The sequence below is a fragment of the Lonchura striata genome, chromosome 1 (assembly GCF_050655825.1).
Source record: "Lonchura striata isolate lonStrDom1 chromosome 1, ASM5065582v1, whole genome shotgun sequence".
Taxonomy (NCBI): domain Eukaryota; kingdom Metazoa; phylum Chordata; class Aves; order Passeriformes; family Estrildidae; genus Lonchura; species Lonchura striata.
The window spans coordinates 11,293,527-12,446,959 of NC_140703.1; the positions used below are offsets into that span (position 1 = coordinate 11,293,527).

General features: G+C 37.2%; 1 protein-coding gene and 7 long non-coding RNA genes across 25 annotated transcripts; 5 read left to right on the top strand and 3 right to left on the bottom strand.

Annotated features, from left to right (window-relative positions):
• The first annotated feature begins 3,341 nt into the window (after window positions 1–3,341).
• On the top strand, window positions 3,342–134,653 carry LOC146768587 (uncharacterized). The gene is made up of 4 exons (XR_014957991.1): window positions 3,342–6,852; window positions 40,174–40,237; window positions 108,329–108,422; window positions 122,288–134,653. It is a non-coding gene; the product is annotated as an uncharacterized LOC146768587 (long non-coding RNA).
• Window positions 16,374–75,144, bottom strand: LOC146768588 (uncharacterized). Of its 2 annotated transcripts, XR_014957989.1 has the most exons (5): window positions 70,770–75,144; window positions 56,364–56,416; window positions 51,248–51,326; window positions 46,920–50,941; window positions 40,697–45,167 (listed from the first exon to the last, which is right to left on the bottom strand). It is a non-coding gene; the product is annotated as an uncharacterized LOC146768588 (long non-coding RNA). The 2 variants fall into 2 exon arrangements; XR_014957990.1 differs by lacking the exons at window positions 40,697–45,167; window positions 46,920–50,941; window positions 51,248–51,326 and adding an exon at window positions 16,374–23,898.
• On the bottom strand, window positions 87,806–182,955 carry LOC146768589 (uncharacterized). 4 transcript variants are annotated; one of them, XR_014957987.1, is made up of 7 exons: window positions 152,510–182,955; window positions 138,620–138,750; window positions 131,610–132,112; window positions 128,450–128,583; window positions 119,759–127,803; window positions 119,476–119,642; window positions 87,806–101,560 (listed from the first exon to the last, which is right to left on the bottom strand). It is a non-coding gene; the product is annotated as an uncharacterized LOC146768589 (long non-coding RNA). The 4 variants fall into 4 exon arrangements; XR_014957985.1 differs by lacking the exon at window positions 87,806–101,560 and adding an exon at window positions 108,420–118,806; XR_014957984.1 differs by lacking the exon at window positions 87,806–101,560 and having other exon boundaries at window positions 108,420–119,642; window positions 119,759–119,979; window positions 127,765–127,803; window positions 152,510–182,951.
• A 32,196-nt stretch (window positions 182,956–215,151) lies between these two features.
• ROBO1 (roundabout guidance receptor 1) lies at window positions 215,152–899,334 on the bottom strand. 11 transcript variants are annotated; one of them, XM_031505944.3, is made up of 31 exons: window positions 899,197–899,334; window positions 810,152–810,292; window positions 569,664–569,747; window positions 465,084–465,410; window positions 326,811–326,968; window positions 300,420–300,540; window positions 296,710–296,848; window positions 295,371–295,498; window positions 277,445–277,569; window positions 275,399–275,570; window positions 272,783–272,988; window positions 271,321–271,402; window positions 270,984–271,152; window positions 270,719–270,885; window positions 267,558–267,679; window positions 265,159–265,390; window positions 263,804–263,925; window positions 260,126–260,297; window positions 252,884–253,081; window positions 249,466–249,492; window positions 246,743–246,785; window positions 242,938–243,092; window positions 239,348–239,683; window positions 236,768–236,875; window positions 233,958–234,102; window positions 233,399–233,650; window positions 229,228–229,637; window positions 227,351–227,503; window positions 218,853–219,149; window positions 217,429–217,631; window positions 215,152–216,823 (listed from the first exon to the last, which is right to left on the bottom strand). In XM_031505944.3, the coding sequence occupies exons 2-31, from the start codon at window positions 810,237–810,239 to the stop codon at window positions 216,809–216,811; spliced, it is 4,956 nt and encodes a 1,651-aa protein (XP_031361804.1). In that variant the 5' UTR covers window positions 810,240–810,292; window positions 899,197–899,334; the 3' UTR covers window positions 215,152–216,808. The 11 variants fall into 11 exon arrangements, with proteins under 11 accessions (XP_031361804.1, XP_085446062.1, XP_077647077.1 ...); XM_085589936.1 differs by lacking the exon at window positions 569,664–569,747; XM_077790951.2 differs by lacking the exons at window positions 810,152–810,292; window positions 899,197–899,334 and adding an exon at window positions 706,553–707,099.
• A 6,477-nt stretch (window positions 899,335–905,811) lies between these two features.
• LOC146768590 (uncharacterized) lies at window positions 905,812–925,913 on the top strand. Of its 4 annotated transcripts, none has more exons than XR_014958015.1 (7): window positions 905,812–908,720; window positions 909,175–909,229; window positions 909,325–909,429; window positions 910,044–910,219; window positions 912,771–913,026; window positions 924,669–924,770; window positions 925,669–925,913. It is a non-coding gene; the product is annotated as an uncharacterized LOC146768590 (long non-coding RNA). The 4 variants fall into 4 exon arrangements; XR_014958017.1 differs by having other exon boundaries at window positions 909,178–909,229; XR_014958014.1 differs by lacking the exon at window positions 905,812–908,720 and having other exon boundaries at window positions 908,761–909,229.
• A 16,745-nt stretch (window positions 925,914–942,658) lies between these two features.
• LOC146768591 (uncharacterized) lies at window positions 942,659–958,740 on the top strand. Its single transcript, XR_014958022.1, has 3 exons — window positions 942,659–946,182; window positions 947,911–948,111; window positions 953,588–958,740. It is a non-coding gene; the product is annotated as an uncharacterized LOC146768591 (long non-coding RNA).
• A 91,111-nt stretch (window positions 958,741–1,049,851) lies between these two features.
• On the top strand, window positions 1,049,852–1,062,863 carry LOC146768592 (uncharacterized). Its single transcript, XR_014949356.1, has 3 exons — window positions 1,049,852–1,050,773; window positions 1,055,678–1,055,785; window positions 1,057,037–1,062,863. It is a non-coding gene; the product is annotated as an uncharacterized LOC146768592 (long non-coding RNA).
• A 17,240-nt stretch (window positions 1,062,864–1,080,103) lies between these two features.
• On the top strand, window positions 1,080,104–1,086,892 carry LOC144248433 (uncharacterized). The gene is made up of 2 exons (XR_014949389.1): window positions 1,080,104–1,085,640; window positions 1,086,755–1,086,892. It is a non-coding gene; the product is annotated as an uncharacterized LOC144248433 (long non-coding RNA).
• Window positions 1,086,893–1,153,433: the final 66,541 nt, after the last annotated feature.

Sequence of the window (1,153,433 nt, forward strand, 5' to 3'; positions counted from 1 at the left end):
TCAAATATTTTTCTCAATAAGTTCCATCTCCAAGAAGAAATGTCCAGCTGATCCTGGTCAGCTGCTTGCCTAGAGCACACAGGGAGTGGGAGGCTTGTGCAGGCAGAACATGCACATCCTGGACTGGGCGTTCCTCTCCACCCTAAACATGAAATTCCCTGTCTCCCTTGCAAAGCATTTACAGATGTTCTTGATGCATTCCCAGAACAGGAGTTGTCCTCTGAGTGCTTTGTTTCTGCTCTGCAAGGCTCAACTTTCAAGGTATTTTAGTTAACTGAAGTAACACATTTACAAAAGTTATTCATTTTTGTAAATTGCTGTTGAATTGTCACTGAAGAAAAGCAAAAGAAAAATCCAGTAGAGAAATCCAGTAATCAGTAGACTCCATTCCAGTTGTCATAAAACTACACTTACCATTGCAGTTCAAAGAATGTTCACCTAGTTTTTCAGGTGGGTGAAATATTATCCATTTTGCTGTAGAAATGGTAGAGGTGTTTTCTATTAGAATTCAACTAGAATGGGAAAAACTCAATTTCATTGTTTGAAGTTCAGCAAAATTACATGCTACTCAATAAGTTTTACCAAGGAAAATGTGAGAAAGCTTGAGCAGTGAGCAGTATAAACATGCTTAGCAATGAAAAATCATTAGAGTTCCATATGAGTTTCTCTGGATAACAAACTTGATTTCCTGTAAAAAGTGTAAAAATGTCCTATTGCAGCATTTAATTCAAACAAAGAACTTCAGTATTTTCTACCCCCTCCAGGCATTAGAATCTTTGTGTTGCGTATGATGTAAATTTATTTGTTTATGGTTATATTTATATTCTTATATTCTGTCTGAATAATCTAAATTAAAAGCTATAATTAATTCACTATTACGGCATTATGTGCTGAAAACATACATAAATAATGAATATATTTGGATGTGTCCTGTTGTTTTAAGCATTTCACCTAAGCCTTCAGAATTACCTCAGGCCAACATTTGTGTTTTTGCTCCTTGCCAAAAAAAGTGTAATATTTAATAGTAGCATTCATTTTATTTTACTACATCAGTTGCTGAGTTTTATGTTAGGAAGTATGATAGGTTTAGCACAGCAATTGTTGATTTATTGGATTTGAGTGTGAACGCTGACACACATTAAAACATAAATGTTTTAATTAGTTACTCTTGAATTTCACAGGTAAATTTCAGAGTCACCTAACTTTCACAGAGATTAACCGTGACCTGACCCAACTCACTTTCAAATATTTTAAATTACAAATGTTGGCAGAAATTAGGTTATGGCACAACTACTATAGCCTTTACCCCTGTAAAAACACCAGAACTCGAGCAGAAAAGATCTTCCCCTCCCGCAGTTGTTGGTCACCCCTCTTAACCAGGTTTCAACATGCATGGCCACAGGGAGTGCAAACCCCCCACGCTGTGTTTTACACTCTCCAGTGCTGGGCTGTCTGTTTTCCAGCAGCAGAGAATTCCCCTGGCTTTCCTGCCCACCACATTGTCCTGCTGCTTTGTTCGCTCTGTTGTTTTTTCCTGCAGAGTGATGCATTGCTGTATCTCCTCTTGCTGCAGCTGAAGAAGAGCCATCCATCATCCCAATCACTGGAACTAAGGACCTTATGGACTGGGAGTAAATTATGTAGCTTTGGGGAGGCAGAGAGGAAAAGAGTAAGAGTTTTTTTTGTGTGGTTGGGTTGTGTGTTTTGTTTTGTTTTGTTTATCTCCTCTCCCTGAACCTGCTTTTTTTTGTATTACTGTTTCCTTTTGCATAATAATTCTGCCTTGCTTAAGATCATGATAAGGTAGATGCAGCAGAAGTAGTTTCATTATTTCCAGAATGCAAATTTAATCAATATAAATGAAGTTAGCAGCTCCATAGCTGACTCGACTGTTGCTTGGGTCTGAATTTGAGTTTCATCTGTGCCTTTCTTTTCAACTTTAATGTAATGCAGATGCAGACTTCACTGAAATAAATGTCCACTAATCCATAAAATAATGTTGTATAGGTGTTGAGTCCAATTTACTGTTACAAGCAAATCTTCTTCCCATTCAGATAAAATAAAATCCAAGAGAGGCTCCTGGTTTTAATTTTAAAGACTACAAATTATTAAAACCTGAAACTTTGCCCTCAATCTAGGTCATATCTTGGCACTTAAAATTAAGTCTTAAATTTAACTCATAAACTAAACCAGAGCCAAAAATCTCAGCAGTGTATCCTGTCTAACTAGGACCACTGAAAACAAAGGAGATGATTGGCCTAATTTTCACTCCTATTCCTGAATATTCCCGAGTGTCTCGTCCTTCTGGAGCCTTACAGTATCTCTGGCCTTTCACTCCAAACTTCTGGCTTCTCACCCCTCTCTCCACCTTGTCATCTCCCTGACAGGAGAAAAGTACCCTTACTGCTCAAAATTTTTCTATGCCTTAAAGGGATTTTTTCAATTCGAGCTAAGCCTCAAGTTTATACCAATTAAATTGTTTATAAGGATTCAAGGTACAGAGCTGCAGAGAGAATTTTAAGATCTGGGTATTAAAGTGAGGATTTCTTTTCTTCTAGCAAAGCCATACTAAATTTGATATCCCAGTTACTCTTCAGACTGTCTCTTGATGTTCAGTGCATGTCTGAAATAACAGAACAAAGGAATAATGAAACTGCAGTTTAATGACAAAAGCACCTTGTTTTTCATAGCCTTGTCATGGAAATTGTGTGAAAATAAATTTGAGCAAGCTTTGTTGGTATAGTTAATGAAACAACCAAAGATGCTCCTATTTTCTTTTTGATAATTACCAACAAGTCTTTACACCACTTTACATTCAGAGAACAATTAAATATCCTTTTTAGAGTTTCAAAGTAAAACAAATTTTCTCTGCATTTGATAAACTTAGTTTGAATACCCATTTCAAAATATGCTCAGAGAACTGAATTCTAAGTCCATCAGCTTTCAGCTAACTTTTTGGGGAGAGACAGTAGAAGCATCTTCTATCAGAGGTGATTTGACCTTAGATCCATCTGGCAAAGACTTGACCAAAAATCCCTTTCCCTGTGCCTTAGGGTCTGTTTTTCTGGATAATGAGGTGAGGAACTGGACCCTGGTGGGCCATGAGTCGATCACACCTCTAGACTGAAGCTTTGGCGTAATGTGTGAGGAATCATCTGTGCATCTGTTGGACACCAAGTGCAATATGCTGGTGCATATTTACCTGAGAATTTACTTTTTTCTTTGTGGAAGGAACTACAGTACTCTTGGGCTTTGTACAGCTTATAAAATGAAAAGTACTATGACATTGGCATTAGTTTCTTCTTTGCTAGAATAGAAGCAAAAACTATCTATAGGGGTTTTTCAAAATTATACTGTAAGACTAAGATCTTTAGATAGGTAAAAAACCTTTTTATTTTCCTAGATGTCATATTTTACACCTTTACTCAAATTCACCCTGGTTGACAGAACAAAATGAGCCACATTTGCTCCAGCCAAGGAATGTTATAGATATACTCAGACCTACAGAATGTGACTTGGTATCTCTCTGAAGTTTATATCTCCAGGGCCATGTATAAGGATAGAGTATTGTCCCCCTGAATAAAAACAAGTACTTCTCCCTTTGTGGTGAGTGTCAGGCTTATTGCTGATAACTGAAGGAGAAGCTGGTAAATGAGATAGTGCCTCTCCTATCTGTGTAAGTTCTAGGCTAGATGCAGTATGATGTTTACCATTGGAGAGATGTCAGGTTCCTGTAGGGTTATAATGCAAAATGATGGAGAATTTCACACACTGGCCACAAATAGGTGTTAATTATCCAGCTGTATATGGTAGACCAAATTATATGCCATCAATTAATTTCTCATATTGAATGAAAATATTTACTCTAAACCAAACTATTTAGAGCTTATTTTTGTTAAGGTGAATTTGTGGGTGCAATTTTCAGACAGAAGTCCCTGAAGTCATTTCACACCCCCTACTGAACAGTCATCAGAATGTTTTACTGATATTTTCAGCTGGATTTGGTGGTATAAGGTGCCATGAAACACAGTTCATGTCAGTCATTGGAGTCACTCATCATCACACTTCCCTTTCACTTGTCAAAGGCCAATATTTCCATTTCCTCACTCTTTTCCTTGATAAAAGAAATGAAATTTCTTGTTTTAAAGTGATTAAGGGGTCTGTTTCTTCACATAATAAGGGTGGTTTGGTTTTTGTTGGTTCCTTTGGTTTATTTTTGGGTTTTGTTTGTTTTTTTTTTCCCTGACAATGTGTTTGTTTTGAATATTCATTTCTTTGCAGGATTTGCAAATATACTTTTTACTGAAAACAGAATAATTACATCTATTTCTGTTCCAGCTCTGCTGTTCTTAGACTTGTTCTGTTGCTGAATTGACCTGACATATTCCTCAGCTAAGTAAGGAATGTTATTAGCAATTCTAATGTGCTTCATTTGAAATCCACATGAAGAAGGAAAAAGTTTACAAATACAAGGAAGAGTAAGATGCTGATCCCTATAGGATAATCACTTACAAAATAGAGGGAACATGATCATAGTTATTTTTTTCTTCTGGAAATCATTTTGCTTGGGATTTTCTTGGGAGAAACAAGAGCTATTTAGCTTTATTTCTTTATTTTCATACAGATTTCCCTCAATGATCCAGTTCCATAATCAGTACTTAATTACTGCTCTTTCTGGATTGGATTTATGGTCTCAATGTTCTTCCATGCTTTACCATAAGTTGTCCTGTGCCACCCATTTTCCTCTTAAAATGTCAGTCTCTGGGGTCAGGTTATTGTTTGAAACATGTAAAACTTTTTTTTTTTTTTGCTTCATTTTCCATCTTTTTCTTTTTCTGTGTCTTTTTTTTTTTTTTTAACTACTTTACCAGCTCTCCCATGTTTTTCTGAAAAAGCTTTAAAATTGTGAAGTTTCATGCTCCCAAGACTAGAACTCAAGATTTTAAGATTTTAAGACCCAAACCATAACTTGGGGAGCTATGAATACCTTGAAATTTTTTAAACCTAGCATCTCTCTTGTCATCTACTGCATGTCTCTTTTGCCCATGAGAGGCTGAACAGTAGAAGTTGTCACCATCACTTTCAGTACCAAAATAAAGGGGTTATTATGCCACTTCTGATTGCAGGTGTGCCCATAAACACAGAGAAGGACTGGGGAACATCAGGCACCCTCTTGAGTGAATTTCTGTTGTCTTAGCTGGAAGTTCCTGCCAGAATTCAGGAAAATAATATTTTTATCCACATCTAAAAAGACATGTTTATGGTGTGAGTAACTATGTTGTCTTCACATACCCTGTCTGGAATTTGGGCCAATGGGATGCCAAGTAAAGGGACAATCTTGCCAGTGTGTAGAAAAAGAAAAAAAAAAGTAATATTTATTATATATGTTAAATAATATTTATTATTATTTTAGATATGCCAGTGGTTCAAATTTTCATATTTTGCTTATATCAAATTCTGACAAGACTCCATTGTGACAGAAATATTTAGGTATTGACTAGAATTTCTTCTTTGCATATTTTTTTCTGAATACAGAATAAAATCAACATTTTAAGCCATAAATAGAAGAAGGAAAGCACTTTGATAATGCTCAGTGGCAAGAAGTGAGGGAGGAGAACTGTTTTTACAAAGTTTTACATATTTTGCTTCTCTTGTATTTAATGTCTAGACCTGGAGAATATAACAGTAGATATTTTTTGTGTCTTTCTTTATTTTTTTCTCTCCTAAAACATATAGGTGTGTTTAGACCATGCAGATCTTGCTTTTTATCTCTGTTGCCTACAGAAACCCCACTGATATAGCTTCTGGTTCTATCTTAAATGTCTCCATTTCACTGCCCCTTCCCCCAGCAAGGATGGCACTTATTTAGCCATTTTAAATATGGGGAGCTGAGGCAAGATTTTAACATCCTTAATTCCCAGAAACAAAAAAAAAGAACAGCCTAGAGGGAAGAATCCCATCTTAGATTATTTTAGCTTAAATACAAACAGAAAAAAATGAATGGTATAGCCCTGGGGACACAATTTTGATCTGCTTATTTCCGTCCAGGAACTGTCCTCAATATGAAGAGCAACAATTTTAGCACTAGTTTACAACTCCCAAAAATTCTCAAGAGTGAACAGAAAGTGACTTTTTTTATAGATCAAGGATAGGCACTGGGGGGCTGGACAAAAGTCCAGGGGAAGCTGATCTGGGATGAAGAGAGGATCATGCAGGGAGGGAGGAGAGGGGCTCAGACACTGAGCTGTGCTGCTGTGGCACCAGGGAAGGACCTGGGGGCAGGGACCCTCTGTCCTCCAGCTGCTGCTGCCCACCCAGCTCTGGGGACAGGGCACACTGCACTTTTCCAGAGTAGTTTTACTGGCTTAGGCATTGCCTGTTTTGCCTTTCACACAGCTGGCTTGAGCAGTTTAGTAGGGAAATTGTTTTGTGGATGCATCAGGATCACATGGAGCAATTCCCATATTCACACAACATCTCTGGGACAATTCCAGCCATTGTTTCAAGGCAGCTTCATATTAGGAGCTGTTTCATGTATTTTAGCTCTTTTTAATGCAATTTGGCATGGGAAAACAACTCAGACAGGGTGTCATCAGCCAATTCACTGCGTGCCAGGGTTTGGAAATCTTGGCTGTGTGGCATCCTTTGTTTCACACACCCACCTCCCAGCTTGGCTGAGCTCTGCCTGACCTGGCTCCTCTCGCCCTCTGGACGGTGCCACAGCTTCTACTTCCCAACCTGACGTGGGCAACAGGTCTCCTGTGGCCCTGGGACCCCTTGGGGCTTCAGCTGAGCTCAGACCATGCCTTTCCAGGTTTCCAGGCCCATGCTCATTGCCCTCACTGGGAAAGAGTGAGTATTCCATTGGCTCTTGTAGTTGCAGCGTGTTGTGCAGTTTCCTGACTGTAATTCCTATCTGTTTGTGCCTGGTGTGATGTCCAGCTCTCTCTGGCTGTTATTTTGCCTACAGCAGCAGATCTGAAGAGGGCTCAAGAGGCAGGTGCTCAGCTGGGATAGATCAGCATTGATGTGTTTACATCACTGAAATGTTTTAACATAGCTACAACAGTTTGAAAATATTTCCTGTAGGTAGGACCCATGTTGGTGATGGCAGCATGGCTGTGCCTTACTCACAAAGTGAGTATTTTTGCATTTTTACATTATCTTGCATTTTTTTACAGCATTTCCACATCCCACACGCTGCTCCTGCTGTTTGGCTGTTGTTGTTTATACAGCTTGAGAATATTTTTCAACAAAACTTGTCTTTCCCAAATATTCATTTTGATTTACCTGAATTTTATGAGTCTGACTTGGAAATGCTAAATGAAATTCTGACTTGCAGTGCTGTCTGGACCTCTACTAAACCTCCAGGGCAATGTGGATGAGAAGCGGCAGCTTTTAAGATGAACTTTTTCTAAAGGAGGTGTTTAATCCTCCTAAGAAAACCTTACAAATCCAAAATGGTAATATATTTCCTTAAACTGTTTGATCTATAAGCTTTTCTGGGTTCTTGTTCTCTACAGGAAAGATTTTGCCTCATATGTATTTACATTTTCATTTTTTTGCTCATGTTTCCTTGAACGTTTTGCAGTAATGCCTTTGAAATGTGTGAAGATAACTAACTGCTCAGAGGTCTTACTACATATTAAGGGACTAAAGTACATGATATTTAAAAGTTTGCTTGTTTGCTGGAGAAGAGTGCTTTTTTTTCTGACTTAATTAATTCTTTTAAGTAGCTGTGCAGGCAGGTTAGGAAGGCCTTTCCCTAACTGAAGTGCAGTTTAAGCTTTTTAATAATTTTGGCATGACAATATGTGAGATATAAATGCCTAATTGGTTTGACTGCTCTGTCTGCTATTTTATACCCAAAATAGGTTATCCAAGGCAATTTTTTTTCTGAAAATTATGAACAGGCTGATCTGTAACACCCTGTCCTGTAAAAGATGCAATGAGATGAATTCATAACCAAGAGAAACTTCCAGCTCCAGCAAGGCAGTGCAGATCAGCTCAGGCTGGTCTGCTCTGCAGTGCCTGGAATATTTCTTTGGGGGTGTCTGCTTGCCTTAATGAGAGGCAGAGCCTCCCCAGGAGAAGCAGCAGGGTTCTGATGTTCAAAACAAGGCAGTGGTGGCAGGGCATGGTGCTGCACAAAGGGCACCCACCTGAGCAGTGAGGAGTGCTGTGATGATTTGTAACTGCTGGCTGGTGATGCAGCTCCACAGCTGCTCTATATTAGCAACTATATTGCTATTATTATATTATAGCTCTGCTCAGCTTTCCTTTTCAACATGATGGGAAAAACTCCACTTCTTTATTCCCTGCCCCTTCCCCCAGATAAAATGTTCCTTTTTAAGCTTTCAGGAGTCCCTAGGTTTTGAAGCAGAACCCCACTGTGCCCAAGTTGCCCACCCTGTGTACACACAGCAGAGGCTTCAGCTGACAAAAATCTGGTAGGATTGCTTTTCCACTGCACATCCTTAATAGTCTACCATTTTCCAGGCAGAAATAAATGCACACAAGAAGCACACATGTACTGGGAATCTGAAGTGCTCAGGATGTGTCAGGAGTTCTGCACACGCTGCACAGGTGACAAAAGCGTGTGCAGCAAGGCAAAGATGTCCTGGATGGGCTGAATTTCCTGTGCATCCACAAATTGTCTCCAGGGCACACAGGAACTAGGTGATCTGTCACAGATGAGCCATTGTCACTACACTTGCACTGCTGTGTTGGGGTCTGGCTGGCTGTCAGCCCCCTCTGAGCTCCTGCTTCTGGGAGCTGCTGGTCAGAATAGATGGAGGCAAAGAGCAGAGGCTCAGAGGACTCCCAGAGCCATAACAGGGACTAGCAAAAATTCTCAGCTTCCTGAATTCTGATTAAATAGCTTACCCACTGGATTGTCTTGTGAAGATATATAATTTCACAGCCCTTTGTTGTGTGTTCTAAAATATTCATTGCAAAAGTAAATTATTGTGTACCGGGGAAAACACCACATGCTAAAGATGTCATAAGAGAAATCAAGAGTCAGCAGCTCCCGTGATCTGTGGGATAGGGGTGATTAATTGGAACAGATGCCTTTGTGAATCCTGCAAGGAACTATTATCATTCTGAGAAAAAGGGGTAAGAGCTGACAGCCAAGTATACTTTTTAGAGAAAGGGTTTTTTATGCCCTTTTCTTATGCTACTGTCAGAAAAGTCAATAAGGAATGACTATAAACAGGTATTTATAATATCCCTTCTTCCTACAGATGCAGACACTAAAAGAACTTACCCTGCCACTGTAGGGTAAAATATCTAGGTTCTTCTCTGCATCTTGTGTATTCTCCACCATTCTGTGGGTGACACTGTGATGACTCTGTATTTAAGTCTGTCTGTCTGTCTGTTTTTGGGGCCTCTGCTCTTTCTTGGTCAGTCACTTATAGCTGAGGGATATTCCTTTGGGTAAACTTTTGCCTCATTAGTGTGCTTCATAATGCTGTTTCAAATGTACATTTAGCATAGCTTGGAAGCATAAGCAAACCAGTCCCATTGGTTTAACATATCCTAGTACTAAAACTAGTGCTGTAGTTAAAACTTCCTTCCAACACAGAGACTGCAGGGAGGCACCTCCAGTGAAAATCCAGCTGTCCAGAGTTTGCCAGTTTTTCAGAAAGCAGATTATCAACTCTGCATGCCAATACAAACAAAAGAAATTGGTATAGCAGCTTCTGTTTAAATTACTTTTAAAACGTAAGTGTTGAGGGGAAAAGGTGTAGATGGAAATAGGCCCCTGCCTCACAAACAGCCAACCCATCAGAATGCAGAATACTGAAAAGGTCATCCTGAAATGGCATAGGACTATATTTCATAAAATATAGGCATTACATTTCTGGAACCTCATTTGTATGACAAAAACTGTGACAAGAACAGAGGTTGGCACAAAATCAATATACTCTGGCAAGGTTGTAATAAATAATAAAAGTGAAGAACAGCATAAATTTTAACCAGTTTTCATTACAAGTTAAAGCTGGTCTGATTTCCTATGTGATCTCTTGAAGCTACATAATTTCCAAAGAAACATCAGCAAAGGTATATTATTCATTTTGGATGAAAGCTGCTAAGGCAAATATCAGAGAGAGAGAGAGGGAGAGGGAGGGATGTTTATTACCTTTACTTGCACTTGGATGGGTACCAGCAGGACTGGAGGTGTGGAGGAAGGGGTAGGAGACAGATGGGGGCTACCAAACCCCTTCACAGTCCTCAGGGTACCAAGTAACTTTGGCTGTTTTGATGTTCTTCACCCCGAAGTGCTTTGTTTTACACATGGCTGAGAAACTTCTCACCCACAAGCAGCTGTGCCAGAGCAAAAGCCCCAGTTTCAACCATGTCTTTACAGAGACAGCTCAGCATCTACATCCTGATGCCTTCATTTTCCAGTCAAATGTACCAGAAATATCAATTAACAAGTCTAATCCTCTTGTGATAATCTGTTGCTATCCTCAGAAATTTCAGCAGCGCTGCTGCTGCAAAAGGATAAACGCATTAGTTGCAATTTTATCAGCCCAAATGGACATGAGCTCCTTCTCTTGGCTCAGCCAAGGAGGCAATTGTCTCTCTAAGTCCTCCCTGGGCAGGAGTGACTCAGCTCCTGTGGCATCCCTCCCTGGGGGAGGCTGGGGAAGCCGAGCCTGGTCCCTCCACAATATGTCTCCATTTAGATTGACAACTTCCCCTGGCTGTGGGTTAACCTTGTTATGACAGCCCAGCTGCAGTTTCCATCTCCCTGCACTGCACACGAGAGCTCAGCCCTCCCCAGGTGACAGCAGCCCTTGGAGTCGTGGATTGCAGCGGGTGTTTCATCCCTGGAGCTGTTAGCCAGCCCCAAATCACTCTGGCATCAGCTTCTAATGGGGCAGATGTGCTTTTCTCTGATCTCTCTTGGGCGAGGGGTTTAGTACCTCTTATAATGGTCCTGTTTTGTTATTTTCTAGTGAAAAATATAAATGTGTCCAATTTCATGTGTCTATTCGGCAAATGCTTTGTTACTTGAACACCATTTCCACCCTGGCATCAATAGTAATGGTGCTCAGTGTCATCTGTATAACACCATACATTGCATCTATTTCTGCCTGGGAAAATTGCATCCTTAATATAAATCCTGTTTCAAAATTTTGGTTTTGTTTGGCTTTCACAATTTAATTTTGTTTAAATAAGACAAAAGAGGGTTTGTTTATATTTTTTATAGATAGACGATGTGGCAGAAAGACTGGTGGTACCTGTGGACAGTGTAGTTTTTTATTATCAAGATATTTCAGAGAGAGGGCATGTTTAATTATAACCCTCACTTTTCAAATTACTTTTAATGTTTTCCTTCCATCACATTACAATGCTTGTCAAACACAACGCAAATTTGTAAGATTTGGTCTCTGACCATTGATCATTTTTTACAAATGTTAGCAGAACACTTTGTTCTCTCTTTACCTGCTAGATACCTCCCTAGATAAATACAATTTCTGGATAAACATCACTCTATCTTCTGAGCAACTACTACACGATGATCATAACTGGCCAAATGTCTATACAATGATTTTATGTGTAAAAAATCTGATAATAACATGTGCCTTAGGACTGACTAATGTTGGACAGAAATAACTTCTGTGAGTGGATATTTTTGACAAATGTGTTGACAAATGTAGAGTGCAGCATTATTAAATTTGTTCAGTTGCCCTCTGTGTCTCAGGAAGTGCCAGACCCAGCACAGCTTTTAATCGCCTCACTCTCTGCTCAGTAATTTTCCTGCTGTTACAAGTGCAGGCTGCTCACAATCACTTGGAGCCAAGACATTTGTAGGACATTCCCTTTGTATAGTGTCTGTGTCCTGCCTCTCAGCACTCTGTAACACAGTTCTGCATTTATGCTCTGCACCATAACTTGGTCCAACTGGCATTTCCAAGAACTCGGGGAAAATAATTTGCTTCATGAACAGGTCTTCCAGCTGTAACTGAGCTATATTTCTTAGATGTGTGTGCAAGAAGAGCTGAAAAGATTTGGGAGATCTGCTAACACACTGCAGATATATGGTGTTCAATCCCATGGGCAAAGAAGAAAGCAGGAAGGGAAATAACTCTGCCCTAGGCTGGACAATCCTGGCCTGTACAGTCTTAATCATCTATCTATCTGTCTGTCTGTCTATCTATCTATCTATCTATCTATCTATCTCATGTAGAGTTATAATCTTTATAGCTATATTAAACACAGAGAGGCATAAAATTCATCCAAATAAGGACAAGCAACGAACTAGAATATTTTTATACAATATATCTTGGTTTCATCAAATTTCAGATAAGGTTCTATTTATTGGAAGTTGCAGATCTGTACAAGCCTCCTGGAATAAGCCTCTGTAAGAACATAATGATTAAGACTGATTTACAAAAATATCCAAGCGGTGCATGCACAGTGGTTGGACCAAATTCAGTTTCTATTGTGAAGTTCAGTGTTAGAAAAATGGGACTATGTACCAAGGGGTACTGACTTAGCTGACAGTTATTGTTGTCATTGTTCTGGAGATGGTAGTGAATTCAGAGTGTCCTAGACTTTGAGTTGTGGCAAATTATTGCAGCAGAGGATGGACAACAGGCTGTGCAAGGACACAGTTGTGTGTCTCTGAGAAGCTGCAAAGCTCCCTTATATTGGAAGGAGAAAAGATTGGTTTCTCTCCTTGAGGCAACCAACACAAGTCAAAATGTAAATAAGAGAGCTTAGGCATTTTGGAGAGGTCCTTAAGAAATGCATATCATAATAGCAATGTCTTCTCTAATTGATTATGCAGTCTGAATCCTTGGCATTAAGTGCTTGGCAAAAGTATTACACTCTAGCTCTCCCTACTGGATTATTATTACACAATTTCTGTGTTTAATGGGTGCAGTGTATTGCTGTGTTAAACAATTAAACAGATAATACAAGTACCTCACCATACATGTTTCATACCTCACGTGTATTTGAACAGATATGGTTATGGCTTGTGTCTTTACTTTGCTAATTCTTCCTATTTTGTAGTATATCAGAAAAAATGTGCTGGTATCTCCAGCTGCACTTTATGAAAAGTCATAAGAGAAGATGAGAATATTTATTTTGGCTGTAATTTCCAAAATTACTCTGTGATTTTTAAGAACTTAAGGTCACTTTTTGAAAATGTTTTAGGGTCTTAGAAGCCCGAACTTCAATGGCTTTCACTGAAGCTTAGCTGTCTGTCTGAAAAATCCTTTAGTTATGCTTAACTGTTCTATTTCAATTGGTTTTTGAAAGTCAGTAGAGAGATGAGTCTATACAGATTTTATGTTTCTGCTATGCCCAGTTGTGTCTATCTACTTTTTTTCTGAGGGAAAAGCAAGCAGAGGTATTTTAAGTGAGTTAAAATATGCAAAGGTTATATTTTGCCTTTCTCTCCCAGTATGACATTTGACTTGTCAGGACTAAGCTAAGGAAAGGTAAATTCCTCTCTGATAAATATTTGATTGCAATATGTTTACCCACATACTGCAAGAAATTGGTCTTTAATGGCAGTAAGACCTCTTTGACACTTTATGCCAAAGAAAAAAGTGTATATACACTTTTACTTGTATGTTGAAATAACAATGGGCTTAGAACATAAGGTTCTGTTGTTTTTCTGAGAGATCACACCCATTGAGAAAGTTTACAAATAATGTAGTCATACACTGTGGTTGTAAATGCAGCAATTTTCTTTATAAAATAATTAAAGAGAATAATTCTATTGTTTTTTCAATAATTGCTGCTTCACTGCAAAAATCTGTGCAACAAAAGAAATCAGAAATTTTTCTGTGTGCTTACCTATGCTCCATAGTAAATATCACTTGAAGAACTGAAGCCATTTTATTATCACTATAAAATCCATAGGCATGACTTCACCCATACTAAATCAAATAAAACTAACCTGCTAAATTTTAAAAAAGGACCAGAGACCAAGCCCTATGTCTAAATGTAAATCAAGTATTTGATTTACTAAAGTAAAAATAGTAAAATCTAAAGTAATCAAGAATTAGGTGGGTGTGATCTCGGCAGTTTGTTGGTGAAGGTTAAAGGAAACTAAGGGAGTGAGAAAACTATGATACATGGGGAGATCAGGATACAAGTGTTCAGGTTTGCTCTTTAATCCTTTTTGGGCTTTTTGGGTTTGGTTTTACTTTTTGGTAAAGGGGAAGGGAAGGAGCTGTTGTTTTACTTTAGTTCTGTTTTTTTTTCTGGTTTTTTGTTTGTTTGTGTTTGTTTTTGTTTTTGTTACTGTTTTGGGTGTTTTGGTTTTGATTTCATTTTAAAGCACAGTAGATATTCCAACATTCAGTGTGGACATGGACCTTTTACTCAAGAGAGACATGGTCCATGCTGGGTAGTCAGGGGTCTCTCTGTGAATAGGGACCAAGAACTTTGCAGTGGAGTGAGTTCTTTCCATTATATAAGTTTAGGCACAGAGGATTCCCGGTGCAAACTGGGATTTTAGGTGGGCTGAATTTCTGAGCAGTCTGTTTCTCCATGAACAGAACAAGGGGCCTCCTAGTTTAGGTGTTTTAGTTTGCTACTTGAAAACACATTTCCCAAATTTGGGCTAGCGTAAATTCAGCCCTTATGCTAAAATTCAGTTTCAACCTCAAAATGGCTTAGCAGTGACATTACTGACAAATATCAGGATCTATAAATCACTAGGTTTATACAGAGGCTCTAGTTCATTCTATCTTTTTTTAATTTGCCTTGCCACTTTAAATGTCTATTGCATGTATTAACATGTTTTAGTGAAAGAGAAAGTTTACACAAAATAAATTGGTGGATTAGATCAATTAAAAAGATATTTATTTAACCTCTATATTTTTAAGAGGTATTTGATACTGTTAAAATATTGGCTTGGATGACTGAGTTTTACCTCTGAAAAACTATTAGCTTGGTTATCTACCATAGGTTTGATCCAACAAGGGCAAGATATTAAAAAGCTAGAGAATACACAGAGAAAGGAGAGAAAATAAAGCTAAGCACTGAATAAAAAATGCTATGTATTTTAGGAGAGACAATATAGAACACAACTTTAATTTGTGGGAAAGGAGTTTGAGATAGTACTCTGATTATATTGATAATCTCTTCCAGTGGAAAAATGCCTAGGTACTAATTCTATAATAGCTAAAATGGAAAAGAAAGAAAAGCCAGATGTGCAAGCTGTAGTTGCATGGATTAACATGAGAGGCAAAGAATTTTGATGCAAAGGTGGTTAATATGTGTAATAAATCCCATGTGTAAGTGACATATTTTCCATTTCTGTTGTCTTTATGTTAGTCTTTATGAAATAACTATTTGGCTTTCACCGTAGCAGAGGTCTTCATTAACATGGCTCTACCACCTCTGTGACAGCTTGTTTCACTGCCTGTTGGGTAGACTAGAAATGGATCCAAACCAATAATGAAACTAGTTTTGAGCCATAGTCATATGTTTTAGAGAGAATTCAAACTGAAGAGAAAATATATGAACTCATCTCTCAAGACAGGGAGCTGAATTTGAAATGGGTGTGTACAGTTCTTGCTGTTCCCAAACAACAGTCCTTAGCACCTTCCAGCTGGCCACATCCTTATAATACCAGGTGCATGAAGAGGAACTATAGATATAGGGCTATCACAAAAAATCTTAACTAGTACCTGATGCTTGTACCTTTTTTGTTGAGGAATTTTAGAGATTCAAGCCTGTCTGTTGTCAAATTGGCCAAGTACCCTACGACCCAGAAAAACTCCACTTGGTCTTTATTTTCTTCATTCTCCTTTCCAACTCCTTATTTTTTTACCTCAAAGACACTTTCCTCTCTGGAATTCACAGAGTAATATAACATTTATTCTGACCCAATTAGGATAAAGAGACAGAAAGCAAATGGGGCAGAAAAGGCTGCCACCCTAAGTAGGAATTGTGTATGTGTAGAATTGGAGAGAATACAAATTTTATTATAAATAAATAAATAAAGCCTGGACTTCTGAGTCTGATTTCCCTTTCCTTTCCTTTCCTTTCCTTTCCTTTCCTTTCCTTTCCTTTCCTTTCCTTTCCTTTCCTTTCCTTTCCTTTCCTTTCCTTTCCTTTCCTTTCCTTTCCTTTCCTTTCCTTTCCTTTCCTTTCCTTTCCTTTCCTTTCCTTTCCTTTCCTTTCCTTTCCTTTCCTTTCCTTTCCTTTCCTTTCCTTTCCTTTCCTTTCCTTTCCTTTCCTTTCCTTTCCTTTCCTTTCCTTTCCTTTCCTTTCCTTTCCCTTTCCCTTTCCCTTTCCCTTTCCCTTTCCCTTTCCCTTTCCCTTTCCCTTTCCCTTTCCCTTTCCCTTTCCCTTTCCCTTTCCCTTTCCCTTTCCCTTTCCCTTTCCCTTTCCCTTTCCCTTTCCCTTTCCCTTTCCCTTTCCCTTTCCCTTTCCCTTTCCCTTTCCCTTTCCCTTTCCCTTTCCCCTATGAACTTCTAGATTAATGTGAAAATGAACCAAGTTGAGCTGAAAACAGCAAAGTCATCTCAAATTAAAGAAATACAAGGAACCCTGCACAGAATTTATGGCTCATTGAATAAACCCCCTAAGCTTGTATACATCTCCTCTGACATGGAATTATAGTGTTTAAAAGCAAAACTGTACACCTGCAAGAAATTGATGAGTGGAAGGACAGGTCCATGGAGCACTTTATCAACTGCCTGCCACTTTCAGTACAGCAACCAGTAAAATGTCACTCACTCTGACAAAGAAAGAGTAATTAAAAATATATACATCTAGTGGAGAAACTGGGCTGAAGATGGCCTACTAATGGCATCATATATCACTGCATGGCCTGGTGTGGAAGAAGAATGACCTGCTGAAAACACCCCTTTAAGAATATTTATAGGAGCTAAATGAACTTCATTATATCATCAGATATGCCATAAACACATCTTAAAAGCATTTTAGATAACCTATTTAAGGGTAATAGTACTTTTAATGGGACAATCTAAAAGAAAACAGATAATGTGGACCTGAATTGAAGCAATATTCTACAAAATAAGCCTTACGAGGAGTGGACAGACACCTTGGTGTCAAAATCTGCTGTCACACTTTTATGATTAATATATTCTGCTCTTTAATTGAGCCCATTTTATGATCCTTATATGCATTTTGCATAAAACCCACCTGAATGATGCTTACACTTATTTTGTGGAAAGCCTGGTAAAATGACAATTTTTTTGGTCTTCTTCTGCAAGCAAGATTTGGAAATGAAATATCTGTTCCATGCTGGCTGATCTTTGATCCACGATCCTCAGTTGTAGAGCAGATTTGGACTTCAGTAAACAGAAATAGCATTCTGTGTAGGCTGTGACTAAACTCATTTCAGCACATTTGGAAGGTGCTAAACAAGTCAGTCCTCGTTTGCCGAGTTTCTGACTGGAATCAGGAAAAGTGAGACAATAAGAAACAAGAAAAAATGTCCCTAAAAAATATATGCATGAGGCCAATTTTTTTTCCTTTCCCCCATGGCTTACTGACAGAAGTGACATATCAAGCGTATTTCATGCTATGATTTATTACCACTGGTCATTCCTGTAAGTTCAAACAATATGTTTTTCATACAATGAAGAAATGATAGCACATAAATATGTGGGCGAGTATTTGTTCTGAGCACAGACACAGAATATACAATAAATGTATTAATCCAAATTCATCATCTTTGAGAAGGAAAATGTGTTATCAGCCAAAAACCATGTGCATGTAAGAGAGCTGTTCACAGGAGGGATGCTTCTTACACACAGTCCAAGGGTTCATTTCTTCAAGCTGTGGGGGGTTTTTTTTGGGTTTTTTTGGGGTTTTTTTGGGGTATTTTGTGGTTTTTGTTTTTTTCTTCTTGTCTCCCTTTTAGCACATTGAAGATGGACACCAGGAACCATCATGCTGCTCAATCTATTTTACCACAAGTTTTGCAACAGTTTTGTTTCTCTTAAAGTTCTAATTATCCAAAGGCCTATGATTGTGATAAAATGTTAGAGTTTATTTCATAGAGAAAAAAGATTCTTTAAATCTTGTAACTGAAGAAATATCTTCAGAATAAAATGCTTCTGGCTTTGAAATGAATGAAAATAAAGCAAATGAAGTTCAGAAATTATTATAAAGTTATGAGTGCACATCAGTCAAATGAATCTTAGAGAGGAAAAGAGAATAAAGATAATTTATCATTTTAAAACACTGGTGTATTTTATGTCAGCAGAAAAATAAGAGCCAGAAGAAAGCAAATCTGAAAAGATGCTGAAGAGGTGAAGACAGAAAAAATGGATGGCAATCAGGGACAGATAATGAACACAGGGGTACAGAAACTGTTTTCATTCTTGTCCCAGACAATTTGTCTGATCATATTTCTGGATTTTATCCTTAAAATAAAGCAGAAGACTTACTAATGTCCCAAATAAAGCCTTGAAAAAAAAGGTGAAATAGCATGGGGTAAAGGAAGAAATTATAGTTGAGAGGCTTTTTGTCAAGTATTTATACTGGCACAGGAAAAAGAAAAAAAAGGGTTTAAAATAGTTCTGGGAAGTAATGCAAGGTACCTTTACTCTCTGCATTCTCCCCTTTAGTAGAATAAGAGAGAAAGGGTAGACTGAGAAGAGTCACATTCTTATGCCTCTCAATGCAATATTAGACTGAGGCAAACTTCTGGTTTTTTCCAGGCTTTCAAGTGCCTTTCTTACCGATGTGCAGGAATAGATCTGAGAGGTGATGCTCTCCAGATATTGATATCTCATTTGTCCATCCTGAAGTTTCAAGTCATCCTCAGACAAGCAGAAAACTTTTTTTTTTTTAAATCCACTGTCCAGAATATTGTTCTGATATTTTACAGGGAAAGGAAATTCACTTTTCATGAATGAGGAGAAGAAATGCCTGATTTTGATATTTATTTTTAGTTATCTATCCTTTAAGGTCCACTAGTATTGGTGCTTGAGGACTGGTCATACTGTTAAATATATAGCACAAAAAAATAGAGATTTCTTGCCTATGGCACATGAGGGAAGCATTAGGGAAGCACTTCTCACTGGCAGCCAAGTAATCAAAACACACCCATGATTTTCTTTGACACTGCTAAATTTAGAGAGGTAATATGAAAAACTGGCTTCCTGGGTGTGGTGTACCTTTCAAGGCACAAAATCAAGTGTAGATTAGACAGAGATAATTCACTTTCCTACTTTTTAGGCTGGGCTGCTGAAAAAGGAAGTTTGTTTTTGCATGCTGCCCTGTATCTGTGCTCTCCTTCTGTTTTCTATTAACATCTGAACTCATGGGTCAGTTTTAACTAAATGGAAAGACCGAGATTTTCCAAGATTATTTCAGTTCTACAAGTTCAATTGACAACTGTTGGGGGAGAGATATTCAAATGTAAGTACTTCTACCCCAGGAAAACTGAATATCCTGTTTGTCTGTCCATAGCTGTATATGAACAAGAAATCAGCAACCTGTTGCTCCACATTCAACCAGTCCACCCTTACAAGGATGTTGGAAAAAACAGAGGGGCAAGGTGAAAGAGGAGAAGCAGCAAAAACAATTTTCATAACATTGTGCAGATACAAAGGGATTCAGTCTCTAGCATGGCAGCAGCTTACCAGCATTTTTATTAAATTTTATATTTCCTTTATTATGTATATAGAAATTAATCTGCTACAGAGATTAGGGGTCTTAAACAGAGTTTTAGAAGAAGGTCCTCCTGTGAAGCCCAAGATTTTGCCCTGTTGGTTCTGGAGAAAGACAAAGTTGGTTGTCATAGATTTTATTAAAACAAGAACTTTAAAATATTAACCTTCATTTCACAGAAGAAACATCCATGGGCACACAGATTCTATACAAGGTATCAATAGTCTTTCTATTGACAATGGTTGTAAATATTTCTTTTTATTTTACTAATACTACTTACAAAACTTAGGGTAATACCATGTCAGTTGTTATTTGTATAGTGTGTGCTGTTATGACTGGATTAGAAATTCAGAGGACACCCTCTGCATCAGAATATTTTGTAAGGAAGATTGGGAAAGGTGGCACTGTGAGTTAATAACTCCTTTCAGCTTGTGATGGGGATTATTAAAAATGAAGAGGAATGTGGAAATTTGGACTCTGTTTAAATTGAAGTATTGAGGGGGAAGGAAAAAGTGTTTACCACCTGTGGTTCAGGGTAGGGAAGCACACTCAGAGATGGCTGAGAGCATTAGATTAGTGACTGCAGTGATATCTAGGGAATTTTAATTTGTGTAATTTATTCAGTCATTAATAAGAAGGACTAGAGTTTCATGTAGAACTCATTTTTATATCAGTATGTGTTACAGGCAACTCAGCAAGGAAAAACTTCAGACTGAATTTTATTAAGTAAAATGGATATGGTAAGTACCATGATCATTAGGGATGGATTTTGGATACAAATACAGGTGTATTAACATGTAAATGTTCCAATTTAATACAATCAAAAATGTATTAAGTAAAATAGATTGGCAGTGTTTATGAGCAAAGAACTCTTGAGGACAAAAAAAAAAGTATAATTTGCAAAAGGATTGGGAGGAAATACTGCAAAGCAAAACCTGAAATATAAATTATTTAAAGCTTCTGTGGATGAGTGATAAGTTGTTAAGCTAATTGCAAGTAACAACAGAGGTAAAAAAACCTCACGGAGTCAAAAAATTTGATCCAGCTATAATATTTTAGAAGAAACAGAGGAAGTGTAGAAAAGAGCATTTGAAGAATGAGATAGAAAAATGAGTTTCTGTTGCCTGCTCTGGAGGTACGACTGGGGGGTGAAATAATCCTGTGAGAGAGCTGCTTCCAGTGAGTGGAGGATAAGGCAACAAAAATAAGTAAAATAAGTAATCAAATAGAAAATGCAACATAAATTTAACCTTTTCCATAACCTAGAGTCCTTGATTACAACATTGCTTTCGAGTCTCTGTCTTCTGTATAAAACCACAAACCACCATGGGGAAGGACTGATTCTTTAAAGCACCACAGCCCTACTGTGTCTGTCCCAGACATGGATGTGCACCTCTGGGAGACTCTCTGAATTGAGCTTCTGAGACATCTGGAGATGAAAACCAGAAAACAATGTTTCATGTGATAAAGATAACTTTCTCCTCCAAAAAGAGGAAGAGAATTTGGTCCAATTATTGCTGGAAAAAAACACAAGAGAGGAAACATTAGAGGTCTATGTATTTTCCAATATGTTCTTAAAAAATCCCAACCCCACTCAGCAGTTGGAATTCATTTAGGGAAACATTAAGTATCAAACTACTGGAAGGACATTGAGCATAATCTCTAGGGCTTGACAGATTTGCACGAGTCTTTTTGTTCTTTCCTATGATTTTAAAAAAATATATTAAACATATATAAAAATGGATTTTCCAGGGAAGATGACAAATAAAGTTGTCAAACTATAGCACAAGACACAGGCCCTTCTCATTTCTTTGCCACATCTAAGTTGCTTTACTAGTGCTGGACATAAAGTGGAACAGAACAGCAAGATTTTCTTTCAGTCTCTTTTTAGATTTTTTTTCCTCTTTTGAAGTAGCATGCAGTATATGTCCAGATACAAAATTTGGGAGGTGGAGGAATTGATACAATTTCTATTTATTTCCAAAATAGGTTGAAGGGTGTTTCTGACAGGAGCACAAGTTTTTCCTCCCTGTTCTTCTGTGACCAGGAGTGTGCTACTTTGGAAGACAATGAATCTTGAGGCTATCTCTGCTTTTATTTTAGCCAAATTCTTGGACAGCACCTTATGGTTACTGGAAATGAAGTATTACTTAATGAAATAAATCAGTATTAGTATTAGTTGGAAATAAATAAATAAAATAGTAAATTAGAAGAGTGTGTACTATATTGGATAATTGTGCTAATATCTTGGCAGATGTCTTGCTAATGCTCAAATCAAATCATACCTAGGAGGGATTTTCCTTTAATCTTAGGAGAGGCACTTCAGCTGCAGCCTTGTAAGTGAGTGAGATGTTTCTGTTCTGGCAGTGAGCATGGTCATATTTAATACAAAAATATTATGGAAAAAAATGTATTTTTAGAAGTTAATAAGTAGATAATAGAGGCAATTAGTAAGGTCTTTAAAATTGGAAGGAATGAGGGAGAGCCAGAGAAAGTTCTCATTTGAAAGGGGCTGATGGAGATGTTTTATTCTGATATTCCAGATTAAAATTATGAAATTTCTATTTGCCTATTGTAATCTAAGTTTTATCTGCGCAAGTAGACCTTGGGATTGTTATGTTATGACCAAGAAACGAGGAAAATGCTGCATCCTTCTAATGTGAATTTTCCAAGGTTTTAGTACCCCGATGACAAACCAATGCTCTTCATAGAATTATTCAAGCTGCCCTCACAGCATCTTTTATCACATTTGTCTGCTTCACTGGCGCTTTTGCTCACTCTGTCATGCAGCTGGTGTGTGTGCTGCAGGTGATCAGCAGGCAGCGACCCGAGCCTGCCCTGCCTGCGTCCCCCTCCCAGGCTGGAGCCCTCCCTGCAGCACGAGGGAGGGATGGTGACCTCCATCAGAGAGCTGGGAGCCTCTGTGTCCTCACAGGAGAGGTCCCCACAGCAGGCCGTGGCTTCATAGTCACCAGGAGGAGGATTCCTATGGGGAAAAATAATAGTTACGTGGCTTGCAGTGCCCCTGATAAATGGTTGTGACAGCCTTCGGTGCTTCAGGCAGAAAATGGCAACGTGCTGCTGCTCTGAAATTGTGCTGTCAGCTCCTTTGGAGCCCTTCACGCCTTGCAAAGGTAGCAGGAATCCTGGATAGCAGAAAAGACTCTGACATAACCCAAACATAGAAGCCACGTGAGGCATGGAAGCAGGGGCAAGTGGCCTGGGGTGAACACAGGAACACTGTCCAGGAGTGCAGAGACAGGGCTGGGACAGCCACCAGGAGCTGGACCTGTGAGGGATCTAAATGGCCACAGAAAGGGTGTCTATAGACAATTCAACACGAAAAGAATGACCATGGAAAATGTGGATCTGTTGCAAAAATGGTGCTGGGGATCTGCTGAGAAGACAGATGGAAGACAGTGAGGTTCTCAGTTCCTTCTTCACCTTGATTTTCACTGATAAGTTTTGGTTACTGGAATCCCAGGCCCCTTAGACCTGAGGAAAAGTCTGGAACAAGGCAGATTTACCAATTTTTGGAGGAGGACCTGGTAAAGAAACTTCTAAACAACCCTGGAACCTGATGGGAGACAGCCAGGAGGTGCTGAGGGAAATATCCCATGTCGCTGCCAGTTCTCCCTCCATTATTTGTGAAAGGTTGTGCTGATGAATAAGACTTCTGAGAACTGGAAGAAATCAAATGTCACCTCTGTCTTCAAGAAGGGGGATCCAGGGAACAACAAGCCACTCAGCCTCACTTCAGTCTTTCAGAAATTATTTCCAAACAAGGTGATTTGGATTAGCCACCATGGATTTCTGAAGGGGGAACCATGCCTGACCAACCTGGGAAACTTTAATGATGAAGTGATGGGCTCAGTGAATAAGAGCGAGCAGTAGGTGTTTTTAACTTGACTTCAGCAGGGGTTTTACCAATGACTATATATATATATATATATAAAATGTATATAAATACCTGGTTGAGGAAGTAAAGAAGGCAGAGTCAGACTTTTCTCAGTGTCTCCTGCTAACAGGTCAAGAGGCAGCAGGCAGCAACTGAAATACAGCAAATCACATGTAACCAGAAGAAAGCACTTTATTTTGTGAGGGTGTTGGTTGGGCTGTCACAGGTTGCTCACAGAGGCTATGGAATCTCCATTCTTGGAGATATTAAGAAGCCAACTAGACGTGGTCATCAGCAACTTCTGTGGGTGATCTTGCTCTGAGCAGAGGTTTGGAGGTGCCTTCCAGTCCCACAGCTGTTCTGTAGTTCTGTAATATAGCAAAGACATACACTCATTCAAATAACTTTTGTTTCTACTTTTGGGAGACTTATAAACTATTAAATGGAAGGTAGGAAAAATAGATGAATGAAACATTTTCATAGCTAATTTTAATAATGGAAATAATTTTTGGTATAAATTAAATAAGCTGTCTGCAATCAAACAAGGCATGTATTTTTTTAAGAGCTGAAAATAGGCCTGAAAATTCCTGTGTTTAAAAGTTTCCATGCTGTCACTGCAATAAATTAAGTTTCTAATTAAACACATGCTCACATACACACTCTTGGATGGGAATGCTATGCTTGATCAATAGCCCCAGGCTACACGGTAGCAGGCAGAATTATAGCAAATGGAACTGGATGAATGGGTTTACTTAATGACCACAATATGATTTATTTCTTTGGTGGGAAACAGGGTAGGAAGACATCAAATTGCTAAAAATATTACCCGAGCAAATTAAGATACGATCTTACAGGAGATAGATTCCCCAGGGATCTCGTGTGAGTACAGTAGATCAGAGCTCAGATCACTGTAAAAGAATCAGACTTGATGAAAGTGTGTCAGCTAATCTGCATTCAGCTTGTTTGCCATTTATAATTAAGGAGGTTTTTCTGTTATGTTTTAATGTAGATGGCTTAGCTGTGGACAATTGCTGATTTAATCTGCACATTTTCACAGTGTCATGATTTTAGCTGTTGGAGGAGTCTTGGTACAAGGAACAAAATTATTGCAGAAAATTCCCCATACAATAAAGCAGATGAAAAATAGATCTTTGAGTAAACCTTCATGGAATTTCATATTTTGACCACAGTCCCTTTTTATTTGGCATTTGCACTCAAGAGTTGAAGAACAGCCTGTGAAAGGTGTGCCAGTGCAGGAATATGCTGGAAGCTTCTGGTGGTGAATCTGGGACTGGCATCTACATTCTGGTCTCTGCCACTGGGGATCTGTCACTGGCCCCCCTGACCAGTTATTCACCTTGCCAGTGAACTAAATAAACCCAACCCGAGCTGAGACAGAGAGAGAAAAGGCATTTCTGAGTTTTGACTTTGCTGTAAGTAAAGGTTTGTGTCATGTGGCTTATGACCTAAAGTGAGCTGACAAAACTAGCAGCAGAAGAAGTCTTCTTCAGTCCCCCAAAATACTCACATATATTAGTTTTGGTTCTGGCTGCTTTAAAATGTTCCTTCAGTTTCTCTTTCTCCCTACTTATTTATCTGTGAAAAATGCAGAAACTGAATATAAATCAGGTTTTGACTTTTTCTATAATTGTGCTTTTCAAAGGAGATAATTAAATTTCTGCCTCTTTGGGAAAAGGTCAGCATGTTGGGGTAACAAATATTCGTATCTCTAGGGCATTTGCCCTTATTAGCCATGAATCACTGTTTCATAAGCCTGGAGCCTTGGCTAGAATCCATCTAGCCTAAAATACTTTGAAAACCAATGAATTAACTGAGATCCACTTTAATAGTTCAACTTTATTGCTAATTAACCTGTATATGCCCCTGTTTGTTATGCTGTAATTCAGAACCTAACACTATGGCCATTGTCTAGACATATATTAAATGTATGGTGCTACTCCTCCACTTACTTTAAGGATTTGTTGGTGTGCTGATCACTTGTTTTGTATACAAGCTAAGGCTGTAGACAGTCTAAAGAGGTTAGTGAAGAAGCCTTTGAAAGGCTGATGTTTGACTTTATGTTGACCTCCAAATAAACTGGCTTATCTGCAGGATACAGCTTGCATTTTTGGTGCTGGAGAGCTTAGTCACAAGTTGACAAACAGAGAAACTGGGGGAGAACAACAGGGTTTGTGCCATTTTTTTATTTTGTGCAATTATTTTTGTGATTTGAACTCATAATTGCAGTTTCTGTTCAGATTTTCAACAACGTTTAAACTTTTGGGATGGCAAAATTGCTTTTTATGTCACCTACAATTTCAGACTGAAGTATTGTGACCAATTTCTATGTTCTTATGACTTGGATCAGATCCATAAAACCTTTCAGGCCTTCTGATGTCTGCGAGATGAAGCTGGAGCTGACACCAAGCTGGGAATTGCTTTGTCCATGCTCTTGGAAAACAGCTGGCACTAAAGCACCCTGGGGGCAGGGCTGAAGCTGAGAGCCCAGAGCATCGTGCTGGACCAGCTGAAGCATGGGGACATAAGCATGGCTTTGGTCTTTGCCAGCAGGTCCTTGCTTGTCTTAAGTGCTCAGACCTATAATTACCTAAAGGAAAGTTTAGATACTCAAGTGACGCCCACTCTGCTGCATCCTTAACATCAGGATGTCACTAATTTTCATGGAGTTCTATTTAAGATGTACTTATCTGACTGCTTTTCCTAATTTAAAGCCCAGTGGAATTGAAACACTGAGTTGTCCTCACTTCTCTCGCTGGTTGAGGCTCATCCTTAGAAGATACTTCTATATTGTGTTTGTGCAAAGCTAGAAAAAATAAATCTCCTATTCTGACCCTCATTTCCTCTGTGGATTAGCCATCATTATATACTCTACCTACTAAGTTACCACTACTATGTTTCCACTCCTAAGAGGTTTAGATGTTTGAATCTTTCCTTTCTTCTTGGATGTTTTTAATTAATTCCTCCACATAAGACTTTAAACCCTGGTCTTTATTGTACTCTTCAGTTTTATCCTTCCTGCTGAAACACTTCTGTGTGGTGTGGACAAGAGATGAAGGTCTGTAGCACAGCTTGTGCCTTGTTATGAGAGTGTTTGCTAACAAATCTGGGCTCCTCTTGAAATGCTGGCACAAGTTTAGGCATTTTAAGTATGGGTTGTAGCAGGAAGAATAAGAGTGTGTCCTTTTTTCCTGGGGTGAACTTAGGGGGTCACGTTTCTGTTTGGGTGCTTGTTCATCTCCTTCTGCTCTACTGAATAGGGAATATTGATATTATATTTAATATTAAAATGGAACAATCACAACAAGAGGGCATGAGAGCATTTGCTCTCACATAAATCTGTCATATACTGATTCAAACCTTCACATGCAAGGCACAAGAAGTGAGTTCATAGCACTTTAGAGGGAGGAATGGGAGCTGGAAGCATTAAACTTACATGTGTGAGAGCTCTTCCATGCAGGATTTCTGTATTAAATGTTACAGTAACACACAGTTCATTCAAAGAACTGAAAATTTTGGTAATAGAGAACAAGTGAAAATATGAGTGTGCCTAGTCATGCAAAAGAAGCAGATGTTAGCAATACATTAAATTACAACTCCAGGCACAGGCATAGTCTGTCTTCTTTTTTTAATTTGCTATCTATCTTCACACCATAAAAAGCAAAAGCTTTCTCATAGTAATTTAGTATTTTTTCAAGTTCTGCCAAAGATCTGACAGAATGTAATGAGTCTCTGATAATAGGTAAGTGTGACTTTATCCAAACACTTAAAATTATCTTAATCTATGGCATTAACTGTGCCATAGAATTCGCCTAAAAGAATGTGGATCTGCTGAAGGGGAGCAGAGGAAAATTTAGGTAAATTTAGGAGAAAATGAGTGCATCACCTCATAGGAACAAAACCTGCATCAGCTGGTTTAGAAAAGACCAACAGAAATAAAAGTTGGTGCAAACCAACAGGTTTATGGGGCCTGATGTCCTGTATGGAAAAGTGTCCAGCAGCAATTGCTTCAGAGGATGGAGCAAATGACTTGCAATAGGAATCTGACTTGGAACAAGGCTTAGTCACTTTTTCTAACCATACCAGTTATTTCACTATTTCAATTCCATTTCCACTAGCTGTACCTTCTCTCTGTAAGGAGAAAAGGTAAAAAGAAGTCTTGCTGTATACGCTACACAATTTACTATTTTGTTTATTTTTATTACTTTTCCTATAATTTACCTCTGCTCAAAGATTAATGCTCTCCAGACATCTTTCCCAGAAGGAAAATGGAAATGGATTTTTCAATTTAAAGAGGCAAACAAAACCAAATCTTCCTCTCTGAAGACAACAGTGAAAGTATACATAACTGATGCCAAGTAAACAGAGTTAAAGAAATAATCTCAGCTACACTTCTATGACTGGAAGGCCTTCAGTATACATGAAGATTTATATGTATTTATATTTATGCACTTAAAAGAGAAGTGTGTGTGGGGGCGTGGTTCTGTTTGGAGTTTTTTTATTTGGAGTATAACCTGAAGAGTTTTTAGAAACCCATAAAAACTTTTTGTATTCAAACATTGCATAGTGAAGCCAATAAAATGAAAGAATTATTTCTAATGGAAGTTTTGTCATACAGGTGAAAGAGGAAGGATGAGAAAAAAGTGGTTTTCTCTTTAAAGACATCCCTAGCAATGCCTAGCTGCCTTTCAATGGTGCTAATTTAATATTTAGAGTGCTCTGACACCTGTGATGCTCTCATTCAAAGGTATAGCAGCTCACTGAACTTGATGTCACAAGCCCTTTCCCTCATGTTCACTTGTGACTGGACTTTCCCTTACACTACTGGAAAAAAAAAAAAAGGGGGGAAGAATGCCACAGTATTTTGAAGGATTTAAGGAAATTAGGCAAGTAAAGACAACAGCCCATCACAGTTTGAAGGAGGTAGTTTCAAATATTCCCATGGTTTTTGTATCTTTGTAGACCAAGGCAGACTCAGAAATGAGTTGTGTTATAAGTTAATGATCTGTTAGAAGAAAAGAAGAATAAACATCAACAGTCATAAATTCAAAATTTTTTTTCTACTATTTGAATGTTACTTCCTTGTTAAAAAACGAGGCTAAATTTTTCTGGCATTTAGGTGCTGGGAAAAAAAATCTGTAACAGTAAGGATTTTCCACCCAAGTTTTTACATAATATTTTCTTTTAAAGGTTTACATATATAATTGAAGTTTCACTTTTATAACTTCCTTTGTCCACCCAGCCTTGTTCCTATCAACATAGAGGTGAAAGCCATAATTTTCCATTTTGACTTTTTAAGTAGCTCTCTGATGCTTAACTTGATGAAATTATGCAATCTAGGATATTTTTCCAAACCCATGTCTGCTTTTTGGATTATCCTTCAGGGCTCCATTGTGCTAAAGTAACTAGTGTTCTCTAACAGATTTCTTTAGCACCTCTAGGGAAGTGAAATGGCTTTTTCATGTCTGAAAAAAAGTCCCAGTTCCTTGTCCTATTGCCCTTGCCATGAGACAGGGCTTTGGCAGTGCTGTCAAAGCAGCCTTCTCTATGATATCAGAATTATCAGTGTAAAAGCTGCCAATTTTTTGATCCTGTTGGCTACGGGCCTTTATATTACCTTGTGGGGGTGTATATTTTTTCAGCGTATCCTTCATCTTAATGGAGTGTGATAGTTTATGAAAGCCAACTTGACATTCATTACCACATAGATTTTTTTTCCTTTTGTCCACCAATAATACCTTTGTGATGGCAGCAGAAGATGGCAGCATGTTTGCATAAGAAAAGAACTGGAAAATATTCATGAATTTGTAGGTACTTAGGGCAGTAAGTCCTTTTCTTCATTGGAAGCAATAATATCAAGCATGGTCCACTAAGAGTTCATACTCCTGCCATCTCAGGCTAACAAAACAAACAATTCCTTTGTCCTGCATAATTTGTTCATCTAACTCATATATGGCACAGGGCTGAAGCTCAGAAACTGAAATGTTCATCAGTAGCCTAAGTACTCTGAGTGTCTAAATCCCTTTCTGATAAAACACAGATGAAAAGATGACTTTCCCTGTCAATCTAATAATAAAAACATTTATTCTGAATGCAGGAAGTACAGGAACACATGTTTTAGCATCATCAGATGTGTATCTAACCTATTGGGCCATAAAACATTCTTTCAAGGGTTTGCGACTCTGTTTTAGTAGATACTGGAACACCAGTCTTGACTACATTTTTAACCTTCCTCTGCACTTTTCCAATGATCTCTTATTTTGTCTTGTGAGGATTCAATTATTTCATGCACACAGAAATAATTTCAGCAGGGGAACTACCTCACATATAATCTCCTAAGCCAGGTCGCATCAAAACATTGCAAAATCTGACATCTTTGTAACTTGAGGTTGCCAGCATGTTCAGGAGGATGTCCTGTGACTGGCTGCTGAGTGTATTTATCCACATTTTTTCTGATATTTCCCCTTAGCTTTCAAAGACAAGGTACAGAGCCTGGGGTTTATGTTTCCTTAAATGGTGGGTCACTGTAACAGTAGTACTGGCATGCTGACACCTTTGTGTCACAAAGGAAAATCATATTTAAATGCTAGAAAAGTATTCAAATAGCTGGGTGGAGAACACTTAATCCAAGTGTCCTGGATCATGGATAAATGCTCTGTTGCTATGCTGTTGGACAAAAGCATTCCCTGCCACACATCCACAAACCTTGTCATGCTGGGACACAAGCAGTCAGTGCAGTCCTGCTCTTAGTTGCTTTTGCACTAGCAATACTTCAGGAATATGGTTTAGGAATTTTTGGAATCCCAGCTTTGAGCTGTGTTGTTTTCGTGGGGTTTTCCCCCAGAACGCTGCCATGGATTTAGACTTTAGTGAACAATAGGAGCAACAGTCTCAATGAATCAAAAGAGATGAGCCTGCATTTAGGGGAGCAATTTCTTGGCTTTGTTATCTCATTCTGTGTATCAGGGATGTCAAATCAGTGTTTTAAAATTGATTTGTCACAGACCAAGGAACAGAATAAGACTCAGAACCTGCTACTTCAAATCCATCTCCCTCTGATACCTTCCTTAGACATTTTCATTAATATTCCTAAATGCTTAAAGATAAATTAAAGAAATCATATCCTTTTAAAGTAAATAAATAAATACAGTGTGAGAATTTCCAATTGTCTCCATTAAGAGCAAGCAGATGGCTCATTGTAGTGTTTTATTTTGTTATTTACAGAACAGCTAGCTTGTACTACAGTATCTCTTCATCTCCAGAATTTCTCTTCCAAGATTATGTATAGGCTCTGTCTTACTAGTAATATTTTAATTCATCACCATACATTTAGCAAACTCTTCTTTTATCACTTGATGACAGAAGGGATTTTTTTCTCTGACATTTATTGCTTTTTAAACTGTATTTCTGGTACAGTGCCAGGCTTCTCCCAAAATATTGTAAATAAATGTGAGTAATACAGATTTGGATTTATGAATCATAATGGTTGGATGCTTTAACTATGAAGAGATTCTTTATCATAGTCCACCAATGTGTGGGGAAACCTTTAAGATGTGCTTTCCTGTTTTATTTTACTACAGTCCTCATAGGTTTTAAACCAAGTTGCTTTGAGACTTGAACACAATTACAGTAACCAATCTGACATATACACAATATGAATAAAATACTTAACACTGATATATTTTACATGCATAAAATAAAGGCACCTTGAAATAAAACTCTTATCTCCCTCACCTCACTTATCTACTAATTACATATAAACTCACATAATCAAGAAAAGAGAAAAGATTCCTGTATGTATATCATTAAGCAATATAAAAGAAAGTCTTGTTATCTTCCTTCATGCTTATCTGTAATACTCAGTAATGTTCCTATCTGTAAGAGTATATACTCTATATGTGTATGTTCATATACAGTTTATATATACAAATATAGCTCCCTTCAGACTCTGAATGATTAATACAGTGGCTGGGGAAAGCATTCTGTATTCACACTTTCTGCAATCAGAAATTCTTTGGATGGAAAGCCCCCATTTCTTCCTTGCAGGCACTGTTTCATGAGACCATGAAATCAATCCTGCCACCCTTTTGGTTAAATTTGGATTCAAAATGAAAAATTGCCTTTCCTCTAATGTCCTTATTCTCTTTCAGTCATTATTCCACAACCTGGATCATTTATTTTTTTATTGTATGGTGGATTAAATATGTTGGCAACAAGCTTTGAAAACATGGTGGCTAAGCAAAACCACCACTCCTTTGCATCATATTCCTTACATTTTTTGCATGATGATACATTGTGTGGTTTACTTTAAAGAACATGAATAAGCTTTAGTCCAGAAAAGAAAACATGTGCCTGGGACAAAAAAAAAAAAAAAAAAAAAAAAAAAAAAAAAAAAAAAAAGAGCCCTTGCCCAGAATCATGTGTGACATTCCTGTCCCTCTCATGATGTAGGGCTAGTTAACCTCTGAGCTCAGTGTGCTGCAGCTGAAGATAAATATGAAGATAAATACTATCAGCTTGGGCTGTGGTGGTTCTGATGGAACCAGTCTGGGAATCTGAATTTCCCCACTCCTGCCCCAGGGAAGAATAAAGGGCCTCTTGTGCCTCCTGCTGCAGCAGCAGGGGCTGGCATCACTTTTCATACCCTTGGAGGCCACACGTCAGGCACAATGCAGGAATGCAGGCAGCAGATCCCTTCTCTGCTTTCCATTCTGATATTTAATGATTTCTCAGTGGATCCAAACGTTGCCTAAGACTTCCAAGTAGAGGAATGACCCAGATCAGAGAGATACCATCCGGGAACATTTCCCAAGTGCCTGTTTCATGGGGATGGGAAAGGAAGCAGATGTTTTCCATCAGCAACTAATGCAGAAGAGCTACTATTACTCCCTCCCTAACCACAAGCTCTGTGCCATAATCATCTACTCCCTTCTTCTGCTTCTATAGATGTAACAGCAGCATGTAATAATTCAAATTCTGCCTTGTTGACACAGCTTGCTTCAGCTGTACAGAAAGCAAGTTGTTTGTACACGAGTCTGTGGACACATCAGCACTTTGCAGAGAGCCTGAGAGGAGTTGCTGCTTTCTCACTGGCAAATGCCTGCTGTTGTCCAAGCCTCCCAGAAATCTGGCAGCACCTTGGAACAGCGACACACAGTAAATTTCTGTCAGTGTTACATGATTATTTTGTTAGACAGGATCACAGTTGTCCCCTGAAATATTGCTTGGAATAATCCCTCTTAAAAAAAAAAATATTTTCCTCTTAATTCAGGAAGCTGATCTCATATAATGCTTCTTTATTTGCCTTGAGTAATTATGCTGGTATGAATTCGTAGTGCAGTTGTAGGAATTGCTTCAGCTGGGTCTGGGTGATGGGAAATGATTGTCATACACATTAGGCCTTGTAGAGAGTAACAGGTATTCTGATGTATCAAGTTGGAAACTAACTGAATAAATATGAGGTCTACTGGATTATATTGGACTTAAAATACAGGCATGTGTGCAAGAATGTCCCATAGAGAATATTAAAGGTCAAAAAGAGTGGAAAAAAATGTTAAATTACATTAGTATATAAAAAGGGGAGCAGCTCACCTGTTGAATTGAAAAGGTTAGCTGAGAGATTAAACAATTTATTTTTTGATGTCAAGATGTCTATTCTGTGAGGATGAGCACTTTAATATTCCATTTGGACAATTTGGGAAATATGATAGCTGTTATATATTTTTTCTCCTAGTGTACAGCTGTAGATGTTCCAAACTGTAAAGCAAAATTCAGAATCCTATGGAATCATGGAATCCTAGAAGAGCCCAGGTTGGGAGGGACCTTGCAAGATCCTCTTGTCAAGTCTTTCATAAGAAAGGGAGCATAGATCAGATTATTGAGTCCTGCCCAGCCACACCTTAAAGACCTCCAGTGATGGGCAGTCCACCACATCCCTGGGGAGGTTGTGGCAGTGACTGATAATTCTCACTAAAAAATGCTCCCTTACCATAAGAAGAGAACTTATTTAAGAACTCTGAAATGTTCCACAGTACAAAGCTTTGCCTTTTTGTTTGTTTTTTCCTAACAAAAGGCTGCATGGGCACAGCTGTGGCCTAGGCTCTGCTCAAGGTCAATGGGCCAAAGTTGACTCTAAATTCCAAGTCCCACAGTGTAGGCAAGTCAGGACAATCCTGGAATGATCCTATTCCTTCCATAGTGAGAGCTCTGGAAAAGACTGAACTCAGTATAAAAGTCACTATAACTATTAAGAATGAGAGACGGAGTAATGTCATGGGACTGTAAACCCCTCACAAAAATGAAGGATCCTCTTCACTACAACTGCATTATGTGTCTTGGATACCAATCCTGAAGAACAAGGAAGGGGGATAAGTACTTTTACATTTTTAGAACAAATCTAAAACCCGCATTACATGAAAACATGGAGCAAAGGATGCTGAGAAAGGAAGGCTAGGAGGGGAAGTTTTACCATAGATAAAAGGAAAAGAATACAGAGATGCTCCCTGAAACAAAGCAGATGGATGAAGAAGGCCACCATAGCCTTCTTCTTCTTATGTTCATTTTAAAGGTCAGTTTTAAAAGGTAGGAGTCAGGTGTGGAGGACTTTTTTCCCTCCCAAGACATACCATGAAGAAGTCTTAGGAGACAGCAAGGAATAGTGATTGATAATAGCGTTTGGGGATTTTTTTTTCACTATTTTTTGGCTTTTTAAAATATTTTCCCCTGGATTTAACCATTACTTTGTCAGAATAAATCTTATTTCTATGTTTCAGCTTTATTCAGGGGTGACAAATCTATAATCTTTTTTCTTGGGGGTAAAACTCCATTGATGTTTTGCAGGAAACCCTTGTAGGAACAATGCTTATGGAGGAAGCTTCCCTCAAAACTATGAAAGCTTGGGGACCTACAGGATCCAATGGTAGGGCTCAGGATCAATTTTCCCCAAGCACACACAACCCGGTACCTTCCTTGTAAGGTATAAGAAAGAGGAGGCAGCTACTAGGCTGAATACTCCCAAATTGCTACAGCTGATCAGTGCAAATTTCCTTTGGTGGAAAGATATGACAAGTGACAAGAGGGAGTGGAATGTTGCTTTGTTATTCTGATTTTTCACTGACAAACACAGATCAGCAGCATGTGTGAAAGGAGCCTCAGAGTCTATGAAGCAGGAGAGAGCTCAATATATGATGTATAGACCTTTTTTTGTGCTTCATGGGGCTGCTGGGATATGAAAATGCCATTTTGGGGAAAGCTAATTGCCTGTTCAGCAACTAAAAGCAAGATACCTTTGTTCAGTGAGTTACAATTCCCTGAAGTACACTGCAGTAGCAAAGCAGTAATTACAATGCAGCATGTCTTAAAAGAGCACCATTACACATTTCATGAAGAAAAGGGTAACTTAAGCATTGCTGCTCCCTGGTTAAAGAAAAAGATTTAAAACATCTTGAGCATGATCTTGTATGTTTTATGAATATAAATTTGTCTTCATACCTATTTCTAATGTGAAGACTGTGCTTGAAGCTTACTTACCCTTTTCAGACTGCTACCAGGCCAGGTTATAAGCTATTTTGTGCTGCTGGCAGCAGCCCAATAATATAAAACACATTTTTAATTTTCTTCCTTTACCACCCCCCCACCCCCCCCTTTTTTATGTTTTTTTTCTGTCTCCAGCAAAAAGATATTGTCTCACCAGAAGGGAATGACTTGTGGGTAAGGCAGCCAGTGTAAATTAAAGTGGGGACTTTGGCTGAAGAAGCACAATGAATGTTCAGAAAAGGATGGTAAAAAAGAGAAGTGGAAGCAGACAAAGGAAGCCAGGCAACAAATACAAAAGAATATGGGTTTAATATATTTTTGATGTCCAAAACAGAGTGAGCATGGTTGCAGAATTCTGGAAATCATAAACACCTTAGAGAATTAAGACTACCTCATAAACAGGAATAGGTAATTTCTTGGGGATTATTTATAAATCACACTTTAATTGAAATGTTAGGAGAAGATGAACATATATTTTAAGAAATAGTTCATTATTAAATGTTAAATAATTATTGATAACTACAAGCATTTTCTAGTTATTTACTAACCACTATTTATTTATTAACCTTTGACAAATGGAACACTTTCTATGCAGAATAAAGTTGCCAAAGGAAGCTGGAAAGAAACAAGATAAGAATTAGGATTTTGACAGAAATCAGTCAGGAAGGGAACTTGCACACCAATTAGGTTGTGTTGCATTATAGGTTCCATACTCTCTCCTAACAACTATGTAATTTTCTCGTGTCTCCATGGCACATATTTTGTGACTTTTTCATTAAAAAAGCCAACAGAAACCCAATAATCTTTTGCCATATAATACATTATTAGAAGAATCATAAGGAGGGAGGATAAAGGAGCAAGTTTAATAAGTGCTGCAAAGCATACTACTGCTCCTGAATGTTTGTGTTGAATTTCATATGATGTATGAGAAGCTGACATGTCCTGTGGGGGCTAGTTCACATTTTTTAATGAAAGGTTACAGTACTCTGGACCTATAGTTTATTTAGTTTTGCACTAGAGATAAATATTTATTAAGACTTTGACTCATTACATTTTGTGCAAACCTTGCACTCCAAATCTGTGTGATTCACAGTATACTGAAAATAGAAATAATACCCCTAAATCACACCTGTCTGTGAAGAGAAAATCTGCCAGTTCTTTCACTCCCAACTCATCACCTTGAGACAGGCAAGGAAAAAAAATCCAGAAAGAAAACTAGCTGCTACTTAGGAATGAATTCACTGGAAAAATGTTCCTTTGTTAAGAAGTCCTTGGCTGGGATGGCTGGGAAAATGCAGAGCTCAAAAAAGTCAACATGCTTCTTAGGTCACCCAGCACCTTATTTTGAAAAATACCTGTATCACTCCTTTTGTTTGACTATTTTTTTATGTATTTGTTTGGGAGTTTTGGAGGCTTGTTTGTTTGCTTGTTTGTTTTGAGACAGATGATTTCAAATTATTTTATGTTAAGGAGATGTAAATCACAGCCTTATACCTCTGACTGCATCCATCTTTTAAACAAGTGTGTCTTCCACTTTATTTTGTGATGAGCTTGACCCTGTCATAGTCTAAAAATACTTTGATGAGTCTCTCTCTAAAAAAAAAATCACAGCCTTTGTGGATTTCAAGTGGTCTCAAGGTTATGCAGTGCTAATCAGTTTTGTGGTTCTTAATTCTATTTTCAAATTTGGCCATAGTAGTCTTTCAGTTCACTTTTGTGGCACTTGATTGATTTTGTTATTAACATTACAAGTCATGAGATCAGATAGCAGTATGTTGAACAGACATGCACCAACATCAGTCTACTGAAACACATATTGATTTGCATCAGTATTTTTAGCCTAGGAAAGTGTTTAAATTTTGGGCTTAAAATTACTCTCTGTTTAACAAAGATGAAGGTATTACAAATATTTATGTTACTGCAATATATTAAAATATGTATTTGAATATCTTTATGTTAAATGACATCTATAGATCTGCACTGTTGTCTTATGCCTCCAGATAAAACTGTAAAGCTGCCATTCCCGAGTACAAGAAAATCCATCTTGAAACTTTAATTAAAGAATAATCTATCAATGGCAAATTACCAGAGGATTGATATGTCACTCACAGTGTTGGCACATGATTTCAAAGAACACAACTGAAATCACAGGAGAATAACAGATCTGGGTATTTGTTTGCACTTAACAGACAAGGGGAACATAACTAATAAAAAGTAATTTCTAGAGAGTTTCTATATTAAGAGATTAGTCTGAAATTTCTTCACTCTGAAAGAAAAAAGCAGCACTAAAGCAAATCTGCACCCTCTATGAGGTCTGTAAAACTTCTACTAAAACAAGTAATCATTTGATTTGTTTAAAACAACTAGTTTGGGTTTTATTAATTGTGCTTGTGAAGTCTCCATATTGGATGAAATCTAGTAGCTTTTTATTTGACTTCTTAGAAACAATTCTTGTAACCCTATTTCAATTTACCTTTTAAAATAGTGCAAGAAGAGGCATTTGTGAGGATGTGAGAAGTAGAAGCTTTTTCCCTCAATTCTGTAATTCAAATAAATGAACCTTTACATCTCCTTCCGGGTCAGCTGTATGTGCACTTCCTTGCATAGAGCTGTTTACAGAATAGGGGCTCTATGTAGAATTCCTATGCAAGTGATAGTAAAAGCTCTTTTTTAAAAAAACCTAAGTGATTAGAATTAATAAATTTCCCATGAAATTGGGATATTTTTTTTTGTCCATGGGTTGCTCTTTTTAAAAGGTCTGTAATAAGATAGATTTCAAAGGAGGCGTATATGACCTCAGTATGAATAGTCCTAATTTTAGCTTCTCCTGCTTAAAACACTAGCATAGGAAAAAAATCACAGTGAACCATGACTATCAGTTTTTTATTCCTTCCCCACAGTGTACAGTTTTACCTTTATCTCATCCAGGAGAACCTTGTGAATCAGATGGAATAATACTTCCATCAGAATCATATGGGAATTTCATATGGCCTGAAAGCAACTTGCTGGCAAGACATAAACATATTATCCTGTGCTATCTACAGTACCCTAACCACCTCATGCACATGTATCTCTTGGCTATGATCCTAGATGTTTTCTGGTCACCATCATCTATTTTTAACTTTGTGTTGGGCTGGTTAGCTTCTCTTTTTATTGCCAGATACCAGCTTTTTGCTTATTTTTGACCCCTAAAACATATCCAACCTGCTCTACCCTTGCAAGGATGTTAAGTCTAAAATAAAAGCATAGAAATTCACATCTAAAGGTCAGAGCTACAATTCTGTATTTAGACTCTGTTGGACTAAATTTCTTTCAGGAACTACTTTGAAGTCTCAACCCAAAGGAATCCATTTAGTCTCTATCATGTCCCTTGGCACAAATGCAGTTGCATTATGTTTCTCCCAAAATCTATTCACATTTTCTATATGAAGAGGATATTGGAATAAAAAACTGAAAGACAATAAATCGGATGTAGTTAGCCTTCTTAATTAACAGCAGTGTTAATGAGATTGTTGATTAGACTATTCTTGACCAGAACCTCCCAGTCAAATTGCTGACTGTCCAGCCACTGCTTACACAACTTTCCATCATTTTGGCCTCGAGCTCAGGGTGGATTTCAAGTCACACCCTTTCTGTTGTATCCTTCATGATGTACATGTGATATTTGTACGATCAAAAGCACTATGAAAGTGCAACAATGGGGGTTGTCAGGATTGAGTGTATTCTGATGATTGCCTCGCTTTTTAGGTATTTTATCACATATTTTGGTACCTCCTGTACTGCTTTAACTGAATGGTGCATAACTTTGTGATATTCTTCAAATAGAATAGCTTCCTCCTGCAGAGGAAACCGTAGACATTGTTCTGGAGTTGTCAGTCCTTCAAACCTCTACTCTTCTATTGGTGGCCCCTTTCATGCAGTTTTGAAGATCCTTTCCAATCTGTGGCTTTAATGCAGAGGATGTTTAAGACTTTGCAACACCTACCATGTTTCAGGCACCTGAGAAGACAACAGCTTGACTTTCTAAACCTTCTGTGACTGGAAATTTGATGGATTATTTGCAAGAATTTTCATTTTTTTCTTGTTGATTCTTATTAATTTCTTTATTATAGATTTCACTGTCTGAAGATAAGATATATGTTTCCAAACAAGACCCCATGTTTGGAGAAAATAGCCAAACCTGAGCAATTTTAAATGGACTTTTTGTTCCTGAACAATATTTTATTTAATAAATCCTCTTGAACAATTTTTTCAGTGTGAAAGTTCCTTTTTACTTAAATTATTTTAATAGTAGTATCTTTATGTTAGACACAGCACTATAAATGATCTTCAATAACAATCCCATAGTGCTTAAATAATTAATTAGTGTATGGGAAAGAGCTTCCTAATGATGACATTATTCCATTGCATGTTGAACATAGCAGACCACAATTCTAGCAGGCTGGACAACTATTAACATCAAGCTTTGCTATGATCACTGGCTTTTATTATTAGGAATTTTAATTTAACTATAAATAAGTGTCAACACATATATTGAGAAAGATAAAATTACACTTTTACACAAAAATAAAAACCCTCAGAGCAGTTATATAGCATTTAGTATAAAAGTTAAACAGGATTTGAACTGATAACATTTTGCTACCTGGACTAAAATACCTTAAGAGCATGTAATTGATTCTATTAACGATATAGAAGAACTTCTATAGAAGTTCTAAGAAGTATATGTAAATCAGTAAATGAGAGATACTGGTGGTCCTTCACTACACAAAAAAGCCATCTATTTTCAGCTAAAAGCATTCTCACAGCTTATGATGAGTGACAGTACATAATAATGGTGCCACTTACTTCTTAGAATCAACATCAGAGGCACAGGCTCAGGAGTGTTCATAGATCTTATGTTATGTGGTGAACAATTTTTAAGTTCACCTATGCATTCAGAAATGCTTGTCTTCATTAAAAATGCAGGGGTGAAAAGGAAAGGGACAGAAGTAATGGAAAAACCATATTGGGTTTAGTGGCACACACTATCCACCATGAACATGTAGCATACAGAGTCACACCTGAATGAACTTTGTTCCCTCTCTCTGCAGGACACCCTGACTCAGCCCCTAAGGCTGGCCAGATTTCTTTTGTGAAATGTCTATCTTGAAGCTGGTAAGTTTATCTGATTTAGTTCTCTTTGTGTAGCCCAAATACACTTTTTGCTTGAAAACTGAGGGGTTCTCCCTTTTTTGGGGGAGATTTTTTTCTCTAGGTGAATAAAATGGTTTTTTTTTTTTCTGGGAACTATTTCCAAAGAGAGTTTCACTTCAACTGGTTACAGGAAAATATTTCCTTTCAAGTCTGTCTGAATCCTTCCAGTGAACAACTCTATGTTTTCTTGTTGAAGTGAACAGTTTTGTAGGGTCTCAAGTCTGTCCATCTAAACAATCTTTATCTTGGAGAAATGTAAGGTGCTCTTTACTCATATGACCAGTTGCCTTCTGATTTGGGGATTTTTGGGGGTTTTTGGTTGATTTGTTTGTTTGTTTGTTTGTTTGTTTTGTTTTGTTTTTTTTTTTGTTTGGTTTGGTTGGATTTTTTTTTTTTTTTTTTTTTTTTGTTCTGTAAGAAGGGGACAGAATCAGCATAAAATATGTATCTGAATTGTTTGAATCTGAACAGAAGGTTCTTTGGAAAATACCTGGCTGTCTTCCTGTATTGCTCTTCAACGATTCATTTCTTCACCTAAGATGGTCAGTTACCAAATTTAAGTATTTATGGCATGATTATAAAATGTACAGAAGGTTTACTTTTCCCTGTACCTTCCATGAAGAGCTTAAGAAGTTTTGGAAATTTAAAATCTAGACTGGCAAAACTGGACAGATAAAATTAATGCACAGAGGAGTTTTGTTTGTTTGTTTGTTTGGGTTTTATGTTGGGGCTTGTGCCACGAGTGCTTTTCCCAACATTATGGAGGGAAATGATGTTTGAGTCAGTCAGTATTCAAAGACTGTCTTAAGAAAGATGTCAGAGTTTGAGATGCTGACATCTGGTCATCATTAAGCATCACTGTTCACACATGATATTTTACTTAGATTGAACCAGGAGGCAGACAGTAATTTATATCCTGCAGACAGTGGGAAAAAGTCTGGTAAAATGTGTAAGTGATCATGAATAGAAGTCTCTAGCAGGTTCAGCTGTGGGGTAAGGTATGTGAGGAAACAGATTTTGAAAAGGAAATCACACTTTGGTGATTTTCCTGGCTTAGAATGAGGCTCCACCTCAGCTCATCAGAGGAGAAGTGGTGTTAAGGTACCTTTCCCACAGAATGTTGGCCTGTATGCAAAGTAATTTTTCAATACAAATTCTGAGCTCCTTTGGAGTTTTCTGTTATTTTTACATCTATTTCTAGGAAATTTTCTGGGGGAAATACTTACAGCATTATTTCATTCAATTTCAGTTGGCAATGTGAAATGTTAGATTAATAGATGTCAGGCAGTCAATCAAATATCCCAAAAGTTTGCCAGAGTACTTCCTTAATTTTGCCAAAGATTAAAATGTCATCACTGCCACTAGGGACATTGGGCATGCTCTAAATTATTCTATGGATTATACTTTTAAAACTTTCAGCAGCTACATTTCAAACTTTCATTTCTTGTACTCAGTATTTCAAAACTTTATGAATTTTCTTCCTGAACTCAGGTTAATAACTGATCAAAGACTGCTAATTTAGCAGACCTCCACTTCAGAAATCCTATTTTAAACTTTAATTCCTTGTACCTATACCTTTATAGTTTTTCATACCTTTACAGTCTTCAAGAGCTTTCTAAATTTGTACAAAGTTCAGGAAAGTCTCTGATACTGAAGGAGAGAAGGATTAAACAGTGAGACGGATAAAGTGATCTTGTGGGATCAAAGAGGTGGGTGACATTGAAACTGAAAATGTTTCAAAATTCTGAAAAGGGAAAGGGAAAGGGAAAGGGAAAGGGAAAGGGAAAGGGAAAGGGAAAGGGAAAGGGAAAGGGAAAGGGAAAGGGAAAGGGAAAGGGAAAGGGAAAGGGAAAGGGAAAGGGAAAGGGAAAGGGTCCCACTATTATCTTTCAGTATGAAGATGGTTATGGAAGTATAACAAGGCAGGAGAGGGAGCAAATTAAGGCATTTTTGTTTTCAGGTCTAAGAAATTTCAGTGCAAGCTGTAATGTCTCCACAAAACTGTTCTCTACCCACCTATCTTTTTGCTTCTGTGCACACCTGGCATGAAGGAACATTCTTGTATAGAGGTTTTTGTGAGTTTTGCTTTACTTCCTTTCCAGAGAAGCAGTTTGTAGCTTTCATAATTTCAGCTAAGCACTGAATAAAGCCTTCAAAATTTGTCCCCATATATATTACAGAGGGAAAACACTCAAATGCCTCAGTATCTGATCAGTGTACCTATTTCATTGTCTTTACTCATAAACTGTGTCCTAATTTCATTCAAACCTGGGCTTTTGGGGAGAATTATCTGGGGAGAAATATGCTTAATCATATTAAGGCAAAATAGGCATGGAAATGGATTTTGTTGCACCTCTCAGGGTTTCCTCTGTCACTCTGAGAGCTGGATAACATCTTGCTGAGGTTGTGAACATAAGGACTGTCCTCCAGCTGGGATACACACATGAAGCAATTCTCTTTCCAGCGATCTTCTCTGCGTGCACAGACACAGCAGATGCGGACAGCTACAACCATAGACCATCACTTGCAGAACAAACCCAAGGCAAAAAGGTCTTTCTGGATATTGTGCTGCTGAAAACCTACCACTAAGAACCCCAAATATACCCAACATAACAAAGATAAACAAACAAACAATACCAGCTCTGGTGAGATTTCTGCGTTGAAGAAAGACTGGGGTTTAATGTGTTTTTGTAAAATAATCATGGTCATTATAATTAATATTGCCTTCTAACAGAAGCAGCAACTAGAAGAACACCAAACACTTACAAACAGCCCATATGTAAAGAACTGAAGGATATTAATATTACAGACTTTTTTGTTTCTGTGGTACTGGGCAATTTTATTTTCACTTTGAGTTTTTATCTCATTCACTGTCAAAATTAGCACATTTTCACTTGAAGAAACCAAGACACTTTGAGGCAAAAATGATGTTAAAAAGATCACCTTAATAGTTAATGGTTGAAACTTTACTTGGAGAATAAAGGTTGCTTCCAAAAATGAAATTATTAATGTGAGATATTCCAAATAAAAGCAAACTCTGATAAAAAAAAATATTTTATGATGGAATTGTGGATTTTTAAACTTTAGTTTTCACTTTGAAACAGTTTTCTTCTAATCTATATTCAAATTCACTACATGACTGTCAGCTCTTCATGTGTCTTCATCCTGTATTTCCATTCCTCATCTAAGCATGAATATTTACAAGGTTAATCTTCAGTACAAAGAACATGCAAAAATTTTTTTTCAAGTATCAAGAAAATGTAGATAAGCCATGGTACTCCAGCAAAAACTATTAACTTTTAGCATCCTTAGCACTGATGAGCTCTAAGGTAATTGAGATCAGTTAATGTCTCACTGGGACAATAACCTTTTTTTTTTTTTTTCAAAGTCTATCATCAAAACTTCTGTCTGCAGTGAGAACTCCAGGAACTGAATGGGATTCCATCTCACCTTCTGCAGGCTGCTGAACATATTTCTTATAATTTTAAATTTAAACCTCTCTGGGATAGTCTCATTAAAATATAGCATTTCATTGGCTGCATAAGGGAGTAACAAAGCTGTTACCCCTTTCTGGTCAATTATATCGATTGCAATCCTGACATTTTCAAATGTATTTCTCCATTTACTCCAATTATACTAAGCAGATTGTTAAGAAGATTGTCTTGGACTTCGAAAGACATGCAATGAACCAGCTCACTTGTACTTGTGTCAAAGTTAATTAATTTTTCTAAATCTAAAATGACCAGGGATGCATTCTGCTTTCTGTTTTGAATTAAAATCACTTTTTCACCACCATGTTATTCTGAGTTTGTATTGATTTTAGGTTCAAAGAGCATTAAATTCAATTCTAAATTTTCTTTTAACCTGTAGAGAACATGGAGGCAACAGAAGCTCTGCTTAGAAATTTCCCCAAGGGGCTCATCCAAAGCTTAACAAAACATTTTCAGTAACTTAATTTCACTTGACGTCTTTGAAGAACTTTCTCTTTTATCCGTCAGGGTCAATTTTTTGGGAATGCTTTTATTCAAATGCAAAACATCCCAAAATAATAGTAGTCTTCTTTTAGCTGGAATTATTTGAATATTTGCAAATGCCCAAAAGCAAAAACAACAACAAAAAAAAAACCCACACGAAGTAGGTATTTTAGAGTAATTTTTATTTAAAATAAAATAAATCTGTGGTGGGTTAGCCTTGGCTGACAGCCAAAATCCCACCCAGCTGCTCAGATACTTCACTCAGATGGGAAGAAAATAAGAAGAAAATAGAAAAAAAAAAAAAAAAGAAGAAGAAAATAGGAAAAAGGGGACGAAAATAGGAAAACAAGAATAAGACAGTTCATGTGTTCAGATAAGAACAGGGACATCAATTACCTTTGTGTCAACCATGGAATAGATTGTCAATTACAGTAAGTATTAATTGCCGATGCAGGTACTAGTAAACAAAAATAATGTGCATACAAATTTGAAAATAACAATTCCCCTCCTTTTCCCAGGGTCAGCTTCCCCTGTTCTCCCCAGACTCCTCCACCTGAGCAGTGCAGGCAGGCCAGAGGGTCACAGGCTGAAATCAGCTGTTTCTCCCTGAGGTTTTCTCCTTCTCACATCTTTGCCCTGCTCCAGCATGGGCTCTCCAGGGTGGCAGCTCCCTTGGGAATGGCCATCTGCATGGGCTGAAGTGGGTGCCTTGTCTGGGGCTAGGTACAACCTCCTCTTCTTCCTCCTGCTGCTGCTCTTCTGACCTCTCCTCTTCTGTTTCTGGCCCTTTGTGTTTTCTGTCTCTGTTTGGCACTGTCAGCCCCTTCTCACAGTGGGTCAGTTGGGGTTGTCTGGAATCAGCTGTGCTGGGCATGGAGCAGCTCCAGCCAGTCCTCACAGAGACCCCTCCTTGGCACCTGCACCCAACACAAATTCAAAGGAAATATTTCAATCAAACCTTAACGCCTGCCTGGTTATTCAGGATTTGGCTCCTATGGTGTCTGTGCACCTTCAGGTAATTCCAGTGAAGGGCACCTGTAGCTGAAGGGGTGTGGAGGAGCCAGGACAGTCACCCTGCCAGGCTGTACTGGGGGCATGTCTTTTAGGGAGCAAATTTAGAGATCTCTCCATGGTCTGCCATGGATCACACTGTGGCACAGGCTCAGAGTATCCAGTCCAGGTTCTTTGCAGGCCCAGAGTGCCCAACCCTGGCATCCCTGGCCCAGGCCAAGCCCTGGCACAGGTCTGGAGCAGGGCTGAGCTGGTCTGAGCAGCTGCATGCCCGAGCAGGACATGGGCATGGACACAGTCATGGATGTGGGCATGGCACAGGCACAGAATGTCTGTCCACACCAGCTGCTTTGCTGTTGTGCTGCACCTCTGGCCATCCACAGATGTTTCCTACTCTTCTGAGAGCAAGAAACGTGCCACTGTTTGATTTGGGATCTGTCAGCTACCCGGAGAATTCTGGCCAGTGTGCTACGATGCCTGCTTGCTGGACTAGATGCAACGAGCTCAACAGTATCAATCTAAAACCCAGTGAGGCAGAAGCCATATGACCAAAAAAAGATAAAAAATGCGAGTAGGTTTGACGCAGTAATTACCTCTGTGATAGCTCTTTCTAGGTAAGGTGAATTGATGATGACAACTCAGTGAATTTTGCCTTTCTAATAATGTTTTCTGAACAAAATTCATCACAGCTGTCAATCAGGTCATTTTCCCCTCGAACTAAATTAGCACCATTTACTTTAACAGTGTCTTTTGTAAAATGCTGAAAGGTGAACTATATTTTAATTCAACCTTGAGAATATTCTGGTGTGTTAAAAGTTCTAATATTTGTGTAATTTTATTTTTTTAAAAAAGTGTTCTACATATGAGCTTCCCTTTCTCAACCTGATCCTAGTCTGAAGACCAAAACCGAGCAAGCATTTTTATTCTTTTTACTTTACAATTATAAGTGAATATTTTTCCTTTGATAACAGTTCCATAGATTTAATTTTAATTTTTCTGTGTAGCTGTAGATGTTGTCTGCTTCATATAGTACTTTCCATACTTGGATATTTTGTTTTATTAGAACAGCAAATGCCTTTTGAAATAACACTTGTGTCTCTCCTGCACTGTCAATAAAATGCTGTAAGACTGAGTGATGCATAGGACCTTGCATAGACTTGTTACCACTACAGGCAGTTTTGCAAAGGAGCTATGGCAACATAAAGCTGAGTATTTCAAAGGTAGTTCTCAGAAAAATTACTTTTCTTCTTGAAATAGGAGCTACAAAACATAGTGTGCTAAAGCAGGGTATGCTAGGAAGTGGTCAATGAGTTCAAGGATGATTTTAAATTCCAATTCATCATGAAGGTTTAAATATTTTCATGGAAAGAGTGAAAACTCAGATTCCCTTTCCTATTCTAAGAACTTAATTTATCTAATAATATTCATAGTTTCTGCTTCAGGCAAAGACTCTACTACTACCCTGTGTTTCGTCTTTCAGTGCCCTGATCCCTTGGCTGAGGACTCATGATCCCTAAGGAGCAGGGAGAAGCATTTTTGGGAGTACTGTGCCTACTGTTCTCCACCTGCCTGTCCCACAGCCCATGAGCTGGGTTTGACACTAAACTATGAAAGTTGGCAAATTTTCTGTGTCACAGGTCAGACCCTCTCAGACTTACCTATAATCTACGCCAAGGGATTCTCTGAAATGTATGTGGGCTCCAGACCTAGAAATGCAACAGAGGCTTTCAGTGTAGAAAGGCACAGCTTTGAGAAAGTGAAAACAGAAAGTAAGCACTTGCTTACATTACTAGGTTTATAATAGATCAATAACCTTGAATTTAATTTCTTTATTATTATTTTAAGCACTTAAGGTTTTCTCAGGTCTGTTATTTTTTCCTTTTACTAATATCAGGTGATCTGATCCCACAAAACAAACTGAACCATTATGATGAGGTGTGCATACAGTAGGTTTAACCAAGTTCTCAAGTCTTCTGTGTCTGCCACATTCTTCCAGAGCCATCCACATGCATAGATGATGGGGTTTATTAACTTGAGAGTGAATCAAAACCTGAGATTCCCTTGTCTTCATGCACAGATGCAGACACCTGTGACCCACTGGAGCAATGTGGTGAGCCCAGGTAGGATTTAGCAGTAGCACTGTGTTTCCTCCAGGTTCACATCTGGAGCCTGCTCAGCACGTCACAAACTGAGTCACTTAGGGATTGAAATGGTGATGGTGTCATCACTACCTGCTAGTGAAGGATAAAAAAGACGCCCATAGGTCAAAGATGGTTGCAAGTTGCTCCATGTGGCCGCTGCCTCCTGTGAGACAGGGAGAGGAGCAGCTGCAGAGCTTTCCCTGTGCTCACTCCAGCTGCACCCACAGGCAGGATCCATTCTGGGTGCAGCTGGGGAGCAGAAGCATCTGCTGGCACAAGGACAAGCAAACCAGATAGTGGCTGGTGGAAGAGAAGAGTGAGGCAGCTTGCTACCATGGTGCTAGGACAGGGATCTGCTGCCTGGTTGTTGGAATCTGAGGTATTGATGATTCTGAGATTGTAGAAAGTCTCTGTCTTTCTGCCCCCTGCCAAAGCAGAAGCCATAATTGGTCTGTGCTGGTTCCAAGGTTGTTTATTCTGTTTATCTCTCACATGTTCTGCTGCCCTGCCCAGCTCTGTCCTGCAGGGCAGCGTGTGGGGCTCTGCCCTCAGTGGGATGTTACAAACATTAAATACCAGAAACTCCCTGGGCTGGATTTACAAGAACGTGCCAATATCTGTCACCTACGTTGGACAGTGTGTCCCCAGCCTGAACCAACAGAAAAATGCCAACACCACAGTGAAACATGGAGGGCATGAAGAAGGAGAAAAAGGACAAGACACACCCAATTTCCTCCATCTTGTCCCCTTTGGACCCCTCATCTAGAATCCTAAAATTTTACTTTTGCACCTGTGCCACACTTAATTATTACTTATATCAAACACTCAGAGCTTGTAATTCATCCTGTAAGATTGAAAACTCTTCTCCATGGACAGAGATCACAGACAGTGTCTCTGGGGGCTCTGTCCAGGGGGGTTCCTGACCCCCTGCCAGGGTCCCAGACCTGCCAGGACAGCCAGAGGGAAGCCCTGGACTCCCACACCTGGTCCAGGTGTTTGAGGGTGTGCAGGGAGCCAGGAGGAGCAGCTGTTTGCCCCTCACAGGCAGGCAGGGCTCTGTGCTCCTGTGAACAGGATCAGGCACCCTTGTGGGAGGGGAGGAAAGGCACAGGCAGGGAGAGGCAGGGCTCTCTGCAGCAACAGGAGGAAGGAGTCCCACGGGCACACTTGGCACCAGCTGCAGGCTGGACCACCCTGGGCCCTATAAATTCTTGGTTTACTGAGCTGCACAGCCTCCATCCTCAGGGGTCTGAGCTCTTCATTAAACCTCAGCTTAACCACTCTGGCCTCATCTGAGCTTTACATAACTGCTTGTGTGATTAAGAAAATTTGGTCAAGTCTCAGAGGTATCAAATAAACCTGAAAGTACTTTAAATCTGTTACTTAAGAAGGCTCTTCTTTCTGGTCTCTTGGTTAGGAAAAATAATGTATAAATAAAATGTCTTTTTTTTTCCTTTGTGAACAGTCAGATTTTATTCCACACCACTTTATCCACCATTTAATGAAACTTTTCATCAGACATACAAATTGGATAATGTCAGGCCTCCCTTTAAAAACTGAAATAAATGAGTGAGCCTTTGCTAGTGAGCAAACACTAGCAAACCTTTTCAATCAGCTTCTGTGGAGAAGCAGTTTTCAACATTAGGAACTGGATACCTCCCATTAACATGACTTAATGCAGCTGTGAAATGGTGCCAAACTTATGTAATACAATTATTATGTGGCAGCATCATGTAAAATAAACCAGGGCTGCCACTGTAAGCTCTCATTTGTAACTATTCTAGTTTTAAAAGCTGATGAAGAACATCAGGCAATACTGTGGTAAAAGGTAGATCTGGGAAAGCTCAAGGAGTCCCATGAGGATAAATAAAAAATTGCAGTACAAGACATCATATCAAATTTACAGCCTGTAGCATTTCTGTGTTGGTTCTTACTTTCCTAGAGAAAAATGGCAAAACATTCTTTTTCTCTGCAATTAAATAAACATGAATTCTCAATATCTGCTTGCCAGAAATCAGGCTGCAGAAACTTATTGTAGTGTCTTGATGACTATTCTGATTAAAACAATGAACAAAAGCTTGTTGATTTAAATAAGATAAACTTTCTATTGGTCTAATCCTCTGTGCAAGGAGGAAAAAAACAGAGAAGGTATTTTTTAAATTATGGTGTGTTTTTCTTATGAAATCCAGGAGTCCAGAAACTACATGTGTAAACAGATGATTCAGAACAAACTCACCTGATTGTGACTTTAAACAAAGATATGTGAATCCAGCCAGGAGTTCAGAAATTATGTTTTAGACTACTGTAATTGTGTTAATCCACAGGATCTTTACCATGCAGGTCATTCCAAAGGCATTGACTAAGCTATGCAATGCTAAAATTTAAAGATATTAATTTATTTCCCACACATTAAAGTAATAAAAAAGACATACTCCTTCCCTTCCTGTTAGCTCATTTAAGATTTTATTATTTGTGACCATAATTTGGAAGCATTGCTTAGGGCAGATCCCTGCTGCTGAAACTAATCTTAATCCATAACTGAGTGAAGTTTCAGCAGCTTTGTTCCTCCTTTCATTGTTTTCTGTGTCTTTCCTTGTAGACCTTGTGTCTACACTCTCTTAACTACCAAATATCACTTAAAAAGACAGATGAACTAATACTTGCAACTTTTTGTTTTGATTTTCTTCCTTTTTTTGGTCCCTATTAAATAACACTGCTATCCAGAGAAAGTATAATTTCATTCTGTGGTTTTATAACTCATTATTAAGATATTTAGAGCATTCCTCTTTCAAGACAGCATTTTCTCTCACTGAAACCTTTCACTGCTTTACTGGAGAAGTTCTTCACAGCACACTGTTTTCACTGCCCTTGTATATTAAGAGGTAGAGATGTGAGAAAAAGTCATCTTGTCTTGAAATGTTGTATCCTGGAACTTAATATTTTGCTCTTTTTCTACCCCCACTGTAGGATGAGCAAGATCACTTTGCTGTTAAACTTGGCAAATTCTTACATGACCCACTTAATTTTCAGGACACAATACAGGGATCTCCAGGGGTCAAAACCTGGGTAGCTCCTTTGTTGGGGCCAGATTGTTTCTGGAGCAGTGCTATATTCCTAAAAAGACCACACAACTTTTAGCTGAAAGGCAAAGGTGCTGGCTGTGGAGTTCTTTCTGCAGTCAGGCTGTCAAAAAAGGCTCTTTGTGCAAACCCTTGTGATTGAGCAGAGGTGATCTCATGGTTTGCTGCCAGGTCCTTTTCCACCACCCCCTGAGGCTGTGGAGTCCTGCCAGTCAACTTTTGCCATTTACAGACCACTGTGTGAGTCACTTCACTCCCTAAATAACTGGAACAGGATGCAGATTGATTTCTGCTACAGTACTGAGCTCCTGCAAGGAATGAAGCACAGCAACCTGGGCAGGGACAGGGATTTTTTAATGGATAGGCGAAAGAAAAACTGGAGTTGAAGGAAGCTCACATCAGCATGGGACCTTTCACAATTGTTTGTGACAGAATTTAGGTGCTAATTTTCTCCTTTATCTGCTCAAAAAGAAGAAAAAAAGAAAAATATAAAAGAAGAAAAGAAAAAAAGAAGAAAAGAGAAAAAAGAAAAAATAAAAGAAAAAAGAAAAAATAAGAAATCTGAACATCCCCCTCTCCCGACTAAAAAACCCCAAACAACACCTCACCAAACACCCTCCCCCACCAAAAAAAAAAAAAAAAAAAAAAAAAAAATACCCACAATGAGGAATTTGAGCTTTAATTCTCTGTAAGGACTCTTGAAGCAAAAAGTCTGTTATATGTTTAGACAAAATTAAAATGAGATGCAGAAAAAGGGAGAGTTACCATGGAATTATGTTTGCTGTTTCATCACCATCACCTGGTTGCATTTATTTTCCCATTTGAAGTCCATAGTGTATAAGTTCTGTAAAGATCAATTATTACAATAACTTCTCTACTTTAATTATCTTTGGTTTACATATTTGCATTTTTGTGAAATTTTACTATAATTATTTCCTGCAATCTGGCAACTTCTCACCACCCCAGCTGCACAGTTGCTGAAGATTCAAATTTGACAGGAAACCTGGCAGTTAATTTTGTCTACAGGGTGTCCTAAGTTGCCATAGAAATGGTGAGACTTCTGGCCCTTAATATTTCACTGAAAATCCCATGATGGTGATGATATGAGCACAGGGAACTGTGTTGTTCCAATGATCCCTAAAAGCTGGAATGCTCCCAAGGGCCAAGGGCAGCCAGGTGCATCTTAGAATTTGTCAGGAAACACTGGTAGGTGTTGACTCACAAGTTTTGGTGGCTTCTATTTCTGGTATTTGTAAGAAAAAACAGTTGTCCTTCAGACATGAGACTTCTCTAGGCATAGAGGAAATGTAATGCAGTTAAATCTCAGAACAAATAAATTTTAGAAACCCTTGCTGGTTTAGTGGAATAAACTTCTGAAATTCTGAACTATGGAAGTTTGTTTAGAAGATACAGGAATTGGTACTTCTTTTTTAGAATACTCTTTTATTACTTTTCAAATCTTAATTCACAAAACACACTCCTGGTCATACTCACTGCACTATGTTTGTGCTAATCAAAATAAAATAGTGGGGGCTATGTTGCATATATGCTGCAGTTGAAGGAAAATCAAAATTGTTACTGTATACTGAGAATTTGGACGCTCAGAACAACTTTGTCACAAAGTTTTGAAAAAAAGACTTTTATGTAGTAGAATATATGTAGCATATATTCTACTTACTTACTGTTCAGAGGTAAATTTTGTTGTAGAAGATATATCAGTTTAAGTATTTGTTATTGATAAGGGAAAATCTATGGTATTTATAAGGTTATATTTGACTTAAATTTTGTTTTGGCAAACAACATGGGAAGTGCCTCAGTTTTCAAACTGCTCTCCAAGGTGACAAGCTGGAGACATTCTTTACCCAGTCTCTTGGTTCACATCCATGGACACAACTTAATTAAAAAAATTTAGATTAATGTTCTACCATAGATCTTTGACAGACCATCCGTGGACCAAGCTACACCTGCTGTGTTTCCATTTGCTCTTAGGCTGTTTGATTATCTAAGTGAACTTCAAAAAATACACCTGATTTCTCCCATTTCCATGTCTAGCACTCCTTGAATGGTGACTTTAAAATACAATTAGTTCTTGGGAGACCTCCTAGACTCTAATGCTTTACAACAGCTGTGGACTCAATCTTGACAAACTTTATGTGGAAGTACAAGTTTGGTGTAATGATCACACAGAGGCAAATACAAATAATTGACAGAAAACAATGGGCCAAACTATGTTTTTACATGGAAGTCTCCCAGCCCAAAACACACACTTTGAAATCAATATTTTTATTATGAATTTACTGATTGTTCCACAGCTAGCCTGATACAAAAATTTAGGATTGGGATTTCATAGGGTTTATATGTTGTATCACTTGCCATACAATAAAGTTTAGCCATCTCTTCTTAAGCAATAAGAGTAAGAAATCAGAACAGGTAAATCAAGCCTCTAAATATTCAAAACTAAAGCTTATCTGTAAACACTCTAAACAACTAGATTGAGAAGGAAGCATTGGCATAATTATTACAAAAAGAATGGCATGCACAACTAAGTCTTTAAATAACTGCAGGAAGAATGTTATCCACAACTAATACTTTAAAGCTCCTTTGTAATCCAGATTTTTTATTGTCAGGATAATTTAAGAGAATAAAATTGATATTTATCTATTCAACAAAGAAATGTCAGACTTGATACCTCATCCTTTTGTAATACATACTACATTGCTTCTGCAAATGTTTTCATACAATAATATCAGAAACCAAATTAAGAAAAATTGAATTCTAGATCAATATAAATTGTATTTGCAAGATATGATTTAACAGATTAGAAATGCAGTTAAAAGACTGTTACAGAACAATGATAAATCCAGGAGGACAAAACCCAGTTTCCATTAAATGAGGAATTGCTACATGAGGTAGATAAAGATTTGGAAGTTAAAATCATGCATCGATAACTGAACAGGCCTTGGACCTGTCAATGTTTGGATAGAAGAGCTGTAAGAAATGCCCATTTGCTGCAGGAAATTTAAGTCACTGACCCTCTGAGACACCACTAGAACAAAGTCACACCACTGGGTTAGGGAGGATGCCATGGAGCTGTGATTTGTCAGCATTCACAGATGTTATTGAAAATACTATTGATTTGTGTGCTGGGTTTATTTTTCTTCAGCAGCCAAGTGTGTTAATTCTGGTTTCCTGCATAATATCAAACAGTTAGTTATATTGAAGGCTATATAAAATAAAAGATGTGACTCATTTTATCCTAAAATATTGACTTTTTTCTGCCTTATTTGAAAATTGTTATTGTCAAGTCAAATCAAGTTAGGCAGACTGATCTTATCGCTCCTTTAAGAAAAATTTTTCGTACATTTTCTGCACAAAGAAAAGCAAAGTTGTTCCAATGCTTTTTTTAATATATAAAAGGAAAATAGAATATTTTTAAAACTGTAGCATTCTTGTCATATGGAATTAGAAGCTAGATAGAAGAATAGAGTGGCTTTCATCAGAGATTTGCCTTACATGTAAAAGTCTCCTCAAACTTGATACCTCTTTGGAAATCATTGTGCATGCTTGTTAAATGTTATAACAGTGACATATTCCCAAAAGTTGCCATCTATCCTGGCAGTGCTCCTGCTGGGGCCAAGAATGACTTTGGATTGTCTCCTAAGACACTTCAGTCATACCCAATGCAACCAATGTCTGAAATTTGAGTCTGTTCTGGTGGTCTCAGTGACATCCTGGTAAGGATCAAGGAAACCTCCCAGATCCAAATGCAGGGAAGATCAAGTCTAGGTCAAACAGGGAGAGAGAGAGATGGCAATGGCAGTCCTGTGTGGAAAGGGCTGTGATTTAAAGGGAGCAATGGGAGAGGAGTGGGGGCTTGCAAGGCTGCTCATGATGGGACAAAGCCCAAGACACGAGCACAGTGAGATGTGATAAAGTCCCAAAGGGAAAGTCTGGGACTGGAGGCTACAAAGAGCATGGGGAAGGGAAGAGCAAGAGAGAAAGTGAATGAGAAAGCAGAGATGGAAAGTGCCTTATGAAATAAGTTTATTGTGTGACCTCAAGGTCAGGAAACCTCCACACACTGAATCAGTTCCTGCAGCTTTAATGAACTCAATACTGGAGGGGAGACCATAAGCACCAAATCTAATCTTAGCCTCTTTGTTTCAGAGCCTGGCACTCTAATCCCGTTGGGATAGCTGCACCATCATTTACACAGATCTGCCTTTCTTCCCCTAAGACCTCCTCTCAGAGGCTGACCTACCTCTTTCCTGGTCTTGAATGATTCATCCTCCCCAGGAATTTTTCTACTTTTTGTCCATAAATCTCCCAACAGACCCAGCTCCAAGTCATATGTTCCATCTCACAACCTTTACGCTCTTTGTATTTATCTGTGAAAACAGTGCTGCTGCTGGAACAGGCAACTCTTGGATAGCCATACAACTCCTTGTGGCTTTATATTCAAACCAGTCTATTTTGCTGTGGACCAGAAAACTCAAAACACACAAAAATCTATCAAAAAATGACCACTAGCAAATGCATATAAATTCTCCTTAAAAGCAACACAGATAAATGTTCCTTTAAAGGCAGAAGGAGTAGCTGTAAACTACTCAAAGCACCTTCCAGAATTTAAGCATTTAACTAACTACTACCTGCTGTAAATTCTTACTCAGGTAGCATATTCCCTTTAGAAAGCCAGACAGATGGAACAAACTGATGGCAATTTTCTTTTCTTTTCTTTCTTTTTTTTTTTTTTCTTTTTCTTTTTTCATGTCTGAGGAGAAGGGAAAACACACAGAGAAAAAGGCAAAAATTCTAGACTGGTTATGGCTGTTTAGGCAAGAAGTACAAATAATAAGACACAGAAATGGGAATTCCATTTCTCAATTTTGAGCAGAATTGTGAGCAAGCCCACTGACTTCTCTACACATCTTTTTCTCTACCAACATTGTTTTTTCTGCCTTTGTTTAGCTGTGTGGAAAGCAGAGATGTACTTGGGGGATGTGCTGGGATGCATTTGTAAGTAGATATCTTGTATATGTCTGAAACAAAGCTCACTCTCAGCCTGTGGTGCCAACCTCTCCCTGCTTGTGTTGCCTGAGATTTAAGAAGGAACTTAGCAGCAAACTTTGGAAACATTTACAGCAACTTCATGGAAGTGAATAAAAAAATCACTTCTGATAATCTTGCAGAAGAGGTGAGGACTGATGGCACAGGAAAAAAAAAAAAATAAGACTGCAGGAGTTACTTTACTTGGCAAATGGGTACCCTTCAATCAAAACGTGTCTCATTCTGTCTCACCAAATGTCAGATAACTGACTGAGAAGTACAAGTGAAACCTAGAGAATGGAGCAGTTTGCCTCAGAAAACAGTGACTCTGAGAGGAATTTTGGGGTCACAGTAGGTATATGACTCCAAAAGGCTTTTCTCAGAGCTGTGGGAAAAGGGTTAATGCCATCCGAGCGTGGATAAACACAGGAGGAAAAGGAGGCGAGCTTACCTCTGCATGGCTGTTATTGCAATGCTCCGTGCTGCTCTGGCCTCTGTACTTTTAAAGGATGTTGGTGAGGGTGTTAAAAAGAGCCATAAAAAGTATTTAATGGCTGGAGATGTAATGACTTACAGTGAGAAATTTAAAGCACTCATTTTGTTAGGCTTATAAAAAGAAAGATTGAAAGGTGATTTGATAATGGTTTATAACCATATGCATAAGGAGAAAAAACACCAGGGAACAAAGGATTCTTTAATCTGCTGGAGGAAAAAGAAATGTAGAAGGAATTGATGACTGCAAGCTGAAACTGAAAGTAAAAAAATACTATATATATTTTTAGCTGAAAAGATAAATATTAATGAAAATTAGCAGTGAAAATGGTGAACACTCTACCTTCTGCTGATTTTTTTATCAAGACTGGAATCTCCTTCAGAAGCTGGCTGTAGCTGAAAAAAATATTTTTAATTATGTTACTGTAAGGAGAAAAATAGAAAAAAATTAGGGTCCTCATCAACTTCCAGTATTTCAATTTGTTGTATTTTTTTTTAAAGCAGCTTGGTAGCTTGCTTGATCCTTAGGATCATTGGCCTCTAGTGAATAGACAATGATGAGGGTTAACATCCAAGTCAGCTGGCTACAGACTTGAATTTAGCTCTGCAGAAAAAACTGGGTAAGAAAATTATTTGTATAGACCTGGATATCAGCAAAAGTTTGTCACCACATTTATAAAACTTGTCATAAGATATGCAGCAAATAACATCTCCCTCCCCAAAATTTAGTTTGGAAGAGTTTGACCCCAGCAGTCCAAAAAGCAAGAGACAAAATGGTATTTAGACTGAGCATTTAGTTATGGACTTCATGAAGCTGAAGTACACTGAACTAAAATATCAGGGAAAAAATTCATAAAAGAAAACTCCTTAATATTTGAAAATAATTCCATGGGCATTTTGATCTGACTTTGAATTTTACTCGCTAATTTGCTTGTTTTCACCTTTCCCTTTTTGCTTCCTTTCTTCCCCATTTTTCTGGGTATTTCTCTGTCCCACACAAGGAAACCAGGCTGTAGTAGGTCCCTTACAGAGCCTGCCCCTGTTACAGCTCCTGTTCCCCAGGCTCTCTGTGCTGACTGACAGCACCTCACCTTGCTGTTGACACTGGAGGAGACCCTGGTGCTTGTTATTCTCCTGTAAGAGTGAGCAAATAATTTATAATGAATTGCTGATTGGGTTACTGTCACTCCCTCCTCCCTGTTTGTGAGTTATTTATGATTCTCATAAATACACTTGTTGAATAGTTCCTATTAACTCTCCCAGCCAGCATCTCATTTCAGGGCACTTCACTGCAAGGCTTCAATGTGTGACATTTGAGCTGTGCTATCTGGTTTAAAGTAAGGATTTCTAGTATCCTTTCCCATCAGATGACTGAATTCCTGGGGCTCACTTTTCTTAACAGCATAGGATAGTCTATCAAAGGAAAGCAAGACTCCACATACCCTGATCTCTGACAACTATTGTCACCTTTCCCTGTCCTAGGTGTAAATTGGAGACAACACTTTCTTACTCAGCTTTCAAGCAGGTATTTTTGTTATAGAGTAACATTCTGTTTCCAAGCAGTGTGTTAAATGAAGCCTTTTAAGCTCTAGAAAATGATACCAGGGTTTTTTTGGGTTTTTTTTTTTTTTCTTTTTTTTTTCTTTATTTTTCATTCTGAGCTCCTCCTGATGTTTCCTTGGATCTCCAGGTCCTTTTTCACCTCGCACCAGAGGAGGTGCTGCCACCTTGCCTATTTCTTACTGTAGTCACAATTGTTTTCCAGTGCAGGAAAACAGGCTCAGACTCCATAAACAAATGACATGAAATTGTGCCCATAACATACTCTTCCAAAAAGGAGCAGCATATCTCTGTGGTTTCTGAACCCTGGGCCAGATTTTACCATGGGAGTGACTGTGTAGTGCATTTATAGTGAGCACAGTGTCACTGGTCATGTATCACTGATACTCAGGGCACCTGAGAGCCTGAGGAACCAGAGCTGTAATATTTCCTCTGATGAAACTGGTAAATAGACCACCACCATTTTTATTCCCTGTTCTTCAGCCTGCAAGGAAAATGTGGGCTTGGCAAAAAAAGCACAGGAAAAGGATTTATTCTCATAGGTTTTTCCTCCAGATACATTGCAGTAATCACACGGTCCATTCTTGCCACAATTTATGCTTTGTATGATGGTTTCAGTCCTACATTTCCTGTTATTATTCTTAAACATCACCTGCTGACTATGGTGGTGGGAGGAAAGACAAATATGTGTCAGACTCAAGGTGATACTTGGAGTTGCATAGAGGTGGGAAATGGAACATTTTGAAGAAAAATAGGAAAAAAATATTCCAAAAGGCAAGTGGAAGTTTTCAACAATTCCCAGCAGTTCTGGAGGTGGGGAAGTTACTATTTTTTTTTTTTTAACAAGGAAATGAATTGCTTATTTATTGGTTCTGAGCATCCAGGTAATAAGCACAAAGAACTGGAAATTCTCCTTGTAGAGAGGTGGCCTGTTCTAACTCGCTATGCTGAAAGACAGTGAGAAGGGCTATATGGTTGTAATGGGAAAAAAACCCAAAAAGTACTGCCCACAATGTTTTTTTAGGAAGAGCAAGTCAGAGAGAGTCTCCTTTGCTAGGAAACTAATCTCATTCAGAACTAGAGGAGGAGGAATATGCATAAATCACTGTGCAGTCCAGAAAGGTGAGGGGTGGATGCTTATTACAGATAAAAATTAAACTAGCAAAGAAAATGAGCTAAAGCTTTAGCAGTTGTATGAACCAAGTGCTGTTACAAATTAAACTATGGTAGGATGAACATGAATAGTTATTTCAGATAATTTAAGATAGTTTCCTTTAATAAGTTGCTACATTAAGATTAACTAACCTCCTGTTCATCATGACAATGGACAAAGGTGAATTGATCCTCACACTGAAATTACAATAGTTGCCCAAAACCTGCCCAGTTCTACCTTGATAAAGCTAGATGTTTATTGATTCAATAAACATGAATAGAGGCCTTATTTTTTTACCTTTCATACTTAATTTGACAACTGAATTATCCAAATTTTAAAGGTGTTATAAGTAAGGATCGGGAGGAAAAAGAAAGAAGAAAAACTCAACAAATGAAAGAAAGGAATAGATATTTGCCCAGTAGTTAGAAAATAGCTTCTCTGCAAAGATATAGGCCTACCCTAAAGAGTGCTTGTATTCAAACAATTTAACCACTTCTTGTTCTTCATATATTTATCAAAGGTACTGTTTGCAGAATGAGTCATAGGTAAGTTATAAGGACTTTCCTATTAAAGTCATTTAATTTCCATCACTTTTTATACCAACTTTTAACTTCTCATAACTCAGATAATAATTTACATACTATTATATTAATAAATACTGAGTTCTTATATTATTCTTGCTATTTTCCCTGAAGGTTTTCTGTATTAAGTATTTTGGACCATGGCAGATATTGCTGGTCTGTTTCCAGAGAAGGGAGAATCTAGTAAAAATGAATAGTCTCTCTAAATGTACTGTCTGAGCACATTCAGTAGAGTCACATGAGATTTTACCTGCTAAACTATCCTATGCTTAATATTAATGTGGGGAAATGATATTTGGAGGATTCTCTCATTTGTTACCTCTATCTATTTGTTGATTACAGGACACAACCTAGACAAACTGACCTAAAACTAGGTTTCTGAAAGATGTTTTTATCAATTTCCCCCCCAATAAAAAATTGCAATAAAAACAATTTTAACATATTATTAAGGTCTTAGTATGAAGTACTTAAAGACTAGAAAGTAATAATACAAAAATCTGGCAAAAGTTTCTGGTATTATGACATAAATTATATGACACAGTCTAAATTGAATGGTCATATTTTCATTTGTCCTCTATTAATTCTGTTTGTATCTGCATTTACATAATGAGCAATAATTCAAGATCTCTTTTATCATTACTGCCCAATACATGTCTCTAGGATTTATTTACTGTACTCTGATAAAAATCCTTTTTTGAAATCAGAAATGTTAATTGTCCTGTGTAGTTTTTCTGATCTGATCTTTAACTTACAACACATGTTTACAGATGGAAATAGCATCAGAATTCAGAGGTTAGGAGTAAAAGTATTCTCTAATTTTAGAATAGAAAAATTATACCCTATTGTGTGGGTGGTGTTGTGTTAACTACAAAATCAGTTGCAGCACACAGATATGCCTGTCTCCTCTCAGTACTATCAGTGGTGCTTATATACCTGTGCTCTGTCACCTTCCAGGAGGAATCTCTCCATGTAAGATTTAGGTCAGTTTAATGCTACTGAGAAATACTTGCACTCTCACACTGCTCAGAAAATGAAGTTTTATGCAAATGAATGGGAATCAGATTGCAGTCAAAGTCTTCAGACAAAATTTATTAGTCTCTGGCACATCAATCAATGCTGTGCAAAAAAGATATGTATCAGACTCAACCTTTCGTAAAGCATTAAATTTACAGTACCTATTACACCCTTATGCATAAACTTAAATGTGAATTGTGAATATTTGCAATTATCTAGGAAATGGCCTGCTCTTATAATTATTAAAGCAAATGTATAAACCCTGCATGAGAGAAAACATGGTTTTACTGCTATTAAGAGACAATTTAATGTATGAAATCACATTAGCATGCTCAAAAGATGGCTTTCAATCATTCACATGGATATTATAAGCCTGTTGTATGAAACTTCAAAAAAAGGATAGGTGATTTTTCAGGATGAGCCTTAATGAGTACATCACTTATGCATTGCAAGTAGAGCAGAACAACTATCCTGCTGTCCTGAGAAACTACTAACTGTACAAACTTCTGCCATCTATGAAGGAGTGAATTTACTTCTATAATGGTGATACAAAAATTTGTTTGACTAACAATGGCAATTTCCAAATCTCATTACTTCATATTGCTCAGATGTTTCTCTCCCACTTCAGCAGCTGAAGTCTGGGAAGAAAGGGAGGGGAAAGAGTTTTATTCCTGGAGCCTCTCGCACACTCTGCAACAGAATAAGAGGTGACTTAGAATCCCAGCTTCCTCTGCCTGGGCAAGCTCAAACCAGTGGCCAGGCTGGCCAAACCACAGCATACCTGGAGGGGAGAGTGCAAACACAGAGTTCAGACCTGCCTGAAAATGTCTGGGCTTATGTACCGGTCTTTCTTCAGATGCTTCTCCCACAACCACAGTCATCTTCCATCAGTTTAATCAAGACAACTTCTCTTTGAGGGTGAATATTTTGAAATTTTCACATACTTCATCCTCGAAGAGAAGTTTAGAAAACTTCCCAGACCCATTTCCTCTTTCCATGTGCCCTCCTGCCTTATAGCTCCATGAGTATTCTAGTTGGTACAATAGTTACAGTTTTTACCGTGACTCTATGGCTCATGCTTGATTTTTGGCAACATATTTCCAAGATTAGAAATAGCAACAGCAGGAAAATCTACTTCCAATTACATAGACCAGATCCTGAATTTTGGGGATTAGCTGGCTGATTGTGTATTTTCACTAGAATGTCGCTTCTTGGTTCAAGAGAGCCTGAATCAAATTCATCGGAAGGTATCCAGAAGGTGAATGTGAAAAACCAGAGACCTCCTATAATTGAACATATTTCATATTGTCTTTTCTGTAAATACTTTGCCTTTTTCATTATGGATTATTTAATGTCTGTCAAAAGTCAAGAGCCAGTTGTGCTGTAGCTGTATTTCCAACTGCCTGATAAATATGAAATCCAGTTTAATTTATGAGAGGACAGGTAAGTGCGAGACCTTGGTATAGTAGATACTTGAATGACCAAGGTCAAAACCAGTAATAGACTTTTGTGTTTAGAGCTTAAAAAAATAACTCATAATCAGTAGAGATAGGTGAGGAAATGGAGGTCAAATACTGGTAGAAATATTGAAGCAGCAAGTGCAGATGTTATTCAAACTGACAAAGTAAATATTATTTTAGTGAATGGTATTCACCTTTTTTTTTCCAGTTCCCATTTGTGATATGCAATAAAATGTTACCAGCCTGAACTAAAACTGCTTATCTGTTGAGAAAAGTGAGGGAACAGCGTTCATTTAAGACTCCTGCCAACACAACCTGAGAGGGAAATCTCATTTGTGTAGACAGTCCCCACCATGGGAAAATAACACCCAAGGTTCAGTTTTCATTGTTGCATAAACATGGTTAGATTTCAGCTTCCATTTTCTACTTGAATTATTGTCTATATCTCCACCCATAAAAAACTAAAATTATTTCCAAATAATTAAAAAACAACTCTTTATGTGCTAGGTGTTTCCATACTTTCATATTCTCTAAACTTTGATTATTAAATCTCTATTTGAAATAAACCTTCATTAGAAGGGAACCCCAGAGACTCTCTTCCTCTGAAATTTTCTAGTCGTGTGAGATGGTATAGTTTAGATTCAATCATGTTCATAAAAGAAGAGGTACATGTCTTGCAAAAGAAAATAGAATCAAGATTATTTGTTTAAATTGTTTTCTTGACAAGTACATTGAATAAAGAGCTTCAAATCTATAGGAAGCCATTCTCAACCAGGAGTTGGTGTCTCTATCAAGCTGGACATTTATGATCTGTGGCATAAGACAAGATCTCAGGAGAAAGACAAACCCTCAAACTCAAGTCTAAGTCTAACAGCCTATGAAAAGAGCAAGGTGGAGCAACATAGAGCAAAATCTTTGTTTAGTCAGAAAAAAATATGGAAAGATAAAGGGTTTCTGAAGTGTTGACTGAGGTGCAGACAGACATGCACAAGGATGAAGGGGTGCTTGAAGTGGTGCTCTGTCACTCAAAGCAGAGTGGAGGCAAGAGAAGAGTATGAAAAAAGGTAGAATTAATACACTCACCTGGACATATTGCATAGGGACAGCAAATATTGGAAGATCATTGAAAAATATAGAACAAAAAACCCAGAAAACTACAAGAACAGAGAATAGAGCAATAGGGCTCACTAACCATATGTATGTCATCCAGCTGCATGGCTGATATTCCCATAAAGAATGTGCTCAACAAAATGTTTATAAAGGGAGTTTCTCATTTATGCTTAAATAGCATAGAGAAAAATTTAGAATTGATATAATGTCAAAAGGTTTTTTTCCTGGTATATTGCCTTATAAATTTTGGTGGAGATCTAGTACAAACATTAATTTCAAACACATAAATTTTATGTGGTGAGTTCCAACAATAGAAAGAAAAGCTGTGCTGCCTGATGAATGGCAGCCTACTCTCTTCAGATTCTTGGTCACACAATGCAAGAAAAAACCCAAACCAACACCTTACTGACCTGAATTACAATGAAAATAATCTCTTCACTATGCAACTCTAACTACATGAAGCATAGTATCCCTTAACCAAAGATCAAAACAAGGAAATCAGTCAATCAAATATTAATTGAGGAGAAGGATGTGAGTTATTTGCCTGCACTCAGTGCTTTAAAAGCAGGTACAAACTGTATACCACCAATATGGAAGTCTGATATAATTGAATTTAGCAGTCCTATTCTTGTATCCAACATGCTGACAAGGTAATACAAAAATCTGACTCAAATTTATTGGATTTAATAAAGTAATATCCTTACTTGAGCTTAGAATATAGAGTGCATTGTGGACCAGTGTGACTTCTGGGATCACTCTGCTGCTGATAGTCTTTTTAATAAGGAAAATCAGAGAGCACTAGAACTTGGAAAAAAAGGAGCCCAGCTCAGACAAGCACAGAACACCAGTCCAACAAGCTGTGGCAGGACAGTTGACATCAAAAGGAAATGCTTTGTTTCATTTTGATGTCATCAGCTCTCCAAGCTGTCCTGGAGTTTGTGAAAAGCAACTTGTATAATCAGTGAATTTATACTGATTAGTAATGGATTCAAGTGTACAGAAAAAATGTGCAGGCTACCAACTGTACCCATCAAAAATGAATGATAAGATTCACAGAACTGCACAAAATTATTTGAGTGATGACTTGTGTGGAGAAGGGAATCATGATGGCGTTTTAAATGCACATGTACTTTCTTTTGACTGCTTTCCAAAGTATCCAAAACATCTTCAGGATACTTGGCAGTAGAAAAATATTATGCTATTTTTGACTGGTAAATTTAAACAATAAGTTTCTCTCCTAAATCATAGAAGTTTAGAAGTGTAAGGTATAATACAGAATGGAGACTATCATCAATAAGATCACAACTCATACTCTCAGTGAAGTTAGATCAAAACAGAATTATAAAATAATACAGTCAGATTCACAAGTCATTGGGTCCTGCTCCACCACTTCAGGCAAAGTCATCTTCAATAAATAATTGATTACATTTTTGGGGACAATATCTTCCTAAGAAAACTCTGTATTCAATGTAGGAAAAAGAGAGTGCAAACATGAAAGAGGACCCTTCTTTCAGTCAAAATAGGTCTTTTTTTTTATTTATTCCTACCTGTCTCTAGGTCTATTGCAAATTAGAGTTTAGTCCCTTAATGCCTAAAACAAATCTTTGTGAATGCTTCGTCATATTCCTAACGTTGAGTATTTCAGAAAAAGGTAGTTTTCAAGCTATTTATTGTTCTCATCTCTTAAAAACAAGCAAAAAAATCCACAAAAAACCTTATTCTGAAATAAGGTTTTTTTTAAAATAAACTAATTTCATTACTAATTTCATACCCCGAAGCTCCAAACTGTAGAATATTCTAATATTCAAGTAAGGACAATTAAAGGAAATTTGTGGCCTCCTTAATTTTTTGTAAGACTGCACTGTACAGTGGTTCCATGTACCAGGAATTCCAGAGAAGATATGTCAAGTGGGGAAAACAAACTAGTATGGATATTATAGGTTAAGATGCTGATGACAGGTACAGTTAAAGTGTTTCCAGTGGAATTTATGGTAGCAGTAGTCCAGAAGCTGTAAAAATTCTTAGGGGATATGAATGGAAATCACACAGCTGGCTCCTTCCAAACGGAGAAACGCAGAAAGCATAACCCTAAGAGCGGATTCAATTACTACTTTTAAGATATCTCTTATTGCTGTGCATTTTTTCACATCCCTGGACAACAATATTAATGTTGTTCCCCCTGAGCCACACTTAGTGGAGCACCATTAACCTCCTTGTGTCCCGGGAATCTGATCCCTTGCTGGCTGGCAGAGAGCAGAGCACACACACATGCACGTGCACACGCAGACGCTCTCGCAAGGCCGTCCAAACAATGTGGGCAAAGTCTAAAATGTTTTACAGAGGCAGACATTTGTGCTCAGATGGAAGCCAATAGATCTAATGCTGCCATCAAGTACACAAAGTGCATTTAATAAATCTTCAGTTTTCAAATTAATTTCAGGCTGCGCTGCATGCTTTTGCATCTACCACTCTCTTATGTACCTGGGTTTTAATTGTTTCTTTCTTTGACATAATGAATGCCAGAATGTAACCCCGAAGCACTCATTTTGCATCATAAATCACAATATCTTTTTAAAAAGGGAAGATAATTACAACAAAACAGCAGTTCAAAACTGCTTGGAATTTACTTCTTACCTTTGACAAATAGCAGAGAAAATAATTGCCTAAAGACAATGTCTAACATTGATTTAAATGACTTGTTATGCACACATAGTGTATTCTGTGAAAACAACCTTCTTCCAAAAGATAAAACCAAAAGCAAGAAAAAAAAATCCCCACAAAACACGAGAACTCTTCAAGCTCCTGACAAATTAATTTGTTGAGGGCAAAACACTGCACATTTATTATTCCTTGTCTATTTCTTAAAAGCCTGTGTGTCACATCTCTTCTACCCTCTGTATATATATCTGTGCTGCAGTTTATTTTAAAGAATGCTTCATTTTTTTCAGCCTGCTTTCTTATTGCTGCTTTTATTTTTCATAGGGGTTGTCCTTCCTTGGCTTTTTTCCTCTGTAACTCTTTTAGTTTTGATGAAGATGCAACAAGATGCCATGGTTGTATGAATCATTGTGTTCTGGTACTGGTTTGTTTGTTTACTCTCTGGTGTGGAATCTGTCTTTACAGATTCTGCTGATTTTGCTGAAAGCTGTTTGAGGTCATATCAAGTTAAACTCAAATGTACAATGATCGCTTACAATTGCTGTCCCAGACAGTGGAATATTATTTGAATCATACAATAGCCATCTGGTGGTACAAGATTTCCCACTATGAATAGCCAAGAAGTGTTGTCTTGTTCTTATTTTAAAGGAATGTAAGGGGAAACAAAGGCAAAATTATCACTTCCAAGATTTCTAGCTTGAAGATTGTTCAGGTTTGTCTCTACAAGTTGCTTTTTCTTTTATAATTACTTCTGCTGTTACTTTTAGACAGCTATGAATATATACCCTGCGTTATATAGTCAAGTTTTTTTGCCTTTTTTTCTGCTGTTCTTCATCCCCAGTCCTTTCTCTCCAGTTTTCAGATCCCCCATAGAGTGCCTGTTTCTCTAGGCTAGCAGCTCCATTAAAATCACTGAGGTTTGCACCTCCAAGGAGTCTGGGCAAACAGTCTGCTTTACAGGGCCAAGGTTTACAAGGAAATAGCTCTTTAGTGGCTCATCTAGAGCTAGCAGAAAGCAGCTGCAACTTAATCTTAAAGGTCTCCAGATACTATTGAAGTAGAAATGACATAAAGGATGGAAAGAGCATACACAAAATAGGTAAGAAGGTCCACCTGCTACTTCCCTGAAGAGGGATGTGAGCTCAGGGATCTGAACATAATTCTGTTCTCTTCCAAATGCTCTCTTTGCTTTCTTCCCCACTATAAACCTCTCCTTGAGCTCTTTTGTGAATTTGATCTTTAGTTGCAACCAACTGCATTCATGCAACCAACACTTTTTTCCTCTTCCACCCTTCAGTACATTGAATTTCCAATGGCAGATCCACCATACTCAAGAAATGGTATTCAAGCTGCAAAATAAAGAACATCTAGTATTCCCTAGCATGTCAAGGTTTCACAAAATACTCTCAGATATTTAATTGTAGTATGTTTTTTTCAGAGAGGAAAACTGTAAGTGCCAATTAATAAGACAAGAGACAATGGGTAGAAACGGGTACACAGGAATTTCCACATGAATATGAGGAGGAGCCTCTTCACTGTGCAGTGAGCAAACACTGGAACAGATCCCCCAGAGAGGCTGTGGAGGCCTCCCCCAGTGGAGACATTCCAGAACCATTTGGACACAATCCTGTGCCACGTGCTCTGGGGTGACTCTGCCTGAGCAAGGAGGAGGGACCCGATGACCAAGTGTGATCCTTTCCAAGCTGGCCCACTCTGTGATTCTGAGACAGCAACACAGTAAAATACCTCTAAGAACTACACTTAGGTTTATGACTCATTAACCCACTAGATTTACTTAATGAATTTACAACTGGTCTATAAATTCTCTATGAACTTAATACTGATTAAAATATTGTCGCAAAATGTACACCGTTATTCCTTTTAAACTTTACATGTGATATTAAAAATTTATTGCCCTTTCTAATTAGGAAAAAAGGCATTTTGAATTTATTATTATAAGAGCTACCCAAAGTAAATTTTGATTATGCAAATACCTCTGGTTGGAGCAATAGAAAATCAGAAATATCAGTTTTGGCTAAACAGTTTGTTTTTATGAAGACAAGCATCAAACTAGGCTTCATTTCCTGGACTGAAATCACAGGGGTAGGAATATACTACCATAGGCATCAGTGAGAGAAGGAACTAATTTTTTTCTTTGGGACTCATTAGACAAAAGGAAAAGAAAAAAATAATAATAAAGGGTAGCCTTAGGCACATAGACAAACTGGCTAATTTACTACTGGAGATGAGTATTGGTTTGTAGCTAAATGTTCACTGGGATTGGTTTGTAGCTAAATGTTCACTGGCAGAGAATGCAGAGGGCAGGAAGACAAGCTGATTAACCACCTAGTATTAAACAGTATTAAACAAATGTTGCAAAGAAAATTACTGAAAAATCCAGGAAGGGCAAAAGAACCAAACTTCAAAATCCAATGGCAATCTTTTTTTCTATTTAGAGTTTCATTAAATTCTTCTGAATCTGTCCTGCCATAGTAATGCTCATCTTACTGTTCTGTCAATGCACAGAAATCAAGCTGCTGTTATTAAAAAAAAAAAAAAACAACAAAAACCAAGAAATGGTTCATTGTCGGTATGCTCACAAGAGAAGAACATTTCACTTACAGCAAAACACAGTTGAAAGAAAGACCATTTTAAAGACTTTTTTTTGGTAACAAAACAGGAATAATCAAACAGAAGTGACAACAGTCAGAATACTAAAGTCAAAATGGAAATGAGAGCTTCCAAATAATCTGCAAATGTTGAAAGCAAAATTTATGTCCTTGGCCATGGTACTACAAAATTCTGCACTGCTGAGGCATAATTTTAGTGACATTTTGTAGCACATCTTTTTATTAACAAAATGTTTCTTTTCCTTTGCTTATTTATTAGTTGTGTGGTTTGGCAACAACTATTGTAAGAAAGTTCACCAGAACAAAGTAGCACAAATTTTCTATTTTTTTGCTATTAGAAGCAAACATAAATGAGGGTCTTTCTCCTTAGCTGTACAACTAATACTCAGAATAAGAAATTAACTGGCATATCAATGGCTCCTCTTGGACTGGATCCCAGGGAATCCCTCTCTAACACTGGCCAGTTTCTGAGGGTAAAAGCTCAGCAACAGAATGACTTGCCTTAGACAAGGCTTAATCTAGTCTGTGTTATGTGTTTTATGCCTGGAAGCACAGGAGGGATTTATTACCCCACCCCCCCCCCCAAAAAAAAAAAAAAAAAAGGCAAAACAAAAGCCAAAACAACAAACCAACCAACCAAAAAAAGACACCCACAAAGCAAATATGCAATGTCACAGGATGCCTTTGTGACCACTCTCAAAAACACTATAAAATATCTAATTTTGTCTCACAAAGCTCTCTGGTCTTACTGTTATGATGACAATACATTTTGACAGATACCTTGATCAGTGTAAATGTCTCACTGATCTAATAATTATGTTTGTGGAAACAATTTCTCAAAATCAAGTTAGGTGACAAATTAGAATTGTTAAGTCAGTGTGGTGAGAAGGGGACATTAACCAAACAAATATACAAAGGATCCAAATATGTCTGAACTGCACACGTAGTTTAATTTCTGCACTTGAGTCCAAATAGTAATTCCACTTCCATAAAGGACTAAAGAAGCATTCACAAGTAAGTATTCTCAGACCTTGGAGTTCAAATTTGAAATTCATGCATATAGGATTTCAGCTGTGGTTCCTACAAGGTTAAGTGAAAGCGCTTCAAGTGACTTTCACGCAGGCATTGCTCGAACATTGCTGCAGTGATTTTAGCAACAATAGCAGAGAGAACATTCATGCTTGGCTGAAAACCTTTTAAGATTTGCATGAATGATGTGCAAAAATAGTTGAATAGAGAAATACTTGAACCAAATATATCTAAATCCTGATCTCCTGAGAACAGACAGACACCTTTGGCTTATACCTGAATGGTATTGAAAGGAATATACTGTAGAAGGTCTCCTCCTTCTCATATTGCAGAATGTTCTTTGCCATTCCAAAGTGTTACTGTTAACTTCTCAGTTTCAAGTAGGTTAGTAATGTGTTTTTAACACATTGCTTGCATTTTATGTATTTTAACACATACACAAGCTAGAATTACATCAGTAGCCATGTAAAGTAAAATACAGGCCACACCTTGATACAGGTTTGGCTAAGTAGTTCTGACAGAAACAAAGCAGCAGGAAAATCATCAGGAGTGGCAGAAAAAGATCAGCTTACTAAAAGAACAAATAGCAATATGAACTATTCTGCAGTCAGAAAAAAAAAAATTTTTTTGCCTTATCTTCACCTGAAGACCACCTGAAATACCTGGCTCTTTAGTTTATGCTGATTGCTTCCACCTGGCAAACCATTCCCATGCAAAACAAACAAAAATTTTTGTTGCATCATACCTTTATGTACCATAGCCAACAAATTGCTGCCCAGTCAATGCTACTTATTTCTTCCTAATAATGAAATGCAGAATAACGCTGTCATTCTCCCCCAAACTCTGCTAGCCCAAACCCCAAATTTACTATTCAAAGAATCCTTAACAAAAACATTTTTTTAATCAGTTGGTTTCAAAACAAATTTCTCTCTCACACTCCAGACAAAGCATTCTGACCCCAAATAAAATGTTCAGTTCTGTCCCCAGCATTCAGTAATTCTCAGCCTGTTCAGTCTGTCAGTTCTTCCAGCTCCCCATCCCTCCTCATATAATTATACCTAAGGCTGCCTGTTCCCAGAAGAGTCAGCATTGAAAACTCCCACCTATGAAAACTTTCCTCCTGTAAGTAGTTTTATTTGGTGAGATAAAGCTAGAATACCAGGCATCAAGAAGGAAGTGAAACTGAAACTAACTCTAAAAATACATATACTCTCAAACTACATAAGTTTTAAATGTCATTTAGCTTCTTAAAAGCATGGCAAATTAATCAACTAGAAGAAACATGTCTCTATTAACTACCAGACAGAGTGAAAGAAACTTTTCAGCCCTAGACATAAATGATAGAAAGGCTGCTATCTTGGAGGAAATAAAACCACAGACTTCCTACTGTTTAAGAACAAAGTATGACAATCATGAGCAGTAGAGAAAATGTCATTGAAGTTCTATGTGGGAAAAGCCCTAAGTGTGTATCAATCAAGACAGTATCAGTGAGAAAATGGCTTCAAACCATTGGTGGCTAAAACTGACAAGGTATACTTAGAAACAAATGCTCACCTTGAAAATCTAATGCAGAAAGAAAGAGGTTTAAATAATCAGTTTGCATGCTTAGTGATTCCCAGAAAGCTTTTCAGCCCATCCTGTGTGAAAGTGTATGCTGGGACATAGCTGTGGCTCTTGCTGTCAGCGTGCATTCTCATGGAAATTTCTCACTGAATCACTCAGTGGGCACATTTACATGGCAAAAAGCTGTAGAAAAATCTCCCAAAGGCAGAGGAAAGTTATACTGCCAAAACTGTTAAGCCCTAAGTGGGTTTCCAAATAAAATTCAGTTGCTCTATTGGGTGCCACTTGAATGAGTCAACAATAAACTAAGACAGAAGTTTAAAAAAGGCTTTTTAATATGGAAAAGTATCTTTCAGTTTCTGAAACAGCAATCCCCTTGGGAATAAACTGAAAGGTGAGACTTTTGAAAGGCTTTGTCCAGTTTCAGCCCAGTGCCTTTCATATATTTAAAGATGCATTCTACTGTTGCTGCATATCAAGTTTGCAGCTTTAGTGTCTTTTTCATCAGTTGCACAGAGCAAAAGCAACATTTCTTTGGACTTTAGACAGCTTTTTAACATTTTCCTTATTGTGACTAAACTTCCTCTAACATACAGACCCATTCATGGACCATTTTCACTCCCTCTCTTGTTAAGCTCATCTCACGCCTCTCCCCTCAAAGTTCATGTGTCTGAGTACATGAAAAGTTCACAGAAGGAAAGTTTAAAATTAACTTCCTTTAGTGAAGAGTTGTGGTGGAGATTGTAATTAATTTCTTGCAGCAATGAGTCTTTAGAGGTTCACTGTTATTTTGCAATTATCTTCATGATCTGCTTTTGATTTGTAATACTTTATGTAAGTAAGGTTAAAAAGACCTTTTTTTTTTTTCTAAGACCAGAACCTGGATTCTGTGGTTGACATATTACTGATGGTGATTTTTTAAAACCAAAAAAACCAAAAAAACCAACCATGTATGCACAACCTTGTTTTTTGTAGTAGTGCTACAAGACACTGGAATTTAAAACTTTGGGCTAAATTCTTCTCTAAAATACCAGTAAAATACCAGATATTAACTGTGAATCTTAAGGAATGTGCACTTATGTGTGCTCATAAAAATATTCCAGAATATGATTTCAACATTAACAGATATGCCATGTAAGAACATTTTCTCTTTGGTAACTTGAATAGTAAGAGTATTTAATATCTTAACAAGAACTCCCAGCAGCTACAACCCAACATGACCAACTCCCTTGGTCTGCTGAAATTTACCCTTAAATCCCACAAACATGGAATTCCATTGAGAATTTGCCCATGTGACTCTGTGCTTCTCTCTGTGATATTTCATGTGGGCTGTGACATTGTTTCAAATGTGTTAACCAGGCTGTGTACTTGTCATGTTTTATTAAATTAGCAATGCTGTAGTTGGAGGGATGGCTCCTAAGAGATGCAAGATGTGGCCACATTTGAGGCCTAATCTGGTGTTTGAGAAGAGGGCAATATTTGTGATGAATGCACATTTCAACCTCCCACAACTTGCTAAGTGCCAAAATCTCTAATTGTTTATTAAATTAAAAGGTTCATATGCAATATTACCCTATTTTATACTTATATATGTAGATATGTTTATTTTTAACTGCTTCTTTCCAAATAGGAAAGAATACATTTCATCAGTTATAGTTGTGCAACTGGCCCTACATTCTGCCTAATATTCCACTTGATTACAATCTGATTCTTTACAATCCTTTGTTTTCTGTTTAAATGTTTTGTTTCTATTTAAATATTCCAATTACCAAACATAAAGTCTGGCTAACAACAACAAGAATTAACATACATAAAATATATGAATACAGCTGTATACATCATCTTTTCAAGCACAAAAGAAAAAATCCACTGCCAAATCTTGATACTCACAGCAATAGTCGGAAAAATCCCACCCGTCTGCCATGAAAGGAATTTCTCATGTTGATTATTTCCCAGTCAAACAGGATAGATGGATAATAGCACTGAAAACAGGGAGTGAAAAAGGGACCAGGTTTTAAATAGCATAAATGATAGCAGCAGAGAGACAAGGTAGCTTTAATCAGTCAGCCAGCACTAGGCAATTTTAAAACCTGGCAGCTTGCAGTGGTTTCCTTAGCTTGTGGTATTTGAAGGACATTGATATACACATCAAACAGAATTTAGGACATGCATTGTGGAGGTGCCAGTTGAAGCTTTATGTGCAAGCTAAAGTTGGAATTCAATCCTTTTATCATACACAAGACATACAAACTCTCCTATCAAATTTCCACTCATTTTGAGTGAAGAACAGTTTTTGTTGGAAGATTTACAGGTAAAGTGTTCACTAAAATCTATTCTCTAAACCAAAAATTGTCACATACTCTACACCAAAGATTTAGCATGGCTCAAATTACAGAGCAAGCTTGCAAAGCTTGTGTTATTATTCAAAAAAACTAACAAAAATAAAAAGAGGCAAATTTCTTAAAGTAGCCCTATTAAAAACCACCAAAAAACCCCAACCCCTTTTCCCAGAGGTGGAGGTCATGAACAAATAAAACTTCCCAAATATTTTCTTTTATTTTCTTGACTGCTTTAACCTTCCCATTGTCTTCTTCCTCCTTCCACTCTGCAGGAATGTGCATGTTTGAGCATACATATGCTCAAACCCTCTGCTTGTAGTGGTTGCATCACCTCACTGGAAATCATTTCAACCCAAATCCTTCTATCTTCCTGTAGTGTGACCCGTATTGAAACAGTATTTTTTTTTTTTTTGCCATTATTTATAAGAGCTAAAAGTTCACCAATCAGCAGGAGTGGTTGCATAATCTCTTCTCCAGGAGATTATCACAGTCTAGCTCCCAGTGGTTTAAGGAAAACAGCAAAATTGCCTGTCCTTCTAAAATAACCTCCTGAAAGCAAGTTGGTAACATTACTTGTATTGTTGAAAATGGAAGATGGCAACCATTTTGAATGATATTTCTTTGTGTACAACCTGTAAAAGAGTATAATTTTCCTGAAAACTACTGCTTAGGGGGTGACAGGGAAAGACCTAATGCATGTCTTCAGGTGGCTTTGTTGCCCCATTTTTACATGCTTATCAAGAAATAATATATTTCTCCTTGCATGGAAATTAAAGGATATCTTCCTGAAGTGATGTATGCTAAGGAGAAAAAAATGAAGAAAGGCTCCAGCTCAAGCAGCTATTTACCCAATCTACAAACTGCTCTCTTAAATCATCATATGCAGTCTTTATAGAAAAGATGTGGTATACCAAAAATTATAAGCTAAACCCAGTTGTTTCTCATTTAATATATTTTGCATTTGAAATATCAGGAAATATTTTTAATTTGTTTTTAATGGTATCTGAAAGACACCATTAAAGAAAAGAGTGGGTAAAGAATTTAAAGGAAAGAGTGAATAAAAAAATTTAATACAGCACACTTTAGGAAGACAGGCAAGAATGATTTGGAAACAGACTTATAATGACTGCTTTAAAGATGAAAGATAATTACTTCTAGCTAAGTTCTGAATACTTCACCTGCCATGAAAGGGAACAATAAATCTCTGGCACATATGCATGGGAAGAGGTGACTAAGTGAAAGCGTTTGCTTCTAGAAATAAATTTAGGATGTTGCAGTGCTTTGAAGATAAGAAATCCCATCACAGATGCAGGTACAGTTGATCCCTGGGGGGACTGGCAGCACGTAATGTGAAGGGAGAATAGTTTTTTGTGCCAAAGTGTGTAGAGAGGCTGGTCCTGCTGGTACCAGGCTCTGGGATGGAATTCCCCTGCACAGGCAGAGACCAGCAACCTCCTGCAAGGGCAGCTGGCAGCCAACACCCACTTTTCCAGCATATTAAACTCTTTTTTTTCCAATATGTTTAATGAGTGCCCCATGATTCTTACAAGCAGACACAGGATTTCAGTCAGGACTGGAGAGCACAGGTTTTATATGTAAGTAAAACTTCACTCCTTTGCCCAGGGGGCAGCTGCTGCCATAGTGGTGAACAGGAGCTTCAACAACAAATGCAACACTGCAGTCTTTTGAAAATGAGGTATAAATGTCTGGGTTTATTTCTGGCCTTTACCTTAGGCAATTGTTTCTCTAGGTGTTTGCACCATCACACAGCATAAAACTGGTGAAAAACTAAGGAATCATTTGGGTGGAAGGCATGACACGAATGTAAGAAATTATTTATTTTGTTGCCCAAAGGGCACATAATCAATAACGGAAAAGTGTTTCTGTGAAAATATTGCTATTTCTAAAAGATCAAACTGATGAACTAGAATAGCCAAACACCACAACTATTTTAGCTTTATATTTTAACTTCCTGAGATCATGGTTCTTGAACCTATACTCTGAATATATTTTCTTATGTATATCAGCAGCACAGAGGAGAGGAGAGGAGAGGAGAGGAGAGGAGAGGAGAGGAGAGGAGAGGAGAGGAGAGGAGAGGAGAGGAGAGGAGAGGAGAGGAGAGGAGAGGAGAGGAGAGGAGAGGAGAGGAGAGGAGAGGAGAGGAGAGGAGAGGAGAGGAGAGGAGAGGAGAGGAGAGGAGAGGAGAGGAGAGGAGAGGAGAGGAGAGGAGAGGAGAGATTTGTTCATTCCTTCTATCAAACAAAACATTTTATACTGACTCCAATTGGGAAGCCAAGTGTTAAAATAAAAATGAAATTTTCTGATTAGTTCAAAATACTTAGTTACTGTGCAGTAAGCTGGACTAGACATTCACCATGTACTAGCTACTCCACTGAAATTTCTCAAGTTTTCAGTTTGCAAATGTTTACCTTACAAAAAAATCTGAGGAGTAAGTTACCTGACTTACTTGCTTTGGATAGTAGCATGCCCACAGTTATTTCAAAGTCACTGAATCTGTAACTTGTTTATCCTGTGGTGTCTTGCTCAGCATGGTTTAGAACAGCTTTACTTGTTTGTCTGGTGGAGATCACTCAAAAAGATTGATCTAAAGAAATGAGATACCTTTACTGTGGCTTTGATAAATCTCATTAAGCATTCACTGCCAACTTAAAATATCCATTTCAACTGAGTTTCCTTTAGTTTTTACACTTCCTAGATAAAATAAGGTTTAAAGCTATACAGAAATTGTTTCAATAACATAAACCAAAACAAAGATCAGAAATAGTAATACTTCTAGGACAGAACACTTTACAAGTATATAATTTTTGTCTCTTTAATTCTCAGAAATCTTTAAGATATCTCCTAATGTATCCTTACCTTTAGAGCACTAAGACATTTGATTACTGTATAACTAAGAGCAGCAAATAGTGCTGGATAAAAGCTAACTGGACAATTACTGCTCTGCTTCTCCCATTCTTCAAAGGAATGACTTCTCTTTAGGAGAATCAAACTTACATTCACCAGGAACACAATCAATATTTGAAAATTTGCCAGGTTTTTAACATTATATTTGCTTAGGACAAAGCAGAAACATCCAGAGAATGCAGCAGAAATGTGTGTCTTGTCCTCCAGCCTTTAAACAGGCTGTTGTGTTAACTACCTTAAGTCACCTGGATCAATTAACTTATTTTAGAAAGTTTTCACAAAAAAAATTCTCATCATGACATATCTGAAATATTTGTTCCTATTTCTCTGCAAAGTGTATAGGTTTAAATTTCACTGAAGCTCAGATAAACTTAAAGATTGACTTTGGAACACAGCAGAACCATATTGTGGTGGGTGGGTGGCAAGACATTAGCAGAGATTCTCAAAGTGAGCTGCTGTTATCCAGCACAAGCAGCTGCAGGGACAGAGCCCAAGCTTTGGAAAACACACAAAAATACATGCACAAACCTGGGCAGACATGCAGAGTCACAGAGGAAGGCACAAACACGTGCACACATGTGCATGACCAAGAATGCACAGAGACTCATGCACACAGATGCAGAAACAATTCTCCCATCCAGAAGGGCAGGAGGCGTTCTGGATCTACCACAGAAGAATTCTGAACAACATCTAGTTGGCCTAAAAACAGTAGAAAACTACAGTTCCATTTGTGCCAAGAAATAATACCAAAGTTATAAGTGTGTCACTTGTTTTTCCCCTTTTTAAACTATTTCTAGTGGTTGTCCCAAGTGAGTTTTCTTTTTAGTGATCTCTGCTTTGCCTTTGACTGTGCTTTCTCTTCTCAGAGGAAAGCTAAATCTCATGCCTAATCTACTGCCCAACACACAGATCAGTAAAGGTGATTTGGCCAGTGACATCACCTTTGCAAGTGCAGGCAGGGTTTCCTTTCTGCTGAGGAGCACAGGCAGAGCTGAAGCAGAAATGGCAGAAATGGGGAAACCATTGCAGGACTGGGGAAATTCACAGAAATGGGAAAATGTAGCAGGACACAGTAGGCAGCACAGATGAGAATTTCAGTGTTTGGGCAGATGTCACTGCCCTTCCAACCATTCCTGATCTTTCCCAGGGAAAAGGCAGAACACCAGAGGGAAGCAGCTCTTGGGTTTGATCCATGGCATTACCTTGACCTAGACTATCCAGCTTTCACAAAAACAGCAGACAAGATTAAACACTAGAGAAAATTAATAAAATCCCTTGTTTAATTGGCAGCTACTACTGTTAGTAAATAGATCTTCTTAAAGAATAGCGTTTCTGAATCAGTAAGGTTGAAATGTAATTGAGAATGTGCTTATGAGAAACATTTTTTTGCAAAGCCTGTGAAACTGAGGATTAGGCTGAAGTATCCCATGTGATCAATATCTTGCAATCACATTATGGCCTCAGGCATCAGGGGCCTTCATTCCTTTCCATTTCCCATTTTCTGTTTTCTGTTCCTAGGCACCATCATAGGCAACCAGACATGAACAGAAAATGAATTTGCTACAAGCTAGTAGCATTGTAAGTGGCTTTGATATAAGTGGAACAAGGGTCGGTAACTTCTAAGCCCCAGTAGCCTGATAAGAATATTAAGTCTACCATTTATCCCCAATGAGTGCTTGATTAGCCATACAGTGCTCTGCTGACAGAGTTCACTAAAAATACATTATGCTAATAACATCTGAGTGCCAGCAAAACTGGGGAAGCCCAAGACTCAACAGAAATAATGAGTCATTATGGTATTTACCTGGCAGACACAGTTAGAGGCAAAAATATGGGGAAAAGAATGACATCTCAGCCCTGTTTGCAAAGAATAGAAATAGAGGTGATTTCCCAAAGAATATTAGGGTTAGAATAAATAGAAAGAAATATCTTGTACTGTATCCCTTAATAAAGATGCTTAGTTTTTCAGAGCAGACAGCTGCTAGTGGAGACAAGTTACATCTACATATTTATCTTTGTCTCAACTCTGCTATTTGACTCTTCACTGGTGGACCTTTCTGCCTGGGTTAACACCGAGCACGTTTCCTCCTTGCTGTGTGAGATTTCCTCCCCGCAGTCTGGGATTCCCACTGCACTCCCACAGCTTCCTCCTGTTCCCCAGCCCACTGCCATTGCCCCAGCACAACATTTATTTTTTTCTATGGGAAGGATTTGTAGGATTTCCTTCTAAGCATCAGCTACAGGTGTCACACATCCCAGCAGCAATCCAAGGCGTACTGCAAGAATGGGAGATGAGGGGATGGCTCATTGCTACTTCAAATGAACTCACTGGATCTGCTTTTTGCAAGCACTGAGCACCCCTGTGCTCCTGCCCTCTGCCAGTCTGCAATCAGCACCCAGAGGCAGAGCCTGGCAGGGCTCTGGGCTCCTCCACACAGACATTCTGCAGCCAGCCTGGCTGCCAGCTCCTGCACAGGCAAATCGGTGCACAGCACTTGGCCACAACTCACAGCAAGGGAAGCAATCATCTCACAGACATACAACTGAGAGCTTTGCAAAAAAAAAGATCAAGCTTGGGGAAAAAAATTTTAAAAAGCATGATTAATCTGGCCATTAGAGCTGGTCATTTTTTTTTTTCTCTACGCATCTTTTACTAGCCAAAAACGTTTTTTAAGTCAAACCAAAATTAAGTCAAATCTGCCACGCAGTTTCAAAGAACAAAGAAGACATTTCAAAAGACAGTAGAATGTCTCCTCAATTTAAAAAATATTGTATTTCTTATACATTTTAGAGGTGATGAAATAATGTTTATAAGAGTTGATAAAAGTTAAAACCAGAGAGTTCTCTTTAGAATGTTTGGTGTACCTGAAACATACCTTTATTGTGAGTGTTTTGCTTGGCTCAGAGCATGGAAGAACAAAAAATATCTTGAGACTAAACCAACTCTGAAAAATGCTGACAGTGAGGCAGAACCCTCAGCTACTCACAGTCAACTATTACAAGCCACCAACCAGTTGAAATGCAAAGGTAGCAAAGAGCTAAGTAATCTGATCTGTTGTAGCTGCTTGTGCATGAAGCAGTAATGTGAGAAAGGTGCAGGCAATGCAGAAAAGTGGGCACTTCCACACCACAATCTGTCTCCTGCTGATGCAAATGCCTAAAATAGGTCAGATCAATCATGCCTTAAAAATGTCCATTTCTCTTCACTGACTAGCAGGGAAACAGGTGACTAGTGCTGGTGTAACCTTCTACCTTATCAATGTCAACAGTGGGGTGAGATGAATTTCTGTATTTTATTAATTCATTAAAAATTAAAATTTAGATTTAAAAGCCCTAAAACCTGAGTCCAGAAGCTGGAAAGATGGACCAATGGAGAGGACAAAAATTCCTTTTGCTTACTCTGACATTCAACATTTCATGATCTACTTATTTTCCTGTGTTTGTCCTTGGGCTTTATCTTTTGTTTCATTTAACGCTCTTATCTTCCTGTTTTATCCACCCATCTTCTCCCTCTCTTTCTTCAAACCACACAGCTTCAGTATCTACTGTTGACAGTGTCCACCTGCTTCTGTCATCTGCTGTCTGTCTTTCATCAGTGCTGGAAAAGGAAAGGGAACACTTTAAAGACCATGAGGACTTATGCATAGTAGGATATGGGAATTCTCCCAAACTGGCAAACTGTACCCTCAGTAGGAAATTACATTAGATGTGGCTCCAAGCAAGGATTGATGTTTTTTCAGACTTTAACCCTGAGATTCTACTTTCATTGCCCTCCACTTTTCAATTTATTTTCTGGACCCAGACCTTCCTTTGAAGTATTGAAATCAAGTATTCCAGAAACCCTAACCTCATCTTATTTCTGTCCTGCCCTTCAAGGGCTTCCTGTAAGTTCCATATACAATATTTTAAGTTTTAAATTAATCTGGCCTCCTTACAAGCAAGAAAACAAACTCCTTAATGGGACCTCAGAATAATTTTTAGCTGGTCCAAATCTGGCCAATGGTTTTACTGTTGGCTTCCGTGTTAACAGGACAGTGACCAAATTAGAAAAATATAACTGCTGTATCCAAGAAGAAAAGAAAAATGTGTAGAGTTATTGACAATACTATAGTGTTCATCCATTATATATGCATATGTATGTATGCATTTAAATAGGCAAATACTGCATCGGTCTTAAATTTCATTTCCCTTTCAGCTAGAGACTTCTGATGATGTCAACTATACCCTACAAAAATAAAGAATCATAGCAAAATTTAAAGGTAATCTGTGTTATTTCTAGCTGTAAAAAATCATGTGTTTGACTACAGCTCTGAGGAAAGAGAGAAAAGCCTGTGTCACCTCACTCCATAAAAGCAGTTTACAGGCACCAGACAACTAAAAAGAAAATATAATTCTGAAGGAACTCACTGCATTCCTGGATGACTGAACAGTTGATCACTTTGTCTGGCTGTACAGGAAGTTAAAGCAAGCTGAAAGTTTTCAATTTATAGTGAACACTGTACTTAAGCAGCAGAAAATTATATTCTTACTTTCCACTCCAGCTGTGTGTGATATATGAATTACAGTGAGTGCCAGTAAAAAAAAAAGAAATTAAACCAGGTGGTAAATAATCAAGCTATACTGCTCATTAGCCTTGGTATTTATTCTGCCATTTTGAAAGCAGTAAGAAGCCACTTGCAGTGTTGGTGCCTTTTATTCTCTACTGTCCTTTATTTTTTGCCATTTGTATTACTAATATTTCCATATTGTTCCTTTTTTTCCTCCCCCTTCTGGGATTCTGACATTGTTCACCAAATTTACTTTCATGTTTAAGCTTGCTTTGGTTTATAAAGTTAGTTATCCATCACTACAAACATGTCATTGTGAGTTTTCTACAGTGAGTCATATGAAAGTCTATCCTGTTAACCAGACAGATTCTCAGTTATTTCCAGGAGTATAAGACAAGGCAGGAATTTTTGTGGAACACTTCTGAACCTGACTTTTGGCAGTGGAAGGATGCTTTAGGCTACATATGAGGCACAATAGTTGTGATCAGGTAAAATCCTGGCACAGATACCTCAGAATTTCATCTGGGTGAGTCTACAGAGGCTTCAGTAGAGATTGAACATGAAGCAAATTAATGACATTGCATAATGAGGTTTCATGATAGCAAACCACCATTCTTTTTTCAGCTAAACATGTACTTTTATGAAAATTTGTGACTTTGGCCCCTTTTTTGATTATTAAAATCTCTTATCTGTCTTTTTCATAAGTCTGTGCTGTGCTGTTGGCAAAAGCAGTGAGCATGTTACGCTCAGAAACCGTAATTAGTATCTGTTCATACAAATGTTCCGGCCTGTTTTTCCTCATTACTCAAACTCCATACACAAGACATGTTTAGAAGCATAAATTGTTTCCCTACTGCGCTTCTAATTAACACTTCCATTAAGTCCTAGGCGGAGAGCATGGAACATACTGAAAGAAACTGCTGTTTACAGAAACGGTGATAAAATGTATACAAATATGTCCTGCAAAGTGCAAGCCAGCCAGCTTGCGTGACATGTGGATGTGTTTCTCTGTATGTAGGCACAAACAGATGTGCTACGCTCACATGCAAGACTAATTTGTTCATTAACATTAAAAAAAGCCCTAGATGAATAACAGTCCATTAATTTTTATAATTACTTCTTGCATGCCCATATCATTGCTCAATTTAGTGTCTGAAGCCCTTGGTAGCTTCAGATCGGCTTCTTGGCATGATCACATTGGACACTGGTTATCTTCCACTGGTTAGTAGATTTGATTTACTTGGATTTGTGCATATTTATACTTAATAATCCTCCACCCCTCTTCTTCTATGGGAAATTTGAATAACCTTAAATTGAAATAAAAAGTAATAATTTAGGTTTTCCATTGTTTTTAGTCTTGAAAGGCAGAATGAATCAAACGGCTTGGTGAGCATCATAAATAGTTCTGGATTTCAAGAAGATTTTCTTTAAGCCTTTGAATAAAAACATGCATAATCTTTTCTATTTTGCATATGCTCAGTACAAGACCAAGAGAAAAAAATCTCCTGGCAGCTGTAACTGAATTTCACCTGCAGAAATCCCATTGTGAGACACAAGAGTCAATCCACAAGGAAAGAGATTAAGCAAATAGACTTGTGACCTAAAGTGCAATAAGCTTTGCACTGTGAGAGTAAGTTGGAAAGCCTGACAATTAACTGCAACTCAGGGCTGGTGTTAGGGAGATGTTGCTTTTGTTTTTAATTACATTTTATTGAACAACCAAGTGATAAGCATCAAAAGACAAGATTGTCTTGGATCATCAAAGATGGAGTGGGGGAGGTTGTTTGTTCTGTGAATTCAGGCAAGCTAAAAGAGCTTTTTCTGTGTTTACCTGAGTAATTAATGAAAGACCAAATTGCTTTTGAGCCAGCAGGCTGCAGGTAATTGAAGTTATGTGCATTCTGTGAACTTAGTGATTTGGCTTAAAAAGGATTTACAGTGTAGGTGACAACCCTTTTCAGGGAAATACAGCAGCAAGGGCTGAATATTAGAAGACAGCTTCCAGATGATGTAATTTATGTAGAGAGCTTTCTCTTTCAGTTAAAGTTTCAAAGTGGAAAAAGTACTGGCTTATATAAGCAAAATGTTTGGAAAATATTTAATTAATAATAAATTTTAAAATTAGGATACAGACATTCAGACTATTACTATATTTTTTTAACTGGCAAGATCAGTGAATACAGAGAGGTTTGCCAGCCTACCCTAAGGAAAATTGTGTTTGTAGGAGCAAAAATGTTCTAATATCTGAAGTTCTTACTATAACCCTTTTTCTACTCTATTTCTCTAAAGGCTGAAGACATACTGTAATGCTCTTTATCAGATGTTGTAGCATCTAATAATCTATCACTATTATCAAATAATGAGACAATTTACTTTCAAGCGTACCACTCAAAGTGAAGAATTACCAACCTTTGCAATTCTGTCAGATTTTTTTTTCCAGACCTGGTGGAATGGAATCCCTGAAGTGTTCTTAGATATATCTATGGGCAGGTGGTCACACACTGCCCAGTGGATAATCCTGCTGGGCTAAAGGACAAAAAGAAGGGGTGTTCCCTTTCATCCTCATGAATGCTGTCAAGAGAAAGTTCCTCTTGCTCTTTGCTCAGTCTAGTAAACTGAAAGTTGTTTTTTCTTTCTCTTAATCTAAGAATTTTTCACTTATGCAAGAACAAATTTAAATTAAAAAGGAGGAAGTGTTCTGCCTTTCTTCCTGAAGGAATGAACTTTAATGTATATACATACTTGGATCCAGTTCTCATCAAATTACCATGAGCTGAGCACACTTCATGGTGTGATCGGTACACCTCATGAATTTGTGCACTAAATATTTATATTATTAATCTGGATATCAAATTCAAGTTTTTCTCCTTCTCCCCCTTTTTAACTGTCAAGGTTCAAAACAACCTGAGTTCTTTTGTCAAATAATTCCATTATATATATTTGTAGGAGACATGAATTCCCAGATCTCACTGATCTGTGTCTAAAAACATTTTATCCAGATTTCTTGGAGTTCAGGGTACTGCTGAATGGTGTTTATTTCCATCTGATTTTATAAATAAAAAATGTGAAATATTATACTTGGTTCAATTTCACATGATTTAAATTGCAATTTTTTTCTTTATATTTTATCCTTCCTAAATAAAAAAAAGATAAAATATAGTCAGTATTCTCCGCTTTTAAAATTCATAATTTTACTCAATCTTCCAGCAATTATTTTTTTACAGGCAGTTTCAGAATTCTTTGTCCAAAGACAATAATTGTAGTTCTCCCTCCCTATTCTCACTTCCTTCTTTGTCTTCCTTGTCCTTTCCCAGCAGAAATACTGATGAGCTGTGCTGGTATTTCCACATACTTTCAAGCACAAAGTAATATGTGAAATCTCATTGCCATCACTGTGTTAGGGATCAGGCCTGAATGCCTTTACTCTGAGCCCTGCTAGTAAAGTATCTGCAGCACTTTGTGGGAGGCACTAAGATATTTCGACAGTTTTATTTTTAGACTCTCTGTTGGGACTAAAATTGTGCAGTACATTAGAAAGCTTCTCTCAGCCTCAAGTGCTGTGGCTGTGTGCAGAGCCTGCAGTGAAATCTGTGTTTAAGTTGGTATGGGCTAGATTTCCAGTTGTTTCCTTTCTAATTTAGTAAACCTAAGAGGTCTGTTGCATTTTAATACACATTTCATGATTTAATAGAATAACATGATATTTTAATAGAATTGTAACCGTATCACTACTTCTATCAGTATAATTATATCAGTTTTAGTGTGTACAATACTATTATTAAAAAGAATGTTCACAAATGACAATTGTTAAATCAAGGAATTTAGCAGAAGTAGATACAGGTGAATACTGAATATTTCAGCACTCTGAAAAGCCAGATTTACTCTGAATAGCCAAACGGTTTTTGCAAGACAGTGTTGTCGTAAACTACATGAAGAGAAAAGAGAGTTCATTGAATTATTTATTGCAGTTTTTTTTTTTTTTACCAGAACTAATATTTGATAGTATTAATTCTGTGAATATATTATCTCCCAGCATAAGAGTTCTGCAGAATCTATTGAATATGAGTTTCTGTTCTCATGCAAAAAAATACATGTACAAAGGAATTTTGCACTTTTCATCATCAAAAATCAGTATAAAAAGCAGTGGTTTTGATTCCTATCATCTCAACAAGAGACTTCAGATGCTTCCTCTCCTATCATATGTGGAATTAGCTGACAAAGTAAATTGCAGCTTATGGAAATGTTTCTTTTGTAATTATTTGCAATCATTATATTCTTCCTTCTGGTTCTACATAGAATTATATTTCCCATGCTACATGTTGAAGGTATCTAGACAGGCCAGCAAGGATGAATCCAAAGAAATGGAAACAGTTCCATTCAAAATGTGAACTGAGAGACCAAAATCCTAATTCTGACATCCTAGGACAATAAACCCACACATCAAATGACCTGATAGGCAACTGAGCTCACCATAAACGTTACCCAAAAGGGAAAGTGAGGCTGCTAACATTTACCAAATAGATCCAGGAATTCAACTGGAAAATGGAACCTTTGGTGATTTGCAAGCCCATTCCTTGCCCATTCTGCTGCATAAAACAGGAATTGGGCTCTGGAGAGATGTTTTGGTGTTACAAGTTTCCGTGCACAGAGAGGAATGGATGGATGGACTGAGTAAGTGTCCCCAGGTCTCCCTTCCTCCAATCACCTACAAATATCTTTAGAGAGGAAGAGGGAGAGGACAAAGAAATCAATACATGGATGATTAAATTCAGGCACAAAACCCAGACAGAAGGCTCATTTTCTTGCATGGCTTGTACAGGCCTGTGTGGATGATTCAGCTCTCATACTGCCAAGTCACATAATAAATAAAGCCCCAAGTTATAATCATCACCTCATATTTTGGTCAGTGTAACATTTGGTCTCATTCCATCCCATGGGATAATCTACATGCAAAACAAACCAGAAAGCTTTGCAAAGGAGAAGCTGTTCCTAGAATCAAAGATATGCAGAGTACCAGAATTCCTTTAAAGGCCTAACAGTATGAGAAATTACTCAGAGTGATTCAGGGATAAATATATTTGTGGCATAGAAAGAAACAAGAGACAAGGGGTTTCTCTCACACACACCTACAGATCACAGTATATACTTTTGCTCTGTACCTTTGTAAGAACCAAAAGGTGCTTCCTCAACTATATTTAGAAAGGAAAAACAGATGAAAAAGAACTTTTAAGTTCACTAAACAGGACAAGTGTGAAGAATTTTATACATTTTCTGTACATTTAAAAAGGAACCAGGAAATACAATCCTTTTGAAGTTGTTCTGTCCTCCAAGTCATGAAATATGGAGAGATAAAGAAGGAGACAATACAAGAATAAAAACTAATATATTAATAGCAGTGTTGTCACAGTAGAATTCAAATTTCTGCCCCATCAAAGACAGTTAAGTTTTTTATAAAATGTTCAAAGGATTCAGCAAGACAGATTGCAAGAGCCTTGAATCAGAATATGTTGCAATATGGTGATAAGAAAACCCCATCCAGTGCAGAAAAAATGAGCTGAAGTAACTGCAATATACTTTTACAGATAATCAGTGAACTGATGGCTAAAAAGGTGACACTAAGCTCACCTTAGCTTTGCTTTCTGCAGATTTGGAATTGTTTGGACACTGCTTACTGGATCAATTCTTCAAGTGGCCCGCACAAAGAACCATCTACATTTGCAACTCTTGAGCTAGAAATCCTGCCCTCTGTTTCCTTTTATACTTGCAAGAATATATCTCTAATGTCCCAATGACAAAAGCTGTTTCTAAACCCTTCACGTTATGACTATCCAATTTTTATTCTAATTTTTTGCTTGTATAAACTCATATAAATGAGTTTCCTGAAATCTAATGGAATGTAAAGGAAGAAGCTGTTCCTTCTCGGAAGCAAATTCTCAAATAATTTTCAAGGCATTATAGCACTCTATATACAAACTTGTAACAAACCAAATATTTAAAACCATTAAAATTTCTCATGTTACAGAAGTTTTGAAATTAAAACTGTGCATTCAACAGAGGCTGTCAGGAGAGGAAAGCAGCCTGAAGCCTAAAGCTAGGAATCTACTAATTAAGATATGCAATAAAAATGTTAATCAAGTAAACTTAGGGAGGATGGGGGAAAGTGATTACATAATCCACTTGGCATCGTATAATGTCTCACTGCTCTCACACAGGAAAATGATAAGTAGGTAAACAAGAGAGAAAAAAAAAAAAACAAAACAGGTCCTTTGATTGTGGGCCAAAGAAGAAATTGTTCCAAATGGCCTCTCTAACCAACATTAGCTGTTCAAGTAGAAAACATTCAGATCTAAGAGCTCTCTCTAGTGTGCCAGACTGGGGACAGCCAACAGAAACTAACAAAGGAGCCTGAGAAAAACTGGAGTATTTAAGATAATTCTTGCTAAGTGTGGCTAGAGCAATGTCTTTTGTTGTCCTATTCCTTTATAACTGTATTCCACACTTCAGAGCTGTAAGTAAACAGGACACTTGACTCTGTTCTCTATATTATAGATGTTTCCCTGCTAACCAACAAGTAGGTGCTTCATTCAGGCTTGCATGGTTCCTGGCAGTGAGGGCTTTGGGGTTAGGGCAGTCTGCAGCCTTGCTGTCCTGTACAGTGTTTGTAACAGGTTTTGTGCTAGGACAAAAACACAGCTCAGCACACATGCCTCAACTTCTTTCAGCCTAGCTAGAGCCACATTTAGTCTTGTTTAGCAGGAATTATGTGATAATATGGTCACTATTACCTACTTTTTGTTAGCTTGTGAACAGCTGTATGGGTTAATAGCAAGCAGGTACCAGGTGCAGAATGAGCTGTTTATGACTTTAGAATAAAACAAAGAAAAAAGAATACTGACAGGGGGTGATTGCAGGGGTGTTGAAACCAGGGGTACAGGATGACAGCAGTCACCACAGGGCTATAAACATGTCACCAGTGGTCAGGTAACCCTAATTAAAGGAACGCAACCATGGGAGCAGGGTAAAGATAGCTTTAAGGATAACAAATAAGATAATGACATCTCTAACATAACAGTTAAATGTGGAAATATGAACCAGTGAAGAATCAGCAGGGCAAAGATCATGTAAAACACATAAAATTTCTCCAGCCAGACCCAAATGTGAAGCAGAAGAAAACCTAAATCAACACCCCCCAGAAAAGGATTGTGATGCTGATTCTTCTCTCTGTATACTTCTCTCTTGCCCTGAACCCTAGGACCCAGAAAAACAGTGGAAGGATGACAGGAATTCAAGAGAAACATGGATATTCTAGACTGTTTATGCATACCAGCCTTAACTGCAACTTGAACCATGAGTGTCAATACAATTACAAGTGTTTCAAAAAGATGAAAAGACACATCTCCACCAAGTTGTTAAGCCATTTAAGAGATAAAAATAATATAAATTCCATACATAGCAAGAAGTCAAATTTCCAAATTATTCAAGAATTCCCCTTGGTCTGGAAGTAGGATAATAATGAAAACCAAAATTGAAGGTTATCCAAAATTTCATAATAGATGTACAACTTCTGCCATTGGCATCTGCAGCTCAAAGCATGATGCTGGACTGAGAAGTGCTCCAAACTATTCATCTGTATGTCCCACATTCACATATTCATAAAATGCTAACCAAATTGTACAACCATACATTTCAGAACACTTATAATTTTTTAATAGAATCAACTTTAGCATTAGAAAGAAAAGTAGTTAATCACAGCAACAGGCTAATTTCTGGAAGAAAATAAACACATTGGTAGTAATTTTGATAAATGTCTCTTGTTATATTGCTAACACTGTAGCTTTAAACTTCCTGACCTGAATTTCTTTTTCATTATGCTTATATTTAATTATTTTTTCCCAACAGAAAGAATATTATTAATTAGGTTTAAACAAATTATTCAGATTGGGTGTCAACCACTCTGTAAAGCTCACACAGTGTATTTATTCAAATACACTGGCTAAAGGTGTCTGCTGTTTAGGGATTCTGTATATTGATTTCAGAGTTTTCCTTCTTGAATCATCCTAAGAGACCTTCCAATTATATCACTTACTTATCAAAATGGTAAAAATGACTTGCAATGTGCAATTTTAATTACATTGGTGAAACTAAGGTAGCTAATAAACACTATTATTAGCACGTGACCTCTTGCCTGGAAAACCCCCAAAATTAGGTGCAGTTTGAATGCATGAAACAAATTTGTGTGGGGCCTGATTTTTTTTTATTTATGAAAATGTTCATATTTATATGAAAAGATTCCTTCTGGTAAGGTGTGGCAATGCAGTATCAGAATAATGAACAAAGAATTAAACACGACTGTCTAATACCTTTGTGGAGATCACTCCTCATTAATTATTTTTTTACCAACATATTTTAAAGAAAAATATTGAAGGAGGGAAAAGAAAAATTAAACTTACACATTAAATATATTGTAAAAAGATCAGGAAAAGTGATTTCTGCTTTCAGGATCGCAAAATATTTATCTTCTGCTAACATTTAAAAAGATATGCCATTAAATTTACAGAAGTTGGGAAACTAAATAAATTAAAATAAGTATCATTTTTTTTCCTACGTATTAAAGTTAGCCTTAGTTATTGCTGTATTATAAGGAAGGTACCTTAGGAAAAGAAGAGGCATTTGAATTACTGTTTACAGACTTTTAATGCCCTTTCATCCTGGTGCACAAAAGCAGTTCAGGAAGTCCATCTGAGACAATCTTACTTTTGATTTCAGTATCTTGTCTTTGTTTTGATTACCAAAATGTAAAGTTTTCTGTACACAGGGTGTGTTTTTCATGTAGTGTTCTAGCAGATATGGATTTCAACCCAGTGTAGGTATTTCCACAGGTGAAATATAGCCCCAATATTGTGAGGCAGGAAACAAATAATGTATATCAAGGAGAAGTCTGGAGAATTAGGCTATAAATACACAGAAACAATGACAAACCTCTAACCCTTAACTGTGTAGCACTACAGCCCAATACAATAATTTATGATGTCAATAAAACTGTATGGAACATCAGCTAAAAATTCCTGTAAGAAGGAAAAAATTCTCCTCCCAAAAATATCAGTGACAAAAAAAAGGTTAAACTGTAACAAACATACATTTTTTGGAGAGAAAAAAATAAAAGAAATTTACTTCACTAGCTAGTCATTGATGTATATAATTAAATAGAAACGTTTTGGAGGATGTGATTTTATGGTTACCGTAGCAACTAGCACCTAGATGGTCCATATTGCTGTGCTCTTCTACCATGAAGGGGAAAAAAAGGAAAAATCCACCTATGACCTACTTGAAAAAAAATAGGTTTGTGTGGCTCAAAGCCCCATTGTTCTTTGCAGGCACCTATTTTCACTCAGAATCAGGGGTAATCCTACCCTAGAAATATTCCAGTGGTGTTGCCAAACAATAATTTGCATGTGGCTTGACCATAGCCTAGCACTGGAAATCCTGTGCACAGTCACATGCAGCTCAGCTGGCCACGCACCTAATTCTGTACAGGGGAGAAGAAAGGAAGGGTTTGAATGGATGATGAATTTCATAGCTTTAACTTTACTTATCTTTAGAAAAGTTTTCAATTTTGTTACCAGTGCACTCAATCACTTCATCCCATCCCTCTAAGAACAAACCTTTGAAACCTTATTTATATGAGCAGAGGTAGAAAGTTTCCCCCCAGTCCCACCTTGGTGTTGTTCCAGCGTGAACTAAAGCAGAAGTGCTGGTATTGGCAGAGAGAATTTTCCTGTTGCTGAGAAAATCTCCTCCTTTCTCTCATGCTGTACCTGAGAACTTAAGAGAAAAGGGTCAGAAGAAGAGTAAAAAAGTTATTACCAGTTGTGGATACTATTTAAATTATTTGCAGAGGGCTTAAAAGTTCTCTAATTTCAAATCTTTCTCATGTGAGTTTTTCAAAGGATGCAATAGCATTCAAGAACAAGAATAGAAATTCAGCCCCACAAGTTACTATTCTATTATGCTGACTGTCTCTTCTTCCAAAGGCTTCACAAGTGGTACTCTTAATTTTAAATGCTGGTACTCTTAAATTTAAATATCTTTGATTCACCAGTAGCTCACTTCTACTGTATGCACACATGAAAGACATATTACCATTGTCAACAAGAGAGAAAGATGTTGTTTTCTGGTTTCTATTCGAATGTCTGGATATAATTCCAAACAAATTTGAGAGCAATTTCTTAAAATATTTCTCTCTCCCTCTTTTAAATAAGCATGTATTTCTGCAATATCATAGATGGAAAACAAACAGAAAAACCCAACATAGAACGCCTCTTTTATCACATTACAGTATATGTTGGTTTTAGGTCTAATAATTCATTATAGAACACATCAAAATGTAATAGATTTTATTTTTTATTTATTTATTTGCTACATATTTCTAGTTAGAATGACAGCCTCTCTTTTCACATTCCTTCACTGTTTTCCCTGTGGGCCTTCCAATTCTCACTTCTAGACATCTTAACTTTAAATCATAATAATTTCCACTCTGTGATCAGCATATAAATTCTCTGTACTGTCAAATAGGCATACAAGAAACTACCTTGTCCTCCTCAATCAGTTCATCCTTCACCCTTTTAGAATAGCAGTAGGAAAAGGTTCAGTTTTAGAAATAGGACTGGGGAGAGGTTTTACACAGTGAATATTCTGCAAACTTCTCCATAAACCCTCATGTACTCCAAGGGTCTCTGTTGTACATGCCAATCCATATGCAAGAGACAGGTGTTCATCTTTGCACTTTGTTAACTACCTTGTCACAATTAAAAAAAAATTATATTTATGTATTATTTTGTGGCAGTTTGGTCTACACAATTTCACCTGCATTTCCACTGTACTTGGGCAGGATTGGAGAAGTGCCTGTTAAAGCTACTGTATTACCTTGTGTTTACATAGCTGGTTTAAATAATTACATTTAGTATTCATATTACATATCAAATATTTCAAGCCTCTTCTGTGCTCACTGCAGGTAGCAAGTTTGCAGTTCTAAAGCAGTGATCACCTGGCTGCTTGCAGGGTTTAAGCAACGTTTGCATTATATTTTCACTTGGGTAGACAACTGGGATGGGTTATCTGTGAGCATGGCAAGAAAACCAAGCCACTGGCAGCTCTCTGGCTCAGTCAGGTGAGCTCAGCTGTACCATGTGTAGGCTCATGTGTGAATTTAAGGGAGACTGCTGAGACATTTACATGCATTTGAAGAGTCGTCATATGTTAAAAACTCACACCAGGATCAGTGTGTAGCATTTAATTCAGAGTGCTAGCAGAGACAAGAACAAGACCTGTAGAAAATATCATAGAATCATGGAATATTTTAGGTTGGAGGTGACCTTAAATATCATCTCATTTGAATCCACCTGCCATGGACAGGGACACTTTCCACTAGACCAGGTTTCTCAGAGCTCATCCAACCTGGCCTTGATCATTTCCAGGGACGGGGCATCCATAGCTTCTCTGGACAACCTGTGCCACCACCTCACAGTAAAAAAAAAACTCTTCCTAGATATCCCATCTAGACTTACTCTCTTTCAGTTTGAAGCCATTTCCCCTTGTCCTGTCACTCTGGGCTCTTGTAAATAGTCACTCCATCTTTCTTGTGGGTTCCCTTCAGTTTCTGAAATAGTTGCAATTAGGTCACCCTCAAGCCCTTTTTTTTTCCCAGGCTGAACAACCCCAGTTCTCCCAGCCTCTCCTCCCAGCAGAGCTGCTCCATCCCTCTGCTCCCCTCGGTGCTCCTCTGGCCTGGCTGCAGCAGGTCCCTGTCCTTGCTGTGCTGAGCCCAGAGCTGATGCAGCCCTGCAGGTGGGGTCTCAGCAGAGCGGGGCAGAGGGGCAGAATCCCCTCCCTGCCCTGCTGCCCACGGGGCTTGGCATGAGCCCAGCACACGGCGGGTTCTGGGCTGCCAATGGCCAGGGCATGGCCAGCCTCTCCCCACCAGCAGCCCCAGGTCTTTCTCAGTGACTGCTGTTGATCTGCTCATCCCCTGTCGCTGCTCTGCTGCTCTGTTGTTGATCTGCTCATCCCATCTGCCTGTGCTGAGGTTTCAGATACCTGGGTGAGATGATCCCGAGCCCACCTGTGACTGATCAGCAGAACATGGGAGCACAACCTGTGCACTGGCATCAGGCATCAACTCACCAGTTTTGGAACAAAAACTTAATGTTTTTCACAAGCTTTACAGGCCTCCTAAGGAGAGGTAGAAAGCTTTGGTCTTACTGTAATACAAATTTTATGACTTTCCACTGTACCAAATAAAAATGCAAAATAAAAAATTCACATGGTTAATAAACAAAGGCAGATTTTCTAATGCAGTCTGTTATTTGTCTTAGGTAAACTGCTTCTTATATTTGACATATGTCTAGCACTACAAAAATGTGAAACATGCTGTGCCTCCTGACTTGTACAGCTATGACTGAAAGTGGAATTGGAATTATGTGAGGGGAGTTTAAGATGCTTCACCTTCATTAAAACATACCCTGCCCTTTTTCTTCTCAACATCAACTAGCCTGTAAATATGAGGCTATTCAGCCTACGGAGTAATAAAACACAAGCATAAATCACAGATAGATGAAGAATTTCTGAAGCATATCAACACTCCCTAAAGTGTTCCTAACATAACCCTGTGCACTGTCAGATTCCAACCAAAATATGAAAGAGGAAGTTGGGAGGGCTGATGTTCACACACCATTAGTCCAAAGTTATTTTATGCAATTGTTTCTGTAATTGCAGCTCCCTGAAATGTTCAGTGGTCCTCAAGAATCAGACTTCCAATTGGTTGATGATGGGTTTTGTTAGATGCACATGCTGAGTTGGGAAGTTTAGTTTCCACACATCAAGACCAGAGATTTTTAAACAGTGTCACAGGTTTTGGGGTGAAGAGGGTATTAACAGGATCTAAGGTATTTTTCTTCCCACAAAGATATGTCCCTTTCACTGAATTAGTAAGATATATGTAAGAATCTAAGCTACAGAAACTCAATAACTGTTTTACACTGGGGTGAGATAAAAATTACAATGGCAATAGGAAATGCATTTTTTAAGAACAGTCTTAAGGAACTTTAAATTAGCCATTAGCCTTGATGAGATAGTTAAGACTAACTGAATATCACAGACATTACAAAACTGAGGTTATAGGAAAAACTTTGCAGATACCCTTTTTTTTTTTTCATTAGCAACATCTAAAAATCTTCCCTCAATTCCTAATCAACTTGAGTTGACTTTGGGCTATATCAACAAGAGTGGTGACATCCTTGCAGCTGAGATAGCAGAGAAACTTTAGGGCATTTTCTGCTACAGGCATGTCAGATGGCAAGAGTACTGGTTTGAGGGAGGGGAGACAGTTTTTTGGGACTGTAGAGATGGAGAAGCACATATCTCTTTCCAGGATCACAGATTGTCTCCCCACCTGATGAATGCAGAAATCTCAGCAGGAACAAAGTAAAAAGTAATGGACTGGTTACAAAGCTCCTCAAGGTTCTTCTGTATCCTGTAACCCTTTCTAAATGCATACCTGAAGATACAAAAAAGACACAGCAGGGTGACAATTAAAGGTTATTTCACAGAGGCTTCCTTTCTGAAGCAACATAAAGTATTGCAGTCAATAACTTTGTTGCCTCAGGAAATACTGTGCTTGGTAAAATCATATCCTCGGGAGAACAGACCTCTGTGTTCAAACACTAGATCTTAGTTTATAAATGAGGCAGTTCTGTGGCAGTAAAGAAAATTACAGTCTCTGTGTGGGAGCTCTTTGAAAGAGCATGTTATGAATTTCAGACTGGGGGTGAGGAGCTCTGCTGGCCCTGGCAAGCAGCCTGGTAGAGGTAACCGAGATCTCTGTGGGTTCAGAGCTTCTGCTTTTGCCTCGGTGATAATTCTCTGGAATATCAGCCCTGCAGGGTGAGGGTGCTGATTCAACCTCCTTATCAGGGGGAGCAATGGCAGCCACGGGGGCCAAAGCATCTGCTCAGGGAATGAGATGCCCAGTGCTGCCAGAGCTGTGATCTGTGAGCCTGGGAGAGACAATGACATGTGCACTCTCCAACAACAGAGTTCCAAATAGGCCATGATGTGCACTTTTCTGGGTTAGTTCTTTAATAGCCATTATTCTTCCCAAAACAGATCACGTCTAAATGTTACAGAGATGTACCAGAGCAATAAACTCTCAAAAGGGGTCAAGCTCATAAGCACTCTGTAAACAATCTCTCCTGTTGCCTCCACAGTGAGACTGGCTGTTGTGGCAGATTATCACAACAGCCAGGATATTCTTTCCCTTGTCCCATCAGTTAAAATCTTCAAGTAGTAAAAGCCATGGGGAAAGACACAGACAAACCAATTCCATTACTGATTGGTATATGAAGTTTAACCAAGACAACTTTGCAAAGAAATGAGCTGTGCAAATAAAGCTTTGTCTATCACCATCCCCTGCCTGCTGCCTGGGTAATCTGCACATTTAACAAACCTTCCTAGTATTTATGCCTGAAAATACATACCGACGGAAACTGGAGCCAGATGGTTAGATGTCACAGGGACTAAAAACTGCTTTTAAAAAGGTAGACTTCCAATAATTATTAGTCCATATCTTCAGATAATCTAAATCACTGAAGTGAACTGTACAGTTCTGATTTACACTTCCACATAATCTATTTGTGTGCGTTCAACCTTTATTCTCAATAACACTTGGCACAGATTACTTGGCTAACTCATTTTTGAGGTGGGGAGAGGGGAACCAAACATCCGTTTGCTGAAAGCCTTTAAGGAAATTACATATTTGGAAGCACTCTAAAACCTAACTATGTGCTAATTAAAACTTCATATTTTGAAATCATATAGCAGGGGAGAGTTGGAACTCCAGCTGGAATGAGCATCCCACTCCACAGTGCAGACAGGGCAGAGTTTCCAAAGGCACAAATGGCAGCGAGGCACCTCCCATTGAGAACTGGTGACAACAGGTCAGGTCAGACATTCTGCACTCCCTCAGTATGGAGAGATGTCAGAAAGCTTCTGGAGACAAAATCACTATCATAATTCTTTGCTGATCAAAGAAAAATTTACAGTGTAAGTTTCAGCTTAATTCTTAGCACTTGTGGAGTAGTTAAAAGACATTCTACTCTTCCCACCTGCTGGGCTCTTGTGTTACACCATCCATGGCAGTAATGAAGACAGATTAATGCTATTTATTTGCTGACATTGACAAGAGTAGTCTGTCTTTTTTCCCTGTATTTTATCATTAAAGTCTTGTTTTTCATCCTCAAATAGCCCCAAGACAATGCACTGTATTAATTAAGTAGGAACAACATAAAAAACCAACCCAACCAAGAAAACCCCACCAACAATATTAATAGGCTGGATGAAATCAACAAAAGGCAACAAATTCTATTCAGTGCTGACAACCCAGCCTTAGCATACTTCTGAGGTAGAGAACAATAGAAGAAGATGTGTCTGGTTTTTATAAAGGTTTCCCTCCTTTGAATTCATTTTCAGGGATCCCTGGACATCAAGAACTATAGGTGAATAATTAAAATAATAATTAAAAAAAAAAAAAAAACAAACAGAAAACCCAAACCAAAGCAATAACAGCAAAGCTGTGTCAGTCATGCAGCATGGGAGCACATTGCACAGGGAGGCTGTCAAATCTGCAAATTAGTTTTTCACAGCCCAGCTAGATTACGAGAGAGCTGACCTGATCCTACAGTGGCTACAGTCCTGCTTTGTGCTGGGATTTTGACTAAAAGACCTCCAATGCTCCCCTTTCAGTGGTGTTTTTGTTGTTTGATGATTCTGTGAAAACAGCTGCAAGATGCTGTCCTTACACAGAATATGCTTGGGCAGCCCAAACCTTGATAAGAGAACAATGCCACTGTGCCTTTATAATCTATGTGCAGCCTGAGAGTTTCCCTGTCTGCCAGTGGTGGTATAACTCTTACTGAAACAGGCAGGCAAAATATCCCACAATGGAAATAATCATACTTTTAGGTACAGTTTTAATTACAATGACAAAGATCATTGATTTTCACACATGGAAATAAATTTACTCTGGTTCTTGTGCTTACAAGGCCCAGACCCTAAATATGAAATTCTTGGCTTGCTTCTAAGTTCTTATGCTGGCTGCTTTCATGTTTTGTTTTTCTTTTATTAAGAATTAATTAAAGATATCAAGCTCATCTTTCTGACTAAAATCAACCTCCTCTGCTTAGATAAGTATAGGCAGTACTTAGAGTTGCAAGCAGTGTAGTCTATTTTAAAATTATTTTTGCTTTTAAAGGGTCACTGCCAAGGTGATTAGCATGAAATCTAAATGCACTTTCAACATCCCTGCTTCACTCTGATGCTGATTTAACTAATAAAATCTGGCCAGCAATACAAGTTTTAACATCCAGCCTTCAAAGCCATGACACGGCAAAAGGCTTCTCGAAGTCCAAGGAGATTGTGTCTGCTGTGGCACTCCTGTCAGCTGTCATTGTCCCTTCTCAGGAGAAGTTAATCAAATTTGTTCAGCTTGACCTCTGCTTCAGCCAGGCTGGACCTGTCTGAGGCTACACCTGCCCGGTGCTCCCAGTCACTGCTGCAGCCAGGCTTGGCTCCCTCCCAAACAGGGGTGCCAGGTCAGCTCCCCTCCCTGCCCAGCCTCTCATCTGCTCCTCCAGCTGGCAGGGAGTCCTGCCTTTCTGCCTCTTCTGTCCCTCTCCTTCCCCACCTAACTTAGAGATAATGGGAATTTCTGCTTTGTTTTTTCCTCTGTGTAACAGGGTGGATACATATTTCATCCCCAAATTTCATGATTATCCACCACCACTAGCTGAAATGGGGCTGCAGGGACTATGGGGAGGGATGAAAACCTCCCCCAGCACTAGGTTGTAAAATCTTCCTTTTATTTCCAATGTTTATTCACCATTAACTTCATTCTCTTTCACTCAGATCAAGTGCGTTTATTATGTGAAGAGCTGGTAGTGATGTTTTTAATTAAGGTTGTCTAATAATTTCCTTCATAGCATTTGGTTTTTGGTATAGTTTATAACCCCAGGAATTTTAATCATTCTGGGCTAAATTTTCCATGCTTTGTTTTTGCCTAAAGTGGAATTGAATATGAGATCATCAGCAGCCCTGCTCCTGCATCCTATTTTTCTTCCCCAAAATATTCTCTTGTTTTAATAAAGTGCAGTAGTCTGGGAGCCAGATGATCATAAATTGCACTTCTATAATTTCTACTCCATAATGCTAATAATCCTGTGCAATTGTATCTCTAATCAAGCAAGGTGTTATGCGTTTTTTGCATAGAAAGCAGAAAAACATCAGTCCATCAGCTTAATCAGTGAAGCAGTGAAGGTTTTCAAAGATTGTGCAAGGTCACCAGTGCAAACTGGGATTAAAACTTCATGGAAGAAATTTAATGTTGCCTGCTGTACACAGTTGCCTCTAGAGTGCTTACTTTTGCAAAAGATTAAGCAGAAGAAGCCAAGACATGAAAAGATCTTGTGTAGCCATCAGACTTTTACACTGACAGCAGAGGAGGCCATGCATCCCCTATAACACATCGGAGACTCCTAGTTGAGGTGGGGTTACTAGGCCTTTCCTAGCACTCATGAAAGCTGGCAAAAAGCCTAACAGCAAATTTTCCAGATCAGCTTGGGGAGTAACACATAATTTCTAAAGGTTGAAATAGAAAACTCATTGTGATTATTAAAAAAAAAAAAACAACAAAATTGAATTTCTAATTTCCATTCTACTGGACATTTCAGCAATGCTGAGCTGAATTCTTGATAATCTTTCCTTTTTCCCTTTCCATTCCCCTCCTCCCTTTACCACCTTCCTTTCTTTACAAGGTTAATATTACATGCAAAATGGAAATTCAGGATTGTGGATAAATTCCCGCTCTTTTTTCTTCTTCACTGTGTCCCCTTTGGGAAGAAGACTGCCCTCAAAAACTTCCCAGAACCTGTAAGATTCACTGCACTCTTGGGCAGACACAGCACCTAGGGCTGCTCAGCACCAGCAATTTGGGCGTGAGCTCCAGCAAGAGCTGTTCAGCTCTCAGAACTCCAGCAGTGAGGCTGCTCTCTTTTATTCTATTGTCTTCTAATGTCTTCAGTGAGTTGACAGAAAGGCTTTCAAGCCTAGCCTCTACTCTCCCAGCATCCATCAGTTCAAAGCAGGTATCTCACAGCGTTTCTCCTCCAGGATTCGGGTGCTCTGAAGGGGCAGGGGTAGCTCAGCTGATGCTGAGCCTTTCTGCCCTCCCTGGTGCAGCTGTGGCCCAACCCCGTTTGCCTCAGCCATGGAGCAGTTCCATTGAAGTTACCCTTAAAGCACACAGGCTTTGCCCATTGTGAGGAAAGCTGCCTTCACCTTTGGCACTGAATTCAAGATCACTCACTCTCCTGCTTCTCCTATAATGCTTAGGTCCAACGGATAAGGAAGCTAGCCTGACTTTAAAGTTCTCCTATTCTGTGAGGTTAACCTTCACTTTAATCCTCATACTTTCCATTCATTTCTGTGAGCGTGATTTCTTGAATATATCAGGTCACAGTGTTTGGTAGCAGAAAGAGAAGGGATGAAAGCCATTGTTAGACAAGAATGCTAATTCTGAGAGCGAGCATCGAAAGGTTGAGTCAGCCTGTGCCACATTGTGAGTGTTCAGCAATGCTCCATTCATTTGTGTGACAAGCCTCATTATGAGGAAGCTTTTTAAAAGCAGTTTATTCTGAGAGAGCTTTGGATACAGTTCCAAAAGCAGGAAATAAAACCTAGGAGGACAGGGGAAAGCAAAAAGAGCAGGCAGAAGAAACAAGCAGAAAGGCACACAAAAATCTGCTCTTTTGCAAGCTCATTTTTTCATTATGTTTGACATTCTTTGGGAGGCAGAACTGCTCTGCACACTTGTGGCCTCAGGCAGTGAAGCTGGAAGAAGATATTTCAAGAGCTGCAGAACACACACATAGCTGTATAGCACAGAAGAGATATAAAAACTGAATTGACAAGATCGTGATGCTTACTCGGTCCTGAATTACATCAGCCAAGGTAGTCTATTTTGAAGTAGAAAATTGCACATAGTTCTAACTATTTTGCCACTTATTTGGACCTTTGGGTAGTGATTAAAAGATGTGGTATCTAAAGTTTAGCTGAAAAATAAAAGTCAAAGCCAATATAAAGAGATTAGACAGATTTCTTGATGAAAACAAGCAGTACTTGCAAGTTGTGTGTGATTTTCTAGGAGAGGAGAGATACCATCAGCAACAGTTCTGATCAGACAATTAGAAAAATATATAACTTGATGAAGACCTATCAGTTCTAGGAACCTTTGTGACTGTCATTTTTAAGTTAATCTCACCATCACCAAGAAATTAAAAGGAAACAAAGTGTTTTGTGCTCCCTCTGCTGTTCTGGAGCAGCAGGTAGCTGATGAATGCCATATCCAGAGCTCTGACATTTGACAAAATTCAGTGATGAAGAAGCAGAAATAGCAAACTCTGACTTTCAGCATGGTTTCTTTTTGTAGTTGGTTTTGTCATTATTAAACAAGTGAACTAGAAAAGCAATATGTATTTTAGTTCCCTTTCAGAAGAAAAGTCCATTTTTCTTTTTGAGATTGATAGAAAAATAATTTCTAACGTTTGTTGAACTACAGGGAACCTTGGAAAAATCCCCTCCTGGCTTATGCCTGGGTCAAGGCTGTGAGACTGAGTAGCAAATTGAATTGACAAAATTCTCTCGAAATACTTGTTGCTATTAAGTTTTTCAGTCTCGGTCTAGATAATGATTGATTAGGCCTCAGCTAGACTTATTAGCCAAGTAGAATTAAGGATTTAACAATGATGCTCAGAGAATGTAAATATAAAAGATTTCCTATTAGAAATAATTTCAAAGATAAAATAAATAAAATAGTGTTTTTATAAAAAGGAAATTGGTACTCATTTGATTTACTGGAAAATCAAATGAGTTTGAGATAGGCTGAAGTGTTCAAGACCAGGCTGGATGGGGGCCTGAACAACCTGGTTTAGCTGATGGTGGTGGGATTGGAACTCAAAGGTCCTTAAGGTCCCTGCCAACCCAAGTCATTCTATGATTCTCTGGTGCTCTGGATTTGGTGCAAGGAAAGATTTTTCTGCCCTTCACAGCATCCACAGGTACTATATTGAGGGATAATTCCTCTCACAGAGCAATGTTCTTCTGCTGTAGTTCCTGCAGGAAGAGTAAGGAGTGATGTCAGAGTAGAGAGTGACCTCATTAGTATTTTTGGTAAAAAATGAAGTCCAATGGGATTTCTGAGATTACATAGATTTGATTTATACTGAATGAAGCACCTCTTAACTTTCAGAAGAACAGGAGCTAACCTTTCTCACATAAAAATTGTATCAGTAGATTTTTTTATATCTGATTAAATATGGGTTTTGGTTCTAGCAATAACTCAAGGGAAAATATGCATTGTAAATACAAAATGGAATAAGGAAAGTACATGCATAAACATCAGTGACATGTATAACCCCAACTTCCTCACTGGGAACTTGTAATGTTCTTAGGCACCAAAGTAACAACCAGCTTGATGTTTTAATACATTCTTATGATATTAAAGCTATGAAATAATATTCCTCTACCAGCACATGCATAATTGTACTACTTTGTCCTTTTTTTCTACTTCTGCTCTGGAACTGCATCCATGCAGTCATTCTACATGGGCCACAGTTGCAGAGATGAACTGGGGAGCTCTCCTTTGGTGGCATAGCTGAAAACCAGCCCCATCCCAAGGCAGACACAAGGTCCCCAAGGACAAGAGGATCACATTAGCAGAGCACCTGTGTAAACAGCTGGAGCACCAGGCACCTTCTCGCTGCATCCCACAGCTCTGACCTCATCCCGCTCTTCAGCACTTACAGAACTGCTCTTAAAAGCACCTTCAGAGGGATATAAAAGGTCTTCCTCCAGCAAAGAAACTTGCCTAAAAAGACATGAGAAAATTCCAGTGGCATTTTGATTAACTTTAAGGAACAGAGCTTGCTAACATAATGAAGCATGACACATCATAAGGACGTTGCATTTATCTGGAGAAGTGTCAAATAGCACAGTTTCATGAAGCATGAATAGTGTGCATTACAGAAAGAGAAAAAGATTTAAATTTTATTTCAACCTCAGCTACCAGCCCACCACCCCTAGGGTAGAGATTCTTCCATATCCAAGATTGCATCATTTAGAAAGCCACATAAAATATTATGGCATGAATAACAATGAAAGCATCAAATCCAGACTTCTTGTTGGAAAGAGTAGGTAAATTCCACCCTTTCTATAATAACCATTTTCTTTCTTTAAGAAAAGACAAATTAATTCTTCCTTTAAATAAAATGGACAAGGAATAGCACAAGAATTGAACTACTTACATTATTAATTTGATTCAGTTTTATAAGAGAAAGGTAGTTTCAGGGAATATTTTCCTTGTGATATGCTGAAAAATGTGTTTTTAATGGGATGTATATGCTTAAGTGTTCTGAGAGTTCAGGGTGATGATGTACAGCTGTGTCCTATTTCCCTCTGTGAAAATTACAACATCTATGAATTATGTTTATAACATCCCAAAGCCAGAGAGAGAGATCAGATCTGGCAGCACTAGGGTCTAATTTTAGAATGCACCCAGTTGCCTGATAATCATTTGCACCAGAGATGCTACTATGCTTTCTTATGAACTGCAGCTTATTATTGGTAATATATTACTGAAAATAAACCCTGTCCTCATTTCTGCAGTGACTTTAGAATGGCTAGAGCCATGAGAAAGGAGCCTGAGCTTCTGGAGAAACAAAGGAAATATTGTGTTTAATTCCAGGACTAAGATTCAGGCCAGGTCTTAACCCAGGTGATGGAAATCACCTCACAGAGCCTGGGCCAGTTGCTGGCCTATTCCCCCCAAGAGACTGCAGAGGCTGTGACCATCACGGCTAATTTTGGGTCATCCTCCCCTTCCTTCAGTACCACTTTCAGTCTGGCTTGGAATCTTGCTCACAGCTTTTTCTTTCCTTCTATGCAATGTCATATTTAAAAATTATTTGGTTCCACACCTGGTTTTTTTTCCCTAGTCCCATTTGACTAATCAGACATCACTATTTCTGATGAAATGCTGTCTTGAAGACTCTATATTTAGTCTCAGTACCACCCCAAAATGATGCAATGAGCCATTTTAATGAGAAAAGTCTCTACCAAATAGGCAACAGTGCTGCAAATATCTCATTCTTAGCATTGTCACAATATTCATCAGGGCTATGCAAATTAATTATTTCAAAGAGGTTTCTCTTCTGGAATTTTCAAGTGTCTTCATTAAGGTTTGGCAAAATATTCTTAGATCATTACCTGAATTTCATCTTCTTAAAAACAAAAATTACACAACTGGAATAATAATAAGCAAAATTAAAAGGAGGGAAAAAAACCCCAAGCAACAAAACCAAAAAAACAAACCATAACTGTGTATAGAGCAGGCACTAAGACTCTTTTTTACCTGAAAGAATCAGACCAATTTCATTCCTTTTGCCCCTAATCTAAAACAAGTGGAAAGAAAACATAAACACCATCCTGAAATGCTGCAGAAGAATTATGAGGGTAGTGATACTTGATCATGGTGCCCAGTTATTTTCTAAATATCAATTCCTGCACAGTATGGTCTGCTTGAGAGGTGTGAAAGATCAACAGCTGTAAAAATAGAGCAATAGCTGCACTGAAGTTTCACACCTGCATTCAGAGTCTCCTTCATCAACTGCATGAACTTTGTCCTTTAACTAGAAGGCACAGGGGCTTTTTAAGTGTCATGCTGCTGTTTCCTCAGTAAACAATGGGCATAATTAAAGCTATTAAGTATCCTTAGGGAAAAAAGATACCAGGATTAAGGTGGAAAAAATATGGCTTAGCTGGCTGGATTTGTAATTCTTCGACCAGAGATAACAAACCATTACCAAATTAAAAAAAAAAAAAAGAAAAAAGGTAGTAAATTTTTGTTATTGTATGGACAATGGCTTAAAATACTCAGCTGTAAATGCAGTTCATAGTGAAGTGTTATGAATAAATAGGCTTTTGACAAGAAAAGTTTAGTTTAGCACAGCATAATGTTATAATGTTTCACTGGGCTGTACTGCACTTAGTAAACAGAACTACCTACTGACCTGAAATAATGCAGCTGGAGAAAAATATGTGAGTTAGCAGGAATACTGAAGCTGTGACTTTAAAACTAGAACTCTGTGATATAGTAATCACTTGCTATTCTCAAAGGAGACTAAGAAGTAGAAGAAAAAGAGGTGTAATTTATCATCCTCTGAGCATTCTTTTTTAGTACAGAAATTATGCTGACTGGAAGAATTTCATTTGGGTTTTTCTTTTTCTTCCAAAGCCATCAGCTATGTAAATGATAGAGACCACACTGATAAATGATTAAAATGGAACGGAACAAACCCCAAAATAGGAATCTGTGGCAACAGCTGCCCAAAACAGAACATCTTCATCTTTCATTTAGAAACCTCCAGCAGGCTGAGTGAGTTATCCCATGCTGCAGAAATGCCTTTGGGATGTGCTCCTACTGGCATCCTTGTACCACCTGCTTGGGAAGTGCTGTGCCATGGGCCTTAGCATTTGCACAGACTTGTGTGAGAGGAAAATGTCAGCTTCCATCTGATGTCTCAGTTTGCAGCTACAAAAGCCCTGCCTGCACAAGCCTGGTCGGGTTTACGGAGGCGAGAGGCACACACGCAGAAAGGGCTCTGTGCCTCTTATTTCAAGCAGGCTGGAATCTGAATCCTGACTTTTCCACCTAGCAAAGTGATTATGTGGTGAATGAGCAGTAGATTTCATGCATGTGAAATGAGACTTATTCTATACTAGCTGCTAAATGGGGCTCCAGGAACATTGCCCCCTCAACTTCAGGCTTAAGGCTTTAAAAGCTTCCTATTAGAAACACTTTCCCTCCCCGCCAAATCTATTCAGTTATTGGTATGTTTTCCTTTTAAAAATATTTCCCATGTCGTGGCTGAAATTATTTATACAATGATAGACCTTATGTTCTCCCCCTGCTCTTTGTATAAACAATATTTTTACATCTCAGGGGAAGTGGTCTGAAAAAAGTTTTATGTACAGTGTTTAGACTGGGGAATGAGTAGAGATAAGGTACCTGGAGAATAAAACTAACTGCACCCTACAGGTTATAGAATAACAATAATATATAAAAAAGTAAGCCATGAAAATTGGAGAGGCCAACAGAACTGAAATTGGAACTTTAAACTTTAAGTAGAAAAAATATGTACAACAATCCTGTATTGTGAAGGAACTACACTAAACTGTTATGGTGAATGCATTTCTTGGAAGCAGTTGGTTGGTCAAATAAGTAGTTTCCCATTTTGGTTTTTATCTTTGATTAAAAATCAGTTGTTTAACACAGAATATTTTAAAAGGAAGGCCACCAAAGCTGGTATATACCAGTCCTTTACTGACATGGGACTGGTTCTTTCTCCACAGGAAATATTTTACTTATTTAATACTAAAATTGGTCTGCTTACTCTTGCATCTGAACCACATCTTATTCAGGGCAGCTACTAGTGTGTACCCCATGATACTGAGTGCTGTAGCCAATTGCTTTTGTCTCACTAAACAAAAGTTACTTCCTTCTCAGAGCAGGAGGCAATGACAACCGAGAGTTTAAGAATCAGTATTTTAACTGAATCAGTATTCCCGAAAACTTTCAATCTCCTTTGAGTTCTACTGACAGGATACAAAGTCCAATATTCAGGGAATCAATCAGGCACTCCTCTGAAAAATGAATGTTTGCTAAGTACAGAACCATAGAATCATTTAAGTTGGAAAAGACTTGTAAGTTCATCGAGTCCAGCCATAGGTGCAACAGTGCCAAGTCCAACAGTAAATCCTGTCCCCCAGTGCCACATCTACACCTCCCTTAGACACCTTCAAGGATGGCAACTTTACCACTTCCCTGGGCAGACTCTTCCAATGCTTGACAACCCTTTCTATGAAGAAATTTTCCATAAATTCTGACCTAAATCTTCCCTGGCACAACCGGAGGTGATTCACTCTTGTTCTATTACTGGGAGTAGAGACCACTCCCCACCTGACTCCATCCTCCTTCCAGGGGGTTGCAGAGAACAATAAGGTTCCCCTTGAGCCTCCTTTTCTCCAGGATCAGCCCCACCAGCTTCCTCAAGCTGCCCCTCATAGGATTTGTCCTCCAGACCCTTCCCCAGCTCCATTCCCCTCCTCTGGACCTGCATGTTGATCCTCACTTCTATGTTTTTCCAGAATAACAAAAGGGATTCAAAGTGCTGCCTCGCCTTTGCCCAGTATAGGGGGCAAATGAGCAAAGAACAAACAACAAAAAGGGAGACCTCTGAATACCCCAGACACTAAAATTTCCCAAACAACAGAACACAACAGGTCCTCCTAAGCTACCCCAGTAAAAGATGGTTTCTAAGCTTGATACTTTATTGCAGAGAGAGCATGGGAGCAGATCCATCCTAGTAAGCAGTTACTTAATTTTTATGTTTTCTTGCTGTTCATTCCAATGCATTTACAGCAGCTCACTTAAACTACATTCATTCTGAAAAATTAAGCCCTGGTGCTGCATTCCAATCTTAAGAATTTATTTCATTGCCAGATGCTAGAAGGACATAGGAAATAAACATTTTAAAGTAGACAGAAGCTGATTGTGCCTGGCTTACTTTACAGCTCTAAGATTTTCGTTTTGCACATACCATAAGCCTGTAAATCCCATATTCCAAAATTACTAGAAATAATTTCCAAGTACCTGAATACTTTTCTAAGATTCTGGTTACTTCTTTGCAGCTGGCAGCTCTGCTTTACTGCATTTAAGAAATAAACAAAGCAGTTTTAAACAACATCATTTTAAAGACAAATCACCTTTCTGAATCTCCAAAGAAGCAATCTCACTCAGACACAGGAAGATCTATCGTCCTCTCATCCCTAGGCACAACTCCCATTAAAGCAGATCAAGAAGGGAATACATTTTCTCCTATTTGGATTTTTAAAACTATCTAAAATAAGACCCATGAAGAATATTAAGGCTGTTCAAATGGACAAGCCATTAAAAAAGAGAGCAAAGCACATACATTTTATTGAGCAGGGACAGCAATATGTGACACACATGTTGCTACACTAGCACAACCCCATTTTACTGACTTCAGTGTATCACCCTTGTCCAACAGCACCAAAGTGAAAAACAAAAATCAAGAAAAAGAAAAATATCAGGGTGTAAGACTCGGGCCCACAGCAGAAGACCAGCAGTGGCACTCATTGTGGGATCTCTGCAGTCAACTAGAAAAATCATGGAAAGCAATAAGAGGCACAGAGGTGTCAGGAACAATGTCACATTCTCCTTGTAGATAACCTTCATTTAAAGCCCCTAACCTGTTTCTGCCTCAGAATCCATAACACAGAAATTTTAACTTCAGTGATACGGTAAACATGAATATTGGGCTAATATAGAAATTTTCCTCCTTCCACCGTGGAAGCCACAGATGTTACTTTGTGCTTTTATACGCAACAGATTCACAATCAGCTTCAGACAGAATTGGAGCTGGTGAGAACTGCAAAAATGTATGACCACCAGTTTGTACCCCAGGAAATGCTGACTTAATTTAGAAACATTCAGTGGTAAATAAGATAATGCCACCTTCTGCTTTTCTCTCTTTTTAATGTGCTCCTGGAACAACTAGCAGTGAATGTACTCACATGACATACAAATATATCCTATATACCCTATGTAATCTCTCTGCACTATTTCTTCTAGGAGGTGAACAAAGACCATTCAGTACTCTAAGCCTGACAGATATTCTCAGCACCCCAGAGTAACTGCCCTCCGTGTGCTCCATTTGTTTTGGAGTGGAGCCAGATAAAACACTCAAAACTTAAGTTCATTTTTTACCCCCAAATGCTTCTGTATTCTTTTACACTGTTATAAAGAAGAAAACACATTGTGTAGTGTCCTATTAATACTATGGGCTCATTGTTCACAGACAGATTGAAAGCTGTCTGGGAATAAATCAAAATAAAGATTTTTTACCAAGTCACTGAAATCTAAACATTTTTTGTTACAACTTCATACTTGACATATAGAGCATTTATTTTATATAATATCAGTGTTAAACCTCTTTTATCCCTCCCTTCTGTTACCACATTTGAGAGGGGGCAACAAAACCCAAAGTGTTCTGACTTTTGACTGGCTTCCTTTGTGTTTATAGTATTTTATGCCAAACTTTTTGGGTCTGAATATGTTATTCAGAAGGAAAATTATGTCCCATCCCACTGATACTTCTGTCCTTTGGCTCAACCAGTTAAATATTGTCTTCTGTGGTGGATGCACTCAACTCCATAACCAAACTAGGAGCAATTTGGTATAAGCTCTAAAGGAGGCAAAGGGCTGAGCTGTAACCAGGTCAAGAACTTCTCCAGTTCCAATCTATTGTCTGAAAAGCCTTTCAGGAGCAGAGTGACACAGGGAGCACCAATGCAGATGAGCTTGGAACATGATCATGCCATTAGGACATAAATTGAAGGTGGTTTTTCCCAAACTCATTGATCAAGGAACAAAGAAACTTGTGGATACAAGGAGTCTCATGCACACCTTTTCCACCCCATGTAATCTGACTTCAAGCCAAGCACTTTATTCCATAATTATGACAATCTAAGCAAGCCTTCTTCTCTCCCTGCTAAGCGGTCTGGCTGCACCACTGATCTCCCCTTGAGCTCAGACACCTCTCAAGGTTCTCCTTGAGGCAGAGGGACCTTTTAGCAACAGAAAAACTTTGGTAAGTGACCAGTATAATTAGTTAACTTGTATTGTAGTGCCCTATGATTTTGTCTTTTTCTAATTTTGATTTTTGTCTTTTTCAAATGCTTGTGCAATTCCATAATGGCAATATCATCACTGAACTTTGTTAAGCCATGTTTTCACAACGTATTTCAGTTTAAAAAAATTTTGTGACACTGTAGCTTAACTGCTGAGAAGAATTACATATAATGACAGTTCATTATTTCTTAGGTGAAATGTATTTAGTTTAGCCATTTATAAAAAGAAAACTCACAAAAAGAATTATTTCCCCAGAACTAGATAGCAAGAAGGAAAACAGTTTCCTTCCTAACCATTTCCATGGCTGTTTCTTTACGGCTTCTGTGTTAGAGAACAGCCCTCTTTCTCCAACTACAGCAATAACAACAATCTCTTTTACATGAGAATTTTCTTCTCTGTGATCCACAAACAGGGCAGATTTATCTCCCTGTCTTCTCTCTACTTCTGTACTGTGATGTACAAATACATCAAAATATTACTTATGTTGATCAAAGCCATTCCTGTTTTACTCCCAATTCAGCACAGCAGTGAGATTAGTAGCTATTCCCATGTTACAACTCAACAAGTATCAGGAAAAAAAAAGATTTTCAATTTCTAATGCCAATAGTGACTTTTTTGACCGGTCTCCAGTCCAGTCCGTGGTTGGTATGTAGGAGTGTGTGTACTTGCTGTAGACTCTGAAGTGCAAAGGACTTGTCATAACTTATTTGCAGGGCCTCACTGTGCTAATCTGATTTTGCAGTAAGTCTGTGGACTAAGTTGTTTTGGTAAAACTCTCCCCAGGGATATTAAAATATGAGCAACTGTACCGTTTGGTACAGTTCTTTATCTGAATCAGTCCTATTAGCATATCATAAAATATTCCCCTACTTTATCACATGCATTATTTTCTTCATTGCAATATTGAAGAAAAAAGTACCCACATACAAACAGTAAAATTAGGGACTTGAGGCTTCTTTAAGGTACTTTCTGGTAGCTTCTGTGCTTTTTGCCTTTTTTTGTGCTGTTTGTCTTTTCATTTTCTCCTAGCATATGGAGCACAAAAGACAGGTAATAGATTGAAATGAGAATGGATTACAATAAGTAAAATATTATCCCCATGTATAATTGGAGAGTATTAGTTTTCTGCAGTGTTGGTGTCTTTTTCAGATAAAAACAGTAGAATTTTAATTCCAAATCATATAGCTGAAATGATATCATTTATAAATATGCCTAAACTGCTTTGATATTTAACATGTATACTTTTGCCTCCTAAGTGATTTAAGGGTTTTGAAAAAAAATAAATATTTGGTATAAGGACAAATGCTCATTAGGTGAAGTGTCTTCATTACTTGAAGTCATGATTTCCTGTTATAGATATACAAACAAAACATTGTGCTGCTCTCACAGCTCCAGTTGACAACAAGCAACTTCTCTTAATATTGCATACATGTTTCTCAAAAATGCCCCAGTGGCTTCAACATGGAGCCTTTCACTGTTGGAGAATCATTATGAAGAAATACAGGTTTAAGTGATCAAACCATAAACCTTTCCGTGTTAGGGCAATCCATAAGAAACCATTTTCATCACCCTTGGTCATACAGAAGAAGGCAAGAAAGCTGGTGACACAGGATTTGGTGCCATTGAAATGGCCATTGAAACAGTGTCTGCTTTGTTAATATGCTGAAGATTTTGCCTTTGTGTCCCATGAGTTGCCTTTAACAGCAGGATTTACAAAGTCAAAACACATACTAAAGAACTGGCCTTTTTCCATGGATGTGGAAGGTCTCAGCTACAGCAGTGGCCCTGTTCCCAGTACAGGGTGGCAGAGCCACTCTACCTTTAGAAGAAAAAAAATTACACACCAGCTTGCCTAGGAGTGCTATCCAAAAACTCATTATTTACACCATATTAACCATACATATTTTCCTCTCCTTTGCATTATATGCACTGTGGTAAACTGAATCCATTTCTTTTTATAGTGTGTAGTTCCATTTTCTGACTTGAGTTCTCTGACAATTTTTTTCTTTGTTGCAATATGATCCCTCCCAGCAAAGAGAGCTTCAGCCTTTTCTAAAGAGAGTGAAATTCTAGGTACTTTCATAAATAGAAATACTTCAATTATTCTTTGATTCTTTTGCACCTCTATAACATGCTGGAATTTCATTTAGAAGACCATCTCCATATAAAAACATATCATTTAGCAACCTTGATGCAGACTTTTCTTCTGTTTATGTGAAATATGCAGCTATTTCACCTATGTATTTTAACCCAGACTCTACATTCTTTACCATCATTCTTTGGTTCACAAGCTTAAAAAAAAACCTTCTTTAGATCTATTTCCCTGCTGTCATATTTTCCTTTAGATATATTCTGAAGAAAGACTCTTTTTGCGAATTGAAAAATGTCATTGCGTGCTTTGTACTGTCTAATTTTTTATCTTATTAATACCAATAGTATAATGTATTTGAACACCACAATATTTTCATAAGATTCATTGGGGGTCTACCTTTTTCCAGCACTACTCTAATGTTCAGATAATGAAGCGTGGGGGCAGAAATAGATAGCCTGCTGACCACCTGAACCCAGAAAGATTAAAATGTACGATTCAAAGCTGTTTGAGGGCTATACCTTCTGGAAGAAAGATTCCTGTAGTGCTCCATCATTAACATCTAGACACTTCGTACTGGAAAACTCTGATGAAAGCAGGAATTCAATTGCTGCACATAGCCAAAAATACACATTCAGGCAAAATGCTAGGGACAGGAATAAGGCTTATTGAGATACTCTTATACTATCAATTAAGCTATTTGAAGACATTTCTAATTCTGCTGTAAAGATTAAACGTTTAGGTAGCACAAAAATGAACAAATAACTGCCTCATGAAAGAGGCAGAAAATTGCACCAACTAATATCAAATAAGAGAACAAATACAATATGCTGATAATAACACTTCCTATGCAGTTTTACCCTCCAGAAATAAAGTGTCAAGAAAAAGGAATAATTAATGAATTGGAATGTAGGCAGTAGTAAGATCAACTACAGCAAATACATTGTTATCAGAAATTATTTTTTGCAAACATACTGGTGATAGACAGGGAACTGCAGGGGATTTTCAAAATTTCAAATTGCAGGTTTTATGCAAGCTATGAAGTAGGTGAAAAGCACAAAAGATTCAGCAACATTAATTTTCATAAAAATTGGCTTTAATAATGAAAGTTGTCAAAAACCTTGAAAGAAAATTTTGTGCATGTCTAATTACTTTGAAATAGCTGCAGTCAATGAATTTGGATGCAATACCTTTTCTATGGTTTTTTCAAGACTCCTAGAAGTTAAAGACTTTGTCCTGTATTATAGCCTATGATGATAGATAGCCTATGACCATAGGTATTTTCTACAGACTGTCAGAAGAGATTCCCTCTGTCTTTCAACAGGCAAAGCCAAGAAGCTCCAGGCTCTTTGTCAGGTGGCTTATTGAGTTCACTGAGGTTGAGGCTTAACTGAATTTTCCAAGTAAAATTTACAGACAGCTGAACAAGAGCATAACCTGTACTACTTCTAAGGACATATTTGATTATCAAAACACTACAACATTAATAAATGCTATTTTATTCTGAATGTAACTGGTCTTTGTTATCTTTGTTATGCTTTGTATCTCCTTATCTTCTCACATCAAACACACATGGTGATTGCAAAGTGCAATCTTCCTGGCTTACTTCCTCAATGTTCTGTCCAGACCTATTGCACAAACTCTCTGATGAGGACCATTTATTGTACCTGAGAGCCATGAGAATTTGCTTCTGTATGGAATATTGCTGCCAAGTCAGAGTCATCTGCACTTCAGAGGAATATAAAGTGGTAAAAATCAAATTCTCTTTGACACCTTGATCGTGCCTTGAGGCTACAAATCTGATGGTTTTTGATTAGTGAAAATCATTGTGGTTGTGAGAACAGGTGGAATATGACAATTCAAGATGTTCCTAAAATGTAGCAAAAGATAAATAGACTTCAGTATCTTTGACAGGTACTTCTAAGAGACATCTATAACCACTTCAGTCTCAAAGGCTTTTTGGCCATGAATGAAACTTTTGGTAATCCATAGGCATTGTGACAAATTGTCAGCTCTCCTGCCTTCTTTTTAGGTTCACTGGATTTCAACTTACCCTCTCTGCTCTCCAGGCTATTGGGATACTTCTTTAGCAGTTGCAAAATTTGGATGGGCTGCTATTTATCTTGCTGTGAAGGAGTTTTCTCACATAGCAAATCATCTTACAAGGTGTTAACATTTCCCATTCCCACTCATCAAAACACTTACCACGAAACAGATGCACCAAAGACAAATCAAGTTTGAGCTCATAGTTTAGTTATAAGTCTTCACTTTCAACAGATCTATGTGGATCTGTGTAGACACAATTCAGATAAGAAGGTAAAGCTGAGCAGACCAAGGAACAGCAATCTGCTGTCCTATAAGTGCAGCTGAAATAAAGTTTACTCTTCTATATACTAAAACTATGTGGTGTTTTGCCCTGGCCAATCAAAAGAAGAGGATATCAAGATTTGCTCTATTTTTACTAGCTCTTGATGGCCCCATGAGTTATTCCCTCCTACAGCATCTCTGCAGAATTTAAATGTCCTGGATGTAGGAGAGTTTTTGCTGCTTCTGTGCCCTACATCAGAGTAGGAACTCTCTATTACGTCAAAAGCCACCAAAGAAAGACTGTGCTACAAGATGGGGAGGAAAAGCAAACAGTACAAAAGCACACAGACCAGAGTTGAATAGGTTTTCAAGGCAAAAATGTGCTTATGGGTGAAAGAAAATCAAAGGTAGCATCCAAGTTTGGTATCACCCCTATATTCTATTTGTAATAATTCATTTTAAAAGAGGCAAAAGAATTTTATTTGCCATAGCTGAAATATGCTGGCTTCTTTTGAAGTATTTGTCCTGTTAATCCTCATAAACTCTTAACAGTCCAAAACGATCATCGTTGCCATGTACATTAGTATGTTATTACCAGGATGAATTCTTTTAGTTGTGAGTCCTCCAGGAATTTTAGCAAAAAATGTTTGCCAAGCAAAGATCACAAATTGAAGCACCTGCTTTACACTAATAAATTCACTAGGAATGTCTTTCTGCAGAGCATAATGAGTAGTCATGAGCTTTTAGCACTACGAGACTAAAGAGAACTAATTTGACAGTTCTGCTTTCAATTCTCTTCACACTTATTTTATATCAAAATAACCCCTCTGACTTCATTGAGATTGCTTCTGCTTTGTACCACGTTTTGAAACTAATCATATCCGAATTCTTTTATTTCAACAGTGTCCTCTCTTTTCTTACACATTTTAGGAAATCCTGAAGGAACAGGGACTGGGACCACCCTTGGTTTGTGTGTGCTCTTTTGAGTGGAAAAGCTAAGTTATGCACCATGCAAACTCCCTTGATGACTTGACAAGAAGGATTACAATTTAGGGCTGCCTTTTTGGAAGATGTCTCTCTAACTTAAGGCCTTTCATAAGTACTAAGCAATCCTTTAATGAGTGCCTTCTGTCCTCTCATGTAAATAAAAAACTCATCCAGGGAGCTGTTGAGGACAGAGACAGTCAGATTTTGCCAACTCTGCAGTTACATGCCTGCATAATTGCTCTGCTTTGCTGCTTTGTACATATGCACCTGAAGAGAAAAAAACTGTACCTTTAGGAGGTACTGTGGGCAATGCCATACCCAAAATATACCCAGCAAGTGCCAGCACAGAGAAAGGGAACTTTTCAGACAATATTCAGGGCTGCCTACAGCAGCTTGCTAACCATATTCATACTCGATTAGTACATGCATAGGGTATTATTGATATTAGTCAAACTGTAACAGGCCTGGATATTAATGTCAAAGCATTTAATGTAAACATAAAGGGAACTCTTTGTGTAAAAAACCATATTGAGAAACAGTCTGAAGTCCCCATACTTGAGAGAGCACATGGATGCATCTGTGCCTGTCCGTGACATGGGGGCTCCCAAAGGACTTTTGCTGCAATCTCCTTGTGGATTCATGCAGGTGCTGTTGCAAATTTCCTTCACTTAAAAAGAAGATATGCTTTTTTCTTTTTTTTTTTTTTGCAGGCAAATCCTCACTCTGTCTCTTCATACCAAGTTATACCATAAGCCTAATACATAATATGGATGAAATCAGGAGAAAACCCTATAATTTCCCTAGCTTTTGTGGGGGCTGGTTACAATAATTTCAAGCCAAACATAATTTAGTAACTATTTTCTTTCCACTGCTTTATGAAAAGACTCTCAAACAAAGCAGGGCTGGTGAAATTTCTTGTCTACAATCATTTCAGATAAATCAAATAAATTACATGGCCAAAAGGTTACACAAATTATTTAAACATGTGAGTTAAGTCTTATGGGACTCATAAACATTTCTCAATGATGAAACATAACAATAAGAGTTTTCTTTGTGGAGGTTATGCTGAGGTTTTCTTGGATTCTTTATATATAAAACCATAAAAAGTGATTCCTGGGATATATATATTAAATTAGGTTCTCTCTACTCCTTACTCATAGTTAATATTTCACTAAAATCTAATAGCATTTTAGCTATAAACAATACAATATTCTCCATACATGGAGTTGAATGCTTACTAAAGCACTGAAAAAAATAAAAATAGTAACTGGTTATTTGACACACACACACACAAAAAAAAAAAAGAAAAAGAAAGATATATATATTATAATTTCTTTAAAACATGATCTGTCTATTTTTCAGTGTCTGAGTAGTCTGCAATACAAAAGGATTGTTAAACAGTAAAATACAATGGGAAATTTAAATATTGCATTTTAATATGTTGCAGCACAGTTTGTCTATATTTTTATTCCTTGTTTACACAGATCCCAGTTCCCTGTTCCTATTGCTATTTCAAAGTTCCCAGGCATGGCATCACTTCCCTTTGTAGATGCAGTTTCCTCAGTAAGTACAAGCTAACAACCATCAAACATCCTATGATGAGCAAATAGATTTAAACCACCTTTCCCTTCCTCCCAGACTAAATACTTCTGAGGCTTATGAAATAAGATTAACAACACCAATACATTAAAAATGTTCTGCAACATCTAAACATTGGATTTGGTTGTACAACAGGTACACGCAGAAATAGGAGTGAATGTTCAGATTATTACTTCTCAGAACCTGATCTTCCATCTTTGAAGAAAATTAGAATTAAATCACCACAATTCTTGCAGAAAATGCCTGTCTTGTAAGGTTTTTATACAGGGTTAATTGTTTTGTAGTCTTTGTAAGGGGTGATGAAACTTGCATCTGTAAACACTGTCAACATATAAATACAGAGGTTTTTATGTCAAAGCATAGACTTGACCACTTGCTCAGGAAAACATTACTACAGATTTCAATATGTAAATGCTACAGTATCAATTATTTATGGAAGGAAATATTGAGAATTAATAGCAAAATACAAACAACCATGGAAAGATCTATAGATTCAACAATGCTGAGAGACTTTTTTTTTCTTGTCTTGGACAAAAATTGCAAATAGAAAATAGTCACAAAATTATAGATTTAAAACCACTAAAATTCAAGCCCTAGTAAATGAAACTATTTTTTCTTGTCATCCTTCAGGGCCACAATGTTATTACATAAGGGAAACAGAGGAATAAGACATATTGTTTCTACAACTAATCCTCAGAACTATTTATGTATTTTATAAAAATCATGTCACCTAGGGGTTGTTTTTCTGTGGATGGTATTGCTAAATTTATTCACTCTAAATATATGTTTTCAATATTCCTGCTTTGAAGAGAATGCAACATCTCAGAAAAAAATGTTTGAATGTCAGCTATTTTGTGTCATCCTGTTGATAATTTGCTACTTTTGCCATTGCACTTTCACACACACCAACAAAGGGATTATTTCAATTGTTTATTTCTTGTCTAATGCTAAATAATCTTATGTGAAGAAAACTTTTTCAGAAGGTAAAATGTATCAGGAGCAATATTGTCATTAAATCATTCAGAAGTATTATATACAAAGGACATTTATCAACAGAACACGTGCAGTAACACTGTATAGTACTTTGAGTTGATTTGGTTTTTGGTTTGGTTTGGGTTTTTTTTTTAATATTTTATTGTCTATAAGATCCTAAAAATGAACCATTAGCTTCATATAGCTCATGTGCTATTTAAAGGATTCAATGTTATTGTAGTTGATGCGCACTCCTTTTCAGGCAGCTATGCCAGACATTTATATATTCTGTTAATCAACACATCAAAATCAACACCTTGGATTCTCTTTCAGACAGCAATTTGCTGAGCAGATACTACCATTAAATATCTTTGAAAGAGCATTAAATAGAGAAAGCATTAAAAAAACCCCACCTAGTATTTAAAATATACAGAGATTTTTTTTTTAGTTCAAATCTAGAACTAAATCCTATTCCTCAAATCTTATTGCCAAAATCTGGCTCAGAAGCATGAAAATATTTCTTTTGGATTAGAGGTATTTTGTGTCTGGCTCCTTAATGTGGCCATGACCCTACAGGTCCTAATAACAAAATGTGCCTGATTTTTAGATCCGGATGAGCTCATTTCTAATCTCCCCATAGTTGTAAAGCAAGAGTTTACAGTGGTTGCTGCTCTCTGACTCCTTGAAGCCATTCACCTCATGAACCTACAACCATCATCCTTCGCATAATTCTCATTTTTAGAACAAGCAATCTATCAGTCAACAAGTCCCTACCCTGGGATCAGTGTAGGGGTTCAGTGAGAAGAGTTTTTTCCCATTCATCCCGATGACAGCAATCCTGGCCTGATTTTACCCTACATCTTAAATTCTGACCATGCAGGCATACCAATGCATGAAAAAACCCAGACACACCCACAGGTGGCTATGTCTGGTTTTTCTGAGGGGGAGTTGCAGCAGGGGGATTGTTTCTTTGTTTGTCTTTTTTTTTGCCACTGTTTTGTTTGGTTTGTCAAGCCTTGATTCTAGACAAGTGTTTTACATTAAAACAGGGATCTCGCCTTTGTTTGATGGCAAGCACAGCCATTATAAATAGAACCAACCTTAATCTAAACATATCTGTAAATTTTTCTTTTTAACATTTTCAGATTTGTGTAAATAGATTCAGCTCAGCTTATAATCTTTGACAAAATATGACTCTAATCAGTGGAGATGCAGGATTTCCAAGTAGATTTTCTCTTTGCTTCTTACTTGGGAGGAGCTCACTCAACCTTCATCCATTCTGCCTTTGGCTTTCCAGCTGTGTTTGTAATTTTCCTGACACTCCTACTCTTTGTGAACAATGCTGGGATGAGCTGTTCCACTCATATTTGAACAATGAGCATGAAAAAGATTTTTTTAAATTTTTTTTTTCACTAAGCTGGCTATTTTATGACTACCGGTGACAACCTCCAAAAAGCTTAGATCTTGCTGTCAATCTCACCAACTATCTTCTGTCAATCTCACCAAATATCTTGTCCTTAGGTCCATTCATTAGTGAAAAAGCAGTATGTGAGTGCTAACGTTTTTCCATAGCTTATGTCCCCAAATACAGTGAAAGCTGATAAATTTATTATGTTGTCAAACTAATATATTTAATGAGTTGAGTACAAATGTTTTACTTACATCAGCTATTTACCAGTTATGGCAATAGAGTTTTAGTGAATACTGATGGGAAATGGGTTCAATAAAAGGCAAGAACAAAGAAACAAAAAATACTAGGATTTTACCAAACAAGTGTCCTGAGAAGCACAAAGGAACCACAATCACCCTCAGGAGCTCACCTTTTATGGATGCATGCTCTACAGTGCATGCATACCTTCCATGGGAAGGAAACAAAAAAGCCTGGAAAAATTTATCTGGGGACAACCAATACAGCCCAAGACATTTTTTAACAATGTTTGCTTCTTATTGTCAAAATGTTTATGATCATGTATCTCCTAAGCTAAAAATATTCCTGTTGCTTGAGTAAAGCACTTGGGGGAAAGGCAGGATGGAAGCCAAGCATGCTGCTTCCTTGAATAATTTGACCCAGCCAAGGAATTTCAGTGTCTTAAAAGTTATTATTTTGGCTTGCCAGATTTAACACAGGATCCAACCTGCTAACAAGTGATGATACTCTGGGTCAGTACTTGGTCTTCAGTATCAGTGGGAAAACTCTACCACAGTCTGCCAAATAAGGGAAGCTTATAGTCCCAGCAAGAAGAAACTGCTCCAGGGCATTGTTGCCATGAGGTGATGATAATGGCTTTCCCATGGAATCAAGAACTTTCTGACAGCAGCATAAAATGAAACCGGGTCAAAACACAAATTGTCCTGTGGTTCACTTGGTTTCCTGATGACACAGGCAGCCCTGTGCCACAAAAATAAAAAAAAAAAAATCAAAAATCTGTCTGCACATACACTGCAAACCCTTCTATTTATTTAGCTATGGAAAAATTATTTTTCTGTGGGCAGATTTTGAATATAAATTCAGGTCTGGATCTGGCATTCTTTGACGTGAGTAATCAGCACTGGGGCCAATTGCAGTTTCCTAGTAGGACAAAAAGAGCAGTACAAAACACACATCCTCAGCACCTAAAAGCTTTACATTTACAAAGTAGAAATGAATAGTGACAAGCTGTCACAGCTTGAGGAGCACCACAAAGGCAAATGGGAGAGGAATGTCTCTTCACTTCTCCTGAAGTCAGAGCTGGTATCACTCTGCATCCAAATATCCAAAGCTATATTGTGCCTAACCCTACACTAGTCCTACCATCAATAGAAAAAACATTCTAGAGTGGATAGAACAGAAGTTTTATTGTTCTATTATACACATTTATATGTGGGTAGAGAGAGCATGGCACAGAACTGAAGAATAGTTGGGGCTGGAAGGGACCTCTTGAAATCAGCTAGTTCAAACCCCTGCTAAAGCAATGTCAGCTTGGGATTTTTTGTTTTCTCAAGGATTTTTGTGTGTTTTTTTCTTTTTTTTTAAACAAATAATGCAGGATACCTTCATAAGAAAAAAAAAAAAAAATACCTGAATGTAGAGTCTGCAAGGACAGCATTGGAAGCTTGAGAAGAGAAGGTAAAACCTGACAGCCTCATCCGTATTATTCAGCAAAGTAGTGTTCATGAAGAGTGACCCAGCCTGTCACTGGAACAAACCTGGATTCCTTCAAGAGCCATTCTGGAATGAACTGGTGTCTGTGGAGCAAAAAACATGGTCTTCAGAATTTGGGGGTGATGACAGAGCTCTGTGATTTTACCCCACAGACTTGTGGGGATGCATGACAGAGTCCTGCCAATGCACCAGCACTCACCTCCCTCTGCAAAAAGGGCTTTTCTCCCTCTGACTGAGCTCTGGGCGAGCTTGATGCTTCCTGAGCATGTGTTACCCTCCGTGTGTGCTCACACAAGATGCCAGGGGCCTCTGTGCCAGAACAAGTGTCTTGCTTGCTCTTCTGTCACCACAGCTTTGCCTTCACACTCCTGACTGAAATAGCTGTGCTGGCAGAATCCAGGGTGGATCTCTGCTTAGTTCCTGGAAACAAAGGAAAAGCACTTAAGGGAAAAGAATGTTTGAATAAATTTGAAAGGTGCTGAAGACTGAAATACAGGATAAAATTTAGATCTCTATTGTTGTTACATATCTTGACATCTGAATTCTTGCTATTCTACTCAGGTTCAAAATCCCCCACCTCATTGTGATCACTGAGTCCTTGTTGGCACAGGTTGAAATTTTAAAAGGACTGTAAGGGAGGATGTATTTCAGTGAGATTTGGGCAAATGATTCTCCTGTGTTACTATGATAATGCCAGTACAAAGAACAAGTTTTTATTATGTTTTAATTAACTCCTATTTTATTCTGATTGTTTTAAGTAGTTAGGGTTCAAACACCAGAAATCAGTCCATGATGTGGAGAAATTAATTGTTAATGTTGGATCCTTTTTTAGATTAACAACTGCATCACCAGACACACAAGCACACACAGGACATACTGCTCTTTTGAAAATCACAGTCCATCTGAGGTTAAGGAGAGATAGTATTAAATAAACAGAGAAGGCCACTTTGAACAATATGTCCCCAGACTGAAATACAACACTAACTTGGAAAAAAAATATCGCAGATGGCAAGGCTCTGGCTAAAGAAAATCTAGTTATAGCAGAGGAGGAAAACATATGTTCCAGATACATCCTATAAATAGACTAGGTACTCTTATGGGATATATCAACATTCAAAACAGCAGCAAAAGAAAAGGCCAGAATAAATATGCAGGTTTTGGGGATTTTTTTTGAGTCCCATCAGTCTCCTGCATGCATCTAGTGGCATTGCAAAAGAGTTTTTTTTTTAATTTCATCATATGTTTTAAAATATAGAGTTTGATTCAAAATAAAGCTAATTTGCATTGGCATAGAGACTTAACTCACTGGTGTATTATTACTGTGTAAGCAGGTGTACCAGAAACTGCAAATAAATGCTTGCTGATGGAATCCCAGCAGGGTTTCTGATGAGTTTTCATTTTGTTGAACCTCACCCAGGAAATTATTGTGTAAAAAGCTTTGCTCTTAGTTCCATGCCTGAAACATTATTTAGCTACACCTGGCCAAATTCATGGCAATTATAGTACCTGCCCATAGAGGACACAGGAAAAATCCTATCCCTTTTTAAATCAGTGCCTCAAAACCCATGTATGAGCAGTGAAAATATCCCCCTCAGATTCATACGCACGGTGAGACTTCTGATCCAAGTGCTGTTCACTCTGTAACCTACATAGAGAAAGATAAAATGAAAGTTTTAAGGTGGAATCTAGGATACTTACCAGTGGAATATTCTAAGTGAAAGGATTTTGGAGTGAAATATATCATTCAAAGCAAAAGCATCTCTTATTGTAATGGTTTTTGCAAGACATTTGATTATGTTTTTAGAGTTCATTTTCATTTTATTATTTGGGCTGAGAGAATATCTGATTATTTTGGTCTTTGAGGCTTATTTGATTCAATTCAGAATACCTAAGAAATGCTGCAATGGGCACTGCATGTCCCACATTCTACAGTCTCCCATGAAGGAATTATTTAGGTCAGTCTTTCATACCTACAGTAAAAAGGAGGAAAAAGTTTTCAGTGAAAGGCTGAAGAATACCTATTGATGCTTTGATATAGATCCTCAAGATTAACCACCAAAAGAACATACAAAATCCACTGCTATATAGATTTGCAAGTCACCTTCAAATATTACTAGGGTAATTATTTGAAAGCAACAAACAAGATTAAAATACACTTTCCTACACTAACAAGTGACCCTTTACCAAAGAGTGGGGCTTGAAATGAGTTTTCCTATTGATTACCATGAATGTTTATGAATTCTTCTAAGTGATAACTACAAAAATCTCCATCCAACGTGAAAAAATTGATAAAGTTCCTTAAGAAAGACTGCTATGAAAGGTTCTGTAAGGGAACTACACCAATATTTTTGAAGCATACTAACCTACTTTTTTTTAAAAAATCCCATTCTAAATAAAAAATCTATGTATTCAAGGAAATAAATTTTTTTTTCAGCTTAAAGCTAAATTTACCTTCCCACTTAATTTCAAAATGACATTTGATTGCACAAAATTACTTACCAGTGATGTGAACATCACTGGGCAGACTTCCTGCAGCATCAGTAAGGGACCAACCTAACCACTGCACCAGCATTAGGTGTCACCTGCCAGCAGCTGGGACAACTGGTGCCTTGGCATGATTTATAAGGGCACAATTCTGAACTCCAGCATATCAGATTAAACAAAAAAATATAAAATGTTCATCCCCTGAACAGTCTGTGCTTCACAACTTAGCTTTTATTACTTACAGCTTTCAATACCACGGCAAGATTTGCAGAACCACCTCAGCCTGCTGAGAAACCCTGATTTGGAAGGTCAAGCTACCTGAATCAGAGATCATCACAGATGTCAAGCTTCTGGATAACACTTCAAGATGCTTTTCAACTGTGGAAGTACTTATGTGTGGCCAGAGGAAGGGAGAGAGGATAGCACAGCCACTTCAATATCTACAGACAGACCCAACTCCTTTTAAAATCTGTACGGAATACTTTGAGGTTCCTATGTGTATAAAAAGTCACCATTTGCTTTGGAAATGTAAATCTCTCACACCGTTTAACTTCTTTTTCATGGTTTATCATTAACTTGTCTTTCATTTTAAACCAGAAGCAGTGTATGGATCAGAATAAATATGCAGGTTTTGAGGATTTTTGTTTTGCACAAGGTGTTTTTAGGAAGCCATTATGTGAGTACTACCTTTTCTAAGATGTGAACTGGAGTTTTTTACTTTGCAGTGCCACCACTCATTTGGGGAATAGTGCTGCAGGTGCCATCATACAGGTGCTTTGGAAGGGCCTCTCCTGGGAGTCAGCTGTGATTGCAGCCTCTCATCTCTCTGAAAAGTACCTGCTTCTGTTTCTCAGCTCCTGCTGACCTCAGCACTCAGCTAAACGTCCTGTTCCCTGCAGGGTCTAGAATCCTATTTTCCCCAGAAAAACAGGCTCCTGATACCTTCTGGCTGCTGACTTGGCTCTGCAGGAAGTTGTCTCCCAGCTCTGTGATCCCACTTGCCTGCATCAGAGCAGGGCAGGAACTGCTGCCTCTCCTGCAAGCATAATTTCTATTTACAGAGCTGTGGTTCACAAATAATGAGCACTCCAGATTCAGCAGAGCAAATTGTAGAAAAGCAGAAGTCCTGCTCCTTCTTCCCACTTGGCCTCAGGTCTCAAGAGAAGCCTGAACCTCAGCAAGAGCAAAAACCCACCAACTCACCAGAAGCCATGTGCAGACTGGGGAAACCTTCTCTAGAGAAAAATTTGATGGTTTGAGGGGGAGGGTTGTGTGTAGTTTTGCTTTTTTTAAGTAGACTTGGTTTTTAAAATTTAATTAGTAAGGTAATGAGAAAGCAAGCATGTGAAACACAGTTCATTTAAGAAGAAACATGTAAACAGAATTTTTATCAGGCCGTCCCAGAGGAGATGTGATTGTGACCTGGACAAAAATGCTTTATCTCCCTTACTGAGATCTGCACGATAGACTGACTGGCAGAGCTATTAATTGATTCTTTGTATTTCTGATCTCACTAGGGCCAGCAAGCATTCCTAATGGTTTCTAATTCCTCATCACGACATCCATTATGTTCACCTCTGAGATGTCTAAATGAATTCTGTGTATAATGGCAATGTTATGTAAAATGCAACATGACAGGAATACTTAGGATTGTTCAAAGCTGTGCTGTGGAAACCAACCTTATTTTTGCTAGCCTTCCAATATGGGATTTGCATGTTTTGGTTTTCTACAGGCACATTGAGAAACTCAACTATGTAAGGGTTTAGACATTGCAGGTGGGATAGTGTTATATCCCCTGTGACTCCACAGAAAACCAAACACAAACTAAAATAATCTATACAGGAAGAACAGGCATGCTGACAGAGATTGTTTGACATTAGAAAGGCACAGCTACAGCTGCCTACTCTTTGTTAAAATGTCTACAGTAAATCTGGGCTAATGCTCACACACGAAACAAAGAACTACCACAGGACACTCAAATAGGAGAAATATATTCTGAAAGGTGTCAATTAGAGTAATTTAACTACAGCAAAGGAAAAAGAAAACAGTTCTCTAAAATCCGAGCCTTTCAATTACAGGAAGCAGCTGTGAGAAAATCTAGCCTTCCTTTGAAGCAGAAAAACAGGACAATTGTATGATATAGGGAAGAAACTGTATTCCTCAAATGCATTATTTTTTTTATATTAAAGGATCAATAAAAGAATCAAATCTATTTTTCCTTAACTTGAACTCTCAAGAGAGCAGGGTTGGACTAGATAATCTTTAAAAGTCTTTTCCAGCCTAAGTCATGATTCTGTGAATCTGTGTTGTAGTTTCCAGCATGGCAAAACAACCTGTGTTCATGTAAATCTGCACAACTCATTGGTTCACGGGTGTTATTTTGCTCTGGTGCCAAACAGGAGCTCCTTCAAGGGGTTCACCCAGCCTGGGAAGGTAGGAGAAGAATCACCCACCAGGTGAGCAAATTGTAAAATCCAGAGAGCCTCTGCAGGTCATAGGAAAATTGGCAAGACACTGTTTCAGGACCTGTAGAACATGCAGCTCAAAAGGTGTGCCAAGCTATGCTGAAAATAAACAGTGTATTCTTCTCCACTGAGAGGAGGGAATCCAAGTTTCCCTTGGGCTCACCAAATGGCTGAGAACAACTGACTGGACTAAAACACAATGAGAAGAACAATAGCAATTCAAAATGAGTGTGATGCACCTTTCTCCAACATATCTGAGAAAGAGACCCTGAGCATTGCTGACACTCCATTCACAAATAGATTTACTACTAGAATATGAACATGGAGATGCATTCATTTTTTCTTTTGCAGTAACATGCATGACCTCACAAATATCTGCAAGCCCTATATTTTTATTTTTTATTCATACAAACTGCTAGTAAAAGACTCCTTATAATGAAGAATTGAGAAAGAGATGTTATATTAAACCTATGCTACTTGAAGAGCACCTAGATCATTGGTTCCTTCCTATCATCACAAAAACAATAGATCCTTTCCTAAAACATATCAAAGCACAAATATGATTTCCTAAAACATATCAAAGCATCTCAGGGCCAGAACTGGGAAAATATAAAGTAAGATCAGAAAGATTAAATGGGTTTTTATGCATTTTGTTTCTCATTATAAATTTAGAATTTGGATCTCACTCTAATCTTTCTCAGCAGAAGCTCTGAATCAAATCAAAGTGCAGACAGAATAGGTTGTGGAGTGAATACAATAAATGATCAGCAGCAAATTGTCAGGTTCTTCAGCTGCACCTTGGGCAGCACTCTTGGTGGAATTTTAAGAATAAAATACCCTTGCTACTAATAGTATTGTATAATTTCTTTGCATCCCCATTGGATTACTGGGATGTGGCCAAATATCCAAAGGATTTGAGGATCTGACATCTATGAAACTTCAAAATAATAAACCTGCCAGGAAAAGGAGTAGAAGCATTATCAAGGAACAGATGGACTGCTGCACAAACAGGAAAAAAAATCAACACACCCTCTGAAGGGGAAGTCCAGACTTACAGACTGTTGGATTTCTGAAGGAGTGAAAAGCATATGGGGAAAAAAGGTCTTGTTAATGCTATTCTTCATGGCTCCAAGAAAAGCTCTCACCATTGGCTCTAAAGGAAAACATGCAATCATGAAATAGGAGAAAAGCCTTTTCCATAGGTAAATAATTGTTCAAAAGAAAGGAAAAAGGTAAGAGTAAATGGGAAGTTTTCATAGCAAAGGGAAAGTCCAAAGGGTTCTATTCTTTTGCCTTCCAATATATTCATAAGTGATCTGGGAAAAGGCCATGACAAAATTTTTGATGATACCAAATTCTTAGGCTGGTCATACAGATTAAGATTGAGTGAACCAAATGAGGAAGTAGCTAATAATAATGTCAGTTGAAATTCAAAACAGGTAAATGCAAAGCCTTGCACCAAAATAACTCTAGCTTGAGATATGAAATGTTCAGTTCTAAGATGCCTATAACTATTTGGGAATGAGAACTTGGAGACACAGCAGTTCTTAACTGAATGCTTATCACTGTGTGAAAAAAATCCCCAAACAAATAGAAAAGAGAGCATAACTGTATAAATCTGTAATACAAACACTATTAGAAATTATGTCAAGTTCTGATCATCTGTAGCCTGGAAAGAATAACATTAAAGAGATAAAGATTCAGGCAGGAGCAAAAAGGGATGTGAAAGGAATTCAATCATGTAGGAGTGCTGAGTTTAAAAAATTAAAAATAATAGAAGATGCAATCAAAAAAATAATGGGTGGCATTAATAGAATTCTGAAGAAAGTATTATATTTTCCTACCTAAGAACTAGAAAAGTAGGTATTATGTGCAAAATGCAAAACAAAGAATCATCTCCCCGATAAGGTGTGGAACTTACTGAAACAGGATGATGTGAATTTTGAAAATTCAGATGCCTCCTACAGGTTACATTCTTGACAGAAGGAAATTCTCTCACCTTGTATGAATACAAATAGCCTCTGACACAGGTTGTCCTTCAGCCACAAACTTTCAGAGTTTGAGAAGAAATTCTGCACATAATGTAATTACTACACCCTTCAATTCACATATAACGGCCAGTGTCAAAGGTTACCTCATTGAACTGAAGTATTACACAGTAGACTGTTCTTATGTCCTTATCCTAAACATTTCTCAGGCAAATGTGGACAATGAATCCAAGAAAAAAATAGCAAATTAACCAGAGATGAAGTGAAACTTGTAAGATAAATAATATTTTAGTGCACAAGACATACTTCCCAACTCATTTGTATTGGATGTTTAATGACATTTGTTTACTTATTTTTTCAATAGTTCTTAGCTCTCTGAAGGAAGAAGTTGAGTCTGAAGGTGAAGATGCTAAGGATGGTCAGGTAAAGATCACAAAGAAAAGCAGTAAAGAAGATTTCCAGAACAAAGAACAGCTAGCTTATTCTGACTTTAAAAGACCATGTGAAATGTAAAAAGAATAGCAGAATGACACAAATACACAGCTGAGATTTATAAACAGAAAGGGTGAAGGAATTGTTAAAAACCTCTTTTTAATCATTCTTCAGAACTGTGAATCTGACACTACTTAGAAGAAAGGACAGCCTAAACCTCTTCTTGCTTTTACCCTTCTCTTAAAAGCTTAAAAAAGATGCCTACAAAATTATTTAGGTGAATTGTTGCAAGAGCTTTCAGAGAAATCAAATTAAAACTTTAAATTTTAATGTATCCACACTTCCAACATTTGAGAACAAGAAACAAGTAAATCTGGCTTAGCAAAACCAGGCTTTATTCTTCCTTCCAGCTACAATGTTCTTTTTGTCAAACACTTTTCAAAAATAGATTTCTGCAAGATTCTCTGCATAACCACATCACTGAAAATCCTGCTGGGCAGCTGTATAAGATAGTCACTTAAACCATTCTGCACAGGCACTGTGGCCTCTGTATATGTGGTATATTCTATAGTAAATTCTTATAAAAATAATTTTACAATCATTAGAGGTTTAATTGATGACAACAAAAACATTTAGTTTCTCTTATGTGAATAATTATTGCACATGTCATTGTAAAAAGTAAAATCCTGTATGTTTCATTAAAACTGAAAAGGCAGGATCAGAATAGACACATTGTAAGGAAATGTAAGGCTTTGAATACAACTTTTCGTTTTATTTTTCAAAATATAAAGTCCTTGAAGTAGGGAAAAAATAGGGAGAAACTTCTTAATTGTTACCTTGGCAAGCTCCCTCTACAGAATCCAAAAGAGATAAACCTACAAGGAAGGAAGAAAATGGAAGACAATTGTCATAGCAACCAGTTAAGGACATATTTAACACAGGAAACAATCTGAATAATCTCCTTTTTTAAGAACCATAGGACATACAGAACCAACCAATTAAGTAGCATGACATTTTTTTTTTAAATAGCATAAAAGATAACTAAATCTCGCTTTAAAATTTATAGTTTAGTTGCAGAGCTTTTGATTTATTCACTGCATATACAGCCTATAGGGCCATAAACAAAAATAAAAATAGCCAGGTTTTCTGTTTGTTCAAATTCCCTAGATCATAATTAAGCCCAAATATTTTTGCCAGGCTACAGAGAAAAGGTGATAATACTTTTTAAAATCAGAAGTAGATAATTTTGCACTGAAAATAAAGGTATGAGAAGATTAAACTAGTACAGGTGCAGAGACTAAACATATAACCCCAATTATCCTTTCCCATTTTGTTGCATGCCAACTACTATGCAACAAAAGTCGTGGTAGCTGGGAGTAATACCTTCAATTCATAAAGCCACACTTCTGCTTTAGTCTTGACACCAGCCATCCCCTTAGTTTCAGACTCAGTTTTACCACATGCATCAATCAAGCTCTGCTAGGTTTCGTGGTTTGAGAGAAAACCCAGACCTTTATTTACCTTCCCTTTGGGTATAGTGGTGCTGCAGGTAGCACTTTATGGGCTGTGCTTCTGAAGGAGGGACTTTCAGCCACTACACATTGGAAGACTCGTTAGCAGGTCTGGCTGGAGAACACTGCTGCTCATTAGTGAAGCTTTATTGCAAACAGAAGAGAAGGAGACAGCAAACATATAATAAAATTTTCCATCCTCCTTAAAGAAAGCAAAAGTATTTAGTAGAGAAGAAGCCTGATCTTCTAAGAGAAAGCTAAAAGTCTTGCAAAAAGGAAACACTTTCTGCTAGTAAATAGTTTGATATTTTTCCTAAGTTTTCAGCACAGGAGAATTTTCTCTAATAATAGATTGTTTGCTATTCTTCAAGTTTTCAAAAACAAGCTGCATTTCCTACAAATCCTTTCCACTGTGTAGCTATTAATACTGAAAAAGTCAAGAAAAATACTGCATGAGCTAAATAAAAAGGGTGTTTGTTACATAATTGAAGGTTGCAATTACTTTCTAGTAAGTTAAATGCTTCTATTTCAGATCCTTCAGGAAAAAGGCCTATTATTGCAACTATTAAACCCTGCATATTTCTGAAGCTTAAATTTTTACCCTTAGGACTTCTTCAGCTGCAAGAAATCAAAAATGCATAAACTTATTCCAGTGGAAAGGATGGGTTATAAATTTGATCTCACTCGTTCATTTGCTTTAAAATGCTTTAACAGATCCTAAATTTTAAACCTCATTCTCATATTGAACCCCAGGGCAGAGCAGAGTGTTTACTGAAGCAGCAGTTTCAGTGGATGTAACGCATCTTCCCTTGACTGTACAAACCTTGGATTTCCTCTTTCTCTTTCCCCACTCCTTCTATATTTGTATTAATCTTCCACATCTTTGTTCTTGACTGGTCATGGAAGGGAAATCAGCCATATTTTTGGAATTACCTAAGGCTCAGTTTTGAACTTAAACTTACAACTAACACAAAAAAGTGCCAGCAAACTACTAGAGAGAGCAGCAGGTGAAACGTGCATTATAAAATAGAAAAAGCTTTGCCTTCCACTCTTTCTTAATGTGCTGCATCATGCTTTTCTGCAAGTGGGCAAGGTGCTGGCCCTAAAAGCAACAGGACAGATGTGGGAGGCTGGGAGAATCCATGGAAAAGTGCATGAGTGCATGAGCTGGGAGTGGAATGGCCATCTCAGTGGCAAAGAGGGTCCTTAAGAAACCACTGTGAATTTCACCAAAAATCCTAGTAACCTCATTTCCCAAGAACACACAGAAAAAAGGGATCAGGCTCTGGGCCTAGAGTTTGTCCATCATGAAGTGCAAATATAAGGACTTATAAAGATTTATGGCTCACACTCTGAACTGTTGGGTGTCTAAGATTCCTTCTGGTATTTTATATTCCTGACCAGCATGGTTTTACTTAATATGTTTAGCTTTTCATCTTGGAATAACTAATTCATAAGTCAACTGCTCACTTATTGGATTTCAGTTTCATCATTTGTTGTTTCATTTCTTCTGAGGATTTTGTTAAAGCTCTTGATAAAAAGTTCATGGTATTTTCCTTTTGATACTTGACTGCATTTAATGAAGTTGCAACAAAGAATGTGTTGAAAGAACACGCATCCTCAGCTATTGTTGCTTTGTGTTTTCCTTACCTTTCATGTAGGATAAAATGCTATTATTTCTTTTCTGTATAAATACACGGAATTATGTTGTGCTTATACAAAATCAGGAGTAGCTGAAAATACTAAGGGGATAAAATGTTAAGCATTGAAGAATGGAATTAAATTGTGCAAGCGCCAAAATTGCAAACTGTTACTGGAAAAAACAAAAAGAAGGTTTATAAAAACAAAAGCAATAATATTTTTCTGCTTATTTTCTGTAGTGGGAACAGTGTATTATATATCAACACATACAGTTTAGATGAATCTCCAACCTGGAAACCCACAGGAAATGGAGCTTATTTTACAAAACTCTCAAAAGTTGGTGGTTTTCTTTTTCATTTGTTATTTTTTTAAACTACAATACAGTAATTATTTCCCTTATAGCCTCAAAATTATTGTAAACAAAAGCATCAACAGAAATCTGTAATCAGCTCCAGAAGAATCCACATGAATTTATCTCCTGGAACTCTAAACAGAGGTTAATGAATGAACAGTCCTTGAACCCACGTTGTATCTTGAGTGTATTTGCAAATGAGGGAGATCTGCAAAAGAACAGAAGGAACTAACTTCCACAAGGACTCAGAGAATTCCTCTGCCAAACCAACAATTCTCATGACCAAAAGTTACACAAAATCCAACTGTAATGAACGTGGCCACTTTAAAGTGGTCACTAAATAAACTTCTTCCTGTGGAGATTTTTGCGGAGCCTTCCATAATTTCAGCAAAAAACAGGCTATTTATTTGTGTATTATCACAGCAATGATCACTTGTAAGAAGAAATTGGGGACCTAAGACACTATTTAGTGGCAAAACAATTTTTTGACAGAGCATGACTAGCAAGATGACCCATGCTGAATTTTACCTTTGTAGCTAAGGACTAAGTTCCATGTATATGTCCTTTCCTTCAGTGCTGTTATCTCATATTTGTACTTTATTTTTAAATGGTTAGACATTTATGCTTTCAGAAATAACAAAGATTAAAAGAATATAAATAGCAAAATATACAAATAATAAAGAGTAAAAGAATCAATAAAATATGCATAATTCATCCCTCTGAGATTTCTATGTATTCTAGTAAGATCTTGTTCATATATTTTAACTGATAACATTATAATTCATTAATTTAAATCAACCTGTCCTAAGAGAGGTATAAAAGACATAACTCCAAATCCAATCTAACATAACTTAAAATATTCTTGTGTTTAAAAAAATACCGTAAGCAAGTCTCATTTCATAAGCATATTTTGAAGTTTTAGAACATAGAAGTGCACTGTCCCTTAGTTCTTTTCAGTACAAATGAAAGTGAAGTCACATTTTCTGAGTTAAATCAAAACCAAAAGAACAAAAGCTTTGGTTTCTTGGAAGCACTGGAGAGCTGAGACTAAGTCAGACAGCACAATTCATGGTTCATTATGTCTCCTCTGTGCCACTGTGACAGCTCAGTCATTTGTCTTTAAATCTGCAAGCAAGAAAAGAAGTAGTTTGTGAGTAATAAAATTTAAGAAGCTCACCTTCCTGTGTCTTCTTATTTTATTTCTGAATCTTCCCAATCTGTCAGTTTTTTTTCTTTTCAGTGGGGCATTCACACTTCCAGTGTAGAATCTGGTGTCTGATAAGACAGTTGAGCTGGTGTGACAGTCTTTATCAGAACATATGGGTTCAAAAATTTGTTTTGGAAAGATGCTCCAGAATTTAAGGTGAAGGAAGCAAACAGGTTTATATGGGAAAAAAAATCTGATTTTCAGTCTATATCTCTATGATGTTTTTTGAAGGTTTTTGTTTGTTTGTTGGCTGGTTTGTTTGGGGTTTTTTATCCATGATAGCTTGTGGAAGATTCTGGGTCTAATTTCCTAGGACTAAAAGTATGGTGTCATCTCCCAAAACAAAAAGCTATGATAAAGTTCTGCATAGATCAGCGAACAGGAAAAATCTGTGGGAAACAATGTCAAAGGCTTCACTAAGGTCCAGGTAGACAATATCCACAGCTTTTCCATCCTCCATTAAGAGGGTCACCCTGTTGTAGAAGGAAATCAGAGGAGAAAAGGTTTTACATAGTTATATTTTTAATATATTCATATTTACAGATATATGAACATTATAAAATGAAGTCACGTAAGCCTTGCTAACCTACAGTAAGACTATATATACATATACACATCTTTAAATCAGGAGCTCCAGGACAAAGGTCTGTTTATGGATTAAACCCATTTTTACTAGGCTGTCCTATTACTGGTACGGAATCTCCTGTCCCAGACTAATAAGCTAATCAATAGAAGCAGAAAAGTAAAGAATAAAATCTGTGTGTGTGAGAGTGTTTGAAAATCATTCTGTATTTAGGCATGCTGGGAGTCCTGGGCACTGATTTGATTCCACGACACAAGGCAGGCTGACAGCAGAGAACTCATTTATCCTTAACACTAAGCAGCAAGTAAATATTCAGCCTTGTTGTTTGAATGTTCTGTCTGGATACACTGCTCACATATTACATCTGATTATAATGCTTTGACCAAGCTCAGCTACAACTACCAACAAACCTTTGTGAGTGAAATTCCTCAGTCATTTTTCTCTTTATATCTTCCCCCAACACCCTTGGCATGGTCGTGGTGGGGTGTGCAACCCCCTGAGGGGGGATGAGGCTGGGGATGGGATCAGCTCCTCTCCCAGTCTCAATCCTGTGTGGTGACAGTGCTGCAGAGCAGTTTGTTCACACCCAGCTGGGGACACACCACGGTGCCACCGTGAGCAGGTCTGGTTTGCTGAAGATTTAACAACTTTTGTGGAAGGACCTGAACACAAGGTTTGAATGCAAGAGACCCCCTCAACCCTCTGGTGGCCTCTGACACTTTAATGTTGGCTCAACTCCAACTGGGACCCCCTAGCAACCCCAGCTGGGCCTGGGATCTGCTGCTCCAGCAGGACTGCAAGCTCCCACCTCCCTCCCTCCCTCCCAGCCTCCTCCCACAAACTGCTAATTAGTGGGAGTGTAGGATTGTATTAATTGCAGCAATTGTCATGTTTAGATTCATGGGTTAATTGGTAATATCTGGTGTAACGTTTTCCCCTCTGGATATTTTTGATCACAGTAATTAACCTCCCCTATCCCGGGGAACAGATGCTCATTGCTGCGTTCTCCAGCAGCCCCCAGTGAGGATGCTGGGGGTCCCTCTCCACAGGTGCCATGGTGGCTCTGTGCTGCAGGGTGAGGATATGCCCTGTGGCATGTCCCATCCATAGATTTAGCTGACATTTTCTCAGGAAGCTCAGGAAAGAAGCAGCCATGCTCTCTTGCCTTTGATCCAGCAGCTATAAAGTCACTGCCAGTGATGCACACTTTTAGGAAGAGGCTGGATTTTTATGGCAAACTGCTTTCTTATTATTTCTGTCTTGACAAATGGAAGTGGAGATGGGTCCAGGAGTGCCTTCTGCTTCCCCTCCTGCAGTATTGATGATAAATGATGATGAATGTCCCTCTCTGGCTGTAGCTGGGATTGGAAAGGAAAAAAATCATGTTTGAAAAGGTCAGCTCAGCTTTCCAGCATGGCCTGCTGTCTACCCTGTGATGTGATCTGTAAAGGCAGGTTTGCTCTTCCCACATTTCCAAACCTATTCTCTCTTCCCAATGTGGGGTACATCTCAGAACAGCCCATGCTCAGTGGCTGGAGAGCCAACTCTTCAGCTCTATCGGGGTGATCCTTCTACTAAAAAGGATTTGGATTTTACTAAATTTCCTCCCACTGGGCACAACCCAGGAACTGTAACTCTGTCAGGAGAATGGATAAACCAGGAATCTGTGGCTGAGAGCCCTGGGACTAAAACCATCCCTTGGCATTCCTTGTGTTTCTATCCTCAGCCTGGTGTTGAACAGGGACCACTACAGGGATTTGCTGCTCCTCAGTTCCAACAGAATGGGGGAACCTCTTCTGAAAGACCCAACTCAATCTAAGAAGAGCAGACCTTGCTCCACTTTCTAATTGCAGCTTTATCCTTTTCTGTTGTAAATCGGCAGTAAAGAGAAAAATCAGAGGAGCAGCTACAATGGTATTGGCCACATATGCATAAGTGGGGGCTCAAAATTCACAAAATTCTAGGAAATGCCATCAAAATAGCCCAAAATTCCATCAGAAGGGTTCCAAATTCCCACGAAAATAGCCAAAAAGTCCTCAAAATCCCATCAAAATAGCACAAAAATCAGCACAAATTCCACCAAATCCATGCAAATCCACACCAAAATGTCCTAAAATATCTCCAAATTCCCTAACATTTCTTCTAAACATAACAAAATTCCATCAAAATACCCTAAATTCCTACCAAAATACCCTCGCATAGACAAAAAATACCTCCAAAATATCTGAACATCTATGTGAACTCACATAAACTCTCACAATAGTATCCCAAGAATCCCATAAAATTCCTCAAAATTCCACTCAAAATCCCATCAAATTTCCACCACAATGCCCCTAAATCACCCCAAATGTACACAAAGTACTCGAAGAACCACACAAATACCCTCAAGTCTTACATAAATATCCCCAAATTCACATTAAAAAATCCCAAATTCATTCAAAAATCCTACAAAAGCCTGAATTCCATCAAAATCCACTCGAAATACCACCAAATCCACCAAATCAACAAAAGTAATGCAAAATTTACCTAGGTCTGAAAAAAATATCCCAAAATTAATTCAGAATAGGTGAAAATTCCCCAAAATTCTCCCCAAGTTCACATAAGATGCCCCCAAATTTATAAAAAAATCTACATGTAATAACTCTAAATCATGAAAATTTCAACCAACTCCCCAAGTGTCCCCCAATATCTCAAAACCCCATGAAAGCCACACAAATACTCTACAGACATTACAATTTGCCCCAGTCCCCTCAAATTCACCCCATTTCCCTCCTACTCCCCCAATTTGGGCTCTAAAAATCAAGATTTCAGCCTTTAAACCAGTTGTATCCAGTTTGAACCAGATGAACTATTCAAATTCAGATTGAACTGGTTGGAAATGGTTTGATCGATTTAATCTGGTTTGGTTGTGATTGGATTCAGTTTTAATAAGTTTGGAACTGGATGGATCAAGTTTGAACCTGTTGGATCAGGTTTGAACTGGTGGAATCTGGTTATATCCTGTCTGATCCAGTTCCATCCTGTTCAAACTGGTTTTATCTGGCCTGGATTGAACTGGTTGGAATCAGTTGGAACCAGAAATAAAAAATGAATGTGCCTGGAGCAAATAAAAAATGCTCCTAATAACACTGAGCTCTAAATGCATTTAAGTGATTGATTTTCTCTATGTGTTTACCATCTAATCACACAGGCTGCTCATTAAAAAATGCGTGTCCCAGGAGCCCAGGTCTCCATCTGAAATGCCAACAAACACACCTTGGTACAAATGCCGAGTGACAAATAAAAAAAGAAATTAGCCATCTAAATATCATTTAATGAGGCTTAAATGACATAAAAGAAACAAAATAGTAGGGAGAAGGTCAGGAAAAAAAGTCAGGTAAATCTCCATCTGGCTTTAGTACAGAAAAGAAAAATGACAGGTAAATAGATATTGAGCAAAGACGATGAGTCACTATCACTGAGTTGGAGGACAGAACTTGGTTGGACAGTGGGAAACATCTGAGCTCTTTATGTTCTTTGTAAATGAAACAGAAAAATGAAATACCATTATAAGATGGAAAAGCAGATATTAAAGAAACAGAACTATAATCAAACTCTCTAGGATTTGGTTTTAATTGGTTAGCATCAGCAAGCGTTGTCTTTTTTCTGGGTTTGACTGTTTCTGAGGATACCTTTTTCATTATTTTAATTTCTGGACAGTACAGCACCAAGTCTCGACTTCTAGAGAGAAAGTTCTGAGTCTCCAAAGTTGGCCAAGGAAAGAAAGGTTAAAACCACCCAGAAATTACAGTCACTAATAAGCATCAGCCATCAAACCTTGGTTTTACACATATTTTTAAAGAAAAAATACAAAATTTAATCCTGACTAGCTTAATTATAACACAATTGTCAAAGCTTATATGCACTAGAAAATAAAATGTGGAAGTAACAGAAATGGAGCAAGTAGTAAAGACTGACTAATTAATGCTAAGCACAATTATAAAGTGCAGTTATTTCAGGATGCAGTAGTAAACAGACCACCAAATACCTCCTGAGTCAGCAAGATATGATTCTGTGCTATTTTTAGATGAGTTTTTGGTAAGTAGCAAGGATAGAAAACGAAAGCTGATTGCAGAAAATAACCTCTTGAATGTGGTGATCATGAGTCAATTCAATTTAAACAGAGATTAATAAGATATGGTTTACTGTTTCGAAAAGACAGACTTTTGGATAGCATTGTAATCTGGGCTGCACTGATCACTGAATGTAGGAAGTTCAGACTCTTAGTCAAAAAGTGAAAGAAAAAATGTGGGATTCATGTCCTATGGACAAAGTAAAACTCCCAACACAAAGGGTCTTCTTATTTGCACTGATTTGAGTAGCTACATCAAATTCCATGAGTATAAAATATGTAATGTACCCATAAGAATTCTGTGTCTGCAGTGCTCCCTGTTAATTTGTGATCATTCATCTTAAAATGGCAAGATTTGCTCTCAGAAAGCCCAAGATTTCTGTACTCTATAAATAGACTGTTCTTTTCTTGATATTAAAAAGTCTGATCTTGGCAGATGAGTTGATGAGGCAGAGTGCCAGTCTTTGAAAAACACTTGGTATTCATCATTATCCAGATTATTGTGTCCTTGCATACTCACAAAGTAGTGGATGTCGAAAATATTCTCATGACTGACCACAAATATTTTTTCCACTTCAATATATGAGACAGAAACAAAATGTCTGGAAATCATCTTTAGGTTGCACAGATTTTCCCGGGTTCCAGCTGTTGCCATGAGACCTCTGGAATAACTGACCACATGCCAAAAATTCTCAAAACCCACTAATAGGCTAAAGAGGAATGGAAAACTTGCAGTAAACGAATACATTATTAGCAGATGGAACATCACAAATCAGTAACAGAAGAGGATGGTGAATTCTAAATGAACTCATTTATATTGTATCAGTTTGCTCTGGTCTGTCAGGAGGAATTCTGTCATCTACCTGCCTGCCCTGTGAGAGCCCAAATGTGTAAGAAATACCATTTGTACCTGGCTGATACAAATGTATACACAGTCAGAAAGTGACATTGCAGTAAAGACCTTGATTACTTGGGGTTTGTTTGTTTGTTTGTTTGTTGAATCAGAGACTCTAAAGGCAAAAACGTGAATTACTGGACAACCAGTAGGCTGAATTAAAGTAGAACAGAAAGTAAAGGAACTTACTTAGCCATTAGCAGAGAAGTGGGAAAAAAACACATTCATTTGAAACCAGACACAAATTTATGTTATAATTTTTCCATAAGTTCTTGAAGAAGCACTGTTTTGGGTCAGATTTTTGTTATTATCTAAGTAAGGTGTGGTCACATGGAAGTGGACAAACTATGTGCCAAAACCAGTATCCAAACCAAGGGAGTTTATCTGCACATAAAAAGAGGGAAATTTCAGTACAGTTTTGTATTTCTCCCAAATGGTCACAATGTTAAATTCTGTATAAAATTATAAAACCATTTCAAAGCCCAGGTACCAGTTCAGGATTGAACAGAATGACTGTCCTCTGAAAATTAAGACACAATTACTTTTTCTGTTATTACATTATGCTGACATAACATCAATAAGAGTAAATGTGAAGCTAAATATATTAATACAACTGATACATCTTACTGTTACATCAATAAGTGACTGTGTCCCAACTTTAATATTTCATATTGATAAAATATCAGTGACTAAACCATCACTGTAAGCATCACTTCTCTTTTAACTATAAACCTGTATTTGAACTGAAACATTCTCACAATTCACTGATTTCTCCCAGGATTATATATTAAAAAAAAAAAAAAAAAAGGAAAAGATAAATATATAGATGCTACAGACTTTAATGCCATCTATTTAATTCCATACTAAGGTTACATGCCAAGCAGCCTCGATTTTATTTTTTTACTGTAGTCATACTTACAGGTCTTGTTATACAGTTTACCATAATTTTAATAAATTATGCTAAAATATCATGTAACTTGCTTTCAGAATTGTCAACTTTGATATTAGCATTAATGGCACAATTCCCACAGATTTAATAGATAGCCCAAAGCTCGGTGGCCAATCTGTCATTTTTAACAGGCAGTATGTCAAACCTCTTGTGATATATCACTATATATGAAAACATTTTATCTCATAACCTACAAATAAAAAATAAGTAAATAGGTTACTGTCTTTTTTTTACTACTTTACTTCAGTTTTGAAACAGCAGTCTTGCGTCTTTCTGATCATCTTTTTATGATCATCTTTTCAAGATGAGTCACTGAACAAAGTCACTACATGATCATGTATTCTAAAATCCTTTCCCCCCATGTGTAGATAAGCACAAAACATATATCATACATGTCTTTTAGAAATAAATATGTAATGGTGTTCCAAAATTACAACGTTACCTGGTTTTCATCTCTTTGCATGGTTTAATTCTTGGATTAGCATGGGGATTAGATGTCAATTTTGCCATAAATGGCTATTCTTGTAATGCATTTAGGAGAATTACAGATGCAGGAGAGGAAGGCAGGCAGCTCTGAGAACATAAGGAAAGAAGGAGTGAGATTAAGCAGCTCCCAGAATGAAGTAAACTAGTTTGGGAACTAGTAAGGAGAGACAAGGTGATTTGTTTCCATGTGCTGGGGTGATATCTTCTCTCATTTACTACAAATCCATGGGAAGAAACTGCAAGCAGAACTTTGATTTCATTTGGCTGTCAATGAGAGGAACTGGTCTGAAAGATGTTTGAGTAACTGCTCACAGAAAGTAGCCTACAGGTCCCATTAATGGAAGATTATTAGTTCCTAATGAAAACCAGTTTTTTTCATTTTTTCAGTGTGATTTTACACAGGCAGAAAGAGCCCTAACAGCAACCTGTCCTTATTCATCAGCTCTCCTTGACAGGGGAGACAGAGGCCAGGAGGTCCTCAAGAATATGAAGTGAAGAGGAAAAATAAATGCTGTCCTAGATAGGTGAATGCAGTGCTACAAAGCTGGCCATGGCCTGTGAACCCAGCCCCTCTGCTGTAACCTCATCAGCACTCAGGGGCAGGGGGTGAATTCCACCTGGAAAAGCAGAATATGCCACAGAGGAGCTGTGCAGGGCTCCCCTGGGAACTCCTCTGCTGTCAGTGGCCAGTGGGAATCCTCCCATGGAAAGAGGAGGAAGGAATTCCTGCTCCTTGCTGAGCACAGGGGTGGTATCTGCTCACACAGGTGGAAGAAAGCCCCTCAGGCACTCTTTACATTCTCTTTTCCTTCTGACATTTTGTGTCAATAAAATGTCTACACAAAATGAGGGTCTTAAAAAAGAAGCTGAGGATTTAAAATGAAGCAGTTACTATTATAGTCACGTTCCTATGGCTTCTGTCCTCACCCACAGTAGCAGATCTTCAGAAAAAATAACAAACATTGTGATACCTTGCTTGTAAATTGTGTGATATAAAATTAAGTTCCTTGCCCTTCCTTGGCAAAAGGAAATACAAAAATCACAACTATAAATACTGCATCCATCATTTTAAAAATGTATAGCTTTTAAGACAGTATCACACATGGTGAAAACAGATCAGGAAAACAGATTGAGGCTTTTTAAACCATTGGTTTTATCCTGCCAGCTGCACTTATTCCCACTGTCATTTACTATCAGCATTTTAGTGTTCAAAAAAAGTGTAAAGGCTCAAACATATTCTTGAAAAATAGTATAAGCTGCATGCTAATGAAGTCACTCTTCCTGAGGGTCTGTCTCCTGCTATTTGTCAATAAAGACATTTAAGTTTCTACAGTAAATACCGTCTGCTCCTAAGAACATATTGCAAAGCAGCAATAAGAAACAGGAGAATAACAAGTATCAGGCATTGTTACTTTGTTAAGAGAAACACAAGTGACTCCCTCCATCAATCACCACCTCTGCCCCTCCCAATCTCCTGAAATTAGCATTTAAGTAATTGATGTACCATTCAAAAATTTGAATTCCAGAAAATGGCAACACAAATATTATATAGCAGACAGATCATTAAAACAGCAGAAATATTTGTGAATTGTAAATAATGAAACAGAGAATAGGACTTTGCCATCATTCTCAGCAGCACATAGAGCAATTTTAAGAAGCTGAAGCTGACATCTGACTGACTTCTTAGCAAATATTACCCCTGGCTGCACTGGAATATCTGAGACTGAAACACTAACTGACTGCTGCCAAGGCAGGACTGAGCCTTGGCTTTTATATTGCTACTTACTGTGTTTTGTTCTGGTTTTGTTTGTTGCTTGGTTGTTTTTCTTCAAAAATTAATAAATTGTGAAATTATTTGCATTTCTGCTTTACATTATCTCAACACATAGAACATCAGGAAAAAAAAAAGTATGTAAATACTTTCTAGTGGCCTAAATAAGATTTATGTACTCTTATCTCTCAGCATTGTTCTTCTGTGCAATGAAAGCCATGAGAAATATGTGAGGCTATGAAGGCAGGGATAGCCAAGAGGATATACAAGTAATTTAGTTTTTATCCCAAAAATAAACATCACCATTGCAGTGTGCATAGATAAGCACTGCTCCAGTTCCATTAGGGGGTTATGCTGTTCTCTATATGATATTTATCATTCATTCAATGACCTTCAACCATTTACTTTGCTGCACTACCTTGGTTCCTTCTTAGAATAAAGGCTAAGTTTTACAGAATTAGAAAATATTTGTTTTTTTCCTACAGTAGCTTAACATTTGCCCTGCAAATTAGGGCAGCACACTTTCACTGTGGTGCATTCACATAGATCACCCAGTGACCAAATTTTTTCTCAGGTAATCACAGGACTTAATACAATCTTTAAGGTACTCATTGCAAAGTTGTGTTACTCTGGGAATGAGACACACACCCCCAGGACATTTGAGTAGTACAAGACTGGAAACAGCAAGTATTCAACCTGGTTTAAATGAATATATGGACATATCTAGGTGCATTTTAAACCCTTGGGGCAGTGTTTTGCTCCTGAAGCTCTCTGGAACTAGCCCAGAAGGAGAATTTGGCTTGCAGGAAGGTCCCACCTCCCCTTGGGTAGCAGTAGGACATTTCTAAGTCGAGGACATCACCTGGCTGAAGGCAGGGGTGTGAATCACTCCTGCAGGAATGCTTAGTGCCAGCTCCATTCAGTGAGAAAAGATGAAGCCATATATGCTGGGATTTGAACAGAGAGATGTGGCATTACCCTCAGGAGAAGGTGTTTAACTGAGATTAAAAGGAAGAGGAAAGGAAAAAAAAGGGCACACCAAGCCACTTGGAACATATAAAGCACAGCCTTTGCAGTCCCACTAGGTAGGATAACACTTAGAAGGTCTGTTAGCCTCCATATGACAGATCAGCACAAGAGGTCAGGGACATATTTCAGCAAAGCAGTATATCTCAGCTTGGCAGAAGGAAGCATTTTAATCTTCTTTGGGCCATTCACTGGGCTAAATCAAATGATACAAGCAATCATTACAGAGTTTAGGGAACAGGGCTGCACTTTAAGTCCCTGGATTCCTGCAGCTGTTGCAAGAAGTAAATCAAAATTAGGGGGCATCCCCAGTGCTAGAGAGTTTCCTTGAGAAAGACTGAGGGATCACTTAGGATGTTGGAAGTCAAAGAGAGGAGTCAGTCTGATTCTGCAATAGTTGAACAGACCTGAAATGGGGCTGAAAATACAAAGAAGTATTTAGAGAGGTTGCTTGCACACTTTATTTTTAATGATAGCGGTAAAATGATGAAAGAGCTTTCTTTTCCATTTTATAAAAAAATTTAAAAATTCAATTTACAATCAATATAAGACTCAGAGAAGAGTTAAAAACAGACAGTGAGGATATGTAAAGTATTTTGTATTCCTCTAGTATTTCATTTAGGTTTTAAATAAAAAGAATTGCAACATTTGAAGTGAAATGACTGGTTTCAACACAGTCTAATTTTATGCAATTTAGATCATTGCATGGATGAAAATTCCATTTTCCCACCCTCTCCAAATTGTAGGTGAGGGCAGGTAAGAGGGAGGGAAGATTTTAGGGAGGGAGGACGATCTAGCTAAACTGTCCCACTGATTGGGTGGGGGTTGGGGGGGGAGGGGAATAACCTCTCTGCAATGTCAGGAAAAGGCAGAAATCAAAATTACAATATTAAAAATAAATGGGTCTCATACATTTTGAGAGGGATGCCTTTGTCCTAGAGAAATGAAATAATATGAATTCCTGGTCAGTCTGGGATATTTATAAAGGTGTCTGTGTTTTTGTTTTCCTTTATGCATACTCATTGCCTGTTAGGAACATTTATTCAGTTTCACAATAAACATTTCATGCCTCTATGTCCTGCAAGGTCAACTCAGCTTATGAAAACCAAGCTGCTGTCTGTCTCCCTTACCTCATCACTAAAATTCCCAGACAGAGCAGAAACTCCAAAACTCATCAAAACACTATCAGTTAGACTGGAGAGAATTAGAGCTGAATACTAATTTTAATACCCCTATTAAGTATGCAGGAGATAACTATACTTGAAGTAGAAATAAGCAATACATCTTGAAGGACTCTTGTTTATTCACTCTTCCCCAAAAGGAAAAAAGTAACGATTCCATCTAATGAAGTGAGAAGGTGAAGGTAGTTTTACTTTGCAAGTGAGATACTTAATGAGGCAATATCCTCTTGAATCTTTGAGATAAGCTCGAGGTCAAAAGTAGACAAATTAGCATAACATTCATATTAATATATTTCAGAATCAGATACAGAAACAACCTGCACTCTGAAACCTGCCTAATCACAGACAGCTAATTTTCAAAGGAGTTTTGGCACTCATTATGGTGATGGATGACAGAACTAAAAACATCAACATTTCCTTGAGATGTGCCATGCTTTGTAGGCACTTCTCTTATGTACTTCACGAACTGTATTTTATATTTTTCATTATTTATTTAGATATTCAGAGAAGCAAAATGAGGTTCCTTGAGGAAGGTATTTCGGGATATTGCAACACTGCCATTGTGTACTCGCAACACAGATAATCCAGTGTGGTACTGTATTCTAGTACCCAGAAGTTGTGTTGTTGCTATTCTAAAGCCCTTATTATCACATCACAACGAGAAATACATACAGACATTTCTACAAACATACTCACATGCAAAATATTCTGTACAAGAAAGAAACTGCTATTGTTTGGGAGCTTTCTCGCATGCACACATACAAACACCCCTCTGTTCTCATAGCTGTGTACACAGACTGTAGCCACTAAATGGAAATTATTTAATTGCTTTTCTTTCCTCTAAAAGGAATTTAAACATTGGTATGCCCCCAAACATTGGCAACTCTGGGTTAACACTACTGATGCTGTCCAGTAAAAAGCAAAGAGAAGGGAAAGGATGCGTGGAAGATGCTATTAAGAAAACCCCCAAATAATAAAATCCAGGAGTGAAAACAAAAGGGCTCCTATAATTGTTTGCTTAAGTTTTCTTAAGGAATGGATTCTCTTGGTGAGATTGCTTTAGGCTGCTTGCAGTTCTATGGAGCTCATCTGGACTAACATAGTGCTCTTGATTCCAGGACATAGTGCATTCCTTGCAGCCTCCAAATTCACTGCTGCTGGAGAAAATAAATTTTAAAATATAATATTAATCCTTAATAAAAATGAAACGCAGCCCTTTGCACTGCAAGCACTGGGTTTGGATAAATAGGTATTCAGGGCTTCATCTTAGAAGTGTGTTTAACATCTTTGGAGTCAATGAACACGCTCAGCTCACACTGCCTACAAGGGAAACTGATGTCTTTTGGCATCTTCTGTGCTCAGGCTCTTTTTGATTACAGTGAAAAGGAACACAAAGGGCTCATGCCTCAGGCATCACAGATTAACCAAAAGCACATATGCCTAAAAATAAGAAATGACTGGAGAGTGCAAGGCAGCGGCAGGGATGATGGGAAGACTTATCCCACAACTTACTGGAAGAGAAGCTGGCCGTGGGCCTACAAGCAGCAGAGCCAAGGGAAGGGGGCACGTCTGATCAGGCATGAGAGCAGACAGCGTGCTGGCAGGGCAGGACACAAACCTGACAGCTGGGAGTCAGGTCACAGCTTCCCCTCTCCTGCCCCAGGGCCTCCCCTCTGCCTCTCCTTTGGGATGGGAGTGGAATCTGCAGCTCACTGGGCGCCACAGCAATGGATGCAGTCTTTGGTACAGTGGGCACTGCTGGAAGTGGCTTCAGCACCTAAATGCTCTTTCTGCACAGTTTAGACTCCTTTCCTTGCTGCCTTTACTGAACAAGTTCTAGGTGTGGTCATCTCTGCCTGGGCTGTTTAGGGCTGAACAAGGTTCAGCACAACATAGCAGATGAGACATCCCAAACCACTGTAACATCACCAAGAGCTGACCTCTGCTGGCACCTTCCTTACCTCTCACTGTTGTACTGCATTTACAGGACAAGGCTGGGACAGTGGGGAGGCTACAGGGCTGGACCATATTGGCAAAAAGAAAAACCCAAACAACCCAACTCCCAAAAAAACCACCTCAAAAACAAAAAAGCATTACCAAACCAGAAAAAAATAAATTCAATAAATCTGATTCCTCCCTCCCACAAATTTTTTTCTGTGGCTAAGAAAATTGCTTGTTTGAACCTTTTGTCCTTCTCAGAATGTAAATATCCTCCCTTAGTATAGGTGAACAGAAAGTTTCCTATCAATTATCTTGAAAGCTTATAACACAACAAAAAGAGAAACTCAATTAATGGTTTAGGGGTAGATGATATTTTTTTCCTCACTGTCTTTACAGAGTGTTTCATCTTGTATCTTTAAGCATTATAGATTCACAGGCATTATGCAAAACATTATGAGGATAATCGGCACAATGGGGGATCACTATTTAATGAAAGTAACTCTCTTGTTTTTAATTATAGCATTTAAGATCATCTTATTGTCAAGTGAAATACAACCTTGCATTTTGTGATTTGCCTAGGATTTAAGAAATATCCCATCACCTTCTTCTTTTACAATAAGGACCATCTCCCACATTTTCAGGTAACTGTATACATGTTAAATACTCTCTTTGGGAGCTTTCCAAAGCCAGGACTAAAAAGCAAACAAATCAAAGGCCCTGTACAAACTTCCTACTGGAAAATAGTTTACTAATTTTAAAATATTGTAAAAGAAGCAGGGCAGACGTTCAGTTTTAGTCATCTCACTCCAAAATATTTTAATTTCTGGCATATACTGTTCCTCGCATTTTGCAGTTTCTTCCTCCTAAAAAGTAAGTCCCATGAATAAAAGAGCCTCAGTGCTAGACTATTTGAAGCAGACACTTCAGCAGCAGGTAATTAGATTTCACACATTTTATATTTTCAATTATTTCATTTACACTATAATCAATGTTTTTCACATGTAAGGAACATTATATTAAACTAGAGATTTCTATCTTGAAAGAAAAGAACAGCAAACAAAAGAACAAAAACCATTATTAACAAAATGCTCCAAATCCTGTTTGCATAGAGATATGCACTATAACTCAGCACCAGAGGAAAGGAATGGTATCCAGACACGCACACGTTTCAAAAAGCAAACCATAATTGTTGTGTTTAATGTTTGTATCTTTTGTGTATATTTTAACCATATTCACAATTTGCAGAGCTATTTGCCTGATGGCATTATTATAAATCTATTAAATCCATCCTTTGGACAGATGGTGCTATAAAATACCATTGTATCTGGGAAGAGGTGTCTGAAGAAGTAGTGTATGTGTAGGCACACATGTGATGACACCTAGAAGACCACAAAAGCTATTTAAAACAGATAAGTACACCAACTGGGAGGCCCAGTTTCCCAGCTTGGCTGATCACTGTGTCTTTTTCATAATATCAAATGCCATCTTTGCAATGCTTGTAAAATAATACCCACTGGGTTTTGGAATAAAGAACTCCACTGGTATCTCAGTAGTATCTTTTCCCTGAAAGTTCTGTATTCCTAATGGATGATCTGTTTCAGCAACAAAGAGATAAACAATGTGTCATGTTATTTAGTTTCTTAGTACTTTAAGATGGATTTCCTTCTTCTTCTTTTTTTTTTTTAAAGGTTGAAAAATCTGTTATTGGTATAAAAAACCCAATAAAATTTTAAATATTTATTTTCATCATACCATTAGCAGTAACAATATTTATTCATTGTCTTTAACACTATCTTTTGCAAATATGCAACAGAAATAATAAAAAAAATAATATATTATTTGATTTGAGGGATATAAGAAGCTGGGTCCAAGTGCTGAAATTTGTACAACATGTTGGCATAGTTCAAGGAGAGCAAATTTGCAATGAATGATGATAATTTGCACTGAAAGAAATTAGTGCCTATTTTGATTAGGAATTAGCCTTCTGTTCAAATTTCAGCAGAGTAATGTATTCATTTCTGGTTAGAGCATTAGCTGGGTTGAAATTATGAGAAAAAAGCTTGTGGACAAAGGGGAAATTAAATAGTAAAAAGATCAAAGAGCAATTTTTCTACTGCAGTAATAAGGTAACTTACATGGTTCAAGCATATCAAATGGTTCAAACAATGTGTAAAATTGAAATGCACATTTACCTGACCTTTTCTGAGGTAGGAACTCCTATTGTTCAATTTTTAGGATTACATTGTTCAGTATTTGGGATTACATTGCTCATCGGTGCCTTTTTGCACCTAATCACACCCAAATTGCTCAATTTGAGAGGCAGGACAACATGCAGTAGTTGAGGATGTGTTATATACTTCATAATCACATACATACAAATACTGCACAGTTAAAATTTTCCTTCCTTCCCACTAGCCCTGTATGGAAAAACAATTCATTAATTATCTTAAAGCAATTAATGTTAAACCTAGAGAAACAGGCTTCAGAGCTACTGAAATATTCAGCTGCCTCACTACTGATCCTACCCAGGGAGCCACACTGGACAGGGCTACAATTATTTCAATTTCTATCTGGGAAAAAAAAAACATTTCCAGAAAGAATTGGCTAGAAAATCAGCTTTATGCATTAAAAACCCAGCAGAGAACAAATGAATCCTGAGCAATCTCTCCTCAGCAAAAGTCAAAGTGTTGACTGTGATGAAGTGGAATCTGGAAGGGTCTGCCACTCAAGTGTGCAAGCTCTTTGAGGAGTTAATCTATGAGAGAAGCTTTAAAAAATGCCAGTATTTCTGTTGTGGTGCTAGCTGTCAAGGCTCTGACAGTTTACCTCGGCACTGAATCTTCAGAACAAAGGAACTAGGTCATGAAACAGAAAATTTAAGCATATTCCCCATGAAACTCACCTTAAAAGATGAGCATTCATGTTACTAAGTCAAGGACTGAAAAATCAGAAAAATGACAAATTTAGGGCTGCATGCTCAACTTTCACTCTTTGTATATCTGCACTGTTGAACTACTAATTATATGACTGCAGAAATAATTTTATGCAAAGACTTCAGCTGATGGCAAATAGGACTGCTGTAATTTAATTTAAAATTATTAATAAAACAGGGGTTTAAAATATCGAATAGAGTGCTTATCCACTAGTGCTTTTGTATCCACCCCTACAGCCCCAATAAGCCTCTACCACCCCAAGCTCCTTGCTGCAGCCACCTACCTGCCCTCTTTTACTGCCTCAGTTTCCTCACTGTTTCTGATCACAGTTCAGCTCTTTGGACACCAAAATGCTCTACTGCCAGCGTTCAGCAACACCTCTAAACCTCTATGATACTTCTTATTCTCTGTCCTGCTCGTTTTTCACCACCCACACTGAAACGAGATGGGAATGAGCAGCAGCAGAGGAAGGGGAGTTCTCCCTCTGGATGGAGCTGAGCTGATAAATCTCCTTCCCACTGTCTCCCTTGGACAACAAGGTCCAGGAATGCCAAGGCAAGGATTTTGTCTGCCAACAGAGACACACATCCTGGAGCTGATCAAGCCTTTTTCAGAAGGGTTTGGCAATCATCAATTGCCAAAGGCTTTGACACAGGTCTCCTTCATTCACTGTGAGACAATTTCAACTTCCTTGTGTAGACACCCTTCAATGGACAGCTCCCGGTGTAATTTAGAAGTTTATAGTCAAGAGAGTGCAAGTTTCTAAATGCTGATGCCCTCCACAAGAGTAGCAGTGCTCCTGATTCCCTTGTCATGCTCCAGATGGCAAAGAAAAGACACAGTCTGTGTTTCCCCTTGTATCCCAAAGTTAACACAATGCATTTGCCTTGTCCCACTTTTTACCCTGCCATAAAATACATATACTTGGCAAACACACCTGAGTTTTGCAAAGCACTTTCCTCTTTACAGAATAATAATACAATGCTCCCATAAATCAAACCTCATCCTTTAATGAATGGGCTATTTCAAAAAGATAGACAAAATCTTATATGAGGATAACAAATAAAGCTGGGGGGGGGAAAACAAAGCATGGAAACCTTCAGGAGTACATTCTTCCTACCATGGTTTCTTCAGGTCATGGATTTATGGGTCAAGTTGATTTGAAAACACAGCAATGAGTGCATGGTACCACGTACAAGGCACACAGAAAAAAGGCAGATTGCATCTAGTGTGTATTTACAAAGCCATTGCTCATAAACTGTTCAGAGAATAAATGTTTCCTAAAGCCATTTTAAGCACACTGAAATATGGTCCCTGACAGACACATCCTTTACAACCTCTTCCAAGTCAGAAATGCTTTTCAATTTAAAAGTAGGAGGTACAGTTTTCTAAAGCAGTACAGAAGTGGCATATCCTTCTGCATAAAGTGCTTGCTTAGTGAAGATAATTGAGGATGGAAAATACATTATTTTTCTGTTCTATCTACCATAGCAATTAAAAACAACAATTAATTGTGTCAAGGTGCAAAATGATGATTTTAATTACACTACCAGAATAACATAAGAGGTTCACATGCAGTGACTACACCCTTGATTGGTCTACTACAGAAGAAAAGATAGGATTGCTTCCCTAGGGCAATGTTCTCCACCTCATTCATGTTGATTTACTTCACAAATAACCTCAGCAACTTGTTTTATTGACCTCCCTAGTAGCAGGTTTTTGAAAGCAAAACCAAGGCATTTTTTCTTTTTATGGAATTATTTAATTATTTTATTCTATTTTTAAACACTACTGAGAGAAGTACATGCCATATAAAGCATTGTATTTTACAATCTGCTTTGTAATTTAAAATTGCTTATGAAATTAGCAGAAATAATTCTAAAAGCACGAAAAAGCTGATCCTCAGCAACATTCACATTACTGTTCAGGGCTCAGTTTCCCACCTGTCACACTGGAGCACACTGAGAAAGCAGAACCCCAAAAAGACCCTCCTCCTTTCTTTAATTATGCCTTTACTTCTCCCATCACAGAAATAGCATGCTCGAAGGCAAAGTAGGAAGAAACAGCAAATTCTTTCCTGAAAAGTTCATAAAGCAAACATGATTTATATATCTAAGACTCTATTCCCCTTGTATCTTCAGGGAGAGAGGAATATTATTGAAATTATTAAGTTCATTTTACTGTCTAGTGCCTTTGAATAGTATTGTTAAATTGGAAAAAGAATATCACTGCACCCTGTTGAAGCCAGGGTCTCTAATCCAGTGCCAGAGGCACAGGGAACTGTACTCACAGGCTGCAGGAGATAGATATATTCAGATTTATGTTAGACATTGCAAGCTGAAGAGGGAAGTTTCACTCTAATGCAATATCCTAGCTTAAATGGCTTTGTCAAAACAAGGTTTCTTCTGGTTTCTGCTCTTTATTTCGTTGAACAAAAACACAAATACAGATTGTCTTAATCTCTCTTGATTTCATTTGAACACCTGTGCTGGACCATATTCATAAAAATATTTTGTATCCCATCATCCATCTTCCAGATGGTTTTTATTACAGATCTTCAGGAAGATTTTCCTCTAACCCCCTTCCTTGCTTCCTCAGAACAGTTAATTAAAATACTTCCATGGAGGTGCACAACATGGACCCACTAACTAGTGTCAGTCATTGTGCAAAAAATGAGCCTGTTTGTTGGGTAACTGGTTATTGCAACCATTTTTTTTTTTTTGTCATGGCAGCCTGTGTTCTTATTGTGATTCAGCAGAACTGCTGAGACATCAATTAGTGTGGTTTCTAAAAGCCTTTATAACTCATGTTTAAAATTCCAGCCTCAACCACACAGCACAGTAGTCCCATAATCTACAAAATAAAATCTGGGGCTCAGTTTCCATTTACCTAAACTTCTGCAATAATAAAAATGTGTCTGCTGAAGACATCTGTTAGAACTCGGTAACATCTAATTTTTATGGCAAATAATAGAGTTCAACTCTATAAGATTAGAGGTTATAGGCTAGGCCTTTTGGCTGGCTTGGCATTCCTGTTGAAATGCTCTGCCAGCCAATTTAATATATGCATTAAAAAATCCCAATGACTTTTCTCCTCAGACTCGAAATAAAGCAATAGTTTAGTCTCTTAATGCTTTGCTCCATGGCATTGTTGAGCCTATGGCAGTGTCTGTTTGATGGGACTGACAATAATATTATTTCTTTTCACTAAAAATAAAGGCTTAATGAGGCAAAATCCAGAGTAAATTATATGTTGGAAACATACACTCTGCTGGAGAAGAGGTGGAGTTGCAAAAATCACTGTATTTCAGGCCAGCCCTGCTTGTAGTCTGGATTTCAGATATTGAACTTTGTCAACTCAAAGCTTGAGATTCAGGTTTTTTTTTCAGATTAAATTCAGTCTTCCAGCACATGTAAATTGCAAAATAGCACATAGCTATTGTAGAGGATATTTTTGGAAAATAAATATAACATTAGCATTCATAACAATCAAACCATCTGTGACTTTTAAAGAAAACTTTTGCATTCCCTTTTAATCCAAAACCATCTGAGAGACACTTGTGATTTCCCTGGGAAACATATACCAGTGAAATAATCAGATTTGAAAGGTCTGTGAAAATCATGAGCAGAAAAAGGACACTGTCACTTCATCAAGTTCTAACAGAGAATCCAGTAAGTGGAACTCCTCTCTGGGACATGCTTGCACAAAGCTGCAGAGAGCCATTCACCAGAGACTCAAACACTTCTAAACAGGTCTCTGAAAAGCCAGAAGGATCTGGGAAGATTGTGCCATTAAAATTATCATAACCTGTATGAAGGCTGAGTATCAGAAACAACAAGACTGGAAAGAAAAATGGGCAGCCAGCCTACAGACTTACTGCTGGTATTGCAGAGATCTAAATGGCCTGCTGGGGTTTTGAAAAAGAGGAGAGCATGAGACAGGTCATGTTTGGGGTTTTCCTAGCCCTCTGTGCCCAGCTTTCCCTTGGGGAATGAGCCCTTACTCCTGCTGTCCCTTTCCTAGCTCAGCAGCTCACACTCCTTCTCCCTCCTTTCCAGCATGACTTACTACTCTGCTGTTTCTAAGAGACTGGGCCTGCACAGACAGTGCTAAGGGGTGGAAGAATTATCAAATCTGCCACTTGCATGATTCATAAGATAAAAAAAATTGCAATCCAGGAATGGGAGAGTGCCTGGAATAACTTCATAGACCTACTCCCCATCTATTGCCATCCTGTCCTCAGCTATCACTCATTTTAATATGCTATAGTCCTGGTTCCTCATTTTTCTCTTCTGGTACAGTCATTTGCAGCTCTACAAATCAAGTGACAAAGCAGTAGCAGGTACTTTTTTTTACATTTAGCAGTGCTTTATGAACAAACCTATACTACACTGCTTGGAAGTAAACAACTGAGTTTTGATGAGAACAACCCAAAACACATATTTTTTTAATTAAAGCTTAAATCTGTAAAATAATCACACGCATCTCCATAGTCTTCTGCTCCTTCCTGTCTTGCCCTCTGCATTAGGACAAGGGCATCAGTGCCACAGCTGATTGTGGGACCACAGGCACAAAAGAGGCAAGTGGTCTGCAACCAAGGAGGAAAGGACCCACAGCAAGAGCAGTTTAGAGGCTCTGTAGGTTTAGTTTCAGACCTGCAACAGAACCAACTAAGTGCTCACCTCCAGGGAAAAGAGTTTTACCATCTACCCCACACACTTCCCTTGTACTGGATTAGACGTTCACCCAGTCTTGAGCTACAAGAGTTGTTGAGTATTCCCCTCTTTTTTAGGAAGAGTTGCTGCACACTCACCTGAGTGCCAAACATGCTAAAGAAAACCAGCAGGAGCCTGACATGGACACAAGGAAGGGAGGAACCCCTTTTCAGAGAGCACAGCCAATGCTCTAAAACCATGCAATGAAAACATAGCTCCAGAGACAAGGGATAATTCTTCAGATTTAGCTAAACACTCAGGAGGATAAGCAATACTTACCTACCATTCAGTCTTCCCAGTGAATGGCTAGGAAGCAGAAGAGGAGGAAAAGACAACTGGGAGAAGCTCTGGTAATCTCTGTCTCTCTCTAGTCTTTAGGTAGAACATCTGAAAACAATGTTTATCAAATGGGATAAAGCACTCACTCAGCACCCCAGGGTGGTGAAGGTTAAGAGGATGCTGAAGTCACAGCCACAGTCCATTCTCTGCTCTGCCCAGGGGTTAATTACCTATCTTCCTCTTATTTAGGGTGTGTTGCAAAACAACAGGCTAACTCTTTACAGGTGGAGGATTATTTTTATCATTGTTTTTATCATTGTTTTTATCATTATTTTTTTTAATTAACTAATATTAAGAAATACTGTTATTTTCTTAGTGCCTCTCTGTTGTCTTTAATGAAGCTCTCTGTGTGCTGGATACACCTGCAGAGCTCTTAGGAAACAGAGGATTGGTCATCATCAAGCAAATCTTTCTTCACCTCTCACGACTCTATTTATGATATACTGATTAATCAATCATCAGAGAGATTAAAGGTCACCTTTATAAAATAAATGGCTTATGGCTGCAGCAAATCACAGCTTTGAAATTTATTGGAAAAGGCTGTAAATTGTCAGTCATATTATTACACAAATATATCAGGCAGTTACTGCAAATTGATTAAGTGATTCCAATTTTTTTAGGAACAAATTGTTGCTCCAACCTATTTTTCTCTCTTCGTGGACAAAATGATTGCTTTGTAGTCTGTGTGAATGATTGCCTGTATGTCCAAGGCCACAGTTATTGCTTTAAGTTGCTTCACACACATTAACGTTTGTTTTTTTGTTGTTTTTTTTTTGAGTGTTGTTCACCACAATTTGTTTTCACATGAGCACCACTCTATATTTGAAAAGTGAATGGTACAATGGCTGTTGGAGATGTTGAAAATAACACTGCAACAGCATAATCAGCATTTGTACATGGAACAACCATACAATTAATATAGATAGGCTTTTTCAAGTTTCACAATAAAAGTAGAGGACCAAAGTTAATTTCCTACACTGACAGAGAAATATTTAAGACCCTCTCACTGTATCTTGTTTGCTCTATCAGTGCTGTGGGGTGAGGAGGTGAAAAGGAAACAGTGGAATATGTCAGTAAAGAAAAATAAAGTTGTTAGAAATTCAGGACTTTCATTGCTGACGTTACAGTGAATTTTGTTAGTGAAAATAATTATTTAGAATTACATGAAGTTATAAATTAAGAGATGACTAAGCACATTTACTTTACTCTTATTCTCACTGCATTTGTACCATCTTCATGTCTCTAATAGATCCCCCTGAATCATATCTATTGCACACATCAGTGGAATTTCCATTCTCAATTCAGATGACTCTTTGGTTTATTTCAGTGCCATCTTGCTGTGACCAACCACTCTGCGTGCCTGCAGGATCCCTTCTGGAGAAAAACAGGTGAATTCCCCTCACCAGTTAAACCCAGGCACGTCTCCATGGCTGGGTCAGCCAGGCACTGCTCAGACATTCAGAGAGGTCTGCAGCAGGCTTTTCTCCAGAGCTGTCCTATGCCTCTAACAGGTCCTGTAGCCTCACAAATTCTCTTGGCATATCCTGCCTCAAGCACAACGTGAAGTGTCACCTTATCAGAACACAAATGCACAAGCTTGTCACCTCTGGCTCACTGCAAGAAGTACCAACTATTAAAATTCCTTAAAACAGCCAAAACACCTCAGGATCAGAGAATGCTTTACAGGGTTATGAGGCTCCTGCTTCAAAACACCCCAGAACTGGGTGGGAGGAAGAAGCATTCATAAATGCAAGAGTGCTAGTGGCCACTTAGGGGAAAATGTATCAGCTCAGCTTATTGCTGAGAATTTTATAACAGTGCCACTGGAATATGACAAACCACAGGCATCCCATTTGAAGGTACATTCTGAAAATTAGCATGGATATATGAAAAGGATGGAACAGGCAAGTTTTATACCCAGATTGTAAGACAGGCCAGAGGAGCCTATGGGTGAGATACAGAAATCTGTGTCATAGATATGAGCATGGGATCATTCCATGTGCCATCCTCCAGGACTAGCCAGGTCTCGCTAAAAGATTAATAAAGAGACACACTTATGCCACATCTTCAATAAAATGGACTTTATCTTCTTGAGTGTGATGCATCACTTTGCTGGTCATTGTGCATGTGATTGCAGTCATAAAGTCAATGGATTGCCCAGATTAACAATGAAATATGCTATTATTCTGTCAGGAAAAAGTTTTGGCCCTTTAGGACACAGGCTACCAGTGTCACTGGAGTAGCATGTTTCTGAAACTTCCATGAGGATACAGATAGGTGTGCTTCCATTTCCTGCTCTTCAGTAAGCAGGAAGAACCTACAATGCTTTAAAACAGTGTCAGAACACAGACTTCAACAAATAAAGATGAATTAGTGATAGGAGGAAGAGGACCTTGAACAAAAATGTCTGGGGGAACTGTTTATGCTATCATGAAGTAGCAGCTCTGGCAATGTGGACAGCAGACCTGATTAGCAAGTCTGATTCATCCCACAACCTCATTAGAGTCTTACCTCTTTGCATATACAATAGCACAAGAGCTCCTGAAGCACCCACTTTGCCAACATGAAAATGCAGCTGAAAAAGAGATTGTTGTTTGGTCTCCTGCATATTGGAGTTCCTGGTCTCTTGATACTGGAATGGCCTCAGCAGCTTTGGGTTGCTGTTCAGAAAACAGACAAGCTTGAGGTTAAATATTTCATGGCAAAGATTTAACTGGCACCTGGCAGGTGCTGAAAGAAGAAGCAGAAAGATAACAGAAATGTCACATTTTCCCTTCTGAGCCTGCACAATGCACAGTTCAGGCAAACCAGACAAGCTGGGCCAGAAATTTAAAAAGTCTGGTCACTTCCAACCTAGGAAGGCAAAGCAGGGTACCAGGCATGCTGTGTCACCAACCACTGCTTGCCCTCCTTTGTTCATCTGCTCAGGAACTCTTGTTTCCAAGGAGGCACAATGGGCAATTTGCTGCTGATTTTTCTGTAACAAAAAAATTACTTAAGGCCAATTATTAAGACTTGTTTATTATACCAGAGCTCATATCTGTTAAGGGGGCTAAAAATGCCCCCAAAATACTACATGCTTGTTAACATATTTAAAACCCAAAAGGCCATATTGGTATCCATTGAAAAGATTAATCTGGTTGGGAGTTTGTGTCATAAACACTAATGATTAAAAAAGCAAGTTAACATTTACTGGCCTTAGAGGATCAATAATACCTAGTAATTCCATTTTGGAATTTTTTAGGTAATTTCTGTTTCATATGCATCCTATATGCCTTATATAGCAACTTATTAATATATTTATCTGTTGTAAATTAGTCTTATCCCATCAATTAAGAAAAATCTGCCATTAGTTGGAACTGGGTTTGTGCTTCCATGATAAACTCCTTCCTGCTGATGCCTGCAACACCAGCCAGCCAGTGTAAGGTTACTGAATTCAATGGAGCAAGGCTGATTATCACCAGCTGAAAGCCCAATCCTTCCTATAAGCACGAGCAGTTATTTTGGGTATTTTTTCCTAACTGTAACCTGAATAATACCTTTACAAAGTTTGACAAAAGTTTCACGCTTTTTACAATGGATTCTAAAACATTAAAAATCTCTATAAATGTTTTAAAGATTGAACAAAGCCAAATAAATAAAAAAATCTCTGCAGGTTGATCTGTTCCTATTCTGAAGTTCTCTGTGGGCACCCTGCTTTATAGGAACCCTTTTCCCAATGTAACTGAATATCCTTTTAATGCAAAAAGCTGTATTGTTAGTCTTGACTCTTGGACCAATATTTGCTTTGGTTACATCATAATGAAATCCTTTCTACAGAAGTCAGCTGGGGCAAAAAAAAAGTCCCTATGGAACTGTGACAAACAGAATGTGCCACCTAGCTCACTAATTTTGAAAGATCGCAGTTATTTTTTCTGATAAATCCAGTATGATGCCTGTAATACACTTTCAAGTAGCACCAAACAGAGCTGTTGAACTTTGCTTTTTAAATCTCTTTTATTTTCTTTTTCCTGTTTTGCCCTGAGGTCTCTGAACTTTGGCAAGTATATGAAAGTCCTCAGAATCCCCATGATTTTCTCTCTCTTTTTTCTGTTGCACACTATTTTCTGGGTAACCACTAAAATATGCCACGCTGTTGTAAGCCAGCTGTAAGTGCTCCTCTGTCTCTTGACAATCAGTGACCCAGAGAGCTGAGCAAACACAACTGCTACTGAGCTCCTTTTAAGGTGTCCAAATATAGAAACATCCTTCAAAAGACCAGCAATAGAAAAAGCACAATATTGTACTTAAAGAGAGGCTTCGTTAACTTAATTGCTCTGAATATTTAAAGTATAAGGAATAAGCAAAACTCTAATGTATGATCTTTCTTATATTGCTTAAGCAACTCAAAGTCTAGTGGACCTATAAAATTCACTCACAGGTGATAAAAGAGAAGGGCATCTTTGGATGCATTATATGAATTTAGAAATTCAAATGCCATACTGTACAGTTATGATATTGTGATTTTAAAATCTGAGAGATTCACATCTCCTACCGATATATTCCAGGTTGAAAACAAAGAGTGCAGAAATAAATCCTGAGGCTTTTGAAGTCAATAGAAAAATTTCTATTGTTTTCAGAAGGGATAAAAGAGAAAGCTAACTAGGATCTAACACACCGCAAAAACAACTGTGAGAAACAAGTTACAAAAGCTACTTTCATTTGGCTTCAGACCACTGTACAATGACACACAATTTTTGTATTCCTTTGTTTAGCAACATATCCTATTATTTTAAAATAAGCTCTAGACTATCTTTAATATATCTCACTACTCCATGAAAGAGTTTGTCAGTTTAAAGACAAATATTGTCCTTCTTTTGTACAATTGGTTTTAATACTGTGTTAAGCTGTTAAAAAAAGTCATAATAGCCTTCCTTAGGATCCTTCTTGGTGGCATTGCCACCACTGAGTTATTATGTAAATTATTGCAATCTGGCTAGCTCCTTCCATCTCTTTTCTTAACAAAAGGGGTCTGCAAGTGCTAATCAAAATGTTGCAATTTACATATTAATGAAGTTTTCATAATGGCATTTGCTTCATATGTAATATGAATGGTATGGAGACTTTTCACTCTTCTTTTGAGCAACCACTACATTTTGATTTCCTGAAGTAGCTGATGTACCTCTGAAAACTGTAAATGCATCACAGTATACCTCTTTACATATATATATATAAATCTTTCTACATATCTTTGATAAACTCCAGTGTTTGAATCTCAAATGTAGCCTCACTTGTGGCTGTGAACTATTATTTACTCACATGCCTTTGAACAATTTTGTTGCAGTCATTCTGAAAATGCTAAAGGCACATTTTTCTGCTGAGAATGTGGAGCACAAATAAGTAGTGAATAAATTTCTTTGTGGGTTAAAATAAGAGAACAAAGAGGAAGAGGGGGATGGATAGAGACAGAGAGAGATAAAGTTTTAAAAATACCACAACACGCTCCTATGGAAAGTTGAAAGTTAAAAAATTGCCGTGCTGCAACAAATGTTGTAATAAAAAAATCTGTATAGGGAAGAACACTGAGTTTCTGTTCTACATTCTATTGTCTACTTTGGTGCTATTTTAAAATATGGCAAACACAAAAACTCTGTTTAGTATTACATCTTTAAAGCTTTCTAATTAAAGGTGTGGGATCACATCTGTCTGTGAAACAACGCAGAGAACTCTATCAATTTCTACTTTCACCAGCGTAGTGAGTGAGTGAGAACAGTGTTATGTCCCTTAAAATTAGGATGTCAATTATTAGGAAATCTTAAATAATATGTGGTATTCCAAATTTAAAAAATGGCATCCAAAGTCAAATTGAATATCCCGTTGGTTCTTTTTATAGCTTTCAGTCAAGGGATCTTTTTCTTTAACAAATCCCACCAAAAAAATGGAGATGAGATTAACTGTCTAGTTGCTAAATTAAATGGACCATATAGACTCTCTCAGAACAATCCATTTTATTTAACCTTTTTTAAAATTCTTCTTTGAACTTTTTCAGAATTTAATTGTTCCCCTTAGGAGTGAACTGTAGACTTGATCATTCCAGAAATGTTTATTCTCTCTGAGAAAACAATCATAATCTTCATCTATTCCCCATGTTTCTGCTCTAAAAAATCCCATTTTCTGGTTATAATTTCATCTGGGAACTCCTTTTCATTGGCACAGACAGCAACAGCTTCCTGAATGTGTAGCTCTATGAGACTGTTTTTTTAAGGTGTTCTCAACACTCCAAGATAAAGAAATCTTTGTCATTATGAGACATAATATTGGATTAGTTCCATCCTGGATGTAAAGTACTTAAAGCTTTAAACATTACTTAGATTTAAGACTCCATAAAAACAGAGATTTACTTGGGTTTTAATAAAACAGTTTAGTGTGATTGATAGATGCTCACAGTACTTTACAATTATCCCCTGCTGGAGCAGTAGTTAGAGCTGAGAACACTGACCCAGGAGCTTACAAAAAATTTCTGTCCAAATTTTCATGAACAAAAACTGAGGAATAAAATTTTTTGTATAGAATTTCACCCATTGTTCCCACTCATTCATTTCACACTTTTAAAGTCTAATCCAAAGCGAAGAGATCCAACATTAGGTACAGTCTAATGGAAGATTGGATTTAAATGGAAGATGTTTTCTATCATTGAGAAAGAGACCCTGGTTTCATCTAAAGCTTCATGACAAACACTTCAAAAGCACATTAAAGATATGTGGGAGGTATGGAATGATATTTCTAAAAAAGATAATTTACACTGAATCTCAGGAACGCACTTGAGAATAAGATTGATTCAGCTACAGGGAATATTCCCAGGGGTGTTGCTAAATGTTGCATTGCTTTGAGTGTTTAGAACTGGTGCTTAGGAAAAGATATATTTTTTTTATTTAAAAGTATTTGAAATTGAAGTCATGTTCATTTTTATTTTTTGTTCCTCTTTTTTGAAACTGACACATGATCAATATTTTTAATTTACTGAAATAGCTAGTGTTTGAAAAATTATATATTTCAATAACTGTTGCAATCACATTTTTACTAAACAGATCGGAGTTCATTCAGAAAGGGCACAGAAAATGGCCAGTCAAAACTTAATAGAAATATTTTAATTCCATAGTTTTAAAAGTGTGTTTTTTCCAGAAAACCCAACACACATGAAAATGTAGAGCACATCTATTTCGAATGCAGTTAAGCAATGCTTTGGAGATCATGCCTGATCTTTGCATCTCCTATCCTGTTCTCAATATTTTATTCCCTGAAAGGAGAGGCAGAAACAATGTACAGAAACAGCCAGCATGTCCCTGTCTCATAATGCTGTGCAAGTGAAAGAGAAAAAAGTTTTTTGTGTACTCGTTCACCTTAAAAAGAGATAAAATTTATGACCCAATCAGAGACAATCTTTTCAGCCATGTGAACTCCTTATTAAAAACAACTAAAAACTCAAAAGCTGCAAGGTGACCATCCTGATTTAACTTGACACCAGCACCTAAAGCAGGGAATAAGACAAGCAGCATAATTTAGCATGCATATTGCACAGAGTGCCTGACAACAGATAAAGAAGCAAACTCCGAAAATGTTACTTTGAAACCTGATTTTTTCCATCATAAACCTGGTTGAGATACTTTCCAACTTTGTATAATTTCTGTGAAGACTTTTGGCAAGATGTTAATGCATTCACATATTATGGTCATTTAATTTATCTTTAAATACAGAAAAATTACTAAATTCTCTGTTTTAATGGAGAAAATGCTCTCCCCTCTAAAGAGAGGAATTATGGTGCTTTAGTGGTAGGTGAAGTGTGCTGGCCTTCTTTGCCCTTTGGAACCAGAGGGGACATAAATATAGATGTATATTTTTATATATGTTTATATACCTGGAATCCATGCCTAGGAGCTCTCCTAATCACAACCGGTTTACTAGCACAAATAAAAGCATGTAGATATCCAAGGAGGAGAAAGAAATTGGATGGTTTGTTTTCATAATACCTAGTGACATTTATTCCTAGGATTTTTTTTTTTTGTCTAGGATGGATACACCATCTTTTTTCTAGGATTCACCCAGAGGATTTTGTGTGCTTTTTCCTATCTGTAATGTATTTTTGAATATGGGTGTCTTTTTATTTTTTTTTCCCTTCACTTTTTATACATTTGGTGGCTTTTTCAAACATATCCCAAACAGAACAAGGGGTTGCATGAATGTTATCAAACAAGGAATTAATCTGAGAAAGTAGATATCACTCTGATTCCATAAGAGTGGTGGAAATATTCTTCTCAAAACAGAAAGTTTTGCCTCAGTTTTGAGGCATATAAATAATTTTTTTGCATTTTTTCTTTATTCCAGAACACATAGCACATATTCCAATTCCTGGAAAACAAATTTAAAAGTCACCTTTTGCTGTAATTACAGGGAATCATCAAACATAACGGTGTATAGGTACCCAGAGAAACAAAACAGAGTGTTTTGAGGAAAGATTTCAGTCAAACATTCCTACAGGAAAAAAATTCACTGATCCATACAGTCTCTGTTACTTCTTATCCCAGATCAAACGGCCCACCAGAATTCTTTGTACAGATACTCAGAAAGACTTTACAGACAAAATGATTTTGAGCGCAGCGGAACTGCCTTACAGAATTTTCTATTTTCGTACATATCTGTACTACATTTTGCCTCTCAGAAAACTCCAGCAGAGTTCTTTCTGTAACATCAGCTATCTATCAGATTTGATCTGCTTAGAACAGATTTAGAAAGAAGTGTAAGGGAAACAGTGAAAGGTTTAAAAGCATTCCCTGGGAAATACACTCTACAGGGCAGCAGCATGAAATTACAGGGGAGGAAGGAAATGGGAGAGAAATAGATTTTTAGGAAGGTGTTGCCTCTATGACTTGCATGGCTGAGGTGTGGAAGGGCACAATAAAGGCTCACACTGGCCAGTCTTTACCCAAGAAAGGCTCAAATAATTTAAGCACTCCATTTGTGTGAGTATTGTAAAGATTAAAGGGTGTATGGTACAGAAGGGGTTGAAGTGGCAGGGAAGAGACAAAAGAGTGGGGCATGGTGGGGAACCTGGATCTGTAGTGGTGAGAGGAACCCAGCTGGTGAAAGCAAAAACCCTTGTTAGGAACTAATGAACCTCTCTGCACTTAGGAATTACAGGATATTAAGGTAAACGTAACTAGTTCTGTGAAGATCTAGGGAAGAGAACATAAACCTGGACCACCTGTGTTGACAATTTTTCTCACCATGGGAAATTTATTCCCACTAAGTGTTGAAACATACCTAGTACCAAATCCACCTCTGAAATAGAAATTTAGAAGCTCCCAGTAAACATATTTCTCACTTCTGTTACCCACCCCTCACATTTCATAAAGATAAATTAGTGATTTGAAACTAGGTGCCAGGGATTGGAAATGACTCCTATGCTCCTCTCTGCTTTTATGCGTAATGAAAGAAAACTCCATGTTTCAATAAAATTAAGTTTGGAGTCCAGCCAAAAACTTTTTCTGTGCTGTAATATCATTTAATTTAGTAGAGAGATGCTTCTAGTTATAGCTTTCCAGCTATGGCCAGGAACACAAGGAAGGAAACATATCATTGATTGACACTTAAAAGTGATAGATGGCAGTAGGACACCTGCTTGAGCAGGAAGATTGGACCAGATGACCCACTGTGGTCCCGTCTAACCTGACCCATTCTGTGGTTCACTGACTTGGGGTGAGTAGCAATGGCAATCTGTTAATATACTTTCCTTGTAATTCAGCAGAAATTCTCGTGTTTCCACATTTTAAAAAATTGGCACATCTAGTTTATGAGCAATGAGGAATTATGGAAGAAAATGTCAGTGAGCAAAAGGTGATATTTGGAATTTATGATGAGAATTTGAAAAAGAGAATTTACCTGGAATTCTGAATTAACAGATTTGCTTTAAAGTGTTTGTCAATCCCCCTGCTCTAGCTGGGAGATGCAGCTCTCTTACTTGGCTCTACATTACAAATATATAAGCAAATAGAGAAGCATTTGGGGCCCATATGTCTGGAGATCAGTTGCTGTCCAAAACAACCACTTTCTCCCCTTTCTCTAACACTTCCCAAGTAAAGCTCAAAAGCCTATTTCAAGTCACCTCACACCAGCTGTTAACAGAAGGTCCTTGCTTTTCTCTGGTATTTCTGTTGGAAACAATTGCCAAAGTGTCCAGACTGTTGAGTCACAGGGAAGTTGAGATTTAACCTTGGCAGGAGGCCATGTGATTGACATTTCCAGTGCCAGAGTTTGTCCATGTCATTTTGACACCCAACTAGATTTCATTTTGCCGTATCTGTGGGTTATCATTCTTACAATAATCATCTCGTTCTGGCAGGATCTTGATTTAAGGCTTTAAAAGTCAGGTAGGCTCAAACTGATTTTGCAAGGTCACAAACACTGCAGGTTCTCTCCATAATATGGAATTAGAAGATTGAGTGTCAGTCCTTTCCAAGGTCCTAGCAACAGTTAGATGTGCCTCACAGTCTCATTCTCAATTAGGGCAATTTTTAAGGCTGTCAGCAGCTCACAATTTTATCCCATGGTTCTCACCTCCATATTTTTTCCAGGTACACAATCCTGACAAAAATTCCATATTTAAGCTAGTTGGACTGCATTCCTTCGTGTTTTATTTAGATAAATACACACTCCAAATTTTCATCCAATCAAGTAAAATTTGCCCCTTCCAAGAAATATCTGCTGCTATAATGGCCCTTTCTCACCCATGGGAGCACATAAGATGGAAAGCCTTCTTGCACCACACTTGTTTATGAAGGATCACCATGCAAAATTGTTACCATGTTGGTTTTAATTGCCAATTGTTTTATTAATTGACAATAATTAGTTATTGTCAAATATATTGCTGCTTTTTACACCAAGCCTTTCCCTAGAGAAAGGAAATAAGCACTGAACTGTTGGTGAGTAATTGTGGGATATGGCTGTAATGGATTTACCATGAAAACACTGTGAGGTAACTTGTAGATATTGCTATTCAATGCTAAATGATTAGCCCCTTTGGCTAATCAGTTTTAAATCAATTTCTTTGAAAGATGGTCATTCACATGAGATCCTAGGCATCATACATGTGAGAAAAGGTTAGTCTGTATTGGATCAGCTCTATGGAGCAGGTACTGCATCATCAGGCTGATCAGTCCTGGACATGTGAAACACTGCTCATGCGTCTTGCTAGGCAAGCACATTTTCTGTTAGAAAACTGAAACAAAAATGAGAGAGCCTTTTTTAATAGATTTTTTTTGTTGTTGCCTTTTTTAATTTCAAGCCTTGGATAACAAACTTGAGTTGGACATTTCATGCTGACATACAGCACTGTATACATGGGATGTGTTATGTGAGGTAATGCGTTTTACAGGGATAGGGAAAAACCCAATCCTATCAGATCTTGACTTTTGAGGTTAACAGTTATTTTTAAATCCCTTTGTTTATATTTTACCATTGCTAATTTTTACTGCTGCTAATTTTTAATTGCTACTTCCAAGATGCTCATTAAGACCAAAAGAGAAAAAAAATGCGAGGAAATGGCTTATTAACATTGCTTCAGAACCTTGAAAGAACGAGGTAAATCTATATAATCTAAAGTACTAGAAAGATGCTTTTTAACCAAGGCAGTCAACAAGCTGCATAAAGTTTTATTTTGATAATGACCATGAAACAGCACAATAATTACTACTACTTACTATTTTCATTGAAGTAAAAGCAACAAAAGAAAGTTACAAATCCTTCCCCACAGATCTTTAGTCCCAGTCCAAACATGCATTTAATAAATATAAAACTTCAGGTAAACCAACAGAATTCAAAATGCAACTCACACCCTTCATGTTAAACAATGTATTTAACAACCTTCCTCAGGAGCTTAAAACCTTAAGAATCTACTTTTGAGCTAAGCAATGCTCAGCTATGAGATGCTTTATCTAATGAAGAATAAAAAAGGAAACTTCATTTTTGTTTTTCCTTCAGTCTTTTCCAGTAAGACTATTTTCCATTTACGTAAAAAATTGCTTCCTCAAAAAAAAATACCCCACAAACATACATGTCAGGGGCATCTACTGGATCATAAATATAACTATCCACAATACAGCCAGGCATAGTCCTGCTAATTTTTATACACCATAAAGAACATCTTCTTCCCATCACTTTGAATTATACTTGATATCATGCTCTGTACCTTCAGCACTACTCTTTGTTAGAAAAAGTCACTAAAACCAAATATGGTGAGCAAACTGAAGCCTGGCCAGGAGCTTGTATTCCAAATAATAGCATTTCAATTCCAGTATCCCGAGGGAGATGCCTCTATAGCTCGCTTATCTTTCCTAGTGCCATTACATGCAGTCAGGAATTCAAGGACTGTTAGACAATAAAAATCCTTCTTTTGCCTCTTTTGTCTTCAGTTTCCTATAGCTGTTATTATTTGTCATCCATTTCCTCCCACACACAAGTGAGCACTTTAGCAGACGTGGGGCAGCTTCACAAACTGAGGGCAAAAGGGGGATATCAAGGCCATATTCACCATTTTTTTTTTCTGAAGGCAAAAATGTTGACAATTAAAAATAGTATTTTTGGTGTTCTAACTCAAAAGGTTAGATGATGTTTTCACCTGTTTGGACCAACAATGTGATATCTTTTGATCCTATTGCTAACTATTCCCTAACATTTGCTTTGTTTACGGATTTGCTACCAGTAGTAAACTGTGCTAGAATACCTAGCATTGGAACTGGCCAGTGTTCATCAGCCACATGGAAGAAGAGTAACATCCAGAGATGTTACTGGGTGGGTTCAAGCTGCATGGGAAAAACAACTCTACCCCAGCCCAAACCAGCACATTATTAACTCCCTTATTCTGTCACATCACACTCAGGTCTCACACTTTTCAATACAATCCCATCAATCACCTCCCCACTTCCTATCCTTTTATATCATACATGCCACTCTCTTAGTCTATGGACCACACCTGCAAAGTGTCCATAAAAATGGGCTCCCTTTGTTCTTCTGGTCACTCAGGAGCACCACAGGAGAGGTGAGTGTTGCATGAGTTACTGGGCACCAAAACCAGCCCAGGGTGGGTCACTGCTGCACTCGCACTGCTTTGGGCTTGCTCTCCACTGGTTCAGGTGGCTCCTACTACAGCAACTCCTCCAACGTTCAACTCATGATTTGAGTTATAAAATTCAAAGACTGATCCATTACAATCTCCACACCTGGTCCTTTTGAGCCAAGTGTTATATATTGCAATGAACTCTTTCCCTTTTTCCCAGCCTGGCTGCAACAAGGGGCTCCTGCTGCAGCAATTGCAGTCTCCAGTGTTAGTCCCCATGGGCTGCAGGGGGACACCTCATGCATCTGGAAGCTCCACCTCATCAAAGGAGAACATGCTCAGTCTTCAAAGGAAAAGGGTAGGAATATCTTTGCTTTCTTCACCAAGATAATTCTTGTGTGAAATTAATCACTGTCAAGGTGAAAATGGTATACATTAAAAAAAATATTATGCCAATTCTTTCTATACTGAATGCAGACAAGACTACATAATAAAAATATAGAGGGGAAAATGACAATTGAATTAAGCCATATCAAAGTCTCATAAATTTATGTTACTTGTCTCTAAAGAAATTAAGTACCAAAGCATGCTCCATCACTGACCCTACATATTTTTGCTAATATTTTTCCATAATTGATGTCACAGACCTATCTTAGACTAATGACATTATGTTTGCAAGTTTCTAGTGCTGTGCTCTCATCAAGGAAGTTAGAAAGTAATTTCCAAAAGACTTCATCAGTTTCTGTCTTCATTTTCTTGAACTCTCATAACTGTGAATTATTTTCATTCTAGTAATTCTCTTTCCTCAAGATACTAGGAATTTTGCTTTAGATCAGGTTTACATTATGAGACTACAATCCTGAATCATTTGAGAACACAAACTTTTTTCTCAAATTCAAGAAGATGAGTTGCCTTTTTGATACTGCTGGAAAAATCAATAGGCAAAAACTACAATTTTAAGTGATACATGTAATTTAATTGTAATTAAGAAATTAAAATTTTAAGTGATATACGTGTTGTCTGAACTTTTTCTCTTGGACTCTACCAGTCAGCTGGTGGTAGGAGCACAGAAAGGAGGGTGGAAGAATGAAAGGATGGATGGGTGGATGGATGGATGGATGGATGGATGGATGGATGGATGGATGGATGGAGCCCTGCTTGCAGCCCAGGCATACAGGCTGGGCTCTGTATGACACTAGCACATACATTGGCTCTCCCCTAGTGAGTGTGGCCAGGTTGTCACTCCTCAGATACTCCAAACTATTTCACGTGTTCCTGGCTCCTACAGGAACCCAAGAACCCCTTCCTGAAAGCTACTCCAGTTAGGTGGGAGCCTGCCCAATGGCTGGCACCACTGTGGCTGTGAAAGCTGTCTGCCAGTGTGGGAAGATTCATAAGAAATGGAAAATTATTCATTCAATGCAACGTTAAGTGTTCATAATTGCTTTAATTAGGAAATGTAATCCTGACTCTGAGCAGCTTGCCATCCCCTGTCTCTTCTTAAAATCTGCTATTTTTTTCTTTTTCTTCAGTTCTCCAGTCTCTGTTTTAAGTAGATCACTTTCCCATTTTCTTTTCCATTTACTGTAAATACAACAGCAGAATTCTTTTCTGGTTGAAATACCCTTTACAATTTGATGTTCAGTGCTGCTAATTATGTTCTTGACTTACTTATGCTTATTTTTAGAGATTTCCCAATCCACCTCTCACTACTTTTTGTATATATTTTTAAAGAAGCCTTCTGTTTATAATTATTTTTACATTGCCACTTAAATAAACTTGCATCTGTTGCCTTTTTTTCCCCTCTAGACTGATCCAGGATGGGTTTTAATTGCATCACCAACTGTTTCTAAAATACTTCCTAGAGTCTTCACTAGACTCCCTCTGCAAAATTCAATCTTGACCAACAAAATAATAACCAAAACCTGTTGGGGCATTTCATGTTTTCTCAAAGTCAACTTTCTTCTGGTCCAGAATGTTCACTTGGCTTCCACCAGCTCCCAAGAATAATTTGAACTAATGATACTGTAATGTCTGAGTGTTTCCTTGCTTCAGTCGTATTAATCATGCTTGGTATATATCCTAGGATTTGGTCCAAAATAGCCTCTAACCATCTGAATGCTTCAATAAGCTGTGGAAGAAAACAATCCTGAAATGTCCCTTAAAATGTGTTCCTCTTCTTCATTTTTTTTAAATTGAGTGGCATCCAAGTCAACATCTGAGTAATTAAAACTCTGCCAGTATCAAACATCCTGCCTTGTTATAGAAATCTCCAATGTAAAAAGCATTTGCTGATCCTGTTACTTTATTTTAACTACCCTAGAGATGTAAACTCCCTCTGTAGCATCCTAGAATATACTTTCCATTTAATGGCTCTAATTCCTATACAGATTTCTATTTCAGCCATAATATTTATTTTCATAAATCTTTGTTCTGCCCAACGAGTTCACTTACCTACTGCTTTAATTAATTTAACTCTTTGGCAGGTTCTGTATTCTTCATATATTTCTTTGTAAAATAATTTTAAAATGTATCTTATTTTCAAAATGTATATATATATATAACATATACAAAACATAAAAGCATAATATAAGTGCACAGAAAAATATTGGCAATATGCATACAGACAACATAAAATAATTTGAATAACAGCTTCAGAATTTAATTTGATGGCCATGCTAAAGTCTCCCTGACTTCCTTAGTTGAATTACAGGGTTTGTAGTTACAGACTTATGATTCTTCCTTGCTGTTGGTAGAGATGGATATCTGTTTACCCTTTCAAGTGGAAAATGGGTGTTGATAGATCAGACAGACAGAGAAACAGAGATCAGAAGACAGTTTAATTAGATTTTAGATCACAGAATCATTGAAAAATGGGGGTGCATCTCTCAGGGTGTAATGCAGTCAGTGAGGCAGTCAGGGTATGGAGAGAGAAAAATATCCCAATTACTGAAGTAAGGCAGTAACTGAGAGCTGTCTCAGGCAGTGGAAGAGTGCAAGGACATCTGGAAATGGAAGGAAGTTACCTGTGTTGGTAGGATAAAAATGAAATAATGGGGGTTTTTACAGGATTCAACACAAAATGAGATAAAATTCAGAGGTTGACAAAAATGCTTGAAATTGTCCTCTGAATCCTGACCATACTCATGATTCTTCCCTCAATTAATGCTATTTTCTTCTTTTGCTTCACCTAACATCACCAAATAGGAATTTCTAAACTATTTCCAGTTGCATATTTCCCATGTGCTGTTCATTTCAGTAATCAAAACAGGCTGCAGGTTTATCCTTCTCATTTCTTTCAACTCACTAATCAACCTTCTCATTATCTTCACTAGCATTTGGCCTTTGCTGAATAATCATTTTCCAATTAGGCTTATGTTTCTTTCTTAACTGTCTATCCAAACACTAATCCCTTAACTCTGTTCTGGCAGAACTTCCACAGTGTCCATCTTGGTTCATGACATAATCCCATCCTTTTCGTCCTTCACTGCATGCATCCCCTTCCTGAGTTACTTACAAAAGGCTACAAATGCTTCAGCCACTTGGACAATGAAGTTTTTTACATAATTTTTCTAACCATTGTCTCAGAAACCAGTAATAGGGATGGATTTGGAAATAAAGCTTCAGAATTTCAGGGAAACATCAGATAATTTTCATTTCGATCCAGATGTTCCAAAATGATGGCACAACCTTGCATTTTAAAGATTTGAAATTCCCATATGCTTAATGGGATATGAACAGTTTAGAAATACACTTCAGCATTGGGAATCCTGTTCTTGGGACAGGTAACCTTTTTTTGTCTGTTCTGGAGGTTGATCATGCATACTCTATCACTGCTCCTCCATCACATATTTTTGTTTTGGTTTTACTAACCAGAATGCTGATAGTATTTTCAAATACACTAGAAGAAAAAATAGCTTGATAAATGCCTCAAATATAACCATCCTCCCTGGAGCTTAGTTTATGTCTTCAAAAAAAGAAATAAAAGCCCACCAAAAAACAGTCCAAAACCACCCATACTGAAATAAAAATACTGAACTTTGCTTTTATTCTAATCCAGCTAAATCAACTATATTTAGTAGGTGCTAAAAAAAAATGTTAGGTGGCAAGGGAGAGTCATCAAGACTCCTTTTTGTTTTTTATCACTGGCCTTTGTTCACATCATGATCCTGGTGTAGACATGACCATGGAGCCCACAGACTGCAGATCCCTGAAAATTACATTACTGGTCCACATTGTTCATTTATCTATGCTAGCAAATTATCTACATCAAGTAGATGAATACTTATAAAACCAAAATGTTACTGTCTTTGAAACTCTCATTTTCATTGTGATTTTAATTCAGTGCATACACTGGGGTTAAGGACACAGGGAAGGGGGTGTTCTTCTTTTATATTCATAAAATTACTGCATTTATTTTTATGTTACTATTCAGGCTACCTGACATTTATAACAGCTTTTACCTTGATTTTTTAAAATAATCCAGCAGGAAAAAAAAATTGTCTTTTTAGCCTTTTGACTCAGTCTTTTCTGCAAAATGTAGACACTGGGAAAAACATTAAAACATTTCCCACATTTTCCCCCCTCTAATTGTTATAGCTATATAAAAGCAAAGCACTTGTATTCCTTTGATGAACGAAAGGAAGGAGTAAAAAGGGAAGAAAGACATCTGGATTACCTTCACATTTTACAGTATTATTGTTGGAAAGCCTTGTTATTTCAGCAAAGCTTATTTTAGCTAATTCTCAGTTCTGCTAGAACAGGACAACAGAGTCCAGAGAAGTGGCACAGATGCAGGAGGTCCCTCCTCATTTTCTTCTCTTTTAGTGCTAAGGCCTAGCAAAGGTCTTTCTGAGATGATTAATGGCAGGTTTGACTCTGGGAGGTAATTATAGGTTTTGACAAGAAGTTTGAGACTTTGGGGATGAAAGTGTCTGTGAAGGTTTCACTGAGGAAACCAACCCCTGACAGGGACAACATGCTCATTACAGAATTTTTGAAAAAGCACAGATATCTATAAAATAAGCTAGATACAGAAGAACATATTTTTTTAACCCCACTGGTGCTGATGACATTATGCATCCTCCTTGTTGTTTGTGGACTAATGTTATTTGTAACCTCAGAAACTGTAGTCTTTTGAAGTTACAGAGGTTCATTTGCTTATGAACTCCTACTCATTCTCCCTCCTTCACCCCTTTTTTCTTTGAGGGTTAGGTGGGAAGAGGAGGGAGAGAATATCAATAAATAATGTCATTAAAAATAAATTATGAGGTCTCAGAAAGTTCTTCCCATAATGCTACTTGTTTGTTTGCTGCAAAGTATTATTATTATTATTATTATTATTATTATCGTCATCATCATCATCATTAGTTTGGGTTTCAGCTGTTCTGTGAATAAAGAAAATATTGAAGTGATATACGCATTTCTGTTTGTTAGAATAATACTTTTCAGTATTCTGAAATGTAATGTCTGAGAACTGGAGCAAAGACTAATTAAAAGGGCTTCCTCCAAGAAAAAGGTCCTTAGAGACAGCAGGGCTTCTGGTAGGAGCTCTCAGTGTCTGTAAGTGGTTTGAACTCTTCAGAGCAGCATCTTTCAGCTGCCTCAAACTGCTGCAGGAACTGACCATCAAATCACACAATTCAAAAATACACTGACCAGGTTTTTCCTCCAGACTCTCTGACTTCCAACTCCTTCAGAGATGGAGAGAGAACAGTCTGCACCACACTGCAGAGAGCAGAGCTCTGTGCCAGTTCAGAACAGAACTTTTCCCCAGAAAAATGCTTTTTTTAAAAATTCCAGTGAATATGAGCATCTAGCTGTAAGAAAAGGCCATGAGAAGATTTATTGTCAAATCTAAATGTATTTACAATTCATATACTGCTATATACATCTTGCTACTGTGAGCTACAGACCTCATTTCAGTGGTACTGTCTGGCTCCTTTGTGCCTTTTTGTCAACATAAAGCAGCTGTAAACCTGCCTGCTCTGGCCAATTAAGTTGTTTTGTATTTCTGGAGTGGCACAAAGGAAAGCTACCCCTCCTTCTCAGTATGGTTTAATAAAATAGGGATATATGGGACACCCAGGAATCACAAAAGTCAGAGTGGAACAGGAGCCATGGGCCAGATTCTTGAGCTGCAATAAAACAGTGGCAATCCATGGGAGAGATGGCAAATTATGCTAGCTGGGAGTCTGCCTCTGAGATTCCACAAATGCTTTCTGTCACAAAATAAAATGACATTGCTAGGCTACTTGTTACCAAGAATCCCAAAAACATGTCTTCTCAAACCATTTGTGGGAGTCTGTGCAAAGGGGCCATATCTCCAAATTAATTTTATGAGATGATTTGTATTACTTTGAAATAATTGTGAACAAATGGCCCTGTGCAGCAGGGTCGTATCAAGAGAGCCTGGGAACTGTCAAGTACCAAGAGGATACACCCCGCATCAGGGAGTCAGCATGGGGTCATTTTAGGAGGTTTTGAGTTAAAAACAAATCAGAAATTTGGCTTGGACTTCAAACCAGGAATTTATCTTACCTGAAAGTGCAATTAAAACTTTAATAAGCAGGAATGAGGTAAGTAGCAAAGCTGACCCTGTGAGGCAACATTAATTTTGCTTCTCTGGGCAGAATTGGGTCCTTATTCTTACTATCCAAACTCACATATTCTGCATTAAAAAAAAAAAAAAATCTGTGATATAGATTACCTTGCTGCATTTATTCACTTAACCTAAATTCAGATATCAGCAATGCAGAAATTTCCCCTTGAGCTGTGCTGCTTTAGGATAAAAAAAAAGAGCATTGTCTAGAAATGCTTTTTTTAATTGGTCCTCTACATTTCAGTTAGAGAAATCCTGGATTTGGCTTCCTAGTCTTTGCCTGCAATAAGCAATGAGAGACAACAAGTGGATCTAAAGAGTAACTCAGAGTATTTGTGACCCAAATTGTCCCTGTGTGGTTCTGTGTCATCTCTGTACTGACTGAAAAGGAAACCAAAGCTGGTGGTTATCATGAAATAAACATTTTGAGAGTGAGGATTACCTCTGAAGGCTCATTTAAAATTCTCAGTTAAGTGTCTGGAATTAGGTAGAAGGCATCAGTATCTTTCTGTCCAATAGGGATCCATGGACTATACAACTTGTATGCATTTCTTTAATTATCTATCTTTATAGAAAGCACATGATGAAGTAATGCAGCAACTAATTGTTTTTTGTGGCTCACCTGTGACCTTTGGTTTCACCTTCACAGTGAAAGCAGCAGCTACTGGAAGAGCATCCTCTTGGGAACATGAGGAAAAGGCAGATCACAGCATACAGAGTAGGGAAAACTATGCAAAACATGAAGCCTCCATGGTGAACTAAGTTAAAAACCTGAAATAAAAACATCTCTGAAATTTTAGAGAAAGTTATTTCATTCTGTATCTGCAGCAGCTTTTCATAGTTAACCAATATATTCTTTGGAAGCAGCTTCAAAGTTATACACTTAATTGGCAGAAACAGACTTTTATGCCTGTACATAAAATGCTCATGTAAGAATTGTTTGTATTCTCATGCAGGCAGGGCACAAAGTACTGTGGGATTCATGAGGCCAATTGCAGCTAATCAAGAATCAGATGAAAAGCATCCCATTTATTTCATATAATACATGGCTGCATTTTCAAATAGTCACTGTCAAGACATAAAATAAAAACTCAAAAAGACATCTGTCAAATAAAATTTTAATAACATATGAATCCGAATAAGTTGTGGCCTATTGTTTGAATATTCCAGCAGTAGAAAAGGAGGTTAAATTCAAATAAATTATTCATTGAGACTAGTTGCATATCCCTAGTATGCGTCTGTATAATTTAAATAAAAAACAAAAGTGTGCCACAGAATAAAACGAGATTTTATAGAAACACTTCTTTGAATCTAGGTGATGCAATTCCCTATCTTATTCCAAAATAATTATTAAACATATGGAAAACTACTAATAGAGCATAAAAAATATATTCAATTGGCAGAAGACAAATACATTATTTATTACTTCAAGTTATTGATGAGCTTTCATACCAGCTTGTCATTCTGTTTTGCTCTGTCACTCATGAATTATAAGATTATCCGTACCTCATAATAAATAATTTATCCATAGCCAGTCTGTACCTTTGGGTAGCTGCCCTTCTTTATCTGGATATATGTACACAGATATGCACTTTCTCACCAAGAAAAATGGCCATTAAACAACGCTGATTTGCAGAGGTTTCAAACTTACAAGAAGAGAATGAAAACAAGGGATTGAGGATATTACAGGGATTTTTTTTGTCCGTGTGGGTTTTTTTCATGCTAAGAATGCATTGCTGAATGATATGCAAATGGAGAAGGTTATAAAGGATCTGTTCAAAGCATATGGATGGTAATTCAAAATCATAATGAAACTCTATTTTAACAGATTTGATATAAGCAAAGGGGACAAAATTAATAAGAGATTGGGGTGACTATTGCACCAAAGAGCTGTATACCTTTGAGCTTATGAATAATATTTGGCAAAGGTTAAGATGGAAAATAAATTCAAGATGCAAGTAATTCTTACAAAAATTACAATTACACACATTATTGAAATGAAGAGATGATAGTAGCAAGAATAGATGGTTTCTGCAACAATAACATCATTTATAAGTAAATCTCTAATATCTTTTCATCTGTAGCACAAGTATTCCTGAATATTTGCACTGAAATGCTGACACTGAGTGATCACTGATGAAAATGCCCTTTGTTTTGACCTGCACAATATTTCAAAATTATATACAATGCAGCTATTAACTCTTTTCCCAACTAATGAAGTAAGAATTAGGTTGGTTCCTGTCAACTATACAATAGTATTCAAAATGGTAAGCCTGTTAACCTGAATTACAATTTGCATTTTCAAAAAGCAGCTGGAAGAGACATTTTCTGCATGTTTTCTCTTTGGGGGAAAAAATTGCTGGGGCCAGGTGCTAGAGTCTCCAACTCTATATACTGTGTGCTGAATTACATATTTTTCTATTGTTCATCTGCATTGTTTTACAACATACTTGTACAATCAATGTTTCTAAATGACTGAGGAGAAAAGATGGGTACAATAGTTATATTAACTAGATGAATTGATTAAATGTATAAGTAGAATGACCATGAACCATTGGTGCATTTCTTATATTAAAAAGGCTAACAGGATTGTATAACAATGTAAACCAAATATTTCCATAGGGAGATGCAATATTAAGCCTATTGTATAAGGTTTTGACAGCAATTTATGTAGAATATTGTAGTGATACTTTGCATAGTTCCGATCATGTCCATTCAAAGAAGACAGCTTCATGCTGGAACAGAAAGGGGGATTTCTAGGTTTATAGAAAGACTAAAAGATCTTCCTTTGTTCTGTTTAGGGAATACAATTACTGTTCATGTAAGTAGATAGGGATAAATTGCAAATATGTGGGTGTGGGTGTGCGTGTGTTAGGGGCAGAGAAGGATAAACATTCAAAAGAAAATCTATTTACACTGAAAGACAGGGTAGTCTTTGGCACATGAACAAAGAGGAGGAAAGCGCTGTCAGGAATAAGCTTGCTCTGAAAATGAGGTGAATTCCAGAAGAGTGAAGTTTTAAAGCAAATTTCTAATAGAAGCAATAGGCAGCACAAGGAGTCTTACTGGAAAGGGAATTCAGCAAACCTGTGAATGTCATTAGACAGCACAAGGCAGGCTGTGTCTGCCCCTGACAGCCCCAGGAGCCTTTCCTGTGCTCTTACAGTCCACCATATGGTTTCTCCTGAATAAAGGCTAACACAATTACATACAGAACCACAAGGTTTCATCTCTAAGTGGCAACAAGAAAAAAAAAAAAAAAAAAAACCAAAGAAATAATTAAGAGAATTGCCTAATAAAAACAAATCAACCAAACAAACTCAGCAAACCTCACGGCTCTCAGCTGCTTTCTCCATGCCCAGCACTGAGCCATATGGCTGGTGTCTTATCTTAGCAAGGCACAAAGAGCTACACTACCAATTTATTCTTTTTGTATAGCACCTTTCACCACAACTGAGAGGTGAGAGGCTGCTCAACGAGGAGAAACAAATACATATGGCTTTTGCATATTAACAGAGGTGCTTATGGAAACAACCGCGACTCACACCCACTGAAGTCAGGCAGCGCAGTAGCTGAATACACAGAAATAAAGACTGCCATGCCAAAACCCCTCAGTGCTTCCCACTGACTTCAAAGACTTGTGTTAGGAGAAGGTCCAAATTAATTTTGTATGTGTTATTAAAGTTTTCCATCATCCAGGGCAGAGATAGGCTGAGGCCTCGGGGCTGCAGTGAGCTCTATGCAGAATGTCTTTGCAGAATCGCTGAAGCTGGGAGGGGTCTGAGCACCCCGATCCAGCTACTCCTGATGGAAGCTTTGGCTTGTAAAGGCTCGGGGGCTGTGACACACTGGAAATCAGAAATCAGCTTGTGCTTTAGCAAAGAGGAGCAGCGCAGTCCCCACATATGGGCTCACTTCACACGGTGAGCATAGAGCAACCAATTACAGCGGCAAGGCAGCTAAGTGTCCACACTTCTTCTTCATAAGAATGAAACGAGCTACTTCAGTGCCCCACAGAATCTCATTCTTCTCCTTTTTAAATCTGACATCTGCTGTCATATCCAAAATTTTACACTAGACAGCAGCAGCCTGGAATTTCTCAAATGTGTAAATTTTTCATCTTGCACTGAGACGGCAGCAGCCTTACCTAACCAGCTGGATCTATCTGTCAGCTGCCAAGCAGCACTTGCAATTTGTTTACAGTCAACTGCAAGGAGATGTATAAACTCCCCCAGATGAGGAAGATGTTGAATTTACAGAGACAAGTGACAAATGAGCTCAGAATGAGAATGCATATAAGAATAGCCTACAGTGTGCCATATCATGACATAAATATATGACAACGACTCCAATCAATGCCCATGGCAAATGTTTTTGAGTGTTACTGCCACTAGAGTAGTTTCTTTGTGTTTCAGGTTTTTTTCCCCTTATCTTTTTTTTTTTTCCTTGAATGAGACATTAATTCTAAAGTAATAACAAGTATTAAAACGAGCAGATCATGCTGTACTGAAGGGGTTTGGGGACAAAAGACTGATTAGTGCAGTTGTTGCATCTCACTTTTCATGGAAGAGTGTCCAGATACCAGTAATATGCTCCACCAGAAATACACATACACACCCTGTGGCAAGTTATAAGAAGAGACAAACTATAATCTCATTATCTCTATCATTACATCTAGGTTCAAATTATAATAAACAGAATAGCCCATCATATGCACCTGTAGAGTAATACAAATCAAAGCTTTTAGCACACATGGACAGCAGTTTTTTTGTGAAAGAAGTGGATTCTGCACAAGTGTTATCACAGTATTCAGGCTTCCTTCTGGCAAGTGGCATTTCCAATTCTTTCAAAGCTTGAAAATCATGCTTCTGTAAAGAAACAAAACATAAATCCTCTGGGCACAAGCGAAATCCTCCTTGATCCCTCTATATGAAGCTTACCTTGCAGAAGAGGGTTCACAGATCTTGGGCTAATCTGCTGGACGTGAAGGACCATCTTTGAACACAAGGAAAAAGTGACACCAACCATGGCAGCATCACCATTCTCCACAGATTGTTTTTGGAGGTAAGACAGATCCTCATTCCAACCTCTGATACATTTAAGAAGAGTCTTTCTGCTTTAGAAGGGTAGAGTGTAGCCAGTAAAATCTCCTATCCAAGACACACCACAAAGGAGTTTCAAAGTAAGGATCCCATCTTTTCTGATAGAAGCTCATCCCTGGCATTGACTATTCATCCTGCTGTTCTATTAGGAACTTACAATTTAACCGAAGGTGGTTGAAAGAGCAATTCTTCTGCTGTTCAGAACAAGTATATAAACCAAAATTCTCTGCCAGAGAGAGCTGGAGCAGGAGTTGCTGCCCAAATGCAAGCCAACAAGTACTGGCTGAAATCTAATTAGTCATGGGTGAGTTTGTTTGTTTTTGTTGTCAGAAAAATCAAAAAAATCACATCAGGAAATGGAAAAGGCAGCAAGAAAATAATCTGTTTCTCAAAAACACAAGTGGTAAAATCTAGAGAATGAGAGCTCTAGATTAGATACTTGTAGGAAATAATCACAAGCAAGGAGAATGAAATCTAGATTTGAATCCTAAAGAATTCTAATACAGATAACATTGCTACTTTTGTTTTAAAACAATTACTGTTTTAGTCCTTGCCAGTAGACATGTCATTGATTTTTGATGTGTCATGCAACTGTCTAATAAAGACAAAGGAATAAGAGACCTGGAATTTTCCCTGAGTATCAGCCAAGACATTTTCTCTGTGCCAAACATATCACCAGCTGCTACCTGGTCTTTCTACTCTCATGCAGAGAGAAGAAAATAATAAAAAATAAAATTACCTGGGAAGGCATCTGGGAAGGTGACATGGCACATTTGGACCAAGTTCTTACTGTGGTTAACCAGAGAGCTGGGGTTTTATATTCAGTCTTGTTGTTTACTGTCCACTCAGTAAAGATCTGACTGGTTTGAAGCACTCACTATGCATTGTTGTTTACTTGCACCTGCAGCTATGGTCTAAACATGCAAACAATTCAACAGAATCATCATTTCTGCAACAAGGAAAAAAAAAAAGAAGCTAGAAGATGGACAAGAGTGGCCTGAAATTACTCTAATAAAAAATGGGAATTGCACTGAGAAGAAAGAAGCTTCCTTATGCCCTTATACAAGCCATTGCAGGAAGCAATTTTCAGCTCCAAGAATAATATAATTTCCATTTAGCCTTTCATAACCCAGAAGAGCTGTCCCAGTTGCCAGGCAAAATCAGAGTAACTCAGGCACTCACTGTGGTATCTTAGACATCTTTGAGTAGTACCTCCAGCCTTGCCTCCAGCTTCCATGGATCTGTCCCAGCTCTACACTCAATTCTCTGCCCCTCTAAAGATGTCTCAGGTACCTAAGGGCTTCTATTTAAAATTATCTAGATACTTATGTCTAGTTTTGTTGTATTTTGTTTGGGTTATATTCTGGCAGGAGAATCCCACACACTATGTTTTCTCTGTTTTTATGCTGGGTCAGTAAACAAGATTATAGTCCATGCTTCTCAACAGCCCTGGGATATCTTATATGCAAAAAATACCCAAAAAACCCCCCAAAAAACAACCTAGTTGCTCCATCTTAACAACCCCTCTGTGTAAAAAGCAGCATAAAGAGGTGATATCAGAGCTGAAAATTGGGCCAAAGAGAGTGTATTTTCCTCTGGATGCTATTCAGAGGATTCCTCTGGATTCCAACAGTTATAATTGCTATTATGTTTAGGGAATTGGTCTTGATCACTGAATGGAAAACACTTTGCAATTAAGAGGGCTGAAAGCATAACTAGATTTGAATAATTGATGTTAATTTCCATTTGCAGAGAAGACTATCACAATGTTGAATCCAAATGCCATGCAATCTTCTGGTCCATTCCCTCATTTCTTGTTTCCATAAATTGCAAGGTAATGCTAACTGGAGGGCCTTGTACAGAATTGCTCTATGGATCACATCCCATTATACCTCTGAAATCAGGAAGAATCCATGCTTGCATCACTCATGCTCACGAAGCAAGTTCTTTCCTTATTTGGCCACACAATTAACTTAAATGAAACTGAATGTAATGCCTTGAAAACAATACCAAATTAAATGGTAATGCAGTAATCCATCAATTACAACAGGGCAACTAATGGCTTGAAATAGCTTTGTACAAGAGTTTCTAGTTGGATTAATAATATAATTAATGCTATGTACTCACCATTAAAGTAGGAAATAAAATATTGTTTTAGTTAATCTCTTCTTGTCATTGATGGGGAAGTGCAATGCAACCAAAATTAATATTCACCGTAATGTAGTGCCCAAGTATACCAATATCTATCAAAAAACCCTCAAGACATCAAAATTTAACAACTATTAAAATATAGTTTGTACTGGGTTTGCTGAAATATCAGAAATAGTGATCACATTTTAAATAACATTATTTGTTCTGATAGTCACAGTAGCTTTGTACGGGTTAGAGAGATAAAGCAGGATCTGAGTGAGGCTGTGAGTTTGTAAGCTCAGCATTCAGCTGGTTCAAGTCTTTCAAGGACACTCCCAGAAGCACAGAAAGTGGAAAAAAAGATAGATGCAAATTATCTGGCCAGCTGTAGCGAGAAGGAACAGAACAGAATCTATATTTGGAGGACTGGAGGGAAGCTCACTCCTCTGCTTTCTGATGCTGCACGTGCAGATGATCAGTTTAGATTTTCACACTTCCTACTGGCATCAAACAAAGCCCGAGAACTTTGAGAATCCAAAGGCATGTGCAGTATTTAGAGCTCTTTCCATGAGATTCATGCAAAGGGATGCAGGGCAGGCATCACCCTTTCCAGTCTGCTCCATCAGAACGCGGATCTGAGCTGTGCCATCACCCTCCTGGTTTATTTAACCAACCAAGTAATCTGCTCCAGTGCTGAAGTTGAAACAGCCACCAGTGCCCTGGCACAGAGCAGAGTGCCATAGTCACTCAGCAGAATCTGCAGCTTGACCACCACTGCTATCAGCCAAAGGAGGGTCCTGGCAGTGGGAGGAGGGTCAGGAGTGTAGAGGGGGGATGAATGCCCTCTCCTACCTGGATCCTACCACAGGGAATGCTTGCAGGCCTTCAGGGAGCAGAGGAAGGCTTTTTATCCTTTTCTTTGTCTCTCTTGTTGTCTTGTGCTGCCATGCAGAGCAGCTGACTGATGGCCAAAGCCGAGGGTGGGGGGCTGCTCTCCAAGTGCTCCTGGGGGGCACAGGAGTGGGGACCAAAGCCAGAGGGTGAGCAGATGAGCCCAGCCCATGAGCTGCTGCTAAAGCCATCCTGCTCAAGTGATCCACAGGTGGCAGAACCCCTAATGTTCACAGGGAAAGCCTTTCTGAAGTGTGTGATGTGCATATGCACACTGGGACTTTAAAGCCTTGCAGCCCACTCCTTTGAATACCTTTAGATCACAAAGCTCTGCACATAAGGCTGTATTTCAACAGTTGTTTAACACTTCCTATGCATCTAAAACAGAGCAAGAAAAAAGAAATCAAAGCTCTGGTTTAATGCTTTATATGGAAAATTTACCCAAAAACCTGTTAGTATATGATGTGAGCTAAGGGCTCAAAGGTTTAAATGCTGTATCTATAAATAGAAGTAGGACCAAATATACATGCAGAGACATTACAATTCAGCATTTTGTGTTTGCAGTGGCCTTTGAAGCAGACATAAAAAATCTCCATTGCAAAGGAATTGCTCAGAGGCTCCCCAGGAGAAATTACTTGCTCCTACATGGCTTTGCATCGATGAACTGGAAAGCAAAGATAAGGGTATTGGCTCCTCCTTCTTTCACCTTTCCTTCTCCCAGGTTTTGTCTGGCCCAATAGTTGAATAGAAACACTTGCTTTAGGGCTATGGAAAAGCAAGGGAATGGCAGTTCTGCTTTGCTTTCCTAATGGTTTCCCCTGACTCCAGCAAAACACCCTGTGGGCAAATATATTCAAATAGATGGTTAGCACATGCTACAGAGGTCACTTACAGAGTAAAAAGCTATCTTGTATTATTTACAAGAAGTATTAGATAACATTTTGACCACAGAGACACAAAGAAGCACCGTGAGCTCATTAAAGCTCTAAAGTGCATGTAAAGCAGAAGGGTGTCTTTTTAAGAGGTTATCAAAGGATCCCACATGTGTATCAAGTCAACTCCAACGGAAGCAAAAAAGAAATATGCCTGTTAACATTAATGGGAACTGCAGCATAAGGAGAAAGGCATTCAATCCTAGTCTCTCTGAAGGCCAGAGAATGAGTATTTCAGTAATGCTGAGAGTTTAACTTGTGATTTAAAGGAATCTATACATTTAAGACAGGAAGCACACCTATTAGAATCATGCTTAATAATTTGCAAGCATTTAACATAGCCACACAGATAAATTGGTTTTGTTGTTTGATATTTAGAAGGGGGAAGAGTGGTGAGAAAAGTCAGCTTTTCTTGCTGTATTTATTTTATCTTGTTAGGGAAATGGAAAAAAACAACAAAGGATGCCATAAAACCTAAGGGGCCAATAGGAAAAAAAAGGTTCAAATAACTGAACAGGACAGAGTCTTCACTGATCCTGTGCATTCTGTCCTTTAAATGTAAACATTGCCTTTCAAACCAACAGTATTTTGTATTTTATTTATGCCTGAGGAAGAGTAATAAAAATGCAGAAAGTGTAAAAATCAGGCTTCTGCAAAGAGCTTGAATAAGCTAAAATTAAGGGCATAACCCAGTCAATTAAGGGTTTCTTTTGTGTTATAGTCATGCCTAAGCATTTTCAAATATTGAAGGAGTTGATTATGGATATTTCTGGCTATACTTCTGTGTCACTCAAGAAGAAGAAAAATTGTCTGGGAAGCTTGGGTTTGTGGGGGAATCAGCCCAGAAAAGGGGGTATAATGAAAGAAAAGGTGGTGGTAAATGGAGGGGGAAAAAAAAGACATCAAGAGGGAGAAAAAAGTAATTTTGAAGTAATCTGAGTTTGAGGGGAATTGAAGTCATTTGTGTTTGATAAAAGAATTGCTTAAGGTTTCTTTTCTTTTTTTTTTTCTTTTTTTTTTTCTTTTTTTTTGTCTGACTGCCTACAAGAATCCTAGGTGTCTTAATGTCTGGAAAAGATTTGAATTATTAAGGCATGAATAACTAGCAAAACAAACCCTCATTAAATTATAAAGGAATATGTTTTAATGCGCCTTAGCAGAAAAACACTCATTCTAGGAGGAATCTGTTCAAGTGTACAACAGTGCCACTCAGAAAACACCATTCTCCTGCACTGCTTGATGTCTGTGGAAAGTGGGATTGAGGGATGGGAAGCTGGGAAGAGTCCTGTGTGACCACCTTCTACCGTAATTTATTGAATGCTGTCATGGCATGTGGTAATGTGCAAACACTGCCCTAGGGTGTTTACCCTCTAAATCAGACACAGATAATAGAAGTCAGGCACTAAATACCAAGGGAGAGTCCAAACCAGATGGAGACAATCCATTTTACATCAGATGTGGCTGCGACTTTCTCCTGTGCTGATTACTTCCCTTTAGAAGAGCTCCTTGCTCAGGCATTTAATTGAAAAGTGGCCATCAGTGCTGCCCAGACAAAGAGCTCCCTTGCAGGAGGTGCAGGGTGAGTGCAACACAGTAAATCAGGCACAGGGAGGCTGCTCAGGTGTGGGAGTCCTGGGCATCCCTCTGGCTGCCCTGGCAGGTCTGGGACCCTGGCAGGGGTCAGGAACCCCCTGTACAGAGCCCCAGAGACACTGTCTGTGATCTCTGTCCATGGAAAAGAGTTTTCAATCTCACAGCATGAATTACCAGCTCTGAGTGTTTGATATAAGTAATAATTAAGTGTGGCACGGGTGCAAAAGTCAAATTTTAGGATTCTAGATGAGGGGTCCAAAGGGGACAAGATGGAGGAAATTGGGTGTGTCTTGTCCTTTTTCTCCTTCTTCATGCCCTCCATGTTTCACTGTGGTGTTGGCATTTTTCTGTTGGTTCAGGCTGGGCACACTGTCCAACGTAGGTGACAGATATTGGCACGTTATTGTAAATCCAGCCCAGGGAGTTTCTGGTATTTAATGTTTGTCACATCCCACTGAGGGCAGAGCCCCACACGCTGCCCTGCAGGACAGAGCTGGGCAGGGCAGCAGAACATGTTAGAGATAAACAGAATAAACAACCCTGAAACCAGCACAGACCAATTATGGCTTCTGCTTTGGCAGCGGGGCTGAAAGACAGAGACTTTCTACAGTCTCGGAATCATCAATACCTCAGATTCCAACACTTAGGGACACCCTGGGACTGAGGACAGCTTGACCACAGTTCTGGATGCAGCAAGGTCACACCGTGCAGTGCCACCCTTGAGTAATTGCTACATCTCAGAGAGGTTTTCATCTGCACAGCACAGAAAGCATTCCACACCGACCTGCTGCCTTGCTCAGTGCCAGCTTTTGTTTCTGTGCCTGGTTTTACACTGCACAGGCTGTATTTTACTCAGGAGGGAAGAAGGAAACTGAGTTGTACCAGTGCAGTATTTGCCTGCCTCAGCCATTTACACTGCAAGCTCTTCATGGGTCTGGCCATGTTTATGTATAGGAAGAGAATGTCACAATCTGACATGTGCTGAATAATTCCAGACCATAAATTTTGGCAAACTTGCTGACACACCTTTAAAATAACCATAATAAATATCCCCCAAACAGAGACATCAGGAACCCAAGGTCTGACAACTGCATTTCCCTGTGCACCAGAAGTCTTCACCAAGACAGTAACACACTAAAATGAACTCCTGGGAGATTATAAAAGTACAGAGAGCCCAAGTGACTCAAATGAGAGTATTTTCCATAGAGCAACCACTCTCTCAGTGAACTCCAAGCCATGATCTCCAGAGGAATGTGTAAAACATTTCCAGACATGAATTTGGAAACAAAATATTTTGTAAATCTACTGAAAATTTCATAGCTCATACAGTTACCAGTTTAAAATTTTTCCCAGCCTCATGCTTACTTGCACGTGTACAAATATCTTTAAGTTCTGGAGGGTATGAACAATCCTTTTCTGCTCCTCTGCCTTATCATCCATACCCAGTAGTGACATACCCCCCTCTACTTCCAATAGACCTAATTGTTTTTTATCTCCTGGTCTAACTGAGAATCAGCTAGTTAAACTCAGCTTATATTTGAAGTTTTCTGTTTCTATTTTGAACCTGAAAGGTGTGCTATAAAGTTCACCTCCTCTGATAACTGTATTATCAGTGTTAGTCTACTAGAGATGTTATCTATCTCTGACTAAAAACTTACAGGGCAGAAAACCAAGCTCCTCAAGAATTTCTAGAGGGGAAACTTCCAATGTATCCAGTTTTTCCATATATTTACCTTCATGAAAAGCAAAATAAATACAATTTCTAATATTTTCATTCTAAAAATGTTTCCTGTTATTGAACAGAGGCAATATATTAGGCTGTATTTACCACATGAAGGAATTTCAACTCCAGTATCATAGGATCTCAACCTCTCTGATTAAGCTCAGCTTTTTTTGCCAAATCACATCTTTTCTACAGCCCTTCTTATTCAAGAGCTCAGTGACTCCACACAGGACTCACATCCAGCCATTATGCACTAGAGGAGAAGTCACCAAAACAAAAATGTATTTATTTGCTTCAATAATTACTACAAACTGGATTCTTTGAATCCTTATTCACATTTGGCCTATTTTGCTCTGCAATTAGCTTCACTGGGAAGAATGGGACACTTGAAATCTAATGCATGCCTCAGTGGGGGTAAGTATAGTGGAATCAGGCCACGGTGGTGGATAAAGTAAACACATTCTTTTGTTGCCATCCATCCCGTTCTTAAAAACCCTCTTTAAAATAGCTATCAGACAAAGAAGATGATGAAAAGACACAAAGTGAGGCCATAAATAACAGCATAATTCAGATTAAGAATCCTAACCCAAATGGCCTTCGGAATTAATAGGCTATTCAAGGAAACAGAATGCCCCCAATAAAAACAACTATTTGTGTGAAATCCTCCCTTTATACCCTTAATTTAGGCAGAGCTTTTCCTCCTGAGATTCTGTTTTGTATGAATCAATGTGCTGCCGTTCACATTCAGAAGGAAAGACAAACTATGGTTGTACATACTAGAAGATACCAAATGAGTAAGAAACATTGCTGCAATTACAGGACAATAACACTTAGTTATTAAAAATTCCTGGCTCATTTTGATTAGTTACATATTAATACCTAGATTATCACACTATTTGGAAAATACAGACATTTGTTTTGGAAGTCATTGGTAGCAAGAATGGCTGTATGATATGTACAAAGAAATCATTCCGGTATCTGTAAAGCATAATATTGAACTTTGTACTTACATACAGAAATCATTTCAATGCACTTTTTTCCCCTTTACAATGTAGGGTAATTATGAAGTTTGCAAAATCACGCCATAATACTTTGAAAGATTGGGTGACTCACACTTTGTTGCAGTGCAGCAAAGACTCACTCCCAGTGGTGACATTTTCCTGGAAAAGGCTTTTACCAGCTGCTCTCAACCCTGTAGTGATTGACAGTGTCCACTGCAAAGACTCCTGAGCAACTGGCTACTAAAATATATTTTCTAACAATTTGCTATGTTTTATCCCTGCAGTGTCTTATTCTTTATCTTTCTGAGAAGCTCCTCAACCCATAAAAGTCTGTACAGCCTTGCTGCAAGCAGGATTTTGTTCAAATTGCACTGTCTATTATCTGAAGAAGGACTGATATTATTTCTGGTAGCAGTTATGACTTCTCTGACATACTTGAATGTCCTTAAATTTTTCTAGTTAATGCAGGCAAAAGCATGAAAATCACATATAAGAAAAAAACCCAAAAATACAGAATTACTCAGTATAAAGCAAAAAAAGTTGTGTTTTGAATTGTTTTTTCCCCACCATGTTGTTTCTCTGATTAAAAGCAGTTGAATGTCTGAGTATGTGAGATGTATCTGAAAAACCATTTCAGATATTGAAATCTGGGACTACAATACTGAATCTGGGACTACAATTTCATCCAAAGAAAAGGGCCAACTTGACAAAGCAGGAAGGGTTTCTGAGTGAATCAACCAGGAACAGCTGATGGAAAGAACTCAGAAATCAAAGAATTCATCATGCTACAAGATGAGGCACCTGATGAAAAGAATCTCATGTGCTGTGCAAAGCTGGAGTCTGTAAAAGATTGAATGTGCTGCTGCTAAAGGAACATGCCAAGGCAATATCTCTTGGTGAAAAGAAAGAGCTGCATAATTTTTTTCAACACAGCAGGAATTTGTTAAATGTATCAAGGGCAGAGTTCATGACCATTAAAGCAGATTATGCATGACATTCCTTAAAAGGAATAAGAAAAGATAAAACTCAGAATAATCTCAAAGAGAAAACATGCTTTTGTGGGTTAAGAACATGCCAGTCCTTGGTGTACTAGAATTTGCAAGGTACAATAAAGCCACCAGAGAAATTATCAGAAAGGCATAGGAATCATCTCAATAAATTATTGAAGGGATGTGAAGAACTAAGTGCTAAATCAATAGCAAAGTCCTCCTTTTTCTTGAAGCTTCAAGAAATAGAAAATAAAGACAAGGATCAAGAGACTCAGTACCCTCCATGATCACTAAAATGTGGGGGGATTAATAAAATAAACTATAAAATACATATATAAAAATGTGCTTATTATATATATTGGTAAATAGCCAAAAGCATTTAATTGAAACAGATCTTTTTCCTGACACCTTGAGTGTTAGGAATGACCTAGGGAGCACAAAGGATGAGACCATGAAATACAAAATGAATTCTCTTGAAGGGGATAAGTCAGGTGATCCTAAGGCATTGGAAATAAAGATGTTGAGAAGAAATTCTGAACTCTTTTTGGGATTGAAACAAACAAAAACCATTAAAAGAAGGCTACAAGGTTCTATGTTAATTTCAAATATACAGAAGATATTGTCCAGCAAAAAATGAATCATGAATGGAGCACTTTTTTTTTAGAAGAAAAATAGAAGGTAGCAGTTGACATTTTTATATTGATTGTGAGAGAATCTCTTTGTCCAAGACTACTTAGACTTACTTCTTTTAGTTAGCCTTACTAGACAATACTTCAATTCAACAGTTATTTTTGCTACCCACTATCCCTGAAATAGTGGCTATGACTATGCAATTTTCAGCAAATTACATGTTCTGACACTACTGAAAATCTGAAGCTACTGAAAATCTAAATACAAAACTTGGAAAACCACTCTAAAGCCAGACTTTTTTCCATATTTAGCAGTGCTGGATTACAATTTGGGACTGGCAAAATATAGGTTGCAAGCTGTTAACATCTGGTTTGACAGAAATCATAAAAGAAGAATGTCTGCATTTATGTGAGAAGTACTAGAGACTGCTGCATGTACAAGACAAAACTCTCATTGTGATTTGGAGGTGAGGAAGCTTTCATTAATTCCCAAAATAAAGACAGTGAGTAGTTCAAGGTCATGGACAGCAGTGACACTTGGGAATTAGCACCAGGGGCCCATGGATTGCTGTTCCAGTCTCACAGGTGCTCTTGCAAAAAGCAAATATCCCTTTCTGCAGTGGGATGTAGTGGGGAAACCCAGCAGTGATGCTCCTGCCATTCTGTTAGGCACAACACAGTCACTGCTTGCCCTCAGGGCTTGGGGAGAGCAGAAAAATGACACTGCTGGAGTCCATGCAGAAACAGAAATGTCTGTGGAGCAACATGTGGCACTTCAGGGGCTGTGAGAATGCTCCTGGTTTATGGGGGGAACACATCTGTGAAACCCCAGCTCCCTTTTGGAGGCTATCGCTGTGTTTGCCTGCAGAAAGCAGGAGTGGGAAGCTGCCCCCACAGAAAGCCATGGCTGCAGCTGGAGCACTGGAGCTGAACTGGAGCGATCGTGCTGTTTGAGTGTTGGATGGCACCAGAGCCGGCAGGCAGGCTCTGCACAAAGCAAAGGCATCCCAGCCCTCCCCCAGAGGGGCTATTGGCCAGATGTGCCATCAGCAGCCGGGGCTGCAGCTCCAGGGACAGCTTAGCTCATCCAAAGCACATTGCCTCCATGAGGGGAAGGGCCCATCCTGCTCTCACTCCTCCCCTTCCCCAGGGATCCATCCAGGTTTTTGTGGGGATTGCTCGCCGTCCCTTACCCCCTTAAGAGAGATAGATGGCTGGGGGGTTCTGAGGAAACCATGGGGTTAATTCCCCAGACAAGTTACAGAGAGGAGCCCAGGCCCAGGGTGACCAGGAGCAATAGGAAAGGTGGGAATGATGCCCCCACCCCCTTCCAGCAGCAAGGAGCTATTAATTTGCCTCAGCCATGTCTTGTGGAACAACAGTCCGCAATCAATCTCTGCTCAGCATTAGCTGCAGCAGCAGAGCGTTTCTGACACACTAAATGCACACAATGAATGGCAAGGAGAGATAGCAGGCGCTTTTGCCACGCCGTTCTCCAACCTCCAAGTTCTGGAAATGGAAAAAAACAAGTGTTGCCCCACCCTGTTTCTGGAAAAAGGCCTTAAATTCCTCAGACCAATGCAAACCTACAAAACACTGACACTTTTCACTGGACCAGAAGCAGCAGATACTAATTATTAAGCATTTCTTGGTAGGATTGCTGGTTAAACCACATCCATTCAGCAGAGGACTTGCTGCATTTGTATGTGGGAGACAGACACTGCTCTGCCATGGGGCTGAACTGAGTGTCAAGTAACACATGTTCTTGTTACAGCCTCTGAACAGATGTCATTTTGTCATAGCTGCTGACATAATTTTGAAGATAAGAAGATTTGGAGATTTAGCCCGTGATGTTTTAAAGCTAAACACAGACAGGATTAAAGCTTTAAATTTAAACATAAGCTCGATATGGCCTTGCGACACAGGGTTATATCAAAACTATCCCAAAACACATGTAGGAAAAATTCACTGTACCATGTTTAATTTATTGTAATTTTGGTACTAGTATTACTTCAATTATTATTTTACTATCTCATACATTATTAACCACTCTTTTCACAGAATAATGTAGCCAGAAAACCTGACCTAAGATTGCTGTTCTGGAAAAAAAAAAGTAGAACTAATGAGGCTTGGTTTCCTTGGATTAAGTTTTATCGACTTTCACGTCTAAGATGATGTAAACTCCAATGCAAGCTTTTCTTTGGGAGTGGAGCTGCTTAAATGAGCATCTCCTGTGTGAATTCTCTGGTGCCTGGTGTGGTATGAGCTCATGCTCTAGTATTTTTTTTTCAATCAAGGATATTACAGAGTTTCTCTTTTCCACACGCCTCAGACTTATATTTCCAGACAGCTAGGAAGCATTAACAACTTTTGAAATGATGAATTATGTTCAGTTTTGTCTGGGTTAGCCCAACATGTTTGAGTCTATTTGGTGTGAGAAAAGAGACACAGGTCCATATATGAAGACACTATGCTCACTGAAGCACCGTTTTGAATAGACAACTTTTAGTGGGTTTATATTAAAAAGAGAAATACTATATAACAAATAGAGAAATGCTATATAACAAATACTATATAACAAAAAGAGAAATATTATATAACAAATAGAAATACTATATAGCAAATAATGATGTTCCTACAAATAGTAGGAATTTCTTCAGGAATCTCAAAGTTATCTATAAGCCAAGCAGTTTTGGTAAGATTATGGTTAGAGATAAAATGTGAAATTCATTGCACAGACCAGGCAAACTAGAGGAAGGGTAGCCTGTTCTGCTCTCTGGCTTCCTCCAGTTAACATACATGACATTTTAGGCCAGTTCAAAGGTTAGATATATGTTCTTTTCCAGGTAGGCTGAACTTACACTTTTGACAGCAGTAGAGTTTATCCACACAAATCTATATCCCATTGTAGTCCCAATGTGTATCAGTGTAAGTGTAAGTCAAAAATTTCAATAAAAGGAAATAATCTTCACTTCAGGGAAATGAGAATTTAAACTCATATTTTAAAATAACTCTATCCTCTGATTCTGTGTCCAAGGAAAAGGAAATACTAAATGCAGTTGTGACAATACTGCATGAAAATTTCTTTTACTCATTAAATAAACTTAACAGAGAACTCTAATTCTCTCTAGATATCTAAACTCTACATAAGACCAGCATTAGCTTTCTATTGAGATCTGGTCATGCCCAAATATCCTATGACAGATTTCAAATACATCAAACCATGCCCCAGACAAGAAGCTCCGAACCAAATCAAAGTTTCACATTTGAAAGACTAAAAGAAGGAGTCCTATTGTTTTTGACAGTGTCTGAACAGGTCTTGTGGGAGCTTTTGAATCATTTACTGATATCTACTCAAACATCTTCTTCAAGATACAGAATCACTATTGAAAAAATATACTGCAAATTCTTGTCAGTGTCCATCACTTCAACAAGACTTTCAAACAAAGATCTCACACAGTCATGCCAATGGCCTTAGCTGGTAAAAATAGTTTCATAAAAGCTAAGTGAATAGGCTAAGCCCTCTGATTATCCTGCCTGTCATTAAACATTTTAGTAACTTGACTGCAATCTCCTCACCACAGAAATCTTCATCATACATGATTATTTCTAAGGTGTAAAGCTTATCCTTCATGTTGCTTCATGTCTGCACCATTGCAACTGCAGCTCAGACAGTTTTGCAATTTACTGAAATATTAAGGGTAGATTTCTTAAGGTGTAAAACCAATTTCCTTTTGGGGGCTCCTAGGGCCTGGGGTGAAGAGGAGAACACACCATTCCTGTGAGGTGCAAGGTGAAAGAAGCAGTTATGTTGTCCTGCAGAACTATTAATCTCTCAGGTGACTCTATCACCTCCCTGACTTCAATACACAAGTAAAGGCTTGTATGCTGAATCTTAATTCATGTACTTGTTTCTCTCTATCGATTTCTTGCTATTGAATTTTCAGAACTGTGAGTCAAGAGAAGCCTGTAGCTGTTATTTTATACTCAGGCAGCTAAATGGTTAAAAATTAAACTACAACACAGTGAAGGCCTTATAATCATCAGAAATAATTGTAAATGAAAATATTTTTGACCTTAATTTGATTTTTCTGGGATTTTTATATCACTTTGGTCAGAGATGATCTTTTCAGCAAAAAAGATGAAAGTCTAAAAAAATAAGCTCTACAGTCTTGCTACCCTGTTTAGGATTGGAAAAAGGATGAACCAGTGCCTGTGGCAGCAGAAGCATCAGATTTATTTGCTGCTGGTACCTCCATGGGCAGGTAGAATGTGTTTGGCCAAAAAAGCAGGCTGGGGTTGTGTACACCAGCCCCCGGATGGATCCTCACCTGCATGTGCATGTGGCATCTGTGCATCTCCAAGAATTCCCTTCTCCTCCAGGAGTGCTGGCAGGGAGGAGAAGGGAGGTACACCCCTGCAAGGGGAAGTGGGGCAGGGACTGAGGAATATTCAAGAAGCAACAGCAGATACACGTCCAGACCTTTAAAAGACAGCAGAGAACCTCCCACTGAGGACACGGATGATAACCTCCCACATGTGGAGGTTTTCTGTATGAAGAAGTCTAGAAAACCTTTCTGGACTCAGAACAAAGATGGCCTTCTTAGCAAGGGCACAATGGGCAAGATCTTATCCTGCATATAAAATAAAAAAGATAAAATACAAACATTTTAGATTTTCCTCCAGAAGAGCTTTGTTTTTGAGGGTCAAAATTCCTATTACATGTAAACATTTTTTTTCTTGAAGAGGGATTCGCAGGTTTAACTTGCATTTGCCTTTTAAATGTTGTCCATCTATAAAATGACTGGATTGTTGTTTTGCTTTTTCTTTCTGGATTGTTCATAATTTTTATGTTTTCCCCTTAATTTAGGAAGTAGTACTTGCTTACTATTGTTTTATGACCAAAAAAGAACAATTTCTTTGGATAATGACTATTAGTATTGCATCACGCACATCATTGGACTCCAGTCCTTTTTAACAGATGCAAAATTATCTAAGTGCACAGGGTAAAAAATCTTCCTTGACAGAAAATCTCACAGAAAGCAACCTGCTGCTCTCATGAACCTCTCATAGAGAACAGACCTGGGTGAGGGTGGGAGACCACTGTCAGTGACAAGAGATTCTACCGAGCATATTAGCTTTGTTTCTAATTTTAGTTGTGTCTATTGGAATACTTAGCCTGGAAGCCAAATTCAAACATGCTGATGACTGCAAGCTGCTTTGCATCTCTCTTATCCTGTGGGATACTGAACAATTCCTTTTATTTTTAACCATAATTATTAAATAAGGATCCTACCCCCAACAGTACAGTGTTTTAAAAACAAAACTCTCATAATAACCAATAAATGTGGTCAAATGCTTCCAGAAATTCCAGAAATTGCAAAATATTGTGCTTTCCATGGGGAAAAACCTCTATGCTTTTTCATCATGTGAACCTGCCAGTCTATACACACAGGTTCACATGTGCCTCTGTGCATAGCTCTGTACACATACACAGAGCATGCATTTTCAAGACTCAGCACAACATACTCATATTTCCCATGACTTCCTATTACCCAAGAGCAGACTGAGTACAGGTGGCTTCATAATAGCAAGCATAAAAATGACAACCATTTTTTTTATTGCAAAATAACACACTGTCAGATGTACCACCATCTGTGTTATTCAGGACTACTGCTCACTGCCGGCTGCCACCAGCACTGGCCCATTATTGGAAAAATTACAGGAGGAGATGCCTGGCTTTATAAGAGAGCTTGACACTGGTCCCAGAGTCAAGTGTGACATAAACCCCAAAGCTGGACTTATGTGTGTATTCAAATGGTGTGCATTTATACCACTTACACACCCTGTTACAACCACAAGCATAGCCCAAGGGGATGCTCTCTACTATTTCCTAGTCAGAGATCAATGAGTTAAAATAATCAAGGCAAGAAAATTATTTTCATGGATGTGAGAGAGGAATTAAAGATCCCAGGACTTGAGCTTACTTTCAACATTTGCCTCTGCAGCTGTCATCACTGCAGAACTGCAGAAACACTCCTCACACCAAGCAAGAATCAGATGTCAAACCTGCACCAGCTCCCACAGCACTGCCAGACTCCTGTGATTATTGGGTGAATCCTCACAACACCAAAACCTTTGTCACAATTTGGGGACTATCCTCTTCATTTTCCATTACCAATTTGCTTTACAATCATGCACTAATTAATGCTGGACAACAGCAATGTTAAAATAAACATGCTCAGTGTAGAATAATAACTAAGAGGATGTTAAGACCTTCCATTTCTGTGTTCAGCTCTTTGTTTTCTTCTCTTTTCCCTGCCTACCCTAGCAATGGAGCTAACAAAGAATGCTTTCTAAAATGAAAAATACTGTGGGGAGCAGTTTCATTTCTAGTAGATCTGATTTTATCTTATTGCAGCAACTTCTGTTTTGAGAATGAAAAGGTTATAAAACCCGTTATAAAATTAAAATACTGCAAGACTGAGGGATGTTTCCAAAATAATTTTAAATACCCAGTAAAACAATCTATCCAAACAATTGCCTTAAATGAAAATACAGTGTAGTCAACAAAGATATTGTAAGCCTTTGTTGGGATTTTTTGTACATATGCATTCCTAATTAAACCCATCTCCTGCATAAAAAATAAATCCTGCCAGATGGACTAAAGATTTGAGGTAATAATTACAGATTACAAATGGACTAGGTATGGTCCCAGCTGTCCCATTCCACCTATGAAGGGCCTGACAAAATGTAAGAGTGGCTCCTGCAGAAACAGTGCTTCCAGGGTGTTAAAAAGGTTATTCTCAGCCATAATATTTTGACATGGTTTTATCAGTGAAGCCATAGCATAAAACTTAGGAATTCGTCAGCAGGGAGAGCTACAATGAGTTTTCTATGGACTATATAATTTTTACATTGTTTCCAAACATTGCTATGGTATTAGCCTTCGTCCATTCCTACATACTCCTCACCTGTGACCAGCTGCATACTTTTTTTTGTCATCCAGGTCTGACCCCTTGAAACTTCTGAAGTCAATTGGCCTTTGCTATCCATCCACCAGCAGTTTACCTGATGGGATACTTCATGATATACAGTAATCATAAATTAATGCAATCATTTCACATGATAATGCAATTTGATGCCTTCTTTTTCTTTGCTCTGAAATAATTTATGAGTGAAGGGTGAAGTTTGATTTCAAAGTTATGTTGTTTAAAGCTGACTTCTCTCTTTACTGTCTCCATTCAGACCTGACATACCTTAGGAAAGTAGAGCAGTGTAGCTAGAGAGTTCTGTGTTATAGTCTTCCTTACAAGGTGTAATAATCTGACAATAATTCTATCAGTTTCACTGACCATTCACATATTCAGAAAAAAATTTAATTTATTTAGGGTGCTGTGAAAAACTTCACAGAAGAAGAATAATTTGATAGAATCATGATAATATATCAACACCTCTTAGAATTAGGAAAAAACAGAAACAAAAATAAAAGTCTGAGCATGCAGTAAGTACTGTAAGCAATGTCTGAAATTACAAAACTGCAATCCATGTGGATAGTAACCCTGGAATAAGGATGAGTCAACAACATAAGCATAAAAATCAAGACTGTTCTGAAAATGCTTTCAATAGGTATAAAATTTCCATTATAATATTGAAACATATATATTTGATTGCTTTGTCTTTCACTTTCTTATTTCTACTGCTGTGGATAAAAAGGAGATGGATTTAAAAAGAGAAATCAAGAAAGCATAAAGCGGAAGATTAAATTATCCTTTTTTAGTTTAGTCTTACAAAAAAACCCCCATCAAATTAAAAATATTAAAAGCTTTGTTAAAATTTCTTGGAAAAAGGTAAGTTGGTTTAAAAAATTGACTAGCTAAGTGAACTGAATGCAAAATATTGAACCTGATGTTTCTCACTGACATCTTAAAAGGAGACTCCAGTCATTAGAACCTCCAAAACAGAATTCTTTTAGGGTGTACATTGTTATGCTGTAGTTATTCCATTTCTTTTCTTTGTTTAAAAGATGTTTCTTCATCTATATTCCTATTAGTAGAAAAGCATGTGCAAACAATTGCACTTCCACATTCTTAAAAATTAATGTATTTATTAAAAATGAAGTCCTGGTAAATCTGGAATGCATTTAAAATTAATTTAGCTGTAAGAAAGGAAAAATATTACTAAGAACTTCACAGAGCATGGAAATTAACTATGTTATGTTAATTGAAGTTGGATTTCAAACAGAACATGGACCCTTGTGGAGCTTCAATTACGAAAATGGTACATTCAGTTCAGCATAATAACAGTGTTCATTCTACCCCTCACTGAAGGGTCTTTGAACTCAAAAGTCAAGAATTGTCATGAAATGTGAACATCACATCACACAGAGTGTCTGCTGAGTATGAGTGATTTCCAAACACTAAAAGGAGCAGTGCACTGTGTCAGTAGGAGAGGCCTCGTGAGCACCTTGCCACGGGAATCCATCTATTGCAGACTGCAAACATTACCACATTTAGAACAAATATTTGTCAAGGTTACTTCAGCCAGCAGGTGTTTTTCAGGGCTGGATTGACAGTTTGACTAAGTCCATAATTTTCACAGCTGGAGTTGCGTGATTTGTCATGCAACGCTGGCCAGGCTGGCGCAGCGGGGAAGCCCAGGATCCTGCAAACGCCCCAGAGAATGCACCAGGATTTACCACGGATGTGCTGATCTGCTGGGACAGGGTCCAAGACACAAATCATTCTTTTCACAGGCAGGAGAATATTGCTGCTCAACTACAGTACAAGGATACCACTCCGATCTGGAGCCTTAACCTTGTTGTGCTGCAGTTTTTCTGTTTCTTTATGCATGTACATATACAGATACACGCTTACATAGCCTATTGTGTTGGCAATGCAGGTTCAGACTAGAAAACATTTAGCTCTGGAGTGAAAATAGCTCCTTGCATGCTCTTTGGGCTATAATCTCAGCTATTATTTATTCTGTGGGCACTTACGCAGCACCATCTCTTCCAAGATAACTAAGAGAAAAGGGTAGTTGGCACCTGGCAGGTCTGGGATCTGAATGATTTGTAAAAGCTCAGTAGCTGCTTCTCTAATTCAGAATAATTTGTATTGAGTATGATTTTATATGTGAAAAGGATTTACTGGACTCATTATAAAAACAAAGCGCTGGACTGTAATCAGGATTGGCAAGGAAAGTAAGGAGGAAGAGCACTGTATAATGGAAAATATACTAGAAAAAGTGAAATATATAAAAGAATGAGGATGGCAGAAGGAAAAGAATAGTTCTGGTCTCCTTTCAAAATGTCTTCTAGCAGATCTTGTGCCAGCTACAACATACTCGTACAACATCCCAAAAACCTTTCTCTTAGCAACCTCCATTGAATGTTGTTGTTAGCAATCCTGTGATGACTAAAAATCCAACATTCTCTGGAGGCTGATTAGGTTCCCTGCCTTACAGCTATTATTTCATCTTTCATTGTTACTCTGCGCATTTATGTGAGCTTCTTTATTTTTCTTCTGGCAACATATTCCTCTGCTTTAGGTTCATTTCAGTTCATGGACCAAGGAATCCTACATCATCTTCTAAAAAGGAACTCAGAATAGTAGCTGAGACTACCAATTTACTCTTTTGACAGATATTTTCTCTGGCCCAGGAGCCAACTGGAGCAAACTGTAGTGCAAAGGGGAGAGAAAGCAGAGGGAGGCCAAAAAGTCAGGGAAATAAATTGCTTATAAACAAGTGCAACTCAAAGGTGAAACAAGTCTGTGGGTAGCTGTTGCTCGATTAATGGAAGAAATAAAGTAAAAATACCAGCTCCAAGACAGCTAGCTGTCACAGTGTCAGAGCTCAGGAAAGGCTTTTCCCAGACAGAACATAAAATAACTTCTCCCTTTCATAACAGGCACATTTTTCAAGCTTTGTGTTAAAAAGGAAACCCGTTTCTTTAGGAGAAAAACAACATGCTATTGTGACAGGAAGACAATATGGGAAGCTCCGGGGTAGGTAAAAGGGATGGCAACTCCAACACTCCTGATATTTTATATTCCCCAAACTGCATCTGAGCAACTGCTCAGCATCCTACTCTGCCTATTGGGGAGGGCTGCATTTTGGACTGAAAACTTGCTAAGAGCCAAACTTATAAGTAGCTACTGAAAACATTATTCTTCCTTTCATCTCTGGATTGTTTATTGAATATTTATGTGGCTCTGACTTTCTACCACCAGCAAAATTCCCCAGCCATATCCTGGCAACAAATCTCTGTTTCAGGATTTTTAACCTAATTTCTGCTCTGGCAATTTCCTGGTGCCTTTTTTGCTCAATACATCACTTCACCTTTTTTTTTTTTTTTTTTTTTTTTTTTTTTAAATTTATTTTTGTGGGGACAGGTTAAGTGCCCTCCTGTTCCATTATAGAGCTCCAGCATACTACTACTCTTCCATAATTAAATATCTGCAAAAGAAGTGGACAGGAACGATGATGGATGCAGTGGAGCACGGAGCAGCGATGGTGGGGTGGGCACATCAGCAAGCTGCCAGTAGCACTGGGAGCAGGCTCATGTGGAAAAAACAGAGCGAGGAGAGATGCAGAAGAACTGTGGCTTGGCAGAAATGGCTGTGCAGTCATTATTCAGATGAGATCTCTCCAGCCAAACGGAGTGCTAGAAACTCCATAGCTGTGAAATAAGTGTACGGTTATGGATCATTAGGCCAACAGTATCTCTGCTCTCTCTCTGATGGGGGCAATAACATCTGACTAATTTTTAGATTGTCTGTGATCACAGGGAGGTTAGATTTTGTATTTGTCAGATCAATTGTTTGCTTCTTTCTTTCTTTGTTTTCTCTATGAAGAAAAAAAGTGTAAAATATTCCTGACCCAAAGACAGATAGCTCAAGTAGAGGTCAGATGTTTGCTGCAGCAACAAATGGTACTGTGTGTGCATGTTTTACTTAGGTTCATCTGAGAAAGGGTGGGACAACAGAACTGATCCTTTTCCTGCAGGTCAATAATGCTTTATTGACTGCAACTTTTGTTCAAGTACTCCCTCTACCAACAAAGTTGTTTCATGATCTAAGCAAAAACTAGAGATGTTTATGGTTGGGAACTTCTAAAGATAGTGACCTTTCAGGGTATATCAGATTTCTATCCTTTTTATTTTTAATTAGATATATCTCAATGTGATAGACTCTTCTTCATGCTGATTTCCCCTCTACATACTGCATAGCCAAACACATTATTTAGAGCATTAAAATGTAGATCTAAAACACTTGGAAAGAGACAGATATCTCTTCTGATATCTTTATCACTTCAGAATCACAGTGCATACCTCATATGCTGTATTAGTCTAGTCTGTTAAGGTTGGTGCCCTCATGGCACTGTATCCTCATTACTCACTGCAAATATGAGGACAAAAACCCCAGCTCTCTATTTGGGATTCAAAGTGTTAAGCTCATCAGTCTTGAAAACCCAAAGATGCAAATCTCCTTAAATTTTCCATGGTACACAAATTTGCACTAAGCTTCCAGTTCTTATAGGGAAATTTTTAGCTTTACAAAATGTTAATTTCTCCTCTAGATAATGAGTCACATAAACATCTGCAACTCCCTTATCTTGTCTGCCCCTCCAAGGAAGAAAACATCTTTCAGCTCTAGATGCAGGGCAGTACCACTAAGGGAGTTCAGTATTGTGATAGCTCCCCAAAGCCCACCCATCAGTGCAGCAATGAAACACAAATCTTTGCATTATTAGTAATTCAAAATAACAATCAGCATGACCATTTTAATGGCTCCTACAGCTCTCAACTGGAACTTTGATTGCCATCCATTCCTGTCAGTCAGCGTGGAAATGCTTTGCCTGAAAGCAGAACTGATTTGCTCAGCATGGAAGCTGAAAAATTCAGCTACAAGGCAGTTAGTGGTAATATGCTGCTAGAAATGACATTAAGATAGTGATTCTGATAAATAAGAGTAAACAAATTAAAAGCTGTGACAAAAACATGCTCATACATATACTTACAGTGGCTTAATAGACTTAGTAATGTGTAACTTTTAGAAACACAGGGAAAACTAGCCTGCTTTTGAAGACATACAGACAGATGTTTTAAATTTAAAAAATCTGGGCCCTTCTGCAAGCCTTGTTTCATGGTTTTCAGTCAGTCCAGTCCTCATTTGTTCCATAAGATATACCTTAAAATGCAATTTCCAGGATAAAGGATTGGATCTTCAATGTAAACAAAGTCTTAAACAGATCTTCATTCCTATTTTCTTGTTTCTGTGCTAAACACCCTCTAGCTCATCTCAGACTGCAGCGATTATCAATTAGTTACACCCTGCATTTCTCTGCACTTAAGAAGAAAAAGAAAACTCTTCCCCTCAGGAAAAGGAGCAGAAATCCCTTTTTTTCCCACTCTTTGCAGCAAGCACAGCTTCCCTCTTAGCTCAAGAGAAGAAGAAACAGCAAGAATTGCCCCTGCAATTTGCTGCTGCAGTCCTGGGATTGCTTCAGTCTTCCCTTCAGGACCTGAGGGAGCAGGGCTGGGGGTCAGTGAGGCCATGGAGGTGCATGAGGCAGACCAACCCACTGGGGCATTTTCTGTAATTGCCTCTTAAATGAAGAATCCAGAAGTGACAGGGTCTCTGCTAACTGGGTTAGACCTTGCCTCCTCCAGTACATTGCAGTGATGTCTTTAAACCTTATGGATAGTGAGGTTTCTTCCTTTCCCTTGCTCTTGCTCTTTTGTTCACACTTTTCCTCTTTCCCTTCTGTCTTCCCTTCTCCCTTTCTCATCCTTTCTCTTTCACATCCTGACTCTTTTGTTGTTCCCTTCTCTTCTTTTTTTAGCTTGGTGTAGAATATATTCACATGTTCCCCTTTCAACAGAGAAGAAATCACCACTGTGAGTGCAAAAAGATTATTTGATGTTGCTGCTAAGATGTTCAAGGGCACAGAAATATTTTGCTAAGTTTGTGTCAGCCCTTTTTCTAGGAGGAGTTAAAGGAACTGGGATACAAAATGCAGTGGAGATCTCTCCAGTTCATGTAGTGTTCTGGAAATTTACTTGTGGTGGCTTATCTCACTTTTGTGCCTAAGATGCAGATAAGTTGCAAAAAGTAACAAGATATACAAACCTCCTCTGTCTTCATCACCACCCACTAGACAAATGTTTACCCACCTATGGAAAACTTTCAGTTCAACTTTTCTGCAGAACAAATAAAACTATTACTTGATCATTAATTTGTGCAATACACCAAACCTGTGCCTGGTGCAAATTTTTACAGCTGGGTTATGAAACTTGAAAAGCAGAATCCATAAAGAAAATTATGACAGTGCCATAATTCTGCTAATAATATAGTTATTTCAATCACTTGAAATAATACTGTGGCACAAAGAACCACAGAATTGCACCACCAGAGAGCAAGAATGAGCAAGCAGAAGTTAGTACAACCATATCATCAGACTCAATTACTCACTGTAGAGGAAATATTTGAAATAATATAGAGAGGATTCAGCCACAAAATGCTGACATTAATGGGACCCCACACAGCTAAATTCCCCCCATACATCTCTGATATGATAATTAAGCAATGGGTTGCATGCTCTGCTGCCTTCGTTCCTGCCTACCCTGTGCACCTCAGAACAGAAGCCAGGTCCCTCCAGTACAACCAGGCTTAGGGCACCAATACACAAATCTTGTACCCCATCACCCTATTTCTACTGGAAAGAGAAATCTGGAAACATTTCCAGAGCTACCTGAGCACTGATGCTCTAGGCTGTGGCTGTACTCAGCCCCATTCTCTCCAGGGAAGCTCAGTGGCATGGATGCTGCTGGTTGCTCATGGTTTGTAAGGCTTCCAGGCTGTCGGGTGACACAGGAGATCATGGGCATTTTATAATTATGCAACAGAGCATTAAATAGAACTTTCACCAAAAATCCAACACATAATGTTCTAATTTTCCTTACTTTATGTAGCTAACCCTCCACCCACATTCCCACCTGGAACATACTATTCAAACCTCTATAGGTGTATAGGTATTTAGAAGTTTTATAGAATTTCAGCTTTTTTAGAAGAGGAAAAGTAAAATACTACTTTACTGTTTGGTAACAGTGAAGATGAACCAGAGATTAAGGATTTGGCTCAAATTCCCTAGACTTATACAGATGTATCTTACTTCATTTTTACTTCTGTGCTATTTTCTGTGTATTATGGAGAGTATCAAGCCTTCACAGAATGCCTAGAAATAATTCTGTGTTTTAAAACGCCCAAATCTATTCTTTTGGAAAAAAGCTTTATTAATGTTATTAGACTCTACTTTACCTTCAGAACAGTGTATAAGCTATAAAAGTCTCCCTATGTTAATACCGAAGTGCCATAAGCCTAGGAAGTAAAAGCAACATAGGCATTCTTCAAGCATTCACTAGGGATGAAATAACTTTGTTTCCATGTTCACTAAATTAAAAAAAAAAAAAAAAGAAAGAAAAGAAAGGCAAAAAAAGTAAAAAAAAACCCAAAATGTCAAAATGTAACAGTAATCATCGCCACCAGTAATCAGTGATAATCCACAGGAGATCAAGTTCTGCTAAAACTAAGTAGAGGATTGTCTTCTAAGACTGCTTTGGTATCTCTGCTAGGTGACTCATACAAGTCAGAAAGTACACGGGATAACAGGTCTAATAGTTTAAAATGGTTTGGGAGGGAAACATTTTTCCTGAACTATGTGATAATGCTATTAGCTCCAGTAACTGGAGCCTCAGGGTGATCCCACACCAAAGCAGATAGACAATATCTGAGCAGCAGTGTCTCTGACCCCAAGAGATTTGCAGAGACAGACCTAGACAAGACCAAAAAAATCTGAGATCAAAGAGGGGTAGAGAAGCTACAAGCTTGTCCTGCTTGCATAACTTGACATTAATATATAATATTTATTCATCACTAGGTACAAATCTGAATGATTCTGAGTAAGCTTAGCAGCAAGAGATTACTTGTCATTTAGCTATGTATCTGACTCAAAAGGATTATTTTAATACTGATATCAATATTACTTGGTTTGCACAGGCTGAGTGTTTGCCATGCTGTGACTGGAATTGGGGACTGCAGAGTGTATCTTGCTCTCCTAATGCCAGTTCTGTGGCTTGTTTGTGTCAAAGACAAATCCTCACTGCAAATCCTTGCTGTGATTGCAGTGTGAGCTACAATTATGGAGGCACGAGGGGAGAAGAGTACTTCTGTGTGATACTTGGAATCCAAATTGAGATCTGTTCAGTCAGAATTATTCTGCTGGTAAACAGGTTTTTTTTCCATTAGTTTTTATGGCCTGAACATAGGAAATTATTAAGATAAGATGCACACAACTAGGGACTGTCACCCGATTACTGAACTGAATTATGATACAAAAATCATGGGGTAAAGTGAGAAACAGACAATGTGAGCATTCTACCCAGAGCAGAAAACACCAAAGCAACACTCACTGCATGCTATAAAAGATAATAATCTCTGTCCCTCTTACAAGATATGTAAACAATACATTAAATAACCACAATGATCAGCAGGGATAATATCAATAAGAAAATAACCAACCTAGAAAACAATCAAAGACAGAAAAAAAATCAAATTCACAAATATTTGTGAAATAAAGGTATAATAAATATGCAGGTAGCAAAGAGGACCTATTAAGTGCTGTCATATATATGCATATCTCTCTCAAAATTTTTCTTCACATTGAGTGCTTTATTGCTTATGTAGCTTTTAACTACAGATAATATGCCAATGCATTTAGCAGACATGCTTATGATGGGAAATGTATTAAAAATAAAGAAAGAAAACATCAGTAAAAGTGACTAATGAATGCCAGCAGGTCTGTAAATATCACTGAATTTCTATTTTTTAGAAAATCCACACACCATAGACAACAGATGAAATGCCTTTGTGCTACTGGAATATATTAACAAATATTTCACTTTCCTATTGTCATGATGTCCAAAACAATTTTGTGTTCAAGTGCTGTGACTCTTTATCAAAAACCTACTGGTCATTTGGAGGGAAATCATCTATGGTTTAGTTTTGACAAAGCATTAATTTTTACATTCAAGTAAAGGTCAACTACCATAGCCAGATGCAGCTGCAATGAAAACGTGTTCTGCTGAACAATTAAATTGTTCTTTCCATATTCCGTGTTGAACACCTCTTTAAATGAGCTATATTAAAACTGTACCAAAAATAAAAAAGCAGCCACTAATCCTTCAACTGTCAGATATGATAAAGAATTAGTGAAACAGGAAAACAGCCCCAAAAATAAAATACTTGAGAAGTCTGATTAGTAATGAAGGTTGGGATTGCTTAACAACAGCAAGGACTGAACTGCTATGGATAGCATTTTATAGGTTTATGTACCAGATTTACAGGGTTTATAGAATTTCAGCCGCTGCCTTTTTAGAATAGAAGAGTAAAATATTATTAACAGTTTGGTAACAGTGAAGATTTGAGAGAAATCTGAGCTTAAAATACCAGAGTATTTGCAGTGTCCTGGAAGTAAAGTCTGCTCTAATTTTTCTGTACCTTTGATGACCCCTTTATGAACTACCCCAACATAATCAGTTTGATGTGATACTAAGAACTGAGAAAAAACTACTTACGAACATGATTCAAAATTAGTAACATTAGGATCTCATTTTCCAGCTCTAAGTGAAAACATATTCTGAGCACTTAAAAAACGTTTAAAAAGTTATAGTCTATGTCACTAAGTCCTATGCATAATTGACAAATGTGTGACTTACAATTGCCAAGTTCATAGTCACTTTTAACAAAGTCATACTTAAGTATTTCCACAAGGAAAATGAAACTATGATAAAATTTGTACTCTTGCTAAGGAGACTAAAGAATTACATGCTATAGTGTTTTTCTTCAGGAATAAACCTACTGAATTTCTATAGATTTGCTGTTAGAAACATGTGTCTCCCTGTTGTCCTTGATGTCCTATCACAGATTATGATTCAGTTCAATTTGAAGGGTAGCCTAAAAGACAGAGATATGGATCCAAGCAGCCTTCACATCATTAGAGTCTGGGAGCTATGCAGACCAAGATTTTGAATGAAAACTCTGCTTAGAGGCCGCCAACCAAGATCAGGATTTCACCCGTATTTGCATTTGTATAGAGCCAGAAGGGTTTGGTTGAAATTGTAGACTTTCCTAAGCCAGCATTTTTAAGCTTCAGTGTCTCAAGAAATCTACAGCTAGACAGGAAACAGAATTATTTTTGAGTTTGTTTTAGCTCCCTGGAAGAACCAAGGGTTAGGTCACAAATTTTCCACTGACAGGATTTAAAAAAATCCCTCTAATAACCCAGAGAATGTTGAAATCTTTCAAACCCATAATGCTTCAATTTTTGCTATGTTAACATGTAGTGACAAACCAGAATAAATACAAATGAGAAATTCAAAATAACTAATTTCAGCGTTTTGCAAAAGAAAATTGCCTTAGAAGAAGAAGAAATACAGCTCCAAAAAAATTTCGCTTTCCAGTAAACTAATGCTTCTGTTGCATTTCTTTAGAATTGCAATTCTTATTTTCCCAAGAAGAATGAAGGCAGAATAAGCAACTTCAAAAAAGAAAGCAAAATCAAAGTTCTTTTGAAGGAACTACTCAAGATGCTCAAATGTGAATGTTTTGAAGCACAATGGTAAAAAGAAAGTTTGTATCTTAACACTGGAACTTTTTTAAAGTAAAGATGAGAGGAATGGAATGAACCACATCCAAGTTCAGTCATCAGAAGAGCAGGTATTAAAATCTGAGCTGGTCCTCCTGGGCCACAGACCATCAGCCAAGAGGAAAACACAGAGCCAGAGCATACTTTGGATATGTATGTTAGGATGAAATTGGTCACACCAGGAAGGGGATGTTTTCTTTGTCCTATACAGGGAGCCAGAACCTGGTCCCAGTTCAGGTGCAGACTGCTGTGGTCATGTCAGAAGACTCTGACCCATGGGGTATAGACCAAAATTAAAAAAAAAAAAAAAAAAAAAAAAAAAAAAAAAAGAGACAGGTTTGGCTGTCTTATCTGTAAAACATGGATTTCAACCTGGCAAAAAAGAGAAAGATATGTGTCATCCATGTATGGAAATGACCAGTTTATGTGAGGTCATTGCCTCAACACAGCAGCTGGAATGAAAATATTCTTTTAGACAAGTTTGCCTTCTCCCTTGCTTTTTTTCTTTCTCCTGAAGGACAACATAAGATGTAGCTTTCCAATTTAATTAAATATGACATGTGTTGCTATAAGCCACATACTTGCAAGTACAGAATTTATGCCAAGTATGAGCAATCCTAGAGTAATTATGGTTTATGCTTTACAGAGGGCATGTCACTCAGCAGACAAGTTTCATGAAAGGACTGAGAAAAAGAAATGCCAAAAAAAGAAAAGGAAATTATGGGCCAGAGGGTTTAAAGCTCCCAGATGAATAAAGTGAAACTGGAAAGTCTCTTAATGACAGAGGAGCAGATATGACAATAATGATAATAAAAAACTAGAGGTTAGAGTTTAAGGTCAGACTGCCAAACCAGACACTGTGCTCAGGCTGCTGAGAGACAATTACTCCAAGACTTGCCAGAAGTACTTTTTCCAAAGATCTGCTCCAGAGCCCTTGGGGTATAATTCTCTTTCAGTGTTACAAGCTGGATAAGAAAGCCAATTTCAGGAGGTGGAGAAAGAGAAGTAGAGTCTGCCAGGGGGATACCTGGATGTGTTCATAGGTGGACTCTGAAAAATCCTGCTACGGCTTTCGTGTTCTGGTGCAGAACATCACTGGCCAAAGCCAGTGAGAGATTGTGGAGATTGTGACAGTAAAGAAAATATATAGATATTTTGGTAGTTAATACAATTTAAAAAAACAGTTAAATGCAAAACACATTTTTTTTTTTGTCACAAAATGGATATTCAGTTCAGACTAGTTTATAAATTGCTTTATAAATTACTGTGATTACAGTTGCACAGGCATTTAAGTATCATGACACTATATGATACTCCAACATCAATAATAATCAACAATCAAAAGATTATAAACTATTTTAAATCTTCTTCTCCTTTCTATGTGACATTCAGCTATGCAGGTAGTGACATTGCTACACTGAAATACTTGGGGAGGAGATTAATTACATTGAGATAGTAAAAACTGCACAACCATTGTGTGAAGGAGCCTAAAATATTTGAATGAAGTAAACTGTGCTCAGGGGCTAAATTCTAGGCCTCTAAATAATTTAAGTATATTTGACAATTGTTTCTTTTCACACTTAACACCTCAGGTGAAAAAGATGTGCTCTCAGACACTGATTAACTTCAGCAGTCTCACAGAAAGGAGAACAATAACATGCAAAAAAACCCCACCATGCATAAAAAACCCACCAGAGTGCAAAATTGCAGGTGGAGCCCAGGTGCCTTAATTAACTCCATTAAGCTAACACATGAGGGAACTTGTTTTCTGCTCTCCAGTTTGTGTATGGCAGTTACTTACATGGTTTTTATTCTCCCAGATTCCTGGGGGCTTCCATAATCTGAAGTTGTCCTCTTTTTGTCTTCTGGACCATGCTCCTGAGTGGTGTTTTTCCAGCTTTACTTTTGGAGGACTTACTTTTCTCCCTTCTCATATCCTCATTTTCACTTACATTTGTTGTCTGAGCTATCTCAGACGTTCAGATGGTCCCAGCTGTCATCTTTGCAAACAGATTAAAATACCTCCAGTTTACAGTCAATTTAGGATGAAACATTCCACTTTGGATCCATCTCCAAAAGATCAGTCACTACAGGAATGTAGTTCATTATTTTCTATCTCTCCATTTAATTGCTTGAATAGTGAAACCAAGTTGACCACCATAGGTTATTTTAAGACATTGGTACTCTGCCATTTCTCTAAAACCTCTTAGATAACAGTTCAGTTTTCTCTATCTTTAGATTAAGGTTTAGATGGAAAAGCTGACTTAGGTATTGACCTTAATGCCTGGCTCTGAAAGTGAATGTGATAATCACTTCAGCCAGTTTCAGAAGCAAATTTCAGATGTCAGGGGAAAAGTTGCATCCTGTGCTTTCACAACTTTCCTGATGAGTCCAGCCATCAACAGATTACTACTGAAGTGTGAGTTTTCACTGAAATTTTAGACCAATTACACTGAAACCAAAGTGAAATTATCCTGGATTTTTCACAAATAAACACGTCAAAAGAGCTGTTTTTAATTTGTTTATAACAGCTCCTACTAAAAAAGTTGCACCATGCTATGGATGAAAGTCTCACTACTACAATCCCTCTGTTTACAAGGAACAGATCTGATTATAGAGTGCAGATACTTGTAATTTTCTATAATTCCCCCGCAGCATCAGCTCCACAACAACTAGATTTGGGCAAAGCATCCCATTTGTGTTTTCATACATGCTGCGACAATGACATCTGCATTTCTCTCTTTCTTTTTTATTGGATATCTTTTTCTCTATCTTATTGGATATCTCAGGTTTGCATTTATTTTGGTTTAGTTTTTATTGGCACCATCTCACTGGGAGCTTCTAGAATTTTCACTGATCAACAAATACAAGCCAGGCTTTTTTCTTCCTCACTGTTGTTTACAACAGATGAATTTCCAGCATATAATGGACATCTGTATTAATCCCTAAGAGCATGACTTTGCATAGTGAACTGGTTAATATCATGCTTTTTTTGATACTCCAGCCCTCAAGGTGACCCACTGCTCCTCCACAACAACAACTGCTCACAACTCCTGCAATCAGCACATTTCATTATCAGACCCCTGCTTTTGAGCTAAGTACTTTAATGAAAATATTAAATAAGACTGTCCGAAAATTAATCCTCGAGGGGCTCCACTGACAGTCTCAGAATACCATTAGGCCTTACATTTTAATACTAATTATATTGTAGAATTTGCATCAGGGCAGCAATGGTCCTGCAGCACTGCTCCCAGATGGACTCATGATACAGAACCTTTCTCCAGAGCAGCCAACCACCTGAACTGGCCAGAGAAATGCAGACAGGCTGGAAGCAGCATTCTTTTGCTTTGAGAGGCCAGGATCTGCAATGCTGTAGCTGTAATGAAGATTATCTAATTACAAAGAATTGTTTACAATTTTGATTTCTGCCACTTGCAGACTAAAAGAGGAGTAAAATATCCTGCATATCTTACTGAACTGCAAGAATGATGATCTAAAGTTCATAGAAAATTGAAGTTTCTAAGAAACTGATTAGAAAAGAGTAAGTGATAAGGCTACTTTGTTGCTCATTATACTTAAAGAAATATTGAGAGTATTTCTTGTATGTCTGTCACAAATCTGTCACACAAGGCTTCTCTGGATGTTTTGAATGAGATTCCTAACTAATTCTAATTCCTAATAAAAATAATTTTCACCATTAGTTCAGTATTTCTGGGAAAAAATTAACACACTTTCACCAGCACAAAATTGGTTTGATCAGAAATCCATGAAGAACTGTTTTCTTCTGATTGCTGAAGTATTGCAACCAGCATACACATAAAGTTCCATTTATATCTTTATCTCAGTTTTTCTTTTATCCTTTCTATAAATTGATGGTAATATATAGATTAATTTATTTTAAAAATTGATTAATTGAATCATACGTTTTGTTAAGAACTTTGTCAGTGTATCACCAACAGCAGAAAAATTTTCCCATTGTTAGCTGGACTAGCATCTTCCATAGTCTGCAGTCAACAAGAAGTATAAAGCAACTGAAATTAGTACATATGTGCTTTCCTGGCACTTGGAATCTGCATTTCCCCAGAGTGGGCATGATGTCAAAACATAGTGACAGTGTTCATGCATCCAAGAAAGCAAGCCTACAAGCAGTGAGCATGGAATAGAAATGAGAATCCACATAAAATCGGTTTTGGGTTTTTTTTTTGTTTTGTTTTTTTTTTTTTTTTTGTTTTTTTTTTTTTTTGTTTTTTTTTTGTTTTTTTTTTTTTTTCCCCCTTTCTAGTGCAGATCTATTGCTCTTCAGTGGACTGGTTAACTGACTCAATAAAAGCTCTCCAAAAGTTATTGAGAAAACAGCCTGACTGATTGCAAAGCAAAACTGACAGAAGTGCTCCTACTACTTATAGCTTATACAGAAACGTTCATATTCAGAGTGCTTGACAGACATTAAATTAATCCCACTGTATCATAATTCTAATTGCCACAGGGATTCAGACTGTTCTGAGGCATATCTGCTGCAGAAGTTAAGTGTCTGTAGCACCCTCCTACTGCAGGAAACACAGTTAAGCTCATTTGTTATTTCAGTGAGAATATTCCTCCAAAGTTCTTTTCCTACCTACATTTTAAAATGGGGCTCAGAGGTGCTCATTGGTATCTTGTCAGCACAGCCTTTCTAATCTGTTAGCTCTGTGAAAAATGGATGTGGCTGTAATTTCTCATTTGAGGATTTTATGATGGTTACTGTGGTAGCCAAAAATGGCAATCTCACTGGTTACTCGGTTTTTATGTTACTCCTGAGCTTTCATATACGATAAAGTAGGAACAGACCAGTCTTTACGTCTTCTTCTAGGGAAAAAAATCCACCAAAGCAAACCACAAAATACATGTAAGCCCAATTTTAAACCCCCTCTTCACTTACCTTGTTTAAATTCTAGCTTTAGTACATTTAACATTTCTTACCAACTCCATTCCAGTCTCTTGCACACTCAATCAGCTCACAGCAGGAAGATCAAATGGTTTTGGGTTTGACAACCTGATTTTTTTTCACAGTCCAAGACTAATACTCTGGGGGAAAAAAGTTTCTCCAGCCCCTGTCATCTTAAATTCAGCTTAATGTTTCTGCCCCACTTAACCTCCTCCTCAGAGCACAGTGGGCATAGCACTGTGACAGAGAATTACAAATGTACATGTGGATGGAATAAAGAACTGGACCAGGTGATGCATTCCCACAGCATCAGTGGACTGAGCTTGTATTTCTGGCATTTACTAATGTGGAAAAAAGGAAAACACTGCAGTCCTTCAGAAACTGAACATCAGCCCTCTGCTAGCCTTCATGATTTTGGTAAATTCTCAGAAGAGCTACACAGGCAGGATAAAGTATCTGTAGTGGATTTACTGCCTGCCTTCATTTTAGCCAGCCAAAGTAAGGTTCCCAGTGAAGATGTGGTTTTGGTTTCCTAGTAGTATGAAGAGTTTTCACGGAAAAATTAAAAATTTCCCCTGAAGAGAAGCTTTTGCAAAATACTCACCAAAATCACAGAGTTGCTCAACAAACAGAAAGGGTTTTAGCAAGCCAGAGAGTCACAGCCAGGGACTTCGGTTTTGTAGGAAAAAAGGTAAAGTGCAAGTGAAAAATGTCAAAATGCAGGCACAGAAGGGCAGAAAAATTTAGGTTGATGAACAAATGTACAGTCTTTACACCTTGTACACATAAAGCTGATGATGGTTCTTGGAAAGTCCTGCCAAAGAATTCAACCTACAGTAGCAGAAGCATAAAAATATACATGACCCTCCTAAAGAAATCACATAAGAATGAAATTAGCTCCAGGAACAGACAGATAAATCTATCTTTGTAGCCACTTGGCACTCATAAATAGTTTCCATGTGCCTAAATGGATTTTGTTTCCTGTAAGACTGGAGTCCATTGGCACCTTGCACTGTTACACTATTTCAGGTATTAGCATCCAAGAAATACAGACTTTGGGATTATGATGGTTTGTAAATGTTAAGCTGCCTAAGCCATCAAATGCTGCCACTTTGTAGTATGATTAACAAAGGCTGTGGGAACTAACATTTTATTTCTATTTTAATTCGTATTAGTAAGGTGAGTGAGCAGTGGGATAAAGACTTGGCATGCTGCTGACAACTTTGTGGTCAGCGTCACTTTTTTCAGGCTTTTACTAGGTATGAGGAACTGCTCTGTACTCAGCTCAGTAGAATGCAATTTCTTGTACAAACATAATTGTCAGGAACATAATGAAATCTTTGATACTGTGACAATTAACATAGCAGAAATAAAGGTTCTTGGCCATTATTTTCATGCTATCCAAACAGAAATTAGACGATAGAGCTCAGAAATATCCTAATAGTTACCATTTGCTGAAAGAAGGGGTGGAGGGTTTTTCTTTTAATTTTTTTATTTATTTTTTGTCCTATGGATCAAAGCCCATAAGGGCTCCTTTACTATTATCCTTTGCTGCTGACTTTGAACCACACCAGTGCTTTAAGACTGGTAGGAAGCCACAGAATAGCAGTCGATACTAAGTAGTTTTATTCTACATTTCCTGATGCTGCTTTTGCTAAAAATATCTTAGGCTTGGAAAAAAAAATCAATAAACACCACTTTTATCCTCATGACTTTGATTGTCATGCTCCAAGAAAAATCTGAAAAGCAATTGGCTCCACTTTCTGGCAGATACAGAGAATAGAACTAGTAGGTCCCATCCTCATCATCTCATGCCACACGGTGAAAACCATGGTGAATTAACACCTCTTTTTTTTCTTCTAATTCTTAAAATGAGGACATTTGGTGTCTATAGCAAGGACTCCAAACGCATCCAGCAAGAATTTCACTCTTCTTCCAGCGTTCATTGCACTGTGATGGTTGTTCTCTGCCATTCCATAAGTAGGTAATTCACTTCCAGAACAGTTTAATTCAACACTATTTTTTGCCATTAGTGTCAATGAGACTTGGGTTCTTCAATGTCTCAGGTTTTTTGTTTTTCTTTTTTCTCTTTATATCCCTTGATTAATCTTCTCCAGTCTGCCTTCCTGCTTTGTAGCTTTCACAGAGACTGGATTCCAGTTTCATCAATTCCTTTTCCTTTTCTGAATAGGATGGAATTTTTTCACATCCTCAGTACGGACAGCAAACGTATAAATCTCCTCATTTCCATGGTGGCATCTCAAAATGTTTGAATGTTTCTGTGACCCAGCATTCAGTGGCTCGCTAAAAAGAAATGAGCAGTTTAAAAAATAATAATCCTAATCTTCAGATATGTTACTGCCACAGACAACACTGACTTTTATGAAGAACATATTTCTAGGCAATAGGAAAATCAACATACACAAGAAAAAAAAACAAAACAGGAGAAAATAAAATCTGGGTAAACAGATCCACAGCTGTTTCCAATTTTAAAGAGTCATTGTGTGACCGAAATTCTCAAATTTTTACTCAGCCCAATACAAAATGAAGCTGATGAAGGATATATTCAGTGAAGATGATGTCTATGGCAACACTGGAAGTTAGTTGTGTGTAACCTCAAGGCAAACCTCAAACGCCCATAAACAAGTTTGCTTTTCATCTGAGTGTTTGGAACAGACTCTCATTTCCCAGCCTTAATCTCAGCAAATACAAAATTCTATACACATGAAAATCTGCATTTTCAAATACCAGAGTTTTCCTCTATAAACACTAAACATATTACAATGTACATAAGCAGTAAGATTTTAGTTTGCAAAGATTTTTCATCTGTAACATAAGCAAAAACAAGGTATAAAAGAATTTTCTTCACCTGTAAGTAGATCCTTTAATTAATTCATAAACTTCACTTAGTGGATACAGAATTTTAAATTTTTAATAAAATGTTCTCTTGCTGACAGAAAATCTTTTAGGAGCTATGAATACAGAGGTTGGATGTTAGCTTCCAAAAAAGCACATTACATAACAGATGCTATGTTGGGCAGATCCTCCAGTTTTCCCATGGAAGTTCTTTCTCCCTTAAGTTTACTGAAGGAAGAAAATAGATTAAAAATATAAAGTAGAGAATGTTAGAAGCAAAACATTGTATACAATTTACATGCTAACTAAAGCTATAAATTAACCAGGTTGTTATTTTAACAAATAGCTGGTTCTGGAATACAAGTGAGGTGGTAGATACTCTATATTTACAAGAGTTGAAGCAGAACTAATTGCCTAGGTTTCATGACCAGTTGCAGCTAACCTAGTCCTGTGCAATTTTTCCAAATACAGATCTAGGGCATATTTCCATTACCCTAAAATAAAAGCACTTTGTTATTTATACATCAGAATAATTACTCATTGGAAAATAAACTCATTGGATAAAAAATGCTAGAATATATGCAACATTTTATAAAATTTTATAAATATTATTTTAAACCTCTTTCACAGTATATTAGCAAGTATTATTTTACTTCAAGTAAAATCAGATTTAACAGGAACTCATACAGGATTTCACAGGAAAGACTAAAAGAGAAAAATAAAATGTCTACATCCATTATGTTAACTCAGCACACGAAAGCTATGGATTTTCCAGTAGAATACTTGATTTTTCAGGTATAAAGCATTACCAAAACCCCTGAACACTACTTTGGTTGTGTTGGCTTTCAAATCACTTCATAATTCTTTAGGAAATGCAGCTTTGTGTAAATTACCTCATTTTACTGTACCTCAATGGCAAAGACTAAAGCAGGTGTCTCTACATCAACTAACAGCAGTCATAATTTCAAGATCAACCTTGTACATATTTTCTCTAAATGCCATTGGTTTTGGTAAAACCAGAGTGCACCAAGAACCAAGTGTGGGTGCAAGAACCCTTGGGAATTCTGTGACACGCTCTTCAAGACACTGCCAGACCCAAGTGAATGCAATCACAAAGCAATCCAAAAATCCTCTTAGGGATCCATCAACCATCAACAAATTTGTAACGACTTCTTAAAAAGCCTCATAAGGCAACACTTCCCACTTGCTGCTGGCTGAGGTCAGAACTTCAACTACACAGATGGACATGGGTAGTGCTGGCATCCAGGGCGTGGTTTCCAGTCCATCACTGTCCCAGCAGAGAATGAAGTGAGTACTGTTCTTTTGGGCATGCAGCACCAGTGCTTCTGGGCAGATGTGCCTCACACAGGTGTGCACACCACAGCTGCAACAGATCCCAGTTTTGAGATGCTACACAACACCTTTGGCAGCGGGTTAAGCTTTTGTGCCAAGGGGCTGACAAGCCCAGGGACACTTCTTTGAGCTCCACCTTGTTCCCTACAGCTCGCTGTGGGAATGGCTTCACCCCAAACCAGAATGCTGTTTGGGGAAAAGCAAAGGAAAAGCCTTTCAGCTGTGGCCGTGAAACCTCTCCTGCCTCCTCCAAAGGAAAGGTGCAGGCCAGATGGATTTCTCCTGTGGCACATTCCAGGCTGTCTGTGGGCTCCCGCCTGTATAATGCTGGCTCTAACACATGCTGACCTGAGCTACAAGGACTGAAGACATCCCAAAAAAATCAACAAAGAAAGGCTACACATTCAACTTAATCCTAATCTTCCTATTTGCTTCAAAGCTGCAGTTATGGAAAACACCTGTACCTGAGACTTGTGCCTGTTAAGGCTCTAGCAGCGCTCTGTGGCAAGACAGTGGAGAATTGTGTCAGTCAAAATCAGTGATTTTTAACTGGGATGAAGGGTAGAGCATAAGGAAAGGGTGATCAGTATGACTACAGATTTATGAAAATACAAGAGTGGCAAAGGGGCCATCATCTACTGCACCATGATCCACAGCAGGTAAGGAAACCTGAATCTGTGCAGGTCCTGACAAACACCAACTCCTAACATTCATTCTCTTCACTTACTTGGATCTTACTCCCTTTGTAGCCAACGTGTCTCACCCCCGAGGTGAATGCTTTTGTTGGTACAGGTTTTCTTCATCAGCTCTCTCCTAGAAATTGGCAGGCTGAGAGAAGTTTTCATTATCACAGTCCATGAAGCGCCCAGAAATCAGATCTTTAAGGCAATCAACTGTAATTATGCAAAATCCTAGGCTGTGTTCAGCTCCCTCACTTTGCTTATGCTACTGTAGCTGTATGATTTCAGTAGAACAGATGCTGGCTTTTGCCAATAGAAATAAGATTAGAGTTGCCCTTAAAATTATGCTTCAGGGAACACAAGAAACTACGCAGGAAAGATAATGTATTTGAGAACATTTTTAATAAATAATGTGACAAAAATTACTTTTCTGATTATTGGATCCTCAGTATGCAAAATTATGGCTAAAATATGAGGTTTCTTACATGAACATAATGAAAACATTAATCACATGGATTTTCCTTTAGTACTGCACACCCTTTCTATGGAACCTTTCTTTAAAAATTAGCTAAATGAAAAATTTTAGTCCTCGGTAAACACCAAAACACTTTTTTTTTTCTTTTTTTTTCATTGGGGCTAGTCCTGATAGCTGTCAATAAACAAACACACATTTTTCCATTAGCACCAATGACAAAGGAATTTTATAATTACAAAAAAGATCAGAAAACCTACAGACAGAGGACATCATTTGGCAAATTGAATGCAACTAATGCCTCTATTTCAGCTTTAATGAAAATCCAATGTTGAAAGAGGCCACAGAAAAATTGGTAATTTTCTGTAAGTCCAGGAAAAGTGAGAAGTGTTTTGATTATGGCCCACATTAACATTTGTTACTTTACCATCTGTCATCATTCATATATTCCAAATACAAACATAGAGCATTAACAAAAAGATGAAAAATATCCCAAACAAATGCTTAACATTTTCAATAAGACAAAAAAAAAGGTTAATAGTTACAATGGTTTACAAACAAAGTTTAGTGATTGTGCTTTTAAAACCAAAAAAAAAAAAAAAAGATAAGCAGTGCATTACAAAAAAAATCATTGCCAAGATCAAACAAAACTTCTTTAAGTGGCACTTCTTCTTTAAGGTGAATTGACACAAGTAGAGGTCTGAGATTTGGGCCAGTAGCAGTTGATGATATTACCTAATTGTTATTAAAAATGTCCACTGGTTTCTTTTCACAAGCAGTGTTGAAGCTGAAAATTGGAAAAAAGTTTCAGATAAACTTGCTCATGCTATGATTAGGCAAATAGCAATCACATTGGCTTACCTCCTGCCTATCCCAAAGGACATTTTTAATAAGAATGTATTTAAAGATGAAAACGGAAAGACAAATCAAAGTACCACAGGGGTTTAAAATGAGTACATATTTACAATAAGAGCCATCTTGTCCCAAATTAATTTTACTTTCGTTTGTCAAACTGTATCATCTGCAAAAGGTTAGCAAGAGACTCGCACAACACATGACACGCAGTGTGTGTTAAAACTGCAAGGTACCACCTGCAGTGACTGCAGAGCCCAGTGGAACCCCGAGAAGCAGAGGATGTTCTGCACCACCTTCACCCTGGGGAGCTCTTTGACCACGGCCGTGTCCCTCGTGGCGGTATCGACTGGCTTGCTGGAGAACTGGGGAGAAACCTTGGAATCCCAGGCCCTGGAATTGCCTTCTGTTCTAATCCTGGAGCAGCAGCTGGCCCAAGCACCTCGAAGAGCAGCTTCCCTGCCTCCTCGGGCAGAGAAGGTGATGCGCTCAGCGATACGGAATAGGCGAGGGCCATTCCTAGTGAGGAGGGCTTACAAAGAAAGAGCAAAATAAAAACTAGCATTCTGATGGCATGAGGAAAAAGGAAAAATTGTACACTCTGATTGCACTGAACATTATTTCTGGCGTCAAACATCATCAGACTTGAGGCATCTTAAGTGATTTATTTTTTTTCTGACTAGATTTTAAAAGCCTGTTACAGTACATGTCGCTGTCTTCAGCTTTCTGTTTCCTGTATTAAAAAAAGAGAATATGGATTACTACATTACTACATGTTAACCTTTATGATTTAAAATTTGTTTTATGTACTTCTTAGAGTTTTTCTAACTTTAAATTATAATTACTACTTTAAATTATGCACAGCAGTGTGACTGTGTTGGCCACCCTTTCTACAATAAGTCTTTAGATTGAATCAATATCATTAGGCAGGAATAGTAAAGAAAAAGTTTGCATCTTAATATCTAATAAAATACAGAATTATAAACTGTCAGAAGATGCGAAAGGCAGTGGCATGATGTTTTTAGATGCCCTAGTTATTTTCAGTTTTGAAAGAATCTGGGTGGTGTAAAATGCTCTTCAAATTATTCTATTTCTGCAAGTCCTGTTCTATAAGTTTTACTGTGGCGACAATTACATTATATTATATATTACTTGTTTTTTATATTTTGACACATTCCTAGTTTGTTTACTTGGATTGGGGATTACCTTAATAGACAGATAAATGCACTAATTTGCCTGAACAGAAATATTTCAGGTTCAAAAGTGTTTTTTTCCTGACATCTGTCTAAAAATAACCAGCTTTATTGTAGTCATCTTCAGTATCACAACTGCAGTTACCTCCATCTCTTCTTCTTCTTCCTCCTCTCCTTGTTCATAGGCTCCCAGTACTTGCATTTCTGCAACATTCCTTCGGGCTAGATTTGCTTGATCTGCCCTCTGTCTGCCTCCTGAGCCTCTTGACGACATGGAGCTGGAGGAGCTGGGATCTCTAGGATTATTTGATGTTGGAAACGTTGGTCTAGAATATGGCAGGATGTCCTCTGTATAATTAAATGCATACATTGTTATGTTTACAAGCCTAGAGATACTGTGAACCTAAAATTTCTGCATGCAGTTGATTTACTTTTTATGATTCTCAGGAGGTTTAAAGTGATGGCTGACAAGAACATGAAATATGCTGCTTCTAAAGCAGCATTATAGAAGTTTTCTCAAGGAAATTTATAGTCTTTACATGGTAACATTCACTACAGAAAAACTAATTCATGATTAGTGTCCATTTCGTTTCAATTTAGGATCCCTGCTCTATGTTCTACAGGAAAATGAAAAAAACCCACCCCTGTAGTATATATTGGATATGACAGAGTAGGAGGAAATGAGAATACAGGTATGATACAAGGAACTCACTCCATCTAAATACTGGACCCTTCATTTCTCAGGCTGAATTTGAGATACAATCAGTGGCCATGCTTTAATATTTCACCACCATCCTCTATGGTAGCATTCTAATAACTTTTCTCTAAAGCAATCCACTGTAATCAAACTTTTATTCACATGCCCACTTAACTAACTTAATACCCAAACACCCCTGATGTTATCCCTAAATACCTGCAGGTAGAAAGGACCAGGCATTTGTATCAATCTGTGCTCTTGATGAACTCTTGGCATGTTCCATTAATTAGTAAACTTACCACTTCCCATATATAAGAGATTTCTTTGATCAGGTATGGCTCATATAGTGTTCTGTGGGTTAGTATTTATACTTAATCCACAACCACTAGGGCTTTCTTACTCTTGAAACAGAGGACTAGGTATCATTCTGGCCCTTTTGATCTCTAGAAATTACAAAATGGGCCAAGCGTTTATCCTTTGGTTGGAAAATTATGTTTCTGGCTTACAGATCTACTCTCTGGCTTCACTCAGACTCCTTATGAACCAGATTACAATTAGATACACTATATATAACTAGACTACAAGTGTATGGTAGGAGCAGGGATACTGATCCTTACAACACTTAAGGAATATTCCTTTTTGGTTTCCTCCTCATTAGCTTTAATACCTGATGGGTCTAAAGGCAGCAGAATAGAAAAAGAATGTTTTGCGAGCTTGCAGTAAGCTTGTAACCCTAACAGATTCTTCAGTGTGACCCATATTAACCCTAGAGTTCAGATAAAAGGTGGCAACTCAGCAGCTCTAACTCCACATGCCCAGCCTGCAGCGACCAACACCCAGCGCTCCAGCCAGCCCCGGGCAGGCAGAATGACCTTGAAGAAGATGACTTTTTGCTGGTGCGCCGTCTCGTTTCGGTGCTTTGCTGGCCCGCGGTTTGGCGTCGCCCGGCTGCTCCAGGGGCTCTCTGCGCTCCCCCGAGCCCGGCCGCAGGTCGGGGTGCTGCCTGCCCTCCGCCCCGTCCCTGCCCTTGTAGCTCGCTGCCTTCCTGTCCGTCCTCGCCTCCGCGGAGCCCAGCTTGGGCAGCAGCACCGGCCGCGCCTCCAGCTGCGCCTTGGACTGCGCCGTCGGGGACTTGATGGCTGGAGGGGGCACGGGAGGAGGGGGCAGGTCTGTGGGGATGAAACAGGAGAGTAATTATGATGGCATCGCACACGGGTGTAATTAAGAAATAATATTTGACTTGAACTGAAGAAACAGATGCTCTTGTTTACTTTCCGCCCTCCCTCCGCCCTCCTCTCTCCACCCCATAAAGCATTATGTTACTGTTGAAACTGCTGATGGGTATTTTTGCAAAAGCTTGAGCTTTAAAAGCACAAAGGATGACCTCTCCCTGCCTTTTCAAATCACAATATTTTCTTAAAAATCATTACCAAAAACTGCAATAAACTTTAGGCACTTGGATATCAGTTATGGATACCAACAAAGAGTTAAGGATAATAATATATCCATCCTCCCATTTGTAATTGTTTGCTAAGTCCATTCAAGAATACAGCAGCTTGTACTGCAATTGCTCAAGGTCTTCAGTGTAGTGAACATTAAAGCAAACGAGCTGGGATGTAAGAACCTGTATAAGATACATTTCTGGCATATGTAAGGATAAACTATATGTATTATTGCACTCTTCTTTTAAAATAGTAAGTTAACACTCATATCCTTGATGTCTGTGGGTATGTCATGACATATTAAAACATAAAAAATTAGTCAGTCAATGAAATAATAAACTCATAGAAAAAACAAAAAAAAAAAGAAAAGACACACAAAGACTTCTGGATTTGTCTCTTTAAGTTAGCACATCTTAAGGGGTTCTAAAATTCTGAACATTTTAAAATACTATCTATAAAGAACACGCATTATTTACTTCATTATGTTTTTCTGTTCTTGCATTAGGACATAGAACTAGAATATGCAAAATGTTCATCAGGATACAACAGTGCTCTGTGGAATTAATGCAAAGAAAAATATATAGGAGTCAAGCTAGGAAGTGGCAATATAAAAGCAGTTCACAATAAAGCTATAGGCACAATTCACATGGATTTAGGAGAACAACAGGTTAACAAAAGTGAGATGAGGCTAATATTCTCAAGTGGAATTGCTAGAAAAAAAGCTGTCACTATTAAAAATTGAAACTTCAGCATTTTGTAATAGTGTGCTTTCCACAAAAATCAGGGAAGAGCTGTGTTTTTCAAATATCATCACTATATATACAGCTAATTCTAAGTCTATTTAATAGAATGTTTCAACTTAAATTTACCTAAATTAGGCCAAAAATAAAGGCAGTAATCCTGAGTAAGAAAAAGTAGATATCTAATATATACATGTAAGTTCAGATATGGCAGATGCCAGACATTTTAGAGAGGTTTTCCAGTGACACAAAGCATGAGGGACTTGATCCAGCCCAGATGGAAGCAATGCAGAATTCAGTGCTCTGTGTAAGCTTACTGGGAACCATCCACCACATTCACCTGGTGATATAACTTGGAATTATCCTTCACCTGCCTTAAACAAGACTGGAAATTTTATCAATTGGCTGTACTGGAATGATGAGGAAGAAAGATGTCAAAAAGTATGGTTCATAAGGTTGGACAAACTTCAGGGAAATTATATCCTGCTGCAATAACTCTAGTGTTTTTGTGAAAGAAAAACAAACACAACAAACAAACACAGCAAACAAACAAAAAATCCTATCAGAGTAGTTTGTTTGTTGAATATTAGCAGTTTTGGAGAGCAGCTAAAGGCAAACTATTGACTACTGAGACTTTGAGTATCTACCTAACACTCACTATTTGCAGGTATCTTTTAAGAAAAAAGGACTGTTATTTTTGAAGCCTAAAAATGCATAAGGTAAGCCTGGATAAACGAAATGGCTGAATCTAAATGAAGGGGAGGGCTAGACTGGATGTCAGGAAAAGGTTCTTTACCCAGAGAGTGGCTGGGCACTGGAACAGGATCACAGGGAAGTGTTCACTGCACCAAGCCTTACGACACACTTGGCAAAAAAGCAGAGAATAATTTGGGCTGCATTCCTTTGTTATCTGTAACTGTTAAACCTGGTTTAGAGAGGTAACCTCTGTTCAGTACACAGCCTCTGCAGTAAAAGTCTGTAATTCCAGCCATCAGTGTAGCACTGAGACTACCTCTTCTAAAAACGTCTAAAAATGCTCTTTGGTGGCAGGTGAGGTCCAAACTACTTTCACTGGGCTGCCCAGCCCTGTAGATGCAAATTTGAATTTCTGGATCACAAAGATCTACAGCCATGTGATCTTAAGATTCAATACCTGCTGTAGAAAGTGTTGTTCTGAAGAAGTATATAACCTCTTGCAAATCAGCAATCATGAGCAATCATGTGAAAATTCATGTGAAGTCTGCCTAAGGACTCAGAGTGGTGTGTCATATGTACCTTGAAAGCCCAGTGCATAACACCATGTCAATCCAGACTAAAGCTTATTAAGCACAAGAAGTATTCTTCCAAAGCAAGGCAGAAGATGGACCCCACCCCTCACAGAACACTGTTAGCAATTACAGAACTTGGATTAAAAAACAAGACAAACTCCTAATTAGCCTGTGGAGATTCCAAAAATTCTTTCCTTCCTGAGCAAAACTTTCTTCTCACAGTATGTCCTCTCTCAGAAGAGGACACACTGACTCAAAAGTGGATGAAAATACCCAAACTCAGAAGTGTAGACTTCTGGAACCGGTGCTTTTCTTTTAACACACTCTGATCAGATTTGTCCTTATTTCAATCCTTTGGGGTGCGTGTTGGGCACCAAAAAGGATTGTCCTGGAGATGAAATTCCTCTCAGCCACTCACTTGAATTTCCACTTCTCTCATCCCAGTGGAATGGGGAGGACAATCAGAGTAAAAGTTGTATGTTGAGCTACAAACAGTTTAATAATTGAAAAGTAAAATAATACAATAATGGTAAACAATAGCAATAATGATAACAATGAGGGGAAAAAAAAAGTGATGCACAATGCAATTGCTCACCACCCACTGGTCACCAAATTTGGTCACCACCCACTGACCAATCAATGCCAGACCCCCTTCCTGAACCTTTCTGGGTAAATCCCCAGTTTCTATACTGGACACAACATTCCACGGTGTGGAACATCCCTTGGGTCAGTTCGGGTCACCTGCCCCAGCTATGCTCCCCCCCAGTTTCTTCTGTGCACCTCCTCACTTGGCAGAGCGTAAGACAAGGAAAGAGAAAAGTCTTTGACTTAGGATAAGCATGACTTAGTAAAGAAACATCATCAACACCATTCTTATTCTGATCCAAAACAAAACCCAGTAACAGCTGCTGAGAAGAAATGATCTCTATTCCAGCTGAAACCAGGACAATGTAATATCTTGTGTCTCACATGCTCCGTTCATTTTCTCTTCAATAAAGCACTGAATAGCCCTTCTCTTGAACCTGCTGATGTAAAGGGAGTGTAGATATCCAACATCAGCCTTTTCAGCCTCCCTTGGAGCCAGTGTCCAGTTTAACCTGACTGAACGAATACTGAAGGGAAGGAACGTTCCTGTAGCCTGTTAAATAAAGATTGGAACAAACTACTTTGTTCAAGAATCCCATACAGCTACACAGGACAATGAACAAAGTGGTGTTGAATCTTGACTATGGAAAGGAAAGATGCACTGATATAAAATGTTTCATAAACTGGCAGCAGCTCTATGGTACAGTAATAACTAAAGAAAAGTGATATTCGCTTTCAAGAACATTTTTGCAACCTGCGGGGAAACTATAAAAATCTTCATTATAACACAGTACTTCTGACTGAGAAGAATCCTTAACAGAGGGGGGAAAAAAAAATCCCTTTCAGAGGTCAACACTATTACACCCCTGTGGTATTTATTTTAACAGCTCAGATCACAGAGAAAATCCAGATTCAATCTGCCTCCTCGAGTACAAACTGATACACTTCTTTTTAAAATCAAAATGGAAGCTTCCTTTGTAAGGAATAAAAAATAAATCACAAAGCAACATCAAACCAATAGAAAGAACTCAGAAGTACTTGTTAAAGGTCAGCTATGTTCACATGTTTCATTCATGTCTATGTATTACTGTTATCCTGCTTCCCATGTAACTCAAACAATTAATGGATGCCATTTCATAGCTCAGCCTACAGGAGAAACCTTCCATAGGTGTCTTTTGAAAGAAGAGATGATAATTTTCTAAATGAGAACACACACAGGAACCATGGCATAAACTAAACAGCACTGAGGAAAAATAATCTGCTAAATTAGTTTAACACTAAAGTGGAGAAACCACGAATAAGGACAACAAGATGAATTTTAAGTAGTAACCCATGAGGGAATTAGGCTTCATTAGGCAACTCTCTCTTTTAAACTCGATCAAGCTGCAGATTTCTTCAGTCATACCCTGAACAAAACAGCAGTTATAGATTTGATGCAATACTGAAGAAGACCCCTGGGAGTGTTCAAGGCAAGGCTGGATGGGGCTCTGAGCAACCTGGTCTAAGGTGTCCCTGGCCATGGCAGGGGGGTTAGAACCAGATATCCTTTGAGGTTCCTTCCAACCTAGGCCATTCTATCATTCTGTAAGATACAAAGTGAATTTTTAGTCTATTTTATGTTCATGCTGGTAGGCAAAAATCAAGATTAGTTCTGACTTGAGAAAACCTTAGACAGCATTTAAGATTTCCAGGCACATCATAATCTGAGCTATTATTCATGTAGTGAGGTTGTTCTCATGCTTTGTCTCTCAAGAAACATGGCTCACATTGTACACAATAATTGAGTGAACAAATTAATACAGCAAAACCCAATGTGATGTATAAAAGCTGTGGCCTATTGCCTTTTTTTTGTACATGTGCATAATTATCAAAACAATTTTCACTCCACAAAACCTCCCTCAGGTAAAAAATTCTGTATTTAAAAAATTTAATGGACTCAGAAGGAACGACTGAGAAGAGGACAAGAATATGAAAATTATTCTCATTCAATAACAAGCTGATTTTTAGCAGAGTAAGAAATGCATTCCTACTTACTTTGTACCTTGCTAAAATTTGCTTCATGCAGAGTAGATTGTTTTCTACTGCACAGGCAGAGGGAGACAAAAGTACAAATGGTGTTGGCATGCATAAAGGCTTAACATTTCCAAGCAAAAATTCAAGGAATATTTGGCCGATGTTCAACTGCCTTTTGTGAGAAATTCAGCTGCCCTGACATAATGTCATTGGTAACAGAGCTAAATAACTCAGTTACAGTCTCAGCCAGTTAGTTGCAAAACTGTTTAGTATTTTTGACTCACTCAGAGATTTAGAGAAGAATCAGGATTTAAAATCTCATGTGAAAGGCATAATTTCTATTGAGAGACCTACTGAATCAGAACAATGGCAAAGTTTTTTTATCCTTTTAATCTAAATGCTTACAATTCCAGGGTTTGTAACAACTGATAAATCAATACAAGACGGTTCAGAGAAGAGTCTGCCATATATACTTTTAGAAAAGACAAACATATTATTTTAAAGTTTGGTTTTCTAAATTAAATATGTAAGTAGGTCTGTCAAGGTTGAGAAGGAGGGTACATCTGCTAGTTGGTTCTTGTAATGCATTCTTAATAAACTGTCCTAAAAAGCTAGATGAAGAGCAATTAAAAATTCATACATTTTAATCCTTACCACCTACTGAGTAAAGATTTTTAGCAACAAATATAAAGAACATTTTAGTGCCTGGATAACTGTCAAAGAAAAAAATGAGCTGAAATCCCATCCCACATAAAGTGGCAACAGACTTGAACTAATGCTCACAGAAAATACAAAATTATTACTTGGACATTGCAGAGTATATCAGAGAGCACTCTTATTTAAAAATAGGTAGTAGGAGGCCTTTTATTGATACATTAGTAACAATGACATGTTCAGAAAGATAACCTCCTTCATAAAAAAGAGATTTAAAGATTTACATATATTGCTGTTGATAATACTGTTGGCATTTTCAATTGTTCATGAAAATCTTTAATTTATTTATATAACCTTCCTGTCAACTAATCATTTAAATTCTTCATTACACTTGTATTTCATAGAAGTATTAGCAAGTATTAATTCAGGCAATTTGGGGACAGTAAAAAATTCTTTATATGCAATCTTTCAAAATTCGATTTTAGAGAAAGTAATGAAAGAATATATTTTTTCTATTTTTAGTATTTATTGAATGCTTCTGATTTTTATTCCCCAATACTACAAACACATATATGTTCACTTGTTATGAGGAAAAAAAGCAACTCTGTATCAGGCACTCCTTTATAAATATTGGTCATCAAGCCAGTATAAAAACCTAAGTATATCTCAGAAAGGTAAGTTGTGCTTAAATGTTTCATACATGCATCTATATAACTTTTCTCCACCTAAGGAAAACAATTACTATATGTTACTTTATAGCTAATTCTAAAGGGTCAATGTATACTGAAGTGAATGGTTAGAATCTATGGAAAGGTTCCAAATATACTTATGCAAATAGACTAAGGGGAAAAAATAATAATTAAAAAAAAATCAAAACCTAACAAGTCCTTCAACCTTTGAACTGGATTTTATTAGATCTGCAGGAAATAAAGCCATAATTTGCTATTCCCTGAATGACCACACTGTATTGCACTATAAAAAGGTTAGTGGAAATTCTTACCTAATTAGAAAATATGCTGAAGTAAGCAGGTGCTACATAACACAAAACAAATATTGATCATGATTGTCAAATCTATATTACAATATTTAATGACAATGGCTCTATGATTTAACTTTGTATAACTACTTTCACAAAAAACCTGTCATCAAATACAGGCCCATCTCTTATTTATCCCCATGTTAGAAGCAAATGGCCACATAAAACACCCTTATTTATTTATTTCTGATGTCCTAGCTTAGCTATTGTGTTTGTATTGAGGCTTGATGCTTTGCCAATTATTCTGTTAAGAGCATTCTCTTCAAGAGGATAAAAGCTGTTAAAATATCAATAAAAAATCCTGTGAAACAGCATTACAAGAGTCTCGTAAACGTAATGTTTCTGGTACAGTTTTGGGATTTACACCTTGTGTTGTCCTTTCACAGAAGCAAACATGCACAAAAGCACTGTAATAACCTCTTGAAATCAGATAATATTCCAACAGCTCAGTTTCGCTGACAGAAGGGGCCTGGGCACAAGCCAAGAGGCCCAGGTGCACTGTGTCATGCCAGCATTTAACGCAGCCTAATATCAGATAGATGCTACTGAGAGAAAATACTCCGAATAAAGTACAGATAATAGCACGGACAACCACTCATTGCTAAATTACTTCTGCTCATCGTGCTTTGAGCTTTGTATTAAATTTTTTTGTCAAGTGGCAGGAATCACAGGGAGAAGTGGTTCAAAACTCCCTTCTTGTAACCCTGGATAAGGATCTATAATATTAGCCTTTCATATGATAATGGCAAATGATGCCCCTCTTTGAAAAATTTCAGGCTGGTAATGAAAGTCCTAATCAGATTGTTGTTGCAGAGAAGCAGGAGGTGGGGAGCTCTGCCCTTCTTTCCTTTTCCCTTCCCTCCCCTCCCCTTCCCCCACATCTCCCTCCTGTTAGCAAATTCAGCAAACTTGACAAGATGGGTTAAGTCTTGGGGAATTTATCTTACATGAATTTCCAACAAAGCCCATGGATTGTTTTATACAACTGGAAGGCAGTGCTTTAATAAAAGCTGCACCACCTGAGGCATTTTCATTAAAGGCTCTCTCTAGACAACATCACAATGTTTGCATTATCATCCTACACCCCCAAGAGAATACAAGCACTACCTTTTCAGCAGGAGTTGATATTGTGTGTGAAGGCACGAGAGAAGATGATTAGATTTCGCTTTCCCTCACAAAGTAACCGCTCCCAACAATGCAGTGGTCAGGATTACAATTCACTGAATTTGTGCTGCCCACCATTTGAACGGTGAATTGTTTTTTTTCAGGAAAAGACACATTCTGAAGGTTTTAATAGTCAGTCACGTGAATGAAGATTTTAATCCTAACCATGCATTATTCTCAATGACTGTACGATTTAAGCTATCTGGGCTCTTAACTAATGACGGTAATTAGCCGATTAGGACACTATAGAAAACAGGTGCAAGGCTCTGGAGTGGCAACATCAATGTACAGTATTAAGGATCTCTGGCATTTAAAATGATTAAACTGTTCAGTGTGTTTAGCAACAGGAAACACAAATCACTGAATTCTGAAACACAGCGTTATCTCTGTGGAAAAATTTCACGCGCATGCACTGAATGCATATTTAGAAAGGTTCACTGAGGCTTTCACCCGTTTCAGTGGACTCACCATCTGTGTAGACTTCTCTGCGCAGATGTCCTGGCTGGTGTTTTTGCTTTTTGGCAGGTCGGACCTTCTGTATTACAACAGCACTCATGTTGCTGTCGGTAGATACGGGGCTGGTGGGTCTGGGACAGTGTGATGCATGGAAATGTCTACGGCCTGCAAATGGTTATTGAACAATAGCAATTATTCTTCTTACCTAAAATAAGACCTTTCATACTTTCTCTTTTCACATCAGAACGCTCTAGCTGTAGAAAACCTAAAAATACACTGTTGGAACACCAGTAAAGCTCATCCAGTTTTAGAATGAGCTGTAACTAAATCGAAGCATTTGCTATCCTATCATTAGGCAGGCTGGCTTGGCTGCACAGAAATTATCCAGCTGCTTGGTAGCTGGTAGCTCCTGCCCCAGGAGCAAGAAATCCATCAGCAGGCATGCACAAACAGGATTCCCATCCAGCCAGTTTCTGGAAAGAGCACGTTTCCCTTTCAGGTTCCCCCTCCCCTAGCTTGGGCTGCACAGGGTCATCGCTGCCATAAGCAGAGCAAGTGACCAGAAGGACTTAGGTACAGAAGTCCCCTCTGCCACTTTGAGTGAATTTTCAGGAATGCATTGAGGCTGGATGACTGGCATTAATCACAGATTATTTGCAGGTAAGAAGTGTCATGTTTTTAGGACATGCAGTCAGACGCACATAATACCAATATATATATAAATCATTGCATAAAATGAACATAACTGTTGCAAAAATATTAGCAACAGGATGTAAAAGACCTTTTCTATATATGTAAGTCTCTACACATATTTATAGGAATTTATTTGTACAAAATGGATGAAATCCTGGCCCCATGGGTATGAATGGGAGTTTTGCCACCTACTTCAATTGGTCAGGATTTCATCCAGAATTACTAAATTACCTCCCCTCTCACTCTTCATGATGAACAGCTGTGTTGAAATGAAACAAAGGACTGTTAACTGAGAGAGGATCTCTGAAGTGGGAGGAAGGCTGAAAATCTGTGGAGTCAGGGTGGACACAGTTGTGAGAGAGTACCTCTTCTGCAGGTCTGGCAGTTTAATAGGATTGATTGTCAAAACATTCATGGAACTGCCTGAAACCTGCATCCTAGCCTGCTGTATTCTCAGTTTTTAGATGAAATGTAACAATATCCATTTGGCCTAGTAAGGTTACTGATAATCTGCATATATCCAGTGCTTGTAGTATCCAGTATCTTGCAAAAAATGAAATATCATGTTTCATATGTTCAATGGTGTTTCAGGAAAAACACAAACATTTGAATAAGGCCCTGCTGCATATGCATAATCTATAATTTAAAATGCAAACTTGTAACAGCTATCAAAATATGAAACCAACACAAAGGCAATTCATCCCAATAACACACCAGCAAAAGCCTGAACAAAATTCCTCAAAAAAAAAAAAACCCACCAAATCCAAATCCAGGGAAAATATGAATCTAAATGTTTAGTATTTATTTGGACATTTCAAGAGAGAAGGATTAAATCTTCTCTTGTGACTGGAGCTCTTCAGATTAACTGAAAACACTGTGAGCCTTACACTGGGAAAAGACAGACTTCTAGACTTCTAGCTAGAGTCCTTTTTTCTCACCCTCTCATTCAGTTTAGAGTGTAAATCCACCAGCAGGGTTGGTGTTTGTCTGTGATCAGTGAGACCAAAGAATTAGGAACTACTTATGAAAAACACTGTAGAGCAGCAATTTACTTTAACTATTTCACCAAAACTCCTTTTCTGCCTCTTCCAGACTTCTAAACATCCCAAGCACAGGAGTTCAGAAAGCGCCTGTGGACAGGTTTGTTCCACGGCGGCCACTTTTTTGGTCCTCCCGTGGAGCAGAGGACAACTCACCTCCTGCTGCCTCGTGCATTTGCCGTCTGGCCACTTTGAGGCCGGCGTACTCCGCGGCTGCCGCGACGGCCTGTGCAAAATCGGCGTCGGTGAAGAACGACCCGTCGGAGGAGCTGACGCTGGAGCGCCCGCTGGAGATGTTGTCTTCTTCAGAGGCCGAGCCCCAGCCATTGATCATGGACCCTGTCACGGAGCTCTCCAAATCCCCGACGCTGGAGGCAGGCGTCTGCTCCAGGCCACGCAGAAGGAGCCTCCTGTTCTGCATCTTGGCAACCTCCAGATCTGCCTCGTCCTCCTCCTCTTCCGGAGCGTCAGTATCCATGTCAGAGACCAAGGGGCCTGAGATGTATCCATAGGTATGTGGCGGGGAGATGGGCCTTGGAGGGGGTGGAGGACTCACAGGTTGACGTCTACATAAAAACACAAGGGTGAGAAGAATGGAAATCATGTAATGAAGTCAGAAGAAAGAGCAGATTGATGAAAATAGTTTTTTTATTTCCCAGCAAGCAAGGCCGGCCTTTTTAAATCAACGTAGTTTATATCTGAAATGATCAGGTTTGTTTTTTCAATTTATACTTTTGCTGTAAATCAGAACTGACAGCTATGTAGCTTGAAATCTATCACAAAGGAGTCTGATTTTTTAATACACTTCCTTTACTGCTGACTTTAATGATAAAGCTGTTACTTTTCCCTAAATAACACATGTAGAGCTAACCAAAGAGTTGGTTACAGCTCATGTGGCTATTAAAAAAAATTATTTGTGCACCCTTGAGAGTATAAGCAACAGAAATAACTGTAAACATATAGCTTGAAACTATCGACGCCAACAGATGCATCTATCCAAATAGACTGCTCCATTAACATTATCTTCCCTCACCCATCTTGGTGATTCAGAAAGATATGAAAAGAGAGACTGCAATTTCATTACTTTTTAAATTGATCTAGGTGATGAAACAAAAGAATTTTCCACCATACTGTCAGTTCTAAGCCTTAGGGGTACCAACATGCATATAGATGTATAGGTTAACTAATTTTAATCTTAATTTGTCAGTCATGGTATCTCCAGCTAAAGGAAACAAAGTATAAGATATCAGATCAATGTTCAAGATTAGTTAATACTTCACTCACAAGTACCAGGTATCAATATTGTCAACAGTTCTTCATGGGGCCACAGACACGCTCTTTAATTGCCATTTGTTAGGCAAGAAAACACACTTTCTGCAGTAATGGTTCTCCTATTCTCTGTTGGCTGTGCTCACCAGGAATTTCTACTGCAGTCTGCTTTGAAAAAAATTTCAAAGTAATTTTCCTTTGTCAACTTTGCCCTCTTATTATCTCATTGAGAAAAGGTGACTCTCATGGTTAAATCTACTCTTTTGTGTGGGTGTCATGCAATTTTGGTTTTGTTTTTTGTTTGTTTTTTTTTTAAATTTTAATAAATGGGAATACATATTGATTTTTGAAAGAAATGTAAGCAAGGAAAGACCTAATACTCTTATAGCAAGAGCAAATTGGATCCTCCCTGGACTATATCATTATTGTTTTTCACTTGCTGCATATTAAGTACTGAACAGAAGGATAAACAGGGTAAATATTCAATAACCATTTTATAACAGCACCCCCAAATCCCAGAAACTGTTGCTGCCTTTAATCTGTACCTGCTTTGACTAGAGACCTTGCCCAATATAGTCTTAGGATCTTAATTTAAAGCTCTTGTGACAAATGTCCTTGTGATGTATTTATCTATTCTAGGTATTAGAAGACAGGTAAATGGCTACAAAATATGTTAGGGTTCTTGAAAATGTAGTTTAACTGCCAACCTTTAGGGATAGGCTAATTGAGAACAGCTGGTTCATGGCCATACAAAATTAGCAATACTTTATCTCATGCAGGTTCTCACTTTCACAATGACATTGTCTCCTGTCTCAGCTCTGGGTTCAACATGATACCACCTGCTATCCCACTAAATCTTTAGTTTTTTTCTCTGCTTTTTGATTCTTCCAGACCACAGGTTTGTATTTCAGTTTTCTATAATTCCAGCAAGCTCACCAGACAGAGAAATATTACAGTACACCCTCACCATCAAATTCCTATTCCAGATGCCTGGTTCTGACTAGCAAACAAAATAATACCCAGCAGAACTATGAGTAAAGCTAATAAAAGGTGTGACAAACAGCATTTCAGGCATTATTTCCTCTACACATCATTTACCATTTCACTATACACTGTTTACAAAACACCCAAAATCAGTGCAGAAGGGCACCACTTGGAATGTATTCTTAGTTTGAAACAGGACCCCACCCTTCCAGAACGGGTTACAGCTGCTGAGCACAGGACACCCAATTTCTCAACAGCAGCCCTTGGTCATATCAACACCAGCAGATGGAACAGGTAGTCAGCCAAGCCTTACAAATCAAATAAATAGGATTATATGACTACTTTTAGACTGATGAGATGGATGCGGCAAAAAGAAAAGAAACAACGTTTGTAAAAGTAAGATGGAAAAGACAAAATTAGTCACTAACAAATTCTATGATTTTCAGCAAAGCTGGACTAAGCCATTGTAGGAAGGACAAAATAAATATACATTTTATTTTTTCAGTCCACAAAAAGAGTAAGTTGTATTCCCTGGGAGCTTAAACTGGAGCATCATTCCAGCTCCCTCTGCCACTACATTTTGATGGCATTGATGGTGACCAGCCAGGAGTCTTTGTGTTGAGCAAACTTTCTACTTTCTAGACAGCTGCTGGCTGGTTATGCATGTTTGTGCACATCTGCTTCTGTGTCTATTCCATTCTGTATGTCAGGACTCATGTCCTGATCTCCAGAAAATCACAGAGATTCTGGAAAGTCACTCATGTCTGTTGGTGACTTTACCTTTTCCCCTTTTCATTTGTGTCCACCTAGTTCTACCTGTCAAATAACCCAGAAAATTAGTGATTAAAATGAACACTTCTGTGGACCAGCCAACCAGGCCAGTGGAAATTACAGGAAATTAGCCATCCAATAATGAAAAGAGTGATTTTAAAGACTCAGTAAGATAAGGAAGAGGAAAGGAAAGAAGAGGAAAGGAGGAAAAGGTACACAGTACATGTGTTGCCATAAAGAGTAAAGGAAACAAACCAGGTCAAGTAGGGGGGAGTTAAAATAAAAGCCGATATAGACCCCTTTAAAAAAAGATGCATAACTACTGCCTAGTTTAAAAATGGGAACCATAAAAATGACCTATCTTTTAGAAAACATTCTGGAAAACACATATATAAATATCCAGTAACTTATGCTGAAAAATCAAAGCTCTACAGTCTACTTAGAAAAGTCATATAAATTTCATTGTAAGAAGTTTGCATTTTGCTAAAAATAGAAAATCTACATAGAATGCTACCAGTAAGTTTATATATTTATAGCAATAAACAATCTGTGCAAACCACTGGAGGAAAGAGATAATAAAAGCCCATCATTTGGGATGGAAAAGCTGTGCCTTCTTAACAAAAGCCAAGAGATGTAAGCATCGTACATAAAAGGGCTCATTCAGAATTCACTGTTTTATGGGAGAGAAGCTGTGAGAGTTTATATGCAAAACAGTTATAAAAGCAACTCAGAGAAAAAACAAGATATCCCTGTAGCAAATATCTGTCTTTATTAATGTTGGTCATTCCTTTAAATAAGGTTAGATGGAAATGTTAAGAAAATTTTGCAAGCAGTAATTTCCTGTATTAGGATTTATGAGAGGAGCAAAATCTATAGGTTATATAAATTATATATTTATATATATTCATACATACTGGTGACAAGTTAATTGCACAGTTACTGTGAAATAATGCATGCTATTTTATGGTAATAATGCAGTAAATCTATTGGAAACAATGGAACTGTAATTATATGGTAAGCTGTGCTAACGATACCACTTTAATAACCTGATGACTGTGAATTTAACTTATGTCAGCATCATACGTACCCTAAAGTGATATACTGCATTTCTTCCCATGGTACAATAATAAAGCAACTTAATTACTTATTTCCTAGGTTAAAATAGTTCTAGCATCCTGGATTAGAAGTTAAAAAGCAACAGAATAATGGGGAAATGGTTGGCCTCACTAAATTCAACAGGAATTTTCAGTGGGGCTCGGATGACTCTTGTCACATCTCTCTCGCTACATTTGCATTCACACACCTCCGGTCAGGTTGGTGTTGTGTGTGTCCCAGATCCTCCTGACAGTCCTGTAACATGGGCTGGAGTTCTTCCTGGGGAGAGGGGGTGAGAGTGGCAGTTGACTGATGGCTATAGGAGACAGCGGCTGGAGAGGAAGCTGCTCCTCGCACAGGTGGAGTAGGACCTCGCTCATCTTCTTCCTCTTCCTCTAGCTCATCCTGCTGCAGATACATCCTTGCAGGTGGCACAGGACAAGGAATTTCTTGGTCATAGCTAAAATTAATTTTTTAAGAAAATAAGTACTTAAATTTGTGCTGTGTAATTAGCATATCTGATACATGTATTAATAGCCCAGAAACAAACCATTGCTCTCTGTGCTCTTGAGAACAGCTCAGTATGGATGTGCTGAGTGGATGCACACCACTGTCACTAAGTGCTCTCCAAATTGCCACGCTACAGCTCAATGAGCAGCACCAGAACAGTGCTGGAGGAAGGTCTCACTGCCAGCTTGTAGGGCAAATCACACATCAATTAACTAGTGATTAAAGTGGGAGGTGCACAATGCCTTCCTCTTTCTTACCCTTCATCCACTGAAAGACTGTAATCTTCGCTGTTGCTGTGGGGAGGTGGATGTGCTGGAGGGGGTGGGAGAAGATCTGCCCAGTTCATGCCAGCTTGCTTGGGAGCCTTTGGGGTCCGAGCACCCTTCTTGTGCCCTTGACTCCCTGGGAATAAAAAGCAGCACATATTTGTAATGTTTTGAAGTCTCCCCTCAGCACTAGCTGTGAAAACCAAAACAACTTTAGTCCCTTCCCAGATGCTCTTGCATTCTTTGAGAATTTACTGTTTTGCTCATTTTGGAGCAAATTGTTATTCCTCCTTTTTACACTAGTTCGGTGATTGTAGCTTCTTTGTAGAATTGGTCTACATTTTAAGTGGTTGAATTTAACCAGGAACTTTACATAGTGTGGAAAACACACACGGGATACAAAACTTTAATTTTTTAAATAAACAGCCAAAATGTGATCAAACCATAAATGAATTTTACAAGCAATGTCATTAAGAGGGAGCTTCCTACTTCTGTTAATTACATTAAAGATTATCATCTAAAACAAATGAGTTGTAGACATATTTTCTGAAGTGCCTTTATCCTATTTAATTGCTAGAACCTAAAATACAATATGATACAGATATGATCTATTAAAGTTCTACTGTTGCATTAAGTCACTGAATATAGGTAATTTGTACTTGTCCACTGAAACATTTTAGGCACAATGAAATTACTACTTTTAGTCTAAATGGCAGGTGCAGTTGAAAATAATTGCTGGAAGAACTAAAATAACAGGAAAAAAAATAAAGACTGATGAAGTATTTCACAAATATTTTCAACTACTATTACTGGAAAATTACAGCTCATAATAAAGCAATGCAGCTTTAACAGTTCAAACAACTGTGAATAAGACCAATTATTCAGGTAGTTGCAAATTTTAAGTTTGGATGCAGCTAAGATGAGAACTGGCTCAACCATTGTTCCTTGGTATAGATATACATTTTAATCCTTCTTTGCTATTGTTACATCTTTATTATAGATAGACTCCTTTTATGTAGATAAAGTCACTGTGATTTTGAGTATGTTTTAGATTCCTTCACATTACTCTCTTAAACTGAGGCATGTTTTTATATTGTCACAGTAAAGCATTATATACATGATTAAATACACTGTAGTGAGATTTAGGAAGGTTTTTTTTCACTTCTGCTGTCTCAGATTTTCCACTCTTACTAAGAGTAGTTCTGGATATTATCACCCCATATTAGCTGCCAGATACACATGTTTGAGCTATGTTAAATTGTTTTTGTGGTATCTTATTATGTCAAGCAAGACACTATCCCAAGGTGCTGTATCCTAAGCACATATATACATGGTTCAACACAATTAATTTATTACTTTGGTCACCTTTCTTCATTCCTGCTGGAGTCCTTGGCATAGGACTATAAATTGTTAGAGTTATGAATAACCCTAATAGGTATCAGCATGGAGAACACCACCCTCTCATTTTTAATTTGCATGGTTCATACCCCTGAGATGTTTCATGCTGAATTTCAAGTCATAACATCATTGAACACAGGCTCAGCACCACATCCTGATCTTTTAGACCTGGGAATGAGCAAAAGGCTGCCTCCCAGAGCAACACCTGGGAGACAGCTGGGAGAATTGGGAGCTGTGCTTATCTCCTCCCAGCCACTGAGAATTCAGATCACCCAGAGGCACAGCAGGGCTCATCAACATATTTATGTCTCTGCTGTGTCTTGGTCAGAATTGGTCAAGACAAAGCAGTCTTGATTGGTTGGGATTAAGGCAACAGTACTATGAAACAAAACAGCAGAACAGAATGGGAAAAGTCTGCATCTTGATTAGTAGATGTAAAGTTCAGGACACTTGTGACTGTGGCCATAACTCACCCTGAAATTGGTTTGATATAAATAAACACAGCCTAACTACCGCACTTAAAGCCCCAAACCAAGCCTATGTGTAGTTTCTGGTTTAGCTCATATACCTCTACCAGAAATCAAACTTGGAAGTGAAAGGTTATACTACAATGATAAAACATAAATTTCTAATGAAAACATTTTCTGTGGTCCCTAAGTACAGAGTGCACAAAAAGGTGTTTTGTTTAAAGATTTTTACAAAGAAATTTTAGATTGTTTGTACAGGAGATGCCAATGAGAAACAAAATTTAATTATTTACCATCTAGATCTAAATGATGTACAAAGTAATTTTATTATAATTACAAAAACAATCACATATAGTGACTGAAACCTATAAAAATTTTATGTATGCCTGAATGCTCTTTTACTCAATGAAATGCATGGGTTTAATTTACAAAATGAAAAACTTCTTAAAGCAAAGTTCTGTTGGGTATCACTCATCTGCTGTATATCTTGAGCTGGTTCATGAATTGGGTAAGTAGACCCAAGAGATGAGAAAGAAAGTAACTAAAGTGCAAGGAAGGTAACACATAAATTAAAATACTTTTTTTTTTTTTTTTTTTTTGGTGGCAGTTAGAAATTGCTATGACTTGCCCATCTGGAAAACACAACATTACCCAGTACACCATCAGCATTAGGAAATTCAACTGCTTCTCGAGTTCATGACTTCCAGAATTTCAGAAAATCAGTTACTTAACTGACATTTAGATGACACTAAGCACTCCTGAGGATGCAACAGAAATGCAGGCACCTATTGGGACAGTTTTTGTGCTGTTAAACATTGACTGTCCATGGATTCCTCCCCATCACTCCTTCCATAAGCCCAGTAAATATTGCTAACCATGGGTACAGCATGCAGACACCACAAAGCCTAAGGCTTGGAAAGCACTGCAGGTACTCACCAGATGTACTACTGCCTCTGTCTGAGCTGTTGTAGGATCCACCTGTATTCTGGTCATATGACTGGTTGTAGGGAATAGTTGGAGCAATGTTGTCATTTACTCGGTAATCTGCAAGTTTAATGGTATGGTTAATGCTGTCCTTCAGGAACACATCTACTTTTATATACTTGTTTTATAACACAAAGTAAAATCTCCTTTAAGTAGTGAACTAGAAAAAAATTCATTTTGTGAAGGAAAAAATCATCCTGCAATCATGTTTTATTTTTATCTTGCCTCTTATTGTAGGCTTAGGGGAAATCATGGGAACTTAGTAGCTGCACAGCTAAAATGCAGTAAAATGGAATTCTGTGCACAGGGTTTTCAGCCTCTGCAAAGCCTCTCCAACCATCAAGGAATTTATCTATTTGGTTAGCTATCTATCACCTGTGTGAGCATTTTGCATGCAAATACTGTCACCTTGATTGATTTGCCATGGTCTCTGCCTAATTTATGCATGCAGGGCAACCAATGGACTGCAGTAACTACTTTTGGGATTTCAAAGGTGACACACCCACATAGGAGTCAGCTCTGTACAACAAGAGCTGAATCATCTGCTGAAGCAACAATGCTTCTCCAACTGAATTTGGCTTACAACAGAAGTCTTTGTTTCAGGTCTGCTGGCTCCAAGAATATTTTTATTTACACTGGATCATGCAGGTTCTAAAGGCAGGGTCTTTTTTACTAATAGCTGTTACCATAACTTTGCTCTCCAGTTTCAAAGCACATGGTATACAACACTTATTACTTTTAAACGTAGATCTAGCAACCAGATCTGTAAAACTTCATCAGAAGTAAAATATTCATCTGGCAGAACAATACCCTTGTGCTAAAAAGCAATTACAATTTACAGAGAACAGAAAGGAGGTAGGTTACTCTTCATACAGCAAATAAAACTGCGTCATAAATAGAACCACTGGACATAAAGTAGTGACGATGAAGCACAGCATGTAACTCATCAAAATAGTTACTTCCCATCACAAAAGCTATAGGTATGATCAGCAGCAAGATGGCTTTGACTTAGGAAATGAGAAAACCAAGATCAGAATATCGACTCATAAAATAGCAAATCAAAACAAAAATAAACAAAACTAAGAATTCAGTTCCCATCTGCTGCAGAAATGTTTGTGATAATGTAAGCATGGGAAAAAGAGCAAAATGATAAATTTCACACTAGAGCGTATTCTGTAATAGTTTCTCAGCCTAGTTGCATTCCACAGACCACGCTGAAGCCCTACATACCGCATATGTTTACACAGAGGATAAACAGTAAATCAGCACTCTGAAAGATGTATATATGACTGTCAGCAGACAATGCTTTAAGGGGGCCTTTCCACACTACAGTATGCTAGAGAATATGCAGCTGTAATATACACAATTTGAAAGATGTAGTATCTTCCAGCACATAAAACCCAAACATGTTTTAATTCCCAAAGAGGTACGTAATACACAGTTCATGAAAGAGAACAATTACAAAAAATACAGCTTTCACCCTCTAGTAAGGAGCCAAAACCCTTGAATTTTCTTATGGCATGTTTATGTCAAGGGAAGGTGTGACATTTTATATTGCCCTTTGAACTCCTCTGTGAGTACACGGGTCCAGTAGAGAAATCAATATTCCTGTAATGAAATGTCTCTTTTTACTGGATCACTTATCACTATGTGATCATTTGAGTTACAACAATCCATGCAAAAAGTTCCAAGTTAGAATGGGTCCAACTCCTAGAGATACTGTTTTGCAAATCAGGTTATTAAAAGAGGTTGCATGGTAGCCTGGAGGACTAGAAAGAAGAAATCACATACCTATTTCTTCCAGCTCCCACACAGATTAAAGAAACATGCCTTCAAGGCCTCAAAAGAACATTCTGATGTTTCCCGTTAGCACTGAAATCAATTTATTTTTAGCTTCTGGATCCACAGACTTCAGTCAGGGTAACACAGGAATTTAGTTTCCAAAATTGTGTGCGGTAGCGTTGCCTCTCAATATCAGAATTGAAGGCTTGCTAGGAACAAGTCTAAAATGAATTGGATCACTCCATTTGTGCCCCCAGTGTACAACACAATACAATTTTCCAGAGTTTGATATGCAAAATTTCATTCGTTTACATGAGCATGTAGATTTAATGAGTCTCCATCCACGACTGGGAAGAGTGGGTTGACCTATTTAAAATTTAAGGTAGAATATAATGTGACTACCATGCATCTGGCTTATGAATAAAATATCTGGCCTCTGTCCTAACCAATCCCTTAACTACTATTAAATTTAAATTAATCTCCTATCCATAGGAAATGCATTTTATTTAACTCTTTTCTAAAGATACAGCTTGTTATTTTTCACAATAAATTCAGTATCAGAAAGGTTATTGTGGTGCTAATCAACTTTCTGACACTGCAAATGGTGTATTTCTGAATCTAAAGAGGCAGAAGTCTAAAAGCACTGAAGAAGCCTGTAATTGCTGAACCTGAAAGCTTTAGACTCCCAGAACCATAAGGTCAAAACTCCTCTGATGCCTAAAGAGGAGAAACAAGCTAAAAGCTCTTCACCTTTGTTTAATTTGTTTTGCTCCATAATGTTGTACTGTATGGGTGGAACCTCTTGCTTTTGTTGAACAGAGGGTTTCCAGTGTTTCTCATTCGAGTCCCCGCTGCCATTGTTAACATTATTGCTGATATTGGACTGGATGAGCTGAGTGGTGGCATAAGGAGTGGGCTGCCCAGGCTGGCTGACAAATCTTCCATCCTTTAGATTTGGACTATTGAAGGTTTTCATCTCATTGATTTTGTTGCTGAGGTCCACGTCCCCATATACAGTTGACTCAGGCAACATCAGGTTTGTCTGCTTGTTGTCCAGCTGATTGTTGTAATTTGCTATACAATCGGCTAACCACAGAGGAGAGAAAAGAGAAAAGGTCATTCTGTTCGCTCACACCAGACTTTCCACGAAACCCCCTCTAACATTTCCTCACTGCACAACTACATGGCTTGAATCCATGTAGCAGACACACTGAGACAGAGATACTGCCATTAACTATATAATTTACAGAATATTATTTACCTTATACACCACTGCTCTAAAAGTAGGGTTCACTGTTCTGATTCACTGTAAATTCAGACCTGCTGAATTACATCTACAATGACTTACCTTGCTGGGCTTTTCCACAGTGGCCATATAAACATTCATGGTTTTAGACATTATTCTCATAGCAGTATATATATAAATATATATATATATATTTTCATATCACCTCAACAGTATCTAGACACTCTTGTATTTGTGGTAAGAAATAGACATAAAACAGGTTTTCATAAAATAGACTTAGAAATTATTACATATAAGAGAATTAAAGAAAAACAGTACAAGGCAAGAGGTAACTCAGTACCCAGTAGCAAGTCTTTATTTGATCATTGTTTGCTCGTACAATCTTATGTTTTAATTTGAAACAAAAAAGGCAGAAAAGCAATCTGGAATTTTTGCTGATTTTCAGTTGCTTTGGATATTGCAAAATATGTAATAGCACAGTAATACATTGTCCTGTATGCTAAAGATATATCGTATAGACAGCATGAATTCATTCTTCTGACATTTACTGCATCCTGAGACCACCACTTATTGCAGACAGTAAATTGATGTGTGCTGATGCTCTGGCCACTGCATGAAACAGTGTCCCTGCCTTGCCATGTTCTCTTGTCACTGCGTGACACGAAGCCCACATATTTTTTTCTCTCCACATCCAGTCCACTGGGAGAATACTGAATGAAGTAAAGTAGTCTGCAGGTCAGCAGTTAGAAGGCTTAGTGGAACTAGAATTCAATGATCCTTAAGCAAAAATTCTCATTTTCCAGTTGATTAATGCATCAGTAATTACATAACACTCACCAGGAATATATTTTTCCTCTTTTAAAAGAAGTGGTATTTATGCTAATGAATTTGATTCAAAACCCAAAGTCCATTACCTGTGTCCACAATGAATTTACTGGAGAGGATGGCAAGTGAAACTACATACAGAATTCAAGATTTTACCATTACTCTTAACGAAATAACTAGCAAATATACAGGATTTTCAATTCCAAAACCATTCCCTAACACATACATAATTTTAAAGATATATTACCCAAGAAAGGGGAATAAAATAATGCTTGTGTAAGAAAATCACCGATCCACATTTTCAGTAACTAAGGAACAGTATCAGAACATGCCACATAGAACTTATCACTGCACATTTCATGCCCCCCAGCCTGTGGGTTTTTTGAAGGCTTTACTGTTCAACATATTTTTCCTTCTTACGTGAGGTGTTTTTTACTGCCTCTGTTATTTATTGCTTCACAGTCTTCAACTTCTTGATTTCTAGAGTTTAAATGTTTTCATTTCTCTCACCTATTGCATACTGGTCTTTCCTCCTTTCCCAGTCTATTGTATTATACTGGGCAATAATATATACAGCATATTTTTCACTCCCAATACCTCAGGCTTTGCTACAATATCCTTGCAGAGTCATTTAGAACATCTGTTTCTACCTCCTTTCATTTGCAGCTACATCTGATTTGTGTGTGAGGCAATATAATCAATACAGTATATGCAGTAGGTACATTCTTTACATAGACACATTAGAATTCCTCATAACAAGTACTTAAAACTGGTTTACCTATATATAACAGAAGACTTATCTAGTTAGATTTTTTATGGCATCTACTTTTGGAAAAATCGGTTCCTGTTCTTAGACTTGGAAGACAGTGCTATATTGAAAAAAAAGCAATTAAATATTTGCATATTCACAACTACTGAGGGGATATCCATCACTGCTGCTTCAGAGCATAAACCAGCCCACGATGACAGAATTAAGAAAATTTGGCAGAATTTCCAGGAAAGAAGAGACCACTCTGAGCACATTGTCTGACCCGCAAGCTCCGAAGTTCTATTTGAAAGGATGAAACACTTTGTGACAAAACCAAGCTTAATATGAAAGCTAAAATGAGGGAGAATCCACTGCAGTTCAATGCAAGACATTATAATAGGTTGCAACCATAAAAAACATGCCTTCTCTTCCTTTTCTGAATTTGTTATTTACTAGAATTGCTATGTCTGTCCTTGCCACAGTGAACTATCCCTGAATCACAAACCTTTATATTCAGGTACTGGTGGATGTGTATCCTCAGCCAGACTGAGAGAAAAGTCTCTAGTGCCAAATTCTCTCACCTTGCTCTGAAGCAGCTGGCACTGGTCACTGTCAGACAGCATTACTGCAGATGAATTGCCATTACTGCCACTCATGAATTACCAGCCATTGGAGCTGGTTTCACATTAATTACAGGAGGTAATGCTGCTTGGCACTTATGTGACTTCACACACTCCCCCTCTGGATTGCTGGGACATAGCAAAAACCAGCAAAACTTGTAGTGGAAAAGCCTTATTCATTCCTCACCAGTAACATAAAGTTAAACCGAAGGGAACCTAAGGTCTGTTTAAAACAAAATGTGCAACAATTAGCACTCTCAGATAAACTTCCTCAAATGTCTTCCAAAGAACTCATGAGGTTTTCTTCCAGAGCTCTCTGAGTCCTGCTCAAGCTCCCAGGAACTACCACTTAACCTAATATTTTGTAATTTCTTTAAGTGTATGAAGTGAACTATTTTATTCATACACCCTAAACAGAACACCAGCTGTCCAGTTTTGTTCAGAATGGCACTCAAAGTGAACTTCTGAGTGTGCCAAAACAGACTGACTTTGTTGCAAGCACTGTTTTATTTCTTGCTTCCCATCACATCCAAACCAGAAGGAAGACCACATTAGCATAATTTTGGTCTTTCTCTTTCTCCATCCAAGCAACAAGGAGGTACAAAACAACCCAAAAAATTACCTTATCTGCTCTATTCAGAATCCAAAATGTATTAGTTCAGTGCGAGTTTTGGCAGCATTTAACTTTGCAGGGGCTCCTTAAGCCTTCTACAAGTATCCAAAGAGGACCAAGAAAGGATCCAAAAAAGGACCAAAAGCACTATCATGACATAGAGGAGACACTATATTAAGCCTAGAAGCATTGGAAATGAAAATCCAAAGAAACCTGTACACTCTCTCAGGTATTAGAAGCACGTACTCTGTAAAGAAGATTCCTTAGCAAGGTAGAAACATATCTAACCTGGTCGACTGTACGTTGTGAGGTTGCTATCACTGTTGCCATTGCCAGAGGTGCAGCAGTTGATGGAGCAGTCATTGTGATTGTTCCCTGTGTTGGGCCAAGTATCTGCTAACCATGGCTGAGTGGCTGGTTCACTGATGTTTAGGAGTCCAGGCCTTTAAAAACAAAGCTTGGTCATTTCGAAAGTTAAACAAAAGCATTTTCACATTGCAGTGACATTCTTCCCAAATGGTGAGATATTACAAAATAATACCTTGTACCAAAAGGCTTGAGTACTGAAAAACTCAGCTTGATTCAATCATTTAGCATTTTCAAGTCTCTTGTCTAACCTGTTCCTTGCTAAATCGTTCAGGAGTGAGTAGTCAAGGGAAGCATCACTTCATTTTCCTGGACTACACTATTATGTTGGTGTGCAACATTTATCTGTCACTTTGGTTTTCATTTTTAATTTTTTTTTTCTCTTAGGAGGTTGCACTTTTATTTTTCTGCCCTTTCACCCTTTCTTAAAGAGAGCAAGGTAAAAAACAGGAGATTAGCAAATCAAATAAACAAAAAATTCACACATGGAAGCAGAATGGAAATGCATAAGTAAGAACTAAATTTAAACATGAATATTCCCAAATTCTTGGTTATTTATGGAACAAGTTGTCCTCACCATCAGATAGTACTACTGTGGTGCATCAAAAGGAACAGCAGATAACAGATGTGGCTTGGAAGCATTTGGATCTCAGTAACCATGCTGAGTGGGGGACACACACTTGGTTATGAGAAAGCCATTCAGCTCCTAAGAGAGTCTGAGGTATTTGGGAATACTGACCATCTGAAAAACATCCAGATATGAATGCTGCATGCTAGCTGCATTTGGAACAAAGTGTATTCCTGTCATCAGCATTCCTACTTTTCCAAGTTGCTGAATTTTTGTGGTGAGTGTGAAAGTCTTTCTAATGAATGTTCTGTAGAATCTTTGGTGGCTCTTGAGTTTTCATGCTAACAATGCAGTAGGGCATATTACAGTCCCACACAATTTAAAATTGCCTTTGATAACTAAGGTGCTTTAAAAAAAAAAGATAATATAGCTACTGTCACATACACAAATATGAACACAGTCCCCTTCTCTTGGGATTTAACAGGCAACTAGCATTTGAAATAGTGCAAAACTATTTTCCATAATATTAGATGTGATGATCTTCAAAAATAAAATATGCTAATCCTCTTAAACTGCAAGTTGAAAATACAAGCTGCATGCAGTTATTTGTCGGGGATAGAGTCTGTCAGTGCTGCAGGCTTAAGTCATGGACTTAGAATGACATTTAAAAGATCTATACATATATGTGTGTATATATATATATATTTCTGTACTGCATATGTCATCTGACAATTTAACATAGGAGGTGATGAGGCTTGACTTGCTGTCAGGCTTACAAACCAGCCAATATGCATCCAGTAAGGAAATATTTTTTAAAACAAATCTGAAATAAATATGCAGCTGTGTAGGCTTGTGAGCAGGCCAGATTATTTGAAATTCCCTGCTTTTTTCCCTACACTCTGCTCTTACAATGAACCTACACCTCAAGGCATTTAGAAGAGACAAAACATCTCAGAATGTTTCAGCACTTTAAAGATCTGTGTACTGGTTTGTTGCACAGAGAATTAAAGAGCCTTTGTCTCTAAAATTTTCTTTGCATTCACACCTGCTGTCATGTAAGAAATGTGGTGTGATGTATATAATCAGATGAGATTTCTACTAATTGGAGACATTTAGGTGGAACTGCAGACAAGAGATGCTTGCATTACAGATCCATAACCTAGTGATGATTTGAGATCATAATTTCCAAAGATCTCTCACCTTGGCAGCAAATTTCTTGACTCCCTGAATTACTGGGTTTGAGGCAGGGGTGGACAGAGCCAAGTGGCTGTGTGGGTGCTGGCTGGAGTCAACCCAGCACAATTATCATTACTCAAATCCTGTCTAGAGAAGGGATTGCCACAGAAATGGGTATTTTTTCAGCATCACACAAGTAGGGATTATGTTGAAATATATCACTGTGACATTTTGAAATCTGAAAAATGCTTTAACATGCTCACATAACTGCACTTGGCAAAAATGCTAAACCTTTCCAAAACACTTCAAATATAAAGTAAGAAGTTAAAACTTTAGGTTTGGATATCAGAAGACTGTTTCATATGCAAAAGTAACTTCTTTGTTTTGGATTTTTGGGGTTTTTTATGTTTTTTTTTTTTTTCTTGGTGTTTTTTTTTTTTTTTTTACATTGCAGAACTATGTTTCATGTTCTACAAAATAAGTTACATCACACATGCTGTCAATGCTATATATGCAAATGAACAAAACCAGCACAGATGTTTGCACCTTGAATCAATTACATTCTTAGATTCTGGCACTGCTGCTGAACATTAGGACAGTAAAATTGAAGTTGATTCTCTAGAAGTACCAAAGCTACTGTGCAAGTAATGTAGACACTGGTGGGTTCATTTCTGTTCTCTATGTGAGAGTGCTTCATCTAGCATGTGCTAAGGGAAGAGTGAGAAAGCAGTGGCACAAAGAACACAAAGGATGTTAGCTGAGTATCTTTTTGAACAACTCTCAGGAAAAGAGAGGGTTCATCCCTCTTCTCTCCTATTTTCTCACTCTCCTGTTGTAAGGGCAGCAACCTGGTGATTTACAGATTTTTCCATTCAAAAATCACATGGTAACTGTTCTAGAGGCTTCCCTCCAAGCTCCCGTGGCATGGGAGCACAGCAGCACACAGTGCTGGGCAGAGATATCTGCAATTCCTCATAACATGCCAGGTCCAGCTGCAGCAGGAGCTGAATAGCCTCACCTCTGCACAGCACTCAGGTAGACTGGGAATGCTTTATTCTATGCCTAATCTTCACAATTACCAAATTTTTGCATGGTCTTGCAAATTAGGAATCACAAGACACCACTTATGAACAGGAATTCTTACAGGGCTTTGTTGCCCAGCTGGTCTCTGAGATTTTGGCATTATTTCAGTATCATGCCAAATCTTTGAATGTGGCCTAGTAAAAAAATGGTGTGCTACTAAAGCACCACTGCTCCGACCTGCCTTTTTGCTAAAACCATTATTTTTCCTCCTGCAGAAAACTTCACCCCTACAGAGGAAATGCAAATTACTGCTTTCTCCATGGCCATTCATTACATAATAACGTAAACCCAGTGAACATGCCTTAGTTAAATCCTCAATCTGGAATGTACCTGGTTCTCAGAGTGGGTGGCTGTAAATTTACAACCTGCTTCCCTCTCTCTTCCCTCTCCCCATCTATTTTAAGCAATGCTTTAACTGTTCTGCATTCACAGAATGATTTTTTCTTGAAATGTCACCTTATAGGCCATTTATGTCTTCAACAATTTTTAACAATAAACATTTTCTTTCTTTGTAGTATTTGTGAAACAGCTATATTTCTTGATCTTCATAAAGGCCACCACTTAATTACTTTTATTCCCTTAATCAGGTGGTAAGCCAGGTCTTTATTTTGAAGTTAAAGCACTCCCTCTGCTGCTCATTTTTTGAGATGCAGTTTTTACAGGTTAACAAAACTGAAAATATTTCAAATAATGTTTTGGAAGTCAACTTAAAAATTCAAACCATATACCCTTCTCCTAGACATAAAATATATGGCCAAAATGTATACATTAATATAATGAACTAAAACTTATCTATGCAAGTGATTATTCTGCCATCACTTACAAGGATAATTGAACTCCTGGAATCCTTAAATTCATTTGCACACAATTTATACCTATAAGAATAAAGCACATAATTACCTGCCTCCACTGCTTACGGCCTCTCCTCCTCTCTGATATGTTACTGAAATAGTTAAAGATAAAAAGAAGGAAAAAAATTTAAAAGTCATACAAGAGTCCTTCAATAACAGCATTTACTTTGCCTTTGTTTCATTTTAGCTAAGACGATAATTGTGCATTGTTTATACATTAATTCTAAGTCTCATTCTGCAAGCTACTGCTTCAAATCCAAGTTCAGACTTAATACTTGTGTTGCTTGATAACTGCTAGTCCTAGCCCCAACAGGACTTTATATTTCACTTCTGTTCTGAACACACACACACACACATGTATCACTTAAGAAAGCAGGAAGCCATACATCAGGTTGAACTTATTCTTAACATAACTCTGCTGACTTCAGTGGACTTATTCTGTGGAAGGATTTAGGTCATATATTTATTTCATGAATGGCTGGATGTTAAAGCTTTGCTCTACCTTATTATTTTGGCAAGATTAAAGAGGTATCATGATTCTGTAACAGACCTTATTTCCAATGTAAATAATGGCTCATTACAGCTGAAGCTACTGCAAAAACAAATGCTCTTTCTAAGTGTTACTGCAGCACACTCAGGGAACTAGCACACTCTAGAAGTCCATAAAAGCTCCATATTTTTTAATATTTTACAACTGGATTTATAAATTATACTGAATAATCTAAAAATTCAAATACATAAATCTTGGTTAAAAAAACAGTCTGGCAGAAATAACACTTTCTAAATTAAAAGGAACAGTTTTTCTAGCATTTCAAAAGTATTCTTCATGAACAAAGTGGATGTCCACATGCATTTGTTTGTTGGTGTGGATTGCATATCCTTCACATGAAACAGTATGTTTGGGAAGTTAGTTTTTATGATGCAAATATCCAAGAAGAAACAGTGCTATAAATTTTGCAGGTTTACATTGGGTTTGGCAAAGGGTTAAGGAGACTGCCTCCCTGCAGATGCTGATGGATTCTATACTTTCCAGCTAGGAATGTGCTGAAAACAAGCAGTCAAATTCTGCTCTTTAGAAGAACTCCAAACTGGGAGTCTGCAAGAGAGAGATAAATGCTGGCAGTGATTACAATAACAGGATTAAAATGTAGGATGCATTCCTACAGGTAAGTCTTTTACTGTAGGTAATGCTACAGAGGGGAGCCAGCTTCCATTTAAAGTCAAAGCATGACTGAGATTCTGGATTGAAAAACAAGGATTTTTTCTTTTAAGTGTTTTACATGTTTTATGCTTTTCCCAGTTTCTTCTTTAAAAATCTCAAGGCTATTTATTTTCCAGCTCTGACACATCTTAAGAAACCCTGATATTTTCTTTTAATGTTAAGAACCCATTGGAGAGAATAGATGTTAGCTTCCAACCTCTGCAGAATTTCAGGGGCGTGCTACAACGGCTATTACAACAGAAGCCCTCTGTTTAGCCAATTAAAGTAACAGCAAAATAATAAAGAGTTTGAATTATTCTCCAGTGAGGCACTCAAAGCCTACAGAAACATTGAGGGGCACTCTGGCTCATGCTGAACAGGAAGCAGAAGGTAACAGGCTGAATTCTGAGAGCAGGCACCCTCCAGTTTGATTAAGAGCACATGGCTCAGACCAACCCAGCACAGCCGGGTCTGGGGGATGAGTGCAGGCGCAGGGCTTGGCTTCCCCTGTGCTCCAGCCTGGAGGATGCAACTCAGCTGCTGCACAGGGGCCACATTAGCACAGTGCTGATTAGCACAGTGCTGATTAGGAGCTAACATTGCTTGGGAAACTGTGCAGAGCTGGGGTGGGTGGGTTTTATCCTGCCTGGATACACACGCCCTGCAAGTCCCACAGGTCTCTTGTGAAAATGGAGGATTTCAAACAAAGGAGGAAGAAACAACCTGTCTGCTCACTCAGGCTGTAGCTAAAAGGAAAGAAGAATACTGATGGGTACAGAATGTGTTGGGTTTTATCTGCTATCCTTCATCTGAGGATGAGCTGCTCAGCTGCCAGACTGTAGGACCTGCTGAAGGTTTACAGGATGGAAAGCTTCTCATGGGCTTTGGTGGGCCATGGTTCAACTTATGTCATATTTTGCATATTTCTAAACAAAACTAAACAGAAGGTAATTTTAAACTCACACTGAATATGAAATGCACCTCTTTTTAAGCTGAACAGGACAATTATTTTAAAACTTCATAGCAAAATACCATTTAAGACAGCAAGTAAAGAAACCTAATTGCTGTAACACTGTTTTTCTGTATCTTCCAAAGCAGACAACTCTGAGGTCACTGGATTAATGCAGATTCAGAGGAAAGAAAAGGAACAAATATTTCACCAGCTATAATCTCACTGAATCTCTTTCAAGTCAGCATCTGGGCTCTGTTATGTCATTTGTCCTCCACCAGAAGCACCTTTTGCATCTCTACATGTGGGAGGCCACACTACTCCCTTGGAATATGCAGGAGGAGAGCCCAAGTTTTACAAACTGACAGGATCATGCTACAAAATGGCATGCTGGCATGGAATGGTGTGCTTTGAAATGGTACACACAAATAGAAAATATTGTCAGCCACAAAGCAAATGCACACTACTCGGAGAACAAATAATGATACCTGTCATTAATGACATTGTTTTAAGAAACCCCTTCAACAAACAGCTGGGCTGGTTGGTTATGTCAGAGAAAGAGAAATAGTACCACAAACACATGCTTAAGTAACAAAGAAGGGGGAAAAGTGCAAATATATACCTGTTGGTGTGAAGGTAAAAGACGGGACTGAAAAATCAAAACAAAATACAAACTGGTTATTAAGCTGAAGAGAGAAAGGGAAACATACCACATTAGTATAAATCTAGCAGACAGCTGAACATAAACCAAATATACACAACTAACCCAGTGGGTCAATCACATTGATATAAAAATAAAACTGAAATTGCAATTCAGAAAGAAGATTGTCTCTGCAGGTATTATTCTGGGGAAAAAAAGGCAAAAAAAGCAAAATGCTTGGTATTCTACTGTGCTCCTGAGGGGATGAGACTGTGGTTTAGCCTTTCAAATCCTTCTCAGCTTGGTATTTTAAGTTTTTTTTTCTGAAAATCCTAGCACAAACAAAACCCCCACACTATTAATCATTCTAGAATGCAGAATGACAAATTCCTTAACAAAGCCTTATCAAGGTCCTATTGAATCTTATCTGCAGTTCACTAAGTAAATGCTCATTACACTGAACTAATAGGCATGCTTAAGTATTCAGTAAGGAAATAATAATCATAGAAAGGAACAAAGAGAACTGCTGTTTTACTGCCTCTGAATCAAGAATGGCACCAACTCTCACTGCAATGAAGACACTAAAATCTACGGCAGCAATTAATTTTTGTTTCCAGAGATGAGACTGTTATACAGAGTAATTATCTTTTTTAAATAACCACCAAAATAGAAGAACCTCCCTAGATGTAACACCTTTCTACCTTCCAACCCTTGGCTTTAAGAGGAAAAGGTTAACAACAGAACAATGACACTGCTTGACAATCTTCTCTCTCACAGCTACTATAAATCCTCTTTGGATCAATAGGGACTCTAATCCAAATACAGAGCACCAGCATCTGCTCTTCCTATTAGCACATGCTCCCCCTCCTGTTGACAAGACAGTATCGTTTTCCTCTCACTGATGGCAGAACAAGGCTAACATTGCCCTTTCTGATCTAATGACAGTGAAAGGTAACAGAAACAATCAAATATTCACTAAAAACAGCTTGGAGACAGAAGATGATCAGCAAAGCCAGAACAGAAATAAAAGGTTCTGGCTAAGAGAGCAACTTCTTAATCTTATTTTTTTAAGAACTCTCAAGTTTGTGGGGAGTGCAGTGTGTCTTGTTTTTGTAATTTATGCTGTAGGTTTAACCCCTTTTTACCAAGACAATTTATTTCCAGGGATATAACACTAAGGAGAAAAAAAAAAAAAAAAAAAAAAAGGAGTATTTGGACATTTTACGATCCCTTTGTAGCAAAGTATTTTTCCATAGTATTTTATTTGAGCTAGGCCTTTTCACATAGTTAGGTTAATTTAGTTACATTCAAAATATAGAACCATAGTAATAAGCTTTCATTAAAATAGAACAGGCATTTAAACCTGAGCTTGATTCCAAAGAGAATCAAGAACCTCAAAATATATTGCAATCACAGGGACATGAAAAATATCTTAAGCTACTGTCTCATTACTTTTCAGTGAGCTAAGTAATAAACCTAGTTTTGTTTCTTAAGGAACTGAGGAGGTTCAACTGAAAGAAATCCTATTGCTACCACATGAAAGAATGACTTAATTCTTAGAGTTTCTATTAATAAACTCTTCTGAGAGTGTAAGACTGCTAGTACAGTATGTATGTGTGGGAGTAGTGAAGTATTTTAACAGATGACAGGCCTGAAGCTAAATATAAAAATAAATAAATGCAAGACTGAAGAAAGTTTGGGCTTGCAGTGATGACTTGATGAACTGCAGAGTGGCAAACTACTTTGCAATTCTTATTTCACTAAAGATAGGTTTTGTCTTTGAAGAATACTTGATACCAGAGATACATACCCTACTTTTCTGTACACTTTCATTTAAACTCCCCCCAAATTACACAAAAGATATTTTTACAGATATTGAAAAACACAGCTGTTTTGAACAATAGCTGATGTCACTGAAGTAACCATTTTTAAGGACAAATTGTATGCCTTTTGCTTAATCATAGGTACTGGTGAAAGCACAGTGATGTTAGTGTGATAGAGCTGTAGAAAGGCAGTGTGGCAGCATGCTATTAGTAAAACAAAACAGCGCAGGCCAGTGCAGCACTACGTGGGGGCTGTCCTGCCCTAAATCCCAGCAGAACACAATCAAGGGTGCAATTGCTTCCCAATTCCCTTGGCTGCAACTCCACTCAACGACTGTGCCTGGAGCCCACAGTGAGCACTGGTCCCTCAATAGCACAGAGGACATCCCAGCTCTGCAACACTCCGGATGTATTTCCTTCTTCCACTCACTCATTTGCTATTTTCAGCACTGCTTCTTTTACACAGCCACGTATTGCTGATGTTTAAAACCATTTGTGTTTGATTTGCCTGTCTTGCCCATAACACATTCATTCTCGGGGACTAAAGAATGTAATCTCATGACACCTTCCATGCACGAAGATGTGTCCACCTTTTAAACCTTGCCTTGTCTTCTGATTGCTAAATGTCAGCTACAATCCCTCTAGTTCTTCAAAAGCAGGATCTACCATTTTCTGATTAATTCCAAAATTTATGGTTCTTGCTCTACAAGTACCTATGAGGTACTGCTTTGAGATGTAATGACCTGTAACTCATTGAATTCAGCTTTAGTTTCCAGGCTTAACCTGGAAATTATTTAATCTGGAGGAGTCAAGTTTTTATTCCAGAAGATCTTCCAGGCAGAGATTTCAGTTTTGTTTGTCAGAGAGTATACTGCAAAGCACTGCTTGACCACTGAAAATGTGATGCATAAGAAGTATCAATAACAAGAAATAACATGAAAATGAGCAGTGCTTAAGGTCAGCCCCACTGCTACCCTTCTAACTAAACACAGATGCAGGATGGGATAGCAACACAACTCAGTCCCAGCCAAGAGTTTCACAACAGCATTTATGAAAAGAGTCTTGGAAAGCAGACTGACCATTGTGCTTCTGCAAACAGCCACGCTTCCCCCAGAACAGGAGAAATTCAAGTACCCACACCGAAGTGTTACTGCAATGTACACCACTGTTAGCACTCCCAGCAGCAGCAAAGCACTGGATGGGGGACAAGGAGCTGCCATCCACTCCAGATGGCTCCTTTCAGATGATACAGTGTCAGAAAGCAAGGGCATATTGGAAGCTCCCAGCCTTAAACCCATCTTTATATTTCTCATTTGTAGGAGCATCTTTATGGAAAGCTACTCCTGGAATTCAGCTCAAGACTTATGCTCTAAAACCAGACTTAGCACGTTATGTAAATATTGCTTTTCTCTGCACTGGATCCTGACCCACACTTCGTGAAATACTGAAGCAAGCTGATAATTCCTTATTTGAACCTGAGAAGAACAAGAGACTGATGACAAAATACATAGGCAGCAAACAGGCATTCAGCAGCCTGTTTGCTATCCTGTTTCAGACTGAAATAGATAATAGGGCACCTTTTCTGATACCAGCATAAGTACTTGTGAGTCCATTCCTCTTCTTCCTGTGGCGATACAACCAGATGCTGAAGACCATGAGGATAATCCAACAGGCTGCACCAATTCCAGCAATAAAGGCAGGCTGCTTTACTACATCAGAAATCTGCTGGGCTAAACTGACTTGATCTTCTGAAGACACAGGGTTTCCATGAGAATCTGAAACAGAGACACCCGTAACAGCCAATTAATTTGAATGAACAGCTGTAAAAGGCAGCATGAAAAGAGAGACTGACATAATTGCAGTCCAGTTTCTCCAAGTAAAACCCTTAAGACTACTCTTCAAAATCTCACTTCTACAGGTCTAGAAAAAAGTGGTTTGTTTTCTGTAAAAGACAGGCACCTCCAGTATCAGTGACTTCTGTTTGCTTACAAAAGTTGCTAAAATCAGACTACCAGATTTATCAGGCTCCTAAATAACAAACCTGTGGACTGCTATTTTTTATTTTTCTTTCATTTTAAAATAGCAACATCAGTTTAAGAAAACTATTCAGAAAATCAGCAAAAACACATCAAGTGAAAAAAAGCTCTAGTATGAAACATGAGTAGCAATGTGAATGGGTACAAGTCAGCTCCCCAAACATCCACTCTCAGAACTGACAATCAGTTACAAATTTAAACTACATTCACATGAGGTCGGTATTGAGGAAGATATTTTAACCTAGAAGTTCTTGACAGATTATCGAAATCTTGTATTACACAGTCTAATGTACTGCTTGCACTCCCTCAGTCTCATTTTGACCTCAATTAAAAATAACACTGAATATTTAAAAGGATGTAGAAAAGTAAAACTACAAAGTAACCAATCCTGCCCCCTTAAATACAGATGAAAAAGCTAAAGGATAACTAAAAAATTATTTATGAATTGCTAAAACCAGCCAAGGAGTCTCATTAGTAATGAACAAGCAGCACTTTTCAAAACCAGTTTAGCCTTAAATACCCCACATCAAAATAAAGAACATGTATTTTTCTACAGACTATTAATTTCTTTTTTTTTTAAAAGAGACAGCACCTTTAAGAATTGGTCTTTTCTGTTCTTTCTCTATTGAACTTTAGCAGGAACCTTTTGGGAACAGCAGTAAGAAGATCCAGCTAGTGACTGACTTTCTGACTGAAGTGAAGCTACTCAAAGCCAAAATACTGCCTTCCTGATGCTTTACCACCACAGTGAGTGCTCACTGGAAATTTCATTACTGCACAGGGCATGGGCAAGAATTCAGAGCCTTTACTCAGAGTGGGTATTGCTTTACACATTCCACAGCTTGGTCTTTGAAATACCCACTTTTACTCCTGTATAAATCCAAGAGATCATTGCTTTATACCATTGGTAGGGACATCAAATTCAGACTGAGATATTAGTGTTTTAAGGAGAAAGGTGCTGTTATTAATTGTATTAATATGAGCTATATAAGAATTGAAAACCTATTTGCTTAAAACCAGTATCTTTTCCTTATGACATAAGTAGTGAATAGAATTTTTTTTGTTATTATGACAACTTGCATTATGCCAAAATAAGAAACTGCAATATCAACAAGAGCTGGAATCACAAGAAATTATTTCCTCTGGAAAAGGATACCTTTTTGAGTGGAAAAGGTTAAATTAATAGCAGCATCTCCCAGTGAAGGATCCCAGATTCCAGTTTTTGTGACCTTGAAGTCAAATATCTATTTTGCTGAGAAATCACCCCGCCTTTGACTGCTACCTTATTGGAAATTTTATTTCATATTTCAGCTCTCCTTATCTTCTGTGATCCTAAGTGCACTGCCTAGCCTGAAAGTTCACCAGGCAGACTCATTCTTTTCTTACTAATACACTCTTTGTGTCTGCTGGGTTTATAGATTTCACGCCTATTTCTGCAAGGTTAAGATGGGTTGCTTCAGATTTTATGGAGACAGCCAAGTGAAGTTCCACACAAGTGGCCAGATGGGCTTAAATGTATAAAGTACACTGTGACAAATGAATTAAAGCTGTCATCTCATCTTCTGTCTCTCTGCAGCTGAGGCCATATTAAGATATGAAAACTTGCATTGTCAGTCTCCTTTTCAAAATGAGCAATTTCTGTGTTTTTAAACTGCTACAATCCCTTATATAACTTAATGGAATTGAATAAAACATTTATGGAGAGCCTCTGGTCCTGAATAAATAAGAATGATAAATACTTTTTTGTCATCCTTAAAATGGACATTTTAAAACAGTAAATCTAGGAGGAAAAATAATCACAAAACCCAAATAAGAATGTTTTCTACACATGTCAACAATTCAGTCATCCAGAAACACAGTACTTTTATACATAAACAGTTTGCATTGCTCAGTCAACACGTATCTGATTATTACAAAATCCTGAGGAATCTTTGATTGTTTATTATACTAATTTTAAATTAACATTAATTTCATGCTATTATTTTACTTGCAAGAATAAGAACAGCATAATAATGAACTTTCTTTTAAGAAATTAGGCCTCTAGCACATTGAATATGGGTGGGCTGTTGGAGCCATTACATTAGCTGGTATATACCTGTGCATATGGGAAAGAGAAAAATGCCTCTATGTTCGCATATAGTCAAATAAACAGCATAAGAGGAGATGGAAAGGCTTTCACATTTGACTACATCCTACTCCTCTTGTAATTCAAAAGTAGAAAGTAAGCTAAATATAACGAGAATGAAATTTAGTAATGCCCTCATCCCTAAAAACTTCCAGGAACATTATCTTGGAAGCCTTTCTTTAAGAAGAGCATCTTCCCTCTCCCTAATAGCCCAGTGAGATCCTGAATGATCAGGCTTGGAAATAACTCTTGAACTAAAAAAAACCACAAAACTACCTTTTCTTCATCCCAGGAAATTTCTGGAACTTTGACTGATATATAAGTGCTTCATAATGAACATTCCTGTTCCTGCTTGCACTCCTCAGGGAGATGTGCCAAAACAATAAGGGAACATAAACATTCTATGGCAAAGTGCATCCTACTGCCAGAGCAGCAGCACAGCATTTAATGTACTTGGAAATGCCTCCGAGTTGTTGGAGCAGGCTGATCCCACAGCTCCCTGAAACCAGCATATTATCACAGTGACTCATCCCTTCTTCTACCCCGAGATAAGAGCTTTCTTTTTAATCACAGAGAATGTTGCTATGGCTATTGCTCACAAGCTACCCAATTTGAATGTCTTGAAGCTCCAAGTTTCGAACTTCAATGAAAACTAATTAGAATTTATATAGAGAAGAACTGGAACCTCTAATACTCTAATGTTAAATATTCATATAAATAATAATAATAATGTGAAATCTAACATTTAAGTTGCTAAATGATAAATATTAATATCCATTTATGACTGGAATGCCAAAGATTCAAAAAAGACAGGGAATTCCAGGTGCACAAGCAACATAACTTTGCCTTGTAGAAGTATAACCTATGGAATGGTACTTTTCCATATGTATGTTTCATTCAGTATACAAAATGTACAAACATCGAGTAGGAATATTTAAATGGTGGTGACATTTGTTAATTCTGGCAATTAAAAACTTGCAAAAAATATGAAAACTGTAACATGTTGTTTGAGTGTTATCTCAAACATATGTGCCTGATGCAATATGAAAATTATTTGGTGAAATATTACCCAGGTAAGAATATGCTGTTTTGTGTCCTTTCTAGATGTATGTTTCCCAAACTAATAAAATATCAATTGCGCACTTTAATCTTACAACACACGCCTTGAGTTGACAGCACCAAACTGATTTGGAAGGCTTTAGTGTGAGGGGTAAAAATAAAGATTACTTTCTTAAGTTGTTTGCAGGCCACAAACAAAAATATCAACAAAAAATCCCTTACAACTATCACACTCAAAGTACCTCAAGGGCTGACAAAATAATATCCTGAAGGAATCCTAGGTAGTTCACAAATCATGTCTCCTAAATGAAGCAATTAGAATTATAAAGATTCAATGAGACTTTCCTGTGTTTTGTACACTTGAGACATCCGCTGCTTGAGTAATACATTCAACATTTACAGTAATTGTGCAGACAATCTCTTACGAAATAAGTGCATACCACATATTCACACAAATCATGTGTTTAAGGGTAACATGAACTGCAGCTGTGGGGCTTCTAAGCGCTGGTACCAGAAACAAAATACATCACAACATGTTCTAATGTCACCACTTACCTGTCAACAAGCATAGGTAATGCTGCCAAGCTACCACAGGCAGTATCCCATCAGTCTGCAAAAGCTAGGCTACAGAGCAGCAAAACATTGTTTGCCAATTCTCATCTTTCTGTGCAGAGCATTTTTGTAAACAACGTCTTTAAGTTACATGTTGTGACAAGGAAATAAAAGGGTCTATTGAAATTCTGTGATTTTGTTTCTCCACAGCACATTGTTATAGGAATAATATAGTGAGCTGTGGCTAGGTCACATGAATTTTTTTTCCTTAACATGAAAACTTCTGCAGTCTTTCTTTATAGAAAATTTCTTTTCTTTTAAAACAAATAAACAAACCTTTTTTTTTTTCAGTGTGGAGTTCTACAGAAAGCATTAAAAGGCCATTCAAAAACCAAGATGCAAATCCAGAAGCTTCATGCAGGGTGTTTTAAGGAGACACGTAATTTTTCAGTTGATCTCAAGATTTTATGAATAACAAGCAAGTTATTTCTTTGGCTTGTCCCTGGTGGCACGGGAAGTCTGGGGTACCACAGCTCAGTGAGCTGCTTCATGTCAGCAGAGACGTGGAAAATGAAAGAGCTTCGAGATTACAATTTGTACCTGTCTTTGTAACAGGTTAAGTGCGTGCACAAGGTCATTTATCACAGCTCAGCTGATGCATGAGTCTGCGACTGCACGCCTCGGCTCCCGGGGAATCCAACATCTCCTGTCCTCCCCTCTCCTTCTGCAAGGCAGTCCCGCACAGGTGAAGCTTCCTGCTGTCACACACCCAGCTGAGACCCTGCCCAGGCCTGTCCCCAGTCACAAACCTGGGAGCATCCCTCACAGCTCAAAGAGGAGACCCAGCCACAGCCCAGTCTCAGCTTTTTATGCAAAAAGCACATTATAAGGAGATAGACGTTGGATTTTAATGAAAAGTTCTTATTTAAAAAATGAACCTCAGAATCACACAGCATATTCTGTTTTCACATGTCGAATTCCTATTTATATATATATTTTTTTTTTTAAGTGAAGGATTGCACTAATTCAGGTACCAGGAAAAGATTTCCTGAAGGAATAGCTGGGAGCAGGGTCAGAAATACAGGAACTTGAAGCTGCCACACAGTTTTTAGAGCACATACATGTAGCTTGCCAGGACTGTTTCAAACCTTCTACCAGGAGCATCTTAGTCCTCTTTCCTCCCCCTCCCTGGCCTCCCTTCCCTCTCTCTGTAACAATGTAATTTATTGCTGGTGAAAAGTGCCAATTGATGACATCAACAAATTAATTTTCTCTCTTCAGAAGGCTGCCCAGAAAACTCTGCTCCACCCCCACGCTGGGAGCACTTCTAAGAACTAGGAATCCAATTGCTTGAGGGGGCTGGAGGAGAACTTGCATCACAGGGCAGAGTTGAATAATCTGCAGCCATTCTTTTGCCTGGATGATTTAAGTTGATCTGCGCTATTAAAGAGTGCAAACTCTTTAATTTAAGCACTAATTTTCAGCTGCCTCCTGCAGTTGCTGAAAGGTCTGTGGCACCATCTAGATATTTCATCGTTCTGCTTCTTGTGGCATGGATCTCCACAAGACTCCTGTCTCCACATCTTTGCCATATAACAACCAAATTATGGGATTCACTACAGTACACTTAGATTTGGCTATGCCACTTAATTAGAGGCAAGCAGAGAAAGCAAACTCCAGCCATGGGGAAATACGTGTATTCTACCAGACTTGCACATCTGAACACCTTTCAAGGTCTGGGATCACTTCTTGTTTCCTAACATAGTAACAAGAAAGGCCAGGGACCCAGAAGTGGGCAAAAACCTTACCCTGACAGTCTCATTTGTTTCTTTTTCCACTTAACAGACCTCAGTGTGATTAACTTGAATTATAAAATTCACTTTCATTTAGATTGCTTATCATCAGACAAAAGGGGGGAAAAAAAAGTGGTTGTGGAGTCCTTGGCTTTGAAGATTGGAGGTTCTCCTCATAAATCTCACTAATGCAGAATTTTCAAAGCCTAAGCTATATAGAATAAGCTTGATTTTGATTGGCTGTAGAAACCTATGAATGGTAGCTGGCTGTAGGGAGGAACAATCCAACAAGTAACTATAGGGTTCTTCTGTAATAATTCCACATTAATGGAATATCATACAATCTGTGTGCAATTTTATTGTAAAATCTCCATCAATATAATTGGGAATCATATACCTGTCTAATTTAAGTAAGCTAAAGATGGCCTTCCTTTTAATACCTAAGGAAATGCACAACTCATTTTCCATATTAGTTGCTCTGTCTTGTTTTCACATGCTCTTAATTACAGATTTTTAAATACAACAAGTGAAATAAGAAGGTAGATCTACTAATGATACAGAGACAGACAGGACATAAAGTCCAAAGCAACATGCTGAGCTTGCTTTCATAATTATACACTGTAATGATAAGGTATTTTGCTCCAGGCATACTATAGAGCAGCATATGACTATACTTAAAGCTACTTTAAATAATCTTCAGCTAACCAATAGCTGAAGATGCATTTTCCCCAGAAACATCCAGGAGCAACATCCCTGGTCAACATTTATGACAGTGATGTTTGGTGTAAATGATATTAGAAGATCAAATTTTAGTAAATCATTTGTGTACATTTTTTTCCCTATATTCACTTGCTTTCCCACATAGTTGCTATTTATTGTGCCTAATTTTAGGATGCTTGTTTTTTTACTTCAATAATGATAACATCTGGTCAAGACAAATTACATCCTTAAAGTGGATCAACACTTAGTGATTCATAAGTGTTTTTAAGGGTAAAAATTCACTTTGAAAAGTCAACAACTAAAAAGCACTGCTGAACTGGGAGATTTAAAAACACCCCTCTGTTGTTTTAATCCCACCTTTAGAATGCAGTTCTGAGGCAAGTTTAAAACCAGAAATGCCAAATCCTGCTATTCTTGAGATCAAGTAACACTATCTATTTCACTTGTCTTGAAAGTGTTTCTGGTGCCATAAAAGACGAAAGCAAACAAACAGAAATCACCCAAACCAAGAGGCAGGGTTACGAGGAAGCTTACCTAACTGGATAAACTGGGGATCACTTTTCACTCCAGGCCCTGCCCCAGTGCTTGCAGCCACTTCCACGCTGTACCGGATGCCGGGCACCAGGGAGGGGATGACCACGGAGAAGGTGGTGCCATCCACGGTCTTGTTGATGTGGTACCGGCTTTCGTTGCCGAGGCACCAAACCTGCAGGGAAGCAAAGGCATGGCACCTGTAAAGTGCAAAATCCAGCTCTGAAGGGTAAGAAGAAGGAAAGTTGACACATTTTTTCCTTCCGGATGAAGAAATTTACACTTTGCCACTGTTCTAACATCTGAAGTTGTGGATTGTTATCCTAGGCCCTCTATGAATACTGAAAAGATACTTGTTCCAAAGAGCTGCTCCAACAACTGCCATTATTTGATGAGTTTATCACAATTCATTTAGAGTTCAACAAGTGCTAATGAAACTACAAGCACAGGAGGAATGAGGGAAGCCCCACAGCCAGGAACTAGTCACATAAACAACAAAGTAAAAGAATTCAGTTAAATGAATTTGCAATTCTCTTCTTCAGGAATTATGTCACTCAAGTGCACAAGCAAGTCTTTCATCACATGACATCTTAAGAGAACTGATGTTATGGTGAAATCCAAATGGTTTTGCTTTTTTTTTTTTTTTTTAGATGGCAGCAAGGGACAAATATTGAGTGATATGCTGTCTTCTAATTGAGACCACAGCAGGATATCAGATCTCATTTTTTGGTTGAGACCAAGACACAGGTCTAGTGACTTCAAATCACAATTTCATATATTACATCAGTGACATTAAATGGCTGGGAGAATCAATATGATGAGATATCTTTATCTCCTTAGGCCTGAACCACTGATGTGGCAAGTGCTTTTAGGAGGATGGCTGAACTCCCAACTACTATTCAAGGTGAAGCTGCAGCTAATCTACATCTGCTAAAAAAAAAAATCATGAAGCTGTGCCTATTTCCTTTTTGTGCCTTTCCCACAAATGTATTGCTCTACAAAGAACATTTATTCAGAAAGTTAAATTACTTAAATTCAATACTTTATCTGTAAAGAAGCGAACTTGGCTGAGAACAGCAGTGTATCAGAACCTGGGCCGATGGTACACAGGAGGGAAGATTTTGCTTTCAACATATGGAGCTCCAAAAAGATTTAGTACCCAGATAGCTGCTTTAAATCCCTCGTGCCATTCAGCTGCTGTGGAGACTGCCAGGTGAGGGGGATAGACTTTCCATGTAGAACAATTGCTACAGCCCCTTCTGTACAACCCTTTCTGCCTGGACACTGGAAATTTTATCTCACCTTCAGGACATTAAAAAGACCCTTTTTCCTCCTCTGGATGCCACGGACTGCAACAAGGCTAGTGGGACAATGTGAGGATGTGAAAAGCATTTTAAGTTCCTTTGAAATATAATCCCAGCACAGGATATGTGTAAGTGCTGCTGCAGAGCAGGTCAGAGCACACGAAGAGAATTTCCTTTTTGTGTTCTGATACTACATAGAGACTGTTTCAATCAGAGCTAGGGGTAAAACTATTACTTATACTGCTCTTGAATCCTAAAGGATGGGCATAAACACACTCTTGTATAAATAACTCAATAAAGTGAGGAACAAAATACTTAAATCTACATTTGGACCTGAGTAATTTTTACACAAATTATTACTGCTACCTTGTAAATTGGTGCATGTGCAAACAATGAAACACATTAATTATGTACTTCTAATCATGAACTACTAATTCAGAAAAAAATAAGCTTTTGTTCTTAGGTGCTCAAGTACATGGAGAAGTGCATGAAACAAGAATGTCAGGTCAAACATCAAGCTGTTCTGTACTTGCCATCCTACATTTGACTGTATACATAAACAGGCAAGTGAACTGAACCTTTAGAATGTTATAAAAGAAGAATAAATTCACATAGTAACAGACACATAAGGGAAGAGATAATTAGTATAACAAGAGAATTCCTAACTTTGTGTTGGGGAAGGGGAAAATTACTTATGCTGTGAATTTGAATTTCTGGGGTTTTGTGTATGCTACTGACAATTCTTCAGTTAAGATAGTATCCTTCTTTCTATTTATTTTATCCTTTAATTAAAGTAGGTACACTCTTGCCTTTGATCTGAGTTGTTGAGAAAATAATGAACTTCCCCACATATGCATACCTTTTTTTAAAATATTCTGAAAGAAAACAGAAGATAGAAAAATAAAAGGGGAAGAAAAACAGAAAATTTCAAAAGACTTCTATTTGATTTTTTTTTCTTGTTATTAGTTCTTAATCTAAAATCAGGAGTTCTGCACATCTGTAGTTTTTTTGACAAAACCAATAATTACATAGAGCAACTTTAGTAGGAATGGCATAGATTATTTTTTTTATGTCGGTTTTCTGTCCATGGTGAAAAGCACAAAGGAAAACAATGGCATCAATGCAACAAATAAAGATGCAAAATGTGCCCCTGTGCCGTCTACTGCTACATAAGCACTACAGTGTGCTTGCTCAAGCACCTGGTAGCCTGTCACCTCAAAATCCTGGGAGGTGGGGTAGGGATTATATCTACTCAGAAATGTGAATTTCCTGACTTTTATCATTGTGTCATTGCAACCTTAACATTCCTCCGATGCAGTTTTTTGCTGTAAATAATTCTCAAGGTCTGGCTTTAAATAAAATAACTTAACAAGTATTTTTTCCAATTACATTGTATTATATATCCAAAACTAGGCCATAAACAGATTTTATTTTACCAGCTGACCATGTTCTGAAAAGGATTTTATTATTCCAAATTGACCATGAAGATTATAAATCTCTTCCCTTTCCCATTCTTACTGAGAAGAAAAAAAATTCAGAATGAGTTTTGATGGCTAGGAATATAGGTTTATAGCACTGTGTTTAACCTGAAAAACAGCCAAGACATTCACATTTAAAAGATTTTCTCAATAATGTGCATTTGCAGGGGGCTAACACCAAAGCTCCTGCCCTTTAATGGCTACAAAGTGATATCTACATTTAAAACATCTCTAGCTTGCTTAGGAAAAATAAACTTCATTTACTTTGCTATGCAAATTATCACCAAAAAGTTTGAACTGCAAATACAGTCTGTGTTCATAAATTAATGACAAAAAAATAAATATTTTTAATGTACTTTCAATTTGTTAAAAATTAAATAACATAATGAGAACTGTGTTTGGAAGAAAAAAAATTTTCTATGCACTAATAGATTTATTATCATAGAAGCACATTCTTTCCTTGGAAGTTTTGCATTTGTTTTAAGTACTCAGTTATGCATAATTTACTTAGATCTTAACACTGTTAATTATCATCCTTGAGCTGTTCAACTCATTAAAGCCTGTTTATATTTACTACCTTGGCCAGTGTCTTAGAGTCACAAAGTGCTTCTCGAACAGGTATGATTCCCTCTCTCCTTGTGTGTGCGCTTCCCAGGTCATAATGAAGGCAAGGCAGGAGCTGTTTTAATTAAGACTGTTGACCCTTTGCTTTGATTTATGGAGGCTGTTTTAATTGCCTGACACCACCTAGGCAGAATCACTGAATTTGATTCACAGCAGTGACTTTCTCTCCCATTTGCTCTGAGTAACCAGAAGATGGAGCCAAGCATCCACGAACAGCCCTTCCCTCACTACTTGGCCACGCTCCCTCTGCCAGGAGGGATGCCTTGCCAGCATACCTTGTATTCTTGCACCATCCCATTCTGGTTGTCCTCAGGGGGTGGCTGCCAGGTGACCACGATTGCTGTCCCGTTCCCATCGTTCTTCGTTACTGACACACTCTGGGGTGGAGCGCTCGGAGCTGTTTGTTCAGAAAGAAAGGATGAATGGTTATGTCTGTCACACCCACAAGCCAGCTTGTTCAAGTGGAGGAGGCTTTCTGCGCTCTACAAATAAAACCTTTTGTGCCCCACCCTTCACTGAGGGCATTGTGCCCACAAGACAAAGTGATACAGAAGGAAAATGTATGACCCAACAAGCAGGCTCTGAGTTCTGCTGTAGTTTTGCTGTGCAGACCAGGAAAAGTAATGCTCCAAATTGTACTCTCAGATATCCATTACTTGGGCACTGAGTTTCTCACTGGTCTCAAATCATCTCACCCAGGATCAACAGCTTTGAAAAATAAATCCTATATAGTCTCCAGTCTAAATCTCAGTTCTTCTAGTGTGTAAAAAATAATAAGTAACCTAAAACTTATTAAAATCTGGACAGAATGTGTTAGTATTAACATATTTATAATAACAGCTTATGTTTTGAATTTGAAATAATCTTTCTAAAAGGTGGAGGTTTAGCTGATGCTTAGGATGAATGCATTTATGCACACCTTTTCAACCAAGTGCAGCAATACACTGGAGCTACACAGCATTTTTAATGGGGGAGGAAGATAGAAAGAGAAAGGTTGCACTTCCTAGCAGAAGCACCAAAATGTCTCTTCAGAGGCACTGGCCACCTTGCATACTTATCATGCCTGTGCAGCAACAAAAGGAAGAGCTTTATGAACCTTGTCTTTTTAGCACATGTATGAGATGGAAATACATAATTTAGTCCACTCTATCTGTTGCCCTCATTCATCTTTCCATTTTGTCTCACTGATTGATCCACATATAAAAGCCTTCTAAAAACCACGGTTTTCATTCCCCCAGCTACACTGCTTTGATGATTTCTGTGGTGTCTGCTATCTACTCAAGATAGTGATTAGCAAGTGCTTGAATCTGACAGAAGTCACTTGTGACCAGCCCATGAACTCAGCAGGGAGGATTGCACACACTGCAGGGAAGATAAAAAAGCGCATTTCTCATTGTGTGTTGGAGGGGATTTTTGCACATCCCTCTCTCTCTGTCTCTCATGCCTGGCTCAGAATATTTACTTCTGTGTCACCAAACAATTCACATAATGATCAGTCTCCTCTGCCACAGATTGCTGCTCTCAAACAGCATGCACTTCAAACAAGATCAAATAATGAACATATCAGAGGAAAGCCGGCCAGGCTGCTTCTTCAAAAAAGAAAGATGAAGCCAGTCTAGCTCCTACTTGCCTTCTTCCAGGGTCTTTGCAAATTTTACTTCACTATCTGCTCCCTGAAACTCATTAAAGAAAGGGCGGGCCTTGATTTCGTAGTTGACGCCTTTCTTCAGCTCCGGAATGATAGCGCTGTTTTTGGTGGGAGTCCTCACTTCAAAGATCAACCACTCCGATTCTCCGTAAGATGCTGGTGTAGGCCGGTACAGAATTTTATATCCTTGAATATATTGGGATTGCTGGTCCACCTGGCAAGACAGCAGAGCACAGAACACATCCATAAACAGACAGGAACCAGGGGTGATGCCCATGACAGCGGGCACGGCCCCTGTCCCATCCTTCATGTTACTCAAAGTAAACACCACTGCCAAAGCAATAAAGGCTCCTTGCATTACAGCAAATTACAGGCCTGACTCACAAGTGCATTATTCTCTTTGATGCTGGTAGAACTGTGCTGGTTTCCCTGGATTTAGGAAGGCATTAAAGGGGGATAACAAAGTTATATAATATGTCCCAGCTCCATGATATGATCAGTCTTTGCATCCATGGAGTAAAAGAGCTTGACACAGGTCAGACGGCTGCCCACCCAAATTGCAGGGCAGGGCTGGACACATGGGGAAAGGGAGATCTACAGTGCCACAGCTCAGGGTGATGAATATGGAGATCAAAGAGAGAGCCTGTCAACTCTTCTGAGGTGTGGAAACTTCCCAAACCTGTGAAATGAGCAACGCTTCCTGTCTGCTCCTTTTTGGAGAAAGCAAACTGAGAGGGTGGCCAGCTGGCACTGTGGCTGTCAAAGGGCAGATCTCTCCAAAGACTTCCCCCCATGTCCACCCACTCAGTGGGAGCCCCTCTGCTAGAAGGAAAGGCCCAAGCTGCAAGAGGGAACATAAAACTCAGTATGGTAACATGGATGAGACTTGGAAAAGCAGATCAAGCTGATGCTGAGTGGTCCTGAGTGCTTTCAAACTAAGTCAGTTTTATACTAAATGAATGAAGAAAGAGATCTGAGTGTAATCAAGGGCAGATCCAATATGTCTGGCTATAGCTGAAACAGAAAGCTACCTTATACAACTCATCTTTCATGGAGCATTCACTATCTTTTTAACTGCTGGTTTCAATTTCTGATGAATAAGGAAGTCCAATAACAACCACAATGAAATTTTTAAAGTGCATCAGATTTTCCTGTTTGCGAAAATCTCATACAATGATATAATAAAACTGTGTGCTTGCAATTTTAATCCAAAGAGCAACACATTTCATTTTTAATAATCACATAAAGAATTCATGTGCTAGCTAAAACTGAGGTAATGCTTATTTTTGAAATTGCAGAGAAGCCACAGGCCACCCAAGAGACTGACAAAAGCTGCCTGTCTGGAAAAGGTTGTTCTGTAAGTAAAGGTCAAACAAAATTTGCTAGGAACCTCAAAGATGTTTTAATGTATTAGCTAAAACAGGAGATTGCCTGCTGCAGGTGGCTGTACTGCAGGTGAGAGTGTAATTACTGTGCAACACAGCAGACATGACTGCAGCATCGAGGAGCCCTGGGTGTAGATCAGGACTCCTCTGGGCTACAGCTCTTCTACAAAGTCAAAATGCCTTTTGTTCCTGTTCAAAATATTCTGCTATGGCATAGCAGGAGCTATAGCAGGAGCTATAGCCCATGCTGTCCCACACTATCCCTGTCAATATATTGGAATATTCAGATGGAAGTCCCAAAAAGACCTCAAAGCTCACTCCTTATGGTTTTATTTCTGTACATGGTGTAATTATATCCCCAACATTTTCCTAATTCTGCATTCCATTTTAAAACTGATTGTTGAATTACATTCCTCACTTTCTCAGTTTCTCTGCTATGTCCTCCATGTGGCCAACCTGCTTTCCTGCTGCCAGAGCAATATCAATGTGATACTGCCTTTTTTACCTCTTCTCCCTGCACCACGTGTACTCAGGACACAACAGGAAAGGAGAGGTTCAGATGAAGGCAATCTGATTTGGGTGTGCTTGTCAGTGTGTCTGTAAGAGGGAGGTTAACACTTTCAAACAGAATTATGCAGTATTTCTCTCTACAGGGGACTGACAGAGAGGGAATTGCCCATGTTTTCTCATTAAGGGACTGATACATGTCCTACTGAATCTGTGGGAAGGCTTCAAGTGATATGACTGAGCAGGTCCTTTAGCTTCCAGAATAGGACTCTGAAATCCTCACCCTATTATAAACAGCACTCTCTATGAAGACAAAGATGGAGAAAATGGGTAAAATTTAATGAAGTAGAAAAGCAGAGCAGACACTCTTCCCAGGGAAGAACATTTGCCAGCATACAAACTGCTCAGCTTTCTGAAGTGTGACCCCGCTGCAGTGCAAGCAGGACATCTCAGCAGCACATGTACAGAAGGGCACAGATTTGTACTCACAGTCCAATGAACTTCGATTGAGGAGGAAGAAAGGATAGTAGGGTTGTGCAGGTGTAGCACCACGTCACCCAGCTCTCTCTGGACCTGCTTGTGATCCACACCTTGACTTGTTGGCGGAACATCTGCAATAATTTAAGATTCCATTTTCACAAGTTCACAGGATTGTTGAAATAAGTACATGCAAATACAAATGAGTGTGTCAGAAAATATATGATGCTATCACTAATGAAGTTGAACCTAAATACTTCCTAATCATGTTAGAAAAAACTACATGAAGCATTTTCTTGAGCAAATCACCTACGTTTAGGTAGTACCAACTCAAGACACTGCACTTCCCTTGACAGAAATGTGAAAGTAATGCTGCACAAAAAGACCACACCACACCACACTCAAGGACAGCTTTGGTAAATGGCTACAGCAGCATCTCTTTATTCTTTCCTGCTGGGAAGAGAAAACATTCTACATTGCCAATTCGAAGAGACCAGGAAACCAGCAAAAGAAGAAGCTGTATCTTTAGATAAATTCGTGACAAACTTACTTGGTGTTACCAGAAAATAATGTTAACAACCAGAGAAAAGATAAATTAGTCATATGGCTGCAGCTTCTCTAATGGCAAGAGGCTTCTGTAAACAGGAGGCAGAGCCTAGTTGAGGCTGTCTGGATCGTCTGATATTTGGTGTATCCCATAGCTGGAAGGATTATTCATATGCATGAAGGGACAAATTCCTCTCAAAACATGTAATAGTATGATGAAAACACATATTTTTTTCATATTGAGCCCTTGGAAAGCACATTTAACTGAAATGGAATGACTGTCAGACGTGTAAAATTTACAGGGTAATCACTAAGTGGGTAACGTGCACTATGGAACGCAGAGTAACAGTTTCTGTTCCAGGTTCACATCTCACTCCTTGATCACCTCATTTTAAACAAATACCATGCTGACTATGGCTAAAATTCTATGACTGGAAATTCAAGAAAAGTACTTGCAGGAATTACTAGTAAGGTTAATGTGTAGTCAGCGAGTGTCAAATCTGGATTCTTAGCAAGCCACATTGGTAATAACAAAAGAACAAAACCGAAAAAATCCTCCATGGAATCACTGCTATATCCCCATGTAGTATGTTCTGTAGTATGCTCTGCAAACAGCCCATTATCACAGTATTTCCCTCCTCCCAAAGTTTGAAAGCATTAAAGATAAAAGCTTCTGTTTGGGAGCATTGCCTAAATATCACCCTGCTCAGAATGTAACAGGAAAGCCAGTGGAATAATTAGTTCTAGCTTTGCTAGTCAGAAGAGATGAGTCATCCACAATATGGATCAAACTGTTCACAGGCTCAGCCATTTGCACATCTGTGCTATAAAATGATGTGTGCGCTCTCTTGTTTCGGCTCCAAGCTTCCAAGACAGGGACTGTCAGTGAAAACACCCAGGAATGAGGCTGTTAATGTCTGTAAAGTGTGAAGATGAAGGTACTAGGAAGGCAGTGCTGCAGGGAGGAAGGCACTGAAGGCACTAACCTACCTTCATTTTGCTTTGTGGACTGAACAAGCCCTTAGGACCAGACTATATCACCCTCATGACGAACGCCAACTGGAAATTTTTGAACTTGCTTAGCTAGACCACAACTTAAACAAAAATGAAATTATATTGGAAGAAGAGCAGAACTGGTCTAAATGACTTGACACTTGATTACATTTCTTAAAATTGGAGAAAAGTTTATGTTAGTTATTATTTTCATTGAGGTACTGTGGCTTTTGGGTTTTCAGCTCTACTAGGTACCCAGAGAAGAGTGAAGCTTTTCCATGTCATTATAAACCATTCAGTTGAGTGAACAGAACATTTGCTGTTTCTCAGAATCAGGTCAGTTATCAGTTTGGGACAGACACAATACCTCTTCGCATCTCCAGAAATGAAACTACACTACATGAAAAACAGGCTAGTGCAGCTCTTGCCCCAGAAATCAGGAATCACTAAGAAGTTATTAAATCTCTCCCTGGTAACAGACTTGGGAACCTGTGCAATCCTGATTTTCCATGGGGCTGTGACTCTGCTGTCCATACATATCCACTGAAGTTGTCACCCATCAGGAGAAATGCATAATACCAAAAGACAGCAATGTGAAACTGCTCACTCCCCAGGGGGGAAGAGAAAGACTTGCTTTCAGACCAACTACAGAAAACATGAGAAGTCCCCAAAGAAATACCCTTTGTTTCCTTTAGAGAACTTCCTTTCAAAAACTAACATGTACTTACTTACGCAAACAAAGAAACAAACATACAGCATAGACACTCTTAATAAGCCAGTGGGTCAATTTCCCCAGTAAGTAGGAAGATCAGAAAAACAAACAAAAATACGATCTCTATCACTTTTTCTTTGAAAAACAGTGTGTCTAGTATTCCCCTTCTTAAGAATCTAAGCTTTTCTACTGGAAAAATGAAGGTTTCAGAGCTGCAATACATTATTGCACATCATCCTAAGTGTCATTTATTTGCTACAGTGAATAGAAAGACAGTTTTAATCTTACATAGCTGGACTCAGTCCATAGCTGGACTTCAGTCACAGCTGGAGTCAGTGGATGACTCCTTCATTCACTTCTACCCAGACTTTTCTTCCACTTGGCTATCTGTAAGCACTGCTTTCTACCCTATTTTACTTCCAGCAGTTGTACTATGGAAACACTTGTAACATACTGCCAAAACCTCTTTACTGGTTCATGGTTCCAAATTCCTTCAAATTTTCAACTTTTCCCTTTCCTATTGCAGCAGAAATCAACTTAGATTACATGCTGTTTCTCTCCTTGTCTCAGTCTTAAGCCTTATTTGATTCACTGGACATAGTAATAACATATCCATGGAATTTGAGGATTTGTATGGGAACTCAAAAACACAGGGATTACTTTGGCTGCTAGCAAGAGCTATTCTGCAAGTTGTAACTACCTTTGGATAGGAGATACTAGGGTTCCCTTAGGCAATGCAACATGCTGTCAGAATCTGTATTACAGAGAAAACCAAGTTTAAGCACTGCATTTTACTGTAGTATGTATTATAGCCAGGATAGGTAGACAGTCCAAAGCTACCAGAATTCCTGCATCTGGTATTGCTTAGTCAACTTGTGACAGCTGCTGTGGACACCCAAAATGTTCAGTATCAAAAACTTACCTTGAGTTTTCACTGGATCAGATATTTGGCTTGGGTCGCTCAGCCCATATGCATTAGCTGCTCTCACAAGGAAGAGATAAATTGCATTAGGTTTTAGCCCTTTAACTGCAAAACTCTCAGTTTTCACATTCTCAGCTACAGTTTGCCAGCTGCTCCCTGATGCATGGCTAAAGATAAAACACACAACAGCAGGTTAGCACGTGGTTCTTTAAAAACACATTACATGTAAACATAGAGACAGCAAGATCACAGGAGACTCACGTACCTGAAGGCCTCAATTATGTAAGAGGTTGGTGTTGCACCTGAATTCAAATTAGGTTGCCATGACAATGTTACTGTATTTCTGCTGACATCTGTAACCTCGGGCTTTGATGGAGCACTAGGAATCAAGTTTGGGTCAGTGGGTCTTGGTGGCTGCACTGGGACTCCAAACTCTGACAAAAGGAGAGAGAAATGCTGAGTACGGACAGGATGCAGCTGTAAGCTAAATGCTGCTCACATCTGCACTGGCAATTTAGGACAGAGTCAGATAACTTCTACATTTCAATTTATGGTTTTCCTTCATGCATTTTCTGCAGACAGAGGAACCCTGATGGAGTTACCTTGGACCTCGATGAACGCGCTCCACGTCGCTTCGCCGCTCGGGGTTGAGGCAATGCAGGTGTACCGGCCCGTGTCGCCCAGCTGAATGGGAGAAAAGAATAAATATTTGAAACAATCAGGCACTCAGTGGGCTAGAAAAGTAATTACAGCTCTCTACGTTCCCCCATGAATATGGATAAATGTATTAGCCTGCAAAAACTTTGCAGCAGAAACTCCTTCCATTAGAAGTTACGATTTTGACAAAACAAAAATGGGTATTTATTTCTGAGCAGTCACAAAAGAATTAGAAATGCAGATTCTAATTTAATGTTAACTATTCTGTAATGAGTAAACTGAAGGCCATTTCCTGTAGCATTTATTCCTTACTCTGCAGTGGTCCTAACAAATAAATTGAGAAGGAACTCAGATGACAAGATGCCATGCAACTGTCAACCTTCTACATAAATAATGCCCGGGGATTTATCAGGACTTGAACACTGGAGAACATGTCATCCTTAAAGCAAAGCTTAAATATTGCACAGGGTACATATGGGGCTCCCTGTGTTAGTATAAATTTCATTCTACAGCAGACCCAAAAAAGAATCTCCATATGCTATCCTCATCCAGTTCTCAATGTTGGATTATTTGCCCATATGTGACTTAATCACATTTCAAAGTGTTTCTTTTTTTTTTCCCAAAAAAAGAAATGCTATCCTCCTCAGGTCCCAGCCTCAACAGATGAACTTAATGGAAGTGATCAAAAATCAGAGATTCAAGCTCTAAGCCAGTCTAACTTGTAATTGGCAGCAGGGCAACTCTGGAGAAAATGGTAAAGTGATGTATTCAGCCTAATCTAAAAAAAAAAAAAAAATTACTTCATTTCAAACCACAGAAAAGATAGCAGAAAATATCTAGTATGCTACAACTTCACATTTTAGAACATTTTAAAGTGTGCAATGCATGACCATCTGCAATACTGGCCAGATACTGCTAGTTCTGAGGAAGTCAGGTATTTGACAGGTTAACCATTTTACCTAGGTTACACTGATGAGTGAACATGTTTAAACACTAAAAGCTCTTATGAAAAAGCTGTGTACATGGTTCTATTACTGAATATGCTAAACAAAGGTTTTCTTTATAAACATTTGAATTAATTAGATCATTTTAATCTATTAGTGCTAAAGCCCAAATAATGTAATGATTTGTCTTACTAAAATACATTCCCCTTCATGTTTTAAAGTACCAAGTAATCCCCTTAATTAATATCTCTTTACAGCATTTTTCGTTATGAAAATAATGTGCCCTAGGCAGGTGTAAAGCATAAAGAATGTACTATCAGAAAACACGAAGTATCAAATATTTTAATACATTTATGTAACCTTTCATTAATTTTAAGCATAGGGTTTACTACATCAGAAATGCCTGGAGGCGGAAGCACAAAATGAAACAAAACAAGAAAACCCATTTGCCAGTTGAGGCTACCTTGGCATATCTGATCTGCAGCGCTCCTGTCTCCAGCTGCTTGATGCGAGAGTCTTGGGTGGAAATGAGGATGCCATCCTTTTTCCAGAGGATAGTGGGCATTAAAGTGCCTGTGGCCACACAGCTCAGCACTAAAGTCCCGTCCACAGCCACAGTCTGATTCACAGGACCCTGCCGAATGACAGGGGGCGGCCGGTCTGCAATCACTGCCAGGAGAAACAACAGCACAGACCTTTCTGCAACTGGAAGCAATTTTCTAATCATCTAAGCAACAGCAGTTGCTCGAGGCTTTGAAACAAACTAAAAATAATTAAACAAGTAATTAAAGTTGGAGGCATGCATTATTCAGGGCAGGGTGCATTACAATGATGCACAGCTAGGGATGTTTAAAATGGTACACTATGCAGTATTTTCAGAACAGAGAAAGGATTGCATATTACACACTGCTATCCTCCAGGCATTCTCCAAGTCCAACGTCTTTATGAAGTGATAATGGAAAAAAAAAGGGCTTCCTAGATCCTTTGGCAAGGCAGGGATTTCACCTTTCCCATCTTTCACCACTGCCAGGCCTGTGTAACATACTTCATACTTCCAACATTTAAAGACAAAGAAAAAGGAGGTAGGCAGTCAGGGAGTAACCTCACAAATACCTCCTGCTTAAATAACCATTTTCTGTGTGCCACCAACTCCTCTTGGTGCTGTGTCATAATTGTGAGATGCCCAGCAGTAGGGCAAAGCAAACACAAATGGATAGAATAATTTTAGAAAGATTTCTTCTATTAAATATTGTTCCAGTAGTTTCTGATTTTTATGAGGACTTCAGAAAGAAGAAAATCCCATAATCCCATTGTCTATGTCAATTTTACTACATCTTTCATACAATGGAAATTTGGTGCTACTGATGGGTTATTTAATTATACTGCACAGAAAAATATAAACCAGTCTCAGTACTCACGGAAAAAAAGAATGGTAGTATTCTATTACCCAAAAAAGAGGTAAAAGTAATCTTCTTGTATTTTTGGGATCTGCTTTAGCCATACTTTTAAATGTCATAAATCTGTTCAGCAGTGGCATGGAGCTCACGTAACTTAAAAACTGGTTTGGTAGCTGAAATATAAACCTGAAGTTCTGATAATCTGTGAACATTAGATATTTCTAAATTACTTTTCATAACAACAGACAGGATGTTAGCACTGTTTTGTTTGGCTAAATTCCATCTCCCATAATTTCATTTGCATGTTCAAATGACACTGTTTTCAACTGCATTATTTATCCTTTAGTTCTTGTCCCAGCCTGTTGCTACACACTTTAAGGCCATCAAAATCCTTCTCTGCAGAGACAGACAAAATAAGCCTACTTATAATTTGCATTTGACTTTGACAAGTTTGTAAAGAACTTTGCAGTTGGCAAAGATAAGGAGTTGACTGATCTGTGCTTTATAGGAGAAATCTAATGACACTGAAATTCATGGCTGATTTAAGTCCACTGAAGTTGATGACAACTCCTCCTACCTTTAGGAAAACCATTAATAAAGGCATTGTAATACCTTTACAAATACTCAGCATATTCTGCTTTTACTTTTATAGAAGTACAAAAAACTGATGCAAGAAATTATAAAATATCTCATGAGCATCTACTCATTAGATCAATCCAGAAAATATAGTGAAGAAAATGCATTTAAAATTATTATTTCCAAGTCCAGATGGCATAGGTCATTAGCAGAAAACTGTTATAAATTTATTTCTCATCCTGCCATGGCCTTCTTCCCAGGAAAAAAGAGGAAAAAAGAGGATTAGGAAATGTGCCTTACAATTTGTGAGGAGCCAGAAGGGATGTAGCCCTACTCCTCCTATGTCAACCCAGGGGGAGTGGGAGATAAATAAACAATTTCATATTACAGGTTCAGTGCATGTTTCTAGTACTTTATTATTTCTGTTTTCTATAGGGCAAAGGGCTATTTTATAGAAGTTCTCAGAAATCAGCTTCCCTCTGCTCAAATTCTCTTATCCTCTTCCTCTTTAAATGCTAAGATTATTATTTTCCCTGTGTATCTCTGCTGTTAAAAAGAAGTATTTCTGATAATTGGCAAACTGGCCTCACATTACTGCTTGTAGTCATGCTCCCTGTAGCTTTCTCATCTTGTATTTCTTCCTAACTAGTCCTAAAAAAGGATGTATAATTTCTGTTATTCTGCTCATCTCCATACAGCTTGATATTGTTTTCATAGCTAAAACACAATATTAAGAAATGGAAAAAAACAGGTAAATGAAGGGCTAAGCAAATGGCTACATAATAAAAGGGATAAAGAACCAGGCAGCAAGAAATATGAAAGTAAATTAAATCAAGTAGGAGAAGCAAAAAAGAGTCAGATAAAAATGAACAGATCTGACAAAAATCCATACATTGAGTGTACTTACCAAGTACAAAATGGAAATACAGAGTTACACATCATCCAGAATTGTAAGCCTCTGACAGAGATGGCCAAAACAGGATTTTTATGTTCAAAGAAACATGCAATCCACATTTATGCAAAACAGATTTCAAAGTAGTGTCACATCACTGCACTGCTGTCTTCAAATAAAAAACTTGGAAATGATAAAATGAATCTATGATTACCATCTGTCACTTCCAAGTAGGCTTTTGTTATGATACTTCCTGCAACATTTAAAGTCTGGCAGATGTAGTACCCAACATCAGATCTCTGGACATTGGTGATGGTGAGGTCTCCAGTCTGGGAAACTGAAAATCGGCTGGATGACTGAGGGGGCTGGTATGAGAAAAGCAGATTCTGAAAGATTTACAGAAAGAAATGGGGGCAAAAATAGGTTAAATAAATTCAAATATCAAGATGCATAACTTTAATGTAGTTAAACAAATAAATCTTTTTATATTATACAGAATATATTCTGCTCTTCATGTCTTAAGAATGTCTATACCACAATGTATAGCTTCTGTAGGTTTTTTTAATGATAAAATAGGCGCAGATGTGCACATAAAATTGTGTGAGACTTTTGAGATTGCTCTAACACTCTCTAAGATCAATACTGGACTTTGCACCAAGTGTAACAGAGTCTAGTGAAGATGTGAAATGTACAGAAACCACAATGGTGCAGGCGACTGTGGTGAACCTCAGCAATTTGCTTAGATGTTCTTTTTTAGAACTTGCTCCAGGGCATTCGTTTTCCTTCATTTAAATGCAGATGGTGGTTTACTTATCTGTAGTTTAACATTTGCCTTCCTACAAATGGAGCAGTTTTTTAAAAAGAGATGCTCTGTAGGTCTCTCTGAATAGAGTGCTTGTGTTTTATGAAAAGTCTTATAATACTGAGTTAAATCCTATCCCTATTTAGATAGTTTGGGTATGAAGTACATAGTGTTTACCAAAACTCAGTTGGGGGTTGATGAATTTCTACCTCTGGCTGAACAACTAGTGGATAAGAATACTTTAGGATCATGGAGGGCATATTTATCTCTTTTTCTTGGCTAACTACATTTTGCATTTCCAAAAATTGTCCAAAGGAATGGGACACAATTTTCTCCAGTACTAGCAAACCCTATCCTCAACCTCCTCTTTCATTTTGCTCAATCATCACAAGTGGTCACACTCAGCAGAGTCAAAAATTAGCAAAAAAAAAAAAAAAGTACTAGACAACATGTAGCTAAATAAATAAAAGAAAATAAATCATAAAATAAAAACATAATATACTGATATATATATACATATATATATATATATATACCACTGATGATTATAATCTAAATTTGGTGGTCAGCAGTCCAGTTGTACTTAGGAATTCAGACAAAAATGTTGCAAATGGAGTAAAGAAGCCCATCTCCAAGTCTTCTCAATTTCTCTGCCCTATTGTTTTGTAACACAAAGAACCCTGTCATATGCTCTTGCACCATTCATTCACAGGAAAACCAGAATCCCATATTCCTTCTTTCCTTCCAATAAAGAATACTTTGTGTCACATACCTCCTTCAAAAGATGACTGAAAGAAAACTGCAATTCTCTTGCAGTTATATTGTGTTTCACCCACTAGCTTTCAAGATCCTTTACAAAGAAGTTGAAAATAATTTTCCCTCCCATTCAAATTAGGAACTTGGGAGAAAAAGTGACCTATTCAGGTATGATCTGTCAGTCAACTGATGGAGTTGGAAAGGAGTTCACCTCAGCCCAGAACCAGAGTCCTACCCATGCAGTGATGCAGATCAATGCAGCAAATAGTTCAATTTGCCAGAAACTCAAAAACACATGGCAAACTAACAGCTGCACCATAAACCCAGAGCCAAACTTTCTGAAAATCTGGGATTGTTTGGGGGCTTGACCAAATTTCAGTGTAAGTAATCTCTCCATTTCTTAAAAGTTCTCCCTGTTAGGTGAAATAGATTACCAGAGTGGTGAAACATGAAATGTTTCTAGTTGATTCACAGATTTATTTTTACATTCATGGAGAAAACAGGAGACAGCAAAATGTAAATATTTTCTGCCAAGACTGACATCACCTAGCATGCCTTAGAAGCAAAGAATAAGTAATCCAGCATCTCCAAGCTCTAAACTTGTTTTCTACATCTTTAAAACAATAATTAAAATACTTTTCTCTCATATGAAATAATTTCCTGAAGAAACTGCCAGGAAGGAGGACAGAAAGGCTGTTTCACCTGACTCCCTTCTCTCCTCCAGAAGATGGCTGGCTGAGGGTTCCCAGTTGCTTCACACTGGAAAGTCACCGTTCTCCCCAGGGCAGCCACCTGGTCTCGAGGCTTTACAACAAACTGTGGAGGTTCTGAAAGGAAAACACCAAAACTAAATCAATCACACTGCCATCAGCTGATTTGAAAGAACAATTTGCCTCCTGAGTTTTAATGGTATAAACCAGAACAGGTAAGTTCCTTTAATAAGGAGAGGCACACATTGGTCTCTAGCAGCCACAGCTTCAGCATCACTCAGATCATCTTTTCTGTCTGGACCTCCCTGACTGTGCAATATATGCTTTTAGTGCTTACCCATTGTACAAGGAAATGAGTCACACCAGCTTGGTGAGACAACTTGCAGAGCAACAATCACCAATACAAACAAATCCTCTACAATTTGGTTTTTAAAGGAGGAGTAGGGCTGCAAGCCAGAATGGAGAAATTTTTGAGGGACAACTGGTCCAGAGGTCACACTTTGTTAAGGCCCACAAGACACACTGCTGAGTAACTATGAATTCAGGCTTACACACACAAAACTCATCGTCTCTGACTTAGGACAGCTGAGGAGAGGAAAAGCCCTTAAGTGCTTATATAAGAGACTTTTGATATAGTCATGATCTCAAAATCTTGAAGTCAAAAGCACAAGAAATACTATTCAAATTATAACCACTTAAAATCTCCAGTTCAAACACACAGAGAAGGAATGAATTTAAAGGAACAGCAGAGCTAAATGTCTTCCTCATTTACATACCCAAGAGCATGTTCAAACAAAATATATATGCAAATGAAGGCAAATTTGAAACATCTGCTCAGCCTAACATTATAAATACTGCCAGCACTGTTTGATTTATACTGACTTCAACAACCCCTTCATCCAGTAGTAAGTAGAATGTCAAAAAATCAAGTCAGTCACATAAAAAAAAAAAAAAATCAGCATAGATGGCATTGGTGATGTAAGCACAGAAAAATCTAGCATGTTCTATAGGCTGTTAACTCTTGCTTCTTGAAAAATGTGCATTAAATTAAAGCCCATTTATTTATTATTTTCCATTTTTTCTGATCATCTACCTAAAACTAATTATGCTCTCTCTCTTCTTTGGATTGAGAATAAAGGGGATGTTTTGCATCTGACTTTAAGAAATCAAATGATTTTGATGTCCATTTCCTTTATTTTTCCCTTGTGAACATTGATGTTTACACAAGATTTTCCTTTTAAAACAGTGCAAAATATGTAATTCAATGATGTGATTTGCAAACATCATGCAGTAGGGGCTTTATCTAGAATAAATTCAATAATGCTTAAGTCTTTCTTTAAAAAAAACTGCTTCCAGTGTTCCTGTGGGCCAATTCTTGCAGTTATCTGTTCCCCCTGCCTTGTGTCTACTCCCTGGTGAGCTCATATCAGAATATATTCTTCCTACGCCCCCTCCTGCTTTGAGAGGAATTTTTGAAGCATAACACAATTGTCTATATTTGGATGCAAATGCTACCTTTCCTAGCATTTCCTTTGATAAGAAACTATGCAAACAAAGCTAAGACTGACCTCCTGTAATTAGCTGACTTCAAAACATTTAGCTCTGAAACGTTTAACCAGTACCTTGGAAGAAGGTGTGGGAAGACTTTGACATGACAACACTTCATTTGGGAGGGAGGGAGAACTGGCTGGGGGTTTGCCATGGGATTGTGAGGCATGGGCAGGGGGAAATGAAGATGAGGGTGAAACACCTTTGTTATGCTGGTAGATTCTAGGAAGGAGAATAAATTTATCATACAACTAAATTTAGTGCTTGGCAGGTTCTGTACTAGCCTCTGACACAATGCCACACAATGTGGAACTGAGGGCTTCAGTTATAAAATAAATAAATCCTGTAATAGTGCAAAGGATTTATTATGTTTCAGATTTTGTTGAACTCAAGGACAGGTACAACTATTAAGAAAATAAAATGGTTCTGACTGCTGGAGAAATAGCTGGATGTTGTGAATACAGTATCTCAAGATGACCATCCAGGGACTACTTAACACAAAAAGGAAGAGGAATTTAGTCATATAGGCAGCCATTGTAGAATTTGTAAAATATAAACAGGTACATATTTCTCTAAGTATTTTTCTAGATATATATTTTGTATGGATACTACTCTAAAAATATATGCATATTGCCCATATATGTATAATTCTAAATCTGTTGCAACCAAGGTAAATAATATAAATCTTATTAGCTTCGATGTTAGAAGAATTAAACAGGGTTAATTGAAACTATCATAAAATTCCATTCTGTGTTAACTGTACTAGAAACTTTTTCACTGCCTTTTTTTTTAGTATCATTTAGTTTGATTTCACACCTTGGGTCACATATATGTGGTATGTAATGATGAGACTGTAAAAGATGCCAAAATAATAAATCCCTGTAAGAAAAGAACAACTTCCATCCTAGAAACCTCTTAACCAAACACAATTGTTTTAGCACACTTTGAAGTTCAACCCATGCAGTCACTGAAGAAAAGAGACATTAGGATTTGACTTGCTACATCATACAAAAACAGAAATAAAATTTGCAACCCATTACCTTTCTCTTTGCCATTAAGTTACCCATACTTCATGCAGAATTTATTCTGTTCGATGTGTCTTGCCAATAACAAGTAAAAGGTGGGAGCTGAGTGGTTGGAGGACATGGAAGGGGATGGATGGGAAGGGGAGGAGAAGTTCTTGTCACAGTGATACGATGACTAGAAGATGGCCAATAAAATTTCAACTTACCAGACACAACTAAAAACAAAAACAAAACAAAAAGAAAACATGGAATAAATAAAATTGAACTGACATGAAACAAAGCAAAGAATAAAGCAAAATTTAAAAAAAAAATTAAAAATGGATCCTTGGTAAGGATCTTAGAAAGCAAACATATATTCTGATATATGAAAAACAGGTTTATAATGTTGAACAACATTTATATATTTTGATTCTTAAACAGCAGTCTCTATCACATACTGAAAAGTAGGTGGTAGAGGAAAATGGGTAACAGACTGAAATACTGGCCAGGCAATCTGGGTTCTACTCCAAGCCTTTCTAATAAACTGATGTGTACCTTGAGTAATTTTTTCCCCCCCGTTATTATTATTCATCTGCATCAAGATTTTTCCATGGCAAAACTAACTTAAAATCTCCAGTAAATATCAATCTGCAACATTGCTGAAATGGAACAGTAACATTTACAGCCTTTCTAAAGCATCTAAAAGTTTACAAATGGAATATATTTTTCTGAAGCTAATATCTATTAAAAAAGAAAGTTCATTAAAAATAATAATATTCTACAGCATTTAGGCCACACACAAATCTCTTTAGTATAGGATTGCTGAGTCAAGGTCATAAGGCTCACTAATATACTGTAAATGCAAAGTATACTACAATTAAAACTATTTTGAGAAGATTCGTAGCTATTTTCTTTGTCCCCCAAACCAGAATTTCATTAAAATATTCAAAACAAAACATTTATTGAAAACCAGTAGATTTTTCAATGGAAAATATCAGTGCCAAATTATCAAATATTAAATTATTCTTCAACGGTAGCTCAAGATTTTGATAAACTTTGAAATGGTTCAGATCTTGCCAACGTAACTTTGCTTATAAAAGAAAGGCATGTTTGAAAGTATTCCAACCTCCTATCAGTGATGGAAAGAACAGACTGAAAATAAAAAACAAAACAACAAAACAGAAGTAATGCATTTTGAAATTATACATAGAAATACAAATGAAATTATGAAATTATGAAACTATACTGACCAAAAAGGAAAAAGTTAATTTAAAAAAAGTTAACCGGTTATAATTACAGAAAAGGTCCAAAAATATATAAAATTTTAAATGTATGCTACACTTTGCTCTTATCACTTTATATTGAGAGTAAAGCAGCTTTTGTTCAGCATGGGCACAGTTTCATATCGAGTAGCTAAGCACCCTCCATTCACCATCCTGTGATAAATGCAGGAGACCACTAACAGGAACTTTGCCAACACTCATTAGGTATGAGGAGTCCTGGCCTCCTGTTCTAATAAACACAGAGGACTCCAGGTGTACTGTGAAAACAAAGCAGAAACAGAATCTGATAGAATATCAGAATTTGGAACATGCTGAAGACAAGAAGCTGCAACTGCATATGCCAAACCCAGATCAACCTGATTTGAGTTTTATAAGAGACATTTACTTTTTAAGGAAATAATCTTAAAGAGAAGTTTAAAATACTATTTTCCAAAGATTTATGTTTTAAAGAATTATTCTGGATGTGCACTAGCCTAATTTAAATGGTATTTCTCAAAAAGAAAATCAGTTTACTGATTACTCAATTACTCTGCTCAGATTATTTGTAAGACTACAGTTCCTAAGAGGAGCGGGCAAGAAATGTTACACACAAATTCCTGAGAGAAATCTGCTCTTCCCCAGGTACTGTTGTCCATGTGTAAGTCTGTATTTCTCAATAACCATTGCTTTTTCACTGAGCAGCTCTTTACTAAACTTGCAATTACAATCTGACATGCTCTGGAGTTAGAAATTATTCTCTTCAAAACACAACTCATTGTACATGAAACAGCCTGATAAGAGACTTAATGGAATGAAATTCTTGCACAGAGAAAGCAACTCTTAAATAATTTTTTTTCATTTGTTGAGTAGTGCCAAGAAGAGGAAAGTTCAGCCTTCTTAGAAGCAATGCAGAGCTGCTCGTCCTCTACTGTAAACTCCTTGGAAAATGCCTAACAGAGTGCTCAATTATATTCCTACAAATTAAATTAACTTCTAAGTGCTGAATTTCCCCTTTTCTTTTTATTAGACATTTCTTACTGTAGGTCAAAAATAACCCTGTCAAGCAAATATAATTTTTTGCCCACCTGTGAAAACAGAGGGGACACTGATATATAAAAATAAACCCCTGTAGAAGTAGGGCATCACATTGGTTGCAAAACTGTTGAAAGGGCAAAGGGTGAAGTTTCACAGAAAAATTTGAACAATTTTGTCAGATGGATATCATGTGGCTTAAAAGAACAACAATAATAGCAACATCTAAAACAAAGACCACATTCTTAGTTTGATTTGCAGCCTATTGATATCTAAAGTTACTAAAACTGAGAAGCAAATAGTTTTTCCTCTATCATAGCACATTTTATTTGACACCACTTTCAATTATAAAGTAAATTAATTTTCCCTGTGTTAATCATGGCTTTTCACGTGACAATTAAATGGAATAACCCATTTGTAAAGACAGGAAGTTAACACATAAAACCACAATTACCAAAGGAATAATATTTTTGCCTTTCATATAATTTCCTTGACATGCAAGGCTTTTCAGGGAAGACGTGTCCAGTTGCTGAACAAAAACCAAAAGAAAAGTGGTTTCCAGTCTAGTGACGTGATCTTTTAATGCCTTATTCTTTCCAGCAATCCTATCAACCTCACTGGGACTATTGGTATCATTAAATCCACTCACAGGAGTAGGAATTTGCAGTTTTAGGACTTAAACTACAGCCTAGTACAGTTGCCAGATGTTAATGGAGCAACGATTACATCTGACAGATGTAGTTTTGTAGGTTCACATGATAATCATGTTGGAAGCAACCTCAGAGGTCTCCATTCCAACTTCCTGCTCAAGAGGGTCAGCTACAGGGTCAGTCAGAGATTGATCCAGGGCCTTAAAAATTGCAAGGAATAACAATGCACAGACCCTGGCAGTCCAGTCTGCTGCTTGGCTGCCCAGCCAGTGGAGAAATGCCTTCTCTTATCCAGCCTCAACTGACCTTGTTTCAACTCAAATCCATTGGTTTCTTGTGCTCCCCCATGCACTGCTGGGATGAGCCTGGGTTTGTCTCACCCTGGGGTCTCACGAGACCTCAACATGCTGTGTGCAATGACTCCATGTAAAATAGACACATTTTGTAGCTCTCCTCACAGAGCTGAAGGCATATGTTGATCTAGTGTTGCTCTAGAACCCACTGGTCTCCTCATATTTAGAATAAAATATTACAGTGTTGCACCCGTTTCCTAGTCTGCCACTAGGCAAGTTAGAAGCTTCAAGTACCCCATTTTTGATAGCTTGGTAGCAATTATTTATCTTAATGGAATAAAATTATAGAAATTTTAATTTATGTATACTAATAAGATGCTTTTGAGATCTTGAGATCCAAGGTGGTACTTAACTACTAAAAAGGATTTTATTCAGCATGTTTAATACTCATTAATTATTGTTCTCACTATATTATTTACAAATATCTTTCAGGTGCTTGGAAGATATCCTGTTATTTAACTGCTACAAGTTCAACACTTTTGATTGAAGCTCAATGTGTTTAACTTTTGATTATTTAAAAAAAAAAATCTTCAAGGACTGCTGGACACTAACAGGACATTATAAAAGAAGTAAGAAAGTACAAACAATCCCAATTTTCAGGCCAATAATTACACACAACAATCAAGCTCACATCCAAACTTTAGCTTCTGTATAATAATTGACCATTATGACTAATCTATAAAGGGGCAGTCACAATGAAATTTGGATTCCTTTCAAGTAATGCTGTGATACATTAATCCCAGTTCAAGTGAAAATATCAGAGGTTGCATATGCCCGTAGAAGTGAAGTGGTAAGAGACAGGAGAGGACTATGAGCAGATGTGCTGGAGTAGACAGTGGAGTAAAAAGCTGGAATTTCCACTGGGATTGGCCAGGTCCAGACTAGACAGTGAGAGGGGAGAAACAGCAAAGCTAACAACAGAGATAGCACAGAGATTGCTGTGTTATCTGCCAGGGAGCTGAAACTCAGCTGTTTGTCATCTTCATATGAAATAAATGGGTGAGAAACCCATGGTTTATGACCTCTGTCTGAAATGTGTGGGTACAGAAAATTTGGATACCTACAGTCACATGCAGAGGAAGAGTCTGATTAGGTTTAGCAAACTGGTCAAACTCTGACTTTTCACGCCTGAAAAAACAAACTACCAAGAAATCCTGAATAATTCCAAACAAAAATTCTGCAAAAAGCTGCCAACATCTTCTATTTAAAAATGTGTTTAATTTCTAATCCTGCTAAACTCTGAAATCTAATGAAACACTTTTTATCTTAGAATATCTGAATGAGGACCATTGAACGCCTCCCTGAAACATGACTACAAGATATTTATGTTGGTGTTTTGCAAAAACTATTATTAACAGAGATAGTTTAAGACAATGTGCCATGTTCCATTTCCTATCTGGTGATTTGTAGGCTATTTGTTCTTATCAAAGCAATCTGAAACTCTCAATATCCTTGATATGCACATCTCTCTGCAGTCATTTGTGGCACGTATTACTTTCTATAGAGAAATAAACAAAAGACTGAATCTCTTGTCCTGAAAAAAATATAAATGCTGCCATTCAGCTGCCTCCTGCCTTCAGCCTGTGAAAAATACAGGAAAACAACACCAGGTACAGTACAAAAGAACTGGGGTGTATCACTTTTCATCCTCCCTGGACTCTATTTGCAGCTGTCACTTCTTGAGGTCTAAATACATATACACACAATTCCTATTTTTTCTTGGATTTTCTGCTGCAGTTCACATTCACGTGGGACCAGCCTGGGCCACCCTTACTCACTGTGAAAGCTTTCAGGGCATGGTCCCAGGGCATCAAGTTTGACACAGTGCAGCACAAATGTCTGAGGAAAGGTCTCACAGTCTGGCGCCGAGCACGCCACAGCTACAGAGCTGAGGTAAAATGTTTACATGAGATTTTTGACGTCTCAAATCAAAAGTGATGACTTGGAACTGCAAACCCCCAGCAAGGGAGTGCTCCTGGTTTATTGTATTTATGATGAGCGGAAAAATTCCATTTTAGATTGCTGCTGATTTGTCAGATAAGCACTTCTTAAGTTTATATGACTACAGTAATTTCAAAGATCTGATTGGAAACAAGAAAAAAAAAAGAGATTAATTTTTTTCTATAATTGTAATGTGAAGAATGAAATTATGACAGAAACAAGCGACTTAATAGTTGGAAAAAACAGTTCTGATATTAAGACCACTTTTAGAATTAGTGAATCCCAGAAAAATGCTTCAGTTTCACAGACAGAAAAGTGAACATGGGGAAAAACTCAATATCAATTAGATGCTACTTTCCTCAACATACTTTCATAGAGTTTTGTAGTTTTTAAAAATTTGTATTTATTTATTTTTGTTTACAATTGAGTCACATCCCCTCTTCTGTCTGAACACTGAAAACCACTCAGGTTACCCTGGCTTCGGCTGGGATAAAGTTAATTTTTCTTCTTAGTAGCTAGTGTAGCACTGAGTTTTGGATTCAGTATGAGAATAATGTTGATAACACACTCATGTTTTGGTTGTTGCTGAGCAGTGCTTATCCCAAGTCAAGGACTTCTCATGCTCTGCCAAGTGAGGAGGGATACAAAAAGCTGGGAGGGAGCATGGCTGGGACAGCTGGCCTGAACTGGCCAAAGGGATGCTGTATGCTAGAGAACATGATGCCCAGTATTTAAACTGGTGATAAATGGGTGGGAGCTGCTGATCACTCTTCAGGAGGAAGTTGGTTGTCCTTCAGCAGGCAGTGAGCAATTTGTACCGTGCATCACTTGTTTCTCTTGAATTTTATTTTTTCTCTCTCTCTTCCTTACTAATACTGGTTTTGTTATCATTAGTATTATTAGCATATTTTACTCTGTTTCAATTATTAAAGTGTTCTTGTCTCAACTCACAGATTTCTGGGTTTGGTTGGTTTGTTTGCCTGATTTTTTTTTTTTTTTTCAGATTCTTCTCCCCATCCCACTTGGTGGAGAGGCATTGAGGGGCCATGTGGTACTCAGTTGTCAGCTGGGGCTAAACCATGACACGTGCTGGGCAGTAACAGAGAAACAGACTGGCTGGAGTTTATGCCCTGCACAAGAAGTGCCACTCTCAGGGTACTGAGGTGCTGCCACCTGCACTTGTCACTGTGCACTTCCTCCAGAAGCCTCAAGACAGCTGCAGTCTGGAAACTTGGTGGTCACATCACCCTGGCACTGCCTCTGACCATGCAGGGCAGGATTGCTGCTCTCATTCCCAGCACGTGGCACGTGCCTGGCAGGCTGGATTTAGGCTGTGCCTCTGCACTTGAAACCCCAAAGGAAGGAAAAGGGCTGGCGCCTTTGTGCTCTCAGGAGAGCTGATGTGCTCCAGGGGAAGTGGTCTGAGCAGGAAGAAAGGCACGTGTCGCTCCTTGGTGCTGACAGGACAGACACAGCCTTGGAAATGTAAGTGCTTCTGGAGCTGCTGCACATGCCAGGCAGAGAGACAGGCCAGGGTAGGGCTTTGGAACACCTCTAAACAAGGATGTCATGACACATGCAGCCTGGCAGCTTAACATCACCAACTCCAGAAACAATTTTGGAGATGAGCTTCAAGCACCATGGATTCAAAATCAATGATTCTCCATCCTGCAGCAAGCAGGAATGTGCCTTCTCCCAGCTTTGCAGTGGGAACAAGGAATTTGTTTTGAGAGCTTGTTGTTTCCCCTATTGGCTTGAAAATGTCTAAAATCTTTCTCTCTTTAGTGATTTAAACTCCAATCTTTGCTGATAAACACCACAAGATCTGTGCACTAACCAAACCTCCTGCTTGGGTGCTGTTCTCATTTCAAGAGCAATCAAATGGCATTCACTCCTTATGGATTTCAGGCCATTCTGATATTTAGTTTAAGCTGAAAGGTGTTTCCTTCCTCAACTCTGATTCAAGAGGCTGGAGGGTAAAATCTGGCTCTGTTTCAGCTGTGTATCAGCCATGTAACTATATAATTTCAAACTGATACTAGGAAAAAAATTGAGATAGATCATAATCTGTGCTCCTGCAGGATTCAAAGTTGATTTCTATGATAAAAAACCAAAAAAGCTTTACAATGCAGCTTTAAAGGTAGCACTTCTCAGGTTAATACACGTAGTACACAGTTTAAAATGTGTATAAATCCTGTAGTCACTGCCTTGAGGTGACAAAGAGGAATCTGAAAAATGGAAGGTAGAAGACAAAGAGGGAAAGAGGAGGACTTAAGGTTTTCCAGTTCCTCTTCTAGTCCACCTTCCCCCTTCCTTGCTCTGGATCCTCCTAAACCACACTATAAACTAAACATAATTTAGAGAGCACTCTTATGACGAGTCTAATTCCATCTATTTAAAAACTAGAGTAATGTGGTACACTGTGAAGTCCTGTTTCCCAGGCTTCTCTTTTCAGAGAAGAGTTTTCTTCCCTCGTGTTTTAAATGAACTGAGGTAATTTTAGGCACTGCTGCAATCTAAGTAGTCGTGGCTACAAATATTTATACTAAAGCCTTTTAAAAGACTGAAAAAGGATGAATTTTAAATAAACTGTTCAGAAGTACAAAAAGATTATGATAGATAGATACTATTCAAAGTATTCTTAGGAGCTTCCTACTGCATTTTTTGACTTAACAGTGGAAGATAGTAGAAATGAAAAGGAAACTGAGTGGGATTTTTTTCCCCAGCTGTTTATGATAGCACAGAGTGCTTCTTGGAAAGGAGAACTTGAAATCCATAGCAACCTCCTTATAACAAGTTAAAGCTATTTGTGAAAAGTGGCCAAGGCCCATGATCAACGGTTACCAACACACACTAAAAATGGAAAGACAATAAATCTCTGCAGTGCACTAACTTGTGATCATTAAAAAATGTTGGTTTGGGCATGCAGTACTCAGTGAGGAATATTCTCAAATGAAATGTATTATTTCAAAAGAAACCTGGATTTTTTCTCATGGGGATGCCACACCCCCCACATAGAGACAACCAAGTCTACACTAACACCCCAACTTATGTTTCAATAATGTTAACTGTGTTAACTAATAATGGAAGCTAACTGTGACATATTAACAATATTTAATTATGGGCAGCAAAAAATACAACACGTAAGAATTCTCTGCAAGCCACACTATTCATCATGTACAAAGAATTTTTACTGTCATGGTGGCAGAAATGGGAACAAGATGCTTTCGGAAATAAGGATGACCTGCCAAAATAAAATAAAACTAAAAAAATGAGGGACACTTAGCTTGGTATTCATACAGTTCTCTGTCAAAATATGACAATGCTATCAAAGTTGCTGGTAGTCTGAAAGGCCCATCAGACCTTGCTGGTGGACAAAGCCAGAACTCTCAGGCGACTCCCTGCTCTGTACTGAGACCCAGTGTGTGACCTTAACTGTGCCAAAAGAGAGAGCAGCTGTCTCATGTGAGGAGGTGCAAGTCCTAAGTGGGCTCTCATGGGCCACAGAGAGAGACAAAAAGAGAACAGAATCCCTGCCAGTCCTGTGTTTAGAGAGCAGGGAGCATTTAGGAGAACAAAACAAGCAACCTCATCCATTCAGACCAAGACTTTGTTTTTGTTTCTCTGCCCTGTCATCTTATTTCACACTTAGAAGGATAAAAAAAAAAGTCATCGCAAACTTTGGGAATTAGTATGCAGTCATAAGACAAGAGGAGCAAGCAAATACCTCCTGCAGAAAATGATAATTCATATATAACAGTTCAGCCTGAACAAGGATTTTTTTTCCTTACACTGCAAGATTCTTATACTGAGTCTAAAGGCCATCAAGTCCACATACAAAGGCAGCAAAATTCTTTACTACCAGTTCTTGAGTGTTATTCAGCACCTAGCAACCAAGCATTTTAGTGTTCAAACAAAACACAACTCATACTAACAAATGGTACTCAAAATAGCTTATCAAAATAATGTTTCAATGCACTGTTATTCAGCATTTTTAAATTCAAGATCAATTCAGAAATTACTGATGCAAGTAAACTAACAAAAAGTTAGTACTGTACTACAACCACTGTATTACTGACAGCTATGAACTAGGCACAAACAGAATGAGTATTACCTTTTTACAGATGTTTAGCATAATTTAATAAAACCAACATTTATTTCAGAATTAACATATAGAAGTACTGTTTGCTGAACAACCAATTAAAATTATTCTTCCTTGCACTGTAATTTTATTCATAAACCCAAAAATCTTCAAATTATACAACTTGTAGTAAAAATCTACTTTGTCTATTTCAAAGAAAGAATAATTGAAATGTTATCTTTAGAACAGCAGTCACAGTAAGTCTGCAGCAGTGAAACCTAATACAAAAACAATTGCTTTTTCCACAGCCATGGGATTTAGGAAATTTCAGGCACTAGAAAAGCGCCTTCAGATTTTCTTTGCTACTTTTTTTTTAAAATTGAGTGCTGAAGTACGCTACACAAACCTACTTGCTTCAATTCTCTGCACTATTCTCTGTGATTAAAATGCACATTTTGGGACAATTATACAGTAAATAAACCCCTTTCAGCAGTAAAAAACCTCTAGCTTCAACTTATTTCTGCAATAACATTTCTCCAAATTATTTGGATGCCTATTCTACATGCTTAAAAACATCTGTCTCAAGTCCGTGTTTCAAAGCACCAAACTGGAGGAAGGAATCTCAAAAGTTTTTGTGTTATTGTCCTGTAAAATATTGTTGTCACTGTTGTGAGATTCTATGCAAAAAACCAAACCAAACCAAGCCAACATCCATTTTGCACTTAAAAAGCATGGAAGCAGTTATTTATTAAAATATTTACAGATTCCTTCTTTTATCCATGTTTTAGAAATGCATCAGGAATCTTAGTGTTCATCACTTGCATCAGTTAAGACAAGAACCTTCAGGGCTCTAATCTGCTCTTCAGACAGTTTTCTCATTTCCTGCTGATTAACTTTTAAGATTTCTATTCCTTCACCAGAAATTGGTGGCAGTCGAACTCCTCAGATCCTTGATAGAAATCTGACGTGTGCTATCAGAGTTTACTGCAGTCATTAAGGGGGAAATGGGCTCTTTAAGCTATTGAAATCACAGGAGATGGTCTCCTTCATTCATCCTGCCAAAAGTTTACTAATTAAAAAAATCCTGAAGTTCATTGGACAATCATTATTCTTCTTTCCTTTTTCAAGGGACTGAAGGCAGAATATTGCATCAAAACAGTTATTTCGAAGGAACTAATACTGATTTAAAGAGAGAACATGACAAGTTCAGACTTAAATCCAAATCCTGGTTTTAAAATCCCAGTGGTTAAATTCAGCTCCGAGACTATGAAGGGTTCACTACAGTCCATAATAATTGCTGTACACCTCAACAGCATTTCTGTCAAATTCTGAATTTTGTCTTTGTTGTTTTAATGCTTAATGCAGTTACATTTACAACTTAAAATGTGTACCAGCAGCCTGACACAGTGGAAACATTTATATGGTATCAGACAGATGAAAGAGCAAATCCTATTCCTTTATATTCCGGGTGGTATTCACAGCCTTTCCCAGAAGCCTTATCAAATTGATGTCTTTTACTGTGTGCCTTGAAGCTACCTTGCACAAAGAGGAGGTGGAAGGAGGAGGAAATTCCAGACCTGAAGCATGTGCCACCTTTTCAGATTAAAATTCCTTGTCAGTCGACTCTTACAGCAAAATCACAGCCAGGAGTCACTTATCCGAAGTTCCACTCTCTATCTACCTTGCAGACAAGCTCTGTTAACCCTAAAATTAAAGACATCACAATCTAAAAAGGCTTGGTATCAGACATTGCCACTGTAAAATATGAACTGGCCGGTACAATTTCCATAGGAATTCTTCTTTTTTCCTGCCAAACAGATAACACCGAATGTGCTTAGTGCCTTTGAATGGCAAAATTTACATTTTACAGTTCAGTCCCTGCTGCAGCAGGTTTAGGTGTAGTTAGGCAGGGCCCTGTACCAAGTATTGCACACTCCTCCAGAGCCACTGCTTGAGTAGGGAGAGCTAAGAGCTCAAAAAACTCCTGTTCAAGGAAAAGATTCCAATCTTCTGCAGACTACCACAGTCACCTACAGCCAATGTTGAAGTCCTGAAGCCAACTGAGCCACTGGAGCTGTTGCTCCCAGCTCCTGCTGAGTCTCACCTACACTGCCACTGCTGTGATGGTTCCTGGCCAGCTGCAGATTAGGGCTGCCACTGGAACCCTAACTTACACTTGTGTGTTTCAGAGAACAGCTCATTTCACCAGAAATTATAAACTTATTATAAAATTAGATGCCAAAAAAGCCAAAATAAGTACCACAAATGGGAGCAAAGCAAATGGAAGTAAGTAAGAATATGTAAAACCTTTGGTTCTTAGATTTGCTTGAAAGTATTTTCATGGTTAAATGTGGGATTTGCAATTTCTTGAAGATGCCCTACTTCCATCTGCATTAATGGTAAAACTAATTCTCTTTTACTACTGAAGTTCTGAAGTATGCATCTTTGGTAATTTTGTGTGTCTTAGGAACATTGCTTTCAATGATATGTATATAGTAATGAAATTAATATATTTCCTAAAGTCCTGCTTTGAGGCATAAAGCTAAGGAAGTCACACAATAGAAACCTACACAAAACATGAAATGCATCTTGCATATATATTTCAAATACAATACAATATAAATACAATAAATATATCCAGCTTGCTTAGTGCTAGAGAGAAGTTCACTGTTTGCAGTGATGCCATTTTTTTCCTTTTCTGAAGTATATCAGCTACTTGGTGAAATATAACATGTTGGCAAAATAAAATGGGCTCTGGGCTGCTTCCTGGCATTATGTATTGATTGAGGTATTTATTTAATAATTAATCATCCCCTGAATGAAATGCTTCCACATGTATTTAGCAATGTCTCTGGATGCCTTACAGATGCAGTACACATTGCTGCAAAATGAAAACAGAGGGTAGAAATCTCCAATTTTAGGTATATGGAAACAACATCAGGATTACATTTCCTTAACTATTTAATTTTCCAAGGAGACAATAAGATAACTTGACAGTTTTAGGGATGGAAATGCTTCTAAGCAGCAGGAGTAAAACACTAAAGGAAGAGTTCAAACTTCACTACGTCAATACAGAACTCCAAATTTGGTTTGTGAATATGGCTGAAGTCATGGGATGCATGTAGGAAACTCTTATTGCTCCAAAAGTTATGAGCCTGTACAGAGGAAAATAGTGATTCCAGTAAGCAGCATATGTGATGCCAGTGCTATGAGCAGGAAGAACATAAAAATGGAACTGATATTCCCTCCTCTCTCTTGTGTTTTTACGGTTAACAGTTTATTACATAGAGAGAGGCAGAGTTGAACTACCCGAGCTGACAGTTCCTAGTCCAGGGACACGGCCTGGGCTGGCTCCCAGCTCAGAAGCATCACTGTGGCTGTGCAGCATTCCCGGAACAGGGAGCCCTGCAGGGCCTGCACCAGGCACGAGGCAGAGCTGAGCAGGAGGAGAGGCTCCTGTGGGATCCAGGGCAGCTCCCTGTGAGACCCAGGATAGCTGTTCACCACGTCCCATCCGCACCTCCCCGACAGCTGCCTATCTCAATTGCCCTGGCGCTGCACGCTGCACCTTTTAGTGCCCCAGATAACCCTCCACAGCAGAGAGCACACTGGGTTCAGCCATGGTGTCAGTGGAAATGATGAGTAGAGAAGAAGATAAATCCATTTCCTAGTGCTGCCAACCCCGAGGCCCTGAAGAGCGCTGCTTGCACTCCCTGCCACAGCCCCACTACGCCGACGCTTGACAGATGGGGACTGTCCCTTTCCTGACATGGACACACGTCTGGGGTCACCCCTGACAGCTCTCATATTCCTCCTCTGGCACAAAGTCTGGCACAGAAATACCACAGCCTGTTGCTGAGATACTGAAGAGGAAAAAACCCAAACCAAAGCTCCGCAAATAACCCAAACTCACTCAAACCCACGCCAAACTCCCTCCTTGCCTTTGGCTGAATTGAACATGCCTGCACAGTGGCAGCTGTAATGTCTGAAGCTGTGATTGGCAATGCAGCCCTCTGTTTACAAATAGGCAACAAAAATAACTCAGTTTGGCACAGCAGAACACACATTTACTAAACTCTACAGTTTAGGTCATGTGACGATAACCAAAAGTGCAGAAGAGAGTTGCTGGTTGCATTCCTTAAATCACCCAGAAAAAAACCCCATAAAATCATAAAAAAGCAATGAACCAACAACAAAAAAAAAGTCAAACAGCTGTGTGTCCACAAACAGTCAGAGCAATCTTATTTTAGTACTGAAACAAGATCAGTCTACTTTTCTAGATACAGCATAGGCAAAAAGCTGATCCTTTAGGAAAAAAACCCATGTGTTTTAACAAGGGAAAAGGAGAGGAGGGAACAAGAGAAGGCAGAAAAGGGAGAAAAAATATAAAAAAATCCGAATGGAAAATTCATCTGCTAGAGGAGTATTTTTTTCCCTTCCCATAAAACTTGGTCTCTTGGATACACTAGTAAATGGATTTTGATCATAATTTATTTCATTACCAACTACAAATTGCACCTACACATTACAGTTTCTCACATCAATCCCTCCTATGCAGACATTAGTGCAGACAAATGGCTCAGGAGGTAATCCATTCACACTGGGAAACAAATTACCCCATAACAATACCCTCAGAGCAAAGCTGCCACAGTGTAAATATCTACTGTGTAATACAAGCACTTAAAAATTAGGATCTTGATGAATCAGGACTTAGCCTATGATCTTGTTCCTTAAAAATACCAGTTTATTATCAAAAAGATCTCATTAAATTTCTAACATCTACATACTTAAGTCATTTTATATCTATTAGCACCATTAAGCTAAATGGGATTTCAAGTATGTTTTTGTTTATTATTTTGAATAGGACTATGAAAGATTAGGGCCACCAAGAGTTTATTTCCAGAAATGTTACTGCTTAACCAGTCATTAAAGCAAATTTTCTTAATAGTAACATTTTACAGGATTAACAGTTGATTTAAGACGTGATCTTCAGAACAAATAATAATTTAAGAAATAATTCAGTCCTTCTCCTTTGAATAAACTGTGCTTACTACTCACAAGTTTATCCTTTAGTCTCCAACACTGAGCATGAGAGCTGGTTATTTTACAAACATAAGGTATGAGTTTTAAAGTATAAACATCATGGTGACGAACAAAACAGAACATCTCAAAATTCTTGGTTTTATGAGAGCTTCAACTAAAGAATTCAATACTTTCCTAACAGAGGGACACCAAATGTTTCTGATGGAAAAACGAGAGCAGGTTCAGGGCAAGACCTTTCCTGTTACAGTAAATGTGTCAAAATAGAGGCCTGTTACCAAATAAAATACTTTTAAGCCTATACTTCCCTAGAACTCCATAATGACTAATTCCCACTGAACAGAGAAAAGGACAGGAGGAACATCAGCGCCCAGAAAAAAGCATCAGGATGACATCATTGCCTGTCTGCTAGCCAGGAAAGGAAGAGAGGGATTATCTGAATAGTGAACATCTGGATTGTGTATATAAAGGCAGTGAAGGATTTTTATACATATTAGTTCATTGGGTTCCACTGAATTTTTATCTTACAAAGAAACAGTAGTGCTACAATACGCCTTTATAATGAAAAAGCAACAGGAATTCCAGAGGTCTGGGTTGGTGTATTAAGAGATACACAAACAGATTTATCATTCACTGCTTCTCTACTATAGTTAATTGAAAAATCTTGGCAGATACTTGTACTTGCAACTCTTTCTTCTTGAATTAAAAAAATGCAGCTTAGTAACACTGACTTTGTTCTTTCTGTGTTTCAGATACAAAGATTGCAAGTGACTTGATTCTGAACTTAAAGAACTGAAATTCAAAACATACTCGGTTCCCCATCCCAGCATTGTAAAGACTGCTTAAAAAAATCTTACATGTGAAGTGTTTCCATTTCCTCAGAATGCAACTCAAAACAAATTTGAGTTTTCACATTTTTTTATCTCTAGAGTTGTTGTACAAAGAAAAATCAACTTATTCTAGTACAACTTTATTCAACTTTATTCTTTGCAAAGAAACACTCTTACCTTGAACTGTTAAAGTTGCTGATGCCTCAGCTTTTCCAACCATATTTTCTGCAACACAAGTGTATGATCCCATGTCTCCTGCCATAACTTTTCTGATTTTCAAGGTATGATCATCACGGATTTCGTATCTTTAAAGATACATAGTAGTTAACAATGAATAGGAATAACATAACTTTGTACAATTTCTGTAAAGGGTAAAACCATGGGGGATTTGCTCTAAAAATATTCTCATTTCCGTATTTCCCATAAGGGGGGAGAAAAAGTATACATATAAATTGATAATGCAAAATAAAGTTTTAAAACCAAAATATAGCCAAGTATTTGAAAACCTTATTCTGATATTATTTGCACACAATTGCAAAGTCCTAATGCAGAACATCTTAATTATTAGAATTTTTTTAACAAGTAAATGTTTTTTAACATGGTTGAAATAAAATATTGTTCCCAAGAAGATCAGAATTGCTTGAAAGCCAAGATAAATCACAATTAATTCTTTTTTTTCTTTTTTTTTTCGAAGGGAAAAGGCCTTTCCTAAAGGCCTTTCACCAATTTCTTTCCTTTCAGCACCTTTCTCTCTTTTATGCATAATGCAGTCAATGTGTTTCAATTTATGGTAAGTAGATTTTTCTCCTAAAAATGACAGTTTTTATTAAAGCTGTGGACAACATTATCAAGAAGCTGGATTTCAAAAGTGGTCAACAAATCCAATCCTATTAAAGGGTTTTCTTCTTTCAGTCCACTCCCCTGAAAGTTTTTTAAACTGATAATTAGGATTTTGAAGTAAGTAAATTTAGTATTTAATCTGCCTCTATGTTGATCTATCACAGGGTGTGTTTATTTTTAATAGCGTGTTTTACTTTTTGGTCTGAATTCCAGCAATAACGAGGAAGTTCATTGGAAACCTAGCAACAAAAACATGTATAACCAAGGCAGCTTTCTACATTGCCAGACTACATTTTACATCAATTGCAATTCCAGTATGTACTTATTGATGTTGTAATCTCTTTCACTATTTGTAATGCATTCTCCAAAACTTTTAGTAATCACAAAAGACTCTTCAGGTGAAGAATTAATCTGTATCTGATGCTACTGGCTGAACTTGGTTGTTTTGTGGTACATTTGTCGTGTGTTGTCACAACAAAAATTTGAAAGCAGGCCGTTCTTAAGTTTCAACATAAATTGCAAATTCAACTAGAGCACAGTGCTAATTAGAAATGTTTTATTGGATCAAGCCAGGCCTTTTGCATTCAAGACAAAGAAATTCTAACTGTCAATCACTGAGTGCCCTCATCATACACCAAACTAGATGTCACAAAAAGGGTAACTCCAAGTACTGCACCTTGCTTTTGGCAGCTCCCCGTCATCTTTCCTCCACCTCACTGTAGGGACTGGGTCACCTCTCGCCTCACACTTAAATTCTGCACTGTCATCCACAGTCACCGCCAAATTGCTCGGTCTCTTCACAAAAGATGGTCTCTCTAAAGGGAAAGAAAAGGAAAACAAGGATTAATCCAGCAGTTCTGTGTCCAGATTGCACAGGATCTCTGTGAGGCTGCTTGCAGGTGTCAGCAGCAAGCATTCCGTGCAATAATTTCCAGTGCTGCATTTGAAAGGCAACTTTTTCTTTCACCAGAACACACGAAGTAAAACAAACCAAAAATATTCAGAATGTCCTTTGTGGCATTCACATTCTCTGTCTCAGGGTTTTTTCCTAGAGAAGCACAGAGAGAAGAAGAGAAAACCATTCTTATCTGTACCTGGGTTTGTGCCCATGTGGAATAGAGTTTGTTTACCCAAGGTGATTGCTTGATTGGATTCTGGTGATGGTTGTTTGGATTCATGGACCAATTTGGAGCCAACAGCTGTTGGAGTCCAACAGCTGAGAGTCACAGGTTTTTCTAGTTAGTGATAGTTCTTGTTAGTGTAATATAGTATAATAAAGTAATTAATTAGCCTTCTGAAATCATTGGAGTACAGACATCATTCTTCCCAGGCATTAGGGATCCCAGCTCTGATAGTCCTCTCTGTAGCTTTTGTTCATCAAAACTGCTGCCATCCCTGACTTAAATAGCAGGACATGGATGACCCAAGTCCTGGCTCACCACAGTCAGGTTAACTGCTGCACACTTATGCTCAGACTTTCTGGAACAAAGGGTGACCCCAGTACAGGCTGCGTTGTTTTGGTAAACCCTGCAAATTTCAGGAAAGGTATTGATACGCTTTTCTACCTGTAACAGGATTCAAAGCTTTAGGTTGCTGGGCTATGCACACTTTCATAATTCCACGCCGGGCTGCACTGCAGTGAGGTTTGCACACTCCCAAGGATAAAAGTGGCTTTAAACAATTTCTGGAATATTCCAGGAATGAACCATCTAGAAGAGCAGCACCAGATGACAACAGCATGTCCATAAAAGAACTGGGAAGGTTTAGCAGGAGAGTGTTTGGCAGGTTCCCTTGCCTAAGGCAGATGAACTTTTTGTCTATAAACCTGTGAAAGCTCTGAGGGAGTTGAGAAGGCAGTTGCATGTTTTGACTTGTATGTACTAAAGATATAAATATCATCCCCCTGGAACTGCAACAGTCTGAGGCCATTGGCATCATCAGGAAGTGTGAATACCCAAAAATACTCCACAAATTTCTCAGAGGAGTACAAAACAACCAGACAGGAGGATAAAGAGACAATCCCATACTCTTCATGTCTCACATTTGTGTTTGAGAAAAGCAATTCTAAATATTACTCTGGATTTGCAGACACAGAGATTCAATATTAAAAAATCTTCATGGTTCGAAAAGGAAATGTGACTGAACAAAATCTTATTTAAAAAAAAAAAAAAAAGCTTCCTTTATTCTCAAGGATGTCCAGACCAGCTGGACATTTGTGCTGTAGAAAACGTAACTTTGCTGGCCATGGTAGGAAATAATGTTAAATGAAATAGCAAGTTGATCTTTAAGCTGTCAGTTCTAGCCTGAGTTCATATACAAGAAGTGAGAAATAAAACAGAGATCTACAGACATAAATCTAGCTGTGAATTAAAAAGATACAAGTATAGACAACCCCCTACCCTGGCCCCTTTCTCGTAGGTGCCGAAAAAAAACAAACCTGAATGCAAGAAAAGAACATCCAGATTAAATTTCAGAGTAGGAACAGTTTGGGGAAGAATATTTAACTTAACTATGCAAGAGAAAAAGAACTGATCCGGTAAGACTAAGACTGCTACCCAACAGCAAAACCCACAAGAGGCACGTTGTTCTCCAGATCAGTTTTCAAAGGAAGAATAATGGACTCCCATGAGTTTTTGTCTGCCCATTTATAACACTCTTACTCAATGCAGAAACAGATAAGGGAAATCAGCACTGATTTAAGAATCTATCTTTGTCACATGATTATTTGGTACATACAAGGAAAGCTTAGCAAGGATAACTTTGAAACTTTCTAATATTACAATTTCTGGCATGCAATCCTCCCTCTGATCTAAAGCAGAGACCTAGAAGCAAAAGTTCAACTTCTAAATAACCAAACCTCATAAATAGAAGATTAATACAGAAAACATTTAATATATGAAGTTAGCATACTACTCATGCTTTTTCATGCATATCCAAGTCCGAGTTGAAAGAATAAACTGTTTTTAAGATTTCTAGACACAGGCTGGTAAGACATTAAACGCTTTACTGACCCATTTGAAAACAAAACCTCACTAGTTTCCCCAGGCCATTCAGTTTTCAGGCTGAAAATCTGAAATATGTCTGAAAGGAACAGGAGATGAAGAAAAAGCCAGACAGAGCTCTGCCTGCAATGCACCCCTCTTACAGGTGTTTAGCAACAGAAATATTTTTTCAGCCTAAGTTATCAAACAGCCCAGCCCATGATTCCCTCCTTGGCAGCAAACTAGTGATGACCTGTTAAATGGTACAGTTAAATAGAAGCCTGGTGCCAGGACTTTACTCAATTAATTACAACTTTCAAGTTTAGATTTTGCTTGAAGGTTCTGAAAGTCTATTTGAAAATAAACTTCCTCCCCTAGTGCTTCAAAAGGGTTTATACAAAACCAAATTAAAGCAGTACAAAGTCTTCCTCAGCTTCTAAAGGGTTACATACCTCCTTCTTCCTGGGTATTCAGTTTGAACAATTTTAAGATGGCATTAAACCTTGTTTTATTTAGGAAACCCCTGTTTCACACGAAACTCTGAACAGGTCTTCAAGTTGCCTGAGTCCTAGCTCAACAGTGTAGGGAAGACAGATAAAAGTGCCAAAGACAGAGAAGACAGCTCTTAAACATGAATTTAACAAAAATAAAACCACCAACAAGCCACTAGTACTGCAGCAGCACTGTGATGGAAACGAGTGGGCTGTGAACCAGGGCTTGGATTGTCTCATCCTGTAAAGATGCAACACCTATTTTTTTTTTTTTCAACTTATCTCAAGCATCCTCTAATTTAAAGTAAAATGGGACATATTTTGAAAGAAAAGCACCTAAATTCTCCTGTGCTAAAGGAATACTGGGACTGCAGGTGGACTTACAGCTTTCCTCCTGATGTTGCATCAAAACATACAATTTTCAGCTAAGCTCAGCTATCTTAAATGAAAACACATTTTTTGATGCTCAGAGGGACTATCAATAGAATCACTTGAACAAGCAGATCTGTTGTAGTTTTACAACACTCAGCACACGTTCCTATAAATGAAAGGATAATTACTCCAAATAGAAATTTAGAGTAATTCTGATTCTCTCCAGTAAGAAGGAAAAACTAAGCCTCTGCTTCTTAAACTTGTTAATTTTTGTTTTGCTGTTATTTCACAATACTGATCCAGTCATGGACACTGGAATTATTTTCAGTTTGAGCATTAAATACAAAAGCATCTAATAACAGGAAAAAGCTGTCCCAGGTGGGCTGCAGATATATTACCTTCCTTCTATGTACTAGATCACAACCACGAGAAAAACATTTTCAGCACTGAAAAAGAAATGGATCAGAATGTTTAGAGAAAGGCTTACTAGGAAAAACAAAAGATGGACATTTTCATCAACAGATTCTAAAAGGAATTCTTACCTAAAACAGTGAGCTCTGCAACTTCACTTTCACGTTCTCCAACCATATTTGTTCCAACACAAACATATTTGCCAGCATCATTCTTTCGTGTGTATGTGATCATCAGCTTTCCTCCTCTGATCTAGGACAAACCAAAGACAATAAAAGTACTTCAGTATGAATTATCGATTTAATAGTAATAGCTGGGAAAAGATTTTGTTACAGATAATAAAACAGAACAAGCCATTTGTGGTTTTACCTATCACACTAAAAAAGTGGAAAAAATTACTATTAGGCTAATTTCCTTCTCTTATGCAGAAAGCTTGTGTTTTAATTTTACATCAATATTTTAAAATCTCTGAGATTTGAAGACTTGTTAGTTTTTTCTTCATTCTGTGTGATGTAATGCATGCTCACCAGCCTATTTAATGCTTGTTAGCCAGAAGGACTGTAATTCCTTCCCATGCATTGATAAAATCAGTTGGAGAGTAAAAATTAGCACGAGACATAAATCTCATTTTCACATCAAGTGCTGCAATTACTTTTTCTTGACAAGAAATATGTGCACACTATCCTGCTGCTGGTCGTGCTCATTATTATTCATGAATTTGGTGTTTGTTTTTGTTTTCATTTCTTAAGGAAGTGAAGGAAATTCTTTATTCTTTAGTTCTTCACCTTAAATAGGTAAGTTTAAAGGCTGATAAGCAGATGAGCAGAAGCAATTACATTATTACTGAGAAATGAATAACACTCTGCTCTTAATTTTGAATTCAGCTTTTGGGAGATAACAGAATTCCAATAACCCCCAAATCAGAAAACACACTTACCTTTTGTGATTTCAATTCTTATTACATTATATAAAAATGCACATTAAATGCATATGAAAATACCTTCCTTTAAAAGGATTTTTTCTCACATTTTATTGACCAAATAGTTGAACAAGTTGCAAAGTTCACCAAAATGCATCAAAATTTGAGTAGGCAGCTGCATATGTACCACGTTTACTTTGATATACAAAAAAAGTTCTTCAATTACAGAAGATACATTCTGAAGTACACATATGCTTACAAGCCCTATCACTTTTGAAAGCCACTGCAGTTCAAGCCATGGGTGGAAGTAGACAATAAATAAAAGCCACATATGAAGCTACATGAAAGGCTCTAATGTGGTCAGTGACAAGGAAGAGAGTGTTCTCAATATGAGGTATTTAGCTCGAGTTGCCTGCAGCTAGAAATCTATCCCTGGAAATTTGACATCTCGAGCAGCGTTGGGCTCTGATTGTCATTGTAGGATGTACAGGCACAGAGATGACAGTCAGTTATTGAGATAAATGGACACACACGTGGAGTGTAGACAGCGTTGCATACAAATTTCATTCTGTTGCCTTTGGCACTCATTGCTTGAGAGCACAAGAGAAATGTCCTTTATCATTCAGAAAGCTGGTAATGCTGAAATTTCAGTGGAGATTTGAGGCATGAGGAATGAAAAAAATAAAGGTGACCTGCAAACACACATCTTTCAAGAATCTATATGCAGTTTTAGATTGCTGACTGCCTGAACTGGTGAGCAGAGGAAGAGGATGTAAACTATAACTAGAAGTCTACAGATGTATTTATTTCTGTTTTACATGTCCCTAAATCACAGAAGCAATTGATTTTCCAAATAGTATATGCAAAGGATTAAAAAAACCCCACGACTTTCACTTGCATTTTGGGGTACTTGTATATCCAGATACATATGCAGAAACTTCTACCTTTTATGTATATAAATAGTGACCACACTGGATAGAACAAAAAAATGTATTTATATGTCACAAGAATTTGCCAGCTCATCTGATGGTTTCAAACCCATGTAAACTGAAATCTGTGATTTTTGTGTATGTCTTCAAAGTTTGAATGTTAGTGACATTCAGTAGCATTTGTGCTCCTCTATTATTTTATCACTTAAGAAAATCCCATCCAAATCCACCACAATATGACACAACTGCATATCTTGCACAAATTGTAACCTTAAGCAAGAACAATCCTAGGAATTTCTTGTAGGAATTGCTACAAGACTCTCTTCAAAGCTTAGATGGAGAAAAGCATTAAAGCAGAAACATATGAAAAACTAAAAAGTCATTGAAAGCTGCTTTTCTTGCAAGTTATTTGAGATTTAGATAAAGCAGAAGAGGCAGAGGAAGCATTCCCTCATGGATGTTGAGGCAGACTTTCTAGGATGTGACATGCACGCTGAAGGAGGTTGTGCTTACAACATGGAATTCTGAATGCATGTGCAGAGGGGTTTCTTTTGTTAGGTTGGTTGCTTTCCTTAAAACATAAGAAGGGTTTAGAACTTTCACTACAATGACAGTTATTCCACATGGAATTGTGATAAATTACACAGCTACAATAAAATGTGCCACCACTGAATGTGGAATTACACGTCTGTAACTGGAGCACTCACAGATGGCTAGAAGGAAGTGAACTTCCCCTGGTGGGCAACTACCAATGCATTTTGAAAAATTAGGCACCCACCATCTCAATAAGACTAGACTATCCCTTCAGTTTAATATGACATTGCAAATGAAAACTGCAGCTATGTAAAATTGATGTTGTCTATGTGCAGTATTTCTTCTCAACAAGCACTCCCAGAAATACCTATGGACCATAGACCAATGGCTTTAAGTAAAAAAAGTACATAAAATTTGGTAGGAACACATAAAGAATCACTGCTGAATTTGTCTTACTAAGTTCATATCCAGTACTGAGAGCTGTAAACAGTCAAATCACCTTTGGAGACAGTACATGAAATCTTGCAAATTACAACTCTTCACAGTCTGCCTATACTTAACAGTATATGAAGGCATTTTAATTTGAGTGCTCTGGCTCTTCTCATATTTTTGCCCTTGCCCCAGAGTACACCAGCTGGACTTTATAGCAGCAAATGATATAATTTGCAAAGTGACAGGCAGTGAGTATACCATTACATCCCAAACCTCCTGAAGAGTTGTGACCATGCTGAATACCAGCAGAAGTCCTTTCTTCCTAGTAAACAAGATACAGAAAACAGTTTTATTCCACCACTTTAGTAGATATGGTTGTGCCGTGGGAAAAGAACGGCTTTGCTAACTGCCAAAGCTAAAATTCTAATTGTGGAAGTAAGTGTCATGTTTCATTTATACCAAAATGAAGCCAAGACACTTTTTGGCTTTTCATGCCTCTTCAGTATTTTGTTCTGTGCCTACCAGCAAATCTATCAGGTATTTACAAGTTGGATAATACAAGAATAACACTGAATTCTAATAAGAGAAAAAGACTGATTCTAATAAGAGAAAAAGATTCTAGTAAGAGAAAAAGCATTTCACAGATGATCTTCAGCTGCCTGTACGATGTGTGGATTATTGTATGTATGTTAAGAAAATATATGGTGGTGACTTACAAAGACTTACAAAGACTTTTTGAAAGCTATTTTCTATGACCTGCCTGCCTGACCATATTTTGCTCCTCCTCAGTAAATTGCTCATTCAAGCAAGTCCACTTCATTTATTTCTTTAAACAATAGTTGGAGATGTTCATACAGAAAACTCTAGGCACCCACAGAGTTAACTAGGTCCAGAATTGTAAATTATGGCCACCCAGCAGCAAAAAATCATATACAAATAATGAATCAACTCAGTCAGCCAATAAATCAAATCCATAAAAACTTACCCAAGGGTTCTACAACATACCACCAAGAATTCAGTATAGCTGTACACACATATATTCTTATTCTGAGACCATATTTTATATACCTATGTGCGTTGTGTATATGTGAGTAAATTTCTGCACATATAAATCCGTACCCATCTGTCTGTGTTATGAAATATTTTTATATATGTGGGTGATTCATTTACTTTTCACAGAAATGTGGTATGAAATATGAGACAGAATGAAGCCATAAGAGAAATGCTTGGGGAGTCCAAATATAAATGTGAGTGACATTTTTTTAACTTTCTTTCAGTTTCTAGTTTATTTCTATTTAATAAATAAAATCTGCTCTGTTGCAAAATATTTCAAAGGCAAACAAATTAATAGGAAAATCAAATTTAGACGGCAGAATGAAATACTGACTTCTGTTTGTATAGCCAGGGTTTCTGCATATGTGATACCACAAATTTAATATATTTTAGTCTTCCACAGTACAGCATACACAACAACTCATTTTCTCTCATTTTCTAAATTGAAAGTGGTGGGTATGTAATATTAACATGTCAGACACTGCCTTTGCTTTAAAAGTGTAAATTATGAATAACAATACAACAGTCGAAGTACAAGATGAGTCCAGGCAATTGTAATTAACAGTGCCACCAATGGTATATCCAAATAAAATGGAACTTTTATTTCTTAGTTACGAAACACAGCGTTTGTTCATTTTCCTCTGTCTGGTCTAGCATCCCAAAATATCCATATCACAACTCACCACTGCAGGAGAGGCTGTAAGGCATGGAATGTCAGCAATGGAAGGCAGCTTTGCAGTTTGAACAAAGTTGAACAAAAAAGGGTAAAAATCATTATCTTAATTTTTATTTAAAAATTTGTATCTTGTTCCAAGCCTTGTGAATCCCATGTATTCTTCTCTACCTATTATAGCATGCTTAAATATCAGACACTAGACATCAAAATGTGTTTGGAGCAGGTATTCAACAATGACTAAATTTGTTCTTGTTTAACTTCAAAGTTCAAACAACTGAGTCTGTCCTGCTTTCCGTTCCAGTCCCTGGGACCCCAGGAAGGTACATGCTGCCTCCTCCAGATCAAACACACAAAAAATTTTATTTGAAAGTAGTCTGAAACATTCTTTCAAGTGGTCTTCCTGTGCTGTAAATCTGTCATGATGAAGTGCAAGTCAATTGTTCCCTGCTACCCTACAGACCAACAAAACAGCTTTGCAAGAGAGACAGGCCTGAAGGCAGCCAGCCTAAAGGAAGCTGCAAAATATAGGAAGGTGGCTTTATGTAAAAAGAAGGTATTTAAGGTAGATAAAATGACAATAGATTCAAGCTGCTGCTCCTGGCACCCCAGACAATCTGATATATCAGAGGCAGGATCAGATGCAAGTCCGTTCACACAACTCCTTTTCCCACTTTTCTGGCCTCATTATTAGTGGCTGTAACTACAAGAAGGTGGATATCTACAAAAGTTTAAGAGTTATCTGTGTCCTGAATATCTCGGTGAATTCAGAGGCAGCTGACAGCTATTCAGCCCTTGTCATTATCACAAGACACCAAATATCAGAATTACTTTATGTGTTTGATGCTTTACCCAACAAGACTGTAGGAACAGCCAAGATATATGCAGAATTCCATAAATGAAATTCAGAAAAGAAAAATCCATGCCTCAGCATATGTGATTTTCAGAAGTTTGAAACTGTAACAATTCCAAATTAACTTTCTATGAACATTTGGTTTTTGTTAATCACAAAGGAAGATTTAATTCAGAGGAAGATTTACTTCACAATAATCCATATTGGCTCACATTAGTCACAACTAATTTCTGAACACACAGCTATGTTTATATTGCAATGTTTGAACCAATAAAATACTTCTCTGAAATGCTTTCACAGCTACAGTGCAAAACATTTTCTGTGCAATGCTTCCTTTCTTATTATAAACCAAGATTAAAATCTTACAACAAAAGCATGTTACTACTATCTTCATGGTCTTAAATATCTTCTACAAAGATCACCAAAAAATATCAAAAAGAAGAAGCAAATGCTTAATAAACTGTTTTTCATATTGTTACTTATTAAGTACAGAAAACACACTAAACTCAACTAATGGACAACACTTAGGCACTTTTTATGGGTCACTAAAATTATATCGAGGACTATCAATCTTTCTGCAATATCCAAAGAAGGCCCTGCCTGGGAATGATGAGTTTACAATGACAACTGTGAAATTTCTGTAAAACTGTAGATTTAACCCCATGCATAAATCTCCCCTGGATGCACTGGTGCACATGTAGCTTTCACTACAATCAGTGATTGAAATCAGAAGTAAAAGTGAACTTGAACTGAACTCGATGTCTGGTATGTCTTCATTTGTCTTCCCTTAAGCAAGTCAGAGGATTTGAAGTATCAGTTACACATGAATTTTCTTTTAAGCATCACCACTACTGTGTTATTTACACACCTCCAAGGATAAAATCTCAGACTAGTCAGGGTTTATTTTCTACACAAAATTTCTGTGTTTTTAATTGCATTACCTACAGAATCACAAACGTAATAAGGAAAAATAATACCAACAAACCACAAATTTTAAAACATATAAAAAATTCCTACCTGGTAACCATAAAAGAAACTACATAACCCAAATCTCCTGAGGAATTTAGCAGCCTGTTTCCCACTGTAAAAGAAAGACCACTCTGAGGTCACTCTGAGGAGTCAGAGTCACCAAGGATGAAGACAAAAGGCCAACCTACCTCAACCCTGCAGACAGTGGCAGGGGTGGAGGGAGGAAAGCACAACCATGACTTTCCAAAGGGCTCCAGACTCTGCTGCTGATTCCAAGGGAATCTCAGTTCCTGTCATTGTAGATATTGACAATATTGTCTTACTTTTCTAAGTCTGAAACTACTGTTGGCAGGATGACAACATGGATTTAAGACAACTGTATATCACAGGGTGTATTTCATCAGTAGAAAACTTCCTACTTTTCCCTAAGAAAAGAGCAGCTGTGCAGAGCAGGAGTCTTCAACAGCAGAGTCCTAACATTCAATTTCAAACTTTAGAAGGATGGGTAGGTAAAACTTCACCAATACTTGTAATCTGATGGAAGACATTTCTCAGAATGCACATTTCTTGAAGCCATCGTGCTAAAATGCAGGGTTTTTCAAGTTTCCTATGTAGGGTCATCTAAAGGGAACTGTTCTGACAGGCCTGAAGTTATCAAAAGATTTGAAGTGGAATTTTGTAGGTCTTCTACCATGAGCTCCCACTAGAAAATAAAACATGCAAAAGTAAGGATCGCCTAGACTTACAAGTACAATTGAGAAGCAACAACAAAATCCTCACCGTTTGAGAGGAGGGAACAGGAATGAATTATTCATATTTTTCTCCTGGCTGCTCTGTGCAACAGGTCATTATTTTCAGCTGTGGCTTCAGTCACTCTGTGACCTTCTGAGATGCAGCAGTTTTGGCTGAGACTCCCACTTGTCTGGAAGAGAAGGCACATCCCCTCTGAGCCTGGCTGCCCACTGCTGGCTCCTCGCTCAAGGGATGCAAATCTCAGGCTCCCGGATCCTTCCCGTGACCGCTGCACTTCCTGCACTAAATTGCCTGTGAAAGCTTTCCTCCCTGGAGCTGGCACAGAAGCTTCCCAAGGGATGAAGGATTTTCTTAGTTCCTCTGGGGCTAGACCTGAGCTCTTTATGGCAGAGAACATGAACTGAGAACCAAACTAAGCAAATAAAATTAGTCACAGGTGACTAAAATGCAGTGGATTCTTTAATACATTTCCAAATTTGTATTTTCAAGACAGAGTGGACTTCTCATTCAAAACATTTTATGTAAAAACTTTATAATCAAGTTAATTCCCAAAGAAGTTTTGGTTCTGACAATTAAACACTACAAATAAACAAGTATTCTGCAAAACTAACCCTGAAAAAAATATAAAATGTTTTCTAACATAACTAAAAATCTACTGATTTTCTGTCTTTTGACCAAGATGACATACCATGGAAATGAGACCCCACTTCAAAAGGATATAAACCCATGTTGTTTCTATTGCATTTATCTCTGAGTGAGCCTAAGGTTAGTAGAACGCTTCTACAGTAAATGCTGGGCAGAAAAAGTTGTGAAAACATTAAACTTTTCCCATCATTTGTCAAAGAGAGGAGCATATGCACTGCAATGCTGATTTTTCATGAACAGTTAAACACAGAAGTCATATATTAACCTGCCACATTTCACTTTTCCATCACTGTTCACTACAGCTCTCATGACTGCAGCACATGCAAATCATAAATCACAGATTTCCTTGTATTTTTTGTGGTTTGCACACAAGCCTTGTGTTACAGGACTGAGGCAAAAACTTGCAGTCATAGGCAACCACAAGCAAATCTTGAGTGTAACTTTCATTATTTCTGAAGGACTGCTGAAAAACCACTGGGCTAGACTTTACAGCTACAGAAAGCTGTCTGCTTGGAAGATGCTAAAATTAAACTTACAAAGAATAAGGAGGAGAATGTATGTACAGAGAGGCAAAGAGCAAATCCCCCAGTTTCCCCAGCTCACAGAGCAGCCCAGAATTAGAATTTTTTTGTGCTCAACTTTAGAGCCTCCAGAGGGAATGACCTGCAGATCTCGGTCCGTTCACAAACGTTCTCTGTTGCCACAGACTTTACAACACGGGCTGATCTTCAGCAACACACAGCAAAGCCAGGAGCTACTTGGAGCTCCTTTTACTCCTGCAATAAGCCAGCCCAGGTTGCAATCAAGCAGAATGAAGCATACACTGTTCCCATGCTCTGCATGCGCGGGGAGCAGCGCTCCCTGATGCTCACACGTGCCATCCTTTAGCTGCGATAACCCTGCTGCTGGTGGTGGGCTGCTGCCAGGCTGGACACTGAGAACACGCTGTGGTTGGGCTCTTCCCACTCATCCCTCTGCCTCTGGAGTAGCAAGCCCTTATTGCTCAGTGTATAAATAGAAGTGAAAAGTCAGAATGAAGGAAGGGAAGCCCAAAAAAGCGCTGCCTCTCACCCAGCCTTGCCTGCTTGCGGCTGCCCCAGCTCTTCAGGCAGCTCTGGAGCCCTGCTGGGATAATTGCTTCCTGCACAGCAGCTCCTTGCTATTCTTCCCAGATGCCACAGTGAGTTTAAACTTCTGGGGCAATTCTTGTTGCTGTTAAAAGGTTATTGTAAACTGCACCAATGGAAAAGGCTGAGAGAGAAATGTGGCTGCAAGGGAGGGAGAAACTGTTCTGGACACTGAAAATACCAGCTGCTCAGCTTTTCACATTTGTATATACAAAGCAAACTAACTGGCCAGGTTCTGTATGGAAATCAGCCTCCTGTTTGCTGATGTTTGCTGTTATTGGAACAGGCTTGTAAAAATGGCAGAGAAATGGAAATGACTCTGCATATAATTTTCCTGTTTTATCTTGTGTCTTGTGCACGCCTTTTTTAGAATTAGTACTATGCTGTCATAAATGAGAAGCTTTGACATCTTCTGTATGAGCAATGTAAAAAGAACAGAATGAATAAGAAGTAATCTTTACAGAAAACTGGAAGTGTTACTTGATCAGATTTCAGTTCACTTGGTACAAATTACCTTTTCATGACAGTGACAAGAAGTTAAAAACTACAAATGCACTCCCACAGTATACTTTCTTCCCCAAAAACACAGAAAAAGCTCACACTATACTTCCAATACATACAAATACAAACACTGAGTATGAAGTAAACACTTAAACTTTTAAAGCCATTACTGTTGCTTTGCCAGCTACTTAGCAGGACAAAGAAAAAAAAAATCAAACCAAAAGCAAACAAAGGTTCTCTTTTTGCATTTAACAGACATTTATGTCACATTCTGGCTAAATTTTTCAAAAGCAGATGGCAAAATTTAGGAATCTGTGGCTGCTGGAGGCGTGTGGTATTCAGTATTTCTGCCTGTCAGATGGACATATTGATATGTCCAAGTAGTTGAATTTGCAATTCCACTTTCCAGACCTGGTTCTGAATGCTGATTACCAAGAGGAGTTCCCTGTAGCCCCTGGCATGCAATGCTCCCAGTGCCACCATGGCCCACAGGGGACAATTTACAAATGGGAGCTGCCCTCCACACTCGCTCTCTGACTCCAATCAGTGTCCCAAATATGTAAAAATATTCACAGGGAAAATACTTTAGAGTGGCATTTCTTTGTGTTGTAAAGCAAAATATGCAAAGACATACACTAAAAGTGTGCCAGGGAAAGTTGACCCATGTGAACAGACATGGAAGACAGTATTTAATGGACTGTCTTGAAAACATCCTTGCAAACAAGAGACCTTATCAATAAGCTTCCCTAGTGTTCTTGTCCCCTTTTCTTACACAAACATCAACCCCCACTGCAGTACATAAATTACAGTATGTCATATCAGTATCCTGATGTCTGCACCAAGGTATAAGCTTACAGAAGAGTTTGTGGACAATAAAAATTATCCTTGCTAATATTAGAGGTCACAGGTCCACTGTTTGCCCTTATTTATATCCAGAAAAGCTAAATAATTGATATTTGCTACTCTTGCAAAATAATAACCACACTATGGTTTTCAAATGCTGACTAAACATTCAGAATTAAGGAGGAAAGATCTAATAATTCTCAAGTATGAAAAATATAAAAGAAATATACAGCAAATATAAGAAATCATTAAGTGCGCATTGCATTTTGCATTGTACTATTAGTGACTATCCTTCATGTGTTTCAACCAGACTTTTTCTAAGACAACCACATTGTTGAATTTGGAAGACAAAAGAAAGCAAACTTCTACTGAAAGTGGAAGTCAATAACGATGAGAAAAGCAATAATTTCAGAGAATATTTGATAAAGAGTGAAAAAACATGTTCTGATAATTGTCTTGTCCTTTACAGCAGTTCCATGTGTTGTTGCACATTTGACCAAAGTACCATAAAATCATAAATAGCTTTGTCATTTGAGGAGATTCACTTTCAGGAATTGCAATGGATTGCAATGAAATATTGCATGCCTCCAGACATAAGGTTTGGCAATAAATGTTTGGTAGAATATAATATGAATATTTTTACTATATTTCAGAAGAATGCTTACATATTAATTTTCTGAAAACAGGAATTCCGGACAATCCTACCAGATTCAAAATTTTGTTCAAGATCTGGCAGGCCTAAAGCACAAATGCGGTATTACAGATATTATTACTGGCACTTGCAAACATGTATGCCAAGAACAATCTGATATGCAGGCCATTCTATGCATGGAATATTAAAACATTAAAATAATTGTATATTTAGAATTGCCTTTAATAATGCATTAGATTTGGATCTTGGCTCATCTTGCAAACTAATTTCATAGCAGGATTGCCTGGAAAGTTACCACAAAGGTATTACTTTATAATCCTTTAGTTTATGGTTAGTTTATGAACTTTTCAACAAATTAAAAGAAATTCACCTTGAGGCAGAGGACTTGGCCTGACATACTTATAGCCCAAACAGTAACTCTGTCCCTGAGACATAAGAGGAGACAAAAACCAAAGCAGGAAGAAGAATTTAATAAGATGCACACTTCTGTGAGGAGAAAAAGAACATAAGTTCATTAAATGTGGACTTGGAAGAAAGAAGGTATACAAAGAGGATTCAACTGGAAAGGAATTTTATACACCAAATTAGTCAGGTAGGCACACAGATATCAGAGTGGCTTCCAGTGTTTCTTTTTTGGTACAATCGTGGTTAAATGTTTAAAGGTTTGCCTTTTCAGAACCCTCTTTCATGGAACTCTTCAAACACAATTGTTACTGCTATTAAAAGTTTTCAGACAAGTCTAAGAGAAGGAAAATTACATACATCTAACTGAAATGAGTGATTTAAGGCTTGCTACCTAGAAGACTCTGTTAGAAGAGTTAATGGAGAGCACAAAAAGGATACAACCCTGCCCCGGTATCATCTCAGTTCTCTCAGCTGAATGTAAAGTGGACAGGGATAACTTTGTATATCATTTGAATGCTGCAAATTGGTACCTAGGTGTAATGTTTGCAGACTTATTTTAAAGACTGCATTTTGTAGCAGGTAAGAAGCAAAGAATACAAAGATAAAAACTAGTGTACTATGGGCTGCTCAGGGTTGCTCCTCCACAAGCAGAAACAAAAAATCCCTTCACATTCTCTATAGTACCTGAATAAATACATCATCTTTACCTTATAAAACTTGTCAACACTGGTAGCATCAATTCTCCAATGAGAATTTGCGGAAGTCCTTTGAAATAATGTTCAGAGAGAGAATTAATTGATTTTTGCCATCTCTTGGTTTCATTATTTCATGATCACTAAACTGATGGCCATTTACAGCATCCAGAAGTAGGTGGCCAATCAAATGGCCTATGTGTTCTATCAGAGGACAATCTTGGGGAAAAAAATGAACTCTGCTAAGAGTACATTTAGAATCATAGAATTGTTAAAGTCGGAAAAGATCAAGATCAGTGAGTGCCACTGTTAATGTACAATATATTAAAACAATATTGTAATACAAATTAGAAAATCTGTGTCAACAGGCTTCTCTTATAAAAGAGTTCTCTAGGCTGGTTATTAGTGCCCCAGACAAGAATTTGTAGATACCATTTTCTGGATTAACAAAACAAATCCCATTTTAATTAGAATCAGCTTATTATTCAACATGATACCTTGGTAAGAGAATACCAAATAAATAAAGGCTCCTTAACCTATCAGTAACTAGAACTTATCCCACAGAACCAGTACTTAATGCTGACATTTTGTCTGTCACCATACACTTTTTTGCACTGTGCAGTAGATATGAATATGTCCATTTTCAAATTTAAATAGAAAATATTCTTAATCTTTTTTATTTTTGTTTGTAGTAATATGGTTGTTGTTTTAATAATTAAGGAAAAGCAGAGATAAAGCTGGAAGTTTTAAAATTTCATGTATATTTTAACACAAAATTAGGGAGAAACACAATTCACTCTCAAAAATCAACAAGATGTATTCATATGAAAAAGAAATGAGGAACTGAGACTTCAGTTTAAGTTGTGTGCAACAGCGTGGGTTGATAAAGGCTCCAAAAGCACAGGTATCCCTAACATCACAAGCTGTAATGATGTGTTAACCCTGGTGACAGTCAGAAGAAAAGGGTCAAAGGTTCAGCTGGCATCCCTGGGGGGGATCCTTCAAGGTGAATTTGAGACTCATTTTCAGGGCAGCACAGTAAAACTGACACTGCAGTTTGAGAAATGTACACGCTACAAAGATGAAGAACTGCCTTTTTACTTGAACTTGCTATTCATTGCAGTAGAAAAAAATGGTCTTTGTTGAGATGGTTGAAGTAGGGAGAACACAGTTCACTACCACATGAGATAGTAAAGGATAACATTTTTAAAGATTGTGTCTCTTTTTGAATTTGAAATAATTATCACAGCAGGCTCGCAATTTAATTTATTCTGGTTGCTCCAGCTACTCTTAATTTTGTGTACTTCAGAAGTTATTTCCCCATGTCCTACTTAAAAGGTTCAGATTGCTACATTTAAGGTTTTTCCTCCCACTGTAAAAAAACCACCACTACATCTACCTACCTTTATTAACTTCAAGAATAACAGATACAACAGATGACCTCTTACAACATCAAAGCCTTGGCTTATCAATGACAAAAGCAGAGTAACAGTTGTCACCACCAGTCATGTAATTTCTAATATTTAAAAATGACAATGCAAAGGATACAGGCAAAACAGAGGAATCTTCTTAGCAGAAAGTCTCATTAGAACAAAAATTAAGAATTAATATGCAGTATGTCCAAAAAGCTGGAATACCTTAACTACCTTAATGACAAACAAGTCAATAAAAAGAAGTGAAGCAGTAACAACATTACCAACAAAAAAATGAAGAGTGCCAACTCATTTAGCACTTCAAAAAAGTGCTACAGCTCTTGCTATAAATTATAATGTATACTTTCCTGGAAAGTATTAGTCTCAAGAAGGACAACGGTAAAACTCACACTGATTTCAGTAATGATTTCAGTAATGAGAGTTCAGGATGTGTGCAAAACCTATTTTAGTGAAACACATTAACTGTGCAGATTTCCCAGGAGTTATAATCATGTAAAGTACCTGCTCTGTAGACATTCCTAAATTATTACAAACCCCTGAGATCCTTGAATACAAGGGACAATCTCAAAACCACTCTAGCACTTCAGCATACAGTTAAATGACAGAGATGTTTTCTTTGTAATCACAGAAAACCTTTAAGTATTTGTAGCTGGGCTAGATCCTGCAAGTATTACACAATCACAAACACCTGGAGTGGAGCATGGCCCGAATATGAAAGTGAAGATATGATTCTACTGTTTTGTCTACAAAAAAGAGCCCATTTATGATTTTATTTATGTTGCAATAACACTTTGCAAGGTGGAACAACACAGCTTTGTTGCAAGTGTCAGGCTGCTTTACATGTATGAATGAATTCAGGTCCACAACTCATGAAATGCTGAATAAGAAGAACTGAACAACTTCAAGGCTTGCCTGAGATCACGCAGGAAGATTGCAGCACCAATCTGCTCTGCTCAGCTTGCAGACTCTCTACCTCAAGGCAATCTTTCATGCACTGCACAATAATTTTCTCTGTAGGAAAATGTTTTGCAGCACACTTCCAGAAATCATGTTGCAATGACTGTATAGTCTCCTGGCAGAAACAGATCTTCTGTGATTCTATTCACAAACACTCACTTCTGGACTACCTATAATGCACCATGAAATTACTTCAGTCAGGCACCTGAAGCTTCTGTGGTAACACTTTACTCTAAATGAGCATTTTTTCTTTTTCTTTTTGATTTTCAGTAGGTCTTACTTCAAGAGAAATGCTCAAACTGAACACCACAGCTCAAAGAAGTCCTAAGAGACAAATGATTTCATATGAATGGGGAGAGCAGGATGTTCAGTTTGAAATGTGAGGCGTGCTGGAGGTAACTCTGAGCCATCATGCCATCTTTCAAAAATCTGACATTCTGAATGGCATAGACGCTTTGGGAAACAATTATGCAAAAGCCCCACAAACTTACAGTTAAGAGATCTTGGTTCATCATCCTTTTGTTCAAGAAACAGAATTCTGTATTTTGTGAGGGAGGGAAAATTACTTAAGCATAGATACGGCTAGTTTCAAAATTCAGTATATTCCATGCAGCAGTAGAAATATTTTGAGATATACACCAGGAAAGCTTTTCACTTTCTCATGCTTTACTTTTTTTATGAGCATTATTTTCCATGCCAAATGTTTGGGGTTTATTTACTCTCAGATTTACTCACTTTTGACCCTCTCCCCTCTGTGTAATTTATTTTCTCCTGTGCAGCCAGAATCAGGAGGCTGAGCAGAGGCAAGTAGACAACTGACAACAGCAGCAGACAGAAGCAAAAGCAAAGCTGCTGAGTTAGAAAAAACAAAATGAGTATAAATAGATCCAAGTATAACTAACCACCCACACTTCCACGTTAAACAAAGGAACAATATTCATGTGACCATGTGCCAAAAACATTCTTGTTAGATAATAATTTTGCAGAAGGAAAAAAAAAAAATCAATTAATTGCTCAGTGCAGCATGAGTATTAGCAAGAATTATCCTACAGCTAGATAAAGAAAGAAAGCAGGTTCAGATTTTGTTTTTTAGTTTTTTTTTTCTTTTCCTTTTAAGGAGGATAACCTCTAGCAGGCAGACATGGCCCTGCATAATACGACACAGGAGTCTGGAATAACACCCTGCAATGTGTGTGTGAATCCCTCACTACTGCACGTGCTGAATATCTGAACTTGGCAGTAAGTAATTGGGAGTATATTATTACCTGGAGAGAGAGAAGTACTCTTTTGGGTTGAGGAAACCTAAGAACTGAAAAATTATTATTTTTGAAGTGCTGTGATTTGGACTAGACTTTTCATATGACCAGAAGCATCACAGGAAACTCAGTAAGGCAAAACTATCCAAACAAAGTGAAATAAGCAAAAGTGAAGTTGACAGAACTTTCAAAAAGTAGACCAAAAAATCAAAGCAAACCAAACAAGAAGCTCTAATCACTTACAGCTGTTCAAGGCTCCAAAAACGGGCACTGTTCTTCTCTACTATTTTTATTCTACATTTTTCTTTTGATTATGAGAACATAATATGTGCAAACTCAGCACACAGATTGTTGAGGTTTTATTACACATGCTTTTAGAGTTAGTGTCATTTTTACTTTACAAAAGTAATTCCTAAAATAAGCATGATACACAATAAAGTCTCAGTTAGCAGTTATCCGATATTTAGATTTTAAGTGACAACATGTGGCTGCTGTGGTGTGCAAGCAAGTAGGAATATCAAAAATGCCAAGTACAATCAAATTTATAAGGTCCACTAGAGACTTTCAAGAACAAAAATGTACCTTTTTTTTCTCTCCCATCCCCCAAAATGGAGAGGGTTTCAGTGTTTAGAAAAGAGAAAACACAATGAAGAACTGGGTTCCTTCACTTCACTGTACAAACTTGCCACAAATAATACATTGATTTCTGCAGGGTATCTAGTTACTAAAACATGCTTTACAAATGGAACTATCTCTGTATAAGAGCATAAAGTAAACCTAAATAAAAGTAAAAAAAAAAAAAAAAAAAAAAAAAAAAAAAAAAAAAAAAGCTGACAGGTCCAGGAGAACCATGGAAGGCAGAAAATTTGTAGTGCTGTTTTGCATATTTCATTTGTAGGGATCCTAAGTCCCATGTCCAATGGAATCTACTCCGAGCACTTTTTCTGCTTGTACACAGGTTGCCCACTTCCCACTGTGAGTTCTAATGTTAAGTGTGTCAGACTCATAAAAGCCTGGTTTTTTTCAATATTACTTTACCACTCATTGTTTTTGCTCCTGAGGAGGAATGAGGAAAGGCATAGCTTTTTAAGGGGCTGGGGAAAACAGCGTTTCCAGAAATTTTTGACTTGGAGGAGGATGTCCACACTCTACATTTAAGATCTCCCGGCAGCTGATGAAGGGAGGGGAAGGGAAGATTTAGCTTTCTAAGCCCAGTCTTCATCTTTATTGTCTGTAATATAAGCAAAGGCTCCTTTCCTGACTGCTTAGAAAAACTAACCAAACAAAAATGTTTCTTTTTCATTAGCAGAATAAAATGAATGAAGAAATAATTTCCCTCCCACATCCTTTTTTCATCTCTCTTATTCATCCAAAAAAACCCCAACAAGAAGACTGTCAGCCAAACAAAACAGAGAATTTACTTTCTCAGCATAATAAATCACCTTTGCTCCTAACCATCCAAATCATAAAGTCCTACACACCCTGGATAGCTCAAGTAACCTAGTCTGAGATAACAACCACCTGGCTTTTTATTATTTTTTAGGGAGAAGCTTCCCAGACACTATTTCTATAATTTCACATAGTCCCAGAGGTTCAAAACTCTCAATAAGCCATTTTAACAAGAAAATCCTGATAGTCTAATATCTAGGCCTGTAAATGACCCAAAACTATAGAGATCTAACACATACTCTATTTGCTGCAGGCATTTATTTTCTTTTACTATCTAGGTCATCAGTTCATGACTAGGGACAAAAGAAATCTGTAGAGAGTTTTGACTCAATGAGAAGTTTTCAAATTCCTGTAAATCCACAGAGTATCTGCAAAAGAGCTCCATTCTTTTTTGCTTTACCTTCACAGTGGAAAGTAGAAATTGGTCTAAAATAAAGCTGACCGTAGAAAAATACACTCTTATTTCACATTAAAGAAGTACTTCTCACTACTGCTGGGTGAAACAATACTGAGAAACCATAGTTATGCATGTCTAATGCTGAACTTTTTAAGTGTTAAGAAGACAAAAATAGCTGGAGCAAAGGACATCACTGATGCAAAAGAACATTTTTGAAAGTTGTGAGAAAAACCAGAAGGAACACATAGTCTTACAGCTCTAGGGTCAAATATGATCAGCAATAACTTGGTTCAAAATGCCAGCAGATGAATGACCATAGAGAGCCTTTTAATCTAACACTGAATTATGATGAGTTTTAATTCCAGTACTTTTGGTTAGTGTGAACAGCATCTATAGATCTGATAACCTCACACAGTGGATGACACTACTACTGAGCATGCCCTTGGGAGCACAGGAGGTCAGTGTGGTCCCAAATGCAAAATCTAGTCCCTGTGATAGCCAGCACAAGGCAACAGACCCTGGTGCTCTCCTCAGCCCACAGATGTTTGACACTGGGCCATCTTTTGCCCTATGTCATGACACCCCTTCCCTTTCCCCTAATTCCAGAGAGCAACCTCACCCTTCAGAGACATCTGCTGGGAAGACATATCACATCGAGTGTCCACCTGTGCATGGTTTACCCTATCCAGCACAGAAGATTCAGGGTTAATAATGAGCCATTTAAACCAATTAGAACAACGCTGGGCATTGAGCATGACCTGAACACTTGAGACTGGTGGGCTTCTTCCTCACCATTTTCTTACAGCAGATGGAGAAAGCGCCTCAAAGAAGTATTTGGGACAGCTGATGCATCCAAATGAGGGAAACGAGGTTGGTGAGAGGCTTGGAACACAAGGGAGCTGGGGGTGTTTAGCCTGGAGAAAAGGAGACTCAGGGGTGACTTTATCTCTCTCTACAACTCCCTTAAAGGTGGTTGCAGACAGATGGGGTTGGTCTCTTTCTCCAGGAGGCAACTGACAGAACCAGAGGACATAGTCTTAAGCTGCACCAAGGGAAATATAGGTTGGATATTAGGAAAAAGTTTTTACTGAAAGAGTGATGAAGTTCCGTAATTGTCTGTTCGGGGAGGTGATGGAGTCACTATCCCTGTAGTGGATGTACTTAAAAAAAAGACTGGATGTGGCACTCGGTGCCATGGTTAGTTGAGGTGTTAGGGCATGGGATGGACTTGATAGTCTTAAAGGTCTCTATCAACCTTGTGGTTCTGTGATTCTGCAATTCTGCAAGAGCTGCAGAGAGGGAGGGAACATCCACATGGTGTTTTTCAGGCCATTTGCCTTGGTTTGGCACATGGATGGAGACGTCAAGCTCCTTCTGCCCTCAGTGCCACAGGAGCTGTGTGGCCGTGCTCGAGCCTGCAGGGCTCGCTAGCCTGGGCTCGGTGCCACGTTCACCACAGCCAGCCCAAGCTCACATCTGCCTGACAACATCTGCACAGCCACGCTCCTCCCAACGGCAAACCCGAAACGCAAGCTGCAAGGGGAGAGTCTTGTAAATAGCTTAGGATTTACAGTCCCACCAACGTGTAGAATTCGAGCTCTGGCTCTTGGCAGCTGTGGTCAGGGCTGGAAACTGCTCGTGGATGTGTTAGCGATGAGAAGTTTTGTTTCAAAGGGCTGAGTCTGAAAAATGAAGTGAGGATGATCAGACTCCAAGTAGGATGGAAGAAGCAAAAGAGGAAAATAGATACCAAAATAAAATTCTGTGTGATATTTCTCCACTTCATGTTAGTCCAGGCTATTAATCAGATTTTTTACAACTTTCCAAGCTGAGTGGGATCCTCTGCAGAAGGTAGCATTTTTTACAGCTCAGCCAAAACCCCAACAAACAATACACAAAACAATGTGACAGATTATAATCAAAGACTAATGGACGACTGAAAAGAGCTTGGGTATGCCTATGATAATTTTTTAAAAATTACATGGGAAGTAGCAGAATAGCAGAAGATACCTGAGAACACTTTGTCTTAGCAGAGAGTGGCTGTGCAGATGTGGAAACCTGAGTGGTTTAGACACTGCAAGGGAAGAGGCAGGAATGCAGAGAGAAGTCAGGGCAAAAATGGGAAAGGTGTCCTCATGCTAAGGCAGAAGACAGAACAAGCACTTGGCAAAGAAAAGAAGGGAGAAGTGATCCAGAAGAAACATCTTCAAAGATTTGTGGACTCTGGAGAGAAAAAAGATTTCAGCAGGAGGAATAGGGACCCTGAAACAGAGCTTTAAATGTGAACACGAAACAAGAGTGTCACATTTTGGAAGAAACAAGAAGAAACAGAAGGATTTAGAGGAATTCTCACTATCCACTGGGACAGCTGTGTGGTTACAAATTGTTTTTCACAATTTTTTACATTTTATTCCCCTCTTGGGGTGCCAAATTCAACTCACAGCAGCTCCAGCTGTGTCACCTGTGGAAATAATATTAAGAACAGAAGAAATATAAATCATTAATAAAAACTACTCTTGATCCTTGAGGAAGCCACCACTGTAGGGATCAGGAGATGAAGTAAAAAAGAAGTTGAGTGGGAAGCCAACATTCCCAGGGAGTAAGAAAATGGACTTGGAAGAAAGGAAATTGCTGGGAGGCAGCACATATTGGGAATCAGAACAAAAAATACACTTCTCTTTCTAACCCTCTTGGGGCCTATAGGAAATTGCTTCTTGCCCTTTAATCTGCCCCAAAAAAGAAAAACAATTAAAATGAAATAAAACCCCGAATGGTAAGTCCTTGCTCCCTGCCTTCCCCTCAGCCCCATTGCTTGGTGTGCTGTGCACCCAGGCCGTGTTCACTCGTGCAGCTCTCCACAGCAGATGCAAATATTACCATTAGAATTACAGCTTCTACAGGAGTGTGCATTCCTTTTCTGTGTATCTAAAATACATAATTTGAGGAAACTAAGGTGTTAAGAGATTAATGATCAATAAATAAATGAAAAAGAGAGGAGGCCAGAAAAAAAAATAAAGAGAAATGGAGAAGAAAGAAATAAGGATAAACATATTGAATTAATTTGGGGTGGCACTGCAACAATATGGTTTCTGTCAGGAACATTGCTGTAGTAATGGGTTAAGACTGTTACTCCACACAAAATGCCCCAACAAATTCTATCAGGTTTTTTTTATATTTCTCTTGATTCATGTCCACATTGCAATTTTTCCCTGCAATTTAACTTTAGAAACAAAGACCCCTTCCTAAAGAGGGAATTAATTTCGGTCTTTCCACCGTTCCCTCCAATACTAACAACACTTTCTCCTTTCCTTTTTAATTGACAGTCATAGCAATTTCTTCCACTTCCTTTTTTCTTATGATCAAGGTAATGTTGGGATCCACCTATGTAGTTTTAAACTTGCCAAAGCACGATGACGCTATGACTGGTCCCACCAAGAAGAATGAACACAGCTCTTTGACAATTCATTTACAAAAAAACTGGGGCAAGCACAGGAAATATCTTCCTGTGGATGGTATTGTTAAGGAGGTTTTCCTGTCACAACAGAAGATCAGAAGGCTTTGTTTTCAAATTTTGAAAAACATTTTCATCGCTCACTCATGTAAAAACAGCATTGCGTAAGATGTGATAAATGCTGCACTCTTGTGATGTGCTATTTAAGGGCTAGGAAAGGAGATGGGAATTGAAAATTTAAGTTGCAACTCATCTAAAATAAGAGTGCAAGTCATTCAAAACTGTTGATGTCACAAGACAGCCACACAAAAAAGGAATGAAAACCTGTATGCATTATTCATCTTGTAACTTTGATCTTTTAAGCTAAGAAACTTGAACAAGGAAAGATAAATGGCTTCTCAAGCTTTTTCTTTTAAAAATCAAATGAGGATGATTCAGGATAAATGAGAGATAAGAGTTAATACGAAAGAGGGGGAAATTGCAATCACAGTGCTGCATGGAAGTTTCAATGCAAAGGCTTTGCTTTTTGTATTCAATTACAAAGGATTTCTTTCTTAGGTACCAGCATCCTTTTTCATGTGTATGTAAAAGATTTTACCTATTAAAATTTCATGTTCAGTATGCATAGCTTTTTTCTTCTACCACCTATACCATGACTTGATGTGAACAATTAGGAAGCTTTCTGAAGCAGAGGCAACCAATGGTCATGGGGACGAAACAGACCCAGCTATGAAATCCTGACTTCCAAACCTGGCTCAAACATCAGCTTGGTCTGGAGCTTATGCAAGTTATGTACACTTTCTCCCACTGGGAAGGCACTGATAATTAAGGCACTCTAACTGCATCCTGATTTCACTGAGGCTTAGTCAATTATGCAGGCATTGCTGCTAAAACATAAGACAAATTGATAGATCCAAAAGCACATGGAGGTTGCCCTGTCTAGATGGAAGAGCCACAAAATCCTCTCTGAGCGCTCTAGGCTCCTGAGAGTTTGTAATTATTGCCAGTTTTTGCCTAAAGATATGCTCAAAGGCCCCACCATCTTGGTTAGATTACTGATGTCAGTATCTTATAGAGAGACAGCTGCATTTGGGATTCACAAAGAAGGCAGAGCAGCAATGCAGCTCCTCGAGGGAGGCTCTGAGCAAACCTGGCACAGGCAGACACCACCGCAGCCATCACAAATCACAGCTCACCAGCCTTTTCCAGCAACAGCAAAGCCCAGGGAAGAATGTCTTGACTTCACAGCATGCTGCAGGAGGGTTTGCTTATCTGAGCTTCCAAATTGTTACCTCCACACAAGCAGGTATCGCTAATCAGGTGATAGAGCCAGACAGGCTGGGTGGATGGGAGCACACATTGTGAGATGGATGGAGAAAATGGCTGGGGAATAAAGAAAAAAATTGGTGAGGTGTGTGCTAGGAAGGCAGTGGGAACACCAGTTGAAAAGTTGAAAAGGGACATTTCTGGGGTACAGCAAAAGGATGGGTGAGAAGTAAATGAATGGAAGCACACTGAATTCACAGGCTTACAAGCAACCAACGCTGACTGTGATTGCCTGAGCAAGTCACTGCTAATGGCACTCCCAGCCACTGACACTCTGCCAACTGCACCCAGACAAAATACATTTGGAAAGACCAAACCCAGTGATTACAGCAGTCAGCAGAAACTCCACTGATTGCACTTCCTCCTCAGCCCCAGGGAATGCAAACTCACAGCTTTTGGCACCAAGGTGACACACGTGGCTAGGTCCTAATGACGCTGTGCTGCCATGCAAAAAAGATGGCTAGACGGATGGGGCTGGGAGCAGGGCTGTTCCTTGGGAGGATGCCTGGAAGCCTGGAGCTCTGGCCTAGAGATTTGCTCCCAGCAATGGGCAGGTCTATGAACTTCACCAGTGCCAAATGTGCAAACACCAAGAACGGCTGGAAACAGAACCAGGAGCTTCCCCACCCTGCTGCTCTCCCTCCTCTCTCTCTCACGGACAACACCTTGCGCCTTCTTTCTCCACCAAGTCTCAGCTCCAAGAGGAGTGTCCCACAGCCTCTCCTAGTGCAGATGGATCATGTAAAACACTGGAAAAATACATCTGAGCTTTACACTGTTTGCAGTGAGAAATTAGAGCTATTCACTGGACTGAGCTAAGGCACCCCTTTTCAACTATATATATACACACACACACACATATATATATATATATATCTATATTACAGAGGGATTCTTGATTCCACAGTAACCCCAGGAGAAAAATTAACTAGATGAGCATGGAATCACACTAGTTCTTCTCAGTCCTCATGATAATCGTTTTCCAAATCAATAAATTAAGCTAAAGGTAAGTGTCTGCTTCTCAGGCAAGACTGTTCCAGCTACATTTGTAATATTTGGAGACGGAATAGTCACATCAAGCATTTGCTTTTGTACCATGGTGTACAGAACTCCTATGAGGAAAATCATGTTGAGCCCAATGCACTGAGAGAACTGTTTATAGACAACACGCTCAAGAGTAGAGAGAAAAGATATTTTGGTGACAATTCTTCATCAGGTGCACCCAGCAGACATTTGTGCACTGAAGAGCCTACACAAAGCCTCTAAAACTGGGCACTACTGGGAGAGCTGTGCTCAAATAAAATGCCTGCTTCTATAAACTCCTTCACAGATAATTCTGCCCTCACCCTTAACTTTCATTTCCTATTTGTTCCATTCCCTAGTTTATAACCTAAAAGTCATACAGTTTTTCTCTTCACGGCACATTTATTTGCCCTACAAATAGACCAAAAATATGAAAAGACTGATTTTTATTATCTTACCTACATAAACACATTGATTCCCTTAACTCTACCCAGGACAAAATAATATTTTCTGTTTATTGCATTCCTGAGGAAGTCATACCTTAACTTGGATCTTACTTATTTGCTATTTATCTACATCTTTTGCTTTAAATTCTCAGTCAGGAACAAAGCTTCCAGTTCTGTTTTTCTGGCACTCTTAGTACTCATTCTGAAAAGTCCAGTTTTTCTGACTCATAAATGACACTGTCACTGCAGAGAAGAATAAATGCTTCCATATATTAAAAACAAAGTTGCTTCATGCAGATACTATCTTCTTGAATAAAGTATAAATATGAATAAAAAAATATGTCAAGCATCATACCTTATTCAGAAAAAAAGTAGACTCTTAATGTTTATTTTAAATCTCTTGTCAGAAAGGAAAGCATTAATACAACATGCTTCACATAGCCTTTGACACTTAGAAAAGTCTTGAAATTGTAATGAGTCAAAGATCAACAAACCTATATATTCTATTCTATTCTTCTATATTTAGAAGTGGAGCCACCAAAACTTTTTCATTTATTATATATCCAGTGGTATTACATGTGCATTGAACACCAAGACATATAGTTTGACATTTCCTGATCTGTTAATTTCATGGCTTAAAAAGAAGAAAGTTACACTTGTATTATGGAAATTTACCGGCACTGAGTCAATCAAAATTTTGCCACCACATGAAGGTAGGTGCTCATTTTAAATATAGACAATTAAAAAGAAAGAAAAATCTGTCAAACCCTATCAATTTCATCCTCATTTCAGCTTTTGTACTCTTCTAGGTTTTTTTTTTTTCCATTCCAGTTGTCAGACTGAAATAGAAATGCCTTTAAGGAGATGAATGAACAGAAATGGAATTATTCTAAGTCAAGTTTCACACTTAGCATTTCATTCCCATCTGTCCTTTAGTAAGTTGTCCATTCTGTCCCTGTCCCCAGTCCCCTCCCTGCCACTAGCAACATCATACAGATGGTTACTGCAAAGCTGTAAAGAGGTACATCTGAATGCATATTTATCCACTTGGCAAGATCCTGCTACAGCTGTAAGAGGATGCAAATCTGCATGACAATGTTGCTTCAGGCTCTGTGGCCTGTGTCCGGAAGCCCCCATGATGTCAATAGTGCTGCTGAGGACAATGCCAGGCACATATGACACAGCTAACCTGGGCTGTGGCAGCTCTGTTAATTTACACCTCTGGAGACAAACCCCATTTGGGTACAAGTGTGAATCTACACCTACATCAAAACTCATTTTCATTTGTTTGTTTCTGGGAGGAGACATTGATAACACACAACAACTCTGCCAGATGACATAGTGAAAAATTACTGTGTGGGTGAGCATTTGATACAAACATCAGAAAATAAAACCAAACTGAGGGGCTTTATTTCATCCTAAGAAAAGCTGTAACAACTCCAAGACACATTGCCAGTTAGTGATACCTACTTTTGTTCTGGGTATGTCTTTGTTCTGGCAGCTGGAACTGTTTTCATAGCAAAAGAAATGTACTTAATAGGCAACACCTGAAAATCCTTCGAGAGAATAAACTATAGCAATAAAAAATGCAAGTTTAGAAAGCGCTTCCTGGAGGAAAAAAAAAAAAAACAACATAGGTAGCACTGGAATCTTCTCTTTATCTCAGGTCAATTGCCTTGTCACAGTTGGAAGGAGATTTGAAAAGGAAATTGCAAGTTCTTAGCAAGTATGATTGGAGGAATGGAGTTAATAGCCAGCAATCAGTATAGGTTGGGTAGGGTACTTAAAAATTTAAATGTATGCATACGCCACAACTGCAAAATGCCTGGGCTTTGCCCTGTTTGTAAAAAATAAATGGAATAACAGGCAATTTCAATCTCAAACCAAAATGGTAATTTTATACTTAGGTTGCTGGGGTCTAAGAGTATCTTTCCCTCATTTTGGTATGTGATTGAGGCATGTAAATGGTATGTGCCTCTAATCCTGCTTTACACTAGAAATCTTTCCAGTACCAACAGGACAGTATGTGCTTTCAGATGATAGTTTCTCTCATGTGGAAGGATGTTTCTCCTATCACCACATTGGCAGTGAATAACTGATTTTTGAATCCCATTTTTCAATGCCATTTCTGCAAGACGTTTAGGCTCACCAGCTTACTGTTTCAAAAGGCTAATTTTATGATTTGAGAAGCTGCTTTATCCATACTCTAGAATACTCATGCACTGTATTCAGCAAGCTACAGATACAAATGAGTATGACAACACCTCTAATGAAAAAACAGATTTACTTAAGATTGCAGGATAAGCCATTATATCTGTAAAGAAATGTGCCTATATCCCCAAACCTTTTTTTATCCTTTCTAATACAACACACAACTTTCCTGCATGTGCTATTTTCAGCTGAATTACAAAAGATCTCACCAAGACTACTTGTAGTTTCTCTTTCCAGCTAAAGGCAGATATTACAGGTTGCAAAAATTTGTAGGTGGATAAAAAGTGTGAAAATTATAGGACAGTGATGAGTATGACAAGTTTCATTTCCACAAGCTTCTAATTCTTTTGAGGAAGAGAAGGACATAGGTTTTGCATAGGTCTCTTTAACAAACAAATGCATAGCCTGCAATGAAGTACTAGGAGATAAGAAATTACATTCCAAGCTAAATGCAAACTAGCCCTTGCCTGTGAGGCCAGGAGAGGACACATCCTAGGAAGGACAGCACAGCCAGAGATGCCCACAGGCTCAAGTGACCAGAAATTTTGGATTAGTTGATTCTTGTGTTGTTTGGAAAACCTTTTTATACTTACTGTAATTCTCTCATCTTTGTCATCTAGAGGGGTCCCATCTTTCTTCCATGATATAGTTGGCTCTGGGTGACCTCTCGGGGGCTGGCATTCCATCACTGCAGGTTCCCCCACAGCTACCATGACATCTGAGGGATTTTGTCTGAAGTCATCCCGTAGAACTGAAAGAATAAAGGCAATGAAGCAAAAAATTACTCAATAATATATACTAATAGTGCAGCAAACTGTTTCTTATTGGTCTTTAATGGTGCCTGTTGTCACTGTATTTTACATTAACAAACAGATCAGTTAATCACCAGAGCTGGAAGGGGACTTTTTACAAGAGCATGTTGTGAGAGAACTAGAGGTAATGGCTTTGAACTGGAAGAGGGCAGGTTTAGATTAGATATTAGGAAGAAATTCTTTACTGTGTGGGTGGCAAGGCCCTGGCATGGACTGGCTGGAGAGGCTGTGGCTGCCCCATCCCTGGAAGTGCTCAAGGCCAGATGGATGGGGTCTGAGCAACCTGGTCTATGGAAGGTGCCCCTACCCATGGCAGGGGGAGTGGAATGAGATGGTCTTTAAGGTCCTTTCCAACACAAAGCATTCCATGTTTCAGTATCCTGAGCATGATTTCAAGCACAGTATCTTCTGCTGAGGTAGAATGTGACTTGGGGTGAAGCACTACCAAGGTTGCTTTCTATTCCTTTTTTCCTGAGATACAAGGTCAGCCTGCCAGTAACTCAGAAGTTTATTGTCAAGGGTTGGCCACTGGCCATAAAATTTGGACCCATTTCTGAATTTTGGGCAAAAATCAATGAACTAAATAAACTTCCCAGTTCTTTGATGGCATTACAAATCACTAAACATTTGCCCAGCCTTAGCCAAACTCCTATTTGCATTTTGGCTTGTGTCTTTTTAAAGGAAAAATATTAAAAACCATTCCTGATCCCTGGTAGTTGTCACTTAGCCTAAACCAGGACCACATCCTTTATTTAGAAGTCAATTTTACCACCTTTTCATGCAAATAAACATTTTTATTGCAGCTTCATTACTAGAATTTGTTCTTTCTCATCGTTTGGCCAAGCCCAACTCTAGTTTCCTCCAGTCATCCACTATGGATTTTATCAATAGCTGTGGGATTATTTTTCTTTCTGGGAAAGTACAGACATCACATCCTGTGCTCAACAGACCACTACACAGGGACAAGGTTTAACAGCATAATGGCATTTCTAAGCCTTGCCAAGTAAGTGGCATTAGGTTTAATCTAAAAATAAATAACTCAAATGATAACAAACATAACATTCTAGTCCTCTCCACTGCTGTTCCTCCATCCACACTGAACAAAGGATAGGGTAATGGAAAAGCACACTACCCCCAGAGGACTCTCAGGATTTTTACACAGCTGTATGTCACTCTTGCTACCTGCAACAATCTTGTGTCCATAGTAAATAATACCACGAAGCTGCAGCAAAATATATATATATATCCTCCAAGCCATGGACCCCAGATACATGGACATTCACTAGTAAACAGGAGTTTATTTGTTAATGCTGCTTCAAGGGGAGGTGAGATTTATGTCAGCTGTTAAGGAATGTGGTTGCTCTTACAGATTGGCAGGTACAGTGCTACCACTAAGCCATCCCCCTCTGTAAGGTCTTTCACACTGGTAAGACCTTTTAAAGTGGTCTGAGGGCAAATAGGTCACCTGCTTTGGGACAGAGGTATATACACCTTCCTCATGCCTGCTTTTATTAGAATGCAATACACAACTGGGAAAGTTCCACATTGATACAAAAGCGTATGCAGGAATCAGAAATAATAAATAAAGAATATGTTGCCACTATTCTAGATAAAGGACATAAATTCCAGAAATAACAAAGAATATATGTGTGTCAAAAATACTTAAATATAGTACAGATCTCACCAAACATTTGAATTTACTAAACCTCTTTCACCCTGAAGCACTCACATTTCTAATATTTCAGTTCAATTACTGAAATTTCTGGATGCCCTGAAAACAGCATATACTGATGCTCTTAAAGAGTATAGTCAAGGATAAAATGTCTCTATCACATTAACAATACAAACTAATAGAACAGAATTATAAGACTTAAAGAAGATATTACAGAATAATTTAGATTGGAAGGGGCCCCTGGAAGTCATCAAGTCTACAACAATAAGATGCTTTTGCATGACCATGTTCTCTTGTACAGATTAGGTCTCTCCAACAGACCTAGTGTACAGAGTTTATTAAAAAAAAACAACCCAAAAACCAACACAACAAAGAAAATGTACCTATTTCTTACTGTATAAAAGCCTGAAAAAACATGCTGAACCTTAGATCAAAGTATTTATCTTCCTTAAAGCCAAGACTCATACATATTTTCCTTCTATGAAGTTGGGAAAAACTGAAAATATTTTCAGTTCATATTTTTAAAAAATATCAATCTTTTAAACTCCCTTCTGCCTTGAACAAAACTTTATTATGTTCAATCCGCATTCTCTTACATCTTGCTTACTGTATTCCCTTATATATCTATGCACCAAAATTGCACTTCAAATTCATTTTTGGTTATGGAAGTGTTAAAACACTACTCACATACACTGAAAATGTTACATATCCTTGTTCTGCTTACATTGAGTTTGGTGTTAATGGCCAAAGACAATTTCTTGTGTTCCCAAGAAACCCTCAAGCCATCCAGACACATGGATCACTGTAAATCATGCACTGCAAATGGACAGCTGGACACTGCTTCTATTGAAAGTCCAACAATTTTTTCTATTTAATACCTTAGAGACGTAATCTGGCTTGGAGCCACTGATCGTATTATTTAATTTTTTCTTCCTACTTCTTCAAATTAAAGAACATTAAAGAAGACACAGAAAGTGCCCTAAGTTACTAACCCCTCCCTCCCAGAGATCCAGTTCCCAGTGCCAACAACACATGAAAGTGCACAAGAGTTGATTTGCTGTGCAACAGTTCTATTGCAACACAAAAAAAGGGGTGTTTTGACCATGAGTAAGAAGCATGTTATTACTGCTGAAGATTGTATCACTTGGATAAATTTAAGAGACATATAAAAATAAGCAGCCTGAAGTTTTAAAAAATTAAATCAAGTGATCTTAATAACGCATAAGTGCTTTTCAAGTCTGAAAGAACTCATAAATTTGAGAGAAAGGACTATAAGATAGCACCTCAGATGGCTTTAGCACCTTTGAAGCAACAAAGAAGTCCAGTACTTACATAATAAAACCAAATTACTTCTGTAATTTCTACACTTCTTAGTCTTATAATAGCTTGACAAGCACAGTACCTTGCCTGCAAACCAAGACCTTTCCTAAATTAACCAGTCTTTAATAGAATGCCTAGGAGGACATCAAAGGTCCAGGCCACAGATACTTCAAAACAAGTATTTTTTTCCCCATTTACTATGAATTATTTTGGCACTAACATCACATAATGAAATGCTAACAAAATATAATCCATTAGAGATTACTCCACAGATAGTCATCGTAATTATTTTTGCAGCTGTAAAGTAGATACATGCTCTGTTTTGTTTGCCTCAGGCCCTGGCAATCTTGAATGAAGTTATAAATCTAAAATTTTCAGCCCTTACTGAAAAAACCTGAACTTTTTCTTTCCTGTTCTTCATAGTCAAGGCTTACTGTAAATTGAGAAAACATTTCCTTTTTAAGTTATATTAGACGTATACTTTGCAATCCACGACAGCAAATGCTTTTTGTCACCTAAAGGTAAAATTTCACCTCTTTCTACATATATGCAGCTGGAATGAAAAAAAAAGATATTAAGAAAACATTTGATTTTATTTCATTTTTAAAAAGAATCTTCAAAGATATAACATTCTCCTCCCCATTTTTTGCCAGACCTTGGTTAAGGTCTTCTTTCATTTTATCTGATATTTTCTGAAATTAAGGTTGATTGCAACCATCATGACAGCACAGCTGGGACAAGTCCATGATCTTGCTGTGTGAAGATGCTCAACTATTCAGGTTCCAAAGCAACCTTTGTAGCTCCACTTAAAAGTCAACTGCTCACACAACTACTTCATATCATGTACTCTTCAATCCACTAAAGATTTATACTTTCCCCAGAGAATCTTTCTCAGGGAAGAAGGGAGCTGGCAACCACTTGAGAATAAATTTTTATTGATAATAAACATGAATTTCTATTCACAACCAGGGATGGCACCAAAACAGTGCTTTGCAAAATGCAGCACCCAATGGTTTTTTCTTAAATTCTTTGTTGCCTATTATGAAAAAGAGTAGGGGACACTACAAGGTGAAATGGGAGGAAAATAAGCAGGATATTTTTGCCTATATAAACTATAGATAATTCAGAAAGATTACTGCTGCATTTTATCTTTAAATAACTGATTTGAAAGGGATATATAAAAGTCAAGATAAAATAAGCCAACCAGAAAGTTCTAGTCAATACTTGAAAAGAATGAATTTGTAAGGATCACACTAATTACCATCAGACATTGTGGATATCATGCCTTAACAGGTATAATTTAAGATCTGGAAATCAGAAAATTTCCTGAAAATTTTGATTACAGGTCTGTTCCAGTCCAGACACTTCATGCCAGATCAGTTCAAAGCAATGCACCAAAATATATCTGAGATCCCTAATCAAGCAAGATCTTACAGCCACAGCTACCCAGTGAACAGAGGAAGAGAAAAACGATTCTTGTGCTACAAGTTTCTGAATCAGAACAAGGCAATTATAATCCATTTTAATTCTTATAAAAAGGCATCACTCAGACTTGCTTTTCATTAACTCTTTTGCACCATCCCACAAAAAACAAACTATTTTCCAAGTCTGCTTCTTAGAGAGAGACTGGTGAGCCAAAGTATGGCACAATTATTTAAGAGAAGACATCCCAACAAGCTCCACTCTTTCAGCATGAATATAATTTGAATCTTCCTTTGAATGTGCCTCAAAACTAGTGGAAAAAGAAAGTGAAATAAACAGAAGAAATGATGACCTCATTTCTTTGAAGAACAACTAGATCTCAGCTAATGAACAAGTTCCCAACAGCGAACAAAAGCCTCCTGACACCAAACAAGCTAAATACAAACCTGAGTGGCCCACTGCCCTGCCTTTTGGGTAATTTTGTTAAAAGCTGTAATAGATTTTAAATATTTTTTAATATCCATCAGTTCTACTATTTTCATTCCTTCAAATATATAAAAAAGTATTTCTGTCTTTCCTTTTTCCTCCCCAACAAAAGAGCAGTATTTACAAACTAAGTTTCCTCCTAATACTTTGACTAATAAAGTATGATGAAAAAAACAACAAAAATGAGAGCTTGCTTTGAAAGCCTGTAACATAAGGAAAATAAAAATAGGATTCAGGAGGTTATATAAATCTTCTAATCCCATGAAGCTGTAATCAAAGAGAAACTAATTATTGCTTAGTCAGGATTGAGCTGTTATTCAAAAGCAAAACTCTTCCTGTAATTTAGGATCAGCAGTGATCCCTTTTCCCCATTACCTACTGAACTTGTAATTCAAATTTACTGAGACACGCCAGACATTTTTGGCATTCAAATATAAGATGGTTGTCGGTTGGAACAGTGCTTCAAACCAGGTGCTTAATTTTAATTACAACTAGTTTAAGCATCAGCCAGAATTATAATACCTTGTTTAAAGACTTTGCTGGCATGAAATTTATATAGATATTAGGATATAATTTTTAATACATGCATGCCACTAACGAGAAAGTGTTAGAGCACCTAATTAAGCAAAAAAGAAACAAACAAAGGTATGCATTATCAAATTTAAGTCAACCCATGTGTTACCATATTATATTTTAGACCTCATTAAACTGTTACCTGGTTTGACCAAAAAAATTGATCATTTACAAATGAGAAGTATTATTTCTGCAGAGACCTCCCTAAAAGTCTCCATGCAGCCATAAAAAGTTAAAGAAAAACTTATTCCCTGAAAAAAAACGCTTTCTTTTCCTTTCTGAAGGTGTTAAAACCAGGTCAACATTGGTGTTAACTAAAATAAATAGCCATTAAAAAGGAACAGAAGGAGTAGAGCTATAAATAGTCAGAAATTACTGTTGTGATCATCTAACAAGACCACTCCTGTAATGCAGGCAATAATTCCATGCAGTCACTGAGTCCAGCAGTGCCGTATGGAATGCTTCAAAAGATGTCTACACTTCCACCAGGCTCCAAGAGGCTGGAAGTCACAGCCAGCATGCCTAGGGCTGCTCACTTCCATCATTTCCAGTTCTCTGATGTTTCCTACCTTGCAGCACTGCCCCTTGCTCAGTTGGACTGAAAGCCTACTGCAGGCACGCAGATGTCAATCAGTTCAGTATCCACATCTCTAATATTCTCTCAGCCTTCCCTGAGCCTCAGAAACCACATGAGCACTGAGCACTGCTCTGACAGTCTGAGAATTCACAGCAAACAGCTTCCACGCAGAGGAGGCTGCTCCCTGCAAAGAGGCTGATTCTAAAGCAACGACCACCACTTGAAACCAGCACAGCAGAGATCTATTTGTAATAATCTGTGGCTATACATTTATGACCATACATTCAACATCATCTATTCACATGGTGCTGTCCTGCTCTGCTTTAAACTCTGCCCATTAGGAAACCTTACCACCTCAAAGTCTGCAGAAACAAAAGCACTTTAAAATCAAATGGCTTTTTGCTTAGTAGTCACATGTATTTGTATGAGGTAGTCCAGACCTTTACCCCGACTCTATGTAATTGAGATCACAACATTATACATATTTCTATTTCAAGATCTCCTTTAGTGAGAGGAAACTGCCATTAAAACCCCTCAGTAAAACAACTGTGTTTTTTCTACTTTATTAACACTGAGATAAACTAATTTAGTTTAAACACCTGGTTCATAAATACTTCCTCTATGATGTCACTATGGAAGAAACAGAAAGGTTAATTAAATTATTTCAAAGAAAAGATTTCAAAATTCCTTTCTTGTAGACATTAAATCAGTTTAAGAGCTGCCTTTTATTATTATGCTTATTCTCATATTGCCAATGATTTATTTTTAAATTTTAAATGACACCACGCTTTAGATTTTGGTAGACATTGTAAGAGGCATATAGAAATTTCAAAAATAATTTAAATTTTGAAAAGTTAAGAGTACTGAAGAATAGCATTTAACTTGAATGAATGAAAAAAAAATCACTTAAAGAATTAATTAAATACTGAATGGTATATACAGAATGCTTTAGTTCAGAAAACTTGCTACGACCCAGCAGACTAATACAGAATTTCCAGCAACAAGAAATTGCCTCTCATCAAACACGCAGATCTGCTAAAGATTTTACTGAATCTTGTACCACATTCTGCTGTAAGAACGTTAACAGATTAAAGGTGTCAGAAAGCAGCATTAAGTTCATGTTACCAGCCAATGTAATTTAGTACAACATTATTAGTACCACCTGGCTGATGACACCAGCAGAGAGCACCGACAGCCAAAGCTACAAAGAAAGACTGCTTTGTTTTAGCACTGACAAACAGAACCAACAGAGTTAAATAGAAGTGACAGATGGAGAAAACAGCAGCAGTGAAATTAGACCACACTTCTAAAATGTTAACAAAATGTACTGTCTCCACTACTGTAACCTTTAAGTTGTTTTAAAATGGATTCTCTCTAAAAAAAATCATGGCTTTGATTGATTGCGTTTTCTCTGCCCATCCAAAAAGGACCTGGGGGTGCTGCTGACACAGCTGAGCATGAGCCAGGTTCTGCTCAGGTGGCCAAGAAGGCCAGTGGCACCTGGCCCGAATAAGGAATAGTGACCAGCAGGAACAAAGGAATAGCTGTCCCCCTGTACATGGCAATAATGAGGCCAAACCTTGAATCCTATGTCAAATCTTGCGCTCCTCACTGCAAGAAGGACATTGAGGTGTAGGAGTGTGTCCAGAGAAGAGCAACAAAGCTGGGGAAGGGTCTGGAGCACAAGGCTGATGAGGAGCAGCTGAGGGAGCTGGGAATGTTTATCCTGGAGAAAAGGAAGCTCAGGATCACTCTCTACAACTATCTGAAAGGAGGTTTCAGTAAGTTGGGGGTTGGGTTCTGCTCCCAGGTAACAAAAAAGGACAGGACAAGTGGAAATGGATTCAAGTTGCACCAGGAGAGGTTTAGGTTGGGCATTAGGAAAAAGATTCTTCACTGAAAGGGTGTTCAGACATTGGAATATGCTGCTCTGGGCAGTGGTGGAATCCCCATGCCTGGAAGGATCTAAAAGACATGCACATGTGGCACTTGGGACATGGTTTAGTGGTGAACTTGTCAGAGCTAACAGCTGGATTCAATGAGCTTAAAGGTCTTTTCTAAACCAAACCATTTGATGATTCAATACAGCATCATCAAATTAGGATCTTTGCATTTATTGAAGATTAATAATTACCATCTCTGGAAAAGTGTCATTCCCTAAGACACTCAGCAATACATGTCAGCAAATAAAAGACCACCCTGCTTCTAATCCATTGCAATAGGAGGAAATCTAGGACTGCTGCACCAACTGGATCACATATTTAAAAGGTGCTGATGGCAAATATATGTCATAAGATTGAATCGAGCAATATGTTACATTGCAAAAGCAATTAAATATTTAGGCATTTGGCAATAAAATTATGACTGCATAGAAGACTTTAAAATAAATATATCTATTGTCATTTGTTACTGTAATTAAGAAACTCCCAATTGTTAATAGAAAGAAAGGCGTGCTTAAGAAGCAGGATCAAAAAAAAAAAAAAAAGACTTCTGTAAAAACCATTGGCTGAAAGTTACTGAAAACCATTACAAAAAAATATGGAAACCACTCAGAGTGTCTGAATTTATTTCACTCATTTAAGATTTGGGGTTTAAGTACTGCCTGGAATCTTACTGGGCAACATAGCTGTCAGCCTATAACAGTATCTCCATGTGTGGAAAGGAAATTGTAAATGGATTAGATGATGAATTGAGAATCAATTAAATGACCAAATCTGGTAAGTCATATAAAGAGTAATTTTAACTCCTGTGAGGAAGGGTAACTGACAGGCCTCAGAGAGCGTGCTGCAGCACTGGGAAACCTAATTAAATCCTGAAGGATCTGTGATGCCTCAGGCACGCAGCTCAGAGTATCCCTTAGGTTGATTGAAAATTGAAAATAGATAAGGAGAAGGGACCTAATTATTAATTTGAGTGACTGTGTAGGAAGAGCAATCCCTCTCAATGTCTTCCACATATTGTGCTCCAGGACAAGGCATCTACTAACTGTAACTAAGAATTTACCTCCTAGAAGAATAGATTAATTTCTACAGACCGCGGCAATTATTTCCTTTCATTTGTCATAAATATTAAATATTTTCAGGTATTTTCTGGTAGTACTAGTAGCAGTAGTTTTACATTTTACATTTTGTTTTGAGGTTATTTGAATCATGCTAGATTACAGACTATTTTCAACATGACTAACACAGCAACTTTCCAAATTTACAGACACAAACCAAGGGGCTTTAGACACAGCTCAGCCAAGAAGTGCCCTTCAGACATTACAAACTAATTTTTATATGGCAAAGAAGGGTGTGCATCTTTATATCCAGGGATTTGTCCACATTCTGTACAGGAAGATTTTTCTCTCCACGCTCCAAACAAAGATTCTGATATTTAGTTTGCAAGGAGCTCCTGGTTGCACTGGCCTTCCTTCAGATCAGATTATAATGGAGAAAAAGAACCAGATTAAGATGCTGCATATCTTGGCCATCCAAATTACATCATAAAGAAATATCTGAAAAGAAGAGCTAGAAGGACCAAAGAAAGAAAAAGGTGAGAAGACACTTCACCAGAACTCCAGTGTTTTTCTTAACTACTCACCAAGCTTATTTAATGAACAGAAGTGAGTTCTTTGTCAAGGAAGAATACGAAAACCAACACAGATGCCTCTGTCATCTAATTCAGAATAAAGGAATACATGTAGCAAGGACAGAAACAAACATTTAGCCAGTTTTTCAATGAAAGGTTAAAGCTAGAATTTAACTAGAATGAAGTTAGATTGCAATCGAGTTAAAAGGTGTTTCTCTCAAATAGCAAGCTATGCTGGCTTCTGTTGTGAAAAAACTTACACTCTTCCCACAGTTCCCAAGACGGAAGCCCCCTCAGTAGGCAAAAGCTGAATAAACCTCATTTATTGTAACCTGTGCTGTTAAAAGATGTGAAACAACTGCTCCAGAGTCTTGCCAATGAAGCTGGCATCACCTTTCCTGTAGTACAGGAAAGACTTAAATGCTGACCATACTTGTATGTTTGCTTATAATCATCTTTTTGCTCTGAAGGAGTCAAAAACTTTTAAGACGAGAAATGTGCAAAGAAATAAAGATTTCCATGCCCTTGATAAGAATTTTTCTGCAGTAGTTCTAAATCTGTATATGCCCTATGTGAATGTTCTGCTAAAGGTGCTGCGTACACACAACAATTTTAGCCCCATCCTTCTGCTTAGCATGCAAATTCTAGGGTGTTATAACTGTACCACTACCATCAACATTTTTTTGAAAGGACCCTATTTCCATGAAAAAAATCCCCATTATGCTCTTAAAGTGGTTGAAAAAAAATGACATTTTAATATCAGAGAATATACAGTATCATTATCACACTCAAACAGCTAAGCTGCTTCTTTAATATTCTGGAAAATTATATTCCCCCATTACACATGAGGTCAAGCCTGAAACATCAGTCAGAGGGGTCAAGATGCAGGCACTTCATAGGGCTGAGTGGCTCATTCTAAATAACAGCAGAGCTAAGAACAGCATTTGCTGGCACCACGCACTACAGCAAGGCCACACAGCTGAGAAATGTTGCTGAACTATTACACACACTTTTACTCTGTTCTATTGTTCCCTTATTGTATACAGTTTTATTGTCTTGGTAGAATCTCCAGACCACAGAGCTCCACTGTCTTTGTTCAGCTCTGCAGACTGCTATACAGCAGGACATAGCTCAGTTAGACAGTGGATGTTTCACCAATTACACCCTGCATTCCCCAGTGTGTGACTCTATCATCCTTGTGGTAATGCTATCTTGCTTTTCACTTCCTAAAACATCCAAGATGTAAGTTGACAAGTGATTGCCATGGTAGACATGGATAAACCATTTCAAAATTACATTTATGCCAAGTATCATATACTTTCCAAATTGCTTTTGCTGGTTTTAGAAAACAATGCAGGGAATCACCTCAGGGGAAAATGGCAGACAGCCTTACACAGAGGTCATAGAGAAATATAGTCCTCATCTAATTCAATTAACTGCTTTCAGTTAGATCCCAAATGGAACAGGCAAACATTTGTTCTATTTCAGACATATTCTAAGAAATGAATCATTCTGCTTTCCCACTATACAAAGGCAAAATATCATACACTCCATTATTTTATTGTTCAGGATTTGAAAAATCTCAAGACAGGCGTCTTTATGATTTACAGTGACATTTTATAATTTAGGAAATCATCTGAAGACTTCCAATAATAAAATTCTATGAAGAGCATTACAAAAAGTAGCAAAGTTAATAGCTAAAACAATGAAAAATGGTTTTGAAAGCAAACAGACACACCAAATTCACCAAGCTGGAACTCTGAATTGCAGCTCTTGGAGATTTATATGCTATCATAAATGGTAAAAGACAGTAAAGTCATACAGAAAAGTACTTCTGCATTTGGACTCTCATGCTGGCTTCAGTCCCTATGAGATATTTGAAGGCAAAGTGCCAGCTGATCAATATGTTAGTATTTAATGTGCAGTAAGTGCTACTGAGGAAAAATCAGAGAAACACTGCCTGTTAGCAGAGTCTGCTGTACTGCTGGCAGGAAGGAGTGAACAGAGTTGGGGCTCCCCCCATGTGGTAAGACAGCAGCCAGAAGTCTGAATCAGAATTAACAAAAGGAAACCGAGGGCGATGCTCAGCGCGAACACAAATGCGCTTAAAGCCAGGCAGATTTCATTAGGGAAGATTTTAATTTTGATTAAATGCTTCCTTTTATATCGAGTCCCATTCATTGTTTTCTACCCTGTTTTTTCATTAATACTCTAATACACAGGGAACATTGAGTTGCATAACTTCAGTTTTGCAGCTAAAGATAGCATCTTTAATAACAGCTACCAAAGGGGTGCTGGCATCCACCAGTGTCCAACTTTGGGATGCTCTGAGGCACAGTGGGCTGGCTGTGGCACACAGGACAACACATCAGCACTCTCCAGCAAAGCAAAAGGAAAATTAATCACTGAAAGTGAGCTTAGAATGTATGAAATGGGAATTTATAAATGCATTGAAAGCAAAGCAAACCAACACAATGGAAACAGCTGTCAAAGGCAAAAAGTGTCAAGGTGGTGAGTTTCTTTCACAGCCTGGGAGAAACTGCAGTATAATGCAACTCCTCAAAAACTTCCCAGAAAACTACAGCAGTAACATGAAATTTTAGTAATTTGACAAATTATCTTTCCTCTTACTTTTGGTGTTTCTACCTACTAATGATGAAGCTTAAGTCTGGACAAAACTCAACGGACCACACTTTTTCTTGATTCCATATGAACATGGATCCCCTTAGCAGAAGTACCTGCAAACCTGAACTGTGGAGTGTATGGTACACTCCACAATGGCCTACCAACTCTGTTAATTCAATTCCTACCTGTGCTGAGCAGCCCCTCCAGGTTCATTTCCTAGATTTTCATTCAGAATTGTTATAGAGAGAAAAAGCAAATGTGGTATTGCGCAAGACCAGGATCCTTTCATTTCTCCATGAATTCTGAATCAATTTTCAAGTCAGTTCAGTGACCTGGCTCTTTTCTGTGTTTAGGCACAAAAAGTAAGCTTGAAAATATGATGAGACTTGGTCTGGACTATCAGTAGATGCCACAATATGAATGTCGTATCTTTCCAGGATGGTTTTTAAAAAAGTAAATTCATTGCTATTAATTTTGGCAAACAGGACACTTAGAAGCCACTGAACTTGCAAGATAAAACTGCAGGTATATTCTAATAGTTCACTCAGAAACAACTGATTTAAGGGGGGAAGAATGGAGGCCAGTGGGTGATGGATGAAACTAGACCAGAAGATGAACACCAGGTTCCAACAGACCCAGCTGGAGTCTTCCTGAAACCTGGACAGTGTGGACATTTCTTTTCATGAAAAGTGTTTCTCCCTATAAATATATCTCCTTTGGGTTGCACTAGTTTGAAACTCCTTTCTGCACACAGGGCAAACATACAGTAGAACTAACAATACCTGATATAATAAAAATTCCTCAACAATATCCACTGTAACAATCTCAGAAATGTCAGGTAAGTTTTAAGTTCACATTACAGTGTATTTATTGCTTAGACTTTGGGTGATGATTACAAAACTATGGGCAGCAAGAGGACTAAACAGGCAATGTAAGCCTTATCTTGTCAGGAAAGAAGAAAACACAAACCAGCAAATAAGATCCTTCAAAGTCACCGTGTTCAGTTATATATGAGAATCCAAACCAAAAAGAGATACTGTCTTTGCTGAAAAAAGTGCTTTGCTGCTGTTTGTGTGCTTGAATGCAATTAATTGACACCTTTCTGCAGATTACAAGTCATTACTCAAAAGCTTTCCTGAACTTTCAGACTGAGACAATACAGTTTGTTCAGGCAAGAAATGCTTTTAAATACTAGACACTCCTAGTGTTTATACAAACTGTAAGGTGCATGTAAGTACTTGGTCTTTGATACAATTTTTTGTTGGCTTTACAACAATGAGATACTTGTCTCAGAACTGAAATACTTAAAGTATTATGTAGTAACAAACCTACAGTATTTGTAGACTACTGCTACCTGTTAAAACCTATTGTATATTTTGGATTTTTTGAGGGAAAGAAGAGTATCTGTTGTGTTCTTACTAAAGCCACATAAATAGTATTATATAACCACAAATCCACTGAATTGATGGACCTGGTCTAAAATGGGAACACTTAAGACTGTAACAGTAAGCAGGGGAAATAAAGGGAGTTAAAAAGAGTTTATAAAAGTTACACTGGCTATCAGAAGTAAGAAGTGCCACTAGGATTTTTTCCCATTATTGCGTCAAACTTCTCTTATCACTGTATCTGTACACTTCATGCCTGGGTAGCCTTTGCTATTCTAACATGTAAAACTGTATGACAGACAAAACTATCTAATATTTTAGAGGAAAACAATTTAAAGAGGAAAGGGGTAGCTCTATACATATTCATCTAAAAAAGAAAAAAAAAAACCAGTAACAAATATCTCACTAAACTCTGCCAAGGTTCATGGAAACAATTGGGATTTGTATATACATCATTTGGATATGGGCCATTATCAAACTATCTAGAGAGTTAATCAACAGAGGACACTCTCAACAAAACAAGACTGATGCTACATAATCAGAAACACCAGAGCTGTAAACAATGGGAATGCACATTATTCCCAAACAGTATAAATAATTTAAGACTTCCAGAACTGAAATTAATCTACATACCATTTGAAGCACACAGAACCACCAATTCAGACAGAATAATGAAAGGTAAGGGAAAAACAGATGGATAATTAAAAAGATACTTCTCAAGTGGGAATAGTCTTAGCCTTGCACTGCTGGTAACAAGAAATAAATATCAAGAAAATCCTATTACATGCATGTATATTTTATATGATTATTTTTTTTTTCCAGAAGGGACTGTTGGGTTTTTCTTTTCCTACACTCTGATTGGACAGTGAACCTGCTGTATCCATCAACATCTATCTGATTAACTCTTCATCTCTTTGAAGCATCATTGTTTTATAGGGCACTGTTTGCAGAGAGATGGAAACAATCTCATTTACCCATATTTGAGATGAGCATTCTTCCTTTAAGCCCCCACTGGCCTAGAAGTCAGCACCCTTTCATCCCCAGATGAAGTCTCCACAGCACACTTCAAAGGAAAAAGATACTTATAGTGTCTTAACTTTTCCTTTGAAACTGAATCTGTGGATCCAATATCATCTAGCAAGGCTAATTGCATAGTATGCAAGGGAATTACTATTATTTCAATATAACTCACCATAGAGAAACGATGAAAGCTAAGGCACTGTTGTAACAGGCTTTATATAAAAACAGCACCACAAACACACTATGAAAGGCACAAGTACAACTGGAAAATGTCACAAATTATCTGTATAACCTGAAAAAATACATTCAAATATCAGCCAGCTTAGCCTGCAAAGAAAGCCTTAGGTGGAGAGAAGATATCATGGGAAAAAAAACAAAAGAAAAAGAGAGGATATGTGATTTCATGGTTAGATGTTCCCATAGTTCTTTCACCTTATTAACTTGCTGTACTCCATGTCCTAATCTCCTTACCCCCTGTGAGTTTTACATTTTCCTATGACACAGATCTAAATTAATTCAAAAGCTGATTTAAGATAAAGTAGAAAAACATGAAAATCCAACAGAGGAACTAATATGAACATTTCATCATTTAGGAAAAAAAAACCAAAAAACATTTCTCATGCAGGAAACAACAGTGTTTAAAAGAGTGGCATGTGCACAAGTAGAAGTGTGACCTAAACATTTTGGAAAACTCTTACTGCATTAAATGACTTCTACTGTAACAGTGCAAAAGAAAGGTAACTTATTTAGAGACAACTATAATTTATAAATTAAAAGAAGAGCAACCTTCTCTGCCTCATCATGAAAGTTCGCATATTCCATGAGTTCCATTAATACAAAAATAAAACAAATATTGAAATCTAAGTTAGAAAAGTGCTTAAACATGTCACAGTGTTTCTAGAGCAATCTTAAGTTTAGATATGCTTAAGTTTTCTTCAGTCAGAAGGAGATCAGTCAGTTCTCCCTCTAAATGCCAAAAGCAGAGAAAAGGTCTTGAATTTGCTAAAAGTGCATGAACAGTGTTCAGGTAAAAACCCAAACCAAGCCAAAAGCAAAACATAACAGGAAAAAAACCCTGAAAAACCTTAAGCAACACTAACAATCATATTTTTTATGGAATGGGAGCTGCCTTTTTTATTACTTCCTTACTGAAGAGTGGAGGGGTGCAACTAAAGGACCGACATTCAGCACTGCTTTGTGTTACCTCTGATTTTGCACCAGGGACCACCTGAGTCAGAATGAAGCTGTTGAGCCCAAATTCGCCACAGCCTAAAATGCAATAAGAGGATCCAGCCCCACATGAGGCACCAGGGATTGAAAACAGCTTTGTCCATTTATGAAAAACAGCATAAGGTATTTATTTTTGTTGTTACATCTACCATATGAGGTTGGAAAACAGTACATGAATACTTTTTACACACACACACATATATGTATTCCCACACTGTCCACACACTCTATCAAAACATCTTTTGTTTCTCACATTCCCAAATACATGTGGAGCACTAACGTGTGAATGTGTTATCACTAAATATAATACATCCAAAATTTATACATGTTTACTTTAGGCCACATGATCAATCAATAACAATCAGTAGTGTTTTTAAAGGCAGCCAAATTCTTCAGCAATTAGCTGGATGTTACTTGGTTACTTCAATTATTTTTCCATGTGAGTCTATTAGTAGCACCTACACTCAGCAAGAACTGAAACAATCATCCACTATTTTTAAAGACATTTGATGTCAGATATAAAAGTTTTGGAGGAAACAGCTAGGAAAAAGAGCACAGAAAATAAGGTTACTTTTAATTATACACAGAAATTAATATCTAGCACAGAATAACACATTATTGATGTGGTAATTAAAATATTGTATTCTGAAAGATAAATATATTAGCAAGCCAGAAGGACCTGGCCTTATTTTATTATACTTTAATAGAGAGGAAATAGAGTTAAACAGATGGCACTCAGTATTTCTCAATGAATTCAGCATCTGTGAGTACATGTTGCATAAATGCCAATTAAAATGTGTCCGAGTAAATTTAATTCCCTTGCTGATAGAATGTAAGCCAACCTAGCTGGCTAAAGATCAAGGTTAACTTTAATCATCTGCTCAACTTGTAGCAAGTTGCTCTCAAATTGTACAGAAATTCCCAGTGAAATAATAAAACAGCGTTCCTATTGATTTGTATTCATTTACATTCATAATTCTCTTCTCAAAGTGTTGGGCCAAAGCACAAAGGGGAAAAAAACATATAGTACTGTGTGAATTGTTTGACAAATCTAAACTGAAGAAATATTACTTTGATTTAAAAAGCTTCTGCAGAAACGTTCAGCAGAACTTCTCCTTTGGGTAATTTTATGAAGTAATTATTTTAGAAGTGACCTGATAATTTTTATGAGTCACACAAGACACTTTTTAATTTCCTCTACTCTATTGCTGAAAAACTACCTCTATCTTATATTAGGTTGTCATCTAAATTTTTCATAGAATACAAAGTGAATTTTGATTATTATATGATCAAATACAAATAAAAAAAGACTATATTGAAAAGCTAAAGCAATACTGTTATGCAACCCTATAGCAGTTCTAATTTAATTTGGCATTTTACTCTATTGTAATAAGGCAGACAAGTACAGAAAAAAACACCTCTGGTAAAAAACAACTCCACCAAACACCATTGAAAGGCAAAATTCTGAAAACTTTGAGATTTTGTGCCATATTTCAAGAATCACAAAGTGCAGTCTGGTGAGTTTGTACCCAAGAAAACTGAACATCCACCCTCATGATAACAGAGAAGGCATTTCTGTGATGTGCTGAGCCATCCTTAAAAATTTGGTATCATTGGTATATAAACTGGGGCAAATGTACACCAAGTAAAGCTTGGATCTTTTGCAAAGCTAATCAATTAAGTCCCTTTATACATAATCCATGTGTGCAGTCTTTTCCCATACCAATTATTTTATGCTGGCAGCGTTTTGTTGAGGGAAAAGCCAGTCAGAAACTATAAAACATACAGCCCAACAGCAAATGAAATTAAATGCCAGAAGTGCAAATTACTATCTAGGAAATGAAATCTGAACTATTCATGCATGTATACATACTAGCAATAAATTAAATTATGGCAGTCAGGGAAAAGACCTAAATGTCATTAGAAAGAGTGCAATGGAAACAGTGGTGCCACAATCAGAAAATATAAAATAAAAGCTTTCCTTGAAAGTGGAAAACAAAAGGTTTACTGCTGTTCTCTACAGTAGCAGAAATAAAATTACTCAGCAAGACCTCAATGCATTGTTAGATTATAGAAATCATACTGGATTTTGAACAGTTCACTAATTCAGCAAAATCCACTTATTGGGCAGTTCTGCAAGACTGGCTGGGGAAGACATCATTGTGTCTTTTATAGGAGGTCAATGCTCCACAGAATGCACACAAGAAGCCTCATTTTCAGATTTATTAATCAGTGAACTATTGAAGCTGTGGCTAAGGAGCACCTGGGAAAATCAAGTCCCTAAGCACAAAAAAATGGTACTGGAGAAGAAAGAAAATAAAAATAAAAACACCCAACATAAAGCCAGGGTCAACAACAGACATGCTTCCTAAATTCAATTATGAATTGGGTAATGTCAGCAGAATTTTCAAATAAGAATTTAAATAAGTAGGGTTGCTACACTACTCTTGACTGCCTTGTCACTCGTAGTCCTTTATTGCAATAGAGACCACAGAAAGAACAGTAAAATACTAAAATCTTAAGGTAGTCCGAGGTTCTGTAGTACAACATGACTGACTATATAATGCACTGGGGAAAGACTCATAGGGTCAGAAAATAAGAAAACTTCTCATTCAAAGTAACACTATTAGGTAAGATAATTTCTGAGCAGAGACAGCATTCAGCACAGAGAAGGCTGATGGAAAAACAGATGGACAGAGCAACCTGAGGGTGAGCAAACAAAAAATGGTGTTCCCTTCAAGCCTTTCCTGGTCCCTACCTTCACCTTTTGAGAGAAGCATTTTTGCTTGACTTACCTGAAAAGAAGATTTGTGGGGAAGAGCAAATTCCAAGGGACAAATGAACATCCCCCAGACATCAGATTTGTTTTAATCCCCTGCAGGAATGCATCAGCAGAGATGCAGAAGAGGCCTGTGTGCAGTGTTCTTCTTTTGTACTTCTCTGGCTGTGCAGTGACTGCTCCTGATTGAAGCTGTGCTCGATTTCTGCACCTGGCTAAGTTTCCAGCTCTTTTCAGAGGCTTCATATCCCTGCACCTAAAAGTTTAATCAAAGTCAGGATGGGTCCATTCCCCCAGTCAGCTGATAACAGCTGAATGTCACATACATCTCAGCGAAGTGCAAGACTTGTTGAGAGTGGATTCTGAGCATTTGATGGCAGAAGAATCTCAAGATTCACAAACAAGATTCTGACATTTTTCACAAAGCTCTTGGAAAACAAAAGGCACAGCACCTAACAAGATGGATCAGGCCCTACTAAGCAATAATCCTCACAATGATTGTAACAATGCGTGGATTAGATTCTTCACTCCAGCTTGCAATGTGCAAAATAATACAATTCAACAATTGCTGTAATTCTTTGCAGATGCACAAAGAATAAGCACTTAAAGATTCAACTGAGCAGCTTCCTTTGTTTTCTACTGTAAATATTGCTCTATTTATTCAGAAGAGGTGACCTTCTAGTAACCTTGTACAGTGGCTAGAAATGAATGGAAATTTGACCTCACTTTAAGACCTCCATAAAAAGAATTATACTTACAATGATTTTGCATCTTTATGTCAGCATGTCAGATAAATATTTTATTTAGTTGCTAACTGGATAATGCATTTTCAAAACAACCCACAGTGCAGAATGCATTTTTTAAATATATTGCTAAATGAAGCACAAATTCAACTAATTTTAAATATTTAAATATATTTGACATTTAAGAAATATTGGGCATATTTTCCTTAGCTCAAATGCATTACGCATTTAAAAAGTTCTAGCTGTCATTAGGAAGCAGTACCTATGAATAATACATCTTTTTCTGATGTCTTTTTATGTACACAAAAACATCAATTTGTACCTAGCTTAAAAGAAATCTAAATTACAGGTAAGCCATCTAATGTGTCCCTTACTACCTTTTGGCAAGATTAGTCTAATCAGAGTTTTTCCACTAAATTACCCAGATCAACAGAAACCTTGCACAATTATATCCTGCTCTCTAAAATAGCACATGATCTTCCCTCATGTGGGTAATTGCCAGGGTGGAAAATTGCAGTGAGGATGATGGTACAGATGTTCTTTTTCAGTTGACCAAACAAAATGAAAGAAAACAAGGAATTCCTCTTTCATAATGAATTCTATTTAAAGTCCACTGGCTTATGCACATTTGCACACACATAAACAAATGTAACAGGAATTTTCAACAGATTTTTCTAAGGGAAGATTGCATTTTTCCATTGATGGTAAAGGAAAAGATTAGATTCAAGGAAGAGAAAGCATTAAGAAAGCATCAACATGTGAGAAACAAATGTTCAATGTTTGCAACCTGTAAGAACACACACTAGGATACTCCTTAAGTTAAAGCTCTTGAAGGGGATCTCAAAGCAGGATAGTTGCACTGGAGCCAAGATTTTTCACTTGTGTGCATGGACAAAAGACAAGCAGTCTTAGCACTGAGAGAATAAAAAAAGAGTTGCCTGTGCCCGTTTTTACTGCTGCAGTTACTGATGCCCATGGCTGAAACCAGCAATTGCACTTTAGGGGGAAGAAGGGAGGTCACTGTGAGTGATGTCCCCTCTACTCACCAGAGACTGCTGCAGAGCCACGCTCACAGAGGGGACAGCACAGGAAATCTGCTTCCCAGATCTCAGCTCCCCTTGCCCTCTTCCTGCCTTGCTCTTCTCTCCACACAGCTACTCCTTGCTCTGTATGCCTTTGGGAGCTGTTCTCCATTGGATGCTTGTTCAGTGAGATTTTACCAAATTGTGGGCTTTTTTTTTCTTTTTCTACCCCCTTACCATTAACTATTTTAAATTATACCCAACACCCATCATTAAACAACACTGCTGTTACAGTTGAGGATTTTTAACATTTAGGTGATTTCCAGAACTGCCCTGCTTATTCTCAAATATAAAGCAAGCAAATAAACAAGGCCTAGCAATTACTGTGCACTGGCTTATATCAGCACCAGTCTTCAATTATGGCAATAGAGTGATGCAGATTGTTCTATAGTACAGGGACACCCAACAACAAAAACAGAAAACATGGAACCAGGCAATGGTGGTGGAGAGCTTAGAAGAACACCTGTTTGAAGCCAGAACTCCACAGAATTCTTTCATGTAAGCAGTGTTATTTTGCATTATTATATGCACTGTTATGTATACATATCCTGTATAATCTCTAACCAGGAACAGGGATGGAGCTGTTCTTCCTATCAACCTCAAGAATGTGTTTTATTTATCCTCAGTTAGAATAAAGTAATTGAAAACATCTGACAAGTGTTTTAATATCAACAAATAAATAATAACTGAGAATTCCAGATGGAAAGTGTAAATACACTCTTTTCGAGCACTTCCTAGTGTTACCTGTCATGGGGAGAGTCAGTTCCCATTTGTCTCCTCTATAGAGCACATAGCCAAAATTACAAGCTGGACTCACCCTCACTTTGCAGCTCAGCTCTATGGGAAACTGAGAAAAAAAATACAGCATCTTTTAGGCTACATTTGTCACTAAACCAGTCTGTCAAGGATCCATCACACAGGGTAGGTTCTTGAGATGCTGACCATCTCAAAGAAGCAAGAGACAAAGAGCCAGAAACCCCATTTCATTTCTATGTAAAAGCCTAACACCCACAGACTTAGTTGGTGATTACAGGATCTATCATCCTCTTTCAAGAATTCTGTGCAAGAGAAAGGAAGGGAGAAGAACAATGGTAGAGAGCAACTTACTCACTGCCTCATAATGAAAGAAAGTAATTTGGATTATCTCTCCCTCTTAGCCAATCTAAACCCCAGTCTGTGGTGCAGGATTCTAGCCATTTGTGTCTGGTTTAGCTAAGCACTGAACAACAGATTTCTCTTTGCCTCACCCTGGCTTGAATCACTGAGTAACTTCAACAAATATATGTTTAAATTTCAGAACTGTCATAATAACAATAATAATACTTAAACTGCCTTCCATACAACACTGAGGAGGAAACAATATTAGCACTGACACCCACAATATATATGCTGGTAGCACACACAAGTTACCACTCACACCCAAAAGGTCAGCAATTAAGTTTATTTCTCCTTGTGATTCATGGAGAAACTTTTAATGCTGTCTTTCTGAACAATGTCTCAAACACTAAGCATTTGGTTTTTGTAAGCGATAAAATTGGCAGCTCCATCCTATGCTTATTTGTGAGTTGTGCTCTCCACAAAAAGTCAGGCATCCAACCAGAGTAATTTAGTTTGCAGCAGATTTAGGCTTCAAGCTGCTTTAAGTATTTGGTGTTGAAAATCATCTTGTTTTACAGTGATACTGTCAAAATTCTTTCCCTTACCAAACATGTCAGCATTTAATTTACTAAGTAGTACTTGTAGCTTACAATAAAACTATCACATTTTTGATGCCATGTTCACAGGAACAGCTGGATGTGCACACTACAGAATTTACGATGCTCCATGACTCAAAGATGGATTGAAATTTTGGTTCTTCCAAGAAAAGTGAGGTTTAATCAAGAAGTATGTAATTATCTGTACAAAAATGAGAATACTAGGACTCAGGTTAATTTACTGATGTTTCATGGTTTTGTCTAAAAGATTGTAAAAAATCAGCAGTGTTAGAAAGGGATTATTGCCCAGGTCTGAAATCTGTGACACCACATAACCCAGCACCTGGAGTGACAAAGCCACTCATCAGCATTTACAAATCTGGGAACAGAGTCATGCTGATTGAATGTACTGTGTAAACCTGCCTTTGCTTTCTCTAGTCCCAGCTTCCTGGCTGAAAAAAACCACATGGCTTCCCACACAGCCAAAGGTCACAAAACATTAGAAACATGAAGGCTGTATGAAAACCTCAATTAGATGTAGAGCGTGACCTAGATCTCGAGGTAAATACTGAAATGTAGATAAATACTGAGAGGATTTAGATCACTGAGTCCTTCAGAAACTAAAATGGATTTATGTTAATGAAAATCCTTCCATCCTCTTCATACTACCACAAGTCTATTCACATATGGTAAGAAATTTAACTTAGTCCTAGCTTTCTGTTCTTAGTATGCTATATTTGCCACAGACAGACACACCTTCCTTGATCAGATTACCAATATGTTAACCTGACAAAATATTAACAAGACACTTCCACTATATTTTCATGCCCACATTAAATTCTGACATAAAAGTCTGCAAACTAACCATCAAATAGATTTAAATCATACTGAAATTGTACAACTGAGATTTTTCTATGGCCTGTTTATAATATGTAAAGCATTTATTCTGATATGGATCTGATAATTTCCATTCACCTGTTCCAATGGGAGCATGAGGTTAATAAAAGATGCAGATTTAAATAAGAAGTACCATAATTGGAACCTCATCTTTACATTTGCTCTCGTACTGTCTAGTCCTGCAGAGAAAATGTCTGTCAGATTCCTGGGGCAAAATATATAAGGACTTCACATCACTGACTTTATTGAATAATGAGGCTGCTGCCATACCTAGGTGTAGGCAATCATTTTATGTGTGTTCAACTTGAATTTACATTATTTAACAAGCTCTTTGAAGCCCTGTTGACATTAGGTACACTAATTATTGTTGGGATTTTGAGTTTTAAGTAATAATGTTAACTTGAATTCAAGTCAAATTGTTAAAGTTCAGTAACAACTACAAGAAATGACAGGAAGAAAGAGGACTACAGTTCAAAATATTCACAGAGATGTACTACACACAAGCAATACACTCTTCTATAGGTTTATATGTCTTCAAACTGCCTAAATATTAATAATTTTCAGTAACACAACAAAGATTTTAAATTGTCTTGGAACCTGCATCTACTATCCAATTCCAACTAAGAGCAGAAGAAATCAATTGATTGCCTCCCAATCCCTTTCTCACGGACAAAATCCCCAAAAGAAGAATCAATAGTCCCACATGCTTAAAAATCACATATTTATATGTACATATACAAACAAACATGCACATCCTCACTACTTGTTTGTCAGCAGTCCTAAAAAATCTGAAAGTCCTGGTACCTCTCAAGATCCTGACAGTGGCTGTGTGTCCTTCTGATTTCAGATGAGGTTGTAACAACTACTCAAGAACCAACAAAAGCATCTGATTATGATCAAACCTGCTTGCAAGCATATTGTGGGATTTTTTTTTTCTTGGTTTGGTGTTGGTTTTATAACAGTAATTTTAAAAGCCTTATTCACAGACCATCTCCCATGTAATTTACCTGAGAGCATTTTTCAGGTAAATCATGGCTGTTCCTGTGGCTGCAATTCTGTAACACTGCTGCAAACTGACTGCAAGACATTGAAATGTAGGATTTTTATTTAAAGAAATGTATGGAGAAGAAAGGAAGAATGCTAAAGTAATGCCAATCACTAAACTTATGCCAATAAAGTAAATTCAAAATTGAAGATGAAGATGATATGTAATTCCTTGTTTATTGCATTGAATAATTATCTACAATTTTATATTTGGGTACACTCATAGATGGTACCAAATTTAAAAGCATTGTATAATACCACTGCCACAAAAAAGACAATTGTTCTTTTACAACTGTTGGTTTGTTTCCTTTGGTGGAACAGGTTAGTCTGTTATGATTTTGAAGTGGTTAAAAGCTGTTTCTTTAAACAAACTTGTAGCTCAAGGACAAATGCGTTCTTATTTGTAGTGAGTGCAATGTGTTTCTAACAAAACAATAAACTTTCATGCTGAAGTGCCTTACCACCACTACCAGATGATTCCTATATTGCATGAATTAGGTAATTTTACTTATTCTAGTACATATTCTTATTTAAAAGATTGGATTTTAAAAAACTCCAGCTCTGGTCTACATATAGTTTTGCATCAGACAGCTATAATTGAGTGATCAGATAATTTTCTGAACTAAAATTAAGCTTACACCTAGACAAAAATGAGTAACTCTTGGGTTTGTAACAGCAGAATCTCCACAGAAAGAGAGCCAAATCAGTAATTTATAAAACTCAACTTCATTTCAGCGACACTAAAATTACAGAAGGATTTATGAATAGTTTCTTTCCTTGATACCCACAGATTACTGTTATCTGGGTAAGGCTGAAGACTTAAAAAGTATTTCACCTAAACTAATAAAGCTATTTACTGAATCTGAGCTAAGTGCTGAAGTTTACTTCTAATGAGCGTTGACTGATCTTGGCTAAGAAAGTGAATTAGAATACACATAGCTGAGCCAGACAAGTCATCACTAGTCAGTAAGTCCCCTGGGACAGAATGAAGAAAAATTGGTTCTCAGCTTATTTTTTTTTTCTGAGGGATCACCACAAATGCTCATGTTGATAGTAGCACTATCTTGACATCCTTTCAGAGCTGTTCTTAGCACTGGCAATATCTTGCCCTGCTGAGAATTTTTTTTACAAGTTAAAAAATGAAGCCATTTTAACAGTTCATTTTGTTTTTTATCTATCCAAACACTTATAACACACTCATCACCCCCATGTTTGCAAGGCTGATATTTGAGTGTTGTCACACAAAGGATTAGTGTGCAAATCCCTCAGGGCTTGGAGTGCTCCATGTCAAACTGGTTTCCAGTGCAGCAGCTCTGGGGTGGCAAAAGGCTCTGCTCCAAGGGATGCTGGATTGGTGGTCTGAGGATCCAGCTGGTTTGACTCAGCTTCTCCTGACACCCTGAACAACTCAAGTCACCTCTCTCTGCCTCCATCTCCAAACAGAACAGAAGCAGCAATTTCTCTCAAAACCGATGTCTAGAAAGCCTGAATAAAAACTGCCTCCATGGGAATTCTCAGTAAAAACAAACTAAATATCACCAAAAGGTTCAAGGTGCTACTATACCTATTTGTTTCTACCAAAAAGCCATGCTGTAAAGATTTTATCAATGTCACCAGCACTGTAACTCTCATGACATGAAAAGAGGAAAAATAGTCTGAACTAAACAAAGTACCATGCAGTTGAAAGTTTTGCTGCCTTCACTCACTCAAAGTTCACAAAGCTCACAAAGAGCTTTAAGAGGGACAATGCTCAGAAGTCGCAACTCGATTTACAGTTTCATGAGTGCTTATATTTGCACTGCTTTAATTTGGTTTTGGTAAATTTTACAGCCACTCTCACCCCACAATTTTCTTCATAGTTTAGTTGCCTTTAAAATAAAAACAATTCATGTAATGTCTTATAGAGAAGTGCTGCTAGAGCCACATAAATCAGGCCTTCTGTAAAACTTCTTAGGTGCGAAATCAGAATGAAAACAAGACAAACTCTTCCAAAACAATACTTAAAGGTTCAATCTTAAATTTCAGTTTTGTAAGCTGCAAGCTCCAATGACATTTGGCTAAAAAACAAAATAAAAAATAAGTAAAAAACCCCAAGAATTAAAGGTTCAGTCTTATATTTCAGTTGTGTAAGTTGCAAACAAAATAAAAACAAAAAAAAACCCAAAAACCTAAAAAAACCCACCATTAAATCCATAGCAAAAAACCCCATAAACCCTCAAATCCATACCCTCTATTTGGCAATTGCAGGTATTAGAGGCAGATGATTTGGAATACAACACTGCTGGGACCACATTATTCAACTGACCATATCACCAACCACACAGGAAGCTGGAACTCCTCAAAGGCTATTTTAGGGACATCAAAAATATTGGCAGCCTTATATTATGATGACAATAACAGTAATAAAAACTGTATCTCCCTTAAAGTAGAAGTGCATCTGCTAAGCCTCTCTGTGCAAAGGACACAGCTCCTTTGCTCCCTGAAGATTTTCAGCTGAGCCATTTCTGTGAGCATTCACAAAAATAAGGAACTATCACCTGCCATGATTTTTTAAAAATACATTATGAGATGGTCCTGGTTCTTTTTAACTATGCTTTTTTTGTTACCTCTCTATCTCCCAGATTAGGATCCAACACCAAAACATTTTGGGTAAAAAATAAAAAGCCCCTGGTGAAGTGTTGTAGGAGGTAATTAGCATGCCCTTTGCATACAAGCTTCAGAGAACCTGGAAAAAGTAGAAGGAATTGGGTTTTCCTCTAATTGAAACCTAGTATCCAGATAAACCTGCATACATCTAACCTTTGTTCTCTTACTACAAAGCTGCTCAATTACACATGGAAAATGGGGCACAATAAAAGCTATGGCATCTATTCACACCACAGGAATCCATTTTAATTATTCCCACTAGCAGATATAAAGTATTTCCTAATGCAAACGCTGGACTCAGAATGTTCACATCAAGGAACTGCACTTCACAGGGATGAAGTATAAAAAGGGTTGCATTTATGAATTCTCTGTTTAAGCAAAGCATTTTCTGATGATTCTGCTATGGAATTTAAAAGGCACAGTTTTCAGTAATCTAAGTTTTCAGCAAAGTCATTTCAGATATCCTAATGTGAAATATGAATATGCACATCAAATTACAGCAAAATATAGCTGTTTCTGTAAACAGCCCAGGAACAGAACACAGTACACTCTGCATTCATTCATTCATGGATCTGCCATTGAGATACAAGGACCTTTCTGCAGGCCTCAGGCATTTTAGTGCTTTAAAGAGTGTTTTAAACAAGAGAGTAAATTGATCTGCTAATGGTTTCACCAACGAGTCAAAAGATCTTTATGACATAAAATTCAGAACTGAAGATTCAACCTAAGTCAAAATCTTATCTTTGAAGTCCATTCCAGCCCAAGCCATTCGATGATTTTGATTTATGGCGAACACTGAATGAAACCTCTGAGTTTCATCCCTGCTCTCTACCAGTGCTCCCTGTTTGACCTTGCCATGGGCCCCTCCATGTCCTCTCTCATCAGCTGCTCTCACAAGCCTCCTTTGCCACTCTCAAGTTATCCCTAATGTCTTCTCAGCTGATTAAAAAAAAAGGCAGTCTCCAAGCAGGGACTACAGGATGGTAACATCAAGTACTGTAGAAAAACAGATTTATTATTGCCTGTGCTTTAAAATAAATATTAGGGGAATAAGGTCCTGAATTTACAGACTGCCATGCAAACAGTCCCTGAAATCTTCTCAGAGTCTGTGGATTCTATGAGAAGTCCCCTGAAGCAGTGACTGAGTGCCAAAGCACACATCTGCCATGAGCAAAAGCTTTTATTCCAGTGAAATAATAGAAAATAGATTTTAGGAAACTATCTGCGTATTTTCATTAAAAGTATCTACCATATGATCCTATGATTAGGCTATACTAAAAAAAAAAGGTCACAAAGTTTAATGGCAGAGGAAAGTTGGGATTTACACAGTCCTCCATTCTGTGCTAGCAATCCAAACATTCTCACTTATACCAGAAATGGTTTGGTTGCAGGTCACACTTATAAAAGTAAATTGATTCTCAATATCTATGGTGAAGGAAATACATGCATATGTAAATTATATATATGCATATATATTTCTTCATCCAAAATCCTAGAGCTAATGTAGGGTCTTTGTTGAGCATTCTGTTCAAAGGTACACTTCAACACGAAGAAAACTTTAAATATTACATTTTTAACTTGATATATAATTCAAAAAGATGTTGGATAAATGAAATGTTTTAGACAAATGTGGCAGATTCACCAGTTTAACTTCTGTGCAGAGACATATTCACAGTTTTGCCATACACACAGATCAAAATTACTACCATGTGGCAAATAAACTTTTACAGATGTTCGGCAGCAGAGTTCAAAGAAAATGCATTGTGTCTTCCTTGATATATACCAGCCAAATATATAAAAACAAAGAGCTGTCAAGATATCAAATGAAGTGTCCATTTGCTGATGTTCAGATAAATGAGAGATGCAGAGCTGGTAATATTCCTTCTTTCCCATTATTTGAATTTCATTCAAATGATACTTTGCAGTTATTTTGAGCTTCCATCATGAAGCATTCCAGCTAAGCTATGGCATGTTTTAAAGTGACTTTTCCTTTGGCTTTTTCTACAAAAAACCTGGATATTTCTACATCACAGAACATGTGTGAAATCGTCCCCTGAGAAACTTCTGTGTGCACACATAGAAACTGTCCCTCTTTCTCTCAGCATTATATGTATTATTGAGAGAAAAACACACTCTTTTTGGGGTGGGGTCACTTGAAATTTGATCACAAAAATATTAGAGTTTTTGCTGGGTAAAACCAGTAATATCCTAGTAAAGGTTAGCCTTAATAAGGCATCACCTCTGCTTTTATTCTTTATTACTTGGAAGGCAATTAAACTGAAAATTCATGTAATAAATCTAAAAATCTTCTAATTAAGTCTGTAACTGTACATTAAGTTTAATTCATCATGTCCTGTTGACCACTCACACATTCCATACTTGTGTTGCCATTAGTGCATTTTCCCTTAGGCCATGTCTAACATTCCTGCCTTTTGAACATTTGAACAACTCCAATTACTTTTTAAAAACAATATTAAAAAAACTTCACAAAACTTTCTGCCTTTGCCAGGAAATGTTTCCTTTCTTCTTCTTCACCCTGGATTTCCCACTTACCTCTCTATCCCTAAAACACCCCCATGTACACATCCTCCCAAATTACACTTCCCTTAGGTACAGGACAAGCAAGATTCAGTCCCAAAATAGTGACAGGTTTAAAGTATAATATTTCACAGCCTATCAGGGCTAGAAAGAAAGGCTTTTTTTAGCATTTAGTGAGCTACAACTTCCCTTTCAAATAAGAAAGATCCACCTACTCTGCTATTCACTCTCTCACTATATCCATATTAACATATATATACAGATACACACCCAATCTAATATATATATCTTTTTATATATCAATCACAAGTAGATTAGAAATATTTTAAATATTTCTACAATCTGTTGCTTACAATTTTCCTTTATTTTCTACTATCACACAAGTGGATCTGTTCCATAGGAGGCAAAAGATGAAAAACACCACCAATACAACTAATTCAAGGGAGTTTTCTGAAGCTATATTTTTTTTTCCATGCAAGTTTTGTCACATATAGCAAATTCATGCAACATAAAAGATGTAACTTAATGGTTTTATTCTCCTTTCCTTAGGACCAACTGCAGAAGTAATTTACAGCTTTCACACCCAATACCATCCAAAGCATTTGCCAATAAAAACTAGCACTAACCTTTCATGTTTTCTTCCTCTCTTAAATCTAAAATATCCTCTCCTAAAACAGAGACTAGGGTTATTACTACTAAAAAAAATGACCATGTTTTGTGTGCTTGGTTTTTTTTTTTTTTTTTTTTAATAAAATGAGAATTCATCAGAAAACACAATTTTGTGAGCAGTGAAATTAATGATGTCAGATTCCTTGGAGATTTCTCTCTCACAACCAGTTACTCCAGCACCTAACAAGGTAAGGTACCTTTCCATTAGTTAGGTCATTTCCAACATCTCTGCTCCCTGGTGCCTCACAAGGGCTGAACTCATGCATGCTACTTCCTCCAAAGTCTCTCATTCTCCAGCTGCCTTTCCTAGGTGCCTGCATTTCAGGAAATTTGGAGAAATGGACTGTCTCAGAACCTAAGCCCTGTCTTCAGATCTGGTTGAAATTGGCCAGCGAGTTGAAAGCCCTGTCGTTGTGGGAAGGGCTCCCATTCATGGGGATGCACGTGTGCACGCACACCCAGGCACACACAGTGTAATCACATAAAACTCATTTCCTTCGGAAACCAGGCGCGCAACGATTTAGCAACAGCAGATGTGAACACAGTTATGAAAAGCAGCTGCATGGGTTTCCCATGAAACAAACAAACATAAGGTCAACACACATGCAGGTTCCTTTAACAAAGCTCAACTGGCAAGCCTTTGAAATATTTACATAAATATTTTAAATATCCTCTTTCTGTGGGGCAGAGGACATACATCTTGACATCAGTTCACGTAAGGCGTGTTTCTTATTTTCTCTGGGTCAAATTCTTCCCAACTCTAGTCAACAGAAGCTTTATCTTTGACTTTCATATCTGCAGTCAAGATTTCTTTCTTGGAGTATACTGATATAATTTAACAATATACTCCATACTCATACTCCTCTTTCTCTGACTGCACTTGTATAAATAATGTTTTCATATATATTTCATGCAACGAATATATCCAAAACCTCTCACTGACAAAATATGTAAGAAAATCTTTGTAACAAAATGAATTAGAAGCCAGAGACATTTGGAAACAAGTATCCCCACAAAACAGCCCTATGGTTTTAACTTCTCACTGCTTCTGACAATGGAGCACAGTTTGGGTTCTGAGAGCCATTTAGCAAATACTTCACTACATCCAACTTCAAAAGCCATCTGGAAATTATACTGGGGCATGTGTCATCCTGGTAACACAGAAACAGAAAACTCTGAGGGATCCTGAGGGGCAACAGAATCCAGCCCTATTGTCTCCTCTTTCACCATGCAAGAGACATTTAATCCAGCAAAGTCCACAGCACATCCACCTTTTATATTCCTCAGTTCTCTCATCTGCTTCAGAAAGCTCAAGAAAAAAACAAAGCAAGGCTCTAAATAACTAACCCCCTCAAGACATCTCATACTTGAGAATCTGTACCAAATATTAGTTTTTACACGGTTTGACAATATTGGGTCCCAGTACATCACAGGAGCTACATTTCCTTTTCAAGTGTTCCTCAAGGAAAGCTTCCTGCATTGAACTGCCATAGTTTGAGTATTTCAGATAACAACAGTACCACTTGCTGGATTTATACCACTTCCAGGGGTAAAAATGGTTATCTTAATCCATGAAAAATGCAGTAAAAGATAAAAAATTCCAACTACATTTTGTAACACTTTACTACTAAGGGCTCAGTTTTGCAGTGTATTGACCAATATCATAGGAGATGAGAAGGTTTGGGCTGTTACTTTTAGCTCTGTGGCTGATCTCTTGATGAAAAAAATACCTACTCCCCTCTCGCAACAGGATCTAGAAATAATGATTAAAAAAAAATAAACAGTCAGATTTTAACAGCTACCTCAGTTATGGGCTGCTTTCCCAAATGTCCTTTTAGTATGAAGTGAGACTCAAATAAAACTCAAATTACTTCTGCAATGCAGATCTGGGTAAAAGTTAAAAGAGATGAAGAGAGAAATGCACCCACTACTGAGTGCACTGTCAATCACATCTCCTCAGCCTACAACCTGAAAATAAAGACCATTATTAGGATTTTATTAGGAGTGAAGCACAGATACCCTACAGTACCACAACTTCTCAATATCAGAAAACAAACAGCCTAAGTTCAGTACAACCTTGGTGATCACCAGCCATAGATAACTGGGATCAGTTATCTAAACTGAAATATATTCTGCTCACTCTGAAGTTTCCAAACACTGCTCTAGTCTTTAAAAAAACAAACAAACAAACAAAAAAAAAACCCCAAAAACAACAAAAAAAGTGCCATGTACTTTTACTGGTCCAATTTCTATTTGGTTGAACAGAGATTATTTTTCCAGATTTGAATGAATAAACCAGTCATTGAGACAAAGCCTCTTAAACTGAGTGCATTTATAAGTGTCTGCACGTATCCCTGCTTGAAATACCATTCTCAGTTTTACTCATTTTTCCCATTCTGTCACATTTGATCCTTCACAAATGCTGGGGGCTCAACTGGACTATTATTAAGAATTTGAATAGTAAACATTTCTTAACGACATGTGAGATTTAAAGTACTTCAGTATGCCTGGTAAAATGCATGCCACCTCCAAGGTGAGCACTTGCTCTTCCCTTTACTTAAGGAGCAGAGGGAAAGGCAAATTCAAGTCAGAAAATGAAGATATGAAATGTAAACATCAGAATTAACTCCATCTAGGATGACCTACAAACATTTTAATTGCATTTTCTGCAAAACACATCTCATAATTAATGAGGCTATCAAATTTGCAGGGAGTAGAGCGCCCAGATTAATTCTGGAGGCTTGTTTGCTGCCAGTGTTCCTGTGATGTACTTGGAATATTCTTAGAAGGCAGAAATCATGGAAGGAGGTTGATATGAGAAGTTGGTCTGCAGTGTGTGTGCTTGAGAGATGTTAGCAGTGCTCTCTGTTGAGAAAGATTACTAGTACCCAATCTTCTTTAGTGTTTGGGATTACAATGGTGTTCCAATGACATCTTCTTGCCTTTTTTTCACTTCAAATTCTAATTTTGTAAGCACATGACTATTTTTTTAACTTTGCGAGAAGAATATACTTTTTTCTGTCTACAATATTGTAAGATAAGAGAAAGACTAATATTATCTGACAGTTATCAAACACATTATTTCCTAAAAGATATCCCCACCACACCTTTGAAACATGTTAATATTATCTGGTAATTTTTGTCCTCCCAGATATGTTCTAAATTCTTGGAACCAGGGTGTGGGTTTTTAGCTTAAGGCTGCTGTCAGAGCAATGAAATGCCACCTCCACTGCAGCTCACAAACTGATACAGAACTGCATGTACTGGAGAACACAAAGCCAGGTCACAATTCCAGCAGCACCACTTTGACCTTGGAAAACAGTTATTTATCCCACTTCAAATTTAGCAATACTTCCTACAGTTTATTTGAAAGAAAAGGAAAAAACTGCCCCCAGTTGTTTTGGTTGGTTTCATTTGGTATACTCATGCATATAGAAAGTATTAAAAATTGGCATAGTGTGCATTTCTCTGCACTAAAACTCGTACAAATGTTTACTTTGTCATGAAAATGCTACTCTGGCCCCTATCTAAAGAAGAAGTAATGACTACACATTTTTCCTAGTTTATAAATGCAAAAGTAAACCAAAATATCTTCTTAAATGAAGGAAAAGTTCTGCTTCCTTAAGTGAATCCTTAAGGTAAAGCAAATACAACTGATTATATATATATAGATATAATTTTTTTTTCTTTTTTTTTTTTTTCCATCTGCTTCAGGATTGGTACATTCTGGAACAGCTTGCCAGTGCTTGGCTGTTTAGTTCACTAAAAAGAAAAAAAATTAAAAATAGTTAAGAAATATTTTTAAAAAGTAATTTAAAAGCCCTCTTTGTTTCCAACAAAGATTTTTTTCCCCCCAGGAAGCCTTCCCAATAGTTGTGAGTCCTGAATCCTTTCTGCATGGACAGCTCTCAGATGTCTCTGGGCTAGCCCACCTTCTGCAGTCCTCTCAATTTCTTTGCTCTACTTCTTGGATCGAGTTCCCAAACTTTTACACTGCTAAGCATTCTCACAACTCCTGCCTTGTGCATGGCTGCTGGGCTGATTCTGACACCGCTTTTTGCTCAGTTCCTTTCCAGCAATGAGTCAATCTGTGGTGCAGCACAAGTCTCAGCACAGCAGCTGCCTTCATCTTCCTCTTATTTTAACAAGCAATACTCTGCTTACCATCCCACACAAGGCCAAGCTTTAAAATGAGTTGTAGAGGTCAGCAGCAGCTCTGCTGCCTTTTGTCTGGAGTTCAGGATTCCTCCAAGGCTTGCTCCTCCTCTCACAAGTAGTGTTCCAACACAGATAGATTTTCTTCACCCTTCCAGCAAGTTTTCAGATGTAGGTGCCTACTTAGGTGGCAAAGCCAACATCTGAGAAGATATTAGCAGCTTGATAAGAAAATAAGGCACAGCATATTTGAAAGATGGGAGGTTGCTTTAGATTTCATCTACTGATAGAATGACTCACCTGCAAATGCACATTTCTCTCCTATTTTTTTAACCCTGGAAGTCAATATGGTCTTGGAATGTATCTAACTTTGTATCCTAATGGGACCAATCATTCAAACCTTGTTCCAATCTTTGATTTGCATTTGTTAAATTTAATGCATTTAAGGAATGCAGGAATTCTTCTATGAAACCAATGCTGTTAGTAGGATACAAAAACTAGAGGAAAAATAACTTTATAGGAGGCAGAAAAATTATTGTTGCACAGATCAAATACCTGACTTATAAATCCAGAAATATTTATATAAAATACTTTTGCTTAGTTCTTAGAGAACTTAAAGAAAGACCTCTTAAAGGCACCTCTTCCATTTAACTAGAACAAAACCCACACATCCTATCATTTTCCTGTGCCATCAAAGATTCATTCACTTTGGAATTCAGCAATAGCCACAAAGCCACTGCTGAAGTCCTGAGATAACAAGGACTATCATGCACCAAACTTCAAGAATGCAAGGAGCCCATTTATCTTAATGTGGAGCACAGGTGTCACTGGCACATGTTATCAGTTCAATATGCTATTTTGTCCATTTTGTCCTTTCAAATATTGCAGATACCAGTACCACCATGAAGATGGAAACAAGTCTTCCTTTATAGTTCCTTACACAGCTTTTTCCTTTTTTGTGCATTACAATGCAAAGTTCATATCCTATCAATCCCACTTTCATATCTTCCTTATTAAAATATCTTTTCCTGAATAAAACATTTTTTTTTTAATTAGTCAATCTTTTCTGCTGCCCTCAATTGTCATATCACAAGAAGATGTGCATGAGATTAGGAGTCGAAGTGGAATCCAACATAGGATTCTGGCACTTGAAGGTTATTTGTCACATGGAGACTCATGCCTTATCAGCCATTTTTATAGATGGCTACAAGGGAAACATCTGCAAGGTCTAAGAGTGATAAGGAATAACCTGCCCCACTACTAAAAAAAAGGCTGCATTCTATTCAAAGGGTGCAGATAAGACTTAATTAACTGAGATTTCATAATGGAGAAATGATGGATAATGTAGACCTAATATATTCCACATTCACAAAAGCATCAGAAAAATATGTCAAAAAGAGAATCTTAGGCTTTCTTTTTCTTCCCCTCAGATGTATTTACACTCCTGAATAAAAATTATGGCTAAAACTATTTTAAACAACTCTCAATATCAATTTTTCCAGAGATGATATTTTTAAATTCTGATCTTGTGATTCCACTCCCTCTCCTACATGTACTTTTGCAAACATTACCAAAACACACTATTTTAAGCCACGATGGAGAATGCAGAGAGGGCCTTGAAATATTAGCTTTGCTGGCCATTTTCACAGAGATGAGGTTAAGCCACATAAATTTTGCTAGTCATTTCAGAGAGAAACAAAGCTGGTTGGTGGCACAGAAAAGAAGAATGGTATTAGAAGTTAAAGGAGGAGAAAACAGAAAAACCTTTTCACTGACAATAACCAACAATCTTGACCTTTTGGAGGAGGGTAATCCTTCCTAACACTGCATCTCAAATGAGCTGAAAAGGTGATCTTAGCAGCACAAAATGATTTATAAAATGATGACTCCTGCAGCAGGAGAGAAGAGGGAGCCCAAATGACAAAGGAATTAATCCCCATGACTGCGGGCAGCGTTTCACTTCTAGTGAAGTCTGCGACCAAAGGCATTTGCATCTGCATCCTGATTGAACTCCTCTGCAATTCTCTTTATCAAAGGCCTTGCTTTACATCTCCACTGGAATGAAATGAAAAGTCCCTGACACTTCATCTGGCTCCAGCCAGTACTATATAGGCTGGTTTTAGTTTCTGAGGTATCGAGACGTGTGAGTTTCAAAGCCAACAGAAATCTCGGAAACAAACAGAACTTCCATTCCTGATCAAGCCCGTCACAGCTCAGCCCTTCAAAATACTTGCAGCCTTGTCAACAGTCTTCCTTTCAAAATATATTGCTGAATCCAAACGTTAATCTAAAACATTTTAGTTGGCTGGGAACTGCTACTTCTCAATCCAACCCTAATTGTGCCAACATTTTTTTTTTTTCTTGTCTCACTAACTTTGAGTTGTATTCTTGAAAAGATTGTTAAAATATGTTACAAGACTTGTCCTTCACAGCAGTGATACCAGAGTGGTAAGCAAAGAGACTTTCATCATGTAACAACTCTTAGCTGCCAGCTTGCTTTGCTGCATATTAGTGAATAAAATGGGATAACCAAGTGTTGTACAAGAATAATTGGCTGAAGTAATCAATATGATTGGCTTCCACTCATGTGGTTTTCGTAGCCACACAAATCAGTTTATTTGCCTGACTCTCAGTTGGCATTAAATAACTAAACGTGTAATTTGGGATTGCCATTTAGAAAACATTAAAATTAACTAAGGGCAATAAATGCTCCCAGGAATGCCAAAGGAAAAGCTTGATACCAAGATCTTAAAATTTCTTAGAGATAATTAAGGAAAAAAAAGAAAGGAAAAAATTCTGTGTAAGCAAACGAATCTGATGAAAAAAATTATTCTGTAAAATACATTGGAAAAGTTACTTTATTTTGTAACTACTTTCATAATTCAGCTCTTATGTTACCCGTAATGCTCCCAGGTCTGTGTAGGACAAAGGGAACTCTGCATCCAAAAAAGTGATACATATGGTTTTAATTGCTTTTCGCAGGAAAGTCAGAGTCCAACGTAAAGAAAAGTTATTCCAAACTCCAGCTTGCAAACCAGGTTTTCATGTGAAAATTTCCAGTAAAAAAGCAGCAACAGATGTAGCTGAGGCTATAAACTTGCTTGGGACAGCTTTTTTTCAGTCTGTCCACTCCCAATCAACTACCATACACTTCTGCCTGATCAACACTGGTTTTACTTAGTGCAGTCAAGGCTTCCCTTGCAAAATCCCTTCCCAGAAAGAATCAGCTGTACTCACAGCAATGTCCAATACCTTCCTTCTCTTTCGGTTCTCTGTGTTAAAGGTCGTATATGCCTGATTATTTTTCCCTTTCACTCCTGAAATAATATACAGTATCATTTTAAAATAAGGTGGTAACGTACAGAAATACAGAAGGCTACTGCACAGCAATGAAGCTGTCTCTTCTGACACTAAGAAAAGCAAAAGAAGTCAACTTTGGATGTCTATAAAATACAGTGTTTTCCTAATTTGATTCCTTTGTCTTGGATACAGTCAGGGCATTAGGCACTGAGCAAACCTTCACTTACAGAAATTGTATTCCACAGTATAGCTTTACTGCCCTCAGAATAAATGCTACCTTTTTCTTAAATAAATTAATCTAAGAATTTCCATAGGTGAGGAGTATCTGCTGTTATGTCCTCTACTATTCCAGCTACCTGTAATGTGCTTAATTCTGCATGGGAACCACACTTCTTTGAGGGGAAAGCAGAGGAACGTAGACTATCCAAAGCTAAATGTTGGGGCCAATGTTAAGGTTAGGAGAGGATACATGAAGAAATATTTCAAACTTAAAGAAAGATTATGTGAGTGATAACTAAGATATTAGCATAGAAACAAAAAGGTAGATATTTTATTGTGAGTGAAAGTTAAGATCCATTAGGTCCAATAAATAAATAGACTAAGCACACCAGAATGAAATAAAAATAATAAAATATAAATAATAAAAACAATAACAAACAAACATGGTTAGCTTGTTGAAATTCTACAAAGTGCTGACAACTAAATGTATAGAAGATAGTTCCTATTTATTAAAAATTTCCTGTCAAACTATAAATATTTCATTTTGTCATGATTTCCAGGTCTGACTTGTTAGCATCTGTGACAGATACATAATAAGCAACTATCACCCAAGTTAATATGCACCCAACTTTGTGGTTGCAAGCAGCCACTACAAAATGGCATCTGAATGAACTCCCTCCAGAACAAATCTTCACTTGTATTTTTAATAAAAGTATGGATGTGATGGTTAAAGTATGGAATGAAGGAAAAATTTTGATAAACGTGCATTTATTCATGCTTTTGTTCTTCTGTGAATACATTCTTTATACTGTATACTTTGGGCTGCTATTGTACTTCTTTCAGGTCCTTTATATCTGTTTTTCTGATACATCATTAAATATGTTCAGAATTTAGACTTTCAAAACAAAATTCCATTTATAACCAAGGAATAATGAAAAAAAAAACCCCAAAAAACCAAACCTTAAAGAAAAGAAAACCAAACAGAAATGAAAATTCTATAAATGCTGGCTTAATATGCAACCCCCTGAAAATGTATAAAAGGGTTCGTTTTAACCTATAGTCAGTGTAATTTAGGTATCTTGCATTTAATGAAAGAGCATTTACCAGTAACAGCCAAGTGAACTGAAGGATATAAAATTCCCTGAAAAGCAATGAGGCTTTACTTTCTTGCATATTCTTACTACACCACTGTGAAGGTCCTTGGCTCAGCACGAGAGAGCTTTTCACATAACACATGAACAGAAATTTTAGTTCAACAATGCTTTTTTCTATCATCAAAATTCTTGGTAGTCATCTCAGTAACAAAAAAGCAGAATCTGTCAGTTTGAAACTGAAGTCAGAGAGTATTTTATGTGAAAAGATGGCCCAGAATTGATCTGATGAATTGTACAGTCTAGCAAGCTGAATCAATAGCAGTGATATATTTAAAGACAATCTGAGAAATGGTTTTTGTTGTTCTTCTTAAGTAAGTTTTCACTCCTTTCTTTTAAGGCTTAGAATGAAAAGCAAGAAAAGAAGGGAACAGACAAAATTCCCAAGGCTTTCAGATGCTTTTCACTTTATCATTTCAAGTTCTTTAAGGGCCATTCACAATCTGTGTATAATTCTACTACCATTCAATGACTTAAAATTGTGAATCCTACCTATGCATCTTCAATCTGAGAGAAAAAATGTCTGAATTGCCAACACTTATGTTGTTAATTATGTATTTTCAGTTGATTTTAAATCACAAGTAATCAAATTAATAGATGTTGGCATGAAAAAAAACCAAAGCAGCCGTCTTTAAGGTTGTTCAAGAAACATTCTCGGTAAATTTAACATACTTTAAAAAGGAAATTTTTGGATGTAACTGGTGATATCCAGCTCTTTGGAGACTGCAGAAACATGTATCCTCTTGAGCATTAATTTGGCTGGAGGTTGGAAATATCAACAGTTTATGGACTAAAGCATAAGAACAAGAAAAAAAAGAAATCTTGTTTATACAAACACAGCAGCCATCAGACATTTGTTAATGCTCTATAAAGGGCTCCCAAAGTTCATTAAAAAGTATATAAGCCTTTCTGCTCTCTTTTCGAGAAAAGGCATGTTGCCTCTGTACATGATGACAAGGATTTACTGGAAAGGTTTTTTTGGTATCTACAAATTCCTCCACGAGAAACAGCAGCATTGCCTCCATTGTGCCCTCAGAGAGAAGTTGCTTATCACTTGACCACTGGGATTTGTGTAATAAATTATAACACTAAACTTCTGCAATACATCCCCGCTGTTATTTCCATTTTCTGTGCCTCTGTTTCTCCTCTTTGTCTGCCTCTGCAGCAACATTTAAATGTCCATTGTCCTACTAGGAAAGTGTCACACAGAAGCCAACTTTGGATGTGAAAATAAAACAGGTGTGTGGGCACATGTCCTATCCTTGTGCTTTACAGTCACCAGGGCCAAACATACAAAATTACATAATGATGTTATATCATGCAGGTTCTACAACTGCCCCACATCACCTGTGAGGCTGGTGGTTTAAAATTTGCAGTGCTTGTCTACAGGATTTCTCGGGGCAAACAGCAGCAGAAGCCAGACAAAATGCTTTTATAGCAGGAAGCTTTGCAGGGTCTAAATTTGGGGAAGAGAACCAGGCTATCTCCTGCCCATGGGAATCTCTGCTGACTGCCAGGCAAACGAGAAATCTTGCTCCAATAGCTGCACATTTTATTTTAAGACAAGTCCTCAACTCAATGCCTCTTATTTTTATCTGAATACAGGCATTTTCCTTAACCTGAGATGAAAATAAATAGAGAGATAAAAGAGATAATAATATCCTATGGCCTAGAGGACAGTTGAAAAGAGTTGACCTTCACCTGTGAGGAAGGTTTGGCTTAAAGAACCTCTACGCAAATAAGTCAAGTGTACAAATAAATACATTTTTATCTCTTCCTTTTATACAAATCTAATTTCTAGACATCTAAAGTGTAAGTCTACCATGTGAGATCTTCTGATGTGAATGTTCCTAAAGTCAGCATCACACCTGAGAAATTCTCTGAAACCCACTGTTAATAAAAGCCATGAACTGAAATATACTAGAGTGCTTAATTTCTCTTTTAAATGATTGAAAACAAGTTATTGAACAAAGGAACAGAAGCATTTCCAATAATTACCACCAAAATAATTATGAAATATTGATGTTACCATGGGGCAATAACAGAGTGACTGAAATTATGACAAATTTGCATTTGTTCTCCTGAAATAAAGAATTCAAAATCCTGATCCTGCTACTGTGAGCACTTGGTTGTGGGATCTGGCTACTTTCTGTAAATAAGTTTCAGGACATCTGTGGGGTGACCACTTTCCAGTTTTTTGCTTTCTTCTAAAAAAGAATTAACTTTTTTTTTTTCTTTCAATATAAGCTTTCCTATGTCTATTTATTCACAATGATTTTGTATTCCAACTATTTTATTTATTTCCAGAGCATACTTCAATTATCCAAGCCTGATTTTTTCCTTCTCACTTTTGAAAATGATGATCTTCATTACTACATGTACATCAACATTAAAGAATTTACTTTGTTCTTTTGTTATAAAAGAAAAAAAATAGCAATTCTGTTCTTATTGGTCTTTTTAATTAACACTCTTGATTCTAATAACATCTTTTTTCTTTCCATAATTTTCTTTCCTATCTGAAAAACCTAATACCATAGGCATACCATAATTCTCTATTTCTCATGTGGCTGTAACAAAATACAGTGGGAAATATTTAATTTTATAGCTTCATAATTAAGATAAGCAAAGCTGGATGAAGAATTGGTCCTATAAAACTAAAGAAAACCAAAGAAAGATTTGTAATTAGTATGGACTCAAAGATGCTATAAAGAAAAAGTGCATTTTTGTACATTATAAAACATTTTTCTAAGGGAAATGGAAATTAATATTTACAAATTGTTCTGAATCTTTTTTTCTAAGTATACAATAGTTCACTTGTTAACACTGACATATTTATCTGGCCTCTCCCAGTTGTAGGAAAAAATTATGTCAATTTTCCCTCAGACTGCCTTCCTATTCTGTCACACACATTATTTCATGAAACATGAATCCGAATGTTCTGTTTCTTTTCAATTTCCTTTCACCACAAATTCCAGAGTCCCTCTCTTCATGGCTTTTAGTAACAATTCAGCCTTTCTAGTCTAATGGCAAAAACTCAATACTGCTGTCTTTAATCAGGCTACTTTTCACTTCAATGTCTTCAATACCGAAGATTCAACCCTTTGTTAGAACTACTTTTTTTCCAGGTCAGATGTTATGTCTGAGATTCCACATTAAGGGTCTACTCTCGTAACAAACAACAAGCCTTGACAAGATGTCTGAAAAACACAGACACAGAAGGAAAAAAAAAAAAAAAAAAAAAAGGATTAGTAAATAATAAAAGTAATCTTATTAAAGAACATCTTTTAGAAGTTGTAAAAATAAAGTATTCAATCACTTCTGAAAGATTCCGGTGATTTTGTACCTGAATATGGTCCATTACAATTACAGTAACTATAATGCACAGCTAACTCATATTACTTAGAAAAGCAAAAAATAGTGATTAACTTATTAGAGGGAGTAGAGTACGTATGTCTCTTTCCTTTCCAAATCAAAGATCCATTGGTTAGTTGGTTCAAACCATCTATGACCACAAGCTTATGCCAGACTGTGACAGATGAATAGATGAAGGTCCAAGGAAGTTGCGTTCAAATTATGATCAGGGAAGTGACATGATCCTGATACTCTCTATCCTGATGAGCTCACTAATAGAAGATGTGACAGACTGTACAAATAAGGGGACAGACACCATTTACTCATGCACTGAGGACAAAAACAAGTACATGGACTTTCTTATTTCACGAGCTGTGGCTTTTGAATGGCTCGTCCTGTGGGCAACATACTGCAAACTGTAACCTCAGTGTGGCCACAGGAGCCACAGTACACAGGCAAATCCCTCTGAAAGTAAAGAAGAGAAAATCATTTGATGAGAAGAAATAGCTGCCTTTCACATACTGCAGAAAGGCAAGTGCCCAGCCTGTGATAGATTTGGATATAGACTGAATAGGCAGCTCTCTGTCTAAATCATCTAAGAGCATCCTTGACTGGGAAGGACAACCTCCCTTGATCAGCCATGTCTCTTGATCCAAATATCTTTGGATTCTCCTTTCCAAAGAAGTATCATAGGCCTCTAGAAACTCCACATATGAAAAGAACATAGTAGCAACCAGCATGTAAGAGACATAAAAAAGCCTACGCTACAAAGTGAAAACAGCATAAGTAGTGGACCTCAAGATAACTCAACATAAAACAGGGACAACTGTCTGTTCCACTGGATTGTGTACATTCTGGGATTCTGCTCCAGAAGAACCAGATGTTTGGAATTAATGCAGATACATTAAGCTCAAAATTTGTTACATAATGAACAGCAGTGTTGATTCAAATGTGTTTATAAACACAGAGGTTATGTTGAATACACAGGCATTTTGAAATGCTATGTATATTTGTGTATGATTCTCTGCACGTAAACTGGCCCCCAGTATTATGCTTTGATTAATCCCTATAAATAAGACTTTCAAAACCAAGGATAATTTACAGTAACAGCAACCACAGAAATAATACAGGAAAAAGAAAGGTTTACCTATGGAAAATACTTGTTTCTTTAAAACTGGGCATTCAGCTCAGACAGCCTTCATTCTGCAATACCATGCCTTTCTAAGGACACAGGTGGCAGGAACAGATTTGCTTCATCAGTGTCAGTACCAGCAGAGGATTAGGAAAATCATAAATGTGGCTCTTCAGGATTCAAAATGTGTAGCATCTCACAGAGTCACTAGCCAACAAAAACACAGTTTTGTGTCTTTAATGGGTAGGACTACATACTGGTTGGAAATCAGCTAAACTCTTCTGGGTTTTATTTAACCAGGTAGCCCAGAAATCTGTTCATATCAGACTATTACTTCATGGGATATAAGCAATAGTATTTAAAACTGCAGCACATTAAGCAACAGAAACATCCTGTCCCAAGGGATCATCAGGCAATACAAGAACACAGCTGAAAACAGGACACCTCACCATGGTGAAGTATATACCAGTTTCTTAAGGGGGTACACAAATTACACCTCTCAGTCACTGATGTGCAAACAGACTTGATTTTCAGACTTGATTTCAAAATTCTTGCCCTATGATGACAATTGGTTTCTTTAGCATTGAGTTGAAAAATCAGGTATATGATCCTAATGCATAACTATAGCTCCTTTCATGTCTTGATGATTATTGGCCCAGTTAATCTGTTTATGTAGTTGCAGTTTTGGAACAACAAAAATGAATGGTTCCATTTTCCCATGTACTCCAATGCCAAAGATATTTTCATATATTTGAAATGAAGGAAGAAAAAATAAATATGGAACTCTGGAAGCTGTCTTGGACTGAAAAGAACTCCTGAGGTCAGTGCTGTATTAGAAACAGGGCTCTCATGACTCAAAGAATTAAGGCAAAAATGGGTGGCATATTACAATAACAAGGTTATTGTACTTAGATCTGATCCTAGGGATGAGAAAGAAAAAAAAATAAAAAAACCCAAACATGAATAACCTTGAAGACAGCTATTAAAAGGTATAGAATTTGTACAGAATCATATAAGAGGTTGTAATGGAATACACCATGATTCCCTATTTCCTGTTAAACGATAAAGGGATATTTGAAAAGGCCAAGCACCTTTTGGTGCAATGTTTAAGCAGATTCTCACATTTCCAATCCCCTGTTAGAACATAAAGTGCCCAAGTTCCTGGTAAATCTTAATAAGACTATGCAATTGAATCCATCTCCAGGTGAACAAATGGGAAGGAAATATTCATCTCACAGCAAACAAATTGGAACAGAAGAGAAATGCTATGCTAGGAGTGCAATTCAGTCCTTAGAGCTTCCCAGAAAACTGATGTCTGAGTACTGTAGTTAGAGCTAAGAGGGATTTTTACAAGGGGTGCAAAACTCACTGTGTGTGATAGGACAAGTCCATTGCTCTGATCTTCCTCATCACACACTTGGAGGTTTCAAAATAATACTGTGGCTAATAAAAACAGTTTTGTATGTTCTCTACAGACAGAGGGATCTGAGGCATGTGTGATCCAACCTTTCCACAGTCACACAGATTGTTAATGAATCCAGTAATCAGGACAATCAAACATCAGATGAGCCTTACAACTCTTCTGCTCTGGAGACCACAGGAGAGTTGGTCAGCACTCAGAGAGAATCAAGTCAGCAGAGTAGCCACTGTGCTATTTTAATTCCTTTTACTTTAAGTTTTGTGCTATCCTAATCTGGAGCTAAATTAGATGTAAAAGTGATGATAAGCACTCTATTTTGAAGAAGATTGAGCAGATTTTTTCACAGGGTAAAGTTCCATATTCTGTTGATCATACAAATCCAACTAAAATTTGACCCAGAGATTTCAGTGTATTTAGCCACAAGTTTAAAGGCAGATTTGTTTAACAGAACCTAACTTTATTTCTTTAGCTCTCTGGCATCCTATGAATGTACAGTAGACCTTGTGCATTGGTATGTGTGTAGATGGAGTCTCAAAACTGTACATTGTCTAACAGGTATGGACAGAGGCAGAGGCTTCCTATTTGATCCAGAAAGCTACAACCTCACCTCATTCACCTACACACAGCTTCACTGAAATCTGTGCAGCTCCCTCTGTTTGTTCAGCCTAAGAACAGGGGCTAAGATTTATACCATAATAAGCCTCCAAATGCCTCACCTCAGCTGTGCAAACCCACTTTTACCAGATACACTGATCATTGATTCCTCTTTCAAGTGTTAGGCTGTGCCTACACAAATGACCCCATTCTGTTTCCTTGCTTTTACTTAACAGTTTGCTGCTAGCTACCCAAAACTCCCTCCCACCATCTCTTACTCATGTTTCTGGTACCAGGAACCCCAGATCCACTCTATAAAACTCTATCCACGTCAAAGACCTCCTCTGAATATTCTGATTTGACTTTAAGCCAGTATGATTATTTTAAACTGGAACATATTTTTTATTTATACTGATAAAGTCAGTCAGAATATATTAAAGAATTTGCTGGTGCTAAATTTAATTTTCTAGTAACTGCATTACCTGAATGGAAGCAACAGAATTTCTCAATTATAGTGGTTTTATCTGTAGACCTGTTTCTTACAGATTTGTGTGAGCAAAACGATGAGACAACTTCAACCCTGCTTGATCAAAATCAAAATCAAGCTTATGCTCTTCAGTGACTTGGAGTGAAACTGCACTCAATTTTAAATGATCTCTGATAAGAAGCATTTGCTAGTATACTTGTCATCATTGCTCTGTTTATAGCAGGGGTGAAAGTAAGGGGTTTTTTTAAATATTTTATGCTGAGCTTTTGTTTTCATATCATCAATAATTAGGAAAAGTTAAATGCAATACATGTAATATAAAATTTGATTTTTAAAATAAATAAATCATGGTCCTTATGAAAAAGATGGAACTATGGAGACAAAATGTAGTGATGCTTCATAATTTATTTTACACATGCTACTGAATAAAGAATTTTAAATTTTAGAGATTTTAGCTGTATAGCTAAAAGTAATTTAAAATACTGGAAGACATACACTACTAAGAAAAAAAAAAAAAAAGATAGGAAAAAGAAAGGCCAAGAAAATACTATTCAGCAGTAAAACCCCAAATATTCAAACCTTGGAAACTATAAATAAGTAAAGTATATTCATTGTTCTAAGAATAAGTACTTAGGGCCTACAAATACCAGCAGGACTAGCAACCAATCTGTTATATTTTTGGGATGGTGTTAGTAGTCTCTGTTGTGTTAATATCTTAGATTTTCATTTCCAGCTTAATAGCTGAACTTGATTTTACTAACTACTACCATTGTATGCTTTCTTTTTTATGATTTTTTGGCTCACAAAGAATAAAAAGAAGTGCATTAAGGTCTCTAGTGACCTGTTCTTAGTACATTGCTATTTCCAGTGGGTTTGGTTGTAGGTTTGATTTGTTGGGTTCATTGTGGAGGGTTTTTTGGTTTTTGTTTTTAGTTGGAAGCAATGCTCTAAACATAAAGTCTCTATTGCAACCATGCAGATGACAGAAAGCTTAGTAAGTACATAAATAATTAAAGACTTAAAGCAACTTGGCTACTGCTACAGTATAACCTACCAGGTTAAACAACTGCAACTCAGCAAAATTTATTTTATACTGACAAATAAAAAATAACGCCTTTGAGATTGAATTATAATTCTTGTAATAAGAGAATAAAAACTAAAGCTTGGAAGGTCTTCACAGAGCACAACTAAAACAATATAGACTGCAAGCCCCCAAATAAACTCGTGTTGGACCGGGAAGAAGCCCAGCCACAGCAGCGTGGAGCCGTGCCAGAGCCAGACTGAGCTTGGCACAGAACTGCTGGGAGAGACAATCTGGTCACCAGCAAGTGAGACTAATCTAACACCACATCACCTCCAAAAAAGGGTTCCAAATTTCTGCACTTCTGGCCGGGAGGCAGCTGCAGGGCTCCTCGGGGGCACTCGGATCAGCTCGGCCATTCCCATGGAGACAAGGGCGGTTTTATTCTTTCCACGGCAGATCTGGTCAGACGAGCGGACTTGATTCACCATGAGAGGGCAAGAGCCAAGGCAGAAAAAAAAATTAAACCAGAAAAGGACCAAGGAGAAAAGGGAATGTCTGTCTGTGGCTGAGGCAAGAACAGCCCGTTCCCTTCAGCAGCAGCACAGGCTTTGACCAGCTTCTAAGCCAATAAATAGCTCCGCTGCTTCCAGAACCACATCAAGACAAACACGCCGTGCAGCAGTGCTTGGGGACCACTGCCATAACATGTGTTTCTGATGTAAAACTGGGACCAAAAAGGAAGGAGAAAAAAAAAAAAGGTGCAGCAATACAGTAATCACTGGTTGTATACAAAGAGAAATTGAAAATACAAGCAAACTGGCTACACCTTTACACAGTAGTAGAAGGCGACCCATCAGTTTTGGCTCCCTGCACTCAAGCCAGAGAGGCAGTCCTCACATTAATGTCTTAAGAGAGAATATCTTTTTCCAGGCTAAATTTAGGATTTTAAGGAAATTCCATTTGATTGCCAGTCAAGACTATGTAAAAGTGATCATACACATTCTGGTTTAACTGATAAAATTTTTCACATGTTATTATTCCTTTTAATTTCTGCAAGGTGGAAAGAAGGAATTAAAGGAAAAACCCTAATTCTTTCATAATTTTACATATTGGTCACCAAGTACTGAAGAAATTACTGCTCCTAGATAGCTGCCTGTGTGCATTGGTTGCCCATGGGGAGTCATGGTGATCCCCCCCATGTATAATCAGATGGGATGCATACCACAGGTCTGACTGACAGGAAGGAAGGGAGGAAACAAATCATCTCCCCTTTCAGCATGCATGATGGCACACCTGCTGAGATCATCCCAGCAAACTAATCACCTGGCACAGACCTCAGAAACTGCTAATGTTCTACTCTCTGCTGTCTTCAGCTGCTGTAAAAAAAATATTTTACTTATATAAAGTTCCCAGTCTTAGCATGCAGAGATGGGTGAAATTTCACTGGATGAAATTTAACAGATGTGACATGCAAGTTCCAATGAGACTAAACGGTCTATTGATCCTTTCCAGTCTTAAACATTATGAAAGCCAGACCCTGTGTGCACAGCAGACAGATCAAACTTATGATGAATCCCCAGGTGAAAACAACAACAGTGGCTAATGACAATTGGGGGGTGGATAGTGGAGGTGGGAGGAATCAATTCAATACAAAATAATTTCCACTTTAAGTAATTTCATTTGCCTGAGCATGCAGCCAGCCAGATGGATCCCAAAGAGTTTGAGAAGCTCTTTGCTGCCTGTACACTTAGAGGAGTACATGGAGATATGTGTACCAACAGGGGGGATTCATAAACCACTGAGTGTGCCTTGCTTCCTCTAATGACGCTCATCAAATTAAAATAGCTGAGTCACAGCCAGTGGCACAGGGGACAGCAAAAGACTGATATGCCAGTCTGGTTTGAAAAAAAAAAAAAAAAAAACCAGAAAAGGACAATTTCTATAAACATTTTCCTTGCTCCTCTTTTGACATCAGGCAGGCTGTGGAGTGCTCTTGCTGCGTTTGTACAGGATTGAGCATAACAATGTCCTGGCCATACAGAAATCCCCAAGGCCTGCTGTAATATATGTAATGAGTGGTAATGCAGTCTCCTGCTGTTTCCTGAGTCTCGAGCTGCTGCACTGACCTTCTTCTCTTGATACTGCACATGTCAGCTGGCTCCATTTGCTTCTGGAATTAGCATTAAAATGGCAATCCTTAGAGATTATGCTACAGCCACAGCAATGACAATGGAGATTTTTAAAATATTTTCTAGGGTGTATTAATTGTGTATTTTAAAAATATGACACTTCTATGAACACAGGAAGCAAAGTTAAAACTCACTGTTTTCTTTAAAGATTACAAAATTACTTTTAGAAATTTGTGTCAGGAAATATATTTTTCCATCTCCATCTCTTGTTGCCAAAACAGCTGTGGATGAATTTCTCAGAGCAATGCCATTAACGAGATTTAATTGCGAGTTTATCTTAATTAAAAGAATGGATTTTCTTTTCCTTTTTAAAATAACTGCCACATACACGAAAATTCTTGCAATTCTTCATCAGATCTTAAAATAAAAGATAGACTAGATTAGTTTAAAAATCTGATCATAACTGCTAAGACAGGTGTAAGGAATATAATACTTGATAAACTATAATTTTCAGGTACTGAAGTGATTGGCTAATGGAATTTTGCACAGGCATTGCATCTTGGAGGATTCCTGTCATACTATATGTCAAAGTTGTTATATATTAAATCTAATTCCTTCTATTGAACTAAGCTGCATTTCCTATATTTTTATTGCCTGCCCTTTACCTGAAACACAGTAGGAAATATTGTCATAACAGATTTGTAAGACCATATGGAAGTTCAGGGAGAAATAAGATTAAGAAATAGCACAGAACAAAGCCTATAAAATAAAATCATTTTTGCTCCTAGATGAACCTTATAATTTAAAATTCTGAAATCAATCTTAATCTCCGTGTTTATATTTATTTTTTTCCTGTGAATATATCTATTTGGATTTTTTTTCATATATTTATGATGTAAGGAAAATGAAAGCAAACACACTGAATTTGCACCACAAGATATCAATAATTTAAAGAAATAAAGTGAAGCAGTTAAGTACTGCACTTACTGAATTTTTTTAATATAATCATCATTATGTTTGCAGCATGTCAAACCCAAACCACTAGTTCCTAGTTGAGTACCAGAAAATCTGAATATTTCTAGTTTAAAGAAAAAGTATAATCTGGTAAACAAAAAGATGAAGTCCAATTGCTGAAAGTTGTAATTGGACATATTCAGTCCAGAAAATAGAGAACACTCCATAGTCAAGGAATGTAGCATACTCTCCCTCATTTTAAATCTTTTAATTAAGACTGGATGTCTGTCGTTAAGACATGCTCTAGCTCAACCACAAATTGCAGGTTGGATGTTGAAATTACTGAGTGACATTCTAAAGCCTGTGTTATTCAGGAGGTCCACTGCTGGCCTACATTTCCACTGAGACAAAAGCACTCTAAGTAGCATTTAATTTGATTTTTGTGAATTTTGAAGTCAATGCATGTTCCCAGGGGTCAGATGGAGAGAAAGGACACAGGCACAGAAACTGCAGTCTCTCCTAAATGAACAGAGCATTTTACCTTTTTTTTAATACCAACACTTCTGATTGCAGTAGCAGTAGTAGTAGTTCCTATGCTTTAGGAAACATGTCACTTCACAAGAAAAACTAATTTACAGCATTTTTAAAATAGAAATATATGTTACTTATCTGATTTGTCGTTGTGTCATTCAGACATCATCTCAGCTAACTACTCTACCATCCTGTGGAACAGTTTATAGCAATGTTGCTACTTTAAAGATCATGGGTTACCACTTTCAATACTTACTTGTAGGTATGCATTTTCTTTTCCATTAACAGAAAACAGAATTATGCTGGATTTCTAATAAATGCATGCAAGATACCAAGATTATAATGTCTTTCTTGTGTTACAGAGAGAACATTCCACACAATAGCTCAACAGCCTCTCAACAAACTGCTGAGAATTGGAGGGCAAAAATAAAAATGTATTTTAAGACTTAAGAGGAACAATTATGCAGAAGTACACACATCCCCCAACCTTTTCCTTCGCTAAGACAACAAGAAATGGAACTACCATGAAAACTCTCTGGGTCTGAAAAGCAGAAAGGAGAGGGTTTGCTTGGACTGCAGGCGTCCAGTGGCCTTATTTACATCCATAGACACGCCAAGCTTTGAACTTTATGCTGCAGCTCAGAACTCCCATCCATTATTAAAGGCTGGCTGTGCTCTGAGCCCCCAGAGGCTGGGAGGCTGGAGGGGAGCCTGGCTGGGCTGACTCAGCTCTGTGTGCTGGGCTCATGGCTACCCCCAGCCCCCTGCCCTCCCCTCCACTCCTGTCCCCTGACCTGGCTGCCACCAGGCTGGCAGCTGCAGGCAGCTCATCCCTGTTCAGCTGTCAGAGGGATGTGGAGCCAGGATAAGCAGCGCCAGTCTCGCAGGAGAGACATGGGCAGGAGACCTTGCCCATGGCATCAGCAGCACTCCAGAAACAAGCAGCTCAGGAGAACCTGTTCTGCCAGGTTAACTTCCCATGCTGCTCACCAGCCCCTGAAGCTCATCTCTGTCTGAGCCACTGCAAAAGCCCTCCTTTTTATCCTATCCATCCAGCATTTGTTTGTTTTCTCTGCTGCTTTCCATCTCTGGTGGGTCACAGAGAAAGGGAATCTGCTACCCAGACAAAGAGAATGAAGAAGGTTTAGGGTTGACTGCATGTGCAAATCCTCAGCCCTGGACACGCCAGCAGTAAAAGCCTGGCTGTGGTCACCAGCTTATCAACAACTCCTGTGCCAGCACTGTCCCCAGCCCTGGCCAGCCCTGCCAAACTGTCCCCAGCACCAGCAGCCCCTCAAAAAAACACACACCCATGGGAGCCAGGCAGAGCATCTCGCCCCAGGGCAGAACTCTCACACCATGTGCAACCAGCCTGTGGAAAGCTGCTCCACCCATGTGAGAGATGCACTGATGTTTAAGTAATTTAAACATCAATTTAATTACTCTCCTTTGGGAAGTAACTGCACTGGTGATGGGATATACAAGTTTCTCTCTCCTCTGTGAGCCTTTGGAAGGAAAAGAATTTTATTTTAAAATGATTACTTGCCAGTGATATGATATTATCACCTCTGATCATTCTTACATTACCAGCACCATTTCCCTATTCCTACTCAACTTTTAACTAAGATGTCAAAACTGTAATTTGCAACAATAAAAAAAAATGCAATGCATTTTAAAAGGGCAGAATTACTCATTAACTTCACAGACTCCCTTATCTACCACTGAATGGCCATCTCTGAGCTGTCTGAGATCGCCTTAGGGAGTTGCTCCACTATCAGCTGAAGTCTCAAAGTCTTTGAAGTCCTTCTCTTGTAACATCAAGTTAAAAAGAAAACATTGCCTCCAAGGAATTCTATTTACAGTATTTCATTTCCAGGGAAATAGTTTTATACTGACCCAAACGGTTCAAGGTACACACATCTTTTTCTTGTCACTATGATAAATTAATAAAGAAAAATATATTTTAAATTTTTCCCAGGCCAGAAGGTTTTAAATATGTGGTTACAAAATAAAAAATCAAGGTCAAAAATCATCTCCAATAAAAGAAATTATACTGTAATGAGGATTAAAAAGGAGGTCATTCATCCGCTTTGCAGTTCTATTTACAGTGTGTCTAGGTAGACTATTTACTAAAGTGGGCATACAAACAGATTAATGGGAATGGAAAGGAATACAATAAAATCAGCAATAAGGAGAACACCAAAAGTTTGGGTTATGGTTTTTGTTGCTATAGATAAATACAAACAGTTAAACAGGTTGTATAATGTTTTATTTCTCTATGAAAGGCTACTTTAGCCTGTTTCTTAGCTATAACCGGATAATGGAAATATGTCTTACTAAAACCTACATTCTTTAATTTGGTAGTTTGGAAAGCATTTCTAGCATTTTGCCTTTCTGAAGAACTCAAAGAAAAAGCATTTCATTAGATCTTCAGCAATGACTCGGTGTGGACAAGTTCTAGTGAACAGAAGTAAAAGTTCCCTGAGAACACATTATTTCTCTTTGGAAAATTTTGCCCACTGACTTAAAAAGAAGTGATTCAGTGTCAGGTACTTCACAATCAGTTTGATGAATATGGCAGAAAAACAAAGAAGACTGAACTAACCCTATACACCAGTAATCTATATTGTTTACATTACAAGACAGCACTCTAATTTTTCTACAGGGAGCACTTAGTGTTAAATTATAAAGCAATATTTTTTTTACATAAAAATCCTACTGGGAAATGATATGAGCTGAGTATTACAGAGGCAGTATGTCTAACTGATTAATTGTACCAACTTAAGAATTCTAAGTTGCCTGTATTTAACCGACTGAAAAATGCACATTTCACTGTATTTTTAATGCTGCATTAATCTCCAGTATTTCCATTTACCCAGGCAATCAAATTAAACATTTTGGAACAGTGCAGTGATAGATATATCTTAAAATTGCATTAAGGACATTCCCTGCTGTGAAAGCTTAAGAATTTATTAGGAATTCAGGTGCAATAGAAAGAACTGATTAATTAAAATGCAAAAGGTATTTGGTTTGAATACTTTTTGGAAAGCAAAAGAAGAAAACAACACAAGACAATGAGATGTGCTTAGTTAGTTTCCACTCATACGACAAGTTACTTATGTGACAAGTTCTGCTGAGCAAACCCAGCTCCCCGAAAATTCCATTTCACTCCCACTATTCTTCCAGTCTTAAAACCTGAATCTGTCTGGGCATAACAAGAAGTCATTTGTGTTTCAGGAGATTCAGGAACAAAACTTCTCTTCACTGCCCTGCTGCCTCAAACAGGCTTGGGTAGCAGCAGGTGTCCTTTTCAGAGAACATGACCTGCAGAAGAGCTGTGGGACAGCCCTGCAGAACCCAGAGCACAGACAGAACAATGTTAGAAGTAGACAATGCTGGAAATTAAGATGAAAATGGGAGAAGTTTAGCAATCTCTGGTTTTGGAGACATTTTCCTCCATAGATGTTAATGAACCCAGGAATAAATGGCCCACTAATGATAAATCCTCCAAAAATTCTGACTTGAGCAGGTGGCAATGTTTACCAGCTATGATATTATTTATATTATTGATATTATTATATTTTTATTAATTATATTATATATATAATATATATACTCCTATGTATTTAGGAACCTACTAACCAAAAAAACGTATTTGAAGAGTAATATTTCCTAAAAGAATAGCAGAAAGTACATCAACAAAAAAAGGAAATTTCCATCAGCTTTGTAAAAGCAATAGGCCTTTTCATCTCTCCCCTCCATACTGTTCTCACAACTAAATAATTCAATAAATATATCCATGTTTCATCCAACTTTGTCATAAATGCAAAAACTCTGGTTGTCTCTTGAAACACCTTAAACACTTTAATCAAATATTCTGCAGAGTTCTAGCTAGGAAATTGAGCTTTGCCATCAATTCTAGGAGATTGAGCTTTGTCGTCATACTTCAGAAAATATTTCAGTTAAATATAGAGTTAAAAAGAGAGTGGAAAAGGATAACATAAAAGTCTAGCTGTGTCTTTAGAGGAAAAGAAGTAAGGGTGCTCTAAAGAATGGGTAAGACTGAAAGGGAGATCTGGTAAGTCCCTGTTTATGCAAAAATTCCATTCCTGCAACTTGGTAATCTCAGGGATGTTTCAGTTTCTTAAACACTGCTGGGAAGTTTTACTTGGACACAGTTATCTGTTGTGAGATTTGGGAGCAGACCTGATGGGAAGAGTAGAAGACAATGTCTTGCACCTCCTGCATCTTATTACAAAGCATGCCTCGTCCAACTAGCGTGCTAAATGTGAAGAGCAAAATTATAGTGCAGCCAGATTTATTTTGGATGACATCCTCAGGTGTCAAAGCCTCTGCTTTTGATTTGCTTAGTTTTGATTCTTCAAGTTCAAACTTTCCATCAGCATGACCCCTTGAGGCTAAGTATTTTTGGAGGTATGGATTAGAAGAATGATGCAAAAATGGTGCCATAGAATGAATTAAATCTTGGAATTGTGTAATGCAGAAAATGTGGCTTCTGTGATATTTTATTTAAGTGGTTTTCATATTTACTTTGAATCACAAACCAAAAAAAACCCCAGTTATCTATAGCCATATTTTTTTCATATACGAGTCACTGGTGGAGTCAGTCTCAAGTTCCATGAACTGCATCCCACAATGCTTTGCAATGACTCCAAGTAAACTCAATTTTGTCAGTCATGACATTATCTGGAGACAGGAGACTGATTTCTTTTTTTATTTTTACTCATTTTTTAAATTTGTTCTGGATGAACCCAAAGATATATCAGCAAGTTAACAGATGTTAAATACTAATTTCAGATGTTTCACAACAGTTTGAAAAATCACTATATTGAAAGGTTTAAGAAGTTTTGTGCAGAGAGACATGTAATGCAGAAGACCTGACAGGGATGAGAATTCCAAAGACTTTCTTCATATTAGAAGTCATTATGACAGAGAATAAATCTTTTCATTTCAGAGTTGCATGTGAACATATGGGTGTGAGAGTGATTAAAAAGTCCTAAAATATCAGTAATATGATGATGGAAAAACACAAGTCTAGACATATATTCCAAATGAACAATACTGATGTCAATGGTTAGAGTCAAAGTTACCTGAAGAAGCAAATTTTTTCCAAGTATAGGACTATTCCTATGAGGCCCCTTTGCATCCAACTGTGTTTTCACATTTTCCTATTTATTGCTAATACATTATAAAAAGAAATTAATAAGAATAACCAAGTCAAATGCAATATTGATACATCATCCTTTCAGTAAGGGGCTATGAGAAACACACTCTCTGATTTTGCTTAATGCAAAACTCCGAGACACTTCCATGGTAAAGGCACTCCAAAAACATACAAGAGAGAACTTTCCATAATGCAGACTTAAAATATTGCCATTGCTGCAGGGGATATTCCCACCCTACACGAGGCTGTCTGTAAGAACAAGTTCCTACACAGTTCCTACCTATTATAGCTGCAGGACACAATGAGATTTCAAAGACTTGGTGTTGTGTGAGTGATGCTTTCAAATAGAAGCAGCGTTCCTAAAGCAGCAAGGTTTATATGGATAGATTGCCTATCCATCTGCTTACCTGTCTCCTAATAACTTTGTGGAATACAGTCACTTCCAAACCAAATTTAACATCAAGCCATGGTCTCCAAGATAATTATGCTCCTACAAGTTCTGGGAAAATGAGCAGCGAGAGCCAGAAAATTCTAAATCAGTGTTTCCAGCAAGAAGAGAGCAATTAGAGCCTTCAGGCAGTGGTTGGCTCAGAAATAAGTGTGTACATACACCCATCACAACAGCCCCTGGCTCACCTGGGCATCACAACACAGAGCTTTTAAGTGGGGTCACAGGTCCAAGTATCCACAAGGTGAGAAGGAACCAGTGAACAACCATCAGAATTTGTTTCTCCTCTTTAAACAGTATTTTTGCCGGTGACTGGCTGTAGATTTGGGGTTTTAACAGCAGAACCCTGGATACCAGGACAGAGCACTCCAGTGTGCAAATCTAACGTTGGAAAGTTTTCCATGATGCTTCCCTAGAGCAACCAGGAGATGCAGAAAATGTCTCTAACTAACCTCTATTCCCAACCCCTATCTCTGGTACTTTAAGAAGCACAGCTCCATTCAGAGTAACAGAGTCTACAGGAAATGCAAGATAAATAAACATAAGATATTATCAACATTTCAAAAAATATCAACCAATAGAATAGTAAGAACGTTTTGGATTTAATGGATAATAACTACTTTGTGTTATTGTGCTGTACTGAGTTTCAGTGAGCACATGAAATGAGAAAAGGATTGCACAACAAAGGAACCATGAGTCCCTTTCAATACAATTATACATACAACAGTTCACATCTACCTAGCCCAGTTTTCCATTTCTCTTAATTGAAAGCAAAAAATTAGGATGGCAAATCACCATGTTTGTTGGGGTTGTTTTCTAAAGAAAAATGTTTTGTCTTACTAGTTTGACATGTTCAGCATCAGTTATTGGACCTCAAAAGGGCATTTTCTGCTACAAAGTTCAATTTCAGATCCCTTCCAAAGCCTAGTAACAAAAGCCTGTGGACAGAAACCTTGCTTGTATTCAAAATGTAAAGCAACAAGATTCATAGAGATGGCTACATTATTTCAGAAAAGGATTAGGATATAATTAAACAGCAGATTTGAGTAAAAGTATTCCTTGGTTTTTAGCATATCAGGCTCTGTCTTTCCAAAAGACTATGTAGGAGATACCCATAAACTATCCCTGAATCAAATGAGCTTGTCAAATTTACAACATAAAACAGGAGACCCCACTTTATGACTTGAAAGCAAGAGTCTCATCACTCCAGCACTGGGCCCACAAGGATAATTCCATCCTCTCCATGAGATTACTTTAAGGCCATTCAATACAACCATTGCTGTACTGTGCCCCTCATGAAGATGCTATTCAAGAGTTTATCTCTTAACCTAAAATTTCATTTTAACCATAATTAAGCAATTTACATTAATAGTAGAAAATAAGAATAGGAAAAAATGAATTCAGTCAAGTTCAATACTTGTAATACTAATATTATCTTAAGATCACAAATACTGGTTTCATTCAATTTTTGAATTAAACCACTGCTTTACAGCCCATGAAAAACTCAGTTTACAAATATGTCTGGAGTATCACTGATTGCCTTTTTCTCTTTTCTATTTGCACAGAAAAAAATCATATCAGGATCTTGTGCTACATTTAAGTTAACTTTTAAATTACTTTTAAACATGCACTATCTCTACCACAGCCATGACTTGGAAATTTCTATTATTAAAAAATACAATGAAGTTAGATTAAAGCAATAAAACTACTTCATATCTTAGTGATATAGCATCCAAAATAAAAGCCTGTTTCAAGAACTTTCAATTTTACCATGCCTGATAAGCCTTTGCAGAAAAAAATCAGGATTAACACAGAGCTACAGTAAGTAGCCAATAGAAGGTGCAAAAAGATCTATGCTACTCATTTGAGCAAACACAGGGCTCATTTAGCAAGTCCCTTAATGAGTAAGTGTTCAAAGAGCTGAAACCAGTTTTAGTTATTTGACTCTGGTTACAGTCAAGCAGAGTCTTGTTGCTAAAACCTCAATTACCACTTGGAGAATTGAAGTGTTGACGGAGGCTTTGTTTGTGCCGTGTGCCTTCTGAAGGCTGGCTGTAGCAAGAAACTTCCTTCTTTATGGAGCAAACAACCTGGATTCCAACAGCAGGACAATGACCATGGCACTTTTCATGATCCTGCTGGCAGTACCTCTAACTGCTCAATGCTAAATATCTCCAGATAAATTCTAACACTGGGTATAGGAATATGACATTATGAAATTGCATTATCAAGCTGAAATGCCCTTTTTGATTCTGGTCTATCTTGAATAGAAAGATTTAGCAGTGACAGCGGTCTAAACATGTGGGAAACCCTTCCCTGCTGTAATAGAGAATATATAAAAGTTAAGAAGTAACCCAAAATATGTACTTTAACACCACTCCAAACCCAAAACATTTGAGTACAAAGGCTGAAATAGGAAGCAACTACAGTACTTGACTATTTATCAAATTGGAAAATATTTCTAGAGCAGTACAACGAAAATAAGCATTTAACTTTTTATCCTAGTTCTCAGATAAACCAATTAGGATGATTCCAAGACAAAATTGTTTTCACACCAATTTTTTTTATTTCAGCCCTGCTGTAACATACATTCTCTTATTCAGCTGAAGTAGCGTGATAAAGACAAATAGACATGGTCAATAGCTAAAAATATCTGAGCTATGTCTAACTGATATAGAAAAATGTATGTATACACAAAGATAGCAAGACTGGTATATGTGGTTTGGTGAACCTACCTATTGCTGCAATAAAAATAAAACATCCAAACATTAGATTTGTTTTGTCGGAAAGAAATTTTGCTGTACCAACATACACCAGAATCCCCAAATATCTATCCTTTATGTACTTCACTACACACACAAAACCTGTTTGTAAACCTGTTTGATTTGAGAATATTAGTGACTGGATATAGTAAAACTACATTATTTAATAATATTAAAGACTACCAAGAAAATTAAAAAAAATCTACACACCATCAGGTACATGTTATGTTAGATAGAAAAGAAGGTATAATTACAAAGGACAAGGGGAACCTAAATTGATGCCTTGTTATTTTTAACTCCTCTTTGACATCTACTGTTTATACAGTCAGAGAATTTACTACCAAATTAGGATGAGGTTTTAAAAAGCTCTCAATGTTGGTTAAATCTGCTACCACTGAAGTTAATGGGGGCCAGATTCACAGATGGTGTAAATCGGCTTAATCCTATAAAATCCAGCTTTGAGTATTTTATCACTAACTTCACTGAGTACAGATGAGGCCACTGCTGAGTCTTTTGAAAATCCCACTCCTTAATTCTTCTGCACACAGTAAATTTAAAGCCCAGTAATTAAAAAAAAAAAAAAAAAAAAAAGAGAAAAAAAAATCTAGGCAAAATGAAGCTACTAGCTCCAGAGGATTCCACTTATGCTCTCAATGAACATCCAGTTGAGGCCTGTAATCCCAGTTTTTAAAGACAGACACCTATACACATTATTAACAAATAGAATCCTGGCTTTTTTTAAGGGAAGTAGAAATATGCTGACAAATTTACAATCAGCTACACACTTGTGAACTAAATATTTTCAAAGCTATTTGATGAAATCAAGAGAGGGCAACAACATGTACAATAGCTAGTTTTACACTCTCTTCATCTAAGTCGAATTGAGACTGTATATATATGTATATATATATAATGTATTCATCTCATGAGGAAACTGCACAACTAAAAATATAGGTTCACTTCATCTACCATCAATTTTAAGAAGATGCAAATCCCTTTGCAAATAATAAATAGAAAGCAAAAGAAGGATCTGTTTGTCAGAAGAGCAAGAGGGATGATGTCTTCTGTGAGGGTATCAACTTTTCAAGGAATAAATTTCACAGTGCAGAAGGAAAAGTGAACATTGCATGTGCACTGTTAATTTCCACATTATTTGGAAAAGCAAAACCCTTTTTGCAGTTCCTTCCCACCTTCTTTGCAAAACCTTACTCTACACATGTGATAATCATTTTCTGCTCATGTATTAGATTACAGGGTACCAACCAAGATTTTATGAAAGTGTGGGTTGAGCACACATTTAGACCTCAATGCCTCTCTCTGAAGATATTTTGATATTCCAGAGCCAAAGTAGAAAATGAATAAACATAGAAATAAAACTCATTCTATCACGTGTGTATCAGGGAACAGTCTAAGCTCCTGGCTGGGTGAAGACACATTGACTTATGAGAAGGCTGGAGGCTACACAAGAAACTCTGCTCTCCCCAGGGCCCCTGAGGCAAATGCAAAGATTTCCTAGTCCAGCCTCTCTCGAGAAAAGCATAATGTCAAAACTGTAAGCATTTCTAGCCAATGTGTTCTCTTGCAGTTAGAAGGACACCATTCCTGCTCTATACACATGAAACTTTCTTACACTTCTGTGACATTTTCTCCATTATAAATGTCTCCAAAGTGAGAAAGTTAATAGAGATGACTTGGAGGTTTTCATATTACAAAGACATGGAACATGATAGGAAAATTGATTCTGAGGTTTTCACAATGATTTAGTTAAACGTCAGATGGCATATCATCATTGTCATACGTCAATGGGTATCATCAAGGCTCTGGCACAGAAAAACACTCTACTCCTTAACTGAGACTGAAGATATGAAATGACAATTTCAACCTCATCACTCTTTGAGATTGAAACCTGTCTACAACCTGTTTTACAATTGAAGTCCAATAGATAATCTAGACTCTCCCTCTTGAATTTAGTTACCTAAATTGAAGGGTGCATGTGTTATTTTTGCAGTTTTATTACGACAACAACTCAAGTGTTATTCTCTATGACAGCCTTTGAGGCCCTTTAACATCTTACCCCTCCATCTGTCCTCTGCTTAATCAACAGTTCCTCTACTCTATTTTTCCCTACAGACAACTTAACTCTGTGATTTCTAAATAGCACCCCTGTAAAAGTAATTCTTTCCACAATATGCTCAAAGTCACAAAGCACTTTTATTACACAGAACTCAAAAATTGCTGGGCTGCTGATGGGCTGACATTGTCATGTAGTATTTGCTCCTTTCATTATTAGCTTGTATTCTCCCTGGCTGTTTTTTCTTTACCCATCTACTACTACCTGACGTCACCTGTATTCTCTATGGTCTCATGTACAGCATACAACATGTGAAGTTTCTTCCCCTGTTTTCCTTCTCTATTTAGCAACTGAAATGATTAAACTACAGCAGCTGTTCCTTGCAGTGCTAATAAATTATAGCATAGAGATAGTGCCTCTCCCAAAATCAAGAACCCTCGTTTATACCCACATTCAACTTCTATGGTCTAACATTTCAGCAAGATGAAACTTCTGAAATTTATCACACAAGGAGGTCATACAGAACTAGAGCAGGAAGAGGTGTTTGGTTTTTATTTATAGATATACCTTTCCACTTAACTCCTATGGTAACAGACTCCTTGATTTCAGATCTTGTGGTCTGCAGCAACCCATAGTAATGAACACTCAATTTCCTCCTTTTCCTTCCAGGGAAATACTGACAAGGGGCCAAATCTAGCTGTAAAAGAATCAAACAAGATCTCTATCATGATGCACTCCTTGTTAACCACATGTGTTCCAAAGCTGCTTACTAAAGGTGAGATTTCAGAACACTATTGAATGTTGGTCTCCATAGGAAAAATATAAGTACAATAAGTTCCACTATAGTGTTCATAGGGATTTACATACAAAATCCACAGCAGAAATTAAAAAAAAAAAAAAAAAAAAAAAAAAAAAAAAAAAATCCCTCTCAGGCGTTAAATCTTTAAGCCTTGATTATTTGTCCAGCAAGGTGACAGATGGCAAATCTACTGCTATTATTAAAGCTCTTCCTCTGCATTGGCATCTGTTTTCCCTGGAGTGAGCAGGATGAGGGAGTTTGCCTGCCTAACCAAATCAGCCAAGGCTAGATATGACTCCTTCAGTATATTAATACTGCACAGAGCTACATATCCTCACACTGCCTTCTAGCACTGCACCTGCTAGTTATACACTGGGTTGTCATGATGGTCTGTTCCAGCCTCTGCACAAAGGAGGCTCCAAACTGAAATTAATTTACACCTATCTACATATTTCCAGTACATGAATTTCTGTCACAAGTAGGCATCAAATTTACCAATCTCAGAGACCTGCAATTGTAGTCATGGAAACAAGATCCAAACATCAATTTGAATTTGGAATTCAAAATGAATGATCATTAAAAGAAGGTTAGTATTGACAAACTCTTTGATACAGCTGTGTGTCCCTGCAAGCATATCTAATCCCCTATTCTTACAGACCTAGATTGAGTCCTAGGTAAAAATGAAGCTGCAAGGATTCATCCACTGATGAATCTATGGATGAGCAATCTGAGGTGGGGGTAAAGGGATGCCCAGGTTTCAAAGCCCTGCATTAATAACAGAGTAATTTTCAATAAATAGAGTATTCCAGAAGGCAGTAGGAAAGTCACAAGCACTTTATAAAAATATTTGCCATACAGCTTAAAGGAAACAAGGGAACACTGGTTTCTTCATGTAAGCTATGCAAAAAAAGCCAATGGAACAAAACAAACTTGGTGAGTTTTCCCTCACAGTCAATACTTTTACTTCAGTTGAGACACATGCACGCTCTGGGTGGTGTCTGGCAGGAATATGGGATAGTTCTGTTATCTATTGTTTCAGAAGGACAAACTACAATCTAGGTCAGAACTCTGCCACATAAAGTTTTGTCTTCTCTAAAATCCAATTACATTCTTCCCTTCAAAACACAGAAGTTAAATTTTGCTCTACATGATGTATAGCAACGATGGGAGTTTTGTCCAAATTATAATGAAAATATTTTTCTTCCCTAAATGTGGAATGTTAGAATGAAATCATAAACTAAAAGATACTAAGCTTTGAGACACTGATGATTATTATGGGCATAAGGCTATATTTCCATACAACACCAATTATAATACTGTAACCTACTTTCTCAAAATAAACAACTGGTATTCAATGTTCAAAACTGCTCCTATTTTTTTTCTCTTGTGGTAGGGGAGGAGAGGGGAGAGAGCAGGGCAAGGATTACAATTCATTCCCATCAGTTCCATTATAAGCCTTTTACAAACAATTTTGAACAAACCAAATAGAGACGAAGCAAAGCAAAGAAGCCATCTGCACAATTAAATGGTCAGTCAGCATATTTAACTTATATAAGCCGTATTACTGCACAATGTAAACACTATCTCCTTGGGCTGACATCCTGGCCAAAAAAAAAAAAAATGTATCTTTCATGTGCTGAAGGTTAAAGCTGCTATGAAGTGGTCTACCTTGCTCTAGAGAAGTGGGCAAATATCACTTTATCTGTGAAGAAGAAATGGGAAGGAAACAGATCCTCTCAGCTTTGTTCTGTTTGTGAACAAGATTAAAAAGGGGGAAGCTTAAAACACGGAAAATGCAGCAATCAGGATCTTGTCCACCTTTTATTTTTTCCCCCACTTGGTACAGATGTGAGATGAAAGACAAGTAAGAAGGAAGAAAAATGCATGTGGCAACAAAAGGCAGTGACCCATTGTGAAACACGCACATTTACTGTCTCTTGAAAAAACTCATTGTTCAGGTCTGAGAAACACTTTTGGCAGTCAGGTTTTCTGAACTTAATCATGGACAATTTGCCTTCTCCTGACACTTAGATTATTAGAACAGCTGATTTATTTAGAAAGAGTGTTTTGGCCTTTTGCATATTGAAAAAAAAAACAACAAACTATTAAACAGTAGGACTCAAGCATGTGCCATAATTTTTCCAGCAACAAAACAAAAGGTCAAAGGCTGAGCTTAGAATTGACAGGTTAGCTGTGCTGTAAATCAATACTAGCCTTTGTTGACCACAGCGATCACTTTATGGATAAAGGTCAAATCATTTAGAAGGTTCAAAGAATAGTAATGAAACCCTGTGCTTCAATCTATACATTTTTCTATGTTCCCAAAACATACTTTTCCTTTATTGGTCCTTTGCTGAATGGAAATATGATATGATCAGTTATAAATCATTCTGTTACCAGTCATAAATGGGAGAGAGACAGAAATCATCATCCATAAACTCCAAAAGTTCCCTTGACACCAGAAATTAAGAACATGATGCCTTTCCCTGCTGGCCTAAGAGAGCGATTACTAACGCTGCACTAGTGCTGTAAAATACCACTTAATTTGAAATTCACCATGAGACTACTAATTGGGTCAATAGCCAGAAAGTGAAAGTCGGCAGTGACAGTCTGTCACTCAAGCATGCTTTTGCTGTGTGTTCAGAGACATTTTATGCATCTGAAAGAAGCCACCAGCAGCGGGATGCAGCTGCAGTGACAGGAGGAGAAGCAGCAACTGGAGCAATACTGGCTGAACCTGCACAGAGGATGTGGGGTCTGTACCCTGCAAACCTCCTGGTACCCAGCTAATATTTTCTACAGCGCTGCCTCCCTGATCACCCCAGCCCAGAGCACTGCTCTGAGCCAAGCAGGGAGAAGTTCAGGGCTAGGCTAGAAGACAATTTATTTTGAAAATAGAAGGGCTCGATAAATCCAGAGTGGCTCTGTCCTTTGTGAGACAGAAACATTAGTTGTCTACACTGAGAAGATAGAACTAGTTCACACAGATCTTTTCAAGCAGACACATCTCATCTTGAGGTAAATGCTGCAAATAGTTAGACAAAATTAATTCCTAAAACATTTAATTATTTAACCTTCAGAGAGTCATCACTGATTCCTCTGTCAGTACAAATGCTGTTTCTGGGGTTTCCAGTGTTTACTTTGCAAATGCATTCAGAAAGGCAGCACCTTGTGTGATCATTTCTTTTGATACATAAAGTTTGGAAAGTTTCAACAATTTTTTGCTACTGGCTTAGCCTCCTGATTAGCTACCACTCAGCTACTACTCCATTGATAGATTACTATCAGCAAGAGTTTAAGCTACTTTGTCACTACACTGCAGGGGAGGGAGAGGCTTTCTCCTGTATTTCATCAGCCTGGCAATCACAGATTTAGGATTCAGAAGAAAAGACAGATGCTTTTCTCTATTTTGATGAAGGTCAGCAGCAGGAATTTGTCGCTTCCTGGAAAGTCTGGTACTTTTACTATTTTACACTTCACTGGAGTCAGTCACAAAAGGTTAAAAAGTCTGAGGCTCCCTCTGAGGTCAGAAACAGGAAAAGTAAAGCACATGGTCTTACCACGAGGTCTCAAAAGCTGTCCTCCCACTGCTTTACTTTTGTTTAATGCTTTTCTGCCTACCCTGTCAATGCAACTTCCAAATGTTTGTATGTCTTTAAGGAAGCTTTTCTTCTCTTTAAGGCAAAACTGTGTCTGAAATACAATTCTTCGTGCAACCTGACTCAAAGGTCGTACCCTTATATGCAACTATCAAAAAGATTTCAGCAAACCTCTTAAGCTCAGTCTTTACATACCATCTGCCCTGCTGGAATCACTGCCCTTTCCTTCCTCATTTAAATAAGAGCACCAAAATTCCCAACCTGGCTGTAGGATGGGTCTGCCAGTTCACAACAAACATTGCGCACACATTACCTTAAAATGGAAACATTTGTTTCAAACAGACAACACTATTTAAAAAATAACAATATGAAAGAAACCCCACAAACCAATCTTCCTGCGGTTTTCCAAAAGCATTCCAATGAGGTTACTTACACCGCTTTGAAATTGCTTTGAGTTCTGGGAAGGCCACAGCCCGAGACCAGCAGCTGAGACAGCAACAGAGATGAAAGTTTTTGAGCTTCCAGATCCAAGGGGGAACACAGCTGCTCCAGCTGGTCCCCTCAGATCTCAACACTTATTAGAGCGATTGAGAAAGCGATAAAGTTTTACGTCTTGGTTTGAAGAATGCATTAATAAAACCAGCCCTGAAATAGAATTAAAAAAAGGCCAAAATAATTAATCAAGACCTAAGGTTTCAGCTCTGGAAATTGAAGTGGGTGATTTTAGGGAAGCTTGGTTCTCTTACATAGGGAATTACCACCTCTGTGTGAAACTCCAATTAGTGTGATTCAGCACTAATTTATTTTTTTTTAATGACAATCATCTGTTTATGTTTACCCCACAAATGAATTTACTTGAAATAGAGCACCAGCATGTATGTGAAATAATCATACAAGTTTTTTCTAGACTACTAGGCAAGGAAAAAAAAAAAAATGATGCCATTAGATGTGGACCAAGGCAGATATAATAGGAAAATGTGGTATGAAGCACATTTTCAAAGAAAAACAGCAGTAATAACCTAACTGAAAAGGACTAGAGATCTTAAAGATGGACTGTGATTCTGTTATATCTGTGATTCTGTGATATTTGCATAATCCCCTCTAAGAACTTCATGAGAAAGCTAGAAGATGAGGGAGAAAAAATGCACAAACTTTGAAAAAAAGAAGCATCCTATTTCCTATGTATAATTTCAAAAACACTGCTAATTTCAGAATTTACCTACAAACAACCACCTGTTTTAAAACAAAACGGCATTGTGGTTACGGTTGTTGCTAAATTATCCAGGTCTATTTAAACTCAATTTATCCAGATTCTGGAACAGAAAACAACTTTGTTAAAGCACAGGAAAGTAGGAAGCCAGAAACTCAAATTCAAATTTTCAGGTTTCCTGGTTTACAAAAAGGTTTCAGTTCCCAACTGAGGGCAAATCAAACCACTGAACTTAAAGTAATAATGATAATGACGATGATACTAATTCAATTTAGCAGTTTAAATATGAACAGATCACCTTTGGGAATGTGCTTTCTATAGCGCTGTGTTCCTGGTCAGCGGTTTTGGCTGGGACAGAGTTCATTTTGCTCACTGCAGCCAGTACAGGGCTGTGTTTTGGATTTGTGACCAAAAGAGTGTTGGTACCACAGGGACATTCCAGCTGAGCTTCACTGACTCAAGGCCAAGGCACTTTCTGCTCCTCCCCTGCCCCAGCAGCGAGCGGGCTGGGGGTGCACAGGGTTTTGGAGGGGACAGGTGACCTCACCTGACCCCAGGGACAGCCCAGCCCACAGGGCACTGTGCTCAGCTCAGACAGCCGGAGGAAGAAGGAGGGTCACAGGGACACTGGGGGCGATGCTGTTTGTCTTCCCAAGTCCTTGTGACGTGTCCTGCTCTCCTGGGGATGGCTGAACACCTGCCCAACCACAGGAAGTGGGGAATGAATTCCTTGCTTTGCTTCGCTTGCCCACGCACTCTCTGCTTTACTTATGGAGCTGCCTTTATCTCAACCCACAAGTTTTCTCAGTTTTACCCTTCCAAATCTCTCCCCCATCCCTCTGAGGGGAATGCACAAGTAGGTGGGTGCCTGCTGGCTTAACCCAAAACAGTCAGGAACAAAGCACCTTTATTGAAATAAACACTGTCTTCAAAAACATAATACTGCTAGAATTATTTCATACTGTATAGCAGACAACTTTATGAAGGAGAATGTATTTCAAATGTGGCATCCTTTTTTAAACAAAAAATATTATTTCAAAGGAGATTAAAAATTATTTTCATATTAAAGTTATTCTGGAAGAATACTATCTAGCCAAGATTCTAGAACATCTTGAGGACTGAAATTCAACAGGTGTATTGAAGGATGATATGATGACACTGCATCAGATCTATCAGAAAACTGTATTTTCTTTCTACAGTCAGATCATACATCATGTAATACTTAGGAAGCTGAAGATTCCTCTGCCATCGGCCAGAATAACAACATTTGATTGTATCTTAAATTACCCCTATTTAAATTTAAGCATTTTTTTTCTTTTCTTTTTTCATAAACTACTCAGCGGCCATGAAAAAAAGTAACCTTCAAGACTTTATTCAGGAATTCACTTTTTCAGTAGCAGAAAAGCTGAAAGCAAATGACCATCTGTATCAAAGCAGTTATAGTCTTATTGAGTTAGCTAAACCACATGGGCAGCTGGAAATCAATAGAAACTAAGAGCTGCAAGTCAGTATGCAGGAAAGCACACGTTTAGCCAGTCAAGACTCCAAAACTATTTACTGACAATTTGCTTGTTAACTGTAATATGATCAGTGTTGCTTCATGTCACAGTACGGATAATGGAATTGTACAAAATCATCACTCTTGCTTCATGATGATTAATTAACACAGTAAGCAAAGGAAAGTCCCTCTCCACAGTAAACCTCATTTAAGAACCACCAAGCAACAGGTATGGCATAAAGTAGTCTTCTAACACAAACAAACCTGATATGTTTAATTATGTACCATACACATAAATCTTAAGCTGTTTTGTTTGAATATCCTGTCATCTGTCTTGTCTGAAATGAATCCGATCATGGATTTTTCCCTCCATAAAGCAAGCTTTAAAATAAACAGAAATTAGCCTTTTTTCCCTTTTTCTGTTACTAAATTACATACTTTTTTTTTTAAAGCAGAATCTTTGTGTCTACAAAAGGATTTTGTACATTTTATTGCAGTTGCTTAAGAAATTAAGTTCACAAAGAAGTTAGGGATAATTATTATATGCTTTCAAATGCAGGTGCAAATTCTTGAAGCTTTTGTTTCAGCATTGTGGGAAGTGATTCATTTTCATACTGTTGGTTTTAATCAGCCTATATTTGGGAAATGGATTTCAGAGCTTTCAAACACAACCTCCAATTCTAAGTTTGTCAGGAAAAAAAAATCCATAACCTTTCTGAGTAAAATGAACACAGGAAATAAATATTAATTAATTTACAGTAATATTCTGGATGTAATGAAGTCAACAATTGGCTATTGTGGGCCTAGAATTTCTTTCTAACCTTTAAAAGTATATTTCTTTCTAAGCTCACCCACTGCACCCCATATTTTGGACCCTCTTGCTTCAGAATCTTCCTGTATCAATATGGCAACACTGCTGGTATTTTACTGTAAAAGACAAAGCATCCACAGAAGGGGATTTATCCCTTCCAGCACTCTGTAGAGAAGTAAAATATGCTTATTTAAGGTGTTATTTCTAACAAACCATGCCAATACCTAAGCAGAGGTCATGAAGCACCAGCCAACAAGAGAGTGCCACAGAAGAGCTGGGCAGGTTCTACAGAGCAGTAAGCATCTGGCTCTGACAGGGAAAAACCTGGGGAAGGATGAGGAAATTTGATTTCCTATAGGATCCATGTGCATCTCACACTGCTCATGTCATGACTCCCCTGGGGTCAGACCAGACTTCAGAAATAAAAGCATGGCAAAGAAACATGATGCAAAATGCAGGTCACACCAACAGCTCCTAAGTCTTCCATAGGACTGCTGCTCTACCTGAATTTTCAGTGGGGGCCACACTTGGTTCTCAATGCTTGCTTTCCTGGCCAGCCAGTGATCCCATCATAGAACAACACTATGGTGACAGATATTCATGAAAAAAAAAAAAAAACCCAACCCAAAAGAAAACCCCAAAACAAACCCAAAAACCCAAACCATTTTTCTATCTCATACATTGTGCTGTACTTCCAGGCACAGCTTCAAATCTCATCTGAGGAATAAATATCAGAAAAAGTATTTGAATTCAGAGGGCCAGGATATTAACATGTCATAACCTTAATAATTCCTTTGAATATCTGACATTAAAATACTATTCATTAAATGTACAGCAGCTGAACAGGTTTGAAAAAAATACCATCCTACCTCACCAAAAATAACTGTTACATGGATTTTATATTCCTTGTAAATCAAGGGTGGCAGCAGCAGGTAATTCCATTTGGCTACTGAACATTAAATGTGATATTTTCAGTTAGGAATGCTTCAAGACAATTACATTGCCTCCTTCACAACTCACATCTGGGATACATGCAACAGTTCACTACCTCAATGACAGAAAGGGTACTTAGAATTCAGAACCAAAACCAAATCCCCATGACTTCAATGTAAGAATTGGTAAATAAAATAAAATAGTAAGAAATACTCTTATTTTCTCAATCCTTACTTAGATCTCTTTATAGTAATGTAATATATTCTTATTAGATCACTTATTTTTAACACAGTTTAAGTTCCCAAAATAGAGTAGCTTATTTTCTTAGTCTTAAAATAACTGTAAACAATAAGGCTACTGTATATGACAGTGAAATTGATTTGCTGGAGTGTTAAACATACTAGAAAAAATCACTTTCTGAATGGAGCACCTTCAGAAAATCTGGTAAAATTGCTGTGAAACTTAGATGAAATCATGGAAAGAACTAGTCTAAAATTATGCCACCTAATTTACTCAATTATCAGACAAAATTCAGCAATTAGTTTCAGGTAATTTTAGGAAAATGATCCTATTAATTACACATTTACTGGAATTTAGGTCAGAATTACATATTACATGAGGCACTATTACCAAAACCACTAAGCTCACACCATTTATATTAAGAACAAAAGCACAGCTCTACTTGAGAGTTTGTGAGCTACAACACAGAGCTTTTTTTAAAATGGTTTTATACTTTCCTACTTAAAACTTACAGCTAGTTCTCTTAAATAAGGCCTTTGCAATTGGAGCTCGAGAAGTGTTAGACTTACTTTCAATAAACCTTTGGGATTCACAGGAGACTCAAACTCATCCCACCTACATTTTATAGTCTTACTGAGCAAGCATTCTAGTATACCAATGAAAATTGGCTTTTAAAGCCATCACAATACTAAAATAAGGATCATTACTGAAAAAAATCCCAAGCTTTAAGACCTATCTCACATAAAGGAGATAACTAAACATTTCAGACAGCACAGCAGCATTGAGCTTGCTTTTCCCAAGCAATTGTAGACTGAACTGAGAATTAGATGCTCAGCAATTATGAATCCCCACAATAATAAAAAAGTAGATAGCTTATAAAAACAAGGGCTACCAGCAACTTGACAGAGGTTTCTTAGAAATTTTCATATGAGTTAAGAACAAAAACTGGTGAAATCTGGATTCAGCTCTCAGATATCACCAGTACAATTTAAGTAATTGTTTTAAAATATTTGTATTACTTTCCTTTTTGGTAAATAGAAGCATCATAATAATTACAGCTGCACATTACCACCAGCTACAGCACACAATTTGCCAGCATTTTTTAATGAAATTAAAACACATTTTCAAGCTTTGCTATTGCTTTTACAGCATCTTGTGGGCAGCAGCAAAACTGTCCCTAATTAAACCAATGCCACACTGATGCTGAGTCAAATGCCTGAAAAAAAATCCAAACATTAAGAAAGTCAGGAAATCCCATAATTTGTGGAGAAATATGACCTCAAATCTTGCGTTATTCTGGGCAACCAAGACCAAAAACTTGAAACTGAGGGGAAGAAATCATGCACAGGGAGAATGAGATGAATAGCAGAGACAGAAATTTGTCTTCCTTCTTTTGTTCTCAGGAGGCTTTGCCATGGGAAAGGATTTGAAATCTCCTTCTCACCCTCAGTGTCAAAAGAGAAATACTGGCTAAACCCAAATCCATGATGGATTGAAGATGGTTCTGATAGTGCTAGATGCCAAACCTAACAATTGCTATCACAAGGACACTGGACTTTGCATGAGGTTATGGCCACCTGATTTTTGTCTACCATGTTTTGTAGCTCTTCCCATGAAATTACACTTTCTAGTCAAACATTTATTTTGTAGTATAAGTCATTAAAATAACAGTCTCTGTAATGAACCGATATGGAGTGAAGTTTAACAAACTAATGAAGAACTAAAGTGAACACTAAAGGTGCAAAAGGTACCGGTTTTATTGGAATTTTACTTGTGTTCATACAAAATCTGCTAACTCTAAACAGGTTCCAAATGCAAGTGAATGGGATAAGCCAATCTGTCACAGACCTTACAACCACACTCCAAATGGTGCATGAAAGACTGAAAAATAGGAGAAAGGTAGAATTATAGTCAGAAGAACTTCTTCATTAAGTAATCTTAGTTTATGTTTTCCCTTCTCTGAAAAGTCTAAAATACTGAGATATTCCAAGTGTCCCAGCCTCACTTCCAGGCAGCATAGAATCCATCTGAAATACCACACATTTTTAAAAGTCATCTGAAAATTAAAGCCATATAAAGAACTAAATACATGAGAATCTTATTAGTTAACATCTGTAACTAATCTTTTTCCCCAAGTAAGTTCTTCCCAAAAACCTATAATATTAAACAGGTCTATATCTTTCATAACTAAGAATTTCTTATAAATATTACAACAAACTCACAAATGTTCTGCATTATATATAACATGATCCCAAAGCCTATTGCTATGGTTCAAATGGCCTTTCTGCAAATCAGTAATGGATTTTAATCTACTGCAAGAAGCTGGCAAAGAAGACACTTCTGGTAGGCAATCCAACCTTTTAATGCTTTCTACCAATCTGCAGCCACTCTTGGAAGCCGTTTCAGGTTCTTATTTAGAACTATGCCCCACTTATATTTAAGGTAAGCAGTTTAGTATTTTATGGAAGGTTGAAAATATCATTTATCAAAACACTCTTTTCCTCTCAAAATACATTTGTCTTATCCAGTAATTTCCAATTAAATCACATTACCACCCTGAATGTTCCCTTTTTTTAGCTGTTACATTCTTTTTTGTGTGTGTGTGAAGAATATTTTAAAATATCATTAAGACTGTAAATGGCATTAGTAAATATTTTTAGCACAGTAACAACAGAACAACCTATTTATGTTTTCAAGGGATACAAATTCTGAGAGAAGAATAAATCTACAATTGATCCAAAAGTCACCAAAATGTATAGCAATACTATGGCTCAGTTCCCTGACTTCAACCCTGCAAAATACGAATATTTCAATTCTTATAAGTACTTTTATTTGACCTCCTTTCACCAATTCTCTGACAATGACTGCAGATATTTGATGAAAGCCTGGAAATGGAATTTTCTATTTACTCATTTACATCCAAAAGTTTATCATCATCTAAATAAATAAACTGCATGCCTTCACTAGAGATAATAAAACTATCATTAATTTCAATCAGCAATGAATTTTAATCATGCAGACCTGCAGTTATTTCATAATCTGTCTGCAATTTCAAAAGCATTTATCACTGCCATCATTTGTATATATTTTTAGATTTCAGTCCTGTAAATTTATGCATGAGAAACTTGTTCCTGTGCTGCTTTTTAACTCCCTTAGAAAAAAGTCATGATCTGTACTTAAATGTTGTAGCATGTACTTAAAACTCAAAAATATAATGAAATTCTAATGGACTTGTTCCAGTTTTTTAAAGCAAGATGAAGTAAAATCAGTGAACTATTTGTAATGTTTTCCTGGTTTAAAATATCTAAAAGGTCTATTACTCCTCTTTGTGGTTTCATATGGCAAGAACATGGAGAACATGTCAGCTTTTGGCTACGTACAGGACTGATGACCAATGGTTAACGTAGGCTCTAAAATTTACAGGAAGGAGGACATCTCGTAAGTATAAACAAGAAAACCAGCTAAAGAATCAGATATCTGTTGCCATTTCACAGCCTGAAAAGGGGAGTTGCTGGCCAGAGGACAGAGCAGTGCCAGCAGCAACTGGCCCAGAGGGCTGTGGCAGCCATCTCTTCTTCCTTCCTGGGAGGAAAACAGCTCACAGCCAGCTCCTGAGACTCAAAGTGCATTTGTTATTTATTTACAGGCAGGATTTTTCCATCCAGGTACTCTTTAGTGATAGCCAAGGACTCCTGATCCCATGGTGCCACCTGTTAAGTGGCAGCATTACCCTTATCAAGGCAAACACAGTAAGTTATTGTGCACCAAATGATATAAAGTTATATATATCATGTATTTTATGTACTACAAACTAATTTAAATTAGGATTTGTTTACAGTCTATTACAACATTCATAAGACATCAGTGATAGCGTGTTATCAAAATGAACATTTTGTTTAAATTAACAAAAAATCAGCATTCATATAGAACCATCGTAGCTATTTACAAATATAATAGTTAAAATGCAACCAAACTCCTTTGAAGTTTTGAGCACTGTTTTGCTAGTAAGTAAAAAGAAAAAGCAGAAACATGAGAGAATTTGGACATGCTGCTTCTTCTGAACTACTTATACCTCAGCTGAAATTCAGCCCTGTGAAGAAGTACTATGGTGCAGACAGGTGAACATAACCATACTGGAATAACCACTTAAAGCAAACACTGAAAGTCAAGAGAAACATTACATGACTCATAAAACAAGTCTGACCATCTCTCATAATTATCTGTACAACTCAACCAGATAAGAAGATAGAAACTGCACTGTTTAGCACAGGTACTATACTCTTTGCTTCATTTATTTCTGAAATAAATCAACACAGAAATTTTAATTTCATTAAAACCTATGTACAGCATTAGTCTAAGGTACTTAATGGCCTTTATGTATTTAATATGATTTTGTAAAGCATTAAAACAAAAACCCATGTAATTTAAACTATATATAGTTTATAAATAATAATTTATTTTATAAATAATCATATAGAAGAAATTATATCCAAAAGAAGGAGCAATCCAAGTCCTTATTGTGAAAACATAATGAGCAGTGTTTTTTATTGTTTGTTTTTTTTTTTAAATAAAGTCTTTGTAGACTGTGGGGCAAAGATTTAAAGGGTAAAAATTGAGAGGAAGTCTTGGCAAAATGGAGAAGGGTTCATTGGAACACAAGGAGCTAAGAGGGAAAGCAAACCCTGCCATGGAAATGGGATGGCCACTAACAAGATGCAGAGAAAATGCCAGTACATCTCCTTAGAAATGAGGTAACAGACTTGGAAAGACACCATGAGACTACAACATCACCTGTATCCTCCCAGGAGAAAGGGGACAGATCAGGGACAGAGGAGTGCAGAAGTGCTATCTGTTCTTCATAAAAGTCTGAATACTAATTATTTCTTTGGCTGTGAGACAATCACGGATGAATTACAAGTGATACCTCTTCCCTCCTAAAAAGCACACTCATGTGATTAATCCACAAAATTTTAAAACCAATCAAATCAAACCAAACATAGTCGAAAATAACTCAGACATTTGAGCACTCGCCCACATAAGAGTAATAAATTTTCATTTTTTACACTTTGTAGCTTAGAGTAATAGCAATTGAGCTCTAAGACTCATATTTTTCATATGTAGAAGAACAAGTGCTTGTACTGATTTGAGGAGACAGCTAAGTGAAAGTTGTAGCACTTTCATTAAAGTGTGTCATGGCTATTGTCCAAAAGGACTTGAGCACTGCTCTTATCTCTAATTAAAATGTAACAATTTATTCGCTGCATCTGTCAGTTCAGAAAGGATGGGCCTTGTGAAGCATCAAAGGACACTGCAACTAGGAAATGCATTAGAGCTCAGAACAAGCAACGAGTGCCAAAGAGCCGCCCTGCAGCTCATCATCTCTGGGTTAATGCATTGTCATTGCAGAGCAGCAGAGGATGGGGAGCATACTTACCAAAAACAAACTGGGCAAAAAATACTTCAGGAAGCAAATGACAGATGACAACATGCTTTCCTTCTAGATACAGGAGGAATGGAAGACACATCCTAAGGGGAATGAGTGTGAATATTTTGCTTAACACTCATGATAATGTTTCCTAGAAGGCTGCCTCAGTCCTACAACTCTTGTGTGGAATTTCGTGAAGGACTAATGAGACAAAACTTTCACCCACTGGGCTACCATTCCTTTGAGGATGAAAAGAAATAAAACAATGAAAAGTGGTTAAAACCCTCTGATCATCCAGCCAGTCTTCTGCAACGTCTCCACTGCAGGACACATCAGGGTGGACTTTGTCATAATATGTAATAATTGTGTGTGCAATGCACTACATGTCTACAGAGGATTAGGCTGTGTATTTAATTACTGGTAATTACTTTCTGTAAAAACATATTTCCTAATATTATAATGTTGCACAAGAATATTTTATAATGATAATATCTGAAACTGAAGGTCCCTTTATATTGCACAAAAGTACAATGGAATTGCTAAAAAAGCACCCTGGTCCAACAGCAAGCAAGTGGGCCACTCTCTCCAGGCAAGACCTATGAAGTTCTAAGGTTCAAAATGTGTAAACACCATTTATCCCACAACAGAAAGGTTCAATTAATTTACAGATCAGCAATTTCACAAAAAATGTCAGAAGTCAAATCACACACCATCACAGATGTGCATATATTTGCACGGGTGTGCAGACATTTGAAGACTTACTCCATGATTGCCTGGAGGACTCCTCCTTCAATCCAGGAACTGGTTAAATAGAAATGCTGCAATATTTACATTTGCTGAGATGATGAAAGAGCAGTGAGGCATGATGGACTGTATGACTTTGGAACTCAGACTGTGATTTAGTGGATTTTGCATGAACAAAGCATTCTGAAATCAGCGCCTGCCACATGGATCACTGATGATTCAGAAAATATTTCAGTGGAAATGATACACACATAGGCCCTTGTTAACATTTTGGCAACAGACCACTGCACTTTTTCTGCCAGACGTGCAGAAGCTGAACTGGCATAACATCATGCTACACCCTGTACATCCTGCACGTATCTTTCAGCTGTGATTGCTCTGCTATAACAAATGGCATCTGAGAGCCCATAAATATCAGTAAACAGTTCCAGCCTATTAATAACTTGTCTCCCTCTTAAATTTGGCATTTCATACAAATAATATCAGGCCATTTCTGCTGTTCTGAATAGAGGGTATTTGCTTTTGGGAAAGACAGACAGAGAGACATAAAAGAAGTCCACAAATAAAAGACAGAAACATGCACAGCTTGCTTTTTCTAACACCACTGAATATATGAATAAAGGGTTTAACTCTTGGGTCATAATTTTACATATGCAACTGACTGATTGAGTGCAACTAGGATAAAATAAACCCTTAAATTTTTGCCACTACTTCCAGACAGGAAACACTAAAGCCATATGCACTCCATAGGCTGTGAGGAAATCTGGTCAAGGCATGTGGCAAAGTCTCTACTTCTTTATCACATTCATTTTTGTGTGCATTGCTGTTGCTAACCCAGTAGCAAGTGAACAAGAAGTCTAAATCTCCTTCCATCCAGTGCTCAAGCTCATTAAATGTCATAAAATGTTTCCAAATGGAGAAAGCAGAAAGGGCAAGGTTCATAATAGGATTTACAGAACAAAACATCCCTTTCATTCACTGTAACTTGGGAGAACACTTGTACCAAAAAAAGAAACAAACCCACCACCAAACAACCCCCTAAATGATCAGTGGAAGAAGTTCAGTCATCTGACTGCCCTAAACACTATTAAACAAACCCCATAAAGACAACCTATTAATCCTCCAGCAGGACTACTGCAGAAAGAATAATTTATGCAAGCCCCCTGGTTACTCTGATGTCTTTATCTGTGGAAGTGCAGTGACCCCTGAACGTCTTTGACCTGCTAAGTGCTAACAAATCAAACACTCAACGGCTTTTAATATATTTTCAGGCTGGAGTCCTTCTAATCAGATGCTGACTCTTGAGTTCCCCAGTAATGAATATTTCAAAATATTCAGCCAAATAGTGTTAAGAGTCAGAAAGTATCACCTCCTGTGGATTATATGCAATCTGTTCTCTGCATACAGTTATAGTAATTTTGTTTCCTAAGATCTTATCACTCAGCAATATCAAGTGAATGGAATGAATGAGACCAGGCATGGCATTAATACTTAAATAATAAATCACTTTGAAAATAGTATGGAAATTTTTGGTCTGTAGAATTACATACAGTTATTTCATAAGCAATTTTTCTTTATACCTGGAAAGGTACATTTGAAATATTACATTCAGAAGTTTATATTGACAGGAAGTATGAAGTGAAAACACTCACCTTTTTTTCAATGAAATTCTATGTCCGTGGATTTTTCATATTGGCAAGAAAATAGACTATCTTTAAGACAGCTCCAAATGTGATATCATTTTTAAAAATAAAGACATTTGATTATAAATTTATCAACTCTATTTTATCAAAATGTAAAGAAAGATAAATGTGCAACAAAAAAAAACACAGTTGAGTGGAAATTAATGACAGATTATCCAGCACAAAAAACTAATGACTGTAAATGAGATTATTTTCTTCAGTTGTTGTCTTCAATTGCCAAAGCCGAAGTAGTCAATTTAACAGGTCCTAATCATCACAAGTTTTATTAATACTTATTCAGTTCTGCTGGTTTCCTTTATCTTATGACTCATCGTATAAAAATAGCTTCATAAGGAAGAATATAGAAAAGATCAGGACAGAAGTTCATTGGAAGCTATTTAAATGTGTACTGAAGAGTAAGATTGCCATTCACCATAATAAACACAACCCAGGAGATCATCCTTCCTTTGGTTCACTTTTACTGTCATGGGAACTACCATGTTATTTCAAGCTTGTCTCTTACCTAGCAGAAATTAAATGCTAATAATGTTTAATGACTCATTTTCCAGTTAATCTACTGCTTGAATGCAAAAAATACTACGCTAAGTAAAATCCTTCCAAACGTGCATATTAAATAAATCCACAGCATTCAAAGTCGGGATTGAGAAGGCAAACATAATTTGCAATGTATGCCAGTAAGTAGCTTACCTTCTCATGAACTCGGATCTGATGATTGTTTCATTGGTTTCTCAAGCCAAAAATGGCTTGTACTTTAGCAGTTTGCCAGAGGGAAAACAAACTACAGTATCTTGCAAAGTGCAACAACAGAAGGACAAGCAAGTGCTAATTTGAACAGTCACTAAGCTGAGTTATCAATAAATAATCAATCCTCTCTAAAAGGTGCATTATTGGTCTCTCATTTTAATATGGAAAGTATATTACCTTTTGAACAACCTCTTAGTGAATTAGTTTTTGTCCACTCAAATTTTAATAATGCAGCTTAAAATGTTAAAAAAATGAGCTTGAAACTTTGGGCTTTGTTTCCCTTCCATACACACTGGGAGGATTATAAAAAATTCACAGCCTGACTTATGCTTATTGTCTCATCCTGCTGAAACCAAACTGTCCACAATCACTCATAACATCTGTCCAAAAGCAAAGCTGCCACAGGAGACGACCTTTAATACTTGATTCGTGTCTCACACCTCACACTGTGACTTGCATTGAACAGCCTTGCAGGCTCCCCTGAACCTCCTTCCCCCTAAGTGTAGAAATATGTTCCCAAGAAAAGGAACAGGCAGAAGGAGCCTTATTCCCTCTCCCTAATGCACAGGGTAAGCATTTATTAGAAGCCAGAAGGGGAACTCAAGTTTTGATCTCTAGCTGAAGAATACCCTTTTTGAAACACTGATTTATAGCTATTTTCAAATCATTAATGCTGTCTCAGCTTGCTCTAGATGCAGTAGTACTTTCTACTTTCTATGATGGCAGTATCTTCTGCATTTCTGGAATTTATAACAAGTGAGAAAATAGCAGGAAACACAAATAAGAAAGTTCTTTGTGATCTATATGTGAACAACAGTCACATTTTCCAAGTAATTCAATTATATTTACAGTTATTGTAATAAAACTAACAATGTGAAAAGTAGCCCATAAAAATGACTGGGATTTCCACAGCTAACAACAGTTCACATTGTCTATGTTCAAAATCTAAATTTACTTTTCATTGCTAGCATTTAATTAAAATAAAGATTTCCCAAGTAAGCATGTCTGCTTGTATGGGAACATTTTCTAAGGCTTAAGGGGAATTTTTATTGAAATCAGGGGGCAGATAAGTACAGCCTCCATTTATGCATATCAAAGTATCCCTCCTGTAAAGCTTTGATAAAAACAAATGTGAAATACTTCTGAAAATTCTGCTCACTGCTGAGAAGACAGGAAATCATGTATTTCACTAATAATGCTGCAAATGCAATGATTCTTAGCCTGTCATAAAGGAAGGCTGATGGAGTAGACTTGTCTGAGGAAAAGTGCAACAGCTATTAAGTCCAGGCACTCTGTTCTTTTATGAGTACCACCCTCCACTAAGGCCAAATCTGTAAACTTCTGGCTAAAAGGAAGCTGGGTTTTTCTGGCTAATTCAAGATGAGCCTGCAGGGCTCTCTTGCAGCTGGCAGGAGACTAAACTGAAGCCTCTCCAAATATTTTAATTCAGAAAATATTCGTTTGGACTTGAAAGTATGTCCTTTCCAAATCCTGGGGAAAAAATGGCTTTTCCTCTAGATGAAAGAAGCAAATCTTGGAATAAAGCAAGAGACTTGATATATTTGGCTTTTTTGTCTAACTAGTAGATACTTTTTGAAGTATTACTAGAGTGTAAAAGACAGTCTGGCAAGTTCAAGCATCACAACTAAGTGGTTGAACCTGTAACCTTGGCCAAACATCTTATAACAGGTCCTAGAAGGTAGTATGACAGAATTCCAGAGCACAAATCATGGTTTTCCATATAACAAATCTCATCCCGTATCCAAACTGGTTTTATTTCCATTTTATTTAAAAGCCGTCAGAAAAAAAAACCAAAACTATCATTTATAACACCTCTACTCAGAAAAGACTTTTAATAACCTTTTTGCTACCTGAGCATGAAGACTGATATTGAAAAAAGAAGCAGCACAAAGCTTCTTGGCATTGTTATGTGAAGCATTTCAAAAGCATGAAATGTCTAATACCATAACTAGACAGTAACCACTTTTCTTTTGTGCTGTTTTTGATTATCCTTCATGATGAGAAAATAAAAAAAAAAAAAAGCATTCTCATTGCTTATGTGCTAATATCAGTTTCCTCCAGAAGTACATTTAGATGTACTTTGTACAGATTCAGATGTACCTTGTTAACCTTTAGGTAACAGACTTGGATCTTTATCTATAGTAGAAAGTTCACTGGTAGCAGTTCACTGATATACAAATTACCATGAACTATCTCTCTGAAATAAATAAGAAAGACAGAATTGTACTAACACTACCTGTACCAGTCTCCATGCAGAAACAGTTTTGAAATAGGCTTTAAATAATTGAAATACTACAGAAAAAAGAAAAAAGAAAAACAGAAAAAAAAGAAGAAAAAAAAAGAAAAAAGAAAAAAGAAAAAAGAAAAAAAAAAGAAAAAAGAAAAAAGAAAAAAGAAAAAAGAAAAAAAAAAAGAAAAAAAAAGAAAAAAGAAAAAAGAAAAAAAAGAAAAAAGAAAAAAAAGAAAAAAGTAATCTATGGCACTAAATAAGATTTATCTTTAAAAAAACCAAATTATTTAACTGTATTAAAAGAAATGTCAAACATCTGACTCAACATTTTAGACATACCTTTCAAGAAAGACCCATGGCAGAGATTTGGATAGGTTCAGTGCTCTCTTAGTTATTTCAAGTTTTCAGCAAACACAGCAGAACTATTCTTTGGTAGTTTAGTAAGAAATACAGGCCATATATATTTTAGTAATAGAGTCTGGAAAAGTGATCCAAACTATTATATCCTTTGTCTTCCTTAAGGTTTTTCAATTTTCAAAGAAGCACAGAACAGAATACCATGTTGGAAGGAAATTCAAGGACCAGCTTGTCTAAACGTCTTGAAAAAAAAAATCATACTACAATTTAAAAAATCATACTATCATTTTCTATTCCCACTGTAAAATAAATGTGAAATGCCTTCATGTGGCATTCAGCATAAGTGAAACCCTTCACATGTGAATTGATACTGTTGAGATTTTCCTCTTCACTGCAGCAGGTGATGACAAGTCAGGCAGAAGAGAAATTGCAGTTGCAATTCCACATGTGTTGGAATTGCAACTAGTGTACTCCAGGGCATGCAGGGTTTACACCATACCATCAACTTTATTATTATAATATCATTATCAAAATTCAAAACACAACCCTGAAGTTCTTCAGACACAGAGTCTTAACATAAATAGTAACACTTTGTGGTAAGCTGTATATTTTTATAACAAACCTAAGCACTAAAAACATAGTAAAATCTTGAGGTAACTTCTTTATTCTTGTCAAAGGCAAAGATATTTCCCTCTTGGATGAGGCCAACAAACCCAGAAAGAAGAAAAAGCTTAAAAACCATAAATTTAGCAAAGCTGAAGAGTGGTTATTCTCAGTTTGAACATATATGCACAGGCACACACCTACACACACAGAAGGTCTTCATCAGGCTCATCCTTTATTCTCCAGCCCCAAAGAAGGTGCCTCACTGACCAACAGAGTGACAAGGCATCACACCAAGATACAACATCTCCAGCCTGCCCTACCAAATACTGCACACACTCAGAATTGCCAGAAAATGGTTTCTGCAAGGTGAAAGTCTGTCTCAAATTGCCAGTCAAAAATTCCATCTCACGCTCAGTGAACAGACAAAAAACACCGAACATGCTGGAAAATGAGCACATTCAGCTGCATCTTCCCTGCATTATTTTACATAAATATTGGATTTGGGCATTTGACAGTGTTTTTGTAGGGGGCTTGACCAAAACAACAAAAAAAAAAGTCATGAAGTTGAGGTGAGGATGAGAGACAGAGATGGACCAAACCATACATGTGTTCTTACAAGCTGGAATCCACTGCTGGAATGCAAAGCATAAGCCAGGGAAGGGAGACATCCTCTGGTTCTCATTGGATTATTTCCTGTCAAAGCCTCTTCCAAGCTCCACCCACTTCATTGCTAGGCAAGTTTTTACACATCAGTAATGAGAAACAGCCTATCTAGTTGGTCCAAGATGAGTGCCAGTCATGTACTGGTTGAAAGCCTTAGGAAGAGAAGGACAAAAACCTGAGTATTTCTATAGGCTTGAATGCTGATTAGCTGGCAACCCACTTTTAGATGTGTTTTTGGCTAACAGGTAATTATCTTAAAGCTCACTAAGGCATTTTTAAAGCCATATATGTCATCTATCCATGTATAGCAGGAGGCTCGTAAGGATCTTTAAATACTCCAGCATTCCACATTAAAGTTCACTTTTGTTAAAGCATTTGTGAAAAGCCATGATTACTCCTTCTAAATTTAATTACCAAAGATGCATTAATTGCAATTACAGGGATAAATACAAGCCAACCAACCATCCTAAGTAGTGGAGCTACAAAATAAAACCAGAATCTGACATGCAAGCTCTAGATTCTTTACCTTACATACACTAATAACAGTTTTGTAATTTATTGGGGTTTTTTCTCCTCAGTGATAACTGTACAACTTCACTGTCCACAAAATATTGCCCTTGTGATGCTGGGAACAATCCCTGATGTCAGTGAAGTTACCTATCTAAAATTCATGTTAAACTTAAACTTGCAGGCCAAAACCAACACATGTGGGACAAACCATCTCCAAATCTACAGAGCAGATTTGAAAAGACATGCCCTTTTCTGAGAGAACAGATCTACCCATGTACTATGACGTACTCAGACTCAAAATTCCGAAAAGTTCATAAAAACAGCATATAAAAAAAGAAATTTAGTAAAAAAAAAAAAGTAACACAGGCTATAACATTTAAATTTAGGAAGACTTCAAAACACAAATAGATCTAACAGAACAATAGAACCCTACTATGTATGAAAGTACAATGCATAATGAAATTGTGAACAGCCTAAAATTAGTTATAACTTGAAAGATACAAGAGCAAAATTGCAAATGTAACCTGCATGCATTAAATTATGTAAGTAATTAGTATGATGTTAAGTTCTATCTGTAATTTTAATTCTTATTATGCAAGTTCTTCCTTCTCTTAATTAACAATCATATATTCTGGAAAGAACAAAGGAAAACTTCTATAATACACTTTGTAAAAAAGGTGTGAAATGAAGTAGTGAAAATAAGATTTTTTAGTGTATACATATGTCTATATTTATACATACATATATATATGAAAACTTATTTATATGTTTTCTATCTTAAAACTTTTATCTTCTTTAGGCTGAACACATACATTACTCCCATCCTTTAAGGAGAGAACAGAAAGTGGGAGGGAAGAAAGGAAAGTAGGGGGAAAGTAAGGAAGGACTGAGGGAGAGTATTAAGCAAAAATTTCAGTGTCTGCAGCCTTTTCACCTTGATGGAAAGGAGAAGGAAAGTTTTGGCTTTGTTTTTCCCATTCTACAGAGACTGACTGAGCTACAAAGAAAATACCCACATGTACCTGTATGTATTTTATGTTTTATGTATCAACAGGCATACACCTCAATGCTTAGGGATGCATTCAACATTCCTAGATGTCTTCTATTATAATTGCTGTTCATAAACATAGCCCACTGATTTTAGCATCCCTATTAGTAGCCATAACAAAAGGCCTGGATCTCATGAAGATTTCTCTTCTTTTCTAAACTCTCACAGCATAATTTTCCTGGCAACAAGCTGTTCAACAAAACAATTCTCCCTCCTTCTAAAAAGATACCGGTCAGGGAGTCAGATATTGCATCAGGCAGCCCCTAAACCAGATCACCCCCCTAGCCCCTGCATTAGATACCAGTCCTTTGGAAGCCACTATTAAAGTGCTAAAGCCCAGTCTGCAAAAAATCTGTTCCAGGAGACAAGGAATGGAAACATCTGACTGAGTCTTGCACAGAACTGAGATTTTCCCTGTCATCTCAGCTGAGTCCATGCTGCGCTGGCAGACAATGGGACTATTCTGAGAATGCCTCTATTAAGCTGTGCAATTATAGCAAACTGCCAACTGAAAACCAGATTTGTTTATGTGCAAGCCTAAACATTATTTATCAATCAGATGGGAAGTATCCTGCAGTTAAGTTTCCTCTCTAATTAGGTCTCCTCTTTGCAGAGAGTTTCCAAATGCTCCAGTTAACACGATCAAAATACAGCAATTATTTTTTTTTTTTTCTGTCCTTAACCTCTGTCCTGCTTTGTAAGGCAGCTGCCAAAGTCAGCTTACAGCACTACCTTCAGCTCTGGCTTTGCTTTCTTACAAGTGCAAGAGAAAACCCAAGTAAGCTGCTCTGTCAGCTGTAATAAGCACATCACTGTGCTACAGCAAAAGGCTTCAGCTCTGAGATGATGTTTTATTATATTCCTTTATACAGTTTCAGTAACAGTTCAGTTCTTGCTGGGATCTTCCATGAGTTGTCCTCCCCACCTCTGCATGTTTCTTTCCAAGTTTCTCTCAAGAAATGAGCTCACAAGACTTCAGCTCATCAAACCAACTTTCTTTCTTCATGTAATGCCTTATTAAAACAAACATTTCTTCATGGCATTCAGCAAGGTGAATTTCAAGGCATAGACTAATCTTTTTAGCAGAGAAAAAAGAAGTTTTTTGGAAAACTTAAGTATAGCTTCATTCTTTTCTGTATCTCCCTGCAAGGTTTGTCTTATTTAGATTTTCATCTCTACAGGTCAAAGATATTCTAGTGGCTGGGTTTCAGCCAGGCACACCACCAAACACTGTGAACAATCATTAAATAATCAACAATATAAGCTGATCCTCTTCAAAAACAACCAGCTATTGACATTGGTTGGCTGCTTTCATACAACACTCAAACCTCAATACTCTAGGCAAAAATGAGATACAGCATTAGGACTACAATCAGCAGAAACTCAGGTAATCCCACAGAAAACACTGCATCTCTAGGCCCAGACAAAGGAGTCACAGAATAAGGGAAAAGAAAATGGATTTAATAGTTTAATTTTAGGTAAACAACCACATTTAAAAATTCCTATTACACCTTGATAAATACTGAACAGAACAGGATTAGTAGTAAAAGGACAGACTTCTGAAGAAAGTTTTCTGCTCAGGTGCATTCCCTACCACTTACCACGCTTCTGAAGTTTCAATTTTGACATATAATTAATCAAGCAAAGGCCCACAGTAAATATAAAATATGAGTGAATGGCACTTGTGAGGGGAAAAATGTAAATACAAACACAAAGCGACAGTTTCAGCAGTAAGTGGAACTATTTATCATTACCACTCTGTCATGCTAGACTATCCTGACATGCAGTGAGAGTAACAGCCTTCCTATATTTAATACAAAACTTCAGCTGAATTTGTGAGTTCTTAAATAAAAAAACCCAAAAAGTAAAAAAATAAACAAAACAAAACCACCAAAAAACTGATGCATATGGGTTTTTCATCAAAAACTGCTATACAAAACAAAATCCAAGCACCAAACCTATCCCTAAAATTTCCTCAGTTTTACCTCTTTATCCTAAAAAATGGCTACCTGCTCCTCCTAGAAAAAGTAAGGAAATCATCACAAGTGAACTACATTTGCTGACATGAACAGATGAGTGCAATTGTGAACTTAGCAGTGTGCTTCCCCCTGCTTTAAATGAAATAGGATAGGAATACATGCATACATTTTCCATTTCAGTTCTTATGCATAAACTGAAAGCTGCAGAAGATTCAGAATTACTTCCTCTAGAGTAAGACCCTCTCAGCTAGAAAATGCTGCATGGAGGAAAGCAATCAGAATACAATCATTAAAACCCCCAAAAGAGTTTTCAACTGAACTTTAAAAAATGGTGACTAAAAAAAAAACCAGCAACCATACTAAACCAATTATAATGTTCAGAGATAAATAGGAATAGTTAGTTCAAATTTTACCTGCATATGATGTTTTTATTTGAGGTTTTAACATCCAGAAAATGTGTTTATTGGATTGTATCCATTTTAGTAAACGCTCTCCTGCCAGAGAGCCAATTAACTCACATTAATAACTTAGTTCATCTATTAACTAAGAGTCATGTGCATCTGCAATAGAGTCAGATATAACCATCCATGATAAACTTACAGTTGGGTAAGACAGAATAAATAAATTGGTGAATGGATCATTTTCTTTTTACAAACACAGAAAATTAAAAGCACCTGGAATATGCAGGATGGCTTCGTACATAAGGCAATCTTACTGCAAGTTCCATCAATGCAGGAAGAATTTATCTTGCACTTTATTTGACAGAGGTGACTAAACTTTCTGACTGAGGTGACCAGGTTACTCAAACAATTATCCAGACTTCCATTAGCATGAAACAAAAGAAATACTGGGCCTCTGAAATCTCTGGGTTTTTTTTTAAAGGATGGACACCAAAGTTTGACTTGACATACAGAGAAGATAAATACATGAGAAAGCAGAAACAAATGTTTTATCTATTATCTTGAAGAAACTGTTCGATTTATTTACTTGATAATATGCATCATAAACATCTGAGAGCTACTCAACAAAGCAGGTATGTAAGGAATATGACAGTGCCAAAGACAGTGCCATCTTCTTTGAAGATTAAATGTCTCCATTAACAAAAAATAATTATAAAATGACCTGTGTGTGTGGGGGGTCTCACAGAACAGTGCTCCAAAATTTTAAAGTGTGCTATTAAAAGAAAAAAAAAATAGCAAACTTGTTAAAGGCAGCAGAAGAAAAACAAGAAGAAAATATCAGGCTCACAATGGAATTTTAGCTGTAGCTTTTACATTCAGAGAGAAGATAAAAGGGATGCTTGGTACATCACTGATGCCTTCCATTACCTGTAATTATCCATGTTCAGACCACACAGGGAGAAAGAAATATACACAGGACAATCATTAGTCTTTCCAATACATGGTGCTCACTTACCCAAGAAAATCACTAAGTATCTTGAAGGTAAATAAGGTGAGTTTTAAAAAGGCTGTTATTTTGAGATATGTCCCTTGTTAAATTTTATTCAAGGATGTATCCTTACAATCATGTACTTTGTAACAACTGCCAGTTAGTACAGATGTTTTGAATTAATGAGACTAGGCCTCAGTTTCAAAGCAAAGTATGCTTTTCTAATATAATTATTGAGATCTGTCTTAGAAAGTAACACTTTTGCACTCAATACTCTAGGCAAAAATCTGCTTCAAAATGCTTACATCTCTTATAATTAAGCCTCCTTTCAGAAGTTCCAGTCAGGTTTTATTTAGGATAGTTTTCTATTTATTTGTTTTTAGGTAAAATCTGGGGGTTTTTAACTGTAAGGAAATACCTTCCTCTTCTACATCAGTCATACAATATAGATTTTTAAGCTCTCAGTGTCACTAGGCCAAGCAAAGCTGCTCTTTCAGTATCTTCTTACAACCCTAATTCATTATTCTCCCAGCCATTCTTGTAGCTCTCCTTAGTATTACTTCCATTCACAACTCCTGTCTCTGGAACACGTGAGATAGAAGTTGTACACAGTATTTCAGATCAGGTCCCACCCAGTCTTTCAACAATGGCACAAACAACTCCTTATCTATTTAACAATAACATTTTAAGCTGATTTTCAACAGATGATCTGTCATCTTCTGATACCCTCACAGACCTAATTTTCAGTCATTTTTGTTTCATAAGATCACTGATTGTATTTGACAATTCTGTTATTCCCCTTAAATGCACAAATTTCTGTTCATTGTTCTAGCACAGGACTACAAGCTCCAGTCAATATTGAATTTAATCTGCTTTTACCCTATCTGCTGGATGAATTCCTAATCTGTAGATTCATGTTCTCATGCAAAACCAAAGCTGAAAATGTTTTGAAGCTACATTTAGGGGGGGAACTGCATTTAATTACAGACAATCGTTTCTTTTCCTTAAAATATACTGTCAGTAAGAGGGAGAGATAATGACGTATGATCAAATATTCACCTGTTTTTGTTTTTTTTTTTTAATCTCTTACAGTTTCCAAAACTGAAAGTGTAGGACCCTATACACCCACTTTCCCACCCAACTCTGTACTATTTGATAGTGCCATATTGAATGTGGATTCAGTATTTAAACAAAACCCCCAAGACAAGGCTTATGGCAATTCAGACATCTTCAACACTGGGTTAATCTCTTTCCCTTAGACCAAAATGCAGTAGTTTTCACCAGACATTAACAACAGAGTAAAAACATCTTTGTAGTAGGATGCCAAAAAGTCATTACAATGAATAAAAAAATATATTAAGTTAATGTGTTCATCAGAGAAAGTTCCCCATCAATAAGTAACAGAAATGCTGATGAAAACAATCTTAAGCCCCACCACTAAAGCAGGCACCTTGGATTCTCCTTCTGTAAGGAAGATCCTGGCAGCTTACAAAGACTCAAATTCATAATAATAGCTCATTACTATAAACCAAAGACTAATTTAAAGACAGACTAGTCTTTTGGGCTTTCCTTGACTCTTGAGAACATAAAACTCACATTTTTCATGCTATCGCTGCTGTAGAGCAGAGGAGGATTTGCATGTAACATCAGCTCTTTTCAAGATACAATTGCAAGATGTCCTTTCCATAAAATTCCAACCTACTTAGTGGTTTCAAACTTGGCCTTTCCACTTGTAGAATTAGATCCCAGCTTCTGCTGTGGTGAATCAAAGATATTCAATGTCTAGCATACTGAGAGAATTTGAGAAATTATGTGCAGAATAACTAATCATTCTCATATTTAAAGTAAGATTTAAAGTTTTCCTACCAAGAACTACTGCTGATGCTGTACAATTTTCAAACTCTGCTTTTTAAAACCAGTTTCTTTGTAGCTTTCCTTGCTGTTACATAGGGCTGGAAATACTCTTCTCTTCCTAACTTACACAGCAGCAGCCAATAAAGTTTCCTTTATCTGTAGATGATTTTTATGAGTTAGTCATCTAATTTTACTTCAGACTTTCAATTTTCCTGTAATATCCTTCAGTACTGGAGGAGAAAGGACACAGCTAAAATATTTAGCCATAGTCCCCTTCTCACTTCATCTTTCTTCAAAAATTCTTTAAACATTAAATTACTCATAAAACCCTTGCATTAAACCATCAGACAATTGAAAATATCTTTTCCCTCGTCTCATGGTCTTCCATCTAAATGTTCTCTTTCCTTTATAAAAGATAAACCGCTCCACAAAGAGCATTATTCTTACATGTCTGATTTATTTTATTCACCTTTCAAGAGTACTGAGGTAACTGTGACTTTCAGAAGGATTTATTGTCTCGTTTGCACTATTATCTCCCACTGGAGGTATCAGATTTTGCTGTCTCTCTTCTGCCAAAACAGAAATAGATGGGCTAGCTGAACTGTTAGATCTGATTTCTGGCTTGTCCCTATTCCTTTGTCCATCGACTGAAGCTCTGTCTGCAATAGCAAGCCTGCACCAGGTCTCCTTTTCCCAGGCTACTGTAAAAGCATTTCAATATCACTGGGATCACTGAACAATCGCATGAAAAGTTCATCAGTTTCAAGCTTCTTTTATTGCTTATATCCAGCCCTGATAGTTCTTTGCTTAGATTAAAAATAAGTCACCTAAATAGTGAAGGGCTTGTCAACAATCTTCTAAATCAGCAGCACGTGATCTTCCTCCTGCCCAACGTGACTGCATTCAAATATCTTAAACCACCTTCACTCAATGTGCTCATTACAGAAAGCGTTTTACCCCTCAATGATTCTACAATTGTGGCATAGTCCTATGCTTGCTCCTAGTAGCAAGTTTTGCTACTTTTTCACTTCCACTGTTTCCAAACACTTGTCTATCTCTTAAAAGTGAGCTAAGAAAATCTCCGTAGTTCCACTCACAATCATACTGAGATCTTTTCAACAAAGCAGATTCCACTGGTATATTACACCAGAAGAATATTCTGGAGGGATACTGAATAGGAATACTATGCAAGAAAGTGTTAGATTCCTCTTTTGCCTCACCAAAAGTCCATTGTTACTCACATCTTCCCAGATGATCACAATTGCAAACCAGAGCTGTGCTTTCAAAAGTTTACTTAGCTATGCAAAAAATGTGTTCTTGCTTTTGCTATTGTGATCACTGCACAAGACTTGTGCAATCAGATTTATGCAAATGATATTAATCTTTCAAAATGTCTCAGTAGCCGGGAGAGAAAAGTAATGCAGGGCCATGAGAGAAGTTTTCAAATACGCAAAGGTTGCTGCAAAGAGAATGATGACAATTCTCAGTGTTCCTAGTGGACTGGACAAAGAGTAAAGCATTTAAATTAGAGCAAGGATAATTCAGATGAGATGTTAGGGAACAAAAAAAATGAAACAATAAGATGTATTGCATTTGGGAAACAGCAGAGTCTCCAACACTGCCAGTTTTTCAGAGCAGACAATAACTCCTCGCACTTTCTCCCAGGCTCACCTTTCAGCTAGGCAAAAAACATGGCATTTCTGGCAGTGCTGGGTTAATGACTGAACACTTGAAGGGTCTTTTCCATCCTAAATGATTCTATGATTCAAAAATATATTCTTATTCTTGTAAAGGATTCAATGGTAATCAAAAAACACTGTGCATCTGATCATTTAAAGAGCAGCTTACTTATTTTTTTTAACATTTTCTATTTGCAGGTCTACAGAGAGTTTAAAAAGTTTAGATCATTGTATTACACATTCTCATAAGATCCCTTGATAGCCTTGAACTTTTTGCTTTTTTTAAAATTATCTCAATTTTACAGAGGAAAGAAAAGAAAATATAGAATGGTGTCCACATTCCTTTCCCCCTGACCTCTACAATATGACTGTTCTCTCTGCCTCACTGTTAAATATAATAATACTCATATTTCTTACCTGGAGCAGGAAATCTCTTAATGCTACTCTTTTTCTCCACATGCATCATTACTTCTCTATTCATCCAGAAACTCCACCCTCTACTGTTAAAAACCACCAGAACTCAAATAATTTTCTCAAATTCTACTAGCATTTGATCCAGGACATTTTGTTTTAACTGTTATTTCTTGGATTTTCTTTACCTCCCGTATCTTCTGCTCTGCCCTATGAATGTTCCTTGCATATCTTTTTTTCCCCCCTTTTATTTGTTCCTTTGAAGTTTTATGAGAATCTCTCTGACACTTCAAGTATGTTCAGTAACAGTAACAAAACATGGTAAATCAGTACTTTATCAAAACAATGTGGAAAAATCCAATTTCATTTACTGAAAGTCCATCTTGGAAAATTTAAAGGCTGCAATTTGATTCCAATTGCACCCTATAAATGCCAGACAGAACAAGGAACTGTCACTGTAATTGGCAAGCTTGATAGAAGATATAAACACAGCAAGTCTCTGTTTTTATAATGGCTCATTCTTTCTTATCTCTTAGGTCTGTGAGTGATGCAATGAAAATGCCAAATACTGCCACTAGTGGAGTAATTTTTAAGGCAAGTATGCAATTTTTCTTATATTACATATAAGAAATATTGAGGTCATTTATGTGGTAAGATTACCAAAAGAATTCTCTGCCAGTGACTCTATGACTTACCAATGCAAGCGCTTTACAATAATGCATCTCCCTCTGACATCTACATTACATATTCCCTTTGTCCAAAATGCTTAAATCAGTCTATAGGAAATTAATTTACTATATACTTTAAATCTGAAAATTCAGTATGTCTTTTTCAGCACTTATTGTTCAAAACAAAATTAAAACATAGCTTCTTTAGATACATACTCTTGGATAAAGGGGTATTGGGATGAGTGCAATAGTACAACCTTTACTGAATTTTGCTACTTGGGGTCAACGACTGAGATAATGAAAGAACTTGTTGCATTGTCACAAATACCACTACCGTGGAGCTATGCACTTACTGATTTATTGCATGCTGCAAAATGATTTGGTAAGAACTCCACTGTGTACTTAGGTTCAATTTCACATTTGTTTCCATCCAGTGGTCTGGCCCAAATGCAAGATTAAAAAATATGCAAGCAAAACCTACACAGAATGTTTGATCTTATAAAAAATTCATGTATATTGTTACCACATGCTTTCTTCACGCAGAAAAAGAAATCTAAATACCATCTGTGCAAGATAGTCTAATTAGGGGATTAGGACCACAGAAGTTCTGCTTGCTCACGTGTTCAGTGCCTGCTCACTCGGCCACCGAGGCAAAAATGTAAGAGAAGAAGAGGAAAGGGACAGCAGCACCCTTCTGGCTCCAGTGTAGACAGGAGTTAAGAACCCTCCCAGAATTAAGTTGTGCAGCTCTACCCACGGGAGTTCGCATTTTTTTCCCTTGATGTATAATGCCTGGCCCAGCACAAGGTCTGTGAATAAACTTGGCACTAGATGAATCACATTTTAATAAGTTCAAATGATATTCTGCAACCAACTGGTATTTAATGGCTGCAGCATACCACTGGGACCAATTTTTCAGGATTTGGCAGCAACAATAGAAAACTAAATGATAAAAGCACATAAGTAGTTCTTAAACAGAATAAATGAGGTATAAACATAAGTAAAGGCTGTACTGAATATATAAAAAGTCTGACTACACACAAAACCAAAGATCCATTTGGAATCACACAATTTTAGAAATAGTAGTGATAAATGTACAAAGCAATATTCTATTACAATAGTCCCTAACATGCTTCCCCATCCTTTTAAAACGGTTTGTTTCCCACGTCATTTTTCTTAATCAGAGGACAATTTATGAATGCTAGTAACAACATGCAACCAAAACCCTTAAAGGAAAATCAGATCCTTTTATTTTGAACATGAATTCTGACAAGTTTCAACAGCTTATATCATATTCAACAATTTGACAGAAATTTGTAGACCTAAGCAATGAACTCCCTCAGAATATTTATTCAACAATTTTTTTCCCTTTGGCTCACCAAGTGCTCAGAAACAGATGGATTCTATTTGTTTAATATATTTAATACTTTTATTTTCTTGTTTATTCTTTTTACTATTTCTGTAGTGGTTGCTGATAACTCACTTTGACTGAAGAAAAATCAAAATGTGAAGCTGGTCATGAATCACAATTATGCAACTAGTCTGTTTCTTGACTGAATGCACATGTATGTCTTATCTATCACCAACTAAAATTTGTATTCTGAAAACATTTTCCAATCTGAAGCTAAATCAGAGTATCTTTGAGAAGCGGTGTATTTTTCCAGATTGTGGAAATTTTAGATGTCATGCCCACTGCTGGGCTGATCTTAGAGTTAGGAGAATGCCTATGGAAAATCAAAGTGATACAGCAATGTTGTGCAGGATAACCAAACAGGGAGGGAATACCAAATCTCCAGGACCTTACAGTAGCATTGCCAAGACTGAATCAGGTCTTTACCACTGCTCAAATAAAGCACAAATACCTTTTAAAAGCATAGCCTAATAGTAAAGATGATCAGTGTTGTGCAATAATGGAGTTGAAGAAGGAAATTACTCAAGTCAGTAAATTTTGAGGTATTTAACATGATTATGTCACTGACCCTAATTTTGATTTTCAATGTTCTCACTTGTTTAGTCTAGCACTGCTGTGGAAAAGCAAAGACTGATTACAAGGAAAAATATCTTAAAGTGATTTTCCAAGATCCAGCTGGCCATCCAGAAGAAAAACAAATCCCCAAACATAATTTATTTAATTACTTAAGTTAGATTTTAAAGTAGCCCTGAAATCTCAGGTCTCTACTGACTTTCCTGGAAAGATTGGATTTGATTAGAGTTTCATTAAATTCACTAAAAAAAAAAATAAAAAATTGTAATCAAGTACATATTCAGTAATCGGCCAAGCCAGAATGGACCAGCTTCTCCCAGCACAATGACCTTTGGTTTTCCAGCTGAGTTCCACAAGTTTATTTGCTTCTCCAAGAGTTCCAACAAAATACTGATGGTGCAGTTCTGAGCAAGGCTAAGGCTAAGCGAGCGCTGGAGACAGCCTTGGAAAAGCCAGAGTTCTGCTGGAATGCTCTTTCAAGTCCATATTACCTACGGGGTATTCACCTCAGAAAATGCACTTACCCTTTACAAGATACTGCTGTTTGCTCTTCAAATGTTTACGCAGAGAAAACTGTTACTAACAGTGCATATACACATTCAAGTCAAGGACACAGAGGTAGCCAGTGAGGGTGATAAAATCAAACAAAGGGCAAGGTATGGAACCTCTTTCCCAAATCTATAAATTAGCAGGAAGACAACTTTTTCAGCAGAAATTCTTTTCAAGATGCCTGCCATTCTCACAGATTCAAGTTCTGCACGGTTGATTTTGGTTTATATTTTTATGATCATAAAATCAAACCTAAATTAACAAAGGCAGACCAACTTGGCTTCCATTTTCAACACCTTAGCTAGAAGAATGCCTTGCTCTACATCGGGAAAGTGGAGTTTTTCTGTCTGTTCTGAAAGCCAGACCTATGGTATTATTAAACTCATTTTTTTTCCCCTTTTACATGCCTAGTAAGTCAAAAACCTGCTACAAATTGAGTTTTACATACTGCTTTCCTGTTTTTTGCCTACCAGATTCCATATGTTGAAATATCTTTCATATCTTCACCACAAAAAAATTCAAACAGGTACACAAAAAAGCCAGCACAGCAATAAATTGAATATTTTTAATCTAATACAACTTAATTAATTAAAACATGATTTTAGTTGGATAGCCAGAATCAGCAACACAGGAATGAAATATTAAGAACTTACAACAAACTCTACATAACTGCAAATGCTTAGAAATAAATCATGTATGAAGAAAGCTGAAATTTGATATTTAAAACTGCAGCTATTGTATGTGAGGAGGAACTTCTTTGCAGCAACATTTATTCCATATATGCTGATAATGGCATTACTGCCAGTGGGAGCACTTAAATGCTAAACTGTAGGCTAGGCAATAATAAAAAAGTTTGTCTTCTTCTGGTGCAGCAAAGAAGGAAAGAAAAATTGAAATTTGTATACTCAACTTTTATTTCATTTATGTACACATGGGTTTTCTACACCCAAGCTACACAAAATATGTGTTTGAACAATATCTAACAGTGCAATATAGAACTTGTACAGTATTTTGGGCTTCAGTTGAGTAGAACTTATGTTTTTTTGGGTTCAGCCTTGACCTGCATTTGTGGCTTTTCCATGGCCATTTATAAAAATTATTCTCATGGAGTAAAAATTTCTGAAGGGCACTCTGTGAGTGACACAGACTCTGAAGAGCCTACATGTAGGAGTAAATGGAACTGGAAGTTTTGTCTGCAAGATAACTGAAGGGAAAATATTTTCTCTCTTTTAAATAAATAATCTTCAGTGATGAAGATACAAAATAGTCATGCTTCTTCATAAATAAATAATTTTTCAGTGAGTAGGTTTTTATATTAAAAAAACCCAAAAAAACCCAAATTGAAATGCCCACTAACTCAAACAAGTAGATTATTGAGAAACATGTTGGAAGTCATTACTTTTTTAAATTCTTAAGTTTCAACAGAAAGAAATATTCTACAGGTGAGCTGGAACCTAATTATTTCTTTTTTTTCCTGATTCTGCCAAGAATGTTCTTCAACTAACACAGTTTTACACTCATCCTCAAGGAACTACTCATTACAATCTCTGCCAGCCTAAGCTTCCTGATATTTATGACTTTTTATAGTTATTTTCTCAGAAATACAGCAGTAAAAAAGTTTTTAAGCTAGTTAAATCAACTATTTACAGCTGGAACAAAAATGACACATTCCACTTCCTCCACCAACACTGTTTGTTGGAGTCCCACAGTCATGACTGTGTCACAGAGGGCCTCAGCAGGGTTTAAGTCAAGTGTTGGTACTCAAGCCTTGAGGCAGAAGCAGTAAAAGTGAACAGAGGACAAAGCACTACGATGGGGTTGCCTTATTTTCCCTTCTCCCAAAGGCAAACTGGTATAAGGAAGAAGAGTTAGGCTTAAGCTATCAAGCCACAGGAAATTAAATTCATGAATGACAACAGAAACATGGGAGAATTTCATCACATCTCCCTGTAGATGGTCTCTAGAAGTCACCAACTCCTGAGTGTTAATACTGTACCCCATTTCTTTACAATCACATTTCTGAAATACTAGCTCTCAACTTTCTTTAAAAAATGCTACTGTGTTTAGTTCAGTAGCTGAGAGTTCTGTATGGAAGCTCCTGAGATTCGGCACCCTTGGGAAATCTGGCACAGCAGAGGACCCAGCAGGAGAGCTCAGGAACGAAACAGAGCCCAAGGCAACGGAGGGTCAGAAACCTCAAAGACCTTCTAAAGACACTTCACTTTCACTCCAGGCTCTTCATGCCCCTTTTTGAACTCTCTTGAATATTTAAAAAATGCCACATACTATAATTTCCTTTTTTGTTTCTCCATTAACCTATACAGAAGAATAACAACAAAATATTAGAACATAAAATACTTCTTTCCTTTCAGGACTACACTCAAATTCTGCTTTCCCCAAGTACTGCATCCCCCTCAGTGGTGAGTTGCAGATGCTTGAATAACATGTTTAATAGAATTATTGTTTTCCTAATACACAGAGTTAGACTTCTGGCAGACAGAAACTGTGGTTTGAAAGAGTTTGCATCTGAACTTATGTATTTAGTAGCCATTGACAGACCTATTCTTCAGTTACTTATTTCCTTTAGGAAATAGTTTGTACCAGTATATTGCACCATCTCATCATGCCAGAAGAAAAAAAGGGAAAAAAAAAAAAAAAAAAACAACAGGCTGAGATTTTTCAATTCAGTAAGATGGCAATTTTTTCAGAGTTTCTCCAGAACAATGCCTCAATTAAGCAAAATGATAAATCATTCTCCATTTAATGGGAGTGAGAGAATAAACACAAAAATAATTTTCTGACAGTCATCTCAGAAAACATGCAATCTTTAAACATTACATTCTAATTAGAAATGGTAGCTAGAAAGGAGCCATGGAATTTTTCTTGATTTTCACATGCTGGTTGTCAAAACACAAGAAAAGCTTAGAAAATGTGCTTTTGCTTTCTATGTCCATATTGAACCCTTAAGGCTTTTGCTCCTTAAACTGCTTAATTTGGCCAAATGAAAAAAATCTTCTTTTCCAAAGCATTTCCAAAAGAGAAGTTACACAAGCTCCTTCTTGAAAAGAGCTTTTTGAAAAATGTTACCATGGTTGTTATTCCAATAAAAAAGAATCTCATCAATTTACCAGGAAGTAGCCAGTTAATAAATCATTCATCAAATTGCTTTGCAACAGCCATTTCATATATAAAAATTTTTGGGTTTATGAAGCAATCTCTAGTACAGCAGAGGATGAGCAGATAATGAAGAAAATAAGACCTTCATCATAGCTCTATGGCTGTTCTCCCACTTTCTACAGAAGCAAATTTACTGGAAAACACACAAAAAACAAAACAAAACTCCAAATACAACTAGCTCAGCTATGAGGCACAATGGTCTAATGAATGCTTCACACAGCACAACTGTCTAAAATATCCTGGTGGTCTTCCAGAAGAGAGAGAGGATGCAAAGGAAAGAAAAAGAAAGTTTAAGAAAAATGGATTACTTCTTCCATTTAAAAAAACCCCACATTTCTCTCAATTGAATAATTGATACAAATGTGGGGTTTTTAATTGAAGATATGTCATTCAAATGTATACACTTATTATTGGCTGGTTGAACTGACAGTAACTGCCAGACAAAAGGTAAGGGCTACCAAAAATTCTTCAGCTCATAGTAGCCTGGAATTATGACTACTAGAGTTGATAGAATTACTGCAACTGAAACCCCTCTGTAAAATCCCCTCAGCTCTAGTGCTAATTTGAAATAATAATTGTTGCTGTTGGTTCATGCCAGGACCTTTTCTCCTGTCCCCTTCTAGTACATTCTATTCATTTTCTTACTGCTCTTCTATCAACAATACAACTGTTTCTATCCTCAGCTTCTTTGTGATGTAGATGAGTAGCAGTCTCAAAACCACAAATTGTGCTTCACAGATATGTCCTTAGAACAGGTGGAATTAATTTTCATTCACTCTGGACAAATCCTGATGTGAACTCCTTAGAAGACACTAGATAATTTAAAGGAAATAAAGAAAATCTTTCCCATATCTTCTCAGGGTTTAACCTTCATTTTAAAACCCTTGCTTTTTCTTTTCAAATCTAGTGCAAGCAAAAAAGAAAGGAGGACAGTTCATCAGCTGCCTTCCTGGACACATAAAGAGTTATTTGAAAGCTTTATCAACATTTTGCAAGAGACTTCTCTTTAAAAACCAAGTTCCCACCACTTCCTTTGTGGTTCCACTCAAACTGTGGGCAATAGCATTAATTAAAACCAGTCAGCCAGATTCAGAGTATGCACTCTGTTTGTTGTTTTAAATTGTTGAATATCAATTACCTTATTATTTTGTGATTAGCATGAAACATATGCATCTATGTCTTGTGGCTTTTGGCAGTGATTTAAAAAAAAATTCAGCAACTTTGCATAAGGCTGTAAACCAGCATGTTTCCAGGCATTTTTAGCGCTGACTAGAGCCATTCTCAATCTGCTCACCAGCATGAAGTTAATTAGGAGAGGCATGAAGCTTATGGCCGGGTGCAGAAATCAGCAATGGAGCAAAATTATCCTTTTTTTTGGCATCAGCCAGTAACTGCCACTGTGTCTACATGAGTTTTTTTAAAAAAAATGCTTTTAACTGTTAAGTATCAGTTTAAGCTTTAACTTTGTATCTTATCCAATTTTCTAAATCCTTCAATGAATGTAAATTGATGAACACATGAAATCGTAGGGAACTAATTATGCGGAGCTCAGGGAGGTACAATAATGTACTAATTTCCAGAAAATCCAGTTTCAGACATGGCCTTGGGATTCCTTTATCAGCAGTTCGTTTTTGACCAGACTGCAACTGGCCATTTTATTCACAGAATGTCAAGCCAAGCTTGTGCTTCAACACAAACCCCTTAGCAGAATATCCATGTAAAAGGGAAGCTCCCTGAAAGCATCATTACAGTCCACACAGAGAAAAAAAAAAACAAGACAGTCTTGGATAAGTGGATTACATCAAAGTCCTATCTATTTTTCTTGTTACAAGATCATAGTGAAAGCAGAGGAAAATTATGAAAGAGACATAGATATGAAAATCTTCCTACAAGAGTCGCTACTAATATATTTTGCTTCTTATATCATATTAGATAAGAGATTTATTAGGAAAGAGGGTGCATTAAACAAACAAACAATAATCTAGAACTAGATCAAATTCAAACTCCTTTGTTTTAATTCATTTTTGCAAACTAAGAATTGATTTCCTTGGCTAGGTCACCTTTTACAGCAAAAGGACCTCGCAGCTACGTAATAAAGCATTTGTTACCCCTGCTATGCCTCAAAATGTGCGCATACATTAGTTTTTCAATTCAGTCTGTCTGCTTTTGAAATTGCACACAAGCATCCCCCTCTTTATTTTAGTTTGTAGTGTGTGGAAGTCCTGCGGCGTGTAAACTGGATTCCCTTCAGGTGAAGCCAAGACAGAAGACCAGGATCTGGAGAGGAGCCAAGGTCATTCAGGACAAACATTTGGATCAGACCTCCTTGAAAGTAGAAGCCCGAAAAGCCGCAAACAGCTGATGCAGGGGCCTTACCCCAACCCTTTCACCACTATTGCAATGAGTGTCTGTCAACATCAATATGAACTGACTCTTGTTATGTGTCCTCTGCCAGCAGAGTTTCACCAGAGAAAGCTGAATCTCACATCCAGTACAGTTCTCATACACCAAGGAGACAACATCAGCTGTGCATGAAGGCACATGGGAATATGGAGAAACAGGAGTTCAGATACTTTCAACAGCAGGAAGACCAGTCATCCCCTTTGCTCTCCCCTTTAGAAAACATTACAATCTCAGAAACTGCTACTGTCTCTTCCAACACTGACATGTTTTTATTCAGAGTACTTCCTTAAGAAGCGCCATGAGCTTATCACATTCATTAAGTGAACCTTTCTCTGATTGTTTAACCCTCAAAACAGTTCTCAGAAAGAGGATCCATACTCTTTGGAACAGTGATTCCAAATGACACAGAATACCAAACACCAAAAGCCAGGAGACACCAGGCTGGGAGACTTAAGATGGACTCCCAGCCTCCCAAAGCAAAATGTACCCAGCACATTGACATCTCCTCCATCAACCACTACCTGTGTGCTTCAAAGCACAGAGCAGGACTTGGACTTTGAAACTCCATACAAGTTCAGACAGAACCACCAGGTTATTTCAAAACTTCATAATCACAGCATTCCATCATGTCAAATTCGCATTAAAGCATAATTAGAATATTAACATTTTGCTAGATAAATACAAGAGATGAATTTTGTAATGGGGAGATCAATCAAATCACCTTAACTTTTTCTCTACTTTGAAGAAGATTTAAAGACAGTCAAGCTATCGCAAGAAAAAAACACAAAATGTTACCCACAAGTGGGAACTAAGACAGTCCTACAGAACATGTAGTTTTCCAAAAGGAAAGAAGTGTTATCAATAAAGCAGATAAATACTGAAAAGTAGAGATGGCAAAAGGAATCAGAATTTAGAATTACAAATTATATTAAACCTCACTATTTTTATTGTCTTGCTTGTAGCAAAAGCATGCTTACCTTTGATAAACTTTTTCAAAGAAATAGAAATAATTTTCCCTCTTTTACTCATTATTCAAATAGATCCTTGAAGAACTCTGGATTTGGGGAAAAGATGAACACACAGAGGAAGTTACTGAATTTTTCTAAATTCAGAATTAACATTAAAATAACTTCGAAGAAGAACAAATCAAATAGTGAAAGCACATCCCTGAAACAATGAGAACTCTGAAATCCAGTGAAACTGGGTTCTAATGGAAACACCTTGATACTGCTAATTCTTCTGAAGGTAGCGATAAAAAAAAAATCACGTATATGCAAGACAATATATGACTCCTGAGTGACTAAATAGAAAGAAAAGACACCATATTACCATTATAGTTACCAACTATAATGGTAATTTTTGAAAAATGTTACCATGGTTGTTCTTTTCCAACTCCAAGTAATGTTTCCTTATAATGGAAAATAAATAATAGCAATAAATATAATGGAAATGTAAAAATTAACATAATTTAAGTACTGCACAAATACTGCATCAAATACATTATTAGTACACCCAAAATACAAACAAGCATGACCATTATTGATCATAGAAGAATCACATTAGACTCCTGCCATTTCTGTGCATATGAGGGATTTTAAAAATATTCCCCCCCCTTTTTTTTTTTTTTTTTTTTTGTTTTGTTTAAAAAAAAAAAAATTTGACAGTGGTCAAGCAAAAGGAAGGATTCAAACTGCTTGCAGGTAAGGAGGTAAGGTAAAAAGTTTTGATACTACATTCTTAGTATTTTGAAGAACAGTTTTCCCTATCCTGACTCGGATTTTACAAGGTAGTCACTACATTGTAGCCAATAATTTTAAGCTCAGGAAGGAGCTGTCATACTATAGCTACTTTTACATAAGTTTAAATTCTATATGAAGACAATTATAAATAAGGTAGTGGAAAGCATGGGCGAGTTTTAGAAAAAGTAACAATACTCTTCTGTTCTGTGTTGGCTTTGCTCCACTAATTGGCTGAATTGTGCAGGATTGCTGGGAAGATTAATTGAGGCTAATGAACTGAGGTGCCTGCAAAGGGCAGGAAAGGCCCAACTCTCCAAGGCTGGTCACAGGGGCTGCTTTCAAACCAAAGATACATACAAATAACCCTAAGTTAGGAACAGGAACTTGTCACAAGGCACGACAACAATCAAATGCACGTAACCCCATTCCTCATCTCTACATGCTTTTCCAAACCTAAAACAAAAGTTGGAAAAAATAGTAATAAAAAAAATTCTAAGCAAAACCAACCAACTTGCTCTAAATTCAGTCATTTAGCCACCTGCCAGCTGAAGCTGTTCATCCATTTAAGCCTATGAGATGTCCTCAGATGATACATTAAACGCTGCTTGGGAGTCGCGGCTGCAGGTGGCCTGGTTTCTGTGAGGACCACAGCTGGAACATGTGCCGCCTCTCCAGAGCAGACAGCCAGACTTCCCAAAGGCTGAGGCTGAACAGCCTGCCAGAAGTTCTGCTCATCAATTAGCTCCAGGCCTGCCCAGAAAGGGAATGGTTCAAAGGGAAGGGCGGGGAGAAGCAGGACAAAGCAATCTCTTGCGTGGAAGAGCTTTTCATGCATCTCCGCGCCTTGAGCATCGTTGTGCCGCCGAAGAGCCGCGCTCATCGATGCTCTGGGCTGCTTTAACATGGAAGCACAGAGCTGGCTATTCACTGGTGGTTTGCTGCAGGCCCAACACGCAGCTGACACCAAACAAGCCGGCCCTTTGGAGGCTGGCACCACGAGACGGGACAAGGGGACGTGGCACCTCCGTGCGACAGCCAGGCAAGGGCAGCGCGGGCAGGCCACCGCCCCACCGAGCGTTGGGATCAGCAGGGTTCTGTAATTGCTGAGAATCTGGGAAATTCAAGCTCGCACACAGGTGAATGCTGCCATTATGTACACGTAACATCCTAAGTGTCCTTTGGAAGTGCCTGCAACCGAGGCTATAAATTAAGATAGCCACACCTCCCTCTGAAGGCCGTGGATGTTTTAGAGCAGTGGGTCCTTACACAGAGGAAAATAAAACCAATTTTACAAGTTTCTATAGCTCTAGATGTATTCTACAAACTCTTTTCATTTAACCCTGAGAGAGAAATTTCTAAAGCATCTTTTATTGACGAGGGAATTTCTACTTAAAACCTTAACCAAAATTATCTCAGTTGTCTCTGAAACCCTTTCTCTGGTCATATGCTTACATCCCAGAGCACACATGACATGTAGTATTTTCTCAAGATATCCAGTCCTTTTAAAGATTACTCAGGAAGAGGGACAAAAACCACCCTGACCCCAAAGACTCTGAAATATTAATTTCATATTTTTCCTCATGAATGCTAAAAACAACAATTGCACATTTCTATTATTGCAGGGCAGCTAGTAATTAAATTTTCTACTGACATATACAGATATTTTTAAAGCAAAAACACTACTACAGCACACCCCACATTTCGGATGCTCTTGCCTAAGATACAAATTATTATTATGCAAACATAAAGAACATAAATGACATGGCAGAATTCTTAGCACACATTCATTGCTCAAAGAAGAAACAATGAGAAGCTGTTTCAGGAAGAAGAAGGAAATCACTGCAATTCAAAATACAAAGACCATGACAGCAGCCAAAGGTCAGAAGTTTAAAAGTGTGCCAAAAAAGCTCTGACACCAGCCCAAAATAGGCATGCTGCAAAGTACCATCTGTGCAATGTATGTAAATGTAAATGTTTTTGTGATCCGTCTGAAAACTCAAAGGAAATATAACCACAGCCTGTGGACAATTTCACTTTGCTATTTCTAGGAAATTCAGGTGTGGGATCTCTAGTCGAGGAGTGAGTCCTCACACTGGCTTGTATTTTGCTTTAAAGGATACAACCCCTCTGGTAATTCTACTTTGAATACAACATACACAGAATCTTCAGTGCCTTTGTTGGCTGTTGGAAAAACACTGCAAAACCAGATGTAGCATTTGGCTGTACAGTATTAAATATACTAATATTGCACCAACTGGATCTGCCTCAGTGTCTACTGAGTGTCCTTAAAATAAATTTAAATTTTTTTAAAAGTACTCTTCCCAATTTCCACATCATTTGATCCAATGTTTCCAGCCAATAAAGTACTCTGAGTTTTTGTATTTAGTACTCACAATACATTTTTTTTCACAAAGCTTTAGGGGAATACTTTATTATATATTCTAAATACATATGGATTTTAAAAAAATCTCAAAGCTTTTCTTAAAGCAATAGCAAAACATTTCAGAGCCTAATAAATTAATTAATGAATTTTCATACAAAATTCTCTTTAAAGATATTAAAAAAAGAAAGCAACTCTGAAATCTCCTCTATGCTTTTTATTTCTAAGTTTTATTTGAAAAATCATTGTAAGTACACAAAAGTGTACATAAAGCATAATACACTGATTTTTTTTAAATTGCACTGCAACTCTATTGACTGAGAGTCCTAAAATTACAACATTAGCCTAAGCACTAAGTTTCAATGCAATGGCTGGTTAGTGTAATACTGTACTTCAACTGAACTAAAGGTTTAGAATATTCCCCTAAGAAGGGATGTAGCTCAGAATTAAAGACCTAAGCAATTTAAATTTTATTGCATTTTTCTAAAATTACCCCAATTAAATATGAGAAAGTGAAAAAGTACGTCAAGGATTTGGCTACAAAAGTTACATCACAATTTATCAGTAAATCTTAATATATACACCTACATATATATATTCTTTTAAATGCCTTAACCTACTTGTCAGGGGAAGCATAAAACAAGGTATAGCAATTAAAAAAATAATAATAAACATGAGTTACAGAAACTAGAAAAAATTATCTCCTTGGGGAACAGCAAATTTAGGTCCCACAAAGTCCTGGAAGAAAGGATTATAAAACTAAATCATTATATTTGCAAATGATATGGAATCAAGAAAGTAAAAGCATTGAAGAACAGAAGCAGAGAAGCATCAATTCTGAAGAAATGTATGAACAAATCAGGCATGTGGGTGGAATATATTCTGCACTGAGGTTAAAAAAACATATTCACTTTAACTATGAATTATAGGGGGAAAACTGGAATGAGCCTGGAAAATGTTCAACATATTCAAAAGAAAAACTTGCATGAAGAAAAGAAGATTGGTGATTCCAGGAGGATTACAGACTTCAGGCAGCCATTAGTAAAATTATGAAGTATTCTAGATGAGGATTCATTAGCTACCAAAGTATTTACTTGGTTCAAAGAGAGGTTGGAAAGGACACGCGTGTAAGATTCTCTACTACAATTGAATGTACAAATTGGAGTCATAATGGGACAAAATGCAGAGAGGATTATTTGGGTCAATTTGCAGTTGATGCAAATCTGGATGGAGTTACTCACTATGGTGTTTATTTAAATAATCTAGTCTTTGAATGATGGAAACACAAAGAAAAAGGGAAGAAAACCAGAGCAAGTTTCAGGCCTATCATATGTAAAGTACACAGACTTTGAAATCAGCCATGAAGAATGTGTATTAGTTACTCCAGTGACAGCAGTCTGAGAGGAAAAAAAAAGGCAAGAAGGAAAAGGATTATAAAGAGCCAAAAATCCATTGTTTAACTAACTATGGGGCAATTTAAAAACAAGTGTCCTTTTCAAAACCAGATTACAGGATGAAGTATGAAAACAGAGGATAAAATTTCTTAAATCTCTTGTAATTCTTAGAAATCAAAGCTCCAGCCATAGGAAATCATGATAATTCTATCTAAGTTCTTCAAATAAAAAGATGTTTCCCTCACTTAACTATAAAACTTAGTCTGTAGCTGTAGCTGGTTCTATAGCTCCCTGAAAGAATTCATGGTACAGGACTGGAAACTTGCTGATGCTTTGCATGCACACACTGTTTACTGATTTACTAGGAAAAGAACTCCTACAGCTAAATGCACATCAAACATTGCAGAGATACTTGAACAGGAGTGGTCTGGTTCAGTTTTACACCAAGCAGACCATGCCCACGGTCTCTCTACCAACAGTTTAATTAAAAATTTAGAATTATCAGTGGCCACTGGTCCTTGAGAAATCTGGATGGGTCACTATTGGCCATCACCCATTACTGGGGGTCTCTTTACTATTCCAAAATGTAAAGAACTGTGATTGCAGCCTCCCAGCTTCAGAACCATTATTAGTTCTTGAATCCATGTCAGTAATTCATAAAAGCTGCAACTCAGTCTTTATTACCTGGACTGTCACAGGAGAAGCATTACAAAAGCTCTCACCGCAGGTACATGCTTTGGTCACAAAACAATTCAGATGATTTTACTGATACTACTAGAGGAGTAAGAGTTACAGGAAGACTGCTAACCCTGCCCGTAAATCAAGACTGCCATAACATTTCTATCTGCAAGAAACACAGAAATAAATTAAGTAATAAAAAATAATATTTCAAAAACAGAACAAGAGCAGCTACTGGCCTTGCCTCATATCCTGCCAGTGCAAAGAATTCCTGCTCACAAGAAAAATAGTCCATGTTGGAAGCAAGCAGAGAGGCCAGTGGGAATGTGAAAAGTGTAAGGCTATTATTTCTAGACTTTCATTGCCAGAAATGTGATCAGAGCTCCAGGAAGATGCAGAAACCAGAAGACAAGGCAATTTCCATGTTAACCACAAGAACGCCAGAAATCCAGTTATGCACCACTGTGGCTCTTGAAATTATATCAGTATTACCACATAAGCCTTCATAAAACAGATAGCTATTTAATTTTAGTACAAGAAAGCTTGTTTCAGCAAGGTAGCCAGATCTCCAAAATGCACAGAATGAACTCAGGTATGTATCCAGAAAAAAACCCAACTAATTTATTTGCTGGTTAATAAATGGATGACTTTTTTAAAATTTTCCTATCTGAACATTAGAAGAAAAAAATGCCTTGAAAAGTACATATTTGAATTCATTATTGTATTCTCAGTTCTAGTACTACCAACAAAGATTTGGAGGGTGGGGAGGCAGACAGGTGGTACAGAGGGGAATTGCCCAAAGAATATCCTTAAACAAACAGCAGTCTGGTCCACATACAGAGCTGGACTGTTTTAATAAATCAGCTCAACTTCACATGTTGACACGTTTTAATGGCTCTACCACTGACTTGTATATTTTAACACGTGTCCATAAATACACAGAAATAAGCCAAGCTGACACAGGCAGTTTGAAATCAGTACAAATATTCAGCTGGAATACTAAACTTATTCACTTAAGTCAGCTTCAAAATCTACTTTAAAAAGTAAACAAAGCTTAGCAAGTGCATATGCGTGACTGTAAAACACTTATAAACTCCCCATGAGTCCAACCAAATCCCAAATGTGAAAGTCCAACTAGGGTGCAGCTTCTAAAAAAAAAAAAAAAAAAAAAAATAATTAAAAGGGTTTTGGATTTTGGGTGTGTTGCAAATGTATTTGAATAGAAAAACATTGATATGTGACATCTTAATTTCTTTAATTTGCTGTTAAAGGGGTACTAAACAAAACCATTTTATATTCAAAACAACTGTGTTAACAAGCCTTTGACAAAGTGTCATTCCTAAATACAGACAAAATAACTATGCTAAGTGACATTAACAGTAGGCCCCTGCTTCTCATGAACACTGCTCTACTTTACTGAACTCCCTCAAATATCGATGGTACTGGTATATATTTCTCATGATGTCTCCTGACTTCACATATCATCTTGCCATTTTTTTAATCTCAGAAGACAGACAATGTTTCCTCCTCTTATCAGTTGGCTTTTAAGAGAAAATAAAAAAATAATTAAAAACACACACAAAAAAATCAAACAAAAACAAAATAACTTTACACAGATGGTTCCTGAGTTTGAAAATGTGACTTGCAAGGCCAACCAAACCAAAAACCTAGGACTGACTGATCAAAGGAAAATTACATTCAATTACTGCAATAAAGAGAAAACTACTTCCTTATCATTCAGTTTTCATAATTGCAACGGATATTTTTAAACTACAAAAGTCTAGAATAAATTATTTTATATTATTAAATTAAAACAACAGTAGAAATCTATTACTCGAAACCTCAGAACAAATGTTTGTATCTTCTATATAATATACCATAACCAAAAAGAAGACAGAAATAAATAAGAATAGGGGCCTTGATAAATATTTGCTTTATTGTCTTACATTTTTTTCTTTCTTCCACAATATTCTCCCCTCCAACTATTATATCATTGGACTGGAAATTGCTTCCTATATAAATCAGCATTTAAGGTAATGTAATAAATGTTTCTTTTAGTTTAAATGCTGCGATGAAAACTGAATATTGTAGCTATTATAGTGTAGATATTGCAGCAGGATCCCCAGGAGCCAGAGGCATCAAGTCAGCATGGAATCTCAGAAGTTCCCCGACAGGAGGGAGCCAGAGCTGTGTCAGGACTTGATGGCCATGAGAAGTGACAGTCATTTCTGCACGTCATGGAGAGCTGATCAACCAGCTCCACTTCATTACAGCACAGCCTTGCAGTGGCATTCATTACCAGACCCAAAGGGAAGCCCTGCCCCGTGCTAAACACAATACTTAGAAAAACAAGAAATTTTAAGATCGCAGAAAAGACAAAAAAAACCCCCCCAATTTTTGTTAAAGGACTCAAATTTGAAAAGTCATTTTCAAAATGATGGAACAGCATCTAGAAACTAATTAAAATTCAGCACAAAACAGAAATCTGTGGGAGGTGGAGGAAAACATTCTTGCACAGAAATTCTTTAAACCTGTAAAATGTTATTGGCTCCGGCCTTATATGTAGGAGACACGAGCCATCATTTCTTGACCTGTTCCTTTGGTAAATTAGACCACATCAAGTGTCTCCTGTAATAACTTTTGTGATAGCCCAACTTCCCCTTCATGATGGCCATTCTCATGCTTGTTTTCTCTCTCATTACGTCAGTTTCTCCCTTGTCTGCATTGTCCTCTCCCATACTGGCTTAATAATAAATACAGAAATTAAGAAAGAAATTCAGTAGTTTATGGTCACATCCAAAGGAAAATGAATATGCTATTTGATTTGCTTCTGAACATTTAAAAAACAGAACGCAAAAAATATTTACTTTTTTTCTAGTCACTAGGCCAACCTTTATAGACTAAACACTTTTCCTAATAATTCATCTTTCACTAAAAGATCGACCAAGCTCAGGAAGAGATAGTAAATCAAGTTTCCAGAAAAGCTTCAAAACATAAAAAAATAATCATTAAAATTTAAACACATCTACTAACGTTGCCATGCTATAAATATTAAATTGGTCTAAATATAACATATTTATTGACACAAATTTTTAGAGCTGGATTTTTTTTTTTAAATCTAGTGAGAGTGCACATACTAGAACAGGATGTACTTAGTATTAAGCAACTCTATATCAGATCAAAGGATTTCAGAGCCATTTCTAGCCAGAGAATGACATTATTTATACTACTGTCTCCACAGAGGATAAATCCATTTCTTGTTTGAAAAGGTTAGGCAATAAAGGGAGATTTATAAAACTAGTACAAATAATTGGTTTCCTTTTCCTTATCCCCTGTTGGCTGCAGTACTCGTTGGATAACCTTAAACCTCCACCCAGTCTGAAGCAAAATATTTTTACTGAGATTTTACCGTACTGTTTTCCTAAAATATCTACATAATTATCATTGTTTCTACTAAAACAAACCCCTATTTTAAAAGGAGGTACATCTTCTAATATTTTTTCAGTTTCCCAAAGTTCTCATGTAAAACTGATTTTTCCCAAAGTCACCTGTACTATTTCGCTCTTCTATGGAAAACAACAGCTATAAATATTCAGGACAAAAATGATGGGAAGACATTTCTAGTTTATAAACACAAATATTAATAATTTATTTAGAAGAGAGTGAAATGCTGCAAAAAAAAAAGTAAACAATGACCTTAATAACATCTGAAATCTCGAAACTGATACTAGGTTTTAATATGGTTTCCTTTATAGTTTGGTTCTTGGTTCACTAATATCAGTGTTAAGTCAATTCAAAAAGATAATAAAAATATTTAACGTAGATGTAGCCCTTTGGAAAAAAAAAAAAAAAAGGCTTGACACATTCTGGAAGTCATTAAAAAAATTTCCAAATAACATTTGTTAATAAAGAGTTCCAAGACTTTACTGCATTTCACACTGTGTCATTGATTTTATCAACAACAGGTATGATCTGTTTTTGAAAGCATGTCCGACTTACTGATGACTATCACCAAATATGCTACACGAATAAAACCACTGAAAATTGCTTCTCAATAAATATGAAGAGATGAAACTCTGAATGAAATCTTAGGCATATTATGTTCTGCTTATCCATAATGGAGGCAGAACAATGCCAGCAAAGAACAATAATTCTTTTTCTGAGTAATTAAAAATAAAATCCAACTAAACCATAATCATAGAGGAGGAATTTCTTAGCAAAATGGTTCAGTGCTGGTTTTCATGATCACATTTAGCAATTTGATCCTGCTCAGCAGAAGACCTGGATAACTACTTATTAGGAAGTTTAATATACTTAAAACTTCTTGATTTCCAAGTGACAGAAGAATGAGCTTCAACACTTTGCCAAATTACTACTTAAATATTTGGTGTTTCACTGATGACAGGTTGCAAATTAATGCAAATTACTATAGGACTTAATGCACAAGTTTAACGCCTAGGCACCAGAAATTAGAGAATATTTACTTGAAATCATTTCACACAGACCTTGAAGCAGGCACAATGGCCAGAGTGCAACTTTTTACCTAAAATGGACAAATTTAATATAAGAAAAGCGTATTTGAATAGAACAAAAGAATATTTAACTTGCCTATAAATAAATGCAGTTTTTGAAAACTTATTACTCTTTTGGAAATACTCCATGAATATGCAGCCAAAGGAATGATGTAAAATCCACAGATGTTAGGAGTCAGAATACCTCTCTAGTTTTCTCCACTAAATCTGTGAATAGCCAATTGCTCCTATGTAATACATATAAGGAATTACAACAAGCTAAAAATTGGTTAAACAAAATCTAGTCAGGCACACTTGACATTAGGCTCAGAATCCTGAAAGTAAGTGGTATTGTTCTAAAAAATGTTAAGAAGCAACTGCTGAGTTGGTCACAAGCACAAGACAACCTTTGAAGAAGAATTATTTACTGCAGTGACTGTAACAAAATATGCTTAACATGCAGAGGGAAAAATAATGAACAAGAATAAAGAGGTGTACCTCAGAAATTAGGAAACGTATTTTTGCAAAAAGAACATCAGGAGAGAACTTAGAAAGGATGTATGTTTGTACCTGGCACAGACCTGCAATGTTTGACATAGAACAATTCAAAGATCCCATAGCAGAGCCCTCATATTTTGAAACTTTTAATGTGGGTATGCAAACAAAAATACCAGAGAGGATACTTGCTCTCTTCTTTCTCAAAGTAAGTTTTATGGGTTTGCTTTGTTTCTACACCACATTACATTCTGTAAACAGCTCCACAATGGTAATAGTCACTGAGGGTGGAAGGGACCTCTCCAATCCTCCACTTCAACCTTCCTGCTCAAGCATGCTCACCTAGCACAGGGTGCTCAGGTCAACTACAACCAGTCAGGTTTGTAGTATCACCACAGAGACTTCATGACCTCTCCTGTTTCCCCCTTTCAGTGAGTTCTTCTGGTCAGATGGAATTTTGTGTGATTTGTTTGTGCCCATTGTCTCTTCTCCTGTCACTGGACACTACTGAGAAGAGTTTGGCTTCCTCTGTTCATTCCTCTCCATCAGGTATATTCAGACATGGATAAAGATCCTCCTGAGCCTCCAGATCCAGCCTCTTCTGAAACAGAACAGCTTTCCCACATTTTTAGTGATTACATTCCAACCCAATCTCCACTTTCCAGCTGTCTCTCAGTAATAACTCCTACTGACCTTACCATTTGTCTGAATTATTGAAGCCTGTTCTCACTCATTCAGCTCTTCAATACTGGAAAATATCCACAGTGGTTTTCCAGTGCTATACAATTGTATTCCAATCCACTTTCTCCAAAGTAATATTAAGTCATCAAAACTGAACAAAACCTCCGAAACTGTAACCAGGGGCAACATATTACACAGTACTTGCAGTATATTACACATGGGACCTGTTTCTGATATTATCTCTCCCTTGAAGTACTCCACCATTCAGACAGAAGCATGCAGCACAGTTGCTTGCTGTTTGTTTAGTTTTGCTCAAATAAAAATTGTTGAAATGGACCATTTTTAAAGTCAGAATCAAAATCATCAAACTTGATAGTAAAGCATCTTTTCTGAGAAGCATTATTAAGAATTAAAAAAAAAAATCCTTTTTTTTCTTCTTTAATCCCATTTTAATTATCTTCCAGCTAATGGAAGTCTACTCCAAATGCTATTTTCTTCTATTGTGTTTCCTTTCAGTTATACTGCAGTGCTCATCTTGGCTAATAGATGTCTGCAAATCAACCAGGCTGTCTGACTCTCCCAGTATCTACTTACCAGAAGGTATAGCCCAAAAGCTAATGAGCTGCTAAACATTGCTGCCATTGAAGAGAGATGTATTGTGAATTTGCAATTTTGCCAAACACCACACACATAACTGATGATTCCTGTCAGTAGCTGTAGTGTGAGATCACGATTGACTCCAAGATAACAATTAAAATGGAATACATTAAGGAACTCGTTACGGACAGGAGGAGCATAAAGCTTGTCACTGACTATTGCTTCATTTCTTTGATGCAGATACCTCATGAAAGCTTTAATGATTTGCCAGGTATCATAGATGATCAGTCCATGTGCAAAACTTATTTGGAATAGTTGATAGTTTTGTTTATTGCAGGTAAATCACTAATTTTATTAATTTGTTTTGGAATATTAAATCTCTTACATGCCCAGACAGAAAAATGGCTAATCATTCAGAAGAAAAGTATTACCATACAGTCATTTCACTCATACAATATATACACAAGAGCCTGAATTCCACACTGAACTTTACTCCCATCTGTTGTAGTTCCTATTTTCCTGCAGAGGAGGAAAAGGCAGCTCAGAACTAGACTTGCACCAAAAGGCTTTGATAATTGTACTCCTGTACTCAGTACCCAAATCCTTGGTAGAGTTTCCATTGAACACCAAAGCCCTTTCATGAATCTACATGTTAACTAAAACTTTCATGTCAGAAGAAGCTACACAGGGAGAACATGAAATTTCATCACTTTCAGGAAGTATTTTATCATTGCATTCATAAACCATAACTGTATAATTTTAGATTATAAAGATGCATCTTTTACAAGGGAGCAATTCTTTCCAAATATAGCAACACTTGAAAGTGTCTTTATTTACATTCAATAACTCAGGGGTCAAAGCTCTTGCCATATGTCATCACATCCTCAGGGGCCATCTCCCTAATCATCTGGACTGTTCCAAGAAAGGGTCAGAGATGTTTATTTTTGTTTATTCATGTAAAATAAATAAATAATTACAACTTTTAAAAGACCAGTTCACTTATAACCACTTCAAAATAATATTCACATTTACTTTTCTCTCTTTCAGGGAACCTGTCGAGAATGCCAGACTGCAGATTTCAGTATGTTTTTCCAATTATAGCTTTTTGTGCCACTTGAGTTCTGAGGTGCAGTGAATTTTACATAATGAAAAGAAAGCTACAACAGCACAAAGCTCAGGCTTCTTGGAAGGCTGCTAGTTTAAATGAGAAATGAAAACAAGGCAGCAACAAAATAAGACACATTTCAAACCAGAGGTAAAAAATAAAGCAATGCATCAAGCCAACTTCAGAAATTTTCTATTTATAATGTATTTTAATTCCTCACACCAGAGCTGATTGATGTGGAAGTCTTAAAATATTACTATTTTAAATTATTACTATTATTATTTTTACTAGTTCGCTGTGCTTCATTAGATAAATTAGATAAATTCCAAGCTTGACTTTTTGCACCTAACAAAGCATAAAAGACTAAATCTATGAACTACTGCTTTCATTATACTCTCCCTTTTAAGGCCAAAAACCCAGCTTTCAAGCAGCACTGAACATTATCTAAGTGCAGTGGCTCATGAAATACTGGACATTAAAATCAATCAGAGTTTATCCTGGAAGTCTAGACATAAAATGTTTCTCATGTAACTTTTAGAAATTAAATAGGAGAATTTTCATCACTATAGTGGATCATCATTGTATGGGTGAAAATCACGTGGACAGAAGAGTACAGGTATTTTTCTTATTAGGGAATACCTGTTAAATGTGGATCTGTGAGCAGTAATCAGAAAGGGAAAAATAAAAAAGGCATTCTCCAAGGACACATACAATTAACAAGCTGGAACCAATTAAAGTCAAGTGAAATCCATTAGAACAGAAGTTCCTCAAAGTTCTGTTCATACCTCTCTGGGCAGCCAAGTGCTGCCTAGGCACGTACATGCAAAAAACCTAATATTTCAAACAACTAGTAATCTAAAAGCAATACTATAAAGCCACCCTAGATAATACTCTATGCTGGAATTATAATTTGAGCATTGAGCAAAACTCTAATTTTGAAAAGCAAATATCACTCTTTGTTCACATGAACCAAAATTTAAAAAGCCATCCACAAACCCCAGTATATCTAGTTATTAAACCAAATTTATACATTTTTTTTTTTTTCCAAGGTGATTGTAATAAAGATATATATAAATAAAAATTTGTGTTTTGTAGTATCTGGAAAAGGTTAACTTGAAAAGTCAGAAATCCATACCTAAACTTGAAAATAATGTTGACATTTTCTAACTTAAATTGTTGAGGAGAAAATCAGTGGTCTTTTACATTAAAGGTTAGCTGCAACACTTCTTTTATCTGATTTTTTTTTTTTCCTTGTAAACTAAGGATAGAAGAAAGTTTTACCAATTGACAACTAACCAGACAAAATGCTGCAAAATTTTATCTTTGCAAAGCAATTTCATTTAATCTCCTCTATCACAGACTCTCTAGGTAATCATTTCACTCTAGCAATACCATCTAAACAACTTTTCCAGCTCTTCTGCAAGGTACTACATGTGGCAGCTCAGAAAGACTTCAAAGTGGAGGCCACATTCTTGACTGATAAGAAGGTTTCCAGCTGTAATGTTAATACACTGCAATTTCTGCAGAATTTCTGGTTTGGTCTGTCTCATGTTCATTGGAAATTCAAACCTCAACAGCACTCTACTACAGTAGAACTGCACAAAGCTCATGCTCCTCTTCTGGACAGAACCTTTCTGCTGTTGCTTCAAATCTGGGGTGGGTTTTTCCTGTGAAATCTATTACATTCATTTTTATTAGCAGTCAAAACCAACTTTTACAACACAATGTCCAATCATAAGCATGGTTTTTAAAATAACAAGCGGCACCACCAGTGGTCCATTCAGATAAAGGCAAGAATTTATTTTTAGCTGGGGATAAAAAAAATGAAGTGCCTGGAGACTGGCCTCGCTCAGACTCTGCAGTCACTGCAGTCCCCTCGCATCACCCAGGCTCATCCATCCTTTAGCAGGTGTTCCTTTCTCCCTCCCTTCCTCCAGGACTGGTGTCAGCTGATCTCATGGACATGGATTCAAAGACCATGTCTGTGGTGGGAATTCCTAGAGCTTCCTGCTCCTCCATTCCCATCCAGCCGTGTCCCTTACAGCAGCTCAGCCTTACCCGAGCTCTTCTGGGGCCCAACCACAAGTGATGAAATAATCAGAGGCTGGCTCATTTTATCAATTAACTGAACACAGCCACATGTAGAGACAGGCAAATGTGGCTCCCACTGGCCAGGGCCCAGAAGCAGAGTTCCATGGAAGCTGTGCCTGCTGCTTTTCATGGAGCAGCAATACCTGGTTACCCCAGAGCCGAGACAGTTGCTAAATATTTAAGAGAAAAAACAGCTGTGAGTAATAAAGCTCTGTGTAGAAAGAAGAAAAAAAACCCCAAAACATCATACTCATGCTGGGAACCAAATTAGTGTGCTCAGAAAGGAGAAACTACCATAGCTGAACATTAAGCAATATGTCTGGAAGTAAATACAAGTGAAGTTACAAAACTATTTTCTCTCTTTTCCATATGACCTTTCAGATTCTCCTGAACTAAATGAAAGAGGGTTGACTCTCACCCCTTCCTTCAGTATGGAACTTAATCAGACATTTACAACAAAAAACCTATATAAACTGAAGATTTTTATCTGCCAACTGCTGATAAATACCACAGCAATCAATGTAAAGAGGTCAGAAAGCCAAGATGAACACAGCGCTATCACTAGAAATATTAAATCACCAAGCTTATGCACAGGTAGCATGACACTCCCCCCCTCTGGAAATCAAACAGAAGTAGATCAAAGGGTTAATACACACTTGGTATTGTTGTAACAAGCAGGATATCAGCTGGTAGGTGAGAGCACACAGAAAGGCAGCACTGAGGCCCAAGGAAAATAGCAGCTGTCTCTGCTCAGAGAAGACAGATCACCACCTGTCCCCGTTATCTTCACACACAATACCAGCCACGCTGCCCATTGGAACAGGGAGAGCTGTACCCATATGCTGTTTAATTTTGAACTGCACTCTCCCTCCTTGTAAATATTCTTGATGGATCAGTCTAAATTGTAGATTAGCTCAGTGGTGATGTTTAGCTAGAGGCTGAACTTCACACTTTAGCTCCCTGAAGCCTTAATGCACAGTGTGCTGTGTTAGCATCACCGCTTCAGGCAAACAACAGAAAGCAAACACATATGCACACGTTTGTGCACACACATACACGCACAAAGAGGTGAAAAGAATCTTAAAAAATATTAAGATTTTAGAAATACTTTGTGGAAGAATTGTTTTAAGCCACATCCTGGCAAAAGAGCTCTGTTTTATATACTATGAGAAGCCCTGCTTACTTTTTAAGCAATACACAAAACAGTGTTGTTACAAAATCATTAGTACTGCTGTAGATTTCAAAACAAGGAAAAAAAAAAAGACCAAAAAGAAACAGTCTTCCTACAATCAATACAATTAGGTAAAAAAATACATCTGTTCCACTAAGTTTTAAAATGGCATTTTTGAGAGAAGCATATAAAAAGCAGTTATTTTAAAAAAAAAGTTAATAACTAGAATCTCATCAACAACTGTCTGTTGGTTTGGACACTTGATTCTTGCAACTTAACAGTGTGTTTTTATGTTTGAAATGTGGCTCTGAATAACACCTTTATGATACAATCTGAGTTTATGAAGAAATAGAAAAAAGAACAAAAATTACCATCTACAGTATAACATGGCCACCTCCACAATCACAGTTCTGCCAAAAACAAAAAACAGACAACCCAAATCCTCAGATCCCATAGGAGCAACAAACTTTAGTAGAGTATTCAAGTATTCTGGCTCTTCTTTTTATTCTCTTTCAGCCATTCTGTGTCTTGAAGCCACACCAAAAAAACCCCAAACAAACAAAAACCACACCAAAACCCCACCAAACAAACAAATTAAAAAAAAAAAAAATCCAAGAGAAAAATGGACTTCAGAATTGCTGGCATGGAATACAGCTGGCTGCTGTCCGTCAGCCAGATGTCAGTGGCTAAAAGCTGAATAGCTTGCAGGGAATAGCAAGGGTGTCTGACTAGGAGGCAGGAATACATCAACGAGCAGTGGGATGAAGGACCTTGAATTCTGAGTGCCTCTGAAGCTTCAGAGATTTGCAGAGCTCTCTAGTCTTGCTCAATCCCTGTGAACACTTCACCCTAGCAGCTGTTCAGATGTTTGTTTGAATAGATTTTTGTGAAAAATGTTGAAATAATTATTTTGTATACAGATCTTGCATCATGGTCTAGGCTGCTAGTTATTGCAGGGCTCTGAGACAATGCATTGTGGTTTTGACCCAGAATCAAGTATTCACTTATGATCCTTTTAGTTTTAACAAAATTTAAAGACTCAAAGACATGAAAGATTCACACTGAAAGCTAAGGCTCTGGTCACTCACTCCTTCAACTCACTGTTCCATCAGGCGTGAAATTCGTGATAGTTGAAAAGAAACTTAACACCATAAGCATCTCCATGTTTTTTGCTAAAAGACCAAAACACATCAAAAGTTCACCGCTAGTCTTTTCAGCATTTCAAAGCTCTCAATTCTTCAAACTAAAATTTCAGCACGTTATGTTAATTCATAATAAATATTTTAACTCCTTCCATGTTGGCACTTGATATTAAGTTGCTGAGCAAACACACACATACACACACAAAAAAAAATCCCAGACAAAAATACAGACCAAAAGTCTTTTCAACAGTGAGATATGATTTCTTATTAGAAATTCGCAGGCTAGAAAACACGTAACTTTCACAAAATTAAACCAAGGAAACTTTCAATGTTTTCTTTCAATTTTTTAACTTTCAATTGTGCAAGAGATGCAGAGTTTATCAGCAAATTGTCTAAAGATATCTACTAATTTAATTAGATACCATTTCACTTAAGCTGGTAAAAATTTATTTTACTCTCAGCTGAAGCAAGGCAAGGCTTTTCCTGTGATGATCAAAGAGCAACTATGTTTCATTTAATGAAGATTCAAATGCTCTAAAGATGTGTGTCTTTAAAAATAAATGAATTTACCTTGTTAAATTTGTTCCCCTGTCTCATAAGGGAGTTATAAAATCCTTGAATTTTAAAATAAAACTTGTAAATCTACCAAAAAAGAATTTCTATCTGAAGTTCAGACTCATCATTCATTTATATTCTATCTCCAGAAAAACTAAGTTGACCATTAAAAATTTTATACTGTTTCACAGGTTTCATGCATAAGTGTTTATTCCCTATAGAACAGTCCTATTAATTCGACCTAAACCCCTGCAGTGGCATGCAACAACATTATACTAAACAGTAAGTATAGTAAACAGATTTATTCAGCTAGCTACTACACCATGTAAGTTTTTCTACAGTTGGTCCAAACAAACTCTTTCCACATGGTTTTATTGAAAAGAATTGACAAATTCCTTTTAATTTATGAATTTGAAAAGAATAAATCTTCCATGCAGTGAAAATTTGATTGCTTCAGCTTGATTAGATTTTTGTTTTAAGTAACCACAGTTGTGTAATCCAGACAAGAAACATTGGCCCCTATGAAATGTTATTACTTGAGGTTAATATAACAGGTGAAAATAAGGAACATCAGCAGGTGCAATTCTAAAAGTGCAGCTGATCATTAGGCTAAAGTCAAACAAGAAAATGCATCCATAGGCATAAATACTGTATAGAGAGAAGTCACCAAAAAGATGACAGAATCTGAAGGCATATTATTTTTTCATACCTTTACCAAATACATGCTTATAGTGTGGCAGCAATATGCCACAATCCTCCCTGCTTTTATCAGTATTTTTGTGTGACAAATGCCTGGAATCCAATCCCTATATTACATTGGTAATTAAGGAAGACTACTGTATGCACATCTAATATCTTTATTTATGAAAGAATGCTGAAGAAGTGCAAAATGTGAAGAAGTACTGCAAAAATAAACCCTCAAAAAAATCTATCAATCCCCTACAAAAATCACCCTGCCAGAAGTCAGAATTTCATCCAGTCTCCTCAGAAAGAAGACAGAGAGCAATGACCTAGTTCCAGTCATGGAGAAATGCTGGATATTAAATGGTTCTTCTGACTTTGAGAAAGCTTAAAAGTAAAATGTTTTCTAGCCTGGAATTGAAATCTGAGAAAGTTATAGAGGAGGTCAATGTATAAATTTTACATGGAAATAGATTAATCTAAGGGAGGTGACAGAATATATGCGGGTTCTGGTTATCTCAGGCACATGGGTGTTTTCATTTCTAGAACTGTTTGAGTACAACACAAGTATAAATTCAATGGAGTACATGGTGTGGTTCTTGGGGTGTCCTGTGCAGGGCCAGGAGCTCGACGTCATGGATCTTTGTGGGTTCCTTTCAGCTCAGGATATCCTGTGATTCTATGCAACTCTTGACAGCAAGATGAGATTCCCACTTTCATCTGCTTAGTCACACTCCTTTACCAGGAGCTCTGCTCCCCGAAAAATACCTGTTAAAAATGTTAGCCTAAACAGAGGCTAAGTATCAGCTAGCACATTTCCTAACTATGTTGTGTCAAAACAATTCTGTGCAGTTCACATTGCATAATTCAACTCAGATTTTCTCAAAAGAGGTTACCTTGATGGTGGCTGCACATGCAGTCAGGCTGCCTCCAAGCAGGGATGCAATAATGATAGGGAAGGATAGAGGCAAAAAAAGCTGGGACCAAAACCTCTTAACTTGGCTAAGTAGCAGCCATAAGAGCACATCTGACCTAATTTGACAAAAGAGCAGCTCATGTCATATCAACCAGCTCCTCACCTCTGTGGGGCTGCACATACAGAGGACAGAGATGAGGTTTATCCTCCACTCCCCCCTTTCTGAGCCACACAGTAACAAGAGCAATTGCAGGATGGGGATAATGCAGCCTAATACTTCAGCAGCTGCAATCCAGAGAAGTGAACTCCACAGCACTGGAATTGCTTATGCACTCAAAATAGCCTGTGCTGGCTGTGCATTTCTACATGTAAGAAATCCCTCTTTGTTTTTCTATTCTTTGAGAAGACTTGGAAAGAAAGAATAAACCTCTGAAAAGGAGTACTCTGCTTCTGCTGCTGTTCTTTTTTGAGCCTATATAAATTTTCAAATATTTAATTACCTATTATATCTTGCAGCTATTAGATAGATTACACCAGGTTTGAGTTTATGTGTTGTGACTGAGATAGAGCAAGCCAGAGCAGTTACAGCCAGTCCCTTTACTGGTAAGTTTTCTCTGCAGGCTTAACAAAGTACACAGGCATCCAGGCTGAGCTCTCTCACATAAAACTGATAATAAAATAAACCTTTCCAAACTACAGCCAGATTATTTATTCTAGATGGAGACGAAATAATTCCCATTAACAACTCTTCTCTCTTCTTTTCATTCATGACAATGTATGTCCATGTACACAAACTGCACAAAGAATTGCTGATCTTGCCACACACGGAGCAAGTTGTGGCACAGCCCCACAGGACTGGCAACAGAAGGGTGGTTTAGTCTACATCTGAACTGAAAGGTCTTGGAGACCCAAGCAGTAAACCAGCTCTGGACCATGTCTGGGACTCACTTCAGCTCAGGTGGGAAACACAACTGGCTGCAAACTGGTGGGAAGCAGTCACAAGGCAAAACCCAAGTTCAATATCCAAAGGCTGGCACTTGCTACCTCTACATGGGAAAGTGCCTAAAACAGCACTTAGAAAGTACAACCCCACCATGCCCTGCAGCTTGTCCAACTCTCCCTACCCTCTCTTTCAACATGTTCACTCCTAGTCTAGGCTGTAAGCTCTATTTGATCCTGGGAATGCAAGATTTCATTCTGTGGTCAGTACAGAAAAGGGTGAAAACCAACCAAATTTTCTTAATTTGACTTGCTCAGTCAATTCCTATGAACTGAAGGGGGGGAGATGGGGTGGTGGTGAATGTTTGACATATTAATTAATAGTCTTCTAGGAGGAAAAATGAAAACAAAACAAAAAAATTAATTAGAATAAAGTTATTCAATTTATATTTTCATACTGATTTCTTACAGATAAGAAGAGCATTAACAGCTCTGTCAACATATCATAATATGAACACAATGAAGTAAATATAAACAAGCCAACCAAATACATGATAACCAGAATAGGGGTGGTCATTTTTTTCTTTATAATATGTGACTTCTGAAACTCTGGGAAAGGTTATATACCATAGTTTTGCAAAAATTCATATAGGAAATTAAGTATTTTCTCCTGTTGCTCAGTGTAAGATGGGCTGAAAAAGCATATATTTGTAAGCGGCTTCTACTTTTGTCTACTTCATTTCTTTGAAATAATCTTTACACATTTTTAACCAAAAATTAATATATTTTTAAAGAATCTCATTTAATTAGCAGAAAATGTAATGTAATCTCACACTGCATTTACCAGAACTTTCATTTTCTCACACACAACTGTGTGCACAGAACCAAAAATCCACTAAGAAAAGTCTGAAAAAATATAAGTCTAAAAAGACCTACTGGATCAATATTGATTTTATTGGTGCATCTTTTGATTTCTTCCATAAGAAAGAAAGTGGTGAAGTTATGAGGAACAGCTAAGAGAGTCACTTTACTGCATCAGATTAATGACAACCTGAAATCTATTACTTTCCCTTATAAACTCAGGCATAGTTTGGCACTGACATTATTTTGAACTCTTTCCATATGATTAAAAGCTGACAGGCTTTTAGGAAGGGAGCCTGGACGATGCATTCTCCAGAGAAACCTTCCAAGCATGGTGATTCCGAGGCCACTAAAGACACGTCTTTAAACACATTATTAGAAGTACTTCTAGGTTTATTTTTAACTATTATTCTTAATAAACAAACCTTGCTGCAAAAGACCTTCATGCACACTAGAAAACAGATTATTCAACCATGTTCAAAGGCTAGAAACATGCAAGGCCACATCACACCAACTCAAATCAATCATCATCTCTAGTTTTCTGTAGAAAGGGACGATGCACAACCAACCTAAGTAAACACCTCAGTGAGAGCATTTGCTTGTTTCAAATACAAAACAAACTAAAACTGAAATCTGTACTAAAGATGCACAAATTAAAGAACAGAGCAGTGCTGACCACTCTGAAAATACAGACTGCAAAATATCTGGGATGTTTGTGCTAACTATCTAAAATAGAAAATATTTCCATTACTTGCTTGTTAAATGCTGATTGATATGATCAAAAATTACACTGAGCTTGCCAAAGTCAAGTCAGCAAGGTAAGTAAGTGAGCATTGTCCTTCCAGCAGGTGTTACCTGCTGCTTCAGAAAACTGTCAACACGCCACCCAATAGAGCTGGTTACAGCCCACCTGGAGTAACAAACAGCCCAGAGATCTGATACAACACTGCCTCTGTAATTAGTAATATCCTAATGATATAGGCTATGAATGTGCAGAAGTTTGATTCAACTTTGCTGTAGACACAGCCTTCCACCTCAAGTAATTTATTTTTCTTTTGCAAATATCCCGTATCAAACCAAGATATATTTTGTAGACTTTGTCCCAGTCTATTTATATGGACTAAATTAATGTAGATCACTTCATGGAGAGATAAACTCCAGCTAAGGGAACAAAAAATATATAAAGAAAGAAAAATAGCAAATAATAGTGAACCTTAAGGACAGACAAGTTTCTCAAGATAACTAGGTCTTCAAAAGACAAATGAAAAATAGCAGTAATAATAGAGATTAACAGCTCCTTTACTGGAAGTGTGCCCAAGGCTGAGGTAAAAGCTAAGTACAGGATTCCATGAATAAAAGCCAAATATTCTCCCCATCATTAAAATAAATTAAAATCTGTTCACATTAGAGTTTCCCATTTTTAACTAAAGAGGAAAAAACCCCAGGCTATTTCTGTATCCTGCTTACCAGAAAAATGATTAAATAAATGAGAAGTCATTGGATTTAAAATTAACTTTCTCTCCACACACTAACAGAAGAGCATGTTTGTATCACCTAACGACTAAACAAATTTTGTCTTTTGTCCTCATGTACAGCCTTTTTCTACTCCACCTTGAACTAGTATTTTGAACAGCAAGATTCCTTGCCTCCTTAAATTTATCGTAACATCTATGCTGAAATGGCAGCTAAAGGAGAATTCACATTACATTCCCTCCAAAATCTTCCTGTGCATTACAAGCACTCGATGCAGAACTGCAGGGATTTGGCCTCTGCTGCACTAATGAACAAGTTGAGGTGCCCACAGTCACACCATAAAGCCAACTTTCCCCAGGACATACACAGTACGTCCCACAGAGACTTTTATTGGCTAACAAGTCTTATTTCACACCACCACTAATCCTTTCCCCAGAACAAAGCTGCAGGAGAAACAGTAATTCTCTTCCAAGGAACCCTTTATTATGAATTAGCTCCAAACTATCATGACTACTATTTTTCAAAACAAAATGGCAAAGCATGCTCCAAAAGCATTTGCGTAACTTGACCATCCTAACAACCAGCACCAATATTGCATGCTAAACAATATTTTGAAAAAAAATTGCTACATTAATAAAAGAAACTGTCCTACCCTATATCCATGGCTTTCACAAAGAAACAATTACCTTCCCATCACCATAAAGCTGTTTCTCCCACTGTAACAAAGAGCAACATCTGCCAGCATTAACTTTATTTCAATCCATAAAAAGGGAGAGGGCTTTCACACAGTACTTTCCAACATATTTTGAATAAAATCCTCCTCTATTAAGCCCTAGTGTAGCACAATTCCTTCCCAAGTCCTGTTGCAGAGTCTCTCTTATTTCCACACAAACCTTGAAGTTCCTCAAGAAGGTGAAATCTGTACTGTTTCCCAATCAGTGCCTTAAAAATAAAGTTGCAAAGCCTGCCATAACTTTTTATAGGGGCCATATTACTTCTTTTATGGATGATACAGTAAATCTAAAATACAAAAAAAAAAAAAAAACAACACAGGCCCATAAAAGACCTTTATTGCATGCAGTAATTGAAAATGTATTTTGTATTTTATTTAAGGTAGAATTTCTCTGTGTATTAAATTTAGAGAGTTTTGAACAAGATGCCTGAATAAATTTCTGCAGAATTTTTATTTCAAGTAAGATATGCACAAAACATATATAATGCACAGACATGCTTAATTAAACAATTTAAATCATAATGATATTATACATTTATTTTGGAACGCCAAAAGTATGCTATATAAAAAGTTAAAATTTTATTACTTCAAGCAATTGGATCTATATAAAAACTGACCTATCTTAATGTTCCATGCAGTTGTTTCCCTTGTAATTAAAAAAAGTAATGCCACGTGTTCCAAAGTATGATACTCGGGTAGGCTTACAGGAGAGCCTACCTGTGATTTTTCATTCCCACTACGTACATATATTTCAGATTCAGTTTAAACTCATCAACCAGAAGAATCTCCAATACATCTACAGTGGGAACAATTAGATGCAAATAATCATCAGGCATTAGGCACACTAAGCCATATATCTCAACAAATCATCTTAGCCAAACTAATACCCTCCAAGGGAAGTAATTATTATCTCTCCAAATCATTTACATAGAAAGACAGAAACCCAAATAATTAAAAGTCAAGATTCAAGGGATCATTACTCTTAACGTAGCCTCCTGTGCTTTAGGTCTCAGCCACAACCCAATGCTGAACTTAGAGGCAGCAACACACATCATCAGGAACAATAACCTGTTCATTTTTATAGGGGCAGAAGTCACCAAATTCCAGAGCGGCTGCCAACACAGTTTCAGAAAATATAAATTTTGGAAATAACAGATGTATAAAACTTTACCTAGCTTGGACAAATCCATCAAAAATACCTACAAGGAACCAAAGAAGCTAACAATCCTATTTCCAGGCCTGCTGCATTAGTGGCCTTTCTTTCCCTCCCTAAACCCTCTGGACAGTTTTAGAAGCCTTTGTTCCCAAGTTAAGCACCTGCAGCTGCCCCAGCCCCACTCCAAATAATACCAAAACCCTGAGATCCAGAAGAGAAGGCCTAAGGTGGTTGATTAAGGATTAAAACTGCAGGTATAACCAACAGCATTGTCAGAAAACAGCTGCAGGTTTAAGAGCCCCAAGAAAAAGGGGAAGAGGGGAGAAAAGTGAAGAGGTATGAAGCCCTGAGGGACTGGCACCTTCTTCCACTGGGCAAGACTCTTTGTTTTCTTACAAGATCCCAGCTTGATATGATGAAGCTGTGTACCCATAGGCTGATGAATAAAAAAAAAAAAAATTACCTGCTTTGTGCTGTGCACATATCAAGACAATTTTAAACAAAATCTGCTGAGCAAGACTAGTGCATAGCCAGCTCCTTTCCACTGTTTCCTGCTCTTTTGGTGGTCTATGGCTTTTACAAGATGCCATCAAGATGAATTACAGACAGACACAGTAACTAAAGTCTGGTGAATAGTTAATGCCTTTGGATGTAGACCACAGACCAATTCAAACTTTCTGCTCTCCTCTTTAACTCTAAAGATACCACGCAGAGCCTCATGCAATCTCATGCATCAGTTCATTTCAATATAGGAATACCTCAAGGAAACATTTAAAAAACTAAACAAACACAAACCCAAAAACCTTAAAATACACATTTCCGCATTTCAGTATGATATGACCAAAGGAAATAACATTTCCAATGAAAGAAAAGCTTATTAAAAGCTACCACTTTTCCAACAATGCTTCTCAAGTTCTCTTCTGCCTCTTATGCTTTGCTTGAACTCACTAAAGAATAACAGTATTTCTTCATGACACTAACATTTCTTAAGAAGCCTGAATAGTCTGAAGAGCAAACTGTCACTTAAATTCTCATCCTGCGATTTCCCTTACTGTAATATTAATTGAAGAATAAATAAAGTCCTGAAATAAACTCTGGTGTTGATTTAACTTCCCAGAGCAGTATGAAAGCTTATGTACAGCAAAATAAGCAGTGTTTTACCTACTGATTTACTTTGTAGGCACAGAATTGTTATTATCTTTTTCAGTCTGTAGCTCTGGTCAGGGTAGTACACATATATATAGTTTAATGGAGACAGAATCCCTGCATCTACGGTCATGGAATTACAGTCCTCATTGGCATTTCTATACACTATGAGTAGACTTCTAGCCTCAAGTTAACTCTATACATTTACATTAATAAAACTACAATAGGTTAAGCAGAAGTCTCATGTATCCCAAGCTTTTGAAATCTGGAATAATCTGTGCAACTTTTCTGAGGCTGTTCCAACTTTCCAGTGTCCTTTTTTGTGCACGAGTGGATTCAGCATTCCAGCAATCATCTCATTGATGAGTCACCTGTAGGACCTTATCTCTGTACTTGTATTTCACAGCTCAGTTAAAAATCTTAGGCTATCTAATGTGATTGCAAGTCCTGTTAAGCATCACTCCCTTAACAGACCGTGGTCCCATAATGCAAACCTTCTGAACATATATCTTTCATGTTCAGATGTGGCATTTCAATGCAAGCATATACTTGCCAGGCCATTCAGTTCAATTATGGAGAGTGGACATAGCTTTGCCACTACTGGTTTTATCTAGGTTTTTTATCTTGTTTATCTTACTTGTCTTATGTGCAAATCCTACAAATAATGACTGATGATTATTGGCTAAATGCATTTTGAACTATGCACTTCTACTCTTTCCACCTCTATCTACCAACCCAATGGGTCTGTGTATGTGTGTTTAGGGGAAAGGGTCACTGCTTGACACTTTCCACAAAATAGTCAGATAATATGAACAAAACTAAGTCAATTTTTTACCATTAGTTTACACTGCTCTACTACAGACAAGCTCTACTCACGCTCATCTAATCCCCAAGGAAGACTGGTTTAAATCAGGGCTTTCTTTGTCATAATTGAAGTCAGGAAAAAATTAAACTTACTTTCTTCTTTCCAGTAACAAAATATTTAAATGATGACAGCACACTGAAGGAGCAAAACCAGGGACTCTAACTGCTAATTACTGCTCCCATTTTCTACCCTCCTAACTTTGAAGCTCTGCATCTATTCCATGACATAGAGCAGAAATATGCATGAGTTGCAATTCTCCCTCTACAACAGGGATAACTAATTGACAGCCTGAAGGCTGGATCCAACTCTTCAAGATGGTTTTTCTTGGATCCCATGATGGCCTAGAGCAAAGACTGCACGAAGACTGTTTAGCACTACTGTGCTAAACAATTTGCTTAGCCCACAGGAGAGCGGGAAAGGGAGAAAGGCAACGAGGAGAAGTAGGCTGTGGGCGGAACAAAAGGACGTGGGTGATGGCTGAGGGGCTAGAATGGAAGTCTAGCAGTTCCAGCACTTTTCCACCTTCTCACGTTGCCTGTCCAGAGAGCAGCTTGTGTGGGGCAGAGCTGGAGCAAGCTGGGTCCTTCAGAGCATCTGCCCCAAACTGGGCTAACCACACCAGGCTCTCGAGCTCATACACCTTTTGTGATGAGCTCTTCAGAGAGTTTTGCTGGACCTACTACATAACCAGGGAGGACTGTGAGTAAACTGGTGCCCCAAGAACCCCTACAACAAACAGAGAGGGAAGGCAGCACCCGTCCTGCATGGGGACTACAATCTCTCCAACAGGAGGTTACACTGCTGGAGCAGATAGTCTGGAAGTTCCTGGCCTGCACACAGATCTTTGCATACCTCTATCACAGAGCCACAGAATAAACTAGGTTGGAAGAGACTTCTGAGATCATTAAGTCCAACCTGTGACCTAACATTAATTACCTTCTCAGCTAAACCATGGGTCCGAGTGCCTCACTGAGTCCATGTAATAAAGGGTCTGAATTTGAATTTAGACACCCACCCTTGAGCATCAATGAAATTAAAATCAATGATTCTCATTTGCTCCTGCAGGAGCAGTCCTAAGCCCAGCAGGAACACGGAAAACTGAAAGAAGAAAAAGAAGAGTCCCTGTTTCCAGCCTCTTCCACAGCACCTACATATTTCATTTTTTGGCCTTTACTATCTGGGCAGCAGAGGGTTAAAGACTCAATCATCATGATATATTCATCTGTGCCATGAGCAGCTGGCAGGGAGAAAACAAAAATCTAAGGCAGCCCATAGCCATAGGGAATCAGCAACACAGGCTCTAGAGGAATCAATCCAGGAAAATGGAAAATTACAAGTTAGAAAACTCATTTTTTATCCCAGCACCACCCAAAAGGGGTAATTTTTGGAACATTTCAAAGGGTTTACAAAGTTATTTGTAGTTAGTTCTAAAAATTGCTATGAAACATTTCAATTAGTCCTGAAAACAGAGCAATAAAGAGCAGTCTTGGAAGAACAAACAGAACTGCAAGAAACTTCCCAATCTCTCCAGAGCTGAGATTTTTTGTGACTGTCTGAGATAAAGATTTAATTTCTTCCTGCCTCAGTTTTTCTGTCTAGAAAACAGCAACAGTAAGACCACCTTCATTCCCAAATATGGGCGTATTTAAATATTATAAAATGCCTTTAAGAACTTCTTGTGAAATATCTACTTACAAATAGATGAGAAAGGACTTTTCATGGTATTCTTGCAAAAGGAAAACAATGCTAAGGTGCTGAAATAGAAGCATCCCTTGATTCTCTTTCTTCTGTATAGAGACAAAATTTAGTAAAGTGAGCTAACCTTTATGATTTTGTTTTTTACTTTGGAAAAAAAAATTGTAACTGGTTTTGGGTGTAAAAATCTAATGACTTCAGTTACCACCTTAAAATGAAATAATTTGAAATGCTTACCATTACACCTTTTATTAATATCAAAGGATTGGTTCATCCCTTTCAGAGTAGAAGACCTACATATTGAGATTTTTATTATATTTTACTAGCTAATTCCATGATAGCAGTTTTGAATATTTCAGTGGCCATTTCTTCAGGAATTTTTACTACAAGTCTAATAAATTGTATGTATAAACTTTGCTATCATACAATGTATCTTGACAAAAATACTGCTTGATATCTACTTATGAAAGAACAGACCTTTACAGCAGATTTTATGCTTATTCAGAACGTGAAATATAGGTAAGTTTTCATCTATTTTGAGGAAAACTTGATCTATTAAGAAACCAAAATCACAAGTATTACAAAGACCAATCTAGAAGACACCACTTAAAAAAAAAAATCTCTGTAAAGTTACTTTATCAGTGGAGCCTCTTCTGTTTTAAAACCACACTACACCAAAGAACTAATTCCACTAATAAAACTGGAGCCATACAAATTCTCTTCAGATAAAGATGTCTACAAGAGAGACTTACTAGTGTCTGATGAAAAATTTAAGAGCAGCATGGTATTCAAGGAATCTGCTTAATTATTGCCATCTTACTCTTGCAGAATTTTTTGTCACGTATTCTGTATACTTTCAGATGAAAAGTATATTTCTTTTAACATCAGAGAAAAGCCTGCAGGTTTTTTACAAAACAATCTATCGGAAGTATTATTGTTGAGTAAGGATAAGTCATTGAGCTGAAAACCAGGCTTTTAACACTAACAGTTTCTGCCAGGAAAGTATTTACTAACAGGAATTGAGGAACAAAAGCAACCAAAAATGTCTTTGCATCTGGAAATGGTTATCAAAATGGCAACTATGTATAAAGTAGCCCAATCAGACAACCCTAAGACTCTTTTTTACTTTTAAAAGCAAGTGTTACAAAAAATATTTGACACTTCTCCCTTTTTTTTCCTTAAGCTCAAATATTTTAAACTTATAAATTAATTCAAAACTAACAAACAAGTTTTTTTATGTGTTTTTTCCCCCCCACCTTATCATGACATTTTGGAATTGAATTATAAAGCACGTATATAGGTAAAAAATTAAATTTCAGTCCAGCCAGCTCTAACACACAGCTCCTCTTCCCAATCAATTTTGATAGCATAGAGGTGCAAAGAAGCCCAGTTTAGAGAGTCCACATGTGTTTAATCTTTGATTAATTGAACAAAAACTAAGCGCCTCCAGACATATTTCTTTTAATCACAGGAAAGATATCTTTTCAGTTGCTTTGCTAGTAGGAGAGAGTCAGCAGATGTGTGCCTGGTCTAAAGGGAATTTCTGTTTCTCTGGAGAACACAGTTTAAATAGGAGAGGAACAGACATATGCTGACTATGCACTGCTTAACAGATGACGTAGAGAAGCATCTACTACCTCAGGGAGTGGAACGGGGCAGTTTTCAAATTAAATTTCTTTCAAATTCAAAGCGATCAGCTGAAATCAATTTACATATGGGATGCAAGTCAAGTCAGACAGTTCTCATCAAAACAGCTCACAGACACAAAGATGCAAATCCATCTTTGTCAGCAGTATGATCTCAAAGAAAGGTTTTAACCTGATGACAGTAAAAAAAGGAAAATAAAAATGAATTTCTTCAAAATTTTAAACACAGCTGATACTTTTGTTTTCTGGGGAATGATAATTCAAAATAATATTTCATTAATATGGAGTATTTGGCGAGTATTCTCAATTCATATACAATTGGCACAACACAAATTTATTTCCAAATATTAACTCAGAAGCAAGTCTTTAAAAAAAGTTTTTTCTGAAGTTCTTAAAGTGTCATACTGGGGGAAAAAAGCATCAGAACAACCAATGCATGAGGATTACTATTCAGCATTTTACTTGTCTGACTTTATACTTCTGCCTACAGGCATATGTCCTGTATCATCAGCTAGGAAATGGAAACACTTATAAAAATAGAAATTATCTTCACTTCATCTAGTTCTACCAAGATGTCTTGGGGAGGGAGGAGGAGGAGGGCGGGGGGAAGTGGGGAAAGAAAGATCAAGAGTCTAAAGCAGAAACTGGGAGAAAATGTACTAGACACCTCTCAGATGAAAACACCCTCTAAAGACTCCCTTGGACCAGAGGAAGCTCACAACCAGTAAAAGAGAGGAGACAGCCAATGGCCCCAGTTAATTTGCTAACTTGCATTAAGGAGTTCCCTCTGAACTCTGCTCAATCCTTCCCAGCCCAGAGGCACACACACAGGCTGGAGAAGTGCTGAACAGCACATCACTTAATGCCATGGGAAGGGAGAAAAAACAACCAGACAGTGAAAACAAACTGTGGTACTAAAATGTCCTTTTCCTTCTTCATACAATTAGGACATCTGTCTTTATTCACATTTACACTCGATGTTAAGAGTCCAAATTGTCTTCCACAGGTTTCTGAATAGCAAAACTAAGGACATCTTTAGTATCAATTCACTATGTTGGTTGGATTCAGGAAAAACATTTAAACACTTGTCTAAGGATTACGCTTGATATAGTAGGATCCTCCAACCTGAACCATTTTTATTCAATTTTTTTCTATGAAACCAACAGCTTGTGCAAAGCAAAGCTTTCACTTCATTTGAAGAACCAGATTCCCCAGTTTTGGTTCAAGGTTTCAGATAATCTTTTACCCATCAGAGCTGCCATTCCACAAAAAAGACTGGTACCACATTGTTTGATTTATGAATTCAGTGAGCTGCACAGCAATTTCTGGCAAGACTATAAAACATCTAATTTTGCTTAATCATCCATCCCAGCATGGCCACTGTAACATTCTAAATTACTCATCAACTTAAGAATAATCTGTTTATTTACAGTACTATAACCCATCAAGACCTGTACTCCTAACTTGCTCTGTTCTGCAGTTTCTGGGAAAATACAGACATGTAAGAACAGTTTTCAGGCAAAGTGTGCCTGATCTTGGCAGGAGTAGATAATTGCATTGAATAGGAATCTTATTTATGTGCTCTGTTTTCACAGTGATTGAAAATCTCTGGTATTAGCATGCATGAAAAATTTTCATTCTTAAAGAATCATTGTAATCCATTGACAGTAACACTCACCTGTGAACATTTTTGATACAGAATTAGCTATAATGCTTAAATATGTTGACACACATCTGCAATCAAAATCCTCTCAGTTTGCCTTCAAAACCTAGTGAATCTTAGCATTTCAGGTGTACTATGGAAGAGACTTCCAAACATCCCCTCAGAACAGCCAAAACCCTAAAATATGAATCTCATTATTTTTAAGAACTAACCTTAGAAATTTCCAAATACATACAAGTTGCATTTTAGATAATAAACATGGAAATTTCCCTTAATAATAGACTTAGACATAACAGAATGAAGCTCTGTCTGCCATACCAAACTTATAAACTTACAGGTAGAAGCATATTTAAGATACAGCTTTTCCAGTGAAGCCTCACTGCTTTAGTTTTCCCTAGATTGTTTTGTTGTTGTTGTTTTTTAAAAAATCTCTAGGGTTTTGTTTTTATTAAATCTGTACATAAGTTTATTCCTTAATGCATACATTAACCCTGTAACCCCCTCTACAGCATGCACAGCCAGTAATTCTGTTATTTTATCCATTTATTCATGAGTGCAGGCTAAAGACTCAAAGAAGATAGACCTTTTGTGATACCTTAAAACCAATCACACACTTGAAACAAAGCCCTGACTTTTGTGAGACTTTGCCAAATAAAATTGTAAGCAACATAAACAGCATATGCTTGCCATGCACATGGATGCCTCAAATGATGGAAGTTCTGATATTCATCCTAAATGTTTTACTTGTTGCCATGCAGATGAAGAAGGGAGTTATTTGTCCCACTCTTAACATGCCAGTGATTACACATAAGGTCCATTTATACAAATTTCATAGTTTCAATTGACAATACTGCATAATTTGCAGGTAATACTACAATTAATAATTCAGGAAGGCTGTACATTGCCTAGAATGAATGCAAAGTGAGAAAGAATTTTGCAGTTAATTGAGCAGCTTATATTCTGCCTGAAAATGAACTACACAGAAATCATCACTGATCTTCAGATTCTAAAATCTTAAAACTGTAACAAAGCATTTTTAGAACTAGAGCTGCCATCTAGTACACACTGTAAATTACATTATGATGATGACAAAGCTACACGTGAAAGAATCATGCCAAATACCCTGGTCATAAATATATCCCTTCTCCAGAAATTCACTCTGACAAGGCAAGGTGTGAGGGGAAAGAATTTTTGTGGCAAAAGAGAAATAAGTCTGTCTCAGAGAAGAATGATTTGCAGAGTCCCTGACTAGCAAACATAACCAAGTTAATTTTCATTTGATTTTTCTTAACAGCCTGAAAAATATTTAGACTGGAGAAAAGAAGATGAAATATACCCTTGAAGCTATTGTTGCCACTCTCAAGATGACTAGGCTTCTACAAAGGATCCAGAGATCCAATTTTACTCAAAAAGAAATAACATAAAAAAAACAAAACCACCTGAACCAAACTATCACACACCAATAACTGAATTTGGTCTTAATCAGGTGGATCCATTCACCAGACAACCCTGAGAGATTCAAACATATGAAGCAGCTTGCAGCCACTTTCCAGTCTGCTAATGCACTTTTTCAAAACTGCTCCTATTTCTCTGTTCTGAGAAATAACTTTGTTTTCCAACTGTTAATGTGATAGCCAAAACAGTCTTCAGCCTTTACTCAGAGGATGAAGTATGATTCCACTTTCTTCTCCCACCTGTAAAAGCTGACATTTATAGAGAGAATTAGCCAGCTTCATTTTGACAGGGACATGCCCTTTCCACGTTCTTCAGGACCTTTCACCACCGGAGAACGTGTCACTGGTAGGCAGTAATCCAAAACCAGTTACATTCCTCCAAAACAAAACATGGAGCTAATTTAAGTAGGTCTCTGGTGATCAAAAGGCTGAGTTCAGGAAGTCAGGAAGAGGGAGGGAAGCAGACTTGGAGCAGCCTCAGTCTGGAGGATGCCTCCAGCCCCATTATCCCACCGCTCACCCCTTCTGGGCTAAGCTGCACAAACTGCGTGCCTCTGCAAATCCACTCTGAACACACACAGCCACTCTCCATTTCAAAAACTTGTGGAAATGGGATTGCAAATACAGATTAACCCAGCGAACTTAAAAAAAATAAATCCCTCAGTTAAACAGGAGTTACATCACTTACTTGACTGACTTGCAATTCACATTTTATGCAAATTTATCTCCTTCCCATTTATGACAGATGTAAATTACAAACAAAATGCCAAGTCAAGTACTGAATTACAAAACTTCTTTGCACAGAGCTGTGTAACAGGGAGTAGTTTTACTAGTCTCTAAAGTGTCTGAAGTACTTTAATTCCTGAAATATCAATTGGCTGGCTAAATAACATGTTTGGTAGATTTAGGATATCACTCTTCACTAGCCAGAGGAACACCTTGCTTTTAAGGATTTTAAGGGGATGGGGCATGGTTTCAAGGTAATAACTGAAGAAACTTAAGCAAATACAGCTGCACAAATATTTTAATATAAAATAAAATAGGACTATGGAAAAGATATAACAAATCCTTAATGTTGTGAGTAGACACATGACACCTTCAAACATTCTGGAAGGGTCATAAGAGCCATAGATTAAATTAGAGACTTATTTAATTCAATTTGCTGATAATAAATGCCATTTAGTTCATGTTCAATGGTATTAATTTAGGACTAACACTATAATTAATTAGATACATATCAGTGGAATAAAATGCAGCATCCTCTGGATTGAATGACATGCAAATGTCAGTCAAGTCACCAAGGAGAGGCTGATGACTAGAAAGTAACAAATCAGAGGGAAAGCCATCTTCAATTTAAGTCACTACTCACCTGTGGTAATCAAATCTAAAGCTGCTTTGAAAGTTTTTAAAATACACAAGTATTAAAAAAAAATAAAACAGCTTTTAATACAGTGCAATCTTCTGAAATCTGTAGCTTTGAAATCCCACTACATTTCTTTCTTTGAAATTGTGGAATCTATGCACAGTGTGCTTAAGGAAGATGTCCACCTGACTACATAGGCAACAAATTCTCTTTGTGGATTAATCTCAAAAGATGAGCATGGGAACTGCTTAGAAAGTTGAAATATAATTGCATCAAGGCATAACAGACATGAAAACTTTAGTATTAACCTGAATATAAAATGAAGTGTACACCATCCTTCGGAAAGTGAAGGAATTTCATCTAACAATGTGTTACTATATGAGATGACTGGAGAAAAGAGATAAACTTCATATCATGTTGTGAAACAAACTGGTGCAGGCATGAGCTGCCTCTTCCAGTCAAGAGTTAGCAGGTATACTGCAAAACATTATGTTCTTTCCTGTTTCAGAAAAGGTTTTTGGTTAAAACTGTAGCATTTAAGCATATAATGAGTACTCAATCATCTTCTGTACTTTGTGGGAAGCAGAAACCAAACAAAGGCAATTTGATTCTGCAAACATACAAAAATTAAACTAGAACATAAAGATTTCTAAACAAGCAACTGTGCATGACTACAGGCATACAAATGTAAATGCTCTGGTGCTCAGCACAGGTGTGCTGAGAACTAAACTGAGCAGTTTGCTGATTTGCAGCAATCCGCTGTGAACATAGCTCCCGTTTATAATAATTACACCTATAATGCAGAGCTTTTTAATTTAATGCAAATTTATTCCACCAGCCTTCAACTCTTTCCTTGCTCCTCACCTCTTCTGTGCTATTTAAAGTGTTTCAGTGCTATTGCACTGTCATATCACTACCTTTCTAATAAAATAATAACCTTTACTGTTAAAATTCTTTGTCTATGATGTCCTAGTATGCAATTGAAACTGTATATCATTATATTTACAAATCTTATTTCCAAATATAGATTGTGGAGTTTTTTTATGCAGCATTGTTGCTGGTTACTTTTCCATAAAAGCCCTTGATACAAGGGCTAGTGAGTTCCACTTTGAAGAGGACTAACAATTTAATGCTACATTATCGTTAAATGGTGCACATTTACACATTTTAAATAAGTTTGGGTTTTTTTTGTCTCAAGGGTTGGCTGAAGCTCTTAAAAAATTTGTGGCAATATCAATATTTTGCATTCAGACCCTGTTGGTAAGTCTCTACTATAATCACATGAAAATTACTTGAGCCAAGGGTGACAAACACATTTAATAACTATGCACTGGTTGAACTGATGCATGCACTGAAGTCCACCTCATATTTTTGGGTTCTGATGGGAAGCTGTGGAAGACACAGAAGCACTGTCTGCATTTCACACATCGCTTCAAGGTACATCACAAATCAAAAGAACATTAAATAAGCACAGAACATTAAAACCCCATCTAAGAACCAAGGTCAAGTCCTATAAATGAAACAGCAATTAGATAAAAATCAAGATCTCAACCATTAATGCGCACTCAAAATTACATTTACAAGATACCAGATACAACATTTGGGAGTAAGGAGTATGAGTCAAACAGGTTACACATTTACTGGATAAGCATACTTCCAGCTACCCAGACACTGATTACTTTTATCACTAGAAGTTGCTAACAAGGAAACAGCATGATCTTAATCATGTATATCTCTGCTGTTGTATGTGAAGCTTGAGATCTTTCTGGTGTAGTTATGAAAGTCCTTGGGATTGTTTTCAAATGAGAAATTAGACAGAGGGCTCAAGTAAATGCACAAATTTACAGTCTATTTCCTTGGCCTTCTGGGAGACTTATGAAAATCTATAAACTCTTCTAAAACTATACACCAATGGTGGCACTTAACCTATCTAAGAGATAGGGGCCTCTTCAGAGCTCGTTAACAACATGAATCATTCAGTCAACAGAGATCAGTGTTTTCAGAGTGACTCACCCAGTTCTCTGCTGCTCTTCAACAGGACACCAGGTGAATTGCTACACATTACAAAGGAAGCCTGTAAAAGCCACTTCGAAATAGATATCTAACTTTGAATTGCAAGGCTTCCTCTCATACTTTAGTACCCCCAAAACTGATTTTTTTTGACCTACACTTGGCCCTCCATATGAATGAATGCTTAAACCACTTTAATGTACAATCTCTTCCTCTACAACAAGTAGAGTTTAAAGGATATACAGGAAGAGATAAGCATTACAAAGTGATGTGAACATACTTGACTGCTCCTTCCGTTGGCCAATATTTAAAACCAGAGAGATAATTTTGTGGGCCAGATCTTTTAGAGGAAAAAAAATAATTTTGTGTTTCTAAATCTGCCATTCTTCTTTCTAATGTTTATTTGTGCAACAACAACTATCCTGTTAGATCAAATCCTGGCTCTCCTGGTTCCTATTACACACTGTAAATTGCATGGTTATCTGGAGAAGAAAAAACATGTATAAATTGAAACTAAGTATACAAAATCGTACAAATAAAGCAAACATAACTTCATAGAAGCATAAAAGTAACGAAAAGTAAGTGGCACAAAATCATCTGAATTTCTCCAGTGATATGATACATCTTCTGACTCCCCTTCTATTTTCCTATCTCTGTATAAATAATAATTAACCATGTAATTCCTTCATTGCTTTCAAGTCACTGCCTCAGAGGGAGCTCACACTTATTTTTATCTTCAAATAACATCAAAGCAAGCGTTTGTTACCCAAGGGGGGAGGAGGGAAATGTACTTACTTGCCACCTCCAGCGATGCATTATGACTTACAGCCTCCCCGAGGTAGTTCCTTGCCACACACACATAGACCCCTTCGTCCGGCCGGCTCTTGCGCCCGTGCACGATGCGCAGGAAAAATAAAGATCCGCTGGGCAGCAGCATCCGGTGGGAGCGCGGGTCATCCTTGTCCGTTTCCACCCTTTCCCCACCCTTGTACCACTCGATGGTGGGGGTCGGCCTGCCCTCTGCTTTGCAGTTCAGAGTGGCTGGTTCTCCTTTGGAAACAATCAAATCCGAGGGGTGCTCCACGATCCGAGGTGGGAAATCCTCCTGTCGAAGACGGGAACCTGCAAGGTGAAAAACGTAAATTTTTCTCAGGAAATCACTGCCAGATACTGTCACGGTGTTTTGCAGAACAAGTACTTAACCATCACCTCGCGGCACAGCATTTGACAAGAGCAGCTATTAACATCCTAAAGTACACAAAAGAAAATCTTAGTGCACTTCACCGTGTGCAAGGTTCTCCCAAGTATGTTCAAAAGCATTTTTTCAAGAGGGAACCTAATATTAGTGAACGGCCAGATTCCAAAATCACATCAATCTCTACATGGATCTATTCATGTACATAATTTATACATCCATGGATATGCACATCAAGAACTACATAAACTAGTCCTACATATACTCCACAGAGATCAGATTACCTCAACCAGCAGAACTGGTACTTCTAATCAATAACCCAAAGCCATAGCCAACCTCATGCAACCTTCTCGAAAGGCCATTAATTCATGCAATGTCTACAGAGTCACTCTAACATTTCCACTGCTCACAGAGTTGCTTTATTTCACTTGTACTATCATCTCTTAAGTTCCTTGTTAAGTAGTGCCATAAAAGCATAAATGCATGGAGGGCCTGAGTGCTTTCTATGCCTTGTGCATCAGGGAAAATTTTTACTTTATAAAATTCTAGATGTCTCCAGTCAAGAAAAAACCGTGAGACAAGAGTATCCAGCATAGAAGAAAAGTTACAAGCAAGTAAGATACTCTCCTAGACAAAGTACTTCTAAACAAGATGCTCTTCTAGAAAAGAATTCAATTTCAGACTATTTAAAAATTTGAGCTAATAACTTGCATTAAAAAGAAAACAAAACATAAAACCCCAATCAGAAAACACAAAACAAATGAAAAAATAGCTAACAAAAAGCCCCAAAACCCCAACAAAGAAAGAAACAAACAACCCCAGTAATAGTCTGCATAGATATATACCACAGACAAATATGATAACCTACTGGATACCTGAGAATCTTGGAATAAACACCTATCAAAACATTCAGGGTTTTAAATGTTGACTCAAATTCAAATTATTGTTTTCCTCATTTCTCTTTCTTGAAGCACAACTTTGCAATGGATAAAAATTAGTCTCTTGGGTCACTAATTCCTGATTATTAAAACCTCAGACGCCAAGATTCTTTATTAACATTAATAACATGGGGTTTGAACAGCTGCGAAGCACCAGAAACACAAATCTATTCACTGCAGGTTAATAGACCATAAACTGATATGGAAACAGGGAAAGGAGACAAGAAGAGGAGAGGTCTAGGGAGTACTGTTTTAAATATATGCTAAATATGTCATACATACATATATGAATATAAAAGTATTCTAAAATGTACAGTTTTCATTTTACTTCACATTTGCCTCACCTCAAGGTAATTAAATGTTCAACTAATCAGCTAGCACTACCACATGCTCAAAAAATCTCTGTCAGTATGGCCAGACTACATTGAAATACATTTGCATTCTGTATGTAGTAAAACAGGGTAGTTTCACATGAACTTTACTGATCATTAAATACAACACATCTCAAACAGCAATAAACCTCCTCTTCAGATAGGGTTTGTCTACAGAAGCCAAGGAGCTTCCAAACCCTTCTGCTGGCTACATACCCCTGCACAGCCCAAGCCTGCATGTCACACCAAAGAAAAATGTTAGGCAGCACCTCCAAGAGATTTTGCACAGGTCAAACCCAGTGAAAGGAGAGCCAAGAGCACAAGAAAATTGTGGCAACCAGCACTGGTGTTTTGCAGCAGCTAAAAAAGCCTCTATTTAATAGACTTCCGTGTTCCCTGAGAACACATCTCAGTCACAGCAAAGCTGGATCTGTGTCTACTCATCCCAAACCTTTACACAGCTTTTGTGAAAAGCCCCTCATTGAATATTTCTGCCCTCACAAGTGTGTTGGCCAATTTCAAATCCCTCTTTCCAAGGTAAAAATGCCTAGAGAGGGATTAAAAACCTTATACGTTTATATTTTTACTCACTTTCTATGTAATTCCCAAGGAAAGGTGTTGAAACAAAGGATTACAGAGCTAAAATCAATTGCTCTAAGATGCTCTGGAAAAATAAAAAGGCAATTTCAATGTAAGATGTTTAAAAGGCAGTTAAGAAGTCTTTTAAAAACCAAAGTTTTGACATATGCTAGTATGTACCATGTTTGTATTTTCACAGGCAATTCTAGCTAGCCAGCACACAATACAGTACAAGCCTCCTATTGTTTCTGTCAGCCTGGCCCAGACCACAAATAAATGAAATACCATTTTCAGATATATTGTATGCAAGCTTTCCACACTGACATTTAACTGGCTGCACATGTACTTCAAGCATGGTACAGAATGAAAGCATAAAGACTGACCTCTAAACTTTCTTGGAAACAGACTCAAAACCCTAAGTGGGGGAAAAATCCTTCAGGATAATCCAGGAATGCTCATATATATTTTTATCTTTGCTGGATAATATTGGAGAAGATAAATAACAGAAATATCTATTTTTTTTTTTTTATCTTAGCATTTTATAAAGTAACATTCCTCTAGAAAATTTCATAGAACTGCTTAGATCAGAAAGGGACAAAAGATGCATAATTAGTTGACTGGCACATAGTGAGCAGTAAGCACAGATTTAGTGACAACTGCCTGAGGGGTGTAATGGCCTTGACAACCAAGTTATAATTTTTTTACATATCTATACTTTTTCTTTTTTTTTTTAATCTTCCTTTTCTTTTAGCTAGTTATTTAAGCTGCATTTACCTTTTATTGAGAAGGAGCAGCTTCAATTATCAACATAAATCTTAAGAGTGAACACCAATCCTGTAATTTTCCTGTCAAAAATCCTTCCCAGAAGATGTCTGATTGGAAAAAAAACAAAACAAAACAAAAACCTCCAAAAGCTGAGCACCTAATGCATACTGGATCTGCCATTTAATATACGACCGAACTGCTGTTTCTTTTCCCCAAAGATGACAGCACTGGGTTATAGGAACTAACCAACTTGTGTTCTCTGCTTTTATTATGATTCAAGTCTTTCATAAAAAGTCAATTGGATACCACCAATTAAAGTACCCCATACTAATTATTTCATGCTGCTGCTTAAAAGAACAATTATATGAAATCATGTTTCCAGTTTCTGGAAACTGTTGGGCTGCACCACAACAATTTTTATAAGAATTCAAACAATGACATAAACAGATGTGAAGGTACAAAGAAAACTTGCATTAGAAAAATGACAAACTTGTAGAAACTAAGATTTGCCTTTATTCCCAACTTAAAACATGCTCTTGGTAGCATATTAAAACAAAACTTATCAATAAACTGCAGAGAGTGTATTTAAATATGAAAGCTGCTGATATCAGGGGTTCAAACACTGCGTACCCCTTGTGTACAAACACATTCTCCTTCAGAGGAAAACCAAAAAGTTTGTGCTATTGGAACAAACCACATCAGTCCATCTAAACCTGAGCTCAGATGGATATGGAAAACCTCATCTCCCAAGATCTATATGTCTAAATAGTAATTTATCATAAGTATTATAAAATACAGCATGACAGACTGTATCCTTAGCCAAATTCCTAAGGGCCAGTATACTCTTGGCCCTGTTTCTTTTCCATTCCACAAATACGGCATTTAATATTGATTTTCAGAGCACAAGAATCTTGCTCTTTTCATTATTGAAGCCCTATGTAAGATCTGAGTAACTGGCCTAATTGCTATCAAAGTTTTTAGTAAAATGCTAACAAACAAAACCACAAGTTAAAAAGCAGTGTTAGGAGATCCTTGCAAACAATTATACTTAATCAGATCATAAGAGCTCCCCCAATTCCCAAGTGTTTCCAGTAATAACTTAACCTCTTTCAGAAAATGTTCAGAAAGTGGAGGGGAGCATCTCAGTGGTTTTATGTAAGTTGACTGGAAAGATGCTCCATAAGTCTCTTGCTCTAGTGGTTAGAAATCTTTCCCTAATCCTCAGGTTAAATATACCCCCAAAAAATAAATACCTTATTCTCCCTGTGCTGAAAGTGCCCTATAATTCAGATCTCTCCACAAACTTCTTGGACTTTTATGTCTTTGACATGCAAATTGCAACTTTTTCCTTTTTTACCAGCCTCTTGGATTCTGTGTTGTTGCTACTCTTAGAATGCATAAAACTAATTTAATCTGGTTTTCCCCTCATAAGGTTTGCTCACCTTTTCCTTGTCTTAAATTCTAGCTTGTCCCTTTTGAAGATGGAAGACTCAAACAACACACACTCCAGAGGGAAGCAGACTCTGAGTACTATTTCAAGCACACACTGCAAAACAGTATCACATCATGCTACAGGGCAAAAATAACTAAAGGATAAATCAAAGTATTTTTCTGAAAGTGGCTTTTCTGCCCCTATACCTGCAGCTAACCTAACCTATTGAGTTTGCTTTGTTGGACAGACAACAAATAATTTTCAGGGAAAAAAAAACACAGAACTAGGAAGATCCACTGAGATTCTGTCCCATTCATTTCCTTTCTCTCAACTTCTCCATTCTTTTAATATTCCTACTCTTTGTATACTGCCCTTGTGCAGCTTCAATGAAACACCTGATTTCCTAAGCTTTGTAGACCACCAGAACTGCATATTGAAAAGCAATTATTTTGACATTTCTGGGGTTATAGTCATCCTTCCATAACCAAAGACATGAAGTAATTAATAAACATAGTAATGCTGTGCCTATTTTGATTTTTCCCAAAATAATTATATCAGAACAGAAATTTCATTGTCTAATTCTACTTTGCTATAAAGCAAAAGAGCAAAACTGCATTTAACTGATATTTCTGAAACACTGATTGGAGAATAGCACCGGTATCACTTTGGTGTGAGGAATGGGCCTTTGACAGAGCTTTATTTACAATAGTGTTCATTTCTAACACCTGAACATTAAACATATATTCTATAAAAACAAAGTTACACTTTTCACCTAAATCCCACCATTATTTTGCAGAGTCATAACTCCTTTAAAGGATGCCACTTTTATGAACAAAAATGTTCCCCTGCAAGTGAGAGAGTGTTTGTACACTAAGGAGGAAAAGGCATAGTTGGAATGTAACAGCAGTGTCACATCAGCTGGTCAATGCCTACCTGGGAATACAAGATTACTGAAATGCATTTCAAGATATGGCAAATGGTTCCAACACTGATCTGTGAATAGTCCAGTACTTTTCAATTGATAACATAAAATGTGACGAGCAGGGCTCTCACTTTGGATCAGCAGAACCTGCAGTTATCCTATGTCTTCCCAATGAAGAGAAATGCTCTATTTCTTTTTCTGAGAACATACTGGAAACAGGTGAGCAAGATGTAAATTAAAAGCCCTGAACACTACCTGATCACTCCCAGCACAAAACCAAAGTGATCTTCCCTGAAAAAGAAGTGGTTCTTATTTCAGTTTACATCACCATGTCAAGGAATAATTTTGTTTCCCTCCTCGAATCGCTATTGACATTGCATTGATAGGCGATATTATTAACACATTTTTCTTTTAATTATCTCTCCTCCTAAGGGATATTTTGGGGTAAGCAAAATAACCTGTTTTAAAAACAAAATCTGATTACAAGATGTGGACGATGGCTTTTAAAATAAATCTGTAGGCATCCACAAAACATTTTTCCCCACACGAAAGACAGCAACAAAAAACACTTCAAGGTTAAGACACCATGAATTACAACTGCATTTCTGTCATAGCTACCACACTATCAGGGGATGTCAGAAACCAGTAATTTACTGTACACTTATGGAAGAAAAAAAAAAACAAAACTAGGGTAATGACAGAGCGCCTGAAGTTTTAAGCCACGTCTGTCTGTCTCTTTGAAATAAGAGATTAAATGGGAGCTGTACTAAAAATGCCTCAAATCCAGACTGATCTCGTGCCTGGCTCTTACACTGAGAGATGTAACCCAAACACTGGAAGCTACAGACATTCAATTTACACAATATTCATGACCTGGTCAGCTGAACAGGAGTTAGTTGAAGTATTGCAGCAATAAGCTAAATAAATAAAGGAGAAAGATAATTTTTTAAAAAAGTTTATATATCATGGGCGTAAATTGTTTGCTTCTGTTCTTTATTCAGCAGGACATCCATGATTAGGTCAGAAAAAGCCATGAGTTCTAAGCAGAAAAGTCTTCTGGAAAGCTGCACACTATTTACATACTCCACCTGGTGGGAATGGGCAAAAAAAATTTGGCAAATACTGCATTGCTCAGATATTAACACTGAGTCTCCATTTTAGTTCCTAAAGACATATTTCCCAGGAGATGCTAAGAGGGACTTGCTCTCTGAAAATAATCACTTTTAATAGAGAAGCACGAAGCGGCAACACTAAGAGTCATGCTTTAAACCAAAATTAAATTCAACTCTTCCAAATTGCTCTTGAACAAACCACTTATTTTCAAGAGACTCAGCTTTACACTCAATCTTCGTTACATGAACACATGCTACTGCTTTGTGCTGCAGTTAGCATAAATAAGTCCTGACCTGGTTATTCATTAAATTAGCTAGAATATAAATTTAAAATACTAATATTTATATTGCACCGTGTAAGAGGCTGACATTTACATAAAACCCCAGGCAATAGCTAATGTTCCCAGGGTAAGAAACTGGTCAGTTTTATGGTTTTTTTCCCTCGGTTGTGCTTCCTGGTAAGATATTTATCTCATCTGACTTTGGTGGATACTGTAATAATTTAAGATGTCAGTATCTAGGGCACTTTTGAAACTATAACTCCCTCAATAAAAACAACAACATCCCACACCAAACTGGTGAGCTGGGAATAGTATTTTCCCTTAAGGGAAACATTAATTAAATGACAGAAATACTTTCATTAATAATGCAAAATCAACTATGACCCAGTGAGCAACTCCACCATATTCAAAAACAAAAACAAGCACAATGGTAATAAAGTATTAACTTTAATAAAAGTTAATAAAAAAAATAAGATATTTTTGTCTTTGAAAGGGCTGGAGTAATGCTGGGAGCTATTTTCTACAGTGCGATTGAGCAGTGCACTAGGACAAGCCTGAGAATGGCTGAGCTGTGTCTGAAGGCGAGCTGGTCTTCGGAGATTTGGATGTGACAGGCTGGCAGTGACCATGCCAAAGGGCAGGATGAGAGAAGCACTGGGGTCAGGCACAGAGAGCCTGACCTGGTGGGAGCTGCACAGGTCCTGGGATGGCTGTCAAGAGCATGAGGGAAAAGACATGGCAAAGGATTATGGAAAAAAAGCAAATGTTAAGTAGAGTTGACGTAAAGACCAACTGGAAGACAACTAGGGAAACAGATACTTTAACTATATTAACATCACAGGATTTGATGAAAATGATGGATAATTCCGTGGACAACAGGGCTGGAAAGATACTGAAAATGACCACTGGTTAAACACAGGAGTGGGGACAAAGTGGGAAGATCTGAGACAGCTCAAAGCAATCACTTGTGCCCTGTCCTCCTCCTTCCCTGGCAGATGGCATTCCCTACAAAGGCAGGCCTGACAGCTCTGATGGGCTGTCAGCAGCCTGAGAAGAAAAGACAGAGTAAATGGAGAGTGTGGGGACTGAGGCTGCTGCGAGTCACATCAGAAATGCCACTTCCAGGGCTTGGTTTTCTATTGAGCAGGGAGGGAGGATTAGGAAACAAAGAAGAGGCAGTCAGGCTCTCCTCTAGCTTTGATTCTTGTCCTCAATCATGTTTCATCCCAGACTAGAAGAGGATCCCATTCGCTGTGAACCACTGGTTTGCCATTTAGGACAGGAAAACAGAGCCTGGAGAAAAACTGTGAGAGTGCACCAAAATCAAAGGAGTACTCTTAGCTGCACTGAAGGGACCAAATGAACTTCCAATTGAGTGACGATATCTAGGACACAAACTTATGTATATACATTATATAAATTATAATAACACTAATACAGTTACATATTTTATGTATTTTCTTCATGTATGTATTGATAAATCAGATGGCAAACATATTGATGCAGGAAATTTTTACCTCACCTGTAGAGTTGTTTGTCTGTAATCAATGTCAAAGATTTCACCTATTCATGGCATGGTTACAGCACATTAGGCTATTTTATTCCAAAGCTTAATCTAGATATACAAACAAAACACCTTTGGATGATCATACTCATTCACAAAAATAAATCTAAAGATACTTGTCATTTTGGGGCTATTCTTTTTTAAAATCACAAAAACAAACACAGTGCTTTCTCTTTATAATATTTCAGATGGGTTGCCCCAACATCCTTCCAGATTGAAATTCAAAGGCACCTCCTACCATGCTTCTAAACTAACTTCCAGATTTCAGTGTGAGATTGAATCAGATATTGACCAACTGCATGTTCAGATTTCTCAGCAGTGCCAGAGAACTTTCCTCAACTCTGAGACAACACAAGGATTATAACACCACAGTCAATAGCACTCCTAGGCTGTGCCTGGGTCCATTTTGGTACATCTCATGCAACTCATATTGCCATTTTTTTTCTTGTTCCCAAACACGATTTAGAAAAGTACTATTATTCAAAACTCCCGTCCAAAATCATACTATTTAAGATTGTAAATCTGTTTCACATGCAAGGGGGAATGAAAGATCAAACCTGCCCTAATGGATCCAAATGGTAGGTGTTTACAGGAGATACATGCCAGCTCAGAAATAACTTTGAATTAAAATATTTAATGGTTAATTAATTTAGAAATTATTAGCAAGGAAGCAAAAAGAATTGTTACTAAGCAGTTTAGCTTCCCTATTCTTATTATTTTAATGGGCTAAAATTTGAACTAGAACAGTTTTCTTTCATTGCATTCAATACATTTGACTTCTTGTATGACATTAAATTTGGACAATTACAAACAGCCCAGATATTCTGAATTACAAGTTGCTACTCAGGTAACAAGACTGGCATGTTATTATTGCCTATGAAATGATGGAAGTTTAAATCTAAATAAAAAAACAAACCTGAATTAGTTGTGTTCATTTGCATAAAATGTACAGATCAGTAAAAATTAAACTATCTTATCGCAGTTAAAAAAAAATTAAATAATCTCTTACTGAAAACTTGTCTATCCCTACCCTTTTTTTCAATACATACTTTTATTCAAATATAAACCTAGGTAAATGAGCACAAAAAGCATGAAAGATAACATGATTTCAGGGAAAAGTAATAAATACCTCCTCCTAACTTACTCTGCATAGCAAACAACATGATATTCACTGTAGGAGGACTGAAGACATTTTTTCATTCCTACTTTTGCCCAGTATAAAGATTTGTCAAAAGAGCAAAATTTCACCTAAAGTAAACTTCTCTGCATCAATGCCATCAAAAAAATCTTTTGCTAAGAAACATTGTAAAGTTTTCCCTTTGTGTTTGAATTTCTTGTCACACAAAAAGCCAGAAAATCACAGCAACTTTCGAGTTGGCAAAGACCTCTGAGATCATCAAGTCCAATTTACAAATGATCTCCACCCTCTCAACAAGACCATGGTACTGAGTTCCACATCCACTCTTTCCTTAAACACCTCCAGAGACAGTGACTCCATCATCTCCCTGGGCAGCCCATTCCAACATTTAACAACCCTTTCAGTGAATAAAATTCCCCCTGATGTCCAGCCTGCACCTACAGGGGTAAGCTGGAGACTGTGTCCCCTTGTCCTGTCACTTCTAACCTGGGAGATGAGACCAAGCCCCACCTGGCTGAAACCTCCTGTCAGGGAGAACCATAAGGTCTCCCCTGCAGCTCCTCCCCAGAGTTGTGCGCCAGACCCTTCCCCAAGTCTGTTCTCTTCCCTGCAATTACACCATCAGTCCCAGCACATCAATGTCTCTCTTGTTTTGAGGGGCCCAAAACTGAACACAGAACTCAAGGTTGGGACCTCACCAGTGCCAAGTACAAGGGGAATCCACTGGGTTTGGTTTTTGCTCTTTCAAAGGCTTCTTTGATCCCAAAAACCAAATTGAGAAATCTGAAATCTTCCACATGGCAAATTCTCTTGCCATTGTTCCTCCTTACACCTTTGCACAAAGCATAACTTCGCAATGCTTAGCTGAATCCAACTGCAGGTGAATGGCATCACACATAGAAAGTCACATTCCAGGACTGCTTTAAATGTACAAAAGTATGGGCCCACAAGATTCATGCACTGAGTTTTCTTCTCGTTAAGAAGCTTTACCATCTTGAGGTCTGAAGTCCTACCCCACAGCATGACTGCTGAAAACCGAGTGAACAAATACAAAAATGTTAACCAACATCTCTGCCACCCCCATACTTTTCCAGCTGGATTTTAGTTCTGGTTGTGTGAAAATGGCACAACCACCTGAACACACCACACACCAGACTTCATTCAATGGCTAAAACCAAGCCTCTATTTCAAAGTGACAGGGAAAAACTTATCAAGTTGTTTCTGGTGAAAGAAACAGTAAAAAGAAATACTATCAGACTATTTTCCTGAATATTCATAGTGGATTCTTCAGAAAACTTGTGGCTGATAACCTGGGTGTTCAGCAGCCTGAAGTGTATTTAAACATGTAAAACAAAGCTTTTGAAATGTTCTATAAGATAGGCACATTCAAGCAAGATATTTAAGTAACACCAATTTTCATCAAGTTACTGACTTTTTCAAGACAAAGTACCGAACCACAATTTCAGGGATAGCTGTCTGAAGGCATTTATACATTAAAGAAAACAAAATATTTGAAATGGCCTTTTAAAGGATTAGTAATAAATCCCTAGAGGAATGCAGCCCACCTCAATCAATTTTCAACCTTAAAAGCAAATTTTGACATAACCAGAACATTAATGAAGATGATGTTTATGCCTTACATAGCATGCTAAGTGTGAGAACACTAAAGATAAAAATGCTGCTAAATGTCTACTGAAGCTCATAATGGAATGCAAAAAGAAGTTGAAAAATAGTAGCTTATGGTTGTTGATAAGATTTAAAGAAATTAAGAACAGTTTTAAAAGCAAAAGTTAAAAATGTAATTAATTAAAACAAAAAACTCGGGGGTCTATTTTCTATACTTTTAATTATTTTATAATTATTTTTTAATAACTATTATAAGGGGTTCTGGTGAAAGAATCAGTATTGAGAAACACACATGAATATCCAGTGGTCAAAAATGGAAAAAGGAAGAGGGGGGAGGTAAGAGAAAAATAGTTCTACACAACCACGAAGCTGAGTCAAAAGTGGAGAGAAATATTCAAGCATGGGAAAAGACAAAGACCTCAAAAGCTCCATTGAGTGTGCAAAAAAAGAAAAAAATAGTGAGTGAAAATTAGAAGAATGGAGGTGTATGATTTGAGAAGATTTTAATGCATAACACAACACGAACACAAGCAAGCGGGCAGAGGTGTGTGTGGTTTACACATACAAATGAAAATGCTGACAAAGCCTTCAAAACTGTAGAGCAGAATAGCTGTCTGAAAACAAGGCAAAAGAAACATTTTTTTTTTTATATTATTATTACTTGAAGCAACAATCACCATGACAGAGGTGAGGGTTCAACCAGCAAAGAAAAATAGGTAATTGCCAGAAATGAATAAACCTTAGAGGAATCTGAGAGCCCAGAAATACTATATTTCTTTATTTCAACTTTATCAATAGCTCTAGTAGAAAAGATTACTTCTCTGCATCAGGCTTATTTCACTGGTTAAGATATCCCCACACAGAGAGGCAAGTGGAAAAACAGCAGCAGCCAACTATAAAAACAGGCAGTTAGATGAAAAGAATTCAACTAAGTATGCTCCATCAGCTCAGGAAAGCCATTATTCTCCACTCTGCAGGACTCTAAGGTATGATTATATATTGCAGTTTCCCTTCCAACAAATTAAACTGTATTTTACAAGCATGTAGAAATGCTTATTAAAAAAAAAAAAAAAACCAAAAAAACCTTACATTCATGTCAAGAAACAAATTTTATGTTATGTACAAGGATCTCTGATTAGGATTAAGGTAATACTCCTATTATGCAGAGAAGCTGACTGTTCACTAAATTTGTAATAAACTGGAGAAGAACTCCTATGGGAGAAAACTGGAGAAGAACTCCTATGGGAGAACTCCTTTCTCCCACAGTTACTCCATGCAGGATTTGGTCAGTGCCTCCTGAGAGGTGGAAGTTGGCTGGGACCTTTACTGCCAACATGTACCATAAATATCACTGCAAACTCACACTGCTCAAGCAGCTACATCCATCTCAGCCACAGCACTGTCCATGGATGGGCAGGTGGGTATAAGGAACTTGAGCATTTGTTCAGTTTTATCCTTGCAAAGCATGATCCAAGGTTTTAAGCATCCTTTTTTTTTTTTTTTAGTAGGGTTTTCAGGGCTAAACTAATTTTTTTTTCCTGCATCATGATTATAATTACAACATAGTTTCCAAATGCTAAAAGGCAACCAGTATACAGACTTTTCCACTTTGTATAAAGAGCTATTTGAAACAAAACCCTAAATTAAGGCTTCCTGAAAGGCTGAAAGCCTTCAGTGGGACTAATTAGACAGAACCACTAGGCCTTGAGGCTCACAGCTGCTCACCAGTACCCTCTGCAAAGACTGAGCATTAAACACATGGTTAGGGGTTTAAATTGATTAACGGGCATCAGTTGTTCCTCCTCTACAGGTAAAGCCCTAATATCAATCTTTTTATTTTCTAATATATCATTATATGACTAATTAGTAGGCATTATGGCACATCTATCAGTTTAAATGAATTTTTAATGACAATTAATCTGCCATTTTTTTTATAATTCTTACTTTAAATAAATGGGAAATTCTTCCCTAGTGTTTTGATTAAAAACAACAGCTAAGCTGTGCAAAAAAAAGTCAATTAAAAATGAATGGATCTTTTAGTGAGAGACTGTACTGCAAATTGTCAGTCCTCTACATGTTACACAGGAATTCTATTCTTAATTTGTTCTATAATTTTGTGGTTGCTGCAAGTATTTATAAACTGGTATATCTGCATTAGGAACACCACACTGGAATAGCTACAGGATTTAAAAAACAGAAGTGAATTGTAAGTAATCAAGATACAAAGGACAGATTAGTCAGTATTTGATTCTTCACAAGGACTGTGGTAAACCACTCACTATCAAGACTATCAGGCAGGAAACACCAGGGAAGGATTTGGAAATCTTTATTTCCATCAATCTGCCAACACAGCACATCATCATCACTGAGAAACATTTTCATCAAAGGAGCAACTGAGTTAATTGATCAACTTTAAAAACAATGATCCAACAAAACATAAATGAAGAAAAAACTAGTGCATAAGACTTAGCAGAAGAGAAGCAAAAGGTCTCTAAAATACATCAGCCCAAATCCCATATTTAATAATTGGGCTTCAAGCATAGCTCAAAGCTCTCACAAAGCACTGTGTGCCACTCAACTCCATGTTCTTCTTTCAGCTCTAGAGTGATGTGGTGAAAAGTCACTCCATGTCCTCTCATGAAAATACCCATAAGAGAAACCACTTTATGCAAACATGAGTTGCATGGCCTTGACAGTATTTTTTTAAACAGTATCTGTGTACGAGTAAATAAAAACTGAGATTTTCTATTAGGTACATATAACGCCTACAGAGTGTAGAGGAAAGACAAAATGAAAGACAAAATGACTCATTATAAAATATTTTTTTAACATTCTAAGCAGAAAATTATGCAGAATTAGCCTGCTTAGTGTGAAATTGCCTAACCAAGCCAAAATCAAATCTCTCATTTCTTCATGCTTTGCCACTTTAGTAATGGTAAATTAGTCACTTCCTTCCATCTGGAATGAGCAGTCCACAGACTTCAGGTGTCTTTGGGGTGTTTAAGTCCTTTCTTTCAAAACCAGACAAGAATACTTATTCCCAAGAAGGAGCTGAGAGAGGTGATGAGGAGGCTGATTGTATCAACAATTACAGAAGTCCAGCAAATGGAAAAATTTCTGCTCCAAAGGTATTGATCACTTTTTACATAAAACAACTAAAACACCAATTCTAGAAGAAAGCAGTTGTGACTTGTCTACAAAACCCAGTCTGGTAGGTCTGAGACAATTAGAGAACATGTTAGTGAATGGAATGTCATTAGAAACATAACCAGGCACGTGGGGAATGGGAAGCTCAAGGGCAGCCTGGGCTGCAGTGACAATGAAATTCTGGAGCTTTGAGATCCTTGGGGCAGCAAGGAGGGTGAGAAGTGCACTCACTACTCTGGATTTCAGGACAAAAGAGGGTCTCTCTCCAAGAATCTCCTTGGTAGAATGCCAGGTGAAAGTGCCTTGGTTGGAAGAGGGAGAGCTGGAAGACACTCAAGGATTGCCTCCTCCAATCTCAGGAACAATGCACCTCTACAAAGAGGAAGTCAGGGAATATTGCCAGGAGGTCTCCATGGATTATAACAAGGAGCTCCTAGACAAACAGACACAGGTAGCTCAGTGAGGGTGGAAGCAGGGAAAGTAGCCTGGGAGGAACACAGAGTAATTGTCTGAACAGGCAGGGAGATCATTAGGAAGGTTAAAACACTGGCAGAAGCAAATCTGGCCCAAGAGATCAACAGTAACAAAAAATTGTTTTAGGTATATCAGCAATAAAAGAAAGCCTTGGGGAACTGTTGAGTCGCCTCAGGAGGAATTTATGACACTAGGAAATGGAGAAGGCTCAGGAATTCAATGATGTTTTTTCCCAGTCTTCACCAGCAAGTTCTCCAGACACACTGCCAAGTTGCAGAAGGTGTAAGCAGGGACTGGGAGAATGAAGTCCCACCGATGTCAGAGTCTGTGGTATTGATGATTCTGAGATTGTAGAAAGTCTCTGTCTTTCAGCCCCTCTGCCAAAGAAGCCATAATTCATCTGTTTCAAGGTTGTTTATTCTGTTTATCTCTAACATGTTCTGCTGCCCTGCCCAGCTCTGTCCTGCAGGGCAGCGTGTGGGGCTCTGCCCTCAGTGGGATGTTACAAACATTAAATACCAGAAACTCCCTGGGCTGGATTTACAATAACGTGCCAATATCTGTCACCTACGTTGGACAGTGTGTCCCCAGCCTGAACCAACAGAAAAATGCCAACACCACAGTGAAACATGGAGGGCATGAAGAAGGAGAAAAAGGACAAGGCACACCCAATTTCCTCCATCTTGTCCCCTTTGGACCCCTTATCTGGAATCCTAACATTTTACTTTTGTACCCGTGCAAAATTATTAATATAAGTAATTAATTATTACTTATATCAAACACTCAGCGCTTGTAATTCATCCTGTAAGATTGAAAACTCTTTTCCATGGACAGAGAGCACAGGCAGTGTCTCTGGGGGCTCTGTCCAGGGGAGTTCTTGACCCCCTGCCAGGGTCCCAGACCTTCCAGGGCAGCCAGAGGGAAGCCCTGGATTCCCACACACCTACTGTATGAAAAGACCAGGTCTGAGAATGTCAAAGAAACTCAAAGGTCGATGTGTCCATGGGACCTGACGAGATACATCCACAGGTCCTGAGGGAACCGGTGGATGAAGCAGCTGCACCACTGTCCAGCATATTTGAGACTATAGAAGTCTGCTGAAGTTCCACTGACTGGAAAAGGGGAAACATAAGTGTCTGGAAAGACTGTGGAGCAGATCCTTCTGGAAACTATCCTAAAGCACAGGGAGAATAAAAGGGTGACTGGTGGCAACCAGCACAGCTTCACTAAAGCAAATAATTCCTGGCAAATTTGGTGACTTTCTACAGTGGGTTTACAGCAGTGATGGGCAAGGAAAAGGCAAGAGATGTCATCTTCCTGACTTGAGGAAATCATTTGACACCATGCCACATGACATCCTTATCTCCGAACTGGAGAGCCATGGATTTCACAGACAGACCACTTGGTGGATACAGAATTGTCTGGATGGTCACACTCAGAGATGCAGTCAATATTTTAAAGAACAAACTGAAAGTAGTGACAGTAATTTTCCTCAGGGGTTGGTACTGGGATCTGTGCTGTTTACATTTTTTCTTGGTGACACAGTCAGTGGGATTAATATGCACCCATAAATCCAACTTCATAACAAAACACGAACTTAATCACTATTCTAAAGCAAAGCAACAGATCCCAAAAACATCTTCCATCCTAGTTAAAATAAATATCTTGAATACTTAAAAGCAAAAGGAACACTCATACAAACATGTAGCACCAAATAGTAGATATCATCCCTGACCTTGAAAAAAGCCTTTCTTGGCTTCAGTAGGGAAAAAAAAAAAAAAAAAAAAAGACCTTTTTCCTGTTAATGCTGTCATAAAGCCCACAGTGAATTACTAAAAATCATTACTTTTATGTTAAAAGCTCTGACAATGACAAGAATGAATTAGCAGGGGATGGGAAGTAAAAAGACAAGTAATGCTTAAGAGGCCCATCTCCACAAAACACTGCTAGGAATGCAAATGTCTAAAGCTTTGCATGCTTACTAATGTTGCTCCTTGTAGTCCTGTCTCTTTGCAACGATTTACCTGCTCTCCTTTGCTAATGTACAATTCTCCTTCCCCCCACACCCATTAAGAAGATTCCCTTCCTTATAAATACCTGTCACTCACCCCACAGCATGCTGGCTCTCTACTGACAGAACTCTGCTAATAATGCTATTAATAACTACTGGTGAAAAAAACCTGCAGGGGTAGACAAAATTGTAGTGGCAAATAATGCATTGTTTCCAACATGGATGAGACAGTACCCTACTACGGACAATAAGCCAGAGAAACTGAAGTTTCAGTCCTGGAAAAAGGAATCTACTCCTAAGAATTATTTCGTGTGAGGGGGAGAAGGAAAAGGCAAATCTCAGCAAGTAAATGTAAGAACTGTTCAAAATTTGAAGTAATTAGTGTCCCTCCTTCACTGAACAGTAAAAAACCAAACTGTCTTAAGAAATTCTGCAAACAGTCCATACATGTTCATCACAAACTACTACTGAATAGCAATCCACACAACTTCAGAGATTTCTACAGATCATAAAAGGTAAACATCACTAAAATAAAACATAACCTTGTAACAGTAAAGCTGGCTGGCCCATTTCCTCCAAGTAAATATGTTTAAAGTTGTTCTTTCAATCAAAATATGATAGATGGCATTATAACTAGGAGCTGATCTCAGGAGGAAAGATTTCTTCACACAGCTAAAAATGAACATTCCCAACAGGGATCCTTTAAAAAAATGCTAATATGTTCTATATACTTGTTCCATTTTATTTTGAAGGTCAACAAATTGCTACATTCAGATGACAGATTTGCAAGGTATCTGCAAAGATTTTTATTCATTATACCAAATCTTTATACTTCAAAAACCCACTATTTTTCTTGTCCTCCTCAAAAGCACTCCCAAAATATTTGTTACAGGACATTCTCAGGTCTGCAGAACCAACTGCAGAGAAAGATCTGACCAATTCATTTTTTTAAATGAAAACACCAAAAATAAAGTCTCTTTAAACAAGGGGAAAAGATATAAGATGGAGCTACAAAGACATCTATTATGTCTTCATATTGCTCCCATCATCATGCCCAACAGCTAATTTTAATGTCATAAATGCATAAATTTAGCTGAGTACAACTGCTTTTGAAGTCTGGCAGGATGAAAAAATCTCACTAACTCCTATAGAAACAGCAGGTCTACCCATGCTCTGAAACAAGGGAACAAGAACCTAGGGATATTATAACACTAGCATGAGGAAGATCAGTACAGGAAGCCTGGAAAGAATGCATAATTTGGTTGTTTCTCTGTGATCCTTGAAGAAACTTGATCAAAACAAACAGGTATTTTCAAGTAAATTACTGCAAATGACATTCATAGGGTTAGAACATGCTTGTGGAATAGAGTTGTGCGCAGTACTTATACATTCTTGTCATCCTTGTATTTTTGTTAATGAAAAAGTACAGTCTTGCAGAACTTGTCAGCAGATGAACTTGGATTTCTCATTACCATTAAATTACATGGGTCAGGTGGCTCATTTCAATCAAAAAAGTACCTACAACATCAGTATTACAGACTTCCTAACTTAAAGACTCAGATTATCTAATATTAACCCAAGTTAAACATTACAAAAGAATCACACAACAGCCAAACTCAAGAAACTTTCTCATAATGAACAACTAAACCTCAAGCCATTACCTGAGAGAAGCTGTCTCCCCATCACCTCTGGCACTCACAATGGCATCATCACCTCACTGTCACAGCTTATAGTTGGCACAAGCTACACCTTTATTTAACTTGCTTTTTTTCTGCTTTAACCACCCCCTCCACACACTTTTTTTTTTATGTAATAAAACTCCTCAGATAAATTCACAATGTAACTATTGTGTCTTTATTCTCCTGTCTTGGCTAGATCCTCATTTACAAAGCACAATTTTTGCTTAGACACTCAACACAAGTTTCAGCAAACAGAAGTGATCGTTATTGCTCTGGAGACTGACTTATTTACTTTCATGTCACAGATATTGGTAAACGCATCAGTGAGCCACAAACAAAAGCACCACCATGTTTCAGCACACCCTCTTCACACAAGTATATATTTGAATAAAAATATATACCAATGTCCCTCTAAATCATCACCATTAACAACAATTTCCTTAGAGCATCAAGCTGTTTCTGCCAGCCACAAATGGCAAGACTGAGCAGTGTTGGTTACCACTGGAACACATCATCTCAGCTTATGTGTGCTCTCTTCCTCTCCCACATCCTTATATTCAACCAGAGTAATTTTTGAACAAATGGATATTCCAGCTACCACTGGCAGAAATAAGCCTTCTTGCCACTGAGGTATTTCAGAAGACACACTTAAATCTGGTTAATGCACCATCAGTCCAGTTGTAATAACTTTACCTACATCAAAGAGTTTCCAAAATAATGAAACAATTTAAAATAATGATCTGCAAAATTAGCTATTCATGTTTTATTTCTGTCCAGATTGCCCTATAGCTTCTATTCTGTGATATAACTTGCCAACATATCATACAATACTGGAGAATCAACAGAGAAATTCACTGTATGTACAAAAGTAAAGGGAAGTTGAGGGAAATTCCAGTGTGAATCACCATTGGGAAACCTTGGGAGGGGAAGGGGAACAGAAAGGAAAAGAGGAACATAAATAGTTCCTCCTATGAAGAATGCTTTTCTTTTAGAGTTGGAAAGGGGGGCCATGGATTCCTCAGATAGATGGTGTCAATAGATCTGTCTATTAGTCACTTTGGCAGCAGCAGTATGGTGATGGGGCTTACAAAAAGCCACTTAAAAACTCCATATAAACAAAAGAGAAGTACATTGAGAAGCTGATTCAACTTCCCAGTACAAGACACTGTTTCTCACAAATTGCAGAAAACCCACTACCATTCATTCCAGCTTGCATTCTGCTGCAGTTGCAGACTCCAGTAGATGTGGACTCAAAGTGAATCCTCAAGTGGGACAAAGCAGCTGCCCAGGGAAAAGCCCAGATCCGAGGGTTTCCTAAGTCCTTCTGCACAAAGACAAAACACAGGGATCTTTCCTCAGTGAACTGACACTTAAAATGAAATCATAGTGGCCAATGCTTCTCCTTCTGGTACTGCAGGAGCTTAAGCTCTTACTAACACGATCACAGAATCATTTAAGTTGAAAAAGACCTTTAAGAACACTGAGTCCAACTAGCACTGCCAAGTTGCCTACTAAACTGTGTCCCTAAGTGCCACATCTACACATCTACCTCCAGGGATGGTGACTCGAACACCTCCCCAGACAGCCTGTTCGGCCCTTACAGTGAAGAAAGTTTTCCTAATAGCCAACCTAAATCTTCCCTGGTCTAGTTTGAGGCAATTTCATCTTGTCCTATAATTTTTGACCTGGGAGAAGAGATCCACCCCCATCTGACTGCACCCTTCTTTCAGGCAGTGGTAGAGAGCCATAAGGACCCCCAGAGCCTCCCTCCTTTTCTACTGGGAAAAAAACCCAACATTCCCAGCTGTCCATCAGCCTTGTGCTCCAGACCCTTCCCCAGCTCCACTGCCCTTCTCTGGATGTGCTCCAGCACCTCAATGTCCTTCCTGCAGTGAGGAGCCCAAAACTGAAGCCACCATTTGAGCTGCGACCTCACCAGAACCCAGAAGGGGACAATCACTGCCCTGGTCCTGCTGTCACACCAGATGCCATTGGCCTTCTTGGTACCCTGCTGGCTCATGGTCATACTTCCTTACATTTTAACTAATCAATTCTAATCAATTCTTAATTTTTAAACGCTTTAAATCTACCTGGTTTAATTTCCTGAATTGACGTTTCAGAAGTGTGCAATGCCAACAGATATAGGTGAGACATTCTTAAGTAAAAACTTGAATATAAAATCCTTCCCAAACCCTACCAACTTGGTTCATTTCTACTGAGAGGAAGTCGAGCAAAAAAATCAAAAATAATAAAAAAAAGACAATATTACTATTGAAAAAATTTATTTTCATAGAACATGGTAGGTCAAAAATAGCTAAATTTGACAAAGTAGCTACATGCAATAGAAACAAAGTCACCTTTGTATTATGTATTAGCTATTAATTGGCATTCATCTGTCTAAATTCAAGAAGTGTATTTTACTCTATAAGAAATTAAAGACTTAAAAAATACATATTCTTAGGATTACGCTCTTCCTCTCTGTTGGTCCACTGATTAAAATAAGCTGTAGCAATAATGTTAAACAGTCCTTTTGGTGGCAAGGAACTCAAAAATGCATTTTTAATTCTCAAAAATATTTAGAATATTCATGAAGTCAGAGTCCATCCCACTGTCCTACTTTATCCCTCCAATGAGAAGTTTAACTGAGAGAAGCAAGAGCTGAACTCTGTTTTTTGGGGTTTTTTAAGCAGAGGCAGATGTTTAACACAGTTCCAACTATCTTGGTTGTCAGGCATGTAGAAAGGAATGCCTAAGTCAAACAAAGACAAGGTTGGTCTTATCACAGGTGATGCATATGGTCAGAAAACTCCTTGGAAAACGATCAAGAGCTAAGAGCCAAATAATTATAATTTAATTACCCACAACAAAGCATTCCACCTGCCTAGCACAAAATCTGAGTCATGCAGTTGCTGCTTTAATTACAGAAGATTCATAGGTTATAACTCTGCCTGCACTAGCATGGCAAATATATCTTCAAGAACATCTTCCCTCTTTTTGTTTCTGTGCTAGAAGGGGAAGCTCCTCTGGAAGAATCCCCAGTTCCCACTTGAAGACAGGCCACAGCTCCTGGAGGCAAGTACAGAGTCACACCCAGGCTAAGGAAGGCAGCAAGACCTTACTCTGCTTGCATGACCCAAGCCTGACCAAACCACCCATACATATGGAGAAAACACAATGTGTAAAATAACAAGGACAAAAGTCTCCAAAATTCCTTTTTGCCACTCTCTGTCACTGAAGTCCATCTTTGGATTTCCTTGATGTTGGATCCTGAACTGCAACCCCACATGAGGCTATTCTTATAGGATCAGTCTGATAATGGGAAATTATCATTACCTTTACAGTGTCTTCCATTAAAAGTAATTAAAATGGGTATATACAGCCATTTAGAAGGACTTTTTTTACATTTACAAAGGATCTTAATCCAAGAATGGTAAAAAGCACTTTCTATACTTTAAGACTATTGCTGTAAGCAATTTGCAAAATACTACTACACTGCTACTTTTATCAGTCATCTCATAAAACTTAATTCCAGGTTTTGTGTGTATGTTTTGAAGCCAGCTATGTTCACATGAAAAATAATTTGGTTTCTACTTAACCACAACCTGACAGAGACACACACACAAAAGGCAGCTCCTGGCATTTCCTGCTTTTTATACAAAAGGCAAGAGCAACTCTGCTCTATAACCAGTGTTATGCTAAATTTTAATTCACTCAGTTTTATGCTGTTGGACATGTACTTCCTTTAGGGAAAGGGAAGGAATAGAAGCAGTGTGGCCTTATGTTCATATGGCAGAATCAAGCCAGGTACAGCAATAAGAGAAGAGGATGTGGATGCAGGGGAAGAGTGGCATTTCCTAAGGAAACTGCAGCATTACCATAGCAATCCTCCAATTAGTCTCAAACAGATGTAGAAGGAATCAAAAAAATCTTAGCAATATGCACGGGAGGGACAATGAAACACTTGTCATTATATATGTATTATTTTAATGTCACTTTCTATTCAAATGGAACAGAAAATTCACTTTATAAGCAATATTCTTCAGTCGGAAATTTCCCAAATTATAACAAGCTGTTTAAATATACATATTCAAGCTACACTTTTTTTCTAAATAAATATAAGTGTCATTATTTTAACAACACTCTTCATTTTTTCTTTAAGGCTGAATATTTTCTCAGAGAAAACATTCCCCTCCTCCTCCAGCATGCCTAAACCTGTGTTCATAATGAAGGAGACAGGCAACAGTAGAGGATTAAAGGCTTGTCTAAAAGGAGTTGCTGAAAATTGTCAAAACTATTGGCTGCTCATGAGAAGGATGGATGTGCTAGAGTGAAAAAAAGAGAATCACAACAGATTTTTATTTGTACACTATGCAAGGATGAGTCTAGTTCAGAGTAAATAATTGGGTATCATGAAAACAAAATACGGCACTTTTTGATCTGGAAGAACAAATACAACCTCACACCTATCTCAAAGAAAGAATTTGAAACAGGAAAAAGATTTTGGAAGGAAAATAAAGGAACTTTTACCTCAGGACAATGGATTTGCATTTGCACATGGAAAATTTGCATTTTCCATCTATAGCTTGAAGACTAGTGCACCAAATAAGTAGAAAACTTAATTGCGCATTATATTTAAGAAACATTCCTTCTAATATAGTAAACTCTGCTATTTAAGTGTATTATGAACAATATAGTTGTATGTATAGGATATACCAAAATAAACTAGCAAAATTTATTTCCTTTCCTACAAAAGTGTTTGGAGAAAAGTGAAGAAAGCTAAAAAAGACACAAACATGAGCAACTGCACTCAGTAATCAAAACAATCCATATAATAGAAAGAAAGCTAAACTTATGAAGGATGTGAAACAGGCAATAGACCAATAACTGCCTATTTATGTACCTGTTCAAAAGTACTATAAAGCTTCACCTACCTACCCTAAAATATGTTGGACCTGAAAACTCATACTAAATGAGCCATGTTAGCAATTTCCCAAACCAGTTCTCTCTCAATTCTGACACACAGTGAAACATGAGTGCATCAAAACAAATTGCCATATGGAGCCTCTGACTTGATTATTGTTTTAACAACTTAACTTAATGATTTGTGCATTATTTTATCAAAACTACTAACTGAACTTGGAAGTCTATTCCCATGACAAATTGTTTTCATTTCATAGAAGGCAAACAAGGAGAGAAAGAGCTTATATCTAGAAACTAATATATAATTTTTGCTTAGAAGGTTTACTCCTTAAGACTGTTCAAAGTGAAAAAGTAAGATGAAAAAATATCATCAAAATAGTTAAGATTTTATCACTCTGGTGAAGATATCTTAATACAGTGAGAGGAAATATATTACTAAATGTAACTTAGAGAAGTCTTTTCTTCTTGATGCTCTTGAAATTGAAAAACACTCTTTTTAATTATGTTGAGAAAATATGTAATTTTGTAGGCTTCTATTTCAAGTATTATACTAAAAGATACATGTTTAATACCAACACATTCCAAGCAGATGTGACACTTCCTACACAGTTCCAAAATAAGGTAGTAACAAATATTACTACATAAAAGCTAGAATTTTTCTTGTTGGTAGCAAGGCTAACTATTGTAAAACTAACATCATGTTCGCACTCCTATAATGGATAAATAAATTTAATCCGTATTTCCAACTGTATCTGAAAATATCCAAACCTTATCACAGGAAGAGCACCTGTAACATTTAACAATCCAGTATCATATTTCCTGCAATGCACATCAGCAGGGAAGATCAAGTGAATATCCAGTACTCCTCAATTATCCCTAATAGAAGATAAATGCAGTGGGGATAGATAAAGAATTCTGTAGGGTTTTTGTTTTGAGGTGGGATTTTTTTGTTGTTTTTCTTTTTTAATATTTAAAAGCACACACATACACAGAAAAACAAATGGATCTAGTGTTTTCATTGTTAAAGGATATATAAAATATTTATCCCTAACACAGCATTCCTTCAACTGTGAGACTGAAACCACTTCCTTATGATGGCAAGATAATACTGGTTACACTCTAATTTTCCATTCATGCTGTTGAATGGAGTCTTGTTCCAGGGCTACACCCAAAAGGGTAAAATTATTTCAAAAGTCAGTATGTGGCTATTTTAATAAATCTTGTTCTTCAGACTCTCTATCGAGTTCCTTCATGCTACAATTATTTCCTTAAAAACCAAATAAAGCTAGAGAAGCACCTACTTTTTAGTGAATGCACATAATTAAAGGTGGCCAATGTATCAGAGGACTAATACAGACGAATTAATTAGCTTAAGTGCTAAATACTTCCCAAATTGTTATTGCTTCTGATGGCTGGGTGCTGTGATCTTCATCCCTGGCTTTCACGGCATTCTAATTGACGATTTCTTAAGCCCATTAAAACAAACAAACACACACAACAGCCACAACGAAAATCCCCCAAAAACAACAATCACCAAACCACAACACAACCACAAAAAACAACACAAAATCAACCTGAACCTTAGGTTAAACGGGTGGCTATTTACATCAGGTCAAACCAAAAGAGCCCATAAAAGCATCTTTATTCAGTCAATGAAAATCAAAAGCGAAGAAAAATCCTGAATCATCAATCTTTCTAGATTCCAGCTAATTAAAACCCACACTCCCTAAATTACAGCTCTGTTGATATCCCACACATACCACACTAGCAAGAAGAGGTGAATACATGTCATAAACAGCTGTTTAAATGCAGTTTCCAAAATACTCTATTTGAAAATTCTGATGCCCTATATGAGGTTCAAATTCAGAAATAAACTTCAATTCAGCATTCACTCTTTTCTCTAAATTTCTTTTCATATATGGGCAGAACATTTTTAAGTTTCAAGGGTTTTAAGTCTACATGCTTACGAGCCAGACATAGTCTCTAAAATTAAACCAAATCTATGAAAACTAAGAAATTTTATACGCAGTCTTTCAGGTGTCTGGGCACACTAGCACACACCTTTTGATACTTTCCACAACCAAACTGTGGAAACATTTCTGGAATGGCCTGGGTTGGAAGGGACCTTCAAGATCATCCTGTTCCAACCCCCTGCCATGGGCAGGGACACCTTCCACTAGACCAGGTTGCCAGAGTCCCATCCAACCTGGCCTTGAACACTGCTTCCTTTACTTTAATTCAGCCCAGAAGCAAAGAGGCCTCTGATTCTCTTACTCGGTGTGTAAGGACATAGAAAACAAAGTTTAGGAGGAAAACAGTTTGGTTTCACACCTGCCCTGAAACTGGGTATTAGCCCTCAAGACTGACAAATCATTTCACTGGCTACAAATATTAGCAAAACTGCCATATCAACACTGACAATATTTAACCCAACTTCTTAAATAGAAATGGTTTTTGATCACACTTTCTCCCCAAGGGTATTACTTCATATTAAAAAAAACCCCAAAAAACTTGGTCTGTAACTTAAAACTAAAATAACAATTTCTTACAGTGCAATATACATCAAGTCGATTTTTCTTAACAGTTGCCAGGTAACCATACACATTCCAAAACATACCAGATCAATTATATAATATCTGACTTTCAAAACAAAATACATATTTATTTCAGAGACATACCTTAACATGTTCAAAGAAAAGTTAACTCAAGCTGTAATTAAAATAAACAGGGCAGGGCAGGCAAGCAAGATGTCTGGAATAGGCTGCTTAAAAGCAAAAACAAAACAAAACAAAAACAACTAAGTGAAGCACTAAATGACACAGCAATCACATAACCAACAAGCCAAACCAAGAAATGTTCTGCTGTCATCTCCCACAGGCACTATCCATGCTAAGGAACCTCAGATCAGGAAGGAAGTATTTGCTGAGGAAGTCCTGCATACAAGGCTTGTTTCTGATTTATTAGTGGAGATCACACAGGGCTGAGGTCCTCTCTGCCTCTAACCCTCCATCACCCTTCTGTCACACTTGCTGTGTTAAACACTGCTTCCCAATCTGCTGACAGGCAAGTGCCTTCAGATCCCCACTGATCTGGAGCTAGAAAATGACTTCCTAATCTGCAGGCACACAGCTCAGGGCAGACCTTTCTACCACCTCTGCTGCTGATGTACAGAAGGCAAGAGAATGCCCATGCTGTGAAGAAGACACCAAACAAAACAGGTACCTGTGCTGGAGGATGTGCTCTCCTAACAGATTGATGTGATAGAGACCTGACTTAGCCCTGATTGCAGCCCTTGAGAATTTAAGGCCATGCTTGGGTTATCCTAAACACAAAATCACACAGAAACCTGCTTCTTCATATATACAAAGCACATTACAGAGCTGGGAAAAAAGAAAACATTGAGGAGCCTCTCTTTGCATTTGGCTTTCTTTACAAACCTGAATTCATACAGCCAGAAGATTAAATGTCTGATGATTCAAAGATTCTCTTAGGAGTCCCAGATACAAATGGCAACTTGTCTTACACAGTCAAGGAGGGTGCAACCTGGGACAGTCATTCACAAAAAAAACCCCACAAAACACAAAACTCCCACAAAACACCCCAAGTTGTTGTAAGCTTGATACTGTTTTGAATTATCAAAAAAAAAATCAAGGCTAAACACTTAATTTGAAGTGCCTGTGGACAGGGAAAGTAGCAAAGCTCCTGATCATGTGTGTATGAATGTTTAAGAGGTAAAATGCAGCCGTATTCCTGAAGCTATTTGATTACAAAAATAGGAAATACATATTAAAGAGTAAACATTTTGCATAGTTGCACCTAGTGTAAACACAGAGCAATTGCTATGCAAAGCACCTCATATAAGAAACTTCAATGTATCTGCTTACAGGAGGAACCAAAGCACTAAGCAGTGAAAAGCTGCAATTCAAACTGAATAAAATAAAATTTTCCAGGCTTGCAGATAGTTAGAAAAACATTAAAACCAGGTAACCAAATAATTTTATCAGCTGGAAGAGTTTAGTCTTAGAGTCCTAGCTAGAACTGAATTGTTAAGGACAACAACAAAACAGAGTCAGCTGGCATCTTCTTTCCTCATTTAATGCACACTCCTCCAATAGGTGTGTATGCAGTGCATTATGGAATTAAGCTTTTTTTCTTTTTATTTGTACATTAAGGAGTGCAGAGTCTAGTCACTAAAAGCATCTGATCCCTCTCAAAAATTTACAAACAGCATTACTTGATTACATTAGATTAGGAAACTTTAATGGCTCAGTTGCTCTGACATGGCTTTTGCAGTCACCAGATTTGTCATCTAGCTTGCCAAAACGGCCACAGTTTTCATTTGATCCGTAAGGTCATATTTTTTGAACAATAGAAAACCGTGAGTGCTACCAGTCTTGCAATTTCCTGTGACATACATTTGCATCTATAAGGATCAGGCTGACCCAAGCCTGCCTTTGATGAAGTAGCTCTGAATGCACAGAGCACACAGCCTCCTGAGCCTCATCAAAGGTGTAAGCAGCCTACATCCTGTTTCTTTTACTATTTCACAGCATCAGGTAAACACCAACTACAACACAGCCAAGTAAGCTTTTGGGGTAAAATACAGTGTTTATGGAATTTTCACTAGACATACTAAAATCCCTGGGGATCCATGATGCCTCTGTTCTGTGAGCACAGCAAGGCCAAGCCTTAGCAGTTTCTACCAAAAGTAATCTTCAACCTCCTCCAGCTAGAAGCTGCTAATTATGTCAGTCATGCTGAATGCTGACTGTTTTGTGATGTGAAGCGATACCTACTCATTTTATTAGCAAAGAGAGGATCTGGAGTGAGGAGCTGGAACACCTATTATCCCTTTATTTCCAAAACAGCAACAGTTTACAAGCTCTCTCTTGGTGGATAAAATTCTACTTTCACTAAACACCATTGGGATGTAGGAATGTTAACTTCTTCCTCAGAAGAGAGGGAGAAGAAAACAAATACAAACACCTCGCTGGTTTTGAAGTTCTCTTGCTGGATGAGCACACCTCCCTTTGAGTTCTCTAGTTGCTCATCCACTCGGGCAGATTCTCAAGTGCAGTAAATTAACAGTGGCTCATTGACTTCACTAGAACTACACTCACTGACAGCAGTTAAAGCTGACCTACATTACAGCAGCATTTCACACCAAGGAAGAGCTGCCTAGAGCCAGTTGGAGCCAAGAACTGCACGGTGGTTCTTCCTCATACTTAATCACTATATGGAACACCCATCTTCCTCTTCTGCAAGAGCCCTCTGTAATGGCAGCTCATACAACCAGACATTTTGGACCGGGCAGCCCCAGCCAGCTCGCAGCTGGGGGATGGCTGCACAAAGCCTCTGAAAGCCTGAGCAACTGCCCTGGAAACTGCTGGGAGGGAGTGGTGCCTGTGCTTGCCAGACTAAGTTCCAGAACTCCATTTCCAATTTAAGTCTTATGGATTTTTCCAGCCCTCCTTCTTTAACCAGTCAGAGACGTGTTCTGTCTGGAGCTGCTGGTTTGCTCTGACTGGTCATGTACCATAATGACAAGGAGTCAGAGATGAGGCAGGGGGAAAAGAAACTAAATTCCTGTCATTCAGAAGGGAGAACTGTCAGGATACCCCTACACCCTAGAATTTCTTCTCTACCATGCATAAATGTAAGTCTGCATACATAATCCAAACCACTAATGAAGAAAAAAGTCAAACCCCACAACCACTGAAACTAAATAAAGGTTTATTATAGTTGTGGAGATATACAGCAACATTTGAGGTCAGGTTAGAGCTCTGATTAAGCTGAAGATGTCCCTGCTCACTGCAGGAGAGTTGGACAAGTGACCTTCAGGAGATCACTTCCAATTCAAACTATTCTAGGGTTCGTGGAGTCATGAGTGCAAACAACATAAACACTTGAACTGCCCAGCAAAAGAAAACAGTATTCAATGGATGCAACTAGAAATACAGAATTCTGTGAAGAAGTCTCAATTTGAAACACAGGCAAAACCAAACAACTGCCTACCTGCAGATTTTAAGGAATAGGCTCAGGGAAAGCTAGAGAGATGTGCAGCACAAAGCCAAACACCACAGAATCACTCAGCAGCAACAAGCATTCCCAAAAGAACCACATCCCTCATACTTTTTACCTTTTCCCATCAAATAGTTAGAAGATATAGAGACTGCACTCAAATTTTGATATCAAATGAATACACGCTTGTCCTGGATTTGTTTTCTCCTAAGGTTTTTTGGTTGGTTTTTTTTTTGTTTTTTTTTTTTTTTAATTTTTTGAGGGTTTTTGTTGCTTTGTTTGGGTTTTTTTAAAATTATCTTAACCTAGTTAAATCAATTCTTATACTTACCAAGGCATGACATTGTTTACATAAGACTAAGTGCAAAACCCTGACCTCTGTATTTCCAGCATGACCTCAGAGAATAGAGCCCACTCACCTTACCCCAGTTCCTACAACTTTAATTATATTCGACAAGGCTGCTGTGCTTTAAAGGTATCATTTACCGAGACTAAAAGACGTTTATTTTCATTCCCACTAATCACTTCCCTTTTGTTTCATTCCATTTATACACCCTGGCTTTTGCACTCAGAATGGCTATCAGATTAGATCACTACAGATGCAGCTGAACAGCTTCTTATGCTACTATGTAGTCCTATAAAAATCCACACTATTTAACTTTTATCAATGTATATAGAATCCATCACAGAGGTTCCAAAGAGCTTCCCAATTGCTAGGCTATTTAAGAAATCTTTAAGGGTGAGGGAGGGAGATACAAGGACAGAGGACACAGACAGACCTGTGTCATTATTTACAATTTTAACATCATAAATCAGGCCCACACCTTTAAAAAAAAAAATCCTGGCTTTGTATATAACTTCACTGTCATTTAAAAAATGGTCATTCATTACATTCTTTTCCCACATGCTGTTGAACTTATAGTTTCAGAAATACAGCCAAGTCAGAATTGAGTGAAAATCCAAGTTATCAATACTACTTTAGAACTATTTAGAAGTAAAGCTAAAACACAGTATGAGCTTTTATGTCTTACTCCAACAGGTTCTTCTAATTATTTAATGACATTATGAGGAAATCTACAAAAATACATTAATGCTAAAAAGTTAAGCTGTAATAGTTTAAAGCCATTATCATTTAGTTTATCATTATCACTTAGTTTAAAGCCATTTTCCTTTCACTTTACATTTAGATGATGAAGAGCCCCCCAAAAAAGTTATTAGATTCAGTCTATTTAATGGAACTTCTAAATTGAAGTAAAAAGTATGTACTTTTAACTTTATGGCAAACTGCACAATAATCCCATTTTCTTTTCTGTACCACCAGCTACTTGCTCATTAGACACAAATGGGTAGAAAACAAGAGTTTCTTTGTTTGCATACATTAACTTAAAGCTGTAAAACTCATTCAGCCAAACTTTCACCTTTAAACCTTAACCTGATTTGTAACAACATTTGTAGCCTCTAAAATTACACTGCATGCACCCAGACAGAGTTAATCACCCTTCACTTTTGATTCGTAGAATAATGATCTACCATTTAAACTTGAGCCCTTAAAAGCCTGAAGAAAGCTATGTACATATCTTTGTCTTAAATCAGTAGCAAAATAACAAAACCCTACCCAGCAGTGACCACTTGAAAAGCAAAACAAAAAGAAACATACAACTTCTAGCTCATGGAAGTTGTAAATAAGAGCATTTCAAGTCTCCTCAGATGAAATTCTTGCTTCCCAGCACATACTATTGATCAAACACCTGGTACTTCTAGGAAAAAGGAAAAGTCACAGAGAAATGTCTGGTTTTATTTTTTGTGTATTAAAACTTCATAAGAACATTGAAAAAAAAGAAAAAAATGTAGTTGAGATTTGAAAATAACACATTTTAAAAACTGATGAGCTTACTGTTATTTTAAATTAAGAATATATTATGGCTCCCTTCAAATATTGTCTATAAGGAAACAGATTGTATTCATTTTCGAAACTGACAGTTGAGCATTTTTGCTAGCTAAAACATCACAACTACTAAAAAACAACTCTTGGATTTATGTATTATACTTCCCTAAATGCAACAACAACAAAAAAGAAGTATATTGTACAGCACAGAAAAATTCCAAACCAAAAATGCTACGAAAAAGCTATAAGACACAAAAATACAATTAAAAAAAAAAAAATCAAGACAAAAATGAGAGGCTAAAACAAAACCAGTTTGGCTGTTCTGGGAGCAGGAGAAAGATTGAATTTCTTGTGTGTTATTGGTGTCTTTTACGTGGTAGCCAATCTTACAATCAATAAAAAAAAGGGAACCTAAATCACAGAATTTTATAAGCCGTTAATGTTTCTCATTTTTTAAGTTGAGAAGATCAATTAGCAATCATCTCCTTTTTTCTACTACTAAGGTTTCTATGTAACATCATGTAGTGTAAGTGACACAACTTGAGCTTCTGCAAAGCAAGATAAAAACTGGCATCAACAGTTAAACCTATTTGACTTTAAGGGGGTGAGAACTCATCCAAATTTTGTTTCATCTCCTCAGGTCACAAAAGGAATGAGTTCCTGCTACTCTTTAATTTATGCTAATAAAGAAGAGGGAGCTACTTTTATTTTCCTTTTATTACTGCTTAAAAAAAAAAAAAAAAACAAAAATAAAAAACACCAAGGGATCCTCAATTTGAAACAAGTTTTAACGAGTACGATAAAGTCTGCACACATAATGCACTGGGTGGAGTAAAAGCCCTCAGCAACCCAGAGCCAATAATGGACTTGTCGCCAACACCCTGTGATTTCATGACTGCCAGAATGAAAACAAATGCCACGTTCAGTTCATTGCAAAGAAAGGGACTCATTAACTTGATGTGGCTTTTTACTTGACCTTAGTAAGGTGAGTAAAATAAAATTTAATTTTATGAGATTCAAAATGATCAGCTGCATACCTACAGTAATTGTGATGAAATGACCAAGTGAAATGACTAACTCTGTTTAATTCTAATTATAACTAGACTGTAGGTCACTGTGAATTTCTAGCTGAGAGGTGGCTGCCTTCACTACTGTAATAAGGTAACAGAAAATCAAACTCTAAGTGTCTTTCTGGGAACTGATGTAAATAAAATGTAAATTTCTGTCAAAGATGTAATTATCAATTCTGAAGACACAATAATTTCAATGCAGATTTTAGTCCAATCACAGACATCTAAATAGTCATTTCCCTGCAAAAAACCCCTAGCTATTATTCAAAAATTAAGCACTCATACTTTGCCAATAAACCTTCTAGTAAGAGAATTAGAAACAAACAAACCAACCCCAAGAAAACCAACAAAAATCCAAACAAACAAAACAAACAAAAACCCCAAACAAACAAAGAAAACCACCACAAAAGTTGACTGTGAAAATAGCATTCACTCCTCCCAGTCACAACATTAAAGCACCAGGTCAACTACCCTACCTTGGCTGTCCTAGCAAATGCAGGGGGAAAGCAAAAAAAATCCCCATCTAATATGAAGCACTGGAAGGTGGATGAGGATAAAAAAATTTCCTTCCACATTATGGTCATGGGAACCTCTCCCGAAATAAAAGATAGGCACTAAAGAAGTAAAAATCCAGCAATCCAGAATCCAAAAGTGCTGTGAGCAGAGGTTTTTCAGCAGTGCACTTGAGGGAACTTTATCCCCTAGTGGGTAAAAATTAAAGTGGAATCCAATTTTAGCTCCAGAGGGATAATAGCGTACTGTAGCTCCCTTTTATTTTCTACATATATGAACTTGCTGTTCACTCACTATTTGGGTTTGGGGTTTTCACAATTCTGAAGAAAAAAAATCTAACACTCGAACACACACTTCACTGGTTTCTGTACTTGCTCCACTAAAAACTTGAAAGTAAACAGAAGTGTGTTCATATCAGTACTGTAATCCTCCTACAGAGTAGGAGCCTTTGAACATTTTGAACATTTATTCCTGATATGACACCAAGCTACATCACCATTCAGCTCAGCAGCTGCCAGAACCATGCTCAAGGAAAGTTAAAGTGCATGCTACATCTCTAAGCTTGTTTCACTTATTGAAACACTTGTGTGTTTCAATATTTGCTTTCCCTACAGGTAACACAGATTAACATTAATGAGTGGGAGAGAAAACAGAAATCACTATTTTCTGAAGTTTTCTAAAAAAGCAAAGTACTTATCAGCAGCAAAATCTAATCCTGCATACACCTTCCCATTTCAAGGTCTGCATTGCTACATACACATTTGAAAAGTCACAAAATCCTCCTCAAAACAATTACTCAGAAGTTCATCTCTTAGTTTCTAAGCTTAACAAGAGCACTTAATAGATATCTCGTTGTATCAAAAGGTAGGGGAGACTTCATTCTGCCCTCTGTATTAAAGAGGTAAATAAAGCAATGGTGCCTTCTTTCTGCTTTGCATCTACTTTTAAATTTTTCCTTTTAATTTTTAAAGGCAGTATAACCTGAGCAATGAGCCTCATTAATCACCACTGAATGATTTAATCCAGCCATTCAGTTCCAGATGCCACTCAGTGCTAGAGATATGCTAATTCCTTCCAAGCTTCACCTCCTTTCACAGTTGAAACCATAATTTTCCACAGTGAAGACAGGATTTTACTCCATGCATGAGGCCTCCTGCCAATCCTTTTTACGACTAGCACAGTGCAAGTTTCATTCCACAGTCACATCAGACCTTTGTGCTCAAGCTGCTCATTACAAACATCCTCTCTCCTCCATCCTGCTGCTACAGCACCAAACTCCAACCTCTCCTGGGCTAACTCCTGCTTTGGGAAGCAAAAAGTAGAAGAGTTTGTTACTATCCCTATTTATCTTGTTTCCTCACTACAAAAAACTACTGGTTTTTTTTTTTTTTTCCCTTTATCACCTCCTACCATTAAACACTTTGATTATGAAGTATCTGTCAGCTGCAGTACCTAGGGCCTCAGAAGATATATTCCAAAACCAGAAAGCTGAACTGACAGAATTGTTTTGTGAGTGGGAGGTGAGGGGAGAAGCATTCAGAATTTGCAAATCCCAGTTCTGAACCTGCCTGGCATCCAAGAGATCTCCTAGCACAAAGCACATCAGGTGCCAAGTTTTATAACAGGTGCCAAGAGGTTTTGATAAAAGAAAAAGCTTGGTGACATTGCTGAGCACTTGATCCAAAAATGGTATTTTAGGACCTTGTGTTACACTTTCCACACAAATACAGACCCACCTGTGGATCTGGGGGCTGCTATCCGCATCTTGGGCTTACATGCTTGGGACTATTTGGCCAACAGGAGATGTCTGGGTTGAAAAGTCTGCTTTTGACCATTGTTAGTAAAGTGCACTACAGAAGTGGCAAGCTGAGAAGCTCCTAAAAGAATACATACTCAAATACATTTTCAACTGGCTTCTCACCCTTCACATAGCTAGTGAGGCCCATGCAAATTTACAGTTATACAGCTTTTTTCAGTTAATTGGCTCTTAAGTCGGTGTTCACTACAATCTCAATTTTCAGACCAGCTAAGAACCCACAGTGATCCATAAACATTTGCAACTGAAGATAAAGTCAAACACTTTAGGCAATTTAATTTAAACACTAGAATCAAGACTTTCAACAGGCACTACTGATTTTAAGTGGCTACAAATTTAGATTGTAGGTTCCCAACTTCAAACATATCACAAGGCCCTGGATTCCAAAAATCTGAGGTCCAGTGCCTACTAAAAAATCCAGCCACTCTTTCAAGCATGTCCATCTGGTCACCATCAAATACCATTTCTTCCTCCCTTCACCCGCTTCCAGAATTAAGTGGAGCCAATGCACATCTTTAGGCCCACACTAAATCCTTGACCATATATTAAAACCTAATTTCTAAGATAAAAACTGTAAATGTCTATTATGCTACTATAGAAGCGAATAATAAAACAAGTCTTCTATACTTGAATTTATAACCATTAACTGCTCTATGTGTCTAATCTTCAACATGAAGGCATTTAAGCAATTTGATAAGAGCCAATATAACTAACCAACGATCTAAAATAAATACCTTGCCTGAGGACATGCAAATTTCAGAAGGCACAAAGATGCCAGCCAAGCAAGTTTTAATGCAATGCTAGCATGAAACAGTTTAACAGCACTAAAGAAATTCTGATTGATGTACAAGACAGTCAAGGGAGCAGAAGACAGAGAGCACAATATTGAAGAACATGAAGAGCACACAGCCTATACAGTTCTCTCAGATGGCTGTCGTGGATAACTCCAGCCTGCACAGGTTAGACCCTGATCCTTACCCTACCCTGCACTGCATGTCTGAAGACATAGGCTGTTCCAGAACTGAGCTTATTCCACTGTTAATTCACTATGCAAGATGAAGAAAATAAAATATCAAGTTTAAGATTTTAAATCCAGAGCTCAGCACAGGCTTGTCACATTTACAGACCTTTTATCTACAGTCAGGGGTGTTCATATTATTTTAATCATTCATAATATTAGTATTAGACTTAACGTAATGTAATACCGTATTGAGCAAATACTTCCCAACAGAAAAGGGCAGCTTGAATAATTTTGCATATCTGACTATTCATTTCCTCAAAGAAAGATTACATATTTCAAGACTGCAGCAGTCCAGAAAATATGCTTGTTTTCTGATTAAGAATATTCATACCACTTCAATAATAATGTATTCAACTACCCATTTTGGTCTAAGCTGAATTTATAGTAAGTTGTACTAAAATTAAATGTTGTAATTATTTACAGTTATTTACTTACATGTAAATAAATACAAACATTTAACATAGTACAAAAAGCTCCATGCCTCTCCAGAGGAGCAAAGTCTGGTGGCAGAAAACAAGGCTTAAATAGGGATTACCTTGTGGAATTTACCTCTACCACCAGTGAGCAAACCCACAGAGGTTCTCTCCTGTTGTTTAGATACAAAATCCAGTAATTTTAAATGGAACTTATTTGAATGCTAAGGAAGAAATCTTCAGCAACACATTTACTATTATGTGAAAGTACAGATGCTAATACAAGCAGTCTATATATGTCAGCCTTCTGAATGAGAAGATAAATACCTAAGATGTCTTTATTAAAAAAATGGTTTTATGCACTAGCCATATAGTTTATATACATATTTTTAAAAATCCCTTAAGATAAAACAACGTGTTAAAAATCAGGTGGGAGATGACAATTTGCTACTGCTTTTACCAAAATCGAAATACTGAACTTCTACATCTGAAGGCAAAGTGCATGCCCAAGTTGCACCATGAGGACCTCCACTGCTCCATCCAACAGCACATCTATTCACTAAAACCTTGATGGAAAAGTGCTCAAGTTCTGTGTAAGTCTTTGGGTAGTGGTGCTGAAAGGAACTATGAGTAAACCTGAGGACCTGAAATACAGCTTCCACCAAGACACAAAATTGCTTTATGAACTCACAAAACAAATGGATCTTTAAGTCCACAACCGCATTTTCTGCCTATTAACAGTAGATCCTCCTTTCTAATTTTCCAAGTTTATGCTTCCAGAAAACACAGTTAGCATTACTTCCCACCAAAACACAAGGCAAAAGGTTTTCTATTCCCCTTCTCAGCATGGTTTACCTCCTTTTGGTAAAGCCACCTTAAGGTTATACCCTTCCATAAACCATTCCATAAACCATTCTGTCCTCAGCAAAGGTGAAATGACTTGGCTGCTTCACTCTGCACCTTCCCCCTGGCTGCAGTTGCTCAGATGGCAAGCAGGCTCTAATTAAAAAGACTGGCCTGACGCCACTCACAAATCTCATTACTGTCAATTTATCAATTTTGTTTTAATCAGTCATACACAGACACACATGAGTCTTAGTCAGAAATTTTCCTAAGCTTCAGAAAAAGAGAGGCATGGAAAATACCTACAAGTCTGAGAATAGTTCTCAGTATTTGACAGTATTTAACTTCACTGGTTGATCATATATTCCTTCACTTTCTCATAAATATAAGTTTCCTCACTTCCTATCAAAAGACAGGAAAAAAAAATACGACATATTTTCCCTAAGTCCCTATTCATTGTTTTGTTTTGGTGTAGGACATTTCCCCTACTGCTTACGCCTGAAATGGACAATCCCACATAAACAAACATCTCTCTCTGTGTGCTGTTGTTTTAACACCAATTATATCATATGCATTCCTGGTCTGAAAGGCCTAGCCTTATGATATTCCAGAACCATATTTCATCATTTTTGCGGATAAATCTGGGTAAATGCACCATATTTTTCCTAAATAACAGTGAACAAACAAAGACATTCTGACATCCAGAATTAAATTCACATATTGAAATTCTTATTTCAATAAATCTTTACCATCACCTTCAGGGTAAGGTAATTCACAGTACTGGCTTACATTAATAATTGGGATGCCAAAAGACTTAGCTCTTTAAAAACCAGAACTCAAGACCAACAAGAGAATAACGTCACTCTGCACACCTGACTGAAAACTCAAGTCATTATTAGCTTCCCAGGTGTTTCACTTGTTTCCCTGCTGAGATTTTCCTTAGTACCAAGTCTCAGCTGTGAGAGTCCAACACAGCTGGCTGCATCTATGTCAAGAGTACAAAATAGTTGTGCTCATAAAACATTTTATTTCTTCACATAAAATGTCCTTCTACCCAGAACCATTTAGTGCTGATGCTAAGGCTGACACAGTAAGCCAAGAGATATCAGTGTATGACTGAAATATACATGTATGTGTATAAAATAAATGTACATCTTCATTCTCCTAAAGAAGATATAAACTAGCAAGTTATGTCCCCTTAAAAGCATCTCTAGCTTTCAAGACACTTAAGAATTTTTTTTGTTGCTCTGCTCTCACCTTTTGGTCAAGCTGCTCGTCACTAACAGAAAAGTACTCTTATTTCCTCTGTTTACACAATTTATTGGACTTAAAATACACCTTGGTTGCTACTTCAGTTACCTCACTATTTACCTTACAATTTTATAAAGAGGCACTCAGGTGAAAAGCTAAGGAAGGTTATCACCACCAAATGAGATTATATAACAGAGCACACAAATAAAATGTGTCAGGATCTCAGCGTATGAAATTCTTAAGTGCCATTTTGTTTGCTTGGAAAGAGCAAGGCCACAAAAGAACCTCAAAACATTAACAACTATCAACAACCAAATGACTCATTCCAAACTATTCAAATACAGAAAACCTGTAACAAATTCACAACAGTAACTTAAACATTGACAATGGGCATCTTCACTATGAAAGGCAGATTTTTGAAGAAGAATCCAAGCCGAGTGACCGTTATCCACACAGGACATTTAACAGCAACAGAAATACTACACTGAGAACTGCAGCAAGTTACCAGACTTGCTAGACCCAGCAAATTGTTATTATATTCATTAGGGAAAGCTATCCCATAATGAGACATAATATTGCAGTCACTTAGGATTGTGAAATAAAACTCTTCCAGTCATTTAGGAAAATTATGTGCCAACCAAAACCAATGCTACTTGAAAGTGAGGGAACAGGTTCCCAGATAACTTTAAGAATAAACATAGATTTTTCTCTCTTGAACTTCTAAATATTTTCTTTTTCCACCTTCAACGAAAACTAATTTGGTCTTTGACCATCATTTCCAAAGCATTTTATGTTCAAGCATTGTTTGGCAAAGGTATTTAATATTTAGTATTAACATGATAACACTGCTACCTAAGCGTCACTAGTTTCTGATAATATTTTTAATGGCCCTTCTATTCTTGTAAAGTCAATCAAACCCTTTATCATGCACACTCAGGAGTATTCTTCACATAAATTCACGTTTTCCAATAAAATCTTATGGACATGACACATGATTCCACCAAAATTCAATATCCTGAACATTACAGACGATCCCTGATAATGAAGTTACTCTGCAACTTCAACAAAAAAACTTCTGACAACCAACACTGACTGCAGTGAGCAAAAATCAGCTTGAGTGTTCCTCTGGTTTAAACTAAGTTAATTCACAGGCAATAGGAAAAAAAATAGTGCCTCTTTGTAGCTGAAAGATAACAAAATTCACACTTGTGCAAATTGAAAAAAAAAAAAAAAGAATTCTGCTGTCCACAGATACTATCAGTACTCATTAGTGGCTGTGTATCAAATACCTGGATACTTGGAGACTATTTAATCACAAGCAAGGACTTAGCAGTTTTGCAGCATGTGGTTACTTCTTTGCTAGCTTGAAGTCTTCCAACACAAGTGGGGCAGCTTCTTCTAAGAAAGATTGCTAGCTCAATCTTTCTTATATATTTTTCTAATAAAATTACTTGGAACAGCACACAATGCATTAGGGATAAGTGGAAAAAAAGCACATTTTTAAAGTTTTCTTGGGTGACTTATTTGCTTTTACAGATTAGGCACTTAATACTTTCATAATCCTTTGAATTACTATCTATTTTTTTAAGAAAATCTCTCCTAATTTATTACTATTAAACAGAGAAGACATAAAAGGAGTAGAACTCTTTCCAGAAATGCTCTAGCACTTCATGAGAGAGCTTTTAAGTACAAACTTCTGAGACAAACAAACAAAATGTATCAAGGAAGTGACCGATTTATTTACTCCAATAGGTAGCTTAGCCAGCTGGAAAGGACTCTGGGGACCCTCCATGGGCACCCTTAAACTATTAACCATCAGAAGGTAACTCTCCCATGAAGGAGGAATACAAGAGACAATTTTGCCCTCCACTGGCTAGAGCTATCACTGAAAAACATGCCTGCCTCGCTGTGTCAGCATGGAAAAACCTCTGGAGCAAAGGCACCAATCCCATTTCAAGAGCAGTAATTAGTAAGGGATAACATGGACAGGAGAGGGGGAAAGGGTGGGTGTTGAGCAGATGGGAATCAGCAATGCCATGAAATAACTCGTCAAAATATGAAGATTTCCACAGAGGGAAACAGAAAAATCACACAGGGACATATTTAGCCTTGAGAATGGCTCGAGCAGTGAACAACCATGTGGAAAACCAGAACCTTGACACTCCTTCCCAGCAAAAATGTTCTGCATGTTGCCCTTCAGATAAGTGAAATCTTTTCTTTCCCAAACATACTCATTTGATGCTGCTGCTTCCTGGGGAGTGGAGAGATGAAAAAAATCCAGGAAGTCTGAAGCAAAGTCTGCCTCAGAACGAAGGAAAAAGGGCAGAAAGCAGGTCAATACTCAAGAAAACAAGGATACCAGAGAAGTATTCCTTAAAGCAATTCTTATTCTGTATTCAAAAAAGCATTGAAATTAGACTGGGAGAATAAGGGAGGAAAGCTGCTACATTCCAATTTTCAACAGTATTCAAATTTAAATGTATTCAACATTTATTAACCACAGGCTTACATGAAAGAAGGTACTTCATAGGATCCCACAGAGACAACACCAAGGTAAAAATTAGGGGTTTTAAATTTTAAGTGGTTTACCAATTACTGTTTTAACAAACATTAACCCACTTTTTTATTATTGATATTTTTTTCTCTCTCCCATCCCCCAGTCATTTCCCACCTCTCAGCAGAAGTTTCTAACATCCCATTTAGAGTGTGGCCAACACAAACCATTGATTCAGTAGTGGGTGGAAATGAGGGAAGTGAGAACCTTCAGTGGAAGAGGGAGGAAAGGATCAATCAACTTGCAAGATCAGCTGTCAGCAGAACTCAAAGGATTTCAGTGTGGAAACTGATGTAGATGACTCCTGTCCTTCCTCCTGCACTGCAGCCATCTGCCCTCAAACTTCATCCTGCCAAAGGTTTCTGGCATCTCCATTGTTGCAGACACAAGACTAAGTATTTGACCACACTCTAGTTAAGGGGAAAAATAAATTCCTCCTGGTGAAGGAGCTGAAATAGCGTTATTATCTGTCGCTTGTCTCTTATCATTGTTACTGAGTTTGCTTACATGACAAAACTAAAAGCCTTCATAAAATACCATGGCTTTTTCCTTTTTGTTTTTTCCCTCTCCAACTCAGATGGAATCAACATTATTAGAGAGAGCATCCTCATCCAGAGGAGGGTGGGGGGAAAGAAAAAAAACCTTGCATTCAACTTTATTGAGCATGGATATGATTAACAGATGAGAGGATTAAAAGATAAATTAAATACAATTGTTTCTTACCTTGGGAGTTTAAAACATCCCAATACATTATCAAGTTTCAGAGTACACTATCTATGAAGTCACCTTCTCTTCATAGGTGGTGATGATTGGCATGAAAGTTTCAGAAAGAGCAAATGGGTGGAAAGGCCCATTCCATTTGTTTCTTCCATCACGTGAAGGAGGCAATACAGAGAAAAATCAAACTAAAGATGGCATGACAGACACAGTCAAAAGTGAACAGGGCAAGAGGCAACCCTACTCAGGATGCAAGGTTTGCAATGTCCAAAGCCACAAGGAGCAAACCAATACCTAAGAGCAAAAATTTAGTAATTAAACTTATGATATAATCTAGAAACAGATATAAGTTACTACACTTAGTGACATAATTAAGACTTGAAGCTTCAGGCAGTGAACTTAAGCCTTTCAAAAACTTCATTCATCCATTCACTGACAAAATGTGTCATGCTTTAATGACTCAAAGGGGTCCTCTACAAATTTATAAGAATCAGTGAAGGCAGCGAAGTTTGCGCCCAAACCAACCTTCACTATGGCCCAAGAATTGACTGCGTTCACTTAGCGTGTGACAAAAGGCGTTCCTGAGAAGTAATACTGCAGGGAGACAAAACCTGTCCTCCTGAGGGAGGCGGGGTCCTTGTGCAGAGGCAAACCCGAAATCCCCCCAAGCCCCAGGGCGCGCCCGGCTGAGCCGCAGCCGCTCCGAGCCCCGCGCCGCTCTCCGCGGGGCGCACGGAGCCAAAGCCGCGCTCCACAGTGCCCTTCAGTGCCGCCCTATCTGTAACCCATCAGGCACGATAACATGCCCCAACACTGTAAGCCCCACGTAAAAGTGTGCCTAATGAGCATTAATCCCCCCTATCTCCTCGGCCACCTCTCCCATTCTCACTGAGCACGCCGGCGCTTCACTTCACACACGTGCGTCCACTTCATTCGCCAAGGTGAAGCAGAACCCATCCCCTCAAGCCCTCCCTTCCCTCCCTCACCGCCGAGGTCCCCCCGGTGGCGGTGTGCGGGCTTAGCCGGGCCCGGGGCTGGGACGGGGGGATGCGCAGGGACCGCCCGGCCGCGGGTGCGGGGTACCGGCGGGCAGCCGCGCCGAGCGGGGTCCCGGCCCGCCGCAATCAACACCAGCCGCGGGGACATAATCGACCCCGGGAGCCGCAGGCGGTGGGAGCCCTGGGACCAGGGCAGGACCCGGCGCCGCGCATCCCCCCGCTCCCCGCCCCGGGCAGCGGGGAGCCGCAGGCGGTGGGAGCCCTGGGACCAGGGCAGGACCCGGCGCCGCGCATCCCCCCGCTCCCCGCCCCGGCAGCTCCCGGGGCAAACGCGGGCCGGGCGCCCGCAGGGTGGAAGCCGAGCTCGGTTTCCGAGTAAAGGAGGGGGCCGGGAGGCGCGGAGGGGCCGAAGTGGGGGAGCGAGGGGAGGGAAGGAGGAGAGCGGCTGCCCGAGCGCTGCCACCGCCGCGGCCGCGTATCCGACCCGCCTGCGTGAGGTGGTTACCTGAGGTGACACATATGAATCCGAAGAGGTAAAAGTGAGCAAACTCCGCGATCATTGTCCTCGGGTGGCGCCTGCAAGCAGTCTCATGCCAGAAGAGCGGGGGCAGAAAGGAAGAGCCCCCAGTTGTAATTCCACAGAAGCTTAAGGCAGGCGAGGTTCTCTAATCCAGCGGACTCCCGGGGCGAGCCCCCTCCGGGCACGGCGCTGTCAGGTCCGCGGGGCTCCAGCCGCTCGCCAACTCCGGCCGGCCTCCCCTCTCCTGGCCCGGGCTTTCCTCAGCGGCGCCTTGACACTTCCCAGGACTATCCAAAGCGATAGGAGAAAACAAAAGATCCTCGAGTTCCCGCAGCGGAGGTCTGCCGCCTCCCGAGCGCAAGTTGCTGCCCCGGCCACCGACTCCGCTCTGGGCGCCCGGGACGAGCCGGTAACGGAGCGCAGGCGGGACGGGCACGGACCGGCCACGCCGCCCTCCGCGACGGCGAGGGGCGGGCAGGGAGCTCCGCGAAGCGTCCCCGCCGAGTCACTGCGCGCCCGGCGAGCGGCGGGCAGAGCGCGGCGGCGGAGCGGCGGCAGCGCCCGCTCCCATGGCGGGGGAAGGAGGCGGGCGCGTCGGGGGCCGCGGCGGAGCCCGGCCGCGGTCAGGCGGGGCGGCGGGCAGGGGAGCCCCGGCGGCTGCCCCGAGCCCAGCCCAGCATCGCCGCCGCCCCCGCCCCTGCACGCGGGGATCCCACGCTCGCCCCCGCCCCAGCGCCGGAGGAGGGCACGAGAGGGGCGATGGAAGGAAAGAAGAAAGAAAAGGCAGAGAGAGAGAGAGGGCGAGAAAAACTTCCTCGGGCCAACGCCCCCGAGCCGCCCGCCCTCGGTGCGGCGGCTGCGGGAGGAGGAGAGGCAGGAGGAGGAGGAGGAGCGGCTCCCTCGCCTTGCCCCGCCGCCGGGGCAGGGGTGCACGAGTCAGGCGGGGCCGAGCCCGCCGCGCCTGAACTTTCTGCTGTCACGTCGAGCCGCTCGCCTCCGCCGCGGGTTTCCCCTTCCCCCTCCCGGCCGCCGCCTCCCGCCCGCGCTGCCGCCGCGGCAGGTCTGCCGCCGCCCCGGGACACCTTAAAGGAGCCGCACCTACGCGGCCCCCGCACGCCCCGAGCGCCGCTGCCCGCCCGCCCCGCCCCGCGGGAGCCGGCGCCGCCTCCCGCCCCTGCCCCCGCCGAAGGTGAAACGCTCCCGGAGCCCGCCGTGCCCCGGGCTCGGCGCAGACGGAGCTGGGGAGGGGAGAGAGCGCACCAGAAGTTCGGATACCCCCCGCCGAAAACAAACGCACAAAGCCCCCGCTCGGGTCTCCACCGGCATTGCCTCGCCGGGTGGTTCCTAACGCCTCTGGCCTGGCCGTGCTCCAGGCGGGGACCAAACCTCTAGGAGAAGCATCCCCAAAGCATCACTCCTGCGGCTGAGTGCACGGACAGATTGTACTCCGCATGGCCATGTCACACCGTGAGAGGCGGTGGTGGGGGAAGAGCGGGAAAGGTGGACTTAGAAGAAGCAGCACTACCACCTTACAGAAAAGCTCCAGCTATTCCTAGATTTGATTCATTAAGTTGTGAGGATTGAATGAGGCAGACAAAGAAATTTAATTTCCAAGCAGCGTATTGAATATATTAACCCCATTGCAAGTGAGTCTGCAGTGGGATAATAAAACTATATAGAAAGACTCTTGATGTACTTTCTGTCACAGGATTTATACAGACCCCACACTGTTATCAGCCAAACAGGTTTGGGTGCTGGCAGCCACCATCAGTCAAACCACAAAGAATGTCACTGAGTTTGCCCCATGTTGCATCCCTCAGGGCAAACTGACCAAAAGTCCAACAGAAATTTCCTATGCATCACACTGAGTCTGTTTCATCCCCTTTTATCTGTATGAGATCCATAAAGACAGATTTTCAATACTGTAAAGCAAAACTGGTTTACATTGGGAAAAGAAGCACCTGGTTATATGCACACAGTGTATCTGTAGCAGCAGCAACCAAACTGGCAATATTTTCTTCTAAAACTGATGAGAATTGATGAACATCCAAAAGTTAGAAAACTGGTCTAGTGTTTTACACCAGTTAATTTTCACAGTGAAAAAACAAATTAATGTCCTACTTCAAAGACATTTAGAAAGCAATCGTAACTGTGGAATCAGTAGCAGTGAATATTTTTGAATATGAGCAGATTTCTTCAAGCTGTACCTAGCCAACCATTTCTCTTCCTTTTGTGACCTCATGCACTTCATGAAAGAAAAATGCATTAGCACCTCTGGAGTTAAAACCACACCACAGAAACAGTAAAGAGTCCTGAGATAATCCTTGGATCCTAGTGTGAAGTTTGAGATTTCAATGAATTAGATTTGGAGTTCTTCTTTTATAATTGATTAAATAAATAGGGGTCACATGCAGGGCTGAAAATGGTCCTCAAGAGTACATTTACTTCACCTCTGTTCTCACAGAGGGTCAAATATAAGTAAGACCCTAACTAGCAGGTATTTTGTAATCCCTCTTCTATCCATTTCTCATTATTGGAATTTCATACTATATTTAGGTAACCTGTCCCAGTTACGATATAGTCAAATTTCTTTTTTTTTAAAGCCTAGACTAAATAGTCTTTTGGAAGAAAACACACCACCATCCTCACCAATAAAATTTTGAAGACTTTTTTTTTTTTTTTAATTCCTTTTGTAGTATCAATATTTGGCTGACTCCCATTATACCAAATTTTGTACATATTTTAAGTGATTGCATCTCTTTAAAAAGCAAATTCACATATGTACCAGTAGGCCACTCTAAAGGAAATGAGTGGGTTCACTTATTCTATGAATGTACCTTCACACATATATTTCATGTGTACATGTACTTATTTACTAGAAAAGTGTCATTTTTATGTATGCCTCTGTTTATATGAGATATATTTCTCTAATCTTTAATTTAAAAATGTAATTTTTAATGCATTTCTATGGCCTATGTATTATCTAGCAACTTAAACAATCGATTTACTTTGTAACTGACAAGAATATATACAATGTTTGCAGAAGGTAAATAAAGCATTTTCCTAATTCTTGATTTTTTTCAACTCAGGATGAAGCTGTCTCCTGTTCATTAGTGCAATAGTAGGTTTCTAGATTCACACTTTTGTTTAGGTAATTTAAAAGAAAAAGGCCAGTAAAATTGTATGCCATGTTAAAGTCTTGTTGTATGCTGGCTGCTAATTTGAAATTCACATGCAGAGAAATTCTCCATCCAGCAGTGGATTAAAGCTCTGAAGCTTGAATGACCTTACCATGTGATCTTGAGACGAGCCTACGTAAAACAGTTTAAAGCTTTTGTGCCACAGTTACCCCATCTTTAATGAACCTCTATGACTGTTTCAATCACTATAAAGAATTTTATATCCTTTGAGAAGAACAGAGTCATTCTACTTTAGGTACCTATAGTGAAAGTACAGTAGAGCTTCAAAGGCTTGTTCAATTTGTACTGTCTCAGATACTTCATAACATAATATTTAGCTGTCAGTGCTTTCTTACTTCAGAAAAATTGCTAGGAGTGAATGTATACTGCTCTAATTATCTTTCTTAAAATTCATTTAGATTGTAATAATATATAACAGCTGCACAGCTGAGTGAATCTCTTAAAATTGTAAGCCTACAGAATTTCATCAGAATGTCTTGTAAGTAATTGACATCATCTTTAATTCTGCAGATGTTCTTACAAAATGTGTGCTATTACAGCACCCTTATTGTCCTTTATACTGAGACATACAGACATCCATGTGAGACGCACACATATATGTGTGTCTGTCAGAAAATATTTCTAGGAAAAGAAACGTGGCTCTAACCTCTTCAGACGTGGGGAACAGTATGTCGATGAGTATTACAAAGCACATGTACTTGCTGTGTTTATTCTGTAATATGTAATACCATTTTTAAGACACAAATATGTAATTTGCTGGGAGAACAGAACTACTTCAAAGCACAAATTTACACATGCTGCCTGAGTTTGAGGCACAGGACTTGCATGAAACCTCCAACAAAAAGGGTTCTTCAGAACGGATAATTGTGATTCAGCAGATGGCACTCTTCCCTCGAAGTGCCTAAAATCAGTTCTGCCTCTGACACAAGGGATGATGTGCTTTGAGAGATTATTCAGAAGAACTTGAACTTCTGTAAGCACTGAAGATCCCAGGCACTTCTCTCCAAGGCACATGACGTCTTGGATGTGTTGTTGGGGCAAACACTCTGTCTCTCCACAAACCTCTTTGAACTTCAAATGACTCTCCCCCTTCCTGCTCTCCAAAGTACCGTGTAGCCTTCCATTTATCTGTGGAGCTGGCTGCCAGGAATGCCTCTGTGCGTGCATTACACGGGCACACACACTCGTGTCTGCAGAAGCTCAGCGGGTTTATCATTCCAAGCTGGCAGCCAGGATTACTGAATCAGTACCTTTATTCTACAGGCTACAGCTAAGCTCTCACTGACATCATAGGGATCGTATAGATACGACTAAGTTTCAAAAACTCTCTTCCAGACTGTTTAGGACGCCGTGGAAGTGATGGGTTGCATTATTTAGTGAACTGCCTTAAAAAGCTGTTATAAATATTTTTTGCTGAAATTAAGTGGAAAAATACGAGGAATTATATATGCATCTCTCTTTGTGTATTTTTCTCTAAGTATATTCTGGGTCTTTAACATGGCTGGAATCTTAGCTGAAGTCAATAAACATACCTGATAGCAGAACAGTACATTATTTCAGTGATATTTTCATTAGGAAAAAAAAAAAACCCTGGATTTTCCTACATTAGATCTAAAGAAGCACTGAAGTGTTAGAAGAAGGAGCACTGTAAAGGACAACTGAATATAAAAAGTGCTTGAATAGCAAAATCTTGAAAACCTACAGTTGCCTTATAATTAATTGGGATAATTATTGTGAACAAACAAGAAATGTTATGATTTCCATGCCCATATAAGTAAATTTCTGTCTCTTTCTTGACCTGTCTGGTTACTGTTTAAACATGCCGTTCAAACACATTGTTTTTTTGTGTTTGATTGCTCAACCTTACCATGATTTTGCTTTTATTTACATTAATTTTGTGATGCAATCCTTATTTTCTTTGATGTTACTCTTAATTACACTACTAGCAAATTCTGATTTCCAGTGTCTTTCACTACATACAACATTTAGAATAGTCACTGCAGAGTAAGGAATAATAGCAATAAAATATAATATTTTAAAATATAATATTATATTTCCTACGATTAATTCAAAGATAGAGACCCTAAGGAAGCTCAAGCCTCATTATGCTAGGTGTGTAAAAACACCATGATAAAAGATGCTTTCTTCAAAGGATTTATAAAGCATCGCTATCAACATAAAGAACTTACAGAAAAAAATCACCACTGGCATAGACATGCAAAATTCCATTGAATTTTATCCTTTAATATTCCTTTGTATTAGGGGTGAATGGGTCTTTTCATTTCAGTTCAAAGATGCTATAGCACATCCCCACTGAAAAAAAAAAAAAATCACTGAAGCTATATTCCTTCTGTTGCCCCAGTAGAAAATGCTAAAGGCATATTTGCTATTCAGTCTACTCAGCAGACTAGCTCAAATGCTTTAAAAAAATTATTATAATTATAGGAAATATTGCCTAGAACTCCTGCTTTGTGGTTTTGTTCTTGTTAGTGACAAAATGCTAATCTGCTTAATATGTAATTTATATACAAACAACACAGTATTTATTACAAAACCAGTGTTATCTCTGATATTGCCAAACAAAGAGAGACCTGTCCCTGAAATCTCAGTATTTGCTTTAAATGTTTAACAAATGAGCCATTCAGTACTCACTATCTCCTTGCCTCAATATGAGGAGTATGAGGGTGTCACCTAGTGGATTGTTCTGGCTGCCTGGAAGAGACCTCACAAGCCAAATCAGCCAAATGGCACTGAATGAACTAACAAAATGAAAGAGAAAAGCCTCTTTTTTTCTTTATTTAATTACTCCGGGAATTGTGAGAGCTTCAACAGAGCGTCATTGTTCTGTAATATCTGCCTTTGGGTCCCCATTCATGCCACAGAATCTGTTGGCACTGAAAAGAGCTGCAAGAATGATGCATCCAAAATCTTGAAAATTACCTATGTTCTTGGAGCAGAGGAAAGGTTTAATATTACCAGAGACAACTATTTTAAATGAGTTGCAAAAAAGTTTTGTTTGAGATTCCAAATAATAAGTGGAAGAAAGTGCCTGTAAGTTTCATCAATTATATTTTAAAAGAAGGAACTATTCCATGGTTTTCAGCAGGCCATCAAAAAATGGGGGGTTTGCATGTATTAATTTGAGATTGCTGTATGCATTTATAATTCATGAATAGTTAAGGTTAACCTTAGCAATCTGGAGATGAAAAGGATTACATAAACTATCCATCTTATTTCTTTGATTGAATTGCTGCACATATTTAAAGCAGACTCCACTTAAGAACTGAATACCTGCAGTGAATTAACTCAGTAAAATGCAAAGCAGATACCCAGCCAGCTCACCCAGTACCATTGCAATTGCATGTTGAAATTTAAAATAACCAGCATACAATTTATAATTGCATGATGAAAGCCTATCTGATCCCATATATTTAACCTCTTTTAATTAAAAAAATGCTTACTATAGTTTTAATATTGCATTCTGCCCTTGAGTGGAGGAAGGGAAGAAAGCAAGGATGGAACTACAGATGATAAAGACATCCTATTTTCGTGCCTAGAGCATGCATTTGAATTACACCCCCTGAAATTCTTGAGTGTGTGCTGTGTGACCAGCATGGGAAGAGGAAAAAGCCTTTGCCCCATGATGGTATGCTTATTTTTTTGTGTCAGAAGTACATCCTACCCATCAGCAGACACAGCATGCTACTGGAAGGAGCAGCAAAAAATCTTGCATTAGCAGTACGCTTTGCTGGCCATGCTGTTGGTGCCCTGCCATAATATGTCTATTTTAATGAACAAGTGGGTCTGCCTTTCTCTGTGTATGATGGTTAGCACATCCTTAGCCTTCTCTGCATACACAAAATACACACAGTCAATCTAAAATTCCTTGAAAAAGTAATTTCATCCCTGGTGAAAAGGTATGAAGATCCCAACAATTCTTATCCATATTAAAAGCTCACCAAACCACACTTCAAGAGTAGTGTGAAAGTCTATATTACTTGATTAGAAAAAGAAAATATATAAAGGTATTTCAATTGTGTGACTACAACTATCTCTACTTTTTGATGTAGGAAATAAAGAAAAAAGGAAAAAAAAAAAGATTAGTTAAATTCCTCACCCTCAAAACAGAGAACAGAGTTCTTTGATCAGAAGTGTCTTATTCTGCTAGATATTAAATGTTTTCTGGCCCTTAGAAGCATTTCTCCGTTGTTTGGGACATATAATTATTTGAGGATTTTCTTTTTAATGTATTTTGTCTTTTTAACACTGTTGGTCTATATCTTAATGGATTCTGCTGTGAAGTGCCCAGGTGATGTACATTGTGGAGTTCAGGAGGAGACACTGACAAAGTAGTAAACCTGCAGGGCAAGTAAGGATTAGTGCTGAGGGAGAGAATACTGTCCATGAGCCTTGTATGCCCATTCATACAGCAGGCTATTTCATTCTCAAACAGTTCCTTCCAGCAGCAGTACCAGGCTCCCATACCTCATACATCTCCTTTTGCACAGGAGGTCACACTGCCTTCAGGACGGGCAGGGGGGAAAGGAAAACAAACTAGACAGAAGGCCTTGGGCCCCAGCTAAATATTTCATTAAAAAGAAAACTGCTCTTGCATGTTTTCTCTTTAAAACCTCCCAAAGGAGAAATCTGTCAGGGAATGTCTGCACAGTTAGGAGCATCCCGTAACACAGCTATTCCTCCCACTCTCCGAGCCGGCCTGACACGAGCCAGCTCCAGTGCAGGAGCTGAGCAAACATTCCCTGCTGGTGCCAAGGCTGAGCTAACACGGGTTGTGTCTCAACAGGCCTTATTAGCCGAGGCTCATTACCGCAGCGGCCGGGCTCGGGGGCAGCGGCTCCGGGAGCTGCTGCCGGCCCGCAGACGCGCCGTCAGCGCCGCCCTCCTCCTCTTCCTCCCGGAGATGCTCCCGCTCCATCTCCAGCCGGCAGCTGCTCCTCCCAAAAAGCTGGCCTGGCATACAAGACTGGGTTAGTGGAAGGTTGAGAAGTGCAGGCAGGGCAGGGCATCACCCCTGCTGCACTGTAATGGTGTTTTCTCAGGTACAAAGCAGGACCTTAGGCAAGGATCATGCAGCTATACAACTTCCACTTTCCTCTTCTGTCGCCTCTTAACAGGGAAAATGTGAGAGGAAATTGCACACTGAGCGCTTTAAAAACACAGCAATCCGCTTTCAAATAAAAAGCTGAAATTTTTTTCTTTCATATAAACGGACAAGTTTTGTACTATCCTAGTTGTTACTGGGTAAACACAATTTATCTGCTTTTACCCTCAGCTGCACTGCTGGACAAACAAGTGTTTAGCTGGAATGCACAATCACAGCTTCATGGGATCACAAAACCCACTTCAAAGAGCACAAAAAGAGCAGAAAAAATTGCTTATTAAATCTAACTGCTGTACGGGCACAGGACCAGCATGGCAGTCCAGATAGCAATATCAGACTAAATAAATATTAAGACTGAAGAAAGTCTCAGGCAAAGTTCCTACAGACCACAATAGGAGAGGATATTATCTGGGATCTACACCTTCCACGTATGATCCCTGTAGCTGTAGTTCTTAGGTGAGTAAGAGAGCAGCAGTGAGACACAAACATTATGTGTCAAAACCATAATTTGAAATTTACACCTACGCACAAAGATGGAGAAAATGATTCCAAATCATTTGGCCTTATTTATTTATTAAATTATTTCAGGTTTTATTTCAACTGCCATTTTGATGTGTTGCTTCATAATGATGGAGCTGAGAAATTGTCTGTTTTTGTGTGTTCAAAATATATAGTCTCACATGAAGGTAATAACCTTAGGCCAGAGGATATTTCCTTGGCACTCAGAGGGTTTTTAATATTGAAATTTTGTATATTGCCATGGAAAGTTTCTACTAACCAAGAAGGAACTATTTTTAAGTGGTAGGATAAGCTATTTGCCTGAGTAGAAGTTGGAGAGATTTCATTCAAGCATATTCAGTTGTCTCTCATTATGAACAACTTTATATATAATTGTTAAATTTTATATTTTCTTCCCAACTTTTAAGAAAATATACATATTTAGTGTTTGGGACACATTTTGGTATGCAGTATTACTTGTGCAGCAAGATTTACATTTTGATTTATTGGAGAAACGAGGTTTAAACCCCTGTCTTTTCTTATTAGAATGGGGAAATCCTCACAGTCAATTCAATGTGATGATAAATACGTGTCTTTCAGTAAAGTACTTATCTAACATCCAATGTACTTTGTTCTTATCTGGATTGATTCCAAAATATACAGTTTCAAGTGAACTATGCTGTAATGCCCTCTGCTGGCACTGAGCTGGTAAAAACACTGTAAATTTCCTTTGTAGTTCACTTGAAAAGGTACAAAAATAACATTAAGACCTTGGGCTCAAATCATCATAAACTTCTACCAGTGCGCTAGGCTAATTATAGACTCTTATAAGACATTTTTAAAATAAAACTGGCTAAGTTGATCTTAAATAATACCAAATTTGACATAACATTTTTACAAAGTTGCTAAGACCTTCAAGAAAGAAAGAATATTCTTTCTCAAGAAAGGCTATTTACTAAATTCTCAAAATTCTGTGAAAAATTCCACTGCAAAAGGAATAAACTATTAAAGAGCATCAACTGACATTCATTTAACTTCAAGAACTTGATGCTGCATTAGGAAGCCAAGGCTGAAAATCTTACCAGAGTGGTAATGTTAGATTTCAGAATTCCAAAGGTCTTGGCTTATATTGTAACAAACCAACACATGACAATATCCATAGGCTGAAGCCACTCTTCAAGTAGGGAACTGAATATGTGTACTAGGACTTACATTGTAACTTCAGTTGGTAGTTTAAATGTCTTTAAAATAAAATGGGAATGACAACTCAGACTGTTAAGTACAGCTATAGCAGAGGATCCTGCTTCAATACTTTTATGGCAGGAATATGTGGAAAAAAGGAAATGCTGCAAAATCAACTTAAGTTTTTCCCTGCTCGACTTATTAGTGCCTGACAGAAGGCTTAGTGAGAAGCTACCCATTCCCAAGGAGTTAATTAGTACCTTCTGTGAATAAACACCAAACACACCAACATCTTATATGCAGCAAGATTAAACAAGTAATGTTTCTTAAAGTTATGTATCCTTTGAAGTATGCTTGGTTAAAATAGCCTTAATTAGATAGCATAATGCTAAAAATAAGGTTAGGGTATTCTTGTTTTTTTCTTCCTTTTCTCTCTGAACACAGAGTAAAAATTATAAACCTGGCCCAAATGTGGCATAATGAAAACATGAATGAGGTTTTCAAAAGTGCTTTGCAGAGGGGGATGTTCAACTGCCACTGGAAGAACTTCTTTTGGTATTTTTGAAAATCCCACCCTCAACCCTTTATTCATAATCCCTTGAAAGAGATTTTTCCTTTAATCCATAAATCTGCCCATCAGATATGCAGGGTGAATCACCAATTAACAGGAGACACAAAGGATTTTCTTGATTACATTTTGGACAAGCATTTCTCTGGAGAGCTGCTGCTTTTGTTCAAAATCAGCCTGTCTCCTCCATGTTTGAGCATGCTGGATGCTTCACAATCAGAACCCAGTGCCACAGAAACATGGGCTTGAATGGCCCAAAATGTTTATGTTATAGATTAGGCAAAATCTTGCTGTTGTGTCACGTCATTTCAGATGGCAAGTGCTGGCATCTGAAATTATGCTTTGCTTTTTGGGACACAATGGCATTGGACACTAATGATGAATACATGCAACATGGCAATAAGCATGTTAAAGGCAAACATTTGTACTCAAGACTATTGTGTAGATTCAGCCTAATCCTTAGAGCATTTTGGGTTCTTGGATCTGCTGTGTCCTAAGCTGGCAGTAGCTTGAGGTGATAACCCACTGCCTGAGAGCTGGTGTGGGAGGCATGCCTGCCATTTTCCAGATATGTGGGAAAAGCTGGAGTCCATCTGTTTTCTTCCCCAGCATTTTTAATGATTTGCCATATCTTTGATTAACTATGTTATTTAAGCCACAGTGAAGACAAGAGTAGAGACAAGTTTTAAATAGCATAATGTAGTTCTCTGAAGTTTGCTTTATTATGCTAAAGATTGTAGTGACTTTTATTTCATCTGTTTGGCTTTATGTTTGAAACTTAATTTACTAACTACAGGAAACAGTTACATCAGTGATCAGATTTCCTATCAATGAAATAATAAAAGGCCTAGCTAGCCTGTGAAAATTTTGCTTTACTGCTACTCTGGAAGATATTTTCCAATGTAGTCTAGAAAATAACATTTATGATTTTTCTCTTATCACTAGTCTTCTCTGTAAAAGACCATATTACAGGTAACCCTAGTCCCAAGGATATGTAATAATTTCCTACTTAAGAGGTTTGTATTGTATGCAGTGGCTAAAACAAGACATACTGAAGAAACAGCCTATTCTTTTACTACCCACTGGATTTGGGAGAAACTATTTATTTGACACTGAATTCTCACCTAGGTGGCAGAGAGACTGAGGTCCACTGTGAAAAACCCCTGTTACAGAGAGGAGAGGACTTATTTCTAGAATCTTGCTACACAAACATAGATTGGTGCAGAATTTTAACAATATAAACAAACACCCCTCTCAAATGCTCCCATGCTTGTCATGACACTACACAGGATAGGCCTAGCTCTGAATAACAATTTTAAAAATCTGTATTGGAGTGAACTTAGCTGTTGCAGGGATGGCAGCTATTCCCATGACACAGCAATATTCCCTGTTTTTCAGAAACAAACACACTAAAAGCAACAGGCAGAGGGGAGGACAGAAGGGCCTCGACCCGTCAGTGCTCTATTGCTACGTAGATGACAACCCCATAAATCTGACTGAGATTCCGTGGCCATAAACTGGATCCAGAAAACCCATGAGATCCAAAAGCCTTATGTTCTGCACACTCATCCTTGCCATCTGAAATGCTGCCATGGCCAAATAACAGCACAACAGTTCTACCTCATGAGGCCTGAGCTCATGAGTTCTGGGGTAATGTCAAAGTCTTATTGCTGTCATATCCTGGAAAACCAGGACCAATGTATTTGTATCCACAAAAAATACATAACAACAACAAAAAACCAAAACCAAAACCAAAAACAAGCAAAAAAACCAACCAACCAACCAAGCAAACAAAAAACCAAAAAAAACCCCAGCAGATAAACGTCTTTTTCATTTATGTCTATCTGTTAATACGTTTAGTAAGACATGAAATATATCTCTACTTTTAAAATCAAGCAGCAGGTTCTGGAAGCGATACTTACAAACAGATTATTAGTACAAACAACCTCTAATAATACAGTACTGAAGAGTCAAGGGAATAAGTGGAATTTTCATTTCTTGATTCTTGCAAATTAAGATAAGGTGCTTTTCTGGAAGCCTTAAGCAAATACCAGTGTGTCTTATGGATCCCAGCAGAAGGGTTAAATGGGTGAAATTTAAATGTCTTTTATCACAATTAATCAAGTGATCCTTTTTTTTTTAATCATAGATGTCACAAATCAAATTATATTAGACAAATTATTATTTATGAAATGAACATAAGAATTTTTTTAAAAATATATTATTACAATGCATTTAAAAGTTTTTATTTATCTCTGTAAGTATAACCACACCACAGCTTGTAAGTGATTCTTTTCTATTCTATTGATGAAAATGAACATAGATCCAAAACATGATAGCCCATACCCACAAAATGGCAATGAATTACTTCTTTGTCACCCCTTCAGTTTGTGGTTTACGGACTACAACACAAGCTGATTATATTGATGTTCCTATTTATGAAAGTTAGGGGAATTTTCTTATCTTTCACTGAAGTTATGTCTTCAGTTGATTACAAGTAAGACTGGGAAAAAAAGTCTTTTAATGAAATATGCGACACATAGTTCTACTAAATACAATCACACATTGCTCAGCAAAGCTGTCAATAAAGTGGAACAAATGCAACTCCTCAAATATTTCAATGAAATTAGTAATTAATAGTTTTCTAGTATGGAGCTTCTTGGAGCACAAAGAATAAATCTCATAAAATAAAGGCAAGACACTAACAACCCAATTTCATGCAGAATTCCAACTCCTGAAAGGTCTAAAGCCTCAGGCACTTACAATTTACTGTTCTCATTCATAGAAATGATTTGCAGACCTAAATGAATATTTTAGGTTTTTTTTCTTTGAGTCAAATGATCCATCTGTTTACTAAAACAATTCACCACAAAGCCAAAGAGGTCATTTCAGGGTAAAACCTCCATCTTAGCAAAGGGTAAACCAAACAGGGTGTCAAGTTGAACTATTTGAAGTATAAAGTAACATGAGATAACATTTGATGATGGTCAGATTGTATGATCTTTCTGCTCCAGCATTTTTAAGACTGAGATACAAAGAATGATTTTCTTGGAAGCTATTAAATAAACAGAGCTTTATATTTCTATGGCATTTTCCCAGTTTTACACTGCTGAGCAGTGCTGATAATAAATGTTATTTGTAAAAATGAGTATATTCTCCAACTTCTTCAGCCACACCACCACACAAGGGAGTGTTTTCAGTAGGCAATGAATGTGTAAGATGAATCAAGGCTAGAAGCATAAGCCACACAACTTTTTCATCTTATTTCATGAGAGGAGATGAATGGTAGAGGATGAATGGAAAAATGAGAATGAGAGATACTATTTATTTTAAATTGTTAATTTGCAGCAAAATTGCCATGTTTTGTGTGAGACTGAGTGGCAAGGGAAAAAGAATAATATAAACTCAATGGAAATATGTTTGTCTGAACTGAAACTATACCATATTGTCTAATTTTAGCATTGCCAAAAATTTCAGTGGTGTTAGATTTACAGTACATCTACTATAAAAGAGCAAACTCCCTATAAATGGCTATATTCTCAAAATCAGTATCAATTTTTGCTTCCTAAAATAAAAAAGATAATAGAATACTTGCCATGATTCTTCAAATACAATTGTCATTACCAAGAATTACCAGAATGTATAGAAAATAAAATCTGTTCTCAGTGAGTAGATTCCCTCCAGCTGTGGTGCTTCTTTCTGCTAATCCTTGCACTGGAAGCAGGCAGGTGTAAACACTGTATTCAATCACAGCGTTCTGGGTTGGAAGAGACCCACAAGGATCATCAAGTCCAACTCTTCAGTGTATGACCCATATGGAGATCAAACCCCCAACAGTGCAGAGCCTAGTGGAGGAAAATAAATTAAGCACAAAAACCTGCATTGACGGAATTGTGTATAATCTTCCAACTGAAAATCTTATCTGATGGGTAGAAGTACAGCTCTGGGTCCCAGTCAGAGTTTATTGATGGATTCACATCATCACACACAGTACAGCTCCTTGGAGACCCCAGGGCCTCTTCTGGTTAACCCAGATTTCCTTTCCATGAACATAAATATCAGTCATCTCCTCCATCACGAAATTCCAGGATATTTTTTTTTACTCATTTGTTTTTCCAAAGTTTTTTTTTCTTTTTTTTTTTTTTTCCTAATGCTGCAGTGGAATTTTGTTGTTGTTGTTGCTGTTTTTGGTGGGTTTTTTTGTTTGTTTTTTTTTTTTTATTAAAGGATTCCATGTACTGGTTTTGGAACGGTGTTTCAAAGGTCAGCTTTCTATAAGCAAGTTCTGTCCTGGTTCTGTCTGCAGCCAACATGAGAAATAGGCTACTCCAGAGTCTCTCTAATGGAAGATCTTAACATTTGTTTTCGAGCTGGTGAATCATCTTCTGCAACTGCCTCTTTCTGCCCTCTTACTGCCAGACTGGTTTAGACTTTTCATACACCTGAAGTTAGGCAAGAGAAGTCCAATATTTACACGTAATACTCTGTAGGACTTTGATCTACCTGAAAAAGGTTTTCACAAAAGGTGCCTTCAATATCTTGTTCTAGATTTATTTAGCACAGGCCTTTGAGTTAGCAGTCTTTGTTGCAAACTCTTGAAACAGTGAAACTTTTTTTAAACTAAATTCTACAACAGTTGTTTGCACACAATTCATTAGAAACTGGAGTAGCTATAAGAAAGGGGTGGACTAATTACTCTGCAGTTTCCTGTAACACCATAACAATTCTCCTACTATTGTAGGAGAATTTCTTTTCCTAGTCAAAAATTTTGCAGTACAAGAGGAAATTGCTCAAACCACAGCAAAGGACTTCTACTGAAAGAAAGGGGAATGGGAATGGGAGGGGGAATGGGAGGAGGATGGAAGGGGAAGGGGAAGGGGAAGGGGAAGGGGAAGGGGAAGGGGAAGGGGAAGGGGAAGGGGAAGGGAAGGGAAGGGAAGGGAAGGGAAGGGAAGGGAAGGGAAAGGGAAGGGAAGGGAAGGGAAGGGAAGGGAAGGGAAGGGAAGGGAAGGGAAGGGAAGGGAAGGGAAGGGAAGGGAAGGGAAGGGAAGGGAAGGGAAGGGAAGGGAAGGGAAAGGGAAAGGGAAAGGGAAGGGAAAGGGAAAGGAAAGGAAAGGGAAAGGGAAAGGGAAAGGGAAAGGGAAAGGGAAAGGGAAAGGGAAAGGGAAAGGGAAAGGGAAAGGGAAAGGGAAAGGGAAAGGGAAAGGGAAAGGGAAAGGGAAAGGGAAAGGGAAAGGGAAAGGGAAAGGGAAAGGGAAAGGGAAAGGGAAAGGGAAAGGGAAAGGGAAAGGGAAGGGAAGGGAAGGGAAGGGAAGGGAAGGGAAGGGAAGGGAAGGGAAGGGAAGGGAAGGGAAGGGAAGGGAAGGGAAGGGAAGGGAAGGGAAGGGAAGGGAAGGGAAGGGAAGGGAAGGGAAGGGAAGGGAAGGGAAGGGAAGGGAAGGAAAGGAAAGGAAAGGAAAGGAAAGGAAAGGAAAGGAAAGGAAAGGAAAGGAAAGGAAAGGAAAGGAAAGGAAAGGAAAGGAAAGGAAAGGAAAGGAAAGGAAAGGAAAGGAAAGGAAAGGAAAGGAAAGGAAAGGAAAGGAAAGGAAAGGAAAGGAAAGGAAAGGAAAGGAAAGGAAAGGAAAGGAAAGGAAAGGGCGAGCTAATTGTCTCTTCTGGCTATGAAACCACTAGAGTTTCCTGTGTTCTGCCATGTTCAGTACGTATGAAGTGTGATGACAATGATGGTGGTAAGGAGTTGATTCTTGCTTTAATCTGTTTTCAAATCTCTCTTGAGTTTTAACACCCAGACAAGTGTTTAATCTTTATATCTTGCCTTCAAAGCCGCAGACAGATTCCTACAAAGGTCTTCAGATAAACAGTAAAAGTGCTGAATGTTGTGAAAACATACATGCTTCTTCTTTCAGATCCATTCCTTTGTATACTTCTTTTTATTAGTTTTGATATTATTAGACACACGGGCTAGAGCTAAAATACTGATAATATTGATATTACATAGATTTAATCTCATAAGAAAACAGATGCCATCTTTAAAATTATTTATACCATACAGGTGCTTTATATTAATCAAATTCTTTTTTTGCTTTGAGTATAACTGTGTCAATTGAGGTGCTTATCTGTTCATGTTCTGTTCTAATAAATTACTGCTAATCATATTTGAAGGCATGTTTAAGAGTTTTTAGACTGGTAAAAGATATTAAACCTTTTCAGAAATATCATAAATATTATACTGCAAAAGCCATAGTGCATGTGGGTAATATTCATCAAATTGAATTAATTCATAATCATTGCCACCTACTGTGCTGCAGCAAACAACCCTAAAAGAAAGTTTTTATTAGACTGTGCAGAGTACACTTGAGCTATACAGTAAATATTTTTTGAGGTGGGTACCAAAGACTCACCCACTTTACAATTGCTGTGTATTCCACATTACAGTTTTTAAGTATTCATTGCAAGATTGTGACCTGTGCTATATATTCAAACTTCTGTGGGAGTAGGCTGTTAGCAGCATAAATAAAAGAACCAAAGATAGGATTTTGATTTCTCATTGGGAAACACAGTTTTAAAGTGGGGGAGGACACCAGGATTCATATTTATTAAGGTGAAAATATCAATTTTTTTTTCACTGAAAACACAGAAGTTCATGTGAGGTATTTCCATTGAGCTGTAACCCTGCTGTTTTAAGTATCACCAACTAAATTATTTTCAGAATGGAAAGATAATCAAGTTGAGACTAATAAAAGTGGTTGCAAGTGGCAAAGAACACAATGGAAAAGATGCAGTATGACTTGGTTGATGTCACAAGGTAGGGCCATACAAAGCACTCACTGAGAGAAGAGGGTAGGAGAGGGAAAAATATTCAGAAAATTTGACCATGAATTTCATGCGATGATATTATGCTACCAGAAGGAGATAAGGGGAGAAGTGAGGGAGGGGAAATTGGAGAAGTAATGCTGAAGAGACTTCAGTTAGAATATATTGAAGAAAACCATGGAACAGGTAGATGCAGAAGCTGAGAAAAAGTGACAGCTATGCTGTAATGAGAAAGTGGAAAGGATTATAATGGCTTCAGTAAGTCTAGCAACATAGCATTAACCCTGAGAAACCTAATGACATTTGGGAACTTAAACACAGCCTCATATCTAGTCTGGATGCTATCATGGCAAATGAAAATCTTTAGTAGCAGCACCACTTGAGTTCTTATTCCAGTGTTATGACAGTTACTGTTCATCAAAAGGCTGCACTGTTAAGAGGAGGACTGGCTTATGCATTAAATATCTGAATAGTAAAAAAACTCTCATCTTCTGAGCATACAGGAGTTCCTATCCCTTTCTAAATAATACTCCCCTCCTTATTTTCTTTGACAAGAGTCAAAATGTTCAGCGCTTGACAGGGACTGAGCCTTAAGAATTGTCTCCAATCATCACTGTCTTTCTACTTTCCTCTTGGCTGCCTATCTCATGAAATATGATTTCCCAAGCCCAGTGCCAGCCACCAGTGTTCTTCAATCAAATTCTTCGTAGAGACTCACAAGTGTCACATCAACCAGTCCAGCACCTCATTATAAAACAGAGGGTGAAACATTGAGAAAAGAAAGCAAACAGAAAAGAAAAATGTAAATAGCATCACTTCTTGGTTACCAGGTGCATTTTATCTTATCTCTCTCTGTCTCCCAGGCTGTAAATTCCTCAGGGATAAGGGCTGTTTTAACAAGTGCCTTTTCCAGTGTTTATCGCAGCATCATGCATATGTTCTAGCACAGTGAAAAATCTGTCACACAGCTACTTTTCAGCTATTGCCTGTTATCTTATATGATACTTCTTTGGAGTTATTAATTATTATGTCACAGGATTTCTGTTTTGCCATGGCAAAACAAAAATCAAGAAATTTTGATTACATTGTCCTCTTTCTAGGACATTTGTGCCAAGCCTAACTTCTCATCAACCTGAAATATGAGGCATTGCATTAGTAAAATAAGTATTCAATCTTTTCGCTCTCACCTTCTTTATGCTGAGATTTGCTGCTGCTTTGTTAAATTTCACCATGTTGATCAGATTACATGAGATTTAAAAACTGTCCTAAACTTGTCATAGAGCCCTGCATTCTGAGCAATACTCTTCACCTATTAGCCAAGAGCAGATATTCAAAGCACCTGGACTTTATGTCTCCATCCAATTTCTTCTTGGTTTTATTCCTGCATAACATTTTCACTTCAAGTGTGCTGATTTCAGGTGATATCAAGGTAATTTAATTCCAAATTCATAGCATATTGGCCTTTTTTAACCAAGCTCTGTCTAATACTTAGCCTTGGGGCAGAAGTGTGTGGGTGAGCACTTTCTTTGCACTGTTTATAGCCCAAATTTGCATTTTTTCCTCCACCTAACAGGAATTGAAACTAAAGGAGGAATTTGCTGGTTTTGCTTCTTTTGGTACAGTGTTCTTTTACACTTTCTATTCATAATCCAAAATTCCAGTGGTAATATTTCTTTTTTAATTAATTTATTTTCTGCAGTTTCTTAATTTGTTTTTTATTCCTTCAGGTAAACCAGTGCATGCTCGTGCTAGGACCGTGTGACAACAGGTCATATGGTTCATATTCAGTGAATGAGAGCAATATTTCACATTTGAGCTAACAAGACACAAGAGAGCTGTTCAACAGCTCTGGGCCTCTTATTTCTTGTGTATAGACTTCATAGTAGCTGGTATTAAGAGCAGAGCTAAGCCCAAAGCTTCCGTGGGCTGACAAGCAATGTCACTTGTGTCACTGCACTTCCTTGGAGAGGAAATGGGTGTGCTCTTGCATAATTTCCCTCAACCATCCATGTGGAACCAAATTACGTATTTGGTATTTGGTATTACTGACCACCATTTTGTGGTCAGTCCTAGAAAGAAAATACACACCCTTTTATGTGTGCCAGAACACATCCATACACTTTCAAGCGATAAAAAGCAGCAGAGAATTTGGGGTTATGAATTTTTTTTTTCTTCCTAAACCTCCGGTTTTAGAGTCCTAGTTCTTCTAAAGCTACTTTAAATGAAAAGTACCACTGTTAAGCAGGACTTCTAAGTCTTACTGCTTGCCAAAACCAGGAGGTCTGAGATTATTGATTACTTAAAATAACTGATTTGGCACCAGCTGCAGGCTACTGAGAAATAGTGCAAATGCAACCAATGGCTTATTTTGTTAGAGCTTGGTTGGGTATTTTCTTAGATGCTGTGTATGAAAGATTTAGGCAGCTGTAACGGAGGGAGCTGAGATTTCCTCTCATCTGGTGTGGGGAATCCCAGCCCAGGGAGTTAGTGTAGGACAAAACAGGCTCTCCAGTCAGATTTTCCCTGGTAATTGCCATGAGGAAGTAAGGACTCACTAGAATCTACATTTTGCTGTACATCCCCAGTGCAAAAGGGCTAAAGCAAAGGTAATGCTTATTTAACAAGGTTCCATGCCTATGAATAACATTTTCTGCCTCTAACTGAATTCCAGGTCTCAACATACGTGACAGAAATATATCCATTTACTGCAGGATGAAATGTTACACCTAACCTATAATCACTGAAAAGCTTATTTTTTAAAACTCTCCATTTGGTTTTGATATAAAGACATTTTCCCTTTAAAATGAAAGAACACTAAAGATATCGTGCTGAGGAAATTATGCAAATTTAACAACGTCCATACAAACCAATTAGTTTCAAGATCAGAGGTGACATATTTTCTAATTAATACCAGTTTAAGCTTCTATTTATGAACCTATAAATAAATATACCCTCACAGGAACATGTACAAAAGAAGACAGAGTGTGTAGAGAAGAGGACTTGGTTATTTTTTTGTACCACTATGTTATAATAATAAATAATAATTCTGAAAAACAGCTTATTGATAATTTAGAGAATTTCTATTATTGCCCTGTATTTATGAGTTTACACAGGAGTTACAGACTAAAAATTTGCTAAGACCTTGGACATAATGGCTAGAACCCTGGAGAGCCTTATAACAGAGTCTTTAATTCAGGATATACTGCAGCAAGCATTCAACTGGGGGCTTTCCTTGTGTCCACAGTAACACCACCTGCCTTCAAATGGCTGCTGTGAGCCAGCTCTCCCCCAGAGCAGGCAGGCAGACACTGCTCTCCAGTGCATTGCTGCCCCTTAATAGCCATGCACCACTTCTTCCCAAATTCCACAGCATCTATTCATTTGGGAATCTGGGGCAAGCTGGACTGAGGCCAAATGGTAGTCCCCCTGCTCTGCCTGCTTCTGGCAGAATGGCCATCCACAAACCTGCTGCTTGGAGCAGTATTAGTAGAGGTGTGTGGAAATTGCACTCATGGCTTCAAAGGGAACTTGCAACTCTCCTTTTTTACTGTTCAGGAAAATAAAAAAAAAAAAAAAGACAGAAAGCTTGAAGTATTTGGTGGCTGAATGTTCTTTAAATTTTATCTTTACTGCTAAAGTAAGCTATCAGTTCCATGAGAAGCATTTGTACAAAGGAAAGCTTAAATATCTCAATCCTTCTCCTATTAAATAATTGTATTTTTATTTTCTCTTTTTACCCTCTTAGAATTTTTTTTCACTCATCTGGTATGTTTTGATTTTGATAAATCACCATTTCAAAGGAAAAGTTGTTTTACTAAACATTAATTCCCATTTCACACATAAACTTTCCTGCCAAAGGATTTGATTTTGCACCAGCTATGTCTGTTGGAAGGCTGTGCCAGAATTTTACTCCTCTGATGCACAGGTGCATTTTCCTAATTTATAAGGCTATTTTTAGCCATTTTATGCCTTCTTAGCATTGTGCCAATATCATCTTTATATTTGATCATTACCTCCTCTTTCTCTGATGTATGCTTTTGGGAACAAACCTTCTTCCTCAACTTTGTTTCTGCATCACTGTTTACCAGTTGTCATTTTGTGATTGATATGTACACTCAGGTGTTTTTCATTTATCATTTCACAATTGTGAATTTTCAAATTTGTGGTAGATAATCTAAGCCCTCTAATTTATGACCTTGTTCTTCACATTCTCACTCTCCCTTCAGTTTTGCTAGTGCTTGTGGTCAATACAAATTTCTCTAAATGTTGTTCTGATATCCTTCTCTATTTGTGATATCTCAAAATCTTCTCATACATCATATTCTTATGTAAGGATGGTTAGGGAAAAAGTAATCTAGGACAGAGCAAAGACAAGTTTTGGAAAGATAACTGTGCTGTTACTTTACTTCAGCTTCAATATTTCTATTGTTCACCCTTCAGCATCACCCTTTGGTTTTCTTATTCAACTTACTGATATTTATATATTAATTTCAATCTTCTGCAGTGGACTTTAATTTTTGGTTATATTGAATGAAAAAAAAAAAAATGCACCCAAGTCCAGGTATATAGAGTTTCTGCTTTTCTTTCATCTCAGGGAATCCATTATCAAAGACAAATATGGCATCTCATAATTTATCTTCACAGTCATCATGTAAAATCCTATCACAGTTTCCTTTTCCCCCCCTTCCTTTGTCAGTCATGAATATGAATCTCATGTAGCAAGACAGTAATCACAGTGTTCTTCACAGTAAAATCTATGTCCCTGTGTCAACACACAGTCTTTTTCCATCCACAACAGTCTAAACAACACAAGCCATGCAAACCCACAGTTTCTTTTCAGTTTAGATCCAATACTACCAGATTTGAATGTGTGAGGCAAGTGTGGGGAACCGAAAGACATCTCCCACCTTGAGTTCCAGTGTCCTGCCAAACCTTCCACACAGTCCCTGGTTTTCTACCACCATGTCCTTTCTACTTTAGTTTTTTACCTCCCTCAGAGAACCTCAAGCTGATGTGCAATCCCTTTGCCTCCATCAGAATTCCTACTGTTCACCTCTCCTCACAGAAACCATGCTCTGCACCTTCTGCATTCAACTAACTTGTCTCATGTTTCTGTACCCTCTGCTGCTGCAGGAAAAGGAAAATTCATGCCCCTCACCAAAACTTTGCTTCTAAACATACTTTTACTCAAAATGAGCCTCTCTCATTTTCTAGGCATCCATGCTAACATTTGTGGAGTCTGGGAAAAAAATCTGTTAAGTCTGTTTTTAATATAAAAGAAGCTGAAAATGAAACATAAGATTCAGCTGAAGTTTTCTTTCCAAATTTGGTCTTTCCAGGAAGTTTGCTTTTCTTATACCAAGTCCTTTTCAAGTCTTCAGTCAAAGCCAGCATATCCAAAGGAATGAGCGGTAGCACCAGATGAGATCTCTTATTAATACTTATTCAAATTAATTAAAAATAAATCTGAAGAATTTCAGCACAACAGAAAATAGAAATAAACAGGGTAGATAAAGAATCATTCTCATGACTGCTTTAACTAAACAAGGTTTTTTCCCCCAACACAAAAGTTTGGTTTTAGCATCCCTCAAAATTCTACAAGTATTCCGAGGCACCTTGTTGTCTTTGATTCTGTAGAACAGTGGAACAGCTAAAGCTTCTGAAAAGGCCTGATCCTTTGGGAAACAAATAATCCATGTTTGCTTTGCCTGCCTGATTTTGTATTCTTGTGCAAGATGAGACTCCAAGAAAACTGCAGAGTAACACTCCCCCCGACTCACGCACACAGAATAAAACACTGCCACTGGCTTAGGGACCAAGAGAATAGGGCAATGATTTTGGGGGATCCCGGCCCTTGGAGCAGTTCCCACACTCAGGGGCTGTCAATGGTGGTGCCAGTGGAGCGTTACGCAAAGTCCCCCAACACTTTGCAAAGCAGGATCCGGCGGGACAATGGCAAAGTTCAGTCCTGGAAAGAGATAGTGTGCTGAATGCACAATGCCAGGCTTTGTCTGCGGGGGCTTCTGTCCAGGAAGAGGGCTACTTAATCTCCCCACTTGCCCTGGGGATTCTGGCTGTTTTAATGTGTCCTTTTTGAGAGCCTGTGAACTGTAGAATATAGGCTGGTAGCAACTTTCTTTAGGACTGCCTCTGCAGAACCAAAAGCTGCCAACACAGAATACCAGCACAGTGGTGTTAATGAGCACAAAGAGGACCTTTAACTGTTTTTACAGCTACCATGGCTAGAGTTTCATGTCATTCCTTGGTGAAGGAACTAATTCTTTGGCATGTTTTATATGAGCCTAGCTTCTATCATGCTGCAGAGGATGGCCTCTTCACCCATTTTTCTTTTTCTTTCCCGCTTTTTTGAATGATAATAAAGCCTGATGCATCTTTAATGAACTGTAGGGCTTTCAGAGCTTTTCCCCCCTTCTTACTATAAGGTGCAGATACACAGTGCATATTTACTGAATGAAATAAAAAAGAAAAAAAAATATTGATTTGTTGAAGGATGCAAATGCAAATCAAAATCACTGACATATTTAAACATTCAAGAATAAACTCCTGAAGTCACTGAAATTCCTGAACTCAGAATAGAATAAATGAATCATCTTTACTTCAGACATTTTCTAGTATTTCTATTTTTAGAAAATATTAATGGTTCATTTCACATAATTTGGGCCTTTGGCTGTTTATTATCTACTACAAATTAAACTGTGCAATGACTGAGAAAGAAATTGTAAAAATGATGATATATATTAAAATAGATGCACAGTGCAAGACCCTAAAACCATAGAACAATATCAGAGACACCTTTTAGAGGAGCTGAGGGAGTCAGTTCCTATATAAACATACCAACCCAAGGGCTTTCCACTGTCCAAACAAAAATGTTTTCTTTATTAGCTGCATACCACATTATCTATATGTGGACATAAAAAGTATAAATCATTCTTACTTTAGGCTCTGTGAAGGGTCCTCTCTGCATCAATCTATTGTCTGCCCTTGTCAATTCACCTGCAATAGCCTACGTGAACATTTGTGTTTGACTGCTCTCTCCTTCCCTCCAGGTATCCAGACACCATGTGAAACCTGCATGTGCATATATCCATATTGGCCTCTGAATATCCTTTTGTTTCCTTTTTATTCTCCTTCACTTTCCTTTTCCTTTCTACTTCACTCTGAACTTTTGCATTAAAAATTAAATAGATACAGTGCAACTAAGGTTGAAGTGTTAATGAGCTACCCAGGGCAAAGGACACATTCAAAAGCTTCAGTAAGTAGCTTTTTGAAGCAGTAGAATAAGACAAATAAGTGCAGTTGTTCTTTGTATGTATTTTAACACTTAATATCAAATAATAAATGGACCACAAGCAAGGGATTCTTGCATATGCAAGCCCAAAATGCAGCTGTGTGTTTCAAAGCTCACTAGCTTGGTGCTTGTGTCTTTGTGAATGAATATACTTTATGGTCTCATGAGAAATCACAGACACTTGCTCATATAGCCAAATCAAAACCAGGCTGATCAGACTGACTGCATGAGAAATGCATGTGAGAGTTAATCTGGAAGCATTAAATTAACTTTATTTTTAGTACTTTGGGGCTTTCTCTATCTAGAATCATTTACACACCACTGACTTTTTATGTGGAAAGCTCGGCTGTGAAGCAAAGCTGCTTTAACATATCCTGATGCCTCCTGAGACTCTCAGCAAGGTGAGAACTCATGCTGAGACACTGACTTTACACCTGTATGCCATAAGCCAAATTCACAACCTATTTTAGTAAATCATTGCATGCTTTGCACATAACGGCGCAAGATGGTCAATGAGGTCAATTAAATAATGTGGTTAAAGAAGAAAAAAGAAAGCTGTAAAAAATAGAAAGCTGTAAAAATTTCATTCTAGTTTATATTAGAATCAGGGGATACAGATTTAGGTATTTAGCAAAAAGATAAACTATGCATGGGATTATACAGGTGAAGGAGTTTTGATTGGCAGCAAACATTTGTATGACCAGCAACTCAGTCCTGTTGTAGAAACTCAGATAAACTATTTTGCTCAAGAATTTCTAGAGAACTGAACCAAGTTCTACAGGGTCAATATTCAAACATGTCTCTATGCAGCTAGCCTGACAGATTAGATTTGCCCTGGAAATTGTTGTCTCAAGTCAAGCACAAGCCAGTTGCTCTCATTTACTTTTTCCTAATGGTATTTTGAACCAAACATGTTCCTATGGAGTGTTGCTGCCTGTTTCAAGGATGACTCCAAAATACCTTGCTAAGATAACAATAATATTAGTGATGCCAGTGTTTAATTAGTCACAACCTCAAACAAAACAAAACAGAGCAAAGGAAACCAGAGTGTGCTGGTTTTTGAAGACAAGAGGAAACATGCAAACATGATCTAATGCAATAAAAAACTACTATACAATAAAAACATTATATTTATTATTCAACTTTGCAGGTAAGTGTAGGTTATCTAATCCATGCAAAAGCTGTTGGATGAACCTGAAGAACAGGAGGGAACACCTATTGTTTGTCTTTTACATGAGATAAAAAGTCACAGAGAATTATAGGTGCAGTTAAGTGTCTTTGAACGCCATTATTCTACTCGATTATCTTACATTTGTCTGGAGAAAATGAACACAAAAAAATGTGATAGGTGTAGAAATCATCAGTGGCATGACATTTCCACAGGCAAATTTTCTGTCACTTGTAGTCACAGGCCCTGGGGTAGTGGAACAGAAGTAAATATTTGGTGAAAGGAGGATGAATGTGGCTGGAGCGAGGTCATGTCCATCAGCTGCCAGGACATAAAGTGGGTGGATTGATATATGTCATTTTGTTTGATTACCTTGTGGAGGAGAGACTGCTTTGGATAGCAAAGGCTAAGGGAAAAATCTATTTTCCAGACTTTGACAGTGAAAATTAATCTTTATATTAGCAAGTTAATTTCTGACCTAAAAAGAAAAGTTAGTTGGCCACAAGAGAGTGAATCTGGATGCTCATGAAACAAGCAAAAAAGTGAAGAGGCAAAGAAAGGGAAATTAATTATATGAAAGCTACATCCACATTTCCCTCTCTGAAGCTGAAGTCCAAACAGAAAAGCTTCTGTGGCTTTGCTTTCCATGGAGCCAATGCCTGTGACTCTCTGCGGATACAGGGAGCCCCTAAGTGACTATAAATTGCAGATACCTGCATGAACGCAAATATAGCTACATTCACACCTCTGGGTTTTATTAGATCAATTTGGTTGCCAAAAGAAGTATTATTATTTCCACTAATAAGTAAATAAATAGCATTCTTAGGACTAGTCAAATTCAAACTCATTTTTAAGACAACGCTTCTTCCATAGAAAAAAGCTAAGGCATTGTACCCATTATTTTTATGTACAGAAAGTTATTTGATAGTGGAGTAATACAGTTTTCAGAAATTATCTGCAGCAGAATCTTACTAATTCATCTTAATAAACAGCATTGTTATTTGTGATTTATGTCTTGTCTATATGAGGAAATGAATGCTCTGTGAGCTAGCATATGAATTAAAAGTGTACTTGCTACTCAACACCAAGTCCTTGTATGGATGTGTTAAGATCTAGATTAATCCACCTAATTTTGGGCATGTAACTGAAGAATCCAATTTAGGAGTGTAATTGTCTTGTAGTTTTTGTCTATTGCCAGTGAAAAGTCAATTCCAAATTTCTCTGATGCTGTAGAAGAAATTCTCTTTAGCTATTACCTGAAGAGAATAAGTAAATAGGTTGCCTCAATTGCCTCAATATTCCTCAATTAAATACCAAAAGTTAGGTGAGATGTATCCTGGTGGGAGGGTGCTCTAAAACAGTGAGCCAAATGTATGTGCAAAGAGGCACTGTACGTAGGTGTTGGGCTGGCTCTGGAATTGTTGCTTTTGTCTCCAGCTCAGCAGTGGACAGGGGTTTGTTACTGTGACTGCTTCTGTTGTGCTGGCTCTCTACATGAAAAGATGAGTTCTGTCTTTGCGGCTGTCAAATCAATACTTCTTTCACAAACCTCAAAAGTTTACAGATTTCTATGGAAAGAGTATAAATAAAGAAAATAAAATCCTCAGGCCCTTCCCCTCTTTCACTTCCACTCCAAAGGACATTAGTATGTTCTGTCTGGTCTCTTTCAGCTTTAATATTTCCTGCTACACTCAGTGAAATTTAAACAAAATCACTTTTACAAACATCTAAATGGAAAAGTATGGAGTTTTGTCATTTCCCTCCTTGTGTAGGGCTAATTAATAAAGCCTTTTTGGGAGAGCAAAAAGCTTTCCTTTTTTAGAACTGGCATGCTCCTCCTTACTGATTCCCAACTGTGGTGGCACAATCCAGTATTTCTGAACAATGATGAGAACAGAAATAGATGGAATTCAATAGGAGCATGAATAATGGCAACCAGAAACTGAGTGGTGACATAATATGTCTTCCAAACTGCCTTGAGATATAGTCAAGAAAACACCACATTGTATCTTGTATGTTGTGATCATCTCTGATAGGTATCACCAAATAGTTTTCAGGACAGATTTATCCACTCCAGTTAGCCATTTTAACATTTTTTTTTTTTTAATGAAAGATAGCTTACACACTTATGTCATATATGCCTTCAGTTCCCACTTCCTAATGATTATCAGCTGTTTATTTTCCCTCTTGTGCTTGAAAAAAGTGGAGGTTCTACAGTGTTTTCCATGTAGTAGTTTCTGAAAACACACTCAGGAGGGATAAGCCACATAAAACCCATATTGAATAAACATGTTCAAGGGGGCAAAAGAGGTGTAATGCTCAGGAAGTATAAAGATGTATGAATATACAGCAGAATACAAGGGAACAACCAGAATGTGGTAGGAGGCTGTTAAGATTTCAAAACTGAAGGAGGTGGATGAATTAATTTTCAAGAGAACAAGCCCTGTTTCCAGCTGACACTATGTTTTTGTTCCAGCACCTAGCTTTAAGCATGTTTTCTCAACACTATTTTAGGGTATCAGAAAGATGAGAATATTTTTAAAAGTGGTGTCATTTTGCAGGTCTTTTTTTTTTTTTTTTTTTTTTCATAAAAAGCCACTCTAATCCATTACTAGTAAAATAATCTAATACAGTGAAGATGCAAAGTATTTAAATACTGATTGAATTTACAGTCCTTGGAGGGATACAAACCATTACAGTTTGTCTATTATTATAGCTTTTAGGGGAACAAGACATGCATGGCTGTTAAAGCTGTGCTATGATTTATCACAGTCTCCTGTTTTCATTTGTTTGGGACTTTCTGAAAGAGTCTTTTTTTGGGCTGAGACCTCTGTAATTGGTCTCAGCACAATGGAACTCCTCCTCACTCATCCCTCTTCCTTTCCCATCCCCCTGCCTTCAATCTGTTCAACATTTTTGTGTTAGTGGTGAGTGGAAAAAAATAGCTCTTATTAGAGAATTTCTTTGGGCTTCACCGTGATTCAAAAGCTGTATAAAAAGAAACCAAGAGAATTTTTATTTGGCACAGAGAACAGTGCAAGCTGCCCAGTTTAAAGGTGCAGTTGAAATACACTGGCAAAATGCCCTAGGAGGTGTTTTAGTTATCTTTGCCACAGACAGGTAAAATCTTTCAGTTCCTTCCTACTTGCTGACATAACATCATGCACACAAGTCTAGAACCTTTCTGATTGCAATTGCCAAAATCACCTCAAACTACTGGGAGCACATAGAAGTCAACAAAGCAGCGAGATCAAATAGAGGACAGTGAAAGGAAAGGTGTATTTGGAGCAACTGCAAAGGCTTGCCAGCTCTTTACTTAAAGACCTCTCCCCCTCCTTTCAGATGGATCTATACATGATTTTCATCTCCATTCCCTTTGCATGCAGCAAGTGCTGCAGTTGACCCATCCTCCATCTTTTTTTCCTTCTTTCCATAATTTCTTTCTGATCTTTCTTCTCCCTTTTTTCTACCCCATTGTGAAATTTGCTCCTTGGACTTTGTTCTTTTTCACTTGCAAAGCCATTCTGTTTGGTTTTGTTCTACTGCCAGTGTCAGTTCATGGAGGTTACATGCAGCCCATAGTAATGCACCCTACAAAATCTCTAGGGCTCCATTACACTGATAAAAAAGGCAAGTCTGAAAGAGAGTTCAAGCCCCTGCCAGAGGCAGAGCTATAGTTCAGCTGTACAGATCTAACACAGGACTGCACCAGAGGGCTGTCTATCAGAATAGAATTGTTCAGGTTGGAAAAGGCCTCTAAGATCCTTGAGCACAACTGTTAGCCCATGACCACCATGTTCACCACTAAACCATGACCTCAGCTGCCACATCCAGATGTCTCTTTTGAACACTTCCAGGGATGGAGATTCTAGCTCTTCCCTGGGCACCTTGTTCTAATGCCTGGCAATCTTTCAGTGAAGAAAGTTTTATCTTTTACCAATTTTAACCTCTCGTGGCACAACTTGAGGTCATTTCCTCTTCTGTCACTTGCCACCTGGGAGAAGAGCCCAGTCCCCACCTGGCTGCACTCTCCTATCAGAGAGTTGTAGAACGTAATCAGGTCCTTCCCTGAGCCTCCTTTTCTGAAGTTAAACACCCCCAGCTTCCTCAGCTGCTCCTCACCAGACTCATGCTCCAGACCTTTCCCCAGCTCTGTTGCCCTTCTCTGGATGCTCCAGCACCTCAATGTCTTTCTTGCAGTGAGGAGCCCTAAACTGAACACAAATTTTGAAGTGCAGCCTCACCAAAGCTGAGTACAGAGGGAAGTCCAGGTCGATTGGAAACTTGTTTTGCACCCTAAAGCACACCCTAACCTTTGTCTGTCATAACTGGCAACTCTTTGGGATTGTTTCTCAGTATATGGAAGTGCAAAGTTTAGAACGGGAAGGTGCTGCTTTTATTTGGGGTCCAATGATATGATTTCTTTGCCTATAATTAATCATTGCAATGTCTGATGTGGGTTCAAACTCAAGACTTGCTCCTCTTTTTCCTCTCTCTTGAGTTTTGAGAAATCATCTGGGGAAAGATGCGCCCTGGAGTCTCCTTTCGTGCCAAGTCTGCACCAGTGGAATGGCCCAGATTTCACTCACATTCCTCCTCAGCTGGATGAGGTCAATGGGAGAAATACTCACAGTGCTGTGTTGCTTGCACTTGATTAAATACACTGACACTATCATTAATCAAAGTTATGCGTTAATGGTAACTTCAATGTGAAATATATGATTAATGCTGTTGATATCAGAAGAATAACCTTCTGTTATCTTGCAACCATTTTGTCATCTTTAGAATGATTGGCAATTTGCATTTGAGGGTATGCACAAATGAATGAATGCACATGCGTATTTATTAACAGCTTTTATGTATTATCTACAGTATCTGTAATGCAGATTTGCTTCTCTGGGTCTCAGGCTGCCACAAGTGATATGTGCAGAAGCAATTTTGTTATTTACATGCGGGAATGACCAGTGGATGCTTCCAGAGCAGCTCACCACACCATCCCCTGCCACCCAAGGAAAGCTCGGGGCAGCTGAGCCCCAGCACCCTGCAGCAGGAGCTGGGGGACATTCTACTGCAGGGAACTGCACTTCTCTGAAGGCACAAACAGGGGTGTAAAGAGCATATTTGGCATAACATTGATTTATGGGGTGCAATGTACTCCTGCATTCCAAACCCAGAGTGAGGACTGGCGTGGGGATTAGGGGAGGTGAGGCCATGCTGTTCTTCCCCTCCCCTTGTGAGCCTGCTGGCCCAGTAAGGATGAGGGATAAAGAACTCTCTGTAAACACCTGTTTCTCTGTTTTTACCTTTGCCTTCTGCACAGCAATCTAGCCCATATATTAATACAATACATTAAAAAAAAAATAAAATTGCAATCCATAAGGAACAGGTTTAGCAAGCAAAAAGTTACATTCCTAGCTGTTCTGCAATGGGCCTGCTTCAAGGCTTTGTAATTCCAGTCTCTGTGTTTACTGCATACACTGCTTTTCCCTAAAGGAACTGACAGAATTTGTCTTGATTACTGAAAACAGATGTTTGTAGCACATGCATCATGTGTTACAGATCTGCTGCGTGAAAAACTATGGAGATAAAATTCAAGTTTCATCTCATGCAGAGTTATAGGATTCCACTAGAGGGAGATCAGTAGATAGCAGAAAAAAACATTCTCTGTCCAGAAAAAATGATAGCAGCATGATCCTATTTTCCTTAAGCTGGCAGGTTTAGGTATGTTGCTCTTTCTGCATTCTTGAGTAACTAAAATCTACCTATATGTACTTTTCAAGGTGTTCTCATATTTATGCTAAAATGTATGTATTTCAGTTATTTCAAAATTGTCTTCTCTATGAAATTAAACTATGAAACTAAAATATCTACAATGAAGATCTCATGTTAAGCCTTTTGTGCTGAAATTTTGGTATATATGTGTCTTGTAATTGAGAAATAAATATCAACACTCAAGAAATACTGCTACTGGATCACACTCATGTTTTGCTTTTGTCCGACCTCCCTAACTTTTATTGCATATAGTCTAATTTGAGATTTCAGGAAATAGACATGTAAAATACTCTATATTTATTTCGATTACCCCGCTTATGAAAAGAATAAGATAATTCTCTGGAGGAGAAGAAATCACATCAATCCTTTTAGCATTTAGAATATATAAACAGCAACAAAAATTTGAAATGTTGCCTAATAACTACATATCATACTGTTGATAAAGGGAAACCAACACAACACAGACATGGTGGAGGAAATTAGAGAATGCTGTATTACCATGTCCTGGAATTTACAATTTTCATTCCTTTTTACCATTCATATATAATCTTATTTTTGGTGCTCTGCCCCTTAGAAGAATATTTGCCTGGACTCTCTGTGTATTCACACGTTTTTCTAACACCCATGCAAGAGCAAACTCCTCTCTTAAAAGTAGTGGCACAGACCTCACTATAATCACTCTGTTGGCTGTTACTTCTGACTATTTTAGGCAATAGCCTGAATGTGGCCTGGCTTGCACCCAGAACAGCTATAATTTTTAAGTTAAAGTAACTGGAAAAAGGAAGAATTCTTTCATGGGCATTTTCAAGCTCGGTCCTTTGCCCACAAACAGGAAATAATTTGTGATGCTATAAAAATGTAAAAGCCTCTTTTATTCTTATCGAACATAGCCTATCCAGTCCAGGAGCCGGTCTCTGGGACAAATGAGTAACAGGGAACAAAAACTAATGTTGCTTCATAGTAGACAATTAAGTTAATTCAGTGCTACACCAGAAAATACGGGCAGTTAGTCCATATTGGGAAACATGGTCTAATATTTTCAAGAAACTGCTTTTTCTATATCTGTTATTTAAAGTTGTTTGTGTATTTTTACATTCCATCCTAAAATAAGCAATTTTTATGTAGTCATACTCATTTAATCTTTATTTCATCCAACTTCAATTGTTCTACTAGAACTGAAATGGCATCAAGCTTTTGATTTTTAAGTTCTAATGGCTTAATGACAATGTCTGTTTTATTTTAAATACGTGTATTATCACACAAATAGAAGTAACACAGCAATCCAGTAGATCTATCTACAATTTTATGACTTCCTGTAGGAATAAAACAGAATATTTAATTTGGAAAGGACCTCTGTCAATCCTCTAGGCTAGCTGCCCAACCAAATCAAGGCTGAGCAAAATTTGAACCATGTTGTTAAGGGCACTGCCCAAATGCCTCTTTGAGAGGCTGGGAGCATTGGCCACCTCTCCAGTGTTCAACCTCTTGGTACAGAAATGCTTCCTAAAGTCCACTCTAAACCTGCTATGGCTTCAAATCATTCCCACACATCTTATCTCTGGATCCCAGGGAGAAGAGATCAGCACCTCCCTCCCACTTTCCCTCCTCAGAAACCTGTAGGGAGCAACAAGGCTGCCCCTCAGGCTCCTTTTATCTCACCCTGACAAACCAAAGCTCTCAGCAGCTCCTCACAGGACATTCCTTCCAGCCCTTTCGCGGCTTTGCTGCCATACTCTGAACACATTCTAGGACTTTCAGATCCTGCTTGAACTGTGGGCTCAGAACTGCACACAGCCCTTGGGTGAGGCCACAGCAGCAGTGAACACTATGGGATAATCACCTGTCTCGTCAGGCTGGTTATATTGTGTTTGATGCACTCCAGGATGTGTTTTTTTGTCCAGCCAGATCTCTTTCTGCAGAACTGCTCTCCAGCCACCCCCTCCCAATTTATATTTTTCATCTGATGTTACCCTACCATGGGTGAAGAATCCAGCTTTGGGCTTGTTAAATTTCATCCCATTAATCATTGCCCCTTGCTCCAATCTAGACCCCTCTGCAAGGCTTTTTATCCCTCAAGAGAGTCCACAGCCCCTCTCGGTATCATCAGTAAACTGTTTTGTTCCCCACATTTTTGTGAGTTCAAGTAAAGATGAAGGACTCACTTCCCTGAACTTTGGACAACACCTTTCTTAAGATCTCCAAGTAATTTTTCCCCACCGTCGAATACGCTTAGTAGAAGCAAACATTCTTTTTTTCAGTAAATGATATAATAGTGAGGGAAATGAAAAAGAGGGTGTAAAATGTGAGGGTGTAAAATTCCTCCTTTGGCAGGAATGTTGCCTCAAAGTGCAGTCAGTCAGGTAATTCATGTCAACATGTCTGTGGAGATATTGGTGTGCCACTCAAAATTACTTGGAAACCCAGTGGCTGCCTTTGTAATGTCATAGGTACAAGATTCCAGCTTGCTCCTGGGGCAGGCAGCGACTGCAGCCTGTCCTAGCAGCAAACACCAGTGCCAGGAACAGCACCAATGATGACACTCAGAAGTGTCCCCAGAAGTGTCCCCAGTCCTGCTGTGCCTCCCAGCAGCTACAGCTGCGCGGCAGGTGATGGATGCACTTCTTGTGACTGAGTCAGCAAGAGAAAATTCACAGTTTGTGTTGAAGCACACCAGGGACAATGCATCCTGGAGGGCAGATGGCTAAAGTTTTGTTAAACAAAGCTATGTGAGATCAATTGGGCTCACTCACTGGTAAACAGATGTTTTTTTCAAAAGCTGAGATCTCTGCCCTGCTGTTTTTCCTTGTCTCACTCAAGCAATAACACACATGTGGCTAGCAGTAGATTTTACTTATATTTATGCTACTTAGATCTGGGACAGTTGATGCTCAATTGGTATCCTAAATCTTGATTCCTGGGAGTATATACTTGTGCTTCCTAAAAGCTCTTCTTTTAAGAAAATCCATTTTGAAACCTGTTTTGTATTTTTAGTTGCAATTTTTTCATGAGTTCAGAATAAGAACCTTCTTAGAATTTCCATAAAATTCAGAAATACTAATCTACTTGTAAGTTCAAGCTAAAAAAAATGTCTTAAAGACAATTTCTCCTATCACTTGACATTCTCTTTCCTGGGATACAAAAAAGCAAGTTTTGAAAACACAGGAGAGGAGTCAAGGAGAGGAATCAAATATTTTACCCATCTAAAAGGTGACAGAGATAGAGTGGAAAAGTTAGCATGTAAATGACAATATTATATATTTATATATATATATATTATACACACACACACACACATATATATATAATGTAAATTCATTTTTGCTTCTATTTACATTCACATTCAGATAGATGATTCTTCAGTTTCATTCCACCCTGTATGTTGATATTAAAATAACCAAGGTAGCTGAAAAAGTTGAAGTTTTTGTGCTACCTGAACATGGTGATAGATTTTTTCCTATCCCTTGGGAACTACTGTTTCAGAAGCATGAGATATGCATGTTCTCCACTTGGCTGATTTCTGAGCATATTTTTTCATAAATATGGGTATAGGCATTTCTATACATTCACAGAGGTATCTTGTTATTTACAGCACTGTAGCAATATTATTTGTGGTTCTGTAGCTTACAAACTTTGTGGGGCACAAAATGTCTGCAAGAGGCCACTGCAAGATAGAGGAGGAAAAGTTGCACTCATTTGCTTTAGTAGAGATAGTATTAATTCAGTTTAATTTACACAGTGATTTTCATCCAGCTTACAGTAGGTGCTTAGAGCACAAATCTTCTTTCAGCTGAAGCTGTGTCAGCTGGAGAAGATTTATCCATGAGTCAGTGCCTAACACATCCCAGCTGGAAGTCAGGTTCCTGTCCAGTTGCCCCCTAATCCAGTGAAAAATGAATGCTGTGAGCCAAGCAGTGACGTGCAGGTCTCCTTCCCTCCCTGATTTGGGAGCATTTGCAGGAGCAGCTGAGCCAGCAGCTCTGTACTCTCCTGCAAGGTGAACCATGGGAAAGACAGGGAGGACCAAAGGTGTGATCTGAAGATGTATGGGCAAGGCCAACCAGGTCAGCTAAGTTCAGCTGTCACCACCAGCAGACTGTGATGTAAGGGCTTAGGAGCAGGGGCTCAGTGAATATCCCTGACTCTTCTGCAGTACTTCTGCATGGCATCCTGCAGGAAAGCACCAGCCATGGTCTAAGTCACTAAAACTTTACAAGAACGCAGGAGCACTGGCTGCTTTTTCATCCCAAAGACTGTGAAACCCTCTAAGTTATGTAACAGAATAATTTCTGATGGAAATGACCACCAGTACTGTCCAGTCCAACCTCTGAGCCATCACCACCTTGTGAGCTAGACCATGGCACTAAGGGCCATGTCCAGTTATTTCTGGAACACTTCCAGGGATGGTGACTCCAGCACCTCCCTGGGCAGCCTGTTCCAATGCCTAACAATCCTTTCCATGAAGAAATTCCTCCTGATGTCCAACTGAAATTCAGTAGCTTGAGGCTATTGTTACCTTGTTGTGGCACTAGTTGGGGGGAAAAGAGGCCCAGATAAATAAACCCTCACATAAATAAAACAGCCAGTAAACTTTTTTATTTTTGAAACCTGATCTAAACAACCTACAACACAGAATGAACTGCACTTCACATTCATTTGAAGCATTTGAAATGTGGAATGATGAGAAATTCAGTGCTTATTTGATCATTATGTTAAAATGTGTTGCTTTTTTCTCAATCAAATGCTGTTTTTAACCACCATTCGCTGTTCTCTGTTTTGTCATGTTTCACAAGAGTTGTTTAGTAAGAATGGTAACACACTGACCAAAATTTTTCTTCATCTTCCTTTAACAAGCTAAATAAACTGGGCTGATTAGTCTTCCAGTAAAAAAACAGGGAACAGACTGACACCTTCCTGCATTAATTTTTTCAGTGTTTTCTGATAGCAAATATTGAAAAAACAACAAAGTATAGAACTTCTTTCATCATGTGGTTTTGCATCTAAAATCCCAAGCTACATAATTTGTATCACAGGCAGAGTGAATGGACACAAAACAACAGTTTAGCAGGCTTTCTATCTGTTTTAGATTCTGAAATATTCTTTTCAGGCTGGAGACATTTGTTTCACTCATCTACCTTCTAAAGCTGCAAGTTAGAGAGTTTGTTATATGTCAGCTATAGTGATAGGCATTTTGTGGGTGTATAATTATATAGTTTGATATAAAATTATAATAATCAAGCATAAGGGGTGGATCATTCTGTAGTTTGAATGCACAAGTGCTGTTTAGAATGAAGAGTGAGATCTTAGACTCACTGAAACAAATGGAGAAGTCCTGTTGACTTCAGTGGGACAGATAGTAATAATTTCTCTTTCCAGAGAAGAATTAGCAGCAAAATAATTATTTCTTTTTAGTTTTTTTTTCTGTGTGTGTTCTTACTGTACAACATAAGAATGTTCACAGATTTGTCAAGAAAGATATTGAATACTGATGAAGTAAACTCACCATGCACACACAAGCCCCTATCATTTTACCTGCAGACTTTCCAAAGAAAATTTGGAATGCTATGGTGTTGCTAGTAAAGGAAGCTGTTCTAGCCACAGAGGTGCTATGAAGGCTGGAAAAGTGGGAATTTTATGAATTTTATACTCTTATGAACTCTGCTTTTTATTAAGGTAAAATTAATTCAGCATAAAATTTCCCTTCTTAGCTCTTTAAAGACTGGTCATTCCTATCAGATTTTCCCATATACATGGATTTGATAATATATAAATTGCCAGCAGGAATTACCTGAGCCACAAAGTCTATTTATAATTCTTCCCTTTCAATTTTGAACCAAGCTCTAGAAACACATTATTTTTTTTTCCAGTAAGTCAATTTTTATCCTATAAGTCAATTGACCTAAATATTTTATTTTCCTCTAATAATGCCATAGTTCTGTTTTAATCTCTTAACTATACACAACATTTCATATAAAGCTGTGAAAACTCAAGACCACTAATAATATGATGGGTCTCTTGTTCCCACAACAACAAGAAAAAAAGAACACCTGTACGACTTTTAAGCCACAACACTGAATCATTTGGCAAGAGATCAAAGAAAGCAGCATTGTTTCCAATTGCTATTCATTTATTTGCTGCCAAAACACATTATACTGCTTTAAAAGTGTTGTGATGATTGCCACTTCCAAAGGAGATTGCATTTCTACAGGTGATGAGCTCTGCTTCACTGACTCTCTCAAAAATGAACACTTGCATTGTAAATGCTCTCTCTCACAGGTTCTAAAGCACATAAAAGAGCTTACAAAGTTTGTCAAAATATGAATAAGATTATTTAAGTGGTAGGTTTTGTTGGTATGAGATCTAGGAAGCTTAACCCTAAATAACACGCTAGGCAGGTGTTGATGTTGTAATTTTGTAGTTTTCTAAAAGACTGTGGTTTTGAGACAACCACGACTGACATCAACATATAATTTAACAGTGAATTTTCAGTCAAGCCCAGAAAACTCTTTCCAAATGAGCAATGTACTAAAGTCTATGAAAGGATTGATTTTATCTTTGTGGTTGAAATTGAATCAGTGTTATGGTGAACTACTCCTTTAGCTTTCAAATTTTCTGACTAGTCACATCTTCAGAACTTCAGCACACCTAAAAGTAAATTAAGATTATTCATATACTCATAGCTATGAACTTACATGACTTGCAATTACAATGTGCCTATGATTTTTGGACTTGTTAGTGTTGAATTGCCATCACCCACTCAAATTGCAGGGCATCTGCCTCTTGACTAAAGTGTTAATGCCAAGAAGCATCAATTGAATAAAATTAAAATGCAGTATTTCAACACTAATTTACACATTGTATCAAAGCAATTTTCATGAGTAGCATTAAGTGCATCTTATAAAGCAGGTGGAGCTTTCATGGCTAGATTGTGCCTTTTGGTTCAAACTGAAGGAAGAATATATCAGTGAACAAACTGATATGACATACAGACCACCAGAAAATATTTGTGATGAAGCATAAAAAAGGTGAGTTACAGAATTTAACAAGGTCCATCTTTTAAAAGAAGACCTTCTCTTGCTCACTTTTTAATAAAATAAATTTTAAACCAAACAAATCAAAACACAACTGCAACAAAAAACCTTCGTCCATGGATTTATGGTATACCTTTATGAAAGGTGACAGAAAAAATACTCAGTTTCTCAGGAGTCCACAGCCAACCAAAATTGTTAACAAGACTTCCAAAGTGTAGAGAAAACTTCATAAAATCACAGCCATAAAAAGCTGTCTTAGGTGTTCTACAAAATGAACAGTTATGATTCTTTCTCTATAGAGTTCCAAATCTTTGAGGCAACTGAGGATGAAGAGCAATGTAGGAAGACAAAACTATTTCAAACAGAATTACTATGGGGTCTCTTTGCCACAATAATTTCTGGTTGCCTGAAGCATGTGTTACAATATGTGAAAATCTTTTATTTTTAAACCAGGTTTATCAGAAGAGCCAAAAGTTGAATATTCATCACACAAAACAGGTAAAGAAAAGCAATCACTTAGCAAAAATTGATCAAACTGAAGTAATCTCTTTTCCTTTTCCTACGACAGTTGCATGCCTGCACACTTAGATCTGATTTGCTTTCATTTTCACATCAAGTAAAAACTACATATAGTAGAAAAGCAATTGAAAAAATATCTTGAACACAGTTAAAATACATTTTTTACTAAAATGTCCATGTTTTCAATAAGAAGACATACTTCTTCCAAAGACAGATAGCTTTTATGAAAAAAAAAACCACAATCTTGTTTAAAATAGTGTTGCAAGAGAAGTTCAGTCTGACATGATAAGAGCCTAACTGTATTCATCAAAAATAGATGTGCACAGATGAAAAGCACCTTTTCAGAATATTATCTGTTTTGGATAAATCAAAGTTTTTAAAAATTCCAACTGCTGTATTTCCAAAATGTAGGGTTATGTACTACATTTTACAGTAAACTTACACTCATTTCAGGATAACCAGTACTATTTACCCCACACAATTAGTGAATGATTGTAGGGAAACTGCTTTTTGTAAACTGTTCTAAGCCAAAAATTGTTGTTATCACATCACACTATGGGGGTGATTTCAGATGTAATTTCCCCAGAACTTAACATGTACCTAGATGCACTCATGGGAAATGTTAAATGTCAGAATCTGCCCTAAGGTTTTTTTTTTTTTTGGGACACAACCAAATGAGGACACAGACTCATCTCCTGATCTGTCTTGGCCAGCTGTTTTCCGGGTTCTCAGACTAAGATAAAAGAAAACTCAAAGGAATAAATGACCTCATGAGATTTCCACTCCTTAGGGTAGAAGCCTACTAAGAGCAGTTTATGATATTTCCCAGCTGTCAAAGTCATAAGGAAAGCCTTGCATTAACTAATTTAATATAAACAAGAACCTCCAGACTCCATTGACTTGGCTAACATCAAGTTTGCATGTAAAGATGTTCCAAAAACTAAAAATCTGAGTTAATTTTCCACAGATATATGTACAGTGATTCCACAAAATATAAGATTTACAGAAAACCTTTGATATTTCTTTCTTTAATGTATCTCTTTTAATTAGCTGAATGTGATAATGGAACTGTGTCAGTTTTCAGGTTTCTAGCAGTTAAACCAAATATTTTATTTCACAAGGATGGGAGCTGCTCTGTGGGATATTTCTGTGGCAGGTGGCAGCCTGCTTTCTTTCAACACACACCCTGCATGCATTCATTAAAAAAAAATAAAAATAAAGCACTGAATAAATTCCAATTTGGCATGATTATGTGACGTGTGGCCTTGTGTTCATGGAAACTCTCACCTATTGGCACTTGCAATTTTAGTATCATGTAATTAAATTGATTTTTTTGTCAAGTCAGTTTTAAACTATGTCTTTGAGGTAAAAGGCCAGTGCATTAATCCACTGTGGTATTTATTATTTAAATACTAATCAAGAGGTCAATTAATGTTTTCATTGCTCTTGCAAATGAGTAATGGAGTACTGTTCAGAGCTCTTGGGAGAGTCTACTGTTAAATAGGAATCCAATTTCATTCCTTCTTTTCAAATGGCCCTAAATGCATTTATTATGCAGCTCTTACCTTTTTTTGTAAGTGACTGGAGTGTTTCACTTGAGCTCTAATGCCTACACTGCACATCCAAAATCTTCTCACATATTCTAGGATTCTAGTTTCACTTTACAAGTCTGTATCTATTTTCCTATAAAAAGGTTGTGATGAATACACATCTGATTTAAATGTATGAATCAAAGTGCTTCCCTGTGCCAGACATGAACTAGGAAGTTTCTGATTCATATTATCTACAATATTGAATAGAAGGGAAATTAAGTCAGCAAGGAATGATTAGCCCCTTTGCTAGAATTGATTTTTGGGTATGGAAAAAGAGGTTTTTATAGATACCTTCCCATGTTTACTAAACATCTATATAAGCTCTATTTCCCCCACTCACTAGGGATAACATTAATTAATGCATTTTGCGTTAAAGCCGGAATTTCAGTTCCTTTACCCTACAGGAGCAAAACTTGCACAACTACATCACATAATGTAACTCAACATTGCTATAAGGTAATTTTGGTGAAATCTTCTCCTCATGGTTGTCTGTCTCATGATAAATTGTAAAAATCTTTTGTCCCTAAAGTGCTGGTTACCCCAGCTTGGAGCAGAGATGCCAGATGTCAGCACAGGAGAGGAACAGGTTCAAAATCTTCATCCTACCACAGTCTTCCTCCCAGTCTCTGTGGCATCTGTTCCTTTTTGCTCTATTTCCTTTTGTCTCTTGTGCAAAGTAGAAAAATTACATAGACACTAATGCCACTTTCTGTGAAAAACATATAGAACTTCTTAGGAATTGATACTTAATTTCTTTCTGCTGCTGCACTTGGGAGCAAGGTTGATTGACCAGCTAAAATCTCATTTCACTACTGTCTCTAATGTTATACAAGCAAGGAAAAGCTACAAAAACTACCTAGAATCTCTTAAATTGTTCAAATGCATTCTCCTTTTATATGATTTTAATAAATTGGGCAGTTAGACTAATTTTTTTTTAATCTATATGAGTAACAATAAGTAATGACAAGCAAAATTTGCTTCTCCGTAACATTTTGGTGATCAAAATTATTTTATAAAATCCCCTAAAATACAGTTTAGAAGCCATTGCTACTGATAAACAAATCAAACCCAGAAATATATACCTAGGAGTGAGGGTTTGGGAAGAATTTTAAGTATTTTAACCCCTCAGAATATAAGTAGAGAAGAGAGTAGGATGCAAGCATGACCATTAAAAAAAACGAAATGGAAAAAACCCATGAACACTGCAGAGCAGGACACATCACTGAGCTCTGCACTTATACTGAAAGAAGACAGAAAATTTGCTTCATGCACATCGTGTGAAACAAGCTCTTTGCTTAAGTCAAGTTGCAGAACTTAAAAAAAAAGGAATGGAGAAAACTGCACGAGCATTGCAGAGCAGGACACATCACCGAGCTCTGCACTTATACTGAAAGAAGACAGAAAATTTGCTTCATGCACATCGTGTGAAACAAGCTCTTTGCTTAAGTCAAGTTGCAGACTGTCTGCCTCTTTTGTGACCCTGCTCACCCAGCCCTCATCCCTGATGAATGAAGTGCCAGGCGAGGAGCTGAAATGCAAATGGGGCTCCCAATGAGGATCTCGGCTGCGCGCGGGGTGCTGGGACCTTCCAAAAATCTCCGAGACCAAATCTACCAGAGAGATCCAGCATTGCTGCTGCTCATCAGGGCAGCCATGCTCTCAAGGCAATCAAGGAGGCTGTCTATCACTTAGCAGAGGTAGTTAATTGGCAGTTCTCCACATCCACTTGAAGAAGGGTGCTCAATAATAGGATTTTCTGTCTTTGTGTAAGGGATGAAGCTTCGTCACTGTGCAACAGATTTTTTTTTTCATTGGAGTTTTATCTGGAACTGAAGCTTTGAAGTCTAGGGTCCTGCTGTCTGGCTTATTTCTTTTATTGGATTTTTGCTCCCTTTCAGACAAAAGCAACGCAAAGAATTCAAACTGACCTTTGTTTTAATTACTAAGTTATTTTTCACAGTTTTTGAACTTCATATTCAAAGATTTGTTCTCTCAGGGAAAGAATATCATGTTCAATTTCTATCACAGTAAGACCCAAAAGCTTACTTTCAGCCAAGTGCAATATGATGGTCTTAAAAAGACAATTTTACAGTATTTCCAACAGTTCTATTTCTGAGTGTGCTGAATGCTTAGCCAAGATCCAATTTGACAAATGAGGTTCAGAATATGACTACTGCTAATTAGAGGCTGTTAACAACTGAAGAGAAGCATGTGGTACCAATGCTTCAACGCCAACAGAGGGAAGGATTTCCTACGTGATGAGAGGTTACTCCAGGGTTCCCTGAGCAAGTCTATTGTTGTTGGCACCCATGCTGGAGGGACAAAGATCTTCTGGGCTGAGTGCAGGCACGAAGCCATCCCGACAGATGGTTCTGTTGTGGGTACAGAGTGTGTGCTGTGTACAACATGTCAGGACAGTGATGCCTGCTTACGACGAGTGAAGTGTCTGCTTCACCTTGATTTTCCACACTGCCATTAACTCGGTTCTTGAGTCAATGCATTTGAAAAACCTGTTCATAGAAAGATTTGTGGTTTTCCTGGACTTTGCAGAGAGCTTCAGAGGCAAGAAGGGTAACAATGACAATCCCATCACCACCTTTCATCCTTCAGCTAGAAGAATCCAGTGGTTCAAGCCAAAAAATTTTTGGTTGGCCTGCCAAGGTTTGTAAATATGTCAAGAAGGGGAGGCAACCCTGTGACAGACCCTGTGCTTGAATAAAAATCACATGTGGACAAGTGACTCTCTGGTGCATTAAAGGGAGAGAGCTTTCTTGAGTAGCTGCTGCTGCACTGTGGCAAAGTGCTTCTAGACACTGGAGATATTTTAGCTAAGTGTGCTTACTCTCCAGTAAGAAACAATACTATACTGAAAACATTATTGCTGATGTTTTGTCTATTTATCTGCTTCACACCAGAGAGTAATATAAAAAAAAGTTCCTAAAACTGAGAATGGATAAATTATTTTCCTTACTATGATAATAACTTCAGCTTTCTTTCAAATTATCCAGTAACTGCCCAGTGCTATTAACCATGAATAATACACAACAGCTCATGGCATGAGAACAAATGGCTTCCTGAACAACCAGATCAAGGAGGTCTGGTTTCCTAAGAATTTGCCTTCTTCTCCCAGCATTCATGTTACCACAATTTGGTGCTGGCTCTTGTTGGGTTTTCCACATTGTGCACAGTGTAATGCACCCTCACCAGTTCTCCCACAGAGTTCCTTGCACATCAAAACACTCAGCTCCCTCCTGTGTCTCCCTTTTACCACTTAGAGATGCTGGCTGGCCAGGAGTCAGCCTGTGCTTGAAGGCAGCCTGCACGCACAGATCTGTTCTTTTGCCAAGCAATCCAAGCAGAATGGGACCTGCCTTCTAGAGAAAAAAGCAGGATCTTCCTCCTCTGTCAAATTTAGTTGACATTCAGATGTGAAAAGCAGGACTGCAATCACATAAGTTTTGTTCATGTAAAAATGCAAATAAAGACCAAATAAAGATTTGGCCTTAAATCTAAAATATTTGTATTATTTTTATGTATTATTCTACCTTTGAAGCAACTCAGCATTCACTTTTTCCTTTGCTACTTAACATGCCATCATAAACATTTTATTGACTTTAAAATGTCTGATTATTATGGTTTATGTTCTGTACAGAGGCAGCCCCTAATGCTCTTCCTTTGCTTTTCAACAGAGATTTACTAGAAAAGGCTGAAGAGCAGTGCTAGGGAGGTCTTGGGATATACAGTTTATCATGATTTCGAGCACTTATTCCATTTTCATTACTTAACTGTGCTTTCCAAACAAACTCTCTGTCATATAACAAAATGTAATGTACCTTCAATAAATATTTTCCTTTCATTTAGATTCTATTTACTCCAATGTGCAACAATTGCAACCATCATTTAAAATGAGGTTTTCCTTCAGAAGGAGGAATATAAGAGGCTCTTTTCTATTCAGTTGGAATTATACAGATCATAAAGTCAAGAAAAAATGGAAATCAAATTAAATTGTGAAACACAACCTTCTTATGAACCCTTGTAATTCATTGCTTGTGGAAAACATTCTTATTTAACCAGAACCCAAGAGGGAGTATTCTAGAGACAGAAAGCAAAGCTCCTTTCTGTAAACTTTGCTATATGTGATACTGTAAAAAACTTATAACATCATTAGATTGCCAGTAGCTTGTTGAAGTCAGTAAGGACAGATATTTTCTGGTATTTGTTTCACTTAAGAAGCTTATTCTTGGTTTCTATTAATTCTGTCTGATGTACAGCAGCTACATCAGGAAATGTTCTATTCTCTGAGCTTTAAACAAAGGTTCCTTGGAAACTTCATGCATTTGTCTTATCATTTTATGTGATTATCTATGAAACTCATGTTCAATATTTTTAATATAAATAGCCAGGCATTTCTCCATCCACTGTAACACTTTCAATGCTCAAACCAAATACAAATCCATTAATTCTGACATACAATGGAACAATATTCATTTCATCATTGATTTCTGTTTATGTTTACTGTTCATCAATGGAAATGTATTTCTGTAATGCAGTCATCTGTGAAATTCTACATGATTTAATCCACAGCTTTATTTGATTAGTGCTCTGGACCAATAATATGTGTACCTGTCTTGTAATAAAGTGGATGTGTGAAAATTAACTACTCTAAAATCTTATACATCTTGCATAGAGGTTATTTTTCTAGGACTTTCTAATTTGCCTTCCTTATTTTTATTTTTTTTTTCCTAACCAATGCCTATATTTTAGGAGGAGAAACCTTATTTATTTTAAGACAAAAATGTTATAGTTTACCAGCTGAAAAGATTGCTGGTCATGCATTCCTCCCTACCCTCAGAGGCTGCTAAAGGAGCAGAGAACTGGTAGCTGCAGAATCAACGAGATGTTCACCACTTCAGCCAGACAACTAATTATGGTTATATTTGCACACCTATCTTGGTAAAATTCCTATTGATTTAAATCCAGCTAGATCTATTTCTACTAGTTTTGCTGTAGAAGATATTTGAGGAAGAGGTGTAGAGTTTGAAGAGGTGAGATCCATAGTTTGATGGAATTTTAGGCATGGATCCATATAAATCCTTGTAAGGTTTAACCCTTCCTTTGAGAGACTGAGTAAAGGACCGGTAATCAAAAGCAATACCCCCTGAATTTCTGGCCGCTTGGAACTGAACCACATCTCCATAAATAATTGTGAATTCATTTGTAACACAATAGGTTAGAATTCTCAGTATAAATAGGACCATGGCATTCAGTAACACACGTGAAGCATTTTAGCAGGGAATAATTCAAGACAGCACTTGGCAAAGATCAACAGGCCCAATCTAACCAAATTTACCCAAGACAAAGGGGGTCTTTAATGAGATTTGGATGCCACATAATGACTTTTGCCGAAATTATGATTAATCTATGGGCATTTCATAGAAATCATAATAATTTCCCAAAGATGTAAAAAAAAAATATATATCCTTGTGTTCAGCAGTCTATTTTTTTCAACTGCTTGATAAAAAAGAAACCCCCAGGACTTTTATTGAGAAATCCTTGTATTCTTACTTTGTAAGTGGCAGCTAATAATACCAACCCTTCAATACTCCACTCACTTGAACACAATGAAAACCTCTGGGGAGATCATTTAAGAAAATTAATTATATGGAGCCACCACATAAAATTCTGAATATCCTGAATGGGTTTTTTGAAAGAGATTTTTGATATATATCAGGCATTACAGTAAAATCTCTTCAGTGAATTAGAATTTTCCATCCTATCATACTGAGAGCCATACAACATGTAACAAAAAGGTATTATGCTTGATTTGGTAACCATGAGGAACTTGCATCTATCAATCACAGATGGACTGAATGCAACACACACACCAGGCACCTTTGGGGAACATAAAGCTATGAAATGTAGTTAGAGTGTAGCAGTACAGTTAATTTCTACTATTTTAGTATTATATTCCCAGGCTGTCTTTAGGCAATCATTCTTTAAAGGAAATTTAATTGTTTCAAATCCCTTATGATTCTTGCCTGTACATGAAAGGACACAGTGAAAATAAAAACAATTTCAGAATGACACAAAGCTACTGCTTACTGTTTTTATTCTGTGACACTGTTCTTGGCTTCTTATTTGAATATTATGTATTTAACTATTTTGTTTCTCTGCCAGAGGAGATACTTGTGTTGCCAATAGGTAATTTAAATTAGAAAGAACACACCTAGGAGATAATTCTCATACTATATAAGCAATGAAGGCATTGTGGCCTAATTTTTTTTCATCCCTAGGTTTTGCTAAAAGACCTTTCAATGTTAAAAAAATGAAGGATGAGCTTCAGTGGAACTATCTTAAAGAATATTTATGTAGTAGGTCTTTTTATTGCATTTAAAATGAAAATAATAAAATCTTCATATTTTATGTAGTAAATTATATTAAATTAACAGAGTTAATGCTTTTCTTATATATATTTTTTATATGTTCATAAATAGTATTTTACACTTTCACCTAAAAACCTTGATAATGAAATATATAAATTGTTACAATCTTAACATCATAGATAACACACTTTTTCTTCACTCAGATTACTTTCTGAATGCTCTTAATCAAGGAATTCATTGATTTGGAAAGGAAAATAAGGTATGCTATTGTTTTCATTTTGTAGCTAATATGATAGATTAATAGACTCAATTTTAAAGAAAACGCATCTGCTGTGGAGAATTATTTTTGCATTTCTGTCTCAGAAAATTAGAGTTTATTGTGCTAATGGCAGCATATTTTATATATGTCTATTAATGTAATATCCTTGCACAGATAAAGGAATATATTTGTAAACAAAAAAATAAATAGAGAAGAACTACAAGATGAATCAGAGTAAGATTTCATTTCCCAAAAGGAGGTGATCTTTTCTATTTCCCTGAAAAACTATTTAAATGAGGTCTCATTAGCCTCAGTGATTGGTGCTCAAGGTGTGCTTCTAGTTTTTTAACCTTTTGATGAAATCCCTGGAGGTCCCTGACCTAGTTCTTCTGTACTGACCATCTAAAATATGTTCTGATGCTTGCTGTTGTTAAGGTAGACCCTGCACCAGTATAATTAGTGAGCCTTAAGCTATTTAGAGCTTGAAAAGACAAGAAATCATTCATATGGAAACTCATACCCTGGGTGTCTCTCCAAATCTAAACAACAATCATCCAGTGCAACTCTGGGTGCTTCTAACATACCTTATAAGATTAATTTCCTATTTTACTCTCTTGCTTAAAAAAAATATTGGCATTTATAAATACAAAATATTATGCTGACAGAGTTAGACATTCTTAATAATGGTGCAAAGAAAGGACATGAAAATAGTAATTGACAGCATTTTTTCAAATGCAATTGTTAACTCCGTTGGGAATAAAAGATATTCAAATACTATGAAGGTATTTGAATTTTGGTAAGTTTTATGTATGTTGGAAAGAAGTAGTCATCTCTAGCTAAATAAAAAAGAAGTCCCTCTGGGCTTTGTTTTGAGAAATACCAGTGAATGTTACAGAAAATTCAAGTCAAGATATAGCTAGTGTATCAGTTTGATTTATAAAAACAAACAGTCATAGAAGGGTTTGGGTTTGAAGGCATCTTAAAGATCATAATCATAAATTTCCAATCCCCTGATATGGGCAGGGACACCTTCCACTAGCCAAGGTTTCTCAGAAACCCCATCCAGCTTGGCCTTGAGCACTTCCAGAAATGGGGCATCTATAACTCCTGTTTGTTATAGACCAGTGTGTTCTAAAAACATAGATAAAGAAACCTGTAAATCAGACAGCTGCACACCATTTTGTCATGTAATGAGTCTGAATAGTTTCTCTAATTTCACTTCTATGGAATACAAAAATAATATGGAAAACATCCAGACTGTTCCAGTCCTCTACAGTTTCACCACCAGACTCTTAATTTCCTTCTATCCTTGTAGTGGCACTAAGAAGAGAAATCACTGGCTCAGAAGGAAATGCTGACTAAATAATTTGTAAGGAACAAGGAAATCACTAATCACTCAAGCTCTTCTCCACCGCTGCTCCATTACAGTAGAAGAGGCAAGTGGCCAGTGGGTGTTTGCAGTGCTTCACTCACTGATTTCTGTGTAATATGAAAATAACTATAAGATTCCACTTATATGGAATATTTCACTTTATTCTAAACTACAGGTTATTTTACAAGAGGCTGGGTATAATCCAAGTTTTTGTCCTGACTATTTCAGTGCTCTAATAGAGACCTGAATATTCTTTATCCCTACTGGAAATAACCAATAAATAAGCAAATGAAAAACGCTAATTAAGAGATATTCCATACCTCACAGGACAGGACTTTCCATTATCATGATAAAAAAAGAAGGAAACTACATTTGAGAAAGTGCCTTGTGTTGTTCTAGTTGGACACATTCTCTTAAGGCAGTTTTAAGGTTTTTTTTTTATTATAATCTTCTCATGGATAATATTTACTGAATCCACTGCTTGCTGAAACAATTCAACTGCAGTTGGATGGGTATTGGATCAATCTTACCATGAACAGATGTGTTATGGCTAGAGGGAAATTAATATAAGCAGCAAGAGATTGTAATGAATCATAATTTCTCACTATATTCGGGTCAAGCTGTGTCCTGACGGATGCAAAACACTTCCCAGTGCTTTGTGTTCTGCCAGCAGCACTGCAGAGCATATCACAGGGACACAGTTTTGGGAATGCTAACTCAGCCTTTTCAAACTGCATCCCTTTGATACACTTGTCTGCCTAAATACAGCCATCCTGCTTTGATCAGGCTGCCAAAATAACTGTGTCGTGACGCTTTTTCTTTATCTCAGTTCAGCTTCTGGACTGCAGATTTTAAGAGCATCTGCAGCTACAAAAAGACCTTAACCTTAATGCAAGGGCATTTCCAAACAAAATAAGTAGAAAATTCATAAAGATGCCATATGGTTATTACAAAAGAATTAATTGTTCAGATTTGAAAACTAGATCCATTTACTCTTCAGAGAACTTTTACAGACCCAGATAGGAAGGAGATATCAACAGGTATATTCTTTTTAGGTATTATATTTACAGTCATGTGGGTGAAAATAGAAATAAATCATTTATCCTCTCCATTGCTCTCCTCTGAGACCCTACTCTCTTGATATTTGTAGCTGCCTTGGTTTGGATCGATATTCAGCATGTAGGCAAGCACAGAAACACAGAGACAAGCTATCCTGAAGCATATAGGTGTATACAGGTGGATAAGCCTATAACTGACATATTGAATTTATATATCAATTAATTCATTTATAATGCACATGAACTATAGAGGCATATTCTAACACACTAGCATGGCAAAAGCACATCCCTCTCAATAATTGGGGTCTATAACTCTTGCTTTGCTTCTGGAAGAAAGAGCAAAGAGCTCCTAATCTTGGTGATGTTTTCCATCTTTTTCTGGAAAGAAAATGCCTCTGTGTTTTGGACTTTATGGGCAGACAAACAATCTTGCTGTTCCTCACATAAGTTTTGGTTTTTCAAGGAACATTTTTGGCCAAGAAAATAGTTATCTTCAGGTAGGTTAAGATCTACAAAGCTTTTTATTTGGTGTAAGGTTTTATATTATAAGATCACAGACTGCTTGAGCTTGGTAGGGACCTACAGAATTGATCTTGTCCAGTTCCTCTTCTCAAGCAGGGCCACCTATAGTTGGGTTCCCAGGACCTTGCCCAGGAGGCTGTTGATTATCTCCCAGGATGGAGATTCCACAGCCTCTCTGGGAAGCCTCTGCCAGGAGTCAGCCATGCTCACATGAAAAAGTGAAAAATCAAAACACTGTGGCTACTGATAATTTTTTTTCCCTCCAAATCTTCAGTTCTTGCAAAGCCCTCAAAATACATGTGTGTGTATCAAATGCTGAGTGTGATATCTATATCTGCTATCTTTTAAAATTTCATTAGTTTTATATAGAGGGTTTATATAATTACTTGTTGCATAATATGTGGGTTTTTAAATTATGCTCTGGATATAATTTTATTAATTCTTAATAAGGACAGAAATAGAAGTACTTATATGTACAAATCTAAATTTTGCATGAAAATCCAGTCAACTTGTCGGTGATGCTGTGTGCTCCAGAACTGAAAATCATTTTAGTGCACATTGCACAACAGTGTTTGCAGTATTCCCACAGATTTCTACAGTATATTTCACAGATAAGTTTCCTATTTGATCCATCTGATAATGGTCTGGATGTTCTAATTAAACAGATGGAATTGTGAAGGAAAAATAACCCTAAAGCCATTTTCAGCTTCCTGTGATGTACTTACTGTCCATTAAACATGGTCTATAAACTCTCTGCAATACTGTACACTGCACAGTAGTTTTCCCAAGTGAAACAGACATCTTCCTTCCCACCAGACTTTTATGCTAATTTTGCCTTTTGAGGTTTTGGAAAAAATCCAGAACACTAACTTTGTAATCACTTGATCAATAAGTTCCTTTTACCTTCTTTTTCCTTTATCTTGAGCTTCCTGTCAAAGCTTATGATTGCCATTGATGGAAAGACTGCAATAATATCCACTTGTTTTTAATCAAAAAATAAAGCAATCTACATATGAAATGATGAAAGGCCTCATTACACACCAGAGCACAAGTAAACTACCTTACTGAAAAGGAAGAAATTATACTTTGCTATCAAAACTTTAAATCTACCAAAGTAGATTTAATACTGTCTCCCTTGGGCAGTATTTACTCCTAACAGAAAAAGAAAAATATCATATTTGGTTTTGCACTACTCCAAAAACAAGACAGAAATTTATTCTGCAAAAGATTAGACAAAAATAAATACAGAAAAATGGTGCTTCAGTGTTTTTTGAGTGGCTAAATTATGAATGTATGAGTGGGCTAGTTAGTCTATTCCTTCTTTTCCTGATGGTTATTCAGAAACAAACCATGAAATTAAGGAAATAAAATTAAAGACAAGGGAAGGAGGATGAAGCAACTGGTTCTTATTGCCTCACAAGGACCATTTGATGGGAAGAAAAGGAAGAGCCTAAGCAGAGGCAAAGATTCTAATAAAAAAGCTAGTGGTTTGTAAGATATTGTTTTAAAGTATTCACAGTTAAAAAGCAACAGGGTAAAAAAAAAATAATAGTATTTTCTCTAGTAAAGACAGCAGCAGTGAGTTTTAGTAGTAGTTTTTTCACTGCCTTTTAGGAAGTATTAGACAAAAGCCCTATAAATAATAAGTTCTCCAGTAAATTGCACCACAGAAAACATCTCCCTCTTTATACAAGGGTCACTGAAAATCAATACAGTTCCTTCTAAAAAGTTTCCTACAATGTTTTAACACTAGTAGGTGATGGTTCAACTTGTTATGGTTTATGGATAAGCAACTCACAAGAATCACATACATACACACAAAGCCCTGAAAATAAATGGCTGGCAGCACTTCCAGAAGGATCTGACAAAAAAAAAAAAAAATGTGGAGATAGATTCATGTATTAGCTCTGGGACAATAGCTGCTGCTAAAAACCAGTGCAAACAGGGGAGATCAGTTTTGTTGGGAAATCCTAAATCGATAGCCTATTTGTGTTTTTGAACTCCCATGTACTGAGTTCAATACTATCTCCCCCAAAATTCTTGTATCCAAGCAGGGATGCTATGGCCTGGATGGGTGATGAGCAAAAACTTGATTGTGGGAATGCAGGGCTTCCCTCCGGCTGGCCTGGAAGGTCTGGGACCCTGGCAGGGGTCAGGAACCCCCCTGGACAGAGCCCCCAGAGACACTGTCTGTGATCTCTGTCCATGGAAAAGAGTTTTCAATCTCACAGGGTGAATTACAAGCTCTGAGTGTTTGATATAAGTAATAATTAGGTGTGGCACGGGTGCAAAAGTAAAATTTTAGGATTCTAGATAAGGCGTCCAAAGGGGACAAGATGGAGGAAATTGGGTGTGTCTTGTCCTTTTTCTCCTTCTTCATGCCCTCCATGTCTCACTGTGGTGTTGGCATTTTTCTGTTGGTTCAGGCTGGGGACACACTGTCCAACGTAGGTGACAGATATTGGCACGTTATTGTAAATCCAGCCCAGGGAGTTTCTGGTATTTAATGTTTGTAACATCCCACTGAGGGCAGAGCCCCACACACTGCCCTGCAGGACAGAGCTGGGCAGGGCAGCAGAACATGTGAGAGATAAACAGAATAAACAACCTTGAAACCAGCACAGATCAATTATGGCTTCTGTTTTGGCAGCGGGGCAGAAAGACAGAGACTTTATACAATCTCAGAATCATCAATACCTCAGATTCTGACACTTGATGATGCACCACCTCAAAAGTTAGTGGTGGATGGGCTGCAGCCTACCCAGAGAACTGTAACAAAAGAGGGACCTCCATGCCTGCCCAGGGACCTGCTCAAGGTCCTTATCAGCCACTGCAGGAGGGCAGGGAAGGCACTTTCCTCATGCTGACAGGCAAAACCAAGCTGGGGGAACCAGTCCACATGTCCAACAGCAGGGCTACCACCTGCAGGGAGCCAGGCTGGAGGTTCTCAACAGGAACCTAATGACAATGAACAAGGACAGATGCAAAGTCCTGCTGTGGAAAGGGATGCAGGAAAACCCCTTGCACCCACACAGGCTGGGAAGCAGCTCTGCTGGGTGGGCACTGAGGCTCTGAGCCAAAACAAGTTCAGCCTTTAAAGTAAAGTCACTGACAAACTGGGCTGAGCTCAGCACAGGGCCAAACAGGATGCTCAGGGCTGGAGCACTTGCTTGGGGGGTGAAAAACCAGGGCTTGTTCAGCCTGGGGAAGAGGCAACCACAGGAGGACTGAAGAGCCACAGCACAGCCTCCTGTCCTCTGGTCTGTGGCAGGGAGAGGGACAACAGGCATAAGTCATAGCAGGAGAATTTTTTTTCCCCTGTGAGGACAGGCAGCCAGTGGAGCAGCCAAAGATCTCTGTCCTTGGAAGTTTTCATGACTTAACTGGATGATGCCCTGATCAGACTGCTCCGACTCACACTTGACCCTGCCTTGTTTAGCAAGCTGGACTTGAGACCTCCAATCATTGCTTCCAACCTGAATTAGCCTACACATCCATGATCCTATATGGTAATTATTATGATAAATAATCAACAATGATAATATCTAAATTACAGAAAATACATTTCAATGCTTTTCTTTTCCTGTACTACTCAATAATGCAATAAATTAATATTCTCATCTATGCAGAGCCTTTCGCTGCTATGCATTCAATGTAATCATGTGCATTACTAACTTCCTTCTTTTTTAAATAAAACAATTTGCCTGGCTAAAATCAAAGACTAACTTGTTTAACACCCTGATGAAGATGGGGAATGATGTCCTCTTACCTTGCTCATCCTGTGATAATTCATATTCTTTTGACCTAGTGGCAGAAATTTGCACTTCAGAACATTTTCACAAATTGCTTTGCATACTTAATTCGCTGAACTGACAGCAGTGTCTGAGGGTAATTTGCTCTGTCTTTGCTCTTGCTAGGAGGCCCTCAGCAGAAAGCCTCTCATCAACTCCAGGGGTTCCTGTCTGTGACAGCCCAAATGGAAAAGAAAAACTATAATATGCTGTGAATGCATTTTGTTTTGATTTTACTTGTCTTATAATTAATTAGGAACACATGAACTCAAGATTAAAATGCTCATCCTGGGGAATCAAACCGAGCATGCATAGCCTCTCATAGCCTATCACAAATTTAAATATTTGGAAAGAAGATTTCAAGCTCCTGGCTGAGAAGTGCTTTAAAATCTGCTCCTGTATCACACCCTAAATTTCTATCCTAAATTTACTAAAGCCCATTTTTTAACTGCTTTGTCTTTTCTCAAGGAGAAACATGAATAAAAGCTTAGAACTTCCTATTATAAAAGCCCAGAATTTAAGTACTGTAAAAGATAGGCTATTTATCAATGACTGGATTTCTCCAAGTTAAATAAGCAATGTACTTTTATTGTATTTGTTCTCTAAAATCACAAGGCTGGCAACAAATGCAGTCACATAGCCCTTTCATTAAGGCCTCCATCAAAATGAACTTTTTATTCCCTAACTATTTTAATAGCTCTTTCCTGCACCTTCTCAAGCTCAAATTCATCCTCCTGAGATATGGTTGTTTAGAAAAATTCCTAGCACCTCAACTATAAAGAGGGATTTACTGCTGCTAAAGTCAGTGTTAGACAAATTCTTCACGCAATATTCTGGCTCTCACTGATTGAGAAACAGGGGACATTGCCATGCTTTTTGTTTTAATAAAAACTCTACCTTGAAGTATAACACAATATTTGGAAGAGGAGATGTTCTATTAACTTTTTCATAAAAACTGGCAGTGCAAGATTTATGTAAGTGGGAGTATCTGTGCTCCAATACTCCTAATAAGAGTTTTGATTAAATTATTATTGCTTTAATATCAGTGTTGCCTGCTCTCATTGACAGGCAATCCCGTTGATTGGTGTTATATTTACATCTATATTTTAATATATATTAAAAACAAATCCTCAGGATTTGTGTCAGAAGACTGCCTGCAAAGAGAAGGCTAAAACAGAAAGGACTTTTCTGACAGTTTAGATTGACATGGGGGGCTGATAGACAAGAGCAGAGGACTTTTTTTTCCTTTTTTTTTTTTTTTTTTTTTTAAATAGGCATAACAGTACCCATCTGTTCCTGGATTTAGAGTGCAGATGTACTCTAAGACGTAACTTTGGAAAATTGGAAAATTGGTGTCATGGGGCTTTATGTTCATTCTCTCAGTGACTCAAGAGCTCAGTTAGCAAGTTTTAAAAAAAATAAAGACTGGGGAAAGTGTTTTAACTGCAAGCTTTGTACATATCCTGAGATATAAATGCCCAGATGAAGTCTACTGTGTATTACCACTAGCAATAAGGATTCTGTAACCACAAAAAATTTAATGTTGCTGCTATCTGATCCAGTGGTTCATTCAGCCCTGTCAGATCTTTGTTGGTTCTGCAGTGCAAACAAGAGTTTGTTTTTCTCACCAGGTGTTTGCCACCATGAATGCAGTGCAATATGAGATGTGCCAATAGCTCACTTGGAATTCTTGCATGGCAATAAGATTTTTGTTTTGTTCAGACATCGCTAGCTACCTGCTTCCCATCTGAAATTGCAGCCTCTGACAAATCAAAAATATCCACACTCTGCAGCCTACACCTTCATCTGTCATCTTTTGTAACCCACTAGCCAAACTGCTTCTACCATGTGGTTTTTTCCCCAAAATTGGTCTTTCTTTCCAACTTATACAAAAGATGATAATCTATAAGGAATATCAAATAGTAAATATTTATTTCCAAAATTTTTATTTCTCTTCCTTTTGCATATGACAGCTTTCTCTCTTCTCCCCTCTTTCTCTCAGCCACAAAATCTGTATGTACATTTACTACATCTACTAATCTTAAAAAAGTTGAAACATACTCCCATTTCTTACAAGGTATTAGTGTAGATTTCCACCTTTGATGTAAAATAAATATTTTTTGAGCATGTTTTCTGAACTACCACTTTTCAAAACAAGCACCCTCTAATACATAGCATAACCTATGCAAGATAACTGGACTAGAGGAAGAAATGTTTCAGACATGGCCATGAAATGAAGATAGATTTCCCCTTAAAATGCTCTCCAAGGCCAGCCTGTCCTATTTCACATGGGACAAGCAGTGATGCACTAAAAACAATTCTCTTGATGACATAACAGCATGGTAGTAAAGAAGAAAGGCAATGTGAGAAAAAAAGGAGTCTTTGGTTATACAAAAGAATACCACAATACTTTCAGGATTAAAATCGGGGGGAAACAAACTGAAGACTAATTTCAGGTCTCAGTTGGGAACCACAGGATTTCTTTACATACTGGAAGAGTTGTCTGAGAAAACTAGGAATAAAAAAGTATTTGAAAATATCCCTTTAAAAAGTTATGTCTCTACTTAATGAGGAGTGGTGATCCTTGCCTGCAAATGTTTGGCTATATAGTGTTAATTTAACAAGCCATCCTTCTGGTCTCTGTAACACAAACAATACTCTGTGATCTGTTAAATGATCCCCAATATTTATGTCACACTTGATTTAACAGGAAATGTGCTACTTCCTGGGATATCCTGCTTCCATACACTTCAATAGCACAGCACAATGCAATCTCAGAGATTACTCTGCAGCCATTGATTATGTGGAAAATAACTGAGGTTCATATTTGACACCTACTGCCTTTGCACTGTGTTGGGGGAGGAATAAAGAAGCCTGTGAGCCAAGAGGAAACATTTTCTTTACTGTTCAGGCTGGCATGCCACATGTGATATCTGATGTGGAAATATTAATTACTTCAGTCTTTTCTTGAAAATCTGCTCTAACAGTAAATATTAAACAAAGACATATGTTTAGTAGCTTTAGTCAAGATGGTTTTACCCTATGCTCTTCAGGTTCCCCTACTCCCTGCTGCAGAGTTGTGGCTCTCAAAGCTTCTCCAGGACTACAGACATCACTCAACACATCATCTGCTCCATTTAGTGACTAAATGCAAGCCATTCTCTTGGAAAACCTGATGTTTTTAAAGGCATTTCCTTCTATGGCTTTTTTTTTCTAAATTCTCTATCCTCTGAGTTCGTCCAATATCTTATTCAGATGATTTTCCATACACTTCCTCAGCTATACAGTGCTAGATCTTTTTCCTTGCTTCCTTTCCTTTCTGTTTGTCCCCATTCTTTTCTCCAGGATTTAAATTATTTAAAAACAAACAAAAAGCCAAACAAACAAAAACAACAAAAAACTCCCAATGATGGATAACTTTAGGGTTTCTTTCACCTCAAAAATAACTGTTTAAACAATAGCTTGGTCTGACATCTCCACAGCCTAAACCTGACAAAGAACTGAATTCCTACTTGCATCCTCCATTCCCGTCTTCCTTCAGTGATCAAATTAAATTTCACTCTATTCTCTCGCTCCTGTCACCTAGTTCTCCTCTCTGAACTTAGATCCAAGCTGATGGGGATGTGAAATTTCTTGCAATCATTTTTAAGTATCTACATGATTGCTTGTCATCTGAAGTCCCCTTAAAGTCTATAGAAAGAGAAACGGGTGCTCATGCAGCATTTCAGAAATCTACTCTGGGTGTCTTCCTTAAGACAAATTCAATATAACACAAAGTATCTAACTAACATTCTTTTACCCTATTGAATCTCACTGTGATTTGGCCTGTTCTTTATGCATCTTGTTTGAATAGCTATTTAGATTTTTGCTGTTACACATCTTAACAATGCAATTATTTTCCAGTCTGGCCTTGCCACTGTAGAACTGATCTTTTGTGAAGATGCAGACAAAGTAATCTTCCAGGCTCATTTCTTTACCCTGACAGAGTAACAGTAAAAAGTTATTTACTTTTTTAACCCTGAATTCTTGGCTGAATCAACCCAGCTACATCTAGCATCTATGCTGCCTATGGGGTCACATCAGCTTTTAGAGGTATTTTTTATTCTTTAGTATTTTTCTGGTATTAAATATGCAAGAAAAAAACCCTTCTTATGAACTCCTTTCGTCTAATACCAATGTCATGCATATGGAAAAATCTTCAATGCTTGAACTTCTTTTCTTGATTCTGAGGTTTATTCAGCCCCTACCACATTATAGATGCTATTTCAAAGTTATTACCTTTAATATAGATGTATATAAAGTTTCTGCAGTTGTGTCTACAGTTAATAACTATTAATATTTGTTTGGATTATAAAATCCTGATGATCTAGAAAAAGTGCACAATCTAGTGGATGTCACTTTATCAAAAGGATAAAAAAAAAAATCTGGAGTTCAGTCTTATAACATACTGAGAATAATGAGAAATCAAATAGAAGTTCATCATTTTCTTGTTGCAATAATATTGAAATGTATTGCCAACTTCAAATTTATCTGAAACATTTTGTATTATTATCTCCTCTTTCTCCTCTGAAATTGATGTGTTTACTTTTTGGCATGAGCTTATTTCTCCACTCAAGTGCTCACATCTATAGTGGAGACAGCAAAACCTAAGTGGATAGGAAAAAATCTCTAGATTTAGGAGAAAAAATAATAGCAAAAAGGGGGCTATAGGAGAACACAGTATGAAATAGCTGCACATGTTCCCCATGAAAAACATCTAGGGAAAGAAAATTATGTAGGAAAAAATTTATAATCTTTACTCCTGAAAGTTCCCATACATGTAAATGTTTGCTTCTATAGATTGCAGCTAAACTTATATGGAATGGGAGGAAGATGTGCCTTGCAGACGTGTCAGTGCTCTCAAATATGAGCAAAAAATCCTATGGTATGACAGCATTTATCTACTTGAATGGGTTTTGTTCATTCAGGCACCACCTGAAGATAGATACATGACTGAAAAATAAACTGCTCTTTACTTCACCCCTGGATCCAGGCATCCTGGACTTAATCCAAGTTATTTTAGGAAAGAGAGAATTTTCAGTACAAACAAGCTTCTGGAATGGTTTTCCTTTTGGAGAATAGAATTCTAAAGGCAAGAGAGAACAAAAAATGATCTAAGACTACTTCTGTAAAATCCGTGAATTCCCTATTAGGCCCATATGAATGAACGCACAATTAGGAGGGAAAAAAAGGCAACTTTACCTATAAGGTCACATTCCAATTAATATTATTTTTTAAACTCTTACTGATTACTAGAGAAACCTGTTGGAGTAATTTTAATACCTCAGGGCTTTTCCATATAAATCAAGGTGTACATACTGCTTACTATTACACAGTGGAGAAAAAGTACTGGATCATTAAATCTTTAAATGTGAAAAGCTTGGTCTTTCCTTCACTTGGTGCTCATTCAAACAGAGGCACAAAATATCCAATTAAACAAGACCAGTCGTCTTCTAGGCGTTCATTTTTGTTCAGCTTGTGTTTGCCTCTAACTCAATCCTGACTTTTGTGCCTACTTGGAAAACACTTTTAAAATATGGCCTAGAGCTGAGAAGTGGAGCCTCCGGGGAGCTCCTGGAGCAGGGCTGGTGCTGTCAGTGCTCTCAGGTGAGCCCATGAGTCCCGCAGAGGCAGCTGCAGTGCCCCGCAGCGCCTTTCCGGGATGCTGGGATGCAGTGCCCGGATCCTCGCGTGCACCTCGGAACAGAACAGGGATCTTTGGGGGTAGACAGACACAGAAAGGTCTGTTTGGGACATTGTCCCAAGCCCCCAGGCTCAGAGTGGAGGTGCTGTCTTGAACACTGCCTTATTTGCCTTAAATCTGGAGCAGGAGTGCCTGCAGCCCTTGCACCCTCTGCCTGCCATCCCCCTCCCAGTGCGCTTGCCATGGGAGAACCTGCCTCAAGCCTCCACCCCTTTCCAGTGGAAAAAGTTAGGGGATCTCCTTCTAAATTCTCAGCCTTGTTGCTCTTGTGCATAAGGGGGATTTTGGGCTGCACACAGGGCCTCTCACCTGCCTCTTGGACAGGTGTGAGGCTGTCAGGTGCAGGAATCTGCCTGCAGAGCACCAGCCCCAGCCCCAGGGTGAGTGAGGAGGCTGGAGGGGAACTGGCTGCTCATCTCCAGGTAAAACCAAGCCAGTTTATTATTAAAAGAGTCTGACTTGCTGTTCCAAGTAAATTAGTGGCTGTTTAAATACAAGAACCAGGGATCGTGATTCCCATCCCTGTTCTCTGAAAGCAAAAGTCTAACTTACAGTAAGGAAAAAAATGTAAAGCTATATTTTGTCAATATGATGACCCCATATGCATCAGAAATGAACACGTGACAAGCTTGGAGCATGCAAGGGGAAGAATTTGGAACAAAATCAATACGAATATTCAAAATGTAGAAAAGTCTAAATAATCCACATACAGCAGGATTCAGGTGATGCTTTCCTAAAAAGGCATCTATCTTGACTGAGGGGAAATTGGTATTGCTTTACTTTTTTTTTACTTCTTTAGGAAAAAAAAATATTTCAAACTGAAATAAAATTACGTATCAAGGTTTTAAACCACATGCAGAGATGATTGTGAGGGGCAGGTGATGAAAGCTGCAATCAGTGTAAGTGGCATATAACAGGACCTGAAGTTTTATGGATAGACAAGAAATTGCTCACTCTCTCTCTCTTATATACCTGCCTGTCCTCTTCTTGTACCCTGCAAGACTGTCTTAGGAATATCTGAGTCACACTGGAGCACCAGTAGTTCATGAAATCCCATGACTGCAGCTAGGACTGGGCTGTGGTCAGTGATTCCTGGAGCCAGGTACCATTTCAGGCTGCAGAGGAGTTACAGGATTGGGTTCCTCAGAGATCAACTGCTGTATGGTGCTGCTTATTCTGTGGCTTTTCTTATTTGGCCTAGAGACACATTTCTGTAGTTTATGCAAAGCAGAAGTCAATGAAACACACTCTTCTCCAATCACAGTTTAGTCTCATTTGGGTTTTCTTCCCTGCTGCAACATATTTTACTTTTGTTTATAACAGAAACAAAGCCAAAAAATCCCCAAGTAAACACATGGAAAAATCCCCTTGGTCTTTGGAATAATTTCCTTGAGATGATACATTGCCTCATGCACTAATATATACAGTTCAAAAGAGAATAATGGGTGCAATTGTCTCAACAAAGCAAATTTAAACATTTAAATCATTGACATGTACTAACACACGCACAAGGACAGTCATCTTGGTTAGTTAAAAGACACAATTATATTTCCCAACAATGCTGAACTTCTGAAGGCGATGGTGAAAGAGAGCCAGCTAGGCAAAGATGATTAAAGGAAAGTATACAGGTGGCAATGGCAGATGGGGTGTAAAGTGTCAGGAGGAGGCAGTCAGGAATATTTTGGAAAGGTGCACTCTACCTGTGTAGCCCAGCGAATTGTCGCCGTTATCAGAGGTGGGCAGTGGTGTCCCGCTGTCGTTCCCCCTCTCTAGGTCTTCGGAGTCTGTCGGAAACAACACCAGAGCTGCTGATGGGGTCACAGGAGTAACAGCAGATGCCATTTTGATCACAACACGTCCAGACACAATTAAATCCACACATGACAGCAAGAGCCACAGAGCCAGCGTGCGGCACACCTCGTCCTTCGCCCGTCTGCGTGGCGGAGCCCGGAGGGATGCGCCAGGGAGCATTGTCCAGGCTCCCCAAAAAGCTGTCCCCTCTTGTCCCCACTGCCAGTGTGGCTCTGCAACCCACCAGGCACAGTGACCACCCTGCGAACCAGCCAGCGCAGGCTGCGGGGAGCATATGGGGACGGCAAGGCAGGGGAGCTGAATGCTAGCATCGCTAATTTCCCACCTTATTGTTAATCAAAGCTATTGACTGTGATCACTCCCCATCATCCCTTCATCTCCTGGCAATTACAGACCCAGGGGACTTCACCTCTTTGTGGGGAGGAGGCGGGGGGCGGCTGTGAGATGGGGCAGGGGAAGGGGGCTCAGCCCCCACGGAAAGGCGCAGCTCAGCATCGCCCAGTGAGATGCGCTTTCCTTGCGAGGAATCGCTCCGTTCTCCTGTCACATCGGAAAAAGGAAAAAAAGGGAAGGCAGCTGGTCAGCCAGACACATAAATGAACACATGTTTTAAAACCCCGGGATAAACCGCTGATCAAAACGCCGCAAAGCACCATGAATATAACTCATAATGATGAGCTAAATAATTCAAAACAAAAAAAGAGAATAAAATCCCAGTTGCTCTGAAAACAAAACAGCACAACCCAAAGGAATTTGTCAACAATATTCACTGCACCTTTTTACTCTCAGTGTTAAACTGTTTAATAAACTTAAATCCTATCTTACTTTACTTTTGATAGTGCACTGTCCAACAGATAATACCTAAAAAGAAACATTAGTATTTTGTTCAGACTGAAAACTTCAAGAAGCAAATGTCTTTGCAGAAATAACACTAACTCAACAATATGCTTTTCTCCTTTTTTCTCTGTTGACAGGTGTCAGATAATTTATAAATTATTTCAAAGACATGTTTTGCTCTCAGACATATTCTGGGCCTCTATAATGGCTGAAAATAACTGTTCATTATCAACAAAATCCATACTACTAAAAATTACTCTGAACTTTCACAAAACCTAAAGCAACTGTATGTAAAACAAAACAAAAAAAAAGGATTTTTTTTTCTGGATGCTGAATTTTACTAGCTAAGTCACTCTTTTTTAAAATGCAATGCCAAATATTCATTTCTCCATTTGTTTTCTAAACAATCTTAGAGACAATATCTTTAAAAATCAGAATATTTTTAATGAGTTACAAAGGAAAAATATTAAGAAAGCCAAAATTCTCAAGATCAATCCACTCAAGGGGACTTACTGGAAAAAAAAATTATTTAGAAAAGTCAATTAAAGGATTGATAGCATGCCTTTCAAAATACTGTAGTGCAAATTAAGAAAATAAAAGACCAAACAACAAAAAGCAGTCGAACACCAAGATGATGTTTCATCTTGGCAGATGAAAGAAGTGAAATATGTTCGTTTATTGGCCCATTCATCTTTGCTGGCTCACTAATGGCCAATGTCACGTACATCTTTAAAATCTGCTCTGAAAATGGCTGCAGATTGACTGGATCAACACTCTGTTTCTCCAGATTGCTCACTCATTTGCATTCAAGGGTTGATTGGGTCAAAGTTTTAAATTACTGCAGTAAAGGACAGAAGGACAGGACTTTTTATTAATTTAAGTGGCAGAGGCTGTGCCTACCTTTTTTAGTGTAAAGGTTTATAATCAACTGCAGGGAGCCCAGACCAAATTTAACCAATGAACCTGCTGATCATCATTCTGAGAGATTGATTGCGTTCTAGGAGATTTAACCACACACTGCTCAAAATGATCGAGGGGGAAGAAGATGCACTGAAAGCTACTGGAAGTGTCGTGTGTCACTGTAATGTTTGGTCTTGTGCAAAATATAAATACACAGTGAATAGGAATTTTTTACCCAAGACAGCCCCTCAGACATGGAATTCCAAGCAGTGGGCCATCCTCCTCACAGCACCTCATTACCAACCAATGCTAATGCCCCTAGCAAAGCTCACTTAGGAGTTTTAACAGGATCAGTCTCCAGCTCAGAAATGTTGTGAATTTAAGAAAGCCAACAGGCTAGGAGAGCAGCAGCTGTAAAAATCAGCATACAACTACTTGCAGCTATTTAGGCTTGCAAATCTCTGCACCAATCACTCAGTGAAAGTAAATGAAGAAGGGAGTTAGTCTCTTTTTGACACTATTGATACCTACATGATATCTGTTAGTGGCAACACACTTGTTATTTACAATCTAAAACTAGACAGACCTTGTTCGCTCTCTCATTCTTTGAGAAATTCTACTTTTCCACCTGATAATGAAAATATTCAACTAATGTTAAATTATGGTCTCTGGCTGGAAATGACTTACTAATGATGAATTCTACTAATTTCATTGAACAATAAGTGCTACAGTTTGGGCTATTGCCCTCTGTGCTGGGCTGAATTTAATTTCAACTCTGTGAGAAGTTCCAGCTTTGCTTAGAAATCTCTAGAATAACTTAACAGAGGTAAGTAGTGTTGACTTAAATAACACATTTCACTGTAGGACTGCTGTGAAGGCACTCTGTTGAATGGCTAGTAAAAGTCCTGAATTTCAAGACATGATGTATTTCTTATGACTACCATGCTGTACGATCAGGCAATTTTCAACTTGGCTCTCTTAAACATAATAAACAATTTTACATCATTACACTTTTTGAACTAGTTACAATGCCAGAAAATGTGAAACAAATGAACTATAAACCCAAGGACAATTCACCTGACATGAAGAATTTACAGTTCAGTCTGAGTCAAAGCAGAGGCTGAACCTGGTGCCTAATTCCTCAAAGAAATATCATAATCAGTCTTTAAGATGTTTCACAGAAGTGACAGAGAGAGACATCCCTAAAAAAACCTCTCCAATGTGGTTGGACATTTTGGTTGAATTTCTGTATCATACAAGAAATAGTTAAACCAAATTTTCTATTTTTTCTTAGCTGCTCAAAAAAAAATAACCTGTTTTCACTGAAATAAAACTTAAACATTAAAAAGATGCCTAGACTGTAATTGGTTCATTTATTAGGTAAAAAAATCCTAATCAAAACAACAAAAACAGCCAAAGAAGCCCAAAAAACCAACACAGCACCTCACCCCACCAAAAAAAAAAAAAAAATCAGCAAAAAACATACTTTTATCTAGAAGTATGCAAAACTTCAGAGAGAAGTCAAAATTAGTTCCTCTCCTCCCCCCCCCCCTCTACATTTTAATATAGTTCCAAATGAGTTTCTTTGGGAAGAGGAAGTTGAAAAGTGAAGTCAAGTTACAAAAAATAAGGATCAAGCCACCCCTTAGCAATTGCTACTACACTTTTCTTTTACAGGAACACTTGAGACACTCTGCATTTGAGAGGGGGAGCACCCTCATCATGATAAAAAAATATCATTCTCTCTTTCCACAGAAATTTCCAGAGCCACCATTCATTAGGTTGGGCAAGACCTTAACAAAAAAAAAGAAAAACAAACCAAAACAACAACAACAACAAATAAAACAAACAAAAAAAAAACCCACAAAACAAACAAACAAAGAAAACTACTTGGATCTGAGAGGAGAGTGTTAAATTTACCAGCACTGAGTGCTCCAGCTTTTTGGTGGAATATTTTCAGGTTTAGTCAGCTCAAGCGCACATGACCCTGACAAAGCTAAAGAGGATTTTTCATCATACAGGTTCAGAACAATTTTAGCTGCTAATGGCAGTTGGAGTGTTCAGAAGATTGACATGAATGTGAGGAGCCTTTTCCAATTAAATTTCTATTGAAATCTCTATGTTATTCCATTTTATTGGATGTCCGCACCCTTCATGATTTAATTTATGTATCCTTAGTTCTTCAAATTTTTTAGAAAATCCAAATAGTAAATATTTACAATTGTTATTCATTCTTTTGGCTCCTAGAACACTTCAAACTAGACAGACTTATTTTCACAGCTATTTATATTCAAATGCATTTTACAATCCTAACTTCAAAAATTATATTAAACATATTTTTAACCATAGCTCTGCTCTTCAAAGAAAAGTCACCAGTGATTTTTTTTTCTCCACTGGTAAGAGAAAGTGATGCCATCAGTTATTGCTTCTTTTGAACCAGGAGATATATCTGGATGACACATTTTATTGATGAGGCATCCTTAAAAATCCCCAGATGAATCAGTATTGATGCCCTGACCCAGCCTTCTGGTATACATAGAGAAAAATTGAAAAGGTGTAAACAGACACAACTACTTACTTCTTTAAGAATTTCATATCTGACTTTCTACACTGGTTGTTGCTGATCTGAAATTAAAGTCACCTACTGAAAAACATCCAACTACAAAAATTAGTAACAGTTATCGTATTTAATTCCAAAATTTATAGCTTCATTATTTCTTGTTATGTTTTGCTAAATTTCATTATCATCAGCAGCTTGGGGGTACAAAATTAGAAGGAAACAGCATGAACAGCATTTTGCAAATGAGCATTAATAAAAGATTAGGGTGAAGCAAATGAATATAAACTACTATCAATATTAGAATTGTGTTCTACAAATTGGATCAATTCCCATTGATTAATTTCTAGTGATCTAGATGAATTCAGGAAGAGACATCAGAAAAAAAGCCCAACTGGGACTGCACCAAACCTAAGATGAGGATCTAAATTAGTAAATTAGTAGCCAAGTTTTTTCCTAGTGCTTTGATTTCTTCTAGGTTTTCTTTGGAGTTACAGTTACAAATCCACTATAATATGTCTTAAAGAATATTTAATTTATTCCTATTTCTTCACTTGGTTGTACACAATGACAAAACAGTTTATGCTATCAGAGTATAACTAAGGATAGTGCCTGAAGGAGAACTATTGATAAAAGTCAAATCATTAAGTCCATGAAAAGCAAATTTTGTACAAGGAAAGTACTATCTATTAGAATATGTTTATTTTGAAAACTACAGACAAGCTTTGAAGGATGTAGACCTATTCCTCAGATCTGGAACAAAAAGGAAAAACTTCAGGCTATGTGCAGACTTGGGAATAATTAGGCCACCTTTAGACTATCACAGCTTGGTGAACACTCACAGGTCTGTATTAGCAACATGTTAACCTGATTAATATCCTTACCAATATTTTGTAATAGTTCAAAGGAATATTTTTTTTCATCATAACACAGCATCTTTCTAGAGACTGGCACATTCAGCCAACTAACTTGTTTAAGTTGGATAATTTAATGAGTTACAAACACTTTCATCAGCTAAGAATCTCCACAAGTAATAAATAGTTCTTCATTAAAGATTTACACTGCTCAGCTGCCTCATTTCAAAAGTTAAGAAAGATTCAAGCTAAGGGAAGAAGGCAAGAATTTGCTCTCCCATAACGTCCTTAATATGATTATTTGGCTCAAGTAAATGGTAGATAAATCCACAAGGAATTTTTTTTTTATTAATATCTTGTACAAATGCATTTTAGCAATTAAATAAATAAACTAGGGAAAAAAAAAGTGCATTTACACACAGGTACAGAAATGTCATTCATTACACTCAAAATACATTCTTTTGATGAGAAAAGAACACTTTGTAGTGTAAAAGAAACCCCTTAGAAACTGATTTTTTTTTCCAAAACAAGGAAGAATAAAGCATTTATTTAATGGTTTGAGTATCTTTTTTTGCTTGTCTTCAACGAACAATGCATGACTGAAATCCTGACAAAATCTCAGTAAGGATGCTATTTAAAAACCTTTCCTTCCCTTTATTTTTACAATTTATTCAATAACAGCATTTAACTAAGAAAAAAAAAAAATGAGTGAGGACTTGATTACACATGAGCATGAAATAACCTTTTTGTATCTTTGCAATTTATTTATTTATGCAGCAGGCAATAAGCAAAGGTGTCGAGCAGCTTAACCACAGATCCAGCAAATATATTTTATTGAGCAGCAGAACCATAAGCAGAAGTCTCATGTGGCATCAGTCACTGTATGAATCCAATCACACAAAAACATTTCTGCCTGAACACTTGAATTTCCCAAAACTTGGAATTTGGCAGTGAGCGCAATCAGCTTGCACTGCAAGACTTTGATGCTGCCTGTTGTCCTCTCTCTACCTGCCCTTGCTCCTTGACTTTTTCTGGCTTTTCCTTGCCCTTCTTGGGCTCTCCCTTGTATCCCTCTCTCCTGTTTGGCATCTGCTGCCATTTCTTTCCCTGCCAGACAAACCCGGAGGTCACAGCCACTCTGGCTAATTAAATGGTGCTGGAAGTGAGCTAACAGGTGGTGGCCCCAGCTGCTTTGGTTGCAGGGGTAGATAGGAGACCCATCAGTAGCCTCTGCAAGGCACTGTGATTAATTAGGACAAGAAGCAATTTTCTAGGGAGGGAGAACAAGATTTACAACAGAATTTTCTACTCTAAGAAGAAACAAGCAATGTTTCTTCAGAAAATGCAGAAATAAATGACTTTTTTGAAGTGCTTACCAGTCATCTGGACTATGTTCAATATGGCATATGCATAAGACCTACCTGACACTGATTTCTTCATACCAGTATTTTCTCTTTACTGCAAACTATGAGTTTGGACTTGCTTCAGGAAATGTTCTCTCCCTTAGAAAACCTCTTCTTTTGTTTTCTCCCAAGTAAACTTACATGTTTGTTGAGAAAGTTCTGACTGCTGCGGGAACTACTATCAAGACATTTAAATAATAGCAACTAATACCATGTACAGCTGAAGAACTGGTTATGCAAACTTCCCATGCAATCCTCCAACTCTACTGGACTTCTTGCAGTAATCCCCTAACTATTGAATTAAACTCTCTGAGACTACACCCAGTCCTTCAGGCGTTAACCCCTGGAGCTCCTCTTCCATGGCTTCAGCTCTGCAAGGATGTTTTGAGGCTGAATTATGCAGCTGCTTTACAAGAAGCTGCCCCCAAAATAGCAGCAGAGAACTGGGTTCCCTTTCTCTTTGCTGCAGAGCTGGAACACAGCAAGAATTCCACCATGCTTAATTGCCCCTTGTATTTTTCAGCTGAGTGGTGAACTTCAGGAAGGTGATGAATTTCCCTCATTAATGACAATTACAGACAAGAAAAACACAGGAACTAATTCAGCATACCAGCAGCCTTGCAGTGACACGATTTGAAATTAAAACTACCATAAAAATGAATATTGAAGGGGATGTACACAATCCAACAGCTGAGAAAGTCCTTTCTCACTCCCTTGCTTTTCTGAATATGCAAAGTCATCCTCTGAGTTGTCAAAGATATATCTGCAACACAGCTGTGTCATTTGCATTTTGCCAGTCTATCTGCAGAGCTCAGCATGAAGAATAATGCTAAATCAATGTCAATGCTTGCTTAAAGAAAGAACATACATTCTTGCACTAATACACTGTCCAGCAAGGCAAGGCACTGGCCCATTAACTCAGCTTATTAACACAGATATTTAAGCAAGAAAGTCTTCCTGATATCACAAGAATCACAGGCTATTTGCCTTCAGAAGACACTCCTAGCTATTCTGGTTTGGTTTGACTCCCTCTCCTTTAAAAAGGGCTACGTTTTGAACAATATTACGGTTTCCTATACGTTTTCTGCCTTCCCACAGTGACTTCAGCCACATTGTGATTACTGATACCTTTAATACATGGATTTCTTTGAGAATATATGTCTGGTTGTTGCTCTTCTGTGCTTTCCCTTCTTTTTTTGTCTCCCACATCCCAGCTCTTTGGCTACGACAAGGAAGCCAGCAGACAGTAGAGGCTGTAAAGATGCCTGTCCTTCCATACTTAAAGCCCATCACATTCTATTTACCTTGTCTTCTGTACAAAGCAAAAGTATGCTATAGCCTATGGAGTCTATAGCTATAGTCTATAGTCTATTCAAAGATTTTAAAAATGAAGGTTTAACCCTCCTATAGCTGACAATTAAAATCACTGTGGCCTACGAAGAAAGTATTTGGTACGTAATGTACAGGGATGATTTTGAAGTGAAGTGAAAAGGTGACTTGCAATGTAAACAGATATTCACAGACTTGTAAAAAGGCATGGGGTTGAAAAATGTGCATTGTCAGTCAGTACTTCTCTACAAGGATAAATTTTTCAGCAAGCTACAAGCATCATCAAACCACATATGCATATCCATACAACATGGTAGTCAGTCAAGCTGTCCAGAATTCCCTTTCCTATTCACCTTCCAAACATATTAAGTGAAACTCACTTGCAACAATACATTTTTAAAATGCTTTTTTAATCAAAAGATTTTAAAAAAATTGTCTTCTTTTATTTATGATAAATAGAGTTAGGGACTTCAGGGAAGTTTTTTCCTTTTGTTATTTGATCACAGGCATTCTGTCTGTAAAGCTCTTCTGAAGAAATTCTGTTTTTTTGCAGCATAATGAAATGCATTTTACAAAGAAGGTTTTTGAGATTGTGCCTTGGAGAGAAGCCGTACAACAGGTGTTCCTGCTTGCTTTGTTTACCTGAGCTGGCTACTCACTGTTAAAAATCATATCCTTAAGAAAACAAATGATGGAGCATGTAAGCATTTGCCTGGAAAATTTGATATTAGGCTTGAAGCCCTTTCTTGTTAAGGCAGCAAAATGCTCCCATTGACTGGATGCAGAGTTCTGTTAGCACAGCTGTGAATACTTCAGGGAAGTGGGAGAAAGAGCCACAAATAAAGAATTAGCAATTACTATCTAGCTCATAATGAAACATACAGATATGTCCCAATCAACTTAATAATTCTCAGCCTGAACTGGAAAAGATAAAATAGTGGTCAGTTAATGTAATAGTTCCTAATGGCTCTTTAGCATCTTCCAGCTGGGAATCTCATTTCTCAGTGTGATTAATGTCAGCCTCAAAAGAAAGCACAAGGTCAAAAATTACTCCAGGTTTATGAACTTAAACTCCAGACAAAATAGAACAATTATGAAATGAAATAGCTGAGGAGGAGAAAAATCAATAAATCTTCTATCTTGTCAGAATTCAACTCTGCAAAATTAATACCAGATAAGAAATCATACAACACAGCAAGGAGTACTTGGGTTTATAAGGATCTACAGATTTCTCTAAATATTGTTAATTTGTAATGCTGTGTACATTGAGCATAGGAATTACTAGCTAGAGGCAGTAATTTTGAAACAAAAAGGGACCTTCAATAGATCCACAGGAATCCCAGAATTAGAGATGTACCTGGAAGCAAGCACAAAGCCCAAAGCAATCAAGTATGAACATTGAAGGATAAGTTTTAAACTACACAAATATGGTGAGAACAATGCCAGTATAAATAACAGAAACAGCAACATCAAAATGTTGATGGATAAGTCTATCAAGATGGTAAAGATTAACCAAATTACACATCTATGTTCAAAAAAACCTACCAGATCTCCGAGATAAATAGAAAGACACAACCTTGTCAGAAGCTTCAGTTTATGCACTGATAGAGAAAAACTGCTAAATAGCAAATGGAAGGAAATATTTGTGCTTTGTATTTTATACCAGCTATGCTCGCCTTAAAAAGCAAAACTAAAACCTTCATAGTGCTAGAGACCAGGAAATTAGGCTTCTCAAAATAAGGGACTCATTTATCACCAGTAATGAACTGAAAATGGAAGGACAGATGACTAAGAATTCATTGTGTCAGATTTACATGTAGAAAGTTTCCCAATTGCTGACTGGGTCACAGCTTTAATATCGCTGACCTAAAGTACAACACTGCAAGAGTGACAGCTTGAAAAAATAAAAATTTCTTTATCAAGCCCTGTTTGTTTGTCCTACCTTCATTTAATGTGTTGGTGCAGCTGCTTTGGGCAGGAAATAAAAAATACTTCTGAAGCAACATTATACATCTCGTGTATTTCTAGCATGATTGGTTCCATATTGTTGGGGCCCTCAAGCGCCTCTAGCAGAGATAGATCCTCAGCAAATTTAAACATGTCAAACTGGATAAAATCAGAAATAGATGCTTCATCCCTACGGGCTAGGATGACTGCTACCCAGCACTGAAATTCCAGCAGGGAAGATGATGCCCTGGCCTCAATCTGAGCGCTGCAGGCTGCAATGGGGGGCCAGAATGAGCCCAGGACCTGAGCCTGAGGTGGCTGTCAGCAGCCCTGCCAAGCTCCTGAATGTCCTGCTGCCTGTGGAGCTCCCTTCTGGTGCTGGCTGACACCTCAGCCCAGGGGTGGCCCAGCTGTGACACCAGTGACAATGGGGCCAGCAGCCCCCAGCCCATGCTGGGTGCTGCAGATGGGCTCAGAGCACTGCAGATGTGACACTAGAGCAAGAAAATGTCCTTCAGCAACATTTTTGCTGCCTGGTCAGTGGAGCAGCTTAGCCTTTTGTTAGGTCTCCAGTGGAAAACTTTAGTTCTCTATAAAGAGCTTTTAAACCTAAATAGGTGGAGGAGAGTTTAAGTATCTTAGATAACAGAATTTCAGAAGGTCTAGGCAGTGATAATCACAGAGCCATTGATCCAGACCTGTACAAATAACCTATCACAAACAAGCTCTAAGGTGGCTCAGAACTCATTGGTACACCATTACTATTACTGAATTTAAACATCTGCATCTAAGGGTTTGCTAGTTTGAAACTTCAGCATATTATGATACCAAAGATTTTTAGGCTTGTCCAAGATATACCTAAAAAGTGTGTGTATATATATATATACACACATATATATATATATATGTATATATATATACATATATATATATATATGTGTATATACATACATATATATATGTGTATATATATATACATATATATATGTATACACACACTTTTTAGGTATATATATATTTAGCTATATATATACGTTTTAGGTGTATATATATATATATATATATATATATATATAAAAGTATACTCCAACTGGTATACTAAGCTTCTTCCATAAAACAGAACAATATGAAAAGAAATTTAATATTTTTTACTGGCTTCAAGTTTATTTGTTTTGGTGGGAATATAGATATGAAAATTATGGGAAAAGGAGACAGAAGAGCAATACAAATGGGCAAAAACCTTAGAGAAAGAAAAGCATTTTTAGTGTATTGAAAGCAATTAATCATATTTCCTTTTAGGAGGCTAGACTACAGAAGATTCCTGGAAAAGCACTGTAATTTCAGAAGGTGCTGGATATGAAAAAAAGAGAGTAACACATTGGATCAAATAACACATCCATCTAGAGACCGATCTAACATTGAACACTAGTTAGAAAGTAAAATAACACAGAATGCTATTATTTTATATTTCAAATTGGAAAACAAGTCTCAGAAAATACAAAGTAAATTTAAAACTTTAAACCAAAAGAAACCACTGAGTTTACCCCATAATTCCTATTATTCAAGCTGTACTGTTTATTAAACTTTACCAAAATTGTATTGCTGTTCTACAACTGTAAAGAATATGTAATATAATCTTGAAAACTTAACACTGGAGGTAAATAAGCTGTAAATGCACCTAAATGCTCAAAAAGAGCAAAACCAAAGCATGAAACAACTCTGTGAGAAAGACTTCACACCTGAAGACTATTTCAAATGCCTTCAGGAAAAACTTATAAAACTGTTAAGCATTTTAGAACTTTTACCTTAGCTATAAAACACTGAGAAATAAAAACAGAATTTTTTTTTTTTTCATTAGAAATAATATTATTCAACTCAATATGTTTTTCCTTATGGTTTTCATTTTTATAAATGGCTATGTTTCTGAAAATGCATTTAGTCTTAGAAAAGTGACAAACATAATATAAAGAAAGTTATGTTCAATGATGAAGGGAAAACTGGGTAAAAAAATTGCAATAAACAAAACAAAATCTCCCATAAGCATTGACTAAAATGTTAACTAGTTTTACACTGATTAGCACTCATGCCTAAGAAGGCTCCCTAGGTAAGCTCCTATTTAAATTTTTCTCCTCAGCTTGAAACTTGAACTTAATTATGTTTGACTAGATTCAGGCTGAGTGTCTCAGGGTCCTGCCCCACCAGTCATCCCAATCAAAGTCCTAGACAAAACCTTTCCCACTTTCCTTGAGGCCTCCCACCACAGGTATCTTTCTCAAGACAACCCAAAGAGAAAAATTGGTATTTAGCGAAAACTTTTCTAATATGCAGAGAAAATGCAACTGCATCTCATATCCACTGGTTCAGGTATAGCTTTGAGACTCCTTCCATCTTTATTTAATATGGTAATGAATATTAACAACTGAATTAAAAAAATATTACAGCAGGAGATCTAACAGATGCTGACTCTGTGATAGCAGAATCCCTGTTCTGTAAAAAAATCAGACTAAAGTAAATCAATCCAACCCCTTCCTCATCCCATTCAGCTTATTTTATCAATATACATTTAATAATCTGAATTTGTGCCATTAATAGAAATTTCATATTTCTTAATGTGAATGAATAACTAATTCTACTATTTGGATTCTTATAATTGAAAAAAAAAAAAGCCATTCATAAGTAGTAAAAAATTACACTTGATGAAAAATACTATAGGCAGATGAAGATTTTTCTGATTATATACTATCAAGGAAAATTTAGTACAATTTAAACTGGCTCCTCATTTATCATATCCTGTGGGCAAGTCAGTTAATAGCTATATTGATTCTCTTCTGTGTTCATTCTTATATACATCATCCAACCAAGGTGAAAGCAACCATGAGATATTAATTTTGGAGAAAAAATTTTAAATGATAAATGTTTGAAGTGGCAGTTTAGGAATGATTATTATGCAATGGATTTTCTGTTCTTAAATTATAGGATGTATGGCTATAATCACACCAGGAAATATCACATTAATAAATATTAGGTGGTCCCTGGATGTGGTGTACTGCTAGGAACTAAAAGAGACTCAAACAGAATTGTATCAGCTGAGGATCTGATACATGTTCACACAAAACTCAGAGGTACTGGATTGCCTGGGAACATTTCCTCAGTCAAAATACAAAATGAAATAAATATCTGAGACCATGGTTTTTTTGGCCTGACAGTATCTGAAGATTAGAAGAAAGAAAATACTCAATTTCCATGCACATCTGATTTCACAGTCAATTTAAATCTGTTTTTTTGCTCCCACTGAAAAGTAAAGAGCAGAGCAGATGACTCCCACCCTAATGTTTGTTTTAAAGAAGGATGACCAATGATTGAAAGGGAAATTATTTTCTTTCAAGGGCAGAAGGGAGGTACTGCATTTGTGCAAATGACTTCAATTTTTTTTTTTTTTTTTTCTGGGAGAAAAGGTATGGAGCAGACTGAACTAGGACACAACCAAAACACAGCTCAAAAAATTTAATACAAGCCATTACTATTAACACAATCTGTCTTTTAAAAATTCTAGAAGGAGTGTAATTTTTTTTTTCCTTTGGCCTCCTCCTTAAAAAATGTTACTATTCTTGTGCAACTGGTTTTTATTTTTCAACTTAACAGTTCAGCTAATGAGAAATCCTTCATTCCTGGACTAATTAAATCAGTTTTATTTTATTCAATGTGTATTTAGAAAGTTGAATCTTCGCAAGGAGGTTTTTGATATTTCCTTTATTAAAAAAAAAAACAAAAAAACAAAAAAACATTTCTCAACAGCAAACATTTTCACTGATCAAGCCTGAAGGCTCCTGGCATATTTTTTTCAATAGTTCTGGATGTTCAGTGTTAAAAGTTTTGTTAGCAGAAAATAAAGTTCAGGATGCATTTCTGTAAAAACTGTGTTCACAGAGGCTTCCCTCAGTTGCTTCAAGGTCAAGGGGAGCTGCAAGGTGGGAGGTGAAGTTTGTCTTACCCTCTAATTAACATCTTTGGAGAAAAGAGAAAGGGAGCAGAGAGCACACATTTGGTGCAGCCTGTGGCTCCTTTTAAGAAAACAACTGGCTTCTTTTGTATTTTTATTACTGGAAAAAGTGAAAACAGATATCTGGGGGAGAAAGAAGCAGGTCTCCTGCTGCAAGGACACTGGGTGAAATCCGGCCGGTGTCTCAGCCCCGGGGAAAGGCTGGCCTTGGGAAGAGCCCCGAGAGCTGGAGCTGAGCTGGAGCCCCAGCGGGGTCAGGGAGCTGCCCCTGGGGAGTCCCAGGGGCCTGGGGAGCTGAGCTGCAGCTGCTGCTGCTGGCACGGGAGGAGATGAAATTATAGCGTGGAAAAGGGAGAAAAGCAGAAAGTCTGAACGGGTGAAAACACAGAGTTTTGGTTTCATCCCTATAACATTCTCAGGAATCCCTTTAAGGGGATGAAAGCCAGCCCTTGTAAGTCTGATTCTTCTGTCTTTATGTTTTGCAGGAATCTACAGACAACAGAAACAAGTGATAATCAATAAGAATGTGAAATAGTACAGACTGCTGCCTGAGTCTCACTGAAATGAGTGTAGCAAGACACAGGCTCCTTCAACAACCCTTGTGACCAGTTATTTTAGTGAACAGCAGCAGCTAATGTGCAGTTATGATACAACACCCTCTACAACTCCCAGCCAAAACCCTCTGCAAGTAGAAAAAAGTCCTGTATAATCTTACGGGCACAAAGCCACAGACTTGAAACTTAGGAAATTGTAGAAGTGAAGCTGCATGACTGATCTTACTACAGCTTCCCAAGGCACCTCTCAGTCATTAATTTCATTACTTTTTCAGAGTGCTGTCCCAGTGCAGAGCATAGATAAGAAGAAAGTGAAGTGCAAAATACTTGAGGTGTATGAACACTGTATGATAAAGAATCAAACTTCTTTGAAACCATTTAATTCACAGGCACCACTGCTGAATGCTCTCAAAAGATGAACAAATAGTTTCCTCAGGAGTCTGCAAGATGGAGAAGGTAGTATTACATCTGAGGTGGCACTGTGACTAGAGACAATTTTCTGAAGAAAGCTGCTCTCCAGATTTCCACAACCAAGGCTTCCAGCCCCATGTTTAGAAGCCTGTGGTGTTGGAGTTAATACAGGGAGAAAAAGGACACTGATGAATGTCCCAAAACCCTGATGATCTTTGACAGCTTTCACTCTGCTGTCTGTACAAGGCTGACTAGTTTAAAAGTTTAACCTAGCTAGCCCAAGGCATCAAGCAAGTTAAAAGTATTATTAAAGCTTAAATGGGGCCATCTCCTGGCTTTGTGAACACTTCCAGGCCAATAAATAACTAGCTCATTAGCATAAAAAGGAGTATTTCCAATTCTTATGGAAGGATCAGTAAGCATGTAATAAATTTTTCCATTCCACTGGCTGTATTTAATGTGTTAAACTGTAATATTCTGAATAAGACACAAGTTTTAATATCTGCTCTTTCAAAACATGTGTAAATGTTATATTCATTTTGGTTTTTTAATCTTGGTTTTTGTTTGTATGTTTTACATAAAATAAAATATAAAATGCAGGCTTTGATTGCTGTCTTCTGTTTTTCTCTCTGCCTCCTAGTTCTTTTCCCAGCAAAGCAAAATGTAAACCCTATTGCCATTTTTAAGTATGCAAGTGAAAGAAAATTGATTCCCCAGCAAAGTTCTGTATGTGCTGCAGAAAATAAGGTTAGGCTTACAAAAGTTCTTTTAATTTACAGGAAACAGTTTGTGACTGATTGCTTGGGAAGAAAACAAAGGAAAAATTTACTTTAGAAAATGCTCTAGCTCCTAGAATTAAGACAGCTTAAAGCAGAGGAAATCTTAAGGAGTGACAGACATTTTGAAAGAAAGACTGCTAGCCTGGAAACCATCTCAGCTGCTCACCTTTGAAATCAGATATCTTAATTTGTCACTTTCTTGCTGAGTTACCATGATCAGATCAGAAGTACTCAAATTCAGACAGGTACTAAGATCCCAAAAATCTTTCTCTATCTATTCCTCAGCCTCTCTGTACCCCTTCTACCAAATGGGAATAAAAGACTAATGAATAATACAATTTGCACATCCACAGCAAATTGAAATATGTCTTCATGTCTTTCCTATTACTATAAATTAAATATATACAATAGTTTGGTAAAAAGCTGAAAGTTTGTCAAGTTATGAAGCATACATTTATCTTAGACTTTTTTACCCACTGAAACTTTCAATACTCAAGAAGGTTAAGAATTGTGTATGTACAAATCTTGTCTCACTACTCTTATACTTCAAAGATGACATTGTATTTGCATTGCAATTATACCTTCAGAAACATCGGCTGCTGTACCCTAAAAAAGAAATAATTTTTGTGAGCCTAAATTTGCCACTCCCCCTGAAACCCAGTGTTTTTATGAGCCTGTATTGGTATTCACTCTTTTGGAAAATAATGATTTATCTCACACAACACCATTCATGTCTTAGAAAAAACAACAGGAATTTTCTTTAGCAAAAAGAGAAATATTAGTATGTTAAGGATTCAAAATATTTTTCTGCAATTGTTTTAAATGATTAGTAACAACTTAGCCTTACAATCTCAACTTTCTTAGTATACGATAACTAAGCTACAGAATAGAATTTTGCCTACCAAATATGAACATAAAATCTTAAAAGATTAGGTTTTCTCAGTACTAAAACTAGTGTCAAAATGGTTTCTGGTATATCTGTGGTACTATATAAGCCCTCTGAAGCATTTAAACATGATGTTTCACAACACAACCATTATCCTGAAATGATACAAACAAGATAGATTCTCATTCTTCTCAGTGTCTCAATGCACACAAACCCCACATTTGCTTATAAGCAGCTTCTAAGACTGTTGGCTCAGGTTCTGCTAATTATGAAATGAACTGCAAAATTAGGGTTTTTTTAATTCTCTGTTGCATAGAAGCATCGCTTGTACCTACTAAACTGATTTATGGGATCATATCTAGGTGAAGAAGCTACAACAGCTTGTTCTTTTGTAGTTTAAGGAGTTAGTAAGAAGTTAGTGCCATTTTAGATATAGCAAAAAGTCTAATTTGGAAAGAATAAATAGTGTGGTCTAAGTATTTTTACTTCATGGAGCTGAGCTAGCTGCAGCACACCCAGGTTATTGTCAAGACAAAGAAGTCCAGACAAAAAAATAAATCTTGGCATGTACAGCTGCTATATGGAGGGTCCATGTGTCATTGTTGTGTGGTAAAATTATCTTCCAAAATTTTTTCCCATGTTATTTATAATCTATTGATGTTTTCCCAGCTCTTTTTCTTTCAAATGTGAGAGGAGACGAATCACATTATTTTTCAGTCCAGAAGCAGAGAAAAATAAATTTAGCTTGAAAAACTCCAGCTAAAGTATGAAATGGCTTTTATAGGCATAAAAACAACATCCTGTTATGGCCTAGTGTTGTGGGACTGTCCATGGCTTGAGGCTAATGCTCTCCCCAGGCAGAGCTGAGGGTCCATCCTTTCTCATGGTTTGATGCTCCTGTTTCTAACCTTCATGGTTTGTTAGACAGGTGACCTTCAACCTTTGATCCTGGGAAGACTATTAGTGGTGACACCAGATTTGCCTCAGGAGCACGGCTGCAGGGGAGCAGTCCCAGGTGCACCACAAAGGCACCTTATCACATCATTCTACACTTAATCACTGGGATATCAAAATACATTCAGAATGTGCATATATAAATATAAATAAATGTTGGCATTTAGAGGAGATAAATCAAGCTGCAGCCATTATACTACTGTGACCCACTTTTATGCATGTATTCCCCACTTATCCTAATCCAAAATAGGATTTATGTGCAAACTTTTCTTCAAGGAAAATCTTAGTGCTGTGACTGGGGAATGTTCTTTAAACAAAGCTGTAGAAGCCAATGACTCAAACTTCTAGAGAAATTATCTATGTGTTTCAGAAGCTTTTGTTGCATTGGGGTGTAATCCCAGCTCTTTTGAATACAAACTAACATTTCAAAACTTGGACAGGTTTGACTACATGTCAGAGAAACAATTCAACACCTGCCATATTTGGGATATTATTGCAATAGCAATAGTAAGTAACATCCCAGAGCCTAGAGCTGTTATAAAAAATCCCACTGAGAAACGAAGAAAAAAAAAAGCATATGTCTTTTTCATCATAATTCCCTCTGTTTCTTTCCTTCAAGATTTGCATGGGTGTCCTCTAAAAGATTTCTTTCAGGATAAAAGACTAAAAGGAAGCTTTCTATGTTGAAAATGGTTCATAAGTTAAATTCTACTCTGTTAGATGCAGCTGTAAAATGACGATATTCTTAAAGTAGCAACGCTGTATCTAGATACTAATTTGGAAGCAATTCTAGAATCACACTTTTTTTCTCTTCTATTTAAACCAGAATGAAAATGAAAGTATATGCCTCAGGCAGGAAGAATATTAGCTATGACAATAAACGCTCTGAAGAACATGCTAAAATACCATGATTCTCAAAGCAAGTAAGACAAAACCATATTGTTTTACCAAGCTTATGGAATTTGAAAGATATGTTTCACACACAACACACCATGATTCAAAGCAGCTGACCTATTCTGAAAGAAAGCCAAGAGAAGATTTTATTGACAATTGCAACTTAAAATGGCTCCATTGACAAAACTGTAACGTGAACCAAAAGCCTCATCTTACAAAGTCTTTTGTCCTTTTTATAAAGTGCTGTGGGAAGTCCCATTGACCTCATGGCTCCACAGGTTAAGCAGGCAACTACATCTTCTGCTCTTTATAGCTGAGTTTGTCTGTGATCCAGTAAATGAAGAGCTAAGAACTACCAAGCTCAAAACTCTGCATTTTCATTTGGGGGCCAATAATTATGTGGACTCAAAGGAAGGAAATAATAGATAAAGAGAGGAGAGTCACAAGGAGATAAGAGACAAGAAAAGAATTTGGCTGAGAAATGAGCTCCAGCTGCTGACTCACAGAAATATTTCTCAATAAAGTTCATGAGGATGTTGCATAGAGATTCTGTATGTGTGTGTGACAGCTGAATAATCCATGGATTAAGAGTCATAGACACAGTTAACATCCTTCCTGAGCTTTTAAATTGTAATGATTATCAAGCATGAAAGTTTCTCCTCACCCTCCTTCTTTTTTTTTTTTTTTTTTTTTTTTTAACAAGAAAATTTATGGATTGTATTATACATACTTTGAGTCTCTAGGGACTTCCCATACATATTTTGGCTATATGTATTACACTCTGGTAATATTGTTATATAAATAATCATAAAGAAAGGGGAAAAAACTCCAAACAACCTTTCCCCAGAATATTTTTGTGAACTTAAGTAGTTAGAAATAAATATTAAGTCTACATAACAGATACCTTTCTCAGTACTGAGGGAAAGAGAAACTCTAAAAAAGCATAAAACCAGTCTGAAAATTTCTCCTCCTCTTATCCCATTATTCTCAGCAATACAGGCAAAACCTTTCTTGGAATTTCTCCATCATCATTCCTAACAGGGTTGCATCCCTGACAACACCACAGTTTAAAAGCACCAGGACAATCATCAACATCCTTTGATACAGTTTTCATTTGCATCTAGTCATATGACAAGATGCATAAAATATTATAACTTCAACAGAATATTGAGTCTTATGCCTTAAAAAAGCAATTAAGCAGATACTTTGTTCATTTCAATAGGTCTTAGACTTACTAGATGAGGATGAAAGTGGTGCAAAATTAATATTAGTTCTATGTTTTCATTTCCTGGTGTCTCCAAAAAGACAGACTTTGGAAATGGTTTGTAAATACATTCATTTATTATTACATATCCAGTAATAGACTTGTTCTGGGGAGTCCTATAATACTGCAGTGCAAATTCCTCAGATTATGCAAAAAAATCAAAACACCTATTATATTTAATGTCTCTCATGTCAAAAGATATGCCAACTTCCATAATAATTTCCTATTCTCTCTTTAAAAAAATTTGATATATTTTAAACCTCCTAATTATAATAACAAATAAAAGACCTTTTCAGTAATAAGGAAGGAAACTGGCACAGAATCACAATAAAGAAAAGCCAGCTGAGGAGCCTGCTAGAAAACAATACTATGTATAATTGGTGTTTAATTATGCAGAATTAACAAATGGCAGCAGCACTGGTTGTATTACTTGACCAGGGCTCTTTGCCAAGTCAACAAGCTGGTTTTAATGTAGGAAGTAACCCATTCAGTTATCTGTGCCTTTGAGCAGGGCCCTGACTGCTGTGTTCTCCGTCTGCGTTGCCAAAAACATTTAGCAGAAGAAAGAAATCTGTTGATTTGCTGAAGCATGATAAATTTTGGTCATTGATATGGGTGAATGCATCAATAAGATCATAAAAAAGTTTTCTAAACATTTTATTCATCTGGTGCCAATGGTTTAGAGCTCAAAATACTAATTAGTATGAATTTGCAGGGTTGATATGTTATACAATAGAACATCAAACATGTTTATTTGAATATATTGCCTCCACTAACCCCTCCCCTCTCCATACACGCATATTTGAATGAATTTAAAAACATGGTTAAATATTTATGTTCTCTGGAGCCTCATTATATAATTTTCTCCTATGGTAAGCAATTAATTTGCATTTTGGAATGAGCACAGCTACAATGATATGTAGAAGAAATTAATGGAAAGAATCTGCCAAAATGCCCACGATCACAACTGACCCCTGTGATAAACCTGAGCACTGCCTCACCAGCAGCATTTACTGCTAAATGCAGAAGAGAAAAACCTTTGGGACAAGGAGAAGGCAACAGAAACTCCTGGAGATCCCCAAAGATGTGTAGCAGTCTGCCCTTCCTGCTGAAGTTCTCTTTCATGTGTAGGTTTCTGAGGGAGCTGTCACCATGATCACTGTAACAGTAGCAGGTGCACTGGCAAATGAATGAGAACCTTCAAACAGAATTGCATTGACACATATATTTATGCTGGATATTTATGTTTCTTGCAGGAAGGCACAAAACCGATTGAAAGCCATGGAGAGTGAAGCAGAACTTGGGGTCCTACACAGTTTTTCTCTTAAGGTCAGACCAGGATTTATCTTACTGCAAGATATGATAAGCTACTCTCATCTGAAACTGGGAGAAATGTTAATTTTGCCTGATCTTTCTCATGGAGAGTCACTGTCAGAGAAGTTTGGTTGCAAGTGAAGAAAAATTAAGAACAGAAGATTGGTCTTTGCTTTCAGTGCTTCTCAGGATGACAGAGTGCATGCAAACCAAGGACAGCAACCTGTGGAGCACCAAATGTGATGCAGGACTAAATGGGGTCCTCTTTTACATCATTAAAAAGAATAGGCTTTAGCATTACAATACTAATTTAACACCCACCTTTACTGGCAAAGAACAGTGATTTACTCTTGTTTTGCCGTACTTTTTCAATGACATTCAGCATCATAAAAATCAATTCTTAAATCCACAGCAGGTTATGTTTGGAAAGAGAACATTAAATAAAAATGCCTCTCCGTGTGTGCACATACACCAGCACACAATTTTACAACATTGAGCTATTTCCAATGCAAACACAAGTAAATCTGGACATCCTCATATATTCACTATTTTATAGGCCCAGTAAAACTTGATCAAAATCCACTTATACTTGTGGGGTGTGTGACTTAACCTTTAGGGTAGATTAATTAGATTAACAGACCAAATACTGTAGATTCCAGTACTTCCTCAATGGCTATTAAATTACACAGAAGGAATTAGGTTTTAAAGTCCTGCTTCCTTAAATCAAATTCCAACCGTCACCTTTCTCTCATTTATTAGCCTGCAAAGCTCTTGTTCCTTTCTTAATAAAAACTGAACCTCTGTTAAATTCCATCCTTAGTACTTGACGTTATTTGTCATTTCTGTGCTCAGGATCAGGTAACTACAGAACCTGATCTACAGACTGAGAAGCTGAGAATCTGCTGAGAATCTGGGACTACACTGAGAAAATACACTTCATAACAGGTATCCTACTAAAGGAGTGAAAAAGGTACCACGTAATTTGTAAAGAGTCATAGAGCAGCAGAGTATTCTTACTTTTAAGTGACCAGTTTCAAAATGTTGTCCAGACAGTAAATGAAAATTCTATACTCCTTCCTAATATTCCCAGACATCAGGAAGCCTGGGGATGCACACAAACATGAGCAGAACATCCAGTATCTCTCAAAAAGCAGCAGAGAAACCATACTCTCAACAAAACAAGATGTACATAAGAGGAAAAGGTTTTGAGCTTTCTTGCACTAGCATCTGCCCATAGGCTGTTCCCAGGGTGTTATTGACAGCACAACAATTAAGAAAATATGCCAAGCTTTAAAAACTAACATTTAGCAGAGATCTCTGTTCTGAAAAGGCTGTACAGCTAGGAGAAATATAATAATATAATATAATAATAGCAGTGCCAAAGGAAGGTCAGCCTTCTGCACTCCTTTGATGCAAGAAGAGAGAGGAAGGTGGAATCTAAATATCTGTGACACAAGAATATCACTATGGATATAGAATATACTGCACACCTGACTATCCATGCTCCTGCTTTCAGTATCCCTAGAAACATTGAGAAAGCATTGAAAAGTCTGCCATAGTGTATTTTTAAGCTTTCAGGATACCAGCACCAGCTCTGAAGCAGTACCACACTGTCCACCACTAAACACTGGCATGTGCCCAACCTTGGTCCCTATCCTGTGCTGCAGGCACACAGGATTGTCCCACAAATGCTTGTCATCATCAGGACACTGCAGTCTTGTTCTTCTGCAGCTCCTGTCTGGATTATGATTAGTTTTGCAGCACACTCCCAGCTTTTTCACTGCATTTGCTGCTGATGGAGCTCTTTCTGTGCTCCCCATGTTGCTGGAAGTGGGTGCTGGCAAGTGCCTTTGCAGACACTGGCTTGAGCAGCAAGGCTAAACCACAGCTCCCAATGCCAGGCCAATTGTATTTCAGGGTAACAACTTACCCACAACTTTATTTCTTCAAATCTATACAAATAGAGGCAGTAAATTCTGTTCTTCAATAAGCAAAGCAGTCTTGGAGAAAAAGGTTGATGAAAAAAGACAAAATAATCCTTCACCTTTCCTTATAATGCACTAAAAGCCACCTATTTGTATACATTTTTAAGAGAGACATTTTATTTCATTCCTACCAGGCAGGCAGAGCCTCTAAGCAGCCTGGGACAAAGAGGGTTTGAAGCAATGGGTGACAAAGCAAATCCTGACAACCCTGCACTTGTGTGATCAGGTAGCAGAGCCTGCAAAGGCAATTAAGAGCAGGTGACACTTGCCAAGAGAGGCTCCAATCTTTAGGCAATTCTTGTTAAGAGAGACTTTGACAGAGCCTACAGAGCAACCCAAAGCTGCCCCAAACTGCTCAGAACTTCTTCAGGATATGAAGAGAGTTCCACGTCTGGCACAAAGTGTGTCAAGATGTGAAGAGCTCTTACCACAATCATGGCTGCGCATAAAAACATTCTTTAAAAGAGTGTTATTTTTCAATATTGAACTTTTATGCCCTGCTGACACTGACATCTTTGTGCTCTGCACAACAGGAACAGGAAGTGTACATATTTTACATTGCCATCCTAATTTCAATGCCAACTCCATAGTGGTCTGAAGCACCTAAAGTAAAACTGGAAGAGCCTGTCCTCATTTATCAAGTAATTGCCAGATAGAGATAAGAGCTAAAATTGGTGACATGGTATTGCACTGTAAATAATGCTAGAGGGCTTCTGCCCCCAAATGCCTACAGCTCTAAAGCAGAAAAGATGCAAAACAGAGAGGCTTAATTTGCTGTATGGCACAAGTTAGCAGCAGAGAGAGAAATAGTACCCAAAGTCTCATCTCCACTCACTAGACTTCATTTGCACAGCCAAAGGTCTTTGTAGAATCATATTTTGAAGTATTTTTTTGTCAAAAAATTAACATTAGGAAAAAAAAAATCCAAGAAAACATTCGTCTCTTTTTCTTGCGTCTATGAAAAATAAAATTCTTTAATGCCTTCATCTTCTCACTTAAGATAGAAATCTGCATTCTGGACTCCATTTTTCTCCCACCTGATTAGCATATTGAATCTGGGGAGGAAAAGGCACACGGTGAAAGATACATTCTTTAAATGAAAAAAGGAAAAATTCTTGGTGTCACAGATGGCTGTCAGGATGAAACGAAGCTAGTGTCTGCTGAGGGAATCAGACCTTAGTGTGAAATCTGAATAGAAAGGAACATAGCAGAAGGCAACATTTCAAAAGGAGTTCAGGAACAACTGGCATTGTGAGGGTTAATTTACTGCCAGGAACTGCTGGGCTTTTCATTCTCAGTAGACACACAATAGACAGCTCCCAAAAGTACCCATCATAATCACAGATGCTGGGGATTAATGCTAAAATGAAAGCTTCATGAATATTAAAAATATCAAAACTGCTAATGATGTAGCAGAGTTTGGAATAACAACCAATCTGAAAATCTAACAGTGTGCCATGCAGACATAGTGAGACACTGTCTTTTTAAAACTGATTAAACCTACTCAATTTGTAACAGAAAGAGGCTTATGCATATTAGGATCTGAATTGAGTGCCAAACTTTACAAATTGCACAGGCTAATTACCATAATTAAGCTTTGGATTGAAGAAGAAAATTCCATTTATCGCAGAATGACTCAGTGGAACTTCAACAAAGAAGGCAAAGTACATCAGATGGTTTGGCTTTCTTTTTTTCTTTAACCTAAGGGGGGGGTGTTTCAAAGGCAGTTGAGAAAAAAATAGAGTACCAGCATAAAAATACTTTTTCTTGAAAAAATGGAAAAAAAAAAATCACTGGTTAGGGATTTGATTTTAGAATTTGTTGTGAATGCTCCTCTACAAACTAAAACAGTAAAATTTGTCCTATTTTTTAGACATAAAAGCCAAAGAGAAGGCACTGGGAGGTGTTTGACCCCCAGGACGCTCCTGTTGCTGTGCTGATCTTCTGTTTGCACTGATGCTGATGCAGAGAAGTTATCTTGAGGGATGAAATATCAGCTACATTTTGTGATAAAGATTACATGTTATTGTATTACTCTGAGCTAGACCCAAGGACTTCCACTAATCTCAGATGGGATTTGGATCTTTTCCATAGGGAAGGCTTAGTCTGTGAGCAATCACAGCACAGCTGTGAAAACTTTATTATACTGTACAGAAAAACGTCTTGCTCCATTTCCTTTCCTAGCCCAATTTGGGAAAAAAGTAGAACATTAAGGTCTTCCTTAAACTCACCTAGACTTTTAAGTCAAACGTGTGAAATGATATGTGTGAAGCATAATGAAAATGAGAACACTGAGATACTGAGGGAGGATTAATCCTCCCACATACAATGTGACTGACTTTTCACCCAGCAGTTACTTCAGTTTTGTTTGCCTTTATCTAACTTCTACTTCTATGATGATGTCTATACATTTTCAGTTCTCTTTACAGAAGGAATGCCTTTGAAAAAAATTATCCTGGAAAACTGCAGGTAGAGGTTCAGGTCTAGAAAAGAAGCTCAAAATGCATTTAAAAAAAACCCAAAAAACCTAATTCACCAGAATTGCATTTCATTCACTGTAGAATTCAGGCTGTAATAGATCAACTATTCTGGGCATGGTATAAATACTTGTAAAAATAATTATGGATTAAAAGCATAGGTAAGAATATGACAGAAAACCAGGCAAAATTAGAGAGATCTCCATGTTTAAACATAACTTTATGCATCCAGTTCAGAAGGATCCTGAGGTTGCCAGAATAGAAGACTGCAAAGAGAGACCAGAAACAATTTCAAGTGCAGCTGCTTAAAAGTGAGACGTGTGACACAAAAGGAGAAGGATCTCGTGATGCTTGAGTATCAGTATAGATGCTTGCTGGAGCACATTTTTATTAAAGAACCACTAAAATTACAGAAGAACACATTTATATATATAAGTAAGAAGAAACTACCAGCAAATTCTAGTTGAGTATTTGCATCCATCAAGACCAATTCAAAATTTTAATGTGGTATTACTCATTTCTTTTGTGCAAACCACACAAAGCTTACAAAGTCTAATCTTATGTAACAGCTAAGACACAGAAATTACTACCATATTGATTTATTGTGGAATCAACAGATATTATATTAAACCACCAGATCATGGTTTCTTAAAAAAAAGCTTTCCATCTATGTATGCCATGCTTGTCCCTCTCTTATGTGGTTCAGCCAGCTCTGAGATAGCCATCAGCTGAAATTCCCCACTGTGCAGACTCATCAGCCTGGCAGAAACCCGACTCTGCACCCTGAACAATCAGAAAGGGCTCACTTCACATGCTCAAAATTAAGCTTGCATTGCTTTGTGTGGTGTTAGAAGAAAGAAAGACAAGCTGTGGAGAGCCTCTCATCATGAGGCATTTCCAAAACTGGGATATGCAAGTGATTTTGCTGAAGATGCATGTGTGTGAGATGTTTGGTCTGTTACCAATCTTGTACATAGAAATGTGTCACACTCCTTATGTAAACTGGCAATGTACTCATCTGGTGTAGTAGAAATGCAAGTAGTAATGGCATAAGAATCACAGATTCACACCACTCTCATAATTAAAAAGGAGGACACAAACATCAATTACTAATGTACATCACAAAAAAGATTATCTTTTCTCTTTTTACATCATTCTTGTTCTTGTATGGAGATATTCCAGAAACAAAGGCAGCTGTTACCAGATGAAATAGTAAGAGTAAAAGCCACATTTTCAACTGCCCTAATATGATTATGTCTGATTCTTTTTATATCAATCTATTAGAGACTCCATTTTCTCATTTTTTCTCACCAGCCCTGTGTCCAGTAGGGAGCTCAGTGGCCAGCAGTTTGTGTCAGGCAAATCACTGAAATGCCCAAGCCCTAATTTTTAAGTCTTCCTCTGGCATGATAGTTTTCTCTGCAATATGATAAATTACTGAGTGGCTTCTAGAGACAAAAATATGCTATTTCATTATTCAGACAAATATCTTGGGTATAAAACGCCAGCACCTAAGATGTGTCCCTGCTTTACCTGTTTTTTTGTTGGGTGGAGCATTACTCGAGTACTTGTGGATAGAATAAACTGTATATTGATAACATGTTACTTAATAAAACAATCCCTGTGCTTCCTCAGAAAATTTGCTGTTGCACTCACTTTAGGGCCAAGGAAAAATCTTTTTATTCATAGGTGTGCAAACAAGCTCTTAAAACACATCTTACTTGATGTAAAACACATCTTACTCAATGTTTGCAGCCTTTCAACAAAAATACCCACGTGCAAGATGCCTTCTATAGGCACTCCCTATTGTTTATTCTTCAGATAAGAACAAGAAAGACAAATTCTAAATTTTAAGGTATGAGTGACTGCTCAGTTAATGATTCAAGGTCTCACATAGTCTGTTTCTTTACATTTGCCAGTTAGTTTTCAGTTTTTTATCTAAACTAACAAAATCACTTAAAATACCTTAATACAATCTACCATCTTGAGGAAGAGGCGCAGGAAAGAACAGCTACAGTTCTATTATTTATTACCCACAGGAAAAATAAGTCTTTAAAATATTTAGAATTATTAAGGATACAACACCTGTGTCTTGTTGAAACTACATTATTAAAGTAACTTAATTCAAATAGTTGTTTTATATTTTGCACTTCTAGAACTAAAATAAGGGTGTATGTACATGTTTTTTGGAAACTGCAAAGTTAAAAAAGAAATAACCAAAACAGCCACAAACACAGTAGAGTCCTAAATATTAATGTTTCACCAGCTTAATAGAACATTAAGGATCTTTAGAGGATGGTATGTTATTACTCAAAAAATTATTATAGTTTATAAAATGTCTTTAATTTCTAGAATCACTCAGGATTTTCTTTAGTGTTCTTTACATATAAACATATGTTTGCTAAAAACCTTCAAGCTTTGCTTTGGCATTCAGAATACAGGTGCTGAAGAACCAATTCTTGATCCTTCAATGGGCTCAAAGAACATGAAATATGTCTTTCTCAAAAAATCTCATTCTCGTGCTGGCTAAGAAGGAACATGGCAATTTTACCACCTGATACTAACAAGGCTCTGGAAGTCTTCCAAAAATTATACTATGGAATTGAATGCTTGGATGTTAACCTGTCAACACAGTAGAGCATAGACACAGAGGTTTTAAAATTCTTGCCTATTTTTAAAGTATTTCCAGACATAGAATAGAAAAAAATTCACTCAACTCACCTTGAACCTTTAGAATGAAAAACTAGGCATGATCTAAAAGATATATGTAATGATCTTTGGAGGGAGAAATTTGGGAAATACCCTCAAAGAGTAGAGTAAAATTTGGAAGACAACTTATCTTCATATTGAACTGTGGACTATAAATATCATGAAATGTCATCTATTCTGAACCTTGAATTATGAACAGAATAATGGCAGGATCCAAATACCCCAAGAATTAAGGAATATATTGGCTATCACCTAGAGGTTACTGGTTCAAATTCTGTCAGTTAAACAGTGACAGAAAGTCAATCCAAGGCAGTGGCTGCTCCATGAACTACACGTGGATCAGGTAAATGGCCCAAGTTCCTGGTACTGCACAATTCCTGATGAGTAACACCTGGCACCTGTAGGAAAATGGTGAAACTGGACTCTCCAACAAAGACTTCTATTATGAAAATATGTTTGGAAGCAAGGTCTGCACATCTTTTATGCTGTAGGTTTCAAAATCCATTTACCTTCAGCTGCTGTTAGTGTGGCATGAATGCATATACCAAATCAATATCACCAGGCATCATATTCCAGAGCTCTGCAGAGATGGCTTTTGCTGCCCAGGGAAATGCATTAACTTCACAGGAATGTTCACTTCAATGAATATTATTCACCAAGGCTTTTCCTTGCAAAGCAATTAATGAAAATTATAATTTCAGAAAGGCAATATTGGTGCTAGATGACTGTTATAATGAAGACAATATAAAAACAATGCAAAGATAACACTATTAGAGTTTTTAATTTTAATACAACTCTAATTTATACTAATAGGGTGTTTAAAACTTAAAAACTTTAACTTTGTTGGTTTGTTTTGGGTTTTTTTGGTTTTTTTTGAAAGTTGAGAAAAACAGAGGGTAGAAAAGGCAGGAAGATAGGGGGCTTTTTTAATGCTTATTATTAGCAGCACTTTTCTGATTTTAAGTTAAAATTTTTCATTCTAGAAGTTCATTTCTGATATATTTCAATGAATTACAAGTTTCAAGTCAGTATCACTCCCAGGAACCCCAAAGTACAACTCTTTTGGTGCTAGTGGGGCCAGAGCTTTGGGGAATATGTCATGGAAGCAAATTCACTGGTGCTGTAAATCAAATTGCTCTCTAAATTTAATTTCCCATGCTGGCCAGAGTTTTTTAGAAAATAGGAAAGCCAGCAATTTACCACCTACGCTGCAGATAATGCAAAGGATTCTGCTAATGCCATCCGGAAGCATAGAAAAAAATAGATTATTTAAGTCATCAGAATTTAAAGGACATGGTTTTGGAACAGATTTAAGTGGTTCCCAAAGGAAAAGAAAAATAAAATCAATAAGTGCCAAAAAAAATAATTAGAAAAATGAGTGATATTATAAGTGCTTTTATTCATACTGCACACCTCATTGTCCTCTTAATGCCATATTTTCACTTTTAATTTCTCTCAAATTATTATGAAATGCGGCTTATTTCAGAACCTCAATCACATGACTACTGTTAAAGTTTTCCACTAACTTGAAGGCAACAGCTTTTGTAATGTGCATTTTTAAAAGGACCTCAGGTATTTACTCAGTGAGAATTCTTTTAAGTTACTATTTTCAGTAGATCTAGCTGCTTCTATACAAATTTTCTACCTCTTCCACAGGTTATATTTTCTATTAGTTCAAAGACACAAAAAATGAACCTCTGCTATATTTTTATCACTGAATTTCTTCCATTGGGGCTGAACTGCACTTTTACCTAAACAACTTTTTGAACTACAGAGAGAAGCTACGTAGCTTTATCTTGGTTATAGCATAGGAAAAATTCTTTGAAGGAGCTAAGAAGAGCTTGCAAGGCATTTAAAATGATAATGCATGATACTTGGAATATTTAGGAAAAATCTAAAAAACGAAATCTAACAACACGCCCCTTCCACAAACACTTTGTTTTGTAGGAAAGGACAACCTATTTTGTAATACCCTGTGAATTCAATGTGCATACACTTAGCAAAACCTCTTTTCAAAACACAAAAAATTGCAGATATCCATACCAAGGCTGGTTACTATTCTCCAACAGTGGACAATAATATTAAATACTGCTTTTACAGCCTTCTGTAATTTGAATTTGAATCTGAATTTGGCTGCTTCTGAGAGACAAGTACTGGAACTAAACCATCAAATTACAGACCAAATTAATCTTGGAAGGAACAGAAGAGAGGGAGAGAGTGGAAAAGGATACAAATGTCTATCTGTGTGTAAGCAAGTGATAAATCATGGAGCACAACATTATTTCCTGACATCTTTTTATAATGTGGCTAGAGACTGATGAAATACAGGCCCAGCCATAGTAAATCTGAAAACTGGTTCTACCAAGCCCAGATTTCTGCCTTTGCTGGCTGTTCAGAGAGCTAAAATATGCTTAATCTGTTTGACAGTATTAGAGATGCAAGAAAACTTCCTATAATCCATTTGCTGTTGGAAGAATGAGCCAACTTTTTTATTTAAGAGAAAAGCCTAAAAAGAAAAGAAGTTCTAAAGAAGCTAAACACACTGCACATGAGAGAGACACTGAACATTTCAGCAACTGTTGCTGATAGGAGTCCCAAACAACACACTTGGAGTGGAAATCACTGCCACATGTTAAATGTATTTAGGATGTGATGCAGAAGGGCAAGATTAGTACTAAAATTCTAAATATGTGTGGGGAAGGAGATAACCCCTAAAGAATTCCAGCTCCACATAATAAAGGTGAAACTGCCCTGCTCAGGTTTCTCCAGGCTGGCTGCAGCTACATCTGTGTTGCTCTTCCCACTACTGGCTTCATGTGCAGCTGCATCAAAACCTGAATGTGAGGAGAACCCAAGAACCCATCTGTGTTTAGCACAATATTGCCACAGGCACTGGAGTGGCAAACATGCAAATGAGATAATTAATCAGGAGGTAATTATACTTGGATTACTCTTTCTGTTATAGGACTGCTTTGATAGCAAGATTAGGTATTATACATAGGAACAGCTCATAGGGGGAAATGTCACAGCACCCTGTGAGACAGTTTAAAACCCTTTACAAGATCATTTTCTGTAATATTTAGATGAATGCTTCATTTATAGCAATAGGTTTATATGTCATGAACTAAGTGAATCTTGACAGTGAGAATTAAGTCTATAAATTGTTGATTTCCAAAATGCAACAATAAAACAGTAACATGGCAACATGGCACTTTCCAGCTGAGGTAATTCCCTGCCACATAGTACCACCTATTTGCTAATTTCCTGCAAGGACTTTTTTGTCAAATTCAGAGATTCTCAAGTCTTTCCATCTTTTAGAACTCTGCTGCTGCAAAACAAAGTAGGATTCACTAAAGGAATAGAAAAAAAGAATAAAGATAGGATGACCATCTTCACTAACTATATCAAACATCTTGGTTATGAATTCAGATGGGTTAAGTCAAAAAGCAATAAATCTGTAAATCTGTAGCACTTTAGCTGCAGAGTAATAAGCAAAGTTTTTGTGCCCACAGCATAAATATAAGGCACTGGAGGATTTCTTCTCCAATTTTGAGAAAAATTACTGTAGAGGACCACCAGTGCTATCTCTGGCTACTGATGGATCAGGAACTGGCTGATTGACTCCCCTAACTCCCTGGTGGCTCCTCTGCAAGCAGCAGGAGTTGCTGCACTTTGGGATTAGGTGTTATTCTGCTGTACTGTATTGAACCTAAGTACATTCTCCAGATGTGTTATTCTTATATTATACAGCGTTCAGAACACAGCTGACATTTAAAATTAATTTCTGTAAACTATTTCATTCCCTACATGTTACATGCACACATTTCCTACTTTTGAACTTTTACAGTCCCTGGGTGTAGACTTCAGGAATTAGTGGAACAGCATGCACAGAGAGCTAATTCACAAGACAAAGTCTTCAAGGCTTAGTTGCACTGAGGACAGTAAATCTTTATGGACTCCAGCCTATGTTGTCTCTATCAGTTAAGGCCATTTTCCCTGCTGAGAAGATTTAGTGCACTTCTCTGTGAGGGCAGTGTGCCCAAGGAGGAAGCAGATTTTCACAGATGTCAAACACAATAGCCCGTTCACAGGTGAGAGCTACACCACGATTAGGATCACAATAGCAGAGGTTCCTATTTCTGGAGGGACTATTAACTGCCCCAGGATCCATTATTTATACCAACAATATTTATACATGCACAGGTATTGTTTCCAGCCTTGCCCTCCTGGAGGGAGGGTTTGGCTTTGCAGAGCAAACTGACCTGAGGCACAGCCAGGGGCAGCACAGCACATCCATCCCTCACCAGGCAGGCATCTGCAACCCTCCCTGCTTTCACTTGAAAGGTTTGTACCCAATGTTAAACACTGCAAAAAAATGAGGATGAGATGGATACACCCAAAATGTACTTTTTCCTCTGCAAGGACCTTCTGCGTCTTGCTTCTGTAGCGAGATGTCTGTGAAGGGTGTTTAAGGAGGGATGTGTGATTACTGCACTGTGGCACTCCTAGAAAGGCAGCCTGTGCAGGTTAACTACAGCATTCCTCTAAAACACTTTGGCCTTTTTCCTCTTGTCTGGGCTGCTCACTGATGTGGCTGATTACACCTCTGATGAAAAGCTCTGCCAGTGATTTTCCACTGGGCTTGTTCAGAGACTGGGTCCTGGCTGCAAACATCAGTCAGTTTGGACCCTAGCTAATTCCAGCTGGGTTTTGGAACCCCCACATGAACCTTGGATGAGGCCTTATTTAAAAGAAAGAAAATAAAAAGCTAAAATGGGCATAGCAGCAGCGGCAGCCTTTCTTGTGAATGAACAGTCTCATGGCAGCTGTCTGGCTTTAGGAGCTCTTCAGTGCCTGGAATTGCTAGATCAGACTCTGCTGTGCCTGGGGTAAGGCTGGTGATCCATTGGATTCTTGGATGGTAATAATTTGATCATTGGATTAAATCCTTTGAGTTCAAAAACTCATCAGTCCTTTCACCTAGGCATTAATATGGTTCCCACAGGATATTACATGAATTAGGGAGATAAAGAAACACTGAAATAATTGTAAAATTCAGAGTTTTTGTTAAGGAAGAGGCTCTTGTGGACCCCAGATGCTCGCTGGCACTTTTGAAACAATGCTAACTTCTGTATCAACCAAAAAAAAAAGTAGCAACCAAAGATAAAAATACTGCTTTTCCAAAATACTGTTCAGTGCTTTGTTGTAAACTGTGGCATCCTAAGTTAGTTAAATACTTGTATAATTCCCCATTAATACCTAGTAACCTCAAGCAAATCACAACATTAAGATAAATAAATAATTATAAACTCATATGAAACCAGTAATATTGGGCAACTGCTTTAACACCCCTGCTGAGTAGACAGGCCACGCTGTCTTACAGAAACTCAAACAACTTCATTTTGTGGAAAGATGAAACAGCAAAACATTTGAAGTTATGGTGTTCCATCACTTGAGCTTTTCTTACACTACTTACGAGGTGAGATGAGACAGGCCTTTAGGGTAAATATGTTTGCAACCTTCTCCTAGGCTGAGTACCCGAAGTGGACCAGAGGATGAAGAAAATTAGTTTTGTTCAAATAAAACCTTCAGTATTTAAGAGAGAAAACTCCATGGACAGAAAAGAAATGCAAAAAGTAGAGGATAATTCACACTGCTCTCTTTGCCGTGGTATGCCTTTGCCCTTTTTTTCCCACATTTTTTCATAACATCACCTCTGATCAGTCTTTGGTGATCCCTAAAAAGTTATTTCTCTCCCTATTATCAACAGTAATTTTTGGTTTTTTTTGACATGAGCTCCCAGTTGTATCTATGCTGTGACTATCTGCTTTTCCTTTTCCTGTCACTCACCCACATTTTTGAGACTCCTTTTCCTTAGAATAACAATCTATTGACAAAACAAGTAACTTTTTGTTCATCATGGCTGTAATTCTGAAAGAAAAAAATGTTCTGTGTGAAGACACACATTGTATAATTTGAAAACTTAGAAAAAGTTTCACACAAGATGTGTTAAAAGTCAACTGAAAAAAAAAAAAAGATTAATTAAAGAATGACACATCATGCTAAGTGAGGCTTTACAAGCACAAATTTTGCCAAGAGTGGATTATGTATAATGGATTTGTGTGGCAAAACACAGTAGAACACAGTATTCTACTTTGTATTATAACTTCTTAAAGCAGTTTTACAGAAAACAAGAATTCCACCACATTTAGACCAAAACTTATAAAGCTCTACAGAGGGGAAGCCAGGGGGTTTTGTGTTTCATCAGCATGAATCAATAGGGCATTTCAAAAGATTTGGCTCAATTTGTCTGCCTAAATTCAGGAAAGGTGAATTCATATCTTTTCAAAGTTCCAAATCAGCCAAAAGGATAAAAGTTGTTGTGGTCATAAGTTATCCCAGAAAATACAAGGCTTAAAGTTTACCTTTCTTCTCAGTGATTCTGTATAAATTATACTACTTTAAAAATGTGGTGCATTACACATATTCTTCCTTATCCAGAAATCTTTTCAGATTAATTCTGCATGTAGTGATTCATGGCACATACATTAGGATTTCAGTTCAGCTAAAGAATAATAATGATGTGATTAAAATGACTGTAAAATAATATAATTAAAGCTTTTAGATGATCTCTAGAAGCTGCACTAAAGTACTTTGAAAGCACTCAAGCCGCAAATATGTTTCTTGAAAACATACTAAGTATATACCATTTTAATTTAATTTTTTGGCTATTAAAGAAAACAGCATAAACCTCCCCACACCATTTATGCTTAGTTTGCTTTCAAATGTAGATTTCGTCAGATATACGTGAAGCTGATACAAATAAAGTATAGAAATACCATAAAAATAACAAATATTTCTAACTGCCTCGTAATATTGTGAGTGTGATAGTCACAACAAAATGTGGGTAGATTTTTAAAAATGAAAATAGTTAAATTTATCAGTATTGTTAGCTTAAATAGTGAAGTAGTTACCAGACTGTAGAGTTGTTAAAGAAGTGGTAATGAGGCACCTCCATGAACACTGCCTGCCATAATATTTGTTATTTATTCTTTACAGGCTGAAATGATCCAAAAGTAGAACTGAAACCACACCAATATAACAGCCCAGGGAAGGCTGCCTTTAAGTGATTTTTTTTTTTTTTAAGTTAGCATTATAAGCAGCCTCTGATACTTTAACTAAAGCATGCTGTTGATTTGCCTGTGAATTTTACCCAACTGGACAGAATGCTCCTTCATGTTATTGATGTCAGAAGTCCCAAGGGAAAAATTGGCTTTTTTTTTCACCTTTTTACATGGATTAGAGCTTAGGTCTTCCTAGCACAACCGGTTATGTACCGTTTACAATGTGCAAATTACAAGTGGAAATCTGTGAAACGCTGGTGCTTTTCTCAGTTTGGGCAGCATCTGATGCTCAGCCACGTCATTCAATCCCTTTCATGCAATTCTGTTTGCTCCAGGAGCTCAGCATTTAGTGGCTGAGCAGCAGCCAATGTACTGTACATGGAATATAGTACATTAGTGATCATAGTTTTGTTTTCTCTCTTCCAACTGGATTTTAATAAAGGAAAATAGAGAAAATTCTTAGGTCATCAAGTCCAGCCTCCTGGTATTACAGGCAGTCACTTTTTGTAAACGCTTATGTAAACTGATCAAACTCTCTGAAATTCATAATATTTCTATAACCTTCAGAGATGACAGCAGTATATTTATTTATTTCCTATTTAAACACTGCACTAACTCTTTCTATATTTTGCTTTTGCCAAAGATGTGGCTCCCCCCTTGAAACAAACACAATAGGATTTAAGAAGAAAAAGCACCAAATATACTAAAAAACAGCTGTTTCAAAGTTGATCAAATACTTTAGTGTACTGAAAAAAAAAATCTAATACCATGCTTTAATAATATTTCCGGTAAAGTATTAAAAAATGCACACCTGTAATCACAAACTCATATTGCAATATTAATTTTTGATAAGAACTATGCCATTCCAAGGTGCAGTTACCACTTCAATTAGGAATGGGGCTGAACACTCAAAATTAATTCAAAGCATTTGTGAAGCTGAAGTAGCTTAAAGGTTGCAAGATTTGCCAAAAATCCAGTTTAATTTTATTTTATCTAATATGTGGAATCATCCCTACTGAAATCAGAAGAAAAAGGATAAACAATACATTGCACAGTAGAGTGATTCAGCATCAGAAAAGCCCGAGACACTATTATAGGTTGCATCTGGAAAATTTACCTCTCATGTAGAATTTAAATTTGAATATATTGATGTTATCTTTCAAGACAAATCTACAAATTTGTTTAAGACCTGGGAACAGGAATGGCAGAAGATATTTCTGAACAAATGGTAAATAAGAACATTTTTGGCCGGGAAGGAAGGACAATTGAAACAAAAGCTATAATTTTTCTATGGACAATGAAGAACTGATAATTATTGGCAGTAACATGTCAGATGTTCCTTAAATACATTGAGTAGAACGTTTACTTATATTTTCAGATCACACTTTTTTGCTGTTTAGAAAGCTGTCTGATGAAATGCAAACACCTGCTGTACTCGTGTTTGCAGAACAACAGCTTTATTTGTGGTCTCATGAAATACCTCATCTGATGATGGAAAAATGCCCAAACTTCTCACTCAAAGGCAAGCTGAAAAATCAGGGTTTTGGACCAGGAGATACGTAATGAAATGGTTAGGTTCAAATTATGACTTTAGCAAGCACATGCTCAGTTTTCAAGGCTTTTCTTAGCTGCAAGGTAATTAGTTACATATTGTAGGCTTCTCCAAACAGTCTGACCTGGGGAGTGAAAGGGTCCCAGACCTGGCACCTGACAGCAGGGGAAGGGCTGGTGCAGTGTGGGGAGCAACATCTGTGCTGTGTGTGCTTAGCAAGACCAGCTTCAGAGGCAAATTCAGAGCATCAAGCTCCATTTTTTGGCAAAGATTGTGCTGCTACACTGGGGAGAGGAAGACATTTGACCTGGTGGCTGTTACTGTCCATCTCTGGGCTTGGAACAAACACAGCGTTGCAGCAGTAGCTGCAGCATCCTTTCCTTTGCTTGCTGTTTTTTGTTGCACTGCACCTCAGTGATTCACGAGCTTGGGAAGTGATGGGAGCATGAACTGTGGTAACATTTTCATACGCCTTTAGCTGGTGCCCTCAATCCAAAAGCAATAGCCAGGAGTGCAAGAGAACATGCTGAGCCATCTCATATGAGCTCCATTTCTGTCACTAGTATCAAGCACTCCAGACATATTTAATAACTAAGCTATAATAGCCTTGCTTCTATGGTTCTAAAGCTGCAGAAACCACTTTAAAAAAAAATTGTGTGAAAACTTGGGCCAACAGCCAAATTCAGGCCACTGCAGCTCTTGAAATACCAGCTTCAGCTTTTATTGAGAAACGCAGATATCTCACCCAGCAATTGGGCTGTATTTGTTTTGCAATTTGAGTGAGTCAGACACATAAATATTTAAGTTTTAATTCAATTGCCTCTCCTGCGGTCGATGAGTCACTACTACTCTGATATCTGAGGAGTCTCACTAGGGGAGGTCCTGGAAATATGTTATGACTCCCAAGTGGGTTCCAGCCGGAAAGTCTGTGAGCTGTACTTTTAAAATGTATAAACCTATTTTCCTTTCAAACACTCAAAATACATGTAATGAAGTAGAATGTGTTTGCTTCCTGGACAGCAAACAATCTCGCAGCCAGAAAAAATGTTTACTTTGTAAACACTGTTTTCTTTTCAGAAAACAGTTTTAGCAAGAAGTTCCATGATGAAAAACAGTTTAGGTCATAAAAAACCTAAAAGGAATAGAAAGCGTAACACTTTTCCTTCTCTCTAATTCCCTGAAATTAACTTAGAAGAATTTACAGTCACTCTAATGTGCTAAAAATATAGAACATATTTTCTAAAAATGGATGATGCAAGATAATTTCAAAAATCCTTAGCTCAAATAGGGGATATTATGAATATTTCCATACATAAGCTGCAAAGAAATAATAATTGCAAACTTAAAAGCTGCATTACATTGCATACACTTTACAAATCAAGTGGGAAAGTCAGCTGTGACTTGGAAATAAAAATAATTAATGGAAAGGTATAAGAGGCACACTCAATTTTCTATATAGACTGCAATATTCCTGTAACCTTCTTGAGCCACCTTTCCACTGCTTTGCATGGAATGGGCCATGATTTACTCCTGACAGTGCCTGTTTTGAGTAATACTGGATTATAATTTGGGGTCTGTATCAAAGAAGCAAGTAAACACTGGATTCAGTTTCTGCACAGAATTCAGGAGTTTTTTCATCCATGGGGGTACAGGTAAGTCAAGAATAACCATGACGGAAGTTCACAGCAATGACAATGGCAAAGCAAAAGAAATCCTCATGGCCTTCATAGCCTTGAGAGCCTTGCAGCCCGGAGATCCCTGACCCTAGCTGTGAACCAAGCAGCTCAGATAAAAAGCAAACCTGCTGCAGATGTCCTGACACAGACCAAAGCCCCCAGGCCTCCAGCTGCACGTTATGGAGCCTGTGCAAATGAGCTCCCTGTGGTCCAGGTTTGACAAGTCCCAGTCCCCAGAAAGAAGTTCTTCACACACCTCCTGGGGACGAGGCCCAAAGCAGCGTCACTGTGCTGCACATCTGTGAGCGTGGAAATATTAGGTGTGAGCACAGGATTATTAAATCTTCCCCCACCAATGACCATCTGTTGTTTCACCCACTAACCAAACTCTGTATTTGTACATGGAATTCAAGGACATGCACATGCTGTATGCACTTTGACCCTAAAATAGGGACAAAGCCCTTTGGTTTGCACTTCACGAATGTTTTGAAACTGGGATTGGTGTTTACACGAAGTCCAGGCTGTCACAGGTCGCTTGGTAGGTTTTGTGGCAGCTTATAGGCTTGTCACAACCTAATGTCACATATTTATGGAAGCACTGTTTTCCCTGCTCAGTAGTGATAACCCAGGAAACACTCAAACCTCCCCTGTTTTTACAGAATGCAAAAGCCCATTTTACTATAGATGTAGCAAGCCTTGCACATTCTTCTTCATTTTTCTTTTCCTCCTGCCAACCTGTATTAATGAGGTGGTGGATATAGGAAGGAAATTACATACTGCCTACACATGTTATTTCAGAATAAGGATTCCAAAAAGAACTTGGAATAAAATGTCCTCCACATGCTTTAGTTTAAACCCATCTCTCTTCTCTAATGGTTATTAGATTGGCTTCTCTTTTACACTTTGCAATAGGCATATCAATTTTCTGGATGCTACAGTACTTTTATATCATGTTTTGTTCCTAACCATTGCATCCACCTTCCATCAATTGCATTTTCCTGAGGTACTGACAGGGAGCAGCCACTCTCCTGAACACAACGAGAGGGAAATACATGCCATGGGTAATTTCATGGGCATGGAACGACATCATGCCACTAGTGCCTGAAATTTAGCAGTTAACTGTGGGTGCTGTAGGGCTGCTTTTTATCATGGGTGTCAAATTTACAAGAATTTTGCCACAGAATGCCTTTAATGTCAGCTACAGTTTTTAGTTCTGGAAAGTATCAGAGGGATGCAGGGCAAAGTATCCCTGCCCATGTACAGGGATTTGTCTTTCAAAGCTGGAGCTATTATGGATGATGGGCTGTAGTTCACCAACAATCAAGATGTCACAGAACTACAAAGCATTTCTTTCCTTCCACGTCACATAAATAAGATAAAATTGAATTTTAAGCTAAATAATTAGTTTAATTTTTTTCTTTCACTAATCTAATGTTCAGATCTTGATGGTGACCTCTAACTCCACAGACTAAAAATTTAAGTGACATAATTTCATCACTTGGGATCTATACAATCTTGTCCTACATGCTCATACAAGAAAACACTAAACATTTGAGTTCAGATAATCACAACCATGCTAAAGTTGCATCTAAAAATGTACTTTATTCATTAGAAATACAGGTCTAGAGTATTATCATGCATAAATTAACCCTTTCCCAACAATAACTGCAAACACTGTCCAACTTAAAATAACTAGTTTATTAACTAAATATCCAAATTAAAATGGTAGGAAAAAAGTATTTGAGTATAACTTATTACCACTGTAGCAAGAGTAGGGATTTTACATGCATTAATTTGGCAAGGTTTGACATACAGTAGTTGTATTTTCCCAAAGGGAGAGCCAAAATCTGGCCAGATCTGTCATGGTTTTGTAAGTGTGCCAGATACGACATAGAATAGATGTGATTAATTATCTGAAGAATTATATGTGTGTGTATTTCCATGAAACAGCCACAATCCCCCTTATACAAATTCTAGCAACAGCCATCTTGCTGGGAAATCAGAGAAATTTTACTGAAGTAGTTCCACCATATACTAAAACCTGAAAAAGTTCTACTATATATTAAAAAAAAAAATAAAAATTGAAAATCACTCAAACCTAAACCAAAATCAAAATGGAATAAAAAACCTCCAAAAAACAAAACAACAACAAAAAACCTCCAGCAAACAAACCCCCAAAACTTACTGGCATTTATTTCTCATTATAGACTGAAATTTAAATTGCTTCCTCATTCAGTTTCTCCTTATTTTCCAATATAAAACTATGTATAAGAAGCAGCTTAAGTATTAGAAACCCAAGCAAAAATGCTTGGATGCAAGTGTGCTTCAACAATTTTTTAAGAAGGAAACATTTTAATTGGAAATTTCTCTTTAAGTGCTGTTTTTAAAATCACTTTTTCCTTACCAATAATTGAAAATACTTTTTTCCCCCTATTTTTTGTTGTATCTCTGAAATGCACACAATAGCTTTCCAAACTGAGCTGTAAAAATAATTGTCATAATAAGTTATGATTACAACAAAATTTAAATAAGTTTAAAGATTGTATTTTAGTAGATTTGGCACCTAAACACTATTTGTGTGTGTTTAGATATATATATATATATATATATGCATACACACTCTATATTGTTAGATGATATTTTCCAATTAAGCTTGAATTACAGGAAAACAGTATTTTAGACATGTTAGCATGCAGCCTCAGCGTTACTGTGACTATAAAGGAATTCCAGAATTCCTTAGGCACAGTTCTGATTTTTGTGCCTTTGGGAAGACATAAAACAATTGTTTTATGGTCAATCAGTGAAGTCTTTAGAAGGCCCTGCTGGGGAAACTGCTACTGCCATCTGTAGTGAAACTGTATAGGCATAACTAAAATGGAGCACAAGATATTCTTCCTTTATAAACTCAGACCTGCTGGAGTAATTCCTGTGAACAGCCACCTGCTCCCTACAAGCCATTTGTTCCATTTGTAAAATGGATGTTAGCTCCATTTTAACTTCTAAATGAGAAATTCATGGCATTGGCTGACCATTCATGCAGCATTTCATTGTGAAAATCATGAATGTTGCCACACTTCAAAATAGTAAGACATCATTCAGATGTCATCCATCTTAGATGGTACTGTAGAAACATTCACACTGCAAGACATGAGAATGCAGGGCAAAAGGATGTTAGAAAGATTTTGTTGATATTTTTTGATGCACACACTGTGTAGCAGCCCATATCCAACCTCCCTGGTCATCTTACGGCCTTTGAAGTGATAAGAACATCCAGCAGCCACAACAGACAGGAAGGTTTATCCTTACTGTTCCAGACGGATCAACCACTCTAAAGTGTGGCATTTTCCCCCTGGGGAATGACATCATCAAACTGCCTTGAGATGCCACCAGTTGTTTCCATCAAACAGTGTGAGGCCACTTTGGACCCGCACTTCAGCTGTCTCCGTGCTGAGCTGCATCCCTACGGCTCCTCTAATAAAGAGCTGAAGTTGTGCTACAAAGTGGAAAAGCAAAACACACTTGAAACAGATAAATTGCATAAGTTACATTTAGTTTTGCTTCCTTCTGGGTGTGTCAGAGAATGTCTGGGAATTTAAGTGGGAATTTTCTGGCTAAGTACTACAGTCTTCGTGTAGAGTAAATTTACATCGAGGTAGGGGAATTATGGAGGAGAAAGGAGCAGGATAAGGTGTAGTTTGTATCTGCAATGGCAATCCTCATCCACTGTGGAGTTCTTCTGGGATTGTGGGTCAAAAGTGAAATCTAGCACTTCCAACCAGTCCCAAATGTATCACAGGACCTGGAAACATTGCTGGGCCTGAGGGTGCCAAGCCTTGGCACTCACTCTTTAGGCCAATGTGCCAATTCCACATTATATGATAGCCAAACCCAATACATAGAATCTTAACCAAGGGCCAACTGTAAATACAAAACTATTCCCTCACCTCATTCAGACTCTAAGATACAAATGTCCCTTTTTGTCCAGTTTCTGCATATTTACACTCCTCTAATGCCTATAATTAACACTGTGAAATCACTGTTCACCTATAGTACGTTCCCAGGAGTTGAACCCAAAAAAAAAGATCTCTTCTGAAGGGTGAAGGATGCCCAGATATTTTGTACTTACATGACTCTGCTTTCTAAGTGGTGTAACTAAAAAAGATGGAAAGTGAAAATCAATTCCACCACTTTTTCTACCAAAACACACTTACTAAATCACAGGTATTAATTTAACAGTACATTTTTGAGAACATGATCTGATGAAATAGATGGATTTGATGATTGAAATATATGTGCTTGGTGTCCATGATGTGAAATGTTCTGTTGGCTGCGTCCTCCCTGTCACCCAAATGGGAAAAGACCATTTAAAATCCTTTTTCCAATTTTGTTATCTTTATTATGTACTCTGAACAAAGAGGTGTACACTCAGTCCCAGCTGGTTACCAAAGCACATTCATCAGATTATTTTTAAAGTAGTAACAATGTCTAACAATGTCACTTTTTTTTATTATACAATATTAAATAGTACATAGTTTATATCTTCAGAATTAACTTTTTAAACCCTGAAATATTGTTCTTGTTTCAGTGCCTAGATGTCTCAAATTATTTCTAGGTACTGGTCTGAATACTTGAAAAAGCAACAGAGGTGAATTAGCAGACCATATTTAGCCAACAACTTCTATAAAGAGCGTTCTATACTGAGACTACTTGTAGTGAACAGCCTTATCACTACTGTAAAAGACATAAAATCATACCTTTTGGGGGTTTGGATAATTTGTACTTGTAAGAAACATCACATGTACAGTAGCACAACTGGGAAATTTGGTACTCTTTCTGCCTTGGGAAGAGCTGGCAGGAAGCACCTCACTGGAGCTGAGTAGCTGCAGATGCAAAGACTAAAGCAGATTTCCAAAATCCCCCTTCTCCTTCACCTTTTAATAAATACCTCTGGTTTTATCTGTTCAAACACATTGCAACTGAAGAAAACTTGCATGTAGAAAGGATGAGCAACAACAGTGGAAAAACTCTAAGGCCATTTTGTCATCAAAAGAAAATAGTAAAACTGCTAGGATTTGGGCCTTAGAGTGGTGAAATTCAGAATTAAGACACAGACTTCCTCTCTGACCTTGAAAAATGTCACTCTGCTACTGAATCAGGTCTTAAAGTGGGAGTATTGATGCATTCTCCTTCGTTATCGATAAAGCCTGAAAGTTTGTCAGACATCCTGGGAACAGAAACTGTTAAAGTACATTAACATCAGTGTGACTTCTTTGAAATGGATAACTTCAAATGGATCCCCACTTTACTCACCAGGGCTTTACTTTTAAATAAGTATATAAGTACATACATGCATCTCTTTACAAAAAATGCTTTCCTCAGGTTTATGTTTTTGTATTTCCCTGAAACTCTCTCTGAAGTTTATTGCTGCAAATCAAAGTATGAATTGTCTCCTGTATTTTTTTCCCTCTACCCTTACCCTCTGAGAGGTCGCATTAACTGTCACTTACACGCACAGTTCTAGTTATGTTTTGTTTATGGCTTTTCAGCAGCTCTGTAATCCTAGAGGATGAAAATATTTTCCATTTGCCACAGTGACACGTGCTGTGGAGAAGAAATATGAACAGCTGCCGACTTCCCTAATGGTGGGATCAGATAACACTCTCTTCAGGATTTCGGGTTATCTTTTTTCCTTAAAGGAAAAAGCAGGCTGTCTGCTTCATCTGTGACTACTTTAGGACTATCATCCTCTGGATCAGGAGCAAGGGCTCACTGGTACAGACTCAATCTATTTTAACCATCTTCTCCTGACCCAAACTTGTTGGCTTTAAATTAGCTCTATGTGCTCTATGAGTACTCAAGACTTCTGTCCTTTGCAGTTAAACAAACCCTTCAGAAGAAAAAGCAGCCTGCAGGTCAATGAAACTGAGGTGGTGAGTTACCATTCCCTTACTGGAGAGCTTTCAGTATTTGTCAGTGATATATTAGGTTCATAAAAAATAAAATTTCATTATTTAAGATGTTTACTTTAGCTTGGCTCCGGGAGGCATTTGTGACCCTCCAGAAGTACTTCATTGGAGGTCATTATTTAGACTAAATTCCAGATACAGAAAACAAAGAGGTCTATTCATAACAACTAAGACAGCAATGTATTCACAAGAGAAATAAGAAAGAATTTAAAAATGTAGACTAAATAAATGTTCCAATCTAGGAAAGCAACCTTGTAAAGCTAACTCTTTAAGCATAGAATTATTTTCATTCTAGGCAGCAGTTTATTCCATACAACTTTAAAAACACTTGAAAGTAATTTTTTCAGTTGAAGACTAGAATTCCTCTCAGGTTCCTTGATTACACATAGGATACACACTTTTTTAGAAAACAAAAGTCCTCACTGCAATATCAGACACCACTGCAGCTATCAAGAACATCTTATTCATGGCTCAGACTTCCAGTTATTCTTACCCAATGGCAGAAGCACATGGGTCAGAAAGGGATGCAGCTCGCAGACAGGCAACTGGAATTAATTGAATCAACAATAAATAAGTGAACCAAAAGAGGGAAGTTTGTATTCCCAGGATATGCTGTAAGCAGGGTAGTCTGTAAAACCTTAAGACCTGAATGAGCAGATCAGTTTTTAATGAATAATTCATCTTCCTATCTTTTCAGCAATCAGCCCTACTGAAAATATCGAGTAAAAAGAACAAGCATTATTGGGGCAAGGACACTGTTCTGTTTTGTCATGAAAGATACATCAGTCTTTCCTGAGGAATACATAAGCTCCACTTAGCTCAGGTGATCTCAGAAATATTAATGTGTTTCAAGGTACCTGCAAACAGTCTCCAGACTGACAAGACAGGTAGAATAAAAAAATTAAGAAGAGGATTGCTAAAGGCCAAAAACTGTATAAAGACAATGAACTTTTGACTGACTTCACTTCCCTTTATGGAAGCTGTGAAGAGTGGGTCAGTGGCTGGAGAGGCCCTGGAGACTGGTTAGTCTGTCAATATCAAGTCTAAGAAAAGCTGGGTATGGGAACTTTTCTGAGAGTCACCTTAACTAAATATGTACTGATCATCATTATTCCTCTTATTCCTCTCATATGAAATGGGAATCTCTACTAGGGCTGTGTAGTCCTACACAAACTGATCTGGTTGTGAAAAAAATGAATCTGTAAATTTCACATTTGTTCTTGAAGACATAAAATAATAACATAAATTCTCACTGAGAATCAAGCTAGCTTTAGATTAAACAAACTTTACCATTAAAATATTACCCTGAAGGACCTTCAACAAATACAAATTTTAGTAAACACCAGTGATTTACAAATGGAATATTTTAGCTTCTTCTGAAGATGCTCCCTTTTCCATTCTTTCCAATTTTGTATGGCTTCATAATGTCAAGTCTTTGTATAAAACTGGTTATTAAATGGTTGTTATACATCCTGCATCAAAGGGCTTACAAAACCCTTGGAGATATTTGTGGTATTGTGCTAATAATTGGTGAGACATGATAGCAGGAATAAATGACTTTCTAAAGAACATCCTTGGAAATCCAACCCTTTTTCTGTCCTTGTTGAATGCAGGGGTTGCAAAGCATTACAAAGAGAGAGGAAATGGGTTTCACTTTTACAGACATGGTAAAATGAAACCTATGTAATGCTTATGGGACACACATTTTACATCTATATTTATTATTTTTAAGCCTTCACACTATATAAAGACCACTGCTTTAACAGTGTGACTTAGTCCTCCCTCCTTCCAGATTAAAGAACAAAGTTGATTCCATTTCAATTAGGTTAATTTTATTTAAAATCACCAAAATATTTTTTCTGTCACTGCAGATTTAAAGGCAAGAAATTCTTCTATTCTCCTATAAGTTATATTAACATATTTTACTATATTATTTTTAGTCATTAAAGTAGATCTCCTGATCCTGCTAGATTTTTCTGTTTGATCAGGATTTTTACACTGGAGTGATGTTGAACCTGTAAAGGAAGAAAGATTTCATTCTTCAGAAGGAATGATAACAGAAAATTGAAAAAAGTCTTTTTCTTGCTTTGAAGAGCAAGAGGAAAAATCTTTGCAACAGCTGCATGGAGCCAAGAATGTACTTTCCCTGTATGTTCTTCACCTAATACAGAGCTGTTTTGTTGTTAACAAGTCCCTTTGCCATTGTTTTGGGGACTTAATGGTTCACATTTACCATTTGGCTTCATTGCAGCAGAGGAAACCCTGAATTCACTTACAAGTATTTACTAAGCTGTAAATACTCAATCCATGCAATTATCACAGTAAACACATATATAAATATTAAAAAAAAAAACAACACCAAAACCTCAAAGCTCTTCAGGAATAAAAAGAAAAAAAGCACAGTCATTAATAGCATATATGCTTGCAGTGCAATATACTGGAGTACAAGCAATAAGGAATTTAATACATTTGCAACAGAATATTTATATATTAAAATTTTATATGAAGCTCTCTGAGATACCATTAACTTTTGGATTGCTTTTGCACTGTCTGGGCATTTTCTGAAAGTTTAAGATTCAGCAATCTTAAAATGAAGGAATCTTTTCCCACCTTCTCAAACAAATAAAAATTCAAACCAACCCTTAGCGATTATACTGTTCTGATGTATGAAAACATCAAATCTGAAAGGGAAATTTCATTAAAGAAATAGACTCCTATGCATACAGCAACATGAGAAGCTGAAAAGAACAGAACTCATTTAAGCACAGTTTCACTCTACAGCTAAAGCATTTTACAAGTGTCTTAAAAACCTTTAATCCTAGCTGCAGTCATTCCTCTGCCCTGTGGAGTATGAATTATCGAAGCACATGCTTTACTCTCTTTTTCAAGGAGTCACTAAGATTTCAATTTGTGGGTGCACAGAACTACTGAATGCAGATCCCAATTTCTGAATGCAGATCCCAAATTCCAGACCTCACTGTATCTATTGTACAAGCTAACAGGATTAGCCAGCATTAGCCCAGCATCCACAGGAAGCGTGATGCACAAGACCTGAGGAATTCTCTAGGGAGGCAAAAGGTCCAAGTTGAGGCATGCATGATTTCAAAGCAAATCTTGGCATAAATTAACTGCCTGACCTGCAAGATGAACAAGCATATAATTTAATTAATTGCCCACCTTTTTGGAGCCACACTGTTCTTTTTTTTTTTTTTTTTTTTTTTAATAAGTGTAAGATAATATACTGCCACCAGTTTTTATGGAGACAATCAAAGAAATCACACATGATATTGCCTGGTGATTAATTGGGACAGCATTTCACATTGCCCTCAGTCACTCTGAATTCTTTTGATGTGAGACAAATATTTATGCAACTTAATATTGCTGCAAAAATGGAGCAACTAAAATAATATGGAAGTATTTCTGGTTCTTGTGGAGGTTCCTTTTTTTGTCTCATTGAAAATAGAGGTAGAAAGATAAACTGAGAAAGAAAAAAAATTAAAACCCTTGATTAGGCAAGGTGTGAAATATCCAAATAATTATGTTCTATAAATAGTTTCTGTCACTTTCAGACTCCAGCAAATATAATCTAGGCTGACATCTGTACAGTCTAGAGCCCACAAGTCAGAACAAGAAAAAAGCCTTTTTCTCCTTACATAAGTAAATTAAAGAAATTTTCTCCTTTTTTTTTCTACACATACACACACATTTCTAATAATTTCTTTAACTGGTATCTGCTTAGAAGCAGAAATATGTTTTCTTTGGGTTAATGGCACACAATGCATTTGACAATCCATTATTTAACTTACAGTATGCACAAGGAAACACACATGCTTTGAAAATTTTAGATAGTAGCTTATAAAATGATGGCCAAGGAACGTAAGAAAAACTTAGAGAAAATTACAATTTCTTGTCCAATTTCTTGTTCCTTTATGTAGCAAATTTACAAACAGAAGACCTTCTTTACTGAGCTCTTATGATTTTTGTTTTGACAAAATAGGTAGATTCCACCTGGAGTACTGTGTCCAGCTTGAGTTCTCCTAACAAGACAGACACAGACCTGCTGGGGCAGGTCCAGAGGGGGCCACATAAATGATCAGAGAGATGATGCACCTCTCCTGTGGTGAAAGGCTGGGACCATTTGGGCTCCTCACCCTGGAGAACAGAAGGCTACAAGGAGACCTTACACTGGCCCTCCATCTTACAGCCATTTCCTTGTCCTATCACTTCATGCCCTTGTGAAAAGTCATTCTCCAGCCTTCTCCTAAGCCCCCTTTACTGCAAGGCTGCAATAAAATCTCCCCAGATCCTTTTCTTCTCCAGGCTGCACAACCCTTACCCTTTCAGTCTGTCTTCATGGGAGAGATGCAACCACCCTGTGACCAATTTGGTGTCCTCCTCTGGCCTGGCTGCAGCAGGTCCCTGTCCTTGCTGTGCTGAGCCCAGAGCTGATGCAGCCCTGCAGGTGGGGTCTCAGCAGAGCGGGGCAGAGGGGCAGAATCCCCTCCCTGCCCTGCTGCCCACGGGGCTTGGCATGAGCCCAGCACATGGAGGTTGTGGTCGCCCTTTGGGCTGCAAATGCACATTGTCTAATCACGTTGAGCTTTTAATTCTCAAACATGTCCGAGTCCTTCTCCCCCACAAAAAACAGGTACAGACTTTTCAGTAGGGCCTGTAGTGTCAGAATGAGTCAGATGGCAAAAGGGGGTCAGTTCAGACTAGGTATGAGCAATTAACTTTTCACAAGGATTGTCAACTGTCCCATCCCTGGAAATATTCAAGGTCAGTTTGGATGGGACATTGAACAACCTGGTTTGCCTAAAGATGCCCTTCCTCACTGAAGGGAGTGGCTGAACTTTATGACCTTTAAGATCCCTTCCAACACAAAACATTCTAGGATACTATGACTTAAGCAAAATCATCCTAAAAATCTGCTTTACTCATAAAGCTTGGAAGAGCTAAGAAAATGATCCCGTGCTATTAAGACAAAATTTTTAGTAATTGAAATTCTGCCTTGGAATCTCTATAGCTATGTCAGAAGTTCTAGGCAGCCCTATAGTACACACATTAACACTTAGATTCTTATTCATTGCCTGTATTTTTCCAGTAAAATTAATTTTAAAAAGTGATTTGAGTCACCAACAACTCTTTTTTTAATTTCCAGCATTAATTTTAATTCTTTTTGGACTGTACTATTCTTTTGTAGTTCTTTCTCACCATTCCCAATCAATAAACATATAAAATTCCTAGTTGGTATCACCTATATGAAGCTCATTATAAATATAACATGAATGAAACAGCATTTAAACAACTAATGTCTTTACATGACCAAATTCAGCAAATAAAAAATTAGGGCTACTTGATGTTCACTTCCCTAAATCTAAAAGACAAAGCAGAGACACATCTGTATTTTTTTTTTTTTTTCATTTACTCATTTAGAAGAGGCTACGCTTTTCCCCCATTTTTGGTTTTGAGTTTTTTTAAATAACCATACCTTTGTATAATTTAGATGGCAAGTGACAAAATATTTTTTTCTTTTCTTTGTAGAAATACGTGTATTTATAGAACTGGAGAAAAAATAAGCATTCCCAAGAAGCCTCTAGCAATAAGATTTTTTTTCTAGCACCAACCTTTTAGTTTAAGTAATTTCTCTTTCATTAAACAGCATCAATCTGTTGCAAAACCTGTTGATTTTAAGAGCTAGTGAAAACATAACAAATTTTCAAGATGGCTTGAGAGTTTACTAAGTAATATATGAAAATAGTGTAAATAGCACTGACTTTAATAAAAATGTAGAGAAAACTGGGCAGGGAGATAAGCTGCAGGGATGGAGGGGAGTGTATATGTCTTCAGAGACTGAGGAATCCAGCCTTTGATACCTCTTTTAGTCTCAGAACTATTCTTCCTGACAGCAAGAGATTTGCTATTAAAAGTGTTTCACTCTTCTCAGTACTTATCATTTACAAAGCATTAAAGATTTTCTGTGACCTTATCAAGTCTCCACTCACTTGAATTCACCTCTGCTATAAAAAGTACCAACAAGAGTTTTCTCTTTAATTCCCTAATATAATTAAGTTAAGCTTGAAGCAACTCGTCTCTTCTGTGATTAGCTTAAAGTCTTCTGTTTCTGACCTTGGTGCCTGAGAGCCAAGGAATCTGTAGCTCCCAACTGTGTCACCTAGTCTAATAAAGAATTAAGGAATCCCCAACAAGCCTTGTCCCTGAAGCCATAACTCTCACCCAGTTCAAACTGATTTATAAATGTACATTATTTCTTAAAGTGAAGCCCTTAACACATTCTGATGCTTTGAAACTAGCAGACTGATGATCTGAAGAACAGCCACTCCACAGTTAAATTATCATGGAAACTCAGAGGCATAAAGACCCCAGTGAACTATACCAGGAACACATAAACAACACCAGGCAACAAGTGGCAGGAAGGTTCCTGTATAATAAAGCAATTTTCTACACAAGTACATCTGAAAGAGATAAAAAGGAACACCTCCAAAAACAAAGCCTTTTTCTCTGATGTACAATTTTTTCCTTCTCCACACCTCTTTATTCACATATACCTAACCACCAGACTTACTGATGTCAGAGATCAGAAATCAGCAGCCTGCACTGCCACTCCTTTTAGCTTACAAGCCTGAAGGAGTCACAAGACCGACACAAAGAAAGTGTGAGACAGAAAAGCAGCCCTGGGCTGCCTCCTGCTCTCTCATCTTTGGTGTCTTGTGGTCAAAAATATTCATTAGTAGCACAGAGAAACCCACTAATGGCATGCAGCCCATCCATACACCCCTGTCAAATACTGGAAAGGCAGCCCATTGATTTGTAGAGGTCATTGATCAACTGCTTTAGCAATGCAACATCACACAAAGAAGGACAAGCAGGAACTCTGACAAATGAGCCACATATTCTGCACAATTTGTAGAAAATGAAGTAATAACATTTTTCTACTTCCTAGATGTCCAATAGCTTCATCTTCCAGTGCTTGAACTTATTTTTAGCAGGTACAAATGCCAACATAATTGATAAATATTGTGTTTAATATCATATTTGCCATTTATTTCAATTAGGTGAAAATAAGACAAAAGATGTCATTTTTTACTTGTAAATCCTCTGTGCATCTGAAATACCTTATGACTATCCGTATAAGTTTTTTACCTGCCCTATGTTCAATGACTAAAATTCGTGCTCCAGAAAGTCCACAAAGTCCATCACTGTCCCCATCTCAAGAGTCACAAACCATAAGCCATAAAAATCCACAGAGAATCACGTGGCAAATTTTGAACAAAGTAGAAAACTAATTTTTTTTCCTATTAAGGAAACAAAAGAAAGGAAAACATTTTAATTTGCTGTCTTTTTAATAGATGTCCTTTAATATAAACCCCAGTACCCTAACACTGCTTTAAGAAAGGAAAATGATTGGTGCATTATTTAAGGTAAGGAAATTTCCTAAAGAGCACAAACATCTGTCTGCTATATGATGTCATTGTATCTTCACAGAAATTGATGTGAACTTCCACACATTCACCCTCCCAAAGTCTGGCAGAAAGTAAAAATAATTTCTTTTCAAACAAATTTTCTTTTTATATTTTCAAATTTTCTGTGGAAATTTGTGCCCAGTGCAGACGCCCAGATGCTGGTCTTCTTTTCAGTTGGACAAAATTTTGTATATGGCAGAAAAATATGTGAGAACTAAGTGTGGAACTGGGAAAGAACCAAGTTTGCAGACCAAAGTGGAAGGATGAGTTGGATTATTTCCAGCAGTAGTTCATTCTGACTTTAAATAGATCCCAGCCACTTGTGAGCTCACGTCCCCACAAAAATGTCAGGTGAAATTCTGAAAACGTACAGAGGGACACATATCTTGTGAAACTGTGTGCAGCTCCAAGACAGAACTGGTCAATTTTTCACCTGAATTCAATCTACAATACCTTGGGAGAGCTAAATTCACAACAGTATTTACAACAACCAGTAGCAAGAGCAGAGTTTATTTTAAGTAAGCAATTACGAAATCCTGAAAAAGTTCTATTCATGCCCAGGCATAACCAAAACCTGCTGGGATATGGTCCTGACCCACATGCTCTGGCTGACCCTGCTCCCAGCAGGAGGTTGGGCCAGGTACAATCTCCAAAGGTGCCTTCATGCCCTACGACTACCAGCACAATACACACCCAGCCTCTTTAAGAAGCTGTGCAAGAGTTGGAAATCAACATCACACAGCTGTAGAATTTCAATGGTTCCTATTATTTTCATTCTAAAAAATTACCTTCTATCCGTTAAAAAGTAAATGCTTTTACATAAATTGTCAAGAATTATTCATTTGTTTTCTGAGAGGTAAATGTACCATTCTATTTCCAGTAGTAACACTTAAACTTTATTTTGGATACTACTACAACATGTTAACTGATTAGGAATACAATCAACTGAAGTTATTATTTTTATCCTAACAGACGTCAAACAAACAAACAAACAAAAAACCCACCTGACCTACTGCATTTTTAAATAAGACTGAAAACTTCCTGGCTAAACATTCTTTCTCATAAAGGTGCAACGATTTACTGCTTTCATGAAACATTTTAGTACAACTTCAATCTCAAAAGAATGCTATTTTATATTCAGTACTACTTCTGGCAGCCCTTTAAACTAGTCTTTCTGTGACTTACAGAGCTATCAGTCACTGTTTAAAAGTCCTCAATAAACTAAATCGACTGCCCTGAAAGAAATCCATCAATCATATTGACTAGCGCCGAGAAAGGCCAACACCATGTTAATTGTGTGCAAAATTAACAGGAATTTGCAAGTGATTTTCTCAAGCAGAATCCCTCCTCTGCTTTGCATGTCTTGAATTACCAAGTATTTTTACCATAAGAAGTAGCTCAGGAAATCACTTAATATTATCAAAACACAGGAAAAAAACAGTTGGAGATGAAGAAGTTTCTTTTAAAAGCTTTGACTGCATCAAATAATATCTACCACGCTTGTCTGAGGCTTTAGGGCAGGGCTGCTTCAGTGTCTGTGCACCTTCCAACATCCCAACAGCTGCTGCAATCTCAGACATGGGGCTCACAGAAAACCTTGGCCAACTGAGTGTCAGTGTTTAAAATACAAGTAGCAGTAGCATAACATACTTAAGAATGAGGTGTTCAAATTTGCTGAGAAAACCCCCTACCCCCACCACTGCTATGGCTGTATTTCTAAATTCCAGAAATGTCTGCTTTGGTGATCACAGGATTCATTTCGTAGAAGTCTTAGTGTAATTCCTTATGAACAGCATTAAACTTGTACACACAGCTGTATCCATTTTAGTCTGACAAGCCTTTGTTCTTAGTTTCAACCCTGTACTTTTTCCACGTTATAACTTGGGGGGATAGTCTCATATTGATGAGTTCAATGTTTCTTCTATAACTCTTAAGAAGATAATTATCCTCTGAGTAAGGTCTGACACCTTTTTCCCCCCACCTTTTTTTTTTAAAGACTAGGTAGATGAAAGCATGCTTTTTGGATTTTATATTGTATGTAAAATAATCATACTCCTTTTCCATTTGATCTATATAATCTTTATCTAGCATCAGTCACATAAGCTTAAAAAACAACAGGGGCAGATCACATGAAAGCATTCTAGAGGGGCAGATGTGGAGATTAACAGCTATGAGAAGGATACTTTTTCACCAGCCTTCCAGACAGATCATAATGTCTTTTAAAACAGATTTTTAATCCTGCAAGTAACAGACTGATGACCTGAAACATTCTCAAAGTGTAATATTTTGTACAACATCTACACATGTTGGGGGAGTTTAAATCCAAAAACATACAAAATCAAGTGTGAGTTTTGGGTGGTTTGGACTTTTGTTTGTTTTAAAAGCAGCCTGTCATCACTTCATGGTCTGTTAACAGAGTCGTTTTACTTTCTAGTTCAAATTCTATTTCTTCCAGGAGACTTTTCCCAAAAACAAGATGGGCCAGACTGTGGGTCACACTCTCTACACTGCATGTCTGTGTTGGCATAAAAAGTCTGTAAAACAGAGCCATGGCAGGCAAGACAGCTCAGCTGACCTAAAAGACTACTGTAAGTGACAGTTCACCTACTCCTTCACTGTCCCCTGATCCTCTTTTACTCCCAGACATGTACTTGTGCCTCTCTCACACTCACTGTGGTACTGATCTGACTTCCAGCAAGCTGATCTGGCTCATCACTAATTCCCTCAGCTGGTTATTACTTTTCTGTTCCCCTCTGAACTGCAGTGGTTTACCAAGGGGTCAACTAAGCATCTGCTTGATCAGCTACACCCTTGTTTTGCAGTTACATCCTAATTCACCTAATTTCAAAATCTGAGAACCAGCAAATGGAATAAACTGGTAAAGCAAGGCTCTCTAGAGAACATTTCTGGGGGCAGTCACAGGCTCATAGAATCATTTGGGTTGAAAGAGAGCTTTAAAAGTCATCTAGCTCCAACCCCCTGCAGTGACCAGGGACATCTTCAGCTAGATCAGGTTGCTCTGCTGGAGTCCACCCTCGTCATGACTCTTAGACAGAGAATGAGTCTTACAGATTGCTCTCCCAAAAGGGAGTTGCCAGGTGTGCTGGGGTCCTTTGGAGTCAGAGCAAATGGGTCACAGACAGAAAAACTATGTGGCAAGAGAAGATAACTGCTCTGAAGTCCACTTTAAACCAACTTGCAGAAGGAGAAAGCTCATTTAAACAATTCAAAACTTTGAAACTGAGCCTAAAAGTACCCCTATAAATCAAGTGATGATTAATCTTGCATTCTACTAGCTCAGCCTGTCTGAACCCAACAGTGTGAAGTTCTGCATGCACCTATAGCAAGAGGCAGTGATACTATTACTAAAAGATGCATCCAATTAATGAGTACACCTGGAATTTATCAGAGGACAAAAAACATAATCCTTAATGGTGAAGAGCAAGAAAAGAAGTGTGTTTGAAAAAAATTACAACAGTCTTTGAAAGACCAAGATGAAGACATAACCTATTCAAGAATCCAGGTAAAATCAAGCACATTCATGAAGTCTTAGATCTAGACATAATATTTTTTATAAATAAATAAAAACTGAGCCTCCTGAGAGGCAGCTCTGTTACTCTCCCAGGTAATTTGATGCTTTTCCCTCTACAAAGTTACACCACTTACAAAGATCACTCTGGTACTGGCTCTCTTGGGCAGCAGAGTGGGAACAGCTGAACACACTGATAATATCAAAGTATAGATTCGTTGGTCTAAACAAATTCACTAGTCATCAATACCATTCACAAAGTAGTTTCATGGGCAGAAATTCTGCCTGAAAGCTACTTTCAAACCTGTTTGCTAGGCAACAGCAGTGTTAAAAACTTCTCTACTCCTATGTTGTCTGTCCTTGGTCAGGCCAGGACAGGTGCTGGCTTCATGAGAACCACACTTGATAATGGACTCAGGGCCCTAATAATGTTTTTGAGCATGCCTTTTTTCTTCCTTTGGATAAATTTTCTTAGTAAATTACTTAATCCTATGGAACATAATGTTTCTAATGTGGCTGAACTGAACCAGATTTTTCTGACAGGAAAAAGCTGCTGGTTCAGTCCATGCCCAAGCCCCTACCCTCAGCCTTTTTGAAAAGGAAAAAATGCAACAATTTGGTTTCATTACCACATCAATAACTACATGTGCCCTCCACACTAAGAGCTCAGAGAAGTAAACTGAACCTTAATGAAGGATTTATTTAAGTATCCTCTTCAACTCGTTGCACGTGTATTTTAACCATAGCACTGACTGCATAAGACTGACAATTTCAACAAGACTGGAGTCTCCTTGAAAATACTGACACCTTCAGTGAAGTACTGGAAATTAAATAAATACAGTATACTACAGAGAGACTTTCTCTGCTTTAACCCATATATGCCTGCAGTTGAGCAAGCACAGACTCAGAATAACAAACTACTGTTTTAAGATGATTAAAAGATAAAGACATGCTAAGAAAACAGGAGAAAGTCCAAAAGCTGAAATCACAAGAAAGACGTAGTAGATTAAGTACACTTTGATAAGGTAAAATGTCAGGGCAGGACTCAAAATTCTCCTGATGAAATTAGCATTCTCCATTAACAAAATAAAAAAAACCAATAAAACCAGATTAACCATTAATGCACTAAACATGTGAACCCCCTCATGAGTGCAGTCTTGTTGCAGCCCCTGGAAGTGCACAACCCACTCTGCTGGGTCAGACTTGTTCCCCCATAGTATTTATCAATAAATGCTGCCATTCTCTGGCACCCGTGCTGAAGGGGAACCTCCTACCACAGACATGGGGATGTGGCACATAAACTGCAGGAATCCAGTAATCCCAGAGGACCCTCTCCTACAGCAAACAGGAGAGTTCAGTTTTGGGGAACACAAATACAGGACTACTTAAATAAATGAGGCAATTTTTTCTACCACCTCTTCTGTGTAGGAATTCAGTGAAAAATGCACTAGGTTACTTATTGAAGTTTTCTTCCTTTAGGATAACCCCCTCAGGCTTGCTTTTGCAATAGTGAGAAATTTGAGCTTGATGAAGGGCAGAGCTGGCTGCAGTCAAATGGAATCCACATGCTTGTGCAACATGAAAAGACAGAATAATAGAAAGAAGTTACTACATGTCATGACTGTAGAGTTTCCAGCCCAACTTCCTCCCCATTTTCCTTACTGTCTGTCTCATTCTCATTCACATCACAACTCTCTAAAAAATAAATAAAACCAGCTGGGCTTCTTTCTGCAGCATTTATATCCAGGAAAGTATAGCTAAACCCAGTGTTCAAGTTACACAAATTTAGATCAGCTCAGGATGAGGTCCATAAAACTTCTGAAGTAACTCACCAGTATCATAAAAGCTCAAAACCACTGGCCAAGCCAAAAGGTCTTAAAACACTGGGAAGCAGCTGAAGCTGGCAAAATTATAAGCAATTGAAAACAGACCTGGTAATAGAAAGTGTTAAGAAACTTTAGCTATAGACATTGCTGCCAACTCCAGCTATAAATCAGACAAGTAAAATGGGAGAGAAACCTTCAACTGTCTGTTCAGAGCTTTTTAGGGTAAGAGTATGTCTGTTTATATATTTTTGTATGGTGCTAGAAAAATATGGTAATTCAAATGGAAATTTTGCTTAAGACTCAGGAAATTAGAGGTCTTCAGAATTTACAGTAAAAAGACAAAATCACAGAACTAAAGATTTCCTTTCAATTTTTCAGTGTTCTCTAAGGTTGTGTTAAAGTTATAAAGTTTGAAACAAACTACATCTCCCATGCAAGTTTGTTGAAAGTGTCAGCAAGGCATGTTCACCTTGGTCTAGAATGTCAACAATTCTCTTAATGAATTTCATTTAAATTATCAAGCCTACTCCTTCAAAATTAGGTTGATATTTTGTACAGAACTAAGGAATCTTTTGAGTATCACAGGGTTTAGAGTGAAGTGAACGTGCAAAGCCCCTCCTAATTTTGGTCGTTGTGTTTACCCTTCCTCACATCTGGCCCAGAATTTTCTTCTTTCCATCTTAAAACACCTGACAAAATAATACTGTTTGCCTCTTTCAGTGTTTTATACCTGAGATATGTTCACTCATCACAGAAACGCTGTCATTCCTCACCTTGCAGATGAGGAACAAAAGTATTTACCCTGCTTCCTCAACAACTCAATAGTTAGAGAGCACTAAAATAATCCAAGCAAGGGACCCACAAACACCCACCCTCTGCTGGGCTCTGCCTCTCCCCCACACCTGAGTGGCACCACCTGCTCCATTCCCAAAACATCCTGGTCTTCACAAGATTGCCCTCATATTATTCCTACAGTTGCTGACAGCCCACCCTACTGGTAGATTTTTATGACTTTTGATAATGCCAGTCCTAGATAACCACTGTGAATGACACCTCAGCAATGACAAGCTTTGATCCACAGCCACCTCCCTTGAGTTCTGCAACAAGCCAGAGGCAGGCAAAGAAAAGCTGTGATGAGGATGTCAAGAGAGAGTGAAAAAAAAGTGAAATAGGAGGGCAGATGTCTAGTAGTTCATTTCTTAGTACTGGTGATTCAATGATTATGAATTATATACCAACTTTGTTATATGAAAATAAGTGGTATTTCTAAAATTTAATTTACCCGCAGCCAGAACTTCTATCATTAAAGCCTTTATTGAAAATATAAAAAGAAAGGGGCTGTAGAAAAACATATGCAGTTGAGTTTTTATGAACTGCTTTGCTTATTTTCATTAATGACTTAATAATAATAATATTTATTCTCCCCCAGGTGGCTTGATAATAAAATGCATTATTAGTTTTAAATAACTCCAGATTATCCTAGAGGTCGTTTCTGTAAAAGCGAAAGTAAATCTGTCACTGACCTTGACAGAATATTTAAGCCAACTAAGCCTTTTACTAATTTTTCAAATTCTTCTCTTTTTTCTCCTAAACTATATCTTTTTGTTTGACTGGATTGCTAAATAGAAAGTAAAGCTCTGCAGTCTACCTATTTATTTCAGCCAGCTTCTCCCACACACCTGCTACTTGGAAATATTCTTCCAAAGGTTTTTAAGAATCTAGTATTTCTTACTCAAAACTACTGGAAATACAAAACACTTGAAGAATTCTTGTTTACTGTAGTATGCAGCCAGAACAACAAATAAATAAATGATGGTTCAATGCTTCTTGGACATGTTTGAGTTTTTATTAGATGTGTTTCAGTGAATTCAAGAATACATTGATATACAGACACAAATTTTGGGTTCGCTCAACTAACACATGTACAAAAATTCTTTTACATGAAAAGTACTACTATAAGGGACTGTTTCACTTTGATTTAATCAGGAATGCATGATTTTTCTAAAGACCTGAAAAACCTAAAATTAGTCCCATTCACTTTGAAATAAATCAGATAAACTGTCAATGGCACAGTATAGAACCTTTCCCTTTAACCCAGAAGACTAAAAAAATTAGTATCTATATTAGAACACCTGGGATTATCTAGAATAGGTATATTTAGTAATGAAGTGTGAGATTAAATTGCAATAACAACAGCAGAAACATTGCAAGAAGTCCACACTAGTTTTATATCCAAACACTGTTTAAGAGTCAGTGAGCTCTTTCCATGCTTTAATTGATTATAAAGGATGTGAAGTCAGGTACTCAGAAGTGAGAATATATAGAGTAAAACAGCTTTGAATGTGTTTTTTGGTTGGTTTTTGTTTGTTTGGGTTTTTTTCTGCCAGTGATACAAATTAAGCAGTTAATTTGTATCTTAATTAATTAATTAGTAATTAGTTAGAGAAAAAGAACAGTGCAGTAACAAACTATATTGGTTTCTTTAGTTTTAAGCTTGGCAGTGCTTTTAACAAGCAGGAAAGGAGAACCACTGGACCAGCATATCTTTAAACAATCAACTTGATCAAGGTCATCATGCTCAGTGTTTGCCAGGACTGAAAGAAATTCTGATACTGAATAACACTACTTTCCTTCCTCAGTTATACTCCCCAGCCACAGTGGTGGGGAAACACAATGCAAGGTGTTACTAAACAAGATTTAATAGATCATAACTTATTAATTTACCACCTATTACTGATTAGAGGGGCAGTGGGCTCAGACCCAGTGTGGCATACGTGTGTTTTAGATATCCATGCATACCTCCTGAATTTCCTTATACATCCCAACTCCAGTTCTGTGTGATGGCCACTCTCTCCTGGTACATGAATCCAGGCTCACACTTAGGAAAGGGTGGAAGGTAATGCAAAGGATTAGAAGAAAAAAAAAAGGGTCTAAAAACTATGCTTTTTTAACATATATTAGTATGTTTTGCTTTTCTTTCTTAGACTAACCAGCTTCCTTTACTTCTCTAGCATATATTATCAAACATGCTTTTGATTTGGTTAAATATCCTCCTCCTGTGCTAGAATGATTAGACTAAAAGAATCCCATCATAGTTATTATTTACAGAGCACATGGGAACAGCTTAGCAAAAGTTCAGGTTGAACAAAGCTCAAAAGATGACTATTTTTGGCACTTGTCTTGTTTGCAGAAGAAACAATATCTAAGGAAGTGAAGTTAATGAAAGGAGTCTGTTTAATCAGCATAAAATAAACAGCTAAAAGCAGGTTGCACAGGGAGAAGCAATAAAAGAACAAGTGACTTGCTATAGCATTGTTGTCTTTCCAAGTTCTTCTCACAACAGAAGGTTTTCAACAACTGTATTTAAATGCCTTGGTTTCAACACTGAATTCCATAAGGAAGGAAAGAAAAGCTTTCAGTCCTTTTTACTACAGTGCTCACAAGCCACCCTGGATCTTCCATAAGCCTCGTTACATGCTCATCTAGTGAAAGGCAAAAGCACAAAATTGATTAAAAAGAGCCCAATTTGTACACCAGAGCCAAGTAAAAACACTAATGGAGCATAAAGGCTGAATTTTAACTGAAAAGTGGTGTTCTCTGAAGAAATAAGCTCCTCTTTATACTATGTATGTAGATTGAAGAGTACACACTGAATTTGGGAATGTTCTGCTGGAAATCTTTATATGATCAAATCTATTTACCTCGGTAAGAGTTACAAAAGGGAATCCTAGATTTTCTTCCAGTTGTAAACAGTTATGATGCTATTTTGATCTTAAGCTGCTACTAGAACAAATAATGCATATAACTGGTTTTGGATTAATAAATACAAAACCCCAAACCAAAACAACAGCAAAGCCAAACTCCTTTTCCATTTCAGCAACCATTCTTTTTAAGAAAGATAAAAATAATCTGAAATTGTATTAAGTCACCAGAAGCAGAGGACTGTAAAATTATGGTTTTAAACTGATCTGTGTTTTGCAAATTCCTTTATTAAAATACCAAGGCTTCAAATGCACTCTTCTTAGGAAATTGAATTATATTTCCATTATTAAAAGAAGTCTGCACTATAAAATACCCCACTTTTTAAATCTGCTGAGTTCTTTTTGGAGGCATCACATGCAGCAATCAGCAGAGTCAGCTGAAGTATCCAACTGGGCTATAACAACGTGGTACACATGAGTTTGTTCTCTTACTGCTATAATCATGTAACAATCTCAATAACCTCTGGTTCTGTGATCTGTAACAACATTTTTATACAACAAATATTTTTCTGGACTGTGTTTCATCATACTAGAAGAAGCACTTCTGTACAATATTTTGTTTTTCATAGTTTAAATTTTTAAGTACAGTGGAAGTAGTTTCACTGGCAATTTGTCAGATAGAAAAATAGGAGATGTAGGTAAAAGTTTTTCCTTAAAAACTGTCCAGAAAGGTTGTGAGTAAGAAGTAGGGCCAAGGATGAAGACCACTCTGATCTTTAAGAGAGATGAGTAAAAGGAGTCATGTCACACACCACCACAATAAAAAACAGTACAGGTAAAACATCTGAGCTTTTCAGCTCATTGTATCTCACACAATGAGGAACAAGAGAAAAAAGTAGGGAGCAAGAAAATCACTGCCCAAACTGAGAATTCACTTAGGAGACTTAGGAAAAGGAGAAAAAAATTACAATTGCTAATGGCCTGTGATGCTGCAGATGATTATCTTCCTGAGGCCCACCTTGAAATTGTTTATGCTCTCATTATTCAGGCAAAGGTTGTTATGCCAGATATAACTGCAGAATGAAGCTTTTCATTCATTATAACCTTGAAGAGCGTCAGTGTGATTCCATACCCTGGAGTCTAAGGTTTCTGAATATTTTTTCAGTTCCTTTCCCTAATAAAAATCAAGCAACCAAACAAGAAAACAACAAAAAATGTCTACAACTTTTCCCTCAAATCACTCATTACATTTACATGAATCACTGATTACTGATGACATTCTGTGCTCTAAAAAAGAATCAGAATATGATAAAGGAAACTTCTGGCAGCTTAATTTTCTCAAAAATTTAAAGCTGAATACTGAATATGTCTAGAAACATTAACTTTAAAAAAAAAAAGTTTTGCAAATAGAGAAATATTGTGTTCATAAGTAGCCTAGGATATAACCTACTATTAGCCTGAAGAGTCTGGAAGGTAGAAAAATGGTAAATATCCAACATCCACTAGCACAGCACAGAAGAAATGAGAAAATTGTGGTGTTAAAAGAACTGCTGCTTCAAAGCACATACGTTCTCCAGTGAAGGAAGGGAGGGCAACACGTGGTGACTTTTTCCTAGTAACTAAACACAGGAGAAGTAAAACTGACTGTAATTGTAGTGCTCTGTACTGACTGAACAGCTGCACACTCAGAGAGCCTGGACTGGGGCTTGCACAGGAACTCAGCAGTTCATGGAGCAGTTGCTGTGATTGCAGCATCTGAATTTAAAGTGGAACTTGAAATAAAACTGTGTCACAGATGGGCCATGTCAGTGGTCTTTGGTTCAAAATAACCACAATACCTGCTGTGCCATATTGATGCAGTTCCACTATGTCTTTGGTTCTTTTCCTTTAGGAGGTGTGTCTCTAGTTTCCATCTGGGTTCTTTGATTTAAAGGTATTTTTATGTGCTGGGTGCTTTGATTAAGAGGTATTTTTAGAGGGAGGCAGGAAAAAAAAGGAGGATGGAAAAAAAAAGGAGGAAGGAAAAAAAAAGGAGGAAGGAAAAAAAAAGGAGGAAGGAAAAAAAAGGAGGAAGGAAAAAAAAGGAGGAAGGAAAAAAAAGGAGGAAGGAAAAAAAAGGAGGAAGGAAAAAAAGGAGGAAGGAAAAAAAAGGAGGAAGGAAAAAAAGGAGGAAGGAAAAAAAGGAGGAAGGAAAAAAAGGAGGAAGGAAAGGAATTTTGCTTAAAGCAAGACAGCTCACTGTTGAAGAAAATTCCTATAAGTAAATATATCTTAATTTTAAGGTTTTGTTTTAGGAAATGAAGGGTTTCACCATTCGGTATGCATTTTACCCTTTCTTACAGCTAGAAATGTATTACTTTACATTTATTTTTGATCATGCTGGGTGTGTTTACATTTTAAATGTATATACATATCAACATAGAGTTCTGCCAATTTGTTTTCAGAGCAAGAAAAAACTTGGGGGGAATAAAAAGGGAGTATTTTACTCAGTAGCAGCTCTCCACAATTATTTCAAAAATTCACTAAAACAGAAACAAAAAACAGAATATTTTGTGACTTTATGGCCTGATAGCAATAGCAGTGATAATAGTATACCTTTATCCAATGCCTATATATGAAGAAATAGAAAAAATGTGACCTATATAGAGTGAAATTATATTTCAAAAATCCAGACAAAAATGCACGTTTTTGACAGTCTTTTCTATAATTTCCTTTTTATGAAAAATGTAAACATCTTTAATTCTGAAGGAAAATTAATATAGTGACAGAGGATTTTAGCAGCTGAAATTATACTAGGCATTACTAAGCCAACTTTTAAATGTATGCATATAAAGATGTATAAATAGAGGGTTATCAAAATCCTGACTGAAAAAAAAACTATGAAATTAAACTATGAAAATGCATATTATCAATTCAGTTATCAATTAAACCTGAAGTGATTGCAACAAACTTCTCAATAACCAACTCAATAACTAATCCATAAGCTGTCCCTACTTTTGCAGTTTTGTGCTGGAGCAGCAAGTCAAGGAGTTGGAAAAAGTTTTTTCCACTCCAGTGTTTTGCCTTTACCAGCTTCAAACTCTCCAAACCACGTGAGAAGGATGCCTGTTTCCACTATTGACTTGTACCTTTTGCTGTTAATACCAGAAAACAAGAACTGTCCAGGTCCCTGATTTTAAGGCTTGTCCTCACAAACCTCTAGCTTGTCAGCCTTGACATCCAAGATATGTTACAGTAAAAGAAATTAAGCAATTTATTCATTATACTTAAAATATCGAGCATGAAGTCTACAGGAAGGCATGTGTATACAGAGGGCTTTGGTCTAAATGACCTCTAAAATGCCCCTCCCAACTCAGACTATTCTATAGTTCTATATAAGGAAAAAAACTTAAAATTACTTGCATTTACAGCTAATTCCCAAGAAGCTTCACTCCTGCTTCATCCAACTAACCAGCTGCTATAGCAAATGATCAGACACAGCTGGCTACCCAACCTTCACCTGGAGACATTTCTCCATTGGAGCACATCTTTGCTAGGATACACACAAACCTTTATCTTCAAAGCCTCCCCAGCATGCTCCTCAGATGCAGACCTTCCACCCATGAATATTTCACAATTCATAACTTAATTGGGTCAATTTTATCACTTTTCTAACAAAACTATCTACTGTCTTGGCCTAATTTAAGAAATATGTGATCCTATTGGAAATGGCAAGTTGAAACCAATAAATCTGTATAATGTTAAAAGATGTGACCTCTTTTTAAATTGAAATCAATCTCATACTAACATATGAATATAATATACTGTATAGTCCTATGCAGGAAAAAAAAATATACATAGGCTTCATTCTCTTTTATTTTGGGAGTTATAAGCATTTTTAAATTTTAACCAAATGTTTTATTTATGCTACTTCCTTGTGATGTTTTAGTTTAGATAGATACAAAATTTTCTTCCCACAGAAAAGATGCATATCATGGATTTTGTAGATGAATGTAATTTTAGGGAGCGTCAGAATTCATTGCATGATTCTTTATAACTTCTTCAACTGTAAAAGCTGTTAAAAACAGAATCTGCAGAAGGAACAAAAAAGGTTAAAAATCTCAGGCTGTAATTTATAGCATAGAAGGCAACCATGAATGCAAAAAAGAGTCAATTTTATACTGTTTTGTAGCAAGAATAACTTAGGAAAGAAGGTGCTAGGGGAATTCACTAGAAATAAAAGAATATCTTTGCCTTGTAGCCATGCTTAATGAAGGTATTAAATTTTTCTCTTCTGAGGCTGTCAACTTACCTTGCTGTGGTTCACAAATTCTCCCTTAAGAGACATTTGTGGAGCATGCATATCAAGAAAATGAGCTGGAAGATGGATATGAAGAGGGTGTCTTGTGAACAGCATAGGGGAAGCAGAATAAAACACAGGATTTGGCTGCTACAGTGTTGTTTTCTCCCCTTGCTTTGTTATGTTACCACCATTGCTCTTGCACAGACTTAAAAGAAAAGACTGGATCAAAGATAGGGAATGCTGAATATGCCAGTGGGTAAAAAAGAAAAAAAAAAATTCCATGAAACAGAGGATACCAATACAAGAAACCCTGGGAATTAATATAAGTGAAAAAAATGAAGACAGACAAGAAAATAGCAGAAGACTGTGTAGGAAAAAAGTGGTAAGGGAGAGAGGAAAGAGCTAGATACAACTGGAAATGCTAAAAGAAGTAAAAATTTCAAAGAATACAAAAGTAAGTTTGGAATATAAATCACTTGATGGGATTAGCTTAATATTTAGTTCAATGATTCTCCAAGTTAAAGGCTTCTAAGTAATTATATCTTCTGAATATGGGAGTTGAGCTACTTTGAAAGTTTTATTCAAGGACAGAAGTTATCTTGAGGAAAGGGAAGGGATTTTTTGGAGAGAATAACAGCTTTAAACAACATGTAGAGCTTCAAAAAGGTTAAAATGGAAAAATGAACTAAAAAAGATCAAAGAGAAATTAAGATAAAAAAGTCAGCAAGAATAAGGGACTTTTTAAGCTTTTACACAAATGCAGAATGAAGAAAGGGAAGAAGAAATGAATACAAATCAGGGACTTGCTTGACACAACAAACTTGAGCATAAAGGGCAGATCAGTCATCTCAAACTCATGTGTTTGCACTCAGCTTTGGTACTTTAATTTCTAGACATGACATTCAAATAGAGGATTCTCATCGAATTAATGACTTTAAGCAAAATACATCTCTTAATTCAGCATGTTACTGGGGAAAAACTTTGCTTCAACTTAGCTTGATACATGTGCCAGCATGTCATTACATTGCTGCAAAAAACAGTCCATGAATAGGAGGTTGGCTTAGCTACAGAAACCTTTTCTATTTGCTAGCTGGCATGCAGGACAAGGTACTATCATTGAATACTAAAAAAAAAAAAAAATCTATTTGTAGGAATACAAAAATTCAAGTTCAGACAACCTTAGCCTGCAATGGAGCAGAATAAATGCAGTGCTTATTGTCCTTAGTTTTCTTCAGTAGTTTCCAGAACATCAGGATAAATAAGAGAAGAGTACCAGACAGTAAAAGCTGACTTCTCCCTCTCCTAACTTCAGGGCATGCAAAAAAAAGAGTGCAGAAAGTCTCTATGGAATCAGTGATCTTTCTAATTTCTAGCATAAGGATGCAAGAGTTAAGTCTTGAAAGTATTTGTTGAAGTACCCTAACTATTTCAAAATGTCAAGATATACCAGTGAAAGTGTTTTGTACCAGTAAATATTTCAAACAATTTCTTTCACACTACCTTGAAATAGATTTTTAAAAAATTGCCTTCAGATTTGTTCATCTACACTAAAGTAAAGGATTTATATTAAGGACCATAATCAGTGATAGTGTTGGTTATAATTTGTAGGAAAATAGTCTAGAGCCACAGAATAAAAAAAGATGAGCAGAGGCAGCCTGAAGAGCAAAGAGGAGAAACCATAACCTGTGGAGGCAATATCAACTTAGCAACCTCCCAGCCCAGCAAAAGGCTGCCATGACTGGAAGTGCTGCAGACTCAGTAGGGTCTGTAGAGCCATGGTACAAAACCCCAAAAAACCCCAATCTGTATTTATGGATGGTGATTAGAAAATCCACCAGCAGGACATCTGCTATCCTTTCAGTCAGGGCTAGGAAATGACACAGCAGTGTAGGAAAATCTTTTATGTACTGTAAGGATTCAGTCCCCACCCACACTTCCTTTTTTTTTTTTTTTTTTGCCAGCTTGCATACTTTTGATAATCATTTCAATCCGTCTTAAAACTGCTTGAAATATAATGCTGCAAATGAATGCACATCCAGAGTCCTGCATCTGCAATTACATTTTCAGCATAGCTGAAACCAGAAGCAAAATCTTGATAACAGAATTCACAGAGTGAAATCTTAGTTTAACCTTGGGAAGATGAAAATACCTTCATTTAATATTCATTGACCCACAATCCTAGTTTTGATCAATATTAATTCCTGATGCTAATAAATCTTTACACTCTGCCAAGGACAGGGGAGTCAATAATTGCTTATTATAGTTAGAAATGAAAATATAATCTGGCATTTTTATTCATTTCACATACAGCAATTACCAGGCAGCATTAAAGTTTATAAAAACATCTATTTCGGGATCCATGAGGTAAAAACAACTTAAAACTTATTAGAGAGCCATGGTTGATTTAAACACTATGGAAAATTAGAGGTTTTGCTCAGTGAGCCACCAAGTACCACATCATTTAATACCTGTTATGTTGCAAGTAGTTTATTTCATACGGACAATCTATAGACACATGATTCTTCTCTCACTGAGAAACTGTTCCATAGACTTGGACCTTATAACTTAAAACCATTGAGTTTTTAGGCTAAACATTTATTTTCAAGATTTCATTCCTTACCTGCACTTAGGCCTGAGACATTGAAAGGAAGCTCCTGACTGTTCTTAAGGCAGTGCCTAAACTCCCATTGATTTCAACTTTGACAGGTTCTCTCTTTTGGGAAATGACAATGACTGTCAGCAATATCGGGAGAGAAGACAAAAGGCTCAACTAGCCAATATTGGATAATTGTATTTAATTTCAAAAGTATCCTGTTTTTGGCTCTAAGAACTGATGCCTGCTCTATCAGAGTCACTTCTGACCAGCACCAGCGAATGAATGTGTTTTAATGGGATGGTGGTGTCAGGATAGCAGGTCATGCAGATGAGAAGGCAATATATAATGACTTGACATATTGATGGCTTGGTTCCTCTAATTTCACTCCTAAAAGGGATTTTCAAGCCCACATGTAAGGCTATACACAAATCTTACTGCACAATTAACTTTAGCTGGCAAGTCCACATTTTCAGTTAGATTCCATATAAGTTAGTGACTTTTGACTTTGATGATTAAGGTTTTTAATGGGATGCCACACGTTCACAGGGGCAAACAATCAATCAGTGCAATATTCAAGCCATTTCATCAATGGCTGCAGCAATTGCTTTTTATCACACAGTCAGCAATCTCCTGCTTTTAGCCATCAGCCACACAAGAGCAACTTTAGTCCACAGCCATTTTTGCCTCCTTGACACATCATAGTGTGTCATTTTTACTTAACCAGCAAAGAGGCAGTTATGGATTCTCAGTTTTCTGATACTTGTCTTTTGGTAGAATCTTTGTCTTTTCACTAAAAAATGAAATTGTCATCCAATTTTCTGAAATCTAATTTATACCTATGTTAATTATGCAGCCAACGAGCCTCAAGGGATAATGTGGTACATTCTTTATCATCATAAATATTGCATTACTTCAAATGCACTTTGGAAATTCCATTCTCAGCATTTCTTAATGATATTCAGAATTCCAGGAGAGAGCAGACTTATCTCCTGATGTTACAAGTTCTACTGCTTGTGTATTATTTTTCAATTAGTGAAATATCAATCTTCTTTTATATTTCAATAATCCAGTAAAAATGAATGTTGTTCTTGCTAATCAAAGGGTTACTGAAATTTCTATTTAAATGCTTTTAGTCAAGAAAAAATGTTAGCAGTTGCAAAGCTGTTACCATTGGAAGAAAGACCTCTACATATCTTTAATTGCAGGAAATCCATCAGTTGTAGAGGAAGATTTTATACCATGCCTCTAAAACTAGTACACAATGTAACTTAAGTGCAATAATTATTTTATATAGAAGGGATTTGAATGGACTTCTAATCATGATTCCCTTCACTATCTTTCTCAAGATGACTCCTTCATTTCTGATATGCTTGATCCTTGAAACTGCTAGCCTTCTCAACTACTGAAATGATTCACTGTTAATTTATTGCTGAGTACTGACATTAAAAAAAACAAAACACACGTTCATGCAACCACCTGATGTGAATTTGCCTTTGTGGCCATTAATCAGTAAATGCAAAAATGGAACTTGTTTCTACTCTAAAGCAAATAATGCAAGTACTCTAAAAGGTAAGAACAATGCAAATCATCCAGCTCCAGGCAGAAGAGAGAAATCACCTGCAAACTGTATTTTCTGTTTCAACTCACTGCTGTTCATTATGATGGCTCACAATAGAAAATGTGAGCTGAGAAAATAATGAAAAAGACACTGTGAGATTGCCATATAGAATTCTACCTGAGTGTTTGGTGATGGACTGCACAGAGAACATGTGAAGCTGTGCTCTGGGAGGGTCACAGACTTGCTGTGCACTGTAGATTACTTTCATACTCTACAGTTTACATACCTCTCACTAATAGAAATGCTGGTTTGCTGTGCCATAAGCCACATTAAAAGCCTGACCCACAGCTGTGGCTTCCTCCTTGGCTCTTCAGGGACTGGACAAGGGCTGGGAGCGGAACTGGACTTTGCCTTCGTGGCTTCCCTCTGACCCCTCCGCACAAACGTGTGGTTTCCTCTCAGCTGCACACAGGTCTGATAAGCGCAACTTGTGGGACTAATCATATCCCAAAAGCCCTGTGGAAACAGTGCTGAAAGCTGCTTAAAATTCAGATACCTCCCCTTGCATTTCAGAAACAGTGTGGGGAAGAGGAGATCTCTTTACAAAGAACATCTTTTTATGTGGGTTGAAATGAATGTATCCATTCGTCCAAACCAACACAGAATATGGCAGTTCCAAATTCAACATGGCATTAGAATGACAGCATCTAGAAATGTTTCAAATATTGTGTCCCTGCCATAACTTGAGCTGCAAGTAGAAGTTGTGTCTCAAAGAGGAGATAGAAAGAATGAAGCATGCAGTGTTTCTGAAGTTAATTTAAGACAGAATTCCAAATGGAGTGAGTTCTCAAATCTCACTTGCTTATCATTTCTTACACCCACTCTATTTGTATCAGCACATTTCAGATTTCAATGTAAACTTAACTGCATTTCATCTGAAGTATGACAACTAATATTATTCAGGTAATTTAAAGTGCATGTTTAAGGTTTTGTTATGAAATAGGAGCTAATAAACAAGTAATAAGAAAATGAAATGCAATTATAAAAAAAATACATTATGCAAAAAAGAAGATTTTTTTTTTTTCCACATTTGGAAGTTGGAAGTTTGGAAGTTGGTTTGTTAAAAAGGGCTTCTGTTTCTGCAATTGAACAGATGAGGCTCCATCTAGATTTTCCCAATGGTTTCAGGTAGGGGCTACTTCTTTAAAGACTTTTATTAATCATAACAGAACCACATTTAATATAAGTCAAATGGAGACTTTCATGACAGACTTAAGAGATTGCACTCTCAGGTAGAAATATTTTCTTTTTTAAACAAAAAATGCCTCCACTTTTGGAAGGTTTAATTTGTTGGAGATACCATATTGCATTTCTCCATCTCCAGGAACCCTAGATCTCTTCATCTGAGGACACTGCGCCTGCACAAAGAACCATTTGTTACTTTCAGGATCTAGAGTTGTTTTTCATAATTTTCCTCCCTAATTTATTTTTTTTTTTGTTTTGTTTATTAGATACATTTTTCTAAATCAGCATGATTTTGGTGTGATGGCTATTTTGGCAAAGAAAGTTGCAAATAACCCAGGTTTCTTTTTTACAGGTGAATTGGGATTGAAAGCCCTAAAAATTGCAGAGGTCTACCCAAATCTTAGTTATACAGTTGAAAACAGCTGAGAAATCATCAAAAAATTAGAAGACAGAGCTGAGGAACCATTCGCTGCCTTCACAGTGCTCCACCCTTCCTTTATTCTTAATTTCACTGGGTTTTAGTCTGTTACTTAAAACATGGATTTACATGTGGGAAGGAGAAGCTTTCCAGTTAAGCTAATTCCCATATTTCACTTCATTTCAAGCCCCTTTCCTGCAAAAACATCAGAGCAGCTCCAGTCTGTGCACTGAAATGATCTGTCCATACAGCACTCATAGCTCCAATGCCTGAAAAAACCCAAAGGTTTTCATCAAGTGAACTTACTCAAAGTCAAAATCCAAGCAGGAGGTTTGACCAAAGTTGCAGCAATTCTGCTGTTCCCTACCTCAGCCTGCACCCCTGGTGCCTGCTGGCCACACTGTCCTGAGCTAAGGGCTAAGGAGCTGCATCCCTTTGGATTCAACCTCATGCCAGACCTCAAGCCACAACACCTCCTACCTGCCCAGTCTCCATGGAAAATGCAGCTGGAAATGTTTCTGTCATCTGTCTGTCTCATCAGCTCCTGCAGGTCAGAAGCCTCACCTGTGTTGACACATAGCTCTAAACTCACTCACTGCTAACCTAACGTCTAAATAAATAAATAAATAATAACTTCTAAATAAAACATTAGACTTAAATTCGCTGATATGAGAAGGATATTTGCTGATATGACCCACTCATTGTGTACTAGTAGAGATTATTAATAAAACACCACAGATTTACAGTCCTTTCCAAATGAGTCTTTTTCAAATCTTGTAAGAGTTGTATGAGCACAACGTGAGCTACTTCTGTCACAGAATTGCTGATTCAACATCCTAAAGCTATCCATAAGTTCTCAGAGTATTTCTTGATTTGTGATGACATTGTGCTTTTTATACTGCATAAGTCTTCCTTTATTATATATTGATTTTTATTCCTATTAACTATACAATTGTTTTCATCTTTTTTTATATTCCTTTATAAGGTGCTTACATCATATTAATTCATCTGTCATAGTTGGTGGCAGTCTACTTCAATAAATTATGATTGACTTTTAATATATGAAAACAGTGGCTTTGTAAAACATTCAAACATTCAAGTTTTTAATGAAAAAACAGCAGAAGTTAAAAAAATTATAAGTGCTTTCATACAAATGTAGATAGTTTTAAACAGGTTTTTTTTACAGTTTTAGTATTCAATCAAGATACTTCAAAATAGAATAGCTACTATTACAGGCTGCAATCCACAGAATGAAGAGTTCCAGTCCTACTTTTTATAGACTCCAAGACATGATGATTTGAATTCTGCAATTAATGCCACAACTTTGTCTTGAGCATAAGATATGTTTATGAAAATATATAAATAACTGGCATTTAAATCACATCAAATTACTGAATGCCAAGCTCCTGAATATCTCAAAAATGTTATAGGGTTGTCTGTGGCAGGCACAAATGGAAAGTGAGATAGGATGGAAAGTACAAAAGCACAAAATATTCTGAATAATAATTATATTTTGAGAGCATTATCAGAGTGCAGCTAAGGAAGATGATTTTGCCAAGTGGATAGGCCTGTAAGGCAGCACACAAGGGGACAGCAATTAGAAAGATGTGTGAGTGAATGACCCATTCTCACCCAGCACTCTTTGCAGTAACTCCTCTCCACTGATTCTGAAATCAGCTGGGCCTCCTCACCTGCAATTTGAACTTTGGACCCCCGGCATGCACTATATACATTTCTTTAAAAAATTGGACATGAAGAACCTAGATTAACATTCATAAGTAAGGAAATAGAAATCCCTAACCTAAAAAAAAGAAAAAAAAATTCTCTATTTCATTCCATGCTGGGTGGTATTATTGAAAAGCAAGATGATGAAATTACATTCAATGTCTCTGACCAGCTTTGGGGTGAACACACAATATGATCTTTGCACATCTGTGATTTTTTTTCTCTGTACCCTCTGAACCTGCACCAAACTGAAAACCCTGAGGGTGGGAATCTGTCTTACTGCTTTGGGTAAGCAGGTTTTCCTTCCTCCCTTTCACCCAAGATATGCATTGGGCTGTTTCCACAGCCCTTAAGAAGCCAGAGTGGGGAAAGTGGGATTTGTGTCCTGCTCCTCCAGAGGCCAGAAGACAATCCTTGTCTCTGCACAAGGAAAGTGAGTGTTCCCCCACTTGGATTCACCACATTGATTTTTTGGCTTCAACTGTTCAAGACCACTGATCACTAAAAGAGCAGGATCCCTGGGTACCTACCAATCTGAGCTTCCTGGCGTGACACTCCTGATTTTGCTTTAAATAAATTATTCAGTGTTTCTTGGCTAATAAAATCTCACAAGAAAAGGTATAGACTTTTGAAAATACTGAATTTCCTGATTAGGCATATTTTATCAGCTATTCCTATGATTTCACAAGTCACCCAGATTAATACAGCTTAGTTAATAATATCACAGGAAATTAGACTTTGGCATCCAATGTTCCAGAAGAGAAGATTTTTGAATAAAAGTAATATCTTTCTTTGAAAACTGTTTTGTACAGTAAATGTAGCAAATGATTTCTCCTATCTGAGAATTTTCCTATTATAATGTTCACAAGAGAATAACCTAGCAGTACTAAACACCACCCTTAAGCACCCTTGAGGACACAACTCCAAGTTAGTGAAAGCATCAAGGAAGGTAAAAAAAAAATTCTACTAATCAGAAATCCTACTAGGCAAATAATGAAACATCCACAGATGCTGTTTCCTTGCAGGGCTACTATAGATAGGCACTACCCAAAACCATTATTTGACACCAAGAAATAAAAATGCAGACCCAGCTATTTTCAAGCTGAGTGTCGGGAGAAAAAAGCTGCAGAACTGGAAATGAACAGGACAGTTTGCACTGCTCTGTTTTATTAGATTTATTTTTGTTTATTTTCACACCTCTCTCCCCTACCCCACCATCCTGGAGAAGAAATGTAACTCGTTCAGAAACTCTGCTTACTGTGAGCCAGGGGTGGGAAAAGAACAAGGCTAGAGCCTAACTGGAGCTTCACTTCCCCGCTACAGCTATTTGAAATTGCAGATGTACACATAAAAAAAAAAAAATAAAATCTATTTTTTCTTTGGAAGCCTAAAGGATCATCAATGTTCTACTGGCACCTCAGGTCTGACTTACCCACCTTTAAGGTTAAGACCATTTTTGCTGGAAGTTTGTCAGCTTTCTCATTACCTGTGGTCAGGAGCTCAAATCTTGCCACTTTGGTTTTGCCTTGGGGTCTTGGGTAGTATAAAATAAATATTTGGATTAAAACTAGTAGTCATGCAGAATAGCCCCAAACTTATTTACTAATTAAATGCCAGATGTACATTCCATACAGATATTTCCCACTAATAGAAGATATTACTTTGATGAATGCACCATTATGAATTTCACCTAATAATTACACTTCAAAACGTTATTAAAAAAAAAAAAAAAAAAGACACCTTAGGAGATACAACAAATTATTGCATCTATATAAAAACCATTTATTTAATTTTTGATTTTTGGTATTTGGAAAGTATCTTAAGCCCACTGCAACAAAAAAAAAATAAATTACTTTAATTCAAGATCATCCATCTACTAATTATGTTGCTAAGATATTAACAGGAAAGAATTTGGTCCTATGGCTCTTAAAAGCTTGATTGTTAAATTCATAATGATATGGGAACTGTCTTTCATTGAGCAGAGAAAAATGAAAACCAACAAAAACAAGATCCCTAAAATGAGTAGGTACAGTTGAGGAGCCTAGTTTACTGTCACTGAATTTTATTCTCCTTTTCATTTTCAGTAATTGCAGCAAAATAGCTGCTCTTCAGGGACATATTAGGAAAAGAATAGTAATTAAGCTTAGGAAGGTATAATCTGTATAAAAATGAATTGCAACTGACTCAGTTTAAAACTAATGTATTACAGATTCAAATGAAAACCTAGCTGTACCTTGTGAATAGCTTATTCAAAAACACTTCCAGATTTCTACATGTCAGCTGTGTCACTTTGGGCACATTCATTATCCTCTTCAAAATGTGTAACCCTTCAATGTGAAAAATGACATCACTGAGGAGTCAACACTTTTCCTTCCCTAAGGAGCCATGCCTGGGAATGCAAGCAAAAATCCTAAAACCAGATAAATAGAACCTTTCTTTATGAATGAGTCCGGATGGTTTATCAAGAGAACCACTTAAATGGCCCTCATTATTTTAGCAAAACACATAATCCAGCCAAAAGGAGAGAAATAAACATCCCAAGGGCTTTCAAAAATTAGTTTTGCAGCACCAGATTTTGAATTGAATCCCTCTTTATTAAAAATAAATTCACTGATGAATAGTTCCTATACTTGGTTTCCAGAGAGTGAACAGCAAAAGGAGGACTAAAACCATAAAGAGTCAGGAGCTTTTCCACAAAAAGTGCTTGAGAAAACAAAGCAGCAAAACATGTTGTTTGATGCATATTGTGGGAACATTTCTCCTGCTCCAAAGAAAATGAACAAAAATATTTATGGATTATTAGAATTTAAATTATCTACCAAAATTTCATAAAATGGCACAAACAGCATGAAAGATACCATCATGTTACCAGCCTTTACATTCCTGTGAGGTCAGAAGTGGTGTACTTCCAGCTTTGTATGACACTGGGTGAAAGGAAAGTAACATTCTTTCAACTCCAGTTTTAGGCCTTCCCTTTTTTATGGGATTAGAAACCCACATCTTATTCTGTCAAGTCTACATAGTAGATTTATCATTAAAATTATTTTAGTCAATATTTACACAACATAAAATAAAAGACTTTAAACAAACTTATTGTATTTCTTTGCTATAAATTATAAAATGAGAAATCATATTAAACAGAAAGCAAAATAAAGCATGACCCTCCCAAACCGCTAAATCATCTGTAGCAACCTGTACAGATGGATGTATTTTGGAATGCTCCCAAAGCCAAACTGTTGAAGCCAGCTTTAAAACAAGATGTGAATTAGCTTGGCATGTTCCACCCTTGACATAACCCTCAAGGATGTGGTCAAAAATTTAGTAGACGAGCAGTGAGGGAAGTAAGAGCGATATCACTGTGAAGAGCTTGTACAATTTCTCCCCTAGAATTTTGCAGAGCCCTGGTCTCTGTGTAAGAAATTTAAGAAACAGAGCACATGAAATGCTCTACTGCTCTCAGAAAAATATCCTGTGAGATAATATTACTGCTTAATTTTAATTGAAAGTTACATTTTGATTATTACCACGTTACATTGCATTTCTCAGAATCATGCGCTATTTTCAACTTCCATCTTTGAATAACATGTGAAAATTCTGTGTATAAAAATTGATAAATGTGTAGATAAAATATTTGAGTATGGCTTCCAGGATACAGTCCTAAAACTTTCAAAAATGCATGATATTGGGTAGTAAAGATTTACTACCCAATGAGAAATACTGGTTTTAATTACTCTAAGGACATTTGCAGCAGAGTTGTCTAAAACCAAGGAGATTTGAAATGCTGTTCAGTAACATTCTGGTTTATGGATACACACACAGAATATCTGAGTCCCTTAATGCTGGTGGCCAAGGCATTATTGGCACAGTTCCAGCCTGACACACATGGGCATCCATTGCAGCATGTCCTGGAAAACAGGCAGTTGGTTTGGAGAATGCAGGGCTAGGGAAGATCTACCTTTTGTAGAATGCAAAACAGTAAAAGAGGTTTAAAGGATAATATAGCAAGGAGTCCATAAAATAGTCTTAGTTTTATTTATTAAACACTTGGCAGTGGATATCAAGTGCTGGAGTATATCACAAGTGGTTTGACTGCATCATTTATTTGTAGTGCAATACAAAATGAGAAACATGCCCCAGCTCCTTATTGTATGTTAATATTAAATCATTACACATGGCAGCTGTTTTGTGTTCCATGTGGTTTTCAGTTTCTTGCTGACAGGTGTCCAAATCACAGAAACTATCCCCACATGTAGTGGCAGCTGGCCATACTGTCATCTCTGAGATACCAGAAGTGAATAAAGAAGCATTTTGTATACTGGAATGATTAACTCAGTCATTAGTTGGCTTTCTGTTTGGTTTGAAAATCCTAGAATTTAGAAAAGTGTATCTTTAAGTGTTCAAGAAAAGTAGTCTTGCTCAAAGCATAAGCAGGGTCTTGGTTCTGGATGGGGGAAAGAACCCCAAACCCCAGATAACCACTTGAAATATTTGGTCCAAAGGTGATATATAATTTTCAGTTCTCCTTTAGCTTAGTAGCCTTTCCATAACATGACTGTGCTCAAACTGGGTAATCCTATAATTGAAAGAACTCATTATAGTACACAAACACATCATGTCATTCCTATATATCCAAATCCAGATTGTTGTGTGCCTTTGGAGGTTGTAGTCATTTTTCTGATAATAAGTGAGAAGAGTTAGAAGATGAAAGAGGTTTAAATTACAGAGTAGCGTTAGGTCAAATGTGAATTCTCATGTTTTTACTTCACTTGCACTGGGCACACAAGTCAACACTATTATTTTCAGCTGCCTTTTGTAGCATTTGTAGCAGCAGTCTATTGCACAAGAACTGCTCATATGCCCTAAAAGAGGTAATGCAGGAACACTTGCAACCCCCCACAAGGCAGAAGGTGAGCCCTGGGGCTGGTGACATCCCCACGTGGGCTGTCCTTGTGACCAAGTGGCACCATGCCATCGCTGTGAAAAAGGGCCAGACCTCGACTGGCCTCACAGGAACAGAGCCCAGTGAAGGAACAGGGACTGAAGAGAAAACCTCAGGCTGGGCAGCCCTTCCCAAACACAATGTCTGCCCAACATGTCACCATCCAAACTTTTCCAAAGCTTAAAATTAGAAAAGAGAAGTTGAAGGCCAAATGGGCTTCAAGTCATACAGACACTCCGTTTTCCCCTGTTAACTTCCAGGCTTTAAAGGGTTTAGCAAACTGTTACCATCTTGGTTGCAGTCTCAGTCCCTTAAGAAATTCTAAACCTGATATTGCAGAAAGCCATGGATATTTCATCCTCACACCTGCTAACCCTGGAGGGAAATATCTTTAAAACAATCTTCTGGGAATGCTTAAAAAAAATAAAAAAAATTTAAAAAATCCTTAGAGCACATTCCCAAGAAATTTTAGCAATCTTCAAGCAATGCTGTGCCTTTGAAAAGAAAAGGAAGCAAAAACCCACCACAAAAAAAAAAAAAAAAAAAAAAAAGGCAAGTTAATTCAAAGCATATTTTGAAGTATCAGATGTGCTTAAGTGTAGTAACTTTTGCTTCTATCACATAAAGTTACAATTCAGCAGTGCCATTGCCATGCACATTTAAAAAAAAAATCCAAGGGAAAAAAAATAGCTTACTTTTTAGATGGTTACAAGAGAAATAAGTGTGTTTTTTTTAAACACCAAATCTAATTTTGCTAATAGGCATATGTATAAGAACTAATGAATTCTGATTATCTGTAGTGCACTGTGAAAATTGTTTTTCAAAACAGAGAAAATTCTACAACAGCAGTTCACAGAATAGTCTACTTTTTCCTCAGAATTCTGTTTAGAAATAATAATTATTATTGGTAAGATTTTAATTAAAAGGTACTGACATATACAAGCATGGAGGAATCTACTAAATGTGGCAGAAGCCCAAAATTACAAAAATGGTGTTCAGTTGCATACTGTTTACAGACCATTTCTTGTCAGAGAAGGGAGAAGCAGCTCTCCCATTTTTCCTGAGTGGTTGCTGATGCCATGTGGAGGAAGCTGCTCAGTGGCATTCTGTTCCTTCCCTCAATGTAGTGCCAGCTATAGCTGCATCAGGAATCACTCCTCAATATGCTATCAGCAATTTAGCACAGAAACCAGCATTTCTGCTACAAACACACACTATTTGACCTGATGAAATCACAGTCCCACAATGCTTGCTCTGTCTGTGTCTTATAGAGAGATAAATCCTGTACCTACATAAGACAGAAAGGAACAAGCTCAGATGGGAATTGTTTCTCAGTAGTCGAAGTCACATGCTGATAAGCAATCCAAAATTCCAGTTTTGGATCCATATGAAACCAAAGAGAACAGATGCAGAACCCACTGGTCTGGCAATAAATCTCCCCTGCCCCCAGCACTGTGGTTTGCTTTATTGAACTGGCTCCCTTAGAAGTTCACAGCTGCCCCCCAAGCCTGACCTTCAACCTTCTGCCCAAGTTGGTGTTGCAAGTATATTAACATTTGCACTTTTAGTGCACATCAGCAGTTCCTATATTTTATTTTTATTTTCTGCAACTTCCTATTTTCTTTCAAGCAGAAACATATTGGTTGAACATGCCATAAAGATTCAAGTGATTATTGCTGCCCCACTCATGAGTATGTCCTGAAAAGGGGCACTGATGCTTGGCATGTTTAATATCATAGATCAGAATAATGCAGTGAGAACAGCCTGTTATGTGATTACAGGAAGCCCATTCCTATGGGCCACTGAGAACAAGATGTGCAAATGCAAATCAGAATTAAAAAATAACCCATCAAATTAGGAAAAAGTTCTATTCATTTAGTTATTTTAATTAATAAAAGGATACCTAGAAAACATTGCTGACTCTTCCCAGTGTGCCACCCCCCCTCCCAACAAGGAAAATGAATGCAAGGGAAATAAGAGTACACATTCTAAACTTTCTGTTTATACAGAATCCTCACAGATTCAGAATCTGAGACAGAAGAGTGATTCTTGCAATCACTAGTCTCAAACAGTCTGGGCAGGTTTCAGACTACCTGACCACATCCTATATATGATGATGTTTCAATTATTTTTTTTTTTTCAGTACTGCAACTGTGGTTTACCTGACAAAGCTGGAGAAGTTCACAGCACTATTTACTGAGGAGAGACTTTTTGCTATTACAAAGTTATCTTTGTGCTTTCATAATGGGAGTACACCTATCTTTACATATCATTAGCTACCATTTAAAAGAATTAAATAAAAAGATATGTGAGTAAATAATCTAGTTTACATAAAACTATGGTTCTTTTTATTTAAACTGACTAGCAATATGATCTGATTCAGAACTATAAACATTTTTTCCCATTTTGATCATAACACTCCCTCTAATTTTGTTTGCAATATAAAAATTATCCCTATCTCAGAACATGCTTTAAAGCATATTTTTTCTCTGTATGTGAAACTAGCTACATAAATTTCTACTTTCCATGAATGCATTATTCAAAATGGTTTACTAGAAGGTTTATACTGGTTCTCTGTGACCTGAAGAGATTTAAGCAACAGTTCAAGGAAATTAATCTTTAGACTCAGCTTGCCATTTTAAAATACCCCAATATATCTCTATTAGTCCCAAGTCAAAAGTCAACAGAAGTACAGTCTGCCTTACCTCCTTATTCCTACATTAATCAAATCTCATCCTGCTTAATTTTCTTTTTGGAATAGGAAAAAAGTGAAATAAGAGAGGAGCTAAAGAAAAAAGAGATGATTACACAAACATGCACTTCAAGGAGATAGATCCTCTGTAGCTACACTGTTGAAAAATTTTCAATAAAATAAGGTAGGATAATGCTTTCTTTATGTAAAGGAAAGACCAGTCACATTAATGAAAGAGCCAAATGGAACCTTCAGGTCTAATCTAGTAATTCTCCAGTAAATTCCAATTAATATTGAAGTAATATGTCTGAAAATTATTTTTCTCCCTTTAAGTATAGCATAAACTTGGAGGGAAAAAAAATGAAGTTTGGATGCCATCAAGGACCAGGTCTTCAGTTAGCTAAATAAAGCATTTGTACATACTGCACAGTTCAAGATGTGTCTTAAAAAAAAATAAACCCAAACCAAACCAACAACAGCAAACCCACACATCAGTAAATTAGGACCATAATGCTGGCCCTTGGAATGGTGCCATTTGATGGCCATTTTCAAGCTGGCAGTGCCTTTCACTTACAAATAAAACATACTGTATACAGCAGCACAGAATGCACTGATAAATGGAAATCTTCAACAAAGCAAAAAAAATATACAAAAACAAACAAACAATGCCCAAAAACAAACAAAAACCACCAACCCCCCCTAAAAAAACCCCAAACCTAACTAGGAAGCACCAGCCATAATGTACTAGTGCTTTGTGAAACTGTGTATAAATATGCTATAAAATTGACTCTGCTGAAGAGAGGGCTTTCAATAAATACTTTGTACAAAATTCATTTTTGAAAATCTTCTTAATTAAGGGTATTTTTAAATATCAAAATTTGTGACCAAATGATGCTCACATTCTAGCAGGTAAGTGCTATAGACTTTTGACAAATACTATACTGAATATTCTTTACCACAAGTGAACTTAGGATCTGATTCCATCTGCACTGAGTGATGGTGAAAATGAAAGACAGAGATGATTACCATTCTCACACATTCCTACAACATTGTCCTATGTGTAACACAAAATTGGAGAGAAATTCCTAGACTGGAGATAAAATCTTATGGAATTCATAAGAATCAAGACTTCAGCCCCAGCTACAGGCACAAAGTCTTGAGAAGCTCAACTCAATATACAAATATGTTTTTTAACTAACTGCTTTTCACAATTTTGCCCAACAGAGAACACACCCACACAAAACCCACAATAAACAATCCAATGAATCACCTAATACCTTTGATCAGTAAAATAAAGTTTGCTTCCCTTGCCTTTGATTTCTTTCCACATGCTGGCCAGTAATCGGAGCTAATGCAAAGAAAAGACTGCCCAAGAAAATCTGTCCCCAGAAGGGGGAATTTGTCCCCAAAGAAGAGTCTAAACATCCTTCCCAAGACATCTCTGTAGCAAGATTGTGCCTTTCCGTGGACTTTGCCATAAAAAGCAGTCCAGTCACAGACCAGAAAAATGAAGCAGTAGCTGTTTACCTCTTCCCATCTACTCTAATAATTTTTTAGATAGCATAGACTAAAAACCACTCATTTCACTCATTTTTCTATATACATGTTTAACACTGAAAGGAAAATGGGTTTAACTCTTGCTGCTCCTTGGCTCCTTGTGTTTATGTCAGCTCACTACTGCGTTCCCCCAAAGACCTGGGCACTCACAGATTGCATTTTTATGTCACTGTGATTTACAGAGTGCACAGGGAACAATTACATAACTGTTTACTTAAACTCATAATTTCTCAGAAGCCCTACACAATCCTTTTGTTATCATAATCTCCAACAGGCATAAGTAGCACGGATATATCATGGCATGAAACTGGATATAGCTGACTTTGCCTGTCTGACTGGTGACTTACAGAGTCCTGCATATCTGAACTTCTGGGAAACAGCTGCTGGTCCCGCACTGAAATTAGAACATTTGAGCTCGTCTGATTTATGTTAATTCCCGTGGGAACAATGACATGAAAAATGAACACCACTTGTAAATAAAGTACCAGTTCTCTCAGTGGTTAAAAAAAAAAAAAAAAAAAAGAAAAAGAAAGAAATAATCTATTTCAATACACACTGATCTATTTACCACCTTGCTACACTGAAACACAGGCAGCTTAATGGTTATCATTTTAAAAATGGAGCCTTGAGTATTCAGCTATTCAAGGGTTATCTGTCCCTATCTTGCCATTATTTGAAAAATTCATTTGCAATAGTTATTGGTCTGGTTTTGCTTTTAGAATAAATATTTTGATGTTTTCAGGCATAAGAGAGATGAGCGGAAATGAAGTTTATGTAGAAAAAGGCAAGGTATAGAAAATAGTTTCAGGTGACCCAATTGGCAAGGAGTGCATGTTCTCAAAAAACTAGAAGATATTACAGTTTATCTAGTTCTGACTGTTCAGCCTGACAGGTCAAACATTTGAAATCTGCCTTTTTAACATACTGGGCTCTCATGGGATACTCCACACAACATTTTATTTTCCAAAGATCAAAGCTGGTATTCAAAAGACCAAAACCAAGGTGGCTGGAAATGATTCCTTAAGGATTTGATAGTTTTCCTGTAGATGAGAAGAATAATCCCTCCAAATATTTAATGCACTCACAAAAAGCAGTTTAAACAAACCAATGTAGCATAGCTGAGATACTGCTCAGACATGCACATGTAACAATGGTGATGTTTTACGTTCGGTGACCTTTTATCATTCAGGATTTGTTACTTCTGAAACACTAGCAAGAAAATCTCTAGCAAAAAGTCTTTAGGTTTTATCTGAAGAGCGCAGGCAGACTTTAATTGACTCTGGAGATCCTGCTGCTTGAGTTACATGAGGTAGCAGAGCATAGACACAATTACTTAGCAAGAAATTACTCTTAATTTAAGGAATTTCCCTTCAGGACAACGTCCATTGTTAGGGTAGCTTGGAAAAGGGGTGCAGAGAAGGCAAGAGGAACAGTCAATGTGGTTGCAGCTACAAGAAGAGCCATTTCAATAAACAGAGCACTAAGAGTCTCTTACTACTTTTTGTTTCCTTTGGAGTTTTCAACAATGGACAAAAACTTCTTCCCATCCCCCACGTTTGCTGTTGTCAAAATTTCATTTAATTTGTCACCTTCATGTTTGAAAAGGCCTAAGATATACAGAAGAAACCTACAATCATACAGCTATGAAAATTGCAGATTGTTTATTTAAGGACCTCCATGAAATGTTAGTTTTCATGTCTAAAATTTGAAAGCGACAGGCGACAGTTATACTGTAGTGTGTAAGTGCTAATATGGGTATGAACAATGAAGCCAAAAAGCAGGATGGTATCTTCATAAAATGTGCTGATATACTATAATGCTTAAAAAAATCCCTCCTCCCCACCACCAAATATATGTAAGACTGACTGACTGCCTCCTCATTCTGTAGCTCTTTGGATGAGATTTTGTTGCAGGCACAGAGTGACCTGAATTTAAATTTTGATGTGGTCTGGCACAGTATAATTTGAAAACCTAGTTGACTAATCTGCAATGGCATAACTGCAAACAACTCTGAACAGGAAAGGAGGAAAATATGGCTTTGCCAAAGGAGTGGGGAAATATACAAATATCAAAGGACTGAAGGAAGGGCAAGGGAACAAGATACAGCACTTCATACAGATGTTTCATTAGTGATTGCCAATCCAATTGTGGCTCTCCTCAATGTGCTAAAGGAGATTAAAAACTTTACTACAGTCTTCAGGGTTTGAAGGTAAATTAATGTGAAATAGGACTTATTGGAACTGGGAATTGGACTAAAACAAAGCATAAACAAAGGGAAACTGTTACCAATAGAGGCTATTACTAACAACTGAAGTTTTGATTTTTAATTTTAGTTTCTTTTTTTTTTCAATAACTGCAATGACTGAGGAGAATGAGGAACAGAACTCATGCTGGAAAGAAAGCTAAACAGAAAGGAAGAAGAAGCTACTATCATTTAAATCTTAGTGCCCCATTTTTTCTCAAAAATGTAGGAATGGCAAGATGTAACACAACCACTTGGTTATTTCAGGATGTAAGCAATGGGGGAAACAATTGAAGTACAGTATTACTTTGAAAGACATAATAACAAGTTGTAGCCTTACTTTAATATTTACATGCTTTCCTCTTCAAAATTCCCAGAAAAAGAAAGGGGAGAATGTGGGAGGCAGAACAGGCACATGTAACCCATACAAACATTCAATTCACCTCTGTTTCACTACCCTGAAACTCTTTTTATGGTTTCCCTGAAATTACATGTCATACTTCATAATGTCAGCTTTCCAATCTCTAAAAACCATAAAAAAGGGAATTTTGCCTTATGCATTTTGAGAACTCTTAAAGGAATATTTCTTAGACCATCAGTACAAATTTTTATTCATTTTTTCTACATGCATCCATTGGAGAATTACATAAATGTTGAAGTACCTCAGAGTCATCACAATGTTGTTCCCAGGCAGAGATGGCTTCCATGCTTTTATCCATAGAAAAATTCCTCAGGAACTCAGAATCACAGAATTACGAGATAAATCCCTCCAGAAGCTTCATTTTGAGCCTTTGTGTCAGCACTGATTTTGAGGGAATGCGCTTTGTGCTTGACTGCCACACTTGGCATCCTCCCACTGATGAAGCATTCCAACCAACAACAATGAAATATAGATACTTTATACATATATTACCTATTAAGCTAATAGTTGCCTTTTTTTTTTTGTAAGTAGCATAACAATTCTTCCTCTAGTAACTAGCCCAGAAGAACAGCAACTAGAGGTTATGCTCTTATTAGTGCTTCTGCACTTCATCAAGAAAGCTGGAGTCCATTTTCTCATTGAAAATGCAATAGCTACAGATTTGAGGAGTGAAGACCGTACTTGTTTACTTGTGTCCTGGTGCTTTGTTTCCTCTAGAAACTGCTCAAAAAGCAAATTTCATGAAAATTCACACCATCACTTCATCAACATTTGGATAAGGCACAAGAGAAACAATTACACTCCAGAATTCTGTCAGTTCTTATTCCTGTTGTTTCGCAGGACAGACACATGAGGGAAACAGTTATTTTTGAGAAGAGAACAATGAGACATTAAAATTTTATGCCCACAAGTTGACTTAAACCACAGAAGTAGAAATATTCAACCCATTCTATTTCATGGTCAATGCATCCATGCCAACAAATGAGTACGCACGCAGACACATCCTGCTGCCAGATGCACTGGGGCAAGATGCAGCAGACCAGTAGCATGTAGTTTTTCTAGATTTACTTGAACTACTGGAGCAGCTAAACAGAAGAAGGGATTAGCAAAATGAAAATAACCAGAGAAATTCATCCTTGTGCCTAGCAGACAATGCCATCCTAAGGCATTCACATCAGAAAGTGCTTATAGATTCCTGTGTTGTAATCTAACAGTTGAAGGTATGTTTACAAAAATCAACCACAGAAGGAGAAAAAGAGAAAAAAACCCCTCCCAAATCTTCCACCAAATAAAAAACACCTCCCCATCCCCCACAAATATTCAGACCAAATTGAAGAAATAACCTTAAATATTCCTTGTACAACAGGTGTGGTAACACTCTTATCTGGGTAACACTACACAGCAACAGCACAAAGTGCTCCCCCCGCCCTCTTCTCCATTTACATTCTAGAGAATATAAATCCTCTAATGGTCCAGGAAGAAAGTTAATAGTCTGTGCTTCTTTTTTTTTTTTTTTTTTTTTTAAATTAAGTATTGAAGGCAAATTTTAGGATCAAAATACTTATGGAAGCAATTTTAAAAATAGTTATCCAAGTAGTAGTGATTAGATGACTCAATCATTTTTAATTATAAAATGACAGGTATGTGTTCTTCCACTGTGCTTGCTTTCAGAGATTGTTACTCAATGTAGTTGAACATTGAACATTTTCTCCTTCAAACTGAATAGCTCTCCATTGTGACGAGTAATGTAGGTTACTAATAATTTGTCTGATTTTTAAAAAATTCTTATTTATTTACTAATAAAACTTGAGACAAGATTTACCTTTAAGTTGTTAATGTTAGGGTTAGTACTGAGAAGGTCTTGGGTTTTTTCCAATTTCTTTTCAAATAATTTATTTTCTTCAGCTCAGATAAGACCCTTGAAGTCTTCAGTATGCTGCTTTGCTTTAACAAATAACATAATAGCTTTTGCACAAGACCCTCTTATACAAGGGGTGTTTTACTTGTTAAGATGAAACAGGCAGCCATGGTGGTGGAGCTGTGAACCACAGAGCTCCTTTCTCTCCTCTCTGCCAGGAGAACTGTTGTTTCCATGAGATGCACCTTCCCCAAGCTCATGGGAAGCGACTCTATCATCTAATAATGGAATCAACATTCATCTTCTCACTTTTCCTTCAAGAAAGCCATCCTTTTGTTGGTTTTTTTAGCATTTCCATTTTATAAATCTGTAGTAATCTTCACTTGAGGGCTGATAAGACTTTCAAGGAACTATGATTAATCATAATTTTCTTGCGTCTTTCACATCTTAAAAGTGCTCCTGGAGCAAAAAAGAAATGGAAAGATGCATGCCTATAACTAACACATCAATATTCCTGCTTTGTCTTGATCCATCATCCTACTATGGCTGCTGTAATTTCTGATATTTATGATGCAATTATAATCCAGTTGCTCCCAGCAGAATAATCTTTTGTTTCTACCATATCCCCATAAATAGAGCTACTTAGATGCGCGTTAGAAGTAGTCCAGAAATACACTGAGAGGGGAAAAGGACCCTGGGCTGAAAGACCAATAATACAATTTTCACAAGACCCAGTGAAAAAACTTCAAGGTGGAACATGTAGGATTCATCCATTCTCCTCTTTTATTCTCAGAATCTTGAGTTTTGACCAAAACCAACACTTTTTCTACATATTTAGACCACTAAACTACTTCCTGATTGTACATCTGACAACATTCCAGGTACTGTCTTGTGAGAGAAATTATAAATCAAGTATATTTATAATCTCATATGTAGTTTTTGCACACAGTGCTACTCAGCTGTTCCTCAGAGCCTTTCCCTTTCAAACATACATTAATCCTGCTGCCACAGAGCAAACATTCAATATTTTGCATATAGTCTTGTTTGCAGAGTGATTCTCTTTGGCTTGGGGGTCTTGAATATGGAGGACATGCCCAGGAAAAAAAAAAAATAGGAATGAAGTCCAAAAAATTGGAATGGAGTCCATCTTTGAGTGGAGTCCCAGTATTAAAAAAAAAAAAAACAAACAACAACAACAACAAAAAACCCAAAACAAACAAAAAAAACCCAAACAAAACAAACAAACAAAAAAAAGAAAACAAAAGCCTAAACCCTACAAAAAAAGCATACCAGTGAAGAACTAACACTCAGAAGTCTGCCAGACAAGCTAAAGTCCTTCACACATATTAGATATTTTTTCCCCACTGTAATTTGCTGAGGTAAAACAAAGTCCATTGGAAAGAAAACAGAAGAGAATATGCTATGTCCTGCCATCCTACATGAAATATTGATGATAACTCATGTGGAAAAGACTGTAATGTTGAAGTTTATCAGCACTTGACATATGATGCATTCTAAATAATTAGGAATTATTGTAGGTGATAAATAGACCAGACCACAGAGTCAATAGGAAGGGTCAGTGTCACAGCAGCCTTAATCTGTGCAGGCACAGTCAAAAAGAAATATGTTACCAATGTGAATTTCCCATTAAAAAGAAAAAAGAAGAAAAAAATGCACACACAGACCCACACAGAGTTTTTCTTTCCAAGTAAGACTTGATTCACACAGGATACCAAAAACAACAGGAAGACCTACAAAGCTGCAAATGCCTTTACACAGAACTCAAGGTTTCAGTGGCTGCAGCTCCAAATTAATTAGAACTAATTTTAAGAAAACATATGGTACTGGCAAAATCTCTTTAAATCTTTTCAGCTGTGGAATCAAAGAGTATCTTCTTACCATCTTCTATCTTTATATAACCCCTTTCTAACCTCTCCTGTCTTTAGAGAAGGGTTAGGAAATTAGAGCAATTAGTAGACAGGCTAATAATTTTAGAATGCAAAGTTCTGTACAAAATAAGTTTTAAATCATATTAAATATACACCTTCGATATTGTGCTGCACAAAAAAAAAATAGAATAGTTTGGAAAGTGCAGAGATGCAAAGGAGCTTAGAGGTTCATTTCTGTAATTCTGAAGTGGAATATCTGAATAAATATGTACTATTAAAAAATTAGTTGTTCTTTATTATACTTCACAAAATAGGCTGTTATGCAAATTTCTAAGAGATTGTTTAAATAGAACATGGAAACATCTGCCTGTGTATTTTTCACTGTGCTTTTAATAGGAATATTGGTTCTACAAATAGCTTCCTGTGAAATGTCCTTGTGTTTTTTTACAGAAATAAGTGTTCTCAGTTAAAGCCATTCTTTCCCATCAGTTATTATACAACACCGAGTCCCATCATTATATGTTCCCTTCTCTATAGACTCTTGGAATAGTTAATTTTCCAAAACACATTTGATCACTGTATCATATTTATAATTTTAGGACAAGAGAGGGAAAGAACAAATTCTTGGAGTTATTTTCTAAGAACAGAAGTTACTGAAAGTTGTTTGGCCACAACCACTCAATCAATAGGCCTGCATCTTTTACTCAAGACGTCATTTACAGCACCTCGAGTCATCAGCACAAAGGGGTAACAACTGGGGGTCAGGGATCCTTTCCAAAGCTGCTGCACAAACTAGTTAGGCCTTCTTCAAAAAGTCTTGACTGTGATTATTTGTAAAAAAATAACAAAAGGAGGACAGACTGGCACAGAGACCTGGCCGAGTGTTAAATAGATGGAGGTGAGCACATGTGTCGCTGTAGGACACATGAAAGCACAACGCGAGCCACCTGCTATTTGCAAAGTAAAGAAGAAAGTTTATTTCTCTGACTCCACCTTTTATACTTTCCCAAATGTGACATTGGATTGGAGAGTGAATGGGCCACCTCTCCAAAGACATTGGACAAACCACCAATACATCAAGTTTTCTCCACCCCCATAAAAGAATGCAAAACAATGTGTTTATAGAAATCACGTGGGAAAGTTCTCCAACAGAATGTAAACTCAAAATCTTAAGAATCAGGGTGACACACATGTCCTGCAGGGCCACAGCTCCCACTTGGACAAGGACACAGGGACAGCCAGATGCTGCTGGCTAGCCTGGCTTTGCTCAGCTTGCCTCTGTCAGCTGCCTGGATCTGCTGTGGAGCTGACAGAGACTTGCACAGACCATGCAAGGCTGTGAATCAGAGCAAAGGGCTTGGTGACTAACCCCAGACAGCTGCAATTCCTAACACAACTCCCTCCCGCTGCACGGATGGGTGGGGATGGCTGCGCTGCTGTCCGACAGCCAGAACTATAAATAGCCATGCTCTGGTTGTCTGGCCACACACTCCAATCTCAGACACTCAATAGTTTGAAATTTAAACCAAAACCTCCAGAAAGACGTATGGGATCAATGCAGTTGTGTGCAATTCAGGGGTGGGTCGTTGGTTTTTGTTTGAGTTTTCGTTTGAATTTTCATTTCCCAGGCAGTTACAGCTATTGCTAAATCAGCACAAGAGAGCTTCAACATAATTATTTACCATCTCTCAGGCTGTCTAATCCCCTGAGTGAGGGGGCAAGCCTGTTGTGCAGCCCTAGGAAGATAGGGAAGTGAAAGCCTCCTGGCAGCACATCAAAGAGTTACCCTGCTAGCTTGCAATGCGTAGAAGTCAGAAGCATCCAGAGCTTTCATTAAGGCAGTGAAGGTTTTTCCTGTTCAGCCTCTTAGCTGGCCATTGAGTTGACTCTGCTGATTGCCTGAGGGAGACACAAGTCAGGAGACAAGGAGGGTATACACAAGGAAACCTGTCTTTCCATCCATCAGAGAAAAAACATCCAGCCAGCGATAGTTTCACAAACTAGCCATTAATTGATGTGAAGTTAGTTCAACTCTGCCTTTATTTGGCTACTGCTACAAAAGAGAGTTGCAGCATTTTGTGCTTCTTATTTTGAAGCAGGCAGTGAGGGCAGATGCCCAGGGGCTGACACAGGACAGGCTGCCAGGTGGCCTCTGTGAGGAGAGGCTGGGATTGCCTTGTGACAAAGGATGGTTCCAGACAACCCAGCCCAGGGCACAGCTGAGCTCATGGCTCAGCTTTTCCCACAGGGAAAGTCTTGGTAAGGAAAGGAAGAATACAGCTCAGAGCCAAGGGTGAGGGAAAAAATGTGACAAACAACAGAGGCAACACGCCCCAAAGTCAGCAAAGCAGGAGATGTTCCATATGGTGCCCAAGCAGAGGATTCACTCCAGGCTGTGGAAAGCCCACATGCGTAGAGAGGAAATCTGTGAAAGGGAAGAAGTTCCAGAGAAATCTCTCTGCTGAATCTGCCCTCTGTACAACTCCCTGCTGACTGCTTAGGGCTGAATGCAGAGAATTTGGTAGCCAAGGATTGATGCTGAACCTGGGAAGAAGAGGCAGCATGGAGAGAAGCTGGTTTTGCTTTTATCTTTGTTTCTCAATTTCAACTTTATCATTATATATTTAATATATTTTCCCAAGCCAAGGCAATTCTGCCTGTGACAATACCTGGTAAGACACCTTGCTGTCTTTTTCCTCCTGTGCTCCCCCTGTCCTGCTCATGATGGGGAGAAATGGTGAGCATTTGACTGCTAGCCAAGGCTGATCCAGCACCACACAGATGTCATGGTCACATTGCTCTGCACAGTGAAAAGGCTTCACAGAGCTTACACGGGCTTTTCAAAATTGATTTGGGTAAAGAGCAGAATAAAGGGACTCTTCAGGATTGTTTTTGAAAAATGTATGGAAAGATCTAGATGAAAATTATGTTGCAATATTGGAATTCCCTCTAGATTGGGAAGAAGTTGGTGATCTTCGTTGCTAACTCATGCCAAGCAGTGCAGTTTTAGGCTCAGAACCTCTCCTGTTCATGCATTTATGGGCATGCTACATGCAAGAGCACACTGGATTGAAAGCAGAGCCCTCCACAACAGCAGCACTTTTCAATACACTTTGTGTGCCTATGAACCACTTCTCAAAGTAGAGAACTCCTGTTTCATAACAAAGAGTCTCATTGCAGAGATGGTATTATAAAAAGAAATTAATGAATTCAGATCCATAAATTCTGCACCAGAAAAAAAGGGAGATCAGAACTGTGTAAACTGGGCATGACACAATCCATGGTAATTTATGATAATTTATAAGACCATATGTCAAGTCATACTTAGAAATGAAGGTACCACAGTGTCTAGAATGAAAAAAGTCACTCCATTGCGCTTGGATTGTTTGATAGTGATAGATGAAAGCTAGAAAATATGGCCACCACATTTCATGTATCATACTGCAGATTGATGCATGCACACACTGCACTTTGTTTTATGATGAGGCAAAAATACTATGGATGTTTTCCAATCTGGGAGCCCTTTGCCTTGCTCTATATCAAGATAAACTGTGACAAGTAAAGCTAACAACAAACAAACAGCTTATTTCTATGTCTTTAGGAAATCTCCATCAATGGAATCCACTGAGATACTGAAAATTCATATAGGTTTTCTTTGAGCCATGTGCAATTGTCACATGCCTTTTTTTTTTCCTTTAAATGCACAGCTGCCTAATTGAGCATTAACAATCTAATAAGGTACACAACAGGACCTGAAATGCAACTTTTCTTTCAGGCCCAGCAGTGCACAGGTTCTGTATCGCTCCCAGCTTTTCAATTAGATCATAATTATAACATGCCTCATTTAGAGCTACAGGAACCCTGACCTTGTCAAAAGTACTGGACCAGAATGTGTCTGTCTTAATTAGATCTGATTAGTTCTGGGCCCAGATTGCATTGTGAATCTCAGCTCTGTTAAAAACTGCTCATCTGTTTGGCAGCTGGGGGTGTTGCTGAGCCTTTTCCATCAGCCTGCATGGGTGTGTTTGGCTCTTCCTGACTCTCCTGGGACAGCAGGACACTTTTCCTTGGCCTGCAGAAATCAGCAAATTATGGATAGTAAGGAAAAAGAGGTAGAAGATAAGTCTTAGCTTTATGGATGACTTCATACCTTCTCACATAAGGCAATTACCGCTTAAAAAGGCTTAAAATGTGTAGCAACAAGTCATATGCTGGAAACAAGGAAGGATTTTTTTATAAAAGGTAATCACAGATATGCTGAGATTGAAGACAAATGGCAATAAAAGATCATATACACCATCTATGAGTGACAGTAAAGTGCACAAATAACTGACATTGCATTTTGGTGTTTTGTTATTGTTTGGGGAGCTGTTGGCTTGTAGTTTTGGGGGTTTTTTTTTCCATTTTTTTGGCCTTTTTTTAACATCAAAAGCAATAAACATTACAGCATTACAATTCTGGGGTTACTTCTCTACTGCAGTGTTTTGACTGTATTTTAAATTTTATCATTTACAAAACCCTTTGTTTTCTGTAATGATTTAATCTAACTTTCACAACACACAATTGGTGCAAAGAAGAAAAGTCACATCCTTTTTAATACCCTTCTAAATTTTAATGGTTGATTTTTCTTCTGTATCACATTTCTGGGGTGATATTGAAAGACCAGTATGATTTCTCCTCTTATTGAGACAGTTATATTGACCATTGTAACAGGCATTTCCTCAGAATTATTTAGGACTGTATACCAAAAGCCATATTTTCATCATTAACTTTCATAACCACGTGCACTAATGAAAAACTAGCAAAATTCAAAAACTTAGTTTACAAAAAATCCTGCTACAATCTTGTGCTGTTAAAATTTTTTCCATATCCAACCACTCTGACTGAAAATCCCTCCTTCTTAACTCCCACAGTGATTTTCATCTACTGGCTGTAATTACAGTGGAAAGCTGAAAAGTCCTCAACGTTATAAATACAGACTTCAAAAGCTGTCACTGTGTACAATACGCCTATAAATGCACTGGCTAGGAAAGGCATTTCCAAGAGCTTCCACTATTGTCAAAAATACAGACTTTTATTTACATATAGAGACAGCTCAGGCCCCTCACAGAAGGCTTGTCTGTGCTACAGACAGGCAGCATTTCCAGACAAGAGCTGTAGTTTCCAAACCTCACTCCCTGCACATTTTGTGTTTGTAGGAAATGAAGAGATAAGTTTTACATGTATTCTGTATCACAGCAAAAGTAATTTGCATCTATCCAGATATAGCTAATTTAGTATGAATCCCCAAGGTTTGTAAAAGTTAGGAGTATCTGAATAACTTCACTTGTGAAAGCATGGTATCAGAAAACTTACTGTTTGAATTAGAGTTAAAGAATGAATAAAAGTTGTAGTAAGACATTTTTCAGAAGCCAGGGCTAATGAATACCTAAATCAGCATAAGCGATTAGATCAGAGTAAAATCAATATGTTTTTAAAAACTCACAGATAATAGTACAGGGTTCATTATCAAGGCCACATGTGGCTGAATTTAAAAGCCTGAATTTTCTTAATTCTGTTTTCTTCATAAAACTACTCTTTCTGTTGGTGTGGTTTTTTTGTCCTCCATACATCACAATAAGTGCAGCAGGAAGAAAAAGCCCCAAATACAAAAACTCCATCACTATAGCTGTCAGAAGTCCATCTTGCTTTGAATATGAAAATATTGATCAGGAGGTAAAGAAGGGAAATGTTTAACTACTATCCTAGTATCTGTATAAAATGAATTAAAATAAAGCACATGGATTTCAGGGGTTGTAGACAGGTTAAATTCCAGTTTTGCTACAGACCCAAGTGACTTGCACGTGCTAATTTAGGGAAAATTTTTATCTTACTTGCACTAAAAGGGTCACCATTAAAGTCTCTACAAATTATTTCACAAATAATTACACATAATATTTAAAAACATAATATTTATTAGGTATTAAAAACACAGTACCATGGTGATCTTTGCATATTTACCCTAGTGAATAAATATGAATCACTGTACATCTGTTCAGATTTCTGCCTGCTCTCTATTAAAAGTGTCAAAACTTGTTTGCAGAAACAGAATATTTACCAGATTCCATACATGGAACTTACTGTAAATTAACACAAATCCATTTTGAATAACAAGATCACCAATTTTGCAAAACATTGCTGTAAAAATTAAAAGTTAAATAACTCACTCAGTAAAAATAAATATTTCAAGATACTGTGACATCACTAAAGGAAGCATCATAATAGAGAGACTTTTCCCAAGTCTTATGCAATACTTTTTGCCATTAATCATAGGAAAAAATATTTCCATGGAGAGATCCATGTATTTAATAAACTGTAAATAAAAATGATCATTATAAATCACTGGGAATTATTTCCTTGAACTTGTATTAACTAACAAAATACAGTACAAGTTTATACTTGACCCACCAACTCACATTGTATTGTTACTTTATCTACATTCCTTTTGTGTTGAAACTTCAGTAGTATTGTTTTCCTTGCATTCTTAATTTCAGCTGAGAGTGCTGTGCTCAAGCACTTAATTTTGGGGTTTAGAAGGGCCCTCTCAAGATGATGTACAACATCTCTGATCAGCCTTAGTGCTGCCAAAAGAAAACCACCAAAAATCCCAAAAACACAACAACAACACCACCACCACCAAAAAGAAATTTTTAAATTCAGAGGGTACTCTGTGTTTCTTTTTGTGCCAGTTGCCCCTTGTCTCATCCCTTCCTCTTGACACCCACCTTTCAGAGACTGGCACACATTGATGAGATCCAGGCTAAACAGCTCCAGCTCCTTCAGTCTCTCCTCATAAGAGATGCCCCCATTCCCTAATCACTTCCCACTGGACTCCCTCCACTAATTCCTTGTATTTCTCGTACTGAGGAGCCCAGAACTGGACACAGCACTCCAGGGGCAACACCAGGGTTGAGCAGAGGGGCAGAATCACCTTCCTGACCTGCTGGCACTGCTCTTCCTAACACACCTCATGATATCACTGAACTTCTTGACCACAAGGATACTTTGCTGGCTTATGGACACCTTGGTGTCCACCAGGACCACCAGGTTCTTCACCACAGGGCTGTTTTCTATTAGGTCATCTCTCAGCCTGTACCTGGGGTTATTCTTCCCCAAGTTCAGGACCTGCATTTGCTGAATTCCATGAGATTCCTCTCTGCCCGTGGTCCAGCCTATCCAGGTCTTCCTCAATGGCAGCATGGCCCTGTGGTGGATCAGCCACTCTTCCCAGTTTTGCAGCATCAGCAAACCTGTTTGGGGACTCTGTCCCTTCATCCAGGTCACTGAGGCATAAGTTGAAGAGAATTGGACCCAGGAATGCCCACCAGGGAACACTGCTAACCCCAAACAAGACTCTGCTGCTGATCACAGGCCTCTGAGCTGATAAAAAACAAAGTCTGCCACAGGGTTTTTTCAATAAAAACTTTTAGAGTTATCTTTGAAGGCAGCACACTGGACACAGGCATGCTAAACCCAAAGTAAAGAAAGTGAATTTGGAAGTATGAATGGCTTATCTTTAAGATGAGCAGGTGAGAGTTGTTGAGAATATGATTAGTGGGATGAACATCGAGCCATACCATCACCTATTCCTACAAGACATTGTCTGCAGGCTTGGGACTGACCAGGGAAGGAGGGTGGATGTCAGAAGCTAGAACAGCAGCAAAGAATTTAGTCCTGCAGACTCTACCATCCTTTTAAATTGTAATTAATGCCCCATTTGGATACAATTTCACTTGATGGAGAAAATGAATAATTATAAAAAGTGATCTTTTTGTCCTCAGTGATACAAATATTTGGCACGGATATGAGGGAATATATATAGGCAGGGATATGAGGGAAGAAATGTGGGGATCAAATATACAGATTTTCTTTTTATTCCCTTTAAGGTAAGTCAAAACTACAGTGTTACACTATTAGAATTGCCTATGAACTACTGAAGCAAGAAAACATCTTGATAAAATAAATTAGAATAGCACTGTCAATTGCTCTCCACAGCTTAAAATATTCCAAGAATTACCATTAGGAAATGCCAAGCCTCTTTCCCTTAATACTGTTGTCATCATCTCTTCCATTCCCCTAGCATTCCCTCTCCCTTTCTTCCCTACCCACAAAAAAACACAAATGCAAAAGAAGCCATCTCCAGCCAAGAGCACAAAACCATACTGCCTACATCTAAATATACTTGTAAATGAAAAGAAATACCTAGCATGTAGGAGAGGAGTGGCACATTAGGGTTTTAATTTGTTTTCTTTGTGCGTTTTCTGTTATTTGCTTTTTGTTTAGTTGTTGTTGGTTTGAGTTTTTTCTTTAACACAAGGGTAATCATGGAAATGTGTTTTAATCCATAACATGGTGCATAAAATAAATTCAGATGTAGTTTAAATGTTAATGAGTTGTTAGATTTATATATTGCCACTCTCAATGTTATGCCCCTAGAATGATGCCATGCTTCATCTATGTAAATATAGAGCAAAAATAAAACTGATCCATCATAAGGGAAATTAAACTGTCCCTAAAATATAAGTACTTCTGGAACTGATGAGGAAGAGAGAGTTCTGACAGTCAGATAGATTAATAGCGTGATAATAAATTAAACATAAACCTCCAATCCCAGCTGTCTGTGATCTAATGGTCACTCAGGGACATTGCAGAGCTTAAACATCTGGTGCAAAGAGGGCAAAATTGCCACTACACTGGCCTTTCACCTTCTAAAGACACCGAGATTGCATATGGCACAGTTGCATGTGCGCCAGATGCTTCCTCAAAATGTGCAACAAACTCTTCCTAGCAAGCCTAAAGTTTAAGTTACTTTAGTCCAAAGTAAAGCACAGTGATTTTTATAGAAAACAAAACAAAAATACTGCTTTTCCCATATAATATTTCCGACTTTGGAGATCTGCACTTAGATAAGAGAGGCACTTGTTTTCCTCCAGGTCAAATGAGAGGGCTGGCCCTTAAATCCTGGGAAAAAGCTTTGAAAAGCATTGTATAACAACAGTCAGGTCTCTTTAGCACATTTTCAGTATATCCCTTTCAAATGAAAATGGCTATGCTTGAAAGCACAAAGTTGCAATTTAAAAAACTAATGCCACAGCATACAAAAATAATGATGTCCAAAACAATAAAAATGTAAAGCCAAATATAATGGGAGATTAAATACATAAGGAAATTAACATTAAAGCAACAATTTTATATTCCATACAATAGATTATGTTTTACTCTTTCTTAACATTTGGAAAAAGAAATATATATAAAAGACTTACTGACAATACAATGTAATATATCTTTGTACTCAGTAATTCTGCTGCATTTAACCCTTATATAATGGCTTATTTCTGTTCACCACACAAATTATAACTTGTATCAACATGACAGTACTATATCACACTGGAAGTTCTTGTTTTGAGTAAGTCTGACCTTCATCAATAAGCATGGGAATATTACAAGTTTTTGTCTTTTTGTGGTTTGTTTTTTTTTTCCTAATTTTAACCATGCGTTTTTTGGAATATCTTACTACTCAAGCTCTCCTTTATTATTTAGCCAACAATTGATTGCCTTTCTAATTATTCATACTTATAGCTAACTAATTCAGCTCAAGAATTAGAAATTAGCTGGACAAAACAGTAAATTCTTAATGGTGCCTTCCAAGCTGAACAAACAGATCCCATCCCTACAAGTCTATGAGAGTTTTGTACTATGAGGCAATGGGACTTCATTTGAAACATGCTTCTGGGACAGGCATGACTTCTGTGAGAACTTCATGCACAATTGACTTCATGGAAAAGGTCATTTAAGTCTATGTAAATCTTCCCAGAAATCACATAAAAGCTCAATTTGTTTTCTCATTATCAGTTTTCTTCTTGTCGTTTATTGACTTATTTGTACAGCACCTTACATAATGAAAGTACATTGGGCCTAGGTAACCATCTGTAATACCACGTTATAAACAGAAATCCAAACATTTTCTGTTGGTGAAGAACTTCAGACAATTGTGGGACTGTTTGCTTCCATGCCATGGCAGGTGTTAAGACAGGCATTTTGTTAATCGTGTCAAATATCAAGCTCCTAAGCTTGCAAGATTGTGAAATCACCAGAACTTAATTGGCTCCTCCAAAAAAGGAGAGATGGATTTGTTACTCTTTCTCCTTTTAGAGGGGGGATGATGAGAGGAAGGGATATGTGTTTTGTGGGGGAGAAAACAGGGATTACAAAACCGGAATTATTGAATTAGGGACCTTTTAGGAGACCATGCCCTACGTTATTAATCTGTTGGGGGTTTTTTCTTTCCTTCCTGTGCAAATCTAAAAAACTCAGAAGCCTTAAACAAAAAAAAAAAAAAAAAGAGTCATAGTCATATTTCAAAACCATCTTCCCCCAAAAGACCTAATAAAGCACAGTACACATGAGAAGTGGGCCTATTTGAATCAGTAACCGTGAACCCAACTCAATTTTATTATAGACATAGTTAATCTCTAATTCTGAACATTACTGAGAATAGTTCAATACAATAACGTTCTGCATCACTATCAAAAATTAATACAGGCATAAACCTGCCCCATACTGCTCAGCGTTTTACCACGTTTTTCACTGTGGGTCACCATTTCCTCAAAATCAAAGATGGAGGCTTCAGTACTGACAAGACAGAGGTGATCATTCATCCTGTAATGATTTTACAATTATCATGCATTATCTTCCATGATCTTGCAGCACTGTCTGAAGTATGTTTTGTATTTAATATTTTAAAATCCATATGTTCAAAAGCAAATGTCATGCAACTGAAGGTAAAAATTTGGGTAATGTATTTTTCAAACTGGAAGACACAAACTGACTTATGAATTTACTCCCCATTATTTGAAATCACTCAAGTAGAATCCTACCAAACTAGTTTGGTTTTCTCACCAAAAACATATCCTGACATGAATCACAAAAGAAAATTTTCTATTGAAAATAAGAAGAGAAGGGGCTATTGTGGCAATTAAAACCAAACAAGTTTTTACCATCTCTTGTTGGGTTTTATTTTATTCTTGTTTTATGGTTTCTTGTGGAATCATATTACTAAGGGAATGCTTTGCATATGAGCTAAATGCATGAGACAACATCTGGATGTTACATTTCACCTAATAGCATTTGCAGGAATGGGCTGCTGGGTTGAATCTCCCTCGTGGTGAGACTCTCCATTTTATTTTACTATTGGGCTCCTGTATAAAAATGCCTGCGCAAACAGCATTCACATACGAGTTGAAGGACATACAAGAAGGAACCAACTTTTATCCTTTTGTATGTTTGTGCTACATTAGAAAAAAATAGATCTACACCACATTTAGTGTACTGTAGGGCACCTCAAGAGAGGTGACAAATGTTAGTGAAGTTCTATTATCATGCACTTTTGCTTAGCCCTTTGATTTCCATGAGATTCACTAATTCTGCAGAACTTCAAAAGAAATTGAATGCTTCTAGACAACATACCCTACACAACAGAATTCTTCAAAATTCCTTCAAAACACGGAATCAAGATAGCAAAATGAGAAGATGTTCATGTTAGTTATGGTTTTCTATTTCCATCAGACTGCTGCAAATATTTGGACAATTTTTATGCCATTATGGGTGTTCTACCAGAAAACAATGACAACTTTATGATTTCCTAAAAATTAGCTACCCCTTCCTAAAAAAAATTAGCTACCCCTTAAGCTTTCAGGTACACAATGTGTTTCCAAAAATTACTCTCATATCAAAATTTACAGTCCCTTTTTAGAAATTTTTTTTCAATTCAAATACTAGAAGTAATATAATGCCTTAGTTACTAACACTCATCTGTTTGGCATTTTTTAATTATTACTGAGTTTACCTTAAGCTTCATGCACAGACATTTCCATGATGAAAACCCAGATATTTCAGAAAAGTAAACCAGGGAACAGGGAGTACAACTGCTGTAATAGAAAAACCAGAAATAATGTCATTTGGGCTTGACAGCAGCTATCCTCCCTTACAGACCTCAAGGCACTTGATTTTGATGCTCCTGTTGGAACATAACCTAGTGATTACAACCTGAAACATAACCAGCACCTTTTCAGCCACAGCCTGAAAAGGATTGGGGGATTGGGGATCACAAGGAAACCAAACACAAACCCACAGCACATTATAAAGTAATTTTTATCAGTCATCTGAATACAGAAGGATAGCATGGAACTACGGGGAGGTGAAGGATACAATATGTGGACTAGCCTATTTACATGCCCTCATATTTAGCTGCAATATGATTTTCAAAGCCATCACTCCAACCTTTCCTTTTTATTGCTGCTTATATTGCCATTGGGCTTCCATATCTTTACTGCAGTTAACATGGAACACTTGAACAGAGAAACACATCATTTTTCAAAGCTTAGGAAAAAAAAAAGAAGAAATAAAAGCTGCTAGAAAAAGAAGAAATAAAATGTGCTGTGCTAGCTGAGATGCATGTAAGAACCTGGATGAGAATTTTAGGTAAAATTGTGAAAAGCAATTACTACACTTGGGTACAAAGAGGTGACAACAAGGAAGAGGTACCATGGCTTCACGAGCTATAGTTTGTTAGCTGAGCAGTAATACCTGAGCACACACCAACTCCCAGCCTGTTCCAAGCACAAAAGCTGGTGTTGTCACCACGGGACGTGCACCAGCAGGCCTGCACTGAGCCTGACACGAGGCTCACTGCTGACCTCTCAGCTAGGAGTGATCTGTCCCTGATGTGAGAGCATCGTGTTGGAGCTTGTGCGTTCCGGCAGGCACACACTTAAGTACAGCCCCTTGATCTTAGAGGTGCCTCACTGATTTCTGCTGGATAAAGCAAAACACAATCACATCAGAGGCATCCCAACCCCGCCATCTGCCAGAAAAGGGGTCAATTTGCCCTGAACGTAGAATACCAATATATTTCTCTCTGAATTGGCATCCTCAAGATAAAGAAAACAAGAACTTAACACGTGGCTGTATGAATACTAAAATCATAAGGGAGAAGAGAGCTGTTGAAAACAAGATGTTTTACTTTGGGTGCTCCTGATATCTTTACAATCATAAGAAAGTAAGATTATTTCAAAATTAAAACTTCACATGGGAAAGTCAGTGTTTAGTTATTACTTTTATTTCAGTAAACAAAAGGAAGTGATGCTTTAGTTTTGTTCTTATTTGCCCTCAGATTAACTGCTGAGAATTCAGTTTCAAATACTGTACATGAATTTGAGAATGCCTAACACAGATTAGGCAATTTTTTTTTTAAGAAATGAAGGAACATAATAAAATTCATTTATACATTCCACTCACATACAGTAATGCCATCAACAATACATGCTCAGAGACTCTTGCGTTTCTATTTTATGCAGAATATCTACTTCTTGTATATTTATTGTAATTGGAATATTTTAAACCAGAAGCTTTTCATAGCTCCACTGTCAATGACAAAGTAAATTTTTTTTTTTTCTGGAGGGGGTGGTGGGGAATAACAATATTGGACAGAGCCATCATTTCACCCAAGTGAAACAAAATGTAAGGTTTTCATTATTAAAAATTGCTATCAAAGCTTTGTGAAGTAAGAAAAACATCAGTCTTAGGCTGTATGAAAAACCCCAAAGGGAGACAAAGGGCCTGGGATCCCAGCAGGGGAAGGCAGCTGATCTTGTCTGCCTGGCACCTGGAGAAAAGCACAGGAGTGCAGGTGCTCCAGAAGCAGGCAGCAAGTCTGGATGCCCATCGGGTTCCAGTATCCAGACAAGCCAACCAAAATAAGTTTGGTGAGTCAGTGAACATGACAAACAGCAAAGCTGTCTAAGATGCCTTGATCTTGTACTACAGCAAATCTCTTTCTTTTTTTTCCTCCTTTCAATTTGGCCTTTTTGTACTTCCTCTCAGAGACCTTCAGCTTCTACTGGTACAGATTGTTTCCAGGGCCCATCCCTGCTCCCTCAACAAAAAACCACAGCATCATGAAAATTTAGACTTGGTCTTCAAAGAAAAAGTAAATAGCATTCAAAACATCCACCTGGCCTTCTCAGAGGTGAAAGTGCTTGGAGGTCTGTGCCTCCAGCCCTGCAGCAGCCCTTGAGCTGCAGAGACCTGTTCTAGCAGTACTTTGGTACAGGCTGAGCCCTGCTGGAGCAACAGCTCCCAGAAATGTACTTGAAACGTCTGTCCATTGCAGAACTGGCAGGGTTGGGAGTCTTCTGCCTCCTTGATACACAGAGAAGGCAAATACCACCATACATCAGGAATAAACACATGCATTTGAAATGTAAAGATGTTCACCACACTGGCTGTTGGGACTGTACCTCTCCAACACTCGTTTCTTGGTGTAAATAGAGAACAAGTTAAGCTGGATCCTAGGCTTAGCCTTAGTAGTTTTGCAAAGCTTACAGCTGCCACACAGCTTCAATTGAGTTTCTAAATTCATATAGCTCATTAACTCTAATTTATTTAAAGTGCTTTATTGAAAGCAGATTTTCTTAAAGGTGTTTGCAGTTAAGTTTATTTTCAATGCACCATATTAACTTACTGTTGATTATTCAGATGTTAGTCACAAAATTTGTCCTAAGCCCCTCAATCCCTGGAAAACTTTCTAAAGTTTGAGGTAAACAGAGAAAGCTTCTGCATGTTTGCCTGGGGAGAAGAGCATGGAGAAATTACTTCTAGCACATAGCCCATATGATATATTTAAAGCATTTATAACAATGGCTTTAATTATTTTAATCATTTTAATTTAAAAAAATTAATTATTTGAAAGTACTTTAATTATAATTTATTAATCTTAATATTACTAATTTCCTGGTGCCTTCTTCAATCTTCTTGCAATGGTACTTGTAAGACAAGTACCATTTATTCCAGTCTAAACCCTGCTTACTAGCACTGGGACCAACATTTGGCCAATAAGTCCTAAAAGATTAGAAATACTTTATATGAGTGAATTTTCCTTCAAGAAGGAAGGAACCCTCAATCAATAACAAACCTGGAAGGAGTTATGTAGCAGGCCTGTGTGTTAACCAGAAACAGACATCAGAAGTCTTACAGCTGCTTGTATACATGGGATTACTTTATGGGCAGCAGTAATTTTTATTCACAGAGGTTACTTCCCAATAGACAAATGAATTAAAGAAAATTGCATTCTATTCACTACTCTTCTTCCACTATTGAATTCAAGAAATTCCATCTTTATCTGCTGAACTACTTGGAAAATTAATAGAAAAAAAAACAACTCAAACACTATTAACATCCAAACCTAAAAAATTTTCTTTTTCCTAATGTCCTGACCCCATATGGAGGCTGATTTAATGTAAACAAAATACGTAAGTAATAACTATAATAAGTCTTCAACCATCAAGTAATGTTAAAAAAAATAAAATCAGGAATTAAATAATTTCATTTGATTGTTTTCATGAGAACTTAACATTTGTATCATGGGAAAACCAAACCACAAATGTGCACACGGGGGAGTATTTCCAAAGCCAGTGACAGTATAACCTAAACAACAGCACACAATTATTTAGGGCTGTCTTTAAGTCCCAAGAGTGAAGTTATTTAAAAATAATTTTTCCTCAGTGCACCTTCTGGATCTTTTGCTCACTTAAATAGAAAAAAAAAAGTTCTTATAACCTCCTCATTCCTAAAACATTACTCATGTTCTTTACAAACATTTTATTTTGGGTACACTTACTGCACTATTTCTAATGCTGTTATAAGTCCTTGACATTTGGGGGGCGTATTTGTTAAAATCAGAGTAAATTTTGTGAGATTTTAAAATTATATGCTGCTCTTAAAAAAAAAAAAATCAGCAGAGAAGTTTTATAATGAAGATTTTTTCAGTCAAAAATATAGTTTCACCTTCAAAATCTATATCTGATAAGAATCAAGTAATAAAAAACTTGGCTTTTTAGAAGAATTTTTTTGTATGTCTTCTTTAGCATACATCCACAGTCAGGTACATATTGACTTGGTTTTAGTACAGCCTTTATAATGAAGTAACATTTCTACAGATGCAAAAAAATATTTTGTACATATTCTATCATGTTCCAATTTCCTATACAAAAAATTAAAACCAATACAAACATTCCTAAACAATATCATTTTCTCAGGTTTAAAATGTCCTTCATCACAGACAGAAAATGATTACCAGCAGCAGACCAGCAGAGATAAGGATGGAGAATGTCTACATTTGGCAAGCAGCAAGAATATTCAGTCTCTAGGCATTTCACTACTGGTGTCCATAAAATGAGGAGAGCATGAAAGGTAGAACAGCAAAAACACAGGAAAGGCAAGACAAAGGTGCTTACTATGATCACTAATTTTTGCTGCTTTTCTGCACATCAGAAACTGTACAAGCAAATGTGTACCAGGACCCATGGAAAAGGAGGAAAAAAACCAGGCATAATTCAGTGGGATATGAGCACTCTCAGTAGTGCACAGCTCTAGGCTGTGCAAGGCACCTCAGCTTGGCAGCTCCTCTGCTCCTGGGGCAGTTCAAAAGCCATGATCACCTCTGAAGCCATAGATAATTCTTGAATTCATAGGTGGGGAGTTGCACCTTGCAGATATTTCCTCCTGGAGAGCTACTACAGCTAACTAAGATGTTAAGCTGATGCTCAAAATGGCCAGACACCCAAAACAATGGGTTTGGTTTCTCAAAGGGAACTCATTTTCTGAAATGTTCCAAGAGTCTCTTCCAAACTTTGGCCTCAGTCATGTCCCAAAGTCCATTTTCCACTCATAAGCTATTTCTAACATGCAAAACATTCCCCCAAAGGTTAATAGGATTTCTCTTCTGACCAGCTACATACACAGGCTGAATGCAATGAAGATTTTTTTTTTTTTGCATAATGCCTAATCTAAAACATACTTTCAACATCAAGTCATGAGCTGGACTCTCTGCTACCTGTACTTTCTTAAGGCAAATTATAAACCACTTTCTGCAGCTATATTCCATGTCACTTGGTATCAGCCTGCAGCTAAGAAAATTTCCTGATCCTTCCCTGCAAAACAGGACATTTTAATGAACTGATAGCTTATCATCTCTAAAGGGGAATATCAGAAGCTGCCTTAAGCTCTTTTTGGCTACAAGCCTGCTTTTTAAGCTTGAAAACTTGGCTGCATTAAGTACAGCCCAACATTTTTTTAGCTTCCTGCCTAGTTCCTTTAAGAGATTTCCATGAAAATAAGTAAATAAATGAAGAAACAATTTGCAGTAAAACATACACAATTAATACAATAATTTCCCTATGAGCACAACTTCACAGGGGAAGCCCTTACTTACATATTGCTTGCAAATAACCTCAAATTGAAAAATTTCCCCTGTGAGGGTTCATTGATTATTTGAGCAACTAACTGTACACATGACAGGAATAGGCTGCTGTATTTAAAATTAGCAGGCTTAGCCAAGGTAATTCAAATATCATGAGTGTGCTTCTAATAGAAAGCAAAAAAACAATTTTAGTTTTCGACTCTTCCCTCATCTAAATTCAGTTGTAGTACAGTCATCAATAAAATGCATTGCAGAACCTATTGTTTTCTACAATTGTTAAGAGTCCCTTTATTTTCCATAGAGAAAATGAACTGTCATAATGGACACAAACAAGATCTCCTAAAAAGCAGACACCCAGACATTAGGCATGGAGTTGTTCAGTAAATATCATTAAATCCAGAGGCTTATATTAAACTCCTCTCAACTATAAGTGCAGGAAACAATCAGTTAAAAAAAAAAAAAAACCAAAAAAAAAAAAAAAAAAACCACCCCCAAAAAAAAACAACCCTGAAGAACTCTGGCAAGGTACAGTAAAAACTGTTTCGCTCATTGTCAATGATGAGAAAAGCCTAATTCACTTGAGATTCAGGCTGAAAAAAAGGTGTTTTTTTCTCCTTTGGTGGACATGAATCAGAGCTCTTTGCAAAAGCTTGTGAGGATGGTGCTCCTGGGTTCCCCCTGTAATCAGGAGAGAAACAACCCTAATCGTGTCCTGGAGAGCTTCTCCCCAACTGCTTTGAAAGAGATGAATCCTGCCCTTGGAGGCCATTAAGCAGAGCACTTCCTCCAGTGGAATGACCTCCTGGACCTGCAGCAGCCTGGCCTCCTGGTGTGAGCTGCAGGACCTGCACCACGTGGGGCACAAAGGACATACCAAACTCCTAACTCTAGTCCAAAAACAAAAGCAAGGCTGCAGTTAGTGATTAAAGCCAAGGGTGATCTATGAGGAGGAGTCTGCACCCTGGGTCTCTGGTTGTAGTTACCACAGTAATAGAAAATTGAAGCAGTGCCTGATATATACTGCAGTAGTCCTGCAAATCATTTTCCCTGCTAGGAACAAGAATTCATACACACTAAACCTGTTTTGTGATATTAAAAAAAAAAAAAAATCTTCCTTATTAGATAATATTTGAATGTAAAGTCAGTAATGTAACATGCAATCCCACATGACATGATTTACTGTCCTGACATACAAAAATCTCCATTACCAGCACCACATGGGAGATCATCACAGCCATTTCTTAACATCCTTTTCCTTTTTTTTTTTTTATTCTGTACATCAACCATCACCATGGACTGATGGGGATTTCCAAGACAGGTTCTCAAATCCCAGCCACTCCCTGTTGTTGGAGTTATTTCTGTGAGGACTGATGGCAGTACAAGACTGCATTTTGCCCTCTTTTCTGCTATGTGTATATAGACTACCTCCATCTGGTACAGAAATTAGAGCATAAATGTTATTAACTGAAGTTCAGCAAGGTGATTGTGAACAAGACTCCAGTGGTTTAAGTATCAAAGTCTGCCACTGCTGAATGTGATCTGACCATATGATAAAAGAGGCCTTGGCTCCTTTTAGGGTGTGGAGTTCAGCAGTTTTTCATATCACAGTTTCTACTCTTTCCCAGAGCACTGATTTTAAACAAAGGAAACATTACAATCTGATATTGTGCTTATCACTCAGTAACATCCCTTTGATAGGCACTATGTCCTTGAAAAGAATAACACCAAGTAAAAAGTGGAATGTTACAGAATTTATAATATTGTCTGGCTATAACACACTTTTTAAATCACAGAAGTACAGTTTCAAAAATAGGAAGGAATTTTAGTTAGGTAAAGATCATAACTACTTCATTTTCCTTAAAACATACAAAGTTCAAATAGAATTGAATTGAGAGCTATAAGAGAACTCTCAATGAAAATCATCAAGAGACAGAAACAAGAAAATTGCTGTGCTTAATCTACTTTGTTAGACAGATGCCTATGAAAAAACCCTTTAAGGGCAGTTGTTACACAAAAGTGCTACTTCAAGATGTTACAATTGGTTTTGTGGGAGTGCACTCCCACACTTCGGAAAATACGTATCAAAATAATTTATCAGTATGCTTCTCCTATATTCCACTGTTCTAACAATCTTCAGTCTTTTGACTAAAAGAAACAGCAGGAATTAAAAAACCCAAGCACTGCTTCATATAAATCTAGGAAAAAAATAATAAAAGGGTATTCTGGAGTGATTTAGACATTCAGGGTCACATGGTAAAAATCCACAGCCATCCAATCTGGGTGTAATTGAGCTTATCCAAATCAACTTTGGAGAAAAACTAAGTCAAACAGGACTCGAAAAGAGTCTGTTTAAAAAAGAAATGCCTACTGCATACATTATGGTAATCCTTCACACAATGTGTGATCGTCTATTCTCCTATCAGATACAGAGGATAATTATTTATTCAGACAAGGAGCAATGCACAATTAAAAAAAAAAGGCAAATATTTAAGTTCTTGGCCCCTTACATATAAACCTGCCTATCAGGTTGTATCCTTGATTTAGAACAAGATTAACTTGCTTTAGGTTCTGCTCAACCCACGCTAAAATTACTTGATAATAAGGCAGTAATTTGTTTGCCTGTTCAGCATTTTAAGAGAGATTAATCTGCTAGTGACATTTAATGGAAATTAAATCACAGGCATATTACAGGATAATTGGGAAGCATCAAAGGAATTGCTCAACTATAGTCAACTATGCACATCCTGTTCTTCAAAATTACAGTACCAGAGACTTAGAGTTTCTTTAAATTTCTCTGTGAGGGGAATGCAGTAGAATTTAGTGCCTAAAGGTTATAACAGTAAGTGACTATTGAAGACCAAAATACAGAACACAGCTTGCAGCTGGCTGCTCCACAAAACAGCAGGATAATTGCTGAGGGAAGTGGGCAGTGTGTCCATCCTCCTGCTGGACTGGGGTGGGGAGCACAGCCAGCTCCCAGCAGAGCCAAGGCCAGGCACATTCTGCATGGACACCACACTGTTGTTCAACCCTTGCTGTTTTCATTCTGTCTCACCAAGGACATTCCAGTTTTCTGAGTTATCTCAGGGCTGCTTGACTAAAAAAATGTCTAACACAGGCTTCTGCACAGTTGTTAACTCTTTCATAACAAGAAGTCGTCCTCTGCAAACCCCAAATCTATGTAATATAGACTACTGATACTTTTATCTCCTTCACATCTTCAGATAAACAGGCTCTTCTGAAATTTCAGTTGAAAGAGACACAAAAGACTACATATTTAATTACCCACCTCCTGAAAATGATTTGCAGTCTTCTCAAAACACAGAAACTTGATACAGTGCTCTTTGATACCCTTGATTATTAACAGAGAGCAGTTTTCAATCCTGATTAAATAATGAAACAAATCTGAGACAAACTTAAAAACATAGTGAACCTCAGGTACACTAAAAAACTTTCAACAGTTGTTTTGGCCCCACATTACACTTGCACATCATTTTTTTAATACCTCTATAACAAAAAAAAAAAAATAGTAACAAGAAAAAAAAGAACAATTATTTTGAAGTAGTTGACTTGCAGTCAAGAGAGAATGATAATAGCCTGAAGGGAGAATTATGGTAAGCTGTACAAAATAAGGAATATTGCAAAATTTTCACGCAAGTTTAATACTTGGGAGGAGAAAGGTGGGGCAGAAGGCAGGACTACTCCTCTGCATGTGTGGGGCCTGACTGAAAGCAGAAACGGCAGCTGCTGTTTGGGTAGAGCCTCCTTTGATGGTGGTACCCGAGCAAGCCAGACTTGTGACTCTTAGATAAAATGTACAAAACACAGATGAACCTGCAATGCCCAGTTAGAATAGGTGGATGCAGTTCCTTGGGTTCCCTTGCAAGGTACACTAGCAGTGATTATTTGCCTTTATGGCTCAGTATCTTTCATTGTTATCCTGCTGTAAATAACAAACTTGTTCCCCACACCACACATCCAGGCAAAATCTGAACTTCAGTAAGAATAACAAAAAACACAATTAGGAAATACCAAGAGATATCAATGTACTTCATTTTAAACAGAATGAGATTGAGAAATTGCCTTCCATTCATTTGCCTTTTAGCAGCATAACACCAGCTACAAACTGGAGTAAGCACAGCAAGTCTTGCTTGGACCTCATCTCAGTGCAAGCAGCACGCTCATGGATGGCCATCAGCTTGCACACCATATGCACAAGGAGGGTGGTTACAGGTCAGGAATGCTGTGCATTGGTAAGATGGTGTGGGAAAACACATATGGCACCTGCTGACACCCTACAGGCACTTACCAATACCTTACTCCTTCAAGAACACTGCATAAAGACGTGAAATTCCTCATTCTGAGATTTACAACTTACGGGCAGGCAGATTGCTGTGCCCACATGGTGCCTCTCTGAAGCCAGTGTGGCTCCGTGCAGGTGCAGCTGTCCATATGCATGTAGTAAACTGCAGGCTCAGAGCTCATACTTATTCTTATAAAACAGAAATAAAATCAAAGACACAAGAAAAGGAAACTGCTTTACGCTTTTCCCTGCACTCTAAATAAATGAATTTTCTGGAGAGAAATAACAGAACCGATGCTAGTTCTATTTCTCTTTCTCTCTGGATAGATGCCTGAGGAAATGTCTCCCCAGAGTAGCTTGAAAAAGGCAGCAGCACATATTTTTGCTTGCAAACCAAGGATATTGGAGTAATGGTAATCTAGTCAGAGTAAACTATAAAGAAGCATGATTCACTACTGCTGAATATATTTTGACTTCTTTATGTATACATGGATCCTTACAAAGAAAAGATCTTGGCTGCAATATGCCTTGCTTTGTCAGGTCCTCCAAGTTTGGCTCGGGGAATGCGTGGGAGTGGCACAAAGCAGACAGCTGTTCCTATAATCTTTACTAACCTCCTGTTTCGTAACTGCTAGGTCATATTATACAGCAAGCACATTGTAAGTATTACCTTTCAAAGCAACTCTGCCTATACAGTTGTTGCTATGAGGATACTCTATGCTGGCATACGGCACACAAAGCAGAGCTTCTGCAGCGTGAAGAAGAAAGAAAATGGGTCAGAACCTCTGTCTCCTCTCGCATTCTTAGAAAATACAAGCCTCATTTTAGCCACCTGAATTCTCAGTTCTGAGGCTGGGAGTCACAGACTGTAGACTCATTAAAACAAAGTGTTTCAGTATGCTGTTCACTTTGAATGATGCCAGTTCATCACCTTAGCATTGATTCAGAAGCCCCTTCCCATGAGCCAGCAAAGAATCACAGAACTTATTTCATCAGTTTTCGCATTTAATTACTTAGTCTCATTTGCTGCTTTGGTGTTTGAGAAACCTCAGAGGACAGCAAAGCTTAGTGTCATGACAGAAGCCATTTTCAAAGCAAGATTATCTCCCCCCCTTTTCTTCCAATTGCATATAATCTCCAGTTTTAAAAAGGAGGAAAAAAAAAAAAAAGAAAAGAAACCAACAAAAAGCAACCTAGCTAGCAGCCAGGCACATGTCACCATGATATTAGGGATGCAGCATCATTGTTCTCATACACCCCCGGAGCATTCTTATGTGGATTTCCAATACAGGCAGATCTTCAAAACAGTTTTCCTCAAACAACATATCCATATCTTTTGACAGAGATAGCAAAGCTCTTAGATGGCAAAGTTAAGCAGCAAACTTTGCAGCCACTTCCACATTTCATCTTTGTGACAGATATGCAACTTTCCTATCACATTTGAAGTTAATATACCAGGAAATTTATTCTTTTCCCACTCCAACATATACACGACAGATAACGCAGAGAATGCCAGGGCAGACCATGATTCCACTCTGCTGTGGTTTCACAACACAAGGGCAGCTCAGAAAAACCAATTCTCTTGCCACTTCGTATATTAAATATATATTGCACAAATGAATTAGATTGAGGAGTTAAAATACTGGGTATTTTAAATAGTGGGTGTTTTAACAGCCAGAATAGCACTTGTGGATTAGAAGACAGTTCAGACAGGCTTAGCTACAACAGCAGGGCAGGGCACAGAGCACAGACCTGTGTGCGGCCTCCACAAGCATTCCTTTCTCCTTGCCTGAAGAGTAATCCGTCACGAAAGCTTGTTTGATTTCCATAATAGAAAACAGTTCAAGAATATAGCAACATATTTTCCAGTCCCTCAGTTGAAACCGAGTATTTTCTGGTTTAAAAAAAAAAAAGTTGTTGAAGCGTTTCTTGTGAAATTCTGTTAAGCCCATTGTTTGGGGACTACTTTTAAGCCCCTGTTCTTCAATTTCCTGAGTCGTGCCTTAAGCGGCAGGTTGTAATCACTTCCATACTTCACAATATTTTAAATATGCCTATTTCAATCTACAGTCATAAAAAAAAGAAGACAAACAGAGTGAAGTATAGCAAGTTTGATTTTCTAGCCATTAGCCATTTTACAAACAATATGGAAAGGGTATGACCTGCAACAGCTTTCTTTTTCCAACTCCTTTTTAATAATGTTTTATATAGCAAATACAAAACACTTGAAAGATTACAGTGTTTAAGATGTCTTTTCTGTTAGATATTCATTGAACAAGAAGACTGGTAGAAGCCACATTTTCTTATTTTTTAACCCTCTCAATAACTTCTTTTTCTCCAAGTGAAGGAAAAGGCTGGCTGCTATTTTGTTTTCCCTTCTGGAATTAGTGCTTTTATGAGCTAAAGGTACAGGAGAGTATCAAATCATCCACTAAAGCTCAGTGCTCAAGAGGAAGAGAAACAAAAGCTTTACTATGTCTATGATTTTTCCTCTCTTCCAGACCAAAATCTTCTGAAGAAATTTTTATTTTAGATTAAATGATCAAAAAAAGTCAACCAGAAGTTTTATCTGTTGGTGTCTTCTACAGAAAAAAAAGCCAATCTAGATTTATGCAAAAATGTACAAAGTGTCAGCAAAAACAATTCCAATATTCTTTAAGAAAGTGTAGTAATTTGAAGACATGAACTATGTACAAGCAAACCTAAGTATCCTCCTGTACACACTAACTTTTGAGAACTTGGAGTCAATTATCAAAATCTTTAGGTAAGTTCATAACACTTAAAACAATTCTAGTTAAGAGTGCTTGGGATGAACTTTGAACACAGTTTACAGCACAAAGCAAAATACTTTGAACATATTCTGAAGTAGTGCAAAAAATGGTTGCATTTTAGAGTGACCCAGTTAAAACTTCTTTCTCCATGAAAACCTGCATAAATAGGGTGCACTATGTGTTTCTAATATTCAGAGAAACAGGCTTCAAGCACATCACTCATCTGTTATATCGGCCTGCCATCTGTAGGCCACTGAGAAAATTCCTTCCTCCTGGCATTTTAGATCTGTTTGCTCCTCTGCATTTTTGAGTCGATAGTACTGAGAGGCATTACCATCCTGCACACATCATAAAGAGCTGATTTGCAAATCATTCCAGATACTTGATCATCACAAGGCACATAACACTCCCCACCCAAGAAACCCCCAAGATGCACAGTTAGTCTGTTAGCCTCAGATCTAAGGGTATACCAGGATTATTAAAGTGTGAACTACAGCCTCAGGAATGGTCATTTATATCTTCTCAGCCCCATGTCTTTACACATCTTATCCTTGCTATCTGAATTGTACTTTTTATTATATATGTGTGTGCATATAAATATATATATATATGTGTGTATATGTAAAAACATATTCTTGCATCCCACATTGTTTCCCTGTGGGTTGCTTCCAAGTGTCATACAGAAGGTTTTTTGAGAGATGCCACATAAATGAAAGAAAAATCCAATAGCCTTACAATGCAAAATACTCTCTTCTCTTTTGAATGTCCTCAGTCAACCTCGGCTGCAATTAGATGTGAGCATTCAGATTCTGCAGGAAACAGGAACTGCTGTGTCTGCATGTCATGCTCGCAGATGTCACTTAGACTGCTTGGTAGGAACAAGTGTTCCCTTGGAAATTACTCCCTTTCTAGCTGTTAGGATAGAAGAAGATTAAAAAAAAAAAACCAAAAAACACCATCCTCCAGAAGAGTTGAGACAAGGCAGAGGTAGAAGGCTCAGTGCCAGAATCTCCCAGATTTGGGAAGGTTGTCTAGCACATTCCAGGGTGTAAATGAAGTTGTGGTCCACTGGGATTGTTGTGCATCACACCAGCACAGACACACAAAAATTCTCCTTAGACTCAGATGTTCTGCATTGCAGTGACAAGCTATTTAAGTATAAGTTACTTGGAGGAACTTTTTTCCATATTTCACAGCCTTTCTGGAGTGAAAGGCAAAGGACTCTAGGTTTACAAATTGATGAATAGTTTCATGCAATATGCACCAGTGATAATCAGCAATTGTAATGATCACAGCTTCAGTGCTGAAGCATGGAAGGAACTGGATACAGATTTATAATCTGTAAAATCGGAAACTCTTCACAAGTCTGTGGTACTGTTGAAGCAAGAGATGATCTTTTTGCTCAGACATTTCAGACCACTAAAATCTACTCTACACAGTCTTGCCAAGTTTCTTAGAGCAAAGAACATCTGCACTGCACTATATCTTATTGATCTGTGTGCAGAAATGTCTTGGCTGGCACTGAACAGCTGAATCACTGGGGATAAGAAATAGCTGAGGAGTCCCTGCACAGACTGGTTCCAGTGGGATTAGGCTCCTTCCATGGCTTTGGCCACTAGAGCTGTCTAAAACTCTGCTGCACAGCACTGACGCATAAACATTCACTTGGAGCAGCTTATATTTCCATCACTCGGATTTTTTTCCATATATTGTGCTTTTACTGTCTCTTTGTGTGTCTCTGCAACTGGTGGATGTGGTCAGCACAGTTGGAATTTGTGCCCAAGTCTGAAAAAAGTCAATTATTACAAAGGAACAAGGAGGATTAAAATCTCTACAGACAAACCCTCCAAAAATTACACCCTACTTTGTGATTCCCCGCACATATCTCTTCATATAATAGACTGCATTTTTTGGAAACATAGCTGTTGCTGAAAATATAGATCATCATCCATTATTCCAGCTTTTACTTCCTAAAATTTAAAGATGAAATATTTAGTCAAATCACCTATTTCAGATCATACTATAATATTTTTCTTTCTGAAAGCTGCATTGAACTTGAATTTCTCATCCAGAAATGCAGAAATGCCTTTAAAGACAAGGCATAGAAAAGATAGGCCATACTACCAATTTATTTTAAAAAAATCAGAAAAAAAACCCCTACCAAACTTAATGTCACCAGTATTGTGTGCTCAGTTCTGCACTTGTATGGTAGAAGTTGGAATTTTACCTCACTTTGAAAAGAGCACAAGAGGAGCTCTCCCACACTTCCAAAAACCAAAGTAGTGTCTCAGAGGAAGGAAAAAGGGGGTCAGTAATCCTGCAGCACAAGAATAATTTCACAAGATTACTACCATCATTAGCAGAAGCAAGTATAGATAGCCTACATCTATCAAATGGGCTTCCTCATTTTTTAGGGCACTTTGGCTTTATTATTTATCAAGAAAAAACAATACCTATAGCTTCCCAATCCCATCTGAGCACCTTAGCAGCAAGACAGATCTACTTCCAAATTAATTTAGAAAACCCTGCTATATTGACATAGTTGCAAAAAAAGACCAGTAAATATTATACTGAGGATTCATCAGTAAATCAGATCAAAGAGTCAAATCTCCTCTTTCAGACAGGTGTCCAAAAAACTTTCTGCACTTCGATATAGAACTGATTGTTCTCTTGAATTATCAGTATCCTATACATGGTGATCAGCTCTAGAGGTTCTTAGACAGGGTCATTTTTTATTAAACATTCTCAGGGCTTTGTTTCTTTCCCTCCTTCTGTGCAGTCCTAAATATATTGTCTTCAGAACTTTTTTTGGACTCTTGCTAGTTTCCAGCCTCCAAACTCTCCTTTGGAAGGGAATTCTATGGTGTAACTGCTTCTCCTAGCAGAAGCACATATTTTCATGCATAAAATGAAAAGATAAATAAACTAAAAAAAAACCAACCAAACAAAAAAAAAAACACCTCCTCATCTGTCCCACCTGCCTCTACCTTTCAAAACCCCAAAATTAAAAACCCAACACTGATAGTCACCTAATTTCTTTTGACCTTAGACTGGAGGATTGCACTGTGCAGGCAACTGAGCACTTAGGCTCAAAATGCCAGACAAGTTTTTTTAATCTAATCCTAAATTTCCTCAGGAACAAAGAGTGTTTCAGAATACAGACTACCATAGCCAAAATACAAATTTAGCCCTAATACAGAGGAATATTAAATCCAGAGGAGGATTTTCTATTGTGCAGAGCACAGCTATGAGCTGAAGTGTCCCACAAGAAGACACAGCATGTGTGCAGTCCACAGCTCCAGCATCAACATGGCTCATGTCCTGGCCAGTGACAAAAAATTCCTAGTGACTACCACATGATGATATCTGTCACAAATCCCAAGCTGAACGGGAGAAAATCTGGGTCTGGAAATTTGAACTGTCATTCAGAACTTGAGACAATGAGGTATGTTTCTAATCATTCCACTTTTCAAACAGACTTGTTTTCCTGTAGGAGCCTGCCTGTGGCAAATAAATTGGAAACAAATCTGAAAGTTATATCATTGCACACCTGTGAGCTAAGTGAGCCTCTGCAAGTCTATTCTCACAGCTTGAAAACTGAGAGCACATAAACCTGCTGTGATCTCAGGTGAGATGAGGTGATCTCTGATGAAGGACCAATTGGATTATTATAAACAACTACCACTTAAGATTACCCCTTTTCCTAAAACACCACTATAAATGCGAGTTATGGGGTTCAGTGTGGAGGTATCTGGGCAGCTACTCTGTGGTTTGTAACCCAGCGAAAGTTAGGCTATGTTTTATGATTACTTCTTGGAAATAACAAGCCTTCTATAATTCTGTATTTAAATATATATACATATATACACACATGAGAGACTTGCTGGTCAATAGAAGCTTCCTGTGGTGTAAATAAAAAACACTTCTTGATTAGATGGAAGACAAGAACAATATTAACTTTGAGAAGAGGACAGACAGTATTGTCCGAATGTTCACAACTTCTTTTGCTTCAAAACTGCCAGACCCCAATATATTCCAATACTTGACTGTTCCAGCTGTGAAAACAAACTTTTCAAAGTTCTCAAACAGCAGGCCTTCACATTTCTGGGAAATGAAACACTACTAGTTGTTTTATTTATGGTATCTTTGCTTTATGACGGTTAATGAGCTGTAATTTTATAAAAGAGAACAAAAACAATACTTCATGCCATCACAAATAGCCATCAGCATTATTTATTGCAGATGTTTTAATCTATTGTGGTAATAATGAAACATTCATTGTTTTGCTACCCTGAGCTATCTGTGAGAAATTTAAAATGACAAAAGCTCGCTCTCCCTTTCCCCCCCTGAAGCTTTTGCTCTTTCCAGAAGATTCTGTTGTGGAAAGGACAATGACGCGCTTGGTAAAAAACAACATAGTGGAGGAAACAGCCAATGGATGAAAATAGTTTCCTGATGAAGTCTAACCAATGCCTTCTGCAGAATGCAACTGTTTGGTAGACAAACAGGACATTACATTTGTGATTAAAATCTATTAAATCCTCAACTCCATGATATTAATGTAAAAGAATGTTTCACAGTATTCAGTCAGTGGTTTTAGTACTGTAACTTGAAGACTTCAAAGAGCAAGTTGAAAACCATCAGTTCAGATGCATCCGGGCTCTGCTCTGATTAGGAACTCCCGTGGCTGTTCAGTGATCTTATCAAAGCCAAGGAGACAGGTTCACACATGCCAGAAAACACCTGCCAGCTGTGGCCATGCTAACAGAGAGCAGCACATTGACCCAGTGTCCCCAAACTTAGCCATCAGCTCTGCTTTGAATCAGCAAAGAATTCAGTGCTGGAACCTGCAAAAAGTCAGCTCCTTCATGGTGATCCTTTGGCTTCCTATCTACTGAGCAGTGAGAGAAATCTGGGATGATTTTACAACTTGAGCTGCATCTACTTTCTCTCAAAATCATCAGGGGCAAATAAAACCCAACCCAAACCAACCAAGTCCCTGAAGACTTGCAGGACCAAGTTCTTGGGCTGCGTTCCAGTGAACACTCCACATCATTCCCTCTATTTCTCAGTTAGGTCAAATATTGACTAATGCAGCCTCACTTGCCTGGTAAGACAAGTAGACAACTTAATTTATAGCAGGTTTAGCATCTGTCAGGCAAGTAACAAGACAATCATTCACAAGGCTCTATACCTAAGAGTGTGGGCAATTACTCAGCCGTCTGGAAAAGACAAAAGAAAAACTGAGAAATTTCGTGCGGTGAGCTCATGTTCCAGCAGTTGATTTTCTGCAATAACATTAAGGAGCAGGGAGCCCAGCTTCCACAGCTCTACAGTGTTTGCCAGCATTGTAGTTTCACTTGAAGTCAAGTTGAATCACAGATGAGACAGTGAGTTGCAGAATATGGAGATGTGTTGGGGAAGAAGACCTATAGCCTGATCGAAGCTGTCTAGATATAATCATTACATTCTTATTGTTTTAATTCAGGCATAAGGAAAGGAATAATTTGTTTATATCACAGCTAAATCTTAACTTTTAAAGATTATTGTATGAGTTACTTATTCCAGTTTTCCTGAAAATTACCAGCTTCAAGGATGCAAAATATGCTCACAGGATGCAAAAGCTTGCATCCAGCTCCTTGCTCAAAGGATTTCCCAGCAAGGAGCAGCTCCAGACTTACCTTGTAGCTATGAATCTTAGCCAGAGTGACTGAAAGTGCAAGATGAAGCACAGCCCTACACACCTACATTCCTACCCTAATCCCTCATTTCCACTGCTCATAGCAAGCAGACAGTGCAAGGAGAACACTAGGGAACCACAGATTGTGCTCCTCACCACAGCTCATCAGAAAGGGTCTTAAACACCCAAAGAATTCCCTTGGCATTCATTATGGAAAGAAAAATCAAATGTCATGAAAGAAAGCTGCAGCATCAGAAGATCGCTGTACCTTAAAAAGCACTGCTTTTTTTCTCTTAACAGCTTCTGCAGCAACTATAAATAGAATTTAACAGTGAATCCTGCTCATATAAAATGACAATTTAGCTCAGTATTGTTATAGTTGGACTGCATTGCATCTCTTAAAGCATTTCCAAGTATTTCAGGTACCATTTCACCTACTTTCACCCTAGCCATAAAACAGGTAACATCTCAGAATAGCCTGGCCTATTTTTTCCAAGTGGATTAAAAGCCACAATCACCTAGCAACTTCCATTGCTGTATTTCCCTCATTCAAGCCAAGTCTCAGGAATGTCCTCACTGTCATTATCTACCTCCACAACAGCCCTATCTCCACAGCTTCAGTTTCCCCTTTGAATAGCTCAGTGATGCTATCTGCTGCAGAAATACCTGGCATCTGTAGTTTCAGGTTCCACAGAACTAACATAAAAACTTAGTAATATTCATGTTGCAACAGAGATCTGGGCCTTGATGTTTGATTTACAGCTTCCTAGAGTTTGTTTGCTTGAGCCAAAAGATCTTTAAACAGGTAATTTGCATAGAGGTCTTTCAGGACTGTTTCCAATAGGGAGGCTTTCAAATGGAAAAAAAGGTAAATGCTACTGACTTTTATCACCAGTGGAAGGAGATTCCTTCCCTGAGCCAGATGAAGCTCTTCAAGAGAGTTAATTACATTGCTAATGGGATAAAAAGACAAAGCAACATTAAAAAATGACCTTAAACAACCACCCTGATGCAGAATATGTAAACCTCACTCATTGCCCCTTTTACTTGAGGCAAAACCAGCTCTATTTCCTAGTGTTAGGAGTAGCAAGTCTAATTTAGTTTATTTATTTTAAGCCAAAGATCCTGTGCTTCTACAGGTGAGCTAATGTCAGAGAGCAAGAACACCAAATACTTCAGTTCAATAGAGAATTTTCATACATATAAATACTCAACAGAAAATGTTGGGACATTAACAGCAGAGATTTAGGTATAGCCAGGGAGAAGGTTCTGACAGTTTTGAAGATATGTCAGAATTAAAGGGCACTGTTACATGTAGGTATACTGTGATCTACTTTGCAAGATGGAAAGAAATATTATTTAAGAGCTGTAATTTTGACCTCCAGTGCCCAAACCCTTAGCTAAACACACGAACTGCAAAGCCATCATTACATGCAAAAAGACTACTACCGCACTAGGAAAAAAACAACCACAAAACAAAACCAAAAAAAAATCAGTAAACCAGGTGGTTGCTCTGCCACATGACTTGCAGAACAACCTGGATTCCAAACATAAGACTGCAGTGGAGTCAGTACCATCACAAGCAGAAAGTGATGAAGGCTTAGCCATGAGCCAAAGGCCCCTCAGAAGCAGGATGGTCAATCTCATGCTCCACAAAACTCTGATGACTATTTGGAGATGCTTTTTGAAGCAGCAGATCTTGACATGAAAAACAAACCAAAGAATACAAAATAGAATACACCATCAGGTAATCCTAATTTGCTGTTAGAAGAGGTAATTGCTAGAGATCCTTAGACATCTTTATGTCAAATTTCACACCCAAGCATACTACCTGCAAATGAGCTGATTTCAGCTGGAAAATAGCAAACCTGAAAAACAGCAGTTTTGTGGAGCCACTCCCTTGAACTTTCATAAATGTTTTTGTAAGAAGGATAACAGTGGATTTTCCAGTACAGCAAGGATTGCTGTTCCCACAACTTCACTATATGAGCAACCTAATACACCATACATTATCCTTTAATAGCTTTTAGCACAACTATTCCTAGCACGCAAAAATGATTAGGAAGAAACTACAGAAAACTAAATAAAATGCAATTGTTATTTTCCCACCCTAAGATTAAAGGCAGATACAACTTTGACTGTTCCTGACAGAAATGTATATAACTTATTTAGCTGTCACAGACTCAGTTTTATCTGTTAGATGTTATAATCATCAACTGCATCCCAATGTCTTGTTATCAAAAGGGTTAATTTGCTTTTCAGCAACTTAATCACTTCTATGAGATCAACAAGCCTCAAAATCTGTTAGGCACCATTTTTGTAAAGCTCACTGGGGAAAGCTTTGTAAAGAGTCACTTTGATATTCTGGACTCAATAACAACAACAGTTTTGGCTCCAGATTGACAAGATCAGAACTAGAAATATGCCATGTGCCTTACCACGCCTAGAGTCCTGCAACCAAAGTAAGGCAACAGTAAAGCAGTAAAAAAAAAAGAAAAATCTCCAAAAAACAAAGCAACAAACTAAAACCAGTCCACAAGGTAAGCTTTCACCATGGAAGTTTGAACAACACAGAGAAAAGGATTAAAGACCAACTATGAATGAAAGAAGAATTTATTTTAGCTTCGTCTACCCATGACAATTTAAGCTACCAGCTCAAGGCTAAAACAATGCTATTATATCCTCAGAGAAAGCCACCTGGGCAACCTGTTCCCACATCAGTGTTTTCATCTCCCTGCCCCTGCAAGAGGCCACATACTAAGATTTCCTCCTTCTCAGATTGTTTCATCTGTTTCCCAGTACAGTTCAGCAGTATTCTCTCCAGACTGGGTTACAAATATCCACTAGCTAATCACCACCACTAGGGTTACAGTACTTAAAAATCCCCAAAACCTCCTCAAGACCAAACCAAGCTCAGATTAATTTAACAATGAAAACCACCAAGCCAAAAACCAACACATGATATTTTCATAACAAAAGTAAGATATTTTACCTCTATTTTACTGAACAGCTCTGCAACATTTAGCTTCAGCTCCCACATCATTCTAAAATCTTTTTTTCCACAAGACCAGGCTACTGATGGGCTGTTGTCTCTGCTGCCACTTTTCTCTCACAATGATATGCCTCCACAGCTGGTATAAATCAATCTCATCATTAAATTTATTCCCACCAGCTGAGGAAGGGGCCTCTTTTTACTTTGTAGCTTGAAATACACTTCATCTCCTATGCCATTTGTCATCTCTTATGCAGCAGCCTTAGCCCAGAAATGGTTATGTTCCTGATAGACAGCCACTCTTCTTACTTTAAAAGGCACCTGACAACACATTTGCCTGTCGAACTCTTGACAGTAAAAGTAATTTAAAGAGCTGTGATGATATAGATTACAGTTATTGAAATCAGATGCAAGTCTTGAGTGTGATGAGTAGAGGTTTATTACTTCAGACTGGGGGTATTCTTACACTTATTTCTCTCCATAGGTGGACTGGAGATAATTCATAGCTGTGAATCAAAACACTTGGCCAATTTAACAGCAATCTTTCATTCTCATTCGTTAAGTGTGCACAAACCCTGCACTCATTTAGAAACCAGAACCCTTATAGAGAGCTCACTACCCCAAAGTCTGAAAATTTCTGAACCATCCCTTTCCCCATCACCTCTCTCTTTTGATTTGATGATCACATGAATCCTGTTGCATATACAACATATTTAAAAAGGGCAAGTGCTGGTTTAAGATCAATACCTTCTGATACTCATCCTATTAAATATACTACTGGCATTTTCATGAGATGAGAACACAGTGAGCTCTTTCCTGCAGCAGGAACCTGGAAGGGTTTTTCTCAGATGTTAAAATGCAACTATCTGTATAAGTAGTCTGTATAAAGAGAGATTTACATTGTAACTTTATACTACACGTGAATAACAACATTATAAAAAACTAATGCAGGAATGGAGATTTTCTACATTTTGATAATCCTTCTTAAATTCAAATTTATAGCCTATGCATGAACTTTTGGCAAATTAAGAAAAATTTCTTTGCACCTGTAAGTTGATTTCAGCTCACCAGAATAATTGCAGCTGACAGTTATGCAGCTGAAATGGCTAAGTTCCTAGATGAAATGTTTTCTTACTTGCTGTTTGAAAATTAAAAACTTTTTTGACTTTTATATATGCATTTTACTATAAATTTAAACTACTGAGGCTGAGGACAAAAATAAAAACAAACTTTCTCACACTAATCAAAGTATCTCATTGAAATAAAAGTGCCTTACAATCCATAGCATATTATCCCAACAGTCTTAGAGTTGTTAACAAATATTCTTTAAGTACTTCATACTTCTCCTTCCAGTCTCATCTCTGCACTTTCTAACTCTCAAAAGAATTTGTAGTTGTCAGAAATACATGAATACTATTGAAAACAACCAAAGTTACAGTCTGGCAAAATTGAGCAACTGTTCCCTTTTAGTGCCTTTTTTTCCAAGAACTAGTAAGTTTTTTAGAACTTTCAGCACCAAGATCTTGATATTTTTCCATTTTTTCCAACCCCCACAAAAATGAGTGGTGTTAATTATGCAAAACCAGCCTTATTTATTTTGAATGAAAGAACAATTTTTCTGTACTTGTAAGCATACAAGTGTGTTTCCTCTGAATAACTGAAGCAGATGTAGTCTGGAAGATAAAATAGCCATATATTTCAGCAAGTACTTGTGGCCACCTAGCTCTGGAAGCTACTGGTTCTGTTACTGTATGAAAATATGGAAACTGTGCACTAAATACACAAAATACAATTAGACTCACTCATCTTCAGGGTCCTTTCCAACCTAAATATTTCTATTACCCTATGAAAATGTGATTCTTTCTATGAACTTGGCAATTGTATTCTAAGAATGTGCTGTGTGAGGATGCAGGGTTAATTTGACTGAACAAGTGAATTGGTAATATTAGATATTTGCATTTTTCTGAATGGATAAAAAGACGTGAGTAACTGTAGGCTTCTTTCAGGTGCTGGAGCACAAGGTAAGAAAGAATTGAAGAAGTGCAATTGAAAAAGTTGGACAAAACTTTTAAATAGCACAGGAATGGTATAGGATGAAATATTTTCAAGCATTGGCACTGACAAAAGGGATTGAGAAAAGAGTACATTTTAAAAGAAACATAATTAAAACTTATTTTATGAGTACTCCCCATCTTCAGGACTGAGTCTCTAACTGCTGTGCTGAAGTATGGTAGCAACACACAGTGGCAAGCAAAGAGCTTGAACATGTCTTTATGAATATTCACAGAAAAGGAGTTATATGAATGTGAAATCATATTCAACATACTTGGCAGCTTTGGTGTGTTCTTTAGTAATTTATAGTTTTTCTCCAAATGCTAACCTTCTGAAATAGTTGTAACTCAGCTGCAAAGCACTGACATTTGGATTTAAAATACCATACCTGTAAGAATACAACGTATTTTCCAAGAGCTGTACAAATAATCAGGAAAACACTTCCAGGCTAGTGCTATGTGTGCATACATAGAAGAGATTTTGGCTTTTGGGCTCTCCTTGTCTTCAAGATCAAAACTTTCAAGTAACTACCTATTATAATTGAAGTAAAAGGTAGAATTAAGGGTCACATCAGGCAAAGTGGGCTCAGACTGGCTAAACTGGAGAGTTTAAGGAGGTGTTTTTTGCTAAATAGAACTAAAGGTGTTTTAACAGGCTATTGCTTAGAGCAGCTCTAACACTTCTCTGCTGCATCTCAATTGAAAACAATTTTTAAAAAATCAAGCTGCTATGAAAGCTGCTGATAAAAACAGATGCACATATCATGTCTCAAAATTTCATGCAGATTATTGCTTTATTGATATTTGTCTAACTCTTGCTAAAATAGAAAGGTTTGATCCTTGTTACCATACATGTTTGGAAACATACATATTCAGATCTCCTCTAATAGCTAATGAGAAACTGCTGTCTGCTGCTTTTGATTCCAGAGCTTCATTTTGTCATACTGAGTTTATAGCTTACACTTTTTCTCTGGAGAAAGTAACAATTATCTAAGTACTGAGTAAATGCTTCTGGTGTATGTGAGAGACACATATGCTGCTGTGCATGCTTTACAAGTACTATAAATTTGTTTTCCAGCTCTGTCACAAAAGAATTCATTCCTGTTGGTAATTCATTACTCAACCATTGAGCAGGTCCTACTTGGCAGGCTGCTTACCATCAGAATCTACTTTTTAAAATATTTACTTCTCTATATAAGTGATGGAGACTGCTGTGTGTAATCTTAAATCTGATTTATTGTTTGGTAATACCTTATTCTTGCTTAGTGAATAATATCACTTAAATGCAAACCAGGACTTTTTATTAGAGCACAGAGACTCTGATTTTCTGAGGTGGTTTCAGTACACTATTGTGTAACTGCATTCTACAAGGTCACATGTCAATGAGATTGATCTGACTGTAAGCATTCAGTTGTTCCCTAAGAAACAGACTTTATTGCATGTTTTCCCTGTGTCTGAGAAACCTTTTCCTGGCTGCTTTGGATTTATGTATTCTTGGATATGCTCTTGGCTCTTAGGACATTTCTGTTTCATTGAGGACCCCAGGCCCACAGCAGAGATATGATGTAAATAAATGCTGTTGCACATTGAGTGGTCCAAAGGCAAACTTTACCCTAATGAGCTTAATTTCCCTAGGCTCCCCTTACTGGCTCCTGCAGCAGAAACTCTCTGCTGAGAGGCTTTGGATAGAGAGGCTAAATCTAGCCATTACAGAAACACCACCCTTATTTAGTTACTACCTTAATTGACTTATACATCTGGTCTCTTGGACTCCAAACAAAATGTTAAACCATTTGATTGTTCTGTAACCCACAGAAAACACATTTTCCTCCAGCTGAAAAAGCTGCTGTAGATTTTGCAAAGCTGCTTAAGAACTGAAACCATAACTTAATTTTTTTATTTTATTGCTTATTTGTTCCTCGTGAGTTGCTAGCATTGTGAGAACTAGGTACTGGAAAGCATTTTTGCACAGTAGGAGACGACATGCTGCTGCTGTACATATAAACATAATCATGTAGAACCATCACCAGAAACTGTGCCAAAGTTTTATCAATAAAGAAATGCTTGAGCTAATCCAGAGTTACATTTGCTTTCTACCTCTGCTGCAATGTCCTCAAAAGCCCACATATGCCCAGATATTTATGGATTGCCCCTATTTCCCTAGCTGCTCATAACATATGGCAACACTGTCAGTAATCATCATAAAATACATCGAGAGCCAAGAAGATGTACAAGGGATACCCATATATAGACTTTGCACTCTATACTGACATATCAATTCATCTTTTTTTTTTTTAGCAACACCATGTTCTCATGAGCAAGAATCTCATTATAAGAATCTGCAAGGCTACTAATTTTCTGTGTGGCTTTTGCAAATTCTCAAACACATTTTGTCTATCACTGAATTCATCCATGTAGAAAAGACAATCAACATAGAACTATTTATAACACCTGGCAGGAACATGAAAAACATGGAACAATTAATGTCTTTAGACACTACAGTTCGTGTGAAGTTGATATATTTCTTGGACTGGAGCTACTTCAGAAACAAAATGCTTTTGATAAAATTCTATCACAAAAGGAGGCTGAATTCCAGGACAAACTAACTCTTCAAATTGTCTTTTGAGGAAGTGCTATTAGATTACCATTGATGATTCCTATAGTTAAATTAAAAAGTGACAATAATTTAGAAAAATGAAAATTGGTTCATTCTGATGGAACACATTTTCACAGAGCAGAAGGTGCTGCAGCTGCAGAGGGAAAGAGGGAGAACTCAAAGAATGTTTCAGGAAACAAATAAAGTGCATATCTGTTCTCTAGATACAGGATAAATCTCTCCAAAGTAAATATGGTAATAGACCAAGGCATCCACAGCAAAGAATAATGGACAATATTTTGCACAACATGATGATATATTGAATATACACCAAATTCACAGATCTACCCTTACCTGAATCACAGTTTGAGATTTTAATATTTAAGAATAAAAAGGAAGAGGTGGGAACTTTCTAATCTGAGTGGGATAAAATGCATGTCAAAGATTTTCTTTGGCACCTGCCACATCATTTTCATATTTCCCTAACAGTTCATATGAAAAGGGTTTCTGAAATACAGCAGACACCCCTGGGAGACAATCTGACAAAACAAGCTCAAGTCTGCATCCCCCAGCACAATAGCATCATTGCTTCTCAGTCTACAATTTCCACATTATCTGGGAGGTGCTTATGTACACAGACTATCAGATGTCCAATTAAAGCTTAAAGGTGCTGCATATAAAATGCAAACTAAAATGTTTACAGTCATTAAAAAGAAGACATTAATGTCGTAGTGTTATATGAAACTAAGCAGGCTTTGCTAAAAAAAAAAACCTAAACACTGCTATTCAGGGTCATGTGATTTTTAAACCAAATACAGGATATAAACACATCAGAAGCTGGCATGTAAAACTGTTATATTCCCAGTGATCTCAAGAAAAAAGAAAAGCTAAGTCAGTGAGAGTTTATTTTCAATGAAACAAGTAGTTAAATTCTTATGTTGATGAACACATACACAAATGGAAAGCAAAAAAAAAATCTTTATTGGCATCTGAACATTAACAAATCACACCAACATATGTTAAAGCAACCAGAAATTGATTGTGGTAAAAATATTGTCTTTGGATACTGTTGGAAAGGCACAACTGGTGTTAAGGAAAAAAAAGATTATAAAATTTTATTGAAAGAACTAGAATCATCATAAATAATTGGAATATCTATTTATTAGTTTCTTTGGTTTTTGTTGGTTTTTTTTTTTTAAGGAAGACCTACAGAGAGACTGCATATTGGACAGAGTAAGTTAAAAACTCATTTTAAGTAATATCTTAAACACCAAGCATAAAATTAACATCTTGTTACAATGTCCTGTAACCTACTCGGTTTTAATTCCTAATATTATGTGTTGTTTCTCTTTACACAAAACAGTAGTCTTTCTCCATTAACAATACACAGGCCCCATCTGTTTCTCATTAAACACCCTGTTTTTTCTGTAGTGTGTTGTGTTTCTGTTGCTGCAATTTCTCTGAGAATGAAAGGGCTCCATAACTAAGGATTTGAGTAAATTCTCAGAGCCTCCTCAGCTCCAATTCACACAGAAAAAAAAGGGGTGAAGGGACTTCTCTGTGCACTGGGAGAGTCAAGGTTTGTTCTGGGAGAGTAGGGATGAAGGGAAGAAAGAGTGAGAACTCCACTAGATCCTTCCAGCAAAGCCTGTTAAGGAGAAAATGCTAATAAAAACAGAGGGAAGAAAAGCAAGTCCGTTTTCTGGACTGCAATGTATCACAGGAAACATTCCACAAGGGTAATTTCCCAGTTTGACAATTCAGCCCATTGAGCAGGCTGAAACATATAAAAACCTTGATAGAAGCCAATATAATTGAGAGTAGCAAATTGATTGATTCTGAACATGTGTAAAAAAATAGCAAATAAATGTAACAGTACAGCCTTCAGCTCAAGTCTTCACAGGCAAATGTTTCACACTAAGATTTACTAGACAGCATACCCAGGATTTAATTTTTGTGATTCATGTATTTTTCACACTTATTACTCAAATATAGACTTTGACCATGTTGTGATTGCTCACTGCCTATCTCCACACAAGTATGTGGTTTTGTTTTTATTTTATATCATACTCAGTCTTGAGTAAAAAGAGACTGACTCACCAAAGATTCTGCAGGAAAAAAAAAACACATTACAAAGGATAAAAAGCGTTTTGCCTTAGTCAGTTTGCATCACAGAAATGACATATGATGTATCACAGCACCAAGTAAAACTACTGATGATAAATAAATTATCTCATGCACTCTTTATTATTAAAGAAGCAATCGTGATTTTTATAAATATATTGCTCATAAATACAGACAATACATTTCTGGAGACTGCAGATGTGTTGTAAAATCCATATTCATTCATATCTGTATCAAGTTTCTTTAGGTAGCGATCCTCTTGTTCCTGAGCTAACATACTCTAGGTTTTTGGTGCCTATTTGGATTGCACACTTTTAAAGATAGTGAGAGCAGTTGAAATACTTCTCATTTATTACTCGCAGGAATGTAAATATGAGTAATCATACAAGAAACAGCCATTCCTTAATTGTTTGTGAAGAAGTCCAGTTTAAATGGGTGTTTGCAAAAAACAAGCAAGTCAAATCACTGGTGGGGCCACTGAACAAATATTTAGAAAATAAACTTGTGGTCACAAACTCTTCTTCAGCATTTGTAACAATAGTTGGTTGCCTTGAGCTTGTGCTCCTGTAGTTTTGGAATAGTAAAAGAAAGAAATGCAGCATTATCAACAACTTCCACTTTTGGAAGAGTCTGATTTGATGATTTTGTAGTCTAACACAAATATCCAAAGTTTGCTGAGGAAACATGTAGTACATTTTATCCTTGCTCTATATGGAGCAAGCTTCATGTTTATTTTTTTGTTTCACTATTTTTCCTGTATGCAATTCTTGGTTGACACTGAGTTCTGTTTCTTAAAGAAATTGCATACAGGCTATCTAGACTTGATTCTGGTATCTTCATTAATCACTCACATAAAAATAAATATTTGTATGAGTATTCTTATATTGCTATAAATATTTTTTTTCTTTCATCTATTTCAGCAGGGACACATTTATAACATCAGTAGTCCAGCACCATTTCATTATAAAGCAATCATTTCACTGGAGGGAAGACCTGAAGTAATACAGTGATGAATCAGGCAACTGTTCATTTTAAGGAAGTACAAATGGCTCATCAGAAAAATATTTATTACCTATAAAAATAAAAATAATTACAACTAAATCTATACTTATTTTCTGGAAGAATACCTGTGCAAAAATAAAATAAGGGGAAAAAAAGGACTTAAGAAGATATCAATGTATTCTGATGCCTTGCTCTCTACTGAGGCTTTGAGACAGGCATCATCATCTACAGAATCAATGTAAACAAAATAACCCCCCGTGACCCACTTATGGTCAACTCATGCTATGGGACTCAAGACTTTTGTAAGAATTCCAAAATTATAAGAAAATATTTTTATTTTGGGTAAAACATGTCTCTCGACCAATACAAGTAGTCCTAAACCCCTGCTGTTTTCTAGCACTGTTTTTTTTCAGTGGCAGCCAGATTTTCTGATACTTCCAGCTCCAGCCAGAAGTTTCCATCTTGCTGACATTCGACAGGTTCTTTAGAGAATCCCATACAGTAACTCTGAGGTTACAATCAAGATCCCAGTCCTTCAAGAAGCAAGAAGTAGAATCCCAAGGATAGACTAGAATCTTGAACACAGCAGGTTGCTTGTTTTCATGGGAATGCTGGCTGCCCCAGGGCTCTTCTGCCATGTGGGTTGGCAACACACAAGGTACTGGAAGAAATGTGATAGATTAGAAAAGCTTGAAAAAGCTTTAAAAAATAGCAGCTGGGGTACCAGAAAATGATGTGGTAAAGAAGAGGTCACAAGGGAACGGCAGAAGGGAAACTAATGCATGAGGTGAAGGGATAAAGATACTCCCAAAGACATGCCCAGGCAATACAGCACTGCTCTAGTCCCAGCTGTTATTCCTATGGAACAATTAAAAGTTTCCTTTCCTTTTGCTTGGGAAAGTAGGCTGACAGTGGGATTCCAGATTCACAGGAAGAGAGGAAAGGCAATCAAAAGGGAAGCATCCCTTAAAGAGAAAAAGGAAACAGATAAAGGGCTGTGATTCCCAAACTTCTCGCCCCTACTTGTAAGCAGGGCACCTGTGACTCCCACTGCAGGTCACATCCTGGGCTTTCATCAGCAGTGGGACACAAAAAGTGTCCCAGTTTCATTTCTCAGCCCTGGAGGTGAGCAGTGACTGTTTCAATCTTGCTTGAGTTGGGAAAGAGCCTGAAAATGGAGAAGCTGAATATACATACAAGGTTTTAAGATTACCCTAAGAGGAACGAGAGGGAACAGCTCTTTTCTACTTCTTGAGACTTCTTAATCATGGATTTAGATGTTTAGAGTTAATAATGGTGCTCTTGGCAGGAAAGCCAAGAATTAGAGCATCATAATCTGCTTATCTAGGTACTGGGTGGTCCTCATGTTCATCTTTGAATGCTTGTGCCTCACAATTCCATATATCTCCAAGCCAAGAGGCAGAGAGAGATGAATTATTGGCGAGCCTGGCTATCTAAGATAAGAATAAAAAAGGGAATGCAGTCCTGAGGATTTTAGTAGCTCACGTAGAGAATTGTGTTAACTCTTCCATTGTCCTTAGATCATACCTTAAATACCTAAAATAAAGTGTTAAGAATAAAAAAGGATAGTTATTCTTGTAATTGTTAGGAAATGCATATAAAGTTTTATGAGTCAACTACAGAGTGATTTAAAATAAATTATCAGTGAATATATTTAAAGGAGAATATACACAGGCTGCTTTAAAAAAATGGTACAGGAAGGTCCACAAAGGGAAATGAGCAATTATCTCTCAACATAACTAAGTCATAAAAAGAACACTTTTTTTTTGCTGTTATTCGGAAATAAGAAAAGAAAAATAAAGTGTCTAAAAGTTTTTAATAAAATATTTTTTCACAAAAATAGACTAAATAGGAGAAATTATGTTTTCTTCTCTTAGGTAAATATTTCAAAATCATTTAAGGGGCCTCTAGAATTTGTGAAGTGTGTTACAGAAATATAATCTCAGAGTAGCTTCACTGCCTATCTATCATATGCTGCACTGCACACTGAAATTAAATTCAATTCCATTCAAATTTATTAAAGGTCAAAAGTTCTGGGGCACCAAATGTTCCAAATTTTAATTACTCCAAAATCTCTATGCTTTTATGAATCTTCCACTTTGATTTCAGTTGCAAAATATTACTGAAGCAATTTTAAAATAAAATTGTTCATTTTATAACTTAGCCAAATAAAAGTTCTAAATAAATTTATTTCTTGATACAAGAGGTTATTTCCCAGATGCTACAGACAGTATGATGGAAGTGGGACACAGTCTAAACAGTTTTCATGAGAAACTGCAAATTAGTTAAATGTTAACTGAAGAAATAGTTTGTTTTAGGCTCTTCCAGATTATCTTCTTTTCTCCTTCTTATCTTTCTTTTCCCTTTTCTTTACTTTCCATCAGCCTTCAGCTATTCAACTGTCCCCTTTTTGTTTGCTTCCAATTCTCTTTTCTTTTTCTCCTGTTAAAAAAAAATCTCTCCTTTTCTTAATGTCTCTTTTCACCATCCGTCTAAGTTTCTTATCAGCCACGTCTACTTCAGGAATAAAAAAAGGCTCCAGCATCTAAGGGCAACTGTCTTTTCTGTTTATAGTTCTTTTTAGAAACTGAGTTACTTGACATTAAAATGTCTGTGATAAAACACTTTCCTCTGTTGTGTGAAGTAAGATTTCTTGTAAGAAATACAGCTACCTCAAAGGGGGAGTGCGGGGGGAATGTATTTTGAAAACAGCCTCAAGGTTAGGAAAGTGTGTGTTAAACCTTTCTGGTTACACTTTGACCACCAAAGATCACTACATGGTTTTGATTTGCTGTTCTATTTAAAGCTTCCAAAGAAGCCTCCAAAGTGCCAGATGATGATATTAGTATGCAAACTTGCAGTTAAATTATTTGGTGCATGTCAGGGTTAACTACTGTAATAAAAGAAAATCTAAACATCAAAGACCACTCTGTAGCTCTTCAAGAAGGACAAATGTTTTACTCCCTTCTTTAAGATAAGGAACTTGCTGGTTTCTTTAAAATAATACTAATTTTTAACTATACACCTGACAATCTTTTTTCATCAAATCAAGATAGTGCATCAGGGCAGAGAAATTAATCTCCTGTTGATGATGTACTTCCAGCAGTTATTTGTCTGGGGATCCCAGTGGTCACTGCCACATGGAGAGATGGGCACACGGGCACTGATGTCCCAGGGCAGTGTCACCTGAGAACCCTAATCTCTTTCAGAACTGGTTTGATCATCTTCTTTTCAAGCATGATTTTATTTGAGGCAGCAACATTACTGTTAAATCTGTATTTTTTTTTTTTTTAGGAATACATACAAGTAAAGCCACTTATCAGATTCCTTTTCCTTCTTACCAAAACTACTTAAAAGATATATTTATTTGATAGTCAAATATAAACCATGAAACAACTTGCAAGATTTAACCCCAATGCACAATTCAACTTGTTTAAATTGTGATCAGTCTGAGGAAACTGGGAAAGACGCAGCTAGATTTTGCTTTATAACAAAATAAGAACTCTGTTTCCTTATCCATAGAGGACGGGTAAAAATTATGACTACTAAACATCATAAGAAATTCACAACATATGAACCAATGAATGAAGATCAGTATGATATATTTAGCAAAAAAAGTTAACGCTTTTGGCATATTCCCTCTACCTAGAAAATACAGGACTGGGACTGACTGAGAAATGACTGATAGGTTACTGACAGGATTTTAGCACTACAACAGAAAAATTTTGAAGCTTTTAACAGAGTAAAGTAGCTCTTTAGTGCCCACAAGTACCTATGTATGCATGTGTACATACCTGGATATATATATATATATACACATACATACATATATATATATATATAGATATACATACATATATATATGTATATTTCAACACACAAAGAGTCAGTAAGAACATGTATAATTGCTTTAATACCTCTACATTAGTGGCATTCCTAATAAAAATAATAATAATGGTTAAAGTAAGACCGTGGTTTTTGGTATTTCCAGTGCCAACTGCAGTAAAGAAGCCAGTTATACTGATCCTAAGTATTTTACCTGAAATACAAAATGAATTGAACAACAGAAAGAGTAGCTCTAATGCCTATTAAAATCTTAAAATGTCATAATTCTGTTAGTTCATATATTCATATTTCTACCAGAAATATGAAAGACATATATCTGCTGCATCTATTCACTGTGGGACAACTTAAATGATGACCTTTACATCCAAAACCTGAACAAAAAAATCTGCTTTTATTCCCTTTAAAATGAAAATAAATCTATTCACAGATTAAACAATTCTGATTAAGTTTTTCTAAAAGAGAAGATTACACAAATTACAACAAAAATATATAAAGTTATAGAAGTATATAAAGTTATATATGTGAAGTCAGAAAACATGCTTGTAAAGTCTTCAGTGTAAACACTACATGCAATATACAGAAGTTAGTAATAACCAGGGTATTGCTCTATAACACAGTTTTCTGAGAGATAGTAAGACAGTCTTAATACATTGCCATTTTGGTATCAAACCATGAGATTTCTTTTTATAATTTCCAACCATCACAGGCATGTAAATCATAAAGTACAGGCAGTCAAAAAGTAATTGTCTTTTTTAAAGAAGTGAATACATAAAAGTAATAATGAGCCAGAAGACATCACTGCATAAGCAATTAAGCAGTGTTACTTTTTACATATTTAAATAGTTTAATATTGTCTCCATTGTGCTGTCATGCTCCCCACCTCCTACAGAAACTACAGGTTCATATGGGAATAAGTCCCCTTATTTTCCTTCCATACTATTTTTTGTTGCATTTATTTGTCAGAAAATAACACGTATCTCCATTTTCCCAACTTCACTCATTTGAGCTGCAATGGAGCAGAACTGGGCTACAGATTTCTCAATTCCAAGATCCCCTATGGAAAAGCAAAGAAGAAAACTTCATCTGATGAGGTGTAAGCTCAGATAAAGTAAATGTCAGCCATAGAAATTAAAGTTTTATTGTAGTCCTTGCTGGACCTTGAAAAGAATGATTAAAATTGGATCACAACACCTTTTCTGGACAACATCTTATGCCCCTTAGGATACCATTATCTTTTTTCGAGAAGCATCACAGAGAACTTATAAGAAGGTTGTTCTCTCTTCTAAAAGACCACTTGAAGCAAAAATATTTTAAAATCTCTTTATATTGTAAATATAAATTACTTTTGAAGCATTGCTGAACTGCTGCATGTGAATGCTTTAGTGAAAATTCCAGCCATGTCTCCTCTCAGGTAATGTCAAACTTTTTGGTTTTAGTTATGGAATTTAAGTGTAACCCAGTTAAATAGAAACATATATCACATTATCACAAGCATTTTCAGAATATTTTTTCATTAGAATTTTAATTATGATGTGCAAAAATGAACCAACAATGAACATCTTCAAGTGCAATGTCGACTGACAGGCAAATATACAGCAAGAATAGCAATCAACAAGTAATCTATCAACTACGATTACACAACATTTTTCTCTCGGAAATGAGCTCTCTACTGCTCTAAGTCTCCAGCTCTGTGTGATAATCTGTACCCCCACTACTAGAAAAATTTTGACATCATGGATAGCAAAGCCAAATAGTACACAAGGAATGGCATCCCTGTAAAATCTTCTTGTTCTTGGTGAGAGTGCTTCTAAAATCTAAATAAAAGAAACGTTAAAGTCTGCTCTAAACATCTCTTAATTTCAAGGAGAGCTGATTAAGATCCATAACTTTTAACACATTCAACAACTGATCCCTCTAAGCAATCAAGTAATATAATATTAAGATGCTATAAAATGAATTTACAGCCTATTTTTCCTTTAACCAACTATAGCAATCTGCTAATGTGCTGGCTTGAGAGCACCCTGTCCTGAGAGAAGAAAGCAAGTAATATGAATCCATAAGGTCTAATAGCTAATACAGGTGACATTAAATAAACATTGTAGATGCAAAACAATTTTCAAACAGGTGGTAGTCTTAAACTTCTGAATATTTGCATGATTTACTTATCATGGCTAAATGACATCCCAAGGTGATTAACTTTATTAATGCTTCTGTGAGACATTAATGCCTATATCACCATCTATTTCAATTCTTCACAGGAAAAAAAGCAGACTGAATACTCAGAATCAGAAATTTTTAAATACCTGCAAGTCAATTAACCAAAAATGAATGTACAGTAGTTTTACTCTTGAATGTGGCTTTCTTCATAACAGATATACAGATACTTATTTTAGAAGGTATTTTTACTGAGAAAGAAACATACTGTGAAAAAAATTCGTTCAGCATATGTCAGTTGTGCCTCAGTTTCCACAATGAGCAAAATAAAAGGCTCTTTTAGTCATAACAAGTTCATATGTTCAAATATTTATAAGCTGTGGGTTGCTATTTTTGTGCATCCCTTACGCACACATTTATTCCCTGCTATAGTTTGGGCAGTGTGAGCTTTAGATGTAAAGTACCTGTGAGTGGGCAGGGCAGTCCTCACTTCCACTGAGCCCATCACCTCTTTCCTTAATGCTACTGATATGGGCACTGGGAGAAGCAGCAAATTTATTGATATTAGGTTCATGCTTTAGGGAAAAAAAAAGTATTGCTCAAGCTGCAGATGAGCTTCCAGATAAGAGGACTGACAAAGTAACACCTATTCCAAGAATAACAACAGCCAACCCTCCAAGTTCTGGTTATTTTAGGGATTTTCATCACATATATTTTCCAAGCAACAATATCATATTTAGCTGAATTCAACAAAAGCCCTTTATTCCATTTTGAATATTCTTTCTCTCTTTTAGTATTGTAAGTGTTTCTAAAAAGGAAAAAAAAAAAAGCAAAAAACCACAACAAAACCTCAGCAAATATTTACAGGCATAATGCTAATATTATGCTGCCCATCATGGGCATTCTTGTTTATAAATAGCTGGACAGGAAAAAGGAGCAATGTCAGCAAGAATTGAGTTGCCCTTTAAATGGAAATAATCATCTGGTTATTTCAGTCAAGCAGCTGTGTATGCAGTAGGAAGTCTCACTCACAAATATTATGATGACTCATCTACTTTCCTTTTCTAATAGTAAATGCTCTTTTCTCTTTATAAGTGCAGCACTGCTAAACCCTTCACAAGCTGCAATTCTACCTTATATCCCCTTACCTAAATCTGCAGATTTTAAGATACAGCTATGCATGTATAGCTATAAAATTCACTATTATAATCACTGGGGTTACAAGGTTCTTTACGCAAACTGCAGACCTGTGAGATTTACTGCCTTTATTAAAGTTAACATCTGAAATAGCATGCAAAATGCTAAGAATATAAAGAAAAAAGGTGCAGCCTGGACTTCTCCCAAGCCCTGGGAAGAGAGGAGTTAATCAGCACAGGCAGTCCGGAGAGCTTGCACACAGGACTGTACTGCAGATGTGTAGAGCTCACGGAAGGTGTGGCCCGTGCCTTCCATATGCATATTTAAATACTTAAATTACATGGCCTTAAGGCTGCTATTAGAGAACAACCTCACAGAGAGGAAGAATTACACAGTGAAATGAGGCCTAACACATTTCTTCAAACAGAGAGCTGAGAAGAAGAAGAGAAGGAAAAGCCCGGGTTACTCACGATTCTTTTCACCTCTCCACCTTGACCCCGCTTTTATTCTAGGTGCGACGTCCACGGCAGCAGTTATGTCTATTAGCCCAAGCAGCAGCAGCAGTGACAGCACAGCCATGCCAGGTAACAAAAAAAAAATAAATCACCTCTACCTGGAGTACTGCTAGAGATGAATTGGAGAAGACTTTCCTTAGTAATGAACAATTGGAGCTGACAGCACTTACTCAGCAGAGGCAGAGGGAGATGTAAAATATTATTCCTGCTAGAAATGTTTATTAAAAATTTCCATTGCATCGCTTATTTCCTTGATCCAGGGAAAGCAAAAACCAGAAGAGTTGTAAAGGCTTCCCCTAACTAGGAGCCTCTGGCACTCAGACGCAGGAGGAGATGCAGTGGCAGATTTCTGTGGTCCCTCAGAAGCCACCGGCTCCTCACCTGCCTCTGCCACCTCTCAGCCCTTCCCAGTGTTTATCAACATTCCCCACAGCACCCTAGCAGGGGACACAGCCAGGCTGAAAAAGGAGTTTTTTCTCCCTCGCTTCCATATTTCACTGCAGTTTCACAGAGCTGATGACACGGAACATTTTAATGTTGACACTCAAATCTCATTACGTTTATCAATGGGCAGAAAAAACACAGTTTTTTAAGCTTTTCCCCCCTTACCCACAGAGGGGGGGAAAGGGCAAAAAATAACAAACATATCCAAGATGAAAGATAAATGCTTAAAAAAGAAACTTTTTTTTTAAAAAAAAAAAGCTGTGCAGAAACTCTGCCTCTTATTCAGCACAAGTATCTTCTATTTCTAGGGAAAATAACACAAACAATACCACCTCCCACACAGGTTTCTGTCAGCAGATGCTGCATAAATGGAGCAGTACATCTGAGAAACTGTGTAGAGGATCTGTGTTACCTAACAAACCTTCCCCCTGCAGCCCAGCAGCCTCGGGGCACCCAGTGCAAGCAGATTCCAGTGCTCCCAGCAGAGCTGCTGGAAGGAATTGAACCCCAGATTCATCAGTACTGGGGAGCCAGATCATGAGCATCCCCAGGGTCATTGAAACAGTCTCAAGGAAGAGCTGGAGCACAGCTACCCCTGCCTACCCCTTTCACCACAATTATAAAATCATTCCACATGAGTTGTGAAGACCCAGAAAAGCTTTATGGTGAGAGCTGGAAATCACTATAATAAGACCAGAGGGCTTTTCATTAGTAGTGACAGAGGTCTTTAGTCTGCACAAAGTCTACATTTATATCCAGTAAAAGTAACTGCAAAATTTCTAGTCCTTTAGCACCATAAGCATCAGCTTTGAGAATACTTAAAATTGTTACTTATATGACAGCAAAACTTACTTTCTTCACAAAACAGCTATGAAATAGTATTCTCCAAGCTGATCTTCTGCCTCACACATTGCATGCTGCTTGTCGTGTATGGATGTAACCAAGCAGCAGAATTGAGAGCCTTTTTTTAAAATAAAGTACTGGAGTAATTTCTAGATAAAACTTCAATTACTAAGAAAGAGACAAAGTAATTTATTTCCATCTTAATAATGCATCTATTAATTTATAATGTTCACAACCACCGCTCTTTATGAAATTTGAGCTCAAAATTATTAGTGCAAGTGAAATACTGCACAAGAACCAGTTAGAAGGTGACCAGCTGAAGACACTAATTTCTAAACCTTCTCAAGTCAGTGATAGGAACTTTCCAAAAGAGGGCCTGAAGAATTTTCTCACCTAGAGCTGGTAGAACACAGATGATCACAAGAAAGTTTCAACAGCCATTAAAGTAGTTATCCACAAACCCTTTAAAAGGGATGTTCTTTCCCTTTGAACCAGTTAGCGAAATTAGGAAGAGAGATGTCCTCTTATTTCAATTTGGGTGAACTTTGTTCAGTGCAAAAAGCAAAGTATTTTTGGAATAGGATAGAACTTTTGATCTCTCAAATCTCCTGGTTCTAACACATTACAAGCAACCTTCAGTTTTGCTCTGACCCCAGCAGCTCCCTGTGGCTATTCCCACTGCAGAGATGACCAGGAGGGTGTGGGTTCCACATATGAACCCAGTACTGTATCTGGGTAGGGAGAGAGTCATCACATCCTTGTCTCAGTGGGATTTCTTCATGAAAAGCTTTAGTTTTTTTGTGATCATTTTATTTGACAGGAGTCACATCCATGTGCTGAAGAACAATGGAGACCATTCCTACACATGCTGTTGGGCTTTTGCCCTACAGCAAAAATCACTCCTATGGTAACATATAGTGTGAAAATAAATGTCTGGGGGGTTCATATTGTCTTTTTTTAAAGCACTTTGTAATTGCACATTTTTCACCATCTGAGCTCATGCCAGTTCAGTCAATAGTAACTCTCAAAAAATGACTCACTGTGTTGCTGGTTATGTAAGACACCTGAATGTACCACACTGTTTGCTGCACCAAAACACAGCAAAGGAAAGAAAAAAACCTCACTTAATATAAGGCAGCCCTTTAGGATCACATGAGCAGCAATGTAGAATGGTGTAGTTTACTGTGAATGCAGAAATATTGACTGTTCAAAGGACAGCTGCAGTTTTGAGCACCAAAACCAAAAGGTTTTGCAATCTCACCATTGACAGTGAAGTGTTTGAAGGACAGACGATAAAGATTTTCAAAGAAAAAAAAATCCAAAGCAAAGCATGAAATTCCAGAGTGAAAGAAATTAATCTGACCTAAAAATTCAAGCTGCCTCATAGAAGAATTCCCTGCCTTGTAGCTAATACTTGTTATCCTTTATCTGGTCCCAGATCCAAATTTCATTGAGCCTTGTGCTGTGCAAAAGTAAACTGATTCATCAAATTGGTATTTCCATAGATGTTGGCTGAGCTCTCAAGCCCCACAGTTGTTTTGTCTAACAGGGAATCCTACACAGAGTTAATGGAAAGTTTCAGAACTGTAGGCCAGACAGATTTTTCTCTTACAAGATTAATGAAAGGCTACTTTTATAGACACAAACCACTGCACAGACACTTTAGCATGGGTTGCATCCATTTATCCCATCAGAGCAGAAGGAACTGTTGCCTTCAAAAAAGCTACCCCCTATCCTGAAGAGTGTGAAGGGATGCCTGAAGCAACATCTCACAAGTGACACAAAGAAATTCACACAAAGAAATGAAATTAGACATTGAAAATTCAACACCAAAGAGCTTTTACAGCATTCTGTCTAACAGTGCCCCATGCACAGAGCTGCTGGTTAGCAGGGCAGTGAGCAATTAATGCCATCAAAGCAAAGCCTTCCCCACTGGAGTAATAGCAAGCAAAACCAAACCAATTAAGCATTCAGAGGTGTGAAGCCAAATAAAAGGTGGCCTGTTCCTATGTGATTCAATATTTTATAGCTCATTTAACTAGTTTCAGTTTCTGCTGTATAATTTCTGCTCATGTGAGTTCCTCAGCTATTTGGAAGCTTACTCAAAAGCAATATAATTAATACTGGAATTAGCCATGTGGACAAATTTTTCAGGGATGCAGTGGACCACTTGAAGATATTATGCTAAGACTGGATGCCTTTCTGACTTATATGTTACAGTTCAGTCAAAAGGATTTGAAGATAAAATTACATAATGAATTTATAGTCTGTGTTACATTAGTTCTATCTTAGCTTTAATACATCTAATTTTCTCAAATCTTCAAACATATTTAATTTCTTTTCTTCTCCACTTTCATTATGTCCCAAACTTTTAATTTCTGGTTTAGTGCACCATAGATAAAAGTCACTTGCAACTTACTGTACAAATCTTTCCTTGGATCAAGTAGCTCCCACAGAGCTTTTTATCCATAATAGTCAGAACTTTTTCCCTAAAGTTTTCTCCCCCTTCATTAGAGAATTCACCTCCTTTTAACTGGTAACAGAGTTCTCTGCAGCATCTTGGCAAGGCCTTCCAAGGAGGGTTAAATAAATTTCCTCTGCATTCATTCACAAAGACAGGATGAGAGCTACAGCCTCTCCTACTGGAAGAGCAGCTGTCCTCTGAAAAGTCAGTAATTCTTGTGCACAGAGATGCTTCTCCACTCCCCAGAGCCAAAGGACTTCCTTACCAGGGACATCTCCCTTGCTTCTAAGACCCTGCCACTGGCTGTGTTGGAAATTGATGACCTGAGGAAGCTTTTTCACCACAGAAGTCAGGTGCTGGTTTGGTGCAAAGGAGGACAGACTGACAAGGAAGAACCTGGCTGGGTTCATGCCACGGGTTCTTGAGTCACACAAGGACTGGCTCAACCTCCTTTACCATGAAGGGTAGTGAGCTGCCCTTTTGAGTCCTTGGTTTTAAGGCATCTTTATAAAATTTGCAAAACAAAGCAGATCTCTATTTCTGCAGTATGAGCTCTACTTAAATAGCTGCCACATACAGTTCTTACACTGCCTTTGATGCACTTCTGCAACAGTCTCTCTTTTTAAAAGAAAAATTAAATCTGGTGGCTATCAAGGAGCCTCTGCGAGGCAGCTGTGCAGAGACTTTGGGGCATGACAGGACAACGGCTACAGAACTCATTAAAGCTAAACATTACCCAAGTTTTATTTTACAAGCCTTATAACTCTAAAAGCTCCAGGGAGATCAACTCAGATGTAGCAATGTTTGCCATGAAAACACTGAAGTGCTGTGAAGTGAAGGGCACACACACGTAATTCAGCAGTGTGTGTGGAACAGACCCACACACCATTGTACCCCTGCAGTCTTGGGGAAACACTCAAGTTCCCAAATCAGCTTGGCAGTGTTTTTTTTGTTTTGATTGTAATACAGATCTAATTAATACATCAACTGAACAAAGATCCCAAGACTGACTGGGTTTTTTTATCATGCAAATGCATAAATTTGAAAAAAAAACCTGCCAAATTCACCATTCTAACATACCTGGGATTTTTTTCTGTGTACTTATAGAACACCAACAGTGCACTCAGCACTGTATAATTATATAAATTAACATTACCTCTCCCCTAAAGACTGCATAGTCCAGCATGACTGAGTCTTAAAAGTCCTCACTTCTCTGAGGGCATATATTTTTTTCTTAATTTCCTCATGTTAAAGCCTTTACATTCTCAACCATAACATTATACATTTTGCTAGCACATTTTACATTTTTGGTGCAAGAGGAAAACAAATGTGTTCTTCATGCATGCATAGATACATACAAGTCTTTAAGTAAATGTACAGCCTCTATGCATACATGTTTCTGCTAATAAAAACCACAAACACAAAAATATAAACAGAGCAGAATTTGCACAATTAGAAAGCAGTTCTGATACATATTATTTAGTCTTGACTAAAGCTACATTTAAGTAAACTGATCTTGGTTAGGATCAACCAGCTTTACTAATATACTCATTAATTATATAGTGCTAACAAGAAATAAAATTTCTCTTGATGAAATAGGAAAAGAGATGATCTGGTTTTTAGAGCAAAAAAGTATGTTTTTCTCACCCATGTTCCTTATCAATTTGCCATCTATTCTCATGCCCTCAAGGCAACACAGATTTTGATTTTTTCAGACACTACAATTTTCCTGGATTTAGTTTTTCCAAGTGGCTGCAGAATAGTAGACATTAGACAAAGCCTGTAGAGTTAAGTTAGGAACTACTATGAATTTTACAAGAAATTCCCCATTACAGGCCTAGCTAGTAATGATGCTATGAGAAAAGCATTTCTAGGTTTCTCTTGCTATGAGAAAAGCAAGAATTAAGAATTTTTTTTCTTATTTCATAACATATTTCTTTTCTCTTTTGTTTTGTGAGATGCTTAAAGTCCATCAGGAAATATATGAAAAAGAAAAAAAAAAACAAACCCTGATCTAGGAGCATGTAATAAAGAAGATATTTTGTTCTTGCTGTTAAAAATGCAAAGTGAGTTCCAATGAGATATCTCCAAACTTACACTCAAGCAAAGGAACATCCTTCCTAAACAAACTAGGCATGTCAGACATGGTAACTGGCTAAAGCCTAAGGAGACAACATCTCTTAAAGGCTGCTGTCTAAGATGGAGGGGGCACCTTCATACCAGGAGAATTTATGCATTTAAAGTCACTATTTGGAAAGAAAAATTAAGTAAAATAGCCAAAGGCTAAGGACCAGAAGAGCAGGGCACTCCAGCCCCAGCTGACCCAGGGTGACTGAGTGATGCTGACACTAACACAGCCTGGCCAGCTGAGCTCCTTCTGGCACCACCTCCTCTTCCAGCCACAAACTGCTTATGCACAGTAAAGAACTAATTTTTTAAAAACAAGAAGTACCAGCAGGCTCTGGATCCCAACACAGCAATCTGAAGGAAGCATGGCATCACATCTCTCAAAATGCCTTCTTAGCTCTGGCACTAAGTCAGCAAAACCCCGGAGTGCATCTCAAGTGCTCTCAGGACCCTCAACAACAGCACTCCAAGCTTTTAAAGACTTTCTGTCTCTTACTGCTGTGATCCCACACCAGCAGCCAGAGTGTGCCTTCCTCTAATGATTATTTAGCATTTTTATGTGTGACTGCACAACTAACAGCTCTTCACAGCTCTATGTGAGCTGATATTTCAACACAGCCAGTGTTTTATGTCAGCACAAATGAGAAGCCATATGAGACTACCACAAGAATGCTTCCCAGATCATGTTGATAGTAAAATTTTATAAGATAATATTGGCGCTTTTAACATCAAGTTTATGGATTAAATATGTCCCAAACATATTTAATGTATTCAAGTCATCTATCATTATCTGTTCTAACAAACTGGCAATATTTATCCTATTAATTCAGGCAAATGTAGGACTGTTTACTGAGTGGTGGAGAATTATAAGGATATGTTCAGACAAAAATAAACACAAGAAAACTAAAGTGAATATTGTTTAATGTAAAAATATGCCATCCTACTCAGCTCTCAAAATAAACTGCTAAACTGTCGTCGGCCTCCTGCTTTTCAAAAAAAACTGATTGTTAGGCTAATCTGTCAGGACTGATTTGCATTTCTATATTTACTTTTTCTCACACATTTTAAATATAACCTTAGTGTGTTTCAAGAAAACATTCAGAGAAGACCTGGACATTTTATGATTCTAAGTTCAAATACATAGCTTGTTGCATTTTTTCTTCTTATTTTTGCTTTAAAAATGTATTTCCTTTTTGCTTTATTTTCCTTTCCACTGATCTCTGACTTCTGAATACTCCATCTCTATGTACCACTCCCTTTTCTTTCCACTATATCATTTTTTTCAGCTTATCATTCCTCATCTCCTTCCCCTCTGCCTCCAGTTAACCAAGCCTCGCTCAGAAGTGAGGTATTGCCTGGAAGAATTGCAAAGGAAAATGTAGCTAAGTTGAGAACTGTGCCAACACAAGTGAATAACTAATGATGAGAAACCCAGGAGAGTGTGGCATTATCTCAGCAGATGATTTTGAGCAGATAACATGAGATAAACATGTATTTTGTAAACTGTCCCTCTGCTTAAAAAGCTAGAAGTTGAAGCCAGCCTGCCAAGTACCTAAATCTCCACGAAACTGATCCCAGAAGATAGAAATATTCCTGGTATTCACTCCATTTAAGAAAAGAAATTGCTTTCTACACATGCTTGCTGAACAGGGCATGTAGTTGGAATACAAAATCAGCTACTTTTTCCTGGGGTGGGTGGTGCCAGAAACGTGGGAAACTATCTTGGCAGATGGGCAGAGAAGAGGAACTATGACAAAATATCTAAAAGCAGATATAAGAGTCTGGTTACACTTTTTCTGGTCCTGCCAACCCAAACTCAGATGCAGTGAAGGCTTTACAATATCTTCATCCAAGCATGTGAGGACATTTCCTCTGCAGTATTTTCATACTGATCTTCAGTACAAGAATCAAAGTCAATGTCTCACAGCCTAATAAGAAAAAAAATCAGTTGAAGGACAATTTTACCAGGCAGTTTCATTGGTGTTAATGAATCAGTTGGGGTTTTTTTAACTTTTTCAGTTTTCCATTTTGTCAGGGAAAACTTAATTCTCCAGTGATGAATCTCGTTATTAGGAGACAAATTAACTTATAATAATTTTAGCAATGACATGGCTTGTGTCCCAAATGGTGCAAATAATTTACTGACTGTACTGGATCTATAGCAAACTGTGAGCATCTGGTCTCCTCTGCTTTGATCAACATTTTCAAAGCCTACTTGAGAAAGATGGATGCTCTGTCCTATTAAGAGAACAATGGGAACTGGGTTTCTCTGTGTCCAGAGAGAAGGCAGTAATACAATTTTCAGCAGTCAATGGAAGTTAGTTGTTTGACTTCTATTTGTGCCCTTGAAAATCTCCCCAGTGAGAGTCTTTGGGTGAATTAGAGCTATGGGGTAATCTCCTAAATTGGAACAGAATCAATAAGCTAAATGAAAACATTTACCTCAAACTCTAATTTAAGTCCTGAGCTGATGGAATTAAAAATGTCGTATCTTTAATACATGTACAGAAATAAAATTGTCATCATTAGCTGATATGTCATAACGAGTATGGGGCTAAAATTACTGTCTGAAACCTTGTGCAAACTCTACAGTCAAGTGAAATAAAACACAAACACATTTAATGTTTTTCTGTGGGTTGAGATACAGCAATGGTAGGAACACAGGCCACTGTTCCTGACTTTTGTTTATATTTCAAACTAAAAATTACATTCTTAGCTGATTCAGGGCAGCATTTTACTTCCTATTTCATATTGTCCTACTGTACACAGATGTGTTAATGGAAATCAGCTGAAAAAAAATAAAAAGTGTGTGTTTTTAATGAGTTCCATACTTTCTAAACTAAAAAAATTGCAATCATAATATATTGATGTTTAGAACAATTTTGTAATAACTTAGACATTTGAAAATAAACATTCCTAACTATATGAGCTACTTGAAATTAATAACCTCAGTAATAAAATCAATACTCTCCTTATAGTTCTTAGTAATTTTTTCCAATATTGATTTTTTTTGTAAGGCACTGTAAGACTTGCTTATTGTTTGGATTACTAATATTGCTTTTATCTAACATAAAGAGAAGCATTTTTATGGAAAATTATTGAAAATGAACTTGCGAAATAACCAAGGAACAAATAGAAACAGCCAAGGGATTAATTTTAAAGATTAAAAAATCAAAATTTAGAGACATCTAATGCTGAATCATTTTCCTTTGAAAAAATTGAAATACTTAAAAACTGCAAATGTACCATTCAGTTACTGTAGTGTGATGGGAATAAGATGGGAATAAGAAAATTGTACATTAAAATAGAAGATGTGGTTTTAACAAAAACTCTGACTGTAATGACCGAATTCTCCTCTCTAGTAACAGGATTAAACACAGTAAATTTTGATATAGAAAAGAGGAATTTTTCTATGAGAGGTAGAGCTATGTAGCAAATTTTTTTTTACATATGAGATGGGTATATCATGGGTAACACAAAAATAAGTCATAATAATCAAAACAAAATTAAAGAACATCAACTTTGTTAAGGGCAGATGAGAGAGTGATTTTCTTACTTTGCCATTAGATTGAAGTGATGATTATCACCTTTCAGAATTATCAGTAGAAATCCCTGTTTATTCAAATGTTTAATGCTGGAATGTTTAAAAATGGTTTCAGTGACTTCAGGTGTTGCTTCCCACAGACTTTTTTTTCTCTAATTATTAAGCCTAGTCTATTCCTCTTCTCTTCCTTTTTTCTTTGTCCCAATTTTTGTGTTTTCCATGTTAGCTAAGTTAACACATTCACTTTTTACATGGGGACCAGTTGTCTGATCCATTTCACAGATCTCTGTTCTGTTGACAGCTCCTCTAGGTGCATTCAGAGCTATTTTAAAGATGAAGGCTGCTAACATGACTTTCTCAAATATGTCAGCAAAGACAATAGTTTAAAATTTTAAAGACTCTGTAAAAACCTCCATAAAAAAGAACAAAATTACTGAAAACCACTTTAAAAGAAAATTTTATTCAAATTTGGAAAATATTTGCAGTCACCGAAATATTGATACCTTTTCAGATAAAAAGACTAATTTTGAAGTATAAAAACTGTACTGCTAAAAAATATTAGCATACAATCAAAGTATATTTGGTTGTGATAAGATATAAAATGGAAGGTTTTTGCAAAGAGTAAAAATTACCCTCTGAAACCTACTGGCCTTGCATGTAGTGCATTTTTACAGCAGCGAATAAGGAGTCTGCAATCTGTAAAAAAGGAAGCATGTGAAGTCTGCAGTGTGACAGCCTCCCAAAGAAGGTGCTCCTGCCTTTTCAAAGTGAAGGCTTGACAGTAGCAAAGCTAAAGACCAAAAGTGCCAGGAAGGAGGTGAGTGAGTGCAAAGTGTGAGTGGCATCCTTGGGAAGGGTGAGCACCTGCACAGGCTCCAGCCTGACACGTTGGCAGGGGATGGAAGCTCATACTGGGAACTGCCTGAATATGATTTTTTGTGGGGCCCTTGAAGTAGGTGAGAGCATTCCTGGCTGACTCCCACTCCTTGTTTCTTACTGCCTGCTCTGGATTGCTGCAGCTTGGCTCAACATGTCTAACACAAGCCCAGAGGGCTGGCTCAAAATTGTTTTTTTTCCAGATTTTATATATATTCAATGTTCATTGCACAAATGAATCTCAGCCTTGGTGTAGTAGGACACCTTCAACATTCCCACTGGTTTTGGAGATAACAACGGCCTCTAAAATGGATTTTCCCCCCCACCATATTCCGACACCTATCATTAGCTTTTACTGTGCAATGGGACTTCATGAATTTGAGTTTTAAAAGAAAAAAATCAGTCAAAGAGAAGCCACAGTCAACTCTAATGTAAACAAACTCCACAGAAATTAAAAGTATTTGGTTCACAAACCTCAGGGCTGATTTCAATCCCACATCACTATGACATCTGGAAAGAAGGAAAGAAGGGAGAGAAAACCCTGTAAGAACAGCACAGAGCTCTTCCCTTTGCTCATCACTGTTTTTATTCCCTCACCTTTTTCCTAATTTCCTCCTTCTCTCCATCCTCCACATTTCTTCAAACAGCTCACACTTAACTGGACTGCCAGGGCAAGTTACATGGCAAAATTTCATATATGCCATTTCAATTTGTCTAAATAATTTATTAATTTAATATGATATTCATTGATCTATCAGACTACACAGTTAGAGAATTTTTTACAGAAAGATTTGTCCTGAATTGAATTAACAACTTCTCTTTAATTTAAATCCTCTTCACTCTATTTTTTCAGAGGCTGTTTAACAATTTGTTCTTTTCCTCTCTATGGAGCAGTTCACATCTTTTTCTTGGAATGTAGTGCCTCCTTATATATAAATATATGCAAGATATACTAGGATTTTTTTTTAATTAATTGTTTATAGCAAGGAAATAGATGGAGAACAAAGAGAAACAAATACCTAACATATTGTTTGGTAAGGTGATACCTTCTCCTCTAACAAGCTGCTCCACTCTGTGGCAGAAATTGCAAGGCCACCTGTGGATCCATTCCCAGTTATCTGTAATTTAGCCTATCAGCCCTAACACTACATGACATAATTCTCTGCTTGCAGCATATGTTGGCAGTTTCACTCTGTGAGGTCCATTTACTGAATCTAAAGCACACAGCAAAACTGGGCAGTGTACACACAGAAATCCCCAGAGTAACCTGATATTTGTCAGCCATAATGCTGCTTGATTTGTTTTCAATTAGATATGTTTAAATTCATGATTCTGAGACTTATGGAACTTTTTATATGCTACCCTGCTCACTGTGCTCATTATGCAGTACAAGGCAATGTAGAGAAGAAATTAAGAACTGTAACTTGCTATGTCACAGGTTAGAAAATGGCACAAAATACCCCAAACAATCAAAACACCCAGCTGAAGTAGGAGGAAGGAACTCAGTATTTCTAGAGCTCAACAGGAGTTATAACTAAACTACTTAGCCAAGCAATGAAACAATCTAATAAATTTGCAGCTACTGGGAGATGTCTGAACTTAATTTTGTGACTAACTCCAACTCATCATATTGGCTTTTAAAAGCTAACCTCAAAGAAAGTTTGGAAAAAAATGGCTTTTGAAAACTGATTTAAAACCACTTCTATGTTTTGTTTAATTTAGACTGTAGATGTCACTGTATCAACTGTTGCTAAAGCCAATACTAATAATTATAAATGGCACCAATACAGCCAGATTAAACAACAGAATTTTAACCGGAAGAAATTATTTTTCATTTGTATTTGCTTTAAATAATTAAGTAAATCTAAGAATATTTGGCTCCAATGTATGCATCCAGATTAAAGGAAGGCTATGAGAGGTGACTGTAGACATTATGAAGATTATTACACAAAATTAACATTTTTTTCAGACTGAAATACAGCAATGTGAATGTCTTGGGACATACTTTCTAAACCTTTTGTTATCAAATACTGAGTTGACTCTGGTACTTCAAATTCCAAAGGTAAGGATTCAGCAGACCTATAAATACTCATTTGGTGTACAGAAATATTTTTTAGTTCTGCAACACAGAAGAATTAATTGATTAGGATTTAAACAAGTATTAAGGCTTCTGGATAAAATTTGTGCTAGGATAGAAGCATGTGCTTTTGAACTTGAACCACACTACACTGATGAATTAGATATTTGGCCTTGTGAAGTTCTGCATCAGCATTTTACAATTGTAGCACATATTTCATTTTCATTGGCAAACCACAACTCATTACAAGTCTAATTTATACATAGCCAAGTGGTATGGCTTGTCAAATAGGAACATATGAATTTGGAAATAGCCAGCATTTTCCAGTAATTTCAGAATTTTTCAGCCTTCTTGAAATGGAGAGTTAACAGCTTTAAGATTTTCTAGAGTACATCTGAATAGTTTCAGGAGCCAAATCTTTTATTCTGTGTTTCAGTGCCAGCACAAAGCTACTTCAAAACCATCCTCCCAGTTTATATTCTTGAAATAGTACTCCATGCAAAACTTCTGGCTTTGGCAGCAGAACATCCTTATTTTCTTTTATTCTTCTTTGGATCTTGAGAATTTCTCCAACTTCTCATAAAAAAAGATCATGGGAACATGCTATTCTCTCAAGCACACACGTGAGAACTGCAGACAGGGAAATCATAAGGCAGAATTTCAAAGGGTAACAAGGATTAATGAAAAATGAAGAGAGTTGTGATGCTCCAAATCTAAATGAAAATCACAAGGAAAAAATCAGCAGAAAAAGAAGACTAATTTTTGTTCAGATTTTTTGTCAGGAACTTTTCTCAAGCTCTGAAGCTGATAAACTACTCCAAATGGTCTTGGACAGCAACCTCCCCCCCCAAAAAAACAAAAACAACAAAAAAAACCCAAAACAACAAACAAAACCGCAACAACAATAACACACTAAACAACAAACAAATAAAAACCCAAACACAAAACCAAAATGAAAAAAAAACAAAAAAGTGTAACTTTGAGAGACAAGAAATCTAAAATATAGTGAACAGTTGCAGTGTGCTTACCACTCCTGCCTGAACAACCCTTTTTAATCTACAGAAGTTAAAAACATTAAAGCAGCAACAATGTTCTTGTCTCTTTAAAACTGAAACACCTGAATTATCTACTCAAAACCTTCTTATTTTAGTGCACTTAATTTGCCTGCAGTCTGCATGCAACAATGTATTAATTAGTACTCTTTTTACAGGAATTCTTTTAAATAGAATTCTGCATATAAAATAGACATTTTATACCAAAACTTCTGAAACAGTCTTCATGGCTATAACAATCTGTAATTGAACCAAATATAAAATGAAAGTAATTTACAAGAATCTATATAATGGTTGTAGTTTTGTTTACCAAGATGGTTTCAAAAACAATATAATTCACTCAAGCCATACCAAAATTACTTTGTCCTGGCTCTTGGCAGATAAATCAGAATGCACAGGCATATGCACAGATTTGTGCTCATGTGTACTTTACTCACTAGACAGGAGCAAGACTGCATTTAATTTGTTACAGCCTTTAAAATATCTCTACTGTGTATTGCACAAAATTTCAGTCCAAAAGTTTCAGTCAAAGTCTTTTCATCACTCAGACTATGACCTCATTGTACATTTTGTTCTGAGAAATATAGTTTGCTTGTTCATTTGCTGTTTTTTTTTTTTTTTAAGTGAATCCAAAATATTGAATAGATTTTTATTCTTGATTTTCCAATAATAAGTTTACTATGGAATAGAATAATTACCAGTTAGGAATGATAAAACTGCAAAGCTTGAACATACCAGAATTGTCATTAGAATTAGGTTCTAATTCTCAGTAGGTATTGAGCAAGGTAAGTTGCTGCAGCTAGCAGTAATTAATAGTAGTTGAGGCTCCAGTTTTGATTTTATTAGAATGCCATATATGCTGACTAATGTCACACTGGACTGTTCTGGACTGTTCATTTTTGCTCCAGCCACAGAGTTCCAGTTTGGTCCATCCCCCTCCTGGAGAACGGGAACACAAGAACCAATCTCCCACTTGCCATGGGGGCTGCTCCAGCCCCGTAAACACAAAACCAAAGCCAGATGTCACAGATCTGCAGCTGGGATTTGGAGATATCTTGTGGCTCTCAGGCACAAAATAAAGCTCTAATGAATTTTTTTAGAATGAGGCGATAGGAGTTAAATATCACAAAATGCTCACATGGAATATTGTAAGTTGTTTCTACGTCATGCAATTCCAAAACCAATCCAAGCATCTTAAAAATGGATACTCTACCAATTTTTTTTCTCACTCTCCCTCATTATCTCTAAATATATGAAAATTGAAAGTTTTACAGTACTAAAAGTTGGACTTCCAAGATAATTATCCAAAATAAAATACTTCAAACTTATATTATGGAATTAGGTTCAAGATATGTTTCTGTCAAATGAAATTTTCTTTGGCTTCAACTAATCTTCTCTTGCTTAATGTGTTACACAAACATTTTAAAAGCAGAGGCTCTGCAATAAAGATGGTGCTAAGCTGAGAAGCTCCACACATGTGAACTAATGATGTAGCTGACAGTCTCCAAAATATCTTTAAAGAATACGTCACCCTTTGAGAAACTTTAGCCTCAAGGACGTTAGTGGGAAGTTTTCCATTGTCTCTTATAGAATTTAGTAAAAATGTTTGACAAGAAAAAGTGTCAGTGTCTCAAAAAGACCTTTAAATAAGATGACTGGGGAAGAAGAAAGGCACTGTTTTGCTCAGAAATTATAAGTTCTATAAAATACATAAGCAATTAAAATCCTAACTCATGCTGAAGCATTAATAAAAAATCCCAAAATATAGTGTGTCTTTCCTTAAGGAAAAAGACCATAAAGCTGCTTTGGCAAACTTTAGTCATGTACAAAAATGAGAATTCTTTTAAATTTTAGATTGTTTCAACTTTTAGTATAGACTTTGAGTAGTTAATATAATCTCTACCCATTTTAGAAAGATTTAAAAAAAGTCACAAGTAGTTAAAACTTGTGTGACAAAATTTATAACTTAATGTTTCATAATAAAATACCTGCTAGAGTTAATTTTCTGTATTCTATAAGAATCCTAGACAGCTGCAAAACTATAAAAAGACTTATTAAAAGTGCTGAAGTAGTTTTATCTTACTTTAAGTAGGACAGTCCTATAATAATTTTTCTCATTAGCGTGCATGCTAAGGAAAGAAGATGCAGTCTTCTGAATAATTATGTAAGGCATGTTTCTCTAGCTCATCCTTCTGAAATCTTCTACATGTTCTACCTACAATTACAGACAACTTAATATTGAAGTAATTTACAATAATGTATCTGATGTCTTTGTTTACCAAGGAAATTTTCAAAGCAGAATTATTTACTTCAATTTAAATCTGATTTGCTATTATTTTCTAAAGTAATTCCTTCAACAGAAACCTCATCTGTGGTTCTTGTTACTGATATCCTCCTCCTTCAATTAATTTAATACAATTGTGTTACTGTCTTCCTTGTTCTTAAAGCAACTCCTAATTCTTATTTAGTGAGGTTTGCAATGAGCAACATAGTAACAAAACACATTCTTATTTTAATCATATTAAATAGTGACTTTGATGTTTATGTTCTTCTTTGTTAACCGTTTTAAAATTTAATCCTTATCCATGAAGATATTTAGATGTTAGACTTAAGTGGACTAATTCTTACAGCAAAACTTGCAGATACATAAATAAAACAAATGTAACAATTTTTTGGTGCATGTTCAGTAAATAATTAAAAAGATCACTCCAGAAACAAGATGAAGGATAAGCCACATACATATGCCATAGACAGTCCTCAGTGGATTAAAAGTGGAAACTTCAGGTGAATTGAAACCGGCAATCCCAAAAAAAAAATCCCAGACCTCAAAAAATGCCCTCTATACAACCATTTAATGTACAGAAAATGAAATAAAAGTCTTCAAAATGTAGATTTTCAAGAAAAACATGTACATATAATTACCTTGAAAAAGAAGATTTCTGTTTTCAACATAACTTATAGAATACAGAAGATAAATTGGTAAAAATAACATTAAACTGATAAAAGCAGAATTGATAAAAGAGAGATGATCTCTCTTAAATTACAGCTTACAATAAATTCAGGCAAGACAAATGAGGTTTTGAGTTGATACATCACAGAAGTCAGGGATGTCAAAACTGTATTTTCTAAGAGTTCATTATGAAATGTAACTAGCACTGAAATTAATCTTTGTGGTCTTCAGAAATTACATTACAACAGATAGTGAAGTGGTTCATATCTGTCCACAGGAAGCAGAAGTGATTTTTTGGAGTCATTAGTCAGCCTTGGACAAGAAAATGCCCAAGAACTGTATTTATGAGTGAAGATATGTTGCTGCAGGAAGCGTATCTGTTTATTTCCCATCAGCTTCATCCATCTCTTCTGGCTGATGCCTAGACTAAAAATTCATCAGCTCACAGATGTCACATCTAGAGCCCAGTGCTTCCATGTGAATGGGTACAGCACACAGCTTGACGTGCAGCTGTGTGAGGACAGAAAGGTGAGAGCAGCAGCTGCTTTGATTGCCATAAGAGACAGACATCACTGCCACATGGTTGTCATGTCTTCTGTTTCTAAGTCAGCGCGGCGGAAACTCCGCAGCTCGCGCCCGTCCCTCGGTTTCAGTCACTTCCATCAGCCAAGTTCTGAGCTCTGCTTGTCCTACCACCCCTGTGACGCCCATCAGTGTCATTCCTGATCCTCCCTTCATGTCTAAGAAGGTGTTCTCCTTCCCCCAGGCTGGTTGCATCGAGCTGGGAGGAGACCAGCATCAGATAACCCCACTCAAACACTAATAAGCCACTTGCACAGCTTTGGGCTGCCTGAGCAAATGGATGCAGATAAAACTTTCTGACCAAAAGCTTGTGAGTCTCTGCACTTGGCCATGCTGCACAAAAAGCCTTTGACCTTGAAAATATTTGAGTACCATGGACAACTTCCCTCTCACTGGAGTGGGGACTCCCAGTAATTAAGAGCCCAAGATTTTTCCAGAGTTACTCAGTTACAGGTATGTGCCACCCCAGAAAAATTCTGAAAAATCCTGATTTGATAAATAGGAATAAACTGAAAATTGTTTTAATGTCCCATGTCCACATGAGTTTAAGTTGTGAATGTATAGTGCCACAGCAAATAAAAGAAACCCAAAACTCAACATTATATTAATTCAGAGAGAAAAAATTCAGTTTTAAGCCAGAAAAACTTTGACATATGAAACAAATAGCTACTGCCTGTCTGTGTAATCTGCTAAGAATACAATCTTTAAGCTCCATCCTTCTGGGCATGTAGAAAAAAGAAGTCATTACAGCAGTGAGAAGGGACAATATTCTTCTTCAAGGTCAGAGAGGTAACTCCTGTTTGCTGGCAAGTGGACTCCTTAAAGCATGATATGATCAAAGGGACACTCCAGAACAAAGCCAAGGCACAATTGCCTGGTTTTCTCAAGTCACATACACTTAAGTAAATGTGAGATTAAAAGAATACAGTATTGGGAAACACATGACTTCCAAATTTTGTACACGTACAATACCTTCCTAAGAATATTAAAATATTACTGTTGCTCTTGTGATGTGTGCTACTAGAAAGGTAAACCCTGATTACAAAGATGACTCTGCCCATGCAGAGCCTGGTGTACATTGCACATGATGTACTAAAAATGGAATTCTGACCCGACAGGGAAATGAGGACTGGGGGAAAAAAAAGAGGAGTCAGGAAAATGTAGACCCCCAGGCACAAAGCAACAATTTATTCAGCCTGCCTGCTAGCTGTTGGGTACTTCAAGCTCACTAGGATATGTTCCAGTACTGATAAAAAAAATGTGTCACAGGGAGGTGGAGGAAAAATAGAAAAGGGTGTTGAAATTTGTGGTCAGAATTCATAATCCATATTCAGAAATACCTAGTAAATGAAAAAAAAAGAACAAGCAGCAGAAAATAGGGTTTACTTCAGCTAGGATTTTGTTCCTATTGTTGGGATGATTTCAGAGACTGGCAGAAATGCACCTTCATTTAACATTTGCATCTCATCTCCTCTTTTTGCTTTATGAATTTCTTACATTCACAAAATAGTTTTAGGCATTTAGTGTCCAAATTTCAGCTGTATCTTCATGTATTTACTGATTTTGTTTGGTATTGTTTCTGCAGCCTAGAAAAAAAAAAGTAAATACCAAAATAATCTACAGCTTTTGCACAAATCTTCTGTGCAATTTATGTTTGCACAAGCACATTACATTTCCACTTTTTGAAACAATATTCTGGTCGGGAAAAATATCTAGAGGAACTCTAGGAAGAATTCAGATATGAACAAAACTTTTATTTATAGCTTCATGCTTGTCATTTATTAATACACACAAATCTACCGTGTCTTTTTTTTTCTAGTTACTTACTTTCATTCCCTAGTTTATCATCCAAATATCTGCCCATAGCTAGTGTTTTCTAAAGGTGTTTCCCTGTGTTGTAAGCCAACAAAATTATGGCATAAGGAGTTGTTAGCAGTTTGGTGTTTTTTTCCCCACTAGTGACAGGTAATACCTTGCAACAGATGCTATTCATTTCTTCTGGCTGAGCTTGGTTCTCACTGGCCTTGCAAGGTAATACAGGGGATGGATTGATGAATAGTGTAAAAGTAAATGAGTTTAGAAAAGTAATACTTTAGAAAAACAGAAATGGAGCTGGGATGTGAAAACTGTGGTGAAGACAAAAGTGTTTGTGGTTAATGAAGAAAATAATTGGAAAGGGTCAGTTTTACAGCCTGCCTTGGCTGTTCCTATTAGAAAATCCAATCTCCCATGTCCACAGGATGGCAACTTAAAAGAGATCTTGGAGGCTGACAAAGCCCTCAGTGTTACACCATAATGCTACTTTCACCAAGAATTTATGAGGACATGGCAGTGAAAACCTGGAGTCCTTCCCTTCCTCTGACAGAGAGCAGGAAGAGTAGAAAGACAAAAAGATGCAGCACCACACACATAAATAACCCACGTGCACAAAACTAAGCTACAGTGTCTAACACGACACTCCTGCAAACAGGCTTGAGCACCAGGTGCTGACAACAATGTGTTTGAACAAAACTGCTAAATTGTGGCTAGAGCACCTGAAATAGGATTTTCAGGGGCACTCAGTGTAGATTTAATTGGTTTGCCAAAAGCAGCAGGCATTTTTGATGCTGCTTCAACAGCAGAGTTAAATCATGCTTTTGTTTTGAATACAGCACTGCTAATGGTTTGTCTTTGACAAACTGCACAACTTTTTGGCAACATTAGTCCCACAAACACTCATGGCTTTGATACCTGAATATAACATTGCCATAAATCCCACGCTAGGCAAGGTGTCACACTGAAATCAAGATAAACCACTGCAGCTTTCTGGGACCTTCTGGTGATAGTGGATTTCTACCTGGGGGTGTGGATTTCTACCAGTGCTTTGGGCAGCACTAAGGACTAAACTATTAGGATTCAATGTGTTGGTTTTAATTAGAAAAGCCTCAAATAATTTAAGAATATGCTTAAATGTGAACATGCCTAAATACCTGAAGCTCTTTTAGCACGAACAGAAGGACTCTGCTGGTTTGCATTCATTTGGTAGAAGTGCAGATGAAACTGGATGTGACAGCCCCCTGACCATGCCCTTCCCTCTGTACCTTCCAAGGATGTGGGAGAAGAGGCAGCTGACACTCAGAAAGAGCAGAGCTATTGTTTAGCTTTAGCATGGTTCTTCTCTGCTGTTTGGTTTGCACTTGTAATTGTGGATTCCAAATTATGTTGGTAATCCAGAATTTGGGATAGGCGTTCTCCCCATGACTTCCACCACAACATTGAACTGACTCTACAAACACAGAATGACTGAAGTTAAAGCACATCATAGAAGATTTCCTCAGCCATGAAGAACATTTCCCTGTAGAAAGTTCACTTTTCATTTTTTGGATCGCATTTACTTGTATTATTAGAGGATAAATGTCTCTCACATGTACTAAATTTTGAGATGCAAAAGGCATATCAATAGATTTGATTTCTCCCTTTACTGCACCTGCTAACATATGATCAAAAAATACTTCTCATTTAAAGTGTCATACCTTCAGCAAAATAAATGTGTTGAAGTACTAATCCTAGATTTAACAATAATTTTCTTGAAGCAGGTACTGTGTAATATTTTACATCAATCATTTTATTCTTCCAGGAAATTTACAGAGCTAATTGTAGATTCAATGACCTAGGTGCTTTGCCTTTTCTTTTGCAAATTTTATGAGACTAATCTGTCAAAAAAATTAAGGTAAAAATTCAAAGATGAAAAGGAAAGCACACCTGCCAAAATACCTCACTAATTAGAAATAATTTTGAAAGGTGGGCATTAAATACAATTGGTTCTGCATTTCACATCAATGAAATATACTTGAACATTTCAAATCCTTTCTCACTTTTTCCTAATCACAACTTCCTACATTATCACAACTTGGGAATCCCAATGCATTATTTTTGGAAATGCACACATCTTCATAAAAAGTGACTATTCAATTTATATCATCACTCCTATGCCCTATCATTGCTCCTACTAGTGAATAAAAAGATCTGTCAGCATGATGATAGATGGCCTGGAGTGCAATTAACCTTTCTTAAGCTTATTCTCATTTAAGTGAGATAATGGAACTTGATTTTTCTTTTCAGAGACTTCTAAGTTTTAAAAATTATTTCTCAGTATGCAGAAGCCATGCTCTATGTTTCTTATGAAAAAATTCTACATTTTTTCTATTATGCATTTGCTTGTCATTCAAAAGAAATTTAACTGATTATAATTATTCCACAAAAATATAACTCTAAATAACAAGACCTCCTGAATAAATAAAAATACAGTTCAGATTTTGTGTTCTAGTTTATTTTCTGGTATCCTGATGATGACTTTAAAATGCATTCTCATGAAGATTTTAGGTATTCCTCTGAAAGCTTAATCTCTACAAGAGAGTTAAAAATGATTCTCTAAAATAAGAATTAAATAAGGGTTTGAAATTCTGATGTTGTTAGAATGGGCTAGGAGCTGATGGGAATTTTAGCTCAAAACAGAAGTAGAAGAGCTGTAAGTGTTGATTAACATGCACATATCTTTTCCTGAACACAAAAAAGGGGAACAAGTCCACTTGTGACAACTCCTGCTTAGAAAGGCTAAGTGACTTTTCAAAGTCACACAGGGATGACTTTGCCTTCTGATTTCCATTCCCTTGCTCCATTAGATCTCTGCAGTGCTCCACACTCATCCTGACAGGAGGATGTGCATGAGCTCATTGTGACTGACAGTTTGCTGCACTGTCACCACTACACAAGGAATATTAAAAGAAAAAAGGAACTGCATTCTTTAAAGCAGGGGGCAGAAAACCTTAAAATGCTACTTCCCAACATTATAAATACATCACAATGTCAGTCAAAGGCAGAATTTTATCCCTTGGAAACATGTGGTTGCACATTTAGCTTTCTATTTTTTGTCCTAGTGGGGAGAGAAGATAAATAATGTCTCTCAGCATAACAGACTTCCTTGAAAATATTTGCCCAGGTGAAAAAGTGCATAGTTTTTGATTTTAAAGCTTGGGTAATCCTACTGGGATGACTTTCATAGAAGAAAACATTATCTAGTAACTTGGTCAAATGAATACTTAAACTGGCCTGTATTGGTCAGAGCATTTCCTTTATGCTGGTCAGCCTGACTCAAATTCAGCAGAAAACCCCACCTGTGCTGCGTTGTAGGAGAGATTTTATCTGTGGAGTGTTATGCCACTCCTGGTGTAAAAGAGCCAGGACATGACAAAATAGCTGTAGAGGTTGTATGGTAAATATGGGAAGTCCTCCTGGTACAGGAAGTCAGCGAGGAAGCTGATTCTTTACAGCCTCTGAAGTTTGGACAGTCCAAGAAAATATCCAGGGAAAGAGAGCAGCCAGCTCAGAGGCAGAACCAGGGACTCTTCCTCCAAGGACTGAACAGGATATTGGAATAATATCCTTAGCCTCTGGCTAAAGAAACTCTGATGCTCACTTGAGCATCACTCCAGACTCCTCTTGGCACAGCAGTCCTGGGTGACCAAGCTATAAATGAGCATTTCCCAGAGGCCAGGCTGAGCTCTCTTTACTCCTTTTTAAAGTGAGATCCCTTGATAAGGCAAGGATTACCAGGAGGAGCTGTAGAGCACAAAAGGGGTCTAACAGTGGGAATAAATTGGGAGAGCATTAAATGTATCCTTTAGAAATTAACACATTTACTGCTGAAAGGTACTGCTGGGTTCCACCATTTGTGGATTTTTTTTTTTCCAGGACTAATGTGAATGAACATTTATTGATTATTTCTTACCAAAGATCTGACAGTGTTAAGTTCAGAAAAGAGCACTTGCACTTGCAGTGCCAGAGTCAAAATGTGAACTAATTTCATATATATTTGTGTATAGTTAAAATTAAGATATGTAGTTGAACTGATTTTTCATTTCATTGCAAAGTGGTAGATTTTGTTTTTCAGAATCTGAAATTTATCTTCTTACTTGTCACTTAATTGCATGTTTCCTTTGCATTCCTGAACTGAACAATTAAAGACTGCTGATGGTCCACCTGAATGCATGTAGAGAAAAATAGAAAATGCATTATTTGATTTTTCTTTTCTCAAATAAATAGAAGCAAAAGCATGCTTTACATGCTCATTGCATGGTTTGAGAGATGAGGCAGAGTTGACAAAACATAATGTTTTTCAGCTTCCTACACAATTTAATTAATCCTTCAAACTACTAGGAGTAAAATAATGCATAATCCAACAGGATTTTGCTGATAATTTATCATCAATTATCGTTCCTCATTGTAATGTTAAATAATACCAACCTCATTCAACCTGTGAAATGAGTCTCATTGATTCCTTTGTCTTTGTAATTGAAAGGGACAGTCCCATCAGTTTCAATAGAGGTTATTTGTCCTCTAACACATCAAACAAGATTTAGAGCTTAAATATTGGGGGGTGAGGGGGGAAATCCATTCCAAAACACAAATAAACCCAAAGGAAAAAATTTATAAGGTCAGTGAAATACTAATATTAGGTTCAGCTGCCCAAGCATCCCAGAGACAGATAACATATCAGCAGCTGGTACATGATTTCCCTGTGAAAGTTGCAATAAAAGAAATGACTGTAACTTAAAATCAATGCTAATACAGAGAAGTATGACAATACACATTGGAGGCCAGTGTACATTTCTGAAAAATGTACTTTCATAACTGCAATATCAGTCACTTTGCCAGTCACACTCGTGTCATGCTCTGATTTAGGACCCAGAGAATGCTGGGACAGCAGAAGCACCACTATTCAATCATATAATTTTTGGCTCAGAGAAAATGTGCTTCTTAAGGAAGCAATCCAAGCCATAGATAAAAATCAGTCCTCCTTAAATAAGTACTGGAATTGCCAAAGGAGCTTAGAAATATGAAGCAACACATTTTTGGTTAGGGCAATTAACTGTTTTTATGCTGGAAAGGTATGAATGTAATATAAAAACATCAGGCAGATGCTATTATATTATGATAACCTAGGCAGATGAACAAGAGCTGTAGTAGATTATAAATATATAAACAATTATTTATTTAATATTCAGAGGCTTGGCCTACTATTATCAATTGTTTCTAGAACATTTTAATTGTGTTCTTTAACAACATGATGCTCTATTCTTGACCTGAAATGGCAAAGCAGAAAAGAAAAATAGTACTTAGCTGTCTTGGAGAAACGAATCACTTCTGTGTTCACTGGGTTCAATATTATTATTCATGCATGAAAGAGCTACTTGTGAAAAGCTGTTATGGATTACAATTGATTCCTCTCATTAGGTTCCAGAATGAATCTTTGCCTTTAAGGCATTTCCCTGCTGGGAGAGCCCAGTTTCTGCCTCCACTTTTTGGAGAGAAAAGAAAGTGAGGCAGGGCTGCACCTGTAATATCATGTTAACTTGGGATTCCAATCTCTCCTGCAGCCCAAACTCCCAGATTATCTTCACCCTTCATATGTTGGTTCACTTCTGCCTTTCCAGGCAAGAAAATACATTTATAGATTAAGGACCAGCTCCACCTGAGCTTTGCTTTTAAGGGGAGGATGAGATGAAATGGCTCAAGCCCTGTTATCTAAAGCAATGCAGATATATACTGCCTTCAGTTTGAGAAAGATGAGAAAAGAATGGTAAAAACTATTTAGCAATTAGTATGTCACAACCAAAAAGATGCACTTTCACAAATTAATCTGGTTAATGAAATGTACAAGTAAAAGAGCATAGCTTAATATTTTACAGCACATTTGTCCTGCTTGCCATCTGAAAGTAGGTTTTAGGTACTGCACCAAGAATGCATCACCTTAGCAAGGTCTTTGTAGTTAACTAGAACTCTTCTTCTCATCTAGTGTGCCTTGTGTTAAATTTCTTTCTTGGAAGACCAATGTGCAGTTAACATTTGTATGAGCTAAATCTTAGCTTGGAAATTTTGTGCCAGAATACCATTTTCATCTTACCTGTGTTTTATTTTCTCCATAAATATGTCAAACATATATTTCTGTACGTATTGGTTCTTCTTTCCTTAAATATCCTTAAAGGATGGATTTTTTTTTTTTTTTTTTTTTTTACAAAAAATGGTAATGAGGAAGTTTTCTGGACTATTTAATGCATACAATGAATATCTAAAAGTTAATTTCTTCTTTCTGGAGCAGCAGCTCAGCTTCATTCAATGCCTCAAGCCAAATTAGCTATAGCTAATGAGGCTTGGCATACAGAATAATGACACAAGTACATGTTTACTTCTATTGCTTTATCTGAAATAATGAAGCTATTCTCTATTTAATATTCTAGGTTCTCTCACCAACATTTTAATAGAATATAAAAAGGACATGTTTAAAAATAAAGGACCAACAGACAAAATTTTTCCCAGCCCTTGAATTTTGGGGGAAAAAGGGGAAGTAACGTTTTCTCCTACACAGACATCTACACAGGCAGTGTTTCAGATTTCCCCACCTTCTGTGCAATACCAAATCAAGAGCTTTATGGGATGGTCAATAATGTTCTTAGGCTACTTGAGGAAGAATTTCAAACAGAGACTTTGGAAACCTGAGTTATCCCCAGCACCACAACAACTTTTCCCCCTGCTCAGCAATGTCTCCAGCATGACCCTGATGCAGAGTCATCAGCTGCTTTAGCTGCCCCTCTGGCCAGGGAGCAGAAAGGAAATCTCAGGTAAAGGTCTTCAGGCTTTTACACAAAGCAACTGCTATAATTTCCATCTGGGAGGTTGAAACAGAAAGTTGACTCCAAAATTCAGCACATAATCTATAAATCAAACCAGAGACCCAGCAGTAACATGAAAAGAAAAAGAAAGGCAAGAAAAGATGGTGATTTAGGGCATTAAAAAAAAAAAAAGGGAGCTAATAAATAACAGCAGAACAGAGGATAAGAACAAAGAAAACAAAGTGAGGAGTGAGGTGACTAAAGGGAGCGCTGAATGGAAAGTACAAAAAAATTAAAGACTTTTACCTCCTCTCTCTCATTTTTGATAGCAAAGAGAGGTTTACAATCTTTCTATAAAACTTTTCTAGTGGGAACTTTGTGACTTCATAGTCTAAATATTTTTCTAAATACTACGTCTAATTTTCATTTTGGTGACCGTGCTTGTTCGGGCACTGTCTTCAAATTTGGGTTACAGTCCTCAGGCACTATCTTGAATAATTATTTCAGTATTTATTTAATTATTTTCTGCATTAAGGAATGAGTCTTAAAAGAGCTCCACAGAAAATGTGAGGAGCAAAACTGCCTTTATGTTTGGGATGTCCACTAATTTCATAATAAACACATTCTGCTGTCTTGAGTGTCAAAGAATGGTCTGTATGTTCCCTGGATTAAAAACAGATGTTTTTGTTTCTCTGCTCAAGTTTCCTACCTTCAAAAACTATTGAGTCTATGCAAAAACTTCCCACATGTCAAATGAAATAATGGATTTAAAATATACTAAATCTTTTTCATTAATTCTTTTTCTTTTTTTCGACAACCTGGCTGGACAAGGTAAACCAATGCAAACTGTTGTGCATAAATGCACTTTTAGTGGGTGCTAGAATTAGATAGCTTGCTATTAATTCCTATCTTACATTATTGTGTAGTATTTTCCCTGTGTTCCTAGAATACAGAAGCAAATGGAAAGTGATGGGTGTGTTGTACTTGGAATCTGAAGGAGACTTTATGTTTATGTTTGCTATTGTTCCTTTTAATGTCCCAGTAGGGTTTCTCTAGGATATGTAGTCAGCATTCTGAATTCCATTAAGTCTACTGGACTATATAATGAAATATGAAACCATATAAGCAAAAATAAAAAGTCCTTAACTCTTTTCTGTCCATTTCTTTCTATTCAAAAATAATACCTGGATGCCATCTCAGCATCTAGATATTAAATCTGTATTTTTGTATGTATTGAGTATGTTTTACTGTATTGCAAGGACAACTTGTATAACATAAGAGGATTTCCAAAAATATTGTTCAGTTGTCTGCATCCTTACTCTGTAAGAAAATTCAGAGTATGGAATTTGAAGCAGTCCCTCAGCTAAAGGATGATCCTCCCTGTTTGTAAAGATAAGTAATTCCTCATTTTCATCTCTTTTTTATTTGATAAGGGAGTGTGCATTTCAAATTTAGTAGGAATACAAAGGCCAGTATCACTGTGCTCAACTATTTGCTCTGATGTAAGAGAAAAACATAATAATCTTACCAAACTAAAAATAGAAAAGTTCTTGGTTGACAGAAATAAAATTTCGGTTTTGGTTACAGAATTTAGTCTTTTTGACTAAAGCCCTTCAAAAGTTCCTACTTCCTAAATATTCTATTAATTTTTCAGCAGCTTCTTATGGTCCAGTGTATACCCTTCTATATAGAAAAATAGGAACACTTTTTTATTCCATTCTCCTGGTAATGACACCAGATATCAGATGACATGAACTTTTTTGTGCAAATCAAAACAAGTTCATTTTTTTTCTCCTAAATTACAGGATTTTTAATATTTTCTTTTTATTATTTCTGTGTGATTCTACTTAAATGTAAGTGAATCAAATTGAGATTTTCACTTCTCATCAAAGGACACAGTGGTTTCAAGCCAATCACAGACTTCATCACGATATAGTGACATATTTATTAACTATGAATACCATGGACCTCCACTAATATATAAAATCTAATGATCTGCTTGACATTTCTACAAATATGACTTTTTCAGCTTTGCAGAAATGAACCTGAGTGTCCTGATAGACAAGATGAACACAAGCCAACAATGTCCCTTTGCTGAAAAGAAAGCCAATGGCACCCTGGGCTGCATTAGGAGGAGTGATGGAAGCAGGTAGAACATCTAAGTGATCCTGTCCTTTGCCCAGAGGTAAAATCCACTGGCAAGGCCACACCAGCAGTGCTGGGTCCTGTTCTGCACTCCCCAGTATGAGACAGAGATGGAAGTACTGGAGAGAGACCAGCCTGACTAATTAGCACTCTAGTGGAACAGCCATTCTTCATTTTTACATATATACAAGCAGAATATGTAAAAAAGTGCTACTGAACTCCAGCATTTTCCATGGCCTTCAGAACTTCAAACTCCTCGGGCTCTTTAAACTGCTAAGAAGTACCTCAAATATAGTGCATGTTCTTTGTAGTAAATACCTTATACAATCCCAAGGTTTATCTTCTTTAAATTAAGCTAGCCCTCAGAAGCTTAACGTTTAAATCAGGATTACTTCTCCACCAAACCAACACAGGCTGCCCTTGAATATTCCAAATCAATGCATGACTAACAGGATTTTTCCTGCTGCAGACCAACTAAATTCAAATATAATCTTAGCTTCTGCTTCCTTCTACTGATTACAGTCAAGGATGCAGCAACCTTTGCTGCTTGGGTGAACTCTTTCTGATATCTTAATACAATTTACAGTACACCCTGGGATAATCCTTGTTCAATATTGCTGAAGTGGCTTTTTCACTGACCAGTGGTTTGAGAAAAGCTCAAGATATTATTAGTGAGCAATCATTAATTAAAACAGTATATTTTTAAAATCATTTTAGTCCATACAGCTGAACAAATGGCTTTAAATATGTTATTCTGCGAATATGATTTTTTAAAATTTATTAAAGCAATTAATTTTATCCAGACCATCAATTTAGTTAGATCCCAGTACTTTATCCAAAGTAAATTCAATTGAATATGAATGCACATTTTTGTAGACAGAAGGACAGTATTTAATGATTTCAATGTAAATACGTATTTCTGATATATACTGGTATCAGTGGGATTGACTGACAGCCCTGGGGTCCCCAGCACAGGAAGCACAGGGACCTCTCTGAGCACAGAGGTGGCCACCAGGGTCAACAAAGGGCTGGAACATCTTTCTTTTAAGGAAAGGCTGAGAGAGCTGGGGTTGTTCAGCCTGGAAAAGAGAAGATTTTGGGGTGACCCAATTGTGCCCTTCCAGCATGTGAGAGGAGTCACAAGAGAGATAGAGTCTATTTACAATGGCCTGAAGTGAGAGGACAAGAGGGAATGGCTTCAAACTGAAAGAGAGTGGGGTTAGATTAGGTATTAGGAAGAAATTATTCCCTGTGAGAGTGGTGAGACCCTGGCACAGGCTGCCCAGAAAAGCTTTGGATGTCCCAACCCTGTTCAAGGCCAGATTGGATGAGGTTCTGAGCAACCTGGAGCTGTCCCTGCAGGTGGGGTGAAATGAGAAAATCCTTCAAGATCCCTTCCAACCTAAACCACTCTGTGATTCTATGAAACACCCTTCAGCTTTGCCATCAGATGAAAAACTTCTTAATGTGAATGACCAACCCTGCAGCACACTCCCACCTTACAAAGCATCTCCCCTTTTGGTGGTTCTTCCTCTTCCCTGCCCAGTAGGTGAGCAAAGGCAGCTTCCCTGAAAGTGCAAATGTCAACTCCCATATTTTGGCTGCAATTAAAGTGCCATCCATGCCGTAGTTTAAGGCTAACATTTGCAGGATACCTCAGGTTTTACATTTTGACAGTTAAGGGAACCACAGTTACATAAGAGAGGAGAAACCAGACACACTGAACTATTCCACCCTTTCCAGAACAGGCAGCAAACCCAGGTAACAATTAATGCTTCTAACAGCTAATATGAATTCTGCAATTTTTGTTCCCTTCTTTGTGATAACAATGAAAAAAGTTACAGATAGATCTTATTATAATTATATTATATCATATTTTTATGTTATGTTATTATAATATATTATATTAATTATATTATATTATAATACACACCATTCTGTCCCATTTAACTGAACTGAATTCATTCTGGGAGGCTGAATAATGACAAGTCTCTCCTAGCCCCTGCATTAGACAGCTAAAGAATTGTTGGCGAAACAGCCTGCTTAGTCCCTTTTGTCTTTTTTCTGTCCTCCACATGCCTTGGCCAAGTAAAACAATCTTTTTCATCCTCTCAGAGACTGTTTTGCATGTGTACTCACAGCATTGCTTTCTGTGCTTGTGGACAATGACTATTTATGAGAATTCTCTGGCAGCCTCTCTCCTCTCTCCTGAGCCCCACTGTGTACCCAGGCATGGGAAGCTGCATCTCCATCACTGCTGGGTAAGAGCAGAAGGAAGGCATTCTTGGGACCATTCCTTTCATTTGCCTTTAAAATTCCTAGAATCTGATTTATCTATTTTCCTGACTTTCAAGATTCCCCTCATTAAAGTATCTAAGCATCACATCACTTTTGCAACATACTTATAACACACCTGTGAGAAGGGAAATATTTTTATTCTCATTGAACTTACCTGGACTTTAGGTATGGATAGTCTAATGGAAAAAATCACACACCTTTACAGGGACTTTCCCTGTAATCTCCTAATCCTACAAGCATTTCAATGCATTAAGATAGGAAAGAAAATGAAATTATTCATTGTATCTATTCTTCTCTTCCAGAAGAGAAAGAAAAATCATAAGAACACCAGAGAGATAACACCAAGGTATTTTTGGATGAGGGACATTAGCTGCTAACAAACAGTGTTTCCACAGCAAGGTCAACATTTAGAACTTTCAAGTAGAAGAGGACTAAATTAAAAAACTCAAAGCTGAACTAAAGTTATCGTATTCTGAAATGCTGCAACTAGCTAATTCTATAAGCACAGAAAAATTATTTGTTTTCTGGGCAAAAAGTAGTTCAATATTTTAGTTATGTAAGTGGTTGGACGACATTTTGCAGCAGAAGCTGCACAGTAAAACACTCAGGGGATTATTTTCTGCATTTTCCAAAGTAGCTTAGCCCAAAGCCATGCTCCAACTTTTTATTTTCCATTTTACAAGTGGGAGTTTCCTTCCCATTCCTTTGCAATGCAGCTGGGGAAGGTCAGAAGCTCCCAGGTGGCCATCTTTTGAAGGCAACTATCATTCTTGTTCCTCTGAGCTCTTTTATATCAGCACACACCAATGTCAAACGTAATTACTGGAAATAAAAAATTTCCTAATCGATGAGAAAGTCTAAACCTAAATAAATGGGTGGAACTAAGCCATTAACCAAGCATTGCTCAGCATAGGAAGTGCTCTGCAATATATGTTGCAAGAGGGATTAATTTGAGATATTAGCAATGAGCAAACCCAAGATCATGTCTGCCAAATTATAAATTAATTTGTTCCAAGGCAGAAAAATTAGATGGAACAGATATTTCCATTACAGTGAAATCTCAAGCTAGTTGTAAGAGGCTCCTTCTGCTATTATCTACATTTTTTTTTACACTAACTTCTAATTTTAAAGCAGATCAACCTAAAGTTATTTCCAAAGAGAGCAGAGCTCTCACAGTACATTTTATATCCATGGGATTAAAAAAACACTGAATCTTCTATTCATTTCAGTTCTTACCCATTACTAAAATTGAGAGATTTTGGCAAATAATAGCACAGTCTATGGGTGGAGACAAGTACAGAGGGATCCCTCAGTGGCTGTGATCAATGGACAAACATATCTGCACTGCAGCAACCTGATTGGAAGTACAGAATAAATCCATGAACCTCCACTTTAATTAGAGATTTCACCCAGACAGTAGGCTTTGTACTACCTCAAAAACATTGTAGTTCTGATAATTAGGACAGAAAATCAGAATCCATTAAACAAAGATCATCTGCGAAACTCAGTTTAGCCTGCAGTGAAGTACAAAGCAAGAACTGCTGGGCTGTAAATGTCCACCCAATTGTTTTTACAGAAAATAACATGATAAGTGTTGCAGTCAGGAAAAACTGGTATTAAGTCAAGCTCAAAGTAGTTCAGTCCTTTTTTCAATCACCAAAATTCAAAGTGAATTACATAATTTGGGGGGAAACAGTTGCAGTTTTTCACTTCATGTTTTTCATTTCCTTGTAGCAGACTTTTTCATAACTACTTTGTCTGTATCTGCAAGAATCATAAACTTACAACTGATTAAGTACTATTCCTTTCCATAAAATCTCAACCTGCTACTGAAATTATGGGGAAAATTTATTGTGATGGGCTTCCCACTTAAGTAAGGGCAAACTTTAAGAAATGTACTGTAATACACTCCGAAACTTAATTTTCATCTGCTGGGTAGATTTCTATCGTAAATATGTTGAAAAGTATCCCATATGTTAGATTAAGGACTGATGGCATTTTCACTACTGGCAGAAGTGGTGATAAATATCCATCAGCAATAGAGGGGGACTGACCAGAGGCTATGAGGCTTTGCTTAAACTGTTCTATAAAAATCAGAGCACGTGGTCAACTGCAGAGACAAGAAGGGAGAATTACTCCTACAGTGATCAAGGTCAAAGAGACCATGCCACTGAAAAATACAGATATCATCATGCAGTATTAGGTTTTACTGAATTCTTTGTTTCTTTTAGAGAACTGAAGAAAGAAATCTCCCCGGGGAAGAGCCAAGGCATCTTCTGAGGCTTTTCAGAGCCTGCAGCACATTCTGAGTTACAGGACAAAGTCACATCTTAATATTGCTACCTCAAAGCCAGGGGCAAGGACAGTTTTGCCATAGGTATTGCTAATAAGCAATTAGTTATGTTTCCACGTTGCTGGCTGAAGTTGTATGAGGATTTTCCCAACTACAGAAAGAGAAAGCTTATAAAATACACTCAATAACCATACACAGTCTCTGCTCTAGCAGAAAACAAACCACTTGTGGAGCTTTTTGGTGCAGTGTGAGGGGGTGTCAGCCATGGCATCTGTTCAGCTGGGGCCCTGGGCTTGACTGTGGCTGTGCAAATCTGGGATAATCAATTAGGCAGGGTGTCAGCGTGCCAGCACAGATGTCCTCAGTCAATTGCAGATAATCATCGCCTTCTTTGAAATTTCCAGAGGAGATTGCATTACTCTTGGGACACCCTTGACCTCCCATCAGGAAAGGTTTCTCAGATAAGAAAAATAAAAGGATCATATCTTTTTCCTAGTGCAGCAATATATATTGCAGGCTATTCATAACCTTGAAGGGGTTAGAGTGATGCACTGAGAGCTGCAGGCATACTGCAGGACACAGGAGCTGAGCTCTGCTCTCCTTCCCCTCCCCAGAATAAAATAAATACTATAGCACGTTATGAAATACATCCAGGCACTTACTAAGAGATATTTCTCCATGAACTACCTATCGTGACAACCTATCAATGAGGAATAAACAGTGCCATCAGTGATCTCAGCATTCTTTACCCAGGAAAACCAGCAGCTCGCTTTTTGACCAGCAAGGTCACACAAAGGGAGAGGGTTTTTAATTTCAGTCCATGCTTATTCAAGATGGCACCTGGAATATAAGGAACTGTTTGTGGAAAAATGAGATGAAACTTCATCTCACAGGGACTAAAAGGAACAATTTATCAGTGCTTCAAATTTTACTAGTACTGACTTCAAAAACTACCTAAGTAGGAACAAAACAAACCTGATAAAGTTCTTCCCTATCATCCAGCTTCAAATCTGCTGTTAGAAATTTTTTTTAGAGCTGATCAAAGTATCAGTGGTAAGAGCTTGGAAACAAAGCTTGGTTTCATTAGAAGCAGAAGACAACTTTTGAATCTGGAAGAACATCTTAGTGAGAAAACACAAATGAAGCTCATTTTGCTTAATCCATCACTGTACGAAGGGCAGTTACTGGAGAAAAAAAGGCTAAAAATTACTATGATACCAAGGAAAAGAAGATAGATTCAGAGGACTATTTTGAACTTTGGTCACCATATTCTGATTATTAGTGAAATTACATTATATATTGGGGTTTTTGTTAAATAAAAGTAATGGGATAAGCAATAGCAAGAACTTGTCCATATGGGAAAGAATATGCAAGCAGAAGGGTCTTTGATTCAGCTCAGGTGCATCTGGAAGACCTAAGGGTAGAAGACAACTCCATTTTGCTCAAGGCAGAGTTTCAAAACCCAGGCAGCTGCTGAGTGGACCAGGAGGCTGCAAAAGCAGGCTGCAAAAGCTTGAGACAACCCTAATTTCTCTGATCCACATTACTTCACGAGAAAGCAAAGGAAAAGTAACACTTCAATAGAAAAAGAAAAAAAAGAAACAAAACATCAAGGCTCCTAGGCGACAATGATAAATACAGAGAACTGGGTATGCTGGAGTTAGTCATGTCTACATTGTAGTCAGGGCTGTGTAGCTGAGAGATAAATCTGCCAGTCTTTATCTGGCTTGGGTTTCAGTAGTCAAACTGTTGTGACAGCACAGAGCTCATCAATTCATACACAAATAAGGGCTGTGACTGTATTTTAAATATCCATGGGCTTACTTGGGCATACACTGGATCTCCTGTACTCTGAGTTTATTCACTCTCCACGCACTCTTTTATCACATGGTTGACCTAAAGCAGTGAGTTCCTATTTTCAGTGATTTATATTTTATTATTTTTGTTCTATTAAGCATTACTCGAAGTGAAATAAAACATAAAAAGTAGAATTCTTTGTCTGCTATTCCTAGAGCTTTTGGAGAGGTAGTATTAACTCTTAGAGCAAATTTTTGTCGGCTTCAGTCAGACCAGTATGGAAAAGCAAGAAGCCTGATTGAGTGTCCTGTGAATACAATAATGACTATCCCTCTTTCTAAGTAGTTATAAAGGGTCATACTTCCAACTTTCAAGAAAATGTTCATTACAGAATTAAGGCTCAAGAGACAACTCTGTAAAAAATGAATTCTTTCTTTAAAGAAATTATATTTTGGAGTTTGAGCATCTTACTGCATTGGTAATTTTTTATGACTGTACTGTCTAACAGTACTGCCAACTTTGACACTGAAATATCATTGCATCAATTTTTCTATAAGTTAGACTGTGTAAAAATGTTCACACTAAAAAATTGAAAAGTTTCACTTGTTTATTCATGGTGAGAGGAAAAAAAAATGCTTATGCTTCTGATGTGAGGCCTGTTCTGAAGAAACTCATGAAAGGCTGAGTTCTGTGCCAGTGCCATTGATCACATGTCAGTGTCTTGCAGAACTGATTTAATTGTTTTGGATCAGGTTGGACCATCCTGATTCTATTAAGGGTGTAATTGATTTTATTGCCATGACTTGCAGAGAAAAGTAGTGTGTATAAGAAATTAAGTCTCCTGATACAGGGAGAAAAGGGGCTAATCAAACAAAAATTGCACTTCCACCTTTACAATTTGGGGATTTTTAAAATAGTCAGCAGGGATTCCATCCTTTAGCTGTATAAGATGGTGCTGGGTGTTTTGTTTTTTTCCTCCAAGAACCCTCCCAGTGTTGTCATAATCTACTCCAACATGAAATTATCATAAATTCTGCTAATGTGTGACCTTCTAACACCACATGTTTCCCTTAGCCATGAAGGCATCCCCAGTATGAGAATGCTCATGTGAAGACAGCCCAAGTGATAAATGAAATGCAGATTAAGCCTTACTTGTAATTAATTATAAGCACACATAGCAATGCCTGTGTTCAGCACCATATAAAATTGGATTTTTTTTTTTCTATGAACACCTATCAATGTGTAAGGTTTAGATAACAGCACAAATTCATACTGGAGAATGCTAAATACAGTATCAATGAGCTTCACCCAAGTCTGCTGTCTAATGAAAGGATTTTAATACTTTTGTAGTTAAACGCCTGGTACATGTTGCCCTCTTGTGGAAGCTGTGGTAAAGTACAATTTCCTTTGAATTTGTTAGGATTTTGCAGTGATATTTTAATGCCTGGAATGTAATGATTTATTAAATTTACGATGTGAGTAGTTTATCATGTTAAACACTGAGTATATTCTGTAAATGGCTGCACTTGACAAGCAAGCCTAGGTAATTAAATCTACTAAATCAGGCTTATCCACTGCAAATTGCATGGTGGTAGCATGTGTTTCATTTGCTCATTTGAAAATAAGACAATAAATATCATGTATAATTTTAGATCCTGGTCTAAGTTAAAGTTTTTTGTAGGCATTCAAAATGCTTTTTAGATTTTTTTTTTTTAGCTGTTTCTTATTGAAAAACCCATGCTCACCTCACCTATGAATGCTTGTATGTGTATTATATATGACATAAATAGAATGTTTTGGATGCTTCACATCTCACTATCAAATTACTCACATTCTTTAAATGCAGATTAATTCAAACACTTTCAAAGAGTTTACTAATATTTTTGCAATACATATTTAAGATACAAATATATTCCTTATCAACTAAGAAGAAAATCATTAAGACTGAATTAAAAATTTAAACAAACATTAGAGAACTAGAAAACAGATTTTAATGAAGCTAAAGAGATGAGTCAAGGACTTCAAAGGCAGTTTAACACACTATCAGGATACTTTAACTGTTAAATATTGAATGGCACCTGGATTTTCCATGGAATACTCTGCTAACAGAAGATAAGTTATATTTGACATGCTTACATAGCATTGTATTTAGGGAAATTTCAGATACTCCTAAGTGGTTGTCTTTGTTGTTTGTTTGGGGTTTTGGGGCATTTTTTGCCATTTCAGTTTGATTTCAGAGATGAGACAGTTTAGTACAAACTTGATCAAAGATTTCCATCAGCTGTGGACAAAGGTCAGGTGTCCATGTTAATGTTATCAGTGGTCTCTGATACTGCTGACAGCTAAGTGTCACTGATATGTCTGCAGGATCTGATGGATTTGGTGTGATTGCTTTATTCTTCACCCACTGGCATTTTATTTAGTTTAGAAAAAAGGGGCTGAATGGAGGTTGTGATTAGCTAACACATTTCAGCTCACCCTGTCCCATGACCCCTTTGCTTAGTGCTGGCACAAACTAAACATTTTACTTGATTTGCTTGGATGAAATCAATCCAAGGGGCAGAAGGCTTCAAAGTTTACCTGGTTGGTATCCCTGGATTGTCTCAAAAAAAAAAAAAAAAAAAAAAAGGCAAATTTGCAGGATGTTTGAATTCTTTCAATATATGGGATCATTTATGGAAACTGTAAATGACTTGGTGCCACAGTGTCATTGATAAATATTTGGATGAATGGAAGTCTTCAAGTTTTTTTTCTAGCAACTCCCTCTTTTCTCCCACGTGAAGTTTTTGGCTGTAGCTTCTCCTGCTCTAGCAAAACAATGATTAATGAGCATCCTATAAACTGAAGCTATGTCGACTGATAAGACCCTAAGCCACTGGTTAACATCCTCAAATGATTTTTCTATCTTTCTTCAAGACCAGTTTTCTAAAAAGAGCCTTGTATTTCTTGGACTTTTACATCAGAATTTTGTCTAAAACATCCCTTAATTCTGGTTCTGTGCTTTTACAGTATTCGGATGTGTAGGCTTGTGTTTAGAAATAGATATTATATGTCTTCTAACATATATTCATACATGCTTATTGAATGTAAATTACTGGAGTTACACTTGCTTCACAGAAGTGTGTTAAAGGAAAATGTCTTCTGAAATTTTTAATGGATTATGGCTCATCTATTGTCAAACTCAACAAAATATAATGTCAATGATATGAATATAGACACAAAGCTATTTCAAAAGTTTTATCTCAATATGAAATATGTTGATCTGAAAAGCAATTTACTATTCTTTAGTGTTCACTTATCAGTGCTGGTCTGATCAATTCTGGGAGCTGACTGATCATTCAGCTCTGCACACATTAATGCTGGCTCAAGGCAGGTGGAAGGCACTCCTGGCAGAGAGCACTGGGGAGAACACAACCATTGCTTCTGCCAACAGCATCAATTTACTTTGGCTTGATTGAAATGTGAAGCAACACCACAGCTGGATGACCTAGGTAAATTGAGGTTTTAGCAGTTTGAGGTCAATAAGGGCCAGGCTTGAAACCCCAAACCACCTACACGTATCACAAAGCATTAGGCTCACGTGCTCACAGAGAACAGCAGCACTGACACAGCCCCTGCCCTTCCCTGAGCTCCTGGGACTTTATCCATAAGGAGCATCCTGCAGCACAGCTCATCTCCTCACCAGAAAGTTATGGATCATGGAACTTTAGTGGCACTTAACTATAACATCTAAACTGATAATAAATGGAAACAATATATTAGGGTGACTGCTTTTATATTCTTGCTCAAAAACAGACATAAATACAGCAGCACTAGATCTGGTAATAGCCAGAGTGGCAAGTGCTCTCATTTCAAATAGCAAAACATAGTTTCTTCTGGCTCCTCACCTGGCCAATTACACCTTCATCTTATCTATCTGGTAAATCATTTTAGAAAAAGTACCATGAAGGCACTGACAAGGTACTTGATATTTCTGTTGATTCTGACAAATAATTCTTAAAGAGAAGAAAATAATCAGTGCAAAAAAGGTCTTATTAATGAAAAAAATCCAGAGAAATGTGAAAAAAAAAGGTCAAGAGTAGAATCCTTCACATGCAGCATATACACAGCTGCACAGACACAGGAAACAAAGCAAAATTTGTAAAATAGTTTTTGGGATCTATGCAATCCAGATACATGTAAATCCTTATCAGTAGCTTGAGTCTTGACCAGCCTGATAGCTTGTTCAGTCCAAGCTTTCATAATTTTAGTGCAATTAGCACTTCACAGTGGAGCTGACCTGTCTTCAGGTAACTTCTCCAGAGGACAATTAAAGAATTGCAGCTTCAGAAAATCAAGGGCAAATTTGTTTGGTGTGAAATGCTTCAAGGAAATGCTTCCCTTGGAGGAAAAAATAAAAGTCATTCTGTGCATACACAGTACTTTCAGTTGAATAAAACATCTCATGGGTCGTGATCAATGTTTCATATCCTGATAAATTAGATTAGCAGCCATACTCCTTTACAAAGGTGGCTGAAAAAACCTGCTTGTTCAGTAGACCTTCCATTGGCTAGAGGTCTCAAAAAGCTTCTAAAATAGCTTTTCTTTTTTTTCTCTCTACTCCAGAAATCAATATGCTTTCAAACATTTTACCTTTAAGAGTTATAGCACTTTAAAAAGAATTAATTAAAAGCAGGACTATTCCCCCAAGATATTTTTTAATCTTGCTTCTCAATATACAATATTATTATATCCAAAAATGTGAACCCAACTATTAAGGTTCAAAACATATATTCTTCTGTCATGGATAATTTTTTTATTTTTGATATCCAGAATGCAAATGAAATATCTTAATTTCACACATTTCAGGGGAGGTAGGAAGGGGTGAGAGGCCACAAGATCATCCCTACTGCATTCTTTTCTGCTTTTCAGCTAGTATAAGATTTATGTGGTACTTCAGTCTTCTGCTGAATTCACTCCATAGTGAATGTGCACATATAGCAACTTTACAGCCAAAATCAATGTAAAACTTGCAGATCTTGTTTTATTTGTTACTCTGTCAACACAAAGCTCATCTTGGCAAAGAAAAATTTAATTCATTTTGTTATATAGAATATGATTTTAATTACTTTAATACAAGGCTTATATGAAAAAGGAGTAACTGCAACATACTAAAGCATTTAATCCTGTTTCTCTTCTAAAACTGAACATGAGAACAATGATTTTCAAGCAAACCTGATCAGGAATATAACAAGGATGAGGAATGTCATCAGCATTTGGCCCAAAATCTCCAAAAAATCATTAAAATCAGTAGGTTCTGAATTAATACCCCCAGCAACAACCAAGGATTAAAATGAATCTATGGCCCAGTATCAAAAAAGTTACATCTCTTTAATCATGGGATTTATAGAGCTCTGTCATTTCTCAGTTATCTGCAGTTTCTGTATTTTCTGCTCTTCACTGTCATCCCATTAACTCTTCCACATCCAGTGAACACAGCTGGTGACAGGAGCCATGATCACAGTTTGAGGGAATCATGTCAGATTAATTAATTAATTGTACATTAACAATATAATGCAGAAGACATCCTGGCCAGAATACAGCAGGACTCAGCACTACTTGACAGCTATTTATGCATACCTTGGAACGTAAATTTTAAATTGACAAAATTATTTACGTAAAATTCAGTTACTTTATTCACTTATATCAAGATAGCATTAAAAGGGATGGAAAAAGCTTGCCAGGCCAGCCCTCCCTGTCCTTGGAAAGAACAGATATGGGACTGCTGAGTTGTTATCCTATGCCACAGGCCAGGAAACCAGTCCAGGTGCTAGTCAAAGGGAAAGGTGGTGGTAGCAGGCTCTGCTGGGAGATTGCATCTCTCATTTTCAATTTTCACCCACAGGATGAGGAGGCACCCTTATACCTTTTGCTGGCTATTAGCATGGCCAGCACAAAGCTAAGTATTTTCTCTTTGCTCTTCAGCCAGCATTCTGTCAAAGTTCTACTCCACAGCAGCTGGGAAAGGAAAATTTATTTTTGTCTGCATTGTTGAGAAGCCCTGAGTCAGCTCTGCTAGAATGATCCCTCATGATGAAAAATTTATGGCTTTTGCTTTGCCTCACTCCCTGCCTTTTAATATCCTTCTCTTTTCCCAACAGCATTTTTCCCAATTGGATTTGGCATCCTCCCCAATTCCTGTTTTACATTCTCCATCATTATTTTCAAAATAAATGTATCTAGCCTCATGCCTCTATTTCAAGACTTCTATCCTTGGTTTCATGACTGATGGATTTTAAAGGGTGAGCCAAATCCCTAAATGCCCTGAATCAATATTGTTCTTTAAGAGCCACTTTAATCACTTAGATGAGGCACCTATTTCTGGCAAACTTGTGGAAGGAGTGAGTTACACAAGACAACGTTGTCAGATGTGAAATGCTGTCACCATCTAGAGATGTTGGAATGTGCACAATCATCTAAAAACAGCCAGCTAAGCACAAAAAGTGACTATGAAAAAAGGAAGCAAATCAAGCAATACCCCTCTTTCCTGCAAATTACCCCTCTGCCTGCAAATTACCATTCTCTCCACCCAGCCCAGGGCTCCAGCCATGAGGGTTGATGACAATCAGAGCCTGGGTAAGAGAATGGGGCTTCCCATCAGTGCCAGCAGCACAAGAGTGAAATGGGAAGGGTCAGCCAAGCAATCTACCTGCTGCCACACTAAATGAGCACTAAGAAAGCTAGGGCAAAACTGCCACTGGGTGTACTCCAGAATTTTGTGGGCTTAATTTACGAGAAAATTTTCCATCTCAGAAGAAAGACACAGCTCAAAGGAGCATTCAAAATAAATTTGTTTGTTCCAGTATAGTATTTTAGAAACAAAATCATAAAAAACAGATACAAACATTTTCCTTTGGTTTGCCTGGGGATTTCTCTGGGTCTCATTTTGATCTCTGCACTTTTCCCTTGCATTGGTTTATAAAAATCTCTTTGTCTGTCATCTCCAGGAGTGTTTCTGCCACATCAACAAGCAGATGAGAACAACTGACCTAGATGCTAACACACTTTTACATATTATTATTATTCATTTTTATGTATATTACCTGTTTATGAGTAGCACAAAAGTAACTCCTGTTCACACTCCACCTCCTCTTTTCTTTGGAACAAAGGAATGCTACATCTGTGCTCAGAGGATGCCAGACTGCTGCCTAGCTTTGGCTGGCAGGCAGCCCACTGGGTGGCACAGCAGCTGGTAGGAGTTGGGACAACCCTTCAAGTTTCTGATTTTTTTTCCCAAAACTGCACCAGCCATTGTCAGGATGCAGCCAAAATATCTCAATTATCCTAAGTTACACGTTCCCAGAAGTATGGAATATCCTGAGTTGTAAGGGACACACAAGAACCCACAAATCCTGATCCAAGAATCCCAGAGTGGTCTTGCCCAACCCCTCCTTGAAACAAGTCCTTCTTGAAATCTGTGAGGCTTTGGGCTGTGACCGCTGGCCTGGGGAGCCTGTCCCCAGTGCCCAACCATCCTCTGGGAGAGGAATGTTTTCCTAATATCCAACATAAACTTTCCCTGGCATGGTTCCCTGCTGTTACCTTGGGTCTCATCTCTGGTTAACAGAGAAGAGATCAGTACCAAGCCCTCTGCTTCCCCTCCTGAGTAAAAGCCAATGGAATGGTCATTCCAAAGGAACATGTACTGTTCCAAAACTCTTTTTTGTGAAATTTCTAATTTCTGTGTCTGCCATTAACAGATTGTCTGTGTTAGCAGAAGCATGACAAGGATGGATTAGTGCTTTTCTTTCTTCCTAAAAAGAGGACCACTACCTTTAACGAAGAACTAGTTCCAGTTCAAAGACAGAAATTCCAAATAAGTCATAAACAGGTGTTTACACCAGGTAGCAGAGCTGCCTGTACACCTTCTGGGCACTGGGAATCAGCTTCTGGGGGACTGTGTGGAGCTGGCTCCCAGCTGGAGCCTCCAAGGGAACTGGAACCAAGGACCCACCCATAAAGACACTGAGCAGAGAAAGCTTTACAGAACCTTCTTATTTTTATCTGTTTTGACCAGAGTCTCAATACTTAAAGAAAACCATTGAAATGCATTACACCTTAATTCACTAATAAGGAAACCTGTTCTCCAGGCAGCAACAGCCAGGTGGGAGCAGCACAGAGATCTCCCAAGCTGGAGAAAAAAGATCATCCTTTTTGTGTTCTGCTTGCCCAAGTGACACTCTGAGTGAGCATTCACCTGACCTTCACACAGAATGGACAATGTCCAGCAGCAGTGTTAGGGCTGAACCTCAAAAGAATCTCATTTCTGATTACTGATCTGTGGGCAGAGTTTCAAAGGAACAAATAATAGCAAAAGCAGTATCAGCAAACCAACTAAGATATTGAATGTAGTGCAAAATATATTTTTTTATCTTTACTGACTGATGCATGTATCTGCTGAGCTACTATTTCAGAAAATGCTGTCAACAACAGGAGAACATCCTTGCTGCTATCAAGAGGAGCATATTTTGATTTCATGCACGTACTGATGAATGCAATAACATTTCTAGGAAAACAAGTTGCAAGGTTTTTTTATTATTTAGGTAATTTCATGCTTTTAAAAGAGAGAGCACCTCTTTAAATGAAAATGTTGTCTATAAGTTGTGCATTTTGTCAAAATTATTTTTTTTAAATTAACATTGTAAATGCTTCAGACAATTGAAAAAGGTTCCAGTAGAACTGATACTGTGATAATGGAGAATAATGGAGATTAAAACTGAGTAGGTGCATTGCTGACAAACTGGAGGGTCAAATAGAAAAGTGTATTTGTTTCATTCTAGAAATAAAATAGATTTATTGAATTTTCTTGCCCATGTATGAGCATGCAAAATAGAATCCAAAGATGTAAAATTGATTTTAAAAAAAATTTTACCAATAGCCAAATTATAGCTAAAGTTATGTTTATTTGCCATTTACAGCTTTGAACTAGCCAAAGGGCTTGTGGGGCTAAAATTTTGGAATACATTTGAAGTATGGTGATGAACTCATTAAAAGGATTGAAATACAGTAAAATTATTTGCACTTTGAATTTATATTTTTAAAAAACTAATATGCTGGGGGGGAAAAAGGCTCTTTAATAACTACTGACTAGATCATGCTAGGATTTTTTAATATTAATTTTTTATATTTTTATATGAAATTTTTAGCAGTTTTTCTGTGCCTTGTCTTTTACCTTCTTAAAGAGCAATACATACACAAGAAAGAAAAAAAAATAGTATTTTCTTTTTTTTTTTCCCTTCTCATTTTCTTTCCCATCACACCCTCTGCTGGTTTGCTTATTTGCTCTCCCCCTCATCCCTTCCATGTTCACTCCCATGCTCAATAGGAATGGATACCTCTGGCTTATGATTTTGCTCTTCTCTCCCTACTGAATTATCAGCATAATTTGATGCACTAAAGTGACAATAAGGACAGAGAAAATATGCAAAATAAAGTCAACAAGCTTCCTCATCTGCAGTCACTTGAAAACAGGTGTTGGACGAGGAGGTAACAAGAAATCTGAGCCATACAAGACCTGCTTTGCTTGTTGGCATAGTTCCTTTTTTTTGTTTGCTGCTTCATGATAAATGACTCTGTTGTCCTGAACTGAAGGCAGAATATTCCCTCCCTTCTTTTATCTTGTACCCATTTAGAGTTACATCGTGTTTGCTTAAGGTTTTCTGCAGACTACAGGCTGTATATTTGCTCAAACACGTGTGTTTTCTCTGTGCCAAGGAATGGTGAGGAGTGCACTCTCACTGAAGGGCCCCTGCCCTCTCCCACAGAGAAAATTTTTGTTCCTCTGCTCTGGACAAGAGCATCAAAGTCTGTTATTTTAGCATTATTAAGATAAACATCATAACATCTTTAAGCCTTTTGTAAGATGGAAATGGAAATGTGTGGGTCTCAGATTCAGTCAAGGAGAGAAATGGGAATTTCTATCCAGGCAGAAGCCTGGAAAGAGTTGGAAAAGAATGTAAATAATTCTTTATCTTTCTTGTTGTTCACATTGTTTATAGTTAAGTTCTATCACTGTGTGTCAAGGACTTTGCACCAATAGTGTGGGTTGTTTTCACTTCAGGACCAATAAAGTTGGTCCTCAAGAAGCCCTCTATAAAGGAGCAGTGTATTTTAAATAAACCAGAGTTTTATTCTCATCAACCTTCTAGTCAAAATCTCTTCATTCCCATCCTGCCTCGACAGCAACAGAAATGTAGCTTTTTTCAGTCTTTTCCCACTTCTCTATTAGTTGGAATTATGCAATCATTTTTCTTTTTACTTTTTTGTGAATGTGGACAGTTATCAAGATACATACATTGGGGTGTGAATACTGGTAGCCAAAAAGGATTTGAGATTAATGCATGGCAGGCAAAGCAGCTCTTTTTGAGATGCAAATATCCACATTAAATGTAAAAATTGTCTGTGGCCAACTAGAAAAATATCAAAGCTATATTGTGCCATTTCAATACACAGTTGGACAAACTTATCCATCAGAGGTTTTACTATTGCATAATTAAAGTATTCATACTTGACAGTTCCAAATAAAAGTATGATTGAGACTTAAAAAGCAAATAATACTGTTTATCTGTGTAGAACAGGAATATGACTAGATGCTGAGAAGTTATTGTAAAAGGAATACAGCCAAGACTGGATGCTGAGTGTTACAAAATTCAGACTGAATGGGATATTTTTTGACATCTAAACCATGATAAAATTCATTGACTGGTTGCAAGAATAAATTCAAAAGGACCTGGCTTATAGGATAAGGGCCTTCTGCAGCACCGAAATCCAATTTTCTTAGATAACTTGCAGACATACAAAACATAAGCATTCTGTCCCTGATTTTTATGCAGTAGATTTTTTTCTTTTGGTCAAAAATTGCTTAATACCAGAAAATAAAAAGGAAAAGGTTGGAAATGGAAGGCTTTAAAAGAGAAATAGGTGTCACAACTGAAGGTGCAAATAGGAGCAAAGACTCTGTTCTACAAACATAAATATTACCAGCCACATCTAACAGGAAACAAAGCAGCCCTTTTATTTTTTTTTTTTAACTTGGTACTTATACAACATATAAAATAGCAAGATTCCAGAAAGCAGGAAAAAACCCAACCACTTAAAGCCTGTGCATTACAATTTGGAACTTCTTCAGAGCTTTTGTGTGTGCCCCATGGTTTTTGGGGCTGTAGCTGAAGTTTTTGTGGGAATAAACACTCCATGTACCAAAGGAGAAGCAAGATGGAATGCTGGAGGTATGCTTGGACAAAGAGGCTGTGTGAACACAAACTTAGCATTCCAAATGTTAAAAAAATACAAAGAGAAGTAGACAAATATGATTTTCTTGCATCTCTTTAAAATAGGACATAAAAATCAAGCACATTTACTGACATTTTAAAGGTTCTAAGATTTTTTTTCACTTTTTGAAAGGGAAGGACATTAAAATTTTTTATGTCCCTAATTCTTCAAGTTCCCACAAAGACCAAAAAGGATCCACATCTGAAGAAAATGTGAAAGCTTGATATCACAGAAGAGATATGATGCAAAATTTCTTGATCTGTCTTTCTCATGGAGATTTGTGCCATACTGCACTGTTCAACATGCCAACAGGATATTCCAATCCATAGGTTTGTCAGAGATATCAACAGATCTCTATTAATAATTATGTTTTCTTTATCACCTTTCAGCTTTCTTATGCTTTTAGAGGAGATTGATCAGACATAGTGTTAAAATTGGACAAGGAAGGCTAGGGGCATCTTGGAGCATCCATCATTCATATCAAATTACAGAGTTTTGAGGCACTATATGGAATTATTTTAAGCATTCTTATTTTACCAACAAATTTTGATAACATTGCAACATATGAAGAGAGAATTTCAGATTTGGAAATATGAGATGAATCTACTTAGGGCTGAAGAGTTCTTATGCCAATTTCTAAGTAGTGTAAGTCTGTGTAAGCCCACTGATATTAAAGCACAGAATTGAATATGGAGTATGACCCTTATTAAACATAAAGTGTTGAAATTGTGTACTTATAGCTTTGTATTCCTTTTATTTTTCCCCTAGAATTTCTCTATCTCTTCAAAACCTCATTTTTCTCCCATCATTTTTTTTGCCTCTCAGCACCAAGATAATACTATACAAATTATACAGGCTTGCTCTTCAAGAGCTACGCTTCACATTTCTAAAAATGTTTTTTTTTGGTTTCTCTTTTCCTCAGTCATAACAGTATTTATTAAAATTTGACAGAGGTTTGTAAACAAGCAAAAAAACCCCAAAAAACTGAGAAAAACCAACACAGAAAAGTAACCAGCCAATTAAGTAGAAATTAATAGTGGAAAATAATGGCTGTACAACATTTGAAGATGTCTTCAAGAATCCTTGTACTAACCACAAGATGAAATTCACTGTTAACAAAGTACAATTTAAAAATGCACTTAATTGATGCACATTTTGTTCTACAGATTAACAGGGAACCCACCAACACAGTTTTGTACCATAACTCCTAGTTAAATAAGTTTCCATACCATCCCTAGGCAGAAGTAATTTGTCTGATAAAGAACACCTTGAATGGTCTGAAGGAGAACCAATAATTTTCTAGCTTTAAGAGTCCAGATAATCAACAAATTATTCAGATTTCAAATAGTCAAGAATAAGTAGTTTGAACCACACCCCACACACACACCCAAAATCTGAGCAGTAATTATACAAAGTATCTGGTGACTATTTATAATAACATATATATGGTAAGAAACAGCTGGATTCACTCTTAAAATTAAATTTCTGGTATTGAAACAAAAAAGAATCCAAAACTGTGGGACTAATACAGACCTTTACAATTGTGCCAGTGAAAAATGTTAGCCTAGATGATGACCAGCTCATTTACTCTCTACAAGAGAAATTCTATTTAGAATGCAAACAATATCATTTGTATTGAGCCCTTCCCTATCTGTGCTACATTTTTTCATGCTAAGAAATGCTGTTTTTTTCACCCTCTTTTAAAGTGCTTCCTTTTCCCTAAAATAGACTTTAAAATCACTTTGTTGAAGTGAAACTGGCTATGTTAAACGCTAGATGGCAGAACAAGGCTGGAGCTGAGCATCTGAAAAGGCTTGTCTTAAAACTGCATTTCCAGAGGTACCAGTTGAAACATTTCACCCGGTCCTTCCTATGAAAGTTGTCTGTGGTTACGTAAAAATCACCTCCATATATAATAACCTTTTTTTACACACACGGTTTACATTCCCTGAAAAAGAAAAGCCAGAGGTGTCACTTGGGCAGCCTCCTGGTGGCCAGAAGTGTTCACTCTGCAGCACCACAGAGCTGCAAGGTCAGGTCCTGAGGACAAATCCTCTTAAAATCTTTATCTGCCTGCCTAAGCTAAAAATTACCAAGAACTCAATGTAGAACTTAGGCTGAAGTACAGATCAGAGAAAAGGACTCACCTTTTCAGGTTTGTCAAGAATTCTAACAAGTAGGGCATACAGAGACAAAACAAAGACAGAAACCTCTCAAAGAAAGAAATGAACACATGGGTTTAAAAGACTACACTCTGTCTTCTAAAGTTTTAAATTGCTTTTTACAAATAATAAAAAATTGAGTTTAACAGAAATTAAATTTGAATGGCCTTCCAGTATCTAAAGGGGGTTGACAAGAAAGACAGAGATTTTTGACAAGAGAATGTAGTGACAGGACAAGGGGGAATGGTTTCAAACTGAGAGTAAGTTTAGATGGGATGAGGAGGAGACTCATGACTGTGAGGGTGGCAAAGTGCTGGAACTCGCTGCCCAGAGAAGATGTGGATGTCTCATCCCTGGAAGTGCTCAAGGCCAGGCTGGATGGGGCTTTGAACAATGTGGTCTAATGGAAGGTGTTCCTGCCCATAGCAGGAGTTTGAAACATGATGATCTTTAATGTCCCTTCCATCACAATCTATTCTGTGAAATTAAAAGATTAACACATAAACTAATTTACCTGCATGCTTGAAAGAGTATAACAAACAAAAGCACCTAAAAAAAATTTTAAAAAGCAAGGTGCAATTCAGTTGTATTGCCACTGGAAAATATTAAGATACCATTTTGCTCACAATCAGGCTCTCAGTATCCCACTGTGTCTATGACAAATCCCACTGCATCACTTCAGTGGAGCACCTCACATTTTGGGTAATTGGGTAAAGTGGAAAAAAGACCTGTGTTGGCTCTCTGAGAAGTTACATCCATCTGAACTTGAGCAGCTTCACATGTGATTTTTTGCTGACAGCACTGGCAGTAGGTTGCAGTTTGGACAGCAAATTTCACTGCAGCTGCAGCCCAACTCTGCCTTTGATTCTTGTTAAAGGGACACAGCTGTGGCAGCCAAAAGTTTTGCAGACAAACAAAAATGCACCCATTAAAGCCCAACATATATTGGGCAGCTTCACCAAATAAGCAATTCATACACATATTTTCCCCTATTGTCAACCTTCCACATTATTTTTCTCCCCACTCTTAGAGGTATACTTTAGAAGCTTCAGAGCTGCCTCTGACTGCCACAGAAGGGATGTGCATGGGGGATGGCTTGGGCAGCAGCCATTTGTAATCAAATATCTAATTCATGCTGCATTATTCCAGGCTTGTAATATCACATATATAGTGTTTCAGGCTTCATGCTGAATGATAGGCTGAGGATTGCTGCTTGGGGAGGATGAAATTGTATCATCTCCTAAGAATCACTGTACAAGCATGTAAACCACAGATTAAAGACAGGTAAGAGGAGGGAGAAGGAGGAGTGGGGGTGAGGGAGGAGGAAAACTCACTTTATGTATGCCACTCATTGGCCTTTTGTTCCAGTTTTGCCTCATTCTTAAAATTATCATTTTACTGTAATTAAGCAGGAATTTCAGGCCAAATGGACTGAAGTGAGAATATGTTTGGCCTGCCAACTCCCCTGTCCCACGGGCAGCTATGTCCTTGGCACTGCAACAGCAATACCCCACATTTCCCAGGAGCCTGTTATTCCTGCCATTCCTCCTTCCCCAGCTCCCCCTCTGCAGCCCAAACATCTAGAAATGGGACCAATCTCCAAAATGATGAGAAAAGAACACAGGGAAAATCAGATGACTGTACCCCAAATAATTCATAATTGTTTTCCTTGTCCTCAGAGATGCCTTGGCACTACACAAAGGTATCTCAGCAAAAAGGATGCCATGGAAAATTAATAGGAATTTCCTTCCATTTTTGTTCACACCTAAGCTATGCAAGCCTTTATGCCTGGAGTTTTGCATTGCTCAGGTTAATAAGTTTCCCCTTCATATACTTTAAAAGCAGAACAAGAGGTGTTTTCCCATCTCTAGCCATAAATCTCAAAATGCCAAATTAAAAACATATTATAGAGATTAATTTCTTTTCTTTTTTCTCCCCCTTTGGGATTAATTAGCTCTTTATCAACAGTCAAGCTAGCATAGAAGTACTACTAGGGTCAGGAGACTCAAAAACTTCATGATCAAGTAGGTTTTGGATGGCTCAATTTTTGTACCATTTTTCTGCCTTCCTGTGTCTCATCTCATGTACAAACATCCTTACATATATACTCAGAAATCCATCTCACTGCTCTCTTTCAACCCTTTCTTTACCAAGATCACTGCACAAACCCTGCGGTGAAGGTAATTTCACAGCAGCTCACATTGCTCCCATCTGTTTCAGACCTTGGGTTTGTCCCATGAGGACAAACCTATTCCTTCTTCACCTCAGACTCCAGCCTCTTTGAAATGTTGCCATGTTTTTTACTGTGTCATGATCATTTAGTTGGCATTGAAATAAAAAGAATACATATATTTGTGTATATATATATATATATACACAAAAGCACAAACACACATATATATACAGACACACACACTTTTAAATACATATATGTATACACACAATATATATATTTGAAAAATAACAAGGCTACTAGGTTTTCTGTTCAAGTGTGTGTGTGAGTCCATTATACAGTTGAACTATGACCCTGACCATGTATCATCATCAGTGCAAACTTTTGGGTGCACACTGATGACCCCATTTGATATATGTATATATACATATGTAGCTTCTAAGTTCAAGAGCCTTCCCACTGAGAACAACATCCTCTTTCATTGTCAGAAATATCAGCTTGCTAGCCTCTTGACTGGATTAAAAGTAGTAATACCTATGAAGAGTTTATTCAAGCATAGAACCCTTCTCTAGATACAGCAGAAGAGCCACAGGGCAGCAAAGGTAGGTGGCAGCAGGTGACAGATTTACACCCTCGATTTCCTTCTTCACAAAAGCCAAAGAAGCCATTGCACTCTCTGACACAAACCAGAGATGATGCTAAAAGTTTCCAAAAACATTTAGACAAATTAATGGACAACACTCACTCCCACCAAAAGCTCTTAAAGACACAACCTTGGGCTGGGGAATCCCCTGGAGTGTTTTTGGGAGATGAGTTTTCCTTGTGCATATACTGCACACACATTTGCTCTTGGCAATTTTGGATTTCATGCATCAAAAGAGATGGGATTTGTGATAGCCTTTTCTACCTTCTTGTTAAGCTTCAGTGTATTTTGATCAGTGAAATGCTAGCCTACATCAATTATTTCAATGATCATTATAGAATTTAGTTAAAGAAACACCTTTTTGCACTTGTTGATTTTAGAGAAAATACTTCATCAGTAAAACTAGTGCATTATACTCTCTCTGAATACTCAGACAGTAAAGCAAAATAATTAGCTTTTCTTGGCTTTCCTACATTTTTGTGTATTTTCATTCAGATTAAGACAAGTCCCTGAGTAAATAGAATTACTGCTGAGAGCATCACTCTAATCATGGAGAAAAACATGCCATCCTCACTAATAGCAAACATAAACAGAAACAGCTTTTAGTTTTATTAAACTAAGTAAGACCTCTTGGACAGTAAAATAACATTTAAGCTGATTAAGCACAGCAGAATCAGTTAGTGTATGAGTTAGTTCAGGTTATTTTAATATTGCCTTTCTGAACATGGAAATAATAACTTCAGCTGCAATTTACCATTGAAAGCTGATAGCTGTTTCCGATTTAAAAGAAAGAAATGTTCCTGATAGTCATTTACAGGAGCTTTGCTGCTTTATTTTGAAAACACCTTGTCACCAGTAGTTACAAAAATTGCCTACAGCCTTCAGTTTTGTAAAAAAATTCAGGCTCACTTAAACTTCTAGAACAGTCTCTACAAATCAACACAATAAAAATCACCCACCCCTGGAAAACCTCGCACATTAGAGTCTGACAGGAGGATGCAAATAGTCATTTTTCTCCTGTGCTGCTCTCAATAAACAAAGGCTTAAACTCAGGAGCAGCCTGGGCTTGGAGCAGACACAAAGCACCAAACCAGAGTGGGGGAAGAGCCAAATCTCTGCAGGCTGGGATGTGCTGCTCAGGTGGGAATGTGACAAGAGCAGCTCACATGGAATGCTTGGCACAACTGGAGCAGCAGAATGTGGCTCCTTCTGTGACCCCTTTGAGGGACAAATTCCCACAAATGCCCATGCTCTCAGTTATTTTGAACTCTAGGAAACAAATGGGTGAAATTAGATGCACCCGGGGTTGAATAAATTTTCAGTAATGAAATTCTAAATGTTAGGTAATACTGCTTCTGTGTATATTGCTGTCTAAATACAATGGGATGTGTTTTAATTCTAATGCACAGGGGAGTCACATACACAATCCTTATTAACAGCAGCACATATAGGGAAAATCTTCATATACTAAGAACAGATTCTATTTTTGTTTATTTGGCATACTATATTTTATCAGCTGTCTCACTACAATGAATCAATAAATAAGCATGTCTGACAAAAAATATGATTGTGAATTACATATAATTCAGCCCTTATTATGAGTATAAGAAGGGATCATAGCTATTCTGAGATAGTATCAATCCTATTTTTTACCATCTAAATTGAGACATTAAATGGTAGGTAGGTTCATGATCCATGGAGTCTTGGAAGAAGATCATCTGAAAGTGGAAACCAGCTTTAGAGAACTGGAACTACTTTAAAAAATATTTTAAAATAACCCAGACATGAAAATGTGGACTCTGCTAACATTTTTCTCACTTTGATTCAGAGCAGAGTTGTGATTCTAGATGAAAAATATCATGTGAAGGTAGAAACAAAGTATGCCCCTTGTAAGGACACGAGGAAGAATTTTTACTGCTGAACTATTGGGTCTTATTCCCAGACCTGGACATTGGGACCTCCAGCTCCATGTGTTTTTTAAACAGACTTCATGAATCTGTTCTGAAGTGCAGCCCCACCACTCACACTCAGTAGGCACCTCATTGCTTCCACAATTTCACTAAAAATTAGTGGGACTATTCAAGCACTGGTTGAACATAAATAATGGCAGTCAAAAACAGAGACAGCAGAGACAGAAATATTAATATAATATAGCTAAACATACAATTAATATAAATATATTTATTATATAAATAACACTGCCCTTTTGCCAGTGCTGAACTGTGGTGGTGAGTGGTACATTCCCAACAGTTGGCAAGAAATTGATTGCAGGAGCCAGAGCTGCCTGCAGATCTCCTGAGTCTCAGCCCAACATCTGTAGCACCACACAAGCACCACTAAATGTGTTGGAGGTACTCACAGCCTTGTTCTCCTGGAGAGGTGAGCACACAGCAGCACTTCTTTCCCAAGGAATGCTTCAAAAAGCAATCATCTCTCTCATTGACAGATATTTCCCTCTGTCAAACTGTTTTTAATGGCTCTACACATATTCTGGCTTACCTACATTTTCTCTACCTCCCTAGAAAACATATTCTTAGAAATGTCTGGTGCTACACAACAGAGATAAGTCACAGCAGAGGTAAGGGAAAAGAATATTTTGCTTGCCCATCTCCAGAGGAGATTACAGCCACTAGCCTGAGTGATTTATTGTCTTGGACTGTAAACAGCATGCTGTAGCCTGCAGTAAAGACCCCTTGTAAAACAGCAAGGCATTCTGCTTTTATATTCTCTAACACATACTGCTGTCAGCTAGGACAAATTCACTGAAGTCAATCTTCACTGATATAAAACCACACAACACAAAAGGGTAGAGCTCTAAATACTCTGGTATTGTGCCAAAGAATTAAAAAAATAAAACAAAACAAAAAAACTACACAAGCATAATGACAAAAAAGTTTAATCAAATGAGAACAAGATATTCTTTCATTCCCCACTAGGAAGCAGCATAACCATGTTTCTAATAATCTGGAAATAATAACTATTCAAGTCAGACTTCTGGAATATTTAAAGAGGAGACCACAGGACAAGAAAAAGCCATTTCAGTCTGATGACTATATCAACTACTTGTGACACTGAATGCCCCTTCAGGAAAGTAAAACTGGAGAGAATTCTGAACATGATGGAAAAGCTTAATGGAAGATATTTTTCTCATGATTAAAGGAGATAATTTGCAATCTTTCTTGCATCCTACATGCACAAGTTTAGCAAGAAAAAAAAAGACAAGTGGCACAAAGGCACTGCAATTTTACTGTATTGCACCAGGCAAGATGCTCAATTACAGCTTTTGAAACTTTCTGATGACTTTGTAGACCTTTATAAAGGTCAGAGCGTTGTGGTGCATTTATAAAAACATGAAAAGAAAAATGACAATATCATCCTAAAAATCTATGGAACAAAGTTTAATAGGTTGAATTTGGGCCTAGATAATTGTTTAGGAGATGGAAATAGTGATAACTCTTGCTACATACATCATACTTTATGATATTGAGTTTTGCATCTATCTTCAGGAAGAAAAGAAGTGGAAAATACTTTATCTCTGTCTGTAGGGTCAATGAGTCCATAATCCTCTGACCCTTAAGTCCTAAAGATGTCCTAATTATTTCAGTAATAAGATGTTATATTCTTAACTGAGATTTCATTAGCATGAAAAGTCTGAAGGTTCAGATTCTCTTGCAAATCAAATATCAGAAGATTACTTGCTGTGGTGATGGCACTTAACATTTACATCCCTTCATTCACCAGCTACTTCACAAACATCAGCTAATAGGGCAGACTTGGAAGTGTTTATTTTCTTCACCTTCCAGACTAGAAACCCAATCCAGGGAAGTGATTCATTAGTCAAGAGCAATGTGTGCTAAAGCCCACTTTAGTGTTACTTTCCCCAGCCTTTCTTGCTACCTGAAACCACTCTGTTCCACTTCTTGATATATATCATGTGTCAGGACATTGCTAGAAGGAATGCACTGCTTTAATTTCCAAGACATTTAGTACTTTCCCGAATGTTAAATGCAGTTATCTTATGTCTTATGATTTAATCTCAATATAAAGGGTTGGTTATTTTTGAAATGTTACCAAATGAAAATGTGAGTGTGATAAATGTGTCATAATGTTCACCATAATATTTATGTTACTGGCTTTATACTGATACAAATAATGCATATCCCCCTTACATCTTTTCTAGGCAGAAAGTTTTGAAAGTAGATGTTTTGCAAAAAATGGTGGATTTTTTTTCAATCCTGGTTTGTACTCCCTAGAACCTCTACTCCAAGTGATAATACAAACACTTCTCAGCTCTTCTGAATCTTTCATATTTCTCTTTCTTGCACATCAAGACATTTCCCCTGCTCTTTCTAATTTAATTCTGTCAGTTTTGAAGACTGCTGACCAAGCCCTTGGCAAAACACCCTGTTGGTATTTATTCTAGCCTTAAAGTAAAATGTCATTAAAATTCACACACACACACAAAGGATCAGCATAGACATCGCCTGAGAGAGTTTACATGACCCTCTAGACAGAAAGGTCATCACTAGAAGGCAGAATAGGTTGGGCTGGGTAAACAGTGAAGGCTGCAGCAAAAATTGCTAAAACTGCAGAGTGAGGACTTCATTCTGACTTAAGACTTCACAGTTCTCCCCAGGCCCTTTGGTGAACTTCCTCTGAATCTTTTGTGGGCAGAAGGAGGGAAGGGTCCTTTCTACATTAAACTATTTTCAAATTTATGCTTCATAATAATAGCAATACACACTCTCTAAAGCAGAAGTACTGTGACTTCTCCCCACCCTCCCAATGAACTCGTTTAAGTATAGTAAACAGGATGAAAATATAGCACCATGCATCACAGGCAGCAGTATAAATGATATAGAAATGAAATATAGGCTGGCTGGCAGCATTCCAGCCTTCTTGGCTACTTATCAACTCTCTGATGTGATGATATGCTGCATGAGATTTGCCTCCCTGTCTTCCACACATAACCCTTATCTGACTGGGGCCTAAGCAATGGTCTGCAGAGGAAGCAGATTATGAATGCAGCAGTTTGCATTTCAAGCTAAATTCCACAATTAAGTATAATTATGTGCCATATGTTTTCATCCTTTCAATTTTATGTTGTCTTAAAAACTAAGTAAATATGTAGGCCCATCAAATAATGGGCCCTGTCACTGCCTCAGTGCAGCATCTGTGGTACACTGCTGCAATTCTAAAATGAAAACACAGTCAATGTAATTATTCTAAATTAGCTATCAGGATTGCATGGATGTGGAACAGTTTTGAAAGTTTGCTCATTTTTACTATATTCAGGTCCCATTTCAAATCTCTTAAATGCTGAAGATCACAAAGGAACCAACAACAGTGCTCCCTAGAGCCAGTACCATTTCAACCTCTGCTCATACATTCACAATGAGCATTATTGAAAACTATCATTTCCTTCTTTCTTCTTTACCCATCCAACAACCTGGATATGAGGAAGAATTTCTTTCCTCTGCAGTGACTGAGCACAGGAACAGGCTGCCCAGAGAGGGTGTGGAGTCCCCCTCACTGGAGATTTCCAGGAACCATCTGGATGCAGCCCCGTGCCATGTGCTCTGGGATGGCCCTGCCTGAGCAGGGACATGGGCACAGCTGATCCACTTTGGTCTCTTCCAGCCTGACCCATTCTGGGATTATGCCTCTCGGTCATATCCAAAATATTCTAATTTCATTTTAAAAATTTAAAAATCAAAAGATGTTATAGAAATGCTTTTAATATAGAACTGCTTTTAATTGCTTTTAATGCAATTTTCCAATTTTTTTTTCTTTTTTTTTATTTGGACTTGGTTTTGGGGTGATTTTCAAGGTATTTGCTCAGTTTGAAAGAAAAATGAATTCAATTAATCCATTGTCATATACTTCAGGAAATCAATACGTTTTCTCCTTTAAAACAATGAATTTTTAATACCATTCAAAAATACAATGCTAGACCACTGAAACCATGAGATTTGGAAAGCTCTTTCGTTTACAGAAACCAAGTGTCCAAGACTGAAAATAAAGTATTTTAAAATAAGATAATTCTAGTAGAGCAGACACATAAGCAATTAACTTTTTTGACAGTGCAGCAAAGAAATTGTCCTATTCTTATAAACTTAATCTATTTTCATATATAAAGTAAGTAACTATGTAGTTTTAATGAAACATGAGAAAATAAGTAATCCAAATGTATGCACAATGCTGCCCTATTTCCAGAAGGATAACTATTAAAACATGTCCTCTTTTGACTTGTAAGAATTGTTCAAAAAAACGGACTCACAATGAAATGCTACAACAGCCAGAACGACACTACAACATTACATTACTGATGGCCCAGACTGGTCTGATGCATTTCCTCACCAAAAAAAAAAAAAAAAAAAAAAAAAAAAAAAAAAAAAAAGCTAATTATTTTTATCTGATACTTTAAATGGCACATTTAGGCCCAGCATTAAAATAAAAAATATTCAGAGAAATGCTTCATCATAAGGAAGGTAGTTGAAGACTCTGCTAATTAAGCATTAAGGGCTCTCTGTGATTAGTGGGGTTTTTTTTCCCCAAATAATTTTCCACAGAATTGACAATTACATACTTATTATTAGCTGTTGCATTCTACTAACAATTAACATTCACTATGGTAGTTTTTGTATACAGTAACATATTAAAGATATTCCTACCAATGGAATAAGACTACAGAACAAACCAATAATGCTCCATTGTCTAAATCAGCAACAAAAGACAAAGAATGGAACTTTAAAGACATTTGGAAATCTTTCCTCCATAGTGAATACAGGTCCTGGAGTGCTGTTTTTTTGATTATTCAACATTCACACTAGAACTAATATTCTAGGAAAGAAACCAACAAACCATAAAGACAAATTCTCTGTGATGACCTTGGAGTCCTAACACAGTGAACACTCTTGCTACAGATCAGCACCAGCAAAATAGAATTTTAAACTAAGATTGAAGAAATGTACAAGTATGGACCAAAAATAATTTTTCATTCCTACTTAAGATACATTGTAGCAGACAGAAGTCAGATACAGATAAGAAAAGCTCTTTTTTTCAGAGTTTCAACAACTAATACTCGATCTATTGGAATGTCCAACTGCTACCTCAAATCCCACTAATTGTTGGCCTCTACACCAATAATAGGCTTCACAATCTGCTTTGAGCATTTTATTATGGAACAGACCCATTCAAGATTATCATTATTATAGATTTTATTGAAGCACTGCACTTCCATTAAGCTAATATACTTCTGCTGAATTTTTACAGTTAGTCTAAAATGCTGCACTTATTTTATGAAGATGATACAGGTCACCCATCATCTTGCAACAGATTCTAAAATGAAACAAAGCTCAAGAGTGAACCTTCCAAATACATATAAAAGTTCTTTTTTGATCTTGCACAAGCTGTTCTATTAAAAAAGTAGTCAAGATATTATGTGTGTGGAGAAAAGGGGAAAGAGTAAATCAAAGAGGCAAAAAAAAAGAGAAAAAAATTTATCAGTCACAAGAGAATGAATCAAGCACAATGAGTCAAGGCACATTTGGGGCTCAGCCAGGAACCAACAGACAGCATGCATGCATGCAGCTGTATATCTAACATGACAAAAAGAAAAAGTAGGACTTTGTAAAATCATATGGTTTCATATAATGCCAGTGATTAGCAGAGTCCAACAGACCTGTTGACTTTGTCAGCATTTTGAGACACTACATGGCCTGCACACCCTGCAGCTGTCTCTAGAGAGATGTAATCTCCCTCCTACTCTTACTCCAGTAGACAGCCCTTGCTATCCTGAAATAAGAACATGCCTGGTGGCCAGCAGCAGAGCTCAAGAAGCATCTCATGGCTCAGAGCCCACAGTCAGCCTGGCCTCTCACTGATAATTCTAAACCTCTACTCAGTAGCATAAATATTTAAATAGCTTAAACTCTCTTCTCATTGATCACTGACAAGTTATTTAACAAGTCTTGTCCAGGGAAACATTCACTACCCATGATTTCTTTACACTATAAAGAAGAAAATTAATGATAAATAAATGAAATGAGCCAATTTCTCCAATTACTTACAGACAGATTATGTCAGCTTCCATATCACCTTGTTTGCCTGTTTACAAATAAAAGCCATAAAGCCTTCACTTTCTGCTCTCCTACATTATTTCTTTTTAGGGTACTCAAAGCAATCTGAGTATGGTGAAATGGAAATTAAATTCTATGGTCTTGGCTGGGCTATGAAGTGATGCACATAAGAATCAGAAAGCAGAACAAGGTACCATGAGATGTGCACAGAGACAGTTTGCTGCTTTTACAGCACTGTATGGATCAGCCAGGGAGGGTGTGGAGTTGCACAGAACATTGTGTTGGAGTTCCCCCCTGGTTTTTCCCCTCTCAGTTCTCACTGGCAGTGGAACAAAATACAGCAAGTGGCTTGGGCTCCATCTGGATCAGTGCTTAGCATTATTATGCCACTGTAGAAAACCACAGTAAGTCGACATCTTGGGTGCTACATACAAATAAAAAGTAGTGTATAGCACAAATAGAAATAATACAGGAAACAGCCACAAAATTGATGGGATACGGGCAGCAGAGTTTGCATGAGGAGGGATAAAGTAGCCTAGGATTTTTCTTGTGGTTTTGATTCTGATACTTGACCATTTATTTGATGGTGTTGATTTATTTTGAAATAATTTCCTGCATATTTTCATTTTAATGCCTTTCAACTTTTATTTCCTAATAACCAACGCAATTAAACTCTTCTTCATAAACTCATTTCATTTCTTAAATTACAGCCCTTCTTGCCACAAAATGTTAGGAACATCCAAACCAAAAAATTTGACTGCAATTCCCTGCAGTCTGAGGAGATGAACATGGGCTTTACATTAGCAGCATTCCTGATGGGAGTGGGAAGGGATTGCTCACTCCTGATGCAATGAAAGCTGAGCTGCCCTCAACACAGAAGGGTCTGGAGGGCAGCTTTTAGCCTGCACCAGCTGATGAGGTACAGGCTGACAAAGGAGCCCAACACAGACTACAAAAGTGAACAACCAGCAGAACCTAGAAGAGAACAAAGGGCTTGTGATGGTTTGAGCCCATGTTCTCCTTCCCACTGTCATGGTTTGACACTGGCACAATGCATGAAAATCACAATCACATGAAAATGTGATCCCTCCCTTGAATGCTGTGAAGTGGAATCTAGAATAGAGCAAAGCAGGCCCAAGCTTAATAACAGGAAAAAAAACTTTATTAAACTACTACTACAAAAGAAAAGAGAAAACTAAAGAGGGAAAAAAAACCCACACAAAGATCAAATGAAAACCTTGCAAAACATTCCTCCCCCCACCACCCAACTCCAACAAACCACAGTGAGACACAATCTGGACCCCAATCAGGTTTCCACTCTCCAGACAATCGATACTCAGCCCATCGAGGGAACAGAGTCTCTCCTGTGCCACAGACCCCCCAAGAAACACAGCTCCACATCCTGTGTTTCCATGTCACACATGGCACCGCCCGGAGAAAAGTTTGCCATGGTGACCCTTCTCCTTTCCATGCACAGTGCTCTCACCACCAATGCATGGATGGTCACTGCCTTTAGGATTTTTCCTTTCAAGGATGCCCTGCCAAGAGGGGAGAAAACAACAGTTCAGTTTTTCATTGTTTGGGACCACAGTCCCCCCCATTTTCCCCTGGGGCCGAGGGCTCAAGAACAGAGATCTTCTTCTCTTCTCTTTCCTTTCCAGGGCAAGGGGGTGCCACCACAAACCCCCTAACCTTTTCTCTGTTCACTCCACTTTTGTCTTTTTCTCAGCTGAAGCAGGTCTCTTGACTCACTGGCATCCTCCCAGAACACAGTCCCTCTTGAAGGAGAAGATCGGTTCAGGTTGTGGCTAACATGGAAAAGTCCAGCCAAAAGCCACTCCTTGTCCCCCTCCCATCCAGAATTCCTCCTTCCAACATCCCATCTCAGGGTCCAAGGTGTCCCTCTTCCTCTCTTTCAAACCGAGGAGGGGAAAGGAAAATTCACAAAGCTTTCATTTCTCAAGGAAGGGTTAAAAGTCCGAACTCCCAGGATGGCACGATGCCCGGACATCCAGCAACTCCCACACAACTGGGCACCTTGCAGCAGCTCCCCCCGCTCCTTCTTCCTCGCGGTGGAATTGCTGACAGGACAGGACCTCCGCCGTCTCTTTCTCTCTCCCCCTTGGGAGAGAAACCGGGGGGGGGGGGGACATGGAGACATCCCAGATTTCTTCCACCCTTCCATCTGCAGGGGCCAGCCTGGTTCCAGTCCTTCTACCACCCTTGGGCCTACCTTTCAGGCCATGGGGGCTTCCCCTCCCCGACCCAGCTCGTGGCTGGGCAGGGGAGGTCTGCACTGCACGCTGACCAGAACCAAAGAGAGCGAGTTCCCCTGGGAATTCTGCTTTCAACCCCTCTGTGTTCTCAGAGGCGTGTCTACTTTCAATTGGTCAATATCTAAATTGAACTCTTCCTTCCGGAAAAAATTCTCTTTCCGTGTCAAACCATGACACCCACCTGCTGGAAATACCCAGCCATTTTACTGGGATTTATGTTAGCTGTGCATTTCAATTGTGAAGTCTACTTATATTTGATTAATAATACTACTGTAGTACTGTACTATATCAAAATCCCAAGTCCCACCAGGTAATGTCAAATAAGTAAATATGATACTGAATATCAAACCCTTCATGTGGGAATATAAAAGAAAAAAGCTGGTCAGAGAGAAGTGTTATCCATCAGTGGTCTGATCACTTAGTGTAAGTAAAAGCCTTCAAGGACTATTAAACACCATTATTCAGTACAAGCATTCACCTGAGATTCCCTAATCTACATGTGAGGGCAAATACCATTTTACAACAGTTGTTCTTCTCTAAGGTGCTGGTCATAAAAATCCCAAGTTGGCCCTTTAGCCTGATCTGGTACATTGCATGGGATAATTCAGAAGCTCTAAAATAAGTCTCTCTGTTCCTTTAGTGTGCTTGTTTATTGGGGGTGCAGGGGGTTGACAGCAAAATCAGGTCATCTGTTCTCAGTTTTCATCATTTGCATCTAAGCCAGTCTTTGTTATGATCCAACACAACATTTACAGCTTGTATTCTATGACTATTCAATATTTTTGTTAAGTGTTGCGAGAGATCTCTTCAAAGTCTCGATGGAGTTTAAACAAAATGTCAATTATAATCTTCTTAATATTCTCATTTATTAATGTGTTTGTAAAGATTCAACAGATGAAGAAGGGAGAGTTGTTCTTTTTCACACAGCCTTTTCTGCTGAGGATTGTCATGTAGCTCTTTCCCAAGTTTTCCCTTGTCCTAATAGCTGAGGCTGACTTGACATACATGGTTTGGAGGCCTGCAGCCCTTTGGTTCAAACACAGACCTCTATAAAATGTGGGTGCAATATCTGTCACTCACCATCCTCTGAATAAGAAAGACTCACATATTTTAAATAGCTTGTTCATTTTATATTCTGCACTTTTCTTTTAGCAGATCTGAATTTGTCCTATTTGATTTTTTTTTTTTTTTGAAGTGTAAATAGTCCCAGGAGCTCTCCAAATTCTCAGTCGTTATTGCCAGAAAAGGGAGATATTCCTTCACACCCATGTGTCAGCAAGTCATGCACACAGTTCATTTAGCTGCTTAACACTTTCCATTGCTCCCATGATTGCCATTTCTACATAATCAACACATTTCTTACTTAAACATCACAGAAAGCTTTCCATATGAGTTCTCTGTGTACAGCAATAGCCCTTTTAATGTGTTTAAATGAACCCCAATTAGTCCTAAATGACAACATTAGGAATCTATTTTCTACTACCTTATAGCAGTTATCTAAACTGCTTCACCACTGGTGCATACAATGATACAATTCCAACTAAAAGGAGTTTATCTGTTATTGTGACAGAGAAGTTTTATATTATTACTCCTAAAGACATAGGTAAATGTCAAACAATCTCTGACATTAGAATAACTATACTTCTGATTAAAAATGGAATTTAAAATTATTAAAAAAGAAACCACTCAAAGATTAAACTAGACAAAAAACAAATGAAATTCTACCTTATTTTCTGACAGTTAATAAATCAACTTTAAACAAATTAGTGCATGTGCTTAGAACAGGCCCGTTTGAAAAATAATCTTCTGAGCTCATGAGAAGTGATGGTTTAGTGAACAAACTTAATTTCCATGTTTTCACAAAGAAGAATGAAACAAAATACTTCCTGCATATATCTATGGAGTCACACCTTTAAGTTAAATCCTGCCATAATCAACAAGCAGAACATTTGACAAATTTCATTTTCCAGTTTATCTTCTTCTTTTTTTTTTAATCTCTTGCCACCCTGCAATTCATCATCCTAAAATCTTTGATCCCTAGCATTGAGCAGACATGAATTTCCTAAATGACTAAAACTTATGGGTAAGTGTTTCCTTTTAGAGCTGCATGTAAATGCAGTGTTAAATTTTATTTTTGTAATCTCTTTAATCAGAAACAAGGGAATTAGCCAGCTGTTTGGAACTCATGTTAAGATCTAATTAAGCATCTGATTGGATTTCTGTGCATATCAAACAGCAAAGGCTGGTATTTGCACACAAGACCGATTGCTTTCATTAAAATAAAATCCCACCAAATGACAACAGAAAGGGTTGACACCAATAGTAGGTCTCAGAGATACCCCTCCACGAAAAAGCACACATTGGAATGGCAAAAAAATGTGCTTTATGTGTCAATCATACCAACAGGATCCCGTACTGAGTGACACCTAGCTTTCCCCTACATCTGTACTGCATGCTCCTGCAATACGCCAAGGAATTGCCTGTCTTGAAGGCTTCACACAGGAAAAAAGATTCCCACAAATTGTCAATTACTCTAGTGTGGAAAGAAGATTTATTGCCACCTGTGTATGTTTTATTTTCATTTATTTGCTGGGGAATGCTTTTTTGGTTTTTGATTGCTAGTGAAAGACCTATTTAAAAGTACCACTGCTGAGGTTTATGTATTTATATCATATACTGCCAGGACTATTATATCTGGTAAAGCAAAAACCAAGTTTTCCCATTTTTATGTGATAATGTCCAGAGATTAAGAAAGATGAAAATATATCCTGTTTTTTAATGCTAACAAATAAATACAATAGGGAGCTAAATTTTAAACACAGGCCTCAGTGAAAAAATCAGTCCCAAACCAGTTTTGACTGTTACTTATCAATTATGGTTCATAAACGAATGCTAATCTGGAAATTTTCCTGTACTTTTTCCTTCTTTACTCAGTCAATTTAGAGAAAAAATTCTTTAAAAAGTAACCACTTATACACATTTTACACATAAATTTGACAAAACACTTGCTAAGGTTTGATCTGTGTGAGGAGAGTTTAAAAACCCACTTTACATGTAGTGATCTCCAAGCCTTTAATTTGATCAAACTCGATTAGAAAAATTAAGGGAGTCAGCTTTTTGCATGTGCTCATTGGTTTTTTCCTGAGATTTGGACAGGGTTCCTTTCAGTCTAGATCTTTGTAATCTTTACTCTGAGTGGAATCTAATGATTTCACTACTCACAGTTAGTGAAACACTGGCACCTGGATCTCTTGTGATGGAAAAAGGTCCAGTCAACATCTGTCTTAGTGAACAGCAAGAGGAAAACTGGCCCATTGCTATGAAGCAAGGAATTAAGCTGAAACTGCCCAGCATTTCATTAGAGCTTTAAATCCTCAGGTTCTGGAGTCACAGGATTCTGTCAAGCTCTCCATTTATTTATTAATTTGTCTGACAAGACTGAAAAAAAAAATTTGAAGCTTAAATAGAAAGCATTTAAATTGCTGGAAAGGAAAATAAATGTAATTTTTTCTCAGGCTATATAATGACTTTTTAAAGCTTTGGGTGGGTAATGTTGGATGTGAGTGATATTTTCAGCTTTAACTATTTATCTTAATAATAAATTTTATTACAATTTCCAAGTGAAGAGTGAAGAAAAGAAACCAAACCCCAAATATCAACTGTGATTCAACCATGCTTCAGAATAGACAGGGAAGCCCCACATAGCCTCACATACAGTGACTGTAACAACCATTCTATAAATCAGTTATGAAGCAACACTGACTGCAGAAAACCTTGTAGAGAGAAATCAGAAAAGATAACATTCACCTGGGAACTCTGATATTTTCATACCCTATGGTTGGACTCAACGACCTTAAAGATCTTTTGCAACCTAAATGATTCTGTATTTCTAATTATTATTGAACAAAAGGTCTACATACATTTCCTGAATCCTCAGTTCAGAGAAAATTTCCTTTTCCTAATTGTTATGAATACTTGTCCAGAAATAGCTTTCCCAAGCCAAATCAAAACACAAGAGGCACTATCTTTCTCAGAATATCTTAAAACTTAGTTTAAACATTTGTCCACAGATGAGTATAATATTTGCTATTATATGTGAAATCAATTCCTCTTTCCATGGTCTGCTGGCTGGAGACTAAATTGTCTTAATACTCACAGGTATTAAGAGTAGAGCTTTTAATTCAATTTAATTTTAAATGGAGTTGATTTTAGTCCTAAGTGTAGGAGACCACATGTCCCTATGCAATGGCATCATAGGCATTTCAGTCACACTTCACCTTGGAGGCTCAAGTACCTGTTGCCTTGGCAACACCATGCTTAATGTGTTTCATTTTGCCTCTCCTTTTGTGAGTATGAACTTAAAAACGGAGGAGAAAGTAATGTAGCACACCTTTTTCTAACTAAAATCCTATTAAACTAAATGCTAATAATAATACCACCATAGGAGTGATCACTTCACAGGCAAACTATCAAAATAATATATGTCATAGAAAAAAGACAACATGTTCTCTCAGAATTGAACTCAGGTATTCAGTCTTTTAGCTTATTGTCAGCACCAGATATTTTTCATTCTTATCCTCTAAAGGAAACAGCATCTTTTTTCCCTTTATTGTAGACATGCAATTAATTTTATATTTTTATAACTCTCTACACACATGCATATTTTATTTTTATAAATATTAAAATAATTTCCTAATATTTCAGATTTTACTGATTATGTCAGTACCTTCACTGAGATCATTGACTGTCGCAGTACAACACAAAATAACTCATGCATTTACTCTAGATGTAAAAGAGGGAAAAGAGAGTAAGTTTATTCCTGACCTTGAAATATAAAGAATTCCAAAAGTGACAGAGGATTGGAGGATCAAAGTACCACCTCTCCAACCACACTGGTCAAACCAACATCAATTCTCTCCTCCCACAAAGAATGCAAAACAATCATTATTTACATTACAGTGTGTAAAAAATTCCAGTAGAAATAGGTAAACATCAGAAAGCATAGAAAACTTACAAGAACTTTAAAACTTAAAAAAAACCCCCAAAACAACAATTGACAACCTTTAGAATCCTGCAGCATCTCTGCTGCTCTGACAAAACCTTTTAGCAATGGATAGGCCAAAGGCACTGCCCTGCACAAAAAGATGCACACACTTCTCCACTGCTCACACTGAGTTTTACACACCCATGTAACACCTGCACTCTCAGCTGCAACTGAATACAAGGCAATCAGAACCCTTAATTGTTCAGCAGGTACAAAAATTAGCTCCAAGTGGAAGACACAAAGTAGGTACTTCTAATCTAATCCTCTCAGTATCTCAGTTCCTCTTCTGCAAATCAGGATAATGCCTCTTTTACCTTGCTGGAGTCATCTGAATATATTTCAGTGATATTTATGAATCACTCAGATACTTTTGGAAGAAGCAAATTAGGAGAGACCACTGTAAAATGAATTGCTGTCTTCCAAAGCTGAGCAGTGTCCATAAAACCACGACTATTGCATTCTACCAGTAGTTTTAATCACCCTTCAAATTTGCCACATTTCTGTCCTTTGGAAGAGCTACCGGTTTACATGAGCATTTCAGAAAGAGTAGCTGATGACATGGTCTGGCACACAGATTTTATGAGTGTGCAGTTGGGATTGTCACTCATGGGTAGCTATGTCAAAAATTAATTGTATAGATGAGCCTGAACAAATGCAAACAAAGTGTTTCTGTTGCATTGTTATGTGTTTTCTATATAATGAACAGAACACTATTTGAATGAGCTATTTGACAAGGATCCAAGAGGTTTCAGCAGTTTTTAATTTTAACTGTTACACTCATCTCGCTATATGGTGTACAATTTATATATAAACTATATATACTACATACTGTAATTTAGTTCTGCACTAGACACACAATGTTTACTTCAGTTTACTTGACTTGGCCTGGCTGGAAGAAAAGGATCTAAGTTAAAAGGGCATTTCCTCTATTTAAAGTACAGAAGAGATAATGCTATGACCTTATTTTTAAATATAATTTATGTTTTATTTGGAGACACTTCCAGGCTGCAGTGTTTCCCAACTACCACTACTGTGAATGCTGTATATGCTCTGTTGGAAACCGAGATCCTATTTTAACATTCAAGATATTATCCAAATAATATAATATTTTATTAAAATAATCATCAATTATTCCTTTCCTCCTAAAGCCCTATATTTTTCTATATTTCCATTTTCTTGGTTTTGTCTTACAGTTACAGAAGCTATATTAATTTCAGTACAAACTTAACAAAGCCATTCTGATATCTAATGCTCCTGCCTCTTTTCTTTTTGGGGACAACACCTCTATTGGTCTTTGAAAAAGTTCTTAGGCTTTGTCCCAAAATTAACACACTGTTTGCCACCATGTTGTCTGTCCTTTTCACACAGCCAGGTACACACATCTGTACAATACAAAGAAAAAAAAACACTTCTAGCATCAAGAAAGCAAATGATTAAGCTTTTTTTGAAAAGAGGTGTTATGTTTTACCTCTGCAAGGATATATATATATATATATACACACATATATATATATATATATATATATATATATATATATATATTTATATATTTAACTAGCTGGACCAAATCTCTGTTCATACAGTAATAACTGTACACACCGCAATTAATAAAGCAGTGCTGATCTTTAACTGTGAATCAGATCAACCATTTACATCCTCAGCTTAAACCAGTAAGAAATGACACAAAAAGAAGTTCTAAGGTTTGATACACGATATACAATTTGCTGGTAGTTTCTGCCTATGTATCCAGCAGCAACAGCTTGCTTCCATAAGCAAACTGGACATGGAATGTCTTTAATGTTGACAGTAAAATATCCTATTATTTGGGCTTGACCATCTACCCTTAAATGCATAAAATACGAAGAAGACAGAACAGCACATTTTCCAGAAAGCATCCCACTAAAACATTTCATCTCTGCTATTAAAGGCATGATACAAGTGCCATAAAAAAGTTGCTCATCCATTTATGCTGTCACTAAATTGATTAATGATGAAGAGGAGGTGAACAGTTCAGCAGAGTTGAGCCTGAATCTAATACATATGAAAGCACAAGCATTTGCTGAACAAAAGTGATCTTGTTTTTATTAGTTAGGTTCAGATTTGATGGGATGAACCATTCACCCAGACACAGTCATAACTCAAGAGACCTATAAGCAGCAATAAAGTGTCTCTTCTACTTTAGCATTTTACATCCAAATGTAAAGACATAACATGGGTCAAATCCTACCCTTTATAATTAAAATGCTAGAAAATATATTATCAAAAATATTATTCATTGAATATAATCTCATCTGAGTAGAAGTACTTGCCTACCATAATGCTGCACAGATTTCCCATTCAATCATCTTAGGAAAAGAAGTAATTCGAAGAAGGAGGTTTTTTTGAAGATAAGTAGTAAAACAGGGAGTATTCACAGCTACAAGATGCCTGTGAACAATCTGCTTTATTAAATTTCACAATACTCTTAGGTTTCTCTGCCCATGGAGCACCTGACCAATCAATTTGCCTCCTCATGTATTTTTGGGTGTGAAGAAATGTATAAGAAGGAAATTTGTTCGCTTATTTCTTCATTTGTCTCTCTCTCACTGAAGCACATAAAATGTACAGAATCTAGCAAATAAATGTTTAAAGGGCATTGAAAGGACAATTTAGAAGCATATTTGCAGTTCCTAAAAAGATGTTTTTAATCACTCATCATTAAGTAGAGTTATCACATTAATCTGTAGTAGTGTGAACCAGCAAGGATATGGACCACAGCCAAGTACACAGGCAGAGGAATTAAAGGGCCAATGAAAATTTATAAGGAATATGCTACACAGAAAACAAATGAACTACATTATATGATCAAAACAAACAGAAGTAAAATCTGACAATTGAATAGTTTAAATATACCAAAACTCTGGAAATCTTAATCTCAAAAAGTATGAAATAAAGAAAATATATTTCAAGGTATGTTATCACAAACTTGTTAATAAATTTTGTGTTAGTGATTTTATGTGTACCATGAATTTAATGTTATTAATAATTTGTAATAATTAATTATTAAAACCATTAATAATTTATTAGCTTATTGGAGAGGATCAGTGCCTATTATGATCTATTCAAAGAAGCAGTAATTGTCAGGATGCTCTTGTCTCCTAAGACTGGTAAATAGTATTAATTTCCTTATGTGATTATAATTATTTGTTTAAGGGCAGTTATTGTAGCTTTTAACTATAATCATTGTGATAGATACTACATAAGCAGACATATATCTTATCTGGTCCTTGCCTGAAAGCTTTGACATTCCAGCTGAAAGGAACAATAGAAAGATAATAAAACAAGCAAGGAAAGAATGAATGCAGAGTTCAATAACAGATTTTTGCCTGCAAAAACAACCATATGCATAAATAATATATTCTCTACTCTTTAATGTATTCTGTTTTCAAATGCAAGCTTCTATTTGATCTGCTTTTCCCTGATTTCTCACTAATATCACTACTGAAATAGATTCTGATGCAAAGTAATGCTCCCAGTAAAAAGGAAACAGCCCCTATGTTTAATTTGGAAACTTTCTGAACTTCAAGTTTCAGTAGACCTATCTTGTGAAGGAAGTGTGTGCACTGCAGTTACAATGCAAAACACTGCCAAAAGTGACTCTCTGGTCATTATAGTTAAGCCTCATACAAACAAAAATGTACTTAACATTTGAGAATCAGATCAGCCTATTAACCAGGACACACATACAATGTGTATCCTGTGGTACTTAAGGACATTAAATAAATTCCAAAAACCAATTTAAATTAACATGCAGAAATTATGCATGAATATCTGAAAGTACTTTAAACATGATTAATGAAGCCTGGATGATAATTACATTAGGAAACCAGTAGCATTAAACAAAGATTATTCTGTGTAAAAGAACAAAATTCATCAAAAATTTTAACAAATGGGTGAAAGATTAAAGTCAAAAATCCAACTCAATTACTGTCTATGGCCCCAGTCCAGCAAACCACTTAGAGCTTAAGTTTAGTTTTATCAAAGTTAACAGACCTCATCAGTCTAAAGATAAGCATCTGCCTCGGGCACTTTCCAAACTGGGGCCTATGGACTCTGTGCAACTGCACCAAAACATATCTGCCTGGCAATAGTTACATATTTGACTATTAATTAAAATACTATGCTTGTTCAAACAAAGTATCTAGAAGGTTCTAGTGAAATGCAAATGATTATGTTTCTAGCTCTGTTACATGCACCATTATCTGGAAAATTTTCAAGGAAGTTAAGAGGTCTTTGATTTTTAATTGCAGAAAGAGATTAATTTTACAGCTTTTTTTTTTCTTTATTTTTTTCTTTTTTTATGCCTCTCAGAAACACATTTAACTATTGAAAAAAAAATCTATTATGGCTGAATGGAATTTAAGCATAGCCATAGTATTTACTTCATAAGCATAGTATTTACTTCAGCTTTTTAGGATAAAAGAAATCTAAACAAAAGGTGAAGTCTTTTGTGATAGTGATAAGACCACTGTCATTGGCTCTGGATATCAATAGAGAGCTGTGCTGAAAATGAGGGAGTATATCTTATTAGTAAATATGTTTTACATTGAAGATACAGCTTACAGAACAAATATTGCCCTTGGGAGTAGGCCTAACTGCATGTGAAATTTGATGGTCTCTTCACCAGAAGAGATCCTGAAATCCTGACACATTTTTAGACATGGCTTAAATAAGAAGAATAAGCAAACAGGAGAAGGTAGTTTAAAAATAAACTCGATTAATTATATATTGATTTAGTGTAAGAACAGGTTTGCAATATAAAGTGAACCTGTAAACAAATGCTTAATCACAGTCAACTCGATACAGAACAAAGTGCAGTCAAAAAACCCAAAGATCAACTGTGATATTGCCCTGGAATGTTGAAGACAAAGAAGAAAAACAGAGACTATTTTCTAGATAAGAGGTACCTCTATCAGAGAGTGAGGACTAGCTGAACAAAAGCAGGCAAATCTTAGAATTGCTTTTTGAGGTCATAAAAATTGCTAAAATCTGTGAAAATGTGACTACATTAAAATATATTTTGTGAGTTTTAATAGTACTTGACAATACAATATAATTTTACATTGAAATTTCACTTGAATTATTTTTTCTCCTTTGGCAGTTGTAAAAGCAAACAAATAAAGGTTGACTTCACCTTAGTGTCTCAAGACTTGATTCTCTAAGGAGAAAACTGATGTTGTTGATGAAGTGTTGATGACTAGAAGGGTAGTGTTGCTTGTCTCTTCTTATAAAAATTCAATATCAAGTACAGAAAACTCCCAAGAAATGTTTCAATTTCTTCTCTCTTTGAACAGTTTCAATACATGAGATTTTATCTCAGGGAGTGATAAATGTTTGAAGTACTAATGATGATAGGACTAAAGATGAAGAACTAATGATGGACTGGACACCTTCTCAATTCAATACTTTTAAAAAGGAGCAGGGCTAAAGCATAATGTTTGGAAGGATGTCCTAACCAGCAGATGAGAAAAAAAGTGTCTTCTAAAACACAAACATTTCCACAAGAACACCAGAGTACAGACATTTGTGATGTGTTTGGCTGGACATTGGGTGCCCACCACAGTGGCTCTATCCCTCTCCTCCTCACTGGACAGGGGAGAGAAAATAAAACCAAAGGTTTGTGGGTCAAGGTAAGGACAAGGAGAGAGCACTCACCACTTGCCATCATGGACAAAACAGACTTGGGAAACTTAACTGAATTGACTCCAAATCAAATTAGATTATTGTAATAACAAACATAAATTCCTTCTATTCCTCTCTTCTTCCTGGTCTTAACTTTATTTATTCTTGATGTCTAACTCCCCCTCCCCAGTGTTGCATAGGAATGGAGATCATCAAACATTACCTCTGCCACTGCTTCCTCTGCAGGGTAGGACATCTCAGTTTCCCCCTGCACAGGGGGGTCCTTCCAGCAGGAGACAGTCCTTCTGCTCCACCATGGGCCCCTCCATGGGATTCCTTCAGGAACAGACTGCTCCAGCATGGGATTCTCTCTATGGCTCCTACCCATGAGCCAGCTCCAGTGCAGGTCTCCCTTGGGATCAGAGCCTCCCTTGGGCACCCTCCTGCTCCTCTGTGGACCTCCACAGCTTTCAGGAGCTCAGCTGCCTCACAATGATCTTCGTGGGCTGCAGGGGCACCTCAGCTCCTGGACCACTTTCTCCCACTCCTTCTTCACTGACCTTGAGGCTACTCCTCTCCTCAGTCCCCTCTCCAGCTACAGTTTCTATTGCACACTTTTGTCCTCTCTTCTTAAATACATTACTCCAGAGGCACTAGATTGTCACTTATGTCCCTGGCCACTGGCAGGTCCATCTTGGAGTCTCTTGTCATTGGCTCCATCAGACACAAGGAAAGCCTCTGGCAGCTTCTTACATCCCTGCGGCTCACCCACCACCAAAACCTCACCATGCAAACTTGATACAACATTTTCACTCAGTTGCATATAAGGATTAATTTAAGGATGCAAAAGTAGGAGGTTATTTTGCTTTGCACGGTATCATATATAGGTTTTACACAGCCATAATTTGAAAATATATAGAAGCATTACAGTTAATTAAAAGTTTTGGAACAATAAAATGTGTGCAAAGAAAATACACAAATGTTACTATCCACATGAAAGAAGACTGTGCGCATTACTTAGGTTAATTCATTGGACATAGCTGAAGCAGTCAACCATTATATATTTTTTAAAAGAACATTAATCCTATTAAAATTATTCCACTCTTCAGCTAAATTTTTGATAATTCACAATTTATGTACATAATATTTTCAGTAACTTGCAAAAAACTTCATGGGCAGGACCCAGGCAATGCATTCAATAGAACTTGGATGTAACAATTCTCCCTTTTCAATTGGTGTCAAGACAGAAAACATAACTGTTGTGATAAAACTCCAGTGGATGTACATAATCTGGAACTGCCAATCCTGCCCCACAAAAAACCCACTTCATAATATGCAATTCTATTTGTCATTGCTGGCTGTGAAAGCACTGTTTGTCTACACTGACAATGTTAATTTGATTATTTTAGAAAGCACCTGGGTGAGGGTGTCACTCTTCAACTAATGCATATTTCTTTCAACTCTAAAAGAATATTCTCTCTAAAAAAGTTCCAAGAAATAAATAGGTGCACTTCCCATGAAATCACATATATATCTGTTAGTCTTCAGAAATTATAACAATTCTACAATGTAATGTATCAGATATACTCTGTGGAAGTATTTTCCTTTTTGAGAACCAGAGCACTTGCAGTGTTTCAACAAGTAGTTACTCCTAGAGCATTTACAAAGACTGCAAATATCATTTTCAATAACTTTTCTTTTTTTTAGAAAGAGCAAGCATAACTTTCAAACAAAATCCACAAGTCACTTTGTCCCAAATTCCCCCAGCTGGATTTAAACATTTTTAGCCTATTTAGTTATAATTGAGAAACAATATTATGTCAAATAAACACATGGAAACATGGCTTTTTAAGGATTTCATTCCTTCATGTTGCAAGTCAGAGACTGCTAGTTCAGCAGGTGTGAAATTCCAGTTTAAGTACAAGCTACTCTAATTTCACAGTTGAATCACAGAGTTGCCACAGAGTCCCCATTGAGTAAATTCCACATTTGCATGCTTTCAAGGTTATTACTGAAGGTGATTGAAACAAGACTCGACATCTCCATTTATTTATTGTCAGAGAATGGATCTGAAATTTGCACTGGCTCTAATCATTCTGATTGCACGTCTAAGTCAAGGTTATTGCAGTCTCATCTTGCCTTGTTAAAGAAGAATTTCCACTTCTAAAACATTGGCTTTCAATAAGTCCCATCTTTGATCAGATTTCAAGCTCAATAATTCAGACACAGGTACTGTACAATCTGCTTGTACATTGCTTCATCAATTCATATTATTACATCTCATTGGATTAAACCAGCATCTTTTTCTTTCCTTTCCTATATTCCTGAACATTTCACTCAATGAAGCACCTCAGCATCTTAAATAACACAGAAAACAGTTTAAAATAGAAGTATACTCATTCCTCTGTTTAACAAGACAACCTCTTCTTTGCATAAATATATTTACACATACAGGCATATGGCATATATAATATATTATCACAAAAATGCAAATGTGCATCTAGAGAGACTCATAATAAGAGAATTTAGACCCTGATAGAAAAGAAACAATGTGTGATGACTATCAGTAATCTGAATCAAAGTTACAGTAGAAACTCTATAATTGGAATGAAAATCATCCAAGTATTGAAAAGTACTGAAAATCTTACTAATTATTTAAAACAAAAAATAATTGTGCCCAATAACTATTTCTGAAAGTGAAGTCCTGAACTTCTGAAAAATATGTTATTGAAAAAAACCCAGCATATATTTTAGTCTCAGTTTGATTAGTCTTAAAATAAGGAAATTTCAAGGGTCTGTGAGGAGTTCACATGAATGGGACTGTTTTACCTCCATTACATAGATGGAAAAAATTTTGGCACATAAAAATTGCAATGCACAAAATGACACATTAATCCAGAAGTGTTGACAAGCCACCACGGACTGTACAATTGTTTACTCTAAAAATTATATTATTATAACCACATACTACTCCTTTCAGAGCTTGGTCAAGTCCTAGGAATCATTAATTTCTTTTCTTCTCTAGCATCCTGATACAGCTCCTGAAAGTTTGCTGGTTTAATAGCATATTTTTCAGGCTTTGAACTTGAACTTGGAACATGCTAATTTATTCAATGATTGATCATATGTAGTTATTTTGAAATGAATTTATTATGTCAGACTAATTCATTAAGTCAAACCACCCTAATTTGAAAGGTCCAGCTATATTTTCTTGAATTAACTTCCATGGCTAGATAATCTCTAAACAGACTGGAGAGGCAACTGCTATCAATTGATTTCCTTTCACTCATTAAAAAGCTTTCTGTTGAGCTGAAAAATAAGCAGTGAATTGGTAAGTGTGAAATCAATTCCTTTTTACTCTTTGCAGGCCAAAGATAAATACTTGTAATAGACTTGGAAGTTACAGCATATGGCTAACTTTTGATCCTTGCACTCCCTGTACTGCCCTAATGTCAGAGTTATCAGAGTTTGTCTGATTCACAGATTCATTTCTCTTCCCTAAAAAATTAAGTTAAAATGTCACACTAAGGAACCATCAATAAACAGTTAATTTGGTCACTGCATTCATATAAACTGGTCTTCCACTGTGAATTTTGCTGAGCTTAATACAGTGTATTCTTCATGTTACATGTTTAAGATCTTTGCTAGGTATGCATAAATAGACAACGACTGTTAGTATCAGACTTTAGTTATTTCTATGTTTATTCTCACATATACCTATCATTCTAGGTGTATTATTATCTAACTTTACAGAATAACAGAAAACAAACATAGAAGTATTAAATGAACTTTTTTTAGCTGCACAAGGAGGCTACATAAAAGCCAAGGAAAGAATACTCAACACTGAGGGCTTTACCCATGGACATTTACTGACACTTCCTTTCGGAGACATTATCTATCCATCAAGGATAGATCATGTTCAGTACTAGTTCCCAGTAACAGAGAACACATTCCTTCTACACAGCACAGTTTTAAAACATGTTTCCAAATAAATATTTTTATTGCTCTTCAATTAATAGTTCCACTCTTGAAAAATTTTAAATAATGACTTAATAAATTAAATTTAGATATAGATATTTTCTGGTTTCAGTCCATTCAAAAAGAAAGATCAAATTTCTTAGTCTTGTTTCAACTATTCTAAGAAAACCTATTTCTTCTGAATGTAGAGCTGCAGAAACAAATTTTATACAGAAAGGGAATTCTGGCTAAAAAAAGGCAGAGAAACAACTATCCTCTGGTCCCTTTCCAGCTTCCCTGTAGTAATATCACTTCAACACTTTATTCTAAGAGATTCCATAGCTGAAATCAACACTGATCTCTGGAAGGTGCTGTCTGGTTTCTGCATGAACTTTAGGTATTTCTGAGATTCAGATCTTTTCTTTTAAGAGCCAGATAACTATGAAGGTGTTTATACAAGGACTTGTCATTCTTGGGTGCCTGCAACAGTGAATTAAACACTCCACTGAGATCCTTCCACAGGGCTTTGTCTGTGCTACCAAACTGTTCCAGTCTCCAAGGGATGGAGATCTCCAGGGTCTGTTCTCCAGGCAATGTTCATGTCCAGTCATGACTCTTTTCCAGCATATCCAGTTTATAAAACCCTAAACTGAGCTTTGACTTCCACAAACTCAGCACATCCTTCCATTAATATATAACATACTAAATAATTTCTCAAGCTAGAATTCTCTCATCAGTCCTGAATATTATTCCTGGAACTTTTTAGCAGCTAGTAGTACATGCAAATAATAAGCTAAGAGCTGTAGGGTGTGTCTGTAACTTTACATTAAATAAATAAGGCCCTTCAATTTCTATTTTAAAAGTTGCTTTTTACCAAAAGTATAAACACTCAACAGATTGTAGCAACTTAAGAAGACTTTGGATGGCTGGTGATTATTAGATTATATTAATATCTGATAGAAGTGCAACTAAGTAATATATTTTTGTCTTTTTCTATAATGCAAAACCTAAGGAAAATTTTTAAAAAAGGGGGAAAAATAATTAAAATAAAAGCCACACAAAGTCCTAAAATGTGCTCATGTTTTAAAACTGCCTTTCATGAAAAACCAGTGGTGAACCTGCTTCCGAATGATTTTTCATTCTGAATGACATGATATCCCTTTTAAAAAAGACATAAAATTGTGTATCATAAACACTACTCTTAATTCTGAAATACATTGCAGATAATGGTAAACTAATTCTTGAAGTCCTGATAACTGATTTTCTGATTCTAAAATTGATTTGTGTTCCTTGCTCAGTGATTTTACAACAGAGGTGAGAAATGTATCTGGGATGCATTGATATTTAATGATTTGAAGGAAAATATATCTTTTTGAATACAAACCTCAAGTTTTATCTTGCCTACCTTGTTGCTCCAAGGGGGTTTTACTAGTTTGCTTTGAAAAAAGAACATTTTTAACTTTGAAAAGTAGAAATGCAACATACAGAAATCTATCAGGGAATCACTTAATAAATTCAAATTGTCTAAGCAAGCCAGAGAACAAATGGTACCTTTACAATTAGATTTTACAAGGCAGAAATCTGCCTTGTTTATAGACTCATTTTTCCTCATTTTGACATATAAATCCAACTCGTTTGTCTTTCCCCCTTTGCCTTGGAGAAGATGCTACCAAGGCTTCCCCCAGGAATCCACTTCAGGGTAATGCAGAGCAGACACAGCCCAGGATAAGCACTGTGCCTAAAGTACCTTCCCCCTGCTTTATGGATTTATCTTCACAACACACCTGTCAGGAAGTGTTGTACAGTTCTGCCTTTCTGATACAAAAAGGTCAAAGGTCCAATAAAAAAAAGTTAGGAACATAAACTAAGTAAAACCAAGGTGACTGAAATTGGTTTTTCTTGTCTTCTTTCTTCTTCATTTCTTGAAGAAATGAAGCTGTTAATGAAATCAGTTTCGAAGTTCCTCTGGAGTCTGGAACCACACTTCTAAAAATGCCTGGAGCAGCCTCAAATCAAGAAGCCCATGAAGATCAGTTCAACACGCCGAGAATACTCAGCCAGGATTAAGTCAACATGGATTTGTTTCATGACAGAATGTTTTCTATTCAGAATACTCCAACCTGTATGAGAACCTTTCCTGCAAGCCCTTAAGCCTGGCTTAAGAATCTCACCAGGGCAGGAGCTACCTGCAGAACCACCATCGACTGTGATTCCAGCTCACACAGAGGACTCAATGCACAAATATCTTTCAAGAAAGAAGTAATATTAAAAGATGCACATTATTATCTTCCTTGTAAGAAGGAAATAGCTACAAGAGACCGTATTACAATGCTTAACATTGTGTAAAGGGCTCTGCAGGTACATCTTGACTAGCTGCAGTGAGTGGGCCCATGCTGCTTCTGGGCAATGCTATGGGCCTCAGCAGAAATGGTTTAGCCTTGCATGACCCGAATTAATGCCTTGGATAGGGAAAATAACCATTACTATGTGTCTTTCAGGTGTCAGAAGTTCTATACAGGAGTTATAAAGATACCAGTTCATGTTATTGCTCATATTTTCCTGCTTGTCTTAGCACGCACAGTATGAAGAAAACAAAACATATTTCTATCACCTGTGATTTCCTGAACAATTTTTTGTTAGATACTTCCAACCTCACTATTGTTATCCCATAAAAATGACACCACTCTCTTACACTTATATTTACTTATCAAATACACTGTAAAAACACTAAGGCAGAGACACACTAAAAGCATCCTGCTTCTCAGTTAAAGAGTGAATTATTGAAAGAAGATACAGTGCTCCATCCCTAATATGTTTCCCCTATATTCAGCAATTACCAGGTCATGGACTTTTAGTGCTTAAAGTATCATTTAGTATGAAAGGGGTTTTTTTAATACATTAATTTTCCCAGTTAATTTCTGACATATATTGTGAAAAAAGTCCCTCAAGTTGACTAAATGTTTCATGAAAGAAGAACAAGGGGATTTGCTTGTTCATTTTCATAATGGGATTTTTTTTACTCAATAAGTCTTGCTTAAAACATATTAAGTACAAATAAAACCAGAAGAGAATAAACAGTTAACATATTTTCCCTTTTTTTCTTGTTTTTAAATTTTGGGTAGAGGGAAATACATGTTGAGAAAAAAAGCACTGGCTTTTATAATTCTGCTCTTAGCAGTCTGTCCTAGCTCAGAAAATACCTTCAACTCTTAAGTTGCAAATCACAGAGCTGCAGGTCCCACATTAGCAATCACAGCCTATGTAGCAGGTGAAGGAAATAGTTGATTCCCAAGCTGAAAATCAGGTATTGTTGTGTTTGTTGCTTGTGGCTCTTTTCTGCTTCAGCTGAAATCAAAACTGAAATATCCATTGACTTCAGTTGAACTAGATCAAATAGAAGTGCATGTGTTAATATAAATGCAAAATAGGGCTAGTACAGAAAGGAGTTGCATGAACAAAAGGAAGGGAAAGCTCAAAGAAATCTGTTGAATGAGCCTTGAAAAGGTAAAACTTTGGTAACTTCATGAGCAAGACTGAACAATCTGAAATACTCAAGAATGCTGTGCTTCTAAAGAGCAACAAAATTATTTTGGTACCTTGGTTATCATAAAAGTATCTGATAATGGCTTTTTTTTTTTTAACATTCAATTTTCCAGAGAGATGGGGAAGAAACACACAGTCTCTGATAAATTTTATACATATTAGTTCCTGGCATCAGAAAAGTAAAAATAATTGTCATCATAAAACTTGCACTTTTTAAGGTCTAAGCCCAGAACTTTACATTTAGCTGTACATTAGCCAGTGGAAGTGATAGCTGTAACATAAATAAATTTGGAGGTGGTTTCATACAGGTCTTGCCTAAAATCCCATTTTATATAAGAACAGCTCACCAAGGTCTTAGTTCCCACCTCCAACAGCAGACAGTGATCGATACCCATCAAAGCACATCTCTGGGCAAAGGAATAGTGCTCCCTCCTTAATGTGCTTTGCATGTCATCAACAATTACCAGGTCATGGACTTCCACTGCTAAAAGCAGTGTTTGGTATGGAAAAGCACTTTTTCTTCCCTTAATTCTTCCAGTCAGTTCTTGACATGGTATCCTGTGGTAATGAGTCCTCCAAGCTGACTAAATGTTACATAAAAGAGGAACAAGGTGACTTGTTCATGGAGGTTCTGTTGTTTTTTTCCCCACAATTTTTTTTCTCTTTCTTTCAGTAAATATTACTGAATGTTTCCAGTTCTTGAAGAAAATCTTGCTGGCAATCTCTCCAAACTCAGTTCCTCTGTTACAACCATATTTTCTAAATCTCCATCCTTTGTCTTTAACTGTCTCTCTCAAGGGCTGACTAATCCTAAACTGTGAAATCAGTCTGTCTTTCTATTCAGTCACATTCACTGTTTTTCTCCATTTTCCAACTCCACTACAGACTTCAGAGATGATAGGACTAGAACCAAGTTCAGACATCATTCAAAACTTTAGCACATTAGAGATTTTTATATGTGCATATCAATGTTATTTGCCTTATGCTAGATTCCTTTCCTAATAAAACCTAACATTTGATTTGCCTTTTTCTTGACTGTTACTGAGCTCTGAACTGATATTTTCACAGAACTATCAATCATAACTCCAAAATCTCATTTGCTCATTTCCATGCGATAACAGTCAGCTAGGAATCTATCATTACATATGTAAAGTTGGAATAGTTTATTTCCCATGTGCATCACTTCATATTTATCTAGATTACATTTCATCTGCTGTTTTACTGCAGTTACTTTGCATGGCAATTTCTTTCTTCCCTTCATCATAGTCAACCTTTGCTCCTATTACCTTGAAAAACTTGGTGCCATCAGTAAATTCTGTCTGTTCACACACCCCCACTTTTTCAGTACTAATGAAAATGTTGAATAACCCAGACAGGTGTGACTCTTCTGGTGACCTTCTTCTCTCAAGAGAAACCTTTTATTTTTCTCTTCTCATTCCTGACTGACTTGACTCTGCCTGGAAACTACAGTTCTACTTAAATACTTTATTTCTCAGCTCTTTTCCTTACCCCTGTTTTCATTATTTTGCTAAAATCTCTTCAACATCATCCTATAATATTCTACACTGGTGTCCAGATGCCTTCTACAACAAAACCAACATCAGCTAAAAGAGATAACATCTGGATAGGAGGACTGGTACTGCTCACGCCTAACTCTTATTGTGTCTATTTTTTTGATTGCTATTATGGGGGTAAGCAAAAATTAAACCCTACACATAAATCCCCAAAATATTTTATAACCATCAGATATATACAAATGACATCTCCATGTCAGAAGCAATGAGCCTAAAATGACTGCTGCAAACTGCAATGCATCACCATGTTAAAGAACTGGGGTAGTTCCTCAGTGAAGAGCCACGTGTTGTGCTGCTTATTTTTCCTCTTTTCCTTTAGAAGACTAACACTCATTGTGAATCACATCACCTTTATCCTTTTGGAATGTGAGCAACTCCAGCTTCAATATCTGGCTATTAAAAACAGTTTGAATCATTTTGCAGCAGTTCTCAAGAGTATGTTAAAACTTACATATACTATGACTGAACCTTTCATTATAATACATTGACAATATTAATCTGCCACAAAATAGATTTCCCTCTCTTTGACTTATAATTTGAAGGTCTTATGGCTATCCAAATAAATCTATTTACACTAAGTACTGGGATAAAAATGGAGATCTTTTTTTCCTATTTCCCTGGTGATGCTGATTTTAACATCAAAATGAATGTACCTGGAGCTTCATAGCCAACAATTTCTACCTTCATGCAAGTGCAGGGTTAGTAAGGATGGTTTGCTTTGTTGCACAGTGGTCCATTTAATTAGCTCATATGTAGTGCAGGTATTAAAATGCTCCATGTGAAGATGTAAAGTTCTGTACTACTAGCCCCATCTTCATGCTTTTCTTGTTTTGCTTGCCCATCCTTCTCAACTCTCTTGCAAGAAGAATCAGAAGAAAGAGTGCATTTTCTCTGCAGCATTATTGCCTTTTCTACATCTGACAACAGGAAAGGTCTAGACTGGTACAATCTACCCAGCTGTCCACATATCTTAACTCTCACACTAGCACATGACATACCCTACACTCATAAATAAGGCATGGCCAGGATGGCACATACTTTCCCTGTTCAGTGACTAAAAAAAAAATCCACCCCATCAAAAAAATGATCCCCCATACTCCCCCCAGAAAAAAGCCCTCAACAAATCTGCACAAAACCTAAAACAAAAAAACAACTGAAAACTCCAGTTCCTTCTGAAAGTGAGAATACTATTTTTAATGCATTTTTAAGAAATGTAATAGATACTTCCAAAATTCATTGAACTCACTGCTTTTTTTTCCACTACATTGAGCACCTGAGCTTTTTAGTTATCATAGGCATTTTTGTATGTATAAAAGGAGGCTTTGAATATCACTTGTGAAATACTTCCTATAATGTTTTCCTTATTCCAGTATGAGAATCTCCTTTGTTTGGTGTTGAAAATTCATTAAAACCAGAAAGCCCTGAACTAACTTGCATTTGACAGCTCATTTAAAATAATCTAGTATGACATCTTATATCACATCTCACATTTGTAGAGAAAAACACAAATTATGCATCCCAGCAATTTCATGAATTTTATGGATTTTCCCGGATGATTTATCCACACCAGTAATTTTGTACATGTGAATGCATCCCCAAAAGACTACGTAGAACCATTTCAGCTTTTCAAATCTTTTCTTGCTAATCTTTTAAATGCATTTTGATAGCACTCATTCATTTCTCCCTAAATATACAGTCAAAGCTGGAGTCTGAATTACTACATACACTGAGTACAGATAATGCAGCTATTGAACACAGATATTCATATAGAGTTCCAATCTCTTCTCTGCTCATAAACTCTCACAGGAAGTAGGACCAGTAGCAACATAATACATATTAAACATAGCTACATAGAATCTCACATAATTTTTTAAATATTAACTTTTTTAAAGTTACTACAATTAAATTTGCAACATGCCATACAAACACTTTACATAGCAAAAAATAAATTTCCTTTTCTAATCACAGGAACTGCCTCAATCCTGCGAATGAGTACAATTCATCTTTCACTTGTAATCTCCTTTTAAGTCTAGAATTAAAAGGAACAGATGAAAGAGTCTATCCCATCAACCTTTTCCCACCCTGTACATCAGCTAGGCCACAGTAGGTAAACGGAAGGAGGTAGTATTTCACCCAATTAATTTCACAGCATGAATATTAGAAAGTGGGTCATAGTAGCTGAGTAGTAATTCTGCATTCTCTTAATTGTAATGAAAAAATAACAAGAATTGACACAGTTCAGTACTTCTCAATATGACCGGTATCCAAGCATATTGTACATGTCTTTCATTAAATGTATGGGTTAATTGCTAACAAAGTATCATTATCTTTCTGCTGTATGACACACTGGAAAGACTGTGTGACCACTAAGTTTATCTTGATAAGCCATGTTAGATGCTTCTGTTAAAATATTATGAAGTATTATAAACTAGCAAACCTACACTACCATGCTGGTGCACTAAAAAAAGTCAGGATTCACTGAAAAGGAGGGAAGCACTTTGCATTGATTGGAAAATGAAGAAAAACACAAAATTGAAAAGAAAGAGTTTTGGGCTGGATACAAGAAAAAGCTTTCCCCCATGCAGATAGTCAAACTTTGGAGATGGTTTTTCAGCTAAGTTGTGCAAACTGAGTCTGGACATTCCCAAGAAGTGACAGGAAAGCTTGTCTGACCTGGTGGCTGACCCTGCTTTGAACAGTGACCTCCCAAGGCTGCTCCAACCTGAACTGTTCCACATTCCCGTGACTGTCCTCTCTGTCTACAACCTAGTGATGTCATCTGGAGCCTGATCTTGGTTCCTTACCAAAAACAAGCCAACTCCTGGGTGCTCAGAAGTGCTGGATCATGTGTGTATGTGTGTACACAAAGACACGCACACCCCACACACTCTCTGCTTTAATAACACCTGATGCATCCAGAATTTCTTCAGAAACCCAGTGGAACTGGGTACCACGTTCTTATTTCTGTTGCACATGTATTAAAGTACTTAGGATTTAACCTGAACAGCACTGTCAATGAATGTCTTGTCACTTGACTGTTTTGATATCTTCTAGGGTCGGGGAGAAATTTAAATACTAAGATAACATGAATAAAAATTTCAGAAGGAGATTTCCTTTCATATAGTAATTTCACACTGATCTGGTGGACTGGAAGTATATAAGGATAAGAACTTTAAGCTGTATGATGGAACATTTTAAACTATGTCAAATCTCCTCCACCTTTAACTGAAGTAATTAGGTAGCTTAGTCTGCAGACTGGAATTGGTTGCTTGACTGTGAAATATGTGTGTCAGGGTAGCATTAATTAACAGAAATCATGATGGAGCACATTCTGAATTGATAGATTGGCAAACAAATACATTTTTTTAAAATTATATAGAATATGCACTAGCGACAATTTCAGAAACAGATATATAAAAGTAACTGATGGTCTATTCTCACATTTTTCACAGCTCACTTTTTCATATCCAAGTCTTTCTTGCTTTAGGCTTGAATGATCAAGATTACTTTGTTGCTACCTGGGACTTCACTGCTACCTTCTCTGAAGGTTTATTGTTATACCTTTCCACTTCATTGTGTTTCCTCTCAGATAAAAGACCTTTCTTTGTTGTTTCCCTATCCTTCTTTATTCCTCACTACATTTATGAGAAGAGAAAACATTTTCTCCATTAATGCAATTACATCTGACAACTCCCCAGTCAACTGATTTATTTTCATTCCTGTGTCCTATAAAAACAAATAGTTTTCATCCCATAGTATCTTTTAGAATGAGCTCTTTACAGGGATTTCCTCCCGGTTTCGGAGCCTATAAGGAAATTTCATTTTATAAACTTGTGGTTTATACAAAAAGCTCAGGAAACTTCTCAAACACAACCTCTTGAGAAGTCATGCTGTAAAATCTGAGCTACTCTGGAAGTCAGTCTTGGTATAAGCTTATGGAAACTTGGCTGGGGAATAAAAGAACCTTACATTTAGTGAGGCTCTTCATTTCAGATGGTGGATTTCAGCATTCATTACTGTGCAATCAAAGAGCTGAACTCATGCTGAATTTTACTATTTTTCTAATCCCCAAAGAATCAGAGAATAAGAATCACAGAATAATAATGAGGTTGGAAGAGACCTCTAAGGCCATCAAGTCCAACCTGTGCCCTAACACCTCAACTAGACTATAGCAGCTGGTGCCATATCCAGTCTTTTATTAAACACATCCAGAGATGGCGATTCCACCCCTCCCTGGGAAGTACTTTATTATTCTTTCAGTGAATATTTTTTTCCTAATATCCAACCTAAACCTTCCCTGACATAGTTTGAGACTGTGTCCTCTTGTTCTGTCTTCCTCATTGCTGACTGTACCTTAAAAAATTATGCCCAGGTGAAGGTTAGGAGAATATTTATTTGACATGTAGGATAGATTAAAACACATTAGCTTGTTTGTGAATTTTCAACAGTTACTTTCCACAATGCTGATTTTCAGAAGATAAACTCAGCATGAAATTATTTTAAATCCAACATAATTCAATCTCTAGGTGTGGAAAATACTACAAGACTTCTATCACCCTGTGATTCTTTCAGAGCCCTGAGAAGAATGGGTCAGAGTATCAGAGGAAACAGTGCCCTTGATCAACTAATTTTGTATTAATTCTAAGACCTGTAGTAAGAAGTGATGTATACTTTTCTCTGTGCTCTCTGTTGAAAGTGATTTTTATGTGGTTGAAAAGGACAATTTTTAGTGCAGTCAACATGAGATTTTTCTATTCTTATATATGTTAATTTTTTAAAATAGTATTTAATCTAGTCAAACAGCTTCTCAAAGGCAAAAAAAGTATAAACAAAAAAAAAGGATCAAAAAGGTACCATCACTGCATGTGAAAGAAAAATCACAACAGATAAAAAAAAGTGGTTGGAAATTATATCTGACTTACAACCAATCAGTTTATCTATTTGTTCTAAGTAACAATCCCTTGATTATGGCTAAGTTTCTCTTTGCCAGACCCTGGCATCAAACTTGTAGGTGTTCTTTTGCAGTGATAAAATATATTAATATGCATTCATCACCTTGCTCCTCCTTGAGTTGCCTTTATGCTACAGCTGTATATTTTCAGCAGCAAACATTAACTTCCAGCTTTTAAAAATATTTTTTTTAAAACTTCTATATTCCTTATTACTGCAGTAATTGAGACAGTACACAATTTACTATTCTGAGTTCATATAAATTCAGATAAACTCACTAATAAAATAATTTTCTGAGTAATCCATTTAAAAGCACATTTTTTGCACACTTACCTAGAAACACAGTAGTTGCCTGAGCTACTGATGTGTTTTGATATAAAAGTATTAAAAAGATAAAGTGACTATAGTGACTTCTGAGAAAGACTCAGTGGCTGTCTGACACGTTTGAATTGTACTGTGACTGCTAAAAAATCTCCCTGAGTGGCACATGGGAGGTTAATTCATGTCACCAGTCATGTCACCACACAGTTGAATCCTTTAGTCAAATGTTCTTTTTACTTCTCTTTTCTCTTAGAAAGTAAATGTATTATTCCTGGGGCTCCTTTCTCCTTTTCTCTTGCCTTTGGGCTACAGCTCTAATGCTCATGTTAGTTCTCCAGTTGTCAGCTGCTCACTCTAAACTTTAACAGCCAGTGAGCATGTGCCTCAAATACTGCTGTAAGGACACAATTTGTAGGACTTCTACCTTTTATTCGCTCTTCTCTCTGTTACTTCATTTCTTTAATTTCACTGATGCGTTTAGTAAAATAATTTAGCAATATATAATATATATTATATATATAATTTAATATATATATAATATATATATAAATTTAGAAATACTTTAGAAATAATGATCAAAACACTGCTGTGTTTAGATAAATAGCCTCTCAGCTATTTATCTAGTAATTCTCCTCACCCTTAACAAGTAATCTCCCAAATACTTGCATCTTCTCTGCTCATTGCCCTCTGAGTTCAGAGAGTAGGGCTCCACAGTAAAAGGAATCTGCTCTTCCCTTCAATGCAAGCTATGTCAAAGACTTGGACTCAGAAAGAGCAAAAACTCTTTCAAAATGTACTCAGCTCATAATAAAAATTAGATATTACTTGGATGAATTTTATGTGGCTGTATAAAAATTCAGTCTTGCAAAGCTATTAATAATAGCTCAGCAAAAACAGTATTCAGTACCCCAAAAACAATACTCAAAACGCAAAAGCACTAGAGGAAAATAGCACTTGAGTGAGAAAAAAAAAAGGCAGGTTCTCTGTAGTGAAAACCATCCGTGTCCTTTTCATTATCAGTATGTAAACTTGGATCACTGCTCCATATTCACGTGAGAGTTTTAAATTTGATGGTTCACTTGTGCAATATAATTTTCAGAAGTCAGTAAGCAATTTGGCATTTCTTATCCATAGGTAAGGATGCTCACTGCTACAGCAAACAACTACACTGAATTATAGCCCTAACATGGAAATTACTTCTGAACCATGCTGGGGCAATGACTTCTGTATGTGCAAATTAAAGAGGCTTTTAATAATAGAGAAATAAAATCTTTCATGTGGATGTCTGGGTAATAAACAGTATCAAAAGCACAGCAATAATAATATGTATGTTTTTACTATGCTTGCAGCATTGGATGATAACTACATCTCTAATTCACAAACTGCAAAAATACAGGAGCAGTAAAACATGAACATGCTGTTATTAATCAGAATATATGTTCAATTTATAATTAATATAATCAATTAATTGTAAAGGCTTGTGATGTCTGTTGGTCCAACAATAATTCCAAGGTTAAGTCCCTGAATATTTTTAGACTCTGAAGAACACCAAATATTTATAAAGACAAGTATGGAAAACATAAAATTTCTACATTCCATTCCACTTCAGTGAGCCAGTCTGGGGTTGATAAATATCACAAGCCTATGATAATTCATGTAAGAAATTGTGAAAGACTTTGAGAAGATCTAACTATTTTCAGTGTGGTTTAGAGTGTAGGAGAGATTTCAAAAAAAAGCATGATATCAAGAAATAAAACACTGTTTTGGGAGTAAAATACCTATATGTAAAACTGTGCAAATACTATCTGCATGTGCTAGAAATTAGGAAATTGGGATGTGCCAGTAAAGTTGGAATGTGAAGGTTTACTTTCATGCTTATGAAACAAATAGATTGACATTTGAATTACAAGCAGCATGCAAGATGAGGTATTTCCTATGTATTCTTTCTCAATTTAAATTAGTTCAATTAAACAGTTTTAAATTAGTTATGTTAGTTCTAATTATTATAAAATCCATTTTTCCATCCCTTTTTTGAAGTAATTCCCTGGAGCAAGTCTTGATATGACCAGGCATGCACAAACCTATTTTTGTGTACGCTCTTTTACAAATCTTTAAACACCAGTGTGATTCAAAAAAATGCAGCATAAAATAAAATTTAAAATGACATTTGAAAATTAAATATTCTGATTATCTTTTCTAACTGCCATGCAGAAAAACATCCAACCAAATTATTTACTTGGCAAATGCAAACATGCTGACAGGAAAGCTTTGTTCTTAGTTCTGCAGTGTTCTTTTCCCTTGTCCCAGGCCGAGGATTTCACAAATTTATTGTTATGGTATTTTGTAGCAGAAACAGCCAAGCAACTTTCAAAATAGATTATTCCAACCTCAAAAACATTATTTTACTGGCCTTCTACAAAACTACATTATCATACATAAAGAGTGATTATAAAGTGAAATTCAACATCTAAGAAAAGTCAGCAAACTAGGTCTATGCAAAACAGTAATTTATTTTATTCTTTTCTTCTCTAAATTTAAAGTGCATTCGTATGGTAGAATATCTCTTCCAGTGCAAAGGCTGAAGATTGGTCATGATACCTAGGAGCAGTACTTCATTTTGGCATCTTCTATAAAACTGTTAACCTGTTTTATTTAAAGCATAACCTGGTAATAAATTACTTTTCCTGATGGCTCCTGTGTTCTCTTAAACTACATTCTTAAGAAATTTTTTTTTTTTTTTAAATTCTTGGAAGAGGGGAAAAAAGTAGTCCCAAGAAGAAATAGCTTGTAATTTAATCTAACACTTTCACTACACACACACATTCTGGGACAAAAATAGAATAAGGCACTTCAGAATTGTCCTCAGAGCCTGACACCTGGAGAAGCTCAGGGGTCTGAGGAGAGTGAAAAGAACTGCTGTATCTCATATTAGAGCAAGTGATGTAAAGGCTCCTTCACAATGTTGGTCCTGTTTCTTATCTAGCATAGAGATTTCCTGGCTCAATAGAAAACGAGAATGCAGATTTTAGCCTGGAGAGTGTGGCTGGATTATTTCCTAAGGAGTCTCATGAGTGTCTATAAATGAAAACAAAGGATTCAATGAATTTGATCCAAAATCAGACACTCACCCATTTCATTACTGCTTCCTTCTATAGCCCATGGTCAGACACAGGTAGCCAAGCAATAATTCAGTCCACTTCCACCTTGGCTACAAGGGATGCCCTAACTCAGATGCCCCCACTTAACATAAGCTGGAATGAATTCAGGCCCTCATAACTACACCATAATTTATTTCCTGGAGCTTTACATTGAATTTTTGTCTCCTGAGTCTGGTTAATTTTCAGGCACTGTGCCCAGAGCTAAAGCTCCAGGCATAACTCTCTTTCCTCTCCTGAGATCTGAGATGCTCTCACCCAGCTGCTGAAGCTTGTGACTCATGATTCAAGCTTTTCAGCAGACTCACTCCAGACTCCCAAGGGGATGCAAGGGTGCTGAAGACTTCACAAAGACTTTCAAATTTCCTTGTTTCTTAGAGCACCATGCTCAAGAGATGCCATGGAAATATATCATGTGTTCCCACAGCCTTGCTTACCTTGGGAAATGCTAATGAATCCCTAATATTTCCACTCTCTGCACTAGTGCTACAAGCCTCCTGCACAATTTGGAGCTGCTGCCAGAATAGGTTAGAAAAAGTACTTTTCTTATAATAGATCATCTTTAGCTCTCTTATCAGCTTGAAAATGAAACAAGTCTCACATTTAAAACCTAAAGACTTCTATGCTACACCAAAATATGCGAGTCTAGTAATACATCCTCAGACTGACCCCAACTTCAGGCTAGCAACAAGGGCCTTTTTCCTACACTTAGGTTTTCCAAAAAAAAAAAAAAAAGATGACAATGCAGACTACAGCACAGCCATGTAACACTTTGCCTTGAGAGTTATTTGGATAATTATAGGACAAATAAGTGCAAGATACACAACAGAACATCCACTGTTTAGTCTAGAGGCAGCCCTGTTGTCAGAAGAGAATTAACAGACTCTGAGGACAGGATTTATCTCACCAAAGGTAAACCCATAGTCTTTAGCTTAGTTGAGGGAGAAAACAGACAACTAGAGGGCAACCCCAACAGTGCACCTAGAATGCCTCAACTCTGAATTGCCTCACTTTATTGGACATAAATTATGCAGAGCCTCAGGGATCACTTCAGACACAAGTATCTACACCATCATGTATGCACCTGTGTGTGATGCTGGTTGGACAGATGAGGATCATCAAGTGCCAGTACAGAGATGGAAAACCTGCATATTTGAGGGGTCCAAACAATTTATTTCAACCTTGCATTGTACAAAACAGTGAGATTTCTGGGTTAAGATGTTATTAAAAAAAATTTACTTTTTTTTTTTTTTGCAAATATTTGGGCATCTGTTAAGTTTGCAGAGAAAATTTGCAGTGCTGTTAGGTGCCTGCTTTTGAGCAGCTACATTGAGTTCTGCATACAGCACTACTGAAACTTTATTATTGGTAAACCCCTATCGTTTTTTTCCCCCTGAAATTAAAAATACTAATAAGTATGCAAAAATATAAAACAATATATGAGAATTTTCTGTTGTATTATTTTAACATTGTCACAGTACATCATACTCTCAAAGTATGTTAACTTGATAATTTTCCCCATGTAAAATATTATTCCTTTCCTTACACAGAAATGGAAAGTATAGGGAATTATTACCCATAATACCAAGACTTTCCACCAATACTGCACAGATAAACTGAGACATGGAAGATCTAATTTCTAAAGAATATTTCAATATCTTTATCCTTAATATGCTTACTATACTTATTTTGTGATGAAAAATATGATTATATGCAATTCTAATGGCAAATGCTCAGACCTGCTGGAAAATGATTCCATGGGAGTCAAATTAGATATGGAATGAGATGTGGACTATTGATATCTGTGAGTTGGCAATTTGTTTGAGGTCTTTTGTGCAGCAGCACTGGGGAAACCTGTGGCCGATGCATGGATGGGCTCCAGTTCTCTGTGACTGCAGAGGAAACAAGACAGGCATAATAAAATCAGCACTTCTGTTTTATATTATGTTTGTATTGCTCCTGACTGCAGTTCAGGAGCAAGCACTGTACACTCAAAGATGGTGGGGATATTGTAGAAAAATATATTGTTCCATAAGCCATAAATCCATCAAAGCACAGCCTTCACTCCTCTTACATTCTCCCAACATGACATTCCCAGCTCTTTATGAAATCTCTCTGAAATCCTTTCAGTGGTGATTCATTTCTGCTGCACTCTGTCTACAACCTTCTCTACACAACCCAATTCTCATGTGAATGTCTCACACCTTCAAATTCTTTTTTTCCTGCTGCATCCAAAAGAATTGGTGAACAGATTAGAAGACTAGTGAAGGAAGGAAAATAGAAGAAAATTAAAGAGCAGCAAAATGTATTAGCCTGCACATACACATCACTATCAGATAAGTTAAATCACACCAAATATCAAAGTGCACAGTAACATGTCTGCAACAGGAGTTTTGGTAGTATGTACACAGAGCTGATAGCATGAAATGCTAACTCATGTCATACTAAACAAGGTAATGACATGAAGAAAACAGGCTTTCAGAACTGATGTACTCAACTAAAATTTTCTATTTTCCTAATCCTTTAATGCAACCATCCTCTGACTTTTCCACATTGATTTCAAAAGATTGACTCTTCCATTCAGCATCAACCTCCAGGAAATTTATTGGACATCCCCTTAAGTATGCAAAAGATTGGACAATCTTCTGATCACTTAAGTCTAATTCCTATTCTTCAGGAGCAATGATCGTAGGATTGACAAGTATTTCTCTTTCTAATCTAAGAACACAAAGCCTTTTTTCAAATTCCACCAATATATCAAATACAACATCAGCTGCTGAGCATGAGAATTCCTGGGCATATACAACTGGAGTACATTTAAGCAAGCTCAATGGCCAGTTTTAAGTTCTTGCTCCGAAGATTTAAAATTTATTAAAGAGTTCTTTTATCAAACCTTTTTTTTTTTTTTTGGAAAACAAACTAACTAACTAAAAACCACAAAAAACACAACAATCCTGAGCCACTTCTCCTACATTAAACAAACATGAATTTGGTTTACATGGAAACATAGATAATTGCAATCTAAATTATTAGGCTAGTCAAATGATAGGTCCTAATAAGTGGAGCTATCAATATGATGGGGTCCATTACTTTAACACTAATGATGACTGAAAAAAACTTTCCAAGTGATGGAGAACTTCACTGTATGGTTGGAACTGAACAGGGAAAAGATAAAATATATTTGCATTTGATAAAAATACCATACTATTCCTGTATATTTTAGTGACATAACCGGCTAAAAAATAAAAATAAATATTTTTGTAGATAAATGTGAAGAAGCAAACATAAGGAAATATACAAAAGGTAGGAATGAAGAATCTTGCAGTGAAAATGCAGCAAACCGGTCTATTAATGGGAAATGAAACGGAATGTATCTCTATGAGGCTGAATGGGAACATTAATATAGGAGGCTAGACAAAGGCTTCAACTGAAGATGACTTAGACCACTTAATTCCTCATTTTGGCAGATTTCAGTTCATGTATAAGTTTTAATGGTGACTGTAAGTGCCCTAAGGCCATTTAGGGGAATTCACTTTATTAGTGTAGTATTCAAATATTGCTTATGCTTAGCTACTTACATGAATGCTTATATCATCAACTGTCAGAATAAAGATTTTACACAACTGACCAGAATGGAGCAGTTTTACTCTAGATCTTCCTTCAAATTCAAAAAGCATGGGAAAAATGTGCTTTTATGAATTTCAAACATATTATTACTGCAGCCATATGCATCATACATTATTTTAGTCTTTTTTTTTTTTTTAAAAAAAAAAAAGAGGGTAGACTAGTTAGTTTATTTCTAGTTATGCCCATATTTCTGAATTAGCCCAAAAGACTGCTCTGCAAGTGCTTATCAAGAGATTTCAGTTATTTCTTACAAGGTGACTGCAACACAAATTGATTGGAATTTCTGCAGTAACAGAAAGGTTAAATATTTCAAATTAGAGCTCAAAGTCAGACTTGACTTGACACTGACTGAATACCTTCCTAAGCTACTACTGACTTCAGACTATCCTTTTTCTCACTGTACTAACTTTCTTTGAAATACTAGAGGATGCAGACTTTCCTGCTAAAGCACACACAAACTGTTTAAAACCCTCTGCACAGCCTTTCAAAAGCCATGGGAGACAAAATCTTAATAATAGAATATTTATTGGGGGAGGGGGGGAAATCAGAAATAAGAAGCCAATTTAATTTACAGACTATAATATAGCTTCTAAAATGTCTACAATAGGATAAAACACCGGAACCCTGCAAGAAAAGCAGCACTATGAAATAAAGACAGCAGACAGTGAAAGAACAGGGACTGTAATGTATAGTCAAGGTGCCAGGCTAGCTTTAAATAAGCTCACTCAGGTCCCAGAAGTAATATAGCCATGACAGCAGGGAGCTCAATTTGGGAAAGCTGTCTGAATGCTGGAAAGAGCTGAACCTAAGTTAACATTTTGACCTCTCCATGTAGCAAGCACTTTCAAGGGCAGAGAAATTTCATTTAAAAAATGCTTTAAAGGGATGAAAAATAAACCAGGTAGGCAGTAATCATTGTCCTCTTCCCAGGTGTAAGTTTCATGCATTTTAGTTCAAATGCAGAATTGTCTGTATATTTTGAAAATTTGTAATTAAATTCACACAGCAGTTGTGATCTGTATGTCAGACTGCCATGATTAATTTATGAGGACAATCCAAATTGCCTTCTTCATCCCAAGTCCTAAAACAAAGTTATTGCCTCAGAACCTTCTACTACTGCAGCAGCCTCAACTTAAAACCAGAAGCCCTCCATGAGTGTTATTTCAGAAACAGGCCACCAAAGAATCTAAATTTAAAAACAGATATTACCTTCCTTGTGCAAAGTGGCTGAAGTAAACATGATATCTGCAGGAAAGTAAATCATAGCTATTTCAGACTGTAAATTGTAAACAAATCTAAAAATTGCAGGCTAGAATTCTAACATGTTTAAACTCCAATTCTGGATCAGCACAATGCCCAGATGTCCTGATTTCAGAAGCAGAAAATCCAGCAGATAAGCTCCCATTCATGAACAAAGATGTACTTAAGAGAGGTGTCAAAAAGAGATGACAGGAGTGGTCATGGGCACCACATCCTTCAAAAACATGATTCTTCTTTATGTATTACAGGTCAAACAAGTAAAGAGGTCTAAGTGTGCATCAAATATCAAAAGTTAACCTGTCCCAGACATTTTAAGTAACATACACTCCAAGACAACACACTTGCATATCTTCAAAAAGCTCAAGTGATCAGCTCTGTGCTAGGTCAGTGCCATGACCTTTAATGAGTCTTAGTGAACATAACAAAGCATATTTTCTGAAGCAGTATTACATATGAACAGAACATTTAAATTTTCGTCTCTATTTTGAAGTGCCAGATGGATGTAAGGAGAACCGGAAATTGTTTAATCTTACTGTGAGTATTGCATGTGAATGCAATCCTGAAGGGCATAGCTGATCCCTTTTGCAAAGACAGAGAAAGGAAGGAAAAAAAACCCACAAGCACCCTTTTGTTGATTACCATAAACTGCCTTTTTATTTCCATATTTTCTTCTATTAAAAGTGTGACCTTGGTGGTTGCCTGTGTCTCAGAGTGAAGTGGATTTAAAACCTCAGTCATTTATGATCTGATTTAAAAACCAAGTTCTAAATAACATAATTAAAATTTACCTTTAGGGTAATACTGGGGAGAAAAATAATTAAAAAAAAAAAAAAAACACCAAAAAAAAAACCCAAAACCAAACACAAAGCATACCCAAAATGTAATTAAAGCAATATCTAAACATGGGAATTTAACAGCAAATGGCTACCCAGATGTGCTCCCCAGCACTTTTAGGGTTCTTTTATCTTTATGGTAGCCTGTAACAATGCCTTGAGCAAAACATATTTCTAAAGGATAGGTGTTTCTTTGTTTTCATGCAGCAGGGGAAAGGGGACTTACTGGTTTAGTAGTAGCTATTATACAGAACACATAATAATAATAAAAATAATATTCTAATACATAAAATATTTGACAAGTGTTAACCATTTGTATACAATAACTAATGTAGGAAAAAAAAGTCAACACGTACTAAAAATAGAAATTCACTGAAACACGCAGCACCTACAGCCTTACACTGCTAAATTTATCAAATATAAAGTATTGACTCCTCTGATTATGGGCCATATACAAGTTTTATCCTGGGTCAAAAATAATATGTGGTCATTACTAAACCTTTACTTCTAGAGAACAGTAAAGGATTTTCATGAACACTTACACAATGCAATAAAAATGTTTGTAATAAAGAAGATGCAGCAATAGTTGCACGATGCTGTACTGATAATACACCACAGTATAAACACTTGGAATAAAGGTATTGTCAATCTAACTCAACAGTTGAGAAATAAGCTTAAAATAAGACTTGTTTCTTTCACCAATATCACTTTGATTTAAAATTCAGATTAGTCAAAAGGGAGTAATTTCCTGTTTCATTTATGCAAAAATAAGGTGGCAGTGACAAAAGGATATTTTTTTGGCATATGCAGATACAGGTGCATATAAATCACCCTTTGTCAGGGCAGGAATTCTGCAAATATGTTCAGCATTTATTAAAATATCTAATAAAGCATCTCTAGACACTCTATTTCACTGCACTGAAAATAAATTAGCAAGAGTAGATATGTCTACTGTAACCCCTTGAGTAGTCATAAGTGAAAACACCCTTGTAAATTGTTTCATTCTTTTACTGATATGACTGAAATTAGTTTTATAATTGATGTTAAAGACATGAAATTGCTTTGAAGCATTAACAGATTGATCATCTAAATAAATATTAGAGTCAAAAGAGACTATGTCATTTTGTGTTCTACTTTTCTAACTGAAATTATTCTCAGGATAATTGAAAAATTATGTAAAGAAACATTTATTCTTGTTAATTTTAAGATGGGTAGAATAATTTATTGGGAAAATTCTATTTATATTATCTCCAAATACAGACAGAGCATTTATGCCAGTTTCTCCATTACCCATAAGAAACACAGCCTTTACAGAAGAATTTAAGCAAATGCTTTATTCTTAGATTCCAGTGTGCAAATGCCTGCATAGTAACCTTCCTATCCAACTGGGGCTGTTCACAGAGCTATGTAAACTAAGAAAGCTTTGCAACTTAACTTTACGATGCATATGAATATGCATTATAAAAGTATGCAAAACCTGATTATACCATTTTCACAACTGGCCTATTTTTGTCTCCAAGAGGCTAAGAATTTCAAGTAAAACTATTCATGGTAAACGGAATGAGTATTTACCAAAAATTTTACCAATAAAAACTTCAGATTCCTGTCTACACATTTACAAAATCTTCAGCTGTGGCCAACCAAGTCCACACAGAAAAACTGTTAACATCCTCATTATATATACTCAAACTTTTTTATATCTCCAGGATTGTGATTTAATTTTTTTTTCTCGTTTATCTTAAAATTTATCTTAGTGGGCAGCTTCCCACATCCTGATTTTGAGATCAGTTTTGGTGAATGCTCTGTCAGCGCATCCAAAACAAGTAGAATATCAATATATTTTGAGGAAAATGACAGGCAATAGCTTCACCGAAATAAAAAGGATGAAATGTCTCTGAAATTACATCCTTGAAAATTAAGAGAAAAGAAAGACAAAGCAAACTCCTCCTTCACACACAGAAACAGCTCATAAAAGCACCTACCTACAGGCACAATGACAGCAGCTGTAGAATCTCACCTCTATCAGTCATAATCTAGAACAGTGCCACTTTCTATTAACCAAGCAATAGAGGAACTAAAATTACTTCTCCTGGTCTACACAAGTCACTCCGGTTGCTCCAGTGCATTTTGATGACTTAATTAGGAAGATGGTGCAGCACATGTGGTTTTCCAGCCAGGTTCATCACAAAGGCCACATCATCAAAGCACAAGAGTTGTGTCTTCTACAGCTAGATTAAAAATAGGGATTTCTTCATTAAGTGTCTTGCAGCTGACTGTGCCTCTTGGTTTGTCTCCATCTATTCAGACAATTAAATAAAGCGTCATGCTTTATTTATTTCTTTTTAAAGGCTAATAAAGGAGCTGTGAATTGAAGTACAGCTGGCAATCTTTTTATTTATTAAGAGCTCAGTGTACACAGTGACAATCTCTGGAAGGCGAGGCACGTGCTGGGATTTTTTTTCCCCTTTTTAATATATGTCCTCCTTGAAGGCACAACATTTCACCTAATAGGCATTAGAAACCTTTGCTATCCTCTCCAGCAGGGAGAGAAGTAAAAAAAAAAAAAAAAAAAAAAAAAAAATCACAAAAAGCCCAAAACAATCAAAAAACAAGACAAAACTAAACCTACCACCTAACAAGAAAAACAAAGTCACACCAAAAAAAGACCACAAATGTGAAATCTGAGTATACAAACATGAACACTTTGAAAAAGATGGATAAATGACAAAGGTATAAATTAGCTAGCATATAATCAAGTCAAAAAGTATTTAAAATTTTGTCACAATACTCCAAATTAATAAAAAATAGCTATTTCCCTTTACTTCCATCAGCAGGGATGGATAACTAAAAAAATTACATGATTGTTATGTATGTATATTAGCTGAAAATATTATACAAGATTTACTACACACTTTTCATTTCCTGATAACAAGAAATTATTATCTCTTGTGTTATTAAGTAATCTCATTTGTATAGCCATAATGGAAATTATGCATGGTAATGTCATACCATGGAAACATCCTAATATTTCCTCGATAACAATTAGATTGTATCACAACATAATGGGATCTAGCATTAGTCCATGAATAATAGGAAATTTAAAAAATATTCTGCATGGAAGGATGACATACTGCTCTGCACTTCAAAGAAAGCTGAATGTTCCATGAGGCAAGATGACTTGCCAGTCTTAAGAGTTACTAACTGATAATTGCATGTCATTATGCATATTTACAAAGGCATATGCACATGCATACAGAAAGAGCAGTGGTGAAATGAGGTGATCTCAGGTGCCACTTCTTTCTTTCTGCAAGAGGTTTAAGGATGGCCTATGCACTTTGCAGGGATAGGAGAGAAGAAAGAGGCAGATGTGAACACGAACATGGTTTTACCAGAGCACAGATTCCAGTTTTTCTTAATTTCTTATCTCTCTTTTTGTTTACCCAGCCTAAATAAAACCTTTCCTTTGGAAGGTCTAGCCAAAATGTGAGGGATGTTTGATTTGGGTTTTGGTTTACCTTTTCAGTTCTGAACTGACAACAATATTCAGACCGTTTCACGTTAAATTGATGTGCATGATAGAAGCACATCTTTCTACACGTTCCTTGACCCCAGCAAGGCCTAAACTGTCTTTCTATTCTTCCTTAATGTGACCTTGACTTCCACAACCTACAAACTTGGTGGCACTTACAAGTGGAAGCAATGCATTAAATCATCACCCCTTGCTACACATCACTTACAGATGCATTTGTCACTGTTATATTAAATTAGGATCACAAAAATGTAATTTATGGCCAAGAGTGACACTTCATAAAGCCTGTGAAAACAAAATTACCAGAGAATGTGCACCAAAACAGTATTTCTTTCCACTCCAATCTGTCAACAGAACAGATCCTCCATGATTATGCTCTCTACAGCAGAAGTTATGTGATGGAAAGTTAAGAGCATGTCAAGATGAATCTGGGAGCTATGTTGGTGAGCTGGATTTGAGCTGGCACTGTGCCCTTGACCTAGGGAAGGCTACCAACATAGTGGGATGCTTTAATGAGAGCACAGCCAGCAGGGCAAGGGGTGATGCACTTCCTCCTGTTGTTGCTCATGAGTGCACATGGAAGGAAAAGAAAAGAAAGAGTGCACCCAGTGCAGACTAAATGGCTTCCATGTGCCTTCCAACCTAATGACTTCCCTGATTCCATCAGTGTTCCACCATCTGAGCTACTCATTTCAACTCATATCTATATGTATGTATTAAATAAAAATATAGATAAATGTTATCTTCGTTTGGGCTCAGATACAAGGACAGAAATAGAAATTGCAAGGAATTTGATGAGTTATTTTTAAAAAATCCAACTCTCTTCAATTATATTCTTCCTTCTTCAGAGTTATGATTATTCAGCAATTTATAGTTCAGCTAAAGTTGCACATTCTCAGTTACAAAGTATTTGTTTAGCTTTTTTTTTTTTTTTTTTTGCTTCTGCCCTTTCCTTATTTTCCCTGTGGCCTAAAAATAAAGCTTTGGAAGGTTTCCTGGCTCATCTCACAACAGTTGCCAACATCACTTTACTTTCAAATACTACAAATATTACAATAAGAAACTACAAACTCTGCCATTATTTTTTACTATGAGCTTTTCTGTCAGATCATTTGCTCAGAAAAGGTGAAAACTATCCTGAAGTGCCTCCCAAATGAAGGAATTTAAATCCATATACACCACCCTTCAAGAAGTGCCAAGATCACTTAATTTTCCTAGCTCAATGAATCTTCACTGTTCCTTTACATCCTCATGATGAGGGGCTTACATGAAATTTAAGCATTCAATTCTTTTTGACTCTCAGCCTATGCCAAAAGACAGCATGGGTTGGTTGAGTTTGGCTGAACATTCCCTTTTTTAAACATTATTTTCAGAAAAAGACCTGTGCAACCACAAAAGTAGCAAAATTCTTCATCTGATCTATTCAATGCCTTGTTCAGTCATTGACAGATTTACTTTGGCTATTTAACTGCAAACCACTTCAGGCTCTTCAAATGTACAGAAAAATGCCTGAGTGAACATTAAAAGACCCTGGAGTTTTTTTTCATGAAGCACCAAATTAAGATCTTCCAGTGCTAGGAAACTTTTATTCAATACATCTTCACAGGTTGCAAAGAAAATAGAAGAATCTGGAATTTCTCGTTAGAATGTATCAATCAGAAATATAAATCCTAAGTAGCATATTCAGAGAACAAGTTCAGTAATGTTACAGGTCAAAAATATGAATCTTGTTTTCTCTACCCAGATGACAAAACTGAGTATTAAGAAGTTAACAGCAATTAAAAAAAATAGACATCAAACAATTTAGTTACTGGTGTTAGTGAATTATGATTGACTTGACAAAAGCTCTAGTAAAAGAGTACTCAGATTCCAAAACAATTGCCTCTTTTTCACTGCCTCTAACATGCTATAGTAAGCAATCTGAATTTATGGGAGTTTCATTATGAACAAGTCTCTCCTGTTGAAAACAGGCAAAAAAGGTAGGCTGCTGAATTTATTTCCTGTAGTGTTTCAGTATTAAGTCAGGAAAAAGGAAATTTAAAATATTACTCTCTGCCCCAGGAAAAGTCAAATCCTGAACTGATCCTCCTCAGTTAGCTTCTGTGGCTTCCAGAGTTGTCCATTTTAGGGTTTTTTACACTTACTCCCATGAATAATTTCTCAAATTTATATTTCATGATGTATGTTTCATATAACTTATGCTATTTTATATATCTGCAGTTCCTAAAGAAAACTTATTTTCTGGAGAAACAATGAACAGTAATTGTAAACCATAGAGGTCCAAAAGCTCATATCAAAAATCTCTCAAAAATCTGGGTTCAAAAGAGGTTTTTCCTTTATCTTCCTCTCTGTAAGACCTATAGAGAATTCTGTTGCAAAAATCTATTATAATCCATCAGAAGCATTCAAAATTTTTTCTTTGTTTGCTTTCAGCATTGCTGACAAATTTTTCATGTTTTTGCAAGGCTTTCTTTGTGCAGGTATCTCTGTGAAGCTCAGGGATTGACAACAAACAAGAGAATTGGCAACTGCTCCAGTTGGGATGGAGAGACTTTCCACTACACTCACTGTTAAAGAACCAGGTTCCAAACCCAGCCAAACTCAGCAGGAATGCTCCTCCTATCTTTATTAGCAGTCCAAGAATTTGTAAGATTGCAGTTATTGATGTCAAAAAGAAAAAAAATCAGTTCAAGTTAATAACATCTTTTGCAGTATGTCATGTATAGTTTTAGTTTCTTTGGTTTTTGGCTTTTTTTATTGACAATCCAGTAACTGGTAACTTTAAAACACTTTAAAGACTTAACTGAAAACACAAGCTCAACATATGCATCTAAATATAATATGGCATTAGTTAATGCCATGTTTTCTTAGATCAGTGCACTTTAAAATCAGCTATCAATTTTTCCAGCTTTAATATATGCAGAGCAACTGGGAAGGAGAAGAAAAAAAAAAATCACATCTTTCCCAGATAATGTTCAATCCCTGATTAAATAAAGATGTGCCAAGGCAGAGATACTTTATGCCTCAGGAGACAGCCATAGTGGAATTGTGAGTGTATTTTATATGTGAATTAGAGGTAAGATGTAATGACATGAGATGAAAGGCTCAGCCATGATTTTAATAAAGGGGGGAGACAGTGCTTCCCTGTGGACCCCATATGCAAAAGAGTGAGACTCAACAAGAATATATGAAAATATTCAACAAAAACTACAACAAATATTTCAAAGTTATAATGCTACTATTAAAATTCATCACATTTTACTGAATCTGAATATTCAAGATCTGAAGGTAAGCTCTAACACATTTCTGATAATTTTAATTTCATATGAAAGACTATGCCATCACTAAGGTTGGGATAATTTCAATTTTTAGGTAAGACAGAATTGGAGCATTGGAAACCACAACATTTAATTTTTTAAAGGTTTCTAATAACATGATCTAGAACCAATTCCATTTAATTTGTTATTTTAAGAGCATGTTTTTAATTGTAATAAAATATCACAATTTATTAGTACTATGATGACAGACATTTATGCTGCTTTGTGCTTTTAGCAATCCTCAGGAAAAGCTACTACCTATTGCTCTATTGATTTTTAACATTTTTTTAATGGCTGCAACAGAATTCTAAAGAACCATTATTTCATTTTCCTTCATTAAATATAGGAAAAAGTTTGAGATTTTTCACAGTTCTCTCTCTTTCTGTACATTGAAAAAAAAAATTAAAAGAGACATGCCTTTGTAAGGAATAGACATGAAAAGAGCAAAATGAATGGGATGAACTGCTTAAAGGAAAAAAAATAATCCTGCTTTATTTGATCTTTTGTGATAATCACACTCCTGGCACCCTGCCAGCAAGGCGCAGCCTGCTGATGTCTGGCCAAGTACAGTAATCTCTTGGTTCAAGTCTGAGGTCTGTGATGAAAATTACAAAGCAGGAGCAAAAATCAAAATGCCACCTATGATTTTATTCAGAAACTAATTTGATGGAAAAAGCAATACAATGAAAACAGTCTTTTTAGTAAAGACTGCAAAACTATGACTAAATTGAAAGCAATGCAAGTGGATGGAGGTAGCTATCAAGCAAATACATATGGATCTGCAGGCATTCCTTTTAAAATGAGCAGTAGATGTTTTTGTGACAGGTAAATTGCTTTGAGATTATGTTTGAAGTGCGAGGGCAAACTTTTAAAATGATAATTTTAACTTGCATCTTCCTTTATTCTGGAGTCTTTCTGCATTTAAAACCAACAAAACGAGGAAAAAACTTCAGTAATTCATTTCCTTATTTTATTTTCTGTGAACCACCATTCAATACAGGCCAACAAATCCCTGAGGAAATATTTTTCCTTTCTCTTTTCATTCAGTAGTCTATATTTGAGCTAGTTGCCCAGAGATTTGGGGAAGAGAATTGCATAGCCACAAAATTCTGCATTCACAATGTATTCAAATTAGAAATTAAGCCAGTAAAGTCTTATAGATTATTATTCAGATTGAAAGCAGGAAAAGCAACCAGTAAAAACCAGCATGTCACTTATTTTCTATATAGTTATTGTGTTTTCCTGAGAAATTGTACATGATTAGCAGAATTGATCAAAGTTTGTTTAGATTTTTCTTTACAAATATTGAAAGTTATTCAAAATTACTTGGAAGCTGCTTTTAGAGAAGGATTCTTAAACAAAAACCCACTACAACATTTTTTTTCCTTTGTGTTACTAGAACACAATTCCATTATTTGCTGAAGTGATACAGGTTCCCTATTTTACCATCACCTTCCTTATAAACTTGTACAGTATATTGCCATTTTTATACACACTGCATTTTTATACACATACCCTTCTGCACTGGTAAGAATTTTGATGTGCAAGCACCAGGACAATCCCTGATCTCTGGGCCTCACTGAAACACTGCATTTCAGCATTCCCCAGCTGCTATTTTGCTCTTTCTTGAGGAAGGTTCTCTATAGATTTCCAATTCTCTTTGATATTCAAGTCTGTTTCTGCACTCTATATCTTCCCTCCACCGACTGTGCTAATCAAAGGAATGCTTTAATAGTCACCTTAACCTTCTCATATTTTAATGCCACTCTTTTTCTATATTTTCCTTTGCAGTCAAACAAACCCAAACATTTCACGGCAGACAATACCATTAAAATACCAAATTCTGTGTGTTACACAAGCAGATAGGCTCACAACTTTCTTAACTCCACACATACATAGGTTTTAATACCCAGAGAGAATTTCAGGTATATTCATGCACACACTCACATGGACAGCAAACAAACCACAGATATTTATGTTTAAATAAAAGGTACCTACCTGGAATGAGCTGGCCCAGTAACTGATGGCATCTGGAAAGGCTGAATACAGCCACTACAGCCAGAAAAGGATAATGTTTCCATTTCATGATGTGTCCCTCCTTGCATTACACCAGCTCGGCAGCGCTGACGTAAATGTCACCTGTGATACACCATGGAAATAAGAACAGAAGAATTAATGACAAATTGAGGTACTTATGAATATTTTTGTCCAGAGTAACTCTATGAAGAATGCTGGTTTCAATACAGCTTTAGCTATTATAACAATGTTAAATTATCTAACAGTTAGACAGTTGAAAACCACAACCAGAATATTAGTTATCCTTGCAGAGCAGACAACTCCAAACCAGATGTTTTAAAGGGAGACATGAGGATCCCCATAGTGCACATATGTATTAAAGTGCTGCATGTTGTTTGGTTAAGTTATTAAAGAAATTGCTCACTTCAGCAGGATAATTAAGTACATGTTTAATCCATCTCAGTGCTGGAAATACTTAAACCCTTGAATAAGTTGGAAGCACTGTCAAGGCTATTCAACTTACTATGAAAGCAGGGTTAAAACTTCACTTTAGTCTTCTTATGAAATTATGTTTTGCTGAAGGAAGATTAAGGATAATTTTACACAGTAATAACTTGAACAGTCAAGACAATTTTCTGGTGAGTTTCTATGTTCTTAAGGGCAGAAAGCTCACTGATTGACAAAAAAAAATAGAATCTTAATGAAGAAAGACAATATTTTGAATTTAAAAAAAAAATTAACCAAAATATGACTTTCAGATGCATCATTCCGACTAATCTAAAAAATTAAATGTATTAATTAAAAGCATTCACAGCTGTACAGGTGCTTAGAAGCCATCTCTGCTCATCCTACTCATTTGTTTACTCTTCACCTACATTAGTGCTTAGTATAGACTTGTCCAGAAATCATGGAATTGTTGGGGTTGGAAGGGACTGCTGAAAATCATCCAGTCCAATCCCTGGCCAAGGGAGGGTTCGCTGGAGCAGGTTGCACAGGAATGCATCCAGGTGGGTCTGGAATGCCCCCAGAGGGGGAGACCCCATGGCCTCCCTGGGCCTCAGGCCTCGTGTTCAGCCTGTTCCAAATGCCTCTCCTTTAAAGCTTTCTAAAATACATATGGTGTTTTTCAGATTATTTTGGTAATTTCTAAAAGCAGTAAGATGTTTTATAGATAATTAAATACATGAAATCTGAAATCTGATTGTTTCATTTTGGGTGGTTGATTTTGGCAGAGGTTCTTCAAGTATTCTGTTTTTTTTTAAATTTTTAAAGGGCTTTTCTCTGAATACAAACCCAAATGCATGTGAATGCAATATTCCATATATTCCAGAGTATCTGGGATTCATGTCAAGATCTTGATAACCTTGAAGATCAAGATATCTCTTGAAAAGAGACACTGTTTCAAGTGTCTGTCAAGCTATGAGATGTGCCAAATTGCCCAACCCTAACCAACAATTAGAGACCAACAAGGAACTGTAAATCTGATGTACATTGACACATCAAAATCTACTCCAGCAATAAATAATTGTATTAGATCTTGATAACTTTACAACTACACTTCTTATTTGACTCTCCTTGTCCTCCTCCTTGTAGTTAATGTATATTCAGAGATGAGCAGCTTGAATGATGAATCCTACATTATTTAAATGCCAGCAGACATAATTGTAATAGTGAAGAAAACTACAGTGACACCAGTCACTTGTTTGTGCTGTTGGGACAGAGGAGTTTCATCTGTAAACCTAATACATATTTAATGACTACAGATTGAAGAGTTGCATGACTACTGGGAGCACTCAGTGCCACCTGACACTTTTGGATGTTCAAGAACGCATAAATAAGTTTCATATGGACAGATTCAATCTCCTACACATGTCGCATTTTAAATTTTCTTTTTGTGTTGCACCCGTGCCTCTACTATCTTAGTAACTAGAAAAAATAATAATCCATTTCCTATTACACTTACCTGTATCCTAAAAAATAGTTTACTTCATTTTGTTCTCTCAGTTCAACCACACTGCACATGAAAACTCCCTATTCCTTCCATTCTCATTCTTTTAATTTCCCCTATCACTCATATGGCTGCTCTTCTGTTGCAAACAGCTTGACAGCTCTTAATGGCAGAGTTAACTGCAATTAATGGCCAAGGTGTCACATGCTGCTCTAAATGCTGTTCATGGTATGACTCCAAACCTGAAATTTGCAGGCTCAGGCCCTTAGAATATCCATCTCTTTCTCTGTACAGTAACATAGGTTTACTCTGTAAAGATATTTACTACTTTGGTTTCAGACTCCCATTGTTTCTTTACCTTCACTTTCTGCTGTGAACACAAGACTGAATGTTGCTTCCAACACAAGCCTGAGGAAGCAGCCCTTTGATTTTTCTTCAAACAAAACCAGCAGAATAACACTTTCACGTCAAGACTTATTTTCTCATAATAACATGGGGTAAAGAAACACTGAGGTGAAGGAGGAGGAGAGAGAAGAGGTTCTCCTGGTGCCTGACAGATTCCTCTACATCCCATGGAGAGGACTCTGCTGAAGAGCAGGTATCCATACCGCAGCCCTTGGAAGGCCCCAGGTGAATGTTCCCTGGAGAAAGCTGCAGTCCATGCAGGTGCAGGTTTATCCTTAATTATTGCAGCCAATGGGAACCAACTACTCTGGAGCAGAGGCAAAGTATGAGGAGGAAGAATGAGAGGCAGAGAGAAGCTCCTATGGACTGACCACATCCCCCTGTACCACCCCAGGGAAAGGTGGGGTAGCAGAGGTAGAAGAGTTGAGGATGAAGAGATGGAGTTGAGCCTAGGAAAAACAAGAAAGGTGGGAGAGGGAGGATTTTCATTTTTGGTTTTTTTCATGCCATCCAAATCTACTTTAATAAAAAATAAATTTTGATCTTTAGCAAAGGTCAGCTGATCCCAACAGTAAACTTGCAAGGAAGAGATGAATAGGAACATACCTAATGGCACTCACCTTCTCTGTGAAGGTATGCCGTGCATGAATCCAACATTTTCTTTCCATACCTCTCTCTTGCATTTACTTAACTGGTAGACTATGACTTCTTTTTAATCTCTGTATGTGACAGAGCTCCACAGGGAGTTCTGACCATGTGTGCTTGGCTGTTTAGTTTAAAACCTTTCTACTCTCTTATCCCGCTTGTAGGCTTATGCTTAAAATATTTCATTCTAAAGCTGGAAATGATCTCAGCATCATTAAAAACATTCTTACAGAAAATTTCAGTGAAAACAGCTTTTATGAAGCCAAATATTTTTAACAGGAAAACATTTTTTTAGTCTACAGTTTAAAAACAAATCCTGTTTTTTTGGAATTCCTTGAAGACTATCCTAAATAGGAGGCCAATTCTCTTTATCTGGGGTACAGAGCTTCTGAAAGAGTAGCCCTGATCACAGGAAAGATAAAGTAGAAACAGTTGTAATCAGAATGGTTTTCAGATAGTGGTTGAGTCCAGCAAAAGTGAAACAAGATCTTTCTTTTCATCATCTACTGCCACAGTGCCACAAATCTTGCGCTACACAACAATGGAAGAAATACCCAGAAATGTACTACAGCCAAAGGGGCTCAGATACAATTCTCTGCAATTAGTTTTTCAGTGTCTGACCTACGAAATGAATGCTGCAGAATAGTGACTGGCACTAATTAGATGTTGCCAGTGACAGGAGAAGGATGCACTCACCACAGACACTTCAGCTGGCCTGAGACCTCACCTCACTGTGCATCAAATAGCCACAGACCTCCACCAGAATGTGCAAGAAAAGATTCAGATCCAATGCCTTGTCCAGAGTGCACAATGAAGATAAACACTGGCTTCTCTATGACATTATAATCATTAAAGAATCAATGGCAAATTAAACTGCACAAGCCCAGAGGGGAAAGAAGTAGCATGGTAAATGCAGGGAAAAGGTCCAATCAATTTTTTTCCTCCACTTCCAAAGTCTAGTGCTATTTATCACTTCAGTCAGTGTAGAAGCAAAGACATAAACAAGATCAAACCAATGCTGGCTTTATTTTCATGTCTTTAAGAGTTTTGGTTTCTTTTTTTCCAAAAATTTGATAACTATTGATGCATCTCTTAGGTAACCAGCTTCCTAAGACTGGATTTTGACAGGCTCTTGAGTAGAAAGAGTGGACACAAAAGTCAGGTAATTAAGATTCTAACTTGTAAAAATAATTTCCCTTTATAAAATATATGCACTTTGGTAAATATTATGCTAAAGAAGATTGCTTATCTACAGAATGAGGCAGAATTTTGATTTGCCTTGTACCCAGCCATTTAGGAGTGGACTAGCAAACTTTACCAAATGGACAAAAAAAAAAATAGAAAATATTCCTTCTGATTCAAGGTCAGCTGTTTTTGGAAGTGGAATTTTTTAAAGCTTGTCATGCATTTTTAGGCCTGCTGGTAGTGGATGGTCCTTCCCTTACTTTCAATTCCCATGCCTATTAGTCAGACACCCAGTTATTTGGTCATCTCTGTTTAGACTGACACTACTTCTAAACTTTGGCACACTCTCCTGTGCCTTAACATCAGTACAGTTATAGACCACTGAAATGAAGGACTTCCCTTTACTATTTTAAACATCCTATGTTAAACTACATTTATTTAATATTCCAAAAGGAAGCTCTGCCCTATATTGTCTCAACTCTGTACATTTAGGAGCAAAAATAACAGTTGATGAACTAGGAGGAAAAGTCTGGTTAGCTCCTTTTTTGCTATAAAGTAAATCTACTCTACCAAGATCAAAGCAGCTCAAAAATATAAATTTATTTAACCCAGAGCAGTTATCAGTATAATACATCTATGGATGTAGACTTTCAGTGACAGTTTCAGCAGACATTCATGAAGCTCATCTTATCTAATCTTTTAGTATTTCTAGACATTTGCATTTTTAGAACCAACTGTTAACAATTGGTTTTAACAGCTGTGATGCAAGATTTGCACTTTACTTACTTTAAGCTGTGGTTTGCTTGCTTTTTTTAATGCAGTGAGAAACCCAAGAGTAAAATATTTGTTGTTATTAATAATAATAATGTATTGAATGCGTTCAATTTATATTTGTAAGCTGGAAGGTGACAAATTTGCATGCAAAACAGTCTCACCAAGATTCTGACTTGATTTCTGTATGGTATTTTTACTGCCTAAGCAGTACCACAGGAATAGTTCATCTACTATAATTAAAATTAACAAGTTGTGTCCATGCTCATCCCCTTGTACTTAAACTCAGTCTGAGGCATCAGACATATGATAAAAAACCCAGTTATGGACTAATTATATATGTCAGTCATATGATAAAAAACTTCAGTTTTTCTGCCACCAGTTCCTTGACAGATGCACAGGAAAGACTCCTGAGAACTGGAAGAAAGCCAGGCTTGCTCCTATCTTCAGGATTAAGGATACAGGGAAGAGCAGATCTCAGCCTCATCTCAAACCCTAAGAAGGTGAGGAATGAACCAATTCTGGAGACCACCTTCATATGCATGGAAGGAAGAGAAGGTGATCAGTAGTCAGCATGGTTTTATAAAGAAAAAAAATTATTTAATCAACCTGAAGGCTTCCTGTGATTATTGGCTAGATAAGTAAGGGGAGACCAGTGGGTATTGTTTATCATGACTATCAGAGGGCCTTTAATGTTTTCTTCATGAGATCCTGGTAAAGAAGCTGATGAGGTACAAACTAGATCAGCAGAGAGTGAGGGGGAGTGAAAACTGCCTGAACTGTCAGGTTTAAAGGATTGTTTTCAGCATCACAAAGTCCAGCTGTACATGCAGTCCCTTGCAGTACACCCCAAGGGCTGCTACTGTTTAATAGAGTCCAACTCTGGTTATCTTTACCAGTTTCCTGGACTGAGTAAGACTGAGTACACCCTCAGCAAGTTTGAAGGTGACATAAAACTGGGAAGAGTGGAACATGGTTGTACCACTATCCAGAGGGGCCTTTGCAGTTTGGAAAAATCTAATTCATTCAATTCAAAGAGTAATCCCAAATCCTGCATTGGGTGAGGAAGAATCTAAGGCACCAGGATACCCTAGAGGGCAGCTGGATGGAAAGCAGCTCTGCCAAGAAGGAATCAGTATTCCTCCTGGACAAAAAGTTGAGTAGCAATGTGTTCTTGCAAAAAAGAAGGACAAAGCTATCCTGGACTATTCTGGGAAAGCAGGCAGGAAGAAGGGTTCCTTCTTCTCCATCTCCTAAGCAGAGGCAAGACACACCTGGGGTGATTTGCTCAGCATTGGGCCCCCCAGTACAAAACTGACAGTGGAGCAAATTCAGCAGAAGGGCACAAAAATGATTAAGAGTTAGGAAAATCTGTCATTTGGGAAGAAGCTGGGACTCCTCAGTCAGCAGAAAATCTGGAGAATATGATCCATGTGAGAAATTCCTTGCTGTGATGGAATGAAAGAGCCAAGCTCTTCACAGTGGCAGCCATTGACAGGGCTAAAAGCACTAGATGAAACACAAAAATTCCACTTAGATATAAGAAAAAAACTTCTCTACTGCAAGGGTGAATGCACAGTGGAATAGGCAGCCTGGATAAATGTGGTTACTCCATCCTTAGATGCAAAATGTGATAAGACACAGTCCCAAGCAAGTAAAGTATCCTCTCCCCACCTCATCTTTAATTATCCTACTTCCAGGCTTAGGAACATTGCATAAAAATAAGCAATCCATATTCTGTTTTGGGCAATAGAATATTATAGAATGTCCAGCCCTGAATGAAGAAAGGCTTTCTCACTGAAAATTGGTCACAAAATGCTTAGAAGTTGTAGTGCAGGGTGACTAGAAAAAGCTGTCAGCATCAAATGGTCCTGGAGCAGGGGCAGACTGAATGATGATTGCATGCTAGAGATGTTCTTTAGGGCTTAATAGAAAAAAAAAAATTAAATCATATGAATACAAAAATCATTTATTCTGTGAAAAGCCCTCAATTCACCATCAATAAATAGAAAGTTGAGGAGGTTTGTGATGACATTTTAGGGGAATAACCTTATAATCCCACAGGGAAAGAGAACAAGCTGATAGATGAACATTTAAATATGCTATGCAATGTTGTAAGCTATGGCCTGTCATCACGGTGATAGTGGTGTTCAAGTTGATTATTCCCCTGGAATGCAAAAATCAATTCTAACTTGCAGACTATTATTTTGCAGAGACCCTCAGCATTGCAGATTTTGTTCTCTATTTCATCTTCAGTCACTCTCAGGGGAGCAATCAGAGGCCAAAAGGTAATTGGTAACAGCCACCAGTGAATTCACTGAACAAAACTTCCCTCAAATCCAGAAAGTGATTTCATTCTGCTAATTAGCCTTTTTTTTTTTTTTTTTTTTTTTTTTTTTTTTTTTGTGGAAACTGCTGATATAGCTAAAAGCTGGGGGAAGAGAGGGGAGAAGTGAAGAGTATGTGTGTCATCACTCTCAATAAGCTATTCGAGAGGGAGACAAGAGTTTAACAGTGCAGGATAGTCTGTGTGCATACAAAAAAGTGCCTGAGTGAGAGGAAGAGATGATGTGGCTTTAGAGATCTTTAATCTCATAAAATTTACTTCAAACCTAGAGGAAGGAGACACCTTAGGTTGATCTTCCCAATATAGCCAGGCAGCCTCACATAATTCATTCTCAGAGAACACAGAATTTCTCTATAATTAAAATAAGTCTGCCAAAGGAGCAGAACTACCACCAACAGCAGCTTCAGCTGACTTGCTCCATGCAAACTCTGAAACACAAGACTTTTGAAACAGCTGTTTGGGGTAGGTTTTAATGTAGCTTCATATTTTTCAAAATTTTATCCCCTGTGATCAGCCTGGGTCTCCCTTTATGCACAATTAGGCACTGTCTATTAATAAGGACAAGCAAGCAAATGGGAAACAACTCCTGTATTAACTAACAGCACTACAGAAAACCTTATCAGAAAATGAATAGAATTCAGACTTGGATTTGGATGTTGCACCACATTCAAAATATAAAGCAGGGAGGGGAAAGTAAAAGCCAACAAATCACTAACTGAGGCAAGGTATCTGCAAAGAAATTGCTGATAGTCATGAGACTAAAAGTGGTAACAAAATTAATAAATTATCTATAAGGTTGCTACATTTAAAAATCTTTGCTTTGCTATAGTGAGATTTTTCTCCTTTTCTGTGATTCAACAACCAGGAAATAAAAATTTAACATGATTTTGAACCCAAATTGCAAGACTGCCAAACATCACATACTTGTCTATACCTACTCAGAAGAAAGCAACATGTATGATATGAAATAATTTTCTCATCATTTCTCAAGCAGGGGAGTTTCTCAATTCAGAAGTTTCCTACTGAATGCCAGGAAGAAAGAAAGTGGTGCCTTAGTCCTATTAGACCAGATAATTCCACCTTTCCATTTTACAAATTCCTTTGCACCTAAGTGGTGCAAGAATTCAGTATATCCAGTTCAAACTTAAATAGCTTCCTTCAATGAGGTTTGAACTTGAAAGAAATTCTATCTTTTGAAAGTAATCTAAATACCTGAGAAATTCAGTAACAGTGTAATGAGGCCTGTGTTTTCCACCACAAAAATTTTAAAATCTGGCAAAATGTTTAAAAATTTTGTGCACAACCAAGGATTGATGTAAATAAAGCAAAAACTCTTATACTTTGCATTACTGGTGCCCTATCTCTTTTTGTCCTTTGGCAAATTAAACAAAAGACTCGTGTCTCAGCTACCAAGACTTTCAAGGGAGTGTCTGGGAACCCTGTTCTCTACAACTATAAACTCATCACTTTTTTAACAGGAAAAAATTATTAATGCCTTGATGTATCCAGTAGTTTCTTGATTTGTAAGAAATACTGACAGCTTTCAAACACTATTAAGTAGTGGACATTTAAGAAGTGGTTGCTGTCAAAAGTGCTTCCAAGTAGAGTCACACTGGAAAATAAACATTTGCTAAAAAGAAAATCTAGTGTCTGAAAGGTTAAAAAAAAACCCAACAAAAACAAACCACTCCTTTTAACTGCATTTTGATTTCTCTGTTATACCTTCTCTGGTGTAAAAAAGCAAGGGTTTTTCAAAGGAATTAAGCTTTAAGCATTCACAGTATCTTTGAATGTCCTCAGCAGCACCAGAAAAGAGGGATTCAATTTTCAAAGATAATTGTGTCAGATAGCTGTCTCATCCCTTTTCAGAAACAATCTGATAAATACCTAATTACCAGCCAAGTGATTTCAGAGCCACACAGCTGGGCCTGAGAAAAGGCTACAGGGAATGACAAGGTCCCCTAAAGCCATCAAGAGCAAGAGGCATTTGGTTTGTGAATTACTTCATTTATTCAGCTGATAAAAATGTATAGAAAGTCCCTAGAGGAAAAAAATATTCATAAAATGTTGAAATAATAAATAGAACCAACATTTAACCAGAGAGGTAAAATATTTTCAGATAACACAGAATTGGATACTACAGAACAATTACATTCCAAAATCCACACTGGTAATTAAAGTTCTTAAAAACACTTATTTTTTCCAGAAAGCATTTGTACTGTACTCAGACTAACCTTGTCTTTTCTTGATACTGCTGTGCAAGAGAAAAATTGCCATACAGTAAATTTATATTACAGTTTTGTTGCAAACTGGAAAAACACTCTGATTTTAAACAGTTAGAGTCCTGCCTGTTTGGCAGTCCTAGCTGCCAAACTAGAAAGAATTGATAACTTTTCATCAATGTTTATGAACTCTCATTCATCTTGAAAAAACTGGTAATACAGCAATGTTTTCTGAAAATACTAAGTCTCTTCACTTTTAAGTTATCTCCACCAATTAAAAAAACCCACAGGTATTTAATGTACCTCGGATTTCAGTGAATCTTTTGAAAATTTACATTGTAAAATCCAATCCTGTAATCTTGCTGAATTCCTTGTGCTTGTACAAGTGTTGGCCCCTATTACATATCCTAAATGTTAATGGATTGGAGAGCATGAAATATCAAAGTAATGATGTTGAATTCAGACTCACAGATGGAAAGGAGATTAGTGATAATGCTTCCAGAACATGAAGCTGAACAAGTTATATATTCCTCAGGCTTTATGTGAAAACCAACAGCTCTGGGGTGGTGATATCAGAAGAACCCATTTCTCACCTAACTCTGCTCCCAGAAGGGAGCAAATAGATTGGAATTCTGCAAATGCAAGGATGGATCTATGCAATTCTGTAAATCTCACTCACAGAATTTAAAAATGAGGATGCAAAAAAGTCTTGCATGTACATGCTGGAGATGTGAGTCAGTGGCTAATGTGGGATCAGACTGCCCAGCAAAGTGATGGAGTCACTATCCCTGGAAGCATTTAAGACACGTTGATGTGGCACTTTAAGACATGGTTTAATGGTGACCTCAGCAGTGCTGAGTGAAGTTGGACTCAGCCTTAGGGCTATTTACAACCTAAAAAATTCCACAATTCTGCAACAAAGATTTAAGCTAAACTTCCTTGCCTTTCCTCTGCTACCTCACAGTAGTGATCTCACAACAAACAGCGTGGCAATTTTCAAACCTGCTCCTTTCTGATTCTCAGCTGGTAAGTTTGACATTTCTGCATGTGTCATTATTCACCTCACACAAAAACATGAAGTAAATTTGTCTGGAAAGAGCTAACACCCCCTTAGCATTTAAGTTCCAGCAGTCAGGTGGGCATCAAAACACAGCAAAAGGTCTTGGGGTTTTGCCTGCCTTGAAATTAAGACATGATCTCAGATCACAGCTTTTGGCATAACCACTGTCTGAAACTGTTTAAATTATGGAAATAAAAGTCCTAAATGAATTTTCCCCTGCAACTGCATCTGAAAGAAGAGACCTGAGTACAAATCACACAGTACAAGGAAACACACAGAATTCTCTTCAGTATATAGAGAAACTTTTGCGTTCATCTAGTTTCCAAGCTTTTAGCCTTCTATCTATCATGACAGGCAGGGTCATTAAATTCCCTCTCAAAAAAAAAAAAAGGCACAAAAAACTTTCTGAAATTAAAAAAAAAAATGAATTCCAGACAAAATGGACTGCTTTCTACTGCAAAGCAATGAAACATGAAGAATTTTGGAACTGTGATCTGCAGCTTCTGCTACAAAATGCTTGCTGGAATTATTTTCCACTTTAGATCCAACTCTGAAGGAAAGACAAAATAGCTTGAATTTTGCCCTAAGTAAGAAAAAGAGTGATTAGAAAGGATTTCCACAACCTGCCTCACCAGCAAGCCTTCTCAAAGACAGAAATGTATGCCAGGATTCAAAGAATACTCAACTCTGCCCTACAGCACTCTCATCCTTCTGGAGCTGCCAGTGAAGGTGAAACAATACAAGGACTTTCAACCTTGTCTGCTCCTTGCTTAGAGACTTGGTGAAATGCTAACTCCTTGGGGGAAAGGAAGAAGATGTCAGCTTTCATGAAGCCTCTGGAAAAGTGGCAGGACCCCTTTGAAACCGAGACTGATGTGATAAGGTCTTTATGGTTGTTAATAGCAGCTCCTTCCTCCCTTCCCTGGAAGAGACTGTGGCATCCAGGGGCAGCTCAGGGCAGCCAGCAGCCCAGCTCTCATTGCAGGGCTGTGCCTCTGAAAGCTCCATCCTCTTCCTATCTAGCAGACAAAATTGCTTCTCTCTCTAAGTGAGGACTCCTAATGCCTCCTAGCTTTTCTGGAATGAAATCGGTAGCTTTTTGTTGTGCTTCATACTTTAAGCCATCTCACTGGTTTTGTTCCCACTGGCTTTTAAACCAGCAGTGCAGAGAAACAAAAGTATTTAAAGTAATTGCATTTCTACAGCTGCTGAGATTGTAAATCTTTGGGTCAAAGGTAAAAATCCTAAATGTCACCACTGCCAGACCCAGGAGGAATGCAGGGAGGATGTAACCCTTACCTCTTCTGTCTGGCTAACGTGCTCATGCAAATTTCCACACTACCTCCAGGGCAGAGTTACAGAGCTGGGCCTAAAGCACACATAAGGGAATAAAAACAGATGTGGGATTATTTAAATGAGAAAGTTCAGCAGATGCAGGAATCCTTCAGAACGTTGCAGTCTTGCTATTTTTATTTCAAACTCCTACAAGAGCCAACGAGGCAGTGGCACCACAGACTGCATGCAAGAAAATGCTATTCTGTAAACCCTAATAATCCCTTGAGGATGCTTTCTGAAAGGGATTTGTGCTGTCAATAACCTACAAAAGGTTGAGGTATCACCAACAAAGTCTTCCCAGGAATGGGCTTCCTGCCCTTAGAAAACAGAAGGAAAAAGAAAATCTGAGGCAAGACATAAAAACTCATTTTTAGGATGCCTATGGAATCTCAGACAAAATATATTTCAAAGCTGCACTAAATTTGATGAGGAGCAGGATATGCAAAAGAAGTTTCCTTCATAGTCTAAATAGTAATTTGGAAATGGAGATCACAGCTAAAAACATTGTTGCCTTCTTTTCCCCTCCCCCTCACTCCTCTTCCTCTTCAGTTTTTTCCTTTTAAAAAATATTTTTTATATTTTTAGTCATCTCAGGTCTATTGACTCATAAGTTCTGGTTCATAATTTAAAAGCTGAAGTTCTCTTATTGAGTTAAGAGTCTTAAGAGTCAAGTGGATAGGTCATTCTGACCCTGGACAATTTCCCCTGTGAGGATGCTCTCAGATGATGAATTCTGTCTATTAGAAAGACAGAAGCTGTTAGCATCAGTATATGAAATACAGTAAAGAACAGGGTGCTTTTTAAGTTTCGTTTCTAAGTATAACTGTAAAAAAGTAAATAAGTATAACTTTAAAGAAGCAAATTAAAAAGATAAAGCTAAGAATATCCTGACCAGGAAAGCACAACAGATATAGAAGAGAGAATAAAGGACTTATGTCTTTAAAAAGTTACTTATAAATTCTGTGCAAAAACTGAAATAACCTTTACATACAAGGACAACCATATGTGTCTCAATGACAAATTCTAGAGTTTCAGCTATTCCAATAGCAAAGTAAATTTCATACATATTTTCTCCTATCAATATAATGCACTTTCCTGAGAGAAAACAGTCAAACAGAATGGATTTTATCAGAATATATATAATATACTAAAAGTTCAGATTAACTGACTATTATTTTGGCTGTTCTGCAGCTCCTAGCATGGGTGCTCAGGCATTTTGCATCTGTCAGATGCACCATCAGATACTCACACATGGATCACGCTCCCTGTAAGTACAAGGGACACCAGCTATAAACATATTTTAAAAGTTATGGATGTTCCTGACATAACTGGTGTGACCTTTCCTGATAGAGGAGCTGCTGTATAATCAGTCTCATGTGGGCAAGAAAATACAACATCTTGAATCACTGAATTCAGTCACATCAGCAGGAATTTGAAAACATAGACCAAGCAACTAAAATATATCAGCTCCTAAGCCTTCAGAGGCTAAATGGGTTGAAGCTCAAGTTTTCCCAAGCTTGACAGAAATAGACAATTAGAAACTTACAGAGGTGGACAACTGATTTCCTAGCAGTAACCCATAATGATGGCACTAACCTTTAATGGATGAATAACTAGTTAGGGATAGAAAAAATGACAGAATCCTCAGGAATTCTGTGTTCATATCTTAATAATCAGCTATAGTTGCACACATTTTATTTAAATGGTTTTTGTGATCTGGGACTACTAGAGGAGTAGGTATTGTGAGACTGTAATTTTAAAAAGGCTAAGAGTGATTCAAGAAGAGTATTATTGTACTTGACTTTAGAAAATTCTATATTTTCTTCCACTGAAGTGGCTGTCTTTGAAAATACATAAAATAAAGTGGCATTCATTTTCTAATAAGGCCTGTGCTATAAGAAGTAACATGCCAGAGGAACATAGGAACAATATCATATACTTTATCTCTGAACTGGAAACTGAAATGAAGAATGTTAATTTGATATTAAACAAAATTATATATGTGCTACTGGCACTTTTGGAAGGCAATATTGTTTTCTAGGACTCAAAGAAAATCAACATTAACTTAACTAAGTAAAAGAAAATCACTGTAAAAAATGACTCAAGATATTTTTACCTCATTCAGCCCTATTTAAAATAAGAATTTTGTTCTAATATTTCCATTGGCTTGGCTTTTCGACACCCACCCATTCCCTCCTTTCCTTCCAGGTGAGTCTGTTAGCATTCAGGAACACACATAATCACAAGATATGATTCTATGCAGGTACATTTATTGAAGAGCTCTGGGAGTTGGGGTACAGGCCCAAGTCTGACTCCGACATGGCTTTCAAGCTGAACATATTTTATATTCTATCGTTATATAACTCACATAATAATTATTAAACTGATATTTTTCTATTGTATACATTGACTTTATTCAAGCATGAGTTCCTCGTGATCTTTCTCAAGCTTCTGACTGCAGTTTCTCATGATTATTCTTATGATTAAACAGTAATTATATTTAATTACTAAACAATCATCACATCTAACAATCATATCATTTATCATGTACTAGCTACACAGGTGTAGTTCTAGCAAGTACAAGGCCTATACCCTCCCAGGGCACTTTCCCAGGGCCTACCAAGCTCAATTTTCCCTCCAACCCCCAAATCCCCATGATTTTAAAACCCTTTTACTATCAAGTCCATCTAGATGGGTGCTTTGCTAATGCTGTCACCAGTGAGAAGGCAGTGGATTAGACATTCACATGGTTTCAGTATACATTTTTTCACATTTTGAGTATATGAGTTATGATAAGTCAGATGAACTAATCAGTATTGATGAAGAGGTTCATAGCATGCCTCAAAGTCACACCCCTAGCAAGCATTAAACTGATTCAGAGCTACCCTTCTCCAGTCATTTTCCTGTTAGTGAAAGGGAAATAAATTTATTTTAAATCCTTGCTCTCTTCTGCACCAACCTGTACCACAACCATTCATTTCTATTCATCTCCTGATAAATGGATACTTAATTTGTTTTCAGCCTACCTTGGAGATCTCCAGTACGTATTGACCGTCAAAAAGCAAATGTGTTGAGTGCCACACAAAGCACTTTCTATAGAGTACAAAGCCTTCCTCAACTTTATCACTAGAAAAGTAAAGTTAATATTTTCCCAGAGAAATTGGTATGCAATAGCACTTGTATGTGCTTATAGAATAAAACTGTATCTTGCACAGCAAGAACTAAAATTGAAAACTCTAACAATATATGATCACATTATTAAATTCATACCAGTAAAACTTCTTTTAACCACAAAGCAATTCAAGAATTTTTGTACCTGAAAAATAATTATTCCCTGTTACTCTTCTCATTTCTTTTACGTCACCCTGTGTCCATACTTTTACTTCTGTCTTTTTCACAGGTATCAGCATCACAACTATTGGTCAAATTTTGCTGACTGAGCTTTTACTGACCTAATTTCCATGGGATGATCTGCTCCTAAGAAGGAAATCTACAACTAACCTGGTGTTTGCACAACAGTTTATAACTTTTGTTTATAAACAGTTCCTCCACCTCAATAACAACTTCAATAATTCAGTTTTTCATGGCAACATTGCCTCAGCTGGGAGGGAAAAATTGTTTCTCAGTCTCTCAAATGTCTCCCAATTCCACAAAAGCTCAGCTTATTCAGTGCACTCAAACAGCCAGCAGATGACAAATCAAAAACTCATTTTCACAAAATGAACACTACTTCTCTTGGCATTCAAAATTCTTCTCAAGATTGCCTTTGATCAAATAAGAAAGTTAAACAGAAGCCAGGGAGGAAGGGCATGGTAAAGTACATTGTTATACTTGCCAGTGGACCAATGATACACAGTGGGACACTCTAATGTGTGTTTTGGAAGAAAACACCTTCATCAGTACACTGGGAAAAATTTTGCCCTCATTGATGCCTCCAAACAACTCCCTCTGCTTCTCTCCTCCAGAAACATCACCTTAAAAGATACTCTCACATATAAAACATAACCAAACACAAGATAATTCATAACTGACAAGTTGTTGACATTCTTCAAAGCAAAATATGCTGCTCTGCTATTGCAAGCAAGGAAAGCTAAGATAAATAAAAATGTAGGGCATGAATAGAAATTATAGCAGATTTGATTACAGTGAAAAATAAGAAAATTCAGACCTCCTGAAAAGTAGTTTGAAAACCAACAGTCCTTGGAAGGAAAGAAAAAAACCCAAACAAACACAACCTGTTTCCTAAATGTCTTTCAGAAAATCAAATTTCCCTGCAAAAACTTTTCATTTTTAAATATTCAGACTCCAATCTTCAAAAGCCAATATTTATGAGACTCCTATTTAGCAATTTGGTGCTGTAATCTAAAATTGCATTGCTCACATTTACATATAAATTAAGGCAACTATATCATCACGTTCTTTAAGCAGTTTATTTACTGTGTACTTGCTAAAGCATCTGTTTTAGTTTTCCATAAAATAGAAAATATCATATAGAAAAATGTCTTCTCTGAAAAGGAAAACTGAAAAAACTTAACTGTATGCTCAGTGTGATGCAGAAAACTCAGAATACAACATCAGAAGAAAGAAAGAAAAACAGTGCAGGAATGACATTCTATTTTTACTTCCAATTAGTGCAACCTGTCAGTCTAATTGTGAGCATAAGCCACGTATGAAGGTCAATCTGATCTGTTAGGCAAACATTCTGGCAATTTATCTAGTGGATCACTGTGTCCCTTCAAACACAAATTAAACCCCGTGTTGTAAGCCATAAAAGATACAAGAACATCTTCTGGTAGCAGATCCAACTTTGAGTCATGAAACCCACAGTAAATGCACCCTTATTAAAAACATCTTGTCACAGTCAATGCCTTTTGAGGGTTTCTTGGGTTTTTGTTTTTTTTTTTGTGATTTTGATAAAGGCTTAATAAAAGTATTTACAAAACAGAATACACAAGCAGCTGTATAGACAAATCCAAGATTAACCTCTCCACTCCTGACCTTTCCTGTACCTAATCTCCTACCACAGCTATCTCACTGATACCTCACCTAGCTGGCATGCCATCAGCTTAACATGGCCAAAATTCACCTCTTTGTCTTTCCACCAAAACACTGCATCACCAGCATCCCCCTGTCACGCAAGCCTGTAGTAAAAATGTAGTTTTTGTTTCACCTTTCCCTAGCCTTCCTAATCCAGATCATAAATATATCTTTCTGCAGCTTCTCCTACACATTAAAGATAATTTTCTTCCTTTTTGCCTGCACAGCTAAATGCTCACTTAAGCTCTTGGTTCTCATTTTGATTCATTTATTCTCAAGCTCCATTACATCGTATCAACCATTCCCTTTCAGCCCATTCTAAATGCAGGTTTTAGTTTTATCTCCATTTAGGTTCCATCACAATGGGTAAAAATTCCAAAAGCATAAAACAGTCTAAAACCCAAAGATCCTTGAATCCATTTAGGATTCTAAATGAATATGGGTTATTTTTGTAAGCATTCATGCAGCTCAAGATGCAAATTATTATTACACACATGAACATCTACAAAAGCTTCTCCTCCTGACAATGGCACATAAGCCCCTAAGTATCTTGGAAATTAGACAATTTTACACTCTCATCTGCACTTGTAAGCCTTCTGCCACCTTCTTACATTTCACACACCCATTTATTTTGGTATAAAATAAAATAAATTTTTTTTCCTTTTTCACCTCATCTTCTTGCTGGGCATTTTAAATTATTTTTCTTCTGTTACCTTCTATTTTAAATACAGCTTTGCCACCTCATCCCATAAATATCTAAAATTCCATTTCATGTCATGCCTTTGGCATAAAGCATCTTCTGTATACTTCCTCCTTAATGGCATAGCTAACTCCAAGTAGCAGTTCTTTAATGTCAGCTCATTAAGATGCTTAAAGCTACAATAGTAACAAAGCAAGGAAATATTGCTATAAAGAATGTATATGTACATAAACAACATATATTTGATGGAATATTGTCACCCTGCTTACTTCACATTTTAATCCGTGTCATTCCTGTGCTGCACCATGAGACTGAGTCTCCACTGGGAACAAGAAATCTTCTATCTATACATACATTGAACCCATAACTTCCAGTATTTCACACACAGAGACTATATAGAAAATTATCAAACACCTGACATTAAAATTTTGAAGGCAGCCATGCAGAAGTATAAATGAATAGTATTTCATTCTTTCCTGGTTGTTTCTGCCTGGGACTGCCCCCTCTCATATATGACAGCAAAATTTTGTTGAATTTTCTATTAGAATTCTAAATTTTGGAGAGCAAATTAAAAAAAAAAAGTGTTAAGGTAGAGAGAAGAATTTTGATGTTGTTACCCAGAGAAAATGCATGAGGGTACTGCAGTACCCCCTGAGGCAGCAGCAGATGAACAAGAGTGGTTCACAGGTTCACAGCTGACTCGAAGAGCAAAGTGAAGCAGAACCTGTTGATGTTCCAACAGCCTGGTCTGAGTCCATGTGCTGGATGTCACAGAGGGATGCTTCTGGGCTGTGGAGGACACCAAGCCCTGTGCTCTGCTGAAGTGGTGACAGGACTGGAGATGAGTGGGCCATGGCCCTCAGCCAGCATCCACCCACTTCCATTCTGGAAAGACGAAAGGATTGACTCCCTAGGAACAGTGCAGTTTAGAGGTTTTGGTAAAAAATTTTTCCTTCAAATCCAAACAAATACAAACCACCCACGACATCAAAATTCCAGCAGCAGTTTCTCCTGTTTGGTTTGGCCTGTCCTGTTCCCTTTGACACAAACAAGCAACATAGCTAGGTTTTGTTTTCAATGTGTCTAAGTGTCCATCCCTGTCAAAAAAGGACAGTCCCAAGCTGTTTGCTGGTGATGTTATAATTCCTGCATGCACCCAGCCAGTCACTTCTTTTTATTGGTTAAAGCTTCCACTTAATCCGTGGTTTAGCTTCACAAATGATACAGGGATCATGAAGGGCATAATCAGAGTAGGCAGCCATGACTGTGGAAGAGGAAGGAAAGAATTGCTTCTGCTGGCATTTGTGCCAAACTAAATGACTGTATGACCATGGCTTTAGACCATGACCAAATCACAACTCTAACTTATCAGATGTTCTCAATAACAAAACTCTACCTTTTGGATTAATTTTTAATGTATACATATGCAAGTTAGCGCTGTACAACAAAACAAAACTCCAAGGAGAAGGCAATTAGCAGCCTTCTTGGTAAGCTTTATATATAACTAAATTGCTAAGAAGAAATGTAGAGTTCTTTTCTATCCATAACAGAAAATACATATGCTCTATCTATAGATTCATTTCAGAGTTATAAAATGAAGGAATATTTAATTATTCTAATAATAAATCAGCGCTTTTTATTTAGTAAACTCTACTGCATTTTTGTGGCTGTTGCTATTAGAATGTTTTTGATAAGCACTAAGTGTGACAGCAAAAACTATCACATTTTTTATAAGAAGAATTCTACCTTAAAGCCTATATAAATTCATCCCATAAAATACTTGGAATTTTTCCTTCAAAGAGGTACTAAAACTTCTCCCCTTTAATTCATTAGTTTTCATTCAACTTTGACTGCTGCTATAAAATGCTATTCCTTTTTTATGGTACCATGATCAGGTTTTTTGGCTTACCATTAAGTAAGAGAACATCAATCATTTGTATTGTTCTATCATGATCAGTGCTCAGGTGGGAATGCTCAGGTAATTTTATTAAATCATGCATTTCCTACAGGTCTCAGTTAAAGAAAAACAAACCACTGAATCCAAACCTATGGTTAGCAAAGAAATATTAATTACCTTTTTCTATATGTATTATTAAGAATCCTTTACAAACAAAGGCCTAATACTGAAGCCAAAAGCAAATCACATTAGATACATTTAGGGATGAAGCACTAAGAAATTTCTGACAGAAGTGTTAATTCAGCACATTTCAATGGTGGAATAAAATGGCCAGCACAAGTATTTATCACCTGATACTATCTTTTGTGTAACAGCACATACTCCTCTCCCTTTAATTGTTGCTAGCTGAAATGGCATTTGAGCTGAGGAGAGACATGAGGATTAAGGTCATAATGATATACAGCCAGAACTGCTTTGCCAGGTGCTCTGCTGAGTGTATCTTGGCCATGACTGTCAAGGCACTGTTAAAAGCTGTAATCAAGACACCCAGACAGTTAAAGAAACAGAAATTACCCCCAGTCTAAGAAGCATGTCCCAGTTTCTCATAAAAAAGCATTTTAACTAAGAGATCAAGAAGATGATCAAAAATGTGTTTTTCTTCTGTCTCATGGCAGAAAGAGTAACTGTGAGCACAAGACGCTTTTTCCACATGGGAGTATCGCTATTAACAACTCCCTCATAAAGGTGTTCCTCATGCTAGACTTCCTACATTCTTAGAGCTGTCCAGAAGCTTGGAGACTTCTTTGACATTCCTCCCTTAACGTTTTGGTGAATGTAGTTCCCACAAATGCTGCTGGATACTCAGCCCCACATACGACTTTGTTACCTTGGCCTGTATCACAACAAAAATCACTACGAATACTGTCAGTAACACCACCAGCTTATTTCCACTGGTCCTAAATTTTAGCTGTGGGAGTAAAATGATGGACTTTTCTGCATAAGCCTTTGTCTTAAGTTGCAAGATGTGGCCAGGGGTGTGCATTCTATTGCCATCTGTTAGAGGTGGGGCAGTTATCTCCTGTTAATTGGGCCACCTGTTAAAACCAAGTAGGGCAGTTTTTCTTTATTTCTTCCATAACCAATCCTCACTCTGGGAAATATCTGCTGTTAATGGGCCACTGAGTGTCACTGCATGACTGATAAAATCACATCATCCCACTGGGAAATGCTCCACCCAGGGGGAAGAGTCAAGCATTCCTACCTGAATATAATCTGAGACTGGGAACACCAGAGAAGCCCTTCCCCACTGGATTCCCAGAGGAGCAGCTTTCTTCTTCACTGGATTGCCAGATGAAAATCAGGCCCATCTACACCACCACTGGACCTTCAGGGGAAAACTCCACCCTTCTACAGGATCACTGCTCCCACAGAACCACAGGTGCCACTGCAGGAGGGCTGCAGCCACCATTTCATGGGACTGCTGCCACCACCCTGACCAACAGGGTGTCAGAGCCTGTTCTGACTCTGACAGGTTTTTTTGTTTGTTTGGGGGTTTTTTGTACTATTGCATTTGCATTTTTAATTTTTCTAATAAAGATCTATTTATTCCTATTCCCATATCTTTGCCTGAAACACCCTTAATTTCAAAAGTATAAGAATTTTGAGGGAGGGGGTTTACATTTTCCATTTCAAGGGAGGCTTCTGCCTTCCTTAGCAGACACCTGTCTTTTCAAACCAAGACAGCCTTGGATGTACATTTTTGTTAAACTTAATAATCTTCTAGCTCTCAAAATTAAAATGGAAACATGCAAATATGTCTCTATATTCAAAATATGTTACCAAAAAGAAAAAAATGGGTTAAAGCCAGGGAAAAGGAACGTTTTAGACTATATCTCTGGACAAGTAAAACCAATATATTTAAAAGCGTTTATCCTCTTGCCTGCAAAGAGATACTGTGACAAAAAATTTATGAAAATTAAAGAAATTCACAAGTAGAGACAAATTACCATTTAGTTGCTTGCATATTTAGAATAGGATGAGGAAGGAAACAACTTGACTTCAACCCCTGGAGACATAAAAAAGAATCTGTGCATCTGAAAAAAACATTGTTGCCCAGGGGTTTGGGCTAGGAAAGTGCCAACCTTGGTGAAGTGGAAAAATACATCCCAAAGTCATACTGCAGAACCCTGGCTCTAAGAAGCACCTTTTACCAGGAAAGCCACTCTTTAGTTTTGGTGACACCTGGATTGGCATTACAGGAGTATTTGCTAGAGCAGCAGTCCTCCCATATTTTTTTGTGGGCTATGAATACTGAGTGGCTTTAATCCCTATTTCCCATGCCACTTGGCTCGGGGTGACTCACATCCACACTGCTCTGTGCAACCACCACCTGGTTGCAGTGACACCACATAGTGTTCCATGTCATCTCTGGATTGGTCCCTACAGCACAGCTATTCAGACATTGGCATCTTTAGCACATTTGCATAAATGTGCTAAAGCACATCTCTAACAGCTCAACAGCCACTGGATTTTGTCTAGGGATGCTCGTGCCATATCACACAGGGGTCAGGGAGTGATGTGGCACCATGGAGTGAAGATGATCCAGGGCACAGGTGCCCAGAACAAAAGAGGGAGGGATGCCACCTGAACCACAAAAACAGGAGGAGTAGTTAGGAATGTATGAATCCATTTGGCAGACCTGGACAGATGTGTAACACAAAGTACAGTAACAATGCAAAGTGATTGATACACTGGTCCATCTCACAAGTCCTATTTGCTTTCCAAAATATCTCAAATATTGAATCAACCTCTAAAAGATATTAGTCTTTTTCTACACATTCTAAATTGAAAAGGAATCTAGGTGTTGATTTCTAACAAAACAAACAAAAATAAAGCCCTACATGCAACATTTATCATCTTAGAAATTCTTAAATGCTTTCCACATGACAGGGCAAAATTCAAGTCCCAAGGTGGGGCTTGGAATTACAGCAATTGACTCGAGGAAGAAAGTTTTTTTAAAGATCCCTAGAATCCTGTTTTTCAAGTATGGTTGGCTCTGACAATATTAAATTCCATCAGGAATTAATATTTTTTTTTCTCCTCATCTTGGTCATATACTCAGTTAGTGAAATGGTTAATCCTTACTGAGACTAAATGATTGCCTGGCAGTAAGTGTGACAATAGAAAATCATCTTACTGAAATATCTTGAGAGATGGTATGAGATTCTACAACTAGCCACAGAGTAAGCAAAGCAGCATTTTGTAGATGCTAATATGGGTAAAAATGCCTCTTATTTACATATTTATACATTAACTTTCCATATTTCAGTAGAAAAAAAAAATAAATATCATAAAGATAAGTAACTGGAAATACTTTTTTTTTTTGTAATGCCACCTATTATACATTTGCAGGGAAACTTCCAAAGCACACCTTGCATATCATAGTCTCCATATTTCTTATTTACTTGTGCAGAGTTTCATGCATGTAGGGACATGATTTCCAGGTAGTTATGACCTGAGATAGTTAAGGATGAAAAGTTAAAGCATGCAACCCCAACCCTGCCACACTTTGGGACTGCCAGGGTGTCTTTAGTTGAGGAAACCCCCTGGCACATGGGGTTGAATTTCCTCTTCCAGGCAGCACCATCCACTTCCCTCTGCTGGGCTTTGTGTTGGCATTTGTATCACTGTGCTTAGCACAGGAGGGAAATAAGACCCAAAAAAAAATAGTTATAAACATCTGAACCTCTCTGCCCCCACAGAAAGACTTGGCTCACCTGCCACTCTTGGACACATCCCTCCCATGTTTTCCTTGAAAGAATTTGAGACAGGTGGTCTGATTTCTTTCTCCTTTCCTCTGTGATGTCCCCTAATTTATTGCTTGGGCATGGCATATTCTGGCAAAACAATTAGAGCCTCACTCGTGCTGAGCAGAAGTAGTAAGCAAAACTTTCTCACCTGCCTACTTAATTCTAAAAACTTGCCTCAGGATAAAGCCAAGACCTTTATTTTAATACTCATGAAATAGAACAAAGTGTCAAGAAGTTTTAAGTTAGTCCTGGCTTGAGCAGGTGGTTGAACTGACTGCCAAGCACTGAAGTTTGAACATCATCCTAAGTGCATATGTTCCAACTACAAAGACGTGGGAAAACAATCTCCCTTTTCCTCATGGCTGCAGCTCATTAATCTCTATTCTCTGCTTGTCACCTGACCAAAATGAAGCTACTTGGCAGCTTTTGGTTTTCAAGTTCTACTATCTGAGAAACAAAAGATAATATGCATGTAATTTAGCGTGTCTGAAGTAAAGATTATCTTCCTCAACAGACATTCTACACCATAGCATTAATACATATAATTCTGATGTAAAGCCATTTACATAATTTCATAAATGCTTTACCTGAGCCTTCCTAAAGTTTTGGTACTTCAAGTGCAATTGTTACCTGAGCTTGGTAGATTTATAATCTAAATGCAATAATTTCAACATTTGAATAGGAATAGTTGGAATCTGAAATAACTTATGGTTAAGTTGAAAGTACACAACCGATTAACCAAAGAAACTTCCTAAATTATTTTAAGAAACGTCATGATCTTATTTTGGTCTTCCTATTTTGACTGGGTTTAAATACACAGTAATTACTATTCTAGAACTAGGATTATATCCTATATCTGTGGAGTAGTTGCTACTTAGATCATGGGAAATGAGCCCTGAGAATAAAGAATGTTTCATATTTGTTCCTGAAACAATGAGAATAGTAATGAGCTGGAAAATGGATGTTTTAAATAGAGAAGAGAGACAGCCCCAACAAAGGGTCTGCAATGCTGGAAAGCAGTAGACAGAGTAACTGAGGTCCCTCTTTAGAATATCTGCTGTCAGAAATAATTTTTACTGCAATATCAGTAGATGTTGAACTGCACTTTTTCTAGATGGGCAATAGGTCACACACACCTAGGAATGTCTTTGTATCCACTTAGAATAACTGTACATAAAGCTCATTTTTTATGCCTTGGTAAAAAGGCAGGTCTTCCAACCTGCTCTTATTTGACTATTTAGTCATGTTAATAAGAAAGCAGTCAGAACATCACCACAAAAAAAAAAAAAAAAAAAGCCCCAAACCATAATCCTAAACCTGTATGGACTGGATACAAATACATAGAAATATATATTTGTTGAATCTCCCTCTTTAGCAGTCTGCATTTATGCAGTTCTCCATTCTTTCATTTGCATATCTCTGTTCCCAGTAGTAACTTCAGCACTGGAGAGTTTTCTCTTCAGGAAAGCAGCAGTGCTGATTGATTGCTGCCAGCTCCCCCCACTGCTCCAAGCCCCTCACAATGGGCTCATTGCTTCCTTCCATCACCTCAGCCTGAATGCCTGAAGCAATGTATCCCTATCTAAGCTTCAGATCAGGTTTTCAAGGAGCAAAGGACCTAATTAAATCAACTGGAAAAGGAGGTTAATCAATAGCAAGCTATAAAGTCGCATCTTTGTTTTATCTGTAAATACATAAATTACAAAGGAAAAGTTGAATGCGGCAAAAGAGATTGAGAGAAGCACTATGCAATCTGCACTATCCAATGCTTCCATTAAATTAAGCCTCAAACTATTCAAAAATAATAGCTTGAATTTCAATCAGGAAATGCAAGATTCATTGTATGCTTTGATTGAGGCAGGTGAAAAACTATAATTTATTCCCTGTTTTCAGCTTATTTCAGCTTGCAATTTCTGCTCTTTAACAATTCTTTCCTTCAGCTATTCAAGGTACAAAACTCTTTTCAATTTCCAGTAGTGTTAACCATATACTGCAATCTGTCTTTGCCCATTTAATTTGGAATTCAACATAATAGATACAAATACTGATCAATCTTCATTATTCACAGTATTTTTTTTAAATACTGTGTGCAATGTGTTATCTCCACAGCACATCTGTGCAATGTGTTATCTCCATTGTGTTGTTGAAAAGGACTCTGGTCATCCAGACAGGTCTGATAACCAGAAGTACCACAATGGTTTCCTCTTTGCATGAAAGATGTCAGGTTTTCTGCTCTGTTCACATGGTTCTTACCATCTATGCCTTTATAAGCCACAGGCTCTTTCACTGTTTTCATGACATTGTGCTTGTACGCTCCTTTTCTAGACCCCACCAGGCTGAAGCAGTGATGAGCTCCATCACACCACCACACCACACACAGTATCCAACACCATGTGCCACAATCTGACATGCTTAGTATTAAGCAGTTTCTTAAAGAGAGAATTTAAAAAAAGTGCAGAGTCCACTTTAAATAGCAGGCATAACTCAATACTGAATTTCCATTCCATCCCACTCTGCCCGTGTTGCTTGATTTTGCAAAGTACTAAGTCAACATTCTTCTCAAACTTGCCTTCTTTTATCTGCATGTTGATACCTTCATAGGCAAAAAAAAAAAAAAAAAATCCATATTTCTAAAATATCACACAGCATTTACCTAAAGAACCCTCCATCCTAGATTTGCAGCTTACTTTCCATAGATGTATATGGAGGTTCACTTGTAGCCAGAATTTCTCTCAAATCCCATGGACACAGATACATCTGAATGCAGTTTTCACTTCTGTTTAAACCAAGTGTCAAACTGGCATGGAAAGGGAAGTAAAAATGTACCTGAATAGGTGAATATAATCTATATATAAGAGCAACATTTTTTTTTCCTGGTAATAGCTGCCTAAACTAAATAAACCTGACTTCTTTTTCCCCTCCAGGCATACTTCAAAACAAGATTTATGCAATCAAATGCCATATACGCTGAATCTAAGATCATGTCAGGTGTAGAATTTGCTCATAAACTGAAACCAAGCTTGAGAGGTGGGGTCTCAGGGAGAACCTCCTCCTGGGTGCCCTTCAGTGAGAGCACTCATGGAAGCCTGTCTCCAGGTGCCCATTTCCAGCACGTGGAATTGCAGCAGGGTGTCTCCTCACCAAACACCCCCTGCCCAGCCCAGGCAGTGAGTTAACACATCTGATCTCTGAACAAGCCACCACTGGCAAACATGCAGGTGGGGAAGTCTGGACCAGGCACCATCTGCTTTGGAGGGATGAGGATACACTAGAGGTGGAGCTGCCAGGACTGGGATGTGACAAGACAACAAAAACCTGGAAGAACATGCTTGATTTCCCTACAACAGGACTAAATCACATACTTACCAAAAACAAACAAACAAACAAACTCTAGTCAAATAATGTTTCAAAGGAACACTATTATGCTAGTGACAGACATCAATTCACTTTTCCCATCATCCTTAATTCTGCAAGGAAGCTGCAATGAGACAAAATCTGTACATATCACTACAGTAATCAAGTTTTTCTACTACAAAGTCCTAGCTATTCAGTGGAGTCAGATATTGAGTTTAATAAAACTAATTATTCAAAAAGAGCATTGCTGCATAGCATTGACTCTATTTTTTTAAAGCTGTTAATCATCTTCAAAAAAACTTAGGAAACCCATTGCTGTATTTGACCTACAAATCATTGACTTCCATTAAGCCTGCAGTAATATTTTCTCCTCTTCCCATATTGCAGGGTTCATTTTATTACTGTCTATATAAAAATGTGGAGAAATATAACTCCATATTTTAAGCCTTGCTTAATTAATTAAATGTAAAGGACTTTATATCTTCCCACAAAACCTACATCTTATTTATGGTTACAACCATGCCATTTGGATATGCAATTTCAGAAAGAGAATGAGGAAGAGACTTATCCTTAGTTTCTATAGTTCTCTTAACATCAGAAAAAAAATCACTAAAAAAAAGTAAAGAATGAATAATTATAGGGAAATTTACTTAAAATTTATTTCAAAACCAGCTTTATGTAGTAAAATCTCTTACTAATGTTTTTAGGCAAATAGAATGAAATTATTCATGCTTACAACTGATAAAGAGAATAGATAATTTAAATCTTCAGTATATGAACAATTAAGCCCATGCCAAAAAATTTCCACTTCTGCAAGACAAATTGGAAAAAGGCACATCTGAAAGACACCCTCCACCTCTAACTGGTAGTTATGAAAAATAACTGATAGACCTGCAAACTACTTCACTTTGCACATAAAGAGCCAAAATTAACTCTTGCTATTTTCTGTCTTTGACAATTTTGAAGTACAAAGAAAATTTGCACTTTTGATGAAAATTGCAACAAACCAAAGGGGTAAATTTTGTAGCATGTAGTCAATTTTTCATCTTTCAAGTTACAACAAACAAACCAGCAATTCCATCTGCCTGTATTTCAGACTGATCACATCGGAAAGAACCGAGGTTACATCTTGAAAATTTAATCAGCAGTAAAATCAGAGAGCCACTCTAAATAAGCAGACAGTGTGGGTTTTCTTTGTTTTGTCCCTCATCTTTAAGTAGAAATGTCTGTGGATAGGAAACTCTTCTATTTATTGATCATCAGCCATTTTCACTTTGGACCCTGTTTGCATCTAAACCTTGGGTCACCTACAAATTGTAAGAAAATAATTGTTACATGCCTATAGTGACACTCAAGGTTGTATATTCAGTTTGAAAGCTACAATAATTTTTATAGAAGTAATTCTTTAGTCTTTTGATCCAAAGACATTAACAAGCAGATCCTTCCAAACATATGCCCTTAAAAAAAATAAAATTGTCTAAATGGCAAAAATATTAAAGCCACATAAAAAGGTGTTTGAAGAGCAAAAAAAAAAATAAGCCTACGATTCTCATTATATGCAGAAAAACATGCTACTTCAAAATAAACACTTCATTACAGTAGTTCAAGAAAATGCCAAGAGGATACAACTGTTGACATTTATATAAACAATTAAATGTGATTACCGAAAGGCAGAGTGGCTAAATCAAATCTAGTTTATGATCAGTAATTTCCAAGTCCTGATAATGTATTGGCAGCATTCCTTATTTTGACAAAGTAAGTCTTTAATGTTTGTTGTTAACTCCTGTTAAATACCCAGGTTTCCACCACGTCTGGCTTCTAATTACACATACAGAGCAGCTGCTAAAATGTGCTCTACCTTTTGAGACAGGAGACATCATTTTCACTCACAAACATATCAGTTCTATGCATCATTTATGTTTTCTGACAGCCAAAACCTCTTCAAAATTACATTTCCCTATTCCTAACAGCTGGGTTGGGCTTGTATTAATCTGAAGAGCCTTTACAAGATGCACCAAAGAGCAAAATGAACCTACATGGATCTACTCCTCCTAGAGTACCAGCCTGAAGCTCACAAAACATTGAACACTCACGAGGCTTGTTAAAGTAACCAGGATGTGCAGATGCTTGGCAGTGCAAGAAAAGTGACAAAATAAACTAATTTAAAACAAATGTGAAGGCCTAAAGCAAATTTTAACCCGCTTAATATTGCTACAGTCTGAGGAATGGAACAGAGACACTCAAGTTCCCAATGCTTCCAAGACAGGTAACAAAAATGACATAGAAAGAGGACAGTATTTTTTACTTTGTATTTTAAAAAATAATGCTGTACAAAGAAATTTGAATCTTATATTTCCGAACCAAACACCAGAAAACAGACCAGAACTGCATGCAACATTGATGACATGTGCGTAAGTATTTACTTGATTTGCTTTGCTTCACTTGGGTAATATTTTACTTCAGTATTTTTGCAGAATATTTTTTTAATGGAAAAATGAAAGATTATGCCTCATTCTGTTTTTTCACTTCCAGCCCAGACTGAACTTCCTGGTGTTTTGGTTAGGTTTTTTTTAACCTTCCTAATCAAGTCCAGGAATTTTACTGCCTTCAAATAAATACTGCAATTTTCTGCCTATGAAAATATAAGCCTATAAATCCCAATGTAATTGTTCTTCTATGGTCAGCTGACAGTACTTGTAATAAAGACACATTTAACTTTTTGAAACATTGCAAAGTAAAAAAAAAAAAGTTATTTGTTGCTCAAGTCAGTATTTATATAAATACTCCACCTGTTTAAACATGTTGTTCTTAATATTAATTTGTACACACAATGATGTAAACTAAGAGTTTTGGAAGTTATATCTTGGAACTGACACCATCATCTCAAGGTTATGATTTCAAAGGAAATATTAAAGCTGTTTGCCTTTCAAATTTTTCAATTTTTCTTCTGCCTTACAATAGTAATATGGAATTTTTACTCCATATTTAGTCATTTAAAACATACAGTAAAACTTAGTTACAGAAAGGTTCTATATTGTCGCTTTATTATCCTTTATCAATTACCAAGTAATTCAACACTGCAAATGGCAGGGGGAGGTGATACCTCTCCTTGTCCCACAGTGGCTTTCAAATATCCTTCAACTTTATCCACAGAGCAATATGTAAAAACTAGGAAAGTTCAAGTGCTCTTTACATTTGGTATTTTAATACTCCCCTTCAGTGTCTGCAAGGGTAAAACAAATTGTTAATATCCCTGTGCAAATTATGATTGTCTGAAGGATGTCAACATTTGGATAGCTAGAAGCCAGAGAAACTGGATTGTGACAATTTTCCCATTTCTCATGGATTATGGAACAGCTGTCAGATGGTAACAACTTACACTATTAAGCTAGTCTGCATTTGAACTGGTGACCTAGGAGTGAAATATTCTCTCTCCTATGATCGCTCATTCTCTCATTAACAAGGCCCCTGAGTCTTTTGCTTTCCACTTAATAGTTCTTCCTTTTTTCCTCTTTCCTAAGCCAAATGTATTTTCCTGATTATCCAGTAGGATCACTCCAACTGGTGCATCTCTTTCAGACTCCCATGATCAGGGATAGAACAACTGCTGGCTGAAAACTTAAAATGGAGAAAATAAAAGACAGTAAAGAACATGTACATTGTACCACATAGGTGAGATACAGGTTGCCAAAAATTTGAAGACTAGAATCGAAAATGAAGACAAGGACGTAATGGATAATGCTACATTTTTATAGATGTACATATCCACACAGTAACACTGCCTACACCACCTTTGTCAGCACTGAGACTGAACAAGGAAAGCACAGCTGATCCTGATGGAAGAGCACTGAGTTCAAAGAAGCTGTATATCAATATATCTGCCAAAATGCCACAGTGGATGAACAACCTGTCCTAGAAATATCACACATTTTTGCTTTCCAAGTCCTGTAACATTATTAACAAGCTGATACCTCTTAAAGACTCAACAAACTCCTGTAGGATTTTACTGAACACACCCCGAGGCAATGGATGTTGTAGAACTATAAAAATCACAGAAAGATATACTGCAGAGAAAAAACCCCACAACCCCACTATCAAAAGACACAAAACTGTCAAAGTGACTATATATTTATTCACTAGAGATGCAGAAAACTAGCAGAAACATAAAAGAGGAATAGGCAGCAACCACTTAATCCTCAAAGCAACCAAGAGTCAATGACAGCCAAACATAGAGGAGCAAGAAGCACAAACTATCATTAAGAAAGAATAACAGGCATTTAGATGCACCAAATCACAACTACATTTTCATTCATCCTTCTTGGCATAATGGACTAGTAGGAAAGTGGAATGGCAAAAAGGGAAGGAAGATTCACAGCACTTACCCGCATTTTAAAAAACTTGGCAAACTTGATTCTATGGATTTTCAAGACTGTATAGGATTTAGCAGTAGAACAACTACACAAGTGTAGGCTAGAAATTCTAAGCTACACCTTTGTCAATTTTGTTACAAAAACAAATGAATAAATAAGTAGTTAATGGCTTCTGCTATTTTTTATAATCAGATTTTGCAAAGAAGTATAACATGAAGTTCTCAACCAATATATAACAACTACATACATAAATAAATACTTATGTCATTCAGCAAAGGGTCTGACCAGAGGCATATAAACCAGGCATCTTTTTCAGTCAGCTAGGCAATTAAAATTAAATCTGGACACTCTTACAAGTGAAGGTGCCACTTTATGTTTCATCATTTGCTTTTAACAGAGATTCTAAGTGTGTTGGTGTTTCTGCAAGCTAGGGGTTAAATTACTCTCTCCTCTATCTGAACCGTAACCAAAAAGCATTTTATGAGTGCAATAATGCACTTCAATAAATGGAGCTCACAGTAGATACTCACTTTTCACTGGGGAATGAAGAAAACTTGTGTTCTCTTTCTGCTTCACAACACATTGGCAGGCTAAGGTATCCTTTGAAGGCACAGAGCCCATTGTATATTAGTGGATATATTTCACTTATAGAGATGCAGGAAGCAGTTAAGTACAGTGCCTCACCTAAGGTCTAACTATTCTGCTATTCTCATCTCTCAACTGTTACCTTTCTTACTTGTGCAGAAACTAACACATTATTTCTTAACTTCATCCGAGTCCCCGTTTCCATTTTGGGAAATAAAAATTGAGAAGTAATCATAGAAAGGGGCCTTAAAGTTAAACCCCATATATTTAAATTCTCTTACTTATACTACAATAGCCATTCTATTACCATAATAATAGGTATATGAATATAAATAAATGCTTCACTTCATTTTTGTCAGCATTTGCAGAAAATAATATGACAGAGAGCAGGGCCCCAGGGACTCATCTGACATTATTGAACAATCTCTTTGCCTAGGATATGCCTGTAGCTGCCCTGCTACAGACAGATTACACAAAGGAAGATCTGCTGTTGGCTTTTCAATGGAAGTCTCAGAGACTGATCCCTGCTACACAAAGAATTCGCTAATAGGAATGCAAATAGCATCACCTGTATAAAGCAAAATAAAAAAATAATCCGAAGCACGAAAATCCCAACAATTTAGCACCCATTTAAATACTTTCTAAAGAATGCTTCTCTAAAGAATCCCTTGTAAAGATTCTTTCTGCATGCACCAAGGAGCAACAGTTATGATTTCCCATATAAAATTTATATTAAAACTTTATCATTCCATTTCAAAAACAATAAAATACAATAAGATTTTAGCTTAAGAGGCCATGAAACTTAATAATAACATACCCTAACAAATAAGAGCATAATATCAAGTGCTATATTATTGGATGTAGCTCACCTGACTAATTTCTGATAATTTAGTAGCAACCTGTATGTGGTAAAACTACCAAACTAATTCTAAACTATTTTTTTTTTTTTAATGGAAGTGCATCATATATTCAAGACCACTATAAAATGTCAAGAAATTTGGGATACTCCATTGCAAAAGTATTTCCAGCATTTCAGCTGGGGAATATCCTACACTGTCAATGCTCCAGGAAAGGGCTTGTTACCACTTTAAAGTGCAGAAGGAAGAGAAGGGGTGTGGGGGCAAATCAAGCCTCTCAGTGGGGCTCCTTTAAGGACAGACTCCTGCTGGTCCAGGGCATATTGGATAGCACCTCATACCCTGAGAAAAGTCAGGAAGGTCAGAGTCGTTATTCATAGCAGAAGGCTACTAAAGTAAAGATTTAGAAGGTCATTAGAGATCATTTAAACAATAGCCTTTAGTTTATTCAGCAAAATAAGGGGCACTCTGATTTCCACATGTAATCACTTGGAGACCAATACAGCCCTGAAGTATACAAGCTAAAAATAGCTTCCAATTTATTTTTTTTAATGAAATGTGGCCAATTACCTGCTTTTTATATTTTGCATTTCAAGTGCATTTGAATGTCAAAAACCAACAAATTTCCAATTCTTATGAAGTCACATGGAGGAAAAAAAAATCAACTTAGATATCTACAGTATTAACAGCTTGACCCATAAATTTGTTTAAAATTAGCATGGGGGGAGCCATCTCCAATAAACCTATGGATCACATGGCACACCTGAGGCCACCTACAAGACAAAGGTTCCATGCAAAATTTCCCTGAATGACTGAAGTTAAGGTAAAATCACAGCTCTGAAAGGAATACCTTTTTGGCTTTTCAAAAATTATTAGTAACTTGATGGGAAGAACTCGTTTAAAGTTATAATATCAGAGCTGAATTTTTACACTGTTCCACTGCTGATCTTTAGGAGCTTTTTATATGTGCATCAATTGATGATGAATTTAGAAAGAAATAAACCAAATAGAAAGTTACATTGCCATATAAAATGTCACTATAAGAAAGCCATTTGTGACTATATGAAGCTTGACCTTAAACAGGTGGAAATCCACAAAGCTTGGTTTTACACCAGCTGAGAATCTGACCTATTGAATTTAAGGTGACACTTCCCATCAATCTTGTATTTCTTTCATGCCCATTCACAGTTTTCTATGTATTGTATTAACCAAGGTGGACTAAATCTATTAGCTGCTGTATTCAAGAGTCAGCATGATGACTTTAGAAAAAATAAGGATCAAGTTCAGTTCTTTCTTTCCTTTTTTCCTCCTTTAACATGCTTTACACTTCTCTTCCAGTACATGGTAATTCTCCTTGGCACCATTCAGGCTACTTTGTCTTATTTCTAGAAATAAAACAATCTGAATATTAAAGCGGAGCATGCAGAAAGAAACTTAGATATTAAGGATAAATTGAAGATGCTTTGAAGCAGTAAAAAAAATTTTGATTTTTATTGCAATGAAACCACCTATAATAGGCTGCTTCAGCAACCTTCTACCATGTGATAAAGGTCTGACCTGCCCACACATCAAAGCACAGAGGATGAGGCTCACTACAAAATCACTTCTCAGCTGAGGACCATCCTTATCACAGGTGGGAGGAGAATGGAGAGAGGCCTGGCCCTTGCCTGCAGCATTCCTACTCACTCAGTAAGGCTGGTATAGAATTTGTATTCCCTTGGAAAAGGAGAAGAGAAATAGGAAATTACCTGCATTTATATTTTACTTGTATTTCCCAGGAGCATTGGAGATAATATCTTTTATTTGGGGTGAACAACAGGGCAACCATCACATGCAGAAAGAGCTCAGGTGTAGAATACAGGGATATAGTGTAGAATATAAAAAGTAGAGAGTAACAAGGAAAATAAGGGGGTATAAGAAAATTGCATGTGAACTGCAGATAAAGAACAGAAACAGTAAGAAAAACAGCCTTCTTCTGCAATGGGGTACAGACAGTACCCACTTGTTCTGCAATAAAAAGTTCAACCTAAAAGGACTGGGCAGACCATGGCTTTGCAGCAGTACAGTGCCACATCTGCAAGGCTGAAGCTGAAGAGGTGTTTGAAATGGAAATATTCTTACTAACTAAGAAACTGCAGCAAAAGAACCTGTAGTTAATCTTTGCATTGTGCCACTGGATATTACTTCATGCCATTAATTTGGCAGTGCATCTACATGTCGGGGCACTCAAAGCTGCAAAATACTTTGAATATATCACAGAATGTGGTAGAGGGGAGTAGGGAATTGTGGCAGCTGCAAAGGAAGCAGTTTGGATATAGCATTTGGGAGCAAATTAACAAATAATACAAAGTAGCTAATTGATCATTGAGAATGCACTCTCATGTCAAGGATCTTGGCTAGTAAGCAAAGCTGATGAGGGTATAAAACCAATCTCACTTGGCTATAGCTCCTGGGCTTCCAACATCTGTTAGAAATAAATTGACCCTGCTTTCTGATGAAGTTTATCCTCTTACCCTCAAGAGCACTCCAAAAATGGTATTTGAATGTAGGAAAATGAAGTACAACTTCTTTCACTTTCCACATCCTAGTCCCAATCTGTTAGAACCAGCCTCAACTCCTCAGATTGCTGAGATACCATAAATTTCTCATCCAAGTTCAATCTATACATATCCTCAGTAAACATTTAATTTCAATAAAATGTCATGTTTATTGCACAAGTACTTTTGTTGAAGCAGATTCTGTTTCCTAAATACACTAATTCATTTCACAGCTGTAGTTTTTCTTGACAAGAAAACAGCAACAAAAACACACAACTAGAAAAACAACCCAAATGCTTATCAGTACCCACATCTTGGAAAAATAACTCCACACAAAATTTTCAAGTAAGACAGCGTATCCTGAAACTTCATCTTCTGGCCTTTCTTTAAGCACAGGCAAAAGTGGCTTTTAACTGACCTTAACTTGAATGTCTATCACCAGTAAAGAAATACAGGTACCTTCAGGTATGTGGCTCACCTTAAATACAAATTTTAGGAGGAACCAACTCTCTGGACACAGTCATTGCTCTCCACTGAGAGCTGTAAGAGTGCAAGCCTATCCTGAAGATAACTGACTTGGGATGGCAGATTCCTTCCCACTGTGGACACCTGGTTAACATTTCAATATGATCTAAAACTGGAAGGAAATAAAGCTGTTCTTCAACACTTCCAGAAGACATCTGACACGCAGGCTTGTGAGGGAGTCCATCAGAAAACTGCTAAAGCAGATGGCTTTCTCCTCCATTCTCTGCATATTGAAGGCTTTGCTCATTCCCAGTCGGTTCCTCATTGTCACTCATCTGTGACTTCTCTCTCCATCTGTATTGCCGTATGCTGAGTGATAAGGTCATATCAAAACCCTATCCATAATTTAAAAAAAAAAACTAAAAACCCTTCTATGTAGCAGCTTAGGCAAACAAGATAAATTTAACAGCAGTATTAAAAAATTCCTTTAGCTCCCGTCTCAAAACATAACCACTCTACAAGTACATGAGTATAAAACTAGGGTTACATTCAAATTCTGCCCGTGTTCAAATTCATGGCTCTCAAACATCAATACTCTGGATTGCTTTAGGACGGCTTTTTTTCAAATCTGATAGAGTATTTTCTCTTTATCATACATTCCTGCACAAAGAGATAATAGACTATCAGATATTCTTTACAGTAACCACAGGTAGACAAAAAAACATAAACCTGCAAAGTGGCTGAAGTAAACTATTTCACAACAAAAGGGTTTTCTTTCTCTGTTGCATGTTACTTCCTCACCCTGGCGTTCTAAAACACCCGACAAAATGGTGGCAAAATTTATGTAGAAACTCAGACCTCCAATGTCCCTAAAACTGCTGACACAATAGCCTTCTCTAAGGATGCTACTTCTCATGGGTGATGAAGCAAAGAACACCTTAATCTGCACATGTCAAGATAAGTAAAATTCATGTCAGCCCTTGCAAAACAAAACTACTGGTGTAGAAGGTCACTAACCACTTCAGGCCAAACACTGAACTAAGGAACTTATCCTGCAACTTTTCCACTACAATGCAGAGACAATGGAGATTATGAAGAATATTTGAAAACAAGTGAGGATAAACCCTTATTCAGGAGCTTTTGCACAAACAAGAAAACTTATCCTGCATATTTACTGTTGCTCTGGAATTCTGAAATTAGGTTACATAATAAAACCTAGGAAGAACTGTAGGTGTGAATATAGACACTGGACTACCAGTTCAGCAAAGCATTTAACCTTGTGCTCTACAACTATCCCTACTCAGCAAACTCCCTTGACTCAGATGAAAATTATAAATGCTCTAGGTAATAAACAGCAGTGGAGAAAGCCACTAGATACTGAAATTATGAACTCGGGGATCATTTTTATGCCTATGCAAAAAATGGCAATACTTGCATTTACACTGGCCCACATAGTCAACCAACAGATATATAACTGCAAAAGAGGAAAGAACAAACAGCTGAACTAAAAAAAAAAAAATCATATATATATATATATAAACCATAAACTAGTTAGAATGCTTCAAACCAGAAGTTTTTCTAGAGTAGTACTGAGCACATAAGTCAATGGGGAAAAGGAAAGAGGAAGGACAAGAACAATTCAGGTACACAGAACAGAACTGCTTCTCTGGTGTGACTGCCCAACTTGTAGCAGATCCTAGCTGAGGAGGTTCCTAAGTCTGAGGTCAAATCTGTATCTTTACTCGTTATATTTTGTATAGATTGTTTTTTCCTTATTCAATTGATGTTTTAATCCATTTTGGTTATTGCAGCATTTGCCATTGTGGCCTGCATACTATAGAAGCAATTCTTTATATTTCATAAACATCTTGGTAAAACAGAAATATCAGATTCCATAAATCAAAGCAATAATTTGTTAGTTTGGTGCTCCTCACAGGCAAAAAGCCCTTCAGTTGCTGAGTTCAGTATGGATGGTGCAGGGTACACCAGCACAGGCTGCTCAGTGGGCACAGGTATCACCATGCCATTCCTGGCATTTTGTAAACCTCTGTGAGAAGCAGGAAACGTCTACATTTGTGTCTTTTTCAAACACCTTGTTCAACCACTTCTACCACAACCCGGAGTGTATTCCCTTAGCAGGAAGGACACTGGGTCAGGACCTGTGGGCAGTTTTTGTCAATCTCCCTCCTGCTGCTTTCAATGCAAAGGGAGGGCTGAAGCACTTCCCTCTAAGGCCACGTCACATCTACAAAAGGGGACATTAAAGCAGGTGTCCCTGCACTGTTCTGTCTCAACAGCTGCAGACAAGGAAGCAGGAGAGCATTGATATTGATTATGTTACTTTTGGGTTTCCCATGGGAAATAGCTTCGCCAAAATGACAAAAAGTTCTCGGGCATGGCAAAAATCTTTTGTATTTGTTATCACAAGATAAAATCATCCAGATAGATGAATTATTACTGAGATTAATAATAAATAAGCAATTTCACCTTCAGCCTCTCTTTCCTCTCAGTATACCTCGTGAGTTGCAAACTAAGATGAGCATAAAATTAGGGAAGAAAAAGCCCAAACTTCTCTGTATTAACTACCAAAATTATCATAAAGAAATTGATTTAAAAAAAACCAAAACCTCAGAAAATGAAAGAAATTAAAACTATAAATGTAAATTTAAATTTAAGAAGACACTCTCAAGTCTTCCTCTGCAGAGTCCAATAATCACCAACAAGCTAGCTACAGACTGCTCTGAAGTGGATGGCATTTGTGTAAGAGTTTTCACTTTCTTGATTTTTATGATTTCAGACACCAGGGCTGGGTAATAAAAAAGCAAATCTTGATGGAGGCAGGCAGAGGAGAAAATCACATGAATAGCACAAGCCAACAAATTGTGGAGTTCTGCAATCATAAAACACCACATACCAGTGCTTATGGAAATTTTTCATGTAATCAGGAATAGCACAGTTTTGGTAAGAAAAAAACCCTCAAAGGCTATTCTCAGTATTAATAGTTAAACTGAGTTAGTTACTTATTTGAAGTCTTAAATTACTGTGAAGCATTTTATTACACTTCAGATTTAGCTTAAAGATTTTCAGGTAAGCATGGATTTGTGACTGAATTTTATTCAGCTTCACAAAGAGCAAGTAATGAACAACAAGCCTGATTGTATCTTAAGACTTGATTAATATTAGTTTCTTTAATTAGAACCCAATATATCTAGCAATTTCAGGGTGATCAGGTAGAACTCCAATTTCAGATTTTCTCCATTGGAGAAGTGGGACACTGGGCAGATTTAAAAGGCAGTGTAAGGGAGTAGGATTCTCCTCATCTGAGGGATTTTCAGTGGCAGTTGGTCTAAATTCGCTCCAAAATCCCTTTGTATGCAGATTAACACTCTCTCATTTACATCAGAAAATCTCTCCCTCAAATCTCGCAGTTGTCATGCACAGTAGCGACTCGTGGCTGTCCCTTTGATTACATTATAAATTAATATTTGTCCTCGGTTTCCCAGCAATAGGAAGAAAAGAGTATTTTGTCAAAAGGCAGGCTGTTGGCAACACTGGAGCATATTCATGAGGGTTTAGGGGTGAATTTTGTGCTCGGGCACAGGCAGCAGCATCGGAGCTTCTCCCACCTTGCGCGCTTTGTGCCTCTCATCCTTCCCGGAGATTTTCCACCGGCTCTAATAGCTCCCGGTTGGCCTCCCCATGGCAGACCTCTGCACAGCTGGGAAGCCAACGTTGCTATGGAGCACCACCACCATTACTGAACAAAGGTGCAAACCAGTGCATTACAGCTGACACGCGGCTCGGGAAGGCATTAAGTGTCTTTACTGAGCTGTCACTTACAGCCCTGTGGGAGACAGAGGCGAGTCACGGGTCCAGGAAAATAATATAGTGCATTAGCAATAACTGTGACAGAAAGCTGAAGGGGTTACACAGAATTAGGTATGCCACATATGGCCGTACTTGGCAAAGGTTGACTGAACTAATATTGACTGTTTCAAAGCACACAGCTCTGCCCCAGCCTCTGAGAAACTCAAATGTGTTGCTAGAATGATGATCTGACAAAGAGTTATTACCTGCGTTAAATATAGATGTATATTAGACATTATATGTGTATATAAAATAGACATATCTATTAATTTATCTATATGAAAGTGAACCACACTCTTTTGAAACTTACACATGCCAGCCTTATTCACTGCCCTTTAAGTTGTGAATGCACATCCCTACACCACAGTTTATGCCTTATAAGCATACATAAGACAAGTAGTGCTCTTCACTAACTTGTATTTCTGACATTCTCTTCTGTAACTTGGAGAAACTTCCATACAGTCAAAAGTAATGAATTAGACAACATCATGATCCATCAATTGTCCCTTCCCCTGTCAACATGTTCAGTTCTCAGAGTCAATCTATAAAATATGCTTATTCATATACACTTTTATTCACAGGTTTATGTGAGAGAGGAAATGCTGACTTGTTCTTTCTCCTCCAATTTTTTTTCAGGAGACTATCAACAGGCAGGTGGCCATAAAAACCCACCAGTTCTTACTCGATAAAAAAAGAAAAATCTGCTCTTGTACTAAAATATAATTTATTTTGTGTAACCTTCCAGTTTAAGCCCTCATATTCCTTTTACCCAAGCATGAAAGTCTCTCAGTAAATAAAATGCTCCCCTGGGATGCAAGTATGCATGCATCATGCATAGATATACAGGAAATCATGATCTTCCTATGACCTTGTGAAATAACTCACTATAAATTAGGGTCTGAGAACAATTAATTTTAGATACCATTGGAGCTGTGGTTACAGGCTATCTGTACTTAACATGTTGGATCCAGTGTCACACAAGGGATGAATTCAGCTGGCCAGTGACTGTCTGGTAGAGTAGAAAATAGCTCCTGATCAAACCAAGACATTGCCCATCTACTAGAATTTCTGCAATCAACACTGTCCATATCAATCCATGTATAATTCCTACTACACAGGACAACATTAGCTCATCCATTCAGGGTTTTATTGCATTCTGATAATATTTCTGTGTTTTCTCTAGATCAGAACCTTTTCCAGAGCAACACACTAAATGGGAACAAAAAGGTTTTATCTCCCAAAGATTTCAAGACCTTTTCTTTTTCTACAAAGTCTTTTTATTTATGTTCATCATGGCTGAATACTGTTTGATATCATTATTCAAGAGTGGGTTTTGTTGTGGCATTTTTTCATTGTTTTGTTAGGGTTTTTTTAAAAATGCAAAGTATGTCTTTGCTACAGCTATTGAAAAGAATTGAGGAGGGGCTTGTTTTAAACCTCAGAAAAGTGGAAGGATTTGTTTTGATAAGAAATTACTTCAATTTTATGGGCCAGATGGATAAGGCTTTGCAGACCCATGGAAATGTACACCTCTTCCACATTTCTTAGCTAACACAAAGACACACAACATGGAGTTATATTGTATCTCCATTATGAAAACAGCAAATTAAATCAGACTATTTTAAATCTATGATGAACTTAATCTTCAACAAAATTATTGCAAGTACAAGCATAGGCAGACTTTGAAAAAGTACTACTAAGTAAACAAATTCAAACATATAAGTTATGCTAAATCAGTAAAACCTGGCTCAAATGCAAACAGTGTCTGGGTTCTTACTCAAAAAAGAATTCCCAAGTTTAAATAAAAATACAGTAGGGGGGAAATCACGTGGTATTACATATTTAACATGGGATGAAGAAAGCAAGCCCTCCCTTCTCCAAGCACAGCCCCTTTCAGTGTCCCCACTGGAGATGCACAGGCGTTATTTCACACCTATGGCTGCCAGCACATTACAAGATGCTTTGATGCATCCCAGCCAAGCCTTTTTTCTGCTGTTTACATTTTGCCCATTGTCCGACTTCACAGTCCAGTATAAAAAGACCTGCTAAAGAAAGTGTACACTCATAATTCATGCAGTGCCATGTTCCAAAGGATGTGGAGAGACCTGGTCAACTGTTACCTAAAAACAGTTAACTTTGACTTTTAAATATGTAACATAGCACTTCTGTGATATAAACGCTTACACCTATCCATTTCAAATATGCTTACAAAAAAGGAGATTTTGGATTAATTTTACCTATGAAGGTGCTGTTGCTTGACACCACATCAATTCAGTTGTCTCCAGGGGAATCAGACACTGCAGTGGTGCAGTGAATAGGAATACTACAGTAAGTAGTTTTTTTAATAATTTCTGATAATTAAATAATTTCAAGACATGCTCTGAAGATGTTATGGCTATGGATAATGAATATTTTATATAATTTTTTTAAAGGATTTTTTTAATTTGATGTGGGACTGACATGAAACAAAAATAAATTGAGGCTTTCTAAAACATTGGGAAAAAGCAAACAAGAGTTACAGTTACCAACCTTTCTTCTAAAGTAGCACTGTCTTCCTGTTAATAAAATATTTCAAGTCCATTCCTACTAGCTATTAGGCTTTTTGTTAAATGTTGGGGTTTAAGTGCATCATACCTTTATTTTAACATTTGCCCAAATAAGTCAAATCAACACTGGTAAAAAATGACAGATGTCCATTAGCATAACTGACTGATCGAAAAATAACATTAATGCCTTATTACTTATAACATATTCACCCAAATGTTTCATTAACTTCGTAATGCAATATTAATGAGAAAGATAACTAAAATTTTCTGGACCCAGCAAGTGCAAACTGCCAGCTAATCATTAAATCCCAGCTCTCCTTTCACTTAGTTTCATCTGCACAGGTTCCTCACAAATTCCCATTCACAGATCACAAAAGAACAATTTGGGTTACTTCAAGAATTAATTAGACATTTGTATGAAAGCCACTAGAACAACTGCTCCTCCTGCGAGTTCATAAAGCTGTTTAATTTGCGCTTGTATTTTCATTCAGAGAAGCTGGCAACACCACAATAAAACGCAGCATGCAGAGATAGCAAGCCAAATTTCTTACTTAATTGTTCACTTTCATTTACTATGCTCATTTAAAAGAAGCAAGCACTAACACCTTTTAACCTCAGCAGTGCCACAGCTGGGGCACTCTTCACACATAATGCAGAATGACTTGGAATAACGCGCCCCTTGTCAATCTGTAAAGAGCATTCAGGTTGAGATTTAAAGTCTATGCTTGCATTAGCAAAAGGCTGAAAAACCCCTCTCTTGTACAGTTTAGCTTTTATTATGTTTATGTCTTTGCAGCTAATTGCCTGAAGAAAGGAAAAGAGACTCTGAACAGGAAGTATTGAAATGTGTATTAAATGCTGAAGAATAATAAAACAGCATAATTACTGATTTCTTTTCTTTTTCTTTTCTGGAACATCTTACCTTCTTTACCGAGGAGTTAAATAGCCATTTGAATCATGCTCTTTTGCAAAGCTGTCTTTATAAAGCTTCTATTGAGCAGAAGTAATGGACAAGCTCCTACACGGGACACAGGACAGATCGGATTTCTGTATTCAGCAGAGGTATTCCACAAGAAACTTGGCTTAGCCATGGAAATAATGTCACTGAAAAGTCAGAGTGAGCCCTGTGGAGAGCTAATTGAGGATGGAGATGAAGATAATCCTCCCTCTGAACAGCAGCCCTGGCTAACCATAGCTAATATCTGCTTCGTTCTACCATAATATATTTTCCTGGAGCTGGAAAGCACTGGTGCATCCTTTCTCCCTCAACCTGCAAGTCTTTTTAAGATTTTCAAATTTGCTATCTGCAAAGGAAAATGTAGCCACTCAGACTCATGTGCAATGTAAAAACTGGCTGGAGCATACCAGCACTAATATCCATCTGTCAGCATGGCACTTAGCCCACAGACAAGGTGGGACACCAGTTCCAGTAGGGCATAGGTGCCAATTAAATACAAATTTAGAGTGATAGCCTGCAGAAGGCAGAAAATAGCATAGAGTCTGCAAAGAGGCATTACTGATGGTAAATACTGCCAAATGTTTTATTATAAGGGACCACTTGTGTTTATGATAGCAGGCATTAGGAGTCAGATCCAAATCCCATGAAAGTCAAAGTAGCCTTCCAAACACTGCAGAAAGTATACATACGTAATATGTGTCAGTTTGCTCTTGCTAACTTGAATAGCAAGACTATTTAATTCATCAGAACAACTGAGGCCTTAGAGAACGTGCCTTTTCCCAATCAATTTGCATGACAGTGAAAACTCTCTCTGCACAGAAAGTACTAATTACGTGTGATTGACAAGGTAAAAAGAAAGACTGCAAGGCTTACTCTAAAAAAAAAAACCCACAACACAAAAGTACACTAAAAGAAAATCTTGGCTGCTTGTAACTCTGTTTTCACCCTTCCCCATGGCAAACAGGTTGCAATTAAGTAATATTCATTCCAGCTACCTCCTAAATAATTTCTGAAACAAATGTGCTACATCAAGATAAACAAAATCTGGAAATTTGCATTTTTTCTTCAGTGAATATCATTCAAAGAATAAATGTAATGCATTAAGGCATTGCTATTATTGTTGTTATTTTTCATTGACAGACTCAAATTTCCTTCTCAATTCCCTCCTCCTTTGTTCCACTACCTACCTTCCAACCTCTGCTATTCCAGCCTTCCCCTCCTGGAGAGACAAAGGAAGATGGAAAAAAGCACAACAGAAGCTCCAATGGTTCCTGTAAAGTGCAAGAGATGAGAAGGGAAGAACTGCAAAGGCTGGATAAAGAGAGGCAGCAGTCAAGGAGCAGCTGATATCAAACAAGTCAGACCTCACAGGTGTGGATCCAAATTAAAGCTATTGGAAGCAGCTGGGTGTGGGAGGAACTGAGGGGGCAGTGGCTCAGAGAGGTCAAACCATGAGCACGTGTGGGTTGGCAGAGTTAGGGACTGTGGTGCTGGACATTGCATTCAACCAAGCTCCTGGAGCTCTGTGGGGCCAGACTTGGAAGACAGGCAGATGGAGCACAGAAGAGGAGCATGGACCACTTCACACCAGGCTTTCAGAAACAACCACATTTCCAAATTCAAATAGCTCTTCCTCACTCGCCTTTTCCCCCCTTCAACCTCTTACCTAGCCCTGTTTCCCCCCATCCATATCTGTCATCTCTAGATGTTTGCAAACACTGCCAATAGGCACAGGTGAGCTGTTCTGGATGTTTGCAAAAGAGATAATAATGGGGTTTATGTAGAACATAAGCTCATCCTGCCACTTTAACTGGAAATATGCTGCACAGGCACACTGTTACAGTAGGAGAGTTGAACATCTTGGTATTAATATAGCTTTTATGGCTTGTTTCTGTGAGGTGTATCACTCAACCAACCTTCCCCTTCTCAAACTTTACTTGAAACTGTCTGACTAGGGAAATAACACTTCATTTTCAATACCTGTCTTTGTTCTTCTGTCAAAATTACAGCATTTCAAAGTGGCAAATTCAGCTATCAGACAGATTTCTGCCACTACAACAGATTATTTTTTCTGTCTTGTGGTTGTTTGTTGTTGTATTATTCAGAGACAGAAAATTTAAAAAAAAACAACTAAATAAAAATAATATATACAATCTCTTCAGAGTACATTTCATAAAATATTCAACATTAATTTCATTAATTCATGTAGTATTGTTAGGATTGCTAGTGTCTGCTTCTCAAGAATCTAAACTTTATAAGGGCATGTAAACATCTGTCCTGCATTAGAATAAGACATAAGAAAGTTTTGTTAAGAATCCTTATCATCAAATATTTGATATACGTGGTATCTTTTGGTGCCAGCTTGGACTGGGGTACTTTTTCTATTCAGCTCTTCCCTTAGAGAAGCCTTGAAGAATGAATTTTATATTTGGAGGGAAAAAAAAAAAAAAAAAAAAAAAAAAAAAAAAAAAAGACTATTTAAGAGCTCTGCATTTGTTTCCCATTTCCTTTCTCCCCAAGAAGAACCTCATCACTTTCATTCTCTCTCTGAAAAATATTAACTACAGCAACTTATTACTATGTATTGCAGTCTCATTTACTGCAATAAATGGGAGAGTTGAGCTTCTGGAAGGTTTAGGGATAGAGGATTTCCAGTTCCTGAAAAAGACCCTGGTAAAAATCACTTTTGCTGAATTCATCACTGAAAAGCACAGAACAAGTTACTTCTAACGAATACACAGAACCTCAGGTAATATTCCAGCACAGAACAAAATTAATCATACTCTAAACCGCATGAGAACTTCACAAAAGATGAATAAGAATCCTTCAAACACTGGAATACAAACAGATGATGGGTACCAGAAACAGCAAGCAGTGAATAACAGAGGATTATAAAGCACAATGCAGTCCTTCAGTGTGGCCTAAGCAGTGCATGTCTTCAAAGTTGTCAGTGAATTGTAAAACCAAAGGCTTGTTATTGAAATTATCTTGCAAGTGGCTTTTCCTTTGCATTCCTTGTAATGTACGACAAACATGGCTTAACAGATTTAAACTTTCCAGACCTGAGACAGGAGAGAGACTGTGCTCAAATTTAACAGGATCCCAAATTGTTAAAGCTCATTAAACTATAATGACAGAAAATTTTAGTTGAATCCACAGTGTTAATAGTTGAATACACAGTGTAAAGTACAGAATTTTGATAGAGGATAATTTTCTGCCTTTGCTCTGTCTGAGTAACAAGTTTGAATACACACACATTTTAGCATTCCACTGTACATACCCACCCTCCCCCAAAATCAAGACCTGAAATTCTGTGAAAGTCTTAATTCCTTATATTCCTTATTTTCCTATAGTTCCTCACATCAAGAACCCTTAACCTTGTGTGTGATGTCTTTAGGATAGCAAAAGAGCTCCTTTCCTTCCAAGTGACAGGGTGTGAGCACAAATTTCCTGGTAGAGGCTCACAGAGCCTTCCCTAGAGTTTAAAGAACATCTGTCATGCTTTTCCATAAGTAGATGAGCTAAGAGGGGAATATTAAATGGTATCAAATCAGAGTGCCCTAATTTGGCTGCCTGGAAAACAGACAAAGGGCAATCTCTCAAAGAACATATAAAACATGGAGATGGATTATTATTAACACTAATTGTAGTAGTATTCATTTTTAATAATAAATAGGGATAATAACAATAATATGATTCCTATTATGTAATAATGGAACTCAGACACTTTTTGTCACAAATGAGTAAACTAGAATCTCTAAAAAACTGATCTGGCTAGAAAATTAAATGTACTGAGATGACCACCAGCTAGCATTTCTTGTGTCAGTGTCTGAACTAAAATGGAGCCTTGTTACCTGAAGGTCTGCTCTTGGAGACAGATGTTATTGAAGCAGCAGACAAATCCATAGATTCAGGGACACATTTAATGATCTCTCTGGATGCAAGACTCCTAGATGAAAGGTGTTTCACAAATGGACTTCAGGTAGTCTAAGCCCTAAGCCCACCTCTAGCTTTATAGAGATGGATCATTCTCTTGGCATCCTCAGTTCTGAGTGCACAGCAGCCTGACAATCCTTTTGCCATTGGTGTGACCTGCAGAGGTGTCAGAGAGCTACAGAATGAATGCATTAACAATGGCACAATGACTTGCTTGTGCCTGTATAAGTAGAACAAAATCATGACAGGAAATTGGAAAGATCTGCTCTGCACTACCAGGGCATTTCTGAATGCCAGCTGTGACACAAGCCCTTAGAAACAAATCCCTCACAGACTAAAATAAACACTGACTTTGTCTGCTTAAACCTCTTCCTACTAAAATACTGCTTTTGCTCAGTATTTGCTGTTCTGGGGGAACCTAAAAGGAGTACAATCTTTCCAAAATCTCAGCCTCACTTCTTCCATCTCTGCTGCACACCCACTCTAGTATGAAACACAGAGTTTTATTTACATAAAGTGTCCCTAGTTCTGGACTACCACATAAAGAGTCTTTTTCTGCCCATTTCAAAATTCCTTAGGGAAAAGTGTCCAAGCAGAGGCCATTCCTGACTAAGATGGGTCTCATACAATGAGTTCGTGGCTCTTTTAATCCTCTCCTCTCCTCTGGACAGAATGTGCTGTATCACCAGTGCACATCCTGCCTTCTCTTTAACTCTGAGCCTCCAAAAGACCCTCCAAAACCCAAGTAACTCCAGGCATGCCTGTGGTCATTGGCCTCACCCCACACTCCCAAGTAAAAGAGTTAACTGAGGATCAAGCACTTCACAGCTTGAAGGAAAACTGATGTGCTCCAAGCTGTAACTCCAGAAAGTCTTTCTTGGTGCCAGAGCTCAAGCAGGAGTAAGTTAATCAGCCCCTTCCTGCTCTGGGAGGGGTCACATCATTTTAGAAGCACACAGGGATTATGAGTGCCTGTCAGAAAGAAAATGCTAGCCCAGCTGAACCAGATCCAAACTGTGCCAGGGAAAATCCCATTGTTCCTTGAGCTACAAAGCTGAAAAGATTCGGTCAGGTTATGCAGGGTACTGAAAAGAAAAAGAAGAAAATAGAAATTGATGCTTTGCAGTAAGAAGGAAAGAAGTCTTACCAACAGGCCACATAATGGATCATTAACCATTACATCCATATTCAGAAGCTCTACAGATTTACAGGCATCGTACAGCTCATTAGCACTAGAGATAATAGCTGTTGATTAAAAACTGACACATTGATCATTTGTTCAGGTTTTTGATTTGCCCAGATTCTTCCATACAAATTCTTGCAGTCTCTTGCAGCATTTTATCCCCCAGATCATGAAAACTGTGGTCCCAGCTTCATGAACACACATCCTTAATCCATCTATTTATGGTATTTATGCAGCATGTCCGTTGATAGGTTCCTGCCCATATAATTTAGTCATAAAATCTTGCCAGGCCCATGACATGATTTGCTTCAAATTATTTAACCACTTTGTTCATTATTTATTATCGCAATATTGTTTGCCCTGTAACAGCTAAGGTTATGTTAGCATTTCCATTACAAACACAGATACATCAAGGGATTTAAAACTTGACTGTGAAAATCTTGCTTTAGGCTGGGAAGCTGCAGACAAGGTTTCAGCTGACAAGAAATTTTTTTTAAACACTTTGTGTTAAGAATGAAAACAAAATCCATCTCCTAACAATTTGGCCATAGCAATAAGGAAGAAAATAATTGCCATTTGTTATCAAATCACTTTCACATAGGCATTTTCCTAAATTAAGATTTTATAGCATGCCCTGGGTCATTTTGTTGTATTTCAAAATTATAAGTCAATTCAACTCTGTAAAGCTGGCCACTATATCTTCATAATAATTTCATATTTTATGTATGGAACTCAGAAATTGTACAAAAGCATCATACCCTGCACATGTAAATGTAACAAATTGCTATTTAAGGACACATAATGGACATTTCTTTACCTCAATATCCATACAGAGGGGTTTCAATACAACTTTTCAACCAAATTGAAAATCCCAAATTAATAATAACATTTTTCAACACCGAATAATTCATTTCTTCTCCATAAAGTGCTGATCCTATTGCCTATGCCAGCCTCAGCAGTTTTTATGGGACTAGTGTATATTTTTTAAAAGTGTGGATGTTATTTGTGTATAGATGCAAATGCCCAGCACAGTATGAAATTATAGTTCTTACCAGCATTAAGATTAAAAGAAAGAAAGAATTCAATGTTGCCAGTGCATTTGCTCATAATTTGGATGCAGAGCACATCTTATTCTGATGGATTAGAGAGACAGACAATTCACCTTCAAAGAAGGTGGAAGTAATCTTTGCTTGAGGCACAGCAAATTCCAATACAGTTCACTTTTTCTACTAATGCATAAGCAGATATATGATAAGGATTAGTAATAAGGCCATATGGATTCCTGTACTAGGCTGTCTCAGAAATCTTAAGCAGAATTTCTCCATTTGTTTTTTTATACAGGTACCTATCCATAGGCAGCTCATGGGCTACCTAAATTTAGTGTTTTGGTATATCAGCTATTTTCAGTTGCAATGATGGAATGACTCTATCCCTGAGATAGGAAGCTGGAATTTTAAGTAATCATTTGTTTTAGACTTCCAAGAACTGCTACTGTATAATCCAAAGGATCTTGTATTGCACATGATTGCAGTTTGTGGAGTGTGAATTTGAGATTGAAATGGAGAAAGAGGAAGAAGTTCAAGCTTACACTTGATCATGCTTCAGTAGTGAATTTCATTTCTCTGACAGTTACCTAAAGTAACAAAAAGAATAATATTTTTAATAATGGAAAAGTTACAGCAAAATTGTAAGCAAAATTTTGAACTCCATCTTTAAAAAAAAATAATACTTGTAGATACATACTTCCAGAGATATATAAAACAACACATTTTCATCTTGCAACAGCAAAAAGAAACATGAAGAATCTATGTAGATAAGAAAAAAAAATCATTTGAGTTACATCTCAGAACACTTGTTTCTATAATTTAACATATGTACTTTGTCATCTAGAGTCAGTAATGTTTGCATGTGAGCTAATTTAACTACACTTTGAGGAGACTGGTTTTAGGATCAGGTACAAATATTTTGCAGTCACTATAGATACATTTGTAAACTCATCCTTTCTTTGTTCATTGTGGTACCTTTATCAAATTTGGTATTTATTATAAAATGCTGTCATTTGTCTCTGATGCACTTCTTCCCAAATCTTTTTCACACTCACTTCACTCTGACCTTCCTTTAGCCTTCACAATCACACAAAAAAAAAAAAAAAAAAAAAACCAAAACAAACAAACAAACAAAAAAAACCCAGAAGATAAGACAGCAAGAAATGATTCAGTGTAGCCTTGTGATGGAAGGCTGCAGCAATTACAGAATCACTGAATGGTTTCTGTTGGAAGGCATCTGAAAGAACACCTGATTCCAAACCCCCTGCTATGGGCAGGAACACCTTCCACCAGACCAGGTTGCTCAGAGTCCAATCTAACCTGGCTTTGAACACATCCAGGGATGGGGCATCCACAGTTTCTCTGGGCAACTTGTTCCAATGCCTCACCACCCTCACAGTAAATAATTTTTTATTAAAGAAATTTCTTTCTAGGTAATTTCTCTTTAATATACCTCATGGTATTCCCAACCAGATGTGCTCCCAACTATTCTTGAGGCTTTTGTACCATGGATAATTCACAGTTTTCCCAGCTAATCTATTTCAGAGTTTTACCACCTTGTCATTGCAAAGACTTGCCAGACCTATAGGGGAGTCTTCCATGTTGTCATGCAGAATTTATTTGCAGCTATTTGCATATGCAGACTGATGGGATGACTCTCAGTTTTCTCACCTCCAGAGTTGGCAGTCTATTACCTTCCTCTTTATTTCAAAATCATGTTCCTGAGTTCATGTGATTGCTTTCCTCCACATAATTCCACTTCGTTGGAAATGCATTTTCAATATGCCTGTCCCAGCAGATTCTCAGGCTCATTCTGAATAGTTTAATTTGATCCTGGAAAGGCTGTAAAGCCTTACCTTCCTTTCAAAGGCAACCCAACACCACACAAGTCCCAAAGAAGGGAACTTCCTGACTGTCACTTGTGTGATTATATTTAGATTCCTACTAATCTTCTCCTTCTCAAGCAGACCATAAAAATGAGAGAGCACAAAATTAGATTTATCAAGATGGGGGGAAAAATAATATTCTGATTTTATTTCATTTATATTTCCTGTGAAGTACAGTTCTGTCCAAAAAGCTTCTTAGTAATATTTAATGTATTCAAAAGTGAATACTTTACCAAACTTTGCAGTTCATTGGAAGACACTTAACCATTAGCTTGCTTCATGGTCCAGCAGAGCTGATGTGGTGTCAGCCCGTGAGCAGAGGGCAGTGATCCAGGTGAGGCTGGATAATAATGTGCTGAAAGCTTGGCTATTACTGGGGGCACTGAGCGTGTATCTTCAAATTGATTCGCAGGTCACCTTTCTGTAACCAGTATACTCCAACAGTGTTCTCCTAGCTTTCTTAGCTAACTTTGAGTGGGGAGAGGCAACAAACATGAAAGAGACATCAGTTCCTGTTAATCGTGTCAGTCCATGGAAGACAGAGAATTTTATCTGCTTACTTTAGATGAGGAACAGGTCCTTACTCTCCAGAAAAGACCTACAGTTGGTTTCCCACGCCTTCCAATATTATTTCCTACCTGTCCACCCTGCTCTGGCTTTTGAACAGTTAAAATATTTTAGCACTCAAGAGCTGCTAGAGGCATGCACGCTGACATGCAAGAGCAGCACAAATCACAGATATAGCTCAGAAAGAATCCAGCCCAGAGGAACTGCAATAACAACAAAGGATTCTGATTTTCACCCTCCCTGCCCGTGCTCTGCCCTGTTTCTGAGTCAGCACAACACTGCCTGCACTCAGCTGCTCCATAGGGCCAGGGCTCTTCCCCCTGGAGAGAGGAAGAGCTAGCTGGTGCTCATGGTGCTTGTTTGCAGCTCTAGGAGCCACAGCACCCATGGCTTTCCTGAGCTACCTTGTGCAAGTCACTTCAGTTCCTTTGGAAAACTCAGCCTGTGGATATACACATGCAGTATGTGCTGGGAAAAAAAAAAAATTGCAAGATCGATTTTGACTTCCAAAGATCATTAGAGTCAGGACGAGTAATAAGGTGCTTTAAAAACTCTCATTAAGTATCTTCAAGTAACTGAACGTTTGAAATTTGGAAATGCATCAATAACTATTTCAGTTTCAACCACGCTTCCTGCCACACAGTGGAGGCGACAGATACACAACAGTAGCAATCGATCTGGAGAATTTAGCTTCTACTCCTTCTCTGGGCTTATCCCCTTTGACTGATTTACAGAAAGACATTTCCACTCTTTTTTTCTTGACACAGGATACTATGTTATTAAAGGAGAGGTTATTGATTGAAAGCCATGATAGCCTGGGCATCCCAGTAAATTTTCACTGAGAAGGTTTTAAATTACTTTGTGAATGCATTCCAATCTAGAAATATGAAATAATGTCTGAAATCATTAGGCAGATTTAAAATTAAGATTCTGAAATGTTTGTTGCCAGCAACAGAATTGAATGTCTACTGAGCTTTTTCATTATTTTCTGTTTGCTTGTTTTAAGTTGGTTTTTCTCAAAGTGCTGTCCGTGCCTGTTAGCTAAGCTGCGAAAGAACTGCCTGGAGACTTTGGGAGTAAAATTCAAACTTGTTTTGTGAGGCAGCATCCATTTCCCTGTCAGAAGGAACTACCGCGGGACCTCCTTCATGCCTCTCAGCACAGAGATGAGATTAAAGTTTTTTCTACAACACCCAGGGGGAACACTCCAGAAAGCAGTTTAAAATTTAAACAGATAGCTCAAAAGGAAGCCTCAATGCAACAGCAGGGTCCACTCAGGTGCTGAAGGGGAGGTGTGTTAACCAGGGGTTAGAAAACTCCCCCTCTGGAGTACAGTCCTCTCCTGCAGGACCTCTCTGTGCTGTGCTGGAGGTACATGGCTGTGTTCCAGAGAAGACCCTAATTGATCCCAGAGCTGGGTGGCCTCCTGCCCCAGAGGACATAGGAACTGGGCTACAGGACAGAAGCAGCATTAAAAAACATTAGGTCTTAAGAATGACCAAAGTTAGGATTACTTTGTGATGTTGATTACTTGTAAAGCTCTAAAAATAATTTCTCATTAGAAAAAAAAAATATCACTTAGGAAAGACACTTCTTGTAGGAGTTTAATTCTGATAGTCTGGAACACAGCAGCCTGAGAAATGTCTGTGCTTGAGACAGAGAGGGCAGGTAGGTGGGATCCCTTTAGCTTGTATTGCCACTGACATTTGTGTCTCATCCATCCACAGCTTGGGTGGTCACTCCTGAACCACATGAACACTAATCCAATCAAGTGGCTTTTGGATGGTTTAAAAGTAAACTCCAAATTAACAATTAACTGTTTTTTTCCTTATAATATGCTGCCAGTCCTGCACAGATCCAAACCAGAAATGGTCTAAGGCTACATATATTTAATCAGCTTATCTGCAATTACAGTGTTAAATGGTTCAAGCGTCTTGTTGATATTCTTGATTTCATTCAGATGAGATCTGAATTTTGGTTTACCTTGCATTGGTAAATCAACAGTCACAAGCTGCAACTGTTCAAAACCTGATGCCTCAGTCATTCAGCTAAACTGGTGTTTAAATCTAGTTTTGCTCAATTGGTGAAAATTATATTTTTACACCTTTTAGTTTGCTGATTTGAAACAGAAGGAATAGCTATATTCATACCAGAATCAGATTTTTTCCTGAAACCCATTTGTCTGCTCTTCATTCCCTTTCCATCTTTTCATTTCTTATACTGTACTGTTTTATGTATTCCTCCCTAAGGCATAAAAACATATCATATGTCATGTGTGAACTTATAAACTCTTTTGAAATACAGGGATAGTAAATTCTGAACAGTATCATTTCTAATGTCTGAATAACTCTACTGAACAAACCATCTATCAAACACACAAGAAAACGTCCTCCACAAGGTAAGAACTGGAGGAAGAAATAACAGTATAAAACTTGTCTTACTTCCCTAAAAATCAGATCTTATAACAAATACTCCTATTCATTCAATGTGTAAATAGTTTTTACATTCATATTTAGTACAGTGTCACAGTCACTATGGGATACAGCTAATCCATGTACCATATGGAGGGATACACTACTGATTATTGCACCAGCAGCTACACCACAAAAATCAAACCCCACAGGCAGACAGAAAATGTCTAAATCATTCTCTCTCACTGTTATCCTTAAATCCAGGAACAGCACGCTTATAAACAAATTTTAATTATTTCTACTAAAGATAAATTTTCTTTTCAAATACACTACAATGAGAGAATTTCATAGAATCATAGGATGGTTTGGATTGGAAGGGAACTTGAAGATGATCTAGTTCCAACCCCCTGTTAAGGAAATTTCCTTGTGTGGCCATTCACCAAACTCTCTGGCAGTCACACCCCCAGTGTCACAGACTGTCACTGCTGGGGCTGTCATCCCTTCACAGGGGTGGCTCCAGTGACCTGACAGGTCCCTGCCTGACTCCCTGCACACCTCTCACAGTCAGACCAGGTTTCCTCACCAGCTCAGTCCCAGGGTTTCCATAGCAGAGTCTCAGATGTTTCATTCCATAAAGCCATTTACCCACAGTGCAGTAACACACAGACAGCCTGAGCTGGTGCCTCCAAGGAGGGACCCTGAGCTAAGGAGCCCCTGGGCTCTTATCCCCTCACAGTCCAAGAGCACCAAAGTCTCTTCCTCCTGACCCATCAGCTCCTGCCGTGTCTCAGTGTCCCTCACCTGGCTGTGCCACAGGTCCCTGTGCCCTTTGCTGTGCAGTTCACAGCCTCTTGTCTCAGGCTCCCACCCAGAAGTGAACCTGCAGCTCCATCTGCAGCTGCACCCCGAGCTCCCTGCACCCAATGCATTCCTCAACACCACATGTGTTCCTCAACACCAAATATGTTCCTCAACACCCCTTGTCATGAGCAGAGGCACCTTTGATGAGACCAGGTTACTCAACCTGGCTGCAGGGATGAGGCATCCACAGCTTTTCTGAGCAACCCATTCTACTGCATCATCAAACTCACAGTAAGGAATTTCTTTCTAATATTTAATCTAAATATACTCTCAGTTTGAATCGATTGCCCTTTGTCCTATTTCTACATGCCCTTTTAAAAGGGCATTCTCTCTCCAGCTCTCCTGTAGGCTCCCTTCATATACTGAAAGGTTTCTATAAGTTCTCCCTCAAACCTTCTCCTCTCCAGGCTGAAGATTCCCAGCTCCCTCATCCTGTCTTCACAGGGAACGTGCTCCAACCCCCTCAGCATCTTTGTGACCCTCCTCTGGACTTGCTTCAACAGGTCTGTGTCCTTCTTATGATGGGGGTCGCAGAGCTGGGCACAATGCTCCAGCTGGGGTCTCACAAGAGCAGATTCTATTACTTTGATGCAGTCAGAAAAACATATTCAAAGTATTCATACTGAAGCACAGACAACACCTTAAAAGTGTTTCAAGAGCTTAAAATGAACTAATTTTTAATTCATAATGGTTTGGACTGATTTGTCACAAACTTACAAAGAAGCATCTTCAAACCATAAGAAGTTCATTGCATTTTGTGTCAGTAAGGATGTCATGTACAACCAGCATATCAATGATTTCTATTGCATTCATTGCTGGATGTGAAAATGGGATAGTAGTCTCTTTACAGATCATTACTTTCTAGATGTTTATTCAACTAATTATAATAATCCTTTAAGGAGACGTAATCCATCATTTTAATAGGTAAAAATCTCTTTTTTCTGCACTGCGAACAAGTTAGATGAAACATTAGGTTTCAATTTCACACAGAGGTCTTTATTTTAAAATATGTAATGATGGCAGAAGCACTTGGCCATGAATATTCATCAGGTGCCAACCACAGAGATTTCTGTGATTAACTGTGCATGGTGACTGCTTTGCCCTGTGCGCCTTGATAGGCTCGACCACTCTGTGGATTTGGCTGGGGGACTTGAGTCCCTGACAGCAGAGTTTCCAAAAGGCACCAAAGCCATTCTTTCTCCTGGCTTGCTTGGTGAGGTGTGGGGCAGGCAGGGAATGTGGGCTTGAGCCCCAACAGGACAGGAAGGGCTGGGGAATGATCAGGTCTACCTCCAGCTTTGGCTGGCCCAGGGAGAGGCGAGACTTAATTTCTTGGATTTGCTTCAGGGCTTGGTTGTTTATCTTTGTTTTTCACCCCCAATACCCAAATCGGTCATTAGAAGCTCGTGTTAATTGGCAAGAAATTAAGTAAATATCCTGTGGCTAAGACCATTTTGCCTTGCCAATATGTGAGATATTTTTATAGCTAGTTGGGTGTTAACACCGAATGAGGGAGCATCACAAGATACTCCTCTTTTCTAGATTTCAGCTCAGCCCATATCCTATAAGGATGAGTATATCATACCCCATATCCTAAAAGGATGAGTGAATTACAATCTGAGGGCTGATACCTCTCTGCAAACTTCACAACAGATTAACTGGGCACACTGACTCAGAGCACATGGTCAGACCTCCTCCCTCAGCTCATATCCCAGGAAGGGATGATGGAATTCACCTCCACAGGAGAACTAAAAACTGTGTGGTGACACAGAGACATTCAAAAGGCTAAATGAGATAGACAAAGCTAATCCTAGAAGTATTTAATTTTGTTTTCCTCCTGTTGAACTGTTCTTTTAGTGCTCAACTAAAATCTGGAGTCTGTTGAACATGGCAATTTTATAAATAGGGATTCAAAAGTATTTCCACTCTGTTTACTCACATAAATTAGCAAGAAGTGCACTTTCAATTCTAAGTGGTTCTGACAAGTTGGTCAAAGTCAGATTTAATGCAATTGATGTTAAAAGCAATGACCAAAATATCCCAAACATTTCAAAAAATTGACAAAATGTTCAATGAATTACATGGTTCCAGAGCATCAAACCCAAAAAAACTCCCTGTAATGAATGTATGATGCATCTTCAAATGCCTTTAGGAGAGATTAAATAGTTAGAACATAATTTCTTGTCAGTATCTGCTTCATGAAGGCCATTTGAACATTCCAGAATCTTAATATAGCTTAAAAATCCGTCACATAATCAAAATTCTTATGAAAAAAGAAAGGACAAAAAATTAACATGTTAACTCCAGCACAAAAATGCATCCTCCATATTTCAATAGTTCACAGAGAATCACAAAATACAACACTGGTAATTTCCATGTTAAATTGTAAGCTGCCTGCCCTGAAAATTCTTCATAACTATACATGATATAATTCTCAGATATCATTAGCCCTACTGAGTTTAACTCTTCCAATACCCCAAAAATCAGTGCAGACACATGGTTCACCAGCAGTGAAAATTTGCTGAAAAATTTCAGACATGGATTATTAGAATGAAGAAATCCTGAGAGGTTTTTTGCTTTGCTTTATTCTGGCTATTATCCATGCTCATAGCAGCTGAGATCAATGGAAATATCTTGAAAGTTCCAAATCTTACAGAGGTTTCAATCAAACTCTTAAAAGAAAAGGATGATTTGAGAGGTTTGTGATTCTCTTTCTTGTGGAAAATAACAAAAGAAAATAACAGCATGAAGTTTGCTGTGTGTGCAAGATTAATAATGATAAAATAAGACAAGACAAGCTCCCCCACTAGCTTTTAATATTAAAACCAGAAGTGTAAGCACAGTATGTTTAAGGCATTTGTTTAAACGTCAATATCCTGTCTGCTTCAGCAGCGATGCAGGTTTTTGTGTCACTTCTCTTGGCTGCTATCGATTAAACAATCATGATTGCTAATGAGGAAGCAAAAGTCACTGTTTTTAATCCCACACTGCTTTTTCACTCCAGTTTTTCAAATGTGAAATTACCTTTGTTGCTTTATGATTCAGTATGTTCTTTGTTATAGACTCTGAAAACTGTAAGTGTGTACATTACGGTATCTCTCAATAATTCACAGTCACATCCAAAGGTTATTTTTCCCTTCCCTCAGAATTCAATTAGTCTTAATGAATTGCCCTACCACAAGCTGCCAGTGAAGCAGAACATATAATCACTATGAATGAAGTTTTCAGGAAAGGCGAGGTCTAAATATTCAAGTGCAGTCTGTTCACCCTCACATAAGCAGGGGTAAGGAAATGTATGCAGCTAAACCCCATCCAATCTGTTTGCTGAAGGCACTGGGAAATGTCAGTACAGCATTCTTACTCCATATTTCTGTGGAAGATTTTGATTCATCCTTTAATACAGATAATAATTTACATTTCTGTCACATTCTTGTGACAGAAGTAAGGTACGTGAACAACTGACACCAAACCAATGTCCTGGGTTATGGAAGGAGAGCAACTGTTCTTTGTGTTCAAGCACTATCTGTACACTCCAATGGTGTCTCATTTCTAATGAAGATTAACAAAAATGGGCAAGCTATGAATCCTGGAGGTAATTACTTTAGTAAGGCAATGTTTTCTGGAGCTAGATAATCAAAGTAGGCTTGGAAGTTGTAAAACATTTCCCTTTATTTTACTGGAGTCGGGAGTTGGGGATTTTGGGGTTATGTTGGTAAATAAAGTGATAAATTTCCAAGTAAATGTGACTGTCACAAAGAATTTCATTGGGAGGGCAGTATTTTTGATATTTTAGCAGGATCTTACTACTTGATTCTCTTCTCCCTTCTGGGAACTCACTTCCAATGATTCAAGAGACTTTCAGACAGAAAGTATGAAGAAGTTTATTTCCTCATGTCAGGAGGATGTTCTCTTAAGGGTTTATCTCAAGTACTGTTGTTGTACTGAGACCATACCCCAGCCTCAGATGCCTTAAAAAGATTTTGTAGTACATGAAAATCATATTTTGTAGTATGAATTGACATGGATGCTCAATAAAGTTAGCCAGACAGTGATTATTTGCTGTAGAGCCAACATGCTGTGGTCTATAAGGGATACATAAATACAGTTCAGCTTCTGACAGCAGCTTCATGAGGGAAGTTGGAGGGAGAAGAGCCACAGAGTGGAATTATCTGACTTTAACTTTTTACCAGAAAATTCAGTCTAATATAACCCATAAAGTATTAGACACAAAAAGTAAAACACACATATCTTGAGTAGTACTAACATTTAGTGAGGAAAAAATTAAGTTTAACTGGGTAGTAATTATTCCTTCCAACCATAAACAACTCTCTCAAGTGTTCTGATGGCAGGTGACTCCTTCTATGGTGCAAAATCCACACAGGTGGAAAAAATGGTTATTCCAAAACATTTCTTTTGGTCAAAATGTGCTTCAAGGCAGGTGTAAAATACATGCAGGGCTGTAGCACAAGACAAGTTGTAATGGTTTTTGATGGGGCTTACAGAAGAGATCCTTGCTAGTGCAGGGATACTAATACCACCTTGGGGGTACATTAAAAAAGCTTCCTGGTGCAGCAAGGAGACAAGAAGCTATGCCAGAGCTTTTCAGCTTCATACCAGAATTCCTGTCTCCTAGCTCGTCCTGACAAGGGATATTGATCCTGGTACCCACAGCACCCCTCTGCTAGGTGAAGCCATATCTTTCCTTGGTCTGCTCTGCAGGACTCTCCCTGCCTCAGATGAGGATTCATGTCCTATTCTCCCTGCCTCTCCCTGGCCCCCTACAGGGTATTTTCTGGAGAACACAGCTGTCAAAATGATTTACCACGGTGTGTGGTGTTCCACTTGAGGCTGGCACTAGAAGCACTTTGTACTACAAAAATGTGCCTCTTTAAACAGAAATCTTACCATGTCTAGTAAAAGAAAGCACAGTGTCATGATCACCAAAGAAGCTGGAAAACTGTTCATGGAGAGGAACACTATTCCTTTCTCCAATTTTGCTGCTCTTCCCTGAAAAATACCTTAAATAATTGGCAAAGATGCTTCTCCATTAGCACCTCCAGAGCTTTGACAGAGGACAGGTAAATCAAAGATCCATAAACACCCAGTCAGACTGATTACATTTCACTGACAGCCAGATCTTTAAAAAAACACTCTGTATTTATGCCATGAACATAAAAAATGAATTAAAACCAGAACATTTTAAAGTGCCTAACATAACCACCATAAATTGTTACCAGGAATGCAGAAGCGTTTAGTTTTTCACCTAGTGGAGTGTGGTCAATCCTCTCATCTATCATAGCATGTGATTAATTGGTCAAATTCCTGCAGCCCTAGTTTTACCTTTGGAAAACAAATAATTTATGAAAACCATTCACTCAGAATTGCTTGAGAGAAAACAGTGCAAAAAGTCTTCACTAGAATTTCCTGTGTTATTCTTAACAATTTTAATGCTTCAGACAAAATGCACTCTTCCAAAGCTGCTTGAGAGAGTTACTTTGGCTTATCTGTAAACCTCTGCACCATATTCTGTGTAGAGATATACCAGATTTGTGGTGAACTGCCTGTACTATGTGCTTGATTCACTTACCATTTACACTGATAACAACAGCTGATGACAACATTCTGTATGGTAATCATTTAATATTGCCCACTAAATCACTTGCCATTACTTGTGCTATGGCATTTTTGGTAGAGCTCAGATTAAAAATATATTTTTATATTTCTAGGTTCTTATCTAAAAAATTCTGTTCCTTTATGATGAATGTCAGCTGTTATTAAACTCCTGATTATTAAGCTGATATATAAGATATATAAGCAGTAGATATAAAAGTTATATATACAGGATGAAACTACTACTTTTCATGTCCTAATGATTCCATGTTGACAACCCTTTGTATATATAATATAGGTTCCACTACAGGGAATGTGTTCAAACAGATCATGTCCAATGAGAAACTGTTGTTTGTGCAGAAATTTTGAACACAGTATTTGTGCACCTTCTCTATAAATAAAAAAGGAAAATGAAGGGGTAGGATGGGGAAGTGCAAGCCCAGCACATAATTTGAAATACAGCAATGAAAATACAGGGCAAACATGTGCTGCTTATCCATCCAGGCTGATAAGCCTTGAAGCATTAACACCAGAGGTGCCCATAGGAAGGTGTGGCTGTTTGGCACACTAAACATCAAGGATAAACTCATGAGGACTCTGGGTATGCAGCTCATGTTGAAGCCCAGTCAATCACATTGTTACCATAATCCACATTATCTGTGGAAGCTGCACACAAAATAGATGGTATAATCAGAAGGATTTTGGCTACAGGTCAGTTATTCTGCTCAACATAGTTTGCAATGTCATTGAAGACAATGGCAAAAACAGAAGTTGCATGTTAAAATTCCTGTATAAAGCCAAACCAAGCAAAAACCCATGCTGCTTGAAGTATCCCTACTACATATAAACATTTTTTTACCTTGTTATTTTTCTCTTTAAATCATCTTTCCTAGTCATGCAGACCTGCCTTGTTATGAAGACAGGGAAATAAATTTTGTATTTCATAGTTGTTTATAATCCAGAATTTAACCTTATATTTTTCAGTGATTCTAAGCAGGAAACTATAAATATATGAAGATGTTTGAGGGATTTCCACAAGGTCCAAATCTACACACAAAGGCCCTGCTTAGCATTCACAATGGGCTGCTGTGGAGGTAGGAAATGCTGATATAGATCCTATATTCAGATTTATTTTTTTTTCTCAAGTGACTTTTCAAAGGTGGATGATTCTGGCTTTTCCATCTTTTGCTGTGTTGACTAAATCTGCTGTGGCAGGAGTGACCTGTAGACAACAGCACCAGTGAAAATTTGGTGGCAGGTCCCTGTATAATACTGAATAATGATCTGTTAAGAATAAGAATCTGTTCATGTGCTGTTAACAGGAATTTAATCAGGGGAAGAGATACAGACAACCCTGCCAGTTGTTAATTTGTGAAGAAGAGGGGTAGAACAGAGAAGTCCTAACAAACACCCCAACTTTCCAAATATTATTGAGTAAATATGTAACGCTGGTCTATCTACAGTGCATGCAAGCTAGAGCTGGTCTTTCGGAGTGCTGCATTGTGCCTTAAGTGCATTCAAATGTCATTATCCATACTCAACAAAGTACCTTTCTCACTTTCTTTCTTTAAATCTTTTTGTAAGCTATAATTACAATTAAGCAAAGACATGTTTATTGTCACAAAATGTATGCCAACAGCTCACACTAATGCAATCCAAACATTAGTATGAAACATTTTTCCAATTACTGCACAGACTCCCTATAGTGTTTCAAGCTGCTTTATGACATTTTAAACTCCACATATAATACAGTCCTTTAGAAAGCTGCAAAATCTTTCTATTTCTTTCTTATGACCCGAGAAAACCTAAATCTATTAAAAGCACATTTTCATAGCAGCAGGATAAAAATGCTTTTACTACATTTATCTTCAAAATTGGTGGTGTTAAATAGTGCCGGGGGATAAATAACCATAAAATATCACATTAGTGTACAGGGTACTGCTCTAACTAGGCATGAGGGGATGTCTCTCTACCCTTTCATTTCTTCTTTCTATTTGTCCCATTAGAGCTATGCAATCATTCATCAGTCACTGTGGCAAGCAGTGCTGCTCCATCTTGACTCCTGCCTAAAAAGAGGCCCAAGAAATAAAGCCACAGAGAGAAAATTGAGTTCACAGCATTCCAGAGATGTCCACACCTACATTCACAACTGATTTTCTGCCATAATGTTCTTGCTATTTATGGAAATAATATTTTGATAGCATCACATATTGAGCCTTGAAGTTATATTAGAGAAACACTCACTTTGGACATTAGATAGAACAACCAAAAAAATCTGAATAGTTAAAAACCATGCCAAAACCCCCTAGTTTTCAGCTCTGATTTAAAACCCAGATGTTGAATCAACTTCTGTTAATCTATTCTGTTTTAGACTCCTGGCACTTCCAGAAAACTTATGACAACTTAACACAGATGAGCTGTCAAATTGTTTGAGGTTTAGGCAAATGTGATTATTCCAATCAAAATACAAAATCAGTGGCATTGAGTCCTAAAATAAACTTAATAAAATACTGAACAAAACATAATATTTATCTATGGTAAAGTCACACTGTTTTTTACTAAGAACATTGAGAGGAAGAATACAGCTTGTGGAAAAGTATTGACATATATTTTGATAAAAATGTATCTAGCAGTTCTTTATCTATTATGCATCCCCCTATATCCCCCAGCTACATGGAGATGAGTAACTCACAAGACATCTTACACATTTTTTCAATATAATATCTTTTAGGAATCAACCAGAATATTGATTTTTCTCATGGAAGAGAATTTTTCAGCAAAAAACCTGAAAGGTAAGTGTCCGAATTTAGGAGCAAAGCCAGAGTATTTGCTATGTGTCTTATAGAAATCAATTCATAATAATACCACATTATGGTTCATACATATTCTTTGTTTTTCAAGGGATAACATGTACCCTTAAAATACTTTAAAATACTGAAAATTATATCCAGAAGATTAGGTTTCTTCAGAAAATCTTGCAAAGGAAGTATTCCTTAAAGGATTGAAAACTGCACAATCATGTGGTGTATTTTATCAGACACTTATTAAGCACATACTCATTACTTCCAAATATGCCCCTAAAAGATGTTTTAAAGAAAATAGACTTCTTAAGAAAGAAGCTAAACAATAAAACCCCTGAACTGTTAAACTCTGAAAAAATTCTGAAAGAACAGAAAAAGTATAGTCTTCCTTTCAAAGGTAAAAAAATTCTTGAGCTTGTAGCTACTGGGAGCTCCAAACCATCTGGATTTTGTTAATCTAAATTATTTATGAAATCAAGGAAAAGAAGTATCGTACTTCAAACCCATGATGTCTGAAGTACAGAGGCCAGTAGACATGAATTTCTAAATCACTCTAGCAAGACTGAGTCTGACTCATAAAATTACCATTTTATTTCACTGAAATTGAGGAGTGATCTCACTAACATAAACAACAGAAGGTCTATGTTGATAAAACTGCCCATTTTCATGTTAAGACCAAGAGTCAACATACCTGTAGTCTTGATGACCCCAAAGATACAGTACATACTTTAGATTTTTTACTTGTTAACTACTTCTGAGTCAAAGCCTAAATCCACAATGCAATGAGCCTAACAAAGCCAGGGATTTATTTTAAATTCAATTTTTTTTTTTTTTTAGCTAACATGAGACAGGAACTTTCATTTATTATGGAGACAAGTGGAATTGTAATAATGGCAACTCTTCAACATTCAGATCACTGGCAGTAAGGGATAAAGGAAATCCATGAACAAAGCAGAAAAGGACACTCTCGTTTGAAATATAATTTCATCCACAAAATAATACATCTTGTATTGACACTGCATCTGTTGCCACAGTGGGTTTTATGAAGTGTCTCAAAGCAACCTGGAGATGGTCCTTTTGTCATAGGGAGTTCCAGATAAAACGAAGAGAACTGAAATTATGGACAGACACTTTGCAGATAGAAAAAGACACCTTCCTCACTTTCTCTCCAAGCCTGACACTCATGCTTCATTGAAATGTGTGGCTGTGCAGCTGTAGGAGTTTACTGCGTTCCACAGTTCAAATGTTTGGATGGAAAGAAAAGCAAAATATTTAACTAAACTTGTTTAAAAGAGCAGCAGATCTCTAGGAAGCTATTAAATATATGGTGTGTCAAATATGCAGTATTTAATACTCTACAATCTTTGAATATTCCACCCTAAAATAAGTGACAGAACAAAAATGAAGTCCAGATCAACCTTACAGTAGGGATGTTTGATTAGTATTATCAGAAGACCAACTGTTTCACAAACTTTTGAGAGCAATTATGCCAGTTCCTATGTTATCCAATAACCATAACAAAATAAGAAGGTGAAGGTCTTGGATCCTATTGTGAAAAACCATCATTCCCTTGGTGTGGAATTCAGCCAATACATTAACTTTGAGTATATATGTTGAAAACTTCCAACAGCAAACTTAATTCGAAATATAAACAGAACAACATTTTTCAACTTCATTGCTCAGTTCCTAATTAAGCAATATCTGAAGGTGGGACCATCCCAACAGAATGGGAAACCAAGAGCCCAACCTGCTGGAAACATCTGAGAAGCACACATGAGCTTCATGCCTTTGAGAGACCCTGCTCCAAAATTACAGTAACACTCTATACTTGACATGAATAAACTCTGAGGGAAATAAATTTCAGCACAGGCTGGCTCCAGAGACTATGGTTGAATATGTGGTAAATTGCCATTCAGACTGGTTTCACTGTATCTTTATTTATACTCTCCAGATCCAAATGCTATATGGCTCACAAAAAATATTTCTATAGGCTGTTCAAATCTTTGGCTTGTCTCCAACAGTTCTGCTGGTTTAGATTCTACACACCCAGGAGGAACTATTCACGCCTCAGACATTTATATTAGCACTGTAAATATTCTGTACTGCAGAGAAGACATCAGGGCACTTCACAGAAAACTATTTCAGAGTTTCATAGCCAAAAAAAGACATCTCTGCTGCTCTCTTTTCCACATTACTTAATTTTTCATGAATGACAATAAGGACATAAAATAATCTCTGCACATAAATATTCAGTAATGGATTTTTGACCAGCTGAACTGACACAGCAGGTTTATTCCTTAGTCTGAGCCTCATAATGATGGCAACCTTTAATCTTGGGAGAGGGGTCACTAAAACACAAATGCCCCACTAAGACAACAAAGCCTTTTAACTGACTTCAATAAGGATTTAGAGATGGGGACAACTGATTTAAGGGATACTATTATCCATACTAGGATCAGATTATGGTGGGGGGTAGCAGAGTTCTATGGGCTTTTTGTTTCTTGGTGTTGAGAAAGATAAATGAAATATCACACTGAAGCCTTTTGCAGAACCTTTCAAGTTTAAAACACTCCAAGTCTTCTTTAAAAGAAGAATCTGTCACGTCAGCACCTGAATAACAGCAAGATCAACCCAATCTATACACAGAAGTTGAAATCCAGTATATTTCATGTGTATTTTCTAGCCACAGGTTCTAATAATATTTCAAATATTGTAGAGATAAAGTTTTCTCCACATTTAGCAAAAAGTTTGTGGGACACAGAATGGGACTCTTGATGTAGAATTCTTTTTTCATATAATTTGAGGTTATGTAGAAAGGATGATTCCCATAATACATGTACAACTTATGCTTCATCACAGGGATCGTGTGATTTTACTTCTTGGATAAGAAATATGATCTGGTATGAACAGCAAAAGATGACATCAACAAATACATTGCTTATAAACCCTGTGAGGGGTTGTAACCTCCATTATACAAGGTGGATGAAATTACATATTGCTAATGCAAAAGAGCTTCAATTTCTGAATATTAAAATATTATTTTTAATATTGAAAATTTTTCTCATGGAGTTTTTTCTCTGTAAGGAACTGGATACTGGACACATCTATGAAAAACAGTTGAAACCTATGGTTCTAGGACCTTATTTTGTCCTCATTTAACCAGCAAAAATTTTCAGCTACATGAGCATGATAAAGAAAAATTAGTTCTATCTACATCTTTGAAATATATAGAACATCTCATTTAGCTATAAAATAATGTGTTTTATATTATTCATAGTTCATTCATGATCTTAAAGAGTAGCATCACAGTCTTGCTAGTTAAATACAGGTCAAATACATTCTGAATGTAAAAGAAATTAATTTCATAGACAAATTTTATGTCTACTTAAAAAATTCCCTAACATTTGTTGTCTCAGTCAAAACTAATTGGTATTTGTCTAGCTCAAAATTAAGACTTCTTTTTTTCTTACACAGATGACTCCCCTTCAAGGACTTAAATAATCTTTAAAAGTTTTAAAATGACAAAAACTATCTCTCACTATTTTGCTATGTATTATAGCAACTAAAGATCATAATCATTCTTCTCAAGAAACATTATTTTGCATAAGTATTATACAAATATACAAGTTCTGCATATAAAATTATGTTAAGTAAAATATTTATTTGCTATTCCCTTATTGCCTTATTGTCCCCCTACTTCCCTCTTTAAGACATTTGTGAAACTGTCAATGTGTTTCTATCAAATTGTCTTTGACAATGTTTATGTTCTTACAGTCACTCGGAGCCCAAATTAAGAGACAATTGATTTTCTCTTGAATTATATCTGATTTATGCCAGCCAGAAACAGCATCTGCACTATTTGGTATCATAGAGATGTGGGCTATCCAGACCATGGCACACTGCTCCAGGAAAAGTCTGTGATTCATCCTCCTTCCCAAAAACTGAAATTGCAAGAAACTCAAGCCCTTGTGATGCTTTATTAAATATTATGTTTTAAATCTTAACCAGAATTCGATTTAGAAAATAATTATTTAGCCTCTTCTATCTCTGATATATTTAATGCCTACCTGGGGAATGTTTGTTCCATTAAGCAAGTGTTTTGTCTAGACACTGTGGTTCAGAGAACAATATTTTAAACAGAAAGGATGCTGTATGAGACATATGAGTTACCAGAAGAATCTGAATACTACATGGTCCCAAATGGTCTCCTCTATTAAGCAAATTATCAATTTAGCTGAATATGAAAAATATGGAAAAGAGACGAAAAAAATGTATTATTATTTTTCAAAACAAAACAAAGAAGGCTAGATCCTATAGGTAAGGTTAAAAAAATTATATTTAGTTAGAAACCTCCAAAATCAAGGTTGAAGGAATTATTTAAGGATTTTTTTCCCAACTTCATGTTCTAGTACAAATAAGCCATTTCTAAATACCTTTCAATGTAACATGTGATTTTGATTTTCTCTTTTCCAAAGTGAGTATTATCCAACATTGAACTGCTTTTCTGATACAAGTTACTATCTAAAATGAAAGTGCTTTCAGGTGTGTTTCACAAATTCAATGAGAAGGTGTATTGAGTTAACTGCAGTGAATGTTTTTTACAGCTACTCAGCAACTTATTTGTTTAGATTATTTTATATAAGAACAGTTCTGTAATCTTTGTGAATGTCACAAAAACAAACAAATACACTTAAATTTCTGATGCAAGCCAGAAATTATGAATATTTAGAAAGAAAAACCTGTTGTGGAAAATTTCCTGTAATATACATGGCCTCAAGTGGACTTAAAAAAAATATCCAAATTGACTTTTCTACCTTTACTGGGTTGTTTGTTTGCTAGGGTTTTTTTGGTTGTCTTTTCTTAATCTTGCAGTGGTTCTGTAGTTCTAGCAAATTAAGTCTCTGAGGCTGATGGCTGGGTGGATGGGTGGATGGATGGATGGATGGATGGATGGATGGATGGATGGATGGATGGATGGATGGATGAATGGATGGATATAAAAAATTTTCACAAATCATGATCAGATTTCATTTGCAATTTTTCAAGGGAAACTTATTTCTCCCAATAAGCTCTGAACAACCAACGTAGTGATACATTATTGGAACACACAATGACATATATTCACTACCACTTCCAGAAACTTCTCTGACAAAACCTAGTATATTTTTACTTCGTGTTACCACCACTGAACATCTTGATTAAATTAAACATTAAATACAACACACGTGTCCTTAATCTACATACTCTAGTTCTGAGTCTTGGTTCTATAAACCATCTTCCTTCTGAGATGTATCCACTTAGGTCATGACTAGATAGAGATTAAGTGGGAATTATTCTGAGGTTAATTCATTCAGTAGAAACCTCCAGATATTCAGCTTTATAATTCTGGCATGCCAAAGTTTTCCTTTCTACGTGGTCTTAATAGAAGACAGAGACAGAAGTTTTCATTACTCCATTTAAACCATTCAAAGTCACAAACTGAAGTTTGTAAGCAGAATACATGCTAGAAAGTCAAAATGAAGGAAACTGGTTTCATGTCATCCAAAGATCCATAATTTGGACAAGAGAATGGGAGATTTAAAAAAAAATGCAGCAGGAATAATTTCTTTCCTCCTATTATATCAGAGTGGTTTATTCTTATTAGGCTGCCTCTGACTGCTGATTCTGCCTGCCAATACATAGCTGGTTTACCCCATATTCCTTTTTAACAATGTTTCATCCTTCTGATCTGGTTTACATTTACCCTATTAACAGGATCAGGAAAAGAAAACCAAGGGAAAACCAAATCCTAAAAAAGTATATCTATACATTGGCTCAGAAAATAAACCAAAACAAATTCCACATGGAAAGTCATAACATTTTACTATTCTACTACCCCAAAAATACCAACTACAAAATGAGACAGAACAGCAAATATAAGTCATTGAGGTTCAATATATTTATGAACTTTCAGAAAGTAAAGTTGGCTGATAGTAGTGTCTTTTAGAAAACCTTTTTTTTGAAAAATATAGTAATAGCAATATGTACTCCTACAATTTTAATTAGAGAATCAGAAAAGGTAATGAGAAATAATTTTTCCTACTGTAGGGAAGGAAGTAACTTTTCTAGTGCTAAGTTACCCTTTACACAGATCAAGTTAAGTATGCAATCAGGTTTTTTCAGAATATGAGAGAGGCTGAGTAATTTCATTTTAAGGATATAAGCAGCAGGATAATTTATTAAACATTTCTTAAAAGCTCAAATTTCAATGCTCCTGTGGCAGGCATTTGAAGGTTTGGTGTTGGAGCAGATGGAATGCTTTACAGCAAGACTTCAGTTCTCAATCCAAAAGGCATTGCTTTTGCTTCTGGTCAAAGGTGAATTTTTTCCCTCTGCTAGCTCTGTCCTGGGGCTCTCCCTAGGCAAGGTCTGTCAACTGTTCCATGCTTCTGCCAAATTACATGATGATTTTGTCATGTGGGCTAATATTCCCCAGTGATTCAATTCTAATCAAATGCATAAAAGTGAAGCATTGTTGAGCAGCGTAGTAACAAAACCAAGTTCTTTAGAGGGATATGGAAGAAGTACAGTTGGGATTTAAAACCTGTGCATGTGCAAATTTAAAAACCCTTCCCCACCTCGGAAAGGCTCTGCAAAGCAGTTACTACAGACAGCAACTCACATTTATAAGTAACTTTATAAATCTGTAAGGTTTCTCACCGTAATAATGGAAAATATAATTCACATTGGAATTTAATCTGTGGAGCAAGGGATTGAGTTTCCTATGGGTGAATTTTAGGGCTGCTATTTCATGCATACTCCAACAACATCCAACTAGCTTTGTAGAATTGTACAGCAGCTTAAATAATAACCTATTCAAGTGCTGGGATAAGGTTTTAAAAGGCAGTGACAGCAGCAAGAGATGGCTCTGACCACAGAAGTGAGCTTCTGCTGAGGGATACAGATCATGCATGTTTTGCAACATTCTAATATTATACAGTAATGAAGCTGTTGTAACTGACTATCTCACTGAATACATGTAAATATTTTTTTGTGCTGCACTATAGCAGTGCCTGCTATGGTTGTATAGGAGCAATGTCTAATTCTTCACAGAGAATCATAATTTAAACAAAAGCCAAAATAAAATAAAATAAAATAAAATACGTGCAAAAATTCAAAGGCCATTTCTAGGTTAGCAGATGGTTTATAGATGAATAGTGGCAACCCTGTAGAGAGAAACAGTTGATGCTGACAACACGTGTCCATAATGTACACCTTTCAAGGCTTTTTATTTCAGATTAACTCTAGTCTGGCTCTCTGGACTGAATGCCCATTTGCAGCTGGAGTGCATTAGTTACACTCCTGGAGTGTGCTAAATCTTCCAAATCTGAACCCTAGTTTCATCTGAAAGGAATCAAGTTGAGACACTGCAAAAGCTCCCCATGACATGAACCAAAGCTCAATTAGAAAGAAAGAAAATATGCACTTCAAAAGCACACTCTTGATTCAAACTAACACACTAACAAAGATGTGCCCTGAAAATGCATATGCATATCTCAGCCCACACACATATGCATATAAAACTATATATGTATTGCCAACTTAAAAATAAAACAAAAAACCCAAAACAAACCATAAACATTTCTAGTGGATATAATTTATCTGTTTTCCTTATGAGTTAATTTTCTTTGCTAAAAGCCAGCATAGTTCTATCAGGATGCATTTGCCCTGATTTTTTTTAAACTTCACTCTAGTTAAATTTTAAAATCTTTTAATGAGCCTTATCACACAATTTTTTCCTTCATTAAAATTTGGTCTCAGAATAGTCATCCAGTAGTTTGAAACTAGTTAAAATTGTTCATTAGCATGGAATTCTGAATACTGAATTTGATGTTGCACATACTTGTAACACAAATGTTGTATGATAAACAAGTTAGTGTTCTGTAATATCATTCAGCTTATCAGGGAAACTATCTGTGTACATATAGCTAACAGTCTTGCCAAGGACACCAGTTGATTTGCATTGGCAGTAACTTTCTCTTGGTAAATAACAAGTGGTTTTTATTTTTGGGCAACAATCTTTGAGTCTGATTCTACAGCAATAAACTGTAGATGCACATATGAAAATACTCATTTAGAAATAAGGTGTAGACCCACAAAACATTCAAGTACTACTGAAAAGACTGCCAAATATAACTTCTTATTTATAAGGCTAAGGTAAGGAGGGCTTGTGTATTTAGTCACTCACACTCACACTACAACAGAGCTAGAAGACAGAATTTAGGGGTATAAAGTGCCTGGTGCTCAAGATTTCTGTATTGGTTTAGAAAACCCTTTACTCAGTTACAGCCAGTAAATATTTGGATTTTTTTTTTTTAAACTTGGCTGTATTCTCATTTCCCAACAGTTTCCAATAAGCATCTGGAGCACTTACTAACTGAAAAATGTTCTCTTTTTAAGCATGCTGTGTTGCTCAGAGTTTTGCATTGCACAGCTTGGGAATACATCTCCTCTGCTTTATACCTGGGCACCCTGAACAGTATATGCTCAGATCACACAGACAGTACACTGAAAAAAGAACAGTGCAATTGCACTGGGTATAGCAGGCACTCCAGAAGGCACCTTCCTCAGCACATCACCACTTCCCATGGAAAACAACTCTGTTTATCTCAAAGGACCTCAGCTGGCTGATGCAGAGTAGGACCACATCTTATTAGGATGTCTTCATCAAGTAAGTATCCCAGAAAAATCAGGACCTGGACATAAATTCTCTGCTACTCTGCTACTTTAAAGTAACTTGTGTTTCTGCCTGTATGTACTCCACAATAGTATTTATGCATGCACCCCATTTATATTGCAGTAGCTGAATATTTTAGACACCTGGATGCTCTGATATTTCAGATGCTCAGATCATTTGATGTTTACAGCAATCAATGACATGTGGGATATGGTGATTGGGTGAGCACCAGCTTTGAAAAGCTCCTGTCCACAGTACAAGTCCACAAGTGTATTCAGCTGACAGGACTGCTGGGAATGAAGGCACTTTCATTTAACTTAGAATATGTTTTCCATGAAGTTCTGAACGAAGAATTGTACTGAAAATGCATTTTTTTTTTTTAATATATACCAAAGAAGCAGGGCAATGACAAAAGCTAACATTTAAAATGCAAAACAGCCAGTGCTGTGTGACACAGTGTGAGATGTATCTCAAAGTCTTAGGGCTGACTAATTGAATTGCCATCGATAAGATGTCACTTAAAGAGACATCTCTGCAGTGAAACATGGGTTTGCTATAAATGACCTGTCATTAGAGCCATGGGTAATGTCCGTGTCCAGACTGAAAAATATTGTAGCTCCCAGCAATATGCTCAGTAGGAATTAAAACAGCAAGAATGCTAAGAAGTCAGTGTACACGAACCACCAGAGAATTATGCCTCAGGTGCTATGTTAATTTACTTGTTGGCATACATTAATTGAAACCAATCAATAAGGCTGGTGGTACAACAGGGGCAATGCAAAAAAGTAATCGATTGTCACACTTATTCATTTTAAACTTGGAAAACAGTAATAATTTGGTCTTAGATTTTTCATTTCTGTCAATACAGATAATGAGATTACTTATTTATTTTCTACTCTTTCAGCACTAATTATAATAACTATGATGTCTTTCAACAGCCCTTGTGCAAACACCAGTATTCAGATTAGCAGCTGCTAACTTGCATATAATGGGGGTGACTTCTTCCAACTGAAAAGTTAGAAATTAAATGTGTTTACTATTACAAATAGCATTAATCATTTGTCACAATTAAAGCCATTGCATATTTTAACACTTATAGACTTGAATTCAATTTGATTTTTCCATTTATGGCACAGTAACTTTTAAAATTTTTCATTCCCAAAGATAAATATATTCAAAGTAATTTCATAAGAAGAACAGAAAGAGCTGTGCTTCTGATTTTTTTTGTGTTCAATTTACTCTAATATATTCATTCTATACATCCAGTGCTGACTGATATAACTTATTATTTAATTTTTAATGAAGGTTATTTTAATGTAGGTTGATGTAGCTTTTCTTTCTTTTTTTTTTTTTTTTTTTGTGGTTGTTTTATTTTCTACAATATTTCTATGAGCTCCAGCAGTCAGTTCTCAAGACCACACTGCCTAAAAACCAAAATAAATAGGACCATTACTTGCTATGCTGCATTTATCATCCTCTTTTCACAAAAACTGCTCATCCTTACTGATCATCTGTTTCCAGAGAGATCAATGGAAATCAGCACACTGTTATCCATAACTGTTTTGCACAAGGAATGGGAATTTATTTTGTAGTAAATGTGGTGCTAGACACTCTCATTATGTCTCCAGTGGCACTGAGCTTTCTCAAAAATTGTCCATAAATGAACTAAACCTAAAAATTTAGCCTCTTCCAAATCTGTAATAGCATTATTTTCCTTCTGATCATGCTCAAAGGCATTAACTCCACATAATAGTTCTCAATTCAACCTCCAGACAAAGAATGGATCTGCAACACTGTCCTTGTGTTCACAGAAGCCATGGATGCACAGATTTGGATCAGGTTTGATGATGGCAAGATGATTCAGCATTGTTTGCCAGGGTTTCAGAGCAGGGCAGATGCTATACAGAAAAAAACAAAAAAAAAACAAAAAAAAAAACCCCAAAAAAACCTTGTTAATTGGTGGGCAGGATGCTGATAAGGGGTTGCCCATTGCTGGCAGATTTTTCCCACACTGACATGTTTACCTTGTAAGTGAACTGTACCATCCAGCTCTAAGTTCCATATATATGATTTTTTATCCAAACTCTTGCTTAATTGTGTTCTAAAACATCAGTTCTACACGATTATTTTGTAGTGCAGTCTAATTACTCCTTATTCTTGGAGGAAAAAGAACCCAAAATAACGCAAAACAAAATAATAGAAGAAAACCACCCACAACTTCTACCTTTTTGTTCGACTGAAGATACAATAACCCTGCAGATGTTACTTTTATCAGAGATTGGGAATATTGGTGAGTACTAGAACTGCAGACAGTGAGGGTGGTGTTCCTGCCAGACAAGCCAGAAAGCAAAATAGTAATTAACATCTAACTGGAAAACAAATTTTCTGTCAACTCAACTAAGTTTACTGCAGGCCTTTAAAATTACCTCTTGACTACTAATGTGGCAGAGATTTGTGAAACACTGAGAAACAGTATCAAACTCAGGCCCTTTTCCATGGCAATGCTGTACAAAAGTGTGGAGTTATGGATTATACATTTTTCAACAGTTCTCCAACCAAAGGTTAATACAATTCCCAGAAAGGAGAAAGTCCTGTCTGCCAATTAGTGTGTAATGTGTGAGACTGAAACCAAGTACTGAATCCCAGGTTGCTGCTTCAGGAATTCAAAGTTAGGCTGAAGTTCATTTTCCCTCTCATATTCTCTAAATCTTATTCACGATTAAAAATTTCTATAGTTCGAAGCAGCTTTTCATTTTGAAGCTTGAAAGTAAAAATACTGAAATCTCCTGTCATAAGAAGTTAGAATTGAAATATAAAGACCATAATTATAAAAGTGGAAGTAGATACTTCCATCTCAAACTTTAGCAATCTTTTTAAACACTGATAACAGAAAAATATTTTATAGCAGGAAAAGAAATAGGGTATTAGACTGCTTAAAGTTTTTGCTGTTTACTTGCAGCTACAGTGTAGGATTTAGAGACAGTTATGAAATAGGTCTACTGAAGTAAAAAAAAATCAACTTATGTAATTTATACTACTCATTCAAGGTACTAATAGTGCATGATAAAAGCTAGACATACTAATTCTCCTTTCTTGCTGTGGTAAAGGCTAAATACTTTGTATTTTATACAGTCCCATATAGTTGGTCAAATCCAGACCTAAAATTATGTAGTATAATATTTATATTTGAATGGAGATTTAATAACTGCAATTGTGAGGGACAGAGCAACAGCCAATTTATGAATTTGTTTCCTGCCAGTAAACCCAGGGGTTGATCTCACATTTTCAGGAATTACTAACTGATGGCAACTACACCCTATTTTCTCTCTGGTTTTCCCCCCTCTTCCTTCTCTGCAAGTTGTGCCATTCAGCTTGTGCAAAAATGCCATAGGCTGTCCCTGCAGATGCCTGCAATGAACAGCCTGCACTCTGAAGGGTCTCTTCCTAAAGATTCAGGCTTTCATTCCCTTCTCCACCTTTATTACAACATTTCTGGTTACAATTCATCCAGCTTCCTTCCAGCCACAGTGTACAATAGTACATACCAGCAGGTCAGCTCCACATTCCCCAATTTCCCACCAGCACATGCCCAAGTGATGCAGAGAGACAAAACAGGAAAGGATCTGGGACAGGTCTGGAGCAGCTTGCTTCTCCTTAGCCACCCAAGAAGTCACTGCTCAGTCACTCAGTGAGACTCACAGAACAGATAAATACCGAGGTCATGTAGAGTTTAATTTGGGTCTCCCTCTTTTCCTCTTTTATTTGTAGGAACTTGGATATCTTTGAGACCTCAATCTCTGAAGCAAATTGGACTGCAGAGTCAGAGAGCAGATTCCAAGATTAGCTATGAACACGGAGTGGCTGTCATTGTTATTGCGCACATTTTGTCTTTACCTGTTTGAAGCATGTGAGAAGAGGACAGTGTAAAATCATCCCAATTTTAGGTACTAGATCCCAACTGTGTTGGCCAACACCACTGTGAAACCCAGCCTGACAAACAGCATGACTGAGTCCCCTCCTTTAAGACAGGTTTTGTCTAAAAGTCTACAAATATGTTTTAAATAGAACAACTTTGCAAAGAAGCAAGCAGAATGTATTCTACCCTAAGCTGTTAAGTGTCCTAAGATAAACAACAAAGGACAGATTTCTTGTCAAAAGAAGTCAAAATGGACAAACAAGGGACAAAGGGATAATAATAAATAATAATATTTAAAGGCTTACTCCAGCAGCACTTGTTCAAGTTAGGCTTGCTAAAATATCCAAACAAACCACTAGCAGCTTTGTAAAGAGATGACAAAGGCCAGAGTTTATCCAGAGTGTTTCACCTGTACTTTTTATTTTGTCTTTTAATATACAACAATTCACTGAAGTCTCACTTGAGATAGAAAAGTATCCTATAAGCAAGTATAGCACACTATAATAACATATAATGATTGATTATCCTCAACCCAGTGCCTCAAATTTACATTCAGAGATCCACTTTTAAAGCATTGTATAAATGGCTTCTCAATTTAATTAAAGGCTTATAAGCTTTATTGAATGAACTCTTCAGCACGCTTTACTCACCAGCTTATGACTAGAGACATTATTCAGGGAACATTAACCTCAATCTTTCATTTGAATCAAAACTTATAATTTTAAACTTTTAAAGGCAACTTATCTTGCACATAAAATTACAAACAAAAAATGGATTTCAAACATGATGTAAAATAACTGCCTATCAATCTTTTCTACCAGACCTTCCAGGCTCATACTATCTTAGCCTGCAGATCCAATTATCCTCCAACATTTGCTGCTCAACCATGCTGAGATTATTCACCAGCCCTCCAGTTAGACTGTAATAAGAGGTCTGTGGGTGCATTTACACTCAGAGAAATAAGGTATAAATGCTTGAATTGCCATCACATCTTTCTGAGTTACATGCACAGCCATAAACTGTACAGTAATGAATCAGACTCTTTCCAGCTGCTTTATCCATTCATTTGCATGAGATTTGGACTTGCTAATGCAACAAAAAAAAAAACCAAAAACAAACAAAAAAAAAATCTAGGTGCAGCATGCCTTTAAGATGATGCATCTCTTGACTTGAAGGCCTTACAAACAAAGTACTAATTTCCCATGGAAGATATTTCCTCCTGTGCCCAGACAGCCAATGCTCCAATATGGATGTGTGATTACCCTCTGTAAAGGCAATCTCAGCCCCTTACCATTTTTTTTTAAGCTTTACATCTTAAGAAAGTAATCATACACACAAACTACATTGACCTCAATGATTATGTTCTGCACAAAATTTGGCAGAATTTCTGCTATTCAGCAAAAAATTATAATGGCAGATTAATGATAAAGTGTTTTCTGATACTCCAGTCTTAATGGTGTTTTCTCACTGCAGTAGTTGTACATCATGACAAAACAAAAGCCCTCTGCCACAGGACATCAGGATACATTGCCAAAAATGTCAGAACCACAGTTTTCAGCCCAAAGCTGCAACTACTTGAACTGCAGGAGTCATTTCATTAGCTGACAGCTGCAATAAGCTGTTCTTTCTCTGTGGAGAAGCTACTGGTGGGAGGTACAATTCACACAGGCAGCCCCCATAAATCATATACCACTTTAAGAAAAATATACTTAAGGAAACATTCACAATGTAATGTGCAGTACCTTTCCTATTTATTATCCTTGTGTTCTCAGTGCATTCATTCCTTGACATTCCGTATTTCAAAAACTCTTAACAGACCCTTAAGACATGGACAAAGTTCAGGAAGATTCAAACATTTTGTTCCCATTTGTACTATTTTTGATGATCTAGAGAATCTAGAGCCTTGGTGTTTCTTCATGACCTATTTCTAGTCAGTGTGTTCCTACTGACCCAGGGAAAACAGGATTAGGTTCTTTAGTTACAGGTTGAAACCCTGATGGTGTTTATTTACTGTGTTGCTACAATATAAGGTAACAAGAAATTGTAACTGGAAATGTAATCAGCTGAAAAAGCCACTAAGACATTTCAAAACCATATGGTATTAATTAAATACAGCATATCATTGAATAATGAACACACATAAACATTTTCAAGTCTTTAATGCTGTGATAACCTGTAGTCTCCTAAATGCCTAAGGAAAGTTGTAGATGCATGAGTCGTGAAGAGGGTGGGAAGAGGCTTTGGTGTCACAAGGGGGTGTTTGCCAGCCACTGCTGAGTCAGGCAAGTTATAGGTCCTCACATCTACCTCTTCAAATGGTTTCTCTATTATTCAAACAATTTTCACGGGAACCATTGAAAATTGCTGGCAGGTAATACTGCAGCTGAACACCCAGCTTTGTTTTGTTTCTTTAAATCCATATTACATCCCCTATGTGAATCCAAATCTGATGCACAATCTCCATTTTCATAGCAAATACTTCACCAGTAGCTTATTGTTAAAGAAAGAGAAATGCTACATTTGAACAGAAATAACATTAATAGAAAGGGTTGGATAATATTTGATATTGCATTTATTGCCTCTTTTATTTTTTTAATCATATAATGTTATATAAGCTACACAGTTTGTAGTTTTGTTTTGGGGGTTTATTTGTTTTTCTTTTGTTTGTTTCATTGTTTTTGTTCATTTGTTGAGACTTTGTTTTTGTTTGGTTTCTTTTTTTTTTAATTTGGAAGCACACAGAAAAGCATTGATATGTGCATTTTACTTCTGAGCTACAGTCATTCTACTTTAGATTATTAGTACCAACTAATTAAAAAACAACTGCAGTTGAAGCAGATTTTTGGGGAGGGGTGTTACATCTCTGTGACAGACACATAATTACCTGTCACATCCCCCAGGTACTCCCAAGCACCAAGGCAAAACAACAAGGCAGGGCAAAACAGGTTCCTTCCTCCTGCACTCCAGCAGTGGCTCTAACCAGCAGGTGCTCCAGGTGGAGCAGCATTTAAGTTTTCTTAGCTGCCTGTGGAAGCAGTTCTTATCCATTCACTTTTCTGAGTCAGGTAAAGAAGTCATGGAGAAGAAGAAAAATATGCTGTCAAGGTTATGTATTTCCATTTTTTTTTTTTCCAGAATTACTGATGAGAAGAGTATCTGTTCCACTAGAGGGAGGAGCAGGCTCAGGAACTGAATTTCCAACTAATATTCCAGTGCCACCTACAATAACAGATTTACTCCTACATGAAGGATGGTCTGTTGTCAGAAAGTGTTGAAAAGGCACAACTGGAATAGCAAGTTCTGTAACAACAAAAATAAAGGAAAAAGGAAGAATCTCACTTGAGGTACATTTGGATTTCTTGTTTTTTCCCTGGTTACCTTGAATAAAGGATGTGGTTTTAGTCATCAATAATTTCCTGCATAATATATATGAGTTTCTAGACCATGCTTTTCTTTGACATAAAGCTACCTTGAGAAGAAATTTGTAGCCTCTCCTTTCCTCTAAAGGGCTTCATGTAGATGCTTATTTTCATGTATTTTGTCATATTGCTTCTTGTTGCTAAGATCTGGTAGCAAGGTATTATCTTCACCTGAAAACTGGTATATTGAAGAACTTATAGATTATTCATACCTTTCAAGTATGAAGATGTTAATACTTGTATTATCTTCATCTGAAAACTGGTATATTTAAGAATTTATAGATTATTCATACCTTTCAAGTATGAGTATGTTAATACTTGTAATTCTGGTGGGATTTCCCTAAAACATAGTTCAGATAGAACAGACCTAGAGATTTTTAAAGTTCAACTTTTCCCAAAGAAATCTCGAGAAATGAAAAGGCCCCATGTCAGAGCTTCTATCTGTTCACCTGCATGTAACTATATGGCAAATCACTGTCATGAAAAGATTAAAGTCACTTAGTAGAGAAACTATTTTTAGTGACTTTGGCTGGGACAAGTCCCATGACTCTTTAGTGCAGCCCAAGGAGACAAAGGAGCAGCTGCATCTTATTCAGGCAAGCAAGGCTACAAGGAGACATGGCTGTGGTCCAACCTATCCATCTCACCTGCCAGAGCATAGCTGTAGCAGAACAGGAGGGCACTCATGGAAGAGCTGGAACCTGCCATGCATTCCTCTCCTCCTCCTCCTCCCACTCAGAGTGATGTAGGGCACTTTGTGATGCCATCCATGCAGTATACACAATACAAAGCAGGTTTCTCTCTTCTGGGTGGGTTTGACCAGCAGCTGTCATGTTTGACTCTCATTGATGACTGAGACACCATCCTCCAGCCAGCCAAACAAACCCTCTCTGTGTTGTGCAATCAATCTAGACATGACTCCAAACCAGAGGAGTGCTGTATTCAGAGAGAAGGGTGCACTTAAATGAGTTCTTAAGTCTCCAGGGAATAAGTTTCATAGTCCTTTAGCACACACCTCTAGAAAATCTTTCTTTCCAAGGTTTCACTGCATTTTATATTCCACCAGGCCAGAAAGAGGCATTATTTACAGAGCTTGAAAAATTCTGTTTATCCTAGACCAAAAACGTTAAACTCCCTGGATATTAAGACAGAAGCCTTGAACTTGATGGGATGGAAAGAGTAGGGTCAACATGCTGCTGGCAGCCCCAGCAGGAAATGTGCTGCATGATTTTGTATTGCCTAGTGTTTGCTAAATATTTAGTCTCTCATGCTTCTCATTACTGTAGCTCAGCCAAGAATCAATGAAAATCTCAGTAACTGAGGTCAGCTGAAATTTTCCTGCCTTCCCAGAGATGTGTGAGGGTTTGAACCATTCTCCCAAGCAACATGTTATATTATAATCAGAATAATACCAGAAAGAGCTTTAGAATCACCCATGATCATCTCAGCAGAAAAGGGCAGAACTGTCTTGTACTAAACTGCAAGAAATATCTACTGGTTTTCTTATTATAGGTTACTCCTGACAGCAGGATAAGATGTGTGTAGTCTGAGATTAGAAATGCGTTGCAGAGTCATACAGAGGTCAGTGAGGAGAAATTTGCATTATTTTTCTATTCCAAAGTATATAGATTTCCCTTCTGACTACCTCGATCTGTGATGATAAGCAGATGAGCAGAAAAGCTGTAGGAATCACACTTGGTTCCTGTTGTCAGCCAGAAACATTGTGAATAACATCTGCCTATGGCTGGGCTCTCTCTGGATCAATGCAGGGTTATGGCCACTGCCTCCTTTGATCTCTGCTGAGTAGAACAGAACTTGTGTCTCATTAGTCAGAGTCGGGTGATGCTGGGCACAGAGGGCACTTTACCAACAGCAGATTATGAACTCTGCAGCCTTACAAAAAGTGTCACAATAAAATGGATGCATTTTGCTCTGCAGTATTCCACGTGCCTTGACCTAGACCAAGATCGGTTTCACCTGATTTCATCTTTTAAAGTGCTGCCTATTGGTTTATTGCATAAAGTGAAATTGGCACCAATCAATGGGAAAAGGTACAAAAGAATTATTGTTCTTGCACTTACAGTTATTTATCAAGTGAAGCAAACACCTACCCATTAAGAAATGTCCTAAAATAAGCAAGGAGAGTAACCATCAGCAAAAAAAATAAGGGAGCCACTTTGAGCCTATAGGCATTTTTTTCCATTACATATAAATATCTGTGACCTCAGATAGTAAACTAGAGATTTACCCTAATGAGAGCAAAAATCTATTCTAGCTGACTTAGGATAAACTTTCCTGAAAAACAGGCTTCAATATTTAAATAAACAATATTCAGAATATGTGTTCTTACAGAAATACTGTTGCGAGCTACGTTGCCAGTATGAATGGGATATTGCATAATTGCACACAGCTTCTGTCATACATGACCTTAACGGAATGATATTGAGAGAGGATAATGAAATCAGTGAGATCACCTACTTCAAATTCCTCCTAGCAGAGATTTTGAGAGACTTATTTCTTATTTAAAGAAAAAAAAAGGTCAGTCAGAAGGGCTGCTCATATTATGTCTATAGTGTGAGAAACAAAATAAAAAAGAAGAAAAAGAAATTTGCAATTGCAATTGATATGCAAATACAAGCAAAACTACTTAAATTACACAAACTACTGATAGAAGAACAACACCCCTCTGCAATCAAGTTTGAGTATGGCAAGTCATGAAAATTCCCATTCTCCTCTTAGCCATTTATGCTTACTATATTTTAATATTTGTTAGCAGAACTTTTAAGATGAAAAAAACTCACTATCTCAAAACATGTCCAAGAGCTTACTTTATATCTTATACATTACATGAACACGTCAAGATTGAAATCTTTGTACTTCTCAAGTTGAAATGTTATGGACAGAACTCTGTGCACTTGATCAAAGTATGGTTTTGATATTTTGCAGCTGGGATAATGCTTCAAGATAGAAAGATACCTCTTATCCTGCACATTGCTGAGGAACTAGAAAATTAAAATTCTTGTTTGGATTATGTGTTGAACACAAATGATGTAATAATCTTCATTTCACCTTGGCTGCAAAATTACAGAAAATGTACTCTTTTCCCCTTAGAAGAGAAGAAAACTGCTGCTTGGTTTTGCTTGCCATCTAGTAATTTTCATTATTTAGAAATATATTATTTACTTGGCGGTCTTCTCCTTACTGTGGCTGTTTTCTGATATGAGGTTCACTAATAACACACAGGCTCTGGGTTATTCCAAAATACACTTCAGCAAACACAGATAAATTTAACTCACAGTGTCAAATCTCCATGCAAGATGAAGAATATTTGGACCTTGTAATCCCTTCTGCCATACTTTCCATTCTCTCATTCCTCTTGTATTTCACCCAGAGGAAGTGTTCCTATCTTTGCATAACAGAATGGAGATAGTTCAAAAGAGTTCCTTGCTTTCATCCATGTACAGCACACCCAATCTGAAAGTTATTTGAAAACAGTTTCTTCAGGACCTCATTTTTAAGCCATATGCAGTTAAATCAGATAACTATACCCTCATATGGGAAACAGTGACACTTTTTGAATTTCCTTAGACCTTATGGGTGCAATGTCCTCAAGAGCAGCTTTTTTCCTATTTTGAAAAACATTCAGAAGGGTTATTAGCCAAAAATACTTAGCTGCATCAGGGGCTTATCTGGGAACTGAAGTTGGCTTTATTACATGCAAATATTTCAGTTAGAATTGTCTGCAGTCCTATCTGCCTGCAGACAATTTGTTTAATTTTCCTGTTAGATTTTTTTTTTTTTTAACACAGAAAAAAATTTTTGTTTCAGTTGTCAGCTACAAAAACTCAAGCATGAGTTCAAAGAGTCAAGACATATCCTTATATTCATTTATCACTAATAAAATTCTTTACACAGCTAGGGTGGGTTTGAGACATAAACTTGTCGGGTAATTTATCTGAGTCACAACTACCACTGGTGATAAGGGAGAGTGAAAGAAAAGCATTTGACTTTCACATCTTATGTTGGGTGTGGTAAGAATTGCAGTTAGAAGAAGTTTAGTAAATTAGTGAGTTTTATAAAGAATCAAAATGAATTTACGACTCTTTTGTCCAGCTGTTCTTAGTAAAATCCTAAAATATTTGCGTACTTGGAACAAAAGCAAGTTACCAATACTGTTGCAATTACTTTAGATTTCCATATTTGCTCCAGGCAGCACCTATGCAATGAATCTCCTCCAGTAGTTAGGTAATTTGTTCTTACACCTGTATTGGTTTGGAGGCTCACTTTACCTTTCATCTTTAGGGTTTTTTGGTGCTTTCTACCACTAGTTTATTTTGAGTGTTGAAGTGTTAATGAAGACTTGAAAAAAGTTCCTTAAGCCTTGGGGTTTTTTTAGAATGTACTGCAGGACACTAAAAGGTGTGATTTAAGCAATACAATACATTTGCTCACAGCAAGTGTCTTACAATGACAAAATTTCTTCCCTTACCTTTCTACAGTTATTTTAGAAAGAAAAGAGTTAGAAGCACAAAATATATTTAAAAAAAAATAAAACAAACCAAGTGTTTAATTGACACGTGTCTGAGGTCAAACAGGCACATAAAATAGTAGAAGCAGCAAAGAGTGCAATATTAGGTAACCTAGTCAGATAAGGTTTTTTTTTAATATGGAGTCACCTTAGTGTGAATATGGAGCAAACTTAGTGTGAAAAGTCACCATTGTTGGCAAGTGAATCCTATTTTAACAGATGAGTCAAATTCTTTCTTATGCTGCTTTTAGGAGCAGAACAGACTTAATTGTTATGGGGAGTAACAAAGCTACACAGTTTTTTCATGCCTCCCCATTTCTTCTATCACACAGAGTCTCTGAGAGGGAAATCCAGAGTTTATGCATAATGATTTCCCCTAAACTGAAGAAAGGGGTATAGAAAAAGCCACATTCTAATTGCTACTCAAGGTGTTTCTTTCCTCAGTCTGAAAATTTCTCCAGAGGGATGGGGATGATGCAGAACTTTCTCAGGTAGGACCTTAGATCAATTCACAGCAATACAGAATCAGGATGAAAGGACTTTTGAAGTCAATCCCATACCCTGGCTGAAGGAAGCCCTGTGCTCTGAGCCAGGTGAAGATCCAGGCAGCATGAACTGCAATACAAACCACTGCAGCTACTTTACCTCAAAAGACTGAGGAGAAAGAGAAGGAATGAGATATCGGGAAGGAATTGCTTCATGTGGAAGTAAGGGACCTCCATTCCTGCCCATGCCAGGTCTCATGACTCTGTTTTAGGTCTCTGATACCTCCTCAGCCCTAACAAACTAATCAGTGTTGTGGTTCAAGGAAGATGGATGAGGAGCATCTTCCATCTCTTTTGTCCCAGGCTGCAATGAGAAAAAGATGACACTCAGGGCCCAAACAGCACATAAGAAAAGTCTGTGGCTCAGAGACTCAAGAACTTGTCTGAAGACAAGACTTTCTGGGCTCTGGGTCCTAGTCTCTTTAGATTAATTTTAAACATTATAAACACAGAGTATTTGTCTGAAAGCAGTTGTATTACAAAGTCAGGCCAAAGCCAGCAGTATTTCCCCTCAGCTGGGGACAGCCAGTAGGTTACCAATTCACACTGCTGTTGCCTGCCAACACATTTTCTCCTGCCACATTCATATTATTGGTAAAAGGATCAAACCAACTTACTCCTCTTACTGAGGAGCAAAAGATGAGTGAGTTTGCAAAGAGGACATGCAGTCAATGTTTTCACTACTGACAGAGGAAAAAGCTAGAGGACACCTAGGGAAACAAATTTACTCTATGAAACATGACTTGGCAGACCTGGAGAACAGATCTGAAAATGGCTAAGAAAAGATGGATGATACAGGATTGGAAGCAAACAAAAATGCCCTTATGGAATTGACACAGAGAGGGCCAGGGGAGGCAGGAGGGTGGCTCACACTTGGATCTCACTATGGGCAAGGACAAGTTAATGAATGGAGAAGTTTGTAGGACAGAGTTAATTGAAGCAAAGGATTGATGTGTTTGGACAGGCTATAAATTGGCAATGGTGAGAGACAACTGATGGGGCTGATGATTAGAAGAAGGATAGGGAATGAAAGATTTATGGACTGAGCAGTTTAGACAGATAGAGTATTACAAGTGAAACAGAATATCTATTAAGTCTCTTGTAGATTGGAAGAAATATTTCATTGCATCTCCCCACATGCTCGGTGAGGATTACTTGAGTCTTGTGAAATCTAATGTGCCATTTAGCCTACATGCTCAAGTATAGATCCATGTTTTACAGTTCTTTCAAGGGTTTTATGGTTATTTATTTTCCCTGACCTTTCTACAGCTTTTTTTTTTTTTTATATAATGTAATTGCTGGGGAGGACACATGATAATTCCCTTTGCATTTCTGTTATGTGATGGATCATTTTGACAAATGTAGAAATTTCAAATTGTCTAAACTTTCCTTGAAGACACTCTTTTCCTGATAATACAGGCAAATATGTGTGCAAACCCACTCAAATTGCTTGAGTTATCATGTTATGAATCATGGAAAGGGGCGAAGAAACATTAGGCCATATATTCCTCCTTAACCTGGAACAAAGGGATGAACTATTTTCACAGGGCTTGACTAATACAAATTAGGATAAACTGCTGACAAAAAGTGTTACCCAAAAACTTTAGTAGTGATATGTAATTATTCCATTATTTTCCTCAACAGAAGAAATGAAAATATGCAAGGTTCCTGATCTTGTATGTTAACAAAGACGTAGTTAAAGAAGTAACAAGGCTGTACAGAAACACATCAGTACCAGGGCATACACTATATATGTTAAAAAAATATAATTTGCATTTTAAGACACAGGAAAAGTCATCTGGAAAAGACAAACAGATGTAAAAAGTAAAGTTTAAGCTCTCTATCTAAATCTCCATCTCTTTCTTTCACAAGCACATGTTTGTAGCCTCAGACGGATTCACAAATTATGCACAAAACTTCTCTCACATGCTACCTGAGAATTCAGGTCTGACTCTAAAGCAAATCAAAACATGAGATTACTACATGTTTCTGAGGACATGGAACACACTCAAAAGTCTCAGTTCTACTTAATACTTTACACATGGGTAAAGCATATTGCATCTGCTTATCTGTATACATTGAAATTTCCTCTGGTTTCCTAGAAAAACAATAAAAATCTAAGCCTCCTATGAATAACATATTTGCCTTGCTTAGATTGAAGTTTGGTTGTGCATATATGCCTTGAAAAGTTACTTGAAGGAAATACTTTTTATGTATAAGGTCCTTGTGGATTATGTTGCTTATTGTGGTCCAAAACCAATTGTACCAGAGACAATATAAAAAGTCCAAAAAGTGGGGGAAAAGAAATAAAGCCCCAAACAAAAGAAATAAAGAAAAGCAACAGGACTCAAATAACCTTCCTTATTTTTAAAGACAGCCTATTAGGATGTCTTTGTCATCTTGCAGATGGATCATTGTAAAACCAGTTGAGTCCTCCTCATTTCTCCAATATTCAACTGGTCAATACTCAATATTGAGGATTCAATATTACCAAGGAAATGGCAAGAGAAAAGGGTTGAAATATTGTTTCACTAAAAAGTCAAGCTAAGCTGTTTCACATTTCCACAATGACATCCTTTGTTTTTTTGAGGATTCTTATGGAAATGAGTGCAGCTTCTAGGCAAGCGTCAGCCATGGTAGCAAAAATGCTTGCAGAAATCTGTTATTGTAGATGGTTAGGACAAAATTGCTATACAATTTGCAGAAGTTTCCCTGTGTTTGCTGGAAGACTGAAAAGCAATAAATTACTCTGAGAAGCATTAGAATAATTTTACTAGCTTTACTAGCACTTCTTTCTTTGCCCCTGATCTGTGTCTCTTTCTACACTCCTACAGCCCCTTCAGGCCAGCGTAATGCTCCTGGAATGTACAGCAGTGCAAGATGTAAGGAGAAGACACACATGCAGACAAATATAAAATGAATTAAGAAAAGCAGCACATAGTAAAAGTCAGATGTGATGTTTGGAGATTAGCCTTACTAGTCCATAATGCAGCTGGACATTCTTTATCTGTTTTGTCTACAAACTCCATACAACAAAGGCTGCTTTTTTCTTAAGTAAAGAGGGTGAACTTCAACTTAATAAGAAACCTTTCCAAATGCCACTTCTTGCCTGTCAGGTGAACCTTAACATGTATTTACACACTACTATTAGAGAACTGTCCCTTTTACCCATATATCTGTGAAACAGGGGCATGACACAAAATATTTTTCCCTCAAAAGGAAAAAAAAAAATCCTCTAAAGATCTTCAGTATACTCATTACAACCAGTAACTTAAAAATAATTCTTTTTATAAATAAAAGGTGAAATTGAAATGAAAACATCTTAACTCCATTTAAATCCATTTCCGAGTCATCAATCATTAATTAAGATACATCCCAATGAGCATGAAGGAAAGAAACAACAACCAAAAAAAAAATTGGATTCCGATCTTGCTATAGGTAAAGTTAATTGCATCCTGAATTTCGCGTGTGCATTTTGCACTTCTTTCTCCATATGTCTTTGGGTGTTTTCTTTTTTTTTTTGTTAATACTTTCACACTCAGGTGCACCAACACTCCTGCTGCCAGCCCTGTACCGAAGGAGCGGCTCTTGGTCCATACCCCGCGTGGCAGAACCGCGCAGGGACCGAGGGGAGCCGGCCGAGAGCCTCCCCCCGCACCGGGACGGGGCCCGGCTCCCCGCACGGGCGGCGAGGGCGCGGTACCCTCCGCGGGCCAGGTCGGGCACCGCGCCGAGCATCCTCCGCCAGGGCGCTGCCCCGCGGGGCGGGGGCGACGCGGGTCTGCGGCACTGCAGCAGCAGGAGCAGCTGCTGCGGCGGAGCCACAGAAGACCTCCCTCCTTCTCCTCCTCCTCCGCCTTCTTCTCCTTCTCCTCCTCCCCCCGCCCCGCCGCGCCGGGGGCCCTCCATTGTGCGGGGAGGCGGCCGCACACCCGCGGGATGCGCATCCCCTCCGAGCGCCGCAGCGCCCCTGCGGAGAGAGGCGCTCCCCCGCCCACGGCTGTCACATCCCACTCCGCTGCTGCGCTTTCCATTTCTAAAAACGCTTATGCGCCTACATAAATGTATATACACATAACAAATATATACACACGCTTCCCCCCTCCCGCGCAATCCCGCTCTCCGCCCCGCGGGGAATCGTCGGGGGTAGAGGAGGGCGCTTCCCCCGCAGCGCTGCTCCTCGGCGGCGGCATCCCCACCAGAAGGGAAAAGGTTACTGCGAGCGCGGCGAAAACAAAGCCGGCGCTCCTCGCCCGGGCTGCGAGGAGCGACCCGCCAGAAGTTGCGGCGCGGCTCCCCCGCCCCGCTCCGCCCCCCTCCGCGGCAGGACCGCCGGAGAGGCACCCCGACATCGCCCCGGGGCGGCGGGCACGGCGAGGGATGCCGGCCAAACTTCTTTGTTAATCACCGGCGAGCCCGCCGGCGGCGAGAGGAGCGGGGCATGCAACCCGCAGAGCCCCCGGCAACTTTTCCCGACAAGGCGCACGCCGCCGGTACCCGCAGGGAAACTTGTTGGACCGCTAGCGCTGAGCACTCGCGACTTGCGCATCCCCTCTCCCGCGGTGACCTCTCCCGGCGCTCCGGGAAACTGTTGCCTCCCTCGCTCGGTGCCGGTGCCCGGCAGCGCGGAGCGGCCACCCCGTCCCTGCGGCTGCCGCCCCGAGCCCGGCACCGGCCGCTCCTCCGGCAGCTGGGGACTCACCCTGCGGGATCAGGCGGCTCTCACAAAACTAGCGGTTCCATCATCCAGGCGGTGCTTCCCAACTTTCCTTGCACAGGGCGAGGACAGAGCTCCGTGTATTTATACGGAGAGGGAGAGCGAGGGTGAGAGAGAGAGAGAGAGGAAGCGCGCTGAAGTCGACAAGCTGTTCAGCAGACTTTTGAATAGAAGGGGGATGAAACCGGATTCTTCCCAGTATCAGGACCCTGGAAAATCAAATCCTTCTCCGGAAAGGGATTCTTTCGGCCCCGTTCTGCGCGTTACTCTTCGGGCGCGGAGCGGGAGGCATTGCATACAAATAGAGCCCGGCGGCGGCGATTGGCGGCGGCGCGCCCGGGTCCTACAGCCCCGGCGCCGGGCAGCCACAAAGCCGAGCGGGGCGGGCACGGGCGGGGGCGAGTCCCGCCTAAGCGATGCCTTACCTCGCCCATTGTAATACGTGTCGCGATGTTCGAGCGGGAGAAAGGCACGCTCTGGAAAGATGCCATGCCATCTCCCCTTCCCGAACTGCTCTTGCAGGGCTATTGTGCGGCGTGGTATGAGAAATGTGTCTGATTTTTAAAAACAGGGGTTTATTTGTCTGCAGCCTTTTTTTTTTTTTTTTTTTTTTTTTTACCTTTCTCCTGCGCTGTCACAATTCTCTGTCACGTTCCTTAATAATTATGTAGTTACTTCAGTAATCAATTATTAATTGAATGCTACTTACCTATGCTTTTCCTTCTCAAGTTATGGTCTTCCAAGGGCACATCCGCTCCTCTGTGAAAACAAAGTAAACAAACATTCTTTAAAATTAAGCAACTTATTCCTAATTAAAAAAAAAATACAAATAAAAACCAGCTATCAGGGTAAGTTTTCTCCATGACAGAATACAAAGACAGAGAATTAATTATATTTAAATTATGGTCCCTTTTTAGATGGACTAAGTTGGATTAAGGAAAATACCCCATTTGAAAATCCAGGCAGTGATATGACCAAAAAACAGATGCAACATTTATGTATCAACTGCTACATGAAGGGCAAATGTGAGATAATGACAACATTGGTCAACATAATGAGAAATGAAAGCAACATATGCACTTTTATATATATGAAGGAGTATCACACATAGCTAAATTTCTGTTACTGCCTTTAGATAATATACTTTATATAATAAGCATGCATTTAGATAATAACCATTAATAGGCTTAAAACTATGTATGTAATGAAGTCTTTTAAATAGTGTATGAAGATTTTCTGGAAATAAAGCCTGCAATGCATTGCAAAGCATGATGCTGTTGAAAGTCTAAACATGCCACTTGTCCTACATAGAAGAATGGAAATCAGAGACACGTGGACAAAAGGTCCAGTGTGTAAGGTGTTGTTTACATGGTAAGGTCCTTACATTCTAGTTAATATAGATATTACAAATATTATTGACAAGTTATATATAGAGCAAAAGGTTATTTGCCACTACCCCATTATTTCACTAGGTATGCACAAAGAAAGAGACAAGATAAAACATGGAAGACAATTGAGTGTTCTTTCAGGATCACTCTTGGAATGAAGTACACTGTATACCTTGGAGAAGAGCAACAGAGAGGGCAGGAGGAAATCAGTATTTTGTGCATCAATAGGCTCTGATGAGAGAAACGCTGACAAGTATGGGATCAAAATCAACTTTTCAGAGCTGCAGTTCAGGTCTACCTCACACCTTGCATTTTTAAGTATGTGCATCTTGTTGCAAGAAGCCTCTAACTCTCTGTTCTTTGAGTTCTGTTGCAGCTTTGGTTTGGATCTTTAATCTTTTAGATAAATGCTGAAAGCAAGTAGCATTTCTGTTGTCAGAGGAGGTATACTAGAACAATTAATAAATAGATTCTATGAATACACATCTTCAGTTATTACTGTAGCTAAACATACAATATTTTTTCCTGTCAAATACAAGAAATTTAAGCTTCATTGAAAGCAGCTGCCTATTTGCTCTAGTAAATATGAGTTATAAAGGAAGATGTAGTTTTTTGCAGTTTTGACCAAATACTGTTTCACTGCTTTGCTTTTGCTTCTCTTTAGCTCTACTTGGAACAAATTATGTTTACCTGAGAGTTCAGGATATGCCTCTCATAGTTTATTACTTGTGTTACACTTACCATCATCACCTTAAGGAGATTTCTGATTAACATCAGTTTAAAAGATAACAGACTCTGGGCTATTGTATTTAACAAAGTAATGTGAAATCATTGGCAAATTTGAAAAAAAGAGTGGATTAGTATAAGTGTGGATGAAGGAGGCAATAACCAACGCTATCACAATTAAGAAATTGCCCTGTGAAGGAGAGAAATTACTGTGCCCATTGTAGAGCCTACAGAGATTAATGGAATATGGCTGTGAAACTATTTCAATAGATAAATTGGGTGGGTGGTTAAACATCTGAGCAAAGATGATTACTTTGTAGTGAAACAAAACAAAGAGGAATAAATCACAAAACTGCTCTACTACCACAATTAAAATGCAATTGCTTGATCAATTATCACTCCAGCTAATAGGTTGATGGAAGTCAAGCAAATAAATAAAACATTACGCTAACCAAAGATCTTTGAAACCTATTAATAATACCTGTGCACTTGTATGTTTCCTTGTTTGCATTCATTTATGCCTAATACATGTATAGTGCATTACATGACATTAGCAAGGCTGTATATAATGTGTTTAATTATTCCTTTGTTGTTTAAGAGTAAACATCAATGATACATAATCATTATAATGCAGTGGGTAAGTATCCAACACACATCTAGATAACTGCTACATTTCAGTATTTCCTAGATCTCTAAGAACCTTCTTGTTTTACAGACATACCAGTCAAAGGTGATTTGGGAGGATTCTGCTTTGGAATAGTTTCCAAGGTCAGCATAAGTGATGACACGTGTTGTTTCCCAGCTTGCCCTTGGAAAATGACTGGAGTTTATGTGGACATGGGGAGGCAGCAAAGCAGAGTGTGGCTGTCGTATATCAGCATTAGGTTTTTATATCCGGTGATCAGCAAAGCGTGCATTCCTGTACAGGAAGGTAAGTGGTGACACGCATGTTTGTGTGAAATAAAACCCAGGGTATAAAGGTAAATAGCTTGTACAGAATGAGCACGCTGTGATAACCTGATCCAAAGTCAGTGGCAGTGACCAGATTTGTCCCCTTGACCCAAAGCCCTGTTCAAATAGAATACTTGATTTCTCCGTAGAAATATTCATATAATATAGTTTGAATAACATTTTGCAATGATTATTTATCATGGGGGGGAAAAAAAGTATGTGTATCTATTGATTAACAGCAACACAGATTGTGTCAGAATTTGAGTAACATATGAAAAGATGTTTTCAGGTGTAAAACTGCAAGTTAATGGCAATTAGCTCCTAGATTCTTTTGTAGAGAGTTCCGTCTGGGGTTTCTTTTGAACATTTTAATGCTTTTTCCTATGCAAAAAGATTACACATATTTGGCAAACTTGTTTTGCATTTCCCAGGGTAAGAATAATCAGAAAACATATAAGGCGTATAGACACATTTCAAGTGAGCAGTGTATATGTTGAAAATACATAGGTATTACTGGAGTGTACTAATGAAAGAGCAGAATTTGTGCTGTCCCTAAAGCCATAACACACCTCACCTGACCACTTATGTCCTGTTTTTGCCCCAGATATGTCATCCACATAAAATCCTTTTCCTTCTATTCTTGCAGTTAATTTTTATTCTTGTTTATCTGTATTTGCTAGTTTATTTGGAGAAAAGTCTGTGACTCCTGCCATCTCATCACTTCTGACTAAAACAGTTTGAGAAATGGGGACTCCTTCCTTTTAACTTTCTTATTCATAATGGCCAGAGATGCCTCCTGACTATCAGAAAGATTCTACTGATGAAGGCAGAATTTCAATTTAGAGAAATTTTGCAAGGAAAACAGTATCATGGTCACTGAAGAACAACAATTTGAGTGGGAAATTGGACTTTGAAGTTCTCCTAGAATTATGGGCTGAACCTTCTTCAAGTACCTATATTACTCAACATCAAGTACATCTAGTGATGAAAATGTAGGAAGGATGGAAAGATAACTGGTAAAAGAAAATTTAGAATGAGTAAAATGAGATTTCAAAAAGGAATTGAATAGCATCAGAAAAGCACAGAATTAGAGAATCAGATAATGTTTTGGTTTGGAAGGACTGATAACAATTATTTATTTCCAATCCTCTGCCATGGGCAGAGACACCTTCTTCTATCCCAGGTTGCTCAAAGGCCCACCCAACCTGGCTTTGAACACTTTCAGGGATGGGGCATCCCCAGTTTCTCTGGACAAACATGTGCCAGTGCCTCACCACCCTCACAGGGAAGAATTAATAGCAAATCAAAGCCTACTCTCAGCTTAAAACTATTCCCCCTTGTCATGTCACTACATGCACAAATCTACATATATACAAAAATTATACTGTATTGAACAGAAACATTGGTCTATGGCTAAGAGTAGACAATAACAAAAAATAACAAACTATTTAACAATAGACGTCATGAACTCAAACTGGCAGTTGTCTTTGTTGCAGTGCATGAAGGATATAATTGAAGAGCAACCTCATCCCCTCATAGAGTCACATATTGTGCCCCATATACAATGCTTTTATTCCAAAGCCCAAAACACTTCCAATCTCATTGACATCTGTTATCAACAGCAAGGAAGGGGGGCAGATCACAACTCTATGTGCCCCTATATTTTGGGAGAGTGAGGGCTTTCTATTCCTATTTTTTTTTTTTTAATTTAGAGGAGGAATTAACAGTTTGGATGTTTTCTGCTGTAGTTCTGCATTAGTACCTATTGAGATTTATTATGAAATTGGATACCTGACCATTGGGAAGTCATTGTATATGCTATGTGCTTAGTATTTTTTGAGAACTTAAAAACAAAGAACCAAATAAACTTATAAAAAACAAAGACAGAGCCATGAGCTGTAGTGGTGCATGAAGTCTGAAGGTTAAAGTGAGCTTGAAGTAAATGTGAAAAATAGGAAAGCTAAGTATATATACTTAGCAAGGGCTGCAGAGAAAAGATAGTGTCAGGAAGAAGCTAAATTAGTTAGGGCATTCCAAAAACTGTAGGAGAGGGAAAAAGACTTCAATAGTGTTTATCAGAGGAAAGTTAAGTGTCAGGGAGAAACTGTTGCTATTACCAAATGAAAAGGAAAATAAAGACAGAAGAAAATTGATTCAGACACTGGTATCTTTAATTTTCTATATTCTTTTTCCTTCTGATAAAGAAATCCAAACGGTAATTCTGAAAACAATTTTGACAGAGCTTCTACCAAAAATTTAAAAAGTCTGCCTCAAAAAATTAGATCTGTGGAAGATATCAATTATTATAATATCAGATATTTGATTTTAAGAGAGTAAACATAGAAAGATACAATAACTAGACTAATTGATGCAGCTGGTAGTTTGTCTCAGTCACATCCATAGACCTTGACAGCTTCAGCAACATGAAAACTGGCATTTTGGTTTGAAACATGAACTTGGAAAAGTGCTTCCTTGGACATAGTCTTCCAGCACTGGAGGAAATCTTGACAATTTTTCCCTGATTTAAAAAGTATACCAAAGTAAGTTGAAACAGAAAACTCTAACAGTGCAATTCTTTTTTATGTAGATAATGCTGGCTTCAATATAAACTGAAACAACAGTATAGAAAGCATATACAAAATCCACTCTAATAGCACAAAACCTCATGTGTACATAAGATTTTGAGCTATAGGAGACATCTGAATCTCAAGATTAGTGTCCCCTGAGGAGTGTGTATGGCCGTAGGACATGGAGCAGTGGATACCTGGATTCTAATCACTCCATGCTTTACAGGAATGTGCAAATCTTCTGCTGCTACTGCTAACAAACAAATGTGGCCTTTCAACAAAACCTGGGCTCTTGCTGAAGCAGTAAGAGATGTGAAAAGGGTGGCAGTTCTAGATATTCCCTCTCTGTTATTTTTACACTTGCTTTTTGCTGACAGAGGGTAAACAGGTTGTGCTGTTTGCACTGTGCACCCTGTGAATCAATGATTTTTAAAGGATGACTCACCCCAGCCACCCTTGATCCTATTTGAAAGGCCTTTAACTGTGTATGGCACAAGAAAGTTTTGTCAGAGCTCAATACAACACTTTAAAAGTTACCAAAGTGCTTTGTTTTGTTTTGGGTTTTTTTTGTTTTGTTTTGGGTTTTTTTTGTTTGTTTGTTTGTTGTGGGGTTTTTTTTGTTTTGTTTGTATATGGATGTATCAAGGGGCTGGAATACAAAGTAATTATGTCAGCAAGTTTACTGCTGTGTATAAAATAAAGTCCTATCTTGTTTCAGATCCTTGTTGCTGAGAAGTAGAGAAAGAATGGGAAGATTTTCATTAAGACTACCATAAATTTAAAAGGCAGTTCTTTCAATTCACCGATGTATGTGTTTAACTGTTGGGCAATAATGTTTTGTTAAGGCAATATTTTGGGGAGGGAATGGAGTATTCAACTAACAAAAAGGTAGATATTTTTAGGGAAACAATAATTTCCTATCAAACACACAAACTCTAGAAAAGCCAATAAAGTTAACTGAATAAAGTTAACTGAATCCTTAAATTCAGAAGCACTACTTTTGTATGTCCCTAGTACAGATGTAATGCTTCTGCATCATTTTATTCTTGATTTCTTGGTCTTGCTCCATCATAGCTTGTACATTCTTTATGAACAGACAAAAAAAAATGTTTGGAAAGGAAAGTAAATTTTCAGGGTCTGTGCACATCAGAGAAGAGAAAGATTTTATTAGATTTTTTTTTAAATTAGAGTTTTAACATGCAGGAGAAGCTTATCCTAGTCAATAGGAAGACAGGAGTGGATGAGAGGTTGTCATAGATACCTTTAATTGACACTATCTTTTTTTCAAAACCTGGAATTTATTTTTAGCTGCACCCTATGACATATGGGAAGAATAAATCCAGTGCTAGAATAGAGTAAAGGGTCTTCCTGTTCTTAAGCAACCTCCTGAGATGAACCACTGATGGGAAAATGCTGATTAAGTCACTGATGATATGAGCAGGTGTTTCCTTTTTGTTTGGGAAGCCTTAAGAGCGACCCATGGGAGGGAAGAGCTAGAGTTGGAGAGTGCTTGTGGATGGAATGCTGTGGCTGGGAGCATGTGCAGGCAAGTATGTGGATGATCTAGGCTGTTTATGGGCCTTTTAAAACTTATGTTATTTTTGCATATAAGTGTTTGTTGAATCTGTAAACTTTGTGGAGGGAATAATTTGCTATTTTGTGCAAGATGGATTGTTCCAGTTGAGGTAAAGTTAACTTAGCTAAAGTAGTTCAATCTAATTTTTGTTAAGAGTCTGAGTAAACTGGCAAATGGATTTCATTTTCTAAGGTATTTCTGAGGCATGAAAATACTGTGTAAACAGTAAGCAAGGTTAAAAACTGGAAACAAAAAGGACAAGGAAAGAAACCATGATGTTCAGCTGGACTTTGAATATGTTTTAAGGGATGAAAATGAGCAGTGCCATATCTGGAAAGGTTCCCAGGAGCTAGGCTAGGTGAAATAGAAATTTTAAAAAACCTAAATACCTGAAAAAGATTATTAACTTTGACATATCTGTGGTTATTCTGCAAAAATCATTTAATAAGTGTTTGATAGGGAGCAATTCTGTATTTGTACAGTTTTTGTAAAGTGACTGCTTGAAAGTTATAGCTTATGTGATTCTAATGATTTTTCCCTTTGCTCTTGATATGTTTTTTTTTTCCTAAAATACTGTCTTACAATCATTTAGGTTTTTAAATTTAATTTTTAATGTTTTATTTCTATTGTAAGTGATGGTTTGGAGGAGGTCATCCAATTTATTTTGTAATGCTCCCTCAATTTTCATCTCTGACTTGTACCTTGGCAAAAGTAATGGTTTTTTGAGAATATTAAGTCCAGCTTGCAATAAGACAATGACACAATATAAAAGCTAAGAATTATTTTTTTTCTTTTGTGAAAAGTTGTGATATGGAGTTTTTCTGAAGATGATCTGAAGTGCTGTGGCACAGGGGAACAAAACTCTCAGGAAGACTCACTGAAGCACTTTTAAAGCAAATTGGTGTAGTCTGGTCATCAGCCAAACCATTCCTATGCCGTGACCTTAAATTTCATCCCAAAAAATCTTATGTTGCACCACTGAAAGACATTTTCAATTTTCTTTTTTATTTTTTCTTTTGTGGTTTTGGTTTTTTCTCTCTCTCACTGGAAAACATGTGCTGTGCTGTGGTTACAAGTCATGTGCTGTTTCTTCAAAACCTGGAATTGTATTTTTGGCTATGTTTTCTACAAATCAGCTTTTTATTAAAGCAGTCTTGAGAATACTTTTTTTTTTTTTTTTTTCCTCAGTTAAGGTTATCAGAAAAGCACCAGAATTCACCAGTCTCTAAATCTATGTCAGCTGATTGGATTAGATGAAGTTATGTTCTCCTTTCCACATCTGTTTCTCTACTCGTTTGACATTGATGCTCTCAAACGTGTATGAATATTTGGATTGTGCTTGGTGCTGAAGCACTGCTGAAGCATTAGGTATTGTTATTGGATGCTGTATTAGATAATAATTAATTGGATAATACTTATTGCTTCTGGAGAGACCACCCAGACTTCATTTGCTTAACATGGAGAAGTTCATGTTTATATGGGGGCTGTATGTTCTCAAAGTTCTGTCTAATTTTAGGGATAAGTCTAAAAGAAAGGTTTTTTTTTTTTTTGTGTTTTCACTAAATTTTAGGGGGTAGTAACATGGAGCCAAAGTATTTATTTCAGTGCTATACCAAGCAGAAACAAACCCTTAAATTCTTCATGCAAATATGATTTATGATGACTTTTTAAAATACTATGTGTATGTCTTCATTACAGTGTTTATTTTCCTTCTGCTGTTTTCTCCTCTTTAATGAAATACTGCTTGTTAAGCCTCCCTGTTTTCCAGATATTTGAAGAGATTGGGTCATTGAATCTGGAGGATATATTTTACCTGCTTGCCTAAATTTGTAAATATTGTTAGCAGTTGATTTTTGGTAGAAGAATGATAATTGAATTTTTCTTCATAATTAGGGTTGTTTGGATGATTTTGAGGCTGGACAGAACATGAATAACAAGTGATATTTTAAAGAAAAAAAGCCTTTTTCCACAAGATACCACTATAGTAACTTATTCTGAATGTCTTTTTCCTTCCTCTCATAGTAGTCTCTAGAAAATGAATATAAATTTCTTTGCTTTCTTTTTGCTCAGGTTGAACCTCATGTTTTTGCGTCTAGTGGGAATGAAAGACAAATAGCATGAAAATGAGGCACAATCAATAAAACATCAATGATCAATTTTCTGTTGCCTTTCATTTACTGTCATATTTTCCCTTTTTTAGATTTAAAAACAATAATGCAGATTAGTGCAGAGATCCAAAGGCAAAGAGATACATCACCTAGAAGGCTTCTGGGAAACTGCATCATGTAAACTTGTCTGAAAGTGAGAACCAAGAGGATTTTGTAGCTGACACTATAAAAAAAAAAAAACAAAACCAAAAAACCTGATGAAAAAAACCAAACAAATGTGCTTTTCCTACTGGCTATTTGTATGGATGATGAGACTTGATAGGTTGGGAAGGTGAAGGGAGTTCTTGAAAAATCAAAAATTGAAACTCCGTCTTGCATATGAGGTGATTTTCAATGTGGTTTTAAAAGTGACTAAAAGCAGCCCTTGGTTTTTAGGGAAGGAATGGAGGCATCCCAAGCAGTGGATGATAACTTGGGGTTGAAAAAAACAGAGAGGGAAAAACTTTGAGTCCAAAATCAGTCTGGAGGGAAAAAGATCTGTGGTGGGCAGGGAGCCTGTTGGACTGCCTGCTCACAGAGGTCACACTAGAGCAAAGAGAGATGAATAATGGCTGATGAGAGTCAAACATGATCTCTCTGGGCTTCAGCAGGAAAACTGAACAGTGAGGAGCACTGACAGCCTGAATCCCAGACTCTGAGGAGGTAAGGAATGATGATGTCCAGACCAAGGAAGGAAATGCAGCATGATGTAATATTAGAGACACAAATAAATGTGGGTTTCCTTTCTAAACTCACAGATGCAGCAAATGATGAAAACACTGATCCTAATGATGGCTTCTGCAGTCAGCATTTTGTATATGAGGGGAAAAATAACAATTTTCTGTTTTGAGACAGATATCTAAGTAAGTAAATGGGGAGTAATCACAGCACTGCAGTGCCTTACAATAGATTATATTCAGGAACTGTTGTGTATAGAACTATGACTGAAAACTTCAGTTAGTAGAGCCTCCTAAGAGAAAAATGTTAATAGAAGTATTTTGATCAATAAAGTTTATATTTAAATAATGTAAATATAGTTTCTACACACTTGCTGAATTTGAAGCTTCTACCAGTATAAATATGTAAAAGTATTATTTTTACCATCTTCTCAAGAGAGTAGTCCTGGAAAAGTTATTATCTCACTTATTGCCTTCACCTGCACAAATCCAGTGTAGTTAGGTAAACTAAAACAAGGCACATAGATATAATTAATACTACCCTTGATATTATAGCACTTATGCCTAAAGTTAAACCTGAATACAAAAATTTTGGCAGTTGAATTAAATAATTTAAATGAAAAAGAAAAAATTGACATAATGATTGGCATATCTACTATTACAAAAGAGGAATAGTAAAATTCGTACATTTTAATTAGCAAAACTTCTTTTTCAAAACTTTTCTAATTTGAATTTTACTGGTGCTTTCAGCAGTGAGGTAAATGTGTTTTAATGAAGACCCTATCTGCCTATTTTACAAGTTTCAGATAGACAGATTAGGCAGAGTCAACGCTGCTGGAGGTGATGAAATGATTGATGAATAAAGCGACTGGGAAATCCTTGAAGTAACTGTTCAACAAAAGTCTACACTAGAACCTGAAATCTCCATTTGAATAGAAATTTTGGCAGAAGAGGAAAAACATTCATGGAAAATCAGGTATTCACTGTTTTACAATGAATTTTACAGGAACAGCTGTCCTATTTTGATGTATAACTGGAGATTACGGTTATCAATGCTGATACTCCCTTTGCTTGGTGAAACAACATGAAAACTTATTTTGCTGGTTTTATGTCAGTTCTCAAGTTCTTGGAGTGTATGTTTTCTTTGAGCTAATTGAATCCTAAAACCTCATTTCATTCCATAAAATGAAATTTTAATGGATCTAGGGCAAAAAAAAAAAAAAATGGCTTTACTTTTGAGTGGGCAGGTTAATATCTTGCCCCTGTGTCAGAAATTGCATCTGGAATGAAAAAGCAGCATCTTGACTCTGCTTGAGCAGGGAGATTGTCCCAGACAGCTGTTGTAGTCCCTTCCAACCTGACCCATTCTGAGATTTGTTTTCTGTCAGAGTCTGAGGTATTGATGATTCTGAGATTGTAGAAAGTCTCTGTCTGTCAGCCCCCTGCCAAAGCAGAAGCCATAATTGGTCTGTGCTGGTTTCAGGGTTGTTTATTCTGTTTATCTCTAACATGTTCTGCTGCCCTGCCCAGCTCTGTCCTGCAGGGCAGCGTGTGGGGCTCTGCGCTCAGTGGGATGTTACAAACATTAAATACCAGAAACTCCCTGGGCTGGATTTGCAATAACGTGCCAATATCTGTCACCCACGTTGGACAGTGTGTCCCCAGCCTAAAACAACAGAAAAATGCCAACACCACAATGAAACATGGAGGGCATGAAGAAGGAGAAAAAGGACAAGACACACCCAATTTCCTCCATCTTGTCCCCTTTGGACCCCTCATCTAGAATCCTAAAAATTTATTTTTCCACCTGTGCCACACTTAATTATTACTTCTATCAAACACTCAGAGCTGGTAATTCATCCTGTGAGATTGAAAACTCTTTTGCATGGACAGAGATCACAGACAGTGTCTATGGGGGCTCTGTTCAGGGGGGTTCCTGACCCCTGCCAGGGTCCCAGACCTGCCAGGGCAGCCAGAGGGAAGCCCTGGATTCCCACAGTTTTCCATGCTGAAAATGCTACAACAGGGCTGTAGTCAGACCAGCTGAATCACAGCTGGGGTATAGCATCCCCTACAGCCACCATTCCATGGCAGCTCCTTGGAGGCCTCCATGGATATTTTTGATGTGGATTGTCTGTGTTATTATTTATGCAGCATTGTACAATAGCTGGATGTGGATAAAAGTAGCCCTTGCAGAGGCAGATATTTTGAAAAGCTAGATTTACACATAAGATAGAGAAGCACATTTGGTACAAGGTCTCCCCATCTAATCTTGTCTAGAACACATTAATCTTTGTCATTCTCAGGCTTCAGTTGTTGAGTTTACAGACACCAGAAATAAACTTGCAAAGACTGAAACTTATTAAAGCTTTAATTTGTACTTTGATATACTTTAAATATATACAGTGAAGCCTTTTTTTGGCTGCCTATTTTTTGTAAAATTTTACATCAGTTGATTTAATTTAAACTAAATTTTCACTTTAAACTTAGTACAACTTGCTCACTTCAGCAATTTAAACATTTTTCAGTAAACAGCTATAAAAAGAAACTTAACAATGTATCTGGGAGTTATCTGAGATCTGCAGGCTTCTAGACTCGAGCTTGTAGTGCTAAATGTTTTGCTTAAATCCATTAAAATGCTTAATCACACAGTTTATTTCTGAACACTAAGTAGTTTCAATTAATATGCATTAGTGGGGTATTGCATTCCTTAATAACTCAGATGGCTCAGGAGTGCACGGCACATACCAGCCTCTAATCACCTACAAATTTCTGAAACCTGAAAGAAGAACTGAAACAAAGCAGCATAATGAGCTGGGGTTTGTTTTATTCAGTTCATTGTTATGACCAAACTTCTATTGGGTTTTCATGTAGATTGCCTCAGTCTTCATTTGCATTACAAATTTTTATTCTTGTTGGTGTTAAATAGATATATAATACTCACATGACTGTAACAATGAGCTTACAGGCTCACTTATTTTATTTTATAATTCAGTATTGCAGTGGAACAAAAATCAAATATTTTGCTATAATGGTTATGCTAATTGACTTTTAATGTTGTTTTATTTTCCATCTACTCACCAGCAGTCTCCCAAGTTTAATAAAGCTCAAACATTTAATTTTATTGCCTTGGAGTATTGATTATCTGTTTAACACCAAGAACAATGTGATCTGTTGTCTTTGCCTTGCTGATTATTTGAATTATCTTGAAGAAATAAGAGATGTGCATGAGGAGAATGTCATGCAGTAAAAAAGTCACTTGTATGTATTATTTGTGGCTATTGTACCAAAACCACAAGTCTTTAATCTCAGACTCACAAGGGAAAAAAAAAATATTTTTTCACAACTGAATTCAATATTCCCTCAGGCATTGCACCACCATTTACGTTTCTTTCTTGATTTATATTGCCAACATAATCTTATTTAAAAGAATGAATAGCATACTATCTAGTTTGAGACAAATATTTAAATTATACTTAAAAACCCTACTAGATTTATTAGATAGGGTATTTTTTTCAATCTTATAGGTTAAATTATTGAGAAAAACAACATCTGTTCCAAAGAAATAACAGAAAGAAAAATGGAAGGCTGCATCCATTCCACTATTAAATATTTTTCACTTATCATAATGTGCCTATGAAAACTTGGAGAGAGGGGAGACTAAAATAAGCTATTTGCAAGAAATAATGAGTAACTCTTGAGATATCAAAATCAAAGGAAACCATGTTTTGCAGCACTTTTGGAGTGCAACATTTCATGACAACTAGCAACATTTGTGTGGGTGTAAGTATATTTTCACTATTTGGTAATCACATGCTTGGAAAGAGCTACTCAATTCTGTCAAATGTATGGAATTTCTGTCTTTATTGCACAATTAATTCTTTTGAAAACTGCTGTAGTGTTGACTGTGCTGCATCAGTTTTCTGTTTGTGAAGTAGAACAAGTTCCAGGTGTTGTGGCAGCAGATGTTTGACTCTCAGTGAGTTCACAGAAACTGCTGTTCTAGTGAATCACAGAGTGTGATCTTGTGCTCGGTCAGCTGGAGCAAATCACAAGTGTTTCTTGCTGCCTTTATTTAAAGTATATCACATGCTGGGCCTCCAAATTTTTTTGAGAAGGGTGTAACAGGTTTAACAGGGACCCCTAATTTTTCTACCTCTCTGCAACTTGCTGTGGTTAACACTGTTGCTAGGAGTATCCATTGAATTTATTGGAGAGAGGAAAAGAAACGAGAGAACAAATCACTAGGCTATTATTTTTGATAAAGTAAGTGAAGGTAAGATGTGTACAGAATGTGTTGGTTGTTATTGGGATCTCTAGGATAAGAAAATCTGTGTTTTGCTTTCATATCAATATATGATGTTTAACCAGAACAATGTTGAAGAATGACTCAATGCAGTCTCAGCAACTGTAGAGCTTCTAGAGTTAAGAAATGGGAAGTGCTATTAATTCTATTTTAAAAATCCCCATTCCTCTCAGGTAAATTTTGCCTTTAAGATTCTACTGTAAGGAAAATGGAACACAGAATCATGGAATTGTTTGGGTTAGCAGGCACATTTAAAGGTAATTCAGTCACACTGCCCCTGTGATGGGCAGGGACTTCAGTTGGATCTGGTCACTCAGAGACCCATCCAACCTTACCTTGAGTGTATCCAGGGATGAGGCATCTGCACCCTTTTCCTGGATTTCACCAGGTATAATGTGTTAACTTATAGGTGAAAATAACAATGTGGTCCAGATTTGGACTGCTCTCACCCTGGCTTTGATTTCTGCTTATAACAAAAAAGAAAATTTTCAAGAAAAGGCATTAGTAAAGACCAAAGTGTTTTCTAAGTTCAAAATGGGATGCATGGTTTAATTTTATAATAACCTTTTGGTCAATTTTGATAAAGTTCCTGAAAATATAGATTTAAAATTGAATGCTGGGACCCTCCTTGTCAATAATTTGGCATTTGGTTTGTCACTTGTATTTGTGGAGAAATTATAAAAATACCTAGAACTCCATCTCTTAGTGTTTAAATTCAGGGATAGTAGACCAGTTTTCTTCCTCAGCCAAGCTTATTTTTGGTTTCATCTCAGTCAGGAGAGACTTTGAATTGTTTTACCTCTGTAATCTCACTTCAGAAAACATTCTTAACAAATATTTTGTGAGATTTTGTGAAAATCTTATGTGCATGACATATCAGTTAATTATTATTAAGACCATTTGATGATTTTAGTAATTTATCAGAGAGAATTTTTGCATAACCTTTTGACCTAAATGAAAATATTTGCAAAGTTTCTTACCTTCTTCTATTTAAAATTTAGATCTAAAAATGATCAATAAATCACGGCACTATCTTGGAGGCTATATAATTTTTTCTTTTAAAGGTGACATTTTAACATGGACATGGAAAAATACCATTTTGTATGGATTTTGTTTGTGGGTTTTGTTTGGTTTTTTTGTTCTCAAAAAAAAAATCTTTTATCACCTCTTGCAAATTTTTTTTTTACGTTGCATAGAAGTTCAATTGAGGACCACATGGTAACATCAGTTCTTGATATCCAGACATCTCTCTGCAAGTTTGTAAATGCATTCTTGGTGAAACATGTTAAAAATATTTCAGGAAATATTGTTCTCTATGTACATTACCTATGGGCTTAGTAGGAGCTAAAATGTACTGAAGTGAATAGTTTCCTCCTTTGGACAGCAGCCAAATCAGTAAGACACTGATTGCAACTATTGATTTGAATAGTTTTCACTGTGTTATTGTATTGTAATAGTCTTAATAGATAAATGTTGTGCATTTATATATAAGACTATTACATAAAAAACTAAATATACTTGTGTATACTTACACAAAGAAAAATTGGATTTTGGTCATATACAATTGCTTTTTTCAAGAAAAATGTTAGAAACTTGAGTAAAAAATAAGCTGATATAAAGTAAATTTAATATGATTTCATGACAATTTGTTCTATATTTATGTTGATTACTATTTTCTTGAACTTTGAATAAAATAGTTATTGTATATTTTCACTTTAACATTTTTTATAAGGCAAAATAAATAAAAATGTATTTGGGCTGAAAAGAAGAAAGAATATTCAGTGTAAGTACTTAGGTTGCTTTAGAAGTTAGGACTTGTAAATTTTAATAGAGTATCTAATGGACCACCAAAAGCATCTTTGTTTTCTGTGTCGGCTGCAGTAATGACTTTAGATTTTTCTAACTAATACATATAAATTATTTTAATGTGGCCCACAAGACTGAAACAAAATAAGCCATAGCACTGTGTGAAAAAACTGTCCATAAAACACCTGCGAAACCAGAAGATTTGATCTTAAGAATTTGCATTTTTACCCAGTGAGATTTGGCTAATGGCAACTATGTCCTGGAGGAGACTGTGTGCTTTTAAGAAGCTTTCTGCCTGCCTGTGATGGGGGCTTAGCTGTGAATCTGTGCTGCTCCTGCAGTCCCTCCATCCATCCGCCCCGGTGGCAGCTGTTCACTCACATTTCTGTGCCACTGTCAAGTGTTTGGGAGGAAGATGCAAAACACAGAGCAGAACTGCCAAGCATCATTGTCGTGGCAGGAGTGTGAATGTCCAGCACCCTCCCAGACAAGTGTGCTGTGGCTGGTGTTGTTTCTCTGTCCTTTTATAATCAGATGCTGACAGGAGTTGAGAGGTGAAGGTGAGGGTAGAAAGAATAAAGGTGTGAGGTCCAGATCTCTTCTCCTTGTTGCTCCAAGGCAGAGAAAAGCAGAAAGGTCATGGATAAGGTGAAAAAAACTGGATGAAGGCAAAGGTCTCCTTCATTTTCTGTGAGCAGTCAGACACTAAAACAGATTTCCCTGTTTTCATTCATTCATTTCATTCAATGAATGTTCATTCATTTCCCTGTTTTCAGATATCCCATTTCATGGATGTCCCATTACTTGATGTGCTCAAGGCCCGGATGAGTTTGATGGGGTTCTGAGCAATCTGATCTAATGGAATTTGTCCCTGCCCATGGCAAGGGGTTGGAATGAGATGATCTTGAAGGCTCTTTCCAGATCAAGCCATTCCATGATTCTAACTGAGCAGGCCAGTTAGGGAAGTGCTCTGACGTGAGCGTTGGCGCCTTCTTGTCCCTCTCTCTGAGCTCAAGGCCAGCCTGGCACCACAAGCCCTGGGGACACTGAGGCTGGTGCCTGCTTGAGGGACCTTCAGGGAGTGCAGGATATGGGTGTGGTGAGCCCAGGCTCTGAAAAAGCTTTCATGACCTTTCCTTGCTTTGGACTCATCGTGGTTTAGGGCATTTCTGAAAATCTGAGATGCCTTCTGGCTGTGGCCTGACTGCTTCAAGAAGCTTAGGAATGAAAGTCACCCCCTATGTTGAGTTGGAAAGAATAAGCAATTTCTTAAGTGTAAAGAACGTGAAAATATGGAAATTTCCACTGGTTCAGTTCATTTAATGCTGCCTCTTCTGATTCCTGTGTGTGCAGTGTTTACTGGAAAATTTTAGCTACTTTTAGCAGAAGGTTCAGAAAAACTTATAGAAATGGTATTATTTTATTCCACTGGAATCCAAATGGAAGAGTGATTCAATGATTTTTTTGAGTTCATCAAAGGCAGAGCCAGGGATAAACTTGTGTTTGAGACCTTGATCTTTATTTACTAGATCATAGTATTATCAGAAATATGGTTAATTCTGAGATACAATTACCATTACAATGTTAATTAAAATATTTTTATAAACTCTCCCATTTACAGGTACACTGGGAAAAGGCTATTAGTTAGTCTCATCTGGTATTTTCTAATGTATAGCCTACAAGTGCTGCAGTCTTTGTTTTGCTTTGTCACATTTTTACTAGCAGTTAAAATATTTTTTATGGGAATGCCTAATATAGTCAGCTTTATTTATCTGGTTGGTAGAATCTTTTTAAAATAATTTTGTAATGGTTTTGAATTGTAAATCATGTCTTTAAACAGGTCAGGCTTGTCTTGCAGTGTTTGAGTGGATTCACAGTTTAAATTCAGGGCTTCTTTTCTACTTGCTCTCTCTTGCACACAATTTTTCTCTTTGTTATTTGTGTGATTCTAAAACCTGAAAAAACAGATGTGATTGCTTTGCACATTAAAACAGAAAAGTGTTTATCTCATGAAATAGAGAATCAAGCTTGGCATTTTTATTCTTGGAAGGATGAGATTTGAATTGCTATTGATCAGAAAAAAAATAAGGATAAACTCAAACTTATTTGCTGAGGCTTTGTAAACAATTTAGATCTATGACAGACTTTTAATAGAAAAATCTTTTTGCTGAAAGCCATTGGGCTTTGTTAAATCTGTACTGCTCTCAACTCTTTAAATTACTATTGCTAAATTTATGATTTTGAATCCTATTCAATTAAATGTTAAAATCAGAAGAGGAAACTAAGGCCTCGTTGTGGTTTAACCCCAGCTGGCAACGAGATACCACAAAGCCACTTCCTTCCTCCCTCCCTCCTGTTTTTGGGGACAGGAAGAGAAACAGGGAAAATCAACCAAGCAAAAACCCCCAAAAAAGGAGCATTGTGGATTAGATAATAAGACTAGTTCAATAAAAATACTAATGATAATAATAGTAATAAGAAGGAGAGAGCGATAAAGTGCAATAAAGACAAGTGGTGCACCATGCACCTGCTCACTGACAGATGCCCAGCCTGTGGGGTTTTTTTGGGGTTTGTTTTTTTTTTTTTAAGGTTAAAACCTGGAAAAAATTGTGATGTGCATGATCTTCCTGGAAGGAGAAGGTTTCTCCACATTCTGTGGGATAACTGGATTTATTTCTGTTCTGGAAGCTCTTGCCTGAAGAACAGCAGGTGATCAGAATGCTTTGGAGCAGCTGCTGGCACTTTTGGAAGGTGTTAATGCCCTTTGCTGCTGAGCCTTCACATGTTAGTGACACTTTCAGACTGTTAGAGAGTGCTTCTTTAAATATTTTTATCTTGAAGGGTTATTGTGATATTGACCTTGTTGCATGTAAAAAAAAATCAAGTCTAACAAAAAAAAATATCTCACTCTTACAAGGGGTCTGAAAGATCTGATATTTGTTAAACATCCTTGTTGACTAAAAAAGACCCCCATATTGCTTGGATTTGATGGCAAGAATGTTTCTATTAGGGTACCTATAGAAGGTTTCTCTTGGATAACTATGGCTTTCTCTTTCCATTTTAATTGGTACAGGTTTTTTGAGCTGTACATTGAATGCATTTCAATAATTTTAGAACATTAACAATACTACACTTTTAGTTTTAATTTGTATGAAAAGTAATCTTAACATTTCATTGTTTTGATTACAGTGTCCATTTTTATGCTAATTTTGCTTTCTGAAGTACTTCTAGAAAGGTATAAAGGAGCTCCCAGAAGGGACCTTTTAGTTCTGAAAAAGGTAGGGATTTCAGTGTACTTATCTTTGCTTTTAAAAGCTGCCTCTCCATTTTTTTTTTTTTTTTTTGGTGTCAATGTGATTCATCTTGCTGGCTTTTTTTTTTCTTCATTCTGCCTCTACTTTGCCTTTTTTGCTGTGCTGCTAATCCACTGTGTGTGTTAGGACTCCTTCTTCCTTCCTCTGAAGCATCTGGAGTAGATTAATGCGAAGGTCAGGCTGGTAAAGTGTGTGAATTTCTGCTCTGCCTAAAATACAGGCAGAGAATTAATTTTCATCAGTTATTCTCTTTGAAATATATAAACCTCAGACCTTTTCAGCATGCCATTGCTCTATTAGTGTGCAAGTTTTCATATATATGCACCTTTATAAAAAAAAGATCAGCACTCAAGGTGCAAGATATAGAGTGGTCTTTGCTCGAGACTCAAAATTTTGGCTTTATAGCTTATAATTTTCCTGAAATAAGGAACAAACAAGGGAAGAAGGAAAGGAGATGTAAAAAAAGATTTACTAAATTTGGCAGTTTTGAGTTTTGGGGGGTTTAGGTGAGTTATTTAAGACTTCTCATTGTCATTAACACAGAGGGATTTGTCCTGAACCTGATCTATGATTATTTATGCATAAATGCAGATTGTTGTGCTTTGGATACATCTCGCCCTTGTCCTTCTATTGCATGTTTTTGTTTCCATGGATACAATTACCTCAAAGGTCCAGAAATATGATTTAACCCAATTTGATGGACCCCAAAATTATAATTTTGAACCAGAATGACCTTGATTTAATGGAGTTCTCCTCAACAGGCACAGTGAAGTTTGAGCTGTTATTCATCTGAGGGTGTGAACTACACGATTGCAAAGATATACTGATCCAAAGGCATGGTGATGAGGATTTTATGACCCACTCATTTCTTTAATATCTTAAGTAGGATGAGGCAATTGCCTGACTAATGAGATCTTAATGGGTGTAGTGGTCTGGGTGAGGGGAGTGTATTACTGTCTTCATTTAGGCTGAATCTGTCCTGCTTAGAAATTGACTGTCCTGAGAATTTATCTTGTAATACTGCAGAACTGGTGCTTACAAGATAACCAGTGTATGTAATGGTTAGAAAAGGGGCAAAGACAGCAACAGAGAAAGTAATCAGCAAAAGTTGCGTTGTTGGTGAGGTTTTTTTTGAGGGGAACCTGCATAATTTCAGGAACCAGACAGAATTTTCTTTTGTTAAACCCCAGGACTTTAAATATCTCTGGCCTAAGAAATAAACTTAATAATTTTCCTTAGTTAAAGTAACAGCTTTAATTTTAATTTTGTTCCAGGGATGCAACAAAATGTAGGCATGTAGTGGAATAAATCTGTTACATAATCTTGTTTGCATCCTCTATTTTTATGTTTTAATTCACTTCTATTTCTTCCTTTTTTTTCTCCCCTAACTTCTGACTGGGCTTTTTACTTGAACAGTTTACTTTTAGCTGATGTGCTTTTCTACCTAAAAAGAATTGCTCTTGCTCTCCCTTTTCCCATCTCATCCATTTCTATCTGATTCTTCCAAGTCTGCTAACACACTAGCATAGTAGCTATGACTCACAGTTTATATTTACTTTCATTTGCCTTTTGGTTTAAAACTGCCTTCACGGATGCCTCTTTTACTGCTGTGTGTATGGAAGTTTAACATCTTCTGGTCAATTAGGTTTCTGAAATTTATGTTGCATTTGGTTGCAGCAGCAATATTACTGTAGCTGTTATACTCTACAAGATTTTGGCTGGAGGTAGCATCTTAGACCAGCCAGCATAGTCTGGAAGAAAATCTGCAGCTTGTAGGGATATGTGATCTTCCTGTCTGAAAGAGAAGCAGCAATCATTAAACCCAAATACCAGTTGAAAACAATTATTCTAACTTAATTAGCTGTGTTACTTAGACCATGGAAAATAGATAATTGGCGTCTATAAGGAGGTGTTAACTATGTCTTTGCCTATTTCCCGACTTATATAGTGAATTTTTCTTTCTTTCTCCCTACCTGTGGAAGGCTGTTGGGTTAACAGAGGGAAATTAGAGTGTTCCATAAAGGCAGTGCTTCTAAGGAGTTCCTAACTGTGACTGTCCTCTAGTGTTATGGATTCCAGTTTCTGGTTTTTATGTGAATTAGATCATCTTTCCCAGACTTCTGGGGAGTGTCCCTGATGGGGAGGAGAAGGGAGTCAAAGCTGACTCAAGATAAATGCTTTGCCCTGGATGCCTATGCCCTTCATCCACTGTCTTTGCAAGGTCACTGTGAGGCTGTTGATCCATACAAACTGCCTGAGGAGCACTGTTGGTGCTTTTGGATGGTTTTTCATTTTGGAAAGGCTGTGGACTGGGTATGGGATGATTTTTTCCCACTGTGAGTTGAATCTCTCATGGGTGTCTAGTTTTGTGCTTTTTTTCCCCTTGGTGTGTGCAGGTCATGTTTGATGCATATAATGTATTCAGGGAGTTTAATGATAAAAAGAGCTGCTTGAAAGGTAGGAGCTTCTGGGAAATATCTTTTAAGATTGAAAATTCTTCTAGCACAGGCTGTAAGTTTTCAAATGCTGTATTTTGGTGAAAAAGCATTGTCCATTGCAGGTATTTTCCAAGAATACTGCTCTAGTTAAGTTAAAAATCTTTTTAGGTAGCTAAGTGGTATCATAACTGTTCTCCTCAGAAGATATGCTGGTGTTTAAGGGGGTGTCTCATATTATTTATATTTTTTATCTCTATTCTTAATTAATTTATGATGACTGATTAGAACAACTGCTACTGCTACTTTGATAGTGATAGTATCAAAAAATAATAACTCTTGTCCACAGTACATGTGTTGAACTTATTTTCATCTGGTTGGAAAGATGGAGGTAGAAATTAGTCTGGGAGAACTCCTGACTATTTTCTGTTGGATATCCTCATTTAAAGGGGACATGAATCCTAAAACAGGCTCAAGATTCCTTAGTCTCCTGAGGGCTTTTTAATGTCTCTAGAATGACAGTTTGGGTATAGACCACTGATATGCAGGAGGGATAGAAATATAACACTTTTTAAAAGTTTGCTGTAGTGAATAATCTCAGAGTTGATTGTCAGCCTCACTGATGTGTTGTTTCCATTTCATTATTTCTATCTCCTTTCTTTTGTCTGCTATTTTAATTGCTATTTGATGGTTATGGGCAGTATGGATTTTCCTCTCTGAAAGATAACAACCTTCTTCTCTTCTACAGCATTTTCTACTCTCTAGTCAGAAAATATAATTCAGATGGACAGCTTTGAAATTTCCTCTGCTTTAAATTTGAAGAGCTTGTTTACCTGAAAGTCTACTTTCTTTTCCTGATAAAGGTTCTTTTTTTGTAAATCTTGAGTGGGAACCTGCCTCTCAGGCAGCAGCAGAGATGGAGGTGAAGTTGGTAGTATGCTTTCTGTGTGATTGCATATTAGCTGAAGTGCCTAAACCAGTCTTTAGAGTGGGTTTGCAATTAGAGTCCTTATCTTTCAATGAGATAAATGTCTTAATGATGAAAATAAAGGGTTATGGGTAGTTTTCTCTACAGTAAGGTCAGGCTCTTTGTTGCTATGAGGGCATGATCACTACAGCTGAAGTCCAGAGAAGAGTGTAGGAGAATAAGGACCACAAGGCCTATAATTATGCATTTTGATAATTCTTTTCCCTATGCAAAATTACCAAGTTTTATACTGTAATCGAAAGCCCACATCAGGACATCTGGAGCAACAGCAACCACTGGAAGAACACCAAGATGGACATCAACACTAATTTTCCTGGAGACAGCTACAGATATTGCTGCTGATAGTGTTTTGTATCAGAAAGAGGAAGTCCTGCTCTTTTATTGGCAGTGGGGAAAAATTGCAGTAAAAACAAAAACAAATTAAAGGAAATGGATTTATTGTAGCTGCTAAACAGGTGGGAATACAAGAGTTTGACAAGGGTTTGCCTTCATGTGATCACAAGGTCATTAATGTGCAGAGCAAGCAGTTGGGGGCAGGTATCCACCAGGAGAGAGAATTACCTTGTTTTTCATGTGGTTTAGGCCACTTGCAAGAACCTCTACTGCTTGTATGGTGTTTTATTTTCCTTCACACCTTCCCAACAACCTGCAACAGAAGTGCTTTGGGGGGCACTATACATCCTTCTGCTTTATGGAAGGATAAATCTGGAAGATATGTTCTTCTGTCCTGAAATAATAGATTAAGAGTTAGAAGGATTTTTTTTATTAAAGGACTTATATTGTTTATAACTTTACCCCTAATTACCCGCTTAGAATTATTTTGATGTATTATTAGGGTATATGACTGGTCTGGTCCCACTATTTTTAGTGAGGTTGCTGTAATCTTCCAATTCATTTTTGTTTTGGCACTCAGTTTGTAACTCTATTTAGCCTGTCAAACCTTTTGACAGCAACTCTAAGCATTTGCCAAGCTGGCTATCTTTAATTTGAGGAAGGAAACACTGATAGAGATGATTTTCTCTGCAAGTGTTAATGATTTTCTTGAGAAGGACAAGTTCCAGACAATGATTCATGCATGTCTTTGGGAAGCAGTCTATACATCCAATTAACCAACAAGAGTTACTACTTTATCAGGAATAGGATGAACTCTAATGCTGCAAAACACTTTTTATAGAATTTTTCTTTGACTTGAGTGAGCAATAATCTTAATTTTATGTGATAATACACATTCTACTATAGTATGGCCAATTAAATGGGTCATCTTGATACAGATACATTTCTTTCATGTTAAGAGCCTTGATGTAGCTGATGTAAACTAGTTTTTATTCAATGGAGTTTATTTATACCAGTTCCAGATCTGGTCAATTATATTCTGCTTATTTCCTCACCTTGTAAGAGGAAAATAACAAGGACTAAATTCATAACCTTGTGTCTCATTAAGTAAAGCAGCAAACATAAAAAGTTCATTAAGTAATAATTCTATTTAACTAAGCATTTTGTCTCTGCTTGAAGATACAGCTAGAATGCACACATAATTGGCAAGAAAGGAAAACAAATTACAAAGAGGCAAGTTCAGCATAACCTCAAGAATGTTAGAATTCATTCAAACTCACTGTTAGGAGTTATGGGGGAATGCCTTCATTTTTACCTCACTTGAGGAAACGGAGTGTACTGAGACAACTAAGCCAAAGGAAAAGCCTCTCATATTAACAAATAGATCTTCAAATAATGACATAAAACAACTTCTATAAATTTTTGGTGATTTGATTCCCTTGTCACTCATAATATGTCCATATTTATAGATTGTTTGATATCTTATAAAAGTACTGTGGCCTGGAATGTGCCCTTTTTAATCACAGATGGTGAGAAAGTCATGTGGTATTGGAGATTTATCAATATATACTTATAATCAATTGAGGTGTTTAAGATGATAAATCTAAATGTTTTTTGTGAATAAGATAGGATTGATTAAGGGTTGAAATTCAAGTATCAGATTTTATTGGGTTGGGTCCTTGATATAGGCAAATATGTAAACAATATTTTTTCCTTTACCCTGAAGAAAGATACAGTACTATCTTGTTTTTGGACTGAGTTCCATCATTGTATTTATCCTCTCTGCCTAATGTCCATAATAAAAAAAAAAGTAACATTTAATTAGAAGTAGTTATTGGGAAACACAAATTAGCAATCTTTTAGAATTATAACCTGGCTATTTTGTGGTTAGTGTTCTTCCTTGTAGATGTGAATTATAACTTCTTATCATGTTTGCACACATGACATTTTAGTTTATGTGCAAGACTATTTCTTCAGTACACTGCTCCCTGCACTGCCAAAGCTGGAATTTTGGGTAGACAGGGCTGCTCTAAATCAGCCTGAATTAGTCTAAATGTTGCCTTTTGTCTACTTGATTATATATGCAGGAAACAACAGAGTAGAGAATTAAATACATTTTATAAGTTATTTAAAAGATTGAAGTTTGACTTAATAAAGTGACCAAGGTTTCCAAGACAATTTTCTCTATGTCACAGATATATATATATCCTGTATCTGCTAATGTTTGCTGCTTTATATTTCAGTGGCTAGTCTTTTTATCTGAATAGATACAGACTGTCCAAGTCAGTGTCCTTCTGAGTTTGATCCCAAATCCTCTCTACCTGCCATCACTCTAAGTCGAAATGGTGAGTTTATTACTATTATTCATTCCTGGACCTGATTTTGCTCACTAGTATGTGGTCTTTTCTTGTCTTTTTGTGCTTCCTTATTTCTTAATTAAATGGATACTTTTTACCACTGGAGATTAAATGATCCAATAATATCTGTAGTGATCAGAATAATGAGAAAAGGATACTTTTAAGATAGGTAGCTTTGTTTCTGAGCTTCTATTCAAACTAAGTGGAGTATTAAATTAGACAATGATTGAATTTTGGGGAAAGCATTGTACAAGCTAAATTTTCAAGTAGCTTTTAATAATGTGTTTCTAGTAGAACTTTTGAAGTGCTGTCTAATATTTTCTGAATGACCATAGACACATTAAATGTCATTTTAGGCGGTTTATACTGGTGAACTTCTCATATTACTTTTTAGATAGAATGTGTACCCTTGATTTGAGTTTACTTTTGTAGATCTTGTGCCATAATATCTTCTGGAGTACAGATCAAAAGGCACTGACTTGTGCATAAGATTGCAATTTGGAGAAACCTGATTTCTTATTTGTTTTTGTTCTTGACATTTTTCCTCTAGTCTTGTTTAAAGATAGAAGTGCATTTTTTTTCTATAAAAATGGCTTGAAATATTTTTCTTAGGAGTGTGGATTCTTAATTTTTTATTTAGTTTTTACTAGTGTGCTAATGGTTCCTGAAATAAATTCAAGTGGTTTCCTGATTCTCACACCTTAGAGAAAAGGGAAGTTGTCTGAGGTCACAAGTTGTGTGCCACAACTTTGAATGGAAACTGTTTGTGGGGATAATTTGGTTTGGTGATTTTTTGGGGTGAGTTTGTTTGATTGTTTGTTTCCTAAGCAGCTATGGAAAAATTTCAAAGCAGGAATTTAGACTGGAGGATTTTTTCTATTTTCAGATGGGAAGACGGAGGCTCGAGGAAGCTTGGTGACTGGCCCAGTGCCACCAGTCATGTCAGCCACTGGTAGCAGCAGTGACAGAGGTCTTGTACTCAAGGTGTTTGCTTGGCTTTGAGCTGAAAGGTGTCTGCAGCTTGAATGAGAGTTGACTCCTCTCATTTTTTGTTCAGAGAAGTTATTAATGGTCTTATTTCGCCTGCTGTCTTGCTAATATCAGGGATCAATAAAAATATGTAGTCTTATACACTCAGCATCCTTCTTGAGAAAGACACTATGTTTGATAAAAGAAAGAAGGTTTACAGACAGATGGAATATGCCAGTTTTGGGAAGGGGATAGGGTGCAATACAGATGGAGTTAGAAAAAAAACAAAGGGTAAATAAGGGATTGCTAAAATACAGCAGCAGGATAGGATGAAAGCAGGTGCAAGTGTGCAAGTCCATCTGGAGTCAAATCTCTGGAACTGTTTACTGTAAACTGTTTATATAGCTGTAAATATTATTGATAAACCAAAGTGGAACTCTGGTAATCAGGATCCTGAAAATTTAAAGAGGTTAATGTCTAGAATATGAAAGTTATAAATGTCCTTCTAAATTAAAAATAAAATAGTGTCATATTTGCCATTAAAGAACAAGACACATTATTTTTACTCCCACTTGCAAGGACCTGCGGATGGAAAAGATTAGCAGTAAGCAACAAAAGCTTGAGGGGAAAATTGACCAATGTCACCTTTCAAGCCACAAAAGCTGCAGCAACTAAATTTTTATGTTGCTTCCCAGCTCCTCACAATGACTTACAGTTAACATTTGCAGCAGAGGCTGCTGAGAACTAAAGGCTTACTCAGCAGAAGTAACCTGAGGTGAACACACGGCGCTCGCTCATATGGGGTCAACGTGAGATGAAAACTCCTCACACCCCACCATCATCAATATTGCAGATAGGGAGGGCAACCACATGATAACAGGGCTGGCTGTGACCTTGGTGGAAGTGACAAACACCCCACATTACAGCCGTTCACAAGTGGCAATAAGTAATAGGGCTCGCAGAGGTGGCCATCAAATATAAGTAATTAACTGGAGCAAAGCAGAGAGAATGCATGAGCCTGGGAAATGGTCCAAGGGAGAAGTATAAAAAATACCCAGACAAACCAGAGGAAAAAGACAGTTTTGTTTTAAGACAAGAGACTTATGAAGGTTGCTGATAACGTCCTGGACTGGCTGGGAAGTGGAGATAAGTTGAATGAATGCTATATAAAAAAATAAATACCTTGCATGCTTTGGATAGTATCACATGGGCAGAATTTGTATTTTCTTTCCTGCTTACAAATGAAGCATATAGCAAACTAATACACATCTCATGGGAGGAGGGAAGGAAGACCATGTCCAGACATAAGATATAAAGATATAAAAACATCCAGGGCCATCCTGGACTTAGAGTAAGTAATGATTGCTTTCATTTTAAATACTTTTTTCTTATTCTTACCTATGTGAAGGGAAAGAGATGACACTTGAAAACATCTCCAGCATGTAATTGAAGTAATGGTGCCTTCCTGAGTCAGCAACTGAGGGTGTGGTGGGGAAAAATGAAATTAAAAGAGATTATTGCAGTGCAGAGGTGCATCAGAACTGCTGGTCACACAGAATAAGTCCTGAAGAGGCATTTCTACCAACGAAATGAGTCTTGCAGATTTTTCAAGCATGTGAACTGTTATTAAAAGTATAAATTCAGAAGAAAGCCATTTCTGTTAGTTTTGTCTCTAAGCATCTATCAATTTCTAAAGCTTTGGAATCTTCTGTGATGGAAGATTCAACCTTCAAACTGCTTCAGTCTCTCACTGTAAGTAGAGACTGATCTTACATATATCAAAATCTTTAATTTTTTTTTTTTTTTTTTTTTTTGGTAGCAGATCATATTCTGCTCTCCATCTTTTCTAAAAAGTGGATGTTGCTAAGCAGACAAAGAACATTTGAGGTTTCCTGCAGTAGGGAAGAGCCACACACTATATACCTCTAAAATCCAAGACTTTATGCCTTCATTTTGTGTAACCTCTGGAGAACACTTGAGTTCAAAAATTGAAGAGAAATATAGCATATCTCTTTTTCCCCTTCATTGTGCTTTACAGATATGGTTGCAAAATAGAGCATTTTGGTAATTGATGTCTGGGGCAAATGATAAGAAAGTTTTAAGTAGATCATTCATTTTCAAATTCTTTTCTTGTATTTGAATAGCCTCATTTTTATGGTGGGCAGCAAGCACTTTTGTGTGCAGAGAGAAATATTATTGAGTTCTTGCTCTGCTTTTCTAGGAATTCCACAACTGGGCAAGGAAGAAGGCAATATTCCCCCCCTTCACATTTTCCCCTTTCAATTTAATAAGCTGGGGCAGTCTTAAACAGGTGCCATGGAAAAGAAACAACAATTGTTTAAGATTGTTCTGTGGCTCATATCAAAGGTGCTTCTGAAACTACATGACAAGCTGAGAGATTTGAGCAAGAGACAGAAATAGAACTTCTTCAGAGGCTGTGATTGCAGAGAGGTGACCCAGGGAACCCTTGGGCAGCTCATAATCAGAAAGAACTGGTTTCCTTAACTGGAGTAGTAGGCTTTTTCTTTTCTACCAGATTGTCTTCTTTTAATCTGACATGTGGGCTTGAAGGAGTTCCACTTTTGTAAATTGGCCAGAATTCCTTAAGTGCTCAGTACTTAATGTGCAAATTCTCTTTAAAAATTGCTGTTTACTCTGAAGATAAACCAGTTGAGTCCCCTTGAAAGTCAAGCCCAGACCCTTACAAACAGTAAGAACAATAGCAGCACAATGACTTCAAATACTAAAAAAAAGTAGAGCTTGATGTCTTCAGCCTGGTGTATTCCAGTGTTTCTTAAAGAAATAAAGAACAATAATAGGGAAGTTGTCTATTAATAGGTCTGAGAACAATTGAGAAGTGGAAATAATTATGATTGCCCTGGAAATCTTCAGTTTTGGTTTTTCTGTATATTAGAAGACTATGGGTTAAAAAAATGGATATGCATTGTTGAGTAATTTTGACTACTGATTGTTTGAAGATGCTTTATGAAGAGGTCAGATGCTTTTTGTGGTATCTAAATCCTGCAGTGAACAACAGATATCAAAATTCTAGAGGATTTAGAAACACAATTTCAAAGGACTCTAGAAAATTAGCTGTTTATAGGCACTTCTGTGCTTTTGAATAACTGCTCCTGAATACTACTGTTAAGAGACGTATAGAGTACGTAAATTAATAAGTTTTATGCAATTTTAGTGTAAATTCCATAAAAATTATAGAGTGCTATCAAATAATCACTGATCTATATATTTCTTTTGATTGAGTGTTCTTCAGTGGCTACACACACTCGTTCTCATATTTTTTTCAGGCATGTAGCATACTTGATAATAATAAGTAAGCTTCTCTTTCCTTGAAAACACTCCTAGCTGGAAATCCCATTGAAAGCAACGTGGTTGACCTTGTTCACATTATCTATGGAATAATTTCTCTGCTTATGTTTAGAAACTGTCTGGTCATGTTGAATGCTATTCTGGTAAAAAGCTGTGGGAAACATTGGAATTGTCATGGAAACCTTTCAAGTGAGGGCTGGTAAGTTTGCTCCAAGCACACGGATTTCACTGGTTGCCTTTAACTCCTGAATTCTTGACTCTCTTTTAATTTCATCTGGTTCCCTAAAATGTAAGTTTCCCTAAATGATTAGACTATTGTGGATGGGTGCATATGATTCTTTCCAAGCACCTTTTCAGCGAGAGAAGACACTGTTTTGGGATGAAACCACCCGGAACAGTTGCTAGAACATATTGCCACCCACAGCTGATGGCCAGTTGGCAGTGGCTCCTTGCTGGCTGCAGATACTTGCCAGAACTAAATGTGGTTTTGTCCTCCCTGCCTTCCAGTTTTGCTCTCTCAATTTTAATATTCCCTTTGTTTCTAATGTTTCAGAATCATCTATCCTGTGCCCTTTGCAATGCAGTTATAAGGAAATGCCACCTTTTTCTTTAATATATAATAATATATAATCCCGGGGCCAAACAAGTATTCTTCAACTAGATTGAAGATAAAAAATCAGTATTTTACACCCAGTTTTGCACTTCTTTTATATTCAATTCACAGTACATTTTGTGATGAAGCTTTTACTGAAATGTTTATCAACTATTTCCCTAACTAATATGCTGTTTATTTTAATGATATTTTTGGAATATATTATCTACCTCTTGACAGTTCTTAGGGGCATAATATATATTAAATTTACAGAATTTGTGATATCTTTCAGGATGCTGAACGTTGCCACTAGCATTAGTTAGAGCAAGAAATACAGAACATTTTAAATACAACTAAAACCTGATTTTTTTTTTCTCATGATAAAAAAGTAGGAGTTTGGTTATTAGTAAAGCTACACTTTTACAACTTTTGAAAGGAAGAGTTAATACAGACTGACATTGGGCAATTTTGCATGTTTTTGGGGTTTGTTCCAAGTATTTCAATGAAAAAAACCCTAAATAGCATTGCTATACTAAATAGAAATTCTTCATAATGCACAAAACTACACTTGCACTTCTTACATGTTATTTTTTTTATTAAAAGTAAAATTATGTAATGCATTATGCGTATTGTTCTGGCAAATTATGGGGTTTTTTGTTTGTTTTTGCAGCTCACTATCTGAAAAAATTTGAGTGGAAGTTTTCCATGTATTAGGTGATATTTTACCTGATAATATTTTATCAATCTAACTTATCAGCATTTTTCTTTACAGTCTGGTGCCTAATTATGATAAGTCTCTTCATAAATGCTTATATACAGCAGGAGTAAAAGAAACATAAAGAGCATGTCTAGAAAACTGTTGCCATTTTGCTTCATATAGAGTTATGTACAGGTACTTTCTCTATTTGATTGGTTTTTTGTTATTTCTTGGCTGGACTTTCTTTCCTATGCACTCTTAAATGTATGCAGTTGAAAATAACAGAAAATTAGAACACAATTCTATGAAACAACTCCCTATATTTTCCATTAAAAAATCTCACTGTGTTTTCTTGTATTATATAGCTCTTAAAAAAGGACATTTTTGATAGACATTATGGGGAGTTAACAAATACTGTAGTATGCTGAACCTCATCTTTTATAAGTATTTGTCATAACCTTTCAAATCAGTGAAAACATTTTTTTTTCAGATACATCCACTCAAATTAATTACAGAAAGCTGAACAGAAAATGGCAGAACTGTCTCCTGCAAACTAGCTGTAGCACAACTGTAATCCAAAAAAAAAAAAGTTTTAAATTTCATATTAACTCCATAGAAATAATCATAAAAGTGGTGCAGGTTAGTTCTGGAAATTTCTGTGGCTGGTCACAGCTAATTATTTCTGAAACACTTTAAACTCTTTTTTGCTAAGTGCTCAGAGTGTTCAAATCCCTTTCTGTGTGGCATAATAATTTACATCCTCCAAATGTTATCTAGATTGGAAGTACAGCTATCAAGCATGGTATGGTACTTTGAGTAATTCTCACTAAATGTAAATCTGGAAAATAGTTTTATGACAGATTAATTTTTTAAAAAAGATTTTATACTTGCAGGTTATTAAGTCTGAGACACATTAAAGATGCAAGTTTTAAACTATCATTCTATAAAATTATATCCATGATTTTCTAGATGAGATTTGAGAAGTTGTACATGCAAAAAGAGAAGTTACAAGGCTGTAAGACTGTTTGGGACTCTGAAGTGAAAATAAAAGCGGTGGAAAGGGGAATACTGAATCTGAAACTTGCATGCAGCAGGGCAATGGGATTTCTTCTGAAGGGAATCAGGGAGGTAATGATCCTAAAAAACCTCCTCTGTGCATGAATAAGGAGGTATCAAAAAGTAGTAATGATGAGTGAGGAGAAAGAGGAGATGAAGCAAGGTTATTAAGAAATTGATCATAAATTAGCAGTGAAGATTTATAACAATGTGCCACAACAAGAGAGAGGAGATAAAGTATGATGGTGAAGGAGGCAAGAAAGAAAAGGTCACGGTTTCCTACTCTCCCACACTGCCTCTCCATAAGCCTTGCTCTCTTTTCCAACCCTTGCAGGTTTGTTGGGAAGTGCAGCCTTTATTTGTCCTGGTCTGGAGGCTCCTGACAGAGATCCTTTCTGTTCCCATCCTTCTTTGCCCTGTGTTTGTAGATAGCTGGCACTGTAAGGCATAATATACACTTAACTGGCAAAAATTCCTGGTTTTTGATTGGCTCTTTTTGGATTTTGGATTCTTAGTCTCTTATTATAAGAGATAATTTAATTATAAGATAATCGACTCATAAGAGATATTATGAAACCAAATATATGTTCTTGAGTGGTGGTCATGGAGCACTGACATTGTGAGATGGCACACAGAGAGGGAGAGCACCAAACTTGGAATGATCAGCCCCTGGACAGTTTGAAAGTGGCAGATAAGAGCAAATCAGGGATCAAATCAAAGTGGTGGTATAGACACATATATGAGCATTCCACATTTCCTCTCTAGTCCAGCATAATGTCTAGCTGCTAATATTTACCTGTGTTTTCCTACAGGCTTGTGAATTTTTGGTGCTCACTGGTGAGGTTATAGAACAGGTGCCTTCTCAGAAAGATGCAAATAATGATAAATGTTTGAAGTCTAAATAAAAGAAAGTGTAAAGCATTCACTTCAAAGACTTCACACTGTATTATTGAAATTAATGCTAAGGTTTATTCAGTTCTCACTCATTATATTTGTCTTGTGTTGAGTAGTGATGATTACATGACACTGATGCATGAACTAATATTCTAATAGATCTTTAATTGAACTGAGGAAAATACTTGTGGGGTCAAAGTTTTTAATGAATGAACAGATTAAATGTCCCATGAAAGGTACCATATGGTTTTTTAAAATATGAAAATTAGTTGCAAAGTCACAGTTAATTTAATTATATGGCCTCTCTGTCTTGGGATAATAAAGTAGACTGAAAATTATAATAGACAATGAAACCTTTGCTATTGCAAGACCTTTTAAAAAAGAAATGTTTGGATAACTGCTTTTAAATAACTTTACTCATATTTATGAGCATATTATTTTAAAGATAATATATTTAGGTCATAACACAATAGTGATTGGTGGTGTGTCATCTTCTCTGCTGTACTTCCTTGCTGTGCCAGTATCACTCCTTATGCATGCACACTTTGCTCCCAGTAAAGCAAAGATACTCTTGTAAACAGATAGGAAGCAAATATTTTGGGCCACTTACAGGGTTTCTTAGTTTTAAGTACTTTGACCAACCTTTTTGACCAGTATACACTGACTTTTACAGAACATCCTTGTAAGGAAACCTCTCCTTTCAATATACCTGCAGCTGCCATCAAAATAGTTTGAAAAATACTTATGTATACTAAAAGCCAGAATTTTACACAGTCTTTCTTGAACAATGCATTCTGGTAGTCCTTCTGGATCTCTGATTTATGCTCATACTTGTTGAAATTTTCAGATGTCTCTTCTTTCCAATGCAGTGGTATTTACCAGATGTGATCACTACCAACATATATATTTTTTAAATGTAAATTCTTGACCTGCATTGGTTCTCTTCTTACCATTCTTTGATTCATTAATTTGAATGCTTATGAAAATCATGTACCAAAGTTTATCTTGTGGTTAGAAGACAAGATAGAACTTGTGTAAGGAATTAAATTACACGATTCACAGAAACAGTTCTCTACACCAGTGAATATTCTGCTTTTAGTGAAGCAGAGAAATCAGGAGTCTATTTAGCAGCAAAGTCAGCCACTGGTAAAAAATAAGGCTGGTTCTGATTGCATTTTTTCAGATGTAGTGTAAAAAATTCTTTTAAATGTAGATTTCTTTTAATTCTGGTCAAGTAACATTCTTGAAGATGTACACTCAAGACACTAAGACATGAAATCAACTTTCATGTTCTTCTGAAATTGGTTAATATATTTATGGTGTCTGGAGAAAAGCAGCCTCAAGAAATCTTATTAATAATTGTTAAAAAAGTAAATATGCAACAATATAAAATGAATTGATTAGACTTATTTAATGAGTAATTTTTAAAAAAAATAATTCATAATGATGTAAAAATGTAAAGTAAAATTTCACTGATCCGGAAATTTTTATTAACAGCTTTTTTTTTTTCCTTACTAACAGCTTCATGAAGTGTGTATCTTTTCAAACAGACTGATCAGAATCTTTAGGTATCTATTCTGACTTATACCAAAATGAAACAATAAGAAAAGGTTAGAAGTTGTCATGCTTCAACACTTCTTGACTAGAAAGAAACCCTGGTTTGTAATGGTGAATACCTAGAGGAAACTGAAATAGATAACCTAAGTAATTGTTAAAAGATATTTAATTATTTTCTTTTCTTTATCTCTTCTATCTTCAGGGGCAGAGGTGTTTCTATAGACCTGTGATATTGTCTTGTACTTGACAATTTCCTCTTCAAACCTATTGGCCTTTGTTTTTAAAATGAGCAGGTTTGAATTCACAAGTGTTCATGGTGCGGTAATATAGGGAATCTTATTGATTTTATTTATGATGAAATATTTCCTACTTCTTGTCATATTATTAAATTATGCAGCACAGGACTTGACATAAAGGGAACTACATATGCAAACAATTTTTTGCTGATCTAAAAGACTGTGCTACTGAGTATTAAAAGTGTATTTTATGGGAGATAAAGGAATTGGAGTGCTCCTCTGTGCAAAATACTTTTGTTAGATAGGAAACACTTCCTTTTTTGCCTCCAAAAATTTCACACAGAAGACAAGATTTGCAGACAGATTGATTAGCATAGGAAAAGAGTTTAGTGGTTTTTTTATAGGCCCTAGGATATAAATCATTCTCGACTACCACTTGCCTGAATCTCAATTCCTTGAAACCTATACCAGAAAAAAACATTAATACTAAGCACATGAAAAGATGAGCTTAAAAATTTCAAAGCCTTTTTCCATGGAGCTGGTTGTATAGAAACCTATGGGAAATACTTTAAAAAGCAATGGCTTAAAAATGAGAATTCTGACATGATTTATTGTCTGCAGAGTTAGGGAGAAAGGAACAGTAGCAGGCTTGTGCCTAGTGCCCTGAAGCAGAGGTGTATCCAGCCCAGTTATGCCATGAAAGTGGAAAGCCCAGGTCTCCTCTGGCCCGTAAAGGCAGGAGAATATCCAAGTCTGACCTCATTCCTGAGCTGACTTTGACCTTAATCTGTGCTGGGGAACTGGGCTTCAAGACTGCAGTGCTTGGTCTCACTCGGAGTGCCCAGTACCTCTGGTGTACATTTGATCTGTAATCACCTTTAACTTCTAAGTTGTTTACTTTTATTCCAGTCTTATAGTTTAAAAAGAAAATCTTTAGGCAGTGGCTCTTCAATTCTGCCTACCTTATAATGTTGTGAGTAATAACTGTGACCATTCTTATATTAAATACAATTTTTGGTTTGATGTATACCATTTGCAGTGAAAGCTAGAAAGCTGAAAGTAGATTTAAATGGACCAAAAGTATACAATTGAGGGTTTTACCTTTATATTATTGTTTTGGTTTTGGTTTTTTTTTTTCTCTTTTTTGTATTGTTGTTTTTTTTTGTAATAACTGAAATCTGAGAGAACTGTGGGTCTATGTTTCTACCCCTGACATGCAATAAGAATGGAAGAATACTTAAATCTGGATTAGAAGCAGGTAAAATGTGAGGAAGATGTGAAAGAGTCAGTGGAAGAAAAGAGGAAAAAAAAGTTTTATATTGACATAACCTGTGTCAATAATATCAAAGTGTTTGATATTGATATTATATTACTAAGAAAAACAAGGGTTTGGACTACTTATGATCTAATAATTTAATGTTAAATCTAATGTAAATATTCTTTAAATCCTGGTTTTAAAATTTAAAAAATGAACAACCAAAATGTAATTCTTAAACATTGTTGAAAAATAAAAGTTTTCATTCCCTGTTACTTTTGTTATTTCTTATATCTGACTGTATCTGTTCATAGCCATAAGGAAGATCACCCTTTATGATGAGTTATTGCAGTTGTGCCTTCTTTATACTATTGGTTTTTGCTTTGCTTAAATTAGACTTTGTAATTCTTCAAATTATAGATCTTTGCAGCTAAATCTGATAGATTCTGGTAGGTTTTGTGTTTTTTAAGGATTCCACACAACACCAAGTACTCTATTTCTGGTCATAAGTAATTGTAGTAAGATATCCAGCAAAAAAAAAATCCCCAAACTATACTATAACAATGAAAAAATAGACAATTGATATTTTAAATAATTGCTGAAGAAGGTATTCTGGTGAAATTATCAGGGTTTGAACAGTTTAGTTGCAAACAATAGTGAGGAAAGATGAGGAAAATAGATTCAAGTGGAACTTTCTTAGCTGAAAAACAAAATAAACAGAGAATGAGAGAGAACAAGGTGGCAAGTTTTTATTCCTTGGTAAAGACACACAATCTTGACTGAAGGACAAATAGTGCTGAATAAACCCAATTTAACACAAAAGCCAGGTTCTGATTTCTGGACTTTTGCCTGTACAGAAGGTAAGGGAACTGGTCTCTAACTAGTTAACTGAAGTAACAGGGAATGAAAACTTTTTTTTTCAATAATGTTTAAAAAATTACATTTTGGTTGTTCACTCATTTTTAAATTTTAAAACCAGGATTTATAGTAGATTTTCATTAGATTCAACATGAAATTATTAGATCATAAATAGCCCAAAGCCTTGTTTCTCACAGTGACATAATATCAGCTGCATGAAGGCAGCTTGGCAGTGAGTGACTGATGGGGACAGAGCTGTTGTCATCTACACTGTCACCTTCTCCAAACTACAGGGAGACTTTGCTGGACTGTTCATACAGCAGCTGTGTTTGCCACCTTTAACTCTTCTGGTATTGCAGAGAATTTATTCAGAAGCACCTGTATTTTTTGTTCCCGATCCTGAAAATATGAGCGTGCATAAATTCTACGTGAAATTTATTTATTGAAATTTATTCCTGTCCCACTGGAACGCTATGATTAAAGTGAATTGCATGACTAGAATTTTTCTTATGAGCATGGATTTATGAGTAGAAAGGAGTGATATTTTCCAAAGGGATATTCCACACTCTATGGCATCATGCTCAGTATATAAAGCAGAGCACAGAAGGAGGAAGGGATGGATGTTGGGAGTGATGTTTGTACTCCCAAATCACAGTTTTGTGTGATGGAACCCTGCTTTCCTATGGATGGCTGAACACCTGCCTGCCCATGGGAAGTGGTGAATGAATTCTTGTTTCACTGTGCTTGCATGCCTGGCTTTTGTTTGACTAGTGAAGTTGTCTTTATCTCAGCCTGTGGGTGCTCTCACTTTTATTCTTCCAAGTCTTTCCCCCATCCCAACATGGAGGCAGTGAGCAAACAGCTGGGTGGTGCTGGGTTGCTGGCTGGGGTCAAACCACAACACTTTTCCTTTTTTTTTTTTTTTTTTTTTATGGAGAGAGTTCAGTTTCATGAGTCTATTAAAAAAAGCAAATGAAAACCAAGAAGTGACATTTTATAGGTCATCTGCATGGCTGGAACATGCTAAAGCCATTATATGGATGTTTGCTACCAGACCTAATGGGGGACTAATAAGAGGAGCAGCTTACCCTTTTTGTGTACAAACTGCTGCTGAACTTACTCAGCTGTGCATTTCATAAATATTTGCTCATAGCTTTAGGCAAATGCTACAGTAAGCATCACTTTGAAGCATTTTAAGTGGATGTTCTGGTGGCTGCACATTTCAAATCCTGTAATAAACCCAAAACATATTGCATAGGGTGTTGGTGTGTTCATACTTTTATACTCCTCTTCCCTTTTATGTAACTTTGCTTCTGCAGCTCCAGGCTCCCAAGCAGCACATCAGAAGGTGCCTTTTTTGTGCTCTTCAGTTTGTATACATCCCTTTCAGGTTCTTCATCTCAGTCCTTGTTCAAGATTTTTGGAAAGCCTCCTTGTCTTGATAGTACTTATTTTTAATTCCTTTTCTTTCTTGCCCTATGGCCTTGTGCAACTATTGCTTCAAACTTCAGACATGAACCTAATCTTATACTTTCTCAATTACTACTCCCCCACCTGTGTATTTACCAAATTTTCTGTATTTACCAGATCCATGGATCTTTCCTGAGTTAGCTTCCATTTTTCACACCAGCTGCCAATCCTATTTTTCTTCTGATAGCTCCCACCCAAATCCCCTTTTCATTTGTTTACAACAACGACTTTTGTCTCTTTATCACCCAAAGGGCTTTGGGACATTTTGCAATATTCAGCTTTTCCAAATGAGGCAGTTATTCTTCCTTACATTAGGATTTTAATTTCTCAAAGGCCTTGGAAATGCAGATAAGTTAAGAAAATCCCCAGTAAGCATAGTCTTGTTTCTTTTTTATCCCATTTATTGTATTTCTGCTAGGTACAGTGATATTGCTTGTGAAGAAAGTAACAGCTTGACAAGTTTGAAGCAACTGGTGTAAATGCATGGCTTTTTCTGCTCTTCTGTTTCATATCATGGTGTGTCAGCATCCAAAGGGTATGATTTTATTTTTTTCCTTGTGCTAAAGGTGGAGGATTGCCAGCAGCAGCAGCTCCATAGTTGCTGGCATTAGGAGGACAGGCTCAGCAGTGCCAGGAGGCTGAGGCAGCTTTCCTGTGCATTTCCAATTCATCCCAGCAGGTTGTCTCTCCGTGCAGGATGACACATAAAGTGCACTGTAGGATTGTGGTGCTTTCTGCTCTACAGATGGAAAAGAGAATACTTGTGTCTGTACTTCAGATCTAGAGCTAGACAGAGCCTGCCTGCAGTCTTTCATCCATGCATATATTGTGAACAATCTCGAGTGTACAGCACAATCTGGCAGGTGCTCTTTCCCAGCTGAAGATCCCATGACTTATTCTGAAAATCAAAAAGAAAACCTGTGCACACACTGACAAAAGAGTGAGATCCTAAGAGTCAAAGCAGATGAAATTACTACTTCTGAAGTTGCCATAGCAGACTGGATTCTGTTTTTCTTGGCACATCTATTATTGAGATGCTTGCTGTGCAGCTGTTATTCATGTAAATACAGGGATGAATTGTACTGAGGTATCAGAACTGCTGGTACCTGCCCTTTTGATGATGAATAAATGAAAGCACTGATTGCTGTTACTGCTAAAGAAGGGCTAAATAATGCATTCACATGTACATATACTCTTATAATTTCTGTAAATTATTAACTATCACAATGTGATTTTGTTTTTCTAGATAGTGGGCTTATTAATCAACACTCCTATCAAAGTCATTAATGAATGATATTTTATTACAACAGATTGTATTTCTTACATACATAGTGTTATGAATTTACAATGAATAGCTGCACGTCTCTGGGACCTGTTAATCCACACCAGCTCAGAGCCAAATAGCCACCAGCTATTCAGACAGAGTTCTGAGCTATTGTCAGCTATTCTGACATTTCTGAGTTCTTTTGTTTTTTCCTACCATCATAGTTGCAGAAGTGAAATCAGTTAACACAGCAAACATTTTCTCTTAATGATTTTTTCATTTGTACTGAAACCCTTTTTATTTAAAAATATAAATGTTTTTCCTAGTTCTCATATGATATTTAGAAAAATGTATATATTACACCTGTATAATGATCCAAAATTAAGGGGGTTTTATGCATTTATATGTTCTCCCATATAAGATTCAACCCTTTTCTTAGCATTTACTCACTTGTTATTTGGATAAAAAACTCATGTTTCCTCCTCAAATCTGCTACTTGATGTTTAGTATATTGGTGCTTCCACAGATTTTTTAAAAAATGATTGTAAATTAAAAATGCTACTTTCAGACATAATTAAAAATAACTTAAACCTTTCTCTGCTATTAAAATATAGATACCTACTCTCCATGATTAGAAAATAATTATTTCTATGAATTACTGCACATTCATTACTGAAATGTGATCCTGTGGTCTCATTTTGCAGTGAAGGTGTATAATAGGAGGTGACCAAGTTTTAGAGGTTAGAGCAGGATATTCCATTTAATAGGTAAACACGAGGATTCAGTAGAGTGATAAGATAAATATTCTTGCAGGTAACAGCAGGAAATGCTCTTTAATGTGTTCTCTGGCAGTTCAGTACAAATGGGCCTATCATGAATGCTGATGGAATTGAAAACTAACCAGAGGAGTCAGCCTTGAGAACATATCCCCTTGCAATCCTCTTTTGGCAATAGAAGTATAATGTTTTATAAATAAGGAAATAAGTCAGACAATCCAAACTTATATTGCCAGTGTATACAATGAATAATTTTCAGAAAACGCTATTAAGATCTCTCTGGATGAAATATTTATCTTTAAAGGCAAAAGTCATTGAGTTTTTTAAATAATGAAATTGTAATCTATCCAGAAACTAATTTTTCAAAAGGTGTATTGTTTTCAGAGAGGACGAGAAATTAAGATTCACACTTCTCAGAAAAATCTAAAGATTTATTAAAACTGTTAAGGTTTCATTAGTATTGTCCTTGGGGTAGAGCATTTAAAATAAACAGATACACAATTTTTTTTGATGTCAGCTTGGTGAAATGAGTTGAAAGACTTTAGTTTTCTGTATTATAATATTGAACTTGTGTCTCTATGTACTTTCCTGGTATTTCACAACTTGTTGAGTTGTGTACCTATTGAGTATCTTTATATGCCAGGCTCAATCCAAGTAGATTTCCCAATATATGTAATATATATTAGGAAATATATTATTCCTCCCCTCACATAGACCAAGGAATTTTTGCCCACACCATGATATATGTGCTTCAGCCAAGGAAGCCAAACATAGTAGATTAAAGAACAATTGTCTTGTTGTAGTTGAAATTGTTCTTCAACCTCCAAAACATTGCGGCTTTTAAATGTTTAAAGGGGATTTATAAGATGGGAATGGGTCTTTGAGCAGGGCCTGTTGTAATAGGACAAATTGTAATGTTTGCAGACTAATGGAGGGTTGATTTAGACTAGATATAAGGATGAAATTTTTTACTGTGAGGGTGAGGAAATTGGCACAGGTTGCCCAAGGAGGTGGTAGATGCCCTGTTCCTAGAAAAATTCAAGGTCAGGCTGGACATGGCTCTGAGGAAATGTCCCTGCTCACTGAAGGGTATTGAATGAGGTGACCTTTAAAGGCCCCTTCCAAACCAAAATATTCTGTGATTCCATCCAAATACAAATGTAAGCTTGAGTGAGAGCAATATACTTTACATCCCGTGCAGAATGCATTATTTTTATTTATGTGTTTTCCTGGCTGCATAACCATACAAATGGAATGGCTTGGAATAATATATTTGAAGGATAACATATATACACCATTTCTAATTTATAAATGATAACATTGTACAAATAGCAAAAACCAAGCCATTTGCAGTGAAAATTGAACCTGGAAATAGAATAGAAGGACTCTTGTCCTTGGGGAGAAGTTTGGGTCCTATGAATGCTCTACTGCTTGAGAATCTTTTACTAGAGATAGAAATTATCTTTTCCAGGGAAACATCACAAGATCACAGTTTTTAGATTTTATAAAATTCCACATTGCATGGAGGAACAAGAAAATACTGACGTGAATTTCACTATTTCTTGAAATTATCACTTCTTCTAAATTGAAGTGTTTTAAAGAAGATTAAGTGGCTACTGCTGGTTGCCAAATGTGAGGTATCCTGAAGTACAAGTGCTACTGGCCTACAGAGCAACAACAGGAAGCCTTGGGTTTAATGGTAACTTGGGAAAGAGGATTGTCGTAGAGAGAATATGGTTCTGGAGTTGAAATTTACAGATGTCAAAGACAAATTGCCTTCATCATCTAGTGGAGTCATTTTGATTAATTTATTTTTGTTTTCCCATGGGTATATGGATCACATTTCAATTAAAGTGGCTGGAAATATGATGGTTATTAGAAAACAGAGTCTGTTCTACCTCACTACTGTATTTTTTGGGTTAGTATTTTGACTCCAAAATTATTCGGGTTATTAAATAAATGCAGCCTATAACATCTATTCTGAAGAAAAAGTATTTAAATATGGAAAACAATGATAATAAATGGGAGATTTAGCAGTTCTTTCTTCTTCAGTAAGGGTTTCAGGAGTAATGTCTCCTTTTTTTTCATTAAATGAGTAGAATTGGCTGGAGAAGGAATTGAGCGAATAAAAGTTTAGATTCTTATCTCATAACAAACTCATGTGTCAGCAGTTCTGAATGATGACAGTTTTACACAGCTAGATATTTTAATGTAGCACTGTTAATACAGCTAATGTTCTCCTGACTATGGAGAATTTAGAGGAAAATTTTCCTCTATCAATTTGTCGCAGTGCTTTGCCAGGAGGAATCTACTTAATTATATCTTAATTTGTAGTTTTAATGAATGCCATGAAGTTGCCTATATTTTTTTTTTTTGGGCAAGACAGTACTCAGTATATTCTAAAAAAATCGAGTTGCAATATGCATGTTACTAAATTTATTTTTTAAAAGAAGATTTTGTTAAAAAATAATGTATGATCTTAAATCTATTCTTTAAACAACTGCTCTAAAGAAACTCTAAGGAGATTGCAGTCTAAAGATTAAGTTTCATGTGCAGATTTAAGTTTGGCCACATGTCAATTGAAAAAAAATTCGGATCACCTTCAAAAAGTCAGGCAGAATAAAATCCACATTATTACATAAAAGAAACAAAATAAAACCAATAAATTTTTATAGCACTAATAATTTTAGTTATATATGTATTTAATTGCACATCCTCATAAAAACAATTTTATAATATTGTTTTGTAACTATATACCTCCTAGGTTTTACAACATGCAAGTTGCTTTATGAATTAATTATTTTTTTATAACTATTGATTCTGAAAATATTTCACTTATTTTTTTCTTATTCTTTTTTCAGGGAGGTGGAATGCAACAAACATAAGGTAAGTCAATGCCATTGAAATCAGTCCATGTTAAGAAGTTTCTTGGTATAAGAAAAATGGGAAGCACAAGCAAGACTAACTTAGAGCAATCTGTTATTTTCATCTACCAACATATACTCCAGAAAAAGGCATTGAAGCACCAGAATTTATTTGCACACAAACTAAAATTATTCTTCAGATTGATGTTTGCTATTTCCTGTTACTCTCTGATGAAAGAAAATATAGTTCCTTGCTATACAAAATCTGTAATATTCATTCATAGTATAGATGGCTCCCAAATGGTTATTTAAGCCAAACAAGGTTTCCTTGTCACCAGGGAGTATCAAGCAAGGTCTTGGGATTTGCATAATAATTGGTTTGAAACAAGTGATATTCCATACAGAACTATGTATACAGAGAGTAATGAATATGGTAGCCACAGTCTGTGAGATCAATATCAGCACCATAATGAAAACTGAGTATTTTTCAGTCTTTGGAGGTTTTCAAACATCCATAAAGCTAATGAGCTAATTTAGATAGGCATTAAACATGAATTTAATCACATTACTGGTAATTATTAGCAGACACACAATATGAAGGCCTTACAATTTCCTTCAAAAGTTGTAATTAACCATAAAAAAATAAATTTTTTGATCTAATGTACTGCATATAAATGACTCAACTAAATACTTTTAGATTTAACAGAATGCTTAGCTTAGAGTCATTTTTCCTAATGTATTTTTCAGCTGAAAGTTAAAGTATGTTTTTTGCCACACATTAGCTTAAGAGCAAAATCTCATATGACTGCAAATGTTACTCACTGAAATCCAAACCCATTTCCTAAACAAACACAGCATAACTTTATCTGATCCATGGCCTTCCTATGCTGGTCATGAGTTAGCAGGTAAGAACCTGCTGCCAGCTATCTCCCCAGCTCCTGGGAAATTATATTAAACCCTATGAGCAAAAATCTTGAGTATTAGAATAAAAAACTGTGCTCAAATAAGGTTTGGAGTTTTGCTTGGCAAGTGGCAAACATGGACAGAAACACCTGACCCAAAAGTCTTGGGAGAGACAAAGAATATTTCTCCCTGGCTGTCTACAACTACATTCCCAAAGCATTTCAGTGATAGAAAGCAATGACTGGAACATAAAAACAAGTATATATATATATATATTTAAAAGATTTTGAAATAAAGTTTCCACCTCTAGAAATGTGTGACCAGACAAATATTTTTAGTTTGGCTGTGTTAAAGTAGCTTTTTCACAAAGGCTTAAAGCTGGAGTATATAAAGTCTGGTCCCTGAAGTTACGGTTCTGGAAAGAAATACTTAATAATCTAATTTCAAATAATGGTCGAGAACTGTTTTTTGAAAGCTGGCAAATGACTGTGACTCCTCAATTTCTCTCAGGCAGAAGGAGAGAGCTTTTTTATTTAACAGAGTGGTGAACTTGTCTACTTTTTCATTTTTCAATGGACCATTGCTCAGTAACACATCTTCCATGCCTTTACTCGTGTTACTCAGAAGTTACAGTTTTTCAGCAATATTGAAAAATTGAGATTTATATGAAAAGAGATAAAAGACCTTTTTTCCAATGGATTATCACTGATATAAAATTATTATCTTTTTAGAGGCTTGTAGAAATCCATATTTTTCACTGTAAAATTGGCAGAGAAACCATTTTCTGTATAATAAATTTTCAGTAAAAAATGTTCAACCACCTTTCTTCCTAGCTATGCTAGCTATGCTCTCTGTGCCTGTGATTAAGCTGAAGCATTTTTTGGGCTCTTTCAGGTCAGCTCTCAACCTAGATTGTTCTTTTGCATACAATGATGTGGGTAGAAGGGAATCAAGCCAATTTTTTTTTTTTTTCTGTCTGAGAAATCAATAACAAAATGTGCCATGCTTAAATCTCATGTGGGCTTTTTATGAACACTCCCTTCCAGCCCCCAAGCCCCACAATATTTGGCACAGGAACAAGCAGAATTCTTCAGTAGTTAATGAGCTGTAGGGGTAAGACATCAGCAATCACCAGGTGTAGGCGCTTCTGTTGTGTGAAATTCTCCTGCTCCTTACAGCTGCTTCTCCTTCCTGTCCTTCACCCAACTGCTCCTCGCTCGACTTGAGAACATTTTTCTCTCCTTCCACCTCTCCCCTCCCCTGATATAGTCACAGCTTCTTCCTTTGTTGTTCTTCCAGCTGGGTAATCCTTGCTAAATAGAGCGCTCCTGAAATATTGTGGAGCTGTGATGACTCCTGCAATTGCATTCCTCAATTTATTTATGTTATACATCTTTCTCCTATGCTATGTTTATGTAAGCAGTTACAACAGTGGAGCACACTATCTATAGACTAATTAGAATTTACTATAATAAACACAACTATGAATCATGACTTTCATTATTTCCTGCTCTAATAAACTGTTGATATAATTCAGGACAATGACAAGGAAATGATCATTAATAACAAATATTTGGTATTTACTAATTAATTAAAGCTGCTCATTAATTTATTTGAAGGATAAAGATTCAAGAAACAGGTCATTCATGTAATTTACTGTAAATGGAAACCAAAAAATCTTCTCTTGGAATTAAAATTTTACTGAAATTTTGCATATTGCATTAAGGACCTTGTGGGTGGAAAGCTATAGCTGTTTAAAGAATAAACTTCCTCATTTCATTCTCAGTCAGAGCACTTGGAAGCTGTATGGTGTATATGTGAAATTAAATTAAGCAAAGAAAAAAATATATTTTCTTGTGCACACTGACTTCACGGAAGGAATATGTCTTGCTATGTTTTCATGCTTTGTCTACAGCAAATGGAGCTGCAATCTTATCTTCACGTCTCACCTGGATGTCTCTAGGTTCTGTTGTGTTTAGCTAATATAACACAACATTTAAAAGTATCAGCTTCTTGCAAGAAGAGGAAATTGGACTAAGAAAGGGATTTTAACTTTTTTGTTGTTGCCTCAGGCACAGCTTGAGTTAAGTGACTCCCATGCCTATGAAACTGATTTCTGCAGCCTATCTACTGGAATTACTCTGCTCAGCTACTCCTGTCTTCTTTTTCCTCATGTCTTTCCCAGTCTGTTTTTATAATACTCTAATTTCACCTAAGTGTTCTCCTCCTGTTGTTTCACTCTGTCAAATTTGAATATGAGAAATTTCTAGCTATTAAAGACTCAGGTTTAATTAATATATACTGCCTTGCCTCTTTCAGAGTCTTTATCAAGACCCTAAAGCATTTCATGTCCTGTGTTGACATACAAAATTTTCCCTAATTTTAATATATGTTGGAAAATCGTGAAATGGAATGAGAAGGTGTGGTGATAACTCAAGAAAGAGCCTATTACAAAAACCATCTTTAATAAGAACTCTGTTTTTTTTTCCTGTTTTCAACAGGGATTGTTTCTCATGCTGTTGCTGAGGAGGTTGTGGAACTGCACAGCCACTTCCCAGGGTTGTGGTGGAAAATGTACTTTGGACAGAGCAGTTCTTACTCAGACACTTGGGCTCCACTGCCTGATTTATGTCTGGAAATCCTCAGCTGGGCCTTTGAACCATAAAACCAAATTTGCTTAAGGTGTGTTGAATGCATTGATGCACTGAATGTGTATTTTTAATAAAAGGTAATTGTTAAGGAATATCCCTTCAGGATATTAATTTATAATAATATTATTAATATCATTATGATATTAACATATAGTAGTAATAATAATACTGTATATCAATAGAATAGGACTATAACTTCAGGAATATTGTCCAAACTAAGTAGACTATTTTTGAAACCAAAATAATCAAAACATAATGACAATGAGTGTCAGCAGAAGAAATACCAAATTTTGTTAGTGTTTCTTTTTGTTATAAATTATTCCATGCCTACCATATCACATTTCCAATTATCCAGGTCCAAGAGTCTGACTTTTATAAAATGTATTTTGAAGCTCATTTGTGTTTGGTCTCTCTAAATTCAAAACTAACTTTTCAAGATGTAAAATTTAGGTGCAGATTCATTCAACCAATACAATTCCAATATGCTTTTGGAATATGATTTTTAAAGCCCTTCATGGTGGGGCTAGGGCATTTTCTTAGATCATGGCAGAGGAACCAGTGCACTTCCAACTGCATTTGAGATTTTTTTTGGTAGAAGTCAATTATTAAATTTTATGACTTGCAACTGTCATTTTTAAGCATAAGTTTTTATAAACAAGGGATGGGTATATTCATCATTAATCTGTGACAGATTCATTAATTTATATCTCATAATAGTAAAAAAAATTAAGGTAGCCTTTCTTTACTACCCCAAAAGAAAGGTACTTTAAAAATCATAGTAATTCTTCTTGTGTCAGTGAATCAGGATGGGTTATAATAGATAGAAGAACTATTCCTATACCATGTTTGCCATCCTCTTCTTCTTTATCTTTTCATTTTCAAATAAAGGAAAGAGAAAACCTAAAAGGAAACCAAAACCAGAGTAATTTTGACCTATATAGCTCCTTCAAACAGTCATTTTTTTAAAAGAATCCCACTAAATGAGTAAAAAATGATGTGCCTGTGGAAGCAGAGGGCTCCAGTGGGATCTTGTTCATTCTGTGAGTTTGTGTGACCTCTGGATGAGCAGAGTGCTGCACATGAATATGTACCAGCCAGGCAGATGTTACACTCACTGCCCTTCACTCGCTGAAACTGATAATCAGTTTGGCTGTCATTCATTGTCCTTTTGAGGCTTTCTGGCAGCAAATGAATGCCAAGGAGACATATTTGATCCTGTAGGTCCTGCCAGAAATTAGCTTTGGACTTGGATATTTTGAAATGAATCTGAGTCGAGTTTGACAACAAAGGGAAGGCTGCTGCAGTAACATGTGCAGGTGATGCTCTTCTCAATCTGTTTGTATTCTCCAGACAGGGAGAGATCAGGGCCCTTTCCTGCCTTTAATTCAGCTGTGGGTATCAAGGCCAAATACACTGTAATGTCAAAACATATAATTTATTTATTTATGCAGACAAACTGCCACTGAAGTTGCACCTATGTAACCTAATGAATGGGGCATCAGTGTTTGAGTTAATAACAGGCAAAGAATTAATTGCCAGCAGCAGAAGTCTTCAGCTTTGTAATTTGGAAATTAGAATGGGGTGAGGATACACATTAAATATTAAGGTTTGTTTTTTTTTTTACACAGCTAATAGTGTCTTGCATACTGTAGTTGCCCACTGAATAAATAGAGTTTGATTAAAAAGCAAATTTTCTACATTTTTAATCTGTTTGGGTTTTGTTTTGTTTTGTTTGGTTGCTTTTTCTTGGCCCCCCTAGTATTTCATTAATGGTTTTCAGAGGCTCTGCAGAAGAAGATGAGGATGAGCAATACTGCAACTGCATGTGCTGGATAGAAGCAATGTGACAACAGAAGCACAATAATGTTTAAGAATCAGGACATATGAGGATTTGCAAGGCTGCAGAAGCTGCAGTGGGACACAGGCCTGTGCTTCACAACCATCCAAAAACTCAGAAAAGGTAAATAAAAAAAGGTAAAAGCTGAGTGTGCTTTCAAAGTGGAGTGAAAAAAATATGGGGAAATAAAAGAAAGAATAAAGAAATTTAATTAGTAGTAATCTACAAAGATTATGTTGCTAAATACTAGAATTTAGACTGCAGGGCTGTAATTGCAGCTTTCAGCTGAGGAACATCCAGGACAGCTCATCAGAAATGTCAGCTTGGTCCTTTTTCAGTCTGCAGTTTTTGTATGCTGATCTAGTCTCCTGCCTTAGCTGTACTTGTCCAGAGGGCTCTGATGAACAGGAAAGAAACCCTGGACGAGCAACCCCCTCCCTCTGCCTCTATTTGTTCAAAGGAGAGGAATCAGAAACTGATATTCTCTCAGGAATATCTCTCAGGAAGGGTGATCCCTCAATTATTTTAGCCTTCAATTGCCTTTCCATTAGCAGTCGTGTTCCACTAAAGCACAGGTGTGAGGAAAAGATGCACAACCCTGTTTCTAAAATCTTTCAGTGAGCTCCTGAGGTAGTAGAAGTCCTTAATGGCTTTGCTGCCCAGGTGACCTCTCAGTGTTCCGGGGCCTCTGGGGTGGTGCTGGCCCCGCTGTGAGAGGTTTGCACCTCACTTTTGTTAGAAATTATAGAAACTCTGAGTTTGCACCTCGGAGCTGAGCCAGAGCTGGCACTGACCTGGGCTGTTCATAGCACACTCACTGTTTTCTTAGAGGAGCTTGAGTTTTTTGAGCACTCTCCAGCCATGTAAGTCCCCGTGCCATTCACTAACCCAGGCTGTTTCTTATTTCCAGAGCTTTTAGCCTCTGTTTCCGTGTCACTGCTGAGTGCAGATGTGATCTGTGCTGGTTAAAGGGGTGCTCAGAAAGATGAAAGGAAATGGCTTTTAGACAAGGGTGAAATAGTATCTCACTTGTATCCATGAATGTATTTTTCACTTTGAGAAATGTATATGATAATTTAAAAAGAAGAAAAACCAAATGTCACTGAGGATTTTTAAGATTTGTAAAGATAGCATATAATTTTACAATAAAATAATATATATTTTAAAACATATATAAATATATATATAACATATATATTTATAATATATATTTTTTTTCACTGTAATTACACTATCCATAATTCCATGTGGGTGTAACCAAGTAAATTTTCTTTTAAACTTTCAATTTTCAGTTCAACAATTTTCTTTTAAACTTAGCAATCGCATGTAAGAAGTTCCATTTCCCCATTGATTTTTCTGCTTTTCCAGTTGTGAGTTACAGCTGGAAAAATCTGCAGTCTTAATGGCAACTAAAATCTGATCAGCAGCATAAAACCACCCCAGAGTGGTACGCATTATATAAATACATATTTTTAAAATATATTTTTTTTCACAGTAACTACACTAGCCATAATTCCATGTGGGTGTAACCAAGTAAATTTTCTTTTAAACCTAGCAATCACATGTAAGAAGTTCCATTTCCCCATTGACTCTTCTGCTTTTCCAGTTGTGAGTTCCAGCTGGAAAAATCTGCTGTCTTAATGGCAACTAAAATCTGATCAGCAGCATAAAACCATCCCAGAGTGATACGCAACCACTGAATCCTTTGAATCCTGTCCTGCCTGAGACCTTAATCCTAGCTTCAGAATGAACACTTTTTAAAATATGAAAGACAATTCAATCTCTGAAAAATCATTATCCCAGGGATTTCTACAGCACAGGTCCCAGTTCCAGAGGAAAAAACAGGAAAACATTTCTGACTCTGTGCAGCTGAAAATTAAGAAGCTAGTAGGGTGATAAGAGGAGAGTCTAAATTTGCCATTTAGAGAATTATCCAGGTTATTTGGCTCAGAAAAACAAAATCCCTGTGTGTGTTTATTCTCCACATATTATCTTTTTCAGTGTGACATTTAGTGTTGGTCACAAATGTGTGCAGAAATTTGCTTTGTTTGATTTATTTTGTCTGGAAGAAAGCACCAGGTTGGCTTGTACTTTACCAGAAAACTGTTATTGTTGGGTTTAAACACGCAAGTAAATAAGATATAAAGTGGCATAATGGTATCTATTCAGCTGATTCCTGTTTGTTGAACCAACTACCATTAGTGGCTGTGAATGGGTCTTATTGTGCTGGTGTCAATGAGGTTGTGCTTAGTCCTGTGAACTTGAGAACAGTTGGTTATAGTTGAGAAAAAGGCTAAATAATTGGATTTGAAACAGTGTTTTGCAATTACTAAGGCACTGTTACTGAATATTTGTTTTACTCTGGAGAGACGGACTTTGCTTGGACACAGAGATCCTCAAAACTGAATGTCCAGGATTATTTCAGTCTGAGTCTGGGAGATCTGTAGCCAGTTCTGTAGTGCTGCATGATGTGCTATTTCCAAATTCATGCTTCTGAGTCCTTATTGGACTGCATGCTTTTAGTCTAGCCAGGTCGTCTCCAGTGTGAGTAACTCCTTTATTTGTGCTCCCCCGTTGCACAGATCCCAAATATCTTTAGGTCTGCCAAAGTGGTATGAATACTGCTAAAAAGAGGAAGCCTCAGATCTTCTGCTGAGGAATGATGATTAATCAGATGGTATTTTTATTTCAATTATTATTTGTTAGATGGACACAGAAGTCACTGTCCAATAAACACGTGGCATTAATGCAGTGGTGCCCTAGAGTCCCTTGGCAGATGAAAAGCTTTTCTTGCAAGAAGTGATGGGAAGGAGGAATTGGTTCACTTAAAGTGCTGGAGACTGAGTCTCAGAAGTCAAGTCATTCATCCTGCCTAGGCAGAAGGTGATCTTGGCCTTGGGACTCACCATTTGCTTGGTTTTCCCGTGGCCTGGCTGTTCCCTTGGGGTGGGTCATGGCACAGGGAGGAGTTCAGAGTCTGCAGTTTTTGTGTCTGGTACTGTGCAGACAATGCAAACAACTGCATTGCAGTCAAAAGGGATGGGATGTAGGGAACTGTACCCTGGAGTGCCTCTTCCTCTCTCTGCTGGACTGAAGAATGTCATTGGCATGTACATTTTTCTTTGTTATCACTGCTATTCTGGTCATATTTTAATTTATCAGAATCCACTGAAATAAATTATTGGTTTTTTCCTTACCAGTCATGGGTGACAGGAAGCAAAGGACTCTAAGGGGGAATCTGGAAAGGATATCACTTTCAAAAGACAGAGAAGAAGGGTACAGAAGGAAATGTAAACAGATTTACATAATACTTCACCTGGTGTTACTGATGAACAATATCAATACGATGGGAATGGTAATTTGGTACATTGGTATGGGAACCAATGTCTTTTGATTCAGCACAAATTGACAAATTGCAATCTGGACACAGCAGAAACCTATGGGAAGGTGAAAAATCTATTTCCAGACATCTCTGGAATTTAGTAGAAATAGTGTTGAGGACTAGATAGGAGCACAGACACCACAACAGATCAGTATCAAAACAACCTAGAAAAAGGCTAATTTCAGTATCTACATGCTGAAAACCACAGCACTGTTTAAATAGAAGATTGTAGTCATGTGAACTTACAGGGACCAACTATTTTTTGTCAGCTATGTTGGCATGGCGCCTGCTGAACTATTCCCACTCTCATTTCAATCCAGAAAATTCACAGGTGGTTCATGTTAAATTATGGGGGCCTTCATGGCCATCATTTTGATATTACTACTCCTCTGCTCACTGTATTTCAGTGCTTTGATCAGAGGATTGGTTTTCCTTATAGCCACAGATGCTTGCTGTTTGACAGGCTGACAGGCAGACAAAGTAAATAGGCACGGAAATAAAATATTCCTTGGCTTTGGTGAGTTTGGCCAATGTCATGTGGGCAAACACTGCTCTGTTATCCTTTTAACGGTGTTAGGATGGGGAGAGGCTATTGTGTATAATGACACACAGGAATCTTGCAGCTTTTTTTCCTGGACTGTCTTGTTGAGGATTTGATCGACAAATCTGAGCTTACAATGACATTTGACTGTTAACTTTTCAATTAAAGTGGTAAGCATTGCCATCACAGAGCACTGTGAAATTTGGAGGGGTTAGTCTGGAAAAATCCCATCTGGCAAAGATGTACCTGATCCTGCATATCAATAGGATTTTTGAGCAGAGATCAATAGCACAATGAAATGCTACATAATTATTGTGTGTCTGTGCCTGTATCTACTTGCCCGCATTCACAATGCAAAAAAGAAATAAAACACTCAGGGAAAAAAAAAAAACAACCAAACAACACAGCACTTCAGGTCACCAGAGATACAGCTCCTAACATAGCATTAAACAAGTTACCTAGGCAGTGTAAATGTTTTTATGAAATATTTCTATATTATGAAAAGAGAAATCTAATAAATCAATACTGATTTTGAAATTGATTAAGTACTTTGGATTAAGGACTGTTGTACAGCATTTGTGGCAACTCTCGATGCGACATCTGCTCAGTGAATTCCCCTGGGGTAATTTTGTGGGATTGGAAACCTGGTTTTCCATAAAGAAATTGTTACTGACCTATTGATGCGATGTGACATTGCTTCCTACTTTGGCAGCTTAGGTAGTAGCAGAGAGAGTTGGTCCCATCAGCCCTTACCCTGATCTGTTGCCAGGTAAACAAGAAAAATAATCAGATAGGGAACAAGCTGACTGCCCTCTCTCTCCCCTCAAAACAAAGCAAAAAAAAAAAAAAAAGAGAAATTCATGATGTCTTTTTTTTCTCATTGTTTATCATTTTGTCATTACCTTTAGTTTATTTTTAAAAAATGAAGCTAGTAATGAAATGGATTTTGCTTTATTGATATATCTCCTAGTCAAAGAGCAACTCTTAACATTCAGTACTTAAAATAAATTATCTGGTTATTGTAAATAGCTGAAAGAAAGCCCCATTACCAGAGACCTTCTGATACAGTTTTTTGTTTTCTGTGTCCTGAACAGTTTGGCTGGATCAGTTTTAGCTGGTAAATTAAGATAAATCATGCTTTGTTAAGCACTTGTGTTGAAAAGAAAAAAGCAAGTATGCTATTCCTAAGGGCATGGGGGAAAAAAAAGTGTTGGTTTTCTCTTTATTATTTCATCCATTTTGGAACTTAGTGGTTTTCAGACCATAGTTTCAGATTAGGATCTTTGAGAGAGCTCTTGCTACAAAGACTGCATGTCTCATCAGCCCAAATTTAATGGGGTAAAACACACTTTGGGGCTGGCTTCAGATGCTCATCTTCTGCCCATGGAAAGTTTGATGGTGGGGCAGGCACCCAAGAATTTTCAAAACTTTGGTAACATAGGAGAAATCCTAGACTAGCCAGGAGTTCTGGCCACCAGTTTTGGAAGAGATCTTTTGGTTTGCTTTGGTAGCTTGGATTTGTTGACCTCTCTTTCCAAGGACAATTTGCATTAATTGTAGTGTATTCAGCTGCTGAAAACAATTGGTTTGTTTTTAAGGAAAATATTTCAAATAATTCAATTTCTTAAAAATTATAGATATTGTGATTTTAAAATAGACTTTGCTTTGTTCCGTAGGCACACAATTGCAAGAGATTATGGTACAGCAAGAAAAAGAGTAGGTAAAACTTTCAAACCTATGTATTCCGATATTTTCTTAAAATTCCTATTATTTCTAAAATATTAATTTTAGAAAATCTGTGTAAATGAAGATTGTAAATCTCTGTCAATAACTTACCCTCAGCTGGGTAAGCATGGTTGGGTAAATTTCAGTAATATGACTATCAGTGGAAACAAGCATAAATATAGATGTAAAAAAGATATTTTCACAGACAAAATTACTTGGTGGTTGATTACTGATGCTTTCTCAGATTGAGATAAATTAAGATCAAGAAAGACGGTATCTCAAAAAAAGAAAAAAAAAGAGGTCAGAAGAGAGAGAACACAGAAAATCTCATGAAGAAATAACCATCAATAGTTTTGTAAAGCATTCAAAAATACATATGGAATGCATGTATTGAATTTTAAGGATAAGTTTCTGGATATTTGAAGTAGATGCTAATGATCAAATTACTTTTGATACTGAGTATTAAAAAAAGCTAAAGATATTTCTGTGTAGCATTTGAGTGTCTGAAATAGTGATTGATCATGGCTAAATCAATCTGCACTGGAAATGTTTCTTTTTAGTTGTACGTGTGTTAGATTCTGCTGATGCCATCAAGTTCTGTTGCTTCTCCCAGAATCTGCAAGATGTCGATATTTATTTCTTCCAGCTCTGTTTTATGAACCAAAAGATGGATTGGCAAATAACTGAAAATGTTAATGGTTTTATCACTGAATTGTTCTTTAGTATATGACACATGAGGCTTTTTGGTGAGCTGTGTGAAGATCAAGGCACATACAGACAGTGATCCATGTAGACTCAGGCTTAATTTCTGAGCAAGTCCCAAGCTTTGATTGTGTGTCACTCCATTGTGGTCTTTCTATTATGAATCAATAATAACAGCTCCCCAGTCTGTCTTCTGAAGAATCCTACAAGCTCTCTGCACTGCAAACCTCACTTAGATCTGTTACACAAACTGGCTGATAGACATATTTGGTATAATTTTTTTATTGTTCCCAGCTCCAGAACTACTACTATTAATTTCCTCTCCCTCAGTTTCCATAAAATTTATGTCTTTTTTTGAAAAAGGAAAATAAACCCAAATGACTAAAACATTCTTATTATTTAAGTTCAAATATTATGACTAGGCTGTTAACTTTGGTTACTGCTAGCAAGAATAACATCATCCATTTACCCTTTCTCTGCTTTGAATAAATGGCCAGGTTTTTTATTCATCTTAGCTGCTTTTTTTTCACTTTTCTCCATGTGTCTATCACTTCAGGAAAATTAATGAGTCAACATTGTACCAGTTCTAGAGAACTGATAAATGAGAAAAATCAGTCAGCTTGTTCAGCTTGTGTCTTTGCATTAAATCAATCTTGAAATAATTTATCCTTCCCATGAGCCTTGCAGATACACAGATCTCATTTATGCAGCTTCTGTGCAACTTTCTTCACAGCTTTCATTTGATTTGCTTATCCATGTGCTTCTGCTACTAATGTTGGATACTAGGCTTAATAGGATGGATGGCAAGTCTTCGTGGTGTTTCAAATACTCTGAGTAAATCAGATCATTAAAATACAGCTTAACCTAATGGATCACCTTGGAGTGTAAAATAAATCCTTCTCTACATTAAAATGAACAGAATTGTGGGTTTTTAGCATCTTCCACAGACTGGAAAATAGCTATTAAAGTGTATGTGGAAAAACAGTATGAAACACTATGTTTGACTTATAATTCCCTCAGGATCAGGTTTTACTCCTCTGTCCACATCTTCCTTTGGGATTTCACTTGAGGGAGGGGCCATATCTTTGCATTTTGTTTGCACATGCCCTGACACATGGTTGGGTGCTCCTTGTTGCACAAATAAGCTCAGTTTTTAACCAGAAACATCATTAAAAATTGGTTTATTATGCAGTATTCCAGTCTAATCAGGTTTATATATGTCAAGACCTTGGTCATGGATCTAAATGTATTAAATAACAAAAGAGAAATGTCTGTGTTTTGTAAGGAACATTTTAATATTATTGCTCTGTCTAACAGGTGAAACTGTCTCAAAGCTCATTTGTGCCTGGACTGCAAGGGCTGTAGCATCTCTCTGGGCACTGCAGAATTGCTCTGGCCCCAGGTTCACCCCCTTCAGCACCCCCTACACCTTGTGGGAGGCTCTTGGTTTAGACACAAAACCTGCTTGCTCATGTGTCTGGTGACATCCCTTGTCAGCCAGAGAGGACCTGTCCAGTACAAAGGTGTCACCCTGATTCTTAAGGTTTTCTAAAGCCTTCTGAGTTTACATTCTGTTGGAGAACCTTCCCACACAATTTCTATAAAAAACATATTGTTTTGCATTCCTTTATGGGGGTGGAGAAACTTGATGTACTAGTGGTTTGTCCAATGTCTTTGGAGAGGTGGCCCATTCACTCTCCAATCCAATGTCACATTTGGGAAAGTATAAAAGGTGGAGTCAGAGAAATAAACTTTTTTCTTTACCTTGCAAATAGCAGGTGGCTTGCATCGTGCTTTCACGTGTCCTATAGTGACACAAAGGCAGCACACAATTTCCTAATTTCTGATGGAAAAAAGGGCTGAAGGCTCACTTTGACCACCAAGGCTGAGTTTGGACTTGGATGCAAGAGCTCACAGGGGCATGTTTTTGGGGCCTGATTCTTCACTCTCCGGCCCAGGGTCTAATCATCCATTCAGTCTGTACATGTTTTGTTGGCTTCTGTCTTTATTTTATTTTGTAGTAACTTTATTTTATTTTGTGCCAAACTGGCTTTCTGCCTTGCAGGGCACTGGGATGTAGCAGGGCCATGTCTCCAAACCTGGGAATGAAGAAGTGTCCCCGGGCTAACTCAAATGTCAAAGAGATTTGTTCTAGGGAGGGCTGACTGGAAGAACAGAGGTAAGAATGTGGTCTGCTAACACTTCACCACATCAGAGATGTGATAATTCTAGGAAAAATTGCCATCATGGATGTTTAGGACACTGCTAAATGTGCATTTCAAGAAGAGAATTAAGAATCCTTAAAAGACCTTAAAGATTCTCTATGAATTCATATCTGCAGTAGCTATTTCAAACCAATTTTGTTGCCTATGCTGCTGCTCTTTGCCATGTGGTGCAGTTCCTATTCAACCCTGCTTTTTTGCTGCTTTTGGCTTATCTCTGGTCAAGGCTTTAATCTCCTAATAGCAAACTGAGGTCATATCAGCACTCAAATGCTGCTGTGATGTGCAGCCACTTTACCAATGTGAGAAGAGCCTCGCTCCCTGACCCTGGGCCAGGCTCTGGAGCTGCACTACAGGGCTGTACACGTGCCACCAACATGCAGGTCACACACAACAGCCAGCACCAGGCACCACCCCTGAGATTCCCAGCAGAGCAAATAGAGGTGTCCATGTGAAAGAAAGAACAAGGGCTGCAGCTGCTGCTTCACAGATTTGAGCATTAGTGCTTCTGCTTGAAAGATTATCATATGTTTTTTATATATTAAATTACTGCGTCAACTGAAGAGGAATTAATTTTAGCACAGAACGAAAGGGTATCTTAAAAAAAATCAAACGATAAATGGAAAAGATGAATGCTCACAAATTTATTAAGTCTCAAACAACTGAGTGCAAACATAAGCATGAATAGTTAAGAAAAAACATTAGAAAAAACCCAGAAAGATACAAAGTCTTTACATTGTCTGCCACCATGGCTTCCTCTGGGTCTGCCAGCTTGACTCTAAACCAACATCAGGCCTGAAAAGGATTTATAAATCTAGGATGTGAAGTATTGCTTTCTCTAAAAGCTGAAGAAAATATAAAATCAGAATAGAACTCAAAGGCTTAAATATTAAATTTCTTAGTAGTGAGACAGGAAAGAACCAAACCTGAACAAGTGCTCTGGGCAAATATTTCATTTCTAAGATTCTTCTTCATAAAATGCAATACAAGGTTTAAAAAGTACGGAAATGCTGATTGGAAGGTGTTCACCAGGACCCCTTTACAAAGAATATTTACAGGAAGAATTTCATGGTGCAACCCAGTTAGCTTTTCTGTAGCTGCAAAACTCTTCACAAAACCAGCTCCCTAAGTTCATGTGCATTGAGCAGTTCAAGTGAAAATCTGTCAGTGGAACTGAATTAAAACCATAGAGCCAAGGTCTCTCCTAGTATAAATCATGTACATTGCTATAATAAAACAACATACAACAGAAGCAATTCTTCACACCACTGGGTTTTTGGCATGGGAGTTGGTCCCAGAATCCAAATCTTACTGTTTCAGCTTCCATATTTCATAATGTGTTGGAAAACCTAAACTACAATATGCTGTAATAATTTTGTGACATTTGATAATAGAATAAATGTGATGTGGGATCTGAAAAAACTAAAATAAGTTGGGATTTATCTTATTTTTCTTTTTTAATGGTCTTGGTCATGCTAGTAAATGTCACTTTCTCATGTGTAAAATGAAGTGGAGGTATTGTACCATGTCCTGATTTTACCAATTGAAGACTCTTTCTTTTTCCAAAGTCATAAAGTATATGTCAAGCCCTCTGAGCAACTCCTTTATGCCTTGCTGGCAGTGCTGCAATTAGTATCACACTGTGTCATATTCAAAGCTCAGTGACTGTTAAATGTGCTATGCCTGCATCACACTAACTACTATATCAGTCATCTCAGATGACCCCCTTGAAAATTGCTGCCAAAAGTTTATATGTCAGAAACCACTTTGAAAATGCTTATGAAGTGAAGAATTTTCACAGCTCTTTACCTACTTAAATACTAAAAACTGTCAGTCAATGAAATCAGGCTCGACAGTTCGACTCACTGTTCAAAGATTTGCTTGAAAAATTATTCCTATCATCTGTCAGCAAGTGGTTTCTGTGTTTAGTCAGTTGCTCACTTTTATATTGTAATGCCTGCTGTAAGTTGCAACAAAAGACCTGCCAGAACCTTGGTATTGTTTTTATATGGGGTGAGCCAGGGACATCTACCTCAGCAGCACCTTCAGTTCTAAGTGATTTTAAAAAAATGATCCAGAGTAGTTAACAACTGATAAAACTCTTAGAGAAAGGAGATGAGGAGTTTTTTTACATTTTAAGAGTATGAACTGTAAACCTTTCCCATACATCCACTGCCAAGGGCAAGGTTTGATTTATGACTGAGTCTCTATTTATTTCTTTTAATTTCCTGGAAAAATATACAGGTGGGACTTTAGTAATATGACTGAGGTCCAAGCCTAAGCTCACAACATCCATAGGCTAGATGTTAGTCTTTACTTTATAAAAGCTGCATAGCCATTAACATAATGCTAAGAGTCAATATCTACTATGAACTGCTATTAATGAAAAGTTAATCTTTTATTTGCCAGTTAACAATTGTTACAATGAAAGGCAAAAGTGCACCAGGACTTTGTGTGCCCTGTTGCCAGCCCATACCAAACCTTTTCTCTTCCTTTACTCATAACACTGAGGAGATTCCTCAGTGCCATTGGTCTTTTTGCTCTGATCAGCCTGATCAGGTGGAGGATCTGGGCATTGGGGATTATTCAGAAAGCAAACTCATCTGTTCTGAAGGCTGTCAACAGGACCTACCCACCAGACCTGTTCAAAGCATAATAAATGTCTGTCTCTGGATTCTTCACAAAACAAAGTCATAGAAAAATTGCCTTACGGTGATCTGTCTTTTATATAGGAGAAGACAGGTTCAGTGCTCTCTTCATTCTCAAAGGATTTAATTTCTTTTTGTTTACTTTCCATGAAATGACTCTAGGTCAAGTGCAGGACTTTGTGTCCTGTCCCAGGAAGAGGGAAATTCAAACAGAAAAGGATATCTGTGTCCTTGTCTTTTAATTGCCGTTGTGTTTTACATGAAACTCTCAGTAGGTGGAAAAAAAAAAAATGATGGGACTGAAAAATGACTGCAGCCTACCCTCTATGTGTTAACTGTGGACATTTTTATAGCTCTGTTATGGGTGCTGTCTCATTTTCCAACAAGGCATACTGTCACTGAAAAAGAGCTAAAAGAGTTTTCTTCCTCATTTAAAGCTGTCTTTTTCTCCTGTGAAATGGGTTTTGAAGATCCAGAAGAATTAGTCAGCCAGGAGGTCATTCTGTCTGGTGGTGCCTTTCCTCCTGCAGAAAGAAAATGCAACTTCCACAGATCTACTCCCACCAAATGTCCAGGAATTTGCATGCAAAGGGTAAACTGTATCACACAGCTGCTTCTTAATAAAGTATGTCTTATAAGGCAAGCCCTTATAAACATCTGCGTGTTTCCAAGGGTGTTTAGGTGTATAACTATTTATGGCTGTAACAACATAGGTATAAAAAACCCAACTGTAAATGATGTTAAATGAATGCATAAACCATTCCTAAAAGTGTCAGTGACAAAATCTTCACTGAATTTCATGTGCATTCAACCAGGCACTTCGCAAGAAAACAAGGTTTTCTCTGCTGGGAACAGAGAATTCTGGGAACCAGATAGACCTTGGACAGGAACAGAGACAAAATTGTTTCCAACAGTGTGTTCTTGTTTTTCTGTAGTCTGGTGAGGGAGCCTTTTTGGGGTCTGGCCTAACCATCTGAAACACCAAGCCTTTGGAGGGTGTTTAACTTTTAACCTCTAACTTCGTCCTTGTTTCCCTGGCCTGACTCAGCATGTTGCTACCAGAAATAATCTAAAACAAAGGCAAATGATCTCTCATGGAGAGATTCCTCTACCCTGTAGAGGAACTGCTCTGAGAATGGAGCCATATTTTAATTATGTGACATGAGAATCGGTTGTATCTAATATTCAGTTCCCTGGTGTCATAAAAAAGTGGTATTCATCTTCCCTGGTGTCATAAATAAGTGTGATGTACTATAGCAGGCAAGAGAAAGTATGATTTAGTCAGAAATAAAATATGTTGCAAGGGAGTGACTGATTTCAAATCTCTTTTACCTGTATAACACCAATCTAAAATGAACTGCTTAAATAGACTCTAAGGGAGATGAGAGAATGATTTCTTATTAGTCTATAGGGACAATACTTATTGGGATTTGGTCAAATTTATTGCTGAATCCAAAATAATTTTTCAACTTTTATGAGTTCTGGTTTTTTGTTTTGTGGGGTTTTTCTTCCCAAAGAATTCCAGAAACCACCATGGAAGGTCTGTGACCACGGAGTTTACTACAAAGCTTTTGAGGCTTAAGTTGCCTGTCAAGAACATGAAACAAGTAATTCCTAGAATGTTGAATCTTAATAAAACTGGACTGCTTAACCACTTGTTGTGTTATCCACCATTGCTGGAGTGATAAACCTGCTTGAGAACATGAATCATTTCACACTTTGTAGATGCTTTTCAAAGACTTATGTGCCAAGTGCACAATAGAAATATGTGATACTTTGTGTATTGCCCACAGAACATCAGTGATGATAATTTCAGCATGAGGAACATCACCAGCCCTAATTTTCAGGCTAAAACCAGACGTGTTTGAGAAAATGTCTTACCAAGATGACAAAAGAAGGTAAGTGGTGCAGAAGAGTTTTGCTGTGATTAGTGTAGGCTGTGCTGACGTTATTTTTTCTTGATGTAATTGAATAACATAAATAAGCAAGCCTCGAATAGGCTGGGCTAATATATGAGTAGGACCTGTAATATTTTTAAAGGTGGTCCTTCATAAACAGAACTATCTAAACAGTATTTATTGCATTGCATTTCTGGCTCTGAGGTTACTCTTATCTTTGTTTCTATTTTGATCATACCTCAGTGGGGATAAGGTCTGGGTTGTCACTGTTGCTGACAGACAGTGCAATTCCACTTGTAATTCCTATAGTCATTAGTCATGCTAAATTCCTGGGTTAGCTTAAAATCCTCCTGCTGCTTCTGGAGTTCATGGCCAGAAAATGGTGGCCAGACAGGTGTCTCGAACTGGTGTTTAATGGTGGGAACACAATACACTCTCAGTGGGACTTTTGAATAACCAAAACATCTACATTTTCATTTAACTTGGATCTGTCCACACTCTCCTGCAGAATTCAGGTTTTTTTTTTTTTTTTTTTTTTTTTTATAAACTATAGGAGTGATCAGTGAGCTTTATCTGAGCTTGATTTCTCAAGGAATTTCGTAGCAGTTTTTGTTGTCCAGAGAAGGATTTGCTTTCCAAAGCAGATTAAAATCCTTTGCCTTCTCATTTGCTCAGTGCCTTTCCTTTTTGACAACCTGGTTGGGCGAGTTCAAGCAGGGGTCAGCCCTTGTGTTGCCTCTCAAGTGCTGCTGGATGAGAAGTCATCCGAAGGTGTTGCATTCTTCTCCACTCATAGGAACCAGTCCTTTGTTAAATTAATGCTTTATACTCACTTACATATAGCACTTGTAATATTTCTTCTGCCTTACTGCGAAATGCCTCTTGAACCTTTTTACAAGCACTGTCAAACCTTGCTATTGCAGTTCAAGTTTTCAACTCCAGGTTTGCATTCTGTCCCAAGAGCTTTCTGCCTCCCAGCTATGTTAAGAGGAGAAAACATCGTTTTACCTCAAATACGCTGGGGTTTAGTGCTTTCCCTGACTCTCTTGTAATTCTGGTAATCTGTGGCAGAGTAGTAGGATGCTAATTTCTACAGCACAGTTTACTAGAATTATCTGTTAATCCCAAAATGTCAGAAGCCTTGTACAGGATTAAAAAAAAAAAAACAACAAACCAAACAAAAAACAGAAACAAAACAAAACAAAAAAAACCCCACAAAATCTGTGGTCTGTTTCAGATCTTACAGTCAGGCTGAATTCTGTCCTGAGTGCTGTACTGTTCTTTCTTGTAAAGACCCTTGGAAACTATTTCAAAATATATAAACCACCCACTTCTAAACGGTGCCAACCTATATTTCATTTATGATCATCCTGTTTTGGCCATATCTGGTAACTGAGGCAATATTCAGGATCTTTGTCCATCACAGAGCACATCCTTTGCCAGTCTTCCTTTAACGGTGTAAGCCTTGTGTAAGGTACAACTGCTCCAGCTGGAGTAGATGGGAGAAATCACTTCAGTTTTCCAGAAATCACTTTTCAATTGCTGGAGTCTCTTGTAGGTGCCACCTTTACCTGCAGTTATCTTTTTGCTCTCTCAAATCTCTATGGCTGCTAAAATTCCAGCCTTGCTAGTCTATATCCTTTATGCCTTGGCAAATGTTTTGCTAAATATGTTTAAATTAAGTGAACAAATTAGTTATTGTCTGATTATTTCAGTTAGCAGTTTGTTTAGTTGCTGTCTTGTCACAGAAAAGGTTAAATATATTTGTGTGGAGCTGGCAATTTATTTCCGACTTATCTTGGTGCAATATTTTAATTACCCTAATCTGTAGTTCATGATCTTTTGATACCTCAAGAAGAAAAAATCCTGGATTTTGTTTTGAGTTTTTCCTTTCTTTCCCTGTTATTTTGGGGTTTTCTTATTTTTTCTTCCCTGTTTACCTCCCTGCATTTTCTTTTTTCCTTTCTTTATTTCTATAATTTTCTTTGTTTTTTGTTGTTGTTAATATTTCTTTTTTTTTCCTGCTCCAGAACTTGAAGGATATCAGATTTTGTCAGAGGAAAAGAAGGAATGCTCTATACTTGCCAGAGAAAAGTACCCTTTTACACTGTCCATCACTGTCCATTCAACAGGCAGAACAATTCCTGAATTGTTTTTTTTTTTTTTGAGTTTACCTTTGTTAAAGATAGCATCCAGCCATATCAGCACAGTGCTTAATCTTCTCTGTGCTTCCCATATAAACTAGATTTTTTATTTTTTATTTATTTCTTTTGTCTTGAAGGAAGGTGCTCCTTTCCTAAGGCCAAAGGAAACAAGACCAGGCTGCTGGCTGGAGTATTTGTGAATTGAAATTGAGAGCTGAGCCAATTCAAATCCCTTAACACAGAACCAGGTTAAATGATTTATGCAAGAGTATTTCTCCATGTACTTCATAAGACAATTTAGTATTGTGCCCTCCCAAATGGAATGTTAAAAAAAAAAATATTTAAATTGATCATAAACCCGAGAAAGAGTTTTACTAAGTGCTTAGCCAGCTCAGCTATTGCTTGTGATCCTTGCTTCATGATATATCTCAAATTTCATTAGAAGCTGCTTTTCATTCAAGTTAAATAATCCCTTAAAATGCTTATAAAATCGGAAGACACACATGCTTGTACTGTTTTTGTTCTACTCAAGCACACATTGCACAAATGAAGCTGACTTTCAGATAATGATTTGCACAGTACTATATAACAGAAATGCATCTGAAATTTATAGCATGCCACAAACTGTTTAATACTCAACAGTTAAACTGCTGTGTTTCCACAGCAAGCTGTAATAACTAAGGATTTAATACAGAATCTGATATCTGGACAGTTATTAACATTGTTTTCCTAGTATTTTACAGCCTGCTTGTAAACACTAGTTTATTGGAATGTATCTACATGGTCATATAAACTGTGAAAAAGACCACGTTGTTTTCTTTGCCAGAGGTACTGCAGATGTAATGAAAAGTCTGGACCTTGAACTTAAACATCCAATCCTATATACACAAAAAAATTACATCCCTTCCTACCACACTATTTTGACCTCGTATAGCTGTTCAGGCTTTTGACAAACAGCTAGAGGAAGTTGTTGCTCTGGAGATCTGGTTTGTTTGAGTTTGGTTTTTAAACTCTGTAATTCCCTTTAAAGAACAAGGCTCCCTCCCTTCCCCCTTTATAATCTGGAAAAAGGAGGAAGGACACTTCAATGTACAGTGTTATTTTTACTGCTGGATCTTGTGCCAACAGAAAAGCTAGGTTTAATTTCATTAGACTGTAAAGATTAAAAATACCATAAGAATCTCAATAAATGGTTATGAGTCAATATATTCATGTTTTAAAGTAAATATCTTCTCTGATCTTATTTAAGTATATTTTAAAACTTGTCTTTTCACTCTTTATCACTTTAGGTAATGATTTTAGGTAAGGCTTTAGCAGCTGCACAAAACAAAGCCAACTAAATAAAAAAATATAGGAAAACTGTTGCCTAGGTGTTGAAGCCAGTAAAGTGTAACACTGACAGGCACAAGAAATCACAGGTATCCAATAGATTCAAAAACTAGTGTAGGATGTTAAGGACTTACCTCCATTTACCCAACTGAGCAAAGCCTAGCTGAATTGTCAATCCATATCATCCTCCACAATGCTGGGGTTTGCTTTTGGGAAAGAAATGTACCTTGTTCATCAGGAAGGGCAAAATAAAGAAAATTAGCAGCTGTTTTTGCTGGGAGGATGTCATAACTTTAGCTGCCAGCTCAGCAGGGTTAAATCCAGAATCTGTACAAGTCAGAGTGTTTTTTGTACAGACCTTAACTTTCATAGGTTAAACCTATATTTCCAGACCTAAAGTCTACAAGAGCTTCCTCTGTAATCCATGGCATGTGTTTCCTTTTTCTCCAGAGAGTATTTTTTGGCTAGATCAGATGTTTCAGAGCCCCTTTATGGGTGTTTTTCTCACTTTGTTCACCTGGCAAATGGAGTCAGGTTCTTACCTGGTGAAATATCCTTCCTTATGGCTTATTCTCTATAAAATTTGCTCTAATTTGAGAAATTTCTAATTAAATTAGGTCTCCAACTAACCTCAAACACTGCACATCTGCTTCATATATATATATATATATATATATATATATGTAAAAATGTAAGAATTTTAGATGCCTGACTATTACAACCTATTTGGGGTTTTAGATCCAGACATAAGCACATCACAGGTATGGCAGAGAAGGCACCATGTGTCCCTTCTGAAAAGTTCAGACACACAAAGTCACTGTTAGTATTTTGGATAAATTGAACTATGGAGAAAAAAAAGCAGTAAAACATAGGAGTAAAAAGTAGAACACAACCTTAATAAAAGAGAAAGTTAGAAGACGTGCTAGGCTTCTCACTATTTTCATAGACTTCCCACACCAAACATCATGTGGTTGTCTCTTTTTGTTTGTTTGTTTTGTGTCCATGCTAATGTCTTTTAGAAGGAAATGAAATTCCAAACAATTCTTACTGGTCCTACTATTTTTTTAATTCTTCTATTTTTGCAAATTACACATTCCAGTATTAGAAAATAGGTGTAAAAAACTCCAAGTGTTTATCTATGGAAGAAGAATATCTTATTTTTAGCATTATGGAACTTAGCTATTCTTTAAAATGGTATTTTTAAAAAAAAATTCATTTTAGTATGAGTAGGTATTTTCTACATTTACAGGTGGAATAGATAGTTCCTTTTCTGTCTATCTGCAACCAGTCTATTTTACTACTAAGTTTGATTCATCTACTTGTACATGAAAAGAGAAAACACAGAATATTTCTCTGGTTCAAGCTGTGGCCTTTTTTAAAGTCCAGTGAGTGTATCTATCACTTAATTTCAGTTTATATTAAATAAAGATACCAGAGGAACTGCAGCTAAAAGACTAAAAATGATGCAACAAAGACACAGAGCACTACATTCACTAGTCAATAGCCCTGTTTGCTTTTTACCCTTTAGAATGACATTTTAAAAATCCTAACAAGGTCTAAAAGGGCTTCAGTAATTCTGTTTGGCTGTGTTTTTTTGTTTGTTTTTTTTTTTTTTTTTGAGTAAAGCATAAAAGTGTCAGATAACAAAGTTTAAATGAAACATGAGAAGGCAGGATGTGATTCTTTTTAGTGAACTTTGTTCCTTCAAGTTTCTCCTCCTTGGCTAAACAGATTGGCTGGTACATATATATATATATATATATATTTTTTTTTTTCGTATTATGTAGCAGGAGATATATTTCAAGATCAGATATTTGTTCTCTATATTCCAGCATGACATGGGGTCTCCCATGGATATGTAAAAGAATACAGAGAGGCTTTGAGCAAAATCCAAGTATTTTAGTACTCCTCAGCTGCTCTCCACCACTGCAGCTCACTTCCTTTCACCCTCAGATGCCCATTCTGTAAATATATAGCCAAAACCTTATTTTTTCTTTTTTTTTTTTTTTGTGAAATCTGCTCTTGCTCCAACAGAATTGTAAAAACAGTGGGCAAAGTTTTGATAGGTCTGTCACATCTTTTAACAGAGTTCAATTTTGCAAACCTTGGTTTTGCCAGCCTTAGACATGATTAGATGGCCATGACATTTTAAAATGGCTGAACTGGGACTTAAATGAATGTAGCCTAATACCTGAGATATGTTTTTTGACATTCTAGACTTAGGGTAAGTAAATGAATGTAGCCTAATACCTGAGATATGTTTTTGACATTCTAGACTTAGGGTAAGTAAATTCTGTACTTTTAGTAGGCTGGTTTGATGTCATCATCTGGCATAAATAGCCTAATCTGTATCTCTAAATTAAAATTCTAGGTATGCTGGTGTTTTCTTCGGCACACACATATATTTAAGGCAGAAAAGTACTGGTAGGGATTTCATTAACATAAATGACAATGACACATGAAGTATTAGAGCCTGCTGTCAAGATAAAGACAGAACTGCAGGGAGAAATCTTTTTCTAACCTACCTGTATAGGATTAATGTTTAAAAACCTATCATAATTATCTTCACTATGAACTTGTTTTTCAGATCAGCATCTTATTTTAAAATATACAGGCATGCATAAAAAATAAATCCAAGTAAAATATGCAAAATATGTATTATCATGGCTCATTAGGGCTTGATGCTCATTCTAAATACAGAAGTTGCCATCACCCTGCTTCTGAGATCCAAAAGGAGTTTGGGCAGGAAAGAGAGAAAGTAGCAGCAGAGTATTCTGTGAAAGACTCATCATCTCCTTGATTACTCCTGTGGACCATCATTTACACTTCAAACCTGAGAGCTCAAAACCTTAACACATAAGAAAATCTGTGTTTCCTGCTGCTTCACCACGGGTGCAAAATTTGCACATCCCCCAAGTCAGTCGGGGTCAGATCACACCACTTGTTCCTGAGGTGCCCATTTGAAACACTCCAATCCTGTATGGAAATGGTTTATTCTTGCTCTGTGCAGTGTGACCTGTGCTCACCAGAAAAGGCAAAGTGGCCACAGCAGGTTGCCCTTTGTTCCACCTGCAGCCCTTGTATCACTCCCTATTGTTGAGTCTCAGCTTCACCTTGAGCCTTGTCACCAAGGTACAAAGGAACCAGCATATTTCTTGACTGGCAAATTCATCTGTAGCTGTTAGGGAGTAAAATGATGGTAACCAGCAAAAGAAGATATTTAAAACTACTGTAGCACATGTGCTAGTATGAAAAAGTTACTTGCAGGTTTTTCTTTCTATCCTAGTTATTGTTTCGAAAGCTCTTGCAATTATTAAAGGTGGTATAGCACTAACGTTTTTTAAGACCAAGGCTTCTCTTGACTTTGCTGTTGTGTCTAAAAAGAAGTTGGATCTTGCTGGCTGTTGATTTCTTCACTGTCAAGAAAGTCTAACCTTCAAGAGAGAAGGTTAAACTTTGCACAGGTACATATATATAAATTTTGGGTGGAGGGATATAAACCTTTAACAGAGCATTCCTCAGTCTACTAAGGAACAAATGTGTGAAAACAGACCCCCCAAAAATAATGAAATCCTCATTCACCTATGCTAACATGAATTTCTGAGTTATCTTGGAAGCATATGACAGAATAAGGGGTCTTACATTCCATTTGTGGTTTATTTGCATTGAACATAACCACATGAACTGATGTATGAAAATAAAAAGGATACATACATCCAGCCCAATCAGGCCACAAAAGTAGACCTGAGTGTTATACATCTCCACACTTTTTATTTTATTTTTCATGTTGCCATTTTCAAGATAATTAATTTATGTCATATAACATTTTTTTTATCCTCATATACTTAGTTGCATTAGCACTCTTAAAGGTGCCTCTCTGATTAGAAATATAATAAATTATCAAGCCACCACTGTGTGCTTGAGCTATCTATTTTCTAATAATCTACAAAATAATTCAGTAAAATAAATATTATGAAGTATTTTGATATCTCTAATATATTTATTACATTATACATTTTTACAGACTGTTCCTGTTGTCTTTTGGCTTGATATTTTCTTGAAGGTTGAGAGGACAAGAAAAAACATACTGTAAATCTGTTGGCTCTTACTTGATAAATTATAAAAAACTTTTGATCTTTTGATCTTGAAACAACATAACCTAAAAGCCTTTTCCTTTTGGCTGGAATCCCAGATTCCAAATGTCATTCAAAGGATACATTTTAATGATAAACTATTTGATACTCTACATCCTTGTATAAATTTGTGTTTCTTGTATTTTGTTATATTGATGCTTTCCATGAGCTTTCTCGTATTCAACTTCAATTATTTACTTTGGGCTGTATAAGGCTGGGTATTTTAAATAAAAATTGTTTTCCAAAAAACAAATACCAGAACTTAGAGAAGATGAAATTTAAAGTGGAAATTAATCTTTCTCAACTATTAGATGAAACCAAATAATTTTGAACTAAACATGTGCTACTATACAATATTTGAGAAGAGAGATGGGTATTTGTGACAAAGAAGGGAAGAACAGTTAAGAATTAGTATTATAAAAAATATCTTGCTCAAGGTTACTTGAGTAGAGATACATAACCAAAAAACATATTGTCATTTCCTTTTCTCTTTATGGCTTATTATCCACATCTAATTGCCTTTTTTAACACAAATTTTACAGTTGGAGGCAAATCAAATTTATTTTGCAATAGTGGAACACATACTGTGGATAAGTAGTGAAGATACATATATATAAAAAAGTATTAAATCTTTGTCATCCAAGGATTACATGTAAGTCAAGAAAATATTTGACTTCAGTAACTTTAATTTAATGAGAAGAGTAGGAAATTGATTTACTACAAATTGTTTTAATATTACTGCATAATACAGCCTTGCAAAATAATCATAAAAATTTCCTGGTATGGATGCAATTATTTATTTCTATGCCTTTTTTCGTAGTAATCAATCATGGTGGTGAACTAATAATTCTTTTTTTCACTGCATTGCATAATATGATTCATTTCAGCAAGCTGAATGAGCAAAACTTTGCTAAACTACTAGACTATAAATACATATTTCCATATCTTTGTCTTTTGTAAATAAATTGTGTGTTGTAGCTCTGTAGCTTTCTTGTGTGTTGGGAATGCAATCAACATTGAAATTTAAATAGAATGCAGGAGGGTTACATAAAATGACAATTGTAAATAGTCTCAAACTTTTTTTGTTTGTTTATTTTTTAATTTTAGGAACCTTACAGGCATAAGATCAATATTAACTACATGACAGGGCATGTAACACTTGCTGGGTTTATATTGTAGGGAAATATCTTTAGTGCTTTAATAACAGATTTGTAGCATTTTTCTCATGAATTAAATGATGATATTTAAGTTCCAGGTCCTGTCAGTGGCACAGTGCTAATGATTCACTCATCTCTCTCTGTGGATGCTTGCACAGGAGTGTGAGACTAACAGGTGGGTCTGGATTTCATCAAGAAGAAGATTGACAATGATTTCTCTGGTCTAACAATTTGAATTGAGAATATTAACCTATCTCTTTTCCTATTGTTTTATTTATTTGGATATTGGCCTCATGACTCAAACTGGGTGTCAAAGCAGTGTTTTATGGAAGATTTTGGGTTCTGTACTGAGTACAGCATAATTTGAAATGGAGGAAGTTTCTGGTTATGAAGCCCAGCCCTCACCAAGCACTTCTATGCACTTGAATGGTTCAGATCCATGATGTCCTGAACTTGGAGTGGCACTGCAAAGAATCAGAAACCTAGAAAATGACGTCTCCATTTCTTCTGTGTCTTTATCCAGTAATAATGACATTACTACATTATTGAAAGAATTCTCTATCTCACCAAAATTAACATGAAAATCCAGTTTAATGCCAAACAATTTTTAAAAAATTAATTCATCATTTGATGGTGTAGAGCTGGTTGAGATGCTGGAGAGGGATTTTATTATGGGAAGATCTCTGTCATTGACAGGGCATTGAGGTGGGTGAGAAAATTCTGGTTTCTTAAGAGACAGTGAAGACTAAAAGTAGGAAAACTGAGCTGGAGAAAACAGAGGGCAATTTTCAACAAATATTCGGTGGTGCTGGAGCTCATGGGAATGTTCAGAGTTGTTGAAATTAATAATGAAAATCAAATCACTGTAAGTAATATACTCTATAAGGCAACAAGCCAGTTTTGCTATTAAAGAGGAGGAGAAAGAAAAGCAACAAAAAAAACTTGTTATTTGCACAAACAGAAAACCTTTTTGTTGTGGAATAAAAGTCAGTGACTTAGAAAATAATGAAGGCACTTATATGAGAGTTTATGACAGCAGTTGCATCTGCCAAAGGGTGGAATATTTTTTCATGTTCAGGTGGGTGATGCCAGAACTGAAGGTTAACTTTTGACCAGGGATATATTGTACAATTTTCTTTTTGGCATCATCGATTTAAATATATGAATTGAGCTATGCAAGAGTGGGAAGCAGATAAACTATCATTAATATCATTCTAGTAACACCAGCTGCAGTGAATACCAAACAGGTTTATACTTAGCAGGGGAAAGTCAATGTAGCTGCACTGAGATTTGAACATCTATTAACAGCTTGTCCAGTGGCTGAGATTAGAGCAGCCTTCCATCAGTTGGTATGTTCCACTCACAAAGTGTTCTGCTTAACATTAAGATAATCACTGTTTATGAAAAGACAAAAATCAAAAATATCTTAATAAATCAGACTGCCCTATAGGATACTAGGTCCATGTCTGGTCATATATAGAATTTATTACTTCCTTCCTCAACACACAAGATTGAACTTTCAACAGATCCGGCATTTAAACCTGAAATTTAGAGTGCATTATTGCCAAATAATCTTTTGCTGCTGTGGAAAGCATTTCAGTTTGTGATGCAAAAGGTAAAACCTCTTCTAAATTTCCCACAAAACAAACACACAAAAGGTACATTTCCCAGAATTTGCAGCCAGGGTAGAACACCTATGTATTTTTCAGCATGAATCAATGTACGGTAACGCATGCGTTACTAATGTAATTTCAGCCATTCTAGTACCATTTCTTGTTGCATTTTGAGGCTTTTGGGGTTAGTTTCTTTTAGGTTTTGGTCACTACTTATAGCACTGAGTGGTTCAGGGTAACCTCTCTGTTTCTCTGATCCCATCTGGAGGCGGCAGGACAGTGCCACTGTCCCTGCACTTCTGAGCAGTTGTGTAGCTCAGAGTGGAGCATGGTCTGGTTTTCATCCCAGCTTCATCCCAGTGAGAGTTGCTGGAAAATAGGTGAGTGCCACTGATTAGGACCTGAGTTGAGCAGTGCAAAACTGACTGAAATATTTGAAGATCCTGACCTAATGAAAATCTCAGGCCAAGACTTGCAGAAATCAAGCATTCAGAAAAATATTGGAAGTATATGCTCCAACACAAGTGATTTCTTTATGATTTAATGCCTGCTTAATGTGCTTCCCTCAATATCAGCTTTGAGTTTCACTGACATAGAAAGAAACTGAAGGTGTTAATTGCTTTGTGTGATTTTACTAGTAGTTACTGTGTTTGAGAATTTGTGGATATTTTCTAACAGGAAAGCAAAAAACACTCTCCTTCCTGGATGTTTCTTCAGCTGCAGTAGAAGTAGATTGAACTTGAGCTTTTCAGGGGCTGTTATTAAACAGATATTGACTTTTCTGATTCAGAGAGTGATATTTATATACCTAGTAGAAAAAAATATAGTTTTATAGCTTTATCTCCATTGGATAGTGGAATCAGAGGTTAAATATAGTCACGGTGGTAAAGAAATTCAAGTAACTCTGAGTTTGCTCAGATATCAGTCAACACATGGTAATTCATTAGAAATCTGATATAAGAAATATGTTCTAACCCCTTTTCTCACATGGATCAGCTGCAGTGGTTCTGTGGAATACTGTGACAACTAAATCTGTTTTAAGAATTCTATTTGTCAAGCAAAACACCCTTTAAACACCTAACAGAGATGGACATAAATTTAATTATCATCTTAGCTACTTCATAAGACTAGGATAATACATACTGGTTTCAGACATATTTATTTCCACAAAGAAAAACAATTGGATGCTTCTTTCACTGCAATCTTAGTAACTTTCTGGACCCTGCCCTATGCTTAATTGACTAACTGCTATTATTGGAACGGGACACTAAGTACATCATGTGGCATTTTTTTGTTTCACTTCTCTAGAGACTTAGGGAAATTAAACATTATTTAGCATAAAAATGCTATTATCCCTGAAAACAACAAAGAAAAATTTATTGAAAATTGTGTCTTCTCTATGCATTAATTCTGGGTATAATCTTGAGAAATTTTGTATAGTAAGAAGAGGAAAGAGGTAAGTTATACATTTAATGTAGAATTTAGATGAAACTAGCTTGGCTTCCTGTTTACATTATATAGATGAAATTGGAAAAGAAGATTGTTCAGTTCCTTTTTCTGTTTCAGGATATAAGTAAAATAGCTTATCCCTGGATTTTGAGAGTTTGAGGGGTTGTAAACTTCAGGCTTCATTTTTAAGCATGCTGGAAACTGTCAGCTGTTCCAGCAGATACACATCATCACACACACATCTGACTAGCAGAACATTTTTGAGAAGAGCTGATGCTTAATTGGAGTTAATATTTGGATCACAAAAATTTCCTTTAAAGCAGAGTGAGCTGGAAATTTTCATATGAATAAAAGATGTTGCACTTACAAGAACAATAATTATTAATCCTTCTTGTATCTCTGAAAGTCCAATAAGAGCTGTCTTCATCAAACCTCACAGTCTTGACTATTAAAAGTGATATTAATAGGAAACATATCTAATAATATATAAATCTGATATTTCTGGCCATATGATATATTTCCCATCCTTCCAAGAAAACTTGGAACAGAGGAATAAGAAGAGATAAAAAGTGTAAATGCCACATTCAATCTCTGATGGAGACAGAAATATAAAAACATTGAAAACACTGCTGAAACAAGTGCAATGTGCTTTGAAAGATGACTCAGCTTTACTTACAAGTAATTTTTCATCTACTTCAGTCACCAGTTCACTTTTGTTTGGTCATAGGATTAAGGCAGAAATATGAAAGTAAGATTCTTGCTCTGATCTTTCTCCAGCTGTTTGCTATCTCATTTTCTGAGTATTTTGCACATGGGCTGGATGGATGCAGCCAGGCACTGTGGTCAGTGTGTCTGTCCAGGCTGAGGCTGGTGAGGAACAGTGTCCCTCAGGCTTCCTTGATGTCCCTATCAATGACACAGTGAAATCAGTGCACTCTCAGCAGGATTGCAGGTGACCCCAAGCTGAGAAGTGCAGCTGGCACAAGAGAAGGAAGGAATCTTGTGGCTTCCCATGTGCAGGGCATCACCAGTAGCAAAGCTCTGGTAGGTACAAAGCCCCACAGCTCCACATCCCCAGCCATGGCCAGGGACAAGGCTGAGCTTGTATGACTTCAATACAGATTTACTTGGCCATGTGGACTGGAGAATTTGTACCACAGGAGTGAGTACCCACACAGTCCAAACCCAAAGATTTACTGTGCTTTGCAAAGCTAATTTTGGAAAAGTTAATATGGGCGCTAGAAATTATTGCATGAATTATTTGAGCCATGAATACAGAACCCAACACTTTCCTGTTGCACCACTGAATCTGCAGAAAGGAAACAAGCAAAAGGCAGTGGGAGAATTTATCATGCTGATAAGGTACAGACTTCACCTCCATCACATCTCAGAGTAGCCTCTTGTTGTGGTCATCTATAGATTGGACATTAACATTCAGGAAAACAAATGTAGTGAGACAGATTTTTACTGTGATGATTTTCTCTGTTGTGGATTTTTGTTGTTGTCTCATCACCTGCAAACTGTCTGGGGTATATATGATAAGGCTGCACAGGCTTACATTTTGCAAACAAAGTAGAAAGCCTCTATTAAGACTGTCAGTTGCGAAATAAAATTCCTGTAAAGTTATTGAAACTAGCTAAACTTTATGATATAAAATCTAAGTGATTTTTCTATTAGAAAAGGATACAAAATTGACATGACAGATCTAACTGGCAAGGTTAGAACATAGTTAAGTAGGATTTCCTCATTAAAATAAAATAACAACAACAAAAATCCTGCAAATTAACCAGCATAAATGATTTCTGGAACCTCTTTTCTCTGCTGGCAGATGATAGTGATTATACTAATTATAGTTATATTTTCTGCAGAAGTTTACGAATAATGCATGAAATTAAAATATTGTTTCAGGTTTTGTTTGTCAGATGTTAAAATTACAGAGACAAAGACTTTATGTGAACTTTTTGAGAGCAGTAATCTCAGGAAATGGGCAATCCAAGTTCAGCATTGTTTTGGCATTACATCCCTTTGCAGTAAAATGCTGAACAGATGTATCTGATAGCAGTTGTAACCTATTCAGAAGGAAGCCTGCCAGTGCTAACCTACCACTGGTAGAAAGCAATAAAATGTCTCTGGAACCTGTTCACTACATATGGTTTGCCTGAGGTTACTGTCTTGCCTTTCTTACAATGTTACCCAATAAATCACGGAAAATATGGATTCATTTTGAACTTAAATAAGACAGGGAAAAAAACCCCAAGAAAACCCAAAAAACCAAAGAGCAGACTGTGAAGACTGTTGGATATTTTCTTTTCAGACATGAAATCAGCTATTTATAGGACTAAACTACTAAAAAAATGCCTAAAATAGTGCCATTAAAATGTTTCTATTCTTGCTTAATATACTTATTTTCTTTTCAGAGAGAAATTCTATTGCAGCCTACACTTATACAACATCTGCTGTGTTAATTATCAATATATTACTAAGCCCTCAATTTCCTTACTCAAACATAATTCTTTGAACCATTACAAGAAACAATGGATTTAGGAGTATATCACTTGGGAATTTGATGTACTGTTCAACTTAGATTCCTTCATTCTGGCCAGATGTTGTTCATAAGAAGTTGTGGGGGAGGAAGCCTCTAAACTATTGCCAAAAAATCTTTACTGCACATGCAAGATTTGCAAAAATGGTGAAAGAGCAGGTTATCCAACCAACCAGCAGCCTGCAGGGAGAAAAGGCATAGGTTTTACATATAAATCAGTTATGGCCTTAATGCAAAATCAAAGGCAACCCTGTTTCAGACTGGAGAAAGCCTGTTCTCATACACTGCAGCTGCTATTTGAAATGAGCCATTTGCTTAATCTGTGCCCATATCAGTTTCCACAAGGGTAGTACTTGAAACAGATAAAGAGTTGGAGTTTTCCTATGATATGTATCAAAGAATGTGACTTAGAAAGATGAAACCAGGAAGAGATAAACAGTCAAAAAATTCTGCATGTTTAATTTTAAATTACTTACATTTGGAGGTGGGGGGGGAAGTATCTTTTTGGTTACCTAAGGTGGGATTTGTATCATCTACATCTGAGCCTGGCAACTTGACCTGCCTTTAAGACAAAAGAGATGAGCTGCCACTTTTAGGAAGCCAGCTAACTTGTTTTGATGATTTCTGTGCATGAGGAGAGCTGCTAATGTTTCTGTTTTTCCAGTGATGCTCCAGGCAGCCTGAGAGGCAGATTCAGTGCTTACATTGGCCAGTATCATCCTTCCCCCATGGCCACGGGTGTGTCACGGTACAGAGTTTACACTGTGAGCACAGACAGTGCACCTCATAATTTTCTTAATTTATTTCTGCATTTACTCTGCTCGTGATCCTCTTCTGAGAGTGTAAATTGTCCTGGAATTCAGCAGCCAGGAGGCAGGCCCAGGCCAAATGGGATATATGTCCATTGGGGTAATGAGGTGATTTACAGAGACTCATCTTTGGCTCTAGGTGTGCTCGGGGTAGGTGAACCCTGGACCATCTTGTTAAACTTGCCTGCTTATTAGACACACCTTGTGTGGAGGAGTCCTTTGGATGTGCAGAGATTTGATATGAATGAATTTGCCTTAAGGTCAAAGAGATTTTTTTTGCCCCCTCAGGAAATATATTAATTTATTGCACCGTGTGGTATGTAGTAGGACGCTGTTTAAAATATGTATAACATTCTTTAGGCGTTCAGAAAACATTTATTTAAAAAGGATTGACTATCTAAATAAATTTAGAGAAAATATGAATTTATCAAATGCTGCAATTAAAGTTCCTTTGCTTTTCTTGGCAGCTCTTCCCAAGGAACAAAATTTTTGCTCTTTTGGAACAATGGACCCCATTCCTAGGAGTCATAAATCAAGTCAAAGTAGCCTGAGGGATTTATACCAGGGAATGATCTGCACCACCAGGTAAAATTATTCCCAGAGGAAGATTCTTGGTGTAATTCAAGTGAATTCACTGAATAAATGTGTTACTTTAATCATATATGAAATAATCCTTCTTCCTCATATGCAATGTCACTGGCTTGCAGAAAGAGATTTCTAATATGCTATTTCCTATCTATTCACTGGCTGAATTAAAGCTAATAACATCCCTTCAGCTGATTTCCTTCTCTTACACAGGCAATATCATTACCTTCTTACTTTATACTACTTTTGAAATGGAAAGTAAATATTTTGACAGTAAATAAAGATTAGGTTGCCTCAGTACACTTAAAATCTTTATGAGATTTTATTAGAAAGTATATATACCTTTACCAAAGAGTTGTAAATGCAGTCTGTAGTGAAGCTCAACAAAGTTATGTTCTTTATCTTTTAAATTATTGTTTCTGTGTGTTAGCCTAGGATCTACAAAGAGATGGGAAATCCATGAGCCTTTGGAATAAAATAGGATGTTAAGATATATGTTAGGAATTGATTTGGTCTTGCCTTTTCTAGTTCTCTGAAGGAAATAGAATATATTATAAATACATTCTTGAATTTTTGTAGTGCTTGAAACTGCTGATATTAAGAAACGTTTCTTCTATTTCTGCAGCTTTGAATTGTTGCAACAGTAATAATTTTTGCTTGAAAGTTACGATCTTATTTATACAAAGAAACTGAGGCCCAAGCAGAGCATTTACTGTCATACATCAAACTCCACAGAGACATTTACTGCCACATATTTGTCCTGCATCAAAAAATAAAATTATAATATGAGGCAGATCTCTACAGATAAAATAAATAACAATTATGATAAAGAAAAACGATTTATCCAACAAAAATAGATTTTGCTACTTTCTCCTAGAAATTTATTTTGATCACGTTAGTTCATAAATTAAATACCTGTGTTTTAAAACAGAAAATGTTTGCTCTCACAATTTAGTAGGAAATTAAGATTTACTGCTAACTTTCATTTGAAGAAAACATGTGGTAAAGTTCAAATGCAAGACATGGAGAACTTAAAACTCATGCAGGCCTTTTTCAAAACTATTTTCAAAAGGTTCTGATTTTACTGTTGATTCTCAATTCAGTTAAAGGGTAATATACAATTAAACTGACCCAATGTTTAAGGAATATGAAGGTTGTGACACAAACTGACAACAGACAGGAAATTCAAAGTTAAAGCTGAAACTCTGGTTTTAAGCCATGTAATGGAAAAACAGAGCATTATAGAGTGTCAGCCTTAGGTTTCAATTTCCTGGCTTTTGTCAGTTTATGTCACAAGGCTGATTATGTTTAACATAAATTTTCTATTTAATTTCCTTGTCTGTTTTCCTATAACTTTTTCTTGTTGCTCTTCTTGTTATGGAGCAAAATAAATTTCATTACAATTAAGATGCATGTTATTTATCAGAATGATCTCTTTTTTTTTTTTTTTTTCCCTTAAGTTATGCTGGTTTTGACTGGGAATGGGTTACTTTTCCTCACAGTGGTTGTGTTTTTAAATTTGTGCTGCAAGCAGTATTGATAACGCAGGGATGCTTTATCTTCTGCTGAGCAGAGCTTGCACAGTCAAGACCTTTTCTGCCTTTTAAGCCACCCACCAATGAATGGACTGGGGGTGCACAAAGCATTTGGAGGGACAGAGTCAGGAGAGCTGACCCCAACAGGCCCAAGGAATATCCCATGCCAGGCTCAGCTATAAAAGCTGGTGAGGGAGAAGGAAGAGGGGACGCTGGCAGGAGTGGCACCTGCCTTTCTAAAGTCATTCTCTTTTGTGATGGAGCCCCACTTTCCTGGGGATGACTGAACCCCTCCCTGCTGGTGGGAAGCAGTGAATGACTCCTTTGCTTTGCTCACTTGCCTCTTCAGCTTTTGCTTTACCTATTAACTTGTGTTTGTATCAACCCATGAGATTTCCAACCTCTACACACCCAGATCCCTCCCCCATCCCCCTGTGGGGAATTCAGTGAGCATATGCATGGGATGGAGCTGCCACAAAAATCCCACAACATTTTTCTCAAAGCCATGATGCATAGCTTGGAAAGCCTATTTTTATATTTCTTATTATTGCTAATTTAGAATTGTTATTATTAATTTGTCTTACCTACCTATAGAAGATAGATGTCTATGTATTTCTCCCAAAACCATTTGCATAAGAAAAAAATGGCATTAAAACTATTAGAGTATTACACTAATTTGCAACCTACCACAATTTTAAGGCTATAATAGGCATTCTAGATCAATAAAATGATAGTTTCTTAGGTGTTATGACAGTTTATAATGAGTGAGCAATTCTCTGCAACATAGAATTTAAGGGTTCCAGCCAACACAATTCTCATTACAAAAGACAGAGAATTGTACCAAGAGAAGAATCTGGTCTTGCAGTATGTGCTGCAGTCCCTGTGGGTGTTGATGCTGAATTTATAGAAGCAAATTGTTGTCTTGTGAATTGATATTATTAGGGGAAAATACTTCCACACTTCTGACATAATTCTATCCTGTATTGTGTTAATTTCTCTGTTAATTTCCTGTCAAACCACGACATTTCCATATTTCAAGTAGGAAAAAGAACCATTAATTTTAGAGTTCTTTTCATTACCAAAAAATAGATGTACTTATTTACGTCTTGATTTAAATTATTCAGTACATAAGGATATTTGATTAAGAGCAATTGATTTTTACCTAAAGAGGAAGTCCCTAGGTGCTGGGCATAAATCTAATCTCACTCTTTGAAGTCTTATATCTACCTTGGATCTGAAGTCTTGTATCAAAATATTCTTGGAAACCTGAATGCAACACATTGACTTTCAAAGCACTTATTCCCAGTTGCAGGATCTTCAGGAGCTTATGTTTGGTGTGACTGATGAGAAGCCTTCAGATCTGAATTTTAACAGTGAAATTAGAATAGGAATCTTTTATGTGTGTTAAAAAAAAAAATTTGTAAACAATAAAAATTGATAACAGACTTCTGTATTTTCAGTTCAATATTTTGTCACAACTGAAAGGGTCTTTTCTACTTTAGTTACTGCAGCTGGACAAGACAAGGTAGCATTCTTTGAGGAACAACAGATCTTGGATTGTGTGTCTTAGTTGGAAATTTTCCTTCCTGCTAAATATTGGTGCCTGTTTTTGCTCTCCCTGTTCAAGATGAAAATTCATCAAGTCTCAGTGACTAAGACAAATTGCAAATAAGTCAAATGTATCTGGCTAGCTTTCTCTCCACTAATACAGGTTTTTAAAAGAACAGGCTATTTCAGGTGCAATCTGTATGCAATGGAAAACAGGTAAAAAAATCCTTTCCAACTGTGTACATAGGTTTCTTAGAAAATCAGGAACAAATATGTAAGAACAGTGAAAATAAATTACTTAAATGACTTTAGTTGGTCCAAGTTTGAATTTTTCTCACACAGTTGGCAAAAAAACCCCATTGAACAAACCGTACTTGCAGATACTGGAAACAATCTCTTTCCTATGACAGGTCAGCCAGCTTAATTAGTCTCTTTAATATTAAATACATTTCAGCATATATGTTTTTAATGGCTTAAGTTCTACTGCGTTCCAAAAAAGTTTTGTCTTAAATTAGTGTTTGATAATGCCTTGTGATTGTACTCAACCTCAGTTTAGTAAAATAGTTTGGAAGGATACATGCAGGCTAAGATCCCCACTATATTCACTATTAGGACACAAACAAATGACCACTTAAGTAAAAGGAAGTATTTCTGTAGAACACAGTGTGCTTTAGCCCACATTCTAAATTAATATTTGGTGTGCTGTTTTTCCTTACATTTTTGCATGCACCAGTGTAACTTGATGTTACACTTTTAGGCTGAGCTTTTTACTGGTTTATTGTTGTTTTACCTTCTCACATACATTGCCACTTAGATTAATTTCCTTGTGTCTGTAGCATTTTTATTTCTGGTTGCCTTTTAAGTGGTCCCAGGAATATAAGATATTAATAAGAAAAGGCATGACTTTTATAGGGAATAAAAAATTGACTGTTAAGTTTACGAGAATGTATCATTACATTAAAAAAAATTAAATTTTTCTTTTTTTATATATAACTGATAATAGAGCTCTCTGATGAGCTGTTAAAGTACTGGTGTGGAAAACTACTTCTAAGTCACCACTAGACAGTATTTTCTAGAGAGCTATTCACTGAAACAGCCATTTTTATACTTTATCTGCTCATTTTGAATGTTGCCTTTTTTTCAGTAACCTCGGACCTATATGTTTAAAAATTAAACATTTCTCTATAAATGTTTTAGAATGTGATCTCACATGTTCTAGACTAAAATGCCTACTTTATTTTACAGTTTCTTTTTATTATCAAGATAGAGCCATGGCTCAGAAGAGAAAGCTGTGCCAGTTGAATGTTCTACTTTATGTCACCAGCCTTTCTCCTTATTAGTCTTTTAAAATTCCTTATTTACCACATGCAGCAGGACTGAGCTCCTGCAATAAAAGCTGCAGCTGTTTCTGCTTTTTTCTTTCTCCTTTTGCCTTCTGCTAGCTATGTCCCAAATGCAGCCAACAATGGTCTGTCTACCCAGGGAACCAACATCAAAAGTCTCTTTTGTTTCAGTACATTCCTCCCTTGCTGCCCCAAGAGCAGCAGCTTTTATGGCATTTGTGGCACGTCAAGCAGCAGTTGTGAGGAAGGCTGTGGGCCACAATCTCTCATTAATTCTTCTGGCCAGAAGCTCTCTGGGGTGGCTCCAGCCTCCAGTGCCAGCAGCAGCAGCTGGCCCAGCATCCCTGTGGGAGGGTGTCTGCCCTTTTGCCACTTCTTTTATAGAGATGCTGTTGGGTCAAGAGGTCCTAAGGAGTCCCAAGCTGTCCTGCTGCATTGACTGGAAGGAAAGACATGTTGGCTCTCACTGAGCATTTGGTGGCACAGAACCTTCCAGACATTCCTGGCTGTGGTTGCACCTCTGACGTGTGATTTGACGCCGGGAGGACGCCAGCTGCTGGTATCTGTAGACGTGCTGCTGTTCATCAGGTTCTGGCTAGAATCCAAGAATAATTATGCTTGAAAAAACCTCCAAGATGACCAAATCCAACCTTTGGCTGAGCACCAACAGATGAGTTAACCACAGCACCAAGTGCTACACTGAGTCATTTCTCCAGCACTTCCAGGGATAATGACTCCACCACCTCCCTGGGCAGCCCGTTACAATTCTTGACTTGGTGGACTGCAGGTAAATTCCTAATATAAACAAGAAAACAAGAAAAAGACCTGGATTCAGTAGTCAGGAGAGACCACCCAGTGATTACTGTTCTTCTGTGTTTTATAGTGACAACAAAAGGTGCTTCTAAAGCTTGCCTTCCCTTTGACAACCTAAGAATGAATTATTAAAACAACACTTTGTGAACCACATATTCTGTCTCACACGTATATTGTCTCAAGATGATCAGTTTTGTATTGTGACATGAAAAGGAGAAGCTGCTTTCATTTTGGAGAAAATGCAGATTACCAAGGAAAAAAAAAAGAAGAAAAAAACAAGATGACATTCTCTTTTTTGTATAGGCAGGAGTTCCAAGAGACAAATTAAGCTGTTTTCTACTCATGCAACCTTAATGTAGCCAATAAATGGCTTTGCCATCACATCCTCTGCTTGTGGTTTAACCCCAGACAACAACAAAGCACCACCCAATCACATCCACATCGGTTTGGGGGAAAAAATCAAGAGGATAAAAGAGCAGAAACCCTTAGGCTGTTAGAAACAGATTACCAGTTTAGCAGTTTAACAGTTTTAGCAGTTTAATAGGGAAAACGCTGTGCAAAACCAAAGCAAAACAAAGAATTAATTCACCAATTCCCATGAGCAGACAGTAGTTCAGACATTCATCTTTGTATGCTGAGCATGATGCCACATAATATGGAATATCCCTTTGCTCAGTTTACACAATAAAATGTACTTCATCTACTGAAATGTCCAATTGTAGAGAGTAACCGAAACTGAGAAAATAGTGCATTCTTGGTTGGTGGAGAAATCTGTTGAAAACAAATTCCTGTTGACTTCAAAAATATTGCTTATGATTCCCCACTGTGGCAAATCCTGTCTAAAAAAATCTTGTCTTGGTTGCTTTGAAGCCCAGTGACCTACTCCAGACTGAAAATTTGAATTTTAACAGATAGATGTTAGACAAAACCAAATATATGATACCTTTTATACATTAAAATGAAGAAAATACTTTGCATACTCTTAATTACTCATTTTGGTAGTGTTAGTAAAATATCACTTGTTACATTTTCAGGACTCTTCTAATGAAAAACACTAAATATTTGCTTCAAGTTAAAAATTCTGTGCTGTATTATGGTTTTTAAATAGAAATCTGCATTTATGACATGTAGCAATGATTATATATTCTTTTGTTTTTTCCAGGCTTCAGAATTTGCCAATACCTGTGAGGTATTTGCTATCTGAGTCATATCTCTCTTATCTGTCTTATTGTTTAATTGCACCATTGCCCAGCTGCATAACCTTGATCAATCTAAACTGATTGTGAAATTTCCCATATCCCTAATGGAGAGGTCTCCATTATATCCCTCTTTAAATTGAGGGATATTTAGGTGGTGTGTTCATTATTCAGACTTATTAGAAGATTGGTAGCTAGAAACCAATCATATGAACACACCATGGTTAATAAATTGGTAAAAAAATACTTAGATTCATAACCTTTGGTCAGCTTACATAATGAAATGTATTTCATTTACTGAAATGTCTAATTCTAGATAGAAGAAATACAGTATTGTATGTACACATTCTGCAAGAAACTTGTACTTAAATGTAGATGTAAACCAGTGCATAAAGAAGCACCTGTAAGAGTTTATGTACTATTTATTTTCATAGAGCTTTTTATAAAAAGGATAATTTATTTGCAGATGTTCTTAGGTATTGATGTGATTTTAATATGAGGAGCAAAATTGATTATTTTAGTCTTTTCTAAGAAAAAGAAAAGGGTATATGTAATATTTGATTATAAACATGGGGGTTTTTCACTTTGTAATTTGCTCTTGCAATTTTATGGCACGTTTTGAGGAAAAAAATCTAGAATATTTGCCAAAGTAAAGCAGGCAATCTTTAATTTCACTGAATTTGCTCCATTTCAGAGGACTCGGATTCATTGTGAAGTCTGCACAACCTGTAGGAATAAAGCATCACAAATCCCCACTTAGACTAGACTTGGGCTGTGATAAATTTATAATGGATTGTTATTTTTGCCTGCTAATTTTTACCACTAAAGTAATGAGTGAAAATCTGGTTCAGTTCTAAAACTGGGTAACTTTTATTTGAGGTGCTAATTTTATTTTATTTTTTTTTACTAGTGAGCTTATTAAGCATTGTAAAGAAATCAAAAAAGTTCTTTGCTGCATTCTTTAGTTTTCAGCATTAGTGCATTTGGTATCTTTTTTTTGTGCATAAAATAGGTGTCATTGCAGTGAATCTCATAGTAAATTTCTCTTAAATTTTATTCTTTTCCTTATGACATGGGATTTGCAGTATGGGTCCACATTTTCCTTTTAAAAATGTAAAATCAAAATGAAAGAACTTGAAAAATGTTATGCCATGAAGGCATATTATAATGCTTATTTTAGAATTATTTTTAAAAGTTACCTCCATCCACTGCTATTTTCACAAGCACTACCAGTATGATTGTCTTGCATGAGCTGATTGAAAACTTTTTCTGTTTTCTAAGCAGGAGAAAACTGAAATTTGCAAAAGGGGAAGGGACTGCAGAGCAGTACTGGAATAAAGGATGGCAAGTAGCCCTACCATATAAAGCTGAAAGATGGGAAAGGATGTTAAACTGGGCACCTTTGCTTTGGCAAAGGAGAACACTTTATATGCAGAGATAAGAATTCACTGTAAGTGCAATTAAAATCATAACAGAATGATCAAAAAAATAACAAACAGTAACTTTTAGTCCAGTTACAATCATGCTAAAGCCCACAGCTAAATTATCTAATTATTGCAGAAAAACCTCTTTGATATCAAAGTTTAAATTTTTATGCAAAAAATTTGTTCATCCTCATCCTTTTCTTGTGCTGCTACAACCACCCTGGAGCTCCCCTTCTGGCCCCAGAATTTCAGCCAGACAGGGCATAAGGGGTTTCAGCAAATGCCACAGCACCCAGGCACATCTGGATGAGCCCTTGCAAGTCCTGTGGCCCTCTGCTGTCAGGAATAAAAGAAAAAGTCTGGGTTCTTTCAATAGGAAGTGCAAACGATTGCAACTGCTGGGCTACAAGAAGCCCTGAAATTCTCCTTTTCAGTATTGACAGGCTGGAGGTCAGACAGCAGGGGCCTTTGGTGTGCCATTTCTAGAAAAGTTTCAGTTTAGAGAAAAAGGGAATTGTAATGAATTTTTGCTGAGCCCTAACTGGTATCCTTTCCCCCCTTTGAAAGCTCCCATTTCATTCATGTGTTTGGCACAGAAATCAATCTAGTAGAGATGCAGCAAGGATCCAAAATCAGCTATTACAAAACAAATTGAGCCTGGCATCAGAGGAGAAGGGGAATTTCACTGTTGTGTACAATTTAACTGGAGACTCCATGATGCTCAAACATTACTTGTCCAGTTCTAGTGCCCCTTTTCTCTCACCCTTCCTGTATTACACTCTAGCAGCCAATATGAAGTCACACAATGGGGAAAAAAAAATCAACTTTATGATTTAACTCTTATTTCTTTCTACTTATATTTTTTTCCTTCTGGATTTTGATTAAATCAGTGCAGAATTTAACAAAGACAAAGGTGCCACCCATGTTTGCTTTTTCCCTCCCTCCCATTAGTTATAACTTTTGTGTGTTTGAAATTTCATTAGCAGTGAGTAGGTTTGATCTGCAGCCTGGTAACAACTTTTAAAATCCACACATTCAGTTAAGAATCTGTGTTTTGTGTGAAAAGGTGTCCGTGCGTTGCTCTTTCAAACTTGACTACTACAGCTGGAATTTTACAATAAGATCTTCCAAGCAGCAATGAGCACCAGCAACAATCCCAGACTGAAATTCTTTCCACTTATTGGTTCTTCATGTAAAAATGCAAAGATGAGTACTGATGACCACAGTATAACAATGTGTGGTTTTGAAATTCTCAGTGGTGTTTTGTACAACTGAACTCAATGTTTAAGTGAAGGAGGAATGTACAACTATTCTCATGTATAACTTTGTAGCTGGAAAAAAACCACACTGGCTCATTTAATTCACTGGTTGATGATCACAGGCAGAAAAATCTACCATAGCTTTTTGTTAGGAGAACAAATTAATTTAATAATGGGTAATATTGGTTACTGGAAAGCCTGATGATGTTGAATAGCTGAAATCTTATAAGTGTATAAGTACAATTTGAGAACAATTTCATGCATCTAATCCAAATATATAATTCAGACAATATGAGAAACAGGCCTGTGGAGTAAATTGTAGTGATCCCAAGAAATAAGATAATGGCCTCAATGGGGCAATTTTTACTTACTGTATCCTCACTACTGATGAGTCATCAAGGCTGGTATTTGGGAAAAAAAATTAAGGTTTTTCCTGACATTCAAGGCTCCAGAAAATTCAAGATAGTTTAATTGCTGTATTACATAATTAGTGAATTCCAAGTGAGATTGGTGCTACCCTGATCTTGAAGTATTTTATAGTAGAAGCACATTGTGGAAAAATATGCAAAGCACAAATTATCTTATCCTGCATTTTTGTTTGCTACAAGAGAAAGTTTTCTGAAGCACTAGGAATCCTGAAGGCTTGCAAAATTTCTCTTGTACACAGACATTTTTACAATCCCTGTGGCTATTTTTTGGGGGTTTGTTTGGATTTTAGGAGTGTTGGGTTTTGTTTGTTTGCTTGTTTGTTTTGTTTTGTTTTGTTTTGTTTTTTTTTATTAATGAGTCATTGTAGATTCCTGAAATATTTCTGCAAAAGTGACCTGAGCTGGGAAGGCCAGTATCACTCACAGAGCTGCTCTGGTAAGAGGTGATATTTGTATGAGTGACCAAATGTCTGGACCATAGAAAATTTCTGCAACAGCAGATGACAGTCAAAGGATTTCAGAAGTCACAAAAGAGAAGATAATTGTGCCAAATTAATGTTTGTAATGAATCTGGTTCTTTTGCTTTGCTCTCTCTTAAAATAAAATAAAAAAAAAAAGCTAATTATCTTTTTCAGTGACTGTTTTGGCACTATTACATCTTCTCTTCACCCCTTAGGAGAGCTTTTACCTTTAATTTTGGTATATCCTGCTGTGGCCATGCTATTACTTAGCTATGACAGGAGCTTTAAAATCACAAACATGTGGGGCTGGGGTTGCTGCATTTTGCTTCAGCCTTTCAAAGTGGCTTGTTGATGTTAATATACAGCACCCCTGCTGTGCTATTTTTTTCTTATTCTGACTTTCTTTTTTTGTTGCATTTTGCATGTGGAGCCTGAGTGATTAATATTTCATCAGTTCTTTAGTGCAGAATGTCACAAGGATGTGTTGCATTTGGCTTTTCTGGAGCTCTGTTGCCACTGAATTGTGACTAATAGGTGGAACTGGACCTCTAATGGTTTCATGGGATCACCATCAAATAGAAACAAACAACTGTTTGCCACATCATTAATCTATAAGAAGTTCATTAAATATTTTCATATGCATTTTAAATGTTACCTTCTCTACAGTATATCATGAATTATTCTGATAATGTATACCCCAGAATTTATTCAATGTTTAATGTAAAATTCAATGTACAGTAGCACAGTTTCATTAGTAAAGTGGTCTGTTGCAAAAAGGAGGGATACAAAATTTTATGTAAAACAATGTTTATTGTTTTATATATAATATTTTGACTAGAGATGACATAAGGAAATGCATTTCAAATTTTTGCAATTTTAAAACTCCTAAATAAAAAAAAAAAATGTGTGTGCACACATGTATGTATATAAATACCAGATGCTGGCAACACAACCACTTCATCTAGAAAATAGATTTGTTTTCATAAGTTAAATTGGATGTAATTTTTCATGTTTAGCATGAAATCATCCTGTGTTTTTATTAAAAAACATCAGGAAGAAGCAACATATTTTTCTGTGATTTTTTTTTTTTTTGCAATCACAGGATGATTATATGATGGAGCAATTGCAATTTAATTTCTTCCTGAAATGAATGCCTGCTTCACAGGTGTTGGTGTGTGATTCTTGACATCAGTTTTTCACATGCACATGACATTGCAGACTTGGTGTAGCCTTGCAAAATAGTGAAAATGGTCATGGTGGGTGGCAACCCAGGGAGAGACCAGAATGCCAGGATTACACGAGAAAAAACAGGACTTAAAAGTGAGGAGATATAATCAGCTTAGCTAAATCTGAAAGAAACTCAGGCTGGAGGGCCCTTTGATTATATTTCTAGCAGATAACCTGTTTGTGCTGGAGTATAAGTGGATAATCCACATAAGTGCTCATATCAGAAGGCTTTGACTCTATGGAGTGATCTCAGTAGGACACAATTCTTCTACCAAAACCTCAGTGATCACATTAACAACTTAAAAAACACAGCTAACACTGTCTTTTTAAGTTATATGCAAAAAGAATTAATTTTCTGGATTGCCCCTGTTTTGGTTAATTTTTGAATAATTTTGAAGAACTTTCAGCTCATTATTCTCAAAACCTAAATAAGGAAAGTATAACAGCAGGCTTGTACCCAGGCTTAGTTAGGGAAGACACAGATAAACAAATCAAACTATTCTCATATAAATATTGAGCACAAATATCTGGAAGAGATAAAGTGTATATTTTAGAAAAATAAAGAAAATTGGAAAATGAAAAGTAAAAGACATTATAAGTCTTCTCTCAGAACTTTAACTTGATACTTGTACAAGAAAGAGGATTAATTACAGATTTTGCTCTGACCTATCAAGCAGAATTAAGTTGATTCTTTTGATAATTATTTCACTGAAGCCATTTCTAGTGTAGCTAAATTTTCCTCCAAAATTCTCATAGGAAAATGTATTGTGGGAAATGAAGATGAGATTGTGTCACTGGCCTTTTGGATTTGAAGGCAAGCAGAGCCCTGTCCCTGATGATTTTGGATGATTATTGCACAGTTGCCTGGTGGTAAGGTCTCTCCTACTTCCCACTGTGTCTACCTTAGACCATGTTTTGTGCTTCTGGAGGGAAAACCCAGCATTCTGTGTTGACAGTTCACATTTAAATAATTTTCTTCTTTACAGGCTCTACAACATTTCTTAGTGTTTTTTCTTTTTCTTTTAAATCTATCAAAGAAAATCAGGAAATTGCCTTATGGTTTTAGCTGGCAAAGGCAGTAATTCCAGTCTTTCACTCTTCTTGTGTGTGATAAAAATTTTGAAAATGTAACCACTGAAAAAAGAAACCAGAAAACCAGGGGAAGTAACATGAGAACTGCAGAAATGGGAACAGTTTGTAATTTTTAAATGTTTAAGAACTGTTCTATGCATTGCAACTTGGTGCTTGTGTTTCCATATTATCAGGGGCACATCTGCAGCCACAAAGCTGAAAGGAGTACAGAGAGGAATTCAAAACTCAAACCAGCCAGGGAGGTGCTCCAGCTGTCAGGCTGTTGGGTATTCAGCAGTGTAGAAGTTTCTCTCTGTCCCTCAGGAGCTGCAAGGATGCCAGCCTCAGTCTCTTCTGAGTTATGGGGCTACATGATGATGAAAAGCATTTTATTTGTCTAAAAAGAAATAAAGAAAAGCTCCAAAGAGAACATCTCCAGAATGTCCATGCAGAAAAAAAAATCCTCTTGGCTAGGAGACTCTTCCATGAAGTGTAAGATTAAGGTTTACCTCATCTCTCTGTATCATATGCAGAGCAGCAAGTGTTTGGAAAGCAGGGAGTTTCTTGCCTTCTTGTTCAATGGTTTTGGCTTACTTCAGTTGTGAAGAAGAATATATAATAATAAGAAGAATATATAATAATATATATAATATTATATTATATAATATAATATATAAAATCTTAATTTTTTCTTTTTGTGGGATGCAGAAAAACAGAAAAAAAGAGAAGCTGGGTATGGATGGCAAGGCAACTCTTTCCAGTATCTGTTTTGCCTGTTGTAGAGGTAAATCTGTATGAAGCTGAGGAAACATAGGCAGCTTGTAGCCCCTTCCTTTGGTGAGGCTTGCTGTGAATAGGCAGATAATGATTTCCCTGGGGACCTCCTTACCTGATAACTGCCCAGTAACACAGATTTAAGCATGCCAGAGGCCTGCCTCTGGCTCTTGGCAGGATTGTTTCTGTAGAAGAATTCAGTGCTGCTAAAACAGGCTTTGGGACTGATGGCCACATACACAGCCATGGCAGCTTCCTTTTCCCCTTTCAACTGGAAATATTTTGCTCTTTTTCTGACACAGCTACGGCCATAAATTTCCATTTCCATTCAGCATTTGGCCTGCTGCAAGCCGCAGTTCAAGTCAATCGGAGTGGAGTTTTTAGTTTGGGGAGCTGCATGCAGCCATTGCATTGAAACAGTGACTGCATTTCATTAGAGCAGCACAAATTTAATCTCGTGTGATGTGCTCTGCCAGCACTTTGCTGGGATGCAGCTGAAGATGAAGCTTCAGATCTCTCTTGCTCCTGAGCTGAGCTTAATCTGAGCATTCACTGTAAATGTGTGTAAAACTCCATATCTCATTACTGGTCTCCTGGGCTTTCTCTAAACAAATACAGTGGATTAAAATGGAAGTTCATTAGGTTAAAGTGCTTAATTATCTTAAAACTCTTAGTGTTAGAGTCAGATGTCAGGATTTGATTAGCACTGCAGGGAGGCTCTGTAAGAAGCAAAATGGAAATAGCCATTGTCCTCCTATAGTTAAAATGATATAAATATGTAAATAAGGACACAAATATAGGTCTAGCTACATATGCAATATTTCTTAACTCTCAAATGAAATAATTAGCATAAGTTATTTTGATGCATCCCTATCTCTGAGCCTTAATTATATCAATGCTTCATTATTTAATATTCTATGACAAGTTGTCATAATCACATTCCTTTCAGTCTTATTTATTGCCTTCTTTATTTATTAAAGCACCCTTTAGTTATGTGTAGAGGAAAAATTAATATAATTTATTATTGACCCCTAATGTATCAAGATTTAGAGTTCTGAGACTCTCCCACAAGGTGTGTTATAAGGATGAATTTTAGCTTGGGAAGAGTACTCTAAAATGATTAATGAGCCAGCATCCAGGGAAGAAATGAAAATACTATGTCTCACCATAAGAAAACACAATTATGTTAAAGTAGTCAAGGGATCTATATTTTCACCTTTCTTCTTTCATGGGCTTTCGTTGTTACTCATGAAAACTTGGTGTATAGGAAAGAGAGCAGAAACTGCTTTCCATGTGAGAAAGGCCTGTAATCAGTGTCCTGTAAATGTTTTTTACCAGGTGTGTATGGGAGGGAATTGGGTTTGATGGTTTTCAGTGCTCTAATTGCAATTCCAGCCCTCCAGTAAAAAAAAAAGTGTGATGACAAGGAAAAAGAACCCAGCTACTTAACAGCTGCAAACAAGAAATGAAATTTAAAATTATTGCTAGATTATTCTTGAGCTTGCACTTCCATGATTTTTTTTTTCATCTGGCTGATCTTAGCTTCAAGAGGCAGTTGTGTAAGTCAGTAGCTATAATTATTATTTCTTAGGTTTTTATTTTCTTGTTTTGTTTTGAGCTATGTTGTTTGCTTTGTTTTTTTTTATTTTTTTTTGTTTGGTTTGGTTTTTTTCCTCATACAAGGATTTTATTCTTACAGTGTGTTAATTTTCGCCTAAGAGCTTTCAATGCTTTCTTTAATCCAAGATGAAACCTGCCACATAACAGTGCACTGACAGTCTCCTGTGAGCAGGTGAAATTCCAGGAGTGGGAGAGGCTGTGGTTTACAAAGGCTTGGGCAATGCTAACCAAGCATACCTTTGGCAGAGGTAGCAGTGCCTGTTGCAAGCTTTAGTTTGTGCCAGGTGGTGCTGCATAAGAACTTGATGCATTTTTGAGCTGAACCATCTCATCTCTTCTGCTTGGATGCCCAGTGTTACACAATATTCATGATGGGTCTGCTCCACTGAGGCTGAAGTATTTAATCTGCAGCTTGCTGCAGGATTTTGAGACCTGTTAACAGGGTGAGATTCAGGCAGGGAGCAGCTTTCCAGTCTATTCCAGTGCCAAGTGTTTCAGCTTTGCTGTAGGAATATTTCACTTGCATCTCTCTCTCTTAAGTGACGCAGTGATGAGATTTTTTAGGTGGTATCAAAATAGTTCTGTAAATAGCTAAGGCAAAATCCTGCCCCAGAGAAGTAAATAGCAGTGCTATTGGAGGGAATTACAGACAAATTCAAGTATTTGGGCAGGTGGTCTCCAGGGAAAAAATCAGAAGGCAGAGATGGACTTGATTGAACCACCTGCATCCACACGAGTTACTCCAGAAAGGGAGAAGGGTCATCATTGAACAATGGTTGTAGCAGAGGCTGTTTAATTCTTCAGATAATGATGGCTCTGTATAGAAATATATTGAAAATAAAATTTCCTTCTGGTATGTTTCCTTTTTTCCAACACTAGAATATTAATATTTCTGTGACTAGAAAAAAGAAATAACAAAACATTTTCACTCAAAAACAGTGTCTGAAAAAAAATAAAATATCATCTAACTGAAAGCAGAGATTGCAAGTTAAATAGTATCATCAACACCTTTTAGTTAGTGCTTCCTAAAAGCATATTTGAATTATTTTGAAAGGTAACCTTGAAGATGTGAAATGTCACCCTGTGTTGCTCTTGTCTTATTTATCCTCAACAGTTTTCAGTGCTTGTGACTTTGGGTTTTGGTTTCTGCTTTGAGAGCCTGTATCCTCAAGTTCTGTCTTGCACTGCTGACTGCCTGAATTTTCTCACTAATCCTAAAGTGTGTTGATACCCTCATACTGCTACAAGTGTATTAACCCTTGGGTTTCTGTGGATATTTATAATTTTGCTCTCCACTGCTCATGGGAGGAAAAGGAATACCAGAAATGTGCAAGCAGTGAGATGGTTAACTGGCTCCAGGACAGATGTTCATGTTGCTCTAATTTTGACAAAAGTACATTGGCTTCCTGTGAAGCAATGGATTGATTTTTAAACATAGTATTTGCAGACCAAGCACTATGTGGCTCAAGTCCAGCTCTCTTGAAAGACTTATTAACAGCCCCTCACATTCTCTTTGTTCTTTGGAAAATCATCAACTGCTTCAGACACCTACTGTAGCTTCCTGGGGTTCCTATACCAGCATTCTATTAATGGTTGCTTCTTTTATCTGTGAACATTGATGCTTTATGATTTCATGTTTTTAGAATATTTTTTGAAATTATATTTATTAGGTAATCACAAGAAGTCATGATTTTTTTCCCTCTAAACAAGAATTTGCTTGCAATTTCTTAGATTATGCCTATTACATAATCAGTAAATTGCCTTCTAGCCCCAAAACATACTTTTAAGAAATCTATTTCAGACCACATTTTTTTAAATGGGTATGACTACCATCATTATTACTATTATAATTTTGGTTTATGCTATTTTATTTATTTTTATTTTATTTATAATTACTAAATTATTTTTAAACAGGTTTATAGAATTATCAGACTTTTCAGTGCTAACATCTATCACCTGATATGTGCCAGACTTTTACAAGTAATAATACAGGAAGAACATCAGGAACCTGGTTTTATGTGTTACAACATCCCCTTACAAAGTGAGGCTTGGACCAACCTTCCAGTGCAGAATGGTTGACACCCTGGCCACAGTACAAATCAGGTTGCACAACTCAAACAGCAGGGTCAGGAATATTAAGAAAGTATTCTAGAGATAACTCTTAAACTAGACTTGCTTTTAACAGGTCATTGACTGCCATAGCAATATCTGGCTCTATTTATATGCAAATTTCTATATAATCTGCATATAGAGGTGTGTAAAAGGACCTAGAAGTTTATTTTCACCAGTTTATTTTTACCCTCAAACACTTAATATCTTGTGAGCAAATAATAGAGTGAAGAATTCAAAGGCATGAAAGAATAGCTCTAAGCCTTAGAATCAGATTTCTTCTCTCTCTTTTTCCCCCCATTTTTGTTTCAGAAAGTTACTTTTCTTCTTTATAATTAGCAAAACTGATCCCATTTTATCACAATTTAGATCCTTAATGCCCTGCAGCAGACTCAGTCTGCAGTGTGTTACATTTGCCATACTTGAGTCACAGCATAAATTCAAACTTTTCTCCCTGTTTAAGAAGGCAGAAAAACCTGCTGGCATAAATTGACCAAACCTTACTACCTAGATAAAAATGTCACTCCTTTAAAACTGAGTAATATTAGTGTGCAAAATTCCACCATGATGAACTGTAATTGAACAAAATGTTCCTGGGATGCCTGGCTTTCTTATCAGCTTTATTGTTTTTCATCTCTTACTGAATTGTGAAATGCTGCATGTGATGCAGATCATTTATTCAGACTGCTGTGAGAATGGTCTTTCAGAGCAGGTGTTAAGATATTTAATCTTATTATTTTACAGTTAATATATAAAAAGCATGAAAATAAACAGTAGGAGAGGTATGGATGAATGACACAGATGTTTTGCATATAAGAACCATTATGCTTCCACTTACACTGGAAAGTGAATAGAGGAGGAAAAGGCCAGATATGATTCAGCCTATAAGAAATTTTTGTGGTGACTAATCATTAGGAAAAATAGGCAGCCATAATTTTCATACCACTGCTGTTATCCCTTCTTCTCTCAGGGTAAATTGCAAAGGAAATTTAAGTCTCCTCTAAAGTATGATGGGGTGTATGGCACTTTTTTCCTACCATCTAATGAGGCTCTCTAAAAATCATAATGCTGGGGAATGTTAGAGATATGGATAAAGCCCATTTAAAGATGTATTTAAAGTAAAATATAAAGAAGGCAAGAGATTGATTAATACAGTAAGAAGCCGGAGTTTTGGCTAGGAAAATGTTTCTACTGCTTGTGCAGTGGCTACAACGCAGCCAAAAATGATCACCTGCAGAAAACCACTCTGTAAATTCTGAAAGAAGCAGAGCATGTTGTGCCCTGCAGCTGTCTTTCTTTCATGAGAAAGAGACTGTTTCATGAAGCATAGATCATTTTTGTGTGTGAAAACCTGTTAAAAGTAAAATATTCCCCACCACCTATACCCCAGTGCTAATCACTGAAAGCTTCACACATCTGCTGGCTGAGTGCTGCAGCACCTTAAAGGTATCTGAAGTTCAGGTACTTTTAAGGATACCTTAAAGGTATCTGAAGCTGAGGATTAAGCAGCAGGATTAAGAGGTTTAGTCCAGGCAGATTCATGGTGGCTCAGTTTATCTGCAGGCTTTGGGCACTGCAGTTGGGTGGCACTCTCAGTAACATCTGCAGCTCACAGCTGGAAACAGGATCCCACGGAGTGTAAATTTTTGGCCAGGATCACCATTCATGATCAAAGGCTTGAGTTTACATATATGGCCTAGCCCTGAAATCCCCATAAACTGAGAAATTAAAATACAAATATTTTTTAAAAAGTTGTGCAGTTTACCCTCTCTCTGAGCCAAAACTGAGCCCAGCCTCCTCCATGTGATAGTCACAGCTGGAGCCACATACCACATTTCCTTTTAAAATGAGATCACAGCTAAGAAAATGTGGCGGTTTTGTTTATCCACACACAGAGTTCCTACATATAAAGTAGTCTTTATCTGATTTCATGATGTCTAGACTACTTGCACAGGAAATGAATAGTTTTCTCTATTCTAGAATTGCCCTGCCCTTTTTCTCATTTCAAAATATTGCAGTAAGCAGGGGACAAGTGAGGCTGGAGGAATGAGGCAGAAAGAGATCAATCAATTCCGACACATTTTCCAGCCAGTGCACAGCATACTTGGGGAGAAAGGAGTTTTGGAAGCCAGTGGCTATAAAACACCTCCTTTGCTCTGATTAATGAAATTTTCCCACTGCCACCACCACATCATGAAACATCTTTTTGTCTTACAGAAGTTCAAGTACAAGTATTGCATACTGATATGACTTCTCCTAATAAATATTTCCTAGTGAATGATTATAGTGGATTCTGAAGAGTTCTGTAAGCTTTAGGTTTTACTTTTAATTAGCTAGTGTGAGACAAATATGAATCCATAGGCAGTTAATAGCATAATACTTTTTGACTCTCAAGGTATAAAGAAACATTATAAAATAAATTCAGTGTGCCAAACAGAAAAGACTCCCCTAGCTGATTTTGCAGTGAAGAAATAGCAAATCTAAAATCTTCTGAATGAAAATTCACAATGGTTGCAAATAAATTGAGGAAAGTATGGATCCTTAGCTCTTAACATTTTATATTATCTCATATGAATTTCATGGTGCAATGTGTTCAGCTCAGAATTCGTAAGTGCCTGCATCCAGTGGAAGACATTTGAAGGAACAGCAGTTCTTCAATGTAGTTCTTTAAGAACAAAGTTTTTGTAGGTAATATCAACTTTTCTGATATTAAAACAGAAAGATTTTAAGATGAAGAGATGTTGCAAAAAAGTGTTCCAGATTAGGAGAAAATAAAATGCATTCTAATATCCCATGAGATTTGCTTGTTTTGTGCCACAGTAGGAAGATGTGGAGTGTCATCAGAGTATAGAAAGAAATAAGAAATAACAAAACAAAGCAAACTTTTGGAGAATGAATTTTAATTTGAATCTCTTGGGAGCACAATACATAGGAAATCATATGCAATCATAGGAATTTGCATGATGTGAGACATATGGCATGAACAAGGCATAGAAGCAGCACACAGACATTTTCCAAGTTCAGGGAAGCTTCAGCAGCAGCAGAGTACAGAGTGCTAGAAAAAAAACCCCTCTATCTAAAGAATGAGATGAATATTTTTTTTCTACAGTTTATGAAGACAAGTTAAAAAAAAAAAAAAAAAAGCAGAGAGGAAGAAAACAGCACAGAATTGAGGAATTTGTCCCCAAAACCTTCTGAGGTCACAGGTATTGTTTTGTCCCGTGTTTGGTGATCTTCATCTCAGTCTCTGGATTGAAGCCCCTGGCAGCAAGGGGAGGTTGTTCCCCTGACAGTATTAATGTTATGGAAGTTGTACTGAGTGAGCTATTTCCAGCATAAATAGAGCCTTTTTCCTCTTTTATGCAGGAGACAAAAGAGATATCACTTGCAACATCATGTGCAATTCTTATTGCTTGTGTCCTGGAAGATTAAGTGAGAGTGTAACAGAGTGATTGAGGAAGTGGGAACCTTGCTTATAGGGACAAAGAAAGGGACTAGCAAAATAAAAACAATGTCTGAATGTAGAAGAGACAAGCAGGGGAAAAATTCTCTCAGCTAACAGATAACACTTGTCAAAAGACAAATGGGGATAACCTCAACATTAAAAGTAGCTTTCAAATTCTCAGAGCAATGAAGGAGGAACATATAGATGGTGGGAATTTAGCTGGGTGCAATATTATTTCTGCCACAGGACTGTAGAAGAAAATGTATGGTGTACTTCCTTAAACCAGGAGAAGGTCCATTTCAGCCTGTTTCCCATTTTCTTGGCAGTTTGCACACGTATCAGAGTATTTCAGGTAAATACTTTGGAAATCAGTGTTTCATCTTTCACAAAAAGTGTCTGTGTTTGTCTTCCAAAAAGCTGAAATGCATGTTTGTGTTTAAGTGTGTAGCCTTTAACCACTTTAATGTAAACAGATCAATACATTAAACATAGTTAATGTGACAAAATGCATTTTCTTTGCATGGAAAAAAAGCAGGTTCTGTAAGCAGATTTTCAAGAGGTTTACTGGGTGTTTATTTAATATAAAATTATCATTCTTCAAAACAACCTGTTGATCAAATGTAAACTTTGAGCAAATCCTTTCTCATATTGGTAATAAAAATTCAGATCCCTAAGACCATTTTAGACAGTCACAGAATTCTTTCTGCAGACAAGCTAATTGAATAAAAAGGGTACTAACATAACTGCTGTGTCTTCCAAACCTGTTAATTCTGCCCAGAATATTTGTGATTTCATTGGGATGCTGGTGATTACAGTGGTTACAAATTAATTTATGCTTTTGAATTTAATTCACAAGGAATGGCATTGATAAACATATTACTGTTACACTGTCTTTCTATAAGGCTTTTCATTCAACCTTTAATTATGTAGCCATATTCTTTAAATAGGTAGTTTCAGTTATAAATGATAGGTATGGGAGAAAAGGAGCATTGCTCTTGCATATTTGCTTATACAAGCAGAAGGCCAGACCTTCATTATCACTATATTCTCTTTGGGAATTTGACAGAGATTATGTTACTAGTAAGATAATTAACATTACAAAAAGATTTATGTATTTTTAGGCTGATTTTTCTTCTGGCAATTTATTTTCATAACCATGGAAAATTACTTGTTGCTCAGGCTTGATTTTTTTTTTTTTTTTTGAGACTATAACAAGATAAAAATGGCACAATAGTAAACTCATGCTCTTGAATATTAAGTCTGCAAAAAGATTCAGTTTACTGAAAACTGCAAAAATTGCAAAATATTGGAAATTCCTGATAAAATAAGTTTTATGTTGCAGTGGGTGAAAAAAATGTTAGAACACCTTTTCAGAAAGTTAACACATGCAAGAATTTTCTGTCTTTATACCCTGCAATTTAAAAATTATTTCCACTGCACTTGGAATTGAAGTAATGGTACTTGAATTGAGTGTGGGCAAACTAACTGGAAAAAACATTGACAGATAGAGGAGTTTCATTGCTGAAACTCTGATTTTAGAAGTCTTATACATATAGGGGAACCAGAACAGAAAAAATAATTTTTCCCTGCAGCAATCTTAGTTCTCCAGACTTAAGGACTTCTCCAGGTGTAGTTTTTTCTTGCACAGATTTATGCATTTGTTGACTTTGCATTTTTGGGCTGTAATTACGTGGTGTTTGTTGGTTAAGTGCTCAAGTTAACAAACACCTGACAGATGTACAATAGGAACTGCAGCCCTCTGCAGTGGCCAGGAACTGTTCTGGAGGTGCCCATCCATCAAACTGGCACCTGGAGAGCCCTGGAAAGGATTTGGTGTCTTAATGAAACTTTGACAGCACTGCAAGTGCCTTCAGAGACTTGTCCCTGAGTGGAAGGTGGGAAAAGTTAACAGATTGGTTCCCTTCCTAATTTATCATTTGTCAGCCCTTCAGGTACCTATACTTTAATAGTGAATTTTTCATTGTTGGATATTCTGGACTTAATTTTCAGACTGTGTTGTCTTGAAACAAGAATAAATCATTGCTAGGAGCAGAAATATCTTTTTGCAGAAATAATGCAAGAGAGTGTGTTATTTTTTAATTTGGGCAGCTATGGCTATTTAGTCTCATATACTTCCTAGTTTTCTAAGTAAATTATCTGGATTGAGCAAAATCAAGTAAATTGATTGCTGATTTTGGTCTTGCTACATGTTTTTATAAATTTATGTTATCTGCAATTTCAGATTGTTTGCATTCTTTAAAAAAACTCTTTTTATAACCTTTTATTTGATAATGAAACATCTTAGAAAGGTACAAAAGTTCTGGAAAGAACTGAGAAAATCTCTAGTCTGACAAAAGTACTGAGTCTTGCAAGCTGAAAAGTAAAATCATTGTAACCCTTTCTCCCCCCCCAATAAACTATAAGAAACATCTAAAAGCCTAAAACATGTTCTCATTGTTACATCATTTCCCAAAGTGTAAGAATAGATGACATTGTCCAAGATAAAAGTTAAAAAATTGTTAAGCTTTAATAACTAAAAAAAAGGCTAAGGTAGTATATTCATTACGCATGTAAAAATTATCAGTGTTCTTTTATCCTCACTAGAGCCACATAAGGTTTAAACCTGAATTTAGGAAAAAAGGAAACAAGCACCCTAAATAGCCCATTTGCTTTATTTGAACATTTAAATAGGCAAATAAAATGTTAAAGATGCTGTTCCTATCATCACTTCAAATTACGATCCTTTAAATATCTGAAAAGCTGGCCAGATACCTACTAGCTGAACATGGGTTCAGTGGTTTTTTTTCAGGCCTAGATTTTGCTTAGGTTTTTTTTTTTTTTTTCCTTGGTGATGAAACATCCATGAGCAAATGAAATAGAAGTGAGAGACATGGGCAAATACTACATAAAAAAATGGATGATCATTTTCCAGAAACTAAAAAAAGTGGTTTAAGTTTACAAGGTCCCATTACTGTGTTGTTGATATTAATGGACTTGAAAAAATTATACCCTGAGATACAATATTGCTTTGTTATTAATATTTAAAAAATAAAATATAACTGGGGTTTATACTTCAAATTATGGGATATGTAGCTTCTTCAGTGTCAGCTGGTTCTCCAAGTCCTCTTAAATTTGGGCGTTTCTTCCTCTGTTTTCCTTCTCACTACTTCATTTACAATCATTTTCTCCTAGGGATTTTCTCCTTTTCCACATCTCTGCTTTTCCTTTTGCTGTTCACTTTCCTGCACTGCTTCTTATTTTGCTCTTTCCTATTTGAGTCTGTTTTTTTTTTCAGTTTTCTGTCATTAAGTTTCTCATCCTCCACTCTCCCTTCAGTTCTTGCTTCTATTTCACCCACAATTTCCTCAGTTTCTCATTTTTTTAAATTAGTCTCCTTTTTTCTTCTTCTCCTCTTGTTATTTGCTTCTTTTCCACAGACTGCTTTCCCCACCTTATCCATTGCATCCTCTGCAGGTAGTCTTAGTGAAAGCTTTCTTTTGTTTCCTGTTTGCACTCTGCCTTGGAGTCAGTCCCTGTAAACCCTGCAGATAGCATGAACAGCAATTTTCCAGGCAATCCCATCATCATTTCAGGAAGTGATCCCAGCATGCTGCTTTCCCATGCATGGTTAGTGTGCCTTCATTCAGGATACACACATGATTATATATAGATAATCTTTTTCTGTGGTGCTGTCCCATTTCTATGGTAACACTGCATCTCTACCATTTGTGTGATGGAGATTCTGGCAGGTGGGTCCCTTTAGCAGATCAAAATATCTGCAATATATAGAATGTTTGAAGAAACTAAATAGTGACTCTTCCATTACGTCCATAAACTGAATGCAATTTAAACAGCATTTTTATAGCTTTTTTTTTCTTTTTAACAATCTGCTTAAATATGGTCAAAGACAGAATAAACACATTTTATATTCATTCTCCCTACTTTAAATAATAATAATTCTTTCCTCAGGAAAATTCTTGGATGACAGCACTTTTGTGCTTACTGGTGAAATCTTTTTTAAAACCTGTCTGCCTTGTAATGCAATACCTCCCCTAAAAAGGGGAATGTGAATGTGATCTTATCAGAGAATGGTCAAGTTTGGAAAAGACCTCTAAAATCATGGAGTTCAACCATCACCTTGCTCACAAGTAATGTCAGAACAAAAAACAAAAAGTCTGTGTTCCAGACTCTAAAACAGATTTTAAAACTTGCAACCTGTTCCTGGCACAGAAATTATGATTCTTGTAATTCTGCCTGAAAAATTCTTGAGTGTCCACCTCATAGCTGTGTGCTCTGTTTCACTCTGCAGTCTTTTTGATTGCTAGTGCTGTTTTGGATTTGGTTCTAGAACTCTTAGACTGGACAGTTCATTAACTTACATGAATAAAGATTAAACTCACAAAAAATGAAATAAAAAAAAGAAAGCTCTTATTTTTTTTTTCTACCAAATCAAAGTGTTAAACATCAAGCATGATTTCACCTTTGAATATATTCTAAAGAGATATCATAATGTTATAATGTCTTTGACTATTTTTGCTTTCCCATTCATCACCATCAAGACAATTAGAAATGTTTTAATGGATGATGTGGGGTTAATAATGCTGTCTCAAATACCTCACTTCTTTAAGTGTGAATCATCAGGTTCACCACCTTTCTCTGGGTTAGAAAAGGTTCTAAGAAAAATATCCTGAAATTTAGACTCTAAGGATACTAATTTTAGCTTTTCTGCTAATATTCCTTCAAGATTTTAGAACTCAATGCAACTGCTCTGAAGTTACTTTCTTGTTGAAAACATCAATGTTTTTTTAGCCACACTATCTTTATAGATGCTGATTATCTGGCTCTTGCATTTCTTTTCTCCATTATCTATTTTTTTCATTATTATTTTAAAGCTACTTGTGTTCATTTTTTCTCTCTTATGCTTTCATTCGAGCTTTATTTTATCCCTTCTTACTTTTCCTGATGAGAGAGAAAAGTGTTTATCTTTTTTTTTTCCACAGAGTTGAATATTTTTTGTTTGATGGTGGATAAATTCAAGAATGGTGTGGACCTAACCAGAAATTTGTATAAATCTGAGTGTCCAGTCTTTGAACATCTGCTCTGTATCCTACCAGATGTCCTACTCCTGCTGCTGTTCCAAAATTATCAGACTCTTCTAAGTCAGAGCTGAAGGAAGGAATGCCTTTCACAGGTACTCAGGCTGCCCCACAGGTAATAGGTATTGAATTGTGTCAGACTGTATTCTCTTAAGAAACATGGGTGAAAAGTCAAACAATTCAGTCAAGTGTGGAAGAATACTCATGAGAGTCTATTCAATACCCACAGAGATATCAAATAAAGCAACAGTAATGAAAATGGAGCTATGTATGGGACTTCTGATGACAGAATTAATGAATAACTGAGATTTACTGGCTTCTGTTGCATTGCAGGTTAGTGTGGAGGAACAGTATTGATCTGTGGAAAAGGTTTACCGGTACAATTAATGTATTTGTGGCTGTATCCCTGTGTATTAGCTAGACTGGCATTGTGCAGGTGGCAGAATAATTGTGCAGTGCATAAATAAATGCATAAATGAAGCATATTTCAGCTGCAAGGGCAGTGCACTCAGGTGACTGGAACACAGCTGCATTCCCACTCCAGGGGAAGGAATAGCTTCACCAGCTCCTGGTGTGGTCCCTGCACCAGCCCTGTGCCCTGCAGATCACCCTGTCTGCCATTAGCTGTGTGGCTGATTTGGGTTCAAATGGCAATGACAACCATGTAGCTTGGGCTAAGATTCAGTGTTAAGTGTGCTAAGTGGATTTCTTCCAACGTGGAAGCACCACTTGAAAGAGGAAATGATGACTCCACACACAGTCAAAGGTAAGGAATGACCCTTAACCTGGGATGTGACCCTAATCAAAGCAAGCGCCTGCGAGGCAGATGCCACACAGCTGATATCTGAACAATTATGGGTGCCTCATCCCATCTATCAGACCTGCTGGGAAGGCTTCCATAAATCCTCTGCTGCTGGTCCATTAATGTGATAAATTGGCATTATTCTAAGTGCTATTGCCTTGAAGATGTGTTTGGATACGTCCCAAAAATTCATGGGATTTTTGGGACGTTACTGCATCAAGAAGTTAGGAGGCCCAACTTCTTGATGAGGTAAACTCAGTTAAGTCACTGACATTTCATCAAGTTACATGTAAATCTGGTGTTTTCTCTACTAGGGTTTATAGTGCAACAATAAATAGAACACTCAAGTGGAAAAAGTGAGGACTCACTTTGAAGCTAGCTGGTAGTCATGCTTTTAATATAGATTTAATATAAGCATGATGCCATTTATGCAAAAGTTTCAATATGTCAAATAATAGTTTTAATACAAATTAATTTTCAATCCTCTAGAAATCAAGAGGGACTTTGCCATGAAATCTGAGATGGCCAGGATTCCATAAAGTATGAAAAAAATATGACAACATTTTCCCAGTGTCAGTTTTTAATGTGAGCCTCAGCATACATAAAGAAGTACTTTTATGAGTACTTCTGGTAACATTTCTTATTTATTTTGTATATTTTAACCCAATATTGTTTTATTTTATTTTGTTTTATTTTCTTTTCTTTATTAATTTATTTTATTTTATTTTATTTTATTTTATTTTATTTTATTTTATTTTATTATTTTATTTTATTTTATTTTTTTTTTAATTATTTATTTTATCCTCAGCAAATGAGGATGCTGCTTCATTATTTTCCTGTTTTCTGTCACAGACTGAATTATATTGTGCTTTACCTCCAAGTATCAATTGTAACTTCCTTCAACAAAGTCAAACACTGAGATGATCCCTTGTGAAACTAAAATTTGCAGAACAAATTTGTTCTGCTATTATTGTCTCTCTAGTTTACACTAAGATCTCTAAATCCACAAACCCAGTTCCTACAGGGGGGGAGGTGTTTCTGTGTAGCATTCCGTGTCATGGAATGCAAAGAAATGATTAATCAATGAATCACACAGTAAATAAATTAGATGGTGATATTCTGGCACTCATGCCACAGGCATTTTTTGCACACAAAGAGCAGTATCCTTCTTCCAAAAGGGATATGGAATTGTTCAAGCTCATCTCAATTCAGCCCCAGGCACCCACACTCCCCACTGGGAGCTGAGTATTTAATTTCTTGGAGCATTTCTATTACTAATTTGTCTAACAGAAACAATCATTCTAAGATGATCAGGTCTGCTCTGATAATCAGGATTATATTATTAATATCTGTAAAATAAATCTGATCCATTCTGATCTGTGCTAGGTGAGATTTTACTCTGACAGTTGATAGAATGAAGGAAATATGCTTTTTTCAGGGCATGCATATGATGACTGTCTCTACTTGGATGTAAACATTTGAATAGAAAATATTATAACTAACCATAAGCTTTGTATGAAAATGCTGCAGAAAAAGCATATTCTCTTACATGTGACTAAAAACTTGTTGCTGAAATCAGCTATAAAATGAAAAGATTGTGGGTTTGTTTGTGGTTTTTTGTTGTTGTTGTTTTTTTTTTTTCTTTTTTAATGATAAGAAAACATGGATTGAAATCTCTGGGGATACACAGCAGAATCTACAATGGCAGCCCCTCCTTCTCCCCAAGCCAGATAAGAAAGCCTATTAGGCAGATGGTATCACACATGAAAAAAGTGATCAAGCTGTGAGCAAGAAAGCCAGATCTACTTAGTGTGATAATTAGAAAAGAAAGAGCCCCAAAGGAAGTAGAGAACAATAAAATATAATATCACAGCTGGAAAATGGGGTGGAGATGGTATTTTGGATCCAAGAATAGGTCAGATGAAGACAAAATGAAGGAAGGACAATGCAATTAAGGGGAAGAATTTGGGGAGAATGTGCCTATTAGATTTTGAGATTGTAGTTTATTGTGCCACTGAAGATAGGATTGTTCTGATTCCTGTCTGATGCCAGTAGTAGTACAGGAATTTGAAATACAACACTACTAGTACATATAGTACTACATATATTTTTTTAATTCTGTGCTCTGCCCAGCACGTAATTTTCTGTATTTGCTTGTCTTATGCATATGTGTATATGTGGTGAAGAAACCCATTTACAGCCATAAGCTTTAAGTCAGCTCACAATAATACTATAAATGGTTTTGTAGATAAGAATTCAACACAGCTTAGTAGACAAACTATAGCCACTAAGTTAGATCCATGCTATTATCTCATTGGATAATTGTATTTCCAAGTATAACATCTTTTAAAAACCAATTTTTTATAAGTTGTTTGAAAATAGATAGGAAAAATATGAAACAAAAGGAGCTCTTTCTCCCCCTCTTCTCAGCACCCCAAATCTCTTTTCAATTGCTATAGAAAAGGCATTTTCTCCTCAGAGTGGTAAAACATTTTATTTTTCCCTCACTGCTGCAGACGATTTTAAAATTTCCGAGTATTCCAAAAACCACTTCAGTATTTAGAAAGCATCAAAAGCAAGTGCTGGACCACACTCTACAGGACAACTCCATCAAAATGTACACAGGGATCAGCTCTCCCAGAACCCAAGGCACACGGATCCATGCAGTTATTTTATGCTTTTGAACTTTTCTGCAGATTGAAATAACAAGCACCCTGCCTCCTCCATGTCTTGCCATTAGGTTATGGTTTGATTGTGACTAAAAATATTATTTTAAGTACTTAGGCAACTTAACTTAAAAAATAAAAAAACTGTTAGCTCATAAGTTTGACCTTTAGCTTCACTTATACTGCTGTTCAAATAACTCTTATTTCAATGTTGTGCTTCCAGACAATCCTGGCTTTGGCCTTTAAAACAAGCGAGTAACTCTACTGACTCATCTTGCTTCTGAAAACCATGTAGCTCCAGAGTGAGCATTTGTGGCCATTAAGAAAATCCATGTTTAAACTCCTGTTCAACTCTAAACAAACTCCATGGTAACGTTTCCATTTGGTTTGGGAGGGAAGATTCATTTTCACAAGGCTGCATTTAGGATGGAGGCATTTTTCAGCAAATGCACACCAGTTCAGGTCTATATTTTCATGGGTAGAGAGTAACATCACTGGTTTTCAAGGTTAAGAGCAGAAATCTCAAAGATGATTCTTCCCTGTGGAGACTCCCTTCAGTCATGTAAATATTTTTGTTTCTCTAGTAAGGAGACATTCATTCATAAAAGAGATAGTAATGCTTCAGACCCTTTCTGTGCTGAGATTTGAATTTATTTGTTTATTATTTTTGTGGAAAAAGGTGGAAGGAGATGTAATGAATGAAAACGAATTATATACCATACAACAGGGCATTTTCTTTCAGTTTTAAATTCTTCCCTTTGTTTTGACTCAATTTACTTTCCTTCTGTGGATGTTAGCAGAAAAGGTAAGTAATCTCTTTGTGATTGTCTTGGCACCATATACTTTTATGAGTACTTCTGGTAACATTTCTTATTTATTTTTTATATTTTAACCCAATATTTATTTTATTTTATTTTATTTTATTTCATTTTATTTTATTTTATTTTATTTTATTTTATTTTATTTTTTTTTATTTTATTTTTTTTTATTTTATTTTTTTTATTTTATTTATTTTATTTTCCAGACAAGTTTTCATATAAGCTTTCATTTTCCTCATCTTTGAATGTCATGCTTGAATATTTCTGCTTTCTCCCATTATTGTTTCCTTTCCTTGGGAAAATAAAATATTTAAGATAAGGTCTAGTGGAATGCTGCTGCTCATTTTTCTCTTTATTTTTGTTTTGATTGGTTGTTTATAAAAGAAGGAGATTTGGGGGAATTCTTAATATTGTTATTCCTTTTGCTTGTTTTGTTTTACTTTGTTTTGTTTTTCAAACAAATTTTTACTTGCTCCAAGCAAAATGTATTACAGAGTGAAGAGAGAGCCTTGAAGTGCTTTACCAGGGATTGCTTAGTAAAACTAATGACAAAAGTTTGAATTTGCACCCACATCTCCTATAAAAATCTTTATTATTTGTCAGATATAAGCACATCAAAACATTTTGTTGATCCTGCTTGGTCCCTTCCAGCTCAGGATATAATTCTTAGGCTGAATGGAAATATGTCACATACAGCAATACCAGAAATTACTTCAAAATTATGTAACATTCAAAGGTTCTGATTTTGCTGACACATGGGCAAACAGGAAAATTCATTCTTGGATTTTTCTTTTTTCACCCTAGAGAAGTCTCCAAAAAATCCTATTGCAGCACATAATTCCCCTTTCTGATTAATTTTTCTTCCCTTAACTTTATGTAATAGAGGTATGAAATTGGCATAAAACCCCCCATTTATTTATATTGAGACAGATGCAATTTTGTTTCATGCTCATCCTTATGGATGGCCAGGAACACACTTTCTGCTGAAGCTGAATAGGACTTTAAAAAGGGTTTCTATGAAGGCTGTGGCATCAGTAATCTGTATTATTCTGTGGGAACACAGAGTTCTTTGCAGCTTCGAAAAATTATTTTTCATGTGCTTATTTTGGTAATTGTTTAGGAATAGATTGTAATAAAAAATAGCAATAATTTAGTACCAACAGTAAACAGGAAAAGAAAGTTTTGCATCCCATTCTATACAAGTGAAGCAGGAAAATCAATCACATCTGAAAGTCACTGCCTTTGATTGTGCTTCATAATTTTATTCTAATGCATAAATAAGCAATTTAATTGTCATTAACTTCAGCCATACTTCTGTTACATTTTTTTAATGTTGATCAAACAGACTTTTAAATCCCACAGAATATCCAAATAAAATTACATATTTATATGTTTATTCACATGATATTTGAAAAGCATTGATCAGGAAGGGAGAACAGAGCTGAGGCTTGTTTATTGTCACATGAGGTGGTGCTTGAGCAGAGAAACAACATGAAAAAGGTTTGTCTGCACCTCTTGGTAAGAGATTTTTATGTTACAAGTAAATCCTGTTCCCGTAAACTGCAATAAATGAAATATTTCCCTTTAATATTCCTCTAATAGGAAAAGTTTATGTACCTCATTCATATGAGAGTGATAATGCTGCTCCAAGCTATAGACAGAAAGGCTGTATCACTCAGCTTCAGTCAAAATACAGCATGGGTGCTTTTATTGGAATGAAAACAGGCTTGAGATTTATCCCCTTGCTAGTGTCTTCTAGAGTAATGAGAGCTTTCTACTTTGTCATATTTTACACTCTGTGTGCAATCTGTAGCATCCACCTGACTGTTTATTCTCTGTAGCCAGCACTGCATTGTATGCACACTGCTACAGAAGTGAAAACACTACAGGAAATGCTTCTCTGAAGCTCTCATTTTCTCAATTTATGATGCTTTTATTATTTAATATTTTTCATTATGTTGTACGCTTTTATTCACTGTATATTATTTTTGGCTAAGAGCCCTGTCTGTTAAAGACTTTCAGAGGTGTTTTGCAAAGCAGGGATATTTCCATTAGGGATCACCCACTGGTGCCTTTCCAGCCTCGTGTTCCCTGATGACAGCCACACATACTCACCCTCGCTTCAGTTTGCTCTTTTCCTCCTCATTTCTCATAATGCATGGTTTGTGAAAACCTCTGGTAAAGGTTTTCTCAAAGTCAACAGAACTCTTCATTTATCTCAAATTGTTTTTGTCACCCCTAAGTTGTGATGAGGCCCAGATTTCAAATGCTCTGTGAATGTCACAGGTGTGCTGCTGGACAAGGTTTTATTTCAATACACAAACTAACATGTTCTGTGTGTTCCTAGGCAGAGTCAGTCCCTCAGCTGCTTTAAAGTGATTGTAACTTCTTGTTTTTTTCCATTATTTGCTGACCCTTACTATTTTCTTTTGCTTACAGTATTCCAGCAGATCCTCTAAGCTTTTATGTCTCAATAAGAACACATTATTAATTACCTTTTCAACAGGTAGAATTAATCCATGCTCTGGGTTTTTTTTTATAGCTGCTTATATTTTTAGTGAAGATAAATGTTTGGGATTCTGTTTGTCTGTAGTATTAAGTTTTTCCAACAACTTCCACATCCCTAGTTTCACTGGAAAGCTTTTTTATTTTAATTCTCGTTTAGAATTAAAATAGACCTGACATTTAGAATTAAAATAGACTTGGACCTGACTATATCTACGAATATAAAACAAGTACTTATGCTCCTCATTACTAAGTAGCAGGCTCAATGTGATGATTGCCCATTATTTTTAATGTTTTTAAAGTCTTCAGTAGTTTGCTTGTTTAGCAACATCCACACATGTCCACAACCACAACAGGATCTGGACTCTACTTTCAGCTAGTGGTGTTTTGCTGTCTACACAGTTCAAACCATGCTACAAATTTCTTTGTAAAGTCACTAAGCCTTTTATTAAAATGTCTTTTAAGACATTTTTCTTGGTGGCTTGCTTCTACAATGTGTTGATTTCCATCCTGTTAGTGGTGCAAGCCTGAAAACTTCAGAGCACTTGCAACTTGATAGAAAGATATGGTTTCTTGCAATACTAATTTCCTGATTAAGCCATAATAAATATCTTGTTTCTCTATCACCATTTTCTGGTTAGAATGCCTTCCCTTTCTCAAATTTTTATTTAAACAGGTTTTCTTTAGGCTGCTTTTCTTTATTCCACAAGTCCTGGTAAAATTGAGTGTAGACCAGTACCAAAAGATCACTGGAAGTAATTTGACTCTATTAGATAATTTAAACTGGATATTACTAAAATCTATTAAACCTCCCTAATGAATGTTTTTTATATAAGTTTCTATGTCTGTCGCTCATATCTATCCCTCTGCTTCTCTATATGGTGTCAGAGGAACCTGGTACTTCAAATTTTCATGCCTCCAGTATGTAACTAATCCTCAAAAAAAATTTTTTTTAGGCTTTTGGAATTGGTGACCAAAGTGATAAAAACTGCATGATTTTTTTTGTTTGTTTGTTTGAGTTTGCATTGACTTTTGATTACAGCAGGATGAATGAAAATCTGTCCCTGCCCTTAGAGAAATATCACTGTCACATAAGTGAGGCCAGGACATTCTTAGACTTTCCCTTTCCAGATCCTTCATCTTCTTTGTACCCATGTGTGGGATTACACTTTCATATCATTGTGCAGATGAAGAAAATGTTACAGAATATTATTTGGCTAACTCTAGAGCATTTAGGAGCAAAAACATTTGTCAGCATCTTTAGGGGCTGCTCCCAGGAGAACAAGCAGTGACACAAGCTGGCGTTCACTGCTCCTAAACTGCTCCTCTCTGGCTGCACAGGGATGGAAAAGAGGCAAGAGAAAGGCTCCTGAAAGAAGATTTACAGTAAGAGCTACATCCTTTTGAGAAATTCCCTGAGTGCACTTCTAGCCTTTCTGAGGCTTTCCTTTACCCTTAACCACATTATATTCATATGTCTTGTCAACAGTACGCAGTCACAGCTCCAAGTTCAGCTTCCATATACGAGGGCAACATAAAAGTTGTACTTTCACTGACATGCTTTCATCTGCCAAAAAATGGATGGAACCTTTTATCTCAATCCTTCCTCCTCTTGCATCTAATGGAAACATTTTTCATTTCCTGGTCTGACCAACTCCAGGAGCAGTTTAATTTTATTTGGCGTGTGGCTAAAATGAAAAGCAAAAGCGATGTGTCTGCAAAGCTACTCACAAGTACCTCTGGACATTAATGCCACTGCTCAGGGAAGTTACTGCTGGGGGTTTGGTGCAACCTTTCCTCTCTGTCCCCTGCTGTTTCTGACTTGCTGGTATGGTTGTGTGTCATGACTCAATTTCATAAATATTGAAATTAGTGCTAAGAATGAAACCATTGAAGATGGCAAATACCTAATGTTTCTTTCCACATTGTAAATGCAGAGCAAAGTGTTCTGGTACAGTAAGTGAAGTTGTTGTAATTTTTAAAAAAAGTTCTATTCGGTCACAAATCCAAATATTAAAAACTGATTTGCAAGCCAGCAGGTTTTTTTTAAGTCCTCAAAAGAAACCATCAATTGCCTTACATTAACCTTTTCTTGTTAAAACAGTTGAGTCATAAAGTCGAAAATTTCAGTGATAACAACATGTAGGTATTAATATACTCTCCATTTGCTTCTGCTTTCTTTCATTTTGGGAAAAAATATTCATTCAAGTAGGTAACTTAAACCAAAGACTAACAAAAATTGTTTTAATATCAGACACTTGTTCAGCAAATTAATTCTGCACAGTGCTCATAATATATATGTGTGTTAAGAGGAAAATCAATGTTTTTTGTAGTGTACAAAAATGGATGGTGGAAAAGGCAAGAAAGAAGGACCTACTTCCCTCTTCTGCATGCACCCAAACCTTGACTTTCACCACTGAAAATATCCTATTACACATTCTCCGCACATAATGGGCAAAAACTCCATTACTTTAGGTTTATGATGGTTCAAATCTGAAGAGTTTTTCACTGGATATAACTCCATGGAAATTCATTAATTTAATCCTAAAGTGATGAACTGAGGAATTAGGCCCTTTATTTTTAATATAACTCATATTGTTCACTGAGTACTTTTCTCTGTTGAAGTGTCATTTTCAAATATAACTCTTGATTTTGAAAAACCCTGCAAACATGCTTAGGACCAGGACTAGTCCTGAAGTTATACATTTTGGTAGGTTAGCATTGACCCTACACCTCGGTGTACTGGTGTTGGAATCTGAGGTATTGATGATTCCGAGATTGTAGAAAGTCTCTGTCTTTCTGCCCCGCTGCCAAAGCAGAAGCCATAATTGGTCTGTGCTGGTTCCAAGGTTGTTTATTCTGTTTATCTCTCACATGTTCTGCTGCCCTGCCCAGCTCTGTCCTGCAGGGCAGCGTGTGGGGCTCTGCCCTCAGTGGGATGTTACAAACATTAAATACCAGAAACTCCCTGGGCTGGATTTACAATAACGTGCCAATATCTGTCACCTACGTTGGACAGTGTGTCCCCAGCCTGAACCAACCAAAAAATGCCAACACCACAGTGAAACATGGAGGGCATGAAGGAGGAGAAAAAGGACAAGGCACACCCAATTTTCTCCATCTTGTGCCCTTTGGACCCCTAATCTAGAATCCTAAAATTTTACTTTTGCACCCGTGCCACACTTAATTATTATTTATATCAAACACTCAGAGCTGGTAATTCATCCTGTAAGATTGAAAACTCTTTTCCATGGATGGAAATCACAGACAGTGTCTCTGGGGGCTCTGTCCAGGGGGATTCCTGACCCCTACCAGGGTCCCAGACCTTCCAGGGCAGCCAGAGGGAAGCCCTGGATTCCGACATATGGGACAGTGACACTGGGAGCCTTCTTTGCTGGGAGAAAGTGTCCAAGCCTTCTCACAGGTGCAGGGGATGCATTTTTGAGTGAGCAGCATTCTGGAGAGTCTGTCAGCATCTGCAGTGCTAGGCAGAGTCAGACCCACTCAGCTCTGATCTCTTAGCTAGTTGCTGCAAAGGAACATTCACATCTGGCTCCTCGGAGACAAGGATGACTTTTTGTCACCTGTTAATGGGAGCTGTCCCCTCACTCAGGCAGCTTCAAGGCCATGTGATCAGTTCATAATTCAGGACTGCGAAATTGCTTCTTGCCAGTGTGAATCTTGGTCTGACTCAAGGAGAATCTCATTCTCCATTTCTCCTCCTACGACTAATTGCCTGGCAGCAGAGTGGCAGAAAAGAAAGAAGACCCTTCAGATTTCCAGCACACTGTCCTTGAGAATGTAAGCTGTACTTCTTGTAAATGGATAGGATATATTTAGTAAAATAATCTAAATCAGGAATGTAATAGATACAGCATAACATCCTTTGTTTGCCACTGTCCCAGTCATTTTAGACCAACTGTTTTATTTATTGTGCGTTTTACATTTCTTTTCTAATACTATTAAGGAAGAAAACTTTGGATCAATTCACTTGGAAACTGTGAAATCAGCCAAGGTGAAATGTGTAAAGCACTCAGCATTGCAGATCTGCTTGGCCTCTTTCCATCTCTTTGTTTATTTTGCCCTTCAGGATATTTTTATTTGTTCTGTTTGTATTATTTTCAGTGTGTCCTTTCCTTCTAAATGTATACGTTTATAAGTGTGAAAAAGCCCACAAAATGTAGAACAGATTAAAAAATCAGAATGCTTGAAGAACTAAGAATGTCTCTTCAGAATGTTTGTTTTACTGCTTATTTATTTCTTTGTTACATATTACATCCTTTGGTCTTTTGCCCTTTAAACTTTATATATTTCTTACCTATGGTCTCTGATTGCCTCTCCCATTGCTTGATGCCATTCCAAGAAATGTAAATGAATGCTGACCTGCTAATATTGATTGATTGATTTTTTTCTTGTTGTTTGTTTAGTTTATTTTCTTTTCCCTTTGAAGATTTTATAATCCAGGATGGCTTGTAACACAGAGGGGTCATTAACTGCTGCCTGTGCTGCAGGAAGCAAAACTTAAAATATATGAAAGACCTTTACCATGCCGTACATGATGAAGGAAAAACAGGCTTTAAGTCATCAGCCCTTACATGTAGTCATTTTTACTTTTTGGCTGCATTTTACAAGTACCAGACAGGTAATTTCAAAGTTAGTAACAATGTAAATTTATTTTTTTCTCATCAGAACAGAAATAATTTTATTTTTAATAACAATTTAACTTATGTCACCTGTCAGTTGGACAGGAGGCTGAATGAGAAATAGATTTGGCTTTTTGATATCAATTCAGATAATTAAAAAAAATTCTATCAGCAGACATTTTCTTTTGCAGTAAATCCTGACAATGAATCTTACAGAGTAATCAAAACCTGATGCTGCCTTTTATGAGGGCAAGTTATCTCATTGATACAACTAACCTTGCTTCTATTATCAAGGTTCCCTGTGTATAGCATTGTTTCTAGATGAAGTGAGTAAAGAGAAACACGAAGTGTCTAAAAAGCCATAATTCATGCTAGACCATTTTTCTTGGAAAAAAGAAAGGTCTGCTTCCTGTTTTGTGTTTTTCCAAGCTCATCATAGTCTCTGCTTAGGGCAAAGAAAAAAAAAAATGACATGAGACATTAGAAATTTCTCTAGTCCAACCTAACTGGTTCTGTGGATTAAGTGAGGCTGGAGAGATGCATTGACTGTAAATTATTGTCAATGCATCCATTGCACTGGGGATCAGCATCGGATTTAAATTAAAATATTGCATTTGGTTTAAGTCAACCGTAAACATCTTCATTAGTATCTCACCAGAGCTTGTGATTATTTGAACTAGCACAAGAATACAGGGAGAATGCTAAAGGGCAAGACTGGTAGTGGGAATACTTTTTCCACACATCCATCAATCGTTGTCTTACTTTAGGCTTGGGAACAAATAAAAATGAAAAAGCTCACACATATTAACATTCATATTTGCTACAGAATTCTTTATTTATGGTGGTTTGAGCCATAACAAGGAAGAGTTCTCTAAATTCTCTATTGTGATTGGCATCCTTTTAACAACACAAAATAGAGTTGGTTTGGGTTATTTTAAGCCTGAATATTTTACTGGGATTCTCATTCTGAGCACACAAAAATATATAAAACAATTTAACTTTATAATGTCATTATCACAAGTATCTCACAACTCACAACCTCTGCAGCCATAAGTATTCTTTGAAATGTGGCATTCAGAATTTTTAATTAATGGCATAAATATTTTGTGGGATATGCTCTTCCCTCCTACCTTTTTTTGGAAAGATCTTTCCTTTGAACATTTACTAATGGAGCTACTTAAATGATTAAATGTGAAGTATTTCAAAAACTGTAATAAGGCTGATCAACTGGAATGTATTTGTGAGTGTGCTGGATGACAATTAACAATTGCTAAATTATTTTGGGCAAGGAACAGAAACAGTTTCGATGCAAACATTAAATTTGGCAGAAGAGCCTCTTGGGAGAGCCAAATGACTTCTGCTCCTCACAAGTAAAGAAAGGACTGAAAAGATTTGAAAAAGAGAAGCTTGAGTGATTAGAGGAGGAGGGGATTGCAGCATACATGGAGCTCTTCCACTGGAGTTAAAAACTCCAGTTCAGCCAGGAGAGAGGTTTAAGTGGATGATATTTATGTTAGACTTGTCTGACAGGGTTTCTGTTTGGATCTAAGTGTTTCTTTGTGACGCTGAGAACTCTTGCTAGAGACAATTGCACCAGCTGGGGTGGCATTCAGCTCAGTCCTTAGCCAGGGAAGGTAAAGCATAATGGAATATGAGAAATGTAATACTGAGATTATAATATGCAAATCTACATATTATAATCTATTAGTCTTGTGAATGTTAAATGTTAAAAGTTAATGTGTTAAGAAAGTGTAAATGTTAAAAGTTAAGTGAATGTAATGAAAATTATGTGAAGGAAAAGGAAGTTGGAGTTTTAATGAAAGACACAACTTTAGGATGTACTTAAATTTTTTCTCCCAAACAGAAGGTGCCTTCATCCAATATATTTTTAGTATGGCTGGAGATCTCCACATAAAAATAGCAAAGAAAAATTTGCATTTATATGAGGTTTTATCAGATTTTCAGAAGCTAAACAATTATATATATATATATATATATATATATATATATATATATATATACACACACATGTAAGTCAGACATTATGCCAAATTATAAGTTACAGTAATTGCTCTATGGAGTAGGTATAGTTTTCCTATTACTAGGGAATATTTCTGATGGATAGCATGGATCATGGCCTTTTGGTTACATTTTGTTTATGGTGCTTACAGGATTTTCTGAAGATATTGGAAAAGGAAAGTTACCCTAGAAAAAAGTGGGAGTGAAGTTATAATAAACCTTGCCTTTCATTTTTTCAGATGCTTTTTCAGGGCCTTTGACCATCCCTCATTGAAAGCCTGTAGACCATTTTTTGTCACTAGATTTTGTCTTTCCTAAGATCTCATCTCAATAAGTATTGAGGGTTTGGTGATTTTTAGGAAGAATTTAAGGGAATTTCTGCCAGCCTAAGTTTATAAGCATGCTAGAGCAGATGAGGGAAGGTTTCCTACAAGCCTTGATATTGTCCAGACATAAACAGCACCAGGAAAACTGAGACTCCAGCCAGCTCTAGAGTAGATCACTTTGACAGGGAGATACACAAATTATCCAGTGAAACTTCAGAGTGGAGTTTAAGAACACAAAAGCTATCTAAAAGCTCACTGGGTTCTTGGTTTGTTTTGCATCCATCTCCTGTGTGGGAGAAGAGAGGAAATCCAGATCTGCAGTCAGGGGTAGTGAACAGCAGATCCCCTCACCCAGTGTTTTCTATGTGATAATGATTACTCTTCCCTCCATCTTGCTAATATTTCTGTTGACATGTCAGACCTTTCTGTTTTAATAATGTACCTGTGGTTACTGTCTGATTATGTTGTGTTCAATCTTTCTTTTACCTAAAAATCCAAGCTCAGGATTTTCTGCTTCCATATGCCCCAACAGAATCAAAAGTGATTTCCTTTTCCAATATCAACCATTCATCCTTTGTGTAGATAATCTGGCAGCCCAGCTGATATTGGCATATTGTTGTAATTTATGCTTTTTTTTTAAGTCACTAAATTCAGATTTTGCATTTCAGAATACATGTCACTACGTGCAGTAAAAACAGAATACAGAAATGTAATACAACTTCAATGGTATTTCATAGAAAAACCTCCAAACTGCATCCTCTATATAAACTGGCAGGTTAATAAGATTTCTCAGCTTCAAAGTGCATTAGTTTGTTTCAGGAGGGCAAAGGTTGCTCATGTTTTTGGGGAGGGTAACAAAAAATTTGGAAAGATTTAGATAATTAGCAGAAACAAAAGTGAAAATCCAACCTATTAAATGCAGAAGCCATTAAGGTGACAGATGGATAAACAGAGCTGTTTTTCACTTTGGCTTTGGGTTCATTTATTAAGGGTGGAAAAATCAGCATAATCCTTCCATTTGCTCCAGATTCTTGGTCAGTACTCAAAGCTGTGCATGATCAGTGCAAGAGTTTTGAAAATGTAGCTTTTGCTTTGGATATTCACACCATCTGGATTCTTGATGATAGCTGCATGCAGAGGCCACCAGGACAGCTGTCAGGGTAGGTGATGGCTTGTGACTCCTTCTGCAGTGCCTTTCTCTTTGTCCTGTCTCCTTCCCATGCCTTGCACATCCCTCACCCTCAGCTCCAGAACAGAAGCAGAAATTGCAGCCCTCTCCACTCTTCCAGCCTCCTTGGCAGGAAGATCTGCTGTGGGAATTGATCACTGTGGGCTCATTTTTCACCCACTTGGTTCTCAACACATGCTATTAGCACATAACCAGATCTTGTGCTGGTTTTCTGCTGTTTCTTGTATGCCCATCCAGAAATGCATTTCTGTTGCTGTCACTCACCTTGAAATCCACTTCAGAAATCCCTTTATAACCCATGCCTGCACTAGCACCCAGCTACAAACCTCTATTTTGAAAGTATTTTGGAAATGTTAGGGTGCAGTATGTAAAAAGAAAAGCTGGAAAAGGACATTTCAAACTCAGTCATGTGCCTCAACAGAACACACTCCCTGCTTCCCTTACCTTAAGTGTAAAACTGAGGGTCTAGAAGAATTAATTGTTTTGCTAATTTGTTGGCACCTTGGAAAATCTCTTTCCATTTTTAAAATTAAATTTGTCTCTGAGCAGAATCTAAACACATTATATGTTCAAAATATGTATAAAAAACCCCAGCAACCCTGTGCCTCATACACAGTCTTCTAGATTGATTTATTCATGCATTAAATACTCAGCTTTGATATTTCTATCTAGCTGTTCATTTTATGCATGTTCAATGTTTCCTTAATTTCTTCAAAATTTACATGAAATATTAATATGTGGATTGGGAGAGTTTAGTTCGTTAACTATAAATTAAGAGTTGGCATTCATTATTTAGTAGTTAAATTCTGGCTCCCAGTTTTTGTGCTTTTTCCTACTCTAATGATTCTTTTCTTAATGAAGGTAATTATGAAGTGGTACAACACCAGGTCAAAAAGTATCTCCCCATATTTAGAAAGACTCTTAAGTGTATTTATTTAGAAGTCAGAAGGTCATTCCAGTGTACAATGTTTTCTTAACCCTGTGAAGGTAGAATAGGAACAATCCAAAATTAGAAAGATTTTACATCTTTACTAGTCTAATTTTTAGTTAGTGTGGATATTCATATTGATAGCTGCAAAATACATGTGTGCAGTATTAAGTTCAGCTGAATAAAGTCTGTAAACAATCAATTCCTTAACTATGACCTAGTCTTGCTAATTTTTCTCACACTGTAATGTATTTCTAGAGTAATTCTTCCAAAGCTTATAGAAGTAACCTATGGATGAAGATTTTGCTTAATGGAGAGCATAAATTATTTCAGCTCCAACAAAACCAAGAGAATAGCAGGGAAGATAGAGGCCTATATAATACAAGGTAAGACCTATTTAAAAAATCACACCTTAAATGGTAGCTTTTATCTGCTGAAATGGCTAGTTCAGTTATCTGTGCCTGCACTAGCAAATCCTAATCCCCTTATTTTGATGGACCCATGCTAGCTTCTGAAATCTTCAGTGTACAAAAGAAAAAGACAACTAAAATAATTTTAAAAAATAGATCAAGGATACAGAAAGATATTTCTACAGCATTTACTGTTTATGCAATATAGTCAACAAATAATGTACATGAAAGTAGTAGAAACAAGAGTGAAAGAGGCAACAGATAACTTGTTCAGAGATCATGATTACCTCTCCTTCCCCCATCCTCTCTTCCTCCCTGTGCTATAAGAAAATAAATTAATAAATTAATAAGGGGAATAACCAACATTTAACAAAAATTATCTTAAACACTGACCTGGAAATTTCTCAAAGAGTTTGAAAGACAAGCTGGTTGGGTTTTTGTCCCTGCCTTTTTTCCCCTCCTCCTTTTACGTAGTGTATGATTTGTACTTTTGCATCTGATCTGCTACACATTAAATTGTCACTTCTTTTCCTGAAGTTTCCAGGCTCTGCAGTTTAGCTGGAAATTTAGTTATAAGACAAGGCAGAAGCAGAATGAGGTTGTTTGTCTCCTGACTTTCTCACTACCTTGCCTGTCCTCCCCATATTTAAGAACTCATTTTTCAGGTATAGTCTTATTTCCATTGCAATTGTTCTTTAGATTTAATTTACTATTCAAAATTCTCCTTACAGTTTTTTATTCTCTGAATATATTGATAAAATATAAGGGAAAGTGCTGATAGCAGCACAAAAGCTGAGATTTATCAATCATACTTCACTTTTTAGCATCCTCACTAGTAGAATTGTTGTTATGTTTGCAAAGATGCTAAAAGGAAAAAATAAAATAACTCCCTTTAAGAGATGACAGGAGGGAAATGGATGCTGATGGCAGCTGTTCTTCCAGACACTGACTTGGGAACTCAGAGGACAAGAGCAGACGTTGCAGAATGTTCCTGGGGACACATCAGGCCCTCTCTTATCACCTAAATGTTTCTTTTATTTGATACTAATAACGCTATGCTATGGTCAACGATATAATAAAAATCCCAGCAGAAGCAGCAGAGTTACTCATTCATGACTGACTAATTCCTCCAGTGTCAACAAATAGAGTTTAAACTACCCTGTAGCACAGAAGGTTATTTCTGCTGTTGTTTCATCAGTGGAAAGAAGCACAATTTTGTCTTTCTTAGGTCAGTATGACTGAGCACCTGATAACTCTTATAAATCATAAACTGCAGATATGTTATGTCAATGTTAAATATTATTTAAGTTTTCAACAGGCTCTTGCTAAATCTTATTCACAATAAATGAGCAGAAATATTAAACTCAGTCTTGCATTTATTGAAGAAATATGCAACCATGTGATTTAAAAGCTTGCTTCTGAATTAATGGCTATTTCACAAATCTCAAATGCAACAAACTATTCAGATTCCTACACAGTCACCATCAGATCTGTGGTGCGCAACAAAACCAAAAATCTCTTCAGCTAAATGGTTGTTAGGATTTTTTTTTATACATACTTAAACTGCCTCATTTAAAACAATTATAATTTCACAACATTTTATGATTTGAAGGAGGATGATGGTAGTGATACATCTTTCAATTATGTCTTTATGACCACAGCAAGTGGACTGTGTGATTCACATCTACAGCTATTAAGGTGCCTTTCTTATAACCTCAGGCCTTTATTTTATCCTGGATGGTCTTCATAAAATGATGGTTTCCACCTTTGGGATTTATTAAGCAGATATTTTGTCCTTCACATTTCTGAAAAAGGTCAGTTTCAGAATGTTGCTGTTCCCTACAAGTAATCATCAGAAAATACTACTATTGGAAATGCTTGATATCTACAACCTCGACATAATGGTGTTGGGACTTTCCAGCTCCACAGCAGGCTGAATCTAAATTCTGTGCAGTTGACTCCAGAAATGTGTTGACTGGCTGCCATCTCTTTTAATACAATGAGAGTGGTCTATTTTTAACCATGGGCTTAATTTAATCAGCATAGTTGGAGTTTTGGCTATGGAGAGGAAAAGGACTGTCATTATCTCATTTATTTAAGTTGCCTCATTTTTCCAATGTGAATGCAGTTGTCAAGCAGAAAAATCCTCAAAACAAAAAGTCAAATCTACAGTTTTGGGTCCAGCTGAAATCTGCTACATGGTACATCATTTGGAATATAGAGAATAAAGGGCAATCCACTCCAGTGACATAAAAGCAGAAAATTTAGAATTATTTAATTGCAACTTCTTATATGCCACCTTACAACCTTGGAACTGTGAATAACTGCATAAAGATGGGGGGAAGTGGAGAGGAATAACAGCATTACTGCTAATAAGGGAGACAGAAAAAACTCTAATCCACCAAAATAAAGGTACTGGAGTTGCATATCTGTTAATGAACTCTGATGAATGCTCTAGGTCTGGAGAAGATGCAGGAATGTGAAACCCTGGCTTATATGAGTTACTGTGCTTAAGAATAGATGCACGGAATTACTGCCTCTTCAGAATTGCATTAAAGCAAGGAAATAAACCCCAAAGCCTTAACTATTTTCTAACCTATTTTTTCAGTTTTTTCTACCTGGAAGTAATTGTCTTCCCTAAACCAAAGTAGCAGCAGACAAGTCTATATATTTCTCTTAAGGCTAAGCATAACTAAAGGATGTCTGGGGGTCCTTCTCAGTCTCTCACAGTCCAGGCCATCTGTATCCCTTTTTGCTATGGAAACCTGAAATAGAGCAAAGTGTTGATCAGACAGATGAAAAAAACCCAACAGGCATGTGTTTTTTATTCTTTATTATATCACATTCTTCAACTGACCTTTAGGAACCACAGTAAACTTTTAATGGTCATCAAGAAAAATACAAAATTTAGTTCTCTATATCACTTACAAAAGCACTAGCCTTGAATTGAAATCAGAAAACAGTTTGCTTGGAAACTAAGAATAGATTTGATGCATCATCATTTAGATACAGCTCGATTGATGCAAAACCAGTGTGCAAATAGTAAGAAAATTACAAGAATTGGAAAATATCAGTGCAATATGTGCTGTATGGATAGACAGGAGCTTGTTGCAGAATGCAGCACATATAATTATAGCTTCATGTTTCATGTGGAGTTTTCTGTGAGCATTTTTCACGCATGAGTTCTTTCTTACCACTAATGACATTTGGAAACTGTTGTGCATTTAAAATCTGATGAGCATCACTTCCAAATTGCTTCCAGGGTGTGGTTTGAATCAATTAATATTTTCTGTTCTGACATAAATTCAAAGACTACAGTTTTCAGAAGCGTGTAATGGTATAATTGTGGAATATGCAATATTATTGATGAGCATTCTAAGAGGAATATAGAGATAATTATATGCAAATGTGCTTATGAAACAAAATCAATGTTATTTTCTATTCATTATTCACAGAAGCATAAAATAGATTCAATGCTAATAGTTCTGCTAATTGCACATATCCTTATGCATGTTTATGAATAAAAGACAACCAGAGTACCTCAGAATAAAAAGAAGCACAACTCCTAGGAGGCATTTACTAACTCAACACATTAAAGCAATAAAAGTTAGTTTATAAAGAAAACAAAGACCACCAGAAAACTTCGTAGATTAAAAAAAACTGATCTCAATTTTAAGAAGTGATTTTGTAATAATTCAAAAGCTTTCCTTGAATTGATCTAAACCACTAATTTTCCTGTATTATTTTGAATTTTTTCAAAAGGACGCCTGTTTTTCTTCTAGTTATTTAAATTTCTTCATTTGTATGAACACCCTTTTTCATGCAGAAGGCAGGTATTTATAAACTGGAGAAATCCAGTGATACCCAACATGATTTAAAGCATTTTAGAAAGAATCAGGATTTCCTGAATGCGAAGTGAGATTTGTACTCGGAGCACTAAGCCTGCTTGAAGGTCCTTGCAGCCCTGGGACATGAGACATGGTGTCACTCACACTCACCTATGGTATCTCTAAAACATTGTACTTTGATTTTTCATATAAAACATTATTGCTGATATTGCTTCAAATGTAGTTATGGATTCTTGAATTCTTGCATGGTAAGTGACATGAAATGAGTACAAAGAAGCTTGGTAAGTTCAAAAGAGAAAAAGACCCAGTGTGGCAAGCACATTTCTCTCCCTCTCAGGATTTTTCATAGAAGTGCACAGAGAGAAATGAAAGCGAAAACAAATTCTATTTCTGCTCCTTGCTTTTCCTATGTGGAATGTGTTTGAAGAATTGTTTACCTGGAGTGATTGCTTGATTGGATTCTGGTGAGGATTGTTTGAGCCCAATGGCCAATCCAACCCACCTGGGGCTGGACTCTCAAGAGAGGGTCACAAGTTGTGTTAGAGTCAGAGAAAGTAGTATGTAGTTTTAGTATCCTCCTTTTATATAGTATATTAATGTATTTTAGCATAATTATAATAAAGAAATAATTCAGCCTTCTGAATTGAGTCAGACATCGTCATTTCTTCCCATTGAGTTCACCTGCATTTACAGTAATCCAGTTTTATTCAAACATCTGGTATTTATAGAATTCCAAAGGTTACCGTGGATTGGAGGATGGAATTATCACCTCTCTAACCACACTGGTCCAAAGATCAACCAATTGTTTCTTCCCACCCACAGAGAAATATGTAAACTATTCTTATTCTATTTGTACATGAAATTGTGTGGGAACTCTTGACTCTCAAGTATGTAACAATTATCAGAAGGTTAAAGAAGTTTTATGAGAACTTTAAAGCTTTCAAAAGAACTATAAAAGAAAACACGTTTAAAAATCAGGGCAACAAGCTTGGGAAGCCTGCCTTGGAGAGGATGTGAAGACAAACCTCTGAGAGCTGCTCCCTGGGGCACTCTGACCACAGCAGCCTCACCAGAATATCAGTGAGCAGCATCATTTCCAGAGTGAGCACACCAAAACTGCTGGGCTGAAAGAAAGCAGCCAGGCTGAGTGAGACTCTGTGGAGGGGCTTGTTAGAAAGGAGTCAGAGCTTTCACAGTTCTGGCTCAGACTTTGAGAAGAGGCCAATAAGGGTGAGTAATATTGCTTGAGTCAACACAGCTTCTGTAAAGGGAAGCCATGAATCACACATCTGTCCCAGCTCTTAGAAGGAGTCAACCAGCACTAGAATAGCATATCAGTAGTCAGTATAATTGAATTAGACAAAATTAAAGTTAAATTATGTCTTTCATGTTTAAAAAAACATTCTATCATAGATAAGAGGTGAGGGTTTTCTTTTTCCCCCCCTATTAATTAGTAGCTGAAAGAATAAAAGAAACCTCATTACAAGCACTGGGTTGAATGAAAGAAACCCCAAATGAATATTTATGTCACTGGAAATTATTGAGTGAAAAGTAAAAATTGCCATAGCATATTGGAGAGTGCCTCAATGTTTATAGAAAATGGATAGTTGTTGGCAGAGTGGCAACAGAGGAAAATCAAAGCTGTATGTAAAAGAGAAGTGGCTTATCTTTGGCAGGAGAGAATGCACTTAGACCAATCAATGTAGAAACTAAATCATACAGCTATGAAGTGCCAATGTTTAGGAATAATCTGAGTTGCCAAGTTTGGTAACTTGGAAAGCATTCTCAGAGATTTTACTCTTTGTCTCTGCTGAATTAGCTGACTCTTCATTGCATAAACTCTGCTCCCCTGGCTTTGGCATCCCAGTCTTATGAGACATTTCCTTAATTATTTCCTTAATGCACACTGTTGGGAACAGCTTGCACCTGTAGAATATATAGTTGATGTTTTCAGTCTTAAGTTTGACTGCATGGAAGAAAAATTTATATCCCATCCAATTTGGTATTTGATGCAGACCTTTTAAGGTACTGACAATTTTCACGTGGTATTTCAGCAGGTTTCCAGCACTAATGATTTATGTAGCTAACTTTATAAACTACAGCTTTATAGAAGAAGTGCTAAATTAAGTCTCCATCACATAAATTGATGGCTTTTCTTCTGCCTTTATAAGTGAAACATTTGAAACCAATAATACAAGTAAATGAAATTGTCATTTTATTAAATCTAGCTTATGATTCAATAATTCTGTTGAACTGCTCTTCTCATTTAGACATCAATCTTCTGCATGCTCTTTAAGAAGCACACCAAGTCTCAGACTTTGCTGATGGTAACAGCATGCAGTGTGAAAATGAGGAGGAAATGAGGAGCTTCAGTTGTATGAAGCTCTGGCTCACACGCAGCCAGAGCAATGATTTAACATAGGGGAAGACAGTAAGCTTACAGAAATAGACCACTTTAGAAAATGGAATCAAAGTTGGCCCACAAAACAAGTACCTAAGCAGTTATGGAGCTATGTTGGATTGATCAAATCTGGGTGCCAGCTGCTCTTCCAAATGGACTCTCCGTCTTCCTGAACAGGCAGGGGAAGAAAATAAGGAGAAAAGGCACAGCTGAAGATAACAAAAAGGAGGCCACTTACCAATTATCATGGGCAAAACAGACTTGGGAAAAAATTACTTCAATTTATTTTCAGTGGAAAAGAGAATTAGTGTGAAACAAAGGACGATTAAACCAGCACCTTCTCTCACTTCTCTTTTTCCTCAGGGTCAACTTCACTCCTTGATCCTCAGCTCCTCTTTCTCCTCCCCCACTCATGACTGGCTCAGGAGGATGGCTAATGGAGGCTGTGATTAGTCCATAATATCATGTCTCTGCTGCTCCTTCTTCCTCAGTTTCCTTCTGCTCCCATGTGGACTGGACTTCCCTTGGGCTACAATCCTGCAGGATAAGCCTGCTGGGCTTTTCACTGGGCTCAATTCCTTCAGGGCATGTCCTTTCTTCCTACTAGGTAGAAAAATGCAATTTACCTTACCAGGAAAAGAATACCAAAATTGAAACTTGGATTCATGGTATTTTTCATATCACTGATACCCACAAGTAGTGTTTGACCTCTGGGGGCTGGAAATTTTCAACTGCTGTGGAGTAATGAGGTCTTTTTAGGAAAAGATCCCTTTCACAACCTCATATTTCTGTTCCTACTGTTCTGGAAGATGAGGTACTTGTTCAGAATTATATCAGAAATATGTATTGTCTTGATACTAGAGGTAATCTTATGATAGATTTCTGTAACACTCCTCTGCTCATTTTTTCATACTGTGGATACTTTGCAGCTTTTTTTTTTTTTTTTTTCCTTGGAGATGCTCAAGGAGTTAAATTACACAGAGGATTATCTTAGTTTAAACTTTACAAACTTGGGTCTCTGTAAGGAGCTTTTTGAGCATCTTCTATCACCATGAACCACTAATCGAAGAAAATGGAAATTTACATAAAGTTATGAGGTAAAAATACTACTTTAAAGATCAAGAATCTTTTTATTGATACTAGGAGAACAAGCTGTATAAAAATACAATTTTACTACAGATTTAGGATTATTGTGGTTTCTTGAAATATTGCATTGGAATACAGCGATAACACCAAACATCATCTCATCAAGGTAAGTTCCATTAGCCCTAGAAGCCATAAAACTTACAGCAGAATGGTAAGCAAACAAGCACTTGTGTTCAAGTTTTTGGTGTTATGACATATCATTTCCAGCTGAACCATGAGAACTTTCATGCACTGATTTTGCAGACATTTGACTTTGTATTTTTGAGTTTGTATGTTATTTTTTGTTTTGTTTTGGTTTTTCTCTCAGGGAGGTTAAACTTGCATGTTCATAAGATTGGATCTTGTGCTGCTTAAAAAAACCACTAAAAATTAGAAAGAAGAAGAAAATTAGCATTTTTTGTCTCACTTCTATTAAAGTCAGTAGCTTTATGTTGGCTGGTTAATGCCTGTGAGTTAGCAGAGCTGAATGGCATGTTTCATTCTACGGTGAACCTACCAGTGTCTCATATTTTAATAATCCTTACGTTCATGTGATAAAACTTTTCTGTGGTCTGGCAGTAAACACTGAAACAGGCAAATAAGTCTTTTCACAGTGCAATTTTGTTGATATATGAATGCGGTGGCAGGAAGAAACTTTCAGAAGCCAGGAGAAGGGCTACTTTTTGTAGGAGAGAAAAATCTCCAAAAGACCAACCAAAAAAACCCCAAAGACCCACATGCAGCACTCTTAAGGAACAAAAATATAAGGAAAAAATGCAGCTCAGGAGAAATCATACAAAATCTATTCTTTCTAGGGGCAGGGAGAAAAATCAACCCAAACAAACCACCTTCCTAGTAATAATCAGGAGATGAAGACTACTTTCCATTCATATGTTCAAGCCTCTGGAGTAAAAACTTGATTTTTAGAAAAGGTTTTACCTGATGATATTTCAGCAGTGTGCTCCTAGTCTGGTGGATAGAATAGTAAATGTATGCTGCACAGGGACAAAAAGTTCAAGAATAGGTTTTACAAATCTTATATCCTGATGGAGCAGTAGTTAATATAATTCTCTTCTTGCTTCCATAGAAAGCCCAAGGAAGAGAAATATAGAGTTTTATACTGGTAAATCCAGATATCAGATAATCCAGATATTCAAATTGCTTTTTCTTGAAAGGCAAATGGACATTTGCCCAATGGAGGAAAGCAAAACCCAGTTCTGAAGTCTATACATAGGTGAAATTTCCAGTGAAGTGGATTTAGTTAACTGCTTACCATATCACTCACATTTTAAAAGACTACAGAAAATCTTCAGCAATTCAATCATTGGAACAATTGGCAAGTTGGCAGAACTAGTTCCATAGGGGAAAAAATTATTTTAGAAAGCAAAAATATGGTTGGTTTAAAGTGGAATTTTGCTTAGATGATGTTTTCAATGATGGTTCCCTTGCTTATAATAACAGCATGCAGTATGTGTCACCAGAGAAAATTAAGAGAGATCAGCAGTGAATTTGACTAACTAAAATAGACCTCAGAAGCCTAAGAAGCAACAATTCCAGCTACTCATGTTACGGTTTCATACATGTATTGTAGGTTTTGAAATGGAGGTAAATCAGATTAAGTCCTGATTTTAAAAGTCAAAAATCCACTGCCAATATTGTTTTGGATTTCTAAGGTATGTAGCTAATATTGGAGTGCCTTATTTGTTTAGTACTTAAATTCTCACTTTGAGTTTGAGAATCATTCTTGTTTTCCTGTGTGTGATTTTATAAGACAAAGTTTAATCTGGGACTCCCAGCTAAACTCCACCCACCAAAAAATCCATATAATTTTTAGAGTGGATGTTAATTTTCACTTTTGCAATGGAAAATGTTTTGGAGTAACACCAGGCTTGGTGTTAAAGAGGTGTTGGATTTTATTATAGAAATTATGTCTTTCACATGTTATTCTAGTACATGCATGCCTTATGTAAAATGGCTTGAGGATACAGATGAAAATATTCAGCCAGTGACAGAATAAACATCCAGTGTCCTTTATTTCTTTACTGAACCTGACCATTAAAAGTTTGAGGTATTTCAGGATCTGGGACCAATTTTAACAGAAGTTCTCTTAGGAATGAGAACAGTACCCCTGGTTGGTGTGTGAAGATTTTTCTGGTGCTGTGACAAGTCTGACTGAGCTCAGAAATATCCTACACTTCATTAGCAGCTACTCAAGACACACAAGTCCACTATTTCTCCCTGATCTTCTCCCAAGCTCTTTGATATTTGCTTTTAAGATTGAAGTTGCATGACAGTTTTCAGCTGGCAAAAATGTATTAGGTTTGTACCTATTTATGCTGAGTGAAATATTTTAGATTTTGTCAATTTAAAATAAGCAATTATAAGTTAACACTATTAGCCTTATAAAGTACTTAAAGCCTCAAAGTATGATGTCTTTACAGCTTGGTATTAACTTTTAATTCAACATTTAAGACACTGGCTTTGCTGTAGCAGTTCAAAGAAAGGAAGAACAATAGTTACATTTTGTAAGTGCAATTCAGATGAATAGCAACACCTAAGGTGTTTCTAAAATGATTTTACTTATGCAATTTTGATTTTCATAGATGCTTGCTATCAGTATTTTTAGTACAAAAATTACTTATCTTGAGAGGCTTGAAAATCACACTGTTTTACTGACACAGAGAAAGAGACAGCAGGGGAAAAAGAAGTGTATTATGACAGCCTGTTAGGCTGTAGGGTAGAGGGTAAAATAGGGAATTGAAAATCAGAAAGAAAAGAAAAGAAAAAAAAGCACAGACAGGTGGGTGGAAAAAATGCTAGAGGGAACAGAAATCGCTGCAAGCAAGATTTACCATAATCATTCATGGAAGGTTTACAAAAGGATATTACAGCTACCTGGGAGACCAGAGCCCAGGGCCATTTTGGCACACAGACTAGTGGGAAACTGTAATGCAGTAATGCAGTGGTTTGGGATCCAATCATAACAGAGGTGTTCAGAAGGCAGAAGGTGGCAAAAATGGTCAACATGTGAAAGTCAGCTAATTTTAAGTAAATAACACTGATGGAATGACACCATCAGAGGTTTTTCTCTTCCACACAGTGGAATGACAGGCTGTCACATCCACCTGAAAAAGCAAATATCCTTTAGAATGAGGGTGAGCATTCTTTATGTTGGTTTAAACTTGGGGATTTGCACTGGCTAAAAAAAATAAGGCAAACATTGGCATCAGGAGCAATTCCTGTCAGACTAAAGGTGTGCCTCTCCGTGAGCTTTGACAATAATGTAGTGCATTTCCTGGATTTTAGCAACTCTTCAATACTGTTAGTAATGCAAAACATCTCTTCAGTATTTCAATAATAGGAAAAGTATTTTTTTTTCTCATTTGTTAATAGCAGCTTCTCTGATGTTATTGCGAATGGCTGTTGATGCACCTTAGAAATTTTGTGACTTTGCTCAGGAGATTTTCTATATTTGCCATTGCAGAACTCGGGGTGCAAGATCTCCTTTATAAGCTACTGCTTCATAACCTACCTAAATGGTGAAATTGGGATGTTAGTTATGTAAAGGGATGGACCTGCCTGTCTTCCCCTTCCCTTGCCACGAGGCTTTCCAGGCTGACCTCTGTGCCAGCATTAGTCGTGCAGGGCATTAGATCCCCTTGCCAGTCTGACAGTGCATTTGCTCTCTTTGGCTACAAATTCCCAACAGATCAGGCCTCCAAACCAGTTTGCCAGGCAGCCATCGGGTTGCAAGGGATAGGGGAGGAATCACACCTTCCACAGGAGCAAAGGAGGGGATTCCAGCCTGGCCAAAACAACCTCACAGTGTCCTGGAGACACTGCCTCACCTGCATGGCCCTGGCTATAGCAAGGGGCTGAGCATATAGCAAGAGATGCCTTCAGCAGTGAGAACTGGAACTACCTGTTAAACTTGTTTCCAAGACCTACTGATTCCTGCTATTTCAGCTCTATTTGCTGGGTTTCCCCCTCTCTAAGCTGAGAAGGATCACACTCTCCTTTTCTTGTGCTTTGTGTGGTTTCTGTATCTGGACAGCCAGGTTTTCAGGTGGAGTGATGTCCTTCTGGAGTACCTGGTACCACAGCACTGTGACCTCAGGCAAGCAGGGGAGAGGCAGAAGTCAGGAAAATCTCTCACTATTACAGTGGTACAAATGAAAAATAGTAATTTATTTATTTGAATTGAAATCTGTAACCTGGCTAACTGTAATTCATTCAGATTTATAGGGGATATCTATTAATTAAGTGTGGGTCCTGGCTATGGTCAATTAATTCTTTCATTTTATTGACTAGTACTATAAATAATTATATAAAAGATATGTAAATCCTCACAAATGTGATATAATTATCTCAACAATTATTCTGCATCTCAGTGGGTATGGGGGAAAATGAAACCTGTTCCTAGAGCATTTCTGGTTGCTAAGGAACAGTTACTTCAGTCGTAGAAATTGTCTCTCACACCAGATACATTATTCTGGCAAATTGGACTTTCAGATTGAGTACCAAGGGAAAGGGGAACAATCAGAAATGAGAAAATTGCTATTACAGAGCTCCATGGGGTCTAGTATGTGTGTGTCAAAGATTCTGGTTTTATATCTGCCTCTGTTTCTATTGTCATGATCTCTATTTTTTTCTTTCATTTCTTTATCCCCCCTCTGAAAAAAAAAAAAGAAAAAGAAAAAAGGGAAAAATAAGTCATTTGATAAGGTAGCATACCATAAAATCTGTTTTCTTGTTAGTGGGGAAAGGGTGGTAAATATGACACTCACCACTTCCTACATCCTTCATCTTCCCCAAAAATTAAACCTGTATTGCAAGGTTTAAGAGAGCTTTCAACAAAAGCAATTGGGACAAGAGGGAAAACATATCAAACTCTTGTTTATGTCTGCTGGTGTGTCAGGTAACCCAAGCTCTTCCTCCTCTGCCAGCCTGAGTTGTGCCCAGTGGCACTGGGATGAGGGCAGGATGTCGGTGCTGCAGGTGACATCCTGGGGCTCCAGTGCTGGCAATTCCCAGATGGGACAGACCCAGGACAGTGTGTGGGACTGTGAGAAGTGACACCCATGCTGGGAGGATGAGAACATAGAACATTTCTGAAGGGGCTGGACACTGAGAAATCACCAAGTTCATTCACTGGACCTGGGAGTACTTTGTGAGGGTGTGTTTACAGCTCATTTACTCTATACACCAGATATAAATTGTCCTGAGTCCTCTTCAGACTATCTATCCTTAATTATCTTTTGTTACAACTTTGTATTTTGTTGATTTCAGATGCCATTAAAAAAAAAAAAGAAATTATATTATGTTTCATTGAATAAAATAAACAAGACCCAAGCTACCTTTCTGTGAAAATCAATGAAAACTGAGACTAAGGCTTTGCTGAGCCCTACCCTTTCAATTTGAAGCTTCTACACATTCTGAGCTATGTTACTGTGTTTTTTGCTTAAACATCTTGGCTAATTAAATTCTGCCCAAGTTTCTCCTGTAGCTTGTTGTAAGATTTATAATGCTAAAGATCAGAAGGTTGAATCAAGGATTTAATAAAATGTGTTGTACAAAGAAAGAAGTTGTGTAGGTGCACAGAATAGCAAGTGCTCATTTCAGCACTCCTTCTGGTTGTAATGATAATCACTGCACTTCTCTTGAAACCAATTTAATTCTCAATTTTACTTTGAAGTTTAAAAATGTCATTAATTAATTACTTTATCTAAACAGATTTGAGATATTGCTGAAAGCCTTCTGGGAGGGAAAAAAAGGAGTTGTTCTTGTCATGTATAACTTTCCCCTTCCATTTCTTATGTTTGTGAGACAGAGTGTTCATATATACACACAAGCAGACACAAAAATGTATTTCAGTCATTCACAGATTTAACCACAATCACACAAAGTGTTATCCTACTGTGTGCTACTCAAATCACATTATAGCTAATGGATTTGTGTTTTCTACATCTGAGACAACAAAACTTTCAGAAATCTTTTCCAGGGTTTTTCTTCCCTGAGAGTGATGGGATGACACTTTTAAGAGCTCTCTGTCTGCTACTGTAACTTACAGATAAAGCAGCTTTAAAGGAAAGAGGCGAGACAAAAATAAAACTCAAAATACACTACTGGTTCTTTAAATGGTATGTTGTTTGGCAGAATATTAAAAAGTTGTTTCTGCTTGATATCAAAGGGTTGTGTTGTTTGTTTGTTGTAGGTTTTTTTCTATGTTCCATTTTGTTTCCTTTTTTGTGTCTTTTTTTCTTATTTTTTTTTAAACTTCATCTTTCTGAAGTGTACTGTGTTATTTTGCATTGCTTGAAAAATCAGAGTTATAAGCTGTCTTTTGAGGGAAACTAGAGTTTGATGTCTTGTAATTCAAGGCCCAGAAGGTGTACATTGGCTTGAATCCCAAGTTTTTGTGTTTAGAACATAACAGGGGCTTTAAAAACTAAGCCAAACAACTGGGTTATTAGCTTCCTGAACTCAAGGCACTTTGCATAGGTCAATGATTGAAGTGTTGCCACATGGTCTTTAAAAATGCTTTCTTAGGCAAACATTCCTCAGGGGAAGGATCAACCTATATTTTCATAAATCTGCATTCAAAACTGGTATTAGTCATACCTTTGAAAAAGGAGTGAATATTGTTGAGCACACTTAGGAACTGTCTCCAAAAGGACTGGGGTACACAGCTCCTGTCTTTGTAGATCTTATCCAGTCCACTTACAGCTGCTCCAGGGTGGACTTCATCAGAAGGCTTGGAAGTATATTCCAAGGAATTTTTATACCACATATCTACTTCTTAAAGTACTGGCATTTTAGTGTATCTGGTTTTCAGGGTCACAGCTTCCTTTTGAACACAGTAGGAAGTTAAAAGAGCCCCTACAAATCCAACTAGCACCACACTCTGACATTAACCTCAACTCACTAATCTCCATAGTCAGGAGGTCAGGCTGGGATCTGAGCTTTGGATTCAGCAGAACTGAGAAATAATGGGCTGGGGTAAATCTCTGGAGCTCTGTCCTCTTCTAAATGTGCTTTGCTTCTGGGGAAAAACATGTGAAAGCCAGGGAAAATTGCCAGTTTGACCTGCAGCTGTTTCATGGTGTGGGGCCAGCTTTTGGAAGCCTCCTTCATCCTCTGTGCTGGAGAGGAGCCCCTCACCTTGGGGGTCTGCCCCTTTGGGCTGCTGGAGCTGATGTGGGCTTTGGAAATTGAGCCAAGGCAGGAGAACAGGTGATTCTGTCTCTTTGTGCTGCACAAGGCTCAGCTGAGTGCTGGATTGAACTTGGTGACTCTCCTGAGCAGAGTGGTAGTGCACGAAGTTAATAAAGCATTCAGCAGCTGGCATTGTTTGGCTGGAATTATTCCTCCAGCAAAAAACAAACACAAAAAAACATAATCCAGCATGGGATTCCCTTCATAACTGCAAGTGCCATTGTTGCACAAGGAATTGAGTGTTTTGATTAAAATCTCTTAGAAGAGAAGGGAAATGAGCTGATGACAGTTCAAAAATTATTTTTTCAATAGAGTATGGCTTAAGGCCATCAAAGGAAGAGAAGGAAAAACTAAATTGATGTGCAGGAGAAAAGGAAATATGTTATTATCTGTTTGCTTAGACAAATAAAGCAAAAACAAGAAAAATATAAATTATACAGATAGAATTTAAATATTACAACTAATACATTAGAAAATAAGTGATGTGGAATTTCAAAACTTAGACATGCATTTCATAATTATAAATTTTTATTTTTCAAAAATAACGTCTTTTTAATTTCTTTTAATCTCTCATCTTTTACAGAAATGGGATAAATGTAAAATATACATAAGAAAAAACCAAAATTATGAAGGTAAAACTTACTTATTTGGAAATAATTACTTGAAATATGATGGTGTATTTCCCTAAACAATATGGGTTTGCTTTCTTTTTTCTATGTGTATGATATTACTCTTTTTCCACTGGATGAAAAAGAAAGAATATGCCATAATAGTTATTGTGGCTTGATAAATTACAACTATAATATCATAAGAAATACACTTTTCTTAATTTTGAGCAGGCAAGTAGAACAGTAGAAAATTCACCTCAATTCCAGATGCAATGTAAGTTACTACAGTCATGCTACCAGGCAGTATTTTAAGTCAAATTATGCCTTTGATATAGTATTTTACTGTGATGAATATGTACTCTATACATAGCAGTAAACCAGCACAATCAATATCTCATTGTTAGCATGTAAATGGAAACTTGGGAACATCTATAAATGTATTAGCCTCTATTAACATTTCTAAAGTTTTATTAAGATGAATGCAGAAAGTATGATGCAATAGAGAAAACCTAAATTTAAGCACATTGGCACAATAGAGCTTCAGAAATAAACAAAATTCCAAAATCATTATGTAAAGCAAACACCAACCAGCCCAGTAAAATCTTGTCAATAATCAATTTCTTTGAATATTTCTGTACCTTGGAGTATGGAAGCTGAATCTGGAAAGTGCGTGATCGTAAACCTCAGAGTCCTCCAACACAAATGAACAATAGCCAACCTAGACTAAAACTGACCATGCTACTTAGAAACAAGATTCAGATCTAAATTTCCTTTAGCACATGAAGGCCATGGATGTGACTTCTGGCTTACACTTCTGTATTTCCCTTGCTTTCATTACAGTTTCTTCCATGTGATGAAATCAGACTCCCTGGCCATAACAGAAGGACACTTTTACCATTATGGAGGTAATTTTTATGTGTCTGATAAATCAGGACAATAGACAATTTTATGAGATTTATTTTTCTTCCTCCTTCCTCAGCATTAACTTTGATTGCAAAATTTTAATTTTATTAATTCCATTTTAATTTATTAAAATATATTAAAATTTAAATTTTATTACCTTTTTTTCTTTAGACTTATAAGAAAAATAGATCATTCCAGCTCAGCTAAATGATGAGAATGTCATGAGGAGTGGGCACAGTGAAGCAAGAGGACAAGCAAAACAAAAAACTAAACATCTGCAAAGTGTTTGGACATATGGCTTTATTTTAAAAGGAAGTCTTGGCAAAAGACTTATTTTAACAATACCAAAAATATTTAATATGAAGAAAATTTGATGCAGGCATTAAATAGAGCTGGAAAAATATCAATCCTCACAAGCATTCTGGATTGTGACCTTACAAGCATAAAATTACTTTTTGATTTTACGATGCCCATTTAATGTTAATTTCCCAAAGATCTATGAACAACTCAGGTTTAATTTAATGTTTCTGGCATCTGTAGAGATTAAAATCTCAGTGATGTTTCTGATGGAAATGTATTTTATATGGAAAAAGATCATGTTCCAAAAAAGAGGGATCTAGGACAGAAAGGATAAGAATTGAGCTATTTTTAGTGGTACAATGATAATACAACATCATTGTGCAAAGTTCAATTCAGAATGAGCAATAATAAATACACAGTATATCACCTATGTGACCCAGGAGGTCACACATCCTTTTCAAAAGACTCTTGAGCACTTGAACCCTCTTTCTAAAAGTCAATGACATTTAAGCTTCTAAGTGCTAGAGGCACTGAAATTCAGACATTATATGTTTTCTTATTAGAAGGGCTTTTCCAGTTTCTCTTTTACAGTTCATTGTTTTTAAACTAGATTATGTTTTGGTTTTTTTTGCTAGATTATGTTTTTTTTTTGTTTTTGTTTTTGTTTTTTTTTTTTTTGTTTTTTTTTTTTTTAATGCATGCCAGGAAAGAAGATAGCAGAGGGAGTAAGATAACAGGGGAGACCTTGTTTTTATGAAGAAAAGAAAAGTCTCTGGGGGGAAAAATTGGTCCATATACACATGAACTATCTGCCATGCCCTCAGCAAGATCATTACATCTTATCTGCCATGGACATGCCACTGAACAAATATTGGATTACATTATGCCTATAATCGTCAGGCATTGTGCACTTTTCTAAATTATTCACACCTAATCACTCCAGGGGATCACACTTTAGGATGACGGGAGGATGCCTAAAATCAGACAGCCACAAAGCACCTTTATTCTTCAGTGCATTCTTGGAATACATTAATCTTGAAGCTTAAAATTCATGGTGGTGAGTTTGCCTATTTGGAAAAGATGATGATGATTGCAGATCTGCCAGACAGCAAGTTAATTGCTATATTTAACTTAGTTATTGAGAATGAAAGGCAAGCTTCCTTCCTTTTTTTTTTTTTCTTATTTTTCCAAAGGACACTTCTAATGACAATTCTTTCTTGCATGTGGCATGGCTAGTCATTTTCAGCAGGTAGAGCTGCTGCTCAGAAAGTCTTGCTGTCAGAAATAACAAGTGCTTTAAATTGGGTCTCTTCAAATAGTAATAGAAGATTACTGTTATTAATGAAAGTATTTGCTTCGTGAAAAATGCAGTATGCCTAAGGAATTTTTAAAGTGTAAAACTACCAAAGGTGAAGCCGCATCTGCTTTTCCCTACTCAGCTTGAATTTTTTCCTATTGTGATTAGAATACAGAATAATATTGGACACAGAGAGGAATTTTGGAAATTTGTAGCTTCTAATAAAACCTCCTCATATAACTGTTCATGTTTTACAGGGACATTTTAATAAAATGACATTTGCAAATGATGCACAGAACAGAAATGGAATATACTGATGTTCCTTCCTTATCTCTCAGCCTGACCAGGTCATATCAGTAGAAAAGATTCAATGTGGTGAATGCTGGAAAACAGCAAAAATATTCTTTATTTTTTAATATTAAGTTGAATATTGTTTCATGATATCTAAATTGAATACATGCACCTGCTGCAGAACCTCAGTTTAAAAGTAAATTAAAATATCTTGTGGAAATTATTGCAGGATAAACAATTTTGAGACCAAAAATGCAGTGTTTTCAAGCACATGTATGAGCTCATGAGAGACTTAGTTGTCACCCACCATAGATGTGACTGGTCCTGTTTTCTTTGGTAAAATGAAAGACGTAAAACCTTTTTTTCACCCTCTCTCCCTTATTTTGCAATAATTAAAAAAAACACAGAATAAATAAGTTTAGAAGGTGTCTCTGAGGATGTTCTGTCCAAGCCTCTGTTCAGGGGTCAGCCAGAGCAGATTTTTCAGGGTTGTGTCCATTTGGGTTTTGAATATCTTTAGAGATGGACACCCAAAAACTTCTCTGTTCCAGTACTCAACCACCCTCAGAGCAGAAAACTATTTTCAAATGTTTAAGTCACATTCCAGCTCATGCCAGTTTTTCTGTCACTGGCCCCCACTGTCAAGAGCCTGACTGCCCCTTCTTCCCCATCACATATCCATACACATGCATCACACTGTGAGCCTTCTCTGCTCAAAGTAAGAGCCCCCAGCATTTAAATCTGAATTTTGAATTAATGATGATGCTTTTACATTTATATATGGGGGGATTTATTTAGATATTTGGTGTAAAATACCTTTTTTCCTACATGAAATATATTTTTCTTAAGAAAGGACTATAAGAAAGAAAACTCACAGTAATTCCCACACAGAATTTTAAATGTATCTAGAAAGATCCCCAGACTGAGCAACCTGGGTTTAATGGATCCTATTTATATATAGATGATCAAATAGAGTAATTTGGAGTGTTTCAAAACTTCAAAAAGATTGGACAAGAAAAAAATTGAGACTAGAGAACCAATTCAGACTAAAGGGAGATCTGGACACTGGGGAACAAACCCTCTGATGAAACCCCATAAACTGTGCAAATATTTTAAAATATTGCTGTTTTAAAGGAGAACATGCTACAAAAGTATGAAGAACTATCCTCTCAAAATTTTTGGGAAGGATTCATTTGTGGTGTTAATGGTATGTGTATGACTTTTTGGGATTTTGTTTTGGTTTGATTTGGGGTTTTTTTGTAAATAGAGGAGTCACATATCAATGCAATTTGAGCGTGGGACACTTATAGCTAATATTAGTTTTGCATATTTTGCAGCAAAACCTGGAGTAGGAAAATAGGAATCTATGGGTGTATTGAGACCTCTCAAATGACATCCCAGTGTTTAAGACACAGGGAAAGAATTCCTCTGTGCTTTTTGTTTATGGTTCAAACATACAAACTTGAAAAGAAAATGTTACTAGAGTACAACTAATGAATCTGTTCTAAGTAAAAATAGCTCTTGATGAAATCTCCATGAGAAAGGAGATTTAGGATTAAAGAAAAATGTTAATTAGATTAAATCTTTTTATCGTGATGTGGTTCAAAAGTGCAATTATACTTCCTCTGAGAATGATGCAAGAAAACATTTTTCTTTTCTGGGCGAACTGTGAGCGAGGTTATATACATATCTTTATTCCTTAATTTCTGCATGAGTGGTGAGTAGGGTTGTAGATGTCTTGACGCCTACAAAAGGGGAAAAACAAATAGATCCTTGGGGTCTTCAGCTTCAGATGCTGCACCCCTGCAGATGTTTTGTTAGTGTTCCATACAGCTGCCTTTTGTAATGAAGTTTCACCATTTCCCTGGGAAACCTTGTATATGCAGGAAAAATAAACCTGGTTTATGGTCTTTGAAGTACTAATCCAAGGGAAAAGAAATCAAGGTGGAGCAGATTTTTGTGGAACAAAGTGCAAGAAAAAGTACAACATATAGCTCGTAGGATATTTCTAACACCCTACTTCAAACCCTCAAAGGGGAATTTTGCCACTCACTTTTCAGAAGGCGAGACTCACAGGGAAGCATAAAATGCCCTTGGTATGTAGATAAGGATGGCATTACACAGAAAATGGCTAATATGTCTTGCTAATAATATTCACAGATAAGCTTTTCCTTCTTTGATTATTTTCTGTATCAGTATTTTTCTCTTTCCACCGCTGTAGTCTAGTACTGGATTTATCTTTTCTTCCACACTGTGGATACAACCACATCTACCAGGTTGAATATCTTCATCAGGCTTTTTTAGTAGGTGTCACAATGGATTAGAGGTGATCAATTGCCTGAAAGACAGCAGAGCTTACTGTACACCTGAAATTAAAAAAAAACCAACAAAACAAGAATTGTCTGTCAGTGCACCCAATAATTTTATGTGGAGATTCTCATAACCTCTGGGCTGAGTTTTGTGAGTATCTCAAAAAATGTGCAACACATAGAAAACAACAAAACAAACAAACAAACAATCTAAATATCTAATATAAACAATATATCTGAGATAATTATATAATGTAAATAATACTGACATTCATTTTTATAAGCAGCACAGCTTTCTGTCCATAGTCTTACAATCCTTTTGCAAACTCGTTAAATAGTATAAATTATTCCAGGTTTCTGTTTTTATTTAATGTTCATTAATATCAACAAAATGAGTCATCATTACTACAATAGAAAGACAAGAAAATTAAAGATATATTTTCAGAGTAATAAATATTTTCACAGGAGATCTCAGTCTTTATATTTGTTTTGTTTTGGTTTTGTCATCTACAAAATGGAACTTGTATTTCAAAAAGTACCACTCAGCTCTCCTGGTGATAACTTTTGGTGGAACACAGAGACAATAGCTTAGTCTTATAGAAAACCACAATTTTTCAAGGATTTCAGATAAAATGTTAATTTGAAAGTTGTTTTATTCAGGAAGTTTTCTTTAAATCATCATGTTTATCAAAAGTGTATTACAAACACCACCACAAAAAGAGGACTTAAATTATGCCTCAATTTTAACTGAGTTCACTTAGATTATCCAAAAAGTTTTTCCAGATTTAGCTGATGGAAATGATTTTAAAATAAATTGCTGAATTCACTTGAATGAGCACCAGTTGCTGCCTATCAGCAAATGTTGCAAGGTGTTACAATATGTTTGAATTTGGCACATTCCATAAGTGACTGTCATATATCAGCTCACAATGAAACCTGCTGGTAGAGTGCTGGGGACATTGGTATTAGATTTGAATTGTGGAAAATACATGGATTCCCAGATCCAGGTGATCAGAGTCTCCTACTGTCCCTGCTCTCTTAGCAATTGTAATTTTGGTGGAGGTGTATCAGTCAGCCTTAAAAAGCTTTTGTTTCAACTTCTTTATTTTTCTTCATATCTTTTCATAAATAGTCCAACTTTAATTTTGTAATAGATGAAAAGGTGATAGGAAGCTGAATAAAATGTAACCAAAATTCACCTTTCTTTATAATTTTGGTTGGGGAAGGCTTACTCCTTTAGGTGGTCCATATCCATTCCTTGTGGATATTAATCCACAGTGAATAATAATGAGGTGTATGTCCCTCAAAACAGATGAATAATTCTGGATTTCATCTAAGTTCTTCAGGCTCAATGTTCTGTCTGTAGAGGTGGGCAATTCCTGAAGTTTAGGAATCAGGATTTAGGCACATTGATTCATACTGTTGGCAAATATTTAATGATTTCACTGAATAGTTTACAAGGCAGTTTATACTTATGAGCAGATCACTTTGCATGTGAATACATTACTTTGATGTTAATATCCAACAGTCTTGCATCAAAGACACCCTGAAAACAGCAAAAGGTACATAATCTGTACCTTATTCAACTTGAAGTACAACCATCATTTGACAAATGCTGATATCTGAAAACAAGAAATAAAAAGTGATTTCAGGATAAAAGTTTTAACAGTCCGTGTAATAATATTACATTAGTTTTCAGGCAAGATGCTTTGTTTTATCTTTTTTTTTTTTGTTTTATTCTTTATTCTATTTTTGCTTTATTCTTTTATTTTTTGATATTTATACATATTTAAATATATATAATGGTTTTAGATTTCAGTATTTTTTTGAAGGTTCATTTACATTTGATGCAAATTTCTTTTGCATTTGATGTACATATATCAATTAGATTAATTTATTTATCCACATAGAGCAGCATCACGAATTTATGCTTTCCATCATACTTCAAAAATGTTGATATTCTCATTTTCTCTCCATGATGTAAATTGATTTTTTTGCTGATTTTAATAAAACATTATGATTCTGAAATTTATTACAACATCTGTATATGTATATATCTATATACACACACATATAGAGATGAAAATACATATACTCACTTTTGTTTCTCTCTGGGACAAAGTACTGTATTTGAAATGAAGTTGTGGATGTCTTCATCAGGCCATAATATATGGCAAGTTTCTGAAAGGTCCTTATGTGTCATATCTTCCCCTGGTTTCTTAATTTAGATGATGAAAATGTAAATTTAAAACAGAAGCTTTTGTATTTTTTCCTGAAAATCAATTCTATGCAATACAGCAATTCTTAGAATCATAAACCACACTCAATATCATGCTGATTTATAACATCATCTAACCAAAGCTACCTCTAACCTAAAGGAAAAATAATTCTGAAGCTGATTTTAATATTTTTCTCTTTCAAGAAACCAAGAGTCTCAGAGTTTTGAAACATTATTAAGATTTCAAGTGAGTTCTTTTTACATATTAAGAGTTTAATTGACATTGAATGAATTTATACATCTCTTTTGAAAATCTTGCTTCAGGTTTCACTTACAAAAAGTGAGATAATAAAATGATTATAAAATGATACTGATAGTTTTACCTGCTTTTTTGGGAGCAATTTGTCTATTTTTTATGCCAAAGGAGAAAGAATAGAAAAAGTCTCAAGTCTGACATTTTTAGTGATGCAGAGAGGAAGGTAAAATGGGAGGTGAAGGGACATGGTGGGATCACAGAAGGCTTGTGACCTTTGACACTAGAATAAATATCTAAAGTAGACCAAAAGAACCATATCTGAAAGCAGTCTTTTCTCCATTTCCTTTGAAAGGAATCCTGTTCCTGAGCTCAGGTGGAGCTGTGCTACAAAGGTGCTGGAAGATGTGTGAGATAAATCCCATCCTTTCTATTGTATCCTGCCCAAGTGATTTCCCAACCTGTCCAGGGTGAGATTACCTCTGACTGCAGGCAAAAATCTCATTTCTGGGCTCACAGGTGTATTTTAGCTACCTCTGCTGCATCCATTTCCAGGTGTCAGGACACCCCTGAATTGCAAGGTATCCACAGCCCCAGTTAATGGTTGGGAAGCAAGATCTCATTTCAGTCTTGATAGTGATGAAGCAATCCCTCATTCAGGAAATACTCTATTAATGTGCCATTCTGTCTAATTCCATGAAGGGGGAAAGGGAAAGCATTTTGCTTTTCTGTGCAGTGATTTCATGCATATTATCAAGGCTCTCTGTAAGAACTCTCCTATTTCTATCTCTGCTCTTTGTTATGAATAAGGGGATGGGGTTTTTCCATAAAACTGACAGTTTTATGTGAATTGAAGATCAGTATATGTTATGGTCAAGTCTGTCCAGATACTTATAGCTTACGTCTAGACACATTTAGATACCAGCATCAGTCAAATGTTTGGCTACGGAGTAAGACTCTGGAAATGCTGTAAAATGTATTTTACAGTGATTGAGAAACTGTTTTACCTCCAGCAAGTACGGTCATCTGAGCAATATCCGCAGAGAATTGCAAGTACACCTTCTTCTCTTCTGAAATTTCTTTTTTATGTGAAATTATGCATTATGTGTGTCATAAATCAGCTTTGAGAACATTCTGAAGCAAATATTTTGGGATTTGAAACTACTAAGAAAATAGGAAATAGCTTGGTGACACTTGCTGCAGCAGGCACATTATGAATGCTGTCAAGCAGAAACCATTTGTCACCTACCCATATTGAAGAGACAAAGTCAAAACAAACTTCATCTACACTGTTTCTATGTTAGTGGAACAACCATTCAATAAAAGTGTTGGCCCAGCAAGGGAAAGCCTTTTAGTGTAAATTAAAAAAAGTGAAATAGCTGGATCTGATGAGAATTTATGTTATCCCAGTTACCCAACTCCTTTGAAATTTAGCATGTATCATGTGCCTATGGAAATATACTGATTTTCTCACTTCTAAAATTAGTGAGTCAAATATCTGGTGCTCAAATGAATTTGTAAAATCATCAGGTTTTGCTTTTTTTTCCAAGCCAGTTCAAATGAGGATTGTTTTGATTTGTAATTGGAAAATGTGCGTATTAGTATATCAGATTTGCTGTTCTAAGGATCTCAGCTGGGATCATGAAACAAATAATGAAGTGCATCTTTAATAAGTAGAATTGTTATTATAATTATTATTGTTATTATATGCAAATTCTAATGAAGCTTCCTTGCACTGTGTGGTTCTCCATCTCTGTGCATCAATTTTCTGCTGCGTTTCTGTGAGCCTTGTTCTGCTTCTTCCAAAGTGACAGCTACTCTGTTACCTGTCAGGAAGAAAAGGATTTCCTTTACTCTCTCTTTCATTTACATTCCCTAACTATCCTTTAAAAAGTGAAGATGTAGATGTGATTATCCAAAATGCATTATTTCTCATTTGTCTATTAGCAAATGGATATTTGATTAGGTTAAATAAAGGAACTTTGCACTGTCAGCCGGTTATTACCAGTCTGGGACTTGTGAGCTCAGCAAAGCTCAGTTTGGCACAGGAGCTTTTGAGGTTTGGAATGTAATGATTCAGCTGTAGGTGGTCCAAAGAGATACCAAAAGATATTTGTACAGTAAAGGGCCCCAGAATAACAGAATGGGGGAGGTTGGAAGACACCACCATGGGTCAGGTGGTTCAGCCCCCCCTGCTCAAGCAGGACCATCCCAGAGCATATTATTCAGGATAATCCAGACAGATTTTGAATATCTCCAAAGATGGAGACTCCACATCCTCTCTGAGAAATCTGTTCCAGTGCAGTGTGACCTCCAGAGTAAAGAAGTTCCTCCTCATGTTCAGGTGGAACTTTTTTGTTTCTGCCCATTGTGTCTTGTCCCATTGCTTGGTACCACCAGGTTATTCTCTTTTGCTCAGGTCTTGTGGTTTTCAATGTCATTATTAATCTGTCGTGATAATAATGTCATGGTTTGTGTTGTGATGGCAAAATGAGGCTGAATATTATTTTACTCCACCAGTATTATCTTATTTAATCAGAACAGCACAAGAGGAAAGAGAAATACTAAGTGTGACTGAAAGATCCTTTAGTGCTGGTATTTTATTGATACACTAATGCAGCTGAACTAATTTAAGCCTGTGTTAACATTGCTCACAAAGCATATCAAGTGTTTAATTGTAATTCAAAAGGAACAAATAATGAGAATAAGTTACCCAAATTATTTCATTAGAAAATAATTAATGTGATGGGCAATTAAAATATGCATTAAAGTGTACTCCTTACATTGTCATTCAAAATTACCTAAGCTAAGGTTAAAGGTGTTATTAAAAACATTAATTTAATTTGTTATATAAAAGGCAGATAATTATAATAAAATATTGCAAATTATAATGAGAAACACTTTAATGAAGTCTTGGTTTAATTAGTGGGGGTATCATTATGATTTGCCTGTGGGTAAAATGGCAGACTGTTAATATGTTTTTTTTTCATTATGATTAGAGTCTTAGAGAGTTATTTAACAACTTATATGAAGAAATATAGGCTTACATTTATATCTCTGGGATGGTACCTCATTTTGTTTGGCACATATTTATGATATTATAAAGACTTGATAAATCCAGTTTCTGACGAGTGTTCCTAGTGTTTATCCTGCTTAACCTCCCAATCAAATATCATATCCACTGTTAAAAGGCTTCTATTGTTAAAAAAAACCTCTTATGAAACATCAGGACCTTTTCTTGGTGGTTTTGACCTTTTAAGATCACTATGAAAAATTATTTGAAAATATTTTAAAATTGTATCTGTGTTACACTACGTTGTATTTCTAAAACAAAACAGGCATTGCTCTACAACACAATCTAACTCAAGACACCTTTCTTGCTATAAAATTCTGAGAGAAAGAAGCCCTTTTCTTAATTCCAAGAAGTCTGTAAGTGAACCAAAACATTGAAGAAAAAGCTATTTTCAAGTCACTGAGTTATCATTTTTACTGAGTTTTAAAAATTATTTAAAATTAAATTATTCTGTATTTTCTGTAGAAGTGAATTACTATAAATAGACATTCAACCAGAGATTGTTCTGGCAGGGAGAAATGGTTTTGCTTGAGTACTTGTATTCTTGTGATTATGGTTTTTTGAATTGTCTTTCTGCATTTCCTTCATCCACACTTCTTTAGAGCTGGTAAATGCCATCAGAAGCTACTAGGTTGTTATTTATAACACTCAGAATAATTTGGAAAAATCCCTGTTGGCTGGAGAAGTTCTAGCTTCCTCATCTTTCCTAATTACAGCAACAGCAGTCAGGTTATATTCTTTAATAGAATAAGGTCTGGATTTCAGGGACAGCATCTCACTGTGATGAACTTGACTTGTCTGCCTGTTTTATTCAGTAATTTACAGAGACTGGGAGAAATTAAAAAAGCTGCTCTCATTTACCATCTTATATTTCCCTTTTTTTTTTCCTCTTTCTGTTTCTCTTTATTTCTAACTTTCATATTTAATTCATGGCTAACACAGTAGCAACATAATGAATTCAATCCTCACTCTTTTCTCACTAATGCTTTCATTCCAGGAGGCACATTTCACTTGGTATAACCTTTTGTGTGCTTTATTACACAAATAAAGAATGAATTTGGATTTGGATAGATACTGATTTTTATCAAAACTATGTGACCTGTGACATGCATGCTGCTACATGTACCCCTATATGACGTATTACAGATTTTTTAGGTGAAGAAAAATATAATAAAACTTTTCCAGTGTTGTTGTAGGCCCCCAGCCAGGTAATAATTATCATTGACTCTATGGCTGCAGAAGGTTGATCAATTGCTTTATTATATCATCTTATATCATGTTATATTATACTTCTTAAGAAACACAATCAAGCTTACAGCCAGTCTGATACAGCTTTGATCTAACTGGTCAATCAATTTAAACACTGCCTTGTGTCTAATTAAGAAATCACCCTTTGGTAAACAAATCTCCATGACACATTCCACATGTTCACAACAACAAGGTGCAGCAAGTGAAGATTAAATTTTTTTTCCATTCTTTTCTCTGATCTTGTCACAGCTTTCCTGAGGAAAATGCCTGAGAAAGTCTGTGCCTGCTCTCTGTGGACAGAGCTGCTGCCACATTCCAGGACTTGAATTTATTCACCTAGAGAAATGAAAATAAAATGGGTGTCTTTTCTGACTTTTTACAGCTACTCTTTTCCACCAAGAACTGCCTGAAATTCAATTTTAATTTCAATCTCATTTACTACTGAAACTAAATTTCTTCTAAGAATTCAATTATTTGATTTCTAAAGCTATGCAATAGAGCTATAATAGAGTACAGGTACAAACTACAAGCACTAATTTTTATTTGATTTCTTAAATCAGTTTCATAGATTTTACTAGGTTAACAAGAGAAGAGGTCCTCATGACAGCCTGGTAGCTCTGCCATCCTCTACTCCTCAGGTGACAGACAATTTAAAAGTTACTGAGTTGTAGCTAGAGTTGCACTTGCTCCAAGTGCCACTGTGATTATTTAAACCTAACAAAAGTAATATAAATAACACATTTATTTCACAAGTGGATAGATCACATTCATGCCAAAGTAAGAATCCACATCTGTCTGCTGAGAAAGTAGGTGTGGAGGGTATTTTGATCTGAGTTAAAATTATTAGATGCAACTGGATATTTCAGAAAACAGTAGGATAAAAACCCAGTGACACAACCACAGCCACTGTAATTTAATAATTAATATTGGTATATTTGACAGTTATTTCCCATGCAAGGGAGATATTTTAAGAATGTTTTCAATCAAAATACTAAAGGAATAATTCTAAGGGAATAATATTAATGGCTTTTTCTAAATAGGAATTGATAAATATATGCCTATAAGCCACAAGACATACTATACAGTGCTTACTGCATATTTTTATTAAGTCCAGTATTGAATGAGTTCTCTGATCAGATATTCTCTGATGCTGAGAAAAGGCAAGAAGCTCAATTTATTCTCCAAAATCAGTCTAGTCAGACATAAGAACAGGTGACTGAAGAAGGACAAATAAAAATACATTTTCCATTAACCAACAAATATGAGTTTTGCTGAAATGCTGAATGTGAATGAGTTTTCCTATGCTTTCCAGCAAATATTTGTCTGCCTAACCTTCCCTCATGAGTCAATGTTGGCAATTCCTGCTGAGCATATCAAAGCCCAGAGTTAGTTTATAATTATATTTTCCTGTTTTTTTCACACATGAGAAGTCATATTTATTTTGCTGTGCTATGTGAACTTCTTACAAAGGCTTCTGCTAGTGGTTTCTAACATGGTTGCATAATTTTTTACACTCTCTTTTGTCCCCAAAGAACATAACTGTATTTAAAGTAGAATTCAGGAAGGAAAAAATATCCATTTAGATAATTTTCACAATGGATAGCTTAAATTTGAGAGTTGTGTAAGGCATCTGGAACATGGACAGATGAGGTCACCCACTGTCCAGACCAAAATGTCTTCAGTTTCTTCTGAAGATCTTGGATTTTTAAGGTGTAGTGGTAGAAGTGTTCCCTTTTTGATACAGCAAAGGCAATTTACCTTTGTTACCTTTTTTCAATGAGATACTGCTATTGGCACAGTCCTGTTAGGGCAGCAGGCTTTCATTGTTTTTAGTAGTAGAAACAAAAATGTTGCTGGATTGTTAAAAATTGTTTCATGTCAGAAACTAGAACTAGAAAAAGTGCATGACCTGTTGCATGAGATATAATTAAGTTAGGAGCAGCTTGGCCATATCTGAAGCAATAGAAAGCAATTTTCTTGAGAAAGGTTGAAAAAATCCATATTGATCAGTACTAAGTAGTAAAAATTTATTGCAATGTTGTCAGTTGCCTTATTCCAAATCAATACAAATCTTACCAAAAGCTTCTTAAACGCAATAAGAATCTGACAAGGCCTTTTTGTCACAGATTAGTGTTAAAGCAATGAAAAGGCCCCCGGGGAAAATCATCTCCGACCAGAATGGCAGCTGTATCCCATTTCAGCACTACTCCTTCTGGTATAGGACATCTTTATTGGCATTTTGGAGCCCTGAAGAAAAGCCCTGAAGAAAAGTTAACTGATGCAAATGGTCAGAAATGCCTAAAGACCTTGCATTTCTACTGTTTTTATCAAATGGTAAAAGTTGTAAGTTTTAAGAAGAAAAAGTCAGTCAGACACCTGAATAAAAATGAAAGGTTGGATATACAAGGAACTTTCTTCTTGTTTACAATTTAAAGGAAAAGCTTTCATGAAAAGTTATGTTAGTCAGAGGGCTAAGATTCCATGATAAGGTATTGGAACCTGAAACTCACACAGATGATGTGTGACACACTCACACACTCTGATGTGAAAGAAATATTTTCCTTATAAAAGCACTCGGAACAATTTCAGCTCAACTATAATGTAGATTTAGATGTTGAAAAGCTGCCTTCCCAAAGCAGAACAATCTAATTTCAGGTAGCAGGGAAATATGACAGCATCCTCTGTACTTTTAGAACAAAGTTATTTCAGGAACTCTTATTGTACTAGCATTTGACTGATTCATGGAATCATCAGAGTTCTTTGAATGAAAATAGATATTTTACTTATAAAGTTATCATGTCCTTCCTTATTTTTACAGAAAATGTACACATATTCATTAAAAAAATAAGCCATCTAAAATTGGTGATAAGTACTTAACATTTCAAATCACGTCTTTTTCAAAGCTTGAAATGATCTCTTGATTTTATTTGGGATTGGGAACCTGAATGCTTGCAAAGGTGAAGCCACAAAGAATGCAAATCATATGAAAAGACAATGGGGCTTTTATACTATATCACCTATAACCTGCTAAAAATCTGAAGTATTTTTGTCCTTTGTGTAAGACGGTGTTTTGCAGCATTGTGATTTAACTCCTTAGTTCTTTCAAAATGCACTTGCCATGGCCCTGAGTGCTCACGACATAGGTGCATTCACTTCTGTTGTCAATCCACACTTTTAGGAACAGACATTCATCTTACTTGAAAGACAGCAAATAATAGGGAGAAATTACTTCCTAAACCATCTCTTGGGTGTTTCCAATTACACAAGAGCTGCTTTTGTGCAGCTGTGCTCCAACCAAAGCTGAAGAGTTTGTCTTGAGTGCTCACCCTCAGCTGAGACAGGGAGGCCACTCCATTTCCTAGGTGGAGTTTAATAGAAACCAGCCAGCCACCAAAAAATAACAACTTGCTTTTTAGAGGAGCAGAGGGTTTAAAAATACAAATAGTGGAGATCATAGAGGAAAGGTCTGCAGAACAGAAGACAAGCTCTCTGGAATATACAGTACTTAGAAGGAGATGGGGTGAGGTGATGGAAGAACCTCTCCCAAAAGAAAACCCTCACAAAAACAAGTGGAAATGGTATTAAGTGGGATAGAAATTAGTTTTTCTTTACCCTGGTGCTGATATGTTGAGCCATTTGTCTGAAATGCTACAGTTGAAAGACAGGAAAATTTTGGGAGGATGGCAGATACCTGTAAGGAATGCAAACACTGTTTGCACAAACCCCAAACCTCTGAACTGCTCCTATGAATCTTTAAGGTGCCTTGCAACAAGTGTGGAATTCCAGAACCTTTCTGAAATCTCTTCTGTGAGACTGCAGTCAGGAATGAACCAAATGGTCCTGCTTCCAATGTGAACTTAAATGTAAAAAAAGTTTCTGCTTATAAGGTTGTAAAAAACCTCCAACAGATCTTATATTTTTATTGGAAAGTAAGACCATGGTAGAGAGGCTCAGTGATCCACAAGCAACACAGGAACAGTCCCAACCCTGAAAGTAACTGCAAAGGAAGAGTTAGCAAGATGAAAATGGAAGTGTATGGGAGATGTGGAAGCAAACTAGATTGATGCAGTGGTTGGCATTGGAAAGACCTGCTGCGTTTACAGGGGTAAAATTAAAAGAACCAATGAACAAACCAACAAACCAAAGTAAAAATGAAAACAAAAGAAAAACCAAAACAAACAAAAAAACCCCAAAAAAACCAAAACCATCAAGCCATCCAACAACAACAACAACAAAAAAAATTAAAAATCCTCCTGACCTCTGCTGTGAAAACTACCAGTGGTTTAAACTACTCAGACCAGCTTGGCATTAGAAAAAGTCAGAGTTACCAGTCTTGCATCAGAAACAGGAACAATTTCATATTGCCACTATATTGCAGTTTTTCAGTGCTTTTATCATCTTCCTAAGTTGGCAGGATAAGCTATTTATTTAATTTTATACTGGGACAAAGTAGAAGAAGAGGTGTCTGGTCAGGCACAATTTAGCTGGATGAAGGAAATACAGTGGTTTCAATTTCAAATTCTGGTGCTAAACCAACTTTCCTTAGCTTAGTGATAGACAGATATATTATCTTGTCCTGTTTTAGCTGAAAAGCACTGTAGAAATCTGTTAAGAAAGTGACAACAAGCATTTAAAGTCTGAAATTCTGAGAATTCATCAGGTTTATAGGCCTTTGAATGTCTACACATTCACATTAAAAGAGTCAGAACTAATTTTCATTCTAAATTATATGAAAAATTTACAAAGAGAATAGGAATTGAAAGCAATTTCTAGCATTCAGGCTGATAGTCATGCTTTGTTTTTTTTCATCTTTTGTCATCTTTTCTTTCATAAGTGGGTAATACTTATATTTTACTAAAAAAAATCCCTTCCAGACTCAGTCCTGTAGTCAAATGCAAATGCAATGCACAATGCAAATGAAGTGTAATGCAAATGAAGCAAAAGAATTGTAGGTCTGTTTCATGTATTATTTTCTTTTGGCCTTCTGGAACAGAATTCCTGAAGTCAATGACAGAACCCTCTGCAGAGCTCCTTAGCTGGATTTAAAATTTCTGTTCTCAAGCCATGATGAAGTCAATGGAGAGAGGAGACACTGGTGTGACTTTGGGGCAAGACTGCGACACTGGTGGGACTTGGAGGGGCTCCTCAGGGAGCACTGATTGGTGAGACAAATATTTCCCTGCATGGCTATTGCAGTTGTTTTTTAATGTTGTCAACTGTTTCTCTGTAAAAAAAAAACCACCATCATATTACTAGGTATTATAAGTAGGTACAGAGTAGAAATTAGTCTGAAAACCAGTAATTTTAACATAAATACACCAGAACATGGGAAGAAACAGCTGAAATATGGTTTAGGAGGCTGCTTCCTCTTACCTCTCATCTAGGGGTTGTCAATCCTTTGAAAGCCCAGAAAGTGACTGTGGGAATGTTTATTTAAACTTTCTGGACCAGTGTAAGACTTCAAGTATTTTTCTTGGTTTCCTAATAAGACACAGGGATTTTATTAACTGAATGTAAAATTTATTTTCGTTTGCAAAATCAGCATATGATGGCAGAATTTTATTAATGATAATGGCAGCTTCTCATTCTACTTCGTACTGAGAACACACATTACAGCAAACCAGAGTACAACACAGTTCTTTCAAAGGTGATGAAGACCAAAATTCATTCAAAATGTTAATCCAGCCAGTTTCATTATAGGCAATAGTGGGTATGTAGGAATGGGCTTGGGAGAGTTATTTAGTGGGAGGATTGCAGAGACAGCTCCTTTATTGACTGTTGCTCTCATGGAACAAAACATAGAAAAGAAGATTTTTGTAAGTAATTTGTAAGGCATGACTGTCTCATTAGAAGGTTTAGTTGTGCTAAAGGCTGGATTATGGAAGAATCCTTATGTTCTGTGATGAATTAAGAAAAAGATTTGCTGTCTTGGACAATGGGAATTCATGCAGTCTAATACTAAGTAGCACCTGTTATGTACTTCTAAGTTACTTGCAGACTGTAAAACACATTACGGAAATCTGTTGGAAAAGAGGCAGATTTCAAGGTCCAAAATATAACAGGTAACAGCTGTTTTGGTCAGATGTTTAAACTAAAATATGCATTTTGTGCTGGTTTCTGAGACAACAAAGAAGACCAGAATTCATGACTTAATGAACTTCATATGCAGTAATTTTCTTTAAAAAAATTCCTCAGCATGCAGAGCAACATTGCAAATAAACCTTATTCCTATTAACAAGTAATTCTATTTCAGGTGTCTATGAGAGAATCTTGAATTTTAACTCAACTGACCCAAGCACTTCTGTCAGATTTCCAGATTCTCAATGTACCCAGCAAATTAATTAAAATCACTTACAGATGGCTTTTATGGTTTTAATATGCATATTGTATTTTTATAAGCATCTTCTGCTATGTCTAGTACTTCAGTGGGGAAATTGGAACGCAGCCTGTAGGAATGCTTTTCACATTGCTCAGATATTTTTAATTCTTCTCATCAAGATACAACACTGCTTTTAGCAGTCTGGTAAGACTCATTTTGACCATTCTAATTTAAGCTGCTTGTCTTTAATTGACAAAGCTGTGAACGTGTTCTCCAGGGTTCTCTGTAATTTCAGAGAAACAGGAACTTGAGCATTTTACAGCGAGGCTGTTAGAGAGAGGGGGTGACTTCTCTCAGTTGTGCTTATGGTGCTGTCATTGCTTGTGAAGCTTTTGGATTTCCTCAGCATTTCCAGGGGATGCACAAGCCTGCTGTGCAGTCCATGGAGTGTCTACTGGGTTGTATTGGGACTTTCAAAATACCCTAGAGTCATGGAAATCTTCAGGAATGGTTGTTTCCTGCCACACAGTTTACCAGGCACATGGGACTTAAGGGCATAAGATCCCAGAACTGAAAGAAAATGTGGATATTCACACAGCACCATTGCTAATTTACCCCCTAATGAATAATGAAACATAATTCAGTTGCTAAAGTATTTCTGTATCCTTAGAAAAGGATTACTCTGCCGCATTTAGTGTTTTTGCCTATCACTGACACTTTATTTCAATTGCTGCCCACAAGGTGTCCATCCTTGGCAGTGGGGAATCTGATATCTCTCCAACTTCCCTACAGCACATCCCAAAAATCTTCAATTTAAGCTATCTTACACAGTCACATATTCTTTCTAGACTTGCCAACAGACAGTTAGGTAGGTTTTTTTATTATTACTATTATTTCTTTCAAGATCCTCTATTTATTGATCTGAACTGGGTGAGACAAATATTTCTACCCTTTCTTTTTCTTTTTAAAAATTCCAATTGTTTTGATTTATGCATTTTCACATTTCAGATTCCTAAACTGACAGGGTACATAGAATTTTCAAAAATAAACAGAAAGGAGTGCTTATCAGAGCCCTGCAGGTTGATCTCTACCCTTTCCTTTGGTAACATTTTTTCAGCACAGTAGCAGCCAGCAGAGTAGATAATGGGGCACTTCTGAACCTGAAAATTAGATGCTCTCTGCCATGACTAAAAAAAAAAAAAAATCCCAGGATGGAAGAATATGAAGAAAGGTGAATGAAGTTAATTTTTATTTGTATTTTTAAAAAAAAACAGCATAAGGAAAAATAAAGGAATTCAGAACTTATTTGAGAGGTATCTGCATGAAGTTAGGGAACACCACCAACAGACCTACCCATTCAATTACCTGAAAAGAGCAATACAGACCCTTACACTTATTTAATAGGTAGAAAGTTTGGTTGGATTTGCTTATTGGAAATTAGTGATTGGCTAAAAGTAGCAGAGTCTCTTTCTTTCCTTTCATATAATTTCCAAACCAGTTTGTCTGTGCAGGCAAGAAATTATTTTGCATATACATCGGTGAAGGTATTGCAGTGCCTGTGTTGCCATTTCCTTTTTGCAGCGAAAACATTTATAAATAACAATGGGTGTTGAATATGTGAAGTTTTCAAAGCAGACATCAAAAGAAAAAAAATCTTATGGACAATTTTACAATGCAAATGAACAAAAGTTATTTTATTAAAACATATTGAGGGGTTCTATTTTTTTCACTTCTTTAAATTTTCATTTGTATATATCTGTTAACAAATCAACTGATAAAAAAGAGAAAAAAGAAGAGAAAGATCATTTTGCCTGTATTTTTTATATCAATGTAGAGATGTTTTGTGCCCATAAAGTAAAATGATGAATGAATTTTCTAGAAAATTTCTGAGTAGTGTCTGCTGACACTGGGCAACAATGCTCCTTTTCTGATTGACAGCTGGAGCACTCCAGCTCTGTCTGTTATAACACAAACATCACACTGAATCTTGCACGAATAGATGTAGTCTCCTTCCCTTTATTAGCTCTCTCATCCCATAAAGTGCAGTCAGGACAGGCATCATTCCTGTCCTTTAGAAAGCAGTAGATTAGTCCATTTCCTCATGGGGCTTTGCAAAGTCCTTCAATAGACGTGACTGGAAGAGGAAGAGGCTGAAGATGGTGGCCTAAGGGAATAAACTGCTGACTTGATAAATCTTTGGGTCTTAAGAGGTCATCTCTTGATGTCTGAAAGAAAGATTGACTTACCAGCAAATATGAGCACCAATCTTTATGGGTTTTTGAGGTTTTGTTTTTTTTTTCAGTAATATAGAAAACATTTGTATATGAAGTACTTATAAATTTTCTGCAAATACAGAATAGCAGCACTTTCCTTTCTTGGGTCTTATTCAATTCTCATAGATTTATTTATTCTTTTTTACACTGTCTACACGCAGTCCATGAGATGTGCAGAGAATTTTAATGAGTTTTTACACTAACAAATGCAGCTATAAAATGCAACATGGAAAAATCTGAGACTCTGATCTTTTGATACCTGTGACTACTCACAGACCCGGATGAGCTTAAATATATCATTAATAAAGTTTATGAGGGCTCATATCCATTGCCCTGAGATGAAGAATAAATTATAGCTAGGAGAAGATTAAATTTACTTAATTTTCTTTTTCCAGAGTATTTCTTAACTTGTAAAGCTATACTTAGTTTAATAAAAGGTAACCTATATATTTTTGATAGGGGATTTTTCACAAGTGTATAACACTTATAACTACTTGAAACTGATAGATTCTAAAAACTCAAAGCCAGACCCTTACATATGGAAACTGATGGGGTGCATAAGGAATTAAAGGAACAATGTGTATTTGAAAATAATTTTTTTTTGTTATTTTAATACATAGGTAGGACATGCAGACAAAAGAGTGTAATCTGCTTATTTTCAGACTGTAATTTAATAAGGATTCTTTCCCAAGACAACCAGACCATCCTTTTGTGGAGTTTGAGAGTGTGGGTGAGAACACTGTGTTTCAAAGGAGGGACACCTCAGTGGACCTGCTGAACTCATTTCTTAGCTGACACAAAATCTGGGGGTAGGTTATGCTTTCTAGATATCTTTTGTTTCTTTAACGTGCTGCTGGCAAATTTCCTGCTGTTCCTCAGTACCCAGAATCCACAAAAACCCAGGGGTACTTCTGGGTATTTGATGAGTGCAGAAGGCTGTCTAGACTTTGGGAGGAATCTAAAGGTAACTTGGATCCTTAGAGGGAAATAACAAAAGGCATCTCTGTCACAGGACATACTCAAACTCTCATAATCTGTAACTGCACAGGGATTTACGATCCATGGAATTTCCAGGTAATTTTTGAGCTGATTTCGATTTCAATTTGAACAAATAGGGGAGAAACACAAATGTTGCATGTGTACACTGTAAGGTTTTAAAAGCATGACAAATCTGTGAACAGAATTGGTGATCTACCTTTGTAGAAAGATTTTTCCTAATTCTTTATTGTTAGGGTTTTACATTGTGAAGTGGATTGATATTTTTTAAAATAACAGCTGGCATAACAAACAATTCTATTCAGTTCTGTTTTGCTTTGATGTGGTTTTTTTTTAACATTTCTCTCCTGAGAGCTCTATAATATAAGTCCAGATTACTGCTGTCCTCCTCTGACAGGATGTGGGAGAAGTATTGATCTATCATGGGAGCATGGGATGAAGTGACAACAGCAGTGACTTTTATTTGCTCATTTCACAGAGAAATACCAGAAGGCAGTGTTAGCCAACCTCCATGTTTAAGAATGAAGAAGATGCTTGAAGAACAAAAAATGTACTTGGTTATTCCTCCATTATAACTGGAGCAAGGGTATGTTGGCATTAAAAGTCGCCTTACTGAGAATAAAAACACTCTAATTTATTACAGCTTTATATGCACCAGGATTGAGGGAAGAATTTGGGGCCTGCTGCACAACCAAACCCAACAGTGACAGAGATGTTTTATTCACCTTTCCCACCACCTGACAGAGGTCACAAAACATTGCAAATTGTTTGAGATTATGTACATGGTAAAATAAAGAAAATCATAAGCATAGCTATAGAGACTAAGGTGTTGCTTTTTTTTTTCATAGGGAAAGGCAGAAATTTAAATAAAAATGAAGAGAGAGGTGTGTTGAGGGCATCAATGGAAATCAGCATTGAATAAAAACACTTGTCTCTACAAATCTTTTGGCAGAACACAGACTCATGCTGGGTTTTTTTTAGAAGAAAAGTAGCAAAATTAATTTTTAATTGGAATGTATACGATTCACAAGTACAATCTGTATTTTTTGCTCAATAGTACATTGTGTTTTGCCTATACTGCCAAAGAAATTAAACAAGAATAATGTCCCCAAAGACAAACTGTTATGTTTAGGAGAGCAGAGGTACAGAAGGGGAAAAAAAGCCCTGTTAGTATTCTGCAGGTATAGCTGAATTCTAGCCCTTACATGAGGAGAGCAATTGCTCTGATGCACAGAGACATTGACTTCCACATTTTATTTTACACTGAGTTGTGCCATGCCCTGTTTGGCTCCAGCTCTGCAGTGCTCTGCATATGTCTGGATTGCTGCATTCATACAGACTGCAGTGGAACCAGCCAGCTCAGAAAAAATTCTAAAACTGGGGCAAAAGTGAAGAACATTAAATTGGAGGATAAGCATGATAACATGGGGTTTTTTTTGTCAAAGGCAAATCCACAAAATGTTGCTGGCTGCAGCATCACAGGCTGGGATCAAGACACAAAAGCACACTATGGCACAGGAGCACTGCATGTACTGCATGGTTTTCTAGATTTTTGTCCTGCTTTCTTTGCAAAAATATTTTTGGCTGTAAAATATGTTGCTCACACTTTCCTGGGGAACACTTCTAAAAGGGAAGGAGAGATTCTTACCACAGCTTTTTATTATTTTTTACAAAGAAGTAAAAAATCCATTTTGCTAGACAATATAAAGCATCTTAACTATCAGCCATCAATAAGTAATAACATACCTAATATGTTATGAAAATTAGGGAAATTTTGTGACTGTATTCTGTTTAATCCTAATTAAATCCCTAATTACCGTTTATTCTCTCTTTGTAGGTCTGTTACCATCTCCATGACTGATTTTAGTTGCTGATCTGGTCTTCAGACTTAGTAGTCTTCTCTCTTTAAGTAAATTGAACTGAGCTTTTAATTATATAAAGGCACAACAAAGAAAGAGGAAAAAGGAAAAAAGATTATTCTCCAGAAACCTCTGAAGATTTTGTTCTCCATATTTAACATCTAAAATTTTTTGTTATTATAATTTTTTTTGATAACAGAGTAGCCGTGTCATTAAAATGACATTGCATTAGGTAGATGCATACAACTACAGACTAGAAATATTCTTAAATTGAAGAATATAATTTGAAAATTATAGTCTAAATTAAACAAAGCATGATTAGTCATTCACTTGCCTGCCGACCTCTTAATGACTGTGCTGATAATTATCAGTGCAGAGTCACTCCCTTCTTTGTAGCCTCAGAGCTTGACAAGAAAATGTGGATGTTTTCAATTGATACACACAGGAGGAAAAAAGAGAAAAAGAGGAAAGGAAGGGCTGTATAAAAATGTGGGAACAATGAAGCAAACGGTTTTGTCTGATAATTCTGGTCACTAATTTCCAAACTGAAGAGCAAGTAGCAAATCCTAATATCCACCAATGGATTTTTTAGGTAGTATGTCTTAGGAGACACTATAAAAACAAAGATCCACTAATAAGTTTGTGAGGTTTTCTTTCAAATTCTAATATTTTCTTAGGTCTCTGAATAGCAGGAAAATGTAATCTCAGTTTAGAAAACCTGCAACAAAAAATGATGACAAAGGATGAAAAATAATAGCAGTTTTCAGCACCCTCACTTATAGAATGGTTTTGCATATGACTACTTTGCATTCTTTGTTTGAAAGGTGATAGAATTTAATTCTGTTCTTTTTGTGGAGAGTGTATGAAAAATTTATTTTAAGGGAGACCTTTAGGAAGCTTTACTTTAATGCTGTTAAAACTTTAACTTTGTGAAACAGCCTGGAATGTTAATCTTGAAATTTGCTTCAGGAAAGTGCAACATTTTCTGAGACTAGCCTCAAAGTAGGAAAAAATTGATTCTGCAATGATTCCCTTTTACTACTACTTTGTTTCTGATATACTAAATGGTTGATGTAATCATTCAATCTGATGTTGTTGCAAGAGAAGGAAAATTGATCAATATATCATTATTGATCAGTTGCTTTCTGATTGGCTTAGCAAATCTGAGTGTTATTTCTAGCCTCACACAGCCAATGTAGCCTATCCAGAGCTAATCTAAATAAATGTTTGTCTCTTCTAATGCACAAGGTTACAAAATAAATAGATTATAGATAAAGGAGCTGAACAATAGCATAATTCCATATATACATACATGAAAGCATGCAATATGTTCTTAAAATTTGGCATGAAATTAAAATCACACAAATCTCAACATGAAATAAGGGTACTTTGCTTAGTCACAGTCACAAGAGTGCAATAACCTCTCCATTCAGTTCAATTTATACAAAGCCTTTTAAAATTAGAGTTTCTAGGAACCAAGTACTATAACCATGAGTATTTTGGTATTTTCCAATTAAGTTCATGTAGATGTTTTACTAATGAAGTTCTCTAACACAGATTGAAATACTTTGCAGTATTATGAAAAGGCACATTGCAGCTGGTGCATTTAACATAGTCCAATGAAATAATATTGGGCCCATAGTCCAGCGCTTTACCTATTTTTGATACATTCTTTTCATAGTTTGTGAATCACATTGAATAAATGTTTATGATTATGTGAGTGCATTCTCTCTTACCTCAGGACCCTTATTTTCTCCTTGCACATGGAGCAGTGCAAAAGATCATTCTCCCTGTTTTGGGGGTTTTTTGTTGCTTTCCCCACCCCGGCTCCCCAAGTTTAGTAAAATGGTTTTTAATACCCAGTTAATTAAGAAACTAATCAGCATGCCATGATAAATACATCAGCTCAGAGTGCTTTTAACATCCAACTTCAAACCTCTAGAGCTTAAAGTGCTGAAAATCTAGTTATTTTATCAATTGCATGTCTTTCCCAGCCTGGCTCTGTGTGGAATGACATCTGATTAAGAAACTGTGTCACAGCACAACTCTGTTTCTCATTGGGTTTTTTCGTATATATCCAGGGGCACAGAAATGTGTGGGAAGAAGGGTCAGCAACATTTGTGTAGCTCAGCCTGAGAGGTCAGATTATACCAGCCCAACTTAGATATAATGTGTTTGAACTAATGTAATTACCACATTATCCCATTATGTCAACAAAAAGAGGTGTCAGAAGCTTATTATCTTGCTGCTCCAGTGTTACCCTCCTTCATCTCATTTTCTTTTCCTCAGTAAAGTCTTTTAAAGAGAAATAAATTGATTATCAATTTTTTAGTTGCATGCGGCTTGGGTTTTAGTCAGTGTGAGTTGATTTTTATGCTAGAAATTACTTTGGAATGAGAATGGAGACTTAAAGGCTGTATGCTAAGGACTGATCTTTTTTGGCCTCAGGCACAGCTGAGAATTATTGTGTGCAGAGCAGATTGTAGCAAAACCAGATTGTTTAGGCCAATCCAAAGAAGCAATTTATAGTCACTTTGTGAGTTCGTGGTCTCTTGATCACAGACATCATAACCTGCTGAGATACTCCAATATTCTTCTTTAAGAAAAGCCAATGAAAGACAAAGTTATGCTTCAACGCATGCACCAGGAGCTTCCCAAAACCTGGTTTCCTCAGGCAGATGAATAACTGCTCTTGGAAACCTGATGGCCTGGGTCACACACATATTTTGAGGAGGGGAGATGAGCTAATAGAATCAGTCAGTGTTCAGTACTCAATATTCAAAAATCTTTAAGTGACAAGCAGCAGAGTGAAGGAGCTGACAGTTGCTGTTTCAAACCTGAGGATTGATTCCTCTCCTTGGTTCTTTGTCTCAAAATCCTCCCAACAGCCTTTCACCTCATCCTCCTGCTGATGGGTGTTATTTCCTCTAGCTTATTCACTGACTTATGTTATGGAACATAAAGTTATTTTTGTTTTTATGAGTGCTCTGTTTTCTGGGGCCAGATGTTCTCCCTGGCTTTGGAACTTCATGGCCCTTGTTGGACTATGAAAAAGTGGCCAGATGTTACATAAGGACATTTCCATTCTTTCAGTCTATAAGTTCATGAGATGAGAGAGCTCACCCAATATTCCTTCTCCTCCTGCTAGTTTATGTTTTCAGAGAGGTGTAAATGATGTTGCACTATCCCCTGATTAGGCCATAGATTTTCTGGATTCTGTTGTGAAAAACACTGTCATGACCAGTCCGGGTGGGTTCAGACAGGAACATCCTCTACAGTTTCTTTCCTAGCAGAGGAAGGGATTTGGAGAGCTGGGATTTGAGGGCCTGGCCAAACAGTGGTGATATGAGAAGAGAAATTTTCATAACAATAAGTGAACACCTATCTCTCTGTTAACATGAATTCTCCCCATTTTCCTCTCTTTCTCTATTAAATTTAGGGATTCATGTGCAGCTGTGAGTGGAAAGAATAACAGAGAAGGAAACTCACTGTAAAACAGGCTGAAAAGAGCATAAAATATAGTTAGAAAAAAAACTAGCTAAGAGAAAAGGGAGGGGCATCTTTAATACACTTGTGTATATTTAAAAAATATTCCAGCCAGTTGAATGCAGGTAAACCTCAGGAAATTATAAAAAGCCTGGGATACATCTGTGCTTTGTGAAGTAACATAAGGGACAGGCAGCCTGTTCCTAGCTATTGTCTGCTTATTAGTGGGCCTGAGGATAAAAAGAGGTTGCAGCTTTCTAATCTTCTTTTTCCAGTTTCAGGAATCTGGAATTCTGGACTTGAGCTCTATAGCCAAGTGGGACTTCCCTGCAAGCTCAAATTATTAAATTTATTGATGATAATTTAAATTATTAATTAAATGGATTTTGTTGCTTCATAATTTTCTTTCTGACTCCTGATCTTCTAGCATGTATCAAGCTCATTTTTACAAAAGGAAAAGAACTTCAAATCCAAGACTTTGCTGATTGCAAACTCTAAACTTCTGAATCTTCATTAATAGTATAAAAAAATCACTGTGAGATTCACAGTAAAATCAGAGAAGATTCCTTATTATTCTTTATATACAGTTGAGAGGAAGGTATGTCAGTGATAATGAAAACAGAGAGATGACCAGGTGAATTTAGAGCAAAACAGCTTTTTGTCACCTTAGTAGAGATGAAAACTGCCCAAGGGACCACTCAAAACACAACTGGCCACCAGTTGCCATGCACCAGCATATTGGAGGTCACAACAGTTTCCTACATAATAATTTCTTCTTTATTCATGCACTCTATTGCTGAAATCACAAAGAAACTTAACCATAAATTGTGGGGTTGATACATGTAATAATTGACATAAACGATAAGCCAGACATGTTCTGTATTACATCATTTTTTGGAAAAAATACATTCTTGGACATTTCCAGTTGTCCAGCTGTGGAGGCTGCACCATTTTAAAGGGGTACAGCTGGGGCCAAGTTCTCCCTGCCACCTTCTGACATATAAAAGAAATTCTTTTGGTGCTGCCTGTCTTCAAATGTGACTTAACCCTGGGAGCTGTTGTTTAAATTTCAATTTAAAGTTGCCACAATTAATTAGAACAAAATAGAAGGGATGGAGGTAAAGGAGGCAGATGTTTGGGTTGGATATGGACTGGGTGATTTTACTGGGCACCAGGCATTGCTGTGGGGGTCTGATCAATAGCAACAACAATGAAACTGAAAGATTATGTGGGAGCAGGGGGACAAACTTTACAGAATACATATTTTGTACCAGGCACTAGGCATGACCAAACCTGAATGTATCTTCTTTGTAATTCTCACTTTAATAAAAATCTGTTCTTTAGAGAAAGTAAATAACAGGGAGGCTTATTTTATATAACAATGAATAATGAATAACTATCTGTTGAATTCAAGACCAGTTTTTCTCCAATTTGAATTACTGCAGCAATGTGGAATTAGTTTATTTAAAATCATGACACTACATTGAGAACCATGTGAGTGGGATTCTAATGAGATGGTTTAGGATCAAAAATTTAAAGCAAAAAGAAATCTTAGGTTGAGTTAAAAAAATCTATTTTTTGGCTTCCACTTTGAGTTAGATAAAATCTTTGGATTTTTCAGATTTCTTATACAAAAAATAGCCACATTTGATTTCAAAATATGAAATCAACTTATTTCCTATATAGCTAAAATATTTTGCTTTTTGTAGGAATTTTTTCTTTTTTTTTTCAAAACTATTTTCTAGATTGCCATTCACTTATGCTAAATGTTTTTACTTTAATGCCAAGTGAGAACTAAAAATCCCCTAAATTTCAGCTGAGTTGTTAATTTTTAAACTTCACAAATTCAAATTATTCTGAATTTGGGTGAAGCTGTGGCAGATTGCAGAAGCTTGTCAACCACATTTTAAAAGTATTCTGAGTTTGGAAGTAGGTGGTGAAAATAACTTTACAAAACCATTTAAATAAACGTGTCTCTGTGCATCTCTTTCCACAAGAGCCCAGATTTTTCAAGATATTATCACAGAAGCAATGCAAATTCAGGAATACTCATCCATAACAGCAAACAGCAGAAATACCTGCTGAATTCTGTCTCAAAATCAGTTTTTTTGGGGGATTTTTTTGTTTGCTTGTTTTCTTTATTCCCTAAATGAATTTCTAAATCAATGCTTAGCTAATAACCCATCATTAAATCTACAAGCTTATAATTTTAGCTTGTGAATGCTGTTTTGTGGTAAATGAAGCTCTTTTTTCTCAATATGATAGCAGTGATAGTGTGCAATAGAACAGTCATTTACCCCATAGCACTCTGCAGAAATGGAATCCTACACTTTCTGCAGAGCATTTTTAATGCCCATTTTCCTGAAATCCTGGCTCCTGATGGTGAGAGCTGATTTACAGCAGGAACTCACCCTCTTCAGGATTATTGTCAATAAATGTGAAGGTATAATTTGAGTGATAATGAAAGAACATTTTATTGAAAATCTCCAGAGAGTCTGTTTCACAGGATATAATTGGAGAGGGGCTGAGAGTCTCCTGCACCAATTTCCAAATTTAGCATCTCAGCCATCAAGACGTGTATATTTTAAAATTGTCTAGGGGGAAAATACCTGTAATATGATCAATAACAGTGTAAGATTAGAATCTGCAAAACTGGGGACGTGGAGGGGACTGGAGAAGAGCTCAAACATTTCAGTGTATAAACTGCATAAATTTTGTCAATGTAGTCCTAATTTTGCTTTTTATCCTTATGTTTAAATCTGCTGGGACAGACTTTCATATTTTGCAAATTGTTCAGCTGTAGTGACTAGCTTGGTTTGTAGAGATAGGAGTATTTTTATTTTTTTTAATTTTTATTTTGGTAGAGGAAGCTCCAACAGCTTGTTGGTAGAGTGTGAGTTTTGCTTTCTGACACTTATGTTTCAGGTAATACTGTGAATTCCCAAAATCCTCACCCCTCTTTTGTGGGTCTAAGATCACATCTGGAAACAAAATGTATTTTTAATAACTACTACACCTTGCCAGTGTATTTTCAGAGTTTATAATGGCAGAGTTGTAAATTTTTCTCAGGTTGTATGTTTGTTACCTTGTGCCATTTAATTCTTTAACATTTTGAGCCTTATTTGTCTCAGGGATGGCCTCATTTCTATCTTCATTAATCCTTTGGTCCCAAAAGCTGAAGCTAGAGCTCATCATTAAAGAAGACAAGAGATTACTGGCTTTCTACTGAATAGGAATTTAGTGGATGGAATCTCTTTTTCTCTCCTGCCCAAAATAATTCAAATCAATAGACGCTTGCTCCTATTTCTTTCTTTTAATCTAAGCTTTTGTGAAAGAGTAGAAAGGCTGTTATTTGAGAGTGAGGAGTCATTTAAATTCCATTTGTCTGTTAAATTATCTTTTTTCTGTGTTGATGAAAAACTCTTTTAATTATTTTACAAAATTATGTCAAAGATACTGAGATTTTTAAAAAACATTATCTTAATTTAATATATTAATAAAAATTATTTTTCAATAATTTCAATATTTCTTCCTATAATACAGACCAAAATTAAATTAATACTCATATTGCAAGATTAGTGAAATTTAGAAATATCACTAGCTTTCTAAATGATGAGTATTATTTTTCTTGGATACACAAACCAGATTTTTCTATAGTGAGTAATCTATTCCATTAGAATTTGAATTAGTTGCGATTTTTTTTTTGGGGGGGGGGGCTCATTAACATTATTAACATAACCACCTTTTCCATGGTTTTAAAAGAGTACCAGTGAGGAAGTTTGATTATGTAGTAGAAAAATAAATTGTATTATCTCACTTTTCTGCTCCCTTTATCCTGTTTTGTTTTTTTTTCTCAGAAAAACCAAAAGCAAACCAAAACAACAACAACAACAAAAAACACCCCAAAACAAAACAAAAAAACAAAACCAAACTCAAAACAAACAAACAAAAAACCCCCTAAAACAGCAGCAAAGAAATTTCCTTCTGGTTTCAGACACACTATCCTCAGGCTTCTAGGCTTAAAGTAAATATTCTTTTTTAATTGTAAGTACAAACTTTCATGCAAGCAAAAAAAGAAAAGTATTCTAAATTATCGTAGCTGATAACAGGGAAATTATTTTGGAGTATTTTTTTACAAAATGCGCTTACAGGCTTCTTTGCTTCAAAGGCTGAAAGCACAGAAAATGATTTGTTTTAAAGACCTTCAGTTTTTTCCATATGAAACTTGTCTCTTTTTTTTTCTTTACTCTACCTACCTGTAGGAGGTGAATGGTTAAAACTAATATTCCTAAATCATACTAGAGCAACCTGAGCACTAAATCCAGATATAATGGTAGTTGTATCTCTGAAATTCTGTTCAGACATTGAGAAATAACCCACAGTACAGGTGCTTGGCACTTCACGTCCTGAGAACAGATCTGCTGCTGAGCAAACCTGTGTGAAATGCACACAGTTCAGATAACTTCATTTTCTGCTGCCATTTTTACACAACAGGTAAAGCCATCCTTGTGAATTTACACAAGCAGCTGTTTTTCTTAGTGGCCATTTAGCAGTTTTTAGTCATGGGTAGTGAGGAAGAGTTGTTTTATTTCCCTTTGAGGGTTCCCAACAATGCCTCATAATCATGGGCTCTTGGGAGTTCCTACAGTAGCTTTTGTGAGCATCACATGGGGGCTGCTCATTTTCACCAATATCTGTGTTATGTTAGTCTTGTAATGTCATTCACTATTGAAAATGGCACAATGTTGGACTTTTCATTCAGTGGTGGTGCTGGTAGGGTTGTTGGTGGGCATCTTTCCTCTTTCTTTATTAATCAAAACATTTAATGGCTGTGGAATACTAACATTGGCATAAAAATGACCAAAACCAGTTTGCCAAATGGGAAGCTGGATGGGAAATTAATGTGTGTTGGCTTGATGAAACTGTGAAAAGTTGTCTGGACAGACCATCTGAGCATATGGGAAAGGGATTTTGCAAAACATGGATTGTAAAGAACTCCACTGTACCAAGAGATAGAGCATTCATCAAATTTTTCAAGCAGAGCCTGCTGAGCTTCAGCAGGACTAGTTTGCTTTACCTTAGCCTTGACTTTCTGAGACCTTATCTAGTTCTTGTAGGAGCCACAATCCAGACAAATCAACTGCAAATTACTTGGCAGTGAGTGTAATTTAATAACCATTGGTTTAAATCCCTTTCTTATAAAACAGTAAAATGTTGCATTGATGTGAAGCATCAATGACCAACATTCAGTATGGGGAGAAAGGAAAGGAAGAAAAAATCATAATTGCCTTATCATTTCCCTTACATCTGCCATGCTAAAGAGCATCTGAGAATATCTGGACATCCTTTCCATTTTGTTGTGATGGGTATGGCAAAAGTCAAAAATGTGTGAGTAATGGTGCTTATTCTACAAAGAGATTGATTTTCTTATGGTTCAAAATGTAAAGTGCATATGGAAAAAAATGAGAAAAATGTAAAATGAAAAAAATGTAAAGTGTCTATGTAAAAAAATGAGGGCCCTGGCAAATGCTCACCTGCTTCTACTGCTAAATGGAGAATTGACAGACATGACCCAGGCAAAGCTTCACACATGAGAAAATTCTGGAATAATAATACTACTCCTTAGAGGGGTAGCATCCTCCATTATTCAGCCCTCCTACATTATACACAAATGATCTGTGCACCCGTTGGGTAATATTAATATCTAAGAGCTGCTCAGGGTGTTCCTATCCTGCTTTGTTGAAAAGAATGTGTGAGGGCATCCTAGACCTTCACAGCCCATTCTTATAATCTAAATATCACAGGAGGCATGAATTTTACATCTGAAATTGTGTGACAGAATAATGAAAACTGAGTACCTGGAACAACTGAAGGAAGTTGCAATATTGTTTTCCAGTTACATCAAAACTTTCTGCCTCAACAAATTCACATACCTAGTTATCCACACACAAGCACACATATATTTATATGATTAGGCATGAAGATAAATGCTAAGTAATTGTTATTGTGGAGATAGAACCACTATGATTGTAACTAACTTTGCTTTTTGACAACTGATTTTTTTCAGAATTGTTTGTATGCATGAATAATGCTTTGTTATTTGCTTCTATATTACGAACCTATTTTGAATGTTTGCCATTTCAGAGGGAATGCTTGTATGAAATAAGTGAAAGAGCTATTCGGTTTTCCTCAGGCTTTCTATACTCAGTAAAGAGAGTCAAAACCTTTTCTGGACTCTCCTGCATAGGAGGTTGTGATGGTTTGAGGTTTTTTTCCCTCTCCTGATCAGGATTTTATTGAGACTAAATATTAATTTGGTAAGCTGAAAAGGTAGATAATAGTGGTGGGAATATTGACCCCTTATTTTTCATCTCCTCCACTGAAGAATTTCTCTGAAAGGTCAAATTAGCTTTTGAATGTTTGGATTTTTTCCATATTTTATGTTGTTACACACACACGTGTACCTAAGTTTGTTCATTATTAATGTCTTCAAATATTTAAATAGTTGAGCTCTCTTATTAATCTAATATTAATTACTACAGACAGACTTTATTTCCCTGTTATCCCACTCCTTAACTTAGTTACAAAGCTGTTCAGCACAATGACACTTTGTCAAGTCACTGTGACAGACTATAGCATTGGGAGGGACAATCCCAACTCCTAATGAAACATATTAAGATTGACAAAGATGAAGAACAGAGATCTTAGAACCAAAATAAAACAAAGAAAAATCCAAAGCTGAATGGGATACAAGGACAAAGACAGGATGTGATTAGGATGTGATTGTATAGCTTTTTTTCTATGCAAATTTCAGTGATCAATGATTGTCTTCAAAAGATGTCATTGGGGGATTTTTTTTATTTTTCCACAAGAAAGGATTGATGAATAAATTGTAGGTATGTTCTCAGAATGAAACACCATTGCCATTTTTTAAATTATTAAAAACTAATACTATTGTGCAACAATGTGTTTCCATATTGTATCGTGAATATTTTCCTTTTTAAGCCTCTCCCTTTAAAGACTTGGCAAGTAAGGTCAGGTGCCTCTTAATGGAAATAGAAATGAAAAGCACTACCTCATTGATTTCTTCTCCTCATCCAAAAATGAGATTGGTTTTTTTTTAAACTCTCTGCTCATCATGGTGATTTCAGATAAGCACCTCCATAATAATAGACTAGTATGGAGAGGTATAATGCTTCATTTGAACTATATTCTACAGTAAGTTTATCATAGATTCAATTCACTGCCATGAGACTGGCTACAGTTGCTAAGAGGAACTCTCATTGAAAGAATTCATCAGTGCATGGAAGACAGTGAACCAAATTCATCCCTGCTATAAATCATCCAACATTATTGGAACTGTCTTAGGAAAAAAAAAAAATGTCCCACTCCATTTGTCCATTACTCTACAGAAGGATACCTTTCGTAAAAGTTATTTTCCTCTTTGTTGCTCTGCTACTTACATATTTCAGTCACTGAGGAGGTAAAGTGAATTATAAAGATGAACTTGAATATTTGACACCTACTTCATTTATGGAGAAGATCTTATGCAAGGGAATATAGCCCTGAGCATTTTACTCTAATTGAGTCATGAGACAAAGTCTAAGCTTTCCCTCAGAGACTGTAAGATAAGGGAATAAAAGCAAAACTTTACAAAAATATTAGTTTGGGAGAGTACTCCCACCTATTTAATAGAAACTATGTTTCTGCAACAGTTCTCTAACTCATGTGGCTGAAGTGCTCATAAATAACTGTTCCTCAAAATGTCACTGTCAATGAGGGAAAATTACTGTTCCTCTTCCAGTAATATGTTAACAGGTTTGATGAACACTGCAAGCTGAGATAGTCATCTAATCATCCCACTTAAAAGAAAAGTATTTTTGCCAAAAAGATGTAGTTCTATTATGTTTCCGATAGCTTGCTTGTCATCTTGGAAAAGGCAAGTTATGACAGGGTTTTTCATTCCTTGCACAAAGTTAGCCAGAAGCTAAACTCAGGGTGAAATACTTGGTGGTGAGTAGAAGAAAGGCAATTGGTTCCTATTTATCTTGTTCTTAATAATAACTATGAAAAATAAAATGAACAGAGGGGAAAAGACTGCTCTGAAGTGTAAGACAGTGCTAATAATCAAAGTAGTCCTTCAGTAGACTTAATATAGGTCTATGTCACATTTTTAAGTACTTTTAAATTGTGTGCATTTCTAAATTAATGCTTCTTTTATTGATTATAAATACTTAGCATAAGAAAGTTGTAAAAATTCATACTGGGCTTGTGTTACTCTGTTCCATAAACTAATGGCAGTTAAGAACATTTTACTCACTTTGAAATTGTACTTTTACTTACTATTCCTCTTTAATACACAACTTTATACTTACAGAAATCTGTCAGTCATCAAGCACTTAAAAACTGTCAGAATAAGAGTATAAAGACAGTGAGCCTTTTTAAAATACACTTGTCACTAGTATGCAATGTAAGGCAAAAGTTTAATTAGCATTTTGCTGTTCAGATTTGTGATGTATTGACAGCACACTGATTGCATACTGAGGAAGAATTCTCATTTTTGCTTCAGCATCCAGCAGCCTGACTTCTGCTTTTTCACAGCATAAAGCACAAATCCATTCATTCAGCAATATTTCAATCTGACATTTTCTGTTCTAATGGAACAAACCTACTTTATTCTTTAAGAAATACATCATCTTTGAAAATTAACTCCCTAAATCAGCAATTAGATTTTCAATGGCAGAAAATAATCTCTAATATCTCTAATATGAGATTTCCTCTTTTTCCCCCTTCCCTCCGACATGCTGTGTACTTTATCCTGTAGAGGGTGCAGTACACAAGAGTTTAGGTGGGTGTTCAAGGAAAAAGTGGACATCAGCTCTGAGAAGCCTGTGTGGGACATTATTCAATCAAATGTTGATGCAGCAGTGACCTTCCTCGTGTTCAGCCCTGCTGCTGAACACTCTGGCTCTTTCTGTGCATCTGGCCTCAGTCAGAGCTGCTGGAAAACCACCTGGAAAATCTGTTACACAGAAGGAGAAAGGGGAGAGGACCCAGGATGACACAAGGCAAAGCCTCTGTCAGTAAACTCACCTTAACTCCATCAGAATTAAATGGTTCCTTTTGGCTATTTTGTGTAAAATATGTATTCAAATGCTTTGCTGAAACACAGCCTATATTGCTTGCTTCTTTTGAAGGCAGGATCTACTGAAGATATGAAAATCTGGCATTGGAGATTCAGATTTCATAAGATGTGATGTTTGTCTATATTTTTTTCTCTACCCCAAATTAAGAAAAAAAAAAAATTCTAAGATGCCATGTAAGTTCAACTGTTCACAGAATGGCTCTACCACAAATTAATCTTGTCTTGCAAGCTTAAGGGAATGAAGGTAATTATTCCATCTTTAGAAGGTCTGAATAATTTTATCACCCAGCTGGAAAGCAAAAGAAATATAGGAAAGTTGGCTTAAGTGAACTGAGGGGAAAATTTATTTTGAATGACAGTGCCATCTAAATGGCAATACATATTTAGCTGCAGGAGTAGTTTTATCCAAACTTCTCTCAAGAGAATTGGAAATCTCATGGTGATTAAAATAAACCTTAGATTAGACAACATTTGTGATTTGTTTTTCTCTGACAGGAGAAAGTGTAAACAGTCCTACAGCAAATATTTTAACTGAGAGTAGTCCAGAGTGACAGAAATGATTAAAAAAAATAATTCTAGTACCATAGTGTTTGCTAGAGTACTTAGTGATGTTTGAGTGTTGCATAAAAGAGTCATCATACTGCCTCAGCTCACCCAAAGTATTGTTGGATGAGTGGGGTGGAATATATTGAAATGTTGATCATGTCACACATTAGGAGCTGCATATTGACAAGCAGCTTCCATACTCAAGGTGTTGATTTTGATTTCTTGTTAAGCCCTCCCAGTGATTTGTGACTAATCTATATCTAATTTAAAGTATTCAATAGAATCTCCCACATCTCTGTTTTGAAGACCATCTTCTTTGATAGAAATGCTTCTGAACTTTATTACCCCTGATTACAGTTAAGCATGTTGTGTACAAGCCTTGAGAGAGCTTGTCTAACGACTCATAATTAGTTTGATAGCCAGTCCTATTAAAAAATCCACAACATTTTCTTCCCCACCTATCAGTTTTATGGTCTGTGACTGCTTCATGGGAATTACAACATGAGAAATTGCAAAACAAGCATTAAGATGAAATTGAATAACGTTATTTACTTGTGATTGCAGCTATAATTGTTTAAGTATTAGCAACATGCAGTCTTCAAAAGCCTGACTCTCAGTTGCCTGTTTGATGTCGTGATTGCTTCACCTTGGGACTGTGCTACCAATTTTAGCATTTCTATTTCCCTCATTATTGAATGCAGCTTTGATTAATGTGAGTGGCATTGGCCAGGATGTAGGTACACTCAGTTCTTCTTAGGAAAGCTGCAATTTTATCTCTAAAATCCCACAAAAGCTTTGTTTGTAAGAAAAAAATAATTTTAAAAAGTCTTTTAAAGCAAAGTTTTATCACAAGACTAAAGTTTATATACACTATCATCAAACTAAAATTTTAATAGCAAGAACAATAAAAATAAAATATTGAGAGGTATAAAATATTATAAAAATAGTCTTTTCTGCACAATTTTTTTGCAAGATGAGAAAAATATGAGAAAAAGGGCAAATATCTTCCCTCTCCCTTTTGTTTGGAATAAAGACTTGAATGACAGAAATTAAGGAAAACCATGGAGATTAAGGAACTGTGGCCCCCAAAGCTGAATGGTGTGATCATTATGTGAATGTCTGGGAGGGCTCGATTCAGAATACAGCCCTGAATTTACATGCAGAAGGTGAATCTGTCTCTTCAGCAATATGCATGCTGAATAGAGATGGATGAGAGCAGGGGCTGGGATCCCCTAATCTCTCACTTCTACCTGCTGAGAGCTACCAGATCAGAGCCTGTCTTCCCCCAGCAAACAGCAACTGTTTTATAAAAGTGAAATAGATTGACAGAGCAGCGCTGGCAGCACTCACCTGCTGGTTGGCCTCACTCCGGCAAGAAGCTTTAAATCCATCCCCCTAAGTGGAAGGGGAAGAGGGAAATTAAAGCAGTCCCATGAAGCTCTAAGCTGGAATGTCTTTCTTGCCTTTTTATTTTTTTTTGTTTCAGTTTTACCATGTGGCCTGGTAGGGGATTGATTTGCAAGCAAACCTTCGAGATTTGCTGAGGCTTAGATGTGAAAACAGCACCCTGGGCCACCTAAGAAAATATTAAGTAACAAAAAATATTGGATGCTTAAATGATGCAATAGAAATTTTTCCAACATAAAGGTGTGAATTACAATTTGATCACATACACTTAGGCAGCTCTATGCAACAAAAGATTGAACTCCTTGCAAATCTTACACAGCGTCTCTCTGAGCAAAATGTGACATGCTAGATCCTGATGTCAAACTGGTGAGCAGGGGGATACAGATCATAGGTTCTTCTCACTCACAAAACTAAGAGAGAAAAAATTATCCTAAAGCTTTATTACTATTTTGTTCCTGAGCAGTATATATAACATTTTATCCATTTAAAAATATATGAAAATTTAAATTTTCATATAGAGTGCTGGTTTTATATAAGGCGCTAGAATGTTGACTAGAGTAAAGCAAAGTATTTGCTAAAATGGTAATTGATTATTTTGAGGGGAAAAAAACAAAAAGAAAACCAACAAAAAACCAAAACCACAATCAAGGAGTCAATATATCCTAGGAGCATGTTCGATATTTCTGCGTGTGAGCCAGAGTAAGAATATTCACATGAAGTCACAGAGGAAGCTTTGAAGCCTTGTGCTGCAGGTGACCTTCCCTCAGGGGACTGCCAGCTCCTGCTGGAGAAGTGATGCTGTATCAGGAGCTCTGCAATAACCTCAGTGACTGTCTTAAGTTAGCTGTGTAAAATATTCTTCATTATGTATTTTGCAAACTGTTGCCAAAAGTAAGCAGAGGTTTTTTGCTTTGCTGAATAAGCTTACATTATTTATCTAATTTTTTTTTTTGTTTTCCCATATTCTTTCATTATTAATTTTTTTTGAGGAAAATCCCCATGATGCCTTAGAGAAGGTAACACTTATTAACCAAATACACAAATCAAAAGACAAGGGGAAAACCATTATTGCAATAATTTCCTATATTAATGTATTCTTATTTTTCTTCTAATGTTTCTTCCACTTACTGATCTACTGGATAAACAGAAATCCACAGGGTTAAAAAAAATAGAATAAGGTAAACAAAAGGAAAAATAAAATGGTTCTGTACTTTGGGCAAGCAGTGGTTTCAGTACTCCAAGGCTAAGGAATTCACCTCTCAGGAGTTCATGTGTCAGAGGAAACATGTAAAGAGTTTTCACAAGGCAAAGACAAGACATGAAAGGGGCTCATCAACTTACAGGACATCTGTTGGAACTCAAAATGTCCCTCAGACATTTTTGGATGTTCTGGGTCCAGATCAGAAGCATTTGAGACCCTGGCAGGCAGCTGGAAACAGCTGTGATTTTGGATTTGAGCCATGGAATGATTTACCAACCTTGCAGGAAGAACAAGAAGTCACAAAAGTTTAGATACTATACTAGAAGTAGTCACAAAGTAGAGGGAAGAATTTTTGAGTGCTGTACAGGGGGGTTTTAGTTTTGTACATGGGGGTCAGAAGTTTTAAGATGGAGTGATTTGGGCCTGTCCTGTCCTCCCTCTTTCTTCTTCCTTACCTCCATGTTCTTTATGATCTTGGCACTCACAGATTGGTTTAGAATAGAACACCATTTATATAGGTAGTAGGTATTGGGGAAAAACTGTAAACATGTATCACATAATGTACCATATAAAAGAGCAGCAGCCCTGGGCAGGGAGAGAAGAAGCAGTCGGGAGTCAGAGAGGATGTCAGGGTGTGTGTGTGCCTCTGCCTGAGCTGTGAGCAAACCACAGCAGCTCCACAAGAAAATCTTTTAGATAACTTGCAATAAACTACCTTGAGACTGGACAACAGAGACTGCTGAGCCTTTCTTTGGAAGCTCGGGTTGGAGGAGAGACTTTTCCACTACATGGAGCCACCCCAAACTAGGGTGTGCTCTGGCAGACACCCACTTCCTTCCCAGTCCTTCCCTCCCAGTGCCCACTGCTTCTGAGGGCTTGTCCAGGCACACTTCCACTGACTTTCTTGTCTCAGAAGGCTCCTTCTGGGAAAGTGCTGGTGTCCCCTGACAGCCAGAGCCAGGTCACTCAACTTCAGGCAAGTCAAGGAGACAGTGCTTGCTATCCAGCTGGACCACATCCCCAGCACCAGCTCCAGTGAGGGAAACTATTGTAAATGCAGGCAAACCCAGTGGGATGAAATGACAATGTCTGACTCAATTCAGAAAGCTGAATTATTTATTATAACTATGCTAAAATACATTAATATGCTATATAAAAGGAGGATACTAAAACTACATATTACTTTTTATAATCTCTATCACAACTCGTGACCCTCTCTTGAGAGTCCAGCCCCAGGTGGGTTGGATTGGCCATTGAGCTCAAACAATCCTCACCAGAATTCAATCAAGCAATCACTCCAGGTAAACAATTCTCCAAACACATTCTACATAGGAAAAACAAGGAGCAGAAATAGAAATTGTTTTCTCTTTAATTTCTCTCTGTGCACCTCTATGAAAAATCCTGAGAGGGAGAGAAATGTGCTTGCCACAGGAAACCGCCAGGAACATAAGGACACCAGGCTCTGCATTGACCTTGTCACAAAGCTTGAGAGCCAAAGATGCCAGGAGAAATAAGGTTTTGTAAAAGGTTATATATGTTCTTCTAGGTGTAGATGTGTCTGCTAAAAATTGTCTGCCTATAGTAGCTCTTGAATTTTCAGCAAGTGCAACCATTCTGCACAGCTCTGACATTTATACTGCAGCTTCATAAGAGAATTTAAAGCCAGACCAATTAGGCCATGTCTGGATTTGCCAATGTCTTAACCTTACCCAGTGTTCTGACTGAAGGAAGTGCTAAGACAGTGTTAAGACTTTATATTTTCTGAGAAGCAGTGTAGAGTTGGGTAGCTTAGAAACAGAAAAGACAAATTTCTCCATTTCTCCAGGATTTCTAGATGCCCCATGTCCCTCTTGCAACTGAACTGCCTGGTTAATGGAATTTCTCCTCTGCTGAGATGCAGAAGTCCTTGACATATGTCCTGCTTTCTATATTATCCATCCATCCGTCCATCCATCCATCTGAAAATTCAAAGATAGAAGTACATAAACCCAAACTTTGACCATATTGCAGGAAGTTAGAATATTACCAAGCTTTTCCTCATTATATGTCTGGTATAAAAGATGGAGCGGGTGGTGGCAATGGATTTTCTTGTCTCTAGGAATTGTATTAGGAAAGAGTGAGGTTGCTGATATCTCTCTTGGGATTGTCCCAGTTTTGTAGCATGCTCATGGCATTGTGATGAGCATGTGCTCTGTGGATCATCGGGAAAAGTATGAGAGACAGAGTGGCTGAGATGTTTAGGAACTGGAAAATTTAAAAAGGTTAACACAAATTTATTATGCAGATATTTAACCCTTTCACTGGAAGTGTAGGTTTAGATATTTTTCATGGTTTTGCTTGGATTTTACTGACAGATAAATGTGGGTTGTGCTTTGGTCTGGCTCAGTGCCAGAGTAATAGAGATTTCCAATGCCAAACTGCAGCACAAGGCTATTTTGAATGACAGACTAAAGTGTGTGTAGGGATGTGAAAACAGGTGGTTTGAGATGTCTGATATCAACAGAGCATCTGGTCACTGGAGTGTGACTGCACTGTACTTTGTACTCCTAATCTAGAGTGGTACCAGCAGTCAGTAAAGAAAGTGGAATTTTTTTCCAAACCTATCATTTTGTAACCTGTTCTGAGAATCCAAATACATACCAGTGTTTGTTTCATGGCTAAAAATACTCCAGCCAGTCTATAAATTCTTAATCTGTATTCTTTAAATGGCTAGAAATCAGATTATGTTGCACTATGCCAGAATTGGGTTTTGCTTTCTTTTGTAAAGACACACAGCTGTTACAAAACATTTCAATAATTTTTAATCTCTTTGTACACTTTTAATAACTAGATACACATGCTTTTATCTCTGCCAAATTTTGCCAGTTATATTAATATTAAGCATATTAAATCCATAAAATTATTATAATATCCTTTGAGGGTGAATAGCCTTTCTCTCTTTGCAGTCAAATTCTTGTTAATAACAATTTATCACCAGTTTTAAGGGAGTAAAGAGGTAAAGGCTTAAAAACAGAAGAGTTTATCACACACTGAAAGATGATAAATAGGGCATGGTTTAAGCTAGCAATATTTTCCAGTCAGGTTTTCATTAATAATGTTTTCCTTTAGAGTGTGACTCTTCTATCAGCATCTGTGTAAGAGAGATTTTTTGGCTTACTGTAAGGGTGAGAAGGACTGATGAGGAAGTCTATCATGTTCTCTGGGTATAAGATTTCAAAGTATACCTACCCACATTAAATACACACCTACAAACATTTAAAACACCCCAAAATCCAAGTCTCAAATACTTGATGAGGCAAATTCTATATTACATTGTCTTCTGCTACTCTGAGAACAAAGTTAATTTTGTTGTTTCTAATCACGGCTTGCACAAGAATACAGCATCCATGAGGATTGTCCAGAAAGGAATAATGGTGTTAGCACCATCCTTTTGCCCTTGTAAACAAATTATAGTAATATCAGGGTGATACCTGATGAATATGTTAAAAAAAAAATCATAAAACACCAGGAAATTAAAAAAAAATCATAAAACATCAGGAATTCCTTTCTGTTCATGGAAAGGAAAATTATTCTGTAAAATATAGCCAGTGATTGTATAACCTCTGATTGTAGAGATCATTGCTTTTCATTGTGCAAAGCTGAAGACCTTTTCCTTAAATTTCAGAGATTGTTAAAGCTGTTTGCTATAACCTGTACAGCTGTTAACTATAACCATATAACCTGTCCAACCAATGGACCGAATTCTGTCCAGCATACATTGTAATTTCCAAGACATTGGTCCAAGGTGTTTGATAAATAAAGAAACCATAAACCTCCAAAAAAAACCACAACCCCCGAAACCAGCCAACCAAACCAAACCAAAAAAAAAAAACAACAAAACAAAATTAAATAAATTGGGGTAACACAATACTGTTTACAGTAATGCAATGCTGTTTACAGTACTATAAGTTTATATTTGTTAGGTGTTGGAAATACCTAAGTGGAAAGAGAAGAAGACAGATACTAACCTCACTTCAGTAATGGGCAGGATAGAGATGAGAGCTCAATTCCAGTCAGTGTAAAACATTACAAAGAAATAAGCAACATTTATTTTCTGTTACAAGCTGAGCTCCTCTGAACCCTGAAGCAAAGCAGAATGTGAGAAACAGAGGGTTCCCCAGCAGACAGAAACCACATTTCTGTCTTTCATTCCAAAATGCTCTTTGGCTGGGTTTTAAAATACCGTGTCTTGTTTTGTGAGATCTCACTAAGGAATACCTGTCAGCATTTAGAATTCAGCCTTTTAAGATGGTACAGCGTGTAGGTGTGTGCTCTTCCTCCATCAAATAGCTTTGAAATACCAAAGGTCATTACCTGCTCTAGTACCAGAATTCCTGTAACATGCTGGGGTGTCTCAGGTACCTCTGTGTGCTCATGTTAGCTTTTTAATGGTGACAGCTTCATGGAGAAATGACTGCTGGAATGAGCTGCTTCAGGCATTGTCCCTCCTCTTTGACTGAGAAAGATTTCCAGGCTTTTTACATGGAAGTTTCAGCTATTTTTAAAATGAAGGGTGTCTTTTTGTTAACGCAGTGCTATTTACATGACAATTATAAATCATGCAAGAAAGGCACCATCAAGACAGGATAGCAACGGTGAAAATAAAGACAAATGTGAGTCAATTCAAAAAATACATCCCCATTTCTGAAAATCCACTGAAATCCAGTAACACACTGGATTCAGAAATAACATGTTCTGATAGGACTCTAAAAAAGTAGTTATTTTAGGTCAGTTTAAAGGGTTTTTTCCCCTCTTTGTACTGTCTTAATGACATCAGGAAGCAAGAAAAATGAGCCAGGGATGGAGAACAATGTGCAAGACAGGTCTGGTGTGCTCCTTGCTAAAGGTAATTTTCAAGCTGTTAGTAATAACAATAATTTTAAAATAAAAGAAATTACTTGCTAAGTTTTTGCCAAATTTAATCTAAAGTTTATTTTCTCTGCTTTAAGATAAAAAATAGATTACTTATAATACTTAATTAACTAGAAACAGCATTTATCAGAAGAAATGAGGGAACCAAATTGTGAGCAGTTACTATAACAATTAACTGAAACATTAGGATGGTTTGAAAGGCTTATAAGGGGCTAATGAGGAGTGGCATTTCTCAGGGGTCAGTATTGGACTTTCAGCTGTTTAACATCTTTATCAAAGCTCTGTGGGCAGTAGGTGAAGGAAGGAGATCCCAGCCTTCTACTCTGCTCTTGTGAGATCCCACCTGGAATGCTGCATCCACCTCTGGGGTCCCCAGCATAAAACATGAACCCATTAGAACAAGTCCTGGGGAGACAAACCATTCCAGGATTCTAGTAAAACAAGACTGATAGATGATATATGTTAAATATCTGAATAGGTCTGCATTTTTGGGTTTTTTTTAATGCATAAATATATTTCATTGCCTTTTTAAACAAGGATATAATCTCTAATATACTTCAGTGCTCAAGCCAAGATCTTACATTATTTTAAAATATTCTTCATTATTTTTTTCTGGAGCTGTGTTATGAATTGCATCTTTCATAGAAATGTAACAGCCAGCGTAATAAGTCTGGAACCAGAATTCATTTTACCTTCTAAATTAGACTTTTATAATAAATGGTAAATTGAAATGCCATTACAAAAAGGTTACCATCTTTTATTACATGAAGTTAAGAACTTAAATTTTACTAATGGTGCAATTTTCTCTGTAATTCATCTTTTACTTAATAGCATATAATTGTTTAAATAACATTTTAGTCCCTGTAAAAAGAAGGTACTGTTAACAAGGAAAGTCTGACTATTAGGCAGCTTAGGAAAAGCTCAGTTGTCTTTTTCAGATATTCAGATATATTGCTTTTTATTTCACTAAGCCACAAGAGCATATAATTTTCTGCAACAACAACTGATTTTTATTCTGGCTATTCCCCCACCCCCCTCCTTTTTTTTCTGAAAAAAGGCGGGGGGGGGCTTTTTTTCAGCAAAACACTTGGGGTGGAGGCTTGTTTGAAATTCATTTTCAGTGTGGTGTGTGGGGTTTTTTAAACCAATCTTAATAAGGTGCTATGAATGCAATTTACTGGAATAGATTTGTAAGTGAAAGAAAAATGTGCTCAGAATTGCAATTAAGCCTGATAAGTGCCTATAGACAAGAATGGGAAATTTTAAGCTTAAAACTTCCAAACCCTCAGGTCTACTCTGTCCTCAAGGGGTAGAGTCTCTCAGTATGCATAAACTTTTTAAGTCTAGATGTTTTTAAAAATGCCAGTAGGAAGATCTTACTTAAATGCTAATCTGCTTTAGATCCACAAAATATATTTGGGCAGGTGCTTTCCTCTAAGTGTGCACCATTAAAGACGTACCTTGCAGTCTAAAACTGTCTGGGGACTCACAACCTGCATGTTGCATTTCTAATTCTCCTGCAGCACAGCTAGCCTGCTCCAGCACAATAAAATTCCCCAAAAACCCAGTCCTTTCCCTTTACATGTGATGAGAGTTATGCTGCCCATCTGCTGTGCAGAGCTTCAGAGGTTGGGGTTAGGAGGTGGGGAGAAAGGAGAGCAAGTCCTGCTTAGTTTGATGGTTTATCTCACCCCTGTGAGTGAGCTCACATCTAGAAGTAAGCAGGGGCTGTGTCCTCAGCTGGGGTGCTCCAACATCCCTTTTTTTTTAGGGAAAAAATCTGTTCCCCTTGGTCCCAGCTTGGGGACTTCAGCATGGGAGAGGCTGCAAATATCACAGGAACTTGAAGAAAACCAGCAGGACCCTCTCCTGCAAGCAGAAAAGCTCTTCATGCCGTTATGTATCATATCCAAAGACTTAATGCAAATGTATAAGCTGTCCCTGGAGCTGGAAAAAAAATCTATAATATTTCTATTGCTGTAATATCTATGCGCCAAGTGCAGACATTTGTTTGATTTGGCCTCGGGCATTTTTATCTGGCATGCTCTCCATTTCATTTCTCCCACACTGTATCAATCTCAAAGCTCCTTTGATTAGGAAGAAAAGAAAAAAAAGAGAAAAAGAAAAGAAAAGCTCCAACTCCCTCTGTATTAGTAGAGATGCAAATTATAAAAAAAAGCCTTCTCTACTGAAATATTAGTACCAGTATGATAGCAACCCTGCTGAAAAGCTGGAGGAGAGATTTGGCCTGTTGTGATTGCCTGTGAAATGCCCCCTCCCCTCCCAAGCTTGCTGTCATTCACCTCCTAAATAGTGGCTGTTCCAGCTGACACATGCTTCACTGAGCAGTGTAGCTCAATGGCATCCCAATCCTGCCACGTCATGTCAGCTGAAATTGCTATGTTAGAATGTAAATTAACCCTAGAAATTACAGGTACACATTTGATAACTGTATATATACATATGTTTCTTCACATCTAGGGGAGGAGTCTTGGATGAGATTGTGTTGGACAGCAGAGGTGAGGCTAAGTAGCATCTCAATTTACCATTGTATTAACTTGTATTTGTACATTTTAAATGGAAAACAAAAAGCCTACATGCTATATGAACAAAAAGGCAATAGTTTGTTTTTAGGCTAAATTACTAATATGTTTTTTCAGGCAATATTTCAGTCAAGATCTTACCAAAGGTAGCCACAAAATGAAGCAAAAATGTCCCAACCAAGTGTGGAGATTAGAGAAGTTCTCATGGTACAAGGAAAGAGAATTATTGCATGTATCAGCAGTCAAAAGATTTACAACAAGGTTATAAAATATTTTTAAATATTGACCCAAATTAATTCAGTCCAAAGAGTCATCCCTGTTATTCACTGAGTGTCGGTTTGGCCACATAACAGACTTGGCACAGACACAAGATTCTCCACAGATTCCTGTCCATTAAAGTGGCAGAAACCCTGAAATTAACACTTACACTACAGTGAAGGAAGAAGTGAGTTTATTTGTCTTCGTTTAATACTTTTCTCTCGTAGTAAATTCTCTCTCGTGTTAATCTAAAACATTATTGCAGGATCATTTGCCTCCATTTTATGCATTTTTTCATATTACCAGCTTTATATTTTATGGCAAGCCTCTGAGAGCCATAAATTTCAAATGGCTGAATAAACATTGGTGTCTTGACAGGCCCTTATTTAAATACATTATTTTTGGCATAAGATCTAAAGTTATGTTTACAAGGGATGGCAACATTTGTTGGCACTTTTTTCCCCCCCTCATCTCATCACAACCTGGCATAATTCCCCCAGTCTCTCGTTTTACCTTACCATAGACTAAGAGTCAAACTTTAAAGGATCAAAATAACCCATGCCTAGAAATATGAGGCAATCATTTGCTTAGAGCTCTTTGTTAGTTATTCTCTGATATTTAGCTGTGTCCCCTCATGCACAGAGTAGACTGAGTCAGTGAGAGAACATTTTTAAGCTCCTCATGTCATCAACCTAAATAGTGAAGAATGATAATTTCAGCAACGGAGACCTGCACATTTCAATTTTCAGTAATAGATGTTAAATGAGCAGTAGAAAACTGTTTGAATGAGTCTGTAGTTATCTCATCCAGCTGTTCATTGCTCCTTAGTTTAAGTTTCTGATTATGCTCCTTTGTACAGGTATTGCTGCAGATCTGCTGGCTCTCTTTCCCTGCTCTTGTCTGAGATCTAATTACAAATCTTTCTAATATAGTTAGCTTGTGCTGAGGAATTGAATAATTTTTTTTCTGTGGGAACAGTGTATTCAAAGAGGGGAAAAATATTATAAAGCATTGTTTTCTGGAATTCCTTGTGTCAGTTCTGAAAGACATAAGAAAGTGGTTTAAAAAAAGGAATAAATGGAAGAAAATCCCCCACATACACATTTTCCCTTGTAGTTGCCAGATCCCTGTTAGCACTTGCTGACAGATGTACTCATGGACTGTCTGCTGTCCTCTGCCAGTACCTGTGAGCAGACAGTGATCACAGGCAGGGGTTCATATGATATTTTATATATCAGTTGAATCCATTCTTTTAAATATTTAAATTAAAAGATAACGATTGTGATAATAAACGTATGATTTCTATTAAAAGTCTTGGTTAATTACATTTAAAGACATGGAATTATGGGGAAGACAGTATCTGGATCTGCAGTTAATGCTTCCATTTTGATATCTTTAAAGAAATTATTCCACCCATGGTCATGAATCATCATCATTAGGCTGCTTCACAAGCAATTAGAAAGGTCAAGCTGACAAACTGTACTTGATACAAGACAGTTCAAGGATTAAAAAACATTGGGAGGTGTATTGAGATGGATTTTTCTAGTGGAATCAATGGGTGCTGGAAAAGTGTACTATACTACACTTCATAGAGCATACAAGGTTAGACATCTTTACACTCTTGTGATGACACTCCTGTCTTGAGTCCTTGATTTAAAGCCTAAAGGTCAGTCAGATGAATTCAGGGCATATTTCAGTCAGCAGACAGGCCTGGTCAGGGCACAAAGGCATTGAACTTCACTTGTCACCTTCTAGGCTTTATTACTTCAGGATCTTCCATTTCAGTGGGAGAACCCAGCTGTCCTGCTCTTGTACCCTGAGATTTGTACAACGACAAAGTGAGTAAACTGCCTGCTTAATTCAAATCTTCAGAGATATTCCCTGATTTTGGATCTTTATTTTTTAATTATTATTATAAAGTAGAGCATGACATTTGTAAGACAGGAAGGAACAAATGAGTAGAGGCAATCTTTCTGTTTCCAGCCTGAGTGCCCAGCAGCCCTTGTCCTCTCTCACATTCCCTTACATCCAACACAACGTGTGGCTGTAAAGGAAGCTCTGCAGAAGAAGAGCAGGCACTGCCTCCATGGTGGAGCCAGCACAAGGACATGAGTCTGTCTTACAGGGCAACTTCAAGGACATGCCCAGCTGCTAAAATATCTGTCAGTCCTACCACTACCTCTTCCAGGAGGTTTGTGTGTCAGAGGAGGATTGCAGTGACACTGATGACGTCTTCAAATTGTGCTTCATTTGTGCAGGTTGAGCATGCACATAGATTATTTTTAAGTTGTAAAAGGGACCAGAAATAGAGAAATTCCAGCAATGGGTGTTTTGGGACCATGATTTCTTGTCACATCTGAGAAACCTTAAGTGCTAGTAACCGGTCTGCTTTATGTGTACAAGCACAAAGCTTCTAGTTTTTATTGTAGCAGAGTGCTTTCAATTGAGAAAAAAATCAATCAACAGAAACAGTAAATGGCACCATGCTCCACATTTCTCTTTGGGAGCAGCATTATAACATTTAGTCTTGCTCAACAAGAAGTTTTATATTGCTTTTGTTTATATACAGGATAATGTAATGGGGATACAGGGCTTCCGTTTAGAAAGGTTATTGACACTCTTGGTGCTGTGTTGGCATTTATTCTTTGGATTTTATTGCTTCTGATCTGTGGTATTTATGTCTCTGAGGTGAGGACTTTCATCTGTGATACATGCTCGTAATTTACAGGCTGCATGGTGCCCTGATGTTGTCTGCAGAAACAGGAAATTAAACAATTAAACAGGAGGCAGATGTGAAGAGTAAAACAAGGTACTCCCCTCAGAACATTTATTTTTCAATATTGTCCATTGGTCAGAGGAGGCTGAAAGCCACTGCTGGCTGCAAATTTTGGGGGAACCTAGGCAGTTTTCCATAGATGGATATGAGAAAATGGCAAAGCACTCCAGAAGGGAAAAAAACCAGACAGAATATTAATTCAGAATTTAATGGAAGTGTGAGCTTCCATGTTTTTTCCTATATCCAGCTCTCCTGAATCTGTGTGACATGTCTGAAGCCTTTTGTCACAGACATTCAACCCCCTCTCCCCAAGCTGTCTGAAGTGACCATTGCCAAGCTCCCCAGTGATTGCTTTAACTGTAATAACAATGACAGATCCCTTTATTAATTGCAAATTGCACTATCTGAAGATGGTGACAACAGATAGGGAGAAAGGAACAGAATATCCTAATTTTTCATAGCATAATCAGCCTGTTTGGAGCCCCAGATAAAAATAAATTACCTCAAACTTACAATACACTTGACACGTATTTATTGCAGCATTCTCTATCAGCAAGTGCCACACCAACACGAGCAAAATCCTCTCACATTACCCTAAAACGTGGAGGGGAGTGTTAATGAGAAAGAGCAATCAGAGCAGGGCTGCCCTGGGATCTGGGTTTGGATTCCAGTTGTTGCATGCCACCACCCCTGGACACTGCCTTCCCAAGTGCCCACCCAGGTCCAGGGAGAAATCTGAGTTAAACATCGTGAGACAGAAAAGAACTTTGCAATCCTTCAGTGGTAGAGATTGACTCAATGGATAATATTGTCTGAGAATACCAAATAGGAAAAAAAGAAATTTCTCTTAACTTGCAGACAGAGGAAGAACAGTTCCAGTGACTTGAGAGAGAAAGCTGTCACCATTCACTCAATTTGGAAAAATTGAGGGACATGCTTATATACTCACTGTTTCTCTGTTCTCAGAGCCAAAATTTACAAGACTTCCTAATGGAAGCAGACAATTCCTCAGCTCCTGTTTGCTGCAGCTGTTTTCACCACATCCTGAATTGTTTGATACAAAGTCTAAATTGGTCTTGAGAAACAGGATTAACCTTTCCAATCACATTTAAGGTGAAATTGCTTAACTACAGCACACAATGTCATGCTACAGATAATCCATGTGCTTGATTAATGCTTTTATAATCAATTGCTGTCTGGAAGTGACTCCTTCCCATCACACTCTTCACAAAAAGAGCAGATGGTATTTAAAAGGTTATGGCAAGAGGGCATTTCAGAGGTCAAATAGAACATCGATCAAGTGGGCAGAAAAATTGCTTTTTTCCTTCCCCTTCTTATCCTCGCAATCCATGAGGGAATGTGGACTATGAATTATAGTTTGATCTATAGTTCAAGCACTAAAATGTTTTCTTGTTTCAAATTTCTGTGTTGTTTTGGGTAATGAACCTGGAAATTGGATTCCCTTTGTGCCAATAAAAAATTGTGCCCAATACATGTATTTCAGCATCCATAATTCTTAGACCCACAGAGATTTGCCTGCTACTACCCTGAACACAGTCTTGATACTGGTGCTTAGTAAAGGCTGTACTCATATCCACAATGTCTTAGATCAATTTTTAGTAATAATAGGGGTTCTGTGAAAGAAATATGCTCTCCACTTCCATGGTCTCTTACAAAAACCAATTAAAAACTGATATTGTAGGACTTGTTCTCACTACTTCCCATGTACATAGTTGGTTGCCATTCTACATCAGAGTCCAAGGAGAGTTATTCTCACCTGAAGTGAAGGGGTCAGGGAGACTCCACTTTTCAATGAGGTCTCCAAAACCAAAACTCAGGGGTTTGGCATTATGGAATACAAAAAATATATTAGTAACCTTCTTCCTCCCCTTTCCTCTCCTGTCATTCTAACCACACAGAGAGTAATAGAACAGAAGAGTAAAATTGTTTATGCTTTTTAGTAATTTTTGCGTTTTTATTAATGAGAATGTAATTATTTTCCTATTGTTTTTGACACAAATATTGTTGTCTTTGTTGCCTAATAAAAGTGCCTTTGTATTAATTGCCACATCTTTCCCGACACTCATTTTTCATGCCTTTTTTTTCTGGTTGTACAGGTTACTGTGACAAGTGAACTGTTCATCCTGACTAGGTCTCTGAAGTAGATTTTCATTTGGGAAGTAAAGATGCTATAATCCTGTTCTGTGATCAGTACCAGGAAGGATTGGCTAAGATATTTTTCAGGATTTTAACTTAAGAGCCTCTGCTCCTCAAATTTTTCTTATATGCACAATTCTCACTCACTTCATGTAAGTAACCTGAGGAGTTCTTAATGAGACAAGGGTTTTATTTATCCAAGAGCAAATAATACCTACCATATATTGCATAAATAAAGCTGTTAAACATGAACTTTCAAAAGGTGAACAGAAGCAGAACTTGATGGAAACACTAATTCTCTTAAAGTGGAATCTGGGTGTCTTCCCATCCAGGAGTCCTATCATTGGATCTGCCAGTATTATTTTAAATAGCCCTAATACACAAAGTCATTTATAACATGCTGGCAGACCTTTCAATATCAGTTTTGTAGTTTAATTTCCTTAGATTTATTTCAAGAGTGAATGTGCATTTTTAAAGCAGCTGAGGTCTATAAGACATTTCGACTAAGTTATGTTTGTCAGCACTGAAAACAACAATGGTACAAAGGTACTCTATGATTTTTTCATGATTTACTGTCCAACAGAGTGGAAAAAAAGTGATGTTTTTGTGTTTCACCATTTAACTTGAGGTTCCTAAAAGGTAGCATACAAAAAAAAAAAAAAAAAAAAAGAAGTTAATGTGAACAACTGCATTGGTATAAATGAGGAGTTAGGAGAGGTTTATTTCCAGTATTAAGTTAAAACACACAGATTTCTCAGAAAGAAATGACTCCTGGGGACTGGCTGCACTTCAGGCACTCTTCACAGGGATTCTGAGTGGAAAGGCAGTATTGGCCCTTAGCAGAGAGTTTGTGTCAATTGCCTTGTTATGACTGGGACCCAAGCGATCAGAACTGCCATATTAAATGCAAATTGATAAATGAAAGTCTTTACTACCAGTCTAAAGGCAAAAAACAGCTGTGAAAATAATGCCAGATATATTGACAGCACCATAGTATTTTTCATGGAGTTTAATATATGTATTTTATGACTAATCCTTTAGAAACTTCTAAAGTAAATCTTTTATCTTCTATTGTGTGTCCATATTGATCTGCTGTTGAAGTGTTGCTTGCAGCTGAGAGGTATTATTCATTATGTTTGGAAGCTGTTTGATCAGAGAAGAAAAGAATACAGCATGGTTTCAAAAGAGTGAAAAAATCAAATGAATTTATATAGATGAAAAATAAATAGTGAGATGTGATTCAACTTTCTGTTATTTATTTTTCAGACCTTTTTTCCCCTGAAGAGACCAGTGAACCTTCAGATAAATTGACAACGTCTTATGTAACCTAATAAAAAACCAAAGCCATCTACCTTTTAACAATAGAGTTGTCTATAAATATAAATGTGCAATTTCAGCCCTTTTTCCCCATGTTTAATTTCACAGCTTAGTTTTCTAATTAGGAAACTCTGATTTTACAGAGACTTAAATGATGTTCTGAATGAAATAATATAATCATATGTACAGCCGAATCTGTTTTTTTAAAATTTGTTGTAGGTGAATATTGACTATATTCCTCTGAATGTTAAATGTGGCATATATATACAGTCAATATATAAAGAACTTCCTATATACAGTCAATCATAAAAAAGGGAAATAATTAAAATAATTTTTCCATCTTTCCTCTAACTAAACCCATTATACCTATACAGGTTCTCCATCGCTCTCCCTGCTCTGTCACTTTCCAAGCCACAGCTCCCTCTTACCTTTGATAACCATTCACAATCAATCCAAAACATATCTCTTTTCTTTATGCTGTGACAGTACCCAAAGGTTTTTCTTTTCTGGTGTCTCCTGCTCCTGATTTTAGACATGGAATCAATCATCAGAGCCATCGCACCTCTCTGCTGAGTGATCGCTCTTCTGCACCCTCAGAGTATTTCCTTGGCCCAATTATACTCCTGCCTGGGTTGTTTGTTTTTTTCTCAGAAATCCATAATACACTACCCATCAGAGAAGGGAGGGAGGAAACGCCCTGGGCTTTTTAGTAGTTGCAGGGATTGTATAGTTTACTCAGCCCATAAATGTAACGCTGAAATGAACCTGCAGTGTCTGTGTTTGGATGACTATTAAGTGACAAAAGCAGTGCAGTATTCTTGTGCAATCAATATCTTACATGTGAAACCAAAGACAGCACTTTAAATTACAAAAAAAAAAAAAAAAAAAAAAAAGATACTACAATAACAACAAAGTGATGTCTACATCTGCTTTTGCTTGTGTATTGCTGCCTTTTCATGGCAAAGTACTTCTTACAGATTCTTTCTGCAGCCACCAGCATGTGCTAAAGGGTGACACTGATAAAGCACATACTGTACACTCCCCACATTTGTCAGATATGCTTCCTTGTGCCTACCTGAAAGAAGCATTCTGCTGTTCCTTTGTTGCTTTAAAAGCTTTTCTTCAATGTCTTCTCAGTTTTAGGTGTTGCAATCCTAAGCAAGTTTGCTCTTTGTGCTTCATCTGAAAAGGTGAGAAGGTAGCTGCTTAATTGCACAGGGAAATACATACAGGTAAAAGGAACAGGTAAAAAAAGGTTATTAGTAAAATCACTTTTTGGTCCTGGTGGTAAATTTAATAAAAATATCAATGTGAAACTGCTTCCGCAGTGGAACAAAGCTAATAATACCTTAAATTGTTCTACTTGTTGCAAGATGTAATAACAGCAATGTGCTATGACTATAATTTTTCAAACATTTAGATGTAAAAATGTTACACCTATCTATGTATTGGCAATTTGAGGCATCTGAATTCCTTCACTAATTTGATTTTATGTTCTTGGAGCCTCAGAGAGAGAGAGACAGTAAATATGCAGTAAAATCAACAATTAACAAATGAGCTTTGCTCAATGAGATTGCAGGTTCAGACTTTTGTAAACTTTCCTCACAGACTGTTGAATGCTTGCAGTTTTCCTGAGGGTCTCCATGGCAGGATAGCCACATTTTCTTCAGGCAAGCTGGTGTGAGAGTTGCACAGAGTGCTGGCACAGCCCCAGTGCCAGGGGCTGGGTCACAGCACACCTTGCAGGTCACTGCTCCTGCAGTGGCAATGCCAGACACGTCCCCAAGTGTCCCTGGATGTGCCTGGGACACTTTGTGTGCACAGGGCCAGCTCCCCCCACATCCTGCCTTGCTCAACTCCTGCCATGGCCACAGCTCTAACTGGGCTGTCACATCCCATAGAAAGGCTCTCTTGGCTTCCTTCCCATCAGGATTTAGTTTCACGACATCAAGAGTGTATCTCTAGGATAACTAGGATATCTGTCACCTTTAGATTTCAGCCAGCAGCCTCTTTACCATCCCACAATTAAGAATCAGCTGAGCTGTGAGCTGGACTGATCTGACAGCTGGGGAAAGAAATGGGAATTTTGGTTCACTGGAATATTGAGCACATTTTGATTTTTTATTTTTTTTCCAGGGTAACATACATAGAACTTTTTTATCTCAAATTATTGTTCTTTTAAAGCACCACTGGACTTCGAAACAAGCCGTTGATATGAAAATCTAAATATATTTGTGCAAACAAAAATTTGCTTCTAATAAATATATCATCCTAGAACTTTTTTTTTGTTAAAAGAAAACTGCTTTTCAAATTAAAGAAAATGTCTCAACTTTTCAATTCAGATTTTCTAAAGGATGACCAGAGGTATGTTGAAACAGGGAATTTCAAAACAGTTCTGACTGACAGTGGAATGAATTTCCCACCTCAAAGAGTGGAAAAAGAAAAGGTGTTGACTTTTTTGTGCTCTAGTGGAGACTTGCATGAGCCATGCAAGAGAGTTTTATCAGGCTGCCCTGTTCAGGGCAGGAAAATATTGAGGGAGATGGACATCCATACCTGTCATTAGAGCCTGACAAAAAGCCTTGGTGCTATTCATATTTACAAGGGTACAAACATGGAATGATTGCACTAAAACCAGCGGCATTCCTCCTGCTTCACAGCTGAACAACAGAGGAAAACATTTTACCACCAAAACTCGATTTTATTTTTCTGTTCAAATATACAGCCTTTAAATCTGAGGGCATTTAATATTTTTGCTTTTAACTTCCTTTTGGTTCCACTGATTTTCCTACTTTGCTCAGAGAAAGTAGATAACTTATTATGTCAGCTCAGAGTTACCAGGATGATCAGGTTTCTTTTTGTCCCTGAGGAAAAATATTATCAAACTACCCACTTGAGGAAATGAAATGTATTAAAACACCTAACTTGTATGATTTCCTGTTAAAACAGAATCATTCTGTATGACACTCAGTCACTATTGCAGTTGAAACAACACGTATTTATTTGATGATTATCTGATTGAAACAAAGTTAACACATCAAACTGACTGCTTCTCTTTTCTTTAGTCTCACTCTCATTCTTTAAACACTGAAGTGGGCTGGTGAACTCTGAAAACAAATTCTGCCCTCAGAGATGCACTTTAAGGCAGTTTCTATCAACATATGAAAAGTGCAACATGCCTGATCCAAAAGTGCTGCCAAAAGCTACTGGTGGAAACAAAGGCTTCATCCTAAACCAGGAAAAACCAAAGGAAACTAAACCAGAAGTGGTATGAGCTGGACTAGATACTGAGGATTTTAAGATGGTCTCTCTGTGATGGAGATGATAATATAAAAAATCTGAGGATCTTTTAAGAGTTAAATGTAGCAAGAATAAGGATACCATGAAAACATTTATCCCAGAATCCCATTACATATAATTCAGAGCTTTATTTAGTTTTCCATGTGTTTGGGGAGTATCTCACAGTGAGAAAGTCCATAAAATGAAGAATGTAGCTTAGTTTAAGAATATTTAAACTGCTAACATTCAGTTAATTATGACTGTAATAACTGAGTTCTTTTACATATAATTATGGCTATCAGGAGCTGGCTTTATGCAACCAAAACATGTTCACATGTAAAAGCAAGCCAATAAACTTAATTGAAGCAAGAAATACACTGACAGAAAAATAGGAATTAATGAGAGATAGCAATCACTGAAAAAAAAAGTCACAGACCTGTAGAATTTTGGACTTGAAGAGATTTTAAAAATAAATCTTTGACTCTAGAGACAAAAAAATATGTATTATTAAACCTCTATATTCTGGTACCATCTAGAGGCCAAATGGCACAGCATCAAATTTTTCTAGGAGCTGTGCAAACATATGAAATTATAGATGTTCTCCCTTCAACTCGAAGAAAGGGTATGGCAAACTCACAGCTACTGAATATCTGTGTTATTTCTTCTTGGTACAATATATTCTGTCTGTCTTTCTTCCTTACATATTGTCTGGATCATCTGTGTGCAAACCCTGGGTGTGCCATCCTTCCAGTCTGCCAACAGCTGTGCCACCAACACAAATCATGAGTACAGAAGGCAGAACGTGCCTCTGGTGCAAGAGCTTCAACAGCTACACCCACCAAAATGTTGTAAGGGCAAGAAATACAGCCAGGGTCAGGAATGAATTGTTCCCACCACCATGGTGCCCTGGGATTGCAGTTTTCTTTATAAAAGGTCCAAGAGATTTCTTTCCTAGCATTTGGGGTAGAATGTGGAAGGCCGAAACATTTCTACATCAAATCCTCCTACTTGTCAGCTACAGAGTTTGTAAGTGATGTCTAAGGAAATATGTACACTTGGGTTTTGCTGCTGTTACTTTGATGCTGAATTGTTGTGAATGAGCCAGTGAAGGCATTTTTTAGCTGCTGCTCCAAGAAATAAACATTAAAATAGAAGGTTTTCATGCAAGCCAGGGCTACTGAAGTGATCTGTGAATAAGCCAGCCCGAAGGCTGGAAGGCATCAGGACAGGATTACTTGAATCTTTGCCTAAGCAGGCAGAGTTAGGAGACTAGGCCAGGGAAAATAAATGTAATTATCTGGGGTAGAGCACTGCACTAATGAAACTGTGCTGCTTCCAGCCAACTGAAGACATCTCTGGCTCAGGAATTCCTTAAATGACTCTGTTATTTGGGACCACTGGGTAATAGGTCAGTGGTCTCACCCAGTGACCTCTCAAAGTGGCTTTCACAGATTTCAAGGGGATGTGTACTATAAATGCAGGCAAACCCAATGGGAAGAAATGACAATGTCTGACTCAATTCAGAAGGCTGAATTATTTATTTATTATAACTATGCTAAAATACATTAATATACTGTATGAAAGGAGGATACTAAAACTACATACTACTTTCTCTGACTCTAATTCTAACACAACTTGTGACTCTGAGAGCCCAGCCCTAGGTAGGTTGGATTGGCCATCAGGCTCAAACAATCCTCACCAGAATCCAACCAAGCAATCACTCCAGGTAAACAATTTTCCAAACACATTCCACATAGGAAAAACAAGAAGTAGAAATTGAAATTGTTTTCTTTTTCATTTCTCTCTGTGCACCTCTATGAAAAATCCTGAGAGGGAGAGAAATGTGCTTGCCACAGATGTGTATAAAGCTTTCTCACTGTGAGCTTCACTTCATGTCTGGGCTTCGGGACTTTGAACTTTCTGTTGAATTTAACCTTACTAGCAAAATTCGTGGAGGAAAATATAAAATACAGTGATACAGTCTTGATCATGTGTTCCAGTAATATGCTCCATGGGTTGGCTGCAATGGCCAAGGTGGCTATACAGATGACACAAATAGTTTAATTCATTTTCCATGTATTTAACACACAGAAAAGATTCCCATTATTTGCAATGAAACTATAAGGATCTTTAAGATTTCCCTACATGTATTACAGGAGGATAATGGAAGCCAAAAAATAAATAAATTGGGGAATTTTCTCACATAAAGTAGACATCCTGGGAAGTATAATATTGTACTGGAATTACTTGAAAGAAATTGGATTATTTTGATTTTTCCAACTTCACCTTTCATTTTTTACTTCATTTTCTTGGAGATAGGTATAAAGAATGTCTACCTCATTTGACTATCTTTAGACCTTACCAAAAGTAATAGTCAGCTTCCAAAAATAAACTACAATATTACTTCTAATTTCAGTAGGTGTAAGATCAGGTTCTCGATTCAGATATTTCGACTCAGTTACTTCTGTAAGAGGCTCTAGTGCCAATGTCACTGTGGAAGTCAGCAAGTGGTATCAGTATAGAAGATCATGGCAAATTTAGATGTCATCTAGACCCATCTAGGGCTGTCTAATGCTTTAATCGGTTATTTTAAAAGCAAGATCAGTGTTTCATTGTTATTTCTAATGCTGTGAAAAGGTTTACACCCTTTACCACATCTTGGGAATTTACCAGGACTGCTGGTAAAATTTGAATTTTTTTTCTTGCAAGTTCTGTTTGCTTTTCACTGAACTTTGCAGATGTGAAAGGTAAAAGGCAAGGGTTTGCTTTAAGCTTTCCATTCTTCAGAAGCTAATCTCAAAATCTGAGCTACAGAGGGATCACAAGGGTCACAACTTTAATAGGGGCATATGGAGAGGGAAATCCCACTAGTTTGACATTGACAGTAATGCAGACATCTGATTTCTGCGTGGAAGGTGATAAAGTATAGCTAATATAAATAATAAATCATCCCCAAAACCAGTTTTATTTTTAATGGTAGTACATAAGAAACAAATAAGTGGATGGGGAAGGGAGTGGGTAAGGAAAAACATTAGAACACCTCTAACTTCTTGAATGTAAGAAATATAATCCTGATAAATTTCAGTTCTTATGGGAGTAAAAAGCCACAGTTTGTAATTATTTCAGGTGAAAACATATTTTCAATGCTTCCCAGGCTTAGGATTTTCATATTGTCAAAATGGATTTTTCTTAAATCACTGCCTGCTCTTTTTGCATCAAAGTTAAGTCTTCCATTTTTGAGTGCCCATGCTTTTCAAATTTTTTTAATTAGTTCTTAGGTGGTTTTATTAGAGTTTAACTTCTACTGTTCAAGTGATAAGAATGTTCTTAAAACCTGCTTCCACTCTAGGGTTGCATTAATAAAGCAGATAGATTATTAAATCAGCACAATTTCATTAACCCTTTGTAAAGAATAATTTGAACTGAATTGTTTGATTCAACAATTTTTACAGAAGAGAGGCAATTTTTCATGGACAGAAGTTCACAGTTACTTATTTGCTTTAGAGTAAAAATATTTCTGGGACTGTTACTCAATCAGATTCTGAACTCAGGGTGACTGCTGATGATCACAGCCATCCAGGCTGTCACAGATGCTGTGTTAAGAAACACAACATCTATTGATCATCAGTGGGTAGTAAAATTTCTCTGCTCTCACTTTATTGCTGCCCCCATTAAAGCATCCTCTCAGGTCCTATATTTGTGTAACTGGTTCTGTCCCCTATGACCTGGAGTAGTTAGGCCATCCCTTAGCAGAGGACTATATAATGCTGTCTTAATTAACCCTGTGGATCTCTTTGCCCCAAATAACATTTGAATGGGAGCCTCTAGCAGTAATATCTTAATATGGGTTTCCACTGGAATTGCTTTGATGGAAAACATAATTTCAGAGGTAAATGCTAAAAGGCCACAAGATACTTTTGAGACAATTACAACAGTTTGCCATTTCATGACAGAAGGACAGGATTGATTGTCAAGACAGCATTCCTTTTTTGAATTCCATCCTTATTCAGGTGCAAGTTATTTGAGTTTCTTCTAACCCAAATAAACTGAAAAGAGTAAGAGCATATTTATCAAAATATTATCAGATATATTAATTCACATCTCTACCATAGCTTCTTTAATTGGTCAGTACTCATTGCTGCTTGAGTTAGAAAGTAATTTATGAGATATTTTGCCTCCATGCCTTTTGAATCCTTTGTCTCCAGCATGTCTTTTTGCACATATCTCTGATTCAATCCAAGCGATTTGATCACAGAATGAAACACTCTTATGTCAAGCCTGTCAAATGTGTTTGGCATTAGATCAGTCTATAAGTCTGAATTTGTTTGTGTATTCTACTTTCACTTCAATAAAAACATGAGTAATCTACCATTTCATAGCAATGGCTTGTTTTGTGTTGCTACATTTTATTTTGTCCTTCAGCTGTCTTTGCTTTCATGAATAGAAGTGATCTGCAGGCTGAGATTTGGTGGGATCCACCCTTGTGCACCTTTAGTGAAACTCTAGGCCACAGATCACAGGAGAAGTAATGAAGCACTTTGTGCAGATCAGATTTTAATCTCTATAGATGGCACAGAAGGTATTTTAACCATTTAATTCCTTTGTCATTTCCTTTGAATTTCTTTCTTGTCCTCCAAGTAGTCCAGCTTCAGTAAATCATTCAGTTTTGCACCTACTGAGAAGTGCCAAATGCAGCATTTGCAGTCAGGGAAGATAAACTTGGAAACCCTCACATGGAGAGACAAAGTGACACAGAAATACAAACTGTAAGTCTGTGTATGCAGGGTAATGAGGCATGGGAGTAAAATACTGTGTGTGAATTACCAACGAACGAGGCTAAAATAGCCCTAGAACAGCAGAAATTCAAGAAATAATTGGTCAGGTATGCAAATTTCAGGTCTCAAGCACATAGCTGGCCACTCTCTAGATGACACTGTCTGGAGGAATATTTACATTCTGTCTAAATAATCTATCTAGAATAGTGATTTCCTAACAACATTTTCCATGCATTTTGTCCACTGCACCACCATTCTTCTGCTTCACACACAAGTTGCTGCTAAAATTACCAGTAACTCAAAACTCCAGGATTAGTGTCTGTTCTGCAGAGCCTCCCAGGAGTCAAACCACACAAATGCGCCACAGTGGAGTTGGCTCACTGGGGAAGCATATGGGCCACTGCTGTTTCTTGGATAGGAAATGGGAGCAGACTCTTGAAACTCTTTAAGGAATAAAAACTGAATAGATTGTAAGGTTAATAGATCAGTATTCTTCTGAAATATAAAACATGGATGGCTTTTTAAAAGTACTAATTTAGTACCATGAAAAGTTAATTTTCTGCCCATTTTGGAAAAGTATTTTTACATGTTGTTTCATTTACCAAGTAGAATATGATTGTGTATGCTGGACAAATGAGAGCTTCAGATGAAACATAATTAATTACAAAGTATTTACCCTTTTTTCCTGGACTGGGCAAGCCATCTTATTTGTAAATAAATTTTGGATTTTAATTATGGAGAGATTTGCACTTCTAACTAATTGTTCAATATGCCTCGTTATTTTTATTTGAGAAAATCTGCTAATTAGAAATATAAACCAAATGTTTGTTGTTACTATATTTTTAATAAATGAGATACTGAATAAAATTTTTGGCTTTTATTTATTGGAATAGATCCCTTATGAAAGCTTCACTTATAGAAAGAAGAGATTTGCTTATTCTGTCTTTGACAAATCCCATTTGTACCTTTTTAGGTATAAGAAAATTACTATTTTCTTAATTCAGGAGAAAAAAGCAGAATAAGTTAGACACCTTTAACAGAGTCACATTTTAGGAGCAGGAGATCATAGTTATTTACTTAAAGGACCAGAAAGAAAACAGAAGTCATTCTTTCATTTCTTAAATAAGTGCTCATTAAAATCCACTAGGATTTTTAGCTAAACTCTAATTGAGTTTTCAGATTGCTCATCACAGTAAATAAACAATGTGCCCCTTGTGTGTCCTTCCTATCCCATTTAGCCTCCAGATTTTCTCAGAAATGCTGAGAGAAATATTGAGCACCTTGCCACCACTCATTATCTGCCTTAGCTATTACATGCTCAAAAGCAAAGTTATTATCATTCACATTTTTTCCCCATTAAAAAGGCAAGTGGTGAGGATCAAGGCAGCAGCAGGCACCTCTTCTCTTTCTGTGTGTCTAAAATTTCTAAAATTGCATTGAATTTGCATATTGAACACACACCATGAACACGAGATGAATGTTCCCACTGGATGTGATGAGGCTCTGTGAAGCCTAAGTTTCTTTTTTATTAGTCCTAGATGCTATCATGAAACCAAACTCTGGCTGTATTGCATTTCTCACTGTCCTTGAGAAAATGGATGGATAACTTATAACCATAATTATGCCCACTCACTGGTCTAATGAAGAGAATTAGGGAATGTGTAAACAATAGCTGTGCAGGGGAGAGTATGCATAATTGGCAACTATTAATCTAATAGTGAGAGAGGGAGACGGGTGAGAATGATTAACATAGGCCACACAGAATGATCATTTGTGATAAGGATGACTGAGAAGACATTGACATTATTTAGCTTTCCCTGCTGGCAGAGAGAGCATGAATAGAAAGAAAATTAAATGCAGGATGGATCAGCAGGTGTGGTGCAGCAGGATTTCAGCACTCACATTTTTCCTTGCCTTTAGAAATATTGCCCAGGTATTCCTTTCCGTGCTATCAGTACCACAAAAAGTGCTGAATGGTGAGGCAGAAGAAAAATATTTTCCACTGTCTCATAGGGAGATTCATTGTCCAAATTGTAATTTTCTGGTCCAGTCAAGGGCACTGGGCGCTATGGAAGGCTCTGGTTTAAGTTCCCATTTTTATTTTCTGTCCTCTGAGTGGTTCTTTCCTTGTGGCAAGCAGGAAAGTGACTGCAGGATGATGGAGAGTGATTATTAAAAAGAACAAAAGAGAGAGGAGGTAGATAGTTCACAGAAAGGAAGAAAGTAACAGTTAACTGGAAGTGAGAATGAAAAAAGCTGTAGGGTTTGTGAAAAGAAGGTGATAGAAGGATAGGGAAGGATGACAGTAATGACCTGGTATTTATGGGGTGAGGAATTAAAAAGTATTTTTGAGATTTTTCAGCTGTGAGGGTGAAGTCCCCTGACTGGGTAGGAACTGAACTCATTCTTCTGCTGCAGCAAGGAACCAGATAACCTTGTAGAACCTCCAGTTCCCAGCACAGGTTTGTCTTGTGTGCAAACATGGGGAAAATCAGGGAATAATACCTAAAAATTGCCTCTTAAAGCTCAAAATATGAATTAATGTGAGTTTGTGCTGGTAAACTGAAATCTAATATTTTCTCAGTTCTGGATTTTATTTACCCTTTCTTCAGCCTGTTGCTGTTTTTACAGCTATTTAGATACAGCTGCCATTGAGAAGGGATGCAGACTGCTCAGATTAGCTGAAGGTACATAAAGAGAATAAACATCTGACCATTTTTTGTGAAAGTTCTTGGCACTTCTCAATAGTTGCACAGGGTGGAGGGTCTCTGTACTAAAAAATCTGCTCCAAATACAGGGTTGTTTACCATTAAATTCTACCTTTATTTTTTATTGCTAGAACCCTTGAGATTATAGGTAGGAGAAAGAACGAAGATAACTGTGAAGAAAGCTTTGGGAAAGCATAATTGCTAAAGTCACACTCTCAATTTCTTTTTTTCAAAAGGACTATATCAAAACTGCATCTATGCACATAAAAGAAATACAAATGGAAATTATGAGATGATCCTGTACTTTCCCAGGCATGTGTATCTTCTTCTGCATCCAGAAAATGCAAAGAAAATATTTGATTTGTGTGGATACATGTAGGTATAACTCCAAAACCTTATGAAAAACAAGCAAATTATTTCCTCTATGAAACAAAACAAAGGCCAACACCCCACCCAAAGACAAAACTAGAAACCCTTAAAAAGGAACTCCCTGAAAACCCTGAAAACTAACACTCATCTAGTTCAAGCTTAATCAGAGACTATCCATCTGTTCTGGGGATGCTGCAAAGGTTTTCTGCCTTCCCATGTGCTCCAAAGACAGAGAGCTTCCAAAAACTGTCAGTGGAATGAAGCCTTTCCTCCTTCCCTCTGCTGTTGTTGAGTTTGTTTGAATCAGATTCAAGTCCTCAGCTTTTATTACAGAAATTTTCTTTCATTTACTCAAGCATCGTGTCTTATTTAAAAATATGTATTTACTTTACTAATACATCACAAATTGTGTGTATTCACTGTAGACTGTGGAATTAAGAACAACACCCTAGGCATGCTTTTCGTTTCCCATAGCAGGCCACCATCACCTTAATATTTAAATTCCTATGGGCTCAAAAATATTCTTTTTTTTTTTATTTCCATAGTGATGGAAATCAAAGGAAAAAAAGGCTATGCTATCATTTTCCCCTCTTTTAAAGCCATCATTTTTAGTTTTTTTACCAGTGAAATACTTCACTTTAAATTTTTTTATCCTGTGTCAGAGTAGTTCAAAGATCACAGAAAATAGCTGGAAACTATTTTGAAAACTGAGACATTAGGCAAGGAGTGACAGAAATCAGCAAAACATTAATTAAACAAGTTATCAAAGAAGCAATTTCTGAATGAGACAAGAACAATATTAAACTTTTGATTAAAAATTGGAAAGGCTGCAGAAAATCCAATATGTATATAGATAGACATAAACGGTCAGCGTATGAAAATAGCTTCTAAGTAACTCATGACCAATGTTTATTCTCTGGTTTCCTGAGCACAAAAAAAGAATGGATTAATGCTTTGGTGATCTTCTTCCTGTATTACATAAATGACTATCCCCACCCTTGTTAATGGCGATTTCAGATCATTCCAGCTATTTTGGAAAGCCTGTGAACTTTCAGCCAAAGGTGTTGTTTCATCATTCAGGAGGGTGGAGGTCTCTGCTGCTGGTAACCCCCAGTTTACCTCAGCTCAGCAGGCAAAGAGCTGTCACAACCTTCTCTGGGACACTGGGTTCTCTCATGTCCCTGACTACTCCCAGGCAGGGAGGATGAGTTTTTCTTGGCTAAAATGAAGTAATGGAAAGAAAATTGTGCCTACAATACTTCCATCAGGATAGAAAGAAGAACTGTCTTTTCTCCTTTCTCCCATCAGCTGTAGAACAGCACAGAACATAAAAGATTTTAGCTGAAAGTGACCTACAATTGTCATCTGATGATCATCCCGTCCAACTGTCTGGCACTTCAAAGCTGACAAAAATTTAAAGCATGTTATTAAGGACATTATCCAAATGTCTCTCAAAACCTGTCAGGCTTGAGAGATTCTGTTCAACTCCATTTTTTTCTTCCCATATATCTTGTCTCTGAACTTACCTCTGCAGATGCAGGCCCTTCCTCATGAAATTAATTTTATTTTAAAGAAAATTTCCTGAATTTTCTTTGTATTTGTAATGTTCAATTTCTCTCCTCAGAGCTTATCTGTCTCTAGTGCATCCTAACCAAAAACTTTGCAATGCCAAAACGAGTACCTAGTCCTAAAGTCTTTGTCTGGCATCTGCCCCTGGGGTTTTGGTGTGGCTTAGCCAAAATTTTAAATCTGACAGATACTGCCACAGTGTCCCATAAGCTCCACACATCTCTAACAAAGCTCAGAATAGAGAAAATTTTGCTATTAGAATCTGTTTCCTATTACAGATACAAACAGCATATGCAGAATCATCAGTTAAAACCAAAAAACATCAAAAACATCCCAAGCAAAACAAAAAACAACCAAACCCAAAAGATAATAAATAAATACTATGCTAGATAAACATCTGTCGCTATAGGACACGAGAGAGCACAACACGAGCCACTGCGATGGCAAGGTAAAAAAGAAGAAAGTTTATTTTCTGACTCCAGCTTTTATACTTTTCTAAAGGTGACAGTGGATTGGAGAGTGAATGGGCCACCTCTCCAAAGACATTGGACAAACCACCAATACCTCAATTTCCTCCACCCCCATGAAGGAATGCAAAACAATACATTGTTTATAGAAAATGTGTGGGAAAGTTTTCTAACAGAATGTAAACTCAGAAGGCTTTAGAAAATCTTAAGAATCAGGGCGACAAACATCCAAATAGATAGCACAAACCAGATATTTTATGTCAGAAAAAAGCTGAAAATAAACTCTGTGATGGCCTCTGTGGCTTTCCAAGTCACCTCTGATTTATGGAATTGAGCAGCTTCAGCATCAGGAGGAAGCCCACTGGCAGTGAGGGTTTGAAACAGGATTTGGACTTCTCAGGAAGCAGAGCAGGACAGCAGGCAAGTTAGAAAATTAGTTTTAAGTTCTGACAATATTAATTTGACACATAATGAGGTTAATACAAAACCACAGTGTCACTCATTGGTCATTTAACAGGTGCTTCTACAGGCACAAGGGAAATGATCTACAGCAAGGCATCATCCATACACTCTGAGAGAATTCAGGCAACAAAGTGGGAGACATTCCTGTGGAAGCCAAAAGGTCCAACAAAATGGGGGTTTTCTACCTCTATGGGTCAATTTGACTTTTAATATCTGCTGGAATTGTGCCACCTCCTACAGTTCACTTCAATGGTGAGATGCCAAACTTTGGTTTTCGTTAATTCAGCAGGACCTCCCATAGTTTTAAAGGAGAGGAGGAAACTTTGCTGCAGATTGTTTGGCCCAGTGGGAATAACTGGTTTTTAGTCTTTCAGAGCAGGCAATCATGAGATTCCCAGTGCTGGGGAAATGCACCTCAGCTGAATTTCCATCGGCACTGGGGGTGCAGGGCTGGATGGATCTAGGGACGAAGGGCTGCCCTGGCCTGGGGACAGTCCCAATTTGGACAAGGGAACAGGACAGAGCACATTCCATTTGACACATTCCTTATTGGTTTTCGAAGGATTGCAGCTTGAGACAAGCTTTGCTTGCTTTCAATATTAAAAAAAAACCAAAAAAAACCCCCACCTAAATAAAAACAAACCACAAAACCCCAAATATCCTACTAAAATATGATGGTAAAGTCAATATGATGAAGAGGGAAGAACTTACATTAATTCAGGATGCACTGAAAAAAATTTACAAGTTATGAAAATATATTCATCATTATTGTAAATAAACTAAATTTTTACTGTGCTAAGAGAAAGAAAATTCCAAGGACACTTTCCCTCTCTTTACAGAAGAGGCTCTGCAACCATTCTGATTCTTTCCATGTTTCATGTTACTGACTCAAATGTTTTTATAAGCACAAAAAAAACCTTATTTTCTACATCGATGAGACCAGAAATGCAAATAGAATCATAAAATACATAATGTGCCTTCTTAAAAATAATTTTCCACAGGTGAAGAAAGAAATTCATTGAAGGATTTGGCATTCTTTCTTCATCAATATTGTAGGAAAATGAAATTGCTCCTAAAATTTCCATTATATTAAAAAGGAAGTGTAGGAGAACAGTGTGTGGGCAAGGCAGAGAATGGTATAATGCTGTTCAATTAAAATTTATGTCAAAAAATTAAATGCATACAATGTGTACATGGCATATGCCTTAGGCATCTTACATTTGAGGCCATATTAAAATAAAAAATATAATAATATAATTCTTTAAAGTAATAAGAGTCATCAGGATGCCTTTTGATTATTATTAGAGCATGAATAATTCTGAACTCAGGTGGCATTAAAATAAATCATTCTCCTTTAGCAATTGTAAATAGAGCAGAGATAGAAACTGATTTTCCAGGTGAAAATGCAAACAAAAAAACAGTCATTTCTGAGTTTTCACTCCAGAATATAACAAACATCCAGACAAAATCCCCACACCAACTAAGTAAATTTGAATTTTCTGGAATGTAAAATATTCTTCCAAGAAAGGTATTAGGTCAGGTCAAGTAGAAAATAGCTGTGTAGCATTTCACAGACCTATTGTGGATACTGGTGCTGTGAAAATGTAAACCAGACCCTCAGTAAGTGTTGAACTTTTGGGAAGAGGCAGCTTTGCCACTGATGTACATCAGCCCCTTTGGAGCAAAAGGTATTTTTCTATAAAGCATAAAGCCATGGAGATCTTCAGATTAGTTACACACTTCCCATCCCTTCCTGTCAGGAACTTCTTTCATTCCCCTAAAAAACCAAACCAGAATAGGTCTTGACATAAAAAAACCCACATTTTTTTGCAGCAGGATGCAGATGAGGCATCCCAATTACTGTCCACCAGGGCAAGCTCTCCTTTGGCAGTTAATTATTATGTGGCAGTACTATAAATGCCTCTGTTCAGAGGCTGGAGAAAGAATTTTCAAGTTAAAACTGTTTGCACAACGTCCATCAAGCCCAGGGCTCCACCAGAACTATTTCTGTAATTCATGGCTTTCAGGGATCACTGGGAAGTTTTTCCAATTTAATTATTACTTGGTTACAATCACAGTCAGTTCAAGATGTCATGAACTGTGTTTTTGGTGCAGATTGGACAAAATAAAGTTATGCTTGAGCATGTACTGGTTTTGTTTTTTCCTTCAGCTGTCATGGAAGCAACAAACACTGTGAATTAGTACCTACTTAAGTTTGTCTTTTCCATTGAAATCTGGCCATTTCCTGAAAAAGTTCTCACAGATTGGCACAGCATCACAGGATGTAAAGATGACAGCAATTTCAGCACGCTAATGTCTCATTTACATGTCTTAATATGCAGTATTCCTCCATGACTGGCATTCTCATTAACTTGACATTAGAAAAGACTGCCTGCTAAACAACATAAGCAGCATTTAAGCATAACTGCTATTAATCCCACTGCTTTACAGCAAGGAGCATATAAATTTTCAAAGGTACACTAGAGATAAATGTTTAAAGTTAGGCTGTTGATGCTGAGACCTTTTTTTGTTTGGTTGTTTTTTTCTTTGTTTTTTGGTTTTGTTTTTTTTTTTTTTCTTTATTCAGTGTCATTTGGGCCAGATATGGACTCCAGACTCCAGATAAGATCACATACAATTTAGCAACGACAGAGGCCAACAGATTTTCAGCATTTGTTTATAAATGTGTGGAGATAATTTTTTCTAATATCAGTTGGGAAAAGGTCAACTCCCTAATGCTCTGCTCTGAGGTATTATTAGCATTGCCTCTCTGATTAAAAACAGACATTCCCTAAATGCACAGAACTACAGATTACTCTTTTAAATGTTAAAAGCCAGTGTTAAGACTGTATTTTTGTTGTCTGCTCTGAAACAGGCTTGATGCAAGCTTCTCTTTGGTATTTCTCATATCAATACTTGAAGATTACTGGGCCAATTAACCTTTTTTAAACAAAATATAAGATTAAAATATGTGGTTTATCAGAATATTTGAAGTTTGCTTCCTCAAATCATCATCAAATGCTCCCATAGGATCCTGTTGATGCTATGATGGCCTGAACCAGATGAAGCCAGTAAAACTGCACCAGGGAATAGGTGTGACCTGATGTGACCTCCTCAGAAGTCTGAAAGCTGCTGGCTTCTCAAAAAGCCAAAATTCTGTAAAATCCTAAAAGGCTATTGGTATTACACATGCTTGGCACAGCTCAACTTGGCACATAGGTAACATTTCTAGCCCAGCTCTAATTTGTCCCATCAAAAGTGAAAATGTTTAGGCTTTGTTTTCCTGGGGCTTTTTTTTTTTTTTGACACTCAGTCCCAAGGATTTTATTTCTCAGGCAGAAAACTATGGTATTTAGACTACCTTAAAATTATTTTCAGATGATAAAATCTCAAAACTTCCAAATATTTTTTTTACCAAATCAAAGGAAAAAATTGTTCTGTCATAAGACATTTTTCCATATCTGTTTCAATATCCTGACATTATAGACAGAGAGGTGCTTATTATGTGCTTATTAGGTGACCACTCATTATTCAAGATCTGGAAAAACAGGACAAACAGATAGTCACAGGGGTCTTTTCCCAGGTTATTACAGCTAGGTAAATCCTTTTGAGAGGTTGCTGTTTCCCACTGAAACATGCTGGTCTTTACTCCACTGAAGTATTGAGTAATATTGCCACAATATTTACACAGTGCTTTCTTATTTAAGAATTGTTGAATAAGGTTTGGGAAACAAATTGCTTAATGTTGACCAAATCTGTTGAAGGCTTCCAAGCCCACAAAACTTTATGTGCAGATTGACAGTCTTGCATGCAGCCACCTTGACTTTTGAAGAAGCAAAGTCAAGCTTAACACCTTTCTGATCAGAGACTCAGAGGCAGGTTTTGCAGCAGCCAGAAGAGGAGAATTGAATGCCTATGCATGGGCAGCCTAACCTAAATGCTAATAAATGAGTGTATTTTATTTTTTATCTGTTGACTGAAGTGAGAGATGGAAAGTGAGAGCCAAGTAGCAGCTATTATAGCATTGTGCACATGACATTGAGGTTCAGGGTCAGTTGTTTCCATTACAAACCCCATTTTTCAGGGTTTATAACTTGTCTGCCCTAAATCACATCTGGCTGAGACTGGCATGCGACCTGTCAGGACAGCTATAGGAGATATTTTCTCATTTCTTTCATTAAAAAATAAATGAAATCCTTACATCATTTAACTCATTTTTCTTTCCAATGAAGTTAAAAGCTACTTAGGAACTACAGACACTTCAGGGGAACAGAAAGGTTCTAAGACAAAAAGCAATAGTTTTAAGGGAAAAACTTTTAATGCAGTGTATCCTGGGCCATAGGAAAACTGAGGCTATGAATTCAAATTTTGCAGCTCAAGTCAACTCTGCAGCTGTTAAAAGTGATGTCAAGCTGTGTCTCCAGACACACAGATGAGAAAACATTTTCTCACTACTGTTTTTTCTCTCCATTTACTTGTCTCTGATGTGAAATCCAGCTAGTGAGCCACCTGACTCAAGAAGCATAGTGATGTCTTTAGTGCTGAGATCAGTAGAACTTAGATCCCCGCACTGCTGTGCCACAGGGAAAAACAAGAGATGACTATATTCTTTTCATAGATCTCTGAGAACACAGATGGCAAGAGAACAGTAGGGCAGGGGGAAAAAATGAGAAAAAAAAAAAAAAGAAGAAAAAAGAGAAGAAAGACAGTTTTCATTAAATGTAGTTAAAGCAAATTTATTCCAGGCCTCCATAAAGGAAGAAGGACATGAAAATTGCAATTAATGTTACAACTCCCACTGCTGACAGTGAATACCTCTTTGTTCCTTCCTGATGGTTCTGCCCCAAACATCAACTCACTTAAGTGCATTTGAAATACTCTTCTGAGGTGACTTGAAGCTGACACAGCCTCTCCACACATGGCTCCCCTTCCACAGTATATTACGGACACCAAGGAGAGGATTGTCTCCTCACACCCATCTTTACACTGCCTCCACTTCTCTCTGTGATGAAATAAGGTTTCTTTGCTACATCAGAGGTGAATTCAGAAAGTGTTTACAACATCTGGGCTATGTAGCCCATCTTTCACCTCTTGGAAAAAATTTGTGCAGAATACAGTGGTGAGGCACATAGAGGAGGCAGGTTCTGAGTGAGTGTTGACTGTCAGAGCCCTGCATCTCCTGACACATTAAAAAAAATCTTGTGACATTTACAGCTGGAGCACCAACTGCCTAAAGTCATCTGAATTTACAGCTCCCACAAGAATGAGATACTATCAGGTAGGATGGAAGAGGGTCTTATTTCTTTTTCTCTGCTACTCTTCTGATTTTGCCTTTCCAGGAAAGAAGATTAGATTTTTACTGTACAGAAAGTGTGCCAATATGGGATTCAGATTCAGTCAAAGAGAGAAACGGAGAGTTTCTATCCAGGCAGAAGCCTGGGAAAGAGCTGGAGAAGAATGTAAATAATTCTTTATCTCTCTTGGTTTTCACACTGTTTATAGTTAAGTTCTTCCACTGTGTGTCAAGCACTTTGCACCAATGCTTTGAGTTGTTTTCACTTCAGGACCAATGGAGTTGGTCCTCATGGAGGTCTGTATAAAAGAGCAGTGTATTTTGAATAAATCGGAGTTTTACTCTCAGCAACCTTCTGATCAGTCTCTTCATTCCCATCCTGCCTCGACAGCGACATGCCAAACTTTGACTCAAGTTATCCTCAAGATTCCCATCTAACTCAATGTTTGCTTAACACATTTTCCAGCTCCAACAAAAAGCAACAGGAAAGCTCCATCCCGGACTGTGCAGCAAAAGTAAAATCCCTGAAAAAGCCCATGCAAAGGGACACAAGCAAAACCTAATTCAGATCAAGGATTTAACCCAAGATCTGTTGCCCCCAGAAAAGTGTCACGAGAAACAGCCTTCAGAGTATTTACAATGCAAACAGCTGCAACATTTCCTACTGGAGATGGGCCATAATGCACAATACCCCCAGTGTTAATTGAGCCCATGAGCAAATAGGTCAGCATGACTCCTTAACCTTGCAACCCAGATCCTCACCTGGGAGTTTAAGTATTTATGTGGGATGATCGTGTCAGCAGGAAAGGTTGAGAGCAGGTGACCTGGGTTGTGCTGTGTCTAGAGGGTAAGAACATGTTTTTGATAAGTCTGGGAATGATGCTCGTGGTTTCAGATCCTCAAACTTAGAATCCTCCTAGTGGAACAAACATTCTGATTGTCATAGTCTGCTGAGTAATGTGATTCCATGTTGGTTTTCCTCCATTTCATAACTCTATTTCTTTGTTTTATTGATTTTATTGAAAATTTTCTGGAGACTAAAAGTTTAATTTTTAGGCAAAGTATATAGGTTTTTAGTACAAGTTGGTCTTGTCTTTTAGGGGGAGGGGTTGTTTAGTTTTGGTTGATTCATGTTGGTTTTGATAAAAAGGGGGAAAAAAAGAAAGAGGTAAATATACAGAGGAATAAGAAGAAATTATATCAGTCCAGTTACTGATTTTATTCAATAAAATGTACTTTAAAATATGTAGGAATATTTTCATACTTCCATTTGGAAGGCAAAATCTATTCTCCAGCTTCAGGCGTCCTGCAAGCATTTTAGCTTGAAATTATAACTTGCCTTGGAATGATAATTGGGCTAGGTTACTACTGAGTTTTAAGTGATTTCATTGGGGTTTACTGGGCAATCAGCTATTTGGCTTCTGCAAAGAATGGCTGCAATTTCTGTCAGGACATATATATTTTAACTTTATGAAAAAAGAAAAAACCCAACAAAAATAAAACTAAAAAAAACTCAAAAAAAATAATCCTGTCAACTTTTGAGGGAGAGAAAAGATGATACTTGGCAATTTTTCTATATGTGTGTATAAAGTTGCATATAAAAATACTTAATGTTATTTTAAGTAGAAGTGCAGTAGAGAACAGACCTGTAATCTTAGTTTATAAAGCTGGACATGTGTTGTATTAGAGAGCCCACTCAAGATCCCTGAGGGAATCTAGACACACAATTAGAGGTAAACACAAAAAACATCCCCAAGGAAAAACATAATAATAAAAAATATTTTTTATAATAAAGAACTATATTAAAAAAAAAAGAAAGTTGTGCATTGTATAATAAAAGCACAGAACCCAAGGCAAAAAAGATCCAGTCAATCTTCCAAATGATCTTTATGAGAGTGAAGGGAGAGTTGGTGATTTCACGAGAGACCTGGAGGAGCGAGGTACGTAGAGTCTCATTATCCAGCACTGCCTGGACACTAATATCAGGGGTAGGGAGAGGCAGACACAAAGCCCATCATTTGGCTTGTCATACATAGCTAATAAAGCAGAACTGGAGACTTCTTGCCTCTGCTGGTTCACGTGGGACCAATTTCTGGCAAGTGCTGACTACAGGCACCTGCCAATAATCCCAGGCAGAGTGAGGGCTGTGTCTTGTCCTGGCTTTCCAAGCTGCAGGGCTGTGCTGCTGACCCACTGCAGCGTGCCAAAGAGGAGCATCCCTTGCTGAGCCCTGCCAAATTTCCCTCTGCATCTCCCTCGTACGTGTGTCTATCTCTCTGCAAACAGCAGCTTTAATCCACTTTGCAGGTTCACACAGAAAGCATTTGCTGCCTGTTGGAATCTGTGGTATTGGTGATTCTGAGATTGTAGAAAGTCTCTGTCTTTCTGCCCCGCTGCCAAAGCAGAAGCCATAATTGGTCTGTGCTGGTTTCAGGGTTGTTTATTCTGTTTATCTCTCACATGTTCTGCTGCCCTGCCCAGCTCTGTCCTGCAGGGCAGCGTGTGGGGCTCTGCCCTCAGTGGGATGTTACAAACATTAAATACCAGAAACTCCCTGGGCTGGATTTACAATAATGTGCCAATATCTGTCACCTACGTTGGACAGTGTGTCCCCAGCCTGAACCAACAGAAAAATGCCAACACCACAGTGAAACATGGAGGGCATGAAGAAGGAGAAAAAGGACAAGGCACACCCAATTTCCTCCATCTTGTCCCCTTTGGACCCCTAATCTAGAATCCTAAAATTTTACTTTTGCACCCGTGCCACACTTAATTATTACTTATATCAAACACGCAGAGCTGGTAATTCATCCTGTAAGATTGAAAACTCTTTTCCATGGACAGAGATCACAGACAGTGTCTCTGGGGGCTCTGCCAGGGTCCCAGACCTTCCAGGGCTGCCAGAGGGATGCCCTGGATTCCCACAGCTGCCTCTTCTCTAAGAAGGATCCCAGTGTGCCCCAGTGAGTGTGCACCCAAGGGGAGTTTCAGAGTTGGGAAATTTAATTGAGAACTGCATTCTCTTCATGTTAATTTAATAATTAGAGCAATCATCAATATCACTGGGCCTGTCTGAGCAGAATTTAACCAGTAAATATTCTTACAGCAATCAGCCGAAAGAAAAGTGCTGCTGCAACAATGGCTTCACAATTCAAAGTTCTTGGTTTATGGCTATGTGTGAAACTGTAGTCCTTATAAATAAATAAAATACTCTCTGTGACTGATGGCTAGGCCTGCCCTATGAGTGCAGGAACAGACGCAGTGAGTTTCATGTTTAGTGGGCCTCAAGTCTGGCACATTTTGTAATTGCAGGGGAACTGGATCCCTTGGATAACTCTCTAAATTACATGGCCAACAATCTATAACACCAAGACTCCAGGATTTTTAATCATAATAAAAAGTATACCAAGTGGCCATGTATACAATTAGTTTACAGACATAACTAGATGGAAGATTCAACACTCACTTGCAATCTATTTATGAAGACAGGCAGACAATTATATGAGACAAGGGAACTAATTTTGCAGAGTGAGATTTAGTGATTAGCAGCGGTGCCTTCATTTAATCTTTAAACCTATAAAATTCAGTGCTCTGAAATCTATTGAACACACCATTCAAATACCTGTGGTATTATTTTGGGATGCAGTCACTGCAGCTGTGATCTGCAGAACTAACCTGTGATTGAATAGCCTCTTACAGAACTAGTCACCAAATTAGGCTGAGAAAAAAACTATTAATATTTTTAGTTCACCACTTTTCCCTCTCTAAGGACAATTTCAGAGAGTTATCTGGGCTGATTCTTGCCTCACTGGTTATCTATTCCACCCCATGCAGATATTTTTCAGAAGTGCTGTTACATCCCATGCCCATAAAACATACGGTATGTGTAGCATATATAGGCTGTAATTAAAAAGAGACACTTGTGTTGACAAAAAGACAGTTGTCCCCACATAAGTGTAAAGACTGTCTTCTCTACCAATTAAGAATCAGCAGAATATGGGCTTTAATTGTCCTCTTGGGGAACTTGTCTTTTGTATCTATGATAAATACATGATTATAAGGACAAATTATATGAGCAGCAATAATTTCCTAGTAATGTGATCATTAAAAGCCTTCACAACTGCAATATATCAATATTAATTGGGACAGATGATCATTTTACTGACATGCTCAAGTCATTATCCATATTTCAGTACTTCATGAATACCTGAATAGTCTTAATGATGTGATTTTTTAAAGATTCTTTCTCCAGTGGTTTTAACATTATTATTTATCTAAAAAAAGAAGAAGAGAAAACAAATTAGAACAAATGCAGGGAGTTCTGAGCTAAAAGTAAGCAAGATCCAGCAAAATTTCAGTTTCTGATAGAACAGTTAATCACAATGATTGAGAAGAAACAGCCAAATAAACACTGTCTGCTGGGCCTGGGCCATGTTAAGTCCATGGTCAATGTTTGCTGATAAAGAGGACACTTTCACTCTGCTTTGGAGGCCAAGCAGTCTATACAACAACCTGTTGATTCATACTCCTTAGTAATATTCTTTGCACTGCCTGGCTGCTTCAAAGACCTTTTCTCACGTGGAAAAAGATATAGTTTGTATATCCTTTTATTTGCATCCCCTTTGACAGTGGACTGGCAAATAATTTTGTTTCCTGCCGTAGACAGGCAGTTGAAAAAGCTGCTCTGACTTGTAGATAACACGTTTGCAAGAAGAGTGATAAACATGATAGGATAATATCCTGAAAGCTGAAGTGAAATGACAGAATATAGCTGCAGAACACATTTTGGATCTCAAAAAGTGTTATAGACTCACTGCCATGGCTTCTGGAGATGTGAAGTCAGGTCTTAGTCTGATTCCTTCCTTGATATCACACCTGCTGATTTTTCTTCTGCTACAGACTCATGTCATGGTTTGACACAAACCAAAGATTCTCCTGACTTTGTGCATTTATTGATAACTACAGAAAAAAATACATAAATGCATAAGCTAAGGCTGAAGAATAAACATACAAGTTATGTTTTTATATAAGGGTCACTGGACACAATAACCATATTCATATCCTCATTATTAAGGCTTGAAGAGTTAATTTTTACTGTAGTTGTTTAATAAGACACCAAGTATCATCAGTAGGGCTGTAGCAAGGACATTTTTCTTGCTAAAGCAGAAGCTAGTACCTGTGAAAAAGTAACTTTTACAGTGTAGACTGAACTGTGATCGTAATGTCTATTAGTGCCCTCTTTTTGGTAGCCATGACTGTCAAGGTGAGTTATCCCCACATAAAAATTATAAACAGAGCTAACAAAAACATATCTACAAGCTCAAGGCCATAATTATATACATACTAACTTGCCATAATAGAAAAACCCCTACAATAATGAGCTGCTGCAGTAAAGAAATTGAATATTCAACCCTAGAACAGGTGAAAGGAGGCTGTTTCACTCTGAATTGCAAGATTATCTATCTTCAGAATGGTAGAGTTACAAACATCAAACAAGTTATTATTTTAAAATTTAAATTTTACAGTTAATTTTGAGTTAACATTCTTTACAATTAATATAATTCTAGAATTCACACAGTAAAGGTAAAAATATTTCTCTTACTGTGTTATATTCATTCTTCATGGAGGATATCACAGGCTGACACTGTAGGATTTTACTTAAATACGTGGGTCTAATGGGGAGAGATGTCCAAACAGTATAAAAGGGAAAATCTATAGATATTAGCATACAATTGAATTTAACTCTAATTCAAAATGGTGAGATTTTTTCTGTAGTTTAAATTCAGAGATTGGTTTTTGTTTTGAGACTAAATATTTTGATGTTATTTTCAACTTTGGCATAAAATGCAGGTGAAGGGAATTCTGAAATCTATTTAATTTACTCATCTTGCATCTGGAATTCCGTGGTTTAATATCTTCTCCTACTTGATGAGTCTTGAGCCCATTGCTCTCATCATAGTCCTTTAATGTCAGGCTATTAGGCATTGCAAAATCCCATTCTTTGTCTTTCCTTTTGATATTTCTCCATTCTCTATAAAACATTTTTACAGAAGAAGAAAATTATTCTCTTTTTTATTAAGTGGGACATATCCTTATTATTTAAATAGGTCAGATGAAGTAGAAAAATTCCCAGAGAGCCAGAGAGAGTTACATGTCTCCAGAGTCTGTGACAAAGCCATTCATGTGAGAAAAAGGAATTCTTGGTCCAACAGCAACAGCTGCACGGTTTATTTAATCTGCCTCTTTTAACTTATTCTCTCACAGCTTTGGTAGGACTTGGAACCTGCGAATTTTCTGGGTTTTGTAAATTATGCTCTCTTTGTATGTGGGAAACATAATAAGTGCTTTTTGTTATCTTTTGTATACAGTGAACTAACTGGATAATCATAGATGGTCAAAATGTGTAAATGGTGTGTCAGAGGTCTAAACTGATGTCCCTTGGAGTAATGGAACTATTGTATTAAGAAAGAATGAATGATTTCTCCACTATTAGGAAACTGTTCTGTTGGGTATTTACTGTGGAATAATATGGCTACTTTTTTTTATTCAATTAATTAAGAGGATGCCAGGAGCTACAATAGTGTGAATGAAGCCTAATATTATACATTTAAGATACAATTATATTAAACCATTCAAGTAATTACACTTATGCTCTGAAGAAATAACAAAATAAGCCAGATAGAAAACTCTGGCTCCAAGAACTTAATACATTTATAATATAATTTAGTGTAAAATTAGAATTGGAGATATCGTGTCATGGCACAATCAGCAAGATGGAAAAATTTCATCAAATTTCACATCAAATTTCTCACCCTTCATTCAGCATTTTCCATGACATAAATGTATCTTATTTCTCAGGAATACAATAACAGACTAATTTTGCTGGGATAAAATGCTATCTATGGCCAGGACATGCTATCCTCTTTTTTATCATCTTTTAGATTTCTTTGGTAATGAGAGATAGCATCCAACCTTGCAGGGACTGCTCAGAACTGGGAGTTCACAGGTTGAGTCTATTAATGGGCACTATTAGCATTATTGTTATTTTGCCAAAGACAAAATTAGCTGAAAGAACAAATCATCAAACTAAACATGATTCAAATAGTCATGGTACCCTGTCCAGAGTTCATCATTACTTGTTCAAACTTCTCATGTTCTATTCCTCAAATTAGATGTTCATTTCAGTGAAATTTGGAGAGAGGGAAGCTTTTTAGATTTTCTGACATACTGTCATCCGAGACATTCAAAAAAACCCAAACTTTACTAAAAAATAGCAAGAAGTGAGCAAAAATAGTTTTGCAGTGTTTTGGATGCAATGTTTTCCTAATTAAAAATAGCATCCGGTGTCACTAATGTAGTTTTTATCACTTAAACTTTTTCCAGCTCTCAATCTGTATGAGCACAAACAATTCATAAATAAAATATCTTTGGGGATCCAAAAGGCTGTCTTTTCTGTAGGAGTTCTAATAAGGAGCTCACATGCTGCATGTTGCTATGCTTATTTGAAACCTGCTGGTGTCCTCCTCTCAGTAGGAGAGTATAAAACACTCTCCAAAATAGTGCTCTTCCACTGTGGCTTTCTCTGTGGGATGCAGGCAGAGATAACTGGTTGTTAGTAAGAGGAATATCTGCCTCCTGTGTCAGTCAGAATTAAAGTATATCCAGTGCTATTGGAATCCTGTTTTCCCAGGATAGTGCCACGACTGTCTGGTGTTGGGCACACACCTAATGTGCATTATCATTATTAACATGATCTTGTTAATAAAGATGTGTCAATGGTTCTTCTTGAATACCTAGAATATCTTGAAAATCTTGAATATCACTTTTATGACCTGAAAGCAGTGAGATTTGTTTAATGTTGCAGGGCTTTGGACATTTGATTTACTCTGCATCTCATGTGCTACCTGGAGTGACTCTGGCTGCAGGGCCACTCTGCTCGTCTGGGAGGAGATCTCTGTCAGGAAGATGCTCCTGAAGAGAGGCAGCCAAATCTGCTCCAAATCACTCTGTGTAAAGAATCCTCTCCTAGTTTGTCCTTATGGTTTCATTCCCTTTTTGTCTTCTCTTCTTTCTGGTCTTGGTTTCATAGGAGCCTTTCAATTTTCTCATCTGACAGAGCAATAGAAGTCATGTTATAATAGCATGTTCAGAACCCCGCTGGAGAAGAGATGTGTTAAATTCCTCAGAAAGCTGAATTCCTCTGGGACACTGCTGAAATGTGCTCTGAAAGACAGCATGGATTCTCCATTTCATATTTTTCCACAAATAAAAAGTAAATTATGCATAGTTCCAGAGAAAGAGGGAGGGATGCAAAAACACCTCTCTTATATCTTCTGTATTTTATGCTGTAACAATTATTTTGGGGTTTTGCCCTGAGTAGTGAACTTACAGCTAATGAGATGTGGTCTCATTAGTCACATTATTTTTTTCATGATTCAGTTAAAGCCCTATGAAGACAGTTTAAAAAAATAATATTAATTTATTTATTTAAACTAAGGTGAAAGGGGATAAAGAGAGCTTCCTAGTATATGATTAGCATGCCAAAAATACCCCGTTATCCTCAGACTCATTGGTGTGTCTAACCTTGTCACAGCTGCAAATCACTTTAATTGGCACAGAAACAGAAAAGAGCACAGACAGGATGATTGCAGACTTTCTAAATGATAACCCATCAGTTGACCAAAACAGTCTTTCTGAAGGATGTGCTGAATATTTATCAAATGTTTATTATATTTGAGAACTTTAAATAGATAATCTAGGACCATGTCACAGTAACTTCTTTAAAAGCTTCCACAGTTATAAAAATCTCAATTTTGCTCTGTGGACATGCTTCCATTCTTAGAATTACCTTCTGGTGTCCTACTCCTATACTAAATACTTTGATTTTTCTTTTTACATGTGGTGTGCCTCCACTGTCCTGCAGCACTGATTATGTACAGTAAATGTACAAAGCTTAGGAGTAACAGGAGCCCTTGAGACAGCATGTACTTGCCTTTATGTAATCAGTTCAGTAGAATTTTTGACTTTATTTTCAAGAAATTCTTCTTAATATATCATATATATATATATATATATATATATATATATATATATATATATATATATATATATGTATATACACACACATATGTATAAAAAGAAATATACCTTTACATTCTCATATCCAGTTAAGAGAGTTGGCCTATCCACAAAAGTACCATTCAGAGGACATATATTTTGTCTCATCTGAATAGAAGATTCTGAGTTGCTGGATTTTGAAAATCGTATTTTCCGGGCTACATAAGTTCTGAATTACTGTGCCAGTGAACAATAGGAATATTTTTAATGCTGTGATCATCTGTATTTAAGGCTAAAGTTAGCTGGAAACTTTTTAATGTCATTATTCATTTCTACAAAGAGGAATCTGCTACTGGTCACCTGTTGTCCTAGGACTTTTCTTTTGTTTTCACCTACAGAGCATTTGACCTCTGTTGTGGAACAATAAAGTAGTTTTATTAACATTATAGTTAGTCTGGACAGTAGCTCTGCTCTCTCATTTTGATGTTTTTCCATGAGTTTTCCAGAGAGGCTTTGATCACTGAAAAAAATTGCTTTTTCATGACCTCATTTAATATGCAGAATAAGCTTCACTACCAGGTGCCATGGTTTTCCTTCACTGAGATTTCCCTGAGGACATCATGGCCTTTTTTGTAAATCTCCTTGTGACTCCTTTGTTCTTCAAAATGTAGGCAGTGCTGAAACTCCCAAATCTGCATTTGAAAATGCTCTTTCTGTGATTTTTTTCTTTCTCTTTCTTCTATTTTTCAGTGAGGCCTCGGCCAACCCCTTTCCTGTATCTGCACATATTTGAAATGAGGTTTCACTGGCTGTCTTCCACAGTCATATTTTAAACCCTGGGGCTTCCTGGAACAATTTTGCTCTACTCAGATTTTGGCTCTCACTTTTTTATTCTGGGTCTTTTAAGTGCATACATCTAAATGAAAAACTGCTTTTGTACTGTACTGCATGCTGTCTCTCTATTGGAAATATTGCATGCTCTATTATAGTTATATAGAGGTATAGATGATTGTTTATTCTGTGTGGCTGAATATGTCCAAAGCAAATTTCAATCTTCAAAGTTATAATTGGTCTTTTGCCTGTCCTGTTCTCTCCTGAAGCTGTCTGTCTGTTATTGCATGAAGCACAGCATTATCCCACAGAGGACTGAAAAGGTGTGTGAAGCTACTTGCTCAGGTTTCCAAAGTGCAAAAGCCATGGTTGTGTGTGGACTTTGTACCTCTGATCCAAAATCACACTGGCCCCCAAAAGACTTTATTATATAAAACAGAAGGTGGAACATTGGAAACTTAAATGAAGGATTTGCCTTTATGTGTTAAGTCATTTTGAATCAGAAACTCTTATATTGCCAATTATATTAAATCTGTTGGTTCCATCTGTTTCAATTCAGTAGAACACTTACTGCACAATTGTAGCTTCATTAATAAATGAATTATGTTCACTAAGTTTGCATTCCAAAGTCAAATGGATTAAAGCATTTGTACTCCTTCCTAAAAATACTCTTAAGTACGCAAAGCGAATAAATGTCTCTGTCTAAAACAACTATTTTAATTAAAAAAATGATGTTCCACAAGTAGAGTGCTACACATCAAATTCATTCCTGACCTAACCAGTCCAGGGAATCTCTGGGAAATGTTAAATGTATTTTACAAGGTAAAGACTTAATGGTTTTAAGGCAGATAAGAATCTCTACTGTAATGATTTATAGGTCATATAACATATAACATTTCCCAGAGACTTCTATTTGAATTAGCACAATACAGTTTACAGGATTCAGCCAGATCCTCAGCAAAGTACGAGACCCCAGGTCAAGCTTTGGTCCATGAAAGGGTTCTGCCTGCCAGCCCTACAAAAAAAAAAAAAAAGCAGGCAGAGCTGGAGTGGCAGTGATCCTCACCATTTTCAGGCGATCCAGAATTTTTCGGGGGGCAGGAAGAAAGCAGCAGGTCCCACAGCATCTCTTCAGTGCAGTGCCATTTCAGCCCCATCCCATGAGGTTTGCACAGCAGCCATTAGGTTTCCTGGGAAGGGAACAGTGTCTCCTCAGAGTTGAGATCCTGCAAGGCTGCAGTTTGAAGCAGAACAGCTCTGTTGCAATTTTCCTGCTCAGTTGGTCCCGGGGGAGCCGTGTAATACCAGGGAGTTACATGTTTGCACCTTCTGAAGGTCACTCCCAGGGACTCTCTGTCATAAGCAGAATATTAATGCTTTTCATTACACATCCTTCAGGTTCAGCAGGTGTCAGGGAAAGAACTGCCTTGTACCTGTGAATATCCCTGCCTGCAGGTGCAGGGATTTCCAGTAGGAATAGCTAGTCAAGGAAAAAATGTGTTTCAGCCTAGTGCAGTTTCACTAGAAGGGCATAACATGGAGGTGGGAAAATCGGAGCCAGCTGATTCTCCAGCACAGCAGTGAGAGGGAGAACAGTGCAGGAAAAGAAAAATAGGGAGTTAATTGAGCTGGTTCCTAAAATATATGATACAATTTATAGTCCATAATTTTTCAGATAGAAAGGATTTTGCTAGATAATAGCTCTGGGAGTTGATTTTTTTCCCCTTTCTTTTTTATGATATATCTTCCAGATTATCCCTTATTTTAGTTGTTTGTTTCTTCCTGTTTAAATTAGTCTAAATTATTACATTAAGGTTCAGAAAACTAACTAAACTAAATCACAGAGGAAGAGATTAGACTTAGTCTTTAGGGGTTTAACAAGACAGAAGTAGTCTAGTTCTTTAAATTGGGCTTCCTTTTCCTTTTCCTTTTCCTTTTCCTTTTCCTTTTCCTTTTCCTTTTCCTTTTCCTTTTCCTTTTCCTTTTCCTTTTCCTTTTCCTTTTCCTTTTCCTTTTCCTTTTCCCTTTCCTTTTCCTTTTCCTTTTCCTTTTCCTTTTCCTTTTCCTTTTCCTTTTCCTTTTCCTTTTCCTTTTCCTTTTCCTTTTCCTTTTCCTTTTCCTTTTTTCCTTTTCCTTTTCCTTTTCCTTTTCCTTTTCCTTTTCCTTTTCCTTTTCCTTTTCCTTTTCCTTTTCCTTTTCCTTTTCCTTTTCCTTTTCCTTTCCCTTTTCCTTTTCCTTTCCCTTTCCCTTTTCTCTATTTTTCTTTTTCCCTCCCAAGAAAACCATTGCTATCTCATGCTTACAACCAGTTCCTGAGGTTATGGAAAGTCACATATTAGAAGAGGCAGGTTAGTATAGACAAATCCTGTTTTCATTTAATAAAAAAAGGCCTGAAAGGTTCTGGGTCATCAGTTGTCCCAAACCCTCATCTTCTCACTACACATTTGTCCCCTAGACCTTAAAATGAATTAATGTTTAGAGTTTGGGAATCTGAAGAATTGAAAAGATCTTCTACACAGTCTGTTCTGTTCACAATCAACAGATCCACCGCAAACTTTGGTTAGAAATACCTATAATTGTGGAAAAAAAATGTAGGTAAGGATTTTAGGTTCATTGAGTAGCGAGGAGTTTTGTTAAAGTCAAAGAATATGGGGATATATATGTATACACACACACACATATCTATATCTATATCATCTATATCTATACATATACATATACATATACATATACATATACATACATATATATATATAGTTATCTTTTGCATTCTTAGACTCAGGATAAATTCAAACCTGGAAGAAACTTTTCCCTGTTCCTGCTAGTGAAAGAAACTGATTCTAAATCAGTCTGAAAAAATAATCAGGAAAAAAGGACATCATCATCTTTGCAAACTAAAATTAAGCTGTCACAATCAGAGTTAAAACCGATGTGATATCTCTGCAAGATGACTGATGAATTTTTCAGCCTGTAGTAGCAAATCAAGCCAGCAGAACAATAGCATGTGCCAGGTGTCAACTGAATGAATAGTGCCACATTCCTTTTTGTTTTTTTTCTTCCCCAGAAGATGCTGGCTAAAAACATTTCTGTTCTGCACATCTCCAGCAGGCCTTTTCTAACAGTGTAATATTTTCACAGTTCAGCTCCAATGGACAGCTGTCTAATACTGGAACATTTCACTGCTCTGATTCCATTCCAGTCCCACAGCCTGGAAGGTGTGCACGTCCTTTCTTCTGTAACCGTGAGGGAGGGTTTGACCAGAAGGTGGTCAGACGATCCCTGCAACCTAAATTATTCTATGGTTCTATAGAATTCCAGAGAAATTCTAAAAAATAGACTCAGCCCTTCCTCCTGGATTCATCCAGTCATACTGGAGTGAGTGCAACTAAAGTAATTCTGCTTTGCACCCATGAAATCCTAGACAGGGGAGGGAGAAAAGCCATGAGAAGAAATGTGATACAATCAGCATGACCATTTGGAGTTTTAGTACCATTCTCAAAAAAAAAAAATCTAAAAATATAGCTTAGTCTGTATTTTCTCCGATTTTAAAAAATTTCTTTGTCTGTACTTGTAATCCGTAGTAATGATTCAATGCTGCTATTGCTATCACAGATGGTGAAGGGTATATGATGAAATTTTCATTCACTGCAAAAACCTTTGTGACATTTTTATAAAGAAAATAAGTGGCATCTCCACTCCAGAAATGCTTAGCTGCTTGGGATATTATACTGATAGCTATGAAAAAAAAAAAAAAAAAGCAACAAAAAACCAGCAAAAAAAATGCTGCAATAATGCTGTAGAAATATCATATAACACTTTATTTATGTGCAAATTTTCTTATAGTTGTTTACCTTTGACTTTTCTATGCAGTATGGTAATATGAATATGTTTCAGGTAATCCAAATTCCGTTTCTATTTCTTCCAGTTTTAATTTAGACAGCTGAAGTGCCACTTTAGTTCAGATGGTCAGAGCCTGATGCTAAAAAGGCCAAGACTGTGGGGTTTAATCCCTATGTGGGCCATTCTCTTAAGAGCTGGACTTGATGATCCCTGTGGATCCTTTCCAACTCACAATATTCTGTGATATTGTGACTCTCATTCTAGTGCTGCTGATATATTTATAATCCACTCTCAGGAATTAGATAGTGTATCAGCAATGTATTTATATATTTCTTGTATCTATATAGTTCTTCTTATATTTCTATTTGAATATTTCTTAACAGCAGATAATGACAAGAAAAAATGTAATTAGATAAATAAAATAGAAGTCACAGCAGACCCCTTAGAAATCTGTGTTAGAACATTTACTTGGAAACAAGTGTATTTTTTTCACAGCTGCACATAATTTCAATGTAGGACTTTCTGATCTTGTTCAATTGACATGGTTTCAAGAGCAAGTATTGACTGTAGCAGTGTATAAGGCCATCAGAAAGCAGTTGATAATGAGCTCTGACACAGTGAAGATGGAATTTTTGCTTTAAGGTGTGCGATTAAGGTGTGTGAAATTACAAGTGCTGGGATAATGTGTGACAAATGGTGAAAGAAAAATACTTTTAGCTTAGAATCACCTGCTGGTCTTTGAAAAATACATGTTCAAATGATAGTGATATTATAAAAAATAGAAATTGTGTTTTAAAAAAATAGAGAACTAGGAAAATACAGCTTATTCTTCAACATCAATGATATGAATAGTTGAGACCACATTCTACTATTGTATCATCCAGGTGTGAAGGATGTATGATGCAATTTACCCTGTGGAGCTGAGTTTATTATTACTGACACCACATGCATTTTTCACATTTTTATCTACATCACATGGAAGAAGTGAGACGTGTAGAACAGATAAGATAGAAAAGTGAGATAAAAACACTACTCACTTAAAAAATATTTGGTACAGACCTTTGCAATTCCATACAGATGTAACTGTGTGCATAATAGCTATGCTAAAAGAGGAAACTGCTCAAAGAAATAATTTAAATACCTGTCTTTTTCAAAAGTAACAGTCCAAAAAAGGGAGGTTAGCAAACTGTCAGTCCATACAGGATTATGTGTGTGTGTGCAGTGATTAAGAATATTGACAAGACATTGTGTGGCATTGAGAAGACAAAAATGTAATTCCCAAAAAAAAAAGGGAAAAAATCCATAGAAAATCAATTTTAAGACGAGACATCAGTATCAAGTTAATTTGAAGAGACTACACTAGCACAGAGAGTGGAAGAGGGGCTTTGTGAAGGCATGATTTTAAGGAAGAATTGAGTGACACGTGATTTGCAAGCTAGAAATCTCCATTTGCTTCATGAAAGGAATGAAGGCATGGAATGATTATTGAAGAGTAGAAGTTTAGAGGCAAAGCAGGGGAAGGACTACAGAGAGAAAACTTTCAGGAGAAATTTCAGAGCATTCTGCAAGCAAGAATGAACCCAACTAAATCTTTGTAGATGACACACAGGAGTTTGAGTTTGAAATGCTAAAAGAAAAATGGATATCCTAAAGCTACGATCCTCTGACTAAAAGTTCCTTTTAAGGCACAAACAGTCTGCCAAGGGAGAAAAGTGTGATTTTGTTGTGCATTGTGAGTTAGGTGGAGCCTGTGAGCCCATAACAGCCTGAAGGCACATGGTCTTTCCCCACTCCAGTCACCTGAATGTGGACCACTCATGCTCTAAGCTCCAGTGACAGAATTACCACTTGGACAGTGCTTCTAAGCCTCAGCTTTGGATATCTTATAGAAAAGAACTATGGAAGAACTTAATAGCATTTACTTTGCAATGTGACTCAGTAATGAGCACAATGGCAAGCGGAAAAAAAAAGCAAGGGAATAAAAATCAACAATAAAAACTGTTCTGGGAGACCATACATCAAGGATACACCTACAGGAAGCATTTTTGTCTTAATTCTAATGTGTAAAAATGTCACTAGCAAGGGTATTTCTGACAGAGTATTAATGACATTGTGACATTGAAATTTGAATTTTTGGTGCAAGAGACCGTGATAGGGAATTCACACAGCTCTTGCAAGAAGGTTAATATAATTGTTGGCACTGTGTCTGAAGAGAAATAAAAGGAGGTGAGGGAGCTCAGAATGGCCTGGGATTGAATCTGGTATTGATCCATAGTAAAGGAATTCACGAGTGATGTGAATTTTTCAGAAATATTTGGCTCTTGTTCTATCTGCTATAAAGTTATGCTATAAATGAAGCACACGTTAAAAGAAATAAGGTGTAAGGGCACAAGGAGAAAAGAAGACAGCACACTGCTAAATATGACACATATGCACTAATTTGTTAGGATCAGGCAAAGAAAACCTGGAATACTGTGGAGCGAGGTGATTGTTACATATGTATTGGGGCTAGAGGGCTAAGACATGAGCCCTGGGATGCATTTGTCTTGGCAAAAATACAGAATAAGACCATGCTAATTTTGTTTCTGTTCAGTTTCTTTTTCAAAGAGCTCGTGGTGATAGATGTTAAGCAGTGGTGCTGGGTAATACCATACCACAGGTATCAAATGAATATTCTCTGGATAGAGCAGTAGGTGTGGTGATAGAAAGACCCCTTGAGAGGTTTCCAGTGATTGTAATTATCTTTACCAAGGCTATGGTCAGTGATAAGTGATTCTAGCTGGGACCAGGTTATAGATGCATGTCCTACCCACCAGGCAGGGTGTGCTCTGTTTCCCTGGGGGAAACTCTTCCAGTTCAGACAAAAGTCTTGAACAGACATTGTGAAAAGAAACACAAGGAGATATCAAATTGGAGCTAGGCCATTCCTCTGTGATACTTAACACATTTAATTGTTAGTCCTGTTCCAGAAAATCTTTAAATGTTTAATGGGAGAGCACCTTGAATCTGTTAGGGCACATTAAGCAAGGTTCAGCCACAGAGTAGAAGAATTGACAGAATTTCAAGGCAGGAATTGTTTTCCCAGGAACAACTGAAGAAGGCTCACATCTAGCCATGCCTGTCTATATTGACATGCCAGCACTAATAGTTTGATCTATTTTTTTTTTTTTTGTGGGGGGGTCACATGGCAAAATTACAACTCTCAAAAAATATTTTTATCTCTTTTTGTTTCTGCTGTATCCTAGTGAGGGAAGATAGGGGGGTCTCTGGAGCAGAAGTCTCAGCAGAGGATAGTGTTGTGATAAATAGAGATTTCTTATCTATTGTTGATCTGTGAGGTAGCTGGTGCACACTTACCCAGGACTCATATTCCCAGTGCTCCCTTGGGATATGAAGAACTCCCACAGCAGAGAAAAAGCAAGTAACATCATATATTAAACACACCTACAAAGGCAACAGAGAATTGGTCTGTGAAGGCATCCATAACCATAACTGGTTAGGTCAACAGCATACCTTTGTAAAAATAACTTTCCTATGGATTTTCATGTCATGGTAAGGAAATAAAAAAAACCAATAGAAATATCTATCTTTTATTAATTTCTCATTGTTGGTTTCACAAGGAGTTGATAGTTTTTTCCATACTGCTGCTTTTAAAAACATCTTGTATATGTCAAAAAAAGAGATGGCATAGTATTTTTTTTTCTGTTTAAAAATTTCATTACCCTGTCTTTTTCAATCTGGTCTTTCAAAAAAGAGGTTATTGATCTCTTTCTCTTATTTTATTAAGCATTTCTTTAATCTTCTCTCGAAAGCAGTAGCTTACATGACTTAAGAAATGCATTTAAGAGGAAACCTTTGTAAGAAAATTTTTATCTTTCTCTCAAGTTAGTCTTCATCTTGCTTTTATATGGAGAAGGCCCATTAACATATTAACACAGTTAAGCCAGGGCACTGTGAAAAGCATTAATTTAGCAGTCAAATACTTTTTATACCTTCAATAGAGAAAATTTTCCTTCTTTATTTTTTTTTCCCTAGGCATCAATGTCCAGCCAGTGTGTTGCTATGATTCCATCATTTCCCTACTCACAGCTGTTGACCCCAGTGCCAGATGTTAGCTTTAGAGAAAGGTCACATCATGAGACTTTGCCCATAAGAAATATATTTTAAAATAACCCTGTGGCCTGGACTAGCAATAGCATCTCTTCTTCTGTGAAGCCAGGCTAAATGCTAATTGGGAATGCACAAGGAAATTTGCATTGTCTGTGCAACTGAAGTGCCATGAAATTTCATTAGCTTCCTTTCCAAGTGTGTGAGCAACAAGCATGTAGCTCATTTTAATATGGATTCTAAACAAGCACATGCAAAGAGAATAACATCTGAGGAGATCATAATAGAAATCCCTGGCTTACTTAGAGGTGATAATAAAAGGAGCATTATTTATTTGGGTTTGGTCCTCAGTATTCCAGAGCCACTGAACCTCTTTTTAAGAGACTGGAATTATTCAAGTAGGAGTACTAGAAACTTCAATTAGCACCAATTCTGACAAACCAGCTATGAACTCATTAGGCTTTTACTGGACAGCTGACAACATGTGTGTGTGTGAAAATCATCTTTAAATTAAATGCAATCTTTGCTCTCGTGGTTGTCGTGACCTGTCAATGCTCCTGTTCTTATTCAGGGGATTGTTCAGCTGGCCCTGCCATCTCTCCTGCTCTTGTCAAGGAGTCTGGGCTGCTTTTTACAGGCTCATGTGGTGCTGCACAGCATCATAGCCTGTGACGCCCTGACCACGTCGTGTCTTGTGAGAGAGACATTCAGGCAGGTTTCATGTAACAGCCTGTGTGCCTCATTTCTTTCAAAATTATCTCAATTTTGCATCAAAGAAAATGTCTCTGCTGCGTGGAGAGGTCCCTAAGTTGGTTACATGTTCAAAATTTGCACAGCTATCCCTCTCAAACGCACCAGATGTCAAAGTGACGTGAACACCTCCAGCAGCACAAGATGAGCAGGATAACTGGGGTTTTATGACAGAATGGTAAGTGATAAATTAGTTGGCTGTGATAGAGTGTTAATGGTAGTAATGGGTATAATTTGGCTTCACAAATTACATCCTTTTCAAATGAGTGGATGAAGTTCATGTTTCTCTTACTTTTCATGCTGAAATACATGTGACCTCTAAAGGACATGGCACATCATTTATGTGAATAAAGAAATAATTACTTCAAAAGAGTTAGTGAAAATATAGGAGGTTTATTGTTTCTTGTTTTTGTTTTTTCTTTTAATTAAAAAGGTCTCTTTTCCCTTTTATGTACAGGATAATCTTTAATCAATATAGATCTAGGTTTCATGACAGATAATGACACAACTTCCCAGAGACTTCAGTGGAGTCAGAAATATTTTACAAGCTAAGGAGCCAAATTCTTATTTCTGTACTTTCCTGATCCCATATTTTTATATTCTCCAGTATGTCCTCTCTTTATGAAAAGAGGCCTTAGACATCTAGGCAGGCTATTCTACAGGTCCATATTTATGCAGATGGTCCTTGCTTTATAGTACTTGTTCATTCCCTAGCAGCAGTAATAACTAAGGACTCCTAGTGACTGTAAATTCCATGGCTGTTACACGTGGTTTACCACTGGCAATAATGAGAAAATACCACTTGCTTTAATTAAACAACAATAAATTAGAAACTATGATTTACTGAGGATAATTGTTCTTTATTTATTAAAAAATGCAGCTTGATGTGTGTTCTTTTCATGCAACATCAACTTCTTTTTAAGTAGTCAGCCTTGCACTTGCATGGTTCATGTCCATGAAGTGCTTGCTGTAAGGCTGGAAACAAATGGTGATTAAAAACAGTGGCCGTTATGTTTTTGAAGGAGCTAATGGCCCCCTTTGGAGTTGCTAATTGGCAAGTTCTGCAACTCCAGGCTTTTGAGGTATGGTTGCCATGGAAAAATTGCTTTGAAGTTGGCAGTTGTGAATATTTGACCACGGTTTTTCCTAGTTTGGAGACCAGATGAAAAGCACTGTCATCTCTCCCACAGGGCAAAAGATAGCTGGAGAAACTGTGCAAAATGATTACCCATCCGAGTGGGCAGAACAGTGGCAGATGATGACAAACAAGGTTTTCCCAATGGACTTTGTTTCTCTGTCCTCTGTGTCTCTGTGTGCTTTTCTGGAGCTTTTCCTGTTTAGGTTTTGGTTGGTTTTGGGTGGGTTTGTTTTGTTTTGTTTGGTTTTTTTTTTGTTTTTTTTTTGTTTTTTTTTTTTTTTTTTTTTTGTTTTTTTTTTTTGTTTGTTTTTTTTTTTTGGTCAGCTCTTGATCAGATTAGAAGATTTGTGGATGAGCAAAGGTTAGTGACTTCTGTTTAACCTAAGCATTTGTAAAGGAAATGAAGTGTCCAGCACTGGGAGGGAGATAAGTTGAAGTTCCTGAAGTACAACACACAATTGAAAATAAAACAACCTACTGAAAAGCTATTTGGAGAATTTACATCTATTGTATTGGAAAAAGATGCAGACCAATTTGTTTGAGTATGACCAAGAGGTCCTTTTGTAAAAAGCTTATATTATACTTTAACACCAAGGGAAACAATACAGGGTTTACCCTCTCAAACTATCCTGTGTCACAGTTTCTGATATTCCCAGTGACATATTAGCAAGCTTAAAGCCCTCCTGTCCTATTGTAATCTTTCTTTCTTGAAATCAGTGTGCAAGTTTGCCCAAAATTTAAATTGGTTTTGACCTTTACCTATATATGCAATTAACCCATTAAAACCAAATGAATGTTACTTATGAAGAAAACACCCTAATCTTGTTCTCTGACTACTTATTTTCTCACTACTACTTTCACAAAAAAATGAAATACATGTTTTTATCATTGGACATGGGCCAATTGTCCTCAAAGAACTTTGCTTTAATGCCTCAGCTATGTACTTCAGTTTCCTTTAAAAAAAATTACCCATCATGTTAAAATGCATGTTCATGTGGATACTGGGCATGAATGTGAGCAAAAAAAAAACCCTATCCCATCTTTTGATTTACACATAGCTTTTAGAAGATGTTTCAAGAGGTATGAATAGTTCATTTTCTGGATATTTATCTACATCATTAAAAGGTCTTTTCTTAGTACACTCACAGTGATTGTGATTATTGTATAAAATATGAATTTTGAAGAAATCACCTACCTTATAGTAGTCTCGAAAATACTAAAAATATAAGAAGTATAAAAAATAAAAATGGTCACAACATAAATATGATATGATGATGCAGACAAAGCAATATTTATTTCTTTCCAATTACCTACTCTGACCTGAAGCAAGTCAGACTTTCTTAACACCTTTTGAAAAATGAGAGTTTTTTAGGCTTAAAATTTGCTGGTAGAAGTAATAAAACTGTGTTCACAAACAGTGAATTTTTAATGTAGAATTTGAGAGGTGTCTATTATTTTCTTGTTTGATATCCACAAGATTTTTTTGGGGGTGAAAAGCAAAGTCATTTTGATAGCAAAAGAAAGTAACCAAATCAATACAGCTGGGCATTGATTTTAAGCATATACTGGGATTTTGATTTCAAAAGAAATTGGTTTGGATAGATTTAATTTTCTTAATTGGCTACAGTGAACTATGGTTTAAGGTATTGCAATCCACTTTATTTTTTTTAGTGTATAATTCTTCCCCTAAAGTTCTGCTCTGTATATTAAATAAAATTGTTTATTTATTTTCTTCTAAGTCACAAGAATAATCTTTAGGTAACTTTGTGGATGTTTAATAGCAGTAATTAAGGTCAAGCCTTTCCTGATCCCCAGTTCTGTCCTACTAGCTGTGTGGTTATATATCTTTTACAGGTTCAGAATTGTTAATGTTTATATTCTGTCACAGGAGAGATTTATCTAGGGTACCTACAATTTAAATGACTTCTATAAAGAAGAACAAGTCAATATTTTGGGGTTCTTTTAAGATACTGTTGTAAAATGATCTGAAATTGAAACTGAGATGGTCAGAAATGTCAGAGGCTTGTGTGAGAACTTGGAGCAGTAAAAAAGAACCGTGTGAACACGTACTTTGGAAAGTAATATGGAATAAATGAAAATTGATGTGAGGTGATTTACTTTACACATTACATAGGAAAGAATGAGATGACATAGGATGGAACTAGAGACAGAACCTTGAGCTACTGAGGTCAAAGTAAATTCTTCTTTGTAGAGCAGCAAAGGTGACCAGAAACAGAAAGATCACAGTCCTTCATAAAAGATCAAGCCCATAATTCTCTTGAAGTTGCTTCACATTACATTCTTTAATGTAGGCAATGGCAAAAACCTCTGGTTTTCCAGAGTAAATGTGAAATGCTACTAATTTTTCCACTTAAGAGAGTGTAAAAGATTGCTGATGTTGATAATAAAAGTAATATGAGCAGAAAAAAGAGATGTCGCATCACAGGAAGCAGATTCAGAAGAACTCACCCGATATTTTAATCTGACAGCAAAAATGCTAGATTTAAGCTATAAATAAATTGAAAGATGTCATTCCATTTTACAGCTTCTTCAGTTGTGAAGCCTGCTCAATATGTCTTTTCTCTATCATATAGAGGGCCATTTCTTCAAATTTCTCACTTATGCCAATGTAAATATTTGTAATCTGTTTTAAAGGACTCTTTTTTTTTCATGTCCTTACCAGATTTAAAGTACAGAATATCTCCTGCAGCAGCATGACTGTTGAAGTGATAAAGTGCAATGGTGCTGTAGGTATTGAACAGACAGGACTCCCAATGTACTTTTGCTGTATGCATCATCCAGGGCCTGGAGCTGTAAGTGAAAGACCAGTATGTATCAGAAATTTGACTTTTCCCTTCCTTGTCTCCTCTGAGGATATGCATGTTACTCTGACAGGTGTTTTTACTAAAATAGGGCCTCATAAAAAAGGTTTTATTTAAAACTCAGTAGAGGCAGACTGGCTTCCACTACCAGGTGAGGACAGAGCAACCCCCTTGCAGGAGCCTTGGATTAATGCCCAGTGAGTTTTAATCCTCCCCCATTCATACTGGCAAAACATGAGCTGAGCACCAAACTGTTTTGGGAAGGATGACTCCCATCTCACTAAACTGAAAAGTAAATATATCAAGAAGATCAAGATTCATTAAGTGATTGTCTCCAGCATGATGTGCAAGGCTAATTCTGGAAGATGTGGGCTTAGTTTACAGGATCATCTCCAAAGACTGTTGAATCACTGGGCATGATTAAAAACATGCAGAAATGGTCCACAATCAAAACCTGTTCTTTTCCATGAAATATCATCACTAGACTACAGAATCATACATATGCTTGCACTCCTATTCCAGAATAAAAGAATCTTGAATTAATTTTATGTAAGGAAGAAGACTGACATACAGCATAGGAAATCCCTCCCCCAACTCCTTTCACAGGTGCATGAGCACTTCTGAAGTGGCCAGTATCCTGGTAATTAGGCCAGTCTCTGCAGTGATGAACATTTGAAGCTATTAAGAAAATTGGGGGATTGTAGCTATCTAGGATACTTGTACTCTATATTGCTATTGTAACCACTGGAACACAACAGTAAGGAAAAAAAAAGTTTTCTTGTATTTAAAAATGCTTATAATTCATATAGAAATGCAAAGGATATACAGGACAAACAAGCAAAGACTACAAACTGTGAATAGTTTGTAGTGAGGCAAACCTACTCACCATCCTGAGGCAGAACCCTTTGTTTTAAATTCCTGTTATGAGGAGCACAGTCCAACTCCAAATCTTCTAGATCCCTTTCCAAGACACAGTAACTCCACAGGTCTAGAAGCCATAAGGATAGCACTTAGGAAGTAGATGTTTGAAACTTACATGTTTTTGCCTTCCCTAGTTTTGTTTTCTAAATACTTTTCTTAATGTAGTAACTTCATATAATTTTTACTTCAGTTTGTTACTGGGGTTTTTTTATGTCTACATTTTATTTCCTGTGATAAATCACAGGTTGATCTTCTAGGGCTTTTCATTTTTTTTTTTTTCTCCAAGTATATTTGGACAAAGGTATAGTTGATTATCTTTATAGCTATTTATACTCTGAAGTGGTATTTAAAAGATCAGTATTTCTATGGGCTCATTTTATTTCAATGAACATGGAGGACTTGTATATAATAGATATACTTGGCTCCATACCTGCAATGCATTTTGCACAGCTCTTCTTTTTCTAAATATACCAACAACACAGTTCCACTAAATTCATTAATGAAGGATAGGCAACGTTATTCAAGTGAAAAGCCACACGAGTGCTTTTAAAATGCAATGTTTACTGTCTTCTTCCAACAGTTAATAACAGGCTGATGAGAATTTAGCGTGCAGGAGAGGGGAGACCTGCAAGACATCATAAGCACTATTGATTTTTCTTAAGTGCTAAAGCTTTTAAAGAGATTCCTACAAAGACACTTGCTACATGGAACAGGACTGTGTGCTTTGTCAATTTACCTGGACAGCTGAAGAAAGATATAGACTGGAAAATCAAAGAAAGGGAGAGACCTCTGGGGTTAAGAAAAGTGAAGCTAGGTTCCTCCCAAGCTGCTTTGGAGACAATTGGGAAGGCATCACAACCTTCCCTCTGCTGGAGTATCCTATGCAGGAGGTGTTATCAGCCCCACTCTCAAAAGGTTGCAGAGACTTAACAGAGAAGTTAAGTTATACTTCAGAACTCCTCAGAAACTGGGGATACAGCCAGCCACATTCATAACCTCACATCAATATCAACCATATACATGACAAAAATCTCTCTCATAGAGCCAAATTCACAAATAATGTCATGATGCTAAATGATCTGTTTCAGCCTCCCATTACACTTGCTGTTCCTTTTCTGACGGATCACAGAATGTGGCACTTGGCTTACCATGAAGTGTATACTTTCCAAAGGCCAATTGCTGAGCAAGAGATCCATCAAGGCTTCTGAAATGCATTTTCAAAGAGGTTAAAGTGATCTGGTGATGTGCTGAATTTGAAGTGTTTTTCTACTTAGAAAACCAAAGTCGAGAAAGTAGCAATTTAAAATGAGGTTAGGAAATTATTTACAATGTATTTGTTCTTTCTATATGGTCAAAAGCATGTTTTGAGGCTTTTTGTGAATGTTTTGACCATGTGACATGAAGTATCAGTAAATTAAGCTGAGCTAGTTCAAAATACTTACTGACCTTTTAACTTCTCATGGGGTAAGGATAAATCAGATATCAAAACTGAAAATCAGAGTATTTGTTATAAACAACTTACAGGAGGCTAGAGATGCAGCAGTCGGCCGGATATGTGGTATTTACATAGTCTACAAAAAAATTCTTCACTAGCTGAAAACAAGCCCAGATTTTTGCCTCAAGCATGTTTTAATCTGTACAAGGAAAATAATTTCTGATTTGATTTTGCATAGAATTACAGCACTATACAAAGAGATATTGCCTGTGTATAAATACATCTATCCTAACCTCTCAGGGTTCAGGGAAGATTTGCATGTAAAGTGAAATTTGGTCTTTTCAATAAATCAGTAAACATCAGGAACTCTCACAGTGCCTGCTTTTGGTTCGTTTTGATTTTGAAAGATTGAAATTGAAAATTTTTCAGCAGTAGAGCTTTTCAGTAAAATATAAATAAGGAAAGCAACGCAGGGGCTGAAAAAAACAGTTTGCCACCTGGATTTCTTTTTCCTTAGCAGCTGTAACATGCTATCAGACCTGCTCCTGAGGTCTCATGTAAGCTTCAATGGAGATAGCACTAACTCTCCTTGGCTGAGGGAGGGCCCTTTACCTTACTTTTGATAATAAATCATGTAATAATAAGGGGCCAGGAAACCCAAAAAGATCAGGGCACCGTAACATAGGGAACCAGTACCATAGGCTCATGGAGCTACAGAGAGGGAATACAGCAAAATGTAAAACAGGAACAGCCTGCTCCCAGTAATGAAGGTAAAGGAGGTAGAAGACAAGTTCATATCCTCCAGTAAATACCATGACATGTGAAATTCCTGCTGCTTTTTTGAGAAAATTAATTAAATCTTACTGATTTAAAGTACTAAAATAAAAAAATTAAAAAGTACCTCTGCTTCTCAGACAGATCTGTTAACAAATAACCTGAAGTTTTTTGCAAATGGGATTTATTCTCATGTAAAAAGCAGTAAACAATCTTTTTCAGAGAAAAACCTTATGAATAAAGGACTCTATAAGATCCTGCAAACCAAAATAAGTGTGAAATTAGCATTATAGCAGCTTTCCAGGTCCTAAAGAAAGGTGGAGAAGTACTTTTTCTAAGGGCATGTAGGGATTAGAAAAGAGGAATGTGGCCTTAACCTGAAGGATGGCAAGTTTGTATTGGATACTAGGAGGAAATTCTTTGCTGTCAGAATAGTGAGGCACTGGAAAGGTTATCCAGGGAGGTTGTGGCTACTCCATCCCTTGGAAGTGTTCAAGGCCAGGCTGGATTTGGCTTAGGGTAACCTGGACTAGTGGAAGGGGGATTGGGATGAGGTGTTCTTTATTTAAGGCCCCTTTCAAACCAAACCACTCTAAGACTCTATGATTCTGATACAAAAAATTAAGTTTAACTTGCTCTAGCCTTTTTCCTTTGTCAGAACCTTTGCCAACAAATGAAGTCCCCCATTGCTGACATCCTCTGAATTATGGTAGGTAGTGTACACATATACTTGCATACTCCCACTCTTGGATATTTCTAATTATCTCAGCTGTACTTCAGCTTTTTGACACACCTATCTTACTTTTCATGGGGAAAAATAATTTAAAAATTATTATTAAAAACACTCCAACAGAAAGGACTGCCAATCAAAATGTAACGTCTTGAAAAGGTCAGATATTTCCCTTTAATACATTCAGTGTCAGAGCTCTCTTTGTTCTTTAGTTTCTTCAATGCTACAATTAATTCAATTAAAGTAACTTTAAAGATAAGAAGTGTTGTCATAGATCATAACCTTTAGAAATCTCTGTATTCTTTCTTACACATTTACCTTAGTTAGCATATTTTAATGATATCTCAAAGAACTGTTAGGTGCTCCTGGCTTCTAGAAAAAAAAAAAAAAACAGTAAAATTAATAAATAAGGAAGCTGTCAAAAGCATACAGAAAGATTTAGAGGCATTATATTTAAAAATCAATACCCATTCATACAATGAATTGGACACAGAAATATAGAGCAATAGGAAAAAATAGAGTACTGGGAAAAAGTTAATTACAGTAAAATGTTTAATGTATCTCCCATTGGCATCTCTGCACTTTCTCTCAAGAAAGGATGATGGCTGTAGTGTGGGTTTAAAGGAGATAACAGGGTGAAAAGAAAGGTGGAGGAAGCACATACCTGAGAATTTGGGTGACTGCCCTACGTGAGGAGCTGACCAGCTTCCTAAAGTTTGGTCTGTGTGACCTTTCAAAACATCCGAGGAAAACAAAGTTGGATCATTCCATCATTTGGAACATATCTGGCATAAGAATGTTGTATGACAATCAGCAATAAAAAGGTGGTAGAATTCTCCCTTAGGCTGTCTGTCCTGGTCCTTTTACCCTCATGGAGCCACCTCAGGAAATGGGAGTGCTGCTGCCATCTACTCTGCAGGACTAAGCTGGTTCCAAATTATCAAACTGGCTCCAAATGGTTTAAACCAAATCTATCTGGTCCCAATCTGTTCCAAAAGGTTCAAACGTGTTTAAAACTTGTTCAAACCATTTGAAACTGGTTCTAACCAGATCAAACCAGTTTAAATTGAACTAAACTCATTCCAACTGGCTAAACCAGTTTCCACCAGTCTACACCTAATCCAAACTGTTTCAACTGGATCAAGCCAGTTCAGTCAGGTTCTAACACATCCTAACTTCTTAAGCTGTATTAAACTGGTTCCAACTGGTTCCTGCCAGTTCAAATTGGATCAACTAGTTCAAACTGGTTTAAATCACTTTAAACAAGTTCATACTGGACAAATCTGGTTCCAACCAGGCCAAACAGGTTCCAAACAGTTTAAACCAGATAAAATCAGTTCAAACCAGATCCAAACTGTCATAAACATTTTAAACTGGACTACACTGGTTCCAACCAGTTCTAACTGCTTTAAACCAGATCAACTTAGTTTGAACCAATTTAAACCAGACTAAACTGGTTTCAACTGCTTCCAACTGATTTTACTGGATCAAACCAAATAAAATTGGTTCAAACCGGTTCCATTCAGCTGAAGCTATGTTAAACTTGACCAAACTGGTTCCAAGCACCCAACTTGGGGACCTCCAAACCTGGGAAGCAAAACAACCCCAAACCAGCCAGAAAAGCCAGCCTCCTCTACCTCCTGCCTTAAAGAGGCCAAACCACTGTCAGCAATCCAAGGCTGTTACCCATGAAGGTTTTTTCAGCCAGCACACACAGTCACTGCTTTGCTCAGCTCCCTTGAAAGAATAGAACAACTGGCAACAGATGTGACATTTTCCAGCCCTTTATAATCCCTTTGATCCCTCAGAGGGGATGGTAATTTTCAGACTGAAAAACAATGCTCGAAAAAATATTTTCAGATTATTTGCAAGAGGAACTTGAGAATGACAGTCAAATATTTTATAAATCAGGGCTCATCTCCCTCTTTTTTGACCCCACACATTACTGGTTTGTACTAAAAAAAACCACACTCTTCTCATATGTGCACCCCCCCCAGTTAAGTGATATCTGGGAGGTTATGTTCTGCAGTTTAGGAAATGCAAGTTTAAAACAAGGTGGATTTTTATGTTCCTGGTATCACCCTGAGACAGTCTTCCCTGCTATGTTGAAAGGTATGGAATAAATAAAAAACACCTCAAAAAGTAAACATTCACAAAAATACTGATTCATTTCATAGTCAAGAACTATTCCCAATTTTATTTAAATATATAAATAGCTTTTCCTTTCCATCCTCTATGTCAAAACCTATAATAACCCTGAATATCAAAACAGAACAGCAACACAAAATATGGATTATTTGTGTTCACAGTCTATATTGTTTAGAAGCAAAAGTATTTTTCTGAGCACCTTTATTTTGGTGCAATTACTAATAAAATTTGCAATTTACACAAATATACCACTGTTTGTTCAAACATGGCATCTCTGGAAGGCACTAGTTCAAAGATACTGTATTGATTTAAATTGAAATGAATTACCTTTCAGGGAAAATGCATTAACTTCAGTGGAGAGACATGGCAGTGAATATAAATGAAAATAAAAATTATTTCACTAGACTATTTTGGCATCAGTTCACATGATTTTTTTTCTCTATTTTTTTTCTTTTGTAAAATAAATTGAATCCAAACCAACACTAGCTTATGACATTGTATATGTATGAATTTCAACAAGGATGAAAAAAAGATGGAGAAATGGAAGATGTATGAAATATGAATCAGATGGCCTTAAGGTCCTTCCTTTCCCCAAGGATTTTACCTACCTATCCTTATTTATTGTCTGATTTAATAGACACTTGAGGAATTTTATTTTATTATTTTGGGGGAGGGAAGAGTAAATCAATTTAAGTACTTAATGGGATTTCTCCTTTAAATAGTCCTGTGAGCAGACTGATTAATATATTGTATTTTGTGTATCTTCCAGAGCAATGAAGCCATGTGATTTTTATCCCAAATAGCTTCTCATACATAATATTTTTATGAGAGTTGCCACTAAAGAATATACACTTCTAGTCAGAGTTTTTCTCTACTTACTAAAATTAAATATTCATGCTAATCACTTCCTTTCTGAGGATCACACAAAAAGAAGATGAATTACAGCCACAAAAAAAAAAAAAGAGTATATAGATGTGTATATTTAGATAGATAGATGATAGATAGATAGATAGATAGATAGATAGATAGATAGATAGATAGATAAATAGATAAATAGATAGATAGATTAGATAGATAGATAGTCCTTTCAGGTAAATCTATTTCACTCATGAATGTGAAGTCATTATAATACATGGGAAAATGCGGACTAGTCAAGTAAGATGTCAAAGTTAAAGGCTTTCATTAAACTGAAGTAAGGAAATTATATCTTTTCTACAACTTAAGTCAGTATTATGCAGCCAGTGCAGTAAACTTCACTTGTATTAAATAGTGACTTTAGTTGGAATTTTTGTATCAGTATATTTAAAGTCAAACAGACTCCATTCACTATTTTCTCCGTGCTTATCAGCTACCATTTTGGCAATGCTGTGATGAGTTGGAATTCTGTAGTTACTCTTTGGTCAACAGTAATCTTTTATTGATTTCATATTGAGTCTTTATTCCCCAGCTAATCTTTTTTGGAGGCCATCCAAACAAGTGGACTCAAGTCTTGAAGCAGGGAATAAGCTCTGATGCAACATGGAAAAAGGATGGTGAGTGATTGCATTAGTTTTGAGAGGTTGAGGATAGCAAACAGAAAGAAGAGATTTAGGAATGGAGATGGAGAAGTCATCCCATTAGAAAAATGAGTATAAAAACCATCTGGTGAAGGAAATGCACTCACTGAAGACACTTAAAATATATTTCTTCATACTCATTGTTCATGAACCATTAATGGCATGGAAAAGGTTTAAAATGGAAATTTTGACAAGAGAGAATTTTGAAGAAACCAACCTACTGTAGAACAAAGTGAACATTTGTTACCTTTATGAGGCTGTGTTCATTAAACCAGAAGATGCAATTAAAGCAGTAGCTATTAACTTGTTAATCACAAAAATATTGTCAGAAGAAATCTGCTTTCCCTAACAAGTGCACAGCCACTGACTGAGTCACCCAGAAATGTTTCAACATAAGGTAATAGAGAATGGTTTGAATGGTTTGGTATTGAGCACTGCTTTTCATCTCAGCATCATTCTCTTGCCTTTGAACTCTGTCTCAAGGATGAAATACAATGGTTTGATTTTCATCAATGGTATTTAATGATACACACCTGGATGATACACCTAAAATTAAGATTTCAAACCATCACATGGAGCTGAGTGGAAGTTCACTCATATTTCAGAGAGGTAAAACTACTCTGTGGTAGTTCCCTGTATTGGTTTCTTCTCCAATCTCTGGAGCATATATCCATATATTTGCAGGGATCATATAGCCAGCCACTTGATGTCACCATAACTCCACAAAAATATTGCTCTTCATGCACTAACAGGGTGCAAATAAGTGGCTTAAAACTGAAATGTGCTTGGAATTAATGTTTCTGTCACTAGACATATGAGGTAGATAGACGATGTGCATCATTACATTTATTCTCCTCTGCACAAAGAGAAAGGGTAGCTAAAGGAAATCTTTTTGTGTTTGCACTAAGGATTACTTTTAATTAGGAAACTTGTCTGAGGGGAATTAGATTTACTTTTTTTTTTTTAAAGAATGAAAAATATTGGTGAGGAAATAATAGTGGCAAAATCAGCAACACTGTAATAAACTGAAAAAGTTAAGAGTCTTTGGGTCAGAAATATTTGTTGTTGAGTACAACTTCCTGAGTACAAGTTGTTATCAGAGACTGAAAAAATATATTATGGACTTTTCTGGAAATCCTTTCTATATGTGAAAAACCCCAAATTTTTAACTACAATGTCAAGATTCAGTTTATCTAAAGGATTAATGCCTTTTAATATTGCAACAAAGGCCAGAATCATACCTTATTTGAAAATTGCATTTGTTAAAAATGTGAATTTTCATGGGTTTTATTCAATTTATGATGTAAAAGTACAATCTATGCACTCAAGATAATTCATTTTTAGGTTGTTTATAAAGAAAAGTAAAAGTAAAAGGCAGTCTTTTACTTTTATAAATTTTAATAAATTAAGGATAAGCAATGGATGTGATTGCTAATATCCAGCCATCAGCATAAAATAAAGTAAATTTGAGCCAAATCAGTTTCTACTCAGCTGGTAACTTGCTTTTGTCTCCTGTATTTATATTATATTTCCACAAACAATATATTTAAGCAATAAAAGCAGAGGAACAGAGCTTTTTCTGAGAATTAACAACCTCCTAGGAGTCAATGATCCACAACCCTGGAAAGGGTCATTAATCCCCAAAGAACTGTCCAGTGCTGAAGTTGTTATTGATAGGAGCTGAAAGTGTGTGCATTTATCTGCAGAAAAGAATGGGGCAGGCAAAATATTTGGAATTTATACTTCTACCTGTGAAAATATCTTCAGCAAACCAAGTAGATGATGCTATTTTAATTACATGAATATTCTTGGTGACTGTTCATCATATTCCAGAAATTTCAGTCCTTGGTACATCATGATAAAATGTATTTGATTATGTGGTTTTTGGAAGACTCTACACTCAGAAAATACAGATAAACTTTTTTGAGGGAAGAGAATAAACAAGAAAAACTAAATGGATTATAAATCTGACTGATAAACTGAGGACACAAAGGCAAAGAAAGAAAGAGTCTGGAGAATAATAAATTATAGGCAGCAAAAAAAAAGATGGAGAACAAGAAAAAATGAAATCTGTTTTAACATTTTGATGGTTTTCTCTGTAGATTTGTGTGTAAACAGAACTACTCTAACACTAAAATGTGGAATTGCCTAATGGATGTATTTCAGATGAAGTTTCTTTTTGGATGACTGAATCTATTCCAACATTATCCATGTGGATAAATTTAATATGTTATTTATTTATTTATTTTCTCCCAAGAGTGGTGTTCTGTCATGGACAAGCAGAAATTCAGCAATTTCTACAAAAAATTGGAAGCTACATTAGACTTCATGGATCATTGACTTAAAGAGGCTAAGCTGAGTAACAATATGCTTTATAAAGGACAGAGCACTTTGAGAGGTATGATTTTTCCTTCTTTTTCTGATTTATATCTCTTCTCCCAGCATCTGAGGGGCTTTTTAGGCATTCAGCTGCAACTATTTTCTCTCTACATTGGATAACTCTTTTTTTTAAATTCAAAAAGTACTCAAACTGATATACTAAAGAGAAGTTATGTCTTGAATAAAGGATTTAATTTGAACTGCTAATACATTAAATTTCTTAACAAAGATCATGAAAAGATATTCTGGTGCATAATAGGGAACTAACATGCTTTTATTAATTAAATCTCCCTTGGTAGACATGGTATATTGTTTCACCTATCCAGAACAGATTTAACTTCTTTGAATCTGGTGTTTGCCTTAGGGCTTTCTCTCAAGTATTACTGAACTTCAAAGCTTAGGAGCTTGGGTCTTCTCTAGTGTTGAAGTATATCAGATATTGGAAACCGTGTCAAGCTACCCAATACGAGAGAAAAGCCTGACCTTAAATTTTTCTTTCAGCCCAGGGCTATATGAAAGTGGAAAAGAAAGCCCTGAGAGTAGGTGGAGCTGCAACAAAGCCATTTATAAAAACCAACCAATCAAAAAACCAAAATACCAAAACCAAACCAAACCAAACAAAACAACCACCCAAAACAAACAAACAAACCAACCCAAAAAAAACCCCACACCAAACCAAAGCAAGCAAACAAACAAAAAAAAAAAACACACAAAGAAAACTCACCCTGGCAAAATATTATGTTTGATATTCTGAAAACCAAGTTCTTAACATAAAGCTTAAAAAAGCTGCAGTAAGAAAGAAGTTACACAAATGAAAAACATATTCCTCTATATATTAGAAATATCATGGGCATTGGAAGTGACTGGGTTTTTATGCATTTTATGCAGTACTGTAGCAAAACATATGATATCAGGGGTAACATATTTTACAGTCAAATCTTTTTCATTCAGCTTCATACAGGGTTATGACCAGCAGTACACATATATATGGCTATAAAAATGTCTTGTAAATAAATTGTAGTTTTAATTTCTATTCATGGTAAGAGCAACATATATTTAAACTAATATATAAAATACCAAGCCTTCGAGACACTATAAAGGACGTTAGGAAAAGATAAGCTGTTCAAAATCCTGGTGTTTTTTATGGTTAATCATAAACCATTAATAAGTGCATTCATGTATATTTCACATTGCTTATTGCTGCCTCGCTACTGTTATCAGTTGAAGTTTCATATCAGCAAAACCATAAACATAATTCAAAAATAATAATCAGGAATTTATTGCTACTAATAAAAAAAGCAAAACAGAAAATGCAATTTTCTATGATGTCTCACAGTGCTTATAATTAATTTCAGATATAAATTGAAATTAAATTACACATTATAGGCAGTAGAGGCTTTTTGGGGAACCCATCAATAGGTCATTTTTCTGAAGGGTATGTTTACAATTGCACATTGATGAAATGCATGCATTAGAATGCAAATGCAAGGAAGAGAGTCCGGAAAAACATGCGAGAGCCATATTCTCCTCATGGTAGGAGAATATGACTTTTGTGCATATTCTTAATCTTGCTGGCATCTCCTTCCTGGAAAAATCATTCCAGGTGCACTAAAGCTCTTGGCAAGATAATAATTACTGTCAATGGTTTTCAAGAAGGCCCCGAGATAACAGAATTCTTCTATCAGCAGGTGTGAACGACTCTTCCCATCCTATTTGCTCTAATTTCACAGAATAGTTAATAACTTGAGGCATAATCAAATATAATTTTTCCTGATTTTACACTTGAATCTAATCTCTCTGACTTGAGTGGAGTAGATCTTGATCTATGCTCCTGTGAAGAAAGTAATTAAAATCAGATTCCAACATTTTTACTCTAATCCCAATTATCTTCTAGTTATTCTTAACATATAGTTTTCTTTTTAAAATTGTACCATAAATATATAGTAAAACATTTAAGTTTATGAGAACATTAAGTATGCACTCTCCATTTTTTTGGAAGATACAAACATGCGTAATGTTTATGTTTTCTTTCTAGATAGAAATGCTTTTTAAATATCATTCCTCTAGAAGTCTTTACATTAGAATAGACAAAAGATTTTAAAAGTGTACAGAATCAAGGTTTTCAAGGGTCAGAGCATTTTGAATAACTGAGGTAGTACCCATTTCAGCAGGTCTCCATGCTTTCTGTGCTGGAATTACAGTGTACTCATCCTGGAAACTCTCACTTTTGTATCATCAGTCTGCATAATTTAGTATTTGAGAAATGGCATCTCTCTGCCTGTCTATCCATGTGTGTGTGTAGTTTTATCTTTTATGTCTCGAGTCCCACATAATGCCACAAAAGTTAATTTTGTGATTCAATGGGTTCTCAGGTGAAATTCTTCTGGCTCTGCAAATAGCATCTGGCCTGTTTGCATGAGCAGGAATTGTGCTTTCTAGAAAGGAAGTGGGCTTTTCCCACCACTTTAATTCTTCAGTTTGGAGGAAATTGGGCCAAATTCACAACTCCCCAGTTTTCCAAAGTTACAGAAGTGCTGGTTACAGCAGAACAAGCTTCTTTCCTTAACAGAGAAACTTCAGTGGTCCATTCTTCCCCTGTGACTTCCTTCTACTCTTCCTCACCCACAGTTATCTGCTCTGCATTTCTTCTAGGTTTTTACTGTTTATTTGTATTTTCCCCTCAAAGGATTAACATCTTCACTTTTTCTGCTCAGTGCCATTTTCATTACTAATCTTGCAGCCCAGTTTGGAGGTCTTGCACTTGATTAGATTTTGTGAGCAGGCACTTTACTAAACTGCTGTCCAAGTTCTGACAGCATGCATCTCTTGGAATGCAATAGATTAATGAGCATGCACTTGTACTCATTAATATAAGGCTATTCCAGCAGAAAAATTCTAAATTACCATTTCCTTAGGTTGTGTTAATTTGTGTAGCTCAATGAAACTAATTCAATTGCACCTTATGACTATTTGATGGATTCTAGTATTCTAAATTTCTTTTTACATTTCCCTCATTACTGTAGGGACTAAAGAGGAGAAGACTTTAATTTAGTAATTTTAAAGATTTTTAAGAATAGATAAGTACTTTATTTTGTATTATGAGTACTATCTTTGCAACTTAGGCAGATTTTAGGACCTTTGTAGGGACAAATGCCACTTTCTGACAAATTTCAGAAATAAGACTAACAGCACCAGGACTATTACCAGTTCATACATGGAATAATAGCATGTAAAGAATTCTACAGAACAACATTTTCCTTCCTTCTAACTAACATTTCTATAAAGGAGATAAAGTCTTTCCTCAGGTCTTCTTTTTCTCTTGAAAAACTCCAAAGTTTTAGTATTTAATTTTAAGCCATGTTCTCTTGGTCACTGACTAGATTTTCTATTCTCCTTTCACTGACTGGCAGGTAAAAATTTTCATTCCAGTGTATTTGCAGAGCTGGGCAGACAATTTATGATCTGTGTTGTAGAAAGGTTATGCTTCATGTTTTACTGACAAACTCACATTTCATATCTCAGTAGCATGCCAGTCTTTCTGAAAACAACATGACATTGTCCCACTGAGTTTTCAACACTTTCCCTTCTTACAGGTCTTTTGTGCACAGCCAGGAATTTTGACGTGATAAGATCCCTGAAAATCAAGATCATAGGAGAGAAAAGTGAATCAACTAGAGCAGGCATCACAATGTAAGAATTCATTATATTCCAATACAAGGGGAAACTTTTAAAAATTGAACCATGTTTTGCTGGTTGTTGTTTTTTTTGTTTTTTTGGTTTTTTTTTGGTTGATTTCTCTAGATTGCCAGAATCATCTTACATTTGAACCCATCTCCTAAAGGACTGCCAGCTTTCTAGAATAGGTGGCACCTCTAAAGTGAGTATTCCTAATCTCTTCTATTGGTTGGCTAATTAATAAAAAATAGTACAAGACTCAGAACAAAACTTTAAAGAATTATTGATGCATTATTCCAGTTTAAAAATGCACAATATTAAGTATCCCTTGAGTATTGTTTTCCAGATGTTTATTTTAATAATTTTAGCTTGGGTTTATTTTCTTGTCTTGCTAAAGAACACATTCTGCACAGAATCAAAAGTGTTTCTGAAGTCAAGGCACATAGGGTACAGAGCATGCTCTTCTTTCCTACAGATGGAAAATACATTGATTTAACATAATTTGCTCTTGATAAAACTGTATTGGTACATATTCATGTCCTATATATCATCTATATGATTGTTTTAATTGAATATTTTTTCCAATGTTTTCTTGAAAATTGAAGGTGAGGAAAATCTAATTCTGATGATCTTGCTTTCTTTCTCTAAAATACAGCAGCCTACAGTCACAATTTTCCAGTCTTTTGGAATTCCTAAGAGCTCTTATATATTCCTGCTTAATATAATTTACCATTTTTATTACACCTGTCAAATTAAATATTATCTTTTGAAAATATCCAAAATATATTGAATACATTGTACCCATACTTTTTCTACCTATTTACATACCTCATTCTTTTCCCTTTTGTTGGTGTTGATAGTATGAATGATACAGAGCTGACCTCTGAAGAAGTGTGATTCATGCTTGATTGATAATCTAATTTTTTATTTATATTTGCTAGACAAAATGAATATGTTTATGAGACTGTTGATTAGAATTTTGACCCAAAACTTATACTGATTTAAATAAACAAGGCCCCTCTACATATGGAATGATTTAATGTAAATTTTTGCTACTTAAAATGTATCTGAATGTTCTCCTAATTTAAACTAAATGAATGAGGAAAATCACATTTTTTGGACAAATGCAATTGTTAGTATTACTTCAAAATGGATCACTATTGAAACTAGATTTTGGATATGATCTTTGGTTACTTAGCAACTGTTTTTGAGTTCCAAGAGATATGGAAAGGTATTTTCCACTTACTTGCATTTAATATGGTCTTAATATATTTTATTAAACCTCCAGCAAGAGGAATCACACCACTCCTCTTATCTGATTTAAATATTCTGCCTCTGATTTGGCTGCTACTGCTAACCAAGATTCAGTGGAGAATTTCCATCATTTTTATTCAAGCATCACATGAAATTTGTAAATAATAAAACAAGATTTAAAACTGAATTTTTTCCCCAGTTCTGCAATTCCACCATAAAATATTTCATTAATCAATTTACCCTCTCTTTTGAGCATCTTATCACCTTTCTCTTAGCCTCTAATTTTTTCACCCTTGATAATAACATTTTAAAAAACTTCTGGTAACTTTTAATGAATTCACTGATCCCACAGGCATTCAAGAAGCTGTCCTCCAAAAGAAATAATGCTCTAGTTTTGGTAAAAAGTAATTTTCATTCTAGTAAAGACTGATATATTTTGCTTGACTTTTCATTCTAACCATAAAATGGCCTGGATTGGAAGGGACCATAAAGGCAGTTCCATCCTCTGTCATGGGCAGGGACACCTTCCACTAGAGCAGGTTGCTCCAAGCCCCATCCAACCTGGCCTTGAACACTTCCAGGGATGGGGCATCCAGAGATTCTCTGGGAAACTGTGCCAGTGCCCTGCCACCTTCATAGTAAAGAAATTTTTCCTAATGTTTTGTCGGAACTCAAAATGTCTCTCAGGTCAGAAGCATTTGAGACCCTGGCAGGCAGCTGGAAACAGCTGTGATTTTGGATTTGAACCATGGAACGATTTACCAACCTTGCAGGAAGAACAAGAAGTCACAAAAATTTAGATACTACAGTAGAAGTAATCACAAAGTAAAGGGAAGAATTTTTGAGTGCTGTACAGGGGGTTTTAGGTCTTGTACATGGGGGTCAGAGGTTTTAAGATGGAGGGATTTGGGCCTGCCTTGTTCTCCTTCTTTCTTCTTCCTTATCTCCATGTTCTTGGTGATGTTGGCACTCACAGATTGGTTTAGAGTAGAAAAGCAACATTTAATATAGGTAATAGGCATTGAGGAAAAACTATAAACATTTAACACATAATGTACCATATAAAAGAGAGCAGCAGCCCTGGGCGGGGAGAGAAGAAGCAGTCGGGAGTCAGAGAGGATGTCAGGGTGTGTGTGTGCCTCTGCCTGACTGTGAGCAAACCACAGCAGCTCCAGAAGAAAATCTTTTAGATAACTTGCAATAAACTGCCTTGAGACTGAACAACAGAGACTGCTGAGCCTTTCTTTGGAAGAACGGGTTGGAGGAGAGACTTTTCCACCACACGGAACCACCCCAAACTAGGGGTGAGCTCCTGCAATGTCCGATATAAACCTGCTCTCAGTCTGAAGCCATTCCCCCTTGTCCTGCCACTCCAGGCTCTCCTAAGCAGTCTCTCCTTCTCTCTTCTGAGCCTCCTTCAGGTACTGGAACCCTGCAATTAGGTCATCCTAAAGCCTTCTCTTTTCCAGGCTGAGCAATCTCATTTTTCTCAGCCTTTTTCTGTAGGAGAGCTGCTCCATCCCTCTGCTCCCCTCGGTGCTCCTCTGGCCTGGCTGCAGCAGGTCCCTGTCCTTGCTGTGCTGGAGCCCAGAGCTGATGCAGCCCTGCAGGTGGGGTCTCAGCAGAGCGGGGCAGAGGGGCAGAATCCCCTCCCTGTCCTGCTGTCTGTAGTGTGTCTTTTGAAAATTTATATGTGCCAAATTGTTTTCTCTTTCTTCCCACAACAATCACATTTATATTTTCTTTCTTCTACAAGTCATTCTAGTGGTGAAACATGAAAACAAATTTGGTAAACAAATTTACCACTATTTCTTCTGAAGCTATGGAAAGTTACACCCACACTGTACTTGCTACAAAGCTGCTGCAGAGCACGGGTGGCTCTCTGAGAAGTAACAGGCATGTAAATAGAACTGTTCATTTTTTGCTTTGGACTACTGTAAGCCTTCCCAGACTCTGATAAAACATCCTGAGATAATCCTTCAGAAAAACAGATTGAAAAAGATAAAAAAAAAAAAGATTAAAAAAAAAAAAAAAAACCAAAAAAAACCCAAAAAAAAAAAAACAGAGATTATAAAACATTTTCATATAAATAGGAATATGAAATAACCCCTTCCAGCAAAAGCCCTGAATAAACTCAGCACTGATGCTCCAAAGAGAAAAATACAAGAACTCTGCCTCTCCCTCTCTCTGGTGCAGCCTAAATTTAAACTTGATACAACTCTACTGAGGGCAGCAGCATTAAAGCAGAAATTTGTTCCAGTACTTCCAGTCTCCTTGAGCGAGCGGAACATTCCTCAAATGGCCAATCTATTTGAATTAAATTAGGTGAACTTAACATTCATTTCAAAACCTTTTGTTCCTCCTCTTGTCAGCCTTGCAACACAGGGAGCATAACTCTTGTCTTCAGGGAGCTGTTGCTACCAATGTAATTTAGATCAGCCTAGGTGACTGCTGTTAAGATGCATAAATGAAGCTCCGCCAGCCCCAGGATTAAGGACTCAGACTGCTCCTTTCAGCACTTTGCCTCTTCTTCCTTCCCTATTATCTTCTAAAATCTAATTTTAAAACATCAGATGCAGTAACTTTTTATAATTTCTCCTTTTTTTTATTACTATTCCACAGCCTCCGTAGACTTTCACTGTAAATTTTATGTGCTTTTATAAATCCCTCTTTCCTCTGCTGTTTATGCTCTCAAGTCATTCACAAAACAGTCTCTCCTTCCATTTTGTGTTAAGTCCCTTCAAACACTGGATTTAAAGGTTCCTTCATCCTCCTAGCTCCATTTTTCCCCAGAAGCCTGTATATAGTTTGCAGTTATGACAAGTGGCTCACTGTGTGCATCATAATTTAATGTAACTTACTTATATTGGATTCCAGGGCATTATTATACAATAAATTACAGGAGGTTCACAGACCACTTACAGAAGCAGGTGAGCTGTGGGCAGAAGGTCTCTCCTACCAGTTCTGCTATCAGCATTGTAATCTCTAGTGGAGCAGACTGATGGATATTCACTCTAAGCTGCTGGAGCAAGATGCACTGGAATTAATTTGTCAGAGTCCAGTTCTAGATGAAAAGCACAAGATTTATACTTTGGCCTCCTGTGTATAACAAGGGGGAGGACAGTTTCTGCAGTGTTCTGGAGAACTGGCTGCTGATGGCAAACAAAACCAAAATGTCACCAAAGCACTATGCACAGAATTTTTCACATAGTGTAGAAATGGTTCTGAGTCAGAAAACCATCTGCAATAAAGTCTTTAATATATCTGAGCAATTAATTTGAGCTGTCCTAATTAAAACCTATTGTATTTGAGAAATTTCTTTACCCAGTTACTTAAAAGTGCTTAGACAGCACAAGTTTTAAAGAGGAAAATTTGCTTAAAAAGATTTAGAGATAGCTCTTTAGCTGTGACAGACTGGAACAGTTCCATTACTGCCTGTGGAGTTAGCTGGATTTATACCTGGCAAGGTTAGGTCTGACAGTATTTAACACATCATTTTCCAAGATGAAATTGTGAATTGTGGTCCCTGTCTTTTCCCACATTCCCTTTTTTAATATCAGTACTTTATTATTTCAAAATGCTATTTATTTTGATTATGTTTGAGCTGCTTTTTACTAAGTCAATGCATTCTTTCTCCATTTCTAAAATCTTTTTAGGATAACCGTCATACACAGTTGCTTACCAAATCCATCCAAGTACTCTGGAGCCAAATCAACTTGATGGCTTTTATGAGTGGAACTAATCTGAACCATTTCCATGCCTACAAAGCTAGCATTTGAATAAAAACCACCAAACCAATATTAGAAATAATTTATATCAATACACATTTTAATCACAAATGTTTAGGAAGAATATTTGCATATGTGTTTTCATGCACATATAGGCAAACATCCATGCAACAAACAGGGAGGGGAATTTCACTGGCTTATTGATTTTAGCTCCATGGGACTATGTTTGCTATATGGAAAGTTCTAATTAACTATTTTTTAATATCACATGCCAACTTTACTTGTGGATGCTAACATATTCTTATAGATTAAAGCACAAATTTCTTCTTTATAGTTTCCCATTTTAGGCCATACCATAGATCCTGCTTGTTGTATGGAAAATATCCACGATATCTTTTGCTTCAACTTAAAGCTCAAAATAATTTAGTAGAAATCCTTCACATTATTCTGAGTCCAAAGAATGGGTGAGTACAAACTTCAGGAAAGTCTTTATGGTGAAAAGTTAACTAATACTTTTAAAAACATGCTAATAATTTTTTTTTAGCAATTAATTTTTTATGTGTTTTTGACTTATTTTTATTAATTGAAGTTTAACATCCTAATTACACTTTCTGTAATACAATATTAATTAGCTCCTGGTCCACAAGACACTGAAATATTTTTAATATTAAAAAAAATGGGATACCAAAAAAATTGACAATGTGTTTTGCTAGAAAGACAAAGCATTTTAAGGGCAATGTAGAATTACTGTGTGCTGTGCTACCAAATCTAAAATGTTCATTGTCATTTTCTTATGAAAGTAATTTCACCTCCCTGGTGTTAGGCCTACAGATCTATCAGTTCAGGTGGAACAGAGAAAATCAGACTGAAGACATACCCAAATTTTATTTATTAACACTAAGAGTGATGTTCTCTTTCCCATACTTTAAGAAATGGAAACAATAGAGACCAAAAAAACACCCTAAAAACCCAAACAACCCCCCTCCATTTGTCTGCCATTATGTGCAAGAAACATCATACAGCATGATTTTTAACTTTAATATTATTTCATTCTTTTGAACTGAGTTTAGGCTCTCCACTGAAAATCAGTGCCCTCATACTGGTAGTAATTTTTTACTGCTCTGATTCCTGTTATTTTAGAGAGAGAAATTGTAATGATAAAAAGCTGTTCTAGATATGGCAGAATTTCAGAGCAATATTAGGCTATTAGATGACTAGTTTATACACACTTAGAAGGAAAAAAAAAAAAAAGCCCAGATCTCAGATATTGCATAAATATTTAAGTATTTGAACCAAATAGCTTTTTCTTCTAATGTATTTATATGTATGCATTGCATTAAATATAGCTTGTAGTATATATTGCTTAATTTCAATTTTAAATGTCTGAAGTATTTTGTGGTGAGAAATTTCAAAATTGTAAATAATATTTATCTTAAGTAATTTCTTCCTGTACTGAGAGACAAAGAGCTTCTTTTTTAGTAACAAAACAAGGCAAATAATTAAAAGACAAGCCATGTTGCCAGTAGTGGAACAATACTGCCACATCATTTACCTTCCAAGGTTTTGCAATCCAAAGTGCTGTCTGCATGAGAAAGAATGTAAAAGAAATAGACACAAGGAAATAAGTGGACCTGGTAAAAAAATTAGTGCCTAGCACATAAATGCAAATCTTTTTAGTATATTAGGATTTTTCTTTCCTACATCAAGAAGAATTTTATCTTAAGCAAATTAATCAAATGCTTATAATGATATAGCTGTGTCTGAGAGTGCTGAAATATAAGGATAAAAAAGATTTTATTTTAGTCTCTGAAAGGCCTGACATAAACCACTTTTAGGAACTACCTTTAAGTCATGTCTCTTTATAAGAGCCAGCAGGAGGTAGAAAATTGATTAAATACATTTCAGGGCTTCAGTGATTCTTTATCTGTCTCAGCTGAGTTTAAAAGTGTCTGTTTACAGAGAGAAATCTTTTAAGTGGTTATTTTTTTGTTTTCTTTTGTTTTGTTTCTCTGTTAACAGACCAATTATCTGAGAGATAATTATGTAATTTACAATCTGTGAGTAGCTTGTTTTTCCCCGCAGAAAAATCAACTTCACTGAATTCTGTTTTTCAGGCAGAAATTTAAGTCTTATTCCACTGCTTCATAATCAAACATATTTATTGTCATATTCAAGTCCAGAGGAATGTTAGACATTCAGCCTTCTTGCCTCCAGCTCATCAGTAATAAGTTTTGGTCTTACAGCTATTTTTGGTAATGGTACTTATTTCTTTAAAGGCTGCAGGTATGCTCTGCTATAAAAACCTCCTTATCACTGGCAAGTCTTGGAGTTTCTTATATTTTTGAATACAAATGTCAAATTGGATTTCTGACCTTGGGAAACATCCTCTCCAGCAGAGACCATAAAATATGTGCTATTAAAAAAATAAAAAAAAAAAAGGAAAAGGAAAAAGGAAAAAAAAATACCATTGTCCCCTCCTCACTTACAGGGTAAATTTCTAACAAGCATTTCCAGCAAATCCCTGGGAACATCTTAGCACATAACTGCCAGGTGGGCCAGCTGGCTGGAGGTAGGGAAGCTGCATCCACTTGGCTGCCAGCAAGATCTCAGGAGAGAAGCTCAAGCCAATTTTTCCACATGAAAATTCAGGCAACTTTTGTGGCTCATCCCTGGATATGAAACCAGCAAGCAGAGACTGCACAGCACTTCTGGCAAATCAGTGTGTTCTGCCAGATTTTAACTGAATTTTGGACTGACAATCTGAAACAAACCTCAAAGAGGAGCTACTCCACATGGACCAATTTCTGTTATTCCACTTTCCTCAGAGTGACAGCTTATACATAATTCTATGTAAATGAAAAAGTGAAAAAAATAATCTTGTTTCTCTACTAATTTCCTTCATTACTGTTTAGCCAATAAGTGGATAACAGACATAGACATATTTTACTCACATTTTCCTATATGTAGGATGGACAGTTGTTGAATCCAATGGAAAAGACTTTGTTTTTTAGCTTTAGCATTGCAGTTTCTGACAATACTCTCAGGAAAGGCATTTATGAAATATCAGGTTTTGAGTCACTAGGGGAAAACATCTGCAATCTGTAACTTAAAGAAACTGGCAGATCATCTAGCACTATTTGACTTAAGTATCTAGTTGGAGCTGATAAAAGAAATAAACATATTTCCAATGAAATTTTAATTTTATAATCCTTTAAAAATACCAAAATTCAGAGGAACTTTCAGTAGAAAAGAAGGAGAAGAAAAATTAAGATCTGTAACTGATCTATTAAATACCAGAAAATACTGCTCAAAAAGGTGCTTGCAATCCCATTCTCTATATTTCTGACTGTAGAATCATCCATGAAAACAGATTTGGAAATAAGAAATAAACAACTTTCATAATGCAAATGTAAAAAAATTCATTTTTAAAAACTGGAATAACCACATAAATTGAACACCTAGAATTTGAAAATCACTTTTCATTCAAGATTTCATGGGCAATTTGACCAGCATCATTGAGTTGTTGATTCCTTATACTCAAGTGAATTCTTATTATAAAAAAATCATACAAGTCAAAAAATTTGGACTGAGGCTCTTGAATCCAAGGTCAGGCTATCCCAGTGCTACATGGAATTTAGAGGCATTCCTGCCTCTATCCTGAACTTCTTTATTGCACAAATTTTCTATGTTCTTCAAGAGGCAGACAGAAAACTTTCTGCAATCAAAGGGCACATTACAGATCTGAGATATTTGAGCCCATCATTACTTACTAGGGGCTCCCTCAACATCATGCAAAATAAGATTTGAAATTTTATTGCATATGTTTCTTAAGAGTATTTAGATAGAAACACAAGAAAATGCCAAAAAAAAAAAAAAAGGCATAAATCTGTAGATTTTGAGGATGGTAAATTAAAAAACAAATAGCCTTGAAAAGTTTCTGCTGAGGAATACAGATCCTTATTTTCTAGGGAATTTTCTAAGGAATTTCTAAGGCCATGTTATACCTGAAAAAAAAAATCCTTTTAGCTACAACTGAAGAATTTATTCAGAGGATTTGGTCTCTTCATGAATCCTATCAGGAAATAAGGAGATGTAATGCCTCATAAATTATAAAACAGTCATGGATTTTGAAGCTACGTGACTTTTAAATGCTTTTAAGCTGTCAAAAATCCCTCCTAATTTTATTAATTTACAAGCAAAAAAAAATCCAAAAAACAAAAACAAACAAACAAGCAAACAATAAAAACAATACAACCAAACCAATCAAACTCACACTTCAGGAACCATTTATGAACAGAGCATTTTGAGCCTGTGTGGAAGCACAGAATTTTGCAGATCCAGGCAAAGACTAAGAGTCCTGTAGCTCTTAGCTATTAACATAATACTTCAGCCCTTTAGTCCAAAATTTCCAGATGTTCAGAAAGCCTGTCAGGCTGCTCAAAGCCCTCCTGTCCTGCACAGATGGCAGAGTTTAAGTGCCCAGTGTGTGCGCAGAGACGTGGTGCCAGAGCGCTCCCGCCCCGCCGCGCGCGCCTCGTGCGGCGCGGAGCCGCTCTGTGAGCCATGGAGCCCCTTGAGCTCCACACCAGGTTATTTGTAGAGTCAATCTGTGACCAGGATGTGTCAGACTCGCTGTGTTTGCGCTGGCTGCTTGCCCTGAACAGTTCTGGTATGTCTCTCCATGCCAGTATGTGCTGCATTTCCAGGTGTGCAGGGTGGAAGATGTCACCTCACGGCCCCCCATAGCATCACTGGGGATTTGTGCCACTGTTCAGGGCAGGGGTTGACTGTGCTTCGGTATTTTCACTTTAACCTCTTCTTTTGTTTCAAAATAGAATCCTGAGGACTTCATCCATCCAGAGATAAATGGATATTTTATTGCTACTATCCCTTGATGGAGTAGTGCTAATTATGAGGATACGTCAAGCTTAGAATAACTGAAAGAAAATCCAAAAGCAATGTGATAAATTAATGTGTAAGTGAAGGACATGGAGTTTATTTAACTTTTATGGACAGTTAAGAATACGTAGTGTTGAGCAGAGATCTGAGTAGAAAACCAAACTTACAGCCAGGGTAACAAAAGAGCCCAGTAAGATTAAAAAGGTCATGCTGCAGCCAAAGAAGAAATCTGAGGACCACTTGGAGTGTTTTAAAACTGTAGCCAGGGATAATGCCTTAAGAGCCCATTGATACCTGGAAAGATAAATATTGGCTTGGGTCACTTGTGTTTTCACTGCTCCTGCTAAAATGCTTTCAAGTGAAATACTGGTGTTTGTGTCTCGAGTAAATGGATACATCCCCCACTGCTCCGAGTTCCCAGCTCCATTTCCTTGTCTTGGAAAGCTTTATGTTTTGATCAGCTTTCAGCTCATGAGAAGAGGAAAATTTTGTGCCTATACTGGAGCACACAGCCATGACAATGTGTGAATTTTCCAGCTGTGGCATGCACAGGTAGCAAGGATACATGGGACACAATGGGCCTGCTTCTATGTATAATGGTGCTTATGAAAGAACTCCAGCAATTAACATTTATGCTACTTAAAACAAAAAGAAGCCTTCAATGATGACTTTGGAAGGTGAAGACAGGTCAAGATAAATTCCACAGATTAGATTGCCTATGGTTAAACTATTTTTTGAACTGTACTCCAGATCTGTAGAGACAATGTTTGTGGGCCTGTTTTCTCTGACTAAAATAAGAAATTATTTTTTCAGAGACTCTCTCCTAGGTTCTATAAGAGAAGGCTGGTAAATCATTTGGTATCATGTGTGTATTCATGATACAGACAGAAAAATATGACTATTAATTTCTTGATGAAAAACTGCTAAATTTGTTTCCATAGTTTCTCAGTATAGAAATTCTATTGTTATCTTGATGTTTGTTTTGAGTATGACCATTTCCTTTAGAAAAAAACCCTCTATAAAACCATGTTTCTTTTTCTCAGGTGCTTTTTCTTTTCCCTCAAGCTTGTTTTCAAGCTAGATTTCAACAGATTATTCAGAACAATATAGGACACACTACTAAAATTTCTTGGTTAAATGTATCAATTATAAGCTTACTGTCAGTTATCTGGTCTAACAGATTATTTTTTCCCTGCCAACTCCAAAAAATACTAGGAAAAATACCATGACTAGATGGTGTGTATCTCTGTAGGAGAGTGGGGTTTAATTTGTCAGAAATTAACTGGATGTGATACTACCTGATCTAAAAGTTCAGGAAGAATAGTGTGCCCATGCATAATAAAGTTCATCACTCAGGTCCTACAGAGTAGCAAATATTTGTACCTCTGAAGAATTAAATGGGGTTGAAAAAGTTTCTGAGAGAGGTCTGCAGTTCCCTTGAATGGTACAACTATTTTTTCTTGCTACTCTTTGTTCTGCATATAGACCATACTTGGATTTCTGCACTCACTGGAGGCTCAGCTGCTGCAGGTTCATCCCCTCAGTACTATATTTGCATGCCCCCACTTTTCTGGCTTGTTTTTACTGCAGTGAAGCTGCACCTGATTTATGGTGTATGAGAGAAGGCAAAACAAGCACAGCATGCAAAACTTATGAAATTAT

Excerpts from the sequence above, each read along its gene's own strand:
- ROBO1 (XM_077790951.2), bottom strand. The coding sequence starts at position 706,661 with ATGGCTGTGCTGTCACTGCTGCTGCTGCTTGGGCTAATAGACATAACT. Across the intron at positions 265,391-267,557 it reads CAATCGAAGTTCATTGGACT|GTGGACCAGCAATCCCAATA; the intron begins GTGAGTACAAAT and ends CTGTCTTGCCAG. Across the intron at positions 217,632-218,852 it reads AAAAAGTCATCTTCTTCAAG|AGGACATCCTGCCATATTCT; the intron begins GTCATTCTGCCT and ends TTAATTATACAG.